The 1,153,433-nt window shown below is 44.0% G+C and overlaps 1 pseudogene; it reads right to left on the reverse strand.

Annotated features, from left to right (window-relative positions):
• Positions 1-982,994: 982,994 nt before the first annotated feature.
• On the reverse strand, positions 982,995-984,614 carry LOC147702347 (18S ribosomal RNA; annotated as a pseudogene).
• Between the last annotated feature and the right edge of the window lie 168,819 nt (positions 984,615-1,153,433).

Raw genomic sequence — 1,153,433 nt, forward strand, 5'->3', positions numbered from 1 at the left:
ACTCTTTCTCATGATTTTTGCAAGTGATTATATTAAATGGGGCTTGTGGTACCTGTTTGTTTCAAGTACGCGATGTCGTCATTATCATTCGGATTTCCTGACCTTGACTCTGTATCAAGAGAAAGGAGACCATAAGTTGTCGCTTTGTCTCACTCTCTTTTGACTACATGGGCATGACCGAGTATTTAAAGTAACTTCACTTACTTAATCTGAAGGTGTGTGGGCGTCAGTCACGCTGGCTTCTTAGAGCGGGTACTGGCAGGGAAGTTTCCGCGTTAGGCGCGTATCCCTTGCTGGGATTGTTTCTTTGTTTCAATCGCTTGTGGCTACAAAGTTAACAAAACGCTCAGATTAGTTCGGCGTTTTACTTCAGAAATGAAAGCTATGAGCGCGAGATTGCGAGCGCGAGGCTGTGGGAGCTCACCTTTTTGGATTCAATCTCGGTGTTCGTTCTACCACACTGACTCTGCCGGACTTCACCCGGAAGTGACACAGGTTAATCACCTGACATGACCCGCTGGTGGAGTTATGGGAGTTGAAGTGCGCTTTTTATAGGAGTTGGAAAGAGCTAATTCATTCATTTTCATTGAAGGCAGGATGGGTACTCCAGAAGGGGCGGTGGCATTGCACGAGGGCTCAATGAATGTTTCTTTGTAATTCAGATAGTTCATTCATCCCCTCAATTACACAGTTGAACTTGAGAATTAAGTATGCTTCTCGTTGTAGCAACAATGTTTCTACGTCTCCTCCTCTTGGTGGAATTTTTATTCCTGACAGGACTGTCCATTTGAAATCTTTTTCTGTGTGTCCACTTTGAGTGAAGTGTTGTACCATTGGGGCTGTTAATACTTTTTGTTTGATGCGGGACCGATGTTGGGCCATTCTCTGGTTTATTTGCTGACTAGTTTTCCCGATGTATAGTTTGGGACATGGGCAGATTACCGCATACACTAAGTTGCGGCTTTTACAGTTTGTAAATTCTTTATGGAACCATTTCGTGTTGTTGAATTCAAATTCAGTGCCTTCAATTGTGGTGGCACACAAGACACACGTTCCACATTTGTGATGTCCTTCGACTGGTTTCAGTCGCCATAATGTACGTAAGTCTGTTCTGACTTGGCTGACTCCTAGGTCTGCCCTCACAATCTGTTGTCCAATACTTTTGTCCTTTTTTAGGGCAAAAAGTGGTTTCTGCATTGGCATCCCTAGTCCAGATAGCAGGTGCCAATTTTTGAGGATTATAGATTTGAACTTGTTAGTGTGAGGCCCGTAGGTACTAACACAAACTAGTCTCTCTAACGGTTTTTTCTGCTTTTTGGACTGCAACTCTTCTCTTGGTGTACACCAAGCCCTTTTGATGGAGTGCTTTAACATTTTATCAGGGTAACCTCTATTTTTAAGTTGGTTACTGAGAATTTCTGAATGTGCTAGGAAGTCCTCTTTCCTAGAGCAGTTCCTCCTAATCCTTAGCATTTGTCCATAGGGGAGGTTAGCTTTCAAACTTTGTGGATGATAACTTCTGTAGTGGAGGATAGTGTTTTTGTCTGTAGATTTGTAGATAGTGGAGAAGTGTGGCTCAGGGGTTAGAGGCGGCAGACCCGGAAGCTGAGATCGGCCCTGGACCAGGGTTCAATTTCCCGCTTCGGCGGGTCTTGGGCTAAAAATTCCACGGTCTCGATAATTCTCGCTCCGGTGCCTTCTTGACTCACGGGTTCACGCTCTGCGACTCTGGGCAATAGCTTGCTTAATCTCCACAACGGCCCCTCGCGGCGGGATGCCTGGCTTTCACCTTGTGGATACCCTGCCGGGGCCTCTCACAGGGGAATACCAGGACGGGTTCCCTAGGCAAGCGCCAGGATGCCCTTTGTGGTGACAGGTCGCGCTATATAAGTATACCTACATTTACATTTGCGGTGTAACGTGGTAATGAGTTTTTGATCTTGTACACCAACCTCAACGTCGAGAAACGTCAGGTTGGTGGTACTGTGGGTTAGAGTTAATTTTATATCCGGATGTCTCATGTTCAACCATTCATGAAATTGGATCAAGGATTCAACTGAACCCTTCCATTGACACCAGATGTCGTCAATGTAACGATACCAATTTAAAATATGGTTCTGATAGGGGTTGTTGTGGTACACAAACCGTCCCTCGTACAAGGCCATGAAGAGGACCGCCATTTCCGGGGCGTAAGGACACCCCATGGCGGTCCCCTTCACCTGCACGTAGAACGTGTCCATGAACCGGAAATAGTTCCTCTTGAGTGCAATTCGAGCTAAATCGATTATGAACTCTGTGGGCACTCTGTGTGGTTTAGGGCGGGTTTCCAGAAAAAATTCAATCGCTTCTAAGCCTTCCTCTTGTGGAATTTGTGTATATAGGGAGACTATGTCAAAGGACACCATTAGGTGTTGGTTCGCATCAAATGGGACCCCTTCGACTTTGGTGATAAAGTCCATGGTATCTTTCAAGTACGATTTTACTTGACCCAAAAATGGCTTCAAAAACACATCAACATATTTTGCTAATGGCTCTAGCACAGAATCACACCTGGAGACTATAGGTCTCCCGGGCGGTTCTGTGAGATGTTTGTGTATTTTGGGTAAAAAATAGATTACCGGGGTGCGTGGATTCTTTTTGAGTAAGTAATTAAACTCTTTCGGACCTAAGATGCCTTTGTCAAACCCTTCTGTTAGTTTGGAGCTTATTTCATTTTGGATCTGCTCTGTGGGATCTTCATTCAATGCTCTATACCACTCAGAGTTATCAATTTGATGATGTGCTTCAGCGACATATTTATCTTTTGCCCACACCACTAGTGCTCCCCCTTATCTGCAGGTTTAACCACTATTGTGTCATCATTTCGTAAATCATGGATGGCTTTTTGTTGTTCTTTTGTCAAGTTCTTTTTCAAAAAGGTTTTTTGTTTGCTCAACTGTGCAATGGAGGAGAGAACAGCTTGTTCGAACGTGATTATTTCTTTCGGGACCAAGTGTGTGGGAGGAATGAATGTAGACCTATTGGCAAGGCCAGAGGGTTCAAGTATCCTTGTATTTTCCTTGTCAAAAAAGAAAGCCTGTAGTCGCAGTTTCCGACAGAATTCAAGTGTTTCAATTTTTAATTTTGTCAAATCCATATGTGTGGCTGGGACAAATTTGAGCCCTAACTCTAAAACTGTTTTCTCATGTGTAGTAAGTTGTTTTTCCGACAAGTTAACTATGGACGTTTCAGCTAGCTCTTGTAATAGTTGCGGCGTGTCCTCATTTCCCATGCTGTCGGTGGTTTGAATCTTACCCTGTTTCTGGCCTCTCCTTTCTCTAAAAAAGGGTTGTTGCGTTTGGAGGGGCCTTCTCTGGGGTCTGAATCGCGATTGCCATTGTTAGCACCCTCTGAAACTGAAACCTCGTCAGTGGGGTGGCGTCGATGTGTCTCAGCAGGCTTCCCCCCCATGTATCTGCCCTTCGCGCCAAATATTCCTCAACGCTCTTCACCGGGCACATGGGGGACCCTCGCATGCGCTGGACAATAACACTGTCTCCCATGGCACTTTGGTCGGTCTTGGACCTGGTTATTGTGACTACCATTGAATCACCCTTAATCAGAATGTGATCCCGACACAGACCTCCCTCCACATCTTTCTTATTTCTTGCAACCAGCTCGCTCACCCGCATAGCCCCATGGAACGCTAATGCAAAAGCGGCCCGGAACAGCACTGCCTCGAACTGGGAGGAACATGTCGTGGGGAGTGTCGCCATTAGCAGGGACAACCTTTCTAACGCAATCGGGCGCCTCTCGTCCACTCTACGACCCTCAAGGCGTTGCCAACCACGAAGGGCTCTCTTTACCAAAAAGGACGATGTTGGGTCCTTGATGCCATGCGCCTGCGCCATGAATGAAATGGCGGCCCGGTGCCTATTGGCCGTTGCCGCTGATCGGCCTTCACTGTGCAGTGCTACTAGAAACTTCAGGACATAATCCTCCTGACCCCAATTGTCCCCCCCTGCTGGACCCAAAAATGCACAATAGGAACGAAACGCTCCTTCGTATGCCTTCCTTGTCCTGGGGGCTAAGCTTGCTGCCACGAGGTCTTGTAATCCGGGGCACCGAGTAGCCAGAGTGCTTCAGGGAATGGTGCCGCCGCTAGGTCCGCGGAAGGTAGATAACCCCTGAAAGCCTGCATGTGTGAACGAGAGAGTGCATCAGCCGCCTGGTTCAGTACACCTGGCACATCCTTCGCCCTGAATTGTACGTTCAGTCTCATGCAAAGTAGTACAATTTCCTTCAGTAATCTCAATATCCACTTGCAGCGTGCTGCCTGATTATTTATACATTCGACTACAGTCATATTATCGGACCAAAACACCACAGAGCGATCTCTGAACTCATCCGGCCATGCCTTCAGAGCCACTAAAATGGGGAACAACTCGAGAAACCCAATGTTACCTGTGAGACCGCTGGTGTGCCACCACGTCGGCCATGTCTGCGCCGACCATCGATTACCAAAGATGGCGCCAAATCCCACGCTCCCCGCCGAGTCGGTCCACAAACCCAGCTCGTCCGAAGACGCTGGCGGCTTGTTCCATACCACTCGACCGTTGAAGTCCGCCAGGAACGCCAACCAGATGCGCATATCCTGGCGAACCTCTGCCGACAGTCTCGTGCGGTGGTGACCTTCCTTGAGACCAACCATGGCTTGTGCAATAGAGCGGGAAAAGGGGCGGGCCATTGGTATCACTCTTAGGGCAAAGTTAAGCTGGCCCACTGCTTGTTGTAACTGATGAAGAGTAACTTTCTCTTTGCTAATGCATAGTTCCAGGGAAGCCCTGAATTTCGCTACTTTCCCTACTGGCAAACGGAAACATCCCTCCACAGAATCGAGCTCAATTCCAAGAAACTCGAGTGAAGTAGACGGCCCAATCGTCTTACCTGGTGCCAATGGCACCCCGAACCTCTTCATGAGAGTGCAAAATTCATGTAAGGCCCGCGCACATTTTGTGTCGCTGGCTGCCCCCAAGAACAAAAAATCATCCAGGTAATGCATAACATGGCTATGGCCGGTGGCTTTGGTAAATGCCCATTCCAGAAAACAGCTGAATTTCTCAAAATAAGCACAAGAGATGGAGCAACCCATTGGCATACATCTATCCATGTAGTAATGGCCCTAGAACACAAAGCCTAACAGACGCTGATCCCGTGGGTGTACCGGGAGCAACCGGAACGCTGACTCGATATCTGACTTCGCCATCAGCGCTCCGGGCCCCAGGCGATTCAACATGGCGACGGCATCATCAAAGGATGCGTACCGCACCGAACAAACTCCTGGGTCAATTGCATCATTCACTGAACGACCCCTTGGAGCAGACAAGTTATGGATCAGCCTAAATTCCCCCGGGTCCTTCTTGGGGACTACTCCCAACGGGGAACAGATGAAATCGGTTACTGGCGGGTGCCTATATGGGCCAGCAACCCGGCCAAGGGCAACCTCCTTTGCTATCTTCCTCTCAACCACCGCTGGATTATGCTGAGCCGACAGTTGGTTCCTACGAAGTGGTTCCCCACGAAAATCCCCCGCCGGGATGTGGAAACCATATAAGAAGCCGTTCCTCAACACCCCAGCGGAGACATGATCAGGGTATTCGTTTAGCCAGGGGATCATTGCCATGATATCAACGGGGGTAGGTAGCGGTACACAATAGCCCCCCTCAGACCTGTTTGGCCCCTCCTCTACCCCCGGTATCACCATTCTTGGCTCTGCACGAACTCTCGGGGTGGGAAGAATTTCCGCAACCTGCACACACATGTCTGAACTTACATGTCCCTTGTGGCCTTGTGCAATTGCCCCTGTTAAAATTCCAACAGACCCCTTTCTTATCCCCATTCCCACCATTCCTTGGTTGGTGGTCGCCAGCGGGGCCCGCTCGAAAGGGCGCCGCAGGCTGATGGCGGGAAGGCCCTGACCCATTCCCGCCAAGCGAGGACGACTTCGTCGCGCCCGGCAGGACCTGCTTCTGCCAAGAGATCGAGTCGAGACAATCCCACGTCAGAGATGAATCGTACTCCTTGGCCTTACGAAACTTCATATCGTAACCCAACCACTCATTGCCCTCATACGTTTCATAAAAATCCATTATTCTTGCCTGATAGCAGGACAATTCGGACAAAACCTCGGGCTTACGTTCCCCAATAATTGCAGAAAACATCGCAAAGGCCTTGGCCCAATTTGAGATTGTCTCATCAACCCTGAATCCCGCCATTTTGGCTCGCCATACACTCGGGTGCCACAAATCCTTCTGTGTCTTAACATACTCCATCTCGCGATGGTCAGTCAGCAGAGAAAACATATTCACATACTTATCAGCCCATATCAATTCTTTCGTGGCCAACGGTATATGTTGGACCACCTTCTCTCGTCTTGAGGGCAAAGACCCTTCCCTTGCCATTGGCAATGCCTGCTTACCCGGCTCCGTTGCTGTTCCCGCTGTTTTTTTTCGACGCCAGCTGCCGGTCCTTCCGAGGTCACCTGTGGGGGGACAAGAGGGACAATCGCCTTCGCGGCATCTCGCGACTGCCGCAACTGCTGCATTAGTAACTTGGCCTCTTCGGCCGTATCTCCCGGTGCCCTAGCACCCCCCTTTTTGCCAAGCCATGCGGCCAACTGGGCGGCTAATTCCGGAGGCATGTCCTCCTCGCTGGCGGGCGTAACAACAACCGGAATCGGTTGACCCGCATCTGGGATCGGTACCGGGGCCTCGACTGGAATGACCGGGCTTGCCGGGGGTAACTCGGGAACCGGGACCTCCTCCCCTGCCGCCCTATTCCTGGCCCTTTTACCCCTCCCCGTGGGGACAACTCCCGGCAATTCCGGGCCTATAACCTTTTTTGGTTTACCCGTATTGTTCATCGCTGCCATCTGCTTTTTCATACTCGCCATATCCATTATCAGCATGCGAAGCATCTGATCAGTCCCGGACTTCTTTCCCGCCTTTTTGCCAGGCATTGTTAACGGATATGTGATCCTCATTGCTCAACACGATCCTGGACCCTTAGGCTCGAAATCGCTGAAAGAGAAACACACAAAATTACAAGTTCTCAAAATTGCTCCTTGTTCCGTCGAGGGCTGACGTGCAACGAGTGGGTGCAGCTTCCAAGCACAGGAACAAGAGGACGCTTCTTCGGATTCCTGCTCTCTTTATTCCTCTTCGGGAGGGCATGTACCCTCCTCCGGTACGCCTACTGGGCGTGGCCAACGGTGTAGGTGTCTAGGACAACCCCTCCTGGGCGGGAAAAGGCGCGCCCCGGCTACGCCACTTCGGGCATACCAGCCGTGACACGCCCCCCGCCCAAAATGGTTTCCCGGGGGGATCCGGGCCCCCTACCATACGTTCGGGGGGACCGAGTGGTCGCCCCTTTCCATATTTATAGTCCTTTTTATACCAATATAATGTCAGGCCCACAAGAAGCAGACTACGTAGAAAAAATGGGCTCGGTGAGCTACTCAAACATGGAACTGAGCAATGGAGTGTTCTTTAGTCTCCGGCTTTATTTTTGTTGTCCTAAAACTCTTACTGCATTTTTTGTATCATAGGTGTTATGTAATAGTGTAATTTTGCTGCTCACCATCTAGGTTTTCGCTTTCTCACACACTATGCAATTGGATTTCGACTAGTGTCCGTGCCCAGAAACAAATGTATGCACAACACAAGTATGGTCCAGTTCTGCTAAAGTAAGGTAATGGATTTATCAGGTATTTGAAGTAATAGAAAGCTAACTTCAAAGAGCACTGGAACACTTTATGAAGAACAGTTTGCTTGTAAACATTAGCATCTTCTTGGTGCGTATTGAATAGTATTGTGTGTGTGTGTTGTGGATCTGTAGACACCAATATAGAGAAAGTAGACTGTCAAAGTTGGACGACGGGGAGCAGGAATTGATAGACCTGGAACCTCGGCGGGGGTCTCCCTTCCAGTTTTTGCTGTTTTATTTTTTTGATGCTTTGGGTACTGTGCCACTGCTGTCCAGTGCCACAGTGCGAGTGCTCCCTACAGTAAATTGATGTGCGAATTAGTGACCCCATGATTGACTCGTTTGGTTTACTTGTCAGACCTTCGTATAGTGCACTGAGTGTGCCCGGGGCCTGTAAACCAACCGCTGCTGGTGGGCTTGCAGAACTGGTTGTGCCACCCTTGAAAGCAGACTGTAAAAGTGTGTCCCAGGTGTGCCATCGCAGAGCCTGTGTGCAGTCCGGTACTGCTGTGTCGATTGGGCCAGTGCACCCACTTGTTGAACACAAAGCACACAGGGGGTCTGAGAGCCAATTAATTTGGCCTGGCTGTCATTAACTCCAATAAGTCAGTGCGTTCCCAAGTCACCGTTGAACAGCCTCGAACAGGGAACACATAAGTGTATGGCAACCCGTGAACGCCAAATGAACAAACTCAAATACATCCAAAACTGGTCGACAAGATCCAGACCACCAAGTAGTGGATTGCCATCAAACAGAATTGGCAAGTCCCTTGATACACATTTGGACGCCAAGATGATATGACTGATCACCAAGTCTGTTTGATGGCAATCACTGCCACCCTCTGGTTCATCACTGTAGATTATGGGGGGGGGAAAGCAAGCACACATGCCCTGCTTCAACTGACATGATTTAATTTGGGGTTGATTAATGTGTCACTGAATTTAAACTTCCAGTCTGGCACCTGCTTCCTTATCTGTAATTTGCTTTCTGTTGCAGTGCAATTTTTTTTCACAGGACCTCTGTGGCCTACTTGTAGCTATTCTATGAGCCTGCTGTGAGGGTCAGAGCAGGGTCATAGAATAGTTGCAAGTAGGCAACTGAACTCTGGAGGGGCCCCTCAGGAAGCACTACAGGGAATGGTTACTAATGATGAGTTTGAACTTTTGCACCTGCTGAGTGCTTTCAGTTTTGCAAAACTCGTTTTTCTGCAATTTCGCGGGATTCGCGGGGCGCGAATTTGCGCGAGATCGAATTCGGAAGGCACGAATTCATGCGAATATGCGATTTGTTTTTTGCGGCGTGTTAGTTCGCAAGGATTTGTGCGTTTTAGCGAGCCGCTTGTAGCGCAACGGGGCGAAGTTACCCTCACGGTTGTTCACGGGCGTGGCCATCTTGTTTGCATGACGTATTTCCGTTTCCGGGCGCGATGTGTAATCTCGCAAAGTGTGCGGCTCGCTAGTACAAGTTCGCGTGTGATTGCGAGGGAAATCTCGCGCAAACTTACCCACGCGGTCGTGAACGGGCGCGGCCATCTTGTTTCTCATTCATTGCTATGGTTCTGGGCACGCTTTCTGTATCCTCTCTGAATCTCTGCCATCCTTTGCTTGTTTGAAGTTTTTTTTATCTATTTTACTTATTATCTATCCCTCTATTTTTCTAGCTCTATATTTTTGTGTTTTCTGCTACTTTTGGTTAATTTTAAAATACTTTTTTAAACTCTTTTCTATTTCTTCTTTATTATTTAGCTTCCTTTCTGCCCAGACCATGGTAAAGGGAGCCGGGAAGCATCCTGAGAAGGGGAAGGGTCCCGCACCCCGTGCCCGGCTCTCGTGTGGGCGTTTGAGGGGGGAAACAGTCACAGCCCGGGAGATCTTCAGCACGGAGGAGGTGGCCGCCCTAGTTTTTTATGTTCAGCGCCGCCTCCCCAGGACCATCATGTCAGGCGGCAAGATCGCTAGCGGGTACGGGATCCAGGAGCGCTGGAAGCGGTGGGAGAAGGTGTGCCGGGCCATGTACCAACACTCTCGGGTCCGGCGCACCTACAACCAGGCCACCCACCGTTGGACAGATCTCCTGGACCAGGAACGCGACTTGATCGACCTGCTCGGCCTTGAGATCCCCGGGCTGGTGAGTAGTAGTAGCTATTTCTTCACTACTCTGTTTTCTCCTGCTCTGTGTGTTATTATATTGCAAATTTTTGTTTTTTACCAAGAGCAATAATGCTGCTGATTACATTGTAGGTAAATTATATTTCAAAATCTTCTGTGCATTTCAGGTGCACTGCTCTCCTATGCTACTATGCTTATTTGTTTTCGATTTTGTGTTCATTTCATTGGCCTGAGAAATTATGTATGAGTGTAGTTTAAAGAACTGCGTAATGCTAGACACTAAGGGTCAGATTTCTAATTACTGGCGCATCCCTGCAAAGTAGCAGGGATGCGCCAGTAATTGTGCGCCACGCCACCACCACCCATGGTGCGCCGTATTTACAATGCGGCGCACCATGGGCCCAAAACATCACCGAAGCGTTACGCATCTGTGCCGTAAAGGCGGCGCATTGCTGGAGTTGCGTCGCAATGATGGCGCAGCCCCAGCAATGCTCTGGGGTGCCCTATCTCCCCAATGCTGCGTCAAGCCGTACGTCTGCTTCAAGTAGGCGCAGGGTTTGAGTCACGCTTCATTGTCCTAAAAGTGACTGACTGAAATCTTGTAGATTTACCTCAGCCACTTTTAGGATTCGTTCCTGCACAGGAATGCCCTCCCTTGCGCCGGAACGCCCCCTGATGGCGCAGGGCTTTACAACGTGATGCATCTCCCATATGCGTCGCGTTGTTAATATACGCCGCACCACTCTTTTGTTCTGCCGCTGCGTCACAAAAGTCACGCAACAATGGAGCAAAAGAGCCGCAAGGGGCTTCTAAATCTGCCCCTACAGATTCAAGTCCAGTCCTTTATTTGTACACCTGGCAATAAGAAGAAATAGTGGTGGTGGATTGATAGTTTGAGTATTTTAATGACTGGTTAATGTAGTAGGAAACTTTTTAGTGTTGTCGCTGATCTGCAATCACGATGGACTTTGTCTCTCACTTCACGTGCTGCGAACTGCCGCCTGCCAGTCCTAGGCGAACCTTTTTAGTAGTTTGTTTAGTGAGTTACATAACTTTCCAAGTCGACGGTCCGCAAATCAAGCAATAGTAATATCGTAGTAGACCACATGAGATAGGTCAATATATCCCGTGGAATAGTTGTCTATTTGCTATTTCGCCAAAATATTTTGTTATTGTTCTTTTGAAATGTTTGATTTGGTTGACAAATCATCCATGTTTTCTGGTCTTTCTTTCTTTCATGTTGTACATCAGCTCCCCCCAGGGGCAAGAGGGCATTGGAGGAGGCTGCTGCTGCTGCTGAACAAGGCCAGGATCGGTCAGGCGAGGGCTCCTTTGCTGGCCCCGGTAAGTTTTAATTTTAATATAGAGTACCTATTTTTTCCTAGCGTTCCTCATTCGATTTTTTCTAAATCGTCCTTGATCTTCTTGTAGACTGTATCTAAATTCTTATCCTTCCTCGACTATGACTATGACTCCCTGTGATTCTACAAGTCTTAGAATTTAAAGAAAATCCTGATCTAGACCGGATATTTCCCTGTGGAAAATCCTCTTTCCCCTTTTGCCATTAGGTGTACTCCAAGTTCATCCCCATCCTGGAAACAATCTAGTCCTGCCTCCAAACAGGAGTACATTTCCAACCGTTTCCAGGGTGTGAACCGGTAGCAAGGGAGCCTGAAAATATACCCAGCCAAGCATACCTGCACCTGGAGCGAGAGGAGAGAGGACCGAGGCACAAGAGTTTCGAGGCATAAGGAGCTCGGCAGCCTGAAGGTCCGCTGCAACACACCACACCACAGCAAACGCCGCCACCAGTCGCGCCGCCGCTCCGGGACTTCAGATCCCGGCAGCCTTCGCGGTGGCACGTTCCCTGATGCGCTATACGTGCCTGGAGGGGCTACAAAACAAGCGAGCCCTCGGTGGAGCGGGGGGACCAGCCAAGCATACCTGCACCTGGAGCGAGAGGAGAGAGGACCGAGGCACAAGAGTTTCGAGGCATAAGGAGCTCGGCAGCCTGAAGGTCCGCTGCAACACACCACACCACAGCAAACGCCGCCACCAGTCGCTCCGCCGCTCTGGGACTTCAGATCCCGGCAGCCTTCGCGGCGGCGCGTTCCCTGACGCGCTAGACGTGCCGGGAGGGGCTACAAAACAAGCGAGCCCTCGGTGGAGCGGGGGGACCAGCCAAGCATACCTGCACCTGGAGCTAGAGGAGAGAGGACCGAGGCACAAGAGTTTCGAGGCATAAGGATCTCGGCAGCCTGAAGGTCCGCTGCAACACACCACACCACAGCAAACGCCGCCACCAGTCGCGCCGCCGCTCCGGGACTTCAGATCCCGGCAGCCTTCGCGGCGGCGCGTTCCCTGATGCGCTAGACGCGCCGGGAGGGGCTACAAAACAAGCGAGCCCTCAGCGTCGCGAGACGCGAGCGGGACGCCCGGGGCGAAGCCTGGGCAAAGGGCGGGCCCTCTACGGCCCTCATCGGCCAGAAGAGGCTGGGCTGGGCCACCCCTCTAAAGTCACCCAAGGCATCGCGCTAACAAGGTACCCACCTGTGCTTTAAATCACTTGGCCAACTTAACCTTTTGACATTGCATCCCCTTCTGAAATATTATGAGAAAGCCAGTTAAAAAGCCAAAGATGCCCACACTAAGATCAAGCACAAAACCGAAAGCGGACCCTCCACAACCACTACCAACACTAACCGCCATTGATAAGATGCTGAAACAAACTATAGGGGCGGTATCTAATGCCATTGCAAACACGGAGAGAAGGATGTCCCTACCACCCGTGACTATTGTCCAAGACACACAGGAAGCACTTATCAATCTATCTGCAGTCACCCTAGACCCCGCAGATGACCCTGATACTAGTTTGGCTATTACCCCCTCCTCTTTTGTTGATCTCCCGTGCGCCCAGGCTCCCACCGAAATTAGGAGGGAGCGAACTGACTCACATAAAAAAAGAGGAAATTAAATACCACGGAAAACAATTGGCCCAGGGAAGGTTCGAAATGCGAAGGGAAAAAAGGCCAAATCAAAACCACAAATCATAACTTGGTGACACCTATAAATCCGCCCACACCAGGAATACCCTGCTGGATTACCAACATGGTGGCTGACCTCAAAACGGACCTAGAACACACCATCACAGCACTGATTAAACCCCTCATGGCCAAAATCGATAGGCTAACATCTTTGGTAAACAACAAGGGTGTTGGCCCTAAAAGCCAATCAGGACAAGATGGTGCCTCATTAACAACAAAACAGGATGGGGGCCTAACTAAAAAACCAACGAAAGACAAGGCTAACCCAACAACGGATTTGGCACCAAATAACCTCCCCAGAGCACCACAAATAAGCACAAAAGAGACACAAAAGGTCATTACATCACCGAATACGGGCAAGACCAACAAACAAACAATTTCCCAAACAAATAAACCATGTCAAGGCTCTGCTCAAACAACACTTGGAAATAATGACCAAACTTCTAATGTGAACCCTAAGACAAATCCGACCCCATCAGCAAATGCTAAAGAAAATAAAACAGCAACCCGTTTCAGGACAATTAATCTCCCTCCTGAAGCTTTGCCCTTTGTAGTCGTGCTGACGGGAGTCCCACCCCTAAGAGAGGGCAAAAGGGAAACACAGGTAGAGTTAAAAAACAAATGTGCACAGTGGCTACAAATACATAGACCACTACCCCCCAATATTCACAGAGAAATTCTCTCAGTAAGAAGGGGGGAGTGGATTGGTAAAGGTACAAAGACAATAGCAGGGGATATAATAACAGTGAATTTTAGAGACATTGCAGCAGTTAACTTTATTTGTAATGCTCCCCCCAGCAGTGCCCACTCACAAATCCACCCTGTACATTTATCTTACTTCTACCCCTATGCACCTCAAAGACCTGTGCAGAGAAATAGATTCCCGATGAATAGGATCCCCCAAATGAATCCCCAATATAGACCGACCCAGTGGCACATGCCATATTATGCGACCCCAAATTACGATCCCTTTCTAATGCAGCACGCACACTGGAACAGGTTTAGCGCACTTGAAGAGGTCGATTGACAGGCATGGGGAAAGTCAACTTCTAAACACATAAGGCTGAGGGAGGTAGGACTGTCGACAATAGGAATGGGAATGGGGGTTGTGAACAGGTCAGGACCCGCCTATAGCAAGGGAGGCGGTAATAAGTTTCCAAAATCTAGTAGGGGAAGATGCAACCTGACAGAAATTCCAGATCATAGGATAACTATTGAACAGATTAGATTAGCTACCAATAGCAGCCCACACCCCTGCACTGATACACCAACCACAGAAGAAGACCAGGCAGTGTACCCATCAAGAGGACTAGCAGAACAACCCAGGGTGGATACTCAAGAAAATCTACAAATTGTATCCTGGAATATAGCAGGATTAGTGGCCAAATTCGAATCCCAAGAATGGCTTAATTACATAAATAAATTTCAAATCATATGCCTGCAAGAAACATGGGTTGCTGAACCAAATGATTATAGTCTAGAGGGATACAAATGTTTTTCTGTCCCGGCCAAAAAGGTATCTTCAGGGAGAGCTAGTGGGGGACTAGTAATATATGTTAACCTACACATCCAGGGTACATGGTCAAATCTTAACTGGGTCTCACACAACTTACAAGTAGTAAGGTTTCGCTCCAAAAGACTAAACCTTTTTTTACTTAACTGGTACAACGCTGTTGGTACGATGGAAAAGGGAGCAGCTGTAAACGAACTGGACTCATGCTTAGAAAAACTGAATACCTTAAACAAGACACCAAACCCCCCAAGCTTAATACTTTTGGGGGATTTTAACTGTCACCTTTGCGACAAATTAAAACCTTTTAATAAAGACTGGTCAAGATGCACCATAGTGAAAGGGCCGCATTTTGCTCATGTAAAAGAGGGATGGGACCTTGAGAGACTAACGAAAAGGCACAATCTGGTCCAAACTTTAGACCTCACTGAGCTGGGCAAAAATGGAGACCTCAACCCAACATACAGAGGCAGAGGCTGCCAGTCTTATATTGACTACATCTTAGCCTCGCCCGCACTAAAAAGAAATATTAGTAAAATTACAATAGACGCAAGCATCTTTAGCGACCATAACCCGGTGATACTCACCACAAAAGGGTTTGATTTTAAAATAGGCCCTAAGAGAACTGATGTAATAGAAAAGGCAGTGGATCAAGGAAGGAGAATCAAATGGGCCAGGTTTGACGGGGACAGATTTTATAAAAAACTGATAACAGAGGGTCTAAAAGCAATAAATACATGCCTCGATCCCAGGGCGGAAGGAGCCCTAGTGGTCAGGGCATTTGAAGAAATTGCATCCCACGTAAATAATCTCCTGAAGACTCCCAAAACTAGCAAAGTGCCCTCTATCCCCCGCTGGCTTGATTCCCTTTGCACTAAGGCGCATAAAAAACTGAAACTTAGCCTCCATGCTAAACCAAGGGACAAGTCTACAATAGCACAGAATAGATCTGAATACAAAAAGGCTCTGAAAACTCGCAAAAAAAGTCTACAAATTCAAGCCTGGGAGGACTTAAGGGACGCTGCAGAAAGGAGAGACACTTCAAGCTTCTGGAAGGTTATCAATACCCCATGCTTCCAGGACCAAGGAGCACCAAAAATAATGAATATCATTTTACCAGAACAATGGCAGAATCACTTCCAGAGCCTCTATAACCACACAGGACATTCAACTCAGGGCGACGAACCAAGGATAACAGAGCCCGCAAAATTGGATTTTTCCCTGAAAGAAGTTGAAATGGGAATAGCAGGCCTTAGTAAAAATAAAGCACCCGTCCCGGATGGAATTCCACCTGATCTATTCCTAAGTAAACCCGATCTGCGGGCCCCGTTGCTAACTAGGGTTTTGAATGAGGCAGTGGTGGCAGGATTGCCTCGTTCTTGGTCAACAGCAACCATAGTTCCGATCTACAAAAAGGGGAACCGTGACGACCCTCAATGCTATCGCCCCATTTCTCTCATTGACGTGACTGCGAAAGTATTGGGGCGAGTCATCTTACACCGTCTGCAAGAATGGGCAGTGGAGCACCAGGTCTTTTCAGACATCCAATATGGCTTCAGGGAGGGCAGATCCACCACTGACCAATGTCTGAACTTATATCTTCTAACAGCAAAATATACCATCGCTGGCAAGGGGTCCATCTTTATGGGGTTTATGGACCTTTCCGCGGCTTTTTACCGCGTAAACAGAAGTAAGCTCTGGTCATTACTGATAGAACTAGGAGTGGATAAACCCCTTGTGGACACTCTGCAATCTCTGCACTGGAACACATCTGCAAGCGTGAGGTACAACCAAGAGGGAAATAAGACCGACCCCTTTGCTTGCACCAGTGGAGTGAGGCAGGGTTGTATCTTAGCGCCCTTCCTTTTCTCCATATATATTAACTCCCTGGAAAAAGATCTCCTCAAACTAAAGGTGGACTCACCCCAAATTGGTCATCGTGCAGTGCCGGTACTACTTTACGCCGATGATGCGGTACTGCTAGCCAGAACCCCCCTAGGATTACAAAAGCTGATCGACGGTTTTGTCGAGTTTATGGATAAACTGGATTTAGCGACAAACCTGGAAAAATCCTACATCATGTCAACAGGGTCAATGAAAAAGGGGAACTTCACCCACCATATTGGGTCACATAAAATTGACCAGGTCAAGACTTTTTCATACCTGGGGGTACTGTTCGATAACCATCTTAATTTCAAACCTTTGGTGGAGAAACACTCAATGAAACTGGCGGCGTCAGTAGGAGCCATCATGGGGTACGGCCAAAGACTGGGAAGGTGGTCCCCAGAGCAAATACTAAACCTGTACAGATCAATTTGCTGTGCGAAGGTAACCTATGGTGCGGAAGAATGGGGTTTCATAGACAACAAAGCACAGCAAATACAGGTAGAAGAAAATAAATTCCTGAGAAGAATCCTGAAAGTGCCCCAGAGTGTCCCGGCCTACATTATCCATGAGGAAGTTGGAGAGCCATTTATAGAAGACCGGATTAAAGTCAAACCTCTCCTGGCATTGGTTAAAATATGGACCAACCCTGAGGCGGCTTTAACAAGACAAATTATAATGGATTGCCTCAAACGTGATAAAGGACACAATATACCCTGGCTGAAGTACGTTAAGAACTCACTAGAAGAGATTGACTGTATAAACCTCTTCACATCCCCAGAATCTCTAACTGTTGAGAGCAAAACAATGGTAAAAAAACTCTTTCCTGAACGGTTACAGATAATTAGGGCAGAGAGTGAAAGTCACAAACCCACTGTTTTATCATATTGTAAACTTACAGCGAAGCAAGGAATGGAACCATATCTGAGGGTCATGTATAATGCTCAGGACCGCTATTATATGACTCGCTTCAGACTTAACATGCTCCACCATCTATTTGCGGTTCCGGCTGGGTTCACTCACACAGTGGAGGAGAAGGGTACCTGCGGCTGCGACAACAGGTCTCCGCAGGATACCCTTCACTTTGTTTTATTGTGTCCCTTTTATGCAGTCCCAAGACGCAAGTTCCTGGTGGGGATTCTGAAAGAATCAAAGTGCAGACAAGCAAAATTGGCCCTGAAGTTCCTACAGAAAGCTGAAGACGCTTACACTTTATTCTGCACTATAAACTTTATCCGGATAGCACTGCGGCTAAGGAACACCAGAGAAATAGGACTCTAACATTACCTGACCCCTTAAAAATGAACTCCTTTCCCCACTAGTCTAATGAATTACGGTTTTAGCTAAACTCATCTTTTATCCCTTTTTTTTTAACAGAAACTCATTTTTACAATATTTGTGTGTATATTGTAGATGTGCTTTTATGGTGTCTTTTTAAGTACCGAATAAAGATTATAAATTGAATTGAAATTGACTCCCTGTGGTATTACCTTATTATTTTTATTAGTCTGTCTGTGTAGCTAACTAAGATTGCACATTTGGCAAAAGGTGTCAAATGAAACTCCCATTCTAGTCAGCAATAGCTCTATGCACTTAGTGCAGTCCTCTGGGATTGTCCATAATGTCTTTTCAAGACTTCTAAATGTTTATGCTTTGACAATTACCCACAATAAAAAGGTGAATAACTACCAAGAAAGAATAGGATACTACTTTACTTTTGGTTTCAATAGGAGGACAATCCATACTACTACTGTTGCGGGGACAAATCTGCACAAACAGAACTATGGACACTAAATAGTGCATTGTTTATCAATTATAATAGGCAATGGTAGACTTTCCACATACCTCAGTGATATCAGACTATGAAGAACCCCCAATCTCCTTACTGACTAGATAGTGTGGCAGAGTCATTTAGCTCCCAAATTCATCGATGATTGATCCCCAATGATGATTATCCAACGCAGGACAAGAGTACGGAGTCAGAGTCCAGAAGTGTCAGAGGCACGGACTCATGCTTGCAAATTGCAAAACCTTTTGCTCATTCACTCATGACCAAAAACCACAGAGTCTATTTAAGTTTTAAAGCTTTATTAAAAGTAAAAATATTTATTAAAATCAAGCTTGTCATAAAACATAAACGGTTGAATAAAAAAGGAAAAGTGCTTATAGTGATATTTCACACATTTATTGTTGGCGAGCCGAGCCCTCACCTGGTTGAAACTTTAATTTTTCTTTTTGGTGCTGAATCGTTGTTCCCTCTGTCCTAGTGGTGATGATGATTTGTTCTTAGAAGTGAAACTTCTGTCTGTTATGAGAAAAATGGTGCGTGTTAAAAAGCAAGCATTCATCAGTTGTGCCAAAAAGTGCAGCAAGACAACACCCTTCCCTGGAAAAAGGGACATTTTTACTTTAGAGTAGACAGTCACAAATTATTAGATTGGTTTCTGTTTTCACATTTCTTTATTCCTAGACAAAATACTAGTGAGTGGTGTATGTCTATGACATCTAACATTCTTAAATGTACTTTGTAGGTGGAACATCTGGTGCTGGGCCCAGCGCGGAGGTGGAGGAGGAAAGCTCTGGGGAGGAGGCAGTGCAAGTGCCGGACCAAACTGGTGTGCGGGTAGCCACGGTAGTGGCGGGCAGTGGTAAGCTCTTATTTTCCTTACTTATTGAGATTGCAGACTGCATAGTGTGCTCCCCGTAAGAAAAAGTAAGGTTTGTCCAGATGAGAGACATGAAGAAGAATGATTGACATATAGTTTGAATCGATGGATGCCTGGATCATGGTACTATCTGACTCCTAGATAGCATATGTGTATCTAGAGAGAGTAGACGGTCACTGGATGAACTAAGTGTTACTTTGAAGAGCATGTAACACCGCACCCGCACGTCCGTCCCAGTGTAGGAAAGGCAAGGAAAAGAAGTTGTCATTTTGTCCGAATACTACCATGAATAGTAGCAGTAGTTTGTATTGCAAGCACAGCATATATTCGGCTATTACGATGGCCACTCACTACCTCTGTTAATAAGTTTAGTAGAACTCAGTCATTCATGAGTGGATGTATCACTGTTCACTCTATAAAAAGCAAAGCACCTAAAGTCATCCCATATGTAAGCAAATACATACTATGTGCAGTGATAGATAATCAGATTATTTATCTTCTTCATTTTCCTTTTCTAGTATTCATTGGCACTGTAGGGTGAAAGTTAAATTAATTAAGCAGTAGCCCTTGTAACAGAGTATTCTCAGTGCCACCCATAATAGAAAAGTAAGAGCATCACCACCTGCATCTACTGGACTGGTACAGTAACGCAAGTCTGTCTCACTCATCATGGCGGGCGTCTGTTTTTCTCGGGTGCAAGTTGACTGCGCTGGCATTATGCCGGCTTGCAGAAGTTAACGTACCAATTTTGCTAAACAAGAGAGAAGAAGAAGAATAAGACTGGTGTACTGTCATAGTCGACTCTAATGGAGTGAGTCCATAGTGCTCGTAGAATTGATTCCTTAAACTCCCACTAATGTTAGAGCAAGGATGAAGAAGTGGGAGGTTAGATAGATACTGGCCACAATAGTTATGTACTGCGCTTGCAAGTTGCTAGTTCTAATGTGACACAACTTTCTGCTGAATCATTTTGTGTTAATCTTAAAGAGCATTGGTTACAGACTATGTCTTTTTCTTTCTTCATATAGATGCTCCTTCCAAACCAAACACGGAAGGAGCTGGCTAGACCGGCCCGGCAACGGAGGCTGGAAGCCACTGTCGCCGAATATCGGCGGCTGGTGGCCCAGGAGGAGGAGGACACGCAGAGTACGTCTAGAACATCTACGGCGACACCTGCATCCTCCTCCGCGCTCCCTGGGTCAGCCAGTCAGCGCAGCAGGTCTCCAGCGGTACGGAGCCGGGGTACCGCAGCCACCCGCCACCGCCGAGCAGCAAAGAAATCAGCTGCCCCCCACAGTAGTTACAAAAAAAGGATGCACCGCCTTTCCCTGAGGGTCTCCTACCTCAAGCAGGAGCTCCTCAACACCAAAACCCTGCTCGAGACCCTCCGTAAGGAGCATGCCGACCTGGCCCGGAAAGTCAACAGCAGCAGCCAGCAGTAGGAGGAGACTGTCCCTTGCCCCTTTTTTAAAGACTTCTGGGTGGTGGGAATTGGGAGTTGTGTTTTTTGGACTTTTCACGGACATTCGTTGGGGTTAGGGAGTGGGGGTGGGTTGGGTCTTGCGGGAGATTATTTTTGTTAGGGATATAAATATACTTTAAACTTTATCTTAGCATACATGTTCTTTTACTGCTTTTGAGGCTGGTGGGTGGGGGTTTAACAGTAAGTTTGTTTTCCTGAAACTTAAGTGGCATCTTGATTCAAGTTGTGTAATTAATTGCCCAAATGTTTTCAAAACTAAGTGCCTCTAACAGAGTAAGTGAATTCAATAGTCCTAGGACTTTCCTAGTACTAGCGTCAGTCTCTCGTCTCTCCTAATACTCCATTATACTTCCTCCCCACAAACGCTTACCTTACCTGTAATTTGTGTTTGGAAATAGGGCTAGGCACAGGGCTGGTGCACGGCAAATGGCGATTAAGGTTGGCAATCCTGGGCAGATGAAATGTTATCATTGCAGTGGTACTAGTGGTGTTACACAGTGGCAGTTGCAGCATCTGAAAAAAAAGAAAATGAAACCTTGTTTGTCCTTACCGTAGCATTAGAACGGTACAATAGAGAATAGCAGGTGACAGTACACTAGAACAGTACCACAATGTAGCCTAACAAATGGTAAAGTATTGAAAGTATAACTAGTACTTGCGTTGAATTTCTTTGACATTGGCTACTACTACAAGAAATAGTACCGAAGGTGAAGGACACAGCAGCGTAATAATTTGCCACGTCTAGGAGGAGGATGTTCTTGATGACCAATCAAGTTGATGGCGCACATGAAAATCTGCTTTCATTTGCCAATAGTGACTGAGTGTCAAGCTGAGTAAGAATAGAATATATCCTCGGATTCCTTCACCAGCCTGTTGCTATGGCCTTATAATCCCCAGCAAGTGTGTGGAATTATTACTGTCATTTAGTCACACATCAATCAAAACCACACAGCCCGGGGGAAGAGGGTTAGGGTTTGGAAAATGGATGGGAATGGGGGATTTTGGGAAAGTTTTGTTGAGAGAAAAAAAAAAGCACAGCATGGACAAACAATAATTGAAGATAAAGAAATCTTTGGGTACAAAACTAACCATAAATCTTTTAAGTGACATAAAGGAAGTGCATGCACTACTGCATGCATTGTTACTGAAAAGTAAGTATTACTTTCGACATCTGTGAATGGAAGAATGAGACAGTACAGGGCTAGGGTACTAATTATGCGTTTCACTTGCCTATATCTGCACTCAGAGAAACACTTCTTACATTAAATTAGGTTTAAAAAATAGCACAGGTAAAACCTATAGAATGGCTGTAGGGATGAATTTAGAAGCAGAGATCAAAGAAATGCAGAGTCACACTCATAGAAGTTCACAGCAATAACAGTACTTAAAAGGTCATTAGAAAAGAACGGATACTGTATCTGTATCTTGTTGTAGTTGTACTGTTGAATTTGGTAAGTTGCATGCATCAAACCATTCCTCTTATTAGCGGGACTCCTCCATTCCAGCTGACACTCCGTCCATCAATGTTGGTGAACAGAAGACACCCTGTCCACTGCCTGCCTGGCGGATGCTGAATTGCGGCTCGCTAATGTGAAGCCTGACTTCATTTTTCCCATTGCACAGACTGAAACCCGGCCTATTGATGGAAAAACAGGAAGTGATATTAGAACACCACTGACAAATAAATATAAGGTATGTACGCTGTGTAGTGCAAAAAGTCACACTTTGAGTTTCCTAATAGACAGTACAATATTTTTGAAAGTGCGTACTCTGTCTGAGTCTCCTTTTGAAGGATAAATAAGTATGGGCGAATTAATTTAGCGGATCTTTCCCCTCAAGCTAGGTGTACTGTAAACTGTGTTTTAGAACAAAATTAGACCTTCCCAGCAGTACTCCCAGACCCTTACTAAACCCAGTCGCAAAAATGTAGAAGACCCCCAATCAGATCTCAAAAAACAAGGCCTAGTAGAAAAATGGTGACAAAACGTACTTTGAAAGTAAAGTAGGGCCAAATCCCCCCTTACCCACCGTGGATTGTATTCAAATCACTTGCAAGCAAGCAAAAGTATCCATACCCAGCATTGCTCCAAGACTCGCAAACCCCCCCACAAACAGCCCCCCGCCCAAACACATGCAATACAATACTGCTAACCCTAACAAGCCCTAAGTTAAGAATAGTGGCAAACGCTTTCTTTAACTAGGCCAAATCCCCCCTTTCCCACCATGGATTTTCTTCAAACCATTTGCAACCAAGATTACACATTCCCATGAGTGCTGTAAGACCCCAGAACCCAGTTGCAAAAATCTAGAACACCCCCAAACACATGGAATACTTCTGCTAGTGCTAACCCTAACGAACCCTAAGTTGCAAAAAATTCCAAAAGGCTTTTCAGCATGGATTTTGTCCAAACCACTTTTATCCGGTATTAGACATTCCCAGCAATGGCCCCAGAGCCGTCAACCCAGGCGAAAACAAGTAGAAGACCCCCAAACAGTCAAAAAGCAAAAGTACAAAAATGGGGACAGTCATTTTCAGGCCAATTTCCAAAATCACTCCGCGCGCGCTATTCAGCTAGGCCCTAACTCCCCTTTGCAACCATGGATTTTCTTCAAACCTCTTGCAATCAAAAGTATCCATGCCCAGCAGTGCTCCCAGACCCCAAAACCCACCCATAAACACCAGGAAGCCCCCCAAACAGGCCCCCGAAAACATGATAGTGAGCAAAAAGGCAAAAACGTTTTCAAGTCTGATTTTGTCCAAACCACTTTTATCCGGTATTAGACCTTCCCAGCAATGCCCCAAGACCCGCCAGCCCACCCGCAAAAAAGCACAACACCCCCAAACAGCCAAAAAGCAAAAATGGAAAACCTCATATTTACAATATTTTTCGGCCTTCTTTCAATTCTGTCCAAACGCGCTGTGCAGCTAGGCCATAACTCCTGTTTTCCACCATGGATTTCCTGAAAAACAAATGCAATCAAAATTAGACAGTGCCAGCAGTGCTCCCAGACCCCAAAACCCACCCACAAACACCCGGAACCCCCCCCATAGAGCACCTCAAAGACAAGCAAGTCAGCAAAAACGCAAAAAAAATTTGCCTCCGATTATGTCCAAACCACTTTTATCCGGTATTAGACCTTCCCAGCAATGGTCCCAGAGCCGTCAACCCAGGCGAAAACAAGTAGAAGACCCCCAAATAGCCAAAAAGCAAAAGTACAAAAATGGAAACTTAGTCATTTTCAGGCCAATTTCCAAAATCACTCCGCGCGCGCTCTGCAGCTAGGGCCTAACTCCCCTTTGCCACCATGAATTTTCTTCAAACCTCTTGCAATCAAAAGTATCCATACCCAGCAGTGCTCCCAGACCCCGAAACCCACCCACAAACACCAGGAAGCCCCCCAAACAGGCCCCCGAAAACATGATAGAAAGCAAAAAGGCAAAAACGTTTTCAAGTCTGATTTTGTCCAAACCACTTTTATCCGGTATTAGACCTTCCCAGCAATGCCCCAAGACCCGCCAGCCCACCCTCAAAAATGCACAACACCCCCAAACAGACAAAAAGCAAAAATGGAAAATCTCATACTTACAATATTTTTCGGCCTTCTTTCAATTCTGTCCAAACGCGCTGTGCAGCTAGGTTATAACTCCCGTTTTCCACCATGGATTTCCTGAAAAACAAATGCAATCAAAGTTAGACTGTGCCAGCAGTGCTCCCAGACCCCAAAACCCACCAACAAACACCCAGAACCCCCCAAAGAGCACCTCAAAGACAAGCAAGTGAGCAAAAACGCAAAAAAGAATTTCGCCTCCGATTTTGTCCAAACCACTTTTATCATGTATTAGACCTTCCCAGCAATGGCCCCAGAGCCGTCAACCCAGGCGAAAACAAGTAGAAGACTTCCAAACAGCCAAAAAGCAAAAGTACAAAAATGGGGACTTAGTCATTTTCAGGCCAATTTCCAAAATCACTCCGCGCGCGCTATGCAGCTAGGCCCTAACTCCCCTTTGCCACCATGGATTTTCTTCAAACCTCTTGCAATCAAAAGTATCCATACCCAGCAGTGCTCCCAGACCCCGAAACCCACCCATAAACACCAGGAAGCCCCCCAAACAGGCCCCGAAAACATGATAGTGAGCAAAAAGGCAAAAACATTTTCAAGTCTGATTTTGTCCAAACCACTTTTATCCAGTATTAGACCTTCCCAGCAATGCCCCAAGACCCGCCAGCCCACCCGCAAAAAAGCACAACACCCCCAAACAGCCAAAAAGCAAAAATGGAAAATCTCATACTTACAATATTTTTCGGCCTTCTTTCAATTCTGTCCAAACGCGCTGTGCAGCTAGGCCATAACTCCCGTTTTCCACCATGGACTTCCTGAAAAACAAATGCAATCAAAATTAGACTGTGCCAGCAGTGCTCCCAGACCCCAAAACCCACCCACAAACACCCGGAACCCCCCCAAAGAGCACCTCAAAGACAGGCAAGTGAGCAAAAATGCAAAAAATTCACCTCCGATTTTGTCCAAACCACTTTTATCCAGTATTAGACCTTCCCAGCAATGGTCCCAGAGCCGTCAACCCAGGCGAAAACAAGTAGAAGACCCCCAAATAGCCAAAAAGCAAAAGTACAAAAATGGGGACTTAGTCATTTTCAGGCCAATTTCCAAAATCACTCCGTGCGCGCTCTGCAGCTAGGGCCTAACTCCCCTTTGCCACCATGGATTTTCTTCAAACCTCTTGCAATCAAAAGTATCCATACCCAGCAGTGCTCCCAGACCCCGAAACCCACCCACAAACACCCGGAAGCCCCCCAAACAGGCCCCCAAAAACATGATAGAAAGCAAAAAGGCAAAAACGTTTTCAAGCCTGATATTGTCCAAACCACTTTTATCCGGTATTAGACCTTCCCAGCAATGCCCCAAGACCCGCCAGCCCACCCGCAAAAAAGCACAACACCCCCAAACAGCCAAAAAGCAAAAATTGAAAATCTCATACTTACAATATTTTTCGGCCTTCTTTCAATTCTGTCCAAATGCGCTGTGCAGCTAGGCCATAACTCCCGTTTTCCACCATGGATTTCCTGAAAAACAAATGCAATCAAAATTAGACTGTGCCAGCAGTGCTCCCAGACCCCAAAACCCACACACAAACAACCAGAACCCCCCCAAAGAGCACCTCAAAGACAAGCAAGTGAAAAAAGAATTTCGCCTCCGATTTTGTCCAATCCACTTTTATCCGGTATTAGACCTTCCCAGCAATGGCCCCAGAGCTGTCAACCCAGGCGAAAACAAGTAGAAGACCCCCAAACAGCCAAAAAGCAAAAGTACAAAAATGGAGACTTAGTCATTTTCAGGCCAATTTCCAAAATCACTCCACGCGCGCTCTGCAGCTAGGCCCTAACTCCCCTTTGCCACCATGGATTTTCTTCAAACCTCTTGCAATCAAAAGTATCCATACCCAGCAGTGCTCCCAGACCCCAAAACCCACCCATAAACACCAGGAAGCCCCCCAAACAGGCCCCCGAACACATGATAGTGATCAAAAAGGCAAAAACTTTTTCGAGTCTGATTTTGTCCAAACCACTGTTATCCGGTATTAGACCTTCCCAGCAATGCCCCAAGACCCGCCAACCCACCCGCAAAAAAGAACAACACCCCCAAACAGCGAAAAAGCAAAAAATGGAAAATCTCATGCTTACAATATTTTTCGGCCTTCTGTCCATACGCGCTGTGCAGCTAGGTCATGACTCCACTTTTCCACCATGGAAGTCCTAGAAAACAAATGCAATCAACATTAGACTGTGCCAGCAATGCTCCCAGACCCCGAAACCCACCCACAAACACCAGGAAGCCCCCCAAACAGGCCCCTGAAAACATGATAGTGAGCAAAAAGGCAAAAACTTTTTCAAGTCTGATTTTCGCCAAACCACTTTTCTCCGGTATTAGACCTTCCCAGCAATGGCCCCAGAGCCGTCAACTCACCCGCAAAGAAGTAGAACACCCCCACACGTGCAGAGTCTTTCTTCATTGGGAGTAATCCAGCCCTCTGCTTTGAGGGAAATAGGAGTCTGGAGGAGGAGGATAGAGGAGCATGTTCTTGTGAACTTGTGAACCTGAGGAATGCAGACTGCGGCACCTTCAAATCAATAAGCAAATAAGTGAAGACAGTTCTGCTGATGGGCTTGTTTTCTGATTAGGTGAATAAAGTTTTTATTTATATTGACTTTGCAAAACAAAGAAAGACATACACACAGGAATAAAAGTTAATAAGGAAGAAAAAGAAAGTTATTGATTCATTGGCTCATTTTCAGGGCTCGGTGTCAGGGAAGAAGAGTTCGTCCTCATATATTCAGCAGGGAGTAGGTCACCTAACAGAAGAAATTGCCTCATCTAAGTTGGTGTCCTCCTCGTCTTCTTCCGGCGTGTATTCTCGTACTTTGTAATCTGGTGGTATGAGGTTCTGATTCATCTTGATGATTGTTAACCTCTCCACATTTTTGGGCGAGAGGCGGGTCCTTTTGCAAGTTACAATGCCACCAGCAGCACTGAAAACACGTTCAGGAGACACGCTTGCGAGTGGGCAAGACATGTAGTTTATAGCCAGGTTGGAGATCTCTGGCCACAATTCTTTTTTCCCATGCCAATTTCCTGCCGTTCTCTTTCAAACCGAGTGGCTGACACAGCTAGCCAATGTTTGTACATTGTAACTTCTGTGTCATCAAAAGGAAAGAATACTCTGCCTGCCAGTGCCTTTTTGTACCGTGGATCCAGAATAGTAGCACAAATGTAATACTGTTCTAAGTGGATCATTTGAAGACGCTCATCACCAAGTAGGCGCTGTAATAATTTATCCGCCAAATGAAAAGCTTCTTGCTTTTCTTCATGTTTTTGAAACATAGAAGACACCGCCTTCAGTTGGTGCTCTAGCATGCGCAACAATGGGGTAGCTTTTCCCAAATTACAGTCCTCCCTGCTGACTTCACGCGTAAAGACCTCAAAAGGACGAAGCATGTCTGTCAGACTTTTAACTAGCTCCATTTGCTCCGCATCTAGCCTCAGGTCCTTCATAGCTGTACCCAGTGTTAAGAAATACTGATCGACTACCGTAAACTTCTCATACAGACGCTCAAGCATGTAGACGGTTGAGTTCCAACGTGTTGCCACCTCCTGGATGAGTGCTATCACTGGCAGTCGACGTTCATGTAGCAGGCCCCTCAGATGCTTCCAGGCCTTAAAAGAATGGCTGAAATGTGTGCACATTCTTCGGCAGGTGGTCAGTAACTCGCACACTGGACTTTCTTCACTCAAGAATTTTTTAACAACCAGGTTTATACAGTGCGCCAAACACGGCACTCTGAAATATTTACCCAGTTCCATGGCCTTAACTACATTGGCGCCATTATCCGTGGAAACATAGCAATCTTGCGTTTTTTTGGGGACAGCCATTGAAAGACCTTTGTGTTAAACTCCTTCAAAATGTTTTCTCCTGTATGACTTGTCTCCATTCCAAACATGGCTAGTGTTGCATGTTTCTGAGCAGCTTTAAAAACGTTGTCCGGGTCAACACCTGCCCTTAGCTTTGCTGTAACTCCTGAAAAAGAGACCCAGTGTGCAGTGATGCACATGTAATCAGTGCCTGCGCCACTGGTCCACATGTCTGTTGTCAGATGTATAATGTGAACAGCATTCTTCTGCAAAGCTGCCCCAATCACCTCGAGCACATCTGCATGTAGTGCTGGAACCGCAACTCTGGCAAAATAGAACCGGCTAGGTACCTTCCATTTAGGGCTGAGCGTTGCCACTAATTCAAGAAAACCAACCCCTTCCACAAAAGAAAAAGGGAGAAGGTCCAGAGCTAGCATTTTAGCCAGCTTAGTGTTATACAGACGCGTCAGTGGTTGGTTGGGTTCAAAAGGCGCTTCTGAAAACAACATCCTTCTAATGGTGGGCTGGACCATGATTTTACGGGATGATAATGATGACTTCTTCGACCCAGTTACGCTCTGTGATGATGAACTTTTTCGCATTGGTGTCTCACTCTCTCCCACACTCTTAGTGTGGCTCACAGGGGGTGTGCTGCTGACAGGGGTACTGGGTGTAAGTGAAGAAATGTTTGACGCTTCTTCCTCCTAGTCATCATCAGATGAAACATCAACGTATACAGTTTGTTGACTTCCAATTCGGGCTTCCTTGATCCCCTTTAGGTGCGCATGCCATTGGACAGTGTGCTGTCTCTCAAGATGACCTCTCTGGCCTCCGGTACCATAGTTGGTACCAAGCTTACCACGACTAACTGCAAGCTTACAAATGCTACAAATGGCTATGTTTTCCCTTGTTGTGCAAACACTAAAGAAGTCCCAAACTGCGGACTTAAAATGTCTGTGGGGGGCGGAGGAGGCGATACTGGTGGCCATGCTGCTAATGCCAGATGAAGTGGAGGATGTGTGTTGCCGAACTTTACTACGTTGTGCATTTGCACCACAACTAATTGAGGTCGAGGAGGATGGAGGTCCCTTCTGGTGAGACAAAAAATATGGAAGCGGTAGGTGGTGGTTTACTAGTTAACTCCAATGATGGTGTTCCCATTGCCTCCTCGTCGACAACATCACGCTCAGCAGCTTTTCGGGCTAGGGTCAAAATGTCTGTTTGCTGCATGCCCGCTGAGGCTGGAGTGCCGTGTATGATGACTGCGTCGTCGTCGTGAGAGTCTTCATCAGCAGGAGTAGTATACACCACTTCTTCTTCAGCACCACACTCCATAAGTACGAGAGTTTCAGGGACTTTCCTTTTACGCTTAGCTACCTTTGTCAGATCATGGTGTCCCTCACTCTCAGACGGCAGTGGTGGTTCCCAATTGTCATCCATATCATCAGAAGGAAGGGGGCTTGAAGAAGATGTAGACATCATCCTTGACCTTTTCCTTGCTAGGGATGTGGAAGACAATGAATGATCAAGAGGAGTGGCTTCCTCAAATGATAGCTCGGCTTGAATGTCGATTTCCTGATGTGCCCCTACTTCGGGAGGAACAACTATTGTGGGCACTTGTGCCCCTCCATGCACCTCTGCTTGCGCATCTCCTTGCGCTGCCTCTCCTTCCACATGTACTTGGGCTTGTACTTGCACATGTGGTTGTTGTTGCGGCTGTGGTTGTTGAACACTCGTCAGATGAGTTACAACAACCTGTGTTGATTAAGGGACATTGCTGCTACTTTCTTGCGATGAGCCAACATCACTGGTCGATGGCGATTGAACAACTGGACTAAGTGCCTCTGCAGCACTCAAGGGCTTGGGCGTAAGTTGGCGTGGTGGTGGTGGCACTGAGCCCAATGGAGCGGGGGTGCTGCTTCCAGCTTGGTCCCCAGCAGATCCAGCTGCTGCTGCAGGCGTACTTTTTTTTTATTCCCAAAAAATGTGGCGGGCGGCACACCAGTCTCCTTGGTAACTTGCTTCTTCTGCTCCTTACTGGCAACTTTCTTGCTAGAGGAGCTACGGGGAACTTTTTTTGGGGCCATCTTCTTCAGATGTCAGAACAGCAGGCCGCAGCTGCACGAGTTGCAGAGTTGTCTTGTCTGTGGCCAAACGTGACTTCGCGTGACATTATGCTGCACACACACCACTGCAGGACTTCTTCCTGGCACTGGTGGTTCTCTTGTGCATTTAAAAGCAATAGAAGACAGAGGAACATCAGTTATACACCCCAAAAAGTCGAAAAACACATAAAAATCAGCACAATCCCATGCCATCCATGCCCTCAATGATGTTTAAATTCAAGACACCCCACAGAAAGTCTAGGCCCATGTACCACTGAGTACCCCTGGGCATAATGGATGAAAGCTAGGCAAAATGTGTGCAGGCCTGAGAACACTGCCTGCCTTCAAAAGGGCCCCTTGCCCCCCAGCACATGGCCAGGGCCTGCCTTTACCACATATGCCATCGAACCATATCCCCCACGTTCCACGAGAAGTAATTCGAGCAACAAGGCATTGGTAATGGGAATCACAAATATGAGCAGAAACATTGACTCGTATAGAACGATTCCCAGAGATGAGTTACAAGCTTACGATAGATGGAATGTAACAGGATATAGAGTTACTCTGAGTGAGAACCAGCGAGCAAAGAGATCCTCCCCGATTTGGATTGTACCCCATCAGGGTCATCTATGTCTGCAAGGTAATGGCAAGAATCCCAGAGCTCAGTTAGGGAAAAGTATCTGCACTGAAACTTATGTTTTTGCGTCTCAGACTTCCCCTTCCCCTCAGACCCCCCGGCCCCCGCCGTACCCAGCCCACTAGATTCACATATGATGCCGCAACTCTCCACGCCCTCAACCCCGAACGCACACCACAATGCTGCGAAGCCACCCCAGGACATACCCACGGCCCATTCGCCTGTCACACCTGCAAGTTCACCTGCTTCAGGACCCTCACCAAAACCACTTCCTCCAAACATAGCTCCGACTCTAACCACCTGAAGTGCATCCTGCTGAACACCCGCTCGGTCCACAGACACGCAACTGAACTCTGGGACCTACTCGACACTGCGTCACCAGACATAGCCTTCCTTACTGAAACATGGATGAACACATCATCAGCACCCGACATCGCTATAGCCATACCGGACGCTTACAAAATCATCCGAAAAGACCGCACCAACCAAACAGGATGCGGCATTGCCATCATCCACAGGAACACCATCAAAATCACGACCAGCTTCGACAATAATCTTGCAACCGCCGAACATCTCCACTACCAGATCCACACCGACCCTAGGACCACACTTAGAGGCACCCTCATCTACAGGCCTCCAGGAACCCGCACTCAATTCAGCGATGACATCACTGACTTCGTCAGCCCACATGCCCTTGCCTCGGAGAACTACATTCTATTAGGAGACCTCAACTTCCACCTTGAAAACAATCACAACAGCAACACCAACTCCCTTCTGGACAACCTGGCCAATCTCGGACTCAAACAACTTGTGGACACCCCCACCCATGTAGCCGGGCACACGCTCGACCCTATCTTCACCTCCAGCAAGCACATTTCCTTCGACCGCACCACAGCTCTCCATTGGACAGACCACAGCTGTGTTCACTTCAGCTACAAAACCACCCTGACCCACAACCGCCCACAACCTATTCCTCGGAGAAACTGGAACAAAATCACCTCCGACCAACTCCTCACATCACTTAACCAAAACCCTCTCATTGGACCCAAACCAAGCGGCCACCAAACTCAAGCAATGGATCACCCACAGCGCTGACGATTTGGCACCCCTGAAAAAGCACCAGAACAGTTTAGGCAGCAAAAAGGCCCCCTGGTTCAATGATGACCTTAAAAAATCCAAGAAGCTATGCCGCACCCTAGAGAAAACATGGAGAAAAAACCCAACCACCGACAACATGGCCACCCTCAAGGCGGCCACCCGAAAACACCACCAACTGATTCGATCCACCAAGAAATCAGCTTTCAAGGATCGTCTCGACAACAACGCCCACAACAGCAAGGAACTTTTCAACATCGTTAAAGAATTCACCAACCCCGCCGCAGCATCTAACGACATCACTCCCTCCCAAGACCTCTGCGATGCATTATCCTCCTTCTTCTACAACAAAATTGCTGACATTCACAACAGCTTCGAGAACACTCCCGGCGAACAACCCTCCCCACCCCCCTCAGATCCTACACCGCCAACTAACAACCTCAGCACCTGGAACCCAATCACCACCGAAGACACCATCCGCTTAATGAACTCAATCCATTCTGGCTCGCCAACCGACCCCTGCCCCCACCACGTCTTCAGCAAAGCTGACTCCATCATCGCATCCCATCTCCGTGATGTCATCAACTGTTCGTTCAACTCTGCCACCTTCCCAGAAAGCTGGAAACACGCCGAACTCAGCGCCCTCTTGAAGAAACCCACAGCAGACCCCTCTGAACCTAAAAACTACTGACCCACATCCCTCCTCCCCTTCCCCGCCAAAGTCATTGAGAAAGCCGTCAACAGCCAGCTCGCCGCCTTCCTTGAATCCAACAACTCCCTCGATCCCTCTCAGTCCGGATTTCGAGCCAAACACAGCACCGAAACCGCCCTCATTGCAGCAACAGACGACATCCGAACACTACTGGATAACGGAGAAACAGCGGCCCTCATACTACTTGACCTCTCAGCCGCTTTCGACACAGTCTGCCACAGCACCCTTATTCAACGCCTCAGCAACATCGGCATACAAGGAAAAGCCTTGGACTGGATCATCTCATTCCTCGCCGGGAGAACTCAAAGAGTCCGACTTCCCCCATTCATCTCAGAGGCCACTGAAGTCATCTGTGGAGTACCACAAGGATCATAACTCAGTCCCACCCTCTTCAACGTTTACATGAGTCCACTCGCTTCCATCGAGCGACAACACAACCTTAACATCATCTCCTACGCTGACGACACCCCGCTGATCCTTTCCCTCACCAAAGACCCCAACACCGCCAAAACCAACCTTCACGAAGGCATGAAAGAAGTAGCCGAATGGATGAAACATAGCCGCCTAAAACTCAACTCAGACAAGACGGAGGTGCTCATCCTAGGATCATCCCCCTCTGCCTGGGACGACTCTTGGTGGCCTTCCGCTCTGGGCACAGCACCCACACCCACAGACCACGCGCGCAACCTGGGCTTCATCATAGACTCCTCTCTCTAGATGTCCAGACAAGTCAACGCAGTCTCATCCTCCTGCTTCAACGTACTTCGTATTCTCAAAAAGATCTTCCGCTGGATCCCCCTCGAAACAAGAAAGACTGTCACCCACTCACTGGTCACGAGTCGACTGGATTACGGCAACACACTACACGCCGGAATCACAGCAAAATTACAGAAAAAACTCCAACGCATCCAAAACGCATCAGCGAGACTCATATTGGACATCCCTCGCCAAGATCACATCACCGGACACCTAAAAGACCTCCACTGGCTTCCCATCAACAAGAGAGTTACATTCCGTCTTCTCACCCACAACACTCGACTGTCCTTCTAAACACCAACCGCCAACTTAGATCGTCCAATCAAGCCCTCGCCGCAGTCTCACGCATCCGAAAATCCACCATGGGTGGCAGATCCTTCTCCTTCCTGGCGTCCAAGACCTGGAACTCACTCCCCACTCACCTCGCCTTACTCATAACCACATCTCCTTCAGAAAAGAACTTAAAACCAGGTTATTCGACAAAAATTGAACCCCCCTTCCCCAAGCGCCTTGAGACCCTCTGGGTGAGTAGTGCGCTATGCAAATTCCTGAACTTGAACTTGAACTTGAACTATACATGGTTGCCCCCTGACTTCTCGGGCACATGTTTTGTTTCATTCCTGTTGCCTCCCACCTACACGGCCACGGCAGATTACCATAAGACAAGGATAGTTAGAGGTGTCATCAGCCAAGAAGACACTGCAGGACAAGAATTTGGAGATTTCGTAAAGGGTTTTCTGCCGTATTGGGGACCTATGGTTAACAGCAGGAACATAAGGCAATTGACAAGGGTGGTTGAATCCACTGTAGTTGAAACTGCCGGTGCCCTTAGTAATTTGACGGCTGAGCTTCAGTCGGATCGCCTTATGACTCTTCAGAACAGGGTCGCGTTAGATGTCATACTTGCAGACCGAGGTGGGGTATGTAAAGTGATCCAATCAAGTTGCTGTGTTTTCATCCCAGATAACGCTCCAACAGTCTACCAGGCCATCTCCAAACTGCATAAGATCTCTGAATCTATTCACGTAGATAAAGGAGAATGGTCATTGCTGGGGTTGTTCTGGGAACTGATATCCGTCTGGGGATGGAAGATTCTGATAGTCATTGGGATAATCTTAGCCATTCTCTTCCTGTTATGTCTGTGTATACAGTGTGCTCCTGCAATATGTGGCCTCTGTGCTACATTGTGTGTAAGGAAACCTGTATTAAGAAACAAGCTAAGTAATAGGATGATGCTACAGCAACATCTCAATGACTTTATGAATATAGACTTAGACTCAGATTAGCGTGAGTATAAGTTATTGCCTATGTAAGGGCAAAAGGAGGGTCTGTGGTACTGAAAATTCTGGACTCGTGTTATAAACATCGTCGAATCATGACGATTTTGGTATCAGAAGACCGCGAATGGTTAGGATACTATGTACGAGTATTTCCGTCATATTCGGGTGACGAAATCACCCTGAAATCAGAGTTTCCGTCCTGAACCCTCGGCTTCCATTTTGTGAACAGCAGCCATTTTGTGATTGACCTCACATAGGCCCAATAACTAAGGCCAAAAACGAGCTTGAAGAACACGTACACCTTTACTGACTCCTCTGTGACCTGGGCAAGCTGACTCCACTGCCTGAAGCCAAACCTGTTCGGCCAGTTCCTCTCCCAGTGGCCGAATGAGATTAGTATCAAGGTACAACATATCGTAAACCTTTCATCGCACACAAACTATGCCTAATCTTACACACACCTGTCCCTGTTTCTTTCTTTATGACTTGCTTTACGAGGAGGAGTTGCCCATTTTTATTGGGGGTCCGGCGATATCTGATGGAAATACATAGCCTTGCCGGGTAATTGATTGTGGGCTGGACAAACTGAAATATGGGCTTATCATCATGACTCTGCTTTTTCTTTGTAGTGGAAATATGTGAATGGTCAACTGTAAAATAAGGAATGTTTGCCTAAAGCATAATATTTTGTATAAAAAGAGAAGGCCGGCTTTGTAAGATTGAGCAGTCTCCTGAGAACATACACCGTGTTGTACTTCTAGGATACCTGTTACTGGCTGCAGCCAATAAATACGATCTTTGACTTCACCAAGAAGACTCTGTGTTTCTGTAGTCTGAAACAGGAAGAACTCAAAGTCTTCGGGTGTGTTCCCTGGCACCGCTGGGTTCTGAAAAACCCAGGACTTCATTAAGGCTTTGTAAGATTGAGCAGTTTCCTGAGAACATACACCGTGTTGTACTTCTAGGATACCTGTTACTGGCTGCAGCCAATAAATACGATCTTTGACTTCACCAAGAAGACTCTGTGTTTCTGTAGTCTGAAACAGGAAGAACTCGAAGTCTTCGGTGTGACCCTGGCGCCGCTGGGTTCTGAAAAACCCAGTATTTCACCACCCACATGGCCAGTCCCCATCAACACCCCAAAAAATTAAAAACCACACAAAAATAACCACAATCCAATGCCATCCATGCCCTCCATGATGTTTACATTAAAGAGACCCCACAGAAAGACTCAGTCCATGCACCACTCACTAGCCCTGGGCAAAAGGCCCCAACAGCAGCCAAAAAAATCGAAAAACACACAAAAACCAGCACAATCCCATGCCATTATGCACTCAATGATGTTTAAATTCAAGACACCCCACAGAAAGACTAGGCCCATGCACCACTCACTACCCCTGGGCAAAAGGCCCCAACAGCAGCCAAAAAAATCGAAAAAAACACAGAAAAATCAGCACAATCCCATGCCATCCATGCCCTCAATGATGTTTAAATTCAAGACACCCCACAGAAAGACTAGGCCCATGCACCACTCACTACCCCTGGGCATAATGGATGAAAGCTAGGCAAAATGGGTGCAGGCCTGAGAACACTGCCTGCATTCAAAATGACCCCTTGCCCCCCAGCACATGGCCAGGGCCTGCCTGTACCAGCACTCAAAATGGCCCCCACCCACATGGTCAGTCCCCATCAACACCCCAAAAAATCAAAAAACACACAAAAATCACCACAATCCAATGCCATCCATGCCCTCCATGATGTTTACATTAAAGACACCCCACAGAAAGACTCAGTCCATGCACCACTCACTAGCCCTGGGCAAAAGGCCCTAACAGCAGCCAAAAAAATAAAAAAACACAGAAAAATCAGCACAATCCCATGCCATCCATGCCCGCCATGATGTTTACATTAAAGAAACCCCACAGAACGACTCAGTCCATGCACCACTCACTACCCCTGGGCAAAAGGCCCCAACAACAGCCCAAAAATCGAAAATTCCAAAATTGTAGTTGCAGCAACTCTAATGCCCCAAACAAACTTACTTGTGAAATTTCTAATCCAAAAGTGATCCAAAGAAAGTCAAAAACGCCTCAAATCCAAATATCCAGCAGCATCCACAAAAAGTAATCCTCCCAGGTCAAGATCCGAATGAAAGTGACCAGCACATGAAGAAAGCACTGGGAGGAGCCTGATGGACAGGAACAGGAAGTTGGAGACTGTGGGGCACTTCCTTCCTCCCACTCCCCACCCCCCACCCCCCCCAAAATGGACTCCTTGCAAAAAAAGTGCAGGCAAATGTCAACCTGAGGAGTTATTCTGATAAAAATAATCATTTTCAGAAGGTTTATGCTGCTTGCTGGTGGATTTCCTGTGCAGAATTGCAAATTTTGCAATTCGCGAGTGCGAGATTGTTGCTGCCCTCCGCATCTACGTGTTCGCAATGCGTACTCCCGCGATACGTGATCACGGCGTACTCGAGTTGACAAACTCTCGCTGTGCAAGGTGGCAAGCCGCGATGACGTAAGCACGGTCGCCAAACTCCCGCAGCAAGATCCAAAATGGCGCAGCACACGCAAAATATCGAGAAAAACAACTCGGCAAACGCTGAATGACGGTAAGTGAACGCCGCGCGCCGCAATATTGTATCACCAAGCAAAAAAATCCACTGCATGCGAATTTACAGATTTTCGGCAAATTCGCAAGAGTTCGCGGATTGCAAATTTACCGAAAATCCGCAAAATCCGCGAGCAGAATGGATTTTCCGCCCATGCTTAGTCAATTCTGAGGAAGGAGTACTGCTGAAATAAGTTTGTTTGTGCATAAATTCCGAAGGAGGATGATACACCCCTGTGAGTGCTGGTGACTTATTTTGGAAAGCAGGTGTTCACCGCAAGTCTGCCCTTGTTGCAGGGATTCTGCTCAGCCACAGAACTGTGCACAGAGACTCACAACCTCAGTGAATTAGGGTGTTCCAACACTCACCTTAGCCCCCAACATCCCCTACCAGACTAACATCAGTGTTACATTAGCTCTTCGTCCTATAGCAAAGTCACCAATGATTAGACAACCTAGAAAATGCGACTTAGGATACCTCAGGTAAGGTGGGAAACATGATCACTCTTTCGTTATACTGTCATACCAGCCCAGAGCAGGGAGTAAAGGGAGACACAAGGAAGTTTGAAATGTTTATTTCAACGCCGTGATCTCTGGTGGAGCACTTTAGCTAATACAAGCAGACATATGATAAGAAATAAGTTTGTCAGCATAGTTACTATTCCATTAAATACAAAGGGAGAAAGCATGTTATAATGCTAAATGGAAACAGGTTAAATATGTACCTATATTTTACCCTCCCTTTCTAGTAGGTTATTTTATAACTAAAGAAGGTCTCTAAGCCTTGCATAGGCGACCCCATACCTCAGGGTTTATCAGGAGTGAATCACATCGAGTTCAGCACAAGCTCTCAGCATACGAATGTTCTCCAAGAGTGTTCAAAATGCAACACAACAGTTGATGGACAGAATGCAGAACATTGTCATACATTCACCCCAGTACAGAGATCTGGGCCTAAATCCATCATTGTTTTTGCACTCCACACCACCCCAGTTCAGACATGGCCATATGCAAATCAGCCTTGACCTGTGCCTCATGGGAACAGTCCAGCCCAAACTGCCAAGCCATGTCTTTCCTGGACCGGAATCAAGCATCCTAGGACTGGTTTCTGGCTATCAGCCATCTTCAGCCAGGATAGCTTGACTCCAGTGGTGTGGAGAGCAGGGGACTCACATCTGAGCACACCCATCCCTCTCGGGGTGACAAAATGCAAAACAACAGTTGATGGACAGAATGCAGAACAATGTCATACATTCACCCCGGTACAGAGATCTGAGCCTAAATCCATCATTTTTTTGCACTCCACACCACCCCAGTTCAGACATGGCCATATGCAAATCGGCCTTGACCCTGTTCCTCATGGGAACATTCCAGCCCGAACTGCCAAGCCATGTCTGTCCTGGACCAGAATCAAGCATCCTAGGACCGGTTTCTGGCTATCAGCCGTCTTCAGCCAGGATAGCTTGACTCAAGTGGTGTGGAGAGCATGGGACTCACGTCTGAGCATACCCATCCCACTCGGGGTGACAACATGCAAAACAACAGTTGATGGACAGAATGCAGAACAATGTCATAAATTCACCCCAGTACAGAGATCTGGGCCTAAATCCATCATTTATTTGCACTCCACACCACCCCAGTTCAGACATGGCCTTATGCAAATCAGCCTTGACCCTTTGCCTCATGGGAACAGTCCAGCCCGAACTGCCAAGCCATGTCTTTCCTGGACCGGAATCAAGCATCCTAGGACCGGTTTCTGGCTGTCAGCCGTCTTCAGCCAGGATAGCTTGACTCCAGTGGTGTGGAGAGCATGGGACATTGAGAGCGTTCAATCATGCCTACACAGTGTATTATTAAAGGCGCCAGTATCTGAGCAGTTCACAGCTGCATATATATTATGTCTAGAACATGCACTGATCAGTTCGAACAAAAGCAAAAGTGTTGATAACCTTGAAGGCCTCTGCACTCACTGTTCAGACTATGCTTACGAAGCAAGTCTAGCAATGTGGAAAAACAAATTATTCTCATGTGAAGCAAACACTCAGCCTAAAGTGAAACAATAACTAACGTGTGTGCTGTGTGCAAAAGAAAGCAAAAAGGTAAAATGGTGTTTAAACTTCAAATAAGCTCATGCTAACTTATCACTGTATGTATGCAAGGCTCAGCCCCACTACACCCTCCCTTGATCGGAGCACGGATAAGAAATACGGGCAAAGCAGGAATGCAGAGTTCAAGTTCGAGAGATAGAATGAAGTTCAAATTTGCCATAATGTAAAAAACGAGAGCAAATCTCCGAATTTAAAAACATTTCAAATTAGTAATCACTTGTGGGTACTATAAAGTTAAAAGGCCAAACAAAAAAATAGTAAAAGTAATCTGAAGTCCAACATGTGACGTCCGTCTTGAATAACAGAGAGTAGGAAATGCACCTCACTCCAATAGTGTATATGCAAAGAACTTTGCAACAGCCTCCAACAGGAAGTCATTATTCTCATCTGCAAACATTTCAGCCATCCAATTTAGTAACGGAGCCTCTAGTGCCATCAGAGGACAACTCGGGTTAACTTCAATATCCAAGAAATCATGCGCCACTGCAAAGATATTCCAACGTCCCAGGACTCCATGCATCGCTGCAAAGCCATAATCACGCCACCAGACCAAAGCAATTCATGAGCAACTAAGGGGCTCATCAGTTGATCATAATCTGCGTTGGGAGACACCGTACTGCAGAGACACAAATCCAGCCCATTCAAAATTGCAGCTCGAGCAATGAAAGACAGGCTGGACGCATGTGAGAAAGGAAAATCGAAATGATAATCCATAAACTGCACTCAATGTAGCAAGAGGCAGCGCTCCATAGAAATTAAGCATTCGGTTGCGGAGCAGCAACAGCCGGGGCAAAACGTCTTGTGGCACAGGATGTGCATCCATTCTGAAATAAACAAAGTAGTAGAAGCACTCAGCCAACCAGGAAATCCACCAAAGAGGCTGGAGAAAATCGAATGAAAAAATGCTGGGGACACACCGAATATAGCTTGGAAAGAAGTCACAAGGCCACAACTAACAACTTTAAAAAAGTGAGCCAGCCCTGTTGTCGAGGAGGCATTAAAGCTAGTGTGAATTAACTCCCCGAGATGCAGGGGCAGATCGGTATTTATTAAGGCATGCACTTCTGGGCAGGTGTTTGCCACGTGAAGGACAAATGTTCCACGGGCAGAAGTAAGGTTGGCTTCTTTCTGGGACAAAAGAACTCTTATTCGCCTCATCTTGTTGAACTCTGCCTTCAAGGTCGGAATCGACGGCCAGATGGAAATATCCAGATTCCCATGTGGAGGAGGAAACATTACGTTTTTACAACAAACTACACGTTGGGAGACCGTAACGATGTAAGGAATTCCTGCCAGTATCCCACAACAATCTTCATTATTTAAAAGTAAATAACTAATGTTTGCTAGTAATGTGAATGTGGGTGTGATAGCAGTTGTCGGTGTACCTTTCACGGCACACGCCAAATTAGGCGCATTCTGATTGCACAAGCCATGTAATTGGATATTCCTACACACGAACAAGTGATCAGGTGTTGTTGTGCAATCTTCACCATTCAAATAAACTTCTTTTCCCTCCCTTAGGCACCTATAGGTAAATGGTAGTGACCAACCTTCATGGAGATAAGCGGTACCCAGAGGTTCATACCTGCCAATAGCATAGTACTTCATGCAAGCTTCGAACTTGAACAGAGAGAAAGGTAATGTTATTAGCCCATGCATTAACCACACAGCAGAATTTGTCTCGGTCACAGAAAACGGCAAAGGTTCTAACTTTTCAATATTTAACATAGAAAAAGTAGCATCCTTCATAGACATGAATTGCTGTTTGCCAGTCAAATTAAAAAAGGGCAAATAATGAGGACGTGTTCATGTAATCCCAAGGCACTTTCTCAGCCTTTAACGTTTGCAAAGTCCATGCGAATTGTATAATGGAACGCAATTGATTTTGGCCATGGTACAAAACAGAGACATCTTCTTGCACAATATCAACAACAGATGAAACAATATTATCTAATGTGCAAATGTGGGAAGAGAGCGTGTTAAGGATGTTATCTACAACTGCTAGCACTTTTTCTAAATTATCTTGATCTATAGCTCTTAAGCGGGAAGCAGCCTCAATTTGGGATAGTTTCCAAACTTCGTTGTAAATAGCATACATCCACCTTTTGGATCTCCCAGGAGCAGGGCCCTTAACAAAGTCATTCAGATCAACATCGTCAGTTGATTCGATTAGATTCAATAAGGTTTATTCGGTTCAGATAAAACAACCATAAAAGCACAGTTAAAACAATTATTGAAAACCAATATAGTTCATGGAATTAATGGAATACAATCATAGTTATTAATACAGCTTAAAACAACGTACTTTCCTTGCATGAATTGATCTCAGAATGAATGTCGCAGTAAAAAAACAAATATCAGGCTCCCGCATTGTAAACAACAAACTCATAGTAGCTTCCGTAGTTAAATTGCAATATTTTTTAAACAAGGATTTAAAAAAAGTAATACGGAGGTTCAGATACAGATCACATATAAGGAGAAAGTGCAAAGTGCTTTGTTTGGTACGTCCATCAAATGGGTAGGGGAAACAGGATACTTTTTTATGCAAGGAAATGCTACCAAGTGATGAACAAGACCTAATCTCAGCCTTGTAAGGACAAATCGGTGCGACGATCTAGTTACCTGGCTCAAATAAGTTTGGAATCCCTCAGTTTCTAGGTATGAGTAATAGAACTGGCAAGTTGTTAACTGGCCTATGCTTCTCTGGCGTACACACTTTATCTCCCACAGAAACGTATTTTTCACTTTTACTTTGGGCAGTTCTATCACTCCATTGGGGTTATCCAGGATGCTTATTTTAAACAAATCTTTAAAAGTGTGTGCTTATAATTGAGCCAGGGGATCTTTAAACAATTATCTAGTCGGAGACAATCTTTGATAATCATCCTATTGAATAAGGTCTCTTCCTTCAGCCATATAAGTCCGTCAGAAAATGAATCCCCACTTCACTGTGAATTAATTCAGTGGACGCCGAAGTGGGTAAACAGAGCAGCTTTTTAAGAAACATATTTTCCTCTGTTTGCAATTCACCATAATGGTGATGACCCCATACTCCGGCACCATAAAGTGCAATTGAGGTACATCTCGATTGGTAAATATGCATCATATCTTTAATTCGATGGTCCCCTAATTTTGCGGCAAACCTAAAAACCCCATGTACACTTTTTGCCATTTTAGCCCAGACGTTCATCATCTCTTGGGACCATTACCATCACCAGAGAAAGTTATCCCTAGGCAACAGAACTTGTCCACAGTTTGTATTTTGTGCCCTTCTATAAAAAAGGATTTGGTTCTCCCTTCCCTCTGACCACAGACCATTGTATAAGTTTTAGTCTTATTGATCTGCAACTTCCTACCCTTGATAAAATAAGCAAACTTATCTATTAAACTCTGTAGGCCTATAGGTGTTCTTGATAAAAGTACCGCATCATCTGTGTAAAGCAGAACTGGCACATCCTGGCCCTCCACCTGAGGTGGATACGACTTTACAAGTTTAAGTGCTGCGTCGACTTCATTTATAAAAAGTGTAAAAAGCAAAGGAGCAAGGACGCAGCCTTGTCGGATGCCACATTTAACCTTAAATTTAGGGGTACACTCGCCCCTTTGGCCATACCGCACTGATGTTAATAATTTTTCATAAAGCCTTGTCAAAAAGAAAATAATAGACTCTGGGGCTCCAAGACCTAGTAAAATTGGCCAAAGTATGACGTGATCCACTAAATCAAATGCACTGCTGAGGTCAGAGAAACAGGAAAAGGGACCCTTGCTTAGCAGGTGTATATTTTCCGATTAATAATTCCAGATTAATGCACTGTTCAAGGGTTCCCCGCCCTTTCCTAAAAACATCTGTGTTAAAATCCCGTTGTCCTCAGCTCACTCCTCTAACCTGACAAGAAGGACCCTGCTCATAATTTTAATAGACAAATCTAAAAGGGAAATTGTCCAATAGTTTTTGGCTTCGGATTTATCCCCCTTCTTAAAAATGGGAATAATAATTGATTTGCCCCATGTATAGGGAGGCCCTTCCGTTACAGGGGCATTAAAAACTCTATTTAATATGGGAGCCCAGAGGGCAGGTATGGCTTTATAGACATCTATTGGAACACCGTCCGGACCGGGGGTTTTCCCTCCCTTACTGCTGTTAATTCCTTGTTCTACCTCCGCTAGTGTGATATTTAGAGGTATAATGGGCCAGATACTCGGATCCCTGGAATCATTTGTAGTTATATTTCCTGGATTAATAATGCTAGAAAAATCTCCAACCTATGCCTCACTACTAACGTAGGATGTCAATTCAGCGACTTCCTCGTTTTTTAAGAATGGAGAATTGACTGTTTCCCAGAACAACTGGCTGTTAGATGTGTCTGCAGTCAAAGTTAATTTGTCCCAGGCCTCCTGTTGGAGCTCTCTCTTTCTCTGTTTTAATTGTAATTTATAGGCCAATCTTAGATTCTTTACAAGCACCATATCCCTGCTCCTACTAGACAGTGCTTGTTTTAACTGGTTCAGTGAGAGGGTGCAAGCATGGTTAAACCATCCTCTATTCTGAGTGAGTTTTTTATTTGATGTCGTAGTCAAAATAGTATTAATAGTTCCATTAATTTTACAAAAGTTCGTTAAAATCTGGGCTGGTTCGACATTAACCCCTTGCGCGCTGCGGGTTTTCCCGCTGTGCGCTGACTTTTTAAAAAAGTTGCGTTACATGACGAGCTCAGCTCGTCATGAGCGTACGAAGGCGTAACTCATGACGAGCTGAGCTCGTCATGAGCGTGGAAGGGGTTAACATCCAAATTCTCAGAGATCTCAGTATAACAGTCAGTGACAATATTTTTTAACACTTTATCTGGGTTGACCCCTTTCCATTTTATCCTGGTGCCATTTGGTCTACACGGGGCAATATTGCCCACTGTGGTTGGTATTACTGAGGATCTATTGCCCCATACAGCTAATGGCATAATAATGCAGTTATGATCACTAAGTAATAATTCTTTGATCCATGGGGTAGTGCAAAGAGGGACAATATTTGCAGAAACCAATACATGATCAATAGTAGTATTTGCATGTTTACCTCTAAAAGTTGGGATCAATTTCCCAAGACCATCTCTTGCACACTGAATTATAACCAGGTCAAATTTAGCCAGAAAGGTGTTTAATATATCTCCGTAGGGATTATGTGGAAAGTGCACACAATCATCTCCTGTATCATTCCTAAACTCACAGACCTTGGTCGAGGACAAAGGACATATTGACGTATTAAAGTCTCCCACCCATATTATATCAAAATTGACATTCTCTTCATTACCCAATTTATCAATTACATTCTCCAGTTCTGTAACTACTTTATAACGTGTACAGTCAAACAAAATATTATAAAAATTAATTAACAAAATATCCCGCCATTTTTTTGGTGTAGCCAGAGTACCTGTCAATGACAACCACATTTGTAAACATTTTAACTTCTAAAAGCAGATTGTTTGACATAAGTACTATCAGCCCACCCTTTGCTCTACCAGCTATAGAGCGCAGTGCAGGTAAGTCATAGGACACTAACCCCTCAAAATTAACATGGTCTATGCACCAAGTTTCCTGAAGACATATAATGTCGTGTTTATTGAGAAAATCCGTCCATCCTAACATATCTCTTTTTTTTGTCAATCTGGCTATATTCCATGAAGCTATAGTGAACCCACTAGCTATGGGTCTCTCTGTGTTTTTGACTAACTGAGTCGTTAGAGGCTGACCATACCCGGTCACATCAGTTAAAGAAAACACAACCTGGGGAGAAAGATCTTCTTTTGATGGTTGACCTCTATTGCCATCAGAGGTCACTCCTTGCTCTATGCTTAAGTCCCTTTCTTCCAAAATAATTATGACCCCTGTGGACTTGACGCCTGTCCTGATAACATCTGTCCTGCTGGCCTCACAACCCCTTGTTAGCCATTACTGCTAGGGCCCGCCATTCCTTTAATATGGTGGGCAGGACTTTGTCAATCATTCTCCTCAAGGGTACTGAGTGGTTGCAATCTGGTATATGTGGGAAGGGCAAAATGTGGCAATGGTGGCATTGACCAATTAGCTCTACAGTATTCCTGATCTACTCCTGTAGATATCTCTTGTTTTAAATGGCTATAAAAGAAACCAAGTGGAAGGAGTAGAATACTAAAATCATTATCTGACAGAGCAGCAGCTCCTTCCAGAGTAATCCTAGCATAATGTGGGTTCTTACAATTAATAATAACACAGTCACCCTTCATTGATTTCCTTAAAGGGCCAATCCAATTTACTCTTCTAGTCGTAAGGATCTGGTTTGAATGATTAACAGGGTAGCCACAATTTCGATTTAGCCAATACACCACTTTATTTTTGAGGGATGCATGTGTTTCCATTAGACACGGACTGAGAGGGGGGACATTCACCAAAACTGCCACAAACGGACAGCAATCCGGGGGTAAATTATTAGATCTAATCATTTTTCCTTCCTCTGGTTCTTTCTCTGTCCGATTTATAGGCACCTGTATAGTCTCCATATTCCTAGGTTCTTTATTTCTTGCATCACAGGGATAGCTATTCCTCAACGATTGCTTTCTTTGGCCTAAAGGGGCTACATTGACTACTGTGTCAGGTACACTAAGATTGGAGCTTGCCACTTCTCCAGTCTTCCTAATCCTGGAAATATCAGATACAACACCTAGGACCAATGTTTTTCCTATATTTTTACCGCCATGTGATCCTTCCTGCTGCCTAATTGTATTTTCTTTAGGTAGCTCATTAGGGTGGTTAAATGCCCCTCTAAGTCTAGCAACTTCACCATTTAACTTATCTATTTTATCATGAAGTGGTTTGAGATATGTGTCTAATTTAAGGATTAGGGCAACAATGATCTGATTAACCTGCACATCACACATAATCCCCATGATAGGTGGGTGGTCCACTGTAAGGTTAGGAGATGGACATTTTGTGCCTGTACTGGCTGTCCCTTGTTTATGCTGGATTTTCCTACAGCACCTTTTCCTTTTTGGAGTAGGTGACCCGTTTGAAGCCGGTAAACAGGAAACTTCTCTAAGTTCAGGGGAATCTGAAGCCGGATCTGGACATAAGGAATTCATGGAGGGGGGGCAATATTTTGGTCTCTACTTGTATTGGACTCTACATTAGACTCTACTTGTAAATCAGTCGCATTTACAGGACCGGACATGCTACCTAATCCTAATGAGAGGTGGCGTTCTGCCCTGTCTATTTCAATGCTAATGCCGCTAACCGCCTTCACGAGATAACAATCAATGGTGGAACCTGGGGGCTCAACTACATTATTAATTCCTTTTTGTGATTTACGTTTCGACATGTTAAAAATGTCGTTTGTATTATGAAAAATGTTACAAGAGCCAAAGAGCCCCCAGTTGCCAAATGCTAGCCTAATAATATGCTTGGTGATATTTAGAAAAAGACTACACAAGTACCCCTATACACAAAATCATGTGAGTATTACAATAGCCAGGGCCATCGCTAGTGTAAAACCACACACCTAAAAATCGTACTTTGAGTCCGATTAATATTGTATGAATAATACAATGGTAAAATATAATATCAAATATATCTATCCTAGCCACTTAATCAACCTTAGTGAATCTTAAAATAATTAAAGCTTGTCGATCACCTAAATTTCTAAAATAACATTAATTAGTGTCAATGCCGCAAGAACTCTAGGGTAGCATGTGCGGAGAACCGTGTTTGCATAAACATTGCACTTCGAGGCATAGCCGGCTACTCACAAGTTCTTTGTTAATCCTTGAGTATAAAACCAAGGGGGTTTGGCCCAGCCCAGTCTTGCATAGTCTCGGACTGGCTCAGAAGGGCCCGCCCTTGGCCCGGGCTTCGCCCGGCGCGCGTCTGCGCGTGTTCCGTGAAGCGGGTAGCTTGATGATTATATTACAGCTGGTGGTGGGAGAGACGAAGGCAGGACAGCTGGCTTTGGCCCCGTGCGCTCCTGAGACCTGGAGTCTTATGCTGCTCCAATATGCCCCCACACAAAAGTCAGCAGCTGCAAAGCGTCACCCGCGGAGCGGGTGGCGCGAGAGGTTTAAATGCGGCTGGTGGAAAGGCAGGACAGCTGGCATTGGCCTCGGGCGCTTTTGGGACCTGGAGTCTTATGCTGGTCCAATATGCCCCCACACAAAAATCAGTAGCTGCAAAACGTCACCCGCGGAGCGGGTAGCATGAGAGGTTTAAATGCGGCTGTGGTGGGAGGGGCGAAGGCAGGACCGCTGGTGCTGGCCCCGTGCGCCCCTGGGACCTGGAGTCTTATGCTGGTCTGATATGCCCCCACAAAAAAGTCAGCAGCTGCGAAGCGTCAGTCAATTTGGACAATATTGGCAAGAATCTGCACTTCTGTGCCACAACAGCCTACCCTTAGGATCCAAACTGGATATATTAAAAGTAGAATTCAGCAACAGGGTCTGTAATTCTCTGATAGAAATACTGGTATTATTATCCCAACTGAGGTACTCTTCCAATTCTGGAAAAGAAGGAGCATTTAATTTTTTAGTAATAGCCAATCCAAAGCAGGTGGTTTGTGAAATAGTCAAATTCAAAAACAACATGTGGTTTGGGATGAAACATGCATGATGCAAAGCCTCTGTGCCTTGCACTTGCCAACTTTTAGAACCCCAAACAGATTTAAGATCAATTGTGTCTTTCCACAGTTCATAACCCCCAATAGTCAATTGGTCAAGAAACGACTTGGAATATAATAATTTTGTGTGGGTCAATCTAACTTTGGAAGAGGACTTCTCGGTCATCTTAAAATAAAATGCATTAGGGTTTGACTGATTGAAATCAGTAAAATAAATGAATCTCTTTTGAAGAGAATTTCAGCTGCCTTCCACAGGAGCAGGGAAATGTTCTCATTGCGTATAATTAACCATATTCCTCCTTGTGTTTGCTTTATGCAGGTAGTGATTGCCATAGTGTTGATAACAGAACAGATCACCATAATTAGCCGAATCTAAGTATAAATCCTCAGCATCAAAAGCAGCATAATATTTCAAATCTGAAAACAAATCCTCTACGGTTTGAACATTCCAATCATCAGAGCATATATTTTGTTTAACCACATCCCCCATAGAAACTCTTAGTACATTTGGGACATGTATAACCTCTGTGGGACCATGTATTTTAAATTTAAGAGCATCCCATATAATCCCATCTAAGACGGGCCAAGTAGTTACGTTTACAAAACTCAGTCCCTCTTCAATCTGTGTGATGAGGGAATGGGGGGCCAATGTTACACTTAATATGTCAAATAGCAGTCCTCTCCTCAACGTTGTGTCCATTCACAAGACGGAAAAAAATACACCACAAATCCAATTGACAGAAACAAAAAAACTGAAAAAAGTATCAACCAAATGTAAGTCCATGGAGGAATCAAAAAATGTTTTTTAAACCATGTTGCAAAAACAGAAAGTTTTGAAGGGGACTTTGATTTGGTAGAGTTAGTGTCAAAGGAAAATCTGGACTCAGTGGCCAAACTGGTTTGTATATCGGGCATCGATAAGTCTGTGGGGTAAGTATACTCAGTCTCATCAAGTTGAGCATCATGTGGGGTGGTCAATCTAGGACTAGAAACTGCAGGCATCTCAAAGGCAACGTCAGGCCTGTTGTTAGGAGCCGGAGCCAAAACGGAATTTCTCAGTATAGAAGGGCAGGAGACTGCAGGTGTCATACTAAGAAGAATCGGCCACTCTGAGTAATTTGACAATGTCAATGGAGATGTACCTTTTTTCCTTTCGACCTGGAAGTGGTGGTAAAATGACTGTTCGTGTGCCCTGCACGCCAAGTACAGGAACTGGAGCTCGATATGAGGGACCAAATTCTTTCTTGTTCTCGATCTTCTCTCAGACCAGTTCTCCAACTCGGGGTAGCCAGCCAACTACCGGAATCTGCAACGCAGCATCAGATGTGGAAGGCAAGTGTTCCTTTGCAAGACTGTTTCTAATCTCTTGTAGATTCAGTAAAACATTACAATGTTCATCTACGTCAAAGGGGGCAGCAGCCGCCGCCTGGTCTAGACCTTCAAGGTCCGGTACAAACATTTTGATACCAAAGAGCATCTCGTATGGGGTCTGCCCACCCAGATACGTTCTAGGAAGATTATTAAGTGCACGCTCTACGCTATTGAGATGGGCCAGCCAGTTCCTGCCAGTATCTATAACCCTTGCCGCAAATGATTACTTTAAATCACGGTTCATCCACTCCACTACACTATTACCCTCAGGACTGTATGGAGACGAAAATTTGACTAGGACCCCCCAATGAACTCATGGCATCCATGTACGCCTTAGAGGCCAACGCTGAACCCTGGTCTTATTGGAAGGTGCCAGACGCAAAAATTCCCACAAAGACACGCAAATCTCTTATGACAGTTCGTGAAACACCACTTCGGTGGGGCCACACCCATACAAAGCGCGTGCAAGAATAAACTCCAACTAAGATGTACTTATACGCAGTATCTGAAGAAAAAGGACCGCAGTGGTCCAAATAAACACAACCAAGTGGTTTATTGGAAATGTACAACTGTGTTTGGGGCAGACACGCAGCAGATGAAGGCTTGATCTGCTGACAAATGTCACATTGAAGGACATAATCAGGCGTCTGTTTGTACAGTCCCCACCACCAAAAGTGAAGTTGTAGCTGAGATACAGTGGCTGAAACGCCCGCATGGTCGGATGCAACACCCTCATGGGCAGCTGTAATCAGCGCTGACCTGGGGTCCACGTTGGGAATCAATCTGTCACCAACGTCTGGTATTTTCACATAAGGAACTTTATCAGGACTCAAATGATAAGAATACTTTGAAGGAAATCCAGTAGAATAAATAATTCCCTTCCCAGTAGCGGCAATTGCTGCATAACTATAACTCGCTCGCCCGCAATGCACTGCTGGTGACGTCACATATTACATCACTCATGACATGGTCAGTGACATCACTCATGACATCACTGATGACAACTCAAATGACATCACTGATGACATCATCCTTGTGATAGAGTGGCAGACCTCTTTTCACCCTAATATAACCTTTGATACCCAAACTCAAAAATACAAACAAACAATGGACATACCAATATCAGTTACAACATACCCATTCAGTAATTCCAAGATGTACGCACGCATCCACTCATTCACCAACAATCCTATACAGTCACTCATACATGTACTCACTCTTCATATTTACTCATACACCTATACATACTGTTACACACCGCCAGTCATCCATAGAGTTACTCACACACATAGTCACACATGCAAACAAAGTATCAAACATCCATTTACTTGCACATACAGTTATATACACACCACCACACTTACTTCTACGGAAACATACACATTCTTACTCTCTTAAACAATCACTTATAGAAACACATACTTATTTATACAGGAACTCTTCCAATCTCTCACTCTCACATATACTCACTTATATACACCAATACTCACATATATGAGTTTAAATCATATGTAGTTACTCATAAAGACACTATTGAGACAGTCATTCACTCACTAACAAACCAACACACTCATCCACCCATACAGTCCTGCACACATGCTGTCTTCAACACATACAAACAGTGAGTCACTGATTCATGCATCTATGCACTAAGTAATATCCCCCATTGAACCATACAGACACTCATACTGATACTCAAAAAAACAACTAATAACACGTATAGACATTCGTGTAGCCACTTATACACAAAGTGAGAGACTGGTGCAGATATTTACATATTTGAACATTACTCACTAACCATGTGTTCACTAAGATACACTTTAACAGTCAGTTTTACAATCAATTTTACAAAAGAAATTCATCCATTTAGACACTTATATGCCCATTTATTCTTTGCTCGACCTTGAGATCTACATATATAAAACATATTTAATTTTCACAAAAGCACACATTCACTGGATGATGTCATCAGTGATGTCATAAGTGATGTCATTTGAGATGTCATCAGTGATGTCATGAGTGATGTCACTGACTATGTCATGAGTGATGTAATATGTGACGTCATCAGCAGTGCATTGCGGGAGCGCAAGTTATAGTTAGCTGAACTAACTATAACGGGAGCATTTCACTGAATTAATGAAAAAAATTAAAAAGAAGACTTCATAAGCTGGGATTCGATTTGATAACATCAATAATAATTCTATTGGGTCCTGCCGCCTTTGATGAACATTCATTTTTCATGAATGAAATTATCTCACATTTTTTTTGTGCCAAAAAATGAACATATTATGGAGATCAAAGTTGCAACATTTGTTTCACATAAATTAAATTCATATAGGTATCTCAGGTTTCGTATTCTACGAAATGGTCAGTCACATTTCTATAGGAGTAGGGGCCATATCCAATTAGTACCCATATTTGTGTTGTATCACTTTCCTTATTTGTATGTAATTGTAGCCAGGCTGTTTCACGTACGTTCCTTCATAATTCTTTTTATTTCCATTTCCTTTTTCATCAGAAGATCCCGACATTTGGATATAGGATTTTTAAAGAGCTCCTAATTGCTCTTGATTTTTCAATTTTGCTAGACCAAACAAACAATACTGATAGATAAAATTGAAAGGATCCCCATTGATATTATTTTTGGTTGAAAGGAAGTTGGAAATTGACCCTAACATTTGTTCCATCTAACAGAAACTAGTAGTGAAGTGATGATTGTAAGGGTTTTAACTTTTATATCGTGAAATGAAATCTTGATTTCCTAGCCGTACTTTGTTTAACTGGCAATTTCAGAGAAGTAGTAGTTATGGTTTAGATGTAAAGGTATTGTTGAGTGTCCTGATCACTCTCTTTTCAAGGATAGTTTTACATTTTTTGCATAAAGTAAAACAGTGTAGTGCAACAAAGTGTAGTAAATTATGCTTTTTGTTATGCTACGTTATGTAATGCAGGTTTGTAGAGTGCACTATCACCAGGGAGGGTACCCTTGTGCTGAGCAGGTGAGTCTCTCGTCAAACATAGGGCCTTGTGGCACTATTTGAAAAGACAGGTCGTCATCTTTTTCAGATATCAAGTTGTGAGTAGGAGGCTCTTATGTGTAGTGGCAGGTAATTTCATGCTTTTGAAGCGATGTAGGTAAAGGCTCAACCATCGGATCTAGTTTTCGTTATGCGTGGGATGTGTGCAAGTATGAGTCCGGAGGGCAGGTGTCTGGAATGTTTGTGAAATCAGTGCGAGTGTTTAGGTATGCTGGGCCAGCCTTTTGTAGTGCCTTGAAAGTGTGGGTAAGAAGTGTGAATTGTACTTGCTTGTGTATGGGGAGCTAGTGGAGCTCTTACAGATGTTGTGTGATGTGAATGCAGTGAGGGATGTTGAGAGTGATTCTAGCTGCTGAGCTTTGAATTATCTGCAGCCTTCTGGGGAGTTTTTTGTTGTGTGGCGATTTTCCAGGTGCTGATTGGGAGCCACTTGAAACCCTTTCTCAGCGCCCTCAAAGTATGGAAGCATGAGGCAGTGATGGTGTTAAATTAAACAAATAATTAATTGCCACAAGGGGCCCTTGTGGCAGTTAATTATTTGTTTAATACTGCCTTATTGCACTGTTCTTGATTTTAATTTGGGGAAGAGGCATATTCCAAATTAAAATTCTTCTTTTTGTCTCTTCACTGCACTGCACTGTTTCCCATACGTTTGTATCTTTCTCATGGTCATCACAGTGATTGTGGGCTTGACCCATTGAACATGTACCGATGGGGAGTGTAAATGGTCTCAATGATCAAGAGATGGACCACCCCCTGATTCTGGATGACCAGATGAGATTATTGATCATCACATGACATTTGATGGGAATCCATTCATTACGTACACCTTGTTTTTGAGTCTCACCAACAATCACTTTTAGTATGGTTTGCAGTTCACTGTTAGGTCTTGTATAGGCTTCTTAGGAATTTTGTATCCTTGACTGATTTGGTAAACAGTCGTGCCTTTTTTATAGCGAATTCACTTTGCTTCATTATAGACCCCTGGTTTCTTGTAGGTATTGTTATATGCAGTTTGGGGATATAAACCTGGGCAGGTCTTAAAACATCCCTTGGACACTTTTGTTCTCTGTGGTGTTAATTATTATTATGAATCGAAGACTTAGCATATCATTTACATTTATATAAAATAGTTCCTCAAACTGATGTTAAAGTTTTAGGATGTTTTATTTGTTTGGTATGTCATGCTGTCCCTCAAAAGAATCATTTGGGAGAAAATCAAGGCTAACATGGTCTTTCTTAAAAATTTTTTTTTTTTTTTAGGTTGTGTTCTTCTGTGAACAATGAGGGCCTTGAGGTATTACTTGAACAATCAGACAATGGTTTTAGATTACTAAAAACGTGTTTAGTGGTTGTAGTAGCATAATTGCCACTCTTTTTTTTAGTTAAATTTAATGAAAATACATGTTAAGAGAATACGAAAACATAATTAACCACATGGCTGATACAGGAATTTTCCTGCTGTGCTGCTTTTTTATGAACAGGGTGTGGTCGTGACGGAACCATTCCGTCATCAGCACAGCTCAACCGTGACTGATGACGGAATGGTTCCGTCACCAGCATCGAAGGGGTTAAGATAAAAAATAGTTAGAATTCCAAACTAAGCAGGAGGGAAAGTGTTAAACATTGGTGTTTTCAGATTTACATTCACACAGCAGTATGAGCAACATTAAGGACTGTATTGGACTTTGAAGGGGTCACATTTACTATACTATTCCCATTCCAAACAGAACAACAGTAATGAAAGAGTAGGGTTATATTATTATTATTATGTTTCTTATATAGCGCCTGAATCGACCCCCGAAGGGGTATCTCCGCGCTTGCCTTGGGAACCCGTCCTGGCTTTTTCCCTGTGAGATAGCCCCTACAGGGCATACCCAAGGTGAAAGCCAGGCATCCCGCCGCAGGGGGGCCGTTGTGGAGATTAAGCAAGCTTAATGCCCAGAGTTGCAGAGTGTGAACCCATGATTAGGTCAGGCACCGAAGCGAGAATTATCGAGTCCATGGACATTTGAGCTCAAGACCCTGCCGCGTCGGGAATTGAACCCTGGTCCTGGGTCTGACCTCTGCTTCAGGGTCTGCCTGCTCTAACCAGTGAGCCACACTTCTCCACCTAACCAGTGAGCCACACTTCTCCAACAGTGAGAAAAAGGTATGGTCTTTGGAGAGGTTAAATGTATTATTCCCACACCAACCTCAGCAACACTTCTCAAACTGCTGCACTAAAAACCCAACACCCTTATAAGCAAATAAAATATTTCTAGAAACAAATGAATAGTGCACAATAATTAAAAAAGGCTACATTACAATGAAATATTATATAAAAATGCTCAAACTTAATAAATGGATATATCTATTGTTTAACACGAATAGAAATGATATTCCTACTACAATATCTTGTCCCTGAAAACTCTTCACACTATGATATTTTTGACACAATATTTGTATCCAATGATATTTTGTGCAAGAATATTAAGATTTTGTCCTGCAGTATCAACACTTCAAAGTGTGAGAATACTGATCGATTCATAACTCATAATAGGACTGTTAATGAAGTTTGCGAAGCTTGTCAACTTCACAAAACTCAACCTGAGGGTGAAAATGTCAACCCCCAAAAATGTTACAAGCAAATATTTCCACATATAAACATGCAAAACATTTCTCAAACTAAAAGTGAGGTGTGCAGTTAGAAATGGGGGTCCTTAGTTGTCAGAGGTGAGTACCTTTGTCCAAATAGGGACCCTTTCTTATAGTCAGGGTAAGGGGAATGCATTTAAAAAATAACCCCTGCTCACCCCCTTGGTAGCTTGGCATGAGCATAAGGATTTATCTCATAGGCATTGTGTAAAGCATTTGTGCAAGCATACTGTAACACAGTGAAAACACCACACCTGTTTAGAAAAATAGGCATACTTTATCTAAACCAAGACCAAAAACAACCTAAATCCAACATACACTTAAAAATAGTTACTGTGCAAAATAACCTTTAAATTGCATGAAAAACTTGAACATACAGTTCCTCAGACTCAGTAGCTCCACCCAGGGCTACCGCGCTACTGAATACAAAAGAGTCTATCAAATCCAACCAACCGCATCAATGTGGGTTAGCAAAAGAGTCAACAGACTCGGAGACAGTACCTTTTGTTGTTGCGGCCGACACAATGGTACAACCGGTCCGGGGCAACCGTCATGGTTTCGATGTGAGATGTAAGCGTTGCAGCGTGTGGTGTCCTCACAGCTTGGTGTAGGCAGCGGCTCATTGATGGGGTTGGTGAGACGAAGGCTTGCATTGCAGGGTGAGGCAGTGCTCCATGCAGTGCTGGCAGGTCAAGATGCGGCAACGGAGCCGGTTGATGGTCGAGTAGGTCAGCGACAGAGTCGATGATGTTGGTGCAGCGTGTAACAAAGTGGTGCGGACTGCGGTGCCAACATGATGCTGTGCAAGCAGGGGCTCATTGACGGAGTCGGTGAGACAAGGGTTGCATTGCAAAATGAGGCGGTGCGCTCTAAGGTACCTTCAGGGCACGGAATCCTGCAACAGACTCAGTGACAGAGTCAGTTACCCTTTTCTTCTCCAGGCAACTGAACCAGCGGTTCCAGAGATGGTGCCTAGAAGCTTGGTGAGGTCTTTGATGTCGCAGAAACCTTGTGAACAGGGGGCAAGCAACACTTCAAGCCCTTGGAGACCTTCCTCAAGCAGGGAACACAGCACACAGCAAAGTCCTTTTCTCCTTTCCTTGGCAGCAAGTAGCCACTGCAGGCCAACCCCAGACAGCAAAACAGCACAAGGGCAGTATTCCTCCTCAGCTTCTCTGGCTCTTCTACTTGGCAAAGGTTCTTCTTGATTCTCAGAAGTGATCTAAAGTTCTGGGCTCCAACATTTATACTACAAAATCCTTTGTTCTCTGGTGGCAGAGAAGACCTGTGCTTGGTCAAAACCGGTTCTGTCCCCTCTGGTGCAGCTTCCTGGCAGGAGGTGGAGACAGCATTGTCCCTGGCAGACCAGGCCTATACAGGTGAAAGGAAATATCTTCTCCCTACTCTAAATGCAGCCCAGGTCTAGTCAACCCAGCCCTGAATCACCAGGCACTCTGGAGCCATTCTCCTCCCCAGCCCCAGTCATCCAAAAGCTGGACATACAATACACAAACCTAGTAGAGGCACACTGGATGGCTAAGCAAGAAAATACATACTTTCTAAAAGTGGTATTATCAAACACAGAATGTAAAAAGCACCCTCACTAAAAGATGCATTTTAACATTCTGAGCTTAGGCATATCAAACTTTATTTTCCTACCTTATTGGCAGGGGTAGTTATGATTATAAGATGTTATAAACAAATTCCCCATTCTATCCCATGGGAACAGGTTGCCTTGCAATACTGAAAACGAAATTGGCAGTAATTCACTATCAGGACATGTCACACACACCAGGGCATATCCTTCCTTTCACATACACTGCACCCTGCCCACACGGTACCTAGGGCCTACCTTAGGGGTGACTAACATGTAAGAAAATTGAAGGTTATGACCTGGCAAGTGAGTACACTTGCCTAGTCGACATGGCATTACTAGACTGCACACAGGCTCAACAATGGCAGTTACATTTATATGTTGCTTATGATGGTGGCACAATCGGTGCTGCAGCCCACTAGCAGCATTTGATTTACAGGCCCTGGGCACACACAGTGCACTGGACTAGGGGCTAACTAGTAAATCAAATCAGACAATCATCCAAACACCAATCCATAGCAGCAATTTACAAAGGGAGCACTTGCACTTTGGCACTGAACAGCAGTGGCAAAGTGCCCAAAGCATCTAGACTAGCTACATGGAGTCCAACACACAGCAAAAACACAGGAGGCAAAGGCAAAAACAATCTAGGACTAACACTGAATTTACTCCACAAAGCATATTTCATCAGAAGTTTTCAACTAGTTTTTTATGAAGCTAGCAAAGCTCTCAAAAAATGTAACTAAGTTTGCACTTAGATATTTACCCACAATAAACTTGCGTTGCAGCACCCAAAATTACATTTTTTTATTGATTTTTTTCTTTACCTAACTCAGATCGGAGCATATGCTGGAGTTTACTATACCCGACCCTGTCCCTCCACTGTCCCGCCCAACCTCCCTGCAGCACTCCCTCCAGGAGCCGCTACTGTCAAAAGTGCTCATTGCCGCCCTCAACATGGGAGGGAACTCTCATTGTTAGAGGGCATTGTTTTTTTTATTTAAAAAATAAATCCTGCTTTGAATATAAGAATACTTGGTAAAGTTGCCATATGGCTCCATCATGTTGATGGAGCTGTATAGGAAAATTTCAATGCAATGATAGGAACGGGCATGACAGTGATTCTTGTCAATGTTAGAAATGTCCCCTGGGACAGAGGAAGTTTCTAATTCTGGTGGATGGTTTCTCTGTCAGGACAATAGTGTAATTTACTTCATTGCCCTCGAGGAGAAAGGGCCGCCCGCCAAAAAACAAATCAGCCCTTAGTGGTTCATTTATATTAAGCCTTGCATTTTCTACTTTTCTGCAATGATAAAAGGTTGTTGGACATTTTACTTTTTTGATCACAAAGTAAAGACATGCATGCACAAAGGTTTTCTCAAAGATGCAATGAAAATGCTAGTCCTTTGTAAAAAATATCTACTAAAGAATACATTTCTGAGTATATCTTTTAACTTCGCCACTTACAATGAAAACATCTCCATTTTGCTGCTTTTCATAACTCTGGGACATATTAGCAAGGGCAATATTGCCACTTTAGCTGGATCTTTTCCCGTTAAAGCAGTGATAATTCTATCGCCCTATCAGCAAGTTAGCAACAGCTTTCTGACGAAAGCGACCGGTTTGGGTGCCGCTTTGCATGTCAGCGACACTTATCACTGATAACCTGCAAAGTAGGCGTTCCCGACCAACAGACCTGGAAAACAGACGCTAACAGGCCTATCGCCTATTAGCAAGGAGGCACTGGCCCCGGTTAGCGACGTAAAAAGTCACGCTAACCGGGGTCATTGCTGTTTTTTTTAACACCTGCTATTTTCCTAACTTAATCATACCTAACATGGGGGGTGGATTATGCTGATACGACCACAGGGTCGTATCAGCAAGGTTTTCCCCCTTCCTCATGCAACATCGCTGTTTTTGTCGCGATGTTGACCCTTCCCTCACGCTATCGCTGGAATATATATCGCATTAGCGCTAATTGTTGCTAATACAGCTTTGGCGTGGCGATATGTTCTTGCGAAAGCTGGCGATAAAAAAATTCGCGCTAAGCGCGCTCTGCGATGTTTATCCCAGTCTGTTGCTAATATGGCCCTCTCTTCTTTGAGATTTCAGTGTAAATCTGCTAATGCAGCCTAAGCGCAGCCTTCGACACAGTCAACCACCGTGTCCTTCTGCATAGACTGGCGGATGCAGGACTTACCGGGACAGCAATCAACTGGATTGAATCCTTCCTTACAGGGCGCACTTTCCAAGTGTGGGACGACAATCATCACTCATTCACTCTCCCACTCACAAGCGGTGTCCCTCAGGGCTCCTCCCTGAGTCCGACGCTTTTTAATGTCTACATGGCCCCTCTTGAGGACGTGGTAACACCATTTAACATAAAAATGGTAAGCTATGCTGACGATACTCAGTTGGTCGTCTCCCTGTCCCAGTTGATCGACCATCCAGAAAACCTGACCAACTGCCTTACAGGAATTCACAACTGGATGAATAACTCATCATTAAAACTAAATGGGACAAAGACGGAGGTGATGCTCCTAGGAAAACAATGGACGACCATCCCTCCAGCACTCTGGCCCGATGTGTTCGGGGAAATCCCCCCCCCCGAAACGTGAAATTAAGACACTCGGTGTGTGGCTCGAACCAGAGCTTACTATGAAAACACAAGCAACCAAAACCTCGGGCACCTGCTTCGGGCTCATGCGCACGACCCGCAAGATCCTGCCCTTACTGCCACCTACTTCTAGGAAACTACTCATTCAGGGACTAGTACTGTCCCGCCTGGACTACAGCAATCTGGTTTATCTGGGAGCCCATGAGGCCACCCTAACGAAACTCCAGCGGACACAAAATGCGGCGGCACGCCTGCTCACTAACATCCCCTCCAGAATGTCCGCCAAGCCGGCCCTCAAAGCTCTGCACTGGCTCCCTGTGCGCCAAGGGGTGCAATTCAAAGCGATGTGTACGACACATAAGCTGATCAACGGATCTGGCCCGGCGATCCTCAGCAAAATGATCACCCCCTACACAGCAACCAGATCCCTACGATCCCAGAATGAGAACCTAGCTAGCATTCCTAGATTCGAAAGAACCCGCACAGGAGGACGACAATTCTCCGTTCAAGCAGCTACGGGATGGAACGCTCTTCCCCGCTCCCTCAGACTTGAACCTAACTACCTAGCATTCCGCAAGAAATTAAAGACTCATCTGTTTCCTAAATAAAGTCCCCTTGACTGTCTCCCCTCCCTCTCCTCCCCCTCAACAGGATCACAAATCTTATAGCGCGGGGATGCCCTTGGGTCACCAGGCGCTTTAGAAATCGTTATTAAATTAAATTAAATTAAATGCAATCTGTTCCACAAAGGGGCTATAACATCAGCTTCCATATTGTTGCAGCCAAATAAGTTACTACTTTATGGGCACTCTTTCTAGTACATCTGGGAAGCAACACATTCTCAACATTGGCCAACTATTACTAAATATTTTCCAAACAATTCTCCTAACATCAAGTGGGAAATGTTTGCTTGGCTAGTGCTTGTTCTAACTATGCAGTACTACAGCTACACTGAGTCCTGGTTTTCAATCCATGCCTTTTTGCATTTGTTGTACTGTATTTTCCATTTTAAAATTACATGGGTTCAAAAATCACAAACGCAAACACTGAAAGTCAAAAAGTGAGAAATGGATGAAAACGCCAAACATAACATGAGGCCTCTTGACAGATGGGAACTTGTCTCTCTTGATGCACTTCTATGCTAATTTTTCATACATTTATTTTGGTAAACATTTTGGGCAGGCCACTATGATGCAGCCTGAGCACCATCCATCTGAAAGCGACATATACAAAATGTTTGCCAAAGCTCACAAGTTTTTTCATCTCAGCTGTGAGTGGCTGATCCAGTCTTGGTTTTATACTTCTCATTCAGATTTTTGTATCTTTTCTTTTGTCATTACAAATTCATGACAGCAATCTTCAGAATGCAGAGAAAAATATAGGATTACATGAGCCAAGTATAGCACAACTAGATGTCACTGCGTAAAAACCAAAATCCCACATACACATTTCTTTGTCTTCTCTAAAGAATAAAGCATTATCACAAAATCTTTTGTATGCATTATATACAAAAAGGAACATGCTTTGATAGTACCTCTAGCAGGGAACATGCTTGCTTCTACTAAGTGATTAAGGGCCAGATGTAGGTCGCAATTACGGGTCGGTAACGGCCGAATTTGGCCGTTAGCGTCCGGTAATTGGTGATTAAGATGTAGGGGCCATTATTTTACAGAATCGGTAAATATACCAAATCGGTAAATTTGCAGATTCTGTAAAATACCGAATCGGTAATTTTACCGAATTCGGTAAATCAAGATGTAGGTGGCACTCCACAGAGTGCCACAGGCCCTTAAGAGTCGGTATTTTACCACCCAATCCTATTGGGTGGTAAAATACTGTATTCAGGTGTGCATGCACATCTATGCATGCACACCTGTGCCATGTGACACACAGACATGCCCTTAGGGCATGTATGTGTGCCACATGGCACACAAGCCTGCACTTGGAGTGCTAGAGGGTGTCAAAGTGACACCTCCTGCACCCTTGCTGGATTCGGTATTTACCGATTCGGTAAATACCAAATCGGTATTTCCCATTAATTCCTATGGGCTCCAAATCCCATAGGAATCAATGGGGAATACCCATTCGGTATTTACCGACTCGGTAAATACCAAATCTTACAGATTCGGTAATTCAAAATAAAAAATTACCTACATCTCCCTTCTTCTAATTTAACGATTCATAAATACCGATTTGGTATGATTCGGTATTTATGAGTCGGTAAATTAGATTTACCTACATCTGGCCCTAAGTGTCATTTGTGACACCTGCAGTAATTCTGAATTTTTACTCTAAACCAGCTGCATTTTGGAACTTATATTGTTGCTTTTCAAATTATATATCTGGCCTGCAGGCAATTTTATATGAAGTGCTGTTGGCTTAAAATGATTGGTGGTCTGTAGCCAGGACTGGCTTTCAATAGGAAATATATTTTTTGGTTTGCTAATAACTTTGGTCCTGTTTGATGAAGTTTTGAGGTGGTCGATCCAAAGGTATGCATATATAGTAACATGGTACCACAGTGGAACTATCAATCAATCAATCAATCAAGTCGTACTTGTATAGCACAGCTTATCACTCAAGAGGGTATCTGGTGCGGTGCTGCAGGCATTAGTCGAAGAGTCAGGTCTTGTGTCCCTTCCTGAAGTCGGACAGCAAAGGTGAGGTGTGGAGGTGTAGTATGTTCCAGGATTTGGTGTGGAGGTGGGAGAAGAAGTGTCCTCTGTAGCAGACACAGCAGATGAGTGGTATCTGAGTGAGGGCGAGTGTGAGGTGTTCACAAGCAGAGGTTCCCGGAAGGTCGGTGGAAATGCAAGCGGTGGTTCATGTAGGGGTGTCCTTGTTAGTGTGGCCTTGCTAGTGTGTCCTTGCTAGTGATGGGCTTTGCAGGCGTGGGTCAGAAGCTTGAAATGGCATTTCTTCTGGACAGGAGGCCAGTGGATGTCATTCAGGTGTTGGCTTATATGGGTCCTCTTGGATGGTTTAGGAATCAATCTGGAAGCTGCGTTCTGAATTGTCTGGAGTCTTTACATAAGTTCCGTGGTGATGCCTGCATAAAGTGTGTTGCTGTTGGCCCGGCGGCGGGTGATGAGGGCTTGTTTACTGGTGCTAATAGGGAGCAACTTGAAGACTTTTGCAGAGCATGAGGAGTGTGTGGAAGCAGGCTGAGGATACAGCATTGACATAAAGTTTCTTGGAGAGTTCGCTGCCCAGGATAATGCAAAGTTGTGGGCATGGTCTTTTGAAGTGAGGGTGGGTCCAAGTTCCCGTGGCCACCAGTAGTCATTCCAGAATGCGGAGTGTATGCTGAAGATCAGAATTTCAGTTTTGTTCCTATTGAGCTTCAGGAAGTTGTTCTTCATCCAGGCTGAGACACACTTCATATAATTGTGCAAGCTAGTCTACATTAAGATGGAGTCCCCTGAGCAAGAGGATAGATTGGGTATCATCAGTGTAAGAGATTATGTTGATGTCATGCAATCTGACAATGTCTATGAGTGGTATCATGTAGATGTTGAAAGGGGTTGGACTGAGGGATGAGCCCTGGTGGATGCGGCAGATGGTGTGCTTGGCAAGTGAGTTGAAGGAATGGAGCCAGACTTTCTGGATGCGCCTCGTGAGAAAGGATGCCATCCATCTGAGCATTATCTGTGCTTTCAATCTGACATAGTCTATTGATGAGTGTGTGGTGGGAGATGGTATTGAAGGCTGCAGAGAGGTTGAGCAGGATCAAGATGACTGATTCTCCTCTGTCGGGTAGGTGGTGGTGTCTTTTGATGCAGTGATCACGACTGCCTCAGTGATGTGTTTATCTCTGAAACCTGTCCAGGAATAGTCCAGCAGTTTGGTTCTCTCCAGGTGTTTGGTGAGTTGGCCATTGATGGCCTTCTCCAGGACTTTGGGGGCAATGGGAGCAATGAGATGACGTGGTAGTTCTGGACCTCGCTGGGTTCTTCAGAGTGTTTCTTGAAGAGGGGGGTCTCACTTCTATGTGTTTCCAGCAGTCTGGAAAGGTGCCTGTGGTTATGGAGGCATTGAGGATGGTGGTGATCTGGTGGCTGATTTTGTCTCTTCTGAGGTTGAAAAGACTGTTGGGGCATGGGTCGGTGGATGCTCCCAAGAGCATGGAGTACATTAGAGTGGTGTGTTCGGTGCCCTGAGTTGGTCCCAATTGGTGAGCAGGTGGTCAGCAATTGTGGTCGTTGGGATGCTGAGGAGGCTGGTGGGTTGGGGATTGAAGTTTCTGTAGATGGTTGCTATCTTGTTGTTGAAGTGGTATGCAAGGGCATTGCAGAGTACCTGTGAGGAGGGGATTGAAAGGCAGGTGAACTCTCTGATGATGGTGAAGAGCTCTATGGTTTGCTTGGTGCAGGTCTTGATCTGGTGATTCAAGGCCTCCTGTTGTGCAGTGGTAGTCATTGAGGGCTGACTTCAAGGTGGCTCAGTCGGTGTGGTTCCTGCTGGTGCACCATCTTCTTTTCAGTTGTTTACACCTGTGCTTCAACGTGCTGAGGCCTGAGGTGTACTAGCTGGCTCATTTGGAAGGTCAGTGCATTTTGGCTGGTTTGGTGGAAGCGACTCGGTCAGCTGCGCAGGTGATCCAGGATTTAAAATTCTCTACTGCCTGATCCAAGTTGGGGGTGATGTTGGGCTGCGTCATGGTGAGGGCATCAGTCCATTGGTGCTATGTAATCATAGTCCAGCTGCAGAAGGGGTTTGTGGCAGTTGGGGGGGGAGCGGAGTCATCCAGCGAGGGTGACGTGTAAGACGGAGTAGTCTGGCCATGTGAGTTCCGAGATATGGCTGTATATGATTCTGTTGCTGGGCATGAAGATGAAGTCCTGCATATCTCCTGCTTTGTGCGTGGGGTCTGTAACCAGTTGCTTGAGGGCGATGTTGTCCAATCTTTCTAGGAGTTCTGTGGAATTGGTGTCAGTGGGGTCATTCAGGTGGAAGTTGAGGAAGACGTAGTGTTTGGATTCAATCGCAAGCGTGGTAATGAATTCAGCGATGGGATTGCTGAGGCCAGTTTGTGGTCCTGGCGCTCTGTATGCAAGGGTGCATTCAAAAGTGGTTTTGTCATCTGTGCGGAGCTGGAAGTTCATGTGTTCCAAGACTGTGTTGTTTCATCATTAGTGGTGGTGCAGATGATCATTCTTTGTGTATGATGGCAATGCTGCCTCCATGTCTGTTGGCATGTTTACTATGTTTCATCTTGTAGCCGATGGTTGTTGCTGTTTCGATGTTCTGGGCGGATTTGGTGGTGAGCTAGTTCCCTTTAATGAAGGTCATGGTGGGGGGAAGGGTGGAGATGGTGGCGTATTTACAGAGTGATCTGGCATTGATCAGAAGGCAGCTGAAATGTTCCAGGGAGATCTTAGTTAATGGGTTATGGTGTGGCGCTGGTTGCTGTGCTGGTGGTCAGTCCTAGGGTGGAGGTGAACTGTCAGCAGGTTCAGGTAAAAGGTCCCAATGTGGAGTAATGTGATGTGAGGCAGCAGCTGTTGTTGTGTCTGGGGTCTAGGGCTTTGGGGTCTGTGCTAGAGTCTCAGTGAGAGTGCAGAGACCCAGGGTTCCTCGTGCTAGGCATGGTCCAGGTGTGGTCCAGGCAATGGGGGGGGCACAAACAAGGTGCCCTTGGCTCGCCTTCGGCGCTCCAGTGGTGAGGCCACACACTGGCCATCATAAGTAATCATGGGAGTGGCTGGAGCGGGAGCTGGAAAACAGCAGGAGGAGGGGGCTGTACCAATGATACAGAGAGGGTGAAATGACACAAGAAAACAGGAAATGTTAAAAATAAAATAGAAAGCAAATACAACACAAAAAAACAACAGGAAGCCAAAGAGAAACTGGGCTAAGGGTTTACCACTGGTAAGCCGGACTTGACTTGGGCAGCAGCAGGGGAAGGGGCACACAAGACCAGAGGGTCACGGGCCACTATTACTAACTACTGCAAAGTTCTGTGTTACAGCAAGCTCAAAACACGCTATCTGATTGCTGGTCACAACATGAAGAGAACATTGTGGCCGCCAATTTATGACTCAGTGATTCAGTCTTGGTGTCATAGAAAGGAAATAAAAAATAGGAAATAGGAAATAAGGGGGCAGAGTAGAGGTACCCTGACCCTTGTGGGTGGCATCCCAGAGGCTCAGCTCCTGGGGGTAAATAATATAGTTTTTGTGGCACCATGGAAATGCAATACACTCATGGGGCTTAGTACAGCGTCCATGTAATATTGCTGCAGTACTGCAGTACCGCACCAACTCAAAAAGATGTGGGGCCTTGGGGCTCTGCAAGACCACGGATGTTGACCAGCAACGAGGTCTTGAATATCTGTTAGGGGGATAGGACAGGGCCTGGCTGCAGACTTGGCTCTGCATGGTTATAATATCTTTCTTTACATAGAGCAATTCAGTTAAAAAAACATGTGTTAAGGTACTGGTGAAAATGCCAGTTAAAATATAACATTTTAAACTAAAGAAAAACCACTGAAATTTCCAAGTTATACTAACTATGGATCACTGAAAGAATATCGACGGACAGAATGTCGACCTACAGAAATATCGACGCTGGAATATCGAAGGCAAGTGTATCAAAACCCTATCTACAACATTGAAAGTACAAAAATATCGGAAAAAAATATCGATGTTAAAAATATCGTAATTAAAAATATCGGGGTTTTTTCTGTAAAAAAAAAGTAAAATAAAGTAAATAATACTTGTAAATAAAATAAACATATTGAAACATATTTAATAATGTTTAAAATGAATAAATATGACATATTTAATAATAAAACTTTAATTAAAAATATACTTACAATATATGATATATACTTACTTAATAATAATGTTTAATAATTATTGTAATTACTTATAAATTATTAAAAAATACTATAAATTGCAAATACATCTACACATATAAAATAAAACATAAATAAAAATAAATATTTATATTTAATAAATTAAAAAAAATTAAATATACTTTCAATATTTTTAAAGTTAATTAAATACAACATTATCTAAAAAAATAAAAAAATATTAAATACATAAATAAATAAAACTACTATTTAAAGTCCAAAAAAAACTACAGTAGTGAAAACATTGGAGAGCGTAGAACATAAAATTACTGTTCCCACTCCAGAAAATTCAACAGTAGGGAAAGCGTTAAATAGCGTAGGGGTAAAAATTACTATTCCCACTCCAGAGAGTGCAACAGTAGGAAAAACGTTGGATAGCGTAGAGGTAAAAATTACTATTCCCACTCCAGTGAGTGCAACAGTAGGGAAAGTGTTAGATAGCGTCGGGACAAAAATTACTATTCCCACTCCAGAAAATGCAACAGTAGGGAAAGCGTTGGATAGCATAGGAGTAAAAATTACTATTCCTACTCCAGAGAGTGCAACAGTAGGGAAAGCGTTGGATAGCGTAGGAGTAAAAGTTACTATTCCCACTCCACAGAGTGCGACAGTAGGGAAAGCGTTGCATAGCGTAGGGGTAAACATTACTATTCCCACTCCAGAGAGTGTAACAGTAGGGAAAGCGATGGATAGCGTATGGGTAAAAATTACTATTCCCACTCCAGTGAGTGCAACAGTAGGGAAAGCGTTGGATAGCGCAGGGGCAACATTTACTATTCCCACTCCAGTGAGTGTAACAGTAGGGAAAGCGTTGGATAGCGTAGGAGTAAACATTACTATTCCCTCTCCAGAGAGTGCAACAGTAGGGAAAGCATTGGATAGCGTAGGGGTAAAAATTACTATTACCACTCCATAGAGTGCAACAGTAGGGAAAGCATTGATAGTGTAGGAGCAAAAATTACTATTCCCACTCCAGTGAGTGCAACAGTAGGGAAAGTGTTGGATAGCGTAGGGGCAAAAATTACTATTCCCACTCCAGAGAATGCAAAAGTAGGGAAAGCGTTGGATAGCATAGGAGTAAAAATTACTATTCCTACTCCAGAGAGTGCAACAGTAGGGAAAGCGTTGGATAGCGTAGGAGTAAAAATTACTATTCCGACTCCACAGAGTGCGACAGTAGGGAAAGTGGTGGATAGCGTAGGGGTAAACATTACTATTCCCACTCCAGAGAGTGCAACAGTAGGGAAGTAAATACTTCATATATTAATAAAAAAAAATATTAATACCAATTACAAATTAATTAAAAGTAATTATCAATTTAATATAATATAATAATTAATCAATTAAAATAAAAATAATTAATAATTAATTCAAAATAAATACCAATAAATAAATTTAAAAATTTAAAAATGTAATTAATTACAAATAAATTACTTCCCACCCTATCCCCTAATAAAGCCACAACCCGCTACAGAAAATAAATTAATAAAATTAACATGTTATCAATTAATAACACTAAAAAAAAATTAACAATTAATTCAAGATAAATACCAATAAATAAATTAAAACATTCAATTAATTATTATTAAATTACTTCCCACCCTATTCCCCTGTAAACCCACAAACCACTACAGAAAATAAATTAATAAAATTAACATAATTATCAATTAATCAATAAATAAAAATGCATTTCCAATTATAATTAAATTAATTACCAATTAAAAATTAATTAACAATTAATTCAAGATAAGTACCAATACTGCTTTTGAGATATTTTTATGTATCGAAATAAAGCATATCAACCAACCAACCAATAAATAAAATAAAACATGTAAATAATTATAATTAAATTACTTCACACCCTATTGCCCTATAAACCCACAACTTGCTACAGAAAATAAATTAATAAAATCAACATAATTATCTATTACTCAATTAATAAAAATTAATTACCAATTATATTTTAATTATTTACCAATTAAAAATTAATTACCAATTAATTCAAAATAAATACCAATAAATACATTAAAATATTTAATTAAGTATAATTAAATTACTTCCCACACTATTTCCCTATAAACCCACAATCTGCTGCTACAGAATTATATTACGCAAAAATTAAATATGATAAAATTAATTACTTAAAATAAATTATAAAATATATATACACTTTTCACACATATACTAACATAAAAAACACTATAAAAATTCGATATTATTAAAAAATCGATATATTTAACACCTATATTATATACTTTGATATTTTTACTTTCTATATTTATGTAAATTGATATTAACTTACTTACCTCAAATTTGATATTTTTGTTGACTATATTCTGTCCATTCGATATTTTGTCCATTCTATATTTTGAATTTGATATTACTGCAATTCAATTCGATATTTTTGTTGACTATATTCTGTCCATTCTATATTTTTAATTCGATATTACTACAATTCTATATTTTTGACTCTGTATTTTCACTGTATACCACTAACTATACCTCATGCCTTTCCCATGCACTGCTTATTTCATCACATATTAAATTACTTGTGACATTCTATGACATCTTCAAAAGCATGATTGTGATATCTGTAATTACATCACTGATGAAAACACTGTGCATGGCAGGAGCACGAGTTATAGGTATTTTAGTTAACTGTAAATGGTAAATTTCAATTTATTTTTTAGGTCAAAATGTAACGTTATAGCTGACATTTTCACCTAGCTCCAACTTTTGTTTTTTTCTGTGAATATGAGAGTGTGTGTGTGTTATGTGTGTGTGTGTGTGCGTGTGTGCGTGTGCGTGTGTGTGTGTGTGTGTTTGTGTGTGTGAGATGTAAGAGACTCTCTACTCAAACCATGGTGGCTAGTGCATGCTAGGTTCCAGCAGTGCCAGCCTTTCTGAAGAGAATGTAATAGGAGGAAGGGGTCCCAGTAATCAAAGAACAGTTTACAAAGCAAAATAAAAATAAATCAATCAAGAAACAAATCTGTCCACATTGTTTTAATCACAATGTGAATGTATATACCAAATATATAATTCATCTCAAAACGTAAACATAGTTTTCGTAGTGCCCCAAGTATACTGGAGAGACAAGGAAGGGGGGAGTGATCCTGTGAGGAAGAGGTGGAGGGAAGGAGGAAAATATTCTTGAGTGACAATTAAATCAGTAAATATACATCATTTGTCCATACTACACAGTGTGTGTAGAGATGGGGACCACAAGGTTCAAATTATTATTTCCAAACAACAGCATACTCCACAAAGTTCAAATAATGAAAGTGTTAGGGCGTGGAGTTGGTAATACGAATAGTTGTCGATGTTTCGACCCTCTAGTATGCAGGTAGAGTTGCTATCCTTGCTGTGGGGTCTTCATCAGGACAGGGGTGGGGACACACCTATTTAATATAAATATATAAATTAATATTGGGAAATGAATCCCTATATTATTCCAAAGGAAAAGCACATCAGTACTGGCATGAAGTGGTAGGGGACAGAGTCATTACTGTGCCACATAATTAGAGCGAGTGTATTAATACGCCACACACTTAGTATGCGTATGTTTGATCGACTCAAATGATCATAAGCGCATCTTGGATGAAGGACAAATAAAATAGCGCTAAGTGAGCAGATTAAATCAAGTGATTTTTAGAAAGAGTTGGAGTGCAGCCAGTCCGGGGTGGACGGCAGCAAACGGACATCTCAGTACCCACTGGTTGTGGGATAGGGTTGGCTCAAAGTATTGGCAAGACCGAGCGCTTGCTCGGTATCAGCAAATAAAAGTAAACTTACCACAAAGTGGTATACAAAGGGCCGTGGTACAGTCTAACGGCGTAGTCCAAATGAATCGTCAACGCTGGCAAAGCTGTTAATATGCAATAAGGGCGGACAATTAGACAAGGTTGAGTATACACTAATTATTGGAAAGATCAAAAATAAGAAAGGGGAACTTACCACAAAGTGGTATCGGGACGACCCCAATTCAATTTAGTAACATGGTCCGAGGTACCATAAATTCTCGTGGAACTGGGGAGTGTAATTACAGAGGATCAGAGTTTAGCACAGGAGAAGCTAGCTAAATCACACCAGTCAAAGTTAGTTAGGGGTTGCACTCACCAAAGAGACGCGATCAAAATACAATCATGTGGGGGTCTGGTCAAGTCAGACGGGTGCTCCGTAGTTATTCTAATGGTAAAAGCGGGAGAAACTGTTGAGGAACGCCCATCGAGGGGTAATCATTACAGCAGGCATCAACACGCTAGGAAAGGCGCTTACCGATCTAGGAATGAATCACGGCCCGCAACGAGCAGAATTCGCAATGGCGATGCTCAGTTCCGGGTTTGGAGATATCTCCATGGCAATGAGATCACGTGGTGCGGAGCACCCGTGTAAGCATAGAAGAAAGACTACCGTTAAGGCCAAAGTTCGGTAACGTTTTAAGCGAAAAATACATATCAGTCAATCCGTTAATAAAAGGTCTGATGCTGAAACAGGATATTAATGAAATACGTCCAAAATAACCATGATGGATTGGCATTTGGACACTTGATTTTACAGAGTCAAGGAAAACGCAGCGTGGATGATAATACTTAAGTGTATATATTATCTATCGCTATCCGCCAGTACAGGGACTCACTAAACTCTTATTATTTGAGCAGGAGTGGTGTGCCTATAGCGCACTAGAATCGCATAACAATCTGATCATTCAAGAAAATACATTTACAGAAAAACATCATATAACACTATTAAATAGATGGTACGACAGTGGATGTAGTTAGGTTAGAGAGTAACAGCGTCACACCAAGGAGTAGCGTACCTCTCACATGAGGGTAAAGGCCACAGATCATTTGGATCCTTGAGAAGTTATATCAGACATATATAATAGTGCCCATACTACAGGTAGATTAAGTGGTAGGTTGCATGGCGTACCTCTCACATGAGGGTAAAGGCCATCCAGAATCTCACTCCGAGTTGATAGTCACACACACACAGAGTAGTGGCGTACTTCTGAACACAGGATCAGGACCACATATGATTTATATATATCTTACAAAACTGCATACCTTTAGATTCAGGTAGACGATAAGGTTGCCAATTGGGAGAAAGAGCTATCTTGCTCATTAAGCCCATTCTCAATGGAATCAAACCTTAACATCCATTTCAGCTCTCGAGTGTTCAAAATACTCGCGATATTACCACCCCGGGGTCCTAAGGTAGCTTTTTCAAGGATTACCCATTTCAAACTGTCCGGTGGGTGACCGGCTGTGGAGAAATGTTCAACCAAAGGTGCACCTGGTGCTAGGCACCTGATCCTACTCATGTGCTGAAGGATCCTGGCCTTTGCTTTCTGCTGTGTCTGACCAACATATATCATTGAACATGGGCATAGGATGGCGTATATAATGTTTGATGAATTGCAGTTGGTGTGTGTTCTCAGCGGGATTTTATGATCACAATAGATGAATTCCTTGGTTTGAATCACACTGTCACATGCCTTGCACTGACCGCATCTGAAATGGCCCACGATAGCAGGCAGGTTCCAAAGGGTTGCGACCGTGGGGTCATCTCTAGTCTTCAAAAAGGAGCGAACTACATGATCTTTTACACTACGTGCTTTTTTGAATGCATGTAGAGGCGGGTTAGATTGCTTGATGTCATCTGATATCAATTCCCAGTGGCGGTTGATAATGCGTTTAATTTTGTTACTCTGGGTGTTAAAGGTGGTAACGCATACAATCCTGTCTTGCTGATCATCCTTATCAGTTTTAGGGGTGAGCAACTCCTCACGGGGATAGAACCAAGCTCTTTTCCTCGCTCGCTTGAGTAATTGTTTGGGATATCCCCTACTCAGAAGTCGTTGTTTGAGTTCTTCTGATTCGGTGAAATAATGATCCTTGTTGGAACAATTCCTGCGAATTCGCAAGAATTGCCCAAATGGTAAATTGTCTCGCAAAGCTCTGGGGTGCTGACTATTATAGTGTAGTAATGAGTTCCTTTCGGTGGGTTTACGATAGAGTGTTGTTAGTAAGTGACCCGAACATTCGTAGATGGTAAGATCCAGGAAATTGATTCTGTGGTTATCTGATTCAATGGTAAATTTGAGGTGTCCCGATTGATTATTTAGCCAACCAAAGAACAACATCAATCCTTCCAAGTCTCCGTTCCAGATTAGCAAGATGTCATCTATATACCGCATCCAGAGACCAAGCTGGTCTCTGAATGGGTTGACTGGATTGAGGATAGTATCCTGTTCAAAAGCTGCCATATACAAAATGGCTACATCGGGAGCAAAGGGCGCCCCCATTGCAACTCCGGAAGTTTGAATGTAGAATTTGTCTTTGAATATGAAAAAATTCTTTGTCATGGCTATGCGTAATAGGGCAACAATGAACTCAGTTGGTACTTGAACTGGTGCCGGGCGTTGGTTCAGGCAGCGTGTGATGACCATTAGCGCCTCATGTTGGGGGATCGATGTATAGAGAGACACAACATCATAGGTGGCAAGTCGTTGCTTTAAGGGATCAAATGCAGAGTTTTCAATAATGTTAATGGTGTGCATAGTATCCCGTAGGTATGCAGGAGTGTCTTCCGCCAGTGGTTTCAAGAAGAAATCGATGTATTTGCCAAGAGGCTCAAGCATGGAGCCACACCCCGAAACAATTGGACGACCAGGGGGGGCTACCATGGACTTGTGAATCTTTGGTAAGGTATAGATGGTTGCAAGGCGTGGATACTTTTTGTTCAGGAAATTGAACTCTAGTTCTGATAGGAAACCCTGTTCGAGACCCGCTTGGGTTAGCTCCAAGATCTCATTCGCAATAGTCTTTGAGGGATCTGATCTCAGTTGCTGATAACTGGTTCCATCATTCAATTGTCTGAGAATTTCGGACTCATAGGCGGTGACGTCCTGCACCACGATTGCTCCGCCTTTGTCGGCAGGTTTGTTAATAAGTTGTTCATTGTTGGCAAGCGATTGCAAGGCCATTTTCTCATTCTTACTGGTATTGGATTTGATGAATGATTTAGTTCCCAACAGTTGTAACACATCTCTGATGACAATTGATTCATAGGCGAGGATCTTGTGCGACATTGTGCTATTAAATGGAACAAATGTGGAGGGAGGTCTGAGCCCCATAATCGATGATTGTGTGGAAGGTTCAGAGTTGCGGAAGAAGTATTTTAACCTGATCTTCCGAAAAAATTGAAAAAGTTCAATGCGGATGAAGAATGCATCAGGGTTATTGGTCGGAACATAGGATAGTCCTTTACCTAGTACCTTGATCTCATCATCGTTCAGAGTCTGATTCGATATGTTGACCACCGGGCAGTCCGCCACCGGTGGCGCTCCTCCGAGAAGTCTAAGTTTAGGGTAGATCTCACTACTTTTTACCATCTGTAGGTTTTGTTGCGGGTCACTCGTTCTCCGTGCTGAGGTTCTGTCTGGAATTGCACCTGTTTTTGCGGTTGGCCACGACCTCCATTCCAGGTGTTGGTGCCCTGCTGTGATCCACGTTGTTGGCCGCACTGCCAGTTGTTGCTTCTGCCACGTGGTGGTCGCCATGACCATTGGCGTTGCCCTAAAAAAGGGTTGTATTGATGCTGTTGGTATTGGGCGTAGTCAGGGTAATATTGCTGGAAACTTGGGCCAGGTTGTTCCTGTTCACCCTCAGAGCTAAAAGAGGAGTCTGAAAATGTTTGATAGTTTCTTCTACCTCTGTAACCACCTCTTCCCCGATTTGTGAATCTGCCTTGTTGGTCTTGGCGAAAATAATCTTCCTGTAGATAAGGATAAGTTTTTTTCTTATCGTACAGTCTGATATCTCTTGCCAATTTTTCAAGTTTCCGATTCTGCGTCGTTAAATCAAAATCCTTAAGAGTGGCTTCAAGATTGGTCAGGGTTTCTTTAGCACTGGCGAAATTGGCATCCGCCGTTATTTCCGCTTTTAGAGTCTTTATTTCAGCCGTAATCACTTGGATCTGGTCCGCAGCAGTTTCCACGCCAAGGACCATCCAGTGACGGGAGCAGTTATTTGCCACGTGGCTGAACCCTTCTCTGAATTTAGGTACCTCGACAAAGATTGCCGGTTCGATCTTAATTTGCAGCCCAACGGGGATTATGTTTTCTTTTAGATATTTGGTTAAGAGATGTCCATGCCACCTAGTCCGGACCAGCTTTTTCTCCAGTCTTTCCAGACGAGTGATTTTATCCTTTAGTGTGAAGTCAATGGTGGGGATATCAGATGAAATGAATATATTATTTGGATCCTCAAGGAGTTTATCTATATAGTCTTCAGAGAAAGATAGAAGTTCCCTTTCTACCATGATGTGCAAAGGTCAAGATTAATTGAACATGAACTGTAACCTCGCAGACCAGCGTCTGCACGAAGTGGGGTATAGATAAGGGGTTCTACCCAGCTAGCGTCACTGGGACCTGGGTTATCAATGTAATAGGAGGAAGGGGTCCCAGTAATCAAAGAAAAGTTTACAAAGCAAAATAAAAATAAATCAATCAAGAAACAAATCTGTCCACATTGTTTTAATCACAATGTGAATGTATATACCAAATATATAATTCATCTCAAAACGTAAACATAGTTTTCGTAGTGCCCCAAGTATAGTGGAGAGACAAGGAAGGGGGGAGTGATCCTGTGAGGAAGAGGTGGAGGGAAGGAGGAAAATATTCTTGAGTGACAATTAAATCAGTAAATATACATCATTTGTCCATACTACACAGTGTGTGTAGAGATGGGGACCACAAGGTTCAAATTATTATTTCCAAACAACAGCATACTCCACAAACTTCAAATAATGAAAGTGTTAGGGCGTGGAGTTGGTAATACGAATAGTTGTCGACGTTTCGACCCTCTAGTATGCAGGTAGAGTTGCTATCCTTGCTGTGGGGTCTTCATCAGGACAGGGGTGGGGACACACCTATTTAATATAAATATATAAATTAATATTGGGAAATGAATCCCTATATTATTCCAAAGGAAAAGCACATCAGTACTGGCATGAAGTGGTAGGGGACAGAGTCATTACTGTGCCACATAATTAGAGCGAGTGTATTAATACGCCACACACCTAGTATGCGTATGTTTGATCGACTCAAATGATCATAAGCGCATCTTGGATGAAGGACAAATAAAATAGCGCTAAGTGAGCAGATTAAATCAAGTGATTTTTAAGAAAGAGTTGGAGTGCAGCCAGTCCGGGGTGGACGGCAGCAAACGGACATCTCAGTACCCACTGGTTGTGGGATAGGGTTGGCTCAAAGTATTGGCAAGACCGAGCGCTTGCTCGGTATCAGCAAATAAAAGTAAACTTACCACGAAGTGGTATACAAAGGGCCGTGGTACAGTCTAACGGCGTAGTCCAAATGAATCGTCAACGCTGGCAAAGCTGTTAATATGCAATAAGGGCGGACAATTAGACAAGGTTGAGTATACACTAATTAGTGGAAAGATCAAAAATAAGAAAGGGGAACTTACCACAAAGTGGTATCGGGACGACCCCAATTCAATTTAGTAACATGGTCCGAGGTACCATCAATTCTCGCGGAACTGGGGAGTGTAATTACAGAGGACCAGAGTTTAGCACAGGAGAGGCTAGCTAAATCACACCAGTCAAAGTTAGTTAGGGGTTGCACTCACCAAAGAGACGCGATCAAAATACAATCATGTGGGGGTCTGGTCAAGTCAGACGGGTGCTCTGTAGTTATTCTAAGGGTAAAAGCGGGAGAAACTGTTGAGGAACGCCCATCGAGGGGTAATCATTACAGCAGGCATCAACACGCTAGGAAAGGCGCTTACCGATCTAGGAATGAATCACGGCCCGCAACGAGCAGAATTCGCAATGGCTATGCTCAGTTCCGGGTTTGGAGATATCTCCATGGCAATGAGATCACGTGGTGCGGAGCACCCGTGTAAGCATAGAAGAAAGACTACCGTTAAGGCCAAAGTTCGGTAACGTTTTAAGCGAAAAATACATATCAGTCAATCCGTTAATAAAAGGTCTGATGCTGAAACAGGATATTAATGAAATACGTCCAAAATAACCACGATGGATTGGCATTTGGACACTTGATTTTACAGAGTCAATGAAAACGCAGCGTGGATGATAATACTTAAGTGTATATATTATCTATCGCTATCCGCCAGTACAGGGACTCACTAAACTCTTATTATTTGAGCAGGAGTGGTGTGCCTATAGCGCACTAGAATCGCATAACAATCTGATCATTCAAGAAAATACATTTACAGAAAAACATCATATAACACTATTAAATAGATGGTACGACAGTGGATGTAGTTAGGTTAGAGAGTAACAGCGTCACACCAAGGAGTAGCGTACCTCTCACATGAGGGTAAAGGCCACAGATCATTTGGATCCTTGAGAAGTTATATCAGACATATATAATAGTGCCCACACTACAGGTAGATTAAGTGGTAGGTTGCATGGCGTACCTCTCACATGAGGGTAAAGGTCATCTAGAATCTCACTCCGAGTTGATAGTCACACACACACAGAGTAGTGGCGTACTTCTGAACACAGGATCAGGACCACATATGATTTATATATATCTTACAAAACTGCATACCATTAGATTCAGGTAGACGATAAGGTTGCCAATTGGGAGAAAGAGCTATCTTGCTCATTAAGCCCATTCTCAATGGAATCAAACCTTAACATTAATTTCAGCTCTCGAGTGTTCAAAATACTCGCGATATTACCACCCCGGGGTCCTAAGGTAGCTTTTTCAAGGATTACCCATTTCAAACTGTCCGGTGGGTGACCGGCTGTGGAGAAATGTTCAACCAAAGGTGCACCTGGTGCTAGGCACCTGATCCTACTCATGTGCTGAAGGATCCTGGCCTTTGCTTTCTGCTGTGTCTGACCAACATATATCATTGAACATGGGCATAGGATGGCGTATATAATGTTTGATGAATTGCAGTTGGTGTGTGTTCTCAGCGGGATTTTATGATCACGATAGATGAATTCCTTGGTTTGAATCACACTGTCACATGCCTTGCACTGACCGCATCTGAAATGGCCCACGATAGCAGGCAGGTTCCAAAGGGTTGCGACCGTGGGGTCATCTCTAGTCTTCAAAAAGGAGCGAACTACATGATCTTTTACACTACGTGCTTTTTTGAATGCATGTAGAGGCGGGTTAGATTGCTTGATGTCATCTGATATCAATTCCCAGTGGCGGTTGATAATGCGTTTAATTTTGTTACTCTGGGTGTTAAAGGTGGTAACGCATACAATCCTGTCTTGCTGATCATCCTTATCAGTTTTAGGGGTGAGCAACTCCTCACGGGGATAGAACCAAGCTCTTTTCCTCGCTCGCTTGAGTAATTGTTTGGGATATCCCCTACTCAGAAGTCGTTGTTTGAGTTCTTCTGATTCGGTGAAATAATGATCCTTGTTGGAACAATTCCTGCGAATTCGCAAGAATTGCCCAAATGGTAAATTGTCTCGCAAAGCTCTGGGGTGCTGACTATTATAGTGTAGTAATGAGTTCCTTTCGGTGGGTTTACGATAGAGTGTTGTTAGTAAGTGACCCGAACATTCATAGATGGTAAGATCCAGGAAATTGATTCTGTGGTTATCTGATTCAATGGTAAATTTGAGGTGTCCCGATTGATTATTTAGCCACCCAAAGAACAACATCAATCCTTCCAAGTCTCCGTTCCAGATTAGCAAGATGTCATCTATATACCGCATGCAGAGACCAAGCTGTTCTCTGAATGGGTTGACTGGATTGAGGATAGTATCCTGTTCAAAAGCTGCCATATACAAAATGGCTACATCGGGAGCAAAGGGCACCCCCATTGCAACTCCGGAAGTTTGAATGTAGAATTTGTCTTTGAATATGAAAAAATTCTTTGTCATGGCTATGCGTAATAGGGCAACAATGAACTCGGTTGGTACTTGAACTGGTGCTGGGCGTTGGTTCAGGCAGCGTGTGATGACCATTAGCGCCTCATGTTGGGGGATCGATGTATAGAGAGACACAACATCACAGGTGGCAAGTCGTTGCTTTAAGGGATCAAATACAGAGTTTTCAATAATGTTAATGGTGTGCATAGTATCCCGTAGGTATGCAGGAGTGTCTTCCGCCAGTGGTTTCAAGAAGAAATCGATGTATTTGCCAAGAGGCTCAAGCATGGAGCCACACCCCGAAACAATTGGACGACCAGGGGGGTTACCATGGACTTGTGAATCTTTGGTAAGGTATAGATGGTTGCAAGGCGTGGATACTTTTTGTTCAGGAAATGGAACTCTAGTTCTGATAGGAAACCCTGTTCGAGACCCGCTTGGGTTAGCTCCAAGATCTCATTCGCAATAGTCTTTGAGGGATCTGATCTCAGTTGCTGATAACTGGTTCCATCATTCAATTGTCTGAGAATTTCGGACTCATAGGCGGTGACGTCCTGCACCACGATTGCTCCGCCTTTGTCGACAGGTTTGATAATAAGTTGTTCATTGTTGGCAAGCGATTGCAAGGCCATTTTCTCATTCTTACTGGTATTGTATTTGATGAATGATTTAGTTCCCAACAGTTGTAACACATCTCTGATGACAATTGATTCATAGGCGAGGATCTTGTGCGACATTGTGCTATTAAATGGAACAAATGTGGAGGGAAGTCTGAGCCCCGTAATCGATGATTGTGTGGAAGGTTCAGAGTTGCGGAAGAAGTATTTTAACCTGATCTTCCGAAAAAATTGAAAAAGTTCAGTGCGGATGATGAATGCATCAGGGTTATTGGTCGGAACATAGGATAGTCCTTTACCTAGTACCTTGATCTCATCATCGTTCAGAGTCTGATTCGATATGTTGACAACCGGGCTGTCCGCCACCGGTGGCGCTCCTCCGAGAAGTCTAAATTTAGGGTAGATCTCACTACTTTTTACCATCTGTAGGTTTTGTTGCGGGTCACTCGTTCTCCGTGCTGAGGTTCTGTCTGGAATTGCACCTGTTTTTGCGGTTGGCCACGACCTCCATTCCAGGTGTTGGTGCCCTGCTGTGATCCACGTTGTTGGCCGCGCTGCCAGTTGTTGCTTCTGCCACGTGGTGGTCGCCATGACCATTGGCGTTGCCCTAAAAAAGGGTTGTATTGATGCTGTTGGTATTGGGCGTAGTCAGGGTAATATTGCTGGAAACTTGGGCCAGGTTGTTCCTGTTCACCCTCAGAGCTAAAAGAGGAGTCTGAAAATGTTTGATAGTTTCTTCTACCTCTGTAACCACCTCTTCCCCGATTTGTGAATCTGCCTTGTTGGTCTTGGCGAAAATAATCTTCCTGTAGATAAGGATACGTTTTTTTCATATCGTACAGTCTGATATCTCTTGCCAATTTTTCAAGTTTCCGATTCTGCGTCGTTAAATCAAAATCCTTAAGGGTGGCTTCAAGATTGGTCAGGGTTTCTTTAGCACTGGCGAAATTGGCATCCGCCGTTATTTCCGCTTTTAGAGTCTTTATTTCAGCCGTAATCACTTGGATCTGGTCCGCAGCAGTTTCCACACCAAGGACCATCCAGTGACGGGAGCAGTTATTTGCCACGTGGCTGAACCCCTCTCTGAATTTAGGTACCTCGACAAAGATTGCCGGTTCGATCTTAATTTGCAGCCCAACGGGGATTATGTTTTCTTTTAGATATTTGGTTAAGAGATGTCCATGCCACCTAGTCCGGACCAGCTTTTTCTCCAGTCTTTCCAGACGAGTGATTTTATCCTTTTGTGTGAAGTCAATGGTGGGGATATCAGATGAAATGAATATATTATTTGGATCCTCAAGGAGTTTATCTATATAGTCTTCGGAGAAAGATAGAAGTTCCCTTTCTACCATGATGTGCAAAGGTCAAGATTAATTGAACATGAACTGTAACCTCGCAGACCAGCGTCTGCACGAAGTGGGGTATAGATAAGGGGTTCTACCCAGCTAGCGTCACTGGGACCTGGGTTATCAGTGTAATAGGAGGAAGGGGTCCCAGTAATCAAAGAACAGTTTACAAAGCAAAATAAAAATAAATCAATCAAGAAACAAATCTGTCCACATTGTTTTAATCACAATGTAAATGTATATACCAAATATATAATTCATCTCAAAACGTAAACATAGTTTTCGTAGTGCCCCAAGTATAGTGGAGAGACAAGGAAGGGGGAGTGATCCTGTGAGGAAGAGGTGGAGGGAAGGAGGAAAATATTCTTGAGTGACAATTAAATCAGTAAATATACATCATTTGTCCATACTACACAGTGTGTGTAGAGATGGGGAACACAAGGTTCAAATTATTATTTCCAAACAACAGCATACTCCACAAAGTTCAAATAATGAAAGTGTTAGGGCGTGGAGTTGGTAATACGAATAGTTGTCGACGTTTCGACCCTCTAGTATGCAGGTAGAGTTGCTATCCTTGCTGTGGGGTCTTCATCAGGACAGGGGTGGGGACACACCTATTTAATATAAATATATAAATTAATATTGGGAAATGAATCCCTATATTATTCCAAAGGAAAAGCACATCAGTACTGGCATGAAGTGGTAGGGGACAGAGTCATTACTGTGCCACATAATTAGAGCGAGTGTATTAATACGCCACACACTTAGTATGCGTATGTTTGATCGACTCAAATGATCATAAGCGCATCTTGGATGAAGGACAAATAAAATAGAGCTAAGTGAGCAGATTAAATCAAGTGATTTTTAAGAAAGAGTTGGAGTGCAGCCAGTCCGGGGTGGACGGCAGCAAACGGACATCTCAGTACCCACTGGTTGTGGGATAGGGTTGGCTCAAAGTATTGGCAAGACCAAGCGCTTGCTCGGTATCAGCAAATAAAAGTAAACTTACCATGAAGTGGTATACAAAGGGCCGTGGTACAGTCTAACGGCGTAGTCCAAATGAATCGTCAACGCTGGCAAAGCTGTTAATATGCAATAAGGGCGGACAATTAGACAAGGTTGAGTATACACTAATTAGTGGAAAGATCAAAAATAGGAAAGGGGAACTTACCACAAAGTGGTATTGGGACGACCCCAATTCAATTTAGTAACATGGTCCGAGGTACCATCAATTCTCGCGGAACTGGGGAGTGTAATTACAGAGGACCAGAGTTTAGCACAGGAGAGGCTAGCTAAATCACACCAGTCAAAGTTAGTTAGGGGTTGCACTCACCAAAGAGACGCGATCAAAATACAATCATGTGGGGGTCTGGTCAAGTCAGACGGGTGCTCCGTAGTTATTCTAAGGGTAAAAGCGGGAGAAACTGTTGAGGAACGCCCATCGAGGGTAATCATTACAGCAGGCATCAACATGCTAGGAAAGGCGCTTACCGATCTAGGAATGAATCACGGCCCGCAACGAGCAGAATTCGCAATGGCGATGCTCAGTTCCGGGTTTGGAGATATCTCCATGGCAATGAGATCACGTGGTGCGGAGCACCCGTGTAAGCATAGAAGAAAGACTACCGTTAAGGTCAAAGTTCGGTAACGTTTTAAGCGAAAAATACATATCAGTCAATCCGTTAATAAAAGGTCTGATGCTGAAACAGGATATTAATGAAATACGTCCAAAATAACCATGATGGATTGGCATTTGGACACTTGATTTTACAGAGTCAAGGAAAACGCAGCGTGGATGATAATACTTAAGTGTATATATTATCTATCGCTATCCGCCAGTACAGGGACTCACTAAACTCTTATTATTTTAGCAGCAGAACTTCTATCTTTCTCTGAAGACTATATAGATAAACTCCTTGAGGATCCAAATAATATATTCATTTCATCTGATATCCCCACCATTGACTTCACACTAAAGGATAAAATCACTCGTCTGGAAAGACTGGAGAAAAAGCTGGTCCGGACTAGGTGGCATGGACATCTCTTAACCAAATATTTAAAAGAAAACATAATCCCCGTTGGGCTGCAAATTAAGATCGAACCGGCAATCTTTGTCGAGGTACCTAAATTCAGAGAGGGGTTCAGCCACGTGGCAAATAACTGCTCCCGTCACTGGAGGGTCCTTGGCGTGGAAACTGCTGCGGACCTGATCCGAATGATTACGGCTGAAATAAAGACTCTAAAAGCGGAAATAACGGCGGATGCCAACTTCGCCAGTGCTAAAGAAACCCTGACCAATCTTGAAGCCACCCTTAAGGATTTTGATTTAACGACGCAGAATCGGAAACTTGAAAAATTGGCAAGAGATATCAGACTGTACGATAAGAAAAAAACTTATCCTTATCTACAGGAAGATTATTTTCCCCAAGACCAACAAGGCAGATTCACAAATCGGGGAAGAGGTGGTTACAGAGGTAGAAGAAACTATCAAACATTTTCAGACTCCTCTTTTAGCTCTGAGGGTGAACAGGAACAACCTGGCCCAAGTTTCCAGCAATATTACCCTGACTACGCCCAATACCAACAGCATCAATACAACCCTTTTTTAGGGCAACGCCAATGGTCATGGCGACCACCACGTGGCAGAAGCAACAACTGGCAGCGCGGCCAACAACGTGGATCACAGCAGGGCACCAACACCAGGAATGGAGGTCGTGGCCAACCGCAAAAACAGGTGCAATTCCAGACAGAACCTCAGCACGGAGAACGAGTGACCCGCAACAAAACCTACAGATGGTAAAAAGTAGTGAGACCTACCCTAAACTTAGACTTCTCGGAGGAGCGCCACCGGTGGCGGACAGCCCGGTGGTCAACATATCGAATCAGACTCTGAACGATGATGAGATCAAGGTACTAGGTAAAGGACTATCCTATGTTCCGACCAATAACCCTGATGCATTCATCATCCGCACTGAACTTTTTCAATTTTTTCGGAAGATCAGGTTAAAATACTTCTTCCGCAACTCTGAACCTTCCACACAATCATCGATTACGGGGCTCAGACCTCCCTCCACATTTGTTCCATTTAATAGCACAATGTCGCACAAGATCCTCGCCTATGAATCAATTGTCATCAGAGATGTGTTACAACTGTTGGGAACTAAATCATTCATCAAATACAATACCAGTAAGAATGAGAAAATGGCCTTGCAATCGCTTGCCAACAATGAACAACTTATTATCAAACCTGCCGACAAAGGCGGAGCAATCTTGGTGCAGGACGTCACCACCTATGAGTCCGAAATTCTCAGACAATTGAATGATGGAACCAGTTATCAGCAACTGAGATCAGATCCCTCAAAGACTATTGCGAATGAGATCTTGGAGCTAACCCAAGCGGGTCTCGAACAGGGTTTCCTATCAGAACTAGAGTTCAATTTCCTGAACAAAAAGTATCCACGCCTTGCAACCATCTATACCTTACCAAAGATTCACAAGTCCATGGTAGCCCCCCTGGTCGTCCAATTGTTTCGGGGTGTGGCTCCATGCTTGAGCCTCTTGGCAAATACATCGATTTCTTCTTGAAACCACTGGCGGAAGACACTCCTGCATACCTACGGGATACTATGCACACCATTAACATTATTGAAAACTCTGCATTTGATCCCTTAAAGCAACGACTTGCCACCTGTGATGTTGTGTCTCTCTATACATCGATCCCCCAACATGAGGCGCTAATGGTCATCACACGCTGCCTGAACCAACGCCCGGCACCAGTTCAAGTACCAACCGAGTTCATTGTTGCCCTATTACGCATAGCCATGACAAAGAATTTTTTCATATTCAAAGACAAATTCTACATTCAAACTTCCGGAGTTGCAATGGGGGCACCCTTTGCTCCCGATGTAGCCATTTTGTATATGGCAGCTTTTGAACAGGATACTATCCTCAATCCAGTCAACCCATTCAGAGACCAGCTTGGTCTCTGGATGCGGTATATAGATGACATCTTGCTAATCTGGAACGGAGACTTGGAAGGATTGATGTTGTTCTTTGGTTGGCTAAATAATCAATCGGGACACCTCAAATTTACCATTGAATCAGATAACCACAGAATCAATTTCCTGGATCTTACCATCTACAAATGTTCGGGTCACTTACTAACAACACTCTATCGTAAACCCACCGAAAGGAACTCATTACTACACTATAATAGTCACCACCCCAGAGCTTTGCGAGACAATTTACCATTTGGGCAATTCTTGCGAATTCGCAGGAATTGTTCCAACAAGGATCATTATTTCACCGAATCAGAAGAACTCAAACAACGACTTCTGAGTAGGGGATATCCCAAACAATTACTCAAGCGAGCGAGGAAAAGAGCTTGGTTCTATCCCCGTGAGGAGTTGCTCACCCCTAAAACTGATAAGGATGATCAGCAAGACAGGATTGTATGCGTTACCACCTTTAACACCCAGAGTAACAAAATTAAACGCATTATCAACCGCCACTGGGAATTGATATCAGATGACATCAAGCAATCTAACCCGCCTCTACATGCATTCGAAAAAGCACGTAGTGTAAAAGATCATGTAGTTCGCTCCTTTTTGAAGACTAGAGATGACCCCACGGTCGCAACCCTTTGGAACCTGCCTGCTATCGTGGGCCATTTCAGATGCGGTCAGTGCAAGGCATGTGACAGTGTGATTCAAACCAAGGAATTCATCTATCGTGATCATAAAATCCCGCTGAGAACACACACCAACTGCAATTCATCAAACATTATATACGCCATCCTATGCCCATGTTCAATGATATATGTTGGTCAGACACAGCAGAAAGCAAAGGCAGGATCCTTCAGCACATGAGTAGGATCAGGTGCCTAGCACCAGGTGCACCTTTGGTTGAACATTTCTCCACAGCCGGTCACCCACCGGACAGTTTGAAATGGGTAATCCTTGAAAAAGCTACCTTAGGACCCCGGGGTGGTAATATCGCGAGTATTTTGAACACTCGAGAGCTGAAATGGATGTTAAGGTTTGATTCCATTGAGAATGGGCTTAATGAGCAAGATAGCTCTTTCTCCCAATTGGCAACCTTATCGTCTACCTGAATCTAATGGTATGCAGTTTTGTAAGATATATATAAATCATATGTGGTCCTGATCCTGTGTTCAGAAGTACGCCACTACTCTGTGTGTGTGTGACTATCAACTCGGAGTGAGATTCTGGATGGCCTTTACCCTCATGTGAGAGGTACGCCATGCAACCTACCACTTAATCTACCTGTAGTGTGGGCACTATTATATATGTCTGATATAACTTCTCAAGGATCCAAATGATCTGTGGCCTTTACCCTCATGTGAGAGGTACGCTACTCCTTGGTGTGACGCTGTTACTCTCTAACCTAACTACATCCACTGTCGTACCATCTATTTAATAGTGTTATATGATGTTTTTCTGTAAATGTATTTTCTTGAATGATCAGATTGTTATGCGATTCTAGTGCGCTATAGGCACACCACTCCTGCTCAAATAATAAGAGTTTAGTGAGTCCCTGTACTGGCGGATAGCGATAGATAATATATACACTTAAGTATTATCATCCACGCTGCGTTTTCCTTGACTCTGTAAAATCAAGTGTCCAAATGCCAATCCATCGTGGTTATTTTGGACGTATTTCATTAATATCCTGTTTCAGCATCAGACCTTTTATTAACGGATTGACTGATATGTATTTTTCGCTTAAAACGTTACCGAACTTTGGCCTTAACGGTAGTCTTTCTTCCATGCTTACACGGGTGCTCCGCACCACGTGATCTCATTGCCATGGAGATATCTCCAAACCCGGAACTGAGCATCGCCATTGCGAATTCTGCTCGTTGCGGGCCGTGATTCATTCCTAGATCGGTAAGCGCCTTTCCTAGCATGTTGATGCCTGCTGTAATGATTACCCCTCGATGGGCGTTCCTCAACAGTTTCTCCCGCTTTTACCCTTAGAATAACTACGGAGCACCCGTCTGACTTGACCAGACCCCCACATGATTGTATTTTGATCGCGTCTCTTTGGTGAGTGCAACCCCTAACTAACTTTGACTGGTGTGATTTAGCTAGCCTCTCCTGTGCTAAACTCTGGTCCTCTGTAATTACACTCCCCAGTTCCGCGAGAATTGATGGTACCTCGGACCATGTTACTAAATTGAATTGGGGTCGTCCCGATACCACTTTGTGGTAAGTTACCCTTTCTTATTTTTGATCTTTCCACTAATTAGTGTATACTCAACCTTGTCTAATTGTCCGCCCTTATTGCATATTAACAGCTTTGCCAGCGTTGACGATTCATTTGGACTACGCCGTTAGACTGTACCACGGCCCTTTGTATACCACTTCGTGGTAAGTTTACTTTTATTTGCTGATACCGAGCAAGCGCTCGGTCTTGCCAATACTTTGAGCCACCCCTATCCCACAACCAGTGGGTACTGAGATGTCCGTTTGCTGCCGTCCACCCCGGACTGGCTGCACTCCAACTCTTTCTTAAAAATCACTTGATTTAATCTGCTCACTTAGCGCTATTTTATTTGTCCTTCATCCAAGATGCGCTTATGATCATTTGAGTCGATCAAACATACGCATACTAAGTGTGTGGCGTATTAATACACTCGCTCTAATTATGTGGCACAGTAATGACTCTGTCCCCTACCACTTCATGCCAGTACTGATGTGCTTTTCCTTTGGAATAATATAGGGATTCATTTCCCAATATTAATTTATATATTTATATTAAATAGGTGTGTCCCCACCCCTGTCCTGATGAAGACCCCACAGCAAGGATAGCAACTCTACCTGCATACTAGAGGGTCGAAACGTCAACAACTATTCGTATTACCAACTCCACGCCCTAACACTTTCATTATTTGAACTTTGTGGAGTATGCTGTTGTTTGGAAATAATAATTTGAACCTTGTGGTCCCCATCTCTACACACACTGTGTAGTATGGACAAATGATGTATATTTACTGATTTAATTGTCACTCAAGAATATTTTCCTCCTTCCCTCCACCTCTTCCTCACAGGATCACTCCCCCCTTCCTTGTCTCCCCACTATACTTCGGGCACTACGAAAACTATGTTTACGTTTTGAGATGAATTATATATTTGGTATATACATTCACATTGTGATTAAAACAATGTGGACAGATTTGTTTCTTGATTGATTTATTTTTATTTTGCTTTGTAAACTGTTCTTTGATTACTGGGACCCCTTCCTCCTATTGCATTGATAACCCAGGTGCCAGTGACGCTAGCTGGGTAGAACCCCTTATCTATACCCCTTTCTGAAGAGAATGACACAATGCAATCAAATTCCTAACCAATTGAGAAAAAGAGAAATGACTTTAATTAATAATAAGACAATGATAACTCATTATAGGATAAGGAGAACTAGAGATATATTTTTTTAAGGTTTTAAGACAACATTTGGCTAGTAAATGTAAAGCATCACTGAAAATACCAGTTCACAGCCACCCAGGCCCTAGGCCTGATTTCCGTCTGACTGCAAAGGATAGAAGGTTAGAAGCTCAAAGCGAGTCATCTTCATCAACGTTTTTACCTTTCCACTTAGTTTCTGAAATGACAGTCAAAATCTTCCAGCAGCGCAAGATCCAAGGCTGTGGCAGGGATGATTCCTTCAAACTTGGAAAAATATTTTTTTTGTTCCAAATTGGCACCATTTGCTGAGTGGGACAAACTTAGATTTAATGGACACGAAGGTGCTTCACCTCTCTGAAATATTTTCCACCTTGCCCTTGTACAAAGTTTACCTTCAGATTCAGGAGCCTTTTTAAAAGTCAAAATCCTCCACTGGGGCAAGGCCGCAAACTTTAGATGGGAAAGTCTCCACAGGGCTGGATACATTTACCTGTGCTGCTGCGGAACCTGATTTCAGAGCAGCAAAAAGATCTGAGAGGGAACCTGCTGTTCTTGCTTGCCATGTGTGGGGCATTCCTGGGCATATGGTGGCAACTTGTCACAATCCTATGGAGGTCAGAAAATTCCCACTTTTCTCTAACTAACAGTAGCATTTCCTCCAGTAAGTCCTCTAATCCCTAGCTCCTCAGCATAAGCTTATAGGCACTATGGCCCCCATTAGGATAGCGGGCGGAAAATCAACCCGACCGCCATGGAGGCGGAAAACAACCGCCCGCCAGGACCGCGGATAAACCAACGGCCAAATTAGGATCAACCGCCACAAAAGACCGACCGCGGCGGTAGCGGGCCTACCTAAACTGCCCACGCGGGCGGTGACGGCAAAAATCCCGACCGCGGCGGTCGGAAAAGCAGCGGAAAAGCAGCGGAAAAGCTACAACCCGCCGCAAGGAAAGCGGAGACACCGCACGGGAAATTAGGATATCCCCGAGGGTCCTGCGGTCGGAACCGCTGGTTCCGACCGCCGCGGTCGCACACAGGAGTGAATGGGAGAGATAGCGGAAGAGCGGCAGCATAGCCTCCACAGCGGACTGAACATGAAAAACATGGCGGATTCGAAAACACTGCAGTGATGCCACACATTGCACAAATCAAAGTAGCCATGCCCCTCAAAAAATTTAAACACATACAAAAAAAAAAAAATAATGCAAATAAAAATATAAAAGCACAGGACTACTCCCGCAACACAGCCAAATTCCACTTGGACACACCCACACAGCTGAGTATAAAACCACCACCTTCACTGACCACAATCCTTTGCAACACTCCAAAAGAGAAGGCCATACACCACATCTGACAGGGGAGGCAAAGGAGCACAGCACACACGCACAGCCACCACCACCATCACTACCACAATCACACCAGCACCAACAATCCCCCACCACACAACACACCTCACACACCAACACCACAACCGCCACCCACACACCTGCTCCCACAGACACTTCAACCTCCACACACCATGACAGTCAGTGGCCCTCCCATCCCACCGAAAACATTCACACCATGGGAGGAGAAGGTGCTTGCCATACTGCATCCTGAGAGTCTCACAGGAGTAGCCGGGGGAACAGAGGCTGGTAAGTACAAACAAATGGCAACCAACACACTGAGAAGTACTTCCTTGCACAACCCAAACCCCATTACACTGTCCACCCTCACCCAACAGGTAGCTAGCCATTTTGCTTAGGAGGCCTGTATGGGGGAGGGAGGTCTGTACAACAACTCACACCATACCCCCTCTACCACAGCCTACCAAGATGTATCCCCCAACACCACCCAGAAGCATGTGTCAGCCACTGCACTGTTGACCCTCGCCTAACAGATAGATAGCTATCTTGCTTGTGATGTCTGTCTGTTGGAGGGAGGCCTGCACTATCACTCCCAGCATGCCCCCTGTCCCACACTTCATCAGCATGGAGGCCTCCCCCACCCAGGAGCATGTGTTAGCCATTGCACTGTTCAACAAACAGACTTACAGGTAGGTAACCATCTTAACTCTTTCTGATGTGTGTGTGTGAGACCTGCATCCCTACACACAGCAACATTTTCATGCAATGCATTGACATGTATGAGTAAATGATGTTCCTCTGCACTATGAAATTACACAGTGTTGCCATCAATATTACTAGTGGAGACTTCATAATTGTGTAGTGTACAGACAGTCAATGAAACGCAGATGATACAATACTTGCACAGTGCACAACACTGACCATTCCCCATCTAATCCATAGGTGATAAAGAACTCACTGCTGAGGACCACGGCAACGTACAGCAGAGCCAGTCTCCACCCCCGGTACATGGACTCTCAGATGTTGACTCCCAGGACAGTTTGGACGATGAGCTCCAGGCCGGCCCATCTAGTGTGCCACAGACCCAGAGGTCCCAAGACCCCATCCTCCCCACCACCATGTCTGCTGCAACAACAACAGCACAGCAGACCCCTGCAGTAACGGCCTGTGCCTCCACCATCACCACCACTACCACCACCACCAGTACCACATGCAGCACCCTCCCTGTCCCAGGGGATGACCAGGCCACACCAGCAACTGTGGAGGGCAGGGAGAGTGTTCGTGGACCCACAGTGGCCAGACAACAGGTCTGTGGCACCAAGGCAGGTGGAAGGGCCAGGGTCACCACCAGACCTCGGGAGGAGTGGACACCATCCCTGGATTACTTCACCAGAGTTGTGGAGTCATACCAAGAGGTCCAGGGACAAAGTGGCCGGTATGATGAACTATTAAGGGAGCTCATCCTGCTGATGAGGTCCATCGACAACCGCCTTGGACAGATGGCGGACCTCATGGGCCAGCAAGTGGCGTTGCATAGGGACATGCCTGTGTCCCAAACAACACCTCCGCCCCCTCCTGTTGTGCAGCAGGATGACAGTGCACCATCCTCCCCTGCGCCAACAGAGAGGGACGAGTCCCCTGACACCGCTGGCCAGTCAGCAGACCCCCCACCGCCCAAAAGATCAAGGGGGTGTCCAGAGAAGAGCCTGGGAGTCTCCGGAGGCAAAGCACCTGCCACAGCCCAGTCAGAGAGCCAGCCCTGATGGCAACCCTCTTCCCCACTGCATTGACTGTTTGGACTGTCTTCCCCCACATTTCCTTGGCAATGGCATTTGTTTGTTGGACTGGGTCACCACATCCATGTGGTATCTACTCTTGCATCTCATCGACCATGACTGTCAACTGAATGCTCATTCCCCACCTTCATGTAAAAATTCACGCACAAATTACATGTCCACCTTACTAATAAAATACCTGACGCACCGGATTCTGTACAGTATCTTTTTTAGTACAACATTTACAGTGCTGACAATGTCCATGATGTGTCCAAATGACGTACTGTATGTAGGACAGGATTATTCTGAAGCACCTAGGGAGACACACCAGAACCACAGTCACTGGTGTCATTGTGGCATCACAGACAGAACACTACACAAAACATACACAAGACACTACTGGCATACAAGACACTGGGCTGCAGGTGTGAACAAATAGAGGCCAGCATACGTCTCCATATGGAACGTCAATGTCACATTAACCACACACAGGTGACTGCACGTGTGCCTGTCTGTTACATCTGCGCATAGCCATTCACAACAACAGCAACCACACCAGACAATGTACACGTCGTATGTCGTCACCCACCTTCAAGTGAAGTAGCGGTCGATGAGATGTTGGCGCAGGTCAGCTCCTTTCTCCTCTCCACTGTCCTCATCACTGGACTCAGGTCCTTGAGCAGGTGGTGGCCTTAGTTCCTCACCATCATCCAGGAGCAGGGGGATCCCCTTGTGGATGGCCAGGTTGAGCAGCATACAGCATGCCTCAATGATCTTGCATACCTTCCCAGGTGAGTATGCCAGTGCACCTCCTGTCCTGTCAAGGCAGCGGAATCTTGACTTTAGCACGCCAAAAGTCCGCTCGATTACAAGTCAGGGCCTGCCATGGGCCTCATTGTACCGGATATCATCCGGGGTCCTGGGATTCCTCAGCGGGCTCAACAGCCATGGCCTACTGGGATATGCAGAGTCACCTGTGAATGACAAACAGCCATTGCAATGTTGCACAGCAGGAGTGCAGCAGGTAACACACAGCATGCAATATCAGTAGGCATACTCACAAACAATCCAAGTCCGCTCAGGAAGCAGATTTTCCATCATCCATGGCACCATGCTGTTCCTCATGATGTACGAGTCATGTACAGAGCCAGGAAATCTCGCACACACATGGGAAATGGTCATGTCTGCAAGGCACACCACCTGCACATTGATAGAATGATAATGTTTATGGTTTCTATAAATGTGCTCTGTTGCCTGTGGTGGCACCAAACCTACATGGGTGCAATCGACGGCACCAACAACATGTGGTGTGCACCCGAGGGGATAGAAGTCACCCTTCACACCGGCCAATTTTGCCCCCCTAGGGAAATGAATGTAGCGATTCCTATAGAGCATCATGGCTGCAAGAACATCCCTCAGCACCTGGCTGAACATGGGCTGCAACATCCCTCCGGCGCTAGCCAAGTCTCCTGGAAGGAACCAGTTGCAAAAAAGTGGAGGGCTGCCATCACCTTGTATGTGGGTGTGAATGTAGTTGGATAGTGACGGCAAGGCTGCAGGTGGGGCTCCAAAAGATCACACAGGATCTTCAGTGTTGGTCTGTCCAGATGGTATTTCCGAATTATTGCAACATTCTCCATGTCCTCCAGCACTGTCAGGTGACGTAGGAGATTTGGTCTCCTCCTAGTTGAGATGTAAATTTGAAAATGTCAGTGACAACCATCATGAGATGGCCACAGCACATACCATCAACGATGTCATGGAAAAACAAAGACTGGCTGAGAGATGCATGGCACACCAGGTTACATGGGTGGCCTTTTGATACACACAGAGGGCACACCTCTCCTCTAACAATACACAAGTGCCACAAACACATTGGTGAATGTGAATGCATACATACTGAACCACAGTGCACGCCAGGTGCTGTAACATCCGCAAATGTGTCTGAAACTACCATGACTGTATCATACCCATCTGCTGTACCTGTCACACCTCAATGTATCATGTAAAGTCTGCACACATCCATCCACACATTCATCACAGTAGCAGGAAAAGTTTCAGTTGTGTGCATGAGCTGATGTGAAAGCATCAGTCTGGTACGATACCATACAGTGACACAAGCCTTGTCAAGGTCAGCACTGACCCACAACACATTGATTTCTTCAGCATCATTGACACCAGCTCAAGAGTGTCAAGCATGATCAGCCATCAAATGCATAACTAACATGGCAGGGACCACAGACCAAAGTGTGTCACACAGAACGTGCGTCCAACTGTGGATGACATAGAAGAATGGCATTGTGTGTACAAGGATGTGCCCTTCATCATGTTGCTGCTGGGTACTGATACAGTGTTCACGATGGACATAGCAATTTAATGTTATGAAAATGGCGGTACCTACTGCCTGGCCCGGCCGGTGTGACACCAGCACCACCCCCTTCACAAGGGCGGTACCTATTGGTAGATGGCGCTGGACATGCTCCGCCGCATGAATCGTGGTACCTACCGCCTGGCCCCGGCGGTGTGACACCAGCATCACCCCCTTCACAAGTGCGGTACCCATTGGCATCTGGACATGTGTAGATGGTGGTGGACATGCTCCACCGCATGAACCGCGGTACCTACCGCCTGGCCCGGCGGTGTGACACCAGCACCACCCCCTTCACAAGTGCGGTACCCATTGGCATATGGACATGTGTAGATGGCGGTGGGCATGCTCTGCCACCGCGGAGGTGGTCATTGGATATTTTTGAATGATGCACCATTGCGGTAGCGCACCCCGGGCACCCCCGGTGCATCACCGCCATGAACCATTGTCTACAGCCAATGGGAGCGATGAAAGCAGTGGCATGATGTGATGCAGATTTGAAAATTGCGGAAGGTGTGCTCTGCCACTGCGGGTGCGGTCATTGGATACTTTTGAAAGAGGCAGACCTGGACAACCAATTGTTGCTGCTTTGCAGCTTCCAAATGACCCCAGGGGGCTGTAAATCTGTGGGAGTGAGCCTCACATTTCCACTGCTCACAGAGCCTGCTGCCTGGGACCCTCTCCTGCTGCTGCCTGAAGAGCCTGGGACACTCTCCTGCTGCTGCCTGAAGAGCCTGCTGCCTGGGACCCTCTCCTGCTGCTGCCTGAAGAGCCTGCCGCCTGGGAACCTCTCCTGCTGCTGCCTGGGAACCTTTCCTGCTTCTGCCTGAAGAGCCTGCTGCCTGGGACCCTCTCCTGCTGCTGCCTGGGAACCCCTCACCACTCACTTCTACCACACGTGTTCCATGTCCACAGGGATGGCAAGGACAGAGAAGATCTGTGCCAGTCCATTCACAAGTGAGGAGCTGGGGGTCCTTGTGGACGAGGTGCTGGCACAGTACCCAAGACTGTTTGGTGGTCCCAATGTAGTGGTAAGTCTCCATGAAGGTAGCTGTAGGGCAGGGGGGTGTTTGAAGTGTAGTTGTGCAGCTGCAGTATTTGCTGTCTCCAGGGCGAGGGAGTGTGTGTGTCCCAATGGCACTCTATTCTATGCCTGTACTTGTAGGTGGGAGTGGGGTGTGTTACACTGTCAGCCATACAGAGTCAATGGATGTTAGCCATGTAGGTGCCAGGACAGTAATTGCTTGTGTGAATATTTCAGTGTGCCCCTGTAGTCTGAGTCAGTGTGACCCACAGAGTAGGTTCAGTGCGTTCCCACCCAAACGATAAAACATCCCCAGACTTACATGCTCCTGTTCCTTCACACTGAATAGTAGATATGCCCCATTTGTGCCCTGTATAATTTCAGACTTACACACTTCTGTCGAAGCATATTGTGTTAAGGCATCCTGCATTTGTGAGATTGTCATGGAGCCTATAAGCTCCAATGTGTGCATGCAATCAAAAATGTTTGGGCCATGCAGAGGCCCTTGTGAGGGGTTCCCCGGTTTTGGAGGGAGGGATGGAAGTTACAATGAGTCCTGAGTCTGTGTCTTGCTACTGTACTGATAGATGTTATTATCTGACATTGTGTAACTGTTCATTTACCCTTCTTTTCTCTCATACCTGCAGCTCAAGGTACACCAGCGTAAGGCCCTGTGGAGGGCCATTGCAGAAAAGGTGCGAGCCCTGGGGGTTTCCAACAGACGACGCACCCACTGTCACAAGAGGTGGGACGACATCAGCCGTCTGGCAAAGCAAGTGGCAGAGATGACCTTTGGGATGCTACCACGCACAGGGCGTTTGGCACAGCACAGCATTACTCCACTGATGGGCCGCATATTGGCAGTGACTCATTCAGACCTGGATGCACGTCTGAAGGAGCATCGGCAGCAAGGCAGGGGTGGTAAGTATCTGGGGAGGGTGACTTTAGCTGGGAGTGGATGCATCTGTACAGGGCCTGTGGCAGCGGTGACCCATGTGATGTGCGTGTGTTGCCATGCAGTGCTGTGTGATGTGAGTGGCTGCTGAGATGTGTGCTTGTATGAGGCATTGGGTAACCCTGGCCTTACTAAGCTGATCCTCCCTGCTGTACATTCGCATTGCCAGATTTGTTAGGCTCCACATGGTAATTCATCATTGGGATAGTGCGGGGAATCTATATTGTGGTGAATTGCAGTGTCAACTATCTGAGTGTGACTTCATGTATACCTACTTTGCATGCACCATGATGTTTGAGGCCCACACATCTGACAACAATGTGACCCAGATTACCACATGGTGCTTGCTATGGCCTACTTGGCATTGTGGCATGTAATGTCATAATAGGTGTGTGTGTTGTCCCCTCCTGTTCCCTGAAGGTCTGTCAGTGGTAATAAGTGTTGTACCTACATCATGTCCCTAGGGCAGGTCAAGTTGGGGGGGGGGGGGCACTCCATCTACGGGCAGGGTGTAGTGCTGTGTGGCATCAACATGCCTCATTCCTGGCAGTTATTCTGCGTTACAAGCACTGTTGTAGTCTATGTAGTGTGTTGCTGCACAGTGATTGCAGGGTGTGGAGGTTGCCATGTTGGTTTGGGGCTCTCCTGTACTGCATTGATCTGAAATCGTGTGACCAGATGATGACACTTACACAACCCTGTATCTCTCTCTAATGCAGACTCGCAAGAGACCACGGAGGGACATAAGCCAGAAACCAGTGGTGGCTAGAGTAGCACTACAGCTGCATCGGAGGCAAGTGACACAGAGCCCACCAGCGCATCTGAGGGGGACAGAAGTATGCAGGAGGAATCTGTGGCTGAGACACAGAGTACCATATCATCTGATGCCAGAGGGGATGCATCCATGTTGGCAGGCACAGGGGATGGGGAGTCTGCATCATCATCTACCACCCAGTGGCCAGTGCCCAGCCTCCCATCCACTTCCTCTGGGGCTGCCCGTATCCGTGTCACTAAGAGGGGACAAGTCACATTCACACCTGGCACCGCTGCCCCTGCACCTGTCCCCCCCTGCTGCCCTCAGTTCAGAGTGTGTAGAGCTCCTGCGCCAGCTTTGTGTGGGTCAGACTGCCCTGCTCAATGCCTTCAGTGACCATGACAAGAAATTAGGCCAGGTGATTGCATACATGGAGGGCATACACTCTGACGTGGGTGGGCTACACCGTACAGTCCAGGCATTGTCATCCACAGTGACGTCTGCCCTTCAACAGGCACATGCTCCCATTCCAGCTCAGGTGCCTTTGTCCACCCCCAGTCAGTGGCCTGATTAGATGACAGTGACCTTGGTTCGCCTGCGTCAACGAAAAGGTACAGCACAAGGAGCACACAACAGACACAAGCCAAACACTCCCGTCCACAGACACCATCCCCATGAAGAGCATGTCCACCCCAGAATGCACAGACAAGAGCCAGTCAGGGAAGAGCAAGGCCAGAAGAGCAATCAGGCAGACATCAGGCTCACATGCCGCAGAGGCATCACCAGCAATAGACTCTCCTGTCACTAAAACATCACACAAACCTACCCATGCAGTGTCTCTGCCCACTGAGGAGGTGTTGCATATCAGGTGTACACCTAGGAAGAGCACAGGGACACATCCACCCACCACATCTACACCAATTCCACGACCATTGCTACAGGTGGAGGAGGGCACTGTAGAGACCACCCCTGGCAAGAAATCAAAGGAGGGCACTGTAGGGGGTACATCTGGCAAGAAGGCAAAGGAGGGAACTGTAGGGGGGTACACCTGGCAAGAAGGCAAAGGAGGGCACTGTAGGGGATACACCTAGCAAGAAGGTAAAGGAGGGCACTGTAGTGACTAGCCCTGGCAAGAAGGCAAAGAAGGGCACAGTAGTGACCAGCCCTGGCAAGAAGTCGAAGGAGGGCACTGTAGGAGGTACACCTGGCAAAGAGGTAAAGGCGGTCCAGAGACGTAGCCAGACCAAGCGTTCCGCGGGATCCAGCACATCTCCAGATGTGGTGCCAGTAGCTGCACCTGATGTGGGACAGTTGGGGTCTGGGACAGTTGTGTCATCACCACTTCCCATCAACCCCAAGACGGTGAAGCCATTTCATATTCCCAAAAAGTGGAAGGGCACCCCTCCAACCTCTCCCACCCACACTGTGTCAGAGGCCTGCATGACTCCACCTCCACGTGCCACTATGCGACCTGGTCCACACAGCCCTCCAGCTTGCCAAGACACTGTTAGCACCACATCACATGGGGCTCGGTCAACACAGTCAGGTGGGCCTGCTGTCCCCAACATACAGCCAGGTACAAGTCCGCATGACAGCCAGGAGTGAGTTGACATCCCCCTCATACGCCTGTGCCTCATACAGGTGTGCTAGTCCTGAACATTGTTTAGAATATAGGTGTGTTGCTGGCCCTGTTGCTGTGCTGTCCTGTACTCTCCCCTGTGCAGCCTCTCATGTACTTGCTGGCTCACCTGCCATGGACACTGGCCATGTTGCTCTGCTGTGTTGGCCTCTCACCTGCCATGGACACTGGCCCTGTTGCTCTGCTGTGCTGTACTCTCACCTGCCATGGACACTGGCCCTGTTGCTCTGCTGTGCTGTACTCTCCCCTGTGCAGCCTCTCATGTACTTGCTGGCTCACCTGCCATGGACACTGGCCCTGTTGCTCTGCTATGTTGGCCTCTCACCTGCCATGGACACTGGCACTGTTGCTCTGCTGTGTTGGCCTCTCACCTGCCATGGACACTGGCCCTGTTGCTCTGCTGTGATGTACTCTCACATGCCATGGACACTGGCCCTGGTGCTCTGCTGTGCTGTACTCTCCCCTGTGCAGCCTCTCATGTACTTGCTGGCTCACCTGCCATGGACACTGGCCCTGTTGCTCTGCTGTGTTGGGCTCTTCCCTGTGCTATGGACACTGGCCTTCCTGTTTGTGTTTCACCTGTGCATAGTATCTTGCAGTTGTACATCATTTTGTGCCTTGCTGTTGTCTACTATTGTTCTACTGCTACATCTGTGCAATATTTGAATAAATACAGTTACTTCTGTTGTGTGTTTTTTTCAGTGTCCTTGCTGATTTAAGTTATTTTTCTGTTTGCATTTGATTGGCTGTGCCCCATGCTCTATGTATCACTTCAACATTGCAATGCTCTTTGCAGGCATCAGATTTTTAGACAGTGATGACAGGGTCTTCAGTCCATCTGACCCTGATAATAGTGTAATCTGTGATTGCTATTTTACCTGCCATGCAGTTATCTTCTTATTGATTTGCGATTGTTGGATACACTGTTCACATGTCAGGTTGTGGGACACTGCCAGCACAGGGTGTGATGAGGGGCAAATGTTTTGAAGCAGGCTGGGATATGTCATGATGTATGTGTGTGTGGATTCCTTTATGTGTGCCCAGCCATGTATGTGTATGGTCATCTTGTGTTGGCTCTTAGGTCCTGGTACCATGGCCTACATGAGATGCGTGGTCTTGGGTGTAGCAGAGGTGTGCAGTGTGAAGGGTATAAGTTTGTAGTGGATGTATGTGTGCCCCTGTATTGGGAGAGACACACGTGTCACACAGGAATTGTATGCCTGTTTGTTTTGTCTTGCCCTTTGTAGAAGATTGTATGCACTTGTGTGAGCTGTTTGTAGTGCACTGTGCTGTGTGTTGGTGTGTCCATGCGGTTGCGTGTGACTCCTCCTTGTTGTTTTTGAAAGTTTGAAGTGTACAAAGTGTGTGAGTTGCACATCAGTGTTGTGTCTGATTGATCCTCAATGTGTCTTGGGTGTGTTTGTGTAGACTGTGTGGCCCTGCTGCTCCACACTGGCATTGTGTTTGTGTTTGTCATGCATTACAGGCACATGGTGGTTTTTCTCCTCCTGTATGGCATGGTGTGTGTGGTGTTACGCCTTCCTCTATGTGTGCCACTGTGCATTGCCATTGTGGGTCTCCCTCCCTCTATTTGTGTGTGGTACACCCATTACATGTCTGCTACTGACATACAGGGTATTTCACTTTGATGTCAGCTGTCCCCTTGGTTTCCATGTATGTGTGCCTCCCCATCACTTCATTTGTGAGCTTGTGCTTTGAGGTGCAGTTCTTGGGCCATAAGTGTTGTTCCACTCTGGACATTGCCACAATGGTTTATGTGTGCTGTCCTTGTGCTATTAGTCATTCTGTAGTGGTCATGTGCGCTTCAGCTGTGTGTGCTGCCTAGTGCTCTGGTGGAGATGGCTTGGCTCTTGTGTCCCAGAGTGGTGCATGTGTAGTTGTTGGGTTGGATGTGTTGGTGTTGGCTGTGGTATTGCTTCAGTTCCTGGGTGTGCTGTTGTATTTGTACAATGCTGATTTGTGGTGTGTGTGATGTGGTTGTGTTAATCATGTGTGTGTGTGGCTGCTGTGCTTGTTATGCACACACTGCTTGTTGAGCATGCAGTGCTGTGTGTATGTGGCCATGGCATTGCCTGAAGTGCATCCACTGATGCCTTGTGGTGTTTATTGATTTGTGTTTGATGCGCATTTGTGGTCGGATTGATGTGGCAGTGTGCTTTGTGCAGATGCACTTCTAGTGTGATTTGTGTTATAGTGTGTGTGTTTTGTTCCTGAGTGATGATGTTGTGTCTGTGCTCCCATTGCTTTTCCCCAGTTGGGAGTACAGGGTATGTCTGTTTCAGTATGTGTTCCTGTAGTGTTTGTGTGTTGTTCTTGTGCAGGCATTTGTTGAGGCATCCCTGTGTGTGTGTTGTGTTTGTGGCTACACCCAGGGTGTGTGTTTGTTTGTGTGTGTATGTTTTGGCAGGAATTGTGAGCCTTCAGTGTGTGTGGTACTGGTTTTGTGTGTTCCTTGTCAGGCACTCCTGCAGTGGCTGTCTCCCTGGTTGTGTGTTGTGTGGTGCAGGGTGTGTATTGTGCTTGCTTGCTGCAGTGCTTGTTGGTGTACATGGGGGTGCACAGGATGGGCACCTGGCCTGTGACTTGATGGGGTGTGTTGATGTGTGGTTGGCGTGGTGTGTCCCTGTGGTCTCTGTGCCCAGCCCATGCCTTGGAGTGGCCCTGCCTTCTGCATAGTGCGCATGTGTTGACCGCGGTGGTGACGTGACCGGGACCGGGATGTTGCTGCTGGTTGGCGGACGATGTGTGTCCAGGATGCTGAGGGGTGCCATGTTGTCAGGTGGGTGATGTGTGGGTGCCCTTGTGGATGTGTTGTGACCCCCAGCAGGGTGTCCGTGTGGTGATTGGACCCTGTGTCGGCCTGTGTGTTGTGTATTGCATTTGTGTAGTTGCGTACCTGTGGCGGCGTCCGCGGTGGCCCATCTGACGATAGTGTTGTAGGAGGAACATCACCGGATGCATATGGAGGGCTGGGTTCATGGCGTTCAGGACCGGGTCTTGGCTATCTTGCTCCGCTGTCGAGTTTCCGCCAGCTCCGACTGGGCGGTGTCTCCGCTGTGGTACGTCGACTTGTTTGGGCCATCCTAATTTGTTGAGCGGGCGGACGTCATTCCGCATGGCAGAGAGTCTCGAATGGCTCCCACCGCGGGCGCACTTTGATGGCGGTGCGCGGCGGTCCGCGGCGGACGGGAATCACCTATGTTTTGCTATCCTAATGTGGCGGACGTAAGTTCCGCTGCTCGTGGGCAGAAAAAGCTGTAGCTGTTTTTCTGACGCGCCACCACCACGGTGGTGCCACCGCCCGACATCCTAATGGGCCCCTATGTGTCTCTCTGGCAAGGTCTGCTGATAAATTCTACCTTCAATGGTAAGCTCTGCATTCTTGGAGTCAGAAATCATTCTACTTTTATGTCCTTGATTCAGGCAAGTAGGAGCCACAGTCTTGAAATTTTGAGCACAGCTCTTGTCCATGGGTGCTATCAGTAGTCAGGAGCCCTTGAGTCCCTTAGTGAGCTTTCGTCTTCCAGCAGGAGTCAGAAGTCTTCTTTCTTTCTGCACTGCCCTTTTTTCAGGTGGATATTTTCCAGGTTCAGGAATGTTCTGATGGCGTGGTGGTTGTGGTGCCAGATTAATCATGCACTTTTCCAGTGTTCATATAAATTGTGTCACCTAATCCTAAATATTTTTTTGCTGCCCCCAACTCCTGATTTGTAAAATGATCAAGGATCCCCCATTTTATTATGCAAACCCTTCTGCCACAAGGCAGACCTGTCTTCAGTTTCTTGGCCACTCTCCCACTTAGATGAGATTTCCTCAAACCTGATGGGGTCTAACCAGGTTCTTCCCCTATTAGACCTGGCATCTTTGGCGTGGTTTCCCCTGTCTTTTTGCCTCTACCTCCTGTATTTTTTACGCTGTACTGGATTTTGTTTTTGCTGGTTTAGATGCTTTGGGCACTTTGCCACTGCTGATCAGTGTCAAAGTGCAAGTGCTCCCTGTGTAAATTGTTATTGTAATTGGTTATCCATGATTGGCATATTTGTATCCCCAAGAAGTCCCTAGTAAAGTGCACTGAGTGTGCCGGGGCTGGTGATACAAATGCTAGTGGGCCTGCAGCACTGATTGTGCCACCCACACGATTAGCACTAAAATGGTGTCTCAGGCCTGCCACCGCAGTGCCTGTGTGCAGTCTGTGAACTGCCATGTCAACCTGGTCAGTGTCCCCACTGACCAGGCCTAACCCTTTCCTTTCTATACACATTGGTCACCCCTATGGAAGGCCCTTGGGCAGGGTGCAATGTATGTAGGGGTAGAGCATGTACTAGTGAATGTAACTTGCTCTAGTAGTGAATTACAGACATTTTTGTTTTTTCACTATTGTAAGGCTATCTTGCCCATAGGCTATCATGGGGAATGCTGGCTACAGTGGTTACCTGCATATCTTCCCATAGGAGCAAGATAGGACTTAAAGGTCTGGTATCCCTGAACTCAGAATTTAATAACACATCTTTTAGGAAAGGTGTTTTTTAAATCCTGTGTTTGAGAACAGCACTTTTAGAAAGTGGCTGTTCTCTTGTCTGACCTCTCTGTGTGCCTTGGCCTGTTTGTGAATTGACTGTCTGGTTTGTGAGTCACAGGGGCTGGGCGGCTCCCAGAGGTTGAGTGGGCCATCCCTTGGCTGAATAGTTCCATCTTCATCTAGAGTGGTGGGAGGGGGTAGCAACTGGGCCTGAATAGGGCTGTGCCTGCCTTCCACAATGCTGGCTCTACCCCCTGCTGGGTGGCTGATGACCCTCCCACCCTCCCTTAAAGGAAAGGAGAGACCAGGAAAACAAAGTGCTCAAGGAACACCCAGAACTGGTTCAGACCGGACTCAGAGCCCTCCTGCACAAAGGGAACCAAGACTTTTAGGGATATAAGTAAAGGACCCCAGACTACAGAATAATATATCATCCTGGAATCAAGAAGTAACCTCTGCCAAGTAGAAAGCTGGAAGACTGTGCCGGGGCTGGTGATACAAATGCTAGTGGGCCTGCAGCACTGATTGTGCCACCCACACGATTAGCACTAAAATGGTGTCTCAGGCCTGCCACCGATGTGCCTGTGTGCAGTCTGTGAACTGCCATGTCAACCTGGTCAGTGTCCCCACTGACCAGGCCTAACCCTTTCCTTTCTATACACATTGGTCACCCCTATGGAAGGCCCTTGGGCAGGGTGCAATGTATGTAGGGGTAGAGCATGTACTAGTGAATGTAACTTGCTCTAGTAGTGAATTACAGACATTTTTGTTTTTTCACTATTGTAAGGCTATCTTGCCCATAGGCTATCATGGGGAATGCTGGCTACAGTGGTTACCTGCATATCTTCCCATAGGAGCAAGATAGGACTTAAAAGTCTGGTATCCCTGAACTCAGAATTTAATAACACATCTTTTAGGAAAGGTGTTTTTTAAATCCTGTGTTTGAGAACAGCACTTTTAGAAAGTGGCTGTTCTCTTGTCTGACCTCTCTGTGTGCCTTGGCCTGTTTGTGAATTGACTGTCTGGTTTGTGAGTCACAGGGGCTGGGCGGCTCCCAGAGGTTGAGTGGGCCATCCCTTGGCTGAATAGTTCCATCTTCATCTAGAGTGGTGGGAGGGGGTAGCAACTGGGCCTGAATAGGGCTGTGCCTGCCTTCCACAATGCTGGCTCCAACTCCTGCTGGGTGGCTGATGACCCTCCCCCCCTCCCTTAAAGGAAAGGAGAGACCAGGAAAACAAAGTGCTCAAGGAACACCCAGAACTGGTTCAGACCGGACTCAGAGCCCTCCTGCACAAAGGGAACCAAGACTTTTAGGGATATAAGTAAAGGACCCCAGACTACAGAATATTATATCATCCTGGAATCAAGAAGTAACCTCTGCCAAGTAGAAAGCTGGAAGACTGAAAGAGGAAGACTGTCTTGCTGTGTGCTTGTGGACTGACCTGTAGTTGCTTTACTGCCAAGGAGAGGGGAAGGACTTTGCTTGTGCTGTGTCCCCTTGCTTGAAGGAATCTCCAAGGGCCTGAGAAGAGCTGGCTCCCTGTTAAGAAGTCCCAGGAACAAAAGGACTTCAACCCTAGCTTCCCTGAACTCTACTGAGAGAGTTCTGTCCTTCCCATAGTGCCTGGGACAGTTATGGTGCCTCTGGAAGTTGTTCCTGTGCTTGGGAAGCTGGAAATCAAGATACTAACGACTGTCTGCAAAGTTTCACGCATCACTCGCTTGAGGAGCGCATCCTCGTCCGTGTGAGGAAATTCCTGCCGCTGCGAAGATCGCGTTTGTCGCAGCGCCTGTTGGCGCTGCAAGAACCGACGCATCCTTCGCTTGCAATTGCAATTGATCTTAATTGCAACAGCTTATATATATATACATCTATTCTCTTTCCCCATAGGGTCATCGATAAAGGTTTGGTTGCCCGTTGTTTTATAGTCCTGATGAAGACTCGCATGGCCCGGTCATAATTCACTGTGAGGCCCTAAGTCGAGTCGAAACCTCGACGCCCTTGATATTGAACCTGGACCCATATGTTTCCGCTTTATATTCATGTGCAACTCATCTATGACACACATGTATGCTTCTATTGAAAAACTATGAACATTATGGAATAATTTGTATTTATGGCCAGGTCGAACAGGACGGATAATTGCGGATCCGTACTGTCTGGTATAAAGTGTTTATGAATATCTTTATGTCACTAATCCTTGAAATTTCTTTTCTTCTTTTGATCACCCAACACCATTCAGTTCACCCTTCTCTATTTGCACGCTCCTCTTGAGGGCAACCACTATGACTCTTATTTATTGTCAGTCAATTACATTTTTACTCAGAGACAATGAATGAATAAATTGCCCTTGATTTATATGTGTGCTGTTGCTTTTTCTGTATTGGTGCATTCATTGACTTGGAGCAGATTTACATTCTCAAGAAATGTTTAATTGGTAACTAAGTACTGACTAATTGTTGTATTGATAATAAATAGTCCATGGACCCTTGTTTATTAATACTCCACCGAAACCTGTGCACCGGAATCCACGCAAGGTATCTCATCCCTCCCCATACAGACCGGAGTCATCGCAACACGCCCGCTGCATCCAGCGGGGTTGTCCCATTGCCTCCCCAGGGTCTCAGGAGTGACGCATTGCTTGCTTTTCAATGCTACAGCTTTCACATGGAACTTTTGTTGCATCTAAAGGTGCTGTTGGCTAAAACGTGACGCAACTGTGGATTATTTTAACGCAACCTTAAGAACTCTTTTGAAACCATATTCTTGAACTGTGTATGTTGGATTTGTGTTGTTTTGGTCTTGTGTAGTTTAGATTAAATAACTTTATTTTTCTAAACTGTTGTGGAGTCAGTTTGTCGTGTTTTCACTTTGTTTTTGTGAGTGTTGGTACAAATACTTTACACATTGCCTTTGATAAGCCTGACTGCTCGTGTCAAGCTACCAAGGGGGTGAGCAGGGGTTATCTAAAGAGTGTATCCTTCTTACCCTGACTAGAAGCAGGGGGCCCTATTTGGACAGTGTTACCTACCTCTGCCAATTAGAGTCATCCAGTTCTAACATCCCCCATTTTTGGCTTGGGCCTGGCTGTACAGAAAAGTCCTAGGAATGAATGGGTGAAGCTCACTCTGGCATCTGCAAGTCAACCCTGTAGAGGTAGGTCTGCCAGATATTCCAGTACCTACCAGATAATTAATCCCTGGTAAGTGGTGAACAATTAACACCACCCTGTTCTTCCTCTGCTCAGAACAAGGAAATTGTCGTTTAATCCATGGCTGTTATCTCTACTGGCCAAAAATTTGTGTTCTGGCACTGGATGTGGCTCAATCAAATCAGTTAAATCAAAACCACATGCAAGAAAATACAGAGGTAAAACACAGAATTATCTGAGATGCTCCTTTCTGATAACTCAAGAAAGAGTGTATGTACTTCTGTGTGACAGAATATAGTTTTCATGCAGAATAATTAGGGTGTCTCAATGTGTCTGTCTCTTGGTCACCAATGTCGCAGGTTTGGAACTACGTTGCAATAAATGATTGTACTTTCAGAGTTTTCTTGGATTGGTTCATTAGACCAAATGGATTAATGTATCCGATAACAATGAATTGCAGAAGTAAATACCAGACATGGAAAGTAGTTTCCAAGTGAAATGGAGCAATCTAGTCCCCCTTTTGGTTACAAGGATGCCACCTTTTTTAGAAAAATGATACTGGCCATTTGTTTAGGTGTTGCTATTCTGGAATAGCCAAGAGCTGGTATGTGAAAAAGAAATGTAAACTTGCCAAGATTCATTTGTAACATAGCGATTTTCTCTCTCTTTTTCTGAAATGATTTAGTCTGCTCTCAGATACTTTATTTTCTCAAATTGTTCTATTAACATTTTATGTGACATGCAGATACGTAAACTGCATCTTACATGTTATTAGAGAACAGAAAGTCAGCAGCTAGCCAGGATTATAGCTCATGTAAGAACCTTATACACAAGTACCTAACATAAGAGAATTTTGTTCATGAGGGCCCACAATTCACCAGCCTCGAACACCACTGCAGCGGCCTCTGGCATTTATAGGTGTTCATATTTGTGATATCCCTCGAAATTGGAATAATTTCCCCCATATTTTCCTATGTATCTGAAGATAGCTTCTGGCTTCATATATAGGTCTATTGATACCGGGTGGAGGTATAGCCATTGTTTTTGAAGATCATCTAATAGTAAACTGGCTATCCACAACCTGCAATGAAGGTGTGGAATTGGGTGTTTTTAAGGCTACTCTGTCAGCATCAGGCTGCTGGTACGGAGCACGTGTATACCAACCCCAGGTTCTAAATTGAACTTTATTGATCAATTGGTCAAACAAATTGCTTTACACGCCCTAGCAACCAGGAGATTTCTCCTGCTTGGAGATTTTAATTTTCATGGAGAATTTACCTCTAATCCAGAGGTTAGTGAACTCTTTGCTGCCTTGAAAACTTTAGGACTTACTCAAAAAGTGGAGGGCCCGACCCATCAAGCCGGGCTCCTGCTAGACTTAGGGCTCCATTACGATGTCAGGCGGATCGCCACTGCCATGGTGGCGGTGGTGGTCCGCCCGACAGAAATGCCCGCCCGCCACCCTTTTCCCCCCCGCCACATTACAATGGCGGGGGGGACCACAACGGAGAGAAACACTGCCCGCCACTTTTCCGCCCTGGTCGCCTCGCGGCCGGGGCGGAAAAGGAATAATATGGTGGCGGTGTCTAATAGACACCGCCAGACATATTAGGATGAGTGGTGTGCAGTGCCTTTCCGCGGCGGCGATGCCGCCACAGAAAGGCATGCGGTCTTCCCTCTGGGGACCCCCTGCGGGCCCCCAGAGTGAAGTACAGGGGGGGTGCACGTGGGGGGTACCTGTGGTACCCCCTTCATTGTCATTTGCAAAGCGGCAGGCACCGCGCGGTGCCTGCCGCTTTGCATATGGCAATGTTAAAGTGCATTTTCAGCATTGTGGCAGGCGGTGCAGAGAGCACCGCCCGCCACAATGCTGAAAATACAGGATGTGCCCGCCACTGTGGCGGGCACATCCTAATGGCACCCCCGGGACCTCCGCCCTTATGGCGGGCGGTCCCGATTTATGATGGGATGACGGGCGGGCAAAGTCCGCCCGTCATCCTAATGGAGCCCTTAGTGTTCACAAACGTTGATAATATTAGATGCAGCCCTCTTATCCCTCTCACCTGGACAGATCACTCGCTGATCACCTTTTCCATACATCGAACCTCTGTAAAAAAAATAGAGAAAGTTGTTACAAATAATTCAATCCAACGCAGGCCATGGCAGAACCTCACTTCAGAAACATTTGATGAGTGCTTCTTCAGTGATTCAGTGAACATCCAGTCTGAAGCTTCTATGAAACTGGAGACTTTCACTGCAGCACTAGAATCCGCCTTTGATGAGACTGTACCCAAGAAATTTGGACCTGTTCATAGGCGCCCGCAAAATCCATGGTACACAGACGATTTAAAAGCGGACAAACTAAAATGCCGACAACTAGATAGATCTTGGTGCCTCTGTAAAGACCCCCAAAATAAATCGCTATACAGACAAGCATTGACTAGCTATCATCTGATCCTAAAGGCAGCGAAACGCAGCTTTATTCTTAAGCAAATCGAACAGTCGAACAATTCCTTGAAGACTCTGTACAGCATTGTTAAACACTTTACGTCTCCCAAAGCCTGCAGCCATGTTCCAAATGAATCTCAGGATTTATGCGATTATTTAGCCACTTTCTTTCAGGACAGGATATCTTCCAATTATGATAATTTCCCCCAGATAGCTCCCTCAGTTTCCGATACGCTGAAGGAACTAGAAGAAAAACGGAGGAGACCAAACTGTTCCCTGGAAATTTTTAGGTTAGTTACAATCGAGGAAGTCCAAAAAGACTTAGCTTTGGGAAAATCAGGATCTCTCAATGACCCCTATCCGCCTAGAATCATGGCCCTCTTAGCTAAGAGTTGTGCACCAGCAATCTGTGATATTGTAACTGCTCCATCTCCACGGGTATTATTCCATCTCCCTGGAAAGAAGCAGTGGTCCACCCCATTCTTTAAAAACCTACATCGGACCCCACAACTCTAAGTAATTACCGCCCCATCTCTCACTTACCACTTCTGGGGAAAGTGTTGGAGAACATCATAAATAAACAACTGAGCCTCGACCTGGAACAGAATGAAATCCTGGACCCCTCACAGTCAGGCTTTCGCCCGGGTTTCAGTACTGAAACCGCGCTCCTAGCAGTCACCGACTCCCTAAGAAAGACCATTGATTCAGGCGGTTCCGCAATACTGATCCTCTTAGATCTCTCCACAGCTTTTGATACCATCTCTCATTCCAAGCTAGCGGAGAGACTATCGGGATGCGGTATCAAAGGAACAGCCTTAAAATGGTTACAACATTTTCTGTCGGAGAGAACACAAAAGGTCACCCTAGGCCCCTTCTACTCGGCCAAATTGCCTTTAGACAAAGGGGTGCCACAGGGCTCCTGTTTAAGACCCACCCTTTTTAATATATACATGGCCCTGTTAGCTCAGATAGTGGAACAGACGGGCTGTGAAATCATCTCCTATACAGATGACACGCAGCTTATGTTCACTATCGGGAAATGCCCAGAACTAGAAAAAACGTGCTTTGCTAATGGCATGAAGCTGATCTCTGACTGGATGACGATGAACTATCTCCAGCTAAATCCAGGTAAGACCGAGATCATGCTTACGGGAAAAGCACCAGCTATCTGGTCAAAAGACTGGTGGCCTGAACAACTAGGTGCCACCCCTATTCCCAAATTATCTGTGAAGAACTTGGCAATAAAAATTGACTGCTCCTTGTCTGTGAAAGATCACATCACCACAACTACTGGCACTTGCTTTTACAGCCTTCGGCTTCTTCAGAAAATATTCCCTTTTGTTCCCACCGCTTACCGCAGAACCTTGGTTCATGCGATGGTGACAAGCCGTCTAGATTATGGTAACACCTTACTGGCAGAGATGGGATCAACTCTTTTGTCTAAATTACAAATTGTCCAGAATACGGCCGCGCGAATGATTCTGAATCGTCCGCCCGGTTCTCCTTCTGCTCCACTGCTCAGAGAACTGCACTGGCTGACTGTAAAAAAGAGATCTTTCTTTAAAATCTGTTGTCTCACTTACAACGCCTTTAGTAAAAAAGGCCCTCGTTACCTACAAAATAAAGTAATTAAATACTGCTCCACTAGGAGGCTGAGATCCACACTCACAGATTATTATGAGTCCCTAGAATCCGTCTGACTCGGACGGGTTGCCGAGCTTTCTTTTATTTAGCTCTCAGGTACTGGAAACCAACTTCCACAGGCCTTACGAGCTATTTCAAATGATGGTACTTTCAGGAAACAGCTAAAAGCCTTTCTCTTTAAGGACTAGATCTGTGCAATTCCCGCCACCTGAAGATAAATTTGCTAGGCAGCGCCGAGATGCCTCAGAGTGATTTGAGCACCTAATAAATCCTAACCTAACCTAACCTACTGCATCTATCCATATCATTTCTAAGTGGCGGCTCCACCGGTAAAGAGGAGGAGTGTTGCCCCACTGCTCAAAAGGAAAAATAAAATAATAAAACCTTATCGCTCTTATCATTTTATTTTCCCTATTACAGTTAGTGTTGGGCATGGCAGGGCTGGCCAGATCAGGGGAGGAGTGGTGTGCACTCCCTAAGTGGGCATGAAAGGTTTGGTTCGCCCTCCTGGGCCTGCCAAACATTTCATGCGCACTTTGCATGTTCCTACCATTGCATTACACAGCTTGGTCAGGAATATGCACAGGCTCCCTGTTCGAGTGCCGATCCACGGTGCTCAGACAGATCACAGCGCTGCATTGCAGGGCAGAGTTGCTAAGCGAATGAATAGCAGGAAAGCCACTAGAGCGCCAAAGGCCCAGTCCCCTAAACGTTTAAATAGGACATAGGAACATGGGAAAACATGCTCACCAACTTCACCCCTGAAATGCTTGGAGACATTGTCAGTAGATACAAAAGTTTTGAGGCATGGATACTGAATACCCTAAATAATCTGGCACCTCTAAGACATTAGAATGTCCAAACCCCCGGAGGTAGGGCACCATGATTCTAACAGGAACTCTTAGAACTGAAAAAAGATTCTACAAAACTGGAAAGGGCATGGAGAAAAAGCTGCAATGTAGCTGGCAAAGATAACTGTAAGAAGGCAGTAACAAAAATACCATTACACCATTAGAGAGGCTGGAGTCAGCGAATTTGCCTCTAAGGCTGATAATGTAGCATACTCCTCCAAAGCACTGTTCAGCCTGGTGAGTAGCCTGATGAAACCAGCAAAAAGCAATTCTTCTCCCCCACCTACAGCAGATTTGCGGTGTAATATTCTTGCTAATTTTCTTTCTGGAGAAGGTTTATTTACATACCCCTCACACTTGGAGTTACTGCGGCACAAAACATTTAGCATGTGTGCAGAAATGACGTGGGTAGATACACAGGAGATTCCTAAATCTTTAAAATCATGCTCTCCGCAGGACCCTCCCCCCGGACATTATGCTCAAAGGTTGGAAAGTAGGGACAACCATGCTGTAAGGCATGTTTAACTTTTCACTAAAGTTTGGCACGGTCCCATCCACATGGAAACACGCCTTTGTTGAGCCGCTACTAAAAGAGACATTGGCTGACACCCTAAAATGTGAAAACTACCATCCAATTTCCCTCCTTCCAGGACCCAGTAAAATTCTAGAAAAGTTTATCAATAAAAATCTTTCTCTATATCTGGAGGCAAATGACATATTAGATCTTTCTCAGAAGGTATTCAGTCAAAACATTGAGTTGGAAATGTCGACTTACACTAATATTGAGTTTTAAATATTGTGACACAAAAATATCAACAGCAAGAAAATTGTGGTCAAGAATATTGACTTTAATGTAAGAAATATCGATTGTAAAAATATTGAAGTCATCAATATCGTTTGCAAAAATACAGTGGTTTAAAATATAAATTTTTGAATTAGTGTTATGTATTTTAGTATATGTTTTAAATGTATGTGATATTTTTTGTATAAGTATTGTTTATTTTTTTAATATACGTGTTACATTTTTAGTAGTTAATAATATTATTTTAACTATTTTTTTTTTTGTTTGTTCCGTAGTGGTTTGTGGTTTTATAGGGAACTGGGTAGAATGTAATTTAATTATATACATGAAAATATATTTTTTATTGATTAATATCTATTTAATTGAGGTTTCATATTGTTAATTGTGTTTTTAATATTTATGGGTAAATCTTAGGTGTGGGTTGTGGGCTACATAGGGGTAAAGGATGGGAAGTAATATATTTGTAATTAATTAATAATTAGGTGTTAATTAATAGTAATTAATTGATTGACCACTAAATATGGAAATTGTGTAATTCATTTTAGTTGTGGGTTGTGGGGTTTAGGGGTACATGGTGGGAAGTAATTTATTTTTTATAAATAATAATTAGTTGGTAATTGATATTAATTAATTGATAATTAATTCGAGTAATTGTTTAATTATTTTTTGTGTTTGCGTTTTGGATTTATAGGGGTGAAGGGTGAGGAGTAAATTAATTTTACTTACTTTATAATTAGTTGTTAACTGCAATTGGTTATTTGATTGAAATGTCTTTTTAATTGTGTAATTAATTTTTTTACACTTTAATTTTAGGTGTGGGTTGTGGGGATTATAGGTGAAAAAAGCGGAAGTTAATTACATTTTATGTGTTTTAATTTGTTTTTTAAATAATAATATTTGTTTAATTGATAATTAATTATGTTAATTGTGCAAATATTTTTTTTCCAATGGGGTTGTTAGTTGTGTGGTGTTATAGGCTGGACTACATTTATGCAATAATTCATGTTGTTGTTGATAAATCATTTCTAAGTAGAAATATTTATTTAGTTCAAAATTATGTTTTTCTTTTTTTATTTGTGATATGTATTTAACATTATGGGGTCGATTTCGATTTGGTAAAATCCCCTACGAATAGCCGTATGGAGTATTTTTCCTGTACGAATCGTACACCTTCAACGTCCCCGTACGTACGACGAAGTACGATCCGAACCCAATGCAGATCTCCGTACGAATCGGACGAAAGACCATACAACTCAAAAATCCATACGAATCGCATTCGGAACACGCAGTACGCAACATCCGTATGGATCGAGGCAGCTTTTTCCGACCCACCACGATGGAATGAAAAGAAGGGTGTGCTGTGCACACCTGTTGGGAAACCTGACAAGAATGGCTTGGAGTAACAGTGGCGATGCAGATGGCCTCAACGAGAGAGATGGAAGACAGTGGTTAATACCCGTAACATTAGACAATACTTGTAAACTCCCTTTGTTGTTGCTGTATCATAATGCTTTGTCTGCTGATGGTTGCTGTCATTGCTGTAATATGCTTTTTCATTGCAATAAAAGGAGTTGTAAAAAAAACCAATACTGTTGAAGTCAGCACCAATCACCGTGAGGCATGGCAGAGATTTGAATATATTTTGCATATATGATCTAAAAAATAAGGAGTAAATCGAAATTAGAGTAATTGGCGAGCAAGACAGCGATCCTGCCACCACTATATATCAGCTATATCTATCAGTTTTGGTATGCTCTGTGTGGAGCGGGTGGCAATTATGGCTATGGATGGGTACGCTTCCCAACACCCATTGGAATACTACATGAAACTTTTAAAAAGCTATATCTTCTAAGGCATCGTCATTTGTTGCCCATTAAATGCGTTTCCAGCAACATCAATATGTCATCCATTCAATGTCTCATCTGTGCACTTCTACCCATTGCGTACCCCACCCGCACCCTCCATGTTGCTTTCCCCAACCCATACGTTGCTTTCACTCCAACCTTCCATCCTGTGTTTTTTGCATCCCCTGCAGTCCTTCCCCTATTTGTTTGGTGTAGGTTCGGCATTCCCCTCCCACTATCCCTGGTGCTGGCTAGCTGGTTGCGCTAGCATCCCCAGTGTTGCTTCTGCTCCTCCCACCATGTTTTGCGCCTTTTCTTTTTTAGTTACCAATCCAAATCGGATCGTTAACTAAAGGAAAAGAAAATCATCTGAGCTATTTTCAGGTATGTGCCTGCAAAATAAAGTGAGTGACCGCATCAGAGACTTTATTTTTTTTATTTCTAACTCTTGCAACACCGCACACCATAACAGATGCTCTGCAGTTTAGCTATAATCCATGGGCAAAGCCAATAGGTCACAAATGCAATACTTATCGGCTGTGCTAAAACAAGTGTTTTGTATATTTTATGAAAAGAGCATGCATAGCATTAAGCATGGGCGAATTTTGCGAATCTCGCGTTCGCGAATTTTGCGGATTTGCGAATTTGCAATCCGCAAAATCCGCGAATTCTCGCGAATTTGCGGATTTTTTTTTTTTTGTGTTCGCAAGTGTTTCTGCCAGTTCGCGAGGATTTGGTACTAGTTCGCAATTGCGAACTTACTTGTCGGCTCGCAACGGTCGCGACTATGTTGTTTCTACGTCTGGTTCATCATCACAGCCTCCCAGCACCCTCTGTTTCACCACTGGCACCCTCTCTTTGACCCATGCCACCCTCTGTTACATCAATGCCACCCTCTGGTTCATCATCACTGTAGAAGATGGGGGGGAAAAGCAAGCCCACCTGCCCTGCTTGAACTGACATGAATTAATTTGGGATTAGTTTATTAACAACACCTGCCCTGCCCCAACTGACAATAATGAATTAGGGGCTAATTAATGTGTCACTGAAAGAATTTGAAGTTCCAGCCTGGCACCTGCTTGTCTGCTCCTTTAGCTGTAAATCAGGACCTTTGTGGCATACAGTTAAGGTCAGAGCAGGGTCACACAATAGTTGCAAGCAGGCAACCGAATTCTGGAGGGCCCCCTCAGGAAGCACTACAGGGAATCGTTACAAATCATGAGGTTGACCTTTTGCACCTGCTCATTGCTTTTGCTTTTGCTAAAATCGTTTTTTGGTTTTTTCGCGCTATTCGCGGGGCGCGGCGTCGTGCGAAACCGACCGCGGAAGCCGCCAATTTGTGCGAATGAGCTTTTTATTTTTTTGCGGCTTGTTGTTTCGCGAGTTTTTTTGCAATATTCGCGAGCCGCTTGCAGCGCAACACGCGAATTTACCCCAAGGTCGAGTACGGGCGCGGCCATTTTGTTTGCGTGACGTATTTCCGTTTCCGCCCGCTATGTATAATCTCGCGCAGTAAGCGCATTGCGAGTAGAGGTTCGCACGAGATCGCGCGGGAAATCTAGAGGTTCGCACAAGATCGCGAGGGAAATCTCGTGCGAACTTACTTTCGCGCTCGTGAACGGGCGCCGGCCATCTTGTTTTTCATTAATTTCCTGTGTCTGGGCATGGTGTTTAATCCTCTTGGTATCTTTGCCATCCTTTGCTTGTTTTCAGTTTTTTTTTTACGATTTTGCTTCTTATCTATCCCTCTCTTTTCCTAGCTGTATATGTTTGTCTTTTCTGCTATTTTTCTTTACTTTTAAACTACTTTTTTAAACTGTTTTCTTTTCTTCTTCCCTATCCTATTCTTTCTTAATTTTCTACTTCTTCCTACCTTACCTGCCCAGACCATGGTCAAGCCAGGCGCCGTGAAGCTGCCCAGGCACTTGAGGGCCGCAGCGGCGGCGGGGAGTAGTGCTGGACCCAGTGCCAGGACAGCATGCGGGAGATTGAGGGGGGAGCAGGTGACGCGACAGGAGATATTCAGCCCGGAGGAAGTGGGCGTGCTGGTCTACTTCGTCCAGCGCCGCCTGCCCTGGACCATCGCGGAGGCGGCAGGATCGCGGCCGGCGGCTACAACATGCGGGAGCGCCGGAAGCGGTGGGAGAAGGTGCGCTGGGCCATATCCCACCTCTACGGGGTCCAGCGCACCTACAGCCAGGTCACCCATCGCTGGACGGACCTCCTGGACCGCGAGCGCGACCTGCTGGACCAGCTCGGCTTGGAGATCCCCGGGCTTGGTGAGTAGTAGTAGCCATTTAATCACTCACTACTATGATGTTTTCTCCTGCTCTGTGTTGTTGTATTGCAAATATTTGTTTTTTACAAGGAGCAAGCCAATAATGCCGCTGATGACGATTACATTGTAGTTAAATTATATTTCAAAATCTTCTGTGCATTTCAGGTGCACTGCTCTCCTTCTCAGTGGCGTTGCTACTATGCTTATTTGTTTTCTATTTCGTGGTCTCATTGGCCTGAGTAACTATTATGTATGAGTGTACTTTACAGAACTGCGTAATGCTAGACACTAGGGGGCAGATTACATTTACAAGCCCCTTGCGCCACGTTTACGTTGCCTTGCGTGACGCAACAGCGGCGTAAACGTGACGCATCCCTGCGAGTCATTTACAGCATGACGCATCTAGGGAGATGCGTCACGTTATAAATCCATGGGCCTGCACCACAATGGGTGCGTTCCTAGTACGCAGGGTGGGCGGTCCGGCGGCTGTGCGCCTCGCAAAATTGCCTGCGTGAAATCTACAAGATTTAACGCAGGCACTTCTGCGACGCTGCTACGTCAATTCAATTCCTTATGTCTGCTTGAAGCAGGCGAAAGGACTGACACAGCATGTTAAGTATTGGGTGGCCCTGAGCATTACTGGAGTTGCATTGCGTTGGCAACGTGACTCCAGCGATGTGCCGCTCTTACGTGACGAGATGCGTCACGCAAGTGCCTACCCTTGCGCCAGGGCGCGCCACATTGTAAATGAGGCGCATCTGCCGTGTCGCAAGGGTAGTTTTGCGTGACGCATTTGATCTGGCGCATCTCTGGAGATGCGCCAGAACGCGTAAGTAAGTATGCCCCTAAGGGGCAGAATTGCAATTACCGTCGCATCCCTGCAAAGTAAGCATGGGCGAATTTTGCGAATCTCGCGTTCGCGAATTTTGCGGATTTGCGAACTCGCAATCCGCAAAATCCGCGAATTCTCGCGAATTTGCGGATTTTTTTTTTGTGTTTGCGCGGGTTTCTGCCAGTTCGCGAGGGTTTTGTACAATTTCGCAAATTGCGAACTTACCTGTCGGGTCGCAAGTTTCGCAAACTTGTTGTTTCTACGTGTCCAGCCTGTTTGGGACACTCTTCTTCATCACTGCCACTCTCTGTCACCACTGCCACTCTCTGACTACTCATGCCACCCTCTGGCCCACCCATGCCACCCTCTGTTTCATAACAGCACCCTCTGGTTGTCCAGTCAGTGTACATTATTGTGGCAACGCAAGCACACCTTCCCTGCCTCAAGTGACCTGAATTAATTTGGGGCTGATTAATGTGTCACAGAATATTTTTTTAGCTGGCACCTGCTTCCTTAGTCCTTCCTGATTAGTGATCTTTTGCACTTGCTAAGTGCTTTCATTGTTGCAAAATTAGTTACAACACCTGCCCTGCCCCAACTGACAATAATGAATTAGGGGCTGATTAATGGATTTGAACTTCCAGCCTGGCTCCTGCTTGTCTCCCTTAGCTGTAATTCAGGACCTTTAAGGCATATGTGTAACTATTCTGAGGTTCAGAGCAGGGTCACATAATAGTTGCAACTGGCAACTGAACTCTGGAGGGGCCCCTCAGGAAGCACTACAGGAAATGGCTACTACTGATGAGCCTGAACTTTTGAACCTGGTAAGTAGTTTCAGTTTTGCTAAGATCGTATTTCTGCAATTTTGCACTTATTCGCGGGGTGCGAAGTTGTACTGGGAAGCCGTGAACTCACGCGAACAGTGCGAGCAATGCGAGCAAAATCCGCTGCTCGCGGATTTGCGGATTTTGCGGGAGATTCGCGAATCTCGCGGATTGCGAATTTACCGAAAATCCGCAAAATCCGCGAGCGAAACGGATTTTCCGCCCATGCTTACTGCAAAGTAGCAGGGATGCGCCATTAATTGTGCGGCCCGCTACCACCACCAAACATGGTGCGCCGTATTTGCAATGCGGCGCACCATGGGCCCAAAACGTCACCGAAGCTTTATTGCTGGAGTTGCGTCGCAACGATGGCGCAGCTCCAGCAATGCTCTGGGGTACCCTATCTCCCCAATGCTGGGTCAAGCCGTACGTCTGCTTCAAGCAGGTGCAGGGTTTGTGTGACGCATCATTGTCCTAAAGGTGACTGATTGAAATTTTGTAGATTTCCCTCAGCCACTTTTAGGATGTGTTCCAGCGCAGGAATGCCCTCCCTTGCGCCGGAACGCCCCCTGATGGCGCAGGGCTTTATAACGCTATGCATCTCCCAAATGCGTCACGTTGTTATAATATTATACGCCGCACCATGGCGCCCTTTTTTGTTTAGCTGCTGCGTCACAAAAGTCACGCAAGAACGGCGCAAAAGAGCCGCAAGGGGCTTAAATCTGCCCCTTCCTTTGTACCCCTGACAATAAGAAAAATAGTGGCGGTGGATTGATAGTTTGACTATTTAAATGACTGGTAATGTAGCAGGCAACTGTTAGTGTTGTCACTGATCTGACTGAAATCACAATGGAGTTTGTCTGTCACTTTGCGTCTTGCCTGCGGACTGCTGCCTGTCAGTCCTAGGTGAACCTTTCAGTACTTTGTTTAGTGAGTTACGTGACTTTCGAAGTCACAGGTCCGCAAATAAATGAAAACTAACCCTAATCAATATAATTTCGCGGAAATATTTTGTTATTGTTCTTTTGAAATGTTTGATTTGGTTGACATTGACAAGCAACAATCATCCATGTTTTCTGTTCTTTCTTTCATGTTGTACGTCAGCTCCCCCCAGGGGCGAGAGGAGGACACAGGAGCAGCAGGCGGCGGATGCTGTTCAACAGGGCCAGGATCGGGCAGGCGAGGGCTCCTTTGCTGGCCCCAGTAAGTTTTCATTTTAGACTAGTACCTATTTTTCCTAGCGTTCCTCATTTGACTTTTTTCAAAATTGTCTTTGATCTTCTTGTAGACTGTATCTAAATTCTTATCCTGCCTCTACTATGACTCCCTGTGGTATTACTAGATTATTCTTATTAGTCTGTCTGTGTAGCTAACTAAGATTGCACGGTTGGCGAAACTCCCATGATTCTAGTCAGCAATAGCTCTATCAACTTAGTGCATTCCTCTGGGATTGTCCATAATGTCTTTTGAAGTGTTCTATCTGGACTCATGCTTGCAAAAATTGCAAAACCTTTCGCTCAGTCACTCTAGTCTGGACCAAAAAACACAGATTGTATTTAAGTTTAAAAGCTTTATTAAAAGTAAACACATTTATTAAAATGAAGTCATAATAAAACTAAACGTTTAACTGATAATGGAAAAGTGGTTAGTGCTGACGATTAATTGAAGACATTTCTTGTGGTCGAGCCGAGCTCTCACCTGGTTTCAAATTGATCTTGTTGTTAGAAGTCCATCTTCTGTCTGTGTGGAGAAAAATGGTGCGTGTTAAAAAAACACCCTTCATCAGTTGTGCCAAAAAGTGCAGCAAGACAACCTTCCCTGGAAAAAGGGACATTTTTTTAACTTTAAAGTAGACAGTCACAAATTACATTGTTTTCACATGTCTTCATTCCTAGACCAAAGACTAGTGAGTGCTTTATTCTAACATTCTGAAATGTACTTTGTAGGTGGAACATCCGGTGGCGGGGCCAGCGTGGAGGTGGTGGTGCTCGACACGGAGGCGGAGGGCGATTCTTCAGGGGAGGAGGCGGCGGCTGTGAGAGTTGAGACGGTGGTGGTGGTGGCCAGAGGTAAGCTCTTATATATTCCTTACTTATTGAGATTGAAGACTAGCTGGGAAGGCAAAAATATGAGATGCATGGCTGGGTGAATGATGAAGCAATGATGGGTGGAAGGACAACAGCCTGGGTGGGTGACACAGAAACTGTATGTGTCCATATACCTGGATCATGCTACTATCTGACTCTTAGATAGCATATGTGTATCTAGAGCAGGGGTACTCATAGTACGGCCCGCGGGCCGGTGGTGGCCCGGCAAGCCTTCCTTGGCGGTGCGCAGACCTTGCAGACAATCACTGCTCCCCCGGCCCCCACAGAGCAGAGGCTTTTTTGTATTTCACCTGTTAGCGCCCCTGCATCTCCACTCTGACAATCACTGCTCCCCCGGCCCCCACAGAGCAGAGTGGAGATGCAAGGCCACAAAGAGGTGAAATAGAACAAAGCCTCTGCTCTGTGGGGCCGGGCAAGCAGTGATTGTCAGGGTGGAGATGCAGGGGCGCTACAACAAACAAAGCCTCAATAATATGTTAATGGTCTTTTAAAGACCTGTTAAGTACTTTGGTGTTGTTTTCTGTGTGTGCGCGTTGAGGAAGCGGTCTCAACCCGGGCTGAAGGCTGACACAGATACACACACACACAGTGAGATGACAGAGGGGGAGGGAGAGGGAGGGCAGGAGGGAGAGAGAGATGGAGAGGGAGGGCAGGAGGGAGAGCAGGAGGGAGAGAGATGTATGTAAATGTTGGGTCTGGTGGCTCAGTGGATGAGGGCATCTGCTGCAGGGACCTGTGTGCAACCTCATGGTCACAAGTTTTCGTTTTGCTTTAGCCCCGCCCCCTCTGACTCCGCCCCCACCAGTGCGGCCCTCGGCCACAAACTACACTGTAAATTTAGCCCCTGAGAGAAAGTTTGTGAGTACCCATGATCTAGAGAGAGTAGACAGTCAGTGAATGAACTAAGTGTAACTTTGAAGAGCATGTAACACTGCACCCGCACGTCCGTTCCAGTGTAGGAAAGGCAAGGAAAAGAAGTTTTAATTTTGTCCAAATACTACCATCAATAGTAGCAGTAGTTTGTATTGCAAGCACAGCATAGATCCGGTTATTACGGTGGCCACTCCCTACCTCTCTTAATAAGTTTAGTAGTACTCAGTCATTCATGTGTGGATGTATCACTGGTCACTCAATAAAAAGCAAAGCACCTGAAGTCATCCCATATATAAGCAAAAACATCCCATGTGAAGTGATAGATAATCAGATTATTTATCTTCTTCAATTTTCCATTTCTAGTACTCATTTCCACTGTAGGGTGAAAGTTAAATTAATTAAGCAGTAGCCCTTGAGTTGTAACAGAGTATTCTCAGTGCCACCCGTAATAGAAAAGTAAGAGCTTCACCACCTGCATGTACTGGACGGGTACAGTAACGCAACGCAAGTCTAGGTCACTCCTCATGGCGTGCGTCTCTTTTTCTCGGGTGCAAGTTTACTGCGCTGGCATTATGCTGGCTTGCAGAAGATAACGTACCAATTTTCCTAAACAAGAGACAAGAAGAAGAATAAGACTGGTGTACTTTCATAGTCGACTCCAATGGAAGTCCATAGTGCTCGTAGAATTTGTTCCTTAAACTCCCACTAATGTTAGAGCAAGGATGAAGAAGTGTGAGGTTAGATAGATACTGGCCTCAATAGTTATGTAATGCGCTTGCAAGTTGCTAGTTGTAGTGCAACACACATTTCTGCTGAATGATTGAGTTAATCTTAAAGAGCATTGGTTACAGACTATGTCTTTCTTTCTTCATATAGGTTCTCCTTCCAAACGAACAAGGAGGAAGGAGCTGGCTAGAGCGGCCCGGCAACGGAGGATCGATGCCACTGTGGCCGAATATCGGCGGCTGGTGGCCCTGGAGGACGAAGAAAGTGTGCAGTCGACCACAACAACTACGTCGTCTGCATCGGCCTCCGTGCCCCCACGGGCTGCCAGTGCCACCCAGCACAGTGGTCCACCCAGACTAAGCTGGGCTGCCAAAGCCAAACGCCACCGCCGAGTAGCAAGGACAACAGCTTCCTCTCACAGCCGTTGCACCTGCAAGGCATTGAAGGCACGCCTGCGCCGCAGTACCCTGATGGTGTCCCGCCTCCAGCAGGAGCTCCACCACTTTTCAAAGGAGTTGGAGGGGCTCCGAGTAGAGCACGCCTTGCTCCGCCAGGAGCATGATGCCCTGGCCCAAAAAGTTGACAGCATCCACCCATAGTGTCCCTTGCCCCTTTTTTAGAGACTTTTAGGGGGTGGGAATTGGGAGTTGGGTTTTTGGGGACTTTTGAAGGTCAATCGTTGGGGTTAGGGAGGGTCTTGCGGGAGATTATTTTGTTAGGGATATAAATATACTTTTTCAAACTTTATCTGAGCATACCCGTTTCTTACTGCTTGCCTGGTGGGTGGGGGTTTAACAGTGACTTTGTTTTCCTGAAAGTTTAGTTCCATTTTCTTCCTTTAAGTGTAAATGCCCAAATGTTTTCAACACTAAGTGCCTCTCACAGAGTAAGTGAAGTGAATCCAGGAGTCCTAGGACTTTAGTAGTACTACCTTCAGTCTCTCGTCTCTCCTACTAATACTCCATTATACCCCCAAACCACCAAACGCTTATCTTACCTGTAATTTGTGTTTGAAAGTAGGGCTAGACCCAGGGCTGGCTCCACGGGAAACAGCGAATAAGGTTGGCAATCTTGGTCGGATAACATTTCCTCATAGCGGTGGTACTAGTGGTGTGACACAGTGGCAGTTGCATGCCTATGAAAAAAAAGAAAATGAAATCTGGTTTGTCCTCCTGAGCAATTCAACGGTACAACTGAGAATATAGCAGGTGACAGAAGTACACTAGAACAGTGCCACATTGTAGCCTAACAAATGGTAAAGTATAACTACTAATTCAGTTGAAGTTCTTTGACATTAGCCATGGTTCTTTGTCAAGCAGAGTAAGAATATATCCTCGGATTTCTTCACCAGCCTGTTGCTATCACCTTATCCTCCCCAGCAAGTGTGTGGATTTATTGCTGTAATTTAGTCACACATCAATCAAAACCACACAGCCCGGGGGAAGAGGGTTAGGGTTTGAAAAATGGATGGGTACGGGGGTTTTTGGGAAAGGTTTTGGGAGACAAGAAAAAATAGCACAGCATAGACAAACAATTGTGAACATAAACAAATCTTTGGGTACAAACCTATCCATCAATCTTTGAAAGTGCATGCACTACTGCATGCATGTCAGTGAAAAGTAAGTAGTACTTTCGACAACTGTGGAAGAAAGAATGCGACAGTACAGGGCCTGTGTGGAATTATTGATAACGATATTCAACATAAGGTCTCTGTAGCCAGATACCCGAGAGCCTTGCTGGTCACTATAAATCCATTCACAACAACACTCAGTGGGGTTGGTATGGAAGGTATAGTAGATAGAAAAGGAGAAATTGCTTTTTTTCTAGGTGTCCCCTCACTCACCAGGGTTGCCCCTTGGTGACATGCTTCATCATTGGGGCCATCCCAGTCCTCTACGGCCTGGGGCGTGCTGCGACTTGCGAATTACGTAGGAGCACTTACAAATGACTATGTGTGGTGCAGATGTGATAGTGGAGTGGACTAAGTGATGTGTTAAGGGATCAATTTAGAAGCAGAGAGAGATCCAAGAAATGCAGTCACAGTCAGAGAAAAAGGCAAGGGATACTGTATCTATGTGGTTGTAGTGGTCCTGTTGGAAGTGGTAAGTAAGTTGCCTGCAGAAAAAAAATCCTCTTATTAGCGGCACTCCTCCATTGCAGCCGACGCTTCGTCCACCGATGTTGGTGACCAGAAGACAACCTGTAAAAAAAGCACAGCATAGACAAACAATTGAACATAAACAATTCTTTGGGTACAAACCTATCCATCAATCTTTGAAAGTGCATGCACTACTGCATGAATGTCAGTGAAAAGTAAGTAGTACTTTCGACAACTGTGGAAGAAAGAATGCGACAGTACAGGGCCTGTGTGGAATTATTGATAACGATATTCAACATAAGGTCTCTGTAGCCAGATACCCGAGAGCCTTGCTGGTCACTATAAATCCATTCACAACAACACTCAGTGGGGTTGGTCTGGAAGGTATAGTAGATAGAAAAGGAGAAATTGCTTTTTTTCTAGGTGTCCCCTCACTCACCAGGGTTGCCCCTTGGTGACATGCTTCATCATTGGGGCCATCCCAGTCCTCTACGGCCTGGGGCGTGCTGCGACTTGCGAATTACGTAGGAGCACTTACAAATGACTATGTGTGGTGCAGATGTGATAGTGGAGTGGACTAAGTGATGTGTTAAGGGATCAATTTAGAAGCAGAGAGAGATCCAAGAAATGTAGTCACAGTCAGAGAAAAAGGCAAGGGATACTGTATCTATGTGGTTGTAGTGGTCCTGTTGGAAGTGGTAAGTAAGTTGCCTGCAGAAAAAAAATCCTCTTATTAGCGGCACTCCTCCATTGCAGCCGACGCTTCGTCCATCGATGTTGGTCACCAGAAGACACCCTGTCCACTGCCTGCCTGATGCTGAATTGTGGCTCGCTACTGTGAAGCCTGACTCCATCCTTTTTTCCCCATTGCAGAGACTGAAACCCGGCCTGTAATTATTCAACGAAAAACAGGAAGTGATATAATATTACAACACCACTGATAAATAAATATAAGGTATGTAGGCTGTGGAGTGCAAAAAGTCACAATTTGATTTTCCTAGTAGACAGTACAATATTTTTGAAAGTGCGTACTCTGAGTCACCTTTTGAAGGATAAATAAGTATGGGCAAATCAATGTAGCGGATCTTTCCCCTCAAGCTAGGTGTACTGTAAACTGTGTTTTAGAACAAAATTAGATCTTCCTAGCAGTGCTCCCACCCAGACCCTTACTAAAGCCAGTCGCAAAAATGTAGAAGACCCCCAATCAAATCTCAAAAAACGAGGCCTAGCAGAAAACTGGTGACAAAACTTACTTTGAAAGTAAAAGTAGGCCGAAGTACCCCCTTCCTAATTACCCCTTACCCACCGTGGATTGCATTCAAACCACTTGCAAGCAACCAAGCAAAAGTAGCCATAGCCAGCATCGCTCCAAGACTCGAAATCCCCCCCACTCAAACACATGCAATAGAAATACTGCTAACCCTAACGAACCCTAAGTTAAGAATAGTGGCAAAGGCTTTCTTTAACTATGCCAAATCCCCCCTTTCCCACCATGGATTTTCTTCAAATGACTTGCAACCAAAATTACACATTCTCACGAGTGCTCTAAGACCCCAGAACTCAGTTGCAAAAATCTAGAACACCCCGAAACACATGCAATCCTGCTGCTAGGGCTAACCCTAACGAACCCTAAGTTACAAAAAGTGCCAAAAGGCTTTTCCGCGAGGATTTTGTCCCAACCACTTCTACCCGGTATTAGACCTTCCCAGGAATGCCCCAAGACCCGCCAACCCACCCGCCAAGAAGCATAACAGGCCAAAAGCAAAATCTCATACTTGCAATATTTCTCGGCCTTCGGTCCAAACGCGCTGCGTAGCTAGGCCATAAGTCGGGGTTGCCACGACGGATTTCCTGAAAAGCAAATGCAATCAAGATTAGAGTGTCCCAGCAGTGCTCCCAGACCACGAAACTCACCCACAAACACCAGGAAGCCCCCCTAAGAGCACCTCAAAGGCAAGCAAGTCATCAAAAACACAAAAAATGTTCCGCCTGGGATTTGGTCCAAAACACTTTTATCCGGTATTAGAGCTTCCCAGCAATGGCCCCAGAGCCGTCAACCCAGGAGAAAACGAGTAGAAGACCCCCAAACAGCCAAAGAGCAAAAGTACAAAAACGGGGACTTAGTCAATTTTTCAGAAATTTCCCAAATCACTCCGCGCGCGCTCTGCAGCTAGGCCCTAACTCCCCTCTGCCACCATGGATTTGCTTCAAACCTCTTGCAAAGTAAAGTATATATAGCCAGCAGTGCGCCCAGACCCCGAAACCCACCCACAAACACCAGGAAGCCCCCCAAACAGGCCCCCGAAAACGCTACATTGAGCAAAATGTCAGAAATAGCCAAAAAGAAATCGCCCTGGATTTTGTCCCAACCACTTCTACCCGGTATTAGACCTTACCAGGAATGCCCCAAGACCCGCCAACCCACCCGCCAAGAAGCATAACACCCCCAAACAGGCCAAAAGCAAAATCTCATACTTGCAATATTTCTCGGCCTTCGGTCCAAACGCGCTGCGTAGCTAGGCCATAAGTCGGGGTTGCCACAACGGATTTCCTGAAAAGCAAATGCAATCAAGATTAGAGTGTCCCAGCAGTGCTCCCAGACCACGAAACTCACCCACAAACACCAGGAAGCCCCCCAAACAGGCCCCCGAAAACGCTACATTGAGCAAAATGTCAGAAATAGCCAAAAAAAAAATCGGCCTGGATTTTGTCCCAACCACTTCTACCCGGTATTAGACCTTCCCAGGAATGCCCCAAGACCCGCCAACCCACCCGCCAAGAAGCATAACACCCCTAAACAGGCCAAAAGCAAAATCTCATACTTGCAATATTTCTCGGCCTTCGGTCCAAACGCGCTGCGTAGCTAGGCCATAAGTCGGGGTTGCCACGACGGATTTCCTGAAAAGCAAATGCAATCAAGATTAGAGTGTCCCAGCAATGCTCCCAGACCACGAAACTCACCCACAAACAGACGGAACCTTCCCTAAGAGCACCTAAAAGGCAAGCAAGTCATCAAAAACACAAAAAAAATTCTTCCTGGGATTTGGTCCAAACCACTTTTATCCGGTATTAGAGCTTCCCAACAATGGTCCCAGAGCCGTCAACTCACCTGCAAAGAGGTACAACAACACCCCCACAAGTGCTGAGTCTTTCTTCATTGGGCGTAAACCAGCCCTCTGGTTTGATGGAAATAGGAGTCTGGAGGAGGAGGATAGAGGAGCATGTTCTTCTGAACTTGTGAACCTGAGGAATGCAGACTGCGGCAACTTCAAATCAATTAGCAAACCAGTGAAGACAGTTCTGCTGATGGGCTTGATTTTGTGATTATCTGATTAAAGTTTGAAATATATTAACTGTGCACAACAAAGAAAGACAGACAGACAGGAATAAAAGTGAATAGGGACGAAAAAGAAAGTTATTGATTCGTTGTCTCATTTTCAGGGCTCGGTATCACGGTCCAGGAATAAGAATAAGGCTTCGTCATCATACTCTGCGAATTCAGGCAGGGTGAGCTCAGTGTCACCTGACAGAGTAGAAATTCCCTCATCTATGTTGCTGGCCACCTCCTCTTCATCCGGCACGCTTTCTCGTACTCTGAAATCTGGTGGTATGAGGTGCTGATTCATCTTGATCATTGTTAACTTCTCCACATTTTTGGGCGAGAGGCGGCTCCGTTTGGGAGTTACAATGCCACCAGCAGCACTGAAAACCCGTTCAGAAGACACGCTTGCGAGTGGGCAAGACAAGTAGTTTAAAGCCAGGTTGGTGAGCTGTGGCCACAATTCTTTTTTCCCATGCCAATACGCCAATGGGTCAGAATTAACATAGACCTCTGTTGAGTCATTCAGATAGTCCTTCACCATCAACTCAAGGTCCTCTTCCAAGGTTCCTCCACTTTGCTTAGCTCTTGCTGTGCCTCTGACCTTTTGAGAACCAAACCCACGCAGAGCTAGCCAATCCTCTTCAGCCTCCAATGTTTCTGTTGTGTCTCGTGCAGATGATCCGGTTGCCGGTGTCTTTAACGGCTGAGAGGTCACTTGTGCCACAGCCACAGGTGCAGAAGTGGATTGTTTTGACTGGGGATGGCCTGCTGATGTACTGCCATTTCCTTCAATTTCCAGCCGTTCTCTTTCAAACCTCTTGGCTGACAAGGCTAGCCAACGTTTGTACTTTGGAACATGTTGATCATCAAAAGGAAAGAATGCTTGGCCTGCCAGCGCCTTTTTGTAGCGTGGATCCAGAATAGTAGCACAAATGTAATGCTCTTCTGAGTGGATCTTTTTAAGACGTTCATCACCTTGTAGGAGCTCTAATAATTGCTCAGCCAGAAGCAAAGAGTCTTGGTTTTTGTCATCTTTTTCAAACACAGAACACACCTCCTTCAGTTGGTCCTCCAGCATGTACAACAATGGGATAGCTTTTCCCAAATTAGAGTCCTCCTTGCTGACTGCACGCGTGAAGAACTCAAAAGGACGAAGCATGCATGTCAGGCTTTGAACTATGTTCCATTGCGGCCCACCCATCCTCAGCTCCTCTGTACCCTCTGTAAGGAAATATTGATCGAGTTCCGTATACTGCTCATACAGACGCTCAAGCATGTAGAAGGTTGAGTTCCAACGTGTTACCACCTCCTGGATGAGTGCTTTCACTGGCATTTTACGTTGATATAGCAGGCTCCTCAGCTGCTTCCGGGCCTTAAAAGAATGGCTGAAATGCTTGCACATTTTTCGGCAGGTGTCCAATACACTGTACGCTGCACTGGCTTTATTAGCCAAGAATTTTTGGACAACCAGGTTTATACAGTGCGCCAAACACGGCACTCTGAAATAGTAACCGTCCCTCATGGCCTTAACTATATTGGCGCCATTGTCCGTGGATACATAACCAACCCAGCGTTTTAGTGGGGACAGCCAGTTAAGGACCTTTGTGTTAAAGACATCCAAAATGTTTTCTGCTGTGTGACGTTTCTCCAAACCAAACATGGCTAGTGTTGCATGTTTCCGAGCAGCTTTAAAAACAATGTCCGTGTCAACACCTGCGTTTAGCTTTGCTTTAGCCCCTGAAAAAGAGACCAAGTGTGCAGTGATGCACATGTAATCAGCGCCTGCGCCACTGGTCCACATGTCTGTTGTCAGATGTATAGTGTGAACAGCACTCTTCTGCAAAGCTGCCCCAATCACCTTCAGAACATCTTCATGTAGTGCTGGAACCGCAACTCGGGCAAAATAGAACCGGCTAGGAACCTTCCATTTAGGGCAGAGCGCTGCCACTAATTCTAGAAAACCAACCCCTTCTACAAAAGAAAAAGGGAGAAGGTCCAGAGCTAGCATTTTAGCCAGCTTAGTGTTATACAGACGCGTCATTGGGTGGTTGCGTTCATATTGCGCTTCTGTAAACAACATCTTTTTAATGTTGCCCTGGACCAAGGATTTACGGGATGATGATGATATCTTCGACCCAGTTACGCTCGCTGATGAACTTTTCCGCATTGATGTCTCACTCTCTCCCACACTCTTAGTGTGGCTCACATGGGGTGTGCTGCTGACAGGGGTACTGGGTGTAAGTGAAGTGTTTGAATCGTCTTCTTCCTCCTCGTCATCATCAGATGAAAAATCAACGTTTTCATTACGTGCAATTCTGGCTTGCATAAATGCCTCTAGGTGCGGAAACCATTGGACAGGGTGCGCTCTCTTAAGATGACCTCTCTGGCCTCCGGTACCATAGTTAGAACCAAGCTTACCACGACCAACTCGAACCTTACAAAGGCTACAAATGGCTACGTTTTCCATTTTTGGGCAAACACTAAAGAAGTCCCAAACTGGAGACTTGAAATGTCTTTGGGGGCCGGAGGAGGCGGCGATACTGGTGGTGGTGGTCCTGCTGCTAATGCCAGATGAAGTGGAGGATGTGGATTGCCGAACTTCAGTACGTTTTGCACTTTCACCACCACGAATTGAGGTCGAGGTGGGTACCTTCTTGCGAGGAAGAAATATGGAAGCGGTAGGTTTTGGTGTACTACTTAACTCCAAATCTAATGATTCCATTTCCATTGCCTCCTCGTCGACATCATCATCACGCTCAGCAGCTTCTCGGGATAGGGTCAAAATGTCTCTTTGCTGCATGCCCGGTGGGGCTGCAGTGACCTTTGTGATGACTGGCTCGTCGTCATCGTGAGAGGCTTCATCACCAGCAGTATCTGTCACTTCTTGTTGAGCCTCATCACACTCCATAGCTATGAGTTTTTCGACGACCTTCCTTTTACGCTTAGGTACCTTTGTCAGATCATGGTGTGCCTCACTCTCAGGCTGCCGTGGTGGTACCCATTCGTCATCCAGATCATCAGTAGGAGGTGGGCTTGAAGAAGATGTAGACACCCCCCTTGATCTTTTCCTTGCTGGGGATATGGAAGACAGTGAATGATCATCAGGAGGAGTGGCTTCCAATGATACCTCGGCTTCATTGTCGATTTCCTGATGTGCCCCTACTTCGGGAGGAACAACTATTGTGGGCACTTGTGAACCTCCATGCACCTTTGCTTGCGCATCTCCTTTTGCTGCCTCTCCTTCCACATGTACTTGGGCGTGTACTTGCTCATGGTGTTGTTGTTGCAGCTGTGGTTGTTCAACACTTGTCAGATGAGTTACAACAACCTGTGTTGATTCAGGGACATTGCTGCTACTTTCTTGCGATGAGCCAACATCACTGGTCGATGGTGATTGGAGAAGTACACTGACTGCCTCTGAAGCACTCAAGGGCTTTGACTTAAGTTGGCGTGGTGGTGGAGGCACTGAACCCAATGGAGCAGGGGTGCTGCTCCCAGCTTGGTCCCCAGCAGATCCTGCTGCTGCAGGCGTACTTTTTTTTTTGCTCCCAAAAAAAGTGGCGGGTGGCACACCAGCCTCCTTGGTAACTTTCTTCTTCTGCTCCTTACTAGCAACTCTCTTGCTAGAGGAGCTACGGAGACCTTTTTTTGGGGCCATCTTCTTCAGAGCAGGTCAGACAGCAGGCCGCAGTTGCACGAATTGTAGAGATGTCTGAGGCCAGACGTGACGTCGCGTGACGTTATGCTGCACACACACACCGCTGCAGGACTTCTTCCTGGCACTGGTGGTTCTCTTGAGTCTTGTGCACCTAAAAACAATGGAAGACAGAGGAACATCAGTTCAGTTATACAGCACAAACAAAATCGAAAAACACTGCAAAATCAGCACAATCCCATTCCATCCATGCCCTCTATGATGTTTAAGTTCAAGACAGCCCACAGAAAGACTAGGCCCATGCTAGGTTCAAATACCCCTGGTGAAAAGGCCACAAGTACAGCCCCAAAAAACGAAAATCACTGAAAAATCAGCACAATCCCAATCCATCCATGCCCTCCATGATGTTTAAATTCAAGACAACCTACAGAAAGACTAGGCCCATGCTAGACTCAAATACCCCTGGTGAAAAGGCCACAAGTACAGCCCCAAAAAACGAAAATCACTGAAAAATCAGCACAATCCCAATCCATCCATGCCCTCCATGATGTTTAAATTCAAGACAACCTACAGAAAGACTAGGCCCATGCTAGACTCAAATACCCCTGGTGAAAAGGCCACAAGTACAGGCCCAAAAAACGAAAATCACTGAAAAATCAGCATAATCCCATTCCATCCATGGCCTCCATGATGTTTAAATTCAAGACAACCCACAGAAAGACTAGGCCCATGCAAGACTCACTACCCCTGGGCATAAATAAAGGTTGAAAAGTAGGCAAAATGGTTGGAGGCCTAACAACAAAGCCTGCATTCAAAATGGCCACTTGCCTGCCAGCACATGGCCAGTGCCTGTAGCTGCACTCAAAATGGCCACCAGCCACATGGCCTGTCCCTCCCCATGAACACCCCCAAAAATCGAAAAACACTGCAAAATCAGCACAATCCCATTCCATCCATGCCCTCCATGATGTTTAAGTTCAAGACAGCCCACAGAAAGACTAGGCCCATGCTAGACTCAAATACCCCTGGTGAAAAGGCCACAAGTACAGCCCCAAAAAACGAAAATCACTGAAAAATCAGCACAATCCCAATCCATCCATGCCCTCCATGATGTTTAAATTCAAGACAACCTACAGAAAGACTAGGCCCATGCTAGACTCAAATACCCCTGGTGAAAAGGCGACAAGTACAGGCCCAAAAAACGAAAATCACTGAAAAATCAGCACAATCCCAATCCATCCATGCCCTCCATGATGTTTAAATTCAAGACAACCCACAGAAAGACTAGGCCCATGCAAGACTCACTACCCCTGGGCATAAATAAAGGTTGAAAAGTAGGCAAAATGGTTGCAGGCCTAACAACAAAGCCTGCATTCAAAATGGCCACTTGCCTGCCAGCACATGGCCAGTGCCTGTAGCTGCACTCAAAATGGCCACCAGCCACATGGCCTGTCCCTCCCCATGAACAGCCCCAAAAATCGAAAAACACTGCAAAATCAGCACAATCCCAATCCATCCATGCCCTCCATGATGTTTAAATTCAAGACAACCTACAGAAAGACTAGGCCCATGCTAGACTCAAATACCCCTGGTGAAAAGGCCACAAGTACAGGCCCAAAAAACGAAAATCACTGAAAAATCAGCACAATCCCAATCCATCCATGCCCTCCATGATGTTTAAATTCAAGACAACCCACATAAAGACTAGGCCCATGCTAGACTCAAATACCCCTGGTGAAAAGGCCACAAGTACAGCCCCAAAAAACGAAAATCACTGAAAAATAAGCACAATCCCAATCCATCCATGCCCTCCATGATGTTTAAATTCAAGACAACCTACAGAAAGACTAGGCCCATGCTAGACTCAAATACCCCTGGTGAAAAGGCCACAAGTACAGCCCCAAAAAACAAAAATCACTGAAAAATCAGCACAATCCCAATCCATCCATGCCCTCCATGATGTTTAAATTCAAGACAACCTACAGAAAGACTAGGCCCATGCTAGACTCAAATACCCCTGGTGAAAAGGCGACAAGTACAGGCCCAAAAAACGAAAATCACTGAAAAATCAGCACAATCCCAATCCATCCATGCCCTCCATGATGTTTAAATTCAAGACAACCCACAGAAAGACTAGGCCCATGCAAGACTCACTACCCCTGGGCATAAATAAAGGTTGAAAAGTAGGCAAAATGGTTGCAGGCCTAACAACAAAGCCTGCATTCAAAATGGCCACTTGCCTGCCAGCACATGGCCAGTGCCTGTAGCTGCACTCAAAATGGCCACCAGCCACATGGCCTGTCCCTCCCCATGAACACCCCCAAAAATCGAAAAACACTGCAAAATCAGCACAATCCCATTCCATCCATGCCCTCCATGATGTTTAAGTTCAAGACAGCCCACAGAAAGACTAGGCCCATGCAAGACTCACTACCCCTGGGCATAAATAAAGGTTGACTCACTACCCCTGGGCATAAATAAAGGTTGAAAAGTAGGCAAAATGGTTGCAGGCCTAACAACAAAGCCTGCATTCAAAATGGCCACTTGCCTGCCAGCACATGGCCAGTGCCTGTAGCTGCACTCAAAATGGCCACCAGCCACATGGCCTGTCCCTCCCCATGAACAGCCCCAAAAATCGAAAAACACTGCAAAATCAGCACAATCCCAATCCATCCATGCCCTCCATGATGTTTAAGTTCAAGACAGCCCACAGAAAGACTAGGCCCATGCAAGACTCACTACCCCTGGGCATAAATAAAGGTTGAAAAGTAGGCAAAATGGTTGCAGGCCTAACAACAAAGCCTGCATTCAAAATGGCCACTTGCCTGCCAGCACATGGCCAGTGCCTGTAGCTGCACTCAAAATGGCCACCAGCCACATGGCCTGTCCCTCCCCATGAACACCCCCAAAAATCGAAAAACACTGCAAAATGATGTTTAAATTCAAGACAACCTACAGAAAGACTAGGCCCATGCTAGACTCAAATACCCCTGGTGAAAAGGCCACAAGTACAGGCCCAAAAAACGAAAATCACTGAAAAATCAGCACAATCCCAATCCATCCATGCCCTCCATGATGTTTAAATTCAAGACAACCCACAGAAAGACTAGGCCCATGCAAGACTCACTACCCCTGGGCATAAATAAAGGTTGAAAAGTAGGCAAAATGGTTGCAGGCCTAACAACAAAGCCTGCATTCAAAATGGCCACTTGCCTGCCAGCACATGGCCAGTGCCTGTAGCTGCACTAAAAATGGCCACCAGCCACATGGCCTGTCGCTCCCCATGAACACCCCCAAAAATCGAAAAACACTGCAAAATCAGCACAATCCCATTCCATCCATGCCCTCCATGATGTTTAAGTTCAAGACAGCCCACAGAAAGACTAGGCCCATGCTAGACTCAAATACCCCTGGTGAAAAAGGCCACAAGTACAGCCCCAAAAAACGAAAATCACTGAAAAATCAGCACAATCCCAATCCATCCATGCCCTCCATGATGTTTAAGTTCAAGACAGCCCACAGAAAGACTAGGCCCATGCTAGACTCAAATACCCCTGGTGAAAAGGCCACAAGTACAGGCCCAAAAAACGAAAATCACTGAAAAATAAGCACAATCCCAATCCATCCATGCGCTCCATGATGTTTAAGTTCAAGACAACCCACAGAAAGACTCAGTCCACCCACCACGGAGTGCCCCTGGGTAAAAGGCCCCAAAACAGCCCAAAAATCGAAAATTCCAAAATTTTAGTTGCAGCAACTGTAATGCCCCAAACAAACTTACTTGTAAAATTTCTAATCCAACAATGATCCAAAGAAAGTCAAAAAGGCCTCAAATCCAAATATCCAGCAGCATCCACAAAAAGTAATCCTTCCAGCTCCAGATCCAAATGAAAAGTGACCAGGAGATGGACAAAGCACTGGGAGGAGCCTGCTGGACAGGAACAGGAAGTTGAAGACTGTGGGGCACTTCCTTCCTCCCACCCCCCCCCCCTCCCCAAAATGGACTCCTCGCTAAAAAAGTGCAGGCAAATGTCAACCTAAGGAGTTATTCAGATAAAAATCATCATTTCAAGAAGGTTTATGCTGCTTGCTGGTGGATTTCTTGTGCAGAATTGCAAATTTTATATTTTCGTTTGTGCGAATTTCTTGCTGCTCGCCGCATCTCAAATCTCGCAATTGCGAAGTACCGCGAGACGTGATCTCGCCGTACTCGCGATGACAAACTCTCGCTCGCAAGCCGCGATGACGTAATCGCGCTCGCCAATTCCCGCGGGATCACACAGCAAGATCCAAAATGGCGCAGCACTCGCAAACTATCAAGAAAAACAACCCAGCAAACGATGATAAACGCCGCGCGCCGCAAAAATTGTATCACCAACGCCGCGCGCCGCAAAAAAAATCCGCTGCGTGCGAATTTGCGGATTTTGCGAGAAATTCGCAAATCTCGCGGATTGCGAATTTCCCGAAAATCCGCAAAATCCGCTAGCGTAACGGATTTTCCGCCCATGCTTACATAGCATGCATACCATGTATGAAACAAACTCCCAAGAGGCCATTAGCATTTACTTCAATCCCCATATTCAAATGTGAATGGGTAAAGCCTGGAATGCAGGACTGACTGAAGGCCATTCTAGAATCTAGTTAAAGGGACAGTAAGATAATGCCAGTTGTGTAAGGCAGCTAGTTCAGCAGACCCATTGGCACCCATTATTACAGAACCCATTCCCTCTTTTCTGTGGCTTTGGGTCAGTGCTGATTTTGGAAGTTTATCAGATGTATGGCAGGAACATGCTAGTCATCATTGATGATTTCACAAAGCATCCGGAAGTTGAGATCGTTAAGTCAACAACAGCCAGCCAGACTATACAGTGATTTCAAAAGGTCATTGCCACTCATGGTTTGTTGAGGGAACTCCAAACTGACAATGGCCCTCCATTTGATTTCAGTGCAAGCAGTAACTGATGATAACCTGCCTGGAGCTCCATATTAAAAAAGCACCTTGAGCCAACAACCTCAGCCACAATGTTATCAACTGTGGGTGTCACGTGTCATTCACATTAGATGGCCAGATTGGGTAGGTGCATGTCAACACATATTCTGACCTCTCCTGGCCTCTTGAGTTTTCGCATGACCACGACTTTGGATACCCAGGGGATAGGGCCATCGACTTCCTCAATAATGTCTGCCTGTTCTAACATCTGTAAATCTTCCTCCACTTTGGGGCACAGATGGAACGCCACTCACCAATGTTTCAACGTAACAGGCTGGATGGGGCCATCAATGTGCAGGTGTATGAGATGGTTTTTGAGGCATCCCATACCATCAAATAGTGTTGAAACTCATTCACCAGTTTGTCACCACTTCACAGGTGGATACTGAAGGCAATAGCAACAAGTTGAAGTAGTTCCGCTGTTCGGCATCTCAATAGTAATCCTGAACCACCTTTAGTCACTGCACTTTGGCACAAGTGGAGTGAGACTTGAGCTTGATCTCCGTTGCGAACACTTGACGAGCCACATGCAAAAACTTGTGTGGACATGGAGTGTGAGATCAGTTTTATGGGGAGAGTCTTCAGAACATCCTGCGCCAGAATGTTAATTGAAGCCTTTGTGCTGGTTAACGCTGGCATATGATGGCCTGCCAGAAGGATGTTCCATATAGGAATGCCTTTCCATGGATATTCACCGGGCTGCAGAGCATGGATGACTTGAATCTCTCCTTCAACATCATCATTGTCCATGTCTGCCTCATCCTCTGGCATTTCGGAGCATGCATGGTGTCTACTTCTTTGGTCTTCTGCCCTCTTATGAATGTGGAAGCTCGGCCAACTTTAGCTAAATGGTTTGGTTTGCTGCACACCAAACTCTCTTTCTCATGAGTGGGATAGGACCCTTGATGCGGCTGGGACCCACCACATCCATGGAATGTCTTGAGCATTGAGCTGGCCTGTGGGATTTTTTGTTGTTGTCAGTGTTCACTGCAGCCAGTGCGTTGACAGGCTCAGTCTCTACCTGTCATTGTAGAGCCACATCCATGTGCACTGCTCGCACTTTAGAGCATTCGGTGGACTGGCCCATTATCAGCCTATCAGTCAGGGGTGTGGCTGGTAAAAAGAATGTTTTCCTTGAGCTTGACTGAGAAGCAGCCTTGAATAAACTGAGCCTGATTTTATCATCAGCATCTGGCAAGGTGCAGGTAGTAGCTAGGTCTTTGAGTTGATTGTAGAAAGTGTCCACCAACTCCTCAGTTAGCTGAAGAGCCTGGCACAGCTAGAATCTCTCATAATCAGGATTTGGTAAGGTGTCAAAGTTGGCAGTCAAAACCTTTTTCCATGGCGCATACGTCAAAGGTGCACCTTCTTCATTGACAGGATTCCCCTACTTATGGATAGACGCGCCTCCCAAGTGTTGAAGCATGGGACGTCGCCTACAATTATCCAGTGCTACGGCTGCAAAATAGGTCTCCAGAGAACCAACCCAATCTTTCCATATCACATTTAGGGCAGGTGGAGGGCCATCTATCACAAATGGTTCCAGCACAGTAATTGAGGCCATGTTGGAGCAGACCAAGGATCATCAACACCAACACAGAGGTCTGATCACTGACCTCGGGCAAAGTCACTCAAGTACCAGCCCCAAATGGTGCAGCAGAAGGATGGAAAGGTGCAGGATGATACCATGGGGTAGTTTTATGACCTGCAATGAAATTCACATGGTCCAGGTAGGCTGTGTTTTATGCTGTCCTCAGTCTATACACAGGGGTGGGCTTGGTGACCTTTGTGCAGTTTATGCCATTGGTGTGACCTGCATAGCTAGTAGGCATGCACATGGTGAGGACACAGGAAAAACACTCCAACACAGGAAAAATCCTGCCTGGCTGGATACCCTGCAGAACACATCTGGTGGCCACTGGGTAGGCTGGGGAATGGAGTAGGAAGCACTTCACCCCTCGAGCCATCCCAGATGAAGGGAGTATGGGTCCACAGCAGTAGACAGGTGCCATGAGGCCACAGCAGCATTAGAGGCTCCACACTGGGCATCACACAGCACACCCATAAATTAGCTGCCTGTGGGGTATGACATGCCCCACTGGCAGCAGGCGGGCAGCGTGACCTGGCAGAAGTAGCCAAATGATGCAGCCAATACCCACAGTCACCACAGCATGCCGGAAAGGAGGGCACCGCCTGCATGGCTGCAAGATGGGCGTGTGCACCGCCGTGCACTGGGCCCAAGAAATTGGAAAGGCTTGTGTAAGTACAGGCCACTGTGGTACAGTGGGGTCACTGCGAGCTGCTGAGGCAGCACGTGTACAGGTGAGTGAGAGCCCATCTGTCGCCAGTTGTTGGGGTGGTGGCCACATGTTAGCGCTAGGCCCCACCTCTGGAGTGTAATAATCACACCTACACAGGTAACAACTATGGCAGACTGGAGCGGTAGGCTGGCTATTGGCACGCTCTCACGCTGAATACATTCATTTTTTAAAATTGCACAACCCAGCTGATTGATAGCTGTGTTGCGCACTCTGGGTCTTTTAAAACCGTTCTATGCTGATTAAAAGCATCGCGCTCTTTGTGTCTTTTAAAACTGCTTTGTCCTGACTAATGGCATCGCGCATTTTGTGTGTTCTTAAAATTGTTGTTTGCTGACTAAAAGCATCGCGCCTGCACATTGATTTGGAAGATTGGTAACTGATTCCAACTTACCTTTATTTTCTTCGCTCCCGACCCCGGTCCGCCCCGGCTGTGTGCCGTTTGAGCGGAGGGTCAGCCCATGAGCGACACTTCCTGTCTGGTCCTGCACCACTTCCGCCCTGCCTCTCCACCGTGCAGGTCAGCGGTCTAGTGGTTCACAGCAACTAGACATAAATGGGGACCTGGAGCAAGCGCAGCGGATGAGCGCAGCGGGAGCGCCGACTTCGCGCCGAAGTCGCGCACAAGTCAAGCCCGTCTGCGCCCGTCCGCGGCCGGCCGGGGCTATGGGCACGTCACTCTGCCCAATGTACCATCTATTCCCCGGCAGAACTTCTCAGCCTCCAGGGCCCTTGGCCTCTAGCTGCCACCACCTGTTCCCGTATCTCCTCCCTCGGTTTGTCTCCTGCTCTCGCCATTTCTCCCCCTCATTACATTCCCCCTAACTCTTCTGGGGGTGCTGCCAATCCTGGACCCACTAAAACCCTTTCGGCCTACTATCTGAATACCCGGTCCGCCGTAGCCCACTCGCACGAACTATCGGTGCTGCTGGACCTCCATGCAACAGATATTCTGTTCCTTACAGAAACCTGGTTTTGCGACGACTCCCTCCCTGCCCTATTGGCCACTTTACCAGCCCCATACTATGCCTTACGTTCAGATCGCCCTAATGGCAGGGCCGGGGGAGGCGCAGCGGTCATCGCCCAAGCCGACTTCCCTTTTCAAATCCTCTCTCTGCCAGAGATTGCCACCACGGAGTACCTGGCTATCCGCACTACCTCCATTACCCCTCCTCTCACCTGTGTACTTATCTACCGCCCCCCTCAATCGCCCTTATTGTTTCTCCCTAGCTTTCTGGAAGTATTAGCTACGATCACGATCAACAACTCCTCCATTCTGCTTCTGGGCGACTTCAACTTCTGGCCCTCTGACCCCGCAGAATGCCCTTCCTCAAAGGAATTTTCAGAAACCCTCCAATCTCTTAATTTCACATCCCATATCCACTCCCCTACCCATGTTAAAGGACATGTCCTAGACCAGATCTGGTCCTTGAATTGCCCTGTAAAATCTCTCTCCATCTCACCTTGCACCTGGTCGGACCATCACCTGATCTCATTTGCCCTCCCTACCCACCCCCCGGTCAAGCCCCCACTTCCCAAAAATGTCTGGGTCCGGGCCTGGGGGCCAGTAGACCCCGACAACTTATCTGCCCTACTCACCGCCTCTTACCCCTCCCTACAAGGTCTATCCACTCTCTCCCAGGTCACGTCCATTGACCAGTGGCTCACCTCAGGTTGCGATCCCATCGCTCCTCTGAAGCGGGTCACTTCAAAGCGGGAGAAGGATGCAAACCTGTGGTTCAACGAGGACCTTAAGGCCATCAAATTAGCGGTACGCAGAGCGGAGCGTGCCTGGAGGAGAAACTACTGCCCCTTACTCCGATTGGAGTTTACTAACATCTTGACCCAATATAAACAGGCCATCTTGGCGGCGAAAACAGCCTATTTTTCCTCCAAAGTCCTCGCTGCGGAGAACCAATCGAAGGAAATTTTCTCGATTGTGCACAATCTGGCATTCTCCGACAGAACCACTCTGAAGCCCACCCCCTCTCCTGAACTCTGTCACACCCTTAATAACTTCTTTATCCAGAAAATTGCCACTATCAAAGCCAACATTCCTCCCTCTTCCCCTACCTTTGTGGACCCTCAGTGTCCCCCCCCAGGGGACACCTCGGTGCCCTTCCCCTTTTGACCAAGGAATCCCTGACTTCAATAATCCCTTTAGTTAAATCTGGTTCCTCCCTAGACCCCTGCCCTTCCCACATTCTCCGTCACATTTTTTCCTCTTGTCCTGACCCCCCCTTCATCTCCTTAACAGCTCTCTCTCTCAGGGCGTTGTACCCATCCCATTGAAAACAGCAGTCATCGTCCCTATCCTAAAGAAACCGGGCGCGGATCCCTTGGTCCCGGCCAACTATTGCCCAATCTCCCTCTTGCCATTCTTGGCAAAAGTGCTCGAGCGCCACGTCACCTGCACTTTGAGCTCTTTTGTGGAGACACATGGGGCTCTAGCCCCCCGCCAGGCCGGTTTCCGCCCCGCACACTCTACGGAGTCCGTAGTACTTTGGGTCCTTGACAACCTCAGGGAGGGAATGGACACCAACCAGACCCAGGCCCTGGTCCTCCTCGATCTCTCAGCCGCCTTTGACACGGTTGATCACACCATCTTACTTTCCCGTGTCAAGGCGGCGGGGATCGGGGGTACCGCCCTGGTATGGTTATCCTCCTTCCTGAGGGACTGCACCCAGGCGGTTCGCCTGGGTGATTTTTCTGCGGACTTCCGGAAAGTTCAGTGCGGGGTCCCCCAAGGTTCTTCCCTTTCACCCCTTCTGTTCAACCTTTACATCTCCCCTCTTATTTTCTCACTGCAACAGATGGAGGTCTCCGTATATAATTATACAGATGACCTCCAACTTGTCTTTAATCTATCTTCTTCCCCTTCTTCTGTCTCTAATTTTCAATCCACTATGATCTACATCCGAGACTGGATGAAACACAACCATCTGAAACTCAACCCAGACAAGACTGAGCTGGTGTTGACGGGTGGCTCATCCAGTCCCCGGTCTTCTCTGTTTTGGCCCCGTTCCCTAGGCTCTCCACCTGTCCCCTCTACCTCAGTAAAAACATTAGGCATTAAACTCAATTCCCAGCTCACCCTTCACTCCCAGGTTAGTTCTGTGGTGTCCTCTTCCTTTCTTTCACTGCGCACTATACGCAAGGTGTCCCGTTTCTTTTCTTTTGACGCTCTGAAATTGATTACCCTGGCAATGGTCATCTCCCGCCTGGATTACGGCAATGCCCTATATGCTAGTATACCTGCATATAGTCTAAGGCGGTTGCAGCAGATTCAGAATCAGGCGGCGCGCCTGGTGTTTAAATTGCCAAAATTCCACCATGTCACCCCCCTCCTCAAATCTCTGCATTGGCTCCCAGTCCGTGAACGTGTCCAGTTCAAGCTCGCTTCCATCACCTTCCAAGCTCGACTGGGCACGGCTCCGGCTTTTATCTCATCTGAGATGTGAAGTAGTGTGGCTCACTGGTTAGAGGCGGCAGACCCGAGAGCAGAGGACGGCCCGGGACCAGGGTTCGATTCCGGGCGCGACAGGTTTCTGGACCAGGGTCAGCGGACTCGATAATTCTCTCGCCTTGGTGCCCACTCTGATCAGCGATCACACTCGGCAACTCTGGGCATTAGCTTGCCTCATCTTCACTAACGGCCCCACCAGACCGCCGGGGATGCCTGGTCTCACCCTGGAGATACCCATTAAGGGACCATCTCTCAGGGAAGCCAGGAAGGGTTTCGCAGCGGTCGAAGCGCCTTGGGACCCTACGGGTAAGTAGTGCGCTATATAAATGCCAATACATTTACATTTACAGATCATCCCCTATGTTCCTACCAGGGAATTACGTTCTTCCACCAAATCCCTTCTCACAGTCCCGCGGTTCCGGAGGAAGAAATGGGGAGGATCGAAATTTGCGACCCTTGCTCCACTCTTTTGGAACTCCCTGCCTCCAGAGCTCAGAGCCTCGACTCTCTACCCGCAATTCAGGAAACAGGTTAAAGCTCATCTGTTCACCAAAGCTTTCAATTAGTCCTCCTACACTTCGAATTCCCTTAGCTTAGTTTTGCCTTCCCTGCCCTGCCATCTGCAAGTTGCAGCGCCATGAAACCGCTGGTGAACGTGCGCTAAATAAATAATTTAAAATTCAAAATTCAAAACATGGTACTGCTAACTTATAACGAGGCAGACTCCCCAGGGTCTTTTCATTAACTCTGCAGTGACGTCACTGCAACAACCATTATTGTCAATTGTGACGGGGTCCATTATTCAAATCACCCTCAGGAAATATATGTTGTGGGATGACTCATCCCAACATAACAACTATGAATTCAGTATATCAGCTAGCATTCTTTATACTACATTTGCTATCGGCATTTGTTAGGTAACTTTGAAGACAAGTTGGTTTTCTAAGTTTGCAACTTCATTATTGGCCTAACACTCATTGTTTCTAGATACTGATAATTTTATTTTATAAACTCTTGAAACTTGAGAGATCCATCATATTTTCTTGAGTGGCCAGGACACAATAATTCACCAATTTTTTAAATAACTTTATTTACGGACCATGGGTTTTATTGTGTGTCCTGGCTTTTTATTCTGATCTTGGTAGCTTACAGCCTATAGCACATTTTAATATGCCCACCGTTAGACCTGGTACCATTGGCACGACCCTCCATTCCATTTTTTTCTACTGTTATCTCCTCTGTTTTTGATATGTTTTTGTTTGTTAGAAGTTTTGGGCTCTGGAAAATAATTACCAGACAAGTGCTCCCATGCAAACAAATCAGAGCTCATCAAAAGTACTCACTTTGCTACCCTTCACCCAACCATCCAGAGCTCTGCAAAAGAAAGACACATATTCTACCCAAGTGGTTGCCTCCAGCTTTTTACAATTCACGTGCACTGTGCCACTGCTATTCAATTATTTAATGGATTAGTGACTCCATGATTGGCTTATTTGATTTACTTGTCAGACCCTAGTGCGGTGCACCATGTGTGCCCAGGTCCTGTAGATAAAATGTTGCTATTGGGCTTGCAGCACTGATTATGCCACCCACAGAAGCAGCTTCTAAAGTGTGTCTTTTAGTGAAGTTGAGTTTAACATTTCGTGTTTGAAAATACAACTTTTAGAAAGTAGGTATTTTCTTGCCTAAACCATTCAGCCGGCTTCTGATAGGTTGTGTATTGCTTGGTCTGGTTTGTGAGTGACAGGGGCTGAAGGGGCTTCAGGAGGCAGGGTGATTCAACACTAGGACGAATAGACCTATCTGCATTGGGAGTGGTAGGAGGAATAGTATCTGGGCCTGAAAAGGGCTGTGCCAGCCACCCACAATGCTGGCTCCACCTCTAGTAGTGCGTCTGATAACCCTGGCCCACACTGGCAAAGGAAGAAGTTGTGCACTGGCAGAACGCACCCAGAACTGGTTTGTACTAGGTACAGACACTCTCTGCCTTCAGAGACAAAGGATTTTTGTGTATAAAAAAGGGGACCCAGACTACAGTACTTTAGATCACTTCTGGACATCAAGACGGACCTTTTGCCAAGGAGAAGAACCAGAGAATCTGCAGGAGTGTTTGACTTCCCCTGTGGTAGTGTGGTGCTTTCTTGGGTTGGCCTGCAGTGGGTTTTTTTATTGGAAAGGAGAAAGACTTTTATTTGCAACTTTCATCATCTTGAATAAGAATCTCCAAGGGCTTGAACTGTGCTTGCCTCCTGCTGAAGTCTCAGGAATACAAGACTTCACCACCAGCTCTAAGCATGGGCGAATTTTGCAAATCTGGCGTTCGCAAATTTGCGTATTTGCGAACTCGCAATCCGCAAAATCCGCGAATTCTCGCAATTTTGCGGATTTTTTTTGTGTTTGCAAGGGTTTCTGCCAGTTCGCGAGGGTTTTGTACCAGTTCGCAATTGCGAACTTACTTGTCGGCTCGCAACAGTCGTGACTTTGTTGTTTCTACGTCTGGTTAATCATCACAGGTTCACAGCACCCTCTGTTTCACCACTGCCACCCTCTGATTCACCCATGCCACCCTCTGGTACATCACTGCCACCCTCTGATTCATCACTGTAGATTATGGGGGGGGGGAAGCAAGCACACCTACCCTGCTTCAACTGACATGAATTAATGTGGGGTTGATTAATGTGTCACTGAATTTAAACTTCCTGTCTGGCACCTGCTTCCTTATCTGTAATTTGCTTTCTGTTGCAGTGCAATTTTTTTTCCCAGGACCTTTGTGGCCTACTTGTAGCTATTCTATGAGCCTGCTGTGAGGGTCAGAGCAGGGTCATAGAATAGTTGCAAGTAGGCAACTGAACTCTGGAGGGGCCCCTCAGGAAGCACTACAGGGAATGGTTACTAATGATGACTTTGAACTTTTGCACCTGCTGAGTGCTTTCAGTTTTGCAAAACTCGTTTTTCTGCAGAACAGCAACTGTAATGCCCCAAACAAACGTAGGCAACTGAACTCTGGAGGGGCCCCTCAGGAAGCACTACAGGGAATGGTTACTAATGATGAGTGAACTTTTGCACCTGCTGAGTGCTTTCAGTTTTGCAAAACTTGTTTTTCTGCAGAACAGCAACTTTAATGCCCCAAACAAACTTACTTGTGAAAGTTGATTTCTAATCCAAAAGTGATCCAAAGAAAGTCAAAAAGGCCTCAAATCCAAAAAAGTGCAGGCAAATGTCAACCTGAGGAGTTATTCTGATAAAAATCATCATTTTCCGAAGGTTTATGCTGCTTGCTGGTGGATTTCTTGTGCAGAATTGCAAAGTTTGTAATTTCGCGAGTGCGAGATTGTTGCTGCCCGCCGCATCTACATGTTCGCAATTGCGAACTCTCGCGATGCGTCGCCAAACTCCCGCGGGATCCCGCAGCAAGATCCAAAATGGCGCAGCACTCGCAAAATATCTAGAAAAACAACTCGGCAAACGCTCAATGACGGTAAGTGAACGCCGCGAGCCGCAATATTGTATCACCAAGCAAAAAAATCCACTGCGTGCGAATTTGCGGATTTTCGGTAAATTTGCGAGAGTTCGCGGATTGCGAATTTACCGAAAATCCGCAAAATCCGCGAGCGGAACGGATTTTCCGCCCATGCTTAACCAGCTCCCCCCTCTGACTGCAGAAGCTTGCGTGTTGTTGGGAGCTGGAAGCGCGACTCAACAAGAAGAAGTGTGTTGTTTCTGCAGTTGTCGCCGTCGCATCATCAGAGAATCGTGTTGTCACTGCAAGGGTCGCCATCGCATCACCGGAAAAGCATGTCTCTGTCGCAGCTGTGTGTCGTTGCATCACTGGAGAAGTGTGTCGCAACCACAAAGGTTGCTGTCGCATCAGCGGAGAAGCGTGTCGCAGGGCCTGTCGTAGCTCCAAAGTTATAGGCCGCATGGCGTTGCATCACATCAAGGGCGCTATCTTCTCGCATTGCACCGGATCGTCGCATCGCATCAAGGTGTCATTTTGTTGCATCGCAACCGGGACACACCATGATATCGTCGCATCACCTACTCTCCGGTAAGGAACAGATGCATTGCCTACTTTACGCAAGCACTGAGGAACAGACGCATCGCCTCCCCCGAAGCAAGGAACTAACACACCGTTCTCCCTGCAAACCTTTTGTTTATCTTGCGTGACGCATTCAAAGGTACTTTGTGAGAAACACGTCACATTTACCATCATCTTTGAACTAAGTTATTTCTACCATCTTAAATTCATTTTCTTAATACTCCATTGTGGATTTTTGTCGTTTGGGTCTTGTGTTAAGTCTATATAAAGAATACTTATTTTTATAAAACCTGTGTTGTGTCCATCTGTAGTGTTTTCACTGTATTCCTTTATGTGTTCACAAATGCTTTACACACTGCCTCTGAAATAAGCCTTCCTACTAATGCCAATCTACCACAGGGTTGAGCAGGGGCCATTTAGGAGTGTAGCCCCCCCATACTCTGACTAGAAGCAAGGCTCCCTATTTGGACAAAGATGCAAGCCATTGCCAAGTAGAGACCCCCAGTTCTAACACCCACCATTGGTAAATATGCGGGCTTCATAACTCCAATGGCAAGTCTGCTTTTCATTTTTATGACTTTATCATTCAAAGCACATTGGAAATGAGGACTTTATGTCGGCATCTTTGAAACTTCTGCCTAGCCCGAACATGGAACCTGACTTTATAGGTAAATTCCTAAATCTATACTTGTCATCGTTTCCACATTTCTACGTCTTTTATGAATACTATGAGGACATATGCCCTGGTCATTTTTGACATGTCTTTCCTGTTTTTGCACTTGCATACTTAGCTTGCTACTTTCTGTGGCCTTTAGGTCCTCCGTGTGCGAGGCTAATCCAGTGACACTGCAGATGCCCAGGTTTTCTCCCTCCTTCCCCATGAAGAAACATTATCACTGAGATCTACACTTTCGACCCCAGAAGCCGCAACAAACACTGCCACTGTGCTGAGCCACGGTCCAAGGTAGAGCCTTTCACCTGCACTCACTGCCACTTTCACCTCTCACTGCACACACACAAGCCCACAGACCAGCCCCACCCGGAACACACCACAGACACCACCTGAACAACAACAAACTCAAATGTGCCCTTCTCAACACACATTTATTATGTAATCATTCCAGAGAATTATGGGGCCTCATCGGCACCCTGGCACCAGAAATCATCTTCCTCACTGAGACCTGGCTCAAACCCACATCCACCCCAGACATTGCCACAGCGATCCCTGATGGATATAAAATCAATCACCAGGACCACACCAACAAACCAGGAGGAGGAACAGCCATCATCCACAAAAAGACCATACAGTGTACCACCTGCACTCACTGCCACTTCACCTCTCACTGCACACACACAAGCCCACAGACCAGCCCCACCCGGAACACACCACAGACACCACCTGAACAGCAACAAACTCAAATGTGCCCTTCTCAACACACATTTATTATGTAATCATTCCACAGAATGATGGGGCCTCATCGGCACCCTGGCACCAGAAATCATCTTCCTCACTGAGCCCTGGCTCAAACCCACATCCACCCCAGGCATTGCCACAGCGATCCCTGATGGATATAAAATCACTCACCAGGACCACACCAACAAACCAGGAGGAGGAACAGCCATCATCCACAAAAAGACCATACAGTGTACCACCACCACAGACAATGCCACCACGCCCATGGAACATCTCAACTTTAAGCTCCAAACAGATGGCAAGACAACAATCAAAGACACATTCACATTCTGACCCCCACGCTCCAGCTACTACAACAACATTGCAGACTTTGTTGCACCCCTAGCGTTAGACTCCAAGGACTTCATCTTCCTTGGTGACCTAAATTTCTATATCCACGACCCAAAAAACAATGCATACCTCCTCAACAGTATGACCATCCTCAGATTGACCTAGATTGTTCACGACCCTACACACCGCAGGACACACATTGTACCCAATTTTCAACTCCAGCAACCTCGTCAAGTACAGCCATGTCACAGGACTCACATGGACAATGCCCCTACCAGAGGTGGAACAAAATCCTTGAGACAAACTTGGTGAACGCTCGCAACACCTTCATTCCTGCTACCACCACCAACCTTGGAAAGGGAGTGAAAAACATTAAGGCCTGGATCACCAATTGTGTAGGCACCATTGTCCCCACAAAAATCAATATCCAGAGAAAATCCTCCAAAAAGGCCGGCTGGTAGACTCAAGAAGTCAGCACAGCAAAATGAGAAAGCAAACAGTTGAAGAGGAGAGGGTGCACCACCACAGGCCTCCCTCAACCTCTACCACTGCATTCTTAGGGCAACAAAGAAGACCGCCCTTGCTGTATGCATCAAAACCAGCTCCAACAACACCAATGAACTTTCCAACATTGTAAAGGAATTCTCCAACCCGGCAGCCAGCAAAAACAACATAACACTCTCACAGGAGTTTTGCAACAGCCTTGCCCACTTCTTCCATGACAAGATCACAACCATATACCAAAACTTTGAACCGCAACCCACACCTACAGGCTTCCTCAACAACACAAACCAAACGCTGATCACTTGAAACATTCTCTCCATCCAGGAACACCTCAACCATGAAATCCATTCACTCAAGAGTTACCACAGACTCATGCTCACACCACATCTTGAACCTCGAAAATCAAAGGCCCGGCCAGGAACTCATCACCCTACTCAACACTTCTATAACCACCACAACATTTCCAGATGCCTGGAAACAAGCCAAAGTTAGACTACTACGCAAAAAACCCTCTGCCGACCCAAGCAAATTTAAAAACTACCAGCCAATCTCCCTGTTCCTATTCCCAGCGAAGGAACTGGAAAAGGTCATCAACAATCAACTCATGACACACCTGGAGCAGAGCCAGCTACTTGTCACCTCCCAATCTACTTTCTGCACCAATCATAGCACAAAAACCACCCTGATCAGAGCCACCAATGACAACTGAACCCTCCTCGACCGAAGAGAAATAGCAGATTTTGTCCTCCTTTACCTCTCGGCAGCCTTCAACATCAAATCCCACAATACACTGATAAAAAGTCTCCACCACATCGACATCCAAAGAGATGCGCTGAGATGGATCACCTCCTTCCTCACCGGAAGAACACAGAGGACTCAAATCTTTCTCCTCTGAACACAAGGAGATCACCTGCAGTGTCCCCCAGGGCGCATCCCTCAGCCCCATGCTCCTCAACGCATATATGACCCAGTTGCTGTACATCATCAGCTCCCATGGTGCCGCAAAGGCCTGGAACGACATACCTCTCTATCTCAGACACACAACGGAGCTCCTTCCCTTTAGGAAGGGGCTGAAAACCTGGCTTCTTCCCTGATCAGTCAACTAATTCCAGCAACCAATCAGGCAGTGCTCAGCGTCAGGACACCTTAGTGTAACAGTGCGCTTTAAAGGCATCATTAACAAAACATAACATAACATGGTTCCTACAAAATTTCCTATGCACTGGACACTCAACTAATCCTCTCACTCATTGACAACCACACCACCACCAGAACCAACTTCAACAGATGCACACCAAACATCGCCAACTGGATGAAGAACAACTGCTGGCAGCTGAACACATACAAGACAGAAGTACTGAACTTTGGCAACAGCAGCAGGACATGGAATAACTCCTCATGGCCATCATAACCTAGGACCCGCACCCACTCACTCCAACCACACCAGAAATCTTGGAATCATCATTGACAAATAGCTCACCATGAAATCACATATAAACTCCATCTCCTCCTCCTGCTTCCTCACTCTGCGTATGCTACATAAGATCTTCAAGTGGCTACCCCTACACATGAGACACACCATGACACAGGCCCTCATCAACAGCCGATTGGACTACGGCAATGTCCTCTACATAGGAATTGAAACACACCTTCTACAGAACCTTCAGACCATAAGGAATGCCGCCGCCAGGCTCATTCCCAATGAACCCACATCACACTCCACCTCTGGAAACTCCACTGGCTCCCCGTACAGAGGAGATGACAATTCAAGCTTCTGACCCACACACAGAAGGCTCTACACAACCAGCCTACAGTAACCACTGCCTGAACTTCCACCAACCCTCAAGAAGACTATGTTCTGCCTCCCTTTCACTTGCCCATATTCCCCACATCTTCTAAAGCAGAAGTGGAGGACGCTCTTTCTCCCACATCACAGCATAGACCTGGAACAGCTTCCCCATGCACCTCCGGACCAACCTCACTTCTGGGATTTCGAATGGCCCTCAAGTCCTGCCTATTTGAATAAGTACCTGTGGCCTGCAAGAGCCTAGATACCCTATCAAGTGACTAGCCACGCTTTATAAATCCTGATTGATTGATTGATTTTGTCTGCTTTTTAACTGCTTGTGTGGTTTTTAATACAAATTTGCCTTAATTGCGTGTAACTAATGCAATAGCTATAATGGTGGAATTAATTTCTGTTCTTTAGAATATTAACTGATACAAAAACATGGTCATACACCTCTAATCGTGCCTTTGGCAATATTTTTTTGTTCTTTCCATTTTGTTTATTCATAAGTGTTTTGAGTGGCATTAGTAAACGCTATGACTATACAGCTAGTTATTATTCATGTTTCTTAGAATTCAATATTCATTGCCATCAAAACATGGGCTAATACATTCAATCACTCAACAGTATATTAGGGGCTGTTAGAGTGGTGGGTTCTGCCTGGCCTAGGTGTACACCCTAGCCAACCAGAAACCCCATTTCTAACATAGGCAATGTGTAAAGTATTTGTACTCAAAACTCACTGCCTTTGGGATAAGCCTGTCTGCTTGTGCCAAGCTACCAAGGGGGTGAGCACAGTTTATGTAAAGTGTGTAGCCCCTTAACCTGACTAGAAGCAAGAGTCCCTACTTGAACAAAGGTACCTACCTCTGCCAATTAGAGACCCCAATTTCTAAAAGTAGCATTGATTTTATGTCACCTGTACTTATCGGTAATACACATCAAACATGTTCCAAGTAAATTCACAGGGTGCTTGTTTTGTTCATGGCACGAAACTTACATTGAATTTGAAAAGAGCTATTTACATCACGGCAACCATAGGCTGCTAGGTACGCCCATGTGATGTAGTTGACAGCACCCCATTGGGGGGGTTGGATTCCATGCAATCCATAGGATCTTTAGTCCAACATCCAGATTTGAATTGTGACTTCTGTCTATTACCAACAGTATGTTTTACATGCCTCAATTGCAACATTAAATTTAAATCCTTCATTCTAATTCTTTTTCAACCCCTACATGTCTGTCTAACCCACTGACATCCCCTTGTTCTATGGAGGTCATTGGTACGCCACTCGCTGACAGGCTGCATCATACAGATACTTAGTAAGGGAGTTTGGCCCTTTAGGATGTTGGCCCTCTAGAATGTTTAGTACTCTGGCACCCAAATACACATTAAATTTTTTGATTGAAAACTAGTTTGCAACTTTGCTGAAAGACTTATTTCAATTATACTATTTTTGGGATTAGTTTCAACCACTTTGATGTTTGTTTTATTCAGAGGCTTAACTCCTTATCAAGGGAGTGAAGAGGGTGCATCTATTGTTAACAGATTGCTTTGTACATATTGATGGCTACAGAATTTTGATCAATTCCACATTTCTTGACTGTGAAGTGGCAGAGACTTACCTATTTTCACTCAGTAAGACTTCACAATTGTCTTGTCTATCCACGGAGTTTTTACTACATTTCTGAATGCGGCCATTTGGAAATAAACCTAATTCTTTTCTGGTCTCCAAGAAGGATACTTCAGATCTGCACCCTTTTTTGGATCTGAAAAGGGTCAATTGCTTCATCCCCCATCGTACGTTCAAGATGGTGACTTTGTTGTCCATCCTGAATCTGGTGCTTCCTGGGAGCTTCCTGCCATTCCTGGAGATGATGAATGCTTATCTGCACGTCCCGATCCATCCTGCAGATCAGAAGTTTCTCTGGTTTGCTGTGGGTACCCAGCACTTCCAATTCCATTTGCTTCCATTCTTTCATAGGCGCAAGAAGTTTTCACAAAGCTCTTGGCCCCCCTGGTGGGTATTCTCCATTGCAGAGGTCTGCAGCTTTTTCCCTGTCTCGATGATTGGTTGATTGTTTCTCCTTCTTTTTCTCAGGCTCACCCAGGCCCTCGTCACCAGCCGACTGGACTATTGCAACTCCCTCTACGCCGGAACCACTGCCAGACTCCAGAAGAGACTCCAGCGAATCCAGAACGCCTCAGCAAGACTCATCCTGGACATCCCCCGACACAGCCACATCTCCGGACACCTGAGAGACCTGCACTGGCTCTCGGTCAACAAGAGAATCACGTTCCCACTCCTCACCCACGCACACAAAGCCCTACACAACCAAGGCCCAAGATACCTCAACAACCGCCTCAACTTCTACACTCCCACACGCCAGCTTCGATCAACCAACCACGCCCTTGCCGCCGTCCCCCGCATCCGAAGAGCCACCACAGGAGGAACTCCCTCCCGACCCACCTCCGCCTGACCCAAGACCACCTCACCTTCAGGAAGCAGCTCAAGACCTGGCTGTTCGAGCAGTAGCGGACCCCCCCTCCCCAAGCGCCTTGAGACCCTCCGGGTGAGTAGCGCGCTATATAAATGCTGTGATTGATTGTGATTGATTGAGGCTCTGTCAGATGTCGACCAGGTGTGTCATCTGCTGGGGTCCTATGGGTTCCTCATCAATTACGTCCTCCCTGATGCCCTCCCAGACCCTGAAGTTCCTGGGGGCTCTCTACCGCATGGATCTTAGGATGGTGTTCCTCTCCCAGGAGCGCCAGTTGACTTTGTTTCATCACCTTTCTTGAGTTCTGTCCCAGTCCCAGGTGTCCGCCTGTCTCTGGTTGAGGAGTCAGAGGGAGATGGCGTCCACTTTGCATCTCCTCCCTTGGGCACGGTTGCATTTGTATCCCCTCTTGCATCATGTCCTGTCACACTGGGATCCTGCCTCCCTGGACTATGAGGTCCTGATTCCCATCTCTCCTGGGATTCGGGTGGATCTCCAGTGGTGGTTGTCCCCTCAGTCTCTTTCCCAGGGGCTCGATCTTCTTCCTCCTCAGAATGTGGTTGTGTTATCCACGGATGACAGTGCCGTGGGTTGGGATGCTGTGATGGGTGCCTCCAAGGGTCAGTGGTCCCGTTTCGAGTCTCTCCAGTCCTTGAACTGGAAGGAGTTGAAGGCAGTTTGGTTAGCTCTTCGGTGGTTTGTTTCTCTCCTTCTGGGCCGTGCTGTCTCGGTTCAGACTGAAAACCAGGTTGTTCGGGCTTACGTCAATCGTCAAGGGGGCATGTGCCAGTCTCTGTTTCTCCTTTCCAGGGTGATCGGGCTTTGGGCCGAGCGGAATCTCTTGTCTCTGACGGCGGTCTATCTTCCAGGAATGGAGAATGGGCCTGCGGAATCTTTGAGCAGAGTGTTCCCTTCCTCAGTGACTATGTGTCTGTCCCCGGCTCTGTTCAATCTGATTGTCCTCTGGCTCCGCCTTCCGTGGCTCGATCTTTTTCCCTCGGAGTATTCTGCCCTTCTTCCTCGGTTTTGCAGCCTTGTTCCCTCCCGGTTGGCGTGGGCGATTGACGCTTTCTCCGTTCCGTGGTTGCTGGGGCTCCTGTTTGCCTTCCCTCCGCTTGCTTTGGTTCTGCGGGTCCTCTAGAAGATTCGGTTAGCCGGGCGGAAGTTCTTCTGGCTGTTCCGGAGTGGTCTCATCAGTCTTGGTTTCCCCTGCTTCTGACCTTGTCTGTGTGTCCCCATCGGAAGTTTCCCCTGTATCCCTCCCCTCTGCGGGCTCCTCTTCTCCCTGCTCCGACTCCGGCTGTGGTTTTGGCACTTGAGAGGTTCCGTTTATTGGGTCAGGGTTACTTGGTTAAGTTGCCCAGTGCATCCAGTTGTCTCGGCACCCTTCCACCTTGAAGTCCTATGACCGTCATTGGAAGAACTTCTCCTCCTGGTGTCTTGGGAAGGGTCTCTCTTCTTCCTCCTGTGAGGCTGTGAGGGTGTTGGACTTCTTGTGGGATGGGTTCATCTTGGGGCTTGCTGCCTCTTCCCTCTGTGCACAGTGGGCTGCCTTTCTTGCTTTTCAGGGTTTCTCTGTGTCCTCTTTCTCGCCGTTGGTGGGTCGCCTTTAGCAGAGTTTTTTGATTCAGCGACCTGTTTTTCACTCTTCTGTGCCGGCCTGGGATCTTCCCCTGGTTCTCCAGGCCTTGACCTGTCCCCTATCGAGCCTTTGGTCTTGTGGACCTTAAGTTCCTTTCTGCTAAGGTTCTTTTCCTGGTGGCCATTACTTCTAGACAGAGGGTTGGTGAGATTGGTGCTTTGATGGTGTTGCCCCCTTTTTTGCACTTTTGCGCTGACAAGGTCATTCTCTGTCCCAGTCAGTTTTTTCTGCCCAAGGTGTTAACCTCTTTCCACTGTCAGGAGGATAGTGTTCTCCCTGTTTTTTTCCCAGATCCAGCCTTACCGGAGGAGTTGGTCCTCCATTCTTTGAATGTGCTGAGGGCTCTCCGCATCTATTTTGATCGGACCTCTGGTTTCCGGAAGATTGATTCCTTATTTGTCAACTACGACCTCTACAGGCAGGGTCTACGTCCTTCCTTGTCCACCTTGACTCGTTGAGTCAAGGGGGTCAGTGGTTTCGGACTACGATTCTGCCCACTGTCCTCTACTCTCTTCGGATGTGAGGACGACACCGGCCGAGGAGGTAATGCCGGGTTACTCACCGGTAATATTCATTTCTCCGAGTCCTGATCTTCCCGTCCCATTCCTGAGCCCTTCCTTCCCTCCCTGGTTTTGGGTTTTGGGTGATTGTTTTCATTTCTGGGCTTTCTTTGGTATTCTCAGGATGTTCAATGACGCACTTCCCCCTTTATTGGGGCCATGTTGGGCGAAGTGAGAAAAGCTTGGCTATGTAGTAGGTTTCCGTGGAGCAGACTAGCTGCACACTGTTAATGAATGAGACGGGAAGACCAGGACTCGGAGTAATGAATATTACCGGTGAGTAACCAGGCATTTTTTTAAGTTTTCATTTTTGCATCCCTGTGGTGACACTAAATGTGGATATTACATTTCCCTCTTTCTAGGGTGGCCTACCTGCTCTTTTCCCTTTTTCCTAGGGATTATGCTTTTTTACTCACATTATACATCCTTATGATCACTGATATTCAACCTTCACTCAATCTTCACTCTTATGGTTATTTCCAAAACACTGATTGATTATTTCTTTGTTCACTCTGTTTCAATTTGGTGGTTCAGTCTCTTGAGCACATGATTGGGTGTGATTTGGTGCACAATACGTTTGAATATCTTTCATGTTTTATAAAATTGCATAGGAAAGAAAAAAATGTCAATGTTCATAACTGATTTATTATTCATTTCTGAATATTTTTGTACGATTTCTATACCTTTTACAATTGCCCTGAGGAAGTTGTACTCAAGATGAAACATGTGTTTGTTGTATTGGACATACCTGGACAATTATTTTTGTGATTACATGTTGATATTACAACCCTGTATAAGGGATAGACCAATTTTAATATCTACTGGATCATTATACGCATACTATCCATTCACTTACCTTATTAATTCCTGTGTAATACATAATCACCAGAAAAAACTAATTTTGTATGCTTTATATCCATGAGAATGTTGTCAATAAATGAGTTTTTCTTTACATCAAATTAGGTTTTGATTTGTTTTAATGAAATTTGGTTTAAGCTCCAGACACTTATCGAAAATATGAAAATGGCTTGTTCTACAATTCACTGATCACTAATAGTGACCAATAGATAAGCCCAACTGTCCCTTGGGCTTATAGTTTCTAGAGTTAATTCAATCAGGACACCTGACATTAAACAAGTTTTACTCTGTTCCCTATCATTAACTCTCAGGCCTGCACTATTTGGACCTAAAACATAGTAGATTGTAAGTTACTAAACTCAGCTGTAGCACATTTGATAAAGTAGAAGTTAAGACTGATTAACTACCACTCCACCATTATTTATTAATGGAGGCATGGTCTTCAGTTGTCACAGTAGGAAGACTCAAGCACATAGATGACAAAATACACAGGAATTAATATAAGATCTATTTATCAGATCCTTCCAGTTTTTCCTTTCAAACTGCTATCAATCCTGGAGCCACTTCCTTAACAAAATAATGTACATGACACAAAACACTCACACCAGCCAGAGGGTAGTCACATATTCACAGACCAGTGTATCACAGATCTTCTCCACCAAGAAGAAAGAAGGAGCATAACAACACATTAACATAAAAAGACATACATAAATGCAACACATGGTCACTAAAAGAAACGGGAACCACATGTCAACTTGTTTGCACCGAGTGTAATGTGGTGAAACTAGTGTCTTAGTGGGACTCATAATCCACAGGAACTTCAGGTTCTGTTAATTTTCTGTATGAACTCCAACACTTGATGAACCTGGCGACACACTTACATGAATCATCTCATTACTATAAACTTCCATGACTTTAATTCTATTGACACTTAAAATGTCCTCTCAATATTTCATCTGCTACCTCCCAACATTCATGCAAATGTTCCCTTGACCTAAAGAACTTCTGTAGCTGGAGAAAGCTGAGGCAACAAGGCCACAGCATTCTTGTTTTCATGACTGCACATATTCACAAATTCTACATTCATGCAATGAAGGATCTTAAGAGTTGGTGTTGTTTTTTTTCGCTGCCAGCACAGGCAAACAGGCAGGCTTTTTTACAGTGAACAAATATTCTGAAATTCCAACCGGTGTAATCTTGCTTTGTTCCTGTAAAACTATTTTCATATGTTATATAGTGTAACTTGGACTGGTGTAGTACTCAGTCTGCCATACATATGGCTATGTAGCTCTGTTGGTTGCCAATACAGAGCAGAGTCTGAGAGATCTAGTGGCGATTGTGATGTTGGATAAGACTCTCTGGTGGAATAGTCTTGGTGCTGGCTTAACTCACACAAGCTTAGATGCTTTGCCCCATATAATGGACAGTAATCTAAAGAAAGAGTAGGATTATAATGTCTGCACCATTTCAAGTGATATTTTTTTCATCTGGTTGAACTTTTCTTGATTCCATCACTTAATAAACTGATTGGCTGAAGTAGGCCAATGTTTCTCCAGCTCTGCACAGACACTTTTAGGCGGCATCAAGTGCCTGGGTGGGATAATGAAATCCAATACGACCTCATGGGATTTACGACAGTGAGATTGTTAGAGAGCAGGCCGGTGTCTACTTGGTGTGAGAAGGGCTAACTCCTCGGCCAGTTTTTTTGTGAATTATCACCCACAGGCCTATCTACATGTGAGGTCATCATCAAATTTGGGGCCATATTATCAAGAAAGGGTGATACATTATCGCCGCATTTATCGGCAGGAAACTGCCGCTAAAGCGGCAATAATGGGTTTGATAATATGCCCTCATGAATTGCCATAGATGCCCAGGTTAACACCAGAACCTTGACTTCTATGGGAATTCACAAGGGCATATTATCAAGCCGATTATCAACGTTTTAGCGGCAGTTTCCTGCCGATTAAATCGGCGATAATGTATCGCCCTTTCTTGATAATATGACCCTGAGTTCCCAGATAGATTTTGCTCCCGCCGATGGTCAAAAGAGGTACCTTCTCCAATGAGCACAGCCCCAAACTGCTAGTGGGCAGATGCAATGGTTGCCTTTTAAGGATCAGAAACACAGTGTGTGCGGGGTAAATGAAGATCTTTTATCGTGACTGTCTTTGAATGCTTGTGCACCTTTGCGTTTCTCACCTTTTTGTGGGAATCGTAGCTCTTCTCACACCTTGGCAGGCAATTGTTTTTAGCAATGCATTTATCCCTGCTTTTCTTGCTTCATTGGCCATATATTCAGGTGATTTGCAGAAAGAGGTAATAAGTGTCATTGAAAGCCATAAAAATGAAGGCCCATCTTTATGTAGAAGTGGCACAATGCAGCAAGACAGCTTGCTGTGCTGTGCTGCAGACAGGGAAAGGGCAGAACTGTGCTGTATGTAACAAGACAGAGCATTTCTGTCTTTTCACAGTGCCTGCGCACAAAGTGCTGTCTAGGTCCAACACAGGCACTCTTGTACCATAGTGCAAGAGTACCTGTGATGTAAGCAGGATTATTCATGCACGACAGGACACCTTTCTCCACAAAAACAATCCTGAGAGCCATTTTCTCTTTCTATGTGTGCTGCATTTCGTAACACACACAGAAAGAGGAAAAACAAGGAGAAAGAAAGATATTTCTGCTTATTATGCCTCTCGTGTGAAGGTGTAGCATTTTGGTGCATTCCCATGTCTCCCAGTCATGGTAAGTATGGGAATGCATCAACATTCAACATCCATGGGTGTTGTCTGGGAACACCCAGAGTATTGAAATGCAGTGATTTGTGCTACGTTACTCTGGATTTATCAAGCCATGCAGGGCCACGCAAGGGGCCTTGCTTGGCTTGATAAATTGCATGTTAGGTGTTGCGTTGCTTTTGCACCATGTTGAGTAGCAAAAAAGTGATCCAATCCCTTGATAAATATGACCCTGAGTCCAAATAACGACAAACCTGAGTTAAGCGTAACTTAGCGCACAAATAAAATAGATTGTTAATTATGGCAAGTAATCCCTCCATCTGAACTGTGAACAGGTATTGATTTCTTAATGGTACACATCTCTAATTCCAACCGATCCCCCAGATATTCTGGTGTACATTGTCCTCTCCTGTCTCAAACTGTGGGCATATTACCAAGGGCCTTATTGCCGCTTTAGCTGCACTTTTTGCCGCTAAAGCGGCGATATTTTTATCGCCCTATCAGCAAGCTGTCGCTAACAGCAGTTAGCGACAGCTTTCTGACGAAAGCGACCAGTTTAGGTGCTGCTTTGCATGTCAGCGATATTTATTGCTAATGACATGCAAAGTAGGCATTCCCGACCAACAGACCTGAAAAACAGCTGCTAACAGGCCTATCGCCTATTAGCAAGGAGGCCCTGTCCCCAGTTAGCGACGTAAAAAGTCACACTAACGGGGTCATCGCTGTTTTTTTAACACCTGCTAATATCAGGAGTTAGCAATACCTAACATGGGGGGGTGGATTATACTGATACGACCACAGGGTCATATCAGCAAGGTTTTTCACCTTCCCCATGGAACATCGCTGGTGTTCTCGCGATGTTGGCACTTCCGTCTCGCTGGAATATATATCATCATGGCGTTAATTGTTGCTAATACAGCGTTAGCTTGGTGATATATTCCAGCGATAGCTGGCGATGGAAATATTTGTGCTACGTGCGCTCTGCGATATTTTTTGCAGCGTCTTGATAATATGCCCCTGTCTTCTTTAAGAAGAGTAAAGCCACACCATTTAGTCCCAGAGCAGGCGTGTGACAAAACGCATTTACCGCCCTTGGCACTTACAAAGGTAACTGAAGACTGCGACAAAGGTAGGTCTGCATACGACGGAGTAGAGGGATCAGAGGCCAAATGCCGCAAGAGACCACACACCGACAGCTATACACGTCTCAAGCAACACACAGAGCAGCAGCGCTTACTTAACCAGACAGGAAGAACGAGCCAGTGAGAATTCTAGATGTGACGCGTTGCTTGTCTATTTTCATCTAGTTTCCATACACTATTCCAAAAAGCCTTCAAAACAAGCGTTCTACTACCAGATTCAACCGGTCGCAATGGTGCAACGGGCAAGCCCCAAGCAAAACCTTTAAGAGAACATTCCAATGACAAAGAGGCGTTTCTTGGAATGTGGTTCGACACCTGACAAGCATCAGGTTTTTCAACATCTAATACAGCTCGGCAGTTGTCGCCATCATCGAGGTTGACTAGGGTTTACAGCATGAATAATATAGCTCAGCCAAATATAAAGACGTTTCCATTGTCACTGCATGCTGCTATGTATTCAAAATGCAGTGTCATGAAATTAAAGGAGAAAAACGAATTCACAATTAGTTAAGTGCCAATTAATAAGTACATCCTTTGAACAGGTCTGCTAATCTTTCCTACAAATGATATGTACATGACAGTGGCTTCGTGTTAGAAGTATATAAAGTACAGAACAAAGGGACTTTCCGTTGTCTAAAAAAAGAAAATGATTGAAGCCCTATGCGAAAAGACCTGAGCTATGAGACATCTTTAACAACATCCAAGGCCCTTAACCTCTGAACTCAAAGTTCCCCTCCTGTATTCCCACCTCGCCTTACGTATATACGTAGGGACTGGGTTATAAATGTTACTTTAAATAGCATGATTGTTAATATTATATTGTGTTACTCTCATTCATCTGTGCCCCATCTCATAAGCAGTGGGCACTACCTCACGCACCATTTCCATTGTGATAGTTGAGTAATATTAATTATTATTATTTGTGTTCATTTGCACCTTTTTGGTTCCTGCGTGTACCCGTGGGAAGCACATTGAGAAACAGATACTGCTAAGGTTTTGTTTACTGGCTACACTGTCAGAAAATGCTCACCTCATTGGAGAAAGGATATGGTGTAAAGACCAGAGATGCCAACGTTGGAACTGGGGAACCAGGGGCCTTATTTATGAAGGTCTTGCGCCGCCGGTGCGTCACTTTTAAAATGGGAAAAAGTGACGTACCAGTGGCGCAAGGCCTTCATAAATGAGTCCCCAGGTTTGCATCCATCCTTTCACGTCGATTTCAAGCTATTATAAAACTGCAAAAAAAATTGCACAGGATGAGATCGGTCAAATTCTATTATTTTGTATTTGTCAGCGCAAACCTATTCCTTCGAGGACATACAATTAACTGTTTTATATGAGAAAATAGATTAATTCGGGTGGATGGTGGTTCCCCACAACTAATAATGTAATTTTTCTTGTTACAGCTTGTTACGTTTTCAGCAATTTCAACCTGAACTCAATCCCTGGTGGCTATGCCACAGAGCAGACAGGTTTAACTTAACAAAATGTGCAACACATTTAGCAATAGCAAAGCAGAAAAAAAGTCAAAAACACAACACAGTAAAAATCTCACTCTAATAAAAAAATTGAGAATAATTTAATTAACAAAATGACACCACAATCGCAATAATTCAATAAGGGGAACTGGATATATGATGTTTTAAGTTTTAAATAAAAATAGAGCCAAAAGATTTAAGGGCTAACCACAGTTATCTGATTGAGCTTGGCCAGGTCCTAGGTGTGATTTAAATCCAACTGCAAAGGAGCGCAATGGGATACAGTAACCAGGTTTGTCACCATCAGATGTTTTACCCGGCATTGGGGACCAAAATAGGCGAAGTGGGGACTGATGTGTGAGATAGGGATACTATCCTCAGGGTAAACAACCATTACAACGAAACTTTTACAACGCACTACCATTACGACGCAACTTTTACAACGCAAACCATTGCAACGCATTGCGCTGGGGGGTGCTCTAGGATAGGGAATAGGTTTAATGTATTATTCAACACCTTCCCTACTATCCACGGGGACTCGAGTTGGAATAGTAAATTAAACTATTCACTATCCAGCGCCCCAAAGCACTATGCGTTGTAAAGGAATGCGTTGTAAAAACCGCGTTGTAAAGGCATGCATGGTTGAAGCATGCGTTGTAACGTCATACATCCATCCTCAGGACAGCCTGAGATTGTGCTGATGTGCGTTTCCAATCCTCCAATATGTTAATAATCTCAGATTACACCCTCCGAGTCCAGCAGCAATGTAAAACATTTGATCCCTGAAGCTTAAGTAACTGCTTCTATTCCGGGCCAGGCTCAGGATTATTTACGATGCCTAATTGTATATCTTTGAGACTCTTGAAATGGCATGGAAGTGGGCCATGGAACAACAGCAGCTGTAGTTCAACTCACCGTCTGCCAGAGAGAGGTTACTGCCATAACCAGGGAAAGACAAATGGGATCCGCCCACACGACCGCACAAGAGCGCGAAACAACCACAGGAAGAGTGACCACCTACGGCTCTCAGGCTCATCATGTGTGGAAGCAGGACAAGACATGGATGTGACATTAATGACATTAATGACAATAATGGGAAGGCGGGTATTGACTAGATGAGGGGCACTGCTGAATTCGAAACGCAGTTGCTCGAGACACTCAATACTGAAATGGGGAATGTCAGAGAATAATGGAATTATCTTGGCAGCAACTCCAGATCCTACCATGATGATGATCGAGCGGAGAAGTCACTGGACACTTGGAATCCCCTGTTGTAACACTCATATAAGGGATGTTTTTGTTTTGGGCAACAGGTGCTTCTGGGGTGGTTGAAGTATGGGATGGAAGGGCTTGAGGGAAATTTGAGAGAGTGGTTTTGGCCCTCCTAACAATAGCTTGCGCAGGTCCAACAGTAAAGATTACAAACACCCCAGCAGTAATCCTGGAAGGGGATAACTCACAGTCAAGGAGAATTCATAAAAAACTAGCCAAATGTAGGGATCGAAGGTAATGACATTGAATGTTAACAGAATGCTACATAGGGTCAAGCAGGGAGCAGTTCTCCGATTTGTCTACAGACAGGGGCCATGCGTACTTATGCTGTAAGAGATCAACCTCGTGGGCACTAACAGTCTTCTCCTGACCAGGTATGCTTCGACAGGGTGTTTCATGTGGAGTATGTACGGGCACCCATGGAGTGGCTATCCTTCTGCATAAATGGGTACTGCAGTTAGTATCCCAAACTGAACCAGACCCAGCGGCAGGTATGTAATAGTAGAAAGGATGATTGATGAAAGAGCCTATATTCTGCTGAGTATATATGTCCTACTGACATTAATGGGGGGACAATAGATGCGCCTAAGACCCTTCTGATAGGACTCCCGCATGGACATACAATTATAGAGGGAGATTTCAATATGGTCATGATCCTTGGGGTGGGTGGAACTTGCAGCATTTGACTGTGCGAAATTCCACAGAATTACATAAAAAGTATCCAAAATTCTTTGTAGTTCCACCAAGGAAAGGAAATAAGCATGTCGGGCTGCTCGTGCTGTGATTTAACACCAATAGCGCATTCCACTCTGAAAAATCAGCACACACAGCACCACGTTGAGTGCCAGAGTGTTCAGCTACTCAAGATGATTTACTGCCTTCTGAGTAGATTTTCTACTCAAAAGGCACAAATGATTGCAACTGCCTGCGTTAGAAAAATGTCTTGGATCTCCTCCTTGCAACTGGAAATTGCGCCAGGGGATGCCAGACATCACCTATGCTCGGCAATTTACTGTTCTAGAGCCGTTCTGAGAAAACATTCCACTCGCAGCAATTGGCGGATTTGTCCAGAACTCCGCATTGCAAGAGTAATGCATAGTCGACAAAATTCCACCAATTCCGCGGGTGGAACAGATATTCTGTCCATCTCTACATGGCCCCACATGTGGATTGCCCCAAGGCACTGCAATCCATCTTGGGAAATTCTCTCAGGTTCTGGAGTTTCGAGTCTGGGGTTCTGTGATGCTTGGTGCATTTGACATCTGTGGAGAGAGTATTCGCACATACCTCAGTATCCCATTTTACGTGAGCTGCAGCCATAACTCACACAACAGGAGCCTTATTGCTACCTCAAGAGATTTCAGATCATTCGCCCATGGTGACTGGGAGTATGGCACCTAACAAACAAGGAAGTGGTACACTACCTGTTGCAGCAGCTGCATAGCTTTACAGAATTGAACAAAGGACCTTAGAGTACACTGTCTGTGAGGCAGCTAAGGCTTACAGGTGAAAGGTGGTGAAGTTCCCATTTTTGGCCGTTAGATCGCCAGTTAATGCAACAGGTGGTAAAGCTAGAAACACACATAGGGCACTTGGAATAGAAGGAAAATAGAGAAAAAAACAGGAGAGTTTCAATTTATGATTGAGAAGGCTTGTTTGCAGCAGCTCTGCCTCAGGGAAGTGCGACAATGTTGGATTGCAAGCAAAGTAGGGTATATGAGTTAGGTTATGTTATGCAATTTGTAAAGGGCGTGGCTGCCTCAGCAATGGGGTGTCCCAGGTCTAGTTTCGTCTGAAGAGCCCAAAACTGTGAAGAGAGGCCAGGGGAAAAGAGAAAAGGCCCAACAGGATACTTAGATGGAAAACAACCAGGTCTTTGGAGATTTCCTAAAGGGCAAGTGGATCTGAGTGCACCTCAAAGTAAGACGAATGGCGTTCCAGAGGGCATCGGCTTTAGAGCAGAAAGACCTGCCATCCATCCTCACTCTTCTAACAATTGGCACACAGGCCAGATTATGATCAGCAGATGCCAAGGACCATAAGGGGTGGTACGGCATCAGCAAATTAGATAAAATGGGACCCCCCCTGAGAAAAGAAGATCTTATGAACCATGCACATTGACTTAAACTGAATACGCTCCTCCATCTGGAGCCAGTGTAATTTGTGAATAGCATTCGCAGTGGAGCAGTACTTAGTAAGGTAAAACAGCAACCTTGCCACTGCATTTGGAGCCATCTTTAGCCTTCTCATCACAGGCTTGTTTACTCCCACATAAAGGATGTTACAATAGTCCAGCCAGGAGAGGATAACAGCCTAAATGATGCATTGACGAATGTCTAGATAAAAAAAAAAAACAGAATGTGTTTGAGCCCATGTAGCAGCCCAAAACAGGTGCCTGTTCCCACTGTAGGCTGTGTTTGACAGAAAGGGCACAATCAACCCAGATAAACAGAGATTCTTAACCACTGAATTAGGACAGAAGGGAGTCCCAAGGGAAGCGGACCACCAGAAGTTGCCCCAGAGGGGGACATCCCTGCCAACAAGCAGGATTTCTGACTTGCTCATATTCAGCTGCAAACAATTATCCACCCTTCATTCTGCAACAGCCATCATACCTTTTTGGAAAATTCGCTAAATCCTATAAAGCGGTGCCGGAAAAAGGAAACACAAACTGGGTGTCATCAGTGTAGGACACCAACGTGAACCCCAGAGCTTTCACAACCTGAGCCAATGGCTGGATGTAAATGATAAATACTCTGGGGCTTAGGGAGGAGGCCTGGGGGACACAATGGTGTAGAGTGTGCCAGTTGGAGCTAAAAGGCAGGGACACCGCCTGAAAGGAGCGGTCAGCAGGGCATGAGGTGAACCAAGTGGTGAGATAAGTCCAGTAAACTACTAAACTGGTTGGCTACACATGGGAGAGTGTAGAGAGTGATCCATAGGTGGCCCACCCAATCGGGGGATTGGAGATAGATGCATGGGACATAGCCATTGCATTTGACAGCTACTATAAAATCTGTATGGAAGAAGACAGCAGCCAAGTAGGGAGTCCCTAAGTCCCCTTATTGCAGGCCTTCCACTGAGGTACCTGTTGGCTTCTGACAAAAGGGACATGAACAACCCTTCACAGCAGTGGAAGAGGACATGTCACTATCAGACAGCAGGCTGGTGAAATGTTGGAACATGACAGTTTCCCGATTGAGTATTATCTAACCCCAGGTGGTGAACTCCCCTCCGCCAGTGGAGTTTGCAGAGTTTTGCCAATTCCGCGCTCCATTGGGAATGTGGAGTCCAGGCAAAAACTCTGACTCTGCGGTGTAGCGGAGTTAGCCCCTGGCCCATGTTCAAAGTCAGACAGGAAATAATTACAGTCCGCGCAGGACGTACAACGTAGGGATTTGTGACCAGCAAGGACGCTATGAAGGTGAGGAGGAGGGTAGCCTGGACATGCCAGAGCAGGCAAGTGATTTATTATTTCTCATTGTTTTTTTTTTTATTATGGTGGATTGGAGTGGGGCAGAGTTCCACTGAGTATTTTTTTCAACTCCGTGGAACTCGGCGTAGTGGCACTCCGCCAACTCAGACCACCCTTACTATTTTCTAACATATAGTACAGCTCTCATGCTGCTCTTATTGAATATATACAATAAATTCATTGCCAAGGGCCAAATGCCCAAAGGACTAGACCTGGCCTCTATAGTGGTACTCCATAAAGAGGGGACGATTCCAGATTACTTAATGCCCAATATCACTTATAAACGGCAAACTCAAAATCTATGCAAAAGTGTTGGACAACCACTTACTTTGGATGATCCCTTACCTGGTGCATGTGGATCAATGTGGTTTTATGCCACAGTGCAGCACCAGACACTCTATCCGTAAGAGTCTAAACAGCGGTAGCATATAGGGAAAACTTATGAGGGACAATGTGATCCTCCTATTTGATTTTGCTAAACGGTTTTATACTTTAAATTGGAAATTTCTGTGGTATGTACTGTTTCATATGGGCTTCGGGCCTTAATTTATCTTATATGTTACGTCATTTACATGAACCCTAGAAACCAAGCAAGGGCAAACAATGCTTTGTCGTATACGTTCAACCTAGAGAGAGATGTACTAGGCATCTCTGGTACCCCCTGTCTATTATTTGATCTGCATATGGAGCCTCTAGCAACTTGGTTAGTTGTGATGCACAAATTGAGGGATTTTGGTGGAAGGAAGGAATAGAGGACCGCATTGCCCGAATTTTTGTGGGCTGGGTGGTGGTGTTTAAGATGAAGACATTGCTTCGATTCTTATATGTACTAAAAAATTATTCATATGTGATTCCTCGAAAATGGTTTAAAAAGACCCAAGCCAAAATAAGGTTGTTCCTATATACTAACCAAGTCCCACCCATTTCATTTGGAAAATGCACCCAATCCACATTTGACAGGCCATGGCAGCAGCTGATGTATGGCTCTACTACAGGGCCTGAATGATTGGATATTTAAAAGGATGGAAGACCCAGCCTTCAAGACAGTAATGGCACTCATGAGAACCAACAATGTCATGAATTGGGTCTATAAAGCTCCTCTCCCGGTCTCGCTTCCAGAGCTATGGAGAGTGATAGTCCAAACATGGAGGACGGTGCTGCATTGAACAGGGTCAATAGAAAGATCTCACTAATGACCCCTTTATGGAAAGGTAGGTGGTTGGGCCAAGCTGCACAGCAAGAAGTTTTCACTAAATGGAACCTGATCGTCAATTACCAACTAAGTGACGTATTGCAGGCCTCCCATATGAAAACATTCCAAGACCTTTACATTATTTTGCTGCAGGTACTCCATCAGAAAGCCCTTGTGATTTAGTCCGATTATGGCCTCAAGAGAACTAACTCTTTCCTCTAGGCTTTGTCTGATCTAGCTGAATTATTTCCATATCACTAACTTCAGCACAATTACGTTATGGGAGGCACGAAAGCAGCTGACAGCAGCTTGTGTGTGATGCTGGAAGGGGGACGCCAACTTCTTTCACAGGGTATGGGCCTGCCAGGTTATTGTAAGGTATTGGGAATCCTTCTTTGGAGATATAATGCAGATGCTGGAACACCGAATTGAGGTTTCAGTGAGAGTGGCTCTCCTGGGATTACTGGAGGAACTTAGGGGAAACAGGGGAGATGGGGTATTGGTGTGGTTAAGTATTCTATTAGCAAAGAAAGAAATTGTGCAAACCTGGCACTTTTTTTTACTCCTCTGAAGATTGAGGTCTGGTGTAGGGCAATGAAAGAATCTGGAGAAAATGATGGGAGTTCTGTGGGTTTGTTTAAATTATGAACTGTGGCTGTGTTTGCAACTCCTTAAAGATCAGTACTTAACTATGTACACTGTACTTACTGTTGTCAGTGTTCTGGAAATAGAACAATAAAAAGTCTTGTTTATTAAAAAAAATCACATTGAGAATAACAAATTTGAAAAATTAAAATTACCAAATACATATTTACAATACCATATATCACAATTAAAACAAATGAACCTTCAAAAATTAAATACAAATAAAAAACATTTTGTAATAAAATGTAATATAAACATGAGAGGAACGTACAATTTTAAAAGAAAAAATATATAAACTACACTAACAAATGGAGACAGAAAAATTAACCAATCTAACTCCAATTCAAGCAAAAATCGAAAATAAACTTGAGCTATTGATGTGTTAGGTTCAATATTCCTACTTCAATGTAAGCAAAAGCAGAAAAATCGTTGGACTTTGGAGGGATTTCATTTTCTACTGCCACTCCAACTTAACCAAATGCAGGGAACGTGTTGGACTGAAAGGGTTAGAATTACTATTCTGGCTTGTTGGACTTGGCCCTGTTTGCAGGGACATCACAGAACTTCTTGCCTTCCTTCTGTATTTTTTTCTGACCTGTTGTTGGCGGTTTTATGACTCAGGGCACTTCATCACTGCTGATCAGTGCTAAAGTGCATTTGTTCTCTATGGTAAACTTGTTAAGATTGGTCTACACGTGTTTAGCATATTTAATTTACCAATCAGTCCCTTGTGTAGCGTTTTCCCATATACCCAGGGCCATTAAATTAAATGATACTGGTGAGCTTGCAGTGCTGCTCGCGCCACCCAACAAAGTAGCCTTTCAAAACCTGTCTCAGGCCAATGCCACTGCAGGGCCTGCACACACAGTTTACTGCTGCTGTGACGTGGCCCATAAAGTGGTAGCCACATCTCCGACTTACCTTTTACTACATGTCAGTCACCCCTAAGGTATGCCCTAGCTAGCCCTATGGGCAGGGTGCATTGTAGGTAAGAGGTAGGACATGTACCTTAATTGTGTGCAATGTCCTGGAAGTGACAAACAGCCTACTTGGTTTCTCACTGCTGTGAGGCTGCCCTCTCATACGATGCATTGGAATTCCCTGATATGTGTTTCAGTGGTAATTCCTGACATTAGAAGGGTAGCATGATCAAGTTTGGAAGATTACAAACTATACTTTAAAAAAATGTAAAACAATTACATTAATATTATTAACACCTAAAATTATTAGAATAACCACTATATAAAATTAATTTTAAAACAATGTTTAATACAAATATAGTAAAGTAAAGAATATTATATAAAATATATTTTTGAAAATGATATAACACTAGCAGAAAATCAATAGTTTTATCTTTTGAATTCTGTTCCTAAAAATGTTTGTAGTATCTATATTTTTGAAACGATACCTCTGCAAAAATGTTTGTCGAGCTAATTATGTGAAGGAGAACAAATTTGTAAAGTTTTTCACCTTTACAAAAAGTTACTGGAGGGATTGTACATTCACAGAATTCTAAATTAGATCTTGATTTCAATTTGGATGAGATCTGCCGATTTACATTATCTATGCTTTCCTAACCCCGATATGAAAGCACTCACTTGGGGCCCGATGTAGGTAAAATAATTTTACCGGTTTGTAAATACCGAATGATACGGAATCGGTATTTATGAACCGGAAAACCTAATGTAGGTAAATATTTGGTAAAAAATACCGAATCGGTACCATTCGGTATCCACACTCGGTATATACCGAATCGGTAGTCACCGATTCGGTAATCTCCGAATCGGTAACACCCATTCACCCCTATGGGCCTCCAGTCCCATAGGAATGAATGGGAGACTCCGAATCGGACATTACCGAATCGGACATTACCGAATCCGTAATTACCGATTCGGTATTTACCGATTCGGTAAAATCCGATCTCGAAGATTCAAAAACATGACATGTGAGCCAGTGAACCAATAAGGGAGACCCACCACACCTCACAACAAAGCCTCAGAGAATCCAACCAATCAGAAGCAAGTACCACACCCCAGTACCTGGAGGTGGCCACACCCATGCAGGTGCAGAGCAACAGAACTGTAGAGAGAGTTGGAGGTGAGACAGAGGAGCAGGCTGCACTGAGCCCAGCATAGCTAACCCATGGAGTCCCAGGAGGCACAAATGGATGGAGGTGACAGAAAGAGGAAGGTGAAATTTAGCCCAACAGAGCTCCAGGTGCTGGTGGAGGAGGTCGTGCAGCACTACAGTCAGCTGTTTGAGGGACAGTCTCTGCAAGTTGCAGAGTCTGTAAAGAGGAACACCTGGCTGGCAATAGAGAGGAAAGTCAATGCCCTGGGATTGACTCATCGCGAAATCGATGACATGAAGAAAAGGTGGTATGATCTGAGGATCACCACCAAAAAGAAGCTTGCCAACCGGAGGAAGGAATCAGCAGCCACAGGTGGGGGAAAGAACCGTGCACCAAGCCTCACAGCCCCTGCATATCTCATTAACCGGCTGCAACTTGTGCACAATTCAGTGGCCCGGCTGATCTGCAACATCCCTTATCGCCACTCGATCTCACCCCACCTGGCCAAACTCCATTGGCTACCTGTGAGATATCGCATCCAGTTCAAGGCCTTGGTCCTTGCCTTCAGAGCTCTCAATGGTCGTGGCCCGTGGCCCGGCATTCTTAAGGCTCAGAATCAAGCGATCTCTTGCCACAAGGGATCTTAAATCCAACCATCTTGGACTTATGTTCTGCCCACGTTTTCGTCTGTCTCGCACAGGCGGTAGAGCATTTGTCATAGCCACTTCCAGATTGTGGATTCCCCTTCCAGTAGAACTCAGATTTCTTTCATCCGAGGTTGCTTTTCGCAGGAAACTCAAAACCTGGTTTTTCTCCCAGATCTAGCCTGTTGGAACTCTCTGTTGGACCCTCTAGGACCACACACGTTGTCAGCGCCGGGACACCCCCGTTGGGGGTAGCTGTTCGCGCTCTACAAGTGACTAAATAAATAAATAAATAAATAAACTGGAGCAGCTTGTGGAATCCACCATGGAGCCAGAGAGCATACACAGGATTGGGGATGCTGACAGCTCAGACAGAGCTGCAAGGAAGAAAGGTAAGATGCATGTACATGTACCCCACCAATTCCCTGGCCCCTTCCCCAATGTGGGTGACTCACTCACCATCCAGCACACATGAGATTAGTCACCAGCAATGCATCATGGTAGTTGTAGTCATAGATACATACATCAAAGCTGCCAACACTGAACACAGCATGGCATGCCACACACCCCTTTCTCAACCCATTGAGGCATAAGAAGGTGTGTAGTAGGAATATGTGTAATGAGAACACACATCTGATCATTGTCCATGTCTCTCCACAGGAGAGTGATCGCGCAGAGCAGCGCAGGGAGGAGAGTCAAGTGCATCAACAACGGCACAGAGGGAAAGACCAACTGACATAGCAGGACCTAGCACTGTCCCAGAGGACACGACCACTACGCACGCACCCACACCAACGGAGCAAGACACCACTGCCCAGCCACTGTCGCCCCTGCTGTTCGAGACACAGACTCCGGCACCACCTGCAGGTGCCACAACACCGAGCTCGGGGTCCCCTGTGCATGTGAGGCCAAGGAGGCAGGACGTACTTCCATTACGTATAATGGAAAGCTCTGATGAGGAAGTGCTGGAGGCACCCAGACCTAGCACACCACCACTGGCTAGCAACGGTGCACAGACAAAATATCGACTCCAAAATATCGAATGGACAAAATATCGAGTCAAAAATATCGACAATAATAAAATATCGAGTACAAAAATATCGTTGATCAAAATATCGAATAAAATAATGTTAAAAAAATATCGAGTACAAAAATATCGACTTAAAAAAATTGACAAGACAAAATATCCATAAATAGTCAAAGTAAAAAATATCGATAATATGTAGAAAAAAGGTTAAAAATGTTTTAATTTGTATTAATAGTAATATAAATTGTAGTTAATGTTTAGGAGCGGGATGTTGGGTTGTTAGGGGATAAGGGTGGGGAGTAATTTAATAATAATTAATTAATTAATATATGTTTGTAAATATTTTTAAATAATAATTCATTGGTTATTAATTAATATTAATTAGTTAATTAATTAATATAATTTTGTACATATTTTTAATTAGTAATTAATTGGTAATTAAATAATATTAATTCGTTAATTACATTAATTAGAGTAATTTATGTATATATTTAATTTTTAGTTATTGTTAATTAAATAATTGGGAAAAATAATATTAATTATTAAATTACATTAATTACAGCTAATGTGCTAATATATTTACTTTATTGTTATTGTTAATTAATAATTAATTGGTAATTAAATAATATTAATTAATTTTGGGTAATGGAGTATTTTTAGGGTTCAGGGTCAGTTTTCAGTTTTTGTTTAAAGGGGTATTTTTAGGGTTCAGGGTCAGTTTTCAGTTTTTGGGTAAAGGGGTATTTTTAGGGTTCAGGGTCAGTTTTCAGTTTTTGTGTAAAGGGGTATTTTTAGGGTTCAGGGTCAGTTTTCAGTTTTTGGGTAAAGGGGTATTTTTAGGGTTCAGGGTCAGTTTTCAGTTTTTGGGTAAAGGGGTATTTTTAGGGTTCAGGGTCAGTTTTCAGTTTTTGGGTAAAGGGGTATTTTTAGGGTTCAGGGTCAGTTTTCAGTTCTTGGGTAAAGGGGTATTTTTTGGGTTCAGGGTCAGTTTTCAGTTTTGGGGTAAAGGGGTATTTTTACGGTTCAGGGTCAGTTTTGGGTTTTTGGGTAAAGGGGTATTTTTAGGGTTCAGGGTCAGTTTTCCCTACTGTTGCACCCACTGGAGTGGGAATAGTAATTTTAACCCCTACGCTATCCTACGTTTTCCCTACTGTTGAACCCACTGGAGTTGGAATAGTAATTTTAACCCCTACGCTATCCAATGCTTTCCCTACGCTTGCACTCTTTGGAGTGGGAATAGTATTTTTTACACTTCTGGTATCGTACGGTAATATAATAGTATCTTATTTAATTATAGTATGTTACTATATATATATATATGTTTTAACAAATAAGTTTGTAAAAAATTATTTTTATTATTTTCATTTATTATTTAATTATTATAAGTTAATTTAAGTATTTTTAAGTATATTTTAGTAATTAAATTTGAATATTAATTTAATTTAACACTGTTTTTAATAAAGTCGATATTTTTTACAACTATATTATTGTAAACGATATTTTGTACTCAATATTTTTGTACTTACCTGTTTGTAGATACAAACTCGATATTTTGACTGTCGATATTTTGTCCACGATATTTTTGCAAGTCGATATTTTGTCCCTCGATATTATTTCAGTGATCCGCTAGCAACGCAGGCCAACAGGGGTCAATGGGAACTGGCCGTGCAAGAGACCGTGGCCGTAGGGTACGTGAGCAGGATGAGGGGCTGAATGAGCAGGGTGTATTCGCTGGGCTGGAAGCCACAATGGTGAGGGTGCAGCGCATGCAGGCCAAGGGGATCCTGGCAGTGCACCGACAGGTGCGCATCCTGAACAGCAGGATGTCAGACATCGATCGGGGATAGGTGCCATGGCGAAGGGAATGGAGGCGATGGGCAAAGGAATGGAGGCAATGGGCAAAGGAATGGAGTCCATGGCAGACGGGGTGAGGGACATGGGTGTGCGCATGGGCACCCTCTGTGACAAGCTGGAGAGTGACCACAAAGAAAAGCGCAGGTACAGGCGCGAGGTACAGCAGCTGAACTAGTCTATTAACCGTCTGGCAACTTCCATCACACTGCTATGCCGCCGGTCTGTGACCATGCAGACTAAAATTGTTCACTGCTGCAGTGACTTGTCCTGGGGGATGGGGAGGGTGACCTCTGCCATGGAGGTGTTGCTGACACAGCAGACAGCCACTGCTGGTGAAACATGTGTAGTGGACACAGAGGAATCCACAAGCAGGAGTGGAGCCAGCACGCCTGTTCCGGACATTCGTCGGAGCAGCAGACTCCTTGCAGATGACACCGCTCCCACTGCGCAGGTTGACCCCAAGCCCCGTGGCTCACTCAACATCACGCGCAAGCTCAAGCATTAAGGGAACATTATGGACACAGGACATGTCATAGTGAATTTAACTTTGGCAACCCAGTGTGCATGGAGAATTTATTTTGATTTTGGTGTTCTGTAATAGTGCAGTTGTGCATATTAAAGTGAGTGTTACAAGACATGAACATGCCTGTGTATCATCACTATATTAAAAGTATCTGTTGGTGATTTCTGCGCGTCGCAGTCTACATCTGTTGCAGGTGCTGATCCTGCTGCAGTGTGATCGGCTTGTACAGTCCCATCATCTATGTCCTCATGATATGTTAGTTCAATCTCTGTGCCGTCCTTGGTAGCAAGATTGTGCAGCATGGCGCAGGTAGCTATTATCTTGCAATAGATTACTGGTGTGTATTGCCGTGCACCTCCACTCTTATGGAGGCACCGGAATCTACTTTTCAGCAGTCCAAATGTGCGTTCCACCACGCAACGTGTTGTCCTGTGTGCCATGTTAGAACGCCTTTCGCTCATGGTGGATGGGTTCAGGTAGGGGGTGAGAACAAATGACCGCAGGGCATATGCCCTGTCACCTGGGTGGAAAATGAAATTTTGATTAGTCACATACTCTCAATGTTTCCTTCATGGACTATCAGGGTGTCTTGCACATACTTACCCAGCAGGTATCCATCACCAAAATCACCAGCCACAAGGCGTCTGTATATCCCAATGTTGGTAAATATGTAGGAGTCGTGGGTGCTTCCTGGATATTTGGCAACAATGTCCGTTATTATGTTGCCAGCGTTGCAGATCACCTGCACATTGATAGAATGAGTGGACTTCCGGTTTCTGTATATGTGTTCAGTAGCTGCAGGTGGGCATAGTGGGATGTGCGTCCCATCGATACAGCCTATGATGTGCGGAAACTGGGCGAGTTGATAGAAATCGTTTTTTGTCCTAGCAAGTTCTGCAGGTGTATCTGGGAACTCAATGTAGCGTTCCATCCTCTGCATCATGGCGTGTAGGAATTTCCTGAAAAACCGTGACAGGCAACTCTGAGACACCCCACCTACTGCGGCTATCACGTGCTGGTAGCTGCCAGAGGCAAGGAGGTGTAGGCAGCACAGCACCTGCACATGGGGGGGGGGGGTGGCTGTGCTCTTATGGTTGGGTGTTCCAGATATGGGTGGAGGTCCCCAATCAAGTCCAGGATGGTTCTGGGGTGGAGTCTGTACCTTTGCAGGATCTCTGCTTCTGTCAGTTGGAAGAGGGTGATCCTCTGCCTATACACCTGCTCCTCCCTTTGCCAGACCCTCTCTCCTGCTGCCTGTATCCGTTGCCGCCTTGCAATGACGTAAAATGCTGCCATTGTGGTTGCGCTGTTGCATTTTGGGGCCTTCTTATATATCCTGTTCCTGGTTTCCACCTGCTCCCAATCCATGGTAAATACTGATTCTTAAATACCGATTTTCGTGAAATTCTGTATTTTTAGTATTTGCTACATCTCAACAGGCCTTTTTTACCACTTCTTATTTACCGAGTCGGTAAATATGAATTCGGTATTTTCCGATTCGGATATTTACCGATTCTTATTTTCCGATTCGGTAAACATGAATTCGGTAAAATCCGATTAGTTTAATACCGATTCGGTGTTTTACCGAATGGTGTTTTCCGAATCGGTACGTTTTTCGTCACTTACATCTCGATTCTCATTTACCGGTCGGTAATGGCGGGAATTAGCGAATTCCGGCCGTTACGGACCGGTAAATGCCTCCCTACAACGGGTAGTTGGTGTGCTAAGTATTGTTTTATCTGGATTACAAAGTTGCTAGAAAAGTTCGCGATTCAACCTCACTATCATCACTTAAGGGTAAAAAAGTCACACTGTTGTAAAATCTTAAAGTAAAAAGTTTAAAAAAGGGAGCAAGAAAATATCAGAAAAATAGGTTGTGCGCACAACAGCCGAAAATACATTCGATAGATCATTTGCAAACCTGTATGCCAGGAAAATAAGTGAAACAGCCGTACATGTTTTCACATTTATAGGACATCCAATTGGAATGTTGAGGGTACTGAAGGTCTAATTCGCAAAAAAATCATAACCGTGGAACTCTGTGACGTGGAAACATTATGATATTCCCTCAAATGTTGTTCATTGTTAAAACGTGATCTCACAAGTTTTTGGGCTCTCTTTCGGAGAGCGCTTGTAACTTTAGGACTATGTCTAGCAAGAAGTGTCTATCTAATCCAACAGCGCTGCAAGATGAATCATTCCGATTGCACTTCAAAAAAACTTCTTAACCCCTGTCCATTGTGAGCTTGGGCATCCTGTATTCATATATCTTTGATTGAGGACCCTTTTCCACCATCTTCAGAAACACCTTCCTCCTGCTCCTGTCTGTCATTGACCTCTCACCTCACTCTTCAAGGACGGCTGGATGTTACGCATATGTGTGCATTAATAAATCATAGGGTATTGAATTTCCAGGCCTTGAAACCTATCATTCATGCTCTCGCCTGCGTCCCAGGAGTAAGAATAAAGGTGCACCGACTCCCGTTCCGCCCACCGAGGACGCGCGTTCTATGGCTTTTGGGGTCAGAGCTCGTTGACGTAAAAGAGTTCGTGCGCACGAGTCTCGGCCTTTTCCTGGAGTCAGCTCAGGTCAAAGCTCCGGGATGTCCACAGCAGCGGCCTCGGGCTAGAAATGTTTAATTATGATGATGCAGCCGGAGAGGCTGCATTCTTCACATGCACTAGAACTGAGCTCGAGCTACTAACGGAGAACGGGCTGACAGGATTTTCTACAATATGTATCGCTATTGATGTTTCGTGGCAGTGTGCAATTATTATCCCTGACAGCCGCAGGCAAATGCGAAATCAGCTGCAGTTCCCAGGCCGAATACCTTGTTTTAGACATACCTTAGCAGCACACGTAGCGCTGTGCACTGTTCTGCTATCTAATCCATCCTGCGTACGTTCGGAAATGTATTCTGTAGATACCTCAAAGCGCTTCATTTTATAACAAGCCGCTCCACTCCTCTGACGAAATACAAAGAGCAGCGTCGAATCCCGATGTGACAAGATGCTCATTAGCGAGGCAGAATAGCGTTGTTTGTGAAGAGGGATTCACACCTTCACCAGTCAACGACCACCGGCAGTTTAGTGCACCGAAGAGGCAGGAAGGCTTCTTGGATAAGAACACACATTCAGGGGCAAGTTTTTTTTGTTTTCTTGAATGCGTAATCGCTTAGTGGAAGGAATGACAGGAAAAAAAGGGAAAGGGAGTCTCCACTTTTGAAACTGTGTTATCATTGGGGAAATTGAGAACACACAGTGCCTTTTCTAGCTCTGACTTCTGCTCTTTCTGAATGTTGATCAATTAGGTCAAGAAATGTGACCTAAACATTTCACAGTGCACTAGCTACTGCAATAGTTTCCGCAATGTAACATCATGTAGTTTCTACTAATCCATAGCATGTGCACGTTTATTGGTCAACATATACTAGGGAGTTGGTGCCTAGACTGATTCCGGGTACCCCCACAGGATATGTTGGCCTAGAGACAAGCTAGCTCACATTGCCACCATAAACCCCCCTAGCCTTACTAGGGATCAAATGGTTTCTGGCAACCATTGAACATGAAAGCCCTGACCTCTCAGGGATCCTGGAAATAGATCAGAAACTTTCGCTCATTCACTCATGCTTATTTGTGCTCAAAGAAATTTACAGAATACACAGTTGGATTTTTTCAATATATTTATTAAACTAATGTTATTTTTATATAGAATACATGTGCTGCAATGATTAATAGACAGAAGCAGATACAAAAAGATTACAAGCACCAAAAGCTTAAATAGCAGATATAATTCTACCATGGTGCCAAAACGGTGTATATATGCAGGCACATAAAATAAGGCAGTATTCAAACGCGCACCTGCTATGCGAACCCTACTCTGAGTACACCTAAAGTGTGTGTAGGTATAGAGCCAAGAATTGATCAAGGGACGATCTATCCCCAATACCTGTTGAGAGAAAATGTAAGAGCCCATCTTGGTGACGAACTGGACACCCCTCACGAGATGTCAGAGCACTGCATGGTGAAGTATCAGCAAGGAGGAACCATTAGTGTCAGGTGAAGTCCCTCCTCTCCTAATCTATCAGGATGATCATCTTTTTACAATAGAAAGCAGCCTTGTGATGTGCATATAGATTAGTGATGTTATGGATGTGAAGATAACCCTGACGCTCCGCGGATGAAGATAGAGACGACATTTGTGCATAGTGCAAAAAAGAGACCAGGTATATGATGTTCAGGGCATTATGATAATATAGTGCGAATCTAGATGTGTAAACAAGTTTAGTTTCAGAGAAACTAATCAAACATTGGTGCGCACTCAATATGTGCAAAAGGTTACTGATGAAATGCAAGTGTGGAAAATAGGACAATGTAAGAAGTTAGCTGCTTCACTACATGGGTCTAACCAGGGAACATAACAGTAACAACCACATAAAAAATGCTATGTAGAGAGCTAATGGAGGATATTTACCTATATATTCCATGGTGAACCAAATATTAATGTAAACACTTTCGAGTCAGGTTAAAACACTGCAGTATGCTCAACAGGAATCTGGGGAGTTACATATGTAAACACATTTTAACTCGGGTTAAAACAGAGCAGTAAATGACTCTGGGCTCAGTGGAGTTTTGAGAAGGACCATGATTATTCAGATGTTTATGCAATACCTGGTGCTAACTGTTGCCAGAGGGACAGCTGTATTAAAAAACAATAATTGGAAGCAATGTTTTGAGTTTGGGTAAATGAATGAGTGCTGGGATGCGAGATGATGCAAAGAAGATGATAGAAAGTGGGGGAAACATCAAGTGACATCTGAACACAGCTGGATGATGTAATGTGCTTTACAAATATTCAGACATACCATTTGTGACTGGTTTTGTATTATGCACATTTGTTTCCACTGCAGATGCTGGTACCGCTATGTTAGGTTGTGGATACATGCATCTCTCTTTGATGGATAAAACCAAATTGTTCCAATGATGAATGTGCTGGGAAAATTATCTGTGCTACTGTACTATGACGTGAAATTTAGTGACAAAATATCAATTTTTGTGGTCATTATATAAGGCAAAAAAGTACCCCCTACTGTACAATATAAGGATATGGCACGTCACCAAGGAGTTCCATGACCATATTGAGGAGCGAGGCAGAAGGCTAAGTTCCTTTATAAGGTTATGGAATTCTGAGGTGACTTGCAATATCCTTAATATTTATGGCAGAGGGTACTTCATTCCTTATAATATATGGTCAAACCATAAACTTACCCACAAACCTCTTAAATCCGTGATCTGTAGCTCTTTCATATGAAAGAGAGAGCATGTTTACAAACATACAGAATACAAATTGACTCTATAGTGTAAAATTAAACACATAAACAAACAAACAAAGAAGTTGCAAAAAAGTATTAGAAGCAGTTTAATACGTCATGTGGAAAAAAGGTGCAGTAAAAACATGCAGAAAAATAAACATCTTGCCATAAATATCTACTTTCTGTTTTGCAGCGTGCAGATAGAAAAACAGAGCAGAAGAAGGAAAAGCAATCTTTCGTTTTCATTCTTTGAACAGCTCCTTTATCGATGCTCCATGACATGGCCTGCCTTTTCCCTCAGCTGAGTCAGAACAAAACTGTAATACATTATTACAGTTTAGTTCTGATGTAATTTCTTTATAAACGGTGATTGTGTGCATCACGTTGCCTATTATAAGTTATTGTACGCATAACAGCAGTTTACTAGCAGAATGCTGATGTCCACTTTAAGGGTCTTCTTTATTTTCTCCATGGCACTAGTGCGATTTGTGGTGAATGGCTCCTATTGCTCATTTGGATATATCACAATCTTTTCTTTCTCCATGAGGAGAAGGGAATAGTGATGGGAGACTGACACTTCCAAGATTCTATCTATAGTCTTTCTTTTTATAGTACACTGTGTCTTGTTTCCTAGCAACTAATGTTTTATCACTTGGTACTGCAATTCATTTTGTTCCATAATTTAGATGTTGTCTGTCCGAAAAGCTATGTAAGAGAGAAAATCAAACATGATATTATTGAAGACTAGTAGTGTGGCCACGCCTCAGAGCTAGTGACATCACATATTCACATTCTTTTTTATCTAGTCACTGCCATCAAAAGCACCTCTCATTGTCCTTTGTCCTCATAGTTTGTAGGACACGATACACAATATCACAAATATTGTTCGATGGAACCTGAGAGGGAACGCTTCATCCAGAAATATAATACTTTTTTTGTATTTCACAGTAGGATAGGGAGCAATAAATGTGGTTCGAAATATAGGAATGGTGTGATCTATAATACTGAATCTATTTCGTAAAGGCTAACATTGAAAACTACATTGCCTAACTGATCTAGACTCAATTTCCCTGTTCTGATGTTCTGATGTTCTGATACTTGCCTCATCCTACTGCACTTCTGGTTTAAAGCCTTCACACTTTGAGTAGTATGTTCCAGAATTGTTTCCAATCTGTATCTTTCCTACTGGAGATAGGAACTCTAGAACTGTACACAAAGTTGCTAATGAGTTCAAAACAGTCCAATGTACAGCTGTAACACAATCTCTCTCTCCAAGCATCTTTTTGGTGGTCTTTAGTGGCATAGCAAGGGTGCCATACGCCATCATAGAAACAAGGAAAATGGGTCCCATGTTCTACAGAGCAAATATATCCCATGTGGGATCCAGGGGGCCCTAACACCTCTGGTGCCACAGCAACTGCTGCACTATTGCAAGGTACCACCCGAGTGGCCTTTAGGATTTCAGTATAAATGGTATATTTAGCTGCATACCTTTTGACTCCTAAGGAACTACTTGGTTCGTGCCTGCATTGAATGTTGGGGACTGATGATTTTAACTTATGAGGAAGTCCTTTATCAATATTCCCACCCACAAAAGTACTAATTCAGCCAGAATCAGTGTTTTCTACTTCCAAGTTGAGTATAAGGGAGCATGTGTGTTAGCACCTAAGAAATGAGGTTTGACCCTGGAAATCGTGCAGTGCCTTGATTCCCACACGGTTGGAAAACACTACTGAATATCGAGACTAAGAATATTGCAGTACAAGAATATCGACGATAAATTGAAGACTAAAATATCAGAAGGTAAGTACAGATAGAAGGAGTGTTGATGTACTATTCCTAACTTAACATCTATGCACCTTGAAGATAGATAGGTCAAGGTACTTATAGGTGGAGTTTGGTCCTGAAATCTATACTTACTTTTCGATATTTTTGACAAGACGTTTTGTTCTCGATGTTTGTATACCTTGATATTCTAGTTTCTATATTTAGGGGGTGGGTATATTACAGAATTGTCTGTTTTTCCAGTCCATTTCCCACATGCATAATGTGTGTGATGAATCCCTTCGAGAGGGTGGTGTTTTCCCTACACTCAAAATCCTTGTTTGGCCGGTGACCACTGCTAATAGGTGAATAGATCTTTCCTTGTGGCTTGTACCTGAGTCCTTACTAGCAGCACTCTCCACCGATCCAATTGTTCCCCATTAAATAATGGTACACTTACTTCTTGGATATTAACCCCACAAAAGGTTTCCGTGTCAACTCTATGTAGGCACAAATTACCTATGAACTCCTTCCCATTGGTATTTCATAATACACTGAATAGCTTTCTGGTATCAGATGTGCGACTTTTTCTTCCACAAAACGTGCTTCAGAATTTGCCATTGTGGCTACCTAATGTGCACTCACTTCCTAACCCCATTTAGCGCACTAGCTGACACCCAGAGGCTGTTCCCTGTGCCTGTGTGTCTTTGTGGAGCCTTATGTCCATGATTAAACGGATAACATCCATCTTTCTTTCTCTATCAATTTCCTTAGCCTCCTGGTTAAACAATGCAATTCCATTTGCCTGCTATGACCTAGCATTTTGCCACATATCTGTGGATTTTGTAACCTAACATTTCCAGGCAATTAACGATGTTGATTTACCAGAATGTCTCGGAAGTGACATCACACATGCTGTGACTAACTCCCTTGCTGCCACGATGGCATGACACTTTATTCGATTTACCGATTAGAGGCTAGAGAAATTCAGAGTAGTACTGGCTCTAGCTTGTGCTGGCTTCATGACTGCCATTGTTGTAGTACTGAGACCAGAGGTAACAATGGCAGTGGTGTGGATACCAAAAGTGAAGCCAGAGATAGCTGCTGCTGCTTCTGAGTGTTATTCTTTCACTTGGATCACATTTATGTAATATCTCTAAAAAACACTAATTACAGTACATCGTTTTTTTTATCACTCCTCTGGAACCTTTCCACTTTACAGTGACTAAGCACGGTTTTAATTCTGTTTCAGTTACTGCTGCTTGTTCTATCATAAAACGCAAGCCATCTGGCCAGACCATCATGTACATGCATGTTCAGCATTACAAGTGCAAGTGGAAATATTTTCTTATTATATGTCTGGCATCTGCTCCCTCCATCTAATTATATGGCAACTGCAATATACCTTATCTGTAGAGAAATTGAGTTTTCCCGTGTCATTTTTATATTGGAAATATGTATCGAAAAGCATTGGCTCAACCCTCGGCCTGTATCTTTCGCCCCACTGAATCAGGACTCTCTTTTGAGAGGCCTTGTTGCTGATTGGATGTCAGAAAGTTAGGTAACTTAGTTAGGTACTCTGGACCAGTATTGTGCACGGATCCATGAGCTATAACGAGTACGTTAAAGCGACCAGCTTCTTAACCGGAGCCAGTGAAGCTCCCCGCAGTGTGTGAAATTTAAATTGGAGCATTCTCCTAAGCAGACGGGCAGCTGCATTCTGTAATATTTGAAGTTTGTTTATGGAGCTTTGAAGAATGCCTAAAGGGTATTGGAGTACTCTAACCTGGAAAGAACCAGTACAGTAGTCACTGGTTTCTGAAGGTCAAAAGAGATAAAGGGGAGGATATTTCTCAGGGGTTTAAAAGGAGGAAACAAGAGGAGGTGAGCTTCTTATCTGATTTACAAAAGCTTTGTGTCAAAGTTCACTCCTAGATTCCTAACCTTTGGTATGTGGGAGGGAAGGGGGGCTTAGATATTTTGCCCAGAATGATTCTAAAGGTGATACATCCAAAAATTAATATATATCAACATTGTCCCAACTCATTTAGAAAAACATAATTCTTATTTATTTTTTATCAGTTTTAACAAAGGCAATATTCATGATGATATTCACAAAAGGTCACAGATAAATATATACAGCAAAGCCCCCAATCATCCTAAGGTCACCATACATGCTCATACTCAACACAACAGTCATACACAATACAGAAAATGCGCAGAAATAATTAACAATAAAAAACAAAAAAGAACAACAATACAGTGAAAGTCAATAATTAAAGACAGCCAAACAGAAAAGGGCTGACGTGCGTTTCGGAAAGGACAATGATCCACAGTTCCTTCGTCAGGGCGCAAATATACTTTGTGTACGATTTCTTCTGGAGAGTGGAAAACTTATTGTTTTATTTTCCTTTGATAAACACAGAAATATGACCACAAGAATGCAAAGTGATGTGAACTGAAAACCAACTGAGTAAAGATGTGCCAAGGGAGTGTCCTGTGTCAGGCGCACTAGCCCACCAATTCCCTTTTTCTTTACATACTGGTACTTGCAGATTTGCTTTTCTCACTATGAACACACGATCACTGGTAGGAGAGAAGAAAGAGGCACAAACTCTATGAGTACCACTCGCTAAATATTCGACAAGGCAAAAATATAGACATCCTATTCAAGCCAGCATCCCAGCTTAGCCAGCAGCCACTCATCTGACCCCATGAATGCAGCGTTTTGGGCCATCTCTCACCTGGAGCGATGAGTTTCTTCTCATAGTTGCAGAAATTCTCCACTCGCACCCAAGGTACACAGAGTATTTTCACTCAATTTTAGTAGAGGTCCTCTCGTTCTGCCATTACCCCTGTCATCCTGGGACCCCCATCTGTTGTATTCTGCTAAAATGCAGACTTATAGACTGAAGCACCAGATGCAGTCCAACTCAGACATGAGTTGGGCTAATGTCTATCCTTCCAGAAATATAATGTGAGTGGAATAAAAAAAAATGCGGGTGGAGGAATTTCTCAGATGCAAATACAATCAGAGGAATTACTTAGCATGACATTGTGGTGGAAGAATTTTTTCAAGAAACATGACAATAGGTCTTTGTTTACCCTCATGGTGGCCTGGACCAGTTGTTTTGATTGCCTGGAGTCATTTCGGAGAAAACATTCAATGTTTGATATTACAGGTCTTTTCCATTAAGGTCATCCCTGCGAAGAGAAATCAGTTATCAAGCCGAATTACAAATAGCAAGACGGTTCATCCCCTAATTGGACATGTGAAACAACTTGCCAATTTGCACGTGAATCCCAGGGGTGGGGAACCTAGTTTATTAACTCACCCTCACTTCAGCATAGTGAACTGGCTCACTGACTGCTTCTTAAAATGTAATCCGGATAACTCATTTTATCACTGATATGCCCACAGCTACTTAACCAATTTCCAGCTTTTGGCCACAGAAACTTGGCACATCACTAGTTCTGGAACAGTTAGTAACCTAGGTATTTTTCTGCGTGGTAAAATCACTCTCACTAGTCATGTGAACTATCTTTCTGCCTCTTCCTCTTCTTTTGTAAGACGTTGGCTGTTTTACCAGTATATATATGTCCTTTATTAGTCCAAGCCTCTATTTAATGTAGACTTGTGAGGATAATTTGATCTTCTCATCGAGTGGCACTACTTGAAGATCATCTGTGTGCCTGCTTCCACGGCAAGCATTAGTTTGGAACCTGTGCTGCACTTTAGTGTTCATTCAAACACTTTCCAAATCCTCCTAGAAATCAAATCTGCTCCATATTCCATTTCAGGGTTTACATATCACCCACTAATGCATTATGGTACTAGTATGCCTTAACTGAGCATTACAGCAGTAGGGGAGACTGTGGGTGAATCTTATCATACTTGAAACTTTGTCTTACCACTTACAGCATGCCCATGTGATTTCTTGCATGAATCCCTGTATTATTAGGAAACAAGTTCCGATCCATTTCCCGCTCTAGATTTACATTCTGCCCACCCGTTGCTTCCTGGAATTTGGGTACACTCCTTCAGGCAGAGAGCTGCAGGAGAGAGTTTAACTGCCATCAACTGCTCAGCGCTGGAGCTAGGGCCCACCTTTTCTAAGTGACAATAACAGTGTGTAGCTATGAGCTGAGAGGAGGGATTTAAGACTGGCTTCTGAATTCAGAATTGTTTTTTCAACGGCCATTACCGGGTGCTCCTGCTTTCCTATCCAGTTGCCTTCACTGCTGAACCTTTGAAACCCTGAGAGAAGTTCTGTTTCCTACTACTGCTTTGTGCAGTGTCCTGATTTACTGTGGCTACCCCGTGCAACATTGTGGTTTATCTGTTTTTCCTTGCTTCAGTCTCTCCTTATTACTGCTTTCCTCTTCTACCCTGAAATCATGGTTTTCTGTGTTTCTCATTTGGGCTTCTGACCACGTATTTACTGAGTTGTCAGCAGTTCCATTTGTTTGCTTGTACCTAATTTACTGTTTTGACTTTGTTCAGAATTCCTGTGTTTATTCATTCTACCAGCAGGGCAGTATGTGTTCCAGTGCTTGTTGGGGACATTTTTGAATTCTTTGTTCTGAATCCTATTTCCTGTGTCCATGTACCAACAGGGCATTATGTATTCCAGTGCCTGTTGGGTAAATCCTTGAGTTCCTTATTCTGAGTCCCAGTTCCAGTTATCTTGTACTAATTACTTGTCCCAGGCTGGTTCTGTATGGCCTTCCCTTTATCCCTAGATTCCTGTTCCCTATTTCTGAAGCCCTGTTCATAACTCCTTAACTCTGTTTCTCCCTGTCTCCTTGTAGTTAGTCTTTCCTGTATTCTGGTTATTTTTTCCCAGTCTGTTTTGTTTGTTCCATTCCAGATTCGGCCCACTGCCTGTTGCAGTCCATATCAATTCACAGTTGACCTCTGTTTTGATCTTTCTATGATCAGGTAAGGGAAATACTTCTGTTATGCCCAGGTCCGTTGGAGTTTTAGCTGTCTTAGTGTTGTTGTGAGTCTCAGTCCACCTTGCACTGAGTACAACAGTCTCTATAACAGCAGACACAACTATGACCTCACTGTAGGACTGTCGTTAAGAGGAATCTACTGGTTCCAATACAAATGGTGTTTCCTAGGTTACTAAGATACCTATTGCCATATATCAGTACATTCCTTACTTTGGTCAAACCTTGTTCATGTCTCACTCCCGTTCTTTGTAGTTCTGTGACCACCGTAATACTTTACATTATCTGTCACCTTGCTAAGTGTTACCTCTGGAATCACCCATCCCCATTTCCTCTCCCTGACAAGACAGGACAATTGTAACTTGCTATTTCTGGGCTTGCCTATCTTGGTATTCCCCAGATTACAAATATTTCAGAATATGGAAGCCAAATTGCCTCTCCAACTCCCTCAGGAGGTGTCAAGTTCTGCAGCACTGAGGAAATTGCATTTGAGTTCCATGACACCCAATATCAGTACTGTGCCTGTTTTTTTCACAGCTTAGGCCCACAAAATTTGCATGCTAAATTTCAAGATTGTAGTCCTACCTGTCAATTGAGATTTGCTGAAGCTTTGTTAGTAAAGATCCTTATAGTTAACAAAGCCAGACTAGGAAGCCAAGGGTATTTTTTTAGTAGTGGTGAGGGCCTGGAATCATTGCCCCTTCTGCTATGGACCGCTCTCTAGTTTCTTTCAAGAACGGCTCTCCATGGACGTCAACAAACTGCAACCCAGGACTCCCATACTCTTGTGTTAAGAAAGTGAACTTAGGTGCACAATACATATCCTTTTGAGCTCTGCCCATCTCTGACAATGCCGGGCACTGTACACATGTGTTCCTCTGTTTGTCTATAGGTTAACATTGACTGTTTCCATTCTCTGAATGGTTCATATTCTAGGGATCATAATCCCCATCCTTCGTGAACATTGGTCTCATTCAATTTACTAGACAGACAGTTTCTTTCATCCACTCAACACTTTTTGTTTATTTTTAATATTAAGCCTCCAAAGCAGGAGTTGATTGTTGAAAAACAAAATGACCGTACAACACAGAAAGATGTATCCCTGCACCTGTGGGCCATTGACTGATTTCTATTTCCAGGTTCATCATTTCTTGCATGGTGGATCCAGGCAATGCAATGGTTTACAGTCACTCCACTGTGACTTTATGGCCATTTGTTGAATGGGCAGTCAGGTGAAGGGTTTATGCTGGTGGATCCAATTGTGGCTCCTCCATCAGGAACTCTGTGGTTCGCCCACCTCTAAATGGGGCATTGGAGTCACACATTTGTTGGGTGAGGGAATCAGATATTTTATTGTGTGTGCCCCACTTTATTAAATTTGAAATGACCCCTTCCATATTTGTTTTTAAAGCTATACATCAAGCCAAACATTGATTTTTTTAAATTTGATAATTCTGTGATATATATTTGGAGTATGGCTGGAGCTCTCAAAATGATGAACATGGCTTCCTGAGGTCCAGACTGGCAGCCCAAAAATACAGAAAAATCCTTAATCGGGACTCGAAATCCAAGCTGATTTTCCTCCAACAATTGACCTGAGCAGCACTTAAGCTAACCACAGAATAATTGGCACAATGGATCCACATGGATGCCTGGATTACGGGACTAATTTAGAGTGACGGCCATATGGACAGAATATCATTATTTGCAGATGATATGCATATATTCAGAAAATAGATACCTTACTGCTGAGGTTAACAGAGAACCTTGATCTTTATTCAGGACTATGGGTAAACTGGGCAAAATCAGTATATATTTCTGTTCAGTTCCCTGTCCCCTGAGGGGACAGGGAACTGTATTTCAAATGATAACTCTCCTCTGCTTTCTAAATACTCTTCAAAATTATCCATATATAATTTCCCCATTTTTTTTTTCCACAGACGTACAATCCATGATCGCTGGGTTTTTATGGGTGGGGGCAATCCCGTGGGTATCATTTGTGAAATGTCCTCGGTCTCAGTTTGAAGTCAGCATTGGCTGGGCAGATATATAACTCTAATACTGGGCCGCACAGATGCTTTTAATTAATGATTGCCGACACAGAGACAGAACTGACCCTTTACAAAAATGGAAACTCTCACTGTGGAATTAACATTCAATCCACTACTCTTGAGATACCCCTTCACTGCTTGACCACAGCAACCATGTGCGTCCTCTTTAGAGAATAATCACAGTCACCTTAAAGAGTACGGATCACAATTGCCATGAAAATCTGAGAAAAATGCAGACACAAGTCAGTCAACAAAAACGTTCTCTAAATCTTTTTTGTTGCATTTTGAGAACACACAACATAATTGTGTCAGAACCACTTTTCTTGAAATATGTTTGCCTATTTACAATTAGTGTTTTGATCGCCACATCTTTATTAGCTTGAGTTCCATCTTCTCTAGTGAAACTTCCTAAAAGTTTATTGATTAACATTCTAGGTGATTGGTCAAAGATATGCAGTTTTCTCTAATTAATTTTACTGTTTCCCCTTGCCTCAGAATCATCCGTTAGTTTGTTGATTGGAGTGAGCTAGTACCAATTAGTGCTCAGAAAACCCTGTTGGGCTTCTGTGATTTGTTGTTACTTACCGTCAGATTCATCATTCTCCCGTTTTGCGAGGCCCTAATAGCGATTCATAGCGAATCGCTATTAAGGACTCGCAAAACGGGATTCATGTAGGAATCGCAATATTTTTTGCGATTCCTACACATTCTTTATTTGCGATTAGCAAATTGCTAATCGCAAATAAGGAAAAACTCCCCATGCATTCCTATGGGCCAAAAGGCCCATAGGAATGAATGGTGAGTATTCCTTATTTGCGATTAGCAATTTGCTAATCGCAAATAAGATAGCGATTTGAAGGGTGCCAGGGGTGTCCAAAGGACACCCTGTAGCACCCCTCAAATGATCTGTGACACAGGTGTTGCACACACACATGTCCAAAGGACATGTGTGTGTGTAACATGCAACTCAGAAAAATGCATTTAAATGCATTTTTCTGAGTTTTCGCAATTTACAGCGAGGTCTGACCTCGCGGTAAATTGCGCCTAGAAATTGCGAATTCGCAAATTTAAATAGGATGTTGAATTGCATTTAAGGAATCTCAAATAGAGATTCCGTAAATGTCATTCCTCGCAAAATTGCGAGATCGCAATTAGCGATTTTAACATTTGGGATGCTGAATCCCAAATGCAAAAATCGCTCTCGCAAAGGGCCGGATTCTCAGAATCTGGCCCTTTGCGAGCGCAAAAAAGCTTGATGAATCAGGCTGTTAGTCTGCTCTTTCACCTGTCTCCTTTCCATACCCCCCATGTCAATTTGCTGACCCTGTCTGGTGTAATCTGCCTCTTTAGGGCCCCTTTTTGTTCATCGGGTACGTTTTGTCCTGTTTGGCAGGCTTTTTTGCCTTCTTCCTTGTGCCCATTACCCTCCCTCTCACGGACTGCTGACTCTCGAGTGCCCCTGGTACATACCTTAATTGCGCACTGAGCTTCCCTCTGCCATGGCTGTAAGCACGCTCACACTGCCGCCCACAGCTACTCCGCTTGCAGCTTGTCACACTGGGCACCCCACCACCCACACACCACACATAGTGTGAGCAGATCCATGCAACCTGCCCCCGCTATCTTCTTGCACTATCTTGTATATTAGAGACTTCATCTCAGTGCAAAGAACGATGTAACCGCAGTCGATTTGGTGACCTGCGTTGTAATGCCCCAAAGCAGCAGAGACACTACAATCGCGTGGCAACAGAATGCGCATTTAAATGCTTGCGATGTAATGCCTTTGACGATTTAAAAACAGCGTGGTAATTGCATGCGTTGTTACGGTTGGTGATGTATCACCATACATTCAGCTTGACCATTATCAATAGCCACAAAGCACATCTCGTCATAGCTTACAAGTGCTCAGGTCAGCCACGTGTTATTCCTGGTCCTGGGGAATGAATGAGGGAGTAGGCAGTCTGACTCCACAAGATATATCAGTCATCCAAGTACCAGGTAGCCAAAAGCTCTTCGACTTCAAGCAGTCTTGATGTAAAAAATTAGCAATGATGATATCCATAGTTAGCAAATTAAACATAAAAATCCCTAAGTTAACTTTTTAAGTACCACAGCCAAGGCAGAAGATCATAATCTAACCCCAAACAGTAGTGGACGAGATCTGAGTCTGTTTGCCTGTTCAAACTTTAAATAGGGCTAAGGGCCAGATGTACAACCTTTTTTTGCAGTCGCAAACTGGAAATCGGCCCGTTTGCAACCGCAAAATCGATCTGTCCTATGTGCAAACCCTATTTTGCAAGTCGGTAACCTATTACCGACTCACAAAATAGGGTTTGTGACTCGCTTTTAGGAAGTCGCACAAATAACTCAGTACTATAAGTTACAAGGGATGTACATGGAGGTTCCCATGCTACCAGCCAAGGGTTTTAGGTTAACATTTGCAGACAGGACATTGTGCCAGAAAAAAAACTTTTCCCTTGAGGCAGGCATAAAGTATTAGAACGTTTCTTTTCTCCAAACTGTTCAAACTTTCATGTGTTCTGCACTGTACAAAACACATTCAAAGTGAGGAAAATGTAAATGTTAGTCTAAGCTAAGCATGAGCGGATTTTGCGGATTGGCAATCCGCGAATTTTGCGGATTTGCGGATTCGCAATCCGCAAAATCCGCGAATTCCCGCGAATTTGCGGATTTTTTTTTTTTTTGTGTTCGCCCGTGTTTCTGCCAGTTCGCGAGGGTTTTTACAATTTCGCAATTTGCGAACTTACCTGTCGGGTCGCAAGTTTTGCGAACTTGTTGTTTCTACGTGTCCAGCCTGTTTGGGACACTCTTCTTCATCACTGCCACTCTCTGTCACCACTGCCACTCTCTGACTACTCATGCCACCCTCTGGCCCACCCATGCCACCCTCTGTTTCATCACTACACCCTCTGGTTGTCCAGTGTACATTATTTTCGGCAAAGCAAAGCACACCTTCCCTGCCTCAAGTGACCTGAATTAATTTGGGGCTGATTAATGTGTCACAGAATATTTTTTTAGCTGGCACCTGCTTCCTTAGTGCGCCCTGATTAGTGATCTTTTGCACTTGCTAAGTGCTTTCATTGTTGCAAAATTAGTTACAACACCTGCCCTGCCCCAACTGACAATAATGAATTAGGGGCTGATTAATGGATTTTAACTTCCAGCCTGGCTCCTGCTTGTCTCCCTTAGCTGTAATTCAGGACCTTTGTGGCATATGTGTAACTATTCTGAGGTTCAGAGCAGGGTCACATAATAGTTTCAACTGGCAACTGAACTCTGGAGGGGCCCCTCAGGAAGCCCTACAGGAAATGGCTACTAATGATGTGCCTGAACTTTTGAACCTGGTAAGTAGTTACTTTCAGTTTTGCCAAGATCGTATTTCTGCAATTTCGCACTTATTCGCGGGGCGCGAACTCACGCTAACAGTGCGAGCAGCGCGAGCAAAATCCGCTGCTCGCGGATTTGCGGATTTTGCGGGAAATTCGCAAATCTCGCGGATTGCGGATTTCCCGAAAATCCGCAAAATCCGCGAGCGGAACGGATTTTCCGCCCACACCTAGTCTAAGCATAGCATTTTATACTCGGAAGTTTCCCTTCCAGTACAAAACCTATGCTAAGTATCACACACGCATGTACCAGTGGAAAGAGAGCAGCAGTGAAATGTCCTAATACATATCCATTGTCCTGCTCTATCCTTGTCACACAATGCAATGCAGCCGCTTTAGTTGCTGTGGTGCGTTGCAGGAAATATTAATAAATCTGACCTGTGGTTTTCAGCACAAACTTAGATAAAGTACTGTTAAAGCAATATAAAACCAGTATAAACAATAAAAGGAACATAAGTTAAAATATTTGAAGCAAAAGAATAAGTGAGAGAAGAATATGAAGAATATTGTGATCAGAATATGAATTTAGTTAAAAGATGTAAATCATAACAATGACTAACTACTCTGAGACACATCTGCACATTAAAATTAGTGGAAGTGGAAGGTAATGAATAAGACATGTTCTCAACCTACTGCGCTGCACCCACATCACCCCACATCTCAAGGAACTTCACTGGCTCTCCATACACAAATGCACTCAGGTCAAATTTACTAACACACATATACAAATAAACCACACAATGCAGGCCCCACCTACCTCAACAGCTACATACACTTCCAACAACCTCTGAGGCACCTCCGCTCAGCCAGACTCTCACTAGCAAACAAGGTACCCTGCATTCACAAAAACAGAGCAGGAAGTGGCACTTTTACTTATATCGCCCCATAGCATGGAACAACATTGACATCACTTCGAAGCTTCTCCATTGCTTCTTGAGTTCTGCAAGAAACTGAAGGCCTGACTCTTCAAATAAACTCATCTGGGAGACAGCCACTTACCCACCTGCAAAACATCTGGATGCCAGAGTGATGATTGTGAAAAGCTAGTAAAAATGCTATAAAAAAAAGCAGAATGCTGGCAAGAAGTGTTGACTGCAAGAGCAACCATTTTTCTCTGGAGCCAGTCAATAGAAGTAGCTGGTAACTCTGACATTTCTCAAGAATGCCTGTGTCTAATTACATTGGAGAAATTGGAGAAGCTCTGGGGTTAATTGGGAATGGGTGAAGCTCAATAAATATGAAGGAAAGGCTCTGTCTCCTTACTGGACTGGCTTTACTGCTTAGAAAGTCAGGTAGCTTTCCTGTGTTTGGGTTGCCAGAACATGGAGACCTAGTGCTCTGCCTCGGTTTTCCAGTCCACAGTAGTGTAGAAAGGATACCATGGACCCTAATGACAACAAAGGAAATTTCCACACTGTTTCAGTAGGAAGCATGAATATGGATTCAACAGGGTTCTATGACACAATTTTGTGGTAAAATATTGGTAACAAAAATATTGTGTCAGAAATATGGTTTACCACAATAGTGTGTTCCTATACTTATAATGGAAATGATAAACATTTTGGAAGGAATGTCGAGGACTGTAACAGTCGAAAAACAGACAAAAATATAGTTTTTCTAATATATAAACCATATACTGTTTAAAGTTGTAAAGGTTAAATATTATAATGTACTAGCAGCCCGTCCCAACGTTGTCTGGGTATGAAATAGAATGTGTGGAATGTGTGTAATAGGCAAGGGAAATTTCTTTTAAAATCTCGTGGTAGACAACATTTTTATGCATGAAGTGTCACAATAGTTAGGCATGTGCGTGCAGATACTGTGTGTACCTCGGAGTAGGAAGTATTAGCAGATGTCTCTAGTGTATATGTACTCCACTTCCATAGGTAAGCGTGTGTGAAAGTGCATTCAGTTGTAAATTTAGTGTCCCCGCGGGCACAGTGAATCGCGTCATCCCCCGCTTGAGGCCCGGCTCCAGTTTTGTTTGATGTTGTGCTTGTGGTGTAAAGTCAGTGATGCAGAGAGTTGAGTGGGTGACAGCATGCGCTGGAGACGCTGCGTGTGTTAGAAAGTGCAGTCAGTTCAAAGGTTAGTGTCCCAGGAGGCGCGCTTAGTTGCGTCATCCGGCGCCTGAGCCCAGCTCTAGCCCTGGTTGATGTTGTGCGCCTGGTGTCAATTCGTTTATGCAGAAAGTTGAGTGTGTGACAGTGCGCAGGAGACGCTGCAGTTAGTGTTCCCGCAGGCATGGTCCTTTATGCAGAGAGTTGACTGGCTGACAGCGCGCAGGATACTGTGCAGTTATTGTCCCCGCTTTACAAAAGGGGGTGGTGATGAACAGAGTGTCTGAATTGAGCAGACCACTCTTACCCAGTCCAAAGATCAGGGCTTGATCCATCACCGTTATTTATCTCACTGCCCCATCCCAGCTCAGAATCTGGCTATATGCAAATCAGTCTGTCCCTGGCCCAGTGCATCATGGGAACAGGGCAGACTAAACTACCAAGCCAATTCTTTACCAGAAAGGAGACAAGCTACCGGGGACCGGTTTCTGGCATTTCAGCCTCTTCGGCCCGGCTTGCTTGAATCCTGATGGAGCAGTGAGAAAGGGACTCATGTCTGAGCATACCCTGCCACACCTATAGTGGCCAAAATCGATTTACAAAAGGGGGTGGTGATGAACAGAGTGTCTGAATTGAGCAGACCACTCTTACCCAGTCCAAAGATCAGGGCTTGATCCATCACCGTTATTTATCTCACTGCCCCATCCCAGCTCAGAATCTGGCTATATGCAAATCAGTCTGTCCCTGGCCCAGTGCATCATGGGAACAGGGCAGACTAAACTACCAAGCCAATTCTTTACCAGAAAGGAGACAAGCTACCGGGGACCGGTTTCTGGCATTTCAGCCTCTTCGGCCCGGCTTGCTTGAATCCTGATGGAGCAGTGAGAAAGGGACTCATGTCTGAGCATACCCTGCCACACCTATAGTGGCCAAAATCGATTTACAAAAGGGGGTGGTGATGAACAGAGTGTCTGAATTGAGCAGACCACTCTTACCCAGTCCAAAGATCAGGGCTTGATCCATCACCGTTATTTATCTCACTGCCCCATCCCAGCTCAGAATCTGGCTATATGCAAATCAGTCTGTCCCTGGCCCAGTGTTTCCTTCCCAGTGTAAGAATTGGCTTTTGTAGTTTGGTTTGCCCTGTTCCCATCATGCACTGGGACAGGAACAGACTAATTTGCATACAGCCGGGTTCTGAAACTGGGATGGTGCAGTGAGCTAAAAAACGGTGTTGGATCTAGCCCTGATCTCTTGACTGGGTGAGAGCTTTCTGCTTAATTCAGAGACTCTGTCCCTCACCACCCCTTGTTGTAAATATTTTTGTCCACCCTAAGCGTGGAAGGGTATTCTCAGATGTGAGACCCTTGCTCATTGCACCATCAGGATTCAAGCAAACCGGGCCGAAGACGGCTGTAATGCCAGAAACCGGTCCCCGGGAGCTTGTTTCCTTCCCAGTGTAAGAATTGGCTTTTGTAGTTTGGTTTGCCCTGTTCCCATCATGCACTGGGACAGGAACAGACTAATTTGCATACAGCCGGGTTCTGAAACTGGGATGGTGCAGTGAGCTAAAAAACGGTGTTGGATCTAGCCCTGATCTCTTGACTGGGTGAGAGCTTTCTGCTTAATTCAGAGACTCTGTCCCTCACCACCCCTTGTTGTAAATATGTTATTGTCCCCGCAGGCACGATCAGTTGCGTCTGCCCCCGCCTAAGCACCGGCAATTGCCGCGCCCATTGGCCACGCCCCTTGCTCCTGTGCAATTGCTGCACCCATTGGCCTTGGCCACGCCCCCGGCCCAAAGCACATGTTTGTTTTCCACACGCCCTCAAGGCACGTTTTTTTTGGGGGGATGTGCAGCGCCCATTGGCCACACCCCTTGCTGCCGCACAATTGCAATTGCCGCGCCCATTGGTATTGTTCACGCCCCAGCACACGCCCCAGCACAATGCACACATTTAAGGAAAGCTTTTTTTTTGTCGTCATGCCGCTCCCCGCCCACGCCCACGCCTACGTCCACAAGGGACTACTTTGATGGTAAAGTTCTTTTACCTTTCAAATGTATATGGTGGGCATCTGTATAGCATATGTCCTTCTGCTGCAACTGCCCTTTCCAATGTTGTATTGGGTGTTGTGATTGGTGCTGTGGTTACTGAGATTACCTGCCTCAAAGGTTTGGGCTCTCTCTTTATAATATTGGTATGGATAACTGTTAGGCCTGGCTTCCTTGGTGTGGTTTCCCCTGACATATTGCCATCTGACCTCCTGTTTTACTGACTTCATTTTTACTGACTTTAGGATTCTGGGCACTTTGCTGACCAGTGCTAAGGTGCACGTGTTCTTTCCCTAAAAGATAGTAGCATTTGGCTTATCCACTATTGGCATATTTAATTTACTTATAAGACCCTAGTAAAGTGCACTACATGTGCCCAGGGCCTGTAAGTTAAGTGCTACTGGTGGGCTTGAAGCACTGATTGGGCCACACACTTTAGTAGCCTTTAAAACATGTTTCAGGACTACCAGTGGAGAGCCTGTGTGTGTAGACTTAAACTGCCATGTCGACTTAGCAAGTTAACCCTCTTGCCAGACCAAATTTACATTTTTAATATAATAAATTCACCCCTGATGTAGGCCCTAAACAGTCCTAAGGGCAGGGTGCAGTGTATTTAAAAAGTACAATGTACTTTTAAGTTTTATGCGTCCTGGCAATGAAAAACAAATACATGTGTTTTTTACCACTGCAGGGCCTATCTCTCCCACAAGTTAGCATGGGGATAACCTTATTACATTTTATAAGTGTAATTCCGATTGGGAAAAGATAGATATTTTGAGTTTGGTGTCTCTGAACTCAAAATTTTAAAATACAACTTATGGTAACGTTGGATTTTAAGTTGTAAGTCTGAAAAAGCCACTTCTAGAAAGTTAAAACAAAAGGAGGCAATGAAAAACCACAGCCTACGTGGAGCACAGCCAAGGACAAAAATGTCTTTGATAAATTTCACAAAGAATTTTATATACAAATATGCTATATTCAATAAACTTAATCAGTGCATGTATCAGCAGAAAATTTGACTGGAAATGTGGTTAATTTCATCACAGACAAAATGTTATAATATGAAAAGTATAAAGATTCACATCATAATAACAGAAACAAATTAATTTGACTTCATGTGTATACAATCCATGACATATCACAATCCCTGTCTACAGCAGAGGCAGTCCCAATGCATTTCGGGTTGATAACCCTTCTTCAGGGGATACATTACATCACAAAAAAGAGGAGTATAGGGTCTGGTATGTTCTCCTTGGGAATCTACAACTCAACAAATAAAAGCTAATCAAGCATTATATATTAGCCATTTCAGATGTAGATGAGACTAATAAATTAAAGGATTTGCACTCAAAAAATGAGAGAGGGAAAGGAGTGAATTAATGGTTAGCATGCTATCCTGTGAATAGCAGAAATCCACATACTCTGAAATTCAATAACCATAACCAAACAGTGCAGCCATTGCCAAACACTATCATGCAGTGCAGAACCTAAGTGTAAGTCCTAAGAGAACCATGTGGCTACTCAAAATACTTAAAAGTGAGAACAGTATGAGAAGAAGCTTAGTATGCCACTAAAAAATATAATGAATGCCGTTATATAATCATAATAAACTGCAGAAGAAATATCATCTATGCGATGATTTGCCGAGGGAATACCGTCCAAATTAGCTCTTTACCAACACTATAAGCAGCGTGGTAGAGAACAAACGCTCAAGTTGCAGGTCCGTAAAAGCAAATGATCTGCGTGTCACTGAAAAGGCATGACAAGATTTAATTACCTTCAGAAATAACCCATGGTTGCATGTAGCAACCGAAAAACAGTGGTCAAAATGTCTTACCTGACTACACAATCAACAGTTCGTGCCTCAGAGGTTATTACCAAAAAGGTGCTGTTTAATAAAAACGGGACGAGATTAGGTCGTTGCGAGAAAGTTAAAAAGCTGAAAGGAGAGCACGCTGAACCCCAGTGCCCACATTGATGGTAAATGTCAGAGCCAAAGCCTTTTTACTCTTTGTCCAAAACAAACGGCAGTTGCCGTGGTACGTAACAGTACCCAGCATGCGGAGCGTATTTAAAGAGACAACGCGATCACCATGCTGAACATATTTAAAGTGACATCCTGACTCGGGCACATGTGAATTTAAAAAAAACTTGTTGTAGTTTCTCCTTTAATAATGTACATTCCTTGCCAAGAATGTACCTATGTCATTACTGTGGAATGTGATGTGGGGAGTTGGGACCAGTTATTACTTGGTCTCTGTTTGAACAACTTGCCTCCCTGTTGGGTGTCAATAAACCTCTTATCACACTACTTTGTGTGTATTCATCTTTACATTACTGGCGACAATGGACCCAACAGGTGTTGAAGAACCCTGCGTGACTTTTTATTAAGGAATTTCTGAAACGGCGAATTTTTTTTTAAAACGAGAGAAAACTTAATCTTAAGTGGATTTAGCGACTGAAGCAAGTGCAACGAGAGGAAGGGGAGCAGCGACTAAGCAGTGAAACTACTCTTTGGCAAGTACTTTGTACAGAGTTATAATTTACTTCGAGAGTGCCTACCATCTCCGCTGCATTTTTTAAATACCCTGCGAGCTGTATGAACTGTACCTCAAGTGCCTTTGTCTGTGTGACGCCTTGGGAAGCAGGCGCATTTCCGCGAGCTGTACGAACTGTGCCTTTGTTTATGTGTCGCGCTGAGAAGTGGGCGCGCACGCAGCTTGTCACACGACGTCTCCTGATTTCACGCGCATACTCAATCTTTGTCTGTGTGACGCGCTGAAAGTAGGCGCGCACGCAGCTTGTTACACGACGTTCCTGTCTTCACGCGCATGCTCAATAGTGACGCGCATGCTGTTTTACACGCATCTAACGGGGATATTCTAATTTTCTCTCGCATTTCCTGTCTGAGGCAAGTTTTTGGATGTTTCAAAGCGCATTTTGACTGTTTCTGCGCGAATCCGACCAAGAAAACGGAAAGGGGTGGTAAAGATTAACTGGTCAAAGGTATGCAGAGCATAAAAAACGAAAAAAAATACAGATTATCTTTTTATTTGTAGAATATTGAAGGAATCAGTACTGTGTGCCAGGAAAAAGGAGTACAGTGGATTCTGTGACAATTTATTTAAAAAAATTTATAAAAGCAGATTTCATTTCCTTATTTTCAATAATTTTTTTTTCCTTCATTATTTTAATCTGTTGTGTTAGCTTGTTTAGTTAACTTTTCCTTTTCAGGATGTCTTCTTCTGCAAGTGGGATGAACCAACCACCTCAGTTTTTGAGTGAACAGGGTGAACCAATTTTGCCATGGAAAAAATGGAAGCCAATTTTTTACTCTTATCTACTGGCTATTGGTGGTGAAAAGTTTTCTGCAGTCAGTAAACAAGCTGTTTTGTTGAACAATTTAGGTATTGAAGGAAGAAACATCTATGATAGTTTGGATCCCATACCTATTGGTAGAGGTGCTGGTGAACCTTCTGATGTATATGAAATGAGTGTACTACTCTTGAAAAACCATTTTGGTGCACGAATTAATGTTGTCATGGAGAGACACAAGTTTTTTATGCGTACACAAGGAAAAATTGAAAGGGTTGGAAACTACATTGCAGCTCTTAAATCTCTTGCGCAAACTTGTGAATTTGAACTGCTAACTGATTCTCTCATTCGCGACCAACTGGTTCGTTGCACTAATGATCTGAAGATTCAAGAAAAACTTTTGTCTAAAAATCCAAATTTGAAGGAGGCCATACTTATCGTTGAAAGTGTTGAGCATACTTCTACTTGGGTCAAAGAGATTAGGAAGGGTCCTACTTAGTCTGATCCTGTTTCTAATATTAACAGTGACAATCGACAAATTTTTCAACCTGAAATGAGTGTAGCTGCTGTAAGTAAAATTCCTTCAAAGCTAGAGAAACCATCTTTAAAGACTGAGAAACCCAGACAAAATTTCAATTTTAACAGGGAAAATAAATTTAGATGTCCCAGATGTGGAAGTGAAAAACATGGACCAAATTACCCAAACTGTTTTGCTAAAAGTACTGTTTGTAGGAACTGTGGTAAGAAAGGTCATTATGCTAGGATGTGTAAAAACATTTACAACAAGGGGTGGTGAGGGACAGAGTCTCTGAATTAAGCAGAAAGCTCTCACCCAGTCAAGAGATCAGGGCTAGATCCAACACCGTTTTTTAGCTCACTGCACCATCCCAGTTTCAGAACCTGGCTGTATGCAAATTAGTCTGTTCCTGTCCCAGTGCATGATGGGAACAGGGCAAACCAAACTACAAAAGCCAATTCTTACACTGGGGAGGAAACAAGCTCCCGGGGACCGGTTTCTGGCATTACAGCCATCTTCGGCCCGGTTTGCTTGAATCCTGATGGTGCAATGAGCAAGGGTCTCACATCTGAGAATACCCTTCCACGCTTAGGGTGGACAAAAATATTTACAACAAGGGGTGGTGAGGGACAGAGTCTCTGAATTAAGCAGAAAGCTCTCACCCAGTCAAGAGATCAGGGCTAGATCCAACACCGTTTTTTAGCTCACTGCACCATCCCAGTTTCAGAACCTGGCTGTATGCAAATTAGTCTGTTCCTGTCCCAGTGCATGATGGGAACAGGGCAAACCAAACTACAAAAGCCAATTCTTACACTGGGAAGGAAACAAGCTCCCGGGGACCGGTTTCTGGCATTACAGCCGTCTTCGGCCCGGTTTGCTTGAATCCTGATGGTGCAATGAGCAAGGGTCTCACATCTGAGAATACCCTTCCACGCTTAGGGTGGACAAAAATATTTACAACAAGGGGTGGTGAGGGACAGAGTCTCTGAATTAAGCAGAAAGCTCTCACCCAGTCAAGAGATCAGGGCTAGATCCAACACCGTTTTTTAGCTCACTGCACCATCCCAGTTTCAGAACCTGGCTGTATGCAAATTAGTCTGTTCCTGTCCCAGTGCATGATGGGAACAGGGCAAACCAAACTACAAAAGCCAATTCTTACACTGGGAAGGAAACAAGCTCCCGGGGACCGGTTTCTGGCATTACAGCCGTCTTCGGCCCGGTTTGCTTGAATCCTGATGGTGCAATGAGCAAGGGTCTCACATCTGAGAATACCCTTCCACGCTTAGGGTGGACAAAAATATTTACAACAAGGGGTGGTGAGGGACAGAGTCTCTGAATTAAGCAGAAAGCTCTCACCCAGTCAAGAGATCAGGGCTAGATCCAACATAGTTTTTTAGCTCACTGCACCATCCCAGTTTCAGAAGTGGTCTGCTTAATTCAGACACTCCGTTCATCACCACCCCCTTTTCTGAATCGTTTTTGGCCACTATAGGTGTGGCAGGGTATACTCAGACATGAGTCCCTTTCTCACTGCTCCATCAGGATTCAAGCAAGCCGGGCCGAAGACGGCTGAAATGCCAGAAACCGGTCCCCGGTAGCTTGTCTCCTTTCTGGTGAAGAATTGGCTTGGTAGTTTAGTCTGCCCTGTTCCCATGATGCACTGGGCCAGGGACAGACTGATTTGCATATAGCCAGGTTCTGAGCTGGGATGGGGCAGTGAGATAAATAACGGTGATGGATCAAGCCCTGATCTTTGGACTGGGTAAGAGTGGTCTGCTTAATTCAGACACTCCGTTCATCACCACCCCCTTTTCTGAATCGTTTTTGGCCACTATAGGTGTGGCAGGGTATACTCAGACATGAGTCCCTTTCTCACTGCTCCATCAGGATTCAAGCAAGCCGGGCCGAAGACGGCTGAAATGCCAGAAACCGGTCCCCGGTAGCTTGTCTCCTTTCTGGTGAAGAATTGGCTTGGTAGTTTAGTCTGCCCTGTTCCCATGATGCACTGGGCCAGGGACAGACTGATTTGCATATAGCCAGGTTCTGAGCTGGGATGGGGCAGTGAGATAAATAACGGTGATGGATCAAGCCCTGATCTTTGGACTGGGTAAGAGTGGTCTGCTTAATTCAGACACTCCGTTCATCACCACCCCCTTTTCTGAATCGTTTTTGGCCACTATAGGTGTGGCAGGGTATACTCAGACATGAGTCCCTTTCTCACTGCTCCATCAGGATTCAAGCAAGCCGGGCCGAAGACGGCTGAAATGCCAGAAACCGGTCCCCGGTAGCTTGTCTCCTTTCTGGTGAAGAATTGGCTTGGTAGTTTAGTCTGCCCTGTTCCCATGATGCACTGGGCCAGGGACAGACTGATTTGCATATAGCCAGGTTCTGAGCTGGGATGGGGCAGTGAGATAAATAACGGTGATGGATCAAGCCCTGATCTTTGGACTGGGTAAGAGTGGTCTGCTTAATTCAGACACTCCGTTCATCACCACCCCCTTTTCTGAATCGTTTTTGGCCACTATAGGTGTGGCAGGGTATACTCAGACATGAGTCCCTTTCTCACTGCTCCATCAGGATTCAAGCAAGCCGGGCCGAAGACGGCTGAAATGCCAGAAACCGGTCCCCGGTAGCTTGTCTCCTTTCTGGTGAAGAATTGGCTTGGTAGTTTAGTCTGCCCTGTTCCCATGATGCACTGGGCCAGGGACAGACTGATTTGCATATAGCCAGGTTCTGAGCTGGGATGGGGCAGTGAGATAAATAACGGTGATGGATCAAGCCCTGATCTTTGGACTGGGTAAGAGTGGTCTGCTTAATTCAGACACTCCGTTCATCACCACCCCCTTTTCTGAATCGTTTTTGGCCACTATAGGTGTGGCAGGGTATACTCAGACATGAGTCCCTTTCTCACTGCTCCATCAGGATTCAAGCAAGCCGGGCCGAAGACGGCTGAAATGCCAGAAACCGGTCCCCGGTAGCTTGTCTCCTTTCTGGTGAAGAATTGGCTTGGTAGTTTAGTCTGCCCTGTTCCCATGATGCACTGGGCCAGGGACAGACTGATTTGCATATAGCCAGGTTCTGAGCTGGGATGGGGCAGTGAGATAAATAACGGTGATGGATCAAGCCCTGATCTTTGGACTGGGTAAGAGTGGTCTGCTTAATTCAGACACTCCGTTCATCACCACCCCCTTTTCTGAATCGTTTTTGGCCACTATAGGTGTGGCAGGGTATACTCAGACATGAGTCCCTTTCTCACTGCTCCATCAGGATTCAAGCAAGCCGGGCCGAAGACGGCTGAAATGCCAGAAACCGGTCCCCGGTAGCTTGTCTCCTTTCTGGTGAAGAATTGGCTTGGTAGTTTAGTCTGCCCTGTTCCCATGATGCACTGGGCCAGGGACAGACTGATTTGCATATAGCCAGGTTCTGAGCTGGGATGGGGCAGTGAGATAAATAACGGTGATGGATCAAGCCCTGATCTTTGGACTGGGTTAGAGTGGTCTGCTTAATTCAGACACTCCGTTCATCACCACCCCCTTTTCTGAATCGTTTTTGGCCACTATAGGTGTGGCAGGGTATACTCAGACATGAGTCCCTTTCTCACTGCTCCATCAGGATTCAAGCAAGCCGGGCCGAAGACGGCTGAAATGCCAGAAACCGGTCCCCGGTAGCTTGTCTCCTTTCTGGTGAAGAATTGGCTTGGTAGTTTAGTCTGCCCTGTTCCCATGATGCACTGGGCCAGGGACAGACTGATTTGCATATAGCCAGGTTCTGAGCTGGGATGGGGCAGTGAGATAAATAACGGTGATGGATCAAGCCCTGATCTTTGGACTGGGTAAGAGTGGTCTGCTTAATTCAGACACTCCGTTCATCACCACCCCCTTTTCTGAATAGGATGTGTAAAAACAGCAAAGTTAATTTTGTAGATGATGAAGAAGAGTACTCTCAGGATTCTATTCACTGCATTACTGATTCGCAGGATGATGTTGTTAACGGAGTGAATCAAGTTGATGATGATATTGTGGTCATGCCCTCTTGTGACATTCACATTGCCAACAAGGTTGTTCCTGTGCTTGCTGATTCTGGTTCATTGTACATCCTTATTAGCGATAAATTCTGGTTCTCAAATTTTGAAGGGGACAAGATCAAGCTTTTGACCCCTGACATTAATCCTGTTGGGTATGCTAAACAAAAGATTGATTTGATTGGTTACTCCATCCAGACCATTACTTTTAAGGGTAGAGAAACTGTTGGTAAAGTGTATGTTGCGAAAAGGGGGGATAATCTTTTGGGCTGGCGTCATCAAAGGAACCTGGGTATTACCTTAAATCCCAATGCTCCTGAACAGGTTATGTTGGTCTCTCACCTTGGTGATTTTTCTGACATTTTTGAAACATTTCCTGAGGTGTTTAGTGATGATTTGGGTCTTTTGAAAGGATTCAAGCATAAAATTATTTTGAAAGGGAATGCAAAACCTGTCGTGCACAAAGTTCGGAAGGTGCCAAATCTTATGATAAAACCTCTCCAAGATGAAATTCATAGGTTGTTGAAGTTGGGTGTGGTGGAGGAAATTGAATGCTCAGAATGGCTTGCACCAATTGTTTTGGCACCTAAGGACAAGGGTACCAAGATTAGGATGTGTGTGGACCTCAGGAGTCTAAATGGTTCAATTTGGGTGGACAGGCAGCCTTTGCCCAATATTAATGGGATTTTGACTAGGTTGGGTGCTGCTACTATGTTTAGTTTCATGGACTTGTCTGCGGCGTATCACCAAGTCTTGTTGGATGAGGAATCAAGGCATCTAACGTCGTTTGTGACTCCTTTTGGTGCTTACAGATTTATCAGGATGCCTTTTGGGCTGGCTAGTGCTGCTGCATGTTTTCAGAGGATCATGAAGAATGTTTTATCTTGAATTGATTCTGTCTTATTCTTTCAGGACGACATTCTTGTGTACGGAAGTGATATTGGCAGGCATGATGATGTTCTTTTTAGTGTTTTAGCAAGGCTAAAGAAATCTGGTCTGACTTTGAAACGTGAGAAATGCAAGTTCAGAGTCAAATCGGTATCTTATTTGGGGCACAATATATCTGGGGAAGGTATCAGTCCCAAAATTGATCTGGCGGAGGCCATTCTTAAAGCGCAACCCCCTTCTAACAAAGATCAAGTGAAATCTTTTAATGATTTGTCTGAATATTACTCTAAATTTATCCCTAACTTTGCTAGTGTTATGCAGCCTATTAGACTGCTTTTAAAGAAGGGCGTGGTTTTCAATTGGGACAAAGAATGCTCATTAGCTTTTGAAGCTGTTAAGTCTCAGATTGCAAAGATGCCAACTTTGGGGCATTTTGATGTACACAGGAAAACAATTCTGTCCACTGACGTGAGTTTAAGTGGTTTGGGGGCTGTTCTTTCTCAGTTGGTGGATGGTTCGGAGAAGGTCATTGGTTTTGCCTCACGTTCTCTGAAGGGTGCAGAGGAGCGATATTCAGTTATAGAACGTGAAGCCCTTGCTTGTTTTTGGGCTATCAGGCATTTCAGGTTCTAGTTATGGGGTTTACCTTTTGTTGTCAGGTGTGACCACAAACCTCTTGTGCAGTTATTTTCCTGTAGGAATGTAGAGTGTACCACTCTGAGGATCAGGAGATGGGTTGAAGGACTCATGGAATACAATTTTTGTGTAGAGTATTTACCTGGACTCAAAAACATTCCTGCTGATTTCCTCTCTAGATCACCCCTTGATAGGTTGGTCTTGTGTGATCCTGAGCCACCTGTTGTTTTGTGGGTGAGGGAATCTGCGCTAAACGAAGCGGAATGGAAGGATATTTTTTCAAGTGACCTGGCCAGAAATTTTGTAATGGAATCCACGGTCAATGGTTGGCCTATTTTGAAGGAAGTTCCTGACACTGCCAAGGGGTACTGGAATGTGAGGGATGAATTAAACATTGTCCATGGTGAATTGTTCAGGGGTGACAGGTTGGTTCCTCCGTTTGGGATGAGGGAGATGATTATAAATTTGGCACATGAAGGGCATCTTGGTCGTAGTCTCACCAAGGCTAGAGTCAGGGAAACCTATTGGTGGCCTGAGTTAGACCGAGAGGTAGAAACTGTTGTGAAGGACTGCAGTATTTGTGCTGGTAATGATAAGTCAAGGAAAGTGAGCGCTGCCCCTCTTTTCCCTGTTGCTATACCTGAGCGTCCTTGGTCCAGAGTGGCTGTGGACATCATTGGACCTTTTGAGAATTTGGCTCCTTCGGAAAGGTTTGTGGTTGTCCTGGTTGACTACACTTCGAAATGGTTATCTGCTTCGTGCATGAGTTCTGTTTAGAGTAGGAATGTTATCACATTTTTAAAAGATGCTTTTACTTGTGAAGGTGTCCCAGACATCTTGGTTTTGGATAACGGTGTTCAGTTCACCTCCCAGGAAATGTCTGACTTTTTAGGAGATTTGTCTATCACTCATCATAAGACTGCTCTTTATTCTCCGCAGGCAAATGGCCTAGTAGAGAGCATGAATAGGTTAATTAGAGCATGTGCTCAGACTGCTTTGGAGAGAAGGCTCCCGCTGAAACCTATTCTCAGGGAAAAACTGTGGGCGCACAGAAACACTCCTAATAGCGTGACTGGTGTATCACCTTTCAAGAAACTGAAAGGTAGAATTGCTGGTTCTAAGCTTAATCCTTTGTGGCTTTCGGTTAAGGACAGAGGTTGTGTGCTCAAAGATGAAAGGCTGGAGAACTACCAGGAGAAGTACAAACAAAGATTTGATTCTTTAAAAGGTGCAAAGAGTGTTTCTTGGAAGGTGGGTGATTTTGTTTACATTAAAAAAGCGGTTTGGTCACCCAAGGGTGAGTCAAAGTATTTTGGGCCTAGACGCATTGTTAAGGTCATGAAAAATGTTGTTATGCTTGCTGGTGGAGATGTTTGGAGTATGTCTCGCTTATCAAGGTGTGCGGAGGGGGATGGTATTGTGAAATCTGGCTCTGACGGATTTGTGGTGAAAAGTTCCAAAAGTTCCAATCACTTACCTCAGAATGTTTCTCTTCGCAGCACAATCACTAGAGTTAGAAGATCTCCTTTGTATCTTCAGGATTACTGTTCTAAGTGAATTGTTCTTTTGTACTATTTTTCTTGCTTAGTACTTTTGTTTTTCTTTGTTTTCATTTCTTTTGTTTTTGTTATTATAATAAGGGAGATGTGTTGTAGTTTCTCCTTTAATAATGTACATTCCTTGCCAAGAATGTACCTATGTCATTGCTGTGGAATGTGATGTGGGGAGTTGGGATCAGTTATTACTTGGTCTCTGTTTGAACAACTTGCCTCCCTCTTGGGTGTCAATAAACCTCTTATCACACGACTTTGTGTGTATTCATCTTTACATTAAAACTTTAATGTACCCCTTGACTAAACACATAAAAAGAAAGGTGACGTACCACTTTAGTTCACACTGTTATTAAGCAGACTTTTGCCGTCTGCGCTCACGGAAAGTGTAATGCTCAAATTAATAAAAAGGTGTTCAACGAGCTTGAAAATGCCAGTTTAAAGAGTACAAGTCAAAGAAGCGGACAGATGCTGATGTTACTGCTTGCAAGCTAATTTCAAGATGCAAACCAATTAACAAAAAAGCAATGAAAGGGATGCAAACCCAATGTGAAAAATACAGTGCATAAACATATATGTGCTAGTACTCAGTGGTGTAGAAAATTAAACCAAAAAGACTTAAAATAGAAATAGGTACTAAAAAATCCTCCTAAAGAATACTCGAGAAATGGGATCTCATAATGATTCAGAAAGGCGTTAGCGATTCAGTGGGTGGACAAGGGGGAAGAGTGCAAGGGGAAAGAGTGCAAATCCTTTACAGAAGTCTACAGTTAAAGATGAAGCTAATAAAAATTTTCAAAAAAGCATAATAGCTCATAGTGATCATAGAGTCCCCCCAGGAATCACTGTGCCAAGTATTTTTATCCAGTGTGTCTCCCTGCGCGCCAGTGCAGTATTAACATCTACCTACTTATGACTAGCTGTTCTAAAATGGTGAACCTCAACTGTGAGATGGTATGTGAGGCCTGCAACCAATAATCAACCAGTGAAGAACTTGTGTTTTTGTTCCGAATCCTACTCTTGTGCTCCACCATGCGTGTTTTAACTTTGCGGCTTGTTCTACCAACATAAACTAAGCAGCAAGGGCACTTGATAGCATATATTACCCTCAATGTGTTACAGTCTAAAGAGTGGTGCAATTTCATCTTTTTACCTGTATGTGGATGCGTAAATACATCTCCTACAATTACGTTTCCACATTGTCCACAGTTGTGGCTTTTCCTCATTCCCTTATTAGCTTGTTTTAAAAAAAACTAACAGGGGGTTTGAGCAATTCACGCAGATTTTTAGGTCTGTTGTGAGCAAATATCGGAGGACCTCGGAAAAGGTTAGAGAAGTCTGGTTCTTGATCTATAATTTCCCAATGTTTTCTGATAACTGTTAAATGAAGAAACTCCAAGTAGAAGAAGGTAGAATTGGAGTTGACTCTCTTCTTTATTCTTAGATAACAGGTTTCTTAACGGTTTTAATCTGGGATGCTTGTGTGGAATACTTTAAAACAAAGACTTCACGGGATTTAGGTTGTTTCACAGCTGGCTTTAATATATCTTCTCTAGTTTTTAAAGCTACCTTCTGTGTTGCCTTTGTCAGAGTCTGGTTCGGATAGCCTCTGGTCTTTTTTCGCATGAATTGGTCATGCATCAAGTCAGAACAATCTTGCGCATCTGACGTTATCCTCTTGATTCTGGTCAGTTGAGAAACTGGTAGATGTTGCTTCAGGGAGTATGGGTGAGTGCTTAAAAAGTGAAGCGCATTATTCACATCTGTGGGTTCCCTGTACACTGATGTTATCAATCCTGAATCAGTTTTTCAGATCTCTATATCCAAAAAATGGATTCTTTCATTTTGAATGTCATATGTAAATTGAATTCTGGGATTGACACCATTTAATTCAGCAATATGTTCTTCCTTTAGTGCCTTTGATCCTTTCCAGATGACAAGGATGTCATCTATGTATCGCAGAAGTACTGCTGCATTGTTGGTCCATCTCGAGTTTGTCAGAATGTGATTATATTCAAAGTAAGCTATAAACGTGTTGGCATATGATGGGGCCCCGGGAAAGCCCATGGATGTACCCGTCTTTTGTAAATAAAATTTATTTTGCCAACTGAAATAGCTGTGATAGAGTGCAAAATGCAACAGTTCAAGTAAAAAGATGCTCTTATCAGATGTTAATGTAGAGGCCAGCAACCTCCATTCAACGGCCTCTAAGCCCTCATTATGGGCTATCGGCGTATAAAGGTCAACAACAACAATTGTACATAAGATCACGTCCTCATCAACCATATGAAAAACTTTTTCCAATTTCAATAAGCAATCTGTGGTGTCCTTAATATATAGTCTCCCAAGACGGTACCATTGGCTGTAAGTGATGGTCCAAGTAATAGCCCAGTGATCCGAGTATCGAATTGCAACCTGCATCAATTGGTCGGAACTGTGGCTTCAGTCTGTTCTTGTGCATTTTAGGGAGCATATAGATATGCGGAACCTTGGGTGTAAGATTCACAAGCAATTTGCCAGTATTTTCATCAATAGTTCCTCTGTTCACAGCTATTGTCACAATGTCAGTTAGTAAAGCTAACATCTCCTGCGTTGGATCCTTTTCCAATGGGATATATGTTTCCATATCATGCAAATCAACCTGGGAATTGTAATAATCCGTATTTAAAACCACCAGGGCTCCGCCCTTATCGGATGGTCGAAAAATAATGGATGTGTCTTGTCGTAATGCATTAAGAATACGGAGTTCTTTTTTTTAATAGATTTGAACGAAAAAGGTTTGTTGTATGCAATTTCCTTCAGATGTTTTTTGACCAACAATTGAAAGGTGTCGAGGGATTTATGCTTGATTGGTGACATAAATGTACTCTTTGATCGGAAGAGTTTAGTTTCTAAAGTTTTTTCTTCAGACAATGGCAATGTAGAAAAGAACCATCTAAGACGCAATTTCCACATAAATTTGAATAAAGATACTTCAGTCTCCAATTCATTAGAAGTGTATGTCGGCACAAAACAGATGCCTTTATTAAGGATTCTAAGTTCATTGTTGCTCAGAGTTCTACTGGAGATATTCATTACAAGTGATTCTACTTCTTGAGATTCCTATGGGGTCTGCCTGTTTCTGGTGCTTTTTTGGCTTTTTCCCCTGCAGGTGCGGGTTCTGCGGGTATTTGAGTTTTGTCCGGCGGTGATTTGGAGGTAAGGCCCTCCGCTAAAAAAGGCTGCTGTGTACCTGATGATGTTGGTTTTTCATGTGATTGAGGAATACTCTGTTGTAACACTACTGTGGCTTTGGGACGTTGAACTGACAAATCCTGGTCTGGCACTATACTTTCTTCAGGGGAAGTTGCTCCTGGTTTTTAAAAAAACCTTTTCTGTGCATATGCCTCAGCCCAGGTGTATACCTCATCTGATTTATAATCAATGGTATCCCTTCGAAATGTTCGGATCTTACGTTTGTGAACTTCCTTAGCATGTATGTCAAGGTTCCTGTTAATTATCTTCCAATACTTTATTCCAATCTTCACTGACCATTTTATGGGAGATTTCATCCTTCAGTTTGTTGATATCAAGTGACAGATCTAGCAAAATGGATGATATTTCCTCAATAATTAAAAGGATCAAGTCCAAGGAACATTTGTTTAATATCGCGTACCAACGTGACATAAAAGCTTTAAACAGCATTGGTCTTAAAGCTATACGCATTCCTCTTGGGATCCTCTTATTGTGGTACTCTATCAAGGTCGTTGCATGGAGTCACTGGTTAACCTCCTTCTTAAGTAAATATTCAAGCTGTCTTAGCTGTTGTGTTGTGTTACCTGTTGAGGAACTGAAGTCTCGAACCTCTCTAACTAGAGCATAAATAGATTCTGCTTCATCAGTTGTGTACGCTTTAGTTTCGGCCTGATTAGTGGTTAAGTCAGCTATGTCCTTCCAAGACATGATTAACTACGGGTGCTGGTTCGCTGATGGGCCTATATGTGAACTAACAATACCGGGAGTGGGCCAGCACACCAATTTCTAAAGATTAGGTCAAGCAGTATACTTGTCCTAGGACACATTTACTAAAATTTTACGAGCATCCGCGTTAATGGAGGGTATAGAAAGTTGACATTTCTTACTATAACCATTTTGTGCCTCTCCGTGCCTCTGAATACACGCCTGTTTTAGCTGACACCTGGACTTTGTGCATTCCCTCTAGAAAGTCACTGACAAAAGGAGTTTATGTATACCTGATGGGTTACTCACATCCTGATGGGCCATCTTGGGCAGGATGAGAGGGAGGAGCTGACACTTGAATGGGCTGTGCCTGTACCCACACAAGGAGCGGCATACACTCCTATAGTGAGTCTGGAGCTAGGCCAGGAAGAGTAGGGGCCTTATGCACTTCACAGGCCTCTATTTGAAGTATCCCCTACTTCAAAGGAACAGTTGAGTATAAATACTGGAACCCTGACACCACCAACTCAGTACACTTCTAGGCTTGAGGACGATATGCCAGGAAGAAGGACTGCTGAGGTGCTAAAAGAACTTTCATTCTGCTAGACTCTACTGGACTTGTGCTCTGCTGTGCCTGCCCTGACACCTGCTGCCCTTCTTGTCTGGGAGCAAGAAGGACTGGACCAGCATCTTTACATCCCAAGAACTTGTCACTTCAAGAGCTTGCAAACTTGCCTCCTGTTTTGAAGTCTCAGGTATATCAATGACTTCCCTCAACCCTCCTGTATCTTTTGGGTTCTGCTAACTGTGAGCTTACCATGTCAATTGGTGCCAACCCAGTCCTGGGCCTTTGGAAATGGGTTTTCTGAAGTTTGGCAGCAAAATCTACTCATTGCCGTTGTGGCGCCCGTTGGAACAAGCACATCGCCTCCAGCTCTGCTGCATCGCCAGCCAAATACATCACATCACTGGTTGCATGGTTGGAGACAATGCATTGCCTACTCTGCATTGATGCCACTTGTTACACATCTGGATTGCATGGCTCAGATCTGATGCATCACCTACATCCAGCCAGATAGACAACACATCAACTCGCTTGATCCACACATCGGAACCTCAACGTTGACGCATCCTCCTCGCAAAGTACAGTTTGCAGTAGACAAGGCTAGTCCCAATATCTGACACGCACTCCATCTCTGTATGCCTGAACTTTTAGATTCACCCTGGTCAAGCACGGCCGGATTTCCCCAGTTGGCACTTTCAGCCTGATTCATCATTCTCCCGTTTTGCGAGGCCCTAATAGCGATTCATAGCAAATCGCTATTAAGGACTCGCAAAACGGGATTCATGTAGAAATTACATGAAGATATGCGATTCCTACATATTCCTTATTTGCGATTAGCAAATTGCTAATCGCAAATAAGGAATAACTCGCCATTCATTCCTATGGGCCAAAAGGCCCATAGGAATGAATGGGGAGTATTCCTTATTTGCGATTAGCAATTTGCTAATCGCAAATAAGATAGCAATTTGAAGGGTGCCAGGGGTGTCCAAAGGACACCCTGTAGCACCCCTCAAATGAAATTTTACACAGGTGTTGCACACACACATGTCCAAAGGACATGTGTGTGTGTAACATGCAACTCAGAAAAATGTATTTAAATGCATTTTTCTGAGTTTTCGCAATTTACCACGAGGTCTGACCTCGCGGTAAATTGCGGCTAGAAATTGTGAATTCGCAAAATTTAATTGTATGATGAATTGCATTTAAGGAATCTCAAATAGAGATTTCTTAAATGTAATTCCTCGCAAAATTGCGAGATCGCAATTAGCGATTTTTACATTTGGGATGCTGAATCCCAAATGCAAAAATCGCTCTCGCAAAGGGCCAGATTCTCAGAATCTGGCCCTTTGCGAGCGCTATTTTCTTTGATGAATCGGGCGGTATATGCTTTTAAACACTAAGTGCCATATTACCAAGGTGAAGTATCGCTGCTTTTTCGGCGAATTGTGCCGAGTAAACGGCGATACTTCTAGCGCCCTATTAACAAGGGCATGCTAACGCCTGCCTCAAACCCACTTTGCATGTCAGCGAGAAACATCGCTAATGATATGCAAAGTGGGCGTTCCCACGTCCAACCACATGTAAAATGTGGTTGGAGGTGGTAACACCCTATTAACAAGGCAGGCGTTGGGAGAAGGAGACCTTAGATAAACTTGTTTATCGCAGGTCTCCCAACGCCTGCTCTGATCAGGTATTAGGCATTGATAACATGGGGGTGTGGATCATAAAGCTGGATCCACCCCCCAATATTATCAAGGCACACATTAGCGCGTGACAACAACGCTTGTTTTCACGTGCTAATGTTCCCTATCGCCGGCTATCGCCGGATTAATATCGCCTACGTGTTGCGCGTTGATAATGATGCGCTAACACGGCTATAAAATCCGGCGATAGCCGGCAATAGGGAAATGTGCGATGTGCGTTTTTTAACGCACATCTTGGTAATATGGCCCTAAATGTCAAGATAGTCTTTAAAAATTCATAAGTCCGGCTCCACTTATTGGAGTTTTGTCATTTTGGTCTTGCTTTGTTTATTAAATTAAGCTCCTTTCCTTCTAATCCTGTGTGGAGTATTTTTCCATTGGTGTTTTCGCTGTTTTACTGTTTTAAGAGTTGCACAAATACTTACACATTGCCTCCTAAGTTAAGCCTGCCTGATCTGTGCCAAGGTGCCACAGTAAGTAAACATTTTCTAGAGCGGGTAAATACCGAAGTGTCTTGGTGCTAGTGGAACCACAAAAGAACTTAAAGTGAAACACAGCTTATTTAGAAGAGGAAACAAAGAGCCATCTCTTTAACAGCTTCCTATCGAGGGTAAGACTAGGATGAGATTTTGAGGATAGAGGCAGAGAATTCCAAAGTTTACTGTCTAATAATAAGAAACATCTGCCATCCCATCTGGCCTTCTTTATTTTTGAGATGACCACAAATTTAGAAACAGAAGATCTTAATTCTCACTAAGGGGTCTACAACTTGAAAATTGTTTGTAGGTAGAGGGGACCATTGCCCGTGCAAGGCTTTATACAACATACAGAGTGCCTTAAATTTGACCCTCTCAGCTACCAGCAGTCTATGCAATTCCTGGATATTCTTTGTGATAAAGCAGAACTTGAGGACCTTCAAGAGAAGCAGTGAAGCCACGTTTTGCAATTATTGGAGCTTAGACTAAAGTCCTTTGTGTATCCTTAAAAGTAGGGCATTACAATAAACTATGTTAGAAAGGTTAAATGCTATTAGAACCATTTTTGCAGCTCAAGAGGAATAACATGAAAACCCTATTAATAGCTTGATTAAATACAAACAAGAGGATGTTATGTGATTGATCTGTTCTGTAATTTGTAAGTGGTCATGAAATAAGATCCCCAGATTTTTTTACCTTCTGTACTGGAGAGGATACTAGGCTGAGATTACCAGGCCACCACAAGTTGTTCCAGAATGATGTGTTCCTTCCAAACAAAATAACTTCAGTTTTTTGTGTGTTTAATTGTAAACACTTTTACTGCATCCAGACTGGGATCTGAGCCAAACAGTTTTTGACATTTTTAGCAGCAATGCCTTCCTCGGCATGACGGCATATTTGCATTTCATCGTCATAGGCTATGGCAAATAAACAAATGATTGAATAAGTTTCACCAGGGGAGTTATATACATAGATATTAAAGAGTGTGAGGGATTAGGGAGTCCCCTGAGGTACCCCACAGGAGAGAAAGAAAAGAGTTAGCTTAGAAACTGTCCATTTCCACAGTTTGTTCCCTCTTAGGTAGGAAGTAACTTAGTAGAGCCAGGACAGTGCACCCAATACCAACCCTCCCAAGCTAGTTGATAAGTAAAGAATGGTTCACCATATCAAACATGGCTGAGAGGTCTAAAAGAATCAGTGCTGCCTTTCCTCACGTCTCAGTAGTAACCACAAGAGCTGATTCAGTGCAGTGTTTTGGACTGAAAACGTGTTGGGAAGTATTCCAAATGTTATTAGAATCCAAATAGGCTGTGAGATCCTCATTTAAGGCTTTTTCTACTATTTTGGCAGGGAATGACAGACAAGAGATGGGACTGTAGTTCATATTCACCGTCAGGTCCAACAAAGTTTTTTTTTCTATTAGGAAGGACAAGGCCTTTTTCCAAGTCATCAGATATTGAACCTACACCATTATAATATTCAAACTGCAATCAGACCTGGGATCAAATGCAAGACAAAAGGCAGGCAAGGGTCCTTAGGAGACCCAGATTTGGTAGTTTCAATCAGTTTTACTACTTTATCCTCCGTTAAAGGAAAAAGGTTACTCATACCATTTGGAAAAAACACTGCTGCCCGTAATTTCAAGAGGTTCAACAAATAGATGGTGAGCACAGGTTGATTTTTGGTGTGTACCTGACTTTCCCTGACTTAGATTGTGGACCCTACTTGAACAGGGTGCATACATCTGCTAACTAGAGACCCAACAACTTATTTACAGTATTTTGCCATAGGGCAGCCCGCGAGCCTTCCTGCTGTGCTGCTCTATGGCAAAAGAAAAGGGCAGGAATGTGCCATATCAATGAGATACACCACTGGATACGAGCTGGCCTGGCTGATGAAGGGTGATGCCCTGAAACCAGTCCCAGGATGCTTGTTTCCGGTCCAGGGAGGACCGGGCTTGGCAGTTCGGGCTGGACTATTGCCACAAGGATCAGGATCAAGACTGATTTGCTTATGGCTGGGTCCAATCTGGGGTGGTGTGGTGAGCAAAAGAATGATGGATTAAACACAGATCCTTGTGACTGGGGGTGAATGTTTGCATTGTCCGGCATTCAGTCCATCAATGGTTTCTTTTGCATATATCGCCCTAAGTGGGAAGGGAATGCCCAGAAGTGGGTTCCATGCTCACTACACCACTGGATTCAAGCTAGCCTGTCTGATGAAGGGTAATGACATGAAACTGCCCCAGGATGCTTCTTTCCGGTCCAGGGAGGACCTGGCTTGGCAGTTCGGGCTGGACTGTTCCCTCAAGGAACAGGGTCAAGACTGATTTGCATATGGCTGGGTCCAATCTGAGGTGATATAGTGAGCAAAAGAATGGTGGATTAAACCCAGATCCTTGTGCCTGGGGGTGAATGTCTGCATTGTCCAGCATTCCATCCATCAATTGTTTCTTTTTACATATATAGCGCTAAGTGGGAAGGTAATGCTCAGACGTGGGTCCCGTGCTCACTACACCACTGGATTCAAGCTAGCATGGCTGATGAAGGGTGATGCCCTGAAACCAGTCCCAGGATGCTTGTTTCCGGTCCAGGGAGGACCTGGCTTGGCAGTTCGGGCTGGACTGTTGCCACTAGGAACAGGGTCAAGACTGATTTGCTTATGGCTGGGTCCAATCTGGGGTGGTGTGGTGAGGAAAAGAATGATGGATTAAACCCAGATCCTTGTGACTGGGGGTGAATGTTTGCATTGTCCAGCATTCAATCCATCAATTGTTTCTTTTGAATATATCGCCCTAAGTGGGCAGGGCATGCCCAGACGTGGGTCCCGTGCTCACTACACCACTGGATTCAAGCTAGCCTGGCTGATGAAGGGTGATGCCCTGAAACTGGTCCCAGGATGCTTGTTTCCGTTCCAGGTGGGACCTGGTTTTGCAGTTTGGGCTGGACCGTTCCCACAAGGAACAGGGTCAAGACTGATTTGCATATGGCTCGGTCCAATCTGGGGTGGTGTGCTGAGCAAAAGAATGATGGATTAAATCCAGATCCTTGTGACTGGGTGAATGTCTGCATTGTCCAGCATTCCGTCCATCAATTGTTTCCTTTACATCTACCTCCCTAAGTGGGAAGGGCATGCCCAGACGTGAGTCCCGTGCTCACTACACCACTGGATTCAAGCTAGCATGGCTGATGAAGGGTGATGCCCTGAAACCAGTTCCTGGATGCTTGTTTCCGGTCCAGGGAGGACCTGGCTTGGCAGTTTGGGCTGGACTGTTGCCACAAGGAACAGGGTCAAGACTGATTTGCATATGTCTGGGTCCAATCTGGGGTGGTGTGGTGAGCAAAAGAATGATGGATTAAACCCAGAATCTTATGACTGGTGGTGAGTGTCTGCATTGTACAGCATTCCATCTATCAAATGTTTCTTTTGCATGTATCAATGAGATATGACACATCCTTGTCCTCTTTTCCTGTGCTAACACTCAATTGACTGTAATACGCCAATGCAGGCACCCCTGCACCATGGAGCAAGGGTGTCTGTGTTGTGGGAATGATTGTTTTGGTACAGTAAGTGATTTCCTCCTTCTATATGTGCTGCTGAGATCAGCACACATCAAAGAGTTAAAAACAAGGAGAAATAAAGCTATTCGGCTTGTTGCAACTCTCCTACACCTCCCCTGGGGAGACCAAGGGTTTTGACGCATTCCCAGGTTCATAGAACATTGTAAATCTGGGAACGTGTCCAATGCCATGGGTGTTAGTGCCTCCCCATCGAGGTGTGAGACAATGCAGTTACCTGTGCTGCGTTGCTTCAAACCCTATTTACAAGGCCATGAAACACCATGCAGGGTGCCTTTACGTGGCTCAGTAGATATGGCGCTACAATGTGTGCCACCGGATTGTCATTAAAAGTGATGTTCCAACGGCACAGGGGACTTGTAAATGACGCCCCCAATTTCTAACATTGGTGATCAGTGGTAAGAACTTGTGTTTGTGCAGTGCCTTACAGTGATTTGATCTACACTACCATCCATACCTACGACCATTCTGAATCAATTCTTCCTGAGTGGCATTTTATTTTTGCCACCGTTCCCGATTGAAGAATTACCTGCCCTTCTCTCTTCTTCCCTTTGCAGCCAAAGTCACTGATAGATTCATCAACGCCCAGCTGACCACCTTTATCGAAGAGAACACCATCCTCGACTCCTCTCAGTCTGGATTTTGTGGCAACCACAGCACTGAGACCGCCCTCCTCACCGCCACCAATGACATCCACATGGTACTCGACCGAGGCCACACTGCTGCCCTCATCCTACTAGACCTCTCCGCAGCCTTCGACACATCTCACACCACACTCTCGGAGCCAGACTCCACGTCGCCTGTATACGAGGGACCGCCCTTGACTGGATCCGCTCCTTTCTCTCTGGTAGAACTCAAAGGATCAGACTCTCCCCTTCCTCTCCAAACCTACTGAGATCAACCCATGCTCTTCAACATCTACTTGGACCCCGTGCGGCCATCGTCAGACAGCATGGACTCAGCATAGTATCTTACGCCGACGACACCCAGCTCATCCTCTCGCTCACAAAGAACCCAGAAAACACCAGACTCAGCTTTCAAGAAGGAATGAAAGATGTTGCAACCTGGATATGTGACAGCAGCCTAAAACTGAACTCGGAGAAGACAGAGGTCGTCCTCCTTGGACCCTCCCCCACTGCGTCGGAGAGCTCCTGGTGGCCCCCTACCCTCGGAAACCCACCCAACCCGATGGACCACACCCGGAACCTCTGCATCATTCTAGACTCCTCCCTCACCAAGACACACCAGACCAATGGCATCACCTCCACCTGCTTCAACTTTCTCCGCATCCTCCGCAAAACCTTCAAGTGGATCCCCCCCGAATGCAGAAAGACTGTCACCCACGCACTCATAACCAGCAGACTGGACTATGGTAATGCCCTCTACGCCGGAATCAAAAAAAACCTGCTACACAAGCTACAAGCCATTCAGAACACCGCAGCCAGACTCATCCTCAAAACCCCATGACACGAGCACATGACCCAGCAATTCTGAGACCTCTACTGGCGCCCCATTGAGAAGAGGGTAACATTCAAGCTTCTCTCCCAGGCCTACAAATCCCCCCACAACATTGGACCCAAATACCTAAACAAAAGAGTCTCCTGCCATGTACCCGAAAGGAACATCTGCTCCATCGACCTCGCCGGTAGAGACCCCACGTATCCGCTGAACCAAAGCAGACAGAAGTGCTTTCTCCTACGTTGCAGCAAAGACCTGGAATAAGCTCCTAGTCAACATCAGACACTCCCCCACTCTTCACAACTTCAAGGAGAGCCTCAAGACCTGGCTCTTCAACTGACCCAGAGCTGCACCCCCCACCCCAGCGCCTGTAGACCCTCACAGGTGTGTAGGGCGCTTTATAACCCCCTGATTGATTGATTTATTTATTGATTGATTTGTATTTTTTATTGTTCTATTCTCCCTGATTGGCAGTTTTGCTTTTTCCTAAAACCATGTCTCTGACTAGAGGTTCTACATCTGTACTAGCACCTGAAAGAATGGATTTTGAGCTGGCCAAACTTGGGAGTTACACTATGGTCCAGCTCAAGGATTTCTGCAAGAGGTTTTAGCTTCCTACTAAAGTCTTCACCTGGAAGATGGAGCTGCAAAAGGCGCAGAGCTCCCGGATAGAACCTCGTGATGCAGCAGCTGTAACTCCAGAGGAGGAGGACGAGATACTGGATGAGGATCAGAAGCTGGGCCTGGATTCACTGGAGAATCTGGGACTGCCTGTGGGAGAGGCAGCCAATGTCCTGCCCGGAGCAGTGGTTTTCCTCCCAGAGCATGTCATCAAGAGGCTTGTCCCTGGAGGAGCTGGAGGGCAGGAGGGAGGAGATACATCTAAAATTAGAGCTTGCCAACTCAAATTAGAGAAAAAGAAAGCCTTAGTGGAGAAAATGCTGGCCATGGAGAAGAGAAAACTCATGTTGGCTCATGAACTGAACTTGAAGGTGCTGGACATTAAGGCGAGGCTGAGTCCAGCAGTGATGGTGACATTGTTTTCTCACTGCCCTTTGATGGGGAGTCCACATACAAAAGGGTATAGTGTCTAACGTTGTGGTCAGAGCCAACATAGATAGATGGTTTGGGGCTTATGAAATTGCCCTACAGATGCACAGGGATCCTGTGGAACATTGGGAGTCTAGTCTGTGCATACATACCCCTATTGAGGCGAGGGAACTCTACTGGTCCAAGAGGGGGGTGACAGGATGAATTATCCCCTAATTAAGGAATCCCTAAGCAGGAAATGTAGTCCAGAGAAGAACAGAAAGCAGCTCAGGGACAGTCAGAAGCTTCCTCAACGGGACCAGTGTGAATTGTTTCGACTCCTTTTGCAAGACACTGGATGGCTGGGTGAAGAGCAGTGAGGTAAAGGATTAACATGGGCTGTATAATTTGCTTGCAAATGAACAAATGTTCAGTCTTTGTAATCCATTTCTGCGTCAACCCCTTGCTGACAGTAGGCTCCTTGGCTCCAAGAAAGGGAGCTTTTCAGAGTGGTAGACTGCTGGGTCAGCACCAGCATCCATAAGAAAGTATCTGAGGGAGGATCACCACAAGGGTGGACAGAGTCCTCATCAGGAGAAGGAGGGGGACAAAAGCACAGAGTTCTCTAAAGGCTCCGCAGTAGTTCTTCAGGTTAGGATTCCAAACCCCCTACTGAGTAGAAGAAAAAAGTGTCCCCTAACAGTAAGTCTGCAGAAAAGCCTCTCCTGAAATGCTTTGATTGTCAGCAGGAAGGGCACTTCAAAGGAGATGCAAATGACCTGGAGTATACCACCTGGAAAGAGGTGGCGGTAAGATCTAAATCGTGCCTGAGTCGGTGTGTCTGACCACACGGTCCATGGCAGCCATAGGTGGTAGTCAAGAAGACCTGGAGCCTGGAAGAATGGCCCAGATGCCTGCCAAAAAGAAAAAGGGCAATGGATGTGGGAAATCAACTTCTGAAACTCCCCAGTCCAGGAAGAGACTGAAACTGAGGGGGCGGCCCAATACCTACAGGGGAGGATGTGGCTGAAATGGGGAACCTCTCTGAGCTGGCTAACTGGCAACATGAAAGGGATCCCACCAGGGAGGAGTTCTGCATGATTCCTCAGATGCTTAATATAGGTCCTATCCTACCTGCCAGGTGAGTGGCAAGACAGGGGCAAATTACAAATCCAACCTGCAACCTTTTTCTGTCATTAGCACCCTCTTTGAGAGGGTGGGCATTGACACCATTGGGCCTCTGGACCCCAAGACACGAATGCCATGTGGAAGGAGTATGGGGTAACCTACAAATCTTCCAATACGTACCTCCCAAATCAATGGGGGGTGGTAGGTATCCTGAAAAGCAAGATTATGGGTCTAACCAAACCGAAGAGGCATAAATGGGACATCCTCTTGCCATGTCTTTTGTTTACTTACAGTGTGGTACGGCAGAAGGGGGTTGGCTTCAGCCCATTTGAACTTTTGTATGGGCACTCTGTGGGAGGGACTCTCAGTTTGGTGAAGGAGAGATGGGAGCCTGCTCCCAGCAAAGTCCCCAGGATGTGGTCAGCTACATACTGGCCCTTTGCAACCACGCAGCCCACTTTCCACAACTCACCCAGGAGATTATGGATACCAGCCAGGAGGATATGAAACACTTCTTTGACCAGAATGACACTCTGGTTGAGTTTCAGCCTGGCTAGCCTAGACATGTCAGATCTTGAGAGTCCGACATGTCAACTGCGTCAAGTCCTATTTTGAGAACGCTGAACTTACTGTGCTCTTGGTCACTGATGATGGGGTGGAAGTGGTGAGTAAACTTCTCACTGACTTAAAACCTTCCAAGGAGCAGGATGGGTCAGTGAAGGGTGGTGAGGTCCAGTCCCCTGTCATTCTGGATCACGCTGAGTATCCAAGTGACAAGGAGGATGAGTACTAAACTGTAGGCACAGGTTGTATCGTTCCTACGCTTATTATTTTCTTTCTCTTCACTGATTAGTTTTGTGTAATATGCACTTGATATACACATTTATTTCTCACAGATTTGTTACAGTAGCAACACTGAAGAGCAGCGGCCCTGATGAAAGCCAATGGACGTTTTGCCCGTTAGGCAGAAACATGTTGGCCCTTATGCAACAGTCATTTTGTCCATACTGTCGATTGCACTGTTCCTGTTCTTTTAATTAGGGGATGTGCCTTGTTTTCATTAAAGAGTTGTTTAGACATATCACCCTATTTTAGATTCACCACTTTTTGTTATGTTGCACTGTGTTTTCACCACTTCTAACCATCATTAACTGGCCAGCAACTGGTGGTTCATAGCGTACAGTGAACCTGATCCAGTATCACTGTAAGGCATTGGGTCTTGATGATCTAAGGACCGGCCTGGTCACAGTATGGACGGCCAGATGATATAACAGATCACTTGGTTTGTTTGATGGTCATCCATAATAATCTGTTCTGGATCTTGCTGACCAGTTTTTGATTAAATTATAGATTTTTGAATGTGCATTCCTTACACATGTGACTCATGCTCTCTTCTTTCTGGTTAGAAATTCTCCTTAAGGTGACTGCAGCACCTACTGACATAGTGTACCACATGCCAGTTGGGCCAATATATTTGGCTGATAGACCGCACAAGTTCTTGTGTGTTTTTCAAGTTTGTAGTAAAACAACACTGGGTCTGATGTATTGAACCCTAAACAGTATGAACATTTCTGTGTGAATGTGGCAGAACTACCCTTTGGTGGTGTTGGGCAATGTTACCATGGATGGTACATATTAGCAGCGCGCAGTACACTTGCTCTATGCAAAAATTGATTACCATAATGTTGGTAATAAAACATGGTATCATAATTGGTTGTATCCTCATACAATTCTCTGTAAGAAAATGCAGCAGACTGTTCTAAATCTGAAAGCATAGTATTTACAGTTTCAATGTCCCAATCATCAGAGAGTGTACTGGGGTAATGAAATCATTTAAAAAAAATTTAAACAAATGTGGAATTTTCAAGTGTTCAGTAGGACCAAATACATCAAATGAAACTTTATCCCAAACTACACCATCAGGTATTGGAATTGCTGTAATGTTCACCAGGAACAAGCCTCTTTGTTCACGGTGTGATGACGTTTGTGGTTTTAGGACCTAGTTCATGGATTGTACTGCAGACCGTTCTGGAAGATAGTATCCATTCAGAAGCAGAAATAAGTAAGTCACTTTGCCAATCCACATTAACAGGTATTCTCTCCCTGTTGTGAACTAAATGTGCAACCATGGTGGCACTAAGTAAGTCTTTTTAAGCAAAAAATAGAATTGTAGAAGTCTCTCTTTCTTTGAAACAGGTGGCATTTGATCCGGTTTACTTGGATCTGAAGAGAAATCATCTGAGTTGATGAAGAACCCAGACGCAGATCTATCTATCTTTGGTAGCTCTGCAGGTTTTGTAGAACTGGCAGATGTGTTGTTTGAAGGTACATTAATGTAGACATCATTGTTGGGCCAAAATGCAACTTGCATTGTTGTTTCTTCTTGATGTTTTTCAATTTCAGCTGGAATGATTTGTTCTCCATTATTCGTTACTCCTTCACTCTGTGTGGCGGAGTCTTGAAAGGTTATCATTCTTTCTAGCTGAACTTCCTGTATAGTAGCAAGAGGAGATCTGTGGCTACTCAGGACCCAGCGCGACCTACTGTTGAGAAATGGCCACATGATGTGGTTTGATCAGATCAATGAAGACAAATCTTTTCTTTTTTTTGCCGCCAAGAGGTGGAAGAAGGCCTGTTCTTGTTCCCACAACCACCAGGACAGGTACAGCTGTTCTGTAAGTTGGCCCAAACGCTCTTCTGTCCACAATATTTTACCTGACCATGTCCCCAATCTCCGAGACCCAGGCCGGTTTTGTCGGAACTGGTTTCACTTCCCCAGTTTCAGTGCGTTTGACTTGCACGTTGCTCTGTAACACTTGAAATTCATTGAGTTTCGGTAAAACAGCCTTCAGTTCAAATGGTTTTGCATCCGCCACTGTGCTGGCACAATCAAGATCAGGTACCCACGTTCTTGTCCCAAACAGGATTTAATAAGGGGTACGGCCTCCCAAGGATTTTCTTGGCATATTACTGAGGGCCCTCTGGAATCCATATAGGTGATTGACCCAACTACCACCCACGCCTAATACCCTTGCTGTTAAGGATTGCTTTAAGTCCCAGTTTTTCCTCTTCACCACCCAATTTCCCACTGGATGATAGTGGGAGGAGTACTGCAATGCCACACCCATAATTTCCATGGCTTCCTTGTAAGCCCTAGAGCTAAACGCAGGGCAATGGTTGGAATGTAACGTGCCATTTGCGTATAACCCAATGAAGACTCGCAAATCCTTTATAACAGTTGGAGTGTCAGCCAAATGCTGGGGCCAAATCCATAGGTATCTAGAGCATGAGCCCACTTCCACTAAGATGTACTTGTAAGCCCCGTCTGAATTTAAGGGGCCGCAGTGGTCCAAATATGCACATGCAACAGGTCTGTCTGACATCAGTCGTGGTGTTTGTGGTGGGCTGTGAATGGTGGCACCCTTCGTCTACTGGCAAATTTCCCACTTCAGGACTAGGGGCCAGATGTAGGTAAATCTTATTTACCGACTCTAAAATACCGAATTTTACCGATTCAGTATTTTAGATTTGGTAAATAAGATGTAGGTAATTATTCGGTAGTTTTTACCAAATCAGAATGATTCGGTAAATACCGAATCGGTATTTACCGATTCTGTAATTGCCATTGATTCCTATGGGCCTTGAGGCCCATAGGAATTGATGCCAATTACCAAATCGGTAAATACCAATTTGGTAAAATTACCGAACTGTCAAGGGGGACAGGGTGTCACTTTGACACCCTGATGCACCCCTGATTCTGGCTTGTGTGCATTGTGACACACATACATGCCCTTAGGGCATGTATATGTGCCACAGGTGTACATGCACAGATGTGCATGTAAACAGGAATTCGTTATTTACCACCAAATAGTATTTGGTGATAAATAACAAATTCTTAAGGGCCTGTGGCACTGTTTTAAGTGCCACCTACATCTTGATTTACAGAATCAGTAAATTTACCGATTCTGTATTTTAACGATTCGGTAAATTTACAGAATCAGTAAATTTACTGATTCTGTCAAATTTAGGCCCCTTACATGTCAAACACCAAATACCGGTCGGTAACGGCCGAAATCGTCCGTTACCGACCGTATTTGGTGTCCTACATCTGGCCCTAGGTCCTTTGTTTTGTCAGCCCCAACCACCCGTAATGCTGCTTCAATTATGAAATTGTTGCAGTAACTCCTGCGTGTGCAGATCCCAGACCCCTGTGTGCAGCGAGAATTAAACCTAATATGCAATCTTTGTTTAATATTACCCTATCCCCCACTCCTGGAATTTTAGACTATAGTGTGTTATGCTCATCTCACTTGTAGGAGTACTTGAGTGGAAAGCCAATTTGGCAGGACGGCAGAGCCGTTCTTTGTGACATTGATAGCTACTAGTATATCTCAGTCTATTCTTGTGTGTGATCGAGTGATTGCAGCAATGGCAGCATTTCATACTGTGGCCTTGGCAGCTTCAACAGCCAGTGAAATCCCTTTAATGTGTATGCCATCATGCTGATGACAGTGTGAATAAATTGAGCCTGTGGCAGACATGCTTTCAGCTTTGCCACTTGTTCCCATAACAATTTATGTTTTATTGTGCCACCCTTGGCCCCAAAAGTGAAGATATTCATTGTAAAATTGCACACAGTAAAGTTAATCGCACACAATTGGTGTGGGGAATTCCCGATCCATATACTGTAGTGCTAGTATCAGGACTTTCAGTTCTGCCAGCTGCGCTGTACAATCTCCTAGAGATTTTGTAGTCGTATTGCTGGGATGGAAATTGCCATCCTGTATACAACCTTTCACTATAGCACATGCAGTGCTATATTGTTATTTACTTCCAATAGCCGGTTTTATGCAGAACCATCAGTGCAAATGATGTATTCATACTGATCTAGAGGCAAGATTGCATTCGGGAGGGGGGTATTCTTGTTCGCACTGCAGAAATGCTTGAGTTCTCATAGTAGGATCATATTGAGCGCAAATGTCCACGGACTCGATAATTCTCGCTTCGGTGCCTGACCTAATCATGGGTTCACACTCTGCAACTCTGGGCATTAAGCTTGCTTAATCTCCACAACGGCCCCCCGCGGCGGGATGCCTGGCTTTCACCTTGGGGGAGCCCGTTAGGGGCTATCTCACAGGGAAAAGCCAGGACGGGTTCCCAAGGCAAGCGCCGAGATGCCTCCGGGTAGTCGAGCGCTATATAAGAACATACAAAAAATAAATAAATAAATAAAATAAAATATCTGTATTCTACACCTGTTGCAGTGAGAGAATTAGCCCATTGTATCCAACATGGATGCAGTGCCTTTGCATTTGGAATGCTGGCTTTGGTTACCACTTCTAAAGTTGGTATCAGTGTTACAATGATGATGCGTTTCCCCTGTACTAGTGCTCTTTCTCTCCCTACAGCAGTCTGTACTGCTGTCAATATTTCTTCTGTTGCTGCACATTCATTTTCAGCATTCATATACAAATGAGATTTGTATGGGATTGGAACTGTCTCACCTTCATTGAACGTGATGTAGGTATACCCTGATAACCCAGGGAAAACCCGTATTACCAGGTTGCGGACATTTACTCGTGTCATCAAGTGTTTTGAAGCTATCATGTCAGCTTGAACTAAACATAGAGTGTCTGTATGTATTTGAGTTCACTTGTTTGCTGTGAAATCTGGTCTGATTAGGTCATGGAAAGGTTTGACTCATTTTGCGTAGTCTTGAATGTATGTTCTGCTGAAGTTTAGAAATCCTAAAATGGATTGTAAACCCTTCAGAGTCTTTGGAGGCTGGATTAGCGCACATTTTATTAGAAAATTTTCAGCCAGGCTTTTGCCTTCACTTGACAGCTCACATCCCAAAAATAGGACGCTGAGATGGGCAATTTTTGATTTTTTAAAGTTACATTTGTAGCCCAAATTGGCAAAATCAATAATTATGTTGTTCACCCTGCAGCAAGTGTTCAAGTGCTTCATCGTCCGTCAGATAAATATCATCTACGTAGGACACTGCCTCCTCATTGAAGGTTTTTAATAGCTCTAACACTCTTGCCGAGAATAACCTGGGGCTGTTTTTATAGCCTTAGGGTAGATGGCAAAATTGACACTGGGTGCCTAGGGCAGAAATTCCTGTCAAATATCTGCTTTCAGGAGCTATATCTTGGCAGAAAAATCCATTTGAGATATCTAGTCTTGTTTTGTATTTCTTACGCACAGTGTTATTTATTAATGTTTTCACTATGTGCGTTCTGAACTGCACATGTTTTTGTGCATGTGTTCAAATGACTGCAATCTAAAACCAAACAATATGTTTTGTCAGGTTTCATTACAGGAAACAAAGGAATGTTCATTGGTGAGATGCAAGCTTCAATAACACCTTGATATTCTAGTTGGTCAAAGATTTCTTTAACCTGTTTCTTCGCTTCCTTTTAATAGGGTACTGTCTCTATGGAGTTGGAGTCATTTTTAATGGGATCTTGTGGTGTTTGGACTCCATGTCCCACCCTGCATGGTTGTGGTATAATGCCGGTGCTAGCGCTTGCACCCATTCCTGCGCGTTTAAGGAAACAGGAACGAGGTCGGAAAAAGCAGACATAATGATGCTTTCACCTTTTGGGTAATCCATTATAATTTCAGGCGGCCAATCTTTTTCTGCTAACAGAATGTCATATCCAAATGTAAAATGTTCCCAAAAGAGACCTTGAATTCTTCTTGAGATGTCCCCCTCTATCTAGAGTTTAATTTTGTGTAGATGGTGTGGGACACTCACTCTTGTAAATCACAAACGATCTCTGAGAAGCAGAGATCAAGAGCTTAGCTTCTGACTATAGCCCTATTCGCAACACCCACTGGAGTTGGAATAGTGTGTATAGTGATAGAAAAAAGAGTGTTGCTCTTTTTCTTGTTGTCCCCTCACTCACCAGGGTTGCCCCACGGTGACATGCTTCATCATAGGGGCCATCCCAGTCCGCTGCGTACTGGGGCGTGCTGCGACTTGCGAATTACGCAGGAGCACTTATAATTTTTGACTATGTGTGGTGCGAGTGTTGTGATGTGATGGAGAGGGGTGTGTGTAAATAGTTAAAATTACCTGCCTAGTAAGCTTTAAATTGTTTATTCTTGCTTCCAGGTGGTAGAGTTAAAACCGGGGTAGAAGAATTAGGATACCCAAATGACAATGTGTTTAGGTGTACCTATCAACTTCTGTATGTCAACATGTTTTGTGCATCCCCCAAGCACTTCCTCAGGACTACACAGGGACCAGCCCTGTGTTTGCCACTCCTAAAAGATGCCACCATAAGCTAATAGTGAAAAAATGCGCAAACAAATATTAATGCATGCATCCAGTACCTACGTAACCAAATGAATCATGTGGTTCCTGTAAGACAAAATAACATAACATAATAGTCAAGGGGTAATCATGACCCCCAATACATGCACACAAGTTCACACCCATAAGACGAACCATGATGAACAGTGATTATATTCCATGCGGTCCGACCAAGTGTCTATTAAAAAACGTTTGCCTGCACAGAATAAACGTGGTTAACACCTCGTGGTAAGAAAAACTGCACACATACTGCTTGCACACTCATATACTTCGTTTTACATACATGTGGTAGGGCCTAGTTGCGCCCCATGGACTCGTAGGGGTTCAGTATCCCAGCAATCTAAAGTACCGGGAGGAAGCAAAATATTTACATTAACCAGGTTCCCTTATTGTTAAGAAACATTAGAGGCCATGGTAATCGGGCTTCGTGATCGAAAAACAAACAGAGTTACAAGGATACTCTGTCAGCTCCTCATGGACACGTTGACTGCAAGATCAGCACTTACTTGCTAACAGGATACCTCCCTCTTGTACACCTATGCATGCGTCTCCGGTCCAAATGTTGTAGGACCGGGGGCGCCGAGCTGCTTATAGCGTCTTCGCTTCCTTGCACATCCGCGTTGTCCAGGTAGATGACTAGGACGCGCTGAGGAGTGCGCAACAGATTTCCCACCCTACATGGTTGTGGTATAATGCCGGTGCTAGCGCTTGCACCCATTCCTGCGCATTTAAGGAAACAGGAACCAGGTCGGAAAAAGCAGACATAATGATGCTTTCACCTTTTGGGTAATCCATCATAATTTCAGGCGGCCAATCTTTTTCTGCTAACAGAATGTCATATCCAAATGTAAAATTTTCCCAAAAGAGACCTTGAATTCTTCTTGAGATGTCCCCCTCTATCTAGAGTTTAATTTTGTGTAGATGGTGTGGGACACTCACTCTTGTATCAGGGGTTTCCACTGTGATGCACTCATTCAATACTGCTCTTCCTTCAGGTTCTGGCAAACTATTGTTACCTCTTCCATGCTGTCTAGCATCATCAGAGCCCATTCCCCATTCAGAAGTTGAGTCCTCAGTAATCTGGGTATTTCTAATTTTTAACCCAGCTACTTTCTCCTTTGTGAATTGAGGTTTTGCTTTATGTTGCTCTTCCTGTTTACCCTTTGGTCAATCTTCAGGTTTTTGTTCTGACCATCCTTGCCTCTCCAAGCTTTTTTATGAATCCTGAAAGGAACTAAAGGAGCGCGGATCAGTATTCTGATACCTGTCAGGTTTCCTAATATTATCACAATTCCTAAGGTTGTACCTCTATTCAGAGGACTCCTGTTGGGGAGACCCACCCCTTGATAGTGAAATGTTTCCTTGATTAATATTATTATTTTTGGATTGATTATTATCATTCCATTTCTTCTTACAAGAAGTGGGTGCTTGCTTTGACTTGTTCTTGTCAGAAGTACTCACCACTTGTGGTTTCCCTGGTTTGGCTCCAAAACTATCTCTACCTCGTGAAGAATAGGTTTCTTCTATAATTTTTGGTAATGCACGCTTCTGATTTGTAGGAGCTGTTTCCCTTAAGCGTTGGCGTATAGCCACAGCTGCTGCTTACCCCTTAATGCTGCTCAGCATAATTGCCAAGACTTGGTCAAAGTTACCCATCAGTTTTATACCCAAGTCCAGGGCAGGTCCTGCCCCGTACTCATTCTGTATCTGTTTCAATACTTCAGGAATAAATTATATTGTCGATGTACTATGTATTCTAATGTATAATGAAGCAAAGATTGTTCCTCATGTGGTACATTCCTCAAGTGAGTGAAGCATTCCCATTGACAACTAAATTGTTAACATTCTGTGTTTTTCCTGCAGACCCGTGCGGCGAAATATTGCTTCCAACTGTGCTATTTTTTCAGCAATTCGGAATGGTACTTGATCCCTTTTTGATTGAAACACAGCCATTATTGCTTTTTTTTTTCTAAACATATTTTATTGAGTTTTTATGGTACCCCTTGGGCTGTTGCCAGACGTAAACCAATTTAAGGCAGGATGATCACAAATTACCAAGCTTGGAAACATCGTTGACTACAGTTTGCATATATAACAACAACAAAAACAAAAAACTTTGCGCCGACATTTCCACACCACCCACATTTAAGAACATGTTTAAGTATCTGTGTACGCCACAATGAAGAATACAACCTGCAGTGTGTTATGGCCCAACACGGGTAGTCTGATGATGACTGCTCATCAAGGGGTTTGAGAGGGAAGGGGGGGAAGGACTATACCCCGGTATGTAGCCCATCCAGACCACATTTGCCTATGCTTCTGAGGAAACCCCGCACCTTTGTCTAATTCATTTCACCAGTTCCCAAGTGTCGGGGGGGAGTCCCCTTCCATAGCTGAGCAATATCATGCTTGGCGATAGTAAGGGCAAGGAAGAGCAGGTGTTGTTTGTATCGATTTCCCCCTATGTCATCAGTGCTATGAAGTAGGAACAGTCTAGGGTCGTGTGGGAGATCCCAGGACAGTACCTCTTATAGACAAGTCGAGACTTTACGCCAGAAGGGCTGTATTGCGATGCAGCTCCATACTGTGTGGAAAAACATCCACTTCTCCTTTTCGCAACATAAGCACTGGGGGATGCAATAACCCCCATCTTCCAAAGACGGAGGCATGTGTAATAAATGCAATGGACATATTTAAATTGAATGAGACAGTATCTAGAGGAAACAGCAGCACCCGGGGACTAGCTATAGCCTCAGCCCAGTCATCGTCGGTCAGGTCTGGGAAATCGTCTTGCCATGCCTTTCTGGTCTTGTGCAGGGTCATATTGAAATGTGTTGTCAGTGTTTGGTACATCTGTCAAATTTTGTGGGCACCCAAATTTCCCATGAGGGAAACCCTCTAGAAGGTGAAACTCTGGAGGGTTGTCGAAGGTAAGAAGCATGGGGGTGAGAGCATTACCCAATTGGAGGTATTTGTAGAACTGGGTTTAACAGAGTTGGAAATCCTCCTGCAACTGTTGTAAGCAATTTAGGGTCGTGCCCCGCATAACTTCCCCCAGTGTGGATATGCCGACCAGGTGCAACTGGCGCAACCCCTTTAATTTTGCCACCTAACATAAGGATGTACCATGCCACAGGGCTATTGCCTGAGTCAGACGCCAATGCCGCCCCATCCGTCGAATGGTATGCAGCCAGAGCCAAATTGTTGTTCTGCTAGCATGGGGTAGAAAATCGAGGCTCTGTGCTGCATTTTCAAGTGCAAACGCCGGGTCTGTAGGTTTATTGTACCACCATTTGTTAATGACCAATAGGTGAGAAGCCGCATAGTATGAATACACGTCTGCCGCAGCAATACCACTGCAGTAGATAGATTGCGCACAGGTCTGCAGTGACACTCTAACAGCCCCCCACCCCATAGGAATTTATTATGTATTGCATTTATTTGTGCAAACCATGAGCGCGGTATATGATAGGGGACATTTTGTAGCTGGTAAAGCACTCTGGGGAGAGAGACCATTTTAAAAATCGCTGATCGTCCATACAGCGAAAGCGGTAGGGTTGACCATATTATTGTCTTGTCCAGAGGCCGTCAAGAAGTGGATTAATGTTGCACGCCCATGTGATCTTTGGACAAGGAGACATAAAAATACCCCGGTAATGGGGTCCCTCTGGTGCGTGTGTTAACTGAGCTGCCCATGTACTTCTACCCTGATGACCACATACTGGAAACAGCCCAGACTTGGGAGGGTTGGTATGGAGCGCGGTGGTCTTGCCAAAGACTTAGAGGATCTGTAGGATAAGTGGTCCCGAAATCCATGGATTAGTCATAAACAATAGGACGTCGACCGCATCTAGCGCAAGGCAGTCGGGTAATGAACTCGGCCATTCAAAGCCTCGAAGCACTGGTTCCCGGCGAACCAATACCCCCAGGGGCTCATCCGCCAGGGAAAATAAGAGTGAAGACAGGGGACAACCCTGCTGTGTGCCGTGACTGATGGGAAAAGAGGGGAGCGATGACCAGCAATACGCATTGAGGCCATTGGTCAAGTATAGAGTAGGCGAATGTAAGCCAGGAAGCGTGGGCCCAAATTACCCACTTCCAAAAGCTGGAGAAGATACTCCCAACTAAGAGATTCGAACGCCTTATCGATATCGGTGAGGAGTATGGCCACTGAGCGGCCCAGCTCTTGGGCCAATGCAATGGCATTATGGACCCAGCGAATATTATGGCGAGTGGCTCAGTGTGGCATAAAGCCAGATTGGTCCAGATGAATCAGATCCTGGATACTGGTCTGCAGGTGTTCAGCTAGTACTTTTTCTAATAGTTTGGATTAAAAAATAATTAGGAAAATAGGACTGTATGAGGATGGGTCCTACGGTGGTCGGACAGGCTTTAAGAAGACATATATGGTCAGAGAAACTCTATGGTAAACCATTGGGGCCGGGGGCCAACCCCGGACGCATCGCGGGTTATGCCACGGTTAAATCATCAACTGTAATGGGTACGTAAGACACCATCCATACAATGAATGATTGGGACAGTCGCTGGGACCGCTCTGTTTGGCATAGTCTATGCAACATTCTGCTTGATTTGTCCCCCCACTGGTATATTCAGTGTTGTGACGCTATCCAGATTTCCTTCGCCTCATCAATAATATGCTGTTGAAGCTGTTGCTGTGTGTGGGACAGATTTAGCTGAAGGGTGGGGCTGGGATTGAGCATATATGGTGTCTCTAAAGATGTATTTTGGGCCGCCATGTTGTCATGCTGGGCAGAGTGCTTCCGTTTTTCATTTGCCCGGTAACTAATGTACGCCCCCCAGATTGTGGGTTTTAAGGCATCCCAAAGGGTTCCTTTAGACGAGAGCGAACCGACATTTATGTCTAGATACTCATGGATTGCTGTGTTCAGACACTCTTGGTAATCGGGGTCTCGAAGTTGCCATATAGACATTTGCCACCTAAAGGGAGGCTTTTGAAATTGTAGGAGAAGTTTCACCGTGACCGGGGAATGATCAGTTAACCCTCTGGGGAGATGGGAGACCTGGGAAAACCTGTGGATGTGGCTTTGTGGTGTAAACATACATCCAGTCGGGGCATGAATCCTTGAACTGTGGGCATGTATGTGTAGCCTATCTCGGCGGGGTGATGTTTGTGCCATATGTCAGACCACCCCAGTGTGCCAGCAAGTAGGGATAATTTAGATGCAGTGGTGGGAGGGCCCACACCGGATCCACGCCTACTATAAAGCGGTGGCATGATATTGTTCCAGTCCCCTTCCAGGAGAGCTAGGCCATCTGGAAGTTCACTCCACAAACAGGTGATATTGTCTACAAGAGTGGTCCCATAGGGCGGGGTGCATAAATGCTACCAAGGTTAATTTGTTCACCGTAGAGTGTACCTGGAAAGAGACCATACCTACCCCGAGAATCTACCCAATGTTTCGTATGGATGAAGGGAACGCGTTGGTGGATGAAGATAGCTGTCCCTCGGGAACCCGTTGTGAAAATATCATGGTATACTAGCTGATACCCAAACCTGGCTAAGCAGGGATATTTATTGCCGAATTGAAGAGTCGCCTGTAGGAGAAGAATGTCTGCTCCGTATTGCTTAGCCTGTCAGAGGATATCACCTTGTTTGATTTTATTGAGCAGCCCATGGACATTCCAATCTACCACTGTCAGGTCGCCCAATGGGGAGACAGTCGCCTGAGTAGCCATGTGTCATTTGTAAGTATATAATTGGTGACAGGCCTAGTGAAATAGGAGTTGTGTATCTGAGCCTGTAGAAAAACTAATCTCAGCCTAACTCTTAACCCCAAAAACAATACTGCCTAAACTAGGAGTATCTGTTGCGGTGAAAGGTGCCCTAGTACCCCAACCTGGGAGCCCAGGGTCCCCCCTCCAATGGATCTCAACATTCCCATTGAACATTAACATTGGGGTACACGTGTCTGGGTCTGATCAGCCACATTGGGCATTGTCCACGCCTACTTGGTGCAGAATAAGTGGAGCAGTTCCAAATGATGGACAGTTTGTAGGGACCAAATTGCCACAGATTAGACCTCGGAATGTTCAGGATGCCCGCTCAGGGCTGGAGAAACGATGGTCATATCCAGAGCGATGTCTCCACTGCGATTTTGTCGTGCGTGGTCTCTTTTGTTGCAAGCCTCTGGAGGAGTCGGATTCTAGTGGTGGCTGAGAGTGAGGCTTCAGGTGAGCCCTCTTGTCAGTCCAGGCGAAAACAGCTTCAGGCATGTTGAAAAAATAAGTCTTAGAGTTATATACAGCATGTAACCTGGTGGGATAGAGCAGCATGTATGAAATACTGAGATCTCACAGTCTCTGTGTTGCTGGTGTAAAGGACTGTCTTTGCTGTTGCACCAGACAGGTGTAGTCTGGCAAGATCATTATCAGCCTGGAGTCGAAGAAGAGTTTGTCCTTATGTGATCTTCCAAACTGTAACACCGCATCTCTATCTGCATAGTTAAGTAACTTAGTAATGACCGGCAGCGGGTTTTCCCTTGGAGGTGGCTTTCACTTCAATGCCCGATGGGACCGCTCAACCACGAAGCATGTGGATATCATATCAACCGGTATGAGATCTTTGAGCCACTGGGCGAGGAAGCGGGTCATGGAACTATCTTCGCAGCCCTCTGGAAAGCCCAAGAAATGCAGGTTGTTACGCCTGGCATGGCCTTCAGCATCTTATACCCAGGATGCCAGCTCCTGCGAGATAACGGTTAGCTTATTGACATGCTGCTGTAGGTTTGTTACATTATCCTCCAGAAAGGACACCTGTGTCTTTGCTAAGGTGATGCGGTCCACGGCTTTTAGTCCTGATGCAGGAATGAGACTTCCGAATCCACTGCATCAATGTTAGTGTGCAGCATATCCCTAGCCTCCATAATGGCCGCCAAGAGGGCCGAATTGTCTAGTAAAGGACCAGGCGTGGAGCCTCCTCCAGTCACTGTAGTATATTGGTCCAAGGTGCCTTGTTTTGTGCCCGTAGCACCAGGCTAGGTACAAGGGGCCAGCGTAGCCCCCGTCCAGTACACCGGACCCCCAAGGGGGGAAAGGGAAAGCCACCACCAGTGTCCTAGCACCGAGACCAGCAGTTAAAACGGTGTCACAGGGTATGCCTACCATGATCAGGCAAGGAATCTCAGATAGTGCCCGGCGCCCAGGGCATATGTGACACAGAGCCACCGCAGGCGGAGACAGCTGCACTGCTGCACCCACCGGCCAGGCATGCCTCATCCGCAGGGGCGCCCTGTCGCGGAAGAACAAAGAGGAGGCCCCGCGGAAACAATGTGCAGCACCCCTCGCCCCAGTCCCCGGAGGCCCGTCGTGACCACCCTCCAGCAGCCAATGCCCAGACCCAGGCAGGCCTCACAAACCCAGCAGGAAGACCGAGTTGGAGGTGAAGGACCCCCGCGACTAGGGCCGCAGCCAAAGGGCGAGATAATCACCCCAGAGTGAGCCCATGTGGAGACTCAGGGAGCGAGAACAACCAGCCATCCATGCACTGGCCCCCGCACTATCCGCACTCCTTACCTCAGGGCACCAATCTGGCCCCAACACAGATCTCGGCAGTGCCCCGCCAGGGACTTGGCGGCAGACCGGCAGCATCGGGCCTAGCCTGCGCTAGATCACAGGGATCCCTGGTAACAAAGCACGGCCCACAGTCAGCAATCCCTCCTCCGCTACACACAAGGCACCATGGGCTGGCTAGTGGTCCCTCCGGTGTACGATGAGCTGCACTGAGGTAGATTAGAGCAGGATTACGAAGGATTATTACTGTGAACGGGCAGAGCTTATTTAAGCCACGTCTGCACTGTTGGCCGACCAAACAACACCCGCCATTATTGCTTTTAGTGCCTGTGGACTAATTATTGGTGTGTGTTCAGTCTGAACTGTACCATGTGGAGCAGCTCTCACAGGTTGTACTGTGAGTGTTTTCATGACAAACTGGACAATATGTCTGTATAGCCTTACTATTTCTTAGTAAAGTGTACACACTTCCCCTATTTGGAGTGTGTCTATCTCCGGATGTGGAGTGCAAGTCGTTAAGACCGACCATGTCATTCCTCCTATGCTGAGCAAACCGAGTCTTATGACTAAAGTTGTTTGTTTGAGGGCACCTTTAAGTGAGTTTTTATGTTGCTGGTAAGGAACTTCAATGTCCTCGTATTGGATGTATTCTTCCGGTGGATGCACTTCAATGTATTCATGAAATAAATGTGCCTGAGGATCTGCAGGTGGGAATGTCATCCAGGAACAGAATACCTCTGGTTCGAACACCTTGTGTGCCTCAATCACGAAAGTAACATGGCCACATGTTACAGATACGCCATGTTCTATCAATCACAAAGTTACTGCCTGTCTGTAGTTCTCTGTGATATTCAGAGCATTAGAAAATTTGTCTCCTTCCGCCCTTCCACTGCTACTCGCAGGTTCAGTCATTTTGAAAGGAGAAGAAAGTAAAGGTTTAGGAAGTAGGGTTTAGCATAATATGGGAACATTTAATCCTTACAACTTGTCTAAATCTTCAGCCAATACACAGGGTGTACCTGATCAGCTGAGGCGGATAAACCTTCCCACTTCAGATGCCTCTGAAGAAATGTGATTAGGGCTTGTCTGAGAGAGCTCAACTGAACTACTTAGATTTTACTGTTAATATAAGAACCAAACCAAAGTTGGTGGCGCCATGTCGTGTAGTTCCTTGGAACCCCCAGGACCTGTGCATTTTCGAAGACCTTAATTGAGGGCTTGGTGTGCAGACAGACTTTAGACACCTCCAGAGACTCAGCCGTTAGACCAGCTAGCTCTGCAGTGCCCTACCCCCACTGTTTTTACAGTGGTGTGTGTAGTTTCTGGCAACCACTGGACATGAAAACCCTGATTACTCAGGTATTATGGAAACAATACAGTATCTTTTGCTCAGTCACTCATGCTTACTTTTCTCAGACTACACATAGAATGACATTTGGAACAGTTTCAATATTTATTTATTGGTCAATTGTCAGTCTAGTATGAAACATATTCGCTGCGACAATCAAAAGATAGGAGCAGACAAATGTGATCACTAGCACCAATATCGTAATAGTAAATATATTTCTACAATAGTGCTAGTAAGATGAATATAAACAAATTATATAAAACAATAACATTGGCGTACTCCTCCATTGCATAGCCTACCAAAATGTTCCTAGCCTAGATATGTAGGGGAAGCATGTGTATGTAAATGACCGGATAGATCCTAATGGAGCCAAGAATCCCCCGGGGAAGTACTAACCCCTCACCTGATGATTCTGAATTAAGGACTGTGTCTCTGCTTTGAGGATGGCATCCCGCATCAGGTCTCTGACTGTCGAAGCATCAGCCTGCAGAGTCTCGGTCCAGCCTGGAAGGAATTCTCCTCTCTCTCTCTGTAAGGGGATGTGAGGGTCTTTTATACTAAAGTGGTCACTCCAGGGTTTCTTCTAGAATCGATATGTTTTGAAAACATTCACTAATTCTCTGCTAATCCTTTTCTAAACAAACATGATCATGCACAGCTGGCTGTTGGCCATAGATGAAAAAAAGTGGTATAAATGGAATAAATCTACTGTTTCTGTGGACATGTTTATGTACGTCAGGTGCAGGGATTAAGATAAGGTACCAAGAGCCTAATGTCGGAGAGACAGAAGTAACCTACTAGGTAAAAGGTCACCTGTGTTAGGACTGTTATGTCATGTGGATGGGACAAAATGTATGTACATGGTATGTACATGATGGGACTATCCTAAAGGAGATGACAGAGCACCCACCGACCATTGCCCCCACTGCCTCTTCAACCCCAGAAGCAATGAGATCAGCCACCAATTTACCACCATCCTCAACACATTCATTATCACAGCCACTTATCTGTTTCCTGGAAAACGCTAAGGTTAGGCCATTCTTCAAGAAACCGTACGCTGACCCCACCGACTTCCAGAACTGCCACCCTATCTCGTTGCCCCCGTTTCCCACTAAATACCCGGAGAAGGCCATCAACCTTCAGATTACTGAATACCTTGAGAGACACAACCTGCTATGCTCCTCCCAATCGGGTTTCAGAGCCAACTAGAGCACCAAGAGCACCATAATCGCTGCCCCAGATGACATCCACACCCTACTTGACAGAGGACACTTGGCCTCTCTGCTCTTTCTTGACATCTCCACAGCGTTCAGCAGTGTCTCCCACCATACAATCATCAAAAGACTGGACCCCATAGGAATCAAAGAAGAAGCACTCGAATAAATGGCATCATTCTTCATCGGTCGCACCCAGAGAATCTTTTGGACTTGGCCCTTTTGGCAGGTTCACCCCAAAACATTTTGCATTTGCCTAGCCTGTTTCTGTAACCTGGTGTTGGTGATTTTAGGCCTCTGCGCACTTTTTCACTGTGGTCCAGTGTAAAGTGCGTGCGCTCTCTGTGTATGTGTGATTACTATCTGATGTGTTTTAAGAATACAAAAGTTATTTTTACATAACCTTGTGTGTAGTTCCTTTTGTAGTGTGCCTGGGATGTTGTTGCTGTGTGCGTGCGCAAATGCTTTACACATTGCTCCGGGATAAGCCTGTCTGTTCGTGCCAAGCTATCATGGGGCTGAGCAGGGGTTGTCTTTGGCGTGTAACTCCCTTGCGCTGACTAGAGTGGTGGTTTCTGCCTGGCTTTGGCGTACGCCTTAGCCAACGAGAAATCCCAGTTCTTACAGAATCCTACTCACCCCATTCACCTCACAACCAAAGACCACCATCTGCAGCATCCCTTAAGGCCCCCAGAACTCGGAGCAAACCCCACACCTAAAGACCATGCCCTGAACCTCAGCATCATCTTGGACACCAAACTCTCCATGAAACAACAGATCAACATAGTCTCTTCAGTCTACTTATACACTGCATGCTCTGAAGACTCTTCAAATGACTACCCATGAGCACCAAGAGCACCAAGAAAACAGACATGCAAGCCCTAATCTCTAGCCGTCTGGACTACTGCAATGCACTGTACACAGGTACCACCAGCGAACTCATGAGAAAGCTCAGGACAATACAGAACTCAGAGGCCTGACTGATACTCAACCTACACAAATGGGCCCAAATCACCCAGCAGCTGAGAGTTCTCTACTGACTCCCTATCCAGAAAAGATGTCAATTCAAACTACTTACACATGCCTACAAAGCACTCCACAACCAAAGATCAGCATACATGAGCCACTGCCTGAACTTCCACCAACCATCCAGAAACCTGCACTCCACCTCACTTGCCCTGTTTAGGGAAACATGGTTCTGATGTGGCCTAAAGGTCCATTCAGGAGTGACCCTCTGGGGGGCATTAGCAATTGAGAGTAGGAAATTAATTCATGAAAATGGAGCGATAAGTAGTATACAAAAGGGATCGTAGGGTCAAGTATATACAGGTAATTATTCAAAAACAATAGTAACTCCCCTGATCTTCATTTACCTAAAAAGCTCCCAACACTGTGGTCGAGCCCACCCGACTTTTAGGAGTCGGGGTGACCCGATGATGAAGCATGACACCACTAGGGTGTGTGAGGGTAATTAAAACAAAAAGTGTTTCTCCCCCACATTCATGGTTGAGTTAGGTACAACCTTTCACTAGAGAGGCCCCCATTCCTGTCCCTTTTTTCACACCCCTCTTCTTCGTTTTTTTATTGCTTCTCACATAGAGTTAGCTATGTTACACCACTGACCACAAGTTGGTCGATTGGGGTACTTTTTGTGATAGTTATACTACCCAGGGAGAAACCTCTCAAACCCTACACATTTCTTACCTACCAAAGCAAATTTTCAACGTAAGAAACTCTGCACACAATGGAAATCATGGCTGACGTATTGGGCTCATAAACTCTGCTTATACATTTGCACTCAAGAGGTATAGCTGCATTGTGATGTTGAACAGCTGACACCTTTGGAGGGGAAGGACTTTTGAACGGGATAGTGACCATTATAGATCAAGGTGACCTGAGTTCTAGCCTGAAATTTCATCACGCTTTGAACTCTTGGGGTTTTGTTGGGTTAATTTAAAAGGAGGTGGAACCTCATATATATCATATAAATTGAGTAGGCAATATCGCACATTTGGAGTTTGTGGACGCACACCGTCACTACGTGAGCCCCTACACACATTTTTTGCCAGAATGCTTCAAACTAATTTTTCATAAGAAGAAGAGGCCAATTTTACCTCTAGTTCTCCCAAAGTACATAAGAGGACTATGACACGAAAAAGGTAATTTAGAATGATGCGCAGTTGCTACAAATATGTAATAACCTAGGGCCATGTACAAAGCATTGTTGGGGTTGCAAAAGTACCTATTTACAGAATCACAAAAATGCTTTTTTATATACAAACACAAAATTGTTATTCTACAGAATTTAATTTTGGCCTTGTGAGTCACTATTTGGAAGGGCATGTTTAGGTCATCTCTTCTAAATACCGAATCACACAGGTGTCTATTAATGGTTTTCAACTGAATCGCCTTCCCTTTGAGAGTGTTAAAAAATATATTTTTAAGAGCAGGTAGTGTTCTCACAGATCAGTGCCTACTCTTAAAAAATGAAAGTTAAATGTTTACATTTTTTAATAAATGCGTCCCATTTTCCTTTAAGGAAAACAGGCAGCATTAAAAAAATTGCTTTATTTAAAAGCAATCACAGGCATGTTTGTCTTCTGACCTCAGGTGGGTCCCTCCCTGTGATGGCTGTCATTCTAAATGGGTGGTTAACTGCGACCTACCTCATTAATATTCACAAAATAAGGATTGAGAATTAAAAACTGAAACTTTCATACATTAGGAATAGTGATTAACAAATTGTGATTCAGAGAATATCGTAATTTGCTAATTGATATTCCCAATCCTAGTACATCTGGCCCCTAGTTACCACAACTAAATTCACATTTATGAACGTTTTCAGTGTTTCAGGTAATGTGCTATGTATGATGTAGAATTACAACACTACAGACACCGTGAATTACCATCATAGCAAAGTAATTTTGTTCTCAGATATCATGACACTAAGGTGGGTGGTAACGCCATAAAATAGAAGCATTTGCACCGCTAATTACTCTGGCTTAAAAATAAAAGTGCCTCTTCAGGTTCAGCACTCTAGTCATCAACCATGCACTTTGTCTCTCGTTCTTGTCTCAGGCATTCATTCATCCACTGCTTACTCTTTCTTGCATTCACCCAATTACATAGCCACAATACAACACACACACAAACTCAATAACACATGCAAGATGTACAAAAAAGAAACATACTACCTCCTAAACTCGGTGTGCATTTTGCCTGAATAACATTTCTGTACATGAGGCGCTATAGAGAGATAGGTTGCAACAATATGTACGGTGCAGGAGCTTTTCTACAAGTTTCTGTTCATGTAAAGTGATTGTTCCTCTTGACTGCATTTAGAATAATGTCCAGGAGAAATAAGATTCTTTGCAAATTTCTGAGATTCAATCTTGGGGAATGTTGCTTGGTTTCAGCTACATTTTCTGATCGTCATACAAACAGTTTAGTTTTGCATCACTGGCAGCACATCTCTCTTCGAGAGACCGCGTCAGGGGAACAGCTCCCAAAGGTTAGACGGATTAGGAACATGAACGAGCCAGGAACGCGGGAACCTAGAGTGCAGCTAAAGAGCAGCACACATTCCAATGAGGAGATTAGAGTCAAGCAGCCAGACCCGACGTGTGAGGAGTGAAATATGAAAACTATTACGCAACAACCTCTAGGCAGATTAGTCAGCTTGGTCGAAGCCCTAAAGTATCCCTAAATGGCTTTTCGAATCACGTTATCACTTGAATGAAATGAGGAGAAAACAAAATGATGCAAAAGATTCTTAATCAACCCAGCCGTTTTCATTGGGGCGGCTACTCCGTTATGGGGGTGGAGCGTCACCCCTCTGCTGGAACCAGTAGATCAAAACATGTCAAATAAAATGATAGTTAAGCAATTAATAAGATTGCTTTATTGTCATTTTATTTTACTTGTAGGAGCCGCAGTCGAGTCTTGAGGATTGGGTCATTATCAGCAGGAGGACTGTTGTGCGCAGGGAACTGTAAGTGTGCGTGTTGGTCTGGTAGGCCATTTTAGGACGGCCAAACAGACATGCGCACGTGGGTATCTCCTGGCTGTTTCTTGGAGATATCAGTAGGGCTCAGGAGCACAGACTTCTAGTCCCTGCTGGAGCGTGACTACCATGTAATACTAGCATGAGAGCAGTGTATGGATTGGCGCAGGGGACTCTGCGAGTTTGTGTGCATCGGGGTTCAGGAACTAAAGAGGAACTAAAGAGCCTGGCAAAGCAGCAGGGGGAAGCTGTATAGACCACCCCCGCACTGCCCCACCACTTTTCCCTGCTAGCGACAGTCACTGCATTTCCATGATATGGCAGTGAATGAGTTGATCAAACGGGAATGTCCCTAGCTGGTAAATATCCTTAACAACTAATCCTTCACACCAAATACTTTCACCCCGCATACCACCACTCCGCATGATGCACCTACCCCGCATATCATCACTCAGCATGTCATTACATCGTATGCGCTTTTACAATGCATGCGATGTAATGACGATTCACCTCATTGTGAGGAAACTGAGGCTCTTCCGTTTCCTCACAACGACGTGCACCGTGCACCGCGCCTCAGATGAAGCAGGAACAAGCACAGATGAACCACGAGGAGAGAGAGGTAAGGGGGATTGGACTTGGGGATTACTTTTTTAGGGTTTATGGGGGGACGTGCAGGGTAGTGTGTCAGTGTAGGGAGCAGAGTGGGGGTCGGGGGAAGATCGTGCTGGAGGTAGTGTTTAGGGTTTAGGGTAGTCTTGTGGTGTTGGTGTAGTGTAGGGTGGTGTTTTAGGTTTTACGGTTGTGTTGGGGAGTCATGCAGGGTAGTGTTTCAGTGTAGGGAGCAGAATAAAGGTCGGGGGAGGGTCGTGCTGGGTGTAGCATTTAGGGTTTAGGGTAGTGATTTGGTGTGGGTGTAGTGTAGGGTAGTGTTTTAGGGTTAGGGTAGTGTTGGGAGTCGTGCAGGGTAATGTTTCAGTGTAGGGGGGTAGGGGCAGGGGTAGTGTATTAGGATTTAGGGTAGTGTTGTGGTGTTTGTGTATTGTGTAGTGTTGTAGAGTTTAGGGTAGAGTTGGGGGGTCTTGCAGGGTAGTGTTTCTGTGTAGGGACAATACTGGGCTTAGAGGCAGGGTCGTGCTGGGGTAGTGTTTAGGGTTTAGGGTAGTGTTGTGGTGTTAGAGTAGTGTTTAAGGGTATAGGGTAGTGTCGGGGTCGTGCAGGGTAATGTTTCAGTGTAGGGACGGAACTGAGAGTTGGGGCAGGGTCGTGCAGAGGGTAGTGTATAAGGGTTTAGGGTAGTGTTGTGATCTTTGTGTAGTGTAGGCTACTGTTTTAAGGTTTAGGGTAGTGTTGGGGGTCGTGCAGGGTAGTGCTTCAGTGTAGGGATGGAACTAGGGATAGGGGCAGGGTCGTGCAGGGGTAGTGCATGAGGATTTAGGGTAGTGTTGTGGTGTTTGTGTATTGTGTAGTGTTTTAGAGTTTAGGGTAGTGTTGGAGGGTCATGCAGGGTAGTGTTTCTGTGTAGGGACAGTCCTGGGCATAGGGGCAGGGTCGTGCTGGGGTAGTGTTCAGAGTTTAGGGTAGTGTTGTGGTGCTTGTGTAGTGTAGGTTATTGTTTAAGGGTAAAGGGTAGTGTCGGGGTCGTGCAGGGTAATGTTTCAGTGTAGGGACGAAACTGGGAGTTGGGGCAGGGTCGTGCAGAGGGTAGTGTATAAGGGTTTAGCGTAGTTTTGTGATCTTTGTGTAGTGTTGGGTTCTGTTTTAGGGTTTCGGGTAGTGTCGGGTCATGCAGGGTAGTGTTTTAGTGTGGGTACGGGAATGATGGTAGGGGCAGGGTGGTGCAGGGGTGGTGCATTAGGGTTTAGGGTAGTGTTGTGGTGTTTGTGTAGTATAGGGTAGTGCTTTAGGGTAGTGTATTAAGACATGTACAGTTTTAAATTGATACTCGAGAATTAGTTAAAACTACATTATTTTTAAATTACTTTCCCACCCAAAACTCCTGTTTTTGTACTATCCCATCCCAGTGTATAAGTAACAATAAAAAAAAGAGATGTACACTTTTAAATTAATACTCGAGTATTAATTAAAAAAAATTCATTTAAATACAGTTATTTTTAAACTACTTACTCACCCAAAACCCCTGTTTCACTGGCTTTCCGTGCCAGTAGGTAAGAGACTAATTTGTAAAATTAAACATATTGACACATTTTTTTTCGTTGTACTGCCATGCTTTGTTTCAAAATGTGCTGTAAATGTACTTTTATTAGTTTTAATATAAAATTCGTTGTATTTGCTTAATTATGAAAACATGCGGGGTCTTTGCATTGCGAAAAATGCGTGGTAATGGTATGCGGGGTGTTTGTATGCGGAGATCCGTCACATATTCTCCCCTGCTTGGTACACACGTGTACACGCCTTTGATGGAGCAAGTATTTGCCCGTAATGCGACTTGCTTGTAGTCAGTCCTCTCTACATAACGTTAATGTACTAATCAACATGTTTGTCCTATTAATATTGCCTTAAATGACATCTAAGTGAAGCTTGCATATGTGCTTTTACTAACGATAATCCGCTTGCATTAATATGGCCGCTGCTACGCGGGATTTCTTACTGCGCTTGCATCTGTCAAACTCATGTGACATGACGTACTCTCTATTTTTGGAGGAAATCTTTTGCTTCTGCGCACTAGAACTAAAATGGCTGCTTCATGTCCTCACATGCAAGAAGCCTGCACTGCTGCTTTTGCCAAGCTGTTCGTTCTGCTTAATTCTAACGCAATAGTTAAATATAAAGTAATGGGAATAGAGTAGACATAAGTGGTATACAGGACATTCATTTATTCTGTGTTCTAAAACTGTTTCTTTTCTACTTTTCATGTATCGTAATCTTTGGGCCTGGGAGGTGCTATTACTCCATCTTGAAAACCCACACCGCGCATGTGAAACTCCAGAAGGAGATTAAGTCATTCGTCATTGAACCACAGCCAAGTTTAGAGTACTCTAGAAGATGTGCCTGGGAGCCTGAACTTTCAATCTCAGGAGAGGAAGCTGGACTGTACAATACTGAATGCTACTGTTACTGATTGATCCATTCATTGCCGGGTGGAATAAAAGTGGGAAAATAAAGATATGGGCAGGAACATTAATTTTAATATCATCAAGAAAAATTACATTTTGGTATGGTGTGATGACCTCTCCTCTTTTCTTGTCCAATCAAAATTAGGGATCCTTACACTTGCAACATTGGGGGGTGGTACACTGACTTGGAAAATAGTATAACTAGGGTAGGCTTAGTTAGTTAATTTGTCCGACTTGTCCGGATAGCTGACCTGTCACTGACCCAACGCACTCAATAGGTGATCAGGAGCAGAGGTGCTGGCGGAGCCCTCTGTCAGAAGGTTCGAAACCCAGATCTGGGCTTGAGAGCTGAAGTGCTGGTGAAGCACTTTGTCGGAGAAATCGACAACTCATACCGGGTTCTGGCTGTTAGCTGCAGAGAGGGAGTAACGCAGGCGTTGCAACTTTAACTGCGGGTGCTGGTCTTAGCCCTTGGTGGTCCTGTCCTGATCCCATTTGGCTTTACCTGTCCTGATTCTGATCTGCACCTGCTTGCCTTTATGGTGTCTGCACTTTCGGGTTCCGTCCTTCAAACTGACCCTTGGCCAGGGTTAGTTCTTCACATCATTCTAGGTAAATATTCAATGTGGGTATGCCATTGTACTGTTTCTCTCTTCCCACCCTCTTGTCAAATGCGTAAAGACTGCTTTATAAAAACTCTGCATATTTTCATTCCAATCGTTATTTTCCTAAATGAGAATTTTCTATTGTTCAATGCTTGGATTATGACATTTAAAGATTTTAGTAAAGAGTTTAAACATTTCCCGAGTTGTGGTTATTTTATGAGTGCAAATGTTCTTATTATACCTATTATGCTAACACCTTTGATCCTTTAGGACTATAGGTACCGATGACGAAGATTGGTAAGACAGTGGTATAAGTCCTAAAGGAAATTTATAAATCACTGATTAGAGTAAGTGCACAGGTTACCTGATTAAATCTCATCATATGTTGTTTATAGGCCCAGGTGAGTTTGGTAATCTGAGTTGGGTGACCTGCACGCGCTATCAGTAGTTCTTTTGGTAGCAGTAGGATGGTTAGGGTTTAGTTAAGATAGGTAGTTAGTTGTAGTTAGTTGGTTAATAAAAAATATTTTTGCATATTTGAAATCATATTATTGATTGTATTGATATATGTATTAACCAAAAATTGTTCGTACCTGTTATATGTTTTGTCTGGAATCCCGGGGGCAGAATAGTGGGTGGTAAATAGAAGCCACACTGCAGTGAGGTCACTTACCTGTAGGAAAAAAGTGCATGGTTAGGTAACACCAGAAGCACTATTTAGGGTTTTTCTGAATGAATGTGTGAATAAAAAATAGCAAAGTGTTCGCTCGCAAATTTTTTTGTGTGATATCACCTAGAAAGTGTCACATGGAAGGAGTAGCAGGTTCGTCTGAGCCTGATTGATAGCAAAAGGGGTTCGCTGGTGAAACTTTGGCCTTAGTATATCCCAAAGGGGATAAGTCTGAAGAAGTAACAGGTTCTCTAATGCTTGCATGAAGGGTAGACGGTAAAGATCTACTTGTAGTATATGAAGAGTAAGCGGAAGGGATTTACTTGTAGTGAGTGAAATTCATCTTTCCTTTAATTTAGTCACTCAGGTACAGTGGCAAATGTTTTTACGTTGTTGAATAATAAAATCTGTATTAAAAAGTGAAAGAAATTAAGTTTTCGTTTTGCCGTGCAAGGAGGGAGTCAGTCGCGGAGCAGCGCTGACCTCACTCAGAGCCGCGCTGGTATTGGTTGAGACAGCGGGTGTGTAGTTGAGGTAATAATTATAAAGGAGCAGTGAGTACAGGAGCGTGAGAACTAGTCTCATGAGAAAAGCCGCGCAACTATTGGTTGGATTTATTTAAATTCTAAATCTAGATTGGTCACTGAAAAATAAAAGACGCGCTGGTATTGGAAGTAATTTTGTAAACAAAATTGAGAGTTACCCTAAAGATTGCGTTTAAAAATATGTGGCACATAGGTCCGCTTGTAGGAGGTAGACCCAATAGGAAATATCTAGGGTTTGCGCAAGAATAGTTTATAAGAGGAAGACCTTATATCATGTACGGAGAGAAAAGAAAAATGTCATTCTTTAAAAGAATTCAGAATTATTTCAAGAAAGTTAAAGTAATTAAAACAAGAGAAGGGATTATTATTCCACCAGCAAATACGCCAGCGTCATACATGATGGTAGAAAGGGGCTATCACACTTTTGTGTGGTTAGAAAATTGGATGGAGTACACAAAAGATGATGGTGTTTTAGCATTTCCAGAAAATGGTACGTTTAATTGCAGACTTTTGTACAGTTTGAGAACTCGCATGAATGAATTAGATCCCAGACCTAGATTAACACAGATTGAGGCATTGGAAAATTGGGAAACTTAGGCTTTTGAGCGAGATAGACCTAGAAGTAACAGGAATTGGAGTACGTTTTATCCTAGATTTCCAAAAGAGACAAGAGACCAACAAATGAAACAATGGAGACAGTCCATGTTAGTGGAAGGACTATGGGCCAGATGTAAGTAAAATAGATTTACCGATTCTTAATTACCGAAAATTACCGAATTTTACCGATTCGGTAATTGAGAATCGGTAAATCTGAGGGGTGGATATGTAGGTATTCCAGATGTGCTGGAATAACGATTCGGAAAAATTCGGTATTTACCGATTCGGTAAATACCGAATCGGTAATGCCCATTCATTCCTATGGGCTTTGAACCTGAACTGGATGCCTGGATGAAATATGAAGAGAAACCCATTTTATGGAGAGGTCTTAAGCTAAGCTCCAGGTCTCCTGAAAAATGCAGATCTCACATTTATTTACAAAGTCATTCCATTCCGGAAGCAGGAGCTTCTTCTCCAGACCTGCCACATTCCAGGAGAGGAGATTGATAACTTTTGGGCTTGACCTTGCCCCCCCCCTAGTAGAGTGTTCCCAGTACTCATTAGATTTTCTATTGGTCTGGGGCTAGTCAATCCACGTTATAGAGACCATATCCTCCCTCTTCTCTTCCCGCTATCACTTGGGTATCCACCTCTACCGGGGCCCATATGGGGAAGCGCCTTATCTGGATGGAAGAATGCCTCGGGCGGTTGTACGGAATTCAAGGGCTAGTAGGTTCTCAGCAAGGACACTGTCCGTTAATCGTAGCTCTATGCAATCTAATTTCGAGCTAGGTAAAACTACCCTTCTTGCCCTTAGAATGTCCTCGCGGATTAGAGATCTACAACCCCTCACATGTCGCAACCAGTGTATAGCCTTGTTGCGAAGAGAATCACTACTTTCTTGTTCTTGATTTAGTGACAGTTTGGGTACTTTGGTCATAAAGACTGTAGCCTGGGCAGATGTGATCAGCTTCATTTCTCCAAACCATGGGGGTCCTTAACCCTAGAGGGAGTGCTATGGGCCTGGGATATTTTTGTTGATTTAGCATAGGTTTTACTGCACTCAGTGGTTAGGGTTGGGGCCACCAATATAGGAGAAGCTCTCTGGCACCAAATACAGGCTTGATTTGAGCATAGCTCCGCTGGGGAGGGAATCGCTGAGTGATCGGGTCAAAAGGAGGATCGGGGATAGTGACCTTAGAGTGGAGGACATTAATAGCTTTCCGTAAGGACACTACTTCACTCTGCAAAAGCTCAACTTTCTCCAGCAGACCTTCCAGCATTTTAAAACAAGGGCATTTAACCATGTTGCCTATAGTATCTAATGAACATCATGGTCTGTTCTCCATTACTGGTGAGGACCCATCTTTCAAATGCTCCAGCGCCGATTGGTGAACTGTGTATAGTGGGATTAGTACGTAGTGATGTTTTTTTTCAAAAACATTAAAGGTATTGATCTGTTTAAATCACTGCTTGGGGCCTTCTGCCGACAGCCCGGGTTGATTCCAGGCACAGGGGTATTGCATACCAAGAGTGCTTCGCATTCATTCACTATGGTTTCAATTCTCTCCATGACGCAATTACTTGCGGCATGGGTTACCCTTTTTACCTTTTTGCCCTTCTTGGTAGCATTCCCGCCCCCGCCCTCTGTTGCCTTCCTTTTACCCATTTACAGCAAGTTTTAAAAAAAATGAAAGGGGAATGTTTATGTTAAATTCAGAGTACTAATGCTGTTCCAAAGGAGAGATAATACTGTGTCCGAATCACTTAACCCCAGTCCTTGGATTTAATGAAAAAGGGAGCTCGAAATGTCCGATAGTGCCAGACCCCAGGCACGTAACAAAGCCAGAGTTGGGGCTGCAGAGGGGGAAAAGTGTCACAGAACAGTACCTTGGTTTGCCGGGTCCAAGGATGAAAATGGGATGGCCCTGCCCTGCCTCTTCCTGTCGCCGACAGGCGCGGGACGGGCCTGCCCTTGGCCCGGGCTTCACCTGGGCGCGCCCGCGTCCCGCGCCGCGGGAGGCAGCTCGGTCTTTTGAGCACCTCCAGGCGCTTAGGAGTGACGGCTGTTATGTGCCTGGTGTGCTCGCCCACAAGCACGCCGGGAGTTGTAGTCCTCCTGGTCGGTGCGGTAGGGCTGGCGAGTCGGTGGTGTCCTCATGGGGCTTTGGCTGCCCCCAACATAGTACCCCCCACAGCGAGGTAAGCAAAAGCAAGGTGATGGAGGGTCCAGCGCAGCGGGAGGAGCCTCGGTCTTTTGAGTGCCTCCGGGCGCTTAGGAGTTACGGCTGGTATGCGCCTGGTGTGCTCGCCCACAAGCACGCCTGGAGTTGTAGTCCTCCGGGTCAGTGCAGTAGGGCTGGCGAGTGGGCGGTGTCCTCACGGGGCTTTGGCTGCCCCCAACGTAGTACACCCCACATCGAGGTAAGCGACAGCAAGGTGATGGAGGGTCCCACGCCGCGGAAGGGGCCTTGGTCTTTTGAGCGCCTCCAGGCGCTTAGGAGTGACGGCTGGTATGCGCCTGGTGTGCTCGCCCACAAGCACGCCGGGAGTTGTAGTCCTCCGGGTCGGTGCGGTAGGGCTGGCAAGTCGGCGGTGCCCTCACGGGGCTTTGGCTGCCCCCAACGTAGTACCCCCCACAGCGAGGTAAGCGACAGCAAGGTGATGGAGATGAATTGTTGTTCATATGCAAAAGTATCACTAGAAATACAAGAGTGTTTCATGAAAAGTTAATGGATATGGCAGCTAACATGGGAATTGACATTGGAAAATCTAAAGTGTTACAGAAACCATATCGAGCTGAATTTTTCTGACAAAGATTTGGAAAATATGAATGTGTCAGGTAGAAAGGTACAGATCAGGGGGCTTATGACATTATTGCAGAAATGGGTGACATAGAAAAATTTGAAAACTAGGTGGGCAAAGAAAAAAGAAGAGGCCCGATCAAAACAAACTGCATTTGAATATGTGTTAAAAGAAGCAGATAAGGTGGAAAGGTTATGTCCCATGAGAAAGGTACCAGGTGGAGTTAAGGGCATGTCCCATGGTCCTGACAGGATATTTTGTCATTTACAAATGACTTCCCCAAACTTCGCGAGAAACCTGTAGAGTGGTACAGACAAGTTGGAGATTTGTGAAGGTTTCGAAAAGTCTTTTGACAGATTTAGATGGATTATTTGACATTGTTGTTCCTGTAGATTTGTGGACAGATTGTAAAATTGCTATTGATTGGCCTAGTGAGGAGTATCCTAGAGATCCGAAGAATGGGGCACCTTCTGATGAGGTTATGAAAAAATACAACCAGGTAATACTCTACCTCAAAGGGAAGGTGCCTGCAAAAGAGACAGATTGGACTAGGATAGATAGAACCACTCAGAATGAAGATGAATCTGTGCATGCATATTATGAACATCTGTTACAAGTATTCAAACAGTATAGCAGTTTAGATAATATTGATATGAAAGACATGACTTATTTCATCTATCGGTTTTTGTCAGGATTAAGGCCAGAAATTTCGCAGTGGATTAAAGATCATAAAATTTGCTGGCAGGCCAAGCCGATTGATGAAATCCTTAAATATGCAAAATATTGTAAAGATGAACTCGACAATAAATGAAAAGAATTAAAGGAAAAAGTAATGTGGGCACAAGTGAAATTAGAAGAGCAACAGGAGCTTCAATTGAGCCAAATAAACAATAACCAGACTCAGGTTGATGGTAATGGGGGTAAGCCAAGGCGAAAACTCAATAGAGAAGAAGCCAAAAAGAAGTTTCCCTGTCACAGGTGTGGCAAGTTGGGGCACTGGAAGAACGAGTGTAAGGCTGTGCACAACGGTAACATGCAAACTAATGATTTGAATCCACAGACGCAGAATGAGGTGCCACGGAAACAACAGCAGCAGGTAATACAAAACCAGTTACTACTTGTACCTATGCCAAATTTTAGGAGCAAAGGACACCAGAGTGTGGATACCACAAATTGGGAGGGAAGTGAGAGGAGAGACACAGCAACATCACAATTTCTTTTGAATGATACGTTTTTCAGTGAGGACACATACTGACAGTGCCTATGAGGGGAGGACTAGGAGTGCGTACTTGGCGCCTCCTTGCCGGTAGATCAGTCAGGTCCATACATTGAAGGAAAGGTTGAAGGAAATTATGTCACCTTTCTATTGGACACTGGTGCTACCCGTTCTACTGTGAGAACAGCAGACGATCCAAACCTACCCCTCTCAGGAGAAGCGATCCAAGTAGTGGGAGTTTCTAATAAACAAATTAGTACCCCAGTCACAGAACCAATGGAAGTTAGAATAGGCAATTTTAAAGAAATGCATAGATTTGTTGTGTGTGATTTAAGTCCAGTGAACCTGTTAGGTAGAGACTTGTTGTGCAAAATTAATTGCACCATCTTTTGCACTCCAAGTGGTGTTGAAATTCAAACCCCAGACGAAGACGGAGTTTATAAACTAATGTTAGCAAAACAAGAAACAGAGAATAAAAAGTTAACTATAGAAGACCTACCAGAAGAATTATAACAGACTGTAAATCCTAATGTATGGGATTTTACAGGAAAAGATGTCGGATTAATGGCAAATGTTGATCCAATAAAAGTAACAGTAAAAGATGGTGCAGTTTACCCAAAAACTCGACAGTACAAAATGAGCCCAGAATTAAAAGCAGGAGTTGCAGCAGAAATAAAGCGTCTGGTTGAAACAGGTATTTTACAAGAAATAATGAGTAGTCCATGTAATTCGCCCATAATTGGCATAAAGAAACCGAGTGGCAAGTATAGGGTCATACAAGACCTCTGTAAAATTAATACGATTGTTGTCCCATGCTGTCCAGTTGTGCCAAATCCTGCATTGATTATGTATCAGATACTGTGGGAAGCTGGATGGTTCACCGTAATTGATTTGTGTCACGCATTTTTCTCGATTCCATTGCATCCAGATAGCAAATGTATTTTTGTTTTTGAATTCGACAGTCATGTGTACGTCTGGAACTGCGTTCCTCAGGGGTATACAGAGAGTCCATCGATTTTTAATCAGATTTTGAAAAAGTGCCTTGAGTGTTTGGTGCAGCCTGGAGAGTCAGTCCTGGTCCAGTATATAGACGACCTATTGGTGGCGTCTAAAACTCGAAATGACTGTGTTGTTCATACCATTGCTTTACTGAATTATTAAGGTGAAAGAGGACATAAAGTGTCACCTGAAAAGTTGCAATATTGCACCACGTCAGTGAAATATCTAGGGCACCAGATAGAAAGAGGGTCACCTCAGAAAGGATCAGAATAATCATAAACATGAATCTACCTCAGACTCAAAAAGAAATCAGAATGTTTCTTGGAGTTGTAGGTTACTGCAGGCAGTGGATTGCGGGATTTGCAGTCCTAGCAAACCCATTGATAGAAATGACAAAGAAAAGCAAAAGACCCAGTAGAATGGGATGATTAAAGCATGACTGCTTTCATGAAATTACGAGAATGTCTGTGTACAGCTCCAGCATTAGGGATGCCTGACTATTCAAAAGATTTTGCACTATTCTTTGATACACAAGATAATTGTGCACTTTCAGTTTTGACCCAAACTCACTGTCTGATGAGATGTCATTTGGCATATTTTTCTTCCACACTAGACCCAGTGGCATCTGCATTGCAATGATGCCTGAAAGCAGAAGCTGCAACGTGCATGAGCCTTGAGCAAAGTGAGTCCATAATTATGGGACATTCAGTGACAGTGTATGTTCCACATGCAGTTGTGATTTTGTTAATAAGAACCAAGACCCAGTATCTAACTCCTAGTCGACTGACTAAGTATGAGCAAATTATTGTAGGTGCAGGAAACATCACCATTGCCAGGTGCAATATTCTGAATCCAGCAACACTGCTACCTAATTCTCACTTTGCTCTAGTGAAGGGAGAAGCCGAACATGATTGTATCGACTTGACTGAATACAGTACAAAACCACGTCCAGACATAAGAGAAGAGCCAATAATTGATTCTGAATATGAACTATTTGTAGATGGCTCATGTATGAGACATGAGGAAGGAGCTTTGAGTGCTGCCTATGCAGTATGGACTTTGGGGGGTCCAGTTGAAGCATCCTATTTACCTGGAGTCAAGTCTGCACAAGTAGCCAAATTGGTTGCATTAACAAAAGCCTGCAAATTTGGGAAAATTGAAAAGTAACCATATACACTGATAGCCAATATGGTTACGGGATTGTGCACAATTTTGTCCAGCTCTGGATACAAAGGGAGTTTCTGACTTCTTCAGGTACTCCTATTAAAAATGGTCATTATGTAAAAGATGTGCTTGAAGCAATCCAATTGTCAAAAGAAGTGGCTGTGGTCAAGTGTGCTGCTCACCAATCTTGAAATGAAAAAGTGACAGCTGGTCACCGATATGCTGACCAGTTAGCTCAACATTGCGCAAAATTTAAAACGGCTATACACAAGAAAATTAAAGTGGGTGGAAACAGCTGCAAACTTATGTTGCTTGAAGGTGTGAGAAAGTGGGAAGAGGTGAGAGACTTGCAAAATGAAGCAGAACCAAAAGAAAAGGAAGAGTGGAGAAAGATAGGTTGTCAGAGAAGGGTTGAAGATGGTTTCATTATTTACCTTGATGGTAGGCCTGTGTTACCAGACTGTGTGCTTGCTCCTATGGCTAGGATGTTCCACAGAGATTCCCATTTGGGGAGACATGCCATGATACATCTGTTCAGACAGTCATGGTTCAATGTGAAATTCAGTAACATAGCAGAAGCACTTTGCCATAGTTGTTTAATTTGTCAACAAATGAATCCTGGAAAGAAAACGGTAGTGTTACCAGGAAAGATTGGGAAGGCAGAGGGTCCCTTCATATGATTACAGATTGATTTCATTCAATTACCCCCTTGTCGAGGACTAAAATACATTCTTGTCATTGTCTGCCTATTTTCAAAATGAGTGGAAGCTTACCCCACACGTAAGAATGATAGCATCACTGTAGCCAAACTCCTACTCAGAGAACTCATACCTAGATTCGGTTTTCAAGTAACAATTGTATCAGACTGAGGTTGCCATTTTAATAATGAAATATTTGGCCTAATCTGTGAAGCATTCAACGTTAAGCAAAAGCTGCACTGTGCATACCACCTAGAGGCTTCTGGAGTGGTTGAACAACTAAATGGCACAATCAAGTCGAGATTGGAAAAGATGTATGAATCTACCCGATTAGAGTGGCCAGATGCTTTACCTCTTGTTCTGATGGGACTTAGAAGTATTCTAGACCGGAACACAGGCTTGAGTCCTCATGAAATACTAATGGGAAGAGCAATGAGGCAAGCATGGGTGCCAGGACGCAAGCTGATAACTATATCTGATGATTTAGTACTGGAGTACTGCAAAGAACTGGCTGACCAAGTGCGTTCTATCTCTCACCAGGTTGGGGAAGACGCTGTTGTCAGACAAGCCACTCCAGCACATGACCTGAACCCAGGTGACTGGGTAGTGCTAAACAAACATACTTGAACATCTTGCGTTGCACCGAGGTGCGGAAAACCACGACAATTAATTTTGGTTACCACCACAGCTGTAAAGTGCGAAGGAGTTCCACACTGGATCCATGCAAGTCACACAAAAAGAGTGACCGAACCTGATGAAACTGAAGCTGAAGGTTGTGCAGCTGAGGGGTCTCAAGATATCGATCCTGAAGTGGCTGAAGAGGAACAACCAAGCACCAGTCAAGATGATTCGATTTCAGTAGTTGACATACCTGCAGAATCCGTGAGAACCAGAAGTCAAACTTATCTAGACAGGCATAATGATAGTGAGGATGAGATAGGTCTAGAAGAACGTACTCAGATTACAGAAATCCAAGCCAGTAGTAATTCTGAGGAGGAACAGATAAGGAAAGATCAGAATACTCGGACAAATGACACTCCACCAAGAACTTTTGAGTCTGAGGAGAGACAGAAAGGTAATAGGGCGAGAGCTCAGGCAGAAGAAAATCAAGGGTTCGAAGAGCTTGAGCAGGGCAGGATAGGAGTAGAGAAATGTGTTCAGGAAGAAGAAGGTGAATCAAATCAAAGTCAAATTCAGCAGATACCTGAACAAGGCCAGATTAGTAACCAGGCAGAAGAAACAGAAATAAGACCTGGACCTAGTCAGATAGAGAGGGATACAGAAGACAGCATTGAAATAGATGTGCCACAACGGAATGAATATAAGAGAGCACTGGAAGAAGGCCAGAGCACAGTGCCAGCTAAATGACTCAGAAAAGAAGACAAGTGGCCTAGGTTTGTCAAAAGATTGAGATTTTGTCTAAAGACAATAAATAAAGAACCAGAACAAGTAAATGAAATAACAAGTCAAACTGAACAATCTACAGTACAACCAAGAAGGAGAAGTCCACAACTGAAAAGACTGAATAACAAATTCAGAGGTCCTGAATGGACTTACATTGTCCTTGAAGATTTCGAAAACTTAGAAATAAGTGATGAAAGTGATGACAAATTGATTGCTGATCAGACTGACGGAGAAGTGAGACCCACTTGAAAAATTTCACAGGTTTAAAGACTGTGTAAAAGCTACAAAGAGGGGTTAAATCTCCGTGGTCAGAAAATGGCTGATCATACTGTTAATGGAAGACCGAAAAGAAACTGTTTGAAAACATGTTGTAGAATAGGCACATGTAGTATAGTGATAGTACTTGTAGTATGGTTAGGACTGACAATAGCCATTCCTTACATAATGAGTAGAGACATGAATAATAATAACAATGAGTTGCAAACGATAGATACACCCAGAAAAATAGATACACAAGAGAAATTACTTCGCATTAAACAACAGAAGGTAGACTTAGAAGCATCAGATGAGGAATTAAAAACAGAACTCAATTAAATGTAGTTGCAAACTTATTAGTACACCATGTGGAAGCAATGGAAATAGAAGATTGCTATGTTTGTATGAAGTTACCTACTTCGGTAGCCGAAGGTGTGACTTACCACCATTTACCGATAACATATGGACTTTCATGTAGTATTTTAGCTAGTTTATTCAATAACAAAAGACCTTTGCAGTATTACTACTCTAATTCAGATGTGATCATCTAAACTGAACTTCCTATACATAGTAACCTGAATCCTGTATATACTAAGAGTGATGTAACAGGTTATATGGGTGAATACTTTCTAACTATAGGTACAATAGATATAGCTAAAGCACACAAGAATAATTTAACATGCTTATTACAAGAAAAAGAGAAAATATTTTTGAACATGGTTGAGAAAAGGAGAATTTCCAAAGAAAGGCGAATGATAAGAATCATAAAATTCCTAAATGCGCTGAAAATATAGGGATCACTTCAAATGGCAAGACTCATGCTGCTATGTTCCTGGATTTTGAAAAGAAAGGGAAACTCTGTCTCCATAGAGAAAGAACAAGTTATTATAACAATATATTAATTGGTTCCCGTGAGTGTGAACACAATTATAGGGTAATTAGGGTTTGGGTTTCAATGATGGAACTGAAATTGTGTTTCCTGGAATTTATTTTATATCTGGAAACAAGGCTTATTACAAACTTCCAGATCATTGGTATGGGAGCTGTTATTTTGGAATAGTATTCCCAAAGATATATCATGTAAACAAAATCCCTGGAAACAATGAAGAAACTAATGGAATAATACGTAGCAAAAGAGCTAGTTTTGGAGAAATAGTAGGTGATATATTTATGGCATTGATACCTACAGTGGGAGTGGCTCTGAATACGCAAATATTTTGCAAATTGTCAACAGTAGGTTATCGACTGATACTGCTGGAGGGTTCTTAATGGTCAATACCAAATTGATTGCCATCAGATCAATGGTTTTACAAAATCGTCTTGCTCTTGATACATTATTAGCAAAAGAGGGCGGAGTCTGTGGAATGTTGAAAGCACAACATTATTGCACTTACATACCTGACAAAAGTGTTGAAATTAAAAGGTATGTAAGAAATATTACTAATTTGGAATAAGAGCTCAAACCACTGGAGGTTGATAGTGCATGGAAGAGACTTATTGATGGTCTCTCCTCTATAGGTAGTTGGCTTTCTAATGTAGGAAAAAGTTTTGTAGGTAGAATACTGATGCAAATGGTGGGTATAGGCCTACTGATTTTAGGGATAATAATGTGTTGCAAATGTCGGAAGAACAACAAGATATATACAGTAAATAAGAGAGGGAAAATAAATATTGATGAGCTTGAACTAGAAGAGTTGAATGGAAATATATACAAGAAAGTGAAAAACTTTCATACAAACAATGACAAGAAACAAAATATAAAGTTTGAAGAAATTGAGCTGGGTGAAATATGAAAAGTTGGCATCTGTTTAATGAATTAGAGATGAAATAAAATATCATCAAAGAGTGGATTGATGGAGCAAGTATTTGCCCATAATGCGACTTGCTTGTAGTCAATCCTCTTGACATAACGTTAATGTACTAATCAACATGTTTGTCCTATTAATATTGCATTACATGACTTCTAAGTGAAGCTTGCATATGTGCTTTTACTAACGATAATCTGCTTGCATTAATATGGCCGCTGTTACGCGAGATTTCTTACTGCTCATGCATCTGTCACACTCATGTGACATGACGTACTCTCTGCTTTTGGAGGGAATCTTTTGTTTCTGCGCACTACAACTAAAATGGCTGCTCCATGTCCTCATATGCAAGAAGCTTGCACTGCTGCTTTTGCCAAGCTGTTCGTTCTGATTAACTCTAACGCAATAGTTAAATATAAAGTAATGGGAATAGAGTAGAGATAAGTGGTATACAGTGCATTTATTTATCCTGTGTTCTAAAACTGTTTCTTTTCTACTTTTCATGTATTGTAATCTTTGGGCCTGGGAGGTGCTATTACTCCATCTTGAAAACCCACACCGCGCATGTCAAACTCCAGAAGTAGATTAAGTCATTTGTCATTGAACAACAGCCAAGCTTACAGTACACTAGAAGATGTGCCTAGAAGCATGAACTTTCAACCTCAGAAGAAGAAGCTGGCCTGTACAATACTGAATGCTATTGTTACTGATTGATACATACATTGCTGGGTGAAATAAAAGTGCATGGGAAAATAAAGTTATGGGCGGGAACGCTAATTTTAATATCATCAAGAAAAGTACATTTTGGTATGGTGTGATGACCTCTCCTCTCTTCTTGCCCAATCAAAATTGGGGATCCTTACACTTGCAACATTGGGGGGTGGTACACTGACCTGGAAAATAGTATAACTAGGGTAGGCTTAGTTAGCTAATTTTTCCGCCTTGTCTGAATAGCTGACCTGTCACTGACCCAACGCAATCAATAGGTGATCAGGAGCAGAGGTGCTGTCGGAGCCCTCTGTCAGAAGGTTCGAGTCCCAGATGTTGAAACTTTAACTGCGGGTGCTAGTCTTAGCCCTTGGTGGTCCTGTCCTGATCCAATTTGGCTTTACCTGTCCTCATTCTGATCTGCACCTGCTTGCCTTTATGGTGCCTGCACTTTCGGGTTCTGTCCTTTAAACTGACCCGTGGCCAGGGTTAGTTCTGCACACCATTCTAGGTAAATATTTAATGTGGGTATGTCATTTTACGGTTTTCTTATCTCTTCCCACCCTCTTGTCAAATGAGTAAAGACAGTTTTATAAAAACTCAGCATATTTTCATTCTAATCATTATTTTCCTAAGTGAGAATTATCTATTGTTCAATGCTTGGATCATGACATTTAAAGATTTTAGATAAAGAGTTTAGACCTTTCCCGAGTTGTGGTTATTTTATGAGTGCAAATGTTCTTATTATACCTATTATGCTAACACCTTTGATCCCTTAGGACTCTAGGTACCGATGACGAAGATTGGTAAGACAATGGTATATGTCCTAAATGAAATGTATAAATCACTAATTAGAGTAAGTGCACAGGTTACCTGATTAAATCTCATCATATGTTGTTTATGGGCCCAGGTGAGTATGGTAATCTGAGTCGGGTGACCTGCACGCTCTATCGCCTTCCCTGAATGCCCAACTGAATGTGAAACTCATCTCCTGACTTTCATTTTGGCCTTGGTATCATGTTAATCTAATGTGCGGAGAGTCCTAGGCCTGTCCCTGACAATGTGAGGTCTTAGCCCTGTCTTGTGACTGCGAGGTGTGCACCAAGTCCGCCCTCATAGTGAACTGTAGATTACAGTCCAGTTTCAGGGTTCATCATAATAAAGCAGGTCTGCTGTTATCTGAGACCGAGCACCTGGTGCTGACAAACTGTGAGCATATATTGTGCATGTGTGGTAAACCTGTGATACATGTATGGTAGTAGGACTCTGCATGGGTCTGAGTCTGAATACCGAAGCCGGTGAGATCCATTTTGGATCTGCTGAATTAGCATGGGACTAAATGAAGAGTAAGGATAGGTTCCCCAGACTGTGGAAATGTGTTGACTGCAGTAATGTGGCTTGAATAAGGAAACCAAGACACTGAAGTGAGGAGGATGGAGACAGGTCTACATTTAGAAATTACTTAAATAAATAATTGAATTTGTACAGCATGGCTAATCAAACCTTAGGGTATCCAGGCAATGTCCATAGGCAAAGGGAGATTAAGGAATTTGCCTGTTAGGGCATCCAGACCTGCCCTTGAGAATGCTCTGGGTCGTTTCTTCCAAGTTACTCTGGGCAATAGACCCTGATTTTAGCCTGACAGAAAAAGATGTTAGCAACAAATGTAGATTTTGAGGTACAGTGTGACAATTAGGACCACACAATAAAAGTCTGAGTTAATATCTTGATGTCAAATGGTCTATTACAAACCAATATTAATCAATCTCAAGAGCATTCTGTAAAAGTATAGGATTATCAAAGGAAGACCAAAGCGACGTACAATATTGGTCCACAACAGTAAGGAGCATATAAGAGTTTATGTGGCAGCAATGAAAAAAATAAGGAAAGGGATCTGATGACTAAGCAAATGGTTTCATACTTGGGAAAGATTCGTAAAATCTACCAAATCCTGCACTGAACTAAAAACCCTATTGTATCAAGGAAGCACGAAAGTTGTCAGTATCAGAACCTCTGTGGAGGTTCTATATGTGAGAAGCCATGTATAGCATAAAGTCCCACAATCTGAGAAGACGCTCAAAGTTTAAAAGGAATCTAGCTAAACCCAAGATGGTTTCACTAATTAAAATGCACAAGGAACATTCATGAAATATGACCTCATACACATCATAGTACTTTTCCCAGTACCCAAGAAGGAACTTGGTGCCTTGAATACTGCTCCCATCTTCCAGTCTCCGCTTTCAATGTGTCCTTGGATATCCCTTTGTCTGATAGTACCCACTGGTAACACTCCCTTTGTTCTTCATTAAATTTAGTTGATCTTTACAGTTCTTCCTCACCTCACTATCTCTGAAATGCAATGTGCTTTCTATTAGCTGATGAAAGCCTTTGGTCTGCAACTGCAGAAGAGAAAAACATACAGAAAAATACTTTCATGTTTGTATTAATTGTCTTGAATGTAAGCTTAAGGCCAACAATCAGGCTAACTTAAGAGTTTTCTTGAAATGCACATTTATTATACATCCTACGTATAATCCAATAAATTATACATGTATTATTAACCAGAAACAACAACTGATCACAATTTATAAAGAACACATTGAACACATAAATGTTTCATTGTCACGGATCCCTGGAAAATGCACTGAATTAAATGCATTTTAGTTACCACCTCACAATCTATACCAATAGTAGATTAATATCAGCAATCCAGATGTGTCTGAAAAGGCCAAAACATTAATATGCACAAACATATATGTCAGAAACACACAAAAATGCTATACCTTAAGTCCATGATTTCTCATCAGTATTATGTTATGTTATGTTATTTGGTTCTTACATAGCGCAGGTTCACCATCAGGTCTCTTCGCGCTTCTAGAGAAGAAAATTACAACAGACAATGTGAGCGTGTGGTCAATGCGTCCAAAAACAAGATGGTCTTAAGTTTTTTCCCGAACAAAAGAAGGGCAGGTTCTTTGCGCAGATTTGCGGGAAGATTATTCCAGAGCTGTGGAATCAAAGTGGAAAAAGCTATCCCACCTTTGCGGGCAAACTAAACCGGGGGACAACCAACTGGAAAGCTGCCGAGGAGCGAAGAGTCCGCGCAGGAGTATAGCTCATCAGGCGGTCCCTGATGTATGCTGGGGCCTGACCATAGATGGCCTTGTGGGCAATACAGAGGCCCTTGAAGAATGCTCGCTGCCTAATAGGCAGCCAGTGTAATTTGGATAGTGAGAAGAGGGACAAGTTTACGTAAGCACCTCAGTATCCCTGTACAGGTACCAACCACTGCCTACACTTGGTTACTCAAAGAAAGGTCAGGATTGATTTTGATGCCCAGACTTTTAACCACTGGGACAGGGGTAGGGATGACTCCTAATTCCCGCGGCCAAAACAGGTCACACCAGGGGCTGTTGATGTATGGAACAGCCAACATTTCCGTCTTGTCTGGATTTATTTTAAGTGAATTGCCAGTCATCCAGCTCGCTGTAAAATGCAGTACCTCTTGTACATGGTCCTGATTGGCTCTAGAGTTGTTAATCCGTACAAGTAGCTGGGTGTCATCTGCATAATTGAAGACCTGGCAGTCCAATTGAGCCAGACTCTCCACCAGCGGTTGAAGATATAAGTTAAAAAGCAGGGGCGACAACGCCGAACCCTGCGGGACACCGCATGTCAGGGAGCCGGTGATCGATACCTGATCCCCTAACTGTACCCTCTGCGTCCGGTTGGTCAGGAAGGATTTAAGCCATTGATAGGCAGGTCCCTCTACACCCACATTAGCCAGACGGGACAGGAGGATTTTATGGCTGACCGTATGGAATGCCATTGATAGATCTAATAAAATCAGGGCACTCAATACTTTTTTGTCAGCCATTACTCTCAGCTCATCCAAGACAGATATCATCACCAGTTCCGTACTGTGGTGAGCTCTAAAGCCAGCTTGTCTAGAGTGTAACAATCTATGTTCGCCAAGATAGATGGACAATATCTTGGGGACATGTTGTTCAAGTACTTTGGCTAGGTACGGGAGCTGGGAGATAGGCCTGTAGTTTTTAAGGATGGAAGTATCCGCGCCTGACTTTTTAAGTAATGGAGTAACTCTGGCCTCTTTCAGCGCAGGAGGGAGGGGATCTGTTTCCAAGGAGGTGTTCAATAATTTGAGAATGGAGCCTTCTAAACTCGGCAAGGCCAGTTGGAAAATTCTTGGTGGGCACTTGTCTGCTGGTGAGCCTGATTTCACCCGGTTTACAAGGGGGAATAGATATTGAGCATCCAAGAGGGGAATTTGGCAAAACAAATTTCAGGAGGAGAGGGGGCTATAAATTAAAGGGGGGAACCACAACTAAGTGGGGAATTTTCTATTTCTAAGAGGATATCATCAACTTTTTGAAGGAAGAAAGCCTGGAAAGCATCACAGTCAATAGGAGTAGCTGATGACTTTGCCTCCGTATTATGGCTGAGTTCTTTCAAGATTTTAAAAGTTTCTTTTTGCTTATTAGTAGCAAGCTGGATTCTGCCTTTGTATTATTCTGCCTTCCTTTCTGTAAATATTTACAACAAGGGGTGGTGAGGGACAGAGTCTCTGAATTAAGCAGAAAGCTCTCACCCTGTCAAGAGATCAGGGCTAGATCCAACACCGTTTTTTAGCTCACTGCACCATCCCAGTTTCAGAACCTGGCTGTATGCAAATTAGTCTGTTCCTGTCCCAGTGCATGATGGGAACAGGGCAAACCAAACTACAAAAGCCAATTCTTACACTGGGAAGGAAACAAGCTCACGGGGACCGGTTTCTGGCATTACAGCCGTCTTCGGCCCGGTTTGCTTGAATCCTGATGGTGCAATGAGCAAGGGTCTCACATCTGAGAATACCCTTCCACGCTTAGGGTGGACAAAAATATTTACAACAAGGGGTGGTGAGGGACAGAGTCTCTGAATTAAGCAGAAAGCTCTCACCCTGTCAAGAGATCAGGGCTAGATCCAACACCGTTTTTTAGCTCACTGCACCATCCCAGTTTCAGTAAAAGCATGTTTATAGAAGGAGAATATAGATTTACATGAGTTGAGGTCCTCTGACTTATAGTTTAGACACCACCTCCTCTCAGCTTGGCGCAGATTTTTTTTTAAAACCCTAAGATTATCATTGTACCAAGGGGTGCCATGCTCTTGATTTCGAATTTTTACCTTCCTCACTGGTACTGTTAGGTCAAGGGCAGAACAAACTGTAGCCGTAAGTTGGTAGTTCTCCTGTGCCAGGTTACATGGCTGAAGATGAGTACCAATAACTGTATCAAAGGCGGAAGCTAGATGACTGGCCTCAACCTTCTTCCAGTCCTGTATCAATCTCCAGACTAATGGTGGCCGTAGTATCTGGCAGTCACTGGGAACCCAGCAGCTCAATAAAAAGTGGTCGGACCAAACACAAGGATCAATTTTTAACTGTGTAAGCAAAGGCTGTGATGACCAAATAAGGTCCAGAATGTGGCCTTTAATGTGTGTAGGGCTATCAACTAACTGACAGAGATCAAGTGCTTTCATCGCAGAGTCAAGATAACGCACTGCCGAATCCTTTGAAGCGTTGTCCCAATGAAAGTTAAAATCGCCTACTATTAGAATTCTTTTATAACGGGTGCATAAGTCCGTAACAACTTCCATAAAGAGGTCTATAAAAGTAGGGGAGGACTGCGGGGGGCGATAGAATACCATAAATAGGAGGCAGGAGTTTTTAAACAAGATTTTCCCCCCTAATAGGTCTGACCCTTCTAGATGTTCAGCAAGGGCTTTAGTGACCATAAGATGTTTCTTGAAAATAATGCCCACACCCCCTCCTCTTTCATTTCAATGCCTATTGAGCCATAACGCTACATAACCATCTGGGAGGGCCGTGTAAAGTTTTGAAAAATCTGGGTTGAACTACATAGCCCGCAATGCCACTTAAGGGCAGACGTGGGTATACAAGAAAAAAATAAAAGAAGGACTCATTAACCGTGAGCAAAGCCTTGGTGGCTGAAACGCGTTGTTGGGGGGGAACTTATCAATAAAATAAGCCAAAACCTTTTGGTGTGCCGTATCCTTTGTTCGAATTAATTATTGGACCTGGACCCGGTCCCTATGCTGAGCACCGGCTGGTAAGCACCCTATGAGCAGTGGGTCACTTTGGAGAAACAATATATAGATATATATATATATATACATATATATATATATATATATATATATATATATATATATATATTACCTACTGGCGGCCGCCAGTAGGTAGTTATAGTTAGGATTATTTTCAATAGGAAAATCACAACATTCTATTGGGAATAACTTTGGTGCTGGTTGAGGAATCTGCCTGAAAATTTCCTCAAATTTGCCTAGCGGCGCTCCGGTCCTTCCCTGAAAGTTTAGGGGGGATTCGTCAAGCGGGGGCCGAGAAAAAAGGGGGGTCCCAAAACGTGTTTTCCCCATGTTAATTTCCATAGGGCGGTCGACCTCACTATTAGCCCGAACGGCTGAATGGATTTCCACCAAACTTGGCAAAATTGTAGGGACTGGTAGCCCGATGTGCCTTTGCTATGTCTCAAGATATGTGCTCCAGTGGATTTTGAGTAATGTAGGTTCAAAAAAATATATATATATCTGTAAGCGCACCCCGGTACGCGCACCGGGGCGTGAACCAGCGCGCTACGCGAGTTCGCGTGCGGAAAGCTGATTGGCTCTCGGGTGTCTGTAAACATTCTAAACAGTCCGGTGCGGCCGCCATCTTTTGTCTCGGTAGGATCGAGACACAAGAGGTGGCAAAAACAAAGAGGGGAAATGACCAAAAGGGGCAGGGTAGACCCCCCCTGACCCCCTAGGTTTGATGTGGGGGCCATAAAAGGGCCCTGTGGGGCAAAAAAATATATATTTTTTCGATTTGCGCAGGGGAGCGCCCGGTACGCGCACCGCGGAGCGTACCGGGGAGCGTACCGTAGAGAAAAAAGAATGACAGAGTTTTTTAAAAATGTAGGTTTTTTTTATAAATTGGAGGTAGTTCTAAAAAGAACTGTTTTTTTATTCTTTTTGTTGTTTTATATTTTTTTTGTTTTCTTTAACATTTTTTACTTTTTTTGGCTTTTCTGAACAGTTTTACATTTTTTTTGTATTTTTTATGGGGAAAAACAAAAAACAGGGAATTATAAACGGCTCAACTGGAGCAAAAAAAAACAGGAAAAAAATTAGGGTTGCTTCGGGCACTTGTGGTTATCACCAGCAATGTTGAGGAGGGTAATACTCTTCTCACCATAAGTAATGGTTTTGCCACAATATATGCATACGATTTTGAAACCACCAAACTTGGGGGCATATTATCAAGGGGGTTTATCTCCGCTTTTTTGGCTTTAAAAGCCAAGAAAGCAGAGATAAAATTATCTCCCTATTACCTAGCTGTCGCTAACACCAGTTAGCGACAGCTAGTAGGAGATAGCGACCATCTTGGGCCCCACTTTGCATGTCAGTGATATTTATCACTAATGACATGCAAAGTGGGCGTGCCAAGATGTTAGCGACTGAAAACAGTCGCTAACATCGCTATCTCCTATTACCAACTTTTGGAGATATTCGCGCTAAGCGCGAATATCTCCAAAAGCTAACACCTGCCCTGAGCAGTTCTTAGCCATGTTATCCAATGGGAGGTGGATAACATGGCTAAGAGCATTAGCTTGGTAATGCATGAATATCGCGGACTTTTCAGCGATATTCATGCATTGCGGCGATTTTTATTGCATTTGCGATAAATCTTGGTAAAACCAAGGTTTATTTGCGGTAAAAATCGCCGCAGCTCTGCGGTAAATTTTTGTCTCTAACCAAGCAATAGCGATAATTATCGCTATTGCTTGGTAATATGCCCCTAGGTTTGTATATTTGGAACCATCTGACTTGCTTCTGGACCCGATGGAGTGGGTTCTTTGGTTGTTGAGGTGCTGGCAGACGATTGTGGAAGGTTTCTGCACAGTTCTCTCACCTCTGCTGCAGAATAGTTATTGGGGTGCAATCGTTGCATGTGCCGAATCATTGTATGATTTCCAAATTAATATTTTTTTGCAGGGTTCCCCCTGGATAGTACAGCACCACAGATGAGACAAGTCACCTTTGCAGCGTTTACCTTCTTTACACCCCTTGGGATTTCAAAAAACTCCCATATAAAGTGCTCCTTAGGTTTATATGGGACTTTGTCTTCAGGCAGGAAATGCCTTGTCTGCCTTCTCTCCTCCTCCTCCTCCTCCTCCTCTTCTTCTTGACCACCAATGTGATGTTGTGGTGGTCCTTGTGGTGGTGGTGGTGGTGGAGGTGGTGGTGCAGATGCTCCAGCTGCTGCTGCTACTGTAGCCATTTATTTTAAAGTTCAAAATATTAGTCACAGATCTCCAAACAGGTCTTCCTCAGTCAAAGCACAAAGTCAGAATAAGGAAAAAAGGTGGGGGGTTTCATCATTTGGAAACCAAAAGTGTTCTAAACCAATGAAAAGTGTTATTTTCAGGTCACATGACCTGAGGCGCTTACGCTACGTGCCCTGGGGCGCGCCTGGGGTCGCGTAGCGTAAGCGCGTTAGGGCGCGCCCTGGGGCGCTTACGTAGCACAATCGTATGTGCTCCGGCGCTTCCGGGTGCGCTTATGCCGTGCGTCATAACACGCATCACGCGGCTACGCGATACGTCACGATGATGTTTTCGTTCGCGGCAATAGCGCTAACGGGGCGCTCACTGGTACGCGAAACAGGGCGCGGCAAAACTGCGCTTACCGGTAAGCGCATCGGTGCGCGCCCCAGGAGGACTCCGGGGCAAAAAAAAAAAAAAACGATAAAAAAACAGTATTATATAAATATACAAAATAGGATTCATTTTAAAAAATATTACATTTCATAGCTATAGAAATTTGCTAATAAAAAAACTTTGAAATTCACTGAAAAAAACATAGGTTTCACACCAGATATAGTTAGGAATTAGCATTTAAAAAACCTATTAAATTCACTGAAAAAAACATAGGTTTCACACCAGTTATAGTTAGCTGGAAATTTTACTGACATAAAACCATTGAAATTCCCACGTTATAGTTAGTTGGACTAACTATAACTTGCGCGCCTGCAATGCTCTGCTGATGACGTCACATATTACATCACTCATGACATGGTCAGTGACATCACTCATGACATCACTGATGACACCATCCTTGTGACAGACTGACAGACCTCCTTTCAGTGTAATGTAACCCTTGAAACACATATTCAAAAATAGAAACTAACATTTTCAAAAAAATGGAGATACCCATACCAGTTACAACAACCAATTCAGTAATTCCACCATCTACATACACATCCATTCATTCACCAACAGTTCTATATAGTCACTCATACATATACTCACTCATCATATGTAGTGATACACCTATACATCCTGTTACACACTGACAGTCATCCAAAAGTTACTCACACACATACTCACACATGAAAATAAACTATTGAACATCCATTTATTTGCATATACAACTATACACACACTACCACCTTACTTCTAAGGAAACTTACACATACTTACTCTCTTAAACAATCACTTATAGAAGCACATACTTATTTAAACAGGAACTCTTACAATCTCTCACTCTCACATATACTCATTTACATACATCAATACTCACATATACTAGATTAAAACATATGTCGTTACTGATAAAGACACTACTGAGACAGTCACTCACTCACTAACACACACATATACACACTCATCCACCCATACAGCCCTGCACATATGCTGTCTTCAAAACACATACAGTCTTCAAAGAAGAGAGTTTCCCAGAAAAACCAGAAAGGACTGGGTATCAAGATAATAACAAAAGCAAGATTCCTTTCTGTGTCGTATTGAGGCTTTGTGACCAACTAGTCTACTTATAATGTATTATGCAACTGGCTAGACAGACAAGTTATATAGGTACTAATTTTTACACCACACTAGAATAGTTGTCTTTCTCTCAGCATTTTATTTTCATTGGCATAGTCAGGCTTTCAAACAGTTGAGAAGTATCATCTGAGATTATTTCAATGGAGCAGGCAGTGGTAGACACTTCATCTTTCTGTGTCAAAGTTAAGGACATGCACTCAATTTACCTCTCAGTGCATTATGAGATAAGTCAGGGAGACTCAGTGACCTCATCCTTTATTTTAAAGGTGTGTGGTATGCATTCACCTTACCTCCAGAATGCCAGGATGTGGATTTACCTGATACCTCAGTGTAAAGTAAAAGTACAGCGCAAACAACCTTATTTATGAAGTAGTTGGAAAGAGACTTGTGGGCTTTGCGCTGGTGTAGCCAACTTAGCAATGTTAAAGCAAATAGGTGACCAGACTTAGTTTTAAATGTTAATTAAGTATCCCTACTGGAAACGTACAATGTCTCTTATTGCAAGCCATTAATGTTACCATGTTGTTCAGAGAATGAGCTCCAGAAAATGAACAGAATGTAATTGCCACTATGTTGTATCCAAGGAATGACAGGAGAAGGAGGTAAACTTAAGGATTAAGTTTAATTAAGAGTTTCAAGTACAGCATAAGATCCATCAGAGTGCACATCCAAGAAGCTCCAGTCTTCAACTGAAGATCAGGAGCAGAACATTCTACCATAACCTAGCAACCCAGGTGCTAGGATGCAAAAACATGAAACAGCATGAGCAATGAGGAAACATAGGATATAACACACTACAACAGTCAAATGTAAAGGGTATCAAGATTTCAAGATTTTTATTTTGGGTGATCGGTCTTTTTAAAAATAAAAACCATTACACCAAATAACAGTTTTTAAATAGTACTACTACATATAAACACATAAAATCGTTTGTAGAATATTACAAAATTAATTTATAAGATACTTTTATACATCAAATATTTAAAAGTTCATTTTTAAACAACGATTTAAAATATTTATGTCTTTCTAACATCATTATTATTAAAAACATCCTTTCACTCTTCTTAATTTTTCTGGTTGACCATTAGTTTTGCATAGAAATTATTTTTCGCTCTCTATAAAGTTTCAACTGATTTCCTTTAACCCCTTCGCTGCGGCGGCTATTCCGCTGCAGCTCTAAGGGGGTGGGGCGGCCGCGCGTCGGCTCCATACTAGTGACGGAACCGCTCCGTCACGGCTCGCGGGTGAGCTGTGCTTGTGACGGAACGGTTCCGTCACGAACCCGCCCGCCCATTAAAGCGTCAGTGCAGGCGCAAAATCAGCACCGCGCAGGCGCGGCGAGCGGGCCGTGACGGAAACGTTCCGTCACAAGCACAGCTCACCCGTGGCTTGTGACGGAGCGGTTCCATCACAAGCATGCAACGGGTTAAATACACATTTAAAAGTTTCAACCCTCTACATACTAATGGGATTGAGGTCCCGCCGAGCCAGGTGGTTACAGCTTCTCTGCATGAGCGTATATTTAAACTATTCAGTAGTGATTTTAATAGTGCCTTCCGTTCATTTAGTATCATAGGGCATACACAAAAAATCTGTTGAATAGATTCGTCTTTATATCCGCATAGTCTGCAGTCTCGATTTTCCCTTTTATCCTTCCATGCTGGGAGTAAGTCTTTTGTTTCCCACATGCCCAGACGCAACCTCATAAATTGATGTTTTATAGTAAGTGAGAAATAGGCCGATAAATATTCCAGAGGTTTCCTTTCCCCATATGAATTAATAACCATTGCAATAGAGTGTTCTCATCCATTGAGTCAGACAAACATTTTATAGTAATCTTGATTAGTTTGCTGAACGCCTTTTTTCCTATGCTAAGCTTCCAAATATCTAGGGCAGAGAGGACCTTTATCACCTGGTTTAAGTAACTACCCCAGGATGCTTGCATTTTCTTTTTTTTGTCTTTCTATTTCTATAGATCTATGGTTCCGATTGCCGAAGCACGGAACCTCCAGCACAGTTTTATGAATGCTCCTTTGCTGTGAAATTCCTCGTTTAATAAGCCAAACTCTAGCCGTACCTGAGCAGGCGATGCACTTTGCTGGATATGGAAGACTTTTTTATATACTTTTGTTTGTATTTTGTTCAAGCCCAGGATTTCACACCCTTTTATTATTTCGGGTCGATAGTTTACTTTTTGCATTAACTGTGCCTGCATAACTGTTAATAAATTGCCATATGATGGACAGCTTAATTTCTTTTTTAATACATTGAAGCCATATATCAGGTTTTGCGATTTTGACTTCATTGAAATGAGCTGTAATTTATGGGTTAATTTTTGGTTCTATCATAAATCCAAGATAGTTTTACGAAGTGTTTCGACTTTTTTCCCCTATATGCCATGTATATTTCTTGTTTTTGTTTTTGGCATCTACTAGCCATACAACCTTTGTTTTTGATAAATTCAATTCTAGCCCTTGTGCTGTCAAATATTTGGCTAAGGCACTCATTCCTCTTTGTAAGCCAATTTGCGTTTGACTTAGGAGTACTAAATCGTCGGCGTACTGGATATCATGTTAGTTAATAGTAGGTCAAAGAATTACAAAGCAAAAGAACATGTATACATGTCATATTTTACTTTTTCTGATACAGGTTCTTTCTTAAACATAGTTCATACTTAGTCTTGAAGAGTGACAGGGTTTGTTTTCACTCAAGCACTGGATTTTGGGCCTGATTTTGAGATTGCAGGAGGCAGGCGGGCCATCAAAAACAATCTGTTTACCACCCACCACTATGGCAGTCCAGTTGTCAAATTTAAAATATGGCGATTTGTCAGACGAAAAGTCTGTCAACCATCCACCGCCTCCACTGCCTTTTATTACTCTGCGGATGGCAGTATACCCTAAACAGAACAGAGGGAGTGTCGGACAGCCACTACTTCATCCACCATGTTTAGAGTATAATTCTGTTGACAGAAACATGATGGTTCATCTTCCACACTTGTGTATGAGGAAACATAACATAAATAGCCACACAATGCCCACAACACCTACTCTCTCATCTTTTCCTGCTATCCAACGCAATGCGCAACAAAATGCAAGGTACGTACAACTTTCTTAAATGCACTATAAACTACCAATTGAACTAAAAGTAACTTAATGTACAGCAAACCATATCTAAAACCAATAATCTAATAACAATTTACCCTGAATAACAATTCAGGGCCACATCTCACACTACATGCCACATCTCACACTACATATCCTGGAGGCATACATAATGTATGGCATAGACTATATGTGAATCCTAATATCTGAAGTGTTTTATACATTTAATCACCAAAATATCAAAGTTAAATGTAGCCACACATCTTCCCAATAAGAATGCCACACACTCTAAGCCTTCACAAAAATTCTTCCTTAAATACACTGTTAAAGGGAGTGACATACCTTTCCCACAATGCAACACATAGGAAATCGAAAGACCCGGAAATGGAAACGAATGGCTAACATAAGCAACATATTGGAATACCCAATCACAAATGGCAAACATTATAACATTTAACAAAACGAAACATATCTGAAAGTAAACAACAGACACAAGAGGTTGATTTATAATATATATAAAAATAAGCTTAAAATGGGCAACAAAAATTGTCTTCCTCTGGGGTGATGAAAGTCAGGTAAAAATAATAATTTGAATGAAAGTCTGGCATTGGGGAAGAAGTAAGAGTGTCCTTTCACAGTCTGAGTTTGGCCTTCATCTTGCCTTTACATCATAGCATTAGTGTCATCCTCATGGAACTCACCTTCCTTGTGGATTAGATGGACTTCTACTTTTTGAAATCGGGTTGGGTTTTCGGAATTTAAGGTGGGCCAGGCCCGGAGGTTCTGGAGGGCAACTATGATATGATTAGGAATGGTAAGGTTATAGGGTAAGGGAGTGTTTTCAGGTGTGGGTTGGTTTCGGAACAGGTGAAGTAGAGGAGGGAAGAGGGGGTTTGGGTCCTCAGAAGGAATTGGAGCAGGCTTTTTAATGGGTCAGGACTTTGAATGGGAGAAGGTGGTAGAATGTTGTCATGGACTGGATTGTAGGCAGGTTGTGGAATTGTGTCAGGGGTTGGAATAGGGACAAAATTGAGGCAAGGGTGCTGGAAGTACTGGTGTCAGTGGAAGTACTAGCAGAGACACACATCTCTGTAGGGCAGGCGGGGCAGAGTGCATACCATCCACAGTGTCAATAACCAGCATGCAACAATGCTGTTTACTCCACAGAGAGGTTCCTTAGAACTCCTAATACTGCCTCTGACACCAATACTCTCCAGCGCTGGCGTGATGAGGGCATGGTAGGGGTGCTTTGGGCAAATGTGCTAGCTTGGTACTTGGGGGTGCTGGAGTAAGGGTGGTGCTGGTGGCAATGGGGTTGGTGATCACAGGAACAGATGTTATGGTCTGTGTTTTTTCGGCCACCACCACCAGCCCAATCACTTTCATTGCAACTGGGTGTATAGGTGTTGGTAGATGCACTTTCTGACTTAGAGTGGCATTTGTGCTGGTTACTCAAAGTGTGGCCAGCGTTTCCCTCACTTGACATGTGCATACATCAGTTACATAACACTGAAGTCAATAAAAACAAGCATTTACAATGCAACGGTTTCGCCTTTGCCAAAGTTAGAGCTGTTGGCATTGTAAATGACAAATCCTCCCGTGCTCTGTGTGTACACCAGTAAGAGGAGCTGTGAGGGGACGGTCCGGGCAGCCCTGCGAGCTCACACAGCGGGAGCCCAGGAGAGCTGCCCTGGGCAGAGCAAGGAAGAAGCAGTGGGCGGGGGAGACGGAGGGGCCACCCAGACAAGGGACTGAAGGTCGCCCTCCTGCGGAGAAGACTGCGCGCGCTCTGCCACCTTGGACTGAGGGGCTGGACGCTCCCACATGACCGGACTAGGGGGCTGCAGACACCCCCTACAGAGCACTAGTGGTTGCTCACACCCACCCAGAAAAGGAGTGGGGGGTGGGCTGCTGACACGTGGGCCTCAGTGGTTTCGAACATCTCAGGGCAAAGCACTGACTATGCAGGCACAGGGGGCTGGGGCTGTTGACGCGGCAGAAGACTGAAAGGTGCTGCTACCTGGACCTGAGGCATCCCTTCGCCACCACGAAAGAGTTAACTGAGGGGCTGCTGGCTCCTGGGCACCTGGGGCTGAGAGCTCCTGTAGCCCAGGGAGCTCTGTCCTCGCCATACCCCGAGGAGCTGGCACAGGACTGCTGAGCTTAGAAGACACTGTATCAGCTGCCAGGTCGGAATTAGAGCCAGGGTTGGTTCTGCCTGCTCCCATGTCTTTATGGTTTGCTACACAATACATGGACAACACTGAAAGGCTAAGCCCCCTGTGTAGGCTTTCTGGAGTTATTAATGGTCTTTGAAAAAAATAATAGACGAAAACACAAGGGGAAGCTGAGAAAAGCATCACATTATTTGGCACATATGTGCTACTTACAAACAGTGACTTAAAGGATAGCACACTGTCTCATAGCTGTGTTTGTGTCTGCAAGGCAAGGCAGCTACCGCCAACCGGGACGTGCAGCAGAGATGCCTCCTCATTGGTGTTTAACTTACAAGTGAATGACGTCTTTAATGTCATTTTGACGGCCATACCAGGCACACGTGTGTGGAAAGTATCAAACTCACCCTACGTTTTAATGGACGGGTTGGTTAGTGTTGCTTGCAAAAACAGGCTCTGTGGACCACTGGAAGCTGTGAGCTAGTAAGGCCAAGAAAATACATCCAGCTCAACCAAGGGAACATCTTCATCTGCTGGCAATGTGAATAGGTGACCTTAAACACATGCTGAACGTTCAACTCATAGAGAAGTTACTACATTTAAATATCTTTTCATCACTACCTCACAGAACTTGAAATAAGATGCACTTGTCACTTCCAGTGTGTTGAGATCAGATTCTGCAGTGAAGACCTCTCGCTTACTATGTGAACACTATGTAAGGAGACCTTCAGAAGAGTAATGTCTGCGGTGATGCTGAAATCTAGGCCGATTGAGTGCAAAACAGAAGCTCGGCTTTAGATTGACTGCAAAACAGAAGCTCGGCATTAGCAGCTGCGTTTTTAGCAACATGCACGTGGACTTCTGACAGTGTTCACAGGGGCGTAGAAGTGACTGCCAATCAGCATCCTTGCAGGCTCGAAGAGAGTAAATAGCCTCTTAGAAACTCCACAGACATATTTTGCCTTGGTCCATGTTTAGGAGAGCCCCATGTTCTGTTTTATGCTACAAGAACTTACTAAAGAAATGTGAACCCTCATAATATTAATATTGCTTGCTAAGCCTCATTTTCATGGCACCGGTCCCGGATTCTTTCCTTGTATTCCTGGTGCTGCTTTGCCGTCCCTGTGAGTGACGGGCTCGCTTCCCAGTGGGGCGAATTCTGAATACACAAGCTCAAATGAAAGAACTTTTGCCATGAGGACGGGAGATGGCTGGGGGGGGCAGCGGACGAGCGATAATGCATCGGACTGGGAGGGGGGTGGAAGGGACGGGGAGAAAATGCCTCGGAGCATTTGAAGACGGGAGGGGGCTGGGGGGCAGCGGACGAGCGAGAAGGCATCGGACTGGGAGGGGGGGTGGAAGGGACGGGGAGAAAATGCCTCGGAGCATTTGAAGACGGGAGGGGGCTGGGGGGGCAGCGGACGAGCGAGAAGGCATCGGACTGGGAGGGGGGTGGAAGGGACGGGGAGAAAATGCCTCGGAGCATTTGAAGACGGGAGGGGGCTGGGGGGGCAGCGGACGAGCGAGAAGGCATCGGACTGGGAGGGGGGTGGAAGGGACGGGGAGAAAATGCCTCGGAGCATTTGAAGACGGGAGATGGCTGGGGGGGGCAGCGGACGAGCGAGAATGCATCGGACTGGGAGGGGGGTGGAAGGGACGGGGAGAAAATGCTTCGGAGCATTTGAAGACGGGAGGGGGCTGGGGGGGCAGCGGACGAGCGAGAAGGCATCGGACTGGGAGGGGGGTGGAAGGGACGGGGAGAAATTGCCTCGGAGCATTTGAAGACGGGAGGGGGCTGGGGGGGCAGCAGACGAACGAGAAGGCATCGGACTGGGAGGGGGGTGGAAGGGACGGGGAGAAATTGCCTCGGAGCATTTGAAGACGGGAGGGGGCTGGGGGGGGCAGCAGACGAACGAGAAGGCATCGGACTGGGAGGGGGTGGAAGGGACGGGGAGAAATTGCCTCAGAGGATTTGAAGACGGCAGGGGGCTGGGGGGGCAGCGGACGAGCGAGAAGGCATCTGACTGGGAGGGGGGTGGAATTGACGGGGAGAAACTGCCTCAGAGCATTTGAAGATGGCAGGGGGCTGGGGGGGGCAGCGGACGAGCGAGAAGGCACCCTCCCGCCCCAACTCCATGAAAAAAATGGCAGCGCAAACAAAGTGAAACAAGTCAGGTCCCGGGCCGGCCAGCCAATCACAGCGCGGCCCGGGGAATGACATCACGGGGGTGTGGGGGTGTCCCGGGCCGGCAGCCAATCACAGCGCGGACCGGGAATGACGTCACGGGGGTGTCCCGGGCCGGCAGCCAATCGCAGCACGGCCCGGGACAAAGGGGCGGGGCTTAAAAAAAGCACCAGAAACGCCCCCGAATCGCGTTTTCAAGAGAAAGCGTGATTGACAGCCTCTGTCTCCCAATGGCTAGCCTCCATTTATGGAGCTAGCCAATTGGAAACAGAGGCGGTCTGAACATCCCTACTGAAAACAAAAGTTTTCAAACTGGGAGGGGCTGTGCCCCTCGCCAGGTCGAAACCTAAAAAGGTACACGCATTAAAAGGAACTAAAATGTTATATTTTATCATTATAATCGCAGTAAAGCCCACAACAATGTAACATATTAAAGACCTGATTTCGATTTTGGCAGACCAGTTGCGGCATCTCAAATGTCATGGATATTCTGCCTGTCATATTACACTTATTGTATATTATATAGCACTGATAATAAGGTGGATAGGATTTCTGTCACTTTTGTGCCAGATTGCCAATCTGCAAATCCTTGATAGAGGGGACACTGTCAAAAAGGTGAAACAAATTTTGACCAAGATAGGCTTTAATGCTCTAGGTAATTATGAATGTGTGTTCTTCCATGTTTTGAGGGAGTAACCCATCATCCAAAATAAAAATCAGGTATATCTTGGTATCTTTATACTTTGACACATTGTTGAAAGCTATTTTCGGTCCATGGTCTATACTCATAGGCCATGCTCAGCCTTCACATTTGCACATATATGTTATCAGACTTGCACTGCACATCAATCAATCAATAAATCAGGGAATTGTAAGCATGCTACTCACCCATGAGGGCCTCAAGGTGCTGAGGGGAGGGTCTGCAGATCTGTTTAGCCGAAAAAAAAGCCAAGTCTTGAGGGTCTTCTTGAAGGTGTTTAGGGAGGGGGCGCATCTGATGTCTTCCCGTAGCTCGTTCCAGGTCTTGGCTAAAATGTGAGAGAGAGAATGATCTTCCCCCTGCTCTGGGTCTGGGGATGCGCAGGGTTTCGGCCAGTGTGAGGTTGGAAGATCGGAAGTTTCTTTTGGGTACGTGGAAGTTGATTCAGTCGTTGAGGTATTTGGGTCTGTTGTTGTGTAGCCATTTGTACGCGTGAGTTAGGATTTTGAAAGTGACTCTTTTCTCCACGGGGAGCCAGTGGAGACTTCGTAGGTGATGTGTTTGTGCCGGGGATGCCGTCGACGAGTCTGACTTGGTGTTCTGTGTTGTCTGGATATTTTGAAGTAGGGACTTGTTGAAGCTGGCACAGAGTGTGTTTCCATAGTCTAGTTGCTGATGATGAGTGCCTGGGTGGCTGTCTTGCTTGACTCAGGGGGATCCACTTGAAGGTCTTGCGGAGGATGCGGAGGGTGTTAAAGCAGCTGGAGATGACAGCGTTGACCTGTTGGTTCCTGGTGAGTGATGAGTCGAGTACGATGCTGAGGTTCTTGGTGTCATCTGAGGGGGTAGGTGAGCTTCTGAGGGTGATCCGCCACCAGGTGCTGTCCCATGCAGAAGGGGTGGTTCCGAGGACAAGAACTTGTGTCTTTTTGGCGTTGAGCTTCAGGCAGCTGTTGGACATCCAGACTGCAACATCTTGCATTCCTTTCTGGAAGTTGAGTTTTGCAAATGGTGGGGTCTTTGGTGAGGGAGAGGATGAGCTGGGTGTCGTCAGAATAGGATACGATGTTAAGGCGGTGGTGTCGGACGATAGTTGCGAGGGTGGCCATGTAGATGTTGAAGAGGGTGGGGCTCAGGGATGAACTCTGTGGGACCCCGCAGGCGATTTTCGTGGGGTTGGAGGGGAAGAGTGGGAATTGGATCCTTTGGCTTCTTCCGGTGAGAAATGATCGGATCCAGTCCAGGGCTGTTCCTTGTATGCCTGCGCCGTGTAGTTGGTGACTAGTGTGCGGTGGGGGACGGTGTCAAAGACCGCTGATAGGTCGAGTAGGATGAGGGCTGCAGAGTGGCCTTGGTCCGTCGATCACAAACTATAACAACCAATACAGGACGTTGGATGCCTGAAAACATAGGTAAAGACTACACATAGTAGACTGTTGTCCATGATGGATAAGTCAGTCATTCAAAATATTTGATCCTCCATCAGAAATCAAGACTGGTACTGATGGAAACATCCATCATCCGTGACGTTGCTTCCATCAATAACAACTATAACATACTTATTAAAAACAAGAGATAAACACCACTGTGTAATGTAAGTCAACCTTGAAAGATTTTCCAAAAATGATAAAAAAATTAACAAACACAAAAAAATGATGACCATCTATATATTATTTCTAACGTTTATAAAAAATGTGAAAGATAATTGCTTATTATGTAAATATGCTATTTTCCACTAACATAAAAGTTGTAATGTGCATTTTTCAATTTTGGGTGAGTTTTAAAAACTGTATTGTTACAAAACACTTATATTTTAATAAAAAAATAAAGTACGTCACCAGATTTATGAAAATTATTCCCATTATTGACATATTATATGTGTTTGTATTTATACATGTGCTCTATTGTAATGTTTTTCAAATATGTTTATATTGGCGTCGGGTAAGAACCCACCTCAAATAATAAACACAGTCCTTTTCACGGTTAACCACAAAAGTCACTAATTAAACCTGTGCTTAATCATATGGTAGCTTGGTAGAAACATAGACAATTTAATTTAAAGGCAATGAGTAAAGCATTTATGCAGTAGTCAAACAGTAATAAAGTGAAAAGACAAAAATATAGAAATCTAGAGTATGTTTTTAAAAATAAGATGGCACCAAAATGATCAAAATACAATAAATAGAACAGGAGTTATGAATTTGTAAAGTTAAAAAATTGAAAACAGCACCAAAAAGTGTTAAGCTCAGACTGTGGTTACCTTAGTCAAAGTAAAAAGCTAAGGCCAATGGTGATGGAGCGTGGGTTAAATACAGTTACCAGGTTTGCCCCGTTGAAATGTTTAACATTCTGATTCAGTCTCTGGGAGGAGAGTCAAAAATCCTCATCTAGGCAAGGTAGCAGGCTGTGGCCGAAGATGGTTCCATGTTACCGGATAGCCAATAGACAAGGTCTTAGGGAAGACGCTAACATTTGGTGGGATATTTCATGCCCAGAGAAGGGGCCTTATTTATGAAGGACTTGCGCCGCCGGTGCGTCACTTTTAACATGGGAAAAAGTGACGTACTGGTGGCGCAAGGCTTTCAGAAATTAGGCCCAAGGTTTCTTGCTGACAACATATTTTTGGTACAGAACACAGTGGTCCTAACAAAATATTTAAATCATATGCTTGGTACCCAACATTACAAAAAAAACCTCAATAAATTGGGTTGCAGAATTCTTTATAAAGAGTGTTAATTGATCACTAGAACATATATTCTTTCTTGTTATACAGTAGCTCCACACACAGTGGAAAAAAGTGTAAGTAGAAGTGCTCATGAGTATGTGAGAAGAAGTTTAAAAGTTACAAGTGAAGGATAATATACACAATATAAACAATAGTCACAAGGAGGTTTCAGATGTGACCTGGCTGGAGACACTTATTATCATTGGTTTGTCACAATTGAGTAGATGCACAATAGTTAATTTTTTGTGTTTTATAGAGTGCAAACTTGACACGTTAGGGTATCAAAGCGCTTTACAGGATTCCAGGTTGTATACAAAAGAACTTAGGAAGGGGTATGGAAACATTTGGGATAAAAACAAGTATATACATTTTACATGAGCGAGAGGTCCAAGAGCCTATGGGTGGGATGCCCGAAGGTGTTGGGTGGATAGCATCAAGTTAGTCCAAGAAGTGGCAGTAATAGGATATAAAACAAAGTTGCTGAGATGAATGCAATGCAAGAATTAGGAGAGGAATTTGCCCATTAGGAAGGTTTGGCCTCCTTTTTTAAAGCGTGCCAGAGGCGGAATTCTTCTAATGGCGGGCGGGAGTAGGTTCCATATTCTTGGTGCGGCCCCAGAGAAAGCCGAATGTACATTTTTTCCTTTCGCAAGTGCAGAGACTGGAGCAGGAGGTCTCTGGCGGACCAGGAGATTCTGGCTCCTCCAGATACCACACGTTTCTGGGCAAGAAATGCAGGGGATTTAGTGTGTAGAGCCTTGTGAGTGATACACGCCAGGTTATGTTCTGGCCTCAAGAGGAAGCCAGTTCACAGCTTTCAGGTGTTGTGAGATGTGGTTAAATTTCTTTGAACCTGTTAGGAGTCTGGCGGCAGCACTGAGGCAGGTTTTTAAGGGTGCCAGGGAGATCTTGTTTAGGACCAAGAGAGTAGAGCATCCATACACCAGTTTGGAGATGACTCGTGCCTGGACTGCCACTTTTAGTTCAGGAGTATTGAAGAAAGGTTTCAGTTTTCTTAGATAGCTCAGGTGAAACCTGGCAGTTTTGGCCATCGAGTTGATGTGGCCATGAATATACAAGCCGCAGTTTTGGGTTATAACAAGGGATTTGGCAGAGTCCACTATGGTCGGTGGGCAGTTTAAAGCTGTGATCGCCTTAGTCCATTCCTGAATGTCAGGGTTGGTTTTGGATGGGGAAATTAGAATAAATTCAGTTTTTTGTTTGTTAAGTTTAAGCTGGTTAGAGGTGTGCCATTGGACAGTCAACTTCAAGGCCTCATTCAGGGAAAAAAGCTCCTCAGGAGAAGAGATTTTGATCTAGATCTGGGTGTCATCAGCATACATGTGGTAGGATATATTGGTGGTGCGTAGTACTTCTGCTAGAAGTTCAAGGGTGCTACACGCACCCTTGAACTGCTAGCAGAAGTACTACGCACCGGGTTGACTCTTGGGGAATCCAACCGTGATCAGAGAGGGAGTGGAATAGTTACAGTTGATTAGGAATCTCTGACAGCTGTTATGGTGGAAGGACCTAAACCATTCAAGAACAGGGCCATCCAGTCCCATCCTAAGTTTGAGGCATTCAAGGAGTTTTCCGTGGTTGACCATATCGAAAGCTGAGGATAGGTCTAAGAGGATTAGGAGACAGGTTTTGTCTTGGTCAAGGGCTTGGAGGGCATCATCCACGATGTGGAGAATGGTGGTTTCCGTGCTGTGCCCAAGCCTGAACCTGGATTGGAATTTGTCTAGCAGGTGGAAGTTGGTGATGTGTTGGCTCAATTGCTGTTGCACACATTTCTCCAGAACATTAGCAAAGAGTGGGATATTGGATATAGGTCTAAAGTTGTCAGGGGAAGCAGGATTTAGCGTAGGTTTTTTTTAAATGGGAATGAATTGACTGGATTTTAGAGAGTCAGGTATTGAGCACTGAAGAAGAAGGGAGGCATTGATTATTGCAGTCCAACTAGGAATGATAGATTAAGAGGTGGCAGCTAAGCAGTTAGAGGGTGGTGTGGTGTGGCTCACTGGTTAGAGGCGGCAGACCCAAGATCAGAGGACAGCCCGGGACCAGGGTTCAATTCCTGACGCGGCAGGGTCGTGGACCAGGGTCAGCGGACTCGATAATTCTCATCTCGGTGCCTACTCTAACCAGGGATCACACTCGGCAACTCTGGGCATTAGCTTGCCTCATCTCCACAACGGCCCCCCACAGACGCCGGGGATGCCTGGTTTCACCTTGGAGATACCCAGTAAGGACCATCTCACAGGGAAAGGCAGGACGGGTTCCCCAGCGGTCTACTGCGCAGAGATACTCCTTCGGGAGTCGATTCTAGCGCATTGCAAACCCACAATTTATTAATTAATTAATTAATTAAAGTGGTTGTTTGGGTTTAAGGAGGATAGAATGTTCAAGACAGAATGGTCATCATAAACTTTGAAGCTGGACCTGTGAACTTGGTTTTTGATTGATGTCTGGGGAGGTAGTGCGGAGATATGAGGCAGTTCCAGAGGGGCTTGGGAGTAGGTCGCGGATCTAAGTTTGTTTCCTAGGGCAGTAATTTTATCAGAGAAGGAAGAAAATTACTTGCATGTTATTAGTGATTTAGGGGTTTTGGCCAGTTTATTAGATTGATGCTTGACCATTTCGAAGAGCTTGCGAGGTCTGTTCGTGGCGTTCCCCAGTTCTGATCTGAAGTATTCTTTTTTGAATTGAGGATGTTCCTATTATAGGCATTTCTGGTTCGGCGGAGAAGTTTTAAATGGGCAGCTGAAGGGTGCTGTGTCCAGATTCTTTCTGCCTGCTGGAGGGTTCTCCTTTCGTTGTTGAGGGATCCGTTGAACCAGGGGTTTCTGTCTTTGATTTGGGTTCAAGATCGTCCAGAATGTCAGATATACTCATGGTATAGTGTTTTCTTTGAGGTTATTGAACGTTGTGATATAAGGGGGTAGGGGATGTCAGTCTCCCAGCGTGCATGTCTAGGCAGGGAGATGAGGATTCATTGAGCCAAGATTCTGACAGGACTGCTAAGTCAAACTTTTGGCTCAGGATGAGATTGGCAACATCAGTGGCATGTTTTACTGCTGAGCGGCAGTTCATTAGGAGGCCGGACAGAGTGGGGTTGGTGTGTGTGTCGTGAGTTGGGGTGGAAATGGGTACTAGGGCTAGGTTGTTATTAATAACTCCTCCGTTGCGGAGGGTAGCTGATCTGTCAAGGTTGATTGCAACCGTATGGATAGCGTGGTCGTCACTTGAGTTCAGTGGACTTGGGGTTTCAGGGGTAGATTTGTAGGTAAGGAGGAAGGCTTGAATTTCCTCCTCCGAGAGGAGGCAGGGCTGCTTGTGAGGGCAAAGGTGTCTCAGGGATAGCGGTAACGGATGATGGAGATGCTTTGTGAGAGGGGGGCAGTAGATTTCTGCTGGAGCTTCAAGTTCGAGAAGGAGAGTTTGGTGAGGTGAAGGATGTTCTTTAGTTCCAGAATGGAGTTATGGATGCTCCGAGTTAGTTTGGCTGCTCTGTGTTGCAGAGTTTCAACATCACCATAAATGAGGGAGGAGCTTGCGGGCAGGAGGTTAATGGGTTGAGAACGGTTCTGTTGGCATGCACTGGTAGACTGGTAGTGAGGCTAGGCCGACCTCTGTTGTAAACCCTTAGAGGAGTGGTTTGTGAGTGGCTAGGCCCGCTTGTCGGATTGGTTGAGGGATCGTTGGGGCAGGTTTTTGCTACCCTGCAAGTGTCTGGCATATGAGTCACTATGTAGGTGCGGGGTGGAAGGAGAATCCCTAGTAGAAATATGAGAGACATTGACTAGAGAGCGTTTAGAGTGGGGAACGGCAAGAGTTGGGTTGGTCCAGAGTTGGGTTGGTCCAGTCTGCACCTTTGAAGGGGGGGTGAGGGGGAGTGGTTGGGTCTTTGATGGAACTAAGCGGGAGGCTTTTATCCTTACCCATTGGGCTGCGTTGAATCGGGAGGGGGTCGGTGGTGAAAGTTGGTGTAGGAGGAGCGTGGAAAGATGAGGGTCATGCACATGTTTTTTGAGGAAGGTGAAAAGGTCAGTGAATTTATTGAGGTCTTTGGTTGGAGCTTGGATCAGGACAATGCCATTTATGTATAAGGTGATGGTAAGGTCAGCTTTCAAGTTTGAGGAGGGCAGGATCCTGAGCTTAATGCCATACCGAATGTTCCTGGTTTTGTGTACGTTAAGGAGGTTTAAGATGGTTTCACACCAAAGGAATGTTTTTCTGGCGTAGAAGATGAGATCAATAATGATTGTGCCCTTGTCATCGCTATATCGTAGGTCAGAGATCAGTGTTTCCGGTTGTCTTTTCAGAATGGAGTGTTTTCTTAGCACCGGTTTTGGAGATATTAGGTGGATAAACAATGGTGTAGGAGTTGTCCCCTGTTCAGGTCAGGCACAGCCCTGCCATACTGGTGAGAGAGGGGAAACTTTAGTGCCAGGGGAGAGCTAAGGGAGGTTGCAGGTGTGGCTCCAGCAGTGAGGCTCCCTACTGCGGGGTTCAGAAAAGGAGGTCAGCAGTAATGCAGGGCTCTGGCAGTGAAGGGTACTGCTTCAGGGCATAGACAGGCAGTCCGCAGAGTAGCAGGGCATCAAGAATAAAGGGGAATCTCAATGGGTCACTGATCTGATACACAGGCAAGTCTCCACATCCAGGAAATTTGCCAAGTACAGGAATGACTCCATTTGGATCCCAAACGTGATTGCCACAAACAAGCAACGTCTGCCAAAGCACTGCAGATAAAGCAAAAGCCACACTCACAGTGGGCCGAGGTGGCAGTAAGGAGAGGCAGGACAAGGCCTACACAGGCTTACAAGGGCTGCGACCACCTCAGGGCGAGTCAATCCCGGTTGGGTGAGGAGCCTCAGAGGCGAGAGGCACGTAGCCGATGCCACTGGGCTCCGAGCTGCCCCCCCCCCCCGGCAGGATGGAAACCGCAGAGGCAGGAGGCCACAGGGGTGAGCTGCAGCGGGCTACGTTAGGTGGGCATCCATGGGGGCGAGGCTGCAGCAGAGGCAGGAGGCCACGGAGGCCTCTGAAGCAATAATTTTTCTATGTTATCTAGATGTGAAGGAAATTCCAGTCCAGGTAGATGGATAGTGAAATGTCGATTTCTGGACCCCTAGGATGTGGAAGGGTCACTTGCACCTTGCAGGGGGGTCTTCCAGGGGGGTCTTCTTCAGGACAGAATGGGAGCAATCTTATCGCCACTACTGAATATTGCATAGGGAGGTCTGAATACTTGTATATGGACTGATGGCTCCAATCAAAATAAAAAATTGGTTCTTCTCATGGTGCAAGGAGTCTGTGTGCAGATCTATTTAATTCAAGAATGGGCAGCACCACGTATGTCACATGTAAGGCTATCCTTGTCAAGTTAATTTGTATAGTGTCTTATTCAAAGGATTGGCAACCTGACAGGGAGCATATTTTTAGCACCTTCACCCAGTAGAGATTTCAACAGTCAGATTTAGTCACAGTTTTAGAGCTCTGATTTTCACAGTGCGGCAAGAATGCAGGATGTGGCTCCATGAGGCAGGATACTTTCGCCACAAAGTACCACTGGATTGATTTGCTGCTGTGGAGATGATCGTAGTGGGAGAAATCTGAATCTTTGGTCCAACTGTGATTCACCATCATTGGATCAGCTGGCAGTTTAGTCCTGTACTCTACAGGTTCTCAGAGCAAAAAAGAATACATTTTGGCAAGCAGTCAAGGGTCTGGGACATTGAGGACAGAACTTGGGGGTCAAGACTCACTCCAGCAGATGCTAGCAGCAGGGTATGGAGCAGGTCCAGTTGTAACTGGTCAGCTAGGCAGCTGCAGGAAAAGCCTCTCTAAGCTTGATGTGTCCCTGTAGCTCAAACAGGTGGTCTGGTAATTGCTCCTTGGAGTCACATCTAGAGTCCTGGGTTCAATGCAAGCAGGTCAGATATTCCCTCAGGTTCTTCAGGTAGCAAGGCAGTAATTTTTATGATTCTTCACAAATCCAGGAGTGTTTTGGGAGGGGTAATGAGGATGCTAATTTTATGCCCAGTGACTAGTGCTCTGTGGGTAGGGGAAACTCCTGGACCCTCCCTAACCAAGGCAATAAATGTTCTTAGTGTGACCCTACCCGCTTTTGAAGCAAATCCTGTAAGCAACCCCACAGAGACCCTCTCCACCTTAATCCACCATGGCAGAGCCCTTCTTCCCCCGGTCAGACTTCCTTGAGTCCTGATATGTGTGGCTATGTTACCACCAAACCTTCCTTTATGGTCACACCAAACAAGTTCTGGGGCAGCTCCCCCTTCCCACTAGGCTTGGAGCCCAGCTGACTAGGAAGATAAAGGTGAGGCACCTATAGGTGTGGTCTACATCAAACAGTGACAGGGTAGATGCACTCTGAAGCTCAGGAAGGGGCTGGGCACAACCCCTGGGCCACCCAGTTAAGGGAAGAAAAACATATCCCCACACTAGAGCCATTTGTCCACTGTGTGGGAGCAAGCCACATCTCACTACATTGGAGTCATTCACCAGGCAGGTGACACTGGATTCTGGGAAAAACACATTTGACTTTGACAGGAAAATTACAACTTCTTAAAAGTGTCATTTTCAAAATAGTAATATAAAATCCTACTTTACCATTACGTTGGATTCTAAATTACTATTAAAATAAGTCCTTTGATTATTTTTCTAGCTGTCCCCAATTCAAAAGTAAGCAATATAAGTTTGTTATAAAGTAATCCAGAAATTTACCATGGGAGATCCAAGCTTTCTACACTGAAAAGCAACATTTAAGGTTTTTCACTGACAGGACATGAAGAGCCTTAAATATACATGCCTTACTTTTTAAAACCTTCCTTATGGACATTTAGTGCCTACCTGAGAGATTACATAAAAGTATTAAAAAAGAAGGTTGAGGCCTACAAAAGGTTCAATTTGCCAGGTTGAATTGTCAATTTAAAACTGCCCAACCAGACTACAATGGTAGACCTGTAGCCATATTTGACAGTGCTACTTTAGTGCGTGGCACAACAAATGCTGCAGCCCACTTGTAATATTTCATCTGCAGGACTTAGGAACATGCTGTACCATATATCAGGAACTTACAAATACATTAAATGTGCCGCCACGTAGGTATATACCATTTTTACCTTTACCACTAGTTAGTAGAGTAAAGTTCGCAGAGTCCTATGGCCAACAAAAATGGGATCAGTAACAGAAACAAACATTTGGGAGAATATCACACAAAAACAGATAATTTCCAGCATTTCATCAAATATGCATGACCATATAACATTTAAACATTTTACTTTTATGTTGCAGATATATCCAGTGACCTCTCCAGGCAAGTTGAAGAAGGATACATCAATGTAATGTATTTGTGTAGAAACCATGCAGGAAAGACACATCATTAAGAAGTACAGGCTGAACCATAACAACATTGTGACTTTGCAAAACAATTTCAAACCAAACATTTGCCAAACATCAGAATTTAGACTGCCATCCCACCCACCTAATGTGAAGATTATAGCAGCTTCGTATATATGTGCTACTGTTTCCTTTTCAGCACACTGTAAGCCACTCCAGTGGGATGTTGCAGCCAACTTTTTTAGCTGGTCTTAACCAGCTACTGAATGACTGTAAGCAGTTCCCAATGGATAATGCTTATCGGAACAAGGTCGAATTCTGTGACTTGGGATGCATACCACATGTGGATGGTATCATATATGAAATCCACATTGAATTGATACCACCACATGGCTGGGAGGTAGTCTATCACAATATAAAGCATTTTTACTTCATCACTGTGCAAGTGGTTTGCATAGCAAATCTCTACATCACCAGTGTGTGTGCAAGATTTTCCAGGTTCCATCAATTAGTTGCTAGTGCTATGCACCAGCTGCATACCACAACAGATGGCAGATCTTGCACCAAAACAGGGCCTGGATTGTTGGTAAGTTTCAAATAATATGTTAATGTAAACTGGTGTTTCAAAGCTGGACCTTTCCAAGAATGATATTCCCTAGGTTTGATTTTTTGATTATATATGTTTCAGGGGACTCAGCTATCCAAGTCACATGTGCTTGTGAGAAATCCAACAATGTGAGGGGAAGTCTACTTCAATGTGGTCCATGTGTGAACAAGGGGTCTTAAGAAGTGGGCTCTTAGCTCGTAAATGCCCGGATCAGGTACATTGAAAGATCCAAGGAACCATTCTTGCCTGGGAGGAGCTGCATGATTTTTGAGGTATGTTGTATGCATCTCAAAATTTCCCTAAAGACACATTCCTTTTATCCCTATGATAATTACCAGCAGGAACCCTTGGATGATTTTAATGACATGCATCAGGAAGTTGATAGTAAAAATGGTGGAATCATCAAGCTCTCCAACACAACGACATTCAAACCCATTAAAACCCCGTTGGAGATTTATAAGACGCAGGTGAGGGCTGCAAGTCTGTATGGGGAAGAGTTGTGGTGGCATTCCTGTAGGCTTGAAATCGCCAAAAAGGAAAATATATTTATTAGACAGCTCTTGACACTCCCATAAAGCACCCCGCTTTTACCCTTAAGGTTGGACGTGGGGCTTAGACCTATTGAAGTCAAATTAGCACTTAAACCCCTTAGGTTCTGGCACAGGCTTTGGATAATGCCAGAGCTGCTGAATTATAGGCTAGAACTGAAGGAAATACTACATCATCATAGTGCAGCACAAATACCATGGCTTATATCTTTAAAGCAGCAATTTTTAAGATTGGGATTGCCTGCCTTATGGTATGATCCGGAAAGGACCTGCCATGAGATCTCACGCAAGTCGCTCACCAGGATTTTTGTCGATGAAAAACTCTCTGCTGCCCTGTCTATCCCCCAGGTCGGCACCCTGACTACTTTTTAAAAATCAAAAATGTTTACTCTGTTGAGGATTTTTCTGGATGTTATCTATCCTATTGCATCGAGGAAACTTTATTTACAATGGAGATATGGTACTTTACCCTTAAGAGCTTTTACGAGCAAATGGACAGCCTCTACTATTAAAACATGTCCAGGGTGTAGCTGTACTTCAGAAGAGGAACTACATGTACTCTTCTTTTGTCCAGCATACAGCAAACCCAGGAAGTACTGGCTAGTTCCTTTATGCAAAAACCTGGGCTTCGTACAGTGTACATATGCTTTTAGAATTTTAAAAACTGATACCTCTAGGCACATTGTATTTGCATTCTCTCGGTTTCTGCTGGCTATGTGGACTAAGCGCAGACTGTTTATGGGTGTTAATGCTCATTTGATATACTGTAATCATGTACAATTCTTCCATGAACGATTTTACAATACTGTGTCTATCTTAATGAATTGTGCGCTCCATTATGAATGATTTTATTAATATGGTGTTCATTCTAATATGACTGCCATACTGAAATCGCGCCACATCTCCACGAATGATTTTACCAATATTGTATTGTGTTTATTTTAATCAAAAAGTCAGACACACTTTCATCTTTCTTCTGCTTACATGCAGACAACTTGTCCCAATTAACACTCACGGCGGGCATTAAAGTCTTCATGTAATTAACAATCCTACCATGGAGTTCTGCAACTAAAGCCTCTGGTTTAGCACCACCAATTTGTCTAGCATCTGTAGCGCCAATGTTAGCCAATGTATCACCTAACTCTTGCGCATGATCCATATGACGAATCATTCCCCATATAGGCTGTGGGACAACATTCCCAAACAACATGTCTATCTCAGCCAGGTTCATAATACATGAATCTGCAGTCTGTGATAATTCCTTATAGTACCCTGCAGGATTTTTACGTGGATCAGGCAAAGACTGCTTAAGGGCCAAGACTTTAACTCGCTTCCATGGAACATGTACCCAAACACGCTGAAAACGAGCCGGTACAGCTGGAGGAACATTATTCACACCAGCAGGCACTGCATCTTTCCACACCAGAGGAACCTCTCTCATTGGATATTGTCGCGCCTTTCTCCTCACTGAAGAATCAGGCTCAAACAACGGCCTAGATTGAGACTCACTCATAAACGACAACAATGTCGCAACTGCTTTCTAAACATCAATACCTACTATAGTACCCTTCGCAAACTCAGACTGTATACGAAACAACTCAGGCGGAGACTGTCCCAATTCACCATCTTCAAATTCTTCATGAAGGAAAGTACAAATTGTCTCAAAAACATATCTCTGTGTCGGTGCTTCCCATTGACGGAAAACATCCATAACACACTCAAAATTATACTTCAAAGGATAAGTAACCCATTTACGCACTAAATGATCCAACACTGTCCGCTCATCAGGACCAGGCAATTGGCTACGCAATTGTGTACGCTCTGAAACAGGGGTCATACCCAATGACCCAAAGAGAGGAGAAAAGAGACCAGCAACAGTATCGTTCATTCTCTGTCGAACAGAAGGAGAAGTGGACGAAAGAACAGGAGGAAACAAAGGATGAGATAAAGTATGCATAGGAGCAGTAGCAGGAGTAGATAATACAGGCGTAGGAGTTGGAGACGAAGCAGGTAGCAAAGTCGGCGGCCTTGAGAAGGCTGCGCCAAAGGAATAGGAGCCAACTGAAGAGAAGCTGGCTGTTGTAGAACCACAGGTGGCAAAGCAACGGGAGGTTGCGCAACTAAAGGTTGCGGAGGTGCTGTAGCACTCTGCACATAAGGGGGTGGCGAACTCAACAAATGTGCCATCAAAGGATCTTTCTCAAGGTCTTTCTTTGCATCTTGCTGCTGACGTGGCAAAGCTGGTTTACAAAAAGGGGGTGGTGATGAACAGAGTGTCTGAGTTAAACAGACCACTCTTACACAGTCCAAAGATCAGGGCTTGATCCATCACCGTTATTTATCTCACTGCCCCATCCCAGCTCAGAACCTGGCTATATGCAAATCAGTCTGTCCCTGGCCCAGTGCATCATGGGAACAGGGCAGACTAAACTACCAAGCCAATTCTTCACCAGAAAGGAGACAAGCTACCGGGGACCGGTTTCTGGCATTTCAGCCTTCTTCGGCCCGGCTTGCTTGAATCCTGATGGAGCAGTGAGAAAGGGACTCATGTCTGAGTATACCCTGCCACACCTATAGTGGCCAAAAACGATTTACAAAAAGGGGGGTGGTGATGAACAGAGTGTCTGAGTTAAACAGACCACTCTTACCCAGTCCAAAGATCAGGGCTTGATCCATCACCGTTATTTATCTCACTGCCCCATCCCAGCTCAGAACCTGGCTATATGCAAATCAGTCTGTCCCTGGCCCAGTGCATCATGGGAACAGGGCAGACTAAACTACCAAGCCAATTCTTCACCAGAAAGGAGACAAGCTACCGGGGACCGGTTTCTGGCATTTCAGCCTTCTTCGGCCCGGCTTGCTTGAATCCTGATGGAGCAGTGAGAAAGGGACTCATGTCTGAGTATACCCTGCCACACCTATAGTGGCCAAAAACGATTTACAAAAAGGGGGTGGTGATGAACAGAGTGTCTGAGTTAAACAGACCTCTCTTACCCAGTCCAAAGATCAGGGCTTGATCCATCACCGTTATTTATCTCACTGCCCCATCCCAGCTCAGAACCTGGCTATATGCAAATCAGTCTGTCCCTGGCCCAGTGCATCATGGGAACAGGGCAGACTAAACTACCAAGCCAATTCTTCACCAGAAAGGAGACAAGCTACCGGGGACCGGTTTCTGGCATTTCAGCCTTCTTCGGCCCGGCTTGCTTGAATCCTGATGGAGCAGTGAGAAAGGGACTCATGTCTGAGTATACCCTGCCACACCTATAGTGGCCAAAAACGATTTACAAAAAGGGGGTGGTGATGAACAGAGTGTCTGAGTTAAACAGACCACTCTTACCCAGTCCAAAGATCAGGGCTTGATCCATCACCGTTATTTATCTCACTGCCCCATCCCAGCTCAGAACCTGGCTATATGCAAATCAGTCTGTCCCTGGCCCAGTGCATCATGGGAACAGGGCAGACTAAACTACCAAGCCAATTCTTCACCAGAAAGGAGACAAGCTACCGGGGACCGGTTTCTGGCATTTCAGCCTTCTTCGGCCCGGCTTGCTTGAATCCTGATGGAGCAGTGAGAAAGGGACTCATGTCTGAGTATACCCTGCCACACCTATAGTGGCCAAAAACGATTTACAAAAAGGGGGTGGTGATGAACAGAGTGTCTGAGTTAAACAGACCACTCTTACCCAGTCCAAAGATCAGGGCTTGATCCATCACCGTTATTTATCTCACTGCCCCATCCCAGCTCAGAACCTGGCTATATGCAAATCAGTCTGTCCCTGGCCCAGTGCATCATGGGAACAGGGCAGACTAAACTACCAAGCCAATTCTTCACCAGAAAGGAGACAAGCTACCGGGGACCGGTTTCTGGCATTTCAGCCTTCTTCGGCCCGGCTTGCTTGAATCCTGATGGAGCAGTGAGAAAGGGACTCATGTCTGAGTATACCCTGCCACACCTATAGTGGCCAAAAACGATTTACAAAAAGGGGGTGGTGATGAACAGAGTGTCTGAGTTAAACAGACCACTCTTACCCAGTCCAAAGATCAGGGCTTGATCCATCACCGTTATTTATCTCACTGCCCCATCCCAGCTCAGAACCTGGCTATATGCAAATCAGTCTGTCCCTGGCCCAGTGCATCATGGGAACAGGGCAGACTAAACTACCAAGCCAATTCTTCACCAGAAAGGAGACAAGCTACCGGGGACCGGTTTCTGGCATTTCAGCCTTCTTCGGCCCGGCTTGCTTGAATCCTGATGGAGCAGTGAGAAAGGGACTCATGTATGAGTATACCCTGCCACACCTATAGTGGCCAAAAACGATTTACAAAAAGGGGGTGGTGATGAACAGAGTGTCTGAGTTAAACAGACCACTCTTACCCAGTCCAAAGATCAGGGCTTGATCCATCACCGTTATTTATCTCACTGCCCCATCCCAGCTCAGAACCTGGCTATATGCAAATCAGTCTGTCCCTGGCCCAGTGCATCATGGGAACAGGGCAGACTAAACTACCAAGCCAATTCTTCACCAGAAAGGAGACAAGCTACCGGGGACCGGTTTACGGCATTTCAGCCTTCTTCGGCCCGGCTTGACTAATTTGCATACAGCCAGGTTCTGAAACTGGGATGGTGCAGTGAGCTAAAAAACGGTGTTGGATCTAGCCCTGATCTCTTGACTGGGTGAGAGCTTTCTGCTTAATTCAGAGACTCTGTCCCTCACCACCCCTTGTTGTAAATATTTTTGTCCACCCTAAGCGTGGAAGGGTATTCTCAGATGTGAGACCCTTGCTCATTGCACCATCAGGATTCAAGCAAACCGGGCCGAAGACGGCTGTAATGCCAGAAACCGGTCCCCGGGAGCTTGTTTCCTTCCCAGTGTAAGAATTGGCTTTTGTAGTTTGGTTTGCCCTGTTCCCATCATGCACTAGGACAGGAACAGACTAATTTGCATACAGCCAGGTTCTGAAACTGGGATGGTGCAGTGAGCTAAAAAACGGTGTTGGATCTAGCCCTGATCTCTTGACTGGGTGAGAGCTTTCTGCTTAATTCAGAGACTCTGTCCCTCACCACCCCTTGTTGTAAATATTTTTGTCCACCCTAAGCGTGGAAGGGTATTCTCAGATGTGAGACCCTTGCTCATTGCACCATCAGGATTCAAGCAAACCGGGCCGAAGACGGCTGTAATGCCAGAAACCGGTCCCCGGGAGCTTGTTTCCTTCCCAGTGTAAGAATTGGCTTTTGTAGTTTGGTTTGCCCTGTTCCCATCATGCACTGGGACAGGAACAGACTAATTTGCATACAGCCAGGTTCTGAAACTGGGATGGTGCAGTGAGCTAAAAAACGGTGTTGGATCTAGCCCTGATCTCTTGACTGGGTGAGAGCTTTCTGCTTAATTCAGAGACTCTGTCCCTCACCACCCCTTGTTGTAAATATTTTTGTCCACCCTAAGCGTGGAAGGGTATTCTCAGATGTGAGACCCTTGCTCATTGCACCATCAGGATTCAAGCAAACCGGGCCGAAGACGGCTGTAATGCCAGAAACCGGTCCCCGGGAGCTTGTTTCCTTCCCAGTGTAAGAATTGGCTTTTGTAGTTTGGTTTGCCCTGTTCCCATCATGCACTGGGACAGGAACAGACTAATTTGCATACAGCCAGGTTCTGAAACTGGGATGGTGCAGTGAGCTAAAAAACGGTGTTGGATCTAGCCCTGATCTCTTGACTGGGTGAGAGCTTTCTGCTTAATTCAGAGACTCTGTCCCTCACCACCCCTTGTTGTAAATATTTTTGTCCACCCTAAGCGTGGAAGGGTATTCTCAGATGTGAGACCCTTGCTCATTGCACCATCAGGATTCAAGCAAACCAGGCCGAAGACGGCTGTAATGCCAGAAACCGGTCCCCGGGAGCTTGTTTCCTTCCCAGTGTAAGAATTGGCTTTTGTAGTTTGGTTTGCCCTGTTCCCATCATGCACTGGGACAGGAACAGACTAATTTGCATACAGCCAGGTTCTGAAACTGGGATGGTGCAGTGAGCTAAAAAACGGTGTTGGATCTAGCCCTGATCTCTTGACTGGGTGAGAGCTTTCTGCTTAATTCAGAGACTCTGTCCCTCACCACCCCTTGTTGTAAATATTTTTGTCCACCCTAAGCGTGGAAGGGTATTCTCAGATGTGAGACCCTTGCTCATTGCACCATCAGGATTCAAGCAAACCGGGCCGAAGACGGCTGTAATGCCAGAAACCGGTCCCCGGGAGCTTGTTTCCTTCCCAGTGTAAGAATTGGCTTTTGTAGTTTGGTTTGCCCTGTTCCCATCATGCACTGGGACAGGAACAGACTAATTTGTATACAGCCAGGTTCTGAAACTGGGATGGTGCAGTGAGCTAAAAAACGGTGTTGGATCTAGCCCTGATCTCTTGACTGGGTGAGAGCTTTCTGCTTAATTCAGAGACTCTGTCCCTCACCACCCCTTGTTGTAAATATTTTTGTCCACCCTAAGCGTGGAAGGGTATTCTCAGATGTGAGACCCTTGCTCATTGCACCATCAGGATTCAAGCAAACCGGGCCGAAGACGGCTGTAATGCCAGAAACCGGTCCCCGGGAGCTTGTTTCCTTCCCAGTGTAAGAATTGGCTTTTGTAGTTTGGTTTGCCCTGTTCCCATCATGCACTGGGACAGGAACAGACTAATTTGCATACAGCCAGGTTCTGAAACTGGGATGGTGCAGTGAGCTAAAAAACGGTGTTGGATCTAGCCCTGATCTCTTGACTGGGTGAGAGCTTTCTGCTTAATTCAGAGACTCTGTCCCTCACCACCCCTTGTTGTAAATATTTTTGTCCACCCTAAGCGTGGAAGGGTATTCTCAGATGTGAGACCCTTGCTCATTGCACCATCAGGATTCAAGCAAACCGGGCCGAAGACGGCTGTAATGCCAGAAACCGGTCCCCGGGAGCTTGTTTCCTTCCCAGTGTAAGAATTGGCTTTTGTAGTTTGGTTTGCCCTGTTCCCATCATGCACTGGGACAGGAACAGACTAATTTGCATACAGCCAGGTTCTGAAACTGGGATGGTGCAGTGAGCTAAAAAACGGTGTTGGATCTAGTCCTGATCTCTTGACTGGGTGAGAGCTTTCTGCTTAATTCAGAGACTCTGTCCCTCACCACCCCTTGTTGTAAATATTTTTGTCCACCCTAAGCGTGGAAGGGTATTCTCAGATGTGAGACCCTTGCTCATTGCACCATCAGGATTCAAGCAAACCGGGCCGAAGACGGCTGTAATGACAGAAACCGGTCCCCGGGAGCTTGTTTCCTTCCCAGTGTAAGAATTGGTTTTTGTAGTTTGGTTTGCCCTGTTCCCATCATGCACTGGGACAGGAACAGACTAATTTGCATACAGCCAGGTTCTGAAACTGGGATGGTGCAGTGAGCTAAAAAACGGTGTTGGATCTAGCCCTGATCTCTTGACTGGGTGAGAGCTTTCTGCTTAATTCAGAGACTCTGTCCCTCACCACCCCTTGTTGTAAATATTTTTGTCCACCCTAAGCGTGGAAGGGTATTCTCAGATGTGAGACCCTTGCTCATTGCACCATCAGGATTCAAGCAAACCGGGCCGAAGACGGCTGTAATGCCAGAAACCGGTCCCCGGGAGCTTGTTTCCTTCCCAGTGTAAGAATTGGCTTTTGTAGTTTGGTTTGCCCTGTTTCCATCATGCACTGGGACAGGAACAGACTAATTTGCATACAGCCAGGTTCTGAAACTGGGATGGTGCAGTGAGCTAAAAAACGGTGTTGGATCTAGCCCTGATCTCTTGACTGGGTGAGAGCTTTCTGCTTAATTCAGAGACTCTGTCCCTCACCACCCCTTGTTGTAAATATTTTTGTCCACCCTAAGCGTGGAAGGGTATTCTCAGATGTGAGACCCTTGCTCATTGCACCATCAGGATTCAAGCAAACCGGGCCGAAGACGGCTGTAATGCCAGAAACCGGTCCCCGGGAGCTTGTTTCCTTCCCAGTGTAAGAATTGGCTTTTGTAGTTTGGTTTGCCCTGTTCCCATCATGCACTGGGACAGGAACAGACTAATTTGCATACAGCCAGGTTCTGAAACTGGGATGGTGCAGTGAGCTAAAAAACGGTGTTGGATCTAGCCCTGATCTCTTGACTGGGTGAGAGCTTTCTGCTTAATTCAGAGACTCTGTCCCTCACCACCCCTTGTTGTAAATATTTTTGTCCACCCTAAGCGTGGAAGGGTATTCTCAGATGTGAGACCCTTGCTCATTGCACCATCAGGATTCAAGCAAACCGGGCCGAAGACGGCTGTAATGCCAGAAACCGGTCCCCGGGAGCTTGTTTCCTTCCCAGTGTAAGAATTGGCTTTTGTAGTTTGGTTTGCCCTGTTCCCATCATGCACTGGGACAGGAACAGACTAATTTGCATACAGCCAGGTTCTGAAACTGGGATGGTGCAGTGAGCTAAAAAACGGTGTTGGATCTAGCCCTGATCTCTTGACTGGGTGAGAGCTTTCTGCTTAATTCAGAGACTCTGTCCCTCACCACCCCTTGTTGACGTGGCAAAGCTGGACAGCACTTATCTATCGCCATTTTATGTTGCCTAAGCAACTGCTCACTCTCTTGTTCTTCTTCGTTATCCCTAAACTGAATAGCAGCTTGCACCATCGAAATATCTCTTTCTCTTTTATTTCCCTTCGCTAACTTAATTTCTTTCTGTTTGGCTTCCTTTCGCCATAGGCGGAAAGAGTCAAACATCGCCGGCCGGGCTTTCTTCTTGAACAGTTTGACTTCTAAATTATCTGAAATCTCAGTTTCATAGCTACCATATTGGGGCTACTTTAGGACACCGTCCTTCCTAGTATATCTAATCCATACGTCATTATATGTGATAGGGCCCACACCATGTTTTAAACAGAGCTCATAGATCGGAGTTCCAATCGGAGGCACCGGACACGAGTCCTCCAATCGGGAATCCCTATTACGACCGCAACAAAATATCTTACCAAGTCTGCTAAGACCAGGCATCTTCGCTCACCAGTCTAGCTTCAAACTTCAAGGAAATATCGAAATATGATTGCCTCGCGAATACACGAGTCCCTCGGCTTTGGAGCTTGCAAGTCCCAAATCAAAGATCCCAAGGGAATACCCAAAACAAAACTAAGGACTGGGAGACGCTCCACTCATACTTAACTGAAATATCGATGACGTCGCCAGAAGATCCGTCTATCATCTCGCTCTACAAATCGTCTAATGGCTCCAAGACAGGCCGACAGTCAGGGCAGCAGTCCTTCGTAGCCGTCGGAAAGCGGGGAACCTCGCAGCAAAGACTTTCGGACCACGACGACATACAGGGGTCGATGAAGTGGCAGGCCTTCCTCCAGAATTTTCACACGAAGCTCCTCACGATATTCAGGCTTGGACCGGTACCGCTGAAGTCGCCCCACGTTAGGCGCCAACTGAAGAACCAGGGTTTTAGAACCCAGTGGCGCCAGGGAAAACGGCCGATGTCTTCGAGTTCTCCTGTCTTGGCAAACAGAGACACGGGACACTTCTAGGTGACGTCAAAGACCAAATTTATTGGCTGCAACCAGGAACAGAGTTCTACGAAGCCCAACACGGGTCGTTCACTAGAGACTGCACAATTTAGTATTGCAAGGCATCATCTTTTATGCTAAAAATCACATTCCTGACTAGCATCAATTACTTACAAACTGTCCAATCACACAGTGACATTTCAAAGGTATCGCATAACGACAAGCCCACTTTCCGTTGTCCAGCCCACCAGAAATGACAAGGCAAAATCCAACATTCCTGCTCGGACAGGCCGGACAAACCCATAATAAAAGGACCTCAACCCACACCATAAATAAGCCATAAAAAGGAAGGAACAGAAACAGATGAGAAGCAAGATAGAAGGGTATGTGCATGTACCATAAACTCAGCAATGTCCTGCTCTTTGATCTCTGTCTGACCAGCTGCCTAACAAGGAACTGGCTCAACAAGGTTAGCCTCGGGCAAGGGAGTCAGTTCGTCCAGGTCACACAAAAGTCAGCTAAAGGTGTACATGTCCCAAAGACTTGTTTGGCCGCAGTCATCAGCCTATGTGAGGGCAACCACAAAATGGCTGCTGTACACAAAATGGAACCCGTAGGTTCGAACGAAATCCCTGAATACGTAGTGTTTCCATAGATCGATTATGACGAAAACACTCGTACATACCGCACTCGTCATTTGCGGTCTGCTGATACCAAAATCGTCTAGATACGACGACCTTTATTGAACAGGTTCAGAATCACGGAACCTCAAGCCTAACAGCTGCATTTTGTACTACTTGAAGTTTGCCCAAGAGAAAGCCAGGAGAGCAAATGTAAAGGGCATTGGCGTAGTCCAGGCGCGAAAATATGAGTGCCCTGGCTACTGCCTCCTTGGCTGCTCGGGTAAGGAGGGAAAAGAACTTCCTTAGGGTTTTTAGAGTGTCGAAGCATGCTCCTGACAGTCTCGTGATCTGTTCGCGAAAGTACAGGTCAGCCCCGAACCAGATCCCTAAGTTCTTAGCTACCCCGCAATCGCCTTCAGGACATGGTGACCCTTTGGGCCATAGAGATTCTTTGAAGGCCACCGGGAATCGTCCGCATAAGAGAATTTCAGATTTGTCCTTGTTACATTTCAGGCTGGCCTGAGCCAGCCAGGCAAATACTGAGGACAAACATTGCTGGGCTTCATCAGCCGCAGATCATCACCTTTCCAGGTGAAGAGGAGTTGGGTGTCATCGGCGTAGGCCATCATTTTGGCACCCCCCCTTTCCGCCAGGTAGATGAGGGGGGTCAAATAAACATTAAAAATCAAGGGGCTCAACGTAGATCCCTGCGGGACCCCAGTTTCCACTTTGTTGTCAGATGAGTGGAAAGGGGGCATCCACACTTGTTGGAAGCGATCTTTGAGAAATTATTTGTCCCAGCCTAGGGCAGTGCCCGTAATGCCGATGTCCGACAAACTAGAGAGGAGCTGGAGATGGGGTACCATGTCAAACACGGCAGAGAGGTCCAATAGGATCAGTGCTGCCCTGCCGCCCCCATCTAGACACTCTCTGATGGCTTCGGTGACCTCAACAAGCGCCGTCTCGGTGCTGAATGATGTTCTGAAGCCAGATTGAGCGGGATGCAAGGCACAAATTTTTCAAGCTGTCTAAAGGCCAGCTTTTCACATACCTTGGCAAGGGCTGGGAGAAGGGAGATGGGACAGTAGTTAAATGGAAGCAGCGGGTCAGCCGTAGGCTTCTTGATCAGGGGAAGGAGTTTTGCGTGTTTCCATTGGGGGGCATCACACCTGACTGAAGAGATTCATTGACCAGGGTCCCTAGCATAGGAGCAATTATGTCCGCCACCCCGCTTAAGACCCTCGCAGGACAGGGGTCCGCTGGTGACCCTGACTTTAGTGATTTCAGGATGGCCGTCACGTCCTTCACCTCCACTCGTTCTAAGCATGTAAAGAGCTGGGCCAGCTCGTTACTGCCCTGAGACACCTGAGTGGGTGGAGGTTGAACCAGGGCAGGTAGCTTAAGGCTAGCCTGGATTTTTTAAATCTTATCAATGAAGAAGGAGGACAGCTTCTCACACCATCCAGAGGAAATGGGAGCGGCTGAGAGTTCCGCCACTGGTCATGTAAAACTACGAACAATAGCGAATATTTCTCTGCTGTTGTTTTTTGCTCTCGAAATTCTCTCAGGGAAAAGTCACCTTTAGCTGACTTAATAGCGGCATAGTAGTTTTGTGCCATGCGGAGTTCCGCATTGGCTTGGGGACAATACTCCCGGCGCCAGGTCCGATCCAGTTTTTTACATCCCAGCTTCAAAGTTTTTCAATGGTCAGTGTACCAGGGATATGATGGAGAGACTCGTGGACGGCTATTTCCTGAAGTATGAGGAAGTGCGTTGATGGTTGTGCTTATCCACGCTGAAAAATTCTCAACTGCACCCTCTAGATTACTGGCGTCAGAGGGGAGTGTCCGGGTCAGTGCGGTGGCCAGGGCTGGGATGTTGATTTTTTTCGGGGAGGGCCTGGGTTTACTTTACCCGGTATGCGGGGGCTGTCAATGCCCCATGAAAAGCTGACCAGGTAGTGGTCAGACCAAGTAACAGGGCGGGAAACCTCTAGTTCAAGATTAAAGTTGGAGCAAACTAGATCAATACGATGACCCCTTGAGTGGGTGGTATCGTGCACCTGCTGGGTAAGGAGAGTTAGATCACAGAGATCCAATAAATCTCTTACCCCAGGTGCTAAGGGGTTCTCCACATGTATGTTGAAGTCTCCTAGCAACAAACATTTTGAAAACCTCAGTGCTCTTTGAGTAATGACCTCCTCCAGTGATTTAATAAAGGTGCCTGGGGGGCCAGGGGGGCGGTAGAGCAGCATCGCTCCCAAGGTAAAGTGTGGGGAAAGGGCTATGGAGAACTCCATCGCTTCCCCTTCCAAAATATTCCCTGTACATTCCTTCACTTGTGTCCATCTATCTCTATAAACCACGGCAATGCATCCTCCTCCACGTAAGCTACGGTCAAGTCTGGCTATCTTGTACCCCCGTGGAGTAGCTAGCTCAATCACCGGAGCACAAAAATCATGTAGCAAGTCTCCGTAATTAACAAGAGATCGAGCGTCTTGTCCACAATCAGCTCGTGGACCTCCTCAGGATGTTTGATCAGCGAGCGGGCATTAATAAGCTCAGCACGAATGTTGGTGAAGTAGTCGACGCTAGTAAGAGAGGGTGAGGTAGATGTATAGGTTTGAAACTGAAAATGGCAGACGGGGCAGATTCGTGCCATAGGGTGTAGTACCTCCCAATGCTTGTTGGAGCTGCATGGATTAATATTAAGCATGAGCAGCGCCTCACGACTGTAACCTGTTACTTCACCCCCTGTCTCTACCTCAATAGAGCCAGCATTGCTGGCCCTGTGCGCAGCCGGTGCACGGACGGGCGCAGACGGGCCTACCTTAGGCGCACCTTCAGCGCGTCATCTTCGCACCCGCTGCACGCGTCCGCTGCGCGCCCAGGGACACATGTGTAATTTATGTCCTACCTCCCCAGAGAAGCTAGACCGCTAACTCCGGCCCAACCTAGCTCCGGGAAACACAGCCCAAGATGGCGCCTCGCCCTCCACACAATCCACACAATCAGCCGCGGTGGAACGGGGCGAGGGAGGCCACAGGGAGAACGAAAATGCTCAAGTTATTCAATGTAGTAAAAACAGTGCTCGAAAATGGTGAGTGACAATTTTTTTAAATAAATTCGGTGCCAGCATCTAAATCATGCTGGTGCTGTCAGCGTAGTCTGAACAAGTTCTTTAAAAAGATTTTGCGAGCCCCAAAGGTGTAGCTGCCCACGCTGTCACTGAATCCCCCAGCGTACCTCAGGAGCTGCCACCACCTGATAAGTCCACCCACCATTGAACCAATAGAATAGAAACTATTCAACATCTGCAAATAGATAAAAGCAGGGTGACATTGCCTCCGACCTCCCTGTTTAAGTAACGGCTTTAACCATCTTGACCTTTCAATAGAATACAACTTACAGAATAAGACCACGTGTATCGTGCTTTGTTGTGATACGCCGTCACAAGGACATTGGGGTAATGCTCTTGACCGTTTGTTAATGTTCGGGTACGAGGTTAAATGATGGAAAATCACAAATCTAAATCTGGTCAGGAGAAATCTATTGTATCTGTTCAGAACATAATGCAGGTAAGGTTGGATGTTACACGTAATTGTTATTATTTGGTAATGGATCGTCGTAGGTTTATTCATAACAAGTCCTAATCTGTTTTCTTCTAGGTGGTTCATAATAACTCCTTTAAACTCCTTACGTTTAATCGCACTCAGGCTGTCCGGGAAGTTAAAATAGTCTGGATGACCAATGTCCTGCATAAAATACTCCACATATTCCAGCCATTGGATTTTGCGGACATTATCTAGTTTCATGGCATCCCTGATTATGTCCCTATTAAGGGTAGCACTGTCTGTGGTCCAAATTCTGTGCCATAATAGAACTGGTTGGGCCCTGATCAAGTCTCAAATATGTACGAGGCCGTGCGTCACTTTTACGCCGCCGGTGCGTCACTTTTTGTGACACACCAGTGGCATAAAAAATGCGCCTTGTTGCGCAATATTTACAAAGTGACGCATCCAGGTAGATGCGTCACTTTGCAAACCCCTGCGCCACATTATACCTTCGCCAGGTATAATGTATGCAAGGGGGGCGTATTGACACAAGAAAGGGTCGTAGAAGTGACGCAGTGAAATCTATGAGATATCACTGCATCACTTCTAGGACACTGTTGCATCAAAATCTTGCGCCTGCCTCACAGCAGGCGTAAGACTGACGCAGGCCCTTTCACATGGTGCTTGCCCCATGTGAAAGGACGCATTGCTGGAGTTGCATCACTTTTGTGACACACTCCAGCAATGCGTCACTTTTGCGCTTACAGATAAGTCAGAAATACTGACGTATCTGTAACTCCTTGCGACATTAAATATGACGCATCAGGTATGTCGCAAGCAGTGCGCACTGAGAAGCGACGCATCGCTGCTTTCATGCAGCAATGCCTCATTTCTCCAGGAACCTGTCCTGTCAAAAAGCACACCCAAGTAGCTGAATGAGTCAGTGGTTAAAACATTTCTCCCCCCCGCCTGAAAGTGTCCTATCGTGTTTTTTGTTGACCCGCAGGACATCACAAAACTTTTTTTGGCATTCAATCTCAGACCAAGCCTATCCATAAAAATTGAGTAAAACGAAAGGACCCTCTGTAGACCAACTTGGGTGCGGCCATAAGAACAGCATCATCGGTGTAGAGATGTGATGCAATCAGGCAGGAGTTGACATGAGGCGGATCCCTGGTGTGTGTCACCAACTCCTGTTCCAAGGCATTTCTGTATGGAGAGAACAGTAGTGGTGCCAACACACAGCCCTGCCTTACGCCTTGTTCTATTTTAAAAGGGGCAGTGCATTCACCCTTTGCTCCATAACGGACCTTTGCGTTCGCCCCAGTATATAAGTATCCTAAAAATTGAATAAAAACGGGGTCAACGTTTAGTTCCTTCAGGACCCCCCATAGCTTTTCATGGACAACACAATCAAAGGCCTCGGAGAGGTCCACGATGGCCAAGTAAAACTGCCCAGATTTTGCCTTCGAATATATTCCAATTAAAATACTTAAATTTAAAATCTGCTCCTTTGTGCCTAAACCGGCCCTATAACCGTATTGAACGTCACTTAAAACCCCATTTTCTTTGGTCCATCTCTGCAGTCGATCCAGGACAATCCTGCCTGCCACCTTCATCAGAGAATCCAAAAAGGATATTGGGCGATAGCAGGCAGGATTATCCTGATTGCCCTTTAAAAAGATGGGGACAATGATAGATTCAGACAAAGTTTTAATGAATCCTGTCTCACAGCATCCCTGTAAAACCCTAGTTAAAATTGGACCTCACATCTCCAGGTTATACTTATATAAGTCTATTGGAATCCCATCAGGACCAGCCGCCTTTCCACACTTACTGGCAACGACTGCGGCATTAACATCCTTTAAAGAAATATCTAAGTTAATGGGAATAAAATGTTTTTCAGGATTCGAAAATTCTTGCCTCCCCGGGGTACCCTCATTGGACTGCTGTTTTGCATATACACTGGGAAAAAATGGATCCAGGTCTCTTCACATATTGCTGCCTCAATGGCTGGTACCTCGTTGTTATTTACAAGGAAAGGTGCATTTACTGCTGCCCAGAATTTCGAACCTTCGTTGGCTTCAGCAGATGCGCTAAGATCCTTCCAGGCCTTATCCTTTAGTTCAGAGATCCTATGTTTCCTTGCTTCGTTGTATGTTTTCCTATATGCCCTTATCATAGACACGTCTCTCACATCACACTGCAAGGCAGTTTTTAAGTTTGTGTAACTTTGTGTACATTTTTTATCAAACCAGCCTTTCTTAGCTTTAGGTGAGCCTTTAGATTCCTTACAAAGAACATTTCTCACAGTTTCCGCTATACTATTAAAAGCGGTTAGAACATCATTGTGCGAAGGGCTGTCACCTAGGCATATTAAAATAGGGTCCAATGCCTTTACGAAAATATCGGTGCTCATTTTCTTAGGGTCCCTGCTTCCCCAGCGAACAGCATAACCATTCTTCCTTCTTAAATCAATGTCCTAAAGCCTTGGTAATTTATTTCTATTTCTCTTCGACCTCCCGCCTGGGGCTATTAAATTCACACTGTGGGCACGTTGGAATGGATATCATAGACTTTCATGTAACTGGCAAAACGATTTGGGATGATGATAAAGTCGATAGTAGTGTTAGCACCTCTCCTTATAAACGTGTGACCAAAATCCACTGGGGGCGCGCACAAACATTTTGAAAATCCCAGGTCGTACTTAAACATGACTTCATTGAGCAACTCACCCTTGATAGTATGTTGGAAATGGGAGGATGGATCATCCCCATCCAAGGACAAACCACACTTCCCAATTCCTACTGCTGGTCACAAGTTTGTATTAATATCCCCACCCCAGATAGGTAGAATTTCCAGGTTTGACTTTGAATCTAAGTAGGCAAAATCTCCACTTAGTTTATCCAGTATAGTGCCCAGGTGCCCAATTTCAATGTTATTATAAAGATTAACAAGGAGCATTGCATGGTGACGATCCATCTGTATAAAAACATCTGGAAAAATGTTTCTGAGCTAACCAAACTGCTCTTGTGTATAGTCAATAGGTTAGAGATATACACACACAACCCTCCTTTAGGCCTACCACTGGAAGATTGAATAGCAGGGGTATGAAATGTCTTGAACCCATTTATGTGTGTACTCTCTATCGCCTTGGGGTAGCATTATTCTCCAACTTACTCCTGGCATTTAGTGCTATTTTGCGAGGGCAAAATGCATCCTCGCATTTAAAAAGGAAACATGGATGAATTTTTGCGCGAAGAAATAGCATTAAATGCAACATACCTGATTAGTAAGCACAAGAGGCTGCTCGTGCTCACTATATGAACACTTGCAGTAGGAATTTTCTCCCAAATTAGGCAAGCAGGAGTAATTGAGTAATCATCAGTAATTCCGTATCAAAGAGTAGTGTGAAATTACTGAAAATATTCCAATTACTCAAGCAGTAATTGAAATTCCACCCAGGCCCTGTTCTTTGGTGTTGTGCTCAACCAAGCAAGATGAATAGTCCCTGATAAGTGTCAACACGTGGGCAGGGGAGTACAGGTGGCTTCATATGCAACAGTGTCACTCTTTCTAAAGAGCTGCCAGTTGTAGATGGTTCTAGGACCAAGCTGGCAGCAGATGCTGCTTGACTACATAAAGTGTCAGCTGAATGAGACGCTACTTCAATGTTCTGAAGCCATCCTGGCAGAAGGTAAAGTGCGAACACTCATGTGATGCCCCAGGAGATCATTTTGGACCCTCTGGATTTACTTATGGTTCCTCAGGAGATCGTTTTAAACACTCAGTAGTTCAGTAATCTGTCCCAGCTGTCCTCCTGCTGCTTAGCAGTCCCATCAGATCACTACTCACGGTGTTGAAATTGGTGGCAGCAGTCCAGACCTATCCCTTTCCAAACCACCCAGTGACCTTTAGTGAGTGGCCACATTTATAGTGTTTCTTGGCTGTGCACCCGATGATATCACTATGGCTGTCACAGGAGCCAGGACAGTTGTGGACACATGTATGGGGGATGTGTGACCACAGAACATGTGGTGACAATAATGTCCATATCAGGGACAGGACTCTTCAGGTATCATTTATCTTGGTGCTATATACACAAGAGGGGGACAGGTTGCTAATAAAAGTCCAGTACCCAAGCTCCTAAAACATAATTAATAAATCCAGAAGCTACAGTTCCTACAGAGGAAGAAGGAGGAAAATTAGATTGGAAGTGATTAATCCAAGGGAATCCTTATGATTACTTTTTAGTGCCCTCAAACATCCAAATGGATGTCATGCTTCATCATAGGGCCTCCTCCTAGTTGGGCCGGTGCTGCAATACCATAAGGGCCTGACAAGAGGGCTCTTTGTTGGAGATATCTTTGGGTATTCCTCTGTAATGCTGAAATTGTGTGTGAGAATATGGAATGTGGAGGATGGAGCGAGTGCAAATGAAGTGCTAAATGAATTGAAACTGTCTAAGGGATACCTAATTAGATTAAGTATGGTGGTTCCCTTGGCAGAGATAAAAACAATAGAATAGGGCCTATCATGAGGGCTCAATGAACCAAGATAGCCTTCATGTACATGTGAGATTGGCATGTTTCGCTCTTTTTGGTCCAGCCAGTCTCTGACATTTCTTCCGGACCACAAAGATCCCTACCCTTCACCTAGAGAGGGATGTGTAGTGACAGATACTCTCCTAATAGGTAAATACTTCAATACAGGATTGTCCAACCTAAATAGAAAGAAAGAATAGAAGACAATATCAATACAGGTTCAAAACACATGTAGGTAAATGCTTCTTTAGTGCTTCAAACGGCTACTCAAGTGTCCTCATGGTAGACACAACATGCTTCAGAGGCACTAAAAAGTCAACATAGAGTGGTAAGTGCTCATATATATACAGGAGGCCAGGCAAGTGATCACATATGCAAACTCTTTAAAAACATAATGCAGGGACGTCTTGAAGGTGGCGTATGGCTGAGACATGTTTTTCGTCCTCTCGGTGCCGCGGCTACTTTAGCACCACTTTACAGCCTGCCAGCCCCACTTAGACAATCCCCTTGGGACCTCTTTACCACCGGACCGTGGAGAGCTTAAAGCCCACTGAGGCAATGGCTGATAGCCCTGGATCCCGACTCCGATGCCTGGAGAAGCGTAAGCCTGGTGCCGCCGGCCTGTGAGGCGGCCGGCCGTGAGGACATGGACAAAGGATTGGCCCAGCTGGGCTTGTGATGGCTCAAGAGGACAGAGTGGCAGGGAGCAGACGAAACTGTTGTTTTGCTTTTGTCACCCCGAGTGGGATGGGTATGCTCAGACATGAGTCCCATGCTCTCCAAACCACTGGAGTCAAGCTATCCTGGCTGAAGACGGCTGATAGCCAGAAACCGGTCCTCCTAGGATGCTTGATTCCGGTCCAGGAAAGACATGGCTTGGTAGTTCGGGCTGGACTGTTCCCATGAGGCACAGGGTCAAGGCTGATTTGCATATGGCCATGTCTGAACTGGGGTGGTGTGGAGTGCAAAACAACGATGGATTTAGGCCCAGATCTCTGTACTGGGGTGAATGTATGACATTGTTCTGCATTCTGTCCATCAACTGTTGTTTTGCATTTGTTTGTCAGCTCAGGCCAGTTTAATTAGCAGCATTCTAAGAGATTTGAAGAAGTGTGCCGGGAGAACCATAGGGATATTGAGAAACAGAAATAAAAACCAGAGTAGGACTGCCATTTTCATGAGTGATATTCTGCCTAATAGGGAGAGGGAAGACGGATCCACCTTGCAATATCTTCCTCAAGTTTAGTGATAGCGCGGCTGTAGTTTTCTCTGAACATTAGCTCAGGATCTGTGTGTATCTGAATTCCCAAATTGCGCACCTGGTCAGTACACCACTTTAGGGGAAAGTCCAAGTCCTCAGGGAGCCTCACCGGGGAGAAAGGGAATATAACCGATTTATCCCAGTTCATTTTCAATCCAGAAAATTGCCAAATCTCACTACTTCACGCAGGACAGGGGACACATTTTGGGCTGGATCACGGATATATAGAAGAGTATCTTCTGCGCACGACGAAATTATGAGGTTGTACACAGGGAACCGGATTCCCTTGTGGCTATGGTATTCCTGCAGCGCATAGGCTAACGGCTCCGCCACTAGAGTGTATAGGAGCGGGGAGAGGGGCCAACCCTGCCGAGTGCCTCTGGTTATCCTCAGGGGAGCAGTGATCATATCTCCCACCCGCACTCGGACTACAGGGTCCGTATATAAGGTGCTGATTAGACGTAACAACACACCTCCCAAATCCATTCGTTCCAGGGTCAATAACATAAAATTCCACTCCGTGGAGTCAAATGCTTTTTCAGCACCCATGAAAACTGCAGCGTTCCTAATGTCTGGTTTAGTATGTTGGATTGTTTCAAGGACTGTGCGTAGATTGTGCGTAAGTGTGCGTTCTGGTATGAAACAGGCCTCTTCAGTTCCCACAAGAGTTGGCATCAGGGGGGCAAGTCTATTCGCTAGTACTTTAGCAAAGATTTTCGTGTCCACGTTCGATAATAAAGTGGTCTATAAGAGGAGCAGTGTTGCAGGGGCTTTCTGGGTTTCAGGAGGACAACCAAGAGCGCCTCTCTCATCGAGGAGGCATAGAGCCTCCTTCAGCCATCTCCTCAAATAGTGTTAATAGATATGGGGTTAGGAGTTCATTGAATTCCTTGTAGAACCCCATCGTGAGCCCATCTTGTCTCGGTGCGCTGCCAGAGCGCATAGCAGACAGGGCAGCATGTATTTCCCATGCCTCGACGGGACGCATCAAGTATTCTAAGTGGGAATCTAACAACTAGGGCAGCTTAATGTACTCCAGATACTCCAGCATGTCCAAGGATGCAGTGTGAGACCTAGCTTTGTATAGGTCGGCATAGTATAGCTGGAAGTGCTCCGCAACACTGTCAGTATCCTCAGTTTTTTCGCCCTCAACAGTAGCCAACTCTATGGGATGGGAAGCTGCTTTGCGCCCTTTCATGAGGTTCGCCAGTGTCATGCCTAGTCGCTCCCCCTCTCCGTATACCCTTGCAACTGCGTATTTACCCATTAGCTTGACATCTCTATAACAGTGTGGTATTCCTCCAGTGTTTCCTTAAGGGTGGTCAGAATTAAGGGGTCATTAGTTTCTAGTGTGTCTCTTTCTAGTTTAGCCAGTTTTTGTTCTAAGAGGGCCAGCATTCCCATAATTGATTTCAGAACTCCTGCATGTTTAGAATGGCAATGCCCCGGACGTACACCTTGAAAGTCTCCCAGATTGTGGAAAAGTGTGGAACTGAACCCAGGTTGATAGTAAAAAGTATCCATTGCCTCCAACATTTTCGCCCTGAAGGCCTCATCTAATGATGCATGAGAGGGAAAGTGTGGTCTCTGACTAGTCTTATCCAGCATGCCACAGACATGTTTCTGACCACATAAAGTGAGAGCCTGTACTTTCAAAGGCCAGGAACAAAGCCTGCACTGGGGTGGAAGTGCTTCACTCCTTCCCCAGGCCAGGATGGCCTTCCAGGGCTGCAAGCTTTAAAGGCGACACAGCCTTTGAAATGTGACTCATGCAGCTCCAGGTAGTGCAGGATGTCAATGCCATTTTCCTACTCCACATTTGATGGGGGGAGAGGTGGGAAAATTAGTTAAATTATGGAGTGGGTCCCCATTCTTCCAGCACCACAACAAAGATGAAGTAGGTGAAATGGAGCCCACTTTTCATTTTTCTCGATCTTGGTTTGCCAGGGAAGTAGCCAATTAGGATCAGAGTAGTGCCCCATCTCACAGGAAGTGTGTCACTTAAAGTGTGTAGAACCCAAAAGGTAGGTAGCCCATTAGCTACTACCTGTCACCCCCTTTAATGCCCCTAAGTATTGTATTTAGATGGCATCCTTGGACCCTGAACTTTGATTCAATGGACACAGAGAAGAAAATGACAAAGAAGACTGAAGCGTTGCTGCAGAAAATTGCCACCAAACTCTGCCTACTACCTTAAAGACTCGTAATTTGTTGTCTAATGTCTCATACTGCTACTTTGAGGCCTCTAAGAAGCCCAGAGTACCTCCAGACGTCTACAAATTACTAAATAACTCCCTTGGAGTAGAGGTACTACTTCCCATTAGTCTGAAGGCACCAAATCCACAAATTCCAGTTTGACATCTTGCTGCTCTTAGGCGACTCCGATGAAACACCCAAACCAAAAGTGGTACATCGGTTTCAGAGGATCAGTTCTGCCTCCCCATCAATTTTGGAAACACCAGCATCTACCAGAGCCGAGCTGCTCCAATACCCATGATACCAGAAACCTTACAAGATGAAGAGTCCAATACAGACTCCATCTGCCCAGGAAGCAAGCACCCATCGACGGACGTTGAGTCTCCTGAGACTCACTTTGTGAGTGGCCCAGCTGTCTCAGAATTGCCTCTCCAAGCTGCCTGCCCCTGACCGCGATGATATCTTGACATGCTCCGCCCGGGTGACCTACCTGCTTTACATCAGACCAGACCAGCCTGGGTAACAATGATCCAGCTGTGCGCCCATGAAACTGAGTCTCTTGTGACCTGCTCCCTTGAATGGGACCCTTCGGATGCACCTTTAAGTTCCTTTGTGCTAAGTGTTTTCACGTGGCCCCCTTCTTCGTAGCTCACTTGCTACCAATGACCACAGCACTCTGTTCCGGGCCGAAAGTAAGATGTTGCAAGAATTCACTGGTACAACATTGGGCTTGGCCTTGCTGCCAACCTAAATCCCGAAGGTGATCCTTGAAATCCAACTGTATGAGTTTATATACATTTTTCTGTTTTCTCCCATTGACTTTCTTTTTTTTTTTTTCTTTTTTTTTTTTGTGTCCTCATATTCGCCCTTGGTAACCATATAATGACGAAGAAGAATAGGAGATGACTAAGGCACTGGCCCAGGTAAACTGGGGGGGATTTAAATGGTACCTGACAGCGTATCCCACAATGCCACACATCCCTACTTTGTCCTCATCTAATGGTACCGACAGGGTTGGTGCATTGCTATGTACAACCCATTTTATAGCCAGAGTCGCATATATAGGGTATGTAAAGCAAAAAGGGATCAAAATAACAAATGATCCATCCAAGTAGCACAATCATAGGACTTGGGAAAAAAAAAAACACAATGTTCTGGCCTATAGTTACCAGTTCAAAAGTAGCCAAAATCTCCTTTTATGTTGGTTGCCTACTCTAGCCAGATCTAGTTTGGACATCTGTAACATCGCTGCTCGCCAATCTGTATAAAGAGGAGGAGTCTTATCTTTCCAGCGTTTACAAATTTCTCTTCTAGCTAATAAACAACTATAAAAGACCAGTTTTTTACTTATACCTTCAATCTCGGGTATAATACCAAAGAAAACTAACGTGGGGCAGGGACTGACTTGTATATCAATTGCTAGTGAAAGCGAAGCACAGATTTCATTCCAAAAAGATGTTATATAGGGACACTCAAAGAACATGTGTATATCTGATGCTGCTACTAAACCACATCTAGGGCATGCAACCTGAGCATTATTTGTGAACTTTGATAAACGTAGTGGAGAATAATACGCTCTATGCAGTGTCAACAAGTGGTTCCGACGAAGCCAAGATGGTTTTACAGTCTCCCCTAGAATCTTAAATGATTTGGACCACAAGCCCTCTACATCAGTATTAGGTATATATGTTTCCCAAAGGGAGTGGGGTAGCAAAAATTCGCCATCAATCTCATCTAATATAAGGTTATACCAAAATGTTATCTCTTTCTTAAATGGAGGTTTGTCCATCAGATAGGATACTAGATTGTGATCAGCACCTAATTTATGCCTACCCCTTCCTAGGCTGTAAGCTTGGGACCAACTCTGGATTTGAAGATATTTAAAGCGTGAAAAGCGAGTTCCTAATATTGAGCTCAAGGTCTCCCATGGACGTAATACTCCATCAACAAACAAGTCCCCCCAAGCTGAGATCCCAGCCTCTCTAACTGGGAGGGCTAAACTGTCCAAAAGCCAAGATGGAGCACCTGGCGAGTCCCATAGCGGGGCCCGACTCTGATAATAATCCAAATTAAGTGTGCGTCTTAGATTTGTCCATGTTCTAGCTAAGTCCCTCAACACCTTTAACTTGACCTTCTTAAAGTATTTTGGGTCCCCGAATTTTAACAGAAAGTTTGTTGGCCCAATTGTTTCCCCTTTGAGAAGTGCTACGAATAATTTTCCGCTCCCTACGTTATTAGGGGTCTTTAAAAGCATCCTAATATGGGAAAGTTGGAAAGCCCAGCCGTATATCTGGAGGTCTGGTGCTGCGAGGCCTCCTTTTTCTCGAGGCCGTCTAATCTTCTTCCAGGATAACCTGGGCGTACGGCTATTCCAAATGAATCTATTTAATTCCGTTTGAAGTTTGGCAGTCATAGATGGATCAAGGAAAAGAGGAGTAGTGTTAAACAAAAACATAATCTTGGGTAAAATGGTCATTTTGACCCAATTATATCTACCTATCAGGGAAATAGGAAGAGCTGACCATGATCTCAGCAATCTTCGAGCTTCCTTAGCAACACGAGCAAAATTTAACGGGGCAATCTTATTAATATCCGTTTAGATATTTAACCCGATATACCTAAGGGTGACACTTGGCTGTACTCCTACCGGAGCAGGCTGATTCCAAACCATAATGTCGGTTTTGGATGCATTCACTTCATAACCGGATATTGCCCCAAACTCTTCTGCAATAGATATGACCGTAGGGAAGGCTGAACTTAACTCCGATGAAAAGATAAGGACATCGTCCGCTTATAGTGCAACTTTCAGCTCCCAACCTTCAAAAATAAAAGGTTTGACATTAATATTGTCCCGAATTAGTTGAGCAAAAGGCTCGATATATAAATCAAATAAGAGTGGTGAGAGGGGGCACCCTTGACGGGTTCCTCGTGTAATATCGAATGGCTGCGTAAGCTCCCCGTTAACCAGTCATGAAGCAGAGGGATTTTTATATAGTAGTTTTACTGCTCGTCTAAAATTGTCTCCCAGATTGAACTTTTTTAACACTTCTTCTAAATACACCCAGTTTACCCTGTCAAAGGCTTTGGTGGCATCAAGAGTGAAAACTGCTAAAGGAAGTGATGCTGAAGTGGCCATATCTATAGCACCAATGAGGTCATACGTCAGTTCATGCAGTTGCCTCTCTTTCACAAAACCTTTCTGATCTCTATGCAAGATGTTATTTGCTACACCACTCAATCTATTCGCAAGTACGGCTGCAAAGATTTTATAATCAGTACTAAGGATTGAAATTGGTCTATATGACCCGCAATTGGATGCGGGTTTGCCAGGCTTTAAAATCAGGGTTATGGAGGCCCAGGACGCAGGAGGTAGGGCACCTTCTAATAGGATGTTATTGAACAGATTTGTTAAGTAGGGAAGAATAGTTGGACATAATACTTTGTATATTTCCGAGGGTAACCCATCTGGTCCTGCTGCTTTGCCTTTTTTACTTTTCGAGATGGCAAAGCTAACTTCCTCCGATGTAATAGGGCCATCTAAAACTCCCATTTGTTCAAGGTCCAGAACCGGTAAAGCGATCCTGGATAACCAGTCCCTTGCTTGCGTGGGCTGTACATCAGTATCTTCTTGATAAATCTCGCTAAAGAAACTTCTAAAAGCGCCACTAATTCCCTCATCTGTAGAATGTAGTACACCATCTTTACTAATGGCACTAATGTTATTTCGGACCCTATCAGTCTTTGACTTCCAGGCAAGGAGCTTGCTGGCACCTTCCCCATATTCGAAGTGGGCCAGTCTACTAGCCTCCCATCTCTCCAAGACCCGAGCACTCAAGACTGAGGAAAGATCTCCCTTTAGGACTGTTAATTTCTCTTGCATCCCAACAGGTGAAGACACTATTGATGCTGAATTTGTGATAATCTCTTCTTGAAGTTTTGCTATCTCCAATTCAAGAGAGGCAACAGCTTCCCTATAGGTCTTATTTTTATGTGCTGATATATTAGTTAGATAGCCCCTTAGAGTTGCTTTAAATGCATCCCATGTTATTCCAGGTGGCGCAGACCCCTGGTTAAACTCCCAAAAGAATTTAATTTCCTGATTTAATGCTTCTGAGATGTCCGAAGTGAAAAGTATTGATCTGTCGAACTACCAGTATTTTAACGAGGGCCTGGATGGAACCTCGAGATCAAGCGAGATGGCAGTGTGGTCTGAGAGATGGAAAGGTAAATGAACAACTGATTTTACGTATTTAACTAAAGATTGATTGATCAGAATGAAGTCTATCCGAGACTGGTGATGAAATTTATAATGTTTAAAAGTGACCCCCTTTTGAGACCCATGTAGAGTCCTCCATATATCGATGTAGTTCAATGTTTTCATGTTATTTAATAAAAACGTTCTAGTCTTAGATAAAGTTATAGCCCTGTTAGTGGATGACTTATCTAATAATGGATTTAGAACTATATTAAAGTCGCCTGCTAGGATAACCGGCTCTGAAAATGCATATAGTTCTGCGAAGAGAGATACCAATATTGATGGATCGTCTTGGTTTGGACCATAGTAACCTACTATGGTATATGGTGAACCCGAAATAATAACAGAAGCTATTGCCCATCTTCCATACGGGTCTACCTGTTTAGCAACTAGCCTGGCCTTAATAGATTTTTTAAAAAGAATGGCCACCCCCCTAATGTGTGAAGTTTGAGATGTTATAACACCAAAATCTATCCATCTATTCTTACTCGAGAGATTTTACATTTCTGTTTCTGCAAGATGTGTCTCCTGGAGCACTAATACCTGTGCAGCCGAATCACGTAGATATTGCATAATATTATTTCTTCTCGGTGAAGTGCGAAGACCGTTAGTGTTCCAGGACAAAATACGTAGATTATGCATTAGAACAAGAGAGAAAATGTAAAGACCAATACTGCCAAACTCCAAAGAGAAAAGTATAAATTGATCGACTCCTTTTATTATTTTTTAGAGAGTACTGTAAAGGACGCTTAAGAGGACTTTTTTTGCTTTCCCCCCCCCCCTTACCCCCCCACCCACCCCATGCCCCCCACCCACGGGAAACCCCCACACAATCTATCTGGAATCCCAGAAAGATAGCACTCCGCTGTGGACCCCTGCGAATATCAACCATCTACAAATTATGGGAGGAAATAGACAAGAGGAAATGAAACAAGGGCAGGAAAGAAAAACGACCTAAGTGAGATTAAAAAGGAAGTATGATTACCTAAACTGAAGCCCACAAGTGAGTATATATCGCTTAGTATAACTGGATTAAACAGGAAGAATAAAGATATATTCTTTGTTATTTTATATGTGTAAACCTTTTTTTTACTTTTTTTTTTTTTTTTTTTTTTTATTTACTCCCTTTCCCCTTTTTCCTTTTAGTCCTTTATTATTATATATATATATTTTTTTTTCCTTTTCTTTTCCTTTTTTTCTCCTTTTTTTCTTCTCCCCTCCACCCCTTTTTTTTATATATATATATATTTTTTTCTCCTTCCTTCCTTCCTCTCCTTTTTGTTACTTATTTAAACACCTGCCCACCTCCTATTATTCACAACAAAAAAAAAAAAAAAAAAACATATTTCTTCTATATGTCTAGCTACAGAATATAAGCAATTCTAGCAAGTTTATAAAGAAAGAATCATTAGAGCTAGTTGTGAATTTGTAAATTTGTCAAGGAACTAGAATGCGGTGAGGCAACCTAGAGAGAAACCAGAAAGAGGGAAAGGGACAATATTAGAATGCAGTGAGGCAACCTAGAGAAAATCCAGAAAGAGGGAAAGGGACATACTACTTAGCTGACTCTGGCCCCCTGCCCATACTCAGCAGAAAATCATCTGCAGCCTGTACTGATCTTATGTTATGCATAGTGTTCTTATACATAACTCTTAATGCCGCAGGAAAGACTAACTGAGCGACGGCCCCTTGACTCCTAAAGGCTTCCAACCTTTTTCCAAGCTCCCATTGTCTATCAAGCGTAACTCTCGAAAGGTCAGATCTGATCTGAAAATTGAACCCCTTAGCGGTTACCACTTTCTGTTTCAATGCGATATTCAAAATAGTTTCTTTTAGGGAGTATGTGAGAAAGTTAACCAGGATTTTCCTAGGTTTTGTTCTCTGAGAGTTTCTCCGAAATGGCTCTCTATGAATGCGCTGAATGTCCGTAGCTATTTCTTGTTCTGACATATCAAGCCGTAGGGCCTCTTTCAAGAGAGAAACAATAAATTGCTTGATGTCAGAACCCTCTTTCTCCTCCGGTATATTCAAAACTCGAAGATTGTTCCTGCGGGCATGATTTTCCAACGTCTCCAGCCTTTCGGACAGACTCTGATTCTCCTGTCTAAGGTTCCTTAGTTCTGCTTTTGTGGCACTTAAGTTAATATTAACTTCTGTGACGGAATCTTCAAGAGTCTCTGTCCTAGTCATGAGAGCACCAAGTTTGCTGTCCAATGACTGACAATAGCATCGAATATCGGCTTGATTTGAAGCAGAAGTCTCGAACCCCTTTTTAATGTCTGTAGCCAGAGTCTCAAACATTGCCTGGAAAGAGGCCTGTAATGTGGAGACCAACTCTGAATTCAGGACCCGTGTAGTATCCTCTGGTAGACTGGGATCTCCCCTGCTATCCATAGAAGATATTGCGCCTGTTTCCTGGAAGACTGACTGTAGGCTAAGGCTGGATGCTACACTTGGTGGCGCTAGAGGGAATGGGGGTGCCAGCGGTGCGAACAGTACCAACGAGGACGCTGATTGCTCTAAATTAATAACCGTTTGGTGATCTGCAGGTTTCGATTGACCTGATCCACCTGACTTAGAGGAAAGTGATTGATCCAAATGGCCCTCCATATCTTTCTTGTGTATATCAATATTGCCATTGTTCACGATGGTACTATCATCTATGGGTTTGGTAGTGGTAGTGGTAGTGGTACTGGCAGATGTGCTAATTTCATTCAAGCCCACACCGGCTTTCAGAAAGGGATCTGGAGTAGGGATATTCGTTACTGCCATTTCCCTTATAGTGTGCTCCTCCACGTGTTTAGAGGCCATCTGTAGCTCCGGTGAAATATCCCCTACCTCCTGGCTCAAAGAAGGAGAACAAGAATTACTTGCCAAGAGCACCACTTGGGGAACTACTTTAAAGTAAGAGCGCAATGAGGGGGTTATTTTTTTTAAATTGGTAGCGGAATTCTTTGATTTATTTTTTGTGGACTTAGGAGTATAGGAACGTTTTGCCTTTACCTGACCAGTTAAATAAGTCGACACCTTTATTTTCCCCGTACCCTCAGCAATATCAGCAGCAGAGATATTAGTCTTAGAGGTGGAGTGGGTAACTGTGCCTTCTGTAATCAAGCCCTCTTTCCGAACACCAATAGAAGCTACTCCACTCAGAACGTTATGATTTATCGATGTATCCACAGCAGAAGAGGGAGACTTATTTGTATTTTTGCGTTCCGCTTTGTGGAAGAACGCCTTATTAGATTCTTTCTTGCTGTCAACTGTGCGTTTCCGTCTCACCCGCCCTCTCACTTTCCCTTTCCCACTGCCCTCCTGGAAAACCTCCTCCGTACACACTGATATACCCAGAGGATTCAAAGTGTCCAAGTCTTCCCCACTACCGCCTTCAGTACTGTCACTGCTGTTATCACCAACTTGCTTCTTGCTCTGATGTCTGCACTGACATCGCTGAACTAGGGGCCGTTTCTCCAAAAGCTCTCCCTCGTCGCGCAGCTCTAGCTGTGCTTTTATCTGTGCCTTTGAAGCTACCGACGCACCATTGACTTTCATGATGTATAATTGCGCACAAAAGTAATTCATTTTGCAAACTTTAATAATTGCTATCGTAAAAACACTTACTGTAGCATGAAGCTCTTGGTCAGAAGAATTCCATAAAAATGTATGTTATTTTTGTAAATTAGTCTCAGATTTATTCTTGCATGTATCTCTCATTTATTGCCTCTGTGAGTACAACATATCCTCTGATAAGCCTAACTGCTTACCCACACTACCACAAATAGAGCATAGTATTATCTACTTATATATCTGTATACCATCCTTGTTCTCACTGGACTCAGTACACAGTGTACTTTGCTTTAGTACACTTTTTAGAGATCGAGTGTCTTACGGGTTCCAATTACTTTCTTCACTTGATTGGTGCCATAAGAGCTTTCGTTCAAAGTGGGGGTTATTTTTATTTTCTATCTACACCCTTGATTTCAAAATTGAAGGTATAGTCTAATTAAAAACGTAGATTCACAAGGTTTTCTTTTGATTTTTATGCCAAATAACAGTAGTACATTGTCAGATGTCATAATTGAAAAAACTTCTATGCATTTCTGATAAGCAATACTTAGGTATTATTCAAAGTCTTCTTGGTTAGCAGAATCCTGGCAACTCCACCATTTCCTTTCGGAGAGTTGGGTATGAGTGGCTGAAGATACAGCACAACCTTATTTCTTTTATACTATGTATGATAACATGTTTGCTATAAATTGAAGCTCAATCTCTGGGCATCAGGTGGCAACGGTGCCCCATTCCACAGACAATCTGTTGCAAATTGACATATGTTGTGCCAAAGTTGTCACTAGACAGAGGTCTTTTTGCAGTGCCTTTGAGTGATGTGTATGTACATTACTGTATTTCAACTAGAATTTAGATGAGCCCAGTGATGTGTAGTCCTTGCACTTTTCAAGGGACATCACACTTAATTGTACATGTGATACTACTGTGCATCAAAGTAGAATATTGTTTAGTAGACAACATAGGTCATCTTTAAATGACTCCACTTTTCCATTCTTTAAATTTTAGGTATCATTTAAATCATGTGTGCCTAACAATCCAAAAAAAGAATATAAAAAACTCCAAGAATACAGTGAGATCTTAATTTAAAAACAAGAACTAGAACATTATTGACTTGGTGACATGGATTAATTTGTTATAACTTGTACTAGCAAGATGTACTATCTTATTTTGTATCAGATTAAACAAGATAGTGTGTGCTATTGAATATGATAAGAGTAACTTGATAGATGCTGATGATATCTGGGTGGGTTTTATTTGGTGTCCAACTGTAAGATCATACCTATCTGCCTTTTTTTCGTATATGGGTAGGCTTTCCTGTTTTCAGTTTCTATTTTTGGTAAATTCTGGTGGGGTTTTTTCAGTTTTTTCAATACCTCAAAAAACAGTGGTTATCAGTGGTTACATATTTTCGTGCTATTAAAAAAAACAGAAACAGTGTTTTTCCGGTGTTTATGGAATTTTAATTTAATTTGAATTATTATTTGCTTTCTGCTCTGATGAGATATATGAGATCCAAATAAATTTTTACTGGACCAGAATGAACTACAAAGTCAATAGCATTCTTCATTAACTCTGAAGATTGTAAAGATGCTTCCAGCATACCGTCTAGCAAGTGACAAGGATCTCTTACAGGGAAGCACTTCAGCTCAGGTATTGATTTAGACAGACCACCATACAGCTTTTTCACGTACGTAGCTGAATTACTGCAAATACAAACAATATCACTCCAATCTTTATTGAACTTGGTAGGAACTTTTTTCATCAGTATTCTAAGCGGCACTGCGTTCCATTTTTACCAAAAGTCTGGTGTCATGTTTTCCCCACTATCTCAACATTCTTTTCACATATACCTGTCACTACATCTTGCATTGAATGTTTAAAGCGTGGGATGTTTGGCATATCACTTGCAATCAACACTGACTCAATAGAAAAGGGGGCTGATGTATCAAAGGATTTCACCCGTTCTCTGTCTGTGGGTAAATGTGATGGTATATATTAGGAAAGATTCTTATGAAACCAGCCTTTTTACCTATCAGTGAAACCAAATGTAGCCAAAATATCAAATATGGTTACGATATTTCCAGATTCTCTGCACCACAAACCTGAAAATAGCAGAATGAAGAAGAGAAAATGTTTTAGTGACATCCCTAAACAAAAAACTCAAGCAGAATAATGTTAGCCCAGTCTTTCTTGATGCTACCTTGTATAAAAAAAGTTACATTGTATTGCCCCCTTCAGGAACACATAGAAATGATTCTTTCAATCATCTTTTCCTTTCTTTGACGGCACTTAGTTTGTGGTTGCAAAGGTGTTTTTACAGTGTTTATATGTTTACGCCGGTGATGGCTATTTTCCTTTCTGTGGGGTTTTATCAGTTATTATAGGTTTAAACCTAAAAACAGATAGCCTATATATGGGTTATGTTATGGAAAGTATTGTGCCATAGTGAGCAAATGGCAGATTATGAATATATAGAGAATGTAGTGAATTGTGAGAGATATTAGGTAGCATACTCATGTGACTAGGTTATCATTATTGTAGAGATTTGCATTAGGGATTACAGATGTGAGAGTGCAGACAGGATGAATTAATTAGTGTATGAGTACTTGCTAGTCTATATTGTGTCTACAATACCCACCATGCCTTCATTGTTGACAACGGACACCGCTTTGAGGCTGCAGAGCCTACAAAACCCACCACCAGTTGCCAGGGCCTCTTGGTGTGTCCCAGAAGTGAGGGAGTGGACTCTCCCCAGCAGGTCATTCCACCACTTGCAAATATCCTCCTATGAGCATCTGGCGTTGGAGATAGAATTCACCTTATCCATGATTCTTGCCCACATTTGCCTTCTCTAGATCACACTTGTTGTCTGGACCTGTACTGCAAAACCTAATTACCTCATTTACATCACAGTTACCTCATTTTCAAAGAATCTTGCCTGTCTTATTCCAGACATTTTAACAAATAATTCAATAGTAAATTATTAAAACATATATCGGCTGGTGATGGTTCATGTTGTGAGTGGTAATGGTTTGTGTGGTAAGAGGAGTGTTTTGTGTAGTAGGAGCTGGAGTTTTTGTTTAGTAGATTTTGATCAAGTGTGTGTTTATTAGTACATTGGCTATAAGAAACACTGTGTGCCATTGCTGTTGTTTGTTGTGAGAGTCCCTGTGTCCATTCTGACAGAGGTCAGTCGGTTGTGAACAAGGAAACCGATGACAGAGAAATGAAGGTAGCCAACAGTCCTTCCGCCATCATGACAGTTGGCTGTACATCAGTCTAAGCCATAAATATGGAGGATCAATAACCATCAGGTTGATCAATGTTTCAGATCCGCCATGATGAAGAATCAATGTTCCATCTGCTAATCTCTAGACCAAGCCATTAATTTTCAGGCCCTCCTTTGGGGAAATAATGGTATGGGGCTAAAATAGTGTTTGCAATCAATCAAAAATTCTTAGATGTGCAAAACGATCACACATCCGCATCTGAGTTTTCCACTTATGCATTGTTTGCCAGAAAAAACCTTGTGAAATGTGTATCCCAAAAACTACTAGGAAAGTGTCATACAGTTCATACTATTTCAGTAAGACTGTGCATTTGGACAACATAAACGTCAAACCTGTGCAAGACTGGGTCCACCCACACCATCAGGATATATTGGTTGTAGACCAGGCTAGCTCATAGTGCACCCACTGGCCCCCGAATCTTACAAAGTACCAGAAGGTAAGTGCAACCTCAAAACATGACAACACTAACTTCCCCAGGAAATCCTGGAAACAGATCTGAGCCTTGCATTAGTAACTCATGCATTCCCAGAGGGAAATACAAGAAATACTCAAATTGGCATTTCAAAACTTTACTGAGGCAATAGGATTCTTGTGTAAAATATGTGTGCTGCAATGATTAAAAGAAGGATACAAAACAGTAATCAGCATTGTGAGAATGTTAAAGACATTAAACAGTTCTACCATGTTGCTGCTACCTTGATTATATTCCTACATATAATTGAATATATACTCCTACCTAGTGCCTCCTTATCTAATAGGCTTAGGGTGTATGAATCTGCCAGAATACCTTAGGGCGATCTAACTTCCCATTTACCTGTGAGTATGGACTTCTGGGAGTCTTCCTTGGTGTAGAGCAGGCCACCATCTGTCTCAGGAAGGTAACAGGATTCACTGGGTTGGATTTCCGGCTGGAATTCCGGCATGGGCTGAACTTGACAGTGAAAGAGTAATGCTCCTCTGTCTAAACAAAAGATTGATGTAGCTTATATAATAAAACTTTACACATGTTACCATGATGGAGTTCTAGTCAAGCTGTCATTATTGATTTAACCCTTGCTGAGCTGTCCCCAAGCAGGCAACAACAAACATCAACATTAATTTCTATGTGTCTAAAACAAAATTACCTTGTGTAAAATAATCTGGGCCTCATACAATACTCTTTGGAGCCTTCAGGGCAAGTTTCACCATATAATATGAGAAAAAACAAATCAATGACGATCATTCTATGACATTTGAACAAAACACATTAGTATAATTTAGGGGTTACCCGTAATTGCAAATTTCATCCCAAAGTGCTTGATTTTATTGCAAGCATCCTGGAATGTATAGTCACACGCCCTGTTTTTTTTTATAGTACATTAGAGAGCAATGGAGTAGCCAGATAATTTAAATATTGCCACTTTGTACCAACATTTTTATGGCACTAAGCAAATGAAGCAAGTCATCATGGCCCACCTCAAAAGTGCTCTCTTGTCATTTAAATACAAACATCTCTCTATTCATCCTTTCATCCTTTCATCAACCTGCTGAAATACACAATTTCACCATTACATTTTGTCATCTATCTATTCTTTCATCTATTGTTCAGTCTTACACCATTCTGCCAATCCACCCATCTATATCTAAAACCTATTAATCTCTAAACCTATCCATTCATCTACTGATCCATTTATTAATCCATCCATCCACTTTTTCACTCATAAATCTCTCTATCCACCATTTTACTCATCCATCAATTCAGTCATTCATCAATTCATCCATCCTTTCATTCCATCCATCTATCCATCCACTCTTTTACTCCATTCATTCATTCACCTGTTCACTCATCTGTCTACTCTTCCACCTATCCACTCATCCATCCATCCTTTTACCCTCTCTCTCCTCCGTCCATCCCATGCTTTCACTCATCTATCCATCCGTTCTCCTTCCCTTTTACTCAAGCATTCATTATTTCATGCATCCATCCACCCACTCTTTCATCCATCCAACCTCCCTTTTACTCATCCATTCTTTCACTCATCCATCCATGCATCCACTCTTGTATCCATCTATCCATCCACCTTCCCTTTCATTCATCCATCCATCCTCATCACTCATCCATCCTTTTACTCATTGATCCATTCACTCTTTCACTCCATCCAGCTACCCTTGCACATAAACCGATCCATCTTCCCTTTCACTCATTCCTTCCATTCTCTCTTTTACTTAGTCATCCATTCTTTAACTCACTCACTCACTCATCCATCCATCCATCCTCTCATTTTCAATCCACCCTTTACATCCATCCATCCATCCATCCACTCCCTCCCTCCCTTCCCTTTCATTCATCCACCCATTCTTTCATCAATATTTCAATCCTTTCATCCATTCATCCATCATCCCTTTCACTCATCCATCCATTTTTTCACTCTTCCATTCTTAAATCCACCCTTTCACAAATTCAACTATCTACTCATCCATCCATTATTTCACTCATCCATCCATTTACCCTTTCACTTACACACCCATCCATTCATCCATCCATCCATACATCCATTTGTTTCACTCACTCATTCAATAAGAAGAACAATTTTCCCTCGATGGCCACAATATATTGAAACAGATGTCTTACTTTCTTGGAACTTTGTTTTACAATATGGGTGTCATGAAGTTGTGAGACACGTCGGGCCACAGTTATTTTAAAACTAGATTACCAAGCGGCAGAAAACATATAGACCCGAGCTCTATTGAAAAGATAAGAAAACATTGAGGAAAGGGAATATCGCAAATATTCTTTGCAACAATAATCTAGACAACAAGCATTTATGGAATCTATCATCCTGACCTGTGATAGTACCTATAGTGACCCCGCATAAATAAACGTGACAATAATTGGGGGAAACCAGAACTTCATTTTAAGAAATTGAATTGAGATACTACATCCAACAAGATTCAACTGCTTCACTTATTCTCCGTGGGCAGGATTAGCAATTCACTGTGTGCTCCTTTGTCCCCTGGGCATATGCGTTTGTCTATCTGGAAGAGATCCTGAGGAAGGTGGCCCTGTGCCGCCGAAACAGGCGTCGACCAAGTGCGAAATCTCACAATTTGTTTTTGAGACTTATCGATTGGTAGGATGTTCTGCTAATTGGGTCCAGTTCTCTTTTTTCAGATGGTGTTGGTATGAATGTGGTGAGGGTATGACTGTGTGAGGATGTTTATGATGAATTGTTGGCTACCAGGGGAATAATTATTTTGGTACATTGTGTCTTTTTGTACATAGACTTGTATTTTATATTAAGTATATAACGTTATGTTTTTCCTTCTCTTTTGTTCTTTTGTAAATGAAATACCAATGTATTTGAATTTGTGAGAACTATTTATCTATCATGAAAGTAGTCATAAATTAGAAAACCCAAAAAACCACCTTCAAAAAAATGAATTCCTTGCTGTCTTGAACTAATATGAAAAAGGATGTTTACTAAAAGAAATAATATGGTAATAATGAATAAAACTTTATACTTTTGTAAAAAAAAACAAATAAGACATTCAGGTATTTGTCACCCATATTGAGTTGACTGTAAAACAAAGTTTCAAGAAAGTAAGACATCTGTTTCAATATATTGTGGCCATCGATGGAAAATTGTTCTTTTTATTGTGTTTTTTGATTCCCCTCCCTTTCCCTGGCCTTATTTAACTTTTGAGGGGGTCCCATTAATTTTTCTACTGTCACGCAATCATTCACCTTTGTCTGCCAAGTAGCAGGCAGAAGAGGCCCATCAGGAAATCCACCCCGCTGTAGCTTCTAAAGTTGGGAGTTCACAGCCTCCACCTCTATCCTTTCACTCATCCATCAACCCTTTCACTCATCCATCCATTCTTTTACTCTCCATCCTCACATCCACCCGTTGACTCATTTGTCCATCCTTCCACCCTTTCACTCACCCAACCCTCATATCATTCTAGTACACTGGATTATTTGAGCTGCATCCAGATATGTGAACAACCCTCGGGCACAAGATGGCAGCACTCATAGGCATACGGGACAGCAATACTAACAGTGTCTTTTTTCTTGCCCAAAGATTTTGGAGGGATATTGACTTCTGCAGAAATTGCCAGGGGCATTCTGTTTTCGGCCCATACTTTACATTGTGTGTTATTTCTATAAGCACATTATTTATGTGATACTTTTTCATCTACTTGGGATTTATCAGCGAGAACAGGTTTTTAGTGTAGACGAAGGGAGGATATGTGACTGTAAGGCAAGAGCTGCCTACTCTGAATTTGGGGAATAAGGTTTAAGTCCCGGCACCAGCTCAACATCTTGTGATTTGGCGAATCACTAAAACTCCCTGTGCCTTAAAAAGAAATTAAACTGACCCTGCATACTGTAATCTGGTAATCGCGTATAGCACTTTAATGCTCTTGGGCTCAATGAGCAGAGCTATTTCTAAGGTGAAAGTCATTAATCTTCATTATGTCGGTTCTTCCTTCCTTGCCCAACACATATTAACATAACGTTTAGTTTGTGATTTTAGCCTTTTGACTTGGTAATAACAGAAAGTGCTTGCTGAGCCAGTCCCTTTTCAGGGACCACGTAATGTGCTTTAAGGGAGGGAGGGTAAACCCCCCCCTTATTAAGGGATTATGTTAAAAGAGAGCTTTTGTATGGGGTACCAGTCAAGGAAAAGAGACACGCCTCTCCACAGCAAGTAAGAACTGGGACGAGGAAGGAAGAATTGGAGTAATGAAGATTGCTGGCAAGTAATCTCCATATTACCTCCTCATCTCCTTCCTCATCCCATTCCTTACTTGATGGCGGTCTCCCCAAGCAGTATGCCTTTGTTGCAATCAACCCACCTGATCATACTACATATCAAAATCAATGCTGCGTCCCATTTTTACTACTGCATTAGACAATGAATGATGGTCCAGTGGTAACAAAACACCTTCGTAGAGTCACTTGTTACAAGCTACAAGGCTCATCAAAAACTAACTGGAAAATAAACATGAAGGCAGCAGCATTATTTGCATGATGTTGCTAATTTGGCTCTTAATTTAACAACCTGGAGGAGCCAATCTGACTAAAGAGGTCACTGTCACCCCTCCGTGACCTTGAATGTGAAAGAGCTCTGGGATCACTTCAAAATAACCATGATTTCAAAAATCAGTTAATTGTAAGTGATCTAAAAACCACAGTGGTCATATTGGGATGAACTGGAAACTGAACCCGGTTCCCAGATAGAAATTCTAAAGCCACCTACCAAAGGTGCAAAAAGAGGACACTGAAAAAAAAACAGAGACGCATGTCTTCTGTTCTCTTATCCTAACCACTGTTTTACTGAAGAATTACTACCACAGGACACTCCTTTTAAACAAATTAAGAACTAATTTTGACACCCAGAAGAAAGGCCACAAAGTGCCCAGGTTAACACCAGAACCTGGGCTTCTATGGGAATTCACATGGGCATATTATCAAGCCCATTATCGCCGCTTTAGCGGCAGCTTCCTGCCTATAAAAGCGGCGATAATGTATAACCCTTTCTTGATAATATGGCCCCTAGTTCTATTGTGTGGCACAAGCTTGCATTCCAACTCCTCAATCGATTTGAGATCGTCTACACTGGTAGTTGGATATCTCATCTGGGCTAGACTGCTCCTACAAGGCTGAAGACCTTGAAAACGAATGACAGCAATCTAGGATGAAGAGCAGTTTTGCAATCTCATTTACCATAAAGTCTGACTCTTCAGTCTCTTGAGAAGGTCTGTTGTAAGCCTTGGTAAAGAAAGCAAAGCAAACTACAGGTGAGAGAATATCATTCAACCACAAGACTCCCTCAAAGGATTCCTGGACAACTGGTGTTTTAAATCATTAAAATAATTCCAGAAATATTGCCAAGATCCAGGACAATAAAGATCCTCCAAAAGATTGAAAGAATCATCCTCATACCAGAATAGCCTGCATTTCATAATTCTTCATAAAGACAAGTACAAAAAGTAAAAACTCCATCAAGAGTGCAAGAAAACAATGATGAAGCAAGAAATCTCCCCCCAAAACTATTTGGGTTAGTTAAACTACAACCAACTAGCTAACCCAACCTCCAACAATAGAGTCTAGTCTGCTGCCAAACTATGAAGATGTTGTCTCCTTCTTCTTTGAAAAGACGAAGAAGATTGAAAGTGATTTACTCTCATCAATAAGCAATTTCCCAGTCATTTCACATATCAGACCCCCCCGCTCATGACTCTTCAGCCCCTCCAACCCCCTGGACACCTCCCCAAAAATCAAATCTTGCCTTCTAATCATCTTCAACCTCTTGTCAGCTTTTGATACTGTCAAACATGGCAGCCTCTTAGCACTTCTGGAATGCAGGTTGGGTCTATCTGTGTCTGTTATAAACTGATTCACATAGTTTCTCCACTATAGAATCTAAAGAATCAAGGTGAATCAGTGCCTGTTCTAGTCCACTTCGGTCACACTAGGGGTACCACCCTCACTCACTTTCCTCAACCTTTTCATAGAGCCTTTAACTGAAATCTTGAAATTATCTAACATCCACTATCACATGTATGCTGATGACACACTACTGTAACTGAAAATCTCTTCTCCTTGAGATATCAGGTCCCTCAACACAACTCTTCTCAAAACCCAAAACTGGCTGAATGACACCCACCTCAAACTAAACACTCAGTACAGACTTCCTCCTAATCGCCCCACTCAAGCAATCTCCCCTATTTGAAGACAATTTGAATCAACTAACTGCTTTTAACTGTGTGCCACACATCATAAATTCTGCAAGATCACTGGAAATAACACAAGATAAGAACATGAACATGCAGGAACACATCAGCACTGCCACCGGAATACCACATTTCCAAATGAGCATCTTAAGAAAAATCTAACCTTAGCTCCCCCGGATGATTTCAAGACTGCTGTTCAAGCCCTAGTAATCCTGAGGCTGGACAATGAAAGTGCAACCCTCTATTGTTTACGGAGATACAAGATTGCACTCCTAAGGGCCTCTCTTAACTATGCGGGAAGGCTCATCATAGAATCCAAAAGAAACAACCACATCTTACCATATTTTAAACCTCTAAACTGGCTCCCATATGAGACTAGGATTCAGTTAAAAATGACCTGCATAACCCACAAAGCCCTACCCCACTGTACCTTGCATAAAACCTGACATTATTTGGCAGATGCTGGTCCTCTAGAAGCACAATCACTTTATTATTGAAACCACAGAAATATCTTAATCACAAAGCCTTTAACTGCGCTTTCTCGGGCAGTGCTCAGAGAATTTGGAACTTCGAGCCCCTTGAAACAAGACTGAATCCCTCAACTGCGGCTTTAAAAGAAGTCAAAGCTTTAAACTAACTACAAAACACATTTACATGGATGTAATTATTATCCATTGACTCCACATATATGTAACCAGTGTAAACTAGCCTGTAGAGGCTTCTGAACACATCAGAAAATGCAGAAGTGTATTTTACCTCAGGAAAAACTGGTGGATGACTCTGTTCTTACATGGAGCTTTAGACTTTCCTTAGCAAACTGACATCCCTGTAGTTTTAATCCCAAAAGCAAATTTGGGTAAATGCTTAGGAGCAAACCAAAAAACAAATCTGGATGTAGGATGTAGAAGGCCTTCTAAAAACATTAAACAAATGCTCCATCCCTCATGATGAAACACTTTCTAGAGAGTGGAGACCAGCAACACCCCTGCTGTCAGCAGCTTACTTAACACCTCAATAGGAGGTATGAGAAGAAAACCGGTTGCATGAACTTCTAATGACTAAACTTGGAGAACCATCAGCCTTTAAAAAAGCGAGGTAGATTTTAACTAGCAAATGACTCATAAGGGTGGCTTACAACCTCTTTTCCCCACCCTGCAAATGACTAGAGTGTTGGTCTAATTTAAAAACATGATATCCCTACTTAAAAGGATACTATGTGGGATCCATCATACAGTTTTCTTGTTGAAGAGATAATCCATAACTTCTGAAAAGAGACACCATAACCAAGTCTGTATACCCAATAGCTCTACATTAATATTAAATTAAATGGGGAGCATACTACAGCTTATCAAAAATGATCAATATACCGAATTTCAGCATAAAGTCATTGATCAATTATTGAAAAATATTTAAATCTGGAGTGCTTCCCTGATGAGCTCTTACTAGAGCAGAACACGTTTCAGCAGTTGCTTGCATTCATTCCAGGTTGGTTTGGATGGTATTTTACCAATCCAAAGCTGTAACACTGTGTCTGGAGTAGTAAAAGGCTTTTGTCATCTTTCATCTTGACGTGGATGGCACTATTCTAATCCTATGCTTAAACACTTGTCTGTAAAAAATAACAGAAGGATTTTTCACTTTCTAGCTCAGTGTGTTGTAGGGTGATGCATATAAAGGAGCTGCTTTTCAGCTTGTTTTCTGTTTTGTATATATATATATATACTTCAGTCACCGCCGCCGCACCACTTGTCCCGGGTGCCGCCCATGCGGTGGTGAGCCGCAATAGATTCCTCCACCTTAGCAAGGTTTGAGCCAAAAACGGATGCCCTCTGGGGGGGGGTCCACACATTAAATAATTGCTTAAATATATCAGCCCAAGAGTGCGTCTGTTTTTGGCTCGAACCTTGCTAAAGTGGAGGAATATATATAAACATTTGTAATCCAAATGCCCTGAAGCAGCAGGAGGGCACACAACGGTACTCAGCTAACAGCTTTAAAAGATGCAGCCCGTCTTTCTCCTCCACCTTGCAAGTAATATGCCAACGCGTTTCAGGGACTCGCACTCCCTTCTTCTTGGACCAATAACCAACACCTGAAGCTCACATTCAATTTTTCACTTCCGTTTTTATTGATGGATATCACTGCCTCCAGTGGGCGTAGGCTTAGTGCTCAAACAGTTCAATGCATGATGGGACACAGAGTCTCAATGTGAGCATCAGTCATAATTTCAAGTAAGTTCAGATGTTGTCAATAATTTAAAAAATCATTATTTCCTATAGTAGGTAGTCGCGAACAAAAATGGGCCTCATTTGCATATAGAGTGTAATGCTGACAATGTATTCACAACAAGTTATTAATCAAGCTTCTGAGTCTCTCCACCCAAACTGTTGGAGGCAAGTATGTACACATGAAAGAGAAATTAAGGCTCTGACACTTAGGGCCTTATTACGGCTATGGCAGTCCTACAGTGGATGGTGCAAGGCACTGTCTGCTGTAGGACAGCCAAAGCAGTGGTGCTGCTGCCCGACAGATTAGGAGTTAAATCCTGGTCTACCGGGTGGTGCTGCGGTGGTCTGAGGTGGTGGTCTTTCAGGCTCATTGAAAAGTCTGACATGCAGTCCACTGCCTGGTCTGGCATGTGGTGCTGCGGCAGTCTAAGGTTGTGGTCTTTCAAGTTCATTGAAGAGTCTAACATGCAGTCCACAGCTCACAGAATGCTGATTGCTCATTCCTGCATGGTGTGGAATACATGCTACATGTACATAAACTGGGTGTGCAAAAATAGGAGGGCACTACTTGTGCCCCCCTCCATGCACCCACAGGCCAAGGAGTGGCAGGGGGCCTGTTAGTTCCTCTTTTGTTGCCTCTCTTCCACCCTTTTATGGCTGGCTCACCACCATTAAAAGGGTGGTGAACAGGCAACTCTTAATATGCTTGGTGGTGCTGCAGCGTTTCTGCCAGCATATTAGTGCTCCTGACTACTGCATGACTGCCGCAAGATCCTTGATCCCTGGCAATTGTAGTGGTCCTATGGAAGTCCAACCACCACAATCATAATCCTACAGGCGGGCCTGCAGTGTGGCTCTGGTTGGACCGCCAACACATGTTTGTCGGTGAACTTCTCATAAGCCCCTTCTTATAAGTGTGGACATCTCATTTGGAAATGGCCCAAATATTAGTCACTAGCTGATATGATTCCAAGTGAGCACCATCAGTGAGGAAGGGATTATGATTAAATCATCATTGTGGTAAACAAAATCATATACTGCCACTCACGTCATTATAGATACATTGTTAAAACAGTGACAAGATAACACATCCAGCTGCATAAAATACATGCACTGATTGGAGACAACATGAAACATAATGTGAATGTCTAATATTTTTAATGCAAAAATGTAGCGGCTGCCACACAAAAACAGTGATGGTAACTGTGAAACGATATGTGTGTATACGTATTGCCCAAATGGCTCAGTTTGCTTTCATGTAAATATTTTACTTTCTTTTAAACACATTTATGTACTACAACTCCCACAATACCGCATAATGGCTTAATTGGGCCTCTGTATTTAGGAGGAAATGGAAGAAGGACTCACTAACCGTGAGCAAGACTTTGGGCCCGATTACGGTGTCAGTTTGGAAAGCCTCAGCCCGACAGTCGGATTCTCCTAGACCGTGTCGGAATCCATCCTCCTGACTCGGTTCGGAAACATTTCCGACCAACCAATTATGATGCTCCTGGTCGGAAGGAGAACTGTTTGGTCACTCTGAATCGGTTCGGACTGGCATTTGAAGAATCCGAGTCGGTCGGAGCCGATTAGTACAGCTTATGATGTTGTTTCCAACAGCCTTTCCGACTAGTCTGTCCGACACAAAAAGGCTGTCGGAAACTGACTTTGGGGGCCCCTAGCAGACCACCCTTCATCCTGAGTCTTTCAGTTTGAGGTCTAGGGGGTTCTCATGGGACCCCCCCTATAAAACCATGCACAGTGCGGCAGGCACCATTGAGGGCCCGCAACAGGGTCCAAGGTTCCCCATAGGAGCCTGTGTTGTCAGTCGGAACACCGGCTCCCATTGAAGTTAATGGGAGTCCTTCTAAAGGGTGTTCAGAAGCATTGAACTCAGTCGGTCAGAACTGCCAACCGGGAGTCTCTCAGAAAAATGAGTCGGCAGTGTAGTTTCTGACTGTAATTGTAATCAGGCCTTTTGTGTCGAAACGGGTCAGTGTGTGACATGATGCAAATGTTGCTTTAAAAATCATTGTGAATGCAAGACCCCTAGAGTGCAGCGTTCTCTTTTTGAACATCAGTATTTCGGAGACAGGTTATTCTCTGATGCATACATGGGCCAAGATTGGTGCACTGTAATGGGTCACTCTGTTATTGAAATATATATATTTATTTGCATAAAATGTTGCAATAATGTCCCTTTTTAGAGAGATTATTATGGGTAGGTGAGTTTCCTAGGTTGGTCTTCAACCGGAATCCAGGGCGGCGGATTGTGGGCAGGGCTGGTGATGACTAATTTCAATAACCCATGTCTAGCTGGCTGTCTGTTATTTCAGCTGTCATCTAGACCATTGCCAACCACTGGCATTTAGTGTTTCCCCTTGACTCCATTTGCAGACCATCACTTATACATCCTACTGGGCCAAATATTCCTAGTGTATCACCTATCTAATTTCTAATTTCTGTCCCAGATCATTCACCTATGGTTATTACAGTCCCTTCCTTTAACTGATTTGCTCCTTCAAGTTCACTAGGAGACAATGATTGACTGTCAAATCCTATCAATGGTGTCTCATTGGCACAAGAGAATGTATACAAGGCCAGTTGGTCAGATTTTGATTCCATTTATTTCCTTAGCTAGAATGTTGCGGGTCTTGCTAACAAGAGGGATACTGTAATTTCTCATGATTTTGTTACCAACATTTTTGTTCTTTTTCTGCAAGAAACATGGGACATGGTTTCTGATTTTTTCTGAAATATTTTTCCTCTTACCCAATCCCAGCTTGGCCAATGGAGGTCTTTTAATTTGTGCAGAAACAGAATATTGAGTACAAATTATCGACTTGCAAAAATATTGTGGTAAAAGTATTGTGGATCAGGAATATCGACAAATTCTCGTGGTCAAGAATATGGATTTTAGGTAAGTAATATTGATGTGAAAAATATTGAAGTGTTTAATATCGTTTGAAAAAATATAGTTGTCAAAAATATCGATTTTTTGTTAATGTTATGTATTTAAGTATATATTTTATATATGTGTGATGTTTGTTTTTTGTATTAGAAATGTTTGTTTTTTTATTATAAGTGTAAAAATTGTAGTAGTTATTTTTATTTATTTGAATTTTGCATTTTTAGTTCCGTAGCAGGATGTGGGTTTATAGGGGAATAGGGTGGGACGTAATTTCATTATATAACATTTATTGAATAATGCTTATTTATTAATATGTGTTTAAGTGTCATATCATTGTGTTAAATGTGTACATTAATGTATTATTAATTATTTAATAATTAGTTGTTAATTATTTTATTTTAATTAATTTGTAATTAATGATGTCATTGTGTAATTAATTTCAGGTGTATTTTGTGGTGTTCATTGGTAGGTGTAAATGGTGGGAAGGGTGGGAAGTAATTAATTATTTTATTGATATATTATTAATTAGTTGTTATTTAATTGTAATTAATTAGTTAGTAATTAATTATGGTAATTGTGTAATTAATTTTAGATGCGTGGTGGGGTGTTATAGGTGTAAATAGTTGGAAGGGTGGCAAGTAATTTATTTTTTATTGATGAATTATTAATTAGTTGTCAATTAATTCAAATTTATTAATTAGTAATGAATTATGGTAATTGTGTAATTAATTTTATGTGGGTTGTGGTGTTTATAGGTGTAAATGGCGGGAAGGGTGGGAAGTAATTTATTTTTTATTGATGAATTATTAATGAGTTGTTAATTAATTTAAATTATTTAATAAGTAATTGTTGGACTTGGCCCTTTTTGGCCCTTTTTGGCGGCGTACTGTCATGACGTCGTGATAACTCCAGGTGGATTTATTTGTTGCTAGAGACTTAAATTTAGAGAATAACCTATTTTTGTGGATATTTTGATAACTGTATTGTGGATTTTTGTCGTTTGGATTTGTTTTGTTTTAGATAAAGATTACTTATTTTTCTAAACGGGTTTAGTGTCCAATTGTACTGTTTTCACTGTTTTACAGTATGGGTTAACAAATGCTTTACAAACTACCACTGAGATAAGCCTGTCTGCTCGTGCCAAGCTACCAAAGGGATGAGCAGGGGTTATTTTAGAAGTGTATCCCTTTACCCTGACTAGAAGCAAGGGCTTCTACTTGACAAAGGTACCTACCTCTGCCAACTAGAGACCCCCATTTCTAACAGTAATTAATTATGGTAATTGTGTAATTTTAGGTATGTGTTGTGAATATTATAGTGTTAAAGAATGTGTACTCAAGTAATGTTTATTATATTTTTACACCTTTGCTATCCAGCACTTTCCCTACTGTTTCACTCACTGGAGCTTGAATAGTAAATGTATTTCTCTGCTATCCAGCACTTTCCCTACTGTTGCAATCACTGGAGTGGGAATAGTAATTTGTACCCCTCCGCTGTCCAGAACTTTCCCTACTGTTGCATTCACTGGAGTGGAAATAGTAATTTTTACCCCTCCGCTACCCAATACTTTCCCTACTGTTGCTCTCACTGGAGTGTGAATAGTACATTTTACCCCTCCACTACCCAAAATGTTTCCTACTGTTGCACTCACTGTAGTGGGAATAGTAATTTTTACCCCTCTGCTATCCAGCACTTTCCCTACTGTTGCACTCCTTTGAGTGGGAATAGTAATTCTTACCCCTTTGCTATCCAACACTCAGAGGAGTGGGAATTTTATTGTTTACCCCGCGAGTATCTAACACTTTTCCTACTGTTGCACTCTTTGGAGTGGGAATAGTAGTTTTTGCCCCTCTGCTATCCAACACTTTCCCTATTGTTCCACTCACTGGAGTGGGAATAGTAATTTTTACCCTTCCGCTAACCAACATTTTCCCTACTGTTGCACTCACTGGAGTTGGAATAGTACATTTAATTCTTCTGCTATCCAACATTTACCCTACTGTTTCACTGACTGGAGTGGGGATAGTAATTTTTACCCCTCTGCTATCCAACATTATCCCTACTGTTGCAATTACTGGAGTTGGAATAGTAAATTTAATTTTTCCGCTATCCAACTTTTTTCCTACTGTTGTATTTATTGTATTGCTAAATGTATGTTTAAATTTTCTTTCAATAGTTTAATTTTTCAATTAAATATAGAATTTCTTTTTTATTTTAAATTACTTATGTATGTATATATTTAATTTGTATTTAATTTAAAAGTTTAAACATTAAATAAAGATAATGGTTAATAAATGATTTTAAAGTAAGTATATGTATTTGTATAAATTATTATGTTTGCATGTTTATATTTTTTAAATTACGTTAATTTTGTATATTTAGTTAAAATGTATATTATACTTAATTTATTTTGATAAAGATCACATTAATATTTTATATATGTACTATATAATATTTTATTTTATTCATATTTTTTAACGAATATTTTTTATCTATATTTTACCTGTTGAAGTATAGGGAGCCAATATTTTGGGTTTCTATATATTGTTTTCGATATTTTTTACATTGATATTTTTAGCATCTATATTCTATCAGTGACCCTTTTAATTTTAGTCTTAATAACGTTGTACTGCACTGTGTCCATGATTCATACTAGGTCTCCTAATTTGGGAGCTGCTATGTTAAAACTTCCCAATTCTCAAAGTTTACTAGTTGTAGACTTTTACAGTGCTCCTAGAACCTCTAGCCATGTAACATCTCTCAAAGGTTTCTTTGATTCTTTGCCTAAAAAGAGCACATATAATAAATTTGTTATTCTGGCTGGTGACTTACCCCCACTTTCCTGCCATAACAGGTGTTTTAAAATCGCTGGCCAGATGCACAGTGACTCCAGTCTCCCAGCACTTTGTGCACACCCTTGAAGGAGTTACAGAAGTTCTTTTTTTAAGTGAGTACAACTTGATTTCCGCATCTGCCTCTCATTTTGCTACTTTCTCTGAAGGGGCTAACCCACTTTTACTGGTCATGGCACCAACAAAGTCATTGATTCTTTTTTCATTACCCCTCCACTGTGTGAATTTATATCAAAGTCCCAGGTCACCTGGCTCATATTTAGTGATGATAATCTCTTATCACTTGTTATTAAATGGGACCCCAGTTGGAAGTGCTCAATATATTTGGCTGAGCTCAATAGGACTCTCTCTGCCCAAGGGTGCCTACTGAAATGGAAACGTGTGCTCCTTGTAAGCCTTTTTTAGTGATTTGCTTAGCAAATGTTCCACCGAGATTGTTTTTGTGTTTGATAAAATCAAGCTACTGCCATAATTAACATTCATTCTTTTAATGTGATTTACTGTACATTTGATATTAACTGGCAAGAGTAATAGCAACAGAAATTCTATTTCATTTAAATGGTTTGATTCAAATTGTACTAGAGCTCACCTTGTTTTATTCCAGGTTGTCAATGTAGTACCCAGAGATCACAAATTTCTGTCTGTTGCACCAGCTATAATCCTACTCTGGGAGATTAGAAGAAGTTAATGAGGGAAGAAACCTCAGAACAGTTGCTGGCTGCTAGTCAACTCAAGGACAGCTCAAAGTTTTGTTTAAGCCAGCCATAGTACCTGCTATGCAGTTTACTGTTCTCCCCGGGGTGATGGTCGAACACTTTGAATCTATATATGATTTACCTAGTTTACCTAAATCTATCTGTTCTGTCTGATGGTACATTACCTCCTGTTAACTTTTTACTGGTTGAGGTCCAAAATGCTATTCAGGTTCTCCCAGCTAATAAGACTCCTGGCCTGATGGGCCCGCTTTTGATTTATTCAAGTCTAACACTGACTTTGGGGGCCCTTTATAGACCCTATACTTAACAGCTGCAACAACAATCATTCCAGAAACATGGTCCTCCTCTAGAATTGTTCCTATATTCAAGAATCCATGATTAGCTCCACAGCTAAGATTGTGGGCTGAATCTTATTCAGATTAATAGACTGGGCCATAGAACAGAATGTTTTATTGGATAGACAATATGGATTCCATCAGGGCTTACGCACCATTGACCAGGACCTTAATCTGTATTTACCTATTGCCAAATAAACTATTGCCTAAAAAGAGGTTTTGCATATTACATTTATGGACCTAAGCACAGACTTTGACAGGGTCGATAGGAAGAAGCTATTGTCCATCATGCTGGAGTTGGGGACTGACCCTCAGATCATTTACTTCCTGTGCAATTTACATTGCAGCTTTTTAGCCTCAGTGAGATTCGAGGTTTGGAGAATGCACTGATCACTTTAATCTTAACTGGGGAGTTCGCCAAGGCTGCCTCGTGCCTCTTTTTTGTTCACTTTATATATCAATACCCTGAAAAATCACAGATTTAAGTGGGCAAAGACTTAACAAAAGCTGGGTCCGGTCAATTCTGTTACTGCAATATGGAGATTATGCTGTCCTAATTTCATGAACCGCCTTGGCTTTAAACGTTTCACTCAACCGTTTCATGAAATGTCTTCACTAAAGCACTGATTTCAATATGTTCCCTGTTTTGGTGGTAGGCTCCCGGAACACCAGGACCAGATCTTAATGTGTAAAAGGCAATCCCCTTACAAGAGTTGTCCGTATTCCCCCATTTGGGAGTTCTTTTTGAGTCCTCTCTATCCTGATTCCCATTGGTATCAGCTAGAGGATATATGTTCACCAGAAGCATTGCATCTGTCCCAGATTTTGCCTCTAGGCTGGGCCATAAGTCCATCAAGGCTATGATCTATATTTACAGAGCAAAACTCTGTTGCCATAGCCACATATGACAGCGATTTATGGAGGAACACTAATGTGTCTTCACTGAAAGGCCACGAAAATAAATTTTTAAGAAATCTACTTTCCTTCCCCAGAGAATGTCTTCTATTATTAACCATGAGGAATTAGAGATTGGGTACCTTGAGGAATACTGATGGCGTGACCCTTACTCCTCTGGATTTCTGTGTGAGTTTCCCCAGCTAAGCATTTCAACCGTTCCATCTTAAAAGAATGCCGGGCCCTTGACTGTGCTGCTAGTATCCCATTGATCGTCCACATTAAGGGACCCATTAGGATGACGGGCGGACTTTGTCTGCCCGTCATCCTGTCGTGTCTAGGGACCGCCCGCCATAAGGGCGGGGGTCCCATTGGGGGCATTAGGATGCGCCCGCCACAGTGGCGGGTGCATCTTGTATCTTCAGCATTGCGGTGGGCGGTGCTGAATGCACCTCTCGCCGCAATGCTGAAGATACACGCAATGCATTACAAAGCACAACGTGACAGGCACCGCGCGGTGCTTCCACGTTGTACTTTGTAATGCTGGGGGGGTACCATAGGTACTCCCCATGTGCATCCCCACCCCCCCGGAGTCCCTGGGGGCCCGCAACGGGCCCCTGCAGGGTGTCTCCGCATGCCTTCCGATGGCAGCATCACTGCCACGGAAAGGCCTCTAATTAAGCCCAGGCTAATATGGCTGGCTGTGTGTCATAGACACCGTCACCATATTAAACCTTTTCCGCCCTGGCCGCAAGGCGACCGTGGCAGAAAAGTGGCGGACGGTCTTTCCTTCCCTTCCCCCCCGCCATCCTAATATGGCGGGGGAATTTAGGTGCGGATGGCCGGCGGATTGCCCCCGCCAGGTTGGAATGTCTTCCTCCATCCTAATGTAACTGTCGCTGTTCGCCTTAACATTGACTCCTATGAGATAAATTTAATTCTGCATCCACAAAGACCCACTAAGTCCCACTCCTCCGTTTCGTTAGTCATCCATGCATAAAATTGCCTGCAGTAGTAGTCTTATATTTAAAAAAAAATTGTGTTTTGTGTCCTCACTCCATGCCGGGTGCGATAAATCCTACCGTGACGGAGGAAGACTGATTATGGATTTGTTGCGAAACAGAAGACGTTGAATGGGGAGGAGTTCTACAATTATATTATTAAGAAATCCGGAAAATAATTTATAATAAGTGGAAGCTATCCACACCAAAGATAAAGGAATAAGACGGTTAGCATTAAGATGAGGCATCCTTGACTTGCTGGATGAAAAGGAGATTAAGAAGGGATTATCAAGCTTTACATGGAATGTAAATAGAGCCCTGATGATGTCCCGGATGGGACGAAAAGGGTAGGCTGTGGAATAATTTTTTGCTGTGCAATAGATGCTTGTACAATAATTTGAACATTTGCATGGTGGATATTTTCATCAAAGAAGACTGTTCATTCTGAATGAAATACTACAATAAATGAACTGAATACCAATATGATGGAAGCTTGCTTGATTACTTTGAGTCTGGAATCTTCCACCAACTTATGTGTGTATCCTCTCGAGTGAAATTGTTTCACCACGTTTCCCTCCTCTCTAGTGTAAGACTGTGGTGTACTACAGTTTCTTTTGACCCTTAGGAGTTCACCATAGGGGATACTCCATTTCGTAGGGTGGTGACTACTGGCATGCAGGATGCTGTTTCCTTTGGTTGCCTTTCTGTGCAAGCTTGTCTGTATGGTTGTCATTCTGGACTTCCATCAAAAAATCCAAGAAGTCTATTTGGTTGGTACTAGTTTTACTCGTGAGCTTAAGGTTCAGATCAATAGCGGATATCTTGTTTACCAACTCATCTAAACTTCTGTGTGGGCTATCCCAAATAAGGAAGATATTGTCTATATATTAGGTCCATAAAATCAGGTGTTGGGTGTATTTGTCAAATCTTTTGGACCCGATGCAATCAGATTCCCACCAGCCCATGAACATGCAGGTATAACTGGGTGCAAAGCAGCCGCCCATGGCAGTCCCTGTGAGCTGCCTGTACCACTGGTTGCCAAACAAAAAATAGTTGTTCTCAAGATAAAACTGTAACATCTGTAGGAGAATCAAGGTGTGGTTATATGATGCTATCGGTCTATCCCTAAAATAATGCCTGCATACCGTCAAGCCCATATCGTGTTGGATGCATGTATACAGTGAGACTACATCCACTGTTGCCAAGATGTAGCTTGATTTCCAGGGGATGCCTGAAACATTGGAAATGAAATCCATGCTTTCGTGACAGTATGATGGGAGGCTGGAACACATATGGAAATAGGAAAAGGTCAAGATAGATAGAACCTAATGTAAGCATCACCATGGTAGCTGCTGGTAGGTACTCACCAGTTTGCTTACCTTGCTCACCATCGGTGACTTACTTACCCGAGAAAGAAAAGATCCAGTGTCTAATATAAAATGAAAATAGGTGAAGAAATGAAGAAAGAATACAAAGAAAGTTTTCATAGAAAACTGTTTGTAAAACTAGACCCAGTGGTATTGGAAAGCATATCCACACTTCTCCAAACTAAAAATAAGTTGTGACTCACATGCACATGACCCTACTTTATTCAATGCTATGAGCCCACTCAAGATTAAAAAACCAACTGCATGTTACAGACTACTTTAGGATAGGACAACATGTTTCATTGCCTTAATTCAGTTGCAGCAATTTGATCAAGGCTCGGGCCAAACTTCACCTCACTGGACTTTCAATTTAGGCCACCGGTGACAGGTGGTGGCCCTCAGAATTCATACTGGTTTCCCACCTTCTAGGGGGTATCCTTCAATTGTAAGTCCCCTGACGACACAAAACATTGCCGTCTGTATACTGCGTCTTCGGTTTTGCCTCTTCCCACCTGGTGGATTAGTGTTGTGTTTTTGGACTATTGGCAACATGTAGAAGCAGAGGGGTCACAGTTTTTTTTGACTGTTAAAAATAACAATTTATCCTGATTTAACAGTCCATTTCAATGCCAGATTGAGAGCATGTCATGGAAAACATCAATAGTTAAAAAATTGGCCAGCGTTAATTTTAGCATAGCTGCCCAAAAATCTAGTTATCTCTTGGCCTAAGCCATGTATTTTTGACATCCCACAGCACCACATTCCCCCCTTCATGAGATGGCTTGATAACAAAGGAGGGTCCTCTTTTCAAAGATTCCAATGCTGCTTGTTGGCCTTTAGTTAGATTTTCCTCAGCACGATTGATATTACTGGCTCCCAGTTCAGAAATATCATGTACAACTGCCTCATGGAAGGTGTCAATGTTATCATGAGGGGTAGTAGGCTTGAATCTGGAATCTTACTCCGAAACGCGTAGGATGTTGTGTCTGGAATAAACCTGCACTTTGATAGAGGCCACGGCTCCTGTGTGATTCCTTGTCGGAGATCTAAGGAAGGATTACGCTGGTTTTTGACGTGTTGGATTTACGGGGGTGGCTACCCCTGCCGTGAGCCCGCCGAAACTAGAGGCTCGGGAACAGCCACAAATTTTGTGTATATATATATTATATATATATATATATATATATATATATATATATATATATATATATATATATACACAAAATATGTATATATATATATATATATATATATATATATATATATATATAAATCAAATTGCGACATTCATTATTGTGAAGCAGACGTAGAGTAAGTCTGTCTTCTATTTTCGCAAAGCTATGATTGATGGTCACGTGGTATATGACAGAAAGTGCTCTGATTGGTGTTTCACAATTTAAATGTTATGCACTCACAAACGCTTGTATCTGGTGAGCAAGGCGACAGGATCGCCGAAACGCGTCAGATCGCTGCACCCTTGACACAATGAAAAGAAAATAAATAAAAAAACTCTGCTGCATCCATTACCGAATCCGGTGTCCGTTTTTCTCCTGGAGAGTGCTGGCTTGTGCGGTGTGCTGTGGGAGCGTCCGCGTATATATATATATATATATATGAAACAAGCAACTCCTCTCGAAGAAAGAAGCAGAAGCCTCAGCGGGGATTGAAAGACAGCACCGTTTATTTCATATGAATGGCGAATGCATTTCGGCCGGTTTGGCCTTCGTCAGCGCCTGCGGTGGATATGAAGCAAGTCCTGACGTTCTGCAGTTCAAATGCACCCAACCGCACTGTGATAGGTGCTAGTGTCGGCTCCGCCCCTCAGCAATAATTTTCTCAGGTGATAATTCAGCTGGTCCGAGAAGGTCTACGGACTCTATTTCCCAGGATGCACCAGTGGCTCCCAGGTGAGTGATGCTCAGGGACGTTCTTGGGGTAATCCAATAAAATAGCGCGGGGTTGGGTAGTCTGCACAGCGTTCTGGAACCCCGCAATAGGAAACTTGTTGTGCTGCCTCGTGTCCCCTAGACCTCATCGACCATAAGTCTGAGTTGAAAATTAACATGGGCAGGAGGACAGTGCATCCCGCCCTGGCTGAGGCTATATATATATATATAAATAATAATTGCCAAAGAAAATCACACCATGCATAAATGTTAATGCAAGCGCTAAAAAGAGCAAGAGATACACAAGTTAATCAATTGGCAATTCTATCTGAGTCACCCTATTATGGCCATGTGGGCCTAGACTCTGTGATATCAGTGACGATACAAATAATGATGTATTATTTACATGCAATGAGGCAAAATGTATTCCCTCCACTGTAACTGATTATGCCCAAGTGGGCAATTATATACAACATCCAGACCCTTGCAAAATACAATTTTTACAAGGCAGGCTTATACTCAATGTCCAGAATGTCACTTTATTAGGAGCAGACTAAAGTCATGACACAATTGTGAACATTGCTCAATTCCTGATGTTTATGAAGACTGAATACTCCCAGCTATTCTCTATATCAACAAGTACTTTTATCTATGTAAAAATAGAAAAATGTAAGGTTCAATAAAAACCGTTTTAAAATTACAGAAACTGAAAAATACAATTCATGACTGTACTCATCATATTCACCCAAATGGACAGCCAATTCCTCACTAGAATTCAAAGCCTGGGGGGGGGTCAGGATTTCAAAAGTCAATGATGTATCTAGACTGCAGCTTAAGCACTTTAAATTCACGATTGCCACCTCGTACATCAATCTCTACTACAGAACCATTCCTTGCTGTGCATTGGTGGAGGGTGGAAAGTTTTGTCGAGATTCCTCATAGGCTCCCAGACATGGGACCTGGGGGGCACCTGTTGCCGTACTCGGTGGACATGATGGCGGCGTTGGGTGAAATGAAGGCGGAATACTGAGCATGGTGAATACTGGCCAGTAGGAGAAGTATTGTGAATGACATAGGAGCTTTTAAGACAGACGCCGTCTGCACAGAAACCCTTTGTGGTCCGGAGTTATCACCACAGACTAAGAGATTTTACATGGAAGAATTAGCCTTGAGGAAGTCGTTAAACAACATCCCTTTGCGCGATGAAACACGTGTTGGCTGTTTGAAGCTGTTGTGAATGCCTACGTGAATAAATACCAAAGAAGAAAGAGAGGATCATATTTGTGTCTTAATTTGTTATATACTGTTAACTGGTTCTTTTAGCTAAACTGGGAAAACCTAAACTACAATAGACGTGTTGTAGATCAACCGCGATTAGGTTAAGCATTAGCAGAAGAAATGCTGTATTTGGCCATTGTCGTAGCAATTGAACCGACTCCATTTTGTATTTGTGGCGGCCATTTTGTATGCCATACATTGCCATGTGCTCGCCACGAGTTTTGTCCTACCTCCTTGTTAACTGCACTTGGAATCTGCCCAGCACAGGCTATAATTAGTATCCTTTGTGTGTTAGCGCATGCCCAGTAGAGTCCACATCTGTTAGTGATTAGTATCAGATAGGAATGTACTTTCGGGGGTCTCAAGAACCGTTAACTCCACTCATGTATTGATTGTGTTCTGAAATGCCCTTATATGGTCATAAATCATGCTCTATGTTTGTAATGCCTTCTTTTGAGCCCCCTCTTTGTGTATAAAAGGGGCCATGTGCTTTAGTTCTGTGTGCTACTCTATGCAATACTGAAGGGTGTTGTGTGGACTGTAGTAGCACCTTTAAAGGTTTAATAAACTATGCTTTTGTATTTTCCAGTTTCTGTGCCAAATTCTTCTTATGGTCCGAGGACTCTGTGCAGAGAAGGGCGAACCCCTTGCACTTGGAGGCCTTGCTGAGGCTTGCTTACTTCAATGTGCTGGGGAGTGAATTCTAGTTTGTATTAGCTTTTACTTTTTTCTGTGAAGGCTGGTGGTTCTCCACACCTTACAGCACCGTCATAGTAACTTGAGAGATTGAGACTTACTGTGCGATTCTTCCTAATGGCGCCTTATCAACTATATACAATACCAATTTTTCTGAGGTTTGAACTGGGGGGCACCTATGGTGCCCCCTAAATATTTCTGCACCATGTGACAGCCACATCATGGTTCCTGTCACGTGCTGCAGGGAAATTTAAATTGTCCCATTTTGCATTGTGGCGGGTGCTACAGTCTGCAGCACTCACCACAATGCAAAACATAGGCAATGAGACCGCCACGGTGGAAATCGCATCGTAATTCATACTGTGGGACTGCTACCTTGTAGGCGGGCGTTCCTAAATATGATACAATGGCGGACGGACTGAAGTCCGTCCGTCATCCTAATGACCCCTACAGTGCAAAAACAGTCAGTCAGATTTACTTTAAATTCAGCAGGACTGAAGATTATAGTATGCAGTTGATCCTTTTTGTGGTGGAATCAAAAAAGGGTAAGTATTTTTAGAGTTATTGGCATTTTAAACATAGTGATATCAGTTGTTACAGAAGTTTTGAAGTTTTGAAGTAGTACCACGGTACATAGTGATGACAAGTCAATATCTCATTGGATAATGATTGTCTTTACAAAAATTGCAGACTGCCATGTTTTTTTGAGGCCATTTTGCCCTGTTCTTGCTTCTGGCCCCACATATAGGTAAGTATTAGGCCACATAGTTTTCCCTAACTATTTCCACTTAATTTAAGTTGTAATCGGTAGGGAAACATAATTATAAGTTTACATAGATTTTATAAAAATATTACAGAGTTAAGAGGTACTACCCAGGTGCTAACTAGGTAGTACTGCTGTACCTTAAAATAATTTAACAAAAAATAAATAAAATTGAAAAAACTCTGTAATACACAATATTTCACACAATACTGTACTATTGTGTCTTTCCAATTTCTTACATGTCAACAAAAATCTAAGCAGTACTTTGGTAATACTTATAAATGACCACATTACTTACAACAAATTTAAATAAACATTGAAAATATTATTAAAACTACATTACATGCTAGGTAGTACTGCAGTCCTGCATAAGTGGCTAAAAAATATAGAAAATAAACATAAAAAATCCATACCTATTACCACTTTTAAAAAAATGTTAATATGTACAGATGGGAAAAAAATTAAAATTAACTACATTTAAGGTCATAAGACACACCACACCAAAACTGTGCAAACAAATCCTTCCTACCATTTAAATTTGTAAAGGCAGGCTTTAGCCATTTATGCTCTAGCTTGTCAATGGCAAGTATCATGCTGTACTGCTAACTTACAGGGGTATACTATGGCACAATAGATCAGTAGGGAAAAATGTGAGATACAATTGCATTACCCTTGCGTTACGCTTTCTATCGCAAGGCCAAAGCATTACTTACATAAAATTTAAGAAACAATGCAAAGCTACCATGCATTGCCCTGCTTTGCTTGGTGCATCAAGAGAAATACAATGCAGCGCAATTTGCTGCCTTACGTTAATCTCCACACCATAATGTGCAGTTCTCCAAACATTTTACTAACCCATACCCGGCTACACTGTATTGCACTACACTGTACACCACTCCTATCTACACCACTCCGCTGTATGCCACTCCACTATACAGCACTTCACTCTACGCTATTCCACTGTATGCCACTCCATTCTATGACACTTCAATGCACGCTATTCAACTTTATGGCACTGCACTGTAGAATGCTGCACTATGTGACTCTTCTATGCTCGCCTCCACTCTATAAAACTCCACTCTACAAAACACCTCTAGACTCTATGTCACTCTACTAGACTGTACTTCAAGTACCCTCTACTCTTTACATTTGTAGTCAAGTCTATGGCAATACACTCTATTGTCCAACACTCCACTCCTCTCTACAACACTTTTAAACAGTGTATGGCACAGCATTCCACTCTTCTGAATGAGACCCCATTCCAATTGAAACAGTTCACTTGAGTCTATGCTACTCTACTTCAATGTATACTGATCTAATTAGGCTATTCCTACATATCTTCCTTCATTTCTTGCCTCTTCACTCTACAAACTCCACTGTATGCTATTGCACCAAATTCCAATCCACTCTTGTACACTCCATTGCACACAATTACACAGTACGGTATTCCAATATACTCTATTTGTCTATATGCTACTCCACTGTACGGTATTCCACTGCATACCTTTACAGTGTATGCTAATGCACTGTACGCTGCTACACTATAAGCCACACTCTTCCACTCTCTATACCTCCACTCTATAACACTGTACTTCGCTTTATGGGACACTATGAGATGCTACTTCACTATATCTCTGTACACTCCACTGTCAAACTCTAGAGTCCAGTATATGCCTGTACCCTCCATTGTATAACACTCTATTCCACTATACAACACTTTTCAATACTCTACGACGCGGCACTTCACTAACTCTATGAGACCACACTCCAATGTATAAGAGTTTGCTCTTGTATGATATACATCTAAATTATATTAGAACATTAGAATGTTGGGAGCTCCATTGAAAACAATGGAGTGCTCCGGGCTTATAATGGCTGGTATAAGCCTGGAGCTCCAACGTTCCAATGTTTCTTTGTTCACAGCTCTGGCTGTGAACAAAGGGTTCAGGGAGCCTGAGGGGATTCCAATCCCCTCACGCTCCCAAAAGGCTTTGTTTTTTTTGTTAGAACATTCTGTCCTTTAGTGACAGAATGTTCTAATAGCCTTATAGCCCTTCGTAGATGGGCTATACCGCTATTAAAGTCCCTCTCCCTTGTTAAAGGCCCTCGCCTTCGGCTCGGGGCCTTTAACGCTGGAGAGGGCCTTTAATAGCCGGTATAGCCCTCTACGGCGGGCTATAAGGCTATAATCCTCTCCATGTCAGTCTATTCTCTGACTTGATAATACACTTTATTTTACATCACTCCACTGTATGTTACTTCACTCTACTCCACTATACTCCTCTGTACTCCACTGTACAAGACTTTGCCTCACTCTATGCTAGGGTCCACCTATCCACTCTACACAGCTCCAAAGTACAAGACAGTACTGTACTTTCCCAATTCACTCTACAACACTGCATCTCACTATACCCAACACCACATTAGTGCATTGCACTGTATTCCACTCCACTAGTCCAATGTTTACCACTGGACTCTCCTCAAGTTTACTGTAAGACACTACAATTAACAATACTTTAATAAATAACGCTTGACACTGATTTGAAGCACATTTTTTCAAAAAAATAACAAACCTTAAAATTCAATGAAAAAAACATAAGTTAGGGATAAGTTATAGTTAGGACACCTTTATTTATTCTTTCCATACAATCCCAACATAAACAACACACACATTACAAATTTGGAAGTTATAGTTATAACCTAAATGTATAGTTTAAGCAGAACATTCAAGGTACTATAAGTTACGCACCTCCATGCACAGTGTTACTCATACTTTCAAATTTTAAACTACGCACCTCCTTCAAATTAGTGTTGTGCAACTCTCTATACAGTGTTGTCTACACACTTGCCTCACTACATTAACTATAACTCGCAGTAGTTGCACCCTTGCACTTATTACATCTCAAATTAAATGATTTGTCAGAATACAGCTGAACACATGGCTAAACGGAATTACACCAACTTTGGCAGAAACAAAGATCTTGACCCAGAAAGTGTGCTTGTATGATTTGGTGGAATTTTGTTCAACAGTATTTAAGAACATAAGGTTTAAAAAACAGAGATAATTTGCGCAGCAGAGTATACAGATCTAGAGATAAGATCTGATTTCCTGCCATCACATCAACAGAAATGTGATGGCAGCAAATCTAGGACTCTGGGGCAGAGACCCCTATCCTAGAAAAAAGAGTCATGACCCAGGAGGGGAGGGTTTACAATGTATTTTATGAGGTAGGCGGTCAGAAACCCCCTCCTGAGCCTCCTTTAAGCCCCAGAGAGCCCATCTCCCAAGATCCATTTTAATAATTAGGGGAAGGAGGTTCGCAGCCCCCCTCCCCAGGCCATTTCAGGGGCTCAGAGTGCCCATCCTAGGGCTGATTCATTTAATTAAAGGTGGAGGGTGTGGACGCCCTTCCCTTAGACATTTCCAGGCCCCTGGGACCCCATTGCCTGGGTCCCAGATAATAATTATGGGGGGTGTGGCCCCTTCCCTAGCGTCCTTGAGGCCCCACATACCATATTCATCAGGGGATAAACTTAATACGGTTTGGAAAAGTGCCCCCCCTTGCTGAGCTTTACTGTAGCCCCGGGGGCTCGTGCCTCCAGGGCCGGATCCAAGACAGTGTCCTGAGGACCCCATCTCTGGTGAGCACCAGGACACCCATAAAATAAAAATAAGAGAGTAATAAATAAGTGACAGGTGCTGCTCATTTATTATGTATGTATGTATGTATGTATGTAAAAGTTATTCACTGCTCTGGCAGGCAGCTCCCCATAATGCCTGGGAGGGCTTGTTTAAAAAAAAAAAGAAATGTATATTCTGGCAGTGCACTTATGAGGGGCAGGTTCACTACCAAGCATTTTTTTATGGTGCTGAAGGGAATGCAGCAGCTCACCAGCAAAATAACAAAAAAACCTGTAAGTCTCCTGGGTCTTTAAATCCTTGACTATAGCATAACTTACCATTAGGCCTGGGCAGCAAATTTCGTTCCGCTCGTGAAATTTGCCGAAATTGGGTAATTTTGCGTTCCACGGAGAACTTAATGGGAGTGCAAAAGTTTCACAAAATTTCTCCCACCTTGAGTGAGCATAAACACAAGTTGCTACCAGCAGGTGGGAGCAAAGCCAGCCTGTGATACAACTTACGGGGAACTGGTACCACCTTGGAGGCCCTTGGGCTCTGCCTGCAGCCCCCAACAACAATTAAGCCTGTGGGTGTCCCGGGTGGGCACCAGGACACCCATAAAATAAAAATAAGAGAATAAAAAATAAGTGACTGGTGCTGCCCTGTGAGGGCTTATTTTTGAGAAAAAAAAGAAATTTCGATTCTGGCAGTGCCCTTACAGGGGGCAGGTTCACTACCAAGCATTTTTTAATGGTGTAAAGTGCTGAAGGGAGTGCAGCAGCTTACCAGCAAAATAAGAAAAAAACAGTAAGTCTCCTGGGTCTTTAAATCAATGACCCTAGCATAGCTTACCATTAGGCCTGGGAGGCAAATTCCGTTCCGCTTGTGTAATTTGTCGAATATGGGTAATTTTGCTTTCCACAGAGAACATGGAATTGTCAGAAATTCCGTGATTTCGTGGAATTTTTTGCTTGTTTGTGTTTTCAAAAGGCTTGTTCGTGAGATATTCCCCCCCAGAGCATGCAAACAGCATTCGCGAACTGGAAAAAAGCATTGCGAACGGGCGGAACAAGCAATTCCTCATGTTTGTGAAACTCTGCATGCTCGCAGAGATTTTTACCGTTTCGCAGAGCTTTGCATAGTGCGACTACGCAAATTCCACCCACCCCTACTTACCATATGAAGACACTTTAAGGGTTGTTTCTATGTCTGCGTTGTGTTACCTGAAAAATGTTTAAAGAAAATCTCAAAGATGTATCAATTATTTTTTAATAAAGTTTTATTTAACACATTTATTTATAATCACTTTTATTAAATATTGCATTGTGTGAATTTATAAACATACATTTGATTACAATTATGTATGGCTTTTTGGCAAAAATCAAAGGTCTTTGAATATGTTGATGCGCTGACCCCATGATAAAGCCAATGGGTCCACTTTTTGGTGCTCTGAACCTTGAAAAAGTCAGTAGGTCTGCCTTACAAAAAAATGACACTCTGTATCTTGTTATAGCACATCATTGCACTGTGCTGTGGGGGGTTAGAACCAGCAAAGGTTTGGGTGCTCTATGGCCAGACCCTGCGCCCAAACCCATTTGGCACTTTGCAATGAACATCCTAATTTACAGTTAAAAAATCGATATTCTGTGGGAAAACCAAAGGTTAAAGTGACATTATAGTTAGGATTTTACAATATATCTTACTTATTTTTTTTTTTAAACCTTAGAAATTCACAGAAAAAACAAAGGTTATAGTTAGGAGCAAATGTCAGTTAATACATACTATTTCTAATGAACAATTCCATTTACGAATTCAAACTTACCTTCACAATGTTTTGATAGTTCATATTTTTGTGGTACAACATTCTATGCTCAATATTCTGACTTTCAATAAATTATACTAAAGGGTTCAAATTTTGCCACATCAATGTCTTCTTCAAGATTCTTCTATTTACTGCTGAGGGAACAAGAAAAGAGCAAAGAATGAAAAATATGGGACATAGGCATGTCCATGTTTAGTTTCTATTCCTACCAGAGCTTTCCTGACCTTTCAGATGAAAGATAGTAAGAGCAGTGCATGGGTACCACGTAAACAAGCTACATTTCCAAGCATTATCTAAAGCAATGATTCTACAACTTGTGATGACCACAATGTGGTTCAGACATTTCACCAATATCAACCAATAGAAATGGGTGTGCTGATGCCTTTATACAAAAACAAAGGATGCAGGGAAGATTTTCGCCGCTAGCTGTGCTGCTTGAAGGATTGACAATTAGTTGGACCGTTGCCCTGCTGTGCATAACTGCTGCCTGCTGCCCTCTTGCCTGGGTGAGAAGGACTGGACCTACATCTCTTTAACCCAGAACCCAGGGGCCGATTCACAGAACTAACTGAAGACAAAATCCTAAACTTACTACTTTTGGTATTCAGAGAAGGCATTTAGTAGTAGTAAAGTTAGGATTTTGTCTTAAGTTTGACTTCAGTTTGACTTAAGTTTGACTTAAGGCAGATTTAACGCAGACTTCAGACAAACTTTAAAACAAAATCCTAACTTAAGTCTGTCTTAAGTTTGTCTTAAGACTGTCTTAAGTTTGTCTTAAGTCTGTCTTAAGGCTTCCAACAAGCTTGCACGATCACCTGGACTCTGTCATCTATAAATCTACCCTGCCAGGTGGAGCCACTCCAGTCATGGACCCTAGAAAGTGGGCCTAAGTTGCCCTGCCATCAACGTCAGCCTGAACTTGTGAATTTGTCCTGGTCCGACGCCACGACCAGATATCCACAGTTGGTGCTTTGTGCTTTTTGGCGCTATTTTTACTCACATCTTTTCTCCAGTTCTGCTGATTGGATTTTTGCTGATTTGGTCTTGTTTTATTTATTAAAGAAAGTTGTTTTCCCACTTTGTGTGGAATCCTTTTTGTGTGGTGTTTTCACTGTATTACTGTTTGAAGTGTTGTACACATACTTTACCTTTAAGTGAAGCCTGACTGCTCTGTGCCAAGCAACCTGAGGGTTGAGCACAGGGTAATTTAGGGTTAGCTTGTGTCTCACCCTGATAAGAATTGAGTTTGATGCTTGACTAGTGCTCACACCACAGTCAACCAACAACCCAATTTCTAACACTTAATCACAAAAGTCACTAAATTATCCTGTGCTTAACTCTATGGTAGCTTGGCAAAAAAGCAGTCAGACTTAACTTAAAGGCAAAGTGCAAAGTATGTATGCAGAATAGAAACTAATGAAGTGAAAACACAGCACAAGAAAAATCCCACACCAATAGAGAAAAAATAGAGTTAAATTTAAATACAATGATACAAAAACAGCAAAAATTGATTCAGTAGAACCGGATATATGATTCTTATTGAGTTTCAGTGGAAAATAGCATCAAAAAGCACAATGCGCCACTCATGGCTATCTGGTCGCACTGGACTGTGGAAAAGTTACAAGTTTAGGCTGACTGTGATGGAGCGCCTGACAAATACGGGGACCATGTTTGCCCTGCGGAAGAGTTACCTTCTCAAGTCTGCACAAGGAGTGCCATTTTCATTGACTGTGAGGAGGGGGCTGTCAGTGTAAGGACCAGATCGGGCATCACGGATGGTCACTGCTGTAACGCAAAGAGACAGTCGTTGTTGGGGATTCGCTTTGTGGGTCGACGCAGGCTGTTGTCAGATCCGGAAAACCTTCACCGGAGCAGAATGACAATAGTTCCCAATGCCCCTCTCAATCCGCTCCACCAATCAATAATGTGAGTTGGCAAGAGTGCACCAAGGGGGCAAATGGGATGGGGATAAGAAGAGACTGCCTGGTCCACCCTGATCTCCTTCTTTCTGGTTGTTGCTCCCACTATTCTGAGTGGCTATGCTGTCTGTATGCTCTATTTGGTTCTTGAGGTCAGTAGACTAAAAGGGAACATAACACATATATATGTTCAGCTTTTTCTTCTTGCTCTAAATAACTTAACTCTAGATTTAGCATATGTGTATGGTTACATACCCAGAGTGGATCAGGAAAGTGCCACTCTTCTGTGATAGTATATGTATTTCTTAGATCTGTGTGCACTTAGTAGATACATCTTCTTTTTCTCTTTAATTTCAGGAATTAAGGAAATACATAAAATCAAGGAGAGATTTCTATCTAATTCAAGGCAAGTAACTTCTTATTGCTATTTTGTTCTTTAAAATTATTCAAAGAGTTTGCACTGTATTTTTCTACTTAAAGTGCTGAAGATACACTTAGCTTGTAGTAAGAAGCTGTAGAAACGATGCAGCAGTAAGGAGTTCTGAAGACGACTGGAAACACAGCTATTTTTGTTTTCACTAAGAGCTCAGGATGCACTGGAACACCTACTTTCATTGACTGCTGTGAAGCAGAGAGACTAATCTCCGTTCAGGAATACCTGCTCTCTTATTTTTTTGACAGCTGTAAAGTGGAGACACGAATCTCCATTCAAGCTACTTCAAGAATTGATTAAACTAAACACTTCATTGAACTGGCAACTAAACCACTGTAAATATCATTTTAAACATAGGCATCAGCTTTTTATAAAAAGAAACTTAACTCAAGATTAACGACCAGCTTTATTTACTTTTAACTCAACATTTCTATGAGGAGGAAGAGCTATTAGAGTTTGGCAGCTGCTGAGTTGAGACACTAATCTCAACTCAGACACTGCCCAGTTACTTCAATGAACACTGCAGAGAATAAATGGGAAAGAAGGAACCGCCCACAACAAAGAAGCAGACTTCCTAAAAGCACACTAGTCTCCTGCAGCACAACATAAATAATCACAGGACACGAAGGAACCTAAAACGACACCCACAAACAACATTACTACCCTCACTAAATTAGCTAACATAACTAACATGACGGAGCTTAAAAGAATACTTCCTACCAGAAAAATTGCCTCAGTGAAGTGCACAGAGTGGAATTCTTGCATCACAAACATTCCACTCTGAGCTTCAAAGGGAAACTCTAGAAACACTAGACCAGGGTTCCTCAATGTGCATTTTGGCAGCCATGTTGGAGTTCCTCTAACTCTACTTTATTCTCCAGTTATTTGATTTATCCCCTTATGTAGAGTGAGGAGTTTTTTGAAAAAGGGTAGCATTAACTGTTTATCCCTAAGTCTAAGGGGCCCATTAGGATGGCGGGTGGATCGCCCCTGGCGGGCCAGCAGTAGTCGCCTCTAGCACAGTGGGGGCAATCTGCCCACCATCCACACCTCAAAGACCCCCCCCCATATTAGGACGGCTGGGGGATCCGCCGGTCAACTAGTCGACCGTGCGGAAAACATGGTTAATATGGTGGTGGTTTCTGCAAGACAATGCCATCCATATTATGGTTACGGCAGAGATCATCCTTTCCATAGCGGCGTTGCCTCCATGGAAAGTCATGCAGTCTTTGCTTTTGATGGCCCGTAGTGGGCCCCCAGGAGGTTGGCGGGGTGAGGGGTTGCACATACGGGGTGCCTATGGTACCCCCTGCATTGGCATTGACAAAGTGGCAGGCACCGCGCGGTGCCTGTCACAACGTGCATTCCCAGCATTGTGGAGGGTGGTGCTATGAGCTGCCACCACTGTGGCGGTTCTCAACAAAACAATTGCTAGTACTGCCAATTAATTTGACAACTTTTTAAATGCACAAAGATATTAAACATTTGTCGCATAACCACAACACAAATTGTGACTGACTTAATCATTTTATTTTTTGTTAGTTCATAAATATTTTCCATCACACTACATCTAAAAAAAAATTGATGATAATACAAAAGTGAGCGGAAGAGAAGAGAAATTTGTGTTAATACATACTTTGTAGAAAAAAGGAACGAACAAACGGGCTAAATTTGAAGGTGGGACCATGTACAACAACTGGTTCATTCACATATTCCCATATATACTGTGAAACTGTCATACATATTTCTCTGACATTCAAGGTAAGTTTAGATAAGGGATACCTACACACAACATAGAACATACAAATACACAGAATAAAGAAGGGTTTAGTGCAAAAGAAAAAGCGTGAAGTAGCCTCACCAAGGTTCAACAGAACCAAAACTTATAAGTGGTGGGGTACTATTTTAATTTTATCTCCTTCCTAAAGATGACAACACTGTCATCTAAAAAGCCATCTGAACCATTTTACAGTCTCATAATTTTTCACATCACAATATTATCTCAAGAATGGCCTTAAACAAAAAAAGGGTTGACGCGTTTCGAAGCCCCTTAATTCTGGGGGTTCTTCTCAGGACCTCGAGGGTTCAGTCCTGTAAAGGATAAAACAACACTTACTATCCTGTCTCTTGAAAACCTTCTACTCTAGAACGGACAAGCATGACCAGCGTTATTACCTTGTCTTCTTAATACTCCTGCTTAAGATGTCCAGCTCCAAATGTCACAAAATGTCATGGAGTAAGGAAACCATCATGTGCTGTTGAAAAGAATAGTGAGAGCCTGTAGTCTTAAATCAAACTAATTCGCATCTAGTCAGCCTAGAATTATTGAAACAACGCAGTTACCTTTTCATTTTTAGCTGATTCCCAGATAAGAGACACGCTGGGTCGCCGGTCTTCATTCAAACCAATTCCTGCATGCAAAGAGGGAAAGCGTATCACTAAATGTCCCCGGTTATAAAGGGAGCGCAGTCACATCACTATGACGCCTATATCAAAGTGTATCTCATCGCGGAACTGCTGTTGATCGCGTTTGTCAGGGGCTATTGTCACAATGCATGCCTTAGTTGTGGACTCGGTCTCCTCTTCCTTGCGCGGCGTCTCCTAGTCCACCGTCGCACTTCCATGTTCTCATTTGCCCACGCCTAAAAAGTATCGTCCTTGACCCTAGGTTGTCTGGGAGTTGTAGTCCGTATTTTGGCATTACGGGGCAAAGCAATGCAGCTGAAGAATGTCCATGGTTTTTTAATGAGGGGCTTAGGTCAATCATATGTTGGTGATGACTGATGCTTAAAACAAGGATTGAGTCGAACAGTTGGTGCAGGGTTGCTGAGTTCCATAGGATATATATAAAGTGGAACATCTTCACTTTTGCCCTAGGTACATACTTATGCAGTGGTTCAGGTCGTGTCGGGTTATTTGTGGGTGCTTGACTTGATCGTTGTTACAGACTAATACAGGTGAACAAAAGGGGGGGCTCTCTCGATTACAGATGGTATAATTCGGACATTTCATTCAATCCTGTCACTGCAGAATTGTATTTCAGAATCAGAGTGGCCTCTCGTAAAGATATTTTCTCCTCCAGGTCTCCTCCTCGAGGGTCGGGGTCAACCTTAGAGAGGACAGTCCATTGGAGGTCATTCTCTGTGTGCGAGTGATCAATCCAGTGTTGCACGAGTGGCGCAGTCAAAATATTTTTCTTTATCCGTGATTTATGTTGGTTCATTGGCTGTCTTACCTCTTGGCTGTTTTTTCCTACATAGAGCCTGTTACAGGGGCATATAAATCCATATATAATGACTCCCCCACGCTCCAGCTGTCCTGCACGCTGGTATCGTTGGTCTCCTGGTTTTCTGTTTCCTAGCGCTGCATTGATTCATTTGCTTATTCAACTGATAGCGCTGCAAGGACGCTTTAGAGCGCTGCATTGTCCCATTTGCTTATTTCACTGATAGCGCAGCAAGGTCGCTTCATAGCGCTGCATTGCCTCATCTGCTTATTTCACTGATAGCGCTGCAAGGTCGCTTTATAGCGCTGCACTGCCTCATTTGATTATTTCACTGATAGCGCTGCAAGGTCGCTTTATAGCGCTGCATTGTCGAATTTATTTTTACAATTGCGCTGCACTGTCGCTTTATTTATTAAAATAGCAGCGCAACGCCGCTGTGGCAGTAACTCTGATTTTGGCGACTTTTCACCTGGTTTGTGCGTGTAAGGCTCTCTCCCTACAACACGCTGTGCATTTGCTGCCCCTGGCTGTGCTTGCCTTTGACCCTCCATTTTGTGTTGTTGTTTTCCCCTGGTCCGCCCCTCCTCCCGCCACCGCCTCCCAGCTGCTGCCCCTCCCACCCACGATTAGTATCCTTCCTCGCTCCCGAGTTCTCTGTGACCGCCTGGACCCTCCTTCAGTCCGGTTGCTCCCCCACGCTCCAGCTGTCCTGCACGCTGGTATCGTTGGTCTCCTGGTTTTCTGTTTCCTAGCGCTGCATTGATTCATTTGCTTATTCAACTGATAGCGCTGCAAGGACGCTTTATAGCGCTGCATTGTCCCATTTGCTTATTTCACTGATAGCGCAGCAAGGTCGCTTCATAGCGCTGCATTGCCTCATCTGCTTATTTCACTGTTAGCGCTGCAAGGTCGCTTTATAGCGCTGCACTGCCTCATTTGATTATTTCACTGATAGCGCTGCAAGGTCGCTTTATAGCGCTGCATTGTCGAATTTATTTTTACAATTGCGCTGCACTGTCGCTTTATTTATTAAAATAGCAGCGCAACGCCGCTGTGGCAGTAACTCTGATTTTGACGACTTTTCACCTGGTTTGTGCGTGTAAGGCTCTCTCCCTACAACACGCTGTGCATTTGCTGCCCCTGGCTGTGCTTGCCTTTGACCCTCCATTTTGTGTTGTTGTTTTCCCCTGGTCCGCCCCTCCTCCCGCCACCGCCTCCCAGCTGCTGCCCCTCCCACGCTCCGCCCCCTCCACCATCCATTTATGACCAATGACCTAACGCGCAGCGTTCACGCGCAGCGATCGCGCCCAATCCGCGCCGAAGGTGCGCCAAAGGTAAGCCCGTCTACGCCCGTCCGCGCCTGGACCGCGCCCAGCGCCAGACCCCCTGGTCCTCGTTACGTCCACCCCCCCCAAATTACTTACAATGCCACCACCCTCCTAGCCCTTAACCCCGGCCGTCCCCCAAACTGCGCCCTAGCCACCCCTGGACTCACCCATGGACCCTTTTCCTGCAACTCCTGCAAGTTCGACGGCACCAAGCACAACTCCTCATCTACGAACACGCAACAGATATCCAACCCCAACCACCTACAATGCATCCTGCTCAACGCCCGCTCGGTCCACAGGCACGCTATTGACCTCTGGAATCTACTAGACACCATCTCCCCGGACGTCGCCTTCCTAACAGAAACATGGATGAACGCCTCTTCCACCCCAGACATCACCATCGCCATCCCGGAAGACTATAAGATCATCCGTAAGGACCGCACCGACCAAACAGGAGGAGGCATCGCTATTGTCCATAAGAATTCCATTCGCATCTCAACAAGCTCAGACGTCAATCTCGCCAACTCCGAACACCTGCACTTCCAGATCCACATCGACCCCAAGACCACACTCAGAGGCACCCTCCTTTACAGGCCACCAGGACCCCGCGCACAATTCAGTGAAGACATCTCGGACTTCATCACTCCACACGCGCTCCCCTCCGAGGATTACATCCTCCTGGGAGACCTCAACTTTCACCTTGAGAAGAACAATGACCGCAACACCACCACCCTTTTGGACAACCTCGCCAACCTCGGACTTAAACAACTTGTCACTACCCCCACCCACATCGCAGGTCACACACTCGACCCTATCTTCACCTCCAGCAAACATGTCTCCTACAGCCACACCACAGCTCTCCTTTGGACTGACCACAGCTGCGTTCACTTTACCTACGACAAGCCCACATCCAACAACCACCCCCAACCCACTCTGCAAAGAAACTGGAACAAAGTCACCATCGACCAGATCTCCTCATCGCTTCTCCAAAACCCCCCAGCCCACTCCTCAAACCCAGACCAAGCAGCCACCAACCTCACCCAATGGCTAACCAACAGCGCTGACATCCTAGCACCACTGAAAAACCGACAAATCAAACTAGGCAGCAAGAAGGCCTCCTGGTTCAACAATGATCTTAAGAAATCCAAGAAACTCTGTCGCTCCCTTGAGAAAGCCTGGAAAAAAGACCCAACCATCAGCACCAAGGACGCCTTCAAAAACGCCACCCGTATACACCACCAACTGATCCGGAATGCCAAGAAAGCCGCTTTCAAAGACCGACTAGATAACAACGCCCACAACAGCAAGGAACTATTCAACATCGTCAAGGAATTTACCAACCCCTCAGCCAACTCCAACGACATCACCCCCTCTCAAGCCCTCTGCGACTCCCTAGCCTCATTCTTCCACAACAAAATTGCAGACATCCACAACAGCTTCGACAACCGACCCAAAGACCAACCCACCCAACCCCCCGCAGGACCCCCTCCCCCCCTGAACATCCTCAATGACTGGAAGCCAATCTCCACCGAGGACACCATCCGTCTGATGAACTCCATCCACTCAGGATCCCCCACAGACCCATGCCCTCACCACATCTTTAACAAAGCAGACTCCATCATAGCACCGCACCTCCGAGACGTTATCAACCTCTCCCTCAACTCCGCAACCTTCCCAGAAAGCTGGAAACATGCCGAACTCAGCGCCCTCCTGAAAAAACCCACAGCTGACCCCACCGAACTCAAAAACTACCGCCCTATCTCACTCCTTCCTTTCCCGGCCAAAGTCATCGAGAAAGCGGTCAACAACCAGCTCGCCGCATTCCTCGAAACCAACAAATCCCTCGACTCCTCACAATCCGGCTTCCGAGCCAAGCACAGCACTGAAACCGCCCTCATCGCAGCAACAGACGACATTCGAACCCTAATGGACAATGGAGACACTGTCGCCCTCATCCTCCTCGACCTCTCCGCTGCCTTCGACACGGTCTGCCATAGCACTCTCTTACAACGCCTCAGAAACGTCGGAATCCAAGGAAAAGCACTGGAATGGATCACCTCGTTCCTCACCGGAAGAACCCAGAGAGTCCGCCTTCCACCATTCAAGTCAGAGGCCACTGAAGTCATCTGCGGCGTCCCACAAGGATCTTCACTCAGCCCCACCCTCTTCAACGTATACATGAGCCCCCTCGCGACCATCGCACGCCAACACAACCTCAACATCATCTCCTACGCCGACGACACTCAACTGATCCTATCACTCACCAGAGACCCTAACACTGCCAAAACCAACCTACATGAAGGAATGAAAGAAGTAGCAGAATGGATGAAGCACAGCCGTCTGAAACTGAACTCAGACAAAACAGAAGTCCTCATCCTAGGCACCTCCCCCTCCGCCTGGGATGACTCTTGGTGGCCAGAGGCCCTTGGAAAAGCACCCATCCCGACGGACCACGCACGGAACCTGGGCGTCATCCTGGATTCCTCACTCTCGATGAACAGACAAGTCAACGCCGTTTCGTCATCTTGCTTCCACATTCTTCGCATGCTCAAAAAAACATTTCGCTGGATCCCCACCGAAACCAGAAAAACAGTCACCCACGCTCTGGTCACGAGCCGACTGGACTACGGAAACACCCTCTACGCCGGTACCACCGCAAAACTCCAGAAAAAACTCCAACGCATCCAGTACGCCTCAGCCAGGCTCATATTAGACATCCCGCGCAAAGAACACATCTCTGGTCACCTGAAAAACCTCCACTGGCTCCCCGTAAATAAGAGGATTACTTTCCGGCTCCTTACCCACGCACACAAAGCACTCTACGAAACCGGACAAGAATGCCTCAACACACGACTGTCCTTCTACTCCCCCCCCCCGCCAGCTACGATCCTCCAACCAAGCCCTTGCCACTGTACCTCGCATCAACAAAACCACCATGGGAGGTAGATCCTTCTCCTTCCTGGCAGCTAAAACCTGGAACTCACTTCCCACTCACCTTCGCCTGACTCAGAACCACCTAGCATTCAGAAAGCAACTTAAAACGTGGTTATTTGACAAATAATTCCCCATCCTTCTTCTAGCGCCTTGAGACCCTCTGGGTATGTAGCGCGCTATATAAATTTCTGACTTGACTTGAGTTTATAAATTTTAGTTGTTTCCATGAGATGCCATTATGTTGGAATACATCTCCTTCCATGGTCAAGGGGCAGCACACGCATGTTCCACATTGATGGTGGCCAGTGATGGGTGGTAAATCCACATATTCTCTCAATGATGGAGACTTTTGCTTTGGCTTTGCTGCTCTGACAATATGGTTTGCCACATGTTTGTCTTTCCTGAATGCGAAAAGCGGCAACTCAATGAGTTGTCCGTCCAAATCCCTGACCAAGTGCCAATTTTTGCATAACTCTTTTTTCAACCAATTGGACGTAGGACAAAATGTTGATACACAGACTATCCTGTTTGTTAATTTTTGGATTTTTTAGTTAGGAGGGTGTCACAGGGTGTCCACCAGGCTCTTTTGAGCGCATGTTTTAGTAGTTTTGCTGGGTATCCTCGAAGTAATAGACTCTCTTTTAAGGAATTCGCATGGAACATATATTCGTCCTTGAAGGTACAATTCCTGCGGATTTCCCTGAAACTTCTTGGATGGTAACTTGTAAAGTGTAAGGCCTTATTGCGATCTGTATCTTTTTTGTATAAAGTGGTGACCAGAATTCCATCTGCGCAATATACTTCGACATCCAGAAATGGTAGTCTATACTTTGAGTGTTGGATGCTAAACTTTATATGTTCTGTTCGATTGTTGGAATGACATTAATTGCTCCTCAGTCAATGACCAGATGAAAAAAATATCATTGCTGTATCGGAGCCATCCTCCGATACATTCTGCATACAGGTTATTCTCATAGACGAATTTGTCCTCAAATTGGCTCATAAATAATATTGCCAGTTCCGGGGAAAATGGACACCCCATGGCCACGTCACGGATCTGAAAAAAGAAATCTTCCTTGAATTTGAAGAAATTTCTTTTGAGAGCTAGTTTTGCCACCTCTAAAAGGAATTCGGTGGGCACCTTTATTGGTTTTTCTCTTTTATCCAAAAACAGCTTAAGAATCTCCAATCCCTCTTCCTGCGGGATCTGTGTGTATAGTGATGTAATGTCCATACTTACAAGGTAGTCTTTGTTTTCTTCAAATTATAAATCCATTCGTTTATTGATGAAATCGGTGGTATCTTGTAAAAAAGATTTGACTTCCGTCATAAACGGTTTTAGAAAAAAATCAATAAACGTAGAAACTGGCTAAAAAAGGGAGTCACACCCCGAGATTATGGGTCTCCCGGGCGGATGTCTCTCATCTTTATGGATTTTAGGTAATGCGTAAAACAGGGGTGTACGCGGATGTCTATTTTGCAAGTATTCCAATTCTTTTTTACCAAGGAAGCCTTGTTCAAAACCTTGATTGATAATTCCGAATAGCTCACGCTGCAATTCCTGAGTAGGATCCTTCTCTAACTTCTTGTAGCAGCTATTGTCCGATAGTTGTTTGTTGATCTCAGCCGTATAGGCTTCGGCTCCCCAGATGACTATAGAACCGCCCTTATCGGCTTGTTTAATTAAAATATCTTTGTCATTGGCAAGATTTTTCAAAGCATCCTGTTGTGCTTTAGATAAGATCGGTTCGATGAAACCTGACTTTTTCTTCTCCTGTGCTGAAATGGCAGAAAGAATTGTTTTTTTGAACGTAAGAACTTCTTTCGGTACCTTACTTGCTGGGGGACAGAATTTAGATTTTTTCTTAAGGCCTGTAGTTTCAAGACTTTGCGGCTGTATTTGGTGAGCAAAGAAAGTTGTCAACCTTATTTTGCGGCAGAATTGAATAAATTCCCACTTTAATCTGATGAAGTCTGTGTTCCTAGTAGGCACAAAAGCTAGTCCTTTTTCCAACAGACTTGTCTCCATTTCTGTTAGGATTTAGTTTGACAAATTGAAAATTGGAGACTTTAGTTCTTGTAATTGCTGTAATTCTGCCTTCTCGTGGACATTTCCCATGGTTGGACAATTCTGGTTTTTGCGCACGGTTTCTATTGTCCGCGTCCTAAAAAAGGTTGCTGTTGTTGTTGTTGTCCTCCTTGCTGGTAGTTTTGTTGTTGAAAATTAGGTTGAAATGATCCTCTCCTTGCGGATCCAGGTCTATAATTTGTATTGTTCGCCTCACTACTGCCTGATGAAGATGTATCAGAGAACGTTATGAAGTTATTCCTAGATCTACCTTGTTTATCCGGGAGAAAACTTTGCGCCTCTGGTCTAGTGTAAAAATCTTGTTGTAAGTATGGATATGCTTTCTTCAATGAGAAATTCCTCTTGTCCCTTTCAAAATTACTTTCCTTTTGGCTGATTGCATAATCCTTAAATTCGATGATATCCTTATCAACTTTGTCCAGCAGAGCTTCAGAGTCTGGTATTAATTGATTGTTTTTGATTTCTGTTTCCAAGGCCTCTATTTCCTCCAACTGGGCTTTAGATAGGCGTTGTGCCGTTTCAACTGTTAGTACCATCAAATCTCTGCTACACTTTGTTTCTATCAGGCTGTATCCTTTTTTATAGATTGGATCCTCTGTGAATACTACTGGAATATTCCTAATGATCAGTCCACCAGGGATTGTCCCCGCTCTCAGGTGTTGAAGGAGAAAATGACCATGGAGGTCAGTGCAAATTTGTTTCTTTTTTAACCGAGTTAGTTTTTCTGATTCATTGATGACTTTAGCTGAATTGCTGAGTGACGCTGATCCGAATAGAGGAGGGTTACTCAAGAGTTTTTTAATATCTTCCTCAGAATAGGCGAAAGTATCGATTCCGTCATAGTATTTAGAAGAAAGTATTTAACAAGCGAGTTTCTGTCTATTACGTGTTGGAATGCTCTCCGCTTTGATGTTCTATTTATCGATGTTTAGCTCGGTGCATGCAAAAGTGAAAGGAAAAATGTGTGAAAGTGACTCAAAAACAAGGGAAAAATAAATATGCGTGTACTATGGCTAATTTCTCTAATCATCTACCTAAATGTGGACTTGATTCCGTGTCCTACAATAGACCTCGTGAGCCAGCGCCCGCTAACAGAGCAAGAAACAACTAAGGGTTTGGCTGAAGCGCAGTAAGGCTGCGCCAAACAAGATTCTCAACAAAACAATTGCCAGTACTGCCAATTAATTTGACAACTTTTTAAATGCACAAAGATATTAACCCCTTCCATGCTCATGACAAGCTCAGCTCGTCATGAGGCACAGTGGAGCTATGCTTATGACGAGCTGAGCTCGTCATGAACAATGGTATTCAAAGAATGTCAGCACAGGAGGGGAAAAGTCACAGCAGCCAAGGTGTTAAACATTTGTCGCATAACCACAACACAAATTGTGACTGACTTAATCTTTTTTTTTTTTTTAGTTCATAAATATTTTTCATCACACTATATCAAAAACATTTTTGATGATTATACAAAAGTGAGCGGAAGAGAAGAGAAATTTGGGTTAATACATACAGTGTAGAAAAAAGGAACACACAAACGGGCTAAACTGAAGGTGGGACCATGTACAACAACTGGTTCATTCACTCATTCCCATATATACTGTGAAACTGTCATACACATTTCTCTGACATTCAAGGTAAGTTTAGATAAGGGATACCTACACACAACATAGAACATACAAATACACAGAATAAAGAAGGGTTTAGTGCAAAAGAAAAAACGTGAAGGAGCCTCACCAAGGTTCAACAGAATCAAAACTTTTCAGTGGTGGGGTACTATTTTAATTTTATCTCCTTCATAAAGATGACAACACTGTCATAGATATAGTGTGATGAAAAATATTTAACTAACAAAAAAAAAAAAGATTAAGTCAGTCACAATTTGTGTTGTGGTTATGCAACAAATGTTTATTATCTTTGTGTATTTAAAAAGTTGTCAAATTAATTGGCAGTACTGGCAATTGTTTTGTTGAGAATCTTGTTCGGCGCAGCCTTACTGCGCTTCAGCCAAACCCTTCGTTGTTTCTTAGCACTGTGGTGGTGGCATCCTAATTGCAGGGTCAGGACCACCGTACCCCTTTTGGACGGTCCCGTATTCCGTTAAGCTGTATGTCAATGTGAAGAGCAGCTCTCACTGGAGCCTCCTGTTGGTGATCATTGTGGACAGTCACTGTCAGAATGAACAGCAGTTCCTGCTGGAGCTTTACGTCGGCATCTATCGTAGGAGGTCAATTTTCGGTGAGAAGAGGTCACTTTGCGTTTGCTTGGAGTTCAAACTTCTGTATTTTGACCTTTTCTTCAGAAGCAGTATACTCTGATATCAGCCAAGGTTCCAGGACCTGGGGGGACCTCTTGGGGATCAGAACTCACTCCAGCAGAGGCCAACAGCAGGGCTCCAGGAGGTCCAGGAAGTTCCAGTTTGTGCTAGTCAGTTGGGAAGTTGCAGGGTGGCCACTAAAAAGGTTTGTTGTGTCCATACAGCTCAAATAATGGGTCAGTCAACTGACCCTTGGAGTCACTTCTGTTGAACCTGGGTTCAAGGAAAGCAGGTCCAATCAATTTCTTCAAACAGGTTTGCAGTCATTTCTTAAACTAAAGCAGGTCAAGGAGTGTTCCCTTGAGAACTTCTTCAAGTCCCATTTTGAAACCTGATGGCAGACTTTGTGTGGGGAATTCCCTGGCTTACCTCCAAAACTGGTTAAAGTCAATTCTACCTTACCCTCGTTTTGGCTCCATACTGTCTAAGGAAGCAAAGGCAATGGCAGACCTGATTTCAGGTTACTTTGCTTTGTATGTGTGTGCTGCAAGCAAGGTGCTTAGAAGTGTAATCAGGGCAAGTGGCAACTGCTCCATAGATAAGCTGTCAGGAAGATCCTCTCCCTCCAACCCTGGGTCTCTTTTGTGTCAATGTCTGGAAGCAATACACTACCTGCAACAGGATAGCCAGTCACAGTCAAGCGGCCCTGGAAACAGGCAGAAAGGCACAGTTGGTTTAGGAAAAAAAATTCCAACTTTGTAAATGTTCGGCCTGGACTCTTCCCATGAGGCACAGGGTCAAGACTGATTTGCATATGGCTGGGCCCAAACTGGGGTGGCGTGGTGGGCAAAAGAACGATGGATTTAACCCAGATCTCTTGACCCGGGGAGAATGTTTGAATAATTCAGCATTCCGTCCATCATTTGTTGCAGGTACACTTTTCGCCCTAAGTGGGATGGGTATGCACAAACGTGAGTCCTTTGCTCACTGCGCCACTGGATTCAAGCTAGCCTGGCTCATGAAGGGTGACATACCCCGAAATCGGTCCTAGGATGCTTGTTTCTGGTCTAGGGAGGACCTGGCTTGGCAGTTCGGTCTGGACTGTTCCTATGAGGCACAGGGTCAAGACTGATTTGCATATGGCTGGGTCCAAATAGAGTGGCATAGTGGGCAAAAAAACAATGGATTTATATAAGCATAGATGTATACATGTATTGGGCTTCTAGTTGGGGCTATCAAGATACAACTAATATACAGAGAGAGGACAATCTATTTTGGAGGCATCTATTAGACCTACAGTAATCCAGTCCTTATTATTTTCCTCACGATGAATTAGGCTTAACATATGCAGAAGATCAAATCAAGCTTGTCCCATTGCTTCTCTGGTAATCATGTATCAGGAAAAAAAAACACTATCTTCAATTGTAAAATCATACCCAACTACTTATTTTATAATTGGGGCCATATGAAACCCTAGCTCAGATACAGTAAGTTCAGTAAAAGAAGAAAGTTGGGCCCCCACAACAAGGGTATTGCGCAACAGTAAACCAAATCTCCCCTTGGGAAATCACTGTGTATCATACATATATCAGTATACTCTACCAAAAACCTTTCAGACAAATGCCACTCCATAACTCTTATAGACAGAACCAGTACCGCAACTATATGAAGAAGTACAAAGCTTTAAATAACGTGTTCACAGACACCTTTTACAATTGCAGATTGTTACAATATATGTGTCAGCAATAATATGATGATCAAAACACTATCATGCAGATTGAAAACAATGTTGCATAATAAAAACCCCAAGTGTAAACCAGCTCTTTATTTCTTACGAATGTTGTCCAACCCAGTTGTTGCTGTACTGTGAAGCATTTTTTAAGGTTTGAAGCGCATCGCGTAATGTAATAATTTTTAACATTTTATATAATGTAATTGTGATTCATTCTTTTAGTAAGGTGTTTGTAATTATTTTAATTGTATTTTTTTGGTGTCTTGGTGTTTTTTGGTGTGCTATGGTGACTTTAACTCCTCCCTATTTACCCTCCCATGTGGTGTGCCACTGGGATCATTCTTGAGTCCGACCTCATTTAATATCTATGTGTAGGACTTGACTATGGTCATCAAAACCCACAGAATGGGTGTGACATCTTACGCAGATGACACAGAACTGGTGCTCCCAATCCATAACGACGAAGGAGCAATTGCAGCCAGCTTCCAAGACGGAATGTCGGCTATTAGTACTTGGATGGTTCACAACTGCCTAAAATTGAACTCCAATAAAACGGAGGTACTGATTTTTTGTAATCTTTCCCCTGCATGGTCCCCTACTTAGTGGCCAGCCCCCCGTCTCGAAAGTCAGAAATGTAGGTGTTTTATTCAACAGCAAACTATCCTTTTCATTCCATGCCAGTGCAGGTGTCTCCTGATCTTTCAATACCCTAAAGATGAATAAAAAACTCCTACCATTTGTTCCACCCAGTGCCTGAAAAACCCATATTAGCACCCTAGTAATGTCAAAAATAGACTATTGTAATGGCCTCCTCCAGGGCTTAATTTGAGCCAGTAGTTTCTGGTGCTTGGCACCAGCACTTAACTATCAGCACCAGTGCTTGTGACAGTCTGCCTTTGTTGCTCCGTCTGGCCAATTTAGAGATGACCACAACAACAGTTAAGTATTAATTCAATATACATAAAAAATGAGTATTACTTGCCGCCCAAGCCATTCTTACAGCATCGGGCCTGAAATAGTCTGAAATGTCACACGTCTAGGGGTGTTATGGTTAGTAGTTGTGTTGTCACTACCACTTGTAGTGCTAGCAGGGGTAATCTGTTGCGCAAGCTGCAGTCGTATTTTACAAACTAAGCACTGGCTCCTTAATGCCCAGAAGAAGGTCATAAATAGACTAAAGATGGTGCAGAATTCAGCTGCCGGAATGCTAACAAGCACACCTAAGAATAATCCAATTTCAAACGTCATCCAAAAACTCCACTGGCTAACGATAAGAAGCCAAATTAAATTTAAAGCACTTTGCATTGCATTCAAAGCCATCCATAACACTGGACCTTAGTTTCTTAATAGGGCTCTGTGTGTCTACAGGCCCAACAGACCCCTAAAATCATCAGTAGAAAACCTTCTGAATGTCCCTCGAACAAAAATATTTTCTGGGGTGAAAGAAGATTCACTGTGGCCGCAGCCAAGTTGTGGAACACACATCCCCATCCCATTAAATCCTGCCCCACCCTGCTTGCCTTCAGGAAACTAGTAAAGAGTTGGCTGTTTAATCAGTAACCTCCTGCTTTCGGCTTGGTCTTCCACAGAGTCGGCAGCGCCGAGACACCCAAGGGTATTTGTACGCTCTACAAATCGCTTGAATAAAATAAATAAATTATGATAATTTTTTATAGTAATCGAATACAGTTTATTAATTGATTGATTGAATACCAGTCCTCTGATACAGGCATGATTACAATTCTTGTCATCAGTGTGAAAGAGATTACACTTAGAGCAATGACTGGCAGACTGCAGCGACTTTGATAGATACAACATTGTTGCTACGATCATTCTTAAGGGAATATTCACAGTTTGGAAAGTTAGAGGAAGAGAAAGACAATCAAACAGTCACAGAAGGAGAAAGCAGGAATCTACAGGAGTGATTTAAAGGGGGAGGGAGTGCATGGTAATGATTTAAAGAGGTATGGGGCGGTTTTTAAACTTCTGGCCTTGGTATTCCAAGTGCTGGTGTTTATTTGCTCCAGTGCAGTATTCTGAGCAGAGTTTCAGGCCTGGCACTATTTCCTTCACAAATTAAGCACTGGCTAAGGCATAAAGATGCGGAATGCAGGTGGAATTTGGAGAGCTCCTGGACACCCACTAACCCCCGCCATAGGCTGGAAGTGATCTCAGAATGGGGTGATGTGGAAGGTTAAGGTGGCAATCCCCCAACTGTGTGCAAACTATTCACTTTGACTGTACTGCAGTGAGGATATCTCATATTACACTGAATGCAAGTGAGAAACTATGGTGAATACCCTGAGGGAAAACACCATGATGCATGATCATTACGCAGAACAAAACCAGAGAAACTTGCACATTCACCTCTGGCATGCAGCTTATATTCATCTTCAATGACACTATAAATGTACAACCAGGTGAGAGTGTACATGAAGGCTGCTCAAAGGACCCATGAACTGCATTAATACTTTGTTGTATAAAAATTTGAGTTTGCTTGTTTATTTATGTATTTATTGTTTTGGCTGCCAGCCTCACAAATTTTTTTTTTTTAAACTTGCAATCTAAAAACAATTCAATAAGAACATGAGCAAAGCAATCTATCAATAGATTTATTAGGAAAAATGTAAATACAAAGACAATAAAATGCTACAAAAGTGTATTTTCACGGAAGGCATACAACCTGAGAAGAAGAGCATGTTTGAATTCTTCAGATACAGTAAAGTGCAAGTGCAATGGGAAAAGTACATACTACAGTCAGAGGCTGCCTCCCGAACAAAAAACATGTGCATCACTATTAATTAAAAAACATTAAAACTGTTGGGAATTGTCCACTTTCCACTTGTAAACAGTTTGTCAACCAACCTAGGGAGTAAAAGTGAGGTACATAGAAGTAGTGCAAAATTGTTGAACATTTGCATAAAGTAACAGTGTGTTCCGTAATAGGTAGCAACTAGGTTCATGAAGCTTATCTACTTAAATATAATCCTAGAGTGGAGGGCAACTCTTTCAGGCAGGGCCATGTAACCCATAAATATGAAGCTACAGAGCTAATCAGATTCATATCATCTAAATTAATACACAGCGCCATTGCTAGTTTAACACATCTGAACCCATAGGGGCATATTATCAAGTGCTGGCAATATAATTATCGCTGCTTTAGCATTCATTTTCAGGCGAATAGCGGCTGTAATTATATCGCAATATCATCAAGGACACGCTAGCGTGTGTTTTCCTTACTTAGCGCCTGCTTCCAGCAAGCCTACCATCGTATCGCTAATGAAATGCAAAGTAGGCATGGCTGTCGAAACAACACAGGTAAATATCGCAAAGGCAGCTTCGTGATATTACCAACGACTTGCAGCGATAATTTTAATTGTGCTAACTCTGCCTGACCGCAGGCATTTAATGTCTGTTAAATACCTGACTAAGGCATATCTAACATGGGGGGTGGATTGTGCGGCTAAGGCCACAGTGCCTTATTAGCAAGTCTATCGCCGTTTTCCATGGAACATCACTGGAAAACCAACGATGTTCCATGGAAATCCCCGCTATTTCTGGATTTCTTATCACCTTTGAGATAATCGTTGATAATGCAACGCTATCTCGGTGATTAAATCCACCGATAGCCGGCAATAAGAATAACAGCGCTAAGCTTGCTCTCTGATATTTATCGCAACTCCTTGGTAATATGCCCCATAGTCTTTAGAAAGGGGTAAAGAGCCACCTCCATTAGGTGGATACATATTTGTTACAAAGCAGCATAACATGAGTTAGATTATCCAGCACACCAACACTACAATCACGGCAATCAGATCGGCAATAAAACATATGTATACGTATAAGGAAATCCCTGGTTGGGAGGATACCTAGCCAGAATCTTAAGTACAATGTTCACGTTAATTTAGAGTATAGCATGTACAGGTATTATTGACATGAAAGTTTATCTGCATATTTTCACGATACCATTCTTTAACCAGAGCTGTGATATCCTGACTAACACTTCCAGGAGCTTCCCACAAAATGATCAACTGTAATTCCTTTAACATTTTTTGTACATGTGAGGACCATGTATGGCCTCAACAGGAACAACTAGCTGTGACTTACTCAAGGGGTTTCTAAAAAAACTGTGGCTTTAGGATTTCTTACCAGTCTTACCCAATAAAGAATTGGCCTTGGGAGCAATAATTTCTGATATAGGAATAAAATGATGCTCTGTATACAGTGCCGCTAGAGGTGTACCTGGCTCGAGCACCAGCAAATTACAGAGGAAATTATTGTCAACTACTTGGCGTGGGCAGGCATTCCCAATCCCCCATAGATCCTCACCATACAGTGTGGCTGCCACTGCCCTTAGATTACATATTTGTGATATAATACTAATACTTCCGGAGCTGGCCTGATGTCTAAATTTTAAAATTTCTACAGCCAAATGTCTCAAAACTAGCTTGGCCTTCTGTATTTGGCTGTCCCATCGCAAATTCTCTTTAAATCAAGGTCATATACAACAGGAGAGCCTGATCAATGGTCCCAATGCAAGGCCTTAATCCAGCTTGCACTTCAGTCAAGATTTTGTGAGCATCGACCCACCCCTGAAGGAGGTTGAGCAGAACTTTCCTTAGAATTTTTCCTGCACCATCTAGAAGAGAGATCTGATGGTATTTTGATCGCCTGGATCAATTGCCTTTTTTATGGATCAACAGAATAATGGCTGAACATCAGGAAGGGGGTACAGCATTTCCAGCAAGTGCCGAATTAAACACTTTACTAAGGATGCTGCCCCACAAGTACGGCTCTTCAAAATATATATTGATAGGTAATATCAGAGCCTGGGGCTTTTTTGCTTCTTTGCATCAATCAGGGCTCTCTCCACCTCTGCTCCTAAAATATCAATAAAACAAGGCCCAGACCAGATGTTCTCACTGGCTGACAGAGGGATTATGGGGTTGACACTATATAAATGACTAAAGTGACCAGTCGAGACAGATGGCCCAATAGGAGTTTCTATAATGTGCACTGAGCCACTCTCAGCTTGTGATACCAATTCCCAGAAATGTTGGGAGTTGTTTTCCTGTGCAGCCTCCTTCAGTTCCTCCCAGAGAGTCAGTTGATGCAGCAATTTCTTATTTCTCAGAAGGCGTTTATCATCAGCCCTATACTCTCTGAATAGTAATTCACTATGTAGGCTATAGTGTTGTTGTACTAAGGCAGATGATACAACTCCCTTTACTCTATAGCATTTATCATCATACCAAGTAACCTGTATGCTTCTTTTCCCACCAACCATCAAGGAGTCTTCAGGCCTAATGGGCTTAGACCACAGGGCCTTTAGCTCCCCTATCATCTTTTTGTAGGCTGCTAGGGTTTCACCATTGTGGACAGTTAAGAATTATAGAACCATACTTAATCAATACACTCTCTAACAGTGGCAGTTTTGTAGTTATTTCTCCCTGCTCCATCGTATTCTCTTTCTACAGTTTGATACTGCCTCTATGTGACTATGCCTCCTTTCCACTGAGCTATTTTTGACAACTCCATCCCTCATGCATAATTATAGGCAAAGTACCATGGAATCATGATCACTCTCCACTGTCACGACAACTGTCATATCGTGCACACATTCCCAGCCCTCTATATTGATTAAGATATAGTCAATTATGGATGCACCTTATTAAAGGTTACCCTAGCAGCGCCATATGAGGGCGCGTGCACCCATTATTAAAGCACAGAAGTTCAGAGAATACACCTCCCTTATTGGTGGATTCAAAATTGCTCAGTCGAACTCAGCCCAACCCAACTACGATCCTCCAATATCGCCTCATTGCTAACAACATCCGATGTTGTGTGTTGAAATTTCCACAGATCAATAACACATGCTTCACCTCTTTACCCTCCCATGTGACTTCTGACTAGCCATGTCTTCCCTAATACTATCAATACAAGTTAGTAAATTTCTCCAGATCACCTGCACCTCTGGGGACAACCCCGGTGGAATATACACATTCACTTTATCAGTCACATCACCTTCTTGCCCCTTAAGCCAAATTCTCACATGTTGGACATTGGAGGACAGTTAAGCTGGCTCGAGTTGCTCTAGCCTAAATTCCTGCTTATCCGACACCCATATAGTGAACCTGACCAAAGACTTATCGCTTCTAGAGCGGGTGGTCTAATTGCTGCAATCTAAAAAATCATGAACGCTAACACACTTCAGGGCCCATGTTTCCAGGAAGCAGCAAATGTCTTATTGAGCAACAAACTTCAACCAATCCTCATCCTCTATTTTACTACCCAGGCCTGCTATATTCCAAGATAATACGTTCAAATTGCCTTTATTAAGCTTGTTCTTAATGATGGCCCTGGGTTGCCCAGTAGGATACACCATGGTAGGCTCAGGTGGCAAACTCTTCCATACTCAATCAGAGTACGATCTATGGTTACTTCCAGACTTAGTTGCCAGAGGAGGAGGCAACCTCTTGACTGTGCAAGCTTCATTTTTATGATGTTGGAGCGCTAACTCATTAAAAGCCTTATAAACCATTGTCACCAATTTTGCCATAAATTTCCACTGTCTCTTTGCAGACCCATTCAAGATGCATACCTACTGTAAAAAAACAAGGGCTCAGAATTATCATGGTATTGCGTTGCCCTTGCATGATGCAAGTTGATGCAGGGACAATGGAATTAAGTCAGATTTGGCCTTGTGCTGCCCTGCGTATCTTGGTAAATCCGGAGTAATGTAAGGCAATGCAAGTCACTGTCTTATGTTACACTGTGCTGGGAAGGCTTTCCATGGGGGGATTGTGGGTGTCCAAACACATCTGCCCGTGTATATTGGTGAATTTCCATATTTACCAAGACTGATAAACCTGGAAATGTGTCAAAATTGTACACTTTCCCAATAGCAGGGCAACGAGGATAAGTATCTTTATTTCCCCTTGCTGTTTCATCTTTCGAAGTGTGCTGCATTCAAGACATATAACACTTAAATCCACAGTTCTTAAATTTGTATACCATACACCCTGCTCTCCGAGCCTTTTGGTCCTACCTTCTAGGTGACCTATAAGTACTGCAAAGGAATGTTTAGGCCTGGTAAAAGATGCATTTCTTGTATGTTGGGGTCATATTTCATTATCAAAGCACATGGCCACCTTTACCTTCTAACAGATGTCTTCACTTCAGCCATTTTACTGAAGCTTTCTTCGATTTCGCAAGGAGTATCCAAAGTAAACCAATTACCCCCTTATTAGAAATATAGAAGCATAAATGTCTATCTGTATTAGGCTGCTAGTTGGATCTATCAAGAAACTACTAATTTATAGAAGGAGGACAATCGATTTTGTAGGTGTCTATTAGGCCTACAGCGCTCTAGTCTTTATTAGTTTCTTCATGAGGAATTAGGCTTAATATATGCAGAAGACCAAATCAAGCTTGTACCATTGCTTCTCTGGTAATCAGTATCAGGAAACAAACGCACTACCTTCAATCGTGAAATCATACCTGATTGCTTATCTTGTAATCGGGCCATATGACACCCTGGCTCAGATACAGGAAGTTCAGTAATATAAGAAAGATGGGCCTCCACAACAAGGGGATGGAGCACTGTATTAAACAGAAAAATCTCCCCTTGGGAAATCACCGTGTACCATAAATATATTTCTGTACACTCTTCCAAACACCCTTCAGGAAAATGTCACTTCAAAACTCTTTTAGACAGAACCAGAGCCACAACAATATGACGAAGCACAAAGCTTTAAATAACGTGTTCACAGACATCTTTTTAAATTGCAGATTGCGACAACATATGTGTCAACAATAATATAATGATCATATCACCATCATACAGACTAAAAACAATGATGCATAATTAAAAAAAACAAGTGAAATCTATCTCTTTATTTCTTACGAATGTCGTCCAACCCAGTTGTTTGCTATACTGTGGGCATTTTTAAGGTCTGCAATACGCCCACGTAATTTATTTAATGTATTAATTTTATATAATGTAATGGTGATTTCTTTTTGGAAGGCGTTTGTAATCTTTTCAATTTCATTTTTTTGTAATTGTGTCATTATGCTTTTGTGACTATTTTTATAATACTAGAATAAAGTTTATTAATTGAATGATTGCAAACCAGTCCTCCGGTTCAGGCATGATGACAAGTCTTGTCATCAGTGTGCTAGTGTTGACATTTAGAACCGGGACTTATTTTTGGGAATTGGCACTTAGTTTTCTACTTTATTTATTTATCAAGTGCAAGAAAGGGAATATTCACAAATTGAAAAGACAGAGGAAGAGAAAGACGGCAAAACACAAAGGGAGAAAAGCCGAAACCTGCAGGAATGTCATAAAGGAGAGGGAGTGCCTGGGGATGGGGTGGTTTTAAAACTACCAGTCTTGGTATTCCACCCACCGGCGTTTAATTGTTTTCAGTGCAGTCTTCTAGGCATAGTTTTAGGCTCCGGCACACTTTCTTTCACAAATTAAGCACTGGCTAAGGCTTGAGGATGCAGACAGCGGGTGGAGTTAGGAGAGCTTCTTGGCACCCATTGATGCCCGCCGTAGGCTGGAAGCGTTCTCAGAGAGGAGTGGTGTGGAAGGTTATCATGGCAGTGCCACACCCCTGCGCAAAACGCTTCACTTTGACTGCAATGCGGATATCTCATATTGCACTGAACGTAGGTGAGAAACTACGTGAATTCCCTGAGGGGAAACACCAGGATGAACTGTAATTACGCAGAACATAACCAGAGAAACTCGCACGTCCACCTCTGGCATGCAGCTCATCAACATCTTCCATGACACTAAAGATGTACAACCGGTCACCAGGTGAGAGTGTACAAGAAGGCATCTCAAAGGGCCCATGAAATGCAACTTCTTGTCTGCGCAAGCTTCATTTTCATGATGTTGGAGCGCTAACTCATTACAAGCCTTACAAACCAAAGTTTCCATATCTGCCATTAATTTCCACTGCCTCTTTATGGATCCCTCGCTCCACTTGCAATGCCTTCTCTGGCACCTGTCTCTCCGTCACCAAGGGTTTCGAAATGCATACCTACTTTAAAAAACAAGGGCCCAGAATTATCATTGCCCCTGCATGACACAGGTTGAGACCAGGGCCTTGCAATTAAGTCAGATTTACCCTTGAGTGGCCCTGTGTGGCTTGGAAAAACCTGAGCACCAAAAGGCAATGCAAGTCTCTGCCTTGTGCCCCTCTGTGCCAGAAGGCGTTCCATGGGTGGAGGGTGGGTGTCCCCTTGCGTCCACCCATGTATTTTGGTGAATTTCCATATTTACCAAGACTGATACACTTGGGAATGTATCAACATGGTATGCCTTCAGGCAGCGGTGCAACGAGGAGAAATATCTTCGTTTCTCCTGCTGTTTCCTCTTTCGAAGTGTGCTGCATATGTGCTGCTTGCTGCAGCACTCTTCGAAAAAGGAACACACCTCTTAGGATTGTATTTGTGCAGGAAGGTGTCCTTTCTTGCACAACAACAATCCTGCCTGCAGCACAGGCACCCTTGTACCATGTGACAAGTGTGCCTGCATTGGTACTAGGCTGCCCTGAGTGCACCAGGGCAGTAAGGCTGCAGGAATGCGCCATAGCTTGATAGTTATGGAGCAGTCTTACTCGTTCCATTTGACGCACTGCAACTCAACAAGTTGTCTGGCTGTGTTCTGCTGATGATAAATCTGCCCCCTGGTCTCCTCCCTGGTTGGTCATGCCTTCCAACTGAAGGCTATTTATATTGTAGTGGGCAGTATTAGTCTAAGTAGCCTCCAGGGGGCGCAATGGTCCTCAGCGTATATGAAAGGAAAGAAGGCAGAGGCGAAGCTTTCAGCTAAATCCTTCTCAGCTGGCACAATATGCAGGGAAGACCACTAATGCTACATAAACTGCAGCCTCATTGCAGTTCTTGTACATGGTTACTGTTTCAGCCAAATGTCTCGCCTCCAGTGGGGTAGCTTCCATTAGTGTAGCAGGTGCAGTGGGGCCGAGGCTCAGGGGTCCACTCAACCCGGATTATTGCTATATTGTGCGTTCCAAACAGTAGCTAGGTGTGGTTTTCCTCCCTTGCACGAGGGTCCAGACACGCTTCTGCGCCTCTGCTCGCCTCCCATGTGACGGACAATCTAAAGCCATAGGCGCGCTGCAAAGAAGGCCTGCTCACCACATAGCATTGACAAGGTGCCAGGCAGAGCTTAGGAAAAGCCTCTTCTTACTGGCCATTCTAACTCTACACAGCACATCTGCACGTTTCCTCCCGTTCGGAACCTGCTTGTTGCTAAGCACCACCAAATTACCGTAAATGAGAAGAGAACAAGGCGCCCATCTCTGCCATCTACGCAGTTTGCACACCGTTCTGGCTCTGCTTTTAAATTGATGCACATTATTTTATTCCTCGACAACGCAGGTCTTCAACCTGACATTAATTCCCCCATGCTCTCAGCTACCATCACAGCCTCTCAGCTATCAAGGACGTTTTTGTTATGCAGCTTTCGCTCTGTGTAGTTAGCGCACAGCGTCGCTATACAGCGGAGCGCGCCAAAATGTCTATGTAATAAATAAACCCATGGGGGCAGATATACAAGCCCCTTGCGCCACTTTTGTGTCAATTTTAACATGGGAACATTGACGTAAGGATGGCGCAAGGGGCTTGTAAATAAGCCCCATGGTCTTAAAACATTTCAATGCCGAATCTCAAGTGAGGAAATTATTGTGAGTCAAACATCATCCCCTCACGCAGCAGGCAATAGTGGGTTGGGTGGTAGCATGCCCACATTACCCAGAGGCTTCTTGGCCTTCACAGGGGTCTGACTGGGGCCGGCGGTATCCCCCTTAGTCACTGGCCACGCAGGCTGAAGGGTAGACAGCTTATACCGACATTGCCTGTCCTGGCGCTGCCAGGGGGCAAGCCCAGAACCCACTTGCACCTGGTCATGGAGACACCCTGATGCTCTCATCCTTAGTCATAAAGTGGGTATGGCACAGAGGACATGTCCTAAGGCACCGACAATCGGTCATGTCATCAGCTGACCACTGAGGTGGCTACTGGACCGTGAGCCTAAATATCACATGTCCTATGTCGTTTGGGTGGCTAGGAAACCATGGCTTGCCCACCTTCTCTGCTATTCCATGTAGGTGGGACTAGGGAGGAACCAGTGAGCATCTTGCCCTTCCCCTGAATATGTGAAAGGGTGATAGCGGAGTTGCTAACAGACACTCGTATCCATGTTTAATGGGAGAGTGAGACAGAGTACGAGGGTGTGAAGGTTTAGCGGATGGTCTAGCTAACAAAAACATTTACTGAACGCTGATGTCACGTACGCTGAATGGCCATTAAATACTAAAAGACACCGCAAAGAGATTAAGTGGCAGATTTACAAGACCCTTGCTGCTCCGGTGCATCACGTTGCGTGACGCACTGATGGCGCAGCCTGCTGAGTGATATTTACAAGCACAGGTAAAGTCACCCTGCGTGACTAAACCTGTGCTTGTAAATATCGCCCCTGACGCAACACTTTGCGTGTTAGGGGCGAGACATGGGTGTTGCTTTGGGTGTTTCCACGCAACACCCATGTCCACTGATGCATTTCCAGATTTACGAGAAATCGTAAATCTGGAAATGCAGCAGAATGCTACCCCACCCTAGGGGTGGCGTAGCGTGGTGCAACAAGGAGAAATGTTTTAATTTATCCTCGTTTTTTCCTCTTTCAATGCATGCTGCATTCTAAGACACGTATTGGAAGAGTAAATCACCTCAATCAAATGTTTTTGTGCAGGAAGGTGCCTCTTCCTGCACAAAGCAATCTCCCCACAAGGCAGGCATCCTTGCACCATGGTGCAAGGGTGCCTGCGCCGGCACATGGCAGCAGTTTCTGCACCAGCGCAGGGGGAAGCACAGACATGCAACATATTGTTGTAAATATGTTGCATCCCTGTGCTCCTAAACAAACGCAGCGTGGCGCAGCAGAATGATGTGCTGCACCACGCTGCATTAGTTTCTTGTAGATCTGCCCCTAAATCCATGAAGGGAGATAAAAGTTTAGGTTGGATAGGCGTGACCTGCTGGAGGCCTTCAGACCTGCAGTTTGTACTTGCCCTGAGGTGGCAGCTCGATCCTTCTGCTTGGTGGTCCCTGCTACATTATTTATTTGGAGAGACAGGGCAGGCAGCCGCGGCCCATGGAGGGAGTTCCGTGGGGCAGACAGGTGGGGCGAGGGAGGGGCAGGATGGGGGGTGGTAAACACTGGAATATGGATTTTTGCAGGTAAATAAACAAATAAAATAAATAAACAAATTTCGCTGCGCCCTCCACGGGCTGCGGCTGAGGGCGGGCACATGGGCCTGCAACTGGGGTGATTCCTGTCACCAAATTTATCGGCTGAGTTAGCAAGGAGTTGGGTACAGCTGCTTAGAACCTCCTCTGCTGTGAAATACCTTAGAAACTTTCCTGCCCTGAATATACCACCATTCCTCCACTGAGTCAGCATGCCTCACAATTTAAAAACCCACAGATTAAATGCCAAGTCCAAGGTCACTTGTAGTACTGAAAAATAGTTTTTGAGACTAAGTTCTGTTATATCTTTATGGAGTATACTTTAGATTTGCCAATTGTTGGAAATTACTGTCTTATGCATGGTATCCCCCACCCCCACCATATTTGCCTTCTGTTGCCAAACCCGTTGTTGTTGGCGATAGGACTCTGCATACCCTACCACTGCCAACCAGTGGTAAAGTACATTTTCCTAATATGTACATGCAATGCCCATTGTATATGGTACACCATGTACCCAGGGTCTGTAAATTAAAGGCTACTGTTGCCTGGAGCATTCATTGTGCCACCCACTAATGTAGCACTGTAAAACATGTCTTCTGGTCTGCCCGAAAAGCCTGGGTATGCAGTTTGAAACTGCAGTTTCAACCTGGAAAATTAGACTTTATTTCCTATCCAATCATATACTTTTATGACACCCTCTAAGGTGCCCCAAATGCTCACTGGGGAGGGTGCATGGTTTTCAGGTATTTTAAACGTTGTACATGTCCTTACTATGAAAAACCTAAAACGTTGTTTTCTACTGGAGCAAGTCTAGCTCTCCCTTAGGAAAACACTGGGTTAAACTGTAACACCTTTTAGTGCTTAATCTCAGTTTGGGAACTCCTAGAAAAATGAATCCAGGACTCATTTTAATAGTAATGTAAGGGCCAATTTAATGCTCAAGTCCGATTTTATATTACTATTATAGCAATAACACTTTAATAAAGTTATCATCCTCCTCTCCAAGCCAAATGGGCCTTTCTGCCATTGTCCAGTGTCACCTGATTGCTGATGGTTCCCCTGTGGTGAGATGTGGATTGCTTCCAGATGGTGGACATAGGTCTTAGGTGTGGGAAGGTGTTTTTTTTTGTCCTTGAGTAGGATGGCTTGCGGACTCTGTCCAGCTCCTTCCGAGCTTCAAAAGGTGCCTACCCTGTCACTGGCACACACAGTCTGCCCCCCCTTTTGTCTTGCTAGCCAGCTTTGCTCCAAGCCCAATGGGGGAGGAAGCTGCCCAGAACTGGTTTGGAGCCACCACAAAGACGAGTTTGCCCATTTGCATTGCTAGACCTCTAGGTGGGCGCAGGGAACTTTGACCAGAGGAAGAAGGACTCTGCCATGTTAGTTTTAGGGAAAAGGGGTACTATGGGATAGCAAAACACACAGGAAGTTGTAGTGTTCTCTTTGTCCGCGTGACTCGCGTTTTGTTTTACTCGCACACTGTACAACTGTTTTGTTAGTGTTTAAAATTAGTAACAATGTATTTAGACAGTTATCCTTGATTTGTAGGAGTGCTACATGCATGTGGTGATGTCAGGTTAAGACTTCAAATAAATATTTCATTTTAACTTATACGTTTTAAGTGTATTCACTACACTTACTTTATGGCGACGAGGATGGGATCTTTCACTATGTCTGCACTTGTTACGAATATTACGGTTAATCCTCCTAAAGAATTTTTATGTGTCTCAGGAGACCCTCCTGTTCCATGGATACAATGGAAAGAGGGGGGTCAATCTACAGCAGGCGCACTCACCGGACCACACGCCAGCACGCAGCTCCTGCCCCTGGGTTGGCAACGCTGTAGGTCTCGCCGCCATCGTCCATCCAGGAGCGGCTGGAGACTACAGCTCCCAGCGGGCTTTGCGTTGACTTCCTGTGCCCCGCTGTCTTCGCGCCCGGAGGCGCTACAAAGCACAGCCTTCCCCTCCGCGTCGTGGGACTCGCGCGGGTGACGCCGGGCGGAGCCCGGGCAGAGGGCGGGCCGTCTGAGGCCGTCAGAGGTCATCAGTGGTCGGGCGGGCCACCCCTCTAACATTTCCCCGCAAAGGTGAGCACTTTATTCGGATAACAAAATGGGCGACTGCAATGTTATCAGCAATAACACTGATGGATTAACTCAGGGTGTCGATACCTCCGTCTCCCTCATTACATCCTTTGAGACATTGATAGAAACTGCATTTAATGAAATTGTGGAGACTGAGAGGAGGTTTTCTATGGGTTCGCTCACCACCAACCAATCGAGTGTAACAAGCAGTACAAGTTGCATAACTGGAAACACACATATAACCCCTGAAGTTATTGTGCTTAAGCCATCACATCCTCCTGCTAATGTGCCCATTGTTTTGGATGACGAAAACACCGTCAATTATATAGCACCAGACCCTGCTTCCTCAATACCAACTACTGAAGTAATTATTGAGGTCACAGAGAATACAGGAGCTAAACAAAAAAGGGGCTCAGTAAAACTAACTTGCAACAAAAGGAGGCAGCCCCTTAGAAGTGCTAATCAACCAACACCACAAAGTATGTGGAGTAGGGGAAAGAAACAGAAACCATCCCAACAGACTGTATCCGCACAGGATCAATCCCATCCTGGTGATGCAGAAGTAATAATAAATAATGGTTCTTCAGTCTCAGTGTCTACTTCCACTCAGACTGAGCTGCATAACAACATAAACAGCAACTACTCCAAATCAGAGGGAAATCTCATCAAGACCATTACGGACACAATTTTTAAGCAACTTGAAGGTCAAATGATCAATCAATTTAATAACATTTTTAAAAGACTGGACAGACTGGAAAACTTAATTAAAAATGATGATGCCAAGAGAAAAGGTACAGCGTGTTTGGACAAATTAAGAGTTGAACGTCTATTAAAAGACTTGGAATCCACCACCCGCGTGCTTACCTGCAGTGACCAAACTACCAACAAAGCTAAGGAATCACAGGTTGTCACCAACACACCAACTAATATATCTATATCGACTAAAGGCGCAAGAGGAAGAATTTCGACAAACTCCCTGCCCAAATCATCCCCGCAGTCTAATGCAGTTATTAGTGCTCCTGATCCCCCGGCTAAATCCTCTTCCCCTCCCAATGCTGTTGTTACTAATGCACCAACGAAAAATCCTAAAAGTAATCCAGTAACAGGCACTACAACACAGAAGGCCTCTACGAATTCCATCCAGCGCCATAATAAGACTTCACATGAAGACACCAGGCCTATCAAACATCAAGGCCCTGCCTTACATCTTCCACCTGAGGCGTGTCCTTATGTCTTGGTTCTGGCTGGCATCCCACCTCCCAGGGAAGGGCAAGGAGAATCGTGGGTTCAATTGCACAACAAGTGTATCGACTGGCTGACGAAGCATAAGGGGGTGGGTTATGATATTTCCAAAGAGATCATATCCACAAGAGGAGTAACCTGGGTAGGTCCTCTTTTTAAAAACATCAATGGGGATTGCATTATAATCAACTTCTGGAATCCGGGGACTGCAAAATTTCTTTTGAACAAAAATTTCGTCCAACACGGTCCATCCACTGTGGTGACCCCTCTACCGTTAAACTATTTTTACTGGCCGCCACACAAAATGATGCAGCCCCCACCTGTATTCCCATTGCATAACAGGTTCTCAATATTCCAAGATTTGGGAACATTGGATTGACTGTTTCCCATCATCGAAGAACCTGTTTCTGCACACTCTGTCCCAGACCAGCCAGTGGAAACATCACCTAAGACTTCTGCACCAAAAATATCAAGTGAACAAGAGGGGCATACTACATTAACATCCTCGCCTGAATTTGACCTGGGCTCTTGTAAGAAGCCAGATAAGAATCTGTCAATCCTTAGTTGGAATATCGCTGGCCTGAAGGCCAAGCTGGAAATTAGCTCTTGGAAGGATTGGGTCAATTGCCATGATATACTAATGTTTCAAGAAACGTGGTGTGTTGATGATTTGCTGTTTGAGGGGTACAGTTGCTATAATAAGACTGTCTCTGCCCCCCCATTTGGTCGACCCAGTGGGGGATTATCTATCTGGGTCAAAATATCTGCTGATGTTAAAACTGATATACTCCAAACCGATTGCCCTAGCTTTATGGCACTGTCATACACCCAAAGGATAAGGCTATGCTTGATCAATTTCTATAACAATGATTTTTTGTCCCAACCAAACCGTAATTTTATTCTTTTATTTGATTTTATTGACGGGATCATGGATGGTCAGAAGTATGGGAAATTTGACGGTATCTGTTTAGGAGGGGACTTTAATGCCCATATATATCCAAGACACCCCCCTTGTAGAACTGTCAAATCTCCTTGCAACCAGAGACCTTGTAAACTGTATGGGATATGCTGGTATAGGATCTAGTGCCGCACCTCTACCAACCTTTATTGGCCATGGGAGCGGAACCACAATTGATTATGTCTTTGCTTCACCCCCTGTCGTAAACGCCTTAATAAAGGCAGAAGTTGTATGTAAAATTTACAGCGACCATTACCCGATTGTTATTCACCTACTGCTTCCGAGGGGTAAGCGCCCACGAAATGAAATAGGTGCAAGGAACCTTGAAGCTTCAACTGATAAACTGAGGGTAATGTGGCGGGGCGTAGATAATAGGGGAACACTAGCAAAAATTATCAAAAAACACCCCGTTCTCATTGAACATTGTCTTACCAGCACTGGTCAAGGGGTTAACATCATTACATCATTTACTGAACTCTGCTCTGCAATAAAAGGTGAAATTTCCAGACCTGCTTCGAGTAAAGCTGAGGAAACACCTAGATGGTTTGATGCCTCCTGTTCAAAGGCAAATAGGAAGTTGAGAGCTGCCCTAAAAGCCGAACCCAGGGACATCTCCCAAATAAGGCTACTAAGAGCAGAGTATAAATCTACCCTGCGAACCAGATCAAATGAATTGCTTAAAACACATTGGGGTTCTCTGGCACGCTCAGCCGAACTGAAAGATACTACTGGGTTTTGGAGGGAGGTAAAGAAGATAAGATCTATAGGTTCAAATTTAACGGCAATTAATTGTAACATCACTGGACCTATTTGGGTTGAACATTTTGCTAAAATTTATGCTACACCTGGCAACCCTGCGCCGATCCTCCCCCCTTTAAGCCTTCTTAATATTTCTGTGTCTGAGGTTGAGGATGCCATATCCGAAAGCGCTGGAAACAAGGCACCCGCCCCTGATGGGCTCTCAATTGACCAATTGAAGTGTGAGCCGGATTTTTGGGCACCATTACTATGTAATGTTTTTAACAACTTAACAAACGAACACATACCAGAAACATGGCCCTGCAGTACAATCGTCCCCATTTTCAAGAAGGGCGATAGGCTAGACCCAGGGTGCTATCGCCCCATTTCGTTAATCGATAACACCTTGAAAGTTTTGGGGCGGGTTATCTTCAAAAGAATTAGAACGTGGGCTGAAGAGAGCAAGATCCTACAGCCAAGTCAACTTGGTTTTCGTAGCAATGTTGGTACGGTGGAACAATGTCTGAACTTGAGTCTAATTATGGCAAAATATAATATCGCTAAGAAATCCCCTCTATATTTTGGTTTTATGGACTTAAGTTCTGCGTTTGATTTTGTTAACCGTTCCCGCCTATGGTTCACCCTTCTTGATTATGGTTTGGATGATCATCTGGTCCACTTTTTAGCTTTTTTACATAGCGACGAAAGAGCACATGTGCGTATAAACCAATCTGGCGAAGTTTCTGACGATATTAGAATAGGACGGGGGGTCAGACAGGGGTGTGTGCTGGCGCCCCTCCTTTTTATCTTATATATCAATAATCTGAGCAGCTCATTGAACACCATTACAAAAGATGTACCACACGTAAACGGAGTCCCCATACCTACCCCTCTTTATGCCGACGATGCGGTCCTAATGGGCCGCACCCCAAAGGCACTTCGCACTTTAATTTCAGGATTTGTTCTCTTTATGGCCGATTTAGGCCTGACCACTAATTTTCAAAAATCCTTAATTATGAGTTGTGGTCCTAAAAACTACAAAATTGCAGAGATCAAATCAGTGTCAAACGTTTTGAAAAGCACTTGCACCTTCCCCTATTTGGGGCTGCTTTTCTCGAATAGCGGCTCGTGGCACGCACATGTATCTTATGCCAGGAATAAGTTGGGTAAGGCAATAAATAGCGTTACTTCCCTGAAACAACCCAACCACGCCGATGTAATAACACCATTAGTTAAGATCTACCAAACCCAATGTATTCCAACTGGCACTTATGGTGCCAAGGTTTGGGGTTACACCAATTGCATCGGTCTTCAAACAGAAGAAAATAGGTTCTGTCGAAAGGTGTTGGGTGGGGTGATTTGTTCCCCGCACTATGTATGTCATAATGAACTTAATATTTCATATATAGAAGATTTTGTAAGATCAAGACCAGCACTCTTCTGGCTAAAGATATGGATAAACCCAGCTGCCACCCTGACCCGCGATATTATTTTAGATTGTTTAAAGTTCGATAGGGCACATCTTATACCGTGGTTAAAGGCGGTAAAAGATTGCCTCGATAGTGTAGGACATGGCTTATTGTTTACCTCACCTAGCCAAATAAATCGTTCTCATAAGACCACTATTCTCAGGGCATTATATTTTTTATATAGAGAAGAGCGAGAAATGAAGAATCTATCCAAATGCACTGTTAGACACTACATGGGCTACTCGGAACCTCATACTAAACATCCAGGCCCTCCATACAGGTATTTATGCTTGCATCTTGGCAGATGGAACAGGAGTTTACTGTTTCGTTTTCGTGATGGGAGTATAGTAAATTTACTAGACTTCCCCCTGGGCTACAACAGACACCTTGAAACTTTGAATTGTCCATGTAACCCTAACATGAAACAGAGCCTTATGCATTTTTTGTTCTTCTGTGGCTTCTACAAAAAACTTTCCGCTCATTACTTAATGCCCTATTGTAGAAAAGAGAAATTGACTAGCTTTAGAATAGCCTTGAGGTCTTTTTTGTTATTGAGAACAGATGAAGTAATATTCAGGGTGAGCTGTTTTCTCAAAGCTGCCGTTAGATCACGAGCCACTTTACATACTGATGTTTAAGATTTGCACATTTGGACTCTTTATGCACTTTTAGAAATTCGCTAATTTTGCACATCATTATTGTTGCTGTTTGCACATTATAGATACGGACCTATTGATAATGCTGTTCTATCCATTGATTTACTTTCTTTTTAACTATGTTTCATAATCTCTTTTAATTGTATATAATGTGTTTTTAAAAAGGGACAATCTGAATGCAAATGTGAAAATGGAATTGACATTGACTTATTAGTCTTAAAGAATTATTTGCTTCCAGTTGTCTTATTATTATTGTATTGCACTGTTATTGTCTGAAAATGTATTTTGTTTGTACTTTTATGGATGTTTTTAATTCCGAATAAAGATCTTTGACTTTGACTTGATTTGAAATGGAAAGAGTATTTCATAAACTATTTATCCACCACTGACCATGCAAACAAATTATCCGCTGATAGAAAAAAAGGTTTATTGATGTACAGTTTAGGCCCGGAAGGTTTAAGGGTCTATAATAAATTAAACACAGACACAGTTTCAGGGGATGACAATGTATTAAACCAAGCTATAAGACAACTTGATAATTATTTCTCTACAAAGGTTTGTATAGGAGTCACCCGTTACAATTATTTTTAAAGGAAACAACTTAAGAATGAGACATTTGACGACTTTGTGATTGCACTCCAAAAATAAGCTATAGATTGTAAATTTGGAGCTTTGGAAGAACAGTTGATTAGGGATCAGATTGTAATGCAAGCCTATGATTCTTCCATCCAAGATAGGTTGTGGATAAATAAGGACAATGCCTCAAACGACGTTTTGGCTGTGGCTAGAAAAACAGTACTTTCTGGTAGATGTGCAAAGGTCCTTAAAAAAGAAAATTCTGATGATACTCAACGAGACACTGTACCTAGGATTGTATCAAACTGTAATAAATAAAAATCCTCAAAGAATGTGGCTAAGAAAAAAGCTTCCTATAACGAAAAAACATTCAGATGTTTTTGTTGTGATGGTAAGAATCATTTAGCAAATGATAGAAGTTGTCCTGCTTTGAGACAAAGATGTTCCATTTGTAAAAAAGTAGGTCACTTCAGCAAAGTATGCAATGCTAGGAACTTTAATAAAGATAAAGTTAAATGCATGGAAGAAGGTTATGTTTCTTCTAATAATGAGGACAGTGATGATGAAACAACTGACTCATTGAATAAGGTTGTTCTCAACTTTTTACAAGATGTGTGATATTTCTCTAGGGGGTGTTAATGTTCATATTGCTTCGGATTATGGATCTCCTTTCACTATTGTAAATAAGTCAGTTTGGTTGGGAAAATATATTATGAAACTTGGTCAAGAGCTACTCCAACCTGACATTGCACCTTTGAGTTATAATGGGGAACCAATAGATCTTCTTGGGTACAGGAATCTGATCTTCAGATCTAAAAATCGAAGTGCTCACTATAAAGTCTATAGTTCAAAAAAAGGCCCATCAGTCTTAGGTTGGAAAGACCAAAGAAAACTCAATATCATTTTAGATCTTAACGGGGTTGAGCAAGTTCTAGTTTTAGATGAAGGATAACCTTTAAGCAAATTGTTAACAGATAAATGTCCTAATTTATTCTCTGGCAAGTTAGGTAAGATTGATTGTTTTGAACATCTTATTCGACTTAAACCAGATTCTTCACCAAAAATTCACAAGTTACGCAACACTCCTTTCTCTGTAAGAGATGAAGTTGAAAAATAATTGTTTAATCTTGTAGAAAAGGGTGTCATTGAGCCTGTAGAAGAGTCACAATGGATTTCTCCATTGGTCGCAGCCAGAAAAGCCAATGGTAAACTCAGGTTATTCATCGACTTAAGACATTTAAATGAGAATATATTAGTAGATCAATTTCCTTTCCACAAGATTAATGAGATGATTGCAAAAACTAAGGCAATGGAACTCTATTCTACAATTGATTTGTCCCAAGCATACCATCAAATTCCTTTAGTTGATTCGTGTAAAGAATTAACTACTTTTATTTCTCACGTAGGTTGTTTCCAATATACGAGGATGCCTTTTGGCCTTGCTTCCGTGGTCGCGGTATTCCAAAGATTAATGCATAACATGTTTGGGTGATTTAAAATATGTACTAATATTCCAGGATGACAACCTTGTAATGGGACAAAACAGTCAAGACCACAAAGAGAAATTGTTTCATGTTATATCCTTGTTGAGTAAATTCGGCTTAACTATTGAGCCTTCCGAGTGTGAGTTTGCTTCTGACAAAGTTATCTATTTAGGACTTGAGATTAGTGCGGTTGGAATTTGTCCCGAAAAAAAACTAGTGTCTGCCATGTCTGATGCTCCCAGCCCCAAGAACAAAGATGAGGTTAAATCTTTCTTAGGATTAGTGGAATTTTTCTCAAAGTTTGTGGAAAATTTCGCAAGTAGAACGTTCCACATAAGAGAATTACTGAAATCAAAAAGTTAATTCACATGCTCAAATACTTGCCAACAAGAATTTTCAGACAATAGGAATGCTATTGTTTCTCCACCAGCACTTCAAGGTTTTGATTCAAAAGGGAAACACATAATCACCACGGATGCAAGTGGCACTGGCATGGGTACTGTTTTGTCGCAGATTGATGGTAATGGTATTGAATCCATTGTTGCTTATGTCTCCAGAGCTCTAACCCCAGCTGAATCATGGTATGCGTTTATTGAACATGAAGCACTCACGTGTGCCTGGGCTTTGGAGCATTTCCGCACGTTTGTTTAGGGCACCGAGGTCATCATAAGGACTGATCATAAACCTCCTGTTAAGGTCCTGTTCAATGTTGGTATCATCAATGTCTCTGCTAGACTAGTACATATTTCCATGAGACTTCTTGATTTTTTGTATAAAATTGAATACTTACCGGGTAGAAAAAATGCAGTGGCTGATTTTCTTTCTAGGTTACCAGTCCAAATAATAGAAAATCAGGATGACTTAATGGACGATGTCCATGTAGCTTGGGTACGGGACTATGGAATTGAATCTTTTTAAAAAGAGGAATGGCAGGATGCTATGATTACTGATGTTTGCTTAAACAATGTTATTGAATTTGTTAGTAAGGGTTGGCCTCTGAAGCTTGATATGGGTGAAATGAAACCTTTTTGGGAGTCAGAAAATAACTATCTGTTGTAGATGGTAACCTCATGAGGGGTGAGAAGATTGTACCCCCTTCAGCTTTGAGGGAAAGAATACTTGCCCTATGTCATGAAGGACATTTAGGAATTTTAAAGACTAAGGGTATAGTTAAGAGGAGATGTTGATGGTCTGGCTTGGATATTTCAGTAGAGAGATTGGTTAGGGATTGTAGTTTATGTTCCTCAGCAGACAAAACTCTAAAAACTCTCAGGCCACCCATGGCTGATTTTTGTTGTCCTAACTCTCCTTGGGAGTGTGTTGCAGTGGATATTATGGGTCCAGTTGGTAGTTCGGAGAAATATGTCATATCTATGATGGATGATTTTTCAAAGTGGCCTGTACTTAAGATCATCGAACAATTGGATACTGACACTGTCATTGCTTTTTTTTTACAAAGTTTTCACATCAGAAGGTACACCTGCAACAATAATTAGTGATAATGATGTACAATTTACTTTAGAGACTTTGGTTCGCTATTTGTCAAAATGTGGTGTGATTCACAGAACAACTTCTTTGTATAACCCTAGTGGCAATGGTTTAATTGAGAGGTATAATAGAATTCTTAAAGGAGCAATCCAGTTGACTTGTAAAAACAATGTTTCTTGGGAAACTCAAATTGTGAAAACCTTGTGGGACTACAGGGTTGCCATAACTGATTCCACTAAGTTTTCTCTGTTTGAATTAATGAGAGGGAGGATACCCATATCGAAATGGTATCCTGGATGGCTTAAAGATCAGGTTGAAGTTTACTGGTCTTCTGCAGAGGTAAACATCAATTTATTCCTCAAGCATGACAAGTATAAAAAATTCTATGATGCTAAACATTCTACCTAGGATGTTAAAATAAATGTTGGACAATGGGTTAAAATCAAAAAATCTGGTTTTATTAAGAAAGGTATTAGTAAATTCAGTGATCCTCAACGCATTGCTGTTTTAAAGAAAAATGCTGTTATTTCAGAAGATGGTAAATGTTGTAACCTTAAAAAAGTGGCATTGTGCAATGCTCCCACTCCAAAAAATGCTATTATTAAACATGGTAAAGAGTTTATTTCTACCAAGAATGTTTCACAATCTAGTCCATTTACTCAGGATAAATTTGACATACAACAGGGTCCATCTTCACTTAAACATAATGTCATCTGTGGATAAAGAGCTACCAGACGTCCTGCAGCATTGAATGATTATGTATGTGAATAATTATAAATTGTTTGTGTTGCAAGGGAGGAGATGTGTAGTGTTCTGTTTGTCTGCGTGACTTGACCTGTCAAGGAGATCACGAGGACAAAGCAGAAACAATTCCTTGTGTCCTTTCAAAATGTATGCTCGCGCTTTGTTTTACTCGTGCACTGTTCAACTGTTTTGTTAGGGTTCAAAATTAGTAACGATGTATTAGACAGTTATCCTTGATTTGTAGGAGTGCCACATGCATGTGGTGATATCCGGTTAAGACTTCAATTAAATATTTCATTTTAACTTATAAGTTTTAAGTGTATTCACTACAGAAGTACTGCAAAAGTTGGTAAAGTCACCCCTGGCAAACTTTACCCCATTGTTTGGGGAGTGGCTGGGAGTTTCCCTCACTCACAGGCTGGACCTGTGGGAAATCAGTAGGACTGACCTGCTTTCTCATGACATTGAAAGAAGATTTGACCTACCTGATTTGAATGCAATACCACAAAAGTTAATCCAAAGGGTAATTGACTGATGTCTTGTTTGAGCTACAGGCACACAACAAGCTTCCTGAGGCCTCTCTCCCACCAACTGCTCAGCTGACCAGTTCCAACTGGACACACCCTAGACACTTCTGCAGGCCTCTGTTGGAGCGAGTCCTATTCCCTAAGTGGTGCCTTTCACATCCTGGACCCTTGGCTGGTGTTAGAGTGTACTTCTCCTGTTCAAAATGCGAGACCTCAGACTTGGAAACTTTTTGCCAACTTAAGAGAACTGGTGGGAGATTCGGGCCACCTTCAATCTGAAGCAATTGATGACAAATTGTTGGTCGGATTTAACTTGCTCATTTGCCTTGCTTAACACCTTGGGTGCTAAGCTGATCCCCCTCCTGTGCTGATATTTGCTGAATCCCCTTTTACATGACGAGCTCAGCTCGTCATGAGCACACAAGAGGTGTACCTCATGACGAGCTGAGCTCATCATGAGCATCGAAGGGGTTAAGGAGATCTGACTTCCAGACTTTTTTTAAAGTCCGAACATAAAAAGCTTAATTGGGACCGGCGCCAAGCAGCATCCCCTCGCCGGTGTGGCCTCCCCAGGTAAGATAGACTTTACCAGCACAGAGCTTTCTCCCATCATCGACGACCATACTAGGACGGGCACTTTCCAGCAATTCACAGTCATTGAGCCTTACATCAGATCGAGCTTGAAGCTTGAGTAGCTGGCGACTTGTCGACGCCACCATTTCCCCAGAAAGTTTTTTTAAGTCCGAAGATACATTTTCCACCAGAATGAATCTGGTCCCTGTAGCCGAATGGCAGTCCACTGCATTTGACCTTGAATTTGACACCGTCTAGCATGACAGGATAACCACAGTGGGCACTTTGTGCTTGTTGGCGCTATTTTTTATTCACAAGTTAAAAATTCATATCTCTGGATCTGCTTATTGGATTTTTGTCATTTTGGTGTCACTTTATTTCAATTTACTCTATTTTTGCAAATTCGTTTTGTAACTTTTCTTGTGCTGTGTTTTCATTTAATTACTGTCTGAGTACTTCATAAACACTTCACATATTGCCTCTAAGTTAAGCCTGACTGCTTAGTGCCAAGGTTTCAGAGGGTTAAGCTCAGATTTATTTAGTGTCTTTGATTTTTACTCTGTCAAGAACTGTGGTTATTACTTAAGGTGAGTACTCACTCCTCTCAAATATGTCTAATGGATTAGTGTCTGATGCTGGCATGTCTCGTTTTCCTGTGGTTTATCTTCATTAGGAGATATGCTGCTACAGTTTGCACCGCTCAAAGTCTTTCTATTTACCCAGCAATGAGATGCCAGCGATGAATATTGACATGAGCTAGACTCGCCAATACCTACCTACGTGTCTTGGCTACGTTGCAACCATGGCTCCTCAGTTAGGAAAGACAAGGATACAAGTAGGTCATGTAGACACGAACCAAAAGACATGTGGCCTCATTTATGAAAAGTGACGCATCGCTGCGTGAAAACAGCGATGCGTCACTATTCACTGCGCACTCCTTGCGACACCAATGATGCATCATATTTCATGTATGACGCATCATGTCGCAAGGACTCACAGATACGTCAGTATTTCTGACGTATCTGTTAGCGCAAAAGTGACGCATTGCTGGAGTGTGTCACAAAAGTGACGCAACTCCAGCAATGCGTCCTTTCACATGTGGAAAGCCCCATGTGAAAGGGCTTGCGTCAGACTTACGCCTGCTGTGAGGCAGGCGCAAGATTTTGACGCAACAGCATCCTAAAAGTGACGCAGTTAAATCTCATAGATTTCACTGCGTCACTATTACGAGGCTTTTTGCGGGGGAACGCCCCCTCTGCATACATTATACCTGACGTAGGTATAATGTGGCGCAGTGGTTTAAAAAGTCTACGCAGATGCGTCACTTTTTAAATATGGCGCAACAAGGCGCATATTTTACGCCGCTGGTGCGTCACAAAAAGTGACGCACCGGCGGCGCGAAACTGACGCAAGGCCTCATAAATAAGGACCATGGTGAGTTACGTTATTATCAAGTCAATGACATGGTGGTAATCGCTCACATCTCTCCTACTGAATATGTCAGAGCAAGCAAGCTGACTTTATTATATACATTTTAATGAAACCCATAAAGAGTACTTACTTAATTGGAAGCCAAGTTAATCCAAAAGAAAACCGAACTTTAAACTGTCACTTATAATCAAGAGCTTTGAAATCACATATAGGCAAAATAAACAGAAAACACTTTCTCGTTATGGAAATAGCAGTATGAAAACCAAGAACAATTGAAAATACTGACAGCAAAATATACCAACCCTTACTGATATAGGAAGTATAATCCGGCTGTATAATCCACTCTGCAAGTTGCCATTCGGAGTAAACTGACCATCAACCATAAAATCATTACAGCAAGCAACACCGAACTACTATACAAAAACTCCCGCAAAACTGATGGAATTCACGGGCCAAAAAAAGATCTGCTCTGAGAAGTGGAGAGCATGCTATCAAATCCATAGGACTTCCCTTTTCGGCGTGTTTATGGACTCCAGGGAAAGTAGCTCTAGGGAGTATCATGATGCACCAGGGTTTCTGGGCAATAGAGTCTGTATTGGGTGTAAATACCGCTAGCAAAAAGCTGGCAAGCCCTACTGCAACCCCACCACTATCTTACTATTTCCCTGTCAAGCCACGTAAAAATCCGACAGTGAATATTACCATCCAGTCTTTTACAGCAGGCAAAGAGCAACAGCAAAGGCGAGGATACCAACAACTAAACTGTGTTATCTTTGCATCCAACATAACCTTGTAATGAAAGTGAAAGCTGGTTGATTATACATTGGAAGAAGGAACCCTCTGCAGTCCTCCACTTGGTTTAAGTCGGAGTATTGGGGAGTCATTTGGAGAACTCCCACCTCACCACCCTTACATTTTCCCACCTCATTTAGAGGAGTCTCAGGTGGCTGTCATTAGAACTCTTTACCTGTTAATCTGTCTATCACAGGACCCCCAGGACATGCTAATATTATTCACACTATCCTATTTACAGCATGATGACCATCACTGGGTTACTCTGCCAGAATTCACACTGCCAGCCAGGGCAGACCCAGAAGGAGCAAACTAAGAATCCCGTGCCTGTTAGTCAATAGCTATTCCACTTTTCAGAAACAGCTGCTTTGCGTGTTTGTTGCTGGAAACCAAAATAAAAATCTTTATTATTATTTAATAAACTACCAACCCCTCAGCATTCAACTGTGAATACAGTTCATTGCGGGGAATGAGATTTTAATATCAATTTATAATCAATTTAATAACTTATCTCATTCGTCAATTTTGGATCGATTTTTCTCTGTCATTGAGTAAAAGACAAACCCCACATAGGTTAGATAAACCCCATGAACTGACGCAACTCTGAAAGACCACTGACAACTGATGAAGTTTTGAAAGTTTTATATAAAAGTCAAGATTTAAATGCGAATACAATCCTCTCAGGATAAATCTCAAAAGTATACAAAAGAATACAAAATCAATTCCAAATCTCCAGATTAAAGCATCAATACAATGTGATCTTGTTGCGTCATCTACAGAAAGAGAAAATTAATCAAGTTAAATCTGTCCCTACTCTATACTAAGTGACATCCCTACTTCGCAAGTTCCTAACCTAAAAAGGTGTCAGCAGTTTGACTCCCAAAGAAGTTCAAACTCTCTTAGCCTCTAAAGGTAACTTAAGTTTAAGAAGCAGTACCCTTGCTGCCTACCCATCCGCTCACTAAGGGTCCTCGGCCTACTGCTCTCTTGCGCTCTGATCTCTCTCAGCGCATCTGCTCAAGTCATCTACCCTTCACCCTTCTCTCTCTTCTCGCTCTGAGCAATTCGCTTTCGCTGTTCCCTTCGCTAATTGCTAACTTCTCCCCGGGGTGCTGTCCCTAAAATACACAATCACAGCATGGGTGGAACGCCCCTTCGACGCCCACCACGGACTTTCCCCGTGAGGTCATCTTCTAGCTTCTTCCTTGCTTCGTCTCTTTCGCCGTCCGTTAAGTTGACCTTTCTCCTTAGACGTCATCTTCGTCTTCTTGCTGGTGACTTCATCGACATTTCAATTGACACTTTCAGATCATAAGTCACTAACCTCAGCAGAACTTTAATCTTTATAGTTATGTATATAACCTTTCTTGGTCCTGTGAATGGACTTCTCAAAACAACTCTCAAATTCCAAGCGCTTCTTATCACGTTTAGGCCATAAACTTTGTCCAGCGTTGTCACCTTAAATCTAGCAAGCGCTAGACTTCTTGGCTCGCACGTTCACATCAAGGCTATTCACGACTCCTGTGAGCCCACTAAATTACATACAGCGGACTACACTCCTGTGAACCCTTGGTCAGTCAGGTTAAAATCACAGATGACCTAAACCCTCCTAACATTCTTACAAGAAGCCTTCTACACAGTATAACCTTTAACACACATTTATATACAATCGCATTTAGCAAATCCTTTACATATAAGTGAATACATTGTACATAAAATATGAACTACGTGGAATATAACTTTTATATTCTCATTTCTTATATCGCTGTGTATGCTCCCTGCACATTTCTCCATGTTACATTTCACGCCATTTCTTCATTTAAAGTTACACACGTACATGAATTCTACTTTGCACGTTCTACATTTCGTAAGCATTTCTACACCTTTCGACATTAGCCCACTACGTATACGGGCCTTCTAAATCTAATACATGTTCTAAAGTGAATACGGTTACATTTCCTATATTACTTTGATTATATCGGTTAGCTTTATGATATAAGTGTCAACTTCATGTTACAACTCCTACGTTTATGCGATATGCTTGTAAATATGGCTCATACATATGTTTTATTCAAATTGCGCTCTCTCAGTTCCCCCCTTTGATGACTTCTGAGAGTCATCACTAAATGCAATTTGAATAGCACCTTTACACAGAACTAGTTACAATATTCCCTCTTTTCATCGTTTCGAGAGCTCTTAAGCTTTTGTACTGTTGATCTTGTAAAGCAGCTAGTCTCCTTTCTTGCTCTCTCATGGATCTTTGTAACCGGTTCGACCTATACCATTTATACAGTTTCACTAATCCTAATAATGTTATTATACAAATTAATACTATTAATACAGGTTTTACTATATACCATACTATGCTTTTACCAAGGTTGGCAAACCAACTCCCAACCTTTCCTACTCCATGACCTACTTTTTCCCAAACATTTATTTTTGATAAATCTTCGATCTCTTGATGAATCTGTGTAATGTTGCTTATGACTTTCTCAAGTGGTTTTGAATTATCAGGAATATAAGTACAACATTCCTGAACCTTCAAAGCCTTACAAACTCCGCCCTCTTTTGCTAGCAGTACATCTAAAGCAAGTCGGTTCTGAAGAACCATTGCTCTAATCGACTGCATCTCGCCTTCTACTAGCATTAATGACCTTGCAGTACTTGCAGATAATCTATCTACGACTGTAGCTAGTCTCCTGATCTTAACATCGTTAAGTATCAAACCTAACATAGGAAACATCGCTCCAAATACATCTCCTACTACTTCTACATCTCCTACTTCCCTTTTCGCTCTCGTCGAAGCCTTTCCTTCTATAATCGCTAAATCCTTTGCATGATATATTTTGGGGAAGACAATTGCCAAGTAACACGAACCATACCAATTGTCCGGTAGTTTTACATAGGCATTTCTTCCACATACAAAATACACATTCGGAATAGCTTGCATCCCTTTCATGAAATCTTTCGTATAGTACTCTAATCTAAAAGCATGTTCGCAATTTACTTCACCTACAAATACACTCTCATAATACGTCTTGCTTCGAGTTAAACATAACTTCCCGTTCTGCGTTCTATCCAATGCTATTGGACCATTGCTACCTTTCTTTTTATGTGCCTTCTCTTCTTCGGTCCAATCTGTTTTCCATTGTCCTGACATTTTTAGAATCTTCTGCCTTCTGTATCTATCGTCTACTTGTCCTATGAACTTTTTCTCAACCTCTGACACTTTGCAAGTTAGATTGTTTCTACGTGCATATGATGTATCTAGTGTATCCCATGGAAGAAAGAATTTGGCTAATCTATCCTCCTTTTTGTAATAGTCCCACTTATTCATTTGCTTATAATTCGGAACTTCAGGCAGTACCGAATCATAATTTGAAAAGTAGTACTCGAATCCTTCCCTACCATAAAATATACTAAGCAGTAAACTACATGTTATCCCATAAGTCAATGGGAGATGATGGTATCTAATGCCTTCGTCTACAGAAGCCGGCAATTGCATACATACATAGCATTCTTTGGCCTCCATGGCATCGATATATTCGTACAATAGTTTAGCATATGCATTTGACCTAAAGTTTCCCTGTGACTCGTCTACATGTAATCTACGAGCTTCATTTGCCAGTAACGCCTTTTCACGTATTTCATTGCTCTCCTCTTTCTTCCCCACAAGAGCAGGTCTCAAAGTCGTTACAGGCTTTACATCTGCTGTTTCTTTATCGGTTTCATGTCCTATTATGTATGATATTGTCACTACTGTAATTATGAGAAAAATTACTACTGCTATTAGTGTACCTACTATGCATCTAGCTTTTCGGTTTGGGTTGCCGTTCTCCATGTTATCAAAACAGCGTAGCTCCTTCTTTTGCAAAAAGTTTTTCTTTTCCAGTCTTTGTTCGCTTTATTTGCTTTCTCAGTCTGTAAAGTGCTCTTTATCAACAAAGTCTCTTTTTCGCAACAATGTCTTTTCTCTTTTAGCAACAGACAACCCTAACCCTTCTCCGTCCTCTAAATGTAATCCCTAATTTTATTCTTCTTTCCACTCGGCGCTAAGTTATCTTCTTCTTTATAGCTTATATACAAAAGTCTTTATGCATCAACAATTATTCTCGCACCTGCAGCTTTCACAACTATTTCCAATAACTCAAAACGAATGACTTTTTCTTCTTCCTCTGGAATTTGATGACCAAAAGTTGGAAACTGTAATCTATTTAGCACTAGATCTTGAATTTGACTCAAATATGGGGGTATGGGAAGTGTGAAAGTCAGTAACCCCTCAGTCTCGAGTCCAGGCGTCAACATCCATATCTCCACTGCCACAAATGGATCGTGATCGATTACTTTCACTTTCTTCACTCTCCCAGATTTCTGTCCCCAAGACATCTGCTAGATAAGTCCACTCTGGGGTGGCGTACCTTCTGCAGGGCACACGTACCCTTCTCGATCTTCTTGGACTTTCAGTTCCTGAGTCTGTAGTTTCCTCTTCCTGATCCGATTCTTCAGCGATCGGGACAAGAGCTCTTTCTTGATCTGCTTTTAAGCTTGGCCTTCTCCTTCTCTCCGGCCAACTAGCTTCATCACTCCTTGTCCTCCCGCTCCTTGTTCTTGGACTTGTCTCTTGGTCACTTTCTGCTTGTTCAGTATCTGATTCGATCTCCCAATTACTCTCTTCTCCTGAGGCGACTTCGGTCCCACTGGTGTCTTGACCTTCGTCGACCTGTTCCGTCTCAGTCTCAGCCTCTTCGATCACCTCCACAGCTTGGCTTTCCCCCTCTGTGGCTTCTCCGCTTTCCGCTGGATTCTCATCCGAGAGAGGAGCTGTTTCTTCTAGAGGTGTTGGCACTCTTCGGGTGTGTGAGGCATGTATCCAGTTTGGCAAACCTCCACACTTTACTGCAGTATTCGTCACAAGTATGACTTGAAACGGTCCTCTCCAGCGCACGTCTAAGCAGTTCTTCCTGACGTGTTTTTTCACCAAAACCCAGTCCCCCGGACTCAGGTCATGGCACAAATCTTGTGCTGATGGAACCTCTGCAGCCTGGACCTGGAGGGACACAGAATTAACGGCATCAGATAGTCCCTTACAGTAGTCCAAGATCAAATCGTCTGTGATGTTCACTAGGGCTGCAGTCGGAACCGATGGCAATCTCATGGCTCTCCCCATTAGCACTTCATGAGGAGAGAGACCTGTTTTCCTATCTGGTGTGCTACGTATGCTCATAAGAACCACTGGAAGTGCGTCTGGCCAACTCAGGGAGGTTGATGAACAAACTTTGGCAAGTCTGGACTTGATTGTGCTGTTGATTTGCTCTACAATCCCTGAAGCTTCTGGTCGATAGCTGCAGTGTAACTTCTGATCGATACTCAAAGCTGAACATAGCATCTTCACTATTTCGCTGTTAAAATGAGTTCCTCTGTCCGATTCCAAAGAGGATGGCACCCCAAACCTCGGTATCAACTCTCTAAGTAACAGTTTTGCTACTGTAAGTGTATCGCACCTACGTGTAGGGTAAGCCTCAACCCATCTAGAAAATATACAAACAATCACTAAAACGTATCTGAGTCTATTGCATTTAGGCATTTCTATGAAGTCAAGCTGCATTCTATTGAAAGGCCCCCCAGACCTCCCAATGTGACTCAACGTGACTGGTGTTCTCTTTCCTACGTTTAGCTGCTGACAGATCGCACATCGCTGACACACTGCTTCTGCCGCTACTCTGAACTTCGGGTTGAACCACGTTTGTCTGAATACTCTCACCATAGCGTCTCTACCTATGTGTGCTGATCCATGCAATTTCCTTGCCATTGGACTAACAAGTTCATTTGGTAAAACTGCTCTCCCATCTGCAGATATCCAGAAGTTCATCTCACTTCTAGTACAACCCGCTGTTTCCCAACTCTTTTTCTCATCATCTGGTGCATTTTCCTGAACACTCCTTAGCTCATCCCATCCCACGTATCTACAGTGTCTAACAACATTGTCAATTCAGTTCTTTCTTGGATTCCCCCCACTTTTACATCAGTGTGAGAATATCCCTGTTCTGCGCAGTAACGCGCTACTTCATCCGCATAGCGTTTACCTTGTGACACAAAATCTACATTTTTCGTATGCGCAGCACATTTGACAACTGCAATGGCTGTCGGGCCTTGCAATGCCTCTAACAAGAGTCTCACGAATTCTCCATTCCTAATGGGAGAACCCGAGGAGGTCATGTAACCTCTTTGAGACCATAACTGCCCGTAATCATGAACTACCCCGAAACCATACTGGCTATCGGTGTATATGGTGACTCGCCTGCTAGGCAAGCACGCGTCAAAGCAACAATTTCAGCTACCTGAGCGGAGTGTACTCCTTCCAGGCAAGCGGCTTCTATTACTCTCGTAATTGTGCAAACTGCATAAGCTGCTCTCAGCTGACCGATATTGTCTCTTACACATGAACCATCAACAAAGAATATTTCATCGGGGTCAGTCAATGGCTCATCTACAATATCAGGTCTCGGTTTGGTGCATAGTTCAGTCACATCAAGGCAATCATGGTCTGTACAAATTTCATCATCTATCTCATTTGGAAGTGGCATCAAAGTTGCAGGATTCAAGACGGAGCATCTCTTTAGGGTCACATTCTCGGCAGCCAGTATGACTTGCTCGTAGCGTGTGAGCCTGCTATTTGTCAGATGCTGAGTCTTAGTCCTGGTCATTAACAATTCTACAGAATGCGGTACATACACCACTAACTGATGTCTCATTACCACGCTTTCAGAACGTTCAATGCTGACACCCGTTGCAGCTACGGATTTGAGACATCCGGGCAACGCTGCGGCTACTGGATCTAATGTAGCCGAAAAATACGCTACTGGCCTACGCGCATCTCCATGTATCTGGGCCAAAACTGCTAACGCGCATCCCTCTCTTTCGCAGCAGTAAAGCAAAAATGGTTTTGTGTAATCAGGCATTCCTAAAGCCGGGGCACGACATAAGTCCTCCCTCAGCTGCAAAAACGCCATCAAACAATCTTTGTCCCATGGTACCAGATCACTTACTCCTTTGTGCGTCAGTTGTAATAACGGTTTTGCCTTTAGTGAAAAGTTGGCTATCCACTGCCGACAATAACCGACCATACCTAGAAACATCCTGACTTCTCTTTGTGTTGTAGGCGCGTTCATTTTCATGATCGCCTCTATTCTGTCTGGAGACACCTTCCGTTTTCCCTTTTCAATCCTATGGCCCAAGTATTGCACCTCAGTCATACAATATTGCAATTTACTTGGAGACACCTTGTGTCCGTTCTCGGCCAAGTGATTTAGCAAAGTTATGGTGTCTACTCTGCAAGCTTCCTCAGTTTCTGACGCAACTAGGAGGTCGTCTATGTACTGGACTAGAACCGAGTTCTTAGGCAATACTAGACTTTCAAGATTTCTTTTTAATAGCTGGTTAAAGATCGATGGGCTTTCTGTATACCCCTGGGGGATACGACACCATGTTAAAACGCGATCTTCCAGCTTAAAAGCGAAAAGATACTGACTCTCTTCATCTAAAGGAATCGAAAAGAAAGCCTGGCACAAATCTATCACGGTAAACCATTCAGCTTGGAACGGTATCTGAAATAATATCACTGATGGATTCGGTACCACTGGACAACATGAGACAACAATATTATTAATCTTTCGAAGATCCTGCACTATTCTGTATTTCCCACTAGGCTTCTGCAAACCCATAATCGGGGAGTTACATGGACTTCCCACGATCTCCTTCAGTATTCCCTGTTTAATCATGGATTCGATCACAGGCTTTATTCCTGCAATCGTCTCTGGTGTCAACTTGTATTGCGGTGTTCTTGGATATTCAGCATTGGGTCTTACCAAGATCTTTACTGGTTCTACTCCTTTGATCAATCCTATTTCCTCTCCAGTAAAATCCCACACCTCAGCTGACACTTTCTCCCTCAAATTCTGTGGAAGCTCCTCCACTGTTAAGGTAGGATATAGTTCCACGCACTCCTGCGAGTTTACAACCTTAAAATCGGCATCCTCATCATTGGTCTGCACTTCTACTCCTTCAGGTGTGCAATGTATTGTGCAATTCAGTTTACACAACAGATCTCTTCCTAGCAAACACACAGGGCTAGAATCACAGATTACAAACTGATGTTCGTCACTTTAATTCCCTATCTTTACTGACACTGGTTCTGTCAAAGGATTCGTCATCCTCTTGTTTGCGACTCCTACCACCTGAATCGTCTCTCCCGATATTGGCAGACCTGGGACTACCGCTGATCTCAGCGTGGATCGAGTGGCCCCCGTATCCACCAAAAAGGTTGTAGGACATCCAGCTACTTCAGCCTCTACGTATGGTCCCCTCTGATCTACTTCCAGGGCTGCACCTAGAGTACAGTCTTCCTCCCTATTCACTCATTGCCCTGTAAGAGGATCAACATAGTAGCATTCTTCTCCTCCTACGAACAATGGCATTTGTCTATAGGTTTTCCCTCCGTTTGTAATGCGAGGTGGTTGAGGAAACGGGGCTCGCGGAGTCTGTGTCCCCCCTTTGATAAACTTTCCCTTCGGGACTGCGGCTCCCTTAACCACGTTATTCTGTACCTCTTCCTCCTCTTGTTCTAATTCCCCTGTCTCAACATTGTAAGGACACTCGCGTCGCCAATGTCCCACCTCATTACACTGATGGCACCTCGTTGTCTTTTTCAGTGTCGCAATATCCATTCTCGGCCGTGGTCTTTCCTCCTCATCTCTGCTCTGATTATTCTGTTTCTTTGCTTGCGTTCCTGTTCCCTGTTGCCGCTGTCCACCCTTTCCAGCTGCTTGCATTTGTACCAGCATTAGCTTTTCCTTGAGTTTCTTTGCCTTCGAATCTATTTCGTCGCTACAGTACCTTGCATATCTCAGAATCTCATCTAAAGGTTTGTTCTGCCAACAGATCAAATGCTGTTGTATCATCAGGCTTATGTCTGGTCTTAATCCTAGAACGAACTTCGACGCAAACTGTCCTATGTCCTTAGGATCCATTACGTCTAACCCACTGTATTGTTTAAATGCTTTCAGTAACCTCTCATAGAACTCGTGAACTGTCTCTTTAGGCTCCTGAGTTGTTCGATCTATCTTAACCCAGTCTATGTCCTGCACAGGCACTTTCTCTTTTAGCCATGTTATTACTCTTTCATATTTTTCCATGACTTTATCTGATGGACCATTCGTCTGGGTATCTCTCGGAGGCTCACAAGTGGGCCATTCAATACTAAGTTTGCATGCCGTCCACAAATCTCCGGGTACTACGATATCGAACAAGGTGTTCAAATCGATCCACAGCACCTTAGAGATCTTCACGAACCTCTCTACCTGCTTGTACCACTCTACGGGGTTTTCTCTTAGCTTCGGGAAAGAATTAGTAAATGCCGCTAAATCCCCCCTACTCCAAGGTACGTGAACGTAATTTCCGTTCGCGATTTCTCGCAAAGGGAAAGCTTCCATTCGCATTAAGTCTGTATCCTGGGACTTCACAATTGTACTTCTTCTGACAGATCCCCTCTTAGACCACTTTTCCTCCCATCTATCCAGATCTCTCCATATTCTAATACACATGATCAGTTCCCTTATGTGTACTCTTAGTCCAATGCTTCTACGTTCATCTAGATCTCGATCTGTGCAATTTAGCCTATGATTGGGCTGTAAAGCTTTAGTTCGTGACATGTCTATCATATACTTTTCCGCTAATTCAGATAGTTTTTCATGAGCTGCCCTTGCTTTCCGAGTAACATCCTTTGATAAAAACAGTATTTCATCTGGTGCGTACAGCTCTAACCTCTCTATTGCCACTGTGCCGTCTATTATTTCGTCCAAGTCTGATTTTAAGCTCATTACATCAATCCGTCTTGCTTTTATTTCAGCTCTCAGTATGTCAGTCCTAGGTGGTTCGCTCATACCCCTCTCACCTCCACTATGCGCCCTACGCCTAAACACAGGTGAGTTATGAGGAGTTTTCCTTCCATCTCTTTGTTCCCACCTCTCTAGATCCCAAGCCTTTCCATCTTCCCGTGGGGTGTGGTGGAACATTACTCCATCCCCCATCCCTACATTGCGTCTCTTCGGCTCGGTTTCTCCAGATACGAGATAGGATCCACCGTCTTGTTCAAAACCACTATAACTCGCTTGCTGTCTGGTGTCGCTCAATAAACGATAAGGTCCTTCATGACCCTCCATGCTCCCGCGATCTCGATCCTGATCACCAGAAGTATGGCGGGACGTTTCGCGACTCCCTATATTCTCGTGACTTCGCTCACGTTCACCGGATGCATGGCGAGACCCTTCACGACTCTCCATGTTCCCGTGATTCCAATGTTGCACTGTTTCACCCGGGGTATGGTGAGTGCATCTGAAAGTATTTCGGTACTCCTGCGTCCTTCGTTCCCCCTCACTAAAGGTGACGCGAGGCACTTCGCCACACCCTGCACTCCTGTCATCGCACATTTGCCTATTGCCGCTGATAGTAGGACAATTATTTCCTCTACTTTCCTGGCTCCCTCTCTCCCACTCCGGGCTGCTTTCGCCAGCTCCACAATGAGAGAGAATCCTGTTATCCTGGTCTCTCCACTCTGCTCCTGTTTCTAAACTTTTATTCCGAATCTCTTCAGCAGTATCCCATTCTTTCAGGTATTCCCTTAATTCCTTATGGGATTTCGGTTTTGGTCCTCTTAAGTCCATTGGCCCTCTTTGGCCCCCCTGTTCTATCCAGGGACCTGTTGCGGCATCTAATGGGGTACTTCGACTCATCGGTGCTAGTATCTGTCTCTGAGGATTCATCATGGTATTCCTATTCTCCATCTCTGCCCTTTCCCTGTCCCATCGTGCCTGTTCCTCCTGCTGGACCCCTTCTGGGTTGTAGATTGACACAATAGGGCCTATGGTAACAGGTACCTGTAAAGCGTCTGGCATTTGGTAGGACCTTGCATGTTGCGTTTCTGGCACCTTCTGGACCACTACTCTTCCCACTACTCTCTGTTCGGAACTAGATTGAGGTATTTCCACATCTTTCTTGGTATCCCACTCTGTTACTGGGATCGATTTATATTCCCCCCATCTAGCTCCGTCTTCCTGTTGTAATATGGGACTTGCGGCCCCTCCGCTGTACGGAGGTGGTCTATCTGTTAATAGCCTTTCTATTAGATCCTCTTCTGTCTCGCTTTCCTCATCTTCCTCTAGAGGTTTCTTTTCTCCCGTCACTTCTAGCATCGGGTACAGTTTGTCTGCTTCTATCTTTTGTACCCTCCACTTTTTGGCTTCCTCATCCCATTTAGCATCCTGCACTGCCTTTACTGATCGTCTCACTCTTTCTTGTCGCCTCTTTACGCTCTTTTCGTGTGCTGCTCTAAACCATGCACTAAGGGCTTCAAACTGTGTTGGCCTCGGTAGAGGTCTTGTTGCAAGCATTACCGCTTTCAGTTCGTTCAACACGTCTAGCTTAAACGTTCCGAATCTCGGAAACGTCAGTTCCTTATTCCCTTCAGTTAACCTATTCCACTCGGAAATCCATAGTATCGAGTGTAAGCCTACATTTACTGCCATATGATAAGCTGGTGTGCCTTCTGGTGGAGCTTCTTCTCCGGCATATAAGTTTCTTCTATTCCTCCTAAAGAGTGCTCTTAAACTCTTAAAACACTTCATTTTCGGTAATCTACAATTTTCCCTTTACTCTTCCTCGTTTACGTCCTGATGACAACCACCAACCAATCCCTACGCGGCTCTCGCTAATCAGCCTATCTCAGCGCGACTCTACGCTGACCGACCAATCTCAGCGCGGCTCTACGTTGACGTATGACAAACTAACCAATCTCAGCGCGGTTCTATGCTGACGTCACTCGTTCCCTCTGCAGCAGTTCTCCTTCTTTCTCAACTCGTCTCACGATCTCGCATGCGTTTTCATTCATACGCCGAAAAATGACTACTTCCGTCCAAGCGATCACTTTTCTCTGACTGTACGGCCACAGTCTAACTGTAATTGTCACCTCAACTGGCAAAAACGTCTTCCCTCTTACGGTCAGACAATCGCCTCAACTGATAGGTTACTTACACACAGTAACGTACGACCAGCGTCCGTTACTCATACACTCACTCTTACGCTCCCCCTATCATCGGTCTGTCGGGCGATCAATGGTACCTCATGACCCCCTTTCAATGGTAGACAAATTACTCTGGGTGTTCGATACACCCGAACCACTTAAGTCCTTCCCTGGAGCTTAAGATTTCATCCGGTTGCGCGCGCTCACAACCTTCCCTCAATCACACTACAGGCATTCAACTCCGCTTGACATTACAACACAGGAACAACATAAAACCGCAATCTTACAACGCATGACCCTTATACTCACTCTCGACCGACTCTGCTGCTTTTCTCTCGATACACCGTCAGCACCGTCTTCGGCAGGGATTCTTCTTCTGGTCGTCGATGACTAGGGACCTTGGGGTAATCTAGACCTGACCTAGGTTGTCTTCCTCAAGAAGAAAACCATCTTTCTCTGCTACCAACTGCGGGGAATGAGATTTTAATATCAATTTATAATCAATTTAATAACTTATCTCATTCGTCAATTTTGGGTCGATTTTTCTCTGTCATTGAGTAAAAGACAAACCCCACATAGGTTAGATAAACCCCATGAACTGACGCAACTCTGAAAGACCACTGACAACTGATGAAGTTTTGAAAGTTTTATATAAAAGTCAAGATTTAAATGCGAATACAATCCTCTTAGGATAAATCTCAAAAGTATACAAAAGAATACAAAATCAATTCCAAATCTCCAGATTAAAGCATCAATACAATGTGATCTTGTTGCGTCATCTACAGAAAGAGAAAATTAATCAAGTTAAATCTGTCCCTACTCTATACTAAGTGACATCCCTACTTCGCAAGTTCCTAACCTAAAAAGGTGTCAGCAGTTTGACTCCCAAAGAAGTTCAAACTCTCTTAGCCTCTAAAGGTAACTTAAGTTTAAGAAGCAGTACCCTTGCTGCCTACCCATCCACTCACTAAGGGTCCTTGGCCTACTGCTCTCTTGCGCTCTGATCTCTCTCAGCGCATCTGCTCAAGTCATCTACCCTTCACCCTTCTCTCTCTTCTCGCTCTGAGCAATTCGCTTTCGCTGTTCCCTTCGCTAATTGCTAACTTCTCCCCGGGGTGCTGTCCCTAAAATACACAATCACAGCATGGGTGGAACGCCCCTTCGACGCCCACCACGGACTTTCCCCGTGAGGTCATCTTCTAGCTTCTTCCTTGCTTCGTCTCTTTCGCCGTCCGTTAAGTTGACCTTTCTCCTTAGACGTCATCTTCGTCTTCTTGCTGGTGACTTCATCGACATTTCAATTGACACTTTCAGATCATAAGTCACTAACCTCAGCAGAACTTTAATCTTTATAGTTATGTATATAACCTTTCTTGGTCCTGTGAATGGACTTCTCAAAACAACTCTCAAATTCCAAGCGCTTCTTATCACGTTTAGGCCATAAACTTTGTCCAGCGTTGTCACCTTAAATCTAGCAAGCGCTAGACTTCTTGGCTCGCACGTTCACATCAAGGCTATTCACAACTCCTGTGAGCCCACTAAATTACATACAGCGGACTACACTCCTGTGAACCCTTGGTCAGTCAGGTTAAAATCACAAATGACCGAAACCCTCCTAACATTCTTACAAGAAGCCTTCTACACAGTATAACCTTTAACACACATTTATATACAATCGCATTTAGCAAATCCTTTACATATAAGTGAATACATTGTACATAAAATATGAACTACGTGGAATATAACTTTTATATTCTCATTTCTTATATCGCCGTGTATGCTCCCTGCACATTTCTCCATGTTACATTTCACGCCATTTCTTCATTTAAAGTTACACACGTACATGAATTCTACTTTGCACGTTCTACATTTCGTAAGCATTTCTACACCTTTCGACATTAGCCCACTACGTATACGGGCCTTCTAAATCTAATACATGTTCTAAAGTGAATACGGTTACATTTCCTATATTACTTTGATTATATCGGTTAGCTTTATGCTATAAGTGTCAACTTCATGTTACAACTCCTACGTTTATGCGATATGCTTGTAAATATGGCTCATACATATGTTTTATTCAAATTGCGCTCTCTCATCATCTACCACTTGTAGGTGCAGGCTCGCAGGGTCTTTAAATACGTTGGGGGTCCAATGCCAGGGCCTCTGTTGACACCGCAGTCTTTCAGGCTGCTTGCCAAATAATAAATGAACCAAAAAACGTCTCCTGCATTTGTTATTCACATTATATCCCAACCCTCAAATCCTAATATATATGTAGTATTTTAAGTACCGTTTATCTGATGCCGACTTCTTGTTGAGAGATATGCAGCCAGTGATGTGGAACTAAATTGTTTTTATGATGCAAAAAAAAGAACTGAAAGGGAGCAACCTTCCCCTTGAGTAAACCACTGAAATTCACACACCCTATTGCTTCACAGTACGCAATATTGCAGTCAAAAATCACACACCCTGTTGCTTTAAAGAAACATTGCACTGCAGTCAAACAGAAGAAGCATCATTTTACTTCATGAAAAATGTGCGTTCTTAGTGCCAGTATGAAACAAGAGGATGCAACATAAATGACAGTACAAAAGACAGCAAAGAACAGAACCAAGACAAATACTCCCTTTTTATTGTGTTGGAAATTGGTAAATACAACAGAATAATCCTTTATTTCAGCACTTTATCCAAACTTTACATACCCAAAAGGAGAAGAGAGGATAGAAGAGGAGTGGAGAAGAGAAGAGAAGAATAAAGTTAAAAATTATTTTCGATACGAACATTGGTGAACATCAGAGCACATTTTTTATATAAATAAATTCAAATTAATTTGGCGGTCAAAATCAATAGTATCAAATATAAGAACATGCATGAAATATATATATATATATTTATATATATACACACACACACACACACACACATATATATATATATATATATATATATATATATATATATATATATACATATACATATATATATATATATACACTCCAGCTTCCCTCCCAGTCACGGAAAGGATGGTTGCGCTTGCAGGGTAAAGTTTAAGTATTGATTGTCTAGAACACGTTTTGGCGTGAACGCCTTCCTCTCGCTGTAGATATATATATATATCTATATATATATATCTATATATATATATATATATATATATATATATATATATATATATATATATATATATATATATATATATATATATATATATATATATACAGCCGTCCTGTGATTTTGAAATAAAAAACTTTTAACTGCTCACACAACTCTGTGTGTTGATGGCTCGTTACTGAACGATATTATTTGGGGGAAGAGGTCTGCACCTGCTTGGTTCCGCTGCGAGATCAGCGGTCAGGATTTGTTTTTCGATATATATATATATATATTTGCACAGACTTGAGAGAAGTACAATCAAAGCTCTCACCCTGTCAACAAAGAGTTAGAAACTCAGGTACAAATGAAATTGAATTTGGGTTGATGTTATCAGAAAACATCAAGTAAGATTACAAGTATTCAGAAGCAAGTGAATAACAAGTTGAAAAAATAGAGAGGGGTAAAAAGATATGGAATAACTGAAAGAGGACAAAAACTTTGGCCTGAATACATTTTTTAGAGATCTTTTCAAATATATCCTGAAACAGTTATGCCCTGTATATATAAAGTGTCTAAGGGCCAAGTTTATATACTGGCGGAAGGTCAGTTTCTCCACCAGGGCAACAGAGTTATTAGTCTGTTGCCCTGACGAAGATGCCACCCGTCAGATGTGGAAATAACCGATAAGCTGGTGCCCCAAATGTTTTATTGCTTTTACGGATGTAACTATTACCGCTTCATGCAAAGCTAGATATTTTAAACAAATCTATTGAAGAGGTTAAGATGAGGCTGAGTAGAAGTGAACAAGCTCGAACTAATTGTGACAATGAGGAAATTAATGCTGGAGTGGCTACCTGTCCCTAAGTGTCTATGCAATCTCACCCACAATCTGACACTGTAACCCCAATTTCAAGTTTCTATAATAAGGGGGTGGAGATGGTAACGCTCATCCAAATTCACAAATTCATAGGGGGTGCAGAGTAACAAACGATAATCCTAGCAGGGAAGATCCCAATTTCATTTCCCCGACGGTCCAAGGAAATAAAATGAGCCAAATGAGGAAAGAAGCCCAAAATTAAAAAGAACGAGTAATTAGTCTACCTTCTGCATCATGTCCTTATGTGATTATTCCGGCAGGGGTACCAAGTCTAAGGAGGGGTCAAAAGGAATCCTATAAACAATTGTATAATAGAATAGTAAACTGGCTGAGTCATTACAGATGTTTTCCACTTAGGTTCGCTAGTAACTTTCTGATGGTGAGGCGGGTGGGCTGGATTGGTCAAGGGAGGCCTGATATTCATGGAGATTGAATTATTGTTAATGTTAGTACTCACAATCTGGCCAAAAGATTGCTTTGTGGAGGCCTGAGTTGTCAAATGGACATTTCTAACACTGTTTTATTGCCGTTGGGTTATTTCTACAGGTCAGGAGCTCAACTGAGACAGGAGACCTTTGGGGCCCCAAGTATGTTGAGAGAGAATACACAGTTAGAAGTTAGAGTGAAGGAAGGGGGCAAGGTGCACAAGATCAATTTCCCTGGTATAATAACACATAATAGTTTTGAAGTATTATAAGAGGTGGATTGACAGCCCAGTGAAGAGAATAATCCATCAGAATCAACAGAGGATAGGCCCTTCTGTGTTAAACACAAGACAAGAAGGGAAACAGGGTAGAGAATACCTAATAATAGGTAAAAAAATATCCTGTCATTATTAAGTTGGAACATTGCAGGGATAAGTACCTTACTTGCAGATAACCAAGGGAAGGACTATTGCAAAGGTTTTGGGAAAGTGTGTCTGCAAGAAACCTGGGATGCAGTTGGGAACCTATTTATGGATGGGTTTACAGCTTTTAAGGTGAAGGCAGAGCTGTCAGTATTTGGTAGAACTAATGAGGGTCTGGCAACGTTTATAAGCCTGAGAATAAAGAGCACTGCCGAATTGATAACATTTGAGTCTAATAATATTTTAGGAGTATTACTATTGTTCACCCATTATACTAAAATCCTGATAATCAATGTTTACAATTCAGAATCCTCTAAGGCGCCCCTGGTGACGGAGCTTGGGAGTTTTTATGAAAAGACCGTTCTAGAGTGGTCCTTCTCGCCAATGGTTCTGTTGGTGAGAGATTTCAATCTACATCCCTGTGACAAGTGTGATGAGGATAGAGACCTGGTCCTGTTAAAAGGATTAGATCAGATTCATTTCAAGCACACTAATCAAGATGACAATTTTAATCTTTTAATCTCAGAATTACACCTTTGTAATCTTTTATCTGGCCAAGAGTATTTTTCAGCTACGGCAGTCCCAACCTTTAGGGTAAGAATTAAAACATTAACTATTGATTATATTTTAGTTTCAGCTCATCTGCTTGTGTATTTAGAGGAATTCCGATATTTTGGAGTACTTTTAGTGATCATAACCCGATAACTGCAAAGTTTAGTTGGAATGATCTTCAGGCAAAGACGCAGAACAGATACAAAGATCCGCTAATTACTAAAACTCAAGGGAGGTGTATTAACTGGGGGACAGTACTCCCGGGGGTGTTTTTGAGGAATCTGGTCCAGATGTGCAGTTGCGAAATTGAGGACTGTCTCAATGTAGATGCGATGTTCTGGCCATTTTAGACTCCTTTTCCTTTATTTGTGAAGAGATTAAGCAAGCCCCTACCAGAGATAATGCTAAGGTTAGTAACTCAGGCTGAAAATGGTTTGATAAGAAATGCTCAAAGGCCCATAACGATTTGATGACAGTAATAAACTCTATACAGAGGCAGTCATGCACAGTTATATGGCCAGGCAGGCTTATGCATTAGCCCGTAAGGAGAGATTAGATGCCCTGAAGAGAGAAGCTTGGGATAAGCTTAAAGAGGCCAGAATCACAAGGAATAGTGCAGACTTCTGGAGGGTAGTTAATCAGCCGCTGTTTAATAAGGGCACAGTAGTGGATTTAAGTGTTATTATACCTGCTCAGAAATGGGAAGAGCATTTTGGTTGTATATACACAGGGGACTGTGAATATACAATAACTGACTGCCCAAGCACAGAAAAAATTGTCCACTTTGAATTGGAGGAAATGAGGGAAGGCCTGATGGAGTTATCAGCAGGGAAGGCTCCGGGCCCAGATGAGCGTCCTGGTGACCTTTTTAAATAATGCATAGATCTTTGGGCACCGTTGGTCATGCAACATTTGAAAGCAGCAGCTTGTGATCATATTCCAGTCTCACGGAAGCAATTGTTTATAATCCCTATCTTTAAAAAGGGGAACAGTGCTGACCTTGTATGCTATTGCCCGATCTCTTTGATAGATACTGAAGTAAAGGTGTTGGGTAGGGCTTTGTTGAAGCATTTATCAGATTGTGCCAATGACAATAATATTCTGTCAGATATACAGTATGGATTCAGGCTGGGACTTGGTGCGATCGAACAGAACCTGAATCTATATCTGATAGTCAATAAGTATACGGTCGCCAAAAAAGAAAGTATACACTAAGCCTTCATGGACCTCAGCACAGCACTTGACACAGTGGTAAGATCTAAGCTATGGGCTGTGCTGAGGGGCATGGGTATGGGTGAAGCTATAGTTGCACTTTTGTACAACTTACATATGGGGCTCGAGGATAGGGGAAGATTTGGCCCATTAGGAGAACGCGCTAAGCATTTTTAAACTGGGAAGGGGGGGTCCGATAAGGCTGTAATTTAGCTCCTTTTCTTTTTATTTCCTACATTAATCAATTAGATTGGTTTTTAAGGGGCAATTGTAAAGATGTCCCAAGGATAGTACGTAGAACGATACCTGCCCTAATCTACGTGGATGATAATGTCCTTATTTCCCGGACAACTAATGGCCTGCAAATTTTACTAAACCAATTTTATGAAGTCATGGAAAATTTAGGACTAAAAATTAATTTTACAAAATCTTACACTATTTATTTAGGACCTATAGGCACCAAGTCTAGAAAATATGTGATAAAGGAGAACACTATAGGCATGGTGGATAGGTTTAGTTACCTAGGTGTACTGTTGGATGATAGACTGACATGGGCTCCCTTACTGAAATCTCACACCCAATCCTTTAATAGGGTGGCTTATAGTATCAAATTATTTCTTGAGGCGTTAAGTCATAATCATATACAGCCCATATTAAGCCTTTATAATGCCAAGTGTGTCGCAGCTGTAACTTATGGGGCAGACATTTGGGGTTATAAATCTTCCACACTAAGACAAGTGGCAGAAAAAAAAATACCTAAGTAAACTGTTACTCATCCAACAGAATGTTCCATCAGAAATAATACATGAAGAGATAGGGGCACGGTATATAGCTGACTATACACGCTTACGCCTGCTATTACTATGGTGCTCTATATGGATGGAAAAATAATTGCATTTTAACAGTATAATATTAAGAGATGGATTTGAATTTTAGCATGAGTATACCTTAGTTGAGCTATATAAAAACTACCCTGTCTATGAAATGAAATAAAATACCAGCATTTGTACAGCTCACAGCTACCTCCGGAGAGGTGTCCTGGCACTGGGGGCCTTTGGGAAGACTAAACGAGCTATTGCCCAGACTCACATGGTGCTGGGCTAACCTGCCGCTGGCACTGTGGATCAAAAAATGAATCCCATGGTCCGGAGTCGGACAACTTGCCCGCTGCTCCACACCTCTAACCTAGGCTTATAGAATTTTCATAACTTCCCTGACAAAATAACTAAAACAGCGATTGCGGAAGTCAAGAAAGTGTTTTTGGAGTATGTTCAAGAACCCAGACTGCAAGACAAACAGATTAAACGCTCTTGTACACATCACACTATGGTAAAAAGCAGTATTAGAATGGAACTTTTCCTCACACTGGACATGCTAGTAAACCATAGAAGATTTCTGACATACTTCCTACTGAATATATTTCCGCAGCTAGTAGCAGGATGGCATAGCCTATAAGACCCTCCTGTATGTCCCTGTGATGAGACTTCTACACTAGACACTTTACATGTTGTATTAATTTTCCCCAAATGGGCTAATCTGCACCAAAAGTTTATACACCCTTTATTTGCACATTTGAATTTTAATCAAGCGAGACCTGCTCTTTTATATTTAATTTCTTTAGAAAATGTTACTGTTTGTTGGTATGTGGTAGCTGTATATTATGCTTATGCTTGAGTTTGAACGGTATAACATCTATTTAATGATATTACTTGTTACTCTTATCACTGTTGCATTTATGCTTTTATTGTACTTTCATGATTGCCAAAGACAATCGAATAAAGAAATTATTGATTGATTGATTGACTATGGAGCCTGGAGGAAAGGCACATTTGGCTCTGGCAGGAAAATGTCAGCAATGTATAAGTGACATCTTTAAAATAGGGATTTAAATTCTGACCATTAGTTTGGATTTTGAATTATTATTACAAGGAGTCCTTAAAAAAATTCTGTCTAGTCTCAAACCGAAGATATGCATTATACACTGTTATAATGTAACCACCATGCTTTTCTATGGGGGAGCCAGCCTCACCACAGTGAAAAATGACTTCGGAGATTTTAACTGCTAGAACTTGTAAACGTTTAAATATACTTGTCTTTCTTCTTAAATATCATTCACCATGCCTTTTGAGCATTTAGGAGCAGGTTTACAAGAAACTGAAGCATCTGTTCAGATGCATCAGTTTCCCTGCGCCTCCATACGAAACCCTTGCGCCACCATGGATACGCCGTATTTGCAATACGGCGCACCATGGCGCAAGGATTGACAGATGCGTTAGAAATTCTGACGCATCTGTTGACCCAGAAGTGAGCATTGCTGGAGTTGCTCATGAAAGTGACTCAACTCCAGCAATGCGCCACAACAAGTAGGTGAGGCCCATTTAAAAAGCCTTGCGCCATTCTTAATGCCTGGTATGAGCAGGTGTAGGGATTTTGATGAGGTGAAGGCATAGAGTGATGCAGTGAAATGTTGTAAATTTCACGGAGTCAGTTCTACATGACTGTTGGCGTGGGAACGCCCACCCTGCATGCATTAGACCTGATCAAGGTATAATGTGATGCAGGGCTTAACAACGTGACACATCTCCCTAGATGCGTCACGTTGTAAATGGGCCACATTGCAGCACATTGTTTACGCCACCATTGAGTCACAAAAAGTGATACAACGGCGCCACAAAAGTGTCACAAGAGGCTTTGTAAATCTGCCCCTTAGAACCTACCTAAGGGGGTGACTTATAAATATTAATAAGGAAAGTTTATGTTGCTATGTCGAGATGTCAGTATTAAACTGCAATACAGGCTGCAATTGGAAGGCCTCAGACATTTTTTTCAGTGCTACTTTAGATGGTAGCACAATGTGGGCTGCAGCCCAATTATAGTATTTCATTTATAGGCCCTGAATATATATAGGACCTTATACTAGGGAGACATACGCAAATGTGTCAATTAGGTATATGCCAACTTTATGATATTTAGAAGGGAGAGCATTAGCACTTTACCATTGATGTTTTAAAAAGAACGTTTTTATTAAGTGTTCGGATGAGTATAACATACCGCACTTGTAGCACAGTACAATAATTCAAGTAATCAATGCACAATGAACCAATAGGTCAGAGTATCACATACAATAATGTAAACATCAATAGGAGACATTGTTTCTTTCTTTAATGTATCTGCAACAAGTGATATAGATAGCAATTTGAACTAGCCAGACACCAACAGTTCTAAATCTCAAGCTCTAAGTCTCCTATATGGGGGGTATATGCATGGTACAGAGTGAATATCTAGTACAACAGCTCTAGAACTATACACAGGGGGTGTGCACACAGTATTCCAGCACCACTTCAGATCATTAACAGATGGGGAAATAAGTTAAAGGTGGGGCGGAGGTGCTCCAATCATGGCTTCTACAGTAGGAGGGGGCACAATCGCACTTAACTTCCATATCCCCTCCTCGGTCCCCTCCAGAGGGAGCCTATAACTCATACACAAGGGTATCCCACTCCTGTGCAACGGGAACTTTACATAGACCCCTGGCATCCTCCCTGCACAGTGCTGTGGACTTGGCTCTACTCCACACAGCATTGCTGAAAAAGTTATGACATTTTTGGGAGGCAGGCATTCTTCAATTTCATTGCAACTGCACACTTAGTTATAATTAGGGCTAAGTCTATGAAACAAGTTGGTGCACCTTTCCATTTCTTGCATTGGTATATTGCTTGAAATCCCACCTCAAAATTGCAGTGATCAACTCTGCAAATGACCTCCGCCAAGGTATCCAAGACCGCCCCTCATAATAACTGCACCTCTGGACTATTCCAGAATATGTGATCCATGTCTGTATTCCTTGTTGTAACTTTGCATTGCTGGAGAGTTTACGGGTTTACAGGGATAGATTTCAGCCCTGTTCCATTCTTTAGGAGTAAGCTCACGACCAAGGTCTTATTTCCAGTGCAGCCTCATGGGCGGCATCAAGTCCTGCAAGGTGGATGCTATTGCCCAAGTGAACTACATAATAAGGTGCCAGCCTAAACCCTTCACATGTATTGCATGCAACATCGAATGTGTCAAGGGATCTATGTCCATGATGTGTCAGAGCTGCTGTTATTCGGTTACCAGTGTGCTAGGAATTGGTGTCCGCTTAAGTGTTCAAAGGGTATGAGAGCACTGTCTTGAAACAAGGTGCCCAGTGTGTCCACCCCTCTTGTTCCACCCCCACTCACCCCAACAGGCTTCTGAAAGGTCATATAGGTCTTAACTGGATTTCTGGCATGTATGGCATCTGTGGTAGAGTCAAATAAAGGCTTCTGGTATAGCTAGAATATGCTATGGTCAATAGCCTATTGGACCGGGATGGGGAGTTTCCCAGCTGGTAGCAGCAGCTCATGCATCATTTGAGTGACTTGATCTAGCAAGGGTGAATCCAGTTCCGGCCAGGTTTCAGCCTGCCAGTAAATGTGATGGCCACTCCAACAGGTAATAGTGCTCTGAGTTGAGGGCCCCCATCCTCCCAGAGCAACAGGCAATTGAAGCCTCCTCTGTGCAACTCATCTACACCCCTTGCTCAAAATAAAGGATCACAACATTATGTGCAGGGTACGGTATGTGGAGTGTGGCATACTGACTGGCAGATTTCGAAAGTAGAATAAAAGATGAGGGGGCATCACCATCTTAGAGAGGGAAACTCGTCACCACTCCGTGATGGGTAGCATGCTCCAAAAGGACATCTGGAGCCCCAGGGAGGCAATTGCCCTTGTGAGGTTGCCGCCTATTAGATCATGTGTGCCATGGTTGATGGGAACACCAAGGTAATGAAACGTGGACGGTTCCTATCTCAACTGGTGGGGTCCCAACATGAGGAGTTGTGGTGGGCAGGTTGGGCTAACTGGGAAGAGGCAGGCCTTGTCCCAATTTACTCCTTAATCCGAGGCATTCCTAAATTGTAGATGCTGGGCGAAATGTTCCACTGCCAATGCAAATAAAAGGGGGGACAGTAGGCACCCCTTGCATGTGCATTGACTGATCTCAAAGGGGCTAAAATTAGTTTTAACCCTGGCAGTAGGGGCCATGTATAACAGGTGAATGGGGCGAAGAAGCCTCTTCGGAAGCACCAGTCACAAGAGTACCTCAAACATGCATTACCACTCTATTGTGCCAAATGAGCATTCTAGGTCTATCACTAGACATGCAGCAAAGTTACAGTGGGGTGGAGCCTGTTCCAGTACTCTGTTTATCCTGCATATGTTCAAAGTGGTTGAGCGACAAGGGATATAGCCATTCTGGTCCTCGTGCACCAGTGTTAGCATATACTTCATTAGGCGGCCAGCGATGACTGTTAAAAAAATATGCTTTAGCATTTTTTTACATCAGTTAGCATTCGCAGCACCCTTTAGTGTAAGGGCGCTATTACGTATCATGATCAACACTAATCCTTTGTCATTCCCGAGAAACGGCCTTCTCTAGGTTATGTTTCTTTGGAGCTGAGTTCTGTTACACTAATGAATGCACTGTTCTTATTAGAGCATACCTTGCCTTTACATGTAAGTCTTCTCCCACTTGTCTAGTGGTGGGCACAAGCAGAGTGATCTTGACTAGTAGATAAGATGTGCTTGGCCTCAGAAACAAAACTTACTCCTTTAGAATGTACTATCGAGCTGCATCTCCTTGGAAAATTCCATGATGGGCTTGTTTTCATTGGTTTCTAAGTGTACATAATGTATTGTTATGCTTGCTCGTGTCGGTCCCTATGCAGCACTTCTAGCGACTGGGCAGACAGGGCTCCGCTCTGAGTGTACTTTGAATAAACTGTTATTGTTTTGTATTCTCTACTGTCTGACCGACTCTTCATTTGTATGGAAAGCTGAAAGGTGGTTATGAGTGACCCAAGTGACCCTAATCGGTCCACTTCCTCCAGTTGGTGCCCAAACAGGTACTCCTTTGGTAGAGTGACCTATCCCCTTCCGCCGATGGGGGTGTTGAGGCCATTGTCAGGTCGGACAGACGGATCAGGGATCTCTGCATGAAGAGTTCCTGATACTCGCAGCTGCCCTTTCTGTCCTACTGGACGATGCCTCGCCCAGTGGTCACCCGACTGGAATCCTGAACAGTGAAACCCTTGGATGTGACCATTTGGTCTGAAGAGTCGGCAGTGGAGAATAAATTAGTTAGGTCTACATATATCAGGTGAGTTTGTTTTGGTTCTTTGTGGATATGGTATCATTTTGGTTTGTATTTGGTACGGTCTAAGGGCCACCTTTTGGATAAGAGTATTTGCAATTGTTTTGCTAGGCATAAATAGTGCATTTGTTTTCTTTTGATACATGCCTAGATTCATTAAGTTATTTTCCTTGTGCTTTCGTTGTTGTTTGGCTGATGCTTGATTGGAAGAAAGTCAGCCGGCACCTCCAGAAGTCACTCCAAATTTTGATATGTATGTGAAGCATGGTTTGGCCCTATTATGTTTAGTACATTATGGCACAAATATATAAGGGACAATGCTGAGTTGCAGTGGCCATTGACAGGCACCTACGATGATAAAAAGAGTGAGTATTTACAAGAACAGCTATTTAAGAGACGAAGTAGGCAGTCTATGTTTGATTCCCTCAGAACATGGCAGAAAGCAGCTAAACAGAAGCGGCTGAAAGCAGAAAAAGAGGCCCAGAAAGAGAGAATGCAGACATTCCCTCAGAAGGCTGTAGCATATGACATAGGAAAACAGGAAAAGGGTGTTGAATGTGAAGATAGTAGGTTTCGATTACAAATTGATGAATCATATGTGGTTCAGGAAGAAGATCATGTTTTTGTGCAGGAATTGTTGAATTCTCGACCCCTCCTCCATATGTCCCACAAAGAATATATCCCACTGTTCCGGTACCACCACAGCCACCCATTACAGTTGCTTCCACTGCCTCTGTCCCTGTGTCTACTGCTGTTATTTCGACGGCCGTGGCTTTGGCTCCTTATCCTCCTTCTCTCCCTTTTGCTTCTTTGGCGTCTGTGGCAACTGCAACTGCTAGAACCCCTGCCACACCTATTGTTTCAGTGTCCCTCTCGCCAGCTCTTTCTCCTGCGACACAACAATTAGCAACAATAGTGACTGTTACTTCTGTTGCTTCTCCCACTATAGTATGTCATCCTTCGGGACACTGATAAGTGGATTTGAGGATAGGGACTAGATGAAATTTAAAGATAGCATGGGGCCGTTAGTGTGATCTGATGTAGGAGATGATGAGAAACAGGTAATAGCAAATCAGGCTCCCCAGTGGGACTATAATCCTATTTATAGTGTAAAGTATGTCTGGGTGACTATGAGAGATTTTGAGCCCTACATTCAACAGCATGACCATAAATACATGTGCGCAACTTTAATGGGTCTTTGGCAGCCGTGTTTTGAAGTGGAAGCACCTCGAATTTTATATTATATTAGAGATCGGGTGTATATTAGTGAATTGGGGACAGGACAGGTTTTTTTCTAATGTTGTAACAATAATAGCTTATAGGGGAAGATTACATGAGAAAAGTCCCAGGTCACTGTCTCGGTTTCTGATCAGGAAGATTCATCTTATATATCATCCCGAAATACCGAAGTTAATGGATGGGTGTGGCAATCTTACTAGGGTGAGGGAGGCGACCCGTTTTCAGGAACAATGGGTTTATACTCTGTGGAAAAGAATCAACGTTTTGTCTCTTAAGGCTCATTTGCCTGACCCTAGGAAAAAATCCTACTGCATATTATAAAGAATTGACTGAAGTTGCCTCTTATACTGTTATGACTCATGCTGATATTGAAATGTTTCCTCGTCTGGTAGTTTCTGTTGATATTTGGAGCCAGGTGCACACTCAAGATCATGTTGCAGTGTTGGGAGATACATGTAATGTGATTAAAGGATGGGATCAGAAAAGGAATCCAGGTGATAAACCCCGAGCTGAGATACTTGTGCTGCCTGGTAGCATTATTACATATATGCATTCTCTTATTCCGCCAAGAAAAGTAGATTGGGACAAATTGTCGACTTGTCAGCAAAAGAAAGTTGAGAGTGTGTCTGATTTTTTCACTCGGTTTTAAGACACGTTCTTGGATTCCAGTGGGCAGGATTTGTCGATTGAGGGATGTGTTTGGTTGTCTGTTAATAGATTTGTTTCCAATTTGCTTCCTAAGATTGCGACTCAATTGCAGGCTTCCGAAAGCACTTGGTCCACCGCTTCCCCTTCTAAAATTTTGAACATGCTCCAGTATTATGAGCATAGAGAGGAAAAGGAGAGAACAGAGAAAAATCATAAGGATTTAAAGACAAAGGTGTTTATGTAGCAGGCTTTTAGAGGGCAAGGCAGAGGACGTGGTGGTCATACCGACAGCTTCCACGCACTAATAGACAGCTGAATACGAAGCCTTTGTGGCCGAGTCAGTGCTTGTACAGTAAGGAGGAGGGACATTGGCGTAGCGAGGGTCCTGTGCTTTTGGAGAAGGTAGCAGAACCTAGAGGTTGAGGTTCTCATGGACAAGGTCGTGGAGCTGGTGGGCCTTATGGAGCACAGAATGCTGCAGCTTCACAGGGTCGTTCTGATATTAATTACTTTGATGACCCCCGTGATGGGCAGTACTACCATGATGACTTTGATATGGATGAAGTGACAGGAATGTCTTATATCTAGGACAGCCAGGAATAGAGTTGGGGACCATATCTGATACCTGTAGACCAGTGTGGTCCTTATGTAACAGCGGAACAACAAGGTTCGGCTAAGGAATTTTTGTGTAAAATGGTGCGACAAAAAGTTTTGCTTCTCGAAACCTGGTCCCTGGTGCGGCTCTGTCTGGTCACAATAATGTTTCGGTAGGTTTTTTCTGGTATGCCAGTTGTAAGCCCCATTTCAAGACCCTTACTTTGACTATTGGTCCTTTCACTGTGGATTGACCATTTTTGCTGACTTGTAATTGTGGTGAAAATTTAATGGGTTTGGATTTGTTAAAAGAATTGAATGCTATGATTTATTGTTCTCCGGCAGGTGTTTATATGACAATGGGTCCAGATGAAGTACACACTAAACAGTGTTTGTCAAAATATGCTCCTGTTCCTGATGAATTTAAAGATGTGCCACCCACTCCGCGAGTGACAGGCAATACAGATGTGGGACTCCTGCAGATACCACCAGTTTCGATACACATCCTCAGTATAAAATACCACAGGCAGGAGACTGGGCCTTATTACAAATTATACAGGATTTGATTAAGAAAGGAGTGGTTGAGGAGACGACTGCTAATATTTGTAATAGCCCTATTCTTCCAATTCTTAAAAAGGATGCCCTCAGGTTCCCTTGATGAGCATGAAGATGTTTATCGTTTTGTGATTCATTTGCACAAAGTTTATAAAATAGTGGTTTCCCAGTTTCCAGTGGTTTCTGACATTACCACTCTTTTGACAATGATTCCTTCTTCTGCTAAATTATTTTCTGTCAATGATTTGAAAAACGTGTTCTTCAGTATTCCAATTCATCTGGGTAGCAGATATCTGTTTGGGTTCACCCTAGCTGACAGGAGCTTTAGGTTCTGTCGAGCTCCTCAGTGCTATACAGAAACTCTGAGTATTTATAGCCAGACATTGAAAGGTCATTTGGATTCCTTGTCACTTCCTGCAGGTGATGTATTTGTGCAGTATCTTGACGATCTCCTTATTGCTTCCGACACTGAAAAAGGTTGTAAAGATAATACAGTTAAGTTATTGCTTCATTTAGCTCAATATGGACATAAAGTTTCTCCCCTTCTAAATTTCAGTATTGTCTGCAGAAGGTCACCTACTTAGGTCTCCTACTGTCAAAGGAGGGTGGGAGATTGACCCCTGTGCGCATCAGTACCATTGTTAAAATGCTCATCCGACAGACTCAGAAAGTTGTGCACATTTTTATAGGTATCACTTCCTACTGTCTGCAGTGGATACCTAACTACTCCTTACTAATCAAACCCTTGTTTGCATTAACCACTAAAGACGTGCATGAGCCCCTGCCATGGATGCCTGAATGTCAGCAGTCTTGTGAGCAATTGAAAACTGCGCTTTGTTCGGCTCCGGTACTCAGCACTCCTGATTATAATAAACCGTTTGTGCTGTACATCCATGATAAGGCTGGTTGTCGCTTTCTGTTTAAACACAAAAGTTTGGAGATAAGTAACGGCCGTGAGGTTATTTCTCCGCTGTTCTTGACCCTGTCGCAAGAGCCCCCCGAGGTGTTTAAGAGCGGTTGCGGCTGTGGCCATCTTGGTGAGACAAAAGGCTGGACTCGTACTTGATACTGATACTGGTGCCTCATGCTGTGAATACAGTTTTGAACAAGACAAAGACACAGCACCTCACCAGTGCACGCCTGACTTGTTTGCCTAACATATCAAGATGAAAAGATGTACCACTCTGAATCCAGTCACGTTACTGCGCCTCCCCTCTGAAACTGATGAGATTGATAAACATGTTTGTATCATCCGGACAGAAGAAGAGAAGAAAGGACAAGTAGACTTGACTGATGTTCCCTTTTCCACAATCGGAACTATATGTCGAAGGCTCTTGTGTTAAATTACCAGATGGCACTACAACTGCTGCGTGTGCTATTACCACGCTGTGTACGATAGTTAAAATATCATGAGTTCCATATCAATCAGCTCAAGCTGCTGAGCTTGTTGCCTTAATGCGAGCTTGCGAATTGAGTGAGGGACTGGTTGTCAATATTTATACTGACAGCCAGTATGCCTTGGAGTAGCACATCATTTTTGGCTACTCTGGGCAGAGAGAGAGTTCCTTACTTCGCATGGCACAAAGATTCAGCATGGCCGCCTCATATTGAGGCTTTAGTCTGCTTTGACACTCCCTAAAAAATTGGCTTTAGTAAAGTGTAGCGCCCATCAGAAAGTTAATGACAACGTAGGTAAGGGAAATGCTTTTGCTGATTAGATAGCTAAGGAAACAGCTCGGACTAAAATGAAAAAAATGTCCGTAGCAGATCCCGCTTGGTGGGTGCCTGAAGTTACCATGTTTGAAGATACACTTGAAAATGTAAAAGAGATACAAAGTGAGGCCACAACAAAAGAATTAGCAATATGGCAAGAATGTACAGCACAATTGAACGATGAGGGGTGTTCGGTTGATAAGTCGGGGAAGCAGAGATGGATGTTGCCAGATGCATATGTTGTTCCTATTGCCATAATCAGTGCACAGGGTATTTTCAAGTTGTTAGGCCCTGTATGGCAGAATTATAACATCCTGAAAACAGCTGCCTATTTAGTGAAGTACTGCATTGTATGCATGATGCACAAGCCTGGAAAGGGTACCCATACACCACCTGGTAATTTTACACTACACACTTTCTCTTTTTGAGGTCTTCCAGATGGACTATATTGAATTAGATTGGTGCAATAATTTGAAGTTTGTTTTGGTAGATGTTTCTGCATTCAGTAAATGGGTCGGGGCTTATCCCACTAAGGACAATACAGCCATTACAACTACAAAGGTACTCCTGAAGGATTTCTTTCCTCACTTTGGCTTACACCGTTTGATCTGGAGTATTAATGGAAGACATCTTCAGGCCAAAGTAATTCAATTATTTTGTGATGGCTTGAGTATCAAGCAAACGTTTCATGCTGCAAATCATCCGCAGTCAGCAGGTTTGGTTGAGAAGTACAATGGTACTCTCAAACTGAAACTAGAAAATATTCAGGAAACCACAAGGTTACAGTGGCTTGTTGCTTTACCATTGGCTCTATTGTTAACAAGAACAACAGCACATTCTAGGACAGGATTTTCACCATATGAGTTCGTGTTTGGATGCCCTGCAAATGTCTGGGGTGTCCTGCACCCTTTGCAGTTTTTTTACATTGAGTATCCATTGTTGATAGATTATCTTTGCCAGTTAACTGAAAGTTTGTTTCATTTTTCCAACAGGTCCAGGAATCCCTGCCAGCTACACCAGAGGGGCCCGGACACAATATTCAGCCTTCGGATTTTGTCCTGGTGCGCAACTTCCAGCAGAACAAGAGTTTGGAGCCGCAGTCGAAGGGTCCAGAACAGGTCCTCCTATCAACATGCACGAAAGTCAAGATTGCCGGCCATAAGAACTGGATCCATGCGACTCAATGTCACAGGGTCCCTCTGCCTCTGCACTATGATCAGTGGATGAAAGATGGAGAAGGGGATTCCGAGTGTGAGACAGTGTCTCGATTTATCCCCTTCAGCGACGCAAGGCTGACCTGGACCAAAACGGATAGGAAAATGATGAAGTGCTGAATGCAGCAGTTCCTCTGGAAACAAGAGCATTACAGGAGCTCTTTTTGTGGATCCCTCTGTGCCTGGACTAGGTACAATCTGCAGCCTCAGCTGAGAAACAGAGCACCGAAGGAGAAGTCAGATTAGGTAGGGATGGACTGTGGAAGTTAGGATATACTCTGTTATAGTACCAACGGAGCTAGTTTAGAGTGATGTGAGACTTGTAAACTGTTTGAACATTGGACAGGATATGTTGAAAGTATTCCCTAGGGGTTACATTATCCTGGTCAACGTGGGAACCCAAGCTTAGGACAGAGCAAGCTCCATCACCGGTGTTCAAGAACGTCAATGTTTCCATGGACAATAGGAGCCTGACCAGTGAGGCTCTGATGGACACTGGGAACTTGTATATTCCTCTTGCTGGCATTTTCCCCTTTGCTTTATCATTTGCTATGCATCCCTTTGGCAGAATGGTTGCTGATAAAGAGCAGCCAGTGATTCCCCTTGTTCATACACATGTATTTTGGTCAACTAAAAAAAAGATACTATGTACTATTTTTTTTATGTTACTGGTAATAATTCACGGTGGGGTGTCTGGGTTTTTGAACATGATCAGAATGCACCATCGAGTGTTGAGAACAAGATTGTTTCCCAAACCCACACAAAAATGACAACTCAGAGTAATGTATTTCTAGACCCACAAAAGATGTTTTTCAGGCAGGTACCGCTTTTTATCCCACAAATCTGGTACAATGTTATGGACTGCTTATCCCTTGTCACTTGTCAATTACACGTATACTCGCCCAGCCTACTTCATAGAAGTAAGCGGTGAGTTTGGTATGGGGTATCCTGGCCCTTGTTTGTATTACAGAAAGCCATGAGGAAAGGGGTACACAGGTGTGATATAAAATACGTACTGTGATACCTTGTACATGAGAGAGCAGAACATCACCTTAGTGAGCTGGCATTACCCCACATGTTGCCCGATAATTAATAGTACTGATGTATTTCTGTATGTCAATTTTCCTGGAGTAATACCGTTCAATAATACAATGTCTCTAGTGAAAAAGAAGGATACGAATACCTTCGGAAGGAATACCAGATATGCTCCTGTAGATTATCAAGGACCACTTTATGCACACCCAGGATTTTATTTTTATCCAATGGTACTTACTCAAATGTTCAAAATGGTACAGATGATGTTGCTTTAGGAATGGTGCTCCCCCTAGGCGTACCCTGTAAGTATAGTAAGCCCAGTGTAAGATGGGTAAAAAGAACATTTAGTGCAGAGTTTTGTGACGGAGTGACGGATTTGGAAGTTAATATTTATAGTAATGATATCACCTATGGGTATATTCTTTCTTCCATTATTTCCTTTGGTGGTACTGCAATGTCTAGGGGTGAAAGAGCCAGGGAGTACTTTGGATGTAAGCAGCAGGTAATGTCTAACTCTACAGTAGCAACTTTACGTGACATCACCACCCAATTGGAAAGTATGCAGATATAGTCCGAGCAGACTAGATATGTTGTTGATTTCATTCTAGCTAGAGTGGTGGTGTGAGCGCTGCAGTAGGAGACCAGTGTGTAGTCTGCATCACTAATATGGAACAGCATATTGCCCAACACATTTTAGACATCCTAGAAAATGTTAAAGGAATGCAGAGTGGGAACTGGAGTTGATCACTTTTTGGTAGTTGGAGTTGGATCCTTGAGAAGGTGATTTACTTCATTGTGATTCTGATTTCTTGCTGTGTTCTGGTCCAGTGTCTCCCCTTATGTTGATCGTATTGCACACCCTTCTTGCTCCTAAGAGAATATCAATTCATGATACAAATGCAACAATTATAATTCAGAAAGAAGTAGAACATCTCCTGCAAATAGATAAGGGTCTTTCTAAAACGTATTCCCTCCCTACTGCTTCCCTTCCCGAAGTTGAAGATATGGAGTGCTCCTAAAACAGTTTATTCTGTTTGTTTTATACAAAATGTTTAGCTCATGCTAAAAGGTGGATCTGTTAGAATAGAAAAATATGCTTTAGCAATGTTTTACATAAGTTAGCATTCACTGCGCCATTTTGAGTAAGGGAGCCAATTTGTATCATGATTAAGGCTCCCGATTTTCCGTTTAAACGGATTTCTACATATAAATACAGACGGAAAACTTGTTTTCCTTTGTCTGTATTTATAAGTCGAAACGGAAAAATACTGTCAAAAGAAATGGCCAGATGAAATCTGATATCGCTGCCCTCACACTGCAGCTTTGGAGAGGGATGAACAAGTGCACCCTGGAGCGCTGTGTCTTTCAACCCCAAGCAGAAGGAAGCAGAGGAAAGTATTCCACCTGCAGACCGAGAGGATTATACAGGGCATTAGCTGCTCATTTCCCCCATGCACCGAAAGTCAGTACAAACCCGAGAAAGCAGAACGTGCTGAAATGGAGGACGCAGGGGAGAAAATGTACTCTGTGCCATCAACATTAATAACTCTTGAACTGGCCCACGACAGGTAGTCCGACCCTGACACATCGTTCTGTGACAGAGAAGCAGAGGTGCAACTAGAGTGACATTTCTGGGGGGAGGGGGACTAATTCTTCGAGTAATTGGCAGAGTGAAGCTGCAGGGGCTCAAAGAAGGGGCGACAGAGCGAAGCCTCGTTAACAACTAAATGGTCTTTTAAAGACCTGTGAAGTGCTCGGGTGCGGCTGTGTGTGTGCCCGGGAGGCTGTCTCCCGGGCACACACACAGCCTCGGGCTGACACACACGACTGGGAGGGGGGGGGGGGGGGGAAGTGGGAGGAGGACTGAAAACGTTTGAGAATTTGAGCCCATGGGCGTTGCGCGCCTGCAGAGAAGTGTAAGATAGAGTATGGCTTGCAGATACAGACAAAGTTCTGCAGCGATGCTGTATGAAAAGAGAAGGAAGAACCATTTTCGGACGTTTTTCTAGAGAGAGGGATTATGATAAAATGTGTACGTCATCAGTCAAATGCACCGGTGTCCCTGCTTGAGAGCACAGATCATCAGGCTTGCTGCCAAGCATGTTTGCAGTTGGAATGATGGTGCACTTGTGAATGTGATGTTGCTGAAAGTTGCTTTGTGCATGCATGGTTACTTCTGTTATTAGCATTCATTCATAAATAGCTCACTACTGAAAGCTACAATGGAAACAACCACTATCCAAAACGTGAAAACAGACTACGAGGCAGGTAACAATAACTAGAGAAATTCAGCCCACCCAGGCCTAGCTGCTTCGTACTGAGAGTTCTCCCTTAAGAGGCTCACACAAAACCCCCTCTACAGGCAGCAGCCCCCTTTCACAAGGACGAAAATAAAAAAAAGTGTAAAAACACCCCAGGACATCGGCTGCAGCCCCTGCAACCTTTGTTTTTTTTATTTTATGGGAGGGGAAAAGAGGACGAGGGGAGCGCAGGGGAGGGGTAAAGACGGCTGTAGCACCATCCTAGTAGCAGAGGGGTTGTAAACTTAAGTGTGGCAGAAGCAACCAAAAACAAGCATTGGCAACACCAATAGGACTGGCTTTGATGAGTAAATACAGGCACAAACATATACAAATGCCATTTAGTAGTAATGCACTTTTAAGATTCCTCATGCATTCCGATGGAAGCACTTTCTGGAAGGTACAATGAAGCACAAAATGACCAATGGCATGCGGTGAGAAAAAAAACACTCTTGTAGGTGGATACAAAGCTCGTTCTATGTATATTTTAAACAAGGGGTAAGAATAGAACTTTGAAGACAGCTACGCAAACAAGACCTAATCAATACCACTGATTCACTTTTCCAAGAGCACAGGGAAGACATTTTCTTCCAATATGTAAAAAGCACTTACCATAGGCTTCAATTTTAGAAACAACATTGGGGTGGCAATGCCAAACATGCTGAAACCATAAACATTCCAGTGAATGAAGTATCCAGAACAATGCCACCAACAACCCAAGTGGATGTGAACAAACATTGACTGCACTCATGCCTAGTCTGTATATGCATGATCCTGCAGGTGCGACTCTAAAATTACACAAGTGCCTTTTCTTTTTAAAATTACCAATCGTATTGTGTTTATTTAATTTGGCCTATATATAAATATATCTAAACTGGTAAAAATCGAGCACAAGTGTGCCTGGTCGATTTAAATAAATGTGGAAAAATACTAGCTGCAGCGTCTTATTTTGATTGCAACAAAAATACATGTGGATAAATACAGATAAAATGCCCCAAAAAGTAAATATGGATAAATATAGATGGAAATGTTAAAAAAATAAATACCATAAAACCAGGAGCCCTAATCATGATCTAAACGAAACCTTTGTCATTTCCGAGAAATGGCCTTCTCTAGGTTATGTTTCTTCCGAGCTGAGTACTTTTACACTAATGAATGCACTGTTCTTATTAGCGCATACCTTCCCTTTAGCTGTAAGCCTTCCCCCACTTGTCTATGGGAGGGCACAAGCGGGGTAACCTTAACTAGTGGTGTAGAGTCAAAATATCGAGTTTTTAATATCAACTAGACATAATATAGAGTAAAAAATATAGAATGGACATAATATCGACTAGACATAATCTAGAATACCAAAATATCGAATTTAAAATTTTAATATCGAATAGAATGGACATAATATTGAATCAAAAATATTGAATGGACATAATATCAACTATACATAATATAGACAATAAAAGTATCGAATTTAAGGTAAGTTAATATTAATTTTTTTTTGTGTAATATAATTCTGTAGCCGGTTGTGGGTTTATAGGGGAATAGGGTGGGAAGTAATTTAATTATAATTAATTAAATATGTTATTCTATTAATTGGCATTGATTTAGAATTAATTGTTAATTAATTAATAATTGGTAATTAATTAAAATATAACTGGTAATTCATTTTAATTGATTAATTGATAAATATGTTAATTTTAGTAATTTATTTTCTGTAGCGGGTTGTGGGTTTATAGGGGAATAGGGTGGGAAGTAATTTAATTATAATTATTGAAATATGTTATTTTATTTATTGTTATTTAATTAGAATTAATTGTTAATTAATTATTAATTCGTAATTAATGAAAGTATAATTGGTAAATAATTTTAATTGATTAATTGATAAATATGTTAATTTAAGTAATTTATTTTCTTTAGTGGGTTGTGGGTTTATAGGGTAATAGGGTGGGAAGTAATTTTATTATAATTAATTAAATATGTAATTTCAGTTTTTGGGTATTTAATTAGAATTAAGCGCTAATTAATTATTAATTGGCAATTAATTAAAATATAATTGGTAATTATTTTATTTGATTAATTGATAAATATGTTAATTTTAGTAATTTATTTTCTGTAGCAGGTTGTGGGTTTATAGGGGAATAGGGTGGGAAGTAATTTAATTATAATTTAATTACTGGTATTTATTTAGAACTAATCATAAATTAATTATTAATTTGTAATTAATTAATATATATTTTGAAATTTATTGTAATTGATTAATTGATAATTATGTTTCTTTTATTAAATTAATTTCTGTAGTGGGTTGTGTGTTTTTTAGGGGAATAGCTTGTGAATTACATGTTTTAATACCTAATTTATTGAGTTAATTGTTAAAAATACTTTCAAATTGTTTATTATTTTATTTTTAATAGGTAAATAATTATTATTAGTAGGTAATTTCTATTATTAAATAATTTTTATTTGTATTTTAAATTGATTATTTAATATATTTAACACAATTGTAAAATATTTGAATTAATTTGAAATTGGTGTTACTATTTATAATATTTATATTTAAATAATAAGTATTTACTTGCCCTACTTTTGCACTCACTGTAGTTGGAATATTAATTTTACCCCTACGCTATCCAAAGCTTTCCCTACTGTTGCACTCACTGGAGTTGGAATAGTAATTTTTACCCCTACGCTATCCAATGTTTTCCCTACTGTTGCACTCGATGGAGTGCGAATAGTAATTTTTACCCCTACGTTATCCAACGCTTTCCCTACTGTTGCACTCACTGGAGTGGGAATAGTAATTGTTACCCCTACGCTATCCACCGCTTTCCCTACTGTTGCACTCACTGGAGTTGGAATAGTAATTTTAACCCCTACGCTATCCAACGCTTTCCCTACTGTTGCACTCTCTGGAGTGGGAATAGTAATTTTTACACCTACGCTATCAAACACTTTACCTACTGTTGCACTCACTGGAGTCGTTGCAGTAAATGTAACCCTTTCACTATCCTACGGTAAAAATATTGTATATGTTTTCTAAATTACCTATTGGCGGTCGCCAGTAGGTATATATAGTTAGGATTTTTTTGAATAGGGATTTCTGAAAATTCTATGTTGAATAACTTTGCCATTGATGGACGGAATTGGCTGAAATTTCAGGGAAAATGGCACATTTTGTTTCTGAGCGTCCCCTGAAAGTTGGGGGGGGGGGTTTCGTCAAGCGGGGGCCGAGAAAAAAGGGGGGTCCCAAAACGTGTTTTTAACATTGCGTTTTCCATAGGGCAGTTGGACTCACTTTTAGCTCGAACGGCTGAATGGATTTCCACAAAACTTGGCAAAATTGTAGGGACTGGTAGCTCGATGTGCCTTTGCTATGTCTCAAGATATATGCTCCAGTGGTTTTTACGAAAATTAACTTTGAAATATATATATTGGGCTACATTGGGCTATATATATGTTAGAGCCCAAATGTAGCCCAATGTAGCCCAAAGATGGCCACCAGAGACAAAAAAAAACAAATGTAGCCCAAATATCAGCCAGATGTAGCCCAACTAGAGCCCAGTGACAGAATGTCCCAGAGTGTTCTAAAGAACAACTAGAACCCTAACAGTCTTACTTATGACAAAAGTATGGCACACCTGAAGTCATCTTGATTGGAATAAAGTGGTAACACTTAATACATTTAAATTGAAAAGGAACAAAATGAGGGGTTCCATTTTGCCATAGAAATGTTATATATATATATATATATATATATATATATATATATATATATATATATATATATATATATATATATATATATATATATTCACTGAAAAAACCATAGGTTATAGACCATATATAGTTAGGGATTAGCATTTACAAAACCTTAATTTACTCGCACAAAACCATTGAAATTCGCATATATAGTTAGTTGCAATAACTATATATCGCGCACCCGCAATCCACTGCTGATGATGTCACATATTACATCATTCATGACATGGTCAGTGACATCACTGATGACATCACTGATGACATCTCAAATGACATCACTGATGACATCTCAAATGACATCACTGATGACATCACTGATGACATCTCAAATGACATCACTGATGACATCACTGATGACATCATCCAGTGACTGTGTGTTTCTGTAAAGTTTAAATATGTTTTATATATTGAAGAATGAGTGGATGTATAAGTGTCTGGATGAAGGATTTAGTAGGTGCATGACTGACTGTATGAGAGAGTGATGAAATGTGTCTCACTGAGTGCATGGGTTAGTGACTAAACTGTCTTAATTTGTGCATCATTATGTGTGTTGTTCTTTAAACTGCTGCATGTGTTAATCAGTAGCTATATGAGTAACTATATGGGTTATTGATTGGTTGCCCAAGTATTTGTATGGGAGACTGAGTATGTGTGTGGGTGGCTGGGAGGTGTATGACTCTGTGCATAGATGTGTGAGCAGTTGATTCACTAGATGTATGGGTTCAAACAAACGTGCATGTGGAAACAGCTGTATGGGCAGTTGACTGTGTGCATGAGTGTATTGGTGAGTGAATGGATATCTCAGTGCTACATGTCAAAGTAAGTACATATGTAAAACACAGTACATGTGAGAGTTGACATATATAAATAACTGTGCATAAGAGCCAGTGAATGTGAGAGTGGCTGTATGAATCATTGTGAACTTGTATCAGGGATTGTATAAGAGAGTAAATATGTTAGAATATGTTTGAATTAGTAAGGTGTGTATAACTGTATAGTTGAGGACATGGAGGAGTGATTGATTCTTTTCATGACTGACTAGATGTATGAGTAACTCCATGGATGAGTGACAATCTGTGAGTGTCTGTTTACACTGATTGTATCTAAGGTTATATTAGAGTCTGAAGAGGTTCATCGTATTATCACATGAATGATATTATCAGTGATGTGATCAGTAATGTCAAATGCGATGTCATCAGTGATGTCATCAGTGATGTCATTTGAGATGTCATCAGTGATGTCATCAATGATGTCATTTGAGATGTCATCAGTGATGTCATTTGAGATGTCATCAGCGATGTCATCAGTGATGTCACTGACCATGTCATGAATGATGTAATATGTGACATCATCAGCAGTGGATTGCGGGTGCGCGATATATAGTTATTGCAACTAACTATATATGCAAATTTCAATGGTTTTGTGCGAGTAAATTAAGGTTTTGTAAATGCTAATCCCTAACTATATATGGTCTATAACCTATGGTTTTTTCAGTGAATTTTCAAGGTTTTGTAAATGCTAATTCCTAACTATATATGGTCTATAACCTATGGTTTTTTCAGTGAATTTCAATGGTTTTTTAATAGCAAATATCAAAAGCTGTAAAATGTCAAGTACGTGGTAGGTAAAAACATTTTCGTATTTATGCACGCTGATGTGCTTTGAACGCTGCCCCCCCCCCTTCCTCCCCCCTCCTCTTTTCTTTTAGGAGTATTCTCTCTTTGTGAAGGGTAGGTAACGTAAGCCTTTGCCCCCGTTGTAACCCGTCGTGCCTGCTTCCCTCTCCATTTGATTGATTGTTATCCAAGCATTTACTGTTTTAGAATTGGGTGCTCTCATGCTGACGCCAGCTTCAATCTGAAACATCCAGAAACACTGTAGACTACCAATTCGATCAGTTCCGGTGGAGCCCCAACGTGACCCGGTAGAGAAGAACTTGCACTCCCCTCTTTGACTGATTGTTCTTGTTGCCTGTCCCTTCTTTTGTCATTTAACAGAACTATTTGGACTGCTGAAAGGGGTTGTATTCCGACCGCTGGTTGGTGGAGACATTTTGACTATATTCTGGACCTGCGTTGTCGCTTAATGCGTCATATGACGCGCCGCGTTAGCGCACCCGGAAGTGCTCCGGTGCGCAAGGCGCAGCTTCCCGGAAACGATCCAGAGCGCGGTGCGCAGCGCGTAACGTAAGCATAACAGGTCATGTGACTTGTTAATAAAACTTTTCATTGGTTCATTTTACTTTTGTTATTCTAATGATGAAAGGCTTGGTCATATGACCTAAAAATAACGCTTTTCATTGCTTTCGAACATTTTTTTTTTCCCAAATGATGAAAGCCCCACCTTTTTTTTTCTCACTCTTGTAAAGCAAAGGACCCAGATGCATTTACAGTTTATCACTAACAATGTTCCAGGCTAATGTATTTTCCCGGGAAATTTACAACTGTCCTGCAAGTAAAATATTCCTTTTTCGAGAAAAAGGGCGCTTCTTTGTCCCATGAGGGAGCCGTTGAGCAAAAGAGGCTCGGCCTGCTGTCTTAGTGGCTGATAGGCATGAATATCAGATTCTTATCGATCACTTTATGTTGCAGGAGTAGAAAACACAACAGCCCTTGACCATTTATCTTTACTGCGTTCCTGCGTATTATACCTTTTAACAGTCATGTAATTGGACTGCTTTATTTCACTTGCCTTTTACTGATTCGAAAACAGTGGCTATTATTCAAAACTTTACCAATGTAGGTACTACTACCATGTTTTTTTAAAAAAACCTTTATTGTGAAAATGTCAGTATACAAATACGGGCCTATAACCACGTGGGCCGGCCACGGAGCAAACTGGAATCGTATATGATGAGGGCACATTTACACTGTAGAAGAACGTAACGGGCGGCCCATTAGATTGCAAGAACTAAGGTGTCTAACATTTGCGGAATCGGTGGATGTACATTTTATAATTAAAGTACGACAGGGCCAGTTACAATAAAATTATCTAGATATACATTTGCGGGCAAGTACCATGGGTGACGTTAATTCGAACTTTCAATAGTACAGTAATCAATAACACATCAGAACTTAATATCAATAGGGATGTCAAAATGTTCAATCAATTCTCGTCCCCGCCCGCCATGTGCTTCAAAACTGCATACGTATCTCGTGATATCAAGGTTGGGCAACCAGTACACAACAAGGAGTTACGAGTCCCATTTATACCGGCGCCATTTTGGGCGAGGCCGGGCAGGTCCAGGATATAGTCAAAATGTCTCCACCAACCAGCGGTCGGACCAGAACCATTTTCGGCAGTCCAAAAATGTTCCGTTAAATGACAACAGAAGAAATAGGCAACAAGAACAATCAGTCAAAAGAGGGGACGCTTTCGTGAATGGGGCCCATGCCCTAGCAGGCAAGCGTCCGAGTTCCAAGGTGTCCCAGAGCCATTTTAGTGGACCAGGCCCAAATCCAAAGAGCTGGCCGCCATTTTGAATGTCTTGTTGCAGCCGGCTATCGCTGCACCACAAGAATAGCCGCAATTCAGCTAGATGGCGGGTGAGTCACTGTACCGCAAAAGCGGGCGGAACTCAGCTGAAAGGCGAGTGAAACGCTAAGAGGCACCCCACTGCAGATGAGGTGCCTCCACCTGGGGAGAAGGGAGAGGCCTGTTTGCGCTGCCTCCCCCCCCCCCACCGGGCACCCCACGCCGTCTTTCGGCGCAGCATTGTAGGACAGCCACACCAGTGAAACTTGCTGGACACCACCTCGGTGCCAACCGGATCTCGGCGCGTTCGAGTCACTGTACCGCAAGAGTGGGAGAAACTCAGCTGGACACGCCGTCTTTCGTCGCAGCATTGTAGGATGGCCACACCAGTGCGGCAACTTGCTGGACACCACCTCGGTGCCATCCGGATCTCGGCGCGTTGTGCTGCCTTCGGCGTACTGTAGCAGCAAGAGTGACCGCAACTCAGCTGGACACGCCGTCTTTCGGCGCAGCATTGTAGGATGGCCACACCAGTGCGGCAACTTGCTGGACACCACCTCGGTGCCATCCGGATCTCGGCGCGTTCGAGTCACTGTACCGCAAGAGCGGGAGAAACTCAGCTGGACACGCCGTCTTTCGGCGCAGCATTGTAGGATGGCCACACCAGTGCGGCAACTTGCTGGACACCACCTCGGTGCCATCCGGATCTCGGCGCGTTGTGCTGCCTTCGGCGTACTGTAGCAGCAAGAGTGACCGCAACTCAGCTGGACGGCGAGTGAAACGCTAAGAGGCGCCCCACTGCAGATGAGGTGCCTCCTCCTGGGGAGGTGGGAGAGGCCAGTTCGCACCGCCTCCCCCCCCGGGCACCCCACGCCGTCTTTCGGCGCAGCCTTGTAGGATGGCCACACCAGTGCGGCAACTTGCTGGACACCACCTCGGTGCCATCCGGATCTCGGCGCGTTGTGCTGCCTTCGGCCTATTCGCACATCGGTCCGCTACTGACGCCGCCTCACAGGCCAACTGATTTTGTAGACTTTTTATAGCCCAAAGCCGCATAACAGGTCATGTGACTTGTTTATAAAACTTTTCATTGGTTCATTTTACTTTTGGTTTCCTAATGATGAAATGCTTGATCATATGACCTAAAAATAACACTTTTCATTGGATTAAAACATTTTTTTTTCCAAACGATGAAAGCCCCACCTTTTTTTTTCTCACTCGGCAATCCAAAAAGGTTCCGTTAGATGACAACAGAGGGGACAGGCAACAAGAACCATCACTCAAAAAAGGGGAGGGCAAGTTCTTCCCTACCGGGTCACGTTGGGGCTCCACCGGAACTCATCGAATTGATAGTCTACAGTGTTTCTGGATGTTTCAGACTGAAGCTGGCGTCAGCATGAGAGCACCACCATCTCGTAGCTCCGTCATGGCTATTCCGCAAGCAATCATGGCAGCCGCTCCCCACCGGAAGCCTGTGGGAGTCGGGCCCCCAAGACTTTTGTAGAATCTTCAAGGCTGAGGGGACGCTTTCGAGAATGGGGCCCAAGCCCTAGCAGACAAGCGTCCGAGTTCCAAGGTGTCCCAGGGCCATTTTAGTGGACCAGGCCCAAATCCGAAGAGCCGGCCTCCATTTTAAGAGTCCTGTGGCAGCCGCCTATCGCTGCACCGCAACAGTGGGCGCAACTCAACTACATGGTGAGCGAGACGCTGTAGCCGCAAGAGCGGGCGGTAAACAGCTGAATGGCGGATGACGCACAGTGTAGCAAAAGCAGGCGGAATGGCAACTGAAACGGTAAAGGGGCACCCCACTACAGCAGACGAGCCTCCACCTGGGGAGGCCCGTTCACGCCGCCTCCCCCCCCCCCCCCGGAGCAGCATTGTAGGATGCTAAAACCAGTGCGGCAACTTACTGGACATCACCTGGGTGCCGTCCAGATCTCAACGCGTTCTGCTGCCTTGGGACTATTCGCACAACAGACCGCTACTGACGAGGCACAGTGCAGCAAAAGCGGGCGGAAAACCGCTGAATGGCAAGTGAAACGCTAAAGGGGCGCCCCACTACAGCAGACCAGCCTCCACCGGTGGAGGCCCGTTCACGCCGCCTCCCCCTCCCCCCCGGGTAGCCCCACGCCGTTTTTCGGAGCAGCATTGTAGGATACCAAAACCAGTGCGCCACCCAGGTGACATCACCTGGGTGCCGTCCAGAACTCAGCACGTTGTGCTGCCTTCGGACTATTCGCACAACAGACCGCTACTGACCATTGTTGCTTCTGTTTAAAAACATTTTTTTAACGTGTTTACTGTTTTTGTTGCGTTGTATATATTTATAAGTTAATAAAGTGTTATAATCCTACTACTTTGTTGGAGTGCTATATATTTTTAATGTGACACATAATTGTGAAGACTTTGATGTACAAAAAGGCATCCCTGGAATCTTCCGCTTCAGGCTCGGTCCCACACACCCTCACAATACCCTCCCCAATCACAATACAGGATGGTTATCAGATAGTAGGAACGCGTGTGGTGTGACGGATCTCATCGGGTGGGGGCCTTGATCTACTGTAACTCCTTTGAAGAGGGGTGATTCTTTACAGTTGAGGCCATAAACTACATCCGCAGGGCTAGGTGATAGCCTGGGACCCGCTTGGACAATCAGACACAAAGGAAGAGGAATGTCAGAGGGTGCGGTACTGAATAGGGTGAAAGGGTGGTGTCGGGCGGGCACAGGGTGTGATTCTCAGGGAAGAGCAGCGCAGATGGGGGGAGGTTTATGGCCCATGCATAAGACAGAGAGCGGGGGTGACCAGTGCGTGGGGAGATGCTTGCGAGGGTGGGGAGCCATGCTGAGGATCGGCGGCGTGCAGAGATTGGGTCTGGTCAAGGCATCTAAAATGGCTGCCGTGCACGACAAAAGTGTGGCATTGGAAAAAAAGCAAGATGGTGCAGACAATGTTTATCAATACAAATTAATTTATAACAATTATTTTTAACAATATATTTACTCGCAGTGTCAAAATGGCGGTCAACACTTCCTGATTTCCTTCGAATCGAACGTTAACAGACGTCACGATCGGCGGCGTGCAGAGAGTGGGTCTGGTCAAGGCATCTAAAATGGCTGCCATGCACGACAAAAGTGTGCCATTGGAAAAAAAGCAAGATGGCGCAGACAATGTTTATCAATACAGATTAATTTATAACAATTATTTTTAACAATATATTTACTCGCAGTGTCAAAATGGCGGTCAACACCTCCTGATTTCCTTCGAATCGAACGTTAACAGACGTCACGCAGCAAAAAAAAAAAAAAAAACGCTCACGCGCAGCCGCTGAAAGACAAGTATCAACATATATGAGCATCCTCAGCCACCCTCAGAAAACATAGGGGGTCAGGATACATCTCCCGTACCCCCTTATACCCATTTCTCACATTGTTTTTCCTCCATTTTGTAATTTAATTAAATCGAAACACAAAATGGCGAATTCCCGTTTCGCGTCCCGGTTCACTACCCGGTTCGCGAACCGGAAAGCGCTTCTAGTGCAAAAAATCAATATTTTTTTATTTGCCCCACAGGACCCTTTAATAACCCCAACATCATTCCTAGGGGGTCAAGAAGGGTCTACCTTGCCCCCTTTCATTAAATTCCCCCTTCGTTTTTCTCCTCCTCTTGTCTCTCGATCCTACCGAGAGACAAGATGGCGGCCGCTCCGGACTGTTTAGAATGTTGACAGACACCGGAGAGCCAATCAGCTTCGCTAGGCAAAGTTCCGTTACGCGAAAAGTTCGCGAACCGGAGCGCTACCCGGGACGCCTTCACAGATATATCTGTTTTTTTAAACGTTAATTTCTCAAAATCCACTGGAGCACATATATTGAGACCCAGCAAAGGCACATCGGGCTAACAGTCCCTACAATTTTGCCAAGTTTCGTGCAAATCCATTCAGCCGTTCGAGCTAAAAGTGAGGCCAAACGCCCTATGGAAAACTCAATGTTAAAAACGCGTTTTGGGACCCCCCTTTTTTCTCGGCCCCACCTTGACGAAACCCCCCCCAAATTTTCAGGGGCTGCTCAGAAACAAAATGTGCCGTTGTTCTCCAAATTTCAGCCGATTCCGTCCACAAACGCCAAAGTTATTAGACATAGAATTTTCAAAAGTCCCATAGAGAAAAAATCCTAACTATATATACCTACTGGCGACCCCCAGTAGGTAATATATATATATATATTGGGGTCTCAACGCCGATGAGGAACTTTATGTACATTTATAATTTGTTTGCATGTATCATAAGCCTTTTTGACTAAACAAGTACTGTAGTCCATAATTCTCATGAGATAGAAGGCAAAGTAAGATTACAGTAAAAATAAGTTTCTGTGTTTATCAAGCCTAGCACTCGAAATTCAATGTTTGTGACAAGAAGTAAAAGATTTTGATTTTAATTATTCATGCATAGTGATCACTGTTGATCTACAGCATGTAGCGACTCATTGAATACTCACAAAGGCACTCAGCCAATATGGACAATCAGGACACTCAGTCCACTACTTAATTCTAAAATGCATATGGAATTGGCGCTTTTCAGATGTGAGCAAACATGCCACATCATAACAGTCCTAGGACCCCAAATTGCGTCATGGTAATGCATTATTCAAGCTAACCAAGTGAGCATGATTTGTGTCGTGAAAATGCTGGGATCCGGTTTTTACTTTGCATGATATGGAAGTAAATCAATCCATAAAAACTACTGTGCCCACAATGCACCTTAACTGCTTAGTGGTGACTCAGGTATAAAATGTGGAAAGCAATGATGGACTAATGTTTGTGCCGTGACCAGGGACAGATTGTTGTCCGAAACGCGTAGGTGGGGATCCTACAGAAAATAAACCAAAGAATCTAACCTATGGAGTAGTGTGCGGCGTGTTTCTTTCTATATTGAAACAATTTTGCTGAGAAATATATATATATATATATATATATATATATGTATATATATATGTATATATATATATATACATATATATATATATATATATATATATATATATATATATATATATATATATATATATATATATATATATATATATATATATATATATTACCTACTGGCGGTCGCCAGTAGGTATATATAGTTAGGATTTTTTTGAATAGGGATTTCTGAAAATTCTATGTTGAATAACTTTGGCGTTGATGGACGGAATTGGCTGAAATTTTCAGGAAAATGGCACATTTTGTTTCTGAGCGTCCCTATAAAGTTTGGGGGGGGTTCGTCAAGCGGGGGCTGAGAAAAAAGGGGGGTCCCAAAACGTGTTTTTAACATTGAGTTTTCCATAGGGCGGTTGGACTCACTTTTAGCTTGAACGGCTGAATGGATTTCTATGAAACTTGGCAAAATTGTAGAGACTGTTTGCCCAATGTGCCTTTGCTAGGTCTCAAGATATGTGCTCCAGTGGATTTTGAGAAATTAACGTTCAAAAAAATATATATATCTGTGACAGCGTCCCGGTTAGCGCCCCGGTTCGCGTACCAGACGCGTAACGGAACTTCGCGAGGAGAAGCGGATTGGCTCTCCGGTGACTCTCAACATTCTAAACAGTCCGGAGCAGCCGCCATCTTGTCTCTTGGTAGGATCGAGAGACAAGAGGTGGAAATAAACAAAGGGGGAAATGAATGAAAGGGGGCAAGGTAGACCCCTCCTGACCCCCTAGGATTGATGTGGGGGCTATTTAAGGGCCCCGCGGGGCAAAAAAATAGAATAATTTTTTTTTCGATTTTTCGCGGTGGAAGCACTACCCGGTACGCGAACCGGGTAGCTCACCGGTAGCGTAATGGGAGTCCGCCATCTTGTGTTTCGGACGAATTTAGTCACAAGATGGAGGATAAACATTGTTGGGAATGGGTATAAGGGGGCACGGGAGACATATCCTGACCCCCTAGTTTTTCTGAGGGTGGCTGATGAGGCCCATATATGTAAAAAAAAAAAAGCGTTCCGGAAAGCGTAACAAGGGGAAAACCAAGGGAAATAGTAAAATAATATTTTAGAGGGCTTTGAGGTAGGGTAGCTCTGAATAGAGCTGGTGTGTTGTGTGGGTGATGTAAGTACCAACATGTAGGTACCAATGAAGAGTCTAAAATTCAATGTACACCGTCTCCTCTGTAGATATTTTGTATGTTCTAATATGGGTTATTTAAATGTAAATGTGTGGAAAAGCACTTCATGCTTTAAAGCAATTGTATTTTTGAACTGATTGTTCTTTTCTCTTAGTCCTCCTCTTTGTGTTTTTTTCCCCACACTCTTCTTCAGCATGATAGTTGATAAATTCGTTCCCTCCAAAAATTTATATACATAAAAAAATTATATTAAATTCATATAAAATATATTTTTCCTTTAAAAGAAGAATACATTTTACAGCTTTTGATATTTGCTATTAAAAAAACATTGAACTTCACTGAAAAAACCATAGGTTATAGACCATATATAGTTAGGAATTAGCATTTACAAAAACTTATTTTACTCACACAAAACCATTGAAATTTGCATATAAATTTGCACTAACTATATATCGCGCACCCGCAATCCACTGCTGATCATGTCACATATTACATCATTCATGACATGGTCAGTGACATCACTGATGACAGCTCTGACCGACTCTTCATTTATATGGAAGGTTGAGAGGTGGTCGTGAGTGACCCTAGCGAACCTAATGGGGCCACTTCCTTAAATGACTTTTCTGATTACCTTATAGTCTGTGGTTAACATTGACAGAGGACAATATGACGTTACCTTGAGCAGGTCCTTGTCTGGTTCTTGTAGCGATATTATGAAGGACTCACAAAGTGATGGCGGCAAAAGCACCCCCTCTGAGGCTGCACGATAAATCTCCAATAATTTAGGGACCAATACACTCTCATAGGCCTTCTAAAATTCAGCCAGTACACCATCGAAGAAAAGAGTTTTGAAAGGTGACTAACCCCATATTGCTCCGCGTGGTTCTTGCTCTGTTATGGGCTGCTGCAACTCCTCCTGGGCCACACGATCAACAGTAGGCAACTCCAGGACCTCAAGGAATGCTTGTATGTACACTTCACAGATGACAGGGTGTGAGCCATATAAAGTTCTTTGGTATATTGTGAATGCGTTGTGTATGTCCATCTCGGTAGTGACCGTATATATTGGAGATAACAGTATTGCCGTTATCGGCACTGATGGATTTGCACTGTGCAGGACCTTGGCCAGGAGCCGGACAGCTTTTTCTCTCTCTGCATGCATCCTGACCTGGTAGGCCCCAAAGTCATGTTGTTGCAGCTGCGCCATCAATTTGGCATGTAAACCCCTGGAAGCTGTGAGGGCTTGATGTCCCATTGATGCCTCTGCAGTTGAAGTATCCCCTATTTGCCAATGAATATGCTACCTCCTCACAAGGAAGAAGGTGAGGTGGGTCAGAAAGGCCTGCTGCACTACGTTCAAGGCATAAACACGCCCCAGTAATATTAGATGGCTGTGCAGTTGTCCATCTACAAACACGTAGTGTCGCTCAGAGTCAATTTCCCCTGCCAGGGACCAAAAGGGGACGACTGGACTAACCATATTAAGTAAGGGCTGGGCGTAGTTCGTGAAGTTGCGCTACGCTTAGCTACGCTAAGTACACTTTGCACTACGCGAGCTACGCGTAGCACTACGCAAACTGAGTAGTAACCTGTTCGCACTGAGCAAGATGGCGTTTACAATGATTGCACAGTGTGGACAAGCATCCAGCACTGTGCAATCATTGAAAATGGCATCTTGCACAGTGTGAGCTGTCCTATTCTGCTGCTCGAGTAGATTTGTACTCGAGCGGCAGCTTTCTCAATGCAGATTGGTAGTTTCTCATCGCGAGTGGTCGCGACCATACGTGACCACTCGCAATGAGAAACCTGACCTCCCGGCGTTGAGAATCTCGGCGGGAGGTTTATTTTCCACGCTCGTGATCGGCAACTTGATGTTGCTTATTGCGAACGAGGAAAAAGTCTTGCTGGGATGTAATTGTACTTGCTCGCGGTCGCCATCTTGATGTTTAGGACCGCGAGCAAGCAAAAAATGACCACTGTACTATTTGACGCTACACTATGCGTGTTTGCCCTGTGCTACGTGCAGTTTGTGTAGTGCGAAGTAGCACACTCTTCGCAAACTACGCGAGTGCGTAGTGTTTTGCCCAGGGTTAATTAGCACCCCTATAGCAAATCCAGAATATGTTGTGCTATAGCATTGCCCTTGCCATATTGTTCATAAACAAACATCCTCCCCTCCCGCTATGGGTGTCTCCTGATTGAAGAAGTACGATGTGTGCAGGTATTGTTAAACTAGCTGCCGCTTATGTGCTGTCACCATTCCTCTTATGAGGTTCATCATAGGGTTCGGAAGAAGTAGGGCTGACGGATAGCCCTGTGCCTATGGATAGCCTGTCCTGTCCCCAGCATAACCATGGAATGCAAAATTTCCAACTCCCCACCCAGGGTAAGCACCAACAGGCAGTCACCCAAATATTGAACCAACAGACCCATTTTGTGAGTAGTCTCCTACTAGGGTCACATACAAGGTCCCTAGTACAGAGAAAGTGGATATGATCACCTAAAGGAGAGGGGAGGTGACCAGCGGTCGATGTACGCACTATAACTCCATCAACACAAGGAGAACAAGTACCTATGGAAGAGAAAGTATAGAGAGAAGTAATTCATCCTCGAGCCAACTACACTACCAGTAAAGTTCTTTCAAATATATTACCAACATTTTGCAATTTGTATAATACTTGCCAGCATTTATACAAGAAGGCAAGAATTTGCCAGTATGATTAAACTGCCACTGGTCTGGGGAGTGATACCTGCAGACGCTGCCTCCCCGGACCCTATGCACTTGCTCTGTCTGATACTGTGCAGAGAGAACCAACAGAGCCACCACCTAACCAATCCACTGCTCAAAAAAGGAAACTGGATCTGGGCCCTCTGCTCCCTCTGGAAATTCCATAACCTGGAGGTTGTTGCGGAGGAAGTGGCCTTTGGAATCCTGCGCCCTATCCTCCAGTTCCAGCACCCTAGTCATCAGTGTGCAAACTTGGCCTTCCAGATCTCTCCCGCTGGCGAAGTTCCCTGAAGATTGCCTCTGCTTATGTGACTCAACCAGTAAGCTTCTTCAGGTCATCGTGTAGTAGGTTCAAGTCAATTGACACTGCATCTGTGCAATTGTGCAGGTCCTGAAGCTTTTCTGCAACATAATACTGGAATATACTGCATATTAAAATTCACCATATTTCAAAAAAGTCAATAATTGAAAAACAAACAATATTCAAGACACTCAATACATGTACATAAAAAGTCGACGCGTTTCGGTGGATCTTTGCTGTGCGCACCACCTTCTTCAGGACAGTTAAAAACAGTCTTGTTGCATATATATGCGCTGCTCTCCTTATCACTATTCTGGGTAACAGCTTGGATTCCGAGCTCCGAACCCAATGCGGCGATTTATACAACACCGCAAGGTGACTGGTAGGAGGGAGATTTGAATAAACCCGAATCCGGTTAATTAGGAGCAACTAAAGGATAAAGAAAAAGATCCATAACGGTACAACTGAGAGGATAATTGAAGGGGCGAGGTACATAAAAAGGAGAAACTGAAAAATACTGGAAACCCCGTTTTTGAACAATGTGTGTATACTTAAAGTGAGAAACAGGAAAACGCACATTCCATTTGGAATAAACTCTTAACTAGGAATTACATGAAATAATCCAAGCTGTTACCCAGAATAGTGATAAGGAGAGCAGCGCATATATATGCAACAAGATTGTTTGTTTTTCAATTATTGACTTTTTTGAAATATGGTGAATTTTAATAAGCAGTATATTCCAGTATTATGTTGAGAGGGAGCATACTGTTTTTAAATATTTTTAAATAGTGTGGGAAATTTGTTGATATTATGGAATGTATTGATTTAAATTGAATTATATGCCGCCTAAAAACCTTTTTATGAAAATAAAGCTGGAGAGTTTATCCAATTCACATAAGGTTCCCCAGTAGTTTGTAAGTGCTTTTTGTGGTGCCACCTTTAAACATAACCCTCATAAATTGTGTTTGAGAGATCTGAACGGTTGAGAAAATCTTGTGTCTTGAGAGTTTTGAGTATAAGTAAAAGTTATAGTTGTCCACGACCAAGGAAACCCTTGTTCTTTAACTGCTAACTGACCCTGTTCCCTTATGGTCCAATAGGGGTGACTCTCTCTTTGGTTTGATTATTCACAATTGTAAACATTTAATTTCTATTGTTTTTCGTTTGGGTATTGAATTTGTTGAAATCCAAGATCTTGAGATACTGTTGTACTAGTTGTCTGCATTAGGTAGTTTGTTGTGCAGGGCACCACATATACACGGATAGGGATTCTGGAATCATGAGTCTTTCCTTACACGTTGTGTGCCTAATTTTGGGTCGGTGTACCCTGTTCCTTAGTGCTTGGGAGTGGGTGAACTTACCAGGGTAGACTGTGGCTGGACTGGAGCTTATCTAGTGTGAATTATGATTTTAATGATGATTCCCTCATTTTGTTTTTTTTAGTTTTGTTTTCTGATTGCTTAGTTTTTAGGGCTTACAATTGAATTGTTCTACTTGATTTAATGATTTTCTTTCCTATCTAGGCTAAGCAGAGAAGGGTTTATTTGGATTAAAGAGGTTTTGCCCATGGTCTTCCAATGTACTCTGATGTTATGCTGTGATTGGTTAGTCAACCAGGGAGCTACACTGGTATTGGTGAGACATCACCACAAAGCTGTGCTGTCATTGTTTGGGTGCTGACAAAGCTACGCGAATTTGCAGCGCGAGAAACGGAGAGAGCGTCAAACTTAATGGCGGAGGCGTCCGGTGATCACCGCTGTTGTATGCTGCAGCGGCCGCCGTTTCTTCTAGTCGGCGTTGCGGTCTTCCACTGATGAGCACAGCGCCAAGATGCTCCGTGGAGCGATAGCATGCGCTCTATAAAAACTATTTTACAATTACAATTACAATTACAGAGGGGAACAACGGGAGGAGTGAATAGGCGGCGAGGTGACTGCATGACTGCGGGCACCCGCCTGGTGCCTCGTGACTGTGGCCGTCTGGGGTCTTGATCTGCCAGCTTGAGGAGCCCCCAGCAGTGAGGAGGTCAGCCTTGAGGGCAGAGCATTCCTAGGTGAAATGTGGAGGCCTGGAGGGCTAAGATTTGTACCGAAGGAACCCGGGCAGGACTTGACCGACTTTAAAATGGCGCTCAGGCAGGACTTGCCTGACCTTAACTTGCCGCCCGCCACATAGGGAGGCAGCATGCAGGTTTGAGACTGACTTCCACTCTGGGAATCTTCATACAGGCCAGCTCTGAGTTGTTGACCAGCGGCAAGCAGGAGCTTTGAGATCTCCACCCCCATCTGTGGAAATGGGTGGCAGCTTTTAATTTTGCAGGCATTGGCACATGATTGTTTCTGCTAAAGAAGGAGGAACACCCCCCGGGAAGTGGTGGAGTGGCATCACTATGGAGGTGCCTGGGGACCCTCTACACTCTTTATTCTAAGCCGAAATATTACTTACAGAGCCCTCTCAGGACAGTGCCTGACCTCAAGATGGCATCTGGTTTTTGTTCGGAGTGCGGTATCTCATCTTTCCAACTTCCCTGCTTTATTATGACATTCTCTGATTGCACCCGATCATTATCCTAACAGCGGAGTCCGAGCACTATGTCCGATGCCCGGTGAAGCTGCTCGGTTCAGCTATAGAGAAGTCTGGCCCGGGCTCACCCCCTCGGCCGTCACCTACCCAGCCGGATATTGGGCACAGTTTCTCCCTGTCTCCCTGTTTTTCCCACATCCCTCCCCTGACGAATTTCTGTAACTTTGCTTTCTTTTTTCCTATGTTTATTTTGCTCTTGGAACAAATGTAACTTGTAACCTGTAACTCTGATCCTCATGAAAATACTGCCTGTACCTGCCTAAAATGACGGGCGCAACAAACCCTCCTGCGTATCTCCTGACCTTATATCCCTCCTCCCCCTACCCCCTACACCTCTCCACTCTACTCTTCTCCACGTGCCTGCTACTTACCTTTGCCCTCACCTGTCCTGGCCCTTAGTTGCCACCCTGTTTATCTGTGGATTTTTCCTCGTCAATTGAGATCTATCTATTTTGTCTGATACCCTATGGAGCTACCAGGTTTAGCTATGGGGGAGACAGGCCAGGGATTCTTTCCTTGGACATCACCTACCCATTCGGTCTTTAGACAGACTTCCTTTCGTCTCTCCTGTCGTCTCCTCTCGCATCCTCCCTCTATTTATGTCTTTCCTTCTCTCCTCTCTCAATGTATTGAGACTGAACTATTTTGTCTGATGCCGATGGAGCTACCTGGTTTAGCTATAGGGGAGATGGGCAGTGGATTCCCTCCTTGGTCGTCACCTACCCAGTCGGTCTTTAGACAGACTTCCTTTCGTCTCTCCTTGTTGTCTCTTCCCTTATCTTCCCTTTCTCACCTCCCCTGCCCCCTCCACTACTTTTCTCTCTCCTTTCTCTCCTATCCTAATTGTATTGCCTATTTTTGATGTATTGTGTAATTGTTGATCTTTTTCTGTTACATTGTTGATTCTCATGTAAAGCGCTCTGATACCTTTGGGTCTAGCCAGCGCTATATAAAACTTTTTAAATAAATGAATACGCTGTTACATGTTGACCTTTGACAGAGCCTTGTTGTGAGTGGTTGTTGTTTACTATTTTATTTGTTGTGATGTTGAGGAGATTTTGAGAATGTTTTAAAACAATTGGAAATATATTGGGAAAACCTATAGATTCTGTTGTACCTGCTATGGAGGGCCAGAGAATAGCTACATTGGGGATTCCTGCACACGAGGTGATGACAGACCATCAATTTAATACATGTACCTGGATTTCTGAATGTCATGATTATACTGCTTTTAATAAAGATCTATAATTTCCTTTAAAGGGTGCGCATGGGCATCCGCAGGGGAGGGCAAGAGGCGTGCTTGCCCCCCGGATCGCCAGTCCGTCCGGTGCGTTCTGAGCAGAGAAGCCATCAACATTCATTTTACGGACACGTTAGGTCCGTAATTTTCACAATTGTGCTGTTACCCTGCGAGAAGCCCCAGGAGTTTAAACGTTCTCTCACTTGGGGCCTCTTGCACTTCTCTTTGAACTCTAGAGGATGCAGCAGGCCCTTCCCGACCTCGAGCAGGCTGTGGACAGGTCCATTGTCATTGTCATTCTGTCTGCTGCTGATCATCACATAATGAATGACAAAGTGCCGTCTGCCTTTAACCTGCCTTGAAGGCAGTGACTTGCTTGGAGCCAGTAAATTATACCACTCATATCTGACCTAAAAAATCTACTATTACTATTATATCTGTTTGATTTTTTAGCTCTAACTGTTTAGCTCGTATTTATTTTTTATTTGTAAATATTAATCAGACTTCTGAACTGAGTTTCCCAGCCTCATGCTGTTTTGCACAACTAGACTACTGCAATGCAATATGTGAGAACATTTACAACATGTAGAAAAAGAGCAGCGTTGGGTATTCAGATTATGTACTAACACGATGGGTCCCAACGATAATATTCCCTGGAGTATATTTACCTAATCACAGGAATATTAGTCTAAGAAACTATGTTTTTCTAGTATTTGCCTAAATACTTTTTGACTTTGCCAACATGAGGATATTGAAGGAGATATGTACTTTGGAATGTATATACTTCTTCCGTTATGGAAAATACTAAAGCGTTGAATATTTGGATATTTAGCTCTGCCCTTTGATTTTACCTTCCCTCAATTTTTTACCTGTTATTTTCCTTCATTTAATATCCTGTTTCTCTCTCATAACCTCTTCATTGCCAATACGCCATATACATTTAGCTTTATGTTCCCCTTTTTAGGTCTCGCCTATGCAGCGCACATGCGCAGCTAGGCAAAAATACCTTTTGCTATCGCCATGGCTTTTCACCCAAGCATGTGCACGCGTTTCATTGCCTTCAATGGAACGCATGCACGTGATGCAATTATCGCGGCGCCAGTCGCTGGCTCCCGCAAGTCAATCATGCAGGCCCCTTCCTCGCCCCCCCATTACAACACCTTGAGCGCACTGAGTGCACCCTACAGTATCTGAACCCTATATCAGCACCTTTATCCTTTGGCAGTCGGTAGTGAGACAAGCATCAAGTGTCCCAGTATCTCCAGCCTCTCCACCCCTCCCTTTTCCCTGAGGGAGGAGCCACCTCCTTTGCCCATCTCCCTCCCTTTCAGGACCCCACGTTACTCCAGAGTGCCCTCCCTTCACATCGGGTGCATGTCATACCGACCCTCATTCCTGACATTCCGCTTTTCTCCAGCTCAAACTCCTGGGACGCAAGAATATACATGCACTTTTGTTTTCATCCCTGGGGTGCGGCTCCTCCTCCCAGGAACACTTCAAGCAGGTGAGTGAGTCCTTCTCTCCTTGGTGCTTTCTCCCTGTCTCTCCCCTGCCTTCCTCCTCCCCTAGCTGGACGCAGCCTCTTGGCGCTGCACTCTTCAGGTTCTGCACGTCTTCCCGTGCTCCCTACTTTCTGCTTCTGTGACAGGTCCGGGGAGGTGGGGGGAAGGCAGCACAAGTGGCAGTGACAGACCACGCACCACAGCTGCAAACTTCTCTCTTGAAGTTTGGCATGCATGCTAGTGATTCCTGATGCGTGCCCGCGCGCTGCCTCTCTGAGGGGAAACAGCCTACAGGAGGCCGGCAGTGGGTGGACACTGCCTGTGTCTCCCACAAGTCAATCATGCAGGCCCCCTCCTCTCTCCCCCCCTTGCTGTCGCTCGCGCGTGCATTTTTTTTATCTATTCGTGTGCTTGTTTTCTTAACAGGGTCCTGACCTCTATCTCCTGCTCCGCTCAGTCTTCTCTTTCTTACTATTTATTTGCTTATCGGGCCTCCACCAGTGTCTCTCTCTCTCAGGCTTCCCCCATCACTGCTTGGCTGCTGCCCTGCCCTCTGCTGATTTGGAGTGGTCACACACAGGTTTCTGGGCACTCCAGGCTAGATTTTCAGCACGCATGCAGGCTTCTAGGGGAACATACGGCACTCAGATGAGTGAAGGCTGAAGCAGCTGCTTTGTTGGGCTTCAGGGCAGTCCTTCTATCATCCAGGCATGGCAGACCAGGAAGATTGGGCCATCGGTGCCTGTAGTTTTGTTGCCGGCTGCAGTTCCACCTTCGTGTCGCCCAATGTTGCATCCTTACTAGCTGCAATCACGACTGGAGGCCAGTAAGTAGAGGTAGATAGCTTCCTTTATTTATTTGCCCGAACACAGCAAATGTTTCCACTTCATACCCCGTTCCCAGAAAGTATGCAGACATAGAGCATATTTGTATTCCGGTTGAATTTGTTTTTAATTTGATAAGCTGATAAACGAAAGATGGAACGAGAGGTGAAATTTTGTTTTTCTAGAAAGGAGTTCTCCATGCTTCTCTTGCAGCCATATAATCTATTAGCGGCAAACAGTACATTATGCTCGTAATTAATTTATAAAGTTATGTGGAGCACTTCAACTCCAAATATTTGTAACCATCTTAAGTTGTTGCGACCCGTTAGCGTAATATAAGTGAGAAGCAGCATTTACAGCTGGGCGGCAAGCGTGATTTAAAGTATTAAGAAACAGCAACAGATTAAACGGTACATTGAGCAGTGGTAGTTTAATTGTAGTGATTCACATGGATGGTACATAGACACAAATGGCAATTACGTGTTTAACTGCAAGCATTGTGTGCAGCTTTTTTATTTACTTGCAAAGTGAAACAAATCCTTGCTAGTTGAACCCGCTGGGAGTTCATTTATATAAGCTTAAAACTGATGTTGGCAAATTAATTTAGTAGATTATGTGAATCTGGAAGTCCTGGAATAGTTTGTGCTCAAAATTTAGCACACTAATTGCACCAATCCCATAACTCCATTATTTCAACTCTCATCTTGACTGAGGGCTATAAAGGAAACACAAATAAGTAAAAGCAGAGTTGTTTTTCTTATCTGCATGTTACCGTAAAGTAGTACAGCTTCCTATTGTATTGTTTTAGGTTTTTCAAGGGGGCACCTTTTAATCACTGGAAATGCAAACAGTGTAAAACTCTGCAGTGTCACTGTTCGGATAGTGATACCCAGACAGGTGCCACCGCGTCAGAATAGGAGCCCCGCCCCCAGAGCTCTGCACTATTCATATTTGGTGCAGAGGTCCCAAAATGGCCAATAGGTCTTACCATTTGGGACCTTATACATTTTTAGCCACGCAACAGTTGATGTTTTATGCACCAAGGATTATCGGCCACATGCATCAAAGTCCGGTTTTGCGATTCCTAATTTGCGATTTTTAGGGAATTGCAAAACGGGATGCATGACTGAAAGTGCATAATATCGCAAATATTATGCGAATTCCGATTTGCGATTTCGCAATTCCCATTGATTCCTATGGGCCCAAAGTCCCATAGGAATCAATGGGAATTGTGAATTCGCAAATTAGAATTCGCAAAATGTTGATGCATTCCATGGGTGCAGGGGGGTCCAAAGGACCCCCCCCTGCACCCCTGAAATGTATTTTGAAGTGCATGTTTCAAACACACATGTCCTAAGTACATGTGAGTCTGTAACATGACAGTGTTTTTAAATGCAAATTAGAGCATTTTAATACATTTTTGCAAATTACCACGACGTTCAACGAGTAATTTGCACCCCCTAATTGCGAATTCGCAATTTTAAAAGTAATCATGCATTGCTTTTAAGGAATCGCAAATTTGCGATTCCTTAAAAGCAATCGCATTTTTGGAATTCGCTAAAAATAGCGATTTTACCAAAAATGCTTCATGCATCCCAAAAACGTATTTAGGAATCGCAAACGGCCAAATTTTGCGATTCGCACCGTTTGCACATAGGTTGATGCATGTGGCCGATTGTGCTGCGTAACTAAATACTTATAAGGTTCCAATAGCAAGACCTATTCGTTATGCCAAAGCTTGTTAGTAATGGCGGCCATTTTTGAACGAAAAATTCAAGATCCATGCAAAAATGCAAGAATTTATCAGAAAATTAAAACTAAGGGTTTATTTCAAAGAGAAGGAGACAAGCGTCTCTGCCACGTTACATACAGGTCTAATACTCAAATCATCTTTCACTCCACCGGATGCAACACTACCAATCGAAATACTGACCTTCGAGAAGGCAATTATGGAAGACCTGGGATGAATCACCACAGGAAACGAGACCTTTTTTCTGAACACCACCAAATTGAAAAAAGAAGCAATACAGCAGCTTTCCAACAACAAAGAGATCACGATAAAACCAGCGGATAAGGGCGGCGCAATTGTAATCCAGACATCTGTGGCTTATGACAACGAATGCAGAAGACTCCTGGGAGACTACGCTATCACACGGGAAGACCCTACAGAACCATCGAGGATCAGGATCACCAGCATGGTGGAAGAGGCTTTAACACACAATTGGGTATCCAAAAAAGAGGCTGAATTTCTGGTACAAAAATCACCCAGAACCCCTTATTTTTACATTATCGCCAAGATACATAAAAACTTGGAGCATCCACCAGGTGTAGTGTCAGGGATAGGCTCCATTCTAGAGCCCCTGTCGAAATTTGCTGATGCATTCCTACGCCCTTTGGTTCAGAAAACTGACACATACAAAGATACATAAGCTGTACTGCAGCTATTACAAGAACTTAGCTTTGACCCTAGGAAAGAACTACTCCTAGGTCTTGATGTAGAGAGTTTATATACCAGCCTGCCCCATGATGAGGCACTAAATATTATAGTCTTATTTTCCAATCCATGGGAGTACCAGACACCAAGACACCTAGTTATGGAATGCATCTCTCTAGCCCTGACCACACACTTTTTCATGTATGAGAACACACTCTATATTCAAAAGCGTGGTATCAGCATGGGGAACACTTTTGATCCCAGTCTGGCAGGGCTATATGTGCATCACCTGGAGAGTACTATAATCCTCTACCCAGATAATCCTTTCAGGCATAACATCAAGACCTGGAAGCAGTACATTGATGACGTTCTGGTCATCTGGGAGGGGGACACTGCATCATCAGAGCAATTTCTGATATGGCTTAACCAACAGAACCCTTTCCTCAAATTCACCAGCACTGTATCATGTGACCAGTTAGTTTTTCTGGATCTGAATATTTATCCTGAAGATGGAGCATTGAAAACTACCACACACTTCAAACCTACGGCAAGGAACTGTTTGTTGCTATATGACAGCTTCCATCCGTGTCATCTATGCGACAATATCCCTTATGGACAGTTCCTTCGCCTTCGGGGTAACTGCACTAACCTTACTTATTACAAAAAACAAGCGTCTGATCTGAAGATCAAATTATCTCACAGGAACTATCCTACCCCCATCATAGACAAAGCCATGAAGAGGGCACGTAAAAACAATAGGGAAGCACTCCTGGAGAATAAGGTTCAAAAGGATTCAGACGCAAGACCCGTCTGCGCGACCACGTACAATACCCACTCTAATAGGATATCCAAGATGGTAAATAAGCATTGGAGAATCCTCAACTGTGGTGACCTCAAACTAGGGAAGCCTTTATTCACACACAAAAGGGGTAAAAACCTCAAAGACATGATTTTTCATACGCAGCCAAGAGCTGACACAGCCATGATCAAAAGAGCCCCCAGTCTACAACCCATCCAAAGCCACCACCCGTGTAGCAACTGCGGCACCTGCCACCTGATGGATCAAGTTCAGGAATGGCAGTAAGTTGGAGCAGAGCCAATACTATTTTTTTCACACAGAGTGCTTTATTAATCACAGGGCCCCTACGCTTTTCTCCCCGAATGCTCATGAGGCCTGAGACTACTGGATTGCAAGTATGACATCTGTTTCTTGGATATTTATGCCTCTTTCTCCCTTTATTTCTAAAGAAGACACTTTGCTGGACTATAGAGAGCCATGGATGTGTGCGTGGTATATGTCATTGGTTTTGTGCGTTAAGTCTACGTTTGTGCCTTTCTACAGGTACCTGCACTTACACAACTTTTAGTCCTCAATAGGTTGTATGAACACTGTATTTTTCACAATTGCAGGTCATGACCAATTTGTCTGGAATCAACCGATCACGCTAAATGTAACTCTTTTACCTTTTGTTTCAGGAGGAGATAAAGATATTACTTTGTCACCATACCATATTGAGCTGATTAGGCACAATACAAGTAATTCACCACATAGTATTACCTATGTTTTGACTGTATTTTACAGTCTGTTGTGAGCAGGGTAGGGATCTGTGTACCCGTCCTGAAGAAGAAGCATCTGACTTTAAAACATGTTGACACAGACACATAGGAGGCATTGTACATTAATACATTAAAAAGCTCCACCTCACGTTTTACAACAATACCAGCAGGGGTTTATTAAAATTCTTTCTAGTCTTACCTGCCAGGTATGTTTTAATATTCACTCACTAATCACTTCTGACCCTACCACTCACACCACCTCACACAATACACATAGTGGCTACATCACGTTCTCCTGCGTATTCACTGGTTACTTTTTAGTGTGAATATAATACCCAGGCAAATCTCTAATAACCACTAGCACATGAATAATGGCATTTGCCAAACAAAATAACAGTGATCAACAAACGTTTTTGCACATAGGATACATTTTAATTCCTTTTAGAAAACATGATTAAATGATAAAAATTGGTACATAATTATACATAAATGGTAAATATTTCAGCATTATAGCATATGCATAAATTCAGACATTCATCAATTACAATATAAATAAACTAAAAGATGGTTTCCTGTCTACGCGTTTCGACACAGGTGTGTCTTCCTCAGGACTGTACCATCGTATTTCTGTAAAACATATTTAAAAAGATATTTTTACAAGTTTATATTTATAGTGCAAAAAACAGTTTGTGGTTTAAATTATAATATTATATATACAAGGCTAGTGGTTTTCACATCTTGGATAATACAGCTAAATAATGATATGCAGATTTACCAAAAGGAAACATCATTTATACATATATACACATCTTCAATCAAGTCTATACATATCTATTTACATAATTACAACATATTTACGAACACCTAATGTGTTCAATATGAGCATTTTTTACTAATTCCCTCATGTTGAGAAGTTTATTATATTTGAGACAACCTTACGGTAGGGAAAAGAAAGAGATATAGGTGGGAGAGGAAGGAAGATAAAGAGAAATTTAGTACTTGATTGTGAGTACATTGGCAAGACATTTTAGTTATTTTCCATAAGTTGCCCATAATGATTTTTTATGGTATATATAATGTAACTCTTCAGTATTATTTTGTCACATTATATAATCCATTCAGATTGTTCAGTTACTCATGAATACATCTAGAGACAGTTACTACAAACTCAACGTTTCACTTCGATATATGCTTACCTAGGTAAACTAATTATAACGGCTAACATCGAATGCTGGCATGGAAAAAGATTATGCCGATATAAAGGTAGAGGCAGATGATTAAATTACCTGAAAGTGGATAACAATCATTAGAGTCTGCAAAAGGATCATTATTCATTGCAGTAATCCAAGTTCATTGATGGCGCTATCTTATTTATTCTATACTAAAGCATGCTTTCGTTTTGTGTTACTATACGTTTTCCAGATGTTTCTTACTTAATTTAAAAAAAGAGAAGACATATCTAGTGCGCCATAGTCAACCGATGTTATACTCTAATGATTTAGTTCATAACACATGCTATTACGCTTACCCTATTGATTTTTTCCTTTATTCCTCTACTGCTTTAATGTCATCTTCGAAGGACGCTATGTGATATTGATTCCAGTCTGAAAACAAATGGGAATACAACCCACATGTAGTCACCTAGTTTATATATAGCATTTTCCTTACAAACTAATATGCAGTAGCTTTCTTACCAAATTCAAAGGACTCTGTTCTCTGCAGTAATGGTTTCTTTGAGGCGCTAAATGGCACTGGTTAAAACGAACGTTCCTGGTTAGAAGTTTTTATCTAAATCATAAAGAACGTGTGACACGCATTAGATTTTATCGACTGAACAGAATAATTTGCCATCTATTATAAAAAAGGACGGCTAACATTTATAGTTATTAGGGTATTGTGCATCTTTTCTATTAATTTATCGAAGGATAATGGCCTTCTAACCAACTTTAAAATTCTCAAGCGGTATAGCTGCTGTGAGATGCCACGTGTCGGTAGTTTATATAAAAGTCCCCGATGCGATCGTCTTTACTGTAGATAACAAGAAAAACGCAATACGGATGCTATTATTCTATGTGAGTCATGTTAAAAAATCTCATAAATACAGTACGCCTGATACCGAGAATTCATATTGTTACCTGTATGGGTATCGGTTAAGACAAACCGGCTGCCAAAGTTTCCCGGCGTCTTTTTTCTAAAGAGAAAACAAAAGCGCGACTCGCGTCATACTACAGAAGATATTAGCTGGTTCCTAACGCGTATTCATGCAGTGTGAGGCTTACCGTGATTTATATCGAAAGAGCAGACCGGTAGCGTTGTGATCCCGGCGGTATCTAAATTTTCAGGCAAGAATCTAACAAGCAAGTTTGCATTGGTTTATATAACGCCTATGTCCATTGGTTTACTTGTTATCACGTGTGTCTTAAAGGGAAACACCTCACTATTTGTACTAACGGTGTACCCAGATATAGTATAGACCGTTCTAAGGGAATAGTTTTTATGGAAACTATGCTTAAATCCTGTGGAAAGCCCAAGTATATACTTATTCTACATATTATAGGTATTAAGAGTGACAAATTTATTCCATCTATTTGTTACAGTATCGCGTTTATCCATGGTAGGTCATTGTTTAAACCATGGGTGAATGTGTTTAAAGAAAAAATCCAATACACCTCTCGTTTTTTTCTTATTTTGTCTCCGCCATTACTATTGGGTGTATAGATCTTTTCTAGGATCCGCCATCAAATCTGTGATGGAGAGTGATGAAATTCAGAGAAATGCAGTGCCAAAGGAGCTGTCAATTTGCATGTTTTGATAGCAGACCTGTGTTCTGTAAGTCGGAGTTTCATTGTTCTTGAGGTTTCTCCGACATAACCTAAGTTGCAAGGACATAATGAAAGATAAACAATATTACTGGTATTACAGGTCCATAGTTCCTTGGCTTGTATTTTTACTTGATTGAATGTGAATGTTTCACCTGATATGATGCCATCACATGATTGACAGGTGCCACATCTCGAGGTTCCTTTAATCGCGTTACCACCATCAAATGATTTCTGTATGTCTGGGATTTTGTTGTTAGATCCCTCGAAACGTGATCTCACCACTAGATCTTTTAAATTTTTGTTGCGTCGATGCGCAAACATTGGCTTTGGTAATTTTGGTTGGGTAGGTTCTACATTCAACAGGTGCCAGTTTGAGTTGATGATTTGTTTAACTGTGGCATTTAAGGGAGAATGCTTGGTGATACATACTAGCTTTTGTTCTTTTTGATGTTTGTTGGAGTTGAGTAAAACGTCTCGATCAAAGTATCGAGCTCGTTTATATGCTTCACGTACTAGTCTGTGTGGGTAGCCACGTGCAATGAATTTTTGTTTCATTTGTTCAGACTGAACATCATAGTCTTTAATGTTGGTACAATTTCTATGCATCCTAAGAAACTGAGAGAATGGTATGCCATCCTTCTGGTTTCTTGGGTGGTAGCTGCTGAAATGGAGCAACGTGTTTCTTGCCGTTGGCTTAGTATGTAAGTCAACCTCCAGTTTGTTAGATACGTGTTTTATATATATATCAAGAAACTCAACCTTAACTGCATCTATGTGTGCAGTGAAGCGAAGATTGCTATCTGCCAGGTTTATCCATTCCAAGAATTCTTGTAGAGTCTGTTCCCCATTGGTCCAGATGAAAAAAATATCATCTATAAAACGGTACCAATGGGAAACAGACTCGTAGAATGGTGCCATCTCATTATGTATATTTAGAGATTCAAATTTTGCCATGTATATATTGGCTATTGATGGGGCCATTGCTGCCCCCATACTGACGCCTCTCGTCTGTTGGTACATATGTTCCCCAAATTGGAACACATTCTCCTTAAGTACTATTGACAAACATTGTAAAATAAATGGCTTATTGCATGGTATATGATGTAGATCAATAAACCAACTTGTGGCCTCTATAGCTTCTTTTTGAGGGATATTGCTAAAGAGGGATTCAACAGCCAAAGTCACTAAAAGGTCTTTCTTCTCGTTGAAAGGTAAATGTTCAACTTTAGCGATAATGGCCCCCGTATCTTTAATATATGAGGGAGTGAATTGGATGTATGGTCTTAAAATGTTGTCAAGGTATTTTGATAAGGCTTCAGTGGGAGTGCCAATGGTGGACACAATCGGTCGATAGGGAGGGTTTTGCTCATTTTTATGCATTTTAGGAGTACCGTAAATGCAAGCTATCTTTTTTTGGGATTTGTTTAGGTAATCATGTTCCTTTTTAGTAATTATATCATTGTTCAGAGCTTGAGTAGTTATTTTCTGAATTAGTTTAGTTACTCTTTCTGTTGGATTTTTTGTGACTTTTTTGTAGAATATAGGGTCATTTAGCATTGTAAGCATGTTTGTTTCATATGAAACTGAATCAATCAAAACAATGCCACCACCCTTGTCACTACTTTTTATTACCACTGATTTATTGTTCTTTAAGTTATATAGGGCAGTATGCTTCACTGGTTAGTAGCACGCCACGCTCCCTAGAGGGGTGCAAAGACACCTATGATGAAGGATGACACCAAGGGCCCTTTTGGTGTGTGAGGGGTATATAAAGAACACAATGTGCCACCAAAGTACGAACCACATCACTATTGAGATCGTCCATTGGTTTTTCACTTAAAGCCTTGTGGGTGGATTCCTTATGTTTATGAATTATGGTAAGGGGAGATTTGAGCCTTGAAAAGCCCTGTGGGCGAAACGCGCATCGGCTGCTGCTGTCTCTACATTTATGCCTTTGAAATAAAATACACAAGACCTGATTTGGAAATTTGACTGGAGTACTTTGTGAAGTTTGATTCTCAGGAGACTGGACCAAGGACTTTTTGGGAACTATTCTCTTTGCAATCCTCTAACATTTGTAATATGCTTTGATTGGGTCATAGAAATAATGATTGGGTGTGCTCGGGTGTAGTGTACATAATATTAGGTCTGGATCTTTTGGATCTACAGATTGATTGACACCCCAGTGGGTGGGTGTGAACGCACCATTTGTGAGCACCTCTTACCAAGTGGAATTTAGATAATTTTGCTATGGACTCGGAATGTCAGTAGATATGCGGATCAAATGAGCAAACCCATTTTTATTGTATGTATGTACATAAATAGATTGTGATCATATGAAATAGAGCAAAAAGACCTGCACAGTTACTCAAAGTTGCACGTATACCAAACAACTTGATTGTTTTAACCCAACAAACTTATTTTGACTTGTACTTACATTGGTTGTCTATTTATTTACATATATATATATACAGTTGCGCAAACTCCTCTGATGTGTCTGTAAAACGTACCGTTTGTATAAAATTTTTGTCCTGAATTTTGACCGTCTGTCTTGAATTTGTGTCCTGAATTTTGCGCCTTTGTCCTGATTTTCACACTCACTGTCCAGAATTTGCACCCATGCCTGTTGGTCACCCTACCTCCACCTGGGACTAACACCACTCAAGATCCATCACCCTCGTCTCCCAAGGGCCATTGTATCCTTTGAGTCAGCAGCTCTCCACTTCACTTTTAATTCAACTTTATTGTTATTTTAAATCAAAGACTTATCTTAGCCTAAATAAAAACACTACTAAACATACTGTTAGTGAAACATTTATAATACACACACATAAAACATACAACATACAGAGTACTTACTATCATCGTTGAAAGCTCTCGGCTGCTAGAATACCATTATGCATTTTAATTTATCCTTTAGCAGCATTGATCCATGTACATGCCACAACTTTATAGTAAGTAGGCCAGGCCGCCAGTTTCTCGGCTTTTCCCTGCTTAGATTTTTAGTTGCGAGTGCATACATGTGAAGGCAGGGAGTTAAAATGTTTCCACAGCGCCTGAAAAACACAGATCATGCTTACATGGTCCGAACATTGACACTTCCAGAATCAATTAGCACTGAGCTCTCACCAGGGCACAACTTTTCCAGTTTTGATTTGCCATACCAGTGCATTCTGGGAGCTGTAGTCTAGGTTAAATTTAGTACAACCAATAGGTTGAATTCACTAGCTAATAATGTAAAAGCAAAGCCTAGGTCTGGAAAAGTCATTCTCCACCTAACTTGCAGGTATCTTGTCACCTTACATATGAAGCACCAACGGGCAATGTCTCAGAAAGGAAGAACTCTTCCTTGGTGTATTTGAGAGATGCAGTTCTTTTGAAAAAGTGTCTGCAAAGCGCTATGCTACTGTTGAGATCTGTGTGAGGTGTCACTATTTCGAACAAAATGTAACCTGTAGCTCCATAGGGGCATTGTCGGTGTGAATTGCAGCTCTTTAAGCAGCACTGGGTGTGGAGACTATGTACGTGTGTGTATACACTGGTGTCAACATGGGGTGTGCATATTTGAAGCCACTTTTCTTGGGCTAGCACCTGGAGAAGTATCTATTTGGGATCAAACTAATTGGCTTGTCATTGAAGGACAAAAGGAGCAATGAAATCAGCACAGACAAACTTTCAAGATGAATAAAGTTTGTGTTATTATTGAGACAAGAAAAAACAAAAAATAATTCCTTACCCTTTTAGTTTTTAAATTAATGGAACAGTCAACGAAAAACTAATGCATCATACAATTACTATCTACTTTGCAATAACCTAGCCTGTATCTGACTCTCAGCTATCTCTCTCACCACACTACTTTACCTAGTTCTTTGGGTTCTAGACCCTGTTCACTTTGCATTGGCATATTGGTCTCCTCTTAGGCCTACCAGGCACCTTCTTCATTATTGATATGATTTATTGCTTCCGGCCCTGCCTCTTTAGCAGATTACTTTTCTCCTAAATGTATCTGTTAACCCAGGGCATCTGTGTCCTTGCTTTTTGACACCAGAAAGATCTGGGGCTACCTCATAACCCCCCTCCTCCCCTGCTCTATCGACAGTACTTTTTTACTCTCACCACATCATCTTTTTCTTAAGTGACCTCAAAACATGGTTTCTTCCCTCGAATGGGTAAGGCCCTTGAATAACGTAAAATATGGCATCAAGCTCGTCCTCTCTTTTTTTGTCCTCCTCTCCTAGCTGAATGTATCCCCCAAGTCTCTCAGAACTCCATCTCACCGAACCCATGAACTCCATTCTGTCCATACTGATTGTTTGCCTTTTGGTCTCTGCCTCTGTTAAAAAGAGGTGTGCATTGGAGGACATGTAGCCCTGCCACTTCCATGTTCAATGACTTACAGAGTACACTTAAAACCTACCTATTTATCAGTCCCCTGCTATCCTTGTTTCAGTTTTCCTGCACCTGGTCTTTACTTCTGCACTGAGATCTCCCTCTCTTGCTTTTTCACAGACTCTAAAGAGGAGGTAGGCATTCTTCTGTCCATGTTGAAACCTGGCTTTACCAGTGACTCGTGCTGTGTGAGAATATTACAAGGTACTTCTACTGCCTGTGTCAAGGAAATTGCCAATATTATCAATGCATTGTTCACAGCTGGACTTGTCCCCAAACTTTGGAAATCCAGTGTTAGCCCTCTGCCTTCAAAAGATGGTTTGGATGTTCCAAATGTTTATAACTGATCTCATGGTGCTGTTACCCAATGTGGAAAAAAAGACAAAGCAAATAAATTCTAAACAACTTACCGACCATCTTGAAAAATCAGATGCTCTGGACACTCCTCTGTGAGCTTCTGTCCAAGTAGATAGATGGAATCAGTCATGGCTTTGGTATCTAATGAGTTGCTTCATTAACGTTTGAGACGATGTGGCTTAGTGAGGCTGATCCTACTAGCTCTTGAATTTGACACAATCATCCACTTTATCATTATTGAAAGGTTTGATCATGTGAATCTCTCTAGAACCGCATCAACCTGATTTAGAATTGTTTTGTTTTTTTCTGGCCATTTTTAGTTTTTCTCTCTGTTTCATTGTAGTTGCCAGGTCGTCTGCTGTGGCGCCTCACAAGATTTTTCTCTTTCCCCTATGGGTTTCTTTGTTTATTTAAGCTCTTTGTCGTATTAGATGTATTTAATACTTGTGCTCATGTCGTAGGATGGTGATGAAGTTAACATTTTGCCCCCCCCCCCCCCCGGAAAACATTTCTGCAGACGTCCATGAGGGTTAGTTTGATACTTAAAAGTTAGATTTTCTTAAACAAACAATGTATGAAATGAATTCGATGCCCAGACCCACACCGTGTGAGACACTATTTAAATGCTACAGGAAAAGAAAGAAAGACACTGGATTTGGGAGCAAGTGGGATGTGCAAGACAAATGTTAAAGGGAGGATATGATGGTAGCTTTAAGAGCCTATCCTGTCATGGTTAAAGAATCAAATTATAAACACAAGACAAAAAGGTAGAGAAGCTGTATAAGAAAATCATTCTTTTTGCCCTGATCATCCCCATTTTTTGCCTGATACTGGTGGTAACTGGTTCTGATTGTGCCCGGGGCTCTATAAACCAGGCCCAGGGCCAGTGCCCTTGTAAAAGGTATACAGTAATTAGCTGTAATAACAATTGGTATGACAACCTACCTGGAATATGGTTGGGCATGTAGGTTTAGAAACCCAGTAGATTTAATGCACTTAAGTATGCACTGCAGTGTTTCCTGCTTTCATTGTAAAAAAACAGCCCTGCTTTGCAAGCTGCTTTTAAAATAGAACTATGTCCAAACTTGGCATTGGAATTAAAGGTACTTTCAAAGTTTTAAACTACCTAATATGTACACATAAGTTACCCTACGGTCTGCCCTGGGTACCCTCAAGGGTAGGGTGCAATGTTAAAATAAGCAGGGACATCATAAAAGATGTTTTAAATGCTATGGTGAGGGAAAAACTGCAAATTGTATTTTCCCTATTGTAGTACATTAGCTTCATAGGCTAACATGGGACTACTTTAATAAAGTATAATTATTAACAGGAGTGAGGTAATGAATATTTTAAAGTCTTAAACAAATAGTTATGATAAATCCAACAACTTGCCAAGGTTAGATTTATTATAAGTATTACGGAAAAGAAGTTGTAGAACTTGTTTTTCTGATGTGACAAAATCCAGACTTCTAGCAGCCTCTCTTGATTGACCAGCCTTTGACAGATGAAGTCAAACTGCTATGACTAGCTGTTAAGTGGCATACATAGATATAAAGGACATATGTAGCTCGCGGGCAAAATGGGTAATGGGAATATCCAAACTGGTCTTCAAGGAGGGAATGACAGCTACAACAGTATACAGGCTCATCCCTATTACCTGCACCCTCTGACTGCATTTACTTGTACTCTGCCATACTCATTCCTTCATTTTCTCCAACTACAGATTGATGACAATTAATGTGCTGCTCATTGCCAAGATAACTATTGTCCTTGTGTAGTGTTTGTCTTTTTCAAACCTCTCCTCAAATACCCTTTCTCATCCATTCATTAACCCCTAACCCTCTTCCCCTGGCGCTGTGATTTTGGAAAGGGGCGACCATTCGGTCCCCCCGAACGTATGGCGGAGTACCACGATCCCCCCGGGAAGCCATCTTGGGCGGGAGGCGAGTCTCGGCTGGTATGCCCGTAGCGGCGTAGCCGGGGCGCGCCTTTTTCCCGCCCTGGAGTGGGCTGGCCTAGACACTGACGCGGCCTTGGGGCAGGCAGGGGCGGGTTTACGCCCGCCCTGAAGACGGATAAAAGGAGCAACAAGCCAAGAAAGCATCCTCTTGTTCCTGTGCTCTGAAGCTGCACCTCCTCGCTGCACGTGAGCTCGAGACGGAACGAAGAGCCAATTTTGAGCGTGGTAATCTTTCTTTTTGTCTTACAGATACTCGGTCTGAGAATGCCCAAGAAAGTCGGGAAGCGAGTCAGTACCGATCAGATGCTCCGCATGCTCATGAAAGAAGTAACCGATCTGAAGAAGCAGATGGCAGCTAAGGACGGGGAAGGGGGATCGAAACGACCTTTGTCGGGAGCAGCCCCTGGAGGGAGAGGCAAGAGGTCCAGAAGGGGGGCATCTGGGGGGGAAACCCCGGTTCCCGATATCCCGCTTGAAGAGCCAACTCCAGTACCGAAGGAGGGGAATCCGATTCCCGTGGTGGTCACTCCCGTGTCCGGGGAGGATATGCCTCCCGAGTTAGCAGCACAATTGGCAGCGTGGTTGGGGAAAGATAGCGAGGGCGCCACGGCTGACGACGCCCGGGTGTTAATGAGACAACTGCGTGAAACTAGGGAGGCGGTGAAGGCACCATCGTCAGTTACCCCGCTGTCTCCGGCGGTAGAAAAAGCAACAGGCCCAGGTCCGGCGGCAGATGCAGCTTCTGGTTCAGGTAAGCGGCTATTGCCGATTGCGAGGGAGGGGTCTGCACCTTCACGAAGGGAGAAGGTGGCTCAGCATGTTCCTCTGGCAATTAAGGAAAAGATTTGGGCGGATGAGTATGTAAACATTTTTTCGTTGCTTACCGATCATTATGAGATGGAGCATGTTAAGAGCCAAAAGGAGCTCATGCATCCGAGTGTTTGGCGCGCAAAAATGGCCGCCTTTAAGGTCGACGAAAACATTGGCACTTGGGGCAGGGCATGGGGAATCTTTACCTCCATCATGGGCGAACGTAGGCCCGAGTTGTTGACCGAATTGCCTATTTATCAGTCACGGATCATGGAGTATTACGTATCATATGGGGGCAATCAGTGGTTCTGCTATGATAATATTTTTAGAAAAGCGAAAGAACACGACAAAAACTTGACTTGGGATTGTTACGACTCCGTTTCATGGTCAAAAATGGAGAGTACAGGAATGTTGAAAGTACCATTGGTAGGAAGTAGCGGGGGCGAGTCCTCCCGCCAATACGCTGGGACACCCTTTCGATCGGGTGCAGGTAACGACTACCACTCTAAGCCGAATGGCAACGCAGGTAAAAGGGGGATTTGTTGGAATTTTAACAGGGGTAAATGTACGAGGCCCCAGGGGTCGTGCAAGTTTAGACACGAATGTGGGGGGTGTGGGCAGCCATCCCATCCTGAGTCCATGTGCAGAGCCAAAACGGGTGATAACGGTGGTAGGGGAAGCGCCAAACAGGTCTGAAATAGTCCGAGGGGCGCCTTTACCTACTCCGATTGATACCATGGCGATGATTCCTTGGCTCAACGAATACCCGGATCATGCTTCCGCTGGGGTGTTGCGGAACGGGTTTTCATATGGTTTCCGCATCCCAGTGGGGGATTTTCAGGGTGTAGCAAAATGTAAGAACCAACTGTCGGTCTTGCAACATACGACCGTGGTACAGGAAAAAATTGGGAAGGAGGTTACTCGAGGTCGAGTCGCCGGTCCATTTGATGTGCCACCGATGGCTAACTTTGTTTGTTCCCCTTTAGGGGTGGTCCCCAAGAGGGACCCGGGTGAGTTTCGACTGATACATAATTTATCAGCCCCACGTGGTCTTTCCGTGAATGATGCGATAGACCCGGAAGTGTGTTCGGTGCGGTACGCATCTTTCGATGAGGCCGTTGCCATGTTGAATCGCCTAGGGCCCGGTGCGCTGATGGCAAAGTCAGATATTGAGTCAGCGTTCCGGTTGCTCCCGGTACACCCAGACGATCAGCGCCTCCTTGGTTTCATGTTTCAGGGTCACTATTACATGGATAGATGTATGCCAATGGGATGCTCTATATCTTGTGCCTATTTTGAAAAATTCAGTTGTTTTCGGCAATGGGTCTTCACAAAGAGGACGGGTTTTCAACATGTTATGCATTATCTCGATGACTTTTCGTTTCTGGGGGCAGCCGGGGATCCAGAATGTGGACAGGCTTTGAATGAATTTCGTGTCTTAATGAAGCATTTTGGTATGCCATTGGCACCAGGTAAGACTGTGGGTCCCTCGACTTGCCTCGAGTTTCTGGGGATCGAGCTCGACTCAGAGGAAGGTTGTTTTCGATTACCGAGAGAAAAAGTGTTAAGATTCAGGGCATCCCTGGAGACGTGTATTAATGAGTCTAAGGTCAAACTGCTTCAATTACAACAATTGGTGGGCCAGCTGAATTTTGCCCTGAGAGTAATGCCGATGGCCCGCCCCTTTTCCCGCTCGATCGCTCAAGCCATGGTCGGCCTGAAGGAGGGGCATCATCGCACGAGGCTGTCGGCAGAGGTTCGCCAGGACATGCGCATTTGGTTGGCATTTCTGGCAGATTTCAATGGTCGAATTGTCTGGAACAAACCGGCGGTGTCCTCCGAGGAGCTGGGGCTGTGGACAGATTCGGCAGGAAGCATTGGTTTTGGTGCCATATTCGGCGCTCGATGGTCGGCTCAAAAATGGCCGACATGGTGGCACGAGTGCGGGCTGACAAGTAACATTGCTTTTCTTGAACTTTTCCCTATTCTGGTGGCCCTGAAAACTTGGCCCGAGGGGTTCAGAGATCACTCTGTGGTGTTCTGGTCTGATAACATGACCGTGGTTGAGTGTATCAATAGTCAGGCAGCACGATGCAAATGGATTCTGAGACTGCTCAAAGAAATTGTGTTATTGTGTATGCAAGTGAATGTGCTATTTAAGGCAAGACATGTGCCGGGGGTAATGAACCAAGCGGCTGATGCGCTTTCTCGTTTCCGTATGCAGGCCTTCTGGGGTTTTCTGCCCACAGCGGACCCGGTGGCGGCACCCTTTCCCGAAGCACTACAAAACCTCGTGGGAGAGAGTTTAGCACCCAGGACGAGGAAGGCATACGAAGGGGCGTTCCGTTCCTATTGGGCCTTTTTGGGGACTGCTAGGGGGGAGCTTTGGGGCCGGGAAGAGTTTGTATTAAAATTTCTGCTGTCTTTACATCGGGCAGGCAAATCAGTAGCTACGGCCCAGAGGCATCGGGCCGCCATTTCCTTTATGGCAAGGGCTCACGGGATACAGGACCCGACAGCGTCTTTCGTTGTGCAAAAAGCGCTACGTGGGTGGCAACGCCTTGAGGGTCGCAGAGTAGATGAGAGGCACCCGATAGGTCTGGATAGGTTGGCCCTGTTATTATCCGTACTCCCTGCTACGTGTTCATCCCAGTATGAAACAGTGTTATTCCGAGCCGCTTTTGCGCTGGCATTCCATGGGGCTATGCGGGTAAGCGAACTAGTGGCGAAGAACAAGCAGGATACGATGGGGGGACTGTGCCGAGAGCACATTCAGGTCAAGGGGGAGACGATGACTGTCTCGTTTGTCAGGTCCAAAACCGATCAGGGTGCGATTGGGGACTGTATAATCATACAGAGGATTCCCGGGTCTTCCATGTGCCCTGTGGTTTGCGTAGAGGAATATTTAGCGCAAAGGGGGGCATCATGGGGGGGGGCCTTGTTGAGACACGCTGACGCCACCCCACTGACGAGGTTTCAGTTCCAGCGGGTGCTTGCGATGTCGATTTCGGCCGCGGGCTTGAACCCCGGCGAGTTTGGGACCCATTCCTTTCGGATAGGGGCTGCTACAGAGGCTACAGCCAGGGGTCTGAGTGTAGAAGAAGTTAAACGTGTGGGGCGTTGGTCCTCGAACTGTTATAAAAGGTATGTGCGGTTGCACATGTTGTGAAGCTGTAATGATGTACTCACGCTTCTTGTTTTTGTTTGGTTTTCAGTTGCGCAAGCCTACGAGGCGGGGCGGACTGTGCAGTCGACCCGACACCTGGGGACCAGCGGTCAGACATCACCGGCTGTGGAAAAGGAGGTGTGGGTCGTGGGCCACTCATACGTGAGGCGTGCCGCGGACGTATTCAAAGCAGGTGACATGATTCACGTGGCTGGGGAATACGGGTACAGGGTGTCCTTCTACGGAAAGGGCGGGCTCTGTATTGACCAATTTCAATCATTTTTTGAGGGTTTGTTAGGGCGGACAAGGTCACCGCCGTCTATAATCATAGTCCATCTTGGGGGCAACGATTTGGTGGCCACTGGTAGACGACTTCTTCTTGAGGCAATGCTTTCCACAGTAAGTTGGTTGGCAAGAAGAGTTCCAGGGTGCACAATTGCATGGTCCCATATGATCCCACGAAAAGTGTTGCGGGGGGCTATTTCGGTTTCTGCTCTGAATCATTCAGTAAGGAAAATTAATAACAAAGTGAGTAGATTGTTTCGTTCAAGTACACTGCATTCTGTTTCGCATGGTTGTATTAAAGGGGACAGTATGTATTTGGGGGATGGTGTTCATTTGTCCCGGGTGGGGAACGAGTTACTCAAAGGAGACCTCATAGCTTGGTTAAAGAGTTTATAACATGACCTTTAGGCAGGAGTGTTGTGGGGGGTCCGGATAGCCGGTCAACTATCCGGCCTGTGGCGGTAAGGTCATGATCGGTGAGCAGTAATTGGAAGATCCCTATGGGTGGGCGTCACCCATTACGGATGGGAGCGCTCGAGGGAGGTGGCCATTGGCCCCTCAACGGGGAGGCGGTCCCTTCTAAGGATGGGCCGCCGAAAGGAAAGGAAAGGCGGTCAAGGCCCCTTCCTGGGTAGGAGGGGCTACAGCCCCCTCCTGGGGAATTTCCCGGGGCCAGGACATCTGCGACGGCAGATGTGGTAAGTTGTGTGGGGTTTGGGAGGGGGTTTACGCTACCTTCTAGACACCTCACACGAGTCCTCGGACGACCTTTAAATGGCGTTGAGTTTATTGGGGCCCCCGTCAAGTCAAGGGAAATTGGTAGATGCACGTGAGGTACACCTCTGTGCGGTCGCCCCTCACAAGTGAGGGGGATATTTCTGGTTTAGGGATCTGACACCGGTTACGACCTTGCCGTTGGCCCTTAAACGTTAGGATGTACAATTTCAAGTTAAATGTTTTGTAGGATATTAGTTCGGCTAGGTGAACCTTTGTATTAGAGAATATGTTAAGGTTAGCCAAATATCGCAATGTGGAAATGAAATTGTACATAATATAAAACTGTTATTTTAATGTTTTAATTTTGTTTCATATTTTAATAAATACGGCCGGGAGGGTCACTCCCTCCCGTCTTCCAAAAGTTCAGAACCGTTTCCGGTTTCCCATTCCTTGGGGATTGTGTTGAGAGGGGGTGGCGGGTATCTCAGCCATATGGAAAGGGGCGACCATTCGGTCCCCCCGAACGTATGGCGGAGTACCACGATCCCCCCGGGAAGCCATCTTGGGCGGGAGGCGAGTCTCAGCTGCTATGCCCGTAGCGGCGTAGCCGGGGCGCGCCTTTTTCCCGCCCTGGAGTGGGCTGGCCTAGACACTGACGCGGCCGGCCACGCCCTTGGGGTAGGCAGGGGCGGGTTTACGCCCGCCCTGAAGACGGATAAAAGGAGCAACAAGCCAAGAAAGCATCCTCTTGTTCCTGTGCTCTGAAGCTGCACCTCCTCGCTGCACGTGAGCTCGAGACGGAACGAAGAGCCAATTTTGACCCACCCACCAGCCCCTGAGGACAGCAAGTGGTTTTGAATAAAGTTTGATGTGGTGACTCTATTTCTTGCAGGTTGTGATGATTATCGTGATAACTTTGAATATGCAATAAAGAATGGTCAATTTGTAGTATGTTTTGCAAATAAAGTAATTCTGCACCAGTGTTGATCAGTAATCATGCTTTTAATAAATTGTAAGTATTACTGTCATTTAGTAATTTAGTCATTTAGTAATTTAGTTAGAATTGTCGTATTTATTTTGGTCGGGCGGTAAGGTCATGATCGGTGAGCAGTAATTGGAAGATCCCTATGGGTGGGCGTCACCCATTACGGATGGGAGCGCTCGAGGGAGGTGGCCATTGGCCCCTCAACGGGGAGGCGGTCCCTTCTAAGGATGGGCCGCCGAAAGGAAAGGAAAGGCGGTCAAGGCCCCTTCCTGGGTAGGAGGGGCTACAGCCCCCTCCTGGGGAATTTCCCGGGGCCAGGACATCTGCGACGGCAGATGTGGTAAGTTGTGTGGGGTTTGGGAGGGGGTTTACGCTACCTTCTAGACACCTCACACGAGTCCTCGGACGACCTTTAAATGGCGTCGAGTTTATTGGGGCCCCCGTCAAGTCAAGGGAAATTGGTAGATGCACGTGAGGTACACCTCTGTGCGGTCGCCCCTCACAAGTGAGGGGGATATTTCTGGTTTAGGGATCTGACACCGGTTACGACCTTGCCGTTGGCCCTTAAACGTTAGGATGTACAATTTCAAGTTAAATGTTTTGTAGGATGTTAGTTCGGCTAGGTGAACCTTTGTATTAGAGAATATGTTAAGGTTAGCCAAATATCGCAATGTGGAAATGAAATTGTACATAATATGAAACTGTTATTTTAATGTTTTAATTTTGTTTCATATTTTAATAAATACGGCCGGGAGGGTCACTCCCTCCCGTCTTCCAAAAGTTCAGAACCGTTTCCGGTTTCCCATTCCTTGGGGATTGTGTTGAGAGGGGGTGGCGGGTATCTCAGCCATAATTGATGTGTGGCTTGATTTGCACCATCAATGGATTACACACTTAGCGGGGAAGATATGGTGAAAGCAACACCAACTTACAGCTGGATCTTCTAATCAATAGCCCACATTGGCCTTATTTACCCACACATGCAAAGTGATCCATATTTTAGATATAGAATGAAGAACATCAGTTGTCAGCATCATAATTCAGACCTTGTATTGCGTAACAATAAACATGTAATATAATCTTGTCCACTCCAGAGTTTAAGTCCAATTTTTATGACTCGAGGATTTTGTACTAATAAAAGCTCCCCATTAGCCAACATTATTACTATTGATATTTTGTTTTATTTTATCACTATTAGGAATTCTTTTTGATTCATCATGTAATACTATGTTGTCAAATTTTTTGTAAACTTTGATATAACCCACTAACTCAGTCTTTTTATTTCCATGTAATTGCCTATGATGGATAATCAGTCATTCAGATTAATCCAACATTTGGAGCTCACCTGGGAGGAACTGGAAGCAGGACCTTGCTTGTGAAGTTGTAATGCATTTCCTGTTATTGCTTTATCTATATTCAGGTAAGACAACTATGGAGTGAAGTGAACCAGCTAACTTAGTAAGTAGGTAACTAACTGCTACACTCATTTAACTAGGTCGTTGTGGACAATATAGTTCATGGCAATATACTCCCAATGGTCAAGATAGTTAAAGAGTTATAAATCTATAACTAAGCACTGCACTCTCTCTTACAAGCACATAAACAGGCTGCATTACAGTTGAAGGCAGCAGTGCAAAGTAAAAGTAAAGCAAAACACTTCAGGTGTAAATTCCATCAAATAAAATATTGTTTCCTTGATTTCTTTTACAAAGAAACCCACCCTCTCCACCAACATAAGATGCCCAGCCCTCTCCCCAAGCCAACTGACCCAAGCCCTAAAATTCTAAATATCCAAAGAAAATCAAACCTGGTTCCAACTCCCTTCCTACCTCTCCACCCAACAACAATAAACAAGTCCCTTCTGCCAAAATAAATAATTTTTTAAAAGGGCTAGAAGTGGGCATTGTGGATGTTGGTCCGTAGCTGGTCCAGGCTCTGCTCCAACGTGGTGAGCCTGCTCTCAATGGTGTTCAGCTGTTGCAGGATGCAGTGCAGCAATGGCCTGGTTTTGTCATTGTGGGAGGGGGTGGTAGCTGTTGATGTAAGCGGGCTGCAGTGCCGGCAATCGGATGGCTGGGAGGTTGGATGCCGAGGGGGAATGATTGCACTGGGGCCTGACTGAGAGGCATTTGTTTCTTCCTCTTCCTCTTCCAGGGCCACCAGCTGCCAGTATTCTGTCTGAATTCATTCTCTGCCACCTCAGACGGGCCACTATCACCTGCCTATTGGATGAGAAAAATAAAAAAAGTAAGACAAATTGTAAATAATGCTCTGTGCCAGCAGTTGTTTTAAATTACTGGGTGGCACAGTAGCAGTACATTGCTAGTCCCCAAGGGCCATTGGAATTTAATGTGAAGTGATGGAGAAGTGTGGCTCAGTGGTTAGAGGCGGCAGACCCGGAGGCTGAGAGCGTCCGTGGACCAGGGTTCGATTCCCGACGCGGCAGGGTCTCGGGCTCAAAATTCCACGGACTTGTTAATTCTCGCGCCGGTGCCTACTCAACTCACGGGGTCACACTCTGCAACTCTGGGCAATAGCTTGCTTAATCTCCACTACGGCCCCTCGCGGCGGGATGCCTGGCTTTCACCTTGTGGATACCCTGCCGGGGGTATCTCACAGGGGAATACCAGGACGGGTTCCCTAAGCAAGCGCCCTGAGACCTTCGGGTGATTTGTGCGCTATATAAGTCAAATTACATTACATTACATTACATTAGGAGAGTCACAAGGCCAATTTATGTTTTATCCACACATGACTTGCATAAAAAGCACTGACTGTGTGGCAGAAAAGTATTAAGGCAGAATACCTTGGATGTTTTTTTTTGTCTTCTAAATGCTTTTCAAGTAACTATAAATAGACACTTTGAGTGGAAAAACCATCCAGGGGAGAGGCTGCGGGGGGAGCAGCCGGGAAAAAACAGGCAGAGAGGGTGGGAAACAGAAATTAAGGCAAAATAAAATGCAAGAACAAGATAGAAATGATGGCAAAATAAAGTGCAAGAATGAAATACAATTAAGGCAAGATGAGATACTGGAACGACACAGGGGCACGAGGACAGCAGCCTCAAACCACTACCTGATGCAGAATTGGAAGGGGCAGCAGCGGTGGAGGCTCAGTCAATGCAGCTATATGGGCAGAGGGCTGGGTCCTCGACCAGGAGATTAGAGGTCATGCTAAGGCATCTGCGCAGTGGCCACCATTAAATAGGCGAAGAGGGGAGGGAAGTGCAGCTGGGAGGCAGGAGGAAAACTGGCCGGGGAGGGGCCGCGGGGCTGCAGCGGCAAAAAAACAGTCAGGGAGGGTGGGAAACAAAAATTAAGGCAAAATAAAATGCAAGAACGAGTTAGAAATTATGGCAAAATAAAGTGCAAAATCAAAATGGAATTAAGGCAAGATGAAATAAACGAAAGATGCAGGAACATGAGGACAGCAGCCTCTAACCACTTCCTGGGGAAGAGGTGGAAGGGGCAGCAGCAGTGGAGGCTCAGTCAGCGGAGCTGCACAGGCGGAGAGCTGGGTCCTTTACCAGGAGGTCAGACAATTATCTATTTTTAATTCCAATGGGCCTGCTGTTCTCCAGATGCATTTCTCTTTCAACCCTGATCCAGAGAGGCAGATTAATATTAAATAAGATACTACTTAACACATATCACACATGAAATGTGGATATTATCCCCTCTTCTGTAAGTATATTTGGGCAAAAATGATGGCCTGCACTACAGGGAAAGGAACAGGCTATTCAGATTGTATTTGGAAAGTTCATCACAGTGTATCCCATACGCCAAACTTGACATCAAATCATGCACTTATTCCCACTTTACTGACTGGCCTCACCCACAATCACATATTTCCAACAAATTCATTTGCTGGGTAGTAAGCACGGAAAGGAAACTTGACTCACTCTACTGCAGGGTAGAGTAGAGGGATTGGACGGGCAGGGTAGACCTTTTATGTAATAGAATAGAGGGGCCACTATACTGATCATTGGCTTATTCAGTCACTGTACCGGTTGACGAAAGGCAAAAGGGAAACATCTGAACAGGTGTAAAATAAATTTGTTATTGGAAACCATGAAATATATTCTACAATCTCTTCACTTCACATGGTTACAAAATCAAATGTGGCACTTGCCAAGAATAGATTTTTACAATATTTTGGTAGGCTGGGACAGAAGAATGTAAGAAATTAAAATAAAGAAGTGAAGTACTAAGAGGTGACTGAGTGGGCAAAGGGAAACAATGCTCCTTGTGTTTACGGTTTGCAATGCATTGAAAACATTGTAAATGCCACATTAGCTGAAGCAGATACACATTGCATAGCTATCAGTGCAGTCACTAATTTAATTTAACCATACTGAACTTCAGTCATAGGTGGCAAAATACCATGGGGGAAGGGATGTGACGAATGATGGGTGGGATACATCTGGCTCTCTTAACAAATACAGTGAGTTGAGAGAGTAGAAAAAAAATAAGAAAAACGCACCCCACTTTGAACCACAGCTTTGATAACCCTACATAAACAGAGTGAGTGAAATAATCGAGCAGCATACTCCTCATGAGAAGAGCTGCCTTGCTTATTCATCCAAATAATCCAAATATTCATTCATCCTTTCATTATAATTCATTCATAGCCACCATGTTTAAGCTTTACTTTCTCTCATCCAGTCTCTCACCAAAATTTCCAAGCCATTCAATATATACCCTTTCTTCCAACCACCCTTTATGCCCATCCATTCCAATACCCCAATATTCTACCCTAAGTCCACAAGAATCTTAAAACCAAACATTAGGTAAATGATATTAATAAATTATAACAAGGGTTACTAGGCTGAGCACAGCCTCAACAGTTGGTCTGGTGTTCGGTGCCTCCTGCTGACCAGCTTCTCCCAGACCCTCAACATCTGTCTTCTTGCCCTTGGATGCTGATGTAATAAATGAAGAAGATAAAAAAACAGAATAGTGATTCAGTTAATAATCTCCACAAAATTATAATGACAGGCAAATGTAGTCACATGATTGTACTTATCTAAAATAGGTCACCTATAGTACCAGTTTCAAGTCTATTGACTATCGTTGAGTTACCCATACTAATCCTAAAATCCCAATTCCAAGTTTCCTTGACTAAAACTACATTTGGAACTAATGCTAATTTCTCAACCCCTCTTGATGGACTAACTCAGTCTCCATTTTTTTGCATAGATAGATACTGCACATTGCTGAGAAATAGGTTGGAACTATGTGAACTGCATGAACAAAGTTACAGAGAGAACGGGCTACACACTCATATCACTGATTCACTATAGTGACAGGAGGAAAATGTGCAATAGCTTTTTAATAATAAGCCAAAGCAAGCATCAACGATGAGTAAGATTAGGTGAGCACCTGCTTAGCAGAAACTAGAAATTGGATCACACAATAATATTTCAACATAAACTATACCTGACTTATCTTTGAGTGTGAGCAGCATGATATTCGGAAAAGTAAATGTTATCATTGTAGAACATAAATACACCAAATAATTAATACTCATCGAACCCCCGAATCTTGACCCTTAGCAAATCGAAGAGGTCCTAGTCCAAGTCTAACATATTTGTCCAGTGGTGTGTCAGCTGCTGGATAGTGCGCCGAACCTGGATGGTGCCCCGCACACAATGGCTCACCTTCCCTCAGCACACCTGAAGCTCCTGCAGTGGGTATCTGATGCTAGGCTTGGTACAAGCATGGAGAGGAGGTGGCGCTACATGCAAAAAATGAGTGCCGCCACCTGCCTAAGGTCTCCGGGGGAGGCGCACCTGTGCAGTGGAGCTGCACACAAGGAAGCCATCCTTCTGCCATGGTGCTGCGTGGGGTAGAAAAGAATGAAATGTAAGGGAAAGGAAAGAAGATATAAGGAAGTCAGGGAAAATAAACTAAATTAAAAAGTCACCAAAAATCCCCAAAACTATTTAAAAAAATTTGAAATACAAAAACACAAATACAAAAACTAATATGAAAAATAAAAATAAGGGGTAAATAAGCAATAAATAGGGAGGATTAAAGAAATTCTGAAAAACGACCAGCCCAGCAGAGAGTAGAAAAACAAGATGAACGTTTCTATGCTTACAGCGTTGTGCTAATTGTGCATGATTTCCAATGCGAGGACACACATGAGAACCGCATAGTGCAGTTCATGCATGATTTGCAATGCGAGGATGCACTCTGTATTGCACTTGGCAATGTGAACGGGCACCCGGCAAACTCCGCCTGCATGCAGAACTCTGCGTAGCGCCACATAGTTTTTTTGCCACTTCGCAGAGCTCCGCGGAGCAGTATTCCACAAACCCTGTTTAGGCCTAGTTCATCCTATTTGGCGAATGCTCATCTGTCAACATTTGCACTAACATAACAATCCATCCATATCACTAACTCTCAGTGCCAGTTTGCACATTTCTAGTTCAAGACTTTTCCAGCAACAATAAAATAGCACAGGCAAATGATCAATGATTTATGCCATGAGCTGTAGACACATCTTCTGGCTCACATATGGAATCCCACATGAATTATACCAAGAGACAAAATCAGGGCAGCACTACATTTTGTAGACACAGGATCATTGAAAACCACTGTTACAGAATCTATTGGGATATCACAGCAAAGTTTCAGTGGCATGCTTAAAGACGTATTTCACACAATGATGTGACACATCACAATCAACATACACTTTCCACACAATGAGGATTTTACCAATGTGAAGGGAGAGTATCATGATTTGGCTCCACTACCATATATTTTTTGAGCAAACAATGGCACACATATTGCTTCAGTGCCAATACATGACAGAGAACAAGTCCAATGTGATCTTTAAATCTCCCATTCATTCACTGTGCAAATTGCCTTGGTAGTTTCAGGTGTCAATACTTTATTATTCAAGTTGTTGAAAACCATAACAATATTCCTGTAAAACCATTACAATTACATTTCACATATCACGGGAAGCCTTGGTATAAGATTTGTACATCCAAAGTCTGTTTCTGTCTTTCTCCGGACCAACCAAGTTTCCTTTAGTACTTGGAAACAGCACCATATACATACAAATGTCACAACTCTTTAATGTCAAAATGAAGATGGCATGGTGAAGGAACCTAAAACAGATGAGAGAAAACATTCCTAATCACACAGAACATAGCGGCATATTATCAAGAACTAGCGATATTTATCGCTAAATAGGCTTAGCGACATTTTATTTATCTCCGAGCAATGCCTGATTTTATCGCAGAGATAACATGCAATTAGCAACGTTTATCTCTGAAACGAAACGAAACGATAACATTTCCGGCGATAGCGGCGAAATGCGTGAATATCGCTGTAAATCCAGCGATAGTCATGCATTATCGCTAACAGGGACTTAGCCTGAATATCCACCTCCCATTGGATATACAGGCTAAGAACTGGTCAGAGCAGGCGTTAGGTTTTGGAGATAATCGTGCTTAGCGCAAATATTTCCATCGCTACGCCTGCGTTGATAATAGGGGATAGCGATGTTAGTGACTGCTTTCAGTCGCTAACAGGTTGGGTACGCCCACATTGCATATAATTATCACCGCTTAGTGTCCGAAAACGTCCGCTATAGCGGCGATAATCTCTTATCCCCCTCCTTGATAATATGCCCCATAATGACCACATTGCAAAGTCAACTTTTGTATGACACAGTTTATCAAAAGAATCAATAATAACCAATGTAACTGAACACACTAGTCAATGTGTCCACACTTTGATCTACAATGGCTATGACCTGATTTTCCCTGAACTTGCCCTTACCAACACAGTACCACTACATATTTCCCTCATCACCACATCAACAGTTGGTGTAATGGTGAAATACATGACATGTAAAGATTACCCTGAGCGGAGTTCGCGGAATTCGTGTAGTCGCGCTACGCAGAATTCCATGAAGCAGCAAAAAAACTCAGCGACTGACGCGGAGATCCGCAAGTGCGGATAGTTGCTTGTTCCGCCCATTTGCAATGCGTTTTTTTTGTTCGGGAACGTGTATTGCGTGTTCGCTGACACTTTTTGCGTGCTCGTGGGGAAATATAGCACAATCTTCACCACGCGGTCGCCAATGGGCGCCGCCATCTTTTTTTTTCCATGGTTCTGGGCCTGTTTTTCTATTCACCCTCTACTTTTTAAATCCTTTGTTTCTAGAAACTTTTTTGGGATCTTCTTTATTTATTATCTAACCCTCTCTATTCCTGATTGCATATATTGCTTTTTTTCTTTTTTGTGTGTTTTTTACTGCGTTTTTCACATTTTCTATTACGTGCTTTTTTTCTTTTCCACCCCGCCTACCCAGAACCATGCAAAGGGCCAGGGGAAGACTAAGAGGAGGGCTCGGAGTGAAAGCTGTGACCGGTGCCCACAAGGGGTTGAGGCATGGTGCTTATTCAGTGTGGCGGAGGCGACCGCACTGTTTTTTTATCCAGCGTCACTTCCCCTTAATCCTGGCAGCAGGCGGCTGGCCTGGGTCTAGTTACGGGCTCTGGGAGCATCACCAGCTGTGGGCAAGGGTGCGCTGGGCAGTGTTTTGCAGCTCTTGGGTCCGGCACACCCATAACCAATTGGCGTACCAGTGGTCCGATATCCTGCACCAGGAGCATGACCTGCTGGACCTGCTGTGTGTTGCGGTCCCAGGGCTTGGTGAGTAGCTAGTTATATTACCATTTTGTATTCTTCTGTTCTGTGTTATTGCGAAAATCATTTTTTTCGCAAATAGCTAACAATGCCCTGCTGCCACACGCAGGTAACCTATGTTTAAAATCTTATATTATTTGACTGTTACATCCAGACAGGTGCTTGGCGCTACTAACTAATAGTACTAATTTGCAACTTTACGCTCACTTGGGCTGGTTGTGTAAGAGAGGTTAAAGAATTTGGGTTAGGTAGGTAATCCAGATAGGAAAGACGCCAGTCCTTTCCTTTGTCCTGTCAGGCTGTCCTGTCTCCTGTCACTAAGGTAGTGGTAGCAGTTAGTTAGTTAGTATTATTTGGTAATTTAGCGGGCGTGACACTTCCTCTCACATGACTTGAGTCCTAATAGATCAATAGTAACAACAGAGGGTACCTGAAAAACTGATGAAGTGAGGGGGGGGCAGGGAAAAAATGAACAAGAGCAAAAACAACCCCCTCACTTAATAATATTTTCAACTAGGTGGTACATCCTAGATACATATATTAAGAAACATTGTCCCACAAGCAAAAGTTATTCAAAAAATATTGTCACTTTTTATTTACATATTTTTCTAATATTTTGAAACATAATAGCAGTATACATTCATATTCATGACCACAGTACACAACAAATTATCTATATATACATATTTATACTATATACACACAAATGAACCCCCATAGATCATGAACACAACCAGACATACTCAGTCAAAACCACTCAAACACTCCATCTGCACAAACAGTTACAACACAATCACAAACTCACTACACAAAATTCAAAAGGTATATTGTAAATAACAATCCATTTCAATCAATAATACAAAAATATAAAGAAGAGCAAAAAGGAAAGGTGCCGACGCGCGTTTCGGAAAAGGAACTTAATGGTCCTAAACTCCTTCGTCAGGGCACAAATAGATCATGGGTTCCATATAAGGGTTTCTTGTTCTGGATATTAGGATACCCGGTCCAAACTCCAAGTAATTGGTTATGCGGGGGTACACTCCTTGCATAGAAGAGTAACCTGAATTAAAATACAAATGAATGGGAGAAGGGCACAGGTCACGAACAACAGGTCTTGAACGTTCAAATGTTCGGTACAAAGAACAAATAAAGAGCTCCCAGATTTTGAGAGCGCACAGCCCAAACGAAAATTAGGCAGGGCAAGTGTAGATTTCACAATAGGTGGGCCCTCCGGGCCGGCTCTGGCGTCCCACCGAGGCAGCTAAAGAGTCGGACTCTTTGGCTGCCCCGGTGACGGATCGCCTATGCCGTATCCAGCATTGAAATTAACTGACTCGGTAGCGGACGGACACTTTATTGTCCTGACCCTGTGGAACTTACTTAAATAGGGCATGTGCATATGGCATCTAAAAAATCGATTTTTATTTTCCAAGCGTACTGACCACCAGTGCCGGGGCCAGCAGTGAGGGCCACCATGCCACTCCGGAGGGAGCGGATGCAGCAGCTGCAGGGGTGAGCCAGCAGTAGTGGCGGGCAGTGGTAAATCCTATTCCTTACTTATTGAGAATGATGAATACACTTGCTGTTAGAGTGTACACTCACTACAAGTACACTGTACTTCTGCTGAGGCTAAGTTGCTGTGAACACTGAACAGTTGAACAAGACACACTTTACTTAAACAGGGTGCATGGGTAGTTGAAGGATGGGTGAAAGGTGAAAGCAGAAAGGATGCCTGGCTGGGTGGGTGAAACTGTATGGGTGAAAGGAATCCTCTCAGTGGGTTTGAGGGGTCAAACTCTAAGCCAAGCAAGGACATATGGCATGGGTAGTGGTTGTGTATATCTATGACAAATGTATGTTGTCAATGAAAGCCGGTTTGTGAAAGCCATGTTTTGATGCATGGATGCCTGGATGGTATGATATAGTAGGTGAAAACAGAGTCAGACAGGATGAAGAAAATGTAAAAAAAAATTACACTGTGCTAGAGTACCAAAGCCAAGGGTGAAGAAGACTAAGAATATAATAATAATAATGCTAGAAGAGCAATGCACTGAATGTAAATGAAAATACAAGCCCTAGGAAGAACAAGGTCTGTTTTTAGGTCTCGCCTACGCAGCGCACATACGCTGATTAAGAAAAAGACCTTTAGCAACGGATTCTGTTTTTCAGTCAAAAACGTGCAGGCATTGCATTGTTTTGAATGCAACTCCTGCATGCTTGGCGATTCCCTTGCGAGAACGAGCTTTAACATAGGTTTCTCTTGCTCACTCCTGCAAGGGAAAAAGCCGCAGGCCCCCTCCTCTATCCCCTCCTCCTGCTGCCTCCTCCTCTCACATCTAGTTTTTTTTTTTAAGCTTTAAGCACGAGGCGCGCGCTAGTTCTTTCTTGGATCCATTTCACAGGGAAGCAACTAAATGAAAAAACATGTTGTGAACCGTTTCTTCAAGTCATGGTTTTCAGTAAGTGGGGAGCGAGGCACATGCTGGTTTTCCCTCTTAGTGTACAGTGCATAATCCTATGCTGCTGCGAGAATGTTGATAAAGCAGTTGGAATGTCTCGACCTAGCTTTCCCCTGATGTTCTCTTGCTGAGCAGGAACCCTGCGTACCCCTCTGAACCTGCTGGCAAACAGAGACGGTTTCAATGTAAGACATTCTTACATGCCAAAGCATCCGATATGGTGCAATTACCATGCGAGGCTTACAGCAAAATAGCGCTTCACTTTCAGTGCTTAAAATCCCAGCTCTTCCTTCCTGTCCAGAGTCGGATGTTTTACACAGTAGTGTATCCAGTGTTCATGGACCATAGCGCAAGGAAGGACATTGCACCCTGAAATACAGCAATAATCAGGGGTCAGTGGGCCCCTCAGGCCTCCGGCCCCCTAGGCCACAGAACCTGTGGAACCAATTGGAGCTATTCTTCTGGTTTTATTTTTATAGCCTGTCATGGTGAACTGGTGGGCATGGATGAGCTACATTAAACTTTGTGCTCCCTACTTCGCATTGGCCTACACTTGCTAATAGGCTCCAATATTCTGTGAACAAAGAGACCACAGGCTTGCTTTGTTTTGGTATGCATTCCTTTCTAAATGTCTATACTGATTTAACAGAATCACACGTTGTATGCCTTTTTGTAATGATAACATTGGAATTTCTCTGGAAAGAAAACAATGCGTTTGCCACTGTTTAGCTTAGTCTCAAGGGATATGTTGCATGTTGTAAACCCTCTAGAATGCGTCAAAAGCTACTCTGAGAGGAGTTTTTGGTTTGAAGAGTGTTGTGATCCTATGTGGAAAGTGTTTTGGTATTGTGTTGTATTTGTTGCGATCCTACGTGGTAAGTAACTCTATTCAGCATTTAGCGGGGTGTTGGAGGGGGAGGAAGTATGAGAGATGGACCACAAATTATGATTGTAGCTATCTGGCAGACATAATTACTCTGTAAGTTTCGTATTATTATGTTTATAGATTCTTTACATTTTTGAATCCCCTTTCGCTGCTGACGGTGGTAGTTAGATCCCCTGCTCTGCAAGTATTGAAAGGCTGGCTGAGGTGGAATGATGTTGGATTTACTAAGACTATAGCACAGAGGTTCTGCTCTGGTATGGACACTATATCAGCCCAGATGGGCTGTATACTGGTTATGTGGGCTGCACTGATTAAGGTCATCTGTGGTAACATTCAGAGGTTACGGGTCCTGAAGCAGGCCCACTAGAGTTTATCATTTTTATGCAACCAACACTTATGTGGTTGGCTGTGATAAAATCCATTAAAAAAAACAATATTCTTTATTTCAGATTTTGCATTGTAACACACATGCATGTACACCAAACAATAAAGCATCTACAACATTTCTTTTCAAACCACTTCAGCTTGCTTGCTTTATCTTGGTTAGTCTTCCCAGCACGTCCCTCCATTCCATCTAATCCCTGCCATTTCTCACCCCACCACATCATAATCATAGTTCAGTTCAAGTCGCATGCCCCTTAGTGGGAAGATCTACTATTTGTCCCCCCTTTCTCCCCTACAGCCCCTGCTTTCCAATTTGAGTCTACTCTAAGTCTTCAGGCACCTTCGTCATTTTTACGTGAGAGCCTAATATGGGTCTCCTCAGCCAACGCCCAGTCTGTGGTATACAATGCTGGCCCCTTAAACCCCGCCCTCCCAATTGCAATTTGTTGCATCACCAGAAGATGTGCTAACTGTGGGAACGTATACTGCATCATTCCTGCTTAGGGATGGGTCTAGCAGTAGTCCTGTCCAACACCTGCAAATACTCCAACATGAGAGCACACCGCTTTGCCATGTGTAGGAACGTGCTGCGGCAACAAATGATGGAGAATATCCTGAATTAATCAAAGATTCACCCCAGTCAAGAGACCTGGGTTAAATCCATTGTTTTTGTGCTCACTACCCCATCCCAGTGTGCGTGTGCGCCTGTGTGTCTGTGTCTGTACGTTCGCTTGTGTGTGCCTGTGTTTGGGAATGTGCTTGTATGTGTATCCATGTGTGTGCTTGTGTGTGTTCCAATGTCTGCTTGTGTGTGCTTGTGTGTGTGTCTGAGTTTGTGCTTGTTTGTGCACCTGTATGTGCTTGAGTGTGCTTGTGTGTGTGCCTGTGTGTGTCTGTTCCACGTCACTGACTCCATCCAAGAGTTCTATGTCATACCACTCTAAACAGCCAAGTGACAATGCACCAGGATATTGCTCAAATAAGGATAGATGAGGCAGTTGCCAATGCCATATGGAATCAGCAGTTGATGGTGCTCAATAGGAAGCAAGACCTGGAGAATAGTTTTGCCAGTGGATGCAAGACGCCAGTGTCCATGTGCTGTTGTGCCCACCCTTGCACCGTTCGTTGCACACAACTCTACGACCACTTATACTTCCAGCTTACATGTCAGCCCCCATTTCTGTAGCACAGTGGGCGTGCTGAGATCCCTAGAAATGCTTCCATACCCGCAAGACCGTAGACATTGTTTGGGATGACTTTGTGTGTTGAGTAAGCAATAAATGTTCCCTAAATAACTGAATAGACATGCAGGCATCCAGGTCTAGCCATCACACTGTGTTGTGTAGCATTTTAGAATCAAAGCCTAATTTACCGATTCTTGCCCTTATATAGCTATAACTCACATTGCCCTTATATAGGCATAGAAATCATACCCATATTTTGACATAACCCATCCAGTCCAAATACATGCATGGCTACTTCCACTAGTTTCAAAAAGCCACAGCAATTTCTTGGAAAACTCAGCTTCAGCAGTCAGGGACAACCCCTTGCTTGAATATTGATTTGTCCTAGAAATCATGGAGTTTTCAAACAACTACCATTCCCTTGGGGTTCTTTGATGTCAAACTGGGAACCTTCAAGGCATAAATATGCCTACACTTGCCCTAGCAAAGACACAGTGGTTCAGAGCAGCTCGACGATCTACTATTCTAACTGTACAAATTGTAGCAGTTCACTTTACTTGCTTGAGAAAGAAGCCTGTTCAATAAAACACTTGTATTGAAAATGCCCGTCTCTCTATTTCTCCGCACCTCTGATGAAACGAAGCATGCACGATTGACTGAGTAAAATATCTATCTATTGTTTCCACAACTCTAAAGATCAGTTTTATTCTTGGGGAAACAAAGTTGTCATGTTTATGTGGTTGTCAGAAACGAATCCCTTCTTGTTTATTCCAAGAAAGTTTCTAGTGACTAAGCATGGGCGAATTTTGCGAATCTGGCGTTCGCGAATTTGCGGATTTGCGAACTCGCAATCCGCAAAATCCGCAAATTCTCACGAATTTGCGGATTTTTTTTTGTGTTCGCAAGGATTTATGCCAGTTCGCGAGGGTTTTGTACCAGTTCGCAATTGCGAACTTACATGTCGGCTCGCAACGGTCGCGATTATGTTGTTTCTACGTCTGGTTCATCATCACAGGTTCCCAGCACCCTCTGTTTCACCACTGCCACCCTCTGTTTCACCGATGCCACCCTCTGGTACATCAATGCCACCCTCTGGTTCATCATCACTGTAGATTATGGAGGAAAAAAGCAAGCACACCTGCCCTGCTTCAACTGACATGAATTAATTTGGGGTTGATTTATTAATGTGTCACTGTTTTAAAATTCCAGTCTGCACCTGCTTCCTTATCTGTAATTTGCTTTCTGTTGCAGTGCAATTTTTTTTTCCAGGACCTTTGTGGCCTACTTGTAGCTATTCTATGATCCGGCTGTGAGGGTCAGAGCAGGGTCATACAATTGTTGCAACTAGCAACTGAACTCTGGAGGGGCCCCAGTCAGGAAGTACTACAGGGAATGGTTACTAATGATGAATTTGAACTTTTGCACCTGCTGCTGAGTGCTTTCAGTTTAGCAAAACTCGTTTTTCTGCAGAACAGCAAATGTAATGCCAACAAACTTACTTGTGAAAGTTTATTTCTAATCCAAAAGTGATCCAAAGAAAGTCAAAAGGCCGCAAATCCAAAAAAGGGCAGGCAAATGTCAACCTGAGGAGTTATTCTGATAAAAATCATCATTTTCAGAAGGTCTATGCTGCTTGCTAGTGGATTTCTTGTGCAGAATTGCAAATTTTGTAATTTCGCGAGTGCGAGATTGTTGCTGCCCGCCGCACCTACATGTTCGCAATTGCGAACTTACAATGCACGCCGCAAAATTGTATCACCAAGAAAAAAAATCCGCTGCGTGCGAATTTGCGGATTTTCGGTAAATTCGCGAGCGTTCGCGGATTGCGAATTTACCGAAAATCCGCAAAATCCGCGAGTTCAACGGATTTTCCGCCCATGCTTACTAGTGACCTGTGAGCCAGCTGGCGCTCGCAATTAAGTCTAATATATTCGATTATCGACCTAGTAGACATCAGTCCTACATCAAATCTATAGGATATGTTATTCCAATGCGCAGAGCCTATTGGGAATTGAGGAACTACACTACATGGCGCCCAACATTTGGTAAGGCACTAATTTATTGCTAGATACTAGAGTAACTCAGTCGTGCTTTTCACAGAGACCCCTTTTTCCCGTGAAATACTCCAATAGGCGTCTGGAGTGGGTAAAAGGATAAAATATTCGCCATTACTGAGTAGGACGAAAATCCAATTTATTAGTTTTTGGTTTGATTCAACATTGAAGGATACAGTGTTCTAAAATATTGTGCACCTTATCTTTGTTTCCTTGAAACTTGCTCTACAACCTTTCAGTCAACAAAATGAGTGATGAAGAGAATGGTGGAGATGCAAGAGCTGCAGCCCAACCGGGTTTAAACGTTACAGATTTCCAAGAAACTGACCCGGATTCTATAATCATCCAGGAAAACTTATGGAAACCATCGTTATAAAGCTTATAACGAATGGCCTATCACCTAGAGGTGGTAGGGTAATTTTTGTCATAGAGGCACACTAATATCGGCAGACAGAGGTATTCTATTCATGGATAATCTTCCCTGAAGCAAAAGCAGTATCCCATGTGTTTCACTTCTACAAACTAGAGGATAATCCAACAATACACTCCTTTCGAGGACATTGAAATTCCATTAACTTCCCAAGAGCATCAGCTCTGGTTTAAAGGCGCCTTACAATATCAAAATCACATTACCCGGCTTGGTCCACTAGGTAGACCAGGAGCAACATGGCTGGTACTAGCCAGCTATACACCATACCCTGACATTGAAGAAATGTCAGGTGCGGAACTATTAGTTCAACTAAAACAACTAATTAAAATACATACACAATTGGCTCAATATGTCATGTGGACTCTAACAATCCAACCTCCTATAAGGATTCCACAACAAACCCCTCACCAGGGGAACACAAATAAAATAACACCACAGACTATACAAACGGTCATCAGTAAATTGCCCGCAAAAAGGGAACAAATTCCATTCTGGATAGCTCAAAAAATGACTCAAATTGACGCAGTATTTCCTGACAGTACACCTCATGAGAAACACAGAATTTTAACCCCTAGAATGCTCATGACGAGCTGAGCTTGTCATGAGCCATGGCACTCCGGTGCTCCTGACGAGCTCAGCTCGTCATGAGCCGTGGAACGCTCGCATGCGGGTATAATTCCCCTGCTGTGCTGAGCGTTCCACAGGAACAGGTGTGGCCGTGACGAGCTGAGGTCGTCATGAGCACAGGAGCGCCGTGCCTCATGACCAGCTCAGCTCCTCCTGAGCATGTGAGCGCTGTGCGCGTCCCCCTCCCCCCAGCACAGCGGGGGAACATCCCCCGCAGCGAAGGGGTTAACAATCTGTTTTCCAATGGGAATCGCACCACATCTGGAGGACTGCGACACTTGGGGTACAGTCTTTGCTGCAATCCACACAAAAACACATGTTGTCCCGTCTATGGTTGTGATACCAGACGTCCTGAAACAGATTCAAAATGAATACGGGGCAGAGCCTGCTTTAAATCTGGGTATGAAATTACTTAAAGATTTCAAACAGGTCTCAGCTATAATATTAGCTAATATTAGAGGTGAGGCAGCATCTGTGGCGATCTGCGAAAAAATAAGGGAAATTGATATAACTGAGCAACCATATGAACTGGTCAGAATAATTAAAAAATCCTATGAAGAACTAGGAAGAGATAGTTTGGGTGGGAAACCAGGAAAGCCCAAACTAAAAGAAAGTCCTGAAAAGGTCTTTATTAAAGACACTCTCACTACTCCCAAAAAGAAGTGGGAAAATACTAAACAAACTTCTAATGAGAAGAGTTCTCAGTCCCGAGGTAGGTCACCAAAAAAAGAGCCCTCTGAAATGAGGTATAATGTCAGGAACAGGGATAATTTGAGAAAACCTGATAGATATCAAGATACTGATGCACGTTTCTCTCGTACTTTTCACACTTCCTCACGGAAATCGGAAAGAAGAGGACGGTCAGAACACAAGGAAGAACGCGTGAAGTCCAAAGACGATCAACACGTTCCAAAAAATAAGAAAAAACAATTCACCCAAAAAAAGGTAGCAGGTCTAAAAATCAGACATGCCGAGGATCTTGAGGACACAAATCAATAACACGGAGTGGGCCCAGACAATGCTGGACAGCGCAGCAGAAGTCATCATAGCTCGCAAGATCTTGAAGGATCATCTGGAGATAGTGGATTTGAATGAGTACATTCAGGTTGAAACTGCTGACACCAGGGTTAGTGTACCCCATAAGTTATATGAAGTAACGCTCCGGATGAAGGGGGACATAACTAGGAAAATTAGAGCACTATTTTAGGAAATGGTCTCTAAGGGTTATGACATTCTTCTAGCTGAAAAAGACTGGCCAAAAACATTTGTCAGGGAGTGCCCACACGGCGAAGGCATCATTATGCCAGCCTTCTCCAATCATATTCCAAATCACTTAAAATATACCTATGCCAGAAAATGGGCTGTAGCCCAGGCTCCAGCACTATATGAAAATCATGTGGGATGGGATGAGGATTCTCCTCACCACAAAACCCAGTTCAAATCATAACGAACTGCACAGAGGCAGTATCCAGTTAAGCAAGAAGCTAAAAAACAGGTCAAGGGGATCTTAGATCAACTTGAATACCAAGGGGTGATTGAAACATATTGAACAATCCTTTGTTTCCTGTCTCTAAACCAGACAATACATATCATCTAGTTTTGGACTACAGACATTTAAATTCTTGTTGCAAACCCTTTGCAGTATAAAATGCACACATTGCAGCACTAATGAATTACATTGTGCGTAAAAAGTATAAAACCACATTTAATATTTCTAATGGTTTCTTCTGTCAAAACATTGCACCTGAAAGCAGGAACTTGACCACTTTCTCAATTATGGGGACACATTGTCACTTCTGTTGTCTTCCCCAAGGATTCAAGAATAGTCCAGGGTTTTTTTCAGCCAGAGCAACAAAGTTACTCCAAACGTACGATGATGAGGCATTATCTTATGTCGATGACATCTATCTAACAGACAATGACTTGGACAGGCACTTGAACAGAGTGAATACAATTATACTTCGCCTCTGAAGGGTACAAATTCAACTTTAAAAAAAACAAAAAATGCCCACCTCAACGTGGACAAAAGCCTGGCAGTAAACTTTTTAGAAAAGGGTGCGCTGCTCCAACCTCCAAAAACTTACAGTCAATTCGAGGTTTCCTGAATTTCGGAAGAACATACATTCTAAACTACGCAGAGAGGGTTAAACCTGTCTATGAATTGATCAAACCTGAATTCAAGACTACTAATTCTGCTCAAAACCAGGGAGAAATTTTGCATTCAGTGCAAACAGACATGTTAGCAACATCACATTTAAAGAAACACGTAAACGTACGCAACCTTGTAATCAGAATAATCCCAGGAAGATGTACTTAACCGTACTTAACCTTTAATGAAGGTAAAAAAGTACCAATTGCTTACAAATCACACTTGTACACACAAGCTGAAATGAAATTCACTTCTACAGAAAAAAATCTGACAGCTGTTCAAACTGCAGTAGCAAAAGAGAGAGCTCTCGCACAGTGTAAACACATAATGGTCATTACTCCTGTACCTGCCTTAGAGGCAGTGACAAAAGCCAGCATTCCGAATGCTAAGGCTTTACATCCAAGATGGATACAATGGATTAACTCTCTTGCTGCAACAGAAGTTGAATACGTTTTTGACCCCTACTTGAAATCTCAAGAATTTCTACAATACGAATAAGAATGTCCTCTGCCCACTGAGATTCTGCCTCTAGAACAGTACGAATGTATAATTTATACAGATGGATCAGCACAGCCCGCAATTGGGGGTAAACAACTTTATAGTGCTGTGTGTGCAATTGTTAAAGGTCGCTTCCGCGATGGTTAATTCTGACCTATGGTCACAAAAACACAATCTCTCGGAGACTGTACAACTCAGCAAGCTGAACTGCAGGCTTCCAAGATGGCGCTTGCAAATACCGATCGCGAATTCCCCACACTCATAGTGTGCGATCCGTGATTCGTATTACTGCGTTCAGTCTTACAATGAATACATGCAGAACTGGGTTCAAACAGTTTTAAAGATGCAAAAGGTGGCACAATTAAGCATAAGTTGCTTTGGGAACAAGTAGTTCAATTACAGAAAGAACAACAAAAGACTCACGTGATCCATACACTGAGTCATCAGCGTGATGGCGTTCACGTTGAAGGGAATTCATTGGCTGATGAAGTCGCAAAGGCAGCTGTGCAAACGGCTCCCGTAGCTGCAATCACTCGTTCAAAAACAACAATAGACAGCAAAATAATGCAGGCTGTCACCGCTTCCAATAAAGATAGTGGTAAAACATTACCAAAAGGCTTTCCACTCAAGTACTCATATATAACTGACGTAAATAATGTTCCTTTTGCCTTTTGCTCAAATCCCTGGAGTGGGGGATAGAGTAATTCCAAACATGGAACATAGATTAGGACTAATGCTAGCTGCACATGAAAGGCTTGCCTCTGCACATGCAGGTGTTTCCACCACATTGTCATTGTTAAAACAAAGATACTGGTCGCCGCGCATGAGGAAACAGATCGGAAACTATGTTTTGGAATGTGAAATCTGCCAGAAAATGAAGGTTTCTACAGTGAAACGCACGACGCAGACACCCCTTTTAATTTCAGATAAACCATTTGCATGTGTTTACCTAAACGACTGTGGTCCCTTACAGAGGGATGGTAACTATAAATATATCAGGGTCGCAGTGGATTCATTCTCAAGATTGATTTGGATGTGGCTTCAGCGCTCGGCTGACGTCCGAACTATTATTAAAGATTTGCGAGTCTTTATCGGCACACACGCAATTGGCACGCTACATTCTGACCAGGGTCCTACGTTTTGCTCAAAAGCTTACAAGGAGGCCATGGCCCATCTGGGCGTTGCATTGCGGTATTTGAGTCCATTCCATCCTGATGGAAATTCTGTAGTGGAGAGTAAAAAACGGGACATAAAGCAATCTATAACAGCTAGGGTATTAGGATCGGGTGAAGGGTTGGTCAAACATCTAATAAGTGTCCAAAGTAGTTTAAATAATCTGCCAAGAAATTCTGTGGGTGATATCACTCCATATGAAATCCTTTATGGTACTAGAATGCTTGTCCAGGACCTCGATCGTCACACTTCGTGGTGGAACAAAAACCCTTTGATATCAAAGACCGTTTGGCTGTTTTGCAGGACTTAAACAAGAAAAGGAGAAGTGAAAGCAACATGATACAGAAGCCAATGACCACTGAAGGAGAACCACCTGTCCCAGGAAGGCCTATCTGGATTCCAAAGATTGGGGATCTAGTCAGAGAAAAGATCGCCGATAAGAAGGCATCTGGGCCTTCTTACAGAAAACCAGTACCTGTACTAGCAATGCACGAATCAAGAACAATGTTACTGCAGCCGCTAGCTGGAAGAAAAGAGAACAGGTTTATATCCATCGACCTGTTCAAACCACATCATGTGGCCGATAATAAGTAGTAGGCCCAGTGGACTAAAACGATGTAGCAGAAGACCAAATCTTGCTACTATCCAAGTGGTTCAGACTGAGAGACTAATAACATTCGAAGATTCTGCAGCACAAAACAAAGGACTGAGCAATAAATTAATGGAACTTGTGCCTCTTGAGACCCAAATAACAGTTTGTCAAGAAACACCTGTCTACAATGATGTAGCATCTGAATATACTAACATGACAAAGGATCCGGTAGCCCCATTGATTTAAACAAATCCTGATGCAATTCCTACAATTGACAGAACTGTCTCTGGCTATTTCATCAATTTATATTCAATTTCTGAGGATCCCAGTGAGCCTGAAACAACGCCAACAAATAAAACTTTTAAAGATCAAGTAACAGAACTTTTTCAGCAACTTGAAACAACTTATCTGGTTTCACCATGGGTTGAATTTTGAATTGTGCTAGTCGTACTTTTTCTCCTACCTTGGCTAATCATGGGATTGACTTTGGGAATGCTGATAAATGGAAGATATAGTAAAATGGACACAGCAAGATAGAACATCAACTTGCTCCTGAAGCCACACAAATCATCTCATCGTGAACAAAGAGACTTGACATCAGTGAACATCACAGCCGTTCCTATACCTGGTGGTATAGCATGGGATAAAACTGATTATGATATCTATGGTCCGGCAGAGCTGTTGAAGATTCTACATCAATTTAAGATTTCCTTGAGTGACTTTGTTTCACCCAGCACATTTTCTGATGATTGGGACTTTTAGACTGTTAATAATATGATGTCAGATTTAGAGGTGTCTGCAAAAAAACATCAATACTTAGAAGGTTCATCAGATTATGCACAAATGTATTGTTATAATCACTATGGTCATCATTACTTGCACAAATCTGCAAACCCTAGAAATATTTATACTTTCAATCAATAAGAACATTGTACAACGCCACCAATGGGTAGCTCAAAAACATTTTATGAAAAATGTCCTTACTTCTCAGGTTTAATACCACAAATCCGGAGACATTTTACTTTAGAAATGTTAATAAGACAGGAATGAAAAGTATGTTAACCAATACAAAACAAATTATTCAGCAGCCTTTTATGCCCAGCTGTCCTCATTAGGTTTAGACTTTTGGAGTGACAACATAGAAACGAAAACCGTCTGGATTCTCGAAAGACTAGCAGGTGCAGGGAATAGAAGCTTTATTTCAAGCCTTCATTATCCCTGAACAAATAATGTTTTTGAATGACACTGTTCAACAGACATCCTGCTTTGGCCTGGCCAAGAAAAAAGATTTAAACAAACCGTCCATACCCACACCTACACCTGATAGTCAAAACACTTCAGAAGGAGGGGTCAACGTAAAAACTATTTTATTTAAAAACAGGACTGATCCTGATTGGAAAAAATGGTTAATCTGGCCCACAGACACGAATAACTGTCAAGATAGATTCCTGAACAAGACACAAGGATTTACAGTAACTAGGCCAGGTCCAAGATATGTCCAGTGACAACATCCAGGGATAGTAACAACATATAGTGTAGGAAAACTATGCCTTGAGTGGCTACAAAAATCTACACTGACAGAGGTTAAACAACACTTAGCTTTACTTAAAGATGGCGTTGATATAAGGGACTTTTTACTCGGTCCTGCGAAACGACATCATAAACGTTTCATATACGCAGGTATATATGCCATTTGTAATGAAGCTTGGGAAGCAAAACAGGCAGAGACTGCAGAAAGAATACGAGAAATTGATCATATTAATGTAGAGAAAGCACTCTCTGTGGTTGACAATGGGTTAACGACCCTGTCATCCAGAATTTATTCTTTGGACAGCATAGTATCCTCTGCCATTGATATAATGGAACAGGACTTGCTCATGCTACAGCATGTACAGTCACAATTACGTTCTATAATGCTTTTAGGCCGGATGTTGCAAAATCTTCGTTCTGGATATGTGCCATGGCGTCTAATCAACATCATGTCATTGTTTTCTGTATTTATCCTTACAGATAAACAAATCACTCTGGCACAAAGAGGAGCAGAATATACGGTGCTGAGCATTGAAAAACTGGAAAGATTACATGAACTGTTTCAGAAAAACCTTTAACAGAATGGATAATACACGTGAAATACTGTTCGAAACATATGCCATGTATGAAAGGTTGGGTAAGGAATACATAAAAGTCAACCTGGGAATTAACATATACACACATATGTTGGAGTGGAGGAAAAGAAGTATTTACATGGAGCTTGTGAAGGTTCTTCGAACAACTTATCCTGCCACCTGCAAGGTTCTTCAGCAGCAGTGATAGATCCAATTTTTGGGCAGCTTTCTAACGGGAGCTATATAATGTTGAATGATCACAGCTGTTGTGGAATGATGCCAGGAATAGCCTATCTCGTAACTGTGTCAGCCAGGGTCACTTCTTGCATGCAAGTATTGTTTCCTAAAGCTAAGACAGACGGGGAGTCGCCGCTATGGCCTTCACTTAATATCTATTCTATTTGAATTGATACTTTAAGCAGAATGAAGGCCATTTTTTCTTTAATAAAAAACAGTGCCACCGACCTCATCCAAAGAGCCGTATGAAATACAAGTTGCAAGGTCCTCTGCAGAGATACATGCCCTTTTATCCACAAACTGCCCAATACATTTCATAGAAATGTTAGGTCATATCTTAAACATGTCTGATAAAAGTGGTATTGTACATGTATTTAAGACAGTTTTTTCGGGACTGTTAGCACCTTTTGAAGCAGTCCACCACATTTTTCCAAACTTCGTGCACTCTATGTTCAGCGGCCTGCCTCTCATTTTGGGACTCGTTGCAGGAATACTATTCTTGTTCCTTCTGCTCCTATATGGCAAGCCCGGTCAGCAACGACACCCAGATTACCATTGAGAACACTCTCCTGGCAATGAAGGGTCGTGAGTGTATGATACAGATTCTGGGCCTTGCTTGTCTAAGAGACCTGAATACCACGTGGTTCCTATCATTCCGACCAATCTGGCAGGATTGCATCTTACATGTTTTACGATGCCTGCTTTGTGGAGAAGAATGTGTGTTGGACGTCTGTCTAACACTTCCATCAGCACTGCCAACGGATGTTGATGTGCTGCTTGGTTCATTAACGGCCCTTGCACCGTGTTGTCCCCAGCAGCTACCAATCCTGATGACGGCATTCATTGAGATCTCACAGATGCAATCTGCTGACGGTGAGATAAGTGGATCGACAGGCACACAGGTACCATCTCCAACGAACATTGCTAATGCGGCTAACGCTGACTGGCGATGCTTCACATTTTTGTGCTATCGGTTTACTTAATGTAGTAGTCCAATTTTCACCTACTGTGGTAAACGATTTCTTTGCCAGCTTTGAAGATTTAATGTTTTCTCCCAACACTGAGAATGACTTTTGAAGTTAGCACACAGCGTTTTATGGGACTGCCAACTTTAGAACTCTATTTTTCTGCGATCTGACTTTTTCGAAAATTAAACTTTTTTTTGGCACAAAGTAATCTGCTTAAAGTAGAACTATTCTTAGAGAACAAGAATTCTTTGAAACACTTCCAAATGACAATATTTGACCTTGTCCACAACCTAAACAGTATATATATTCTGTCATGGAATGGTCTCAAACTTTTTTCTGTATTTAAGAGCCATTTCATAAATGTTATTTCATGACTCATTCTGATAAGCATTTTACAATGTCACACTACATGCTTTGAATAAAAATATTGCTTTTTTAAACGCATACAGCACAAATGCTCATCTTTCGTGTACAGCCATTTCAAATGCATTTTATGTATTTTGGAAGGGACTTTTACACATCATGCTTTAGATATGTTTAGTAATATCAACCATAATAAAGTGGAGTGGGTGTTGTGTAGCATTTTAGAATCCAAGCGTAATTTACAGATTCATGCCCTTATATAGCTATAAATCACATTGCCCTTATAAAGGCATAGAAATCATACCCATCCAGTCCAAATACAGGCATGGCTACTTCCACTAGTTTCAAAAAGCTACAACGATTTCTTGGAAAACTCCGCTTCAGCAGTCAGGGACCTTGCTTGAATATTGATTTGTCCAAGAAATCATGGAGTTTTCAGAGAACTACCATTCCCTTGGGGTTCTTTGATGACGTTATTATGTCCAACTTTATGTCAAACTAGGCACCTTCAAGGTATACATATGCCTACACTTGTCCTAGCAAAGACACGGTGGTTCGGAGCAGCTCGACTATCTACTTGCCCAACGCAGATCGCTACAGCAAGTGCAGAAGACGTACTGACAGAGAGGCTGCCTTTCTCTCTCTGAGAATCCAGGTCCAGTGTTTCCAAGCTCCCCTCGCTGGGTGTTGGGAAATCGAGTCCCGAGACAGAGATACCAGACCTCCTTCATTCTAATCTTGGTTAAATTCTTGGCAAAGACAAACTAAACCTATGAACACCTCACTTACTTCTTCCCTCGTACTAGATTTAGGTTAGGTACATTGGGGTAGGAGTATTTTAGAAGCACCAGTTGAGTACTCTTAGCCTTTGTTATTTATGTATGTATTTATCTATGGTGTAGAAACCATACAATGCTTTTACAGTATTATTTTATAATACTCTTCTTACTAAATGCATTATACATTGCAACCAATATTCTGAATGTGGCAGTTCACTTTACTTGCTTGAGAAAGAAGACTGTTCAATAAAACACTTGTTTTGAAAATGCCCGTCTCTCTATTTCTCTGCACCTCTGATGAAACGAAGCATGCACGATTGACTGAGTAAAATATCTATCTATTGTTTCCACGACTCTGAAGATCAGTTTTATTCTTGGGGAAACAAAGTTTTCATGTTTATGCGGTTGTCGGATACTAACCCCTTCTTATTTATTCGAGAATGTTTCTAGTGACCTCTGAGATAGCTGGCACTCACAATTAAGTCTAATATATCCGGTAGAGACCTATCAGACACAAGTCTTACTTCAAATCTATAGGATATGTTATTCCAATGCGCAGAGCCTATTGGGAATATAGAAACTACACTACAACTGCTCTCATCAGGCCTTTTCTGATAAGAATAATCCTTGCAGTGGAGGTGACCCTTTTCTCAATGCAACTTCTCCATATCTGTCACTGTATCTTTTCTTTTATCTCTGTCACTGCCTAGCCTTTCGTTTCTTTACTCTTGCTCCTTTCAATGTTATCGTCAAACTTTCTAGATGTCTTCTTGTCTCGCTGTCAACTCTCATGGGCCACTCCCTCAGCATTTGCCACACAGTAACGCCTTTCCCTTTTCCGGATTGATGAAGTTCCTCCCATTGACGTCAGTGCGCTCACTTGCCCACGAAATCGCCCTCACCTGCCAAAACAAACTATTAATTTGCTTATGTAGGCTCACCTCTTAAAACCACTAAATATCACGCCCTATACTAGAAAGTTTTAGACTTATTCCTTATAGCACACAGAAACAAATTCAAGCATAAAGGAATAACAAGCATTGGCAAAGCCAATAGATCTCGCTTTTGGGACTTTATAAGTATTTAGTTATGCAGCACAATATCCTTGGTCCAACAACATTACCCGTTGCATGGCTAAACACTTAAAAGATCACAAAGGCGGACCTATTGGCTATGCCAATGCTTGTTTTGTAAGGTTTTTGATTCAAAGGGTGAGGTTGTACTTGTATTTCAGAATGGAATATTCCCTTGTCTCACAGTAGTTTGCAAGCACAACATGTATATTGCGTGTGACTAATATTTACCCTACCCATAATGGCTTCCCTCCGACGCCCACTTCCGCTCCAGTCCCCTCCCTGTGTCAGCCATGGGTGGCCTATTGGCTGCATGGTAACTAGTACTTACAAATCACTAAGTATGTCATCATCATCATCATCTTCATCATCATCATCATATGATTGACATGATGTTGTGCCGCCATTTCTCATCATTCATAAGCATGTCCTCATTAACCATCATCATGCTCCTTATTGCAGAAGCGTAGTGAGGGTGAAAGGGAAATTGTATGAGCATTTGCCATTGATTTAAGAAAGTATGGCTGTAAAGGAAATATATATTAGGGTAATACATCTGCCCCACATGCAGACAGTATTCAATTCAATTCAAAGACTTTATTCGGTTTACAAAGTATAAAACCATAAAAGATTACAGATCTCCTACAAGAACAGGGCATATACATATCCTAAGCATATTACACAGCAATATTAAAAAAATATATAAACACCATATATAAACATTATTAAAAAAACACTATAATTACAAAGTGGGTGGGCCATCCAGTTGGAAATACCAATGTTACAATTAAGTAAATTAACCTGTTAAATAGGCCATATGCCCTCAACACTATATTACAGAAAAAAACGCCATTGGTTAAGAATTAATTTTCCATACATTTTTCTGTACTTCAGTGAACATTTCAAAAATCCAACAACACATGGGATACATTCTGGCTTAAACATTTGTAGAAAATAAAGGGCTGGGCGCACCTTAGAAAAATGTAGTGTTATAAAAAGTGATTTTAAAAAGAACCTCCGGGGAGCATCATAGAAACCTGTGGAGACACTCCGTCACAGCCACAAGGTGCTAGCACTTGTCCTCTGTGGTACCCCAGAGCAATAGCGAGTAAAAGATGGAAATAATTCAATCTAAACCTGGTCAATAAAAACCGCTCGTGGTTCGATAGAAGCCATAAAAGATAGGGCTCCGTATCTGGAGTAGTTTTGAGCATCACGAATTTCCGGACGCTAGTTTTTGATAGTTCTACCCCATCTCTGCTTAGTTTTTTGAGCAAAATAAAAGATTTCTTTACAAACACTACGTCTTCTGCAGTTATAAAATCAGGTCTTAAAAACAAGTCCAGGCTCCCCAAGTCTCCAAAACAACCCTTTACATATTTTAGCCATGAAATATCAAGCATGTAATCCAGACTCATTAATTCTTTCAATAGCTCTTGCTTGAGGCTTAGGTCTTTGTTTAGCCAACAATTGAGCCAGAAGAGCAGTGGACGTATAGCTAGTGTGTCACAGATAAATACGGTCCCTGTCTCTTCGTGTACTATTAGATTAGAAGTGCCTTCGGGTACCCCCAGCAGTTGTTTAAAAAAACGTATTCTCAGCCACCTGAATTCCCTCCAAAGCTACATATCCCCATAGTTCACTTCCGTAACTGGCAGCTGCTACGCTTTTTGCCTGATTCATTTTCAGCAATGCCGAAAACGGGCACTTTCGAATCTTTGTGGCAAAGTTGAGAATAGATGCATTTACTCTTATCACCTCCCCCTTCCTTCTCTTAATCAGGGCACTCCAATCCAGACGATCATCCATTAGGGTGCCCAAGTAAGAGAAGGTTGGGGTTACAGGCACCTTCTCTACATTCACCCTAAAGGGATACTGCTTCTTAGGACCTAACCCAACCTGCATTACAAATGATTTAGAGTTGTTTACAGAAAAATTGCGATCTGCCATGAAACTGCAAAAGGTGACTAGTAGGAGTTTGCAGGTCTCTTGGAGTTTTGGCTAGGAGAACCGCGTCGTCTGCATAAAGCAGAACTGTCAGACCCCTTCTCCCCACACATGGAAAATCAGCCCCTGTTTCTGTCAAGGTCTTATCTACGTCGTTAATATAAAGAATAAAAAGAAATGGGGCAAGGATGCACCCCTGCCTTACACCCCTTTCAATACTGAATTTCCTGGAGACCCTGATATCCTGGGCAAACCTAATATTTGCCCTAGTGTCACTGTGCAGGTCCCTCAGGAAGTTCACCAAGTTATCCTTCACCCCCATGGCCCTCATGGATTGCCACATTTTCTCCCGATTGACACAGTCAAAAGCGTAGGAAAGATACATGAATGCCATGTAGGTTGTTCCTTTGCGGGCCATCGTGTACTTCCCGAGGATCAGGTAAAGGTTGAGGTATTGGGCTATAGTAGATTGCCCTGGGCGGAACCCATATTGAATATCTGAGATAATCTTGTTATCTTCCGTCCAGGAAGCCAGTCTATTCAGTATAACCCCTCCCACAACCTTTACCACGGAATTAATAAGGGAAATCAGACTGTAGTTCAATATACTATTACGATCACCTTTTTTGAACACTGGTACAATAGAGGAGGTGCCCCAGGTCTTTGGACACCCGACCTTAGCCGCCACATTAAGCACACCCAGCAAGACCGGGGCCCAAAGTGAAGGATTTGATTTAATAGGTCCGGCGGAATACCATCCGGACCTGACGCCTTGTTACAAGACAAGCCAGCAATGCCTTTCTCCACTTCACTCTGCGAAAATACAGCCAAGGCATTATTTTGAACGCTAGCTTGCGGTTGGACTAGGGATATATCACTCTTACAAATACATCTAAAATGAGAGACCCATTCCTCTTCCATTATGTTAGTGTCAAGACCTTTATCCATAACCCTTTCAAAAAGAGGTCTATTGATAATGGCCCAAAATCTTGCGCTACTGCCTAGTGTGCTAGGGTCTACTAATTCCCGCCAAGTTGCTTCTTTCAGTTCCGCCTTGCGGCTTGCCAGTATCTTTTTATAGTTACGTCGAAATACACGAACCCGAGGAAGATCCCTCGGGTTAACTTTCAGAGCGTCCTTTTATTCTCTGGCTGCTTTAGAGCATGCGGAATTAAACCATTTAGGATCACTAGATGGTATTTTTTGTGCGGGGACAAAAAGTAAGGCCCGCACCTTTACAACAATCTCTGAAAAAGAGTTAAGGATGCCTGCTGCTGAGGTGTCAGGGGACACACAAGATGCAAGTTCTGCAACACAAGACTCATGGACCTTTTCATAGAAAAGATTTGGGGTTACCTGGGACCATTTAAGGCGACACCTACCGTCCTTCAGTTTAAGCACGCCCGGCACTGTCTCCCTGGCCCTCCTATTCAATATACCACCCTCCAAGTGCACACACACTGGATTGTGGTCACTAAATGAGCTCTCCATGATTTTAAAACCCTGAAGGATAGTCTGTAAGCTAACAGAAATCAGAATATGATCTATAAAGAACCCTCCACTGCCTCTATTAAAAGACGGCACTGGCCGTTTACTTGATGGTGCAGCGAAAGACATAGACAAAAACAGATCATATTCGTTAAGCAGATCATTAAGTACATTTCCCTGCACTGAGTGTTCAAAGTGGAATCCCCTTACCTTGGCACATCCCATATCACCCATCCTAGTTGATTCAGGATCACCACACGGATGGACATTAAAATCCCCCACTATCCTAAGGCTATGAGAAACATGAACACAGTGCTGCCTGACAAGACCATTCAGCAGTGTTATCTGACAAAACCCCTGTCTATTCAATGCATTATAGAAATTAATTAGACACAAACTAACATTTCCATTGTTTAATAGAATAGCTTGGGAGTCAAATGGAAGGACCTTAATCCTACACTTCAGAGCCAGAGATGTGAAAATAACTAAACCACCCCTAGCTCTTCTACTAGCTGAAGAGGCAGTGTTAGATCTGGGGGTCTCTAATTGGCAGAGGTAAGTACCTTAGACCAAGTAGGGACCCTTGCTTCTAGTCAGGGTGAAGGAATACACACAGTAGATAACCTCCGCTCTCCCTCTAGGTAGCTTGGCCCGAGCAGGCAGGCTTATCCCCAAGGCAATGTGTATAATAAATGCACTTAACACAACAGTAATCCCCAATCCACCACAAACTGGACCACACAGGTAAGTATATATAAAATATAACTTTATCTAGTTTCAGCAAGGTAAATCAAGCAGTTGCACGATAATCACTTCATTATAAAAATGTTGCACTTAATTCTTAATGGTTGCACTTATTAGGAAGTTCTTATTAAAAGAAAATGCTCTCTAGTCTCTTTAATCAGTAGCTAAAAATAATGCCACTGATTTATCTTCACTTGGCTCTAAAAACGAGCAAACCAAGCAATGCCAGCATGTAGTATAATTGTTACGATCAGCCACTCACTCTTTTTGGCTCACACTACGCGAGCGCGGCTCACCACAAGCTCTGGGTGCACCGTGCCGGTGAAATCCGTCGTGCTCCAAGCTCCAGGCGCTCTCAGCCCGCCCCACTGTGAATATGGCGCCTTCGCGCTAGCAATGGTAGGCTCCCCCTTGGTCCCGGCCGGTCCCGGAAGCCCTCCGCCCGCTCTCTGGTCTTCGGGGAGCGGCGGGGAGCTGACGCGGCGCTTCAGCGCTGGGACTCGGGCCAGGGACAGAGCGCGGCTCACCAGGAATCCCTCTGCGAGGTCAGGTCACTCTTCCCCGGTCTCGGCGGTGATTGCACGGCACTTCGGAGATTCCCTCGGTGAGGACGGGGTCGAACGGCTGACTCGGCTTACGGCTCCTCGCTGGGGTGGCTTCATGCAGAACTCCTTAGTGGCTTCATGGCTGCGGGCCAATCCGGTTGCGGTGTTTGGTCGAGCCTCCAGCAGCACCCGGGTGTCAGCCAATGGCAGTGCGGCTCCCGGGACAGGCCAGCAATGACGCTCCGCTCCTTCAGCCAATCACGGCACAGTAACACTGATGACACTGCGCCGCACGGGCCTATCCCGTCGCGGCGTTGGTGAGGAGGCTCAGCTCCTCCAACCAATGGGAGCGCGGTGGCTTCATTCTTCGGCCCCGCAGCTCCGATCAGGACGGCAATTTGGAAAGAGGTTTTTTGGCCCCGGGCAGAGGCGGTGATCAGGCGGCAGATGATTTTCGAGGGCGCGGGTCACGGAAAGACCGCCCTCTTGGCCTCACAACCGCTCTTGAGTAGATTCCACGAGGGGAGGCACCACAGACCTCCGACCCTCGCTGGGAATGTGCTGATGAGCACACCGATCCCTTCTTACACTCAGCAGTTGAGCACCACACGCTCCAGGTCCAGAACAGCACGATTTTGCAGCAATTATTGGCAAAGCTTTAGGAACCTTTAACCCTGGGTTCCCAACAGGAGGCCAGCTCTACTCAGGCCCTTGGAGATTCAGTGAAGACACAGCACACAGCAAAGTTTCTGTAGTTTCAAGCAGGCAGGGTCACAGCACACAGCAAAGTCCCTTTCTTCTCCTCTCCTTCAGTTGGATAGCAGGATAGGTCAGCCCTTAGAGCACACAGCAAGGCAATCTTCCATCAGTTCCTTCAGCAGTCCTTCTTCTGGCAGAGGTTCCTCTTGATAGTAGAATCTAAGAATCTGTTGTCAGGGGTCCTTCTCTTATACCCCAAAAAGTATTTGAAGTCCTTTGAAGTCCTTTGAAGTCTTTGTGCAAGTGGGCCCTGAGCCCGGTCCAAACCAGTTCTGGGTGTTGCTGGGGCTCTGGGGGTTTCCTGGCTTCCTTCTTCCTCTCAGTATCAGGGACAGAGGTGAAAGTCGCCCAGCAGGAGGTGGAGCCAGCATGGTGGTCAGGCAGGCACAGCCCTCCACTATCAGATGCTATCTCCTCCCACTTCCCTGGCAGCAGATGCAGCCTTTCATCCACGGGCTGGCTCAGATAACCCCCTGGGGGCTCTGCAGACCCTGTCATCCTCAACCCAGACAGTCAATCCACAAACAGTCCCAGGCACACAGAAAGGTTAAGCAAGAGAGCAGCCACTTTCTAAAAGTACTATTCTCAAACACAGAATTTAAAAACCACCTTTCCTAAAAGATGTGTTATTAAATTCTGAGTTCAGGGATATCACACACTTATGTCCCATCTTGTTCCTATGGGAAGATAGGCTGGTATCCATTGGGACCAGCCTCCCCCATGGTAATATATGGAGCAAGATAACCTTGCAGCAGTGAGCACACAAAATGGCTGCTGCTCACTACCAGAGCATGTTACCTGCACTAGTACATGCTCCACCTTACCCAAACACTGCACCCTGCCCAGGGGGGTACCTTGAGCCTTCCATAGGGGTGACTGATGTGCACAGACAGGGAAGGGTTAGGCCCAGCCAGTGGGGACACTGGCCAGGCGGACATGGCAGTCCACTGACTGCACACAGGCCCTGCGCTTGCAGGCCTGAGACACCATTTTAGGGCTACTTATGTGGGTGGCGTAATCTGCGCTGCAGGCCCACTAGTAGCATCTGTCATCACCAGCCCTGGCACACACAGTGCACTTTACTAGGGACTTCATGGTGATACAAATATGCCAATCAGGTGTACCCAATCAATATGACAATTTACAGAGGGAGCACCTACACTCTGGCACTGATCAGCAGTGGCAGAGTGTCCAAAGCATCTAAACCAGCAAAAACGAAATCCAGCACAGCATAAAAAATACAGGAGTCAGAGGCAAAAAGATGGGGGAAAAACCACGCCAAGGGTGTCAGGTCTAACAGGCGGCGGGGACATAAAAAGCTTTGCACCCCTCCAGATGTAGGTTGCAGTTCACCAGCCCAGTCTCCTGTAAACATATCAGGGAGAATTGCCTTATAAACTGCACCCACATCGGATCTGCGATCTTCTCTACCAACCCCGCAATGTTCCAGGACAGACCGTTATAGTCCACTGCCCTGGGAGAATCACTAGATGATACAATGGGCAAAACCTCCGGTAGCTTGGGAGTAGGGAGCTCAGACGATGACTGTACTAAAGACCCAGCACCTATAGGAAGTAAATGAGCTGGCTCTAAGGCCTGAATGATTGATGCTAGGGGCTTTAAACCACCAGACAGTCAATCACAGTCATCCAGCCTTGAAAGTGCTGCAAATCTGTTTGGACCCTGCGGAATGTAAGAAAAATGACAGCTCCCTGGCAATTTAAACCCATCACAGTCAAATCTATGACTAAGATTTCCAGGTAGAGATCGCTCTTCGCGGCTCAATCCTTGTTGACCAGGGTTTTCCCTAGTCGTTGTGGTAGTATAAAAGTAATTAAAATCAAAAGGTTGGATAGGAGATCTCACATTCTGATAAAGCCCACCGCAATTATGATGCACTGCCCTGCTGTCACTAAAATTAATAATTATACAGTTGCCCACTATATCCTTTGTTCTGCGTCCTATCTAGCTTATCCTGCGGACAAACATAATTTTACTGTGTGCATTCAAAAGGATGGGTCTATTACACGGTTTTGTTCTTTAACTCACTATAAGTCTCCACCCTACCCATAGCTAAATCTGATACTTCTGTCAACACAACAACATAGGGTATAGACTCCGGGGGTAAATCAATGTGTGGCAACAAGTTCTTTTGATGATCAATAGAGCGTTGAAGTCCCATCAGCCATCCCTGCTATTTATTGCTATTCCCCCTTCCTAATAGATGTTGATTAACACTCTTTCCTTGGGAACAGTCTTTATTTCCCTGGGTATTGTCTCCAGCCATAATGCCGGAGCCAGCTACAATGTTCCTGGCCGAGTTACCTGGTATTATGTCAGAAGCGAGGATATGAGATGAAGGGATAGAGCTCAAACTGTGCCCCAAACCATTCCTCTGAAGATCTTTGGCCTCTGGACACTTTGCTGAAATATTCTTAATAAGAGAGGAATTTGTTGTAGAAAGCTGTTCTAGTTTCATCAGTCTATTCTCAATTGTTAGCAGCTTATCATATACGGGTTTTATAGAGGCTGATATGAGCTCATCTAGTTACCTCCAAAAACCACCATCAATCGAAAGCAAAGGACCATCTTGTAAAATCAGAGGAAGGCTGTTTAGAGACGGATCATTCTCGCCCGTTTTCCCTGGGCTTGAGGGATCCAAATCCACATTTACCAAGTTAACCATATTGTTTGATTCCGGCTTCTAAGATTTTTTTCCCTTCTGTGCTTCCCCCCTTGCTTCTTCTTAGAGGCTACTCCCGAAGAGGTTTTTGCTGAAATAGGGAGGACTTTTGGGATTGCCCCTATGGAAGGACGAGTGGCTACCCTACAGTCCCCAGTATTCAAGTCAGATGCGAGAACCTGAGGGGACTGACACAAATTTCACCGGTTGCAGCGGAGTGGACAGCGCAGGGTTATGCGGCACCGGGCTACGAGCCAGCGCCAAGTCCCCCAGAGAAGAACGTTAGGCAAATATCAGGTCCTGAGAGAGTCGGCGCTCAGTAATTGCTATTTCCTTAGCCAGAACAGAGGTAGCCCTGGTAATAAACTGATCTAATGTCCCGGGTACATATCGACCCGTAGCTGCTTTCCTTGTCTTCCCTTCACGGCCGGCCATTTCTAACTATGGGCCGAAAATTCGTTCCGCTCACGGAATTTGTGGATTTTCCACAATTTCGCGATCTGCGAATATCGCGAAATATCAGAAAAAACTGCGAATCCGCATGCAGAACTAATTTTTTCCAGGAAGCACTTACAGGGTTACAGCAGGTGCCCAAGTTGAAGCTAATTTCTTTGTAACCATTTACAAAATGGTTACAAAGAAATTAACTTCAACTTGGGCACCTGCTGTAACGCTGTAAGTGCTTCCTGAGCGGCGCCTCGTTTCCTACATGCAACTATTCTCTGACCCTCTGAGGCTCCTGTCAAAAAAATTAAACTGCAGCAGGAAGCACTCACAGATAAATAAAGCAGGGGCCCGAGTTGAAGCTCAAATTCAGTAACGTTTAAATCAGCCCAAAACATTAGTGAGCACGGTCGAGGCTGGGCAAGTGTGCTTTAACCCCATCCCTGCCGTCAGAAATTAGCTGTAATACTCCAGGGAGGTCTTTGCATCCATGAGTTTCTCAAGCGCGATCCCCTTGTAGTTCCTGTGGCCAGGAGGCTGCTTTCTCCTCACCTGCTGCCCTGCTCGCTCTCTGACCCTTTACACAAGAGGCATGTGCACACACATAGAAGCCCCGCACCACACACTAGCAGTATCAAACGTTTTTCCCACCCTTTCCCAACTATTATGGAGAGCTCACTCAAGGGACCTCGCCGCCTTTTGGTGCGGTGGCAAACTTACAGACACACATGGTCACTGGGGACAAATCATCTGGCCCTTTACGCAGCTGCAGTGTAGGAAAAGCACTATACGTTTACCCAATGAGGTAGCACTTACTGATTAGACAGTAGAAAGTACTCCATTTAAGTATGGTGCAAATCGCAAACAAATCCAACATTTTGCGAAAAAATCTGCGAATTTGCAGAATTTTTTTGTGATTTCATGCGAATTCGCGGACCGCAGATCCGCAAAATTCCCCCATACTTAGCCATTTCAACCACAGATAGTTCTCAATGGTAACAGAAGGTTGGTATCAGAAGTTTACACTTGCGACCAGGTCATAAACTGGGAGAATTACCTTTGCAGGATAACGATGTTAGAGGGGGGGGCCTGGCCCGACCTCTTCCATCTTCTAACGGGCTCAAACGGGCCCGCCCTTGACCCAAGCTTTGCCCGGCGCGCGTGCCACACAGCGATGGTAATAGGTTGCTTTAATAGCCCACGGGTGACGCAGGGCAGGTGCGCATCTCCCAAGGCCCCCCGGGGACCTGGAGTTCGTTTAAAGTGCAGTCTCTGGTGGCAAACAAACAGCGCCATGGACAGTAGAAAAGTATGTGAATCTGCAACACAAGTATGTCTGTCTAGGGCACAAGCTGACTGAGCTGGCATGCCTACAAGATTAATTGTGCTAAACAAAAGAGAGAAAAAGAATACTTCTACTCTACTCCATAGTGCCTAAAAGAATAATCATCACATCTAAATCTTAGGGGCAGAGGAAGTGCCGTGAGGAAGAGAGGATACCACAGCTGCTAGTGCTACTTCTACTATTGTGCCACTATAATTTTATCTTTGTAATTTCATTTTGTGTTACTGTTTTGCTAAGACTAGTGGTTACAGTTCCTTTTTTTTCTTTTTTCTTTCTTGACTCCTTCCCAAACCAAAACCACTAGGCAGGATTTGGCAGACAGGGCCTGGCAAAGGAAGCTGTAGGCCATCCAGGATGAATATCGCTGGCTGTTTGTCCTGGCTGAGGAGGCGGGAGAGGTGGTTGCTGCAGCTACTTCCTGCAATGCCCTGGGGCCCACTCAGCCCCCCTTGCTTCTGGTGGTACGGCACCGTGTTCTGGCAGCCGGCCACCACCCATCATCAACATCTACTGCTGCCAACCCCTGTTGTTCAGCAGGAACTTTCGACACCGCATGATCCTCAGGGTGGCGCACCTGGAGCCCAATCTAGAGGAGGTCCTGGAGAGAACTAGCCAGCACACGTCATCATCATTACCGACCTCAGTCTCACTCTTACCCCTTTTTAAATCTTTATATTGGTGGGCGTGATGATAGAAATAGTTGCGGAACCTTGGGGTTTACTTTTTCTTGAACTTGGACATGGCCATTTATTTGATTTACTGGACATTGGTTGGGGTCAGGGAGAGGGGTGGGTCAGGAGTTGTGTGCTTTTCTTGTAGCTTATATTTGTTAGGGTAATAAATGTATAGTTTTCCAGTACATATGAAGCAAATATTTTTTGGGGTTACTCTTTTACATCACCTTGTTTGTTTTTGTTTCCTCCTTTTGATGCAGGGCCGCAGCCAGTTTTTGACATCTGCCTATAGTGTGCCACTCTGACAGATAGATGCAGTACACTCACTTGTCTCCCCTTCTAGTCTATGCATTCTGCAACTAAAACCCCTTTGTAGTATGTACTCGGAAGGATGTGGGTTTGTGAATTAATCAATTTCCATAGTATATACAATATTGACTCCCCCACACTTCTTCTTTTACCTGTGATTGATGTTTAGGCGAAGCAATGGCTACATCGTGATGGTTTGGTTTCCTAAGAGCCATGGTGGGTGGTGGTAGCAGTAGTAGACAGTTGCATTTGCAAAAAAAGAAAATGAGACAAGTCAGTCACCTGAGAAAGACTAGGGAACGAGAAGTAGAAGTACAGTAAGTACTAAGTACCCAAGAAGAAGACTGGCAAACAAGAAGAAAGTGAGGATGAATGATATTGATATTAATTAATGCTAAAGTAAAATAAAACATAATGGTGGCAGGGATAGCCTAGTACAAGTTACAACAAACTGAAGTAGTTGACTCGACATATGAAGTGGACAAGTGTACCCTTTAGAGCTAGAAGGATGATAAAACCATGATGGCAGTGAATAATTAATTATGGGCCAATATAATTATGTTCCTCTGCAGAAAACAGAGAATAGCGAATACTACTGAGCTTTGGTGGGCACTGAGCAATCCTATCTGTTGCTGAGAACAGAATATGAGAGGGGTCCAAGGGGAAATGATATTTATAGACCTACATGTATCTTGTCCCCCAACTAACCAATATAATAACACAACTGGCTTAAATAATTTCTAGCCAGCCGTCGACAAACGATCTGGGCGCCACCTCACTCCGCAGCTATGGCAACCCTGGAAGTGGGGGTCCCTCAGGGGTCTATTCTTATCCCCCTGCTTTTTAACATCTTTATGGCCCCCCTTGCAGAGGTTGTGGAGTCGTTCGGCGCTCAGATCGTGTCTTACGCTGACGACACCCAGCTCTTGTTTACTTATAACAAGAACGAGGTGTTCGATGGGATCCGTATCAGAGGCTGCTTAGAAGCAGTCTTTGATTGGTTCAAAAGACACGGCTTGAAATGCAACTCCGATAAATCGGAGCTGCTTTTTTTCGGCTGTGTCTCTGAACCAAATTGGAAGAGTTGGTGGCCACAAGACCTGTTTCCTCCAGCTAATGCAAGTACCAAGGCTAAAAACCTAGGTATCATTGTTGACAATGAGTTAACCTTTGGGCCTCAAATAGCCTGTCTTTCGGGGAAATGCATTGGAATCCTGCGGATGCTCAGGAAATTTCTCCCCATGATTTCTGTGAACCATCGAAGGGTCATTGTCCAAGCACTTATCGGGTCGCGTTTGGACTACGCAAATGCCCTCTATCTAGGACTCCCAAAATATCTTGTAAGGAGACTTCAGGTAGTCCAAAATTCAGCCGCCAGGGCTATTTACGGACTCCCTAGACGAGCTAGTGCTTCTAACTTGTTGAAGGAACTGCACTGGCTCCCTATAGCCAAGAGGGTTCTCTTCAAAAGCCTGACGCTAACCTACAAGGCCCTTCATGATTCAGGCCCTAGGTATATTAGAAAGCGCCTTGCTCTTTACAATCCGAGCACAACTCTGCGATCTGCCTCCTTGTCTAAAATGGTCGTTCCATCCATCAAGCGAACCAGACAAGGGGGGCGTTCTTTCCACTACCTGGCCCCGCGCGCTTGGAATGAACTTCCTATTGTTCTTAGACAGGCCCCCAGTCTGATGTCTTTTAGAAAGGCATTAAAAACTTGGCTTTTTACTAGTTAATTTTGCTGTTCCTTTTTTGCAGTTATGTTTCCTTTCCATTAAAGGACTTCTTCGCCAAAGCGCCGGGACACTCCGACTGGAGTAGCCGTTGCGCTATAGAAGAACCCAATTAACATAACATAACATAACAAGAAAGATACCAAGGGTCTTAAAAAGTCCTGTAGTTAGCACTGAATTATGGTGTCTAAAGGAAGAATACCGAAGGAGAGAACAAGAAAAAGAAAGAAAGTACCCATCAGCCCACCCATTGGCGGAACTTCGTCATCTGGGTTTTTATGAAATGGAGACTGGTATCCGTTAGGCACCTCATTAGAATGTTTCTTGAGAGGTGCTAGTATCGGATCCTCTAGTTAGATTGACAGCCAGTAGGTGGAGATAGTGAGCTGAGGGTACAGGTTGCAGTGTTTATAACGAGTGAAACAAAGGAAAAAGTAGTGATATTTTTAAAATTACCTGTTGTGATTTCTAAAGGTACTTTATTGGATGTGACCATCACAATGGCATGGTTAAAAACAGAGTGAAGATAGTATGAAAAAATTACTATCCAACATAGATATTAGTTGGTCGACATGTTTCAGCCCTTACAGGCTTTCATCAGGACCTTTGCTGTACACTACTGCAACAGTGAAGATAAATTGTGCCAGAAAAAATGATTATGTAGACCTACCAGTATATTTTAACTCTTAGGCAGTCCCATATCATATTGTCATGAACTCTCCTACGGAAAAGGAAACACACAAGAAAATATACAAACAACAAAGCAGATATCAATATTATAGAGCATCTGATGTGTTTTAATAAGTGTGCCCAAACAATTTTTTAGTGTATTAAACTCACCCATATATGAAGGGGAGAAGACCTCACCTAGCCTGGCGCTCGCTCAGGACATTGAGGCCACGCTCTAAGCCAGGATAAAAAACATGAAAAATTAACATGTATGCACTTTGCCAGTAAGTACAAAGTTATTTCTACAGTGACTACAAAGAATGGGTGGTGACCAATAGCAGAACTACAAAGCAAAAGAATGGATGATAGCAGAGCTCTTTGGTGTGATATGATTTCCAAGCGCTTATGTTTAATTAGAAACCTCTCACATGCCTTAAACTCTCCGACAATGTGTCAAAAGCGCATGAAAGACACCCATTGCTTTTTTATCAGGCAAGGAGTCTTTAAGAGGCATGTCCAACAAGGATGTACATATCGGACAAACAATAGACATAATCGGAAAGCGTTTATCAAATTGTAAACAAAGTTTCAAATAATAGCACAGTGTAACCAACAAAGATGTACAAGTTGGACACAAGTCTTCTCACAAATAGAGATAGAGCTTATCAGAGACAGACAGCATGTCTCATATTGCAAATTACATTTCCAATGAACAAAGATTTTTAAGTAGCACGATGCGACAGAGATCCCACTCACCTTTCCGTCGTTACCTCGTTCTTGTATCTGAGCCGAGGGGAAGGTGGTGAGAACTCACGTCACTCCGGGCTAAAACGGCCCAGTGCGGACCAGAGTGGAAACCCTGCATGTTTTACAAGTGTGTCCTGATTGGTTCATTCCACAAACCGGAAACCGGAAACAGGCAACACGTGTAACGTTGGAACAGACAACGCGCCTCTGTTATGTCTTCACACAAAATGCGGACCAGAATGGAAGCTCTAAATGTTTCAACAAGAGCATAATGATTGGTTCTTTTGACAGGCATGCAAACCGGAAATAGAACCGGAAATAAAACATTGACACCACTGTTCCGTCTTACGTCTGCAAGGGACGGGACGGAGGCGGAATTAATTGAAAGACCGTAAAGTTGCATCAGGTGTACTGTGGTTGGATACTCTTTGTTAGACCGGAAAACAGATGACATTCTGTAGGTCACTAGCACATGGAGACATCGTTAAACTGCAATGCACGTCTTGCAGACCTGGCCTGGCAATTCGAGCCCAGAGAGAGCCTCGTATGGCCATTAACCTGCTCAAAATGCACAATGGGAGACTCAGTGTGTTTTTGTAGAATGACAACCTTGATTGATTAACATCAGGAATTTGGCGCAGCCAAAACTCTTTTTATGCTGTTGGAGCACCCGGATGTAAAGGGATTTGTTAGTTTCTTGAAAGAAGAAAGCATTAATAAATAGGCGGACAGGGTATCTATCTGTGAGTACTAAACCAACTGCTTAGATGTATACACCCAGTTGTAGGTTGGAATCTTTTCGAGATATTGTTGCTCGTAGTGCGCTACATGCTTCTATAATGCAGATGTCAGCTGGAGGAAAGACGTCCTCACCAGTATGTACTCGGTTGTCACCTACAGCTGCCGCATTGTCTGATCTCCAGAGGGTGGGAGAGATTTCTTAAATAGTGATACCTTCTTTACATGATGTTTCTAAAGATGAATCCACGGTATGTCATCATTTAATCCCTTGGTATCGCATTTAAGTTTAAAAATCCATTTCTGTTCTTTTGTGGACAGGAATTGGGAAATGTCACTCACATGCGGAGGTATGAATGGCTGCTCTAGTACTAGCCATTCCAGATCCTCAGCAGAATGTTTCATTGTGATAAAATGATTGGTCATCGGGGTTGCTTGTTTATTGCGTCTGATGGTACATTTATGTTCCTGTATTCTTAACTTAACCTTCCTCCTCGTCATACCTATATAACGAAGGCCACAGGGGCAGGTGATTTGATATATGACCTTTTCACTATTGCAGTTTGTGTGTCGTTTCAACATCCAAGGGCGTGGTGTGCCAATATCCACTGATAATGTTTTCTTGGTCTGTGGGTACACAGAACAATTGCCACATGGATGATGTCCCTGCACAGGAGGAAGATTCCACAATGTGGTTGTGGTATCCTTGACGATGTCTCTTGGTCTTGTATGTACAAGTTCATCTCTTAAATTGGAGCTTCTTTTGAAAGAGAAAAGTGGCAATGGTATGTTGTCGCCTGCAGTATTTAAAATGCGCCAATTATGTCTGATGATCTTCTGGACCGCAGTTGAAGCAGTGCTAAAAGTGGTGACACAAGCCAGTCTATCAAGAGGAGGTTTATCCACAGGCGGTGTGAGTAATCTATTGCAATGATTATTGGAGGCCCTCTTGCAAGATTTTTTAATCAGATTGGTCGGATAGAGTCGTTGCTTGAGTTTGTTGGACAAATCACCGGCTTGTACTTGAAAATCAGATCTCTCTGAACAATTCCTTCGAAGCCTGAGAAATTGACCGAAAGGTAAATTCTCTCTGAGGGAACGAGGATGATGACTGTCGAATCTGAGTAGGGAATTACGAGCCATTGGTTTACGATACAGGCTGCTCGTAAGGTGTCCTCCTTCAGGAATAACCAGTAAATCCAAAAATGGAAGCTCTGTTTTACTGTATTCCACAGTGAATCTGAGGAACTGATTCCGGTTATTCAGCCAAGATTGAAAGGTGAGTATGGACTGACTGTCTCCCCGCCATACCACGAACACGCCATCTATGTACCTCTTCCACAACACCATTTGATGGTAATACGGATTGTTGTGGTTGAGGACATGATGGGTTTCGAACTGGTGGACATATAATTTTGCCAAGCTTGGCGCAAATTTACTGCCCATCGAAGTTCCTGATGTCTGCAAATACATAGAGTCTTTGAATTTGAAGAAATTCTCAGTCATAGCGATCCGCGCAAGTTCCATGATAAAATGGATAGGTGTTATACTCTCATGGAAAGTAGTTTCAAGGAGTTCTCGCACGGACTGTAGGGTTTCTGCTTGTGGTATGCATGTGTAAAGCGAATCAACATCGAAGCTGACAAGAAAGTCTGTCTCGTGTTGAATTCTACCTCGGGTAAGAGCCGGAGGACATCCTTGGTATCTTGGAGGTAAGTTGGCATAGTCTTCACAAGGGGTCTCAAAAAGACGTCTACAAAGGACGATAAGGGTTCAAGGAGCGATCCAATCCCTGAAATGATTGGTCGTCCTGGGGGTGGCCTGGCTGTTTTATGAATTTTAGGCAGCGCATAAAAGTACGGAGTGACTGGATTTGATGTGACCAAGAATGTCGCCTCTTGTGTTGTTATCCAGCCCTCTGCCCTGGCTTCTTCTACCAAGTTTTTAATTTCAGTGAGAAGCCGACTAGTGGGGTCCACAGATTGAAGTAGGTATGAGTTGGTATTTTCAAGCTGCCTTAAACACTCGGCTCGATAAGAGGTGGTGTCTTGGATGACTATTGCACCACCCTTATCGGCCGGTTTGATGGTGATGTTAGTATCATTTGACAGAGTTTCCAGTGCAAATCTCTCCTTTCTTGATAGATTTTGAAACTTGTCGGTTTTTGACAGATTAAGAGAGTTAATCTCATGTACCACGGCAGTTTCAAAAGTACCAACTTTTGATGGCACCTGTTGAAGAAGAGGAGTGAAAGTCGACTTCGTTTTGAGGCCTGTGTTGATGTCTGGACTGGAATGTATCTGGTCCTTTCTACTGTCTGCAAAGAATAAATGCAGTCGGACCATGCGAAAAAATCTCTCAATTTCACTCCGAAGTTGAAAAGCGTCTCCATTATTCGTAGGTACGAATCCAAGACCTTTGTTTAGTACTTGATGTTCTGTAGGAGACAGAGCACGCGAACTCAAATTCACTTCCAGGTCCTCATTGCTCCCAGGTGTGGTATTTACTGGCCTCGCTTGCTGCAGGTGATTGGTGGATCTTGTTTGTCTGCCCATTGTACTTGGTTCTGGCCTCTCCGTCTCCCTCTGTTCCAGCCACGGCCTTGCCCTAAAAATGCTTGGCTGTCATAAAATTGGGGCTGCATAGAATAATGAGACATGGGAGGTGGAAATTGTGGGTAGCCCCATGGGATTGGTTGCCACCAAGGTCCTTGTTGGTACATATTGCCTTGACCAGTACGTCTACGGTTTGGGCGATTAAATCGGCTTCTTCCTCTCCACTGTGATGTTCCACTGCTGTCAGAGTCGGAGGATTCTGGATCAGAAGAGGAGGTGGCATAATTGGACCCATAAGTTTTCCCTTGTTTGTGGGAGTCCGTTGGGATGTAATTTTCCCCAGTGTAGGGATATATTCTTTCATGAGAGAATTTCGCTAGATATTTTTTAAATTTTTCAATTTTTGCGAAAAATATTGGGTCCTTATATTCTTTGTTTGCCTTATTGGTTTCTTCTTGTTGTTTTTCGAAGTGTTTGGTCGTAAGTGTGGTTTTAATTTGGCCCTCTAAGACTTGTATTTCTACCAATATGGCATCCGCCACCCTCTTAGCAGTCGTGATAATCAGGATTAGCCCGTCACGGGTACATAGCCAAGCTGTTAATGACCAGTCTTTAACAAACGTTTTGTCCGTTAGGAACAGTCTGGGCGCGTTAGTGACAATCAGGCCTGTGGGAGCACATTTGCCATGTAGATACTCGGCCATGATTTGTTCGTGTATAATAGTTTGTGAATGACTTTTCTTTAAATTTAGTATGATATCCCAATCTCCGGGGGGAGTGGGTCCAATGGTTGGTATTGAGTCTAGCATGCTAGGATTTTCACTAAGAATAGATGATAGTGTCTCATCATCGAAACCAAGACCTGCAAAATCTGCTATATTGTCACCACACCAAATGTCACTGAAAAAAGGAAGGAAAAAGGCACTGCTAATTATGCTTGCCTATGCAGAAGAGGACCCGCAGCCGTAGCTGCACGAAAATTACTGAGAACAGAATATGAGAGGGGTCCAAGGGGAAATGATATTTATAGACCTACATGTATCTTGTCCCCCAACTAACCAATATAATAACACAAGAAAGTTACCAAGGGTCTTAAAAAGTCCTGTAGTTAGCATTCAATTATGGTGTCTAAAGGAAGAATACAGAAGGAGAGAACAAGAAAAAGAAAGAAAGTACCCATCAGCCCACCCATTGGCGGAACTTCGTCATCTGGGTTTTTATGAAATGGAGACTGGTATCCGCTAGGCACCTCATTAGACTGTTTCTTGAGAGGTGCTAGTATCGGATCCTCCAGTTAGATTGACAGCCAGTAGGTGGAGATTGTGAGCTGAGGGTACAGGTTGCAGTGTTTATAACGAGTGAAACAAAGGAAAAAGTAGTGATATTTTCAAAAATACATGTCGTGATGTCTAAATGTACTTTATTGGATGTGACCATCACAACGGCATGGTTAAAAACAGAGTGAAGATAGTATGAAAACATTACTATCCAACATAGATATCAGTTGGTCGACATGTTTCAGCCCTTACAGGCTTTCATCAGGACCTATGCTGTACACTACTGCAACAGTGAAGATAAATTGTGACAGAAAAAATGATTATGTAGACCTACCAGTATATTTTAACTCTTAGGCAGTCTCATATCATATTGTCATGAACTCTCCTACGGAAAAGGAAACACACAAGAAAATATACAAACAACAAAGCAGATATCAATATTATAGAGCATCTGATGTGTTTTATTATGTGTGCCCAAAACAATTTTTTGTGTATTACACTCACCCATATATGAAGGGGAGAAGACCTCACCTCGCCTGGCGCTCGCTCAGGACATTGAGGCCACGCTCTAAGCCAGGATAAAAAACATGAAAGATTAACATGTATGCACTTTGCCAGTAAGTACAAAGTTATTTCTACAGTGACTACAAAAAATGGGTGGTGACCAATAGCAGAACTACAAAGCAAAAGAATGGATGATAGCAGAGCTCTTTGGCGTGACATGATTTCCAAGCGCTTATGTTTAATTAGAAACGTCTCACATGCCTTAAACTCTCAGACAATGTGTCAAAAGCGCATGAAAGACACCCATTGTTTTTTTTTATCAGGCAAGGAGTCTTTAAGAGGCATGTCCAACAAGGATGTACATATCGGACAAACAATAGACATAATCAGAAAGCGTTTATCAAATTGTAAACGAAGTTTCAAATAATAGCACAGTGTACAACAAAGATGTACAAGTTGGACACAAGTCTTCTCACAAATAGAGATAGACCTTATCAGAGACAGACAGCATGTCTCATATTACAAATTACATTTCCAATGAACAAAGATTTTTAAGTAGCACGATGCGACAGAGATCCCACTCACCTTTCCGTCGTTACCTCGGTCTTGTATCTGAGCCGAGGGGAAGGTGGTGAGAACTCACGTCACTCCGGGCTAAAACGGCCCCGTGCGGACCAGAGTGGAAACCCTGCATGTTTTACAAGTGTGTCCTGATTGGTTCATTTCACAAACCGGAAACCGGAAACAGGCAACACGTGTAACGTTGGAACAGACAACGCGCCGCTGGTATGTCTTCACGCAAAAAGCGGACCAGAATGGAAGCTCTAAATGTTTCAACAAGAGCATAATGAGTGGTTCTTTTGACAGGCCTGCAAACCGGAAATAGAACCGGAAATAAAGCATTGACACCACTGTTCCGTCTTACGTCTGCAAGGGACGGGACGGAGGCGGAATTAATTGAAAGACCGTAAAGTTGCATCAGGTGTGCTGTGGTTGGATACTCTTTGTTAGACCCGAAAACAGATGACGTTCTGTAGGTCACTAGCACATGGAGACATCGTTAAACTGCGATGCACGTCTCGCAGACCTGGCCTGGCAAATCGAGCCCAGAGAGAGCCTCGTATGGCCATTAACCTGCTCAAAATGCACAATGGGAGACTCAGTGTGTTTTTGTAGAATGACAACCTTGATTGATTAACATCAGGAATTTGGCGCGGCCAAAACTCTTTTTATGCTGTTGGAGCACCTGGATGTTAAGAGATTTGATAGTTTCTTGAAAGAAGAAAGCATTAATAAATATGCGGACAGGGTATCTATCTGTGAGTACTAAACCAACTGCTTAGATGTATACACCCAGTTGTAGGTTGGAATCTTTTCGAGATATTGTTGCTCGTAGTGAGCTACATGCTTCTATAATGCAGATGTCAGCTGGAGGAAAGACGTCCTCACCAGTATGTACTCGGTCGTCACCTACAGCTGCCGCATTGTCTGATCTCCAGAGAGTGGGAGAGATTTCTTAAATAGTGATACCTTCTTTACATGATGTTTCTAAAGATGAATCCACGGTATGTCATCATTTAACCCCTCAGTATCGCATTTAAGTTTAAAAATCCATTTCTGTTCTTTTGTGAACAGGAATTGGGAAATGTCACTCACATGCAGAGGTATGAATGGCTGCTCTAGTACTAGCCATTCCAGATCCTCAGCAGAATGTTTCATTGTGATAAAATGATTGGTCATCCGGGTTGCTTGTTTATTGCGTCTGATGGTACTTTTATGTTCCTGTATTCTTAACTTAACCTTCCTCGTCGTCATACCTATATAACGAAGGGCACAGGGGCAGGTGATTTGATATATGACCTTCTCACTATTGCAGTTTGTGTGTCGTTTCAACATCCAAGGGCGTGGTGTGCCAATATCCACTGATAATGTTTTCTTGGTCTGTGGGCACACAGAACAATTGCCACATGGATGATGTCCCTGCACAGGAGGAAGGTTCCACAATGTGGTTGTGGTATCCTTGACGATGTGTCTTGGTCTTGTATGTACAAGTTCATCTCTTAAATTGGAGCTTCTTTTGAAAGAGAAAAGTGGCAATGGTATGTTGTCGCCTGCAGTATTTAAAATGCGCCAATTATGTCTGATGATCTTCTGGACCGCAGTTGAAGCAGTGCTAAAAGTGGTGACACAAGCCAGTCTATCAAGAGGAGGTTTATCCACAGGCGGAAGAGGTACATAGATGTGAGGAGACCACAGGAAGATTAGTTAATCTTCTCGTTTATTTGAATCCGGCATCTTGCAGGTAGAGTCATGTACAGGAAACCAAATCACAAGTAAAGCGCAGGCCGCGTTTCAGGTTAAAGAATCCCTTCTTCAGCGGCGTAATTCATGCTTGAAGCTCCACTGGGGAAGCACGGACTTGCACTACACATCCCAGAAGGCCACAGTGAGGGCCACGCCTACCAGGGAGGGATGAGGAAGGTATAAGTGCATTGCTTTGCGCTTTCATTCATGCCATGAATTACGCCGCTGAAGAAGGGATTCTTTAACCTGAAACGCGTCCGGCGCTTTACTTGTGATTTGGTTTCCTGTACATGACTCTGCCTGCAAGATGCCGGATTCAAATAAACGCAAAAAAACACAGTTCATGGACAGAATGCAGAACAATGTCTTAAATTCACCCCAGTACAAAGATCTGGGCCTAAATCCATCGTTTTGTTGCCCTCCACACCACCCTAGGTCAGACACTGGCTATATGCAAATCAGCCTTGACCCTGTGCCTCATGGGAACAGTCCAGCCCGAACTACCAAGCCATGTCTTTCCTAGACAAGAATCAAGCATCCAAGGACCGTTTTCTGGCTATCAGCCTTCTTCAGCCTGGATAGCTTGACTCCAGTGATGTGGAGAGCCTGGGACTCACGTCTGAGCATACCCAGCCCACTCGGGGTGAAAATTGCAAAAAACAGAGTTGATGGACAGAATGCAGAACAATGTCTTACATTCACCCCAGTACAAAGATCTGGGCCTAAATCCATTGTTTTTTTGCCCTCAACACCACCCGAGTTCAGACACTGGCTATATGCAAATCAGCCCTGACCCTGTGCCTCATGGGAACAGTCCAGCCCGATCTACCAAGCCATGTCTTTCCTAGACCGGAATCAAGCATCCAAGGACCAGTTTCTGGCGATCAGCCTTCTTCAGCCTGGATAGCTTGACTCCAGTGATGTGGAGAGCCTGGGACTCACGTCTGAGCATACCCAGCTCACTCGGGGTGAAAATTGCAAAAAACACAGTTGATGGACAGAATGCAGAACAATGTCTTACATTCACCCCAGTACAAAGATCTAGGCCTAAATCCATCGTTTTTTTGCCCTCCACACCACCCTAGGTCAGACACTGGCTATATGCAAATCAGCCTTGACCCTGTTCCTCATGGAAACAGTCCAGCCCGAACTACCAAGCCATGTCTTTCCTAGTCCGGAATCAAGCATTCAAGGACCGGTTTCTGGCTATCAGCCTTCTTCAGCCTGGATAGCTTGACTCCAGTGATGTGAAGAGCCTGGGACTCACTTCTGACCATACCCAGCCCACTCGGGGTGAAAATTGCAAAAAACACTGTTGATGGACAGATTGCAGAACAATGTCTTACATTCACCCCAGTACAAAGATCTGGGCCTAAATCCATCATTTTTATGCTCTTCACACCACCCTAGGTCAGACACTGGCTATATGCAAATCAGCCTTGACCCTGAGCCTCATGGGAACAGTCCAGCCCGAACTACCAAGCCATGTCTTTCCTAGACCAGAATCAAGCATCCAAGGACCGTTTTCTGGTTATCAGCCTTCTTCAGCCTGGATAGCTTGACTCCAGTGATGTGGAGAGCCTGGGACTCACGTCTGAGCATACCCAGCCCACTCGGGTGAAAATTGCAAACAACACAGTTGATGGACAGAATGCAGAACAATGTCTTACATTCACCCCAGTACAAAGATCTGGGCCTAAATCCATCGTTTTTTTGCCCTCCTCACAACCCTAGGTCAGACACTGGCTATATGCAAATCAGCCTTGACCCTGTGCCTCATGGGAACAGTCCAGCCCAAACTACCAAGCCATGTCTTTCCAAGACCAAAATCAAGCATCCAAGGACCGGTTTCTGGCTATCAGCCTTCTTCAGCCTGGATAGCTTGACTCCAGTGATGTGGAGAGCCTGGGGCTCACGTCTGAGCATACCGAGCCCACTCGGGGTGAAAATTGCAAAAAACATAGTTGATGGACAGAATGCAGAGCAATGTCTTATATTCACCCCAGTACAAAGATCTGGGCCTAAATCCATCGTTTTTTTGCCCTCCACACCACTCTAGGTCAGACACTGGCTATATGCAAATCAGCCTTGACCCTGTGCCTCATGGGAGCAGTTCAGCCCGAACTACCATGCCATGTCTTTCCTTGACCGGAATAAAGCAGCCAAGGACCGGTTTCTGGCTATCAGCCTTCCTCAGCCTGGATAGCTTGACTCCAGTGATGTGGAGAGCCTTGGACTCACGTCTGAGCATACCCAGCCCACTCGGGTGAAAATTTCAAAAAACACAGTTGATGGACAGAATGCAGAACAATGTCTTACATTCATCCCAGTACAAAGATCTGGGCCTAAATCCATCGCTGTTTGCCCTCCACACCACACTAGATCAGACACTGGCTATATGCAAATCAGCCTTGACCCTGTGCCTCATGGGAACAGTCCAGCCTGAACTACCAAGCCATGTCTTTTCTAGACCGGAATCAAGCATCCAAGGACCCGTTTCTGGCTATCAGCCTTAGTCAGCCTGGATAGCTTGACTCCAGTGATGTGGAGAGCCTGGGACTCACGTCTGAGCATACCCAGCCCACTCGGGGTGAAAATTGCAAAAAACACAGTTGATGGACAGAATGCAGAACAATGTCTTACATTCACCCCAGTACAAAGATCTGGGCCTAAATCCATCGTTTTTTTGCCCTCCACACCACCCTAGGTCAGACACTGGTTATATGCAAATCAGCCTTGACCCTGTGCCTCATGGGAACAGTCCAGCCCGAGCTACCAAGCCATGTCTTTTCTAGACCGGAATCAAGCATCCAAGGACCGGTTTTTGGCTATCAGCATTCTTCAGCCTGGATAGCTTGACTCCAGTGATGTGGAGAGCCTGGGACTCACGTCTGAGCATACCCAGCCCACTCGGGGTGAAAATTGCAAAAAACACAGTTGATGGACAGAATGCAGAACAATGTCTTACATTCACCCCAGTACAAAGATCTGGGCCTAAATCCATCGTTTTTTTTGCCCTCCACACCACCCTAGGTCAGACACTGGCTATATGCAAATCAGCCTTGACCCTGTGCCTCATGGGAACAGTCCAGCCCAAACTACCAAGCCATGTCTTTCCAAGACCAGAATCAAGCATCCAAGGACCGGTTTCTGGCTATCAGCCTTCATCAGCCTGGATAGCTTGACTCCAGTGATGTGGAGAGCCTGGGACTCACGTCTGAGCATACCCAGCCCACTCGGGGTGAAAATTGCAAAAAACACAGTTGATGGACAGAATGCAGAACAATGTCTTACATTCACCCCAGTACAAAGATCTGGGCCTAAATCCATCATTTTTTGCCCTCCACACCACACTATATCAGACACTGGCTATATGCAAAGCAGCCTTGACCCTGTGCCTCATGGGAACAGTCCAGCCTGAACTACCAAGCCATGTCTTTTCTAGACCGGAATCAAGCATCCAAGGACCGGTTTCTGGCTATCAGCATTCTTCAGCCTAGATAGCTTGACTCCAGTGATGTGGAGAGCCTGGGACTCACGTCTGAGCATACCCAGCCCACTCGGGGTGAAAATTGCAAAAAACACAGTTGATGGACAGAATGCAGAACAATGTCTTACATTCACCCCAGTACAAAGATCTGGGCCTAAATCCATTGTTTTTTTGCCCTCCACACCACCCTAGGTCAGACACTGGCTATATGCAAATCAGCCTTGACCCTGTGCCTCATGGGAACAGTCCAGCCCGAACTACCAAGCCATGTCTTTCCTAGACCGGAATCAAGCATCCAAAGACCGGTTTCTGGCTATCAGCCTGTATAGCTTGACTCCAGTGATGTGGAGAGCCTTGAAGGACTTGGTTTTCTTAAGACCCAGCGGTGCCAGGGATAACACCTGAAACCTTCGTGGGTAACCTGTTCCGGCGTACAAATGACAGAGACACGGGACACTTCGGCGTCAAAGTTTCGAGGTTTATTACTGCAGGGAACACAGAAGTCACAGGAAGTACAACATGTGTAGGTTCGAGGAGTCTGATTCGACTTGCCTCTGTGGATCGCTCCTTTTATACAGTTCTAACGCATTGAATATCATAGTACACAAAGGTTTACAACTCGGTTCCCATCGTAAAGACCATAAGGGGTTACTTTCATGTATTCAAGGCCCGGAACATAAGTACAGAAACGTTTGGTAGTTCCCAACTGTAAAAACCCATCTTCCCATCATTAGTACATTCCAATCGGCAGTAAACAAATCAAGGAAGGGACAGAAACAGGTGCAGAGGAAGACAGAAACAGTGGGGAGATCGGAAAGGGTGTAAATGGGGTGGTGTCGGAAAACACGAGCTGCAGGCATCAAAGGGGACGTGCTTAATGAATGCACAACTAAAACAATAGACCGGCACGGCAAGATGAGCCTCGAGCGGGGCCATCTGCCTTACAGTGCCGTCCCCCTCATCATAAAGACATTTTCAAAGGAAACATGTCTTCCGCAAGAGTTTGGGAATCCCAGGGTCGCGAAGCGGACAGCGTCCGTTCGCTGGCTATTTGAGGGCAAGAGACAAAATGGATGCTACATCTAAGATGGAACCCGTGGGCTCGGATGTAGAAACCCACGAAACAGACGAACGGTTTAGGCTAGCACAGCGAAAATGCGTACACCCACTAAACTCGTCATTTGCGGTTCATAGATACCAGACTCGACCATATTCGTGCGAGTCGAAAACACCACTTACGATCGTCACGGAACCTCAGACGCTCCTTTTGCCCTCATGCAGGCAAGCACTAGTCGGAATCATATTCGATATTCATCAGACCATCTAGATGTTGCTGTAACATAATTCTATCCATCAGAGTTCCCTTGGTAACAGGCGGCTGTCTTATACACGTTGTAGCGCAGAGGCCACATAAGGCAGGACCACACTGCACGCAAAGGCAACACGTGAACAGAAATGCTACAACAACCCCGATGATCATCAGAATTTTTCAACCCCAAGTCGACATCAGGCCCCAAAACCACCCAAGTAGCGTCCAATCCCCTACGTCCACGTGTATGGACTCAGAGATCTTATGCAACTTTGAGATGGCTTGATAGACAGTTGGAGCGTTATCTGGAATGAAAATACAGCAGCTCGAATGGATCACCTTACATATTCCACCTCGATCTGCTAAAACAACGTCTAAAACCATACGGTTTTGTAACGTCATAAGCCTATCCGCCTGAAGCTCTGCTGTAATATTACCAAGGGCACTGGCACTGATATTAGCTGTCGATTCCACCACTCGGGTCGGTTCCTACTATTAACCATAGGTCCCCAAAACGGAAAGAAACCTTTGAAAAAGTCTCCTGCCTCTTGACCGGCAGTATCCTCTTCGCTAATCATGCCCCTCACAATTCGAGTCTTGTGGTAATCGGAGGCGACTGTAAAAGTCGGTGGCAATAAGTTTGCGATATAACATGTGCCCGCAAAGTCGGAGGGCAACCACGTATACGCACGATCATGACAAACAAAGTACGTACCCTTGGCAGTCAGAAACACAGGGGAAGAGAGCATCGGTAAGACATACGTCTCGGAGCAAGCACTCTCTCCAAGATGAGCTCTCGGTCGTCGGCCATGACCTTTTAGACAGAAATTACCAAGGTGGGGTACGATCCATATTGGAGATGAGCTTTTAAGCTGTCTTTCACCCACGAGCGCACTATACTCAGCCTCACTCAGATCCCTATAGGCTCGCACCTCTTCCTCTGGGATGAGCGATGGCTCATAGATATCCCTATCTAAATCAGCGATCGCTATAGCCAAAGGCTTGTGGTACGGACCGGGACCAAAGTGCGGAGGACGTGGCTCTCGATTGGGGTAGGAATCTAGTGCACTTCGAAACATTGTTTGGAATGCTCGAGCTGAACCCTGGGAACTATAAGTAAGAACCAAGTACGGAATTCCCTTATCAGTGGTATGTGGTATCAACCCACACACCCAACAATTGGTAGTGTTAACCACCAACTGATGTTGATGAAGGAGCTGAATAAAGGAGTTATTCATAAATTCCGCACGTCTGACCTGCTCGTGTTGGGGTAAGATGTGGAAGGAATGGGGAGAGACAGTGGATGTAGTTTTAGGTTCAGGAGAAGGGGTAGGTGAGGCAGAAGGCAAGAACATCAATATCAGGTAATACACCCCACCCACCAATAGCGAAGAAACTGTTAAAAACAGAAGGAACACTTGAAACATGAAGCATTTGGTACGAGTAATTTGCTGCAACTTGAATCTTTGGGCCTGAGCTTTTTCCAAATCCACCAGCTTAGAGAACGGCATCCTCTAAAACCGTCCGCAACGTCTCTTGATGCACTTCGTTCTGTGTAGCAGTAGTCAATCCCCAGGAGTTCCCAGGAACCGACGGCCTTTGACCTAGTGTCAAGACCTACTAACCAGAAGGAAGTACACGCGCGGCCCTACGGTCCACTCGGATGTAAGGTATCTTTATTCACAAATATATACAAAATCTCATAGCTGTGGAAACAAAAACATATATCTGGAAACAAACTCACAATATTTACAAAAACCAAAATCATACGAGTGTGTTCAGACTGAATGATGTCAATGGGGTAACGTGGATGTCAAAGGAGAAAGCAAAAACTTTTTTATTAGTCCTTGGTATTGGATCGCAGAAAGTATCGACTTCTCCCAGGACGTGTCTGTTCATCAAACAACTGATCCGATGGTGGGACAGAGTTCTGTTGGTCAGTCAATTGTTCAGATCTTGAGTTTTTCGATGGCAAGTGTTCAACAATGTCGTTCTGCTGCACTGAGGACTCTCCAACAGGCTGAGCATCGCTAAAGGGGACAAAGGTCTGCGCAGTTTCCGTTTTAGACGAAGCAATGCCCTTCCTCACCCACGAGTCTGCTGGTAAAGGTATCGGTACCTTTTTAGTATGGGTGGCATGCACCCAATTCTTGCGACCTTACAAACAAACAGCATTCCTCGTGGCAAGAAGTACTTGGTAGGGTCCAGTAAAGCGTGGTTCAAGATTGCGTTTTCGTCCGAAGTTTCGCGTTACCACCCAGTCTCCAGTCTGGAGCTGGTGGCCCGGACCCTCCGTCTGCGTCGGCAGTGCTTCAAAGACCTGTTGGTGAATCAACCTCAGTTTAGTAGTCAGATCATGCAGATAATCGATCAACATTGGGTACTCAAGATCAGAGAACACACTCGGTCTAGGGACCCCCCAAACATTTGCAGGGCGGCCGAACACAATCTCGTAGGGGCTAAGCCCTACTCGGGAGTGTACAGTCGCCCTAGTGGACAGAAGGGCCAGAGGTAAGGCGTCAGGCCACAAGAGACCAGTCGTAGCCTGAATTTTCGCCAGCTTCAATTTAAGGGTGCCATTATACCCTTCAACCAAACCTGCTGACTGGGGATGATTGGCGCTATGGAATTTCTGAGTAATTCCAAGGCCCTTACACACACTCTTCATCACACTCCCCACAAACTCACTTCCGTTATCAGACCAAACAATCCGTGGCATTCCATACCGAGGAAAGTATTCCTTCAGTAGGATTTTCACAGTGGACAGAGCAGTGTTATCCTTGAGAGCGTAGGCTTCGATCCATCGGGAGAACGCACAAACCACAACTAAAACGTACTTCAGGTTATTGCATCGCTCCATATGGATGAAGTCTAGCTGAATCACTTCAAAAGGACATGAAGGGGGAGCAAAATGGCCAGGAGGTGTAGGGGTTCCCTTTCCAGGATTGTACATCATACATATCATACAATTCTTAACCAATCTCTCAGCACACTTCGTGATACCATCATTCTTCCATACAGGGGACAACAACCTTTCGCGCTAATATGTGCCAAACTGTGTGCCATTGTCACAACAGCTAGCACATATGCATCTGGCAACATCCACCTCTTATTTTCTGACAAATCAATCCAACAGCCATTCATGTCCAACTTTCCCATACTCTCCTTCCACTTCGTCCTTTCAGATTCAGTGGCCTCATTCTGAATTGCTTTCACACTCTCGATGGTGTCCTCACACATACCAGTCTCTGTAGGCCACCTAACCGAACTCATCACATACATTCTAGTACTGAGATTCCGAGCAGTCTCCTTGGCAATTTCATCAGCAAACGCATTGCCACGACCAACATCATCCGTCACCTTACGGTGTGCACTACATTTAATAATTGCCACCTGCTTGGGCAATGTAAGTGCATCCAAAAGATCATTCACGAGCTGTCCGTGTTGAATCTTCGTACCATGCGAAGTCATAAAACCTCCATCTCTCCACAAACGTCCAAAGCTATGTGCCACGCCAAATGCGTATTGGCTGTCGGTAAACACATTCACCCGTTTCCCTTTCGACAACACACACGCTCTAGTCAAAGCAATCAGCTCTGCCGCCTGAGCAGAATTCCGATTCAATCTCGCAGTCTCCACAACAGTATTCAATGTCACCACAGCATACGCAGTCGTTACATCGCCATTCGACAACTTAAAACATGAACCATCCACATACAGGGTCCCATCGGGATCTTCCAATGGAGTATTTTTCAGGTCTACACGACCTTTTGTTTCCTCTTCCGTTCGCAGGTAGCAATCATGGGGTGCTACTTCATCTGATTCCATACTAATTGGCAACAAAGTCGCCGGGTTCAGGACGTTGCAACGTTTTATTTGAATGTGACTTGCCAAAAGCGTCAACTCATAACCAGACAACCTTGCACTCGTCAGGTGTTGAGTTTTCGTACGATTCAAGAGAGTGTCAACTGCATGCGGAACCATCACCGTAAGCATATTATCCATGACCAATCCTGCAGATTGTCGGATGGACACCGCAGCCGCCGCTGTTGCTCTCAAACAACTCGGCAATGCTCTAGCTACCGGGTCCAAGGTCGAGGAAAAATATGCACATGGACGTTGCTTACCGCCGAATTGTTGCGTCAAAACACTCAACGCACAACCTTCTCTCTCGTGGACGTATAGTGTAAACGGTTTACTGTAGTCAGGAGTCCCTAACACAGGAGCCGAACACAATGCGTCACGCAGTTCAGAAAAACTTTTCTGACATTCATCCGTCCATGGTAAAGGAGTTGGAACATCCTTGCACGTAAGAGCCACCAATGGTTTCGCTAGCAATGAAAAATGTGGGATCCATTGCCTGCAGTACGACGTGATTCCTAAAAAGGCACGCACATCTCTCTGAGTTGTTGGCACAGTCATTCGAGCAATCGCCGCAATTCTCTCTGGGGTCAACCTTCTTCCCTCCTTTGACAATAAGTGACCTAGATAGGTTACTTCTTGACAACAATATTGTAGCTTGGAAGGTGACACCTTGTGATGTAAGTCACAGAGATGCTGCAACAACGACACCGTTGCAAGTTTGCAAATGTCCTGAGTATCTGCAGCCACCAATAAGTCATCGACATATTGGATCAAGGCCGCACCGGCCGGCAACACAAACGCATCAAGTTGGCCCTACAAGGCTTGACTGTATATCGATGGACTCTCCCAGTAGCCCTGAGGAGCACGTTTAAACCGGAAGCTGCGACCACCAAGAGAGAAACCGAAAAGGTCTCTACTTTCCTCAGCAATCGGAATGCTGAAGAAAGCATTCTTCAGATCGATCACTGAGAACCAAGATGCAGAGGCTGGAATCAGAGTTAGTAGAGCCGTAATGTCAGGCACCACAGGGAACTGAGGAATCGCAATTTTATTCACCTCCCGTAAATCGATAACAAAACGATAAACAGGGGGTTTTGATGGATCAGTGCGCTTCAAAATGGGCAGTACAGGGCTATTGCACACGTTTCCCCGAGTCTCCTCGATAACATCTTTCTCAATCAAATCGTAGATGATAGCCAACAACGCTCGTTCACCATCAAGGGAGATACGATACTGGGGAATACGTGGCAGTCGCACATTAGATTTCAAGTGAACAACATAGGGGGAGATGTCAAGCAGGCCCACGTCATTGGGACCTGTTGCCCACAAAGATGCAGGAAGCGAACTCAATTCCGGTGGAAGCTTATCGAGGGATAAGTACATAGGGGAGACAACTCTCTCACCTAACGTAAGCTTCACTCCCGCAGGAGAACAATACAAAGTCGCATACAGACGTTTTAGCAAATCCAGGCCCAAAAGATTTTCACCACAACCAGTGGTCAAAATCAGCGGAGCTTTCAGCTCACGAGGCCCAATTGTAAGAGGCAAAGGGCACGAAACCGGATTGCTAACGGGGGCGCCAGAGAATCCAACGGAAACATTTGTTAAGCCAGACAAAGGTGCCCCAGGGAGTTTCGAATGTATGATGGAACTTTTCGCTGCACCAGTGTCCAACAGAAAAGGCTCAACGACGCCCGAGGTGGCAACTGCGACGTAAGGCCCTCTCTGATCAACCGGAACTGATACTACTCCCTCTCCTTGTCTATGGCTGTCCTAGTAATTACCGTCGTCAGCATCCTGATCTATGTAATAATCATCCACATTGTACTGAGCAGATCGCCCTTGCGACGATCCGCGCTGATCGAAACAATTGTTAGAGTCAGAAGCATTATTGGAACGATCATTTTGAGCACCGCGACCTCTACCACGTGATGTCTGTTGAGGGCCGCTACGACCTCCTCTAGATGAATTACCACTATTGCGATCACGCAAAACTGGACAATCAAATTTCAAATGACCCTCACCCCTACAATAGGCACATTGATTGTACCCTAACGAAGATCTCTGCGAAGAGGAGTCATTTCGTGATTGCGACCTATTCGACTGAGATTATGATCGGTTCCGTTGTTGCGAATCATTCTGATTCGAGCATGGAGGATACGCCTGCTGCAACAACACTTTAGTTTTGAGCTCTTTCGTCTTCTTATCGGCACGATCATTCTCCTCTTTCTCCCTATTCTCATAATATTGGGCCGTGGCCAATATTTGAGCAGAAGTAGAAACAGCCCACGCACTTTCTGAATTACGCAATTTGTTGCTTAAGTCAGGCAGCAAATTTGAGACAAACTTATCCACAAACAATCGTTGACCTCCTTCAGTACCCATATCCTGACCACTATGATCAATGAAAGCCTCCTCAAATCTCGTAAAGAAATCGGAGACACTCTCATCCTTCTTTTGTTTGCAAGCGGACAGTTTGTCCCAATTTACCTTCATAGCTGGCATAAGCGTTTTCATCAGAGCGATAATTCTTTGGGGCAAAGCCGTAATTAATTGATCAGGCTTGGCCCCACCAACTTGCAAAGCGTCAGCAGCCCGCAACGCATTTCAATCACCGCCTAGTTCTCCCACATGATCTTCCTGACGAATCTTTGCCCATACCGGTTGAGGTACGACATTGCCAAACAACATATCGATATCGGCAAGATTCATTATCGTGGCATCCACAAGTTGTGATAATTCTTTATAATACCCTGCAGGATTTTTGCGAGGGTCAGGCAAAGATTGCTTTACCTGCAAAACTTTGGATCGTTTCCATGGAAGATGTATCCACACTCTTTGAAAGTGTGGCAAAATCGGTGGAATTTGAGCAGCATCACCTGGCATCCACACTGGGGGAACTTCGCGCATGGGATACTGACCAGGCGCTGCAAGCGGTCCCTCAATGTCTTCTAAAAACAATGCCCGAGGCATCGTAGAAGGACGAAAAGACAATAATTGCTCGACAGCACGTCGAACATTGGTGCCCACCAACATTCCGCTCGCAAACTGGAGCTGAAGATTAGTCAGAGCAGTCAATACATCGTCAGATGCATCAGCCGATATTAGGTCACGTAAAGCCTTGCACATTTCTTCAAACACAAACCTTTGTGTTGGTATGTTGAATTGGCAAAATGTGTCAAGCACCACACGAGGAGGATTTCTAAAGGGGTATTTCATCCAACCCATAGCCATATTATACAGCGAGTCACGCTCCCTACCACCAGGAAGCTGACTTCGTCTTTGAGGACCGTCCGAACCAGCGGACTCAAGAATAGGTCCAAGAGAATTAAAGAAGTTAGCAGCAACAGAGGGGGTACGACGTCAGACAGATGGAGAAGAAGAGTAACACAACGGGGTAACAGGAGAAGGGTCAGGAGCAGAAGAGACAGCAGGAGTAACCAAAACAGCAGGAGCAGCGGGAACAGGAGTATGAGGAAGTACAAATGGAGGGGCAGTAGGGACGGGAGCAGGTAGAGGAGTAGGAACGAGTTGGGGAACAGGGACAGGTTGTGGAACAGGAGCAGGAGGAACAGGGGCAGGAGGAACCACAGGAGTTACAGTACCCTGTGCGTATGGAGGTGGTGACTTCAAAAGATAGGACAATAAAGGGTCATCTGCAGATTCCTCCTTCTTATCCGTACCCGTCGGTAAAACGGGGTAACACTTATCTACAGACATACGCTGCAATCTATCGAAAACTTCCTTTTCCTTTTCCTCCTTATCTCGCTGAAACTGCTCTGCATTTCTTACCGTAGTGACAACTCCTTCTCTCTTGTTACGTTTAATCTGTTTGATTTCTCTCTGTTTGGCTTCTTTACGCCACAACCGAAAGGAATCAAACATGGCCGGCCTTGATTTTCTCTGAAACAATTTGGCTTCAAGATTGTCTAAAATCGGGGTCTCAAAACTACCATGAGGTGGCCAACTAAGGACACCATCCTTTTTAGTATAGCGAATCCAACACTCATTGAATGTAATTGGACCTAACCCGTGTTTGCTGTACAGCTCATAAGTTGGAGTTCCAACCGGAGGTATCGGACACGAGTCCTCCAGTCCAATCCTCCAGTCCAATCCGCACCACAAAGTCTAAAACAACTGAACAAAGTACTACGGCCAGGCATCTTGCACACTAACCGAGTTTCACAAACGTCAAGGGCTATAGGATTAACAATGTCCCTGCAAAGAGCAAAAACCCTCGGTTTTTGGCGACTGCAGACGTCAAATATCACAACAAAGAACCAAGTACTAAGAACCACAAATGCAATGGAACCATGCAACAACTAAGTACCCACAACTAAGGACTCTGGGAGCGACCCACAAATACTTAACTCAAAGATCGATGGCGTCACCAGGAAGGCCCGTCAATCGTCTCGCTGTACCAAGGTCTACGCCAGGCGCCAAAGCAGGTCTACAGTCAGGGCAGCAGTCCGTCGCAGCCGTCAGGAGGTGGGGATCTTCGCGGGAAAAGTCGTCGGGCCACTTGTTTCGACAACAGGATCGATGAAGCGGGGTGCAACTTCCCTCGGAGATTTCACACGAAGTTCCTCACGATCGTCGGGCTTGGACCGGTACCACTGATGCAGCCCCCACGTTGGGCGCCAACTGAAGGACTGGGTTTTCTTAAGACCCAGCGGGGCCAGGGATAACACCTGAAACCTTCGTGGGTAACCTGTTCCGGCGTACAAATGACAGAGACACGGGACACTTCCTTCGGCGTCAAAGATTCAAGGTTTATTACTGCAGGGAACACAGAAGTCACAGGAAGTACAACATGTGTAGGTTCGAGGAGTCTGATTCGACTTGCCTCTGTGGATCGCTCCTTTTATACAGTTCTAACGCATTGAATATCATAGTACACAAAGGTTTACAACTCGGTTCCCATCGTAAAGACCATAAGGGGTTACTTTCATGTATTCAAGGCCCGGAACATAAGTACAGAAACGTTTGGTGGTTCCCAACTGTAAAAACCCATCTTCCCATCATTAGTACATTCCAATCGGCAGTAAACAAATCGAGGAAGGGACAGAAACAGGTGCAGAGGAAGACAGAAACAGTGGGGAGATCGGAAAGGGTGTAAAAGGGGTGGTATCGGGAAACACGAGCTGCAGGCATCAAAGGGGACGTGCTTAATGAATGCACAACTAAAACAATAGACCGGCACGGCAAGATGAGCCTCGAGCGGGGCCATCTGCCTTACAGTGCCGTCCCCCTCATCATAAAGACATTTTCAAAGGAAACATGTCTTTCGCAAGAGTTTGGGAATCCCACGGTCGCGAAGCGGACAGCGTCCGTTCGCTGGCTACTTGAGGGCAAGAGACAAAATGGATGCTACATCTAGGATGGAACCTGTGGGCTCAGATGTAGAAACCCACGAAACAAACGAACGGTTTAGGCTAGCACAGCGAAAATGCGTACACCCACTAAACTCGTCATTTGCGGTTCATAGATACCAGGCTCGACCATATTCGTGCGAGTCGAAAACACCACTTACGATCGTCACGGAACCTCAGCCTGGGACTCACGTCTGAGCATACCCAGCCCACTCGGGGTGAAAATTGCAAAAAACACAGTTAATGGACAGAATGCAGAACAATGTCTTACATTCACCCCAGTACAAAGATCTGGGCCTAAATCCATCGTTTTTTTGCCCTCCACACACCCTAGGTCAGACACTGCTATATGCAAATCAGCCTTGACCCTGTGCCTCATGGGAACAGTCCAGCCCAAACTACCAAGCCATGTCTTTCCTAGACCGGAATCAAGCATCCAAGGACCGGTTTCTGGCTATCAGCCTTGTTCAGCCTGGATAGCTTGACTCCAGTGATGTGGAGAGCCTGGGACTCACGTCTGAGCATACCCAGCCCACTCGGGGTGAAAATCGCAAAAAACACAGTTGATGGACAGAATGCAGAGCAATGTCTTACATTCACCCCAGTACAAAGATCTGGGCCTAAATCCATCGTTGTTTTGCCCTCCACACCACCCTAGGTCAGACACTGGATATATGCAAATCAGCCTTGATCCTGTGCTTAATGGGGACAGTCCAGCCCGAACTACCAAGCCATGTCTTTCCTAGACCGGAATCAAGCATCCAAGGACCGGTTTCTGGCTATCAGCCTTCTTCAGCCTGGATAGCTGTTAGCGACAGCTAGTAGGAGATAGCGGGCATTTAGGTGCAAACTTTGTATGTCCGCGATAATTATCGCTAATGACATGCAAAGTGGCCGTGCCAAGATGTTAGCGACTGGAAACAGTCGCTAACATCTCTATCTCCTATTACCAACTTTTGGAAATAATCGCGCTAAGTGCGATTATCTCCAAAAGCTAACGCCTGCCCAGAGCTGTTCTTAGCCATGTTATCCAATGGTAGGTGGATAACATGGCTAAGAGCATTTGCTCGGTAATGCATGAATATCGCTGACTTTACAGCGATATTCATGCATTTCGGTTGATTTTTATTGCTTAGGAGATAAACCTTGATAATAGCAAGGCTCCTAAGCGATAAAAAACGGCGGAGCTCGGCGATATTAATATTGCCGCTAAACCAACATAGCAATAATCATCGCTAGTTGTTGGTAATATGCCCCCTAGTTCCCCTTACAAATTTACAATGCACCTTTTTGAAAGTAGAAGAGTAGGTACTGTGTTTTTGAAAGTCCACAAACTGTGCACCCAAAATTCCTCTCAAAAGTACTTCTGACAAGAGTATCACAACATGGCAGTGTTTTCCTCTCATTTAAGATATACACATAACCAATCATACTTCATCACATACAAATACAAAATGTAAGTTACATTTTGATTGGTTCTAATTTACAATAGTTTCAAATGTGTTTTCCCCATGCAGTTTTCCATAGGACTTTTATATACGGCTACAGCCTGAACGGTTGAAAGGAATTACACCAAAGTTGGCAAAATGATAGGCACTGGTAAGTAGTAGGGCCTTTGCCTCAGTTTTAAAAAAATTGCTCAAGTGGTTTTTATGAAAAGCAACTTCTAAAACATATATCTCTATGGGCGCGCTCTGAGCGCTCACCGGTACGCATAGCGGAGAGCGCACCCGGCGCGCTACGGGAGTGCACGAGCTGTAAGCTGTAGGCTGTCGTGTGTCTGTCAACATTCTTAACAGTTCAGAGAGTCCGCCATCTTGTGTCTCTGGAAAATCGAGACACCTGAGGTGATACAAAAAAGGGGGAAATGTGTAAAAGGGGGCAGGGTGCACACCCACGGACCCCCTAGTTTTTTTGTGGTTGGCCTACAAAGACCCTGAAGGGTAAAACATTTTTATTTTTTGCAATTTTCGCGGGGTAAGCGCTGGGTGCGTTCCCAGGTGTGGTCTCCGGTACACGCACCCTGAGCGCACCACGGGGAAAAACAGTGAAAAAAAATAGAGTAAAAAAATAATTTAGAGTGCTTACAGGTAAGTTAGCTCTGAAAAGAGCTGTTGTGTTATGTGGGTGTTTTAGGTACCTACAAGTAGGTACCAATGAAGAGTCTTATATTCAAGAGAAAAACTCTATTCCCCTCATCTGTAAAATGCACACCATCTCTCCTGTAGATGCCTTGCATGTTGTAACGCAAGTTGTTGTGGTAAATGGAACCCATACCATAGTCTCTGAGGAAAGCAGAAATAGATTTATTCACATGTTTCCTTGCTTTCTCAATTTGTGGACAAAATTGGTTGGACCAGTTCCATTTTTGCCTTTGGCATATATTAGAAAATACCAAGGCAGTTTTTGGAAAAAGTGACATCAATTGCCCAAAGATGTCCTTTAAAATCATTTCCAGACCTACCCCAGTCAAAGTGCCCAGGTCATTTCCACCACAGTGTACAATTATAAGGTCAGGGTGTGGTAAATGCGTAAAGGATTTTACCAATGGTATCAATTGATGACTTCTCAATCCTCTCTGTCCAATCCATACAATGTCCACATTTGGTAAATCAAGGTTGTAGATACCTCTGTTAGCTGTGTATTTCTGACTCCAGTGGACATAGCTATGTCCCACAAACCAGACTTTTTGCATTTTGAAGGTAGATGTGCTTCTAGTCAGATGAGTTGTGGAAATGAAATGGCAGTTTGATTATGAAAAAAAAGTGGTTGAGAATCAGTGCACTTGAAAAACCAGAAATGATTGGTGCTTTCTTAAAAATCTGCACTGAAAATTAGGATGCATGTTTTTTTTTTGTAAAAAGTCATTTCAATGGTTGAGGAAATGTCATTTAAACAAACATTGCATTTGATTAGCTAGTACATTGAGAGGTCAAACACCCTTGATGGATTCTTTTGCAACATAGTATGATGAACTTGTGAACTGTGTCCATGGTTACAGGGTGAATGAGCACTGGTGGGGATGGGTGAATGTTATGTGAGTTTTAAAGTCTTGAAATGTACAACCAATTAAAATGTGCAGTTTGGTTTTGAATTTGTGTGGGAACAATTTTAATTGGCTAGGTAAAAAGAATATGGGTCTGAAATGAGAAAGAATCTGTGCCATTATTCTGCGGCTCAAGTGAAAGAAGCATTATTCAGAGATTCTCGTTAAGAATTTCTGGTGAGTGTGACTGACACTGTTCTATATCTTCCAAAGTATTTTAAAGGTGAGTAATGATTCTTTTAGAGAGCTGTATTATTATTTAGTTTTCATACATATTTTCTTTTTTTACGAATGCAGATATGGCGCTCTTGCTGCGCTCTCTGGTGAGCTTACCGGTGCGCGCACCAGGAGCGATCCAAGGCAAAATAATACGGGTAAGCTCACCGGTGCGCGCACCCTGAGCACCCCAAGAAAAAATGATAAAAAGAAATATCAAAAATATTTTTAAACAATAAATTAATAATAATTAATAGTTATACAAAACAGCTAATAAAAAACACAAGAAATCGTAAGTTACAAACTCGATATACAAAGGAATTTGCTTTTAAAAACCTTTGAAATTCACTAAAAAAAAACATAGGTTTCACAATCGTTATAGTTAGGAATTAGCATTTAAAAAACCTTTGAAATTCACAGAAAAAACATAGGTTTCACACCAGTTATAGTTAGCTAAACATTTCACTCATACAAAACTGATATTGGTGTGTCAATGGTTTCAAGATTGGCAGTCTGTATTTAACACTGGGTGTATCAAAGGTTAGATTAGAGTGTGAGGAGGTGCATCGTATTTTCATTTGTGTTGTCATCAGTGATGTCATCAGTGATGTCACTGACCATGTCATGAATGATGTAATATGTGACATCAACAGCAGTGGATTGCGGGCGCACGAGTCATAGTTAGTCCAACTAACTATAACGTGGGAATTTCAATGGTTTTGTATGAGTGAAATGTTTAGCTAACTATAACTGGTGTGAAACCTATGGTTTTTCTTTGAATTTCAAAGGTTTTTTAAATGCTAATTCCTAACTATAACGATTGTGAAACCTATGTTTTTTTTTGTGAATTTCAAAGGTTTTTTAAATGCTAATTCCTAACTATAACGATTGTGAAACCTCTGGTTTTTCAGTGAATATATATATATATATATATATATATATATATATATATATATATATATATATATATATATATATATATATATATATATATATATATACATACACTTAGAGTCGAAAAAGATCCTCGCCCTGCCCTGAATTAGTGTTGCTTGCTTGCTTTTACTACATCACTACATCTGCCCCAGCAAGTGTGTGATCATTTATAGGTGTAAATTTATTTAGTTACACCTCAATAAATCACACAGTCTGAGGGAAGCGGGATAAAGGGTATTTAAGGGAAAAGTTTGACAAAGACAAACACTACACATGGACAACACACAATCTTGGCAGACGACCAATATATTCATAAATCTGTTAAGGGAGAAAAAGGAAATGCATGCATGATGATGATGACTTGATGGGTAATGATAAGTAGTACTAACTATACTAATTAGACTAGTAGACAATACAGGGCAGCAGTATATTATTAATTATTATTATTATGCAATTGCCACTAAACTAAGGCAGTACACAGAATTTTATTATAGACTTCTTATGCTGCACCCGTATTCCATCATGGCTTCAACCATCACTTTTTATTTATACCACATGTGTAGTTTTTATATTTGCTTAATTATTAGCACTTGCACTTTATGATGTCAGGATGACCTAAAGTAGCACTTTATTAGGCCAATAGCACTTTAACTAATCTGTGATATTTGCACAATTGGCTATATATTGGCACAATTTTCTTTTATGTCTGAAACAGTTGGATCTTCCTTGTTGATACAATGAGTGACAACTGTAAATCAGCGAGTAAGGGCATATTTTATTGGATTTATGAAGATATGACAACAATGTGATTTTTCTTGTGAATTGCACTTTCTATTTACTCACAAGGTTTATTGCAATTTTGCATACTGTCCGCTTATGAATTTATCATAAAGCTGATTGGTAGTCTCCATTTTGATACAAGTGACTTCAGTGCTGTACTATTTTAAAGGTGTTATATTTGTGCTATAATTTTAACAAATGTAATTCATGGTTAAACCTTTTATCAGGATATTTCATCAAAGGAGTCTTATGTTACCAATGAATTGTGTGCACATTTTGTATTGGTATTTTAGGCCTCTGATATTACATATTGCAATACACACAGCCCAGTTTTACTTTGCAATTGAATTTGTACTTTTAATAGAAATGAGACAGATGAACCATTGAATTATAACTAAAATAACAACTAGAAAGCAGACTTCACAGAGAATGCAGTTAAGTGCGAATAGTATTTTTTCATGTCTATACAATCACGTGGGTGTAAATCCAAGCATATTTAAAAAACATGGCGTACTGCATTTCCCTGTAAGTGATCAAGGATAAGTGGCGTCCCAAAAGCGAAATTTTGAGAAATAAATTCATTTTGCCATACCTTCCAGTGGTTCGAGTCAATCTTCTCATTGTCAGGAGGTTTTGAGAGTCGGTCAATCTTGGGTGCCACTGCCTGCCTGGCCGATGCGGATTAGTAAGGTAAGTGTGAGTTGTTTTTTCCAAGATAGCACAGGGTAAAGGCCGGCCAGTAATTGTGGATGGAAAAACAAAAGGGACATTGAAAAATCAAGGAGAAAAAAAAAGCATAAATAATGGAGGAGTGCAACAAGAACACTTTCAGAGGCGGCAAGGCTAAATTATGTCTACTCTGTTTCCAGCATTAATCTACAACAACAGGACAGAGCAGTCCCACGGCACCCACCCAACCTCTACTTAGCTTAGATTTTGACTGAGCCAGACAGAGCACACATATACAGCAACATCACATTTTTTTAAATTAAGTAACTAAATCATACCACTACACTCAACCCTACCACTACACAGACATGTAGGTCTGCTGTGGTTGTTGTTGACTTGATTACCTTTTATGACACTTCATGAAACGCCAGAGTTATTCCATCAATCATCTCCGATCTTACTGACTGACTGCGAAGAGTATAGTATGTGGTCATCATCATCATCATGGTGTCCAACTCAGTTTGTAGTGTACCGAGTGAGTCTAGATTCTATATTCAAAAATACAATCGATTGGCCTGCGGAAGAAGTATAATTTTGTTATTTAAAAAACAAGAAGGGAAACATTGACTAGAATCGCTTTAAGTGTGTAGATCAAATACTAGTTCACTTCATGCACAACAACAACAACACTAACACAAACACCAATCACTCAGAGTCAGCATCCAATGTATGCCGTCATTACCTGTTCTCATCTTGAGGGGGAGTCCCTCTCAGTTAGGAAAGGAGGATAGCTACAGTCATGTTCTTTTGGAGGGACTCAACGAGGCAGGCACACATTTCTTGTACTATTCTCCATCAAATCTCTGGCTTAACGGAAATGGATTTAGGGTGAGTCACGATGGAGCAGGACTTGGGGGAGTGTGTTTCTTTAATAAATGCATACAGTTGAAACTCCAATACAGCAATATAAAGACACTACAGTGGTGATGGATTTGTTGTGATTCGAACTAGAGAGACATACACAAATGATAAAAGTAAATAAGGAAGAAAGAAAGTAGCAAGTTGAAAGCCTAGTTGTCAAGGAAGTCAAGCTTGTCCTCAAACTCTGGTGGTTCACCCAGAAGTAGGCCATGTAATACATTACTTCCGTCACCTAAGTCGCTGTCCTCATCTTCCTGCTGTGCTTCAGGTATGGTGTAATCCGGTGGTATACAGTGCTGATTCATTTTGATCATGGTTAACCTCTCCACATTTTGGGGCGAGAGACTGGTACTTTTCACTGTTACAATGGCACCAGCAGCACTGAAAACATGCTCAGAAGAAACACTTGCTACAGGGCAAGCCAGATAGTTTATTGCCAGCCTGCTGATCACTGGCCAATTGCGACTTTTCCCATACCAAGTCAAGTCAAGTCAAGTCAAAATATGCTTTATTCGAGATTTCACTCATAAAAGAAAAAGCAATTTAAAAATACAATTAGTTTAACGATCAATTACAAAAAAGGGATAGAAAAAGCATATTATTTGCAATTCATGACTCAATTTACAATCCAAGTTTTAAAAACATCATATATCAATAATTGAACATTTAAAAGTTTTTTTTTTTTTTTTAAAAAGCCAATTCTGAATAGTTTCTAAAAAAATATCATGGATGGGTTAAACGGACCATTTACCTAGAATGACAATCGGGTTGTCCCGGGAGTGAACATCAAGTAAGGAACCCAAGGCCGCCAAAACCTCCGACCTCCCACCCCCAGAACTCCTCATATATACATTGTAGATGTCTATTGAACCCAACATATCAGAATTGATTGTGATTAGTTGAATGTCTCTGTGCCCAGTTTCTTTTACTTTAACATTTAGTTTTGATGACTGCCGAACCCAAATAGCTAGACCACCCTTTGGTCTTCCCCATGGGCCTTTTAGGGCTGGCACAAAGTAGTTCAAGTATCCTTGAGCAAAAAGTGGAACCCAGGCCTGCAATGTTCCATGACAAAAATTTCCCCACATTGTCCACAGTTTCATCCGGGTCTGTTGATAAAGAATTTGTTACACTTTGTTCTCCTTCGGAACCATCTACTCGCACAAAGGAGTTCTCAATATTTGTACCCGATTCAGAGGCAACAGCACACATATCAGACTCAGGATTTACAACAGAATTGGGAAGTAACTTGGAGGGTTCGATCTTTTTGCTACTAACCAAATAGTTTGTATCATTTGTTGGACTTCCTTGGAGGGTACAAGTAACTTTGGAAAAACCAAAGTCCTCAACAACAATAGGAGTGTAAATTGTATTTATCTCAGCTAAGACTTTAAGCATACCACTACCTGCCCTCTCAAGTCAATCACATTCATTTAGGTCTGACAATGCTGCAAATCGATTTTCAACGCTAATACCCCATTCACTTGATTGTGCAACCCTACCCCAGTTGTTTGTTACCAAGTTCCATTTTGTTTTTAAAATATTTGGATTCACTGTGTTATTTCTCCTATAGAAAAAATCCAAAGTTAACGGAACAATCTCGGCACTCCTACGTTGGTGGGGAAATATATATCTTAAAAGCTCAGGAAGTACTTCTGGGCTTAAAAAATGCAGAACTACACAATCTCCTTTTAGTTTTTTTTCGTTAGTCCCTATATAATCCACCCTTCTTGCCATGGTAATCTCACCAGCTAACTGTTGTTTTCCTCTTGGAGATATCATCATATTGTTACATAACCAGTGGTAAGCTTTACTAATCAACGAAGAAGTAGATTCCACTTGACCTGGTTTTAGTGAAGGCACGTTGGCCAAGACCAAAACAAGAGGAGAGGCCTCTACAATAAGTTGAACAGGGCCTTGGTCTACACCATTCCCTATAGGGTTTATTGGTATATCTTTGTTGGCTGTTACCCGGGTACCTTTATCTGCTACCTGCTGAGTAGGAGGCAGAATTGATCTCACATCATCACAATTACACCCCGTCCCTTCCCTAGGGGGGTTTGTCGATGGAACAACCCTGTTTGTAACTACAGATGATATTTTGCCCGCCTCCTCCACTGTCTTGTTTAACAGTCCCCCTCGTCTATTTACCTCAACTGTTAAGAAGTCAATTTTAGCTACCAAAGGTTTGATTATTGATTTGATCTTTGAGTCAATCATGCTCACTAGCTTATTAACCAAATCCTCACCCAATATCTCCTTCTCGCCTTGTCCTCCAATCACCACTGTTGTAGCAGTGCTTTTCAATGGAGATACAGTTCTTTTTCTACTGGAACGTAACCCGCCCGTTTACTCTTGCCCTTTCTACATGCTCTTATGGCTCTAGTCGCAGGCACAGGTACAGAGGGAGGTGAATCAACTTCTATCCTGTTTAACTGATCACCTGGGTCATCGACTAGATTAACAGCAGAGGATATATTCAAGTCAAGATTAAGATCAGCATTAGGACATAACTCAGTAAGTGAAGCATCACTACTATGTACTTGTACCGGAACTTTGAGAACAGTAGGATCTGGGAGGAAACTCTGCGTAGAGGTAACAGGTGGTGAGCTCAAACCCAAAGATATACGTCTTGTGCTATTAATTTTATTCACAACCCGGACTAGATAATTATCTATAGTATTAGGTACAGATGAAGACCTTTGTTTAGACATTTCAAAATGGGTTAAATAAGAAACTACTGCAAATGTCACCCCAATCCAAAAAAATGTTCTACAGCATTTACCAGAATATATTGGCAAAAATATGTCTTACTTAATGAGTAACACTAGTAGCCTCAGCAGTAACAGGCAGGGGTCCTGGCCCAGCCCAGTTACGGCCAGTCTCAGACTGTCACAGACTGTCCGCCCTTTGTCCGGGCTTCGTCCGGCGCGTCCCGCACGCGTCCTCGCGGGACGAGGGCCCTGACGCAGCTTTAAGCGCCTCCTGGCGTGCTGGGTGGTGGCGTCAGCGTTGTGTAGCCAAGAATCCTGGGGACTGTAGTTTTTAGTCCGACCGGCAGAGCCAAGCCCGGCCGGTCGTCCGTGAAGGTTGGGGGCGGAGCCAAGCCCAGCCGAGATACAGGAGACTGGTGCTGCAGTCGTGAGCCCCGGTGAAAGAACGGTGAACAAGCAACAGGGGACTCTGCCCCTGACGCAGCTTTAAGCGCCTCCTGGCGCGCTGGGTGGTGGCGTCAGCGTTGTGTAGCCAAGAATCCTGGGGACTGTAGTTTTTAGTCCGACCGGCGGAGCCATGCCCAGCCGGTCGTCCGTGAAAGTTGGGGGGGAGCCAAGCCCGGCCGAGAGACAGGAGACTGGTGCTGCAGTCGTGAGCCCCGGTGAAAGAACAGTGAACAAGCAACAGGGGACTCTGTCCCTGACGCAGCCTTAAGCGCCTCCTGGCACGCTGGGTGCTGGCGTCAGCGTTGTGTAGCCAAGAATCCTGGGGACTGTAGTTTTTAGTCCGACCGGCGGAGCCAAGCCCGGCCGGTCGTCCGTGAAGGTTGGGGGCGGAGCCAAGCCCGGCCGAGAGACAGGAGACTGGTGCTGCAGTCGTGAGCCCTGGTGAAAGAACGGTGAACAAGCAGCCATACCAATACAGCAATGGGTTTTGATCAATGTCGACCTCGGTTGGGCCATCCAGATAGGCCTGGACCATCTGCTCAATGCTCAGTGGTGCTCCGCTTTGCCTGGCCTCTTTTGCCTTTGTATGAGCACTGGGCCTAACAAGCCCTTGCTGTAGACACCATTCCTGTGCTGATTTTACTGGGGCTGATGATCCGGTTCTTGCTGTTGTTTATGTTGTTCTTGATGGTGTTGGTGGTTTTGACTGCTGTGAGCTAACCACCCCGCCGTCAGGCTCTGAAGTTTAATTTCCAGCCGGTCTTTTTCAAAGCAACTGCCTGCCGCAGCTATCCAAGTTTTGTACTTGGCAACATCCACTTGAGAAAAAGGAATTTATGTGTTAGTGTTCAGTACAACTTTGTACAGTTGATCCAGAATTGTGGCAGAAATGTAATGGTTGGATGACACAATCTCAGTTTGCACCCTTGTATTTTCACCTGAGCGAAGGGATAAGCTCTCCACTAACTCATATGCTTCTTTTTTTCCCTACAAATCTGAGTATATTGCAAACACCCCCTTCAGCTGTTTTTGTAGCAGGTGCAACAATGGGATAGCTTGGCCCATAGTACAGTCCTCCTTGGTGACTTCACGTGTGAAGGGCTAGAACGGAAGAAGCATCTCTGTCAGGAATTTAACTAGGCCCCATTGGTCCATCTCAATGGTCCTGCCTTTTACAATAGGATCCCCTAGTCTTCGAATGACATATTCATTGATTGGTCTGTACTGCTCAAACAGACGTTCAAGCATGTAATAATTTGAGTTTTAACGTGTTGGGACCTCCTGGATGAGTGCTTTAACTGGCACTCTATGCTCACATTCAAAGATCCTCTGCTGCTTCTGGGCTCTAAAAGAATGGCTGAATTGTGTGCATATTCTTCTGCAGGTGGTCAGTAAGTTGCTGACTGTATTAGATTTTCAGAAAGTCTTCAACAAGGATGTTGATGCAGTGCGCCAAACACAGGACCCCGAAATAGCCACCATGCCCATGGCCTTAACTACATTACTGCCATTGTCCGTGGCTATAAAACCAATGCTAAGCCCTCTTGGGTGCAGCCATTCAAAAGACCTTGCTGTTAAAATCTTCCAAAATGTTTGCAGCAGTATGAGATTTCTCCATGGCGAACATGGCTACAGCCTGTCATAAAAAATAGTCCCCTTTGGAACGGAATTCAACAATCAAGCACACTTACATGCAGCGCCTTACTAGTTAAAGCAATATTCTAAAAAGATGATGCAAAAATTAGTCAGAAATTATAAAAAGTACACAGTTTAATAATGTTTTTAAAAAAAAGTTTTTTCCATTAAAAAGGACAAACCATATATCCTACTACAATATATGCAGAAAATAATAACACAGTGGGAACAGAAAAACACAATGGTTAAAAGATGAAACAGGGATACAGTAATATATTCTTATGTAAATCATATTCCAATTTTGTAATTCATGTTTATCCAATTGGAAGCGTAGTGTAATCCAATGATTTGATGTATCCCAATCTACAAGAGCATCTAACATGGCTACAGCTACATGTTTCCGAGTGGCATTAAAAATCTCAGCAGTGTCAACATCTGCAGATATCTGTTCTCTTAGCTCCACAAAAGAGATCCAGTGTGCAGTGATGCACATGTAATCAGTGGCTTGGCAACTGGTACACATGTCTGTTGTCATGTGAATACTGTGAACAGCACTCTGCCGCAAAGCTTGCCCAAGCAATTCTAGCACTTTGTGATGTATTGCTGGAACAGCAACTCTTGCAAAATAGGACTGGCAGGGAACCTTGCATTTTGGGTAAATGGCTGTCACAAATTCAAGAAAACCCACCCCTTCCACAAAAGAAAAAGGGAGAAGGTCCAGCGCTAACATTTTAGCCAGCTTCACATTGTACAAACGTGCCATTGGGTGATTGCGTTCGTACTGCTCCTCCGACCTAAACATGCTGAAAATGGTAGGCTGAATGTTTTTCCTTTCTGGTACCACTGATGCAGGTGACTTCTTGACGCCAGACGTTGTTAGGCTCAATACCACACTTCTTTTCGGTGCGGTACTCTGTTGCCTTAGTTTCTCACTCTCAGTCTGACTCTTACTCTTGTGTCACTGAGCTGTTGCTGAGGCTGATGAGGATGTGGGCGCTACCACTGTACTGCTGAGGACAAGGCCACTTTGTGTTCCAGAGAAAATGTCTCCCTCTTATTCACCTTCCACCGCAAACTTATCTTCTACTTCTTCATCACCACCAGCAGCAATGGTTGCAGTTTTTTGGCCTTCAAGGTGTGCCTCCCATAGGATCAAGTGGTGTATTTTCAGATGGGTTGTTTGGCCTCTGGTACAATAGTTTGTACTAAGCTTACCCCGACTAAGACCTTGTGTACAAATGGGGCATATAGCAGCATTCTCCTCCTTACTGCTCACCGAAAAGAAGGCCCAAACTGAATAGGTGAACTTTCTTGTGCTGCTGGAGATGCCACTTGCAATGCCAGATGAACTGGAGGGTGGGCGTGGAATTTGACTCTGTGCACTACCACTACCTACTTCTACTGAGCTGGTTGTGCTGGATGTAGGTCGCTGCTGGGCCTTTGCAAATACACTTTATTATGTCAGGATGACGTAAAGTAGCACTTTCTTAGGCACATAGCACTTTAACTAATCTGTGATATTTGCACAATTAGCTATATATTGGCACAATTTTCTTTTATGTCTGAAACAGTTGGATCTTCCTTGTTGATACAATGAGTGACAACTGTAAATCAGCGAGTAAGGGCATATTTTATTGGATTTATGAAGATATAACAACAATGTGATTTTTCTTGTGAATTGCACTTTCTATTTATTCACAAGGTTTATTGCAATTGTGCACACTGTCCGCTTATTAATTTATCATAAAGCTGATGAGTAGTCTCCATTTTGATACAAGTGACTTCAGTGCTGTACTATTTTAAAGGTGTTATATTTGTGGTATAATTTTAACAAATGTAATTCATGGTTAAACCTTTTATCAGGAAATTTCATCAAAGGAGTCTTATGTTACCAATGAATTGTGTGCACATTTTGTATTGGTATTTTAGGCCTCTGATGTTAGATTTTGCAATACACACAGCCCAGTTTTACTTTGCAATTGAATTTGTACTTTTAATAGAAACGAGACAGATGAGCCATTGAATTATAACTAAAATAACAACTAGAAAGCATACTTCACAGAGAATGCAGTTAAGTGCGAATAGTATTTTTTTCATGTCTATACAATCAGGTGGGCGTAAATCCAAGCATATTTAAAAAACATGGCGAACTGCATTTCCCTGTAAGTGATCAAGGATAAGTGGCGTCCGAAAAGCGAAATTTTGAGAATTAAATTTGACTTCGGGAGGAACAACTACCATTGTGGGGGGGGGGGTTGCAGCTGTTGTTGCGGCTGTTGTTGTCCACTTATCTGAGTTTCCTGCGTTGATTGGGTACTACTTTGTGATAACGATACGTCAATTTCTATATAACTGCTTATTGGCTTTGTCACAATTAGACTGGCTGCCTCTGTGACAGTCATGGGCTTGGGCCTAGGTTGGTGGGGTGGGTCCACTGATCCGGGGGTGCTACTCCCAGCTTGCTCCCCGGACACCGCTGCTGTAGGCCTAACTTTTTGTTTCCTAAAGAACATCTTGGGCGGCACACCAATATTGGTAAGTTGCACTTCCTTCTTCTGTTCCTTCATCTCACTGACAACTTTCTTGGTACTGGCGGACCTGGTACCTTTCTTTGGGGCCAACTTCTTCAGATGTCAGCAGCGCTCAGGGGCACAATTGAAGAGATGTCTGTGGGTACACGTCACATGACGTTGTGCACAGCAGCACTTCTGTCTGGCAGTACAACAGGTGATGATGATGATACCTCCTCCTCAGTCTTTTGTGTACCTAAAAGCAAAGAAACCAGAAGAACATCAGTGAAACGTGGCATTTGTTGTTGTGGTTCAAAACTACTAGTACAAACAAACAAACACATATATTATATAACTTAGTGTATGGTCACACTTAGTGTTATTAGTATATTTAAGTTGTATTAACTCAGTTATTAAAAATCATAACAGTGTAGCCATTTGTGAGACTTTGAGTTTGACAACAAGGGCTTTCATGGTGTACTACTGTGTACACTCAGGAGGGATAGGAAAGAAGAACAAAAACAAAAATACAAATGTAATGGAACCTGTTTGGCATTGTGCATCACGTGGGATGGAGCATTCAGGGAGCTGCAGCTAGCAATGGGGACAGAAGCAGTAAGCCAAGAGGAACAAAGGAAAGACATTCAGGTCTATGGCAAACGCAGCACACTAAATACCACCACAAAATGGCCACCTGGTCACTCACTGTCACAACAAGCAGGAGGCCTGGAAAACAATGAACTCAAGCAGGCCTATATGGCCAGACAAAGGAGGCATGCTAAACGACACAACTTTAATGCAACAATGCAAAAACGAAAATCCACACGGCTCAAAAAGGTTTACAAGTAACACAACACCAACACAACCACACCACAAGCACACACATCTAACAAAGGCATTTATTTAACACACACCAAAAAAGTGAAATACCCCCAAAAGCAAATTTTTCAATTCTATCCATTGCCATCCATGCTCTAAATGCCATCCATGTTCTAAATGATGTTTAAAAAGTCAACATACACCACATAAACAGTTGTTTTATGCACCCATGAGTAGCTGTTTGCCTACTGGCTGAAAGGCCTGTTGGCAGAGTGGGCCACATAGCGAATCAATTCAAATCAAAAATATTTCAAATGTAGTAGAAAATGTAGTGAACAATGCTGCATTTTTGCTGGGTAAAAAGAATTTTTAAAAAACGCATGCAAAACAACATCAAGGGCAAGGCATGGCCACCACAAAGAAAGCTTGCAGGCCCATGGCAAAAACACACAGGCTGCCTGCACAAAATGGCCGCCAGCCACATGACAAGGCCACAACAACAAGAAGAAGTAATCCAAGAGGAACACAGGAAATACATGCAGGCCTATGATAAAAGCAGCACACTAAGTACCACCACAAAATGGCCACCAGCCACATTGAAGAAAATGGAAACCTTCTCAGGGGTCTCAATGATACACCTGGTCCTTTTAAACCAACAAAGAAGAGATTGCCACAGAAGCTGTAATATAAAGAAAACATATTTATTGATCTCAGATGAGGGAGACTACGTCACACAGTACCCTCATGAAACTCTAGGAGGCATTTTAGGGAATACAGAGAACAGGGACCGTATATATAAATAGGTTTACATAGTCCGCATAAAACCAAGGGGAGGTCCTGGCCTGTACCAACATGCAAAATGACTAATATAGGTATACAAAATTTGCTTGCTCAATAAAGTGGGAGAAGAGACCAAACTCAGCACATCTGTAAGAATAGCCTGACATTTATAACAGAAGGGCAGGTGAATTCTACTAAAAAAAAGGCTGCCATCTCTCCTCTGGCCCCTCTGAGCATGTGCAAGCCTCAGGAAGAGGGAGAAAGCACAACGCGAGCAAATGGTTAACTAAGATGGCTGCCAAGTACAAAATCGCTTTCAGCTCATGCTAACAGATCCCTGCAATCTTTAACAACATGGTCACTCACAACAAGCAGGAGGCCTGTAAAACAATCAACTCAAAAAGGCCCCATATGGCCAGACAAAGGAAGCATGCTAATCAACACAGCTTTAATACAGCAATGCGAAAACAAAACTCCACAGGGCCAACAAAGGTTTGCAAGTTACACCACAACCACATCACACACATCCAACAACGGCATTTATTGAACACACACGAAAAAAAAAAGTGAAATACCCCCAAAAAAACATTTAGCAATTCAATCTAATGCCATCCATCCCCTAAATGATGTTTAGATTCAACAGACACCACAGAAACAGTTGTTTCATGCACCCATGAGTAGCTCTGGGCCAACTGGCTGAAAGGCCTACAGTATTGGCAGACTACTGGGCTAGTGAATTAAATAAATATTGAAAACTAATTAATTTCAAAAGTTAGAGAAAATGCAGTGAATTGTGCAACATGTTTCCTTTATAAAAGATGAAAAATGACTTACAAAGAAACAACTAGGCTGCTACTGAAATACAGGCCACCCACCACAATAAATACATTTTAAAAAAAGTACAACAAAAAGTAGGTGCAATGTACCAATCAAGCAAACAACACCAATTTTCCAACTTACTTGTGAAATCTCAGATTCAAAAGTCCTCAAATCCAATGATATATGATGCTGCAGCCACAAAGAGTGATCCTTCCAGCTCCAAATCCAAATGAAAAGTGAACAGGAGATGGACAAATCATTGGGAGGAGCCAGCTGGACAGGAACAGGAAGTTAGAGACTCTGGAGCACTTCATTCCTCTTAAATAAAAAGTAGAAAATGACACCTTGCACAAAAAAGTACAGCCAAATTTAAATCTGAGAAGTTTTTTAAATCCAGATCACTATTTCGAGAAGGTTTTGATGCTGCTCGAGAGAGATTCTTCTCCAGATAACAAATTCTGCATGTTCAGGATCACAATCTTCTCAAAACACCGAAGGTCCAATGTTGCGCCCGAATGACGTGTTTGCGATCACACACCAATTCTTGTGGCGCACGCAAACAGATGGGAAATCTCGTCGGCGATCGCAGGCATCCTGGTAAGTCGCTCCCACGCTTGCAAAAAAACATTTTGAGATCACAAACACAAAAAAATCTCAGCTCCGCTGCGGAGAGCAGAATTTTCAGTAACTCGGGGTTCTAAGTGGAATGAGGAGTTACCAAAAATCCCCAAACTCTGCGAGCGAAGCAGATTTTATGCCCAGGGTTAGTAAAGATACACTCATGAGAAGAAGTTGTTAATGACATCTAGACTTGTCAACTTCTTGCTCTTCACCACTATCATCTTCATTTTGCATTTCAGGATCCTCACCCAGAGCCTCTTCATGGCCGCCATCATCTGCGATGTTGTAGATGTTCTGTCGAAGGGTGATGTTAGGGAGCATGTAGCTGGCCACAGTGATTTAGCACACCTTAGTGGGTGAGTAGAGGAGGGCTTCACTAGTTTTCTCCAGACAACAAACCTGGCCTTTAACGGCCTAAAATGCCCACTCCACTGGCCACTGTGTTCTCCCATGGGCCTCATTGAAGTAGACTTCTCCTAGCATTGTTGGATTCCTCAGCAATGCTAACAACCATGGTCAGTTGGAATAAACTGAGTCTTCTGGATGCAAGATAAACAAAAAATGGCCCAAAGATAACAAAGGCCCAATCTAATGACACACAACTAGTAATACCCCAAACAATATAATGAAAGATTGTAATGATCAATAACAATGGCTTCTCAGGTCCAAGTTGAGACATTTGTCGGAATACGGGGCTGTTCCATAGTACAAAGGAATCATGGGCAGAGTCAGGGTAATGGGCACAGATGCTTGTGATGTACAAACCCGATAAGCACACAACTTGCACTTTGAATGAATTGAAGGTCTTTTGATTGCATTAGACCTGTTCTCCGGTATGTGGTGGCAGTAAGGCAATATGTGTGCCATCAAATGCTCCAACCACTTGTGGTTGTTGATCCATACCATTGAAGTCACCCATCACATTGGCTAAATTATGCTGCCATGTAAACTGGAATAAGCTGTTGAAGTGTCTCATCATTGAAGAAAGAACTTCTTGTACCACACTACTAAAAGTTGTTTGTGATAAACCACCAGATACTGCCACAGAGTATTGGAAGGATTCTGTGGCTAAAAAATGAAGTAAAGGTATGATTTTTACAATTGGTTTAATAGATGTGGAGTTGTAGATCTGGCTCCAGTTGATGATTGCATAAGTATAGTTTGCCTATTCAACCTGAACTTCTTGATTAAATCCCTTCATTTTGTGGTGGCAAGATCTGGAAATGGATGGTACGACGGAGGCTGTCATATCTATACTCTCACAGGTTCATATGACTGCATTGGAGAAACATGAGAACATTTATTTACATTATCCACGGACAACATATTAGATGAGTAACACAAAAGTTGTGCATTTTGACAAAATGTATGTGGGTAAATACATATTTGAAGAAACATTTGCTTCTTGTCCTTTAACCATCACAAATGATATTTATGGCCTTGCATGAATCTAAAAAATAAATGTGTAAATAATTCATTTCAAATGCATTATTTACACATTTGTTTTGAATATGTAAATCTTTTCCTCCAAAAATACAGTGGAAGGAGCTGTACAAAACCCTGCACTAATATTGCATTTCAGCACAGTAACACACTACACCCAAACGCTTATTTAAAAAAAATAAGTGTCCGTCCAAGTGTGATTATATGAAGAAACTATCCCCTATTTGGAGTGGTGGTGACACATTTACCTGTCACTAACACAATCCTAAAATGGCAGGTGCCTGACCTCACTGATATTACAATTGGAAACAGACAGCGGTGGTTGAAGTCGACCGCACAGTGGACGTTAGCTCCATGACGGACACAGCCATAGGCTAACATTGGTGAACGTAATGACAGAAGGCAATGGCTGTGTCTGTCTCCACTGACTTTTGCATATGTTGCGCACATGTACGTGGTGGTTGGGTAAAAACCTCACTTGCCTCCTAACACTGCTGCTATCAAGACCTCCTCCACTTTTGCTGCTGTTTATCACTAGGAGCACTCATGACAGGTCCAAGAGCTGAGAGGGCCACTGCCTTCATGCCAGAGGAACAGGAGTTGCTGGCAAAAGAGGATGTTTCCCTGTATGGCCAGCTCTATGACTCAGCAGAGGAACATGTACATGTCTGGCATCCATATGTGAATCTGTCTAACTGACTGTTTTCCATTTACACAGACTACAATGTCCCTTTAAGTTCCAGCGTAAAGTGTAGTGATTGATGTTAAGTGTAACATAATGTGGTCCTTTCATAGGACAAAGATGATAGGGATTTGTATGCATTCTCCTATGTCAAATAGGCTCACCATCAACATGTGTTGTGTGTTTAAAGCCCTAGATTCAAATTGATGTGCATATAGACATCAATACATGTATATGTTTGATGTACTTGTGATAAATTGCACTGTAACATCATGGTAAATGCAGTGGTGGCTGCTGTCAATGAAAAGTGTTGGGCAGCACAAGCAACCTACCTACTGCCCGCCTCCTGCTGCCTCTGTGCTCTTCTGTTCCTCTGCTGCTGGTGCACAGACTCTCCTGCGACTGAGGGGGTCCATCCCTCTTTCAGGGCCTCTTAACCCTTGTGTGGCCCCAATCCTTCACGGGCACCATAAAGCCTAATACCAATGAATATTTGTGGGATATGGGAGATGCAAAGACCCTTTTTCATTTTGCTAGTCATGTCTCCATCATTTTGCGTTACCCAAGGCCCAAGTCCTAAAAAAAAGAATTGAGGGACTAATCAAGTTAGGCAGTACGTCAGTACATCATGGCGTGTGACTAAATAGTGATTGTTCCATAATAGACTGGGCAACACAGTGCATACAACACTGGTAACAAGAGAGACCCTATCTGGGGTGATCAGTCCTCCATACCTCCTCCTACGAAGTAAGTGCTGCCTGTGTGGTCAGTTGGTAGCAGGAGAGACTGCTTTTGTGACGTAGACCAAACTCAACATTTATAGCAATGGTATATCTCCCAGAAAGAAAATGCACGCCTTTTCGAGATGGCAGCCTTTTTTTTACTTTCTTCGGAATGTTGCTAAATGTATGGAAAATCATGTCCTGCTGACCAATGTGTGCATTCATTTGGACAAATGATCACAATGGATTTAAGAAGACAAGAGGCCCTGGTGTGAGGAGTAATGCAGAATGAATACTGGTTGAACATGAATAGTGTGCTCTTCTTCAAAGCCTTCCTTCCTCAGACTCACACTTTGTTTCAACCAAGCAAGTGTGACAAGACGGGAACTGGATTTTATTGAGGTTTCATAGTAGGACTTTACTGTGTAAATTCAGTTTGGGAATAGTGATGCATGAGGAGATAAAATGATTTGCCTAGGGCCACATGGTTTAATTAAGGTGAGAAGCTTGGATTGTAAACCAAGCTGCTTGGTCTACATGGTTGCTTTGTTACCAATTAAACACCAGAAATATTACTTCAGTAGGAAGCTGTATTTTTATATTGGGCAAAAGTTCTAAATTTGCAACCCTTTGAGTAACTCTTGGTGATCTGTAATTTGGCCCGATGAAGCATCATTAAAGTGAAATGCAGGGGGGCGTAGCCAATATGGTGGCCATAAAAGACGCTGGAGTGTGCCTCTACGGCTTAGCGGTCACAAAAGCTTTGTAAAGAGGCCCCTTCCTGGTCTCCTGGTATAGTGGAGGAGAACAGAGTTTTTTCAAAGAGCCGACGGAGCAGCGATCCATTCCGCTTTGGTGACTTGGCATCCTCGCGGACCCAAGTGTGAGAAGCGAGAAGTGGCCGGACCGGGCAAAAGACTAGAGGCAAGGCAGGTACAATCTGTCACCGGGATGGTGAAGGCACCTGGTCCTCAGTACTAGTGGGAAAAGCATGTCTACGGGTCCCGCATGTCCCGGTTAATCGCCACTGAGAACACTTTAGGAGGGCAGGGCGATTGTGTGGACCTCGTCAGCAGCAGTGGAACCACGCCTGCCATTTTGGACGGCGAGGAAATGGTGATGGCGCTCTGTGGAGCTTGAATAAGAGCCGCACAGAAGAGGTGTATGCGGATTCATTTGGGCATTGCTAAGAGGCCCGGGACCCTGATTGCCTCGCCAATCAGCTCTCCTACAGTTTCAGGTAGCCCTGACATTGAGGAGAGCAGTGCTGGGCCCGGTGTGAGCATCCATTTTTAGAACAGCCAGAGGAGGGTCCCGCCACTGGCTCTGCAAGACCGCCAGAGCCACGTGGAGGTGGGTGGGTGGTGAATACGGAGTGAAGCCCACAGCTTGGAACCAGTAGTGACTCGTACTAGGTGTGTGGGATCGGCGCTGGACACCTGCGGACCACCAGTGTCATTGAGGAGGGAGGGTGAGCTGCATCATTTGCTGGTTCCAGTCAGTAGGGCCGTCAGGTACGCCACTGGGAGCGTCAGCAACTAGCCGAGTGGCCCCCACTGGAGCACTTGGATGGGTGCACAAGGCTGTGGGGGGCCTGAAGAACTACGAGCATTGTGTGGGCTTTGCAGTACCTAAACGCCAGAGGGGACTGTGCACCTGTTGATAAGACATTACAATTTGGCCTCGCATACCCGAGCAGGTCTTCTGGCTCAGCACTTTCCAGGGGCTGACAACGAGGCGACAGAAGTGCTCCGGGTGGTTTAGCTGGCCCTGCGCAGAGCCCTTGCAGATCCATATGGTGTTTGCAGACTTGTAGGTGAGCCTACCGCGTGCCGGCCTCTCAACCAATGTTAGGTCATGGAGCCCCAGCCAGGGCAGCAGCACGCCTGAAAAAGGACAGGAATGTAAAGGAGATGCTCATGAGACAAACTGGAGCTGTGGGTATGGCAAACACCGTGCCTGCAGAAGATAGCCAGTAGGACGCAGGAGATGGTGGCGATGGCCCGGCCACTGAGGCCTTCATGTCTGAACTGTTCTGCTCCCTGAAAGAGGACATCCAGGAGCTGAAGGGCCAGTTAACTGCAGATCTGAAGGAGCTCTGGTACGATTTGGATGAGGAGGATGACCGTGTAGCCTCCCTGGAGGATCATGACACAAACAGAGACGAGGAGATCCACATGCCGCAGCAAGACCTTCTCTGACTGCAGGAACAACATCTTGACCTACAAGACATGCTGAAGACCCTGAGAACCGCTCTTCAAATAAAAATCCATGGAAGGCAGAGGAGGATGATCTTTTTGCCTACGTGCCCGCGTTCTTCCGCCAGGTCCTGGGAGAGGACGACACTAAAGAGATTCGAATGAACCGAGTGCATCGATTGGGCCTACCCAGAGGAAATAAGGCACCACCACCAGACATTCTCGTGTGTGTGCACGATTTCCAGTTGAAGGAGTTGATAATTTGTAGGGCCCGAGAGTACCAACTGATCCAGTTCAGAGGACACACTCCTGCTTTGTATCAAGACCTGGCAGCATCCGTCTTGTTCAAGAGGAGAGAATTTCGAGTGGTGACCTCCCACCTGCGAGAGAAAGAAATACCATATTTGCTGGGGCACCCATTCTGCATCATCTTTAAGCATCAAGGAAGGCTGCACCAGATTCGTTCCCTCAAGGAAGCACTGGAGGTATTGGAGCATTAGGTCCCCATGTCACACGGGCATGATCAAGGTTCTAGAGATGCCCCATCATGCTGGCCTCCACGCTAGCAACAGGTTGGCAGGTCTGCCACAGGACTGCGTCTGGACCCAATGACGATGGCCAAAGAGAGAGAGCCAGTGCTTTCTTTGTTGAGTCAGCCTATGGAGCATCCGATCTCCCCTTGACATGAATGTTAAGGCGTGCCCGGGATGGAGTCATTCATCGACGGCCAAGGAGGCGTACAGGAACAGTTCTTTGTCAGCGAGCCACGACCTCCATGGTCTTCCTTCCATAGATGAACTTTTGTCTAGCTCAAATTTCACTAGTTGGGGGAGGTGGGGGTTTATGTTGCTGAATGACAGGGTTGTTTTTCTTATTTGTGTTTGTGGTTATTTCCTTTTGATGGGTCCCCGTACCATGACATGTCCTTCTATTTCCCACTCACTGGTCCTTGCCCGCTCAGGCTTTTCTCCAGCGCTTCCCATGACCTGACGTGGTTGCTCATCAAATACCCACCCTCCCTTCTGAATGGTTATATAGACCTGAAGATCGTAAGTCTTAATGCCTGGGGCCTGAACCACCCTGTAAAGCACACGGCTATCCTTTCTTTACTAGAGCACTCCGAGGGGGATATCTGTCTGCTGCAGGAGACCCACTTGGTATCTAAGGACACAAACCGCGTGTGCACGTGGCGTTTCCCGCGTTACTACTGGTCCTCTAGCAACGTAAAAAAGAACAGAGTGGCCATTCTCCTGGGGCCAAAGTTTGAGGGTAAGGTCTCTCTACTTTTTATGAACCCAAAGACAGGGTCCTTACACTCCGGATACAATGGGGGTCCACGCCTCTTACTTTGATTAATATTTATGCCCTTAACACACACCAAGAGCCATTTTTACAAAAACATGTAGCTGAGGGCCTGACCTCCCCTGATTCTGCGGTAGTGGTGGGTGGAGACCTGAACCTTGTTATGAACAACAAACTTGATCGTCCGCCCAGCGATACACTCAGGTGGGTGCCCTCTCCTCAGAGGGCAAACAATGGCTGTCTGACAATGGGCTTCACGATTTGTGGCACCTTAAACATTCAACAGTTCGAGACTTCACCCATTACTCTGCAGCTCACAAATCCTATGCACATTTAGATCTGCCCAAACCAGGGAGAGGGGCTCTATTTGAACCAAAAGGGAATGGAGCGCCCAGTTACTATGAAGTAAAAAAAGGATTTTCCCTTTAAGTGATTTTTATAGCGTCAGAATCAGACACATTCCATCTATTCACTCATCTCAAACCATCACGTACATGTGAAACACATATAGGGAAGAATAACACATTAGTTATATCAAAACAGACTGTTTATTACAAAGTTAAAAAACATTCCTCTGAATGTACAATGTATATAAAAAAAATTAAGAGGTTCAAAACATAAGGTTCAATCATACAAATTCATACAGTTCCACAGGAGAAAGAATGAGACAATTAACTTTGTCTTATTGATGTTAATTTGGATTCACTTGGCACAACACGGGGTTGAATTTCGTTTCCCTATGACCCCACCACTGTTGACCACTGCAAATTTAACATACACAAAAGTGTTGACGCGTTTCGGTGGTCTTAAATTGTTCTAACCACCTTCTTCAGGACAGTTAATATATGCTTCTCCTTATAATTGATGTCACCTAATGCATAAATAAGACAAAACATTCTTTTATCATTCAATTATATAGGCCCTATTAAAATGTCAATCCTATCATGCCGAAATCAAAATTTCTATCCTCATTCAAGTTACTTGGCGCTCCATTCCCATTTAGGTCTGCTCCTTGTCTCCAATAAGCTTCTACTCAAGGTTAGAAAAGCGTCTATAGGCACACTCTCCCTTTCTGATCACGCTCCTATCTCCATTCACATCCAATCGGCCTATGCCAGGTGGCGGTTGAGGGTTGGACTCTTAGACTCGCCTAGCATTGTTGAGAGCGTATGCTCGAAGCTCACAGACTACCTCCACCACAATGACACTGGGGATACCTCATTAGCAACTGTCTGGGAAACTCTCAAAGTGGTGATAGGTGGGGGACTCATAGTGATCTCAGCTGACAACAAAAAGCATAAGGAAGCCCATCAGTCTAGAACTCGAATTAGCAGAGTTAGAGGCAATGCATAAATGCACAGGGCCCCCGAGGGTCTGTAGGACCTGGGAGAAAAAGCAAATGTTCCTCAAATGCATTGACTTTGATAGGGCGGAATATGTTCTGCTGCTCCTCTGCCACAAGTTCTATCTGAGTAGTGATGAGTTTGGGAGGATGCCCGCGCAGAGACTATGCGTGAAAGCCGTGGCTGTAACCATCTCCTCATTGAAGCGGTCCACAGACGAGGAGGTCCACTTGGATTCCCAAATCGTAGAGGAGTTTAGCCAATTCTACAAATCTCTCTATAGCGAGGACGTTGGTGGGTCCCATGATTCAGGCGATTACCTAGAGTCCAGTAAATTTACCAGCCTTCCTAAATCGCCGGTGGAGCTGCTCGAAGACCCCATTCGGTTAGAGGAGGTTATCTCAGCAATCTCGCGACTAAAGCTAAACAAATCACCGGGTCCCGACGGCTAACCAGCCCTATTCTATAAAACATTCTGTAAGGAGCTGGCACCTCTCTTGACCCAGCCTTTTAACTGTTTCCTAGACTGCGGACGGTCACGGATTCCACGTCGGAAGCCGCAATCTTTGTAATCCTGAAGCCTAACAAGGACTCTGGGCATTTGCAGCCCTTACTGACCGATCTCGCTGCTTATTATCGATGCGAAGCTCTTTGTGGCTGGACTGGCAGCTCGTCTGAACGCTCTCATGGAGGGCCTCATAGATCCGGAACAGGCGCGGTTCATCCCTACTCGCCAGGGTGGCAACAATACAAAACGCCTTCTACATCTCGTAGATAGCGTCCATCTCTCGAGTTGGAGCCGTGCACTTCTCCGTCCATGCAGAAAAAGAGTTCAACAGGGTGAACTGGAAATATTTATTTAATACTTTGCAGGGCTTTAGGTTTGGCCCAACGTCGTCCAATAGGTGCAAACATTTACCAAGCCCCTCAGGTGTTTGTCAGGGTGAATGGAATTGCGATTGCCAGGGGCATGAGGCAAGGGTCTCCACTCTCGCCCCTCCTACTTGCCCTGTACATGGAGCCCCTCTCTCAGAGATTCCGAGACCACCCGGGCATCCAGGGTCTTTGATTTGGGGGTGATACTCATAAAGTAAGCCTCTACGTGGACGATGTCATCCTCTCCCTGGCTGAGCCTCTCCAGTCCCTACCCTCGTTGACAAAGGAATTGGAGTCCTTCAGACAAATCTCCAGCTTTAAAGTTAATCTTAACAAATCTCAGGTGCTCAACATGTCATTGCACCAGGCACAGGTGGATGCCCTCCTACAGAGGCTTCCTCTACACTGGTCTTGTCACCCTCTGCCCTATTTTGGCATCTACCTAACCTCCTCTCTCCCATGCACTTTATAGGTCAACTATTCGACACTGGTGGAGCAGACCAAGAAGGTGCTAGATGGCTGGACCAAGCTTAATTTGTCCTGGTTTGGGCGCATTGCTGTGGTTAAGATGACTATCTTGCCAAAGATCTTGGATTTGTTCCAAACTCTGCCTCTGGTACCTCCTCCCAAGCTATCCGGGCTCTGCAGCTGGCCCTGAACAAATTCATCTGGGGCAACAAGAAAGCGCGCCTCTCCGTAGCACAACTGTTGCATCCTAAGAGTGAGGGCGGATGAATCTACCTTTGGTCCGTAGATATCTCCAGGCTGCCCACCTTCAATTTGTACTGGAATGAAATGGACCCCTCTCCGAGAAGCACTGGAGCTTCATTGACCAGGTGGTAGCTGGGGCGAATATCTGGCGGAAGATCTGGCTCCCACATCGATCGCGAGCGTCGGGTCTTTACTCCTCCCCAGTCACAGTAGCGACAATGAAGGTGTGGGACGTGGTGGAGCTCATGAGAGGCCTAACAACCTTTCCCTCCCCGACGGCACCGATAGATTATAACCCTGACTTCCCCCCAGGATGTAGGTTTGAGGTCGCTCAGCGTTGGCTCCGAAGCGGGCTGTAAGTGCTTGGGCCACCTTTTTGATCTTGACGGTATCATTCCCTTCGTTAGGGTGCATCAGGACCTCGGCCTTCCACGCATTTGTGAGTTTTACTACCTCCAACTAAAGCACTGGGCCTCCTCCGGGATATGCTTATCACATGTTTTTCACAAACTTACACCTTTTGAGAAATGAATAGCGAACAAGAAAGACAATAAGCACCTTATAGCAGAACTCTATGTTCTCCTTGCCCCTCTCCAGAAAAGAAATCGCTCGAGGGGCCAACTCCGCTGGAAGGCAGAACTGGGATGAGCTCTTACGGACAAAGAGTGGGACAATCTCCATTATAGAGCACATCATCCGGCATACAATACTGCTAGAGCCGAGTCTGCATATATAGAAGCATCTTATTGGCACCTCACGCCTCCTCGTACCATCAATGGGATAAGAACCATACAGAGGAATGCTGGTGTGGTTGCGGCCTGATGGGCTTCCTTGCACATCTTCTCTGGCACTGTCCAAATCTGGAGAGATTCTGGGAGCAGGTACTCAATGATATTGATGCAGCATTCGAGACCGATAATCCTTGCTTCCTGGCCTACACTCCACTAGGACTCTCAAACCCAAAAACCTTCCCGTTGCAGTCATTACGAGGTAGGCAGATGGCATTAGCGCTTCTCGCAGCATGTCAAGGGGAATGTCTGGCCTTTAACTTCAGTAATTACAAGTAAAGGTTAATATGGTGCCAGAATGCAATAGTGGAGGCAGCCTGAAAGTGCCATATCATAAATATGTTTTTCGGTTAATGAGGTGTGATATATCGCACCATCACTGTTGTTGCACCTTAGAAACCCTTCTGGGTGCTATGCACATAAACCCAGTGGTTAGGCGCTAGGGTAGATGGTTTGTATATTTGAAGAAAGTACTCATCTCTCTCTAGGGGACTCCAAGAGTTCAGCTAGACTGCTCCTTTGAGAAGAACTGGCCATTAATCAAGGTGTTCAGGTGACATCATAATCATCCGGCAGCAGATAGAAAGGCCTGTCATTGAGCAGTGCTCATTCAGAATCAAGGGCCAGGCTGGACCAGAGCACCAGGGTCATACAAGTAATGCACTAAGGTACAGCTGTCATTAACATTTATCCTTTGCCGGTCAAAATTTGAGTGGTGCTTAAAATATGCCCCTAAATGCTTTTAAATGGACAACAGTTGAAAGGTCGAGTTCACTAACTTATAGAGCTAACACTTCTTTTCAAATGACTCACATTTTAAAGAATGTTATGCCCAAACTGTATGCCCCTTATTCACAGCAACCACTATTCAATGTGCCGTAATCATTAATGTTTAGCCTTTAGTAGTTCACATTCTTTAGCACTGATAAGAAGTGTGTCACATTACAGATTAGGCAGGAGCCCCTGGGGTGGAAGATGTCACAGGGCTGGATTTGTATGTTTAGACCATGACATGGGATGAGCATGGGCAACATGTCACTACTGAAGTGTTTATGAGGATATTGGTATAGGTCAACAAGTGACAATACACATATTGTATAGTAACTTATGACCTATGCTACTGATAGCTGAAGGCCCTTTTTGGGACAGCAATACAGATATATAAAAATACATAATACCATTGTTTGTTCTTTCTTTTCATGTATCAATATTGGCTAACGCTCATCAGAAGCACCGCATATGGAAGGCCATCGCCAGGAAGGTACAGACTCTGGGTGTCTACACAGAGCACAGCACCCATAGTTGCAAGAGGTGGGAGGACCAAAGATGCTGGACCTTTAATATCACAGAAGTCCAGATTGGGAAGTCCTCCCAGCGTGTGAAGAGACCGCATTGCACCCTGACCCTCCAACGGTCTGCATTTCTGCAGTGGCCTACCCGGAGTTTGATGGACAGTTGAGAGCCCAACAGCAGCAACAAGGGGGTAAGTTCTTATCAGATTTACATGATATATGACCTATTTTTTGTTACAGCCAGGATGTTTGCCATCAACATTCAGGATGACCCTTGTCCAATGCTCAAGAAGAGTTTTTGAAAGTGTACATTTTGTACAAGGTGTATGATGATGTGCTTTGTCTATTGTTTTTGGATAATGATCCCACCAGATTCCTCTTCATAACCAATGGACTGCTTTGATCAGACACATGGATGCCTAAATTCCTCATATACATCATGTTGTTTGACATGTTAGACCTGGTATAATTGACATGAGTCTCCCTGCCAAGGAGAAGAACCAAGGAAGCTGCAGGAGTTTGGACTGCCCCTCCGCCAGTGTGCTTTTTGCTGGGTTGGCCTGCAGTGGTTTTTTTGTTGCCAAGGAAAGGAGAAGGAACTTTCAAAGGACTTTCATCATCTTGCAGAATATCTCTCCAAGGGCTTGAACTTGTGCTTGCCTTCAGCTGAAGTCTCAGGGACAAAAGACTTCACCACCAGCTCCCCTCTGAATTCCTTGCTAGGAAATCTATCTGCAGAAACTTGCGTGTCGCTGGGAGATGGAAGTGCGACGCAACGAGAAGAAGCAAGTCACCGCTGCAGCGGTTGTCGTCGCATCATCGGAGAAGCGTGCTGCCACAGTATCTCTCCAGAAGCGTTTCTTCGTCGCAGCTGCCTGCTGTTGCATCACCGGAGAAGCGTGACGCCATCGAGAGGGATGCTGTCACATCACCGGAGAAGCTGTTGCAGGGCCAGTTGTGGCTCCAAAGCATAGAGTCGTCACAAGGCTGTCAGGGCGTGCCCGCATCGTCTTCGCATTGTCGCATCAAGGGCACCATCTTACCGCATTGCACCAGGATTGTCGCATCGCATCGAGGCATCATCTTGGGCATCGCAACCCGGCCGCAGGTCGAGAATCTACGCATCACCTCCACTCCGGTAAAGATCACAACGCATCCCCTACTCTGCGCAAGCATTGAGGCACGACACATCATCTCCCCTGAAGCACGGAACCAACGCATCATCAACACTGCTAGCCTTTTAGGTTTATTTTGCATTACGGATTCAGGTACTTTTGTGAGAACTGTGTTGCATTTATTACCAACTTGAACTAAGCAACTTCTACCATCTTTAAGTCGATCTTAAGTACAGTATTGTGGATGTTTGTCGTTTCTGGTCATGTGTTAAGTCTTTATAAAGAATATTTCTTTTTATAAAAGTTGTGTGGTGCCATCTGTAGTGTTTTCACTGTATTACTATGTGTACTCACAAATGCTTAACACACTGCCTCTGGGATAAGCCTGTCTGCTTGTGCCAAGCTACCAAGGAGGTGAGAAGGGGTTATCTAGGAGTGTAATTTCCTTATCCTGACTTAGAAGCAAGGGTCCCTATTTGGACAAAGGTGTATACCATTGCCAACTAGAGACCCCCAGTTCTAACAGACACTATGAGGGTTAGATGAAACAAACATGCAACTGGTCTTTATTGTGTCAGGTTAGATGCTTTTCACTGATGTGGATAATTTCATGTTAGCCCTAATACAGGTGACATAGCACACTAGGCACTTATGATACAGTGGATGTACCAAAAGTCACATTATAAATTGGGAATCTACACAAACCAGATTGATCATGTGATCCAGCATGACTAATAACTGCAGAATTGATGGGTACATATGGTATCAAGATATATGAAAAATGTATTCAGCATCAGAGATACTGTTCCATACATGTTAACCAGTGACAGATTTGCATGTCTTACTGCTTCACAAATGTGTGTTTAAGACAATCTGCTTTTGGTAACATAATTGAGATAGGCATGCAATGTTTGATGAAACAAGGCAGGAATGTGTACACAATGGTGACAGAGTAACAAAGACCCCAAACCATACCTCAATGCCCTTTGTCATATCCAGATGAACAATCGATAACAGAGTCAAATGAGAAACTTGAAGGTATTTTTGAAGATAGAATATTCTATCAAGTTTATGTATAAGTATTCCATCAGGATACCATAGATTCAGGCCAATCTCATGACTCATTAGCCAAATGTTGAAATGCATAAAGGTGCTCTAAATTGCATATTGTGATTCACATCTCAATCTTTAAAATTAATATCATATATGAATCATTGTATTCAATGAATAGTGCAATGTCCTACAACCATTTGACTACAGTGATAGCCAGCATATTTAGTGAAACCATTTTGCAATGATACAACTCAATTCAAATAAGTGTAGATATTTATGAGTCAAGTGTGAAGATGATTTTGCTGTGTACAGAAGTGTATTAGAAATGTTTTAAGGGCTGTGCATTGTGACTGTGTACATTTTACTTTTAACACCACCACCCCCAAACCCGCCCCATGCCCGCCACAAAGGAACTGGAGCAAGATCACAGAGGAATACCTCAACACCACCCTCCACTATAACCCCCCTCCGCCACGACCAACGCCATCTTCGCAGCCAAAGAACTACATTGCTAGATCTCCAACTGCGCAGACATGCTCACACCCCTCAGCAACCCCGCGAAAGAACGACCACTGAAGGCCGCCTGGTTCACCACTGACCTCCAAGAAGCCAGGAACTCCTGCAGATGCCTTTTAAAACTCTGGTGAACAGGAAAACCACCAAAGACCAGGATGTCTACAAGAACGCCATGAAGGAATACCACCAATGCATAAGAGCCACCAAGCGGACCTTTATCCTCACCAACACAAGTAACGCAAAATAACTCTTCAATGCCATACAGTAATTCACCAAACCCCCTTGTAAAGCCACGGACGTCACACCTTCCCAGGATCTCTGCAACAAACTCAGCTCCAACTTCCACCGGAAAATCAAGGCCCTCTACGACAACTTCAGTGAACACACTCCAGACGCCACCCCCCTTCTCCTCCACTGACAACCAGCCAACCATCACCACCTGGAAACCTCCTACCACCGAAGACACCACCACAACCATGTAGGACACCCACTCAGGAGCTCCCATGGACATCTGCCTGCCGCACATCTACCACAGAGCCGCCGCCGCCGCCATTGCACCCAAAATAGGCTGGACTATTAACACCTCCCTCGAATCCAGCATCTTCCCAGATGACTGGAAGCAGGCAGAGGTCAAGCCCCTCCTCAAGAAACCCTCGGCTGACCTTGATGGACCTGAAAAACTACTGGCCCATCTCTCTCCTTCCCTTCGTAGCCAAAGTCACCAAGAGATTCATCAACACCCAGATGACCACCTTCATGGAAGACCCCTCCCAATCCGGATTGCGCAGCAACCACAGCACTGAGACCTCCCTCCTCGCTGCCACCAATAACACTGCATGCTACTCGACAAGGGCCACTCTGCGGCCCTCATCCTACTAGCCTCTCTGCAGCCTTCATCACCGTCTCACACCGCACTCTCGCAGCCAGACTCCACAAAGCCAATATATGAGGAACTGCCCTTGACTGGATCCGCTCCTGTCTCACTGACAGGACCCAAAGGATCAGACTCCCACCTTACCTCTCTGAAACCACAGAGATCAATTACAGTGTATCCCAAGGATCTTCGCTCAGTTCCACAATTTTCTACATCTACATGGCCCCACTCGCAGCCATCGTTAGAGAGCATCGACTCAGCATAGTATCTTACAGCCGACGACACTCAGCTCATCCTCTCTCTCACAAAAAATCTTGAAGACACCAGACTCTGCTTCCAGGAAGGAATGAAGAACGTTGCAGCCTGGATGAATGACAGCTGCCTGAAGCTCAACTCAGAGAAGACAGAGGTCCTCATCTTGGGACCCTCCTCCACCGCCTGGGACAACACCTGGTGGCCTTTGCCCTCAGAACCCCCCTACTCCGACAGACCATGCCCATACCCTTGGCATCATCCTAGACTCCTCTCTCTCTATGACCCGCCAGATCAACGCTGTCGCCTCCACCTGTTTCAACACCCTCTGCATCCTCCGTAAGACCTTCAAGTGGATCCCACCAAATGCAGAAAGACCTTTATCCAACTGCTCATAACCAGCAGACTAGAACACTGCAACACCCTCTACGAGGGGATCAACAGAACCCTGTTACACAAGCTCCAAAGCATCCAGAAGACTATAGCCAGACTCGTCCTCGGAACCCCACGACACAAGCACATGTCTCAGCACCTACGAGACCTCCACTTGCTCCCCTTTGGGAAGAGAATAACCGTTAAACTACTCACACCTTTAAATCACTCAACAACATCTGACCCAAAAACCTCAACAAGAGAGTATCCTTCCACATACCCAAAAGGAACCTCTGCTCTGCTGACCTTGCCATGGCAGAGACTAAGCATGGGCGTAAAATCCGTTATGTTAGCGGAATTTGCGGATTTTCTGCTATTTTGCGGTCCGCGAATCTCACGAAACTGCAGAAAAATCTGTGAAATCGCGTTCGGAATGGATTTTCAAAAACTGAAGTACATGAAGCACTTACAAGGTTACAGTAAGTGCCCAAGTTGAAGCTAATTTCTTTGTAACCATTTAGAAAATGGTTTCAAAGAAATTAACTTCAACTTGGGCACCTGCTGTAACCCTGTAAGTGCTTCCTGAGCGGTGCCTCCAGAGTTGTTGCCTACTTGCAACTATTATCTGACCCTCGAAGCAGGGTCAGAGAATAGTTACAAGTATGGCACAATGCTCCAGGCTGTCACAAAAATTAAACCACAACAGGAAGCACTTACAGATAAGGAAGCAGGTGCCGGACTTGAAGCTCAAATTCAGTAACACATTAACCAGCCTCTAGTTGAGGCTGGGCAGGTGTGCTTTCTCCCCATAATCTACAGTGGTGAACCATAGGGTGCTGTGATGAACCAGAAGGTGCAGTTGTGTACCAGAGGGTGCTGTGATGAACCAGAGGATGGCAGTGATGAACCAGAGGGTGGCAGTGGTGAACTAGAGGGTGGCAGTGGTGATCCAGAGGGTGGCAGTAATGAACCAGAGGGTGGCAGTGGTGAAGCAGAGGGTGTCAGTGGTGAACCAGATGGTGGCAGTTGTGAACCAGAGGGTGCTGTGATGAACCAGAGGGTGGCAGTGGTGAATCAGAGGGTGGCAGTTTTGAACCAGAGCGTGGCAGTAATGAACCAGATGGTGGCAGGGGTGAACCAGAGGGTGGCAGTGGTGAACCAGAGGGTGGCAGTGATGAACCAGAGGGTGGCAGTTATGCACCAGAGTGTGGCAGTGATGAACCAGAGGGTTGCAGGGGTGAACCAGAGGGTGGCAGTGGTGAACCAAAGGGTGGCAGTGATGGACCAGAGGGTGACAGTGGTGAACCAGAGGGTGACAGTTGTGAACCAGAGGGTTCTGTGATGAACCAGATGGTGGCAGGGGTGAACCAGAGGGTGTCAGTGGTGAACCAGAGGGTGGCAGTGGTGAACCAGAGGGTGCTGTGATGAACCAGAGGGTGGCAGTGGTGAACCAGAGGGTGGCAATGATGAACCAGAGGGTGGCAGTAATGAACCAGAGGGTGGCAGGGGTGAACCAGAGGGGGATGTGACAAACCAGAGGGTGGCAGTGATGAACCAGAGGGTGGCAGTGGTGAACCAGAGGGTGGCAGTAATGAGCCAGAGGGTGACAGTGATGATCCAGAGGGTGGCAGTGGTGAGCCAGAGGGTGTCAGTGATGAACAAGAGGGTGCTGTGATGAACCAGAGGGTGGCAGTGATGAACCAGAGGGTGGCAGTTGTGAACCAGAGGGAGCTGTGATGAACCAGAGGGTGGCGGTGATGAACCAGAGGGTGGCAGTGGTGAAGAAGAGGATGCTGTGATGAACCAGAGGATTGCAGTGATCAACCAGAGGGTGGCAGTCATGAACCAGAGGGTGGCAGTGATGAACCAGAGAGTGGCAGTTATGAACCAGAGGGTTATGTGATGAACCAGATGGTGGCAGGGGTGAACCAGAGGGTGTCAGCGGTGAACGAGAGGGTGGCAGTGGTGAACCAGAGGGTGCTGTGATGAACCAGAGGGTGGCAGTGGTGAACCAGAGGGTGGCAATGATGAACCAGAGGGTGGCAGTGATGAACCAGAGGGTGGCAGGGCTGAACCTGAGGGTGATGTAATGAACCAGAGGGTGGCAGTGATGAACCAGAGGATGCTGTGATGAACCAGAGGGTGGCAGTGATGAACCAGAGGGTTATGTGATGAACCAGATGGTGGCAGGGGTGAACCAGAGGGTGTCAGCGGTGAACGAGAGGGTGGCAGTGGTGAACCAGAGGGTGCTGTGATGAACCAGAGGGTGGCAGTGGTGAACCAGAGGGTGGCAATGATGAACCAGAGGGTGGCAGTGATGAACCAGAGGGTGGCAGGGCTGAACCTGAGGGTGATGTAACGAACCAGAGGGTGGCAGTGATGAACCAGAGGGTGGCAGTGGTGAACCAGAGGGTGGCAGTAATGAACCAGAGGTTGACAGTGATGATCCAGAGGGTGGCAGTGGTGAGCCAGAGGGTGTCAGTGATGAACTAGAGGGTGCTGTGATGAACCAGAGGGTGGCAGTGATGAACCAGAGGGTGGCAGTTGTGAACCAGAGGGAGCTGTGATGAACCAGAGGGTGGCGGTGATGAACCAGAGGGTGGCAGTGGTGAAGCAGAGGATGCTGTGATGAACCAGAGGATGGCAGTTGTGAACCAGAGGGAGCTGTGATGAACCAGAGAGTGGCAGTGATGAACCAGAGAGTGGCAGTTATGAACCAGAGGGTGGCACTGGTGAACCAGAGGGTGCTGTGATGAACCAGAGGGTGGCAGTGAGGAACCAGAGGGTGACAGTGATGATCCAGAGGGTGGCAGTGGCAAACCAGAGGGTGACAGTGATGAACCAGAGGGTGGCAGTGGTGAACCAGAGGGTGGCTGTAATGAACCAGAGGGTGGCAGCGATGAACCTATAGGGTGGCAGTGATGAACCAGAGGGTGGCAATGGTGAACCAGAGGGTGCTGTGGTGAACCAGAGGGTGGCAGTGATGAACCAGAAGGTGACAGTGATGAACCAGAGGGTGGCAGTGGTGAACCAGAGGGTGGCAGTGATGAAACAGAGGGTGACAGTGATGAACTATAGGGTGGCAATGGTGAGCCAGAGGTTGGCAGTGATGAACCAGAGGGTGGCAGTGATGAATCAGAGGGTGACAGTGATGAACCAGAGGGTGACAGTGGTGAGCCAGAGGGTGGCAGGTGTGAACCAGGGGTGGCAGTGACGAACCAGAGGGTAGCAGTCGTGAGCCAGAGGGTGGCAGTGATAAACCAGAGGGTGGCAGTGATGAACCAGAGGGTGGCGCTGCTAAGCTGCCCAGGAGCCCTGTGGGTGTGAGCCCCTGCGCTGCTGAGCTGCCCAGGGGTTGTGAGCCCACACGCTACTGAACTGGCCCGGGGCCCAGTGGGTGTGAGCCCCCGTGCTGCTGAACTGCCCCGGAGCCCTCTCAGTGTGAAAATCATTTGTGCTCAATTGCCTAGTAAGATGGGTAAATTTGCCTCCAAAGGAGTTTGTTTTAAAAAAAAATTGAATTAAGTTAGTTGTGTGAATAAATTAAATTCAGGTAACTTAATAGTCCTGAGTGAAATTAATTTCAATGAATCAAATAAACACACATATTTAAGACTGAATAAACATGACAATACTTAACATTGAAACAATAACCAATAGACATGTGTATAGGCAAAATAGTAGATTTTATCAAAATTGAATCATAAAGGGAAAAATACAATACAGAAAAATATATGTACAAAACAGGACAAGTATCTGAAGACAAATCAAAATCTCTGTAAAGCCTGTAACCCGCCTATCCAAAATACAGATGTGTAAATTCTCCTTTGGATAAAGCTTAAAGTCGACGTTTCAGTCTTTATTGCCTACCTTTTTGCTATTCTTAAGATTAACCTCTGTCCACCGCCCGAGTCCTTTTACAAATCACCTCTTTCATCATATCGATTGATGGTTATCGAATTAAGATCCGGTATGAAGTAATACTGCTGATGCCAACAGAGCTCAAGGCATACGATACCTCAGTGATCTTCTCTTTGGGGAGTTACAATATTAATTTTCTTCTGTCCTGATGATGGTCTTAAAGAGTTGCCCATAAAGACCGAAACGTCGACTTTCAGCTTTATCCAAAGGAGAATTTACACATCTGTATTTTGGATAGGCGGGTTACAGGCTTTACAGAGATTTTGATTTGTCTTCAGATACTTGTCCTGTATTCCTGTGTTGTACATATATTTTTCTGTATTGTATTTTTCCCTTTATGATTCAATTTTGATAAAATCTACTATTTTGCCTATACACATGTCTATTGGTTATTGTTTCAATGTTAAGTATTGTCATGTTTATTCAGTCTTAAATATATGTGTGTTTATTTGATTCATTGAAATTAATTTCACTCAGGACTATTAAGTTACCTGAATTTAATTTATTCACACAACTAACTTAATTCAATTTTTTTTAAAACAAACTCCTTTGGAGGCAAATTTACCCATCTTACTAGGCAATTGAGCACAAATGATTTTCACACTGAGAGGGCTCCGGGGCAGTTCAGCAGCACGGGGGCTCACACCCACTGGGCCCCGGGCCAGTTCAGTAGCGTGTGGGCTCACAACCCAAGCGTTTTACCCAAGCCCCCAAAGGTATATTGGGTCGCTCACTTTATTTACTATACAATTGCCTAGTAGCCCTCTGGGTGTGAGCACACATTGTGCTAAGTGTCCCCCTGCCCCCAGTACATATATACCCATACCACACAGCACAATTATGCTCTTGCACCATGAAGTCCGGTGCCTGGATGCTCCTGATCCGTCTAGGTGGTACCACTGTCTATTGTAGTCAAAATGTAAAGTCTTAACTTGCTACACAGCACCAAGAAACATGTGTCCCCCTTGGCACTGGTATGCGCATGTACCAGGCGTGGAGCACCTGCATGCCACTGCACCCTACTGCCCTGCGCCAGCATATGCCTGTTCGGGGCAGTTTATTATGAGATGGGACATTGTCCAGCAGCAGCAGCTGCATGCGCCTGAACCCACTGAGCAGGATCAGAATGGCTTTGTACCAACACACGCAGCAGAGCTATCTTGGACATCTGAAGGATTCTGGAGTCCTGTGCCAAACGTATGTTTGCATCCATGAGTTTCCCGAACGCCATCCCCGTGTAGCTCCTGCGACCAGGAGGCTGCTTTCTCCTCATCTGATGCTCTGCTTGGTCTCAGACCCTTTATAAACAAGATGCATGTGAACTCGCATAGAAGCCCCACCTGTTTGGCCCCATCCACCACACACTAGCGGTATGAAACGTCTTCCTGCCCGTCCCCACTATAATGGCCAGTTCACTCAAGGGACCTCGGCGCCTTTTGGCGCTCTGGCAAAGTTACAAGCACACGTGATCACATATTTGTGCAAATGGCACAAAAATCAGCGAGTCCGCTGGGAAATTCACGAACTCGTGGACTTTTTTTGCCCATACGTAGCAGAGACCCCAGGCATCCGCAGAACCAGACCAGGAAGTAGAGCCTTCTCCTATATCGCAGCAAAGGCTTGGAACGAGCTCCCAGACAACATCAGAGGCTCCTCTACTCTGCATACTTTCAGGAAGAGCCTCAAGACTTGAATCTATGACTGATCCAGAGCTGCTCACCCCCCAGCGCCTTGAGACCCTCTCGGCTGAGTAGCTTGCTCTATAAATCCCTGATTGATTGAGTGATTGTATTTCATTATGTTTAAGTAGTCTTTTGTCAATCTCCACAAATTTTTGTTTCAGACTGTCTTCAGCACACAGGTATGTAGATAGTATGCGATACATTGCTAAGCTACTTCAAAACAGAATTCATATATGAATTTTGACACTTGACATATATTTCACTGACTTGAAGTGAGTATTAACATTGTGAAATATCCAAACAAAGGTAACCTTTTTTCAGTTTATGCCAATACTGGTACAACATTGCAGTATATGCTGACAGACATTAAGTTATATTTTACTTATTGATAATATGTATGCAGATTTTAGGGCCTAGTGAACACACAGTGCAAAGGTATTGTTGTTGTATATTCTTTCTGGTGTCATCAGTTCATAAATCTGTAAACAAAGACCAACCACTCTGAGGTGTGAAATAGTTCATGAAGAGATATAATATTGGATAAGAGACAACATCATACATGATATAGGAGCTATCATGGGGAATGACATAACAGTGACCAAGTGCCTTCTGAAAATGTTGCCTCAATGCATGTGCTTATGCTAATGTAGATCCAAAGTTTGAGAGGCTTGAAGCAGATAAAATCTTACAACTTGGAAACTGTTTTGTGGTCAAAGTTCAGGATCTGTTCCATTAACACAGATACAATAACACTATTGCATATGTCATTTCACCATCATCTGGAGCAGGTGATGGAGAAGTTGCCAACGTAGGTGGGGAACTATCTGGCTACAGTGGTTTTGATACCGAGGGACACAGTGGCCCAGAGGGTAAGGGGAGTTCAACTAAGGCCACCAGTGACTCTACATCTTCTTCAAAGGCTTCCTCCAGCAAGCACTTCCTTGTGGTGATGGACCTTAGTGCCCCAGTTACACTATGCGTCCTTGTCTGCCACCCAGAGTAACATCTCCACTCTACCTCTTGCTTCCCCCCCAAGTTGGCCCACCCAGGTATGCTAAAATGTCTGGGATCTCCCCAGCTGCACTGAATTACTAGGCTATTGAACTCCTCCAGAGCATCTCTGTAGAACAGACTGCCCTGCTAGATTCTAGCTATGGGATTAGCTGCCATATGTAACAAATGGTACCTTACCTGGAATGCTTTCACAATAGTATGTCTGTCCTATAGTGGTCATTTCAAGCTCCGGCATCCTCATTTACTGCATCCTCCCAGCCATCCAAACCTTCTGCCCCACCTCCCACTCCTCCCACATTCCCATCCTAATTCCCTATTCCCAGGCCAATCCAAAGCACTCTCACACCTTTTTATACACCCACTCAAACAGATGCAAGCAGCACACACACAAACATCACAGAAAAATGCTCAAGCACTCACCCAAAAACACAGACAGCACACGGACCACCATACACACACACATGCACCACACTCACAGACAGCATACTGACAAACAGCACATCCGCCATACACACACATGCACCACACCTACCGCCAGCACAGACAGACAGCACACCCACCACACGCACATGCAAAACACCCACCACTAGCACACCAACAGACAGCACACCCACATGCACCACACCCACCAACATCGCACCAACAGACAGAAATTCCACCACCACACACACATTCACCACTACTCCACATGCACCATAATCACATGCATCACCTCCACAGCACATGCATACACAGAAACTAGTTTAGAATACACATCTAAAAATCACAGATGATCACAACCAAAAACATAACAGACACCTATAACTCAAGACACACCCAAAGATTCACAACATACAGCAGGCCCACAGGCACCGGCACCCTCAACACACACATGCACATCAGACCCTGCCACTCCCTCTACCTCCCAAACTCCACTCCCTCCCCAACAACCTACCAAGTTTTCTATTGAGGATGTCAGTTTTAGCTTTGCCATGACAACTTCCACAGCCCAACCCACCCCATCCATCCCCATCCTAGTTCACCCCTACCAAATGGAAAGCCACACCTTCAAAATCCCACCCCACCCTAAAAACTCAGGAGTACCACTCCCAAAACTACAGCCCTCCCTCCCAAACCCAAAGACACCCCTCCTAAACCCAAACCCCCATCTCCCATGAAAGATCTTTACAGTGCCTCCTCTGCCCACTAGATGCCCCTTCCATGGAAGGTCCCCTTTGGCAGTTATGCAGGAGGCAAGGTGAGTATCATGGCACAACGGTTCCCAAGACTTTTGGGGCAATAAACAGACTGCCATTTAGTATACTTTTACATTAGAGAGACTCTCATTGGTATAAATAAATACCTATTTTTCATTTCACCAAGTTTGTCCTGGCATTATTTTTCCTAGCAATTGTTTTATTCCTAGCAATGTTTCTGAGTAAAATCTGAAGCACTTATTTATCTTTCCCATGATGGCAGGGGATACAACTGATTTGTTTGATGTCTACTTTGTTAAGTGTATACATGCTTAACAATGTGTATGATGGTCTTTTGAATTTAGATGCTGGCATTCATCATATTAATGGCCTCTTGAACCAACTCTCTGATGTTAAACATTTTTTTAGGATGTGTAATTACAGGTGTGTTCGTTTTACCTAGATGACTGATCAGTATGAGCACATGTGCAATACACCTTAAAAATGTAATTGTTACTATTGATAATGGATACGCTTGACTGCAATAGACAAGGGGGAAATGTGATTGACATTCATTTTACTGTTACATTCTGAGGCAAAGGTGACACCTTTTCTAGAGCAATTTCGACATCTTGCTACATTGCACCTATCCCTATGACGTTGCTGTATATGTTTTTATATTAGAATGTTCAACATTCCTTTAGACATAGCTTTATGGTGAAATTTAGATTTTTATTTAGATATGCTATTTTTTGTGCAAATGGCAGCTTGCACCAAATTCATACATACAATGTGTTGATGTAGGTGTATTACAACATTATAGACTTAGGCATTGCACATTAGTGTGCTATTGCTTGTATGAGCAATTTCTAAATGGACTAGTCAGGTTCAAATGTTAACAAAAAAGTCAATGGGTAACAGGTAAGAGTGTAGCTTGCTGTCGATTGTCTCCATGACGGTGTTGGTTTTGTTTGTCATCAAACAGCAGCAGCCGCGGCACAACTTGGCATTACTGTTCCATGGAGAAACAGGAAGTGTGAAAATGAGAAAAGGTGAGTTCTGCCAACTCAGGTGTGGAGGTTTGACCGCCACAGTCACTTCAGTGGGGAAGCACATCGTGATTGGGCTGGCGGCGATAATGCTGGTCCACCCTCTGATAAACACTTTTGCCTAGCCCACCATCAACACGGTTGAGATTTCCTGGCAATGATGGTAGGGACCACATCGGTCTTTCGTCTGTGGACCGCTAACATCTAAATAGGACTGGCGGACCCAAGGCATTGGGTAGGGAGACCATCGAAAAAGCGACGGTGGGACTTATTCCTCCAGATCTAAATGAGTCCCCTAGTCTTTTGTGCACTTCTGTCACTTCTGTCTGGTCATGGATAAAAAAAATAACACCTCTTCCCAAAAACATTAAATCAAAACGCATCTTTATTTTACTTTTCCTCTGAGATTTTTCTATAGCTCCCTATAAAAGAAAAAACGCAGAATAGATGTCGATTATCCATAATTGAATCATCGTGGGATTTGTAGGAGGTTTTTTTGAGAAGGGGCAATCCGAGAGTGTCTGAACAAAACTGAAGCTGGGTGGTACTTGTGATGGGGTGAATGATTACGTTTTTAATAGGTGACTTTTTGTGGATAAAACTCTGGAGCGATTGCCTGAGTCAGTCGCTGCTGCTTGTACCAGCAGGGGAATCAAGATGGCAGAGTGAGGACAGAAAATTCCCAACAGCGCGCTGCAGATCATACATATTCATACAAGTTTGATGAGTCATGCTAAGTAAGTCAGTGCACTAGCGCGCCCCACGTCTTCAAAAGAGAATCAAGGACACACTGGTGAATTCCGAATTTGGTAAATATTAAGTTACTGCACTACACGCTCATTTGACCCTCTTTAACATGTCACTGCAACGCTTTAAACGTTGATGAACAAGCTTTATTTCAGAATCTCTAGAGCAGCCTAATAAGATTGGAACACAAAGGTATTACGCTCACATCTCTATTTAACGGGACTTTCCAATGGAGGCTCATGTGGGAGGTGCATATGTATCTCCCCTGCGAAAAACGCTGGCTGAGCACAAACTTCTGGTCAGCTTATATTCTTTAAAGAAGTGAAAGACAAATGCCTACTCGAAGACAGTTTATTTTGCTTCCTGGGGACTTGGAGATTTTATTGTTTTAAGGGGGTAGTTGATAAGAAAGTATAGGTCAAATTGGGATATATCCTTCCTTTAAAAAATTGGCAATTTTTTTGGAGTGCTGATGGGCTTTTTTGAGGCTATAACGTCGACGACTTAGTGAACCAGGGTGCAAGAAAGTACATAGAGGGACCAGAAGAGAGGTCACCTGAAGTGTCATAATTAGAAATTATGCATATGATGTCGAGACGATCTCATGGACTTATCATTCTCATGGGGATGTACCTATGTTCCAGGGAATGACAGCCTGATATTATATACGTTCTCCTTTAGAGCATGTATTTTGGCAGCTACTCAGTAAAATGTTGTTATATCTAGGGTCTATAATATGGGTCAGGTGTTATCATTTATTTGTGCAAACCTATCTACACAAAAATGTTAAACAATATGATTTTCTTAAAAAATAACACTTCAGAAATATTGTACAGTATTTGCATGCATTCCTTGATCATTGTATTATTGGGCTATATTTTTACATGCCAATTTACGTTTTGTAACCTTGCTGTGTGTGTTACTTTCCTATCCGCTGCAAGTCAATGTTGCTTTAACCCCTTCGCTGTAAGGCCCCACCCCCCACCCCTCCCTGTGCTAAGCCTTTTGTTGTGATAATGAATCCAATACACAAGTAAATCTTGAAGTAAGTTTATTCCTCAGAGAAAGATCCTAAACAGCTTCTTGCCAGACACAGCTGGACCAACTGATAACAGAGCCACAGCGGTGACATCATATTAGAATCTCTAGAGCATCATAAGGATGCAGCATTCCAAGCAATAACAAATGTGTAAAATGCAAGCCAGCATTATAGAAACATAACACATCTCCCCCCTTTATAGTAAGGCCAGAAAAAGAAAGAAAAACAAAAACAAATCAACAAAAATAAATAAATAAATAAATAAATAAATAAATAAATAAATAACTGAGGCTCATGAGTTGAATGAAGAAACATAATCACTCAGATACCCAGGTAACCTTCTTTCACCAGCAGCCCTCAAAACACGTGAACCATCCAACCCATCTCCCTCCCTTGCAGGCGTATCTTGTTCATCAGAAGTATTTGTAACTCCAGAGGAGGGAGTATCAACCCCTTGTACCTTTCCAAACTCTACATCCTTCATCAACATCCAAGGAGAACACCGCTCCTTATCATACGTACCTTCCAAATTTTCTACGTGTTTGGAGTCACCCCTTTGATATAAAGCAACCCGCCTGAGATTCCAAACTTGACCATTAGTTAATCTCACCCAATTGCTGCCCACAGTTTTCACCTTGAAAGGTCCTCTGAACCTGTTGACAAAATTATTACGCCCACCAGGCTTCACTTTCACTAGATCTCCCACATTAAAGTACCGTTTGCCATCCCCATTCAACCACCCTGATTGTGATTCTGCCCCTCTTGTTTTCTCCCTCATCCATGAAGGAAGTAACTTGGAGCCAGCCTCCCTTCCTCGCATCATTCCAAATGGGCTCTTACCTAAGACATCATTCACTGTTGTGCGATACGCCCACAGCATCTCACTCACTGACTCAAGTACAGGTAGACCAGAACCATGAGCCAATTGCATGGTACCCTTGACCATGCGGTTGATGCGCTCCACAAGTCCGTTTCCTTGTGGATTATATAGAGAACAACACACATGCTTTACACCAACAGAATCTAAGAAGCACTTCATTTCTGTAGAGGTCAATTGTGTTCCATTGTCAGTCAACAAAACTTCTGGAAATCCTTCCCTCTTAAAAATTTCTGACAAAACAGCAATGGTAGCTTTGGTCGTTATACTGCTCATAAACGCAACCTCCACCCATTTCGATTTTGCATCCACAAAAACAACCGCACACCTCTCATTCTCTTTTAAGAAAGAAAATGGCCCGACAAAGTCTAGACACACCTTTTCCCAAACCTTGTCAGCAACAGAAACATGCTGGGGCTCTTTGCTCAATCCAATGCCAACCCTTAACCTCTTCTCAGACTCCTTGCAAGCCACACACCTCTCTACCCACTCTCTCACCTGCTGATCCATAGCGGGCGACCAGTACAATTCTTTCAACCTCCTCATGGTCATTGTTTGACCCATATGGCCTTGATGTGCTAACCCAATCAATCTGCCCCGCAAACCCTGTGGCGGTATAAACTTATCCTGACGCATTAACACCCCATTATCTGTAACAGATAATTGATCTACAACTTTCAAATAAGGCCGAACACCAAGTGGAACAGAACTTTCCCTCCTGGTAACACCCTTCATCATCCTGCGGACACCAATCAAAGTTGCATCCTCTTCCATCTGCTCAATCAGGTCTTCTTCTGAATAGCCCTATCCATACCTTCTACTGCATCATCAATACTTGCTACCACTTCCTCCGTAGAAAGATCCACAACCACAGCTTTCTCATCCGGCAAGCTTGACAAACAGTCAGCGACTTTATTGCGCCAACCTGGTACATACTCCACTTTACAGTCAAAATCTTGCAGCTTTACTGCCAATCTTGCTAACCTACCAGAACAATTGCTTATCCCTCCTGGACCCAAAATTTTCAACAACGGTTTATGATCAGTGCGCAACCGAAAATGACTGCCCCACAAAAATACTCTAAAATGACTTGTAGCCAAATTTGTTGTGATAATGAATCCAATACACAAGTAAATCTTGAAGTAAGTTTATTCCTCAGAGAAAGATCCTAAACAGATTCCTGCCAGACACAGCTGGACCAACTGATAACAGAGCCACAGCGGTGACATCATATTAGAATCTCTAGAGCATCATAAGGATGCAGCATTCCAAGCAATAACAAATGTGTAAAATGCAAGCCAGCATTATAGAAACATAACACCTATTTTTGGCTATTTGGGGTAGTTCGCACTTAGGCCCCTGTTACATTTTGACCACATAAGGTATCCACACCAAATTTGCGTCCTTTTTTCCATCATCATGGGGTTTATAAAGGTACCCAGGGTTTGATGATTCCATTAGAGGGGACCCAGAAATTAGCCAAAATACAGCAACATTTTTTTTGGGGTGGGGGGAAATGGGAAAAAGGGCTCCAGATGAAAGCGTCTGTTTTTTCCCTGCAAATGGCATCAAAAAGGGGTTGTGGTGCTGAAATCACCATCTTCCCTACTTTTTGGGACAAGAAGACTTTCGACAGAAAACCAACATTTTTACAAAGTTTTGGCATTTTTCCTGGGAAATAGACTATTTTTGCTATTTTTTGTGCTTTCAACCTCCTTCCAGTTATTGGAGAAATAGTTATGAAAGCAATAATGGATCCTGGAAAGCAATACATTTGAGGAAAGTAGACACAATTCAGAATTCAACAAGGGGTCATTTGTGTAGATCCTTCAAGGTTTCTTCATAGAAACTAACGGTTAAATATAGGAAAAATTGAAAATTTGTTTAAAAAAAAAAACAGCCATTTGTGTCAACGTTTTCACCTGTAACTTCTTCTAATTATGACAGCTGTTTGAAAGCAATTTACCGTTACATTTTCTGGACCTTTCTGGTTGTGGGGATTTAAGGACTTGTAGGTTCACCAAGAACCCGACGAACGCAGAGCCAATAACTGAGCAGCATCTTGCAATGGTTTTTTATTATGTTCCGGGTATATAGCAATTTTAGGGGGAAAATGTATACATGGAAATATTGGTATGAAAGACACCTATATATTTCTGAAATGGGAACAAAATATAGAGTTTAGAAACAGACCTTTGCAGTTTTGACACATAATTTTTCTCAGAGTACTACTTTAACAAACCCCGCCGTATGTGCCACATATGGTTTAAAAAACGTGATACAGCAAACACAATTGGAATAAATAGCGTTTGCGAGGCAGTCTATATGCAGGGCAAAAAAACAGAGCATGAATTTCAGACTCTAGCTTGTAATTACAAGCAGGACAATCACCCGTATTCTCTTTGGCCCATTTGCTAGTGTGTGCAAATAATGGAAGGCTCCCTAGTCTAAACTGCACATACAGTTTCCTGGCCATTGGGGGATAGATCACATCCAGGAAGTGTTCCTTACTATATACATATTTTTCTTGTAGGAACTCTGCTGTCAGCCGACCGCCAAGGGGACTTTCCTGTATGGACAGTATGTTGGAATGAATATAAAGTTGCACTAGTTCCAGCCTAGATATCGTTGGGCATGATGTCTCAGGGGATTTCTAGAGGTCCAACCTGCCTAACCTTAAGGAGGGATCCCTTATGTGACAGAGCCACGGTATATTCTTGGTGGCAGAATTTGACAAAATCTCCTTGAGCTCTGCTTTATAGATAGCCAACACCGAGGTCACCCATACCCGGTGCAAGAATGTGATAGGTCTAAGGGCAATCTCTTCATCAATAGGCCTCATGCCAAAGTCCATGCGGAGGGGTACTAGAGGGGTGCTACGAGGAAGTCTTAATAACTGCCTCATGAAGTTATTCCCCACCTTCATAAGATTAGAGGTGGATCGATGCCCACACAGTTCCGCCCCATATAATGTGGCCCCCCTTACTTTGGCTTTATATAGTTCCACAACAGGGGCAGCTGGCTTGAATGACGAGGTTCTGTGCAGTTTCATAATCCCACCTACGGTCTGGGTTAACCTGAGTCTTGCTTTGGCCATCTGGGACACCCACTCAAAGTGCTCTGATAATGTAACACCCAGATAATCAAATATCTTCACCCTTTTCAAGAATGTACCATTTAGAGAGAGATTTGGGCGGGTCGTCCTGGGGGATTGATGATCATATATTTGGTCTTTGTTAAATTGATCTCCGAACCTGCATATTACAAAAGTTCCGCAAACCCATCAATGATGCGCCGAATACCTGTTGCTAATTTAGACAGTAAAAGGGTATCATCCACGAACATCAATGCAAGAACCTTCCCCGAGAATAACTAGGGGACATCATTATCCTAGAAGTTTTTAAGGTGGGCTATGAGCCCATTGATGTATAGACAAAATAAAGTGGGGCCTAGGACACATCCCTGGCGTAACCCCTTTTTAACTGAGAAACGTGAGGAAAGTTCCCCATGCTTTCCACATCTTACTTGTGCATCATTTTCTGAGTGGAGCCTCACTATCACATTCAGAAGATAGGGTGGAATCTCAAGATCACTTAGCACTTTCCAGAGTTTCTCCCTATGTACAAGGTCGAAGGCCGACTTCAGATCAACAAATATTAGATAGAGGCTGCCACCCTCTATAGTCACAGTTTTCCAGAAAAATAGCTGTAATCTGAATGTCTGGTCTATGGTTGACATCCCTGTTATGAAGCCGGCCTGGTAGGGACTTAGAATCTCCTCCTCCTCCATCCAACCCTGTAGACGGTCCAGTAGGACCCATCCCATCAGTTTTTGAGTGATGTCAAAAAGCTGATAGGTCTATAATTTGAGGGTAACGTAGAAGAAGGCAGCCTTTTTTTGAATGTGGGAACTATCTCTGCCCCACGCCAGGTACCGGGTGGATCCATGCCCTTCCGGATTGCATTAAATAGGGCACACAAATATGGTACTCATATTTTCGGTTCCTCCCAGAAGAGGTCCCCCTGAAATTTATCTAACCCTGGCACTTTATTGCAATGCAGATTGTTGATAGCATTTCCCACTTCAGTCATAGTAATCTCCCATCCCCCCTTCTGATGGAATTCCAGGGATAAACTGGGTAAGTCAGAGATATCAATGCCACCATCCGGAGTGTCGTACAGGGACCCAAAGTGTGTCTCCCAAGCATCAGGTGCTATGTTGGACTCTAGGGCCGAACTCCCTTCCCTTTCACCCGAGCTCACTATAGCCCAGACAGTTTTCAGATCTTTATCATTCAGGGCTGTCCTGGGGGCTTCCCACCTTTCACTATCAGGGTATCATGGTCACTGTCCTGCCTCTGCTGGACGTAGAAGTCAGAGACCTTTTCCGAGAGTCTAGTTTCCACCAGTATGTAATCAAGTAAGGAGGCCTGCCCTACTCTATTAAAAGTGAGCTGGCCCGGGTGGTCAGATTAAGTCCTCCCATTACAAGCCCCCAGGAAAAGAGCTAGAGTAAGTGAGTGGAGCTGCAATCCCAATGGTGACCATACTTTAATTGGATTAATTTGCTGGTCAGGTATCGATCTTCATCCGAGGATTTAGAATGATTTGGATTAGTGAGGGGTTCGAATTGGCAGTTGGAATCCCCCTCGAAGATCAGCCACATTGCTTGATCCAAAGTTGGTACAAAACACCCCAAGTGATCTATGAAAACTGAATCTTGTCTATTATTCACGGGTCTAGAGTACACATTAATTAGAGCAAATATTATCTTTGTGGGAAATGACAATAAAACTCATTGGATATCATTTATGGGTGACGTCAACTGCTCGGCTCTACAGCCAAGGTGTGTACCTACCAATATAGCTAGGCCACCGGAGAGTCTCCCCCTTCCCCCCATGGTGGCCAAAATGTTAAAAGATGCAAAACCAACCCGCTGAAAAACTTCCCTCGCCCAGGTCTCTTGGAATATAAAAACATCCTGTTTATCCACAAAATGCCCCCATTTTGGGCAGGGCAATTTGTTTTTAAGTCTTTAAAAATTCCAGGATAAGATCTGCAATCCACCACCCTGTACTCTTATCCCTCTCGGTGCCTCAGAAGCAGTGGCGTAGGGGGAAGGAAGATCACATGTTTGGGCCCCACAATGTCTGTCGGGTGCCCCACCAGGTTCACCTTCTCTGTTTGTGCCACTCAGTGGAATAGTGGGTGTGGCATCAGGGACCCTTCCCAGCTGTATCCTAGCACTTGGTGGGTCAGCGCACTGAGCAGTATCTAAACTTCCCCTGGTTGGTAGCCTCCCGCTACACCCTTCTTCACCCTTTTGGTCCTGCCACGACATTGCTGAGTTCTCTCCTTTAGACGAACCATCCCCCAGTCAATCTACCTCTTCCAAACTTTCATATCTATTGTTCACCGGGATGTTGAATTGGGGATGCCTATTGTGTGCACCCCAACTTCCCTCGCATAGGAGCCCAGGACCCATAATTGGGATTGGAGGTAAAGCACCACCTCTTATGGTCATTCGATTTTGAGGGTAGAAGAAGACCAAGGGACAAAGACTAATTCCTGTTGATGGATTATGGCACTTGGTGGTAGAATTCAGTAGATTTCTATCAGTGTTGAGATTTTTAAAATTGATAACTACACACTCCCCTGGTTCTGATTTCTGAAAGGACCATTATAATCTCCCCAGCTCTGGCATACTTAACGTATTTGTATCTTGCAAGCCAGAATAGGTATTTGTTTCTGAGTTCAAGTTGGGTTTCCTTTGCGTTGGGTGCAATCGGAGAGGTTCCTGTCAGTATAGCTACATAAGGGGCGCAAGCCGGGGGAAGGTTTATGTTGGGCAAGTGGGTATTTACACTCACATTCCTCTGTACAATATAAACCTACCCTACCCTTTTTGCTTATGACATCCGAAACATGAGGATTAGGTTTGTCACAACACCTGTCATAGGGAGATATGATTTCAGCACTAGGCCCAAGGCCAACACTCATATTTTTCAGCTCCTTGTTGGTGCTCGGTTCTCCTGTCTTGTAGCTAGTTGAGGGACCCTTGTGAGTGTGCACTCCCACTCCAAGTGGATGTGTTTTGCTTTGGATATCCACCTGACAGCCTTTATTAATCCCTCCTCTTGGCATACTGGTGGAGTGGTTTTGATGAACTAATGTCCCTACGTCCCCTGCTGCCAGTGCTTTCTCCAAATTATCTAGCCATCTAATTCGGTGGGCCAAATCTTCTTTAATAGTAGCTCTCAATTTATTGTGCTAAATCAATCCGTGATCAGGTTCAGTGCCCACGGAGGGTAGGTGGTGTCTGCACTATTAGTTTGGGGACTATCCTGGTTTTGTTCTTGCTCAACGCCTTCCCTTGATTGACTGTAGTGCCCTCACAGAATTTCTTTTTTTTGGGTCCGACCTCAGTTGTTAGTTTGCGCTTACCGTACTTGGGGATATTAGTGGTAGTTCTACCCTTGCGTGGTACTTTCTTTGTTGGGACATCCCAAGGGGGTGACATAATGGGATCACCTAGCTGGGATTGGGTTGTGTTTGTCAGCGTGGTCGGGTCCAACGGTGCAATGAATATATCAGGGGTGAGTGACAACCGCCTTTCCGTAAGCTCAACTTCAGTGTCTACCAACCCAATGGCCCTCAGTAACATTTTATCTATTGATATTGAAGGGAGAGAGGAAACAATTGTGATTTTATTCCTGTCTGGACATACCCTCCCTCCCATTTTTTTGCCTGTTAGCATTCTAGACCCCCTCCGGTCTACACACTGGCGCTCAGTGTCCCTTTCTGCACTAAACACATACATTTAACCTAAAATTGGGCAAAAATCACTAAACACCACCGTTAAGGCGAAAGTGAAGATGAAAGAAATCCCTTGCTCACTCCGGTTTTCGGCGTACGCAGCCCGTTCGTGGCCACACAGACTCCCGAGTTAAATTGGCTATATACACCATTGACCAGGACCGACTCTTGAGTAAGCTGAGTGCAGTCTTGGCGGATTGGGACAGGATTCCCTGGGTGCTGGGGGGGGGACTGGAATGTGATACTGGACACTGGGCTGGATAGGTCACACCCCCCTTTACACTGTACAGCTGCTGGCAAGCTGGTGGACCAATTCACCACATGGGCAAATGGGTGGACACTTTCTGATGCATGGCAATGCCTTTACTAACCCATAAGGAATATTCCTTCTACTCTCCAGTGCACAGCCTCCATACCAGAATTGACAGGTTCCTATGTTCAAACTCCATCATGACGAAGGTCTACAGCTCCATTTACCTGGCCAAGACCTTTTCCGACCATAACCCACAGGAGCTCACACTTCGTTGGGGCATGGTACCCTCTCCAGTGCCCACTTGGAAATTGCACCCACACCTGCTTGAAGACTCTTCCTTTCTCACGACCCTGTCCAACACAATTACCAATTACCTAGCTGAAAACTGGAACACAGCATCCACTAACTTGATTGAATGCGATGCTTTGAAGGTGGTGGTGAGGGAGGCGATGATCAGACATCTGGTAGGGGCCAGACAAGAGACACACCAACGATTACTGGACATTGAGTGCAGGCTACATGTACTGGAGAGGGAGGCAGTATCCGACTCAGACAAGCATAAGTTGTTACAATCCACCCACATAGATCATGCAGAGACATTGGAGACATTGCGAACAATAGACTACAGGACGTTTCTCCAACAAAAACACACCGAGGCAGATAGATATGGTTCACTGCTTGCCCGCATAGTCAGAGACAGACCTGACTCACCGATCATATCCAGCATCCGCACCCTGACAGGACAGGTAGTCCACACACGAGCCAAAATAAATTCTGACTTTCATAAACACCTAGAGATGATCTATGCGCCCCCGCCCCTGTAGAAAGCTCTTTGATTACCAAATTCTTCCAAGATCTTCCCTTCCCGTTATCACCGGATGAAGTACAGAAAGATATCGACAGCCATTTTACTCAACAAGAAATCTGTGCTGTGATTAAGGGTCTAAATCGTAATAAGATGCCTGGAATGGATGGGCTCCCCGTTGGATTTTATATTACATACTCGGAGTCCTTAGTACCTACACTGGAGGCTGTCTACAAGACAGCTTTTGAGACCGGCCGTCTGCCAGATTCCACCATGCAGGCACTGGTCATATCTATACCCAAACCAGGGCGGGACGGTCTGGAGATTGAGGTACTGGGTTTTTATGGACCCGGCGGTGCCAGGGAGAACACCCAAAGACCTCGAGTCCTTCCTGTTTCAGACTACAGAAACACAGAGTCTTCTAGGTGAAGTCAAAGATCGTATTTATTGGCTGCAAAGAGTAACAGGTATCCTAGAAGTACAACAGCATGTATGTTCTCAGGAGACTGCTCGAATTTACAAAGCCAGTCTTCTCTTTTTATACAGAATAATAAGCTTCAGGCAAACATTCCTGATTTTACAGTTGACCATACACATATTTTTACTACAAAGAAAAAGCAGAGTCATGATGACAAGTCCACATTTCAGTTTATCCAGTCCATGATAGATTACCCGGCAAGGCCCAGAACTTTCATCAGATATCGACGGACCCCTAATAAAAACGGGCACCTCCTCCTCGTAAAACAGGTCATAAAGAAGAAACAGGGACAGGTGTGTGTGAGATTAGGTATAGCTTGTGTGCGATGAACGGTTTATGACATGTTGTGCCTTGATACTAATCTCGTTCGGCCACTGGGAAAAAGAACTACCCGAACAGGTTTGGCTTGAGGCAGTGGAGTCAGCTCGCCCAGGTCACAGAGGAGTCAGCAAAGGTGTACGTGTCCTTCAGATCGAATTCGGCCTTAGTTATTTGACTATGTGAGGGCAATCACAAAATGGATGCCGCTCACAAAATGGAAGCCGAGGGTTCAAGACGAAAACTCAGTTTTCAGGGTGATTTTGTCACTCGACCGTGACGAAAATGCTTTGGTATAGTATTTAAGTCATTTCCCTTCTGCTAGTACCAAAATCGTCATGATACGATGGTATTTATGACACGAGTGTAGAGCTTCGGTACCACAGAATAGCAGAGTCCAGAATTTTCAGTACCACAGACCTCCTTTTGCCCTTACATAGGCAATAACCTATACTCATGCTAATCTGAGTCTAGGTCTGTAGTCATGAAGTCATTGAGATGTTGCTGTAACATCATCCTATCACTTAGTTTGTCTCTTGATACAGGTTTCCTTACACATGATGCAGCACAGAGGCCACATATTGCAGGAGCACACTGTACACACAGACAGAACAGGAAAAGGATGGCTAAGACCATCCCAATGACTATCAGAATCTTCCATCCCCAGGCAGAAATCAGTTTCCAGAACCACCCCATCAAAGACCAGTCTCCTTCATCCACATGAATGGACTCAGAGATCCTATGCAGTTTGGAGATGGCCTGGTATACTGTTGGAGAGCTATCGGGGATGAAAATACAGCAACTCTATTGGATCACTTTACATACCCCACCACGGTCTGCAAGTATGACATCTAATGCGACCCTGTTCTGAAGAGTCATAAGGCGATCCGACTGGAGCTCAGCAGTCAAATTACTAAGGGCACCGACAGTTTCAACTACAGTGGATTCAACCACCCTTGTCAATTGCTTTATGTTCCTGCTGTTCACCATAGGCCCCCAAAACGGCAGAAAACCCTTTGCAAAATCTCCGAATTCTTGTCCTGCAGTGCGTTCTTTACTGATGACACCTCTACTTATCCTTGCCTTATGGTAATCTGCCTCGGCCGTGTAGGTGGGAGGCAAAACATGTGCCCGAGAAGTCAGGGGGCAACCATGTATAGGCTCTATCATGGCAGGTGAAATAAGTACCCTTAGCTGCTAAGAACGAAGGGGAATTTCGAGATGCAAACACATATGTTTCCGTGCATACGCTCTTCCCCAACGGAGCTCTGGGATTTTTGCCATTGCCTTGCAGACATAGGTGACCCTGATGGGGTACAATCCAAATAGAGGAGGATCTCTTCGCTCGCTGGTTCTCACTCAAAGCAACTCCATATTTCGTCATATTCCATTTAACATAAGCTTGCAACTCATCTTTAGGAATCGTTCTGTACGAGTCAATTGTTCTGCTCATATTTGCAATTCCTACTACTAATGCTTTGTTGCTTGAGTTACTTTTCGTGGAATGTGGGGAATATGGTTCGATGGCGAATATGAACATTGTTTGGAACACCCATAATGAACCATTGTAGCTAAATGGTAAGACCAGGTATGGGATACCTTTGCCTGTCGTATGTGGCATAAGACCACACACCCAACAGTTAGTTGTGTTTACTACTAATTGGTGTTGGTGTAAGAGCTGAATGAAAGAGTTATTAATAAACTCTAATCTTCTTGAGGACTCATGTTCAGGCAGGGGGTGAAAAGAGTGCGAGGAAACAGTAGGAGGAGGTATGGGCTGAGTAGTGGGTGCAAATGAAACTTGAAAGGTGTATAAAACATATCCTATTAAAAATATCATGACACCAAGCAGCATAAAGATACAACATATTAACAATCTCTTCTTTGACATTAATATACACATTTTATCTTTAAAGTTCATTTGTTTGGCAGGTCTCTCCATCTCAGAAAACTCCATCCTCTCTAATTTGCTGCCCGCGGTGGTAGGGTGTTTCTGCTGAAGAGTGCTTCTGTTAGTCAGGGGCAACTCCCTTAGACCAACCAGAACTGTCAACCTAACCATCTCCAGCTGCACTCCAAAGTCTTTGGCAACCGCGACCCTAGCAGCAGAACCGGATGGCGGTTCGAAAAACAAAAATGAGCAAGTTTCTTGGATGAGAGAGCTGCACAATAAAAAAGAATATTTTTTTTATTTGTCCATAGTCATAGTTCTTGGCCTCAAATTGTAACGGTTCCTGCCAGGTGCTGTCTGGTCTTGGAATAAGAGTTCAGGCTCTGTAGTGTTCAACCGAATTGACGGAGGCACAGCTTCTTGTAAAATGTTGTCGCTCTCCTTTTCAGAAGTTGTTCCTTTTATCCGTGCATCGCTAAAAGGTAGGAAACGAGCCACGGTCTCAGCTTCAGAGTCAGCGATCCCCTCCTCGACCCACCGGTCATATGGAAGAGGCAGTGGGACCCTCTTACAATGATGGCCGTGTATCCAATGTTTCTTTCCTTCTACTCGAATGGCTGATCTTGTCGAGAGAAGAACTAGATGACGGCCGGTCCATCGGGGCTGGGCATTCTTTGTTCGCTGGAAATTCTTAACCAGTACGTAGGATCCAGGATCGATAGGATGCCCTGGAGCTTCAGAGGCATGAGGTAGAGTGTCGTGGACCTGTTGGTGTAAAACACGCAATTTAGCCGTCAATTCATACAGATAATCAAGCAGTACAGGGTGTTCTATTTCGCTAAACCTGGTGGGCCTTGGTACTCCCTATATGTTGGCCGGGCAGCCAAACACAATTTCATAGGGACTAAGTCCCATTCTAGAGTGAACAGTCATTCTCGTTGATAGGAGTGCCAAGGGCAGAGCGTCAGGCCATTTAAGGCCTGTGCTTGCTTGGATCTTGGCCAGTTTCAGTTTTAACGTGCCATTATAGCACTCTACTAGTCCAGCTGATTGAGGGTGATTTGCAGTGTGGAACTTTTGCTGAATGCCTAGCCCCTCACACACTTTCTTCATCATTCGGCAAACAAATTCACTCCCATTATCACTCCAAAACATTCGAGGCATTCCGAATCTGGGGAAAAATTCTTTGACAAGGGGTTTGGCTGTGGACAAAGCAGTATTGTCCTTCAGGGGGTATGCTTCGACCCATCTTGAAAAGGCACAAACAACAACGAGTACGTATTTCAAATTGTTGCACCTTTCCATGTGGATGAAATCTAGCTGCAAAACCTCAAACGGATACGTTGGAGGCGCAAAATCACCAGCTGGAGTTGGGGTTCCCCTACCAGGGTTATATTTCAGGCACACCATACAATTCTTGACCACGTTCTCTGCACACTTAGGGATTCCAGCATTTTGCCATACTGGGGCTAACAACTTACAAATCCCTTTCACGCTGATATGAGCCATTCCATGAGCCATTGTCACCACTGCAGGCACATACGCATCGGGCAACAACCATCGCTGATGCTCTGACAATTCGATCCAACAACCATTCGCATCCAATTTACCCTTACTTTCTCTCCATTCATTCAACTCTTTCTCTGTAGCTTCAGCTTGAATGGACTTCACACTCTCAATCGTATCTTCACACATACCAACATCACCAATCAATCTCGCAGGGCCTGCAACATACATTCGACTCATTACATTCCTAGCAGTTTCTTTCGCAACTTCATCCGCAAACGCATTTCCACAACCAACCTCATCCGTAACCTTTTTGTGCGCACTGCATTTCACAATTGCAACCTGTAACGGCAAAGTCAGTGACTCGAGAAGCTCATTCACCAACTGACCATGCTGGATCTTAGCACCATGTCAGGAACCCACGTTCTTTCCACAATCGTCCAAAACTGTGAGCCACACCAAATGCATACTGGCTGTCCGTGTACACGTTCACTCGTTTTCCTTTCGCCAACACACACGCTCTTGTAAGTGCAATCAACTCTGCTGCTTGCGCTGAATTGTGGGGGATACGTGCAGCTTCAACAATAGTATGCAAAGTCGTCACAGCATATGCAAAGTCGTATCACCATTCGGCAACTTGAAACACGAACCATCAACCCACAAGGTACCATCACATTCTGGAAGAGGAGTGTCTCTAAGATCTACTCTCCCTTTCGTCTCTTCTTCGGTTCTCAGAAAACAGTCATGCTGATCTTCACTATCATCATCTGTCTCAGCTAAAATCTGCAACAATGTGGCTGGGTTTAGTGTATTGCACCTCTTTATGTGCACATAACTTGCCAACAGTGTCAGCTCATACCCTGATAATCGAGCACTAGTTAAGTGCTGTCTCTTTGTCCTGTTTAACAGAATGTCCACTGCATGCGGGACCATTACAATTAACATGTTGTTCATTACTAACCCAGCAGACTGTCGAATAGAGACAGCTGCTGCCGCAGTGGCTCTCAAGCAACTTGGCAACGCCTTAGCTACCGGATCTAAAGTTGCTGAAAAATACGCGCATGGACGCTGTTTGTCCCCAAAAGACTGTGTCAGAACTGACAATGCGCAACCTTCTTTCTCATGGACATATAATGTAAAAGGCTTACTGTAGTCGGGGGTACCCAACACAGGAGCCGAACACAATGCATCACGCAATTCGGAAAAACTTTTCTGACACTCTTCAGACCACGGAATGGGACTCGGTGTATATTTACAAGTTAATGCCACCAAAGGTTTGGCCAGTAAGGAAAAATTCAGTATCCATTGTCTGCAATATGATGTAATGCCCAAGAAAGCACGCACTTCTCTCTGTGTCCTTGGGACACTCAATTTTGCAATTGCCTGAATTCTTTCTGGGGTTAGTTTCCTTCCCTCCTTCGATAAGAGGTGACCTAAATAGGTTACTTCTTGTCGACAATATTGCAATTTTGAAAGAGAGACTTTGTGGCACAGATCACATAAATGACGCAACAATGACAATGTGGCTTCTTTACAAATATCCTCAGTATCTGCAGCTATTAGCAAATCATCGACGTATTGAATAAGGGTAGCGCCGTCAAGTAAAACAATCGTGTCAAGCTGTGTTTTTAAAGCCTGACTGTATATTGATGGACTTTCACAGTAGCCCTGAGGAGCGCGTTTGAAGCGGAAGCTTCGGCCTCCTAAACTGAAGCCAAAAATATCCCTGCTTTCCTCGGCAATCGGGATGCTGAAGAATGCATTCTTCAAGTCAATTACTGAGAACCAAGTGGCTGAAGCTGGAATCATAGTCAATAGTGCAGTGATGTCAGGGGCAATGGGAAACTGTGGCACAACTATTTTATTGACCTCCCTAAGATCAATCACAAACCTGTAAACAAGTGGCTGGGAAGGATCAGTACGCTTCAAAACCGGCAGAACAGGACTATTACAAACGTTGCCTCTTGTCTCTTCAATTACATCTTTCTCAATCAAATCATAAATAATCGCTAACAATGCCTTTTCACCTTCACTAGAGATCTTGTATTGGGAAATGCGCGGCATTCTAACATTGGCTTTCAGTGTTACAACATATGGCGCTATTTTCAGGAGACCCACATCATTGGGTCCAGTAGCCCAAAGAATATCCGGAAGAGAAGACAATTCCGTCGGGAGTTTATCTTTTGACAAATACATTGGAGAAACAACTTTCTTACCCAGTGTAAGTTGTACTCCCGAAGGAGAACAGTACAAAGTCGCATATAGTCTTTTCAACAGATCTAATCCCAACAAGTTTTCACCACAACCTGTTGTAAGAATGAGGGGTGCTTCGAATTCACAAGGTCCAACAGAAAGAGACATAGGACTAGAAATCGGGTTCCTAACCAGGGCGCCAGAAAAACCTACTGAAACATTCATTTCACCAGACAAAGGTGCGCCAGGGAGTGTTGAGTGCATAATAGAACTCTTTGTAGCACCAGTATCCAACAGAAAAGGCTCTGACACACCTGATGTAATTACCTCAACATAAGGCCCACTCTGATCTACTGGAACTGAAACAACTCCCTCTCTTTGTTCATGGCTGTCCTAGCAATCATTACCTTCCATATTCTCATCTTCTGCATAGTAGTCATCAGCATAGTACCGAGCCGTCCTAGCAAACGCGTTATTCTGCTGGTCGAAACTATTCATAGAAGTCTGAGGCGGGAAGGAACAAGCGTTCTGGGGGAAGTTTCCCCGTCCCCTACCTATAGGACCTTGTTGAACACCTCGACCTCTTGCACCAGAAGTACCATTTGTACGCTGTAACAAAACCAGACAAGTACTCTTGAAATGACCCTCTTCTTTGCAATACGCACACTGATTGGGACCATACGGTAAACGTTGCTGAGAAGACTCATTTCTTTGCGAGTTCCTCGAATATTGCTGAGGTTGCTGATAGTCGCGCTGGCTATTATTACGAGGTGGATAAGCTTGCTGCAGGAGGACTTTAGTTTTCAATTCCTTAGTCTTTTTATCCGCTTTCTCTAACTCATATTTACGCTTATTCTCATAGTACTGGGCCGTGGCTAAAATCTGTGCTGACGTGGAAACAGCCCAAGCACTCTCAGAATCCTTCAACTTATTACATAATTCAGGAAGCAAATTATGTACAAATTTGTCAACAAACAATCTTTGGCCTCCCTCCGTAGACATATCCTGACCACTATGATCTACAAAAGTCTCCTCGAACCTCGTGAAGAAGTCAGACACAGCCTCATCTTTCTTCTGTTTGCATGCAGACAACTTGTCCCAATTAACACGCAATTCGGGCATTAAAGTCTTCATATACGTAATAATCCTACCAGGAAGTTCTGCTACTAAGGGCTCGGGTTTAGCACCTCCAACTTGTCTAGCATCAGCAGCGGCAATATTTACCCATGTGTCGCCTAACTCTTGATCATGATCCGCATGACGAATCTTTCCCCATAAAGGCTGTGGAACAACATTTCCAAACAACATGTCTATATCGTCCAAATTCATGATACAGGAGCCTGCAGTCTGTGATAATTCTTTGTAATATCCTGCAGGATTCTTACGGGGATCAGGCAATGTCTGCTTAAGAGCCAAAACATCAGCTCGCTTCCATGGGACATGTACCCACACATGCTGAAAATGTGGCAGAATGGCAGGAACAGCATTTGCGTCCCCTTCCCTCCAAACTGGGGGAACCTCTCTCATGGGATATTGTCTTGCCTTCTTCTTAACCTCAGAGTCGAACAACAACTGGGAAACACCCTCACTCCTAAACGACAACAATGTCACAACTGCTTTCTCAACATCGGAACCTACAATTGTGCCTTTTGCAAACTCAAACCGCACACGATACAACTCAGACATATTGTGTTCCGAATTTTCTTCCTCTAATTCCTCGCAAAGGAAAACACACATTTTCTCAAAAACGTATCTCTGCTTCGATGCTTCCCACTGATGGAAGACATCCATAATAGATTCTAAAACATATCGTATCGGGTCTGTAACCCATTTATGTGCCAAACGATCCAATATCTCTTTCTCTCTAGAGTCAGGCAACTGACTGTGTGACTGTCTACGCTCTGTAGCAGGGGACATACCCAATTGTCCCAACCAAGGAGAAAAGAAACCAGAAAAGGCAGCAGTCATTCGCTGTCTGGTAGAAGGAGAAGAAGAAAGAATAAGGGAAGAATCCAGAGTCGGAGCAGGAGGAGCATTAGGAACAGACGTAGAAGTAGCAGGCAAAGGCAAAGTTGGCGGCCCCTGAGGAGGCTGCGCCAAAGGAACGGCAACCAATGGAAGGGGAGCTGGTTGTGGAGGAATCACAGGAGGTATAACAATCGGAGGTTGTACAGCCACAACTGGTGGCGGTGGTGCCGTAGCATTCTGTGCATAAGGGGGTGGTGAACTCAGGAGATGTGACATTAAAGGATCTTTCTCAAGATTGTTCCTTGCTTCCTGTTCTTTAGTTGGCAAGGGTGGGTAGCATCTATCTACCGCTAACTTCTTTACTCGTTTCATCTGTTCACTTTCTTGTTCTTCTTCATTATCCCTAAATGCAACTGCAGCTTGTACCATTGACATACCTCGTTCTCATTTATTTTTCTTCGCTAATTTCATTTCTCTCTGTTTGGCTTCTTTGCGCCATAGGCGAAAAGAGTCAAACATCGCCGGCCGGGCTTTCTTCTTAAAAAGTTTAACCTCTAGATTATCCAAAATTTCTGTGTCAAAGCTACCATATTGTGGCCATTTTAAAACACCAACCTTTCTGGTGTATCGGATCCATACTTCGTTATATGTGATAGGGCCTACGCCATGCTTTACCTAGAGCTCATATGTTGGAGTTCCAATCGGAGAAACCGGACATGAGTCCTCCAACCGGGAATCCCTACTACAACCAAGACAAAACAAATTCCCAAGTCTGCTAAGACCAGGCATCTTCGCTCTCTACTCTAGCTTCCAACTTCAAAGGATTATGGTATACGATAGTCTCGTGAATACACGAGTCCCTCGGCTTTGGTACTTGCAAGTTTCAAATCAAAGCGATCCCAGAGGGATACCAAACTAAGAACCAAACTAAGGACTGGGAGACGCTCCACTTATACTTAACTGAGGTATTGATGATGTCACCAGAAGACTCGTCTATCGTTTGGCTCTACCAATCATCAAGGGTCCAAAACAGGGCGATAGTCAGGGCAGTAGTCCTTCGTAGCCTTCGGGACGCGGGGAACCTCGCAGCAAAGACCTTCGGACCACGTCGACATGCAGGGGTCGCTGAAGTGGTTGGCCGTCCTCTGGAATTTTCGCACGAAGCTCCTCACGAACCTCTGGCTTGGACCACATTGGGCGCCAACTGAGGTACCGGGTTTTTATGGAGCCGGCGGTGCCAGGGAGAACACCCAAAGACCTCGAGTCCTTCCTGTTTCAGACTACAGAAACACAGAGTCTTCTAGGTGAAGTCAAAGATCGTATTTATTGGCTGCAACCAGTAACAGGTATCCTAGAAGTACAACAGCATTTATGTTCTCAGGAGACTGCTCGAATTTACAAAGCCAGTCTTCTCTTTTTATAGAGAATAATAAGCTTCAGCCAAACATTCCTGATTTTACAGTTGACCATACACATATTTTTACTACAAAGAAAAAGCAGAGTCATGATGACAAGTCCACATTTCAGTTTGTCCAGTCCATGATAGATTACCCGGCAAGGCCCAGAACTTTCATCAGATATCGACGGACCCCTAATAAAAACGGGCACCTCCTCCTCGTAAAACAGGTCATAAAGAAGAAACAGGGACAGGTGTGTGTGAGATTAGGTATAGCTTGTGTGCGATGGACGGTTTATGACATGTTGTGCCTTGATACTAATCTCGTTCGGCCACTGGGAAAAAGAACTGCCCGAACAGGTTTGGCTTGAGGCAGTGGAGTCAGCTCGCCCAGGTCACTGAGGAGTCAGCAAAGGTGTACGTGTCCTTCAGATCGAATTCGGCCTTAGTTATTTGACTATGTGAGGGCAATCACAAAATGGCTGCCGCTCACAAAATGGAAGCCGAGGGTTCAAGACGAAAACTCAGTTTTCAGGGTGATTTCGTCACTCGACCGTGACGAAAATGCTTAGGTACTGTATTTAAGTCATTTCCGGTCTGCTAGTACCAAAATCGTCATGATACGATGGTATTTATGACACGAGTGTAGAGCTTTGGTACCACAGAATAGCAGAGTCCAGAATTTTCAGTACCACAAGATGTCCAATTACAGAACCCTCTCTATGCCCTTGCCAAACGCATACAACCGCACCTTAATGCTCTTATTCACAACGATCAGTGCAGCTTCCTCCCAAATCACAGTACCTCTCTAAACACCAGACGGGTGCATTCTGTATTGACAGCCACCGAGAGCTTACCACCATGCAGCATGCATTGCGCTTGACCTTGGACAGGCATTCGATTGCCTATCCTGGGACTTCATGTTCATGATGTTGCAACAATTTAGTTTTCCGGACACATACCTTAAATGGGTTCGCTTGTTATGCACGTCCCCTACAGCTAGGGCCCATACGGGCAACTATATCTATGACCAATATAATATCTACAAGGGCACAAGACAGGGGTATCCTCTTTCTCCATTTCTGTTTGTATTGGCGTTGGAACCCCTGGCCCTGGAGCTCCAAAGATCGGCAGACCAGCTTGGCATCCACGTTGACGGTGTACATCACCTAATATCTATCTATGCGGATGACATACTCCTGTTCCTCCGGGACCTGACTGCTGATAATGCTCCTCTCCCGGGTGTATTCACCATCTTTGAACACTCATCAGGACTGCCCAAAAACCCAGAGAAGTCGATCAGCTACTTCTTCCAAGAAACACCGCACGAAACTCACCTGCAATTCTGCGCTTACACCCTGCCAGTGGTCCCTACCACCTTTAAATACCTAGGCATCCACGTATATAGGTCACAGGAGGACCAAATAGAGGGCAATCTCCTGCGGGCAATAACGGGGCTTCGTGCTAGTGTGGGGTTCTGGTCTTCCCTACCCCTATCAGTAATGGGATGGATCGCCATCTCAAAAATGGTGATGCTGCCTCGCCTCTTACATTACTTTGTGAATCTGCCTGTAGTCCTCCCACAATCCATCTTTAATACACTGAACACCGTACTCTCATCTGGGGCATGGATCCGAGACGAATAAGTCTTCGTAAGCTCCAGCTGACGAGGCAGAGTGGCGGCCTAGGAGTCCCGGACTTCCAAGTTTAGTATTATGCTAGTCCGCTCCAGTGTCTCTCCTACTGGACTGCAGGGAGGAACTTACACAAAATTGGGTTTACACCGCAGAGGTTGGACCGAGGTGAGCTGCACTCTGTGCTGCTGCCGAGGTCTAAGATCCCCCAGATTGCCCCCCTCTTTTACGAACGGCCGTACTCTGTAGGAGGAAGGCCCTATCATACACGGCCACAGTGACACCCTACGCTCTGAATATCCCTATACTAGGCATCCCTACAGCACATGGGAGACTCACAAGGACCAGAATACAGGCCTGGATGGACAGCCGGGTGGAGGAGGTAGACACTCAAAGGTCCAAAAGGTGCGGCTAAAGTTTCTAGACCTAGCACTCATTTTGGCTATCAGGGTGCTCACGACGAGATGGAAGTCCCCCAGATGCCCAACAGTCACTGTCTGGCAGACCGACATGCTCCAATGGGGGAGGGCAGAGGGTGCGGCTCTCCGGAGGGAGGAAGAGAAAGGGCTGAGGAAACAACACATCTCGCTGGACTGGGAGGCCATGTTAATTGAATTGGAACCACTCGATTGGTCTCCTGCACAAGATACTGAGACTCAGCAACATACAAAGACGCATAGCAATTCCCCGACATTAGGCCCTGTAGACTGGGACATCGTGGCTCTTCCCGGTACATTGCTTCCTTCAGGAAGATGATTATATGCTGACTCCTTGTAACCATTGTGGCTGCTAAGGTACGACTGACCAGGAGAGGGTTAGGCGGAAGGTTTTTTTTAATAAGTTTTCACTAGTTAAAAACAGATAAGCACAACTTTGAGATGACGCTGAGGATACCGCATGTCCTTTGCTTGTTTGGTAGCATTTCCAGGACCGAAAATGATCACAGTTAGCCGGCTCTACCATACAGGATAATGAGAGACACTCTTTCTTTTGGGACATTTCATACCTGCTTGGTTGCTGGCGGTGGACGCTCTCCCCTGCTCTGTGAGTCCCCCCGCTGCCGCTCTTCCTACACCTGCGGCCGCCGAGTGGGGGACTCAATTACCCAGGATCCTTTGCGGCGCTGTTTGACACCGTCATACCTGTGCCCGGAGGCACTTAAAACTCCATGCAGCCCCGGTGGAGCGGGCGCTGCTCTTTCTTTTAGGACATTTCATACCTGGTTGGTTGCTGGCACTGGACGCTCTCCCCTGCTCTGTGAGTCCCCGCGCTGCCGCTCTTCCTACACCTGCGGCCGCCGAGTGGGGGACTCAATTACCCAGGATCCTTTGCTGCGCTGTTTGACACCGTCATACCTGTGCCCGAAGGCGCTTAAAACTCCGTGCAGCCCCGGTGGAGCGGGCCCTGCTCTTTCTTTTGGGACATTTCATACCTGGTTGGTTGCTGGCACTGGACGCTCTCCCCTGCTCTGTGAGTCCCCCCGCTGCCGCTCTTCCTACACCTGCGGCCGCCGAGTGGGGGACTCAATTACCCAGGATCCTTTGCGGCGCTGTTTGACGCCATCATACCTGCACCCGGAGGTGCTTAAAACTTCGTGCAGCCCCCGCATTGCGGGATCGCGCGCATGTCGCACCCGGCTAATCTTGGGCAAAGGGCGGGCCTTCTGTGGCCGTCCGGGGCTGAACAAGGCTGGGCTTGGCCACCCCTCTTACATTTTATTTGTTTAATGCTTGTTTATTGTCCTTTCTATTCACCCAGGTTTGGCCGTTATATTCAGTATTGTTGCTTTGTATTTGGTTACCCTTGATATCCGTGTTATTCTGTATTCTGTTTAGTGTACTAAGTGTCTAGGCTTTTTTTTTTTGGGTTGTGCCACCGCCCTGTACTACTCTTTACTTGGGTAGTCCTCGATACTATCTGCGCGGAGGTCTCACAATGCCATCTACTTCTGGGGAAGGTAGGGGAAAAATCAATTCTGCTAGCAATACGGGTGGGTCTATTTCCAGAACAATGGACCAGGTTATAACACGGGCAGCTGTCGTTTTGGAATGAGAGATAGCTCTTACAGAGAAGAGACTCTCTCTCAAACCTATTTTTAATAGGCGCTCCTCAATGGGTACCATAAGGGATGCTGTGACGCCGGACCTTTCTTCCTCACACTCTTCCAAGGAGGTAACTCTATTGAACATCAGCAGTGCTGTGGATGTATCCACTGTATCTACTGATTGTTCTATTTTAGCACCTATTATACTAAAGACCACACCAGAGATGGGTTCTGTAAGAACTACTGCTACACCGGCCAAACGCGGGAAAAGAAAGCGAGGGGAGGCGCACAGAGGGGTAGGTGTCCTAAAGTTTTTAAAACTATTATCCCGGGTAGTGCTTCTGCTATTACGCCTCTAGAGGGAGCTGCCATTACAACAAATTCTCCCCTAGCCTTAGATAATAGGATTCCCGACGACTTGTCAGTTCAGACTCCTGATAAACTACTGGGTCAAATAGAGCACCTCATGAAGTCTCTGATGCTCACCCTTTTCGAGAGGATTAAACGGATTCACGAAAACTTGGGGAACTTGGAAAAAATTGTTAATACCATAACTACGGCCCTTGAAATGTTTGTGAGTCGAGACAAGGTCTTCAAGTGTCCAGCTGTGGGTGATAAAGTCTTGGACTCAGGTAATGATACAGTAACTGGCTCCATAAATCTCCTTCCTACAGTGCCCACCAGTCAAAGCCAGTTTGACAGGAAGGGCAATTTAGGGGAAGATAACACTAGTACTTCTGTCAATAAGAGAGTTGAAGTGCTACGGTGTGTGGGTAGGCAGGAGCAAGAACCTCCCTTAGTGGCAGAAGTAGTTACTCTTAATGAGAAAACAACTGTCGATAATGCAGGTAGGAAGTCAAAAATGCCTACTATCGATCTTCCGCCAACTCAGCCCCATATACTGTAATCCTGTCATGAGTACCAGGGTTGTCACAGGGTAAAACTGGAAAGACATAGGGAGCTGAAGAATAAAGTTATCTTTAGGCCCCTCCCAGCCCATATCAATAGGGAGATTTTACTTGTAAGGAGGGTGAGCTGGCTGGGCAGTAGACGTAAGGACCGAGTAGGGGATTGCGTAATTGTAAATTTTAGAGATCCCAGAGCCGTAACGTATATTTGCGAAGGATGGGAGAGTGGTAGGGAGGGAGGGATTCAATCGCATAGCTTATGCCACTTCTATCCGAATTCAAATATAGGTGTACCTTTGCTCTTGATGAAGTGGTTTGACCCTCATCTTAGCACTTGGAACCCGGTAGCGTCACCGTCCCAGGCTTAACCAATTTAATACCCAGTTCAGTCACTCTATTACCACACATAATCGATTTGCCCCATTATCAACTCTTGAGAAAATTGACTGACTTGGGGAAGGGAAGGATTGGAATATGCCTTTAATAACTGGGTGTCTGCTCTTCGACTCTGGGGGTTCAGAATGTAATCTCGCAATGCAGATGCCGGACCCGGCCCTTCTCCACATCATCCCGTGTCTAAATTATATTCCCAATATAAACAGTTCCATTCCTGTTGATGTCGAGGGTTGCCGGGTGGAGGTTCTTAACCCGGCTATTCCTATGGCGGAGGCTTCGTCTTGGAATATAGCTGGCTTGGAATCCAAAATAATGTTACCTGACTGGGCCAGCTATATTGATAAATCAGACATTTGGTCTTTCCAGGAAACTTGGTCTTTAACCCCTGTTTATCGTTCAGGCTTTCTGAATTTCTCAAAACCAGCAGCGAAGGGTGCAAAGGGTAGACCGGTGGGAGGCTTGACTCTCTGGGTATGCCAACGTGAGGGAGTGACAGTGGTGGAGATCCCAATTGATAGTACTGACATCATGGCAATTCGGGTAAGCTCTACGAAGGGGCTTGATGCTATTTTTATTAATATTTACTTGAGGGGTCATCCAGGGGGGAACTGCTCCCTGGTCGCTCACCTACTGGAGAGTTTTTTAAGCTCTCTACCAAACACCGTAAATAGGGTGGTAATGGGGATTTTAACACTTGTTTCGAGCCCCTAGATATGGATGATGGGATGCTCTCAGAGGCTGAGGACACATTGTGGGGGATCCCTCCGCTGGAGCTATTACCCATCAAGAAATGGACACAAGTTGCTCTGTTCATGAAGGGGTTGTGCCTGGATAAGGGCATGCAGGCAGTTAATGGAAAATTCAAGTCAGATAAGTTAGGGGCAGTGACATACGATAATGGAAGATCTGGGTCCTGCATAGATTATATTATGGTAAACTTAGAGATGTGGTCTGGTTTGCTAGACATGGAGGTCATGTGTAGAGCTGAAAGCAACCACAAACCCCTAGTCCTTTCTATAAAAGATAAAAGCTTTTCTGAGCCTAATATGGTTGACACCCCTACAGTCAAGGCTGAAGTCATCATAGCCAATGATGAAAGAAGAGTAAGATGGCCGAAAATAGCCATTAATGCGGGTGCATTGTTTCGGATGAGGAGTTTTCTTACTACCACACTTGACAAACTCAATAGTTTCAGGTCGCAGGCTGAGCTTATTGACAACATTTCTAAAATACATAGTGACTTTTTCTCAAAGCTCAAAACAATATTTGTTAAGGGCCTTCCACCCAATTTCAGGAACAGGGAGCGGAGACCCTGCACATGGTTTAACAATGAATGTAGACAGGCTCAAAGAGCCTTACTTTCAGCTATAAAATCCAGAGCCCCGGATGCTATTCGTTGCTGCAGGGCGACATATAAGGCTGCCCAGAATTCAGCAAAAAGGAATTGGGATGAGGATCGCTGGAGGTGGCTGCTTCAGGTTTGTCAGGGGTGGAATATGACAAAATTCTGGCAAATACCTTAAATGGGGCAACCATCCTCAAGACTTGGTCCCTTCTAACTCTGTGGAGCCAGAGCAGTGGGTCTTGTATTTTGGCAATCAATTCAAAGTTAAGATTAACACTACTGCTTTTAATATGTCCATTAAGTGTGACGAACCCTTGGTATTTGTCCCTAGCGAAGTAAAGGCAGTCCTAAAGGCAATTCCTAGTGGTAAGGCACCGGGACCTGATTGTGTTCCTGCAGACATGTTCAAACATGATTACGATCTATGGGTCCCCTATCTGACTCTGTTAGCTAATGCCCTTGCGAAAGGAGCAGTGGTTCCCGATTCGTGGTTGGGGGCCGAAATTCTGCCAATTTATAAGAAAGGTGACCGTTCCGTACCGGCTAATTATCGCCCAATTAGTCTTATTGACGCGGTTCAAAAAAAAGTGTGGCCCGTCTGCTTTTGGGTCGTATACAGTGCTGGATGTCAAATTTTGATATCTTAACCACATCGATGCTAGGCATTTTCCCCTGCTGTGCTGGGGATGATCCAAAGTAATGGTTTCATGACGAGCTCAGCTCGTCATCAGTGTACCAGCAGTACACTGCATGACGAGCTGAGCTCGTCATGAGTGTCGAAGGTGTTAATGCCGCTACAGGCAGGCTTTCGTTCACATGTGGGTACCCTCAAACAGGTATTCAGGTTCATGCGCCTATATTGGAAAGTGGTACTCTTAGTGGGGGTTTGCTTTTTGCGGCCTTTGTTGATCTTAGGTCTGCTTTCGACCTAGTACCTAGGATAAGCTGTGGGAAGTCTTATTGGGGCTGGGCATGCCCAAAGAGCAGGTGGCTCTACTTATCAACTTGCATGAAAACACTTATGCCAAAGTCCGATGGGGCAAGCCGGGTGAGGTGACAGATAGGTTTGAGGTCTCTGAAGGGGTATGACAGGGGTGTGTGATAGCTCCTACCCTGTTCGCCCTATTTATCAATGGGGTGACAAACAATTTTTCTAACTTCTCGACCGATGCACCCTCCCTTGCTGGCAGGAAAGTCCCCCTGCTCATGTTTGCTGACGACACGCTGATAATTTAAAAAACGAGACAAGGTATACAACTTGCTTTGTCTCGCTTTGAGCTTTTCTGCAGTGAACATGAGCTGGAGGTGAACTTTGGAAAGACCAAATTCATGGTCCTTCGGGGCCCAAGAGCTGTTAAAGCTAGGGTGAAAATGAGTGGAGTCACCTTAGACCAAACAGAGGTCTTTACATACCTAAGTGTAACCTTGAGTGAAAACCTTAGTTGGAAACCCCAGATAGACCTCTTGACCCTTAAGCACGCCCAGCTTGGGGGTGCCCTACTGAAGGAACATTCTAACTCTCATACTAAGCCCTTGGCCCCTCTGGTTAAAAGCTATGGCTCCAAAATTTTACCCTCTATTATATATGGTGCGGAACTGTGGGGTTATAGCGATATTTCCCAATTGAAGGTGGCACAGAATAAGTTCCTTAGATCAGCAATAGGGTTACCCCAATCTACACCTCGTCTTCCCCTATTATTTGACCTAGGATGTAATCCTGTAGAGGACATGGTACGGTTTAGACCCCTGGTGTTTTGGTGGCGCCTGTGGACCACACCGGAACTGTCCATGTATGCTGAGGCCCTTCTGGAGATAAAAAGGATTACAGGGCACATCTAGAGTTCCCTGGTTATCCGCTCTTAAAGTGTCATTGTTGGATATGGGGATGGGGGCATTATGGGCTAATACTGCTACTGCTGTCTTTCCTTCGAAGAAGGCTTTTAAGGAAATGTATTGGAGTAGGATCAAGAAAAAGAGATTAACTACTGAGTGGGGTATGTGTATGACCTCGGCTTTTTTTGTTATTAAGAATGTTCCGAGTTATGAAGATTATTGGGATATTTTAACTAAGACACTAGATTGAAAATTGTATCACCAGCTTCGAGTGGGCTCACTCCCCCTACGAGAGTTAACGTGGTCCTGGAAGCCACAAAACAGTGATAAATGTCCTTTTTTGTGTAAAGGTGGAAGACACTATTGATCATTTTTCATTTTGTTGTCCTTTGTACTCTCTACCCAGACGCGTCTGGTTAAGACCTGTATGTTGTTCACTGGGAACTTGATCTGCAATGACCGCCAGTAGAATATTGAAAACGGACACTTCAAACTATATTGTTATTGGTGTGTCAAAGTTCGTTAGCTGGGCCTGGTCAATACGTTCACGGAATTTGAGTTTATATTTCACCTATACAACACCGTATGTGAGGCAGATGGTGGTTTTAAAATTTTGATGAGTATCCTCTTCTCTGAACCAGTCGTGTGTCTTTTGTTTCAAATATTTAATAATGTTTTAAAATTTTAGCTTTTAGTATGTACAGTATTTATGGTTTTTAATGAATATTATGAAATGTGCCTAAATGCATAATGTGTATTTGTCTTTTATGATGCAAATCGAAATAAAGACCTTTTTGACTGACTGAGAAACAACCTGTTATGCACTACATGTAATGAGATTGTTGTAATGGGGAAAAAGACTGTATCTGGAAGAGTATTTTTCTAATGTACGTGACATATTGCGGCCATCAATAAAGTGTGTTAAAAAAAATGGATTTATACACCAGTTCACATGCCAGCTGTGCAGTTGGTACATCAAGGTTGTGATTTGCTATCTCAGGCACATTGCATTTAGTCAGAATTGTTAGTATTGTCTCTGCCTCTCTGATGCAGGGTAACTGAAGGTAAAGTAAATATTAAAAATGTCACCCACTGGCTTTAGAACTGGATGGGTATCATTAAATGCTGCCAAGGGAGGTGGCCAGCACTGCCTGGGTGTCTAGTTTTGAAAAAGATATAGGATTGCTATGTTTCCCTAGGTGCCGGCTGCACTACGACATACAAAATGCACCGTTAGGGTCATTCTCATTCCTAGTGGGCTTTCTGCCGCCCTGGGGAGGGGGGAAATCAGGGGCTATTGCCCCGATGTACCCGAGAGGGGGGCAGAAAGACTGTGGCTATTCTTTTGGGGGGTTGGGGGCATCGGGATGCACATTCTGGTCATCCCCCACACCTGCCTATAAAAAAGCAAGCATATTCGCTGGCACATAGTGGGCTTTCTGCCCCCATCTGCCTCCTGGGATGGGCAGAAAGACTGTGGCATCTTTTCGGTGGGGGTGGGGGCATTGGCATGTCCATTCTTGGCAGCCCCCACCCTGAAATTCAGAGGAAAGAAAATACCTGGGAGGTGGTGGTCTTTTTGCCTCCCCTGGGGGTGCTGTTAAGGTGATATTGCCCCATCTGCCTCCTTTGGGGGTGCAGAAACACTGTAGCATTTTTTATTTGGGTGGCTCATTGACATGCCCATTCTGGTTGGCCTCCACCCCTACCTATATAAAAAAAAATGAATCCCTGGCGCTTATGGGGCTTTCTGTCCTCCCGGAAGGGCAGATTATGGGCTACTGCCCTCTTCTGCCTCCTGGGGGGGAGAAAGTATTTTGTTTTCTTTGTGGTGTAGTGTGGGAACCTCTGCATGCCCATTCTGGGCAGCCTCCACCCCGGGCCTATACAAACAAATAATCCGGGGTATCTAGGGTGCTCTCTGTCCCCCCAGGGAGGGGCAAAAGACTGGAATTTTGTGGGGGGAGAGGTGGGGACATTGCATACCAAATTTGGGCAACCCCCACCCCTAAATATATCGGGGGGGAAAGAAAACCTGGTGTCTAGTGGGCTTACTGACCCCCTGGGGGGGCAGATTGGGGCCTACTGTCCGGATCTGCAAAAAGACTGTACTTTTGTGGTGGGGGTTGGGGGCATTGGCATGCCCATATTGGGCAGCCCCCACCCCTAATATATATTTTTTTAATTCATGGAAACTAGTGGGCTTTCTGTCCCCCTGGGGGGCAGAAAGACTGTACCTTATCTGCGGGGAAGGGGGCATTGGTATGCCCATATTGGGCAGCCCCCACCCCTAATTATATATATTTTTTAAATTATTGGTATCTAGTGGGCTATCCTCCCCCCTAGGGGGGAAGATTGGGGGTTACTGCCCCCATCTGCCCCCCTGGGGCAGAAGGACTGTGATTTTGTGACCGGGGGTTTGGCATTGGTATGCCCATATTGGGCAGCCCCCACCCCTAATTAAAATATAAACAACAATCCCTGGCATCTAGTGGGCTTTCTGCCACCCGGGGACAGATTGGGGGCTACTGCTGAGATAGCCCCCTGAGCACGTAGAAAGTGAAACTGAAAGGAGCCTAAAGGCTCATTTCAGTTTTGGTTTCTGTGAAATGACCTTAGCGCGATGTGCGCGCTGATCGTCAGTTCACAGAAACAGCATGGCCTTTGGAGCTTCCCCAGCTCCAAAGCCTTTGGGGGAGAAAAAGAAATCCCTCTGGTGTCTGCAACAGAAGGATTTCGTGCCGCCGTCCTCATGACGGAATGGTTCCGCCATGAGCACAGGAGCACCGGTTTTCATTACGGAACCATTCCGTCACGAACATCGAAAGGGTTAAGACGTCCTCCATTTACCGTAGCTGCTTTGTGCTGCAGTTTCTTCAAACTGGAAGACTTATGTTGGTTTTATTGATTATACACTTTACTAATCATTCCTGTTTGCCTTGTAGAACATTTGCCTACTTGAGAACATCTCCTCTATTCCCTTTTTTGCTTTTTTCCTTCAGCATCCCAGCGTTCACTTTATAATCCCATGGCTAATCACCCATGAGGGTATCCAGGCACTGACTAGGGCAGGCCCAAGGGAGAAGAAGGAGATCATTTCTGTTTCCTATGGAACAGCCATGTCTTGAGGTTCCTTCAGAAGTTCCAGAGGAAGTTGGAGGTTCTGAGGTGTTTAGGGAGGATGCTAGCAAGAAAGAGTTATCCTGTATGCAAAATGCTTTAAACAACGGAGAAAGACTCATCTCTCTAGGGTGCTCTAATGAGTCACAGGCATGCATCTAGCAAGAGTTCCGCTCACAAAGGTAAAAGTTAATAAAAATAAAAAAAGTTAGGTCAGATGGTATACTTTAAATTAGATCCCAGGACATAAACAAAACCTGTGTTTCTTATTTTTATTCATATCAGAGCGATCAAACTAGCCATATTGAGATCAAATCATGATGAATAAATACCATACAGTAAATAAATTGCTAAAGACTACTGTTTCAGAACACCAAGAGAATCATCAAATCTGATGTATCAGGCGTACCTCATTCATACCTCAAGGGAGTAAGTTCCAAGTCTTGGCTGCAATGTTTCAGAAAAAACGTCCTCAACTTCTGGTCTTCTTGATACGAGGAAGGTGTTATCTTGCCTGGAATGCAGACTTCAGGTTTCTGTTAGGTTGGTGGAAGTGAAGGCGGTGGATGAGGTAAGCTGGATTGATGTTGTGGAGATCTTTGTAGATGTGGGTGAGTACCTTGAACTTTCATCTTACCTGGACAGTGGAGGCTGTTGAGGTGTAGAGAGATGTGGTCAAGATGAGTCTGGCAGTGGCAATTGGGTGGTTTGGAATCTGCATAGGACATGGGCTGGAATTCCGACATAGAGGGCATTTCCATAATCAAGTCTACTTGTGATAAGATCCTGGATGACCGTTCATTTATTGTTCGGTGAAATCAACTTGAAAAACTTGCGTAGAATTTGCAGGATGAGTAGATGAAATGATCTGTCTGCTCATGCAAAGGTTGGTTTCCAGGATGATCACAAGGTTCTTGGCATGGTCTGCCGGAGTTGGTGGGGGCCAGGTTTGGAGGGCCACCAACAGGCATCCCAGGGGAGTGTTTGTTGCTGAAGATTAGGACTTTGGTTCTGTCTGTATTAAGCTGGAGGCAGTTGTTTCTCATCAAAGCAGCAATGTTGCTCATTCAATTGGTGAAGTTTACTTTGGCAGTGCTGGTTGAGTCAGTAAGGGAGTGGATGAGCTATGTGTCATTGATGTGGGATACTGTTTTGTTGCTGTTGTCTCTGTTGATGTTGATTTAGATGTTGAAGAGAGTTTAACTGAGTGATGATCCTTGAGGGACTACGCAGATGAGTTTCTTAGATTCTGAGGTGTAGGAGGGATATCTAACTCATTGAACTCTGCTTGTGAGGAACCAGTATATCCATTTGAAGGCCGGTCTGCAAATACAAAAGTACTGAATTGTTCTGATGAGTGACTTGTGGGAGACCATATCTAAAGCTGTAAGGAGGTCAAGCATAATGAATGTGGCTGTTACTCCTCAGTGGAGGATTCTTGTTAAGTCATTGGTGGCCGAGAGGAGGGCTGTCTCTGTGCTTTGTTTGGTGTGAAATCCTAATTGCAAGCTGTCTATGAGTTAATAGAGTTCTAGGTGGTCTGCAAGTTGGGTATTGATAGCTTTCTCAATGACTTTAGCTCAAAAAGGCAGGAGCAAGATGGATTTGTAGCAGATCAGGGTGTTGGGGTCTGCTGTTTCTTTCTACAATATAGTGTTTGCATTATTCTAGCAAGACAGGAAGGAGGTGATGGTTATGGAGGTGTTGTTGATAGTGGTGAGTGCAGGGGAGATCATGGTTCTTCCGAGGATGTATATGAACAGGGTCAAGGGTCAGATTGGGCTTTACTGACTGTAAAGTAATAATCAGGGCAGCTCTTTCTTCATTTGAGAGGGGCTTCCAGATGCTTAGATGCTCTTTTGCGATAAAGGTAGTGTCTGGCTGGTTGGGGGAGTTAGTAGTGGTATGCTGTGGGTCAAAAGTATTGGAGATCTTGCAATCTTCTGTTCAAAAACATTTGAGAGGTAGTTGCAGAGTGCTTGAGATGGGATGCTGTTGACAGCTGCAGAATTGGAGATCTCATAGACAATAGTGAAGAGTTCTTAGTCATTGTTGGAACTGGTTTTGAGTCTGAGAGTTAGGGCCTTTTTCTTTGTGTCTCGTAATTGTTGGTGGTAAAGGGTGGCTCTGTATGTGGATATTGTGATGGTGTTATTGCAGAGTCCTAATCGTTCAGTTTGTAGTGATGCTTGGACTACCTGAGGTCTTTCATTGCACCAACAAGGTCATTAACTGTTATTGTAGGTCTTGTTTCTGGTGCGAGTGATACAACTGGCACATTGGTGAGCCATTTGTTGAAGCACCTGGTGTTGACGTTGAGATTCCTGGTGTGGTTGGGTGGGGGTTCCTGTAGGGTCTTGGTCCAGTTTTCTTCACATATTTTGCCACAGTACATAGATGGTGCTTTGGGTTTTCCTGGTGTGGTGGCTTGGTGGGCAGGTATCTTGAAATGTATTATGTAGTGGTTGAACCAAGAGAGCAGGGTCATGTGGGTGTTAATGATCCTGTTGTTGGAAGAGAAAATAGGATTGAGGGCATTGCCTGCTGTGTGGGCCGGTCCTTGGGTGAGCTGGGTGAGTCCAAGGTTGCTGAGGCTGTCAAGGAAGGCTTTGGAGTTAGGGTCCTATCTTGGAGCAAGAGATCCAACAGCTCAAATTCCATACTTAGGATCTTGAAAAAACGAAATAGATGTAATAACCTTAGGTTATATGGCCTACCAGAAAATGTGGACGGCCCAGACCTTCTTATCTGCTTGAAGAAGTTTCTGCCTGAGCTTTTGGACCTTCAACATGATCATCCATTGAACGTTCAACCTGCACATCATCTTGTCATCTCCAACTCCAGTCTACCAGACCCAGAGGAATTATAATGTTCTTTTTGGAATTTACAGATCTCACCCGTGTCCTGAAGCAAATAAAAGTGAAACGTCATCTTCTAAATGCTGGTAATGGCATTTAAATCTCTCAAGATTTCTCTAATACCACCAATCCCAGAAGGAAATAATTTCTTCCTCTTCACCATCTAATGAGACAATTGCATATCCGTTATGGTATTTTGTACCCTTTATTGTGTACAATTACTCATGAGGGCACTACAGGGTCCTTTGATGATCCTGTTAAATTAAATTCTTTTAGCCAAATATTTCACAACATATGTGGATACTTTTTCCCAGCGCTCCTAACTTATTCCAACGAATTCATGTTATTCTCACATTCTTCTAATAATTATTTCTACCTCGGGGGAACATGGCGGCCGGAAGCTAAACAGCTGCGGGCGAGATCCTCCAATGTCTATCACAGAATTTGTGCCAGACCTCTGCAATCGAATGCAGTAGGCTTTCTTTTTCTTCCTAAGGATCGGCTAGATGGTGATATTTTAGTTCTGATTTTCTGACCTTAGTACTCTAACACTTCTAATTTCGAAATTTCCCCTTTTTGTGCTGCCTCCACGCCTTTTACCACAAGCATCCCAGTGTAATCTGCGTACCCCTTCTCCCGCCTCTCACCTCCCGTTTTTTTCTTTCTCGGCCATTTTTTCTCCTGTGACTTACCTGGTGGAGCACCTCCAGGCCGGATGGTGTTTGGGGGTCATCTATCGGCACTCCCTGGAGTATCACCGCCGCGGGTCACAAGTGCAGCACAGGAGCTGAGGCGGCAGCGTGTCCTTCGGCTCTGGATCCGGTAGAGTCAGCACCTGTAATTCCGGCAAGGGGTTAGTCTGCCGAGATTAGAGCGGTGGTTCGACTGTGAAAAAGATGGGGAAAGTGCTGCTGGCGACTGTGTTACTTCGGGCCTGAGGTGGTGAGAGGCGGGGGTAAGTGGTTGTCATTTGATGAGCAGAGGGGACTGTTTGCTTTTCCTTGCCTGACCGGGGCTTGTTATTCTGCACCTGGGACGGAGCTCGAGGAAGGTGAGGTATTTGACATACAGCAGTGCCTGGATAAGGATCTCCGGCCTTTTAAGCAGGAGAGTTATTGGAGTTGTATGGAGAAAAGTGGGTGGAATATTCTGTACCGTGCTCATAATAGTGCTAAAAGCCAGCAAAGCTCAGGACCAACCGTGTGCCGCTATACCCTACGCAACAGAGCAGTGAAGATAGACACTGCTGTGAATTTGGGGGTCTTACCCTCGGTTACGGAGGTAAAATTCACAGCAAGGCGGTGCGAGAAAGACGACACCACGGAGAGCATCACATCGGGTGGAACAAGAGGGAAAGGCAGGGTCAAAAAAAACCTGTCTTCCAAAGTAAAAGTTACTCCCTCATTGAAGACCTTCTATAAGGTCTTAACTACTCCTTCAGATAAAAATAAAAAGGGGAGTAACATGTCAACTTCAACTTCAACTGCCCAGGTGGCGCTCCCGCAGGGTCTCCCTCTGCCAAAAGAAACTACCCTGTCATCAACCCTGCTTCCACCACCCTCTGGGGCAACAGATGGTCCGTGCACATCCGTTGAACCTGTTGGTGTCCATCCTTCTATTGACATCTCTAATAGGTATTCTGCCCTTGAGAATCAAGGAAATCAAGGTTTAGATCTCGACCCTTTACAACCAATAGAAAAGGATGATGTAGTGGAGGTTTTATCTCCCTCAATCTTGGTTAAAACCGGCCCTCTCAGAATACCAGACTTGCAAAAAAAGGATCCCTTAAATGCGGAGGGAGTTGGAGCTGGAATTGGATCCCTAGCAGACATCTTAATGGCATTAAAGGATGACATTGGAAGAAGATTTACCATCTCCGAATTCAAGCAAGCCGAGATTAAATCTTCATGTGAGGTGTTAAGTTAAAAAGTTGAAGAAATCTCACATAGAACTGATGCCTTAGAACTTGAAGTTCCCAATATAAAGGAATCACTACATAGTTCCTCCCTAAAAATAGACAAACTGGTTCTCCAAAATAGAGACCTGAGCGCCTCGAGAATCACGCCAGAAAGAACAATCCGAAGATATTAAAGGATCCCGAGGACTTGGAAGGGGGAGACATTAAAAACTTTGTGATTACTCTTCTTAAGGATACAATCCTGAAAGACTTCCCAGAAGTTAATTTAGCCATCGACATTCAGCGTGTCCACCGAGATCCATACAAGAGGAGTTCCACAAACCCCAAGCCGAGGAAAGTCCTCGTGAATTTTTTAACCTATTCACTAAAGGAGAAAATTGTATCCCTCGCACTGAAGGCAGGCACGGTCAAATGTACATCATAATGTACATCCTCTTCTAGCCAATTTTCCTTTTCCATTAGGTCAGACGGCTCACACATCACAGCGACAAGGCAGTGGGAGCTGGGCAAAAGGATGACAATCCTGAGCTCATTGGGGCCAAGGTACAATTAAGATTCCCCTCCTCGCTACGAATAATGTGGAACAACCACATGTATAATATGTGTCAAGTGGAAGAGGTAGATACCCTCATAGAAGAAATTAAAAATAAAAGTGAGGGGTAGTATGCGGAGGCGAACTTTAAAATCAGAGTTATCATTGAATCACCTAGCTTATATTCTGTGCAGGGGTCTAACAGTTTAGTTGTATAATGGTCTGATAGACATCTAGGGGGGTCTCACCCATAGGGCTTCTGCCTGGTATAATATGGGGGTCCCCCTGGGATGGGAAGAGGGATTACTGGGGATGGTATGGGTGGAGGGTAGGGGGGGAGCACGGGTGGGGTTGCAGCAGGAAAAAATTCAAAAAAATATCCTCAATCTCACTTTTACAGCTTCAAAGCCATCATTAGAATGTTTAACTTTTTTTCTGGTACCCTAGCGAAATAGGCTATCTGAATGAGTAGTTTAATCAAATGTATCTCCTGGAAAATCAATGGGCTTAGATGTCCACGTAGGGAATGGCTGGTTATGAAGTATTTGGAACAGTCTTCTGCTCAGGTGTGTATGCTTTAGGAGACACATCTAAGTTATTCGGAGTCTAGGTCGACTTTTGGTAAATATTGTTGGGTCGAGTCTTTTTGTACTTTTGAGCAGTCTATGCATAATAAGGGGGTGGCGATTTTGATTAGATCAGGGGTAAATGGTAGTATTAAATCTGTTACCTCGGACCAGTCAGGGAGGTGGATTATAGCGCTGGTCGACGTAGGGGGGACTGAGCTTACTGTTGTTTCTTTTTAAGGCCCAAATGTTGATGATCCAACACATCTCTGCAATATGCAAACCAATTTAATAGGAACCAACATTGCAATAGTAATCCGAGGTGACTTTAATGTTCTCTTTGATTTGGTACACAATAGGTATAACCATAGTCAACACATCCATGCCCCACGTGTTCGTAGAGCATTGGTTAATATGATCCATGACCTTGGGTTGGCAGATCTCTGGAGGGCCAAGATGGGTGATAGACCCGGTTTCACCTTTTTTAGTAAAAAATATGGTCAGTCCTCACAGATAGATTATATTTTAATAGACATACTGAGGCTAGAGAAAGTTGGTAACCTCTCTGTACATCCTTGTACTATCTCTGATCATGCCCCAATTTTCTTTTCATATTCGGGGGGCAGGCAAAGCCTTAGATCCAGATGGACCTTAAAAAGATCAATGCTCTCTAATGAGGATACTATTAGGGTTTAAAAAAATTCAACCACAGAGTATTTTTCTTTAAATAGTGGCTCAACAACCCCTGACTTCGTTTGGGATGCCTATAAAGCAAACCTACGTGGCCAGATTCATAGCTTGACTTGCGCAAAGAATAGGGAGGAGTTATTGGAATTTAAAAATTTAGAACAGGAGATAGGTAGGTTGGAAAACGAGAAGCTATGTAGTCCTCAGGTCTCTAGTGATAGATTAATCCAACTAAATGCAGACCTGGATCGTCTGCGTCAAGAATATAGGGGCAAATTGGAATCAAAAGTAAAAGCTCAGTGGCAATCAAATAATATGCAACATTTCGAATATGGTGAAAAGGCCGGGGCTCTTTTAGCTTGGAAGGCGCGGGTTGAGCGCTCTAACAATATAAGAATAACATAAGCCAGCTAATTATTGATGAGAATGGTGCAACATCTTATAAGCGGGCGGACATGCAAAGTTGCCTCCCAGTTATGTTTTCTAACCTCTATAGAGAAGAGAATACCTCTGAACCAGAGTCTATTCAAAATTGGCTGAAGTCTAAAAATCTTCCAGTTCTTGCAGAAGGAGCTCGTGCCTCCCTTGACACCTCCTTTACAGAAAGCATAGTAAATATCTACATCAATAAGGTCAAGAACAACAAGGCTGCAGGGACGGATGCCCTCCCAGGCGAGTTATGTAAATCACTCCAGGACGAAATAATTCCGAGGCTGTGTGATCTATTTAACTATGTCTATTGCCCCGATGGGAGAGTTCCAGATGGTGTTGTAAGTCTTTGAATTATATTTTTTTCAGAATCATTCTTCTATTTTACTGATTTCCTGCGGCGCACAGCCCTTCGTGTACAACCGAATCACGAGAGCCCACCGCATTCTGGATAAAGGTAACCAGTTCAGCACAGTCCAGCTAATTTAGGGGGTCCTTTATAAATAAGTCACAAACACTGAAACAAGCTTCGTTTTATTCTTTTGTTTAGATTGAAAACACTGAGAGAGCCCTGAGGAGAATCTGTAATCCTTGACAGATTCGAAACGCGTTGGCAAGGCAAACGACAGACAGACAGTTCAAAATATTTGCCCTTGACGGGTGCAGTCTTTATTGTTGGAATTAACTGTGAATTAATTTCTGATTTCTGTCGCATTATTTCTTTTCAACCTTTTGGGTCTAGTAGCGTTTTTTGATTACTTCACAAAGATTAACTATTTGTGAACATGGAATTGCTATATATTTCTCATACGAGAAGTTTGTTGATAACTGTTTGATTCATTGTTTATGTGTTATTTGTATAGTAGTTGTAAATATGTATAAATGTTTTGTATTTGTATATAGGTGTATATAAAGTGTTCTTCTTGCCTATGAAAAAGATAAATCTTACTAAAAATAATGAACAAAAGGGTTAAATAAAATTACCCATACAAACAAAGAGACGCTGATTTTTGTTTGTTGTCTCATAAACTTAAGGCGAGACTAAATAAGTAGGAGGGCTAGCATTTCTGTTCTGTTTACTGTAAATTGGGTCCAGCTGCCCCCTGTCCCAGGACCAAACTCCGTGGTTTTACTGTCACCCCCTCCCAACACAATCCCCAAGGATGGGAAGACGGACGCAGTTCTGAACTTTTGGAAGGCGGGAGGGAGTTACCCTCCCGGCCGTATTTATTAAAATATGAAACAAAATTAAAACATTAAAATAACAGTTTCATATCATGTACAATTTTCATTTATTACATTTCGATGAAGACATGTTCATTGGCTAACCTTAACAAATCTCTGATACAAAGGTTTTCCTAGCCGAGTCTAACATCCTGCAAATGCATACTTTTTAAATTAAAATTGTACATCCTAGCATTACGGGCCAACGGCAAGGTCGCAACCGGTGTCAGATCCCTACTACCAAAACTCTCGCCCTCACGGTGTGAGTGGCGGTCGCGCAGAGGACTGTACCCTCTGTGCCAACTCCAATTTCCCTTGTCTTGTGGGGGCCTCCCATTTTAACTCAACGCCATCCTAAAGGTCGTCCGAGGACCCGTGTGAGGTGTCTGTAAGAAGGCAGCGTGGACTCCCCCTCCCACCTCACACTGTCTATCACATCTGCCGTCGCGGATATCCGGGCCCCGGGAAATTCGTAGGAGGGGCATCTAGCCGCCTCCTCCCCTGGAAGGGGCCTATGGCCGTCTTCCCCTAGGCGACCCATACTTAGTGGGTGCCGCCTCCCCGTGGGAGGGGCCAATGACCGCCTCCCCCCGGGCGCTCCCATCCATAGTGGGTGGCGCCCCCCTCTAGGGACTTTGAAATTACTGCTCACCGATCATGACCTTACCGCCCGACCAAAAAATAAATACGACATTTGATTACCTACTAAGGGAGAAAATGATCCTGTTTATTTGCAATATTTGTTTATACTACCATAAAACAGTACCTTCAGACATTCATCATATCACTAAACTAGACCTTTATATACCGCTAAACAGAGGGAAGAAGATGTTATCAAAGAAAATTACTTTATTGCAGTACTAACATTGCCATAAGGGGCTGGTGGGTGGGTCAAAATTGCTCCTTGTTCCGTCGAGGGCTCACGTGCAACGAGTGGGTGCAGCTTCCAAGCACAGAAACAAGAGGATGCTTCTTCGGATTCTCGCTCTCTTTATTCCTCTTCGGGAGGGCGTGAACCCTCCGCTGGTATGCCTACTGGGCGTGGCCATCGGTGTAGGTGTCTAGGACAACCCCTCTTGGGCGGGAAAAAGGCGCGCCCCGGCTACGCCGCTTCGGGCATACCAGCCGTGACACGCCCCCCGCCCAAAATGGTTTACCGGGAGGATCCGGGCCCCGACCATACGTTCGGGGGGACCGAGTGGTCGCCCCTTTCCATATGGCCGGGATGCCTGTCACCCCCTCCCAACACAATCCCCAAGGATGGGAAGACGGACGCAGTTCTGAACTTTTGGAAGGCGGGAGGGAGTTACCCTCCCGGCCGTATTTATTAAAATATGAAACAAAATTAAAACATTAAAATAACAGTTTCATATCATGTACAATTTTCATTTATTACATTTCGATGAAGACATGTTCATTGGCTAACCTTAACAAATCTCTAGTACAAAGGTTTTCCTAGCCGAGTCTAACATCCTGCAAATGCATACTTTCTAAATTAAAATTGTACATCCTAGCATTACGGGCCAACGGCAAGGTCGCAACCGGTGTCAGATCCCTACTACCAAAACTCTCGCCCTCACGGTGTGAGTGGCGGCCGTGCAGAGGACTGTACCCTCTGTGCCAACTCCAATTTCCCTTGTCTTGTGGGGGCCCCCCATTTTAACTCGACGCCATCTTAAAGGTCGTCCGAGGACCCGTGTGAGGTGTCTGTAAGAAGGCAGCGTGGACTCCCCCTCCCACCCCACACTGTCTATCACATCCGCCGTCGTGGATATCCGGGCCCCGGGAAATTCGTAGGAGGGGCATCTAGCCGCCTCCTCCCCTGGAAGGGGCCTATGGCCGTCTTCCCCTAGGTGACCCATGCTTAGTGGGTGCTGCCTCCCCGTGGGAGGGGCCAATGGCCGCCTCCCCCCGGGTGCTCCCATCCATAGTGGGTGGCGCCCCCCTCTAGGGACCTTGAAATTACTGCTCTCCGATCATGACCTTACCGCCACAGGCCGGATAGTTGGCCGGCTATCCGGCCCCCCCACAAACTCCTCCTAAAGGTCATGCTTTCTCAAACCCCTTAGCCATGCTATGAAGTCTCCTATGAGTAAGACATTCCCCTCCCGGGACAAATGGACCCCATCATCGAGATACATGTGATCCCCCCGAATACAGCCATGCGGAATACTGTGCAACTGCGCCGAGCGAAACAACCTACCAAGTTTGTTGTTGACTTTTTTCACTGAATGGTTCAGTGCTGACACCGAGAGGCCCCCCCGCCACACCTTCCTGGGAATCATGTGGGACCATGCTATTGTGCACCCCGGGATCCTTCTCGCCAGCCAGCTAACAGTAGATAAAACTCGCTCGAGTAGTACTCGCCGACCGAGTGTCACCATGTCATTGCCCCCCAGGTGTACTATGATTACAGATGGCGGTGACCTCTGCCGCCCTAAGAGTTCCTCGACAAAAGATTCAAACTGGTCAATACAGAGCCCGCCCCTTCCGTGGAAGGTCACTCTGTACCCGTATTCCCCAGCTGCGTGAGTCACGTCACCTGCTTTGAATACGTCCCCGGCCCGCCTCACGTATGAGTGGCCCACGACCCACACCACTCTCTCCTCAGCCGGTGATCTCTGACCGCTGGTCCCCTGGTGCCGGGTCGACTGCAAATTCCGCCCCGCATAACATGCTCGCGAAACTGTAAATCAAACAGAAGACAAGAAGCGTGAGTGCATGTAACTTGACTTCACAACATGTGCAATCGCACATACCTTTTAAAACAATTCGAGGACCATCGTCCCAGTTGTTTCACCTCTTCAACACTCTGACCCCTGGCTGTAGCCTCAGTAGCAGCCCCTATCCTAAAGGAATGGGTCCCAAAATCGCACGGGTCCAAGCCCGCCGCTGCGATTGCCATTGTCAGCACCCTCTGAAACTGAAACCTCGTCAGTGGGGTAGCATCAATGTGTCTCAGCAGGCTTCCCCCCCCATGTATCCACCCTTTGCGCCAAATATTCCTCAACGCACTTTACCGGGCACATGGGGGACCCTCGCATGCGCTGGACAACAATACTGTCTCCCATAGCTCTCTGGTCAGTCTTGGACTTGGCTATTGTGACTACCATTGAATCACCCCTAATCAGGATGTGATCCCGACACAGACCTCCCTCCACATCTTTCTTATTCTTTGCGACCAGTTCGCTCACCCGCATAGCCCCATGGAACGCTAATTCGAAAGCGGCCCGGAACAGAACTGCTTCGAAATGGGAGGAACATGTCGTGGGAAGTATCAACATAAGCAGGGACAACCTTTCTAACCCAATCGGGCGCCTCTCGTCTACTGTACGACCTTCCAGGCGTTGCCAACCACGAAGGGCTTTCTTTACCAAAAAGGACGATGTCGGGTCCTTGATGCCATGCGCCTGCGCCATGAATGAAATGGCGGCCCGGTGCCTATTGGCCGTTGCTACTGATCGGCCTTCCCTGTGTAATGCTACCAGAAACTTTAGGAAGCAATCCTCCTGACCCCATTTGTCCTCCCCTGCCGGACCCAAAAATGCACAATAGGAACAAAACGCTCCTTCGTATGCCTTCCTTGTCCTGGGGGCTAAGCTTGCTGCCACGAGGTCTTGTAATCCGGGGCACCGAGTAGCCAGAGTGCTTCGGGAAATGGTGCCGCCGCTAGGTCCGCGGAAGGTAGATAACCCCTGAAAGCCTGCATGTGTGAACGAGAGAGTGCATCAGCAGCCTGATTCAGTACACCCGGCCCATGTTTCGCCCTGAATTGCACGTTTAATCTCATGCAAAGTAGTACAATTTCCTTCAGTAATCTCAATATCCACTTGCAGCGTGCTGCCTGATTATTTATACATTCAACAACAGTCATATTGTCGGACCAAAACACCACAGAGCGATCTCTGAACTCATCCGGCCATGCCATCAGAGCCACAAAAATGGGGAATAACTCGAGGAACCCAATGTTACCTGTGAGACCGCTGGTGTACCACCACGTCGGCCATGTTTGCGCCGACCATCGATTACCAAAGATTGCGCCAAATCCCACGCTCCCCGCCGAGTCGGTCCACAAACCTAGCTCGTCCGAAGACGCTGGCGGCTTGTTCCACACCACTCGACCGTTGAAATCCGCCAGGAATGCCAACCATATGCGCATGTCCTGGCGAACCTCTGCAGACAGTCTCGTGCGGTGGTGTCCTTCCTTGAGACCAACCATAGCTTGTGCAATAGAGCGGGAAAAGGGGCAGGCCATTGGTATCACTCTTAGGGCAAAGTTAAGCTGACATACTGCTTGTTGTAACTGATGGAGGGTAACTTTCTCCTTGCTAAGGCACAGTTCCAGGGAAGCCCTGAATTTCGCTACTTTCCCTACTGGCAAACGGAAACATCCCCCCACAGAATCGAGCTCAATTCCCAGAAACTCGAGTGAAGTAGATGGTCCAACCGTCTTACCTGGTGCCAATGGCACTCCGAATCCCTTCATGAGGGTGCAAAATTCCTGTAACGCCTGCGCACATTTTGTGTCGCCGGCTGCCCCAAGAACAAAAAATCATCCAAGTAATGCATAACATGGCTATGGCCAGTGGCTTTGGTGAATGCCCATTCCAAAAAACAGCTGAATTTCTCAAAATAAGCACAAGAGATGGAGCAACCCATTGGCATACATCTATCCATGTAGTAACGTCCCTGGAACACAAAGCCTAACAGACGCTGATCCCGTGGGTGTACCGGGAGCAACCGGAACGCCGACTCGATATCTGACTTCGCCATCAGCGCTCCGGGCCCCAGGCGATTCAACCTGGTGACGGCATCATCAAAGGATGCGTACCGCACCGAACAAACTCCCGGGTCAATCGCATCGTTCACCGAGAGACCCCTCGGAGCTGACAAGTTATGGATCAGCCTAAATTCCCCCGGGTCCTTCTTGGGAACCACTCCTAACGGGGAACAGATGAAATTAGTTACTGGCGGGTGCCTATATGGGCCAGCAACCCGGCCAAGGGCAAGCTCTTTTGCAATCTTCCTCTCCACCACCGCTGGATTATGCTGAGCCGACAGTTGGTTTCTACAAAGTGGTTCCCCACGAAAATCCCCCGCCGGGATGTGGAAACCATATAAGAAGCCATTCCTCAACACCCCAGCGGAGACATGATCAGGGTATTCGTTTAGCCAGGGGATCATTGCCATGATATCAACGGGGGTAGGTAGCGGTACACAATGGTCCCCCTCAGTCTTGCTTGGCCCCTCCTCTACCCCCCGTCCCACTATTCCTGGATCTGCACGAACTTTCGGGGTGCGAGGAATTCCCGCAACCTGCACACGCATGTCTGAACTTACACGTCCCTTGTGGCCTGGTGCAATTGCCCCTGTTAAAATTCCAACAGACCCCTCTCTTACCCCCATTCCCACCAGTCCTTGCTTGGTGGTCGCCACCGGGGCCCGCTCGAAAGGGCACCGCGGGCTGTTGGCGGGAAGGCCCCGACCCATTTCCGCCTAGCGAGGACGACTTCGTCGCGCCCGGCAGGAGCTGCTTCTGCCAAGAAATCGAGTCGAGATAATCCCACGTCAGAGATGAATCGTACTCCTTGGCCTTACGGAACTTCATATCGTAACCCATCCACTCATTGCCCTCATACGTTTCATAAAAATCCATTATTCGTGCCTGATAACAGGATAATTCGGGCAAAACCTCGGGCTTACGTTCCCCAATAATTGCAGTAAACATCGCAAAGGCCTTGGCCCAATTTGTGATTGTCTCATCAACCCTGAATCCCGCCATTTTTGCTCGCCATACACTCGGGTGCCACAAATCTTTCTGCGTCTTAGCATACTCCATCTCGCGATGGTCAGTCAGCAGAGAAAACATATTCACATACTTATCAGCCCATATCAATTCTTTCGTGGCCAACGGAATATGTTGGACCACCCTCTCCCTCCTTGAGGGCAAAGACCCCTCCCTCACCATTGGCAATGCCTGCTTACCCGGCTCCATTGTCGTTCCCGCTGTTTTTCCGACGCCAGCTGCCGGTCCTTCCAAGGTCACCTGTGGGGGGACAAGAGGGAGATTCGCCTTTGCGGCATCTCGCGACTGCCGCAACTGCTGCATTAGTAACTTGGCCTCTTCGGCCGTGTCTTCAGGTGCCGTAGCACCCCCTGTTTTCCTGCCGAGCCATGCGGCCAACTGGGCGGCCAATTCTGAAGGCATGTCCTCCTCGTTGGCGGGCGTAACAACAACCGGAATCGGTTGACCCGCGTCCGGGATTGGTACCGGGGCCTCGACTGGGATGGCCGGGCTTGCCGGGAGTACCTCGGGAACCGGGACCTCCTCCCCTGCCGCCCTATTCCTGACCCGTTTACCCCTACCCGCGGGGACAACTCCCGGCAATGCCGGGCCTATTACCTTCTTCGGTTTACCCGTATTGTTCATCGCAGCCATCTGCTTCTTCATGCTCGCCATATCTCTTATCAGAATGAGAAGCATCTGGTCAGTCCCGGACTTCTTTCCTCTCTTCTTGCCAGGCATTGTTATCGAATATTCGATCCAAGTTGATCAACACGGTCCTGGATCCTTAGCCTCGAAGTCGCTGAAAGAGAAACACAAGAATTACAAGTTCTCAAAATTGCTCCTTGTTCCGTCGAGGGCTCACGTGCAACGAGTGGGTGCAGCTTCCAAGCACAGAAACAAGAGGATGCTTCTTTGGATTCCCGCTCTCTTTATTCCTCTTCGGGAGGGCATGAACCCTCCGCTGGTACGCCTACTGGGCGTGGCCATCGGTGTAGGTGTCTAGGACAACCCCTCTTGGGCGGGAAAAAGGCGCGCCCCGGCTACGCCGCTTCGGGCATACCAGCCGTGACACGCCCCACGCCCAAAATGGTGTTCCGGGAGGATCCGGGCCCCCGACCATACGTTCGGGGGGACCGAGTGGTCGCCCCTTTCCAATATTATTGTTGCAGGGGATTTTAATAAGTGGTTGGATCCATTTACTGACAGACAATCTAAATGTAAATTTAATCCTGATAAATCTCACAAATCATTTCAATCTGCCATTAACAGCTGTCCACTATTTGATGTTTGGAAAACTAGTAATCCTGCTTCTTTTGGATTCACGTTTTTCTCCAATGTAAACCATACTCATTCCAGAATTGATTACAAATTGTTTAGTAAACCTCTTCTTCCCTCCATCCAGTCCTCAGAGATCAGCTCTTTTTTTTATTTCTGACCATGCTACTGTTTTTTCTTCATTTGACTTATCTTTGAGCCATTCTAAAACTGGTTGATGGAAATGAAATAATTCTCTCCTATCTGACAATAACTGTGTATCTGAAGCTACTACTTTTATTAACGACTATATTAAAATCAATCAGCCTTCGGAAACAACTGTTCCTAACACTTGGGATGCATTCACGGCCTCTTTTCGTGCCTTCACTATAGCATACGCAGCAAGGAAGAAAAAAAAACAACCATGCCAAATATACTACTTTATTACAACTCAAAACATAGCGCATATTTATTTTACCTCTAAATCCTCTTCTGTAACTCATGAGTTAATTAAAGTCAGGTCTGCTCTTAACAAACTTGCTAGTAATATTCTCCTTAAAATTAAATCTAAGTATCACAGAGGTAAAAACATGACGGGCAAGATATTGGTCAATTTTTTGTAATGAAATCTGAACGAAAAAATATTGGTCTCATTCTAAATGAATGTACCAACAAAATTGCATCTTCTGATGCAGATATTTCAATAATTTGTCAAGAATATTACCAGTCATTGAACTCTGATGACACTAACCCCTCAGAAAAAAATAATCACACTTTTTTTGTGGCCTACCTAATTCCCCTTCTTTACCTGACAAAATTGTTCTATTATAACTTGAAATATTTCTCCTGGAAATAACAGATGCCATCAGATCTTTATAATAAGCCAAGGCTCCTGGTCCTAAAGGTTTTTCTGTTGATTTTTTTTGCTACTTTCGCCTATTTTCAGAAGCCTTTATTGTCCTTATTCCCAAACCTGATACAGATCACTCACTTTGTAAAAAATTGTCCTATTTCATTAATCAATTATGATTGCAAAATATTTGCCTAAATCCTAACGTCTCACCTTGAGACTATTGTTCCGTTACTGGTCAACACTGATCAAACTGGTTTTGTTAAGGGCAGACTAGTGACTGATAACGCTAGAATGTTTTCAAATGTTATTAGTTTTGGTAAAAAACATCAATCTCTTTTTTTTTTTAATATTTTGTTTTGCAGAGCAGAGAACAAATATAGCAAATCATTGGTCATCAGGAGAAAAAGAAAAGAAAAACCAACAACCATCATCAATCCGACTTTGACGCAAATACACAATATATACATTTAACATGTGAAACCCTTCAAACAAAGATGGACACATCCTTAAGTAAAAAAAACAGAAAGTCCGGAATATCCAGTGTACATCAACATCAAAAGTGATTGCACCTTCCCCATCCTAAAATACCCTAGTGTCTTGTGCCACATTATCATCAAGATTACGGCAAAAGTCAATTGATTTATCTAAAATTGTTTTTTTCTTTGTTTTTCTTCATGTGCAAAATCTTGGCATTAATGCAGTACTTTTCCGTCTTCTCTTTCCCCTTTTTTTTATCCTCTAGTTGCATTGTCTCACAATGCGGAAAAGGCCTTGGATTGTATTAACTGGCAATTTATGTTCAATACTCTTTGATGGTATGGTTTCGGCCCTAATTTAATTTACATTTTTTAAATTATTATACTCTACCCCATGTGCTAGTTAACAAGGCGTTATTCTCTCACGATAGACTGCGATGTGGAAAGTGCGTTAAGGTAATTCTGTGTTGGTTATCACACGTTCTTGAAAATACCCCCCTCAGATTTGGTAAATCTGAGGGTTTTGTGTCCCTACAACACTTTTTTAAATGTATTAAACCTGTTTAGCAATTCAGAAAGAGTTTTCCAAATTGCTAAATGGGTTCAGGAAACATTAAGGAATTGCTAGTTGAAGGAGGCATTTTAAGGGGATTGCATCCAAATGAGGATTCCTTATGGTATGTAATAATGTTTTGGGGGACTGAAATCTTATTGTAAAAGGGTAATATTTTACCATCAACTTAAAAGAGGTGGTAACTCATTCGAAAACAGGAAGGAGTCCTGACTCCTACCCCTTTCTGAATTGTGAAAACACATTTAATGAGTCACGTTTGTTTAACCTTGTTAACAGTTTGAAAAGGTTTTTAGTTTATTTTTTTTAAATACATCCTGTATTCCTTTTAGGAAAACAGTGCTGCAATTAATAAAACAATGCTATCTTTTAAAGTAATCACAGATATAAGTGTCTTTTGACCTCAGCAGGTCACCACGTCTTTAATTGTCGGCAATGGCTGTGAGTCACAATTTGCCAGCTACCTCAATAATATTTATGTGGTAGGTCAAATTGTTATCCACACCAATTCTGTAATTTGTGAACCAAATAGGTCGGTTTGTAAAATCAGAATTCATTCCCTACTTTATTCATGAACAATAGATCTACTGGTCTATGCCTCTGTTGCAACCAATCGAGGGAAGTCTATTAGGCGCGGTACCAATCCAAGGAAACACAAAACTTAATGTTGCCATATTGTAAATAGAAACACCGTTCAAAATGTAATCCCTGGGCTGGGCGTATCTCTTCTCAATCAAAGGCCTCTTTACTTGAGGAAGTCATGCTAAACACTTGGGGCCTCATTTATGAGCCCTTGCGTCACTTTTACGCCGCCGGTGCGTCACTTTTTGTGACGCACCAGTGGCGTAAAAAATGCACCTTGTTGCGTCATATTTACAAAGTGACGCATCTAGGTAGATGCGTCACTTTGTAAACCCCTGCGCCACATTATACCTGCACCAGGTATAATGTATGCAAGGGGGCGTATTGACGCAAGGAAGGGTCGTAGAAGTGACGCAGTGAAATCCATGAGATTTCACTGCGTCACTTTTAGGACACCGTTGCGTCAAAATCCTGCGCCTGCCTCACAGCAGGCGTAAGACTGTCGCAGGCCCTTTTCACATGGGGCTTGCCCCATGTGAAAGGACGCATTGCTGGAGTTGCGTCACTTTTGTGACACACTCCAGCAATGCGTGACTTTTGCACTTACAGATACGTCAGAAATACTGACGTATCTGTAACTCCTTGCGACATGATGCGTCATACATTTAATATGACGCATCAGGAATGTCGCAAGGAGTGCGCACTGAGAAGTGACGCATCGCTGCTTTCACGCAGCGATGCGTCATTTCTCATAAATTAGGCCCCTGCCTTCTGTTCACTATTTTCCTACCGTGTACTCGTAATGGCATGATGGAGAACTTCAAAGCTTGCTCTAAATGCTGGAAGAGCTCTAAATCTTAGTGTGATGAGTATGGATAAACATGCTTTTCTTTCAGTGCAGACATTTGAAAGAGGCTATTGGCTCTGAACATGTAAAAGTGCTACAGTGAACTCGAGCACGTGGCAGAGTACTTATTCACCCAAGAGTGACTCACCCCACAGCCCTTTCAGAGTCAGAGGACTGCTGGGTAGTCTTGTTGGTCCAGATGTATTAATATTTGATGCAAGACAGTGCAGGAACCAAAGTTGCTGCGCTGCCTTGTGCCAAAGGCAGAGAGAAAAAATGTGCCAAATTTACTAAGAAATGGTGAATGTTTTATTTCCCCAGCCTGATGCACTTTTAGCTGCCACCCACCAACATAAACATCCTTGCACTTTCCAGTAAAACAAATATCAATTGAGACTTATCTCACATTATATGCAAGCCGTACAAGGCAGCAAACATACAAAGATGTAAAAATAGGGCGAAATGTAAAAAACAATTGTTGTTATTTCTAACTTGTAGAGCCCTAAAGGTTTGGTGACATTTTTATTTCCAACTGTTGGAAGTTAAGGAATAACATCAAAACCCACGGCTGGTTGCATGGGAACATGAATGAACCTTGACATAGGGGACTTTCTATTGTAAAGTAAATCCCACCCCAACGCGTTGCAACAGGTTAGTCTCACTTTTAAATCTGGCCTTTAAATTAGCAGAGGCTATTCAACCTGTGGGCTTTTCTTCTGGACACCACGCACTGCTACATGGTAAAAGCAACAAGGGAGCTGTGTAGTATGTTCTGATTTAAAATAGCACTCGTATAATGTTTTAATGGTCTGTTTTGTTTTAATAATACATTTGTAATGTACTTGTCTAAGCAGTGTGAAGTGAAGTAAGCATTTGGATCTGAAACTCGGATTTCCTCTTCAGGTGAATAACACAATAAACTCCCCCTGTGCTTTTTTCCTCTCCAGTAAGGCTACCAAATTCTATTTTTAGATGTCTGAATGTTAACAGAACGCGAATCACTCTTTAAATCCCAAATCCGGTATGGGGCGTTTCCACTAACGATAAATTACATCTAATGCCGAATTGATAGAGCCTGGTGCGAACAGGTACTGCTTTTTAGGTCTCGCTTGCAAACGCAGCGCATGTGCTGCATTGCCTTGCGAGCCTCTATTGTTGCCACTTTCAGTGCCGAAGGTAGACAGGAGGTGGCACTTGCGAACAGGAGATTTGCACATGTATGGACAGGAGATGTGCACTCGGCACGTGTGCACATCTCCTGTCCCCGGAGGCTGGCTTGCTTTTCTACTTATCATGAGCCCAGCAGCTCACAAGGTGATCCAGTGTATGCAAAGGCTATGATGCTGCCCACTGCAGTATCTTGTTTCTGCTACCTATTTCTGCCATACTGCGCTGCAGCAGGGGCAGTGCCTGACTTTCCTCGCCTGTCAGATTTTAAAAAAACAGCTCATAATTTGGTTTAGTTTTTTTGTTTTTTCACCCTGGAGGAAACCTTCGCTTTGGTAGCAGGGGACAGCTGGCTGCAAGGACATCTTTTGAGAGCAGTGTCTGGTAGCTGGATGACTAGGGCTGCTAAGTCTGGCTCCATAACCCCTGCTGTGTAGCAGCCTCGTTTCTCCTCATTCACCCTTCTAAAGTGGTATTTTATTTTATTTTAAAATAAAGAGTGTGTGTGTTTAAAATACATACCGTAACAAACATATGCATGTTTAAAACACATACCACTACCTAGCAGAGCAACAGTGTTTTTCTTCTAGTTGCTCTGCTTTGTTGCGGTATGCATTTTAAACGTGCACACACTTTTTATTTTATTGCATTGTTGACGTTTCTAACCAGTCTAAGATGGCTATATATGCATTTTACTTTTCATTTGCGCTAGTCCTATTTCTTTTGCCACAGGATTTCACTATTTAAAAACACATCATGGTGATCTTGCGGCGTAGGTGCTTCGGGTGTAGTTAGTGACCTCACGTGGCAGCTCTGTTTCTCCAGTACAGTGCAGCAGGTGCTACATGGGGCTGGCAATCAGCTTAGGGCTCTTGTTTGCTTTGGGTGGGAAGTGGGTGTTAGCCGCACACTGAGCAAACAAATCTGATTCATTGGTATACGTGTCGAACTATCTTTGTGCTGTTTGAGAGACATCTCACACTGGGTACAGTCAGCCAAGGGTTTCTGTTTGCAGGACACAAGTGGCCCATTCGCTGTGCAGAAGCCCCAATTCATTTGCATGAGAAGATCTGTGTGCAAAAGTCTTGAGCGTGTGTGCAGCAAAACAATGTCTCAGAATGAGTCTGTATGTAGCAGGATATCTAAGTTCAGCAGGTAGTTTGTGTGCAGTATGTCCCTGTCTCTAAGCTGCAGGCCTCTCCCAGGGTGTGTGCAGCCGGCTTCCTGCTGTTTGTGGCTCTTTACATTCAGTCTCATGGTTGTTCAGGTGTTCTATTTAGCACAAACATACTGAATTACTGCCATCTCAGGGTGTTCATGCACTACAAGCATATCAATATTCCGAAAAAAGCACTGTTCAGACAGTCACACTGGGCAGAGTGAACATCATTCATGAAGGCATGTAAACTGTGTCCTGAAAGCAGTGATGTGGTCCAAGTTGTTACAAATCTTTATTGATCAATACTATGCATAATAAAATCCATCAATTAGGTTCACAACTGACTTTACAGTCTGACACTATGTCATGCCTAAGTGACAGTTTTTTCAGTTCCCAATTTATTGTAAACAAAGTAAATCCAATTTCTTTTCAAGTTTCCCATAAAAGATCCAGTCAGTTGTGATTGTCATAATGTATTCACTTTTCCGGACCTTTAATGAGAAGTGACATGACATCAGAGATTAAGTTTACTTCATGATAAGGTTGAGTTCAACAAGATTAATGAAAGGAAACATGGCAAACCTTTACTGATTTTTAATGTATTGCATTTTATCTGCTTGAATTAAGATTATAATTAGTACATTTGGGCATTAAAACCACTAAGCCCGAAAATGTATCTTTCAACTGTTGGTTTTCAAAACACATAAATAAAAGGCATTATCATTTACAATGCCAATAGATTTTATTCTCGCAAATGCGAGACCTATTGCATTGCAAATGCTTGTTCCCTTTTCCACCCGCCCAAATTGCGGACCCAATATATAGCAAACTGGGATTTATGCACAGTCCTTGCCTTTATCATATTAGTGAAACAGCAGTTTAAAACTTTTAGTTTCAGTTAATAGGTCTAAGTAGGCCATCCTCAGTGAAAGTTTCAATGTGTTTGCAGGAGTGACACCTAAACGCACTGCCTTATCACACCAAAGGCTTACCTAAGTAAATAAGAGTTCGGCTTAAACATTTAGCCTAACATATTGTGATTTTTATAGCATACCACCAACCAGTATGTTAGCACATCTCTGTGAGCTTTCCTTTATTGCATCCAGATTATAACACAACAGCTGATACATACACATAAAACAATCCAAAAATGTTGATGTTGCCAATGCTTACTAGCTGTTTAAGATAAATTAGCAACAACAATGATTTTGTTGTGAATAATTTGAATTGATATGTTTACATTCTGGAGATTTTAGACTGTGAATCAAATAGTACTAAAGCCAGTGGAAGGGGTAGTGGTCTTCAGGTTATCTTCATAGTACTTAACTCTGTAGTCCATATAAGACACTTATCCCCTTTTCACCCCCTATATTTGTAAAATCATCCATTTGAATATATCACACATAATCTATTTCCTCTTCAATACACTCTTTTCACTCTCAGCAGCAATTACCTTCTTGCATCTCCTTCATTTCACAGCTCCCTCTGCACAAAATTCACCCATTCACCTGCAAGGACTGCATTTCTTTTGCTTTACCCTTGCCAATACTTCCTTCACACACATTTGCAAAAAATTACCAATGTAACAAGCACACATGACCATTGCTCTGTGTGTTCTGTAGAGATGTCAAGAATGGATGACTATGTATTCTGAGCACCTGTTTGATCCGCTGACAGGCATGGTAAGAAACACTCACTGCCTTGAGACTCAACTCCAGACATCTCATTTGTGGCCCATTATAAACACGTGAAGCCGACTTAGTTCAAACTATGCCTTATACTAGAATTGTACGCTGCACGAAAAAAACCTAGAGAAACATAACATCCTGGAAAAGTTATTGTGCTTAGATAATGCAATATTAAGTAAAATATGTGAAATACAAATAGGATCCACATCACTGACAGGGATAACCTTAATGTTTTTTCCAGTTATTGTTCAGAATTCGATTAGTGTTTTTTCCTGTAAAGATAATGTTGGATGTGGCCCTTTCTGCAGGGTCATTCCCAAACATTTTGCCTTCTCTCCATTTTTCCTGAATTTGCTTTTGTTGGCTTTAGGATTCTGGGCACTGTAAGACTGCTAACTAGTGCTAAAGTGCATGTGCTCTCTGCTTTCAACATGGTAATATTGGTTTATACACAATTGACATATTTAATTTGCTTGGAAGTCTCTAGTAAAATGTGCTACATGTGCTCAGTGTCTGTAAATGAAATAGTACTAGTGGACCTGCAGCATTGATTGTGCATCCACTTAAGTAGCCCTCAAAACATGTCTCAGGCCTGCCATTGCAGAACCTTGGTGAGCAGATTTAAACTACAGTTTGACTTGGCAAAATAAACTTTTTACGAACCAAGATGTTATAAACTTTTTGCAAGGCCCAAAACTTCCTTTTTAATACATATTAGTCATCTCTAAGGTAGGCCCCAGACAGCCCAAGAGCAGAGTGTGGTGTATTTAAAATGGTCGACATATGCCTTTGATTTGTACATGTAGTAGTGAAAACCTCCTAAATTTGTGTTTCACTACTGCAAGGCCTATCTCGCTCCCAGGATAACTTTGGGGTTGCCATATTACACTGCATAATTTCTGAATGGGAATAGATAACTGGTTCATATTTGGTGTCTCTGGAATTCTGATTTAAAATCCTAACTAATGATAGAGTCAGATTTTAAATGACCATTCTGAAAATGCCACTTTTACTTTTGGTAGCATTTTCTTGCCTTAGCTTTGGTGACTGCAGCCTGTCTCTGTTCACATGACTTGGTGCAGTTGGCAGCTGTGCTTTGCATATTCCTCATAGACAGCTAAACACAATGGGAGCTTAGGTGTGACTGATTGAACCATCACTGACAGGATGGGAGGTAGGAGCCTCATTTACAACTGAATAGGCTGTGTGCTGCCTCCACACAAAGGGCTGCATCCCCGTAGTTAGTCTGGGGCGATTGCAGGAAAGGCAGGACATCTGTGCACTTCAAACCTATGCCTCTGGAAGCTTCTCCCCACTTCAAAGGCACCACTGTGTATAAAAGAGGGACCTCAGACACCAACAATTCACTACACTTCTGGACCTGCAGAGACAATGCCAGGAAGATGGACTGTTATGCTGTTGAAAGAACTGTCACTATGCTGGACTCCTGCTTTGCTGTGCTGACCTGTGTGGGTAAGAAGGGCTAGGCCTGAATCTCTTGAACCCAGAGTGACTCCAAAGGCAGGTTGGCTGTCCTCCTGATCTGCAGCCTCGGGGACATAGCAGGCTTCCAACCACCCTTCACCTGCACCTGGACTCTGCCATCTGTGAGTCTAGCCTGCCAAGTGGTGACACCCCACTACTGGACCCTTGGAAGTGAGCCTAAGATGCTTACTAGTAGACCATATGCACCTTCTCTGCTGAGCGGTGCATCCCAGAGCAGAACTGATGCATCTCCTGGGCTGAGCGGCTCATCCTTGAGCAGAATTGATGCATCACTACTACTGCATGGATTATACCAGGCACAGAAGGCCTGCATCGCCCTTGCAGTCCTCTGAACCAATGTGTCACCGAAGGTGTGGTGCAGCTCCGGACCTTGCATCAGCAGCAGTCTCATCGACGACACTGGACTCTGCTTCACAGCCTCACACCTCTTTGGAACTGATGCATCGCCAGCTGCGTGCTGCACCCAGATGATCTGACTTTTCATCGCAAGCCCCATCGATGGAATCCTTGATAACAGTGCAACAGAACCTTGCACTGTAGCATCACCGCTTCTTGGAACCAAGACATTGCCTTGGTTGCCCGACACTTCTTCGACCCAAATCCACTCAATGCTCTGCAACCAGAATTTAAGGTACTTTGTTAGGAGAGACTAACTGAGTCCATGCAGCCAGCCAGTGCTCCATAGCCGTTGGCCTGTGACTTTGTGACTTTGTCCTGGTCTGACATGACCAGATATCTCTCGTTGGTGATTTATGCTTTTTGGTGCTATTTCAATGTAAAACTTTAAAAGTAAATATTTCCAGTTTTACTGATTGGATTTTTGTCAATTTGGTCTTGTTTTATTTATTAAACATCCTTCTACTTTTCAATACTTGGTGTAGGATCTTTTTGTGTGGTGTTTTCACTGAATTACTGTTGAAGTGCTACATAAATACTTTACACATTGCCTTCAAGTTGAGCCTGACTGCTCTGTGCCAAGCTACCAGAGGGTGAGCAAAGGTTAATTTGGGGTTTGTTTGTGCCTTACCCTGATAAGGATTGTGGTTGCTACTTGACCAGGGCTCACACCTCAGTCAACCAGTAGCCTAGTTTCTAACATTGGTGGCAGCGGTTGGATAGGATTTGAGTTTGTGCAGTATCATACAGTAATTAGTGTACACTACCATACCATATATAGCACCAATTTGAGTTTAAATTCTCCATGATTGGCCTTTTTAATGTTTCCAAATTTATTCTAACTATACCTGACTGTTTGTATCTGTGAACTTACTTGAAAAGAAGTAGTTTAGGCTTGTCAACCTGGAGAGCTATACAGTAGCTCGACTCAAAGAGATTTTCCAGAAGACAGGCTGCATGCAAAAAGGAGCCCCAAAAAGGCAGAGCTACAAAAAATCTTGAGGGCATCGGAAGTGGCCCACCAGTCATCCACGGATGAGGAGAAGGATGGTGCAGGATTAGAGCAGGATCCAGAGGATGGTTTTAGACTGCAACCTGTTGAGGGGGGGATAACCTACTCCCAGGATTGAAGGCCTCTTGTTGTGCAGGGAGCAGTGTGTCCTCCCACAACATGTCCTCAGAGGAGCTGGTGAGAGGGAGCACAGACTGTAAATGGCTAAACTCAAAATGGAGGAATGGATACCGGCCATGGAAAAGTGAATTACCTCAGAGCGTTTGGCTCCTGAGAGAAGCCTTAAGGAGCTGGACATCAAAGCTGCCACCCTCATTTGCAGCATTTCTTCAGTGCCCTCTGGAGACAAGAGGGTACATATTCTCAAAGGTCTGGGGCCTCACTTTGTTGAAGGGGATGACAGTGACAAGTGTTTTGTGGGTTATGAGATTGCCTTACAAATTCATAAAGATCCCTGAGGAGGAGTGATGGGCTAGTATGAGAAGGCATATCCCTATCTGTCATACGGTTCTGATTTTCTCAGTAAGACTGTGTCTTTTGGACAACATAAATGTTAAAACGGTGCGAGACCGAATCTAAGCACACCATCAGGATATGTTGCCTTGACAAAGAGTGGTGAGAACAAATATTGGAGTTGTATAGCGCACGGCTACCCAAAAGAGTATCCCAGCACTTGGCTATTGTTGGAGGGGCCCTATGCCACAAAGTAGCCGTCAGCCCAGGTGCAAAGTATAGAGATAGAGCTAAAAAAAACTGAGTAAAGCAAGGCCTGGAAAAAGAAGATAAGCCCCACCATGAAAACAACTTGGTCACTGATATGCCTACAGTGAGAAGATAAGTGGATACTCATACCAAAATAAATCAAAGAACAAGACAAAAAACAGAAAAAATTAAGGAGAGGAGCAACATCCACACCAGTTTGAAGGAGATTCCTTTTGAGAGAGCAAGACATGCTGACAAGACTGCTGAGGGGAGAAACCCAGCTTGAGTAGGAAAAGCGGCCCACAATACACTTGCCAATGTTACGAGACATAAAGCAGTGACACCTAAGTAGATTTTAAAGCATTAGCTATAGCCTACTACAAATAGAACCAGTGGTGATGTAATAGTGTACATGAAATAAAGGAAAAGTGATGCAGTAGAAAAGATGGGAGAAATACTTCTTTCAGGGGATTCTAAAAGAAATGATGGTCCTGAGAGAAGTGCATAGAAGATACAGATCTATCCTTAAAAGCGGATTAAAAAGCAGTCAAAGTTACCAGAACTGCCATGGAGCAAATGATATGGAAGAAATATACACTAATCTCCTAAGAAAAATGTTAAAGAAAGTCTCAGAAGCTGAACATATGTGGTGAAACACATCTCACACCTACTCTGTGAAGGAGTTAAAGGTGGACGTCAGTCATTTCAAGGTACACTGCATTCCATCTCGGAGGACGCAAGGGGTGTATGTGATGCAATAATATTTACCTTATGGGCATTCCTTAGAAGGCTAAAGCAACATTTTTGGAATGGTTTGCAGAGGCCCTAATTACAGACATCATTAAGTCGGAGAATGTTTACAGCTTCTTTGCAGTTGAAAGAGCTCACTGAGCCCCAAGCTCCTGCAAAGACCAGGTATGCAACTAATGCCCATAATTAGCCGCGTCCTCTTTTCTGTGTTGGGATACGGTCCTTAAGACAGCCATACACAATGGACCCATCCAATTTGAAAACACAAAAATTATGCTGTTCACAAATTATACTCAAACGGTGCAAGCTAAAAGGATATTATTTGGCAGGGTGGGAGCAGAACTAAATAAAAGAGAAATAACGTTCATGCTGCTATTTCCTACAAAACTATCTCTTATAGTAAAAGGGAAATCCTGGATCTTTGAGAACACAGGAGAAGACTGTAAATAGTTAAAGGCTGTCTGGAGAACAGTAGCTGGGTAGAAGCAGAGGTCATCTTTAAATTCAAGAAGACTCAAAGGTCAAATAAGAGAGAGAGGAACAAAAATGGAAGAACTCTGAAGAGGTCAAGGAAGAGAGGAGTGACTTACCAGATATACAATGAGATCATAAAAGACATAAAAGGCAATGCAATGGACTATAGAACCCTACCAGAGTCTGCACACTGATACAAACCTTTGCATACAGCAGATCAAGTATGAAGGATATTTCCATCAGAGGAACCCTTTGGACCTAGCTGCTCCATTTGGGAGCATCCACATAAAAAGACTATGAAGAAGAGAATTTCTGTCAGACCCCTAAGAGACACTTCTTCTCCCTCAGATGAGAGGGGGCAAGATACACCTGGGCATTGTAATGTTTGTAAGTTAATCAACGTTTTGTAGTTATCGTTGAGGCTAGGGGTGACAGGTGCCTCAAGTGTTGTCGCTCAGGTAGTTCTAAGCCCGCTGTGAGACGTAGTGGGGAATTGATGAGTAAACACATTTTCTGACAGATTCATGCTGGGCCAACAACCACTCAAAGCATAGGTACAGCACCAGAGAAAGCTAAACTTCAAAAGAGCTATAGGGTACTGATTTTAAATGTAAATAGCCTGGAGCATAGACTTAAGGGGAATCTGATAGCATGGTTGCTCAAGAGATACTATCCAGGGAAATAAGCAACCCCTCTTCTGTGGTCGCTCAAAACTGGTTCTGGGGGCACCTCCTCTCCAACTCCGAATGAAAGTTGAGGAGCAACTCAGACATTCCCTTGGCATTTCTCATCAACTAAGAAGAAGGCCATCTGCATTGGATGGTTAGTCCTAAGTCTGTGCTTCACTCTAAAGTCCATACCCAGTAAGGAGATTAAACCCCTCAGCAGTTTGAGTTTACCTATCACATCTGCATAAGCCATCTGAGAGTCCTGTCTGGTCAATTTGAACCTTGAAGTGAATTCCAAACAAGTAAGGTCTCAGTTTCTCTATTGACCAAACCACAGGAAAATATATTCCCTCTCTCTCTAGTCGCCTGCTGAAAATTGTTACTGATTCATTCTGACCATCATCATTTAGCTGTGAAAACACTGCTCTAATGCCTGGTTCTCAAGCATCATTTGGAGCAAAAATTCCTTGCTGAAATCAGGTGCAGTGTGTACAGATGATGTACACATTGCTTCCTTTTGTCAAAGGCTGTCCGACAATCCTCAGTCTACATGATGTTCTTAGGCTGCTTCTTTGAAGGCAGCTCTGTCACTGGGGGGCTACAATGGTTCCATACCCTTTGGCAAATCTCCTGTAATAGCCTGCCAGACATAGGAAAGCTCTGATCTGAGGTTTTATTTTGGGAAGTTCCCAACCCATGATAGCTTGACTCTCGGGTGAGAGAGGCAGCACAATCCCCACTCTAACTTTGTGCCCCAGGTACACTGCAGACGTTTACCATATATGGCCTTGCTAGTCAGATCGGCCTGTTTCAGGGCCTAAAGTAATTCTCTAAGATGGGTCACATGTTCCTTCCAGGTGGAGCTAAAGACAGCACAATCTTCAAGATGTCCTACACTAAAGGTATCCAGTCTAGATACCACCCTATTTACAACTCTCTGGAAAGTGACAGGGGCATTATTCATTCCAAAGAGAATTAATTTGAATTGGAAGGGGCCCTCGTGAGTTTATAATGCTTATCTCTCCTTTTCTTCAATACTTTCAGCAATCTGCTGGTATCCAGAAGTTAGACTAAACATAATGAGATATTTGGCAGCCCCTAACTGATAGATGAGCTCATTAGCTCAGGGAATGAGGTGTGCATCAGAATTTGTGACAGCATTAAATCCTCTGTAGTCCATGCAGAATCTGAGTTCTGAGGGCACCCCTTTTAAATTGACCTTGAACATCAGCACCACTAGGCTGACCCAGGAACTACTAGAATGTTCAATCATCCCCAGGAACAACATTTTGAGAATTTCTTCTTAGATTCTGGTCCTTACTTTGTCTGCCAACCTGTATATTTTACTATTGACTGAAAGCCATCATCAGTGTCAGTGTCATAAACACACCACTGGGTCAGTTCAGGTGTCAGTCAGGATGGCTCAGCACCCTTACCAAAACAATTGGTGACATTATTTGTGCTGCAGCTCTGTCAGTGTGGGTGAGAGCACATCTAGCTCCATTAAACCATCTGTGACACTGTGAGATAGGAGGCCTGGGAGAGGTTTACTCTCCTTTTTCTCTCTTCCATCAGTAACCATGAGCATGAACATGTCCGTCCTGTCAAACTGGGGCTTCATAGGATTAAAATGGATCATTCTGTAGGAGTGTTTGGGGTTACCATGGATCACCAGGTAGGTGACATCACACATCTTTTTTACTACAAGTAGGGACCAGTCAATTTTCCCTGGAGTAGCCTAGGAGCCACAGGCTCCACAATCCACACTTTTCGACATGGCTGGAATTCCACAGAGGTTGCTTTTTGGTCATACCAGAGCAAGTTGTTGTTACCCCTCTTCATATATCAAGCCATATGAGAACGGAGGCCCATCATATAGACAACAATGTCTGGTTTAGGTTCCTTGAAAGGGTTATCCCACCCTTCTGATGCAAGACTAAAAAAAATTATATGTTTAGTGATTTTACCAAATACAAAGACAATAATAAAGTTGAATATATTCACTCAACAAGCACATTTCTATATGCATACATAGGATAGTATATTGCAGTCTAACTGGAGAGCCTTTCGTCTGTGAAAACTGGGGGGAGCAGAGGGAAAGAGAGGGGAAGAGGAGGGAGGGGAGCCACTCAGCAAGACAATAGGGAGTATAAAAATGTAGAGGTGTTATGTGAATGTAGTTAGAGGAGGTCGTCCATGCAATCGCCTAACACCTCCATATGTACAGGAGTTAAGCAGGCCGAATCATCCAGTAGAGGGTCATCAGATGCAAAAGGTTGCTCATCGCTCTTCTCAGCCTGTGTTTTCAAATATGCTCATAAGGGGTACCAGTTGTCTTTGGGTTGGGTATGCGCCTGCATTGGGTCACAATAGGTTAACCGCTGTTCTTAGTAGTAAGCTGCATTGCATACCAACTTTTCCCTCCTAGGAATGGGTCGTCGGTCCCAATGTTTGCTTTGTTCCCCCTAAGTTGGCAGGGTATGCCCAGGCATGGGTCTCTTGCTTACTTTGCCATGGATTCAAGTTAGACTGGCTGATGAGGAGTGTAACCCCGAAACCAGTCCCAGTATGCTTGTTTCTGGTCCAGGGAAGAACTGGCTTGGCAGTTCGGGCTGGACTGTTCCCATAAGGCACAGGGTCAAGACTGATTTGCACATGGGCGGGTCTGAACTGGGGTGGCAAAGTGAGCTGAAGAACGATGATGGATTCAACTCAGATCTGTGACTGGGAGGTGATTGTCTGAAAAGCTTCAGTACTCCGTCCATCATCACTTTGTGTTTGCTATGTTTGCCCTAAGTTGGCAAGGTATGCCCAGATGTGGGTCCCTTCCTTATGTTGCCACTGGATTCAAGCTAACCTGGCTGATGAGGGGTGTTGCCCTGAAACTGGCCCAGGGTGCTTGTTTGAGGTCAAGGGAAGACCTGGCCTGGCAGTTCGGGTTGGAATGTTCCCATGAGGGACAGGGCCATGATGGATTTGCATATGGCTGGGCCTGAACTGGGGTGGCATAGTGAACTAAAGAACAATGATGGATTAAACCCAGATCTGTGGCGGGGGGTGAGTGTCTGAAAAGTTTCAGTACTCCGTCTATCATCTCCTTTTGTTTGCTTCTCAATGCATTGCATTCAGTTGCTTTGCTAATAGGAGCAGCATCGCTGGTCATCTGCGCTCCCCGGTTGGGATATCCTCGACATTACCCAATAGAGCAACATGCGGCGAGCACGCAATCATACATTCTCCAATTTCTTCAATAGTGTGGAAGATCACTGACCAGAAGTGTTGTATGTCAGGACAGCTAACGCTAGGTGGAGGAAGTCTGCTGTGGGCACTGAGCATTCCAGGCAGCACGGGTTGTCAAGGATACCCATTCTATGTAGTCACATCAAAGTGTGGTATATACAATGTATACATTTAGGTTGTATAAGACACAACCTATAATTTGGGGAAAGGGCTTTAGACTAAGTGCAGCAGTATCTCCACTGGTCACCAGTGAAAGCAGTATTAAGGTCTGTTTCCCATTCATGTCTAGTGCGGGGGATGCACACTAGCAAGATCGACTGCATTTCAGCTTAGAATCTAGTTACTAAAGGACACAAGTTGGAGGAGGTGTTGTAAGTGCAGTTTGTAATTGATAATATGTGAACGTGTCCAACAAAGTAGTATTAGGCCCCAGAAAGGCCTTTTGTGGGGTAATAAAAGTGCCCTCCAGATAAAGTATTCCCATAGTTGTTAGTTGTAGGTTTCTCAGCCTGGAACAGGGGCCTGAATGTTGCATGAGGGATAGTGCACGAGGCCCAGCGATGGGACTGATGAGGCAAATAGGACACTGCGGCAAGTTTGCCGCTGGCGATCATTCCATGCCCACACTGTGTAAGCAACTGTATTGATGTGTACAAGGAAGCTTAAGTTCTAGATAGAGCACTGTTGAGAGAGGGCTGGGAACAGCACGGTCTTGCCCTAGTACTGTGTCACCCATACATCTGATGGTGTATAGCTGGTGATGTGCAAACTGCGCCTGTGTACAATAGTAATATAGATCCATATCCGGCACCCCATCCACCCTGCTCAAAGGGAAGTGTCAGCACCTCCCAATCGATGCTGGGTTCTTTTCCCACCCATACAAGTTTTATGTGGTTTGAATGAAGTCTTCAATGTCAACAGGAGCAGCAAATTAATAAATATGTAGAGGAACTTGGGTAGTTCAATCATCTTAGTGATGGTGGCGAAGCTACCTGATAAAAGGATAGCGGCAGTCTGCACCAGTCCTCTATCCTCTCATCCAGCCATGTTATGAGATGACCATAGTTATCCCTCCAAAGATCATGTATGTTCCTACTGATGCATATTCCCAGATTTGGCTTACTCTCCAGCACATCAGTATGGGTAACCCGAGGTGAATTCCTCAGTTGCATCCTTTAGGAGGACTAGGTTGAACTTATTCTAATGTATATTGATGCTGAACTGTCTCCCAAATGTATTGAACTCTCATATTAGCGAATCTAAGTTTTCTCGTGGATATCTGACATAGAGCTTCACATCATTCACATACATGTATATAGTATTCCCTGCTGTGTGAATCCCAACCCTCGCTGCGAGTGGAGTTGTTGCAGTCTGACCACAAGCGACTCCATAGCAATAGAGAATAAAATTGGAAATAGCAGACCGCCTTGGCCGGTGCCCCTGGATACCAGGGCGGGAGGTGTGTCCAGCACAGTTGATGCTCAAACGAGCCGCAGGGTGTGTATATAAAAGACCTAATAAGCAGGTGAATTTAGAGCTGAGACCTAGCCGTGACAATAGCATTAAGAGATAGGGCCACTTCAGGGATTCAAATGCTTTTGTGTCATCCAGGAAGACCGCAGCAGTCCTAAGGTCAGGATTAATGGTGTGGACAAGCGTGAATGAGCTGCCGAATTCCCATGCATGAGTTTTGGGTGATCTGGTCTAACAATGAGTAGTAGAAGGGGTAGCAATCTGGAGGCGATTAGCTTAGCAAGGATCCTATTGTCTAGTTTGAACATTGACAAGGGTTTATTAGTAGACCTGGTTGGTAAATTCCGTACCGCTCGTGTAATTTGCAGAATTTGGGTAATTTTGCGTTCGGCTGAGAACGTGAAATTGCCCAAAATTCTACGTTCCGCGGCTTTGCAGATTTTTTTGCTTGTTCGCATTCTCAAAATGTGTATTCGCAAGATATTTTCCCCAAGCACGCAAACAGCGATCGTGAACAGGAAGAAAGCATTGCGAACAAGCAATTCCGCATGTTCGTGGAATTTCTGCGTGTTTGCGGATTTTTCTTACAGTTTCGCAGAATTTTGCATAGCCCACCTACGAATATTCCGCCCACCCCTAGTTATAAGACTCACATTTTCGAGGATCCTTTTTCAGCTTAAGTTTTGTGACAATCAAGGCTTCTTGCAGGGAGAGAGGCAGGATACCAACCTGGAGAGATTCTTCATACATTAGGAGGAGAATAGGAGCAACAATCTGGGCGTATACCTTATAGAAGGCCGAAGTTAGGCCATCCAAGGTCGGTGCCTTGTCACCTGGTGGACCTGTATGATCTTTTCCTTAGTGAATGGTTCCTCCAAATATTATCTATATGTCTATATCCATTCTCTAGCCAAAGGAGTTGTACTGAATCTAAGTAGTGTTTGATAGCCGGGTCTGGTGGGTCAGTGGATTAATCCATCCACTCCAGGAACCTGTGTTTGACCTCATGGTCACAGGTTCAAATCCAGGTGGGTCCGCTCATCCTTTCATCCTTTCTGAGGTCGATAAAATAAGTACCCTTGAGTTGGGTAAGAATAAACATCTGATATTTAGCTCCAAGATACCCCTTTGGAGATGAATGTGCGCTCTACAAATACACGTTATGTTTGAGGTCAGGGGAGGTCTCAGTTTGTGTGGTTGTACAGAAAAGAGAAGAAAGCAGTCATTTCATGTTATATTGTGATTCTATGATATAGACACTGGCTCATGGCTTGAGCAGTAAATCAGCTAGAGTCCTGCCCGCTCTATCACCCTCGCCATACATATGAGCATACAGGGATCCTCCCACTGTGCCACTTCCTTGAAGTCTGCAAAAAGAACAACTGCTGGACCGAATGCAGAATAATGTTATACATTAACCCCTGTACAGAGATCTGGGCCTACATCCATTGTTTTTATTGCTCCCCATGGCATTCCAGTTTGAACCAAGCCATATGCAAAACAGTCTGGTCCCTGAGCCCAATGGGAAAAGTCCAGCCCAAACTGCCAGGCCAGGTCCTCCCTGGATTGGATACAAGCATCCTAGGGCCGGTTTTGGGGTAGCCAGGATAGCTTGACTCCAGTGGCATGGAGAGCACGGATTTAACCCAGATCTCTTGACTGGGGGTGAATGTTTTGATTTGTTCTGCATTCCATCCATCTTTTGTGTGTCTTTCTCTTCCTTGTAGTCTGTCAGCTTGTCCCTGATATCTTCTAACATGGTGGGTAACCAGTTCTCGAGATATTGGATCTCAAATGTATGGATCTCTGCCTCAAGGCGGCTCAGCTCAGCATGCAGCACTTGCAGTATTCCTGCATGCTTACCAATGCAGAGCCCATGAAGCACCACTTTAAAAGCTTCCCAGAGTGTGGAGGGGTAAGACTCTGAGCGCTAATTAAACTCAAAATAGTCCACTATGGCACCTCTGACTTCCACCCTAAATACCTGTTCCAGTAAGGCTCCTGATGTACATGCCCAAATAAAGGCGAGCCCAGTGCAGTCCGGCAGGAACCAGCACATGGTCAGACAACATCCGAGCTAAATGTTCCAGCTTTGTTGTCCAAGCATCAATATCACACATCACCATCCAGTAACTGATATGCGACCAAGTGCTGTGTGTTGTCATGACTCATGTTCCCTCAATGTCTCCTGCGTGCTGAGCACACCAGAGGTCTGAAAGGTGAATGTCATCTATGAGACAATGCAACTGCGCCACTGCACCTGGGTGGGGAGCCAGGTATTGCTAGAGTGGTCAGCTCCAGGATCAAAGACTACATTAAAATCTCTGCCCCACAAAACTATGCCCGATCCTAGCGTGCCCGCCAGTCTCCAAACTTCAGGAAAAATCAGGGGTCATTAACATTGGGGCCATAGATTGATAGCGTTCTCAGTGTAGTGCCCTGCAGCGTGGCAGCCATCAGAATATAGTGACCCAAGAGGTCACAGAGGACCTAGCTAGTGCACCAGGGTAGTCCCTTTTGGAGCAATATCGCCATACCTCTCGTGGAGCAAGAGTAATAGGCTACATGTTGTTCACCCACCCATCCCTTTCACAAGCGTGCCAGAGGGTGTTCAGTAAGGTGCAGCTCCTTCCAAAAGCCCATGTCTATCTGATGAAGCTGCAGGTAGGCCAGCACATGTCACGCCTTGCGCCTGTTATTTTGGCCTCATACATTCCAGATTAAATACTTAAGTGAGTGCATATGGGAAAGGATTAGGAAACTTGAACACTTGTTGTAACTGATATGAGGTGTCAGTTTGAGATTTTGCCATATGGTGCTGAGTGGCAGGGGAAGGTGAAAGGAGGAAAAATTTACACAGCTGAGAAATTGTGAACAACAAGATTACCCCAAATGTCCACCCACCTCCTACTTAACCCCCCAAATAGGCCCAATCCCCCCATCTCTTCCATCCAGCATTTCCAAGTTAGGGAACAGAGAAACAAAAGAGTAACTCATTTGATGGGGCAAACTAGAGGTCCAACACACTCACAGCCACAAAGTAGCCATGTGGCCGGAGTAGATACCGGTGTATGGCGAGATTCGCCAGGGCAGACTGCCTCCCTAATCCATAACAAATGTTACCATTACAAAGTTCCAGGAGGAATGCAGTACCCTGCAGTGAGACCTGGAGAAGGGATGATGGTTGCATTGCAATTTTTGTTTTGACTTAGATGATCACTCTTGGAGTTCTCTGCAGACATGGGTGGCCATGGCATGGCCCGTGGGATGGTTTTAACAGGTTTTGCTGCTGCCTTCGGGTCGGTGAAGTAGTGAGTCTTGCCCAAAAGGAATATTTGAAGTTTGGTGGGGTATATGAGCGAATGCTTAACATCTGTCTGCATGAGGGAGCATTTGAACAGTACGACGTCTCTCCAAGCGGCCAGCACCAAAGCGGTGAAATCCAGAAAAATCAGGACCATGTTGCCCTTGTAATGTAAGGCTGTCACTTCCTGGCCAGACACAGGACCATGTTGTTCGCTTAGTAATTGAGAAGGTGAGCGATGATAGGTCTTGCAGGTGTGCCAGGGGGTAGCCTCTGTCCAAGTGATTGATGGGTGTGCTCTATTATGAGTGCATTGGAAAGAGCATCTCCGAACAGCTCAGTCAGCATGGATCAACATAGTTATCCATTCAGCCCATCACCATTGATTCTGGAATCCCTATGATTCACATATTTTTCCATCTGGACAGTGCCTCCAAATCTTCATGCTTATTGCAGATCACATTCAGGACTGTTTCTGTTTGCAACAATCTCTCGCCAGTTGTCTAGTGGGTATCTTTTACCTCTGAGGTGCGTCATTCTAGCTTGTCAACGCGTTCATCATATGTATCCACCTTCTCCTTCAGGCGGTCAAACCTGTCCGTTATTAAGACGATCTTGACATCAATAGTGGTTACATTGTGTTTCAGATCAATGAACATAGAGTGGATATCCGGGTCTTGTGTGAAGCTATCAGTTTGAAATTGCCCTTCCTGATCATCATCAGTGTCCAGGTACGCAGCGCCTGTCTAGTGGCACTGACTGAAAGAGTTTTTGGGTTGTTGTTTATCATCAGTTTTGCCCATCACAGCTTGGTACCCCTTCAGGCCAATCCAGGGTGGAGTCTTCACTCTTCAGCTGCTTTTTTTGTTGGTGGTCACTGCCAATCCTGAGGTCCCACCTAACCCCCAGAGTAAGGGGAGGCAGGCCTTTGCCAATAAGCAGTACAACACATCTGATAAGCCGACAAGTTTGAGGATCTCAATAGGGGAGGGGCCATTGAAAGACTATCTCCCTGCAAGGGAGATGGGTCTTCCTGAGTGGGCTCTATCAACCAGTGTTCCGGTTCCAGGGCTTCGTCTCACCCCAGTTGAGGGCGGGTAGTTGGAGGTAAGTGCAGCTTACACCCAGCGACAGCCAGTGAAGGGACTACCAAAAAATAAGATCCTGTGTCCAAGGGGGAGCAAAGCCAGCCCACAGCTCATCAAAAGATGTCACAAATTACTCTGGCAAGGGCCCTGCCACACCCCAGGAGTCCACCACGGGGGCATGAGCAAGCTGACAGGCACAGAGATAGCAGGTGCTGTAGCTGCACCACCATGAGGCACAAACGTCCCGCCAGTACCTCCCCATGATGTAGGCAACAGGAGTGGCAGTAGCAGCACGGTGTTGGGGGCTCTGACCAGGTGACTCTTTGCTTTTGTTTTGTTCATTTTATGAATTTTTCTTTAGGCCCCCGTCAGAGCCAGGTGATCGCAGCCGGGGATCATTTGTCTGACCTTCAGTCTGGGGCCGGAGTGGCAGGCAATGTGCAGTCCCCAGAGAACCCCGATGCCACAGTAAGAAGTGGTTTATTTCCAGATACACACTGCAGGCTGGCAGAGCCTAGCACAATGGCTGACATGTTGCCATCGGACTCTCTAGCGCCCCCTTCTCGGACAAAACTTAACGGATCTCTCTCCTGGTGCCCATAAGAAAGTTCATAGGAGCTGAAGCCCACTCCCTTATGTACAACCCCCCTTTAAGCAAATAAAAAGCATGGGAGTAGGACATCACACTTCCTACAGAGTTTCTAAGCCCAACCCCAAAATATTCATACATTGTGATCTTGTTCAATGTATCCACAAGCCCATTGTTTTGGAGAAGATAAGGGGTGGTGAATTCATAAGTCACCTCACACTCATTCCGCATAGACTACATGTTCACAGACATTTAGCTTCTGCCTCTGTTGCATATTACCTCTTTGGAGAGCACCACTCTGGTAACAATACCAAGTATAACCTTCGCTACCACCAGCACAGTTACCATCCTCCGAGGTATGGTCCACCACCAGCAATATGAATCTGTTTGCAGAGGGAGTTTTAGGGTCTAGGTGACCAACAATGTAAATCCCCACCCTCTCATAAAGCATTCCAACCACAAGCACTGGCATTAAGGGAGCCTTGGATTGCATTGGATTGCTCTCCTGCCTTGCCACTGGCTTCACAGGCAGTGCAAGAGCCATAGAGCTCCTTAACCTTTTCAAACATCTAGGGCTAGCAAAACTAGATGACTGACCTATCACAGGTTTTGGTCTGCACAAATGCCTAGTCAAGGGAATATCACGAGCTAGGTTTAAGAGGAAGGCTTTGTAATATTGGGTGACCACCAATCTTCTGGTTGCCCCAGGCTTTGGGTCCCTATCCTGACTGTAGAGAACACATTCTTCCCAGGAGATCCTGTGGATTGAGCAGTTATCCCCTTGCTCCTAGACTTTCGACTGACACAGAAGTCATTCAAGGGCTTTGCATGCTATCTGTGCTTGACAGAATTCATTCCTGGAGGGTCACACTGCCCCATGCAACACACATAATTCTAGCATGTCTCTTAGGCTAGGTTCTTACACTTCAGGTTCCAAATCCTCTCCTGGGGGTAAGATTACTTCTGGGCTGTGGACGCTTTGAGGCTGGTTTCCCACACCTCTCGCCTTGCCTCTTGGTTGTAGAAACCTGGGTTATTGTTTCAGAATCCAAGTTCCCTTGATTTCCTTGTCAGGCTACTACATCATTGGTGCCCACACAACCACTGAGGCAGACTGAATGGGTCTCCGATTCCACCACAGCCCAAGGATAGATTGTTAGGTAATTCTCCAACAGACACTCCACTGCATTTCCAGAGCACAGAGCCACTTTCTTTAGACGAGTAACCCCTCCACATTCAAAGGTGACCATTGCCATGGGGTGAATCTTCACCTCATTGACAGTGTTGACAACCCTATGGAGAGTATCAGGGATAATCTGCTCTGGGAAAACCAGCTGGTTCCACCACTGTGTTCACACTGGGCCCTCATATTTTCTACCTTTGTCCCATTGACGATTGGCCATTGCATGTACTTCATTATGCTATGAAGTAAGGCAGCCAAGGCTTCACCCATTCACCTCATCCTTGGGGATTCAGTCCAACCCCTGGTTTCCCCTGTGCAAAATTCAACCCCAATTCTTATACTTTAAGTCCCCTGGGACCATCTACTTTTTGGGAAATTCTTGGAATAGGCTGACACTCTCTTCCTTAGTCCTAGCTTGTGACAGTCCAGCACACCCAAGACGACATGGAGTCAAATAGTTTCTTTTCCTTGTACCCTTCCCACTTGAGTTTAAAAAAAGCATAGGACTCCCTCCCTTGAGCAATCTTTTGGGGCCATTGTGAGAGGTCCTTCTTACTATCCCTGTTGCTCTCCTTTTTTGTCTGAGTGGGTGTGAACCCCCTTTATTTGAATCATTTCATGAGACTTATAAGATACCCTAGTGTGCACCCACACGTTAGCTGCCTTACCAAACTGCCTGGGGTCAAACAGCATGGAATCTACTAGATAAAGGATACTTACTCAAGATATGCTCCTTTATGGTCAGATGATATGTCCCACCATAAGTAGGGAGCGTACTGCCTTTTCTTCTGCCCTCTAATGCTTTTAGAGAGACATCTACAAAGTCCTCCTAGGATTGTTGTGTTTCTTTGTGTGTTTCCTTGAGGTTTTTCCATTACTATTCAGGTGTGATACCAAACTGCTGTACAAAGACATCCTTCATGTTAGTGTAGGAGTTAGTAACCCCTTCTTCTAGAACCAGTAGTGTATCCCTCCCCAGTGTTGGTAATAACTGAAAGAGTAAGGCTTCCCTCTGCTGGTGACTCTCCCTGAGCATTATAAATTCTCATTCATAGGAGGCAAATCATTGGTGTTGCTGTCCCCACCATAAAGCTAGGCAAAATGCAATTGGTTATGAGAGGGGTGACTGGGCACCCTGAGATACACCATCATTGCAGCCACTATCTTTATTGGATGTCAAGCCCATCCTGGCCTTTTTGTTCCATAGACAATTCATTTTCTTCTCCTCTAGGGCTATGGATGACAATTTGGTCTGCATCAAAGAAAAACCAAAGGTGATGATGGACGGAGCGTTGACAATACAAACACTCACCCCCAGTCAACTGATCTGGGTTTAATCCATCACCGTTCTTTAGTTCACTTCGCCACCCCAGCTCAGACATTGCCAAATGCAAATCAGTCTGACCCTGTGCCTCATGGGAACAGTCCAGCCCGAACTGCCTAGCCATATCTTCCCTGGACCAGAATCAAGCTTCCCAGGACCGGTTTCTGGCATTACAGCCGTCTTCAGCCGGGCTTGCTTGACTCCAGTGGCAAAGTGAGCAAGGGACTCACGTCTGAGCATACCCTGCCCACTTAGGGCAAACAAAGAAAAAACAAAGGTGATGATGGACGGAGCGTTGACAATCCACACACTCACCCCCAGTCAACTGATCTGGGTTTAATCCATCACCGTTCTTTAGCTCACTCCGCCACCCCAGTTCAGACATGGCCATATGCAAATCAGTCTGACCCTGTGCCTCATGGGAACAGTCCAGCCGAACTGCCAAGCCATGTCTTCCCTGGACCGGAATCAAGCTTCCCAGGACCGGTTTCTGGCATTACAGCCGTCTTCAGCCAGGCTTGCTTGACTCCAGTGGCAAAGTGAGCAAGCTTGTTTCTGGTCCAGGGAAGGCATGGCTTGACAGTTCGGGCTGGACTGTTCCCATGAGGCACAGGGTCAGACTGATTTGCATATGGCCATGTCTGAACTTATAAAGTATAGAGAATATTTTAATGAACAAAATGACACCAAAACAACAAAACTCCAATACGTGGAACAGGAAATATATGTTTTTTAATTATAGTTGAAAATAGTGCCAACAATGCACTGACCGCTGACAACTGGCAGACAAGGGTAAGGTTTGAGGATGACCACAATGGAGCACAGTTCAGATAAGAGGACATGGTTGGCGCTTGTCACAGAGGAAGGTAGAGTCCTCAGTAGGGCAATGCTGCAGGCGGGCTCCGAAAAGAGGCGTCCCAAACAAGGTCAAATAAGAAAGTTAAAACAGATAGTGTTACAGGTTAATGATACTTTGAATCTTTAAGCCTATGAATTGTTGGGATCAGTACATATGAACATGGTTATTGGTAAAAAAAAATATTGGGGTAATATTCTAGCAAACATTTCTGGTAAGGATAGACAGGAAGTTTGGAGACTAGTGCAACTTGGTATTGGTATAATATAAGTACAGCAGTAGTGGTATATACAGTAATTTACAAAAGTGGCCGAGGCAGCAACACTAAGAACTTATCCCTAAAGTGGGAAAAGTATAAAAATGTTTCCTGAAGTGCACAAGTCAGAAAGACTATGGGTCACATGCATCAAAGTGAGCAATTGTGATTCCTAAACTGCGATATTTAAGAAATCGCAATTGCTTATGCATCTAGCAATCGCAAACAAAATTGTGATTCCTACACATTCCTTAATTGGGACTCGCTAATTGCGAATCGCAATTAAGGAATTGCTTCCCATTCATTCCTATGGGCCTAAAGGCCTAAAGGCCCATAGGAATGAATGGGATATGCATGCGCACATTTCGAGTACCAAATAGGTACTCACAAATTGCGCATTCAATTTAAAGGGTGCAAGAGTGCCAAAATGACACCCTGATGCACCCCTGATATTGTCATGTGATCACATGTTACGCAAACACATGCCCCAAGGGCATGTATGTGTGCAACATGGAACTTTGAAAAATGCACTTTTGTGCATTTTTTCAAAGTTGTAGCAAATTACCATCAACTTGGAATTGAAGGTAATTTTCAAATCTTATTTGCGAAATCACAAATTTTTAGGGGTAATGCATTTACATTTAGGGAATTGCAATTTGTGATTCCCTAAATGCAATGGGAATTTAAGTAAATGCAAAATTAGTGACTACATGAATTGAGATTTTTGCATTTGGGATGATGCATCCTTGCTGGTTGGTGAACTCCTGTGTGTAAATCAAAATATGAGCTTTGGGGTCCTGTTAATCCCAGGTATTGAACCAGTCCCACACATAATTGCAACAATTATTTCAATCTTCTATCCAATTCACCTTACATCAGGCAGGATTTTCCTGATCCTACAGGTTGAAAGATCATGATTCTTAGAAGAAGCTATCTATTGTGTACACAAATCAACCACACTTAAGTGGTCTAAATTCACCTACAATTATACACAATAAAATGAAAAATCACTCCCACATTTTAACACATATATCTCCGAACTATACTGGGAGGATCAGGAGAGACCAAGCAAGCTAATAGTAGCACATCACTCCTCTTGGGGGATCAAAACACCTAGCCCCCCCCATATGTAATTAAACCAGCACAGCGTCAAGACAAGTTTGTGGGCCTGGCTACAAGAACTTCTCAAATGGCTAATTTCTCATGAGGGCGTTTTATCACATTTCACCCTTGAGATGCACCTGATGCTTCCCACAATAAAAGTAGATGAACTACACATACAAAATATTACATGCTAAATACATTGCAAATATAAATCATAATTCTCCAAAATCAAATTTTCCAATCCATAAGTTCTACCAGGCCAAACATGTTTATTTAAGTGATTTAACCATATCATCATATGCACCTCTTGACAGCATCACCATACGGTAGAAAATATCCACCTCAAAGTCTGTGTAAATAGAGTGGATATCATGCACCACATCATCCCTCGACCATCCCAATCACTGTATTTCCTTCTAAGCACTTTATAGTGAGCATGGTTGCTCTCAACATCATCTCTTCAAACGATTTCAAATGGACGAAAAGAGCTGTGCTGGGAGCTCACGATTTAAATATTGCTCGTAATTGACAACACCTGATTGGTGAAGGGAATGCGCTAAGAGCATGCAAAACCGCAGTCGCAATCTTGAGATGTCCAGGTCCTATACAATATCCCTTAACTCTTTAGCAAACCAATCTTTATTGTCACATCCACACCAACTCACGCAAATCCAATCATTCAGAATCAAGTATATATTCTGGTGTGTATTCCATGTGCTATAAATAAGCACCCATTTTCACCTCCCATGTGTCAGTTGGAATGACCAGGCAACAAACATTATGCTCAATTACTGGAAAAACAGGTTAAACTAAAATTCCTTCAAGTTGCAACAAGCACACATATTTTGATTAAGCCAAACCCACCAAAACATATATTTCGAAAAAAGCATGAAAGAAAAAGTAACTATTCCAAAGCCGCCATCTTTGGCCCAAGGTCCATACAATCAAAACAATCTTAAATCTTTAAACTTATTGCCATATACAGGTGTAAAAATGTACTGCATGCCAACCATCTAGAGATACTATCATGATAGAGAGCAGTCACTCACCTTAGGAAATAATTTCTAGCACAACACTGACAGTCATGCCACGTGTATTTTATATTGTATCCCAAATGCATATGCTTTCAATGTGTTTCCTTAAATCAGGGTGAAGTGTACTCTTTGTCACAATAAAGATCATGACATAAACGCATGCCAACAATCTGCACATACTATCATGACTGAGAGCAAAGTGGCAACACATTCTAAAGGTACTTCAAGATGTTTGTTAGTGTTTTTGTATCCCTGAAGAAGTCCTTTTGGATGATACGTGTTGACTACGTCCAGACACAAGAGGATGATTTTGAAAGATTATCAATAAAGAAGTAATTTTCACTAATGAAGAAGGAGTCTGTGCATTATCTAATATACTAATAATGGCGCTTTGAATAGACTTACTAATTGTCATAAGTGTACATGAAATTGTGCTGAGCCAATAGTTTGTTTAAGTGGTATATAAAATACCTGAGATGGTTTGGCTAAACTACATAGAGGGAATGTATAGTAATGGTTATAGGGAAACCTTTCTTCAGTGATAAAAAAGAACGGTATTAGCTCCCTTAATTTGTCAAGAGCAGCTTACCTGAAATAATTATAAAAGCTAATATTGATTTGCGGGCAAAGATCTTTACAGTTACATTTCATTGTATATAATTAATCAGCCAAATCCCATTAAGCGGGAAAGGAGTGGTGATAAAACCAATCTATAAAAAAGATGATCAATCTTATCATTTTGCTCCAAAAAAGTATTGTTTAATAGGTTTGTTAGATGTGAGATTTTACCTGACATCCTTAGGGTGGTCTTCCCAAAATGTTTTGCCTGCTTGCCTCATTTTTCAGTGATTCTTTTTTGTTGGCCTTAGGACTCTGAGCACTTTCACACTGCTAGCCAGTGCTAAAGTGTATGTGCTCTCTCCTCTAAACATGGTTTGAATGACTTATCCACAACTGGTATATTTATTTTGCCTACATGTCCCTAGTCCACTGCACTACAGGGGCCCAGGGCCTGTAAATGCTACTAGTGGGCCTGCTGCACTGAATGTGCCACCTCCACAAGTAGCCCTTTAAACATGTCTCAGACATGCCACTGCAGAGTTTGTGTGTGTAGTTTACACTGCCATGTTTATTTGGCATTTAGCACCTCTAACCAAGCCTTACTCTCTTCTGTTCTTACATATAAGAAATTCCAAAGGTAAGCCCTAGGTAGCCCAAATGACAGGGAGGTGTGTAATTAAAATGCAGGACATGCACTTTTAAGTTTGACATGTCCTGGCAGTGTCAAAACTCCTATATTCGTTTCTCACTACTTTGAGGTATATCCCTCCCACAGCATACCATTGTGAATTCCTTATTATACTTGTAAGCAGTAATTACGGATTGAAAAGGAGTGGATCTGTCATGTTTTATATAATTGTAATGGTAATGATAAATCCTCTTTATTGGTAAAGTTGAATCTATCACTACCCTTTTAAAACAATCACTTTTGGAAAGATGGCATTTTTCTTCTCTCAGCCCTGTGTGCCTAGGGTCTGTCTCCAATACACGTCTGAGCTGGGTGACAGCTAAACTTTGTGTATTCTCTCTCGAAACCCACACAAAAAGGGAGCTTAGGTGTGACTGATGAGCCATCCATACCCTAATGGGTCATCCTGGGCAGGATGGGAGGAGCTGACACTTATCCCTGAATAGGCTGTGTCCTGTCCTCATTCAAAGAGCTGCATATCCTCCTGTAGTGAGAGTGGGGGTGTGAGCATATGTTCCTCCTTTCCAAAGGGTATATTCTGGTCAGTAGGGTAATTCCTTATGTAGATACAATACTGTGATCCAGGTTGCTTTGAGTGAAGATAGTTCTTTTTTATTTTCATTCACCACTTGGTTAAATCCATTTCACTAATTTTTAACTTTTCACAGAGTGAGTTATTAGAGAAAGAGAACAGCCGACACGAGTTTCGCCCTATGTGGCAAATTGAGCCAGGGCTTTCTCAAGGCTAGTCATTTTGTTCCAGGTCATAGTATCAGACGCATAATCTGTACATTTCCAATATTTTTTAAGATTACATATTAAATGCAAAATCAGCCAAATGCAAATCAGTCTTGACCCAGTGCCCCCTGGGAACAGTCCAGCCTTAACTGCCAGGCCAGGTCCTCCATGGACTGGATACAAGAATCCTAGTACCAGTTTTGGGCTTTCAGTCCTCATCAGCCAGGATAGCTTGACTCCAGTGGCATGGAGAGCACGGGACCCATGTCTGGGCATATCCGTCCCACTTAGGGTAACAATTGTAAAAAGAACAATTGATATACAGAATGCAGAACAATGTCATACATTTCTTTATTTATTTATTTGCTGGTTTTTATAGCGCTATGAATAGACTCCCAGAGGAGTATCTCCGGGCTTATGACAGCCGGCCTAAAAAGCTATAGAGGTAGCAGATATCTAAAAATATTTATTCAGGATACATCAGAAGAAAGGGAAATTCGCTAAAATGAGCTAAACAGAAACGTTTTCAGGTTCTTTCTGAAGCGAAGATGGTCAGAACATTGTCTTAATGACAATGGAAGCATATTCCAACAATTAGGGCCCACCACGGACAAGGCCCTGCCGCCTAGCCTGGTTTTACTGATTTTAGGTACATTTAATAGCAGCTGTTCACTGGACCTAAGGGTACGGGCAGGAACATATGGGACACATTTTTTTGTCAAATATTCAGGTCCTAATTCATGAAGACTTTTATGAATAGTACAGCAGGTCTTGAACTTTACTCGTAGACGTATGTGCAGCCAATGAAGTTTACGCAGTAAAGGTTTGGATGGAGATCTGGGGGGTGCATTAAGCACCAGCTTGGCTGCTGTGTTCTGTACTACCTGCAGATGATCTAAAACCTCTTCATTAGCTCCTGCTAGCAAACCATTGCAGTAATCTAGACGGCTGATCACCAAAGCCTGAACTAAAGTTCTTCTGTGTGAGTCAGGGAGAAAAGGGAATATCCTGCGGAGGAGACCTATCACGTCTTGAAGGAGCAGTTGATGGTTTTCCGGAGGTGGGGCGCGATGGTTGCGCTGCCCTTGTTGAAGATGTGGTGAGGGCAGGGGTCCAATGGGGAACCGGAGTGGATGGAGTTTATGGTTTTGATGGTGTCTTCGTTGCTTATGCTGGACCAGGTGGTCAGGCAGTTGGTGTGGGTGGTAATCGCACGGGCGGTGGACTCGGTGGTGGGTGCGGGGGAGTCGGAGTTGAAGCTTTCGTGGATGTCGGTGATCTTGCGGTGAAAGAAGGTGGCCATGGAGTTGCACAGGTCTTTTGATGGTGGGATGTCGTTGGTCTTGGAGCTGGGGTTGGAGAGTTATTTCACGATGCTGAAGAGCTCTTTGGTGTTGTGTGCGTTGTTGTCCAGTCGGTCCTTGAAGGCGGTCCTCTTGGCGGTACTGATGAGTTGGTGGTGTCTGCAAGTGGTGCTCTTGAGGGCTGTGTGGCGTTCAGTCGTGGAGCCATTTCTTCTCCAGCTTCCGGCAGGTGTGCTTGGAGGTCCAGAGGTCTTCGGTGAACCATGTGGCTTTCTTGTTGTTTGTGGAGGTCTTGAGAAGGGCGAGGGTGTTGGCACAGTAGTTGATCCACTGTGTGAGGTTGGTTGAGGTGGTGTCTGGGTCGGTGGGGTCAGTGGGTGGTCTCTGGGCAAGGGTGGTCATCAGTTGGTCCTCAGTGACCTTGCTCCAGCAGCGGCGCGGCAGCTGTTGGGTGCGGTGGAGTGTGGTGGGCTTTCTGAAGGTGAAGTGGACCCATCTGTGGTCGGTCCAGTGGGGTTCGGTGGTGCGGTTGAAGGAGATGTGGGGGCTTGCGGAGAAGATGGGGTCCAGTGTGTGTCCCGCGGCGTGGGTGGGAGTCGTCACAAGTTGTTTGAGTCTGAGGTTGACGAAGTTGTCGATCAGGGTGGTGGTTTTGGCGTCCTTGTTGTTCTCGAGGTGGAAGTTCAGGTCCCCAAGGAGAATGTAGTCTGTGGAGGCGAGGGCGTGGGTGCTGATGAGGTCGGTGATGGTGTCGCTGAACTGTGGTCGGGGTCCGGGAGGTCTGTAAATGAGTGTTCCTCTAAGGGTGGTGTTGGGGTCAGTGTGAATCTAGAAGTGCATGTGCTCAGCGGTGGCATAGGTGTCGTCGGTGTTGGTTGAGATTCTGATGGAGTCTTTGTGAACGATCGCGATTCCCCCTCCTACTCCGTTGTCCTGGTCTTTGCGGGAGATCTTGTAGCCCTGTGGGATGGCTATGGCGATGTCTGGTGCCGAGGTGGCGTTCAGCCAGGTCTCCGTCAGGAAGGCGACGTCGGGCGGTGGAGTCTAGGTGGTCCCAGAGTTCAATGGCGTGCTTTACGAGCGGAGCGGGTGTTGAGGAGAATGCAGCAGAGGTGGTTGAGTTCTTTGGCTGGTGTTTTGGTGGGCTGGATGCTGGTGTAGCTGCAGTTGCGGCAGGTGAAGGGACCTTGGGTGCGTTTCGGGGTGGCCCAGTAGCAGGGGTGGGCTCGTCCGGTGTTGAGTGCGTGGAGGGTGTTGGAATCCTAGTGTAGTCTGGCATAGTGGGGGCGCGGGGTCCAGGGGTTCTGGCGCTGGACGCGTTCCAGGCATGGACAGGCACAGACGGGCTTACCTTTGGCACGCCTTCGGCGCGCCACCGGCGCGCCCGCTGCACGCGTCCGCTGCGCTTCCGTGCGGCGACCTCCTTAAATGGCTAAGTGGGAGGGAGGAGCAGCTGGGAGGCGGGAGCGGGGTGGCCAATGGGCGGTGGAGGGAGGGGTACAGAAGAGAAAAAGCGGGCGGGCCGCAGGGGAGCAGCAGGGGGGGAAAGGCGACGGGAAACAGTCACAAGAAACACGGAATCTGCAAAATACGTGTAAATAAACAAAAGAACACAAAGATACTGGCAGAAATACTGGTCACTAGACAAAAATCACGCAGATACTGGCAGACAGGCACTCAGGTGGCAAGAGTGCGGGCGACACGAGCACTGGGGCGATCAGCGCCGCTCAGGAGCAAGGTAGCAGCTGAGGGCTCACGGCAGCAGCGGAGGGGGGCAGGAGTCCTAGGCACCCACGGGGGGAGCAGCGCGGTGTGTGGAGCGACCGTCCCTGCAAGCAGGGTCAAGGGTCACAGCTCACCAACGTGCGGCGGCCTCCATAAATGGCCAAATGGGAGGGAGGAGCAGCTGGGAGGCGGGAGCGGGGTGGACAATGGGCGGTGGAGGGAGAGGTACAGAAGAGAAAAAGGGGGCGAGGCTGCAGGGGAGCAGCGGCGGGGAGTGGGGGGAAAGGCGGCGGGAAACAGTCACAGGGAACACGGAATCGACAAAATACATGTAACTAAACTAAAGAACACAAATATAGTGGCAGAAATACTGGTCACTAGACAAACATCACACAGATACTGGCAGACAGGCACTCAGCTGACAAGAGTACAGGCGACACGAGCACTGTGGCGATCAGCACCGCTCAGGAGCGAGGCAGCAGCTGAGGGCTCATGGCAGCAGCGGAGGGGGCAAGAGTCCTGGGCATCCACGGGGGAGCCGCGCGGTGTGTTGAGCGACAGGCCCTGCAAGCAGGGTCAAGGGTCACAGCTCACCACCGTGCGGTGACCTCCATAAATGGCCAAGTGGGAGGGAGGAGCAGCTGGGAGGCGGGAGCGGGGTGGCAAATGTGCGGTGGAGGGAGGGGTACAGAAGAGAAAAAGGGGGCGGGCCAGAGGGGAGAAGCGGCGGGGAGCGGGGGGAAAGGCGACAGTAAACAGTCACGGAATCAGCAAAATACGTGTAACTAAACAAAAGAACACAAAGATACTGGCAGAAATACTGGTCACTAGACAAAAATCACACAGATACTGGCAGACAGGCACTCAGCTGACAAGAGTGCAGGAGAAACGAGCACTGGGGCGATTAGCGCCGCTCAGGAGCGAGGCAGCAGCTGAGGGATCACGGCAGCAGCAGGGGGCAGGAGTCCTGGGCACCCACGGGGGGAGCCGCGCGGTGTGTGGAGCGACCGGCCCTGCAAGCAGGGTCAAGAGTCACCCAAGAGTCGTAAGGAACAGACACTGCTCAACGCCGATGTAGCATCCCTGCCCGAAGCCATGTGACGTCTTAATTTTCATCATTTCCAAGGCCCTTTTTTGTGGGTCTGTTTGACTCCGTGCCCAATGCTGCGCACCTCGCGGGCGGCTCCCTACATTTGGGTTTCTTTCTTTCATGATGTCGTGATAACTCCAGGTGGAGGTATTTGTTGCTAGAATCTTAAATTAGGAGAATAAACTATTTTAGTTGATATTTTAATAACTGTTTGGTCTTGTTGTGGTTTAAATAAAGATGACTTATTTTTCTAAACTGGTGTGGTGTCCATTTGTAGTGTTTGCATTGTATTACTGTATGTGTTCAAAAAGGCTTTACTCACTGCCTCCCAGATAAGCTTGTCTGCTCATTCCAAGCTACCAAGGGGGTGAGCAGGGGTTATTTTAGAAGTGTATCCCCCTTACCCTGACTAGTAGCAAGGGTCCCTAATTGGACAAAGCTGCAAACCATTGGCAACTAGAGACCCCCATTTTAACACCATTCCTCACAGATGGCACTAGATCCCAGGTCTTATGAAACATGATTATATGTAGCTTATTGATGTAGTATCACCAGTCCTCATGGGCCAATTATCTCCTCAGACCGCTATGTTCCGTGTTATTATTGGTAGGTTATCAGACCCCTGAGGACTAGCAGCAGCCTGGTCAGTCCGGTCACTTTGTGGAAGTGTTGATATTGCTGGTGGGATAGCATGATATCCCACGAGAAGGGGCAGACATATGACTATTACCATCATCCACTACTATCCTTAAATCAGGGTTGTGGGAATTTGATGGGCAGGTGTTGGCTAAATCTCAACCGACCCTTGGTAACCACCCTTCATTGATCTTGGTTGGGAATTATGCAAGTCCTGCAGGGTAGTTGGCTCTGCGATGCCACTGCAGCCTATAGCTAGAAGTCAATCTACCTCAGCTAAAGAGGATAATGGTGCCATTGAAAGTTGCGAGCTCCAGTGGCGGACTTCGGTTTTGTCTAGGTAGCTCAGGTTTCGCCAGCAGGGTAACAGTGTTATAAAAGTAAGAGAGTGTCAAAAGTTGAATCGCTTTTGGCTGAAACTGGCCCCTGATGGCCTGGGATATCGACATCCATTTGCTCACGACACCGAAATTGGCCATCAATTTTTTTTATGTGGCCCCACACACCCAACCCTAAGGACCATCAAAATATCAGTAAGAGGACAAAGAGAGTTTGTTAGTATATTTAATTTAGTGCTCAATCAAAGAGAAACCTTATTACTTATTTTAGAAGTTTTTTTCTTCAGAACCAGAGGGAAGCGCTGGGAAGTTGTCAATTTATGTTTTTTAAATGTATTTTATGGCATTATTACCATTTGGTTCGCATATGTATCAAAGACCCCCTGAGAATTGATTCTAGTAATTCCTAGGTCAGGGACAAAAACAATGTTTGAAAATTTACAACCTAGGCAATTAGTTCTATCTTGTCATATATAATAATAAAGAGGAAAAAAACTAATTATAATTCGGATTCTACAGTTTATTAACACATTCTATTAAAAAAAAAAAATTATCTGTTGCATCAGTAATTTTTATTAATTATATTAAAAATTCGCAAGTTCAGTGTATCAAATCACATCTGTAACAATCAAAACAGATTTACAAAATAGCACATAAACAAATTGGTTTAAAAATTAAAAAGTGGCACAAATAATAATATCGACGTGCGTTTTGGCGACCAGCGCCTTCTTCAGGAGTAACCACGTAGTACCTAAAAAAAAGAATAATATATAATAGATACCATACAATAAATCCGACAGTGATAATACTACCTTCAAATCTATACTAACACATTGTTATTATAGCGTAAAAATTTCATAGAACTTATATTCTCAAACTAACCTCTCATTATATGACAAGCCTAAATAACTTCATAATGTACATTCATAATGACATATTTATTTCAATGCTCATATCAGTTATAGGTACACTGTGTTAATTAAAGGGCATTTTTCAAATGGTATATGATGTTAAGGTCATAATGATTGACACCTTCTCTATGGGAATTGTATCTAATGATACCTTTGCTATTTCAAGCAAATAAAACGTATATAGTTTATGGTCCTATTTCTGATGAAACCAAATATTATAGGTCCATACTTACTAAATCGCTGAGTTTTGACAGCTGTGAACGATAGGGAGCGGACAAGCTTAGAGAAGATTAACTATAAACGATAAAAAATAAATATACTAAGTATGGGTATCCTATATTACAGCATATCTCATCTAAATATAACGTATACCAACTGCATTAAGGTCAAAAACTTACAATGAGCAGTAACTTGATCTTTACTGTTTCTAATTGCATGATGAATCAGTTTCTATGATACTTCGTGTCGAACTTTGCTGCTGTTAGATGAGGATAACGATACTTTCAGCGAACAACCTTTGTGCTTAAAGAAGCATGGGGCATATTACCAAGCAATAGCGATAATTATCGCTATTGCTTGGTTAGATACAAAAATTTACCGCTAAGCTGCGGCGATTTTTATCGCAGATAAACCTTGGTATTACCAAGGTTTATCGCAAATGCGATAAAAATCGGCCGCAATGCATGAATATCGCTGAAAAGTCAGCGATATGTTATGTTATGTTATGCTGGTTTTTTTTATAGCGCTCAGCTACTCAAAAGAGTGTCCCGGCGCTTTGATTGCAGACCTGTCTCATAACACAACAAGAAAGAAAAAGGATATTCATGCATTACCGAGCTAATGCTCTTAGCTATGTTATCCACCTCCCATTGGATAACATGGCTGGGAACTGCTCAGGGCAGGTGTTAGCTTTTGGAGATATTCGCGCTTAGCGCGAATATCTCCAAAAGTTGGTAATAGGAGATAGCGATGTTAGCGACTATTTCCAGTCGCTAACATCTTAGCACGCCCACTTTGCATGTCATTAGTGATAAATATCACTGACATGCAAAGCGGGGCCCAAGATGGTCGCTATCTCCTACTAGCTGTCGCTAACTGGTGTTAGCGACAGCTAGGTAATAGGGAGATAATTTTATCTCCGCTTTCTTGGCTTTTAAAGCCAAAAAAGCGGAGATAAACCCCCTTGATAATATGCCCCCAGATTCGCAATAGCTAAATATAAAAAGAAGTCACAAAAGGGGAACTTCATGATTATCCAGGTTTAAAAATGATTTGAAAGTGTAAGCTCAACTACACGGATAGAGAAGTTACCTTAAATTGCAATTACTGGAGCATTGCCGAAGGCCAAGGCTGTCTTTCAATGCTTAACGTTTAAAATCTCTGACATATAAGGCTGCAACAAATAAGCATAAACTATTCAATCCTTATTCAATCCTCTTTAGAGATTGCAACAATAATGGTAAATTGCTGTAGACATATAACGATGTCTTTCCAGTTACCTAATCCTCCGTAGTGACTGATGTAGTTGCATAAGTAGGTATAGATAGAGTTAAAAAGCACGAATCTAAAAGGCAAGATCGAAAAAACCATTAGATGCTATACATCTTAATGTTCGGTCAAAAAATGTGCATACCGCACATAAAGATTACCTGATCTATATTGATAAATAGAATCGCCTCCTGGTAGATGACTGAGTAAAACGAGAGCTGAAAACACGAAAAATACAAAGATAAAAATATACTTAATATCGCTAGATAGTCTCATCGAGTACTAAAAAAGAGCGATAGTAATTTCCACATCAACCTACCTGCGCTATAATCAATAGGTGAAAAATCCTCCTGATATGACAAGCTAGAACTAATTGCCTAGGTTGTTAATTTTCAAATATTATTACAATTTGGACCAGTATCCATAACTTTCATCTTACACTATTGAAATGTTCAGTTGTGGCTCAATACATGCCCTGTTGCTCTCTATTGTGCTCTTGCTCTGTGAGTTTCTGGGAAGTTTGAATTGATGCTGCCTCTGCGGTACTTTCTCTGTGTGAAAAGGATGCAGTGATTATTCCACATGTGTACCTAGCAAGCATCTATCACACTAGCTCAGAAGTGTAAACCAACAGTCCACACCCCATGCCCATTGATACATAGGCCTCCTTGCTGAGTCTGCAAATTATTACAACTCTGCTGAGAAGTTCCTTCAAAATCAATGAAGCTCTGGAACTTTCAGTTTCAAAGTGGAACAATTATGCTCAGAAGTACATGTTTTGCCTTATTCAAGGCAAAGCAGCCTTTTTACGTCGAACCTGAGCCAGAGAGCAGGCGCTGCTCTGCAAGACTTATTGTAGACAATTAGCTCATAGAAGCCCCTCCCACTCTCCGCCCATGTTTGCCATTGGCTTATGTCATTGTCTATCCTAAATGCTGGTGTTTGATTCATCAATAGGCTTGTTTGTCCCTCCTTAGTACCGCCTCCTCTTCATTTGTCACCTCCCGTGTTGACTGAACTCTTTACTTCAAGTGTTACACCATACGTGTTATATACATTGTCAGCCCTATGTTCTTTAATGATGTTCTCTTACTGCCTCCTTTATTTTCCATCTCTCCCATTGTCCTTGCCTTCTCCCTCCCTCCCCCGTATGCACTCCAGTTGTCCATGCCTTCTTGCCCCCGCCCACCCGTTGTCCATGGCTTCTCCCTCTGACCTCCCTCCTGTTGTCTGTGATGACTACCATTTGCAATGCAATAGGTTTTGTGTAAATGCGAGACCTATTGCATTGCAAATGCTTGTGTTACAATATTGTGACATGATCCCAGCGGTCCATGCCTCATCGAGGTGCCGTGGGAAGAGAAGGTGCTGTGTACGCCTTCTTTCCTCCCCTCTAGAAGATGTATTAGGGTTCAAAAAGATGGTTACCGTGTCAGAGAGCAGACAGAAGGCAGAGTCCTTGGGTCACGGTCCCGCTGCATGGGTGCTCAAGGCGCGTCCGGAGATAGAGCGAGATTCTGCCCTGCCTAAGAGGATGGCGCCAGGTTCAAACAGAGTTAAAGATGTCTCTGAGGGATCGAGAGGGAAAGAACCAGCCCCCACAAGCATCATTGTAGGAATTTGCGATTCCTAAATTACGAAAATTAAGGAATCGTAATTTAGGAATCACAAATTCCTATGCATTAAAAATTCGCAAAAAATGTTGCGATTTCTTAATTTTACTTCTTTGCGATTCCTTAATTGCGAATCGCAAATAAGGAATCGCTTTACACTGATTCCTATGGGCCTAGCGGCCCATAGGAATCAATGGGAAGGCATTCTCATCTTGCGAATTCGCAATTAAGGAATCGCAAAATGAGAATGCAATTTCAAGGGTGAAGGGGGGTCCAAAGGACCCCCCCCTGCACCCCTGGAATGTCACGTAAGTACATTTTACTCACACACATGTCCCAAGGGCATGTGTGTGTGTAAAATGTAAGTTTCAAAAATGCATTTTTTTGCATTTTTGAAACTTTTCGCAAATTACCATGAAGGTTTACTTCATGGTAATTTTCCCCTTCCTAATTGCGAATTCGCAAATGAAATAAAATCATGCATAGCATTTAAGAAATCACAAAATTTGCGATTTCTTAAATTGCGAAAAATGAAAAAAAAATTATGCATCCCAAAAAAGGTTTTTGCATTCGCAAACGACCGATTTTTGCGATTCGGGCCGTTTGCGAATGCAAAAATGCTTGATGCATGTGGGCACAAGCCCCTTAAATGTAGCAGCAACCTCAAAGATGTAACGCTGCCCCCACCTCCTCTCCCTTGCAGTGACCATTCCAATGTCTTCTCAGTGTGGTACCTGACTCACAAACCGAGTCGGGTCCCTGAATACAGCAGCTCAAGCCCTCGCTTCCGGTGTGCCAACTTTCCAGTGTGGACGACTTCCTCTCCCCTCCCTGTGGACCCCGAACACACTTTGACTTCTTTGCAGAATCGTGCAAATGCTTGTTTTAGAACATTGAACTATTGTCCATTCAAATTATCCCATCCCTACTTACAGCATCATACCTGCTGAAAAGAGATGTGCATTTTTTAAGATCTAGCTGCCCTGGTATTTTACCCTCTAGAGCAGGTATAGTAATGCACTCTGCTTGAAAGTTCAAGAATCTATCTGCCCTGTTAAGAGATCTTCAATACCTTTGAGTGGACAATGACAACACGATGAGCAGGCAATCACAGTCTGAATTGAGTAGAAGCACTTATCCTCATGGCTTCTATTCTTTGAATCAGACAGTACAAACAGGTTGCAGCAGGATTGCTGAACTTGCAGTGCAACAAAGTGGACCGTTTGCAGCACATGTACCATGCGGGTAATAGGGTAGAACCTGCACTCTCCAGCAGTGATGAAGTAGGTTTTAAAGGGCATCACATGCACTGTAAAATATTTCCAGATGGTGTGGCTATGTGAGCACTTGATGTATATGATAAATTTATGTTTGGGCACCTAATATGTACTTACTAAAAATGAAAATGAGTTATTTGAAACTGATAGTGATAAGCTCTTGCTTGGGTGAGGGAAGTGACAAGCTGAGGTTTGAGTCCGAAATAGCTGCATTTCCAAATATATATTTGAAGAAGACACTTGATTGATAATCAGCACTCCTTTCTCAATCCCATATCTATAATAGATATCTCACCCATCTGCTGTTCAGACTTGTAACGTCTCCAAAGTCCTGCTTTTAGAGGCTATCATGTTTGTCCAGGTCAATATATACTGCCTGACATTGCGAGATTTATGGGGTTTTGTGATTTTTCTACTCTGCACTTTCAATAAGATCCTCAATTTTAAATGGTGGGGCATATTTATAAGTTGTGTGGCAAAGGACAGCACAGCAACTCACCTTACATGGCTGCCCTGCGTCACTGGAAAACGGCAGGAATGCACTATATTCAAAAAATGGCGCATTCCTGTCCTTTCCTCTTCGGCTGGTACCGTTTTGGCATCCTATCGACAAGGCAGGCACCCTTGCACCACAGTGCAAGGGTGCCTGCCTTGCATGCAGGATTGCTTTTGTGTAGGAAGGGCCACCTTCCTGCACAAAAGCAATCCTGCGAGGCTTTTCATCTTTCTATGTAGATTGAGGAAAAATAAGGACATTTCTCCTCATTACACCTCCCATGGGAAGGCATGTCTTTGCGGCAGGTTCCCAGGTTTGCCAGCTCTTGTTAATCTTGTTAATCTGGAAATGCATCAAAATCCATGGAAGTTGAGTGGGAACACCCATGGAAACAGCTGTTTGGCATAGAGCAATGCAACACAATGGATTGTGCTGAGTTACACTACTCGAGATTTAGGAAGCCACGAAGTTTCACACAGGATGGCCTTAAGTAGCTTCATAAATCTCATTTATAATATGAGGAAGAGCGATGCACAGGGGCTCATAAATATGCCCTTCAAAATTTACCTCGATGGGCAGGATAAAAAAGGAAAGGAAATGTGGTCTGGATTGATGCTATGGTATTTGGTAGGTTACATGCAATTGCATTTTTTGAATTGTCTGAAATGAATCCACTCATGGTTTGATAGACGAAACTTAAGGGATATTGCAATTATAAATGTACTTCTTTACTATCATGTTCTTTAAATTGTTTTAGGATTGTAACACCTATTACCCCGTAAACGTACTGGAACATTTCATGAGCCCTTCTGAGTTCCACGTTATTTTTCACCGAATTTATATGAAAATGTGCTGTACAATACACTTTTCAGCCTTTTTTGATGGCTCTGGGCCTCAAAACCTGGTCGTGCCCAATCACTTTGCATGCTCAGTCAAATCTGCGTGCCAATATTTTAAAGGTCATCAACAGCAGCAACTGGCCAACAGAGAAAATGTAAGTTCTCTTGACACTAAAGGTGGGGGTGGTGCTTTGGGCAAATGCGTAAAGGAGCTCCCCTGCTATTTCTGCAGGTTTGCCCACTGCAGGTATTTTTTCCTCCTGTCCACTTGATTGACTTATCAGTTATATCTGTGCTTGTTTTGCTGAAGAGTTGAAGTCACTGACACATTGATATATGAATGTTTTTGTGATTTCTTAATTAAATGAACAATGGAATGAAAATAAACATATTATGGGATGTCTAAAGCACTGCAGTGAAAAGATTCACACATTTAAAATGCCTCTGGAACGAAGCCAGGTAGGTTTCTAAAACAGAACAGGGAACGTTATAGTAAAACATTTAGAGAAAGCTTTGGGTATAGTAAGCAGTAACTTATTTCTTGTGATATAGGACTTAATATAATGTATTACTCCTACACCTCTCTTTAGTCTGCTTCTGCTCCCTCCATATACAATGCTTCCCATGAAAAATAGTCTTGCAGCCAGCACCTGTTTACAAAATGCCTCTGACAAAGGCCCTCCTCCCTGGGGAACTCTAAACACGGTTTTGCATTCACGTGATTGTGCAAAAGCCTCACTGTACTTGTTCGGCACGTCCCTTTGTTATCTAGAGCACAGCCGCAGACGATACTCCCGTCTACGTGATCAGCACCGGCCTGGAAAAAGCACGATCGTTTTCCAGACCTTTTTGTTAGCGTGTAACAAGAGCCAAGCGGAGCATTTGTCGCCCCGGACGAGTCTGGCGCGGAGATGCAGCTACTGGGAGTTCCTTTTCAGAGAGACGAGCTCTAGCACCTGCTGCTGCAAGTGTGTGTTCACAGCAGGCGGATTTTGACCACGGAAACGGCACAAGCTGAAATATTTAAATGGGCTTGTTTGGTATGATATGCATTGTTTTACAGCCAATACATGTTATTGTCCAAATTACTGTAATGAATGAATGTCTCATTTAAACAAACATGCCTATACTACACCTTGTGGCCCTACTGCGCAAAAGTGTACTGTCACGTGACAGATAGAAACTTGTAAGTGAGCAGCAGGTGCCAGCATACACTGCTGCTGCTATTCGCACACAGCTGTGCGACACGTGTTCCTTATGAGCAATGTAATTTTCCGCGCACCAGGCTTGGAGCACGCTCTTCTATCCACACTCATACACGGCCCACGGGTCTAGTCCCAATTAAAGTGCTATGTGGTCTTGTCAGTGGTTTGAAACGCTATATAAATGGAAGCATAAAATAAACATACATGATATGTTTGGCACAGATCGATATTGCAAAAGGACTACGTGTTCCGCCCACACCCAGGCTCTCAGTAGATCTCTTTTCTAGTAAGGTATCAAAGGTCTGACATCTCCACGTCTCCACCTCAAAAATGTCGAAGGTCCCTGTAGAAAAGAGAAACTGCTGCATCCACAGAGTAATTCAGAAAGTACCAGGGACATTTTTGAATTTCATGAAGGTATCACTTCTGGTAAAGAGTCACTGCACGAGGGGTCAGGACTGTAGAGTGGGCAATAGTCAGGGCACCAATTAACGTATGGGGGCCGCAGGATTGGGCGGACTATAAGGGCGACACACACACTTGGACTAGGTTACTGGGCCGAGACCCTGAGCGGTCCTGAGCCCTTTTATTTATACCCTTTTGGGTGAGTGTTCAGTATCTCTTGGCACACCAGGCAAAGTCTCACAGACTCTGGCTGGGGGTTGAGTTCGTCCGGAGTCCATACTTCTGGCTCCGGGAGTTCTCCTTTGCTGCCGACCCTTCCATGTCCTTCTCTTGCTCGGGGAACACGGCTCCATAGTTTTCCGATGATTTTACGTTCTTCACTTCTCTTCCAGCTTGATTTTATACAGGCTCGGGGCAGCCCTGAAAAGCATCCGCAGAGGCAGCCCCATGTCCGTCTTCCAAATCTAGCCGGGTCAGTAGGTGTCCTTCCCTCTGCAACTTTCTTGAACCAGGAGATATTTCTGGTAACCACACGGGTTCCCCGCATAGCCGATACCATGGTACAGTGTACATTGATGACCTCCGACACTTCGGACTCGTATGGGGGGCGATACTTCCAGCTAGAATAACAGTCCTACACCACAACTCTGTCTCCTACACGTATGCTTATGGACTGGGCTCTTCGAGCCTGGCTCACCTTGTCATTGGATGCTTTTCTTCTGGCTTGGGCCGCACCTTGTTCCAGTGCTGGGGGACTCCACAAAGAGTCTGCGGGAATGTTTCTAGCTGGCAAACACTGGATGGTGCAGTGAGGGGTTTGACAATAGGCACCAAGAAATTGTGAGAGGCACTGCTCGGCATCTTCTCCCTTCTCAACCCCAATCCTGAGGGCCTGGTTCATTGTACGCATGGACCGCTCCACCTCCCCATTCACTTGGGGCCACTGCGGCGTGATCTTACGGTGTCGGATGCCTCTGAAGGTTAGATATTCTTGGAATTCTCTACCTTGAAATGGTGGCCCATGGTCTGATTTGATTTTCTCAGGCTGTCCCATCATGTCGAAGGCGCGCTCCAAGGCTGTCTTGACGTGATGAAATGCCGTTGACGATACTACCTCCACCACCGGGAACTTCGAGTGGGAGTAGACAAGTACTAGCGTGTTTCGCCCATCCGGTAACGACCCGAAGTCGATGCTCACTTTGGACCATGGCTCTCGACATAGATCTTAAGTTATCACCGGGTGAGGTGCTGGGTCACCCCTTGATGTTGCAGGTGTGACATGCGCATTCAGCTTCCTCGACCATGGCGTCCATACCCGGGAACCAGACTTTGCTCCTGAGTCTGGCTTTGGTTTTTGAGATACCTTGATGGCCCTGGTGAGCTAAGAGGACCACCTCCTCCTGGCTGCTTCTCGGAATCATGAGGGTGTTCCCAAGCAGAATCACTCCATGAAGACCTTCACTGAGCTAGCTCTGTACTCCCCACACTTGCTGTGTTCATAGTTTTTTCTCTACGGTAAGGGCGCTGACACCATCTAGAAAGTGACGCCAATTCCGGTTTGATAATGTGGTCTTGACCTTGACAAGGCACTCAGCAGATTGGTTTGCTCTCCTGATCCCTTCTAGCGTGAGGGCGACGGGACATGCCTCAATAGAGATCATCCGGACAAACTCTTCGGTGTAGACTTCATCCGCGGGAGCACCGAGTGGTACGATCAGACCAGGGTGGCATGACAAAAATTCAGCAGAGTTGTTGGCCCCAGGCCTGAAAATCACCTCAAAATGGTATGCTTGTAGCTGCACCGCCCACCTCTCGATCCGTGGAGGTGCAAGTCGAGACGTACCGATGAAGAGGGGGACCAGAGGCTTGTGATCAGTGACCACTCAGAATTCATGCCCATACAGGTACAGATAGAAGTGCTGGCACACCCATCTAATAGCCATGGACTTGCGCTCTATCTGTGCGTAATGCATCTCTGTGGCCGTCAACGCTCTGCTAGCATACGCTGTTGGGACCCATTCCTTAGACTCGGTCTCCTGCATCAGGACGGCACCCAACGCTAATGCTGGCATCCACTACCACCTCTGTGTGCCAATGCGGGCGAAAGTATGCCATGACTCGGTCATCAATGAGGGCCTCTTTGACAGGATGGAAAGCCAGATCTTCTTTCGCAGACCAGACCCACGGCTGGCCGGACTTTGTGAGGGCACGGAGCAGCTCGGACAGGGACGCCAGGTTGGGAAGGAACCTGCCACAGTATGTGGCCATTCCCAGGAAGCTTCCGACTTTGGTGGCTGACGTGGGCCTTGGAGCAGATCATATGGCAGCCGCTTTCTTCTGGTCTACTCATACTCCTTCCCTGGAGAAGATGTACCCAAAGAAGTCCACCGACTCCTGATAGAACGAACACTTGTCTCTGTGCAGGGTGAGCCCGTTGTCCATGATCCGTTAATTACGCCTTGCAGCCCTGTCAGAGTCTCCCGTATTGCATTTTGGAACACCTCCATGGCTGACGAGATGCCAAAACTCAACCTCTTATAGCGACGTAATCCTATGTGGGTGGAGAACGTTGTGATGTTCCTACTGTCGGGGTGAAGTTCCAGCTGATGGTACCCCGCATTGAGGTTGAGTTTGTTAAACCATCTGGCGCTGTCCAGGCCACAATGTCGTCCATCGTAGGTGTGAGATGGTGCTCCCTATTCACGGCCCTGTTTGGTAGGCGCATGTCGACGCAGAGTCAAATGACTCCTGGTTGTTACGGTTTCAGGGCACGACATGAGGAGACACCCACGGAGTGGGGCCTGACACCTTCTCTATCTCCCCCATGTCTTCCTGCTTTTTCAGCTCCTCTTCTACTTGCAGCCACAAGTGAAACGGCACTCTCCGATGTCTAAGCAGCATGGACCGAACTGTCGGAACCACGTGTAGCTTGAAAGTTTTTCTCTTTAGGCACCCCAGGTCTTCAAGTAGCTTAGGAACGTCTCTGAGCATTTCCTGAGCATGGAGGTTGTGCACCTGGTTTGTGAAGAATACTAGCTAGAGGTCCTCTGCCGTGTGGCAACTGAGGAGCGTGCCCCATTTTCCCTCCGTGACATGGAACTTAGTGCTGATGACCTCGACCTCCATGACTCCGCGTAGAGGAAGCTCCTCATCCCTATCATACCTGCATATCCTTGCCTTGGTAGGCAGGAGCAGCGAGCGCGGGCACAGTTTTTCATATTGGTCACAGTCCATCACGTTGACTGATGCTCCAGTGTCTATGAGGGCACTTACGGGTGACCCTGCTATGGTGATGTGGCACATGGGCATTGGTGTGCGCCTCGTTTCTTCCCGGCCGACGCAAATAATATGTGGTCGTCTTCGGGTTCTAGACCGAACCTAGGTGGGGAGTTATCTACTTGAACAGAGGGGGAGTGCAAGGACCGTCTGCACTGTTTCCATAGGCACTCCGATGGGAGAATGAACTCCTGTATTATACTTTCATCACAAGGTATTAGAGGTATTAAACAAACGTAGTCTGTGGTAATCCTTTTTGGAAGTTCATTTAATCGATGAGTCACATATTACATCATAGTGACTTGTTTGCAAAGCAATATATTAATTTTACTTCTTAATGACATCCATTGATCAATACATCATCCCTATGCATTTCGGGCTGAGCCCTTCGTCAGGGGATAGCGAAAGATCTGAAATTAAACAAACCGGTATCAGGAAGGGGAGCTCGCAACCACGAGGTAAATAATACGGTCAGGAGAGTAAACAAAACATGCATATTCCGACACAGAGAGGAAATAATGGAATTACAAGGGTCTCTGGTTAGTCAAGTATGTGATGGGAAAAGAAGATGATCGGTAGCGTGAGGGTTATTAAAAACACCCGTTGAGTGCATAGTAAATTGTGTGAAGGTCAAAGCAAGCCGGCAAAACGGAACGATCACCCGTGAGTAGTATCCGACGATTACGTGCACTGGAAAAGAAACAAGTGTGCGCTTAGTGAGAAAGCATGAGTGTGACGGTCAAAGGGTAACAAGAGGCTTACCAGATATCAGAAGTAGCGGCGTGCGACATACGAGGCTGCCGAGGGTCAGTGTTCGGTTAGGTGAACACGGAAGTAAGTACGCGGTAATGGAAATGAAAAACGGACTACCGTGAGTATTAGTGACCATGGGGACGTGCTGGTGATAGAACAATCGTAAAATAAAAAATTGAAAACATGACAATGGCCGTGGCCTGATATTGTATTGAACGTGAAAAATGTGAATGTAATAATCAGACAGAGTGGAACCGTGAATATGTCTGTACATATGGACGCAAACAATATAAGCAGATAGCGGCGGCCATCTTGGAATGGTCGATCACAATATTGGATAAATGAAGGTACCATCACAAACATAAAAGCAAATCCGATGGTGTACATCATAATGATAAAAAAATATAAATCTAGAAAGAGCAGTGAAAGAAAACGTGAAAAGATGAGAACCAAAGGTGGGGGAAAAAAATAATAGAGGAAATGACAAGCAGAAACGAGATGTGAAGGCAAGATAGACATGTAAGAATGAATGAGATAATGGATATAAAACGAGAGGTGATGAGATAATGAATATAAAACAGGAATGTAGAACATTAACGTTGAGATAGGACATGTAAGTGTAAAAAGCAGGATTAGAACATATGTACATTGAGACAACAACTCATTATAGGAAACAACTGTATTCGAGTCTGTCATTGAGGCCCTTAGGCTGGCAAGCATCAAGTCTCTTGATCCAAACGGTTTCCCTCTGGAGTAGTATTTTTCTGTTGTCAACGCCTGGTCTCAGTGGGACAACCTCTAATACAAGGAACCTCAGTTGACTCACGTTATGATGGTTTGTAGTGAAGTGAGCCGCCAAAGGTGCTTTGGTGGATTTATTTCTGATTGTACTTTTGTGCTCGGTCAAGCGAACTTTAATTTTTCTTTCAGTTTTGCCTACATAAGGCAGTCCGCAGGGACACTTGAGTAAATATACTACATTCTTAGAGTCACAGGTAGTGTTAGTCCGTAGTTTAATGGCTTTCCCTGATGCTGGATGGTTCAAGGTATTCCCTGAGATGATGTTGTGGCAATGGCTGCAGTTGAGGCACGGTATGGTGCCTGAATAGTGTGCGGAAGGGTCAATGGGTTCAGTCTCAAGGATATTCTTAATGTTTTTAGCTCTCTGGTATGCAAAAAGTGGTCTGCAATTGAAGATGCCCTGAAAGTCTGGTTCAAAACGAATCATATCCCAGCTTTTTAGGATGATGTTCTTAATCACCTTACTTCTTGTGGAATATTTAGATACGAGGACTGGTCTCTGTTCACCGGTGGGTTTGATGTGTGAGGTTAGGAGGTGCAACCGGGTTTTAGTGGCTACACGATTTTTGGCTGCTTGCAATGTACCCTCAGGATATCTCCGGTCTCTGTATCTTTGAAGTATCTTTTCTTCCGATATTTCGTAAGCTTCTGATTCTGAACAAATCCTTTTGGCCCTTAATAGCTGAGAGTATGGCAGATGCGTTTTAAGGGGGGTAGGATGACAGCTGGTGAAAAGTAGGGCATTATTTCTATCCGTTGCTTTGACAAATAGATTAGTTGTGAGTTTGTTGTCAAGTAGTGTCACCTGTACATCCAGAAATGGTAAGCTATGGGGACTGATGGTGTGTGTGAACTTTATGTGATCATCCAGAACGTTTATGTATTTCAGAAATTCAGGAATTTCATCAGGTTGACCAATCCAAATAAGGAAAATGTCATCGATGTATCTCCATAGGGTCAAGATGTTGTTTGACCATTTGTTGTGGCTCAAAATGTGATCAAGTTCCATACGGTGCATGAACAGGTTCGCATAGCTGGGAGCTGCACAATTTCCCATTGACGTTCCAACGAGTTGAAGATAGTAGTCATTGTTGAAGGAAAAGTAACTGTGGTATAGGGTAAACTGTATGAGTTCGAGTATCAGAACTTTCAAATCGTCATCGATGGGATGGTTGAGTAAAAAAGACTCAATGGCTTCAATGCCCCTGTTATGTGGAATCGATGTGTATGAGCACATACGTCAATAGTTACCAGAGTGTGTAATTTGCCAGGCTCCAGTGTGACCTGTTGGAGACGGTTCAGGAAGTCAGTTGTGTCACGCAAGTAAGTTGACATGGATTTAACAATGTCTTGCAGGTATAGATCAATGAACTTTCCGGTGGGTTCATGAATGGAGTTTTTAGTTGAAACTATGGGACGAAACGGTGGATGGTTCAAGTTTTTATGAATTTTTGGAAGCATATGTATGCTTGGACATTTTGGATGTGGTTGTATGAGGTATTTGTGATCTTTGTCCGTAATCGTTCCCATTGACAATGCTTTATCAAGGATGACTTTGAGAGTATTGGAAAAGACTCCAGTGGGACCACTTGGTAGTTTCATGTACAAGTTCATGTCGCTGACGTGGTCACTTACGCTTTTGTTGTAAAAGTTGCTGTCCATGACTACAAGTGCACCCCCCTTATCAGCTTTGCTGCAAGTGATGTCGGGGTTGTTAACAATTTGGTTTAGTGCTCTGGATTCCCTGCGTTTGAAGTTGTTGTACTTGGGGTTGGGTTTTTTGAAGTTTTCTCTGATGGAGTTCAAGGTGATCGTTTCAAAAGAGTCTAGTATTTTGTGACTTACTGGAGCCACAAATGTGCTTTTGCTTCTTAGGTCTTTACATGCATGTTGTACGGGAATACTAGTGGGAGGACACACGTTGGTAAAGAAGTGTCGAAGTCTTAAGGTCCGCATAAACTTGTATAGGCTTATCTCGGTTTCCAATTCAGAGGTGTTATATGTTGGTACAAAAGTGGTTCCGCGTTCAAGGGTAGACAATTGTAGTTGAGATAAATTCATTTTAGATATGTTAATCACGAGGGTTTTTTGCTCCTGGTTGCCTGGGCGATCGGTGTTTTTTTTTCTTTGGCGACTTCTGCTCCGCCTGGTTCGACGTTGACAGTTTGGCCTATTTCTAAAAAAGGAACACCAGATGTTGAAGCCGCAGTTTGGGAAACATTATCAGATGGTTTGGGCGGTGCAGTACTCCTGAACGGTCTTCCGTTGTTAGTGTTACCTCTTTGTGAAGAGGAACCATCGGTGGAACTCCCTTCGTCTGAAGACGGGTTACTATAAGGTTTTTGTTGTCTGCGTTGGGCATAGACTTCTGCCCAACTATAAACCTCCCCCAGTTTATAGTCCATGGTATCACGTTTATATTTTCTGATTTTTCTGTCATTTATCTCTTTAGTATATTTGTCGAGTTGAATGTTAATGTCAGCAAGAGCTTTGTCGAGGTCTTCTTTGGACATGTTATTTTCAAGATTGCGTTGAATTTGTGTTATTTCTTTATCCAAATCGTCAATGACTTTCGAAAGTTCTTCAACTATGAGTAAAATTAAGTCCAGTGAGCATCGGTTAAGGATGGCGTACCATCGTTCCGTGAATTTCGGGTTGTTCCCACAGGGAGTTGGCTTCAAGGCGATGCGTAAACCTCTCGGAATACGTTGATCTTTGTGGTATCTGATTAGAGTTCCAGCGTGTAGGCTTTGGTTGATGATTCTCTTAGAGGTGTAAAGTAGTTGTCTCAACATACTTGGGTTGCAGAAGGTGCTCGTGGAAGAGGGATCTACTTCCTGAATCAGAGCATAAATGCGACTGGTTTCTTCTTGGGTAAAACCAAATGTATCAGCCCGATTGGCTGTGGTGCTGGCAATTTCTTCATAAGACATATTTAGGGTTGGGTGCCCGCCAAGATGGGCCAGAGGTACGTTGAAAATCAAAAGCTGTGGAGAGATGGCGGCACTCGTGGTAGAAAGTGTTCACAAATGTAAATAATGTGAGATGAGTTATACGTATTTTAGGGTGCCAGGAAATAGCCCCTTCCGGCCGGTGGGGACTGGTAATTGTGCTGAACAGAGGGGAAGTGCAAGGACCGTCTGCACTGTTTCCAAAGGCACTCCGATGGGAGAATGAACTCCTGTATTATTATACTTTCATCACAAGGTATTAGAGGTATTAAACAAACGTAGTCTGTGGTAATCCTTTTTGGAAGTTCATTTAATCGATGAGTCACATATTACATCATAGTGACTTGTTTGCAAAGCAATATATTAATTTTACTTCTTAATGACATCCATTGATCAATACATCATCCCTATGCATTTCGGGCTGAGCCCTTCGTCTGGGGATAGCGAAAGATCTGAAATTAAACAAACCGGTATCAGGAAGGGGAGCTCGCAACCACGAGGTAAATAATACGGTCAGGAGAGTAAACAAAACATGCATATTCCGACACGGAGAGGAAATAATGGAATTACAAGGGTCTCTGGTTAGTCAAGTATGTGATGGGAAAAGAAGATGATCGGTAGCGTGAGGGTTATTAAAAACACCAGTTGAGTGCATAGTAAATTGTGTGAAGGTCAAAGCAAGCCGGCAAAACGGAACGATCACCCGTGAGTAGTATCCGACGATTACGTGCACTGGAAAAGAAACAAGTGTGCGCTTAGTGAGAAAGCATGAGTGTGACGGTCAAAGGGTAACAAGAGGCTTACCAGATATCAGAAGTAGCGGCGTGCGACATACGAGGCTGCCGAGGGTCAGTGTTCGGTTAGGTGAACACGGAAGTAAGTACGCGGTAATGGAAATGAAAAACGGACTACCGTGAGTATTAGTGACCATGGGGACGTGCTGGTGATAGAACAATCGTAAAATAAAAAACTGAAAACATGACAATGGCCGTGACCTGATATTGTATTGAACGTGAAAAATGTGAATGTAATAATCAGACAGAGTGGAACCATGAATATGTCTGTACATATGGACGCAAACAATATAAGCAGATAGCGGCGGCCATCTTGGAATGGTCGATCACAATATTGGATAAATGAAGGTACCATCACAAACATAAAAGCAAATCCGATGGTGTAAATCAGAATGATAAAAAAATATAAATCTAGAAAGAGCAGTGAAAGAAAACGTGAAAAGATGAGAACCAAAGGTGGGGGAAAAAAATAATAGAGGAAATGACAAGCAGAAACGAGATGTGAAGGCAAGATAGACATGTAAGAATGAATGAGATAATGGATATAAAACGAGAGGTGATGAGATAATGAATATAAAACAGGAATGTAGAACATTAACGTTGAGATAGGACATGTAAGTGTAAAAAGCAGGATTAGAACATATGTACATTGAGACAACAACTCATTATAGGAAACAACTGTATTCGAGTCTGTCATTGAGGCCCTTAGGCTGGCAAGCATCAAGTCTCTTGATCCAAACGGTTTCCCTCTGGAGTAGTATTTTTCTGTTGTCAACGCCTGGTCTCAGTGGGACAACCTCTAATACAAGGAACCTCAGTTGACTCACGTTATGATGGTTTGTAGTGAAGTGAGCCGCCAAAGGTGCTTTGGTGGATTTATTTCTGATTGTACTTTTGTGCTCGGTCAAGCGAACTTTAATTTTTCTTTCAGTTTTGCCTACATAAGGCAGTCCGCAGGGACACTTGAGTAAATATACTACATTCTTAGAGTCACAGGTAGTGTTAGTCCGTAGTTTAATGGCTTTCCCTGATGCTGGATGGTTCAAGGTATTCCCTGAGATGATGTTTGTGGCAATGGCTGCAGTTGAGGCACGGTATGGTGCCTGAATAGTGTGCGGAAGGGTCAATGGGTTCAGTCTCAAGGATATTCTTAATGTTTTTAGCTCTCTGGTATGCAAAAAGTGGTCTGCAATTGAAGATGCCCTGAAAGTCTGGTTCAAAACGAATCATATCCCAGCTTTTTAGGATGATGTTCTTAATCACCTTACTTCTTGTGGAATATTTAGATACGAAGACTGGTCTCTGTTCACCGGTGGGTTTGATGTGTGAGGTTAGGAGGTCCAACCGGGTTTTAGTGGCTACACGATTTTTGGCTGCTTGCAATGTACCCTCAGGATATCTCCGGTCTCTGTATCTTTGAAGTATCTTTTCTTCCGATATTTCGTAAGCTTCTGATTCTGAACAAATCCTTTTGGCCCTTAATAGCTGAGAGTATGGCAGATGCGTTTTAAGGGGGGTAGGATGACAGCTGGTGAAAAGTAGGGCATTATTTCTATCCGTTGCTTTGACGAATAGATTAGTTGTGAGTTTGTTGTCAAGTAGTGTCACCTGTACATCCAGAAATGGTAAGCTATGGGGACTGATGGTGTGTGTGAACTTTATGTGATCATCCAGAACGTTTATGTATTTCAGAAATTCAGGAATTTCATCAGGTTGACCAATCCAAATAAGGAAAATGTCATTGATGTATCTCCATAGGGTCAAGATGTTGTTTGACCATTTGTTGTGGCTCAAAATGTGATCAAGTTCCATACGGTGCATGAACAGGTTCGCATAGCTCGGAGCTGCACAATTTCCCATTGACGTTCCAACGAGTTGAAGATAGTAGTCATTGTTGAAGGAAAAGTAACTGTGGTATAGGGTAAACTGTATGAGTTCGAGTATCAGAACTTTCAAATCGTCATCGATGGGATGGTTGAGTAAAAAAGACTCAATGGCTTCAATGCCCCTGTTATGTGGAATCGATGTGTATAGAGCACATACGTCAATAGTTACCAGAGTGTGTAATTTGCCAGGCTCCAGTGTGACCTGTTGGAGACGGTTCAGGAAGTCAGTTGTGTCACGCAAGTAAGTTGACATGGATTTAACAATGTCTTGCAGGTATAGATCAATGAACTTTCCGGTGGGTTCATGAATGGAGTTTTTAGTTGAAACTATGGGACGAAACGGTGGATGGTTCAAGTTTTTATGAATTTTTGGAAGCATATGTATGCTTGGACATTTTGGATGTGGTTGTATGAGGTATTTGTGATCTTTGTCCGTAATCGTTCCCATTGACAATGCTTTATCAAGGATGACTTTGAGAGTATTGGAAAAGACTCCAGTGGGACCACTTGGTAGTTTCATGTACAAGTTCATGTCGCTGACGTGGTCACTTACGCTTTTGTTGTAAAAGTTGCTGTCCATGACTACAAGTGCACCCCCCTTATCAGCTTTGCTGCAAGTGATGTCGGGGTTGTTAACAATTTGGTTTAGTGCTCTGGATTCCCTGCGTTTGAAGTTGTTGTACTTGGGGTTGGGTTTTTTGAAGTTTTCTCTGATGGAGTTCAAGGTGATCGTTTCAAAAGAGTCAAGTATTTTGTGACTTACTGGAGCCACAAATGTGCTTTTGCTTCTTAGGTCTTTACATGCATGTTGTACGGGAATACTAGTGGGAGGACACACGTTGGTAAAGAAGTGTCGAAGTCTTAAGGTCCGCATAAACTTGTATAGGCTTATCTCGGTTTCCAATTCAGAGGTGTTATATGTTGGAACAAAAGTGGTTCCGCGTTCAAGGGTAGACAATTGTAGTTGAGATAAATTCATTTTAGATATGTTAATCACGAGGGTTTTTTGCTCCTGGTTGCCTGGGCGATCGGTGTTGTTTTTTCTTTGGCGACTTCTGCTCCGCCTGGTTCGACGTTGACAGTTTGGCCTATTTCTAAAAAAGGAACACCAGATGTTGAAGCCGCAGTTTGGGAAACATTATCAGATGGTTTGGGCGGTGCAGTACTCCTGAACGGTCTTCCGTGGTTAGTGTTACCTCTTTGTGAAGAGGAACCATCGGTGGAACTCCCTTCGTCTGAAGACGGGTTACTATAAGGTTTTTGTTGTCTGCGTTGGGCATAGACTTCTGCCCAACTATAAACCTCCCCCAGTTTATAGTCCATGGTATCACGTTTATATTTTCTGATTTTTCTGTCATTTATCTCTTTAGTATATTTGTCGAGTTGAATGTTAATGTCAGCAAGAGCTTTGTCGAGGTCTTCTTTGGACATGTTATTTTCAAGATTGCGTTGAATTTGTGTTATTTCTTTATCCAAATCGTCGATGACTTTCGAAAGTTCTTCAACTATGAGTAAAATTAAGTCCAGTGAGCATCGGTTAAGGATGGCGTACCATCGTTCCGTGAATTTCGGGTTGTTCCCACAGGGAGTTGGCTTCAAGGCGATGCGTAAACCTCTCGGAATACGTTGATCTTTGTGGTATCTGATTAGAGTTCCAGCGTGTAGGCTTTGGTTGATGATTCTCTTAGAGGTGTAAAGTAGTTGTCTCAACATACTTGGGTTGCAGAAGGTGCTCGTGGAAGAGGGATCTACTTCCTGAATCAGAGCATAAATGCGACTGGTTTCTTCTTGGGTAAAACCAAATGTATCAGCCCGATTGGCTGTGGTGCTGGCAATTTCTTCATAAGACATATTTAGGGTTGGGTGCCCGCCAAGATGGGCCAGAGGTACGTTGAAAATCAAAAGCTGTGGAGAGATGGCGGCACTCGTGGTAGAAAGTGTTCACAAATGTAAATAATGTGAGATGAGTTATCCGTATTTTAGGGTGCCAGGAAATAGTCCCTTCCGGCCGGTGGGGACTGGTAATTGTGCTGAACAGAGGGGAAGTGCAAGGACCGTCTGCACTGTTTCCAAAGGCACTCCGATGGGAGAATGAACTCCTGTATTATTATACTTTCATCACAAGGTATTAGAGGTATTAAACAAACGTAGTCTGTGGTAATCCTTTTTGGAAGTTCATTTAATCGATGAGTCACATATTACATCATAGTGACTTGTTTGCAAAGCAATATATTAATTTTACTTCTTAATGACATCCATTGATCAATACATCATCCCTATGCATTTCGGGCTGAGCCCTTCGTCTGGGGATAGCGAAAGATCTGAAATTAAACAAACCGGTATCAGGAAGGGGAGCTCGCAACCACAAGGTAAATAATACGGTCAGGAGAGTAAACAAAACATGCATATTCCGACACGGAGAGGAAATAATGGAATTACAAGGGTCTCTGGTTAGTCAAGTATGTGATGGGAAAAGAAGATGATCGGTAGCGTGAGGGTTATTAAAAACACCAGTTGAGTGCATAGTAAATTGTGTGAAGGTCAAAGCAAGCCGGCAAAACGGAACGATCACCCGTGAGTAGTATCCGACGATTACGTGCACTGGAAAAGAAACAAGTGTGCGCTTAGTGAGAAAGCATGAGTGTGACGGTCAAAGGGTAACAAGAGGCTTACCAGATATCAGAAGTAGCGGCGTGCGACATACGAGGCTGCCGAGGGTCAGTGTTCGGTTAGGTGAACACAGAAGTAAGTACGCGGTAATGGAAATGAAAAACGGACTACCGTGAGTATTAGTGACCATGGGGACGTGCTGGTGATAGAACAATCGTAAAATAAAAAACTGAAAACATGACAATGGCCGTGGCCTGATATTGTATTGAACGTGAAAAATGTGAATGTAATAATCAGACAGAGTGGAACCGTGAATATGCCTGTACATATGGACGCAAACAATATAAGCAGATAGCGGCGGCCATCTTGGAATGGTCGATCACAATATTGGATAAATGAAGGTACCATCACAAACATAAAAGCAAATCCGATGGTGTAAATCATAATGATAAAAAAAATATAAATCTAGAAAGAGCAGTGAAAGAAAACGTGAAAAGATGAGAACCAAAGGTGGGGGAAAAAAATAATAGAGGAAATGACAAGCAGAAACGAGATGTGAAGGCAAGATAGACATGTAAGAATGAATAAGATAATGGATATAAAACGAGAGGTGATGAGATAATGAATATAAAACAGGAATGTAGAACATTAACGTTGAGATAGGACATGTACGTGTAAAAAGCAGGATTAGAACATATATACATTGAGACAACAACTCATTATAGGAAACAACTGTATTCGAGTCTGTCATTGAGGCCCTTAGGCTGGCAAGCATCAAGTCTCTTGATCCAAACGGTTTCCCTCTGGAGTAGTATTTTTCTGTTGTCAACGCCTGGTCTCAGTGGGACAACCTCTAATACAAGGAACCTCAGTTGACTCACGTTATGATGGTTTGTAGTGAAGTGAGCCGCCAAAGGTGCTTTGGTGGATTTATTTCTGATTGTACTTTTGTGCTCGGTCAAGCGAACTTTAATTTTTCTTTCAGTTTTGCCTACATAAGGCAGTCCGCAGGGACACTTGAGTAAATATACTACATTCTTAGAGTCACAGGTAGTGTTAGTCCGTAGTTTAATGGCTTTCCCTGATGCTGGATGGTTCAAGGTATTCCCTGAGATGATGTTTGTGGCAATGGCTGCAGTTGAGGCACGGTATGGTGCCTGAATAGTGTGCGGAAGGGTCAATGGGTTCAGTCTCAAGGATATTCTTAATGTTTTTAGCTCTCTGGTATGCAAAAAGTGGTCTGCAATTGAAGATGCCCTGAAAGTCTGGTTCAAAACGAATCATATCCCAGCTTTTTAGGATGATGTTCTTAATCACCTTACTTCTTGTGGAATATTTAGATACGAAGACTGGTCTCTGTTCACCGGTGGGTTTGATGTGTGAGGTTAGGAGGTCCAACCGGGTTTTAGTGGCTACACGATTTTTGGCTGCTTGCAATGTACCCTCAGGATATCTCCGGTCTCTGTATCTTTGAAGTATCTTTTCTTCCGATATTTCGTAAGCTTCTGATTCTGAACAAATCCTTTTGGCCCTTAATAGCTGAGAGTATGGCAGATGCGTTTTAAGGGGGGTAGGATGACAGCTGGTGAAAAGTAGGGCATTATTTCTATCCGTTGCTTTGACGAATAGATTAGTTGTGAGTTTGTTGTCAAGTAGTGTCACCTGTACATCCAGAAATGGTAAGCTATGGGGACTGATGGTGTGTGTGAACTTTATGTGATCATCCAGAACGTTTATGTATTTCAGAAATTCAGGAATTTCATCAGGTTGACCAATCCAAATAAGGAAAATGTCATTGATGTATCTCCATAGGGTCAAGATGTTGTTTGACCATTTGTTGTGGCTCAAAATGTGATCAAGTTCCATACGGTGCATGAACAGGTTCGCATAGCTCGGAGCTGCACAATTTCCCATTGACGTTCCAACGAGTTGAAGATAGTAGTCATTGTTGAAGGAAAAGTAACTGTGGTATAGGGTAAACTGTATGAGTTCGAGTATCAGAACTTTCAAATCGTCATCGATGGGATGGTTGAGTAAAAAAGACTCAATGGCTTCAATGCCCCTGTTATGTGGAATCGATGTGTATAGAGCACATACGTCAATAGTTACCAGAGTGTGTAATTTGCCAGGCTCCAGTGTGACCTGTTGGAGACGGTTCAGGAAGTCAGTTGTGTCACGCAAGTAAGTTGACATGGATTTAACAATGTCTTGCAGGTATAGATCAATGAACTTTCCGGTGGGTTCATGAATGGAGTTTTTAGTTGAAACTATGGGACGAAACGGTGGATGGTTCAAGTTTTTATGAATTTTTGGAAGCATATGTATGCTTGGACATTTTGGATGTGGTTGTATGAGGTATTTGTGATCTTTGTCCGTAATCGTTCCCATTGACAATGCTTTATCAAGGATGACTTTGAGAGTATTGGAAAAGACTCCAGTGGGACCACTTGGTAGTTTCATGTACAAGTTCATGTCGCTGACGTGGTCACTTACGCTTTTGTTGTAAAAGTTGCTGTCCATGACTACAAGTGCACCCCCCTTATCAGCTTTGCTGCAAGTGATGTCGGGGTTGTTAACAATTTGGTTTAGTGCTCTGGATTCCCTGCGTTTGAAGTTGTTGTACTTGGGGTTGGGTTTTTTGAAGTTTTCTCTGATGGAGTTCAAGGTGATCGTTTCAAAAGAGTCAAGTATTTTGTGACTTACTGGAGCCACAAATGTGCTTTTGCTTCTTAGGTCTTTACATGCATGTTGTACGGGAATACTAGTGGGAGGACACACGTTGGTAAAGAAGTGTCGAAGTCTTAAGGTCCGCATAAACTTGTATAGGCTTATCTCGGTTTCCAATTCAGAGGTGTTATATGTTGGAACAAAAGTGGTTCCGCGTTCAAGGGTAGACAATTGTAGTTGAGATAAATTCATTTTAGATATGTTAATCACGAGGGTTTTTTGCTCCTGGTTGCCTGGGCGATCGGTGTTGTTTTTTCTTTGGCGACTTCTGCTCCGCCTGGTTCGACGTTGACAGTTTGGCCTATTTCTAAAAAAGGAACACCAGATGTTGAAGCCGCAGTTTGGGAAACATTATCAGATGGTTTGGGCGGTGCAGTACTCCTGAACGGTCTTCCGTGGTTAGTGTTACCTCTTTGTGAAGAGGAACCATCGGTGGAACTCCCTTCGTCTGAAGACGGGTTACTATAAGGTTTTTGTTGTCTGCGTTGGGCATAGACTTCTGCCCAACTATAAACCTCCCCCAGTTTATAGTCCATGGTATCACGTTTATATTTTCTGATTTTTCTGTCATTTATCTCTTTAGTATATTTGTCGAGTTGAATGTTAATGTCAGCAAGAGCTTTGTCGAGGTCTTCTTTGGACATGTTATTTTCAAGATTGCGTTGAATTTGTGTTATTTCTTTATCCAAATCGTCGATGACTTTCGAAAGTTCTTCAACTATGAGTAAAATTAAGTCCAGTGAGCATCGGTTAAGGATGGCGTACCATCGTTCCGTGAATTTCGGGTTGTTCCCACAGGGAGTTGGCTTCAAGGCGATGCGTAAACCTCTCGGAATACGTTGATCTTTGTGGTATCTGATTAGAGTTCCAGCGTGTAGGCTTTGGTTGATGATTCTCTTAGAGGTGTAAAGTAGTTGTCTCAACATACTTGGGTTGCAGAAGGTGCTCGTGGAAGAGGGATCTACTTCCTGAATCAGAGCATAAATGCGACTGGTTTCTTCTTGGGTAAAACCAAATGTATCAGCCCGATTGGCTGTGGTGCTGGCAATTTCTTCATAAGACATATTTAGGGTTGGGTGCCCGCCAAGATGGGCTAGAGGTACGTTGAAAATCAAAAGCTGTGGAGAGATGGCGGCACTCGTGGTAGAAAGTGTTCACAAATGTAAATAATGTGAGATGAGTTATCCGTATTTTAGGGTGCCAGGAAATAGTCCCTTCCGGCCGGTGGGGACTGGTAATTGTGCTGAACAGAGGGGAAGTGCAAGGACCGTCTGCACTGTTTCCAAAGGCACTCCGATGGGAGAATGAACTCCTGTATTATTATACTTTCATCACAAGGTATTAGAGGTATTAAACAAACGTAGTCTGTGGTAATCCTTTTTGGAAGTTCATTTAATCGATGAGTCACATATTACATCATAGTGACTTGTTTGCAAAGCAATATATTAATTTTACTTCTTAATGACATCCATTGATCAATACATCATCCCTATGCATTTCGGGCTGAGCCCTTCGTCTGGGGATAGCGAAAGATCTGAAATTAAACAAACCGGTATCAGGAAGGGGAGCTCGCAACCACGAGGTAAATAATACGGTCAGGAGAGTAAACAAAACATGCATATTCCGACACGGAGAGGAAATAATGGAATTACAAGGGTCTCTGGTTAGTCAAGTATGTGATGGGAAAAGAAGATGATCGGTAGCGTGAGGGTTATTAAAAACACCAGTTGAGTGCATAGTAGATTGTGTGAAGGTCAAAGCAAGCCGGCAAAACGGAACGATCACCCGTGAGTAGTATCCGACGATTACGTGCACTGGAAAAGAAACAAGTGTGCGCTTAGTGAGAAAGCATGAGTGTGACGGTCAAAGGGTAACAAGAGGCTTACCAGATATCAGAAGTAGCGGCGTGCGACATACGAGGCTGCCGAGGGTCAGTGTTCGGTTAGGTGAACACAGAAGTAAGTACGCGGTAATGGAAATGAAAAACGGACTACCGTGAGTATTAGTGACCATGGGGACGTGCTGGTGATAGAACAATCGTAAAATAAAAAACTGAAAACATGACAATGGCCGTGGCCTGATATTGTATTGAACGTGAAAAATGTGAATGTAATAATCAGACAGAGTGGAACCGTGAATATGCCTGTACATAGGGACGCAAACAATATAAGCAGATAGCGGCGGCCATCTTGGAATGGTCGATCACAATATTGGATAAATGAAGGTACCATCACAAACATAAAAGCAAATCCGATGGTGTAAATCATAATGATAAAAAAAATATAAATCTAGAAAGAGCAGTGAAAGAAAACGTGAAAAGATGAGAACCAAAGGTGGGGGAAAAAAATAATAGAGGAAATGACAAGCAGAAACGAGATGTGAAGGCAAGATAGACATGTAAGAATGAATAAGATAATGGATATAAAACGAGAGGTGATGAGATAATGAATATAAAACAGGAATGTAGAACATTAACGTTGAGATAGGACATGTACGTGTAAAAAGCAGGATTAGAACATATATACATTGAGACAACAACTCATTATAGGAAACAACTGTATTCGAGTCTGTCATTGAGGCCCTTAGGCTGGCAAGCATCAAGTCTCTTGATCCAAACGGTTTCCCTCTGGAGTAGTATTTTTCTGTTGTCAACGCCTGGTCTCAGTGGGACAACCTCTAATACAAGGAACCTCAGTTGACTCACGTTATGATGGTTTGTAGTGAAGTGAGCCGCCAAAGGTGCTTTGGTGGATTTATTTCTGATTGTACTTTTGTGCTCGGTCAAGCGAACTTTAATTTTTCTTTCAGTTTTGCCTACATAGGGCAGTCCGCAGGAACACTTGAGTAAATATACTACATTCTTAGAGTCACAGGTAGCGTTAGTCCGTAGTTTAATGGCTTTCCCTGATGCTGGATGGTTCAAGGTATTCCCTGAGATGATGTTGTGGCAATGGCTGCAGTTGAGGCACGGTATGGTGCCTGAATAGTGTGCGGAAGGGTCAATGGGTTCAGTCTCAAGGATATTCTTAATGTTTTTAGCTCTCTGGTATGCAAAAAGTGGTCTGCAATTGAAGATGCCCTGAAAGCCTGGTTCAAAACGAATCATATCCCAGCTTTTTAGGATGATGTTCTTAATCACCTTACTTCTTGTGGAATATTTAGATACGAGGACTGGTCTCTGTTCACCGGTGGGTTTGATGTGTGAGGTTAGGAGGTCCAACCGGGTTTTAGTGGCTACACGATTTTTGGCTGCTTGCAATGTACCCTCAGGATATCTCCGGTCTCTGTATCTTTGAAGTATCTTTTCTTCCGATATTTCGTAAGCTTCTGATTCTGAACAAATCCTTTTGGCCCTTAATAACTGAGAGTATGGCAGATGCGTTTTAAGGGGGGTAGGATGACAGCTGGTGAAAAGTAGGGCATTATTTCTATCCGTTGCTTTGACGAATAGATTAGTTGTGAGTTTGTTGTCAAGTAGTGTCACCTGTACCTCCAGAAATGGTAAGCTACGGGGACTGATGGTGTGTCATTCTTACATGTCTATCTTGCCTTCACATCTCGTTTCTGCTTGTCATTTCCTCTATTATTTTTTTCCCCCACCTTTGGTTCTCATCTTTTCACGTTTTCTTTCACTGCTCTTTCTAGATTTATATTTTTTTATCATTATGATGTACACCATCGGATTTGCTTTTATGTTTGTGATGGTACCTTCATTTATCCAATATTGTGATCGACCATTCCAAGATGGCTGCCGCTATCTGCTTATATTGTTTGCGTCCATATGTACAGACATATTCACGGTTCCACTCTGTCTGATTATTACATTCACATTTTTCACGTTCAATACAATATCAGGCCACGGCCATTGTCATGTTTTCAGTTCTTTATTTTACGATTGTTCTATCACCAGCACGTCCCCATGGTCACTAATACTCACGGTAGTCCGTTTTTCATTTCCATTACCGCGTACTTACTTCCGTGTTCACCTAACCGAACACTGACCCTCGGCAGCCTCGTATGTCGCACGCCGCTACTTCTGATATCTGGTAAGCCTCTTGTTACCCTTTGACCGTCACACTCATGCTTTCTCACTAAGCGCACACTTGTTTCTTTTCCAGTGCACGTAATCGTCGGATACTACTCACGGGTGATCGTTCCGTTTTGCCGGCTTGCTTTGACCTTCACACAATTTACTATGCACTCAACGGGTGTTTTTAATAACCCTCACGCTACCGATCATCTTCTTTTCCCATCACATACTTGACTAACCAGAGACCCTTGAAATTCCATTATTTCCTCTCCGTGTCGGAATATGCATGTTTTGTTTACTCTCCTGACCGTATTATTTACCTTGTGGTTGCGAGCTCCCCTTCCTGATACCGGTTTATTTAATTTCAGATCTTTCGCTATCCCCTGACGAAGGGCTCAGCCCGAAATGCATAGGGATGATGTATTGATCAATGGATGTCATTAAGAAGTAAAATTAATATATTGCTTTGCAAACAAGTCACTATGATGTAATATGTGACTCATCGATTAAATGAACTTCCAAAAAGGATTACGACAGACTACGTTTGTTTAATACCTCTAATACCTTGTGATGAAAGTATAATACAGGAGTTCATTCTCCCATCGGAGTGCCTTTGGAAACAGTGCAGACGGTCCTTGCACTCCCCCTCTGTTCAGCACAATTACCAGTCCCCACCGGCCGGAAGGGACTATTTCCTGGCACCCTAAAATAGGTATAACTCATCTCACGTTATTTACATTTGTGAACACTTTCTACCACGAGTGCCGCCATCTCTCCACAGCTTTTGAGTTATCTACTTGAGCCATTGGGTCCTCCACCGTCAGCTGTCTCACCTTCATTGAGAGCCACTGTGTCCCTGGGGCGTTACTTTGTCCTCTCCCTCTCCTGCAGACTTTCGCAAAAAGAGTGAGTATTCCGCATTGTGAACATGTTTTCCTGCTTGCGAAACATCTTCCTGCTGGGGCATGATCTAAGCCGCAGTTCCCCTACATACTCCTTTGCGCAGGCTTTTGTTGGTCCTTTTCACTGAGTCTGACGTCTGTGGATCGCATCTACTCTTTCCTCTTTGATTGCGGGCGACCGTAGTGATGCATGTGGCACAGAAGGCCAGTTGAGGGCCGTGTCCATTTAATCGGCACGAGCATTGGACAGCTCTTGGGACCTGGTGAGCATGAGGATCACATCTAGACTGATGCCAGGCTGCCGCAGTATCAGGCGTCACAGCGTTACAGACCGACATCCTTGGATAATCTGTGCCCTGATCTCCTCCCTCTGGTCCAGCAGCGTGCAGGAACTTGCAAGTGTCCGTAGGTGAGCGTAGAAGATATTGATGGTCTCGGCCTCCCTCTGCCATGCCTGCCTTAGCTTGAAACATTTGAATCTGGATTCATCTGGGGATCAAAGTGTCAGTTCAGGGCCGCAACAGCTCAGTCGTAGTCATCATCTGCCCCTCGATCCGGTAGGGTCTCAAAAGGGTCATACAGCTCGCCACTCCCATCGCACATGAGGAGAGACCTCTTCACCTTGCCATCAGTTTCCCGCATGCCAATGAAATATTGGGCCAGAAGGCCAATCCAGGACTTCCAGTGTGCTGCCGTCGTGGAGGGGTCCGATAGTTCACTGAAGGGTGGTAGAGGGGCAGCTGTGGCCTGGCCATGCCGACCGTGGGCTGGTGGATTGACCTGCTTAGGGGGTGGTGTTGCCACCCCTGGGGAAGCACCGGCCCTAGCTGCACCCTGGACATTCATCCTTTTCTGTGGGTCCACTGAGTGGGAGGCTGAACGGTAACACGACTGGCGTGGGGAGCATGTAGGAGAGGAACTTTTGCCGATCTGTGGCCGTTAAGGCAAGCACACGCGGGTGTGGCTTTGGCGTACGTGCGTGAAGTCGCGCTCTAACTGCTGGTGCAAAACTGGGATGACCACTGATCGTTGTGGGCTGCGCAGGGTGGACTGTAGAGCTCAGGCGTGTGTGTTCACCCACACTGGGGTGGACCCCTTATGCTGAGGATCACGTTGTGGGATGGCGCATAGGCGACTCCCTCTGCACTCTCCTGTGGCAGATATATGAGTCCTTTTTATTGCCTGGAGTAGCAGGTACCTTCTTTTATTTCTATTTGTTGCTTGTTTTTTCTTTTGTTGACAGGTGGCACTGCAGGTTGGCCTTATCTCCCCCTGGTAGACGTGGAGCAGTGCATTCCCTGAGGGCAAATGCTTGCGAGGAGCTCATCTTTGCAGTGCAGGCGTGCAGGCCTTCTGATGAATGCATAGTGAGCAGTGCGTGCCTTGGACCCACCGGCTCGACCACGTGACAGTGGGAGAGCGGCCAAGCCTGAATTCAGTTGAGTGGAGGTGCGCTGGCACAGGTAAATGCTGCGGCAGGTCGGAGCAGCACACCTGCGCGCAGGCAGGGCAGGCCTCACCTTGTGGTGCTCGTCCGCACTGAAGAGAGCAGTGACCAACAATGAAAAGCCTGTCTGAAAATGACATTGTAATGCCAATGGCGGAAACGCCGTCCTGAAGGGATTACGCTGTGGTTCCAACTACCCAACGGGCTCCTTGAGCCCATCGGAATCCAGTCAGACCGACTGGCTGGCTTATGCTCCGAGTGACTAAAATGTAACTAGGCGATCAAACTGTAAATCTATGATGTTGGTTGGTGGGCCTCCGATGAGCAGTCGGAGGCTCACAGACCGACATCGCAATGAGGCCCTTTGTGTGGAGGATTCTGCTACTCGTTATGTGAGTAGACTTTGAGCAGTTCCTTTTTTCCTGCATAACTTCCACAAAGAATGACATCGAGCATCTTCATATTAACACACCAGGTGCATACATAGTCAGCAGGATATGGCACCTACAGTCTTAAGCACCACTGTTCGTGAAGGGGTACTTCACGTACTTATATTTAAGGAATTTTTATGCCCCTCACGCCATCTGCAAAACTCTTTCTGCTTCCAAATGACAGCATATAAATTCAATTTACAGGTGATGTTTATTAAGTAAAATATCTCAGAAAAGGACCCGATTGCAGCACAGAAATGACTGCCACAGAGCTTGAAAGAGCCCTGACGCATAACATTCTGGAAAGGGGCGACCATTCGGTCCCCCCGAACGTATGGCCGAGTACCACGATCCCCCCGGGAAGCCATCTTGGGCGGGAGGCGAGTCTCGGCTGGTATGCCCGAAGTGGCGTAGCCGGGGCGCGCCTTTTTTCCCGCCCTGGAGTGGGCTGGCCTAGACACTGACGCGGCCGGGCCACGCCCTCGGGGCAGGCCGGGGCGGGTTTACGCCCGCCCTGAAGACGGATAAAAGGAGCAACAAGCCAAGGAAGCATCCTCTTGTTCCTGTGCTCTGAAGCTGCACCACCTCGCTGCACGTGAGCTCGAGACGGAACGAAGAGCCAATTTTGACCCACCCACCAGCCCCTGAAGACAGCGAGTTGTTTTGAATAAAGTTTGATGTGGTAACTCTTTTATTTGCAGGTCGGATTATTATCGTGATAACCTTGAATATGCAATAAAGATATGGTCAATTTATGGTATGTTTTGCAAATAAAGTGATCTTGCTCTAGTGTTGATCAGTAGCATGTTTTAATAAATTGTTGCTTTTAACTGTCTTTTAAGTAATTTGGTCATTTAGTTTAGAATTCATTTAGCTTAGAACTGTCGTATTTATTTTGGTCGGGCGGTAAGGTCATGATCGGTGAGCACTAATTGGAAGATCCCTATGAGTGGGCGTCACCCATTACGGATGGGAGCGCTCGAAGGAGGTGGCCATTGGCCCCTCAACGGGGAAGGCGGTCCCTTCTAAGGATGGGACACCGAAAGGAAAGGAAAGGCGGTCAAGGCCCCTTCCTGGGTAGGGGGGGCTACAGCCCCCTCCCGGAGAATTTCCCGGGGCCAAGACATCTGCGACGGCAGATGTGGTAAGATGTGTGGGGTTTGGGGGGGGTCTACGCTACCTTCTAGATTCCTCACACGAGTCCTCGGACGACCTTTAAGTGGCGTCGAGTTTATTGGGGCCCCCGTCAAGTCAAGGGAAATTGGTAGTTGCACTCGAGGTACGCCTCTGTGCGGTCGCCCCTCACAAGTGAGGGGGATATTTCTGGTTAGGGATCTTGACACCGGTTATGACCTTGCCGTTGGCCCTTAAACGTTAGGATGTACAATTTCAAAATTTCAAGTTAAATGTTTTTGTAGGATGTTAGTTCGGCTAGGAGAACCTTTGTATTAGAGAATATGTTAACGTTAGCCAAACATCGCAATGTGGTAATGAAATTGTACATAATATGAAACTGTTATTTTAATGTTTTAATTTTGTTTCATATTTTAATAAATACGGCCGGGAGGGTCACTCCCTCCCGTCTTCCAAAAGTTCAGAACTGTTTCCGGTTTTCCATCCTTGGGGATTGTGTTGAGAGGGGGTGGCGGGTATCTCGGCCATATATAACCCGACACCGAATGATACATGAATGATGCTCATAAGAATATAACACATGCCACACAGTATGTTTGCAGACTTTGAGCAGCTTAGCCTTCCCTTTGCTACTTCCACACAGACTGTCCTAGAGCATCTGTGTATTAATGCAGCATCTGTATAAGTAATCAGCAGGGCGTGGCACATACATGCATTATTTCCAATGTTCGTGAAGGGGCACTGCACATCTTAATTTCAAATTATTTTTCGTCCCTCTCACTTCCCTTTTTTATGCAAATACAGACACACAAAATATAATTACCAAAAACACGAGCAAAATGTATATTACTTGTGTGACCCTTTACCCACACATGCGTATATGTTTAATTAGGTAAGGAGGAAGTTTGATGTAGTGATAGGAAGTCATGTTTCAGGTTTTGAACTTTGGCAAAGCCAGCGGCCGAACGTAAACAATGAACAGGGTGGGACTCAATGCCGTTCCCTTAGGAACACCGCAGGGTAGGGAAAGCGTGTGGGAGTGTAAAGGGAGGGCGGTGACTTGAAAGGACCTGTTTGTCAGAAACCATGTAAAACAGGAAAGGGCTTGATGTTTCTTCCATATGTTTTAGTTTAGCCTAGTCAAAAAATTGTAATTGAGGGTGTAGAAACACCTCTCAAAAGTTCTTCTCAGAAACAATGTTTTACACTTATAATGTGCACTTTAGTAAGAAAGATGGCACACATTATCATGAAAAAAATTCTGTCAAGTTGATTCATTTTTCACAAAAATACACATTTCAATTTAAAAAATTTGCAATTTTCTAGCAAGCATTTCGAACTGGAATATATATTTTAGTAATATATTGTATGGAGTGTTTATATTGCAATGATAGCAAATAATATGAGTTAATTGTAAATCTGATTTGAGACATTTAATAAGATACATTTTACAAAAATATGAATGCTAATTCAATACTAATGTAATACGGTTATCCATATTTGATCTGCGATTCCCTAAGAGTTAAGATAGGTTTGGAGAATCCTTTTAAATTCATGGTTAGAAGAATATCACATTTTTCGTGGGAAAGATAGTGAAAAGATTGAAATGATATGTATGTGATAAGTAGTCAGAATTTGGATGGACCTTTGATATTTTTTTGACTGCTAATCCCAGTTGATTACCCATTGCTCTAAAGTGACCTCAGATCTGGTGTGGTCGCGGTAAGAGTACGGTTGCTAATGCAGGAAGTGAGCATGAGACGATGTGAGCTTATTGAGCTACAAGTGCTTTTTAAAAAAAAACGAATGCGCTTCTGTGACAGTTACGCACTTAACGAATGTTAAAGAGATTTGATATTCGTGAATGTCGAATGTAGAGAAGTGGTGAGACCACCTCTGAGATAAGGGATGCGAGAGAAAATCTGAATGTGGGTTCCAATAATATTTGCCACGAACGGTTATTGGGTTGTTCTGCCTTTCAAAATAAATTTGATTATAGGTGATACAGACCAGTTGTTGGTCATCAGACCTGCCTTTCAAATTTGATTATAGGTGATACAGACCCGCTGTTGGCCATCAGATGGACGCGATCGTTTGACGCGTTTTTGCATCTTTGTGAGGTTGCCTGTATGCAGTAGTTACGCAACCATAAGGTACGATATTTTTATTAACCTCAGAAATACTGATGTGGAGCACTACGACATTTTGGGAATGCTATGAGAGAGATTGCAGTGTCAACCCGTTTTTATCCTTTCTATTTTACCACCACCACAGGTTTGAAGTAAACCCCACATGAAAACATTGATTTGGATCCCTAGCCCTGACGAATTTTTCCAAATAGCTAATTGCAACGAAACATGTTGGCTAGTTGTTATCAGTTTTGACTTGATAGGAGTCAGTTTTTAATGTGGAAAAGCTTGCTGCAAGGAATAAAGAGTATCGGTAGCAAGTAAGCTTTACCAATTTTTAATGTTGAGGACTACGTTTTTGTTCTCACAGGATCCTTGAACACTGGGTTTATTTTTATACACATAGGAAACACACTTACACTTAGGTTGTTCCTTTTCTTCTCTGTTTTTGTTTTCATCGGGTTAAGGTTTTGTCTAAATACACATGCACATTTCCTTATTGGAAAGAAGGTTACCAATGATGAGAAGTGGGTTACTGGCGAGTACCAGTCAGTTTTCCCTCTTGGTGTTGCTACCGTGAGGTGCCTTCTTTCCTTCTCTCAATTTTTTCTTGTGATGAAAGGGTTGAGGTTGGTGGTTTATTTTCCTTAATTTTAGAAATAGGATACACTGCAGCCTAATGACCAACTTATCAAATTGGTTCATGGAAAATTATGTCTTAAAAGTATTGTCCCTTTTGGGCTGTTATCTGCAAAGTATTCAAGGTGTATCAGTGTAGGGACAGCCGACTATTGACAATAAATCCTTTGAGTGGGGGGCTGGCTGTTCTGGTATTTCCCTTTAAACTTCCATTGTATTGATGCATCAACATTGCTACCTTCCAAAAACCAGCCTATCCATCACCATTACTAAGCAACGCAACCCCAGAACCAAAGACACGACAAGTACACCTAAACTGCGTATTTAGAGTAGCACAGGGAAGATCGCGTCAACAGAGTGCAAGCAGCACCTGGGACCGACAAGACAAGGTTCCATGGGTTGCTGCTAGAACAAGCCAAGACTGCAATAAGGAAGTAATATTGCGCACCATCATATTACACACAGTGGACCATTGACGCGACCGGTGTGACAGAAGCCACAGCAGAGCAAATGAGTCCTTTCTCAGATTATGCTCGTGGAATATAAATGGCCTAGCAACTAAATTCAAGGATCCAGAATTCCTGCAGTATGTAACAACTTTCAACATAATTTTCTACAGAAAACCGGCTCCTGAGCAAACTGAGGGCTATACCTACTTTGCTTCCCCAGCAACAAGGATGGGCAGATTTAGCCACAGCTCAGGTGGGCTGGCAACCTATGTCTCCACAACAAGTATATCCTCAACAACTCTCATGGACTCAATGAGAAATGCCACAATTGCAGTTATAATTTTAATCCCTCTCGAGGATGAAGTAAAGGAGGTGTGCCTGATTAACTCATATTAACACCCTAAACAGAAAGCGAAAGACTCAACAGCACTTGCAAACCAAGTTGCAAAGCATGCTACAGGGATGAAAAACCCGATCTTCATTTTGACAGGGGACCTAAACCAACATCTTATAGTGTGTAGTTGCATTTAAAGCTCCGAGTGAAATTTCCCAATTCATGCCCATATGTTTACAAATCACATTGCTCTTATATAGGCATAGAAATCAAGCCATTATTTAGGCATAGCCCATTCTACCCAAATACAGGCATGGCTACTTCCACTCGTACCAAACGTCACAACGACTTCTTGGAAAACTAGCTTAAGCAGTCAGGGACTTTCCCTTGCTTGAATATTGATTTGTCCAAGAACTCAGTTACTTTACAAAGAACAACTATTCCCTAGGGGATCTTTCCTGACGTTCATATGCCCGACTTTACGTCAAACTATGGCATTCCTAAACACCTTCAAGGTATAAATATACCTACACTTGCTCTATTAAGATACAGTGGTTACAGAGCAGTTCGAAGACCTACTTGCCCGACGCAGCTCGCTACAGCAAGTGCAGAAGAAAGCCGACTCTTCAGATGAAGCACTGATCAGGAAGCTGCCCTTCTCCTGCCGAGAATCCAGCTCCAGTGTTTCCGGCTTCCCTTGCGGGGTGTTGAGAAATCAAGTCCAGAGACAGAGATACCAGACCTCCTTCATTCTAACAAGGTATGGAGCTGATTAGAACCTATAGAAGCCGTTGGTAGATTCTTGGCAAAAACTAAACCTAAGCTACACAATACTTACTTCTTCCAGCGTACTAGACTTAGGTTAGGTACATTGGGGAAGGCTTATTTTAGACGCACCAGTTGAGTATTTTAGTCAATGTTATTTATGTATGTATTTTTATATGGCTTAGAAACCATACAATGCTCTTACAGTATTATTTCATATTACTGTTTACGCTGTACGCATTATACTTTGCAGTCTGCATAATGATTGTAGCAGTTTACCTCTCTTGCATGAGAAAAAAGACTGTTCATTAAACCCTTTTATTGAAAAACACCCATCTCACTATTTCTCTGCAACTCTGTAGAAACGAAGCATGCATGATTGACTGATCGAAATACTTATCTATTGTTTCCGCGACTCTGAGAGATATATTCTTATTCTTGGGAAACAAAGTTGAAATGTTTAAGGGGTTGTCAGAAACTAATCCCTTCTTGTATATTCGAGAAAGTTTCTAGTGACCTCTGAGTTATCTGGCACACACTCAATTAAGTTTAGTATATTCAATAGAGGCCTAGATGACCTCAGTCCTACGTCTAATCTATAGGATATAATATTCCAATGCGCAGAGCCTATTAGGAATATAGGAACTACACTACAATAGGTTCTTCACAAGGAGAGGAGGTAGCTATACAAAATGGAATTTACAACATTTCTACACAGTGTCATCCACCCTATAGAAAGAAGAAGCACTGCAACATTCGCTCACTTGCAGATCTATAATACCTAAATCTTCGAGCCTTAAATAGAAGATTTCCGGACGATACTCCACCAGTCGACGCTTTCTATTCCCCCACAACAATTTCCATATTGGACTACACCTTTGCAAGCCTTGCACTCTTTCTACATTTTTCTGGGTACAGAATGGGGTACAGAATGGGGGACAAGGGCGACAGCGACAACCTCCCCCAAGAATTCCAAATAACAGCGATGGGAGCAAGACCAATCAGCATGAAATGCAACATTGGGAAACACCTATACCTCCAACTTAAGAAGGATCAAATGTACAACAAACAATATAAACTCTAAGGCCGAAGCAACCATTCAACTCTTCGATTCATTATCATTCGGCCCAGAAGATAAAATAGATCACTGGGAAAAGTTCACTGCCAAGCTTTTAGATAGATATGCAGAAACCTTTGCCACAAAAAATTAAAGACTTCTGCTGAAGCATTTAAAAAAATCAATAAATGTAACTCTGCGCAGGCTGGGAGGGTTCCCAGAGAACATCTCTGCACAAGCTTCCTTAAAGGGCAAAACAAAAAACACTGAAATAGAAAATAAACAGTGAGAAGGCATTTTGGGCAAAACTTCTTTACGACTTAAACAGTAAAAACAGCGCCCGCTTCTGGAAGACTGTGAACAGCACTATCCACCTGCACCACAAGGGCATTGGATCATACATTTCAGAAGCAATCTGGGTAAAATTCCTCACTACCCATTTCAATAGCCAAATAGACAGTGCTGGATTCCAAACAGCTAATAGTTGGACATTTAAAGAACAAGAGGGAACTACCAACACTAAGATGAGGGAACCGGAGGAGCCACACAAGGAAAATGGATTATTAGGCACTGATAACCACTCTCCGCCTCTCTTAATCAAAAAGCAGATCACCAAAGGGAGGAAGGAAGGGGCTCCAGGACCGAATGGAATTCCTCCTGCCCTGTATAAAGCAAAGAGTGAAGACTGGGCTGATATCTTGCAACCTCTATTCCTGGAAGTCAGATGGCTAAATAGAATACCGGAATCATGGAAGGGCTCAACAATAGTGCCAATCCATAAAAAAGGTGACAAGGCTGAGCCCAATAACTAACGCCTTGTGACTCTAATAGACAATGAAGCAAAATTCTTTGCGGGGACCATACTAGAGGAGCTGACAAACTGGTTGGAGGCTAACTCAATAATACAGCTGAACCAGACAGGCTTTCGCAAAATGGCCAGGACATCCACAAACATCCTCACAATTTCTCTAATAATCGATGCATCCAAAGCCTCAAAACTACCTCTGTATTTATGCCTTATTGAATTCAGAGCTGCTTTCGATAATGTAGAAAGGAGCAGACTGTGGGGCAAATTTGCACAATGGGGCATACCACAGCCTTCTCTGAACATGCTGAAACTTCTACATACAGATACCTGGGTGAAGGTGAAGTTAGGCGGCGGCACCTACATTTCCACGAAAGTTCCCACAACAAACAGACTAAAACAGGGTTGTGTGCTTGCACCAACCCTGTTCAACCTTTGTATGACGGACCTTCCAAAGGCGCTTGACGCCTGCAACTCACACCCGCCGAGGATTGGAGGGAAATCATTGTCCAACCTCATGTATGCAGATGACTTAGTTCTGCTTAGCCACACTTACTTCAGTCTTCAGCATCTACTGATGGAAATGCAGAACTATGCCACAGAAAACAATTTAATAATAAACTTGAGCAATGCAAGGACAATGTCAATAAACAACAAAAAGAAGCCCCATAAAATTTGGCTCCTTGGAGGACAAAACTTGACCCGGTTCAGGAATACAAGTACCTTGGAGTTATATTCGACAAGGAAGGGTCTTTTTGGCGCCAGAAAGAGGAAGTTAAAAGGAAAGGCCTGCTGATCGCCTTAACGCTCAAAAATCTTGCAAATAAAACTGATGGGACCTGCCCTGACTCCGCTTCTGAAGGTAGCTCAGGCTGAACTACTTCCATCAATTGCTTATGGTAGCGAGGCTATGTGGGGAAGAGATTCAAGGGAGCTGGACAATACTCAGGTTAAGGCCTATAGAATTATGTTCAGCCTTCTGCCCTATACATCACCTGCTCAAATAAAGCTAGTGTTTGGACTCTAATGACAAGATCTAGCTAGGTAAGGCACTTATATCATCTGCTTGAACAGGATCAGAAGTGCCACCACAAACACGTTAAACCATCTGCTGTGGCAGGATATGCAGCATAGGGAGTGCTCCCAAGCCAGAAGCTACCTTCAGCTAGCCTTAGAATACACCAAACATACAGAACTCTGGGATGAACAAATTGTCTGCCCCAACTTCAAAAAACTGGTCTGAAAAATCTTAAAACAAATCTCTTCGGTGGAGGACAAAGTAAGCTTCGCAAACAGATCGCACACCTGGATGACCCTTAATTTTTGCAAATCACTGGCTCCACAACCATTTTTCAACCAGGGTTACTTGAAGTCCATAAAAATGAACTTTTTGAGACATAGGATGGGAATCTTTCTGTGCGCTCAACATCTTCCACCATGGCTAAGGTCACACGCACTAGAGCTGTGCAGGTTGTGCAATACCAAACAAAGCAATATAGTCCATCTAATCTGCTTATGCAAGGAAATGCAACAAGCACAGCAACAGTTCCTCAAAGATCCATTTAAACAGAAAGGCATCTACACCAGGAGGCAAGCAGTGTTAGCCTGCTTAAACCCAGAAAATATACAACTAAACTGTAGACTGGTAAAATTCCTTTTGCTGGCTGAACAGAAATATGCCCAAACCTACAAAAACTGAACCAGGCCTCGGCACTGCTGTACATCTTGATAGGAGCAAGCCCCAAATCATTCCACCAAAAGAAGACATCACCAGCAGCAAAGAGACAACCCTTGCTACAAGTGGAGAAATTCTGAGAAATACAAACAAAACGACCTGCAGAAAGAAGTTTATGGCTGGTCAAAAGGAAAATGGAACTGCAATATATAGCTTCTAGCTATACAAGGACATATACTATGACTAAAATACACGTTTGTTTATATTTGTAAAGAGTCACTCAACAATTGGTTTTATTCCGGTTTTATTCTGATTATTGCTATCATAATTTAAACATTTTTTTTAATAAGGCAGCAAAAATGGAGGCACTCGCTTATACCTTGTGGAAATTTTATATACACAAATGTTTTTATGCTCTAATTTTGTATTTTATGCACTGACATTGCAATGGTTTTAAGTAACTATGCAGGAAATAAAGAAACTTGAAACTTGAAACTCATATATTGATATAGATTATATGGATCATTTTCACTAGAAATAGTTGTTACATCTTACATAGAAAATGTATGTCATCAGTGAACATGAACACAATGTTATCATTCACATTCGTCGTCATAAACTTCTTCTTCTGAAAAGGTGTCACCATTATATGTGTCTGTTAGATTTTCCCAGGCAGTAAGTCTGTACGTGTCAGTGCCCTTTAGGTCATTTAGACAGCATACACATGTTGGCAGTTTGCAGTTCTTATGCAGTTGCAAGCTAGTAGATCTAACACAGCCTGGGGCTGCCCCTCCATCCAGTCCGCTACCAGTTTTTCTGCTCCATCATGTTTTTCCAACTTCCACCATCTCCCTATTGGACTAGGTGCCTGTGGATATTTCAGAAAACATCTCTTGCTTATAGCAGCTCGATAATTTGCATGTTCAGCATATTTCTTAAGACAGTCCCTGCAAGGTGGAAGTTGATAACCATCTATCTCACCCTTCTTTGAGCAGAATAGGTGATATCTCAAGTCATTCACGGGATGAACCGAAGATTTTGCTGCATACAGCAAACACACCAGGTGATGGACCGAATGTGGATGCTTGATTCCGTTCTGGGAAGGACATGGCTTTTGTAGTTCGGACTGGACTGTTCCCATGGGGCACAGGGTCAGAGCTGATTTGCATATCGCCATTGTCTAACCCAGGGTGGTGTGGAGTGCAAAATAACGATGGATTTGGGCCCAGATCTTTGGACTGGGTTGAGTGTGTGAGATTGATCCACATTCGGTCCATCACCTGTTGTGTTTGCATATTCCGCCCTAAGTGCGCTGGGGATGCCAAGACGTGGGTCCCAGGTACTCCACACCACTGGAGTCAAGCTAGCCGGGCTGATGAGAGGTGTTACCTCGAAACCGGTCCAGTCCTCGGATGCTTGATTCCGTTCTGGGAAGGACATGGCTTTTGTAGTTCGGACTGGACTGTTCCCATGGGGCACAGGGTCAGAGCTGATTTGCATATCGCCATTGTCTAACCCAGGGTGGTGTGGAGTGCAAAATAACGATGGATTTGGGCCCAGATCTTTGGACTGGGTTGAGTGTGTGACATTGATCCACATTCGGTCCATCACCTGTTGTGTTTGCATATTCCGCCCTAAGTGCGCTGGGGATGCCCAGACGTGGGTCCCAGGCACTCCACACCACTGGAGTCAAGCTAGCCGGGCTGATGAGAGGTGTTACCTCGATACCGGTCCGGTCCTCGGATGCTTGATTCCGTTCTAGGAAGGACATGGCTTTTGTAGTTCGGACTGGACTGTTCCCATGGAGCACAGGGTCAGAGCTGATTTGCATATCGCCATTGTCTAACCCAGGGTGGTGTGGAGTGCAAAATAACGATGGATTTGGGCCCAGATCTTTGGACTGGGTTGAGTGTGTGACATTGATCCACATTCGGTCCATCACCTGTTGTGTTTGCACATACAGCAAGCACGACATTTGCTCCAATTTGTTCATTAGTTCTTCAGAGAGCTCCCCATCAAAAAAGTTTCCTGTGTATGTCTGTTGGCAGATAGGATTTGATTCCTTCAAATTATCATATATGTAATGACAAATATGTATGTCTTGGCTGCTGTCTCTCTTGATCTAATGTTTTAGTAAAATTATGTGCGACATTTAATCAGAAACTTAGATTGTTAAACAGATGAATTTTATGTAATTGTCCAATTGTTTTTTATTGATTGTTTAATTAAATGTTTTTTATACTTGCCTTTTGGGTCCCCTTTTAGATTGATACTAAGGAGTGTGTGATTGTGAACAAAGTGGTGTGTGATATATCCGATTGTGTCAATTTCTCCAAGAGATCTTTTTAGTTGATACATTGACTATCAGGTTGGGCCAATAATTTTCCTTGGTTGCCCAAGAATATGTGCAGGCTTTCAATGAACTCGGAGTCTAATTTGCCTCTTATATGCTTCATGGTTGGAGCGTCCATTCTCTGTAATACTCTGCGTATTATGAGCGTTTCCAGCCTCACAGTGAGTTATCACACGCATTATCTCTTTGTTAGGAATATATTGAAATATATTATCATATGCTTCATTTCTCATCTTATTGTAGTTATCATCAGTTTTAATGCTAGATGCAAGATCTTCCTCCTTTGCTTTAACCCTTGATACATGATAATAGGCTTCTGAAGCCACCATGTCCCTACCACAACCTGCTAAGATCTTTGAATAACAATTAATGGTTGCACTCTCTTGAAGCCTTTTGTCAACTCTAAGCTCCATAGCCTTGATTAATATTTCACACATTGAGGTTCCCTTGTACGATTTTATCTTTCCACAAAATATGCAATCTTCAGCATTCACATTTGACTTTAATGATTTTCTTCTCTTTAATCATTTACTCATGCACTTCGTTCCCACATCATCACTGATGCTTGCTTCAGCTTTTCTTCATAGCAAACAGGCTCCTGCGCTTCCTCTTGTAAAATACTTGGGGAACCATGCTGCTTTTCATACTTCTTGCAATGTCTAACAGTGAAATGTGATTTCTTACTTGAGCTGCCTCTAACAAAGTTTTCCATGACGAGGAGTCCTGTGAGCTTGTCAGTGTATCTCCATGTTTGACATTTGACCATAAATGAATTATACACGGGGGATCAGTAGAACAGGATGTGCTTGTTTCAGTCTTCTTCATGATACTGCACAGTCATTCACCACCAGCTCTGGAATAAGAAGTTAATTAAAACATTTATAAAAGTTGCTTGGTGTACTTAATATAATAATAGTAACTTTTATATTTATTATAAATTAATATAATCACATTTATTCTAATTGCAATTTCTAATAATAAAATTCACAATCAGAAAAATTATGAATGCATTTCCATTTACATCAAGGAATATTGGGAGTGGAGGTGTAACACACAAGAGGCAAAGCGTTATGACTCTCTATCTTATATTTTCCATCTCTAGGCTTCCATTCTTTGCCAATAAATAATGATAGACCACATCCCGCCAAGTGGTACTGATAACATGGTTGACTCAAGGCCTAATATGGGTAAATGAAAAAGCTTGTCAATGGGTTTGTTGGGCTGATTCTCCTAAAGGAACATTGTCCTGCTACTCTGTGGATCTGACATTTTGCAGAGCAGCCTCGGTAGTGTAACTTAAGACCTTGGATAGACAGTGAAAAAACTCAGTGTATTTGATCGTGCCAGTGGCCCATACTCAGCCCACAAAGATCCACATTTTTTGTTGCTTAAAGCTCTGGCATTTTTAATTGAAGTTGGGCCTGAATTTGATCCTTCAGTTCTTTAGCAGAGTGGTGCGTGTCTGCAATTCAAAACCTGTGACCGGACGGAGTTTTACTTACTTCCCATTATGAACCAGGCAGAGTGGAAACACTGCTTAGTTTCATCCATCAATTCTTCAGAGTCAGAATAAAATTGTTCCAACATTTCATAGTAAGATCTGAATATTGAAATTCAATCTGCTACTGTGGATCTGGAGTAAACACCGATACATTACAAGTGTAGGCATCATCAGTGTACAAAGAGATTATGGCCAAAATATAAGGTAGATAATGTTGCACATGCAGTCCACACATCTGAAGCACTTCAGACCAACACTAATTTATCAAAGCACCCCAGACATTCAGTTATTAAACCACATGTCCTAACAGAAATCAGAGGATGTAAGAGGCTTGAACATAGGAGAATGGACGGATACATCATGATTTTTAAATATCCCTCAAATAGTTGTAGGCATGTGGGCATTAACCAGCACTTAACTGCATGCACCCCACAAAAATGACAATGTTGTAACAAGACATTGGCACACAGCCTAATATACCATACTCCTGGGATCCACAGCAGCATCCCTAATGATGGGTCAAGTTTGTCTGTTGGAGTGGCACTGAAGATTCTGACAAATATAACTGCTCGTAAGATTTATTTAGGTAAGCCGACTTACTCCTTCCCTGGTACTAAGATTATGAACATCTGCTTTAGCCTGTGAACCCCAGTGCAATCTCACTTAGTATAATGCTCTAACAGTTTTGAGCTGTAAGTACCATTGTCTGCTTTATAAAATAAAGTCAGTTTATATGCAGCTTGGGTAATGGGTACTAAGCAGTTTGATCATATGAACAAATGCAGGCTGAGCTAGAAAGACTGTTCTCTGACTTAGTCTGGTATCTATGGACAGGTTGTATTGTAAAAGAGAGGGCCCGATTTACATCAATATCTTTTAATTCAAAATGAAAATGGACCACACCTTCCAATATTTAGCATTGTGTCACATGTGCAATCTTTCCACTGTGAAATATGGACCCTCTCCACAGTAATTTTGGAGTATGTAAAGTAGTATTACTTTATGCACTACAGATTTAAATTCACAGACCTCCAACCAGATATCTCCATATCTCATATATTTTCTGTATGGAGATCTTTGATGTGCGTGCAGAGATCGCACCACACACAGGAATAGATTTTAGTGGTAAATCTAGGAAGGACAATGAATAGTAGTCGGGAATAATTACTAACAAATAGATGGAGTTTAAGGATATTAAAGGAGGGGTTTAGGGAGAGAAATGCAAATACACAAACATTGAAACAAATGAGCAAGGCAGCTTTCATTCACAAAATACAACCCACTTCTGCTGGCATTATCTACTACAGCCAAGCCCTGCAGTAAAAACACCACATATGGGCATACACTGGAACTGCAACACACTCCGATATAAATGAAAGGTAGCAGGGAGTAACACTAAAACTAACCACATATTTCAACAAATGTATAATAAGATAAAATAAATGACATTGTATATTAGATTAATTTTTAAATTAGCTATCCATTAGAATAATATTTAAAATAGTGTCCTAAAATTGAAAACATTATTTTTTAATCTTCAAATTAATTTATTTAATTTTATTTAAATGGTAACATAAATTATAATCAACTTAATAATAATAATGTGAAACATAACATGCGACCAAGCTTGTAATACATCTGGTACACTTGATAAAGTAGGGATAGATTTAACTTTTTAATATTATAATCTATGATCTTTTTTTTACATATAAAACATACTCTTAATTTTAGACCTGGTCCATTCTGCAAGGTCACATCCAAACATCTTGCATTCACCTCTCCTGTTTTCTGAACTGTTTTTTGTTGGCTTTTAAGACACTGTGCACTTTACCACTGCTAAACAGTGCTAAAGTCTTGTGTTCTCTCCTCTATGCATGGTAACATTGGCTAACACCCAACTGGCTTATTTAATTTACTTGTAAGTCCCTATTAAATTGGTACTACATGTACCCATAGCCTGTACATTAAATGCTATCATTAGGCCATCAGCAAATACTCTGCCACCCACTTGCATAGGCCTTTAAACATATCTCCACCTTTCCCTTGCAGCCTGTTTCAGTTTTAAATTGTCAATTCCCCAAAAACCCACAAAGCTCTTCTGAGGGAATATAGGGCTGAGGTTATAAGAGCTAAGCAGGAATATTTTTCAAATCTCACTACTACTCTTACTTCGCCAAAAGAGCTTTTTAACATCGTGGATACTTTGACCACCTTGAAGATCCCCGACCCTGTTATATGCACGTAACAGCTGTGTGGCAATATCGCCCAATACTTTCATGTTAAGATTGCCGATATTGTTTCGGCCCTTGATCTACAAAGGGCCTCATTATTTTGCTCTACCTCTCTGGTTCCTCCCCTCACAGGGTTTGTTAGACCTCCTAATTTGACTCCTCTGACAAGTTTTCCTCCTCCTTCTCTACAAGAACTGGATGGCCTCCTGGTTAAGACGAGGTCGGGGTCACCCCTTGACCCCTGCCCTCTCAGTCTCCTTAAGCAATGTAAGGATACTCTTTTGCCCCCTCTTCTCCAGATCATTAATAGGGCTATGAGGGATGGCATTTTCCCTTCCCAATGGAAGAAGGCAGGGGTGAAACCCCTTTTAAAAAAGTCCACCCTGGACCCGGAGGTGCTTAAAAACTTTTGCCCCATTTCGTTGCTCCCAGCCCGAGCAAAGATGCTGGAAGTCCATCTTAACCAGCATCTTTCATCCTTTCTGGAAACCTCTGGTCTTGTGGATCATTCGCAGCACGGATTTCGTAAGGGTCATAGCACGGAATCAGCCCTGACGGTGGTGCTTGATAACATCCGCACCACTGTCTATAAGGGTGTGAGTACCCTGCTGATCCTGCTAGATCTATCGGCTGCGTTTGATACCCTCTCTCCCTCCGTCTTAACATCTCGACTGAGGGAGACAGGGGTGGAGGGGCCTGCTTTAAGTTTGTTGGCCTCTTTCCTGGACCAGAGGGAACAGAGAGTGAAGCTGGATGTGTTTCTATCTCCATCCCTGCCGGTTAAGTGTGGGGGCCCACAGGGGTCGGCGTTAAGTCCGACCCTGTTTAACATTTATGTGACCCCCCCTCGCCAGGCTCATTAGATCTTTTGGGATGGAGGTAGTTCCCTACGCCGATGACACGCAGATCTTGCTGTCTCTCGTCGAATGTCTGACAAAATATCGATAACACAAATATCGATATACAAAAATATCGGAACAAAAATATCAAAGTAAAAAATATAGGAATCCTATCCCTAAAAGGTAGGTACAAATATATCGAAAATAAAATATAGAATGACAAAAATATCGTTTTTTGTAAAATATCGTTTTTTTTAATATAATAAAAATGTAATATTAACAAAATAATACTTATAAATGTAATAAACATATTTAAACATGTACAATAATATTTAAAATTAATACATAATGTAATACAAATTAATATCAATAAATATATAATACATAATATATTTTTCATTAATAATAACTCTAAATTAATTATTGTCATAACTTAAAAACAAATAAAAATGTAATAAATTACTAATACATTTATTTACATAAAATATTCACATAAATAACAATTAATAACAACATAATACTAATAAAAAAGCAAAATACATTTTAGATAGCGTATGAGTAAAAATTACAATTCCCACTCCAGAGAGTGCAACAGTAGGGAAAGTGTTGTATAGCGTAGGGTTAAAAATTACTATTCCAACTCCAGAGAGTGAAACAGTAGGGAAAGTGTTGGATAGCGTAGGGGTAACAATTACTATTCCAACTCCAGAGAGTGCAACAGTAGGGAAAGTGTTGGATAGCGTCGGATTAAAAATTGCTATTCCAACTCCAGAGAGTGCAACAGTAGGGAAAGTGTTGGATAGCATAGGGGTAACAATTACTATTCCAATTCCAGAGAGCGCAACAGTAGGGAAAGTGTTGGATAGCGTAGGGGTAACAAATACTGTTCCCACTCCAGAGAGTGCAACAGTAGGGAAAGTGTTGGATAGCGTAGGGGTAACAATTACTATTCCAACTCCAGAGAGTGCAACAGTAGGGAAAGTGTTGGATAGCGTAGGGGTAAAAATTACTATTCCCACTCCAAAGAGTGCAACAGTAGGGAAAGTGTTGGATAGCAAAGGGGTAACAATTACTATTCCAATTCCAGAGAGTGCAACAGTAGGGAAAGTGTTGGATAGCGTAGGGGTAACAAATACTGTTCCCACTCCAGAGAGTGCAACAGTAGGGAAAGTGTTGGATAGCGTAGGGGTAAAAATTACTATTCCCACTCCAGAGAGTACAACAGTAGGGAAAGTGTTGGATAGCGTAGGGGTAACAATTACTATTCCAATTCCAGAGAGTGCAACAGTAGGGAAAGTGTTGGATAGCGTAGGGGTAACAAATACTGTTCCCACTCCAGAGAGTGCAACAGTAGGGAAAGTGTTGGATAGCGTAGGGGTAAAAATTACTATTCCCACTCCAGAGAGTACAACAGTAGGGAAAGTGTTGGATAGCGTAGGGGTAACAATTACTATTCCAAATCCAGAGAGTGCAACAGTAGGGAAAGGTTTGGATAGCGTAGGGGTTTAAATTACATACTTATAAATTACATCTATCAATTAATGAATTATGTAAAATTAATTACCAATTATTTAAGTTTATTTACCAATTAATAAAAATAAATGTATGCTTCCAACTAATTAATAATTAATTCTACATAATGAAATTACTTCCCACCCTATTCCCCTATAAACCCATAACCCGCTACAGAACATATTTATCAATTAATTAAAAATAATTACCAAAATAATTAAATATAGTTACCAATTATTTTTAATTAATGTATGATTCCTACTAATTAATAATTATTTAAACATTATTACATTACTTCCCACCCTATTACCCTATAAACCTATAACCCGCTACAGAACATATTTATCAATTAATCAATTAATTAAAATTATTTACAAATAATTCTCAATTAATTAATTAATAATTCCTACTAATTAATAATTAATTTAACATAAGTAAATTACTTCCCACCCTATCCCCCCATAAACCCATAACCTGCTACAGAACATATTTATCAATTAATCAATTAATTAAAATTAATTAAAAACTCATTCTCATTTAATTAATTAATTAATAATTCCTACTAATAATAATTAATTTAACATAATTAAATTACTTCCCACCCTATTCCCCTATAAACCCACAACCCGCTACAGTACTAAAAGACAATATTTAATTAAATTACATTAAAAATAAATAATCAAACATAATAAATACAATATAATATACACATTTATTTAAAAATCGATATTAGTAACATCGAAATTATTTACTTCGATATTATTGACATCGATATTTAAAACTTCAATATTACTAATATCGATATTAAGACTGTCGATATTACTTACCTTCTATATTATGTCCCATCGATATTTAAACTTCGATATAATTTTATATCGAAATTTAAAACTCGATATTTTGTCTGCCTCCAAATTTAGACACTGTATGGAGGCAGTCGCACAATGGACGTTTGACAATTCATTGAGGCTAAACGGCGAGAAGACGGAGATCCTTGTGTTTGGCGAGAAGGAAGACATCTGGTCTCAGGAATGGTGGCCCGTATCTCTGGGTACCTGCCCGGTTCCAACCAGGATAGCACGAAATCTGGGGGTCATGATTGACCTGGCCCTTGACATGGAGCAGCAAGTAAATAGGACCATTTCCACCTGCTGGGGCATTCTTCGAATCTTGCGTAAATTCAAGCACTATCTGTGTGTTCAAGCCCGGAAACAGACTGTGGTAGCACTGATAGCCTCTCGGCTTGATTATTGCAATGCCCTTTACGCTGGAGTAAATAAGGGTTTGTTGCAAAGACTTCAAACTGTGCAAAATGCTGCGGCGAAGTTTGTACTTGACCTACCCAGGAGGTCATCTGCAACTCTTGCCAGGAAATCCTTGCACTGGCTTCCAATTGATGCCAGGATTTCCTTTAAAGTCCTTTGTCTGGTGTATGCAGCCTTAAATAGTAAAGAGACCGGAGGAGTAAAAGGTCTTTTGATTCCCTATGTTCCCTCTAGAAACCTCCGCTCCTCAAATAGTTTCTTCTATCAGTCCCCCGAGTTCGAAGAGCTAAGTGGGGGGGTAGAGCTTTTTCCAGTCTTGCTGCCAGATGGTGGAACAATGCTCCCCATGAAATTAGGACCTTGCCCTCAATGCTAACTTTCAGAAAGGCCCTGAAGACATGGCTTTTTATCAAAGCGTACCCCTAGTTCTTTGGTTTTGCCTTGTATTATTTTTGTATAGGCGCCTTGATGCCTTCGGGCAAAGTCTGAGCGTTATAAGTTTTATTTCATTTCATTTCATTTCATTTTCATTTCATTTCAATTCAACTTGGAAAAAGAAACCTTTTGCATGATGTGAACCTTTCTTTTTAATACATATAAACAGGGCCACTGGAATTCTGCAATTCTGCAGCCTCAGCTCTTGATGTATTATTATGGAGTTGCTGTATTTGCCACAAAAACCACAATCTGCTGCATCGTCGGAAGATGTTAACAAAACATATTGTTTCTACATCAAGCAGATCAAAAGTTACTAAAATATTGAAACATGTCATGTGCAGTGGAAGGTCCTCTGCAAAGGTTAACTGGTTATCTTTTGGTTGCTTATTTCTTTATTTGCTTGTTAAACTGGTGCTAATGAGCTGCAATATTTGCAAGACAGTATTACCATGTGCAAACATTTCACAATAATTTCATTTCACAATAATAAAGTCCTACAAGAAACAAATTTGCTGCATAATTTGCTTTTCTTGCCCCTTAGTTTTAGTCAACCCTGTGCATGATTTGATACTCCCATGTTGCATAATGCCAGTGAGCGTGAATATAAGTCACCCCTAGGGTTGACCCTAAATAGCCCATAGGGCAGGGTGAAGTTGAATGTGTGCTTTTAAGTTTTACATGTCCTGGTTATGTAAAATGCACACATTTGTTTTTCACTACTGAGAGGCCTACCTTTCCCATACGATAATATGGGGATACCTTGACACATTTCATACGTGAAACAGTTTTTTGGGAACAGGTATAATGTCATGTTTGGAGTCTAATAAGCTGTAATTTAAAAGCCTCTTTATTATTAAAATCGAATTGTAATTCATAATTCTGAAAATGGCACTTTTAGAAAGAACTGCTGCAGAAGAAGGACTGCCCTACTGCAAGAGGACTTCTCTGCTGCTTTAGGACTGACAGCTTTTGTGCCAAGCTACCAGAGAGTTACTCACAAGTTAATTTTGTAACTTTCCATGGTTCGCTCAGAGAAGGATTGTGGATGTTTCTCCAGTAGGGGTTAAACCCCCCTCAACCAACAATCTATTTTCTCACATTAAATATGTATTTATAGAAAATGTTAGGCTTTTGAGCTAGTCTGTTCTGTCTTGGTAATGGGAACAGGAGTTATGGAATACATATGAATGCATAGTTATGTAAGTATATTACCTACTGGCGGTCGCCAGTAGGTAGTTATAGTTAGGATTTTTTTCAATGCACAATCTCAAAATTCTATTTGGAATAACTTTGGCGTCGGTTGACGAATCTGCCTGAAAATGTCCTCAAATTTGCCTCTTTGAGCTCCGGTCCTTCCCTGAAAGTTTGGGGGGGATTCGTGAAGCTGGGGCTGAGATAAAAGGGGGCTCCCAAAACGTGTTTTCCCCATGTTAATTTCCATAGGGCGGTCAAACTCACTTTTAGCCCGAACGGCTGAATGGATTTCCACCAAACTTGGCAAAATTGTAGGGACTGGTAGCCCGATGTGCCTTTTCTATGTCTCAAGATATGTGCTCCAGTGGTTTTTGAATAATTTAGGTTCTAAAAAATATATATATCAATGGCAGCGCCCCGGTACGCGCTCCGGGGAGCGCACCGGGCGCGCCATGTGACTTGCGCACGGAAAGCTGATTGGCTCTCGGGTGTCTGTAAACATTCGAAACAGTCCGGAGCGGCCACCATCTTGTGTCTCGGTAAAATTGAGACACAAGAGGTGGCAAAAACAAAGGGGGAAATGACCAAAAGAGGGCAGAGTAGACCCCCTCTGACCCCCTAGTTTTGATGTGGGGGCCATAAAAGGGCCCCGCGGGGCAAAATTATTATTTTTTTTTCGATTTGCGCGGGGGAGCGCCCGGTACGCACACTGGCGAGCACACCGGGGAGCGTACCATGGGGAAAAAAGAATGACAGATTTTTAAAAAAAAATAGCATTTTTTTAGAAATTGGAGGTAGTTCTAAAAATAACTTTTTTTTAAATTCTTTTTGTTGTTTTATATTTTTTTATTGGTTTTTTAATTTTTTTTTCTTTTTTGGCTTTTCTGAACATTTTTTGTTTTTTTTGTATTTTTTAAGGGGAGAAACAAAAAACAGGGAATCCTAAAGGGCTCAACAGGAGCAAAAAAAAAAGCGGAATAAATTAATGTTTCCTTGGGCACTTGTGGTTATCCCAAGTACGATTAATAAGTGTGATGCATTGCTCTCCATAGCATATTGTTTGTCCACAAAAAATACAAACCATTTTAACCCCTTGCATGCTGATGACGAACCCCAGCCGTCATGCACTACGGTGCTCGTGTGCTGATGACGGCTGGGGTTCGTCATGGCCCGCCCCTGTTCATTTGTTTACCGCACAGCGGCGGAAACGGGCCAGCAGCGAAGGGGTTAAAATTGGAAAATTTGGTTTGTATGGTGGAGCATATCTCCCTAACTTCTGGTCCCAATGGGGTGGAAACATTAGTTTGGGAGGTGCTGGCAGAAGATTGGACAGGGTTTCTGGCCAGTTCCCTGACCTCTGCCCTAGCATAGGTATTTGGATGCTTTTGAAGAATATGTCTGATCATCTGTTCTTGATCTCCACCACTGTGAAGTTGTGGAGGTCCTTGTGGTGGTGGTGGTGGTCCAGAAGATCCAGCAGCTGCAGCTAATGTAGCCATTTTTGACTGATATAACTGCAGGTCTACCTCTCTCAAAGCACAAAGGTAGAATAAGGAAAAAAGGTGGGGGCTTTCATCATTTGGAAAAAAAAAACATCCTGAACCAATGAAAAGTGTTATTTTCAGGTCACATGACCAGGGGTTTCATCATTATGAAACCAAAACTGTTATGAGCCAATGAAAAGTGTTATTTTCAGGTCACATGACCCGACGCGCTTACGCTACGCGCCCCCTGCGATACGTCACAATCATGTTTTCGTTCGCGACATTGGCGCTAACGGGACGCTTCCCGGTTTGCGCACCGGGGCGCTTCAAAATACTACGCTTTCCGGGGTGCTCACCGGGGCGCGCACCGGGAGCCATCCAGGGCAAAAAAAAAAACAATATACAAAAAAAAATTGGGAAAAATTGTAGGGACTGGTAGCCCGATGTGCCTTTGCTATGTCTCAAGATATATGCTCCAGTGGTTTTTAAGAAAATTAACTTTGAAAAAATATATATTGGGCTACATTGGGCTATATATATGTTAGAGCCCAAATGTAGCCCAAATGAAGCCCAATGTAGCCCAATGTAGCCCAATGACAGAATGTACCAGCGTGTTCTAAAGAACAACTAGAGCGCTAACAGTCTTACTTATAAAGTGAGACTTATAGTTAGGAATTAGCATTAAAAAAACCTTTGAAATTCACTGAAATAACCATAGGTTGCACACTAGTTATAGTTAGGAATTAGCATTTAAAAAAACCTAATACATTCACTGAAAAAACCATAGGTTTCACACCAGTTATAGTCAGGAATTAGCATTTAAAAAACCTATTAAATTCACTGAAAAAAACCATAGGTTTCACACCAGTTATAGTTAACTGGACATTTTACTGTCATAAAACCATTGAAATTCCACGTTATAGTTAGTTGGACTCACTATAACTTGCGCGTGCAATGCACTGCTGATGATGTCACATATTACATCACTCATGACATGGTCAGTGACATCACTCATGACATCACTGATGACACCATCCTTGTGACAGAGTGACAGACCTCCTTTCAGTGTAATGTAATCCTTGAAACACATATTCAAAAATAGGAACTAACATTTTCAAAAAAATGGAGATACCCATACCAGTTACAACAACCAATTCAGAAATTACACCATCTATATACACATCCACTCATTCACCAACAGTTCTATATAGTCACTCATACATATACTCACTCATCATATGTAGTGATACCCCTATACATCCTGTTACACACCAACAGTCATCCAAAAGTTACTCACACATGCAAATAAACTATTGAACATCCATTTATTTGCATATACAACTATACACAAACTATCACCTTACTTCTAAGGAAACGTACACAAACTTACTCACTTAAACAATCACTCATAGAAACACATACTTATTTCAACAGGAACTCTTACAATCTCTCACTCTCTCATATACTCACTTATATACATCAATACTCACATATACTAGATTAAAAGATATCTTGTTACTGAGAAAGACACTAGTGAGACAGCCATTCACTCACTAACACACACATATAGACACTTATCCACCCATACAGTCCTGCACATATGCTGTCTTCAAAACACATACAAATAGTGAGTCAGTCATTGATGCATCTATGTGCTAAGTAATACCCCCACCAAACCATACAGACACTCATACTGATACTAAAAAAAATCTAATAACCCATATACACACACACATGTAGCTACTCACCAACCCATGCAGCCACTTATACACAAAGTGAAACACTGATACATATATTTAAATATTTAAACATTACTCGCTAATATATGTATTCACTAAGATACACTTAATAAGCCAGTTAACCAACCAATTTTTTTTTTTAAATATCTTTTTAGACACTTATTAAAACATTTATTCTTCCATCGACCTTTACATATACATATATAAAACACATTTATTTTTCAGAAAGACACACATTCACTGGATGGTGTCATCAGTGATGTCATGAGTGATGTCACTGACCATGTCATGAGTGATGTAATATGTGACGTCATCAGCAGTGCATTGCACGCGCAAGTTATAGTGAGTCCAACTAACTATAACGTGGAATTTCAATGGTTTTATGACAGTAAAATTTCCAGTTAACTATAACTGGTGTGAAACCAATGGTTTTTTCAGTGAATATATATATATATATATATATATATATATATATATATATATATATATATATATATATATATATATATATATATATATATATATATATATATATATGTTTTCATATATATATACACATATATCGAAATGTGTCATGTTGTAATATGGGAATATATATATATATATATATATATATATATATATATATATATATATATATATATATATATATATGTTTTCATATATATACACATATATCGAAATGTGTCATGTTGTAATATGGGAAAATAAAGCACTGAAGATAAAAACTTTCCTGCATGGTGGTGCGTTCCTGCTGGAATGCTGAGGAAATTGCATGCAGTCAGGTCCTTGTGTTTTCTCATCAATAGTTACACTGCAAATGTTGTAGTGATAATATCAATGATGTCATAGAAGATGTCATGAATGGGTGTGTAAGTGGTTGTATGAGTGTGTAAGTGGGTGTGTGAGTGGGTGTGTGAAAGCTGTGTGGGTCTGTGAATGGGTGTGTGAGTGGCTCTGAGGGTCTGTGAGTGGCTGAATGTGTGTGTGACTGGGTGTGAGTCATTGTTTGGGTGTGTACGTGGATTTGAAAGTGTGTGTGTGAGTGAGTGTGTGAGTAGGTGTGTGGATCTGTGGGTGTATTTTTCTTTTTAATTTCGGTTCTGGATCCACAAAGCCACCAATATCCTGGAGGATCTGGGAGGATTGGGGTAGGATCCAAAAAGAATCCGCTGATCCTAGGGTGATTACAAAAAGAAACGTTTTTGGGACAATTTCTTACCAATATGAGGCCGTCCGCAGACCCCTCTATTTGTCCCTTGGTGTCAGGCTACCTCTACTCTGACATCTTCTTTCACTTTTTACCTTTATTTTTCCCACTAAAAACCGAGACCTGATGGACAAAATGGTGGCCGCAACTTTCCTCTCAGGTTGCGCCCAACCAATCACAGCATTGGTGTTGTAGCATGGATTCGCGAATCCAAGGAGGTTCAGCATCCCTAGATAAACAAATGTTGATTTCAAATGATATCTCAAAAACTACTGAATGGATTTGCACCAATTAGGAAAAAGTATCTTTTCTTGACCAAGAGCTACCTTTCTGCCAAATTTGTAGACATGTCTAAAATCTCAATAGAAATGAACATCAGAAAAACACTTTTTAAACTACCCCTTTTCACACCCCCCCTCCTACTTGATGGCTCGCCCCCCAAAAATCCATGTACAACTAGAATTACGAGCACACATTTTTGGGAAACTTTTGTGAAGATTTGTCAAATGGCGCCAAAGATATGGACAAGTCCAAAAACAGAAACATGGACCTAACTATGACTACCTACTGGCGACTGACAGTGGGGAATATATATAATTACAAGTGTATAGTTTGTCACATATATATATATATATATTTATATATATATATATCAAACACACAAGAATACCCATTTGAAAATGCCCACACAGGAAGGTTAACTCCATCTTTATTCAGGAACTCTGGAAAGAGTGCGGAGCGCCTCAGTTTAACAAGCAGCCTGACGCGTTTCGAATGCAGTTCATTCTTGTTCACAGGCCATTAACTGACTGTACCCAGAAGCTGCGTTGCTCTTCACGCCTGCATTGGAGCTGAAAGTCCCGCCCATTGAGGCAGGCCCGGTCGCGAAGATGCCCCTCTGCTGTGGCGGATCAATGCTGTGCAACCAACCCAGGTTGCGCAAGATGAACAGGAAAGACCACGATTCAGGACTGTTAAAAATTGGGAGTTTACGTCTGCGCCCCTGTTTGCAAACCCACTGGGGTAATACTACTTACCTGCCTCACACCCACGGCGCTCACTTGAGATGGATCGTTGTCTTCAATAAACTGCAACTACCAGAAGCACTGGGCTGTTAACGCCCAATGGGCGGGACTTTCAGCTCCAATGCAGGCGTGAAGAGCAACGCAGCTGCTGGGTACAGTCAGTTAATGGCCTGTGAACAAGAATGAACTGCATTCGAAACGCGTCAGGCTGCTTGTTAAACTGAGGCGCGCCGCACTCTTTCCAGAGTTCCTGAATAAAGATGGAGTTAACCTTCCTGTGTGGGCATTTTCAAATGGGTATTCTTGTGTGTTTGATATATATATATATATATATATATATATATATATATATATATATATATATATATATATATATATATATATATATATATATATATATATATATATATATATATGTGTGTGTGTGTGTGTGTGTGTGTGTGCATGTATATATATTTATATACATATACTACTATATGTGTGTGTGTGCGTGTGTGTGTGTGCATGTATATATATCTATGAACATACACTGCTATATATATATCTAAATATATATATATATATATATATTCCGCTGAGTTACCCCTTTGTTGGTCGGCACACCCAAGACTACTCCATTTCACAAGGTAGGTATGCAGGCACTATTTCCCATTTCGCCGGTGCATTTCGGGCGGTAAACGCCCTTCATCATGGGCAGGGTGAGACAAATGACGGCAAAGAAGCACTGACCAGTATAATCCCTCTTTTTATTTCCATTATTGTACCTGTTGATTACACCCAAGGCATTCTGGGACTGGTAGTGCTCCAATCAAAATCCAAGTATGGGTGCCATCACAAAGTCACTCCCTCAAACAATCATAGGGAAAACCATGTCCTGCAACCCCCAGTGTCATTACCCGGCATCTCCTGTTCAAGACAGCCGGCGGACCCACGAAGCTGCGAAGGTGGAACTCCTCGTAGTTGACGATCCCATGGAATCCCTGCTCCGTGTGGCCAATTCATCAAGAGGCACACGGACCTCCGAGGCACAGGTGGTGGCGCCAAACCGTGACCAAGGGCTGGTCACTATTTTATTTTGCTGAGTTAACTCTTTGTTGGTCGGCACACCCATGACCACTCCATTTCAGAAGGTAGGTATGCAGGCACTATTTCCCATTTGGCCGATGCGTTTCGGGTGGTAAACGCCCTTCATCATGGGCAGGGTGAGACAAATGACGGCAAAGAAGCACTGACCAGTATGATCTCTCTTTTTATTTCCATTATTGTACCTGTTGATTACACCCAAGGCATGCTGGTACTGGTAGTGCTCCAATCAAAATCCAAGTATGGGCGCCATCACAAAGTCACTCCCTCAAACAATCATAGGGAAAACCATGTCCTGCAACCTCCCAGTGTCATTACCCGGCATCTCCTGTTCAACACCAGCTGCACGTTTAGACAGCCGGCGGACCCACGAGGCTGCGACGGTGGAACTCCTCGTAGCTGACGCTCTATGGAATCCCTGCTCTGTGTGGCCAATTCATCCAGAGGCACAACCATGACCATATATAAAAAGAATGAGAGAATAGGATTAGCAAAGTGCCATCCACGCCGAGATAGAAAAGGACAAAGTCTTTTGCCATTTCCACAGCAAAGTCTTTAAGCATAGGACTAGCACAGTGCTGTTCTTGCCGAGCTGTGAAATGACAAAAGCCATTTATCACTCCAGGCACAGTATTACAGCTTTGAATTGGTAAAATACCAACTCAAGCCAACCTGAAATCAGTAAAAGCAACCCCTGACACAGTGTTTCGCTCTAATTAGAGCTCTTCAGAGAGGTATAGCTTTGTCCAGACACAAGGGAGCACCCAGTATAAGTCAAAACAAAACCCTTTCAGTAATAGCGTGACACATAAATTATGCAAAAAGAATGAGAGAACTCTGGGTAGTTCTCAAGTTTAGGTGGAAATCTGCTCCTGTTAGAGCACTCTCAACACCAGCGACAATGTAGATCTGCTCACTTCAAATGTTTGTTTTTCTATCAAAGTCTTTAGCACTGTTTCAGGGGTTGCTTTTACTAATTTCAGGTTGGCTTGAATTGGTATTTTACCAATTCAAAGCTGTAATACTGTGTTTGGAGTGATAAATATCTGTTGTCATTTTACAGCGCAGCAAGGTCAGCACTGTGCTAGTCCTATGCTTAAAGACTTTGCAGTGGAAATGGCAAAAGACTTTGGGGAATATTATCAAGGATCAATGTTAAAATAATCTCTGTTTTATCGGCAGGAAGCTACCGATAAAACTGCAATAATGGGCTTGATAATACACCCTTGTTAATTCCCATAGAAGCCCATGTTCTGATGTTAACATGGGCTTCTATGGGAATTAACAAGGGCTTATTATCAAGCCCATTATCGCCGTTTTATCAGCAGTTTCCTGCCGATAAAACGGCTATAATTATAACACTGGTCCTTGATAATATGCCCCTTTGTCCTTTTCTTTCTCGGCGTGGATGGCACTTTGCTAATCCTATGCTTAAAGACTTTGATAGACAAGCATTTGCAATGCAATAGGGCTCGCAATAGTAAAGTTTGAGGGATTAGTATTGTAAATGACAAATTTATTATTTATCTTTTTGTTTTGAAATTTTGGAAATTAATAACTTTGTAATTTACAATGCTAATAGTGTTAACTTGTGGAAATGTGACACCTATAGCATTTGTAATCCGTTGCTTGTGCTACACAAGGGCCGATATAACAGCAAGTTTAAACATATGCAACAGAAGCAATTAGTGAGAGTTACCACGGACAGCAGGACGACGGCGGGGGTGAAAGGAACTACAGACAACAAGAGGAGGGCAGGACTGCGGCCGTGAATAAGTTACGGCGGGGGGCGGGGCAGCGAAGCCTTTGATGTGCCAAATGCTGCTGGGGAACCGAGTTGGAGCCTCGGCGTGGGCTCAGCATCCTGTGATTCTGATCAAATCACTTTATCTCCCTGCGCCTACCACACAATGAAAGTGTCCTTGTGTAACATAACTGGTGCTCAAATCATTCATCAGAGAGCATTACCATGTGTAAAATGACAAAATAATCAATTAAAAGTATTAAAAATGTTGCACATTGTACCACATAATTTGTCTTTTCTTGCCTCATAATTTAGACAACCTTGATGCATAATTTAGTGTCCCCCCCTGCCGAATAAGTCTAGTTGTAATGAGTATTAATGAAGGATCAACTGTCCACATTTCTCTACTCGAAAATGTGTGCCCCTGTGATAGCCCTTATGATGTGCCCCTACACTAGGATACATCTCTGCTCATAGACAAAAGCCCCTCGATTTGGAGATGGGAGGCCGGAGGCTAGAACAATGCTTTGGAAACAAGCATTGGCAAAGTGAGCAAGTCATGCGGGCGACTGCTTAAATATTACACATGGCACCTATGTTTATGATGCTGAAAGATTAGCGCATACCCGGGCGGGACGGAAATGAGGAGCAAGCTGTTGCAATGGCTAAACAATGGTGTGTTATTTGCATAGCGCTAAACACAGAGTGTTGCCTCTTTTAAGCGATAAAAAACATGCACTTGTTACTATTAGCTCCAATTTAAAGGTACTGGATGTAACAACCTCTTAAGGGTTGAGGGCTGAGCTTTCCATGGGGGAGGGGGGTGTCCAAACTCTTATAGCCGATGCCAGCGGCAAGGCTTGGCTCTAGTGATTAATTCTACACTCAGAAAAATATTTGTTTTTATGAGATTCTACGTCTTGCCACACAAAATCTTAACAGCAAAAAAAATACATATTTTAAGCAGTGTCATACCCCTTTATAATGCTGGGCAGTCCCGGTTGGTTTATTGAGACATTATCTCCATTTACACCAGCGTGCACTATTCTTCAAACAGCAATGTTCTAGAATGGATCGAGCACTCAGAAAGGCAAACTTGGGATTTTAATCGAAGACCACACAAACTGCCACTGAAAAGTAGCTGGTGCGGTTTCAAAGCTGTTGTGAAACCTGCACTGACGTCGCCACTCATGAACCACTGGAGGTTTTGTTTCAAGTCGGGTGGGGGAGCAGGGGAGCCAGCAAGTGGGAGGGAATAGCTCGAAGGCATAGCTCTTGGCACTGCTGGGTGGGCGGGGGAGCAGCAGCCTGAAGAGATGAAGGCTGGTGAGAGACAGATGGCCGTGAAGCAGGGTGTGGGGCAGGGAGAGAGGAACAGATGGGAAGGCCGTGCTGCTTACAGGGCCAGCAGCAATGATACTTACTCGATGTTTCACAGAATAAATAACAACTGTTGGTAAAACTAAAATACATTTCATTTTATGTCCGTTAAGGGAGGGGGGTGGGCTGCCTGCTGGGCTGCTGCTTGGAAAGCGATGGAAAACACTAAGCAGTAGATATTATTTTGTTTGAAACATGGTTTTGAAGCAAACCGGACACAAAAGCAGGGCAGAAATGTGCATGCCTGAAGAAATCGTCCCACGGCAATAGGGAAAACAAGCACGGGGGGAGCAGAGCCAGGGAAGAAGGGAGGTGCGGCCTGTGGCCGTGAATAAGTGATGGCAGGGGAGGGGCAGCGGAAGCCTTTAGCTGGGGAAGTAGAAGGGAGGCACAGCCTGCGGCCGTGAATAAGTGACGGAGGGGGGCGGGGCAGTGAAGCCTTTGATGTGCCAAATGCTGCTGGCAGGGGGAAGGATCAGGCAAGCTCGTCCACGAGCTCGTGAACTGTTGGTAATCCTCCTTGAAGAGAGCCAATCAGCTGCCTGAAGAGAGCCTTTGGGTAAAGAAGTGGATCAGCGACATAAGGACTTCCCCTGTTCTATTTCTGCGAAATAGAAAAGGGACGAGCCCTAAAAAACAGACATTTGAGGTGAGCAGATCTAGCGTGGCGTTGGTGTTGAGAGTGCTCTAACAGGAGCTGCTTTCCACCTAAACTTGAGAACTACCCAGAGTTCGCTCATTTTATATATATATATATATATATATATATATATATATATATATATATATATATATATATATATATATATATATTACCTACTGGCGGTCGCCAGTAGGTATATATAGTTAAGATTTTTTCTCAATGGGACTTTTGAAAATTCTATGTCTAATAACTTTGGCGTTTGTGCACGGAATCGGCTGAAATTTTCAGGAAAATGGCACATTTTGTTTCTGAGCAGCCCCTGTAAATTTGGGGGGGTTTCGTCAAGGGGGGGGGCGAGAAAAAAGGGGGGTCCCAAAACGCGTTTTTCCAATTCATTTTTCCATAGGGTGTTTGGCCTCACTTTTAGCTCGAACGGCTGAATGGATTTGCACGAAACTTGGCAAAATTGTAGGGACTGTTAGCCCGATGTGCCTTTGCTAGGTCTCAATATATGTGCTCCAGTGGATTTTGAGAAATTAACGTTTTAAAAAACAATTATATCTGTGACAGCGTCCCGGGTAGCGCTCCGGTTCGCGTACTTTTTGCGTAACGGAACTTTGCGAAGCGAAGCTGATTGGCTCTCCGGTGTCTGTCAACATTCTAAACAGTCCGGAGCGGCCGCCATCTTGTCTCTCGGTAGGATCGAGAGACAAGAGGAGGCCAAAATGAAGGGGGAAATGACCATGAGGGGGCATAGTAGATCCTCCCTGACCCCCTAGGTTTGATGTGAAGGCTTTAAAAGGGCCCCGCGGGGCAAAAAAAAAAATAGTTTTTTTTGCGTGGGGTGCGCCCGGTACGCGCACCGTAAAGCGGTCCGGGCAGCGTACTATAAGGAAAAAAAATGATAGACTTTTTAAATATTGTATGTTTATTGATTGTTCGTTTTGTTGTTTTTTTTTGTTTTTTTTTATTTACGTGCAACATGTAGGTACCAATGCAGAGTCTAAAAATAAATAAACGCCGTCTCCTTTGTAGATATCTTGCAAGTTGTTTCAGAAGTTATTGTGGTATATGGAATTCATACCATAGTCTGTCTGGAAAGCCGAAACAATATGGAGGCAGGAGATGATAAAGAGATGTTAAATACACATTGGAGATAATATAGTTGGAGAAAGGAAGTAACTATGAGCAAACTTACGATGTAACACAAAAAAGTTGTACAGTATATTTTAAGTCTCACTTTATATTATATCTATTTTGATACTATTTCATAATTTACATATAAAAAAGAATAATGTCTCAAACAATTTTTAATTTTAAAATTTTAAATTATTGTTCAGATTTTTCAAAATCTAAAAGAATTTGTAACATCAATTCATCAGGTATGTCCTCCTTTTCATTCCATGATTCATATTCTTCTACACATTCAATTAATTCTTCGTCAAATGTGTCATCCAAAAAGTCATTTTCATCCTTTTCTTCATTTGGATTGTTTTCAATATTTATTTGAAAGGAAATATTATTTTCTTTCTGTTGTGCTTCCATTTTCTTGCTGTAAATTGCATAAAAAATAAAAATATCAGTAGAGATAGGTTACTGTTGGGTTAAAGTTCAGGCAGGTACTTGTGAGTTTTTAACAGTGAAGTTATCTTTGGGCACTGTATGGATTCAGGCAGGAAGTAGAACTATTAAAAAGTGCCTGTGATGAAGACTGAGTAAATTCATAATTATACCATAGAAGCCTAACTCAATCCATAATTATAACAGAGAAGCCTATCTCAATCTCTAACTCTTGCAGCGGGACAGTATATAATTATCTGAAAACGTTTTCACAAATTATCATAACATAGTTCTCATTTCAAATTTTTAAAATAACTTCTTACCTTTCAAAAACAAGTTTAAGTTGTCAATGAAAATGTTCTTGCAATGTACTTCAGGAAGTAGTAGTCAAAATGGCTGTGTTTTTCTCTCTTTCTTTATATATATTCAGGTAATAATCAATCAAATGTTAGGTTAAAAAAGTAGAAAATGAAAGTAACATTTTAATTGGTTGTCAATTCCAACACTTCCGATGTGTTTTGTGAAGTAATTTACCTCAGGGAATTTAGAGAGGTCTACATGCTAAATGGCTAAATGGAATTCCAACCAAATTTGTGAAAATGGTAGGGATTGGTATGTAGTATGAGCTTATGTATATTTGGTGAAAGTGTCTCCAGTGGTTTTTCTGTAAATTACTTTCCCACCTTTTTTGAGCGAGTGCTTGTCAGTGCGTGTCCCGGTACGCGAACCTGCAGCGTTACGGGAGTCCTCCATTTTGTGTTTCGGTAGAATTGAGATACAAGATGGAGGGTAAATAATGTTCAGAATGGGTAGAAGGGGGCACGGTAGACATATCCTGACCCCCTAGGTTTTCTGAGGGTGGCTGAGGAGGCTCATATTTGTCCAAAAAAACAATTGAATTTTTTTCGCGCGGTTAGCTGCCGGTACGCGAACCGGGTAGCGAACCGGGAAGCGAACATAAGTGAAAATTAGTGAAAAAAGGTACATTCGAAATTTTAAAAGAGTAATTAAAGTTAAGGTAGCTCTGAAAAGAGCTTTTGGGTTCTGTGTAAGTTCTAGGTACTTATAAGTAGGTACCAATACACAGTCCTAAATTTTGTATGAAAACTCTGTTCCCCTCATCTGAGAAGTGCACGCCATCTCCTCTGTAGATTTCTTGCATGTAGTAACGCAAGTTATTGTTGTAGATGCAGCCCATTCCATGGTCTCTCATGTAAGCTGAAACAGACTTATTTACATGCTTCCTCGATTTCTCAATTTGTGGACAAAATTGATTGGACCACCTCCATTTTTGTCTTTGGCATATATTGGAATATACCAAGGCAGTTTGAGGAAAAAGTGCCATCAATTGCTCAAAGGTGTCCTTTAAGAGCATTTCCAGACCTACCCCAGTCAAAGTGCCCAAATCATTTCCTCCACAGTGCACTATTATGAGGTCAGGGTTTGGCAAATGTAAAAAGGTTTTCACCAATGGTATCAATTGGTGACATTTCAATCCTCTTTGGCCAATGCATTTGATTTCCACATTTTGTAAATTGAGGTTGTGTAAATTTCTGTTATCAGCATACCTGTGAGCCCAGTGTATGTAGCTATGTCCTAGAATCCAGACAGAAAACATGGCGAGAGGACGTTCTGCTGCAGTCAGATGAAGTGTGGGAATGAAATGGCAGTTGAAACAGTGGAGTTTGTAAAGAAAAAAAACTGTGGAGTTTGAGTGCTAATTATTCATTAGCAGTGATTGGTGGATTTCCATTGCTGAAAACAGAAAGTTAGGGTGCATGGATGTGTTCTTTGAAAGATGTAATTTGAATGGGTAATAAAAAATGATGTTATGAAAGATTGCAGTGGATTAGCAGGTGTACTGAGAGTTCAGAGTCCATTTGAAACATTGTTGTGTGAACTTGTAAACATGAGAGGTCTGGCAGGAGGTAGTTGCTATGGAAAAAGGGCAGAAAGGGCAGAGGGGGAAGGGTGTTGATTTGAAAAAAGTGAGGGAAGAGTTTTGATTGGCTGACATGAGAGATATGTGTGATGAATATCAGCATTTCAGTGCCTTTGTTGGTTCCAGCCTCTGCAGTGCATACCTTTTGTTCTGCTAAAGAAAAATTGGTGTGTTTCTGAGACTGTTTTGAAATTCAAAAAGCATTTGTTAAGGTGAGATATCGTTTCTTTTTTTTAGATAGAGACTACTATGCTTTTTTGAGAAAATAAGAAAGCCAGCTGTGCATTTAAAATGATGTTTTGAGTCAAGTGTTTGCATTATGTTTTCAAAGAAGATTTTGCATTCTTTTACCAATTGTAATTGCAGATAATGTAAAGTATTAGTACTGACAAGGTGTGGTTGTACATAGGAGCTGTGCTGTGTTTTCAAATTATGATCAGAAAATCGTTTTTAAGGAAAAGGAATGCTTTTAAAATTTATGAGAATGTATTTACTTGCGATGTGACTCCTGCAATGCTTTGCTTTTGCGGAACAGATGCATGATGCATCTGTGTTGTTTTTGCCCCATGGTGCTCCACAGTGTACATGTTAAAAGTGATGCATAAGTGGTGCAAGGGCCTTGTAAATACACCCCTATGTGTGCTTGGCCATTTCAAGTCACTTCCCCCTGGTTCAAGGGCCTTGTAAATACGTCCCCATGTGTGTTTGGTCGTTTGTAGTCACTTTCCCCGTGGTGCAAGGTCCTTGTAAATACGCCCCCATGTGTGCTTGGCAAATTTTGATTTTGATTGTTTGAGTCACATAGCCATGTTAAAAGTGATGGAAAAAAAGGTGCAAGGACCTTAAAAAAACGTTTTCATGTGTATTAGGGCATTTTAAGTCAGTTCCCCATGAATGTAGGTATATAATTTTTTTACATAAAAGGTTTAAAAACGTTTTTTGAAATCAATTAGGTTTCTCGATATGTACTGCTAGTGTTTCATAGGTTGTTTGGGGCATATTTACAAGGCCTTTGAGTCTCTTTGATGTAATTTTTCAAATTTTAATTTAAGACATTTCCCCTGGAGCAAGGTCCTTGTAAATACGCTCCCATGTGTGCTTGGGTAATTTAGGTATTGATAGGGTGTGCTTCTACATAGGACGTAGACTACATCTGCACAATGAGATAACTAAGCTGAAGAAATACAGGTGATGTGATTGTTAAATGTGCAAAAATATTTGCACGTTTTTCAATTATATCACTTGTGTTTCCTAACATTACGAATCACATTGTGCAGATGAGGTTTAGGGGTGTTCAGGGAGATAGAGGAGGTCTGGCCTTTGTTCAAGAGTGCAGTGGACATGATTCACTTCATTGGTAGGCCTGTACATGTATTATCACCTCTGTACTCTTCAACAAGCCTAAATTTCATCTGCAACCCTGAGTAGGCCTCACCTCAAACAAACTTCTAGATAGTCCACACCTTATCGTCATCCTGAATCAATCATTTAAAGTGTTAGGGGCAGATTTATGATGGCTGTGCGCCTATTTTGTGCTGCTGTTGCGTCACTTTTATAATGCAGCAGAGATTTACAAGATGCACCATGTTGCAAGATAGCAGCCGCGGGTCGTGGAGAAAGTTACGGTGGGGCAGGGAGGCGGGGAGGGGGAGGGGCAGGGTGGAGGGACCTAAACACTGGCATATGGATTATTGCAGGTAAGTACACAATTTAATGTGCGTCAAGTTTCATGTGGGCTTTTTGTTACAGGGTGGGCAGTCATTTGCATGAAAGCCCTGTAAAACTATCACATTAAAATTAAGAAGATTTCACTGAATCATCTTTATGGCATTGCTGAATCAAATCCTTACTGTTATTGATTTACTGTTTGGTAATAGTGGTTAATAAATTTTTTTATTATATTTTACCACAGATTCAACTGCAGATTATTTAGAAATTAGACAATGCCGTCTAAGGATAGAATCCGAAAGGCTACGAAACGTGAAAGACAGCAGATTACTAAATGCTTGCAGCAGTCCTCTACATTAAAATCTCGTCAACGCACGAAGAAAGCTCCGGGTAAGAGAACGAAAGCATTCCTTAGAAACATTTGTAGAAACAAAAGTATAACTATAGAACAAGTTTTAGTCCTGAAAAAGAGAGCCAATTTAAATGGAAAGGAAAGGCCCGTCAAAAAAGTTTCTGCTAGAGCAGGAGATAACTCTGTGCATGGCAGTAGAAGGGAAAATATATTCAGGGACATTCGTAGGCGAATGTTCCGCAACAGGGTAATTGTCAATTTGCTAAAATAATTTAAGAAAGGACAACAGAAAGTGGCATTTTATAAGAAAAAGAAAAATGTAGAGAAAATTATTGATCAGGCTTTCGAAATTAAGCGAAAGTTATTTATTTTGGTAATTAATAGAATTAGGAAACTAAACAAGGTAATTTATGTTTTCAAATCAAATAGTAGATGGAAGAGAGTAGTTAATCGAAGTAATTTTTGTGAAGTTTTCTCAGGAGAATGGATGCATAGTTCAAATAGTGAGGCAATTTTTAATGAGGAGAGTTATTTTCAGGACAATGATTTGGTGCATGCAGTTGACAGCAGTGGTCGAGCATATGAGGTAAAAGATGGTCGTCCGGTTGAAAAAGAAAAACTTGTGTCTGCCGATGCAGAAGAGGTGTTAAGTGATGAGGTTTTAGGGAGACGTCCTAAGGAACCAGTGTACACCTGGAAGTGTAGTTCTATTTGCAGTGTGCGACAGGATTCCATCAATTTGGTTTGTGATTTTGTACGGACATTTAATAAGAAAAGTTTAAAACAAAAGATAAAGTTGTTGCAAGAATTAGATCCTTGCAGAGTGAGACAAGTGACAGGTTTGCATGGTCATTCACTGGCTTGTCTTTCCAGGAGAGTATGCCAGAGTGTTTTTCATCATTTCAGGATGCTAGCAGTGCATCATAATAAAGTGAGGAAATTAGTTAGAATGTTGTATTATGCTAAGAGTCCAGCAGTTATGCTTAAACAATTAAGCAGTGCTCTTTTGCATGGTTCTGAAGTAGATGTGAAGAATATTTGTCAAGAAATTGAGTTCTGTTACTTTGCTGGTAAAGAGAACAATGTTGAAATTGACCCACTAGAAGAAGGTAATGTGGAAGAGAGTGTACAGATTTTCAGTACACATAAGTTTCACAAGGAAATTTCCACGTTTATGGTGAAATCAAGTGAGAGGCCTAATTTCACTTGTGTGTGTTGTCGACGGACTTATTATAAGAATCAGATTAAGTTAGTGGATTTATATGCAAAAAGTGATATGGAAAACAATAGTGAATGGAAGGATTTTGCCACATACTTGATGGTAGAAAATTGTTTTGATTTGGGAGCGGACCAACGTATGTGTACTTATTGTTTTAACAAATTAAACCAAAACCAGATGCCTGCTAGAGCAGGATATAATAATCTGGAATTTGTTGACATTCCTTTTGAATTGAAGGATTTAAATACTTATGAATCTATTTTGATTCAAAGTGTCCATCCCTTCCAGGCTATTGTACGAATGGAGCCAAAGACAGGGAAATTGCCTCCTTCAGATTTACAGAGAGGATTAAAGGGAAGAGTTGTTTATTTGCCTTTAGATTTGAAGAAAAACATTAATACAATTGGAGTAGAGAAAGTGGAAGAGGAACCTCTGGTTATCATAGTTAATGGGGTTCCGACAAAGAGTAAGAAAATCTGGCAAGATTTAGTGGATGTTAGGAAAGTCAAAAATGCAACATTGTATTTGATAAAAAACAATGAGTACTACAAGAATGTATGTGTTGCAGAAGAGGAAGTAAGTGAAGAAGAGGACAGTGATTTGTGTGCTGGACAAATTGAGAAAGTAGAAGCCTTTAAAAATGAAGAAATATATGAACATTATAGTGTTCATCCTTTGCATTCCAAGGAAGTCATGGGGAATGCTATTGAGTTGTTTCAAATGAAACAAGCCAAAGGGAGTCCCATTAGTGTTTGGGAGGAAAGTTTGGAAGCTTGATGTTTCCCACAGTTATTTCCCACAGGTCAAGGAGGAAGATATGATGAGCGACCTGTTCAAATTCCTGCTTCAGAATACCGGACTTTACGATTGTATGCAGAAGATCCTAGGTTTCGTCAATGCATTCCCTATTTGTTTCATCTACTGTTTGAAAGTGATCTCTCTGGATTGTCTTATGCAGTGAACCACATCTTGAAAAGTCGTGTACAACTGCGAAATATCTCGGCAAGGGACTTTATGGATAAAGTCAATGTGCAAGACAGTATTTTGAATTCTCACCTGGTTAATCTCATGGCTTGTCAGCGTGGTACTAATGAGTATTGGTACCGCCGTCATGGTGACTTAAAATGTATGCTGAGGAACTTAGGAACTCCCACATGGTTCCTCACTCTCAGCTGTGCTGAGTATGGCTGGGAAGACAAACTTGAATTTCTACGAGAGGCAAATGGAAACATTGAAAATATCGAATTCAAGACACCCGGAGAACTGTGCTCTTTGGATCCAGTGAATGTATGCAGATACTTCAATCATAGATTTGAAGCTATGATGTCTTTCATCACGAACAAGAAAAATCCACCTCTTGGAGAGGTGTTGGATTTCTTCTGGAGAAAGGAGTATCAAGCAAGAGGTGCTCCTCATATACATATGCTGCTATGGATCAAAGATGCACCCAAATTTGGAACAGATCCGGATGACTTAGTGATGAGTTTCATAGAACAGTATGCTACATGTGCTGTTCCAAAGACAAACAAAGATAAAAGTCTAAGAGAACAAGTTTTACGGTTTCAAAGCCATCGTTGTGGAAAGTACTGTCGTCGTAAATTCAGAAACAAGGACAAGTACTACACCAAATGTCGTTTTGCATTTCCACGGTCGGTGATATCTAAAGGAAGAGTGAACAATTTGATGTCTTCGCTGCGACATAATGTGACGAGGAAATCACCCAAAAACACATACAATTTGAAAAGAAACGAAGAGTCCCAGTACATTAACGACTACAACCCAGTGATTTTGTCCATGTGGAATGCTAACATGGATATACAGTTTGTGGCTGACAACTGTATGGCTGTGGCTCGGTATGTGATGTCTTACATCACCAAAAAAGAAAAGATCGAACTGAAGGATATGTGGGAGGATATTTCCCATGAAAAGAGCCTCAGTAAGAAGGTGTACAGTTTCAGTCTGAAGATGTCGCATCGAGAAATCGGAGCTTACGAATGTTCTGACCGGTTGTCTTCAGCAAGTCTCTATGCCAAATCTAGGAGTATCATTTGGGCGAGTCTTGGTGCAACGCTTAATCGAGTTCTGAAAACCTGTATGGGAAATTGAATATTTGGCGGAGAAGGAGCCAAGCAGTACAGATATTTTGAAGACCAACATGTTGGATACATATTATCCAAATAGAAGCAGTCACCTGGAGAATGTTTGTCTGTATGATGTTCTACAAAATTACATTTTCAAGAGGAACATCAAAGAAGATATTGATAAAGGAGTGTATGCTGTAATTGGAAGTGAGGGATGTCTAGTCAAGCAAAGAAAATGTCATTTGGTAAATCATCGAAAATTGAATTGCGAATCTCCAGTTCTCAACGTTGAGCAGAGGAAAATATATGACGAAGTTACCAACCAAATTGATCATGGATTAAGTCATGAGAAGAAAGAGTGCTCATGTACGTCGTTGAAGCTTGTCCGACTGTATGTGAGTGGAGAAGCAGGAACTGGAAAAAGTTTCCTCATTAAAGCAATTTCATGTTATCTGCAGAAAAGGACTGAGTCATCGCTGTCTTGTGTTGTCACCGCTCCAACTGGACTGGCAGCACATAACATTAAAGGGATTACTTTGCATCGGCTACTGATGATGCCAGTGGAGCATGATAACAAATTACAATACCACAAGTTATCTGGGGATGCTTGTTGTGAAGTATCTAGAGTCCTGAAGAAGATGAAACTTCTTATCATTGACGAAGTAAGCATAGTTTCCAATGTCATGCTTGCCTTTGTGCATTTGAGAATGCAGGAAGTTCTTAAAACAGAGTATGATGTGTTATTCGGTGGCAAACACATTGTTTTTGGTGATCTTCTGCAGCTGACACCAGTGAAAGGACAACCAGTGTTTAAACTGCTTACGCATGAAGATACCAGGAAGTGCCTAGGGAGCATTGGCAACGTTAACATATGGTTAAACTTCAATTATGCTGAGCTGCGTGAAAATATGCATCAGGCGAAGGATGAAGATTACAAGAATATTCTAGAAGATGCTAGAATCGGGAAAGTGACTGAGCGTGGGAAAGAAGCTTTACATGCACGATTACTGTCAAATTTGTATCCAGAAGAAGACGTTCTGCCAGAGGATATTTTTCAGAAAATTACTGAGAAGAAATCTGGAATATGTTTGATGCCAACTCTTGCAGAATGTTCCATCTTCAACAACAAAATGTTGAATTTAGAAAACCAAGAGATTGTGAAACTGGAAGCTATTGACAGAATAGAGCATTTGGGAGCAACAATTATTTTGTCTGAGAATTTGAAATCTAAATTGGATTAATTAGAGAAGACTATATCTAAAACTGAGGGTTTTGAAAAGACTCTGAATGTGTGCTTAAATTGCTGTATCATTTTGAGAAGGAATTTACATGTTGAAAGAGGTCTGGTAAATGGATCAATGGGTAATGTTGTTGATTTTGAGAAATACAGAAGTAGAGATGGAATTGAATTTTTAAAAATTAAATTTGATGGTATTGAGGAAGGACAGCTAATTGGTCGTTGCACAGCTAGGTTTTTTCTTGTAAAAGACTTATATGTTCGCCGTAAGCAGTTTCCTGTTTGCTTGGCATATGCGGTGACAATTCATAAATCGCAAGGTTTAAGTGTAGACACTGCTTTAGTGAATATTGGCAGTTCTGTGTTCAAAGAGGGTATGGCTTATGTAGCATTGTCACGAGTCAGAACTTTATCGGGATTGTACTTGATTGACTGTGATGTCACAAACATTTGTGCAGATCTAGATTGTGTTAAGGAATACAATAGGTTAAGAAGAGAGTATGCGCCACATTTGCCTCAATATCCTTTGTTTGAGAAACGTGTGGTAGGCCGGAAACAAAGAAATATCAGTAATAGTAGGGAGGTTGTAGCAAAAAGACCAAAAGTCGATGAACCGAAAATTGTAAGCAGAAATAAAATGAATTCTGTTGAAGATGGTGTTGGGTTTCAATTTGAAAATAGTTCTGGTGTCAACTGCTATGCTAATGTAGTGGTTAATGTTTTCTTTTCACTAGAGACTTTAAAAGAACAGATTGTGATCAATTCAGAACAAAGTTTATGCTGTTTGTTGAATTCTGTGTTAGAGAAATGTAGCGCTGATAGAACAAGAGTAGAAAGTGTGTCTGAAATTCGTTATCTGTTAGACAAATGTTCAGGTCAAACACAATTCTCTCAAAATATTCAGCAGGATTGTCAGGAGTTTTTAATGTATATGCTTGATGTATTGCAAGATGAAGGTGTAGATGTAGATTATCTGTTTGGCCTTTCTTATCAATGGCAGCATGATTGCGAGAACTGTAGGCTATCAAGTACTACTAGTGTAGACTCAGAAAGATTTATATATTTAACTTTCCCTGACAGTAAATCAGTATCCTTCAATAAGCTAGTAAAGGCAGCCGATCAAAACATGGAGTGTAGCCAATGTAAGTCTGCAATGCTGTCCACGTTAATTATACGAAGTTATGGCCAGTATGTCATTTTAATGTTCCAACGATGTAGGCCTGATGGAACTAAAAATTGACAACTTTAATTAGTAATTTGGTGGCTTCGCAGTTGTCAATATCAGGAAGGACTTTTGTAACTACAGCAATTATATATCATGACGGTCCTTCAACTACTTCAGGACATTACACAGCTTATTTAAAATCTGGAAACGGCTGATCATTCTGCAATGATTCTGTTTTAACTTTCAAAAAAAGATTGCCTTTCCACCTTCAAAATTCTTACCTGGTGTTCTTACAACCTAAATTTTAGGGAAGGAATCTCTGGATTTGTTCTGAGGAATTTCAAGAGGTTCTAATGGCTCCTACTCTATATGGCCTTGTGGATAAGTGTAGTACAGAGCGAAAACTGTTTGTGTTTATAAGCTAATTCAAGCAGCAGATCAAAACAAGGAGTAGAGGAAATGTCAGTCTGCAATGCTGTCCATATTATTTATGGAAACTTATGGGTGAAATGTAATTTTACAATTTCAACTACATAAACTGGATGAAAAAAAGTTGTTAAGTCTAATTAAAAATGTTTTGGCTACACAGTCATCGATTTCAGGAAGAACATTTGCAACTGCAGCTATTATATATTAAGATGGTCCTTTGACAACATCAGGATTTTACACAGTTTATTTGAAATATAAAAAAGGCTAGTCTTTCAGCAAACATTACCAATTGAGTATGAAGCAATGTTGCCTTTTGACTTGTTTTCTGAAGTGAGAATTTAGGGTAGGTAACTGGACTATAATGATTCTAGGTGATGCTGTAATTTAGTGTGCTCTTTTAAATTGCTTTGTATGTCTCATTTTTCTTAAAACGATGGAGTTTATCTTTCAGAAAGTGGCGGGCAGAAAATAGTAACAGCACAACAGAGTATAAGCTGTTCATAGGACATCCTTTGACGTCATAGAAAGTAAGTTATTTTTGAGGAGTTCTTATTTCTGATTGATTATATTTTAAGGGTTTTTTAAACACAATCATTTTGATTGTGTTTTTTTTATCCCCGCTGTTATATGATGAATACCTTCAACTCACTGTTTTCAGTGAAATTTGATATATTCTGAGAACAGCAAAAATAAACCATTAAATATGTATAATTAATTTTGTACTTTGAATTGTGATTTATAATATGTATTCATCTTGTCTCATGCTCACTCTTTTTTTGCTACCTTCTATTAATTTAAAATGTTTTGTTCTTTCTTACACAGATTAAAAGTATAAAAATTACAATTGACTAAATTAACGACAATTATAAGGTAAGTGTTTAGTACTCTTTACGTTACATCTCTATCAAATTTAACTTTTATTAGTTCCACTGCTTCATTTCTTTAACCTTCAGTTTCCTGCCTTTGCTACTTCCCTCATTTCTTTTTCTATTACTTACTTATACTACTCTTTCCACTCCTTTTCTCAGTCCCTCTTTCAACAGTAACTGTGTGTTACTCCCTCTATTTGTCTTTCTTTTAACATTACTCTCTGTTTACTTACTCTTCTTTTTTTTTTTTTTTTTTTTTTTAGTTCGCTTCCGTTTCGCGTACCGGCGCGCGAACCGGGAAGCAAATCAAAAGAAATAGAGGTTGCTAGAGTGCTAAACATTCTAGCAATTTTTCATAAAGGGAAGGTAGTTCTAAAAAGAACTTTTTTTATTATTTTTGTTGTTTTATATTTTTTGGTTTTTTTTTTGGGGGGGGAACAAAAATGATTCATTAGAAAGGGCTCAACAGGAGCAACAAAAAAAAAAGAAAATTTATTTTCTGGGACGTTTTGTACATTGATGATGTTCATAAGCTCTATTGATTAGAGTTACACTCCTCTCTCCACAGAAAATTAATTTGCCGCAAGTTAAACAGGTTAATTTCATTTGGCCAAAGTTCAACTGTAGATTTGGGACCGTCTCCCTTGCCTCTGATCCCGTCACTGCCTCTTCATTGGTGGATGTACTGGCAGGTCGGGGGTTATCCACCAGATCACGTATTTGGGCAGCACTGTAAATTATCGGGTGCCACCTCTCCATATGGTGATAATTGGTATAATTACCATAACTGTATTTTTTTTCGGTTCCTCGGGACAGTTCATTGTGGCAGATTACGCGACGCGTCACGATGTTGCTTTCTAACGCGGTACTTGCGCTAACGGAACGTTTACCGGTTGGCGGACCGGGTCTCTGAACAAATTGAAGCTAACGGGAAGCTGCCTGGTTCGCGGACCGGCAGCGAAACAAAAAAAAAATTAAATAAATATTTAAATTAAAAAAAATAATACAAAAATATAAAAAATATATTTTTGAATTAGAACAAGAATACATTTTACAGCTTTTGATATTTACTATTAAAAAACCATTGAAATTCACTGAAAAAACCATAGGTTATAGACCATATATAGTTAGGAATTAGCATTTACAAAACCTTGAAAATTCACTGAAAAAACCATAGGTTATAGACATCACTGATGACATCTCAAATGACATCACTGATGACACCTCAAATGACATCACTGATGACATCTCAAATGACATCACTGATGACATCACTAATAACATCTCATTTGACATTACTGATCTCATCACTGATGACATCTCAAATGACATCACTGATGACATCTCATTTGACATTACTCATCACATCACTGATGATATCATTCATGTGATAATACGATGAACCTCTTCAGATTCTAATATAAGCTTAGATACAATCAGTGTAAACAGACACTCACAGACTGTCACTCATCCATGGAGTTACTCACACACCTAGTCACTCATGCAGAAAATCAATCACACCTCCATTTCCTCAACTATACAGTTATACACACCTTACTTATTCAAACATATACTAACACATATTTACTCTCTTATACAATCCCTGATACAAGTTTACAATGATCCATACAGCCACTCACACATTCACTGGCTCATATGCACAGTAATTTATATATGACAACTCTCACATGTACTGTGTTTTACATATGTACTTACTTTGACATGTAGCACTGAGATATACATTCACTCACCAATACACCCATGCACACAGTCAACAACCCATACAGTTGTTTCCACATGCAGTTTTGAATCCGTACATCTAGTGAATCAACTGTTGACACATCTATGCACAAAGTCACACACCTCCCAGCCACCCCAACACACACACACTCTCCCATACAAATACTTGGGCAACCAATCAATAATCCATATAGTTACTCATATAGCTACTGATCAACACATGTAGCAGTTTACAGAACAACAGATATAATGATGCACAAATTAAGACAGTTTAGTCACTAACCCATGCACTCAGTGAGACTAATTTAATCACTCTCTCATACAGTCAGTCATGCACCTACTAAATCCTTCATCCAGACACTTATACATCCACTCATTCTTCAATATGTAAGACATATTTTAACTTAACAGAAACATACAGTCACTGGATGTTGTCATCAGTGATGTCATCAGTGATGTCATTTGAGATGTCATCAGTGATGTCATCAGTGATGTCACTGACCATGTCATGAATGATGTAATATGTGACATCATCAGCAGTGGATTGCGGGTGCGCGATATATAGTTAGCGCAACTAACTATATATGCACATTTCAATGGTTTTATGCGAGTAAAATAAGGTTTTGTAAATGCTAATCCCTAACTATATATGGTCTATAACGTATGGTTTTTTCAGTGAATTTGCAAGGTTTTGTAAATGCTAATTCCTAACTATATATGGTCTATAACCTATGGTTTCTTCAGTGAATATATATATATATATACATATATATATATATATATATATATATATATATATATATATATATATATATATATATATATATATATATATATATATATATATATATACATATATAATACAAATGTAAAGTTTGTAGTAGCAACTCAGTTGTCAATTTTTACTATCCATAAATTTGTGTTTACATAATAATCTTGTAATGATGAATATTGTTTTTTATGGTAATTTAATATTGGATATATGTTGGGTATAAAGTGCATTAGAAACATTTTCTTAATGCTTTCTTGTAATTGTTCAAAAAGCTTAAACAAATGAAAAGCATGAACTAAAAAAGTTCAGTAATTATAAAAAAAACGTGTATTTGACAGACAGCCAAATGTATGTAGTTGCAGAAACTATAAAACACTACAGGGATAATATTAGTGTATTTCCAAATGTATGTTCAGTGTTTTTATTTTAGTTATATTCCGAAATGAAATTTGGGACCTAGCCATTATGATCTGCCTTTGTGACACTGAGTAAGTCACCTTTACTCACAGAAATAAATCTCTGTGAATCGTGCTCTTTGTGGCATCGATTCAAATAGGTGAGGCACCCAGGGCAAATCACTTAAATCCAGAAACTAGGCACCCAAGGAGAATAATCTGGTCAGAAATATATACATGAGGATGTCACCTCTGTGCTTAATGCTGAGCCCTTTAGGAAGAGCAACTTAAATGAAAATTGGGCTTCAAAAACTGATTTGTAGGTTGCTGGTCTCTTTCTAGAGCAGCGGAATGGGCGAATAAAGATCGGCTGTAATTTGACGTGCAATATAATGTTGATGAGAATATATATTATTTCACCCATCACCCTTGTATCTTCATACGAAACCAAAAACCTAAATTCTCTGATCGGGTTTGTTTTTAAAAACAGAATATTTATTGTCCAGGAAACAGCATCAGAGTAACAATGGCATCAGTAGCAGCCGAGCACTGACATATTAATGAACATTATCATTGCAGGATGCTTTCTTTCCTTCGTTTTCCCATTCCCTTATTGGGTTTTGTAGGACAATCATTTGTGTGCGGAGACATGCCATGTTTGCTTGGCTGTATACATTTCCCTAAGGGAGTATTTGTAATTGCGACAAACAAAGTAGATTCCCAAGCACAGAGGACTGCTGGGAGAATGGAAAGGGGCGACCACTCGGTCCCCCCGAACGTGTGGTTGGGTGGCCCGATCCTCCCGGGAAACCATTTTGGGCGGGGGGCGTGTCTCGGCTGGTATGCCCGAAGCGGCGTAGCCGGGGCGCGCCTTTTCCCGCCCAAGAGGGGTTGTCCTAGACACCTACACCGATGGCCACGCCCAGTAGGCGTACCGGAGGAGGGTGCACGCCCTCCCGAAGAAGAATAAATAGAGTAGGAATCCGAAGAAGCGTCCTCTTGTTCCTGTGCTCTGAAGGCTGCACCCACTCGTTGCTCGTGAGCCCTCGACGGAACAAGGAGCAATTTTGAGAACTTGTAATTCTTGTGTTTCTCTTTCAGTGACTTTAAGGCGAAGAATCCAGGACCGTGTTGATCGACTCGGAGCAGATAATTGAAACCATGTCTGGGAAAAAGGCAGGAAAGGGTTCCGAGACAGATAAGGTGCTACGCATGTTGGTGAACCGAATAGCGGGCATGGAACAAAAAGTCGGACAAGTCCCAGCACTCGAGATTTGGCGGACGTCAAAAAGCAACTGGCTGCAATGAACAAACCTGGTAACCCGAAAAAGGTAATAGGCCCGGCCTTGCCGGGAATCGTCCCCGAGGGTAGAGGGAGACGGGTCAAGAGGAGGGCAGTTGCAGGGGAGGTTCCGGTTCCTGAGGTGCCCACGGTCACCCCTGTCACACCGGCTAATGACCCGGTACCAAGCCCAGACGCGGGTCAACCGATCCCGGTTGTGATTACGCCCGCTAACGATGAGGATATGCCTCCTGAATTGGCCACCCAGTTAGCCGCGTGGCTCAATAAAAAGGCAGGGGGTGCTACGGCGCCCGGAGACACGGCCGTAGAGGCCAAGTTACTAATCGAGCAGTTGCGGCAGTCGCAAGATGCCGCAAAGGCGAATCTTCCTCTTGTTTCCCCACAGGTGACACCGGAAGGACCGGCAGCTGGTCTCGAGAAAGCGGCGGGAACAACGACTGAACCGGGTAAGCTCGCTTTGCCAATGGCGGGGGAGGGCTCATTACCCTCAAGGCGGGAGAGAGTGGGACAACATATCCCTATTGCCAAGAAAGAATTGATATGGGCAGACAAGTATGTCAATATGTTTTCGTTATTAACTGACCATCGCGAGATGGAATATGCTAAAACACAGAAAGATTTGTGGCACCCGAGCGTCTGGCGCACCAAGATGGCGGAGTTCAGGGTGGAGGAGACGATAACGAATTGGGCGAGACCTTTGCAATATTTACTGCAGTTATGGGTGAACGTAACCCCGAGGTATTGACTGAACTGTCTTGTTATCAAACTCGTATAATGGATTTTTATGCAATGTATGAAGGGGAGGAATGGAAAGGTTATGACATGAAATTCCGTAAGGCAAAAGAGTATGATGCCTCTCTGACATGGGACTGCATCGACTCAGTTTCTTGGCATAAGCAGCTCCTGCCTGGGGCGGCAGGGACATCCTCGCCAGGCGGGAGTGGGTCGGGGGTTTCCCGCCAAAGGCCCACGGTGCCCTTTCGAGCAGGCGCCGGTGGCGATCACCAGCCGAAAAACGGCGGGAATGGTGGAAAGCGGGTGGTCTGTTGGGGCTTCAATCGAGGCAACTGTAACAGACCACAAGGGACATGTAGGTTCAAGCATGTGTGTACGGGCTGTGGGAATTCCTCACACCCGGAGAGTTCATGTAGATCGAAAAATAACGGGGCGGGAGGAAAGGGAGGGTCCAAGCAGGAGTGAGGCTGATTGTTGTGACCATTTGCCTACACCCGTTGATCTCATGGCTATGACTCCTTGGTTAAATAAATACCCTGATCATGTCTCCGCTGGGGTGTTGAGGAAGGGATTCCTATACGGCTTCCACATCCCGGCGGGGGATTTTTGAGGGGAACTCTTTTGTAAAAACCAGTTATCAACGCAACATAATCCAAGTGTGGTACAGAGAAAAATTGCAAAAGAAGTGAGTCTAGGGCGGGTGGCGGGGCCTTTTCAGCGCCCGCCAGTAGCGGATTTCATCTGTTCCCCATTAGGGGTGGTCCCGAAGAAGGACCCGGGGGAGTTTAGGCTGATCCATAACCTGTCTGCTCCAAGGGGTTTTTTCAGTAAACGATGCCATTGACCCAGAAGTTTGTTTGGTGCGGTACGCATCATTCGATGATGCCGTTGCCATGTTAAATCGCCTGGGCCCCGGTGCGCTGATGGCAAAATCAGATATCGAATCAGCGTTCCGGTTGCTCCCGGTACACCCACAGGATCAGCGTTTGCTAGGTTTTGCATTCCAAGGGAGTTATTACATGGATAAATGCATGCCGATGGGTTGCTCCATTTCTTGTGCTTATTTTGAAAAATTCAGCTGTTTTTTAGAGTGGGCATTCACCGAGGCCACAGGGCATAGGCATGGTATGCATTATCTAGATGACTTTCTGTTCTTGGGAGCAGCCGGCGACACGGAATGTGCGCAGGCGCTACAGGACTTTTGCATCCTCATGAGGGAGTTTGGAGTCCCATTGGCACCAGGTAAGACGGTTGGACCATCTACTTCACTGGAGTTTCTGGGAATTGAGCTCGATTCTGTGGAGGGATGTTTCCGTTTGCTGGTGGGAAAGGTAGCTAAATTTAGGGCTTCCCTGGAGCTTTGCCTTAGTAGGGGGAAAGTGACCCTGCACCAGTTACAGCAAACAGTGGGTCAGCTTAACTTTGCCTTGAGAGTTATACCAATGGCCCGCCCCTTTTCACGCTCCATTGCACAAGCTATGGTTGGTCTCAAAGAAGGACACCACCGCACGAGACTGTCTGCAGAGGTTTGCCAGGATATGCGCATTTGGTTGGCATTTCTGGCGGACTTCAACGGTCGAGTTGTGTGGAACAAGCCGCCAGCGTCTTCGGACGAGCTAGGTTTGTGGACTGACTCGGCGGGGAGCGTGGGATTTGGCGCCATCTTTGGTAATCGATGGTCGGCGCAAACATGGCCGGCGTGGTGGCACTCCAGCGGTCTCACAAGTAACATTGGGTTCCTGGAGCTATTCCCTATTTTGGTTGCACTGATGGCATAGCCAGACGATTTCAGAGACCGCTCTGTGGTATTTTGGTCTGATAATATGACTGTTGTCGAATGCATTACCAAACAGGCAGCACGCTGCAAATGGATCTTGAGATTGTTGAAAAAAGTTGTACTGCTTTGCATGAGGCTGAATGTACAGTTCAGGGCCAAACATGTGCCAGGCATACTGAATCATGCAGCTGATGCACTCTCTCGTTCACATATGCAGGCGTTCAGGGGTTATCTACCTACAGCGGACCTAGTGGCGGCACCATTCCCCGAAGCGCTTTGGCTAATCGGTGCCCCGGATTACAAGACCTCGTGGCAGCAAGCTTAGCCCCCAGGATGAGGAAAGCATACGAAGGAGCGTTTCGTTCCTATTGCACATTTTTGGGTCCGACAGGGAGTCAGAACTGGGGTCAGGAGGAGTCCTTCCTGGGGTTCTTGGTAGCTCTACACCGAGAAGGCCGATCAGCGGCAACGGCCAATAGGCACAGGGCGGCCATTTCATTTATGGCGCAGGTGCATGGCATAAAGGACCCAACAAGTTCCTTTTTGGTGAAAAAAGCCCTTCGCGGCTGGCAGCGCCTTGAGGGTCACAAGCAAGATGCGAGGCGCCCGATTGGATTGTAAAGGTTGTCCCTACTCATGGCGAAACTAGTCGAGACATGCTCCTCCCAATTCGAGGCGGTTTTGTTCCGGGCAGCTTTCGCATTAGCGTTCCATGGGGCGATGCGGGTGAGCGAACTGGTCGCTAGGAATAAAAAAGACGTTGAGGGAGGCCTGTGCAGGAATCACGTCCTAATTAGGGGTGATTCGATGGTAGTCTTTTGACTGGGATGAATGTGTGACATTGATCCACATTCGGTCCATCACCTGTTTTGTTTGCAATACCGCCATAAGTGCGCTGGGGATGCTCAGACGTGGGTCCCAGGCACTCCACACCACTGGAGTCAAGCTAGCCGGGCTGATGAGAGGTGTTACCTGGAAACCGGTCCGGTCCTCGGATGCTTGATTCCGTTCTGGGAAGGACATGGCTTTTGTAGTTCGGACTGGACTGTTCCCATGGGGCACAGGGTCAGAGCTGATTTGCATATCGCCATTGTCTAACCCAGGGTGGTGTGGAGTGCAAAAAACCAATGGATTTGGGCCCAGATCTTTTGACTGGGATGAATGTGTGACATTGATCCACATTCGGTCCATCACCTGTTTTGTTTGTAAGTCAATTGACATGCACTCACGCTTCTTGTCTTTTGTTTGAATTACAGTTTCGCGAGCATGTCATGCGGGGCGGAATTTGCAGTCGACCCAGTACCAGGAGACCAGCGGTCATGGATCACCGTCTGAGGAGAGAATGGTGTGGGTCGTGGGCCACTCATACGTGAGGCGCGCGGGGGACGTATTCAAAGCAGGTGACGCGACTCGCGCAACTGGGGAATACGGGTACAGAGTGGCCTTCCATGGGAAGGGCGGGCTCTGTATTGACCAATTCGAGTCTTTTGTTGAGGGTCTCTTAGGGCGGCAAAGGTCACCGCCATCTGTAGTCATAGTACGAGTATTGTTTGAGCAAGTTTTGTCTGCTGTTAGCTGGTTGGCAAAAAGAATCCCGGGGTGCACGATTGCCTGGTCCCACATGATTCCCAGAAAAGTATGGTGGGAGGGCCTTTCGGTGTCAGCACTGAACCATTCGGTGAAGAAGGTTAACAATAAAATTGGTAGATTGTTTCGCTCTGCGCAGTTGCATAGTATTCCTCATGGGTGTATTCGGGGTGATCACATGTATCTGAATGATGGGGTTCACCTGTCCCGGGAGGGGAATGTTTTACTCATAGGAGACTTCATAGCATGGCTAAGGGGTTTGAGGAAGCATGACCTTTAGGAGGAGTTTGGGGGGGCCGGATAGCCGGTCAACTATCCGGCCTGGGGCGGTAAGGTCATGATCGGTGAGCAGTAATTTCAAGGTCCCTAGAGGGGGGCGCCACCCACTATGGATGGGAGCGCCCGGGGGGAGGCGGCCATTGGCCCCTCCCACGGGGAGGCGGCACCCACTAAGGATGGGTCGCCTAAGGGGAGACGGCCATAGGCCCCTTCCAGGGGAGGAGGCGGCTATATGCCCGTCCTACTAATTTCCCGGGGGCCGGATATCCGCGACGGCGGATAGAGAGTGTGGGGATGGGGGGGAGTCCACGCTGTCCTTCCTACAGACACCTCACACGGGAGCTCGGACGACCTTTAAGATGGCGTCGAGCGGAAAGGGGGGCCCCCAACAAGACAAGGGAAATTACAGTTGGCAATGACGGTACAGTCCTCTGCGCATGCGCCACTCACACCGTGAGGGCAAGAGTTTTGGTAGTAGGGATCTGACACCGGTTAAGACCTTGCCGTTGGCCCTTAATGCTAGGATGTACAATTTTAATTTAAAATGTATGCATTTGCAGGATGTTAGACTCGGCTAGGAAACCTTTGTATTAGAGATTTGTTAAGGTTAGCCAAAGAACATGTCTTCATCGAAATGTAATAAATGTAAAATTGTACATGATTATGAAACTTTTATTTAATGTTTTAAATTTTGTTTCATATTTTAATAAATACGGCCGGGAGGGTGACTCCCTCCCGCCTTCCAAAAGTTCCGAACTGCGTCCGACTTCCCATCCTTGGGGATTGTGTTGGGAGGGGGTGACGGGCATCCCGGCCATACAAAATATTCGTCTAGGGATAACCTCTGCTGTTTAGCTGGCAATTAAAGCACTTTATGTGGTAGTCTTGATGCATGACTGCACACACAGGTTTCTGAAAGGGAACTAAAAGCGGGATGGCGCATACATTTTATGCTAGAAATTGCCGAAATGGAACGACCATAGCATTTCTCTCAGTGAGTGTTTTTTTTGTTTTTTTTCTAAACCACTTTTCATTTTGCCATTCCGTTTATCCTAATAGAGGAGATCATTTTCATTATTTCTAAGTACAGCTTTGTTAAACCTCTGTAAGAAACTTGGGGGCATATTACCAAGGCAGGCAAAATTAAATTATGACCGCTTTTGCAGCCGTTGTCGGCCGCAAAGTGGCGATAATTTCATCGCCTTATTAGCAAGCTGTCGCTAACATCAGTTAGTGACAGCTTTTAGGGGATAGCGAGCGGTTTGGGGCCCACATTGCATGTCAGTGAAATTTATCACTAATGACATGCAAAGTGGGCGTACCCAACCTGTTAGCATCTGAAAGCAGTCGCTAACATCGCTATCGCCTATTATCAACGCAGACGTAGCGATTAAAAACTTTGCGCTAAGCGTGAATATCGCTGAAAACTAACGCCTACTCAGACCACTTCTTAACCTGTATATCCAATGGGAGTTGGATATTCAGGTTAAGACCCTATTGGCGTTAATGCCTGAATATCGCTGGATTCCCATCGATATTCATGCATTTCGCCGCTATCGCCTGAAATGTGATCGCATTGGAGATAAACGTTGCTAATAGCACGTTATCTCTGCGATAAAATAGCAATGCGCGGCGATAAAAAAAAATTCGCTAAGCTTATTTAGCGGTAAATATCGCTAGTTGTTGATAATATGCCCCTGGGTTACTGACTGAGGAGCTTGAGTACATACTGAAGCTGCAACCAAAATTCTTGTAAGGGTAAAACACAAGCAAGCCCCAAATTGACCTGTTGAGCTCAACCCTCTGGTATCTTGGCACAAAAGCAGTAAGGCTTAACTTAGAGGCAGTGCGTAATGGAGATATGCAGCACACAAACAATAATAGAGACAAGACAAGAAAAAACTCACACCAATTTACAAAAATAGAGTAAAAGTAAATAAAATATTTGATACCAAAACAACAAAAGTGCACTTAGTAGAACTGGAGTTTTGAAGTTTTAAAGGTTTTGTTAAAATCAAGCACTAAGAACCAAAACTCAACTGTGGTTATTTGTTTGCAGTAAACCAGGTCCAAATCAAAAGTTCAGGAAACTACGATGGAGTGCAGTCATGATATAGAACTGAGTTCGGACCACTGAATAAGTACCCTGTGTTTCTGGGTGCCGAGATGCAAAGACCTTGTGTCGAGCTGCACAGGATGGCGTCCAGGAGTCATTGAAGAGAAGCTGCAATGCGAGGTTTGGCAATGAGATGAGATTTGACCATAGATGAAGAACTGCTATGCAAAGTTCTGCGTCGTCATCGAGGAAACTGGCGCAGCTTGTGGAGACTTGCACTGAGATGCGGTTGCCGGAGTCAGCGCCAGGCTGCGTTGCACTGTGTTGAGATGTGGGAAAAAGCGTCGAAATCAAAAACACCTGTTATGTCTTTGTGGCTACAACAGGGGACCAGACAACTAACCTTTTAGAATTCCTGGAGTTCTGGTTCCACACAGGCAGGCTGGAGTCAGCAGGGCAGCTCATAACAGCAGAAGAGTCCTGGTGCATCAACAGCAGGTCTTGGGAATTGAAGCAGTCATTGATCAGCAAGCAGGTTAGCTGGGCAGACATCCTTCGTGGCAGAGTCCACAGGTCCAGAAATGATCTAAAGAGTTGTGTCTTGGGGTGGATATTGATACCTGGGACACTTTGAAGTGGGAGAAGCTTCCAGATTCATTCCCTTACAGCAGTGTCTGTAATTTCCCTCCTCTCTTACCTGGATCCAGCTTGTCTGGGTCACAAAAGACTAGTATGAAACCCTTTGTGAGTGTTCTGGGGCAAAGCCTTTGTGATGTGCAAGTGTGGTAGGTGACAGCTACTCCACCTATCAAGTCAAAGATGGCCCATCATGCCCACACCTATTCCCCCTTTGTCTCACTGTCGGTGTGTCCATCTAGTCAATTGACCCGGGATGCAGGCTACAAGCACCAATGGGTTACGAAACGAAAATGTGTAGGTATCAACCCAGGCGGTAACAGATAAAACTTGCCCACATAATAGTGATAGGACGCAACAACCTACTTAAGTGAAAAAGGCAGTTTATTTTAATAAAACAGAATATATAAAAGACCACAAAAGCAATTGTCTTTAAATTTAAAATTATGAAAAGGATTACAATACACGTGAACAAATAGGGAGATACAATAAAAGCAAATAGGACAAAGTAATCACAATTTCATAAAAAACAAAGTATCAGTTCTTGAATTAATTAAAAAATATGTTGACAACAGACAAACAGCTGCCATGAGCCGGCACAGGCACCCTTGTACCATGGTGGAAGGATGCCTAAGTCAGGGGTAGATTGTTTATGTGCAGGAAGGGGCACTTTCCTGAATGAAAACAATCCCTACAGGCATTTTCCTCTTTCAATGCATGCTGTAGAATGCTATCAAAAAGGGGGTAGACCCAATTAAGTCACTGGGACCTGGGTAGTATCAGCACTAAGAGGAAAGGGGTCCCAGTTAAGGAGGAGTGTATAAAAATTACAAACAATTAAATCCAATGAACAAAAATGCGTCTATAATGTTTTATTCACATTATAGGATGAACCAACAATTATAGTTTCAAACATTGCGGTCGTATAAGTGCCCCTGGGGGTAAGGAGGATGTGAAATTGTGAGGGTAGTGCAGGTAGGGGATAGTGACAATAAAAACACGTATATATCAAACGTTTGCACAAGTTCAATAATAAATGTATAGCAAAACGGTCATAGTTCAAACCAATAATTCATAATACACATGCGCCATTATCCATAATATACAAGAGTAGTGGGTAAGGAGAGGCTGTGTCTTAAACCGGGGATTATGTCGACGTTTCGACCCCAAGTAAGGCAGGAATCAATGGAGTCCTTGCATGAGGGTCTTCATCAGGACGAAAGGGGGGGATGGGGCTAGCAACCTATTTAAATGAATAATTTGTACATATTATTATTGTGATCGTTAGAATTAGTCATAGTCACAAAATTGAGCGTAAAGGGGGTGGACACACCATATTTAAAAGCATACCTGAATTAATCAGTGCTTACTGGTCAATGGTCGGGATGGGTCCGCAGAGGAAGCGATAATTCCTATGGAAGATGCCAACAATGTGTAAAATCTATATTATAGAACTATTCCATAAGGGATATGTGAATAAATCAAACTTACTTATTAGATTAAATCTGGCGTCCCGATATGATAGGGAAGATAGATCCGGAGACATTGGGCACTGGGGACCACTCTACGTATCTACATAAAAGGGGGAACATATTCAGCCTTGGCCGTAGTGCAATCACTTGGGAAAAGGGTATAATCAGGCAGTGGGGCGGCTTACCGAATAGCGTAGAGAAATTCAGAGCGTCCCCGTTTCAGTTGATTACGTCCGCGTTAGTCAGGAATCGTAACCTGGGCGGATGACAGAGAATGGAATTAAGATTACTATGGTGATCTGAGTCTCCTATGTTGAATCCGGCGTGGAAAGCGGGGGATCGGTAAGCTTACCGATGTTTGATTAATCCAGCGTCTTTGCGGGAGCCTCGAGGTGAATGCCGAACTTCCTGAAATGCTCGTGGTCATGATAACACAGGTGTCACGTGACCAATGGAATTGGAAGAAAGACTGAGTAAGTCTCGTATTCCGGGAGTGTATTCCATGTGAGTTTCAAAACAGTACCTGAATTAAAATTAAAATTAAAATACATGAGAAAACAGATAAAGTAATTAGATGAAAAGGTCGATGATGTGACTGTCGGATTCCATCAAAGGGGATGAGACAGAGAAATTTAAAACCGAGTGCATCATGTGTGGTGGGGGGTTTGTTGAAACCCACAGTGCAACCAGGGTAGAGATCAGGCGAAATTATGATATTATGTATACTCTATCATGGTATAGAATATCCAAATAAATTTATAAATTTATAAAATACACATGGGAAATCAAGAACAGATTGGCACGGCGTACCTATCGCATGATGGTAAAAGCCATGCTGGTGGGTAAGAATTATTAAGACATTTAAAGGCACAGTAACAATCAGTGGCATATGAAGCGGTGGTATGGAGAGATGTTAACACCACATTACTTGAGAGAACCTACACCAAATACAATACCAGCAGAGTTGAAAAAGCCGCCCTTCAATCACTGGCCAAGAATACACGGGTTGTCATCAAACCTGCTGATAAGGGCGGAGCTATTGTCATTCAAGACGTCGAAAAATATGAATCTGAAATCCAACGCCAATTGATGGACGGGGTCAGCTACCATAAACAGAGATCTGATCCATCCCAGGCAATAGCATTGGAAATTCTAGAAATAACCCAACTTGGGCGTGACCAAGGTTTCCTATCTAAAAATGAATTTGAATACCTGAATCAACAACATCCTCGCTTGGCCACTATCTATACACTTCCCAAAATTCATAAAAATATGATTGACCCACCAGGATGCCCGATTGTGTCAGGGTGTGGATCTATACTGGAACCTCTAGGTAGATACATTGATTTCTTCTTAAAACCTCTAGCAGAGGCAACACAGACATATTTGAGAGACACCTCACAGACAATTAATCTGGTTGAAAATCTACCATTCAATCCCCTTACTCAGTTGCTTGCCACCTGTGATGTGGTATCTCTCTACACCTGCATCCCTCAAGAGGAAGCCTTAGCGGTCATCACCAGATATCTTCAACAAAGACCTGCACCTATGCAAGTACCCACCGAATTCATTACAGCTCTGCTACGGACAGCTATGACGAAAAATTTCTGTACATTCAAGAATGAATTTTTCCTACAGACCCAAGGAGTGGCGATGGGGGCTCCTTTTGCCCCAGATGTAGCCATTCTATACATGGCGGCTTTTGAAGATAGTACAGTACTTAACACCCAGAATCCCTTCAGAGACCATCTACACTTATGGGTTCGTTATATTGACGACATCCTGTTAATTTGGAATGGTGATTCAACGGCATTAACAAGGTTTCATACTTGGCTCAATCATCAACTACCTCACCTACAGTTTACTCTTAAATCGGACAATCAAACTATAGACTTCCTTGATATCACTATATACCACAATCAAGGTCATCTTCTAACAACACTCTATAGGAAATCTTCAGAAAGGAACTCCCTACTCCAATATAACAGTCATCATCCCCGGGCATTAAGGGACAATCTCCCTTTTGGCCAGTTCCTACGTATACGTAGGAACTGTTCCAATAAAGAACACTATCTACAACAATCGGAAGATCTATCTGATCGTTTAAAAACACGTGGATACCCCAGGAGACTGGTCACCAAAGCCCGAAAATGAGCCTGGTTCTACCCTCTGGATGAACTTCTCAAACAGAAAGAGTCCACCACCAATCAAACAGATGGCATTATCTGCGTTACAACATTCTCTACTAAGAGCAATCAAATCAAGAAAATCGTCAACCGCCATTGGCAACTCATCTCTGACGACATAAAACATCCAGGAAATCCGCTCCACGCCTTCAGGAAAGTGAAAAGCGTTAAGGACTATGTTGTACGCTCTCTTCTTCCCACTAAGGAGGAACCCAACATCAGATCACTTTGGAATCTCCAACCAGTCACAGGCCACTACAAATGCGGCCACTGTAAAGCCTGTGATACCACCATACAGACTAAAGAATTTCAGCACAACCAAACGAAAATACCATTGAAAACACTGACAAATTGCAATACCTCAGACGTGATCTATGCCATTGTCTGCCCATGCAATCTCATCTACATTGGCCAGACACAACAGAAGGTTAAGCAACGCATCCTGCAACACATGAGTAGAATTAGGTATGAGGTGGCAGGTGCACCCCTTGTGGAACACTTCAGATCAGCAACACACCCCCCTGAGAGTCTTAAATGGGTTATAATTGAGAAAGCCACTTTGGGACCCAGGGGTGGCAATATCACCACTATTCTAAATATCCGTGAACTGAAATGGATGTTTTTCTTTAATTCCATACAGTCAGGCCTTAATGAACATGACAGTTCCTTTTCTCAATTGACAGCTTTGCCCTAAGACTGTATAGTAACTTTGATTCACATTCTGATAACCAGCTACTTCAGGTCTTTACCGTCATGTGACAGGTACACCTGTGAATCTACCTTTAACTGGTACTGTATTGTGTCATGCAATAACACAAAGGAGCCCAGAGGGAACAGAAAGGTACAAAGGGGATCGCCCTCCACTCTAGTCAAACAATTCACAAAAAGATCCCTGTACCAAGGACAGATAGTATTGTCTATCTACTCAACATGAGTATACACTGTTCTGGAAATATTACTACAATTTGCCAGAAACAACCCCCTTTCTCTTCACAGTGAGGTGTGTTTTTTCTAATGTCTTGCTGTCCACAACAAACCAATGTTTGTATCTAAAAGACCTAAAAAAGTTTCAGGGTGGCAATCAACTCGACGTGCCCAATGATGTCTGCCCTCAATGAGACAGTACATCCACCCACAATCAAACAGATAAAGAAAATAAAAAAATGTGTGGTGGGAAGGAAGGCACCTCACGGGCGAACAACCCTCGGGGAACTTGGCAGATGTTACCAATTCTATGCCCCTTTCTCATCATCGGTTGCCATTCCAATCCCAAAAGAAATGAGTGTACAAAACATAGAAAAAGTACAACACAAAAGCACAGGATGCGTGCAAAGAGGTGCTAGACAGAAAGCTTACATCAATAGCTCACTGATGTGACCAACATAGAAGAGTGACATAAAATCATTAGACACACTCACTATATATCTTTATTCTTCGTATTAGTGTGTACTGGTGAATTAAAACGGCTGGTAGCCTAATAGTGCATACCACTACCTGATACCGACATGTTTCACTGCCCCAATGCTTTTGGCAGATTCATCAGGGTATTAACACTCGGTCACTGCACCAATTTTGGACACCTCTTTTTGGACACTGTTGAGTTGAAAAAAACACACCCATAAAAGACCATTAGGGACAGTACCCAGAGGGTGGAGCAGAAGAGAACTGGGAGGGAAGTGAGGAGGAGCATCTTAGAACAAATTCTGTAGCTTTGGCTACTTACCTTTGCAAAGTGAGTGTACTTCTGAGGAAGTCTTCACTGCTGACATCTTTTCCTCTTGCCTGGGAATGAGGCTAAGTAGGGATGCCACTCTAGTGTTGGTGTAGGGATATATTAATAACCTTCCTTTCTTTAGGTCAATGCAGTCATTTCTTCAAGTAGTGACTGTAACTGTTTGCCTCATACTTTTGGAGTTCACATTGATCATTATATTGAGTCGCCTGAGGCTCTTGCATAGGATTATGTTTGCATTAGTACCTGTTTATCTTCTTAACCTCTTGCTGATGTGCTTGTATATTCAATTGTTTTTGGCTTTGTAATAAACTTCAAAATCTTATTTGGTAGTCAGTAGTTCCTTTGACCCGGATAGATTTGGTTATTGATAAAATTGTTTCTACTCTTTACACTTCTTAGCAGACAAGAAAGATCTGAGTGAAGAGGATTCGAGAATTTGGTAAGATAAGGTTAAAAATTCAGGTAAGAATCCGGCTTCATCAAAAGTTTGACCATGCAGTCCAGGAACTTTGCAGGTCAGTAAAGTATAATTCAGGGAGGTGGGAGTAAAGAGGAGGTTGTGCATTGTGATTCACTCTGTTAACTTTCAAGTAGGAAAGGGACAGAGCAGTTTAATAACAGCTTGCAATTTGCATGAAAATCATCTCATCTGGTAGGAAGGATAAGCGAAGAAAGGCACATCTTTTAACGAGATTTTGGCATTATACTAGGAGATGACCCATTTTCCCTATTTTTGTGCTTTCAGACTCCTACCAGTTTGTGGTAAAAACGGGTACAAAATCCATGGTGCATCCTTGGGAGCTTTACATTTATGAAAACTAGGTACAATTTCGAATTCAGCATGGGACCATTTGTGTAGCTCCTTTGAGGTTTTCCCAAACTGTGTTGAAAAAAACATATATAAACAATTAATAGGATAAAATGGCCATTTGTGACAATGTTTTCATCTATACCTTCTTGTCAAGATGGCCATGAAGGGATAACTAACCAATTGCTGGCCAATGATCCTGGGGTAATGATAAGGACACTTTGACTAAGGGTGCATCTATTTTATGTGCAACTTTGAAGTTGATTGGAAAAGTACTATACACTTGATGTACAGGTGGAGCTTTTACAAATTCTTCTTTTAACTTTTTTATAGACAGCACATTAATTGAATTTTGCACCTTTGTGTGAGTAATCAAGTTTGGCCACCCCCACGTGTCTCTGGTTTCCTCTCATTGAATTTTAATGAAGTCAGTAAGTTTTAACTTAAACCAGAGGCTAAAAAGCAAGCAAACAAATATGAATTGCACTGAACCAATTTCAAATAATTGTTATGAAGGTTTTAGGTGATCAGTTTTTCTGGCAAAAATTCGCAAATAACAACAATAGAAGGGGGCTCCCCGTAGGGTTTCTAAGAGATATGAAGGCAGGCCAAGGGGGAGAAAACAACCGTATAAAGAAAAATAGAAGGTACCCTGCCAATTGTTTATAAAGGTCCCAGCTAGAGGATCCTACTATGATAAAGAAAGGGGGTGGTTAACTCAGGGGCTGAGGTTGCACAGGACAAAAACTAAGTCATTCCAAACAGATTCAACAACATGTTGTGAAAAAATACATATTTTTTTATTATTTTTCTCTTCTTAAATATATTCAAATAACATACATGTATAAATTTATATATTCACTGATATTTCACAAAACTCAGAGACAAAATTTCCTTTCATGATTAAGATCTGCCCACACTTCACACAAACTACCACACTCATTCACACCAGGATTTTTCTAACTACAGGGGAAGCATTCAACTCTCATTTGTCCATTTCTCTAGTCCTGGCGCAGACAACAGTAGGTCTTAATTTAGTTGTCTAAAGCGGGGAGTTCAACCAGGAAGATGGTATTGATACGGATCCTGGTGCACTTGGAGAGGATTGCCGTATTCCTGGGACAACGTGCCAACGCGCGTTTCGGTGAAAAGCCAATAAGGCCACACCTTCGTCAGGGCCAGGGTAGTATGTTGGGCAGAGATAAGGAATAAAAAATCTGTTTAGTTTATTGGGTACGCCTATAGAATAAGGGCCATCATCAACCTTTTCAGGAGCAAATCGCTGCCGTGTTATTACCCAAGGTTTTGAGGAATCCACTCGCGGTCCTTGCTATTGGATTAACAGAGTCCTATCACTCGATATCCACTCCTCGGTACTTTTATCAAACTATTCTTCCGTTTTGTTGTACTATTAGTTAGTTTGTCCCTTCTTTAGATCAGGTCGCCGGGCATCAGACGAGGCGTAGGTTAGTTGGTGACCCTCAAGGTTAAACAGAGCCGGATTCCTCGTTAGGGATTCTACCGACAATGTTCAGGGCCAAGGCGGGCTGCCGTTTCCGCAAGTCCCGTCGCAAGGTCGGGTGATGTCGTTCAAAGGGGTTCCGCCGGCTGCCTCGGCCCGGCGACCTGATCTAAAGAAGGGACAAACTAACTAATAGTACAACAAAACGGAAGAATAGTTTGATAAAAGTACCGAGGAGTGGATATCGAGTGATAGGACTCTGTTAATCCAATAGCAAGGACCGCGAGTGGATTCCTCAAAACCTTGGGTAATAACACGGCAGCGATTTGCTCCTGAAAAGGTTGATGATGGCCCTTATTCTATAGGCGTACCCAATAAACTAAACAGATTTTTTATTCCTTATCTCTGCCCAACATACTACCCTGGCCCTGACGAAGGTGTGGCCTTATTGGCTTTTCACCGAAACGCGCGTTGGCACGTTGTCCCAGGAATACGGCAATCCTCTCCAAGTGCACCAGGATCCGTATCAATACCATCTTCCTGGTTGAACTCCCCGCTTTAGACAACTAAATTAAGACCTACTGTTGTCTGCGCCAGGACTAGAGAAATGGACAAATGAGAGTTGAATGCTTCCCCTGTAGTTAGAAAAATCCCGGTGTGAATGAGTGTGGTAGTTTGTGTGAAGTGTGGGCAGATCTTAATCATGAAAGGAAATTTTGTCTCTGAGTTTTGTGAAATATCAGTGAATATATAAATTTATACATGTATGTTATTTGAATATATTTAAGAAGAGAAAAATAATAAAAAAATATGTATTTTTTCACAACATGTTGTTGAATCTGTTTGGAATGACTTAGTTTTTGTCCTGTGCAACCTCAGCCCCTGAGTTAACCACCCCCTTTCTTTATCATAGTAGGATCCTCTAGCTGGGACCTTTATAAACAATTGGCAGGGTACCTTCTATTTTTCTTTATACAAAAATTCGCAAATACTCTGTTTTGCTTCCTTAAAAATCAATACATTCTAGCTCCTTCCTTATGAGTGATTTTGGATGATGAATATTCAGAACTCATTATGGAGCACCATGTATCACAGACATTGAATGCAAAGGTGAAATAATTTCTCCTAACAGTTAAGTGAGTCTTTTTGCATCGCCTAATTTGTTAAAGAAAGAATGCTGGTGCCCAAAGCTCTGCAAAGAAGCCGGCGGTCAGTTAAATAAAATGTTGGCAACCCAAGTACCAAGGATGGTAGTCTTTAATCCACTACCAGACACTCCCTTCCCCTTTTTTTCACTATTCTAGGTTCCTGTTTTTTCCTTTTTTCACCATCTTACTCCGTCTTTTGGATCTGTATGTTTTTCTCTCTCTTGCACTTGGTAAGAATCTGACGTGGGAAATGAGTGTCAGTCCAAAATTAAGTGCCAGAGGCCGACACCCGCAACCACCGGTTCAAAAGAAGCACTGCCCTTTCAAAGTCCAGACAGCAGTGAAGTGCACGGTTAGCTCTCCCATCAGACAGACGTCCAGCTATATGAATCTGCGCTAAATTATACTTATCTTAACCCCAAATGTTTTAAGACCACAGGATATTTTCAATAGGGAGAATCTGCTTAAATTATTAGACTCTCACTCAATGCAATGGCATGGAATCTGTTGAATTTCTGAAACACCAAACAATTCTACTTGTGCGGCTACGAAAGTTAGGGGTATATGTACAAGAAAATGCCACTGCATTGTGCTACGGCAAATTTTGCAGAACCGCGCTGCGAAATCTCCAAAACACATTGATTAACCACATTTCAAAAATTTGGCACACCCCTGTGTTTTCCCTAGCGCTGATATTAGAAATAGCTGCCTAGCACCAACACAGCAACCCTTGTGCCATAGTGCAAGGGTGCCTACTGTGCAAGGATGATTGTTTATGTGCAGGAAGGAGTCCCTTCCTGCACATAAACAATCAATAATGGCAATTTGTTAAGTAGCAAATCACCATTATTTCAAGATTGTTTTAGTGCAGGAAGGGACACCTTCGTGCACACAAAAAATCATTAATATTTTTGGCTCTTTCCATGTGTGTTGCAGAATGCAGCATACATAGAAAAATCAACAATGAGGAGAAATAAAAGTATTTCTCCTCATTGCTCCAATGCCTGCTTTTGCTTGGCATTCGTTTTTGGCGCTGCCTCAGATGTAATGATCCTTGTAAATCTGAGGCAACCTCAAAAAGCAATGGATGTTGCAGTGCAATGGCCAGAGCAACACCCATGACACAGCCCTTTCATGAAGATACCTGCGTGAAAGGGTACCATAGTTACAAAGCAGCTTTAAGGCACAAAATGCCACTTTGTAAATATGAAGCTGGGAATTGCGACACCAGAACATTGGCAAAAGTGATGTTATGGTGGCTCAATCCCCTTGTACATGTGCTCTTTAGTTGGGAAACTAGGGCAGCTGCTGATTATGTGAGGATCACTAGAAATGCAATGCACTCTCAGGAATTTTTATGGAGAAAGTTCTACAGGCTCAGTTTATCACTATCTGCTGCAGGTAAGCGTGGTGGTGCGGTGGGGCAGGGCAGAGGGGGTGTCAACAGATGACGGAATAGGGAAAATTAATACCCTCAGGGCTGGCTCCTGCAATGTTCTGGGGTGCCCACCCCCGGGACATTGCTGTTTGCTATGGCAGGGCAGGAGCTACCATTGCACCCCCTAGCGTGTTTTATGTTGGGGAATTAAGTCCCCCTTGATTACTGAGGGTCCATGGGGGTGACCTAGCTCACCAGGTACCTCCAGTAAGTACCACACAACTGGATTGTAGAGAGGTGGTCCGAGGCCATGCCCCTTTTTGGTGGTGGGGTGATGAGGTCCACTTGTGTCCTGCAGACCACAGGACACAAGCGGACTTCCTCCCTTGAGCAGCAGTGCGCTGAGAGCCATATTTGCCGAGTGGTGTAAAAAGGGGGCGGGCCCTCGGACGACTCTGAGGGCTAAGAAGCCCTCCTGGTACCTCCTGTAAGCCCTACGCAGTGGAATTCCTGAGCACTGGTCGGAGGCCCAGCACCCTTTCTCCACCACTCTGCAAACATGACTACTGGTTAAAGAAGTGTTTACAATGTAATAGGTTTTGCATTTGCGAGAATTAGAGCTATTGGTGTTATAAATGCAAAGGTATTTTTACTAATGTTATTTGGAGTGGAGTGGTTGTGCGTTGTTTGTAGTGGAATTATGTGGCATGTTGTGCAGTGAAATTATGTGGATAGGAAGGAATTATGTAGAGTGGGATTATGTGTTATGGAGAGTAATTATGTGGTATGGTAGTGTGTGTTATATTGTAGCAACCTCAGGTTTAGCCTTCCTTGTTTCCATAGAAGCTCAACTATGAATCAGTGAGACAAAAAAAATGGAATCACTGAGGAGCACTTGCGGACCTAGTCAGAGGTATGAGCATGGCCACTGGAATTATGTGACTTTTTGGCTGCACCAACTTTTGCACAATTATACATTTTCTGCATTAGCTACATAATTCATCATCTGCACCCTAATCTGCAGATTTGAACAAATAAAGCCTTGATTCTAGCTCAAACGGCTCAAACCTTACCAAAAATGCAGCAACAAGTGTTACAGCGTGCTGGAAGGCACTTTGCAAACCTAGAATGGTCACCTGTTACATATTGCTAAATGTGGGTGTTAAATTGGTTCTAATGGTGTGCAAGCCACTCTTGCTTCCCTCTGCACCTCTCTAGCCTCTTTGTGCATTTCTGTTGCTTCTTTCTACACGTTTCTGTCTTTTTCTGCACCTTTCTTGTACTTTCTGCACCTCTCTTCCCTCTTTCTACAAGTCTGCTGCTTTTTTGTGCACCTCATTTGCTTCTTTCTATACCCCTCTTACGTATTTCTGCACCCTTTTTGCCGATATCTGCACCTCTATTCCTTCTTTCGGCACTTCTTTTGTTTCTTTCTGCACCTGTATTGCCTCTTTATGCACCCCTCTTGCCTGTCTCTCCATTCCTCTGCCCACTTTCTGCACTTCTGTTGCTTCTTTCTGAACTTATCTTGCTTCTTTCTGCACCCCTCTTCCCTCTTTCTGCACCTCTCTTGCCTCAGTCTGCCAACCTCTTCCCTCTATCTGTATCTCTTTTGCCTGTTTCTGCAACTCTCTTGCCTCTTTCTGCACCTCTGTTGGTTCCTTTTCACTAATTTTGTTCTTTCTGCATCTATCTTGCAAATTTCTGCACCCTTCTTGCCTCTTTCTGCATCCCTTTTACTTGTTTCATGCCTCTGTCTGTACATCTGTTCCCTCTTTCTGTACCTCTTTTACCTATTTCTGCAACTCTCTTGCCTCTTTCTGGAGTTCTCTTGCCTCCTTCTGCACCGCTGTTGCTTCTTTATGTACTTCTCTTTCCTATTTCTACACTCCTGTTGCTTCATTCTGCACTTTCCATGCTTCTGTCTGCACCTATCTTGCTTGTTTCTGCACCCCTGTTGTCTCTTTCTGTACTCGTCTTCCCTATTTCTGTACCTTTTTTGACTTTTTCTGCATCTCATTTGCCTCTTTCTGAACTTTTTCTTACTTATTTCTACACTTCTGTTGCTTCTTTCAGCAATTCTATTGCCTCTTTCTGAAGTCCTCTTAACTGTTTCTGTACCCTTCTTGCCTCTTTCTGTACCCATCTTCCCTCTTTGTACAACATTGCAACCTCTTTCTAGACCTCTCTTCTCTCTTTCTGCACCACTCTTGCCTCTCTCAGCACCTCTGTTGCTTCTTTCTGCACTTCTCTTTCTTCTTTCTGCAAACCTAGTGCCTCCTTTTGCACCTCTGTTGCTTCTTTCTGCACTTCTCTTGGTTCTTTGTGCAATGCTGTTGCCTCTTTCTGTATTCCTCTTGCTTCTTTGAGCACCACTTTTGCTTCTTTCTGCACTTCTCTCTCCTTTTTTTGCATGCCTCTTTATGTACCTCTGATGCTTCGCTCTACACTTTTACTGCCTCTTTCTGCACCTGCCTTGCTTCTTCCTGCAGCTGACTTGTCTCTTTTAGCACCTCTGTTGTTTTTTTCTGCAGCTCTCTTGCCTATTTCTGCACCCCTTTTTTCTTTCTTCATCTCTCTTTCCTCTTTCTGCACCCCGTTCCCTCTTTCTGCACTACTCATGACTCTTTCTGCACCTCTGTTGCCTTTTTCTACATTTCTCTTGCTCTTTCTGCACTCGTTGCACCTGCTTCAGCGCCACTGTTACTTCTTCCTGCATTTTCCTTCCTTCTTTCGACACCCGTTGTGCCTCTTTCAGCACCTTTGTTGCTTCTTTCTGTACTCCTCTTCCTTCTTTCCGCTCCCCTTGTGCCTCCTTCTGTAACTGTTGTCTATTTCAGCACCTCTGTTTGTTCTTTCTGCGCTGCCCTTGGTTTTTTCTGCATCTTACTTGCCTTTTGTCTGCACTTCTCTTGTTTCTTTCTAAACCTCTGTTGCTTCTTTCAGCAATTCTTTTACCTATTTCTGTACTTCTATTGCTTGTTTCTGCACCTCCTTTGTGTCTTTCTGCACCCTTCCTGCCTTTTGCTGCACCCCTGTTCCCTATTTGCGCAACTATCATGCCTCTTTCTCCAACTCTCTTCCCTGTTTTTGCACCACGCTTGCCTCTTTATGAACCTCTGTTGCTTCTTTCTGCACTTCTCTTGCCTTTTTCTGCACCCATCGTGCCTCTTTCAGCTCCCCTATTGCTTCTTTCTGCACTTCCATTGCTTCTTTCTGTACCCCCTCGTGCCTCTTTCAGCACCTCTATTGCCTCTTTCTGCACTCCTCGTGCCGCCTTCTGCACCTCTGTTAACTCTTTCAGCACCTCTGGTGGTTTTTTCTGTACTGCTCTTGCTTCATTCTGCACTTCACTTGCCTCTTTCTGCACTTCTCTTGCTTCTTTATAAACCTCTGTTGCTCCTTTCAGCAATTCTCTTGCCTCTTTCTGCACTTCTCTTGCTTGTTTCTGCACATCTGTTACTTCTTTCCACATCCCTTCTGTCTCTTTCTACACCCCTCCTCCCTACTTGTTCAACTCTCATGCCTCTTTCTAACCCTCTCTTCCCTCTTTCTGCACCACTCTTGCCTCTTTCTGTAGCTCTGTTGCTTCTTTCTGCACTTTTCTTCCTTCTTCCTGCACCTCTTGTGCCTCTTTCAGCACCTCTGCTGCTTTGTTCTGCATTCCCATTCCTTATTTCTGTATCCCTTTTGCCTCCTTCTGCACATCTGTTGCCTCTTTCAGCACCTCTGTCGGTTCTTTCTACACTGCTCTTGCTTCTTTCTGCACTTCACATGCCTCTTTCTGCACTTCTCTTGCTTCTTTCTAAATCTCTGCTGCTTCTTTCAGCAATTCTCTTGCCTCTTCCTGCACTTCTCTTGCTTGTTTGTGCATCTCTTTTGCATCTTTCTGCACCCCTCCTGCCTATTTCTGGACCCCTCTTCCCTATTTGTGCAACTCTCATGCCTTTTTATACACCCCCCTTCCCTCTTTCTACACCATGCTTGCCTCTTTCTGCACCTCTGTTGCTTCTTTTCCTACTTCTCTTGCCTTTCTCCACACCCTTGATGCCTCTTACAGAACCTCTGTTGCTTCTTTCCGCACTTTCCTTCCTTCTTTCCGCATCCCTCATTCCTCTTTCAGCACCTCTGTTGCTTCTTTCTACACTCCTCTTCCTTCTTTCTGCCTCCCTTGTGCCTCCTTCTGTAATTGTTGTCTATTTCAGCACCTCTGTTTTTTCTTTCTGCAATGCTCTGGCTTCTTTCTGCACCCCACTTGCCTCTTTCTGCACTTCTCTTGCTTCTTTCTAAACCTCTGTTGCTTCTTTCAGCAATTCTCTTGCCACTATTTGTATTCTCTTTCTTGTTTCTGCACCTCTGTTAATTCTTCCTGCACCCCTCCTGCCTCTTTCTGCATCCCTCGTCCCTATTTGTGCAACTCTCATGCCTCTTTCTACACCTCTCTTTCCCTTTTTGTACCACGCTTGCCTCTTTCTGTAGAGCTGTTACTTCTTTCTGTACTTCTCTTGCCTCTTTCTGCACCCTTCATGCTTCTTTCAGCACCTCATCTGCTTCATTCTGCTCTTTTCTTCCTTCTTTCTGCACCCCTAGTGCCTCATTCAATACCTCTGTTGCTTCTTTCTGCACTCCGCATCCTTCTTCTGCACCCCTCGAGCCTCCTTCTGCCTCTACGTTGCTTCTTTCAGTACCTCTAGTGGTTCTTTGTATACTGCTCTTGATTCTTTCCGCACATCACTTACCTCTTTCTGCACTTCACTTGCTTCCTTCTCATCCCCTGTTGCTTCTTTCAGCAATTCTCCTGCCTCTTTTTGGACCCCTCTTGCTTGTTTCTGCACGTCTGTTGCTTCTTTCTATACCATTACTGCCTCTTTCTGCACCCCTCTTCCCTATTTGTGCAAATCTCATGCCTCTTTCTACACCACTCTTCCCTCTTTCTGTACCACTCTTGCCTCTTTCTGTACCTCTCTTGCCTCTTCCACCACTTTCTTGACCCCTCTTGCCTCTTTTGCACCTATGGTGGATCTTTCTGCACTGCTCTTGCTTCTTTCTGCAGCCCTTGTGACTAATTCTGCACCTTAATTGTCTCTTTCAGCACCTCTGGTGGTTCTTTCTGCTCTGCTCTTGGTTTTTTCTGAACCTCACTTGCCTCTTTCTGTACTTCTCTTGCTTCTTTCTAAACCTCTGTTGCTTCTTTCAGCAATTCTCTTGCCTCTTCCTGCACTTCTCTTGCATGTTTCTTCATCTCTTTTGCATCTTCCTGCACCCCTCCTATCTCTTTCTGCACCCCTCTTTCCTATTTGTGCAACTCTCATGCCTCTTTCTACACCTCTCTTGCCTCTTTCTGCACTATTCTTGCATCTATCTGTACCTCTGTTACTTCTTTCTGAACGTCTCTTTACCTTATCTGCACCCTTCATGCCTCTTTCAGCGCCTTTGTTGCTTCTTTCTGCACTTCTCTTCTATCTTTCTGCACCCTTCAAGCCTCTTTCAGCACCTCTGTTGCTTCTTTCTACACTCCTCTTTCTTCTTTCTGCTTCCGTTGTGCATCCTTCTGAATCTCTGTTGTCTTTTTCAGCACCTCTGTTGGTTCTTTCTGCACTGCTCTTGCTACTTTCTGTACCCCCTTGCCTCTTTTTCACTTCTCTTGCTTCTATCTAAACATCTGTTGCTTTTTTCAGCAATTCTCTTGCCTCTTTCTGCACTTCTCTTTCTTGTTTCTATACCTCTGTTGATTCTTTCTGCACTCCTCCTGCCTCTTTCTGCACCCTCTTCCCTATTTGTGTAAATCTCATGCCTCTTACTACACCTCTCTTCCCTCTTTCTGTACCACTCTTGCCTCTTTCTGTACCTCTGTTGCTTCTGTCTGTACTTCTCTTGCCTCTTTCTGCTCCCTCTGTGCCTCTTTCAGCACCTCAGTTACTTCATTCTGCACTTCTCTTCCTTCTTTCTGCACCCCTCTTGCTTCTTTCTGCACTCCTCCTCCTTCTTCCTGCACGCCTTGAGCCTCCTTCTGCACCTCTGTTGCCTCTTTAAGCACCTCTGTTGTCCCTTTCTCCACTGCTCTTGTTTCTTTCTGCACATCACTTGCCTCTCTCTGCACTTCTGTTGCTTCTTTCAAAACCCCTGTTGTTTCTTTCAGCAATTCACTTGCCTCTTTCTGCACTTCTCTTGCTTGTTTCTGCACCTCTGTTGCTTCTTTCTGCATCCCTCCTGTCTCTTTCTGCACCCCTCCTTCCTATTTGTGCAACGCTCATGCCTTTCTACACATCTCTTCCCTCTTTCTGCACCACTCTTGCCTCTTTCTGTACGTCTGTTGCTTCTTTCTACACTTTTCTGCAACCTTTGTGCATCTTTCAGCACCTCTGTTATTTCTTTCTGCACTTTTCTTCCTTCTTTCTGCACCCCTTGTGCCTCTTTCAGCACCTCTGCTGTTTCGTTCTGCACTTCCATTCCTTCTTTCTGTACCCCTTTTGTCTCCTTCTGCACCTCTGTTGAATCTTTCAACACCTCTGTTGGTTGTTTCTGCACTGCTCTTGCTTCTTTCCGCACCTCACTTGCCTCTTTCTGCACTTTTCTTGCTTCTTTCTAAATCTCTGCTGCTTCTTTCAGCAATTCTCTTGCCTCTTTCTACACGTCTATTGCTTCTTTCTGCACTTCTCCTACCTCTTTCTGTGCCCCTCTTCCCTATTTATAAAACTAATACCTCTTTCTATACCTCTCTTCTCTTCCTTATTTGTGCACCACTGTTGCCTCTTTCTGTACCTCACTTGCCTATTTGTGCACCACTCCTAACTCTGTTGGTTCTTTCTGCATTTCTCTTGCTTATTTCTGCAGCCCTTGTGACTCCTTCTGCACCTTAGTTGCCTCTTTCAGCACCTCTGTTGGTTCTTTATGCACTTCTCTTGCTTATTTCTGTACCTCACTTGCCTCTTCTTGCACTTCTCTTGCTTCTTTCTAAACCTCTGTTGCTTCTTTCAGAAATACTCTAGCCACTTCCTGCACTTCTCTTGCTTGTTTGTGCATCTCTTTTGCCTCTTTCTGCACCCCTCCCAACCACAAGCTTCATTCTAATTGGCTGTCAACACTCCAAATCAGGAAGTGTTGGCAGCCATTTTGTGACTCGGTAGAAGCGAGCCACCAGAAAACAGAGAAACAAAGATATAAAACAAGAGAAGGGGGCAGGGTATATACACCCTGACCCGCTAGGCCTGCTTAGGGGGTCCCAGAAGGGCCAAAAAAGCATTTTTTAAAACAATTTGACGCAATTCGCCCGGGGGTAACAAATTCTGCCGATGAGGCCCCAGGGTGGGCTAGTATTTCTTTAAAAAAAATTGTGGGGCCCGCTGGGATTGGGGACCACCACCTCCCTGGGGCTTCACTCATGTTGGGAGGGGGGCACGGGCCCCCTCATGGAGCCTGTGATGGCCCTGGGGACCGCCACCCCCCATTGCCAGCTACTGCAGTGTCCTGGGCTGCCCAACCCGTGACACTGCTGTTTACTATGACAGGGCAGGAGCCGCAAGGCTCTCACCCTGTCATAGCAAACTTGCTTTGGATTTTGAAAGAAAATGCTGGGAAACCTGATCTTGCTTCCAAAATCCAAAGCTGTTTGCTTTTCTACACGGGGAGCAGGACGTGGGGAGCCATCAGAATGGTGGGGGCATTGGGGTTCCCCCATGGTTCCCAATGGTGAGGCCAGGCCCTGGGGGATGGGGTCCTCGGGCCGGTATTGGCCAAGGGAGGGAGGCGGACGAGGCCCTCTTCTCGTTTTTTTTTTTATTTAAATGAAGATGTCGGCATGCTTAGGGGTATAGGGTCACCGAGGCAAATGTAAATTAGTGAAAGTGGATGTTTAAAAAAAATAATAAATGGAGTCGCGACTCTAGCATATCTCTCAGCGTGGCACCCTGTACGAAAGCAATGGGTGCACGGCTCTCAGCGCAACACTCGAGTACTTTTTAAGTCTTCCAAACACCAAAGGGTATATTCTCAGGCACTTTATCGCAACCAAAATGGTGATATATTTAAAGCACCATTTACAAGCTGGAGCGAACAGCCCATATCACCAGTTTACCAGTGATAGCAGCCTCAAAGAGCATTGTCACGATGACCCCGGAAAATTTTGCTAATGAGATGTAGAGTAGCCATTCCTGTGCAAAACGGAGCGAGCACATCACTTTGCAAGTTTCTAAACCACCAGCGAGATCATCGAAGAGAGTTTAAAACAGGCGATAAGGTGCATTAGTATCAGGAAGTTTACACCTGTTCTGAGCTGGTGTAAAGTCAGACTACAACGTGCAACATGAAAGGAAGCCCGACCTAGAGCCACACCTGAATGACAACAGATTCAATGGAGGCAACGATCATGCAGCTCGGACACCCAACACTGCTCTGACACCCCCGGCATCAGCCCCTTGTCCGCCATCCCACAACCCCCAGCCCACAAACAAATGTGACAGCAACCTTAGGAAATCTGGAACTTAACAAATTGGCTGATGTCGCACAATTATAATAAAGAAGATGTATGTGAGGTTGGGCAAATAAGAATGTCCGTCATCTATGGATTTACATATAAAACATTTTAAATAAACAAAACAATAAAATAAAAGTAGGTGCAAGCATGGCGTGTCATTCCTCGACAATTTGTGAATCACAGCCTGCAAGACAAGAAGAAAGCTAAGATAGTGCGTCATGCGTCATGCGTCCATCAAATAGAGAGTAAGAGAGAAAGAGTGAGAGAGAAGAAGAGAGAGAGAAAGAAAGAAAGAGTGAGAGAGAGAGAGGAAGACAGAGAATGAGTGAGAGAAAGAGTGAGAGAAAGAAAGAGAGAAAGAGTGAGATACAAGGAAGTGAGAAAGAGAGAACAGTGTGAGAAAGAGGAAGAGAGACAGAGAAAGAGTGAATCAGAGAGGAAGAGAGAGAGAAAGAGAAAGAATGAGAGAGAGAGGAAGAGACAAAGAGAGCAAGTGTGTGAGAGAGAAAGGAAGAGATAGAGAGTGAGAGAGAGAGAAAGAGTGTGAGTGACAGAAAGGAAGAGATGGAGAGGGAGAGTGAGTGTTGACACGGTGGAGAAAATCGTCAAAGCTCACCTTTCTGGCACCGGTGTGTCTCCAACCACGTGTCGGAACATAGTGCCGTCCTCAAGTTTAGTCATCTGAAACATAGTATAGAATCAGTAATGGCAGAGTACATACAACTGCACATGCCTAATTCTCTGTTTCGCCCCTGCGCACCCAGGCTGCTGCACCCCACTCAGGCCACTGCACCCCACCGACTCCTGCCACCCAGAGGTGTCTGCCCAGCTCTGCACACCCAGGCTGCTTTACCCCATCCACTCCCACTGCCCAGAGGTGTGTGCCCGCTGCTTTGTACCCAGGCTGCTGCACCTCATCCACTCCCACTGCCCGTTCCTGTGCACCCAGACTGCTGCACCCCATCTACTCCCACTGCCTAAAGGTGTCTGCCCGTTTTCTGTGCACCCTGCCTGCTGTACCATATCCACTCCCACTGCTCGGAGGTGTCTGCCTGCTCTTGTGCACCCAGGCTGCTGCATGTTATCCACTCCCACTGCCCAGAGGTTATTGCCCACTGCTGCAGAAACAAGCCTCTCTGCTCACTTTTCTCCACCGGCGTGTGTCCAAGAGGGTCCACCACGTGCCGAAGCAACCTCCTGAGCCATTGCATACTCGCAGTCAAGCCAAGTTCACATTTCAGAGTGGGTGTTCATTGCCAGGATGGCCACGCATCATCGCAGGCTGCACGCGCACTCAGCTCTGGTGGCACTAACTTGGGGAACTGAAGTCATCCCCTCATGACAGGAGGTCCGTGTCTGGGGGGTCATCAATCTGTGAATCACAGCCTGGTAGACAAAGAGCAAGATAAGATAGTGCTTCATGCGTCCATCAAAGGAGAGAGATAGAGAGAAACAGTGAGAGAGAGGAAGAGAGAGAGAAAGAGAGAAACAGTTTGAGAAAGAGGAAGAGAGAAACAGAGGAAGGGTGAGAGAGAGGAAGAGATAGAGTGAGAGTGAGAGGAAGAGAGAGAGAAAGAGTGTGAGGGAGAGAAAGGAGGAGATGGAGAGGGACAGTGAGTGGCCACACTGTGGACAAAACCCTCACAACTCACCTTTCCGCCACTGGTGTGTCTCCAACCATATGCCGGGACATGGAGCCATCAAGCTTACTCATCTGAAACGTAATATGGAATCAGAAATGGCAGAGTACATATAACTGCGCACGCCTAAATCACTGTCCCACCTTTGTGCATCCAGGCTGCTGCACCCCATCCACTTCCACTGCCCCGAGGTGTCTGCCTATCGCTGCACACCCAGGCTGCTGCACCCCACCCACTACCACTGCCCAGAGGTGTCTGCCCGCTGCTGCGCACCCAGGCTGCTGCACCCTATCCACTCCCACTGCCCGTAGGTGACTGCCCACCGCTGCGCACCCAGGCTGCTGCACCCAGTCTGCTGCACCCCATCCACTCCCACTGCCTGGAGGTGACGGTCCACCGCTGCGCAAACAAGCCTCTCTACTCACCTTTCGCAAGCTGCATGTATAAAAGGTCCTACCACGTGCCACTGCAAACCCCAAGACCGGGCCCACGGACAGGGCACCCTGCATATCATGCAGCCCCGCTCGGCCGTCCACCAGGTCTCACATTTGGTGCTGGGTCTTGATGTTGCCATGGCAGAGAACATACCAGTGCACCTGGATTTTCATCGTAGGCTGCACATCCGCTCAGCCCTTGTGGTGCCACTAACTCTGTGACCAGCGAGACGACGCCACATGGTGGTAGGGCTGTGCTGTCTGAAGGCTCAGGCCTACACTGGGCACACAAAATCTGAGCTGTCCAGACCACCCGGATGGGCCATCACCGTAGGCTGCACACCCGTTCTGCAGTTATGGTACCCGTACCTCAGTGGACTGAAAGTCACTCCTCTGTGCTGACGTGCCTGTGCCGGCCGCAGTGCATCTGCTGCGAGCAACTCTGAAATGGTGTTGAGCACGTGCGCACAGTCTTTTTTATTGGCAGGGTCACGTGTCCTGTGACACCTGTGCTGTGGGTGTATACCAGCCGGGTGTGGTGTGGGTGTATACCAGCCGTGAAGGAGTGGCTGTGGCGTACTGACAACTAGGCTGTGACCAGAAGATTACTGCAATGAAAATCTGGGCCATGTTGCGTTGTTGTCCTTGACTGTAAGCGTAAGAGAAGTGGGATGGCCTGGCATATGCCAGTCCTGAGTGAGGCTGTGAAGAATGTATAGGCATTTATATAGCGCACTACTTACCCGTAGGGTCCCAAGGCGCTTCGACCGCTGCGAAACCCTTCCTGGCTTCCCTGAGAGATGGTCCCTTAATGGGTATCTCCAGGGTGAGACCAGGCATCCCCGGCGGTCTGGTGGGGCCGTTAGTGAAGATGAGGCAAGCTAATGCCCAGAGTTGCCGAGTGTGATCGCTGATCAGAGTGGGCACCGAGGCGAGAGAATTATCGAGTCCGCTGACCCTGGTCCAGAAACCTGCCGCGCCGGGAATTGAACCCTGGTCCCGGGCCGTCCTCTGCTCTCGGGTCTGCCGCCTCTAACCAGTGAGCCACACTACTTCTCCGGAGCTATGGGCGTGGCTTCATCCTGGACTGTATGAGGAATCAACTGATGCGGGTGTCCCTGTTATAGTGCTGCCGTCACCCGGGTTGCAAGTGCCAATGTGTCACTCTGTGAACCAAGTCCCACAACATGGCCAACATGGAAGGTACGGGGAATCACAGACCCTACATTCATCCATAGTTCCACACATGAAAGATGGTGGACATGACACATCTGTGTGGATATGAATGTTTATTGTACATTCAGTGGAGTGTAGCAGCTGTAGCAAGACAGGGCCATGCAAAGTTCAAGTTTTTGGCACATGGAGGGCAGCCAATTAGAGCCAAGCTCATGTTGGGGGTTAGGCTGCACCAACATATGTACTTGTACAATCACTAAGCACTTATAAATTCACTATACACTCTCCTTGCAGTACTCTAATGATCCAGTCTCTACGTACGTACTTGTACAATGACCGAGACAAAGTTACATAACCAAAGTTTTCCCCACTGCCAGAGGTAACATGGTTGCATACGCTGTCCACAGCACAATGTAATGTGGTAGGACCCAGGGGCAGCATCTTGCATAAATAATGAACACTGGACACAGACAGATAGTAGAACTGGGTACGGGCACGTGCACTCAACTCCTTTTTATTTTCAGGGTCACATGTCCTGTGACATCTGTGCTGGATGCGTGTGGGGTGAGTGTAAGCCAGCCCTCCGGGAATGGTTGGTGCTGGCAACAAGTACAACAGTAATCATTGGATCAGGCACAGAATTTCAATGATAAAGGGTCAATAATTTGTGCTGCACTAAGATTGGGGCAGCAGATTTCAAATAATACACAAAACATTGTATCATAAAGGGTCCATGAGTTGTGCTTGCCTTAGATAGCGGCATCAGAAGCATTCAGCATGTGCGCAGCCAGCGTTGATACGTGGTGCAGGCGATCTGCACTGGGAGCAAAGTCTGTTGCCTTCTGGACTGCGTCATCTGCAATTGCGACTCCATGGAAATTATGAACCCTGCTATCCGCATTTTAGATCGAAGGCAGTAGTCAGAACAGACATCAAAGAGTGCCTTTAGTCACTTCCTCTTGCCAAAATCTGAGGACATAGAGTACAATTCTCTCTGCAATAAATAAATTGTGAGCTCTGCTGACTGCAGTGTAGGTGTATGGAATATATGATGAAACTTTTATGGAATACACTGTTGAAATATGTAGGTTTCAGGGGGTGAACAACCGTTACAACGCAACTTTTACAACGCACTACCATTACAACGAAACTTTTACAACGCAAGTGTATTTACAACGCATATTCTTACAATGCATAGTTTTACAACGCAAGGACTTTTACATCGCAAGTACCTTTACATCGTAAGTATTATATTATTATATATATATTAATGACATTTTTTCTATAAATATTATTTTAGATTTTAAATGTTTTTAATTTATTGTTAAAAATTTAAACAAATATTTCTTTTATAGATATATTAATTTGAGTATTTAAAAATAGTTTTTAGATTTATTATTTTATAAACATAAATTTAAAAAAAATAAGTACATTTATAGTATTTAAATAATTAATTATTATTTGTAAACAATGTTATTTAATTTATTTTAATATATTATGAGTATTTTTTATAATAAAAAATATTAATTACATAAAAAATACTCTAGTATTTTTATTATTATTTTTTAAACAATATTTAAAAAAAATATTTAAATTTATAGTACTTAAATATTTATTTATAATTTTTAATAAATATTCTTTTTATTATTTAAATATAGTATGAGTATTTTTAATAAATATTAATTAAATAAAATAAATACTCTAGTATTTTTTTTATTTAATAATGATTTATTTAAAAAAAAATGTAACATTTTTATTTACTACTTTTATTTGATTAATTTGAAGAATAAATTATGTTTTTGAATTTTATTGTTAATTTTGGATAAATGTTTTTTTTTAAATAATAATTAAAAAAAATCGAAATAATTTTGTTTAATTATTTTTGGTGATATTACATTTTAGTATTATATTAAACATTTTTTAAAGGTGACATATAATTTAACATTTGTTTTTGAAAAAAAGTTCCCACGCTTTTGCATTGTTTCTAATGGAAGTAACTGTCCTTCATTTATTTCCAAAGTGGAAGCTGGTCATCCCGCGGAAAAGAAAAGGAAGGTGTGAAAGAAGAAGAAAGCGAAAGATTTGAAAGGAAAAGAAATAAGGATGAGGGTAAGGATAAATAATCATTAATTTACAAGTAAATAAATATTATAAAGATGACAATCTAAATTAAATACATTAATAAAACACATGTAACATAGCTGCTTTTTTGTTTTGTTTTTTATTCAAAATATATATAAAAATAGCAAAATGTTTATTACATTTTTTGAAATATTTGTCATTTTTATTACATATAATATATTATTTTATTACAATTAATACTTAAATCAATATTATTAAGTATTAAATAGTCCTTTTTCAATCCTTGCAGCTTTCGATGACGTATTCACGTAAACGTAAACGTAAGCGGCCATTTGGAAGAGCATCGATGCAGGAAGCAGCTGGAAGCTGATCTACGTCCAGGTAGGAAACATTTTTAACATTAAATAAACATGTTTTAAGTTAAAATGAATACATTTATTGTAAAGAAAGGGTAAGGAGAGGTTGCCGTTTTCGTATGTAATTTAAAACATGAAAAACAACATGTCGACTATCGTGTTACTAGTATATGCCTATGTCGGGTCGGAAAAAGAATACGAGGTAAAAAAATCATGTTTAGTTGTTTGAAAAATATGAAAGATTATGTTCTTAGATTGTTTTACAAAAATATTTGAAAAGTGAAAACATTAATGGAAAATGCATTTTGTTATATATGTAATCGATTTCCTTTCAACTAATAATGTGATAAATGTTGTTAGTATATTAAAGAAAAATGCTTCTTCATTTTATTACTGTAATTTTGGTTAGGAACACGATCAAGAAATAATTGAGAAAATATGAAATGTTTTTAAAATGTTTTAATTATGACATCGTTTCAATTTGGAAAAGGATGGAGAGAATCTTGGTTTAATTACACTTGGTTGTTTTGTTGGTTTTAAGAACAAATATTCTGCTTTAAAAAAATATATAGCAGATATTTTTGTATGTTGAATATCTTTGGTTTGGATGTTTTTTTAGGTAATGGCTTGTTATTTTTCCATCTCATTTTGGAAATAGCTAGGGTTGTATAGTGAGAAATTGTTCTGGTAGGAGATAGAAAAAGTATTTAGGATGTTAATATTGTACAGTTGTATTTAACAAGAAAAAAGTAGCATTAATTTATAATGCTATTTATTTGGATTAATTTGTTTCCAAGTTTTTAAATTGAATCTTTTAAGTTCAAAAAGGTTAAAATTTTTAATGCTGAATTTATAGGTAAATTCCTTCGAAATTTATGGAGAAATTATTACATTATTTTTCAGAATTATTTTGTATTTCTAACCAAAAAATGTTAGGTTTAATTTCATATATAAATAAGGAAGCATTTTAAAAATATTTGTTTAGTTGAAATGTTCGAAAAAAATTGTTTCATTTAAAAATGCATTTATTCAAAAAGAATATGTATAAAGATGTTCGGAACTTTGGAATGGATTTATTAAATTATAAAAAAAAAATATATATATATTTTTCTCATTTCCAATTTTGAATATTTGGGGGTAATAGAAGTAAAAAATGAATGGATTTCTTATGGCAGGAAATAATAGAAAAAAAAGGAAAAAATAAATAGGCTGACCCGACTAATCATTTTGGAAAATAATTTAGAAAAATATTAAAGCCAATTGTAATTAGGGTTTTTTTAAATTTAGGGCAAAACAGTAAAGTAAGGTCAAATATTTATTTTAGAAACTTAGAATGTTAGCCACATTTTCGAGGTAGTCTAGAGCCACACATAACGAAAACTGTTGTATTATACCCAATAGTCTTTCAGACATCTCTTTTGTTTTTTTGGTAACTCGTGGGTTTAGACTACCACTTAATGCTTGGGAAAGTCTAATTTCTTGGAAACTTTGCTCCTTCTTCAAAGTTCCCAAAAAAGAGTAGAAATTTGGGTGAGGTTTTCCAATTGTATGGTTGAAGGAGTTATGCCATCCCTCAATGGCATTATTTGTTTTAGCTTCTCCCTCGAAACAGCTCGTGTAACAGGTCCACCAGTCCACATGAAAATGTGGCTTCCTCCTGCAACCCGATCTGCTTAGGTACCCAATCCATGTGTCTTTGAAATAATTTAGGATGGATGCCAATTTGTCTTCATTTTGGTTGTAATATTCTGATTCAGTAATGGCAGTGTAGTACTCATCTACACTTTCGGGAGGAAGAAAACAAAGTGCTGTTAATTTTTTTAATTCAACTTGGAGTTTGCTGTCTGAGGAGTATTCTGTAACCAGGGATGTTTTCTGTAATTTACGCCAGAATGCCTGGGAAAAATGACAAAAACACCCCTGAATTTGGGTATCCGTGTACATTTTACTGATCACATTGATCATGGTCAATTCAAAATCAACTATAATTTTCCTAGGACTTTTTGTTGTTGTATTTTTAATAACTGATAAAAGTTCATTGTAGGTTGCAGAAGTCTTATCAGGCAGCAAACTATATACTAAGGAGATAACAATATGGTTAATTTTAGCGTATATAGTGTAAATTTGTAAGAATGGATGATGTGTACTTTTAAACGTCCCATCCATCATCCAAATTTCACTATTTTCTAACTTTACAAGGCTACGGGGAGTACTAAAAATGTGAATATGTTTTTGAGGGTTTTCGTTGTCATGGAGCAGGAAGGGTTCATTAGCAAAAGAATTAGTTAGTTCTGGTGGAATATTAATATCAGAAAAAGTATGAGGTGTGGTGGTTTGAGTGTTACTTGCCTGCTTTTGTCTTTGAATAATGCGTCTCAAATTAGGAATTATAGGCATATTACTAGCAACATGAGAGGAGACATGTTGTGCAACCTCTCTTAAAATGTTTCCAGTAGAATCATTGGAGGTGCTTGCAAGTTGTTTAATTTCATTGATGGTTTCCCTTACATCAATCTCCATTGCAGAGGCAGAGTGGGTAACCGCTCTGCCGCTGCAATGGGATGTGTAGTATTGCACACACCTCCAATGATTTCTAGGAAAACGTACCCTTTCTTTACAATTAATGTATCCTGCATGGTTTAGTAGGCTTTTTCCTTTCTTTGATTTGATGTAGGAAGCTCTTTCTTGTGTAGACATTTTCTGTTGGGAGACATTTATATTATTAAATATGTGTTTGTAAATACTAAGAAATATAATTATATCTAACAGTTTGTCTGCTTCAGAATACCCCTACACCATCCCGCACTTTCCCTACTGCAGCACCTATCTGGAGTTAGATTAGAAAATAACACCCTTTTACCATCCAACACTTACCCTCCTGCTGCATTAACCTGGAGTTTGAATATAAATTGATACCCCTACACCATCCCACACGTTCCCTACTGCAGCACCTACCTGCAGTTAGAATAGTAAATAATAACCTTTTTCCATCCAACATTTACCCTACTGCTACACCAACCTGGAGTTTGAATAGAAAGTGATACCCCTACACCATCCCACACTTTCCTTACTGCAGCACCTATCTAGAGTTAGAATAGAAAATAACACCCCTTTACCATCCAGCAGTTACCCTACTGCTGCACCAACCTTGAGTTTGAATAGAAAGTGATTCCCCTACACCATCCCACCATTTCTCTACTGCAGCACCTAACTGGAGTAAGAATATAAAATAATACCCTTTTATCATTCTACACAATTGCTCTACTGCTGTACGTATCTGGAGGTAGAAAAATCTTTAATTTTCATGCTTCATAAAACATTTTCTCTTGCAGTATGAAATTTATATACCTTTTTGTTTTTTTTTCTCTCTTTGTCTTCGGGTTTCTGCTTTGATGGTGTGTTGGTTGGTTGGTTTTTGGGTTGTTGCTCCCTTTCAAAAACAATACTTGTTTGATGATCTGGAGATGATTGTTATGTAAAAAAAAAAATGAAAAAGGAAAAGGTAATGTTATTTATATGTGAAATGTTTCTGATGTAGATAAACATATCAACAATTTTGTTTGTAATAGCCTTTTACCATCCTATAATTTCTATACTGCTGTATATACCTGGAGTTAGAATAGAAATTGGTACCCCTACACCATCCCACACTTTCTCTACTGCAGCACCTACCTTGAATAGAAAATAATACCCTTTTACCATCCAACACTTACCCTACTGCTGCACCAAGCTGGTGTTTGAATAGAAATTGGTACCCCTACACCATCCCACACTTTCCCTACTGCAGCACCTACCTGGAGTTAGAACAGAACATAATACCCTTTTACCATCCAACACTTACCCTACTGCTGCACCAACCTGGAGTTTGAATAGAAATTGATACCCCTACACCATCCCACACTTTCCCTACTGCAGCACCTACCTGGAGTTAGAATAGAAAATAATACCCTTTTACCATCCAACACTTACCCTACTGCTGCACCAACCTGGATTTTGATTAGAAAGTGATACCCCTACACCATCCAACACTTTCCCTACTGCAGCACCTACCTGGAGTTAGAATAGAAAATAACACCCTTTTACCATCCAACACTTACCCTACTGCTGCACCAACCTGGAGTTTGATTAGAAAGTGATTCCCCTACACCATCCCACCCTTTCCCTACTGCAGCACCTACCTGGAGTTAGAATAGAAAATAACACCCTTTTACCATCCAACACTTACCCTACTGCTGCACCAACCTGGAGTTTGATTAGAAAGTGATTCCCCTACACCATCCCACACTTTCCCTACTGCAGCACCTACCTGGAGTTAGAACAGAACATAATACCCTTTTACCATCCAACACTTACCCTACTGCTGCACCAACCTGGATTTTGATTAGAAAGTGATACCCCTACACCATCCAACACTTTCCCTACTGCAGCACCTACCTGGAGTTAGAATAGAAAATAACACCCTTTTACCATCCAACACTTACCCTACTGCTGCACCAACCTGGAGTTTGATTAGAAAGTGATTCCCCTACACCATCCCACCCTTTCCCTACTGCAGCACCTACCTGGAGTTAGAATAGAAAATAACACCCTTTTACCATCCAACACTTACCCTACTGCTGCACCAACCTGGAGTTTGATTAGAAAGTGATTCCCCTACACCATCCCACACTTTCCCTACTGCAGCACCTACCTGGAGTTAGAACAGAACATAATACCCTTTTACCATCCAACACTTACCCTACTGCTGCACCAACCTGGAGTTTGATTAGAAAGTGATTCCCCTACACCATCCCACCCTTTCCCTACTTCAGCATCTACCTGGACTTAGAATAGAAAATAACACCCTTTTACCATCAAGCACTTACCCTACTGCTGCACCTGGAGTAAGAATATAAAATAATACCCTTTTATCATTCTACAAACTTGCTCTACTGCTGTACGTATCTGGAGGTAGAAAAGTGTATAATTTTCATGCATCATAGAACATTTTCGCTTGCAGTATAAATTTTATATACCTTTTTGTTTTTTTTCTCTCTTTGGGGTCCATTAGGATGGCGGGCGGAAACAGTCCGCCCGCCACCCTAACGCAGATCGGGACCGCCCGCCTAAAGGGCGGGGGTCCCGACATTGGCATTAGGATGCGCCCGCCACTGTGGCGGGCGCATTCCTCAAAGTAACATTGTGGCGGGCGGTGCTCACTGCACCGCCCGCCACAATGTTAAAAACAAATGCACGCATTTGCATACTCGAAGCGGCAGGCACCGCGCGGTGCCTGCCGCTGCGAATATGCAAATGCAGGGGGGTACCACAGGTACCCCCCCGTGTGCCACCCCCCTTTGTCCGCCACTCTGGGGGCCCACAGGGGCCCCCCAGAGTGAACACCGCATGCCTTTCCGTGGCGGCATTGCCGCCATGGAAAGGCATTGAGAAATGCCTATTCTAATATGGCTGGCGGTGTCTGATAGACACCGCCACCATGTTATCCCTTTTCCGCCCCGGCCGCTATGCGACCGGGGCGGAAAACAGGTGGGCGGTCTTTCCGACCGCTGCGGTCCCCTCCGCCATCGTAATATGGCGGGGGGGAATGCAGGGAAGGATGGCGGGCGGATTGCCCCCGCCAGGGTGGCGGTGGCCACCGCTACCCTGGCGGAGGCAATCCGCCCGCCATCCTAATGGGCCCCTTGGTCTTCTGGTTTTTGCTTTGATGGTGTGTTGGTTGATTGGTTTTTGGGTTGTTGCACTTTTTGAAAAACAATACTTGTTTGATGATCTGGAGATTATTATTATTATTTTTTTTTTTTTTTGTGGAAAATTCTTTATTGTCGGAGTTCAAAAGAGTTATTCATACTTTCATTCGTTAGTTGCAAATACATATCATTAGCATGTGTCCTCAAGAGGAAAAGAACTTAACATATTTTGTGTCAGCAACTATCAGTGTCTGCCACGGCCATGTATCAAAACACTGAGTAGAAACAAGCATATGCATATCACGGCCCAATTTTGCTCCTTATCCATAAAGAATACCCCGATAATGCAATTCGGACACATTTGTCCGAGATCAACTATTTGAAGTTTTAGAAAAAACAAAAAACATTAAAACCCAACTAAGGTCATCAGTGTGCAATTGAGTGTGTTCATCCACATACAATTTTCTACAGGTTCAGTTATTTAGCATTTTGCCTACGGTAGCGGTGCGATCCCGCATCCTCCCGGCCCCCCCTTCATTGTGCTGGCATATCCTCTGCTACTAGTCCTCGTCATCCTCTGATTCCGAGTCCTCACCCTCCGGCAAGGTCTCGCACGGTTCTCCCCTATATTTGTTCCATGGCGTCCACACCTTATTCCACTTGCGGGGGCAAGCTCTTAACACATACACCGCTCTTTCCTTAACCATTAGGAGGTCCATGTTCCTTATCCACCCTGCCACCATCGGCAACTCCGGGGCACCCCACCTCTGTGCAATGTCTCGTTTGGCCACTGTCACCGCCAGTGTGACCCACAGTTGTCCATATCTGTTTAAGTCTGTAGGGTCCCAGATGTTCAGCAAGCACTTACGGGGTTCTGGCAGGACAGATACATTGACGGCCTGTGAGACTGTACGCATGATCTGCCTCCATAGTTCCCTGATTTGCGGACATTCCCATAACGTGTGGAGGAGAGTACCCTCCTCCCCGCATCCCCTGAGGCAGTATGGGTGTGGTGCCCTCTGTATTCTATGTAGTAGTGTGCAGGTGTAGTAGGTGCGATGTATGTAAAATCTTAAGCTGCACTAGGCGGAATCTAGCAAGTGCCTCGTTCCACTCCGTATCATCCATTTCACCCAGTTCTCCCACCCATTTTTCTTTAAGTCTCTGTGTGGTATCTGGCAGGTTATAAATCAGTTTTTTGTACGTGAGTGAGGTCGCTTTTTGCTCCATAAATTCGGTCAGTAGCCTGTCTTCCAGTGGTGATGATTCTGGGAGTGTGGTGTCTGGTGGGATTGCTTGCATTAAGGCATGCCGGATTTGCACATATCGATATGTTTCAGAGGGGCCCAGACCGTATAGTTGTTGGAGCTGTGGGAAAGGAACAACCGTGCCTTTGTCCCAGAGGTCCCCCACCAGCGAGATCCCTATGTCGTCCCATCGTGCGAACCCCTTACATGTCCGCAGGTTACCCAGTGTTTTAGTGTACCACAACGGAGTAAGCCTGGTGATTTTACCCTTCCACCCCAGGCGCGATTGTGCCGCATGCCAGAGCGTCGCCGTGTGAAGCGTTGGGCCAAGTAAGGCTTTCACTTGCGGGTAGTTGTACAGCACTGAAAGCATGCCCTCAGTCCCCAGTTGCGACCAATCCGCCTTATACGCGGGGTCCTCCCGTGAGACGTGGATCCAATGATTAACAACCTTAAGCTGTGATGCCCAGTAATACAGTTGGAGATTGGGCAGCGCAATCCCCCCCTCGTACCAGCTCTTCACCAATTTAGTCTGCGCTATCCGTGCTGGGCCATTACTCCATAGCAAACTGGAAACCAAAGCCGCTACCTGTCGGAAGTACCGTGGGCTAACCACATAGGGGGAGTTTTCGAGCACATAGAGAAACCTTGGGAGAGCCATCATTTTATAGAGCGCCGCTCGTCCCAGGAGGGTCAGTGGCAGTGCAGCCCAATACTTGACATCAGCACGCAAGCGTTGCAGAGGTGGCTGTAAGTTTTCGGTATAGAACTGTGTAGCATCGGTGGTCACAAAAATACCCAGGTACTTAAATGAGGAGGTGGTTATCTTGAGGGGACAGTCGGCTGGCAGCACCGGGCCCGGGCCCTTGAGTACATAGAGTATGGACTTGGATCAGTTCAAGGTATAGCCCGAAGCCTTGCCGTGTTCATCGCAGATAGCCAACAGGGCGGGGACCCCTTCATTCGGCCTGGTCATGTAGATCAGCATGTCGTCCGCATATAGGGAGACCTTGTCCTCCCATCCGTCTTCCCAAGTGATGCCCCGGAATAGCGGCGTCGCTCTAAGTAGGACTGCCAACGGTTCCAGCACTAACGCAAACAGAAGGGGCGATAGTGGGCACCCTTGTCTGGTTCCCCTCCCCAGTGGAAAGGTTGACGATATGTGACCATTTGCAACCACCTGCGCCACCGGCAAGGTGTAGAGTAATCTCACCCATGCAAGATACTGTGGGCCGAATCCCATACGGGTCAGGACAGCAAACAGGTACTCCCATTCCACCAAATCAAATGCCATTTTAGCGTCTAGTGAGAGTATCACAGCCTGTTCTGTAAGAAGATGCGCCCGCGCCAGTACCCCATGCACCCTCCGTAGGTTCAGCGCTGTGCTCCTGTGAGGCATGAAGCCCGATTGGTCAGGGTGTATTAGGGTACTCAGATGCTTGGTCAGACGACTGGCCAGGAGTTTCGCCAGGATCTTTGCTTCTGTGTTGAGCAAGGAAATGGGTCGGTACGAGGCGCAGTCTGTCGGTGGCTTGGCTGGTTTGGGGATGGCCACGATAGTGGCCGTGCGTTGGTCGAGCGGAAGCAGTGCCTTTTTCACGCTGTCTTTGTACATGTCTAAGAGAGGCTTGGCCAGCACCGAGTCCACCGCTTTATACCATTCCACAGGAATTCCGTTGGGGCCCAGAGCCTTACCGGACTGCAACGCTTGTATCGCTAACTGGATCTCTCCCTCTGTCAGGTCTGTATCAAGTTCCTGCCGTGCTTCAGGTGTGAGCACAGGGATAGAAATGTGGCTGAGTGACGCCAGGGCCTCCTGTTCTGTGACCGATCGTGTCGGTGTGTATATCCCCTGGAAGTGGTGAGCTAGTGTGTGTACTATCCGTTCCGGGTGAGTCTGCAGCTGGCCCCCTGCATCGTATAGTCGTTGTATCCCCCTGTTACTGCCGCCCCGCTTGTCCAGCCATGCCAGCATTTTCCCTGCCTTATCTCCCACATCATAGATGCGGTGTGCGGTGTTCGCAAGGTGCCCTTTAGTGATTGTAGTGAGGTGTGCCTGGTGCTGCTGCTGTCGGAGCTGTAGCTCATGTGCGGTGTTAGGGGTGGGGTCTGCCATGTGTGCATTGTTCGCCGTGTGTAATGCCAATTCTAAATTAGCCAGTTCAGCTCTGGATTCCCTTTTGTGCCCAGTAATGGCCGATATGGATGCCCCTCGCAGGACCGTTTTGTATGCCTCCCACAGTACCGAGGGCGAGGCGACCGATCCCGTGTTCTCATTGAAATAGTGTGTTGTAGTCAATTTAAGTTTCTTCCTGATACCGGGTATCTGCAGATAATTGGGATATATCGGGTACACTCTAGCACGCTTTTGTTCTTTGGTAGAGAGGTGAAGGGAGATCGGGGAGTGGTCAGAGATGCCTCTCGGCAGAATTTCCAGCCCGTCCACGGAGCCCAACCCTACCCCCAGAAAGAAGAAGTCAATACGTGAAAGGCTATCGTGGGGGGCTGAGTAGTGCGTGTAGTGCTTCGCCGTGGGGTTCAAGTGACGCCACACATCCGTGAGGCCCATGGCAGTCAGGAATCCAGGAAGCGTGGCAGCTCCTCTCTGGCGATCCCGTATGGGAAAGGTGTCTAGTAGGGGGTCTGTTATAGCATTGAAGTCTCCCCCAAGGATCACTTCACCTTCCGGGAGATCGATGAGAAACTGGCCAAGAGCTGGCAGTGCTGTAGAATGAAGCGCTGGGGGGATGTATACAGATACCACATTTAGGGCCCTCCCCTCCCATTGGCCAGAGAGTGCCGCAAACCGCCCCTGATCGTCTGTCTTGTGGCTAGTGACCAAAAAGGATGAATTGTTCTTGAGGAGTATCCCGGTGCCTCTGGAGCCTGAGGTGAATTCGGAGTGTACTGCCATGGTGTAGCCACGCCTGTTCAGTGCTTTGCAAGTGGTCCCCGCTAGATGTGTTTCCTGAAGCAGCACCAGTTCAGATTTATGGCGTTTAATGGTTTGCAGTACCAAACCACGCTTAATTTTGTCCCCCAATCCCCTGACGTTCCATGTAAGTAGCTTTAGCGGGGGCACCAGTGCCGTTACAGGGGTGCCCTCAGCGGGTGCTGCTTGTGCTCGTTGTGCCATTTGGGTTCATGACCCTTGATACCAATGGGCAGCAATGTGGTGAAGCCAGTGTGCGGAGCCGCGCACCGTGATACCTGGCGCCGGCGGCTAGTAGTGTAACTGTGCCTTGTACAATCGCAATGATGACCAGTAACCTTAACTTTAACTTTAACATCACAACTCTTATCCCCCCACCCCCTCCCTGCTCCCCTGCACCACGGACGAAATCCCGCCCGCATCCCCAACTTGGCAGAGTGCTTTTGTCCCCTCCCTATCTAGTCTTACTTGCTTGTGGGGTTGGTGAGTCCCCTACAGGCACCGGCCATAACCCGCCCTACTCAGTTCCATCGGCCCGAAGTCCCAAGGGCTGTGTCCAGATCATGTCGTATACCGCTCAGGTAGTCAACCCCTGCCAGGCTGACCGGAGTCAAACGGGTCCCTCTCAAGATCAGAGTCTAATCCCCCGGCTGCGCCCTGTTCAGTAGCCGGGCTGGCCGCCCGGTGGTCCGTCGTCCTCTCGCTGCGGCGGTCTTGGCGTTCCTTGTGCGGGCGCTGGGGTTTGCCCACCGGCCTCCAGTCATCCAGCCATTCTCGTGCCACCTCTGGGGTGTCGAAAAACCATGTCCTCCCCTCAGCCACAATCCGCAGTTTGGCGGGGAAGAGCATCGAATAGGGCAGGCCCCTGTCACGTAGCGTCTTTCTTACTTCAGTGAAGGATTTTCTACGTCTGGCCACCTCGGCCGTGTAGTCTGGGAAGAAGGCCAGAGTAGAGTTTTGAACTTTCACAGGCGGTGCCACCCTGGCTGCCTGCAGAATGGCGTCCCTGTCCCTAAAGTTGAAGAGTCTAGCCAACACCGGCCACGGTGAGGCTCCTGGTTTGGCCGCACCCCCAGGGACCCGGTGCGCTCTCTCGATGGAGAAGAAGGTGGACAGGCCTTTAGGCTGCAGTTTGGTCTTGATAAGGTCTTCGATGTATAGGTCCATGGCTCCCTTCCCCTCCGATTCCGGAAGGCCTAGGATGCGGACGTTATTTCTTTGTGAGCGCCCTTCCTGGTCATCCAGTTTTTCTTGTAGCTGCTTGGTGGTCTTTTCCAGTCGCTCCATCGCCACCTGTAGATCTGAGGTGTCTTCAATGAGTGACTTTGTGACTACCTCCACGTGAGATACCCTCTCCGACATCTTCTTAAAGTCTGCTCTCAGCAGGTTCACTTCAGTGGAAATGGTGCCCACTGTCGCCTGGACCTCAGTGAGGGTTTTCATGATGGCTTCCAGTGTAACTTTCCCAGCCCCATTTGCGTCTGTGGATGCACCGGTGGAATGACGCCCAGGCCCTTGCGAGTGGCCGCTCTGGGTATAGGCAAATTTATCAAGCTTCGCTTGCGTCGTTGTACTCCTCGTGTTTTTGCCTGCCATTACGCTGTGTTTGGCTCCGCACTGTCCGGTCCGTCCAGTGGTTCTTGGTCCAGCCTCCCACTGATTTCACCGTCCCCTGGCTGTGCGCCGTTGACGCAGATGGCAGGAGTTCGGATGGTGGCGCACCGCAGCCCCCGGATGCCAGGCCTGGGTCGCAATCCGCCTGGGATTCAGTCTTATTTTCCAGCCACGTGTGAGGCCCTCACCTCCGTGGTCACTGCCGTTTGATTCGATACGAGGCCGTGTTGCACCGCTGGCGGCGTCTGCGCTATGGGCACTTCGCAGGTTTCATTCAGTCAGGGTAGTTCCCCCTCCACGTGGGTCGCACCGCCGCTTCCAAAGCCTTTATGGGCGCTTTGGCCGCAGGCGCTGCCAAGCTGTGAGTGTCCCTCCTTCCCCACGCTGTCTCGGGCCAGAGTCCAGTTCACCGAGCTGCGGGGGGGCTGCGCTGACCTAGGCGCATTTCGCCCTACCTTGCCGTGCGCGTGAGGTGCCTGTCCGGCAGCGTAGTCTCAAGATGGCTCCTCCGCGGTGCAGGGACTCTTCCGCCCCCCAGGGCGCCTATTTCGCGTCCAGGCCCAGGTGCAGCAGTCGTGTTCGATTCCGCCGGCTGCCGCGCTGTTCAGGTGCCGTGCTGATACCTTCCGTCTGGCGGTGGGACGCGGGCGCCGGCTGGAGCCGACGTCCTCCAGCCGGGTAGGGTGGACTTCCGTTTGGGCACTTCTAGCACTTCAGGCCGGTGCTGCTGGGCAGTCGGAGGCCCCACCTCACCGTCGCCGAACGGAGCACTTCTCGGTGTCAGATTTGCACCGGGGGCGGCTCAATGTGCGCCGCTTGGTTCCTGGAGCCGATTTCACCCCTTCGGGCGGGTTAGTGTACGGATGGGTAGACGGATATTTGCGCGGGCCGGTCAGCCTTGTGGAGCTCCCGAGTTAAGCTGCCGCCATGTTCGGCAGTTGGCCACGCCCCCTGATCTGGAGATTATTGTGATTTTGTAAGAACATGAAAAAGGAAAAGGTAATGTAATTTAAATGTGAAATGTTTCTGATGTAGAATATAATGTCAACAATTCTGTTTATAATAGCCTTTTAATATGTTACAATTTCTATTCTGCTGTATATATCTTGAGTTTGAAAATAAATTGATTCCTCTACACTATCCCACACTTTGCCTACTGCAGCACCTACATGGAGTAAGAATAGAAAATAATACCCTTTTACCATCCTACACTTTGCCTCCTGCTGCACCTACCTGGAGCCTGAATAGAATTATTTATTTGTTACTCTACACTATTTCACTCTTTCGTTACTGCTGTACCTTTATTGACTACTATAAATAATGTTATCTCTACAGTTTTTATTTTTAATAAATCAATACAGTATTATTTATTATTTTAAACATACAGTTTTGTAAATAATAACATAATTACCTTTTTAATAAGTTGACGTTTCAATATTCAATTTGAATTGAAATTGATACTCCTACACTATCCTACATTTTCTCTACTGCAGCACCTACCTGGAGTAAGAATAGAAAATAATACCCTTTTACCATCCTACACTTTCTATACTGCTGCACCATTAGGAGTTTGAATAGAAATTGTGACCCCCTACACTACCCCGCACTTTCCTTACTGCAGCATCTACCTGGTGTATAAATAGAAAATAATACCCTTTTACCTTCCTACACTTTTTTTCATGCTGCACCTACCTGGAGCCTGAATAGAATTATTTATTTGTTACTCTACACTATTTCACTCTTTCGTTACTGCTGTACCTTTATTGACTACTATAAATTAATTTTATCTCTACAGTTTTTATTTTTAATAAATCAATACAGTATTATTTATTATTTTTAAACATACAGTTTTGTAAATAATAACATAATTACCTTTTTAATAAGTTGACGTTTCAATTTTCAAAGTAGAAATTATTTAATAATTTTCATGAAAATGAATTTCTCTGTAAAAATTTGATTAAATATATGTGTATTAATAAATGTATTTGCATTTCGTGTGTTTACAATTGTCGATTAAAATATCGAAAAGTACCTTCAAATTATTATTGAAAAGGAGTGTTGCCTCTGTAGCAAAATTCAATTTTTTCATACTGGTCTTTTTCGTTTTTTTTTTAGTAGTTCGACTAATAAAAAAGCGCAACATTTTGAGATGTTAGAAAAATATTTTATGTTTATTTATTTGATATCATTTTTAAATAATAAACAACATTCATTACATGTTTTTCTCAGCTTTTAAAATGTAGGGTTTTGTATAAATGGATATATGTATACATAATTATAGTAATATCTTGTGGTATAATATTTTCTTTAAATAGAAAACACAAACGTATTAGGTGCAGCGTTGTAATTGTTTCAGAATATTATTCTGAAAATAATTTAACTAACTCACTTGTATTCGAAAAATATTACTCCTGAGATCCGATCTGGTCTTAGTTTAGGTGAAGAGGTCAGAGGGTCAGCTTTTGGCATCTGGTCACTCTGGGAGTTGAGAATCAACTGTTTTAAAAATGGTGTCTGCCTCGTATTTATAAGTTTTGGTCAGTGTCACTGTTTTTTTTTTTAAAACAGCGTTGGTATGATTATTTTACATACGTTTTATTTCTGTGGAAAGTTATAATTTAAAAGTTTGTTAAAAGATATGTTATTTTCGTTTTCCGTACCGTTTTGGCATCCATTTTAAAAGTAGTGTTGTGGTATTATTTCATGGAAAGAGTTGTAGGACTAACGGTTGAACTACATATTTTAAAATGGCGACTATGTGTATGTATAATTTTGTTTGTTTCAAATAATTTTTTTTTTTCATCTATACTACTATTATAAAGAGAGAACTTGCACCTTTGAGCCAGGTAAACTCGAAAACTACACCACCAATCTGAACACCCAAGACATCTTAGAAAACCTCAGGGCGAGCAGAAGGACATAGGCTACATAAAAATAAAAAAAACGTTGTTTAAAATATTTAGAAATAAAAATAAAGTAGTCCCTTGCAAGTAGCGCCGGCCGGGACGTATGCGTGAGGGGAGTAGCGTCGTTCACGAGCAACAGGAAGAGTGAGGACATGAGCGCCGGGAGGAGCGTCTGCGTGAGGGGAGGAGCGGAGTTCACCAGCAACAGGAAGAGGGGAGAACATGAGGAAGTGGAGGAGCAGTGGCAGCTCGGGGAGGAGCAGCGGATGAGGTAGCTGACAAGCGGTCAAGCAGTGGAGAGGTAAACACTCCAGCGTAGGGAGGAGCGGCGGATGAGGTGAGTCGGAACCTGGGGGGGGTTACAAAGCTGGGGCGTGAGGCGGGCGGGAGGCTCAAGGCGCAAGGCGGGAGGCGGCAGGCACTATGCCCAATGTCGGGGCATGGGGTGGCGGGTGGGAGGCTCAAGGCACAAGGCTCAAGGCGGGAGGCGGTATGGCCAATGTCGGGGCGGGAGGTGGGAGGGATGTGGACGGGGCAATGTCGGGGGGGGGTGCACAGAGGCTTAAAATGCTGCCCCCAGCTCCCTTCTGCCCTGGGCAAAGCTGGGGCGGGCTGCTAGTTCTAATATATGTTTAGTATATTTTATTTTTTATTTTCGTTGCGTGTGTAAAATTTTCTACAGTTTAGATTACATGAGCATTCTTTTTTAATACTCGAGTATTAATTTTAATACTTGAGTATTAATGTAAAAAAATAGTAGCATTTATTTTCCTGTACGTTTAGTTTTTCTCATCATTTTAAACACTTTCCCACCCAAAACCCCTGCTTTCCCTGCATCCCGTTCCAGGTTTTATTTTACACAAAAAATATATAGATTATATTTGCATTGTAATGGTATGCGTTGTAAATGTTTTCGTTGTAATAGCACTTTACTATTATCAACACTATCTTGCGTTGTAATAGTATTCGTTGTAAAAGCATGCATTGTAAAAGTATTTGCGTTGTAAAAAATGCGTTGTAAAGTACTGCATTGTAATAGCATGCGTTGTAACGTCATACATCCGTTTCAGGGACGTTATAATTAGTTGCCTATTGGATTCTGAAATTAATAAATGAAGACTGAATTTGAATTGTGAGCCCAGCTGAGCACAGTGTAGGTTGGAGGCAGCGGTCAGGAAGGGACCACAGCCACGTGGCCTTGACTTGAGCTGCATAGAGTTAGTGGTAGGTGTGGTGCTCAGCGTGTGCACAGCCAGCGAGGATGCTTACCTACTGGACTGCGCCATCTGCAATCGCGACTTGATCTGAATTGTGAGCCCTGCTGTCCGCAGTACAGATCGAAGGCAGTAGTGTGTACAGACATAGGTTTGTGGTGCTGTGCTGCTGGGTTCGCATTTGAGATTGAGATTTGAGATGTCATCAGTGATGTCACTGACCATATCATGAATGATATAATAGGTGACGTCATCAGCAGTGCATTGCCGGGGTGTGAGTTATAGTCAGCTGAACTAGCTATAACGGCGGAATTTCTATGGTTTTGTACAAGTGAATGTCCAACTAACTATAATGTCCCTGAAACCTATGGTTTTTTTCAGTGAATTTGTATGTTTTATTAAATGCTAATTTCAAACTATAACGTGCCTGAAACCTATGTTTTTTTCAGTGAATTTTAATGTTTTTTTAAATGCTAATTTCTAACTATGACGTGCCTGAAACCTATGTTATTTTCAGTGAATTTCAATGTTTTTTTAAATGCTTATTTCTAACGGTACCATCCCTATTAAGTTGCCTTGAATCCTGAAGGTCCCTGGTGGCAAAGTAGCCCACCAGGTACCTCCAGGAAGCGCCACAGGGCTGCGTTGCAGAGAGTTGGTCCAAGGCCATTCCTCTTTTTACACATCTCTGCAACACAACTCTGTGGTGCTTACTGAAGGTACCTGGTTGGCTAGTTGGACCCAAGGGAACCTCAGGATTCAAGGGGACTTAATCCCCCAACTTACAATGCACCAGATGGCCCGTTTGCACAGTGGAGAAGGAAGTGATAAGTGTGCCAATGCGCCCCGTGGTGCATTTTAGGTTGGGGGATTAAGTCCCTTCGAATCCTGGGGGTCCCTGGAGGCTAACTAGCCCACCAGGTACCTCCAGTAAAAGCCACTGAGCTCTGTTACAGAGAGGTGGTCCGAGGCTATGCCCCTTTTTACACCTCTCTGACTTCAGAATTTAACCTCAAGTTCACATATTACATCAGTGATGAATGTGTCGTGTTTTTGGACACTGATATTTACATCTTGGATAATGAAGTGCAAACTATTCTGCACCGAAAAAACACAGCCACAAATGCGGTCTTGCATGCTCAAAGTTTTAATCAAACAAGTTTAATCAAAATTATTCCTTACGGGGAGTTTGTCAGAATTAAAAGGATATGCTCCAGAGAAGAAGAATGGGTAAAACATTGAAATCAAGCGACAGAAAGATAAAAAAAAAGAAACTACAACTCTAAAGCCATCCATGCCTCACTACAACAAACGTTGTCTGTAAATAGAACTGACCTGTTGAAAGAAAAACAAACCAAGGATCAAAATACGGCTTATAACAACATACTCCAAGGAGAATCAACAATTGATGAAAATAATGTGCAAGAACTGGCAAATATTACATGTGAATCCAACAACAGCCAAAATAGTGGGAGACCATACAAGCATTACCTATAGACGGACAAAGAATCTAAGGGACCAGTTGGTCCATAGCCACTTTCAAACCCAAAAGAAGCAAGAAACATGACTGAAACCGAAAGGCTTCTTTAAATGTACTGGTTGTAAGGTGTGTGCTATTGCCCAGAATACGAAGGAGGTGATGATGGCCAATAAACGCAGTTGGAAAATCCAACAGTTGATCAATTGTAAAAGTCAATTTGTCCTTTACATAATTGAATTCCACTGCTCGCTGAAATACGTGGAGAGTACAAAGTGTGAATAAAAAAAACGCATTTGGGAACATGTTTGTGCCACAATAAACACAGACAGGAGCAATGCAGTGGCAAAACACATGGAAAAGGAGCATCGTGGAAAATGGAAGGATTTGAAATTCTATGTCGTAGAAGCAGTAGGAAAGCATCCAAGAGGAGTAGGCCGGGAAAAAATTCTGAGACAAAAATAATCTCGACACATTCTTAACTTCCGGACTTTATCTCCGTATGGATTGAACCAAGATGAGGAGCTCCATTATCATTTGTGAACTGGTTGGGACAAGCCACAGTATGGAACATGTCGATGGGATTGCAATCACAATAGTGGCCTCCCTATCATTTTAAAACACACCACTTTTTATACACATTTCTGCACACTATTGTAGTCACATTCGTAGGAGCTTTTGGGGTTTGCATAGTTTATCAAAGTTTTTGCATTTGGATTTTTTCATTTTGGCGCAAATACATAGTAAGATTATGATACCTAACTATAATGGCTGAGGCTAGATCAAGGAATTCATGTGAATTGCAATTAGTAAAATATTGAGGCATTGTTTTGTAGTAAAGAAGAGATTGAGGAATTACAGTAGAGTTTGAAACAAAGGCCCCCTGGAGGGCAGGAGCTAAAGTTGTTTACGCTGTCAACACAGGAAATGTGCTGCTAAAGTGCAATCGCCCACTGGAGGGTGTGAGTATTGTCAAACAATGAGAAAGGGTATTCAAAATGAAAGGGCAGCAAAAATCACTATGATCAGGGCAGAATAATAATGATAAGTAAATTGTAAGATGCCTCATTAAAAAGCAGGATGTGTTCTGTAAATTTGCAAACCAAGAGGAAATGATAGAATTGTCAAGTGTAATTCAACATATACTTGAATTAGGCAAAAATTGCAAATTTTAAATGAATTCACAGTTTTTATACATATATACACTAAAACACAAAGGTTACAGGGATGCTATAGTTAGGGTCAGATTTCACTCTAACAAAACCAGAGAAATTCAGCAGTTATAGTTAGCTGAGCTAACTATTACTTACGCCCCCACAGTGCACTGTTTATTACCTTAAATATTACATCACTGTTGACATGGTCAGTGTCATCACTGATAACATCACTGATGCCATCTAAAATGACATCACTGATGACATCACTGATAACTTCATCCACAGAACCACACATACACACACTCACACCCCATACAACCTCTCATACTTCCACTCACACATCCACACAGCCATTCAATACCTGTTTACAAACCCATTGAAAAACTCACACACCCACTCTCTCAATCATACAACCCCCAACATATAGCAAAGTCACCCACCCATACAACCACTTACATACCCACTCACGCACCCATTCATCCACTCACACACCCACTCATCCATCCATACAGCCACTCACACTAGCAGTTATATAGCTGTTCACAGAGCTACTCACTCACTAATACAGCTACCCCCACATCCATTCATTTACACAGACAGCACCTCACACTGCATTCATTCACCTATACAGATACTCACAGAGCTATTCACTTACCCATACAGCTAAACAAACATCCAATCACTAATTCAGTTAACCACTTACATACCCGTTTACACATCTATATAAGCAGTCACACACCCAGTCACTCACCTATACAGCCGGTCACACAGACACTTACTGTGCAATATGGCTACTTACACACACTCACTCACCCATATATCAATTCAAACAGCCACTAACGTACAAATATAGCTGCTAAAACCCACTAACCCACCAATAGAGCCACTCACATTACTTACGCCCCCACAGTGCACTGTTTATTACCTTAAATATTACATCACTGTTGACATGGTCAGTGTCATCACTGATAACATCACTGATGCCATCTAAAATGACTTCACTGATGACATCACTGATAACTTCATCCACAGAACCACACATACACACACTCACACCCCATACAACCTCTCATACTTCCACTCACACATCCACACAGCCATTCAATACCTGTTTATAAACCCATTGAAAAACTCACACACCCACTCTCTCACTCATACAACCCCCAACATATAGCAAAGTCACCCACCCATACAACCACTTACATACCCACTCACGCACCCATTCATCCACTCACACACCCACTCATCCATCCATACAGCCACTCACACTAGCAGTTATATAGCTGTTCACAGAGCTACTCACTCACTAATACAGCTACCCCCACATCCATTCATTTACACAGACAGCACCTCACACTGCATTCATTCACCTATACAGATACTCACAGAGCTATTCACTTACCCATACAGCTAAACAAACATCCAATCACTAATTCAGTTAACCACTTACATACCCATTTACACATCTATATAAGCAGTCACACACCCTGTCACTCACCTATACAGCCGGTCACACAGACACTTACTGTGCAATATGGCTACTTACACACACTCACTCACCCATATATCAATTCAAACAGCCACTAACGTACAAATATAGCTGCTAAAACCCACTAACCCACCAATAGAGCCACTCCCACATCCACCTAGTCACAGAAATACACTTGTCACCCATATATCCACTGAGGCAGTCAGTAACTCACTCATACAGCCAATCACCTTCAATCACAAATACAGCCACTCACGCAGTCACTTGCATACCTATAGAGGTACTTACACACACCCTTATTCACCTATACATCTACCTATACATCCACTTACATGCCTACTCACACACATAAGGCACTCAGACACCCACTCCAACACTGATACAAATAGTCACACAGTCACTCAGATGAAAAATATTAGAAACAGTGTCATTTAGTAGTATGGAAATAACAGTAATTTAACTTATGCTCTAGATTAGTATATATCTCCAAGTCTCGGAAATATTTATGGAACACTTACACTCACTGGATTATATTTTCAGTGATGTCACTGACCACGTCATGAGGGATGTAATATGTGAGGTCATAAGAAGCGCATTGTGGGGGCGTAAGTTATAGTTAGCTCAGCTAACTATAACTGCTAAATTTCACTGGTTTTGTACGAGTCAAATACAAGCCTAACTATAACGACCCTGTAATTTTTGTTTTTTTCAGTGAATTTTGAAGGTTATATCATTTCTATTTCCTAACTGTACCATCCCTGCAAATGTTAGTTTTGTTAGTGAATTACTAAGGTTTTAAAAAATCTATTTCTAAACTATAACCTCTCTGTAATCTTAGTATTTTTAAGTGAATTTCAATGTTAAAAAAATAATCCTATCCTTAACCTGTTGAGATTTAATTCCTGTGAAATGAGCATCGTGTCAGAATGCATCCTGCCCTGCGTATTTATCCATGAAGAGGCCAAGGTTTTGTGCAACGCCTGTAACCCACTGGAGCACTTTCTACTGGCTAATTTGTAAGTATGACCCCATTGGGTGAATGTATAGTGCATCTCCTACACTACAGCTCTGTAAAGAATGCTGACAAATCTCTCCATTGATCTTGTGTGTCTGTAACATTGCCGTTGTGATTTCTGCTTGAGCGTCTTCAACAGATACCTTTACCAGGTGGAAATGCAGAGAAAACACACTTGTTTAGTGAGATGCTATTGTTTGGTGGAGATGCTATTGTATTCCTAGGCATCAAGATCCTTCTCCAAAATCAGCAGGGAACATGCTTGGGGGGCCTTTTAGCTGTCCATCATCCTGGGAAAAGGGTAGAAAGATGTTACGTACAGCCAATGTATATAGGGAGGGACTCTACCGGTGATACTTTTAGTCAAGTTAACATACTTCTAGTTTTTTAATGTTTGAAACACAATCTCTGGTCTCAGCAGCAGATAACAAGAAAGAACCCCCTCGTCATAGAGACTATGTGAGATATTGTGCTTGAGATTTTAGTAGAAATGCAGTGAAAACATACTTGCTTTGACTTGGCCATGCGTACAAAGTTAGGATGATTAATACTTTACAGAAGAGGAGCTTCAATGTGGGCACCTGCTTTGTTTTTATATGTAAGTGCTTCCATTAAAGTTTCATTTTTGTTAAATGAGCATTGTTCCAAAATGCCCTGTGTATTTATCCAAGAAGACGCCACCTTTTTGTGCAACACCTCTACCCGACTGGATGCAGTACTTTCTACTGGCTACTTAGTAGGAGCTACCTTGTTGAGTAAATGCATAGTAGCTCTCTTACACCACACCTGCATAAAGGATGCCGAAAAAATGTCTCAAGTGAACTTGTGTGTCAGTAACTTTGCCAATGTGAATATTCCACGAACATCTTCACCAAATACCTTTCCAAGGCAGATCTGCAGAGAAAACACACTTGAATGTTTTGTACTTTACAGAAGTAGGTGCTACCTTGTTTGGTACAGATGCGAGTGCATTCCCATGCATCAAGAACCAATCTCTATAATCGTTGGGAAATACACTCCAGCGAGCATTTTAGTAAGCTGTCCATCATCTTAGGAAAAAGGCATGAAGACATAGAATACCGCTAATGTATATGAGGCGGGGTCAAACAGGTGGGGTTTCTAGGCAAGTTTACTTCCACTTTTTAAATTCAGACCCCGATCTCTGGTTTCATCACAAGATTACAAGAAAGAACTCCCTTATGAGAGGGGGCAGACGTGCCCTGCATCCCCCCTCCCTGGGCCAATTTTGGCCCTGGGGACCCCATCACTGGGGCATGGCATCTTTATACCGAGTGCCCCCTGGGGAACACAGTGTCCTCTGTTGGGGACAGCAGAGGAAACCTCAAGGCCCTCATGGTCCCAGCCGGCACACCATCTCCAATGGGGGTTGGCATTGCTGTGAAAGACATGGGGCTGCTCCCTGTCAGTCGGAGCAAATAATGTAATCTGTTTCTCTGCACACATAGTTGCTAGGGGCTGTCCCTGGGCCTGATATGGGGCAGTGTGTACCCCCTCATTTATTTAAACATTTGCCTTAGGGAGGTTACAGTCCACGGGTCATGGAGAGTGCCACGCTGGCACCCCGCATCTTTATATTTACTGATTACCCTGGGACCTGGCCCACCCAGGGGCTAAAGATTACAGAAGGGCTCCTGCACAGTAGCCCACACTACTTTTGTGTTTATTTTTCTAAGAGAGCCTTAGTTCCAGCATGGCTCTTGCCATAAATATTTAGATTATTTTTTTTGCCTTGCTGTGTCCCTGCTGCACCCCCTCCCAAGAGGCCTAGGGTGTCAGGGTATTCCTACCATGCCCCCTTTTCTTTAAAAAAGGGGGTAGCTGAGTCACAAGATGGCTGCGATCACTTCCTTGTTTGAAGCATATGCAGCCAAACGGATTTGAGCACATTGACTGTAAGATCCTTAGAGGATCTTCATCACTATATATACAAATTTCGTCAATTTACAAAAAGGTCTTTTTATGGACCAACAGCTACCTTTCTGCTAAAGTTGGTTTAATTACATTCAGCAGTTTGGGATGTAGTCTTGTCTAAAGTAAATATGGGAATTAACATCGGAAATGCATGTTTTTACCCCCTTTTTGTCTGCTCCTGTTTGATGGATGAGCCTGAATCTTTCCATGCACAACAAGAGTCACCCAGGCAGTTTTGGGGCAACATTTCATGAAGATTCATTTACCGGCGTTAAAGATATAGGCAAGTCAAAACAATATTTTCCTATGGAAACATGGTCCTAACTATACCTACCTGTAGGCAAACAGCAGTAGGATATATATATATATATATATATATATATATATATATATATATATATATATATATATATATATATATATATATATCCTACTGCTGTTTGCCTACAGGTAGGTATAGTATATATATATATATATATATATATATATATATATATATATATTCTCGCAAAGCGGCTCACTTTCCCTCTGTTAGGCGCTGCAAGGTGTCTGGTCGCGTTACTCCCGCGGTCGAGCCAGACCGCTACAATTTCAACAGGTTTCCCCAGCAAGGGGCAGGTGGAGTCGCAGAAAGGAACAGGCTGCAGACGTTCTCAAGTGTTCGAATTAATTTAATGCATTAATCCTTTGGGGGTTGTAAAACAATATAGAAACCAACGCGTTTCGACAGCGTCCGCTGTCTTGCTCACGGTCAGTATACTGTGCATCGCTCAACAGTTTTAAGCAACCAACAAACAAACAACAAGATTGCCCCGCCTCCATGTGTCACATGTTCCCTGACACATATGTTTAGGGATTTAAACTACTGATTAATTAATTAATTAATTATAATGTTGAATCACTAATCCAACACACATGTGAAATGCCCACTGGAGGGCCATACCAGGGTTATTCAGTGATGTTTCAAAATGTCCAATGGCTAACTGTACCCACTGGAGGGCCACACTCCCCTAGTTTAAAACGGTTACAGTACCAACAATGGCTTTAGGAGGATTAGTAACATCTAATTCACCCTAACACATAGTTAGCCACTATGCCCCATTAATACACAATTAACCCCTCACATGTAATCACTAACATACACAGTAAATCATAACAAAGGGCTAGACTACAAGTCCCAGAATCCCTAAACATATGTGTCAGGGAACATGTGACACATGGAGGCGGGGCAATCTTGTTGTTTGTTTGTTGGTTGCTTAAAACTGTTGAGCGATGCACAGTATACTGACCGTGAGCAAGACAGCGGACGCTGTCGAAACGCGTTGGTTTCTATATTGTTTTACAACCCCCAAAGGATTAATGCATTAAATTAATTCGAACACTTGAGAACGTCTGCAGCCTGTTCCTTTCTGCGACTCCACCTGCCCCTTGCTGGGGAAACCTGTTGAGAATATATATATATATATATATATATATATATATATATATTCACTGAAAAAAACAAAGGTTTTCCACACGTTATAGTTAGGAAGTAGCATTTACAAAACCTATGAAATTCACTGAAAAAACCATAGGTTTGACACATGTTATAGTTAACTGGACATTTTACTCATATAAAACCAATGAAATTCCCCCGTTATAGTTACTTCACCTAACTATAACTTGCGCGCCCGCAATGCACTGCTGATGACGTCACATATTACATCACTCATGTTTTGAACATTTTAGTTTCTATTTTTAAATGTGTGTATCAAAGGTTATATTACACTGAGAGGAGGTCTACCACTCTTTTACAAGGATGATGTCATCAGTGATTTCATCAGTGATGTGATTTCAGATATCATCAGTGATGTCATGAGTGATGTCACTGACCATGTCATGAGTGATATAATATGTGACGTCATCAGCAGTGCATTGCGGGCGCGCGAGTTATGGTTATCTGAAGTAACTATAACGGGGGAATTTCATTGGTTTTATATGAGTAAAATGTCCAGTTAACTATAACATGTGTCAAACCTATGGTTTTTTTAGTGAATTTCATAGGTTTTGTAAATGCTACTTCCCAACTATAACGTGTGTAAAACCTTTGTTTTTTTCAGGGAATTTTATAGGTTTTTTGAATGCAACTTCCTAACTATAGCGGGTTTAAAACCTATGGTTTTTTCAGCGAATTTCATAGGTTTTTTAAATGCTACTTTCTAACTATAACGTGTTTAAAACCTATGGTTTTTTCAGTGAATATATATATATATATATATATATATATATATATATATATATATATATAAAATTTCTATGGCAAAATGAAACCCCTCATTTGGTTCCTTTTCAAATTAAATGTATTAAGTGTTACCACTTTATTCCAATCAAGATGTCTTCAGGTTTGCCATACTTTTGTCATAAGTAAGACTGTTAGCATTCTAGTTGTTCTTTAGAACACTCTGGGACATTCTGTCATTGGGCTATAGTTGGACTACATCTGGCTGATATTTGGGCTACATTTGGGCTCTTTTGCCTCTGGTGGCCATCTTGGGAGACTGCATATCAGAATTTTTTTAATGAAATATAAGAGGATTTGAGAAGTCACTCAAAATGTGCCCTAATTTTTCTTTCTGCAGCACTAATCAGAATTTCTATGGCAAAATGAACCCCCTCATTTTGTTCCTTTGCAAATTAAATGTTTTAAGTGTTAACACTTTATTCCAATCAAGATGACTTCATGTGTGCCATACTTTTGTCATAAGTGAGACTGTTAGCGCTCTAGTTGTTCTTTAGAACACTCTGGGACATTCTGTCATTGGGCTACATTGGGCTGCATTGGGCTACATTTGGGCTCTAACATATATATAGCCCAATGTAGCCCAATATAAATTTTTTCAAAGTTATTTTTCTCAGCAACTATTGAACAGATTTACACCATTCAAAGTAAAGCGTAATCTGCGAGCCGGACTCTACCGTTCCACCTAATTTCTTATAAATCCATTCAGCCGTTCGAGCTGTAGCCGTGTCTAAACGTCCTATGGAAAATAACATGGGGAAAACACGTTTTATGACCCCCCTTTTATCTCAGCCCCCACTTGACGAATCCCACCTAAACTTTCAGGGAAGGAGCGGAGCGGAGCAGGCCATCTTCTTTGAGAAATTCGCAAAGATTCGTCCACCGGCGCCAAAGTTATTCTCAATAGAATGTTGCGGATTTCTTATGGAAACTAGGTCCTAACTACTGTCATTGGGCTATAGTTGGGCTACATCTGGCTGATATTTGGGCTACATTTGGGCTCTTTTGTCTCTGGTGGCCATCTTGGGAGACTGCATATCAGAATTTTTTAATGAAATATAAGAGAATTTAAGAAATCACAAAAAAAAGGGCCCTAATTTTTCTTTCTTCAGCACTAATCATAATTTCTATGGCAAAATGAACCCCCTCATTTTGTTCTTTTGCAAATTAAATGTTTTAAGTGTTAACACTTTATTCCAATCAAGATGACTTCATGTGTGCCATACTTTTGTCATAAGTAAGACTGTTAGCGCTCCAGTTGTTCTTTAGAACACTCTGGGACATTCTGTCATTGGGCTATAGTTGGGCTACATCTGGCTGATATTTGGGCTACATTCGTTTTTTTTGTCTCTGGTGGCCATCTTTGGGCTACATTGGGCTAGATTGGGCTACATTGGGCTAGATTGGGCCACATTTGGGCTCTAACATATATATAGCCCAATGTAGCCCAATATATATTTTTTCAAAGTTAATTTTCTCAGCAACTACTGAACAGATTTACACCATTCAAAGGAAAGCGTAATCTGTGAGCCGGACTCTACCTTTCTACCAAATTTCTTATAAATCCATTCAGCCGTTCGAGCTGTAGCCGTGTCTAAACGTCCTATGGAAAATAAGATGGGGAAAACACGTTTTGGGACCCCCCTTTTATCTCAGCCCCCACTTGACGAATCCCCCCCAAACTTTCGGGGAAGCAGTGGAGCGGAGCAGGCCATCTTCTTTGAGAAATTCGCAAAGATTTGTCCACCGGCGCCAAAGTTATTCTCAATAGAATGTTGCGGATTTCCTATGGAAACTAGGTCCTAACTACTGCCATTGGGCTATAGTTGGGCAACATCTGGCTGATATTTGGGCTACATTTGGGCTCTTTTGTCTCTGGTGGCCATCTTGGGAGACTGCATATCAGAATTTTTTTAATGAAATATAAGAGGATTTGAGAAGTCACTCAAAATGTGCCCTAATTTTTCTTTCTTCAGCACTAATCATAATTTCTAAGGCAAAATGAACCCCCTCATTTTGTTCCTTTGCAAATTAAATGTTTTAAGTGTTAACAATTTATTCCAATCAAGATGACTTCGGGAGTGCCATACTTTTGCCATAAGTAAGACTGTTAGCGCTCTAGTTGTTCTTTAGAACACTCTGGGACATTCTGTCATTGGGCTATAGTTGGGCTACATCTGGCTGATATTTGGGCTACATTTGGTTTTTTTTGTCTCTGGTGGCCATCTTTGGGCTAAATTGGGCTACATTTGGGCTCTAGATATATATAGCCCAATGTAGCCCAATATATATTTTTTCAAAGTTAATTTTCTCAGCAACTACTGAACGGATTTACACCATTCAAAGAAAAGCGTAATCTGTGAGCCGGACTCTACCTTTCTACCAAATTTCTTATAAATCCATTCAGCCGTTCGAGCTGTAGCCGTGTCTAAACGTCCTATGGAAAATAACATGGGGAAAACACGTTTTGGGACCCCCCTTTTATCTCAGCCCCCACTTGACGAATCCCCCCCAAACTTTCGGGGAAGCAGTGGAGCGGAGCAGGCCATCTTCTTTAAAAAATTCGCAAAGATTTGTCCACCGGCGCCAAAGTTATTCTCAATAGAATGTTGCGGATTTCCTATGGAAACTAGGTCCTAACTACTGCCATTGGGCTATAGTTGGGCAACATCTGGCTGATATTTGGGCTACATTTGGGCTCTTTTGTCTCTGGTGGCCATCTTGGGAGACTGCATATCAGAATTTTTTTAATGAAATATAAGAGGATTTGAGAAGTCAGTCAAAATGTGCCCTAATTTTTCTTTCTTCAGCACTAATCATAATTTCTAAGGCAAAATGAACCCCCTCATTTTGTTCCTTTGCAAATTAAATGTTTTAAGTGTTAACAATTTATTCCAATCAAGATGACTTCGGGAGTGCCATACTTTTGCCATAAGTAAGACTGTTAGCGCTCTAGTTGTTCTTTAGAACACTCTGGGACATTCTGTCATTGGGCTATAGTTGGGCTACATCTGGCTGATATTTGGGCTACATTTGGTTTTTTTTGTCTCTGGTGGCCATCTTTGGGCTAAATTGGGCTACATTTGGGCTCTAGATATATATAGCCCAATGTAGCCCAATATATATTTTTTCAAAGTTAATTTTCTCAGCAACTACTGAACGGATTTACATCATTCAAAGAAAAGCGTAATCTGCGAGCCGGACTATACCCTTCTACCAAATTTCTTATAAATCCATTCAGCCGTTCGAGCTGTAGCCGTGTCTAAACGTCCTATGGAAAATAACATGGGGAAAAGACGTTTTGGGACCCCCCCTTTTATCTCAGCCCCACTTGACGAATCCCCCCCAAGCTTTCAGGGAAGGAGCGGAGCGGAGCAGGCCATCTTCTTTGAGAAATTCGCAAAGATTCGTGCAACGGCTCCAAAGTTATTCTCAATAAAATGTTGCGGATTTCCTATGGAAACTAGGTCCTAACTACTGTCATTGGACTATAGTTGGGCTACATCAGGCTGATATTTGGGCTACATTTGGGCTCTTTTGTCTCTGGTGGCCATCTTGGGAGACTGCATATCAGAATTTTTTTAATGAAATATAAGAGGATTTAAAAAGTCACCAAAAAAAGGGCCCTAATTTTTCTTCTTCAGCACTAATCATAATTTCTATGGCAAAATTAACCCCCTCATTTTGTTCCTTTGCAAATTAAATGTTTTACGTGTTAACACTATTCCAATCAAGATGACTTCATGTGTGCCATACCTTTGTCATAAGTAAGACTGTTAGCGCTCTAGTTGTTCTTTAGAACACTCTGGGACATTCTGTCATTGGGCTATAGTTGGGCTATAATTGGCTGATATTTGGCCTACATTTGTTTTTTTTGTCTCTGGTGGCCATCTTTGGGCTACATTTGGGCTCTAACATATATATAGCCCAATGTAGCCCAATATATATTTTTTCAAAGTTAATTTTCTCAGCAACTACTGAACATATTTTACACCATTCAAAGAAAAGCGTAATCTGCGAGCCGGACTCTACCTTTCTACCAAATTTCTTATAAATCCATTCAGCCGTTCGAGCTGTAGCCGTGTCTAAACGTCCTATGGAAAATAACATGGGGAAAACACGTTTTGGGACCCCCCTTTTATCTCAGCCCCTACTTGACGAATCCCCCCCAAACTTTCAGGGAAGGAACGGAGTGGAGCAGGCCATCTTCTTCGAGAAATTCGCAAAGATTCGTCCACCGGAGCCAAAGTTATCCTCAATAGAATGTTGCGGATTTCCTACGGAAACTAGGTCTGAACTACTGTCATTGGGCTATATTTGGGCTACATCTGGCTGATATTTGGGCTACATTTGGGCTCTTTTGTCTCTGGTGGCCATCGTGGGAGACTGCATATCAGAATGTTTTTAATGAAATATAAGAGGATTTGAGAAATCACTCAAAATGTGCCCTAATTTTTCTTTCTTCAGCACTAATCATAATTTCTAAGGCAAAATGAACCCCCTCATTTTGTTCCTTTGCAAATTAAATGTTTTAAGTGTTAACACTTTATTCCAATCAAGATGACTTCAGGTGTGCCATACTTTTGTCATAAGTAAGACTGTTAGCGCTCTAGTTGTTCTTTAGAACACTCTGGGACATTCTGTCATTGGGCTATAGTTGGGCTACATCTGGCTGATATTTGGGCTACATTTGTTTTTTTTTGTCTCTGGTGGCCATCTTTGGGCTACATTGGGCTAAATTGGGCTACATTTGGGCTCTAGATATATATAGGCCAAAGTACCCCAATATATATTTTTTCAAAGTTGATTTTTTCAGCAACTACTGAACGGATTTACACCATTCAAAGAAAAGCGTAATCTGCGAGCCGGACTCTACCCTTCCACCAAATTTCTTATAAATCCATTCAGCCGTTCGAGCTGTAGCCGTGTCTAAATGTCCTATGGAAAATAAAATAGGGAAAACACGTTTTGGGACCCCCCTTTTATCTCAGCCCCACTTGACGAATCCCCCTCAAACTTTTAGGGAAGGAGCGGAGCGGAGCAGGCCATCTTCTTTGAGAAATTCGCAAAGATTCGTCCACCGGCTCCAAAGTTATTCTCAATAGAATGTTGCGGATTTCCTATGGAAACTAGGTCCTAACTACTGTCATTGGGCTATAGTTGGGCTACATCTGGCTGATATTTGGGCTACATTTGGGCTCTTTTGTCTCTGGTGGCCATCTTGGGAGACTGCATATCAGAATTTTTTTAATGAAATATAAGAGGATTTAAAAAGTCACTAAAAAAAGGGCCCTAATTTTTCTTCTTCAGCACTAATCATAATTTCTATGGCAAAATGAACCCCCTCATTTTGTTCCTTTGCAAATTAAATGTTTTAAGTGTTAACACTTTATTCCAATCAAGATGACTTCATGTGTGCCATACCTTTGTCATAAGTAAGACTGTTAGCACTCTAGTTGTTCTTTAGAACACTTTGGGACATTCTGTCATTGGGCTATAGTTGGGCTACATCTGGCTGATATTTGGGCTACATTTGTTTTTTTCGTCTCTGGTGGCCATCTTTGGGCTACATTGGGCTACATTGGGCTATATTTGGGCTCTAACATATATATAGCCCAATGTAGCCCAATATATATTTTTTCAAAGTTAATTTTCTCAGCAACTACTGAACAGATTTACACCATTCAAAGTAAAGCATAATCTGCGAGCCGGACTCTACCTTTCTATCAAATTTCTTATAAATCCATTCAGCCGTTCGAGCTGTAGCCGTGTCTAAATGTCCTATGGAAAATAACATGGGGAAAACACTTTTTGGGACCCCCCTTTTATCTCAGCCCCCACTTGACGAATCCCCCCCAAACTTTCAGGGAAAGAGCGGAGCAGAGCAGGCCATCTTCTTCGAGAAATTCGAAAAGATTCGTCCACCGGCGCCAAAGTTATCCTCAATAGAATGTTGCGGATTTCCTACGGAAACTAGGTCCGAACTACTGTCATTGGGCTATATTTGGGCTACATATGGCTGATATTTGGGCTACATTTGGGCTCTTTTGTCTCTGGTGGCCATCGTGGGAGACTGCATATCAGAATGTTTTTAATGAAATATAAGAGGATTTGAGAAATCACTCAAAATGTGCCCTAATTTTTCTTTCTTCAGCACTAATCATAATTTCTATGGCAAAATGAACCCCCTCATTTTGTTCCTTTGCAAATTAAATGTTTTAAGTGTTAACACTTTATTCCAATCAAGATGACTTCAGGTGTGCCATACTTTTGTCATAAGTAAGACTGTAAGCGCTCTAGTTGTTCTTTAGAACACTCTGGGACATTCTGTCATTGGGCTATAGTTGGGCTACATCTGGCTGATATTTGGGCTACATTTGTTTTTTTTGTCTCTGGTGGCCATCTTTGGGCTACATTGGGCTACATTGGGCTATATTTGGGCTCTAACATATATATAGCCCAATGTAGCCCAATATATATTTTTTCAAAGTTAATTTTCTCAGCAACTACTGAACAGATTTACACCATTCAAAGAAAAGCATAATCTGCGAGCCGGACTCTACCTTTCTACCAAATTTCTTATAAATCCATTCAGCCGTTCGAGCTGTAGCCGTGTCTAAACGTCCTATGGAAAATAACATGGGGAAAACACGTTTTGGGACCCCCTTTTATCTCAGCCCCACTTGACGAATCCCCCTCAAACTTTCAGGGAAGGAGCGGAGCGGAGCAGGCCATCTTCTTTGAGAAATTCGCAAAGATTCTTCCACCGGCTCCAAAGTTATTCTCAATAGAATGTTGCGGATTTCCTATGGAAACTAGGTCCGAACTACTGTCATTGGGCTATAGTTGGGCTACATCTGGCTGATATTTGGGCTACATTTGGGCTCTTTTGTCTCTGGTGGCCATCTTGGGAGACTGCATATCAGAATTTTTTTAATGAAATATAAGAGGATTTAAAAAGTCACTAAAAAAGGGCCCTAATTTTTCTTCTTCAGCACTAATCATAATTTCTATGGCAAAATGAACCCCCTCATTTTGTTCCTTTGCAAATTAAATGTTTTAAGTGTTAACACTTTATTCCAATCAAGATGACTTCATGTGTGCCATACCTTTGTCATAAGTAAGACTGTTAGCGCTCTAGTTGTTCTTTAGAACACTTTGGGACATTCTGTCATTGGGCTATAGTTGGGCTACATCTGGCTGATATTTGGGCTACATTTGTTTTTTTTGTCTCTGGTGGCCATCTTTGGGCTACATTGGGCTACATTGGGCTATATTTGGGCTCTAACATATATATAGCCCAATGTAGCCCAATATATATTTTTTCAAAGTTAATTTTCTCAGCAACTACTGAACAGATTTACACCATTCAAAAAAAAGCGTAATCTGCGAGCCGGACTCTACATTTCTACCAAATTTCTTATAAATCCATTCAGCCGTTCGAGCTGTAGCCGTGTCTAAATGTCCTATGGAAAATAACATGGGGAAAACACGTTTTGGGACCCCCCTTTTATCTCAGCCCCCACTTGACGAATCCCCCCCAAACTTTCAGGGAAAGAGCGGAGCGGAGCAGGCCATCTTCTTCGAGAAAGTCGAAAAGATTCGTCCACCGGCGCCAAAGTTATCCTCAATAGAATGTTGCGGATTTCCTACGGAAACTAGGTCCGAACTACTGTCATTGGGCTATATTTGGGCTACATCTGGCTGATATTTGGGCTACATTTGGGCTCTTTTGTCTCTGGTGGCCATCGTGGGAGACTGCATATCAGAATGTTTTTAATGAAATATAAGAGGATTTGAGAAATCACTCAAAATGTGCCCTAATTTTTCTTTCTTCAGCACTAATCATAATTCCTATGGCAAAATGAACACCCTCATTTTGTTCCTTTGCAAATTAAATGTTTTAAGTTTTAACACGTCATTCCAATCAAGATGACTTCAGGTGTGCCATACTTTTGTCATAAGTAAGACTGTTAGCGATCTAGTTGTTCTTTAGAACACTCTGAGACATTCTGTCATTGGGATATAGTTGGGCTACATCTGGCTGATATTTGGGCTACATTTGTTTTTTGTCTCTGGTGGCCATCTTCGGGCTACATTGGGCTACATTGGGCTACATTGGGCTACATTTGGGCTCTAGCCGTGTCTAAACGTCCTATGGAAAATAACATGGGGAAAACATGTTTTTGGACCCCCCTTTTATCTCAGCCCCCACACGACGAATCCCCCCAAACTTTCAGGGAAGGAGCGGAGCGGAGCAGGCCATCTTCTTTGAGAAATTCGCAAAGATTCGTCCACCGGTGCCAAAGTTATTCTCAATAGAATGTTGCGGATTTCCTATGGAAACTAGGTCCTAACTATAACTACCTACTGGCGACCGCCAGTAGGTAATATATATATATATATATATATATATATATATATATATATATATATATATATATATATATATATATATATATATATATATATATATATATATATATATATATATATATATATATATATATATATACATATATATATATATATATATATACATATATATATATATATACATATATATATATATATATATATATATACATACATACATACATACATACATACATACATACATACATACATATATATATATATATATATATATATATATATATATATATATATATATATATATATATATATATATATATATATATATATATATATATATATATATATATATATATATATATATATATATATATATATGTGTGTGTGTGTGTGATCAAGGCCGGGGTAACCTGGTCGAAATGTGTCATGTTGATGGAAAATAAAACTGCACTTTAAAAGAAACTACCTTTTGTTGCCATCTGTTCCTGATTAGAAGCGCTGGGTGGAGACTTTGCCCTGGTATGCTGCTTCTCAAGGACTTGTTTGTTATATATATATATATAGACGATAGATAGTTAGGGATTAGCATTTACAAAACCTTATTTTACTTGCACAAAACCATTGAAATTCGCATATATAGTTAGTTCCACTAACTATATATCGCGCACCCGCAATCCACTGCTAATGATGTCACATATTACATCATTCATGACATGGTCAGTGACATCATTGATGACATCACTGATGACATCTCAAATGACATCACTGATGACATCACTGATGACATCTCATTTGACATTACTGATCACATCACTGATGATATCATTTATGTGATAATACGATGAACCTCTTCAGACTCTAATATAACCTTAGATACAATCAGTGTAAACAGACACTCACAGACTGTCACTCATCCATGGAGTTACTCACACACCTAGTCAGTCATGCAAAGAATCAATCACACCTCCATTTCCTCAACTATACAGTTATACACACCTTACTTATTCAAACATATACTAACACATATTTACTCTCTTATACAATCCCTGATACAAGTTCACAATGATCCATACAGCCACTCACACATTCACTGGCTCTTATGCACAGTTATTTATATACGTCAACTCTCACATGTACTGTGTTTTACATATGTACTTACTTTGACATGTAGCACTGAGATATCCATTCACTCACCAATACACTCATGCACACAGTCAACCGCCCATACAGCTGTTTCCACATGCACTTTATAACCCATACATCTAGTTAATCAACTGTTCACACATCTATGCACAGAGTCATACACCTCCCAGCCACCCACACGCACACTCAGTCTCCCATACAAATACTTGGGCAAGCAATCAATAACTCATATAGTTACTCATATAGCTACTGATCAACACATGCAGCAGTTTACAGAACAACAGACATAATGATGCACAAATTAAGACAGTTTAGTCACTAACCCATGCACTCAGTGAGACACATTTAATTACTCACTCATACAGTCAGTCATGCACCTATAAATCCTTCATCCAGACACTTATACATCCACTCATTCTTCAATATGTAAGACATATTTTAACTTTACAGAAACATACAGTCACTAGATGTTGTCATCAGTGATGTCATCAGTGATGTCATTTGAGATGTCATCAGTGATGTCATCAGTGATGTCACTGACCATGTCATGAATGATGTAATATGTGACATCATTAGCAGTGGATTGCGGGTGCGCGATATATAGTTAGTGGAACTAACTATATATGGGAATTTCAATGGTTTTGTGCGAGTAAAATAAGGTTTTGTAAATGCTAATGCCTAACTATATATGGTCTATAACCTATGTTTTTTTCAGTGAATTTTCAAGGTTTTGTAAATGCTAATTCCTAACTATATATGGTCTATAACCTACGGTTTTTTCAGTGAATTTCAATGGTTTTTTAATAGCAAATATCAAAAGCTATAAAATGTTTTCTTTTTTTTTTTTTCACCAAAGTACGCTCCCCGGTTCGCTTACTGGTGCGCGTACCGGGCGCTCCCCCTGCGAAGTTTGTAATTTTTAATTTTTTTTATTTTTGCATGTATCAGCATCCTAATCCCCCCTCCGAAAACCTAGAGGGTCACAAAGTGTCTACCGTGCCCCCTTCTACCCATTCCGAACATTGTTTGCCCTCCATTTTGTGTCTCAATTCTACCAATACTCAAAATGGAGGACTTTGAAGATGTGATGCTTGTATCTGGATGCAGTGCTTGCTGGCATGATGTCGACCTTTCAAAAATAAAACTTCAAGTATTTTCCTGTGGCCTCCCTCACTTGTGGTGCTACCTGAACTGTGTCTATATTTCACGGTGTGCACAGCCGTGGAGAGAGGCCAACTGTTAACACAGGCCTGTTCTGCCCTGGATGGAGCTGAATCTAACAGGAGGAATGAGTGCACGGCGACAGAATCAGGGCTGAAACCGGCACGAAGTTGGAGTGGACATCAAAAAAGCGGGGTAAGCGCAGCACCAGCGCAAAGCACCCACCCACTGGGGTAATACTGGTGATGAATTTGTTTTAAATTAGCGCACCCACTGGGGAAACACACTAAGGACTTCAACATCCATCAGGCTGTGCAACAGCCACGCCCTACAGGCGGGGTGATTGAAATTTATAATGCTCGGAAGAAGCGCGCTTTTCATAACCTACCTGACTGCCACTGAAGAAAGGAAATGAATTCCTGAAACGCGTCTGGCAACTTTGAAGATGTGATGCTTGTATCTGGATGCAGTGCTTGCTGGCATGATGTCGACCTTTCAAAAATAAAACTTCAAATATTTTCCTGTGGCCTCCCTCACTTGTGGTGCTACCTGAACTGTGTCTATATTTCACGGCGTGCACAGCCATGGAGAGAGGCCAACTGTTAACACAGGCCTGTTCTGCCCCGGATGGAGCTGAATCTAACAGGAGGAATGAGTGCACAGCGACAGAATCAGGGCTAAAACCGGCACGAAGTTGGAGTGGACATCAAAAAAGCGGGGTAAGCGCAGCACCAGCGCAAAGCACCCACCCACTGGGGTAATACTGGTGATGAACTTGTTTTAAATTAGCGCACCCACTGGGGAAACACACTAAGGACTTCAACATCCATCAGGCTGTGCAACAGCCACGCCCTACAGGCGGGGTGATTGAAATTTATAATGCTCGGAAGAAGCGCGCTTTTCATAACCTACCTGACTGCCACTGAAGAAAGGAAATGAATTCCTGAAACGCGTCTGGCAACTTTGAAGATGTGATGCTTGTATCTGGATGCAGTGCTTGCTGGCATGATGTCGACCTTTCAAAAATAAAACTTCAAGTATTTTCCTGTGGCCACCCTCACTTGTGGTGCTACCTGAACTGTGTCTATATTTCACGGCGTGCACAGCCGTGGAGAGAGGCCAACTGTTAACACAGGCCTGTTCTGCCCTGGATGGAGCTGAATCTAACAGGAGGAATGAGTGCACGGCGACAGAATCAGGGCTGAAACCGGCACGAAGTTGGAGTGGACCTCAAAAAAGCGGGGTAAGCGCAGCACCAGCGCAAAGCACCCACCCACTGGGGTAATACTGGTGATGAACTTGTTTTAAATTAGCGCACCCACTGGGGAAACACACTAAGGACTTCAACATTCATCAGGCTGTGCAACAGCCACGCCCTACAGGCGGGGTGATTGAAATTTATAATGCTCGGAAGAAGCGCGCTTTTCATAACCTACCTGACTGCCACTGAAGAAAGGAAATGAATTCCTGAAACGCGTCTGGCAACTTTGAAGATGTTATGCTTGTATCTGGATGTAGTGCTTGCTGGCATGATGTCGACCTTTCAAAAATAAAACTTCAAGTATTTTCCTGTGGCCTCCCTCACTTGTGGTGCTACCTGAACTGTGTCTATATTTCACGGTGTGCACAGCCGTGGAGAGAGGCCAACTGTTAACACAGGCCTGTTCTGCCCTGGATGGAGCTGAATCTAACAGGAGGAATGAGTGCACGGCGACAGAATCAGGGCTGAAACCGGCACCAAGTTGGAGTGGACATCAAAAAAGCGGGGTAAGCGCAGCACCAGCGCAAAGCACCCACCCACTGGGGTAATACTGGTGATGAACTTGTTTTAAATTAACGCACCCACTGGGGAAACACACTAAGGACTTCAACATCCATCAGGCTGTGCAACAGCCACGCCCTACAGGCGGGGTGATTGAAATTTATAATGCTCGGAAGAAGCGCGCTTTTCATAACCTACCTGACTGCCACTGAAGAAAGGAAATGAATTCCTGAAATGCGTCTGGCAACTTTGAAGATGTGATGCTTGTATCTGGATGCAGTGCTTGCTGGCATGATGTCGACCTTTCAAAAATAAAACTTCAAGTATTTTCCTGTGGCCTCCCTCACTTGTGGTGCTACCTGAACTGTGTATATATATATATATATATATATATATTCCTCCAATCCTGCTTCGTTCAAAGACAGGTCTGACACATGCTGGGGATGTCAAACACAGATTTATTGCCACCAAAATGCCCTTAACAAACTTTGCGATATTCACACTGTCTGCTCCTGGAGACGCGTTTCGGCGTGTGCCTTTATCAATGCCTGGTATCTGCTGTGTGTGCCAAGATGACATTTTTTTGCGGGGTTTAACTTAAAAGTCCTGCCGAGGGTTTTCATTGGCTGCCTGTTGTGATAGTAGAAAGCGGACAGAGAAAGTTCTTTCCGATGGTATCCGCCGCTTTCCTAACCAACAATCCTCGACTGCAGTGCACAGAGTCACGCAATTAGAAATAGGACAGTTCAATCCAGAACAAGGTACAGTGACCCGTCTTTGCACACGATAATGACTTTTGACTTGTCTGCTTCTTTTATTTTGCAGGAACTGCTTGGTGGGTTTTCCATCGCTGCCAGACATCCCCTTTAGCAGACAATCTGCTCCCTCTCCCCAATACCTTGACCAAAGTCCAGGTTGGGGGGGCGCCGCGTTCTGCCTAACAAGCACCACAATCCACAAATTTTGCCGGTAGACACGAAGCTCCTGACTGAGGGGTGTGCCAGGAAAGCGACGCCGCCTTCGCTTGCAAACATTCCTCCAATCCTGCTTCGTTCAAAGACAGGTCTGACACATGTTGGGGATGTCAAAAACAGATTTATTGCCACCAAAATGCACTTAGCAAACTTTGCGATATTCACACTGTCAGCTCCTGGAAGACGCGTTTCGGCGTGTGCCTTTATCAATGCCTGGTATCTACTGTGTGTGCCAAGATTAAATTTTTTCGTGGGGTTTAACTTAAAAGTCCTGCCGAGGGTTTTCATTGGCTGCATGTTGTGATAGTAGAAAGCGGACAGGGAAAGTACTTTCCGATGGTATTCGCCGCTTTCCTAACCAACGATCCTCGACTGCAGTGCACGGAGTCCCACAATTAGAAACAGGACAGTTCAATCCAAAACACGGTACAGTGACCCGTCTTTGCACATGATAATGGCTTTTGACTTGTCTGCTTCTTTTATTTTGCAGGAACTGCTTGATGGGTTTCCCATCGCTGCCGGACATCCCCTTTAGCAGACAATCTGCTCCCTCTCCCCAATACCTTCACCAAAGTCCAGGTTGGGGGGGTGCTGCGTTGTGACTTCCAAGCACCACAATCCACATATTTTGCCGGTAGACGCGGAGCTCCTGACCGAGGGGCGTGCCAGGAAAGCGGAGCCGGCCTCCGCTTGCAAAAATTCCTCCAATCCTGCTTCATTCAAAGACAGGTCTGACACATGCTGGGGATGTCAAACACAGATTTATTGCCACCAAAATGCACTTAGCAAACTTCGCGATATTCACACTGTCAGCTCCTTGCAGACGCGTTTCGGCGTGTGCCTTTATCATTGCCTGGTATCTGCTGTGTGTGCCAAGATTACATTTTTTCACGGGGTTTAACTTAAAAGTCCTGCCGAGGGTATTCATTGGCTGCATGTTGTGATAGTAGAAAGCGGACAGGGAAAGTTCTTTCCGATGATATCCGCCGCTTTCCTAGCAAGCAATCCTCGACTGCAGTACACAGAGTCCCGCAATTAGAAACAGGACAGTTCAATCCAGAACAAGGTACAGTGACCCGTCTTTGCACAGGATAATGCCTTTTGACTTGTCTGCTTCTTTTATTTTGCGGGAACTGCTTGGTGGGTTTTCCATTGCTTCCGGACATCCCCTTTAGCAGACAATCTGCTCCCTCTCCCCAATACCTATACCAAAGTCCAGTTTGGGGGGGCGCCGCGTTGTGACATCCCAGCACCACAATTCACAAATGTTGACAGTAGACGCAGAGCTCCTGACCGAGGGGCCTACCAGGAAAGCGGAGCCGGCCTCCACTTGCAAACATTCCTCCAATCCTGATTCGTTCAAAGACAGGTCTGACACATGCTGGGGATGTCAAACACAGATTTATTGCCACCAAAATGCACTGTCAGCTCCTGGCAGACGCGTTTCGGCGTCTGCCTTCATCAATGCCTGGTATCTGCTGTGTGTGCCATATATATATATATATATATATATATATATATATATATATATATATATATATATATATATATATATATATATATATATATATATATATATATATATATATATATATATATATATATATATATATATTCACTGAAAAAAACATAGGTTATAGACCATATATAGCTAGGGATTAGCATTTACAAAACCTTGAAAATTCACTGAAAAAACCATTGGTTGTAGACCATCTATAGTTAGGGGTTAGCATTTACAAAACCTTAATTTACTCGCACAAAACCATAAAAATTCGCATATATAGTTAGTTGCAATAACTATATATCGCGCACCCGCAATCCACTGCTGATGATGTCACATATTACATCATTCATGACATGGTCAGTGGCATCACTGATGACATCACTGATGACATCTCAAATGACATTACTGATGACATCTCAAATGACATCACTGATGACATCACTGATGACATCTCATTTGACATTACTGATCACATCACTGATAATATCATTCATGTGATAATACGATGAACCTCTTCAGACTCTAATATAACCTTAGATACAATCAGTGTAAACAGACACTCACAGACTGTCACTCATCCATGGAGTTACTCACACACCTAGTCAGTCATGCAAAGAATCAATCACACCTCCATTTCCTCAACTATACAGTTATACACACCTTACTTATTCAAACATATACTAACACATATTTACTCTTATACAATCCCTGATACAAGTTCACAATGATCCATACAGCCACTCATACATTCACTGGCTCTTATGCACAGTTATTTATATATGTCAACTCTCACATGGACTGTGTTTTACATATGTACTTACTTTGACATGTAGCACTGAGATATCCATCCACTCACCAATACACTCATGCACACAGTCAACTGTCCATACAGCTGTTTCCACATGCACTTTTGAACCCATACATCTAGTGAATCAACTGCTCACACATCTATGCACAGAGTCATACACCTCCCAGCCACCCACACACATACTCAGTCTCCCATACAAATACTTGGGCAACCATTCAATAACCCATATAGTTACTCATATAGCTACTGATTTAAACATGCAGCAGTTTACAGAACAACATATATAATGATGCACAAATTAAGACAGTTTAGTCACTAACCCATGCACTCAGTGAGACACATTTAATCATTCTCTCATACAGTCAGTCATGCACCTACTAAATCCTTCATCCAGACACTTATACATCCACTCATTCTTCAATATGTAAGACATATTTTAACTTTTCAGAAACATACAGTCACTGGGTGTTGTCATCAGTGATGTCATCAGTGATGTCATTTGAGATGTCATCTGTGATGTCATCAGTGATGTCACTGACCATGTCATGAATGATGTAATATGTGACATCATCAGCAGTGGATTGCGGGTGCGCGATATATAGTTATTGCAACTAACTATATATGCGAATTTCTATGGTTTTGTGCGAGTAAATTAAGGTTTTGTAAATGCTAATCCCTAACTATATATGGTCTATAACCAATGGTTTTTTCAGTGAATTTTCAAGGTTTTGTAAATGCTAATCCCTAACTATATATGGTCTATAACCTATGGTTTTTTCAGTGAATTTTATTGGTTTTTTAAAAGCTAATATCTATAGCTGTAAAATATATTCTTATTCTAATTCACAAATATATTTTATATATTTTTGTATTATTTTTTTGAATTCAATTTATATTATAGTTTAAATTATTTTTTCTTGTTTCGCTGCCGGTCCGCGAACCGGTAAACGTTCCGTTAGTGCAAGTACCGCGTTAGAAAGCCACATCGTGACGCGTCGCGTAATCGCAACGTATCGCGTTACTGCATAATGCGCCTTATGACGCGCCGCGTTAGCGCACCCAGAAGCGTTCTGGAACGCGAACCAAGGCGCGAAACGCAGAGCCCCGGAAACGATCCGAGGCGCGGCGCGGAGCGCGTAACGTAAGCATAACAGGTCATGTGACTAGTTAATAAAACTTTTCATTGGTTCATTTTACTTTTAGTTTCCTAATGATGGAACGCTTGATCATATGACGTAAAATAAACACTTTTCATTGGTTTAGAACATTTTTTTTTCCCAAATGATGAAAGTCTGACCTTTTTTCCTCACTCCGACTTTCATTTTTATGGGAGAAAGACATGTTTTTGCTTGCTTAGTCATGGCATTTGTAGTAGCTGCAGCTGGTGGATCCCGACCACCTCCACCACCACCAAAGAAGAGAGGACCAACTGGCCAGGTCATCTTCCAACAAGAGGAGGAAGAAGAGGAAGACGAGGAACAAGAGCAAGGGACAAGGGGGTTTTGGAAAGAAATGCCAAGGACGTCCCATGTTAAAGTCAATTTTATTTGGCAATTTTTTTCTTTTCCTCAACATGAAAAGAAAGTAAATGCCAGGTACGTTACCTGCCTCATCTGCCACGAAAAACTCTCCAGAGGGGCCGAAAAAAAATATAGTTATGGTAATCATGCCATGCATCGACACATGGAGAGGTGGCACCCTCTTAATTATAGTGCTGCACAAATGAGAGATTTGGTGGATAACCCCCGACCGGCCAATACATCCACCAATGAACTAGCAATAACTGAATCAGAGGCAAGGGAAACGGTACCAAATCTCCAAAATAACTTTGGGCAGATGAAATTGACATGTATACAATGTGGCAAATTAATTTCATGTGGAGAGAGGAGTATTACTCTAATAAAAAGAGCATATGAACATCATCAATGTCCAAAACGTCCAAGAAAGTAATTTTTTTTTTTTGTTGCTCCTGTTGAGCCCTTTGAAGTGAATCATTTTTGTTTCCCCTTCCTCCAAAAAAACACAAAAAAAATATAAAACAACAAAAACAATAAAAAAAAAGTTCTTTTCAGAACTACCTTCCCTTTTAAAAAAAATTGCTAGAATGTTTAGCACTCTAGCATCCTCTATTTCTTTTGGTTCGCTTTCCGGTTAGCGTTCCGGTACGCGAACCGGGAGCGAACTAAAATTTTTTTTTTTTTAAAAAGACGAGTAAATAAACAGAGAGTAATGTGAAAAGAAAGACAAATAGAGGGAGTAACACACAGTTACTGTTGAAAGAGGGACTGATAAAAGGAGTGAAAAGAGTAGTATAAATAAGTAATAGAAAAAGAAATGAAGGAAGTAGCAAAGGCAGGAAACTAAGGGTTAAAGAAATGAAGCAGTGGAACTAAAAAAAGTTAAATCTGATAGACATGTAACATAAAGAGTACTAAACACTTACCTTATAATTGTCATTAACGTAGTAAATTATCATTTTTATACTTTTAATCTGTGTAAGAACAAAAAAAATTAAATTAATACAAGGTAGTAAAAAAAGAGTGAGCATGAGACAAAATGAATACATATTATCAATCACAATTCAAAGTAGAAAATTAATTAAACATATTTAATGGTTTATTTTTGCTGTTATCAGAAAATATCAAATTTCACTGAAAACAGTGAGTTGAAGGTATTCATAATATAACAGCGGGGAAAAAAAACACAATCAAAATGATTGTGTTTAAAAAACCCAAATAATATAACTAAGCAGAAATAAGAACTCCTCCAAAGTAACTTACTTTCTATGACGTCAAAGGATGTCCTATGAACAGCTTATACTCTGTTGTGCTGTTACTATTTTCTGCCCGCCACTTTCTGAAAGATAAACTCCATTGTTTTAAGAAAACTGAGACATACAAAGCAATTTAAAACAGCACACTAAATTACAGCAATACCTAGAATCATTATAGTCCAATTACCTACCCTAAATTCTCACTTCAGTAATCAAGTCAAAAGGCAACATTGCTTCATACTCAATTAGTAATGTTTGCTGAAAGACTAGCCTTTTTTATATTCCAAATAAGCTGTGTAATATCCAGATGCTGTCAAACGACCATCATGTCATATAATAGCTGCAGTTGCAAATGTTCTTCCTGAAATCGATGACTGTGTACCCAAAAAATTTTAATTAGACCTAACAACTTTTTTTCATCCAGGTAATGTAGTTCAATTGTAAAATGACATTTCACACATAAGTTTCCATAAAAAATATGGACAACATTGCAGACTTACATTTCCTCTACTCCTTATTTTGATCTGCTGCTTGACTTAGCTTATAAAAACAAACAGTTTTGGCTCTGTACTACAATTATCCACAAGGCCATATAGAGTAGGAGCCATTAGAACCTCTGGAAATTCCTCTGAACAAATCCCAAGATTCCTTTCCTAAAATTTTGGTTGTAAGAACAGCAGGTAAGAATTTTTAAGGTGGAAGGGCAATCTTTTTTTGAAAGATAAAACAGAATCATTGCAGAATGACCAGCCATTTCCAGATTTTAAATAAGCTGTGTAATATCCTGAAGAAGTTGAAGGACCCTCATGATATATAATTGCTGTAGTTACAAAAGTCCTTCCTGATATTGACAACTGCGAAGCCACAAAATTATTAATTAAAGTTGTCAATTTAGTTCCATCAGGCCTACATCGTTGGAACATTAAAATGACATACTGGCCATAACTTCGTAAAATTAACGTGGACAGCATTGCAGACTTACATTAGCTACACTCCATGTTTAATCGGCTGCCTTTACTAGCTTATTGAAGGATACTGATTTACTGTCAGGCAAAGTTAAATATATAAATCTTTCTGAGTCTACACTAGTAGTACTTGATAGCCTACAGTTCTCGCAATCATGCTGCCATAGATAAGAAAGACCAAACAGATAATCTACATCTACACCTTCATCTTGCAATACATCAAGCATATACATTAAAAACTCCTGACAATCCTGCTGAATATTTTCAGAGAATTCTGTTTGACCTGAACATTCGTCTAACAGATAACGAATTTCAGACACACTTTCCACTTTTGTTCTATCAGTGCTACATTTCTCTAACACAGAATTCAACAAACAGCATAAACTTTGTTCTGAATTGATCACAATCTGTTCTTTTAAAGTCTCTAGTGAAAAGACAACATTAACAACTACATTAGCATAGCAGTTGACACCAGAACTATTTTCAAATTTAAAACCAACAACATTTTCAACAGAATTCATTTTATTCCTGCTTACAATTTTTGGTTCATCGACTTTTGGTCTTTTTGCTCCAACCTCCCTACTATTACTGATATTTCTTCGTTTCCGGCCTACCACACGTTTCTCAAACAAAGGATATTGAGGCAAATGTGGCGCATACTCTCTTCTTAACCTATTGTATTCCTTAACACAATCTACATCCGCACAAATGTTTGTGACATCACAGTCAATCAAGTACAAACCCGATAAAGTTCTGACTCGTGACAATGCTACATAAGCCATACCCTCTTTGAACACAGAACTGCCAATATTCACTAAAGCAGTGTCTACACTTAAACCTTGCGATTTATGAATTGTCACCGCATATGCCAAGCAAACAGGAAACTGCTTACGGCGAACATATAGGTCTTTTACAAGCAAAAACCTAGCTGTGCAATGACCAATTAGCTGTACTTCCTCAATGCCATCAAATTTAATTTTTAAAAATTCAATTCCATCTCTACTTCTGTATTTTTCAAAATCAACAACATTACCCATTGATCCATTTACCAGACCTCTTTCAACATGTAAATTCCTTCTCAAAATGATACGGCAATTTAAGCACACATTCAGAGTCTTTTCAAAACCCGCAGTTTTAGATATAGTCTTCTCTAATGAATCCAATTTAGATTTCAAATTCTCAGACAAAATAATTGTTGCTCCCATATGCTCTATTCTGTCAATAGCTTCCGGTTTCACAATCTCTTGTTTTTCTAAATTCAACATTTTGTTGTTGAAGATGGAACATTCTGCAAGAGTTGGCATTAAACATATTCCAGATTTTTTCTCAGTAATTTTCTGAAAAATATCCTCTGGCAGAACGTCTTCTTCTGGATACAAATTTGACAGTAATCGTGCATGTAAAGCTTCTTTCCCACGCTCAGTCACTTTCCCGATTCTAACATCTTGTAGAATATTCTTGTAATCTTCGTCCTTCGCCTGATGCATATTTTCACGCAGCTCAGCATAATTGAAGTTTAACCATATGTTAACGTTGCCAATGCTCCCTAGGCACTTCTTGGTATCTTCATGTGTAAGCAGTTTAAACACTGGTTGTCCTTTTACTGGTGTCAGCTGCAGAAGATCACTAAAAACAATGATGTGTTTGCCACCAAATAACACATCATACTCTGTTTTAAGAACTTCCTGCATTCTCAAATGCACAAAAGCAAGCATGACATTGGAAACCATGCTTACTTCGTCAATGATAAGAAGTTTTATCTTCTTCAGGACTCTAGATACTTCACAACAAGCATCCCCAGATAACTTGTGGTATTGTAATTTGTTATCATGCTCCACTGGCAGCATCAGTAGCCGATGCAAAGTAATACCTTTAATGTTATGAGCTGCCAGTCCAGTTGGAGCGGTCACAACACAAGACAGCGATGACTCAGTCCTTTTCTGCAGATAACATGAAATTGCTTTAATGAGGAAACTTTTTCCAGTTCCTGCTTCTCCACTCACGTATAGTCGGACAGGCTTCAACGACGTGCATGAGCACTTTTTCTTCTCATGACTTAATCCATGCTCAATTTGGTTGGTAACTTCGTCATATTTTTTCTTCTGCTCAGCGTTGAGTTGCCTTTCCAAATCTTCTAAGTTAACCACATCCTCCTGAGCATGTGCCATGGCCCTTTCCACTTCAATCATGGCAGTGGCAGCTTCATTTTCGATAACTGGTCCTCTTAGTGGATCCTGACTCAATGAAACAGAACTCTGACTGTCCTGAGAACTGTCTCTAGCAATCTCAGCTGCAATTGTTGCTTCCTGCTCGATTTCTGCATTCAACATTTCTAGATATTTTGGAAAAACAGGACATTCTATGGACTCCTTGGCCGCATTGAAAGAGTCTTCGTAACAGAGGAAATCCCCATGCAGTTCCTCTTCTGCACGCCAAGGCTTGAAAAGTTGCAAAAGAGCTAAATAGAAAAACTCTTTTCTTTCTGGAGATTCCCAATCCAATTTTCGATGATTAACCAATTGACATTTTCTTTGCTTGACCAGACATCCCTCACTTCCAATTACAGTATACACTCCTTTATCAATATCTTCTTTAATGTTCCTCTTGAAAACGTAATTTTGTAGAATCTCATACAGACAAACATTCTCCAGGTGACTGCTTCTATTTGGATAATATGTATCCAACATGTTGGTCTTCAAAATATCTGTACTGTTTGGCTCCCTCTCCGCCAAATACTCAATTTCCCGGACAGGTTTCAGAACTCGATTACGCGTTGCAGCAAGACCAAGACTCGCCCAAATGATACTCCTAGATTTGGCATAGAGACTTGCTGAAGATAACTGGTCAGAACATTCGTAAGCTCCGATTTCTCGATGCGACAACATCTTCAGACTGAAACTGTACAACTTCTTACTGAGACTCTTTTCATGGGAAATATCCTCCCACATATCCTTCAGTTCTGTCTTTTCTTTTTTGGTGATGTAAGACGTCACATAACGAGCCACAGCCATGCAGTTGTCAGCCACAAACTGTATATCCATATTAGCATTCCACATGGACAAAATCACTGGGTTGTAGTCGTTGACTTTTCAAATTGTATGTGTTTTTGGGTGATTTCCTCGTCACAATATGTTGCAGCGAAGACATCAAATTGTTCACTCTTCCTTTTGATATCACCGACCGTGGAAATGCGAAACGACATTTGGTGTAGTACTTGTCCTTATTTCTAAATTTACGACGACAGTACTTTCCACAACGATGGCTTTGAAACCGTAAAACTTGTTCTCTTAGACTTTTGTCTTCATTTGTCTTTGGAACAGCACATGTAGCATACTGTTCTATGAAACTCATCACTAAGTCATCCGGATCTGTTCCAAATTTGGGTGCATCTTTGATCCATAGCAGCATATGTATATGAGGAGCACCTCTTGCTTGATACTCCTTTCTCCAGAAGAAATCCAACACCTCTCCAAGAGGTGGATTTTTCTTGTTCGTGATGAAAGACATCATAGCTTCAAATCTATGATTGAAGTATCTGCATACATTCACAGGATCCAAAGAGCACAGTTCTCCGGGTGTCTTGAATTCAATATTGTCAATGTTTCCATTTACCTCTCGTAGAAATTCAAGTAAGTCTTCCCAGCCATACTCAGCACAGCTGAGAGTGAGGAACCATGTGGGAGTTCCTAAGTTCCTCAGCATACATTTTAAGTCACCATGACGACGGTACCAGTACTCATTAGTACCACGCTGACATGCCATCAGATTAATCAGGTGAGAATCCAAAATACTGTCTTGCACATTGACTTTATCCATAAAGTCCCTTGCCGAGATATTTCGCAGTTGTACACCACTTTTCAAGATGTGGTTCACTGCATAAGACAACCCAGAGAGATCACTTTCAAACAGTAGATGAAATAAATAGGGAATGCATTGATGAAACCTAGAATCTTCTGCATACAATCGTAAAGTCCGGTATTCTGAAGCAGGAATTTGAACAGGTCGCTCATCATATCGTCCTCCTCGACCTGTGGGAAATAACTGTGGGAAACATCGAGCTTCCAAACTTTCCTCCCAAACACTAATGGGACTCCCTTTGGCTTGTTTCATTTGAAACAACTCAATAGCATTCCCCATGAATTCTTTGGAATGCAAAGGATGAACACTATAATGTTCATATATTTCTTCCTTTTTAGAGGCTTCGACTTTCTCAATTTGTCCAGGACACAAATCGCTGTCCTCTTCTTCACTTACTTCCTCTTCTGCAACACATACATTCTTGTAGTACTCATTATTTTTTATCAAATACAATGTTGCCTTTTTAACTTTCCTAACATCCACTAAATCTTGCCAGATTTTCTTACTCTTTGTCGGAACACCATTAACTATGATAACTAGAGTTTCCTCTTCCACTGTCTCTACTCCAATTGTATTAATGTTTTTCTTCAAATCCAAAGGCAAATAAACAACCCTTCCCTTTAATCCTCTCTGTAAATCTGATGGAGGCAACTTCCCTGTCTTTGGCTCCATTCGTACAATAGCCTGAAAGGGATGGACACTTTGAATCAAAATAGATTCATAAGTATTTAAATCCTTCAATTCAGAAGGAATGTCAACTAATTCCAGATTATTATAAACCGCTCTAGCAGGCATCTGGTTTTGGTTTAAATTGTTATAGCACTAAGTACACATACGTTGGTCCGCTCCCAAATCAAAACAATTTTCTACCATCAAGTATGTGACAAAATCCTTCCATTCACTATTGTTTTCCATATCACTTTTTGCAAATAAATCCACTATCTTAGTCTGATTCTTATAATAAGTCCTTCGACAACACACACAAGTGAAATTAGGCCTCTCACATGTTTTCACCATAAACGTGGAAATTTCCTTGTGAAACGTATGTGTACTGAAAATCTGTACACTGTCTTCCACATTACCTTCTTCTAGTGGTTCAATATCAACATTGTTCTCTTTACCAGCAAAGTAACAGAACTCAATTTCTTGACAAATATTCTTCACATCTACTTCAGAACCATGCAAAAGAGCACTGCTTAATTGTTTAAGCATAATTGTTGGACTCTTAGTATAATACAACATTCTCACTAATTTCCTCACTTTATTATGATGCACTGCTAGCATCCTGAAATGATGAAAAACACTCTGGCATACTCTCCTGGAAAGACAAGCCAGTGAATGACCATGCAAACCTGTCACTTGTCTCACTCAGCAATGATCTAATTCTTGCAACAACTTAATTTTTTGTTTTAAACTTTTCTTATTAAACGTCCGTATAAAATCACAAAGCAAATTGATGCAATCCTGTCGCACACTGCAAATAGAACTACACTTCCAGGTGTACACTGGTCCCTTAGGACGTCTCCCTAAAACCTCATCACTTAACACCTCTTCTGCATCTGCAGACACAAGTATTTCTTTTTCAACCGGTTGACCATCTTTTACCTCATAAGCTCGACCACTGGTGTCAACTGCATGCACCAAATCATTGTCCTGAAAATAACTCTCCTCATTAAAAAATGCCCCACTATTTGAACTATGCATCCATTCTCCTGAGAAAACTTCACAAAAATTACTTTGATTAACTTCTCTCTTCCATCTACTATTTGTTTTGAAAACATAGATTACCTTGTTTAGTTTCCTTATTCTATTAATTACCAAAATAAATAACTTTCGCTTAATTTCGAAAGCCTGATCAATAATTTTCTCTACATTTTTCTTTTTCTTATAAAATGCCACTTTCTGTTGGCCTTTCTTAAATTGTTTTAGCAAATTGACAATTACCCTGTTGCGGAACATTCGCCTACGAATGTCCCTGAATGCATTTTCCCTTCTACTGCCATGCACAGAGTTATCTCCTGCTGTAGCAGAAGCTTTTTTGACGAGCCTTTCCTTTCCATTTAAATTGGCTCTCTTTTTCGGCACTAAAACTTGTTCTGTAGTTATACTTTTGTTTCTACAAATGTTTCTAAGAAATGATTTCGTTCTCTTACCCGGAGCTTTCTTCATGCGTTGAGGTGATTTTAATGTAGAGGACTGCTGCAAACATTTACTAATCTGCTGTCTTTGACGTTTCGTAGCCTTTCGGATTCTATCCTTAGACGGCATTGTCTAATTTCTAAATAATCTGCAGTTGAATCTGTGGTAAAATATAATAAAAAATGCTATTAACCACTATTACCAAACAGTAAATCAATAACAGTAAGAATTTGATTCAGCAATGCTATAAAGATGATTCAATAAAATATTTTTAATTTTACTGTGATAGTGATAGTATTACAGGGCTTTCATGCAAATGACTGCCCACCCTCCAACAAAAAGCCCACATGAAACTTTACGCACATTAAATTGTGTACTTACCTGCAATAATCCATATGCCAGTGTTTACGTCCCTCCACCCTGCCCCTCCCCCTCCCCGCCTGCCTGCCCCACCGTAACTCCCTCCACGACCCGCGGCTGCTGTTTTGCAACATGGTGCATCTTGTAAATCTCTCCTGCATTATAAAAGTGACATAACAGCAGCACAAAAGAGGCGCACAACCATCATAAATCTGTCCCTAAGACTTCAAGGGCCAGATGTAGGTCGGTCGATAACGTCCGAAAACGGTATTTTCGGCCGTTACCTACCAGTTTATAAAATTTGTCATGTAAGGGGCAATATATTACCGAATCGGTAAAATTACCGAATCGGTAATTTTACCGATTCGGTAAAATAAAACATCGGTAAATATACCGATTTTAAGCCACCCATATGTAGGTGGGACTCTTCAGAGTGCCAGGAGCCTTTACGAATCGGTATTTTACCATCAAAACCAATTTGATGGTAAAATACCGATTCTAGGGCCAGATGTAGGTAAAAAACATTTACCGATTTTAAAATACCGAATTGTACCGATTCGGTATTTCAAAATCGGTAAATGGTATGTAGGTCTCAACATCTAGATTCGTTACCGAATCCTTAACAATTCTTTAATTACCGATTCGGTAAATACCGATTTGGTAATGCCCATTCATTCCTATGGGCTTTGAAGCCCATAGGAATGATTAGGCATTACCGATTCGGTATTTACCGAATCGGTAATTAAAGAATTCACAAGGGTGCAGGGGGTGTCACTTTGACACCCTCTGGCACCCCCAAAACAGGCACAAGTGCCATGTGGCAGGCATACCTGCCTGTCACATGACATACGTGTGAATGCACACGTGTGCATGCACACCGGAATCGGTATTTTACTATGAAGTTGGATTTCATGGTAAAATACCGATTCGTTAAGGCCTTTGGGACTCAGAAGAGTCTCACCTACATATGGAATTTACAGAATTGGTAATATTACCGATTCGGTATTTTACCCAATCGGTAATTTTACCAATTCTGTAAATATAGATTTACCTACATGTGGCCTTGGATTTAGGCCCCTACATACCGATTAGCCATTTACCGGTCGGAAACAGCCGAAATCGGCCGTAACCGGTCGGTAAATGGCGTGAAACGGCCACCTACATCGGGCCTAAAGTGTGCATGCATTTAATTTCAAAAAAAGTTTTTAAACCTTTTATGTAAAACAATTATACACCTACATTCATGGGGAACTGACTTAAAATTCCCTAATACACATGAAAACGTTTTTTTAAGGTACTTGCACCTTTTTTTCAATAACTTTTACCTGGCTATGTAACTCAAACAATCAAAAACAAAATTTTTCAAGCACACATCGGGGCGTATTTACAAGGGCCTTGCACCACGGGGAAAGTGACTACAAATGACCAGACACACATGGGGACGTATTTACAAGGCCCTTAAACCAGGGGGAGTGACTTGAAATGGCTAAGGACACATAGGAGAGTATTTACAATGCCCGTGCAACACTTATGCATCATTTTTTACATATACACTGTAGAACAGCATGGGTCAATAACAACACAGATGCATCATGCATCTGTTCTGCAAAAGCGACGCATTGCAGGAATCACATCACAAGTAAATAAATTCTCATATTTTTTTAAAGCATGCCTTTTCCTTAAAAACTATTTTCTGATCATAATTTCAAAAAGCACAGCACAGCTCCTATGTACATACACACCTTATCAGTACTAATACTTTACATTAACTACAATTACAATTGGGAAAAGAATGCAAAATCGCCTTTGAAAGCATAATGCAAACACTTGATGCAAAACATCATTTTAAATACACAGCTGACTTTCTTATTTACTCAAAAAAGCATACTAGTCTTTATCTAAAATATAGAAACGATAACTCACCTTTACAAATTCTTTTTGAATTTCAAAACAGTCTCAGAAACACACCAATTATTCTTTAGCAGAATTAAAGGAATGCACTCCAGAGGCTGGAACCAACAAAGGCACTGAAACGCTGATATTCATCACATATATCTCTCATGTCAGCCAATCAACACTCTTCCCTCACTATTTTCAAATCAGCACCTTTCCCCCCTCTGCCCTTTCTGACCTTTTTCCATAGCAACTACCGCCTGCCAGACCTCCCATGTTTACAAGTTCACACAACAATGTTTCAAATGAACTCTGAACTCTCAGTACACCTGCTAATCCACTGCAATCTTTCATAACAACATTTTTTATTAACCATTCAAATTACATCTTTCAAAGAACACATCCATGCACCCTAACTTTCTGTTTTCAGCAATGGAAATACACCAATCACTGCTAATGAATCATTTGCACTTTAACTCCACAGTTTTTTTTCATTACAAACTTCACTATTTCAACTGCCATTTCATTCCCACACTTCATCTGACTGCAGCAAAAACTCCTCTAGCCATGTTTTCAGTCTGGATTCTTGGACATAGCTACATCCACTGGGCTCACAGGTATGCTGATAACAGAAATTTACACAACCTCAATTTACAAAATGGGGAAATCAAATGGATTTGCCGAAGAGGATTGAAATGTCACCAATTGATACCATTGGTGAAAACATTTTTACATTTGCCAAACCCTGACCTCATAATAGTGCACTGTGGAGGAAACGATTTGGGCACTTTGACTGGGGTAGGTCTGGAAATGCTCCTAAAAGACACCATTGAGCAATTGATGACACTTTTTCCTCAAACTGCCTTGGTATATTCCAATATATGCCAAAGACAAAAATGGAGGTGGTCCAATCAATTTTGTCCACAAATTGAGAAATCGAGGAAGCATGTAAATAAGTCTGTTTCAGCTTACATGAGAGACCATGGAATGGGCTGCATCTACAACAATAACTTGCGTTACTATATGCAAGATATCTACAGAGGAGATGGCGTGCATTTCTCAGATGAGGGGAACAGAGTTTTTATACTAAATTTAAGAATGTGTATTGGTTCCTACTTATAAGTATCTAGAACTTACACAGAACACAAAATCTCTTTTCAGAGCTACCTTAACTTTATTTACTCTCTTGAAATTTCGAATGTACCTTTTTTCACGAATTTTCACTTATGTTAGCTTTCCGGTTCGCTACCCAGTTCGCGTACCGGCAGCTAACCACGCAAAAAATTAAATGTATTTTCTCGACATATATGAGCCTCCTCAGCCACCCTCAGAAAACTTAGGGGTCAGGATACGTCTAAAGTACCCCCTTCTACCCATTCTGAACATTATTTACCCTCCATCTTGTATCTCAATTCTACCGAAACACAAAATGGAGGACTCCCGTAACGCTGCAGGTTCGCGTACCGGGACACGCACTGACAAGTACTCGCTCAAAAAAGGTGGGAAAGTAATTTACAGAAAGACCACTGGAGACACTTTCACCAATTAAACATTAGCCCATACTACATACCAATCCCTACCATTTTCACAAATTTCGTTGGAATACCATTTAGCCATTTAGCATGTAGACCTCTCTAAAATCCCTGAGGTAAATTACTTCGCAAAACATATCGGAAGTGTTGGAATTGACCACCAATTAAAATATTACTTTCAATTTCTACTATTATATCATGACATTTGATTGGTTATGTACCTGAATATATATAAAGAAAGAGAGAGAAACACAGACATTTTGACTACTACTTCTTGAAGTGCATATCCAATAAATTTCAACTGATAACTTCAATCTGTATTTAAAAGGTAACATATTATTTAAAAAACTGAAGTATGTTCTGTACTGTAAGCTAATTAGGAAAACATTTTCTGATAGTTATATTCTATCACTCTATAATACTTAGAGAATAAATTAGTCTTCTCTGTTTTAGTTATGGATGGAGTTAGACTCGTCTTGTATAATTCAGAATTGACTAAGAGTTTATTTGATAATTTTCTTCATATTTCTACTTCCAGTTTGATACCATACAGTGCCCAACGAAAAAATCACTGTTTAAATAAACAAAATGCCTGTCTGTACTGAAACCCAACAGTGCCCTATCTGTACTGATATATTTAAAAAAAAATCTTTTTTCAGCATACAAAATGGAAGGACAACAGGAAAATAACTTGGAAATTGAAGCAGGAACAAAAAACGAGTCGGAAATTGACCATCAATTCTATGACGATTCACTGAACAATGAACTTCTGCAATTTGTGGAAGCAGTGGATTTTCTACTGGAAAATGAAAAAAAAATGATACTGATTTTTTAGAATTTCTTTTAAATTTTGAGAAAGAATCAGAATAATAAATTTGTATTTCATAATTCAAAAATTGTTTGACACATTATTCATTTTTATATGTATATTGTAAACTAGTAGCAAATTGATTATAACGTGAAATCAGACTTTAAATATACTGTGCAACTTTTTTGTGTTACATACTAAGTTTGCTCATAGTTACTTCCTTTCTTCCACTATATTATCTCCAATGTGTATTTAACATCTCTTTATCATTTCCTGCCTCCATGTTGTTTCGGCTTTCCTGACAGACTATGGTATGAATTCCATATACCACAATAACTTCTGTAACAACATGCAAGATATCTACAAAGGAAACGGCGTTTATTGATTTTTAGACTCTGCATTGGTACATACATGTTGCTACGTAAATAAAAATAAACAAAAAAAACCATCAAAAGGAACAATCAATAAACATACAATAAGTTAAAAGTCAATCATTCTTGTTTCCTTATAGTACGCTCCCCAGACCGCTTTCCGGTACGCGTACCGGGCGCACCCCACGAAAAAAAAATGATTTTTTTTTTTGCCCCGCGGGGCCCTTTAAAAACCTCCACATCAAACCTAGGGGGTCAGGGAGGATCTACTAAGCCCCCTCATGGTCATTTGCCCCTTCGCTTTGGCCTCCTCTTGTCTCTCGATCCTACCAAGAGACAAGATGGCGGCCGCTACGGACTGTTTAGAATGTTGACAGACACCGGAGAGCCAATCAGATTCGCTTCGCAAAGCTCCGTTACGCGAAAAGTACACGAACTGGAGCGCTATCCGGGAAGCTGTCACAGATATATAATTTTTTTTAAACGTTAATTTCTCAAAATCCTCTGGAGCACATATATTGAGACCCAGCAAAGGCACATCGGGCTACCAGTCCCTACAATTTTGCCAAGTTTCGTGCAAATCCATTCAGCCGTTCGAGCTAAAAGTGAGGCCAAACGCCCTATGGAAAACTCAACATTAAAAATGTGTTTTGGGACCCCCCTTTTTTCTCGGCCCCCCCTTGACGAAACCCCTCAAATTTTCAGGGGCTACTCAGAAAAAAAATGTGCCATTTTCCTGAAAATTTCAGCCGATTCCGTCCACAAACGCCAAAGTTATTAGACATATATATATATATATTCACTGAAAAAACCATAGGTTATAGACCAAATATAGTTAGGAATTCGCATTTACAAAACCTTATTTTACTCACACAAAACCATTGAAATTCCATATATAGTTAGTTGCACTAACTATATATCGCGCACCCGCAATCCACTGCTGATGATGTCACATATTACATCATTCATGACATGGTCAGTGACATCACTGATGACATCACTGATGACATCTCAAATGACATCATTGATGACATCTCAAATGACATCACTGATGACATCACTAATGACATCTCATTTGACATTACTGATCACATCACTGATGATATCATTCATGTGATAATACGATGAACCTCTTCAGACTCTAATATAACCTTAGATACAATCAGTGTAAACAGACACTCACAGACTGTCACTCATCCATGGAGTTACTCACACACCTAGTCAGTCATGCAAAGAATCAATCACACCTCCATTTCCTCAACTATACAGTTATACAAACTTTACTTATTCAAACATATACTAACACATATTTACTCTCTTATACAATCCCTGATACAAGTTCACAATGATCCATACAGCCACTCACACATTCACTGGCTCTTATGCACACTTATTTATATATGTCAACTCTCACATGTACTGTGTTTTACATATGTACTTACTTTGACATGTAGCACTGAGATATCCATTCACTCACCAATACACTCATGCACACAGTCAACTGCCCATACAGCTGTTTCCACATGCACTTTTGAAACCATACATCTAGTGAATCAACTGCTCACACATCTATGCACAAAGTCATACACCTCCCAGCCACCCACACACACACTCAGTCTCCCATACAAATACTTGGGCAACCAATCAATAACCGATATAGTTACTCATATAGCTACTTATCAACACATGCAACAGTTTACAGAACACCAGACATAATGATGCACAAATTAAGACAGTTTAGTCACTAACCCATGCACTCAGTGAGACACATTTAATCACTCACTCATACAGTCAGTCATGCACCTACTAAATCCTTCATCCAGACACTTATACATCCACTCATTCTTCAATATGTAAGACATATTTTAACTTTACAGAAACATACAGTCACTGGATGTTGTCATCAGTGATGTCATCAGTGATGTCATTTGAGATGTCATCAGTGATGTCATCAGTGATGTCACTGACCATGTCATGAATGATGTCATATGTGACATCATCAGCAGTGGATTGCGGGTGCGCGATATATAGTTAGGGCAACTAACTATATATGGAATTTCAATGGTTTTGTGTGAGTAAAATAAGGTTTTGTAAATGCGAATTCCTAACTATATTTGGTCTATAACCTATGGTTTTTTCAGTGAATTTTCAAGGTTTTGTAAATGCTAATCCCTAACTATATATGGTCTATAACCTATGGTTTTTTCAGTGAATTTTCAAGGTTTTGTAAGTGCTAATTCCTAACTATATATGGTCTATAGCCTATGGTTTTTTCAGTGAATATATATATACATACATATATAAACATATATCATCTGTATATCTATATAAATACAAACATAAATGCATGCATACATATACTTATATGCATACAGATGCATGTTATTTACATGAAAGTTGAAAAACACTAATAAAAGCAAAGCTAAAAAGCCACCTCATTACAAACAGAATGGCTTTAACTTAAACGAGGGCGAGATCTATTGCATTTTCAATGCTTGTTTACTTTGGTTCCATCAAGAAGGCATTCAGATGTGTCACACATTTGCCATAAATTCTGAATGTTAGCACTCTAGTTGCACATTAGATCACTGTAGTAAAGCTACTGCTCACCAGGGACGTCTGCTGCTGGTATTCAAAGTGCATGTTTCAGTCTGCATGTCAGAATTTTTTTAATGAAATAGAAGAGGATTTGAGAAGTCACTCAAAATGATCCCTAATTTTTTTTCTGAAGCACTAATCATACTTTCTATGGCAAAATTAACCCCCTCATGTTGTTCCTTTTTAAATTGAGTGTTTTCAGACTTACCACTTCATTCCAATCAAGATGGCTTCTGGTGTGCCATACTTTTGTCATAAGTAAGACTGTTAGCGCTCTAGTTGTTCTTTAGAACACTCTGGGACATTCTGTCATTGGGCTATACTTGGGGTATATCTGGGTGATATTTGGGCTACATTTAGGCTCTTTTGTCTCTGGTGGCCATCTTGGGAGACTGTATGTCAGAATTTTTTAATGAAATTGAAGAGGGTTTGAGAAGTCACTCAAAATGTGCCCTAATTTTTCTTTCTGCAGCACTAATCATAATTCATATGGCAAAATATACCCCCTCATTTTGTTCCTTTTTAAATTAAATGTTTTAAGAGTTACCACTTTATTCCAATCAAGATGGCTTCAGGTGTGCCATACCTTTGTAATAAGTAGGACTGTTAGCGCTCTAGTTGTTCTTTAGAACACTCTGGGACATTCTGTCATTGGGCTATACTTGGGCTACATCTGGGTGATATTTGGGCTACATTTGGGCTCTTTTGTTTCTGGTGGCCATTTTGGGAGACTGCATGTCAGAATTTTTTAATGAAATAGAAGAGGATTTGAAAAGTCACTCAAAATGTGCCCTAATTTTTCTTTCTGCAGCACTAATAATACCTTCTATTGCATAATATACCCCCTCATTTTGTTCCTTTTTAAATTAAATGTTTTAAGAGTTACCACTTTATTCCCATCACGATGGCTCCAGGTGTGCTATACCTTTGTAATAAGTAGGACTGTTAGCGCTCTAGTTGTTCTTTAGAACACTCTGGGACATTCTGTCATTGGGCTATACTTGGGCTACATCTGGGTGATATTTGGGCTACATTTGGGCTCTTTTGTCTCTGGTGGCCATTTTGGGAGACTGCATGTCAGAATGTTTTAATGAAATAGAAAAGGATTTGAGAAGTCACTCAAAATGTGCCCTAATTTTTCATTCTGCAGCACTAATCATACTTCCTATGGCAAAATATACCCCCTCATGTTGTTTCTTTTTAAATTAAATGTTTTAAGAGTTACCACTTTATTCCAATCAAGATGGCTTCAGGTGTGCCATACCTTTGTAATAAGTAGGACTGTTAGCGCTCTAGTTGTTCTTTAGAACACTCTGGGACATTCTGTCATTGGGCTATACTTGGGCTACATCTGGGTGATATTTGGGTTACATTTGGGCTCTTTTGTCTCTGGTGGCCATTTTGGGAGACTGCATGTCAGAATTTTTTAATGAAATAGAAGAGGATTTGAAAAGTCACTCAAAATGTGCCCTAATTTTTCTTTCTGCAGCACTAATAATACCTTCTATTGCATAATATACCCCCTCATTTTGTTCCTTTTTAAATTAAATGTTTTAAGAGTTACCACTTTATTCCCATCACGATGGCTCCAGGTGTGCTATACCTTTGTAATAAGTAGGACTGTTAGCGCTCTAGTTGTTCTTTAGAACACTCTGGGACATTCTGTCATTTGGCTATACTTGGGCTACATCTGGGTGATATTTGGGCTACATTTGGGCTCTTTTGTCTCTGGTGGCCATTTTGGGAGACTGCATGTCAGAATGTTTTAATGAAATAGAAAAGGATTTGAGAAGTCACTCAAAATGTGCCCTAATTTTTCATTCTGCAGCACTAATCATACTTTCTATGGCAAAATATACCCCCTCATGTTGTTTCTTTTTAAATTAAATGTTTTAAGAGTTACCACTTTATTCCAATCAAGATGGCTTCAGGTGTGCCATACCTTTGTAATGAGTAGGACTGTTAGCGCTCTAGTTGTTCTTTAGAACACTCTAGGAGGCTGCAGTAGAACACAAAGGAATCAACTGACAGTCTCTGTCCTTGTTGGATGTACATGTTTTACTGAGAATGTCAGACTTCATTTTTACATGACTGAGAAAGATAATGTGAATTTACAGAAAATATGCTTTCAGTTTAGCTTATAGATCCCCTTCCAAACCACTGTGGGAAAATCATGAGATATTAGTTTTCTTTCAAACAATATTCATGATATCACAGCAGAAGGTTTTTTCACATGGTAAAATCACCTTAGAACCCACCACAATTCCTAAAACGAGTATGGTACCATCAACAAATGATTTATAATGTAACTAAAGTCCTAAATCCCTCTGTGGAGAAGTGTGGCTCAGGGGTTAGAGGCGGCAGACCCGGAAGCTGAGATCGGCCCTGGACCAGGGTTCAATTCCCCGCCTCGGCGGGTCTTGGGCTAAAAGTTCCACGGTCTCGATAATTCTCGCTCCGGTGCCTTCTCGACTCACAGGTTCACACTCTGCGACTCTGGGCAATAGCTTGCTTAATCTCCACAACGGCCCCTCGCGGCGGGATGCCTGGCTTTCACCTTGTGGATACCCTGCCGGGGCCTCTCACAGGGGAATACCAGGACGGGTTCCCTAGGCAAGCGCCAGGATGCCCTTTGTGGTGACAGGTCGCGCTATATAAGTATACCTACATTTACTTTTACACATTAACTACAATGCTTTTTAATGAGGTGCTATTATGTATATTGGTCCCAAGATGGCTGCCAACACTTCTTGGATCAAGTGCTGACAGCCAATCAGATCAGATGTGTGGTTAGGCTCCGCCCAGATATATATCTTTTTTTGAACCTAAATTACTCAAAATCCACTGGAGCACATATATTGAGACCTAGCAAAGGCACATCGGGCTAACAGTCCCTACAATTTTGCCAAGTTTCGTGCAAATCCATTCAGCCGTTCGAGCTAAAAGTGAGGCCAACCGCCCTATGGACATTAACATGGGAAAAACGCGTTTTGGGACCCCCCTTTTTTCTCGGCCCCCCCAAATTGTCAGGGGCTGCTCAGAAACAAAATGTTCCATTTTCCTGAAAATTTCAGCCAGTTCCGTCCACAAACGCCAAAGTTATTAGACATAGAATTTTCAAAAATCCCATAGAGAAAAAATCCTAACTATATATATATATATATATATATATATATATATATATATATATTTTTTTTTTTATCCAAAAGTCCTTACGCTCAGGCGGGCACACGACGTTGTCCATACACTTTACAGTGTTCTCCACCCCGTAGCAGCTCGCATTCTGTTCTCCTCGATGTTTTCTTATGCCCGACGCGTTTCGAGGCAATCGCGCCTCTTCCTCATGGGCTTGTGAGCTTAGCAAAAAGGCACAATATTTGCATCACCTGTTAATTTTACTTTATTTAAATGAGACAGCCTTTTGTGGGTGTGGCTTGCTTAGTCTGATGTTCCATTGCATGATGGATTTTGCAGTTCATTTAAGGTGAATTTATAGTGCTTTCCTTCAGTAGGTTTCGTGCCTTAATGACGATTTACAGCTTATATATATATATATATATATTTCTCTGTTATGTCTTTGAAAAAGAAATAGTTAAGTCAATTTTGTGTTATTAACCAGTCACATAATGCTTTGCTTATTAGGATTTTTGTATATCTTGTTTTCTATTCATTTTCATTACAATGTGACCAAAAAGATGTGTTTCAAATGCATTTCTAATACTTGGTAAATATCATTGCTGTAGACAAGTTTATTGTCATACCTTATTTGTTTTTATAGTATTGTGCTGCATTAGGAGCCCAAATATTATTCAAGCAAGTCATTGTCATTTGTCCTTTCAAAATTAAGTTGTTGGTAATATGCCATTTCATTATGACCAATATTCTAGCTCTGTATATATTTGTATGTCTACCTCCTTCTTCCGTATTCTTGTATGTCAGTTTTTTGCAAGATGGTTAGGTTTGGTTGGTTGAACACAGTTCATGTTATTTACCAGATACCAAGCCAATAATGTAGGTGTTGAAAATTACTTATGTTTGAAGGAATTGAACAAACATGGCTAGGTGAATGAAGTTGGAAATGGAATCAGTTGCTCCCTCTACTTTTCTCTGTTTCTCATAGTACTAACCCAAGTATATGGTTATCCACTTTGGTGGAACTGATATAGGACATTTAACTGACGTTGGATTAGAAATTAATTTCTATGTTTCCAAACGTTATACATGATATACAGTTTGTGGTCTCAAATATTTGTCGGACACAAAAGTGGAAGTAGTCTACCATAAATGTTGCTATGTTTGAAAAGACTTGAAGACATGTGAATAAGACAGTGTCAGAATTCCTATGTGATCATAAAATGACTTACATGTTTGATTTATTTATAAAATATGGCAATACAGGACTGTATCATCCTGATTTTGTACATTTTTTAACCTATGTAAATCATATTTTTTATTTCAAACCTAAACCTTGTCTTAACACACATATGGAAATATATTTTGTAAAAAAAACTCTTTAAAGAGTCAAAATATATTGTCTAATATTATTCTATCATGATTTGTTTTACATTTCAATAACTACCATAGATTAAAATAAATATTTATACATCAATGAAACTCTACAGACGTTGCTCAACTGTCTCATTTCTTACTATACCTTATATAAAGATTAATAAGGTATATTTGATGTTAAAGTACGAAACAAACACAAAGTGTGGTCTAAGAAATAGTTTTATTTTGCCAGAACTTTGATTAATCAATAGTACTGTGTTTTCATCTTCGCCATGTATCACAGTATGCCATAAAGGTACCAAAGTATACTGCACCCCAATATAGCATTTTGTTTGTCTATTATTACTTAAAAGCAACTGAACAAACTCAGATCAGAAAACAAAAGGGACACTTTCCACACCATAATCTATATTCCTGACAAATTTAATGTAAATTCGTTATGCCATTTTGTTACTATGTTTAAAAAGTCTATCAAAAATGCATTGGTGGAAATACATGTTTTGAGGATCCCCCTTTTTACTTTGTGCACTATAACTAGTCTCTAAGAAACTTTGGACCATTAGCCAATGTAGAAAACAAAATATGTCTGCAAAATGTATTGGAGATTCATCAAACGGTGATAGAGTTATTATCAAGAAAAAATCTGAGGAATTCCGCCTCTTGGAATCCTTGATATACCTACTGAATGACTACTGCCACTCGGTTAAATATATACATAGTTTTTGATTTGATAATATCTTTGGCTCTGTTTGACAAATCTGTATGAAACATTAAAAAAAAAGGTGCATCTACATAAACTCCTTTTTATTTCTTGTTTTAATCCTCATTCGCCACCAACCTCACTTCAGTTCACACTCAAGATGTCTATATCCACACTCAGCATTAAATCAAAATGTGGAGAAGTAAGAGTCAGTGATCCATTCAGTTTCCTTAATCTTAATATCAAAAAATCAATGGGGGAAGGAATCACTTGTCCTGAGTAACCAGGGGTTGTTTACTATTCGTTTTGGATACCGATAAAAAACCCTCTTTCAAGTACCAAGGCTCGAATGGCGGTGTATCTCGGTTCTCTGCCTCTTTTTAGCAACCTTGCAGCATCATCATCGGGTTTGATCGATCAAACCCGATGATGATGCTGCCACGTTGCTAAAAAGAGGCGGAGAACCAAGATACACCGCTATTCGAGCCTGGGTACATATACCCACACTCAGCAAGCTGAGAGGCATAGGCAATTGGAAGTGGGGACCCTGCCTACGGGTACCAGGACTTGCTTGGGTTCTAATGAAGAACCAGCTGAGATAACTCTTCCGCCAAGATCCATGAGCTAGATGACACTGTTCGTAATGCTATCAGTGAGAAACTGGGAGTAACTGACTTAGTCTGAAGATTGTAAAGGTAGCATAATCATAGGACTCAGAGAAAAAAATTAAAAAAACCTCAGTCAATCAACTCTGAGCCCCATCTGAGTTGCAGCAGGTTCCAAAATGCTTTTTTCTTCATACTGCCTCATCTCATAAGATCTAGCTGAGAGACCGAAGTCTCCAAATCTAGAAAGGAGGGGGGAGTGAATTCTGTCCATCTTTTACAAATTTGTCTCCTAGCTAGGAGGAAAGCATAGAAAAAGAGTGATCTGGCAGAGCCCATACCACTATCTGTCAAGCCAAATATGATCAAGTGTAAGTCGATGTTGATGCGACGCGTCAGGGCACTTGCCATAAAATTTCTGATGCTATACCAAAAGGAAGCAAGAGCGGGACACTCTTTGAACATGTGGATGTGAAGCCAGCACACATTTCTTACAGCAGACTGGCGGGCCTTTAGTGATTTTAGAAAGTTTTTGTGGGGAAAAATAGGCCCTATGGATGGTAAGCAGGTGGTTCCTTTTTAGCCATGCCGGTTTCACTACTTCATATAAGGTCTTTCATGAGTTCTGCCATAATATATTTCAGTCTTGTGCAGGTAAGGAGCCTCCCCACAATTCCTCAGTGAGTTCTAATACACCGTCCACCACTTCAGATATAGTTTGATACCAAAAAGAAACTTCCTTCCTCCCAGGGGACTTAGTCACAAGCTAATGTTCCAGGAAGTTGCTACATCCTATTAAACTCTTTTGATTTGTTTGTAGGTGTGAATGGGCACAGCTTTTGAGCCGAAGATATTTAAATCTGGAGAGGCCTGCTCCGACATTGTCTCTAAGTTGTTCCCATGAAACAAGGATACCATCTGGGATCACGTCCCCCTAGACCGCAAGTCCAGCTTCCCTAAAGGGTATTGCCAACCTATCCTTCAAACATTCTGGAGCACCGGGAGAGTCCCAGAGGGGAGCTAGGCTGGAGAAGTAACCAAGCACCGCCGAACCCCTCAGTTTTGCCCATGTTTTGGCCAAGCCCTGAAGAACCTCCAGCCTGATCTTTTTTGGAAACTTTTGATCACCAAATTTGAACAAGAATCCCTCATCCGGTAAATTAGCGCCTCTAAGCGTAGCTAGAAACATCCCCCGGCACCAGTATTGACAGGCATTTTCAGGAGCATATGCAAGTATGAAAGTTGGAAGGTCCAAGCATAAAGCTGGAGATCTGGTAAAGCAAGGCCTCCCTTCTCTCTCTACTTCACCTCAGTTTTTCCATGCCATTCTAGGTGATTTATATGCCCAGACAAATGAGTTGAAATCCCTCTGCAGCTTGTCGATGGTGGATTTTTCAAAGTGAAGCGGTATACAGTTGAAGAGGAAAGTAATTTTGACATTTTGACCAGATTAACGCTGCCTATAATAGATAAAGGGAGTAGGCCCCAAGATTTCATTGGCACTCCCTAGCCACCATAGCGAGGTTAGTCTCAGCGATCTTAGTTATATCTTGGAGGACAATAATCTCCAAGTATCTAATTTTGGAACTGGTCTGGTGCGGATGCTGGGTACCTCCTAGATTTCAAGCCATAATTTCTGTCTTCGAGGTGTTGATTTCATAGCCTGAAACCAGACCAAACTCCTGTGCCAGGCGATGACAGCAGGAAATGCGGTATGCAAATTAGTTGAAAGAACTAAAATATCGTCAGCATACAAGGCTACCTTCCTCTCCCACTCCCCGTGCTTAAAAGGCTGGATGTTAGGATCGTCCCTAAGCCATTGAGCGAATAGCTCAATGTATAGGTCAAAAAGGAAAGGGTAGAGTGGGCAGCCCTGTCTGATCCCCCTAGAAATCTTAAAGGGATCAGTAGTGGTAGCCCTACCGTCCAATTATGCCATCATTCGACAGGACCGACCTTCCGGTACCGGAGGGGGAATTGCAGTCATTTTTAGGAAAACGCTGCAATGCCTTTTGGAGCCTATTCATCTTCCTGCAAGTGAGGCAGCTCTTTTTAAGCTTCAACTTCTACCGACCTTCACCTTTACTGGCCTTCTGATTTACCGCCCATCTGGCCCCACTCTACCTTGGGCCACACAACTAGCGGACTGGATTGCATCGGTAAGGGTGAACTATAACCATCTATCCGTTATCGGTGATCTAAACATTCATTTTGATGATCCTGCCAACAAACCAGGCACAAACTTAATTCATGATCTCGCCGCCATGAATCTCACATTATGGAACTCTGGTCCTACTCACAATAAAGGACACCTTTTGGACCCCATTTTTTCCAGTCTCCCCCAGTTACAGTGCCAACAAGCTTTGCCCTTAGATTGGTCAGACCATTTCCTAATAGAATTTCATCTGGGTAACCACTTAGCCGTTAGCCCCACCAATGGGACCATTAAGTCCTTTAAAAGAAATTGGAAAAATCTGGACATTAAACACCTTATGTCCACTTTAAGCCTGACTACTCCAGAAGAAGCCTTAAACACCGGAGACATCGAATTGGCAGCCACCAACGTCAATAAATGGCTCATAGACGCTTTAGACACCTGCCTGCCCCTAGCCCACAAAAAAACACTTCCCACAAACCACCTGTCCCGTGGTACAATGAGCAGCTGAAAGCCTCTAAATCTAAATGCAAACGATTAGAACGCCTGTGGAGGAAGGACTGCTCCCTGGCTACCAATCTACTCTACAAAAGTGAGCTCAAGCTCTACCACAAAGCCTGCAAGAATGCAAGATCTACCTACATTACCAAATCCATAACTGAAGCTACTAACAAATCCAAAACCCTTTTCAATCTTGTAAAAGAGCTTGCAGGCGCAAATACTTCCTCCAAACCTCTTCCCCTTGACAGCTTGCAATGTGAGGAATTGGCTAAATATTTCACTTCCAAGATCAAGACCATTCATCAAGACATAACTATACAACAGCAAGCCCAGTCTACAAATACGCGAAACCCCACATCTTATACAGATGTCATCCCGACCCAACCCCATCTGTCTCACATGCCTTTCAATTCATGGCCTGAGATAAACGTCCAAGGGCTACCGGACATCCTAGGAAAGGTCAAATCCGGGTCGCCAGTCGACCCTCTTCCGATCCCCATTCTTAGACTACTGGACACTCCTCTCCTTGCCGTGCTAAGCCAAATTTTAAACCTATCCCTTACCACGGCCAAAGTCCCGTCATCTTGGAAACACGCCATGGTTTCCCCCCTTCTTAAGAAACCAGCGGCTGACCCCAAGATCTTGGCTAATTTTCGTCCAATCTCCCTCCTGCCTGCACTCTCCAAAATACTGGAAAAGCATGTCCATGAACATCTCTCCAAATTTACTGAGGCAAACAACACCTTGCACCCCTCCCAATCTGGTTTCCGTGCGGGATTCTCGACGGAAACCACTCTACTTGGAGTGGTGGAAAACCTTCGACATCTGGTCGACCCGGGTAACACGGGCGCGCTGATTCTTTTGGACCTCAGCGCGGCGTTTGACACCATTTCTCACCAAACATTGCTTGCATCTCTCTCCTAAATAGGCATAAGAGGTAAGGCATTAGAATGGATAGCATCTTTCCTGATGCTCAGGACATTCCAAATCTCGTCCAGCAATGCGACATCTAAGGTCCATTTTTCTCCGCACGGGGTCCCACAGGGATCAATACTAAGCCCCCTGCTTTTTAGCCTCTATGTAGCCCCGTTGGCCCAGATCGCTGAAGCCGCAGGTCTTATCATGTACACATATGCTGATGACTCCCAAATAGTTTTCTCTCTGTCTAATGACAACCTTGAAACTACTTCACGCCTTCAGGCAGGCCTTAGGGACATTTCATCGTGGATGAACAAAAACTTGCTCAAACTTAACGGCAGTAAAATCGAGGTTCTGATAGTAGGCCACGACCAGAACCTCTGGAATTCCAGACACTGGACATCTGAAATGGGCCCTCTGCCAATACCATCTCACCAGGTCCGCAATCCGGGCTTTATCATTGACAGAGAACTAACCATGGAGCCCCAGGTGAACGCCCTCTCAGCCATCTGTTTCACAATCTTAAGATGGCTCAGAAAGATCATATGGATACTCCCTGATGACACTCAAAAGACGGTGATAAATGCATTAATTACCTCCCGCTTGGACTACGGGAATGTCCTTTATTTAGGGGCATCTCAAGCATCTACAAAGCGCATCCAACTGGTACAGAATGCGGCAGACAGGCTGCTCTGCAAATGCAACAGGAGAGACCGTATGTCCAGCCACCTTAAGGCACTCCACTGGCTTAAAATCGAAAACAGGGTCGAATTTAAGACTCTTAGCCTTATGCACAGGATAAAGTGGGGCAAAGCACCCAAATATCTCCAGACCCTTGTGCACACCTATATGCCTGCCCGCTGCCTAAGATCTGCCACCCAAGGTCTCTTCTGCATCCCTAAGACACGTCGGGCAAGGATGGGAGGTAGATCTTTCTCCCTCCTTGGCCCAAAACTCTGGAATTCCCTTCCCCAACCACTCCGCCTTGAAAGCAGGTATGCGTACTTTCGTAAAGCCATTAAGACCTGGCTCTTTAACCAGTGACCTCCCTGTCCTCCCATTCACAATCCTTTCCTATTCCTCTAGTTCATTATTCTGCTTAGCGCCGGGAAACCCTTTTTTGGGCATCTGTCGCGCTCTATAAGCCAAATAAATAAAATAATAAATAAATAGTGTTTCCATTAATAAGAAGTCTGGTCGTTGGGTTCTGATAGATCAACTCAACTGTACGACAGAATTTTTCCCCCAGATTAAATTCCCTCAAGACCTTCGACAGGTAAATCCAATTTACCCTGACGAAGGGCTTGGTAGCATCTAGAATCATGGCTGCTAATGGGAGAGAATATGCAGAAGCCAAATTGATCGCACCGATTAAGTCATACATAAGGTCTGAAAGCTGTTGACCCCTGATGAAGCCCTGCAGATCCAGGTGAAGAATGTCCCCTGCCACAAGTCCCAATCTTGCTGCCAGTATTGAAGTAAAGATTTTATAATCGGCATGCAGGAGTGATATGGGCCGATATGACCCTCAACTTTCCCTAGTTTAAAGATCAGGACTACAGTGGCGTCATTCCATGAAGCAGGAAGCTTTATGCCCTCGAGTAATATCTGACTAAAAAGCAACATCATGTTAGGGACGATCTTATCACTCATTAAGATGTAGATCTCGGCTGGGAGCCCATCCAGGCCCACAGTCTTCCTCCAAAAATAAGGCACAGTCAAAATACCATGTCCTAGTGGGGCTAGGTGCTGGGCACTCCAAACCCAGAATAACCCCTGAATGGTCTGAAAGATGGGATGCAAAGTACGAGATTTTTTTTACTCTACCTCTTAATGAATAACTTATCAGCATGTAATCTATTCTAGACTTGTGCCGGTATCTATAGTTTCAATACAAGACACCTGGCTGCTGGCACGATCTTTCCCTTCAGATGTCCAAAAAGGCGAATTGCTTTATTGCTCCAAGAAAAAAAATCCAGAGATTTAGAAGGAACCAGAATTCTATTGTTTGGAGTCTTATCCAGTGAGGGGTTCAAAACGTTGTTAAAGTCCCCAGCCAGGACGTCTGGTTCCGTAAAGTCACACAAATGGGAGAAGATAGTCTCAAGACTGGAGGGATCATCTTGGTTGGGTCCGTAGTAGCCAACCAACGTAAACAAGGTCCCCATTATTGTAACTTTAATGATGACCCATCTGCCACCTGGGTCAACAAGCTGAAATAGAATCTGAGCCCTAGCTGATTTCTTGAATAGAATTAGGACCCCTCTAATGTTTGCTGACTGACTAGTACAAACATAAGAACAAATCCATCTTTTATTTTTAAGGAGAGAGGACGTCTCTTCTTCAAGTAGATGTGTTTCCTGAAGGACAATGACCTGCGCTGGGAAATCTCGGAGATATTGTACGATCTTATCTCTTCTCAGCCTAATGCGGAGGCCATTTATGTTCCAGGACAAAATCTGTATGGAACTCATGGTGGATCAAACCTACACCCTGTCATTAAAAACTGGAATTGGAGACACCAGCGCTGGCACACAGAACACAATTCAAAAACCCTAGCTCTTAAAGTTGAGATTGGTAAGATCAAAAAAGAGAGCATGAGGATTTTTTTAATTTTGTTAACCCCCTGTGCCCAACCCCAAACCCTGTGCCCCTCCCATCCCTCCCCCCACCCTTGGAGGACCATTACCCCAATTATCTGGAAAAATGGAGTCCAGAACGTTGCAACCCAAAGGTACCCGCCAACCGCCCCACCTCCCAAAGTGTGAGAAAAGTGCAAAACGAAAAAAGAAATACAGCAAAAGAAAAACCTATCCGACCCTACAAATAATCGCGGACCAATTAGAAACAGGAAGGAAGGAGACATACTATCCTACACTTATTTCTTCCCCCTTTTTTTAAATCTTTGTTAATTTAGTGACTTATTATTTATTTTTATTTTCTTATTTCCTTAAGATCTTCAATTTATGTTATTATACACTACATATTAGCCGCATCTGGCGTATAATCACCTATCATTCTAACTTTATCCACCCCTAAAGATGAGTATAGAGCCCCAACCCGTCCATAATCCAGACCTCAATCCAGGTCTTTAACACTCTCTTATGGAGCCCCTTTACTGATGCTACTAAGCAACTCATCCGTATCCTGAGCTAGTGATTAAATGAGCTACAAGGTGAAGCTACCTCATGCAAAAAAGGGATCCCTGTCTAGATCCCACCCTTCCCCATAATAGTAAGCAGCTCATCCGCCTCCTGTATCGACCTTGCATTGTGCATTTTATTTTTATACATAGCCTTGAGGGTAGCTCGAAATCTTAGTTGAGCAGCAGCTCTGAGTCTCTTAAAGTCTTCCAATTTCCTACACAACTCCCACTGTCTGTCGAGTGTTGCTCGGGTCAAGTCTGATCGAATTTGGAATGAAAAATCTTTGGCCTTCAATGCCTTATACTTGAGAGACAGATTAAGCATTTTCTCCTTCAGCGCGTAGGTATGAAAATTTACGAGAATCTTCCTTGGCTTTAATCTTTTCGGGTTCCGCCTTAAGGGCTCTATGAATTCTTTGAATGTCACTCCTCAAATCATCCTCAGATTGTTCCAGTTCAAGAGACTCATTTAAGAGTTCGATCACGTAAGACTTGAGGTTGTCCCCCTCACTCCCCTCAGGGCCTTTGTAGATACGCAGGTTACTACTTCACAAATTGTTTTCCTGTATTTCAAGCCTGTCCCTAAGGGCCACCTCCTCCATTTTAAGGGTGACTATGTCCACTTTCACTACTCCAAGATGGTCTGTTGGCTCTCCTACAGTACACTCTAAAGTCTTAGTTCTACCACATAAGAAATACACTTTCCTCTCCAAGGACTCACAGAAGCTCCTAATCTCTCCTTGATTGGCAGCCGGTACCTCAAACCCCCTTTTAATATCCACTGAGATTGAAGCTAAGAGGACCTCCTTTGAAGCCACCAAGGGTCCCACTACCGTGTGGGCCATCGCACCTACATCAGAAACGGCCCCAAAGCCTTGTACTGCCCCCTGGGATACTCTCTGGGATACGACTTGGAGCCCCTGCCCTTACACGCCCTGTCCTTTACCCATCTGCGTTATAGCAGGCTCTCAATATCTAAGGTTGGGGTATCTCCTGATGACGGAGGGCCACCCGATACTTCTATGTCTCCAGAATCCAATCTAGAGTCAATCGGTCCAACTGACCCTCTTGTAACAACCTCACCCCGATTCACAAGATTCAAAACTTCTGGTAGGACTTTAAAATAGGATCTAAATGAGGGCTTAATCCTTGAGCTTAATGTCTGAAGGGGGGCTTTTGGCCCTACCAGGTTTGCACTACTCCTCTTCACTTCATCACAAAGAAAGGTTAAACTGCTATTCCCTGGGGTAAAACTAGAGGTACTTGTAGCACTTGTAGCACTCCTAGTTCCCTGACTCTTCTCAGTGATTCCCTGACCTGATCCCAACTTGTCCTCTGAGAGTTGTTTAGGGCTTTTCCCAGCCAATTTCACTTTTGCTAGAGCCTGGGATCCCCCTCCAGGTTATTTTCCTTACCTAGGAGCCTTAGTAAAAGTTGGAGCAATGACTAAAGCAGCAGTGCTTCGTACCTGGGACTGGGAGTCAGCCCGGAACCCCTGGCCCCTTTGTACCTGCTCCTGCCAAACCAATGCCCCCGGGGACTGCGCATCGTCAAATGTTTCCTCCTCTTCGATCTCATGACCTCCAATGGCACCCTCAAAAATGGAGGTAACCCGACCAGTGCTGCCTCTACCGCGAGTTACCTGGAGGAGCCTGCAAGCCGCTGCTCTGCGGCCCCTTCAGAGCTCCAGTGCTGCTGCCTCTCACCATGACAGGCGGGGAGAAACTGGGGCCACCGCGACTCCAAAACACATCTGCGTCAGGAAGAAAGAAACTCCAGAAGAAGCGGAAAAAAGGACCCCGCTATGGGCAAATCACCAAACTAGAACTAGCAGGTGAGGAAAACTTTCTCAATGACAGCTGGAAGTAATAGGCGCGAGGGGGGTGTTCCAGGTGCAAGCAACAGCTCAGCTAGCTGCCATCATGTTCTCCCCCACATTAGCTCTTTGCTGGAAAGTTTTAGGATGATGATTCATTCAAGGACCAGGAAATAAGAAAGGGTCCCAAAATGGATTTTCTCTATGCAATTTTCCATAGTACATTTGCACAGCAGTACACCCAGAATGACTGAACGGATTTATAACAAGTCTCGCAAAAATCTATATCCTGATCCAGAAACAGTGCTTTTGTGATTTGGTGTGAATCAATTCAGTAATTGCTGGGAAATTAAGGTTCAAAATGTATGTTTACAAACACAGAACTGCAAGCTCAATACACTCAATGTGATTGGCTGGCAGCAGCCTGAAGAAAATGTTGCATGTTCATGTTATGACTGGGAACTCGGTCCCCATGTCAAAGGAATGGAAAAAGAACAAGGAAAAAGGGGCCACGTTAGAGGTACCCATATCACCCTAGGCCTTGAGGATGGAGTCCCAAGAGACACCCTGGAGTCAAATTAAAATTATATTTTTAGCGATACTGCAGTGTTGTGGTACACACAGTGGTACTGCTGCACTGCAAAAAACAAAAAGAAGAAATAGTGGTGGCCTTAGGGCATTGTATAACCATGTTGATTGACTAGCAACCAAGGATTTGAAGCCCAATGGGGGTTGGCTACCCTGGGGATTTTGATACAGAACCCGGCTGCAGGCCCAGTGCCTAACTTCATGCTGCTCATGGCTAAAGACCATGCATGGAAAAGGGTTGGCCATCCTCAAGGGGTTAGGTGCAGAGCCAGGCCTTAGGCCAGAACCAGTGCTCAGCCCCACACAGCACACATTCAAGGGTAATTGTTATGTTATGTTATGTTAATTTCGATTTATATAGCGCCAAATCACCGACAGGTCTCTAAGCGCTTGCTTTGGGAACCCGTCCTGGCTTTTCCTGCGAGATAACCCCTACTGGGCATCCCCAAGGTGAAGACCAGGCATCCCATCGCAGTAGAGCCGTAGTAATTGTGGGATTGTATAGTAATGTATGGTAATAAAATATTACTTAATGAGAAAAATGCTAGAAATTTACTGAAAATAACAAGAGCTAAAGTGACATTATTATTATGTATGGTAATAATACCTTACTTTTCCTTAAAAAATCTTAGAAATTCAATGAAAAATCAAATGTTAAAGTGACGATAAAGTTAAGTGAAAATGGCTGTTAAAATGAAACATTTTAAACTAAATCTCAACACTAGAATTTGGCAGCTATAGTTAGTTGAAGAAAATATAACTTGCACTCTCGCCAATCACTGCTTATGACCTCAAATATTTCAGCACTCATGACATGTTCTATCATCACTGATAATAACTGAAATTACATAATTGATGACAATACTGGGCATGGCCGGGTGCAAGTTATAGTTTTTTGATGTTGGACCTGAGATCCTTGGCATAGTTTTTCTACAAATTTTTGTCTTCCACTTTCCTGTTTTTCTGCCTTGTGCACTTTACCACTGCTGACCAATGCTAAAGTGCCTGTGCTCTCTCCTTTACACATGGTAACATTGGCTTCCACTCAATTGGCATATTTAATTTATTTTGAATTCCCTAGTAAAGTAGTACTACCTGTACCCACAACCTGAAAATTAAATGCTACTAGTGGGCCTGCAGCACTCATTGTGCCCCCTCCTAAGTAGCCTTTTGTGCTGGCCTGGTTTTTGGCTCTATTTCTGAGTGATGGTGACTTTAAGCTTGCTACCATCCTGGATCCCTATTCTTAGCTTGTTTTGGTCCTTTTAGGCCTCTTTTCAGACCTAGAAGCATAAACTAGAGGATAGCCGCTTTATATGATGATAGATCCCTTATTCCTGACTCTAATCCATCTATTGCCTATTGGCTTTGACATAATTATGTGTCCTTTCATCATTCTACCTATAGTAGAGGGTGGATCCTGTAGTTCCGACTTTATATTACATATTGGTATGATTTGTGTATGTACTCTGATAGAGTTAAGTCCTTTTCTGGCCTACAAGGCCCAGAACCAGAGAGACTCCATTTTGCTTTCTGTCTCTGCAGACTGAGATGCTTGCAGGGTAAAGGTGATGTTTTAGTTATGAGGTGTTGTTCGCTCTTTGCAAACTAGAGAGAACCGGCCAGAGCTGAATCTTATCAAGAAGTGTCCCTGGGCTCAAGTCTCTAGACGAAACAAGGCGCTGATCACTGTGAGAGCGTCTGGAGCAAGGAGCCTGGTACATGGATTTGGTGGGAGGAGGCTACTGGCTGGAACTTTCCACTAGAGGAGAGCATTCCATATTAGCGAAGTGCAGAAGAGGCGGAGTGGTCAGTTGGTCTTTGGAACAGTTCAGTTCAGTTGATTCTTGGTATGCTAGAGTTCAGATGGTTGCTGGAGCTGGAGAGAGCAGTCAGATGAATCTTGGAATGAAGTCAGAACTGTCAGCTGGAGCTGCCAGTTTATCAGAATGCATTAAAGCAGTTACCAGTCAGATGGAAGAGTTGGAGCTGCCAGCTGGAGCAGTTGAGCCAGTGGAGTGAAGCCGTGGTGACGGAGGGAGAGAGAAAGCCCTGATTCCACCAGAGAGAGAGAGAGAAACATTCCTTTCTTATAGGGTGAGGTATTCTAAACTAGATTGCTTTACACTTAAACATTAATCTTGTCTTTTATTTCCTAGGCTAGATTCCCTATTGTAGTTTTACACTGATTAACCCCTTCCATGCTGGTGACGAACCCCAGTCGTCACGCTCTGCGGCACTCGTGTGCTGATGACGGCTGGGGTTCGTCACGGCCCCGCCCTGTTCTTTTGTTTACCGCACAGCGGCGGAAACGGCCCAGCATGGAAGGGGTTAATCCTTTTACTTTCAGCGGTGTGCAGTCTGTTATAATCCAGTTCCCTTTTTAGCTATCTACAGTTATGTGTTAGTAATAAAGCTTTCCATTATAATAAAGAGACCCTGCAGATCTGTATATGTGTCTATTCCCCTTTCACTTTTCAGGCTATGTCTAGATTGCTAGTTATTGTGATGTTATAATAATAAAGGAACCCCAGTTCTTAGTGAACAACTGTGCAGGTGTTGTTATTCATAATAAAGTTAACCTTTCTTCTAGTCAGATGCTGTTATGTGAACGGATGCATCTCCGGTCCAGGTAAATGGTAACTGAGCAAGGGAGTAGAGGAGCACTTGTATTTGATAATAACCTTTGCATATTGTGATTTGGCCATTCTTGTGTACCACATAAAATATAACAATTGTATATGAGACATCCCCAGTAGATATTAGATATACATAGAGAAACTTCCCAACAGAGAGAGAGAGAGCTGAAGGTATTCATAGGAAAGTGATCGTCGTTGTGTAGCGGCGTTAATGAGAGCACTGATTGTGGTCAGTGTGTATACCCACAAGATTGTGGCTTGCGAGAGCACCGGGGGGATACGGTGTGTAATGAGATCGCCGCTAGGGAAAGTGGCGTTAATGAGAGCACTGATTGTGGTCAGTGTGTATACCCACAGGATTGTGGCTTGTGTATGTATGAAATAGTGAGAGCACTGATTGTGGTCAGTGTGTACACCCACAGGATTGTGGCTTGAGCGAGCACTGATTGTGGTCAGTGTGTAATGGTAAGTTATCGGAACTGCCCCCTTCACTATGAGTAGGAGGGTAGCATAGTCTTGGTCTGAGTTGCCGCGAGACTATAAGGTATGAGTGTGGTGTAGAGCATGGAAGTCCTTAGTAATCAGTGAGTATTTGTAGTAATTCCTATAGATTTAGTGGTGTTTTTGATGATACGAGCTTGTATATTGCTAATTCCCCATCCTCAGGTAGGTACCCAGGTGCCTGGATAAATAGGTCCTGAGGAGGGAGATGGTTACGTTTTGGCTGGATTGGTGGTGTTTTGTGCGCTGATTCTATCTGGTCCGAAAATCCGGTCGTTACATTTTTAAAACTATGTCTCAAGCTTACCATTGCAGCCTCAATGTGTTGTTTAATTCACCTTTTTGGCCTGGCAAAATAAAACTTTTGCCAGGTCTAATCCTTTCTTTGTAACAGGGGTGGCTCCTCCATTATGGCGGAGGAGCTTCGCCACTCTGCTTTGTTGCAGTGCGAGAAGCAAAAACATAAAATGGTAATAACTGTTTGTTATTACCACTTTATGGGCTTTTTTGCGGGTGTGCGAGTGGGCAGTGCTGCTTTGCTTATGGAGCAGGGCACAGGAATGGTTTGCCCACTCCTGGGAGTGCATTGACTGTTTGGTCGGGCGGCCCAAACCAGTCATGCACACTCCCCTGTTTTCCATGCAGGCTGCATTACAGCCTGCCCACCCCTCCAACCCCTGGCTGAGCACTGTGCCACGGCGCTCAGAGCAATCACAACGCTCCATTGGAGCATTGTGATTGGCTTAGGGGTGGGAGCCTGGCTGCCTGCTTCCTGTTCTGCCTTGAGTCGGACACAGGTGAGCAGGAAAGAAGACGTGGAACCCAGTGGCGTCAAAATACATTTTATTTCTTCTTATTTTTGGGTGGAGCCTGCAGCCACACTAAACCCCTGTGTGCCTGCCGCCCCCACCCATGAGCCCTGCTGGCTGCCCCTGCTTTTTTATACATATATGTCATCTCTATTGTACGCCTTAAACAGCCCATAGGGCAGGGTTCAGTGTATATAACACGTTGGGCATGCACTTTTTGCTTTTACCTGCCTGTTTGTGAAAAACTCCTACAATTGTTTTTCTTTACTTCAGGTCCTTCTTCTCCCATACGATAACATTGTGTTACCTTATTACATTGAATAAGTGATAGCTTTAATTTGGGAGTCGGAATGAATGTTGAGTTTAGTCTCTAAAGAATTGTAATTTAAAACCCTCTTTAGAGGCAAAGTTGGATTTTAAGTCACAATTCTGAAAATGCCACTTTTAGAAAATTGGCAATTTCTTTCCCAACCCTTTGGTACCTGCAGCCTATCTGCTTAGTCAAATAACTAGGTATAGCTGGAAGCTGGCCTTTGTGTATTGCTCCCAGACAGTGAACAAAAGGGAAAATAGGAGTTGGCAGGATGGGCCAACTCTGACTTAATAGAGAGCTGCACTGTCACCTCCCACACTTGCACATTACAGACTCTGCTACATCACTCTCACAAATGGTTACCCACTAGTGTTTTGTGCTCTTGGACAGGATAGAGACAGGGCAGGGAGGAAATGTCAAACACTTCTGGGAATGGAACCCTCTAGAAACTTCTCCTGCTTCAAATCTGGCACCAAAGATAAATAGTGCCCCCCTCAGACACAACTCTTCAGTATACCTTTAGACCTGTGCGAAATTTGGAAGGATTACTGTGCTGCTTTGCTTTAAGAGGGACTGCTACTCTGCTGCCCTACTACTCTGTTGCACTGCTACCTGAGTGAGAAGGACTGGACCTGCATCTTGAACCCAGGACCACCAAAGTGCCATTAGATACTAGTTGGCTGGCCTCCTGATTAGAGCCACCGTGACAGACACAGCTACAACCACCTTGAACCCTGCACCTAGAGTCCTACCCCCAAGTGGTGCCACCCCAGTACTGGACCACTGGAAGTGGGCCTGAATGTGATCTGTGCGACCAGCTGTGATCCTTTGCAAAGAATTATTGCAACACGATGCATCTCCTCTCAACTTCGCATTGAAACCACAGCTGTGTGATGCATCCCCAATACAGGACCCCGCAGTAGAATCCATGAACCTGCCACTCCTTGAAACCACTGCTGCTTAACACATCCATGCCACAGGACCGTGTATCGCATCCCTGCAGCGCCTCAGAATCACAGCACAACGGATCGTCAATGCCGGTCCGTACACCCCCAACCTGTCACTCAATGAAACCAGCCGTGAGCTACGCATCCTCAAAGAAGGATCTCGCAATGCTTCACAACCAGGATTTAACTACTTTGTTCAGACTGGCTTTCTTGTTCCCTATATGGCCCACGCTCAATTGTGGCCAGCCTGAACTTGCAACTTTGTTCTAGTTTGGCGTAAACAGATAACAACAGTTGGTGCTTTTTGCTTTTAACCACTATTTTTACCTAAAAAAAAAATTGCATATCTCTGGTTCTAGTAACTGGATTTTTGTAACCCTGGGCGTAGTAGGCGTAGTGGGGCTACGCAAAGCTATGTGAAGTGGGCGAGAAACTACGCCCACCTACGCGCTTCGCGTAGCCCCACTACGCGCCACCCGCCTCCCTCCCGCCCTCCCTAAATACTTAAATTACCTTTAAAAATGAATAAAAAACCACTTACCTTGTAAGCCGCTGCATCCCCCGGGGCTCCCTCTCGTAATCGCGCCGCCGTCTTGGATACTAATGCGCATGCACGGCCGCCCACGCTTGCGCATTTCTCGAGAGAGAGGGAGGCGGGTGGCGGGCAACTTTGCTACGCCCACAGAGTAGGTGTAGTGTTGCCTGCTACGCCTACTTCGCAAAGGGCGAAGTAGGCAACACTACGCCCACTCCGTGGGCATAGCGAAGTACTTAGCCCAGGGTTAGATTTTTGCCATTTTGGTGTCAACTATGTTATTACATTTTACTCTATTTTTCAAAACAAAATTGGGATTTTTGTTGTGTTTTCCCTATATTACTGTTTGTGTGCTGCATGAATGCTTTACACATTACTATTAAGTTAAACCTGACTTTTTTGTGTCAAGCTGCCAGAGGTTTGAGCACAGGTTAATTTGGGGCTTGTTTGTGTTTCACCCAGACAAGAATTGTGGTTGCTGCTTGAGTAAGGTTTCACACCCCTCAATAAGTAACACAGGGGCATATTACCAAGCAATAGCGATAATTATTGCTATTGCTTGGTTAGAGACAAAAATTTACCGCTGAGCTAATTCTCCTAGCCATGTTATCCACCTCCCATTGGATAACATGTCTAAGAACTGCTCAGGACATGTGTTAGCTTTTGGAGAAATTCGCGCTAAGCGCGAATATCTCCAAAAGTTGGTAATAGGAGACAGCGATGTTAGCGACTGTTTTCAGTCGCTAACATCTTGGCACGCCCACTTTGCATGTCATTAGTGATAAATATCACTGACATGCAAAGTGGGGCCCAAGATGGTCGCTATCTCCTACTAGCTGTCGCTAACTAGTGTTAGCGACAGCTAGGTAATAGGGAGATAATTTTATCTCCGCTTTCTTGACTTTTAAAGCCAAAAAAGCGGAGATAAACCCCCTTGATAAAATGCCCCACAATTTCCTACACTTGAGTTACTTGACTATTTTTTAATGTTACATTTTAACTGAAATTTTCACCTAACTATAACCTTTGTTTTTTTCAGTGAAACTAGATAGATAGATAGATAGATAGAAAGATAGATAGATAGATAGATAGATAGATAGATAGATAGATAGATAGATAGATAGATAGATAGATAGATAGATAGATAGATAGATAGATAGATAGATAGATAGATAGATTTATAAACCTTTATATTGCACTGACAGTCAGCATAATTTGGAGCTTTAGTAGCACAAAGTGAAACTACAACGTTATAACCAGTAGGAACTGTGAAGGGTAGTCACAACTTTCCGAACTCTGGAAGAGATGAGGAGGTCCGTAGATGAAAGGTCAGCTTGTTCATGCCTTCGAGGCTAGGTAGGAGAAGAAGTGACCTCTGCATCTGCTATGTCGATGCTGGGGATGAGGGTTTGGGAAAGGTATGTGTAGCAGATGTGTCTAATGGGCTGATGAAAGTTCAGGTGGTAGTTCAAGTAGGCAGGTCCGCAGTTTTGTAGGTCCTTGTATGCATGGGTCAGGAGATTAAACGTGCATCTTTTTGGTGCAGGGAACCACTTGAGTTCCCTGAGGTAAGGGGTGATGTGGGTTCATCTAGATAGATCCAGGATGAGTCTTGATGCAGCGTTCTGTATGGTCTGTAGTTCTCGGAGGAGGTGAACTGTGATCCCTGCTTACAGAGAATTATCGTAGTCCAGTCGGCTGGAGATAAGGGCCTGGGCGATGGTGCATCTTGAGCTTTGGGGAAGTCATTTGGATATCTTACCAAGCATGCAGATGACAAAGAAGCAGGAGAAGGAGACAGGGCTGGCCTGAGTCATCATGGTTAGATTGTTGTCAGAATGATTCCTAGGTTCCTAGCTTGGTCAGTGGGGGTAGGAGTAGGTCCAAGTTCTGAGAGCCACCAGGATGCATTCCATGTGGAGTTTTTATTCCAAAAATCAGTACCGCTGTCTCTCCCTTTTTGAGCTTGAGGCAGCTGTCCTTCATCCACTTGGCGACATCTGTCATATAGTCGTGGAAGTTGGTCTTGGTGTTGGTGGTGTCTTCAGAGAGAGAGAGACGATGGGTTGTGTGTCATCGACATGGGATATGATGTTGAGTTTGGGGGATTTATAGATGCTGTCCAGAGGTGTCATATAAGTGCTTAAGAAGGGTGGGGCTTAGCGAGGATCATTGGGGTACTCCACAGATGACTTCTCTGAGTTCAGAAGTAAAGGCAGACTTTTTGCATTCTTCCAGTGAGGTGATCTAACTGAGAGCCTATGTTGTGCAGCCTTGTGAAGAGGGTGTGGTGGGAAATTGTATCGAAGGCTGGTGGTGTTGGCAGCAACACTGATGGCTCTCTCAGAGCTGTGTTTGCTGTTGAATCTGGATTGGGAGGAGTTGAGTAGGAGATTATTTTTCAAATTTGAGGAGAGTTGTTGGTTGATGGCTTTTTCGAATACTTGGGCTGGGATAGGGAGCATATCGGACAGTATCTGATGAGTTTGCTGTGGTCTCTCGATGATTTCTTTAGTCTGCATTCACTTTTGCATTTTTCAAGTCATCTGGGGAGGTGGCAATAGCAATTGAGAGGTCGAACATGGTGGTGAGTACATGGCTGATTCTGGCTTCACCCAGGTTGAAGATGTGGTGAGGGCATGGGTCAGTTGTGGCCCCTGAGGTGACCAAGTTGATGATGGAGGTGGTGTCCTGTTGGGCACGCTGGCTCCATTCGGTAAGTCAGAAGTCTGTGGTGGTAGCAGGGTTGTTGTGTTGCTTGAAGTAGTCATGGCCTTGGGGTGGAACTTGAAATTTCTGCAGATATTGACGATCTTGTTGGGGGGAAAGTTTGCAAGGTTCTTGCAGAGTTCATGTGAGGGGTAATGTTGTTTGTTGCAGCTGAGGGTTGGAGAATTCTGTGACGATGTTGAATCATTCCTTGCTGTTATCAAAGCTTTATTCTAGGCAGGAGGCCAAGGCCTTTTTCTTCGATTCGCTCCAATGTCTGTGGTAAAGGTTGAGAGCTCTCTTGAAAGAGGTCTTGTTGGTTATGCCCTTGCTGATGCACCATCTCTTTTACAGTTGTTTACAGTATCGCTTAGCAGTTCTGAGGTTTTCAGTGTACCCAGTAGCCTGCTTGGGGGACCTTCTGTAAGTGTTGTTATCTATGGGAACGACTCTGTCGGCGTAGTTGCTTATCTAATTGTTGAAGTTTCTGACGATCTGCTTTAGGTTGTGGGGGAGATGGGTTGAGTCGAGTTGATGGCTTTGATCTAGGAGTCATTTGAGACTGTGCTCCAGCTGTGTTGGGAGGTGTTGGCCAGACTGGGGTGGAGATCCATGAGCTGGTGTTGTTTAAGTGGGAGATGGAGGGGTAGGTTCAAGTGAGTTCTGTGGTGAGACCGTACCTAGGTACTTCTGTTCATATTTTAGGTTGAAGTGTCTTTGTTGAATCGTTTTAGAATTAGCTGAGCAAATTTTTCTAGCTAGGAAGAAATTTTCCAGATAAATTGTTACGGATAATTATTGATTCTATGAGGAGGCAGTGGGGTGATTTCAATCTCAGTTTCATATGGTCTTGTTTCCTGGGGTTGGGAATTAGGGTAACACTGTGATTACCCTCTCTATGCAATCTGTCCATGAGCTTCTTTGGAAAGCCAGAGTTTATCATCTACGTAGCATGTGAAAATGGAACTAGTAGTTACCTATTTAAATAGGATCATGGGCAAGTAGAACAATTATCGTGATAAAAACAAACATTATTGTATGCTACTTTTCCTCTTACATGTGGATGAAGCCATAAATCCAGTTTGTATCAGTCGGCAGCGAACTGATAGGAAGGATTTATTCCTTTTCTAGGCAGTGTCTGTTACATCTGTCCTCTTTTAAATATGTTTTACTAGTGTGGGGTTGCCCATCATAGCATATGCTTTTTAGAGATCAAGGAGTATGAAAACACCTTTTTTCCCTTCATGCAGTTTGATGGATGTTACTTTTCATAGGTTTGCAAGAGATGTTCCTTTTCGTATTTTATAACTGAACCAGCCCTGCTGATCAGAATGGTTGATGTTTTTGGTCACTGCATTCCTGAAACTGTTTTGTGACAGCAGTCTTGAAAAGTTACAATTGGATTTGTAGAATAGAGTAGAAATGCACCCTATCTTCTAAAATGTAGTGCTCTTCTCTCCCTCCTAGTGCTGGTACACTGTGTGATTGCTGTTTACCACAAACACAGGCACTCTTGCACCATGCTGCAAGGGTTACAGCCAGGATTATTTTTTTTTATGCAGAAGGCATACTTTCCTGCACAAAACAATACTGAGGGCTCGATTACAATGCTGTTAGGAAGGACTACTGATGGCATTTACTCTGTCCGAATCGGATTGGGAACGTGTCTTTCCTACTGAATCGGAAAGGTTTCTGACCAACCAAGTACGATGCAAGTTAGGCATTAGAAAAATTCCTAATACGAATCCAACGGTACTTAGAATGATCGAGCCGTACTGAGCAGAATTGTACGTTTCTATGGGCAGCATTTCCGAACGACTGAGTACAATGCTGGATTTGGACAGCCATTCTGAATCGTGCCGCCTGACTCTAATGGGCAATCGGAATCAGACTTTGGAGACCTGTAGTGGGTCCCCCTGCACCCGGAGCCTTTCCAGTCAAGCCTGTGGGGGTACCTATGGGTCCCCCTTTTCCAGCCATACACAATGTGGCAGGCACCAGGGGGTGCCCGCCACAGGGTGCCCGATTTTTCCCAGCCACCCCTTTCTTCAAGGGGAGCCTATTCATTCGGTCGGAACATAGGCTCCCATTGGAGTCAATGGGAGTCCAACCAAATCGTATCTGGAAGCATCCGGATGCATCGTACTCAGTCGGTCGGACTCTCCCTATCCGAGTCAGTCAGAAACTATTCCCAAACCAATTTGGTGGGAATGATTTCCTAAATGCAACATAATCAGGCCTTAAGTGTCAATTCAATCTTTCCATGTGTGCTGCAGAACACAGCACACATGGAAAGAGGGAATACAGTGGAGAAACAAACATATTTCTCCATGTTACGCCATAGACGATGTGGTGTACCATTTTGACACAATCCCATGTTTATTAACTTCAGTAAATTTGGGATTGTGCCCAAGGATGGATGCATGGGAACGACCATGCTCCACTCATGGAATGTCTACAACTATGAAATGTGATGCAGCTCAAACTGCTGAGTTGTGCTACATTTCTTTAAAAAGTCATGCAAGGCGGTGCAAATTGCCCCTTCTGTTGATTTGGACATCTTACTGAAGCCTTTGTGTGGAAAAAACTAAGATTTAGTCATTCTTAGTCAAAATGTAGGTCTACCACTGGTTTCTTCAAAAGTACCAATGCACCAAAAGCACCAATGGAATCGTAACTGTTCAGTGCAATGAGTTAGTTGTGTTTTTGATATCAGAAGCCAGTTATGGAAGAAATATTTTTAAATAAGATGCAGATCATAATTTCACTAGCGGATTGCTAAAATTTTATTTTATTTTGTTTTTGAGATAAAGGGCATACCCCACATTAATGAGGATTTAGTGGTATTCGATTTTCTGTTGGTATGGAGTGATGGGGATATGACAAAATCTCTGTGTCTGCTTACTTTAGCAGCGAATACCGCAGTGTCAGTGCTTGGTATAAAAAAGACTGGGCGGAGCAGGGTCATTGGTCAGTTAGTACAAGATAACTAATCTGTTCTGAAGCATTCTCCAAGTGGATGTCGATAGAGAAGTGACAGGAGTTCAAATTGGTTTAGAGCATGGTATATTTTGAGAACCACAATTTACTTAAGGTAAACTATTTGCAGGTGACAGATCCATTGACCCTTCAGAGGAAGTGACCGCTCCCACTAGCCACCAGCTTTTAAAGTGCCCACTGTTGCAGAATCCATGCCCATACACTGTTCTTCTGTCCTCTGCGGCCCCCAGTGAGCAAGTGCTCCACAGACCAAAGCGATCTGTGAGGATCTGCTTGTCTGGCAGTCTGAGCCTATAATCCACTAAGTGTATAATTTTCAGTTGCGACCTTATAAATTAAACTGCAGTGGCTAGCAAATGCGAACTCGATCTGCTCACAGAGAAGCATCATTAGAAAAAATCAATTATGTTTTCCGTTCGCCCAACCAGTGCCGAGGTTGAATTGAAAGGAAAAAAAAGAGACCTCGGTGGCTCTATTGTACGGGGAAGATGAAACCGCCACTGCAGTATTGAGTAGCTCGCTTAATAGGGGTCTGTTACAGCAGGGAGAAAGGAGATACAAGTAGTTAGTGTTACATTTTGTAAATTAATAAATTGTTTATGAGTGACACCGGGGAACAAGCCAGCTGCATGTTTTCTTTGGAATTAACAGTCTACGAATGCATTATTTTTAAAGAAAATGAAATGTATTTTTTTGTTTAAGTTCTTTTTATGTGTTTTTTTTAAAGTGATTTTTTTTCATCAGAATGCAAACCTCAAAGTATTGTTGTGAGGGTGTGGCATATGTGCAAAACCAAGTAGCATTATTACATACATAGGCTTAGATTTGCTAAGTGTTGCATGGGTGTTCGAGTGTCAATTTCTAAATTCACATTTTTTATGTTGAAATTGTTTTTATTTCTTGCAACAAACTCTCGTAGAAATACAGAATAAAACTCAAAAATCTAATTTTTAGAATTTTTTCAATGCCAGATTCTAGTATCACAAACTTCAACTATCACAAAATTTGAATTTGTACACTTTGTAATTTATTAAAATCGACCTTTGCATATTAGTACCCTAAAAGACGCTTTCCACATTATGCAGCATAAAAATATTTATGCAAAGTTTCTACGCAAATCACACATTTATTATGAAAATCAGAATTATGATTGCACTACATTTTTCATAAAGAATCCCTGTTATATTTGTTTGCCTCTTGCATTTTTTTACAAACTTGGCACATTTTGTATAGCCAATGCAATGCAATTATGACGTTTATTGAATACCAATCGAAGAGTTCATAGTTCAAAAGGCTATTTTCGAATACTTATTTTATCTCAGGGTCTTAGCATGGGCATAGCATGAGTGAACGAGTGGGTGAAAACAATTATAGTAAAAGGAAGATCGGTTCCAGCAAATTAGAAAAGGAGTGAAGAAACACAAAGGCATGGCTAGAGAGAGAGTGCATAACAAGCCATGATAGTGAAAGCAGAAAACCTTGGCTGTGGTTTACCAAACCTTTCAAGCAACATAACGCAGCTAGACACCTTCCTGCACTGTGTGAAGGTTAAAGGGTAGAAATACATCATGGGGCAGATTTATGTTAACTGGCGCATCCCGAGGGATGCGCCAGTTAACATGCGCCACAGTGCGCCACAGCTACGCCACCCATGGTGCGCCGCATTTATGATGCGGCGCACCATGGGGCAAAAACGGCACAGATGCGTGACGCATCTGTGCCGGAAATGTGGCGCATTGCTAGAGTTGCGTCGCAAGGGCGACGCAGCTCCAGCAATGCTCTGGGGGGGCCTATTCTTTCAATGCTGCCTCAAGCCTTACGCCTGCTTCAAGCAGGCGCAGGGTTTCGACGCAGCATTGCCCTGAAAGTGACTGAGTGAAATCTCATAGATTTCACTCAGCCACTTTCAGGAGGCGTTCCTGCGCAGGAACGCCCCCCCCTGCGCAGGAACGCCTCCTCATGGCGCAGTGCTGTACAACGTGACGCATCTCCTAGATGCGTCACGTTGTAAATAGGGCGCAGGGATGCGCCACGTTTCCGTGCCGTTGCGTCACGCAACGGCGGCGTAAATGTGGCGCAAGCCCTTCATAAATCTGCCCCCATATGTAACATTATATGTCGCATTCCTGTGCTTTCCTTCCACTAAAGCACAAGGTGCTGCCTTGTGCCAATGCGAGTTGAATTTAGGATTGCTTTTCTGTAGGAAAGAGTACCTTTGTGCACAAAAACAGTCCCCTGAGTCATAATTCTCTGTCTACATATGCTGCAGAATACAGAACAAGTAGAAAGAGGAAAAAACAAGGAGAAATAAATATATTTCTCCTCATTACACCTCCCCTGAAAAGGCGCACCATTTTGCTACATTTTGCTGCATTCTCAGGTCTAACACTAATGGAAGATCTGGGAATGTGCCAAAATCCATGGGTGTCTGCCTGGGAACACCCACGGAACGCCTCTCTAGGGCAGAGTAACGCAAGGCAGCAACTTTACTCCAGATTTACCAAGCACTGCAAGACCCTGCAAGGCGGCCTTGCGTTGCTTGGTAAATCTGACTTCAGTGTTGTAATTCCCTGGCATTACCCTGCATGACACAAGGGCAATGCAACACGATGATAAATCTGGCCCTCGGTATGTACAGTTCCCGACCATGGTAAATACAGGGGCGACCTTAGGCATGTGCAAGCTGCGCACCTCCACAGGGCCACCAAACCCCAGGGGCCACCATGCCAATATATATCCTTAATATAATAATCCTCTGAGGATGGATACATATTTGCCTGGCTGCCCCTGGCAGGGACTCAGTGGCCTCCGGCTCTGTTCCACTTCCAAACACCCTGACCCCCCTCTTCACTGGCATCCGCGCTCCGCTCCGCCCGGACCCCCTCTTCCGGGCCCCCTACCTACGCTCCCTGCCCAGGGCCTCCATGAGCCTAGAGCCTCCCCTGGTAAATAGATCCTCATGCATAATGTTAGACAACACCGCCCTCATATTGAGTATGAATAAATCCCTTTCTAGTGCACGTTTGCGTTTTGTAAATTTCCAAAGAATAAATAACACTCAGACGTAAAGCCATGTGCGTGTGTAAATATAAATATAGAACAATGTGATCCTTGTAACAAGAACTAGGAGCTCAAGTTTTTTTCTCAAAATAAACTCATTGGGAGAAGCTTTTAATAACCGGCATCTTTTAATAACCGGCATCTCTAGAGGTTTCCAATTCCTGCTTTATGGTGCACAGTTCATCTTATTTCCTCCCGATCACTGGAGAATGGTTTACGTGCTACACCATAAGAAAACTATGTCAAATAGTTGGTTTTTGGCTCAATGAAAAAGAAAAACCACAACTGCAGGTATCGCACGTTATGGGCCCTAATCAGCAAAGTGAGGGATCCTAAACCATTGTCATGTACTCGACGTCTACTTCCTGTAACAGGTCTAGTTCTTGTGAGAGTGAGTGCATTCATTTGAATATCCACTTAAAATAAGTAATCTGACACCTGTGATGAAGTTGGAGTCTTAATACATGAATAATGTAGACAGTTTTGATGTGAAAAGATGTAACTTTTAAATGAAATACTCTTACAAGTGTAAAGAATTAAGAGATAAAAGCGCAGTGCATACCAAAAGGAAATGGTGTCGTCAAACACAACCTGAAAATTAATTATTTCACTAATGTATTGTAAGCAACCGACACCTTTGGAAACTACACATTCTACAAACATGTTCCGAGTTAAAAATTCTACAAACGATGTAGTACAAATGCATGGTTAAGAATTCTGAATAGTGATAACAGGCTCACCCTTCTAACAAGAATATTCAAACAGTGAATCAGATGCAAATAGGGACAATAATGTAACAAAATCAACCACGGTAACATTTTGAGAGGAAATTAGGTGAAAATCAAGAATAAGTCAGTCTCTGGAGAGAAAAAAATATTGCAATATAGAAGATAACTAAATGCAGTGTAAGAAGCACTTAAAAGCCAACCACTTGATAAGTTACGTGTAAAGTATCTCCACTTTCTTGGTTTCCTCACGGAGGCAAGAAGATGATCACATTCGACAGCTGCAATTTATTCTTTCCCAGATTATCCTGGCATCCTAAACGGCTTCAAATACCCTCATCCTCATTCAGGCATTCAACAGTGTTGCTGAGCTAAGCTGAAAACCACTCTATCCTTTGCCCTTTAACAAGGCGCTGTGCTTCTTCTCACAGAAACAACCTTCAATGGCTCAGAAAGAAAACAAGACTGTTGACGACTATTAGAGAATTCTCCCATATGATTATTTTTCATAACCCACTTTTTTTTATTGAATTTAAATAAGGCAGAACAGATCCATCTTTTCCAACCACCATCCACCTCTCTCCCCCTTCCTCACTGAGCAGTCCCTTACGGATCTTCTACTACATGCACAATAGAACAGGCATTGCTTGTCAGCCCATAGTATTCACACCACTTCCCCCACACATGGTTGTGTTTCCTAGGGCAACCTCTGGCCTTGTGAATCGATCATTCCTACTTCACGCACCAGTCCATTGCTAATCGGCATTCTGCAGTCGTGGGTGGTGTAATGTTGGGCCTCAGGCCCACATGGTGAGGAGTAAATGATGCAGACACTAGGCGTATGCTACAGAAACTGGCCACTTTTATTAGCGGGGTCACGTCACTGGTGACACCCGTGATGGATGGGTGTGGGGGTGTAGTGTGTTCAGCCCTCGAGGGAGTGGCTGGCATTACAACTTCCTGCGGGACATTAGAGCGTGACTCGCAGGACATTACATTCCTTCCCAACTTTATTGAGGAACAAACAAAGTGTTACTCCAACCTGAGGGGATAAAACAAACAGTTAACTAGTTACCACAGGGTCCATCAGTCTCTAGAGTCAGGTGGCAGGACGACAGCAGACCTGGGCTGGTGACATTGCTTGCAGCAGAACCTTCTTGGCGGGCACCCGTAGTTTAACCTGAGGGGCTCAGGACACGACCGCTGGCTTGGAGACATCCGCTGCATACTGTCAGTTCGCTGACGATGAACAAATGTGGGTTGTGTAGCGCACTCATCTGTGTTAGAAGATTTTACCGATAATCAGTATTTACTCAATGTTATTCTAGGCGTGCTGGAAGGGATGGAGGGAGCTACCCTCTAATTAGAACAATAAACCAATCTGGTGACCAAAATCACCAGACCCTTACCGCACAGCTAAATGGCAGAGTTCCTTCTGCCCATATTAAATCATCCACTACTTGTATTTTGCTGCTATCTTTTTTATTTTACATTCAATGTGATTATGCAGCTCTATTCATTCATTAGGTCATTTTTTGCACAAATTATAAATCAACTAGTGAATTCCATTTTACAATGCTCTAAGCTAAACACATTATTTTCCTCACTAACAATAAACAAAAGGAAAAAAGAAACAATGTCGTCCAATCCCAATGCATTTCGGGAATGATCCCTTCGTCAGGGGCACTGTAATGAAAAATAAAACATACAAGGACATATATAAGCCGACATCCAGCACATAATTTCAAACAAAACTGGAGTCAAGCTATCCAGGCTGAAGAAGGCTGATAGCCAGAAACCGGTCCTTGGATGCTTGATTCCCGGTCTAGGAAAGACATGGTTTGGTAGTTCGGGCTGGACTGTTCCCATGAGGCACAGGGTCAAGGCTGATTTGCGTATAGCCAGTGTCTCACCTAGGGTGGTGTGGAGTGCAAAAAAACGATGGATTTAGGCCCATATCTTTGTACTGGGGTGAATGTAAGACATTGTTCTGCATTCTGTCCATCAACTGTTTTTTTTGCAATAATAAACGAGTCATAATAAAAAGATTTGCATTCTGCTGACCGCGTCAAAAGCACAGCAGTGCAAGGAGCCAACCAGAGGGCCAGAAGCAGCACGGCGTGAGGTATGTTGCGCAAAGGTAATGCAGTTTGATGAGTCATATCCTAAAGGATATCACAATTTCCCAGGGGGCCATACATGCCTCCTCCAGTCCGAGTCGTTAAGGGTACCTACCCATTCTTCCCTTTTGTGCTTTAGTGACCCAAACTTATTCGGTGCATTGTTTATAAGAGAATAATATATCCTAGCAAGCCGCGGCTACTGCAGGTAAGAGCGGTGAGGCGGTGGGGACAGGTGAGGGGGGATTTCGAGAGACGACCACAAGGGGAAATTAAATAAATTATTAAATTTCCCTGATGGTCGTCTCTCGAAATCGCCCCTCACCTGGCCCCACCGCTCTTACCTGCTGCGGCCACGCCTGTCTTGGACACTTCGCCACAGCCATCAACAGCTGTGCCTACAGCGTACTGTCTTCTGGCTTATGAGAGAGTCCGGAGAAGTGTCTGGCCAGTGAATTTCTTATTTTCAGGTACTTGCGGAAATGGATGTGTCATAACTGAAAGTAAGTTTGTAGTTCAGTAAAAGGTTTTATGTGTGCTCTGCTCCACACATCCCCAAGGGTCATGATCTCGATTCTATTCCAGTGGCCGAATCTCTGTCACTGAGACGTATGACTCAACCAGTGGTCATTCCAAAGCAGTGTTTGCTGCGTCAACCTCTTGCCCCACCCTGCAAATCAAAGTGTGGAACTCAAACACAAGTATGCCACCTTTGTAATCTTCAGAGTGTGGGCAGGGATGGGACATTATCCATACCGGCTCTGTGCAATAGGCTGCTTCACTCCTGTCATCCAATCATTGGCGACCAGGAGCTGTAGGGCCCAGTAATATAACTGCACCTCCGCCAACCCTCCGTCATAAGTCAAATATTTGTGCATTCATCGCAAACCAATGCAAAGGGAATCAACAGCCTGATTCATGTACGGGCCGTTTTGCGTGTCCCTAATAGCGAATCATAGCGATTCGCTATTGAGGACACGCAAAACGGCATTCATGTAGGAATTGCTACTTAAATAGCGATTCCTACATGTTCTTTATTTGCGAGTAGCAATTTGCTACTCGCAAATACTCCCCATTCATTCCTATGGGCCAAGAGGCCCATTGGAATGAATGGGGATTTGCGAGTAGCAATTTGCTACTCGCAACTGAGATAGCGATTTTAAGGGTGACAGGGGTGTCCAAAGGACGCCCTGTAGCACCCCTAAAATGCACTTTTGGACAGGTGTTGCGCACACACATGTCCAAAGGACATGTGTGTGTGCTACATGCAACTTTGAAAAATGCTTTTAAAAGCATTTTTCTGAGTTTTTGCTATTTACCGACAGGTCTGACCTGTCGGTAAATAGCGGCCCCAAATGTCCAATATCGCTATTTTGTTGTGTGTCATGAATAGCATTTAAGGAATCTCTATTAGAGATTCCTTAAATGCCATTCCACGCAAATATGCGAATTCTTAAATAGCGATTTTTGCATTTGGTATCATGAATACCAAATGCAAAAATTGCGCTCGCAAAGGGCCAGATTCTGAGAATCTGGCCCTCTGCGAGTGCAATTTAGCTACATGAATCAGGCTGCAACCTCCCCAGATGAAAGCACAAAGTAGTGCGTTGATTTAGGTAAACTACACATTGTGGATAGGGAGCCAGACGTTTTGCAGTGTGTATAAGTATCTTGGGAGTACCATCATTTTAAATCCAGCTACCCTTTCCAATATGTTTAGCGGATGTTTGGCCCATTTCTGTAAATCCTTTTTTGCCTCTGTGAGGAGGGGAGTGAGGTTAAAGCTAAGAGTGAGTTCCGGCACTATGGATATAAGGAGGCCAAGGTATTTAAAGCTTAAATGCTAGGTCGGGGTAGTGTTCTGCCAATTTATTGCTTCCATGTCACCTTTCAGTGTAACAAAGAGAGAGCCACAATAATTTGCATAGAGGCCCGAGGTTTCCTCGAAGACCTGCAGAATATGCAATACTCGAAGACCCGAGGTTTGCAGGTGAGCAAAAAAAATGAGTGTCAACAGATTATAAGGCTATCCTGTCCTCATTTCCCTCCTGCCATTGGCAACCATGTACCTGAGCATTGCGGAAATTCAATCTGACCAGGGGCTTGATCACCAGCAAGCAGAGGAGGAGGTAGAGTGGGCAGCCCTGTTTTGCTTCCCTTTGGGCTAGAGTTGGGGCTAGAGAGTGCTCTTTTGACTAGGACTTGGGCAGAGTTATAGGTATAAGAGTTGAACATATCAGCGGTAGGTAGTGTGACATCCCATGCAATGAAGGGCCTGGTCTAGGTAAGATCAATCCACTGTGTCAAACATTTTCTCGAAGTCAACTAAGTGAAGCGCACAAGGATCAGTCATGTCCCAATGGCAAGGCAATGAAACATTAACACATTGGATACATGAGTATAACCAATGAGCATAAAGCCACATTCGTTGGTGTGAATACGAGCCTCTAGAACTCACAGAAACCTTTTTGGCAGGTATTGGGTAAACATCTTCAGCTTTGTGTTAATCATTGAAATGGACCTGTAGAAGGTGCTATTATTGCAACCTGACCCATTTTTTGAAGAACCACTATGATGACCACATCTAACTCTGTGGGGAAGAAGCCCATTTGTGCTGCTTCAAAGTAGAGGTTCAACAGCTGATATGTAAGCCTGCTTTGGCAGTTGCAGTATTGTTCTAGTTGAAACTCATCAGATCCTGGGGTCTCACATTCAGGTTGTATGGACTTCCTATTTCAAACACCATGATAAAATTTTCAAGGTCATCTCTTAGGAGGTCTGTCAGCTGGGGAAAAGGTATTTCCATGAGGAGTGGGCTGACTCGTTCTCTTTCTAACCGGGGGTGAGAATTGTATAGCTCCTGGTAATAAGTGGCAAATGATTCTGATATTTCCTCAGCAGTGGTGACATAGCACCCTGCCAGATTTGTGATGCCATGTATTATCTGGACCCCATGTTTCTGGTAGTTATCCAGTAGAGGAGCGTCCCATTTTTATACTCATACTCTTGTACACATTTTGTGGAAGCTCTCCAACACTGGTGGGCTTCATCTAGTACTAAGTGTTAAAGCAAGGCTTTATCTACCTCAAGTTGTCAAGGCAGGTGCTAAGGAGTCCCTTTAAGGCACTGATTAACTAGCCTTGGCATTTGAGTTTCCAGTTTAGTGATCTGATTATATTTGGTCTTCTCTGCCTGTTGAAGATATGACTTGGCAAATACCCTAATCTTGGCCTTGCTAGCTGCCCGAAGTAAGCCTTCCGAGGTGATTGAGCTGGAGTTCATCTCGAAGTGCAATTGGAGTTCTCTATGAATGTGTTCCATTAAATGTATGTCCTTGGTACACCATGCGTTAAGCTGTCATATCTCACACCTACATAGATTGACTGCCCAAAGATGGAGGACCACCAGGGAATGATCAGAAATACCTCTGGGGAATATGCTAGCCACTATCATATTGTGCATATTGTTAGCTGGTAGAATAGATCTATGCATGAGAGGGTCTCGGCTGATGCAGAAATGTGTGTGTATTCCATGCACTTCACATGCCAGATCCTCCATGATACAGCAAACAAATGATGGACAGAATGCTGACAATGCAAACATTCTCCCCAGTCAAAAGATCTGGGTTTAAATCCATCGTTCTTTTGCACACTAAGCAACCCCAGTTTGGACCCAGCCATACGCTAATCAGTCTTGACCCTGTCCCCCATGGGAGCAGTCCAGACCGAACTGCTGAATGTTTGCATTGTCAGAATTCCATGCATCATTTGTTTGCTGTAATACTTTTTGCCCTAAGTGGGATGGGTATGCCCATATGTGGGTTCCTTGCTCACTGTGCCACAGGATTCAAAGTAGCCTGGCTGAAGAAGGGTGACATACCATGAAACTGGTCCCAGAATGCTTGTTTCTGGTCCAGGGAGGACCTGGCCTGGCAGTTCGTCTGGACTGTTCCCATGGGGCACAGGGTCAAGACTGATTTGCATATGGCTGGGTCCAAACTGGGGTGGCATAGTGGGCAAAATAACCATGGATTTATCCCAGGTCTTTTGACTGGGGGAGAATGTTTGCATTGTCAGCATTCCGTCCATCATTTGTTTGCTGTAATAGATCCTCCGTGTATTGCACAGTCCAAGAGAGTCCATCAAGGACTCAAGATGCTGTGCACCCTGCAACCGGTGTCCTGTGGGGGGACTGAAAAGTCTACCTCAGGAGGAGGTGATGCATTAATGTTCCTTCCTATGGTTGTGGTCACATGAGGGAATCCCATAAGAATGCATGTGAGCACTCCAAGAATTTGTGTGAAATAGGTAAGGCAGTAAAGACTAGACACTCAAGAGATTGAGTTGTTTCACCTCTATCATGCCCTCAGTCACCACATAGCAGCCCTAGGGAACCAGGCACCTTTTTGTTACCACTAGGGGGAAATTTTTATGCAAGAGGATGGCTACCCATCTAGATCCTCTGGTGTATCCCATGTGGAAGGCTCAGTAATAGTCACATCTTCCCAGGAAAGAACATTGGGTCCCTATACATGTATCTCTTGCAGTAATAATACAACAGGCGGGTTTCTTTAGCATAGCGGAGAATTGCTAGTTCCTTGATCCAGTCCAGAAGGCTGTTGACATTCAATGTCATTGTCTAAAAGGTTGCCCTTAGGTTCTTGGTCGGGTGTGTGTCAGAAGCCTCGGTGGGGAGCAGTGAGGCCAACCGGTGTTGCAGACATGACTGCAGTGTGATTGTGGAATAGTGAACAGCCTAATGTGTATAGAGACGTGGACAAAACAAGAACAATAAACCATTTCATTTAGCTCAACCACTCCTTTCCTATACTTCCACACCAAAAGCATCTTTTGTGCCAAAATACCCCAGTGAACATAACTGACACTCTTGATCAGGCATTAGATGTGGACCTCAGCCTAGTTAGGTTCGTCTGGCAAGATCTCCAAGGGCACCCCCCTCAGAAATCCCCCTCAGAAACACCAGTGAGCATGGCCGTTTGCTGCCCACTTGATTCTTATCCCCACAGAAAGGTGTTTATGTGAACAGCCATGTCCAGTCACAGTGACACTTAACCGGGACAGCCCTATCTCTTTTTCTGTCCTGGGAGGCCACCTGGAAGTGCCCCTGATGTCACCACAACTCTGGGGAGCCCCACACTCCATTCCAGATGAGTCCGGAGATTGTCTGCATCTACCACTATGTCTATGGAATATCAGCATTTTCTTGGAAGTGGTCGATCAGATTTGCTTGGGCTCTGGGGTTTGCTGATCCTCTCACCTGAAGGTAGGGGGCTGTGACTTTGGAGGACCCTACTCTCAGATGCCCTCTCCCATGCTTTCCCATGGCTTCCAAAGAAGTGGGTCATGGAGTTGTAGGCCACTTTCAAGTTTCCCCAGATACAGCAGCATATATTGTAGGGACATTTCCTGCAGTTTCAGTTTGACTGTGTCAAAAGAATTCTTCTGTTTCTGAACCAGCTTGGTGTAGTCCAAGAATATTATGATAATAGGTAATTGAAAATGTAGACTTTCCTTTTTCACGTGCTTCTCTCAGGAAGGTGATCCAGTTCTGATGATTGACTATGGGAGCAATCATGGGTCTTGGAGGTGCCCCGATGGAGGCAGCTGGCCCAAGGCTTTTTGTACACATTCTTTGATGAACCATTGCAAGCTTGTGACATTCGGAATCCATGACATGAGCCACATGTCTAAGAACAGTTCTGTGGTAGCAGTTTCAGCCCCTCCTGGGAACCCTTCAAAATGTAAATTTTTCAGACAAGAACGGTTTCAATCATCTTCTGCTCTAGATTTCAGAATGTGGGTAGTTGCAATCAATTTGGCGACCATCTTTTTGAGGTCCGTTGGGAGATTCTACTTTCAGCCTCAGTCATCCTTCCCATGATGCTCCGCAGGTCTTGCCAAAGAAAGGCTACACCCTGTCCTACTTCCACTGTCTTCATTTCCACAACCTCCTTGAGGTCTGGATGGCCTTCAGGATAGTAACGAGGTCAGTGGCCTTCAGATGTTGTGACCCTGTGGCCTCACCAGGCAGACTACACTGTTCAAGAGTGGGAGTGGTTAGTTTGTCAATGCAGTGCTGTGCATGCCGCTGTGCCCCTTTGTCTTTCACCATCCTGTCCAAAGGTCCGGGGCCCTTGTGGCATGAGAAAGGTTGCTGAGCCATCAGGTGGGTCTATGGCCCTGCTCAGTAGCTGATGCCTCTCTATGATCAGTGACAGGTGATTTGTCTGGCATGCTCAAGATGAGCCTCTCCCTCAAGTGCTTTCACATTTGCCTTTCAGAGGGTCTCAGCTTTACCAGAGGGTCTCAGCTTTACCATGTCACCAGCCTGTGGAAATCCGCCTCCCAGCCCATTTGGAGAAGTGTGGCTCAATGGTTAGAGCAGCAGACCCTGATGAAGAGGCCTGGCCCGGGACCAGGGTTCAATTCCCGCCTCGGCGCCTCTTGTACTCAATCTCCCCGGACCTGATAATGCTCGCCTCGGTGCCTAGTCTAATCATGCGTCCCACTCTGTGACTCTGGGCAATAGCTTGCTTAATCTCCACAACGGCCCCAGCTGTGCTTGGATGCCTGGCTTCACCTTGGTGGTGCCCAGGAGTGGACATTTCACAGGGAAAAGCCAGGAAGGGTTCCACAGCGGTATCAGTGCAGCGCCGGGACGCCCCGTGCACTTTACAAGTACAACACATTTACATTTACATTTTTCCTCAGTGTCCAACCAGATTTCTTCTACTTCTGGGTCCATCAAGTGGCTGTCTTAACCAGTGTCTGTCCTGGAGTAGTTGGCATACCCACCCTCACACTACTGACAGAATCAGCCCTTTAATGGTTTTTGGAGTGGAGGGCCCCTCCCAAAACTCCATCTCCAGTAACATCCAGGCGAGCCGGAGATAGTCTTCAGGCTGAAGTACACCAAGCCTGCTTACCCTAATTACTTCCTTTGAGGCAGGATTGGCAGCGGGGCAGGACACCCAGCAATCGGCCTGGGCCATCCAAGCAGGCTGCTGCCATCTTGGGCGCTCACTGAGTCCAGGGACAGCCATCCTACGCCAGTACACTCTCAGGGCACTGTTCCACCCCCAGTTTTGTCCAGGGAGTCCAAGGGAATATCATAGCATACAGTGGACCCAATGGTGCTTTTGGGCCGCAGTATGAGTCTGGAAGTTGGAGGAGGTCTGGAATGCTTCTAAAATTCACCTGCCATGTTGGGCTGGCTGGGCACACCTCTGTGTGATCTTCTGATCAAATGTACGCGTGTGCTTCATCTGCTGATTCTGCAATCTAAAGGCAACCCTTTCACTTTTCTCTTCATCCATTTCTTGCAACCAATCAGGTGACAGTTCAGTGGATGCTGGCCTTCTTCTCAAACATTTAAATGGTGATCTGTCCAGACAGTGCCTATGAGCCCTGATCTAATCATTTACTACCTTACACACATTTTCCTTTCACTATTCGCCATTTGCACACCCACTTCCAACACCCTGTCCATTCTTTCTAACAACCTGTTTGCATGTGGTGATTAGAATGCAGTCATGTGATGTGTAATAGTCAAACTTCACTGCCAGCAATCAACATTTCTGCTACAATTTTACCCAAAAAGTCCTCTTTCAAAACTGTATGCTCACTACACTGGCAGCTACTCAAACCCCATTTCGATGTGTAGTTTATCTGATGCAAAATATACATTTCATTCACAAGAATATTTACAAAAGGTTCCTATATATCAAATCACAGTTTAGTCAAATGGATTTCTAGGATACTGATAGCTGATAATGCTGTTTTTGAACAATCTTTGATTTATCACTGGCGACACAAAGGATGCAACGACTCATTACTTTCTCCATCTAGTGATTGAGAGTGGGCCACCATTACATCTCCCTGATTCTTCCCTTAGTTATCCTCCCACCAAAATCAAACTTAAGTGGGCAATTTGTGCTGAAATCCTTTGACCTCTTCTTCACTACAGCTTCTGCCTGGCCACGATTTGAGTACATATCCATCAACTTTACTTGACACATTGTGAGTGCATTTAGCAAGATTCAGACCATTCTGGCTACTCGCCTCTTACAGAATCCACTTAACAATAGGTTCCAAAAACAGTTCCTTAAAGCAGAAAGACACAAGAGACAATCAGGTGCCTTTTTCCTCAGCTAAAGCAGTTTCTCAGTGACTAATATTAAATCACACATGGCCACTAACCAACTTGAGATATTAGGCAGCACTCTTTCAAAACCCCTGAAAGAAATAAAAGCTTATGATCTGTTCTGACATTTTTTAATTTAAAACCTTTATTTATAATTTTTTTCCAACAAAAAACAAACATTGATCCGTTCTGACCTTAAATTGTATGCTCATTAAAAATTGAAGTGCAGTGCATCATCAACGAATAGCAATATAGAAATTCTCTTTCAACCACTACATATTATGTTCCTCTTCTCTCAATGCCCTAGAAGTAAAGGCTAAAGACACTTATGTGTCATCAACAGTTTGAGACAACATTGCCCCAATCCTTTGAAACTTGTATCAGAGACCTGCGCTTTAACAGTTGTGTTTACCAAATCAATTTTTAGTTTGATTCTTTCTCCACAAACGTGGCTCAGATAATTCACATTCCCAACTCCGAACTAGCATGCCTCTTTCTTTAGTTTGAATTTTTTTTATTTTTAATAATTCTTTTTATTAAAGAAGCATCAGTAAAAATCACATTACAGAGGGTCTTTCATATCAGCCGAACATGCATCAGGGGTCACAGGATAAACAAAACTTACGATTGTAAAGGAACTTCACCGGGAGGGGTTATCATCAATGGCCACATTTAGGGGTGGTGTACAAATTTCCCCTCTGTAACTATTCCATGGCCCCCATACCAATGACCACTTGCGAGGGCGTCCCCTCGCGAAGTATGTAGTCTTTTCCCTAAACATACACCAATCTAAATTCTTTTCCCACACTTACAGAGTGGGAGACTGTGCTGCTCCCCACAATTGGGCTATATTTCGTTTGCCGATCATAAAGCCCAGGGTAGCCCATTGTGTCTGTGAGGTGTTTAGGTCAGTAGGTTCCCAGATGTTAAGCAAGCACCTCCTCGCCTTCGGTAGTAGGGAGATCCCCAGTACTCTATGCATAATGTCATCTATGTTGCGCCAATATGTGGCGATGTGCTCACACTCCCAGATAACATGGATAAAAGTACCAACGAGACCACACTATTGTTTGCATAATCCCATGTCCGAGAGCCCCATATGTACTAGTCGGGGTCCCGTGAGATAGATCCTGTGTAGAATTTTAAGTTGAACTAATCTCAGGCGAGCTGGAATTGCCACTTCTTTTGGGGAGGACCTTGCTATCTGCCAATCCTCCTCATCTAGCTCTATCCCATCCTCCATTCATTTGTCCCTTAACGCCTCAAGGGGTTCAGAGCTGTGGTTAATCAGTTTTTTATATATCAGGGAGATTGTTTTGTCAGGAATGTGTCCATCTAATATCCTATCTTCGAGCAGTGAGGCCTCTTGGGGTTCTGTCTCCTCGGGTAGTGCTGAGAGAAGGGAGTGACTAACCTGCCCATAACCAAAGTATTTGAAATTTGCTAGCTTATACTCCACTTGCATTTCCTCAAACAATTTAATTTTCCCCTTCCCCCAGATATCTTTAACCGTGAAAATTCCTATTAGGTCCCATTTATCGAAACCTTTTGTCTTCCAGAGCTTGCCAAGTTTTTCGGAGTCCCACAGTGGGGTGGCCATAGTCAGTTTGTTTTTCCTGCCCAATGAACCTGTGGCATCATGCCAAATCTGAACGGAATGTTTGGTTGACCCAGTTAATGCCAATCTATTCGGCTGAGAGTTCAAGGCTCTGCTATACCTACCTCCCGGAAAAAGCCATTTATACATAGCGTATCCATGGTCATCAACCCGGCCATTTGTGCCGTGGTAAATAGCCGCTAGTTGGGAGGCCCAATAGAATCTTTTGATATCTCAGAGAGCGATACCTCCGTCATACCAAGTAAACGTTAATTTGTGTAAAGCCATGCTGGGCCTGCCCTCCCACAATAGGCTCCGCTGCATGCTCTTGATCTCACGGAAGTATCCCGAAGGCACCACATGCAAGGTATTCTGCAGAGCGTAAAGAAACAGAGGAAGAACACTCATTTTAAAGAGGGCCGCTCTACCCAACAATGAAAGGGGAAGCTTCCTCCAGTTGGAAATATTACTCTTAAGCCTCTGTAAAGGGGGGAGAAGATTTCGGGAATACCTAACCGAGGGATCTAAAGAGATAAAGATTCCCAAGTATTTGAACCCTTCTGTGTTGAACTGTATAGGACAGTATCGCGGAGGGACTGGAGGGTCTCCCTTCAATACAAACAACAAGGATTTCTCTGTTGTAAATAGGAACCTGGAGCCTGGTATCATTTAGGTTGCTTTATTCATTAAAGTCAAGTCTTCAAGATGTTAATAATAAGTTACAGAGAAGACCCACCAGGAGTGACCAGCTTGCCACTCAGCCTGCCTGGTTCCAACTGCCAGTTGTCACCAGGCCAAGCCCCAAACACTCCATGATGTCACCCAAGGTTCTAGTGGTGACATATTGTGAATGAGTATGAAATCCTTGAGTGTACACATCCATATAAAAGTACACAGTACACACTAAAAGACAAAGTTACTAACACATCCCAAACAGTTGCGAACAAAAGCCAACCACAACTCGGCCCAAACACAACTAGTCCCAAGTCCCATCCCCTTTCCTTGGGAAACACAAACACAAACAGATTTTTGTGCCAAAAATTAATGGAGTCCACTTTGCTCCATAACGGGGTACAACCCTCCCCGTGAACTGCACCTTGGAGTAGCCATTGCTCCGTCCCCAATTTTCTAAGTGGGGCACTCAACGGGGTACAACTCTCCCCATGAACTGCACCTTGGAGTAACCATTGCTCCGCCCCCAAATTCCTAATAGGGTACTCACCACCCTAAAATTTTAAAAAACAGCCACTTTACCGTAAAGGGGTACAACTCTCCCCATGAACCATAACAGGGATACATTCGGAATCCCAAAACCATAGATGAGACAGGGTACACTTCTTTTAAATAGAAGTATAGAAGTTTATAACTTCCAACTCACAACCACACATGCAAACCGTGTATACAGATTTCAATAACAACTCCTCCTACAATAAACTGTACAGGGCCCTCCTGACCCCAAATACAACATGCTATAAATGCACACCACCCTGTAGGTGCAAAATAATATGGCACTTGCAACTCACACGCCACTCACAACACCTGGAAATACTCTGTGTGGCTCACAACAGTCCAAACACAACACACTATAGATGTACTCACTGTACTCGCCATTAATCTGCCACCAACCATACCTAAAACAAAACACTCTCTCCCTGAAACATACTGTACAAGGCACACTCCACGCCGAAATGAACAGTAATGAGACTAAAGAACCACTACACACTCACCAAACACCACTCCCTGAAAGCACGAGACAAACACTAAAAATGACCTGCAATAATAATGTTAAAGAAAGTCCCATGCTCCGGTGAGCGATCTCTCACCCGAGTTCTCCTCAGAAGTAGGAATCGCTGTTTATATGGCAAATTTTGCGAGGTCTCCCAGAAAAAGAAACAGCATTCTGACAATTCTCCCCTCATCATCAGCGCTTAATTCCCATGTAACGTCCAGAATGTTTGCCCCAGCCTTCAATGAAATCGACCTTCAAGAGTCCATTTAATTCCCCTGCGATGTAGTTGCAAACGAGTTACAGACTCTTCAAAAGTCACACTGCTTAAGCGCACAAACATAACTGTCCCACGATGTGACTCACATTGCCATGGTAACCTCAACGCAAAACGGCAATATACTCTCTACACCGACCTTAAAAACGTGTGGTAAAGAGTCTCGCAAGTCCCAAGAGTCGTTTCCATGGTGACGACACGAAGGCTCGGTGTCATGCTCCTAAACAAAGACAGCGCTAAAATGGAGGCACGTAAACTGCGTAGCTGGGTGGCTCTGGGCACGTCATTGCTTTAAACGTGCAAGTGCGGCATAAAATGAAAACTCCCTTACGTCACAAAGAGCTTCACCGCGAAGGTAAGCTTCACGCGTTTCTCTGATTTAAAAAGAACAACAACAGTTAAAATATCAATGGCGCATCTCGCATCGCGCAGCTCGAGCAATGTTGATGAAGAACATTTCCAAAGTACGTGCAGACAACTTCCGCATGACTCCGCTCAGTTCATAAACACTTGCGCTGTGTGTTCTTCACCCTGACAGCTCAAACAGCTTTGAAACATATGTGCAGCGTGTTCTTCACTCTGACAGCTCAAACTACTTTCAAACATATGCGCTGCCTGTTGTTCACTTTTAATTCAAGCGAGCTCACGAAGTGACAGGTGCTCCTCTTTCCTCATACCCCCACGGAGCTCTTCCTCTCAGCCGCTCGAAGACAGACAGTAATTACAGCGCTAAATACAGCAGTCCCAAACATCGCTCGATCTCAATGAGTGATTACAGCCCTGAACAGCACACTTGCTTAATTTCTGCCTTTTCACACACTTGCTGAATTTCTGCCTTTTCACACACTAGTGAAGTTGGCAAACTCTCCCACAATATCATGCAGAACTACACCCTGGGTTTGCAGGCCGTCCGTTAGCAAGGACACTGGTGGGACTTACCAGGGTGATTCCTTTCCTTATTTTTTCTGTTTCAGCAGTGAAAAAAAATAACATCTTTTCCTTTTCAATACCCAGGTTTTTCGCTTTCAGTTTCTTGCAGGCTTATTTCATTAGTTGCAGTTTCTTTACTTTGAAGGTTCTTCACTTCTTCCACGCTGTAGGTTCTTTTAAGCTTCTCCAAGCGTCGCCAAAAATGCGACGCTTGGAGAAGCTTAAAAGAACCTACAGCGTGGAAGAAGCGAGGGTTCGTATCTCATCCTCGTCGCCAAAAATGTTGTATATAGGAACCTGGAGCGTGGTATCATTTAGGTTGCCTCATTCATTAAAGTCAAGTCTTCAAGATGTTAATATTAAGTTACAGAGAAGACCCACCAGGAGTGACCAGCTTGCCACTCAGCCTGCCTGGTTCCAACTGCCAGTTGTCACCAGGCCAACCTCCAAACACTCCATGATGTCACCCAAGGTTCTAGTGGTGACATCATGTGAATGAGTATGAAATCCCAGAGGTAGAAAAGAGACAGGCTAAATACAACATTCTCCCAGTTAATTGAAAGTCCTGAATTTCTCCCGAAGGAGGTCAGGACATCGAAGATAACAATAAGGGATTTAAGGGGAGAGGTCGAATAGAGCAGTATGTCATCCGCATATAAGGATATTCGGTCCTCCCATTCAGGGGACCACTGTAAACCCTTAATCGAGGGTTCCCAGTGTATTCAAGCGGCAAGAGGCTCCAAAGCCAATGCAAAGAGAAGGGGGCCAGCGGGCAACCCTGACGGGAGCCCCACCCCTGCAAAAAGGGAGCCGAAGCCCTTTTGTTTACAACTACTTGAGCGAACGGTTCTGAGTACAGAAGACGTATCCATCTGATGTATTCCAAAGAAGATTGGATGAGGATTGTACCATAACTGGCCAGACTTTCGTGCCTTAATTATTTATGTCTGTAACCCAGTTAGAACATGGGAAAAGAGAATTTTTTGACTATTTCTCATCAAGATACAAGTGGGTGCTGGGACGAGATCCGGATATGAGTAAGCAGATCTATTCCCATCAGGTGTCATAAGCATGGATTTAGTACTGATATATTTATTCTGTATGACTCAAACATTTGGACAGAATTCAGTATTTACTTGGCAACCCCCTGAAAAAATATCCCAATTTCTTATTTGTTGAATATCCCTTTAACATCTGCTAATGGATGCGGTTTAGTTTTTAATCCCCCCAAAAAAGGTATAGGAAAATAATAGATACACGTGATCGGACGGGATTCCTTGACGTAGCAAGGACGCGTAATAAAATGGACACGCTGGGGCGGGCAAATGATTGATTGCTTGCACCACAACTGAGACAAAAGGAGGGGAAGCCGGTCGTTGGCATCAAATAGTGAGAGTTGAGACTCTGAGGTTGTAGTAAGCAAACCTCAGCTAGGCCTACTTAGTGCAAGGGTTCGCCCTTTTCTGCACAGAGTCCTCAGACCTTAGGAAGAAGTTGGCAATGAAACTGGAAAATACAAAAGCAAAGTTTATTAAACCTTTAAACGTGGTACTACAGTCCACACAATACCCTTCAGTATTGTATCGAGTAGCACACCGAACTAAAGCACATGGTCCTTTTTATACACAATGAGGGGGCTCAAGAGAAGGCTGTACAAAAGACAAGAGCAGATATATGACCATACAAGGACATTTTGGAAGGCACAATCGATGAGTGGGCGGAGTTAACAGTCTCCGATAACTGGTAAACACATTCCTATCTGGAACCAATTAATAACAGTCGTTGATCCTACTGCGCATGTCAGGACATGCTGAAAGCGGAGAATCCTAAAAATAGCCTGTTGTCGGGCAAACTTCAGGCGCGGTGAACAAGAAGGTAGGACCAAGCACATGACGAGCACATGGCAATGTATGGCATACAAAATGGCCGCTGCAAATACAAGATGGAGTCGGCACATTTGTTACGATAATGGTCAAAACGAAGCATGTCTTCTGCTAATGCTTAATCTAATCGCTGCTGATTTACAACAGACGACCCTTTCAGCATTAGCTGAAGCCATTCGACTTCCTAGGAAAAGCCGGATATTCAATGGCCATCATACTAGCTATCTCCTTTTTCAGATCATTCTGCATTTTGACTTCTGTAATATTACTTTTAGTTGGTATACAAGCATTGACACATATAGAACAAATCATCGGGCTGCATTGAATACAGACGCAACAGGTGAAAATTATTGCAATTATTATACATAGCCCTGAACCAGCACCCTCCCGCCAGCTCCGCGAACCCCAGTCAGGCCGCCGACAACCTCACGAAGTGGATCAGCAACTGCGTAGACGACCTCGCCCCACTGAGGACCCCGCCCAGCAGACCCGGCAGCAAGAAAGCATCCTGGTTCAGCGACGAACTCAAGAGCTCCAAGAAGAACTGCCGAGCTCTCGAGAAAGCATGGAGAAGAAACCCAACACCGGACAACATGACCACCCTCAAACTCGCCACTCGAAAACACCATCAACTGATTCGCGCCACCAAGAACACCGCATTCAAGGAAAGACTGGACAACAACGCACACAACAGCAAGGAACTCTTCAACATTGTGAAAGAGCTCTCCAACCCCAACGCCGGAATCAACGACATCACCCCATCACAAGACCTCTGCAACTCCCTCGCCTCCTACTTCCATAACAAGATTGCTGACATACACTACAGCTTCAGCACACAACCAACGCTCCCCACGACCGCACCAACGCCCCCCACCACCACCCTCAGCGCCTGGACCCCAATGAACACCGAAGACACCATCCGCACAATGAACTCCATCCACTCCGGATCTCCAACCGACCCCTGCCCTCACCACGTCTTCAACAAAGCCGATGCCGCCATCGCACCCCAGCTACGGGACATCATCAACGCCTCCTTCGACACCGCCACCTTCCCTGAGAGCTGGAAGCACGCCGAACTCAGCGCTTTACTAAAGAAACCAACAGCAGACCCCACCTAACTCAAGAACTACCGCCCCATCTCGCTCCTCCCGTTTCCAGCCAAAGTCATCGAGAAGACAATCAACAAGCAGCTGGCCGCCTTCCTCAAGACGAATGGATCCCTCGACCCCTCACAGTCGGGCTTCAGGGCCAACCACAGCACCAAGACCGCCCTCATTGCGGCCACTGATGACATCCGTGCCCTGCTTGACAACGGAGAAACAGCAGCCCTCATCCTCCTAGACCTCTACGCGGTATTCAACACTGTCTGCCACCGCACCCTAGTGCAACACCTCAGGAACGTCGGAATCCAGGAGAAGGCACTGGAATGGATCATCTCCTTCCTCGCTGGAAGAACACAGAGAGTCCGCCTACCCCCGTTCAGGTCAGAGGCCACCGAAGTCATCTGCGGCGTTCCTCAAGGCTCCTCGCTCAGCCCCACCCTCTTCAATGTCTACATGAGCCCCCTTGCGGCCATCGCACGCCAACACAACCTCAACATCATCTCCTATGCGGACGACACACAGCTGATCCTCTCCCTGACCAACGACCCCGCCACCGCCAGAGCCGACCTACATGAAGGGATGAAACACGTAGCCGAATGGATGATGACCAGCCGCCTGAAACTGAACTCAGACAAGACGGAAGTTCCCATTCTGGGCTCCTCGCCCTCCGCCTGGGACGACTCCTGGTGGTCACCCGCCCTGGGCTCCGCACCCAAACCAACAGACCACGCACGCAACCTGGGCTTCATCCTGGACTCCTCCCTCTCCATGACCAGACAAGTCAACGCCGTCTCCTCGTCTTGTTTCAACATCCTGCACATGCTACGTAAGATCTTCCGGTGGATCCCCACCGAGACCAGGAAGACGGTCACCCAGGCCCTCGTCACCAGCCGTCTGGACTACGGCAACGCACTCTACGCCGGAACTACCGCCAAGCTCCAGAAGAGACTCCAGCGAATCCAGAACGCCTCAGCAAGACTCATCCTCGACATCCCCAGACTAAGCCACATCTCCCGACACCTGAGAGACCTGCACTGGCTCACGGTCAACAAGAGAATCACCTTCCGCCTCCTCACCCTGCACACAAAGCCCTGCACACCCAAGGCCCGAGTTACCTCAACAGCCGCCTCAACTTCTACGCTCCCACACGCCACCTTCGATCGACCAGCCACGCCCTCGCCGCCGTCCCCCACATCTGAAGAGCCACAACAGGAGGAAGATCCTTCTCCCACCTGGCCGCCAAGACTTGGAACTCCCTCCCGACCCACCTCCGCCTGACCCAAGACCACCTCGCCTTCAGGAAGCAGCTCAAGACCTGGCTGTTCGAGCAGTAGCGGACCCCCCCTCCCCAAGCGCCTTGAGACCCTCCGGGTGAGTAGTGCGCTATATAAATGCTATGATTGATTGATTGATTATACATAGGACTTTTGATACTTTCCAGCCCCAAGCAGAAATCAGAGTCCAAAGCCACCCTGTAAAAAAGTCCATGTACCATTTTCTGTGTGAATGTCTGCAGCGATTTTATGAAGTTTATTAATCGCTCTATACACTGATAGGGTATGGTCAGGGATGAACATGCATCAGCTACTACCTATAACACGGTATGCACCACCTCTATCTGCTAGCATTACATCTAGCACCATCTGATTCTGCAAAGCTACAATTCTAGCAATCTGCAATTCTTCAGTAATATTTCCTAAAGCTTCAGCTGTTTGATCGGTAACAGCTTCTCCTACTCTAGTCAATCGTCAAACTTTCCTGCTATTTAATGCAGCACCTACAAAAAAGAACAATCCTAAATTAAAATCTATATATTGTTGTAGGCTAGTGTCAGTCTGATCAACATTATCAGTAGTCAACGTCCTCTTGTACCTATTTACAGTAACATTGTTGAACAATTTAAGATTTTGGTGATACGGTGGAGGGGCTAGGAAAACAGGGGCAACAAAAAAGACACTTATCAGATACCGGTCCATCTGGCTGCCAATCGATAATATCCACGATTTCCACACACAAAATAGGTGTTGTGTCAAGCCAAAAAGGTACTATTATTTAAACCATCTATATTCAATACAGTGATACAATCACTGACCCCCACAGGGATATGTCCAATGCTCTGTACACATAGTTCTGCTTGCGTTTCGGTAACAGAAATGACAAAATGGTCAGCATTAAATGAGTCTCTCGTGTTGGTGAAGATATATGGTGTTGAAATATTGTCCGGTAGGTATTCCTCCCAATCCCATTTAGTTCCATTCGCTTGGGGATACCCATCTTTGTTTTGATGGCACTCTTTATTTAACCAGAAAAGCAGTCTGCCCACTGTAGGCTTTCTAGTCGCAAAGAGCAAAGTATACCAGGCTGGACAAGAGCCATTATGCAAAAAAGGGAGAGGTATAAACGGTGTACCTCCTTTCTTTTGATGTGCAGGCATCATCCCACAAATCCAACAGTTTGTCGCATTAGTAGCGATGTGGGTGTGATGCAGCATTTGAATGAAGGTGTTATTAAGATAAGATTGTCGATGTTTCAATTCTTGATATGGGAGCGTAAAGAAATAATGCTCCTCTGGTGTAGGCATAGTAACAACAAACAACTCACGAGCAGGAGTTGTTTCCTCAACAGACCATGTTATTGTTGCCACAATCATCAAGGCAACAACGAACCCTATAACACAAAAAAATTCTTCTTCTTTTCCATTCTTTAGTCACAACACAGAACAAATCTTCCTGAAACTAAAGTAGTTGTCAGTGCTCTTACCCCTGGGTAGCCGTTGATTTCTTCACCACGGGCCAAGAAGGGTGTCACTACTCTAATGCAGGGCTGATTCCCACCCTTGCCACATCGGCTTTCTGTTTCACTGACCCAGGGAATGCTCTGACAACTTTCATAATGCTGCAGATTTCTCTCTCGGCCTCAAATTATATCTTGTTGCTCCAGGGACTGTTTGGTCCGGTAAGAACTCCTCAGATCCGTCAGGCGTCACAGCACGACCTCTCTCTGCAGTCAGAACCTCTCGGTGGTCGGTCAATACAGCAGGCACCACCAAAGTCGGGAGTACTCGGTGACAATGGGTACCGTGAACCCAATTCTTCCGATTCGTGACTCGAACTGCTGTTCTTGTAGCAAGTAGCACTTGCTCTGGCCCACGCCACCTTGGCTCCAAACTGCTCGACCTCTCGAAATATTTCAGAAGGACAAAGTTTCCAGGTCGGAGGTTATGGCCCTCTCCTGTGGATCTGTCAGGAGGTGCTTCTCGAACCTGTTGATGAATAGAAACCAAGTCATCAGTTAATTGTGCCAAATAGTCATTCATTAAGACACAAGGTACATCATACACAGAACTCGGTTTAGGAATTCCCCAGATATTCATAGGCCTGCCAAAAAGGATCTCATAAGGTGTGAGACCCGTTCGAGAATGAGGCACATATCTGATTGACAACAATGCCAATGGCAATGCATCTGACCAAGTCAGAGAAGTAGAAGCCTGTATTTTAGCTAATTTCAGTTTCAGAGTTGCATTGTATCTTTCCACCAAACCTGCTGATTGTGGGTGGAATACTGCATGAAACTTTTGTTTAATCCCTTATCCTTTCAGGACATACTTTATAACGTTCCCTACAAAATGAGGTCCGTTGTCGCACCACAAAAATCTGCAAACACCGTAGCGAGAAAAGAATTCCTTCAAAAGCACCTTAGCTGTAGTAATTGCAGTATTGTCCTTTGTGGGGTACGCCTCAATCCATTTACTGAAGGCACATACACCACCAAAACGTATTTCAAATTATTACAGCGTTCAAGCTGGATAGAATCCATCTGTAAAACCTCAAAAGGTGCAGTCGGTGTAGCAAATCCTCCTGCTGGAGTACGTGTCCCTTTTCCAGGATTACATTGTAAGCAAATCATACAGGACTGTAATACTCTCTTAGCTGTGCTAGCAATTTCTGGATGCTCCCAAACTTGTGTAAGCAATTTCACTATTGCTGAAGCTCCAACATGTGCTAGCCCATGTGCCATCTGAACCATAGGTTGTACAAAAGCTATAGGCAACTTCCATCTGTCCATCTGTTTGCTTTGCCAACAACCTTCATCATCCAACTCTCCATATATGGACCATTGCTCTATTCTTTGTCAGAAGTGGTCCTCTGTATCTCTAGCACTTCTTTCCTAGCATCGTGCCACCGCTCAGCTTGTGATTTCACTACATACATAGAAGTAGTATCAGGCAGCATCGCAGTCTCACGTGCCACTCGACACTCTGTTCATCACCACCCCCCTTTTTGTAAATCGTTTTTGGCCACTATAGGTGTGGCAGGGTATACTCAGACATGAGTCCCTTTCTCACTGCTCCATCAGGATTCAAGCAAGCCGGGCCGAAGAAGGCTGAAATGCCAGAAACCGGTCCCCGGTAGCTTGTCTCCTTTCTGGTGAAGAATTGGCTTGGTAGTTTAGTCTGCCCTGTTCCCATGATGCACTGGGCCAGGGACAGACTGATTTGCATATAGCCAGGTTCTGAGCTGGGATGGGGCAGTGAGATAAATAACGGTGATGGATCAAGCCCTGATCTTTGGACTGGGTAAGAGTGGTCTGTTTAACTCAGACACTCTGTTCATCACCACCCCCCTTTTTGTAAATCGTTTTTGGCCACTATAGGTGTGGCAGGGTATACTCAGACATGAGTCCCTTTCTCACTGCTCCATCAGGATTCAAGCAAGCCGGGCCGAAGAAGGCTGAAATGCCAGAAACCGGTCCCCGGTAGCTTGTCTCCTTTCTGGTGAAGAATTGGCTTGGTAGTTTAGTCTGCCCTGTTCCCATGATGCACTGGGCCAGGGACAGACTGATTTGCATATAGCCAGGTTCTGAGCTGGGATGGGGCAGTGAGATAAATAACGGTGATGGATCAAGCCCTGATCTTTGGACTGGGTAAGAGTGGTCTGTTTAACTCAGACACTCTGTTCATCACCACCCCCCTTTTTGTAAATCGTTTTTGGCCACTATAGGTGTGGCAGGGTATACTCAGACATGAGTCCCTTTCTCACTGCTCCATCAGGATTCAAGCAAGCCGGGCCGAAGAAGGCTGAAATGCCAGAAACCGGTCCCCGGTAGCTTGTCTCCTTTCTGGTGAAGAATTGGCTTGGTAGTTTAGTCTGCCCTGTTCCCATGATGCACTGGGCCAGGGACAGACTGATTTGCATATAGCCAGGTTCTGAGCTGGGATGGGGCAGTGAGATAAATAACGGTGATGGATCAAGCCCTGATCTTTGGACTGGGTAAGAGTGGTCTGTTTAACTCAGACACTCTGTTCATCACCACCCCCCTTTTTGTAAATCGTTTTTGGCCACTATAGGTGTGGCAGGGTATACTCAGACATGAGTCCCTTTCTCACTGCTCCATCAGGATTCAAGCAAGCCGGGCCGAAGAAGGCTGAAATGCCAGAAACCGGTCCCCGGTAGCTTGTCTCCTTTCTGGTGAAGAATTGGCTTGGTAGTTTAGTCTGCCCTGTTCCCATGATGCACTGGGCCAGGGACAGACTGATTTGCATATAGCCAGGTTCTGAGCTGGGATGGGGCAGTGAGATAAATAACGGTGATGGATCAAGCCCTGATCTTTGGACTGGGTAAGAGTGGTCTGTTTAACTCAGACACTCTGTTCATCACCACCCCCCTTTTTGTAAATCGTTTTTGGCCACTATAGGTGTGGCAGGGTATACTCAGACATGAGTCCCTTTCTCACTGCTCCATCAGGATTCAAGCAAGCCGGGCCGAAGAAGGCTGAAATGCCAGAAACCGGTCCCCGGTAGCTTGTCTCCTTTCTGGTGAAGAATTGGCTTGGTAGTTTAGTCTGCCCTGTTCCCATGATGCACTGGGCCAGGGACAGACTGATTTGCATATAGCCAGGTTCTGAGCTGGGATGGGGCAGTGAGATAAATAACGGTGATGGGTCAAGCCCTGATCTTTGGACTGGGTAAGAGTGGTCTGTTTAACTCAGACACTCTGTTCATCACCACCCCCCTTTTTGTAAATCGTTTTTGGCCACTATAGGTGTGGCAGGGTATACTCAGACATGAGTCCCTTTCTCACTGCTCCATCAGGATTCAAGCAAGCCGGGCCGAAGAAGGCTGAAATGCCAGAAACCGGTCCCCGGTAGCTTGTCTCCTTTCTGGTGAAGAATTGGCTTGGTAGTTTAGTCTGCCCTGTTCCCATGATGCACTGGGCCAGGGACAGACTGATTTGCATATAGCCAGGTTCTGAGCTGGGATGGGGCAGTGAGATAAATAACGGTGATGGATCAAGCCCTGATCTTTGGACTGGGTAAGAGTGGTCTGTTTAACTCAGACACTCTGTTCATCACCACCCCCCTTTTTGTAAATCGTTTTTGGCCACTATAGGTGTGGCAGGGTATACTCAGACATGAGTCCCTTTCTCACTGCTCCATCAGGATTCAAGCAAGCCGGGCCGAAGAAGGCTGAAATGCCAGAAACCGGTCCCCGGTAGCTTGTCTCCTTTCTGGTGAAGAATTGGCTTGGTAGTTTAGTCTGCCCTGTTCCCATGATGCACTGGGCCAGGGACAGACTGATTTGCATATAGCCAGGTTCTGAGCTGGGATGGGGCAGTGAGATAAATAACGGTGATGGATCAAGCCCTGATCTTTGGACTGGGTAAGAGTGGTCTGTTTAACTCAGACACTCTGTTCATCACCACCCCCCTTTTTGTAAATCGTTTTTGGCCACTATAGGTGTGGCAGGGTATACTCAGACATGAGTCCCTTTCTCACTGCTCCATCAGGATTCAAGCAAGCCGGGCCGAAGAAGGCTGAAATGCCAGAAACCGGTCCCCGGTAGCTTGTCTCCTTTCTGGTGAAGAATTGGCTTGGTAGTTTAGTCTGCCCTGTTCCCATGATGCACTGGGCCAGGGACAGACTGATTTGCATATAGCCAGGTTCTGAGCTGGGATGGGGCAGTGAGATAAATAACGGTGATGGATCAAGCCCTGATCTTTGGACTGGGTAAGAGTGGTCTGTTTAACTCAGACACTCTGTTCATCACCACCCCCCTTTTTGTAAATCGTTTTTGGCCACTATAGGTGTGGCAGGGTATACTCAGACATGAGTCCCTTTCTCACTGCTCCATCAGGATTCAAGCAAGCCGGGCCGAAGAAGGCTGAAATGCCAGAAACCGGTCCCCGGTAGCTTGTCTCCTTTCTGGTGAAGAATTGGCTTGGTAGTTTAGTCTGCCCTGTTCCCATGATGCACTGGGCCAGGGACAGACTGATTTGCATATAGCCAGGTTCTGAGCTGGGATGGGGCAGTGAGATAAATAACGGTGATGGATCAAGCCCTGATCTTTGGACTGGGTAAGAGTGGTCTGTTTAACTCAGACACTCTGTTCATCACCACCCCCCCTTTTTGTAAATCGTTTTTGGCCACTATAGGTGTGGCAGGGTATACTCAGACATGAGTCCCTTTCTCACTGCTCCATCAGGATTCAAGCAAGCCGGGCCGAAGAAGGCTGAAATGCCAGAAACCGGTCCCCGGTAGCTTGTCTCCTTTCTGGTGAAGAATTGGCTTGGTAGTTTAGTCTGCCCTGTTCCCATGATGCACTGGGCCAGGGACAGACTGATTTGCATATAGCCAGGTTCTGAGCTGGGATGGGGCAGTGAGATAAATAACGGTGATGGATCAAGCCCTGATCTTTGGACTGGGTAAGAGTGGTCTGTTTAACTCAGACACTCTGTTCATCACCACCCCCCCTTTTTGTAAATCGTTTTTGGCCACTATAGGTGTGGCAGGGTATACTCAGACATGAGTCCCTTTCTCACTGCTCCATCAGGATTCAAGCAAGCCGGGCCGAAGAAGGCTGAAATGCCAGAAACCGGTCCCCGGTAGCTTGTCTCCTTTCTGGTGAAGAATTGGCTTGGTAGTTTAGTCTGCCCTGTTCCCATGATGCACTGGGCCAGGGACAGACTGATTTGCATATAGCCAGGTTCTGAGCTGGGATGGGGCAGTGAGATAAATAACGGTGATGGATCAAGCCCTGATCTTTGGACTGGGTAAGAGTGGTCTGTTTAACTCAGACACTCTGTTCATCACCACCCCCCCCTTTTTGTAACTCGATCTACAAAGGCATTTCCTTGTCCCACCTTATCAGTCACTTTCTTGTGTGCACTATATTTTACTATAGCTATTTTCCTTGGATACGTTAATGCAGTCAACAGATTATGCACTATTTCTCAGTGCATTATCTGCATCCCATGTGATGTCAAAAAGCCTCTTTCCTTCCAGAGCAGGCCAAAATCATGAGCCACTCCAAAAGCATAGCGGCTATATGTATACATATTCACACACAATCCTGTACTAAGCTCACACGCTCGTGTCAAAGCTATCAGTTCTGCTGCTTGAGCTGACTTCTGTGGTATGCAAGCTGTCTCTACTATCGTGTGAAGCGTAGAATTGCATATGCGGCTGAAGTTGTACCATCCGGTAACTGCTGACAAGACCCATCAACCCACAGTTCTCCATCCAAATCTGAAAGGGGCGTATCTTGCAAATCAATACGACCCTTTGTCTGTTCCTCAGTCGAAAAATACAATCGCGTGTTTCCTGCGCCTCAGGCTGAGTCGCCGGAAATGGCAACAACGTGGCTGGGTTTAGCGTTGCACATCTTTTTAATGTAATATGAGGAGCCAACAGCATCAGCTCATATCCTGTCAGACGAGCACTAGTTAAATGCTGCGTCTTTGTTTGATTCAAAACAGCATCAACAGCATGAGGTACCAACACCAACAGTTTATGTGATAAGACTATCCCTTCACTCTGGCGTATTGACACAGCTGTTGCCGCAGCCGAGCGAAAACATCCAGGCAACGCTCGGGCAACAGGATCAAGTACTGCTGAAAAATATGCAAAAGGGCGTTGCTTATCGCCGGGTGTCTGTACTAAAACTGACAATGCACATCCATCCCTCTCTTGTACGTACAATGTAAAGGGCTTTGTGTAGTCTGGAGTACCTAACACTGGCGCTGAACAAAGGGCTTGTCGTAACTGTCGGAAAGAATTTTCACATTCGTCTGTCAAAGGGAGAGGTATTGGAGTATCTTTTGTCAACAGTGCTAATAAGGGTTTAGCGATATATGAAAATCCTAATGTCCTTTGCCTAGAAAAAGAAGTAAGACTTAAAAATGCTCGAACCTCTTTCTGTGTGGAAGGTACTGGTATATCTAGAATGGCTTGAATGCGATCTGATGTGAGTGCACGCCCCTCCTTAGACAAAAGGTGACCTAAGTAGGTTACCTTTGGTCTACAATACTGCAGTTTCTTTCTTGATACTTTATGGTGGTGTGAAGCAAGGAAATAAAGCAAAGACAGCATGCATTTCTCACATTGTTCGGGGGTATCAGCTGTTAACAAAATATCATGAACATACTGAATGAGCCCTCGGGTAGAACAAAGGAATCAAGCTGTCTTTTCAATGCTTGGCTGTAAATACTAGGACTCTCGGTATAGCCTTGAGGAACTCTGCAAAATCTATACGATCGATTATTCAAAGTGAAACCAAACAAATATCGGCTATCAGGATCAATATGGATCGAAAAGAAAGCGTTCTTCAAGTCTATATCAGGGAACGTAATTGCAGTAGGTTGAACTAGGGTAAGAAGTGTCGTGTTATCAGAAACCACTGGATATTGTGGCACCACTATCTTATTGAACTCCCGCAAATCAATGATAAATCTGTACATCCTAGTATCAGTGACTTTCTTCAACATTGGGAGGATCGGACTGTTACAATTGTTTAAGGGTGCTTCCTCAATAACTCCAACTTCAATAAGTACAATTTGTGTGAGTGCTTCCTCACCCTCCTGTGAAATTCGATATTGAGGCAGGTGCGGCAACACAGCTCCTTCCTTGACACTAATATGCACTGGTGGAATAACCATCTGACCCACATCGGTATCTGAAGTAGCCCACAGAGTGTTAGGTAGGGAAGCTAATGCAGTATCTTCTTGAACAATACAAACTCTGTCTGTTACTGGGTAATTGTCATTCAAAATCACATGCACTCCTTCAAGGGAACATTGTATTGTGGCTCTGAAATACTTGAGCATATCAAGACCCACAATATTATCTGGCGTGTTCGGGGAAAGCAAAAATGGGCATGGAGCAGCAAACTTATCAACATGAAATGCAAGTGGTTGTGACAATGGGCTAAGGAAAGTTGTTCCATCGAACCCTATCAATGTAATTGTTAAGCCAAACAGGGGAGCCCTCGGAACCAATTGTTTAGACAAAGCGCTACAAGTAGTTCCTGTATCAACCCATCCTACGCAATCCTATGCATAAGCAGAATCATGCGACTCAGGCTGCGCATAATCAGACATTTGGTATTGGTTGTGCCTATCAAAAGTATTGAACCCATTTTGTACCCACACATTAGAATCAAACCTAGCACCATCATTCATGGCACCTCTAGGTCCTGAGTTCCCCGAGCGGTTCCTCATGTATCCTCGGCCACGGACATAGCGCTGTGAGTGCAACAATGGACACTCATCTGCCCAATGACCACATTTCCTACAACACGCGCATTGATCAATAGCAAAAGAGAAACAAGTAGAGGAGAAATTAGAAAATCCTCGTCCGCCTCTATCGTTACCTCGAAGAGGTGCACCATAGACCTGAGATAACATAACTTTTGTTTTTAATTCTTTCGATTTTTTATCCTCATTGCCCTTCGCTTCAAGTTCCTGACGCTCGTAATATTGAGCCATCGTCAGGACGAATGCCGGGGAAGAGGTTGTCCAAGAGCTTTCGCTGGCTTTTAAGTGGCTAGCCACTCCTGGTAATTGATTCGTAACATACTTATCTACAAACAAGTGACGACCTGTATCGTCCGTTAGCGACTGGCCACTAAAATCATGAAAAGCTTCCTCAAAACGTGTGAAGAAATCTGAAACAGATTCATCTGTCTTTTGTTTACAAGATGCTAAAACAGTCCAATCAATCTTTTTAGGGGGGATAATCGTTTTTAGTTTAGCTAATATTGCACCGGGGAGATCTAAAATCAATTGACATGGCTTTTGCGCTGATTCCCTGTCCGTATCTTCCCTCTCTATCTCCTTCCACACTGTCCCGTACTCTGTGCTATCATCTATTTTACAGTTGTAGGCAGGGGAAACCCAATAAACCCTTGTAGGCTTGGGCAAAGTGCAATTCAAAACAAAAAGGTGCTACAAGGGATTTGTTTGTAAATTGTTTGGTCTAAGTTCTGAGTTGTACCATAGTATCACACTCAACAGTATCCAAAGGATAACAAAATTGCTTTGAAAGGATAAATAAATTAATGGAAGGTGAGGAGAAAAACAGAGCAGAGGAATGTTATTTTTCAAAAAAATCTTTACTCAAAACAAGTTGTGGGAGATAGATGTACAAATGGAAAGGGGCGACCACTCGGTCCCCCCGAACGTATGGCAGAGTGCCTCGATCCCCCCGGGAAGCCATTTTTGGGCGGGAGGCGCGTCTCGGCTGGTATGCCCGAAGCGGCGTAGCCGGGGCGCGCCTTTTCCCGCCCTAGAGTGGGCTGGCCTAGACACCGACGTAGCCAGCCCCGCCCTAGGGGCAGGCAGGGGCGGGTTCTCGCCCGCCCTGAAGACGGATAAAAAGAGACGCAAGACCAGAAGACGTCCTCTTGTTCTTGTGCTCCGAAGCTGCACCTCCTCGCTACCCGTGAGCTCGGGACAGAACGAAGAGCCAATTTTGAGCGTATTGATCTTTTTCTTTGTCTTCTAGATACTTCGTCGGAGAAATGCCAAAGAAAGTCGCAAAGAGAATGACGACCGACCAGATGGTGCGGGCCCTTTGCAAAGAGATGTCCGACATAAAGAAACGGTTGGCGAAACGGGACGGGGAGGAGGGTTCGGGCCCTGCGCCGGCTGGAGGGAGACCTAAGAGGCCGAGAAGGGTTCCAGCCGGTGGAGACGTCCCGGTCCCCTCTGTACCGCTCGAGGCGCCGACCCCAGTACCAATGGAGGGAAATCCAATCCCCGTTGTCGTCACCCCGACATCCAAAGAAGACATGCCCCCCGAGCTGGCAGCACAGCTAGCAGCTTGGTTGGGGGAGAGTAGTGATGGCGCCACGGCTGCCGAGGCACAGGCGCTGATAAAAGGGCTTCGTGAGAAGAGAGATGCAGCTAAAGTGACTGCGCCGTTGGCGGGAATAGACAAGCCGCAAGCGGCCGAAGCTGCGTCCGGTGCAGGTAAGCGGCCATTGCCGATCGCAAGGGACGAGTCAGCACCCTCTCGTAGAGAGAGATTGGGACAACATGTGCCTTTAGCTATAAAAGAAAAGATTTGGGCTGGGGAGTACGTGAATATTTTCTCCTTGCTTGTTGATCATTATGAGGTGGAGCATGTTAAAAGTCAGAAGGACCTAATGCATCCGAGTGTTTGGCGCGCAAAAATGGCCGCCTTTAAGGTAAATGAGAATATTGGCAACTGGGGCAATGCGTGGGGTATTTTTACATCGATTTTGGGGGAACGTAGGCCCGAGTTGCTTTCTGAATTTCCCATTTATCAATCACGAATTATGGGTTACTCGACAGCGTATCAAGGTAACCATTGGTTTTGTTATGACAATCTGTTCAGGAAAGAAAAGGAACATAACAAGGGTTTGACTTGGGATTGTTACGATTCTGTAACATGGGATAAAATGAAAGAATCAGGAATGTTAAAGATGCCATTGGTTGGGAGCAATGTTGTAGATTACTCCCGCCAAAATGTGGGGACGCCCTTTCGACCAAGTACGAGCACCGACGATCAGTCGAGGCCCGCAGGCAATACAGGGAGGAAGGGTTTCTGCTTTAATTTCAACAAAGGGAAATGTACCAGACCTCCGGGATCGTGTAAATTCAAACATGAGTGTAGTACGTGTGGGTCGTCCCATCCTGAGTCATCGTGCAGAGCCAGAACGGGTGAGAATGGGGTTAAGGGAGGCGCCAAACAGGTCTAATCTAGTCCGAGGGGCGCCTTTACCAACCCCGATTGATACCTTGGCAATGATTCCCTGGCTCAGTGAATACCCGGATCGTACTTCTGCTGGGGTGCTGCGGAACGGTTTTTCACATGGTTTCCGCATCCCGGTGGGGGACTTTCAGGGTGTAGGGATTTGCAAAAATCAACTTTCTGTTTTACAACATACATCTGTGGTGCAAGAAAAAATTCAGAAAGAGGTTAGCCGGGGACGGGTTGCTGGCCCGTTTAGTGTACTCCCGGTACCGGATTTTGTTTGTTCTCCGTTAGGGGTGGTCCCCAAGAAGGACCCAGGTGAGTTTCGTTTGATCCATAATTTGTCTGCTCCACACGGCCTTTCGGTGAACGACGCAATTGATCCAGAAGTTTGTTCGGTGCGATACGCATCGTTTGATGAGGCAGTAGCCATCTTGAATCGCCTGGGGCCCGGGACGTTGATGGCGAAATCAGATATCGAGTCAGCGTTCCGGTTGCTCCCGGTACACCCAGACGATCAGCGTCTTTTGGGATTCGGGTTCCAGGGGTCATTTTACATGGATAGGTGTATGCCAATGGGATGCTCTATATCATGTGCTTATTTTGAGCAATTCAGTACTTTCCTGCAATGGGTGTTCACTAAGAAAACGGGTTTCCGAAATGTAATGCACTACCTTGACGACTTTTTGTTCCTTGGTCCCGCCGGAAATCCCGAATGTGCTCAGGCCTTAGCTGAATTCTGTGTGTTGATGGGTCATTTTGGCGTGCCATTGGCACCGGGTAAAACTATGGGTCCCACGACTTGCCTCGAGTTTTTGGGGATCGAGTTGGACTCAAGGGAGGGGTGTTTCCGTTTACCAGCTAGCAAAGTGTTAAAATTCAGGGCAGCCCTCCAAGTATGTTTGAATGCATCTAAGGTTACACTGCATCAGTTGCAACAATTAGTGGGAAAGTTGAACTTTGCCTTGAGGGTGATCCCAATGGCTCGCCCTTTTTCCCGCTCAATTGCCCAAGCGATGGTTGGTCTAAAGGAGGGTCATCATCGCACGAGGTTATCGGCTGAGGTCCGCCAGGACATGCGGATTTGGTTAGCATTTTTGGCGGACTTCAATGGCCGAGTCGTCTGGAACAAGCCAGCCGTGTCCTCAGAAGAGCTTGGGCTATGGACAGATTCAGCAGGAAGCATAGGCTTTGGCGCCATCTTCGGCACAAAGTGGTCTGCTCAAAGGTGGCCCCTATGGTGGCACGAGAAGGGGTTAACGAGTAATATTGCTTTCCTTGAACTATTTCCCATTCTGGTGGCCCTGAGAACCTGGCCAGAAGGGTTCAGAGATCATTCTGTCGTGTTCTGGTCCGACAATATGACCGTGGTAGAATGCATCAATAGTCAGGCAGCCCATTGTAAATTGATTTTGAGGCTGCTCAAAGAAATTGTCCTACTGTGTATGCAACTGAACGTGGTATTCAGAGCAAAACATGTCCCAGGGGTGATGAATCAGGCTGCTGATGCACTGTCTCGTTTTCACATGCAGGCTTTCTCGGGTTTCCTTCCTTCAGCGGACCCGGAGCCGGCACCCTTCCCCGAAGCTCTCTGGTCTCTCGGTGCCCCGAACTTCGTCACCTCGTGGGAGAGAGTCTAGCACCCAGGACAAGGAAGGCATATGAAGGGGCGTTCCAGGCCTATTTAGCCTTTTTGGGGGCAGAGAGAGGGGGACTTTGGGGTCAGGAAGAGTGGGTAGTACTTTTTCTGATGTCCTTACGTGGAGCTGGGAAATCGGTGGCTACGGCCCAAAGGCATCGTGCCGCCATTTCTTTTGTTGCCAGGGCCCATGGCATCCTGGACCCAACAGCGTCTTTTACAGTACAAAGAGCGCTGCGTGGGTGGCAACGCCTAGAGGGTCGCAGAGTAGACGTAAGACGACCGATAGGTTTAGACAGGTTGTCCCAGTTACTGGCCACACTCCCTAACACATGCTCGTCCCCCTTCGAGACCTGTTTGTTCCGGGCTGCATTTACGCTGGCATTTCACGGGGCTATGAGAGTTAGTGAGCTAGTTGCAAGGAACAAACAGGATGTGACGGGGGGCTTGTGCAGGGAACATGTTCAGATCAGGGGTGATGCGATGATTGTCTCCTTTCTCAGGTCCAAGACTGACCAAGATGGGAGAGGGGACTGCACGATCATTCGCAGGGACCCCGAGTCATCCATGTGTCCGGTACAGTGCTTAGAAGATTACCTAGCACGAAGGGTGGCATCATGGGGGGGGACATTGTTGAGGCATGCAGACGCCACCCCGCTGACGAGGTTTCAGTTTCAGCGGGTGCTTGCAATTGCCATTGCCGCAGCGGGCTTGGACCCGGGCGAATTTGGGACCCATTCCTTTCGAATAGGGGCTGCCACTGAAGCTACAGCCAGGGGTCTTAATGTAGAACAAGTGAAACGTGTGGGGCGCTGGTCCTCCAATTGTTATAAGAGGTACGTGCGATTGCACATGTTGTGAAGCTGTAATCATGTACTCACGCCTCTTGTCTTTTGTTTGTTTTCAGTTGCGCAAGCCTACGCGGCAGGGCGGACTGTGCAGTCGACCCAACACCAGGCCAGCGGTCGCACGTCACCGGCTGTGAGGAAGGAGGTGTGGGTCGTGGGCCACTCATACGTGAGACGGGCCGCAGACGTATTCAAAGCAGGTGACATGATTCACGTACCTGGGGAATACGGGTACAGAGTGTCCTTCTACGGATGGGGCGGTCTCTGTATTGACCAGTTTCAGGAATTTTTTGAGGGTTTATTAGAGCGGATGAGGTCACCGCCGTCCATAGTCATAGTGCATTTGGGGGGCAATGATTTGGTCACCACCGGTAGACGACTTCTCCTGGAGGCTATGCTTTCCACGGTAAGTTGGTTAGCGAGGAGAGTTCCGGGGTGCATAATTGCGTGGTCTCATATGATCCCACGAAAAGTGTGGCGGGGGGCTATCTCGATCCCTGCTTTGAATCATTCTGTTAGAAAATTGAATAACAAAGTGAGTAGGTTGTTCCGTTCCAAGACATTGCATTCGATCTCGCATAGTTGTATTAATGATGACAGTATGTATCTGGGGGATGGTGTGCATTTGTCGAGGGTGGGGAATGAGTTACTCATAGGTGACTTCTTAGCTTGGTTAAAATCGTTAAAACATGACCTTTAGGTAGGAGTTTTGTGGGGGGTCCGGATAGCCGGTCAACTATCCGGACCTGTGGCGGTAAGGTCATGATCGGTGAGCACTAATTGGTAGATCCCTATGAGTGGGCGTCACCCAACACGGATGGGAGCGCTCGGGAGAGGTGGCCATTGGCCCCTCAATGGGGAGGCGGTCCCGTCTAAGGGCGGGTCGCCGGAAGTAAAGGAAAGGCGGTCAAGGCCCCTTCCTTTGTAGGAGGGGTTACAGCCCCCTCCTGGGGGAATTTCCCGGGGCCAGTGTCATCTGCGACGGCAGATGCGGTAAGTTGTGTGGGGTGGGGGGAGGTCCACGATACCTTCTAGATACCACACACAAGTCTTCGAACGACCTTTAAATGGCGTCGAGTCTTAAGTGCCCCCGTCAAGTCAAGGGAAATTGTTAGTAGTTGCACTTGAGGTAAGCCTCTGTGCTGTCGCCCCTCCCAAGTGGGAGGGGTAAGTCTGGTTAGGGATCTTGACACCGGTTATGACCTTGCCGTTGGCCCTTAAACGTTAGGATGTACAATTTCAGTGTTTCTAGAGAATGTTTTTGTAGGATGCTAGTTCGGCTAGGAGAACCTCTGTATTAGAGAATATGTTAAGGTTAGCCAAACATCGCAATGTGATAATGAAATTGTACATAACATGAAACGTTTAATGTTTTAATTTTTTTTGTTTTAATAAATACGGCCGGGAGGGTCACTCCCTCCCACATCCAAAAACTTTAAGAACTGTTTCCGGTTTCCCTCCTTTTGGGGATTGTGTTGAGAGGGGGTGGCGGGTATCTCAGCCATATGGAAAGGGGCGACCACTCGGTCCCCCCGAACGTATGGCAGAGTGCCTCGATCCCCCCGGGAAGCCATTTTTGGGCGGGAGGCGCGTCTCGGCTGGTATGCCCGAAGCGGCGTAGCCGGGGCGCGCCTTTTCCCGCCCTAGAGTGGGCTGGCCTAGACACCGACGTAGCCAGCCCCGCCCTAGGGGCAGGCAGGGGCGGGTTCTCGCCCGCCCTGAAGACGGATAAAAAGAGACGCAAGACCAGAAGACGTCCTCTTGTTCTTGTGCTCCGAAGCTGCACCTCCTCGCTACCCGTGAGCTCGGGACAGAACGAAAATGTTATTTTTCAAAAAAATCTTTACTCAAAACAAGTTGTGGGAGATAGATGTACAAATTAATTCTAGCAAAAAATCATGAACAAAGATTGACAACAATTTATCTTCAGTTCATGACTTAACACATCAGCTCCTAATTAATAAAGAAAAAACAACCCAAAATGATCAATTAAATGTGGTTGTGAATTCGTGTTTAAGAAACAACATTAGAGGAGTTGATGGAGTGTCGACGTTTCGGTCTCGGGTGCAGATGTCAAGAAGACCATCATCAGGACGATGACTATTTAATTGCTGAAGCAAAGACTCCCTTAAGGTATGAAGGATGGGTCTCCTTTAGTTGGCTGTCAAATTTAGATGTAGCTTCAATAAAATTCTTAAAAGAGATGCAAAACGCCTCAGTTGGTTGCGTTTAGGTGAATGAAAAACACCAGTAGTGCGGAACGCTGTTCTATTCTGTGCGTTCACTTAGTTTGTTGCTCAACACAGGTTAATATATAAGAGGTGTTGGACGTAGATCGAATCTGATGATTATTTTTGCTGCGGTCTGATGCTATTAATATCGCGACTCCTCGATCGGCAAAGCGGCGTGTCGTGGCTCAATGCACGGATCGCCACATATCGGGCGGCAATATGAGCCCGAAAAATAAATCGATATCAGCCAGCGTCATGGTACAAGAATTTAAGGCTCCCTCGACTTCCTCATAAAAGGCGGCAGGATTTTTACACGGATCAGGCAATGCAGCTTTAAGTGCCATAACATCTGCTCTATTCCAGGGAGTATACATCCAATTATAAATAAAATATCCTTTTGCATCTACAGAATATTTATCCTCACTAGAACCCGCTCCTTTAGGAGGAACATATAAAGGAGCGGCCTCTCGCATAGGCTTTGCATGCACTATCGCGGTCTTATCTGTTTCGAAAATAGATGATTGTTTCCCGTCGACCAATCCCTCTCGTTCCTCTGTCTTAGCTTTCCGTTTCTCCTCCCGTAGCCGAAGCGCAACATTTCGAAGTTTAACCAGCCGCCTGATCGTATCAGTCACCTGGGAAAGAGGAAAAGAACCTTTACGTAATTGCTTACAATCAATTGCCACATCATCAGGTTCGAGAACATCAGATACTTTTGGAAACATATCAACAACTTCTTCTGCAAAATGTTCAGTAAAATACATCTGCCGTCCCTTAAAAGTCTCTATAATATCCAAAACAGCAATAGTATCCTTAAGTGACTGGCGAGCCACTTTCCTAAGTTCAGCTGCACGGTCGACCGGAATCAAGGAGCGGGTATCTGGTTTCGTTCAATCTGTACCAGAATCCTCATCGTCGCCAGATGGAGCGGACGGAGGACGATCTAACAAAGAAAAATCATCTTGCGGTTTATTAAGGACAGGATAAAGAGGTTGTCGAACAGCATATTGGTCAGATATCTGTAATCTACGCTCCTTTTCCTGTCTCTCTTCCAACTCTTTCACCTCCTTTTTCCTCAATTCTTGCACTTTTTCATACACATTCTTCCGTTGCTCTTTCTCAATCAGCGCTTGCTCACGTTTCTCATGCTCACGTACTTCTTTCACCCACATTCGCACAATTTCAAACATATCTTGTCTAGATTTTCGCTTAAACATACACTGTTCCACATACTCAATTTTTCGCATATCAAATGACCCATACTTCGGCCAACATAACTCAGGATCCTTCACGTGTATTTCCTCCACAACGTGAAGTACATTATGGAAGAAAGACCACATTTCACATACATGTGTCACCCCGCCTTGTGAGTCCAAGTCTTATCCTCTGGAGCTGGGTGTGCCTCAAGGCTCATCGCTCAGTCCCACATTATTCAATCTTTATGCGAGACCACTGGCGGCTGTCGTCAAGCAGTGGGGCATGACTATGGTCTCCTATGCTGACGACACGCAGCTAGCGGTCGTTCTAAGTGGGAACTCCGACCTTGACACCCCCAGATTCCGGGATGGACTCCGGGCAGCAGCTAGCTGGATGAATGGCAACTGCCTCCAGCTTAATACCAAAAAAACTGAGGTCATGATCGTGGGCAAGAGGACTGATCTCTGGGGTGATACTTGGTGGCCCCCTGAGCTGGGCGCTACTCCTAACCCAGTCCCAGAGGTAAAAAACTTGGGGGTTTGGCTAGATCCTGCCCTCAGTTTTTGTGCCCATGCTAAAAAAGTGGCGGCCACCTGTTTTGGAATCCGACGAGGATTAAGGCCTATTTTGAGGTTCATTGATGCCGCCACCATGCAGCTGGTTATACAGGCATCCACATTATCTTGGCTCAATTACGCCAGTTCCCTCCTGTTGGGGGCCAACCAGGCTGAAATCGCCCGGATGCAACGTGTTCAGAACGCCGCAGCCAGAGCACTGGTGAGTCTACCGAGGTTCTGCTCTGCGGAAAGTACCATCCGTTCTTTACACTGGTTACCTATGGCACAAAGGATCCATTTTAAAACCTTGTGTCTAGCTTTTGAGATCATTAAGCTGGCCTCCCCTCAGATCCTCGATAACCTTCTGACGCCTTATGTGCCTTCCCGCTCTCTAAGATCCTCGGGACAAAACTTGGTCGTGGTCCCTCGGTTTAGGCTGTGTAGGGCGGGGGGTCGATCCTTCCGAGTTTTGGCTGCCAAATTGTCGAACTCTCTCCCGTCCCACATTCGAGAACTTGATGAGCTCCTGAAGTTTAGGAGGGCAAAAAAAACGCACTTGTTCCCTCATCCATCTTAGTTTTTGTTCCTGAGCGCGGCTGTCTCTTGCTCTGCTGTGTTGTGTTTGTGTACTCTGTCTGAAGCGCCGGAACGCCCCTTGGCTGGGGCAGCTGTGAGCTATAGAAGTGTTATTAACATAACATAACATCTCTCTATGAGGCGTCCCCTCTGGGGGAGCCGGCTGCGATTTCTCAAGTTTTAACCGGTTATTTCCACAAAAGCAGCACATCCTACGAAGTGCGCTAAAACAGGCATGCCAAAAATAGGGCAGAATATGCAGTATTATAATCAAAGTAGCACTTAAAGTATCTGTAATATGTTGTGCCGTTCGAATCAAAATCGCATTATGGAGAAAAGTCTCCTCATTACCTGCCTATATGTGTTGCAACACATATATTTCACATACACCTACACATACGCATACACATACACATCAGTGACTAGTCATTCCAAAATTGCCACAGCAAGTGTATCCTAAAACTGCCTTTCCACTCACAGGCTTCCAAAACCCACAGCAAGTACCGTACACCGGTTCTTACCACTCACAGGGTGTCCAGTCTCCAACTGCCAAGTTCTAAATTTGACCAAACGGCCACTGCACGGCAAGCCAACAGAAGAGATCTCAGTCGAGGACCGGCACCACCTGGATGGTCAGATCGGAAAGAAAGGAAAAAACGCCTTGGATGCCAAGACTCGGGTCTCCTTTGGCATGCGTACGCGTCCGCAGCGAGATTCCAATCCTATGGCACGACCGCTCCTTCGGGCATCCGAGTCGCCGATGAGCCCCACATGTCCTGCACCAATTTGTAGTAAGCAAACCTCAGCTATGCCTACTTAGTGCAAGGGTTCGCCCTTCTCTGCACAGAGTCCTCAGACCTTAGGAAGAAGTTGGCAATGAAACTGGAAAATACAAAAGCAAAGTTTATTAAACCTTTAAAGGTGGTACTACAGTCCACACAACACCCTTCGGTATTGTATTGAGTAGCACACCGAACTAAAGCACATGGCCCATTTTATACACAATGAGGGGGCTCAAGAGAAGGCGGTACAAAAGACAAGAGCAGATTAATGACCATACAAGGACATTTTGGAAGGCACAATGGATGAGTGGGTGGAGTTAACAGTCTCCCATAACTGGTAAGCACATTCCTATCTGGAACCAATTAATAACGGTCGCTGATCCTACTGCGCATGTCTGGACATGCTGAAAGTGGGGAATCCTAAAAATAGCCTGTTGCCGGGCAAACTTCAGGCGCGGTGAACAAGAAGGTAAGACTAAGCACATGACGAGCACATGGCAATGCATGGCATACAAAATGGCTGCTGCAAATACAAGATAGAGTCGGCACATTTGTTACGATAATGGTCAAAACGAAGCATGTCTTCTGCTAATGCTTAATCTAATAATCTAATCACTGCTGATTTACAACAAGGTAGCCTAGATTAGCCCATCTAGGGACGTTAAGTAGTTTTAGAATCGGTACAGGGAGATGATTGTGGCCATACCACATTGTACACGGGTTAATACGAATAAGTGAGCCTCGTATAACCCTTATTTCCATTTGATCCTGGTTGATGGAATACAGTCATTAGTTTCCCTATAAGGGAGTCAGAGGTTGAACGGTGTTTAATGCCTGCCTCGTATCCTTGACTTGAGGCATAACTTAAATGAGCTCTAAATGGGTAACTTATTCCGGGTGCCGCATATACACCGCACACCGTTTATTTTCAATAAACGAAAAATAACGGCCTGTTGCTTAGATTTAGCTAGACATTTTGAATAAGTTATTACCTCGTTTTAGATTTGAGACAAGACCTATACCGAATGGTGGTCTCAAGAGGTACTCACAGTATATGTAGTGGATGGGTGACAATTTAGACGGCATTAATACAACTGTATTGGATAGCCGTCTGGATTAATTATTCGTTTTTCTTTTCCCTCATAATTATGCCCCTATGGATGTAGCCACGACTAAACAATACCCCGTGGACCATAAGTAGATATATACAGGTACACGGTGAGAAAAAACACGGTGAGGAATCTCTAATTACTATTTAGTTTTGAGCAAACTAGATATCTTAATAGACCAGTGATGATAATATGGAACTAACATTAAACCAATAACCCTTTACCTATAGATTTTAATTAGAGGAAATACGCCAAGATGTTTTACTGCAGATAGATGGGGAATCCATGATTGCTGTAATGAACTCCAAGGTAATAGAAGGATATTCATACTAGAGTTATAATGATATAAATAACTGAAGTCTAGTCCATATCTTGGTAATGAATTATATATGTGTCTGTATTGAACCCACAGGGTAGATTTTAAATATCGCTTATTTTAGGCACCAAGCCGAGACCAGTGAAGGGCACCTAAAGATAGCCTCAGTAGGTTTCATCCTTTAAGAATAATCGAGTCAGGATGCACTATGTCAGAGATTCTGTAATATTGATTTACAGATCACTAAATATTTTACTTGCTAAATCAAACAGATTCCCAACATTTTTGGGACAACATACCCCTCAGTATATTGGGAGTATCCTCACAGATGTGAGGTTGCACGGGTGAGTTATTTGAATTATAATATATGAGTATATGTGAGAGTGGAATAGTGAAAGGGATGATCTTTTACTTGAGGTAGTGTATGATTGGAGCACTTACAAAGAATATGACTACTTGGTTATGTTAGATTGCTCAGGATCGGATAATAGTTTTTATGATTACCAAGTGGGGTTACGATTATTATTATGTTACATGGACTGTGAATTGATTATGTATTGATTATTATGTTTATTAATTATTTCGTTGTTTCTTGCTCAATGAATTCATACCTGTATTTAGTGCTGTTTCAAAACATACTTGTATTTAGTGCTGTTTAAATACATCTGTGAAAGTGATAGTGATAGTGATTAAATAGAATGCTTTGTCTTTATCTCATATTAGGTTAGACAAAAACCGATATAAGGGGAAATAAATTACCTCTGTCCAGGTGAAGGTGGTTTTATTGACAATATACCACTGAAACGCGTCAACACTTTATCTTTCTGTTATATTTGGAAGGTTCAGCAGGGTTTTGGTGACAGGGAACTAAGCCCCATGCCCTCTGTTGTCCAAATAGGATCCAAATACCATTCACAAGACAGGGGGCCCGATTCACAGAATGAAGTTAAGACTACATCTTAAATCTACTACCATTTGGTATTCACAGAATGCAGTTACTACTTCTGGTATTCACAGAATGAACTTACTACTTTCGGGGTTCACAGAATGAACTTACTACTTTCGGTATTCACAGAATAGACTTACGACTACTAACTTTACGTCCGCCGCCGAGCCATAATTTCCGCCGCCGGCCGGAATTTACGTCTTTCTGCCGAAAATTATGATTGAGGCCCGTAAGTTGCGACAAGGCACTGTAAATTCCGATTATGGCCCGTAATTTAGGATTACAGGCCAGAAGATACGATTTTTGGCAGTTGGTCATGTTAGCCAAGGGTAAACACCTGTCCAAGTGCATACCATCCCCCCATGGATCAGCTGACACACTGCAGCCAATCCCAGCCCTGCAGCATGTATGACTGCAGAGCAGACAAAAACAAACCCTTTCAGGATGTCACTGAATGTGTTTGTACCACTGCCCCTTGCATGCGACAAAACTACTTGAGGAGGAGGAGGAGAGCAGAGAGGATCTTCAGACAGAGGATCAACCTATTTGGAATGCTCAGCCAGGATGTAAGGCCCAGGTAACGTTTCCCTCCTGAAGTCATCTTGGATATGGTATGTGAGTGGGAGCAGGAACTTAACTCAGTGACCTGCTGCTCACATGCAATACCATCATATCTCAAGATCCTTTCAGCTCTCCACTTCTTTGCCACTGGGTCCTTCCAAATAGTCTCCAGTGACCATGTGGGCATTTCCCAGGTGAGCCAGTCACAGTGCCTGCATCAGGTACTGAGATGCATCACTGCTAGAGCCCCTAACTACATACAAATGCCATATACACTGGCCATGAGACAAACGGCAGCAAGAGATTTTTATCTCCTTGCACAATTCCCACGTGTGCTGGGCGCAATTGATTGCACCCATGTGGCCCTTCAGCCACCCCGCCACATTGCGCACATCTTCTGCAACAGACACAGATGGTATTCCATCAATGTGCAAGCAGTCTGTGATGCCAGTAGGAGGTTGGTTCATCAATGTGCATGCAGTGTTCCCAGGCAGTACACATGACAGTTTCATATTCCGCATGTCACCTCTTGCCCGGCGTATGACTGCTGGAGAATTTGGTAACATGTGGCTACTGGGTAAGTACCAAGCACTAAAAATTAGAGATATGTGTCATTGAAATGTCTGAATGCCCCCCAATAATAACCATTGTACAATAAGATTCATGGCCCAACAGACATTGCATGTACGAACGTATAGATCATGTTATGTCAAGTCAAAGAGTGAAATGTTAACAACTGCCCTTTCTTCCCTCCTCAGGTGATGCTGGGCATGCACTCTCCCCACATCTCCTCACCCCTTACAGGCGTGCAAACACTGTACCTCATCGTATGTACAATAGGGCACAAATACGTAATCGAGCCATCATAGAGCACACTTTTGGTCTGTTGAAGTCGTGATTCAGATGTGTCGACCGTACAGGGGGTGTGCTTCTGTATTCCCAAGACATCGTGTGCAAAATCATATTAGCCTGTTGTGTTCTGCACAACATTGCTTTAATGCATGGCTTACACATGCCTCTGGAACCTCGGCTAGCTCTAAATGTAACCGGCCATTGCACATGACCGACGTCAGGTTATGCAAGTCCGTGATCAGCTCTTTGCCACGTTTTTCACATGAGCAACCTGTAGTGTCACGGACAACATGTGGTTTGCTGTCTGTTGGCAATGATGAAACTTGGATAGACACGACAGTGTCAATAAATCCCACCCTGAGATGACTTTGCATGCCACACTATCTGCATGCAAATCACAGCCGCTGACAGTAGTCAAAAGGTGGAGTGTGCCTCAGGTAATGTGCCCATGTCAGTGATCAGTGTAGTGGTGCATCCCTGTGTATCAGCAGAGATGCCCCAGTTATTGTGCCTCACAGCAGACACCCCTAGCGCCATCATGGATAAGCCGCATTTATAATGCGGCGTGCCATGGGGCAAGTATAGACAGAAGCGTGAGGCATATGCTGCCATAAATGTGAAGCACTGCTGGAGTTGCGTTGCAAGCGCAACGCGGCTCCAGCAAGGCAAGCGGTGAACCTAAGCCTAACATGCTGCGTCAATCATTACGCCTCCTACAAGCAGGTGCAGGGTTCAGACGTAGCATGGCCATTAAAGTGACTGAATGAAATCTTGTAGATTTCACTCTGCCACTTTTAGGAGGCGTTCGTGTGCTGGAACGCCCCTCCCTGAGCAGGAACGCTCAACTGTGGTGCAGGGCCTTACAACATGACACATTCCCCAGATGCGTCATGTTGAAGATACCCCACAGCATGGCGTTGGCTTTGCTCTGCTGCTGTAACACATCACACAACTCTGATACTGAGCACCCAATATGGACTACATGTCCCATAATGCAAAGTGTGACAAAATGAAACTGGGGTCCGATGTTGTGTCAGCCCCCCTCCTGTCTGTGCAGAAATGTCATGAAATGATCTGTTCCCCCTTTTGATACATATTCATGATTCACACCTGCACTGTCATTTCACTTTTTCCTACAACAGAACAACAGGATGGCAGTGGATTTGATTACTGATTGTGGATGGACCAGGATGAATACAAAATGAGAGCAGCAGGATGCCTGAGGTTCTGATCAGTGATCGAGGGTGACTCATTATATCATACAGGAGATGTTATACAGGAAGTGGGAGATAGGAAATACATCACAGAAAGTAGTTGGCAGCAATTTTGTGTTCATTCTGAGTCACCCTCGATCACTGATCAGAACCTCAGGCATCCTGCTGCTCTCATCAAACCTATTTCCCCATAATGGCTCAGGAGTATGATGAGAGAGCACCCCCTCTCTCAGAAAGGGAATTGGACATCTTGGTGGTGGGGGTGCTGGAGAAATTTCCTCAGCTATATGGGAACCCTGAGCACCAGCTGAGCACTGCAGCCCGGGGCAGGCTATGGGCCAACATCGCCGAGCGCTGCAGTGCAGTGGGAGTGTCCACCAGTAGTGCTAGGGTGTGCCGCAAGTGCTGGGAGGACCTAAAGTGCTGGGCTGGGAGAAGATTTTTTAACAACATCCCCGAAGTAGCAAACACTCATAGGGAATGGCTACGGAGCTGGCTGGCCTGTCTTCCCAGCACAATGTGCATCGTCCTCGCCTCTCCCCACAGTACAGGAGGGTCCTGCGAGCAGCTTGGCCGACCCTCCATGCTTAGCTGGAGGAGCATGAGCAGCAGGGACCTAGTAAGTGCATCATATGCAATAAGTGTCCGGGAGTATGATGTGAGTGAAACAGTGCTGTACCATTGTGTGTCCCATGCCGCCATTCACTACATCCGTGTCCAAGCAGCAGTCACCAAGATTAAAGAAGCACACTGTGGCATATGGACTGTACAGGGCAGAGTGCATTATGGGAGTTGTAGTTTCTTCATGACAATTGGGTAAATGAGCCACACTCATGCATTCATATTGAATTCTGCTCTGCCAGCACAACTACCATTGAACCAAGTAAATCATAACTGATGTGTGCATTGAATGAGCTATGGTACAGAGACTGTCCAGTGTGCGCATGGCAGGCCATAGGGTATTGGATGTAGTGATTTGTTTTGCACCTGTAGAGTTGGGTTCCAATTGAGACAGATCATCATGTGCCATGGAGTCAAGACAGACTTTGAGATCCTTGCATCACTCTTAAGTGTTCCTAAATTTGCAAGGTGTGTCCACTGACAGACATCTCGCCCTCAGTGGCCTGTATGACATTTTACATGTACAGGTAGCTGTCACAACCACCCACCACTTTTCACTGGTGTACTGCACTACCTTTTGAATCAACAAAGCCAATATGTGGCATTGGAATATCCGATGATATGTGGGGACAGCAAAAGGCTAGACTCACAATAGAGCTAGAGGAGTAGTCCAGACCCTATGTGGATGTGCGACCCACATTCCGCTTGTCCCATACAATGCTACAAAGCAGATGACACTTGTCCAGACATTAAATAGCTGCAAATCCATACAAATGGCCAACATCTATTAAATCTGGACTCTTCATGTTCTCCTTTGGTAGACTGGTTTTTGAACTGGCACATGTATCAGTGACAGGACACGCAGATCACAAGAATGCCAAGGTTGAGGTTTGGCCAATACAGTTGCGTAAGCCACAATAATACACATGAGATGTCCATGTCAAACTCAATTCAGTATATGACAGTGAACATACATGTAATGTAAGTTCATAAACAGAATGGGGGTTGGGAGCACACTGCCTAACAGTCCCAGCACAGTTCACCCCTTTGCATCCTGGTAAATGCAGTACACAGTTCAAACTTACTTCAAAATTATCTGGAGTCATTCACCAAAGTTGGTGCAGACATTGCTGTATATCTCTAGAAACCTGTTTCTGAATTGAGCGCTTCATCAGTAGAGAGCAGCAGTTAGAGAGCAAAGAAAAATCATCTTGGTTTGCTGTGTGCCTGTGAGTGGTACTGTGACCTGAGAGGAACTTGGCAGCATTTCCAGCAACCCTCGATGATTTAGAAGTAAGTTTGAAATGTGTACTGCATTTACCAGGATGCAAAGGGGCGAACAGTGCTGGGACTGTGAGGCAGTGTGCTTCCAACCCCCATTAAGTCCATAAGGAATGAGGGGCAGATTTACAAGGCACTTACGCCTCTTTTATACCGCCATTGGGTCACTTTTGTGACGCAGCGGCGGAGCAAACAAAGTGCCATGCTGCTGGGCAATTACAACATGACGCATCCAATGCAGGAACGCCTCCTAAAAGTGGCTCACTTTTAGGGCCATGCTGCTTCAAAACTCTATGCCTGCTTGAAGCAGGTGTATGGATCGACGCAGCATGTTAGCGATCGTGCACCCCCGAGCCTTGCTGGAGTGGGGTCGCACTTGCCACGCCGCTCCAGCAAAGTGCCGCAATTCCACCGGGGATGCGTCACGCATTTGCCCACCCTAGCCCCATGGTTTGCCGCATTGTAAATGCCGTGCATCAAGGGTGACGCATGGGTGGGCAGATGCATCGCAACTCTTCTGGCACACCTCTGCAGAGGTGCGCCAGAAGCTGTAAACCGGCCCCTGGCAACTGTAGAGTTTGATCAGAGGATAACAAAATCTGACCTTGGCTCATCTATGTATGTGTATCGTCCTGCATGAAACAACAGCCACATCAGGATTTTGCTCACACTTCTGCAGGCACGGTTGGTGAGACAGAAGATATGCAGGAACAAGTCCGGAGCAGGAGGACATCAGTTTGCCAGCAGCTATACCCTCTTTGCACCAGCAAGGAAGAGGAGGAGGGGACCTCAACATCAGCAGGCCAGGAGGTTGCGCCCACCCGGGATGAAGAAGAACATGACTCTGGTATTATGTCCCGGGTGGAGGCTGTGGACATTGTAGGGGGGGAAGGACCGGACATCTCGGACCATGATGTGGTGGAGAGCCACTCACCCACACACTCATCACCAGTGGGTTACGAAGAGGTGTCCCCGGGGCAGGCCAACGTTCAACCTGGGCCTGCCATCTGCCCCTCCCTACCTCTAGAGTCCCCCATGCCATCGGGGGCACCAACTCAATACCCTGAAACCTGTCCCCCTCCTCGTAGCCACCTAGCCGAACACATCAGCTCCGGACCAGAGGCACCACATCCCTCTGTCCCCCCGACCACTTCCGGTGTTGTTCCTCCTGTGGCTGTGCCAGGGGACTTGAGTTGGATGGTCGAGGGTCAATCTGACATGTCCGCTTGCATCTTGCTACAAGTGTGTCTCGAGATAAGCACGATGCGAGCGGACCTTGTCCGATCTATGGACAACCTCAGCACCCACATCCGGTCCCTGAGCACAGCCATGTCGTCTTTTGTCTCCCTTCCCATACCACCATCAATGTGTCCCCCTGTCCGTTGCCCCACACTGTTTCCCCCATACTCCTCATGTGTCAAGTACCCGTGTGGTGCCTGTTCCTGCACCAGCCAGCCATGTGGATGCGTCAGACCCTGAGGATCTAGACATTGCTGTCCTGGAGGATGACCAGAAAGACACTTGACTTTTGGACTGAGACATTGTTCTGGACGAAGATTTCTTTTTCCCCTTATTAATAGACTAGTTTCCCTGAGGCTCCCTGACGTATTATATTTGTTTTGCCCCACCCCAATCCAAGTTCCCTTCTCCATCTGCATTAAGATCCTCATTTGTTTTCCTTTCTCCCTTCCAAACGAACGGTTAGTTTTTGTTCCTACATAAATATCTTTGAGGAATTCTACTTTGTTTAACTTGTTTAACTTCATTTTGAATGTCTGTTTCCGAATATGATTAAAAAAAAAGGGGGACACATATTTTGTGAGTCATATGCTATGCACATAATAACGTGTTGCTATGATGTGTTACACTTGTAACTGTCTCACACACACAAACACATGCCTACATCGTTAGACAGGACATGATACACAGCAGGATATTACTTTTGTAGATCTTTATTTTCACTATACACCTAAGGAGCCCAAGACAAATTGGCCATGTGAATGTCACTGGCGATCGTGTTTGCGTTTCCGCAATAGTGGGGGTGATGAACGCGGTGAGGGGTGAGCTTGAGCTTGTCGCCTTCGTGTATGTGGGTGTTGTACAGGGTGATCAAGAGGTGCAGATGCAGATGGTGTCTGCACATTTGGTGTCTGTGCCTGGACAAGGGCTGGTTGTGCAGGTGGTGGTGTCTGTGCACGTGATGGGGTTTGTGGGAGTGACTGTCCAGAGGTTGGTGGTGTTTGTGTAGGTGGTGGGGGAGGTGGGAGTGACTGTCCAGAGGTTAGTGGTGTTTGTGCAGGTGTTGGGGGTTGTGGGAATGACTGTCTAGTGGTTGAGGTGTTTGTGGAGGTGGTGGGGGTGATGGGAGTAACTGTCCAGAGGTTGGTGGTATTTGTGCAGGTGGTGGGGGTGGTGGGAGTGACTGTCCAGAGGTTGGTGGTGTTTGTGCTGGTGGTGGGGGAGGTGGGCGTGCCTGTTCAGGCTGCATAAGTGTTCGTGTACCTATGCTGTGGTGCTGTACAGTTGGTGTTACAGGTGTGTGGATGTGTTGTCCTGCAGGCCGATATGATTATTCCCCTCCCTATGTTGGCCGTGAAGGGAGACTTAAGATCACTCTCACCATGCCCTCCATCATCTTCATGGCCAAGGCATGGTGTCTTGCATTCTCTTCCCTTTGGATGGATATCAGGACTGTCATATTCCTAGACATTTCCTGCCAAGTGCTATCCATCCTATCCAAAGCTTGGCCCACCATGTCCACTACCTGAGGAAATTGGACCATGTCCTGCAAGGATGCAGACATGATATGGCACGAATGTCCTGACTCACATCTGCCTGCTGTTGGTAGAAGTCCTGTTACCACTGGCCACCATCGCCACGTGCAGGCCCCCTCTGCAGGTGTCTGCCAGGGATGAGATGAGCAGGTCCAAAAACAGGGGGGTGTCAGGTGGAAGTCTGTGGGCAGGAGAAGGGTGCCTAGGGGATACCTGCACCACAATGGGCCAGGTACTTCCCACAGATGGTGGAGAGGATAGCAGGGATACACTGTGTAGGGAAGAGCAGGTAGAGGAACCACCATGTCGGTCCCGGACGTGAGGGTTCTGAGGGAGTGATGTCTGGGATTGGATGTGTGGGAGCCGTGGCTGGTTTGATATATGCTGAGGACATGGTATTGTTTGTTTGAGAGGAGGCAGATGAGAGTTGCTTGGCAGAGGATGTGATGCCGTGACATTAGTATTGTCATCCACAGAGTCAATGGATATATGCTCATCATCCTCCTCAAAGTCAACGTCCTCATAATCTTGATCCTCCTCTTGGGCATGAGTTGCTGCCAACATTACTGCCTGGAGGATCAGGGGATTCTCCCTTCTGATTCCCCAGCGGCCAGCACAGGTTGTCGGTCTTCCATTCTCCCCCTCAGCATCATCTGAAACACAGAGTTTGCAACCGTATTAGTGATTGACCAGGTATTACATGTGCTGCAACACTAGGGTTGTATTAACTGTACTTTGCATCAGCAGATGAGGATCATGTGATCTGGTTAGGGTACCACCACAAATTACCACTCACACCAAAGTACTGAGGTGTTATACGGATATGTACATAATACTAGCAAACTCAACAGCTTCAGCCACAACTCTCTGTCCCATTGTGTTCCCCCCTGGTGTATCCTGCTGCACCTGTCTCCTCATAGTTGTTGTAGACATAGCTGTAGAGGGTATAAACAACATTCTCAATGATCTGCATCACCAATTGACAGACAGGCATATGTAGCACTCCTGGTTTGTATTTCACTTTGTAAACAACAACTGTTGATTCCATGCAGAAGGGGATCTCGATCTCTGACATGGCCTAGTAATCTAAGCTGGTGACACACCTCATGCCCGATTTACCTTAAGGACAGGTGCACAACAGTTTCACATCTGCAGCCAGGATATCATGCATCCCCCTGGATGGTGTCCGCTGCAGTGGTCTCATCCTGTAAGCACCTGTGATGAGAAATACATGTCCATATTTTATTACAACAGATTGTAGCTATGAGCCAACGTGTCATTCTCATCAACCATTTGCGGGTAATCAAGGAAGATGTGCAGCATGTTTAGCTCATTGACTTTACATGTGGGCACCTGCTCACAAGCAGCATTTGCCAGCTGTTACATCCATGCAGCACTTACATCAATAAGATGAAACATCAACTGACAAACTTGTATGAGAAGGTTACTGATATTTCAAGGAAGGGGATGAATGACCCAGACTCATCTGCATCACACTGATTTCACCTTTACCATTAAGACTAACTTTTTACATGGGTGTAATGTTGTCTGTTAACAAGTCAGAAAGGAGTTCATGTGTCAGATGTGCAGTTGTCAGGGAAATGATGCTGCCCATTTGTGCTTTACAACCCATTAGGTCACACAGTTCATTTTTGAATGAGAGAACACAGATTACTAATGTCCATCCTTTGAGTGTTCTCTGTTCCCATACTCCATTTCCAACATCATGGTACTACTTACATAACAACGGATGGTGTCTTGTGCAGCAGACATCCAAACCTCATATGCCAAACACTCACCTATACATGTGAATACGATAGAAGGGAGGCAAGCAGAAAACAACATTTGGTTATGGTCATACATAGCAGATGAGGTGAGAACCTTTGAGGCTTCCCGCCTGCACTGGATTATCGTGTTGCTCTTCAGCCAATTCAGTTTGCAGGTGTAACTGCATGAAGAGTCACCTTAGCAGCCCCTACACCCTTCTCAAAGGTACACTACTGGCACCAGTGTGTGCCTCAGCCATACCAATTTCATTTTGATTTGAACATGTACATTTCGCTAGGGATTTATCCTATCATTGAATTGCAAGCCTGTTGTGTTTTGGTCATTTCATATGACACATTGTTCTATTGTATGTCCATTCTGCACACACTTGGCATACATTTTGTGTCAGCCTCTCATTTGCCACCAGGGTCTGATCGGTCATGTGTTCAAATGCCCTATGTGAGCATATTGTGATGCAGGACAACAATGTTGTACAACACATACGGTGGAGGTGAAAGGCACAATTAATGAGCATTCAGCCAGGTCGACTTACCTTGGCCCAGCACCAGAACTGTGTGTGGTCCCTGGACAGATGTCAAGTCCAACCTAGTAGCAGAAGTCAGTGTGCATCTTTGATTCTGGGAGGACCGCATTGTACCTACAATGATAAGTGTGTTTTGCAACTTTACATTCCTGCTGCCACATGTGATGAATTCAATTTCTGGCACAGAGGACGGGCACAAGCAGTTGTGGGCACCACCGTTGCAGAAGTGTGTCATACATAATGTAATGAGTGATCCCATATATAACTTAGAATGGGCCCACTACCTTGATGCTACCTATATCACAATGACATGCCTACGAATCCAGAGGTAAGGTCCACTCTTGTGTTTTGTTGATGCACAGAAAAGTTTTCATCCAATGTACGCAGTACATGACCAGCTGTGTGGACTGTGCAGTTTTAATGTATGTTGGAAAGATTTGAAGTTAGACAGAGTATGCATTGTCAATACTACAGAGACTGGTATCTCACTGTTTGTTTTTCATTTCCATATGTGTGCAAATACAATGTCTTCATTAGGTCTACAGACACTATTACAATATAGTGGGTACACCCTTTTGACTAGTTGTGGCCCTTGATTACAGGATTGGTTTCCCTGGTCTGGGTCTGTTGGTGAAATGCATGTTGTGTACCACAATAACAAAGGTATGATGAGCCAAGAAATTTTTTATTTTGTCTTTCGCTGTTCACAAATGTCATATGGTAAAAGAATCGTAATTTCCACCGGAGAGCCATAAATTACGGCCCGGCAGCGGAATTTACGGCCCGGCGGCGGACGTAAAGTTCGTAGTCGTAAGTCTATTCTGTGAATACCGAAAGTAGTAAGTTCATTCTGTGAATCCCGAAAGTAGTAAGTTCATTCTGTGAATTGACTTTTGAGACACTAGTGGCCTCCATATAGACGTAGACCAAAGGAAAAACATTTTCTTTCACTCTAAATCTCCTAACTAACATGATTCCACTGTAATCCTGAACGTGACTTCATTCTAAATTTCTAACTTTCATCATGCTGTGGCAAAAAATGTGTGATGCCCTCAATGTACCCTTATTCTGGGTACAAAATCAGATCCTGGCATTTTCACACATGTTTTATAGACAGCTCTAGAATCAGCAAACCTGAAAAAATTATTCCTATTTTAACATTTTCTCCAGCTTTACGATAATTATAGATTGAGACAGATGCTTTAGGTCTATGAACTCACTGTAAAGAATTGCTTCTAAAAGTGACTTTTTCCCTAGTCTTTGGTAGAGCATTGAGTGTAGACAGATCTTCAAACTTAAATTCTCTGTTTCAAAGTCACCTTAATTTTAACAGGAGGTCACATATTTGAGGGTTGATCACAAGATTGTTCACAATATGTATCTGTTTTTTCTTGGTCTATTATTTCATACTGAACAGCTATGAAAAATCACGTTTCAAAATAAATTGTCATTAATTCTTCAAAAAATCAGGTACCTGCAAGAGCATGTGTTCTATCCAATTTAATAATGTATAGAGCCGGGCACAGCTTTTGCGAGAATCCAACCGGTTACCCTAGCCGTCTTCGGCGTCCGGAACGTTTTGAAGCCTCACAAATCATGCTCCCCGATGAAGGGCGGTGGCCCGAAATGCATTGGAGCGGACCATACATGTTGTATTTGTGAACTTTGAACATTTGTTTGGAAATTTCTCATCATATGGATATGAAATCAATATCAACGATGGAATATAAATAAAACAGACACATTGATAAACAGCAACAATTTTTTTGATGAAGTGTTTTGGACAATATACCACATTGAGTGACTTAGGGATGTTATCAATGATCCATTGGTTACACTCATTTTGATTGTTCTATCCAATTTACCCTGCTGCACTCTGTAATCAATGCATTACTGGTAAGCTGACAACAACATTCCAAGGAGAAAAAGGGGTTCAAAAGAAATAGTCAGGTTGTTGGGAGAAGATGGTAAAAGTGGGCAAAACAGGGCATAAATACAGAAAAAGAGAAGCTGTATGTTGGTTCAATCAATTCAGTGTACTTTAAATGCAGGTTGTAAGAAATTGGTTTGATTGCTGTGTGCGGTGTGAGCCCTGGTCAAACAGCAATCACAATCATAGTCTTGGTGAGGCACAAGACAACCCTAAAATTAACTTGTTGTCAACCCTGTGGTAACTTGACCTGGAGCACTAAGGCCAAACTTGGAGGTAATGTGTAAAGAATTTGTGCAACACTTGAAACAGTAATAAAGTATAAAATATCATACAAAAATAATCCCACACAAATTTAGGAAAATAGAGTTATTGTTAATAAATAAAACAAGACCAAAATAACAAAAACCCATCACTGGAACAGGATATATGCAATTTTGAAAGATTTCAGTGCAAAAAAGAGCCATAAAGCACAAAGTGCCAACTGTGGATATCTGGACACGTCAGACCTAGACAAAGTCACAAGTTCCAGCAGATCACAATGGTACATGCACGGGCTACAGGGACTCAATTAGATCTGCTTAAGAAAGTATCCTAAATCCTGCTTTGTGGAGTATTGTGAGGAAACATTTCAAGGAAGTGTTGTGCAACTGAAGCAATGCACCAGTTCTGAGGTGTGGCAAGGCTGCAGTGTGTGGTCCTGGGTCATCGCCAGATATCCCATAGATGGGGGCTTATGATGCAGAGTATGGCGATGAGGACGGGGTGTGCTGTTGGGGCGATGCATCAGTTCAGATGACCTGAGATGCTGTGATGCAGAATCAGGGGTCGTTATTGATGCTGCCTCTGAAGAGGGTTGTGAGGGCTTGCACTGAGGATGTGTCATTGAGGGGCAGTTCTGAACAGGATGCGGACTGCAGCCGCGATGCTGGTCTTTGGGGTGGGTCTAATCCATGCAGCAGTGGCAATGCATCACGGTTCTGCTCGGGGTTGCGCTGCAGAGGAGCTGTGTTGATTCTGCTGGATCCACAGCAGTAGGCAGAGCACCTTAAGCCCCCTTTCAAGGGTCCAGGACTTGGGTGGCAGAACTTGGCAGGATAGACTCGCAGATGGCAGAGTCCAGATGCAGGTGCAATGGTGTTAGATGACTGTTAAGTCCGTAAGGCTTCAAAATGGGTGGCCAACCAACTGGACTTGGGGTCACTGTGGGGGTTGTGATGTCAGAGATGTAGGTCCAGTCCTTCTCACCCAGGCAAGAGGACAGGAGTCCAGCAGTCCAGGAGTCCAGCAGAGTGGCTCTTATTTAAGCAGCACAGCAGTCCTTTTTCCTTTCAGAGTATCCACAGGTCTAGAAGTGTACAGAAGAGTTGGTGTCTGAGGTCCAATATTTACACTCAGTTGTGCCTTTGAAGTAGGGTGAAGCTTCTAGAGGATTCCACCCATGAGGTGTCAGGCATCCCTTTCCTCCCTGTCCGGGCCCTTTTCTGCAGTGCAATAGCCTAGTAACAAGCCCTTTGTGAGAGCACTGAGGTCTTTGTGATGTGCAAGTGTGGTAGGTGACAGCTCATCCCTCTTGTTAACTCAGAGTGACCGATCCTGCCAACACCTATCTTCTTTTTGTCTCACTGTCTCGGAGCAATACACAAATACCAACTGCCAGTTTTACTTAGTCATGTGACTCAGGATCAGGCTGCAGGCATCTAATGGTAAGGACAAGAAAATGGCAACTTTCGAAAATTGGCATTTTCAGAACTGTGATTAAACATCAGACTTTACCATTAAAAAGGGTTTTTAATTAAAATTCTTTAGATACCAAGCTCGACCTGGCTATCTGGTCCCAATTTGAAGTTACAGCTTCTTAAATGCAAAAAGTTGACTCCAATGTTATCCAACGGGAGAGGCAGGCCTTGCAATAGTGCAAAATAAATGTAAGAGTTATTCACTACCAGGACAATTAAACCTTTAAACCTTAAAAGTACATGTCCAACTTTAAATATGTAGATTCTTGCCCTGTAGGCTGTTTAGGGCATAACCCCAGGGTGACCTATATGTATAAAAAAATGTTTGGGCCTGGTAAAAAGGAATTTTTTGCCAAGTCAAACTGGCAGGTTAAATTGCACACACAGGCTGCAATGGTAGGCCCGAGGCATGTCTAAAAGTGCTACTTCAGTTGGTGGTTCAACTAGTGCTGCAGGCCCACTAACAGCATTTAATTTACAGACCAAAAGGAACAGTTTTTTTCATGCAACTCCTAATCCTGATTGGATCCGATATTCCAAACTACTATCTGATGTTGTAATGGGGGCTGTTATAGTTATTGAAGTGTGCTTACCAGTTTATTTGTAATACCTCATCTGTAGAATGTAGATCTTGGAACATGTTTGTAGACTATTTTTTAAGCCTACTCTAATCTCCTGGGGGCCACTTGCTCTCAGGTTGCCACTTTGACAGAGTAGTTTTTAAGGTGGTCATGCAAACTTAAATGAACTGAGTTCTTCCCAAAGTATCATAGAACTTGGCTTTGCATTACTACAATGATGACAAGTAGCCCGAACATCAACCTTGTATGCAGTGCAGATGACAGTAGTGCAGCATCAACCCATGTTTGAACATGGCCATATTACTAAAGGAAAAAGACATTTTAAAGGTACTGTGTTTATCTGAGTTATTTACATCCCCATGGATACTGGCTCAAGCACTGTCCATTATTAGATAGGAGCAGGTTTCTCATGTTGCTTATTAACAAGAGGTCTGTCTACATGTCTGTCTGTGTGTATAGTAAAGCCTTGCATGAGGTTATTTGCTTTCAATCTGCAGGATTTTCAATGTTCTTACAGTTATTGTCCTATGATTCGAGAGGCACAGTGTATCAGCAAGTTCACACACGGAGCCTGATTCACAAAGGTTCTCGCATTCGTGGCAAAGGCCCTCAGAGTCATACGGGAGCCTCGAGACTCGGGGTGGAAGCCCTGCAGTTGAGGGGGAGTCTCCGCACTCAGGGTAGAAAGAATCCGAACCAAGTATGGATACTCCCTCTCAGCTGCAGGGGAGGTTTGGAATGAGTTCACGGAGTTGCAATACACAGAATCCTGCGAAGTAACTTACAAAGTCTGTGGAATTCCGCAGAGTTCTGTTCCATCCTATTTTGTGATATGAAAGGGACGCATTGGCTGTAATTTCACATTTGAACTAATGAATCAGTGTATAATCCTGCCAAACGGTGGAGCCATCTATAAAGAATTTAGAACTTTGGAAGGGCTTCAATTTCAAGAGTACTGTGAGAAGTGGTTTACTGAGCCAAACGATGTGTGAAGTAAGTATTAGTGGCTATTACGCGTCTTGTGAAGGAGGCCGTTAAACCTACTCAGCAAGTCTGTGGCAAACCACTATGCACCCTGTTTATGCCACTCTGAATGGAGATCAGGTGAACTTTGTTGGGCCCATACCATAAACCCCCTTACAAACACTCATCCATGGTTTAGCCTAGCACCTACTTTTCCCACAGCATGCACAATCTGATGAAATGATATCCATTCACCTCACAACGCACCCAGCGCCACCCTGTCCCTCACAGTTACTGTACTGAACGTACCCTTGCACCGGTTGCTCGTTCCCCAGGCCTCTTCCCCATGCCATGAAGGTGAGGCTCTCAGGTCAGTGGTGTGCTCCTGAGGTTTGGGTATTGATTATCCCCCGTAAGGATGAGGAATGGCACCAGGCCTAGCACACTCTATTTGAGAGATGATAGCACTGCACCTGCACGGCTAAAGACCTTGCTTTAGGGATTTTTGTCCATACATCCATCACAATTTCATGATTTAAAGGGGAAAATATCAGTCACACCAACAAATTCTGTGTCTGCATCTTTTATGTACAAAGCATGGAACATCGGGAAGAGGGGAGTGATTAAGGGAGGGAAAAGAAAGAGAAAACAATAGGTGGAGATGGTATTAAAGATCGACTGTGGGAAGGCAAGGCATATGAAGGTAGAGAGGAAAGGCAAAGAACGAGCAAAGAAGGGAGAAAAAAAGGAGACACTCTAGGAAAAGCTAGTGAAAAATGGGAAGGATGGATTAAGTAGGATGGAATATTAAAAGGAAGAAGCGAAGAGGCATCAGGGCTAAGGGAGGTCAGATGATTAGGAAAGTATTGCAGGTAAAAGAAAAGAATGGAAAAAGGAATATCAGTAAGGGAGAAAGAAAGAATTTAAGGAAAGTTTTAAAAGTTAGCAAGCAGTCAGAATTGGTTGGTTTGCTTCACCTTGTGTAGTTGCAAGACTGCACGAATTGTCGGTCTAAAGCTGATGGGAACTTTTTTCAGAACACATTGCCCAGGTGACAGAGTCAGGGTAGTTCAAATCGTGAGTGAGAGATATATTCTGAAAAAAAAATTCCGTCAACTGTAGACCTACAATTTGACCTACAATTTGTGGGGTCTTGCAACTATACAAGTTGAATCTCAACCTTGTGCGACACAGCATGGCTGGAAACTTGATTAGTCTGCAAAATTGAATGCACCAGCCTTAGAGTAGTGTAAGACTATTATAAAATTATCCTTACTTGGTCCTGATGAATTGCCAATAGTCTGATGAGGCAAGAAACAGGTTGACCAAATCTAACAGCATGCATAATCTATAGGACCATTTGTTTTAATTCGAGCTACACTGTTTTTACATAGGTTAGCGAGACGCGGATGTATGACGTTACAACGCATACTTTTACCACGCATACCATTACAACGCGGTATTTACAACGAATACCGTTACAACGCATATCGCTTAGAGGTGCTGGATAGTGGTAAGTATAATTTTATATTCCAACTCCAGTCCCCGTGGACACTAGGGAAGGTGTTGGATATAAAATTATACTTATTCCCTATCCTAGAGCGCCCCCCAGCGCAATGCGTTGTAATGGTATGCGTGGTAATGCCTACGTTGTAATGGTAGTGCGTGGTAAAAACTTTGTTGTAACAGTTTTATACCGCGAAATGCATTATTAAAATTTACTTAATAAGAGTCTCCCTAAACCTATTTTAAAATCACATTCACTACACTACTCACTTTAGTCCATACACCCTCACTCACCAAAACGGCTTTGTCAAAGAGCACCTTCACGGGTGCCTGTTGGGCATTGCAGTGCCGGCCCGATGAGGAGCACGCCCAAATGATGAAGTATGACACCTCTCGGGGTGAGTGAGCTCACTTCCTCCATTTGGAGGTTATTCCAGAGACCTGTCTACCAATACTTTCCGTCAGAACTGCACACCCTTACATTTAAACTATTATTTTATGGAGTACGTGTGCTGGACCTGTCCAATAAACTCATGGTTCCTCTTGTTTCAAGCACTGATAAACTCTGCCTCGTGGCATAGTTTGAGTTTTGCCAAACTTTGTGCTCTACGCAGAGTGCCAAGTGGCATAAACTCTGTGACCTCTGTCCGCGGAACGGAGTTTGCCACCCAGAGCTACTGCAGGGCCTTTGCCACAAGTGCGAAGACCCTTTGTGAATCAGGCCCACAGTGTCAGTATATAGTAACTGCAATGTGAGACAACCTAGAACAGCAATTCAACTATAGAACTTCCTTCTTAATTGCCACCCATATCATTAATATCCTGCTAAGTCTAAATGGCACTGGACTTAGTGGCATAGACATTTGTGCAACAATGACAATATAAATTGCCATCCATCATTTTTGAAGGCGACATGCACATCAAAAAAGTCAACTCCCAGGAGAAAGGAATGGACATTCTTGACTGACAGAAACAGTGGTTTTCCACAATGGTATACAGTTATGTACTTTTGGCAGCAAATAATCTGCTAGCAGTGAAAAAAGGTTATTGTCAAATATTTTAAATTGATCTTTACATCACAAACTATGCTGAAAGACTCACATTGAATATATCCCTATACTATTTTGGTAAATAAAACAATAATGTCATTTTTTCGAGAATGGAAGATGTGGTTGTTTACCAGGTAATTCTGTTCCACTAAGAAAGAATTAAAAGAAAGAATAATGGCATAGAGCAACTTGTAAACTTCATCGTGGATTTCATTCTTTTCACAAATGCATATTTTCTGGGTACTAGTTAATTGCATCCATCCTTCATCCAGGTGGATGGGGAAAACAAGATTCCTTGCTGTGCAGAGTAGAGCACTGCGTTATTAAAATTCTCTGTATTCTCTTCCAGAGATTCTTCTTTTAACAAGAAAGTGCTGCAAAAGGGAAAACAATCATGTTCTCTCTTGGCACCAGTCAAGCAGAAGATTATTTTTATCATGGGATCCAGGTACAAAAAGCGTGGGCTTTACACCTCATAAGAGACTCACAACTATTTTAACAGGGGCAACGTCAACAATTGGATAGCCTAAGCCATGATGTACAGTGCACGCGTTCTCTAAACCTTTTAATAAGTTACATTTGTTTATGTGAGTGACAGAGTGAGAGAGTCTCAAAGTGCATGTGAAAGGAGGCAGAATGTGATAGAGAGAAGGCTAGGTACAAGAGCAAAGGGTTTGGGAGAAGAAGAACAAAAATTTTGTATAAGAAAAGGGCGAGTAAGCAGATAGTTGTGGGACGGAGTGAAAAAAGAATGAGTGCACATGTATAGTTTAACGGCCACCCACAAGCTCATTGAGGAGCACAATATATGTGACATCATCACCAGTAAGGGTGGACGTAGTTCGCGAAGTAGCGCTACGCGAAGCTACGCGAAGTGCACTTCGCATTACGTGAACTTCACGTAGCACTACGCGCGCTGCGTAGTAGCATGTTCGCACTGTGCACGATGTGTTTTCAATGATTGCACAGTGCAGACAAGCATCCGGCACTGTGCAATCATTGAAAACGGCATCTTGCACAGTGCGAGCTGTAGTTTTCTGCTGCTCGAGTAGATTATTCCTCGAGCTGCAGCTTTCTCAACGCGAACTGGTAGTTTCTCATTGAGAGCCGTCGCGAGCATGCGCAACCATTCACAATGAGAAACCTTACCTCCCCGCGTTGAGAATCTCGCCGGGATGTCATTTTGCTTGCTCGCGGTCACGAACATGACGTTCAGGACCGCAAACAAGCAAAAAATGAGCGCTGCACTACGCTACGCTGCACTACGCATGTTCGCACTGTGCTACGTACACCTTGCGTAGTGCGAAGTTGCGCAAACTTCGCAAACTCTGTGAGCGTAGAGTAGTGCTTCGCCCCAGGGTTAATCACAAGTGGATTGCGGGCGTGTGAGTTACTGTTAGTACAACTAACTATAACTGAGGAATTTCAATGGTTTTGTACGAGTGAAATGTCCAGCTAACTATAACACGCCTGAAACCTATGGTTTTTTCAATAAATTTCTAAGGTTTTTTAAATGATAATTCCTAACTAGAACCTGCCTGAAACCTATTGTTTTTTCAGTGAATTTCAAAGGTTTTTTTAAATGTTAATTCTTAATTATAATTTCATTAAGGATATCTGTTTTTTCTATTTTTTTATTTATCATCCCAATCTCAACCTAGTAAAAACTGTAAATATCACCACTCTTCAATTGAATCCTTTCGCCAACAAAATCGCACAAACCACTAAAAAAAAGCAATAGCTCCACTCACCAGTAACAAATTAACATCAACATTTAAATGGTGTAAGGAGGTCGACTATCTACTACGTGAATTACACCCAAGTCATACTCATATTTAAAGATGAATATGTGATAGAGGTACTAATCATGCACCTCCGACACCCAGCAAAATAACAACACCCAGCGCCACCACCACAACCACTCCCCGGACCCCTCCCCCCCCACTACCTCAGAGGCAGCAAAAAAACAGGACAAGGGACCTTCCCAAAATAATATATCCCCTCAACAGCACACTAGCTCACTGTTCAGAGATGTGGCAATCAACTATTTATAAGGAAAGGAACTCGCACATCAACAATAATGTACACACAGCTAATATTACTGGTGATATGCTATACACAACTCACTATACAAACTAAAAACTTTTCTGTGTGTAGATATACCATTGATACGTGTGTACTGCACAGTGGACGCAACCATATTATCTCATACTCTGGGAAATATCTCGGTCATGTAGCTGTGATGTCCCCGCCCCCGAAGCAGAAGCGGAGTGGGCTGGTCCAATGTACGCAACACCAGCATAACAGTATTAATAATTAGCCTACGCTATGGGTGTGGTTCACTTCTGCAAAGAGAAAAGCCTGGGCCACAGCGAAGGTCCTCACCCTGCCCCGTGGCTGCCACCATAACCACGTGCCTCCTCGATAAAGGCCCATTACGAACTCAGTGCCACAGCACCACAGACTTATGTCTGTATCGACTACTACCTTCGATGTACACTGCGGACAGCAGGGTTCACAACGAGAATTCAGCTTTGGATGGACACTACGCACAGCATTCAAGTTATCCTCGATTCATGTAAGGCAGAGACAATTCTTCTCTATCTCCTCAGACTTTGTTAAAATAAGTGATAGCAATTCTTTGTCGGTATCTGTCCTGACTACTGCCTTCGATCTACAGTGCGGTCAGTAGAGTTTACAACTTGATACCAGTGACACATCAGCATTACAGACATTGAATTCAGTCTCGATTTATTTAAGGCAGAGACATTTCTGCTATGTCCTCAGATTTTGTTAAAGTATGGACAGTAGGAAATTCAGCCTTGGTTAAATTAATGCACAGACAAGTGTACTATATGTCTTCAGATTTTGTTTAAATAAGTGACAAAAAGCATTCCTCGATGTCTGTGTCAACTACTGCCTTTGATCTACTCTGCGGACAGCAAGGTTCACAACTTCAATTCAGCTTTCCATCTATACTACGGACAACATTCAAGTTAGCCTTCATTTATGTTAGGCAGAGACAATTTTGTTAAATGATGTGACAAAAAACATTCCTCAATGTCTGTACTGAGTACTGCCTTCAAATGTACACTGCGATCCACAGAGTTCACCACTTGATACCAGTTCATCAGTCCCCTATGCAACAGTCAATGTATGGAGTACATTACTGAAAATGCAGTGCAGCCTAAGATCTACACTGCGAACAGCAGGGTTCACAACTTGAACTCAGCTTTCCATCTACACTACTGACAACATTCAAGTTATCCTTGATTTATGTAAGGCAGAGACAATTTTGTTATAGAATGCCACAAAAAACATTCCTCAAAAGCTATACTAACTACTGCCTTCAAATGTACACTGCGATCAACAGAGTTCACCACTTGATACCAGGAGCGCATCAGCACTACAGACAACATTGAATTCAGTCTTGATTTATTTAAGGCAGAGACAATTGTACTGTGTCCTCAGATTTTGTTAAAGTATGTGACAAAAAAAGCATTCCATGATGTCTGTGTCAACTGCTGCCTTCGATTTACACTGCGGACAGTAGGGTTCACAACTTGAAGTCAACTTTTTATGTACACTACGGACAGTACAGAATTCAACCTTGATTTATTTAATGCAGAGAACATATTACTGTATGTGTTCTAATTTTGTTAAAATAAGTGACAAAAATCATTCGTCAATATCTCTGCTGACTACTGCCTTCGATCTACAGTGCGGACAGCAGGCTTCACAATTTGAATTCAGCTTTGAATGTATACTACGAACAGCATGAAATTTAGCCCTAATTATTCTAAGGTACAGATAATTGTACTTTATGTCTGTGAGAAGTTGGCCTGGTATATAATGCTCACTAATTCTTAGTGATCACTTTGTACCATGCCAAGCAACCCTTATGATGATGGTTGTAATTCAACCTTGTAGACCAGTTATCCTAGTGGTAACGTGGCCAAAGCAGTCTTAGGCTAAACTCTGAAAGGCATGTGAAGCCAGCTGTATTACCATACACAACCCCCTTGAATACCAAATGAAAGGACACCACACAGATATATATTGAAAATATATATTGATTTATTAACTATAAAATCCCCTGGACTCTTTATGAGCACAGAAGCACAAGCGTTAAATCACAAGACAGTTTAAAATACACAAAAGTTGCACAATATGGATGAGCCCTAGGGGCCACCTAAACCATATACTAAGAAAGTGGTATACGAGATACCAATAGGAAAGGGAACAGGCCTAGGGCCTTGGGAATCGCTGGAGCTATTCGAGACTAGCAGTGACTAAGTCAGGAAAGGCCCGCGGGACTCGGGTGCAGTGTTCAAAGTGCACGCACTTTCCAATGCAAAGTCTATGGTGCGTAAAAAGTACAAAGTTAGAAAGTTAGGAACCTTCCGAGTGACCTATGGAGCTGAAACTTAAGACACAGGCCCTTGAGATGTGTACCAGTGCAGGAGCACTGGCGGAGCTGAGTTACCTCACCCACAGGAAGCGGGTGCACAGGGTCGAAGTAGTGTCGAGTTTCGTCACGCTGGTCGATGGTGCTTGGAGCTGAAGATGCTGCAGGCGGCACGATGTGAAGAGTTCCGGTGGATCCAAAGGTGGATCTGAAGTGGTGAAGACCTGAAAGCAGAGGGGACAATGTTCAAAGTCACTAGCCAGTGTTCAGTTCAGTTCAATTAGTCTTTATTTCGAATAAAAAAATTCATTAAAGACAGCAAAAATCTTTTTAAAAAAACATTTTCAGTATTACAGCATTGTACATTGGATCCCCTAATACATAAAAGATTGAGTACAGCAATATGTAAACATTAAAACTGATAAAAAAAAAGCGGTTTACAGTTTCTTTACACGAATAAGCCACAGCCAACCCAAAAATTTGGCAACACAAATCACTGATTTAGCAGTGCGTAAATCTCTCAATTTGAGCAGGGCTGCGTGGCTACCCCCACAGTTAAGTGTTTTACAGATTGGTTTCAACCATTTTAGTCTAGGCGATCGATAAGCAGGACATGCAAAGAATATGTGGCCTAGACTTTCTACCTGATCAGGACAAAAGGGGCATTTGTTGCTTGAGTTTATTGCCCACTTTGCAGTAAAAGACTTGATCGGCAAGGTTCCCACCCGAAACTGATGGTACAGCTTGCGATCGAGTGTTTTGCATATCAAGTCCCAATAAGGTTCAAGAAATGGGGTTATCTTGTGCGTTAGAAACTGTCCCGTTAGGTTATTACCAGAGGAGAGGGTGACCAGTGCAGATTTTTTAACAGCCCAGTAAAGCTCTTTGAAATCCACTTTCGATGGGAAGCTACAACATTCGGGATGTAACCATAGCTCTGGGAGGCCCATAGAATACAGTATTTGTTTAACCTCCCGTAGCCATGGGATTTTCTGGGCACCCCACAATGCTCTGACCTCACCTAATTCTTGGGCAAATAAGCTAAGTTCTTGGGTCGTCCAAAGGCGACGCCAAAGAGCTACAAGACGGTACTGTGCCATCTCGTCCAGCGGTCTACAGCCTAAATCTAAAAGCAGTGGTGTAATGGGGGAAGATTGGGGAAGTCCCACTAGGTTCCGAAGGAACCTATTCTGAGCACTAGTAAGAGCCGACAAACCTTTGTATCCCCAAATATCTGCACCATACAGGGTAGCCGCATTCACCTTGGCCTCGTATATTTTTAACGCAGGTGTGATGCGTTTTGTCAAGGTTTTTTTCTGTTCCTTTATCAGACATCCTGTAAGGCGAACAAATTTAAGGGTTAACACCTCCAGCTGGGGTTTCCATGTAAGTTGATGGTCCAAAGTCACGCCCAAGTATGACATGACTTTAACCTGTTCTATTGGAACACCCTCTAATGAAAATGAACTGGTGATAGGTTTGTTTTTATTAAAAATCATGAATTTGGTTTTGTCAGCGTTGATTTGGAGGTCATTTATTGAACAAAATTCAGCAAATCTATTTAAGGCAGCCTGTAGGCCGCTTCGAGTCCTTGAGAGGAGCAGCGTGTCATCGGCGAATATTAACATGGGATACTTTGAATCCCCCAGGGTAGGAGCATCAGTGAGAGTGTCGTTGAAAAATGCAACCACCCGGTTGATAAACAGGAGGAACAAGGTAGGGGCCAGCACACAGCCCTGCCGGACACCACGTTCGACAGGGAAGCTAGCGGTCACCTGACCCTGTTTACCCCATCTTACGCGTGCAAAATTATCCTCATGAAGGCGCCTAACCAGGTCTAATAGTTCTGGAGGAAATTCCATGATTCTCAGGGCATCCCAGAGTTTTGCCCTGGGAACCAGGTCAAATGCCGACCTGAGATCGACAAAAGCAGCGTAGATGACACCACCACCCAAAAGAACCACCGTTCAGTACATCATGGTAAGACGAAACACCTGGTCAAGGGTACTGGTGCCTGATCTGACCCTGCCTGCATGGGGGAGAGTATGTTGTTTTGCTCAATCCACCCCTGTATTCTAGCTAGGGCCATTCGTGACACCACTTTCTGAATGGTATCGATCAGGCTAATGGGGCGATAATTTTTTGGTAGAGATCGATCCCCTTTCTTAAAGACCGGGATTATCTCAGCCCCTTTCCAGGACTGCGGTATCCTTTCCCCGGCTGCGATGGAATTTGCTAAGATTGTTATATAAGGGACCCACAGACCTAGGTTCAATTTAAAAAGGTCAGCAGGTACTGCATCAATGCCTGGTGCTTTCCCAGACTGAATGGAACATAGTGCATGTTCAGTGTCTGAAATACTAAAAGTAAGTCTATCCCCATGCGAAGCTAATTTGGTCCCTGTTAGAGGCCCTTCAGCCGACTGGGGGACATTTTGATTAATAAATTGGGCAGAAAAGAATTTCACCCAATCTGCTGCAGAAACATGGTTTTCAGGGGATAATGAATTCGAACCCCTGCCCCGCCTGACTATCTCCCAAAACTTAGTTTGGTTGGAAGACTCACATGCTTGAAGAAGATAAAGCCAATAGGAGTCATCCCAATCCCTTTTAGCTTCCCAGATAGTGCGTTTATAAACCTGTCTCGCTCCCCTAATGTCCGGGGTATTTCTAGATTTGACCGCAGCAATAAGGATGCCATGGGCTTCTCTACAATTTTTGTTATACCAGCCTTTGGATTGCTTTGCCTTCTGTTTCCGGCATGGTCTGGTGAGAAGTTCCGTAATAGCCGCAAAACATGCCTCATGAAGGTCAACGTTAATAAACTTAGGCATGTCATTGGGGGATTGTGCCATCATCTTATCTTTGGTATGTAGGACCAATTCTTCTATCTGACTGACAAGCTCTGGGTCAGCTATCACTCTTGACCATTTGACCCGTCTTCTGTGGTCACACAAGACGAGGTCAGATGTGATACAGTCTGATTCCGCCTGGAGTGGCCCTAGCCCAGGAACCTTGAGTACAGAGAGGATTATGATCACTCTCTGGCCTGGTATCTATTGTCATGTCAGTTACAGAGGCCCAAGATTCGATATTGATTAGTATATAGTCAATGCGGCTTGCGCAGGACCCATTGTCAAAGGTTGGCTTCCCCTCCTTATCAGATAAACTACGGCCATTCACTGCTCGGAGCCCCCATTCCAGGCAGAGCCCAAGCCAATTGAAAGCAGCCTTGGTTCCCCTGACGCCCTTAGTAATTGATAGCGGGGGAATATTCCAAGCGGAATCTTCTTCTAAACCAACATCCTCAGCAAGGTTCAGGATAGGTTCAAATGAGCAGTTCAAGTCACCAGCCACTATAGTGAGCTGGTCGCTTTTGTGCTCATTTAGGAGGGCTTCCAGATCATTAAGGATCGGTTGTTTCTTACCACCCTGACATCCTCTAGCATAGATATTAATAAGGATTATATCTTTACAGTTCTCCTTACTTAAGGATATACAAAGAAGATCAGGATTCATCCCCAATATTTCTCTTACATTGAATCCCAAGCTATTTTTTATCCATATGGTGAGACCACCCGAAGCCCTGCCCTTCATGCCCTGTATTGCCGGTTTATAGAAGTTTAAATAGCCGAATCTAAACAATGGGGCAACTGACCAGGTTTCCTGGAAAAAGATGATGTCATGTGCAGAGATGTAATCTACCCAATCATCATTATCCAGGCGACCCCGTAAACCCGCTACATTCCAGGATGCTATTTTCATTAGCAGGGGTACTAAGGCAAGGAGTTGCAGACTGAGCTAAAATTTCTACCTCGGCCGGGAGGGGTTTATGAGCATTGGAAAGTGTTGTTTGTTGATCCAATGGTGACGTAGGACAAGCCATACTAGAACCTTTCGTGGTGTACGGGATAGGGTCAGCCAGGTTCCTTATTGTGTTCACCCCCCCGAGTCAGTCAACCTCCTCTAGGCAACCAAACATATTAGACGTAGGAACACCCTGCCACCAGGCACTCTGGCTTGTTCCCGCATTCCTAAAACCCCTATTCCTGGACTTTTGAGTTGTTGTCCAAGTCCCACCCGTCCTATGCTGATTTCTAGGAGGGTAGAAAAAAGTGAGGGGTCTAACAACAACTGTATGGTCATCTTCGCAAGGGGCCCATGAACAGAGGTGCTGTGCAGTGTGGGGGTCAGCGAAGGTCACCACTATGCAGTCGCCCATGATGGATTTGTAGCTCGGTCCGACCCATGGTACTCTTCGCACCATTAGTACCCGGCTTCTTTGGTGGCTTGGGAGCTGTCTGTTTGTATTGAGCCAGTGTATTACCTTGTTTTTAAGGGACCAATGGTCCTCTTTTACTTGTGGATCAAGAGTAGGTACACCAGCTAATACAATAACATATGAACTAGCATCCGGTGGTAGATCAATATAGCCACCACGGAAGCTGGGTCTGCTAGATTCAAGAGGTGGCTGGGTATTGAGGGATGACTGGTTGGGTTGCTATACAGCTAAAGGCACCGATTTTGGGCGTGCTCTATTCTGCTGGGAATGTGAGTCAGTCCCAGCACGAGAGGCAGTGTGCTTAGGTTTAGGTGGCGCTGGGGACTCTTTCGGAGGGCAAACGCTAAGATTTGGGATGGAAATGATGTTATTCCCTATTTTCGTGCGAGGTTTAGGTACAGGTTTGGGTCCCGGAGAAAGAGCAACGGGTGCATCTGCTTTTAAAGGTTGTGAAGGTAAAACCTCCCCCTGTGAAAATCTAGCTTCCATCTGCTTGAGACTAAGACTGGCCAATGTAACGATTGTCCTGTCCATTTCAAGCAGATGGTTTTCCATTCTGGAGAGTCTAAGTTCCAAGTCTAAGTTCCAAGGGGGTAAGTAGCTTCTTAAGTGTATCCCAAACAGTTTGTACAAATTCCTCATCGCCCCTCTTATCCCCCTCACTAGCCAGTGACTACCGTGGAACCAGATTGGAACCAGGCGATGTCGGGTGCAAACAGGCGTTGTCGGATAGCTTCTTTCTGCAGCCACGTGGATACCCGGGGTCGAGGACGTCCAGGAGTCGGTCACGAGCTGTCCCACGCAGGCTTCTCGCTGTTGGCGGTATCGGCAACCTGATCGGAGCAAACAGGCCTTGGCTAATGCAAGCCACGCAGGAATCAAAAGATGCTAAACACTCGGACCAGCAAGGTTAGAGCGAGTGCTCCTTTTCACAGGAGCTTGGGTAGGTCTGGAGCAACCAGACCTGCTGTGTAAATCGTCGGTTTCGTCGCCAAGATGGCCGCTGACCACGTGGCTAGTGGCCGGGATGGCGCGTCGAGTGGCACAATGCAAAAGGGCCCCACGCAGATCGTGGAGATGCTGGAGGGCTGATCTTCGGTGCAAAGGCTGCTCGATGGTGGGGGTTCTCAGTCCCCAAAGCACAACGTCGAGGATACCTCAGAAGCTGCGCAGTCAGCTTTTCGAGTGTCTTCCAAGAGGTCCGGTCCCACGTCACTCGGTGCCTCCACGGGTCCCTTCTTTGCAGGGACTGTGGATCGGGCTCTGAGAGGTCTGGGAGTCTGGTTCTGGCCTATGCACGGGGACACCTTGTGTGCCCCGGGCATGTCTGATTCTATTCAGCCCTGTCCTACCCAATACACAAAACCCTGTCTGGGGTGGTGCTCGCACCTGCCAAGGCAGGAAACCCTTTGTCCAGGCCACCATCTGCCGAGTTTCGGTCAGCAGCAGGAGGCAAGACTTGTGTCTGTGGTGGCAGCATCCATTTTGTGATGCTGAGGCTCTGTTTAACTTTAACCGGGGTTAAGGCTACACACATGTCGTGTCCCTCTAGAAGGGTGGAATGCTATCCCCGTCGACAGAACTGTCGAGGGGATAGTATTCCAATTCGTATGACACCTTACTCGACATGTTTTGATAAAGCCAAACCAAAGATAGCATTTAACCGCGAGGATTATAATGCACTTAAGAGTATATGGTATGGCAATATCCCGGAACAGCTTAGGGAGTGGTTCCCGACAGCTGCAGACAGGCTCAGCTCATGCTAGAGCACCATCTCACATATTTCCAAGCACTCTGCCTCCAGGATTGATGAGGCCTTCCATAGGAGTGGCTGATAGGAACATATGTGTCCAGTTTAGGGTTAGGCACAGACATACTGTACCTAAGTAAGAGGTGATTACACCAACTTACCCCAGCTGAGTGATCAGCCAGTTGTGCCAAATATGGAGGCCAGGCCAGGGGTGGCACAATACATGCTGCAGCCCCTGGTAGGCCTTGGATACACCTATGCCCTGGGTACCTATGGTACACTGTTACAGGGGCCTATAAGGTGAACCAGTTCCAATTCGTAATGCACCTAAAGTGCACTGGCAGTAATTTAGAGAGAGAACAGCAGGCTGTGGGTCTGATTAGCAGGCCCACAGCCACATTAAGTCATAAACCAGTGAAGCAAAAAGCAAAAATTTGGGGTGACCATAGGATAGCAGACCCTACTCTCCTACATAACCCCCCCCAAACGCAGGGACATTAGACTAACCTTGACCAGTTGTGTCTTCATGTTCTAAGTGGAAGTACCTGGAGAGACCATCTGCGTTGCCATGGTGAGTCCCTGGGCGGTGCTCCACTGTAAAGTCCATCCCCTGTAGGGAAATGGACCACCTGAGTAGTTTGGGGTTTTCACCCTTCATCTGATTAAGCCATAAGAGGGGCTTATGGTCGGTCTGAATCTTGAAGTGAGTGCCAAACAAGTATGGTCTCAACTTCTTCAGGGCCCACACCACAGCAAAGGCCTCCCTCTCTATAGCTGACCAACGTTTCTCTCTGGGGGTCAGCCTTCTGCTAATGAAAGCAATGGGCTGGTCCTGGCCATCTACATTAAGCTGTGAAAGCACTGCTCCCACTCCCAACTCAGAAGCATCTGTTTGGACAATGAACTCTCTTGAGTAGTCAGGACTCTTCAGGATAGGTGCAGAGCACATGGCCTTCTTCAGGTCATCAAATGCCTTTTGACAGATTTCTGTCCACTGAACCTTTTTGGGCATCTTCTTAGATGTCAGATCATTAAGAGGAGTCACAATGGACCCATAGTTCTTAACAAACTTCCTGTAGTACCCAGTCAGGCCCAAGAAAGCTCTGACCTGTGTCTGGGTAGTTGGAGGGGACCAGTCCTTTATGGTCTGGATCTTACTCTCCAGTGGTTGAACTTGGCCTCCACCTACCAGGTGGCCCAGGTACACAACCTTGCTCTGCCCTATCTGGCACTTTGTTGCCTTGATAGTGAGGCCTGCCTTTTGCAGAGCCTCAAGCACTTCCTTCAGGTGGACCAGGTGATCCTCCCAGGTGGAGCTAAAGAGAGCAATATCATCCAGATAAGCTGCGCAAAAGTCATCCAACCCAGTAAGGACTTGATTCACCAACCTTTGGAAGGTGGCAGGTGCATTTTTCAAACCAAAGGGCATCACCACAAATTGATAATGCCCACTAGGGGTAGAAAATGCTGTCTTGGCTTTAGACTCCTCAGCTAACCTGATTTGCCAGTAGCCAGCTGTCAAGTCAAATGTGCTCAAATATTTGGCAGAAGCCAACTTGTCAATGAGCTCATCTGCCCTTGGAATAGGGTGTGCATCTGTCCTGGTGACAGCATTGAGTCCTCTGTAATCCACACAGAACCTCATCTCTCTCTTGCCATCTTTGGTGTGAGGTTTGGGGACCAGAACCACTGGGCTAGCCCAGGGGCTCTCTGAAGGCTCAATAACACCTAATTCCAGCATCTTTTGCACCTCAGTCTTTATACAGTCCCTGACATGGTCAGGTTGCCTGTAAATCTTGCTCTTTACAGGAAGACTGTCACCAGTGTCCACCACATGTGTACACCAGTTAGTCTGACTGGGTGTCAATGAGAACATATGCCTGTATGCCTGTAGAACTTGTCTGCAGTCATGTTGCTGATGTTCAGTGAGGCTGCCACCTAAGGCCACACCATCAACTGAGCCATCCTCAGGGTTCTGAGTGAGCAGGTCTGGGAGAGGGTCACTCTCTTCCTCCTGTCCCTCATCTGTAGCCATGAGCAAGCCCATGTCTTCCCTGCTGACATATGCCTTCAATCTGTTAACATGGAGCACCCTGTGGGGGCTCCTGGGAGTTCCTAGGTCCACCAAGTAGGTAACCTCTCCCTTCTTCTCCAGAATTGTATGGGGTCCAGACCACTTGTCTTGGAGTGCTGCTGGGGCCACTGGCTCCAACACCCATACCTTCTGTCCAGGCTGAAACTCAACAAGGACAGCCTTTCTGTCATGCCAAGCTTTCTGTAATTCTTGGCTAGCCTCAAGGTTTTTGGATGCCTTTTCCATGTACTCTGCCATCCTGGAGCGGAGACCAAGTACATAGTCCACTATGTCTTGCTTAGGCTTTTTGAGAGGTAACTCCCATCCTTCCTTCACCAGACACAGGGGTCCTCTTACAGGGTGCCCAAACAACAATTCAAAGGGGCTGAAGCCAACCCCCTTTTGAGGGACCTCTCTGTAAGCAAACCAAAGGCAGGGCAGTAGGATGTCCCATCTTCGTCTGAGCTTTTCAGGTAATCCTTTAATCATGCCCTTTAGGGTCTTGTTAAATCTCTCAACAAGCCCATTGCATTGTGGGTGATAAGGAGTGGTGAATTTGTAGTTGACACCACATTCCTTCCACATAGCTGTCAAATATCCTGACATGAAGTTGGCACCTCTATCAGATATTACCTCCTTAGGAAACCCCACTCTGGAGAAAACTCCAAGTAAGGCCCTGGCCACAACAGGAGCTGTTGTGGTCCTAAGTGGAATTGCCTCTGGGTACCTGGTGGCATGATCCACTACCACCAGTATGAATCTGTGCCCAGATGCTGTAGGGGGATCCATTGGACCTACAATATCAATCCCCACTCTTTCAAAGGGAACCTCCACCACAGGTAGTGGTATTAGGGGGGCCTTTGTTGTTCCACCTGCTTTACCACTGGCTTGGCAGGTTTCACAGGAGCGACAAAACTCCTTGGTGTCTTCAGACATGTGAGGCCAGTGAAAGTGAGGGACAAGCCTGTCCCAGGTCTTATTCTGGCCTAAGTGTCCTGCTAGAGGAATATCATGGGCTAAGGTGAGAAGGAAACCCCTAAATTGCAGAGGTATAACCAACCTCCTGGTTGTACCAGGCTTGGGGTCTCTACCCTCTGTATAAAGGAGTCTTTCATTCCAATAAACTTTATGGGCACCTTGAGCATTCCCAGCAGCCTCAGCAGCAGCCTGCTGTCTGAGGGGTTCAAGAGAAGGACAGGTTAACTGAGCCTGCCCCAAGTCTGCCCTAGAAGGTCCCCCTGTCCCCAGAAACTCAACCTGGTCAGGTTCAAGTTCTTCAGAGACAGTTCCTTCAGGGGTCTCAAGATCAGTTTCCTGTGAAGCCTGATCCTCACTTGCAGGCAGTTGGGAAGGCACAGCCTTAACCCTCCTGTTCTTTCTCTTGGAAGGTGCTTGGTCCATTGTTCCAGGATCCAAGACCTGAGGTTCAGAGAGGCACTTTTTGGCCTGTGACCTGGTCACAGCAAGGACATGTGATGATATCCCTAACATCTCTGCATGAGTCCTGTACTCAACTTCTGACCATAGAGAGTTCTCCAGGTCATTGCCCAACAAACATTCTACTGGGAGATCAGCACTAACCACAACTCTTTTTAGGCCAGTTACCCCTCCCCAGGAAAAGTTAACAAGCGCCACACTATGTGTAGTAGTGACAATGCTGGCATTGGTCACCAGGTAATTATCACCTGGCATGTATTGTCCAGGGTCCACAAAGTTAGGTGTCACCATGGTGACACTGGCACATGTGTCCCTGTAAGCTTGAGCCACTTAGTTGTTAATCAAAGTCGTCTGTCTGTATTTGCCCAGGTTACTGGGGCTTATGTCAGGGGTCAAATCTATGTCCCCTTCACAAATCAGAACAGCCTGAGTAAGGGTTCTGACTAGGTCAGAATCTCCTTCAGTTCCCAAGGTGATACCCACTACCCCCTTGGTTTGAGGACCAGCACTGCTAGCTGTACTAGTGGGTGCAGTTGCCTTAGGGGCTGCAGTGCTGGGGGCTCCACCCTTTTTACACTCACTTGTCCAGTCAGAGGTGTTTTTACAAGTTTTACACCAGGGTTTCTTCTGACCTTCTCTCTTCTTCTTCTTGGAAGTTTGGGACCCACCCTCTGTATCAGTTTAGGGCCCTGTTGAAGACTTCTGGTCTTTAGCTTTCTGCTCCCCACCCTTCTGGTCTGTTTTCTTCTGGTCACCACCCTGGTTCTGGTTCTGGTTCTTTTGCTTAACTCTGGTTCTTACCCATTTATCTGCCCTCTTTCCCAATTCTTGGGGAGAGGTCAAATCTGAGTCAACCAAATGTTGATGCAACTGCTGGTTCTGACAATTATTTAAAATTTGTTCTCTCATCAGCAAATTATACAATCCTTCATAGTCTGTAACCTTGCTACCCAGCAACCATCCCTCCAGAGCCTTAGTGGCACACTCAACAAATTCAGACCAGTCCTGAGTCTGTGTCTTCTGGGTATCTCTGAACATTAACCTGTACTGTTCAGTGGTTAAGCCTAACCCATCAATCAGAGCACTCTTAAGGACCAGGTAGTTTCTAGAATCCCCATCACTAACTGTGAGAAGTCTGTCTTGGCCTTTACCTTCAAAGGAGAGCCACAAGAATGTTGCCCTCTGCTCTTGAGGGATCTGCTGTACTCTGCAGGCTCTCTCCATTGCAGTAATCCATTTATGGATGTCATCCCCAGCTTTGTAGGGGGGCACAATCTTACTCAGGTTTCGGTTATCAAAAGACCTGTCTTTATCCTTGTGGATATTGCTGCCACCAGTGGGTTCTATTACCCCACTCTCTCTAGGCTGTCTTGCTCTAGCAAGTTTCTCCTTGGCAAGGGCAACCTCTAACTCTTGCCTCTGGATCCTAAGCTCAGCCTCTCTCATCTTGGCCTCATGTTCCCTTCTCTGAGGGCTAGTCATCTCCTTTCCGGAGTGACCATGAGAGCCTCTAGAAGCATGGGAGTTGTCAGAGTCACCTGAGTGAGTCCTTCTCCTCCTAGGCTTCTGGTTAAGTCCACCTGGGGGTCTGAATGGGTTGTTACCAGATTCATTCCCAAGTTGGCTTAAGTTAGCCTGGTTCAGTCTACTGACCAGCACCTGACTATTTCTGTCATCATCTGACTCACTGCTTCCCTCCTCTTCCTCTTCTTCCTCTTCCTCTTCCTCCTCATCTACCTGAGGAGCTCCAGTGAACGGGGCTTCCTCTTCTACCAGGATGATAGGACCAGGGGTATCTACAGTGTCATCCTCTGAAGGATGGCCTCCTTTAGCATTCCCTGTGGGGTTTGCCTTAGAGGGCTTTAGAGTCTCAGACGGGTCTAAGAGCTCTCTTAGGTGGTCTGTAGTAGGGGAAGGCCCTGTCTTCAGACCCCTTAAGACACAAAGCTGTCTTAATTCCTTAAAGGAAAAAATAGCAAATTTGGATGGTGCCCTTAGAGGGTCACTCTCAACAGGGATGTTCCCAGTGGAACCCTCTGCTCCAGACATTGCTCTAGTGTTGGTGGATGTGTTGCAATCTCCCTACACTGGTGTTTACCTACTAAACCTATCTAGTAGTTGTAGCTAGGGTGTGCTACTCCCTTTACTCTACAACAACTAAGTTCAGTAGAACTTATGTATACTAGTCTTGTTTTATATGTACCTAGCAGGTACCTGTATGATCTTTCAAATGATAATCTCAAAGATTGTAATGGTAAAACAACAGCAAGCTCAGATCCCAATCCGCTGCTCACCAATGTGAGAAGTTGGCCTGGTATATAATGCTCACTAATTCTTAGTGATCACTTTGTACCATGCCAAGCAACCCTTATGATGATGGTTGTAATTCAACCTTGTAGACCAGTTATCCTAGTGGTAACGTGGACAAAGCAGTCTTAGGCTAAACTCTGAAAGGCATGTGAAGCCAGCTGTATTACCATACACAACCCCCTTGAATACCAAATGAAAGGACACCACACAGATATATATTGAAAATATATATTGATTTATTAACTATAAAATCCCCTGGACTCTTTATGAGCACAGAAGCACAAGCGTTAAATCACAAGACAGTTTAAAATACACAAAAGTTGCACAATATGGATGAGCTCTAGGGGCCACCTAAACCATATACTAAGAAAGTGGTATAAGAGATACCAATAGGAAAGGGAACAGGCCTAGGGCCTTGGGAATCGCTGGAGCTATTCGAGACTAGCAGTGACTAAGTCGGGAAAGGCCCGCGGGACTTGGGTGCAGTGTTCAAAGTGCACGCACTTTCCAATGCAAAGTCTATGGTGCGTAAAAAGTACAAAGTTAGAAAGTTTGGAACCTTCCGAGTGACCTATGGAGCTGAAACTTAAGACACAGGCCCTTGAGATGTGTACCAGTGCAGGAGCACTGGCGGAGCTGAGTTACCTCACCCACAGGAAGCGGGTGCACAGGGTCGAAGTAGTGTCGGGTTTCGTCACGCTGGTCGATGGTGCTTGGAGCTGAAGATGCTGCAGGCGGCTCGATGTGAAGAGTTCCGGTGGATCCAAAGGTGGATCTGAAGTGGTGAAGACCTGAAATCAGAGGGGACAATGTTCAAAGTCACTAGCCAGTGACTACCGTGGAACCAGATTGGAACCAGGCGATGTCGGGTGCAAACGGGCGTTGTCAGATAGCTTCTTTCTGCAGCCACATGGATACCCGGGGTTGAGGACGTCCAGGAGTTTGTCACGAGCTGTCCCACGCAGGCTTCTCGCTGTTGGCGGTGTCGGCGATCTGATCGGAGCAAACAGGCTTTGGCTAATGCAAGCCATGCAGGAATCGAAAGATGCTTAACACTCGGACCAGCAAGGTCAGAGCGAGTGCTCCTTTTCACAGGAGCTTGGGTAGGTCTTAAGCAACCAGACCTGCTGTGTAAATTGTCGGTTTCGTCGCCAAGATGGCCGCTGACCACGTGGCTAGTGGCCGGGATGGCGCGTCGAGTGGCACAATGCAAAAGGGCCCCACGCAGATCGTGGAGATGCTGGAGGGCTGATCTTCAGTGCAAAGGCTGCTCGATGGTGGGGGTTCTTAGTCCCCAAAGCACAACGTCGAGGATACCTCAGAAGCTGCGCAGTCAGCTTTTTGAGTGTCTTCCAAGAGGTCCGGTCCCACGTCACTCGGTGCCTCCACGGGTTCCTTCTTTGCAGGGACTGTGGATCGGGCTCTGAGAGGTCTGGGAGTCTGGTTCTTGTTGGGCTCTGGGCTCGGGCTCCGGCGGGAGGCGGCAAAGCAGACGTCGAGTTGCTGGTTGGTGCCTGTGTTCACAGGGTGGCCACTCCTAGGCCACAAGGGAGATTCTCTTCAGTCTTCTGAGCAGCAGAATGTTGAAGTCCAGTCTTCTTCTGTATTTCAAGTTGATTCAGGATGATCTGCTGTGCAATGGCACTGCTCCCACTCTTATTCCCAATCTGAGGGGTGGATCACCTACTAGGTCCCTCCTCTGGGAGGAACCAGGAAGGGGGGCAGTTACACCCCCTTTCCTTTGTCCAGTTCCGCGCCAAGCCTGGGTCTCGAAAGTCCCAGGACCGGTTTGGACTGGCCTATGCACGGGGACACCTTGTGTGCCCCGGGCATGTCTGATTCTATTCAGCCCTGTCCTACCCAATACACAAAACCCTGTCTGGGGTGGTGCTCGCACCTCCCAAGGCAGGAAACCCTTTGTCCAGGCCACCATCTGCCAAGTTTCGGTCAGCAGCAGGAGGCCAGACTCGTGTCTGTGGTGGCAGCATCCATTTTGTGATGCTGAGGCTCTGATTAACTTTAACCGGGGTTAAGGCTACACACATGTCGTGTCCCTCTAGAAGGGTGGAATGCTATCCCAGTCGACAGAACTGTCGAGGGGATAGTATTCCAATTCGTATGACACCTTACTCGACATGTTTTTATAAAGCCAAACCAAAGATAGCATTTAACCGCGAGGATTATAATGCACTTAAGAGTATATGGCATGGCAATATCCCAGAACAGCTTAGGGAGTGGTTCCCGACAGCTGCAGACAGGCTCAGCTCATGCTAGAGCACCATCTCACATATTTCCAAGCACTCTGCCTCCAGGATTGATGAGGCCTTCCATAGGAGTGGCTGATAGGAACATATGTGTCCAGTTTAGTGTTAGGCACAGACATACTGTACCTAAGTAAGAGGTGATTACACCAACTTACCCCAGCTGAGTGATCAGCTAGTTGAGTCAAATATGGAGGCCAGGCCAGGGGTGGCACAAAACATGCTGCAGCCCCTGGTAGGCCTTGGATACACCTATGCCCTGGGTACCTATGGTACACTGTTACAGGGGCCTATAAGGTGAACCAGTTCCAATTCGTAATGCACCTAAAGTGCACTGGCAGTAATTTAGAGAGAGAACAGCAGGCTGTGGGTCTGATTAGCAGGCCCACAGCCACATTAAGTCATAAACCAGTGAAGCAAAAAGCAAAAATTTGGGGTGACCATAGGATAGCAGACCCTACTCTCCTACAATGTCCTCAGATTTTGTTAAAAGATACGACAAAAAGAGTTTCTTTATGTCAGTGATGACTACTGCCTTCGATCTACATTGTGAGTGCTCACGAGTCAGGTAGAATGGCAATTGTACATGACGCATTCCAGTAGACAAGAGATATTATACCACTGCGACCCCCCCGAACCACAAATCATCGCAGGGCGCTGAGTTCTTTCGGTACCACTAACTCCCTGCACCACAAGTCATCTCCCCGTATCCTTATGAAGGCAAAATTCACTAGGCAAAAAACATTGCTCCCAGTGCAGCCTCCCTGCACTACGCATTATCGCAGGATACATACAAGCTCAGCACCAAAGCTAGTACTAAGTCAGTGTACCATAAATCAATCATCAAAAATTTGCACAAGGTTCCCCAGGGAGTGAGATCTATGCGAGAAAGAGTGGAAAGGTTCCCCTTCTCTGAAGGTGTGGTTGTATCTAATAGGCAGGGGCAATCGTCCCTTGTCGGAATTAGGGAAACCTCACACAACCGGCTGGTCCTGTGACTACTGTCGCGTTCCCAACTGGCCGCTTCGTATCATCATCGGCTTCCTGCTCCTGCGTCAAGCCGGCACTGCAATGCCTGACGGGCAGCACATGGTGCTGCACTTTAACGGAGATCTTTTATTCCAGAGCCGATGTTTGAGTGGGAGTGAGGGGCCCTAATTGTGAAGTTGTGAGCGTGTGCAAGTGGTGGTTTTAAAAAAAGTTAGTACAGTCTACTCTGGGTACTTTTATTCCTGTAGCTGCCTACTTTATTAAAATAAGAGGGGTATGGGATTTTCTACCAGTCGATGTGTGGGAAACCCGTTTCAACCCTCAATAAGTGCTCTGGTCGACATGTTTCGTGCCATCAAGGCAATTCTTCAGGACCAAGAAAAGTGCTCATAAACTCAAATCAGCGCCCATAATGGGCTGCGTAGTTAGATAGATACAACCTGGGGGGGTCAGGATCTGGAGCAGGAAGAGTTCCTGTGATAAACTCCGCCCTGCGAGGAAACGGGAAAAATCATTTAGGAAACAATGTTGACAGAACAATGCTGTCTATATTTCCACCAAATTAAGCACTCTCTCATTCGTAAAGTAGGAGTTTAATTATGCTAGAGAGGGCATGCCACATATCACCTATAACACAAGTGTTGTTTCTCATTCAATCTCCCAAGTGCAATGAAAGTATGTGCCACACAAGGGATCTAGAAAGGTAACGGTGCCGTGGGTGGTTAAAAAGGCCTTAGCAGATTATAAAAGGAACCATCAAAGGGGCTTGGGAAGGTTCTAGACTTACCCAAGGTCGTTGTAGAGGAGTCTCCCCGGGCTGCCTGGGTAGGACCTACGTGGTCAATAAGTCACCTGTAGGAGTATAGAATTAGACAGGTACAGGACTTAAGAGGATCTGTGGTAATAGTTCCAATACCCAAGGTTTGACCCCGATAAATATTAGTCCCTCCCACTCTTTGTCCCCCTTGTTGTTAACTTATTTGCGTGGGTTCTACCCACGGGACTTGCAAGGTTACCAACAGTGAAACTCCCTCACTGTATTGGCCCGACACACCAACGCAGACGAAAACTACCTGCGTGTTCCCTCCACCCTCCCATTCTTGATAACTCTCTCTAATCACCATGGAAGATGTGCCAGGCCTAAGCTTTGATGAGGGTGCCATCGCCGAAGCCCTAAGAACGGCTCCACCATTGCTGAACAACCCTAATACCTCCTCCTCAGGTACATCTAATGAAGACTGGACAACCCTGACAGAACTGAAAAAAGAACTCATAAGAATTACTATTCATGGCGTAATGATGACGGAATATTTAAGGAACAACATAGCCCCACATGGATTGATTGTTAACCTCATACCAAGACTCTTTCTGGAGGACAAGCAATTCAAAACGGATTGGTGCCAGGTATCCTGGAAGTGCACAAAAGATCTGCTATTCTTGATCAGCCAGACAGCGAAACGATTAGCGGATGCCTTGCTGGAAAAAATATCGAGCATAGAAGCCACTATGAAAGCTGCTGTTAATAAAAACAACAAGACTTCCTTCACCACGAAACTGGCTGAAATCAACCAGGAGATGGCTGACCATCATGACTACTTACTAAAACAAAAAACGGATAAACTACAGAAAGACATCAACAAATTCGACAAGGAGAAGGTATATCCTTATCTGAAAGATGATTTTAGGAATAAAAAGAACAATTATTCCTCCGACGATAGCTCAGATGATAACACCAGACGAGGCTCTACAAGCAGTGACTCAAGCGGGGGACAGGCCCCAAGGAACAACCGGATGCAACATCGTCCCCAATGGCAACAAGGCTACCACCAAGGTCCAATGTTTCAGGGACCCCCGCAAATGCCACCACCATGGCAATACCCTTTCTTCCCCCAGGGTCCACCCCAGTTCTACCCTCTCAATCCGCCACCTTTTCAAGGCAGAGGTTGGGGCAGAGGAAGAGGGCGAAAAAGAGGAGGACAGAAGAATGTACAATGGGCAGACCAACCGGCCCAACCAACGATGATGGAAACTCGGAGTGCCACCAACAGCAGGGGGAGAAGAGTTTGATTGTAAACCTTTCATCAAGGACCCTGACCCCGATTGAAACCACTGTTTTGGAGAAAGGACTTGGGTTTGTCCCTACACCGGTCCCGGATACCTTTGAGGAGATGATTGAGATGAAGAATCTCTTCAGGAAGATAAGGTTACGGGCCTTTTTCGATGGCAAACCCGAACTCACCCCCCAGGATACTGGCCTCAAAAAACCATCTACCTTCACCCCCACCGATGGCATGGTCCCCCCGGAGGTACTGACCTTTGAGCGAGCCGTCTTATCAAGCTTGAAAAAGAAACCACATATAAAACAATTTAACAACCTATCAACTGCTGAAAGACAAGCCGTGAACACACTGGGCAATGATGTGACAATAGTAATCAAGCAAGCAGATAAGGGTGGCGCCACAGTCATACAGGACCGTTGTGACTATGACCTGGAGTGTAGAAGACAACTCTCTAACACCGCACATTACCGGGCTCTACCTGGGGACCCTACAAAACGCCTGACAACCACTATCATGAGCCTAGTCATCGAGGCGGAAACCAACGAGTGGATCTCAAGAAAGGAGGCGGACTTTCTGATTACTCCAGAACCAGTCATACCATACTTATACACCCTACCAAAAATTCATAAAGGCACAACTCCTGTACCAGGCAGACCAATCGTCTCTGGCATCGGTTCACTCCTAGAGCCCTTGTCTCAGTTCTGCGATGTCTTCCTACAACCAGTAGTGAAAAAGATACCCTCCTACCTCCAAGACACCAGAGATGTCTTGCGACTAATTAATGATGTGGACGGAAGAACAGATGTGGATCTACTGCTGACGTTGGATGTGGAATCCCTCTACACGAATATCCCCCAACAGGCAACCTTGGAAGCAGTGGAGTCCACTCTGAGACTTGAGGAATGGACATCGCCTACTCCAATTTCTTTCATCATGGAGTTAGCCAAGATCGCCTTAACAGAGAACTTCTTCCAATATGAATCTGAACTGTTCCATCAAATCCGTGGGACCTCTATGGGTTCGACCTTCGCGCCCAGTGTAGCATGCATTTATATGGCTGCGTTCGAGACGAGCGTTATCTACCCTCCAGAAAAAAACCCATTCCGTGAAAACCTCACCCTTTGGCGTCGTTATATAGACGACATCTTGGTCTTTTGGAAAGGCAACCGGACCAGCTGTGAGGAGTTCTGCTCCTGGATCAACCTCCAGGATCCCTACCTGAAATTTACAGGAACCATTTCGGAAACTTCCATACCCTTTCTAGACCTGACAATAGTACTGGGCCCTTCGGAGATCTCTACCACTCTGTATAAAAAAGAAACTGACAGAAACAGCCTATTACTCTACGGCAGCCACCATACGAGAGCACTAAGGGATAATCTCCCCTTTGGTCAGTTCCTAAGAATCCGCAGGAACTGTACAACCACCAGTGATTATCAACGAGAAGCTGGCATCCTAAAAAACAAACTACAGGAGAGGGGCTACCCTAGCAAACTACTCCATCGCTCAGCAAAGAGAGCCCAGAATAACAACAGAGAATCCCTGCTGGAAACCCATATCAAAGAGAAGGAGGATATAATCACGTGCGTAACAACCTACACCAAGAACTCTTCCTTTATCAAAAAGACAGTAAATTCTCATTGGGGTATACTGAACTCTGTCAATCTAGACATTCCACGCCCTCGCTTTGCGTTTAAAAGAACGTGTAATCTGAAAGATCAACTGGTCCATACCCGTCCGAAAGACAAGAGCACAAGACCACAGAACACCCTGTGGGACTTGCCACCAGTAACAGGTCACTGCCGCTGTGGTAACTGTGTTGTCTGTCCACAAGCCATTCAATCCAAAACAATCCAACTTTCAAACGATTTCACGTGGCACTTGAATAGACACACTAACTGCAACAGCAGCAAATGTATATATATGTTGATGTGCCCCTGCGATCTGAAATATGTCGGCATGACTACACGCATAGTTAAAACACGCATCATGGAACACAACAGCAATGTTCGCTGCCACAAGACTCATACCCGCCTCTATGAACACTGTCACCTACAAAATCATGCAGCAGAAGACATGCGCTGGATAATTTTGGAATGGCATCCCTCATTAAACCAACAGGCACTGTTCAAAATAGAGCAGAGATGGGTCCACCGCCTGCATCTAGACACTGAAGGGCTCAACGACTCTGTCCCATGGAACACACTGATAAGATAACCAGCAACCAGACAAAATGTCTTCCCTCAGTCCAGTTTCTTACTAATGGGGTATGATACAAGAAATTTTTTTTAAAAAATGGGGTTATTGGCTTCACCGCATAGCCTATACTAGTGCAATTTGTGTCTAGCATTTCAGTCTTTCACAGCTAGAACCCACAAACTAATCAATAGTGGGATGGACACAATAGCACTAGCCCCGAGAGAATGCCTAACAAACTCATAATGAGAATCCACATAATACTAGAGCAAACAAACCGGAGACTGCTGTGACAAAACAGTATGCATAATTATTATATAGCGTCTCTTCGGTTTTTCAGTCTACTGCAAATCTGATAGTTTAGTCTTCACATGATTTACCCCTCCACTGGTGCCCAACCGTCCCTACCCTTGTCCAAGATGTCGCCTGCTTTGGGACACATGAAGGCTTACTCTGCCTTCCATGTACACTCTGTATGCGCATGTCTGTGAAGTAGGTAAACAACCAGAGTCCTACTTCACTTTCTACCCTTTTCAGGACAGACTTAAGGCTTCTTGTAGTACAACCAATCCACCGGCTGCCTGCTCGACTGAGACTGCCGGTCGGATGGACGTAGGTGTGACGGCTCCTTCAACCACTCTTGAGGGTAAGTGACTCCCAGAGCCTGCCGCCGGCCGGCTAGCACCGCAGGAGCGCTGTCAGTTTCCGACTCCGTCCCGTAGGCATACCGCCTCCGGGCAGGACCGCCCCCGGGCAGGAGCGCTGTCGGTTTCCAATTCTGTCCCGTAGGCGCACCGCCTACGGAGACGTCCGCATGCGCGGGTGGCCCTCCGTCTGTGTTGCGGCTGCGGAGGCGGGGGATCCCAAAACCTCTCCACTCGGAAGCCTCGCCCTCGCGCTGGCCGCCCCCCACCCCAGTACCGGACTGGCGGCCATTACCCACACTGACGAGGCTCGGTTTGCTGGGAGCAATACGTGTGGGAGGCTAGGCGAGCTTGGGCGTGCCCTACTCCTCCTTTTAGACACCACGGTATGCCTTCCAAAATACCCCAATTTCTGGGGGGGGCGGCGTGTTGGGCTGAGGCGGTCCGCAGTTGGGTTTTGCCGCCACCGCACCGCGGCGCATCTTGGGTGACACACGGGCGCGGTTCCACGGGACACAGAGCCTCTGTGCATGGTTTGACATTCCTGGTTATCAAACCTTGGGTATTGGAACTATTACCACAGATCCTCTTAAGTCCTGTACCTGTCTAATTCTATACTCCTACAGGTGACTTATTGACCACGTAGGTCCTACCCAGGCAGCCCGGGGAGACTCCTCTACAACGACCTTGGGTAAGTCTAGAACCTTCCCAAGCCCCTTTGATGGTTCCTTTTATAATCTGCTAAGGCCTTTTTAACCACCCACGGCACCGTTACCTTTCTAGATCCCTTGTGTGGCACATACTTTCATTGCACTTGGAAGATTGAATGAGAGACAACACTTGTGTTATAGGTGATATGTGGCATGCCCTCTCTAGCATAATTAAACTCCTACTTTACGAATGAGAGAGTGCTTAATTTGGTGGAAATATAGACAGCATTGTTCTGTCAACATTGTTTCCTAAATGATTTTTCCCGTTTCCTCGCAGGGCGGAGTTTATCACAGGAACTCTTCCTGCTCCAGATCCTGACCCCCCCAGGTTGTATCTATCTAACTACGCAGCCCATTATGGGCGCTGATTTGAGTTTATGAGCACTTTTCTTGGTCCTGAAGAATTGCCTTGATGGCACGAAACATGTCGACCAGAGCACTTATTGAGGGTTGAAACGGGTTTCCCACACATCGACTGGTAGAAAATCCCATACCCCTCTTATTTTAATAAAGTAGGCAGCTACAGGAATAAAAGTACCCAGAGTAGACTGTACTAACTTTTTTTAAAACCACCACTTGCACACGCTCACAACTTCACAATTAGGGCCCCTCACTCCCACTCAAACATCGGCTCTGGAATAAAAGATCTCCGTTAAAGTGCAGCACCATGTGCTGCCCGTCAGGCATTGCAGTGCCGGCTTGACGCAGGAGCAGGAAGCCGATGATGATACGAAGCGGCCGGTTGGGAACGCGACAGTAGTCACAGGACCAGCCGGTTGTGTGAGGTTTCCCTAATTCCGACAAGGGACGATTGCCCCTGCCTATTAGATACAACCACACCTTCAGAGAAGGGGAACCTTTCCACTCTTTCTCGCATAGATCTCACTCCCTGGGGAACCTTGTGCAAATTTTTGATGATCAGTTTATTGGGACATGCACACCGGACCCCGATAAATATTAGTCCCTCCCACTCTTTGTCCCCCTTGTTGTTAACATACCATAAATCAATGCAAAGAAGAGTGAACAGTTTTATGTCACAGTGAGACATACTGTCCCTTTTAAATGTCCCTGAAACTTACATATTTCAATAATGTATTCTATACATGTTCTATCTTTCATTTCAATCATGATTACAGATGATGCAATCCACCCTAAGATCTACACTGCGGACAGCAGGGTTTTCACTTGAATTCAGCTTTGCATCTACACCATTGACAGTAGGGAATTCAGCCTTGATTTACCTAATGCAGAGACAGTTATACTGTATGTATGCAGATTTTGTTAAAATAAGTGAAAAAAGCATTCTTCTATAACTGTGCTGACTAATGGCTTTGATGTACACTCCGGACAGTAGGATTCACAACTTGAATTCAGCTTTGTATTTACACTACAGACAGTATGGAATTTAGCCTTGTTTTATTTAAGGCACAGACAAAAAAATACTCCTGTGGCACTGCTAGTATGCACAAGCACCTTCAATCCCTGCATCCTGGAAACTATGTTCACAAAGAATGTAGAACACAGCACCAAAATGTACCTCCACCACCGGCAAAACCAAGTACCTCTGGGGCATCGCCTTCAACATCGCTACCAGACATACGTCCTCATTTTGAGAAACTTAGAATGCACTGAATGAAATGCAATTGTTTGATTTTGTAATCACCAGACCTAGTTTGCAGAGCAATTGATAACCATTGATGGTAGTTTTTTTTCACCTTCAAAGTTCATGCAGTCCAGTATGCAACAGTCAATGCTTTGAGTACAGATCGCTAGTACCACGCATCATTGCAGATTGAGCACACACTGAGTACCAGATGTACCACTAACTCAGTGCACCATAAATAATCGCCACGTTGCCTTATTAAGGCAAAATTCAGTTGCCATAAGACATTCTTACCAGTGTGTTCTGCCTGAACCACGCAGCATCGCAGGCTTTGAACAAACCACCCCTACCTCAGTGTACCACAACTCATGAACCCTTTACGAGAGAATCTTCTGTGTATAATTTCACATACAGTGCTCCTACCTTTGTACAGCAGTAGTTATAAACCATTTATGGTTGAATATCCATGTATGCGATGATGATTACTATTCTACTTTTTACCAACAGCAATAAAATAAAATGGAGTTGAGCACACGTGCCAGTACCCACTTCAACCATCTATCTGTGTCTGTGTAGGTATTATGTTTGTAAAATGCTACTCCTGCACCGTACCACAATATAGTGTAGTGTAAATAGCGTATGCAACCATCTTACCTCTGCCAATAACAAAAACTTTATTTATCATTCTCTCGCTCATTCTACAAATACGAACAAACAAAGTGGATCATTACAATACTGCAAAGAAACTATGTCAATTTATTAATGTGTACTATTTCTTTTTTTTGTATATTTATATACCGCAAAGTCAACCTAAAACTATATCAACAATTTACATGAACACTGTATTTACAGTACATTTTCATGCACGCGTAGATTGCATCATTACTCTACAATAACAAGATGTGGACGCGACTCCGAACCTCGAACAATGATTTCCAGCACCAAGTACCACAGTATACCTGAATGACCACATACGTGTATATTTTATCTGTCCCTTATGTGCTAAAAACTGCAACCTAAACTTCTCACAGCCCTGTATTACTACAGCTACAAGACTCCACTGAATGTACAACAAACATTCATATTCGCAGAAATGCGTCATGTCCACTATCTTTTATGTGTGCATCTGTGGATGAATATAGAGTCAGTGATACCCCGTACCTTCCATGTTAGCCATATTGTGGGACTTTACAGACATACAGGCACATGCATCAAGCGATTTAGAAGTCGCAAAAATTGGGAATCGCAAAAAAAGAGCAATTGCGATTGCAATTTACAGTGTTGCAATGCATCAACCTTATTTTTGCGAAAATGTGTAACTTTTTACAAAAATAAGGAATCGCTAAATTATTCTGCAAAAACCATTGCGATTTCTCATTTGCGATTCTCAAATAAAGAATCGCAATAGAAATGCATGAAAAATCACAAATTGCGATTTTCATAGAAATCGCAAAATTGCTATCGCAATTTAAGAAGGGACACAACCAGGTGGTATAAACAAGAGTGCAAAACAGAAACAGCTGAAGAGTAACAGAAACTGATTTAAACACACCCACAATGAGGTTCCAGAATCCAAAATGGCTGGGCTGTACCTGATGGTGAGGAGGATGAGGCTGCAAGCTGCACGACAGAGAGGGAGGCAAATCAATGAGTGCATCTTCAGAGTACGCATAACTTTGCTAGGACAGGAGGAGGACAAAATATATGATAAGTATAGGCTGAATGGCCAAATGATACATGATCTAATCAATGAATTGGACCCCATCCTGCAACGACAGACTCATAGGACCAACGCAATTCCTTTTTTTTTTATTCATCATCAGATAATACAGTTTTAAAAATTATTCCATTCCATAGAATTATAACATACAGCCAATGTTCCTCATAAACATTTACATTTCTCCATACGAGTAATACATTACAAAATATTAGCATAAAAAGATATATCAAACAAAAGAGGGGAGGGGTTAGAAAGAATAACAACACAAAAAAAGGGGGGAAACATTTTATGATATTGAAACAATGCACAGTTTAAGCAATAAACACTATTTTCCTATCTTTATGAAAGTATCTTTTTGTCCATTACCCTCTAATTTCGATTACCATTGCTCTACCGGTGCCCAAATCCGTTTACCAATCTGCTAAGCTTTATGCCCTTTTTTTTCATATAGAGCTTTCTGCAGAGTATACATAGCTAACATTCTTGAGAGCCATTGATGAAATGATGGAGGATTAGGATCCTTCCATAAAGTTATTATGCAAAGTCTAACTAAAGCCATTGCGACAAATATAAATTCTTGATGCGGTATATCCTGTCCATCATTTCCTACCCCCAGAATCATAACCACATTTGTTAGCCTAACAGAGATCCCCAATTCATCATAAAAAAATGTTTCAATCGCCTGTTTAAGAGGATCTAGATTTGGACATGACGCAAACATATGAATTGGTGACCTACTTGTAGGACACCCCCGCGGCGCACGGCCACCAGCTGCTGCGTGTGCCCCCGCCTGCCGATACTGCCTGCCTCGCAGAGCCTTCCCGCCCTCGGGTCCGCCCTCAGGCCACGCCCCCCGCCTGTTGTTTATTCCGTGTTGTGTGCCACTGTCTTCCTGTTCTGCTGTATTTTATTTTATTTTTACAGTCTGTTCCCTGACACTTTGTTTTCTGTCCCTGTGCTGCTCTCTGTACTTGGTTTCCCCCCCCTGCGCTGCTGACCCCTGCCCCCGCTCCCCGCTGCCGATTCCCGCCGCCGGGGAGTGTAGCCACGCCCCCTTCCTCCCCGCTCCTGCCTCCCAGCTGCCCCTCCCTCCCTGCACTTCGCCATAAATGGCGACCGTGCGCACGCGCAGCGGTGACGCGCAGCGGGCGCGCCGATTGTGCAGCGAAGGCGCGCCAAAGGTAAGCCCGTCTGCGCCCGTCCGCGACCGGACCGCGCCCAGCGCCAGGAACCCTGGTTCCCGCCAACACCAGCCCACCCGCCGGACCTACAACGCCACCGAACTCATCGCACTCAACGCCGGCAGACTCCCGGGTTGCTACCAAGCCACCCCGAGACGCACCCACGGACCCTTCTGCTGCCTCTCCTGCAAGCTCACCTGCAGCCGGACCCGCACCACTCCAGCAGTGCCCAAGACCCCGACGAGCAACAACAGCAGCCACCTGAAGGGCATCCTGCTCAACACCCGCTCCGTCCACAGACACGCCGTCGAGCTCTGGAACCTGATCGACACCACAGCCCCAGACGTCGCCTTCCTCACGGAAACCTGGATGAACGCCTCTTCAGCGCCCGACATCGCCATCGCCATCCCGGACGGCTTCAAGATCATCCGGAGGGACCGCGTCAACCAGACAGGAGGAGGCATCGCCATCATCCACAGGAACTCCATCCGCATCACGACCAACACCGACGACACCCTCGCTGTCGCTGAGCACCTGCACTTCCAGATCCACATCGACCCCAAGACCACCCTCAGAGGCACCCTCATCTACAGACCCCCGGGACCACGCACACAATTCAGCGAGGACATCGCCGGCTTCATCACCCCGCACGCCCTTCCCTCCGCTGACTACATCCTCCTCGGGGACCTCAACTTCCACCCGGAGAACAACAACGACCGCAACACCACCACCCTGCTGGACAACCTCACTAACCTCGGTCTCAAGCAACTGGTGACCAGCCCCACCCACTACGCCGGACACACACTCGACCCCGTCTTCTCATCCAGCAAGGACATCGCCTTCAGCCACGCCACCGGACTCCACTGGACGGACCACAGCTGCGTCCACTTCAGCTTCAGAAGGACCACGATCCACCACCACCAGCAACAGGTGGCCCGCAGAAGCTGGAACAAGATCAGAGCTGAACAGCTCGCAACTTCCCTGAACAAGAGCCCACCCACCAGCGCAACGAACCCCAGCCAAGCGGCCACCAACCTCACGAAGTGGATCAGCGACTGCGCAGACGACCTCACCCCTCTGAGGACCCCGCCTAGCAGACCCGGCAGCAAGAAAGCCCCTTGGTTCACCGACGAACTCAAGTGCTCCAAGAAGAACTGCAGAGCCCTTGAGAACGCCTGGCGCAGAGACCCCACCCCGGACAACATGAGTGCCCTCAAACTCGCCACACGAAAACACCACCAACTGATTTGCACCACCAAGAAGACGGCATTCAAGGAACGACTGGACAACAACGCACATAACAACAAGGAACTCTTCAACATCGTTAAGGAGCTCTCCAACCCCAACGCCGGAAACAACGACATCACCCCTTCGCAAGACCTCTGCAACTCCCTCGCCTCCTACTTCCACAACAAGATAGCGGACATACACAACAGCTTCAACACGCAACCGACGCACACCACAACCAAACTACCGCCCCCCACCACCACCCTCTGCGCCTGGACCACGATCAGCACCGAAGACACCATCCGCACGATGAACTCCATCCACTCCGGTTCTCTGACCGACCCCTGCCCCCACCACGTCTTCAACAAAGCTGACGTTATCATCGCTCCCCACCTACGGGACATCATCAACACCTCCTTCAACACCGCTACCTTCCCGGAGAGCTGGAAGCACGCAGAACTCAGCGCCCTATTGAAGAAGCCATCAGCCGACCCCACCGACCTCAAGAACTACCGACCCATCTCGCTGCTCCCGTTTCCCGCAAAAGTCATCGAGAAGACTGTCAACAAGCAGCTGGCCGCCTTCCTCGAGACGATCGGATCCCTCGACCTCTCGCAGTCTGGTTTCCGAGCCAACCACAGCACCGAGACCACCCTGATCGCAGCAACCGATGACATCCGAGCCCTGCTCGACAACGGAGAAACGGCGGCCCTCATCCTCCTAGACCTCTCAGCGGCCTTCGACACAGTCTGCCACCGCACCCTAATACAGCGCCTCAGCAACGTCGGAATCCAGGAGAAGGCACTGGAGTGGATCATCTCCTTCCTCGCCGGTAGGACACAGAGAGTCCGCCTCCCCCCGTTCAGATCAGAAGCCACCAAAGTCATCTGCGGCGTTCCTCGAGGCTCCTCGCTCAGCCCAACCCTCTTTAACGTCTACATGAGTCCCCTCGCAGCCATCGCACGCCAGCACAACCTCAACATCATCTCCTATGCCGACGACACCCAGATGATCCTCTCCCTCACCAACGACCCCGCCACCGCCAGAGCCAACCTACACGAAGGGATGAAAGAGGTAGCCGAATGGATGAAGAACAGCCGCCTAAAACTGAACTCTGATAAGACGGAAGTCCTCATCTTGCAATCCTCACCCTCCGCCTGGGACGACTCCTGGTGGCCCCCCGCCCTAGGCAGCGCACCCAAACCAACGGACCACGCACGCAACCTGGGCTTCATCCTGGACTCCTCCCTCTCCATGACCAGACAAATCAACGCCGTCTCCTCATCGTGCTTCAATACCCTACGCATGCTACGCAAGATCTTCCGGTGGATCCCCACCGAGACCAGGAAGACGGTCACCCACGCACTCGTCACCAGCCGACTGGACTACGGCAACTCCCTCTACGCCGGAACCACCGCCAAACTCCAGAAGAGACTCCAACGGATCCAGAACGCCTCAGCACGACTCATCCTGGACATCCCCCGCCGCAGCCACATCTCCGGACACCTGAGAGACCTGCACTGGCTCCCGGTCAACAAGCGAATCACCTTCCGTCTCCTCACCCACGCACACAAAGCCCTGCACAACCAAGGCCCAGGATACCTCAACAGCCGCCTCAACTTCTACGCTCCCAAACGCCAGCTTCGATCGACCAGCCACGCCCTCGCCGCCGTCCCACGCATCCGAAGAGCCACCACAGGGGGAAGGTCCTTCTCCTACCTCGCGGCCAAGACCTGGAACTCCCTCCCGACCCACATCCGCCTGACCCAGGACCACCTCGCCTTCAGGAAGCAGCTCAAGACCTGGCTATTTGAGCAGTAGCGGACCCCCCTCCCCTAGCGCCCTGAGACCCCCCGGGTGAGTAGTGCGCTATACAAATGCTATGATTGATTGATTGATTGATTGATTGAATTGTATCAGCCTGCAAACTTTGGCATCTCGGGCAGGATATCCCATTCGTTCCCCCCCAACGTGCTATTCTGTGAGGTGTGTAATACAATTCATAAAAAGTTTTATAACATTGTGCCTGTAAGTTTGCAACTTTAACAATAGAATTTGTAAATTTTAGTGATTTTTCCCCCTCATTTTCAACTAAATGTAATTTTGTTCTCCATTTATCAAAAGATTTTATCCTATCATCATCATTATATTGACACATTGCCCCATACAATTGTGAAATTGAGCATCCCTTTTCATTTTGAATATATTCCATCATATCGGTTCTTTTAAAATTACAGTTCCCTGCCAGTTTCCTTTGTATTACTGACCTTATCTGCAAATATTTTAAAAAATCTCTACGATCTAGCTTGTAAAATTGACACGCCCTTTCAAAAGAAATTAAACCTGTGTCATCCGTTATATCTCCTATTGTACCCACCCCAGATTTATCCCAACGCCTCATCACTTGATCATGGAACACCTCCGGGAAGAGTTCATTTTTAAATAAAGGGGTGTATAAATTCATTCGCTCTAGCTTAATTTTTTTCCGGACAGTAGTCCAAACTGATATGGCAGCGCAAAGGACCTTGCACTTTGTTCTCTTATAGTAGTTTAGCTCTTTAAAGGTGAGCAATCCCATATTAGATTCCCGAACCAATAGATCATATATGTCCGGGCTAGCATCCCCATCCCTCCAGATATCCTTCATACTTCTCCCCAAGAGTCCTCTGAGATAATGCAGGGCTGCTGCCAGGTAATAACTCTTAAAGTCTGGTACGGTCAGACCTCCCCCTTCCTTAGAGAGTGCCATCAGTTTTATAGCCCTCCGCGTTCTGCCCTTTGCCCATATAAATCGGTTGCAGATCCCGTCGATTTCCTTAAACCACTTGTTATTAAATATTAAGGGGATTCTCAAATCAAACCACGTAAATGAGTTAGTAACAACCTTAAATTAAAAAATCAAAAAATGGTTTGATGATTACTTAATAAATAAAGATGAGGCTGAATTCTCGACAAATGAAAACCCCATCATCCCAAACATGTATTTTCTCCCTAAAATTAACAAAACCATAATTAACCAACCTGGAAGTCCCATAATCTCAAGTTGTGGGTCATTATTTGAAAATGTCTCCTCATATGTGGACCATTTCATTGCCCTAATTGTGACAACCTTGAATTCCTACATAAAGGCTAAAGAAGACTTTTTGATCAAATTGGCGGACACTAAATGGCTAAAAGGTTTTCTACCTATCACCATCGATGTGGTTTCATTATTTGCTTGTATAAGTCATGAAGTGGGCCAGCAAAGCAACAAAGTATTTTTGGACCCAAATAAATATTCAATATCTAAAACACTCGGAAAAATTGCTTGAAATGATGAAACAATGTCTGAGAAACATCTTCATTTTTGACCGCCAATTCTATTCACAAACCTGTGGAACTGCAAAGGGAGTATCCTTCTCTCCAAGTTATGCGAATCTCACAGTGGGATGGTGAGTGCACACCCTGGCTTGGGGAAAAGGGAATGAAGAATAAATGGAGAAGATACATCTATGGCTTCGCTTCATAGATGATCTATTCATTATTTTAAATGGCAATGAGCAGGAATTCACGGAATATTTCACCAAAATTAACAACAACCATGTAGGACTATCATTCACTTGCAACACTAGTGTCTCTGAAGTACAGTTCCTGGATCTCAACTTATATGTCGAGGACAATATAATAAAAACCACAGTGGATAGGAAACCAACAGCCACAAACAGGTTGTTGTATGGAAATAGTTTTCATCCAAACCCCCTAATGAGGAATATTCCTTAGGGGGAATTCGTACGGATGCAAAGAAATTGTTCTGATGAAAATGAACTTGAATTAAAAGCCATGGAAACAGAAATTAAATGTATACAAAGAGGCTACAAAAAGTGTGACATCAAACAGGGGAAAACACCTGAAAAGAAAACCCCAGCCATGAAACGCTCAGGAAGAAAATTGTTAAACCAAATCTAGACACTGAAGATTAGATGAATCATGACCTACAGTAAAGAAAAAGACTCAATCATTCAGGTCATGAGCAAATACTGGCATGTCATCAAAAAAGATCCAGGTATTGGAGGAATTATAGGCGACAAAGTGAATGTTTCCTTTTGAAAAGCACCATCCCTGAAAGATAGACTGGTAAAAAGTTACTTTTCCAGATGAAAAAATTAATCTTGGCTATCCAATTTTTAGCAAGGCTTCACCAAATGTGATAAATGCAAGGCTTGTAAGATCGGAAAGAACATTAAACAGCAGGTGCATTTCTAAGGAAAATCCTTTAACATCAACCACAAAATCACATGCAAAACTAGATATGTTGTATACGTGATTGAATGTGACTGTGGTCTACGATACTTTTGAAGCACCATCTTTCCTTTGAAGAAAAGAATACTAGAGCATGGCAAAGCGGTACAAAATAAGGACACAAATCATGCCATGGTGAAACACCTAGCAATGCAACCAAGGATACAATTAGCAAAATGTTACATACTTTGGGTTAGCCCATATTCCCCCCCAAAAAAAGAGGTGGAGACAGGACACATAAATTAAGATGTCTTGAAAGGTCTTGAAAGATGTCTTAACAGCTCCACATGAAAATATGTTTCAGGACAAAGTATCTGCAACGCTTGAATGCCAATGAGGAGTTGTCTGTCCATCTTCAACTCTATATAAGATACTAAACATCAAAACTCTTCCATGGGTTTACAACCACAATAATACAAACAAGTCCATTCTAACTCTCCAATGTGATAGAAATAAATCGGTGGTGCCTTCTGTATTAGATAGCTAGGGCATTCAGAGATTATCAAGTCAATGTTTGAACTTTTATAGGAAAAAAACGGATCCCACAAACACGAGTTTAAAGATCCAGGGAACTCAGCCAGTACGAAAGAAACATAGATGGATGCCACAAGAGGGACACTCAGTTTATCAAATTAACCAATTAAATAGTAATTGTAACCGTGGGTACAGCACTACCATTTGGTATAGACTATGAACTATTGAGATCTGGCCCTGTCCTATAAATGCCTGGGCACTTAGCTAAAATGGGGTTGAAAGAAAGAGGCATCACATGTAATACATTAAACAAAATAAATGCTATACATATGTATGAATGGCCAAAAGTTGAAAAGTAAATGATGGTGCTTACCAATCATAAGTACCAACCATTGGTAGAACTATTAAATATATTGGCAAATATATTGAAACATACATACATTTACAGCTACTGTCGGAAGTAAGAAAATAATGAAAAAATAAAAAGTATGACCACTGTGATATCGATGACTCAAAATATCTCTTGATATCATGTTTGTGCACCGTTATATTTGAGTAAAAGTTTTTTTAAAGAATGTTGAGAAACTAAATTTCTCAGATTACCTCATAATGGGCAAAAGGGGTGGTGATATAAAAGTGCAATCAAATTAGGACTCACCCAACCATGACCAAGACTTTATAGCCGAAATGCGTTGGTGTTAATGGTGTAATAATATTCACTTGGTGAAAAGAACTCCTGGAGTGCGGCATATTTCTAATTGATGAAAAAAATGATAGCGGTGTGATTCCCCGGACATGCCATCACCAACTGCGAGCACTTTGTATCAAGGAATCTTGTTGGTGGATTATATATAAATATATATATATATATATATATATATATATATATATATATATATATAATTTGTTTTTCACTTATAAAACAAAGGTTACAGGGACGTTATAGTTACGAAATATAATTAAACAACCTTAGAAATTCACTAAAGAATGGGACGTTATACTTCAGCTCAGATTTCCCACGTAGAAAGCCATAGAAATTCAGCAAAAATAGGGAGTCATTATGATGGCGGACGGACCTGCGTCCGTCCGCCACCCCCGAGGTAGAGGGACCGTCTGCATGGGCAGCAGCTGTCCCTCCATGCAAGTTAGGATGTGACCGCCACCCTGGCGGTCACATCCTGTATCCTTAACATTGCGGCGGGGGCTGCTTCATGCGCGCGCGCGCCGCAATGTTAAAAATGCATGCATTGCATTTGCATACACAAAGCAGCAGGCACCGCGCGGTGCCTGCCGCTTTGTGCATGCAAATGCAGGGGGGTACCACAGGTACCCCTCATGTGCACCCTCACCCCCTTCACCCGCAAGGGCCCCCGAGAAGCAAAGGTCCACATGCTTTTCCACAGTGGAACAACCGCCATGGAAAAGCATGTCTACACATGCTTCCTAATTTGTCTGACAGTGTCTTGCAGACACCGCCACCAAATAGCCCTCCAAAACCCGCGGATCAGCAGCGGACGGACCTGCTGTCCGCCGCTGGTCCCACCGCAATCCCACCGCCATCCTAATCTAGCGGTGGGTGTTTTATGTGGCCGCGGCGGTGAAGGACTGGGTTATTTAAGACCCAGCGGTGCCAGGGGACAACACCTGAAACCTTCGTGGGTAACCTGTTCCGGCGTACAAATGACAGAGACACGGGACACTTCCTTCGGCGTCAAAGATTCGAGGTTTATTTACTGCAGGGAACACAGAAGTCACGAGAAGTACACAACAGGTATGTTCGCGGGATCTGCTTCAATTTGCTACTGTGGATCGCTCCTTTTTATACACATTTCTCTCATAGGTTAACATGGTACACAAAGGTTTACAACTTGGTTCCCATAATTATCCCCGAGAGGGGTCGCTTTGATGCATTCAAGGTCCGGAACATAAGTACAGAAACATTCGTGGTTCCCAACTGTAAAAACCCATCTTCCCACCATTAGTACATTCCAATCGGCAGTAAACAGATCGAAAAAGGAACAAGGACAGGTGCAGAGGAAGGCAGAAACAGTGGGGAGATCGGAAAGGGTGTAAAAGGGGTGGTATCGGGAAACACGAGCTACAGGCATCAAAGAGACGTGCCTAATGAGATGCACGGCTGAGACAATAAACCGGCACGGCAAGATGAGCCTCGAGCGAGGACATCTGCCTTACAGTATCATCCCCCTCATCATAAAGACACTTTCAAAGGAAACGTGTCTTCCGCAAGAGTCTTGGGAATCCCAGGGTCGCGAAGCGGACAGCGTCCGTTCGCTGGCTACTTGAGGGCAAGAGACAAAATGGATGCCATATCTAAGATGGAACCCGTGGGTACAGATGTATAAACCCACGAAACAGACGTAGGGTTTAGGTTAGCACAGCGAAACTGCGCATACCCACTAAACTCGTCATTTGCGGTTCGTAGATACCAGACTCGACCATATTCGTGCGAGTCGAAAACATCACTTACAATCGTCACGGAACCTCAGACGCTCCTTTTGCCCTCATGTAGGCAAGCACTAGTCAGAATCATATTCAATATTCATCAGACCATCTAGATGTTGCTGCAACATAGCTCTGTCCAACTGAGCTCCTTTGGTAACAGGCGGCTGTCTTATACATGTCGTAGCACAGAGGCCACATAAGGCAGGACCACACTGCACACAAAGGCAACACGTGAACAGGAACACTACAACAACTCCGATGATCATCAGAATCTTCCAACCCCAAGTCGACATCAGGCCCCAAAACCACCCAAGCAGCGTCCAATCCCCTACGTCCACGTGTATGGACTCAGAGATCTTATGCAACCTTGAGATGGCTTGATAGACAGTCGGAGCGTTATCTGGAATGAAAATGCAGCAGCTCGAATGGATCACCTTACATACCCCACCTCGATCTGCTAAAACCACGTCTAAAACCATACGGTTTTGTAACGTCATAAGCCTTTCCGCCTGAAGTTCTGTGGTGATATTACCAAGGGCACTGGCAGTGATATTAGCTGTCGATTCCACCACACGAGTCAATTGTCTCAGGTTCCTACTATTAACCATAGGTCCCCAAAACGGGAGGAAACCCTTGAAAAAGTCTCCTGCCTCTTGACCGGCGGTGTCCTCTTCGCTAATCACGCCTCTCACAACTCTAGTCTTGTGATAGTCTGCATCTACAGTGAACGTCGGAGGCAACAGATTTGCGATAAAACATGAGCCCACAAAGTCGGAGGGCAACCATGTATACTCACGATCATAGCAGACAAAATATGTACCCTTGGCAGCCAGAAACACAGGGGACGAGACCATCGGCAGGATATAAGTCTCGGAGCAAGCACTCTCTCCAAGACGAGCCTTCGATCTTCGACCACGACCCATTAGACAGAAATTACCAATGTGGGGTATGACCCATATCGGAGGCGAGCTTCTAAGCTGTTTTTCACTCGTGAGCGCACTATACTCGACCTTACTCAGGACCCTATAGGCTTGTACCTCTTCCTCTGGGATGAGCGACGGCTCATAGATATCTCTATCCAAATCTTCTATCGCTATAGACAAAGGCTTATGATACGAGCCAGGACCAGAGTAGGGAGAACGTGGCTCTCGACTGGGGTAAGAATCTAGTGCACTTCGAAACATTGTTTGGAATGCTCGAGCTGAACCCTGGGAACTATAAGGTAGGACCAGATATGGAATTCCCTTATCCGTGGTATGTGGCATTAACCCACACACCCAACAATTTGTGGTGTTAACCACTAACTGATGCTGATGAAGGAGCTGAATAAAGGAATTATTTCTGAACTCCACACGTCTAGCCTGCTCGTGTTCGGGTAAGATATGGAAAGAATGAGGGGATACAGTGGAGGTAGATTTAGGTTCAGAAGTAGGTGTAGGTATGGCAGAAGGTAAGAAGTACGACATCATGTAATACACCCCACCCGCCAATAGCAAAGAAACAGTCAGAAACAGTAAGAACACTTGAAACATAAAACATTTGGTACGAATAATTTGTTGCAGTTTGAATCTTTGCGCCTGAGCTTCTTCCAAGTCCATCAGCTTCGAAAACGCCATCCCCTACTACCGTCCGCAACGTTTCTTGACGCACTTCGTTCTGTGTAGCAGTAGTCAATCCCTAGGAGTTCCCAGGAACCGACGGTCTTTGGCCTAGCGCCAAGACCTACTAACCAGAAGGAAGTACACGCGCGGCCCTACGGTACACCTGGATGCAAGGTATCTTATTCACAATGTATGTGCAAAAAGTCTCTTAGCTGTGGAAGTAAAAGCACATAGATGGAACGAAACTCAATTTTTACAAAAATAATCACAATAATACGGGTGTTTTGAACTGATCGTGGCAAATGGGATAATGCTGTTGTCAAGGGACAGAACGGAAATTTTTATTTGTCTCTGGTGTTGGATCGCAAAAAGTATCGAGTTCTCCCAGGACGTGTCTGTTCGTCAAACAAAGAATCCGATGAGGGAACAGAGTTCTGCCGATCAGTTGATTGTTCTGATCTTGAGTCTTGTGATGGCAAATGTTCAACAATGTCTTTCTGCTGCACTGAGGATTCTCCGACAGGCTGTGCGTCGCTAAAGGGTACAAAAGTCTGTGGTCCTTCGGATTCAGATGAAGCAATGCCCTTCCTCACCCACGAGTCTGCCGGTAAAGGTATAGGAACCTTCTTGGTATGGGTGGCATGCACCCAATTTTTCCGCCCTTCCAAACGGACGGCAGTTCTCGTGGCAAGGAGGACCTGATAGGGTCCAGTGAAGCGGGGTTCCAAATTCTTTTTGCGGGTAAAGTTGCGGGTAACCACCCAGTCCCCGGGCTGGAGCTGGTGGCCTGGACCCTCTGTCTGCGTCGGCAGTGCTTCGTAAACCTGTTGGTGAATTAACCTCAGTTTAGCAGTCAGATCATGAAGATAATCAATCAACATTGGGTACTCAAGATTAGAAAATACACCCGGTCTAGGAACCCCCCAAACATTCGCAGGACGGCCGAACACTATTTCATAGGGACTGAGCCCTACTCGGGAGTGTACTGTAGCCTTGTTGACAACAAGGCAAGGGGCAAAGCGTCAGGCCACGAAAGACCAGTCGTAGCCTGAATCTTAGCCAGTTTGAGTTTAAGGGTGCCATTATACCCTTCAACCAAACCTGCTGACTGGGGATGATTGGCGCTATGGAATTTTTGATTAATTCCAAGGCCCTTACACACACTCTTCATCACACTCCCTACAAACTCACTTCCGTTATCAGACCATACAATTCGAGGCATTCCATACCGAGGAAAGTATTCCTTCAGCAGGATTTTCGCAGTAGACAGGACAGTATTGTCTTTAAGAGGGTAGGCTTCAATCCATCGGGAGAATGCGCAAACCACAACTAAAACGTATTTCAGATTATTGCATCTCTCCATATGGATGAAGTCTAGCTGGATTACTTCAAAGGGATATGAAGGAGGAGCAAAATGGCCAGGAGGTGTGGGGGTCCCCTTTCCAGGATTGTATAACATACATATCATGCAATTCTTCACCAATCTCTCAGCACACTTCGTAATACCATCATTCTTCCACACAGGAGACAACAACTTACAAATACCTTTCGCACTAATATGTGCTAACCCGTGTGCCTTTGTCACAACAGCCAGCACTTACGCATCTGGTAACATCCACCTCTTGTGCTCCGACAAATCGACCCAGCAACCATTCGCATCCAACTTTCCTGTACTCTCTTTCCATTTCGTCTTTTCAGTCTCAGTGGCCTCATTCTGAATTGCTTTCACACTCTCGATAGTGTCCTCACACATGCTAGTCTCTGTAGGCCACCTAACCGAACTCGTCACATACATTCTAGTGCTAAGGTTCCGGGCAGTCTCCTTAGCAATCTCATCCGCGAACGCATTACCACGACCAACATCATCCGTCACCTTACGGTGCGCACTACATTTAACAATCGCCACTTGCTTAGGTAACGTAAGTGCATCCAAAAGATCATTCACAAGCTGTCCATGCTGAATCTTTGTACCATGCGACGTCATAAAACCTCTCTCTCTCCACAATCGTCCAAAGCTATGAGCGACGCCAAAAGCATATTGGCTGTCGGTAAACACATTCACTCGTTTCCCTTTCGCCAACACACACGCTCTAGTTAGAGCAATCAGCTCTGCAGCCTGAGCAGAGTTCTGATTCAATCTTGCAGTTTCCACGACAGTATTCAAAGTTACAACAGCATACGCAGTCGTCACATCACCATTCGGCAATTTAAAACACGAACCATCCACATACAAAGTTCCATCGGGATCATCCAAAGGAGTGTTTTTAAGGTCCACTCGACCTTTTGTTTCCTCCTCAGTCCTTAAATAACAGTCATGGGCTGCTACTTCATCTGACTCTGCACTTATTGGCAATAAAGTCGCCGGGTTCAGGACATTACAACGTTTTATCTGAATATGGCTTGCCAACAACGTCAGCTCGTACCCTGACAACCTCGCCCTCGTCAAGTGCTGAGTTTTCGTACGATTCAAAAGAGTGTCAACTGCATGCGGAACCATCACCGTAAGCATATTATCCATGACCAATCCTGCTGATTGTCGGATGGAGACCGCGGCTGCCGCTGTTGCTCTCAAACAACTCGGCAATGCTCTAGCTACCGGGTCCAAGGTCGAGGAAAAATATGCACATGGACGTTGCTTATCACCGAAAGGTTGCGTTAAAACACTCAACGCACAACCTTCCCTCTCGTGAACGTATAGTGTAAACGGCTTGCTATAGTCAGGAGTACCTAACACAGGAGCCGAACACAATGCGTCACGCAGTTCAGAAAAACTTTTCTGACATTCTTCCGTCCATGGTAAAGGAGTTGAAACATCCTTGCACGTAAGAGCCACTAAAGGTTTCCCTAACAATGAAAAATTCGGAATCCACTGTCTGCAATATGACGTGATGCCTAGAAAGGCACGCACATCTCTTTGGGTTGTTGGCACAGATATGCGCGCAATGGCTGCAATTCTCTCTGGGGTCAACCTTCTTCCCTCCTTTGACAACAAGTGACCTAGATAGGTTACTTCTTGACAACAATATTGAAGTTTAGAAGGAGACACCTTGTGATGTAAGTCACAGAGATGCTGCAACAATGATATAGTGGCAATTTTGCAAATGTCCTGAGTATCTGCAGCCACCAACAAGTCGTCGACGTATTGGATCAAAGCCGCACCAGCCGGCAACACAAACGCATCTAGTTGTCCCTTCAAGGCTTGACTGTAAATCGATGGACTGTCACAGTAGCCCTGAGGAGCACATTTAAACCGGAAGCTACGGCCACCAAGAGAGAAACCGAAAAGGTCTCTGCTTTCTTCAGCAATCGGAATACTGAAGAACTCATTCTTCAGATCGATTACTGAAAACCAAGATGCAGAAGCTGGAATCAGAGTCAGTAGCGCAGTGATGTCAGGCACAACAGGGAACTGAGGAATCACAATTTTATTTACCTCCCGCAAATCGATAACAAAACGATAAACAGGTGGCTTAGAAGGATCGGTACGTTTCAGAATAGGCAGTACAGGGCTGTTGCACACGTTTCCCCGAGTCTCCTCAATGACATCTTTCTCGATCAAATCATAGATGATCGCCAACAATGCTCGTTCACCATCAAGGGAGATACGATACTGGGGAATACGTGGCAATCGCACATTAGATTTCACGTGAACAACATATGGGGAGATGTCAAGCAGGCCCACGTCATTGGGACCTGTTGCCCACAAAGATGCAGGAAGAGAACTCAATTCCGGTGGAAGCTTATCGAGAGACAAATACATTGGAGAGACAACTCTCTCACCCAAAGTAAGCTTCACTCCCACAGGAGAACAATACAAAGTCGCATACAGACGTTTTAGCAAATCCAGGCCCAAGAGATTTTCACCACAACCAGTGGTCAAAATCAACGGAGCTTCAAGCTCACGTGGCCCAATTGTGAGTGGCAATGGGCACGGAACCGGATTGCTAACAGGGGCGCCAGAAAATCCAACGGAAACATTTGTTAAGCCAGACAAAGGTGCGCCAGGGAGTTTCGAATGCATGATGGAACTTTTCGCTGCACCAGTGTCCAACAGAAAAGGCTCAACGACGCCCGAGGTGGCAACTGCGACGTAAGGCCCTCTCTGATCAACCGGAACTGATACCACTCCCTCTACTTGTCTACGGCTGTCCTAGTAGTTACCGTCGTCAGCATCCTGATCGACGTAATAATCATCTACGTTGTACTGCGCAGATCGTCCTTGCGATGATCCACGTTGATCAAAACAATTGTTAGAATTTGATGAATTGTCTGAACGATCGTTGGGAGCACCTCGACCCCTACCACGTGATGTCTGCTGAGCACCACCACGACCTCCTCTAGATGTGTTACCACTATTACGCTCATTTAGAACAGGACAATTGAATTTTAAGTGACCCTCCTGTCTACAATAGGCACACTGATTGCACCCTAATGAAGATCTTTGCGAAGAGGAGTCATTTCGCGATTGCGACCTATTAGATTGCGACTGCGATCGATTACGTTGTTGCGAATCATTCTGATTCGAGCGCGGAGGGTACGCTTGCTGCAACAACACCTTAGTTTTAAGTTCTTTCGTCTTTTTATCGGCACGATCATTCTCTTCTTTCTCCCTATTCTCATAATATTGTGCCGTAGCCAATATTTGAGCAGACGTAGAAACAGCCCACGCACTCTCAGAATTTTTTAATTTATTGCTCAAGTCGGGCAATAAATTTGAAACAAATTTATCCACAAACAACCGCTGACCACCCTCAGTACTCATATCCTGACCACTATGGTCAATGAATGCCTCCTCAAATCTCGTCAAGAAATCGGAGACACTCTCGTCTTTCTTCTGTCTGCAAGCTGACAACTTGTCCCAATTCACCCTCATAGCTGGCATAAGCATTTTCATTAAGGTAATAATTCTCTGAGGGAGAGCAGTAATGAGCTGTTAAGGCTTAGCCCCGCCAACTTGTCGTGTATCGGCCGCAGTAAGAGCAGCCCAATCGCCACCTAATTCGTTTGCATGATCTTCGTGCCGAATCTTAGCCCATACCGGTTGCGGTACAACATTGCCAAACAACATATCGATATCGGCAAGATTCATTATCGTCGCATCTACGAGCTGCGACAACTCCTTGTAATACCCTGCAGGATTTTTGCGAGGGTCAGGCAAAGATTGCTTCACCTGTAAAACTTCTGATCGTTTCCATGGGAGATGTATCCATACTCTCTGGAAATGTGGCAGGATCGGTGGAATTTGAGCAGCATCACCTGGCATCCACACTGGTGGAACTTCACGCATAGGAAACTGACCAGACGGATCTAGCTGTCTCTCAACATCCTCAACGAACAATGCTTGAGGTATCGGAGAGGGACGAAAAGCTAATAATTGCTCGATGGCACGTCGAACAATGGTACCCACCACCATTCCGCTCGAAAACTGAAGCTGTAAGTTAGTCAAAGCAGTTAGTACATCTTCCAATGCATCTGCCGATATTTGATTGCGCAAAACCTTGCACATTTCTTCAAAAACATACCTCTGTGTCGGTATATTGAATTGACTGAACGTATTCAACACCGAACGTGGAGGATTTCTATAGGGATGCAACATCCATGACATCGCCATATTGTACAACGCGGCACGTTCCCTATTACCAGGAAGCTGACTACGTCTTTGTGGACCGTCCGAATCAGCGGACTCAAGAATAGGTCCAAGAGAATTAGCAAAATTAGCAGCCATTGAAGGGGTACGACGTTGAGTAGTTGGAGAAGTATACGATAGAGTAGAAACGAGAGAAGGAGTAGGAACAGAAGAAGCAGTAGGAGTAAGTGGAACAGGAGCAGTAGCGGGAGCAGGAGTATGTGGATGTACAAGCGGAGGAGCAGTAGGAACAGCAATAGGCAAGGGAGCAGGAACAGTCGGAAGAACAGGTTGAGGAGCAGGTACAGGAGCAGGGGCAGGGGGAACCACAGGAGCTGCGGTACCCTGTGCGTACGGAGGTGGTGACTTCATAAGATAGGACATTAAAGGATTTCTCAACTAATTCCTCCTTCTTATCCGACTCCGTTGGCAGAGCGGGATAACATTTATCTATAGTCATATGCTGAAGCCTGTCAAAAACGTCCTTTTCCTTTTCCTCCTTATCACGCTGAAACTGCTCTGCCTTCTTTACAATAGTAGCAACACCATCTCTCTGATTACGTTTAGTCTGTCTGATCTCTTTCTGTCGGGCTTCTTTACGCCACAACCGAAAGGCATCAAACATGGCCGGCCTTCACTTTTTCTTAAACAATTTTGCCTCGAGGTTATCTAAAATCGGGGTCTCGAAACTACCATGAGGTGGCCAACTAAGGACACCATCCTTTTTGGTGTAACGAATCCAATATTCATTAAAGGTAATAGGACCTAGCCCATGCTTACTGTAGAGCTCATAAGTTGGAGTTCCAACCGGAGGTATCGGACACGAGTCCTCCAGTCGGGAATCCGTACCACAACGTCTGAAACAACTGAACAAAGTACTACGACCAGGCATCTTGCACACTAGCCGAGTTTCACAAACTTCAAAGGTTACGGGATTTACCAAGTCCCAGCAAAGAGCAAAAACCCTCGGTTTTTGGCGACTGCAGACGTCAAATAACACAACAAAGAACCAAGTACAAAGAACCACAAATGCAATGGAACCATGCAACAACTAAGCAACCAGAACCAAGGACTCTGGGAGCGACCCACAAATACTTAACTCAAAGATCAATGGCGTCACCAGGAAGGCCCGTCAATCGTCTCGCTGTACCAAGGTCTACGCCAGGCGCCAAAACAGGTCTACAGTCAGGGCAGCAGTCCGTCGCAGCCGTCAGGAGGCGGGAATCTTCGCGGGAAAAGTCGTCGGGCCACTTGTTTCGACAACAGGATCGATGAAGCGGGGTGCACCTTCCCTCGGAGATTTCACACGAAGTTCCTCACGATCGTCGGGCTTGGACCGGTACCACTGATGCAGCCCCACGTGGGGCGCCAACTGAAGGACTGGGTTATTTAAGACCCAGCGGTTCCAGAGGACAACACCTGAAACCTTCGTGGGTAACCTGTTCCGGCGTACAAATGACAGAGACACGGGACACTTCCTTCGGCGTCAAAGATTCGAGGTTTATTTACTGCAGGGAACACAGAAGTCACGAGAAGTACACAACAGGTATGTTCGCGGGATCTGCTTAAATTTGCTACTGTGGATCGCTCCTTTTTATACACATTTCTCTCATAGGTTAACATGGTACACAAGGGTTTACAACTTGTTTCCCATAATTATCCCCGAGAGGGGTCGCTTTGATGCATTCAAGGTCCGGAACATAAGTACAGAAACATTCGTGGTTCCCAACTGTAAAAACCCATCTTCCCACCATTAGTACATTCCAATCGGCAGTAAACAGATCGAAAAAGGAACAAGGACAGGTGCAGAGGAAGGCAGAAACAGTGGGGAGATCGGAAAGGGTGTAAAAGGGGTGGTATCGGGAAACACGAGCTACAGGCATCAAAGAGACGTGCCTAATGAGATGCACGGCTGAGACAATAAACCGGCACGGCAAGATAAGCCTCGAGCGAGGACATCTGCCTTACAGTATCATCCCCCTCATCATAAAGACACTTTCAAAGGAAACGTGTCTTCCGCAAGAGTCTTGGGAATCCCAGGGTCGCGAAGCGGACAGCGTCCGTTCGCTGGCTACTTGAGGGCAAGAGACAAAATGGATGCCATATCTAAGATGGAACCCGTGGGTACAGATGTATAAACCCACGAAACAGACGAACGGTTTAGGTTAGCACAGCGAAACTGCGCATACCCACTAAACTCGTCATTTGCGGTTCGTAGATACCAGACTCGACCATATTCGTGCGAGTCGAAAACATCACTTACAATCGTCACGGAACCTCAGCAGTGAATCTGCATCCTCTGGGCCGGCGGTGGCTTCTGCCAGCCCGGAGGATGCGGATTCACCGCAATCCTAATGAGGCCCATAGTTACTACACCCACTCACTCTCCAATACAGCCACTTACAGGGTCACTCACGCAACCATATAGCTACTGACATACCAACTAAAATATGAATACAACGACTCACACACCAAACAACCCGACCATACAACCACTCACACACACACTGATACCCAGTAACACATACACTGAGATCAAATATATTAGAAATAGTATGACTAATAACTACTACAAACACAATAGTATTTTAACATATGCAGTAGCTTAGCATATATCTTTAAGTCTTGAAGCAAGAATCTAACTAAAGTCGGCATGTATCACTCACAAAGCGATTCATTAGAAAACACTAACCCTGGGCGAAAGTTTATCAAGTATATTTGAATTGATCTTGAAGTTGCTCACAATCTTGAACAATGCTTCAGGAATAAAAAGAAGCACTACAGAAATGACAGATGAAGTTGTTGTTCTTTTTCGAGAAGAATTGAAAAACAATTTTTGCTTATGTTGATTGTACTGGATAATGTGTTCTTAAATTGTGAAAGAATAGATTAGAAACTTGATAACACACATTCTAACTGAGTGTACCTGGTAGTGAACAGTCTAGGACTGTTTGTCCTACAAGTTTTTTCTTTTAGAATCAGTGGTAGGGTGGAACCACCTCAAAGAGTGCACACCAAATTTGACTAAATTGGAGTTGGATGTTTATTAAGAAAAGAGTTCGAATTGGAGTGCATCACAGCTGTCTTTCTTTGTACTTTTAGAAAGCTGGCATTTCCTTAATTGAACCATTTTGTGTCTCTGCCTGTCTCTGAATACATGTCTGGTTTTGGTGACAACCTTGCTTTGTGCATTCCCTCTTTATAGTCACTCAAAGGGAGCTGGGGCTAGATATTTGCAACCTGATGGCCCATCAGCAGGTTAATGGGCCTTCCTGAAATAGATTAGGTGATGAGCTGGCACATGCACCTAAATAGGGCTGTGTCTGCCCCCACACAAAGAGATGCACACACCCCCTGTAGTGAATCTGGAGTTAGGGCAGGAAAAGTAGGGACATTGCTCTCCACAGGACTCCTTGAAGTCTCTTCCACATCAAAGGAGCATTTGGGTATATGTACCGGACCCCTGACACCTTAAATTAGACCTTTTCTAGAATTAAGGACATTCTTACTGGAAGATGAGCTTCTGTGCTGTAGGAGGACTGCCACTTATCTAATTGTATTGCTGTGTCGACCTTCTGCATGCTGATTGTTGGCTGTAGAAGGGACTGCCACTTTGCTACCTCCTTTGCTTTGTTGGCCTGTTGCCTGATGCTTCTTGTCTGGGAGTGAAAAAGGACTGGGGCTGTTTTCTACATCATTGAACCAAAGTTTCTCCAAGAGCTTGCTGGCTTGCATCCTTTTTTCTGAAGTCTCAAGGTCATAAAAGATTTCTTGCAATTTTGCTGGTGCTGCTGGATTCGGCCTCCAGTCTTCAGCCTCAGAAGTGGGTCCTGCAGCTGTTTTGCTCTAAAATTGATGCATCATCACCACTGCACCAATCAAAACTGATGCAGTGCCCTTTGATGTTGATGCAGTAATGATTTGAAGACATCCCTGCATGGCTCAACAATGATGCAGGACCCGATGCTGAGGTTCGGCGATGATAAAGCACTGATCCGTGATCTCTGCAACAAGGCTCGATGATGACACAGCACTAATCCCAAGATACCGCTATGAGGCTCAATTTTGACGCATCGACCTGACTGCTTGAATTGGAACCAGTACATTGAGTCTTCCACACTGACGCTTCCTCCATCCAAGGTACCTATTCAGCAGGCCCTGCATGGATCCTGCAGCTGGCCTGCCCACCATTGCTGTCAGCCTGGAACTATTGACTCTAAGCACTGTTTTAGGATTTAATCTTTAAAACTTCATAACAAGTTTTATTAATTGGATCGTCGTTGGTATGGACTTGATTTACTAAGATACAAATTCTCTAAAGCTCTAAACAGGCATGGAGACTTTTAGAGGTGTTTTCACTGTGTTACTCTAATTCAAGTGTTGCACAAATACTTTACACATTGTCTCTTTAATTTAGCCTGACTGCTCTCTGCTGAGCTACCAGAGGTTAAATTAGACTGTGTATCTGACTTACCCTGACTGAGAATGTGGTCTCTTTATAGACAGGGTGCAAACTTAGAGACCAAATTTCCAACACCAGAGTACAAATTAAAATACTGATACTGTTTCTCGGGAATGGGAGCAGCAAGAAAATAATTCAAACACCATTTACAATATCTTTATCGATGCCAACTCAATGGGGAAGCTGGATGTTTTATAAACTTTACTCTATTTTTCCAATTCAGTATGAGATTTTTATTGGTTTTTATTCATTATTATTGTGACTTTATTACTGTTTTGGTACTGCCTAAATACTTACACATTGCCCTAAGTTGCACCTGTTTGTTCTGTGCCATAGCTATGGGGGTGCGGGGGCGGGGTGTAATTTAGTGGCTTTGAGAGATCACCCTGACAAGGTTTGTGATTATTCCTTGAGGTGGGTAATTACCCTCCACAAATAATAATCCACTTTTTAGAGTAATTTTCTGTTTGAACAGTAAAAGGTCACCTCAGCTGACTTTGGAAACTCTGGCTGTACATTACATCTGTGTTTCTTACATTTCACTGAATTTCAGGAGAGCACAGGTCCTATTTCCCTGATCACACAGACTCTATTTGCAGACGAAGATGTGGTAATGTACATGCATCCTAGATGACTTTACAGAGCTTGTCTCCATATGAAGAACATTGATTGGAGCCCCACTTTGTTAGCTGTGCCACAACTCCCCATACTATGTGCGTAAAGATCTGTCAAGGCCTTGCCCTAATAATGTGGTGAATAAACCCATTAATGCTGCCCCAGGAAAAACCTTGCTCTGTGCCTTTTAAGTTTAGCTTCCCTCATAGGCTGTGTTGAGCATTCCTCTACCCACTTGCCCACTTCGTTCTTTTGTGGTTGCAGCAGTAGGAATGACTGGCCCAGAAGAGAATGACAGCGTTATGTGTGATGGCAAGACATCGCAGCCGGACTTTGTAAACAATAAGGAGAGAAAGGGTATTAGCCAGTGAAGGCAGGGTTGGGACTCCCAGTCCCCTGGATGTATAGCTAAACAACAATAAGGGAGTTGAACCTATGGGTATGTCCCAGCCTCAGTAGAGGGAGAGAAAACAAATGTGTTACACACAAACCAAAAAGAGGACGTCCTTTGTCCTTAAGAAGACCCCTCACTCACCAACTTAGTTGGTGACATGCTTCATCATCAGGGTCCCACCTGGATAGCCGAGTGCCATCCAGGTGTGCTGCGAGACCTGATTACAGTGGAGCTGGTTTTCTTTTTATATGTGAAAAGAAGATAATTGTGTGTTTAAAAAAGTATCCGATACTACCCACTCGAGGAGGTTATTCTGGAGTGTTTCGGGTACTAATAAAATGTGGGACACCTGTTGCCCTGTTAGGTGGGCTGTTGGTGTAAAAACTAGAGTAATGTAAAATTAAAAAGAGAATAAACTCCTCGAGTGGGTAGTATTGGATACTTTTTAAACACACGATTATCTTCTTTGCACATATAAAAAGAAAACCAGCTCCACTGTAATCAGGTGTCGCAGCACACCTGGATGGCACTCGGCTATCCAGGTGGGACACAGATGATGAAGAATGTCACCAACTAGGTTGGTGAGTGAGGGGTCTTCTCAAGGACAAAGGACGTCCTCCTTTTGGTTTGTGTGTAACACATTTGTTTTCCCTCCCTCTACTGAGGCTGAGACTTACCCATATAGCAGCCGGACTGCCATGGCAAATCATGAACATGAGTTACAACTCTGATAGGAGAGCTCACAATGACAGAGGGAAATGCATTATTGTTCTGCATTGGAAGCTTACACTGCTGTTGCTTGATATGTAACTGCTCTAAGAAGGAGGACATCTTCCACTATTAGTGGTCTACCAGTTATATGCCTATCACAGACTCTAAAGCTGTTGCTGCTGATCTTCTGTCACAATAGCATCTACTTCTGCCTTCGTGCTATAGTTATTTTGTTTAGTAACATATTTTCATTATTAAAAGTCAAAGCAAATGGTGTTGTCATTACTTATTTTCAGTCATAGTGTAAATGAAATAGTGTTCTTCCATATAATAGGTCGACTGTGTTCATATTTGATTTTACATGCAAAAGAAGTACTACAAGTGGACTGGAGTATTTTGTAGAGTTCAGAAACATTTGTGATTCTTTCAAACAGCCCTGTATTTTTAGACAGGAACACTTTGCAAGTTTGTAAGTTTTGATTTTCAGCCCTTTCTGATAATACCCTGCTGTCTGAAGAGCAACTGGACAAAATAACGTTTCAGCTTGTGATATTTTGCCGCTATTCTTGAAGGCAATCATTGGTCATTTAATGCGTGGTGACATTCATACTGAGCACAACAATGAGATCCCATTGGGGTTTTGGTCCTATCACATACACTACCTCTGCATCTACAATCACTTTTGCGGTCATGCTATCCAGCAGCAGCAGTTAAAGCAGTAGAAAGTGTCAGGAGGAGGGAAAAGAAAACCTCTGAGCTGCCCTATCTATTCCAAGCAGAGGCCTGTCTTTGTTGCACTTTCATGTACCACCAGTGTTACCTCTGCAAATGTAGAGCCTTTCATGGGAAATATTGTTGGAGCCCGAGTCTCATAGCGCCACAAAAGTTGACAACCATGCCTCTTGCAAGAAAGAAGAATCTCAGAGACCATTTGCACATGTGGCACTTAGAATCAGTGGGCCCAATTAAAAAAGAAAACGAGTATAAGTGCTTGTGGAGATTTACATCTCCGTTTGAACATGGTTTTTGATTTTTTGTAAATCAAAAACATTCACAGTAGCCCCCCTCTAAATCTGTGCCAAGGGCAGGTTTCGAGGAACTGTCCTAGGAATTTCATGTGACATATTCTTCGAGCTCCCACTTTCCCAAAGCATGATCATACATAGTGTACTGTTACACACTGGAATGCAGCCTTATTGTGTAAATGCACAATTTTCTTTCTTTCTTTCCTCTCCCGCTACACCCACTTGTAGTTTGGAGGGGATCCTTTCTAGTTCCCACCCTGGAAGGAAAAGTAATTCAGCCCTTGGTACACCTCCCATTTCCGATGTTAGAAAGGATTGAATCAGAGTTTGTTCACAGGCTACAAACTGAAATTGCTGACCATGCCTTTTTCTGCTCACTCCTAACCTCTTGCGTGGATTTACTGCTGTGTAATTTTATTCACATGTGGCAGAGAAAAACACTGTAGTAAAACCATTTAAGCCAGTCAGAAACACTTCTGTGAATACATGACAGGTGTAGCTGAAGACAGTTTAAGGCATAAACATAGGTCGATAGCCAAAACGCCTATGTAAAGCGGGTCCGGTGTACGTATCTTAAACGCTCAAGTGTAGATCGCTGTCCATAGTCCTGATTATGCTGTCTGATGGAACTTGGTTCTCCTACAAGGGCTGAGAATGGAGTTCAGCTAAACTACTGTACCCAGTCAATAGTTCTCATGGTTATCAACATCTGTACAGCTCACTGTCACAGCACCTACTTTATGTGCCAGTGTGGGCTATGCACAGCGACCCCCCTCGGCTATACTTTCACCTCTTCACCCACTCCTTCGCCCATTTCCATAAATTCGGATGACCCATTATGCATTAGAAAAATATAAGCATTCTGAAAATGTTGGCTCTAATGCTCTACCCAATTATGCATAAGTACAATCAGAGGCTCTTCTGGGACACAAAGTACATCCCTGTCACTCATAAATCCTACAGCAGTGAGTTGTTTTACACAGCATATCCATATACTAGCCCTATGGCACTACGGGGCATATTTACTGGTAAAGTGGTGAAGCGTGTAGTTGAGCCAAGAAAGCTAACAACATGCTCTGTCCCTTTAAAAACGCAGGGTTGCACCATATTTACAAGAATAGGCCTGCTTTCCCCCCTGCCCGGACTCTAAATTTAGCTATCTAGCGCCAACGAAGGCACACCTGCACCATAGTGCAAGGCTGTCTGTGTTGCAGGGGAAGATTGTTTATGTGCAGTAAGGTGTCCCCTCCTGTAAATAAACAATCCAGGCTCCACTTTAATTACTAAGCAGCGTTAAGCCACTTAACGGGGCCTAATGTTGCCTTGTAAACAAGGCCCCCTTTCACTCTATACTTAGCATGAAGGGGGAGGGCAATGGGTGTTGCTGTGGATGTTCCACCTCAACACCCATAGATTTTGATGCTGCCCCATATTTACAAGGGTGGCATAAATATGTGGCAGCACCAAAATTAAGGCCAGGGAAAACGTAGTCTTACCCTGGCGAAACAATAAGAAATGTTTAATTTCTCTTCATTGATTGCAGTTTCCATGTGTGCTGCGTTGTGGCATTCTGAGAATTATAGTAAAATGGGTGACCCAGAAATATGTCTTTTGGTAAAGCAGCTGCTGGAAGAAAATGAAAGCGCTGGGTAAACTGCAAGGAGAATGGGAAATATTATGCCGTTATCATTTGATCCGGGGTTGTGGTAGCATCTACACCAACACCAGGCCACTCTTAATGAGACCATTAGTGTGTTCATCTGTGATGTGGGTAAATAGAGGAATGTATCCAAACTATGCCTCATTATCATGAACAAACTCATATTCTGACTTCCTCTTTCGAAATAATTGGATTATTTTGATCCTTTTGGACACATCCTTGGATTCTTTTCTACATTGTAGAAAGTAGAGACGGTTTATTTAACAACATTGTTCCCATGCATATATACAGTTATTTTTATGAGAAATATGCGTTTTACATCTGTTATTGGTAAGACTGGCGTGAAAAAGTCATGCGAGAAGCTAGATCAATATATTGACCATTCGATTTGTAAAGGTACAAGATGATCGTGGTTGGCACAGGCCATACAACTGTGGCAAACATGCGCTTTAAAAGTTCCCACAAAAAGTTTTGTGATCAAAGCAAATCTCCCATGAGCATAAATGAAGTGAACAGCGTCAGCAAAAGAAAAAAAAATTACCCAAACTGTGGAGCCCTGTAATACATGTTCTCAAGATTACACTTGCCTAATGAACACAATTGCATAGGCTTATTAGTGGCATCGAGTACTCCAAAATAGGCCACTAGCAGTTATAGGAGATGTGAGATTGTGCCTTTGGTCCTGAAGTGCCTGGGTTCCGATCCTGACCTGAACATCCTGGGGCATATTACCAAGCAATAGCGATAATTATCGCTATTGCTTGGTTAGAGACAAGAATTTACAGCTGAGCTGCAGCGATTTTTATCGCAGATAAACCTTGGTATTGCCAAGGTTTATCGCAAATGCAATAAAAATCAGCGCAATGCATGAATATCGCTGAAAAGTCAGCGATATTCATGCATTACCAAGCTAATGCTCTTAGCCATGTTATCCACCTCCCATTGCATAACATGGCTAAGAACTGCTCAGGGCAGGTGTTAGCTTTTGGAGATATTCGCGCTTAGCGCGAATATCTCCAAAAGTTGGTAATAGGAGATAGCGATGTTAGCGACTGTTTCCAGTCGCTAACATCTTGGCACGCCCACTTTGCATGTCACTAGTGATAAATATCACTGACATGCAAAGTGGGGCCCCAGATGGTCGCTAACTCCTACTAGCTGTCGCTAACTGGTGTTAGCGACAGCTAGGTAATAGGGAGATAATTTTATCTCCGCTTTCTTGGCTTTTAAAGCCAAAAAAGCGGAGATAAACCCCCTTGATAATATGCCCCCCTGTGATATACTGTGGCCTCAAGATTGTCAGTGTGTGTAAGGCAATAATGTATACATGCTGTGCATAGTTCGGTCTAGTAATGTCAAATTACATTTTACAGCCTCTCCTCTCCATAATATTCTATTTTCTGTAATGCAGTCTCAAGGAATCCAACGGTGAGAGATGCCTGTGTACAGTATGCTTTTTTCAAAGTGCTACTGCTATTTTAAAATGTTTTCTGCGCAGCTGCTTACTGCTCTTCAGAGATATATAAGCTTGTGGTATTTCACACAAGAAACAGCAGGTTACTTGTATATGTAATTGGACTACAGGAAGTTAGGGAGGCACTGTGCTATTAAAATAATGGTTTGCATTACAGCAGTGAAATCGATAACATGTTTTTGGATGTAATCTGCAGCTTTCTGAACTCAAAACAGTTTTAACTGATGTTCTGAATTCCTAAATCCTCTCTTAACCTATCACTCATGACGTCTATATGTGTAAGTCTTTTTGCCTAAAAGCTTTCGTACAATTGTTTTGTTTGCTGTCTATCTTGTTAGACTTTGCATCACTCAAAAGATAATGTAGATTTTCTCTAAATGTAGCTTCCTTTAAGTCATTTGAAGTGATAAGTATGATCAGTAGACAAACGGCTTTATGGACCAAAATCCCTGCACATCCGGCAGCTCTGCTATGCAAGCCATGTTTACCCGTTTAGCAACAATGGGGCAAATTTACAACCCGCTTCGCCACCACAACGTCACTTCCAGAGACGGTGGGGCATATTACCAAGCAATAGCGATAATTATCGCTATTGCTTGGTTAGCGTGAAAATATTATCGCCGAGTTGCGGCGATTTTTATCGCAGATAAACCTTGGTATTACCAAGGTTTATCGCAAATGCGATAAAAATCGGCCGCAATGCATGAATATCGCTGAAAAGTCAGCGATATTCATGCATTAGCGAGCTAATGCTCTTAGCCATGTTATCCACCTCCCATTGGATAACATGGCTTAGCACTGCTCAGAGCAGGTGTTAGCTTTTGGAGATATTCGCGCTTAGCGCAAATATCTCCAAAAGTTGGTAATAGGAGATAGCGATGTTAGCGACTGTTTCCAGTCGCTAACATCTTGGCATGCCCACTTTGCATGTCATTAGTCATAAATATCACTGACATACAAAGTGAGGCCCAAGCTGGTCGCTATCTCCTACTAGCTGTCGCTAACTGGTGTTAGCGACAGCTAGGTAATAGGGAGATAATTTTATCTCCGCTTTCTTGGCTTTTAAAGCCAAAAAAGCGGAGATAAACCCCCTTGATGTTATGCCCCGTTATGTCGAAAGGGGCCTCGCCTTATTTACAAGGCATTGTTAAGCCACACTGCCCTGTAAATAAGGCACCCTTTCACGCTGTGTTTAGCGTGAAAGGGGATGGCAATGGGTGTTGCAGTGTGCATTCCACTGCAACACCCATTGATTTTGGCGTTGCCCCTATTTACAAGGGTGGTGTAACTAGGAGCCCGCGCCAAAATTAAAACCAAGGAAAACTTGGTCTTAACCAGGCAAAAGGAGGAAACATGCTTTATTTATCCTCGTTTTTGCTGTTTCCATGTGTGCTGCCTGCTGCAGCACACATAGAAAGAGCACATTGCCTATGATTGTTTATGTGCAGGAAGATCTGCCTTCCTGCACATAAACAATAATTTAAAAAATAAAACAGCGTTTTGCAACCTCCGTGTGTGCAGCAATAAGCAGTACACATCGAAGTTACAAAATGGCAAATAAAGATTGTTTATGTGCAGCAAGGGGGACCTTCCTACACATAAACGATCTTTCTCTCAACACAGGCACCCTTGTACTATGGTGCAAGGGTGCGTGTGTTGGCGCTGAGCAGCTTAATTTTGTGCCAGCACAGGGAAGAGGGCTGCACCATATTCTAGCAGCACTGCATTTCTAAAGTGAGGAAGAGTTGTTGTTAGTCTTCTTGACTTAACTAAACGCTCCATCACTTTATGATAAATATGCTCCAATGTGTGTCATTCCTGATTACGAAGATCAGCAAAACTGCAAAGTGGTGCTCCTGGGGTCAGGTGACATATGAGAGAGGAGACCCTCTCTACTTAATTTGTAGTGCTGGCTGAAGGTGGTGAATACAGCACTCCTTTTTGGTGCCCAGAACATATTGTTTTTCACCATACATTGACCCAGATTGACAGGAGAAAGGAAGAAAAAGGGGAAAGATAGGAAAAGTTGTAGAAAACAAAAATGTGGGGTTATAAAAGAACCTGCTATAGAAAGATAAAGACCCGGAATTTGGAATTGTTTGGTTAGTGCAAAAAAAAGGTAAGAGATTGAATTAAGACTTGCAAGCCTTCATGTTCTTCAACCCCAAATATTCAGGAGAAAAAGCAATGAGCCCCAAGTAAAACCTTGCACCTAGTTGTTTTTTTAAAACATTTAGTTTTTAGCTTATGTAACATTAGTAAACCTAAATTGGTCTCCCCTCTGTACAATATCGAGGGTGTTACCCTTGTTTCCTGGATTCCTTGTAGCAGATAGGGGAGTTGCCTACCATCCTCCCCATGTCATTTAAGATAAGAGGCTTGGGTCAAACAAAAAACCCTTTGTGTAAAATGGTTATGAGTCAATAAAAAAGCTTCTGAACATTAGAAGCAGGAATACTTCTGCAAACTTTGTGACCATAGGAGCACATACATATCGAAAATGCTTATCGAAGGTATTAGATCTGGCATCATTGGTGTGGGTCTCCCCTGCATTTTTTGCCTTGCCTCCTGTGTTTATGCAATATGTCAGACTCTGTTTTGCTGGTCTAGATGCTTTGGGCACTTTGCCACTGCTGCTCATTGCCAAAGTGCAAGTGCTCCCTTTGTAAATTACTGTTATGGATTGGTGTTTCCATGATTGGCTATTTGATTTACTAGTGAGTCCCTAGTACATTGCACCGTGTGTGCCCAGTGCCTATAAATCAAATGCTGCTGGTGGGCTTGCACACTGATTGTGCCACCCACAGAAGTAGCCTGTAAATGTAACTCCTGCCTGCCATTGTAGAGCCTGTGTGCAGTCTGGTACTGCTATGCTGACTTGGCAGGTGCACCCACTTGCCAGGCCCTACCCTGCCCTTTTCCTACATTTCAGACACCCCTAAGGTAGGCCCAAGGTACCCCTGTGGGCAAGGTGCAGTGTGTGTGAAAGATAGGACATGCCTGATGTGTGTGGCATGTTTGATAGTAAATTACTGCCAACTTCGTTTTTCAATATTGCAAGGCTACCTGTTACCAAAGGACAGAATTAGGATTATTTATAATATCTTATAAACATAACTGGCTGTGAGAACAAGGTAGGAAAATAAAAGTTTAGTATGCCTGAACTTTTAGATCACTTCTGGGAATCAAAAGGAACCTTTGCCAAGGAGAAGAGCCGGGGAAGCTGAGGAGGAATACTGCCCCTGTGTTGTATGTTGTCTGGGATTGGCCGGCAGTGGTTACTTGCTGCCAAGGAAAGCAGTAAAGGACTTTGCTGCTTGTTTTGTCACCTGCCTGAGGAAAGTATCTCCAAGGGCTTGAAAATGAGCGTGCCTCCTGTTCTGAAGTCTCAGGGACACAAAGACTTTACCACCAGCTCCCCTAAATCTCCCTGCTGGGAATTCTAATCTGCAAGGAGGGGCCTGCTGTTGTTCTGGACCTCTAGAGATTGTTTTTCACTGGGAGCTGGAAAATCATGCGCAACTTCAAAGAAGCGAGACGCATCCACATCTGTTTCCGATGCATCGCTGAAGAAACCATTGCAGCACCTGCCGCGGCTCGAGAAATCGCTGAATGCCACATCGAGTGCATCGATCACCGAGGTCCTAGATCATCACACCAATTCAATGCAAAGCCTGCTGTGTGGCTGCACGAGTTCACGCATCATCACTGGATCGTCGCATTGCATTGAGGCACCAAGTCTGTCACATCGTTGGGGGACGCAGTGAGAAACTGATGCATCACCTCCCTACGCAGTAAAAAACCGAAGCATCACTTCCTCTTCAGTAAGGAACCAACGCGTCACCTCCTCTGCACTGCAGTAAGGAACCAATGCATCACCTCCCACGAAGCAAGGGACTGACGCATCGCCTTCCTTGAGTGTAAGGAAACAATGCAGCACCATCCTTGCGGCCCGATTTGGTTTGTTTGTGTGGAGCATCCTAGGTACTTTGTGAGAAAAGTGTTGCATCTGCAATTTGCTTGAACTGAGCTATTTTTTAATATCCGAAAGTCATATTGTGAAGACTGTATTGTGGATTTCTATTGTTTGGTTTCGTTTTGGTTTAAATAAAGATTACTTATTTTTCTAAACTGGTGTGGTGTCCTTTTGTAGTGTTTTCACTGTATTACTGTATGTGTTCACAAATGCTTTACACACTGCCTCCGAGATAAGCCTGTCTGCACATGCCAAGCTACCAAGGGCGTGAGCAGGGGTTATTTTAGAAGTTTATCCCCCATACCCTGACTAGAAGTAAGTGTTCCTATTTGGACAAAGGTACCTACATCTACCAAATAGAGACCCTGTTTTCTAACATAAGGCAATAGGTTCACCTATCACCAATGTTAGAAATTATGAACATATATGTAAAGGTAAGAATGCCCTTTGCAAGAAAGAGAATGCGTGCGCCCCAGAAAGAGCAATCTATCCCACTTTTCTGGACCATATCTTTCTTTGTTTTAGGGTCTATTGTAGGGACTCAACGCACTCTCCTCCGACAATAACTGCATGGAAGGATTATCCAGATCTCATGAATTAGCACCTTTCTGGGCAGCCTGGGATCCAGTTTTAGAGAAACGTTTGCAATGTGGTGTGAGCTCTATGGGCATATTTTCCAGCCCCTATTGCCACAGGAGCGTAACCTTTTCAGACACTCCAGTGGCATAGCGGCATTTTCCATACTTACATGGTAGCGCTAAGCCACTTAATGTGGCTTAACAGCACCTTGTAAATATGCCACTTTTCCCCGCAGTGCTCTGCGTCAAATGGGCTTGCAATGGATGTTGCAGCGGACGTTCCACCACATCACCCATTGCTTTTTGATGCTGCCTTAAATTTACAAAGGCTGGGGCAGTGGCAAACCCTGAGGTCTGGGAATCCATGGTTTTCGAATGGCAATTCACCTAATTTTTTGCTTTTCTATCTGTGCTGCATTCTGCAGCACTCATAGAAGGAGAAAATCATGATTATTGATCATGTGAATGAAGGTTTCCCTTCCTGCACATAAACAATTACCCCTGAAGCGCAGGCACTCTTGCAACATGGCGGCAGGGTGCCTGTGCAGGTGCTAGCCAGCTTTTTTGCACTAGGAGAAACACAGGGGTGCACCCTATGTCTGATAATATGGAGCATCCCTGCATTTTAAAAATGTCAGAGCGTGGCATTGCCAAATTTAGCGCAGCACCGCGCTTTGGCATTTTTTTGTTTATATGCCCCTCTGTGTCTTTGAGTTTGCACACCCTTTGTCTACCTTAACTTTAAACTAGGCTGTTGGAGTGGCAAACTGTCTTCCAAACACACATACAAACCCCAAGAAATTGCTTCCTTCCTTTGTGGACACCAGGTACATTGTAAAATGGTTCAGTTGCTTGTATGTGTTCCTTTGTTGTTTAGAGGTTCACAGACCTTTTCGGACAGATTTACAAGAAACAGATGCATCTGTAGAGATGTGTCACTTTCCCTGTGCCAGCCTGCAATACCCTTGCGCCACCATGGATGCGCTGTGTTTACAATATGGCGCACCATAGAACAAAGATTGACAGATGCGCCAGAAATTCTGATGCATCTGTCGGCCCAAAAGTCACGCATTGCTGGAGTTGTGTCGCAAGCACGACGCAAATCCAGCAATGCATGTTGAGGCCTATACTTATTATACTGGTCACTCTTTACACCGGCTTCAAACAGGCATAAGGTTTTGATGCAGAAGCATCCTAGAAGTGGCGCAGTGAAATCTTGTAGATTTCACTGCGTCACTTTTACGAGGCTTTCCTGCATGGGACCGCCCACCCTGCATACATTATACCTGATGCAGGTATAATGTGACTCAGGGCTTTACAACGTGACACAGCTACCTAGATGCGTCATGTTGTAAATTCACTGAATTGTTAACGCCGCCGCTGTGTCAAAAAAGTGACACAACAGAGGTGCAAAATTGTCACAAACTGCTTGTAAAGCTGCACCTTAATTTTGAACCTAAGGATTAAAAACTTGTAACAAATTAAACATTTTGGTTAGAAGATTACATTGTTGTATGTGCTTCAGTCTTTGTTTAACAACATTAGTTGTTTCAAACATTGTGGGACAATATTGCAGTTTCTTTAGTGCAGTGCATTGGTTCTGTGTCACACTGTTCAAGGCGAGGGCTTTGCATCGGAATGATTGCCACTTCGTAAAACGTATGATGTTGAATAATGTAATGCAGATTTTATGGCCAGGGGCCATAGTTTTCATTGTTGTATTCACTTAGTATTATTTTGCATATTGTGTAATGTCTGCTTTGGTATCTACTATTTATTAACGCTAACATGTTATTAACGTATTGCGTTATTACACATATCTCCCCGGGATAATCAAATCCTTATTGCAAATGTGAACTGAGACTTGACTGTAAAAAGTACTTCCTTCAGGCATTAATGAAGCATGCAATCACAGTTTATTCATCTATTACCGATTCCCTGCTGCCACAAAAAAGGACTTCCTTCACGCAGTAATGAGGTATGAAATCACAGTTTACTAAACAAGTGATAGATACTACACCCGTAAAGGACCAGCCTGCAATCACCACTCACGCAACAAGTCTCTCTGACTTCATCCAAAACCCTCTTTCGGCATTCTAGATTCGGTGCCTTTACACAAGTACAAACCATTACACACTGCTTGGCCAAAGCTACCTGGAGAGTCAAGGATGCTAGGGTTGGCCAACAGCCGACTGCAGGTACAGTAATTGGAGCACTGGTTGCTAGGGCTAATCACCCTTTCCACGTTTGAAGGGCTTAGGAGGCCCTTCTTTTATGTATCCTGGAGAGTAATTTTGACAGCAAATAAATCTTGCTGAATACATAGAATCTGATAGTCATAGCCGATGGACTGTGAATTCAATGAAATAATAATCAAACATTTTAGCATTAAAATTAATTCATTTCGTTCTTAGAATTTGAACGTACACAAAGTATATTGCCAAATCTTTCTGGTCTCTCCTGATCCCAAGTTCTAATCAACAACCAGCTAGCACCAAAAAGGTCTGTGTGGCTATCAATAATTGGTTGATTTATATACATTAGTTACTTATAAAGCACTTTTAACCAATGCAAGATTACTGGAGCTGCAAGCGTCATCTGTTGAGTGATCACTATTTGAAAACTCTAGCCACTAAAGCCTCTGGTCCCCCCCGGATGGTTGGGGCTAGGGGGGTTCTAACGATATGCCTAGGACAGAAGTGACACAATACGTGAAGGTGGAGCAGGTTAACATAATTGTACATTTATATTAAAGCATGAGTAACTGAAAACGTGGAAGTAGTGGTCAATTAGGAGTGTGACTTAATCTGTGAGTGCTGAAACAGGGTCCGTGTACTGGTATCAATACAAAGGCGTGGTTGCCATGGAAACAGTGTAAAAGTTGTGGGGAAGATTTTTCTAATGTTTTATGTAAACACTAACCACTTTATTTAGATTTTTGTGTTCCAGTTTGACATGTATGACAATGATACACAATCTATGTTCCACAGGAACAACAGTGTGCGCATAATGGCAACCCAGCCAATGCTAATATTCTGGAATTTGGGAAAAGGATGGAGGCATTATGTTATGCCCAAGGTAAGGGTGTTCAACAAACTATAAGGAAATGAAACCTGACATTTCTACGGAATATGGGCATTGCCCCTTTGCACGGTATCAAGTTCAGAACCTCTGTAACCTTATCTATGCTTGCTTATCTAAATCACACTTTTTTTGACAAATGTTGGCCTAATCATGACCTAACTGGCATGGAGTGGCCACTGCTGGCAAAAATGATATTTATGCTTCAATTAATTGTTATATCTTCACAATTTCAACGCTATTATATAGAGCACATGATAAATATCTTTCTAACTACCAAACTACAATACAGAGTATATCCCTCCAGCTTACAGCAGAATGAAGGCCACTTACTTATGATAAGGAAACATAAAAAATGACTAGCCATTCACTCATTCCACACAAAAATGTATAGCTTGTCAGTCTTCGGAATAATATAGTACATAAAATAAGAATACAATTACTGTAATTGAAAAATCATTATAAAACAAAAAAAATCATAAATTACTAAATAAAGTAAAATTATATGTATAAACCATGACATGACATTTTATTATTTCAGACCTTAAGTACAACTGATTTACATGATTTTAGACCTGAAACGCCTGAGGTATAGTTTCCCTAAACTTCTTGCCTTTTTGCCCTGGGTTTTGATGATTCTGTTTTAGTGGCCTTAGGACTCCGGGCACTTTCCCACTGTAAATGCAGTGGAAAGTGCACGCACCCTCCATACATGACTTTTTTAAACGTGTCTCAAGCCTGCCATTGTAGGCCTGTGGGTGTGCACTGGCGCCTATGAGGTTTTTAAATATGTGTCAAGCCTGCCATCGCAGGTCTGTGTGCGAGCAATTGTACTTATACTCAGGTTGGTCTCTTTAAACCACTGGCCAAGCCTGAGGGAAGCTGGGTAAAACTAGAGTAAATCCTGGGGTAAATCTTAGGCAGTGAAGCGAGTGGTAGTTGAAAGGCAGGGCAGGTACACATGTGTATTCCCTGCCTAGGTAGTGAAGAATACCAATGTGTGTTTTCACTACCTAAGAGGTTTTCTCTTCCCACAAGTTAACATGGGGGACTGGTTGAAATTACTTCACGCTTCAATTGGTGCAGCCTCATAATGTTTCCTATCATTAGATTCACACTGACAAACCCTCTCCTATGGTAAAGAGATATTTGTCATTAATAAATTAGAAACACCACTTTCAAAAGGTTGGCTACTCTCTGTTCTAAAACACTTTGGAGCTGATTACGATGTCGGGCGGACACCGTCTTGTAAACAGGACCTACCGACCTCCGGTCAGTGGTCCCGACTGCCTGATTAGTATGTGACTGAACACTGTTAGGTCGCATTCCAACATTTCCCTATGAGAGCCTGTGTTACGCCCATAAACCAGCTGTAGTGCATGCGCCCATAGGGAAATGGAAGGTTGTGTTAATCCATGCACCTTGTGACAGGCACCTTGAGGTGCCTGTCACAGGGTGCATGGATTAATAGGGGGGCACCATAGGTGCCCCCTTGACCTTCAATCGAAGGCTACGCACACAAGGGGACTCTGCTAGGGGCCCACAAACACACTTTCTGACAGGGTTGCTATGTCAGAAAGGCCGGCATGGAAATCCTGCCAGAAACCATGCATCGTAATCCCAAAAATAGAAAGGTCGCCCTTTGGGATTACGGGCCGGTCTCCGACTGGCCGACCAGTCCGTTGAGTCCATCAGAAGCCAGCCAGAATGACCACCCAATTTCAATTCTGAACGGCTGATTCATAATCAGCTGGTCGGAATTGAAACCGACGATGGCGGTCATAAAGCCTTCGTCCGGAGGTCGGAGGCTTACTGACCGCCATTGAAATAAGCCCCATTTGTGTGCATTTTAGTTTGACTCCAGTCCACACTGGAGGCTGGGGGAGCACATCAGTGCTTTCCCCAGATACAGCTATAAACATTGGGAATGGAACCGGAACAACAGACCTCTGCAAATCGAGTGGCTCACTGGATAGATTGGAGGGAGAGGTTTTAAAACTTGGCCTCTGGAAAGACAGATCATGTCCCCACTAAAGATTAAGATCAGCATTGCGCAGTCCCATGGCAGACAAGACTGACATTTAGGGGAGATGTGTTGTGGTTAAAAGGAAAGCTCTCTGAACCACCCCTACTTCAAAGGCACACACAGTATAACTACTGGTGCCATTCTTCATAAAGGAGGGATACACTTGTGGGGTTGTGGGACCGGAGATCCTGAAACTGCATGGTGCACACTGCTGAGGAATCTGTTGTGCACAAGGATGATTGCTGCCTTTGGAAGGGACTGTGTATGCTTCCTGAATAGTGGCTGTTCTGGGCTGGCTAACAGCTGCTGTGTGGCAGTCTGAAGTCTACTCTCCAAGAGCTTGTTGGCTTGTCCCCTGTTCTCTTGTGGAGGCCTCAGGAACATCAAATACCTCCTACAAGGGGCCTACACCATCTACTAGTGACACCTGGAGAGAGGTGCTCTTTTAAGTGCCCACATTGTCTACCGGACCCTAACTGGTAGCACGGCATGAATGTGGAACTAAGTATTGTGCCTGGAGACCGGATCGCCTTATGTGGGTCCCCAAAAGTATTCAATTCAAATTAGGGAAACTGCTCCTGAAAGTAAGAGACAAGAGCGAAAGATCTAAGTTCTAGATAGGACACAGTCCTCAGGACTGTCTCTTGTTGCCCTCATGCACCTCTAGAGTTGTCATGCTTCATCATCGGGTCGGTGCCCCTCCTCGGGCTGGTGCTGATATGTCCCACAGTTCCCTTGAAGAGTCACTTTTTACCACTGTCTGATCAATGCAAGGGTGTCCGGGTGCGCTGGCTGTGGTATGTGAGATTAATTAAGTTAAAATTGGCTAGGGAATGTCAAATCAACCTTTAATATACAGACCCACCTGCTAGGTTAGGTTAATGCTACTTAAGGATTATATTGTAACCAAGTACCACATTCTGTGTAAGTGAAGTAAAAATTGGGTCAACATGTTTTGCACCTCTGTGGTCTCTGAATGATCCATGGCACTTCTTCAGGACCAGAAGGGTAATAGGCATTCCCCACACTTAAATCATTAAAAGGAGTCCCCCTCTAAATGGGAGGTACCTTCTTGTTCATAATTAAAATGATCGTCCAACCCAGTGAAAGGATCGGGTAATGGCTAAATGGTCAGTGAAGATGTGGAGCACAGCTGCAGGTTTTTAGGTGTGGGAACTGTACGACGGACCTATCCTCCTCCTCTGCTTGGCCGGGTATGCCACAAATGTACTGCCCACATCTTAAGTGTCTTGGTAGTGGTGAGTGGAGTCATTGGTTGTGGGACACCACATGGTCCGCTTTGGCGATCATGCTGCATCACTCACATCAGACACACCAACTGCATGTTCATTGCTTATTGGATTGCGACCCTCGGACATGGTGTTCAGTAGTAGTTCCTAATTCTACCTCATGCTGCGCTGCTGAACTTGCACCTATGTGTGTGACCGGAATTCTCTGGTACATCCCGTATCAATGCGCACCAGATTTTGTTGCTCATTTCTAGAGAGGCATGGAATTCGCAACTCTTCATTGTGTGTGCCCTCGATTTTCTGGTGTGTCTTAGATTAACCTGCACCAGATGCTGTGCCTCATTTCCAGGAAGGTACTTACTTTGCAACTCTTTATTGTGTGTGACTGGAACTTTCTGGTGTGAATCGTATCAACCTGCTCCAGACATTGTGCCTCATTTCCATGGAGGATCAGAGGAGTGTATTCATGTTCGGTTGTGCCCAATTGCCTGAGTGCTACTATGATCAATGTGTTTCTGACAGGGTGCATCCTTCTTCCGAGAGGCTTCCCTGCTTCATCCTCCCTTTCATCGATTGATGAGTTTGTACCGACAGTAAGGCAAACCAACTGCCCTCTCCTCTAACGGCCCTGATAAATTTGAATTGTCAGACCCCCATTTCTCAACTGCCACCTAATTTGCCCTGCTACCTACCCCCACCTTATTCCTTGGGACCCTGAGGTTTATTTCTCTTTATCGTCAGAGGGACGTTGTTCATAACATATGTGGGGTACTACTGGCCTAAGTATGGGGGTTGCTGGTTGTTGGTGCATTTGCTACAACAATCATCAGCTCTACTATGACTACATTACAGATATAGCGGTGGACTTGCCAGCTATTCCAGGATTATATGACTAGCAGTGTATACTTGGACACTACTAACAAGAAGGACCCATTGCGTCATGGAACCCTGGCTTACGTTCATCCATTCTGCCTTGAAAAAGTCTGAATACTGATGTGTACAGACATAACACGTGTTGGCTTCAATTACTGCTGGGAATTTGTCATACATGAATACATTAGTTTTTCCAATGGATAGGATTCATGGATGCTCCTTGAAAACCTACATATGATCTGAATAGGATATATTCACATGTGGACTTAAGAACTTTAATACATTTTGTCAGGACATATACACAATGGATAGATGCTTTTGTTGAATTCTATGTGACTACTAAGGGTGTGCTACAACTGTGTTTCTAGAGATGTTAATGTGCATGTTCCTGTAACTTGCCGATAGCACCATTTGATAGTAGGTGCTCCCAGTTATCTTAGCACCCTGATATTTTACAGTGTGGAATAATACTCACGCTTATATTAGTTAACAATTATACTGCTGTTTTTTCCTTGATGTGCGGTTTTTCCCTTTAGAGATTGCTACTTCCAATTGTCTATTTGTGAAACCATGGCATAGTATATCGCTGCTGAGTGAATGTGTGGAAGTGACTGCCTCTTATTAATTACACCGCACAGTGGAATTGATTTACATGTTGATTTCCTGCCAAAATAATACTACGTTTTACATTGGCTTTTACCAGTGTGGCCTTAGCTCATGGTGCTGTTTGGGGAGAAGTGTGACTCAATGATTAGAGTGTCAGACCCTGATGCAGAGGTCGAGCCCGGGACCAGGGTTCAACTCCCTGACTCTGCGGGTCTTGGGCTCAAAATTCCACGGACCTGATAACTGTCGCCTCGGTGCCTATTCCAATCATGGAGTCCCACTCTGCAACTCTGGGCAATAGCTTGCTTAATCTCCACAACGGCCCCCACAACGCTAAGGATGCCTGGCCTCCACCTTGGGGGTGCCCAGGAGTGGACGCCTCACAGGGAAAGCTAGGATGGGTTCCACAGCGGTATTCGTACAAGCGCCTTGAGACCCTTGCGGGTGAGTAGTGCGCTATACAAGTATCCATTTTTTTTGCTGTTTAAAAGTATTGTCATTATCTGTATGTACATATTTCTGATATCTATGTTGTAGGAGAGTAGGGTCTGCTATCCTATGGTCACCCCAAATTTTTTGCTTTTTGCTTCACTGGTTTATGACTTAATGTGGCTGTGGGCCTGCTAATCAGACCCACAGCCTGCTGTTCTCTCTCTAAATTACTGCCAATGCACTTTTTTGTGCATTACGAATTGGAACTGGTTCACCTTATTAGCCCCTGTAGTAGTGTACCCCAGGTACCCAGGGCATAGGTGTTTCCAAGGCCGACCAGGGGCTGCAGCATGTATTGTGCCACCTCCGGCCGGCCTCCATATTTGACACAACTGGCTGATCACTCAGCTGGGGTAAGTTGGTGTAACCACCTCTTGCTTAGGTACAGTATGCCTGTGCCTAACCCTAAACTGGACACATATGTTCCTATCAGCCACACTCCTATGGAAGGCCTCATCAATCCTGGAGGCAGAGTGCGTGGACATATGTGAGATGGGGCTCTAGCATGAGCTGAGCCTGTCTGCAGCTGTCGGGAACCACTCCCTAAGCTGTTCCGGGATATTGCCATACCATATACTCTTAAGTGCATTATAATCCTCGCGGTTAAATGCTATCTTTGGTTGGGCTTTATCAAAACATGTCGAGTAAGGTGTCATACGAATTAGAATACTATCCCCTCGACAGTTCTGTTGACGGGGATAGCATTCCACCCTTCTAGAGGGACACGACATGCGTGTAGCCTTAACCCCGGTTAAAGTTAACCAGAGCTCAGCATCACAAAATGGATGCTGCCACCACAGACACGAGTCTGGCCTCCTGCTGCTGACCGAAACTCGGCAGATGGTGGCCTGGACAAAGGGTTTCCTGCCTTGGGAGGTGCGAGCACCACCCCAGACAGGGTTTTGTGTATTGGGTAGGACAGGGCTGAATAGAATCAGACATGCCCGGGGCACACAAGGTGTCCCCGTGCATAGAGCAGTCCAAACCGGTCCTGGGACTTTCCAGACGCAGGGCTGGCGAGGAGCTGGACAAAGGAAAGGGGGTGTAACCGCCCCCCTTCCTGGTTCCTCCCAGAGGAGGGACCTAGTAGGTGATCCACCCCTCAGATTGGGAATAAGAGTGGGAGCAGTGCCATTGCACAGCAGATCATCCTGAATCAACTTTAAACAAAGAAGAAGACTGGACTTCGACATTCTGCTGCTCAGAAGACTGAAGAGAATCTCCCTCGTGGCCTAGGAGTGGCCACCCTGTGAACACAGGCACCAACCAGCAACTCGATGTCTGCTTTGCTGCCGCCTCCCGCCGAAGCCCGAGCCCAAAGCCCAACAAGACCCAGACTCCCAGACCTCTCAGAGCCCGATCCACAGTCCCTGCAAAGAAGGGACCCGTGGAGTCACCGAGTGACGTGGGACCGGACATCTTGGAAGACACTCGAAAAGCTGACTGCGCAGCTTCTGAGGCATCCTTGACCTTATGCTTTGGGGACTGAGAACCCCCACCATCGAGCAGCCCTTGCACCGAAGATCAGACCCCCAGCATCTCCACGATCTGTGTGGGGCCCTTTTGCATCGTGCCACTCGACGCGCCATCCCGGCCACTAGCCACGTGGTCAGCGGCCATCTTGGCGATGAAAACGATGAACTACACAGCGGGTCTGGTTGCTCCAGACTCACCCAAGCTCCTGTAAAAAGGAGCACTTTCTCTAACCTTGCTGGTCCGAGTGTTAAGCATCTTTTGATTCCTGCGTGGCTTGCATTAGCCAAGGCCTGTTTGCTCCGATCAGGTTGCCCACACTGCCAACACCAAGAAGCCTGCGTGGGACAGCTCGTGATCGACTCCTGGATATCCTCGACCCCCGGTGTCCACGTGGCTGCAGAGAGAAGCTATCCGACAACGCCTGTTTGCACCTGACATCGCCTGGTTCCAATCTGGTTCCACGGTAGTCACTGGCTAGTGACTTTGAACATTGTCCCCTCTGCTTTCAGGTCTTCACAACTTCAGACCCACCCTTGGATCCACCGGAACTCTTCACATCCTGCAGCATCTTCAGCTCCAAGCACCATCGACCAGCGTGACGAAACCCGACACTACTTCGACCCTGTGCACCCGCTTCCTGTGGGTGAGGTAACTCAGCTCCGCCGGGGTTCCTACGCTGGTACACATCTCAAGGGACTGTGTCTTAAGTTTAAGGGTTCTAGGTCACTCAGAAGGTTCCTAACTCTTTAACTTTGTACTTTTTACGCACCATAGACTTTACATTGGAAAGTGCGTGCACTTTGAACATTGCACCCGAGTCCCGCGGGCCTTTCCCGACTTAATCATTGATAGTCTCGAATAGCTCCAGTGATTCCCAAGGCCCTAGGCCTGTTCCCATTCCGATTGGTATCTCTTATACCACTTTCTTAGTATATGGTTTAGGTGGCCCCTAGGGTTCATCCATATTGTGCAACTTCTGTGTATTTTAAACTGTCTTGTGATTTAACGCTTGTGCTTCTGTGCTCATAAAGAGTCCAGGGGATTTTATAGTTAATAAATCAATATATATTTTCAATATATATCTGTGTGGTGTCCCTTTCATTTGGTATTCAAGGGGGTTGTGTATGGTAATACAGCTGGCTTCACATGCCTTTCAGAGTTTAGCCTAAGACTGCTTTGTCCACGTTACCACTAGGATAACTGGTCTACAAGGTTGAATTACAACCAATCATCATAAGGGTTGCTTGGCATGGTACAGAGTGATCACTAGAATTAGTGAGCATTATATACCAGGCCAACTTCTCACATATGTGATCTGGGGTACACCCTATAACACTGTGGTATTGAATTATAATATTTGCCATGATGGGCCTCATTTTGTCAAAGGTTTGCACTACATAAAGGTGCTGGGGGGTAAAGTAGAATCTTTCCCAAGTGTGCATATTACTGATGTCATGTTAACACTATTGGGCCTAGTACTGCTAGTGACATTTCCAAATGTGATTTATGCCCAGAAAAACGATGTTCATGTTGTGTTAATTAATATGGTTGTTGAATACAAACTTTATTTACTTACACCCTTGTGAAGTCTTTTTTGTGGCACTCAGTTTATTTATTGTGTGAGAATGCTGTGCAAATGCTTTACACATTGCCTCTGTGATAAGCCTGACAGCTTAGAGCCAAGCTACCCAAGGGTGAGTGCAGATTATACAGTGAGTGTAATCATCCACCTCTAACCAGAGTGATTGGTTCTGCCTGGCTTGGGCCTTGCCACAGCCAACCAGAATGTGCAAGTTTCAACACATTTCCTATAATAAACATATTCTTTTGATGTGTGACTTGAATGGTGGTCTAGAGTTAAGATTTCGTTAAATGAGTGTATTTTACCAGTCTCAGTGAATAATTATTTCTACTTAAAACCAAGCCAAATGTTCCTATTGATCTGTCTGACCTTCAACCTCCTAAAATCTGGTGTTCATGGTTTCCTGAATTAGTTCTGTAACGATGCATATCAGATGAGAGGTTGTTTCTTCACTCACCCCTCGGAGACATCAACATTGACAGTTTTGTAGAAAATCATGAATTCAGCCATCTCTGATGTCAGCTACGTACTGTAATAAAAACAGTCAGAATCTCAAAAACGTAGCTCTATTTTTTTGAGATTGAGGTTCTCAGAAATACACCTGTAGGACAAGTGATGTATATGTACTTATGTGACAAAAGGATATTCCAACCCCAGATAGTGGTAGAAGTGGGTGTGAAACACATGGCGGATCCAAGAAAGCTCTACCATTTCTGTAAAGTAGACACAATTGTAAATTCAGCAAAGGGTCATATGTGTAGATCTTTCAAGGTTTTCCTATAAAAGTACCAGTTTAAATAAACAAATATTGAAATTGAGTTGAAAAAAACAATCATTTGTGTCTCTGTTTTCATCTGTTACTTCTTCTAACTATGGCATATTTTCTAAAGCAATATAACGTTATGTCCTCTGGACCTTTCTGGTTGTGGGGATATAGTGCTTGTAGGTTCTCCAAGAAACAAAGGAACCCAGCGCCAATACCTTACCTGCATCTTGCAATGGATTTTCATTGTGTTCCAGGAATAAAGCATTAATTTGATAAAAATATAAAAAGTGAAAAATAGGCATCAAGGAAAACTATGTATTTCCGAAATGGGCACAAGAGATAGAGTTTATTCAAGTTACTTGACCTGCAGGACTAATAACATTTTTATTATTTTTCGAGGCGATTAGAGGACAGAGCCCAAGGCGGGAGCACCCGCCCAGAGCTTCTGAATTCGGCCATGCAAGGGAAGCCTCCCCGAGTCTGTGGGACCCAATACCCGATGCTTGGACACGTGGCAGGCTGCAGAATTGGGGCTCCCACACCATGGCCTGCCCAATCCCTGGCCCGGGGCCTGGTCTGTGGTTCTGAACCCAGTCAATCAGTGGAAACCTCCCTGGGCCTGCTGGTCCTGGGTCCCTTAAGACTTGGCAGGCTAAAGGATGGAGCCCTGGACCGGGTTACCCACCCCATTCCCCAGCTGGGAAACCGTTCATATCCTTTGAACTCAGCCACACAGGGGCAGCATCCCCTTTATGATACCATGAGCCAGGGAAGGGAGCCCAGTGCCTGGGTGGGCTTGCGGCACCAGGCTTGATGACTCCCCTTCCTATCCTCCCTGTAGCTCAAAAGCATTGAACAGGGCCGCAGTCAGGTGTTTCCTACCAAGAAGCCCACAATCACCAAGTCTACTTTGCCAGGTCTGTTGGATCTTTGCAGTAAGGTAAGCCATGTGCCGGGCCTGTTAACTGTACCTCCTGGATTGTGCCAGTCATCGACAGTCGCTGCCATTTGAGACCGGCCCCAGACATCTGCTGAGGGCTTCTCTGGGCTTTCATGGACTTGTGGCCCAGCTCGGCACCCTGGAGGGCTGGGCCTTCATGCAGGGCTGGTCTCTGCTCTTTAACCCAAACCCAGTGGGGGGGCAAGAGAGCCAACGTGCCCTAGGTACTGACTGTTACCACTACACCATGGGCTCAGGGTGCTGCCTTGTGTGTTCTTTCTTGGAGCCTGGGCCTGAGGAGCCAAGGAGGGATACGCCCTGCCCACCCCATGCTCTCTCCCCACAGGCCTGAACAGGAAGCCCATTTTCCACCCATGAAGAGAGGGGAGTATGGACATCTGGGGGAGACTAAAGTGAGAGTTAGCCCCACAGATAACCCACAGACCATCTGGTTTCTCAGCCTACCAGGCCTTCTAGTCACCAGCCCAGTAACCAGATGGCCCGGAATGACCCAGGAATCAAAATGGCCCCGGATGACCAGAAGCACCTGGGCCCCAAGCTCCGGAAACACAGCGGTCTGCAGAGGACAAGAGTGGCGGTGCACTCTGAGGCCAGCTCCAGCCATCTGGTTGCCCTGCTAACCGGCAAGAGATTGTACCCCTGACCCTGCACCCAGCAAGCAGGGTGGGAGAGACAGGCCGCTTGCCGGGTGGCACTTGGTTGAGGCAGCCTTCCTTGGGTCTGCAAACCCTCTATGTCCCTCCCGACAGCCTTTATAGCAGAGAGACTCCCTGGTGTGGTGGGGCGGCAGGCACCCACGGAAAGAGACAAAAGCTTTGCTCAGAGGATGATTTTCAATAGATTGCAGTAAGGTAGCTGCTTTGCTACTTAAGAAACCCTGACCCAGAATCAGATTGACTATAAATGATTTAGCACCAGGTGCCTCATGAGTTTGTGGTGCACTAAAGGTAATGAAGGGGGTCCCTTACATCTGCGCTCCTGTACCCAAGCTAGTTGCTTTACACACAGGCCCAAGCGGCTGGCTATCCAAAGCCAACCGAGGCTCCACAGCACTGTGGTATCGTTATAGTTTAGGGGGATTCTGACTTAAAGGCATCCAACAAATCTGCACTGTGCTCAACCCCTCCAGTGTAGGGAGCCTCTGGCTTGGGTGGGGACCCAAGCCTTGTCGTGAGCTGGGTGGTAGCCCACCCCTTGACGCGGTCAGAGGTGCCAGAAGGGAGGAGCTGAGTGGCTCCCCTTCCCACATGCCCCCGCTGAGAGTAGCCAATGGTCCCCTTGCGGCCCTTGTTCCTTCTCACCCATGATGCCCTGCTACATGAGAGGGGCTGAGATTGGGCACAAGAGAGCCTGGGGTGGCAGGTCCAATGTGGGTGGTTCCAGCCTAGGGACGCACTGCCATTTGGTTCACCCTGGGGGGGGTCATGCTGGGGGAGTATGAGTTCCATCTCGGGAGCGCATTCCATGATGTCATTCTCGGAGTAGCCAGGGCTGCCTCTGTTCACATGCATGAGTCGAGTCATGGCAGGTGGATGAGCCCGCCTTGCAACCGGTCCTTGCCTAAGTGCCCTGCATGCCGCAGACAATTGAGTGCAAGGAGAGCATTGGCCCTCTGCATACAGTGTGTTTTCCATCTGGGAGGTGGCTGAGGGTTTCGGGCTGGCACCGTCAATCACTTGGGCTGCTCTGCCGTTAATGATCCTTCTGCAGGTTCCCCTCCAGAAACCTACTCATACATGTGAAGTAGTTGCAGTCCCCAATCCCTATCATGAACGGGGTGCAGCCGGTTACCTGCACCTGTTAGCGAAGGGTAGCACGCATTCAGCACTGGGCACAAAAGGGCATCACAGACCTGGTATTGCTCAACCTCGTGTGACAGAACACCACATGTCCCTCTAAGAAGTTGGATGCCGACTGCTGGGAGTCGAGTAGCTAATTATCATGATCAAGTCTTGTTTGTTATTGAAATTAACCAGAAAAACTGCTCCACCATCTTAGTACGGCCATGCACCACCAGCCACAGAATCGAGAAAGAACTATCAATCTGTCAAGCATTTCTGTGTCCTGGCATTCCTGAGGCCTTATTTATGAAGGCCTTGCGCCACCGGTGCGTCACTTTTTCCCATGTTAAATGTGACGCACCGGCGGCGCAAGGCCTTCATAAATAAGGCCCCTGGTGTTCTACCATCGAATTCCTTTAAGTTTCATCTTAGCAACCATACTCCCCATAAACCCACAGACTTTGACGGAAGTTGCTCAGCAGATAATAGGAATAACACCACCAGATTGCTAGTCAGCATTGTTTATGGTCAAAATTATGATAGTATCTGATCATCTTCGAACCTCTGACTTTTGTTCGATGATAAATGAAAACATTCTTGGCAAATGCTTTTGGTTTAGTTTGTCTTACGATGGTCCAAGAATTTCTCCTCCAGTGGCTCAATACAATGCCTCTGGCCATCCCTCTTAATTATAAACCCAGTCCAAAAAGCCAACAAAATAGAACCGGAGTCCTATTCAATTATTCCTGGCTGAAGTATTCAGGCGATCGGCTTGCTTTGAACATTAAAATGTTTTCAAAGTAAATGCACAGTCAAAAGCATGAAGCGGGTGTCAAAGGGCTGGAGGTAGGACAGGTTGTAACTCCCCTCGCGGTGGACCGCTAGCTCGATCCCAAGATCCAACATTAAGCTTTTTAACCTCAGCCACTTTAATATACACTATTGGAATTGAAATTACACCAGCTGCTGGCACTAGATTTGTCCTTCATTGGATCCTTGTTAAAGTCTTTAAAGTGTACTCATTCCAATGACAGGGCCTCAAAAGAGTCCTGTATTGTTATTTTTTGTCACTCCCTCAATGAGTCAGAAGTGGGTAATTTGCGCGCCTGCTGCCTTCCTTGGACTTGGTAGCCATTTTTTAATCTCCCTCTCTGGAATCGAACCCATATTCCCTGTTACCCGTGGTCACCATGATAGGCACAGAAACTACCAATGAATGTTGTTAGGGCAGACATTTGAATGTGTCGTCACCGTCACTGAGACGTGCAATTGGCTCAACTTATCTCGAGTCACCAAAGCGGCTAGATGAGCCCAGATTGTTCTTGGTCTGATAAATGCATGCTTCCCAGGAGGTCAGGAATGTTTTTGCACAAGAATTGCATCAGTTATTCAAGTAATGGATGGAGTGATCAAAGGAAACATAACTGATTTAATGAGGCATTTGCAGTTTCCCTATACTGGCCGTGTGTACTAGCATGTGCATGGCTTAATCTTTGAGACAAGCATATACCACTGGCAGGATCAACCAGGTAGCTGCACCTCCTGGCTGGGTTGCTTGGAGCCGTGTGCCCAACCCGGACTGACCTTCACCCACCTCGGGAGCCTGCTGGGGAAGCCCGCCCATCTGGGAGGTGGGGGACTTGCAGGGGGGACAGGTGCAGTCGCACAGGCAGCGGCCGGCCACGTCTTCACAGAAGGGAGAGGCTGGCCTGAGCGAGATGCTTGTGTGCCTGCCTGGGCAGTGGAGATGCTCCATGGAACATTGTTCCATGCTGCTGCGGAAATGCAGTAGGCGGAGGAGGGCAACAGCATGGCACAAGGGGCCCAGACCACCAGAAAGCATTCGGTACCTGGTGCCACCCAACCTCTTCCATTCAGGTCAGAGCACTGGCCTTAACTCTGCAGGATATGTCGGATTGTCCCTGAAGGGGTGAAAGCTCTTTGCTTGAAACAGCAGCCAAGGCTGGCAGAGCAGTCCATTCTTAAATGGACCAACTGTGCCCAATCAATTCTGATATATCAGGTGTTCCGGACCCTCCCTATGCAAACCACTCCGTGTGGGGATGTCGCTTCCCTGCCAGCTCTTGGGAAAGGCGGGCATGAATGAAAGATCCATCAGGAAGGGCTGGGAGGCAGATGTGGACCCGGGCCCCAGGGGGCACCCTCGGGCCAACCCACACCATGGCAGCACCTGGCTGAGGACCGCTGGACCACAAGGGAGTCCAGAGTACTTTGTCTCTAATAATCCAGAGGAAGGCTATCCCCTTTTCTTGTAATCTGTGCACACCTTGTGACAGAGGGGACCACCAGTGCTAATGCACGCAACCTCCTGGATCCCTGTCTGGGTTCGAGGAAGCAAATGAGCCCTCATCTGGACTTCCAGGTCAACTCGGCCATCTGGACACTGCCTGGAAAGCATGGCATGTGACCAGATGGCTGGGCTCTGAGGATGACCATCTGGTCACGTTGTGCTTTAATGAAAGGGCTTCTGCTTGTCTTTGGACGTGACAGAGACCCTGCGGTCCTGGTGCACAGAGACCCAGCTGGGCCTCAGTCACTGGGCTGCAAGGGGGGCCCTGATGGAGCTCTGACCCTGGGCCTGCGGGCAATTGACCATGCAGATGAATCGGGGGAGGCCTCCTGGGGCCCGTTTCACGTCTGTCCCAGGCCCTTGGTGGTGCGGCAGGTGAGGCCCCGCACCTGATTGGAGCTCCTTTAACTGGCTGCGCAGGGGAGGCCTCCCCAGACCTGTGGGACCCCATCCAGAGTGCTTTGTTTGCCACATGGCAGGCCTGAGGATGGAGCCCAGGACGGGAGCACCCAGTCCAGGGCCTACCAGGACCCGATCAAACCTTCTGAACCCAGCCAAGCACGAGAAGCCTCCCCATACCTGATGGTCCCCGGTCCCTGGCCCTTGGCAATGCAGCAGACTGCCACTGCCCCGAGGTGCAGTGGGGCCTGGGGCCCATTCAGAGCTCCTAAACCTGGTCACCCAGGGGAGGCCTCCCTGTCGGAGCTTCTAAACCCGGTCATGCAGGGAAGGCTTTCCTGAGCCAGCTGGATCCTGTCCTGGGGGCTTGGCCATGCCGCGGACTGAAGGATGGAGCATAGGATGGGAGTTCCTGTAGTGTGGTAATGGACCACTCTCTGCGTGCATGTTAAGTTAGCACAACTTATTAGGAGTTTAAATGCCATTTTCCCTTTTTCTGCTTTTTGCACACAACACTGCGGAGCTGTTTTTGCAGAGTTAGCTTTCACAAAGGTCTACACATGGGAAAGGGTTTGTTTTTCGACATCTCTAGACATACATTGTGCCCCCACTCTGTACAGTGAGTACTGAGCCGCCAAGGTTATCATAACGTGCGAGCCTGTTTATCGGCGTGTCCGTGTAACACATTCTAGACAATTTGACAGCTGCAAGCCGAGTAGGATTCTGGCGCCTTTATCATAGCACACTTGCCAGAATTGAACACACTTGGAAGATTCCAGGCATGCAGAGAGACTAACCGATCCTGATGCAATTTACACTTACTGAGTGGACAGGTAAATGGGGTCCCACTAAGAAAACTCAAGAGACCTTCTATAGTTTTATAATACATAGTTCCTAGATAGGGAGGGTGCTTCAAATAGGCGCTTTCATCACCTGTTTGCACTATCATTGTAATATGATTCCTCCTTTTGTACTTTATTGAATTGTAACCATGCTCACCGTAATATTCTTGATCATATGTATGCTTATGTTGAATAAAATACTGCGCTTGAGATCACATTGTTAAAATAAACATTTTAACCTTACCATGCCTCTATTTTACTCCTGTTGTAGACTGGTATGAACGCATAACAAAAGAGTGTTCTCACTTCCCACCATTCCTGAGATGGTCCTAAGTCGCATGTTCTAGGTTGTCTAATCATTGGTTTCTTTGCTATAGGACAAAGAGCTAATGTGACACTGATTGCTAGTCTGGTTGTGGATTTTGGGTACTAAGGTGAGTTTTGGCACACCATAATTCACTGAGGTCCTAGGTCTCTATGCACAGTTCTGTGTCTGAGAAGAATCCCTGTAACATGGCGCCGCCAACGAGTGTGGTCTTATTGTGAGACACTTGAGTAGGGTTTATATCAGTCTACGACCCCCTCACTATCGTTTCCGGTTGACGGTAGTGACGGATAAAAACCTACCTATATTTTCATAGGTTATTTCAAGCTTGATACTTCTCAAAGGTTTCCTCTTTGAATTACTACCCAGTTGTGCGTTGTAGTATTGTGTTATATTTACTCTATTACTGTTTCGATATGGCTGTGGTTGATATCCCGGCACACAGTTGTGTAGCTGTGCATAATCATTTGCAGGAATACCTCATTTCTCTAGTGGGACAGGCGGTGGTTTTTGTGCTTTCTGCAAACATGGCATAAATTGATACTTGTATAGCGCACTACTCACCCGCAAGGGTCTCAAGGCGCTTGTACGAATACCGCTGTGGAACCCATCCTGGCTTTCTCTGTGAGATGTCCACTCCTGGGCACCCCCAAGGTGGAGGCCAGGCATCCTTAGCGTTGTGGGGGCCATTGTGGAGATTAAGCAAGCTATTGCCCAGAGTTGCAGAGTGGGACTCCATGATTGGAATAGGCACCGAGGCGAGAATTATCCGGCCCGTGGAATTTTGAGCCCAAGACCCGCCGAGGCGGGGAATTGAACCCTGGTCCCGGGCTAGACCTCTGCATCAAGGTCTGCGGCTCTAATCATTGAGCCACACTTCTCCCGCATACCCATTTGAGTTGCATTACTCATGGGTCACATTTCCGCGGTGGATGCTAATTCTGGTGTTTTTCACACTTACAACCCCGCTGATGCTCCTGCAGTGTACTCTCCATATCGGACAGTAGAAATTCTGATTTCTGTTTGGCTGCATGCCGTTTGGTTTAATGGCATCCTCCCATACGTTGTTACAGTGGTCAGACAAGGCCCGTTGTCCATTCAAGGCGCTACTTGGCCTGTGTTAGCTGCTTACACCTCGCATCCTCAGGCGGGTGCTTTGACAGCCCTACAATTGAGACCCTTATATGCCTCCTCGGTGGCAGTTATTAGGGGCCTGGTTCATTACATTACTCGCAACCTCCCGGGTTGGGTCCAGGGTGGTGCCGCGCATCGAGTTGGCGGTGGCGGACTCAAACTCAGTCCCATCATGGTTAATGCGGTCATGGGCAAGCGTCCCAGGATAAGGAAGAAATGCCTTTTGGGCTTGCCGAGAAATTTGACCAACTGGTAGATGTGTTCCCAAATACTAGTCCTGTTGAGAAACACAGGATTCTCACTGTGAGTTTGCAGAAAGACTTAGTGCCTGACGTAACTGAGTGTACAACTTGGGGGGTGATTTTTGCGGCAGTCTAAACTAGGTTCTTTGGCACCCCGTCAATGACTGTCTTGCTCACTGTGATCTAGCGTGTTTAGGATGAGCATGGACCAGAGGCGCCCGTGGAGTTGGGAATGTGACTCGTGGGAGCTTTTGATATGGTACGTGATCTCGTGGGAAACAACCTTTAAAACGCAACTTTTACAATGCACTACCATTACAACAAAACTTTTACAATGCAACATCCATTACAACGCATGCCATTACAACGCAACCGTTACAACGCATGACACTACAACGCATACCACTGCAACGCATGCCATTACAACTCAGTCATTACAACGCATACCATTATAACGCATAGCATAACAACACATAGTACCCTTACACTATCCAACACTTACCCTACTGTTGCACCCCCTGGAGTTAGAATAGTAACAAAAAACAGGGAAAGCAGCAGCAGCACAAACAGGGTTCTCGTCCCGCTTCACCTACACCTGCCCCTGTTGAGCGTAAATATGATTTGCTCAACCACAGTACTATTAAGTCACCTGATAGGTTTCAGGTTCCTGAAAAACGTTCTCCTCACTCTTTGCAGGAAACATCGGTAACAGCCAAAGGTGGAGGAGGTGGCGGAAAGAGGTCAAGGTGCCCAACAGAGCCAGGAGCAGCCTTGTAAGGCTGGCGGAAGAGGCAAGCAAAACGAGTCACTGCGACAAAGACCCCAGTTTCAAAAGAAGAAAGTTGCTGTTGTAACAGCGAAATATGCCACAGATAGTGAGAACGCTGCTTCGGAATCTGTCATGGGCTCTGACCCTGCTGTACAGCGCGGCGGAGATTACCATCGTTCGAGAAGCACTGCGTCCACTACTGAAGGGGACAGCGATTGACACGCACCTTCAGTGTAGTGGAAACAGCTGACACTAGAGTGGCTCCCCTGAAAGACTTTATGAAATTGTCCTTGTAATTGAAGGTGACATAGAACGTACCATTGAGAGGTTCTTTGGGGAAATTCTAACGACTACTTATGATATTTTGTTGGCGGAGGTCGACTGGCCCCCACCTTTTGTCTTGGCTGCTCCGCAAGGGGAGGAGGTGATCCTCCCCGCTTTTACGCACACTAAGCCGAAGGAGAAGGCACTGCAGTTTGCAGAATATTGGGCTAAGGCACTTGCGCCTGTGTTGTATGGTACTCACTGTGGATGGGACAAATTTTCCCCTTGACATGAGATCCTTTTGCGGTCAATGCCACAGCCACAACCCCAATACCCCATACCGCGTGAGACAAAAGCCCCTGTGGCCTAAATCCTTGTACAATTGGAATATCAAGGTGTAATTGAAACGTCTTTGCTCTGATGAGCAACCCACTTTTTACTGCAACCAAGCCAGATGGCTCTTACCGTTTAGTATTGGATTACCGCCACTTGAACTCACATTGTCATACGTGTGCGCTGCAGAACACTCACAGCTTTGTTCAAAACCATGCTTGACATTTCCAATGGCTTCTTTGCCCATAACTTGTCCCCCCTTAGTAGTCAGTGGACGAGTTTTACCTGTGGCAGCAAAGAACGCCAACTTCTTCGTTTGGCCATGGGCTACAAGAACAGTCCATGCGTTTATGCTGCCCGAATAGTCTCTCTGCTTGAGAGGCTTGAGGCAGATGCATGTTCGTATGTGGATGACATTTATCTCACAGACGACGAATTATGGCCGCATCTGTGCTGTGTTGACCGCATAATTTGCCATTTTGCTGACTTTGGTTATAAATTCAACTTTGCAAAATCACATATTGCAGAGTACACAGTGTTGTTCTTGCCCTATGAGCTCAACAAGGAAGGTAGAGGCTTGGTTCCTCACTGCACCCTTTTGCGTGCTCCCATAACCCTGAAGAAGTTACAATCCTTACTGGGCTTTTTGAATTACAGACGTACGTACATTCCGGATTATGCCCAGAGTATCAAGTCGCTCTATGCATTGATACAACCTACTTTTTCCAAATCGTGCTGGCTGCCTGAACATTCAGCCATCTTGCAATCTTTGCAGGCTGACCTACTTGTATCTAAATTCTTGCTCGACTCGTGACAACCACACCAACCTGGTAAAAGAATCGTACCAGGGGCGGTGGGTTTCACGTACCTCACTTTTAATGAGGGAGACACAGTCCCTATTGCTTACAAGTCACACCTGTACACCTTGGCCGAGTTGCGGTTTTCAATGTGGAAAAAGTTTTGACAGCAGTGCAAATGGCGATTCTTAAGGAACGTGCACTGTCGCAGGGAAAACGCATTGTGGTTGTTTCTCCGGATCTTGCCTTGGAGGCAGTGTACCAAATTTCAAGGCTCTGCACCCTCGGTGGATACAATGGGCTACATACTTGACATCCCCGGAATGTAACTTTCATTTTCGATTCCTCTTTGCAGACTTAGGAGATTGTGAAGTATGAGTTTGTTCATCCTGCTCCTCTGACTATACGCCCACTTGAGGATTTTCATTGTATCATTTACACTGATGGGAGTGCGCAAGCGACTATGGGTTCTAGGCACACGTATTCCATGGCCTGTGCAATTGTGGATGGTATATGGTGGATGGTGAATTCAAGTCCGATGTCGTGCATACACAGACATTAGGGGACTGTACCGCCCAATCGGCAGAACTACATGCTCTGATGTTTGCGTTGGAGTACGCGGACCCCAGTGTGACTACTCTTATTGTGAGTGATTCTTACTGCAGTGTACAGTCTTTCAATGACAATCTACCCTTTTGGACTCAAAATGATTATCCTGACTCCAAAGATCGCACAATAAAACATAAAATGCAAGGGGGAGCTTGCTGAGGCGATAGAAACGTACTTTGAGACAAATACAGGCTCCGTGGACAGCTTTCAAACAATATGGGAGGCGTTTAAGGTTTGTGTTTGAGGCATAGCAATGACTAAACACTCAGGGGTCCTTAAAGCTATAAGAAAAAGATTAGGTGACTTGGAAAAGAAACTGGGGCAACTGGACAAGCGCCAGGTGACGGCCAATAGTAGTGAACTGGAGGAAGAAATTAAGGTATTGCTGACAGAATACCATGAGAATGAGGACTGGGAAGTTAAACACATGGGGAAATACGAGTCGGCGCACATGTTTGGTGAGAGCGACAGACCAGAATTGGTACTTGCGAGGGTGCTAAGTGAGAAACGGAGGAGAACACAAATCATGGCGGTAAAGTCAGAGGAGGGAGAGACCTTAACGGAAGAAGCTGACATAGCGAACCGGTTCTGACATTATTATGCAGAATTGTACACCTCAAGAGCTAGGGACCTAGATGAGGAGATACTAGACTACTTAGAACACATCGACCTCCCGTCACTCACAAACACGCATTGGGAATTCCTAATGCTTCCCATAGAGAAGGACGAGATAGTGGAGGCCCTGGCAGGCATCAGATCTGGGAGGCCTCACGGTGGGCTACTACAAGACGTTTATAGATCTTCTGTTACCGCACCTGACAGCCCTCTTTGACGACCTGTGCACAACGGGCTGCATGCCACCGACGATGCGTGAGGCAATCTTGGTGGCTATCCCTAAGCAGGGCAAGCCTCCAGAGGAGTGTAGCTCCTGAACGTGGACACTAAGATCTATGCCAAAATATTGGCTAATCGACTAGCACTCCTGGCTCCACAGCTTGTGGCCCCCGAACAGGCGGGATTTATTCAGAGTAGAAACCTTACATATAACATCCGCACGGTTTCGGGACAATGCAGCATGTAAAGCAGGACACTAAGGCAATTGCGGTATTCTTAGACATGGAGAAGGCTTTTGACTCCGTGGAGTGGCATTCATGAGGCAGGTACTAACGGGAATGGGAATAGGGTCGGTATTCTTGCAAATGATTGGCACCTTGTACAACAACCTCAGAGAGAGGGTTAGAGTGGGAAATTTAGTTACGGAACCCTTTGCCATAACCAGAGGGAATAGACAGGGCTGCCCACTGTCGCCCTTGCTGTATGCCCTAGTGGCGAGCCACTAGCTTGTGCGCTCCGAGGATATCATGGGAACGAGGGCATTGGCGTCCCTTCATATAAAATTGCAGTGTCCACTTATGCAGATGATACGCTGCTATTTGTCACCGACCCAGAGAATAACTTGCCAGCGGTACTTAGAGAAGTAGTACACTTTTGAGCACTCTCAGGTCTGAGAGTGAACTGGGCAAAGTCCATTGCTTTCCCTCTCATGCCAGCCACAAAGGAATTTGAGATGGAGTTCCCCCTGCAGTGGTCTGTGAATTACGTTAGATATCTGGGAATCCAACTGCATACGGACTCGGAGATAGTGCTCCGTGAGAACTATGGTGTGGCCATTAGCAGATTAAAAGATGAGGTTGAGGTCTGGTGTCGACTCCCGCTATCATTGATGGGGTGTATCTCAATTATGAAAATGGTGGTGCTGCCTAGGCTGCTGTTCTTGTTCATAAATATCCCCATGGTGCTACTGCAAGTCTTTTTTCAGGGGCTGAAGCAATCCATTCTTAAGCTTGCACGGGTCAAATGGCAGGTCCTCACACTACCGTACAGTATGGGAGGCCTGGGCGCTCCAGACTTTGAGCTGTATTACAGAGTCGCACAAGGGGCACATATGCACACCTGGAATAATGGAGACTTGTATTTCCACATGTTACAATGGAAAGATTATTTGCAGACCCTCTCCCCTTGGCAGCGACGATATTCAAACCGGTTGACCGTAGAACTGGGATAATAGATTCCATAACTACCACTGATCATGCATGGCACTGCCTGTTGCAGCAGCAGGGCGGAGCATTTCTATATTCTTCATCCATGCCGGTAGAGTGGACCCTATGGTTGACCCCTTGCAGAAACAAGGGAGTGATAAAGGCACTTCACAAATTTAACATTAGGACGGCAGGGGACATGTTCCAAGACAGGACGGTAAAGACGTGGGAACAGGTGAAGGGGACAGCCGGAACGGGTACCACATTACAGCAATTCCAAATCTACAGAGTGCACAGGGCCCTGACTGAACAGTTAGGTGATGACCTAGATGAGCCACCGGAGGTGCCAGAACTCTCCTATGTGAGTAAGGCAGACTCGCCGCGTCAGATGGTAACCAATATTTACAAAATTGCAATGTCCCATAGGGAGAACCGATACATAGCAGCAAGGCTTGCATGGCAAAGAGATCTGCAAGTTCAGATAGATGATGACATGTGGCGGTACTGCTGCACGAACACTAGAAGAATTTCGCTTCATGGTAAGCACCGGCTCATACATTTGAAGTATATTAATAGGGTATACTACGACCCCGGAGCATCTATGAAAGTACGGGTTACGGGAGGAAGCAATATGCGAGAGATGCCGTGCTCCAAGAGCCGACTTCCTACACTTGGTGTGGCTATGCCCGGGAACACGGGTAAACTGGGTAGACATTTTCAGGGAACTGAGTAGAATAGTTGAAGTGACGCTGGACCCGGACCCCGCGGTGGCACTCTTGGGATACTCCAAGAAGCTGCCTAATGTGATGCGCAGACTGGTGGACATGGGCATGCTCATAGCGAAACAGGTGGTGGCGCAGTACTGGATGAGGGGACTGATGCCTAAAATTAAGCGTTGGTCGCATGATGTGCTGTACTGCTGTACGCAGTCGGAAATCTATAATAAACTACTGCCGCCGCGTAGCCGGACCAAAAATTTCTGGGGTCTATTTGTTGCACAGATACATAGAGGGGAGGAGGAGTCTGAGTCCGTGAGGGAAAATGGTCAAGGTGAGGCTGGAACGCATCGTAGTGGTACACCCTGAGACACAGAGGGATTTAGAATGCAACATGGGGACACAGTGTGACTTGGGAGATTCTGCCTACTGATAAGGGCTACTGCGTAAAGAGTGTGATACGCCACCTGCCCCCTGCTGGGTTGTTGGCACTAATGCTGTGTATTTTTATTGGGTATGAGGAGTTCGGTTTTCGGCCCCCCAGCCCTGTTGTTGTGTATGTATGTATGCTTTTTATGACTTTGTGTTATAAAACCTAATAAAACAAATTTAAATAAATAAAAATAAAACAAAATGAGTTCGAGTGGCAGAGCTAAAAGAACGTCTCCCACTCGTGTTTGTACATCATACTCTGGGTCATCAGCGCGTTGGATTTCACACTGTTGGCAACTGTCTCACGGACGAGGCTGCGAAGACAGCAGTAGCAACATTTGCAGTGGCAGCGGTTACACGTTCCAAAAGTAGGATTGATGATGACATCTTGGCAGATATTGCCGCAACTGAGAAGGGAGGTAATTATCCTAAGTGTTTCCCTTCGAAGTACTCTTATCACTTAAGTCCTGATAAAGTTCCTTATGTGAGAATTAACGACGTTGGTGACAGACTGATTCCCAATGTGGACCGCAGACAGGTTTTGATTACAGCCGCCCACGCCGGGATGGCGTGTCAGCTACTGTATCTCTCCTACAGCAACGATGTTGGTGGTGGGGTTTGTACAAACAGACACGTGATTTTGTCCTTCAATGTGGCATTTGTCAGCAAATTAAACCTTCTTCTGCTGCACACCCGCCCCAAACTCAGTTGTTCATATCTAAAATGCCACTTGCGTGTGTTTATTTGGATCACTGCGGTCCTTTCTCCTCTGATACTGCGTATAAGTATATCTTAGTTGCAGGTGACTCTTGCACGCGCTTTGTCTGGGTGTGGCCTCAAAGGAGCGCTGATGCTAGAACTGTCGTAAGGGATTTGAGTGTCTTTGTGGGAATTTTTGCGTGTGGCACCTTCCATTCGGACCAGGGTCCAGCATTCGCCTCTAAAGCATACAAGGAGGCCATGGCTTCATTGGGGGTCCAAGTCAAATTTTCATCTCCATATAGGCCTGAGGGCAATACTGTTGTGGAGCGAATGAACCGGGATTTAAAGCAATCCTTGACAGCAAAGGTTTTAGGTGTGGGCAGAGAATGGCTTACCCACCTGAATAGCGTACAACATGCACTTAATATTCTCCCTAGAAGGTCTCTGGGTGGGCGGACCTCATACAAAATACTCCTTGGCATCAAGATGTTTGTTCAGGGCCTTGACGGTCTAGACATGGAGGCCGGAGCAGCATCCTTTGACGTAGATGAACATTCTAATGTTTTACAGAACCTACAACACCTGAGACAGTCTTGCAAAGGAACACTTGCCCTCAACGTCTGAAGCAGTGTTGCAGATTCCAGTAGTCGGCTGGCTACCCCAGGTTGGAGAACTAGTCCGAGAGAAGATCGACAACAAGAAATAATCTGGTCCTTCCTATTGAGCTCCAGTTGCCGTGCTTGGTGTGCAGGGTACAAGAACAGTCATGTTACTGTCTCTTCCTGGGCGAAAGGGGAACAGGTAGTTTTCAATTGACCATGTCAAACCACACAGGGTGGCCAATACTCTATAGTATGACGCCTGCGGCTACGTGTCCAGCAATGATGCAACACTCTGTTTTTTGGCCCCGGATCCTGCAATCAGGCCTGATGTTGCCATTGAAATGAGTCCACTTACCAAACCTAAATTGAATCTACCTGCTGGTCATCCTCTTAATGACACTGAATATACTTACCCAATTTGACTTGTCTATGCCTGATTTGGAGACCCATGTGGATAATCAATCCCGTTTTTCATTTGACACTGGCTCATCCACATCAAAGACTCCTTCAAAAGTTTCGATTTTTGCTACCTGGTTTAAAAAACATTTTTGATCCTGCCTTGGATTTACTTTTGGCTGGTGCTGATTGCAATTTCTTTGTTCATGTCCATAGGATTTGTGGTATATTTTTTTTGTTTTATCAATGGACACTATGTTGAAGAAAGAACATCAATTTGAGTGATTGATCAAACTTTGGCTCCCCTCTCCTCCGCACATCATGAAGAGGGACCAAACTTTTCTTAATATAATTGCTTGGCCCGTTTTAGATGGAATTGTGTGGGATGCTGTAAAATTCCAGATTCATGGTCCCACAGAGGTTATTAATGTTCCTAATGTACTCCGTGTGTCTATGGGGGATGTGGTTAAACAAAATATTCGCTCTGATTATTGGGATGTTAAAGCTGTGGAAGCTTTATTTACTAATTTGAAATATTATGCTGCCTTCGATGCTGAAGATTTATATTTAAAGTCTGCGAATTATGGTGATTTGTACTGTTACCAACATTTTGGCAAACACTTTCTGCATAAGACTAGCTCATTTAGGAGTATGGTTAATTTCACACAGAGGGAACACTGTCCCATGCCAGTGGAAGGCAGCTCAAAAACATTTGTGAAAAGGTTTCCTATTTTACTGATTTTGATCAATCCAACCCTAATGCATTTTATTTTAGATTGACTGTAGAGTCATTTTCCAAGGTTAGACTGACCCACACCAAATTACTTTACTCAAAGTCCTTTATTGACCAGTTGGCTGTTGGGGGCTATGAACTGTGGAGAGATACTATTGATCTTAAATCTGTTTGGGGTTCTAAAAGTTAGCAAGTGCAAGGCACTGAGGCTTTGCATCGTGCATGTCTCATCCCAAACCACATGTTGTTTCTGAATTATACTATTTCACAAACCAAATGCTTTGGATTGGCTACTTCTAAAACATTAAATGCTCCTTCATTTCCTGATTTGGGTGAATTTCCCCAATGGAATCCTTATACCAGTACTTCCCTGAGTGAAATACAGGCACTGTTTAGCAATTCCTCTTTTAATGTTACCAGCATTAATCCTGAAGGCTGGTTGCTTTGGCAAAAATGTGCAGATTCCTGCCAGCAATGTATTCTGGATCTGACCCATGGCTATACAGAGGTTAGAGTTGATCCCCGTTTTCAAACTCACCACTCAGTCACCACCTATTCTGTAGGCAAATTGTGCCAGAGTTAGCTCAGAAATTCATCCTTAGCGTCTGTTAAGTCGCATTTGTCCAAAGTCACTGACACTGTCAATTTAAATGATTTTCTGAAAGGCCCTGCGGGTGGCAGATCGAAAAGATGGATACATTCTGCTTACAATGAGGTTTGGAAACTGTCTCAAATTGAAGCTGCTTCTAGGCTTAGAGCTATTGATCAGGCCAATTTAGAAAAAGTGCTTGCCGTAGCATAAACTCCCTTTCTTCCCGAATTTACACTCTAGACAATATTGTGTCATCTGTGGTTGGTATTGTACAAGAAGATGTTGCAGTATTGTATCATGGACAAAATCAATTGCGTTCTGATATGCAGTTAGTCTGGACTTTGCAAACGTTAAAGAATGGTCGCGTTCCATGGGATTACATGAACACAAGCTTGTTATTTCTGCCTTTTAATTTGACTATGAAACAGCAATTTATGTCACTGAAGGATGCCACGTTTTCCCTGTTGCATATTGAAAAGTTAGAACCTTTGCCTTTTTCTGTTGCAGAAGGCCATTCAGCAGCTTGGCTTATACACTGGTTAATAACCTTACCCTTCTCTCTTTTCAAATTCGAGGCTTGCAAGAAACACTATGCTATAGGCAGATTTCAGCCCCTGGGTGGAGCATATCTTCATGAAGTTTGGAATCTCCCATTCACATATAGATGTTTGAGGGATGGTAAAGAAGTTTTTTTGAATGGTGAAGACTGCATCACTACACCAGATCATTCATTAACATGCAGAAATCTTCAATTGCACGGCTCATGTAATGTGCTTGCACCAAATTTGGTGTGTGTTTTAAAAGGCACTCCAGTTCCCCGGCCATTACACCGACATTCACATTGCTTGCTATTTATTATTAAAAAATGAAGAGTGTTGTTGGATCGACACCGGTATTGTTTATATCGTTACCGTTTCCCAGCGTGTAACTTGCTGTGAATGTGTTGTTCTCTCCTCCGCATGGCACGCTTGATATTTCCATCAGGCCCTCGATTCCGACCTTGAAAGCAGAGTTCAACAAGATGAGCAGAATAAGGGCTCTTTTGTCCCAGAAGGAAGTTCCCCTTACATCTGCGCGTGAGACATTCGTCCTTCACGTTGCAAATACACGTACTGAGGTTAATGTCTTATTAAACACGGACTTGCCCCTGCACTTCGGTGCTTTGATCCACACAATCTTGAATGCCTTGTCAATTACTGGCCTGGCACATTTTTTTAAAGTAGAATGCTCTGGCCTTGTGACCTCATTTCAAACTATATTCGCTGTGATCCCTGCATTTTCTCATTCAATTTTTTCGAGTGTGTTTGGAGGTTTTCCCTTGCTGCTTGATTTGGGCGCTGGCATTCTGCTATTATTTTGTTTATTGCAAAATGGATGCACAGTTTGTTCTTCACGACATACAGTCCCGGCTGCTCCACCTGTGGCATACTTATTCCTGGCAATGATACACTTTGTTAGTGCCAGGCCTTCCTCACTACAGACACAGTAAAAAGGAAGACAAAATGGCCTCAGTCACGATACTTAAAGAACCGCTCATACTCCTTTCTCGCATAAATCTAAAACCATTCTGCTCTCACCTATACTCACTGCAGTCAATCAGAACGGTACCATTAACCTTCGGTCCATGCTTGAAACAAATCAGCTGGAAGTTCAATAGAAATTTTGGCACGTTTGAATTTCAAGGGAAGACCCAGCGACAAAGGACTATTTACTGAGTAACTGAGCCTACTGCACCAAAGTAAACAAAGGACTAAAATCAAAAACAACAGATCCACTCCCTGCGATCAGTTGGTTGGTCTAAAAAAAAACATTTATGTGCGAAATTCTATAAATTACAAACGGGGGACATCTCTCCAATTCATGTATCCAGCATAGCGAGCGTGAAAAAATTGACTCATAATCTGCTTTTTAATCCATCTTCATACAAACAAAAGTATGTTTATCAATAATACAAAGAATTATAATTGCGATGTGCATACAAAATGTCAATCAATAAATTCAAAATGTCAAATAATAAAATGAACAATCAATAAGTGTGTGTCATAAAGATTGCCCGGTTAAATACATATGTACATTGTATACACCTCAGACTCTCTCACAGGTACCCAGGTTAACTGTGGAATCGATTGTTATCAACAAAATCTGTTAGTACGGATGCCCATTACTTAAATCAATGCCCACATTTCATCACGTCATTTATTGTTGAGTGATATTTTTCAATCATGCGAGCCTTTTATTCTGTGCTTTCACCACCAACGAAACAGACCAACTAATTTTGTTCTCATTATGATTACATTCTGCAAAGTGTTCCACCAACAGCACCCCCTGTGTCCTACAGCGTATTCATGGTTTATGTTGTACAAACCTTGTTTTGACTGCTCATGTGGTCTGCCCTATATAAACCTTACCACATGGCCATGTCAAAGTATACACAACATTTTTTGTGTTGCAATTTGAAAACCTGTATTGGATATGTTTTTTTATTATTCAACATGACACATTTTGAGTCATTAGTATAAGGACAGGTAGCACAGTTATTGCACCTTAAATATCCCATGACAGGTGGGATACCCAACATGCTTCTCAAATCTTTCTTTGGTTGTTGTGTGCGTGAAGCCTTCACCAGATGTTGGCCTAGGTTATTTCCTTTTCAGAACAAAAGGGGCTTTGGGATTTTCAAATGTTTTACCAACCTCCAGTTCCGCAAAATAATTTGCTTCACTTTATTTGCCTTTGGGTTATATGTAAGAACACATGTCATTTAGTTAGATTCCTGTTTGTTCCTTGGAGTCAATATATTTTCTCGTGGGGTAATCCATGCTCATTTAAGTGATGCTCTATCCAGCTTCCTAGGGTAGCCTCTGTCACATGACTTTTGTTGTAAAATCTCTGCATTGTTGAAGTAATCAATTTTATTAGAACAATTTCGCTGAATTCTTAAAAACTGTTTGGCAAATTTTCCTTAAGGGGTCTAGGGTGTCCACTGGTAAATTTCCATAAAGTGTTGCGATCAATGGGCTTGGTGTACAGGCTAACCTGTAGGCTCCCGTTGTTGTTAATTATCCATACACTTAAAAAGTTTATTTTGATTTCACTCGAGGATTTGGAAAACTTTCTTGCGAACATGAGTTTAGCCAGATATGAAATTGCTCAAGGGATTCCTGATTCCCAGTCCATATCATAAAAATATTGTCGATAAATCGCGCCACCCTGTGATGTGTGATTTAAAGGGGGTGGCGTCATGAAAAATATGTTGCGTCTCAAAAGAATCCATCAATAAATTGGCAATTTCCAGGGCGAAGCATTACCCCATCCCCACACCTTTTACCTGTAAATACAAGTCTTCTTTAAAGGCGAAAAAGTTGTTTTTGAGGCATATTCTAGCTAAGGCTGCAATAAAGTCAATGGGCACTATATGCGGTATAGGTCATTTGTCTAAGATCATACGCAGGACAACAAGCTCCTCCTCTTGAGGAATGTTGGTGTATAAACTTTCAATATCGAAAGTGACCAACAACTGTTGATCACTATCAAACATTGAATTCTCGATTTTTGAGATCAAGTCAATGGTGTAACTAATATATGCCTTAGTGTGGGCTACAAAGGGCTCTAGGAAAAAATCAATGTATTTCACCAAAGGCTCCAACAATGACCCCCATGCCAAAATAATCGTCCGACCCGGAGGTTGATGTGCATTTTTATGTATTTTGAGCAGCACATAGATGTCAGGTATTTTCTGTGAAGTAGTACTAAAGATAATCATATTTTTTTTTTCAAATATATCCCTCATCTAAAGCCTGTGTTGTAAGTTGTAAAATTTGGGCTTAAAGACGTGAGATAGGATTATCAATGATGGGACGATACTGTTCTTGATTATTTAACTGATTCACTATCACTTTGTCGTAGTTGTCTCTCTCCCAAAGAACATTCCCCCCACCCTTATAAGCAGGTTTAATAACTGTAAGGGGGTTGTCAGCCAATTATTTTATGCAATTTGTTCTTCTTTGGAAAAGTTGGATTTAAAGAAGAATCTTTTTTCATTAAGATCATCAATATCCCTTAATATTTGATCTTCAAACAATAAGATGAGATTTTGCGTAGAAAACCATAAGACTCGCACATATTATTTTCTTGGGGTGTATTTATGTGATCTTATACGTATTTTCTACATGCCGTGGCAAGAGAAGGCGAGGACTCACAGGAGAGGATGTGGCCTTACAGCTAGAGCAGTCGACCTCGAAGCAGGGGAACCGGGTTCGAGTCTCGGCAATGACGCTCACATTTCTGGGCAAATCATGAAATCTCCTTGTGCCTAAAAAAAAGGAGTGTCCATCTGTAACTAAACTGGTGCCAATGTAAAGCACTCTGAGGCATATTATCAAGGACGGCATTAAAAATTATCACCCGTTTAGTGGCAGAAAACTGCAGCTAAAGCGGCAATAATGGGCTTGGTAATATGCCCTTGAGAATTCCAATAGGAGTCCATGTTCTTGTGTGAACAAGGGCTTCTGTTGGAATTCTCCAGGGCATATTATCAAGCCCATTATCGCTGCTTTAGCGGCCAATTTCTGCCACTAAACCAGTGATAATTTTAACTCCGTCCTTGAAAATATGCCCCTCTAATACTAGTGATATGTTCAGGTCGAGTTAGCGCTATATAACACTCAATTGTTCTGCAATTGTTCCTTTAAAGATAATATAACCAATGGGGACAACGGGGGCAAGAAAAACAGAGCAGCAGGAGTACATTCCATCCTTCGGAAGCAGAAAGCGCATTTGGGAGGACCTCAGGCTGAATCAGTGCTCTGCACCTTGGTTCAGCACACACCGCGAAGGTGGCTCGGTAATAAATGGCCGTGGGATTCTTTCCTGCTTTGGCCTGTTTTTATCTGCCACCTCTACTTCGTCAGCTTCATCATTCTGAGGTCTTCTGAATCCCCAAAACGGATGGGGCAGTTGTTTGTTTTCCACTAGATTACCACTCTGTCTATTGTTGTTGCACTAAAGGGTACACAATCAATTTAGTCTACTGACATAAAGGGACTGATACCGTACCTGTTCTTTGTCCAAGAGAAAACAAAACATCCAAAGTTGCTGAATACAGGCTTAATGCGCAGTCCTAGTGCGAACTAGGAGCAGAGACATTTAAAGCAGTTTGCTGTGGGCCAAACGTATTTTGGGGGGCCCTTTTCAGAACAGCTTTTAATTTAAGATCACATTTCAGCTCTTTCATGCTCTCTTTGGTCAGGTCACCATCTCTGCATAGGCACAATCCAAATTCTGAATGTGTTTACATCCAATATTCAGGGATAGTGAGGCATGTTTTCAATATTGTAACATGGCAGCAGCTCACTAATATCACTACAAATAATCTCTGTGACACCCTCCCATTTCTCCTATGTGGGGTCCTGTTTTGATCTAAAATAAAAACAAAATTGGCAGTTGCATGAAATATGAACACATTTTTCTGCAAATTGTAATACTCCACCCATCACCCACATTAAAATTGAATGAAAGGAAAATGGAATGTATCTTTATCATGGTATGTTCTTAAAGTTCTTCACATAAAAAATGTGATCAATTGGCTAGAAGAATGCATGCCAAAGAAATCAACTTGGCTAAAATTAAATTTGATGAAACTAAGATTGAGTCAGCAAGAAAAATCTACGAAAGAGATTTTCACTATTGTAAAACACATGACCCTTCCCACAGCAGCTAATCAGACCATCACCCATTCCAAAGTCTTGTGTGATTGCACTAGGGATGGCTAGCATAATTCCAATGATGACATGGCCACCAATGTGCTCGGCGTGCTACCATAATGCCAAGAGATGTATTTGTGGGCAGAATGTTTGATATACATAGGACCTTCACCCACCACCCTGTCAATGCTGTTTCCAAGCAGTCCGTCTCCACTCCTGTCCATCATTATTCTTCTAACTTCTGCTCTTCTGCTGATCTGCCCTCTGTCTTTCTTCTCTGTCTTTTTTTCCTTTTATCCTTCTCTGTGCCTTTTTTCAGTTTTTACCTGTTTTCCTGTTTATCTTTTTTCCTGTTTCCTTTTTCTGCGATCCCCTCTTCTTTCCCTGGGGCTCCTTTTGTCTATTCCTGCTGCCCCTGCGATGCGGCCCCACTCCATTGAGCTATTCCCGCTCCCTGCTTCCTGCCTCCCAGGTTGCCCGCCAGGAACCTACTTAATGGCAGCCTCTGTGTGGTGCTCCTAAGGAAAGCTGGTTTGTGCCCTTTCGCACCCCGACCGCGCCCAGCGTCAGGAACCCTGGCTGCCTGAAGCGCCTCAACTACAATTCCAGCAGCATCCACAATCTCAACCCCGGATGCAACAACAACTGCCAGCTCTCGATGCAGAGGAACATCAACAGCCCTCTCTCCTGCCTTCACTGCCACTGCATCTTTACCCATCTCCATACCCCAGCTCCAGCACCCAACCAACCGAGCCTTACCACAGCCAAACCACTCAACTGTATCCTCCTCAATATATGATCCCTCCACAAGCATGCGACAGAGATCTGAATCTTGCCGCTGCCTCACCTAATGTCACCTTCCTTACGGAACCCTGGATGAACACCAGCTCAGCACCAGACATCGCCATCCCCGATGGTTGCAAGATTAGTCAGAAGGACCATCCCAACTGCCTGGGAGCAGGCATTGCCATCATCCAAAAAAGCACCCTCTGCCTGACCAGTCACCCAGATGACTCCACAACCCACATGGAGCACCTGCACTTCCAGAACCAGACCAACCCAAAAATCACCCTCCGTGGCAGCCTCATCTACAGACCACCTGGCCTTGCGCTCCATTCACCATCATCAACCTCATCACACCCCAGGCCTGCACTGCATATTCCTCAGAGCCACCCCCACCATCACACCTGAGCTACATAGAACCATCACTTGCCCCCCGAGACCACCATCTTTCCTGATGACTGGAAACATGCCAAAATCAACACACTCCTGAAGAAACTCTCTGCTGACCCAACAGACCATAAGTACTCAGGCCCATCTCCCTCCTCCCCTTCCCAGCCAAAGTTATCGGAAAAGCCATCAACAACCAACTAGCTGACTTCATCAAAACAAACGACATCCTGGACATTTCCCAATCTGGTTTCCAAAGCAATCACAGCACTGAGACTACCCTCTTCACCACCACCGATGACATCAGCTCCCTCCTTGACCAGGGCGAAACCATGGCCCTCATTCTCCTGGACCTCTCAGCAGAATTCAACTCCGTCTCCCACTGCACCCTATCTGCTAGACTTCATGATGGTGGCATCCACGACAAGGCCCTCGACTGGATCTAATCATTCCTCACAGGCCGAACACAACAGGTCAGACTTCTGCTATACCTGGGTTCCTGTCTCAGCCCCACCCTCTTCAACATCTACATGACCCCCCTTGCAGCCATCATCAGGAACCACAGACTCAACATGGTCTCCTATGCCGACAACTCACAGCTGATCCTCTACCTGACCAACAAACTCAATGTCACCAGGCACAACTTCCAAGAATGGATAAAAGCTGTCACCACTTAGATGAAGAGCAGCTGCCTTAAGCTCAACTCGGACAAGACAGACATCCTCATCCTGGGAACCACCCCCTCCATAAGGAACAATATCTTTTTTAGGAACTCCCCCCACCCCAATGGACCGGGCATGAAACATCAGCATCATACTAGATGCATCGGTCATTACGGACTGCCAGATCAACTCAGTATCCTCGTCATGTTTCATTACCCTCTGCCTACTGCGAAAAAACCCTCAGATGGATCCCCACTGAATCCAGAAAGACTGTCACTCACTCAGTCATCAGCAGCAGACTTGACTTCAGCAACGCACTCTACACTGGCCTTACCCAGAAAAGCCTCTGTCCAGAATGCCTGGTCCTCGACCTCACCCAGCAAAGCCACTACACTCAACACCTCCACAAATGCAACTGGCTCCCAGCAGACAGAGGAAAAACCTTAAAACTCCTCACCCACACTTACAAGGCCCTCCACAACGCTGGACCAGCAAACCTCAACAGCTGCATTACTTTCCATACACCCAAAAGACACATCTGCTATGCCCAGCTCACCCTGGCCACTGTCCCACTGATCCACAAGACCAGAACTGGGGGAAAGTCCTTCTTCTTCCTCACTGCCAAGACCTAGAACACCTTACCCCTCCACCTCAGATTTTTGCCCAACCTACCCTAGTTCAGAAAGGACCTCAAGACCTGGCTCTTCAAATGACACCAGCACTTAGACGGATCTGCTCCCCACCTCCACCCAGCATCTCGAGCCCCTCACGGGTGAGTAGCTGTGCTTTACCAGACCTTGATTGATTGATTGATTGATTGATTGATTGACAGGTGCAACCTCATATCCATGCTGACCATGCAAGAATGTATTGTGAGTTGTTAATCCGGCTCCAAGCCACCTCGTCCATTTCTAAACTTGGAAAGACGTTGGAAGAAGCTGGCCTGGTGTATGATGTGAAATAATGTAAGTGAACACCTTGCACCAGTCCAGACAACCCTTATGGTGATTTAAAAGGTCTCAGACAACTTTAGGAAGCTATCCAAGTTGTAGCTGTGGAGAGCAGCCTTCAGGCTTGGTCTTGAAGAAGTATAAAGCTGCTGGTTTTACCAGAATGCAATCTTATACTATAGATTAAATGAAAAGGAACCACACAAAGTATTTATAAAAATCTGTATTTATTATATAACACTCTCTAGTACGTTACAGGATATCCTACACAGAGATAGACACAAAGCACACAATACTTTAGCAAGGAAATCACAGTAAATAGCACTAATACACAGTGGTCCCCAGGGGGGGTTCCAAACCATATACTAAGAAAGTGGTATAAGATCCATAACTCAAGTCAGGACAATGTCAAGAGGATGTAGAATTGCTGGGGACCCACAGAAACACCCAAGGTAGGTAGATAGGGACACCAAGGAGAGAGTGTGTATTGTGAGAACACCACCACATGCTCTGTACATGTCTAGGAGCAAGTCACGGTTGGATTTTTAAAGATTAGGGACCATTCCCAGTGGACTCTGAAGAAACCCTATGGAAGACAGATGGTTGGAGAGCCCCCCCATCCGTGGATACTGTGGTAACCAAGTTACCTATCCCATGAAAGCCAGGTACATAGGTGTGAAGTGGCATCGGAAACTGCAGTCAAACCCAATGGAGGACTTCAGGAAAGTGCTGCGGCTAGAAGATGAGAATGTAGAGGAATTCTAATGTGGATTCTTGAAGAGCAGTACCTGAAAGTGAAGGGGACAGAGTCTGGGTCACTCAGGAGTGACCAGGAGCTTCATAGATGAATGCACACCTATGTTGGGTGCTTCAGGAGAGATGTTGATTACCTTTACTCTGCAGCTATGGGGATCAGGCCATGCTGACGATGACCAGGAGCTGGATATGAGCCATCCCATGAAGGTTGTCGAGTGCTGAGGGGTCGGTGTCCGGCGGGAGCACCAACAAGCCTTGGCAAAGGCAATCCATGCAGGAAGTCAAGAATGGACACGGTGAGGACCAGCAAGGTCCAGGAGACTCACCACAAGCAGGGGAGTCGGAGCAGGCCCCAAGCAAGCAGGGGAGCCTGAAGAAAACAAAAATGACCCCCAAGTGGCTACATAAGCCGGAGGCGCTGGAGTCACATAACGACCTCAAGCAGCTCACCAAAAGATTCAGGCCATGATGCACATGATGCGGTGTGGCTGAAGATTTTGGTCACTGGAGGTGCTCCAGTTTTCAGCTACTTGGAGCCCAAGGGCTTCTTGTAAAGATGACAACAAACCTTTGCACATGCCTTGATGCTTCACAGGTCTTTGGAAGGTTCATGTATGATGCACAGGCACAGACAACGCAGCAGACTGGAAGGGGGATGAAGTCAGGACCAAAAGAAGTCCAGCGAAGTGCAGAGAGCCCAGACGGTAGAAGTGCAATGGTGTCTGATATGAATCTTATCCCAGGAGGAATCTATGAACTTACACTCAGGTAAGTCCTTAAGTACCCTAGGGAAAGGGTTGGAAAGATTCAGGGGAGGGTCTGGACTGGGGGGGGAGGTTACAACCATGTCCTTTGTCCAGTTTTGTGCCAGAACAGGAGCCAATTGCTGCAAGGGCTGGTTTGAACTGGACTATGCACATGGACACCAAATGTGCCCCTAATGCATTCTTTCAGGCGCTGGCAAGTGCACCCACCCAGCACTAATACACTAAATCCTGTCTGAGAGGTGGTCACACCACCTTTGAAAGGAGGCCTATTGTTCTGCCTTCCTCTGCTCGAGCTTGGTTCAGCAGCAGGCGGGCACAGATGTGTCTCTGGTCGGAAGCAACCATCTTGTGCTGTCTGGGACTAGAAGGCTGGTACCGGGAACACTGAGAGCATAACGGAGGGCTCTTCCAGTGCTTGGAATAATACCTCCCACACCATTTAAGGTGTGGGGGTGTGATTCAAACATGTTTGAAACCAAACATGATGGGATTCGTTGCAGCTGTTTTCGAGGTGGTCATTGTGCGATTACACTGTGCCCCTCTATATAGTAAATGGCTGCTTCACTAACAACCCGGGAGAATAGGCTCCGAAGGCTACAGGGGTGTCCTGCTAATGGAGGGGCACCCTCTCAGGTTTGCTATAGGGGTGACTTATAAGTTTTAAGTGCAGTGACCCTTAGATATATTAAACCTATATGTTTGGTAAGTGGTGCATGCACCAATATACATAGGCTGTAATGGCAGGCCTGTAGTTCCATTTTGAATGGCCTCTCATGGGGGCTATAATACATTCTGAAGCCCATGGGAGACCTCTGGGGTACCTATGCCCGAGGTACATCTGTATCATATACTAGGGACTGACAAGGGTACCCCAGTATACAATCTGGGATATACCTAATTACTGAACACAATAATTTAGGGCGAAAGCAGATAGATTGGGGTCCTGATTAGCAGGATCCCAGTCACAGTAGTAAAAAACAGCATCACCTCAAGCAAGAAGTGGGGTAACCATAAGAAGCAGATCCTACTTTGCTATGAGAGAGCCTTGAAAGCCCTCAGACTTGCCAGCAAGACCCCCTTTGCTTTGCTTCTGCAGGTGCCCCCTTGCCTTTGTAGCATGCCAGCTACAAAGTCCCTTTTTCCTTGCTCCCCGTGAAATCAGAGAAGTTCCCAAGAACTTGGCCTTGAACTTTGGACCTCAGCCCCAAAACTTCCGATTCTAAAAGGTGAACCACAACAGATAATGTATTTCCATTTACCTTTTTCCTTCTATGGGAACTGTATTGTGCCTAACTGTGCAAAAATGTGATCATTGTGATTTTCACGTAATTCACAAAGTATTTACTTTGTACCCAAAGTTCTTGGTCTAAATATTAATATAAAGAGAAGTACTATTTTTCTCATTTGTTCTCCACTTCATTCATTGAGTATGTGAATCATTTATTGCCTCTATGAGTACATAAAATGCTCAGCACTACACTCTGATAAACATTACTCCTCGCCCACACTACCACAAAATAGAGCTTTAGTATTATCTACTCGTGCCTCTGTAAACTAACGAGGGTCTCCTCGACCTCTCTGCACAGTGCACCCCATTGTGGCACACCATATTTATGAGGTGAGTTTCCTACAATGTGCTAGTTATATCTAGATTGGACTAGTCTATTCCTTCTACCTTGGTCTGCCTGTTTAACCTCCAGAAACTCTGTTCCATCTCTTCCACACTTAAAGACCTACATTGCCTAACTATCGACAAGAGGATTACATTAAAAACCGTGGGGCATATTATCAAGGGGGTTTGTCTCCGCTTTTTTGGCTTTAAAAGCCAAGAAAGCGGAGATAAAATTATCTCCCTATTACCTAGCTGTCGCTAACACCAGTTAGCGACAGCTAGTAGGAGATAGCGACCATCTTGGGCCCCACTTTGCATGTCAGTGATATTTATCACAAATGACATGCAAAGTGGGCGTGCCAAGATGTTAGCGACTGAAAACAGTCGCTAACATCGCTATCTCCTAATACCAACTTTTGGGTATATTCGCGCTAAGCGCAAATATCTCCAAAAGCTAACACCTGCCCTGAGCAGTTCTTAGCCATGTTATCCAATGGGGGATGGATAACATGGCTAAGAGCATTAGCTCGGTAATGCATGAATATCGCTGACTTTTCAGCGATATTCATGCATTGCGGCGGTTTTTATCGCATTTGCGATAAACCTTGGTAATACCAAGGTTTATTTGCGGTAAAAATCGCCACAGCTCTTGCTTGGTAATATGCCCCTTATCCTTTATGCACAGTGATTTCCATTGAGTTGGTCCTAGTAGCCTTCAGTTGCTCGTGGCTCCTTATCCAAATTTCCAGAATCTTGGCTCATCCATTATCCGTCGCCTGCTAACCCAAGGTATCAACTCACTATAGAGGAGGACGTTGTTTTGCAGTTCATAGACCTTAATTATGGAGCCAGCTTCCTCCAAAACTGTGTAATATCTCAAACCATAATTCCTTAAACAATTAAAAACTTGTGTCTGTTTGGCTTCTTTAATCCATTCTTGTCAGCTTCTGATACCGGCTGTATGTTTTGTAGTTCCTAAAAACCCAGTCATTTGGGGAAGAGTGTGCTCTATTGATGAATTTTTTATTCCAATAAACGTTCAAGGCAACTATGTCATCCACTGTCTCACACAACCTCCTCAAACTGGTTTGATAGCTGGATAATAATTTGGCTTTTTTTGCTCAAAAATCTTTTTCATCCAGCAAACATTTTACAAAAATTGAGCGTCAATATCTGTATTATTTTGTATTATTTTGATTTCATTTCTTTAAAAATGGGTGAAGGACAGACCCACCTTGATTCAGGTATATTATATAATTTGAGGTAAGAGGTAAAAAGAAATTGTGTGTTTTTTGGTGGCCAATTCTCTAGGGGCCAGATATACGACCCCTTTTTGCATGCGCAAACAGGTTTGTGACCCGTTTGCGTATGCAAAAACGAATAGGGCCATGTAAAACCCTATATAGCGAGTCACAATTTATGTGCAACTTGCTAAGTAGGATTTGCAACTCGTAATTAGGGAGAGGCGTTCCAAGGTCACCCCTTCCTAATGTTAGTCTGCATATCCCCAAGCTGTGTTATTCTTGCACTGTGCTATATTAGTTTAGAATTGTAAGGCTAAGTTAGTAGCCGCTGCCTCATTTGTAGGTAACCCACTGACCTGTCCTAATAGAATGCAGGCTTAAGTTAGTGCCTGTGGCTCCATTTTGTATTTCGCAATCCATATTAGACTGTGACTGAACTAAGTTTTATTATATGTACTGCTTGCTTCAGCAGAAAGCTGCTGGGGTGCATTTTCTCCTAAGGTTGGGCCTCGCTGTACTAATGGATATATTGTTTATACTTCTGCATTCCTTTCCCATGAGTCAGAGCCTGCTCCCACTGGCTCAGCTGCACCAGAATGACCTTGCCAGAGAGAGATAGTGTGTACCCGGCCTCAGACTCTTAGCTCATCGTTGTGTGCCTCTCTTTTTCTTTTGCTGTCTTCTGTGGAAAGTTACTGGGTAGGTGTGTCTTGTGCTCCTGCTGAAATTGTTACTTCTATGTCTGGGAAAACCTTTCCCTCAGTAAACATCTTAGGGTGCGGTCATAATGGACTCCTCTGCAGAGTATTGACAATAAAACTAACTGCTTGTATTCTAGACTGTCTGACCGACTTTTCATTCTTGGGAAGGCATAGCAGGTGGTTGTAAGTTATCTGCGTTGCCCCTAAGGGCAATGTCCTTCAATAATTGTGACTCGCTATCCTATGTAAGAATGTTCTGCAACCGTAATTGCGGTCGCAAAACCCTCGCAATTTACCACCCTCTGCAAGAGGGTAGTAATGCACTCGCAAATGGTAACGGTCCCCAGGGGACCCCTTATTCTTTGCAAATCCAGTGGAAAATATTTTTTAGGGCTAAGCAGTGGTCCCAGGGACCACTACCTGCCCTTAAAAAATGAAACGAAAATGTTTCATTTTTATTTTTTAAATGCATCCCATTTTCCTTTAAGGAAAACGGGCTGCATTTTAAATAAAAACTGCTTTATTGAAAAGCAGTTCCAGACATGGAGGCCTGCCCATCCCAGCAGGCCACTATACCTGGGAGGGTTAGCCATTCCTAATGGGGTCGCAAATTGCAAGTGCCTCATGAATATTGAAGAGGCATCCAATTTGCGACCCCATTGGGAATCACAAACAGTGTCTCTGACACTGTTGTACGTGGCATTTAGCAACTCACACACTGCGACTTGTACGAGTCGTTAAATGCCCCGGTCGTACATCTGGCCCAAGTCTTTTTTTTAGCAAATCCATTGATACACCATTAGGGCGTAGTACTAGAATTGTCCTGAGCAGATTTTTCATTTATGCAACACTAGTTCATTTGACAATATTAGGGAGAGTGATGAGGCGTTGATTAGAGAGCAGGCTTTAGCCTATTTCTGGTTATATAGTGACCAGACATGCTAAATCCAATCATCAGCCTGGATTGAATGTGTAGCCTAGATGTGCTAAGAAGACAACTGCATTTCTCAAAAGCCATTGTTCCACATTTTCTTACTAAATTACATTTTTAGAGTCGTTTTATCTGGCTCCTAGCTTCTAGTTTAAATTTTCAATTTTCGCTATTATAATTATCTTTCTCTAAACAGTGATTAGATTATTATCATGACCACCTTATTATATATGTTGCCTGTTTTCCCTAACTTTGTAAGTTTTCCAGAGAGGTGGCCCACATAATTTAAAATGGGTTCCTCCCAATGAAAGCCAATGATAAATATCCTCGCAATTCATCTCTGGTATTATGGAGACTAGCCTTGGCATAATTGGAATTATCATATCCCTTCCTAGTATAATGGCAGCCATCCTTGTAATATTTCGGACTTCTTTGACACTGTTGTGGCTTTGCCTGACATGTGATGGTAACGTGCCCATGTAAGACTGCCATGGATTTGAGAACTCCATGAAAATGGTAAGGTACCACATGATTAGTAATTAAAAAAGCTTGTTTAATAAAATACTAGCTTTTCTTTGGGGTATTTAAGTAAGTTTACAAGAAATGAAAAAAAGATAGGGCCCAAATGCATCAAGCTTAAAACCGCTCGCAAAGGGGCAGATTCTCAGAATCTGCCTCTTTGCAACCGGTATTTTTGCAATTGGGATGCATCATTCCAAATGCAAAAATCGCAATTTAAGAAATCCCAAAATTTCCGATTACTTAAATTGCTCTTGCATTCAAGGAATGTCAAATTGAGATTCCTCAATTGCAATGCATTAAAGTTAAAACATTTGCGATTTCGCTAATAAGGGGCGCAAATTACCATGAAGTTGAACTTTATGGTAATTTGCAAAAACTTTGAAAAATGCACAAAAGTGCATTTTTCAACTGGTCCATTTTACACACAAACATGCCCTTAGGGCATGTGTGTGTGCAAGATGTACCCATATGCAGATTTCAGGGGTGCAACAGGGTGTCCTTTTGAAACCCTGGCACCCTTAAAATTGCAATCTCAATTTGAGATTCTCTAACTGAGAATAGCAAATTGAGATTGTGTTCCCATTCATTCCTACGGCCTATAGGAATGAATGGAGAGGTATTCCTTAATTGCGACTCGAATTTGCGAGTCACAATTAAGGAATTTTAAGAAATCGCTATTTTTTAAGCGAGATCTTCATGCATAGCATTTTGCTATTCCTTATTAGCAAATCCTTATTTTTCGCTAATAAGGAATCGCAAAATGGGTGCTTGATGCATCTGGGGTAAATCTTTTAAACGGTAGCTAAGGTGCATACACCAATAAACTGATGTTTGTATGCAAGATGATCCATTTCCTAAATATATTTAAAGATGATACTTAGATGATAATTCATGTAGAGTCGGCTGCCATATTGCTAAGTTATTTTCGAGAAGCAGAGGGTCTTTCTTGCTATTGGTGGTGTTCTGTTACATTGAATTACATAGCATAGCTGCTGGAACCCTCCATGATGAATTGAGATGATCACTGCTGATGATCCTGCATTTGGTGGCAATTGGTGAAATCGTATCTGATGTGGCCACTATTGTGACACCAATAATGTTTGTTGGTAGTCGAGGATGATTTTCAATGATGAGGCGCTGATTTTGCTATAGACGACATACGGCAGGGAGCCAATATGACTACATTACAACAACTTTGCGCTAAATACACTGGCTGCCCATTGTGTTATGAATCCTTTTTAAGGGTATGTCTAGCTTACAGAGGTCATTAGTTTAAAAAAGACATTTCTCCAAGACTGATTCACTCAGAATTTCCATCTCAATAACTCACTGGCGTAACGACAATTGAGGGGGCCTCCCTGCAAGGTATGTAGAGGGGCCCCCTCCAGACTCAGTTAGGAGCTCTCTGGACAGAGTGCAGTACCGAGGGGGCCCCCTGGAGCTTCAGGCCCCCCCACACCGCATGGGCTGTGGGGGCCTGTGTTACGCCCCTGGAATAACTGACATCGTGCTGTGTGCTGTGTGCTTCGCTCTCCGAGCTAGCCGTTTTTCTCCCCGCTGTTTAGTTGCCGTTTCTGCCCCTCTACTCTGTCCCATTAGCTTCCCCTCGCTCCCCGTGCCCTCCGCTTCCATTTAGCTGTTTTGGTTCTGTCCCATTAGCTTCCCCTCGCTACCCTGCCCTCCGTTTCCATTAGCTACAATTGTTTTTTGTCTTTTTGCTTATCCCGTCCCTTCCCTTGCCCTCTGTGCCCTCCCGCCTCGCCCTCGTTTTCCTGCCGCTGCTCCCTGAGGCCCGCCCCCTGCCACTCCCATTCGACACCCCGCTCCTGCCTCCCAGCTGCTCCTCCATCCCTCAGCCCCTCATATGTAGGACGCACGGCGAACGCGCAGCGGACGCGTGCAGCAGGCGCCCCGATTGTGCGCCAAAGGCGCACCAAAGGCAAGCCCGTCTGCGCCCGTCCGTGCCTGGACTGCACCCAGCGCCAGGACCCCTGGTCCCCGCCGACGCCAGACCCCACAACAGACCTACGACGCTGCCTCCCTCCACGCACTCAACTCCGACCGGAACCCCGCCTGCTACAGAGCCACCACAAGACGGGACCTGAACTTCCACCTGGAGAACAACAAGGACCGCAACACCGCCGCCCTGTTAGACAACCTCGCCAACTTCGGACTCAAGCAACTGGTGAGCACCCCCACCCACCACGCCGGCCACACGCTTGACCCCGTCTTCTCCTCCAGCAATCACATCTCCTTCAGCCACTCCACCGGACTCCATTGGACTGATCACAGCTGCATCCACTTCAGCTTCAGAAAAACCACGACCCACCACCACCCGCTACAGGTTCGTCGCAGGAGCTGGACCAAGATCACCACCGAGCAGCTCACCACCTCCCTCTGCCAGAACCCTCCCGCCAGCACAACGGACCCCAACGAAGCAGCCAGCAACCTCACACAGTGGCTCACCAACTGCGCAGATGACCTCGCACCACTGAAGGACCCTCCCAGCAGACCCGGAAGCAAGAAAGCCCCCTGGTTCACCGACAAACTCAAGACCTCCAAGAAGAACTGCTGCACACTCGAGAAAATCTGGCACCACGACCAGACCACGGACAACATGACGGCCCTCAAGCACGCCACCCGCAAGCACCACCAGCTGATCTGCACCACCAAGAAGACAGCATTCAAAGAAGGACTGGACAACAACGCCCACAACAGCAAGGAACTCTTCGGCATCGTTAAAGAGTTCTCCAAACCCAGTGCCGGAAACAACAACATCACTCCCTCGCAAGACCTCTGCGACTCACTCGCCTCGTTCTTCCACCGCAAGATCGCCGATATACACAACAGCTTTGGCGCACAAACCACGCACCCAACCACCAAACCAACGCCCCCCACCACCGCCCTCTGCTTCTGGACCCCGATCAGCACGGAAGACACCACCCGCATGATGAACACCATCCACTCCGGATCACCAACCAACCCCTGCCCCCACCACATCTTCAACAAGGCCGACTCCATCATCGCACCCCATCTCCGGGACATCATCAACACCTCCTTCAACACCGCCACCTTCCCGGAGACCTGGAAGCACGCCGAGCTCAGCGCCCTCCTGAAGAAACCTACAGCGGACCCCACCGACCTCAAGAACTACTGCCCCATCTCGCTCCTCCCCTTTCCTGCCAAAGTCATCAAAAAGACCGTCAACAGACAGCTTGCTGCCTTCCTCGAGACAAATGGATCCCTCGACCCTTCGCAGTCTGGTTTCCGAGCCAACCACAGCACCGAGACCGCCCTCATCGCAGCCACTGACGACATCAGATACTTGCTCGACAACGGGGAAACAGCGGCCCTCATCCTCCTGGACCTCTCTGCGGCGTTCAACACTGTCTGCCACCGCACCCTAGTACAGCACCTCAGCAACATCGGAATCCGAGAGAAGGCACTGGATTGGATCATCTTGTTCCTCGCCGGAAGAACCCAGAGAGTCCGCCTCCTCCCATTCAGATCCGATGCCACCGAAGTCGTCTGCGGCGTACCATAAGGGTCATCACTCAGCCCTACCCTCTTCAACGTCTACATGAGCCCCCTCGCAGCCATCGCACGCAAACACAACCTCAACATCATCTCCTACGCCGACGACACCCAGTTAATCCTCTCCCTCACCAACGACCCCGCCACCGGTAGAACCAGCCTGCACGAAGGGATGAAAGACGTCACCGAATGGATGAAGAACAGTCGCCTGAAACTGCACTCAGACAAAACGGAAGTCCTCATCCTGGGATCATCGCCTTCTGCCTGGGACGACTCCTGGTGGCCCCCTGCCCTGGGCACCACCCCCAAGCCAACGGACCACGCACGCAACATGGGCTTCATCCTGGACTCCTCCCTCTCGATGACCAGACAAGTCAACGCTGTCTCATCATCGTGCTTCAACACCCTGCGCATGCTCCAAAAGATCTTTCAATGGATCCCCACCGAAACCAGGAAGACGGTCACCCAGGCACTCGTCACCAGCCGACTGGACTACGGCAACTCCCTCTACTCCGGAACCACACCCAAACTGCAGAAAAGACTCCAACGCATCCAGAACGCCTCCGCACGAGTCATCCTGGACGTCCCCCGACACAGCCACGTCTCTGGCCACCTGAGAGACCTGCACTGGCTCCCCGTCAGCAAGAGGATCACGTTCAGGCTCCTCACCCAAGCACACAAGGCCCTCTACGACCTGGGCCCCAAGTACCTCAACAACCGTCTGACCTTCTACACACCCACCCGCCAGCTATGATCAACCAGTGTCGCCCTCGCCGCCGTACCACGCATCCGCAAAGCCACCGCCGAGGGAAGATCATTCTCCTACCTGGCAGCCAAGACAAGGCATGGAACTCCCTCCCGATCCACCTCCGGCTGACCCAGGATCATCTCTCCTTCAGGAAGCTCCTCAAGACCTGGCTCTTCGAGCAGTAGCGGACCCCTCCCCCCCAGCGCCTTGAGACCCTTCCGGGTGAGTAGTGCGCTTTACAAATGCCCATGATTGATTGATTGATTGATTGACACATTTCTTGTTCCACAAAATGTTTACATTTCACAAGTGAGAGAATTCATTTTTTTTATTAGCTGCAAAACACTGGCTCTATCTTCCAGTGAGCGATTGAAGGTTATCTTTAGCTCAGGAATTTCCTTATCACATTGCTATTTCCTTCTTCAATAATTGTGATCTTCTGTACCCCTGTGTTAGCACAATAATGTCTCCACGTGACTGAAAGTTCTAATAATCGTATTAGTACAGAACAGCTCTAGAGGAGTCAGAGGTAACTGGGACCAAAGTGTGTAAAGATTCTTCTGTCAGCTCTGGTGTCTCTTGGCTTGCATCCCCCATACCTTCAAATTGGGGACCAAGTACCTCTTTCGGTGCTTGAATTTGAAGGTAGCAACTCAGAGCAGACTAAGGATATCTCAAGGAAACGCTGTGGGTTTGAAGGTAAGATCTCAGCAATTCAAACAATAACAATCAGTAAACCAATGTTCAGCCAGTGTTTTTATAAAAAATGTTTTTTGAAGTACACATACTTTAATGGACAAACAACTAAATACTATTCACAAATTACAAATCTATACATGATTTTAAGTGGAATTCCAGACTGGAACCCTCCAGATAAACCAAACAGATTATCCTGGATGCAAATCGCATACCTTCAATCGCTGGGTCAGGAAACCTTGGAAATCTAGTCTGTTTCCTTTATTTATGAGATGGTGTGCACCAGCAACCCCTCCATGTAAAACCAGCACTATCTCTTCAAATCTTACTGCAAGACATATGTAGTACTTCCTACAACTAAAATTTAAGCCGAATGGATTTGTAAGGTGACATCACAATATCACAATATAGGTCAAATTACCTCCAACAACACTTTTCACAAATGAAAATTCCAGCCAAATGGCTTTAGCATGAGAATAAGGTCACCACAGAATAAGCCCTAAAAACATTTGTGAAAACCTAAGATTAAGAATTCCAATTACGGGGGCGTGGCTTTGGAGCTATTGGAGATGGCCGCAACTCGTAGGAGCTCCGCCGAGACGTGAGGTGTCAGACCGGCTCCAGGAGGCCTTTCTGCATTGCGGTCTCCAATTTTCGGCATAACGGACGTCGGAGCTCTTGCTGCCTGTTATGCAGCGCTGGGGACCGCAAATGGTGAGACCGGTGCGGTTATATTAGTCATTTTTACTGCCACGTTGTAGTGCAGGCACAGCAGCCACCATTTTGTTTTGAGGAGGTTCCGTTTTTCCCCGTTTTTATTTAGTAAGATGTCCTTTCCTCTTTGGGTGCGCTTCTCTATGGCTGCTATACAGATTTTTTGGTAATGTTTGGACATGTGATGCTTCTGTTACTTTATCAACCTGCATACTCTATCAGTTTGCTGCCACTCCAGATTTTAATGTCTCGGCCACAATTTTGGTTTATGGAGGTTCCGTTTTTCTCCTCATGAGAGTAGTGAGATGGTTATTTCCTTACCGGAAGCGCTTCCTCTTTGCAGTATCATATGTTTTTTGGTACTTTTTGCACCCACAATTTCTCTATTAGTCTGCAAACTCGCATATTTTGACGGTTTGCTATCGCTTCAGATTATGGTATCTCAGCCACAATTTTGTTCATCGGCAGCTCCGGTTTTTCCTGCTTACAAGTTGTGAGACGCTATTTCCTCACATAATTCATCTATTTTCTGCTGTGGCTCTCATTTCTTCTATATCTCGCCAGGTGGTCCCGCTTCAATTGTCCCAGATAGCAACGTCGCGCAACAGTCGTAATGGGTCTGTTCAACCCAAGGAGGCTCATTTAGCGGACTTTAACCCTTTTAATGTCCTACAAGACCCAACGGAAGATCTTATTACTGACGCTGTGACTGGTCCTAAAGGGTCTGCTCCTGCTGTTTCTCGTGTTAGTACCAAACAGAAAAATAAAGCTTCTTCTGTTTCCACATCTACAACTGGTAAACGTGTGAAGGTAAATCCACCTTCTCCCACAAGTTCGCCATCCTTCATCTCTATGGAACTTATTCTTGAGGAAATCCGTGCTCTAAAACCTCATGTGGAAGAAACTAATGCCCGTCTGCAAACTTTGGAAACTAATTGGTCGCTTACAGAACAGAGAGTTGGAGAATTGGAAAGTCGTGTTGATCTTGTCCAAGGTCTTTCTAATCAAGTCCCATCAAGTCCCATATTGTCCAAGGCGATAAGCAGTTTATAGTTCTAGATGTCAGTTAATATAATTTCTTGGAATGTTAAAGGTTTGGCTTAGACAACGTGTTTTATCTCATTTAGCTCATTTAAAAGGAGGTATAGTGTTATTACAAGAAATTCATATCAAAGAATCTGAGATATCCAAGTTACGCCGAAATTGGGTTGGTCATGTTTTTGCTTCTCTGGGCTCGGGGAAATGTAATGGGGTTGCAATTGTTTGTCATAAGCGTTTAAATATACAGCTTATTAATCAAGAAAATGACTCTGAGGGCAGATGGGTTGTTGTTTCTTTGCTGGTTAACAAGATCCCCTTAACTATTTTCAATGTGTATGCTCCTACTGTTGATGATAAGATCTTTTGGCCGCATGCTCTTTCTTCTTCAATGCAATATAATGATGCTTATTTTATTTTAGGTGGGGATTGTAATATGATTTTCGACCCTTTTTTGGATAGGAAATCTAATGCCCGTTTTTCTTCCTCACCAGCTAACACTCAGTTTACTTCTACCATTGCTCAAAGGTCCCTTGTTCATGCTTGGAGACTTTGCCATCCTTTCTTACAAGAATACACTTACTTTACTCCTGTGCGCTCTTCCCAATCTCGGATAGATTATTTGTTTATTTCTAAAGCTTTGACACAACATATCCGTCATTCTGATATAGGCTCCATTTTAATCTCTGACCATGCCCCAGTTTCCTTGCTTCTTGATTTGCTCCCCCCACTAAAGGTTCTAGGAGATGGAGGTTTAACGACTCTCTTCTTTTAGACAAAAATTTTACACCAGCTTTCCTTGACTTTGCCAATCAGTTTTTCACAGATAATGAGTCCCCTCACACCTCTCCACAATTGGTATGGGATACTTTTAAAGCTGCTTCTAGGGATTTCATTATTGCCATTGTTGTCAAAAAAAGGTGCTTAGCTGCCCAATCTATTTTGAAACTTGCTGCGCAAATTAAACAATTAGAACTTTCTTATCACTCGTCAAAGAGTCAGTCTGATTTGAATGATCTCCTTAAAGCAAAAATTCATTTCAATAAACTCTCTACTGATTCTGCTAATTTATTTTTACTTAAATCTAGTGCCAAATTCTACTCTGCACAGAATAAAGCAGGTAATCTCCTTGGAAATTATCTTAAAGTTAAAAAAGAACGTACGAAAATTGATTCTATTATGACTTCTGCTAATACTATTACTCATAAGGATGACAACATTCTATCTGAATTTACTAATTTTTATCAACAACTATATACTCCGTAATCCTTCCCTCACCAGCTCACATTGAACATTATTTATCTTCCATTCCTTATTCCACTCCTTATTACCTGATGTGGACCTTTCCTCGTTAGAGAAGGACATTCTTCCTAAGGATATCTTAGATTCCATTTGTGTTCTTAAAAAGGGTAAAGCTCCTGGTCCGGATGGATTTACAATAGAATTTCATTCTCACTTCTCCAATTTTTTGGTTCCTAAACTTCATCAGTTATTTTAATTTTTTATAGCTTCGGGGAAATTGGAGGGATCCTTTCAAGAAACTTTGATTTGTCTGTTAACCAAAGAAAATAAAGATCATACCCTCTGCAAAATTTATAGACCTATGTCCTTGATTAGCTTAGATTATAAAATGTTTGCGAAAATTCTTGCTCTTCGTTTAAATAAAATTCAACCCCTATTAATTGGTAAAGAACAGTGTGGTTTTATCAAGGGTCATCACCTCTCAGATAATACACGTCTTTTCTTTAATATACTCAGCAAATCACAGACTTATAACCATTCATTGGCAGCCGTCGCATTGGATGCTGAAAAAGCTTTCGACAGAGTCAACTGGTAGTTAATTTTTCCACTCTTCGCAGGTTTGGTTTTTACCCAGTTTTTCATTCTTATATTTCGTTACTATATTCCTTTCCAAAGTCCTTTGTCTTCACCAATGACCTTGTCTCCTCTTCTTTCCCTCTTTTCTGAGGGGTATGCCAAGGATACCCTCTTTCTCCTCTTCTGTTTATTCTTGCCTTGGAACCATTTTTAACAAGAATTCGAATGAATGACAACATTTCTGGTTTCCCTTATGGTACTACTCAGCTAAAAATTTCTTCTGATGCAGATGACATTCTTTTATTTATCTCTAATCCTCAGTCATCCATTCCAGCCTTCTTATCTGAAGTCACTGACTTTGCTATAGTGTCAGGTTATAAACTTAATGTTGATAAGTGTGAAATTCTTCCTCTTAACAAGTATTGTTTCCGTGCGGACTTTGCGGTTTCCTCTTTTCATTGGAGTCCCACTAAAATGAAATATTTAGGCTTATGGTTTACCCCCTCGATTAAAGATACTGTGGCTCTTAATTTAAATAACTTACTTTCTGATATCAGGGATTCCACTGCTAGATGGAATCCTTTATTTTTGTCTTGGTGGGGTCGATTGGATTCCATTAAAATTATGTTGGTTCCAGTAATTTTATTTTATCTTTTCAACCTTCCTGTTAATATTCCGAATTCTTGTCTTTAAAGTATTTATTCTATTCTCTCTCGATTTCTATGGCAAAATAAGAGAGCCAGGATTTCTTTCACTAAACTCAAATGTCCTAAACCCCTGAGTGGCATCAACTTTCCAGATTTTCACTCATACCATGTTTCCTTTTTCCTGGCTCACTCTGCTTCTTTGTTAACTGATCGTTTATCTGACTCTTCGTCTGTCCCGTTGTGGGTGGAACTTGAGTCATCTTTTTTCCATCCTTTCTCTTTTGAAGAATTTATCTCTCTACCACATATTCCACAGAAAATGTCTCTCCCTGTTCCTAAAAATTCTAGGAAAACTTTTCTTCCCTTGTTTTTCGATGGTTTGGATGATTGTTCGCGCTTTTTACAATCTCCTATCTGGTATAACCCTCTTATTAAAGTTAAAAATAGAACTATTTTCTGGAAGGAGAGGAAAGACCTTGGTCTCACTTGCACTCATCAACTTTTTAAAGATGGTGTTTGTGTTCCTTTCGCCTCTCTCCAAGCTTCCTTCTCTAGCCCGTTATCCTTTTATCCCAAGTATAAATTACTTAGTGCAGCTACTCAAGATTCATATAATTCCTTTCCTTCTTTGTCCCCTTCTTCTTCTCAGTATACATCCTCGCTTCTCAATCTTTCTTTTCTAATATCCTCCTCCTCTGCTTCCCAAATCTATAAGAAAATGCCAGAAGTTTCTCCTACTAGGAATAAATCTAAAATAGAGCAGGACTGGGAGTTAGATCTACAAGATTCCTTCTCTACTTTGACTTGGCACAAGATTTGGTCCAAAATAAGGAAATCCTCTAGAGCAGCTAATACCACACAAACTTTATTTATTATTTATAACAGACTCTTGCTCACTCCTGCCAAATTACATACAATAGATCCCTCTATCCCTTCTACTTGCTGGTCTTGTTCCACTCCTATAGCAGACATTAAACATATGCTTTTTACCTGTCCATTGATTTACTCATTTTGGTCCAAGGTCTGACAACAGATTAACAACATTTTCCCAACTCAGTTCCCCTTCTCCCTTACTCACGTTTTTCTTGGTAGTCTTTCTGAAGTTTGGTCCTCCAGTATTGACTTACTTATTGCAGTGGCTTTTCAACAAATTACTAAATCTTGGAAAGACTCTTCCAATGTCTCCTTTCAGGCCTGGTGGTATGGCGTTTGCTATAATCACAGATTGGATAGAGTTTACGTGCATCCTATTACACTTGTCATCAAACGAGATTTGTTGTGGTTACCCATTACGAATTATTCAGATGCATCGGCTCAGTCCCATCCTTTACATAATCCACGTACACAAACCTCCTTGAGACCATTGTTAATTGTGTTATTCTCTTATAGTTTTTCTTCTAGTTTTCCTTATACGGTGCTACTGATCGTATTGATATGTTTCTTTTTGTTAAGATTTGAATGACAACATTTTAATATCTAACTATATTGCCCCTTTTTCCTTTCCCCCTCCTTCCCTTACTCTCTCATTTCCTTTTATTTATATGCATTGTTCTATTTATTCACGTTTGAATTTATTGTATATGTAATGCATTTGTGATTTCAATAAAATCCTCTTTAAACTAAAAAAAAAGAATTCCAATTACATCTCCCTCTGGAGACATGAATACTTGGTGTATTCAAAATCATACATCACATTCCAATAGGTCTCTCAGCCTCAGGTGACAGCGTAAATCTTGAGCATAGATCAGTTTTCAGAAGGATGATCTCCTGAGAACTGAGTGGAATCGTGGGGCCGAATACTGTCAGTGTGCCCCCAAATAGCAGCCCTCTGGAGGCGGGGAGGGGGTCCTGGGATCCCCCCAGACATCACCTTGCATTCCCTATTCCCTTCAAAGTGCAGGCGGGTTGCCACCTGCTCCTTGAAACAATGAGCGGCTGTTTCAAACCCACTCCGTATTTCACGTGAATGAGCTGCCCCAGGGCAGCACAAATTTGTGGCCACTCTGGGGGCAGCGCATTCAATATAATATGGTGCACTTTCCTTGTTTGCGCAGGGCACAACTTTTCAATGGTGCGAGCACACCGCAATGTGTAAATTGGGCTCTGGTTGCCTAGATATCGCCATTTGCGATGAGTTGCAAAAGGATGAATGTTTCATAATGCTCAATAAGCAGGATTTTTTTTAATTTCCCGTAAATTAACATTTGGTACTGAAAATGATTAGTGCACAAGAGGCAGAAATTCGATGGGGTCACACCAAAATGTGCAAATACATGAAAGACTTAATGACCTCACCTTAGTACAAAAAGATTAATACTTTTCCTTTTACTAATCCTGTCAATTTTTGTTCTTTCCCTTTTCTCTTGGGGAATTTGTAACCACCGAAATCCAGTCTTACACTTTAAGTTTTTTTTTCTTTAAATTTAAGTTCCAAATAGGATTTTCTACTCGGCATTCTCTTACCAACTTTTCACCTGCCTCACTTACACGTCACCTTGCATTTAATTTCTTGTTTTTCTGTTTACGATTTATTTAGTTGAGATTCATAACCCCATTAGACTGCTGTCCCTATGATTTTAGACATATAGATCAATTAACCAGGGTCTTTCTAAGACCACTTTTTTCATCCCTTTACCAAATTAGACCATTCAATTTCCCTATCTCTAAATGGTAAATAGACACATTGAAAAATTAAATTAGAAATATTTAATTGTACATCTCGTTCTCGCTGCTGTAGCGTCGCCATCTCCTCTATGATCTCCTATGATTTGTGTAGGAAAGACTGGAGGACTCGAGGAGTTGTCTGTAGAAGGAGTTTATTAGGAGAACGTCTTATCAAGTCAGTGCATCAGTTCATAATGCCCATAGTTCTAAACAACAGATCTCAGCAAGCACATTCAAAAGATGCAGAACAAGGCATGTGCACAACAGCCAGAGACAGCCACGAGATGTCACAGGCAAAGCCATGTGCCATCTCGTGGTCACAGATAATAACAGTATGGGCAGTATACAACACACCTCCCTTCCTGTAAATAAAAAAAAACAAAAAAAAAAAAAAAAAATCTATACAGTAGTAAAATCTTAATACATGACAAAATTCTTATGCTAAAATTTCAATTCATGACAAAATCCTTGTATCTCTCGGGGAGGCGGTGAGGCCTAGGACATTTTTCTGAGACCACAGTGGAAGGAAAGGTCCTTACAGCCTCAGGATTCCCATTCTCACTCAAAAGACATCCTGAAGAAGTTCCCACATTACCAGATTCAAAATCAAGAAAAACATTGCTGTCATCGCTTGACACAACAGCGCCACTCGGTATACCTTGACCTTTAAATACAGAAACTCTGTTCAAGTTCCAAACACTTCCATCCTCAATTCTGACAGCATGCTTGAAAACTTCAATAACTTCCATGGGACGGGACCAAATTTGACCCCCTTTCGGAACACCTTCCTTTCTTTTAATACGGACAAGATCTCCAACTGAGATGATATGTTTGCTAACAGATCCCTGGTTTGCTCCCATCCTTTCCTTCATCTTACCCTTATATGCGCTGACTCTATCTCGAACCAACTCATAATCTACTCTTGAAGAAACACCATTATCACCCAAATTTTTTTTTAACCACCATGGAGTTAAACGAGTACTGGGTTTCCGACCCCTTAAAAGTTCAAATGGACTAACCAAAGTGACAGAGTTAGGAGATGTCCTATAAGACAATAACATAGACTGAAGGGCATTACGCCAATTTAATTGACCTTTAACAGAAAGTTGGATCGCCTCCTTCACAACTCTGTTGAATCTTTCAACTTGGCCATTGGCTTCAGGATGGAACACAGCAATTCTATTGTGCAAAATCCCACATTTGGTGATAAAACCTTGAAAATCCTTACTAGTAAACTGTGGTCCATTGTCCGTTACTATTTCTTCTGGAATTCCTTCCCTGCAAAAAACATCATCCAAGAACTCTACTACGTTCCTAGTTGTTATCTCTTTAACCATCTTTACCTCTGGCCATTTTGAGAAGTAATCTATCAAGACCATCCCAAATCTCTCACGCTCAGGTAGGACAGAAAATGGACCAATGAAATCAAGACCTAATTTCTGCCAAGGACCAAGAGGACATTCCACAGGACAAGGTTCCGGACGTAAAGGAACAGCAGACTTATCACTGTTGGCACATTCTGGACATTTTTGGACATAGTGTTCAACACAACCATCCACTCCTGGCCACCAAAAAAAATCTTTTACGCGTCTCCTGGTAAAAGAAATTCCTAAATGCCCCTCATGGGCAATACTAATAATAGTATTTCTCAAAGCAAAAGGAGGAATGAATTTATCACCTCGCATCAGAACCCCATTTTCAACAGCTAACTCATCTTGAACTTTGGCATAACTCATCATATCACCTGAAAACTTCCTTAGTTCAGGCCATCCTTGTAGAATGTAATTCTTAACCTGAGTCAATTCAACACTCTTCTCCATTTCTCTTGCCCAGGACTCTTTACTTAAATCAAACTTCTCCCCAAACACTAGCATGATGTCTTGCGAAGTAAACGCAACTTCACATTCGTCATTGTCAGATGGAAGATCGCAAGGAGTGTGCAACCTAGACATACAATCAGCATGAATGTTAGTTTTCCCCTTTACATACACCATCTCAAAATGAAAAGACTGTAGCCTAGATGCCAACCTGGCTAAGCGAGCTGACAAAGTTCGACCTCCACCCGGTGCCATCATGTAAATAAGAGGCTTATGGTCCGTCTTGATAACGAATTTCGTTCCCCACAAAAATGTTTTAAAATGTTCGGCTGCCCAAACTGACGCCAATAACTCTCTTTCAATAACTGAATAGTGTTTTTCAGCGTCCCTCAAAGCCCTTGAAGCATAAGCAATTATCCATTCTTTTCCACAGTCATTCTGCATGAGCACGGCTCCCAACCCTGTGCTACTAGCATCTACCATGATGGTACATTTTTTCCCAATAACAAAAGGTCTTAAACAAGGTGCATTCACAACAAACGCTTTAAGATTCTGAAATGCCTCCGTCATAACATCAGACCATAAAAACCTTGCGTTCTTCTTTAGAAGTGGTCTAAAGGAATCAACTTTGGAAGAGAAATTTGGAATGAATTTGGCATAGAATTCTATTAATCCTAAAAAAGCTACCAATTGTTCTTTTGAAACAGGCACCGGAGCTTTAATGATGCTCTCTATGTGTTTTTGCTTAGGTCTGATCCCAGAACCACTTATGGAATGTCCTAGATATTCAACTTCTCTTTCTCTTATTTTACACTTATCAAGGCGAAGAGTAAGACCTTTAGAAGACAAGGCGGAAATGACATTCCTTAAATTAATATCATGCTCCTCTACATTTTTCCCAAATACAAGAATATCATCTTGAAAGGCGATTGCCCCTGTCAACCCTTCAAGTGTCTCTTTCATCAGTCTTTGGAAGACGGAAGCGGCACTAGCCAACCCAAAAGGCATGCGTTTGTATCTAAAAAGGCCTTCTGGCGTAATAAAAGCCGTCAAATTTTTGGAATCATCATCTAGAACGACTTGATGATAGGCGCTTGCCAAATCTATACACGAGAAAATCACAGCACCTCCCAATGTTGAAACCATCTCGTGCAAATTTGGCAAGGGATGAGCATCCACCCAAATAGAGTTATTTAAACTGCGAAGGTCAACACAGAGTCTCAGTTCGCCGTTGGATTTGACCGAAATAACGATCGGGGAAACCCACGGGGAGGACTCAATGGGCTCAATGATATCCTTGTCACACAAATCTTTGAGAAGAACCTTAAGTTTATCCCTGTAAGTCAGAGGGACGTTCCTGACTCTGTGCCGAACAGGAACAACACCATCGTTGAGTTTAATAGTGTGTTTAAAACCCAAAAATTGACCGAGTTTTCCACTGAACACATGAGGAAACTCAGACTTCAGATTATCAACCATGAGATTACGATCTGGATCATTGGTGTTAGTAACAGAGTAAACAGGAGGATTAGCTCTAGGGTCTATCTTAATGCCCAATTGATCTTGGTGTGGCCATCCTAACAGAGGCTGCCCAGACTTAGCGACATATATTTTACCATATGTGGATTCACCTGAAAAAGTGATTTTCCCCCAAAAATAACCAACCAATTCAATCCTGTGTCCGGTGTAACCCCCTGGAGAAATGTCGGACTCAAGTAAAATCTTGTTGGGCCAATTTTTTTTTACAACATCTAAACCCAATAATGTATACCATGCACAGGTGTCCACAAAAATGTTAATTGTCTTCCCCTCTATAATCACATCACAGGATGGAAATTTACTTACACCCTCACTACCACAAATATTAATGACAGTATTGATATCATTTTCATTAGAATCGTAGTCATCAAAATCTTGAACTATGTTAACTTTTTTTGTAGTAGATTTACAAAACTTTGTTAAATGCCCTTTCTTATTGCATTTCATACACATTTTATCAAGGGCAGGACAAACTTTAGAATTTGCTAAATGGTTTGAACTTCCACATCTGAAGCAAATCCACTGAGTGTTGCTCTTCTTATCACTTTTAGTGTACTTAAATTTTGAGTCACTCTTATTACTAGCAAAATCACTTCTAGAAGTAAATGGTTTCCTGAATTTCTATCCTTCTTTGGAAACGCTAAAGACATCTCCCTTTTCATTCCCTCTTATCTCCTTTACGAATTTCTTGGAATGTTCAATCGACCTAGCAATGTCAATGGCTGCATTTAGAGACATATCCGAGGTTGTCCAAAGTCTTTCCTGGACCTTTTTATTATTTGTTCTCATCAGAATTTGGTCTCTTAATACCTGTTCATAAGTTATATGTTCAAAATCACACGTTACGGCAAGAGACCTGAGAGACGATACAAAGTCATCAATCGGTTCATCTGCAGATTGTTTGCGAGAATAGAAAATAAATCTCTCCATAACAACGTTCTTTTTCTTTCCAAATCTGATTTTTAGTTGTTCTGCTGCACATTCATACACATTTTTTTCTCCAGGATTAGTTAAGGCTGGAAGAGTGACGAATTCTTTTAATCCAATTCCACCTAGGCAATGTTTTAAAAGAGATAATTTCCTCTCAGGTTCACATTCAGTGCCATCCATAACCTCAACATAGGCTAGAAAAACAGGCTCCCATATTTCCCACTCCATGGGGGGGTCACCTTTATTAGCCAAAAACGAAGGAGGAGGAACAATTCCACTCATGTCAGAATTGTTGATGTAAAACAATATTTTTGATGTGTAAAAAAAAAATGAAAGTCTAAACAATACCTTTGAAATTGAAACAATACCTTTATATGAGGTCGAGTTGATAGACTATCGTGTAGAATGAATTCCAGGAAGCAAAACAGCTTGAAAGTAAAAAAACGGTGAAGAAAGAAACAATCCGATGATAGTTACCAACTTAAAATGGCCGCCGTGGAAATTGCTTCCTCTTTAGAGGAGATTGCCCTTGTCTCGACAGCGTGTGACGTGAAGACGTCTTTCACGTAGTTCGCGCATGCGCGCGTGCAGTCAGAAGCTTGTAGGGCGCACAGAGACTCGCGCTGGGAACTCGCGCTTTGAAGAAGTTTTCAGAGCCTGAACAAACGATGAAAACGGGTTTAAATACCTCCGAAATCGTCGTCGGAGTAGCTGCGAGGATCCGCTTGCGTCGCTGTGAAAATCTCCTGATCAAGTAAGCCAAAGAAAAGTTTGCTGAAAATACTCTTCTTTTTTTTTTTAAATGTCGACGAAATCTTCAGTAAGATGATGAGAACGTCCTTTTACCCCCGTCGCCAGTGTAGGAAAGACTGGAGGACTCGAGGAGTTGTCTGTAGAAGGAGTTTATTAGGAGAACGTCTTATCAAGTCAGTGCATCAGTTCATAATGCCCATAGTTCTAAACAACAGATCTCAGCAAGCACATTCAAAAGATGCAGAACAAGGCATGTGCACAACAGCCAGAGACAGCCACGAGATGTCACAGGCAAAGCCATGTGCCATCTCGTGGTCACAGATAATAACAGTATGGGCAGTATACAACAATTTTAGCAAAGTCAATTTTAATGTCTGTTGAGTGTGCAAACTTCCTAGTTTCAAGATGTATCAAATTATATAGGTTTCACACTAGGTGGCCAAGGGGCATTCACATTTTACTGTGGGATAAAGAGCATAGACAGTTGGTTTGATATATTTTTCTCAAGCAAAGGTCACTTTTTTATGGAACACCCACTACTATATACAACAATGTCATCTTTATGCTGTTCCTGACAATGGTGAAGATATGGAAAAAAATCCTCCTGAAATTGGTGTAGGTGAAGAATGCCAACTTCACCCATCCTCACCTTTCACTTCCTGCAAAATTCATTAAGAAAGGCTGCCGTTTAACTCATTTTCACTTTAAAATAGCAGCTAAGGTGCTTATCTTTCAAATGAATTTACAATTTTAGGAAAAGTTGTAAATATTTATTTTTTGTTTCTTTCCTGCAGGGACTTCAGTTTGATCAGGCAGCCATTGTCCTGTCTTGGTGACATTCATTGGGATCATTGAGAGGATAGATAAGAGGGAATCAGGTTTGGCCCTATGCATGATCGAAATAGGTGGCCCCTTAGGAAGAGTGGACATAGACAGGTGTCCATATTTGCAAACGAGAAGTATCTTTATGGCACCAGCTGAGGATAAACAATCTTTCTCTTCTGTTTTCCCAGTAAGACATAACCTTCTATCCATCATACTCTGATGGTGTATCCCAGCAGAGACACGCAGGCTCATCCCGTATTTGTTATTCTATATTTGGTAGCTAATGTGTAAATAGAGTTTGAGAATGGAGTGCTTTATCATAGGTAGTTCATAGTCACTCTGGGTAATGTCTGAATAATGATACGAGCAATCTGCACATCAATCCTAAAGGTTTCACATCCCTCTGCTGGGTGGCCCTGTGACTCCTGCCCCCTAAGAGATTAGCACTAGACTAAAGCTCTGAATGATACTCTTGATTTTTCTGTTTAACCTTTGTGATGTTACCTACTCAAAGTAGACACGAATATTTCAACAGCCGTCTGTATCTAGTCCATCCTTGGCACTGTTCATTTCATTTAACTACTGAATATTGACACACAGAATATCGTCATCTAAGAATACCGAGGGTCAAAATATCGAAAGGGGAGTGCAAATAGGGAGGTATTGATTTACCATTCCTAATTCCACATCTACTTACCTTAAAGATGTTTGTATGGCGCAGGTACATTTATGTGGGGTTAGTTACAGAAATTTAGACTTACTCACGTGTCGATTTGTTTTATTTTTAATATTCTACCCTTGATATTCTTTGTTCTTGATTTTCAGGGGTCGATATTCAGGGTGCACACCTATTATTTTCTTAAGTCAAATCAAGAAAGATATCTTGAATTATATTTTTCCATTTTTAAACTTGCAGTAGTGAATGTGTAATGGTAAAATAAACTAAAATCACCAAAAAGCAAAGAAACATAAAACAGGATGGATTATTCACATCTGAAACAGAATTGTTCGTGGGGTAGATTGCATTGTGGCATTGTGTTTAACTGTTGTCTGCACTATGGATGGTGAAGACATGTAGATCTAAAGTCAGCACAGTTTAAGTATGGAGGCAAATCTATTTCTTGTACTGACAGTTCTTCTATTTAGAGAATTAGAAAGTGAAATACAAGGAAGAGTGCAGAAAAACGAAGAGGACAGGGTAGATGCATGTGACCTGCCACTCGGTGCACTGTACCTGCTATGTCTAAGTTAAGCATGGGCGGAAAATCCGTTCCGCTCGCGAATTTTGCGGATTTTCGGTAAATTCGCAATCCATGAACGCTCGCGAATTTACCGAAAATCCGCACGCAGCGGATTTTTTTTTCTTGGTGATACAATTTTGCGGCGTGCAGTGTAAGTTCGCAATTGCGAACATGTAGGTGCGGCGGGCAGCAACTATCTCGCACTCGCGAAATTACAAAAAATGCAATTCTGCACAAGAAATCTACGAGCAAGCAGCATAGACCTTCTGAAAATGATGATTTTTATGAGAATAACTCCTCAGGTTGACATTTGCCTGCACTTTTTTGGATTTGAGGCCTTTTGACTTTCTTTGGATCACTTTTGGATTAGAAATCAACTTTCACAAGTAAGCTTGTTTGGGACATTACAGTTGCTGTAATGCTGTTCTGCAGAAAAACGAGTTTTGCTAGACTGAAAGCACTCAGCAGCAGGTGCAAAAGTTCAAATTCATCATTAGTAACCATTCCCTGTAGTGCTTCCTGACTGGGGCCCCTCCAGAGTTCAGTTGCTAGTTGCAACAATTGTATGACCCTGCTCTGACCCTCACAGCCCGATCATAGAATCGCTACAAGTAGGCCACAAAGGTCCTGGAAAAAAAAATTGCACTGCAAAAGAAAGCAAATTACAGATAAGGAAGCAGGTGCCAGACTGGAATTTTAAAACAGTGACACATTAATAAATCAACTCCAAATTAATTCATGTCAGTTGAAGCAGGGCAGTTGTGCTTGCTTTTCCCCCCCATAATCTGCAGTGATGATGAACCAGAGGGTGGCATTGATGTACCGGAGGGTGGTATGGGTGAAACAGAGGGTGGCAGGGGTGAAACAGAGGGTGCTGGGATCCTGTGATGATGAACCAGACGTAGAAACAACATAATCGCGACCGTTGCGAGACGACATGTAAGTTCGCAATTGCGAACTGTTACAAAACCCTCGCGAACTGGCAGAAATCCTTGCGAACACAAAAAAAACGCAAATTCGTGAGAATTCGCGGATTTTGCAGATTGCGAGTTCGCAAATTCACAAAATTCGCGAACGCCAGATTCGCAAAATTCGCCCATGCTTAGTCTAAGTGAAGATTGATACCCAGTCTTGTGCTAGAGAAGCTTGCACTGCTTATATTATTTGTATCTGTACCTTGTATGAGAAAACCCCTGTGAATGGTCTGCGATTATCCTTTAAGAAAAGACTGAAGTCTTTGCTGAGATTTCAAATATCTTTTAAAGTGTATTATTAACATTATAACAATGATGCTCAGATTTCTTTTAATGTGGAAGCATAGGAATGACACTCATGTTAAACTACAAGCATATGATCTCTACTGAGAATTTTTGATAGGTCAGTTTATAAACATAGCAGCCATGACGAGAAGTCCTTATAATCTCTTCCCTTGGTTTGTAGCATTCCTGTTGAAAAACGGCAGTCCTATTCAAATTAGGTAGTTTGCCAGAAAATTCTCTACTGAAATATTTTCTGAACTAAATATTGCCCTAAATATTGTGTACATAAAGTATCATCCAATTGGATGCGGATTTTCTAGTATAGGAGCAACATTTTTGTAAATTATATTTATTACACAATATTTATGTCAGACCACATTCTGACTATGACATACCTTCAAACTAAATAAACTCTATTGTGTGGTGTTGGTAATGCCACCAGCATAATTATAGAAGGCTTCACTATATGGTCTGAAACTGCCCTATTTAACCAGGAGTTTCATGCTTGGAAGAGTTAGAACTGTCTGAGGGAAGGTATAACAGTGCTGCTGTGAAATCAGTTACTGCCACAATAAATGCATAGCAGCTCCACTGAGAAGTGCTGGGATTATCCCTCTTAGCCCAGCTAACAGCCATGCTCCCCATTAAACTTTAACAACTCTCCTGAGAAATGCTAGTTCAGTCTGATTCAGACAGATCATATAAATCTGCTCATAATAGCTTCTAAGTAGCATAGGGGCAGTGTCAGATATTCTGCTGAACAGTATGCTAAGATGGCATGGTTCCATCCAATTCCCAGCATGGAAGCCTTGCTGAGTGTGTGGTAACAGTCTTGATGAAAGCAGAGACATACTCCTAAGACAAGGAGGTAGCTTCTTTCACTTTGAATTAGTGTGAACTTTACCTGTATAGTCAGACAACCTGGGGTTGTATCATGGATATTGCCCCGGGGGTGCAACGAGCTTGTCCGCCCACTCTGTGCATCCCTGGAGCAATTTGATATGGCAGAAAGGGCCGCAGCTGCTTGTGCTGGCCTTTCTGTAGAACAGATATTGCTGGCGCACATATAGCACCAGCGTTGTTCCCTGATTTGCATGGGGTTCTGGACCTACACAAATGGGGGGACCGCTGTACCTCTACTACAGCGTCATAATATAGATGTCGGCACAGAGGCAAAGAAGCTGCCAGAAGGCGCACTTTCAGAGCCCCCTCTGTTGGCAGCCCTCTGAAGAGGGCTGTGATATAGAATGCAATGCATTTTCCTTTGTTAGCACCAGTCGCACTTTCCAAAAGATTTGCTTGGCCCTAACATGGAAGTGTGCCATGTTATATTGAATGCACTGCCCCCAAGGCAGCCGCAAAGGCGCTCTGTGCTTTGAAGATTCTTTGCTTTTACGCCTGCGTCTATGATATGGCGCGGGCTTAGAAGAAAAGGAATTGCCTCATTTGCATGGGGCCACACCCCCATGCAAATGAGCGAATATCCTCTGGTGATAGCCATGGGCTATAAGTGTGCAAGCACTATCTGTATTTCAGAAAGAGCCACACAAGCGTCTGCGTCCCTTTCTGTAATACCAAAGTGCCCCAGGGGCACGCAAAGCAGGCACAAATGCCCGTTTCCCCGCCCCTTCCCCCCTCTTTATATAATATAGCCCCTGGTGTTCACACACAGGAGGTCACTCCATTGACCACACTGTTAAGAATGCAAGTTTACAAAGCTGCTGCTGAAATGCAGGCTTACAAAGCTTGACTAGGAGCACCTCTTCATAATCATCCCATCAAAGCCTGTCATTGCAAGAACCCAACCAAATAGTTTCGTCGATGCAGGTTAATGAATGAGCCTGCACACCCAAAGCATTCAATCTATGTATTTTGTCCAATTCAAATATTGCATTACAAATTGCAAATAGTGCCTATTGAAAAAAGCTCGATAAGCAAATCAAAATATTATTTACGTTTTAGCCTTGTGAATCATTAGCTTTGAGTGATATAAAGAACTATTGGCTAAATGTAAGATGGGACTTGGGAGCAGTGACGTTTAGGAGGGGTGGAGCCTATGTTCATAGGTGGCGGTAATCTTTGTTCCACCATGGGCGCTGTTGAACCGCAGGCCAGTAGTAGTAGAGGCAGGTAAATGTGGTTGGGACGACATGATGACCTGAGCTAATTGTAATAATGACTAATAATGTTATGTGTTGGACGGAATGGAAATTTCAGGTGGGAGATAAGGAAACAAGTGAGAACGGCACTGCAGTTGCTAAGGCGAGACATAGTCTTTTCTCAGCCATCTGTCCATTTATGTAAATTTCATAAGTGGTGATGAAATGCAGTGACTCATTCTTACAAGTGAGCAAATTCATAAGCAAAAACACGAGGTGCAAATATACCCTGGAGAGGTTAAAAGGGTTATTAAATTAACATCTACCTCTGTCGTTTCAGCTAATGGCACTACATGTTCCAGCTTCCATCAGAAAGTACAATTAATGTTTGCTTCTCGTGCAATACCAGAGAGTTGTATTAACAGGCTTAATATCGTCTGACTCATGAGTAATAATGAAATTAAGGACCATTCGCTGAACCGATCGCAAACACACTATCACCAGATTTCCCATAAAAGAAAGCTATCATGCCTCCGCGCTCCGATTAGCCATTGCAAAATCATATTTATGTCTTGGAAATAGTAATAAAATCGTGGCACCGACGTCCACGAGGAAGCATGTGAATGAAGGGCTGGTGATAGCACCAGCCCTATCCTGACGATATTTGTTTTCCTGTAACATATTACAAATTCCAAATGCACACTCTGATGTAGGTAGTGGCGGTACATCATGTTCTGTTTTGGGAGAATATTTTTAGTACTTCTCTCAGGCGAGTGCTCATTCCTGCTGAAGATGTTAGCATAATTAAGATGAAGAAATGAATAATTCCCCGATTAGGCAACAGAGGAAGCAACAGATAAAGAGACATTGGGAGTTCTGAGGGACTGCCTGGGAAATCATGAAAGGGCAAATCTTTGTGATGATGTCAAAAACAATGAAATAATGTGAGAACAGGTTTCTACACGGACTGTCATTAAAGGTCCTCTAAGGAACATGATGCATGCGTGAATTCCTCGTAGGCTGAAATACTACCAAATGGTGCCAGTAATATTGAATCACAGTCGCTTCTTGATATTTTGCATGCAGACTTTCCACCAGGAAGTAGAAATTGCCTATATATTGTTATCTGGGCCAAGCGCCTATACATGATATATTAGTATGCTAATCTTGCTGGACCTGGCACCAGCTTTTGCCAGTTTCAAACAAGTACCTTTCTTGACGGCCTGGCAGAAGGTTTTTTTTTTTAGTCTACTACTAAGTGCATAGAGTCTCTCATCAAAGATTCTCTCAATCATTTTTGATCCCTTTTTCCAAAAGTATCCAATCTGCACTATATAATCAATGTATTTATTTACTTGGGTGATTGCTGATTTGTGAAGCCCCACAGATCGCCTTGGAGCTCCTTTACATATATGGATCTACAGAATACATTAACTCAATGCAGAGCAAGTGCAGTAGATTCCAATCACAGGAGAGAGGGCGTTTCCTCCTTGACACTCCCCAGTCATTGCAGGGGAGCAGAACCCTGCTTAGGAATGACATATGTTCCGAGAGAAAATGTGGCCCATTAACTAGAACTGCCAAATTTGGAACATAGGAAGGAAGCCAGATCTGAACCCTGACTTTGGCACAGCATCCTGTGATTCTGGGCAAATCACTTAATCTCCCTGCGTCTAAAGAAAGAAACATATGTAACAGTCTGGTTATCATGTAAAGTGCTCTAATGCCTTTAGGCCTGGTTTATGAAATGAAAAACTGCCAAAAATATCTCTTAAGTGCAGGTTGTTCAGTCCTACCTCCAGAGGCAAACTACAATCCAGCTTTCTCTGCACACCAGCCCAAACATACTAGCAGCATACCAGCACCCTGGCTCCCCTTAAATGCAACACAATGGCCAGAGCCCAACCACAGCCAGCTGGTACATATAGGATCACAGGATGATGAAATTAAACTTCAAGCAGCTGGATTGCGAATGGAGCCAAGACAAGCAGACAAAGGCATCCATAAATCCGCCCTAAGATGCTACTGCCAATAGATCAGGAACACGAAGCACACAGCCAATGCAGACCACATCGAAGGTTGCACTAAGAGCAGAAATGAAATATTCACCTTTGTCAAAGACTTCACCTCACCTGCAACAAACTCTCAGAAGTGTTCAGTGACAAGCTTACTTTCATATACTGCAACTTCAACACCTAAACAGACACCATCTACCTGGCACCTAAACTACCTACCACATCTGAAGAACGGGCCCTCAGGACTTGGCCGACAATCACTCTGAAAGACCTGCCTCTCAAGAGTCCATTTGGCTCCCTGGCTCCAGCACACCTTCTTCATGAAAATCCCATGTATCAACAAAGCTTTCACACCCATCCTCAATGCCTCCATTGACTCATCCACGTTCCTGGATGCCCCAAAACACGCCACGGTCACGCCACTGCTCATGAAACCCTCTGCAGACCCAGTCATGCTCGGCAACTACAGATCAATCTCCCTTCTACCTTACCTGGAGAAGGTCCTAGAGAAGATCATCCACTGATGACTGAATGGCTGCCTCATTAACCAATAGCTCCTTGATGCCACACAGTCTGGCTTCAGACTCAGTAACAGTAATGAAACAGCACTCATTGCTGCCTCAGACGACATTTGCCTGATCCTGGACAGAGGAGACTCAGCAGCCCTGTGAGTGGCTGCATGGGTGTGTGAATTGGTATGTGAGTGGATGTTTTGGTGTATGATTGAGTGTGTGGAAGTGTAAGTGGGTGTGTGAGAAGGTGTGTGGATATGTGAGTGAGTATATGTTATTTTTAAATTGTGGTCTGGATCCGCGTATCCACCCGTACCCAAGAGCATCCAAGGAGGATCCACGGATCCTCATGTGGGAAAAAAAATGTTTCTGGGAAAGTATCTTGCCCATGAGGGGTCCCTCACAGAACCTTCCATTAGTCCCATGGGGTCAGAGTACTCTGTCTTAACAATTTTTTGGCTAGAGAGGCGTTGTACGATTTAGCAAGACCAGATAGGAAAAGGGCAGGGAAAGGGTGTTACCTGACTACTGCCCGGTAACAGTTGAGAAAAGATGGCAGCTACGCCAATTAATCCCACAATTCCAGGAGAAAGAGGCTCAGGTGTTGCTTCTGAACCCCGCTAAGCTGAAAGTATTGGTTGAGGGGGAGGCAAAATTCTTCTTGTCCGAAGTTGTAGCAAAGGAATTTCTGCATACATTGTAAGACAAGGGATCACATTCTTTTCTTTTTTTTCTTTCTTCTGATCCAGTGAAAATTACACGCATTCCGATTTAGGTCCATAATGAATTAATGGAAGTATTTTTCCATATCTGATTTATTGTAACATAGGAGATTCTTTTCAACTTCTCTTTGCGGTAGGGGGGGCGAGAGTTCAGGAGAGAGGGGGGTAGAAGTCAGCTCTCCATCACAGAGGACTGAAGGTCCTTACGCCTCATGAGATAGGTGGAAGGGAGGGGTGCTGGTGGAGGGGGGAGGCAGGATTGGGGTTAAGGACATGGGGGAGGAAGGTCGAAGGGTGTGGGTGATTTTTCTTGTTTCTTTTCTTTTCTTAATCTGGTGCTATGTTGCTGCTATATGGAATTGTGAAGCATGTTCTATTACAGTGTTTATCAATGTCTATCATGGTGTAAAGGGGGACTTGGTTTCTATAAACTACAAGGATGATGGGTAATTTGCGGATCTGCTCTCTCAATGTATGTGGTCTCAATGATAGGAAAAAGTGGGGCATGGTAGCAAAACCGATTCGATACATGCAGATTGATTTGCTTTATATTCAAGAGACCCATATACCATGGGGTAAGCGGGCTTGGTTGAAGGATCTTGGATTGGAAGTGCTGGTGTGTACTCAGCAAGGGATTACAATCAGGGTTGGCTAATCTAGCTCGGCAAGGGGTGGGTCTATGCAAACGAGCCAAAGCAGATAATTTAGAGAGGTGGGCCATTGGTGAAATTATTATAGAAAAAATCTCTATGACACTTGGCTCAATTTATGGATCTAATTTAGATGACCCGGATACCTTAAACATTTTAAGTGTCCAACTCGCTTTATGGCCACACCCCTTGATATACCGCAGCGATTTTGATATTCATTTAGACAGCAAATTCAATATATGTGACACTCTTCCATACCAAGGCAGGAAAGTTAGAGTTTTTAAAGCACTTCAAGGAATGATTAAGGAGGATGGATTATTAGATTGCTGGAATAAACTTAGATCCTGGGTTCACATTCTATTCAGCTCTCACAATAAGCTAGTTCAGCTGGATTACTTCTTCTTGTTTTAACAACTGGCTAAGACAAGTCAGATTGAGGTTTTTCCAAGAAACATGTCAGATCACAATCGTTTAATGATTAAAATCCCCTTAAGCGGTATGCCAAGAGTTCAGCGACCTTGGATATTTGAAAGGAAACTTCTACTTAATGAAGCAAATTGTACCCATATGATTAAATGGATAGAAGTATTATTTTCTATTGGTCATAATACAGCTTCAGTTGGTACTTTGTGGGACGCTTTGAAAGCCGCTGTTCGTGGGGAAGCAATGAGATTTTCTAAAACCCAACCAAAAACTTTACAGAAGGAAATTAAGAACTTGGTAGAACAACTAAAGATAGCAGAATACAAATTCATGAGTAGAATTCAGAGGGGTACAAATACAGAGGAATGCCACCAGTATATTGCCATTATAAAATCTAAAATACATTGTCATTTTGGTACGGAGGTGGCAGCCAAACATAAACAGCAAAGGATTGAATCAAATAAACTGAGAGAAAATACTGGAAGGGTCTCAGCTAAACGACTACACCAACATGAGATAACCAACCGAATCTGTAAATTGAGCATCATACCGGGCAGGTTCAGCATTCTCCGGCAAGAATTCTCAATATTTTTTAGAAGTTCTATAGTCAACTATACACTGAAGGACTTGATGCGACAGAGACAGAACCACATGAATGCTTTTTTAATGGTATTGAAACATCAAAGGTCATGCAGGGGCAAAATGAGATACTTGACTCCCAATTCACTTGGGAAGAATTGGATAGAATCCTCCTGAGGCGGAAGCCAGGGGTCTAGCTGCTACAAAAATTACTTTTTTAAACAAAACATTTAACTGTGGAAACTTTTAAAATTGTTAATCTGTGTATTTGTTACGTGTATTGATGCTGTGATTTAATACTGCTCATTTGCACAATCCTTACCCCCTTGCCACACACTTCCCCCTCAGCCGATTAGGCGCTGGGACCGGGAAAAACGCCGCCACCATATTGGGGGTAGAGCTGGGTTGACGGTACAGCTGTTGGGACCTCCTGACGCTGACAAGACTAATAAAGCCTCGCACTCCCTGCGCGCACTGTTAGAATTGGATAGAATCCTCCTGAGGCAGAAGCCCGGTGTCTAGCTGCTACAAAAATTACTTTTCAAACAAAACTTTTAACTGTGGAAACTTTGAAAAATTTTATTCTGTGTATTTGTTACATGTATTGATGCTGTGATTTAATACTGCTCATTGCACTGCTCATTTGCACAATCCTTACCCCCTTGCCACACACTTCCCCCTCAGCCGAATATTTATTTATTTATGTGATTTGTTGAGCACAAACAATTGCCCAAGGGCGTCTCGGCGCTATGGATGAGGCAGAAAGTGCAAGGATCATCCGGTGAAGAGACAGGTGCATCCAGGATCATCCCGTGAAGGGAGTAGTGCATCCAGGATCATCCCCTGAAGGGAGTTGTGTATCCAGAATCATCCCATGAAGGGACAGGTGCATCCAGGATCATCCCATGAAGGGACAGGTGCATCCAGGATCATCCCATGAAGGGACCGGTGCATCCAGGAACATCTCATGAAGGGACCGATGCATCCAGGATCATCTCATGAAGGGACCGGTGCATCCAGGATCATCCCATGAAGGGAGTAGTGCATCCAGGATCATTCCCTGAAGGGAGTAGTGCATACAGGATCATCCCATGAAGGGACAGGTGCATCCAGGATCATCCCATGAAAGGAGAGGTGCATCCAGGATCATCCCATGAAGGAACAGGTGCATCCAGGATCATCCCATGAAGGGACAGGTGCATCCAGGATCATCCCACGAAGGGAAACGTGCATCCAGGATCATCCCATGAAGGGAGAAGTGCATCCAGGATCATCCCATGAAAGGAGTAGTGCATCCAGGATCATCCCATGAAGGAAGAAGTGCATCCAGGATCATCCCATGAAGGGACCGGAGCATCCAGGATCATCCCATGAAGGGGCCGGAGCATCCAGGATCATCCCCTGAAGGGAGTAGTGCATCCAGGATCATCCCATGAAGGGACAGGAGCATCCAGGATCTTCCCATGAAGGGAGTAGTGCATCCAGGATCATCCCATGAAGGGACAGGTGCATCTAGGATCATCCCATGAAGGGACCGGTGCATCCAGGATCATCTCATGAAGGGACCGGTGCATCCAGGATCATCCCATGAAGGGAGTAGTGCATCCAGGATCATCCCCTGAAGGGAGTAGTGTATCCAGGATCATCCCATGAAGGGACCGGAGCATCCAGGATCATACCCTGAAGGGAGTAGTGCATCCAAGATCATCCCATGAAGGGACAGGTGCATCTAGGATCATCCCATGAAGGGACCGGTGCATCCAAGATCATCTCATGAAGGGACCGGTGCATCCAGGATCATCCCATGAAGGGAGTAGTGCATCCAGGATCATCCCCTGAAGGGAGTAGTGTATCCAGGATCATCCCATGAAGGGACCGGAGCATCCAGGATCATCCCCTGAAGGGAGTAGTGCATCCAGGATCATCCCATGAAGGGACCGATGCATCCAGGATCATCCCATGAAGGGACCGATGCTTCCAGGATCATTCCATGAAGGGAGCCGATGCTTCCAGGATCATCCCATGAAGGGACCGATGCATCCAGGATTATCCCATGAAGGGACCGATGCATCCAGGATCATCCCATGAAGGGACCGATGCATCCAGGATCATCCCATGAAGGGACTGATGCATCCAGGATCATCCCATGAAGGGACCGATGCATCCAGGATCATCCCATGAAGGGACCGATGCATCCAGGATCACCCCATGAAGGGACCGATGCATCCAGGATCATCCAATGAAGGGACCGATGCATCCAGGATCATCCCATGAAGGGAGTAGTGCATCCAGGATCATCCCATGAAGGGATCAGTGCATACAGGATCATCCCCTGAAGGGAGTAGTGCATCCAGGATCATCCCATGAAGGGACAGGTGCATCTAGGATCATCCCATGAAGAAACAGGTACATCCAGTAACCTTCCCCTGAAGGGAGAAGTGCATCCAGGATCATCCCATGAAGGGACAGGTGCATACAGGATCATCCCCTGAAGGGAGTAGTGCATCCAGGATCATCCCATGTAGGGACTGGTGCATCCAAGATCATCCCCTGAAGGGATTAGTGCGTCCATGATCATCCAATAAAGGGACCGATGCATCCAGGATCATCCCCTGAAGGGATTAGTGCATCCAGGATCATCCCATGAAGGGACAGGTGCATCCAGGATCATCCCATGAAGGAACAGGTGCATCCAGGATCATCCCATGAAGGGACAGGTGCATCCAGGATCATCCCATGAAGGGACAGGTGCATCCAGGATCATTCCACGAAGGGAAAGGTGCATCCAGGATCATCCCCTGAAGGGAGTAGTGCATCCAGGATCATCCCCTGAAGGGAGTAGAGCATCCAGGATCATCCCCTGAAGGGACAGGACTATACTCCCCCTACAAAGACAGATTACAACTCTGACGCTTCTGGGGATTCTAACTCAAGTGGTTCAAGTACGGGAAGTGCTGGTAAAAAGTATAGAGGTCGGGGTAGAAGCAGGGGAGCTTATGGACATGGACAACAGGCTTATCAGCAACAAGGCAGAACTGGTTATCAGAACGCTTTTCACCCACCACTACCATTCCCACCAATGATGGGATGGAACCCTGCCTATGGTCCCCCACAACCACAGTTTTTCCAACCCCAAATGTTCCAACAGCCTTTTTTAGGGAGAGGCCAGGGGAGGAGAGGGAAATGGAAAGGGTCCAACCAAGTACAATGGGAAACAACCGAATCAGTAGGCGACAACACGAGAAGCAAAACCTCGGAGCAGAGAGCGGGACCGAGCAACCAAAAACCCTAATCTCCAATTTGTCCACAACGACTCTGACTGAATCAGAAATCAGAATTCTGGAAAAGGGGTTGGGGTTTGTCCCTACACCGGGATTTGACAAATTCAAATTAAGATGTGAACTCACCGAATTATTTCGCAAATTGTGATTGAGAAAGTTTTTTGAGAAACAGACAATGGAACCCACTCAGCTGCCACAAGGTGACACTGAATTTAGACCAAAATCTACCTTTACCCCCCCCACCGCACACCATCTCACCAGAGATATTGGCCTTTGAGCAGGCAGTTATTAATGACATTGAATCATTGGTGACACCAACACCATTTAAAAACCTAACTGCGGATGAATACCAGGCAATTCGCTCTTTACAAAACAACACCAGCATAGTGATTAAGAGTGCGGACAAAGGGGGTGGGATAGTCATACTTGACAAGAAAGACTATGATCAAGAGTGCCGCCGCTTGTTGGGTAACCAAACAAATTACATACCTCTGAGAGAGGATCCATCAAGCAGCCTAAGAACAGAGATAATTGAGTTGGTAATGGAGGCAGAAAGTGAAGGAAAAATAAGTAAGCATGAGGCCGATTTTTTGACACTGACGGAGGGTAAGATACCATACTTTGATACCCTTAGAAAAAGTCACAAAGACATCTATCCCCCTCCAGGGAGGCCCATTGTTTCGGGTTTGGGTTACTTATTGGAACCGTTATTAAAATATTGTGATTTGTTCTTACGGCCCATTGTTGAAAATACCAGCACATATATAAAAGATACCAAAAGCCTACTGGCTATGCTACAGACCATCACATTGCCAGAGGAATCCTGTTTTTTGGTTACATTAGACATAGTAAGTCTTTATACCTCTATACCCCAGGATGCGACAATTGAGGTGGTTACGGATATCCTAGAAGAAACTGATTTGCAATACCAAACATCCCGTTCCTTTGTAATAGAGTGCGCTACTTTGGCACTCAAGAGGAACTTTTTCCAATATGAAGAAGACCTTTTCCTACAAGCCACAGGTACATCAATGGGGAGCACCTTTGCCCCTAGTGTGGCGGGGCTGTATGTGTTCAATTTCGAACTCAAGAACATCCTACCATCAACGAACCCCCATTTTTCTAACATCATTTTATGGCAAAGATTTATAGATGATGTTTTGCTGATCTGGAAGGGTGATGAAGACTCACTGTGTTCCTTTTTTGTCTGGTTAAATCAACAAGACACACTTTTAAAGTTCACATATGAATTTGGCAGAACTAAGATTGAATTCTTAGATGTGACCATCACCAGAGTAGGTAGACGTTTGAAGACGAAGACCTTTTATAAACCCACGGCAAAGAACAACCTTTTGCACTATTCAAGCTTCCACCCACAACCTCTGAGAGAGAACCTTCCGTTTGGTCAATACCTCCGTATTAGGAGAAATTGTAGTGAGGTTTCTGATTACAAGGAACAGGCAAAGGACCTAACAAGAAAATAAGAGACGAGGGGATATCCAAATCATCTCTTAACTAAAAGCTACAAGAGGCCACTCAAACAGAACCGAGATGCCCTCCTGGAGGATCTCCCTAAGCAAAGTGAAACAGAGATACCCTTGACATGCGTCACGACTTTCAACACAGCATCCAACATGGTTAGTCGTAGTATTAAGAGACACTGGAATATCTTGACATCTAATAATTGCGCATGGGAAAAACCACTATTCTCTTATAAGAGAGCCAGGAGCCTGAAGGACTCCCTTGTTCACACACGCCCAAAGAAACAACAACACATAACAAGGAGTGTACTGGATGCCTGGGGGTTACCACCAGTGACCGGGCATTATCCCTGTGGGAGTTGTAGTGTATGTCCACTCACCTCGATGTCATAGACACTCAATTTGGAACCAGGGAAGACATGGCAACAAAGACAACACACGAATTGCAACACTTGCAATGTCGTGTATCTAATTACATGCCCCTGTGGTCTTAGGTACATCGGGATGATTAAAAGAATGATAAAAATCCGGATCTGTGAACACCGAAGTAGCATTAGGTGTGGGAAAAGCAACACCAAACTCACTACCCACTTTTTGGAACACAAACACTCTCCAACAGACATCCACTGGACGGTGATAGAACATTTGGAGCAGGGAACAGAAGTAACACTCTTCGAAAAAGAGCAGAGATGGGCTTATCGTCTCTCGAGTCATGTGACTGGCCTTAATGATGACATCCCTTGGGGGTCGGTCTTGAGACGTTAAAACTAAACTCATCATTCCCTGAAATATTCATGAATGTTCAGCACACAAAATTAATACCTGAATGAATTAGACATATACAGGGTGTGTATGTGAAAATTTACTGTGGTAGCAACATGATGCTGCAATGTAAGGACAACATACCAATATTTACGACTGACAGTTTAATTGTCAGATTGGACCAGTGGGTCTTTTAGGCTCAACAACCTTTATTCTGGTAAAACAATTTACCCCGTCTTTAGAAATTACTGTGGGGACAGCAGATAATCTGTTATTCATAGAAGACCGACCAGTGTTGGCGGCGGACAATCAAAATATCAGATTGCATCGGTGTGTTTATCGGTGTAAACACTTTAGAATAAATATAACACTCCTTCGAATAAATTAATTCCCCTTTTTTTAACTATAGGGAGTGTTGGTTATACGGATCTTCACAAATGAACGTTTCACCAACAATTGTTAAGTCTTATTGTTATCAATAAAGTTAGATTTGGCGTGCGGGTGAACACTCTAGTGTTCCATGTCTGACAAACGCTACGGAGGACGTCTCCTCTGTCAGCTGACCTGAACACGTCAGACGCACTACGTCATACGCATTACGTTACCGGCCAATGATAATGGCGGCTCGGCAATCCGTACACCACCTTCGGATAGCAGCAGTTCCCGAAGTAGGTGGATTGTGGCGAGTCGCGGCTTATCAAGTAAGTGATGCAAAAACAAAACGCTCTGGTTAACAACTGGATTGTTATTTGAGGGATTATTACTCATCTACTCCCTCGAAACTATTGTTGGCTTATTTCTTGCTATTACAGATCATACGCAGTGTGAAGAAGTATGCCTTGCTGCTAATCTATGGGGGAAAGCAAAGTCCCATTATTTTGTAAGTACTGGGTAACACAATTTTAATTTCTTGACATTAAAACAGATCCTTCCTACTGTCTGAAATTCCAATCTTGCCGTCCTGTTAAAGGACGCATTTATAAAACAGGTGTCGGACGCCACTCCACTATTCCTTTAAAAAGTATGATACAACGCCAGATGTAGAAATTACAATTTGGCGCGAAGCAGGACTAACAGATTAGTCTTCACAATTCGGCGCAAAGCTGGACTAACAGATTAGTCTTCAAAATATCGACCAACTTGTTAGTCAAAATTGGTAACTAAAAGTTCGCTTAAAACGTTGCGAGTGTCTTCTTAAAACATAAGAATAATATGGAGAGACAAAACGATAGAGCAACTCACTTCTGATGAACACTAAAGGCAGAGTGAATGAATGTAAAACATGAACATGATTGTTTGCACTGTTTGTATGTCATCTCTTTACAGAGTGGACTACGGGTGAATTTCTGGGAGCCTGAAGAAACGGTACAAAACCGTGAGTCTGTATGAGAAACCTCTGAATAAGTTTTTTCTTAAAACACAAAAAAAACTTTTTGTATATTTGTTTTTCACATATATATCCTCTGGGTTGGACGTGTCTTAGCGAGCACGGACCGCCCGTGGATTTCACTCTATGGTCCTGATGAAAGCTAAGCTGAATATGGCAACTAACAGCAGAAACATGTCAACCTTTTTTTAGGACACAGTGGTTTCTAAGAAAATCACTATATGGTCCTCACTTGTTTTTAATGTGACCAGCTAACCCATGAATAAAATCATTTAAGGGTACTGCTGGGATCTTTTAACATTAGCACGCACTTCACTGAACACACACTGACTGTTTCACAAAAAACCTGCTCCGCTGCAATTGCAGTCGTTGAAGCACACGGGGGGGACATTCGGTCTCCCTCGTGGGAACCCCATGATGAAGCATGTCACCACTAGGGTGAGTGAGGGTTCTTTTTACAAATAGAGTTATTTCTCTTTACCAATAGGTTTGTGTCTCTCTCTTTTTTCAGATTTTGTTCTGATTTTTTCACTAATCTTCACACTTACTTTAGAGTGTGTTTTGGTTTTTAAATACACAGTTAGTCACTCTTTAGTTGTTGTATGAATATTGATAGGGGTAGAAGAGTGACCTCTTAATTCCCTCACTCTCTTGTTGTTTAGATATATAGATGCATCTAGGATCATCCCATGAAGGCACAGGTGCATCCAGGATCATCCCATGAAGGGACCGGTGCATCCAGGATCATCCCCTGAAGGGAGTAGTGCATCCAGGATCATCCCATGAAGAGACCGGTGCACCAAGGATCATCCCATTAAGGGAGCAGTGCATCCAGGATCATCTCCTGAAGGGAGTAGTGCATCCAGGATCATCCCCTGAAGAGAGTAATGCATCCAAGATCATCCCATGAAGGGACCGGTGCATTCAGGATCATCCCCTGAAGGGAGTAGGCACTGGAACCGGGAAAAACGCTGCCACCATATTGGGGGTAGAGCTGGGTTGACGGTACAGCTTTTCGGCCACTGCCCCTCCTCGTATTACATAATGAACGCCCTATGCCGGCCGCGCAGCAAGGCGCGTGCAGTGGGCGCGCCGAGAGCCCGCCGAAGGTGCGCTCAAGGCAAGCCCGTCTGCGCCCGTCCGCGACTGAATGGGGCAAGGGGCCAAAACCCTTGGCCCCTCCAAGACAGCAAGGAAGGTATACAGCTTAGGCTCCCTTCACCATCTAAGACCCCCCTCAGAAAACAGATGCCGCCATCCATATCACCCCCTTGATCTACCTATCCTCTGCCCACATTGTAAGACGAGGCTTAACACTGCCCAGGAAAGAACTGACTTACAGGACTTTACAATGTTTCTTCTAAACTGCAGATCTCTGCCAAAGCATAGTATGGAAATTTCATTATTACTAGAGCAACTCGCGCCAGACGGAGTCTTTTTAACCGAAACCTGGTTAACCCCTGATTCCGACCCTGATCTGATACAAGCGCTCCCCCCTGGCTATCAGATTACACGTAGAGACCGGACACAGGGGAAGGGCGGGGGACTCGCAATTGTCTACAAAGATCTATACCAGTGCTATTGCATCCCGGATACTATCCTGGACTGCGAAAGCATGTCCTTTTCCCTCAAACTTACCCCTAATGAGAGCTTTACAGGATCCCTCATATACCGTGCCCCAGGTCCTCTGAACCAATTCCACACAACACTACTATCCCTAGCAGCAGAACTTGTTACCTCCCCCTCCAACTTTAGGCTGCTGGATGACTTTAACATCCATTTTGGTAACAGCTCAGATAGTGCAGCAAAAGAGCTAACCGCGATCTTGGCCGCAGTTCAACTAGAACAACTTGTCCAAACCTCCACGCACATTAAAGGGCATCTGCTGGACCCTGTGTTCAGCAACTGTGCTGAGCTCAAGGTAGGCCCCATTACTTATCTTCCGTGGACCGACCACTTTTTAATCCCCCTTACCTGGTCCACATACAAACCAGTTTTCCACATTCCATCTCCGTGAAAAATGAGAAATTGGTCCAGGCTTCCACTAGAACAATGGTCTAGCTCTTTGGCAGACTCAAGACCCTCATTTTCCCAGGACACCTCATCAGACAACAGTGATTTTGATAACTGGATTCTGAAGTCTCTTGACTCCATACTCCCCACTCGGGAAATCAGCTTAAAAAGGCCACGGGTTACAGCCCCATGGTATTCAGAGGAGCTCAGAACGAAAAAGCGACACTGTAAGAAGCTCGAGAGGAAGTGGCGCCTGGAATATGCCACCACAGACAAAGTCATCTATAAGGAAGCTATTAGAGCCTACAAACTTGAAATAAAAATGTCACAATCCACTTACTATAATGGACAAATAATGATGGCCAGATCAAAACTGAGAGAGATCTATCAAATAGTTAAGAGCCTCACTAAGCTCTCCCCACCCATAGCTCCAAAGGACAACTTTACCGTGCGCTGTAACGACCTAGCTGATTTTTTCTATCAGAAAATAAAGAAAATCTATGTCACATTCGCAAGTCCATCTCCGGTACTCCCCACTGATGTTCCCCGGCTCCTAATGGAAGCAGAGCTCTCTCCACGCATAACTCTGGATCACTTCGAACTGCTAGACCTAGAGTCTCTGGATCCTCATATGGATGGGCAATTGGTATTATTTGAAAAATTGCAGGAAAAATATGATCTTTTTAGGGGCGATTTTTCAAAATATTTACAGATAAGGAGTTTCCTGGGGGAAAGCAGGAATAGAATGGTATCAAGTTTTGGGAAAATATCCTTGGTGGAAGCTGTGCAACAGAAATCTAGGCTAGGAAAGATTTATCATATTCTGCTTGATTCCTTTCCCGACGATCTGGGTGTACACTCTTATAAATGGGCAAATAAGCTTGGGGAGGGAGTAGTAGACATGGAGGATTCCCTTATGTTAGCTAGCCAGATCCTAATCACTGGGAGCCTTAAGAGCCAACACTTTATGTCAGTCTTCAACCTGTATTATACCCCTGCGAAGATTGCCAAGTGGAAGGGATTGATAGGAGGGAAATGTAACAGATGTGATCTACTCTTGTCCACAATTAGCTACTTTTATACACGGCATAGAAACATTCTTAGTTACAATTTTGGGAATACAAGTCTCTGTTACACCGACTCTCTTAATCTTGGGAGTAAAGAACAATACTGAAGCAGATATTAGGGTAAAGGCAGAGACAGGCTTTGTTTTTATAGCTATGGCAATTGCCGGTCTGTGCATTACTTCCAAATGGATTAGTCCCGATCCTCCAAACTTTAATAATTGGCGTGCAAAACTACTTGCTATATACAATATTGAGTCATCATTATATGAATTGAGAGGATGAAGGAAGAAAGCGATGGGACAACAAATATAGGCCCCTATTGCTTACCTAGTGGGTTAAAGTGCCAAGAGCGTTATATGTATCCCTTTGCAGCCCTTATATTTCATTTTTGGCTACACTTATACTTTTTCATTTTTCTTAATGAAATGAATTGTTATAAGACAACACTGTATCAAATATACATCATGTATATAGAGAACCATTGATTGATGTATTATTTTAATGTATTGCTTTTTTTATCTTTTTTGTATCTTTGCAGGACTGTAAATATTTTAGGTTTTTTGGTGATTTAGCAGCAATATTGATGGATGTCCAAGTTGTATGTTAAGAAACAAAACAAAGATGAAATTAATTTAATTTTTTTTTAAAAAAAGGATCTGTTTTTTGATTTGCCAATATCTTTGGCTCAGTTTGATAAATATTTGCAATTTTTTTTAAACTAATGGCCTGCCCTGGTTAGCTCCTGTCTTGAAAGTTTCAGGGTAATTCATAAAGGGGGGCCAAGAAAAAAGGGGTCCCAAATCGCATTTTCTCCATGTTAATTTCCATAGGAACTTTTGTCGCTGCTACAGCCGGAACTGCTGAACCAAATTTGGATGAGAGGTACCTCTTGGTCCAGAGTGCACTCTTTGCTTTAAATGGTGTAAATCTGTTCAGTAGTTCCTGAGAAATTACAAAATGAAAAATGTAGATATTTGGTGACCGAGGGGGATTCGCGAACCCTCCTGATCACAAGCTTCATTCTTATTGGCTGCCAACACTCCAAACCAGGAAGTGTTGGAAGCTATCTTGTGAGTCAAAAGAAATAGGAAGAAAAGATTAAAAAAAGTAAAGGGGGCTGGGTAGAAACACCCTGACCCCCTAGGCCTGCTCAGGGGATCCCACAAGGTCCTCTAGTTCCCAAAAAAGCATTTAAAAAAAAGAAATTCAGCCAGAGTCACGCTGGGTGCGCAAATCCGGCAGGAAAAAAAAAACAAAGCATGGACTCCTGTGCTCCATTTCTCTCAAGCCCCTGGGTGGGCTAGGTCCCGAGGGCAATCCAAATTTATTTAGCGGGCCCCACGCTGCTCCAGGGACCCCCACCTCCCCAGGGCATTTCTTATTATGGGGTGGGGGCCTCGCTGGCCCCCAAGCCCCGGACTGCCAACTCCCCGGAGCTAATATAAATATTAAGTGTGGGGGCTTGAGCCTCACCACACTGCCCCAGGGACAACCACCTCCCCGGGGCTATTTTCACATTGGAAAGGGGGCCCACGCTCCTGGAGCTCTTCATTGCCCTGGAGACCACCATCCTCAGGGCCGGCTCCAGCAATGTCCCAGGGTGTCCACCCCCAGGACATTGCAGTTTAAAATGGCAGGGCGGGAAAATGGCTCCCACCCTGTCATTGCAAACTATGGTTCGCTTCATGGATGTGAGAGCAGGAATCCTGCTCTCACTTCTATGAAGCAATGCAGATTGCTTTTCGAAAAGGGGAGCTGCATGTCAGCAGCTCCCCTAGTCCAAAAGCAATGCCGGCTCCTGCAGGAGGCAGGGAGCCAACTGGGACCACAGGGGCATTGGGGCTGCCCCTGTGGTTCCCAAAGTAATGCCAGGCCATGGGGCTCATAAAGGGGTCACATGGCCCCCCTCCAAAATAAAAAAAACAATGCTGCCCAGGCCTCTGGGGATGGGTTCTCCAGGGGCCATAATTGGCCTCAGGCGTGGGGCCATACAGCCCCCTCCAAAATAATAAAAATATCAGGGCTGGCCAGGCCAGAGGCATGGGGGCCTTGTGCCAGAAGTTGCCCTGGAAAGGGGGGCCAAGTGCCCCCTTCTGTGAAAAAATACATACAATTGTTAAAAAATGAGGCAATGCCCTCGGGAATAGGGTCCCCGGGGCCAATCATGTCATCAGGAGGTGGGCCCGCACAGACCCCTCAGTAAAATAAGTTTAAACTCACCCATACCTTTGAGCTATTTCTTCTATTTTTATCTGGAATTCATGCAACACACTATGTGAGGAGCGTCTCACATCACATCAGAACGTTACAAACACGTAATACAAGAACCGCGAAAACCAGCAATGACCGGCCCCATATATATCGAGACTGAACGCCGCGTTCTTAATCTACCCTTGCCAATCGGTAGGCAGCACGCCGTTCTATAACAGAGGAGGGTGCTCTATAGCAAGGAAGATACATGTCCAGGTAAGCGTGAAAATTAGCATACTACCGGGCCTAGCGGTAAGCACAAAATATATCAACAAGTTTCTTTGTTAGCTCGTCTTTGTACGAGTAAGCACTTGGCCAGCAGTGTTAGGTGGGTTGTTGTCTCCTTAAAAAATAAACATTATGGTCAAGTGTATTATCTAACCATAGTCAAAATAGGCGTAGGTCCCGTTTATGACAAGACAATCTTGCAGTAATCGTCAACAGAGGCCTGTTTGAGCCCGTTGCTACAAGTTACATTTATGTTTTCTTTTGGCAAGAAAACGATGAACGCATTTATATATTTATAGCGCTCCCCCATGTTTCCATCGGTCTTTTATCGAAATAAATTTTGCTTGTATTTAATATAATCGCTTGCCGGTAAATACCAATAATACTATGTATTGCATTAGGATTCTTAATAAATACATCTCAATTCAGACTTTAGCGACATCAATTACCATAACAGTGTAGGTAATATGTACCATAATAAGTAGTCCTAATGTGCTTTGCCTTAAGAAGAGACCTAAATCGATAAAGATAACTTGCTTTGCACGTACTATACAATAAAAAAAAGAAGCCCATAAGCTTCACCTCTTGTTTTTGTTTACCAGGATACAGCATGTGGATCTTCCGTCCACCATCCATGCGAGACATTTTCACTACATCCCTGAATGTGCAACATAATTATAAAATGTAGGTAATATATAGCAACATAGACTGAATCAGATTATATATCTGTCTATAATAAGTAATAGATACAAAATATTATCCATTTATCTTTCATCAGTTCTTTTTATCTGTAACGGAAAGTCACGACCACCATCCAAGGAAACCTAACTTATTTTCAGAACTGGCTGATACTCCCACATCATGGGTGTACTATAAATATAGGAGACAAGGTATATACTTTATATCAAAAATGGAACTATTAAAGTAAACCTTTTTTTAATGATTTATAACACAGATATAATCTTCTTCATTTATCATCAGGTCTCGCCATCCTTGGACATTTTTAGATCAATCTTTGGCATTCATCAAAAGCCATAGTATATAAAGTAAGAGTTCCTCCCTTCTTTTGAGATCATCACCTTTCACATTGGGCGCTTTGGGCTGCTTGGCACTTGCTCTCTTATAATTCTTTCCACTATCCACACTGGGTAATTATACACTCTATAACTTTACTTTGTGTTCTATCTTCTTCCCTCTTTAATACATTTGAATTGTGTATTGTTAATATATGGTTTTACATATTTTTAACCAATATGAAACTATGAAGGCTCACCTATAATTGTTCCAAGACATAGTGTTGCATGTGTGTCATACCAATGTAACACACAATGACATTTAAATAAATAAGTTAAGCAATATAATTTGTTCACTCTGCCTTAGAATGTGTTTTATTGAGTTCCTGACGAAGGCGTACTTTACGCCAAAACACGCGTTGAAAAGTTAACAGTTTTGCCACAGAATTGTCTGCTTTTTTAATTGTTCCTTTTTTATTGAAAACATTTTTTGGTAAACTATAAAGATTTTATTGTATGTTAGCATGAAATAACATTGTTTTTATATTTTGTGGAATTCATGAATACAAATTAAATAAAAAGATCAATACCTCATGTACTGTAGAAATTAACAGTTGTGGTAGCTCATGGTTACATTGACTAGGCACTTAGTTCAACACATGTTTTCTATCTTAAGAATTGTCTAGGAAGTTACTGTTCACTGTGACAAGCACACACTCATCCATACATCCACTCTCACAATCACTCAATCTCACATACACATACATACGCATTTCAGCTCATCCGAACCATGCTAACGATACAAGATGTCATTGTACCTTCCTTGTTTAAATGTATAAATGCCTCCAGTTGCCAACATTAACAAAGGACTACATATTACATTAATCCAAAATGCTGGTGGCCATATTGGCCTGGTCAGGATGCGGTGTTGATATGCACACAATGTAATTTCAGCATATCTTGCCCTGTGACCGCCATACCTGTATGTTTTTCAACATGACTTGTTCATAATAAACATACTTACGATTGAAAACATCTACCTAATCAATGGATTACACATTACTTGAAAGTTAAAGGCTTTCGGCCATATGGATCTTTGCACTTTGCATATTATACTGGTTCTTACCTGAAAGGAAAGAAAAAAAAGGGGAGGTAACCTACATACACTATCCCTAAATAAAGTTCTAGCAATTATAGTTCCATTCCATTCACAGCTCATTTGAGATGTCATGAGGGATATCATGAGTGATATCACTGACATGCCATGAATGATGTAATATCTGAGGTCATAAGCACTTTATTGTGGGGGCGTAACTATAACTGCGACAACGGTCGGGTGATAGAAAGGGTGAGCGGACGATGGTGCTGGAAAATCCGAAAGGTATGGGTTACAATCTATGATGAAACAGGCAGATAGTTTACCATCACGTTAATTGGATGCAAAGTGGGGCAGTTTAAAGAGCCTAGAGGTTTCATTTGAAGTAAAATGTGCGATACATCATTGAGGGAGGGTGTAGGTTTTGAATATGGAGGTTGTACCACATGAGGAAAATGAGGACAGGTTGTTTTGGGTCGAGGACAGAAAGCGGAGGTATCCATTTAGAGGGGTAGCGTTCAGCTATGTCTTTTTAGCGGGAAAAATTTTGATTTTACAAAAACGTCATGAATATTATGCACACCAATGTTTGCATGGGACTGGGAAGGCATATTCTAACTGTTATGTTTTGCATTGATAGATAAACACAACCCCTGAAGAAGGGCCGGAAATTAGGGCCGAAATGCATTGGATAAAAGATTCGTGTTTGTGGATAAATCTTATGTACACTGTCACGATGAAGAATAAGGCTTGGATTAGCATTTTTGCATCTTTAAGACAAAAGTGAAGATATAAGCGCCTCTCTTGTGACTTGTGAAAAAATAGGATGAAATTATGAACTATTGGTATATGTTGAAAAATAAAAGGCTTCAGCAAAAAAAAAAAATTAAAGTCATTGGTATTATTGCGATGCAATGCAAACTAATGCTGTGCACGCGGCACGGGGCGAGATGTCGCCCCTTTCAAGTGGATGATTTAGATTCACGTAGTTGGGGCTGACTACGTTTCCCCGGTAGCACGCGAAAAATGCTAAAAATTAAGAACACCAAGGAACGAAGGAACACACCATTAAAAGAAAGGTGTGCACTCGGTAACTCTTTTAGTGAAATATATTATTATCATTATGTAAATCACACATCCCTCTTTCGCAGTGCATGATTGACCAGGTCTGACTGGCACGTTATTTTCTTTTTAATATGTTAGTTGCATAAAAATAAGTTCCTGCCACAACAGACCAGTGTGGAAATGTCAATAATAATATGTAGACAATGATAATTGTGATGTGTAATATCTGATATAGCAAAATCCCCCAAAAATATATGAGTAAGGATGTGTAGCCACCTCAAGACACAAGCTTGCAAGATGCACAAATCTGTGATTTGGAATGGCAAACTAATATCACTTTTATGTTGCTGCATTGGAACATGTTGTTTTATGTATGACTTTTATATTTTTGCTTCTCATATTTGAACATTCTGTATAAAGGCGTGATGATATTCATGTTAAAAACAAAAAATACCAATGAAGATATTTCCTTCTGCCCACAATGGTCTATTATATCACCACAGCCTCTCTTGCCTGTCCTGCATTGCTGGGTTGTTGCCCCTGCCCTCTTTTCACTGCCCTCCATAGTCTGTTGTGCTGCCACTGCCCTTCCTGCCTGCCCAGTGTGGTCACATTTTTGCCTCAGTACCATCCTACTTGCCTTCAATTTTCCAAGTCTGTGCACCTGACCTCTACCTCTCAACAGTATCCTAATCAACAACTAGATTGCTAACATTCTATATTTATTACAAAAGTATGGCACACCTGACGTTATCTTGATGGAATCAAAACTGTAACTACCAAAATGGCGCCCAACATCGATAGGGTAAAGGTTAAATATAAATTGGTTAATAGATGCCCATTTAACAATTAGTGAATAGGGATATCCCTATAAATAGCTTGAGGTTCCGTCCGTACTCATTCCACTGATGGGAGAGAGGACGTGTCGGACGCAATACAATACGAGCGAAAAGGTAAGGAGACCGGGATGGGACAGGGTATTCGGCTTGTAGGGGAAGTAAGGGGTAAGCATTATTACTGACAATGCGCCTTAATCCCTAATTAGAGTGCTTTGCCTTTCGAGTCCATGTGGGAATTCCTGTGAGACTATAAATCTAGCGCAACTTTTAGTTTAGCGCGCCCCTCACTGGAATAGGATGTTCTGCTCGCATTTCTGTTTTTTAGAACGTGGAGAAATGGTGCAGCAATTATAATCTTAGCAACCAGTATTTTACTTTTACTTTAACAAGGTGATTGACAAAGATGTGATCCCATATCAAGAGGTAGCTGCGCCCTATAAGTTCGAATAAGAATAAGTGTAAATAAATACGGCGTAAATATCACGCCGAATTCCATCAAGATGACGTAGGTAGGGCAGCGCGAAGGGGCATGAATTAGAGTTAAAAAGGCCTCTGATGGTTAATAGCGGAAGTTTCTCCTAGGGTGGGGTGAATGAACAACTCGCCTAACTTTTTAACTAAATTAATAAATAGTATGAGACGCTTAGTATGAATTGCATTATATTTCAGGTGATTACTAAATCATTTAGAGACAGAAATCGATCCAATAAAGGGAAATTAGGAAAAACCTATGGACGATACTGATATGTGAGGAACTCTAAGGAAAACGTGTTTCTTATTCGGAATCAAAAAACCTTAACGGTATGTATGTGATTGGAGTTGAGCTTACATGGAATAGGTGCACCATGAGATATAGATAAAAATAAATAACATGACCCCTTACATTTTACAGGCATTAATTGAGCCCGTATTGATACAAGACCCTGCGCAGATTGAAAGTCGCAGTAAAGAAATTAGACACAAAAAATATTAGTCTCCCCATTCAAGTAATTGTGATTAAATGGAATTATCACTTTCCTCTCTATAACTGACAAGATGGAGGCTTATTATTAAAAAATCTACCCTCATCATTATAGAAGCCGTGGTACATATAGATCAGCAGTGCCCACGAAGAGGACCACAAATATACAAATCTGAGAGGTCCAGAACCCCAAAGGAAAGATCTATGGCAAGATAACCTAAGTAAGAATGATGTTTACATAAACATAATTGAATAAACTTTTGACACGGTATAAAAATGTACATGACAAAGTTAGAATGACATTTTTCTCTCAATCAGATAAATATACTAATTGTATGTATTCGTTATTTTTGAATGAAGAAATATTGTTTTTAAAGCTTTGTCCTGAAGAAGGTGTTATAAGATTTAGAACAAAGCACCGAAACGCGTCGACAAAGGACTTTTTTTGATGGTTTTAATAATGTTTATTAGAATGTTATTTATAAAATCGTGGTTTATGTTTACAATGTATGAACTATCTACTCTGAGTTTGGAACTGTAAAAGGAATTGTCACAGTAAGTGTGAACTTGTTCCAGGGTATACAATTGTGAAAATGTTATATGTGGATTAAATAATGATTTTAACATAAAAAAAATGTTAATAATAAAAACTGAGCGATAAAGAAATTTCATGGTTGTGTAAAAATAATTATCCGTGCCACTATATAGCAAAAAAAGTTGAGAGTTGTGCGTAGGCCTATAGGCCACTCAAAAAGTCAATAACACAGAAAGGAAAATCTTTTTTTATATCAAAACTGTAATACCCAAAGCATTTCCTTTAGAAATTATGGAAATGAGAGGGCCTTATTTGCTTTGAATTTATGGTTAGTGCTCTAAAAAACTAAAGTGCAGTTCAGTAAAACTTTTTTCGGTCTATTACAACCATTAAAGTAACCAATTAATAAAACACATAATAAAATCCAGGCTATACAGCTTCTACACATCATCTAAAAACCATCCTCACATCCTCACAAAGAACAAAACATTAAAAACTAGCATTTTTTTAAACACAAAATTTCAATTTAAAATCCTGAAATATAAAATTTTTGTTACCACATAATTTTTAGTCTTATGTTTCCCTGTCGCCTAATACCCTTGGCCTAAACCTCTCGATAATCATTAAATTTTAGGAACTCCTTAGATTTTTTTTATATATTTACCCATGGCACAAGCTATATCCATATTGGCCATTTCCAGTAAAAGATTTACTGCTTGCCACCTATTTTTAATATCATACTTTTTAAAAATCGGGCATAAAAATTGTATTCGCAGTTCTAACAACTTTTGACAATCTAATAAAATATGTATGATATTACAAGTTGTTCCTAAAGTGCAAGTACATTTACCTTCATTATTTAGCATAAAGCTTTTTACCTCTTTACTCGCATAACATGGATTTACCCCAATTCTTAGTCTTAGCACTTCATGCCTTAACTGACAACTGGGTAGCCTGTCAATATAAAGAAAATGCTGATCTTTTTGCCACACTCTGACCATATGGAGAACTGAGTTTTTCCTAGAAAGATAGTCTTGATCCTGTGCTTGGGAGACTTCAGAACTCAGCATTTTAAGCTCTCTCTTATTGATCTCAGATTGAAGGGACTGGGGTCGCCGTTCAATCTTTAACTGACAGTAAGCTTTGGGAATTATAACTCTAGTTTATTTTGCCCAGGTTAAATCACTTTTTACAATTTCATTCTGGCACCATTGTGAGATTTTAAGATCTTGACCCAAGCTCACACGTTGCGAAAATCGTAGTAGGGCCATGCACATAATAGTACCCCATGAGGTGGTTCCCAGTTCAAGCCTCACTGCCTGTACCATAGAAGATTTGGGCAGAGAAAATAGATTTTTCAAACTATTTCCCTCCTTAACATCCCAGCTATTTTTGCCACTCAGATATAATATCTCTGCACCATACAAAAATTGGGGAGGCACCATGGCTGAATAAGCTTTTAGAACTGGTCTGTCCGACATTTCCCCATACACACCAATAAATCTTTTTAATCCCTTCAACGTGGCCGAAGTCCTCAGTTTTAGTGCCCTCAGGTGAGTGTGCCAATGCAAATTCCTTTGAAACCACATCCACAGGTATCTATATTAAGTTACTTTTTCCAATTTTTCATTGCCTAGATACCAGGAGAACCTAGTTTTCCTTCTACCGAAATATAAAATCTTAGTCTTCTCCATATTAACTACAAGTTTTTTGTCTTGGCAATATTCTGTAAACCTATGTAATTTTCGTTGTAGACCGATCTCAGTCTGGTCTATAATTACCAGGTCATCCGCATAGAGTAGACACGAGATACGTTTCCCATCTAGTTTCAGGCTTACCCTCCTTGCATTACATAGAATTTGTGTCAGATCTGCAATAAACAAGGAAAAGAGCAGAGGGGCCAGAACACACCCTTGTCTGAGCCCGTTGCCAATTTTCTGGGATAAACCTCCATATGCATCTAAGATTATCGGGCCCAGTTTTCTGAATGCAGGGCTCGAATAAGGCTAAGAATGTCATCAGGGATAATATATCCTATCAGGGTCGACCACAGCTGTCCCTGGTCCACCAGGTCAAATGCTGCGCAGAAGGCCACAAAGCAGCAAAAGAGGCTGCCTCTCTGCTCAATCGACTTCCGCGCTATTGACCATAGAGCAAAGCCGTGGTCCACCGTTGGACTAAATGAAGACATATTTTCTGAGTTCTCAAATAGTGACAAAACACTTTTTAATTATTTGTTATCTTTATGTTTTTTATCCAGTTGAGTACTTGATTTCATGTTGCACTTAGGGGAGAGGATGTGGTGTTACTTCCAGAGCTGCAGACTTTATAACTGGGGAACTAGGTTGGAGTTTCTGCTTCAGCTCGACATTCTGTGATTCTGGTCAAATCACTTAATCTCCCCATGCCTACAACCAAAATGAATTTGTCCTTGTGTGATGTAACCAATGTTCATATAAATCACTCCAATACCTGACCAGTCTGCACCATATAAAACAGCAAAAAAACAAAAAATACAAAGTGTTTTCCACACTTCTGTCATTGGGCTATATGTGTGCTACATCTTGGTGATATGTGTGCTACATTTGTGCTCCTTTTTCTCTGGTGGCCATTTTAGGAGACTTCAATTCAATTCAATAAACTTTATTCGATCTGATTTAGAAACATAGATCATAACAGTGTACATAAAAACAGTACATCCTCTTTCTTAATACAATACAATGATAATTAATTAAAACCAATAGGTAAAAATGGGTGTGATAAAGCTCAGAGCAACTTCAGTTTAACAGAATAGTAAAATTCAATGTTTCGCAAGATCAATCTCAAGTGCTTCGTGCAAAATACACAATAACGTTTTCAAGTAAGATGCAACGCTCCAATACCTGACCAGTCTGCACTATAAAAAACTGCAAAAAAATATAAAGTGTTTTGCACACTTCTGTCATTGAGCTACATCTGGGTGATATTTGTGCTACATTTGGACTCTTTTTTCTCCGGTGGCCATCTTCGGAGACTTATTTGTTATAAAGTTTCCTAATTTTCTCATTTACGGCAGTCTCCACAGTAGGAAATGCTTTCAGTTTTTTACTTTGATTCAATCAAGAAGGCATTCAGATGCGTCCCACATTTGCCATATATTCAGAATGTAAGCACTCTAGTTGCTCATTAGATCACTGTAGTAAAGCAACTGCTCACCAGGGAGTTAATTGGAAGACTGCTGCTGGTATTGAAAGTGCATGTTTCAGTCTGCATGTCAGACTTTTTTTTATGAAAAAGAGGAGGATTTGAGACGTCACTCAAAATGTGCCCTAATTTTTCTTTCTACATCACTAATCATAATATCTATGGCAAAATGTACCCCCTCATTTTGTTCCTTTTTAAATTAAATGTTTTAAGTTTTACCAGTTTATTCCAATCAAGATGTCTTCAGGTGTGCCATACATTTGTCATAAGTAAGGCTGTTAGTGCTCTAGTTGGTCTTTAGAACACTCTGGGAAGCTGTAGTAGAACACAAAGGAATCAACTGACAGTCTCTGTCCTTGTTTGACGTACATATTTTACTGAGAATGTCAGACTTCATTCTCAAATGACTGAGAAAGATAATGTGAATTTACAGAAAATATGCTTTCATTTTATGTTCTGGAGCACCTTCCAACCCTCTATGTGAAAAGCATGAGAAAATAGTTTTCTCTCAAACATGATTCATGATATCCCAGCAGAAGGCTTTTTCACAGGGTAAAATCACCTTAGAGCACACCACAATTCCTAAAATTAGTATGGTACCATCAACAAATGATTTATAATGTAACTAAAGTCTGTTATGACCCTTTATACATTCTCCTTTTGGTAAAACTCAAAACCTACCATTTACTACAATGCATTTTAATGGGGTGGTATCATGGAAAGGGGCGACCACTCGGTCCCCCCGAACGTATGGCAGAGTGCCTCGATCCCCCCGGGAAGCCATTTTTGGGCGGGAGGCGCGTCTCGGCTGGTATGCCCGAAGCGGCGTAGCCGGGGCACGCTTTTTCCCGCCCTTGAGTGGGCTGGCCTAGACACGGACGCCGCCGGCCACGCCCTGGGGGCAGGCAGGGGCGGGTTTACGCCCGCCCTGAAGATGGATAAAAAGAGACGCAAGACCAGAAGACATCCTCTTGTTCCTGTGCTCTGAAGCTGCACCTCCCCGCTGCACGTGAGCTCGAGACGGAACGAAGAGCCAATTTTGAGCGTTTTAATCGTTCTTGTTTGTTTTTCAGTTACTTTGTTGGAGAATGCCGAAGAAGGTTGAAAAGCGCATGAATACCGACCAGATGCTGCGTTTTATCATGAAAGAGATGTCCGAGCTAAAGAAGCGGGTGGACAAGAATGAGGAAAGGGGTCCAAAACGTCCTTTGGCGGGAGCAGCCCCGGGAGGGAAAAACAAGAGGCCCAGGAGGGGGGCAATGGGAGAGGAGATCCCCGGTCCCAGTGCTCCGCTCGAGGCTCCAACTCCCGTGCCAGAGGAGGGGAATCCGATCACCCCCGTGTCCGAGGATGATATGCCGCCCGAGTTGGCAGCACAATTGGCAGCGTGGTTGGGAAAAGGTAACGAGGGCGCCACGGCTGTCGAAGCGCAGGAGCTGATTAAGCAATTGCGTGAGAAACGGGAAGCAGCCAAGGTGCCCGTGCCGGCTGCAGTGGGGGACAAGACACCAGGGACGGTTGCGACCACAGAGGCAGCGTCAGGTGCAGGTAAGCGGCCATTGCCGATCGCGAGGGATGAGTCAACACCCTCTCGGAGAGAAAAGTTGGGGCAACATGTTCCTTTGGCAATTAAGGAGAAGATTTGGGCGGGGGAGTATGTGAACATTTTTTCGTTACTTGTTGATCATTATGAGGTGGAGCATGTAAAGAGTCAGAAGGACCTCATGCATCCGAGTGTTTGGCGCGCAAAGATGGCCGCCTTTAAAGTAAATGAGAATATCGCCAATTGGGGCAATGCCTGGGGAATCTTTACATCAATCCTGGGGGAACGTAGGCCTGAGTTGCTTTCCGAGTTCCCAATCTACCAATCACGAATCATGGGGTACTCGACATCGCACCAGGGTAATCATTGGTTTTGTTACGATAATATGTTCAGAAAGGAAAAGGAGCATAATAAAAGTTTAACCTGGGATTGTTATGATGCCTTGACCTGGGATAAAATGAAGGAGTCAGGGATGTTAAAAATGCCGTTGGTAGGAAGTAATGTGGGTGAATCCTCCCGACAATATGCGGGGACGCCCTTTCGATCAGGTTCGGGGGCCGATGATCACTCGAAACCTACCGGCAATCCCGGAAGGAAGGGTTTCTGTTTCAATTACAACAGAGGAAAATGTACGAGACCGCAGGGATCGTGTAAATTCAAACATGAATGTAGTAGTTGTGGGTCGTCCCATCCTGAGACCTCGTGCAGAGCCAGAACGGGTGATAACGGGGGGAGAGGAGGTGCCAAACAGGTCTAATATAGTCCGAGGGGCGCCTTTACCCACTCCCATTGATACCCTGGCAATGATCCCTTGGCTCAGTGATTACCCGGATCGTACTTCTGCTGGGGTGCTGCGAAACGGTTTTTCGTATGGTTTCCGCATCCCGGTAGGGGACTTTCAGGGTGTGGATAAGTGTAAAAACCAACTTTCCGTCTTGCAGCATACAACCGTAGTACGGGATAAGATCCGAAAAGAGGTGACTCGAGGTCGGGTCGCTGGCCCGTTTAGTCTACCCCCAGTCCAGAATTTTGTTTGCTCTCCCTTAGGGGTAGTCCCCAAGAAAGACCCTGGAGAGTTCCGACTAATTCATAATTTATCAGCCCCACGAGGTCTTTCCGTAAATGAGGCAATCGATCCAGAAGTGTGTTCGGTGCGGTACGCATCCTTCGATGAGGCCGTAGCCATTTTGAATCGCCTGGGGCCCGGGGCTCTGATGGCGAAATCAGATATCGAGTCAGCGTTCCGATTGCTCCCGGTACACCCAGACGACCAGCGTCTCCTAGGTTTCATGTTTCAGGGTTGTTATTACATGGATAGGTGTATGCCAATGGGGTGTTCTATATCCTGTGCTTATTTCGAGAAATTCAGTAGTTTTCTTCAATGGGTTTTCACAAAGAAAACGGGTTTCCAAGATGTAATGCACTACCTTGATGATTTCTTATTTCTTGGGGCAGCCGGGGGTCTTGAATGTGGCCGGGCCTTGGCCGAATTTTGTGTATTGATGAAACAGTTAGGTGTGCCATTGGCGCCGGGTAAAACAGTGGGTCCTACGACTTGCCTCGAGTTTCTGGGGATCGAGTTGGACTCCATTGAGGGGTGTTTCCGTTTGCCAGCCGAGAAAGTGTTGAAGTTCAGGGCTGCGCTGCAACTGTGTATAAATGCATCAAAAGTTACGCTGCAACAATTACAGCAAGTGGTGGGACAGTTGAATTTTGCCCTGAGGGTAATACCAATGGCCCGCCCCTTTTCCCGTTCAATTGCCCAAGCGATGGTCGGCCTTAAAGAAGGCCATCATCGCACGAGACTATCGGCCGAGATCCGCCAGGACATGCGTATTTGGTTAGCATTCCTGGCGGATTTCAATGGTAGAATCGTCTGGAATAAACCAGCTGTGTCTTCTGAGGAGCTGGGGCTATGGACAGATTCTGCGGGAAGCATAGGTTTTGGCGCCATTTTCGGCACGAAATGGTCGGCACAAAGATGGCCGACTTGGTGGCATGAGAGGGGTCTGACCAGTAATATTGCTTTCCTCGAACTGTTTCCCATCTTGGTGGCCTTGAGAACATGGCCCGATGGGTTCAAAAATCACTCGGTCATATTTTGGTCGGACAATATGACCGTGGTCGAGTGCATCAATAGTCAGGCAGCACGTTGTAAACTGATCTTAAGGCTGCTTAAAGAAATTGTGTTACTATGTATGCAATTGAACGTGCTATTCAGAGCAAAACATGTCCCAGGGGTGATGAATCAGGCAGCTGACGCACTGTCTCGTTTTCAAATGCAGGCCTTTGCGGGTTTCCTTCCCTCAGCGGACCCGGAGCCGGCACCCTTTACCGAAGCTCTCTGGTCTCTCGGTGCCCCGAACTTCGTCACCTCGTGGGAGAGAGTCTAGCACCAAGGACGAGGATGGCATATGAAGGGGCGTTTCGGGCCTATTTAGCCTTTTTGGGGAGTGATAGAGAGCAATTTTGGGGTCATGAGGAATGGGTGGTGAATTTCCTGATGTCCTTACGTAGGGCTGGGAAATCGGTGGCTACGGCCCAGAGGCATCGTGCTGCCATTTCCTTTATTGCCAGAGCACACGCTATCCAGGACCCAACAGCGTCTTTCGTTGTACAGAAAGCGCTGCGTGGGTGGCAACGCCTTGAGGGTCGCAGAGTAGATGTAAGGCGCCCGATAGGTTTGGATAGATTGTCCCAGTTGTTGGCTACACTTCCTGCCACATGTTCATCTCAGTTTGAGGCAGTGCTGTTCCGAGCCGCGTTTACGCTAGCATTTCACGGAGCAATGCGAGTAAGCGAACTAGTTGCAAGGAACAAACTGGATGTGGCGGGGGGTTTGTGCCGGGAACATGTTCAGATCAGGGGAGAAACGATGACTGTCTCCTTTGTAAGGTCTAAGACTGACCAAGATGGGATGGGTGACTGCGTCGTCGTACGCAGGATTCCTGGGTCCTCCATATGTCCGGTAAAGTGTTTAGAGGATTACCTAGCACGAAGGATGGCATCATGGGGGGGGACGTTGTTAAGACACGCGGACGCCACCCCACTGACGAAATTTCAGTTTCAGCGGGTGCTTGCGATGTCAGTTGCCGCTGCGGGCTTGAACCCGGGCGAATTTGGGACCCATTCCTTTCGGATAGGGGCTGCTACGGAAGCTACAGCAAGGGGTCTTGATGTTGAGCAAGTGAAACGAATGGGGCGTTGGTCCTCCAATTGTTATAAAAGATATGTGCGGTTGCACATGTTGTGAAGCTGTAATTATGTACTTTGTACTCACGCTTCTTGTTTTTTGTTTGGTTTCAGTTACCCAAGCCTACGAGGCGGGGCGGACTATGCAGTCGACCCTACACCGGGCCAGCGGTCAGACATCACCGGCTGTGAAAAAGGAGGTGTGGGTCGTGGGCCACTCATACGTGAGGCGTGCCGCGGACGTATTCAAAGCAGGTGACATGATTCACGTAGCTGGGGAATACGGGTACAGGATGTCCTTCTACGGAAGGGGCGGTCTCTGTATTGACCAGTTTCAAACATTCTTTGAGGGTTTGTTAGGGCGGACAAGGTCACCGCCGTCTATAGTAATAGTGCATGTTGGGGGCAATGATTTGGTCACCATCGGTAGACGACTACTCCTGGAGGCAATGCTTTCCACTGTAAGTTGGTTGGCGAGGAGAGTTCCGGGGTGCACAATTGCATGGTCCCATTTGATTACACGAAAGGTGTGGCGGGGGGCTATCTCTATACCCGCTTTGAATCACTCTGTTAAAAAACTTAACAATAAAGTGAGTAGGTTGTTCCGTTCCAGGACATTGCATTCTATTTCTCATAGCTGTATTAATGATGACAGGATGTATTCGGGGGATGGTGTGCATTTGTCTTGGGTGGGGAATGAGTTGTTCTTAGGGGACCTCTTAGCATGGTTGAAATCTTTGAAACATGACCTTTAGGTAGGAGTTTTTTGGGGGGTCCGGATAGCCGGTCAACTATCCGGCCTGTGGCGGTAAGGTCATGATCGGTGAGCACTAATTGGAAGATCCCTATGAGTGGGCGTCACCCAACACGGATGGGAGCGCTCGGGGGAGGTGGCCTTTGGCCCCTCAACGGGGAGGCGGTCCCTTCTAAGGATGGGTCGCCGGAAGAAGAGGAAAGGCGGTCAAGGCCCCTTCCTGTGTAGGAGGGGTTACAGCCCCCTCCTGGGGAATTTCCCGGGGCCAGTGACATCTGCGACGGCAGATGCGGTAAGTTGTGTGGGGTTGGGGGGAGGTCTACGATACCTTCTAGATACCTCACACGAGTTTTCGAACGACCTTTAACTGGCGTCGAGTTGATAAGTGCCCCCGTCAAGACAAGGGAAATTGTAGTAGTTGCACGTGAGTACGCCTCAGTGCTGTCGCCCCTCCCAAGTGGGCGGGGTATGTCTGGTTAGGGATCTTGACACCGGTTACGACCTTGCCGTTGGCCCTTAAACGTTAGGATGTACAATTTCAATATTTCAAGTAAATGTTTTGTAGGATGTTAGATCGGCTAGGAGAACCTCTGTATTAGAGAATCTGTTAAGGTTAGCCAAACATCGCAGTGTGGTATGAAATTGTACATTAATGTTTAAATGTTTTAATTTTTTGTTTTAATAAATACGGCCGGGAGGGTCACTCCCTCCCACTTCCAAAAACTTCAAGAACTGTTTCCGGTTTCCCTCATTTGGGGATTGTGTTGAGAGGGGGTGGCGGGTATCTCAGCCATATGGAAAGGGGCGACCACTCGGTCCCCCCGAACGTATGGCAGAGTGCCTCGATCCCCCCGGGAAGCCATTTTTGGGCGGGAGGCGCGTCTCGGCTGGTATGCCCGAAGCGGCGTAGCCGGGGCGCGCTTTTTCCCGCCCTTGAGTGGGCTGGCCTAGACACGGGCGCCGCCGGCCACGCCCTGGGGGCAGGCAGGGGCGGGTTTACGCCCGCCCTGAAGATGGATAAAAAGAGACGCAAGACCAGAAGACATCCTCTTGTTCCTGTGCTCTGAAGCTGCACCTCCCCGCTGCACGTGAGCTCGAGACGGAACGAAGAGCCAATTTTGACCCACCCACCAGCCCCTGAGGACAGCTAGTTGTTTTAATAAAGTTGATCAGTTAATCTATTTCGTTTTCAGGTTGTTTTGGTGTTATGTTGATATTTGATGTGTAATAAAGTTTGGTATAATGTTACAAGTTGATGATTAAAGAATGTCGGATTTAAGGTCCATTTAGACACAGGTTTTTCGGTCATAGTGGCCAAGGTAGTTTCGTTTAGTTAGCACTTGTCGTATTTATTTCAGTCGGTAGGCGGTAAGGTCATGATCGGTGAGCACTAATTGGAAGATCCCTATGAGTGGGCGTCACCCAACACGGATGGGAGCGCTCCGGGGAGGTGGCCTTTGGCCCCTCAACGGGGAGGCGGTCCCTTCTAAGGATGGGTCGCCGGAAGAAGAGGAAAGGCGGTCAAGGCCCCTTCCTGTGTAGGAGGGGTTACAGCCCCCTCCTGGGGAATTTCCCGGGGCCAGTGACATCTGCGACGGCAGATGCGGTAAGTTGTGTGGGGTTGGGGGGAGGTCTACGATACCTTCTAGATACCTCACACGAGTTTTCGAACGACCTTTAACTGGCGTCGAGTTGATAAGTGCCCCCGTCAAGACAAGGGAAATTGTAGTAGTTGCACGTGAGTACGCCTCAGTGCTGTCGCCCCTCCCAAGTGGGCGGGGTATGTCTGGTTAGGGATCTTGACACCGGTTACGACCTTGCCGTTGGCCCTTAAACGTTAGGATGTACAATTTCAATATTTCAAGTAAATGTTTTGTAGGATGTTAGATCGGCTAGGAGAACCTCTGTATTAGAGAATCTGTTAAGGTTAGCCAAACATCGCAGTGTGGTATGAAATTGTACATTAATGTTTAAATGTTTTAATTTTTTGTTTTAATAAATACGGCCGGGAGGGTCACTCCCTCCCACTTCCAAAAACTTCAAGAACTGTTTCCGGTTTCCCTCATTTGGGGATTGTGTTGAGAGGGGGTGGCGGGTATCTCAGCCATATGTATATTGGTCCCAGGATGGCTGTCAACACTTCTTGGATGAAGTGCTGACAGCCAATAAGATCTCACGATGATATGTGTGGTTAGGCTCCGCCCAGATATATAAATGCCTTTTTCCTTTAAATTTTTTTAATAAACTGAACTGATTTACACCATTTAGAGCAAAGAGTGCACTCTGGACAAAGAGCTACCATTCTGACAAATTTGGTGTAATTTTGTTGAGCAGTTTGGGCTGTAGCTGCGACAACGGTTTCCTATAGAAATTAACATTGAGAAAACATGTTTAGGGACCCCCTTTTTTCTCGGCCCCTGCTTTACAAATTACCCCGAAACTTTCAAGACAGGAGCTGACCAGAGCGCCCAATTAATTTTGAAATGTTCACGAAGATTTATCAAATGGCGCCAAAGATATTGTGAAAATAAAAACGCTTTTTGAATAGAAACAAGGTCCTAACAATACCTACCTACTGGTGGCTGCCAGTAGGTAATTTATATTATAGATATAGATTTCTATATATACCGTCACAAAATGCAGAAGCAATATACAATTGTATGTGACAACCTGGCAAAATGTAGACTACTTGCAATCAAAATGAGAAATGTTGATATTTATATTTTGCACAAAGTTGCGTCTTGAAAATGTACCATTGCTGAACACACAGCACCCAAGACCCAACAAGAGGCAGTGACATACTCGTCTTTCCTCCCTTACTCGACTTATGTGATGAAAAATACCAAGAAAATCCATTATGTCATACAAAGGCAAGCGGATCGTGGGCCCAAATTTTGTGCACTACCAGCAAACAAGTTATACTTTAAGGGGGCGCTGGACCCTACCGGGTGCCTCCAACTGACAGGAATGGAGCCCCAGTAAATCAATCCATACAAACAGAAGGTGTCAGAGCCATGTTGCAAGGTTCCACTGTGTCTTATTAAGCAAATCACAGTGGCCAAATGCATCTCCATTGAATTACTTTCCTGATGCTTTTCGACCCCATCCACGAGCCTTGTTCACAGGTGTAGCTGGTTACTAGAATAAATAACCACTCAATTTAAATGCGGTTTAGAATACGCCTCTTTGTAGTCCTTTTGAGAAATACAACTATCAACATGCACTTGTAGTCAAATACATATGTCTCCATGCATTTAGCCAGCCCACTTAATCCATTGTATGTTGTGCCATTTACATTTTTCTTCTGCTAAGTATAGCATATATCATGGGGCAGTGGGTTAAACTCATGCCAGTCCATGCTGGGCGTATTTATGTCAATCTGTGCTTTTTGAGACCCACATTTTTTGTTGCTGATTTTAGCAATTGTTTTTTTGTTGATAAGGGCCAGGCAAGTCCCTCAATAACATAGTTGCTTGCACAAAAACCATAACAAAAAACATACAATCAATTACAAAGCCCCAAAAAAATAACCAATATGAACCTTATTGACTTTTGCAATGCTTCTCAATTGTATCTGCCCTGTAAACTGATTACATCTTTTGCCTTTTTTCTTTATAGAATATAAGAGGGCCTTTTCTGGCTTACAGACAACTCAGCATAAACTACTAAACAACTCTGTTCATGCTTTACTGCTTTAGGTCGCTGGATGAAGAGAAATATTTCTAACTTTACAGAGACATAGCTGAAGTTTTATCTCTGCTGATAATACATTTGTCTAACTCTCCTAAGCAGTTGTTCAATTATAGCAACATTTATTATTTATTAGACTTCTTGACTGATACCAATTGGACCCTGATGGTAGGAAATTGGGTTATTGGTTGAGGGAGGTGGAATGCCCACTCAAGCAATAATCACAATCCTTGTCAAGGTGAATAAAAAAAAAGGCTACCAGATGGTTAAGCACAGGTTCATTTGATGACTTTTGTGGTTCACCCTGACAAGGATTGTGGTTGTCACCTGAGTGAGGGTTCCATCATCCTCAACCAATAAACCAATTTCTTATACTGGCGTTCAGCACTAGGATCAATTACTTGTGCTTGTGCAGTACTACTCAGTAATGTTGTGTAACAGTGAAGCTCTCCAGGTTGTTGAGCTCAAACCCCATGCTTACAGACAGAGATACAGTTGAACAAAGTTAGGTGGATTGAAAGTGAATTTAGAAAAAAACAAGAGGCCAATCAAAGAGAATTAAAAAGAAACTGAATCCAATATCAAATTATTTATATGGGATTATCCATATAAATAATTTGATTTTGGGCTCAGTTTTTTTTAATTCTCCTTGATTGGCCTCTTGTTTTTTTCCAAATTCACTTTCAATCCATCTAACTTTGTTCACCTGTATCTCTGTCTGTAAGGATGGGGTTTGAGCTTAACAACCCGGAGAGCTTCACTGAGTTGAGCTCAAGGGATTCAGCAGGGAGAGTGGCATTCCGGCATCCAAGACCTCTAAGAAGCAGATGCTCCAGAAGGTCCTCAGGGTCTAAATATACAGCACAGTAGTAAGCTGAGCATAGATGTAATTTAAGGGTCACTGGGGTCACAGTTGCTACCCTCTGGTTAGATCCTTGCTACTCCTAACACTTCCCTTGCAACCCCTGGCCTGAGGATTGAAAAAGCAGCACCACATGCAAAACTGATGTTTCTTTTAGTAAAACAGTAGCTACCCCAAGCTGCTTGGGACAAATACACAGTTGAAACATTACATTGTTTCAGTTTCTCCTGTCAAGTCAGGTGTTATGTGGCAAAATTCCCTTTATTGCCTCCGATGGTACAGGCTCTGTCAAGCACAGCTTTGCTTGTCTCACAGGCTGTGGGATCTGGTCTGTTTCAAAGGACTGGACTCTATCCAAAGTGGTGATGTTTCTCACAGAATAATACTGGATATTTGTTTATGTGTTTTTTATTATTTGAAGAAGCCAAGAGCTGGTACTTCAATAAGAAGATGTGTAACATTCTGAATATATTTTCTAACAGGGTAATTCTACTTCTGTCTGCTTTGACAACCAAATAGGGTTAATTTAGAGACAGTTAACATACTGTGCAGTGAATTCCTCCTATATTTGCTGTTTTAAGATTTCAAAGTGGAAAAAGGACCAGCTGAATTTTAAATTTTTTGACTTGGGGTAGGAAATAGAGGGGAAGGATGACAACTCCTTGACCATGTCCTCAAAAGAGAGGGGGCGCACAGGAGAGGGGCCCAAGCCAGGAAGCATTGTATCTTCCCACAATCTGGTCCCTGAGGAATATTCGAGGACAGAAGGACTGAAAGGGAGTTCAGGCTGCATCTGGACAAACTCAAAATAGAGGAGGCAGTCACAGAAATGCATGCTTCCAAGGAGGAAGCAGTAGCAAAAAGGAAGAAGACAGCTGCCCAGAGTGCCTGGGAGGAAAATAAACTCAAAATAGATCATGAAGCGAGTCTTAAAGACCTAGACATAAAAAATAACCAGCACCATCTTCTCTTGAATTGCGAATCCACACACAAAATGGTTTGACTTTTTTCCAGATTTCTAATATTTGAACAGTGTCCATCCAGACCTCATGTTAAAATACGAGTAATGCAGGGTTCATCACAAACAGTGCTTTATTTTTCAAAATTCTAATGCATTTCGGGCGTTAAAGCACCCTTTGTCAGTACAAACAATGATACAAACACAATTATTAATCACTGTTGTAAACAAGAATTCACATAATTTGCTTAATTAAATGGTATCAAATACAAGTTATTCTTCATTTATTTGCCCACCATGCGAAATGCCTTTAGCGAAATATCTATCTGGAACACGTCTCTCTCTGCGCCACTCTCTTTGCCCAAATGTGCTGATACCCTCCTTCCCTTTACCATTCCTTACTTACATTCCATTTTTACTCAAACACTCCCCTTTCTTCACCCGATATTAAAGCCCATTACAAAAACCAACATAGTTCTTCCCGTATCGGTCGTGAGAATTTAAAAACCTTCAATCTTCCTCCTTATTCTAACCAAACTCGTTCTCTCATTACCCCTCCCCCTTATCAACATTCTTTCCCTCCTAGCTCTCTCCCAATTGGCCTAGTACTCAAAATTTCCTGCCAATACATCTGCATGTTAATTCAGTGAACTCAATTTCCCATAATGTCATATACCGGTCTATCGGTAACATACGATCACATACGATCATGCTCCGGGTGCTTTAATGCAACTGTTAATAATAAACAGTTTAACCACGTGAGACGCTTAAAAAGTTCTTCAATCCAATGTTTATGCTGAACCACGATGTTTCACCAGTATTGTGGATTCATGTATATGCATCTATATTTTCATTTTGTTGCCTGTTTTAAACAGTGGGTGCATTCCCCTTATCAGGCACGTTATTCATCAACAATCATGGGGGTGGGGATGCACACCTTTTATATTCCAATTACTTTTAATGTAATCGAGGACTCCTTAATGCGTGCTGAGTGGTGTAGTGGCATGCCCAAATACCACTGAAGTGAACAGTAAACTACAAAGTTTACAATAGTGATGGATAATTGCGTTTTTATCATTGTTTGTAGTGACCCCTGACGAAGGGCACTAACGCCTGAAATTCATTGGGATTCTGAAAAATAAAGCCCTGTTTGTGATGAACCCTGCATTACTCGTATTTTAGCATGAGGTCCGGATGAACACTGTTCAAATATTAGAAATCTGGAAAAAAGGCAAACCATTCCGTGTGTGGATTCGGAATTCAAGAGAAGATGTAAATGAAGTTAAAAAAGGAAAATATGGTTTAAATGGATTACATGGATGATAATGAAAAATATAAATGATCACCTAAATGTTGGCATATTGTAGTGCATTTGGAGGGGGCAAGCTGTTGTCCCCAACTTTGTAGTTTGCTGTTCACTTCAGTGGTATTTGGGCATGCCACTACACCACTCAGCACGCATTAAGGAGTACTGGATTATATTAAAAGTAATTGGAATATAAAAGGTGTTCATCCCCATCCCCATGATTGTAGGTGTAATCTGGTGTCATCAGATCAATTAATCCAAAATATATTCGGGCAAGTTGTAGTAGAGGACAATAATGAGAGTCACTATCCCATGGCTCTGGTTCCCTTTGATGGTGGGGAGGATCTCAGGTTCCTTAAGGGTATCTGTGAGTTTTGCCATGCCTGTGCATTGTCTGCTTAGTAGCAATATGGCTCTCTGCGTAACCAATATGCCGGGGAGTAAAAGTTTTCTAAATTACAGCGCGCAGCAAAGTAAATATTGAAACACAACAGTTCAACAACAAATTCCAAATTGCTTGCAAAAAGTATTATTATTTGATATTTTGATTTTTTCACAACACATATTGAAAATAAAATTTTCAAGGGCTGTCAAGGTAAGGCACAATTGTAAAGTGACAAGTGTTGCAAAGTGACAATGGGTGCCCAGTGCTGGTAGTACAGTGCATATGTTCAAGAGTGAAGCTATATACAACTATATACGGGTTGAAGAATGGTCAGAAAAACAACAAAGCCAATATCTCTCATTGTGGCGGGCCGCTCATTAGTATACACTATAAGATTTGTAAAGACTGAGCCATGTATTATTGCCGAAATTTCAACCCTGATAATGCGTTAGAATGGTGTTATAGCTGGTCTTCCTCAGGACAAAGGACAGCCTGAAAGGGAGGAGAGAGTATCAAATTGTGTTCCAGGTCTAGGGGACATTACGGGGAAGGCGTAGTGATGCCCATTGCTCACCAAGCTAGTGGGAAAATCCCTAGACGCCCCTCGCTGAGTGGAGGCTGCCAAAAGGATTGAAAATGGCATCAGATTATTACAATAAGAAGGACATCTGGGTCAAGATAAGACCTTTGCAAGGCACGGCATGGCACTTTTACTTGCCTCAGATCAGAATGACCTCAGATGCATTCTGCAGGTCTGTCATACATGCTAGGCCTGTGGGAATTCAGGGTGAAAGCAGGGTGAAAGCAGAAGGCTCCTCAGGTTCCCCTTCCATTCATAAGCATCCCTTTAAGAGGGTGGACATCATGATTGTTGGGTCCCTGTACTGGTGAAGGCAACAAGTTCATCCCGGTCTTGGTGGACCATGCCACCTGGTATCCAGAGACTATACCACTTAGAACAGAGACTGCACCCACAGTCGCCAGGGCACTGATGGGGATATTTACCCAAGTGAGTTTCTCCAAAGAGGTAGTTTTTGATTGGGGTGCCAGCTTCATAGCAGCATTATAATCTCTATGTGGTACAAGTGTAGAATCAGTTTTCCACAGCCTAACATCCTCTGACCAATGGCTTGTTGGGAGATTCAACAAGACCTTTAAAGGCATGATTATGGGCTTATCAGAGCTCTTTAGGTGAAGGTGGCATGTCCTCTTACCATGCCTGTGATCACCTACAGGGAGGTGCCACAGAAAGGAGTTGGGTTCAGCCGCCTCAAACTTCTGTATGGTCACCTGTCAGAGAACTACTCAGCCTTTTGAAGGAGGGGTGGGTCCAAACTCCCCAAAAAGGTGCAGTGTTTTTGGAGAAAAAGCACTGAGAACTTGGGGACCTGCAGGAAGTTATAAAACGTTGGCATGACCGGAAGACCACTTTATTTTTTTCAGTTTGGTCAAACAGTGTAGGTGATGGAGCCAGTGGAACTCCAGGCATTGCAGGACCAGTGGTTCGGGCTCTCTGAGGCAAAGCAGTATAAGGCGGAGATCACCTACCTTTTAGATCTCAACACCCCAGCAACCTCTTGAGTGTCCTGCATCTGAATTTCCTCAAGCCCCTTTTCTGGAGATCTGAGGCAACCATTCTCCTGGTGACAGATGATGCAGTGGAGGTGGAGAGTGAACTTCTCCCCAACCTCATAGTTTCCAAGGAGCAAGATGGGTCAGTGGAAGGATTTATCCTCTCCCCAACCTGACTCCAAAGTAACAGCTGGGCTGTTAACACTTGCTGGGGCAGTTTGAATCTCTTTTCTCTCTATTACCAGGGCTCACCATTTGCTGTACCCATGATATTGACATTGTTGAGAGTATGCCTGTAAAGAATTTAGATCTACCCGCTTATGACAGGGTGAGGGCCAGCATCAAGGTTGAGGTATCATCTTTGATTCATACCAAGACCTGCATTGTTCATTAACAAGTTATGTGTTATTACACTCCAATTAAGTATGGGCAAATTTTGCGGATGTGCGTTCGGCAAATTCGCTCGAAATCGCAAAAAAATCTGCAAATTCATGGATTTTCCCGCAAAATCGTGGATTTTTTTGCGATTTGCACTGGAGTGTTTTCTACTGGCTAATCCAGTAAGTGCTACCTCGTTGGGTAAATGTATAGTGCTTTTCCTACACTGCAGCTGCGTAAAGGGCCAGATGATTTGTCTCCACTGACCATGTGTGCCTGTAACCTTGCCACCGCGCGAGCTGTCCATCATTGTTGGGAAAGGGCGGGAAGATGTTTGATACCGCTAGTGTGTGGTGCGGGGCTTCAATGCGTGCCAACATGCCTCTTGTGTATAAAGGGTCAGAGATCGAGCACTGCAGCAGGTGAGGAGAAAGCAGCCTCCTAGTCACAGGAAATACACAGGGATTGCGCTCGAGAAACTCATGGTTTCAAAGACCTCCCTCGAGTATTACAGCTAATTTTCGACTGCAGATATGGGCTTAAATCACACTTGCCCAGCCTCGACGTGCTCACTAATGTTTTGGGCTGATTAAAACGTTACTGAATTTGAGCTTCAACTCGGGCACCTGCTATATCTGTAAGTGCTTCCTGTTGAGGTTTAATTTTTGTGACATGAGCCTCGTACCAGAATGAATCCTGCCCTGCATAGTTATCCACGAAGATGCCACCATTTTGTGCAATACCTCTACTCAACTGGAGTACTTTCTACTGGCTAATCCGGTATGCGCTACCTCATTGGGTAAATGTAAAGTGCTTTTCCACTGCAGCTGCATAAAGGGCCAGAAGATTTGTCTCCACTGACCATTTGTGCCTGTAACTTTGCCACCGTGCCAAAAGGCACAGAGGTCCCTTGAGTGAGCTGTCCATCAAAGTTGGGAAAGGGCGGGAATACGTTTGATACCACTAGTGTGTGGTGCGGGGCAAAAAGAGCGGGGCTTCTATGCGTGTCAACATGCCTCTTGTGTATAAAGGGTCAGAGAGCTAGCAGGGCAGCAGGTGAGGAGAAAGCAGCCTCCTGGTCACAGGAACTACACGGGGGTTGCGCTCGAGAAACTCATGGATGCAAAGACCCGCGGCTTCTATGCGTGTTCACATGCCTCTTGTGTAAAGGGTCAGCGAGCAGGGCAGCAGGAGAGGAGAAAGCAGCCTCCTGGTCACAGGAACTACACGTTGGTTGCGCTTGAGAAACTCATGGATTCAAAGACCTCCCTCGAGTATTACAGCAAATTTCGATGGCAGATATGGGGTTACAGCACACTTGTCCAGCCTTGACTGTGCTCACTAATGTTTTGGGCTGAATAAAACGTTACTGAATTTGAGCTTCAACTTGGGCACCTGCTTTATTTATATCTGTAAGTGGTTCTTGTTGAGGTTTAAATTTTGGCCCAAAGGAAGCACTTACAGTGTTAGGGCAGGTGCCCGAGTTGAAGCTAACTTTGTAACCATTTTAGTATGGCACCGGCAAGCTGCCAGAGATGAAGTTGCAACTTGCAATTTGCAACTTCAACTCTGGCAGCTTGCCGGCACCATTCTAAAATGGTTACAAAGTTAGCTTCAACTTGAGCACCTGCCTTAACTGTAAGTGCTTCCTGTGGGCCCAAAAAAAAATCCACCCGCGAGCGAATTTGTCTGCAATTTCGCGAGATTCATGGTTCACAAAATTGCTGAAAATCCGAAAATTCCACGAGCTGAACGGATTTTTGGCCCACAGTTAACTTCAATGTACCCTCTGTCTATTTTTGGTTGCTGCTGCACCTTTTCACTGCTGAAGAACTGCCTGAACAAATGAAGTTCATTCAAAAACTGCCACAGAACTTGTACAGGGATCTCTACCATGTCACTAAGAATTATACCAAACCGAACACCAGCATCCTACATGTGCTACACAGAACCTTCTTGTACAACATTTGTTTTAAGCACATGACCACAGTGAGCTCCCAGACATCAGCCAGGTCATGTTCACTGATACCACATGCAGTAGAAGCAGACAGACTTTACATATCCCAAGAGCTAGCTCCTGAAAAAGCTAAATACCTTCTTCACTTATACCTGTGCAGCATTAGGGCCAAAATCCAACCCAACAAAGTAGAATCCAACAGGGTAGTGGTGAATCTGACCCAGAACAAAACCATCCCAACGGCTTTGTACCTTTTTACTGACCCTAGTGATATTCAAACTGAGATGGTCAGGATGCACAGAAAGGCCACAATAAGGGAGGACACCTCCTAGCGACTTCCCAGAGTAAAGATTCTTAAAGGTAGTGAAACCCCCAACTCAATGTACAAACAAACCCACTCCTACTTCCATTTCTGGTCCAAGGGTGGCCCTTAGCATCTCTATGGCAGTCTTCTTTAACAACAAGTGGACCCCCAACATGGAGTTTCTGTGTAGGGGCTTCCAGCTGGAGGGCAAATAGGGGAATGAGTCACATGGGGGTAGGGTTGAATGAGAACATGACCACCCCATGTCAGGAAATCTGGGTTACAGAGGTGAGTGGATGCATTTGAGAATGGTCAACCCCTAATTGTACGGAAACATACTCTGTATTCCTTGTATCTCAGAGGTAAAAGAATGCTTCCACTTGGCACGAAGGAGAACTGCTGCACAATGGTGCACATTTTAGATTTGCAATGGGCACCACCATGCTGATGGATTTTTACTGGCAGTGTAGGGAGCTCATCCCTGGATAGTGCAGACTGAGTTCCCTAGTCACCATAAACACCCCGACCATGGTCCTTTCTGGAGAAGAACTGGTAGATTTGTACCAGCACTCATTAAGGAAGAAGACCACCTTGCTACAACAGGCTTGTGAAAAAAGAACTGCAAATTATTTTGCCTGGGCGCAGTACAAGGACATTCAAGAGGAATTCAGACTGTTCACAAACACACAAGTCCCGGCAGTAGGGTCTAGACCCTTCTTTACCTTACAGACAAAAACAAACACCAGGTGGTTACAGATAACTAGGTGGTAGATGCTTTAAATGATGAACAGCACTGAGTTGGGCCTTAATTCAATCAAGGAAGAACTGAGATAAATCCGCCTCATGGTGATGCAGTATCGATATGTGTTAGATTTAATGGCTTCAATGGAGGGAGGTGTGCCAAAATCGGTGCATCCTTCTGCATGTTTATCCCAGGGAGCGACATGGGGAAGGGGACATTGACTCTTGCCACCCAAGCAGTGCACCAGTTACAAAGAAACATGTATGTGGAGGAGGTGCTCTTAAGCATGAGTGGTTCTCGAATCGGTTCTCTGACTCCCTCAGTGGATCTCTGAACTGTGCACATCATTGTTGTCGGTTTTCATTGTGTTCTTGTTTTGTGACGGTTTGTACGCTTGGAGATTTCCTGTAGTAAAAACTCAGTCCTCAAGCTAGGTAGGATGCAAATAACTCGGAAAGCAGTAATTGTCCAGCTTAAAGAACATCAGGTCCCCAATTAGGTAATTGTCACAAGGTAGGGGTTAGATAGCGTAGTCGAAAATGCAATTAGAGGGGGTAATGTTAATATTGAAACTGTCTATTTTAATATAAAGAATGATACATTCATGTATAACAACGAGATCACATCTTTATTAGCGAATTCGCACGTTGTGAGCTCCACGTCAACCCCGACTCAGAAATATGTACTTAGGCAGGCTCTGAAACCTTGGCCTCAGATCACTGGTTGACATTTCACAGGTGGAGCAACATGTAGCTGGCATGAAATCCTAGATCAATCCCAGATAGGCACAGCGACACACCAATGGTCCAGGGAGATTGGCCCCAATAAAGCACATATGGTCGGAGGGGTAAGTGTTCTCCCAAAAACACCGTAAAGTCAGATGCCACATAAGTTAGGAAAATATAGCCAATCAGGACACAGCAGCACACACAGTGAATGCAATTATCAGGCACTCCTTATCCATGACATCTGGACACGTGCACTAGCCTCTTTGTGTCCAAGCATGGTCGAGGCCCATCTGGATTTCCCATCGAATAAATAAATGTATGACTCCTAAGGCCGTGGTTTACATTCCTTACCATCCCCAGTGAGGCCTGTTCAACCTGCGCAGCCACACATGGCCACACCTGCAACTTGTCCAGTGCCTATTAATGCAATTTTGTGTAACGTTCCCAGACTAGAGGAAATTCCATTCTGGATTCAACAAAAAAGGGGTAGCTTGAAGTAATATTTCCCTATACAGGACCCCAGGATAAACATAGAATTCTCACAATGGTCCTAACACTAGGGATGGTTCCTCCGGTAGATGAATGTGCCACAAGAGGCACAGTTTTTGGAGACTCACCCCAGTCACAGATCTGGGTTTAATACATCATTGTTCTTTAGCTAACTTTGCCACCCCAGTTCAGACACAGCCATATGCAACTCTAGACCCTCTTCCTCATGAAAACAGTCCAGCCCAAAATATCAAACTAGATCTTCTCTGGACCAGAAAGAAGCTTCCTGGGACTGGTTTTCGGGTAACACCCCTGATCAGCCAGGCTAGCTTGAATCCAGTGGCAAAGGGAGCACAGTACCGACTTCAGGGTATATCCTGCCAACTTAGGGCAAGCAAAGCGAATGCAAGGAGATTATGGACCGAGTGCTAAATCTTTTCAGACGCTCAAACCCAGTCAGAGATCTGGGTTGAATCCATCATGGTTCTTTAGCTCACTTTCCACCCCAGTTCATAGTATAACACACGGTACACCATCAATAGCTGTTATGCCTGAGTGCTAATATAGATTCAAAATGAATATGGGGCTGCCCCTGCTCTGGATTTGGGGATGAAACTGATTGGCAACTATGCCACAGTTACCTCGATGATTTTGAATAACATCAAAAGGGAAGCAGCAGCATTGGCAGTACGCCAATGCCTCGCTCAGGTTCCTTATGTGCACCAGGAGCGCAAATTACCCAGAATTATTGCTGTAACCTATACATCTGTAGATCAAGATAATTTGATAGCCATACCAAATAAACCACAACTTTAGGGTAATTCTGAAATGAATACCTTAAAACAGGCACCAGAGTCTTCTAAAATGCACTGGGATAAACAAAAATGTAAATAAAAAAACAAAGCCAACAAGCCCTTGGAGTTCTTGGGTTTAGAGTTTGTAGAAGATAGTTTCAATCCGTCGTCACTGAAAGTAGCAGCAGGCCAACACAGCAGAGGAAGTTATAAATTGGCAGTCCCTCCTGGCAGCACAGCACTCAGCAAGCTGCAGGTCAACTAGTAAAGCAAGTAGCAAGGTGGCAGTTCCTCCTGATAGCACAGTTCCTTTTCACTGCAGAGCCTCCTCAGGATCCCAAAGTGAACTGCATTGGAGGTGTCAGGAATCTAGGACTTGTACCCACATGTGCGGGGAAGACATCAAAGAGGCCTTTGAACCTCACATTGTCCCTTTCCTTCTTCCCCTGGCTCCAGAAGCACTACAGGGGAGTATGTAGCTCTTTGTGTGGGGACACAGCCAGCCCTATTCAGGTACAGGTGTCAGCTCTACCTTACCAATCTACCTCAGGTAGGCCCATCGACCTGTGATGGGCCATCAGGATGCAAATGTCATACTCCAGCTCCCTTAGTATGACTGTCTAGAGGAAATGCACAAAGCCCAGCTGTCACCCTACCCCAGACGTGTAAACAGAGACAGGCAGGGAATAGTTAAAGTAAGAACATGACAACTTTCTAAATGTGGTATTATCAAACCTGCAACTTAAAAAACAAATTTACTATAAGATACTTTTAAATTGTTAGTCCAGAGACACCAAACTCCAATTTCCATCTGCTCCCAATGGGAAATTACACTTCAAACATGCTTTAACGCAATCCCTATGTTAACCTGTGGGAGAGATAGGCCTTGAAGTAATGGAAAATAAATTTGGACATTTTTCACTACAAGGACATGTATAACTCAAAAGTGTATGTCCACCATTTTAAATACACTGCACCTTGCCCCTGGGGCTACCTAAGGCCTACCTTAGGGGTGACGTGTATGGAATTAAAAAAAGGATTGGGCCTGGTAAGTAGGTTGGCTTGCCAGGTCAAAATGGCAGTGTAAAACTGCACACACAGGCTCTGCAAGGGCAGATCTGAGCCACGTGTAAAGCGCTACTGATTGTGGGCACATTTAGTGCACTTTACTAGGGATTTACAGGTACATTAAATATGTAAATTGCAGATAAGCCATTGTAACCATGTTTAGAGTACAGAGCATATGCACTTTGTAACTGGTTAGCGATGGTAAATTGCCCAGAGTGCTAGAGCTAACAAAATGGGGTCATAAAAAAGGGAGGAGGAAGGCAAAACGTTTGAGCATGGCCTTCCAGAATGGGCCAGGCCCAAAAGGAAACATCTGATTAGATCTCAGAGAGCACTGATCAGAAGAGTATGTGAAACCAAGAATCGACTTACATGCTTGTCTGAGAACATCGTAAAAAGGAAGTGAAACTTCAACAACAAAAGCCTCAATTGAAAAAGAATAAAGTGGCAGGTATTTCAGGTAAAAATGCTACACATATTAATTTTGCTGCTTTGCAACAAGGTGTGTGTGCTGATACTGCTAGACAGTGCGGCAGGGTGGGTGGTAAACTCCGCTCTACCGCCAAAGTTCGTTGAGTTGTGCCACTCCGCACTTCAATTGGAGTTCAGAGTTTACCGGCTCCAAGAGATCTTGGATCTGTAATATTATCTTTAAGACTCCCTTGAATAAACATATTAGATAAAAATTACTGTGTGAGTTCCAGATGCAGCCCAACTTGACTCAGGAGAACATTCAAAGAGCAAGCCATGATTGTAGACAACCTAACCAGTCAAAGACGTGCAAAAGACATGCTCACCCATTTGCCCGGTGCTACTCAAACATCATAGCCTCTGTATGACTTTACCCAAACTCTCTTAGTAACACAAAGTAGCCCAAGAGGACATGCGCGCAGGAAACTGTTTTGACAGATTCAGATCAAACCTGAGATTAACACCACAAAAAGACCTCAGTATACATGACTGCCTATGGAGCCCACACTGAAATAACACATTAGCAGATTCGGTCCGCCCAAAGGGATGCAATTACATAGAGAATGAAACACATAGGCAACGCAGGTCAGCAATTAAAGCATGCAAGTTTGTAAAGGCAACAGAGGCAACCAGACTAAGGACCACATGTAAAGCATAGTCTAATAGACAGTAACACTAGAACCAGAACTCCTGCAGTAGTTTGATGTACTTCAGAGAATCATGCTGCTGAGACACTGTGGAAAACGGTAGGCAGAGGGAGCATTTGCGATTACGGTGAAAGTAACTGAAATTGGATGCCTGTGCATTGATCACTAACTCACAGGAACTTTCTAAGATATTGAAACCATATTTCAGACTCGGACTGATCACCTGTGACACAGATGTCGATTTGGATCCCAGTCTCGTGGGGATTAAAATCCTGAAGATGGACCCTGACCATTAACTATAGTAGTTGCTCACTGATTGTGCCACTGTTAATAATTCCAAAACCAATTCCACAATATTTTTCATTTGGTGTTTCAACCAAATTCAAACTTTAGCCTATGCTACTCTTGAGACCTGTGGTGGATTTGAAGCCAAGCTGAGGCGTGATCAGCGCCTCATTCCTTTTGACAGTTTGAATAAACTGAGTTTACTTTAATTTTTTACAAACCTTTGTGCCATGCTGCATGGCTTCCTTTTCCTCCCCCTCCATGTAATATTCTTCAGAAATGCACAAGGTGTGTATTGAAAAACAACTCTCATGGAAGGGTGACTTTTTCCTGCACATGATTAAACACACAGTTCTATTTCATAAACATATGTTAAACACTAACAGCTGGAGAGTTCCAGGAGTTCTGTTTTACTTCAGACTATGCCACTAAGCTTGTATTTCGTGGGTGATCTGATGGAAGTTTTAACCCCTTCAAAGATGAAATGACGCTTCATATCGATTTATTGATAAGGCATAAGACTACACTACTTTCTGATGTCACAAAAATGACATTAATGACCCTAGAGACTAACCTTTAATTGAACCAAAATATTTATTCTCAGCCCCCTCGCTGGCCTTCTTGGCTGTCCCCATTGATACTGTGTTGCACATACACACTGCCCACTTAGTCTGCATGTGCTGGGTAGGCCTGGGTGGTGAACTCTGCTCCGTTCTCAGAATTTGCAGAGTTTTCTGCACTCCATGCTCTGCGGAATTCGCAGAGTGCAGAACACTAACAGCCTGATTCATGATCGGGCCGTTTTGCGAGGCTCAAATAGCGAATCATAAGGAATCGCTATTTGAGACTCGCAAAACGGTAATCACGTAGGAATCGCAATATTAATTGCGATTCCCACTGATTCCTTATTTGCGATTAGCTAATTGCTAATCGCAAATAAGGAATAACTCCCCATGCATTCCTATGGGCCAAAAGGCCCATAGGAATGCATGGGGAGTATTCCTTATTTGCGATTAGCAATTTGCTACTCGCAAATAAGATAGCGATTTAAAGGGTGCCAGGGGTGTCCAAAGGACACCCTGTAGCACCCCTTAAATGCAAATTGAAACAGGTGTTGCGCACACACATGTCCAAAGGACATGTGTGTGTGCAACATGCAACTTAGAAAAATGCTTTTAAAAGCATTTTTCTAAGTTCTTGCTATTTACCGAGAGGTCTGACCTCTCGGTAAATAGCGGCCCAAAAATGCATTTTCGCAATTTTCAAATGCTTCATGAATTGCATTTAAGGAATCTCAAATAGAGATTCCTTAAATGTAATTCCTCGCAATTTAGCGATTTAGCAATTACCGATTTTTGCATTTGGGATGCTGAATCCCAAATGCAAAAATCGCACTCGCAAAGGGCCGGATTCTCAGAATCCGGCCCTTTGCGAGCCGATTTAGCCTTCATGAATAAGGCTGTATGCTCCGCGTAGTGCAGCCGCGTTTTTTTTCCTGCTTGCACTCACGAACAGTAAGATCAAGAGCACGAGCTGCCGCTTGTGTAGATTTTCTACCCGAGCAGCAGGTAGAACAGCGAGAACGGCAGTTCGCACTACACCCTGCCACTTGCAGACCTCCACAGAGTTTTTTTTGTCACTTCGTAGAGTTATGCGTTGCAAAACTCTACAAACTACGCCCAGGCCTGGTGCTGGGATGGGTATGTTGTTTTTCTTTTCTTGTGGATTTTGTTAGTGTGGTTTTAAAAATGAAATTAACAAACTGAGAGTCATTTTCTAGTTCTATAATGTTTATACTGTGTTACTCTACTGGCTGCCTGATATTAGTTTGGGCACACACACTGGATGCCTGATTTAAGAAGGAGCTGGTGTTTGCACTATTGCCAATGAGACACCTCAATTGTCACTTGTTTTGCTCCTATTTTATTAATTTTACACAAAGTTGTATTTATCATTCATTATGAGTGTCTGTGCCTTGTCTTGTCACAGCCTAACTTCTGTATTCTCCTCGCACATCTCATCTTTATGAGCTCTCATAATAGTCCCCTACAGGTGTAATTACTACTGCTGGCATGGGCACAGCCGTTGGGACCGGAGTGCCTCAACCCCTCTCCTTCTTGGAAAATGTTGTGGGCAATGCTGCTCTAAGCCGAGCTGTGGCACGCTCAGCTCCTCACCCCTTTTGAAGTGGAAGTAGGCCAGTTTGAAGAATACACTAAGTTACATTTTCACAAGTCTCTGGTTGTACTGCACAGCTTCCTTTTTTACCCCCTCCAGGTTCTTCAGGTATGCATAAGGTGTTTATTGGAAAATGACAGTCGTGGAACAACAACATTTTTTCCTGCACAAGATGACTAAACACAGTTACAGTTCTGTTTCCTATACTCCGCCCGCTCACTGAAGTCAGCGGAATCTCTCAGAGTTTTTTGCCAATTTCACATAGCGATAGTTAGCCAGACTTTTAAAGAGTTTATGGTGGCGAGGGCAACTAATGATTTTATTCAAGTGGAAATACTCCAGACAGATCATTTGATTTGGGCATACAAGTTGAGGGCAATTTACCTTGTACCATTAAAGTAATTTATGGAGACAATGTAACACTTACCCATGACTTTCTCTTGGCTGAAAGGGACTGACCACCTGAGTTGAATGTCCCATAAGGGTACGATGTAATATACCATTGTTCTACTTTCTCGTTCCTGAAGCAGTTAAACAAGTATATGCCACGGAGTGGGCTCTTGCACAAGCCCAGGCATTAGACCACAACCCTGTAGGCTGGAAAAAAGACTTACCTTACCACATAATACCTATCAGGTTCAGCCCACAAGTGCAAACATAATACCCTATAAAGCATGAAGGTTAAAGCCCAATTAGAGAAATTCTGACACAGCTAGAATATCAAGGTACTATTGAGCCTTGTATCTCACCAATGAACAATCCTTTGTTTCCAGTAGTATAACCAGACCATTCTATGACCTAGTCATAGACTAAAGACATTTAAACAGCTACACACACACCTTTGAGGTAGAAAATGCACACAGTGCAGTTCTTATGAACATGTGCGCAAACAATATATAAAAAACAATGAACATTTCAAATGGTTTTTTCCTCCAAAATGTAGCACCTGAAAGTAGGGACTTAACTGCATTCAGATAAGAGTTTGCTGACTCCCCCAGGGGTATAACAACCGTCCTTGTTTCTTTACCCGAGTAAAATCGATTTTGCTTGAAATTGACTCAGAACCATTGTCCTATATCAATGACATATGTATTATGGATGATGACTAAAACACACATTTAGTCATGTGGATTGCATGGTTATGTGATTCGCTGAACAAAGCTTTGAATTCAACTTCCAAAAAACAAACATTCCCTGTTTCTGTGTCCTATTTTTAGGATATGAGTTCTAACATGAAGGTAAAAGCTTAGCACCACATTTCCTAGAGAAATATGCACTCTTACAACCATCAAATGCCAAAAAAATGTACAATCACATTTGGGCTTTCTCAAATTTGGAAGAACATAAAAACCAGATTATGCACAATGGGTGAACCAGTTTTATGATTTAAAAAGTCCAGACTTTTCAAGCACACATTGGACACCAGAACACACACAGGTTCTGGGAATACTGCAAACAAATATGTTTGCATGAAAATATTTCCACTGCGTGTCGACACCATAAAAGTGGTGGTCCACATTATTGCAGGGGCCACAGGCTACACTTATGTCACTTACATTGAAGGTGATACCGTACCATTTGCATATAAATTGCAATTATATCCAAATGCTGAAATGTGTTTTGCACCTACAGCAGTACAGACAGCTGTTATACCAAAAGATCTTTGGCTCAGGGTAAAGCATATGGGGTAACTTCTATCCTAGCCTTACACTCTGTCACAAAGGCTAGTGTTCCTTATGCAAAAGCCTCACATCCTAGATGGATACCTTGGGCCACCTCCTTAAGAGCTACTGATGTAGACTGAGTCTTTGAACCTACACTTTAAATACAAGAATTCCTCCAATATGAACAAGATTACCCTGTGCCCAATGACGTTTTGCCTCTTGACTAGTATGGCTTCATTATCTATAATGACGGGTCTGCAGAGCCCACTGTTGAAACTAAATAGCAGTACTCCACCCCTTGTGCAGTAGTGAGTACATTGATGACAAATTAAGAATTCCACTCTCAAAAAATCTTTACACAATCTAAGGGGGTTGTACTGCCCAGCTGGCTGAACTTAAAACTCTAATTCTGGCACGAGAGAATACTAATCCTGAATTCCCGAAACTCAAAGTGTATTATGCATATTATTTTGTGCAGATCTTTAAAGAGCATCTACATTTGTGGCTGTTGAATCGATTCAGAGACTCAAAAGGGAATGCTATCAAGCATAAATTGCTTTGGAGAAAGGTGGCACAGGATCATGTAAATCACACATTGAGTCACCAACATGTTGGATACCCATTGCTTGGAATTCGAAGGCTGATGAAGCCCCAAAGGCAGCAGTCCAGACATCATGGTATCTGTCAATGCTTAACACACCATTACCTAAAAACATCCAGCAAAGTATGCCTACCTAGTGAGTGCCCAAAACATACCTTTTGCTTGTATTCCCGGAGTGGGGGATTGAGTGATAACAAATGCAGACCACAGGCCAGAATTAATCATAGCTACTCATGAGGACTTAGCCTCTGCCCATGCAGGTGTGGCGGCTACAGTTTCACTACTACAGCAACACTATTAGTGACATGGTCTTTCCAAACAGACTAAGCAATATGCCCTTAGTTGTGATATTTGTCAAGAACTAAAAGCTTTCACCACAGGTCGCCCACCGCAGACATCTCTTCTAGTCTCCAACAAACCTTTGGCTTCTGTATACTTTGACCACTCCGAACCTCAAAACTCAGAGGGTTCCTTGAAATGTATTCTTTTGGCAGGGGATTACCAAAAGATCTTTGGCTCAGGGGAAAGGCATATGGGGTAACTCCTTTCCTAGCCTTACACTCTGTCACAAAGGCTAGTGTTCCTTATGCAAAAGCCTTACATCCTAGATGAATACCTTGGGCCACCTCCTTAAGAGCTACTGATATAGAATGAGTCTTTGACCCTACAATTCAAATACAAGAATTCCTCCAATATGAACAAGATTACCCTGTGCCCAATGACGTTTTGACTCTTGACTAGTATGGCTTCATTATCTATAATGATGGTTCTGCACAGCCCACTGTTGAAACTAAATAGCAATACTCCATCCCTTGTGCAGTAGGGAGTACAGTGATGACGAATTAAGTATGCCACTCTCAAAAAATCTTTACACAATCTAAGGGGGTTGTACTGCCCAGCTGGCTGAACTTAAAGCTCTAATTCTGGCACGAGAAAATACTGATCCTGAATTCCCTCCACTCAAAGTGTATTATGCATATTATTTGGTGCAAACCTTTAAAGAGCATCTACATTGTTGGCCGTTGAATGGATTCAGAGACTCAAAAGGGAATGCTATCAAGCATAAATTGCCTTGGAGAAAGGTGGCAAGACTAAAAGAATGTTTGACACAGGCTCATGTAAATCACACATTGAATCACCAATGTGTTAGATACCCATTGCTGGGGATTCACAAGCTGATGAAGCTGCAAAGGCAGCAGTCCAGACATCATGGTATCTGTCAATGCTTTACACACCATTACCTAAAAATATCCAGCAAAATACGCCTACCTAGTGATTGCCCAATACATACCTTTTGCTTGTATTCCCGGAGTGGGGGATTGAGTGATAACAAATGCAGACCGCAGGCCAGAATTAATCATAGCTACTCATGAGGACTTAGCCTCTGCCCATGCAGGTGTGGCGTCTACAGTTTCACAACAACAGCAACACTATTAGTGACTTGGTCTTTCCAAACAGGTCGCCCACCGCAGACATCTCTCCTAGTCTCAAACAAACCTTAGGCTTCTGTATACTTTGACCACTCCAAACCTCGAAACTCAAAGGGTTCCTAAAAATGTATTCTTTTGGCAGGGGATTCATGTTATAGATTCCTAAAGGTGTGGCAACAGTGATCAGCTGATGCTCAAACTGTTATGAAAAATCAGCAAATCTTCTTTGGGACAAATGTAGTAGCTGCATTTCTCTTGGACCAGGGACCAGCATTTGCCTCTAAGGATTACCTGGATACCATGGGCACCATGAGTGTGGCTCTGCATTATTTCTCACCCTATGGTCCTGAGGGAAATTCGATAGTGTAAAGGAAAAACTGTGACTAAAAGCAGTCTTTAATAGCTAGAGTATTAGGTTCTGATCGTAGTTGGATCCATTATCTTCATCGATTCCAGAGAGCTTTAAATAAGCTTTAAATAATCTGCCTAGATGATCTTTGGCATGTCATATTCCTTAAGAAGTCCAAATGTTCGTTTTAGACCTTGATAATCCAGGCACAGTGCAACAGATATTCCTTTTGACATCAATGAACATCTCAATGTCTTACAGGAACTACAAGAATTTCAAGATGAGTGCTCGAATGTTCTAACTAAATGTTCCGCTACTGAATATGTGACGTTGTAACCAGCGACTCCTGTCTGGATTCCAAAGATTTGCAATATAGTTCAGGAAAAGATTGCAGACAAAAAGGAGTTTGGTCCATCATACAGAGCACCTCTGCCTGTTGTGAAAATTCAAGGTACCAGAACAATACTTTTGCTCCCTCTTGCTGGTTGTAGAAATAAATGATTTGTCTCAATAGACTTCATCAAACTACATCATGTGGCCTGTCCTACACAGTAGGTCATAAGGGCTCCTGGGTAGTTATATGTCTGCTCTCACTACCATATCGGAAATCACACTATAAGCATTAAACAATACAGAAGTTGTTGCTTCCTGGCAGGGGACATTTGATACTGAGATTCTACTAGTTCCAGTTACAACTACAAACACTGCAAATGCACCATATGTGAATTCACAGTCTTCAACTACTACACCTAACAATTTAAATCTTTATTGTTAATTACCTTTGGAGATAGCAACAAGCTCCACTTAACCCCATGAGGTCCCTGTTTTTTGCACAGACTACCTCTGGCTATTTTGCTAACAATGATGACTTTTCTTACATGGAATTTGTGGATTTATTTTTTAGCAGAAACAAATTTACCTGATTACACCGTGGATATATATTTGGGTTATTTTTTCATTGCTCTTCTTCTTCATTTGTCATAGTTTTCTTCTTATTTCAAAATGGACATTATCTCCCAGAACGCTCGGCTGTTAAACTGGTAACTAAGGTTTGGAAGCCTCATTATTCTTCCCATGAAGCGCAAAGAGAGCTGTCCGTTGTGAACATTTCTGCATTTCCTGCCCTGAATGGAAAAGGTCCCTTTTTATATTTCTGGTCATACAGAAGATTACTGATCCCATACGTGTTTAAGATAATCATGGATGATGTTATTACTCCTGGAAGTGTGTCTGAAGAATGGGCTTTGACCACAGTGAAATCAATGGTTCAGAACTAGAGTTTTACCCAGTATTTGATGCTGATTATTTGTATCTGAATTCTTTTAATTATGCCAAAATGTTTTGTTATCATCATAATGCACACCATTATTAGCATGGAGCTAGTATGCCAAGTGCAGTTTTTAATGATACACAATAGGAACATTGCCCGACAATGGACAGTTCAAAAATATACCTGCAAAAGTGACAACAACCCCGTAGACCAAGTTTTTTTTTATTTTGAAACTTTACCCTTCCCCAGCAAAGAAAAATATGTTGTTTGAAACATAATTGGTCCTTTATTTCCCAACTGTCTGTACAAGGCTATGAATTTTGGAAAGACAACATTGATTTGAAAATCAATTTGGGGAACGAGAAATTTGGAAGTTCGGGGTAATGAAGCTTAGTTTAGAGCTTGTCTGATGCCAAGAAAAATCATTCCCTCCATTGAATGTTTTGACAATTGGCAACATTTTGTAAATTACGCAGAGGAACAGCTCAATTAAATGATACAGAATGGTACAAATATCTCTTCACTTTTGGGATCAGAAGAATGGTTGGTGTGGCCACTAGACACCAATGGTTGTCATGCAATTGTTTTATACACCACACAGAGTTTCAAGCAAGAAGACCAGACCCACATTGGGTGCAGACGCTACTACCTACAGTGTGGGGAAGTGATGCCAGCAGTAGTTACAACATTTGACCTCTGAATTTAAGGAACAAATGTCTCTCCTCTCTCATGACTAGGATTTACAGGATTCCCTTTTAGGTCTTGGATGACCACGAATTAAGTGCTTTCTATTCACCATATGTAACAAACTTTGGAAAGTTTTTCAGCAGCAAGCTGCTGAAAATATATGTGAAATTGACAGGGCTAATTTGGAAAAGGCTTTGGCTGTTGTAGACAACAGCATGGCAACAATGTCCACTCACATTTATTCTATAAATAATATTGTGTCATCTGCCTTCAATATGGTACAAAGTGACAAGTCTCTCTTACAACATGGATAAAGTCAGCATAGATGGATTATGCCTTTGAGTTGGACGTTACAAATCTTAAAATCAAACTGCGTGCCTTGGAAATGCCTGAACATGACTAATTTCTTTTTGCCTTATAATTCACATTGCCCGTATATAAACATAGAAATCATACCCATATTTAGACATAACCCATCCAGTCCAAATATAGGCATCACTACTTCCACTTGTTACAAAAAGCCACAACTATTTCTTGGAAAACTCAGCTTCAGCAGTCAAGGACATCCCCTTGCTTGAATATTGATTTGTCCTAGAAATCATGGAGTTTTCAAAGAACTACCATTCCCTTTGGGTTCTTTGATGACGTTAGGCACCTTCAAGGTATAAATATGTCTACACTTGCTGTACCAAACACTCGGTGGTTCGGAGCAGATCGACTATCTACTTGCCTGACGCAGCTCGCTACAGCAAGTGCCGAAGGAAGCCGACCCTCCAGCTGATGCACTGATTGAGAAGCTGTCCTTTCTCTCGCTAAGAATCCAGCTCCAGTGTTTCCAAGCTCCCCTCGCGGGGTGTTAGGAAATCGAGTCCGAGACAGAGATACCAGACTTCCTTCATTCTAAAACCAAGGTACAGAGCTGATTAGACCCTAAGATTCTAGATTCTTGGCAAAGAAAAACAAAACCTATGCTACACCTCACTTACTTCTTCCCGCGTACTAGACTTATGTTAAGTACATTGGGGTAGGTGTATTTTAGAAACCCCAGTTGATTACGTTTTAGCCTTTGTTATTTATGTATGTATTTATCTATGGTCTAGAAACCCTACAATGCTTTTACAGTATTATTTTAAAATATTCTTCTTACTGTACGCATTATACTTTTCAACCAGTATTACTATTGTAGCAGTTCACTTTACTTGCATGAGAAAGAAGACTGTTCAATAAAACCCTTTTTATTGAAAACACCTGTCTCTCTATTTCTCTGCACCTCTGATAAAACGAAGCATGCAAGATCGACTGAGTAAAATATCTATCTATTGTTTCCAAGACTCTGAAGATCAGTTTTATTCTTTGAAAACAAAGTTGTCATGTTTATGCGGTTGTCAGAAACGAATCCCTTCTTGTTTATTCGAGAACGTTTCTAGTGACCTCTGAGATAGTTGGCACTCACAATTAAGTTTAATATATTCAATAGAGACCTAGTAGACATACGTCCTACGTCAAATCTATAGGATATATTATTTCAATGCACAGAGCCTATTGGGAATATAGGAACTGCACTACATGGCACCCAACGTTTGGTAAGGCACTAATTTAAAGCTAGATACTAGAGTAACTCAGTCGTGCTTTTCACAGAGACCCCTTTTTCCCATAAAATACTCCAATAGATGTCTGGAGTGGGTAAAAGGATAAAATATCCGCCATTACTGAGTGGGAAGAAAATCTTATATATTAGTTTTTGGTTTTATTCAACGTTAAAGGATACAGTGTTCCAAAATATTGTGCACCTTATCTTTGTCTCCTTGAAACTTGCTCTGCAAAACTTTCAGTAAACAAAATGGCTGACGAGGATAATCCCCGGGCCAGTGGAACTGCGGCATATACAACCCGACCTGGTTTAGACGTTACAGGTGTCCAAGAAAACGACCCGGATGCGACAATCATCCCGGAAAACGTAAGGAAAGCCATCACTATAAAGCTTAAAACAAATGGCCTATCACCTAGAGGTGGTAGGGTCATTTTTGTCCTAGAGGCACACGAATATCGGTGGACATGGGTATTCTATTCATGGATAGTCTTCCCTGAAGCAAATGCAGTATCACATGTGTTTCACTTCTACAAAGTAGAGGATAATCCAACGGAATATGTTCCCTTCAAAGACATTGAAATTTCACTAACTTATTAAGAGCATCAGCTCTGGTTTAAAGGCGTCCTACAACATCAAAATCACATTATCAGGCTCGGTCCACTAGGTAAACCAAGAGCAACATTGAAGAAATGCCAAGTGAAGAAATATAAGGTCAACTAAAACAACGAATAAAAATACATAGACAATTGGTTCAATATTTCATGTGGACTCTAACAGTCCAAACTCCTATAAGGATTCCACAACAAACCCCTCACAAGGGGAACACAAATAAAATTACACCACAGACTATGCATTCAGTGATTGGTAAATTACTTGCAAAAAGGGAACAAATTCCATTCTGGATAGCTCAAAAAATTACTCAAATAGAGGCAATATTTCCTGACAGTACACCTCATGAGAAACACAGAATTTTAACAATCTGTTTACCAATAGGGATGGCACCACATCTGGAGGACTGCAACACTTGGGGTACAGTCTTTGCTGCAATCTACACAAAAACACATGGTGTTTCGTCTATGGCGGTGATACCAGACGTCATGAAACAGATTCAAAATGAATATGGGGCAGAGCCTACTTTAACCCGTTTACTGCAGCCCCGATTTTCCCGCAGTGCGGCACTTCCGCAAAACGGGCGGGGTCACGTCGGCCATTGGCCGACAGCAGCACTGGGGAGGTAGTGCTGCCGTCGGCCAATGGCGGACGGAAGCAAGAAAGGGGTTAAATCTAGGTATGAAATTACTGAAAGATTTCTAACAGGTCTAAGCTATAATATTATTAGCTAATATTAAAGGTGAAGCAGCATTCGTGACGATCCGCCCAAAAATAAGGGGAATCGACACAACTGAGCAACCAAATGAACTGGCCAGATTAATTGAAAAATCCTACGAAGAACTAGGAAGAGATAGTTTGGGTGGGAAACCAAACCAGTAAAACCCAACTACCAGAAAATGCTGAAAATGTTTTTATAAGAAACACTCTCACTACTCCTAAAAAGAAGTGGGAAAATACTAAACAAACTTCTAATGAGAAGTGTTCTCAGTCCCAAGGAAGGTCTCCTCAAAAGGAGCCCTCTGAAAAGAGGTATAACCTCAGGAATAGGGATAATTTGAGAAAACCTGATTAATATCAAGATACTGATACACGTTCCTCTCATACCTTTCAGACTTCCTCACAGAAATCGGAAAGAAGAGGACGGTCAGAACACAAGGATGAACGTGTGAAGTCCAAAGATGATCAACACGCTCTAAAAAATAAGAAAACCCAATTCACCAAAAAGAAGGTAGCAGGTCTAAAAATCAGACCTGCCGAGGATCTTGAGGACACAACTCAAGAATGGGGAGTCGGCCCAGACAATGCTGGACAGCTCAGCAGAAGTCACCATAGCTTCAAGATCTTGAAGGATCATCTGGAGACAGTGGACTTGAATGAGTACATTCAAGTTGAAACTGCCAATACCAGGGTTAGTGTACCCCAAAAGTTCTATGAAGTAATGTTCCGAATGGAGGGGGACATAACTAGGAAAATAAGAGTACGCTTTTGGGAAAAGCTCTCTAATGATTATGACATTCTTCTAGCTGAAAAATACTGGCCACCAAAATTTGTCAGGGAGTGCCCACACGGCGAAGACATCATTATGACAGCATTCTCCAATCACATTCCAATTCACTTAAAATACACCTATGGCAGAAAATAGGCTGTAGCCCAGGATCCAGCTTTATATAAACATCATGTGAGATGGGATGAGGATTCCCCTCACCATAAAATCCAGTTAAAAACTCAACCAACTGCACAGAGGCAGTATCCAGTTAACAAGAAACTAAAAAATAGGTCAAGGAAATCTTAGATCAACTTGAATACCAAGGGCTGATTGAAACATGCACCTCATCCACGAGCAATCCTTTGTTTCCTGTCTTCAAACCAGACAATACATATTGTCCGGTTTTGGACTACAGATATTTAAACTCCTGTTGCAAAACTTTTGCAGTACAAAATGCACACAGTGCAGCATTAATGAATAACATTGTGCGTAAAAAATATAAAACCATATTAGATCTTTCTAACGGTTTCTTCAGTTAATACATTGCACCTGAAAGCAGGAACTTGACCGTTTTCTAAATTTTGGGGACACAGCCTCACTTCTGTCATCTCCCCCAGGGATTCAAGAATAGTCCAGAGTTATTTTCAGCCAGAGTGACAGAGTTACTACAAATGTATGATGATAAGGCATTAAGCTATGTCGATGGCATCTATCTAACAGACGATGACTTGGACCGGCACTTGAACAGAGTGAATACCATTATACTTGGATTCGCCTCTAAAGGGTATAAATTCAACTTTAAGAAATCGAGAATTGCCCACCTCAACGTCCTTTTTCTGGGATACGAGTTATCAATTGAAGGCAAAAGCCTGGCAGACAACTTTTAGAAAAGTGTGCTCTGCTCCAACCTCCAAAAACGCTGAAAAACTTACAGTCAATTCTAGGTTTCCTGAATTTTGGAAGAACATACATTCTAAACTACGCAGTAAGGGTTAAATCAATCAAACCTGACTTCAAAACAACTAATTGGACTCAAAAACACACAGATATTTTGCGTTCAGTGCAAACAGATATTTTAGCAACATCACATTTACAGACATGTGTAAACGTACGCAACCTTGTAATCAGAATAATCCCAGAAAGATGCGGATTCACGTACTTAACCTTTAATGAAGGTGAAAAAGTACCAATTGCTTACAAATCACACTTGTACACAGAAGCTGAAGTTAAATTCACTAAAACAGAAAAAATTCTGACAGCGGTTCAAACTGCAGTAGCAAAAGAGAGAGCCCTCGCACAGGGTAAGCGCATAATGGTCGTTACTCCTGTACCCGCCTTAGAGGCAGTGACAAGAGCGAGCATTCCGAATGCAAAAGCTTTACATCTAAGATGGATATAATGGGTTAACTCTCTTGCTGCAACAGACGTTGAATACGTTTTTGACCCCTATTTGAATTTCTACAATACGAACAAGAATGTCCTCTGCCTACTGAGATTCTGCCTCTGGAACAGTACAAATGTAAAATTTATACAGACGGATCAGCACAACCCGCAATTGGGTGTAAACAAGCTTATAGTGCTGCGTGCGCGATTGTTAAAGGTCGGTGGTGTGATGATAAAATCCAACCTATGGCGAGAAAGAGACAATCTCTTGGGGACTGTACAGCTCAGCGAGCTGAACTACAGGCTTTCAAAATGGCGCTAGAAAATACTGATCGCGAGTTCCCCACACTCATTGTGTGCAATTCGTATTACTGCGCTCAGTCTTACAATGAATACTTGCAGAACTGGGTTCAAAACGGTTACAAAGATACAAAAGTTGGCACAATCAAGCATAAGTTGCTTTGGGAACAAGTAGTTCTATTACAGAAGCACTACAAAAGACTCACGTGATCCATACACTGAGTCATCAGCGTGATGGCGTTAACGTTGAAGGAACTTCATTGGCTGATGAGGCCGCAAAGGCAGCTGTGCAAACGGCTTCCATAGCTGCAATCACTCGTTCAAAAACAAAAATAGACAGTAAAATAATGCAGGCTGTCACCGCTTCCAATAAAGACAGCGGTAAAACGTTACCAAAGGGCTTTCCACTCAAGTAATCATATATAACTCAAATAATGTTCCTTTTGCTCAATTCCCTGGAGTGGGGGATAGAGTAATTCCAAACACGGAACATAGATTAGGACTAATTTTAGCAGCACATGAAGGGTTCGCCTCAGCACACGCAGGTGTTTCCGTCACAGTGTCATTATTAAAACAAAGATACTGGTGGCCTCGCATGAGGAAACAACCCAGAAACTATGTTTTGGAATGTGAAATCTGCCAAAAAATGAAGGTTTCAACAGTGAAACGCCCTGCGCAGACGCCCCTATTTATTTCAGATAAACCATTAGCATTTGTTTACCTATACCACTGTGGTCCCTTACAGAGGGATGGTAACTACAAATAGATCATGGTAGCAGTTGATTCATGCTCAAGATTCATTTGGATGTGGCCTCAGTGCTTGGCTGACGCCCAAACTTTTATAAAAGATTTGCGAGTCTTTATCGGTAGATACCCACTCGGCACGCTACATTCTGACCAGGGTCCTGCGTTTAGCTCCAAAGCTTACAAGGAGGCCATCGCCAATCTGGGAGTTGCATTGTGGTATTCGAGTGCACTCCATCCTGAGGGAAATTCTGTAGTGGAAAGAAAAAACAGGAACATAAAGCACTCTTTAACAGCTAGGGTATTAGGCTCGGGTGACGGGTGGGTCAAACATCTAATAAGTGTCCAACGTAGTTTAAATAATCTGCCAAGAAATTCTCTGGGTGGAATCACTCCATTTGAAATCCTTTTTGGTACTAGAATGCGGATCACTGACACAATATCAAAGCCAAAAATATCGATATACAAAAATATCGAGTTAAAAATATAGAATGCCAAAATATCGTCTTCATATCTCCAAACAGGTGAATACAAAAATATTGAATCAAAAATATTGATGTAAAAAATATAGATAATCAAAATATCGACTTTTTTAAATAGTTAAAAGTAATTTTAAAATAATACATATAACTAACTAAAAAATACTTAAATAACATTAAAACTAATAGATAATTAATATATTAAAAAAAGTATACATATATATATAAATATAAAATATATATATATATATATATGTATGTATATATATATATATATATATCCAGGAAAATACTCCATTCACAAGAACAGACGTATCCGACACACAAAGAGTTGCTGTGCGTAATTTTAATCAGCAGGAAACAACGCGTTTCGCCTTGCGGCTTGATCACGTTTGCCTGTGGAGACCAAACAATTGTCCTTTTACAGTTTCATTTGACATAGAAATTGGACAATCACCCATGTGAATAAGAATAGGTGCCAATATGGTGGACATGTTTTAAGGAGCATATAAACATATAGACAGTAAGCAAATATGCACAAAATACATTTCTCATTATTTTTTCAAATGTCCAGAATCTCACAGTGTTACAATTTATAATACAGTTTCAATTGACCGCAATTGTCGTACAAATTCCTCGCGACCACAACAAAATACATAAATGGTCCTCATTTTTGTGTAATAATTATTATATACATATACAGCCTTATAAATCCATAAATAATGCTGTAGAAGTTCTCAATTCTGATATGAAGTCATGAGCCAAACGGTGAAATAAGCATAGATGTACACGCGTCAGGTATAATAAAATTCGACTGTTTTCAAATGGACAACACACTTTAGAAGGACAACACGCTTTAAAATATTGGTCCAAGTTCCACTACAGTGGGCAAAGTCATTACTCAATTTCCACGCCCAAGTGGGCTACTACCAAACCAAAGAAGACTCAATTCAAGCACCCCTGTCCGCATGCAATACTACAATTGGTAATTGGAAGTAGTGCCTGTTTGTACACCTTTCCCGTTAATATTCAAAAAGTGAATGTTTAGTGAGTCCAAGCCCAAGTGGGCAAATTCACATGACATCATTGGTTGCCTCGGACTTGATTATCCCCAAAAAAGGCTCTCCAACATAAAACTTCTGGAAAAAAGTTGCCTAAGTGTTTAAGCAACCACTGGGTCTTCAACAATCAGATAAGTTAAGCTCCTTAGTCCTAATCACACCATTTCATCAAGGCACCTATAGGATAAAAACATACATAGAATGTTTTTTAAAAGAAAGACCATGGAGGTCTATCTGCAGACAAGAATCATAATGGCATTTCAATAGTACATACTACATTAAGCAAGGTGTACAGCTAATTCTTTGTTAATATTCAATCCATTTGGAGCCATATATTCGAAATCAATAATGTACCTTGACTCCAGTTTGCGAAGAGCTAATTTCCTATTACCTACTCGAACTCCAAGATCCACCTTATCTATGACCACCATTCTCAACAAGCTCTCATTTTGGAAGTGGTCATCAAAGAAATGGCGTGCCACAGGGTATTGTGGATTGTGATTTCTGATCACCCTTATGTGTTGTAAGACCCTTTCTTTGGCTTTAAGAGTTGTACTGTCCACATACCATCTGTCACATGGACAAAATATATATATATATATATATATATATATTCACTGAAAAAAACCATAGGTTATAGACCATATATAGTTAGGGATTAGCATTTACAAAACCTTATTTTACTCGCATAAAACCATTGAAATTCGCATATATAGTTAGTTGCGCTAACTATATATCGCGCACCCGCAATCCACTGCTGATGATGTCACATATTACATCATTCATGACATGGTCAGTGACATCACTGATGACATCACTGATGATATATATATATATATGATGATATTACCTACTGGCGGTCGCCAGTAGGTAGTTATAGTTAGGATTTTTTTCAATGTTAAATCTGAAAATTCTATTTGGAATAACTTTGGCGCCGGTTGACGAATCTGCCTGAAAATTTCCTCAAAATGGCCTCGCGGCGTTCCGGTCCTTCCCTGAAAGTTTGGGGGGGATTCGTCAAGCGGGGGCCGAGATAAAAGGGGGGTCCCAAAACGCGTTTTCCCCATGTTAATTTCCATAGGGCGGTCGATTTCACTTTTAGCCCGAACGGCTGAATGGATTTCCACCAAACTTGGCAAAATTGTAGGGACTGGTAGCCCGATGTGCCTTTGCTATGTCTCAAGATATGTGCTCCAGTGGATTTTGAGTAATTAAGGTTCAAAAAAATATATATATCTATAGCAGCGCTCCGGTAAGCGCACCGGTACGCGCACCGCGCGCGTCACGCGACTTGCGCGGAGAAAGCTGATTGGCTCTGGGGGGTCTGTAAACATTCTAAACAGTCCGGAGCGGCCGCCATCTTGTGTCTCGGTAGGATCGAGACACAAGAGGTGGCCAAAACAAAGGGGGAAATGACCATAAGGGGGCAGAGTAGACCCCCCTTGACCCCCTAGGTTTGATGTGGAGGCCATAAAAGGGCCCCACGGGGCAAAAAAAAAATAAAAAAATTTTTTGATTTTCGCGGGGTGAGCGCCCGGTACGCGCACCGGGCGCGTCACGCGACTTGCGCGGAGAAAGCTGATTGGCTCTGGGGGGTCTGTAAACATTCTAAACAGTCCGGAGCGGCCGCCATCTTGTGTCTCGGTAGGATCGAGACACAAGAGGTGGCCAAAACAAAGGGGGAAATGACCATAAGGGGGCAGAGTAGACCCCCCTTGACCCCCTAGGTTTGATGTGGGGGCCATAAAAGGGCCCCACGGGGCAAAAAAAAAATTAAAAAAATTTGGATTTTCGCGGGGTGAGCGCCCGGTACGCGCACCGGTAAGCGTACCGGGGAGTGTACCATGGGGAAAAAGAATGACAGTTTTAAAAGTAGCTGATTAGAAAAAAAAATGTTTAGTTGTTTTTTTTATATATACACATACATATATATAAATGCATATGCACATACATATATGCATATATGTCTATATGTGTGCGTGTAGAGAGAGGTAGAGAGGTAGAGGTGTAGAGGTAGAGAGGTAGAGAGGTAGAGAGTAGAGAGTGAGTAATAGAGAGTAGAGAGTGAGTAGTAGAGAGTAGTAGAGAGCAGTAGAGAGAGTAGCAGAGTGAGTAGTAGAGAGTAGTAGAGTGAATAGTAGAGTGAGTAGTAGAGAGTAGTAGAGAGTGAGTAGTAGAGACTGAGTAGTAGAGAGTAGTAGAGAGTAAGTAGTAGAGTGAGTAGTAGAGAGCAGTAGAGAGTGAGTAGTAGAGAGTGGGAGAGAGTAAGTAGTAGAGAGTAGTGGAGAATATTCCAAAGTTTGGCACAGCACCACTTTCACAATGAGTCCAATCAAATCATATCACTTAGAGTACTTATTGAAGCGCTGAATCTTGGTGTATATTCAAATGCTTTTATTTTCCTTAAGTTTATGTACCACAGCCAGCCGAAACGTTTCGTTCTGTACAACAGAACTTCTTCAGGGCGTTCTTATTTCCTTCAAGTTATGTCGGTATCCCGTTGTCATATAACTAGATATTTCTTCCAAATGTTAGACGAGACATAAGTATATTCTTATTAAAAGTGACTAGGTATCAATTTTACCCACACAATTCGGGCAGACTTGAGTAATTTATAGCATCCTCAAAGTCAGTCTTTCAAAAATTCCAAAGTATAGGACATGATAATCCAAATCCAAATGTTTCTCAAGAAAAGTCATTTACAATCGTTCGGAATATCGGTGTTTGGGCAGATATGATCCAGGGACCCCCAGTATGCAAGGGGAATTAGTCCCCCCTCTGCAAAGGCGCCAGTGGCCTGCATTGCAGAGAGGTGTAACAAGGGTGTGGCCTCATTACACTTCTCTGCAATGCAGCTCCGTCGCGCATACTGGAGGCTCCTGGTGGACTAGTTGACCCCAGGGACCCCCAGTATGCAAGGGGAATTAGTTCCCCCTCTGCAAACGCGGCAGTGGGCTGCGTTGCAGAGAGGTGTAACAAGGGGCATAGTCTCATTACACCTCTGCAATGCAGCCCCAGGCGCATACTGGAGGTTCCAGGTGGGCTAATTGGCCCCCAGGGGCCCCCAGTATGCAAGGGGAATTAGTTTCCCCTCTTCAAACATGCACGGGGGCTGCGTTGCAGAGAGGTGTAAAAAGGGTTGTGGCTTCATTACACCTCTCTGCAATGCAGTCCCCTGGCGCATACTGGAGATTCCTGGTGGGCTTTCAGGTCTTATATAGTTAGGAATTAGCATTAAAAAAACCTTTGAAATTCACCGAAAAAACCACAGGTTTCACACCAGTTATAGTTAGGAATTAGCATTTAAAAAACCTTTGAAATTCACTGAAAAAAACATAGGTTTCACACCAGTTATAGTTAGGAATTAGCATTTAAAAAACCTATTAAATTCACTGACAAAACCAGTTATAGTTAGCTGGAAATTTTACTGATATAAAACCAATGAAATTCCACGTTATAGTTAGTTGGACTCACTATAACTTGCGCGTGCAATGCACTGCTGATGACGTCACATATTACATCACTCATGACATGGTCAGTGACATCACTCATGACATCACTGATGACACCATCCTTGTGACATAGTGACAGACCTCCTTTCACTGTAATGTAACCCTTGAAACACATATTCAAAAATAGAAACTGAAATTTAAAAAAAAATGGAGATACCCATATCAGTTACAACAAGCAATTCAGTAATTCCACCATCTATATGCACATCCAGTCATTCACCAACAGTTCTATATAGTCACTCATACATATACTCACTCATCATATGAAGTGATACACCTATACATCCTGTTACACACCGACAGTCATCCAAAAGTTACTCACACACATACTCACACGTGCAAATAAACTATTGAACATCCATTTATTTGAATATAGAGTTATACACACACTTCCACCTTACTTGTATTGAAAATTACACATATTTATTCTCTTAAACAATCACTTATAGAAACACATACTTATTTAAACAGGAACTCTTACAATCTCTTACTCTCACATATACTCACTTATATACATCAATATTCACATATAGTAGATTAAAACATATGTAGTTACTGATAAAGACACTAGTGAGACAGTCATTCACTCACTAACAAACACATATACACACTCATCCATCCATACAGTCCTGCACATATGCTGTCTTCAAAACACATACAAACAGCGAGTCAGTCACTCATGCATCTATGTGCTAAGTAATACCCCCACCAAACCATATAGACACTCATACTGATACTAAGAGAAACATCTAATAACCCATATACATACGCATGTAGCTACTTACCAACACATGTAGCCACTTATACACAAAGTGAAACAATAATATATATATTTAAATATTTAAACATTACTCACTAATATTTATTTTTCAGAAAGACACATATTCACTGGATGGTGTCATCAGTGATGTCATGAGTGATGTCACTGACCATGTCATGAGTGATGTAATATGTGACGTCATCAGCAGTGCATTGCACGCGCAAGTTATAGTGAGTCCAACTAACTATAACGTGGAATTTCATTGGTTTTATATCAGTAAAATTTCCAGCTAACTATAACTGGTTTTGTCAGTGAATTTAATAGGTTTTTTAAATGCTAATTCCTAACTATAACTGGTGTGAAACCTATGGTTTTTTCAGTGAATATATATATATATATATATAAATATATATATATACATAGTATCAATAATAAAATATACAATATATTTACCATAGGATAGCGTGAGGGTTAAATTTACTATTACCACTCCAGTGAGTGCAACAGTAGAAAAAACATTGGATAGCGTAGCAGTAAACATTACTATTCCCACTCCAGTTAGTGCAACAATAAAATATACAATATATTTACCATAGGATAGCGTGAGGGTTAAATTTACTATTACCACTCCAGTGAGTGCAACAGTAGAAAAAACATTGGATAGCGTAGCAGTAAACATTACTATTCCCACTCCAGTTAGTGCAACAGTAGGGAAAGCGTTGGATAGCGGGAGGGTAAGAATTACTATTCCCACTCCAGAGTAGGGAGAGCATTGGATAGCGTAGGGGTAAAAATGACTATTCCCACTCCAGAGAGTGCAACAGTAGGGAACGAGTTGGATAGCGTAGGGATAACAATTACTATTCCCACTCCACAGAGTGCAACAGTAGGGAAAGTGTTGGACAGCATAGGCATACAAATTACTGTTCCCACTCCAGTGAGTGCAACAGTAGGGAAAGCGTTGGATAGCGGGAGGATAAAAATGACTATTCCCACTCCAGTGAGTGCAACAGTAGGGAAAGCGTTGGATAGCGTAGAGGTTAAAATTACTATTCCCACTCCAATGAGTGAAACAGTAGGGAAAGCATTGGATAGCGGGAGAGTAAAAATTACTATTCCCACTCCAATGAGTGCAACAGTAGGGAGAACGTTGATAGCGAAGTGGTAAAATTTACTATTCCCACTCCAGAGAGTGCAACAGTAGGGAACGTATATACTTCATATATGAATTAAAATTATTAAATATTAATACCAATTATTATTTTTTTTTAAATAGTTATTAGTTTTTTATGATAAATTAATTAATTTCAACAAAAATAGCCAATAAATAAATTACAAAATGTAATTTATTATAATTAAATTACTTCCCACCCTAATCCCCTATAAACCCTCAAGCCACTACTGAAAATAAATTAATACAATTAACATGATTAACATTTAATAAATTATTTAAAATTAATTACCAATTAATTTTAATTACTTGCCAATTATTAATTAATTAACAATTAATTACCAATTACATTTTAATTAATTACCAATTAATAATTAAGTACAAATTTATTCAAAATAAATACCAATAAACAAATTAACATATTTAATTAATTTTAATTGAATTATTTCCCACCCTATTCCCCTATAAACTCACAACCTGCGACAGAAAATAAACTAATATAATTAACATATTTATCAATTAACCAATTATTTAAAATTAATTACCAATGTATTTTTAATTATTTACCAATTAATAATTAATTAACAATTAATTAAAAATCAATACCATTAAATAAATAATATATTTAAATAATTATAATTAAATTACTTCCAACCCTATTCCCCTATAAACCCACAACATGCTACAGAAAATAAATTAATATAATTAAAATAATTATCAATTAATCAATTATTTAAAATTAATTACCAATTAATTATTAATGAATTACCAATTAATAATTAATTAACAATTAATTCAAAATAAATACCAATAAATAAATTAACATATTTAATTAATTATAATTACATTACTTCCCACCCGAGTTCCCTATAAACCCACAACCCGCTACTGATTAGATTAGATTAGCTTTATTCGATTTCAGTATAAAAAATCATAAAAGCAAGAACAGTACATAAATATACACCAATACATTTCATAAAAATAACATCTGGTAAAATAAAATAAAATTGATAAAATAAATCAGCTAATCATTGTAGACCCAGATAATAAGTCAAATTGATTAGATGTGGAGATGATGCGGCCACTCGATACAAGACCACTCCTGCCCATCAGGTGGTTGCTCTGTGCTTTTTTGACATTGCGACGGGACATATAATGATCTAGGGTAAAATTCACTTATGCTCCAGATAGATATAGGACCATCTCCTATTTGTGGCTGCCAAGATTGGAGAAATGGAACGACGTATTTAGTCCTGAATTTGACAAGTACCAAATCGCCACAATATCCTTAGGAAGAGGTCCTAGCCAACCCACCCTTCTAACACTTAGTATGGTGCCATCGATGTTGGGTGGTAGAGGACTATTTTTGGTTTGCCAGAACACAACCTTGTTTCTTAGGTCCTGATGACTTTCATGTTTCCCCTTTATAAGTTCTGGTACTCCAGAGAGGACGCACACAATAGGAGTGGCCTCTGGAGGCAAATGTAGATGGTTGGTTTTAAATAACATATTGTCGCGATTACCCGTTGTTTCCTTATGTAATGTCAATTCTTTGTTCGGCCTAGGGTAAGAACTCCGTACAGTTGTGGCAGGAGGATTAAACGTTTTCAAATGTGGGGTTACTAGTTGATTAAGGGTGGTCTTGCTTTGTGTGGAGGTTTCAGGCATTTTTATGGAGGCTGGGCGCTGTGATTGAGTGGGTACTGCCATAGTTTTTACAAGTAATGAGTTGGCCTTAATTGCTTCCTGGACCCCCGTGAGCCTATCCCCTAAACTAGCCATTTTATCAATCAGCGGGGATATTATAGTCTTTATCATATTTTCGATCGAGGCCATCAAAGAAGCGTGGATAGGTGCATTCGATATGGCAGTGCTGGGAGTGTTGGGCAGTAGGGGATTTGGGTTTAGTTTTTTATGCTTGGCCTGACTCCCCAATTGTTTGACCCCATCTCTCTTCCTTTTAGCAATAAAGGCCTGAGGGGACACTGCAGATTGCTATGAGTTAGTTGAAGTTGACTGCTGGACCGAGGACTAGTCGTTGCTATAGCGCAGATAGGAGGACTAATTTGCACATTGTCCGATTCCACAGGAGCGTACGTGGATTTACACATTTTGTTTAGTTCCTCTAGTAGTGATATATCTGGAGATACATCGGCAGTCTGTGAAGGAGAGCACATAGTGCGAGAACTATCCATGGCTGGGGATCGCTCTATTCTCTCTAGATATTTCTGGTATCCCCCCTTGCAGGTCATAGCATAATCAGCATCAACTACCAGAAAATAGTTCAACAGTTCCACAGTTTCACTATGATGACAATTGGGAAGGACCTATAAGAAAGCGGGGGATAGGCAAAGGGTAGCAGTACCTTTTATACTTTTTCTTCCTCTCTTAGTTAAGTACCAAGGGGAATACCCCCGTCCCGGCCTCCTCTGGCCTCTGATGGCTGCAGATGGCCCCGCCCTTGTCCTGGGCTTCTCCCGGCGCACCCCGCGCGCGATCCCGCGATGCGGTGTCTGAGCTCCAATTTCAAGCGTCTCCGGGCGCGGAAGTTACGTAGGCGGCATCCGCCGCAAACCAAGCTGGGGAATGTGGTCCCTGTGGCCACGCTGTGTCAGGCAGCAGCAGAGTTTCCCCAGGTAGTGTAACCAGAAATGCTGCGGCCAGAGAGCAGCCAGGAAGCAGCTCACTCGCCCTTAAGCCCCTCTGCAATCAAAAAACAAGCGTCCCCGCTCCACCGTATCTGGGCTCCAATTTCATGCGCATCCGGGCGCGGAAGTTACGTGGGCGGCATCCGCCGCAAAGCAAGCTGGGGAATGTGGTCCCTGTGGCCGCGCGGTGTCAGGCAGCAACAGAGTTTCCCCAGGTAGTGTAACCAGTAATGCTGCGGTCAGGGAGGAGCCAGGGAGCAGCTCACTCACCCCTAAGCCCCTCTGCAATCAAAAAACAAGCGCAAAAATAAAATACCATAACATTAATTATTTAAAATAAATCATAAATAAATGTACACTTTTCACACATATGGTAAAATATAAAACACTTTAAAAAATTGATATTAACTTACCACTAATTGGATATTTTTGTTGTCTATATTCTGTCCATTCGATATTTTGTCAATTCTATATTTTGGAATCGATATTAATGCTATTCTAGTCGATATTTTTGTAGTCTATATTCTGTCCAGTTGATATTGTGTCCATTCTATATTTTTGAATCAATATTAAAGTAATTCAAAATAAAAAACTCGATATTTTGACTGGATACCCTATAATGCTTGTCTAGGATCTTGATCGTCACACTTCAGGGGTGGAACAAAAACCCTTTTATATCAAAGACCGTCTGGCTGTTTTGCTTGACTTAAATGAGAAAAGGAGAAGTCAAAGCAACACAATACAGAAGCCAACGACCACTGAAGGAGAGCCACCCATCCCAGCAAGGCCTGTCTGGATTCCAAAGATTGGGGATCTAGTCAGAGAAAAGATCGCGGATAAGAAGGAATTTGGGCCTTTTTACAGTAAACCAGTACCTGTGATAGCAAACCACGGATCAAGAACAGTGTTACTGCCGCCCCTTGCTGGAAGAAAAGAGACCAGGTTTGTATCCATCGACCTGGTAAAACCACATCATGTGGCCGATAATAAGTAGTAGGCCCAGTGGTCTACAAAGATGTAGCAGAAGACCAAATCTTGCTACTATCCAAGAGGATCAGACTGAGAGACTGATAACATTTGAAGACTCTGCAGCACAAAACAAAGGACAAAGCAATAAATCTATGGAACTTGTGCCTCTTGAGCCCCAAATCACAGTTTGTCAAGACACTCCTTTCTACAATGATGTAGCATCTGACTATACTAAAATGACAAGGGATCCGGTGGCCCCAGTTATTTCAAACAATCCTGATGTAATTCTAACAATTGACAGAACTGCCTCTAGCTATTTCATCAACTTTGATAGGTTTTCTGAGGATCCCAGTGAGCCTGAAACGACGACAGCAAATAAAACATTTAAAGAACAAGTAGCAGAACTTTTTCAGCAACTTGAAAAGACTTATCTGATTTCACCATGGGTTGAATTTTGGATTGTGCTAGGGATACTTTTTCTCCTACTTTGGCTAATTCTTGTATTAAGTTTGGGAATGCTGATTAATGGAAAATATAGTAAAATGGACACACCAAGTAAGAACATCAACTTGCTCCTAAAGCCACACAAATAATTTCATTGTGAACAGAGAGACTTGACATCAGTGAACATCGCAGCCGTTCCTATACCTGGTGGTATAGCATGGGACAGTACTGATTAGGACATCTTTGGCCCTGAAGAGCTGTTGAAGATTCCACATCAGTTTTAGGTTTCCATGAGTGACTTTGTTTCACCCAGTACATTTTCTGATGATTGGGACTTTGAAACTGTTAATAATATGATGTCCGACTTAGAGATGTCTGCAAAATTTACAAAACATGAATATTTAGAAGGTTAATCAGATTATGCACAAATGTACTGTTGTAATCACCAAGGTCATCATTACTTGCACAAATCTGCAAACCCTAGGAATATTTATAATTTTAATCAATGGGAACATTGTCTAACGCCACCAAAAGGTAGCTAAAAACATTCTATGAAAAATGTCCATACTTCCCAGGTTTCAATACCACAAATCCGGAAACGTTTTACTTTAAAAATGTTAATAAGACAGGAATGAAAAGTATGTCAACTAATACAAAGCAAATTTATTCTGCAGCCTTTTATGCCCAGCTGACCTCATTAGGTTTCGACTTTTGGAGTGACAACATAGAAACAAAAACTGTCTGGGGCTCAAAAGACTCGCAAGTGCAGGGAATAGACGCTTTATTTCAAGCCTGCATTATCCCTGAACAAATAATGTTTTTGAACGACACTGTGCAACAGACATCCTACCTTGGCCTGGCCAAGATAAAAGATTTAAACAAACCATCCACGCCTACACCTACACCTGATAGTAAAAACACTTCAGAGGGAGGGCTCAATGTAAAAACGATTTTACTTAAAAACAGAACTGATCCTGATTGGGAAACCTGGCCCACAGGCATGAATAACTGTCAAGCTAGATTCCTGAACAAAACACAAGGGTTTACAGTAACTAGGCCAGATCCAAGATATGTCCAGAGACAACATCCAGGGATAGTAACAACATACAGTGTAGGAAAACTGGGCCTTGAGTGGCTACAAAAATCTACACTTAGAGAGGTTAAACAACACTTCTCTTTACTTAAAGATGGCGTGGATTTGAGGGACTTCTTACAAGGTCCTGCAAAGCGACATCATAAACGTTTCATATACGTAGGTAGATAAGCCATTTATAATGAAGCTTGGAAAGCGACACAGGCAGCGACTGCAGAAATAAATACGAGAAGATGATTCTATTAATTTAGAAAAAGCACTCTCTGTAATTGACAATGGCTTAACGACCCTGTCTTCCACAATTTATTCTTTGGACAGCGTAGTATCCTCTGCCATAGACATAATGGAACAGGACTTGCTCATGCTACAGCATGAACAGTCGCAATTACGTTCTATAATGCTTTTAGGCTGGACTTTGCAAAATCTTTGTTCTGGATATGTGTCATGGCGTCTAATCACCACCACATCATTGTTTTCTGTATTTAACCTTACAGATAAACAAATCACTCTGGCACAAAGAAGAGCAGACTATACGGTGCTGAGCATTGAAAAACTGGAAAGATTACCATTAACTACTTCAGAAGAACCTGCAACAGAATGGCTAATACACAGGATAATCACTCTGCCTGTCACAATCTTCAATTTTCTTTTTAGTTCAAATCATATTTTTATTGAAAAATAACATAAATGGTAGCAGAAGTGATAGCGGCAAGAAGGCATCTGAAGGGTTATTGTCATGTTACAAAGAGACCGCAATCAGACATGGATTATACATAAAACAATACGTGTACATAAACGAAAAAATAAAGTACCAACATTGCATACTCACATTTTTATACAGTTCCATAAAGCCCTCCATCTAAATCAAGTCATATAGTACATTTACACTTCATTGTTCCTGTTTTATGGTTATAGGATTGTCTGTGAGCACAAGATATAATCATTACAGTTCATGTAGCGTGCACCCTAAAGTTTACTGAGTAAAGACCTCATCATTTAGACCTTCATGGTGGGTCAAAGGTGATGGAGGCCTGGTCTAAAGAAGACCATAGTTTTTTGTTGGTGACCTGCCATGGTGATGAGTGTAAAGCGGGATTGTCAGTGCCCCTAATGCAGGACAGCCACTCCTTCCATGCATTGAAGGAGACCTCACCTGTTGATTTCCAATTGCATAGGATCACCTTACATGCTAATGTAAGTAGAAGGTCCAAGAGCTGGCGGTCATGGTCCCCCTTTAGTGATGGATCTAAGGCTCCTAGGAGAATATAGATGAATTCCCTTGTGGGATGTATATCAAACGTGTGTCCAATGTAGTCAAAGATTTTTGTCCAAAAGGTGTGAAGCATGGGGCAATCGAACAACATGTGTGAAAGGTCACCAATACCAGAGGAGCAGTTCCAGCACTTCGGTGTGTCCCGCAGGCCAACCTTAAATAGCCTCTGTGGGGTACAAAACGCCCTGTTAATAATCATATATTTGGTCTGTGATAGTATCGGTGACACCTTGTGTGTGAGTGCTGATGTATGTATCCTGACCCAGTCTATACTTATTCCAGTGTTGTTTGTTTCTGATTCCCATTTTACCTCATTTCGCCTCATAGACTTGTTGGCCGTTGGTGCGAGTAGTTTATATATTTTTTAGACAAAATGTCCAGAGGATTGAAAGTGTGGTAGTATAGCTTTTAGCCAAGGCGTCACTAGCTTGAATGCCCTAGTGGATAAGGCTGATTTTAGCTTTAGGAAGGCACAAAAGTCAATCGGTAGCAGGGAGTGTCTAGCCTGTAGAGTCGAGAATGGCAGCGGCATATTATTTTCGTATAGGTCAGAGACCACGTTAATACCTTTATCAGACCAATGGTCCCATATGATGGGTGATCCGCCAATTTTAATAGACGGGTTATGCCATAAAGACGCAGAGGAAGAGTAGTGGATTTGTTGACCAGAGGCATGAACGCGATCTATCCGCAGAAGTGCTCTCTTGGTATTGAGCATGATGTATTTAGAGTTCGTGAGGTGTGTGAGGTCCATTGTTAGGACAGCGTAGAGCGGGGCTTTGCCTATTAAGGATTTTTCAATATTGACCCATAATGGCGTGTAGACAGGGTCTTCGATAAATCAGGAGCCTCCCTGTTTGCAGAGAAAGGCGGACTGGTAGTTTCTGAAATTTGGTAATCCTAATCCCCCTTTAAGCTTTGGGAGTTGCAGTTTTTTCATGGCAATTCTCGGTTTCTTCCCTTTCCACAGGAAACCCGAGATCAATTTCTCAATTTTATGTAAAAAGTCTTCCGTGAAGGTCATGGGGAGCATACATGCCATGTAGTTAACCATAGGACTGATCATCATCTTTAGTGTTTCTGCCCTACCCCACCACGAAAGGAATTTAGGAGACCAGCCGTCTAATAGCTTTTGTATTTTTTTATAGAGCAGCTCTTCGTTAATCATTAAGGTGGATATCAAGTCCTTTTCAAATTCCAGTCCTAAATATTTAAGACTCTTCGACTGCCAGGTAAGCCCGGAGTCGCCCAGGATTGTTTTATCACATAGGTTATTCAAAGACTTCACCTCAGTTTTATCCTTGTTCAAGGAGTATCCAGAGACAACTGAGAATTCATCTATTGTGGACATTAGCGCTGGGATAGCTTTGTCAGCTTGTTCACTCATGACCAGCACGTCATCTGCATAAGCCGTGAGTTTGATGGTACAATCAGCGAACGGGATTCCAGCGATGTCAGAATTTTCCCTTATGTAGTATAGAAAAGGCTCAATAGCCAGGAGGAATAAGGACGGGGATAGCGGGCATCCCTGTCTAGTGCCCTGTTCTAGACCAAATGGGGAGGAAAAAGCGCCGCCAGCTCGTATTCTAGCAGAGGGGCAGGCATATAGGGACATGACTAATTTGGTAAATACGGGGCCCAGGTCAAATTTATGTAGTACAGCATTTAAGTAAGCCCAGTCTACTTTGTCAAACGCTTTTTCAGCGTCTAGCGTAATGGCGATGGTAGGTGTGGATAAGAGTTTCGCTTTTTCAATGACATGAGCCAGGATTCTCGTGTTATCGCTCGAGAGCCTGTTCTTCAGAAAACCCGCTTGCGAGGGATGTATTAGATACGGCAGGACTTTTTGAATGCGATTTGCTAAAATTTAAGCTAGGAGCTTGCAATCTAAATTTATCAATGAAATAGGCCTGTAGTTTTTGGGTAGTTTGTGGTCTTTACCTTCTTTGGGTATTACCGCAATTACAGCCTCTGCCATAGTCCCCGTAACTTTACCTGTATTGCTAATTTCGTGAAAGACCTCTAGGAGAGGGGTTGAAAGAATATGGGCAAAGGTTTTATAAAATTGGGCTGTATAACCGTCAGGTCCAGGGGCTTTTCCCTTTTTGAGGGATTTGATCGCGCTAATAACCTCCGACTCAGAGATCGGCTCATTCAAGGAGTCTCTTTCTGCGGCCGTAGGCGTTGGGAGTGTGCATTTGGAGAGGTATTTCTTCATTTTTTCATTGTCCACTTGCATGTTCTTAGCATAGAGTTTATCGTAAAAGTCCTTGAAGATATTCGCAATCTTAGTGGGATCAGAGTTAGGATTCCCCTTTTCATCGAGCAATGATGCTATGGTATTCTTTTGAATTTTAAATTTAAGATAAGCCGCTAGTCCTTTCCCCGCTTTGTTCGAGTCACAAATTTTGAAACGCTTCCTCCTGTCTAGCCAAACTCCCGCCTTTTCGCTAATAAGTTTATTATAGGTGTATTTCTGATTGGACAGTTCAGTTAGGACTTCAGGGTTTCTACTCCTCAAGTATGTGTACAATCTTCAATTTTCAATACTGTTTGAAACATATACCAGTTGCCGTGTATGAAAGGTTGGGTAAGGAATACACAAAGTCAACCTGGGAATTACCATACACACACAGATGTTGGAGTGGGGGGAAATAAGTATTTCTTAGTGTACACAATGTAAAAGCACACTAAGCAGTACACTTTTATGTCAGGGTATTAATTTACATGGAGCCTATGATGGTTCTTCGACCAATTTATCCTGCCACCTGCAAGGTTCTCCAGCAGCAGTGATAGAGCCAATTTTTAGGCCATGTTTCTAACGGGAGCTATATAATGTTGAATGATCACAGCTGTTGTGGCATGTTGCCAGGAATTGCCTATCTCGTAACTGTGTCAGCCAGGGTCACTTGTTGTATGCAAGTATTGTTTCCTAAATCTAAGACATATGGGGAGTTGCTGTTATGGCCTTCACTGAACATCTCTTCTATTCAAATTGATACTTTAAACAGAATGAAAGCCATTCTTTTACAAACAACTGTGCCACTGACCTCGTCCAAAGAGACGTATGAACTATAAGTTGCATGGTCCTCGGCAGAGATACATGCCCTTTTATCCACAAACTGCCCCGTACATTTCATAGAAATGTTAGGTCGTATCTTAAACATGTCTGATACCAATGGTATTGTACATGTATTTAATACAGATTTTTGGGACTGTTAGCACCTTTTGAAGCGGCCCTCAGCATTTTTCCAAACTTCGTGCACTCTGTGTTCGGCACCCTGCCTCTTATTTTGGTACTCGTAGCAGGAATACTATTCTTGTTCCTTCTGCTCCAATATGGCAAGTCCGGTCAGCAGAGACACCCCGATTACCATAGAGAACACTCTCCTGGCAATGAAGTGTCGTGAGCGCATGATATAGATTCTGGGCCTGGCTCGTCTAAGAGACCTGAATACCACGTGGTTCCTATCATTCAGACCAATCTGGCAAGATTGCATCTTACATGTTCTACGATGCCTGCTATGTGGAGAAGAATGCGTGTTGAACATCTGTCTAACACTTCACTCAGCACTGCCAACGGATGTTGATACCTTGCTTGGTTCAGTAACGGCCCATTCATTGTGTTGCCCCCAGTGGCTACCAATCCTGATGACTGCATTCATTGAGATCTCACAGACGCAATCTGCTGACAGTGAGATGTGTGGATCGACAGACACACAGGTACCATCTCCATCTCCTTTGAACGTTGCTAATGCGGCTAATGCTGACAGCGATGCTTCACATTTTTGTGCTATCGGTTTACTTAATGAAGTGGTCCAACTTTCACCTACTGTGGTAGACAATTTTTTTGCCAGTTTAGAAGATCTACGGCCACATGCATCAACCTATTTAGGAAGTACAAATGGTGCGAATCGGTAAATTTGGCCGTTTGCGATTCCTAAATAGATTTTTGGGATACATCAAACATTTTTGGCAAAAAGGCAATTTTTTGCGAATTCCAAAAATGCGATTGCTTTTAAGGAATCGCAAATTTGCGATTCCTTAAAAGCAATGCATGATTACTTTTAAAATTGCGAATTCGCATTTAGGGGGTGCAAATTACCACGAGGGTGAACCTCGTGGTAATTTGCGAAAATGTATTAAAATGCTCAAAATTGCATTTTAAAACACTGTCATATTACAGACACACATGTCCTTAGGACATGTGTGTGTGAAACATGCACTTCAAAATACATTGCAGGGGTGCAGGGGGGTCCTTTGGACCCCCCCCTGCACCCATGGAATGCATTAACATTTTGCGAATCGCTAATTGAAACTCGCAAAATGTCAATGCCTTCCCATTGATTCCTATGGGACTTTTGGCCCATAGGAATCAATGGGAATTGCGAAATCGCAAATTAGAATTCGCATAATATTTGCGATTTTTACCGAATCGCAAATATTATGCGATTTAAATCATGCATCCCATTTTGCGATTCCTTATTTGGGATTCCCTAAAAATCTCAAATAAGGAATCGCAAAACCGGACTTTGATGCATGTGGTCATTAATGTTTTCTCCAAACAACGAGAATGAGTTTTGAAGTTAGCACACAGCATTCTATGGGAGTCTGTATTCAACCATCACTTTTCAAAACAAAACTTCCAACTTTAAAACTCTACTTTTCTGCGATTTGACTTTTTCCAAAATTGATTTTTATTTATTTTTTGGCACAAAGTAGAACTATTCTTAGAGGACAATAATTCTTTGAAACACTTCCAAGAGACAGTATTTGACCTTGTCCACAACATAAACAGTTTATATATTCTATCATGGAATGGTCTCGACATTTCTTCTGTATTTAGGAGCCATTTAATAAATCTTATTTCATGACTCATTCTGATAAGCATTTTAGAAATGGCCCAGGGTGCCGGAACTGGACACAACTAATCCCCCAGAAACTATTATGGGAAAAAGCATTATCAGCTCAACAACTGTGACTGTGTTACCCTCCGTATTGGGGGTTGAGGTTCAAGGTGGTGAGGTTGAAGGCGAGGGTGAAGGAGGCTGTTCTTCTGAGGACTCTGAGTATGAAGAGGGAGAAGAGCAAGAGACAGGGGCTAGAACTGCCATAGAAACAGCCAAATTTATGGCGGATCGAAGGGGCAAAGCTAAACAAAAAAAAAGTCCAAGAATAACAACAAGAAAGTGAAAAGAACACCAGCAGAAGGTTTATCCTTAATCAATATTGCTCCAACTATGAAAAAAAATCTCAATTTGGACAAGTGTCCTCTTAGGAAGTGGATACAGGCTAAGGGACTAGTGAAGAACATGACCATTCGACTGTCAGGCTCTGCCCTATCTGCTGATGAATCTCAGGAAAAATGGGTGGGCAATCACCCGTCGCCCCCAGCTCCCCCAGCGCCAGTGCCAGTATCAGCTCTAGATGCAGATTCTGTCCAGCTTCCCAGTCCTATTTGTTTGACATCTAGCTCTATACTGGAAACCTCCCCTGAAAACCTCGAACCATCCTGCCATGGCTCTGGCATAGCAACATGTATGCTTTCTGATAACCCGGGTTCTCCTTGCAATATCTTGCCAGATGGTTTTGAGAAACGGGGCCCTGAACTGTCCCCTTTCGAGGTTATCCTACACACTTTATATAGCCATCGTGCTGAGGCGCAAGAACATTTTCTGCAATTACGGGGGGACAACACCCAACACCCAACTTCAGAACTCACTGACTGAAATGACCTCCAAGTTAGGCAGGATGTTGCAGGAAATTGAGGACCTTCAGCAGAGAGTTGTTGGTATTGAAGAGAGCTCAGATCACACCGAGACTTCTCTGAAGGATCAGGAGAGCCAGATTCTTGCACTACAGCTGAAGGTTGAGGACTTTGTGAACCGCCAACGTCGATCAAATTTGAGACTCTTTGGTGTTCCGGAAGGTGTTGAGGGGTCAAATTCAAGGGCATATGTGGTGAAACTATTAAACAAAGCTCTACCTGATTTAGCTGACTGGGATTGGGACTCTCAGGTTCAGAGAGCCCATCGTCTCCCCCCATTTCAGATGAAGAGGGATAGCAAATACCCAATGCCCTTTAATATTTATTTTGGGAACTTTCTCTTGAGGGAGGCAGTCGATTTTAAAGCACGCCCCAACTCTCCTATCAAATGTGAGAATATGTCTTTATTTGTTTGCTCAGATCTGAGTAAACCTACGATGGATAGGAGGTGGAGATTACATTTTTTATAGATCCCTTCAAAGCTATTGGGGGACAAGCGTTTTTGAAGGAGCCTGCCCGCCTCAAAGTCATTAAAGGCACTCACACTTATTATTTCTCGGATGAGAAGGAGGCGGAGAGCATGCTATCTAATTTGAGCTAAATTGTGGGCTAAAGCTGAGTGAATATTATCTATATATTTTTTTTAGCTTTCTTAGGTCTCGGGGGATAGCAATTAAAACGCTTTTCTTTCCTCTCTTCTTTTTGTTCACCGGCACTTAAAAAAGACAAAAAAAATATGGGTGGTTAAGTAGCCCCGGTGCTGCTTTGCTCTTTGCTGCCCTTCTAACGGCAGCAGAAACGGAGGGGGCTCCCTCTTGTTCTGGGTTGAGGGAGAGGGGGGTGAGGAGCGGGCCCAGGTACTCCGAGGGGTAGTTGTTATGGGGGGGTTAAAAAGTATAAAAAGCCAGCACATTCTGATAAAAGCTTAACCCGTTCGGCGCTTATGACCAAACCGTTCTGTCGCGCACCTCAGGTGAGCTGTGCTAGTGACGGAACGGTTCCGTCATGGCCCGCTTGATGCGCCTGCGTGGGGCTGATTTTGCGCCTGCGCGGCGCGCTCTATTGAGAGGGCGCGTTCGTGACGGAACCGTTCCGTCACTAGCACAGCTCACCCGAGGCACGTGACGGAGCGGTTCCGTCACAAGCGCAGGTGAGCCGTGCGCCCCCCCCCGACCCCCTAGCACTGCGGCGGATTTGCCACCGCAGTGAAGGGGCTATATCTGAAAGGAAGGTATTGTTGTTTTTTTGTTTATTTTTATCGCTTAATAATATACAGTATGACGATGTTAGCTTAAATCATCGATTAAAATGCATACACTAAAATGCCTAGCGTGGAACGTAGCCGGCCTAAATAGTAAGAACAAAAGAAGACTTATATCTGAAGAATTAAGGCTTTATAACCCTCAGTTAATTTTCCTATCTGAGACACATATTTTGTATAAAGACAGAAAGCTACTTAACTAGTTGGGTTATGAGGTTATAGTCTGCTCTTCTTAACAGGTTTCTCTTAGGGGAGTTGCCATATTAAAGGATAAAAGATCTAGAATTGAAACGACCAGATCTGGCACTGATAAATTGGGTCGGTGGGTGATTGCGCAAGTTTGTATCGGTAACTGTAAATATGTACTATGCAGAGTCTATGGCTCCAACACGGATGAAGCTTTTGTTTTTGATTAACTGAATTTGGAACTATTGGGTTGGGAGGGGAAACTAATTATGATGGGGGATTTTAATTGCATCATTGATTACAAACATGACACAACTAGACCGGGGACTTTTCAACGTATGCGCAAAGTCAGGGCCGCTATTTTAGATATAAGTCGGGTACACAATGTTGAGGATGTATGGCGCTCTCTCTGTCCTGATGTACCTGGCTATACATTCTACTCAGCCCCTCACAAACTTTGCATGCGGATTGATATGGCTTGGGCAACGGATCAAATAATTCAGAATAGCTTCATGGAAATCTGCCCCTGGGTATCCTCGGATCATAACCCCAGTCTATTAACATATTGCTATGATGAGGGTCAAAATAACACAAGATTGTTTTCCTTCCCCCGTTATCTATTGACCGATACAGTTTATATTTCTCAACTTAAGCTGCATCTGTGTGAAGTCATTAAAATAAATCTTCATACGGCCTCCCATATCTGTGTTTGGGACACATGTAAGGCCAGCATTAGCGGCCATGCGCAACAATATATTTTTAAACAGAATTCTGAACATCGGAAGGCTAATAACAAATTAACAGCAGATGTTATGGAATATGAAACTTTATTGGTTGAGGCGCTTCATTTACAATCCATCAACATCCTAGAAACAGAGCTAAAATTTGGATCATTAAAATCTAATCTTAAAACAACCTTTATTGAAAAAAGCTGCGCCAAAATGCTCAAGACCAAAATCCTGTGTTATGAAGGAGGGGACAAAATCGGTAAGTTATTGGCTTACAAAGTGGCGGATGATAGAGCCCAGACTCGGATTAAATGTATAAAAGGTGCAAATCAAATTATGTATAACCAACCCGTGCAGATTTTGACTCAATTCAGAGAGTAATATAGTACCCTTTATACCCCGGAGAACCAACCCCCTACATCTGATATATTAGAATACGTAGAAAGTAATATCAAGGGAAAATTTAATTTAGCAGGCTTAGAAGATCCCTCGGATTATATTACCGAGCTGGAACTAAGGCAGGCTATTATATCTCTGCCTATGGGGAAAGCCTCAGGGGAGGACTCAATCCCGGTGGAAGTATATAAAACCTGCATTGAGGAAATAATTTCTCTTTTTCTTCTTGTAACACAGTACATTGGGGTAACAGGGATGGCCTCGAACTCTTGGAATACAACGAAAATAATTTTCTTTTTAAAAAAAGGATAAACCAGCGGAGGAATGTGGGTTGTACAGGCCAATTTCTTTGATTAACTCTGATGCGAAGGTTTTTCCCAAAGTTCTAGCAAACAGGATGGCCCTGATTATCCCTGAGATTGTTAGTGAACAACAGCACGGATTTGTCTTGGGCAGAGACACAACAATCCACATTAACACAGCTATCACAGCCTTACGACATTGCAGAGACCGAAGCCTCCCCGCTCGGCATGATTTTATTAGATGTCGAAAAGGCTTTTGACCGAGTGAGGTGGGATTATCTTTGGTCTGTGTTGACTTTCATCGGTTTCAGGGTTAAGCTGGATTCGGGCTCTATAGGACCAGCCCACGGCTAAAATTAGCTATTCAGGTCTGCTATCCTCTGCTTTTTCCATTTGCACGGGGCACTCGCCAGGGATGCCCGTTGTCACCTCTGCTCTTTTCAATATCTTTGGAGCCATTTCTTTCTGCGCTCCTGGCCCAGCCTAGGATAATCCCATTTTGCTCTGAATCCCACTGTTTGAAAATTACTGCATATGCGGATGACATTGCAATATATTCATCAAATGTCACAACAGCACTAGAGGGCATCATGGTTGAAGCGGAAAAATTTGGCAATGTCTCTGGCTACAAATTAACACCAAGAAGACCAAATGCATTTTAGATGATGTCCACTTGCAGCACAATTACTGAAATGCGGCCTGTATTACCATCCTAAAATATCTGTGCCACCCGATCTATCTCTCTTACCTCAATGTAGATGCATGACTCCAGAAATGTTTCTGGCAATCTGCTTGGGCTTTGAGGTGCTGGTATGCCTGTTCGCTGCCTAAAGCAGTGGTATTTTATCTAACCCTGGGCGAAGTCCTACACTATGCTTGCGTAGTTTGCGAAGTTTGAGCTACTTCGCACTATGCTAATTGTACGTAGCACAGTGCCAACACGCGTAGCTGTAATTTTTTGCTTGGTCACGGTCCTCAACGTCAAGTTGGCGACCGTGAGCGAGCAAAATGACATCCCGGCGACACTTTTTCCTCATTCGCGATTAGCAACATCAAGTTGCCTATCGCGAGCGGGGAAAATAAACCTCCCGGCGAGATTCTCAACGCTGCTAGGGCAGGTTTTTAATTCCAAGTGGTCGCATATGCTTGTGACTGCTCGCAATGAGAAACTACCAGTCCGCTTTGAGAAAGCTGCCGCGAGTAGAAATCTACTCGAGCGGTTAAAACGACCGCTTGCACTGTGCAAGATGCGGTTTGCACTGATTTCACATTGCGGGCAAGCATCCGGCACTGTGCGATCAGTGTGAACAGCATTTTGCAGAGTGCACTACGCAGTTCGCGTAGCTTCACGTAGCTTGCATAGTGCGAAGTGCACTTCGCATAGCTACGCATAGAGCTACTACGCAAACCTCACCCAGGGTTAATTTTTTCATTCTGCCTTTGCTGATATACCTCCCCTATTCACTTGAATTTCCAGACAACTATTGAGGGCTCACATGGATCAGTTGAAGATTATAGTAATCAACCCATTCTGAGTGCACATTTTGTTGTGTCCTTTGTTTTTCTAACTTGCATTTTCAACAAGATAAGTTTATCTATGTCCCTGAGTCCCCTAAAGTGTCCAATTAGGCTGCTCTTTTCACTCAAACAATTAAAGCTGTTAGTGGGGAGGTTTAGCGACCTGTAATACACAAGATATATCAGTCCACAGATGTAGCTCTTTTTTCAGGTTTCCAATTATATTTTTACTAGGTGCATGTGTCACCAGGGTTGTCAGAAATTTGAATTAGCTTAGTGGGCTGTCAAAAAAGGTATATTTTAGTTTCAGTAATACAGCTTTGACCTAGCCACTCCATATTCTATATGCAGGGTCAATTGCCAAAGGTTTGACCCTTCATTTAATGGGCAGGGTTAATTTCTTCCAGGACCTATGGTGTACTGCCTTGGTATAGGCAATTGTCTACTTGGTGGGATGGTGGAAAGGGGGGGGTCTGTTTTAAAGCTGGTTACAAGACTTGCACTTATAATAATTCAGCTGTTAGATCCTTGGTAGGAGATTTTGTTAAATGTTTTGAATTTTTTTTCCTTGAGGGCCTCAAATAGGCTACGTAGCGCAAAATGTATTAACTTCACATAGAAAGCTTCCTGATTTCAGTTTTAGCACGCATGTTGTTGCATGTGCTGTGAGAGAAAATCCTCCCCAAGGTGCCATCAGTTGAGCATTGAAGAGTATAATTCCTTGTTCTTATTTAAACATGAAAATCTAAAATCTAGATGTTAAATGGGTAGTCGGGATTCAGATGTGGACAGCTTGACATCTGTGCAACGGTTTATTTGAGAATTTTGGCATTGCATGTATGGGAAAAGAAGTCTTGGCTTGTAAGTAGTTACAGATGATTTTTCCCTTGCCTATGAGGAAGTTGGTTGTTAGACCGTGTTCCAGTAATCAAATAATTGTCTATAAATCGCTCTGCGAGGTCCACCAAGTATGTCACCAGACAGTCCCAAGCTTTCAATCTATCTATGTGGCTCTGTGTTCTTGAAAGTCCATTAATGTCCAGTACTTTGCACCTCCTGAAAATGTCTTGCTTTAGATGCACCTGTTGTGTTGGCAAAAAATGTTTGTGTTCTTGGCCCGAAACATTGGAATGCCCTGCCTTTTTGTCTCTGTTGTGTCTCTATAATGCGTATGTTCCTACTCTTCATTTATATTAATTGTTTGACCAATTCTTTCCACCTTATCCTGCAAGACAGGACTATTTAAACGTTCACCCAAAAAAGAATTCGGAATGATAATAGGAAGAAACCTCAGGGTATTCAAAGGTAGCAACAAGAATCATTTTGTTTCTATTTTAAATCATTTGATGCATAGTTGTTGAGCCATCCATTTGCATGTTAATGATGAAGCGAGTTTGTGGCTGTTAGCCTTCATGGTTTGAGAGATGCATGTCTCATAATTTGGGCTTGATTACCATGTCGGGTGGAAAACCTCTGAGCAGAGGTTGGAGCTTACAGCCTGACATGGTAGGTTTATAGTCTGATCTCCATATTAGAATGACAGCTGTCTGAGTTTAAACCTGCGGGGGGAGTCTGACGTGGTTCTGACAGGCTCAGAGAGGCTTTCGATCCATTGGAAAATCTGTAAACTCTAAGCATGGGCGGAGCAGGAGTATGTGGCGGTCCACGGAGTTGGGGGACAACTCAGTTGAAACAGAAGTTCCCCGCCCGCCTCCACCCCCCAGGAATAATTACATTAAATATACTTTAAAGGTTAAAATAGCAACACTTACCTTAACTGTGCCGTCCTCCTCTTCCTCAGTTTCACGATGATCTGCACATGTACGCATGCATACGCATTTCTTGAAAGGAATACGCATGCGCGAACGTGCGAGCATGCCCAGATCATCGTGAAACCAAGGAAGAGGAGGACGGCAGCCCAGGGACCCTGCAGTTAAGGTACGTGTTACTTATTTATCTGTTAAAGTATATTCAATGTAATTCTCCTAAGGGGGGTGGAAGTGGGGGCTGGGCAAATCTGCTCTGCCGCAGAGTGTGCCGAGTTGTGCCTACTCAGCGTTCTCCACGGAACGCAGAGTAGGCACAACTATGCACACTCCGCGGTTAGCATAGTCCCTTAATGATGGCGGCACCACAATTGGGATTATGATGTTGGTTCCAACAGCCATTCCATGTCGGCCTTTCTAACATGTAAAGGCAGTCAAAAGTGACATTGGGGGCCCCTAGCAGGGCCCATTCCCACCCTGGTCCTCTGCATTTGGGCATGGGGTGCCCTATGGTGCCCCCTAAACATCCCTGCACAGTGTGGCAGACACATGGTGCAGGGATGTTTCAAAACATCCCTTTTACAATGGGAGCTTTTACAGCAGGCCTTTTCCACCCACTGTACAAGCTTCCATTGTGAAATGGATGTTTGCAACTGCCCCATAGACGGTTGCTTCATAATAGTGTGGTCGAAACTGCTGACCTAAGGTCGGGCGGTTCATTTCCTCAGCAGTGACGGGCGGACGAAAGTCCACCGACATTGTAATAAGGCCCTAAGTGTCTAAACATGCAATACATTATGCTGCTATTAAATCCCCCAAATAATATATATATATATATATATATATATATATATATATATATATATATATATATATATATATATATATATATATTCACTGAAAAAAACCATAGGTTTTAGGCCTTATATAGTTAGGAATTAACATTTAAAAAACCACTGAAATTGCTCCTATATAGTTAGTTGAACTAACTATATATGGCGTACCCGCAATCCACTGCTGATGATGTCACATATTACATCATTCATGACATGGTCAGTGACATCACTGATGACATCACTGATGACATCTCAAATGACATCACTGATGACATCACTGATGACATCATCCAGTGACTGTTTTTCTGGAAAGTTTAAATATGTTTTACATATTGAAGAATGAGTGCATGTATAAGTGTCTGGATGAAGGATTTAGTAGGTGCATGACTGACTGTATGAGTGACTGATTAAATGTGTCTTACTGAATGCATAGGTTAGTGACTAAACTGTGTGAATGTGTGCATCAGTATGTTTGTTGTTGTGTAAGCTGCTGCATGTGTTGATCAGTAGCTATATGAGTGGCTATATGGGTTATTGATTGGTTGCCCAAGTATTTGTATGGGAGACTGAGTGTGTGTGTGGCTGGCTGGGAGGTGTGTGACTCTGTGCAGATCAATGTGTACTTGTATCAGTGATTCTATAAGAGAGTAAGTATGTGTTAGTATATGTTTGAATAAGTAAGGTGTTGTGTGTATAACTATATAGATGAGGAAATAGAAGTGTGATTGATTCTTTACATGACTGACTAGGTGTGTGAGTAACTCCATGGATGAGTGGCAGTGTGTGAGTGTCTGCATAGGTGTATGAGTGCATATGATAGTGTTGCATTGATGAGTGACTGTATGTATGAGTGATTGTATGGGTGAATGAGTGGATGTGTGTGTAGACCTAGGAATCAGTGAGTGCCTATGTAGTAACTGGTATTGGTGTGTCAATGGTTTCAAGAATGGTAGTCTGTATTTAAAACTGGGTGTATTAAAAGGTTATATTAGAGTGTGAGGAGGTGCATCGTATTATCCATTGAATGATGTAATCAGTGATGTCATCAGTGATGTCACTGACCATGTCATGAATGATGTAATATGTGACATCATCAGCAGTGGATTGCGGGTGCGCCATATATAGTTAGTTCAACTAACTATATAGGAGCAATTTCAGTGGTTTTTTAAATGTTAATTCCTAACTATATAAGGCCTAAAACCTATGGTTTTTTCAGTGAATTTCAAAGGTTTTTCAAATTTCTAATTTCTAACTATATAAGGCCTAAAACCTATGGTTTTTTCAGTGAATTTCAAAGGTTCTTTAAATGCTAATTCCTAACTATATAAGGCCTAAAACCTATGGTTTTTTCAGTGAATATATATATATATATATATAAATAGGTCCTAACTATAACTACCTACTGGCAACCACCAGTAGGTAATATATATATATGTGCCCAAGACCACGGACGTGGTCGAACCATCTTTTCTGCCAGGAATAAACTTCACCTGCTGCATGGGCTCACTTGATTTCCCTTTTTGCTGGATTTCTGCTATTGCTATATATATATATATTGCTGCTACCTCTGCCTCATTAAAAATTTGATGATGCATTACAACTTGTGCCACATTTGACCACAGAGGGTCCAGGAGAGCATAGTGGCACTGCCTTCCTCTACCATAGCTGGGAATAGATATAACTAAATTAAAAGAGAAGCGAATGCAAAATAGCAAATAGGAGACCAAAACCCGAAAATAAAAGCACTGGGGCAGTAAAAAAGTAACAAAATATGAAAATAAAGTTGAAAAAGGGGAGCAGTGTTCAAGAATTTGAGTGGATAGAGGTGAATAGGCTTAGGAAATAAGGAGTTAACAAAAAGTCTGTGTGCTTGCTCAATGCTGCATCACGTATCACAATATTTGTTTTAATAACAAATGTGCCTCCAGTGTAATTTTGAATGCAAGTTGTCACAAATCCATTTTGCATAATTATGCATATCATGTATTTTTTTTAACATTTTGTGTAATTACGTAAACGTAAATTCAGCTAATTTCGCACATCTGTATGAAGTTCATCTCAGGGTGTTGTTGACTCCACTTGAAATAATTGGGACATCAGTCACTGAATCTAAGGTGACTATTCTCCCAACATTTGCGGTGACATCAGCATCATGAAAGACCCCCACGCTTTATGACACTCTTTATGACAATGGGAATTCAAGTGTCCCTGGTATTCTGGGAAAAATCCTGCAAGCTTGACTCGGACACTTAATTATACCCATCAATTTGTAGGCACCTTCGTAATGTCCATATGTAGCTGTGGGAATTACTCCATTCGTTCTGAAAAATGAACTGCATGCACCAAGGTGTTACTGGAGGGATTTACACTATTTAACCAAAAGCGTGATCTGCGTACCAGACGCTACCATTTTGACAAGTTTGGTGTAATTCCCTTCAGTGGTTCAAGCTGTAGCCGTGTCTAAAGGTCCTATGGAAATTAACATGGGGAAAACACGTTTTGGGACCCCCCTTTTTTCTCAGCCCCCACTTGACTAATCCCCCCCAAACTTTCAGGGATGGAGAGGAGCGGAGCGAGCCATCTTCTTTGAGAAATTTGTGAAGATTCATCAACCAGCGCCAAAGTTATTCCCAATAGAATGTTGGGAATTTCCTATGGAAACTAGGTCCTAACTATATATACCTACTGGCTACCGCCAGTAGGTTATATATATATATATATATATATATATATATATATATATATATATATATGTATATATATATATATATATATATATATATATATATATATATATATATATATATATATATATATATATATATATATATATATATATATATATATATATATATTCAATGAAAAAACCATAGGTTATAGGCCATATATAGTTAGGAATTAGCATTTACAAAACCTTATTTTACTCGCATAAAACCATTGAAATTCCATATATAGTTAGCTAACTATAAGCGCTAACTATATATCGCGCACCCGCAATCCACTGCTGATGATGTCACATATTACATCATTCATGACATGGTCAGTGACATCACTGATGACATCACTGATCACAACATCCAGTGATTGTATGTGTCTGTAAAGTTTAAATATGTTTCACATATTGAAGAATGAGTGGATGTATAAGTGTCTGGATGAAGAATTTAGTAGGTGCATGACTGACTGTATGAGTGAGTGATTAAATGTGTCTCACTGAGTACATGGGTTAGTGACTAAACTGTCTTAATTCGTGCATCAGTATGTTTGATGTTGTGTAAGCTGCTGCATGTGTTGATCAGTAGCTATAAGAGTGGCCATATGGGTTATTGATTGGTTGCCCAAATATTTGAATGGGAGGCTGAGTGTGTGTGTGGGTGGCTGGGAGGTGCGTGACTCTGTGCATAGATGTGTAAGCAGTTGATTCACTAGGAGTATGAGTTCAAGAGTGCATGTGGAAACAGCTATATGGGCGGTTGACTGTGCATGGGTGTGTTGGTGAGTGAATGGATTTCTCATTGCTACATGTGCAAGTAAGTACGTATGTAAAACACAATACATGTGAGAGTTGAGATATATAAATAACTGAACATAAGAGCCAGTGAATGTGTGAGTGGCTGTATCGATCACTGTGAGCTTGTATCAGGGATTATATAAGAGAGTAAATATGTGTTATTATATGTTTGAATAAGTAAGATGTGTATAACTGTATAGTTGAGGAAATGGAGGTGTGATTGATTCTTTGCATGACTGACTAGGTGTGTGAGTAACTCCATGGATGAGTGACAGTCTGTGAGTGTCTGTTTATACTGAGTGTATGTAAGGTTATATTAGAGTCTGAAGAGGTTCATTGTATTATCACATGAGTGATGTGATCAGTGATGACAAATGAGATGTCATCAGTGATGTCATTTGAGTTGTCATCAGTGATGTCATTTGAGATGTCATCATTGATATCATTTGAGTTGTCATCAGTGATGTCATTTGAGATGTCATCAGTGATGTCATCAGTGATGTCACTGACCATGTCATGAATGATGTAATATGTGACATCATCAGCAGTGGATTGCGGGTGCGCGATATATAGTTAGCGCTTATAGTTAGCTAACTATATATGGAATTTCAATGGTTTTATGCGAGTAAAATAAGGTTTTGTAAATGCTAATTCCTAACTATATATGGCCTATAACCTATGGTTTTTTCATTGAATTTTCAAGGTTTTGTAAATGCAAATTCCTAACTATATATCCACTATAACCTATGGTTTTTTCTGTGAATTTCATTGGTTTTTTAATAGCAAATATGAAAAGCTTTAAAATGTCAAGTACGTGATAGATAAAAACATTTTCGTATTTATGCACGCTGATGTGCTTTGAACGCTGCCCCCCCCCCTCCCCTCTTTTGCCTTAGTAGTACTCTCTCTTTGCAGATACTGAAGGGTAGTTAACGCAGGCCTTTACCCCCGTTGTAATCCGTCGTGCCTCCTTGTCTCTCCATTTGATTGATTGTTGTCCAAGCATTTACTGTTTTAGAATTGGTTCTCTTTGGATCATTCTCTATTTACAAACAAGCACAAAGTCGCAATACTCTGTTTAGTCTTTGCAGATAGTGAAAAATCGTGTAAAAAAATAAAAGTAATCGAGCAAAATCAGTAGGCCACTAATTGGATCTCTTTTTGACCTCGCTAAAATAGAAATATTAGGAACAACCCTTCTTGAGAAATACGAAAATAGTGAGATGAACTGAGCTCCACACCATGAGGGCTGCAAGACAGCTCGGCTCCATCACCCATCCCGCACAAAATAACGACAAACCCTATGCAAATATTAAAAATATAGACAACACACCAGCAAAGAAACAGGGTAAAACATTTTATTAAAAAACTATTTACATAACGTTGGTTTATAAGATGATGTCAGTAGTGGACCGATGTGTGAATAGATCGAAAACAGCACAAGGCTCCAAGATCCGGATAGCAAGCTCCTGGATGTTGGGTGCCATAGTTTAGAGTTCTGAATTTCAGCCTTTTTCAATGCCTGTGCTTTGTTGAATCAAAATGGCGGCTTGACACAAAGCTGACTCAAGCGTTGTTACTGATGCTATGCAGACCAAAACTGGTTTTCAGTTTGTACATTTTTCTAGATTTTTCAATCCAAGTTTGGTTGACTTTGTAGAACGATGGCTTCAGATTTTCAACATACGGTGTGGTGGCGCTGACTGGGAGGGGGCGCTTCGCTCCTGCCCCCTCCCCAAGTAAGATTTTCATACGTGAAAGTACGTTAATGGTTTTGGTCCCTGAGATGCTTCGATGTCACTACCATTCTCAAATAGCATAAGTTCTGGATGTTGGGTGCCATAGTTAAGAGTTCTGAGCAGCGCTTGTAACACTGTCTGAAGCTTATTTCCACCTACTGCAGCTTCACTATTCTCAAAGTAAGTGAGTGTCGTTTGTGGACCTGACTGCATTAGAAAACAATGTGATATGTTACCTTCCTAAACAGCTTGACGGAGGCCCCTGAGGGGCGGTGTGATGGCCATGGACTCGGAGAAGACGCTTGGCTCCGACACCCTCCCCAAGTATTATAGCACTGGTGTAGCCTGAGATCGCCCCCGACATAGGCGGCCGGCTCCCGGGGTCCGGCGGAACTTTTTGCCTTTTGATGACTCTTCAATTCTGGACCTTGTCCCACAATCCGTTTGACCTGAAGACAAGCTGTAGTGGGGCGCCCCTTTATCGTTTTAGTTGCCATTCCGCCCGCTTTTGCTACACTGTGCCTCTTCCGCCATTCAGCTGTTTTCCGCCCGCTCTTGCGACTACAGCGTCTCGCTCACCATGTAGTTGAGATGCGCCCGCTCTTGCGGTGCAGCGATAGGCGGCTGCCACAGGACTCTCAAAATGGCGGCCGGCTCTTCGGTTTTGGGCCTGGTCCACTAAAATGGCCCTGGGACACCTTGGAACTCGGACGCTTCCCTGATAGGGCTTGGGTCCCATTCTCGAAAAGCGTCCCCTCAGCCGTGAAGATTCTACAAAAGTCTTGGGGGCCTCCGACTCCCGCAGGCTTCTGGTGGGGAGCGGCTGCCATGATTGCTCGTGGAATGGCCACGACGGAGCTACGAGATGGTAGTGGTCTCATGCTGACGCCAGCTTTAGTCTGAAACATCCAGAAACACTGTAGACTACCAATTCGATCAGTTCCGGTAGCGCCCCAACATGACCCGGAAGAGAAGAACTTGCCCTCCCCTCTTTGACTGATGGTTCTTGTTGCCTGTCCCCTCTGTTGTCATTTAACAGAACTTTTTGGACTGCTGAAAGGGGTTGTGTTCTGAACGCTGGTTGGTGGAGACATTTAGACTATATTCTTGACCTACGTTGTCGCGTAATGCGTTTTATGACACGCCGCGTTAGCGCACCCGGAAGTGATCCGAGGCGCGGCGCGCAGCGCGTAACGTAAGCATAACAGGTCATGTGACTTGTTAATAAAACTTTTCATTGGTTCATTTTACTTTTGTTAATTTAATGATGAAAAGCTTGGTCATATGACCTAAAAATTACGCTTTTTATTATTTTCGAACAATATTTTTTTTTCAAACATATGTTATAATATTCCAGGCTAATGTACTTTCCCGGAAAATTTACAACTGTCTTGCAAGTAAAATATATTCCTTTTTCGAGAAAAAGGGCGTTTCTTCCTTCCATGACGGAGCCGTTGAGTAAAAGAGATTCGGCCTGCTGTCTTAGTCGCCGATACGCCTGATTATCAGATTCTTATCGATCACTTTATGTTGCAGACATGAAAAACACAACTGCCCTTGACCATTTATCTTTACTGCGTTCCTACATATTATACCTTTTATCCGTCATGTAATTGGACTGCTTTATTTCACTTGCCTTTTACTGATTCGAAAACAGTCACTAAAAGTAAAAACTTTACAAATGAAAATACTACTACCGTGTTTTGTTTTAAAAACCTTTTATGTGAAAATGTCAGTATACAAATACGGGCCTATAACCACGTGGGCCGGCCACGGAGCAAACTGAAATCGTATATGATGAGGAGACATTTACACTGTAGAAGAACGTAACGAGCGGGCCATTGGGTGACAAGAACAAAGGTGTCTAACAGTTGCGGAATCGGTGGACGTACATTTTGTAATTAAAATACGACAGGGCCACTTACAATAACATTTTCTAGATATACATTTGCGGGCAAAGAGTTACGAGTCCCATTTATACCGGCGCCATTTTGGCCGAGGCCGGGCAGGTCCAAGATATAGTCAAAATGTCTCCACCAACCATCGGCCAGACCAGAACCCCTTTCGGCCCTTTATGCTACAAGATGGTGTCTTCCATTCAGAAAATATTGGTGGCAGCATTTTGAAAGGAAACAGAAACAGCCGTTCTCCTAGTGAGTTTCACATTGTTACATTTAGGAAGAATGTTGAAGAGTAGTATGTGGAAAATCTGAAGCCATTTTTCTACAAACTCTCAATCAGACTTGGATGGAAAAAAAAAACCTGAAGAATGTACAAACTGAAAACCAATTTTTGTCTGTATAGCACCAACAGTAACGCTTGAGTCAGCTTTGTGTCAAGCCGCCATTTTCATTCAATCAATAGCGTCCCCCTGCACACATTCAGGGACCTGGTCGTGTCTTCAGATGAAACGCATTGTAGGAAAAGAAGCAGAAAGGAAAAGGAAAAAAGTTCCGCCGGACCTAGTGAAGCTGCAGCAGGTGCAAATAAGCTTCAGACAGTCTTACAAGCACTGCTCAGAACTCTCAACTGAGGCACTCAACATCCAGGACTTGCCATTCGGATCTTGGCGCCTTGTATTTTTGTTTTGTTTTTGATGGAGGGGAAACAACAAAAAACAGACATTGAAAAAGGCTCAACAGTGCAGGGCGCCTTGTGCTGGTTCCGACCTATTCACACATCGGTCCACTACTGACATCACCTCATAAACCAACGGGGCACCCCACGCCGACTTTCGGCGCAGCATTGTAGGATGGCCACACCAGTGCGGCAATTTGCTGGACACCACCTCGGTGCCATCCAGATCTCGGCGCGTTCATTCAATCAATAGCGTCCCCCTGCACACATTCAGGGACCTGGTCGTGTCTTCAGATGAAACGCATTGTAGGAAAAGAAGCAGAAAGGCAAAGGCAAAAAGTTCCGCCGGACCTAGTGAAGCTGCAGCAGGTGCAAATAAGCTTCAGACAGTCCTACAAGCACTGCTCAGAAATCTCAACTGAGGCACTCAACATCCAGGACTTGCCATTCGGATCTTGGCGCCTTGTGCTGGTTCCGACCTATTCACACATCAGTCCACTACTGACATCACCTCATAAGCCAACGGGGCACCCCACGCCGACTTCCGGCGCAGCATTGTAGGATGGCCACACCAGTGCAGCCACTTGCTGGACACCACCTCGGTGCCATCCGGATCTCAGCGCGTTCGAGTCACTGTGCCGGAAGAGTGACCGGAACTCAGCTGAACACGCCGTCTTTCGGCGCAGCATTGTAGGATGGCCACACCAGTACGGCAATTTGCTGGACACCACCTCGGCGCCATCCGGATCTCGGCGCGTTCGAGTCACTGTACCGCAACAGTGACCGCAACTCAGCTGGACACGCCGTCTTTCGGCGCAGCATTGTAGGATGGCCACACCAGTGCAGCAATTTGCTGGACACCACCTCGGTGCCATCCGGATCTCGGCGCGTTGTGCTGCCTTCGGCCTATTCGCACATCGGTCCGCTACTGACGCCGCCTCACGTGCCAACGGATTTTCTACGCTTTTTGTAGCCCTATGTCGCATAACAGGTCATGTGACTTGTTTATAAAACTTTTCATTGGTTCATTTTACTTTTGGTTTCCTAAAGATGGAAGGCTTGGTCATATGACCTAAAAATAACACTTTTCATTGGTTTAGAACATTTTTTTTTCCCAAACGATGAAAGCCCCACCTTGTTTCTGGATCATTCAGACTGAAGCTGGCGTCAGCATGAGAGCACCACCATCTCGTGGCTCCGTCGTGGTCATTCCGCGAGCAATCATGGCAGCCGCTCCCCACCGGAAGCCTGCGGGAGTCGGGGGCCCCCAAGACTTTTATACAATCTTCACGGCTGAGGGGACGCTTTTCGAGAATGGAGCCCAAGCCCTAGCAGGCAAGCGTCCGAGTTCCAAAGTGTCCCAGGGCCATTTCAGTGGACCAGGCCCAAAACCGAGGAGCCGTCCGCCATTTTAAGAGCCATGTGGCAGCCGCCTATCGCTGCACTGCAAGAGTGGGAGCAACTCAACAACATGGTGAGCGAGACGCTGTGGCCGCAAGAGCGAGCGCAACTCAGCTAGATGGCCGCCACCTGGGGAGGCCCGTTCACGCCGGCTCCCCCACGCCCCCCCCCCCGGGCCGCCGCACGCCAATTTTCGGAGCAGCATTGTAGGATACCAAAACCAGTGCGGCAGTTTACTGGACATCACCTGGGTGCCTGTCGTACATGTTGTGTCAGCCATGTGACACTGGACACAGACCGCTACTGACGAGGCCTCCCCCCGCACCACCCGGGACGCCCCACGCTGTTTTTCTGTGCTGCATTGTAGGATCCCTAAACCAGTGCGGCACCCAGGCGACATCACCTGGGTGCCGTCCAGAACTCTGCACGTTGTGCTGCCTTGGGACTATTCGCACAACAGACCGCTACTGACGAGGCCTCCCCCCGCCCCACCCGGGACGCCCCACGCCAATTTTCGGAGCAGCATTGTAGGATCCCTAAACCAGTGCGGCACCCAGGCGACATCACCTGGGTGCCGTCCAGAACTCTGCACGTTGTGCTGCCTTGGGACTATTCGCACAAAAGACAGCTTCTAACCATTGTTGCTTTTTGTGTTGAGAAATGTTTAAATGTTTTTAGTTTTTGTTCCGTTTGTTAAAGTTAGTAGTTAATAAAGTTTTATAACCTTACTTTGTTGGAGTGTTATCTATTTTTTTAAAAACGGGTGAATGGGGCCTTGATTCGGGTTATTGTCATGTGTGGGCTTTGGAAGTGTGCTGCTGCAGGATCGGACATTTCAAACTCAAATGCACGTTCTTTTTCTTACCTTTCCGAAGCATGGAGCGCAATAGCAGGCAGAGAAAGGGTGATGCACGTGTTGAACACTACCTGACCTGGCAAGTTGCTGGCAGTGCCCCCCCGCCCGCTCCTGAAAGAGGGCACACACACACCGCCGCCCCGAGTACTTCACAAATCTTTAAAAGACCATGCGCTTGTTCATGAGGCTTAAATGGTTTATCACCTCTTCTAGAACCCCTACATCGACCCTCTGACGTTTCATGGAAAAATTACCATGTAACACAATACCAAGCCCTGTCAGCTGAAACCCCCAAGGAATCGTGGGGCATATTATCAAGGGGGTTTATCTCCGCTTTTTTGGCTTTAAAAACCATGAAAGCGGAGATAAAATTATTTCCCTATTATCAAGCTGTCGCTAACACCAGTTAGTGACAGCTAAAAGGAGATAGCGACCATCTTGGGCCCCGCTTTGCATGTCAGTGATACTTATCACTAATGACATGCAAAGTGGCGTGCCAAGATGTTAGCGACTGGAAACAGTCCCTAACATCGCTACCTTCTATTACCAACTTTTGGAGATATTCGCGCTAAGCGCGAATATCTCCAAAATCTAACACCTGCCCTGAGCAGTTCTTAGCCATGTTATCCAATGGGAGGTGGATAACATGGCTAAGAGCATTAGGTCGATAATACATGAATATCGCTGACTTTTCTGCGATAATAGCAAGGTTTATCTGCGATAAAAATCGCCGATGTGCGGCGATAATTTTTGTCTCTAAACAAGTTAGAGACAAAAATTATCGCTAGTTGTTCGTAATATGCCCCCGGGTTTTTGCTTGCAGAAATCGGGAGGCGGGAGACTAGCACTGAAATCAGTACTCACACGCCTGAATCAGGAGGATTGGCATATCTGAATTCTCTACAGCTGGGGCCATAAACTACATCCGCAGGGTTAGATGATAGCCTGGAACCAGCCTGGAATCTAAAATGGCTGCCGTGCACGACAAAATTGTGGCATTCGAAAAAAGGCAAGATGGCGCAGCCGCTGGAAGAGATATATCAACATATATCAGCCTCCTCAGCCACCCTCAGGAAACATAAGGGATTAGGATATGTCTCCCGCACCCCCTTATACCTAGTACTTTAATTAACGAAGCACAAAATGGCGAATTCCCGTTTCGCTACCAGTTTGCGGCCCAGTTCGCGGCCCGTGAAGCGCTTCTACCGTGAAAAATCATTTTTTTTTTATTTTCCCCACGGGACCCTTTAATAACCCCAACAACATTCCTAGGGGGTCAAGAGGGGGATACCTTGCCCCCTTTCATTAAATTCCCCCTTAGTTTTTCACCTTTTCTTCTCTCTCGATCCTACCGAGAGACAAGATGGCGGCCGCTCCGGACTGTCACGCAGCAAAAAAAAAAAAAAAGCTCACGCACAGCCGCTGGAAGAGATGTATCAACATATATCAGCCTCCTCACCCACCCTCAGGAAACATAGGGGATTAGGATACGTCTCCCGCACCCACTTATAACTAGTAATTTAATTTACGAAGCACAAAATGGCAAATTCCCGTTTCGCTACCAGTTCGCGGCCGCGCTTCTACCGTGAAAAATCATTTTTTTTTTATTTTCCCCACGGGACCCTTTAATAACCCCAACAACATTCCTAGGGGGTCAAGAGGGGGATACCTTGCCCCCTTTCATTAAATTCCCCCTTCGTTTTCCACCTCTTCTTCTCTCTCGATCCTACCGAGAGACAAGATGGCGTCCGCTCCGGACTGTTTAGAATGTTGACAGACACCGGAGAGCCAATCAGCTTTCTGCGCGCAAAGTTCCGATAAGCGAAAAGTAAGCGGACCGGATCGCTGCCCAGAGCGCTGTTACAGATATATATCTTGGTTTGAACGTTAATTTCTCAAAAACTACTGGAGCACATATATTGAGACCTAGCAAAGGCACATCGGGCTAACAGTCCCTACAATGTTGCCAAGTTTCGTGCAAATCCATTCAGCCGTTCGAGCTAAAAGTGAGTCCAACCGCCCTATGGAAAACTCAATGCAAAAAACGCGTTTTGGGACCCCCCTTTTTTCTCAGCCCCCCCTTGACGAAACCCCACCAAATTTTCAGGGGCTGCTCAGAAACAAAATGTGCCATTTTCCTGAAAATTTCAGCCGATTCCGTCCACAAACGCCAAAGTTATTAGACATAGAATTTTCAAAAGTCCCATAGGGAAAAAATTCTAACTATATATACCTACTGGCGATAGCCAGTAGGTAATATATATATATATATATATATATATATATATATATATATATATTATATATAAAGAGAGAGAGAGAGACCCAGTACAGCTGTGACTCACTGCTGCCAGTGGAGTGCACCACCATATGACCTTTAAGTATATGTACCACACTATTTGCCTATGGGACTTGGTTATGACTCTATACTGAAAGTAGAAGCAGGATTGATACCAAGTGGCAGGCTACGCCCCATCGTGGGGTTTTCCAACACCGTGGATACTGTGAGGGCTTGAGACCGACCATAATGGTTGTTTATTGTACTTCTATGCTGTATAACTTCAATAAAGAGATTTCAAGCAAAAAATAAATAAAGTCTAAGCTTGTGTTCCAGTATTAGGTTTCTTGCATTTTAAAAAAGTCCAGGTTGAACTAGGTATGCTAGGAATCTTCTGCAGTTGTTAGTGTTTCTTTCAGAATATAGGAAAGGACCAAGTAGATGGGTTTTTACTTTAAGCAGAAGATCTTAAATGTTAAAGGTGTCTTTTGCCTCGGCATGCTGTGCGGATCACTCAGAAAGTGGGTACCACAATGGGTTTTCTGAAACCAAGAGAGCAGGTGAATGATTTCATTATTTCTGAATGCACTTTTTTCTTAATCCCAAAATCATTCTTCCACAAAAACAAGCCTGGCCCTTTTATGTTGCAGTCTCGGTATACTTTGGAGTATTGGAAACATACTGCAGAACTTTTGGAGATATACTGGGGGAGATGCACAAAGAACTTATTCCCAAAACAAACACACAAATCCGTCCCTCTACAAAATGAGGGGTGTATCTGCAGAATAGGTTACCAGTGCTGCTGGTGCACAATACGTGTTTGGGGGCGTGGCAGGATGAGGAACGTGCAAATCTTATTTGTTCGTGATTCTTAAAGGAATGCAGCTAGATATGCGCCCTTTGCACATCACAAGCACCTATGCTAGTCCTCCTCGTTGGAGTGCTGATGCAGGACATTGCACCGTTCTCACAGAGCACCAAATACCCTCGCCTGCATTCAAAACCCGATGTATTCGAATGGATCGTGTGAGCAGTGGAGTGTATGATATTATTTCTACCTCTAATTTAAGGATAGAAATGTAATTCAGTGCGTTGTCACATAGAAATCCATCAAGTTAATGACCCGTCACTTCCACTGTGGTGAAAGGATGAGGACTTGCTGACCTCAGCAGGCCTCCTACAGATCTCGAGGCATTTATTGGAAACAATGCGTCAGAATTTAGGGTGGTTTCTCTTGTTTGCCGAGTAGGTATTTCAGCTCTTCTTTAGCATTCCTAGTTTCCAAGCAGAGTGCCCTGAATCTATAAGCTCAGCATCAGACCTCAAGCTGGCCCTCCCATGCACGTACATACAGATTGTGAAGTGGGACTTTCAGAATGGGGCAGTGCGCCTGCACGTGTCAAAGGGCGTCTTGCAAATGTGCATCCATATTTTCATAAATCTGGCTTCTTTTTTTGAGAGATTATAAACACGCTGGAGTATGGTCTTTCCCAGTGATTGCACAAGTACATGCCGCAGTTGGTTGTGCGCTTCGCAACACAATATAATAAAAAACCTATGTACATTCCACAGTATTGTATATTGTCTATGAGCGAACGTTCAAAAGAAGGCCTCTTACCCTGCTGTGTTGCATTCTCTGAAACTGGCGAAAGAAGAAGACAACGGCATCTGATGTGTAAATCAAGTCAACGTTTGACATGGCCATTTCATGCTTATTGTCCGTAAGTTGATGTGACACAAAACATGCCGAGTAGGTATTTCTGCACTTCTGTAGCATTCCTAGGCACAGGAGACCGGGCGGGCACATTCAAGGCTTCCCCCAGGCAGGGGGAAGCGGAAACCACGTCCTCCCGGCCCCGCCCACAACCAGGCGGCGGCCATCTTGAGGCGGTTCGGGCCGCGGCGGTGATCTCGGGGGGCAAAACGAGGGGTGGGCACCCTCGAAATTAAATTAAATACATTAAAATAAAAGAGAGAAGCGCCCCAAGCCCCCCCCCAAAAAAAACGCGGGGTGCGCGCACTGTGCGCGCTTATAGATATATAATTGATTTCTCTTCTAATTTTCTCAGGAACTACTGGAGGGATATACACTATTTAACAAAAAGCGTGATCTGCGTACCAGACACTACCATTTTGACAAGTTTGGTGTAATTCCCTTCAGTGGTTCAAGCTGTAGCCGTGTCTAAAGGTCCTATGGAAATTAACATGGGGAAAACACATTTTGGGACCCCCCTTTTTTCTCAGCCCCCACTTGACTAATCCCCCCCAAAGTTTCAGGGAAGGAGAGGAGCGGAGCGAGCCATCTTCTTTGAGAAATTTGCGAAGATTCATTAACCAGCGCCAAAGTTATTCCCAATAGAATGTTGGGGATTTCCTATGGAAACTAGGTCCTAACTATATATACCTACTGACGACCGTCAGTAGGTAATATATATATATATATATATATATATATATATATATATTTAATGAAAAAACCATTGGTTATAGAACATATATAGTTAGGAATTTGCATTTACAAAACCTTATTTTACTCGCATAAAACCATTGAAATTCCATATATAGTTAGATGCGCTAACTATATATCGCGCACCCGCAATCCACTGCTGATGATGTCACATATTACATCATTCATGACATGGTTAGTGACATCACTGATGACATCACTGATGACATCTCAAATGACATCACTGATGACAACATCCAGTGACTGTATGTTTCTGTAAAGTTAAAATATGTCTTACATATTGAAGAATGAGTGGATGTATAAGTGTCTGGATGAAGGATTTGGTAGGTGCATGACTGACTGTATGAGTGAGTGATTAAATGTGTCTCACTGAGTGCATGGGTTAGTGACTAAACTGTTTTAATTTGTGCATCATTATATCTGTTGTTCTACAAACTGCTGCATATGTTGATCAGTAGCTATATGAGTAACTGTATGGGTTACTCATTGGTTGTCCAAGTATTTGTATGGGAAACTGAGTGTGTGTGTATGGGTGGCTGGGAGGTGTGTGACTCTGTACATAGATGTGTGAGTAGTTGATTCACTATATGTATGGGTTCAAAAGTGCATGTGGAAACAGCTGTATGGGCGGTTGACTGTGCATGAGTGTATTAGTGAGTGAATGGATATCTCAGTGCTACATGTCAAAGTAAGTACATATGTAAAACACAGTACATGTGAGAGTTGACATCTATAAATAACTGTGCATAAGAGCCAGTGAATGTGTGAGTGGCTGTATGGATCATTGTGAACATGTATCAGGGATTGTATAAGAGAGTAAAGTAAATATGTGTTAGTATATGTTTGAATAAGTAAGGTGTGTATAACTGTATAGTTGAGAAAATGGAGGTGTGATTGATTTTTTGCATAACTGACTAGGTGTGTGAGTAACTCCATGGATGAGTGACAGTCTGTGACTGTCTGTTTACACTGATTGTATCTAAGGTTATATTAGAGTCTGAAGAGGTTCATGGTATTATCACATGAATGATATCATCAGTGATGTGATCAGTCATGTCAAATGAGATGTTATCAGTGATTTTATCAGTGATGTCATTTGAGATGTCATCAGTGATGTCATCAGTGATGTCACTAACCATGTCATGAATGATGTAATATGTGACATCATCAGCAGTGGATTGTGGGTGCGCGATATATAGTTAGCGCATCTAACTATATATGGAATTTCAATGGTTTTATGCGAGTAAAATAAGGTTTTGTAAATGCAAATTCCTAACTATATATGTTCTATAACCAATGGTTTTTTCATTGAATTTTCAAGGTTTTGTAAATGCAAATTCCTAACTATATATGGACTATAACCTATGGTTTTTTCTGTGAATTTCAATGGTTTTTTAATAGCAAATATCAAAAGCTGTCAAATGTCAAGTACGTGATAGGTAAAAACGTTTTCGTGTTTATGCACGCTGATGTGCTTTGAACGCTGCCCCCCCCACCCCTCTTTTCTCTTAGTAGTACTCTCTCTTTGCAGATAGTGAACGGTAGTTAACGCAGACCTTTACCCCCGTTGTAATCCGTCGTACCTGCTTGTCTCTCCATTTGATTGATTGTTATCCAAGCATTTACTGTTTTCGAATTGGTTCTCTTTGGATCATTCTCTATTTACAAACAAGCACAAAGTCGCAATACTCTGTTTAGTCTTTGCAGATAGTGAAAAATCGTGTAAAAAAATAAAAGTAATCGAGCAAAATCAGTAGACCACTAATTCGATCTCTTTTTGACCTCGGTAAAATACAAACATTAGGAACAACCCTTCATGAGAAATACGAAAATAGTGAAATGAACTGAGCTCCACGCCATGAGGGCTGCAAGACAGCTCGACTCCGCCACCCACCCCGCCCAAAATAACGACAAACCCTATGCAAATATTATAAATATAGACAACACACCAGCAAAGAAACAGGGTAAAACATTTTATTAAATAACTATTTACATAACTATTTTATACTTTTTATTGCCCGATCCGGCTAGCTCAATCGATCGAGCATGAAACTCATGCACTGATAGCAAGCGTTGAGAGTTTGTAGAACGATGGCTTCAGATTTTCCACATACGGTGTAGTGGCGCGAACTGGGAGGGGGCGTTTGGATCCTGCCCCTTCCCCAAATAAGATTTTCATACGTGAATGTTCGTTCATGCTTTTTGTCCCTGAGTTGCTTCGATGTCACTGCCTTACACAAATGGCATAAGTCCTGGATGTTGAGTGCCATACTTCAGAGTTCTAAGCAGCGCTTGTAACACTGTTTAAACCTTATTTGCACCTGCTGCAGCTTCACTATTCAAAGTAAGTAGGGTCCGTTTGTGGACCTGACTGCATTGGAAAACAATGTGATAGGGTGCCTCCCTAAACCGCTTGACGGAGGCCCCCGAGGGGCGGTGAGATGGCGCGGACTGAGAGGGGGCGCTTGGCTCCTGCCCCCTCCCCAAGTCGTGTTGCCCTGATGTGGCCTGAGATCGCCCCCGACATAGGCGGCCGGCTCCCGGGGTCCGGCGGAATTTTTTCCCTTTTGATGACTCTTCCATTCTGGACCTTGTCCCACAATCCGTTTGACCTGAAGACACGCTGTAGTGGGGCGCCCCTTTACCGTTTTAGTTGCCATTCCGCCCGCTTTTGGTACTCTGTGCCTCTTCCGCCATTCAGCTGTTTACCGCCCGCTCTTGCGACTACAGCGTCTCGCTCACCATGTAGTTGAGTTGCTCCCGCTCTTAAGATTTAACCGAACTTTTTGGACTGCTGAAAGCGGTTGTATTCCGACCGCTGGTTGGTGGAGACATTTTGACTATATTCTGGACCTGCGTTGTCGCGTAATGCGTCATATGACGCGCCGCGTTAGCGCACCCGGAAGTGCTCCGGTGCGCAAGGCGCAGCTTCCCGGAAACGATCCAGAGCGCGCCGCGCAGTGCGTAACGTAAGCATAACAGGTCATGTGACTTGTTAATAAAACTTTTCATTGGTTCATTTTACTTTTGTTTTCCTAATGATGTAAGACTAGGTCATGTGACCTAAAAATAACACTTTTCATTGGATTAAAACATTTTTTTCCCAAACGATGAAAGCCCCACCTTGTTTCTGGATGTTTCAGACTGAAGCTAGCGTCACCATGAGAGCACCACCATCTCGTAGCTCCGTCGTGGCCATTCCGCAAGCAATCATGGCAGCCGCTCCCCACCGGAAGCCTGCGGGAGTCGAGGGCCCCCAAGACTTTTGTACAATCTTCAAGGCTGAGGGGACGCTTTCGAGAATGGAACCCAAGCCCTGGCAGACAAGCGTCCAAGTTCCAAGGTGTCCCAGGGCCATTTTACGGACCAGGCCCAAATCCGAAGAGCCGGCCGCCATTTTAAGAGTCCTGTGGCAGCCGCCTATCGCTGCACCGCAAGAGTGGGAGCAACTCAACTACATGGTGAGCGAGACGCTGTAACTGTAAGAGCGGGCGGTAAACAGCTGAATGGCGGAAAAGGCACAGTGTAGCAAAAGCGGGCGGAATGGCGACTGAAACGATAAGGGGCGCCCCACTACAGCAGACGAGCCTCCGCCATGTGCTTCAAAACTGCATACGTATCTCGTGATATCAAGGTTGGGCAACCAGTACACAACAAGCAGTTACGAGTCTCATTTACACCGGCGCCATTTTGGGCACGGCCGGGCAGGTCCAGGATCTAGTCAAACATAACAAATGAGGCTGACGTCTCTGAAGCAGTTGACGAACAGCAGGACATAGCAAATAAACATGAAGTCTCTAAAGCTGTTAACTCACTGCAAGACAAAACAAGTGAACCTGAAACCTCTGGAATAATTGTCGCTCAAAAGAACAACACACAAAACTCTGTAGAGCCTGAAGAAAGAAAAACAGAAGGGCACTGTAGTTTCAGACACACTTAACACTAATGACTTAACAAAGATATCGTCTGTCTATGAAGCAGTTATCATGTTCACAGAATTGACAAAGAAGTGCGCAGACACCAATGCTAATAAGAAACACAAGGAAATCCCTAACGCATCAGCATTCTCGGAAGAGGTTGACACAGATAACATCTTAAGGAACAAAGAAAGACAAAATAAGGATGAGGAAGTTATCACTTTAGTTTTTTCATCAGCTAGCGACAGCAAGAAACATATTGTAATGGAGATTAGAGAGGCTACGGATGGATAAATAAATATAGTGCTGCATCGGGAATACGGACAACCCTATTGATGTTGATTTTTCATTATTGATTATTGTAAAGAAATGGCGACTCCCCCCTTTAGCAGATTAGCTAAATGTTTGCGTAATTTAGGCATAAAAGTTATATTATTATTGTTGTTGTTGTTATCATTATAGTTCTGGTTAATTTCAAAAAATGTTTAAATATATTTACAGATTTTGTTGCGTTTGTTATATTTAAAAGTTAATAAAGTTTTATAATCCAATTTTCTTGGACTACTATATTTTTTTTAAAAATCGGGTGAATGGGGCCTTGAATCGGGTTATTGTCATGTGTGGGCTTTGCAAGTGTACTGCTACAGGATCGGACATTTCAAACTCAAATGCACATTCTTTTTCTTACCTTTCCGAAGCATGGAGCGCAATAGCAGGCAGAGAAAGGGTGATGCACGTATTGAACACTACCTGGCCTGGCAAGTTGCTGGCAGTGCCCCCCCGCCCGCTCCTGAAAGAGGGCACACACACACCGCCGCCCGAGTACTTCACAAATCTTTAAAAGACCATGCGCTTGTTCATGAGGCTTAAATGGTTTATCACCCCTTCTAGAACCCCTGCATCGACCCTCTGACGTTTCCTGGAAGAATTAGCACGTAACACAATACCAAGCCCTGTCAGCTGAAACCCCCGAGGAATCGTGGGGCATATTATCAAGGGGGTTTATTTCCGCTTTTTTGGCTTTAAAAGCCAAAAAAAAGGAGATAAAATTATCTCCCTATTACCAAGCTGTCGCTAACACCAGTTAGTGACAGCTAAAAGGAGATAGCGACCATCTTGGGCCCCGCTTTGCATGTCAGTGATATTTATCACTAATGACATGCAAAGTGGGCGTGCCAAGATGTTAGCGACTGGAAACAGTCCCTAACCATCGCTATCTCCTATTACCAACTTTTGGAGATATCCGCGCTAAGCGCGAATATCTCCAAAAGCTAACACCTGCCCTGAGCAGTTTTTAGCCATGTTATCCAATGGAAGGTGGATAACATGGCTAAGAGCATTTGCTGGATAATGCATGAATATCGCTGACTTTTCAGCGATATTCATGCATTGCGGCCGTTTTTTATCGCATTTGCGATAAACCTTGCTAATAGCAAGGTTTATCTGCGATAAAATTCGCCGATGTGCGGCGATAATTTTTGTCTCTAAACAAGTTAGAGACAAAAAATATCGCTAGTTGTTGGTAATATGCCCCCGGATTTTTCCTTGCAGGAATCGGGAGGCGGAAGACTAGCACTGAAATCAGTAGTCTCACGCCTCAATCGGGAGGGTTGGCATGTCTGGATTCTCTACAGCTGGGGCCATAAACTACATCCGCAGGGCTAGGTGATAGCCTGGGTCCGGCCTGGACAATCGGACACAGAGGAAGAGGAGTGTCAGAGGGTGCGGTAGTGAATAGGGTGAAAGGGAGGTGTCGGGCGGGCACAGAGTGTGATTCTCAGGGAAGAGCAGCGCAGATGGGGGAAGTATATGGCCAATGCATGAGAGAGAGAGCGGGGGTGACCAGTGCGTGGGGGAGATGCTTGCGAGGGTGGGGAGCCGTGCTGAGAATCGACGGCGTGCAGAGAGTGGGTCTGGTCAAGGCATCTAAAATGGCTGCCGTGCACGAGAAAATTGTGGCATTGGACAAAAAGGCAAGATGGCGCAGACAATGTTTATCAATAAGGATTCATTTATAACAAAATATTTACTCGCAGTGACAAAATGGTGGTCAACACTTCCTGATTTCCATCGAATCGAACGTTAACAGACGTCACGCAGCAAAAAAAAAAAAAAAGCTCACGCACAGCCGCTCGAAGACATGTATCAACATATATGAGCCTCCTCAGCCACCCTCAGAAAACATAAGGGGTCAGGATACGTCTCCCGCACCCCCTTATACCTAGTAATTTAATTAAAACGAAACACAAAATGGCGAATTCCCGTTTCGCTACCAGTTTGCGGCCCAGTTCGCGGCCCGGGAAACGCTTCTACCGTGAAAAATATATATTTTTTTTATTTTCCCCACGAGACCCTTTAATAACCCCAACATCATTCCTAGGGGGTCAAGAGAGGTATACCTTGCCCCCTTTCATTAAATTCCCCCTTCGTTTTTCACCTCTTCTTCTCTCTCGATCCTACCGAGAGATAAGATGGCGGCCGCTCCGGACTGTTTAGAATGTTGACAGACACCGGAGAGCCAATCAGCTTTCTGCGCGCAAAGTTCCGTTTCGCGAAAAGTAAGCGGACCGGAGCGCAGCCCGGACCGCTGTTACAGATATATATCTTGTTTTAAACGTTAATTTCTCAAAATCCACTGGAGCACATATATTGAGACCTAGCAAAGGCACATCGGGCTAACAGTCCCTACAATTTTGCCAAGTTTCGTGCAAATCCATTCAGCCGTTCGAGCTAAAAGTGAGGCCAAAGGCCCTATGGAAATTAACATGGGAAAAACGCGTTTTGGGACCCCCCTTTTTTTTCGGCCCCCCCTTGACGAAACACCCCCAAATTTTCGGGGGCTGCTCAGAAACAAAATGTGCCATTTTCCTGAAAATTTCAGCCGATTCCGTCCACAAACGCCAAAGTTATTAGACATAGAATTTTCAAAAGTTCCATAGACAAATAATCCTAACTATATATACCTACTGGCGAGACGCCAGTAGGTAATATATATATATATATATATATATATATATATATATATATATCAAGTCAAGTCATTATACTTTTATTCGACACATGTATCATAAAAAGTACAAACATGAAATACATACATAATTATAAAAACAGTTCATTACATACATAATTACAAAACAGTTCATTATTTTATAAAAGACATCTAAGAGTTATGTGGAAAAATTGACTTGATGAGCATTTTTTAAAATCTTAGTCCTAATGATCCAGGCACATGATAAGAACTTTGCAACCCCACAAATTGTAACCATAGAAGAGGTGTCGGAGATAAGAATACGCAAAGCTGATTTGTAATCTCTAACCCCAAGAATCTTTAGTACTGGTTTTAACCATTTCTTCCTAGGTAAGATATATGCCTTACAGGCAAAGAAAAAGTGGCCCAATGATTCCTCGGGGTTTGTACACCCTGGACACATTGTATCCTCTCCCTCCTATTGTTCCATCTAGATGTAAAAGTTTTGAGGGGCAGTGTTCCATGTCTAAGTTTAAGGTATAAAGTCCTTTCCCGAGGAACCTGAATGAAGTCCAAAAACAATTCCAGTTTTAGGGTGCATTTATGGGTCAAAAAGGTCTCAGTCAGATGACCCCAGTTTGGGTTCTGTAGCGCCTTGGTCTCTATCCAATCCCAATATAATTTTTTCACCACTTGTTTTGGTGGAGGTGATTGGGATACCCAAGCGTCGCTTAAACCCACACTTGCTACAAGCTTTTTTAATGCATTTAGCCATCTGATTTTGCCTGAGGTGTTTAATTTTAGTATTTCATCTAGCACAAGGGCATAATTAGCTAATTCGGGGGTCCTCCTCAAACGAACCCAATATAAGAGGGGACGGAGTTGGAGGATATCCCGAATAGACTTTCTTCCCAGGTCTAAGAATAAAGGTTTAAGTGGGGTAGAGGATGGAAGCGACACCAAGTCCCTCATAAACTTGTTCTCTGATCGGACAAGGTCGTTGGTATTCTCATTGCCCCACAGTTCCGAGCCATAAACAGCTGAGGCAATTGCTTTCCCCTCGTAAACTGATAAGGCAGGGGCAACTGGCCTACTTATAGAGAGGCGTTGGTTTTTTAAAATAGTGCCGGAAACCCTTTTAAGATTTAAAATCATTTTACATATATGGGGTTCCCATTTCAAGTGGTTATTAATCCTAACACCAAGATAGTCAAACTCATTGACCACCTCTAAAGGAGATCCATTCAGGGTAACGTGGATATTCCTATATTTCCTCTTAGCGGTCATGACCATTAGTTTAGTTTTGGTCGTGTTTATTGTGAGTCCCCGTTCCTGACAAAAAACACTAAACTGATCAAGAAGAGTTTGGAGACCTGTGGGGGTTTTTGATAAGAGGAGGGTGTCGTCGGCGAAGAGGAGGGATGGTATTTTCTCCCCCGCCATAATGGGGGCATCGGCCGGTGTATCTTGCAGATGCTTCACAACCCCATTTATAAAGAGGGAAAATAAAGTAGGGGCCATCACACACCCCTGCCGCACCCCTCTGTTGACAGGTATACTCTTAGTGAGTTGCCCCTGCACCCCCCAGCGTATCTTTGCATATGTACCCTCATGGAGTTTGATGATAAGATTTAGCAGGTAAGATGGGAAACCCATATCCAATAGGACATTCCAAAGTTTAACACGGGGTATTACATCAAAAGCCGTTTTAAGGTCAATAAAAGCCAGGTAGAGGCTCCCTCTGGCTATTGACACTGTTTTCCAGAAAACTGCACAGAATCTGAAGACTTGGTCAATGGCCCCAACATTGTTTCTGAATCCGGCCTGAAAGTGGGACAGAATGTTTCCTTCCATAAGCCAACCCTCAATCCTATTTACAATTACCCTGCCAACTACTTTTTGAATAACGTCAATTAGACTAATTGGTCTGTAGTTGGCAGGGTCCTCTCTCTCACCCTTTTTAAAAACGGTAACAACTTCAGCACCCTTCCATGAGTCCGGTACCTGATGGCCTAAATGAATAAGGTTCAAAACATTTACAATAAAATCAGCCCAAACCAGTGGGTTAGACATCAATAAATCACCCGGTATTCCATCCGGGCCAGGTGCCTTACCCGGTTTTATTTTAAGGATTGCCTCTTGTACCTCACGGGGCGAAAACAGTACATCGGTAGAGCCATCGTTCCCATGGACCATACAATCAGTACCTAGTGTAGGGGATACTGGGGCAGCTTCTAAGGAGCTCACGCCATATAAATTTGAGAAGTGGGAATACCATTGGGACTCAGTAATATGGTTTGGTATGGGCTCAGCGCCTCGTCTATCCATAACGTTGATCAGTTTCCAAAATGCAGTGGCATTTTTCCCATGAGCCGCTTCCTTTAGAGCCTGCCAATGTTCCTCTTCCCAATCTTTTTTGGCTTTCATAATACTAATGCGGTACTCATTTCTAGCTAATATAGCAGCTGGGGCATCCTTATTTTTAATAGCTAGTGAAATTGCTTTCCTTTTCTCTCTACAGGAGGCAGTGTACCAAGGGTTCCCCTTTTTTTGCGTGCATTTAGACAAATGACAACCCTTTGTTTTTTTTTAGAAGAACATGCTGATCTCCCCTATTAAGTCTTTGTACTTAGTTGCCAGCACCGACCCCTGAAGCTGAAGTGCAATTTGGTTCACTGGGGCCAAGGCAGATGAGGCAGCCAAAACTAGGACCCTAATATTCTCAAGTGTCCCCTCATTGCACCTAACCACATTCCATTTAATCCTGCGATTACAGTTAGAGGGGACGAGTTCTTTGGTAATCAGCTCATTGTGAACCTCCTCACCACTGTTGTCTCCCCAGAACATACCCATGCAAAGGGGATTATGGTCGCTATCAATCCTCTGGCTGACCTCCATATCAACCAGGTTAACCCATGACCCTACATCCAAAAGGATGTAGTCAATCCGTGACGGGGAACCTAATCGATTGAAGGTCATAGCGCCCATACGATCGGATGTGGTGCGGCCATTTAAGGCACATAGATCATGTGCAGACACCAGAGCATTCAACTGTATGGATCGAGCCGACCATTTCTGAATTGGGTCCAGAGATAAGGATGGGATTAACTGGTTTCCTGGCTTATTATAGCAGCCCAAAAATTCATCCTCATCAAGAGGCTCGAATGTACAATTAAAATCGCCTCCCACTAGTACTGAAGATTTAGAAGAGAGGGCAGAAAGCGTGTTGTCTAGCAACTCCAGTGTTGGAGACAATTGGCCCCCTGGGAGCCCCCTGGCATAAATACAAAAAAGTTCAAAAGCCTTCCTGGCAGACTGCCTTTTAACAGTTGTATGTAGAATATCATTACAGGGGACATAATTCACAGTGATTTTACAATTCAAATCTATCCTGATCCAAATAAGTAATCCTCCCGATGGGCGCCCCCTCCCAAGCTGTGTTGCAGGGACAAAAAACGTAGAATAGCCCTGTTTGTGTTGTGGCTCTACACACCAGGTTTCTTGGAACATGCAAATATGGAAATCATCTACAAAATTGTTCCATTCCGGGTCAGGCAGGTTTTTCTTTAGGCCGGCTATGTTCCAGGACAAGATTTTAACAAGGGAAGGGGACAGCATAGGTGTATCCATGGCGGCCTGAGTGTCAACATCCCCTAACAAGGGCTCTGGAATAGTGCTACACTGCTCCGGTACTTCTTCCATAATAGGAACGATAGAACCACTATCTACAGTGGAAAGAACCCCACCACCCCCGCCATCTTCAATGCACTGGGGTGATGGTCAGTCCACTTCTTCCAACCCACCAAATCGGTTATAACAGGGAAATAAAGGGTAATTGAGCTGTGGGCCCCACCCTTCTCCATTGAAATGTGAATCCCCCTTCCACTGGTGCCCCCTCCTCCTATGGACTAAGTTCCATCCTTCCTCTGCAGGCATTCCCCATTGTTGTGGATTCTGGTATGTACCACCTCTACCCAAGCCTTTCCTAGTTGGCCTCATCCAACTCCATCTAACATCCTCATGGCCCTCCTGCATATAAAAAAAAGACAGGGGTTTGGCTGCTACCACTGACTTACTATCACAGGGAGGAGTTGAGCATATAAATTCTACAAGTCGTGGGTCCTCAAACGTGATAACGACACAATCGCCCTTTATACTTTTCTTCTTCCCACCTACCCAAGGAGCCCGTTCAACCATAAGTATGTTCTTATTTAGGCCGGGTGGTGGAGGGTAATTTTTGTCAAGCCAGTGGCATATTTTATTTTTAATCGCCCAAAAGGGCTCAGAAGTGGATATTGGCAGCTCAGGAATCCCTGTCAGAACAACCACATACGGACAAGCATCTGGCGGTAAATTGATGTTGCGCCGCGATGTGGTTTTTCTAGACTGGGACTGTGGAATAATAGGGGCTGGGTTGTCAGGGGTCTTTTTGGTAGCTGCCTTTCTATTTACTGCACTTGGACCTGTAGAAGTGGAGGGTTTGGTTTTATTCACTGTTTTGGTTGCTGTCAGGGAAGGAGCTGGGAGGGTAATTGCGGGTGCTGGAGCACTCCCCGTAGGTGGATTTGTGACATCAATCCCAGTGTTAATAACAGGCGGTGAAACCACCGGAATAGAGGGGCCAGGGGTAGTCAGCCTAGGGTCTTGTAGCGCAAGAATAGTAGCCAATTGATGTTCTATGTTGGAAAGCCTATTCTCCAGGGGTGAAAGCAGAGATTTTAACAAACTAGACATAGATTCCATTAAGGAGTCAAGCCCGTCTCCTGAATTAGTTAGTGAGTCATCGCTTCCGCTCTCATCCAGAAGACTGGCCAGACTGCTATCAGGAATTGTATCGTCCGGAACCCCTAAAGATAGCAAATGGGGGGTAGAATCTAAGGGGTCAGACTCAGTTTGAACAGTGAGTACCTGGAGAGTCACATCATTTGCTGTCGCCACACCTATATTGTCCCCCCCGGAGTTGGAACCCATAGACCCTTGCGAGGTAATGGCGGGATTGTCCATGGGAGGATTTGTTGGAATCACATCAGTTGAAGTTAACGTAATGATATCTGACCCAGCCGTAATGGAGGAGTCAGTAACATCATGATTAACTATCACGGGAACATGGGGGATATTAGAGGGTAGTATGCTCGTAACAGGGGCATTAGTAGAAATTAGTGGTTGGCTGGTGGCGGGAGTAGAATCATTAATGGAATTCCCAGCTGAAGTAACAACAGGGTTTATCAAACTTGGCGGCGGGGAATGCACCATTGCAATGTTGCCCAATGAAGATCTTTTTGCGTGGGCAAGATCCAATGATACTCTCCTTTCCATGATAGAAATGCCCTCATCTATCAAAGAGTGTGTTCGAGAAATAAAATTATCTAGGGTGCCAATTACTTTTTTAGTTTTATCGTTTCCAGCTCTCTGGCTCCTAGTTTTACGAGTAGACATCTCTGGAGGGTTAAAAAAGGAAACAAACTATAATAAAATATCACAACAAATGATCCAAAGATAACTATAAGCACAAGGAGAGCAAATAGACTACTCAAAGGAAAAGTGACCCCAATAGTTTCAATCAGGAAGGCAACTGTAGCAATCAATACGAACCAATGGTACAAGGGACTAATGAAGGTGCGTCCAGGCCAGGCACTGCAGGCCACGGAGGGCCACAGAGGGCCCGCCCTTTGCCCGGGCTTAGCCCCGGGCGCTCCCGCGCGCTCCCGCGCAGCGAGTAGCTTCCAAGTTTATAGTCCGAAACCTATAGGGCGGGGTTGGGGCGGGGCGGTCAGGGAGAGCGGGGCCAGGTGACACGGCCAGAGACACCGGGACTCCTGGGAAAGCGAGTCCCGGGTCGCGCTCGCAGCCCTGCCGCCTCACCGTCTCACAGAGCCCCACAGGAGCAGCTGGGCGTAAGATCCACCGACGAGTCAGGCAGGTGAGCAGCGAAGCGGGACCCGCGCAGCGGGTACCGCGAGTTGTGGGTGGTGGGTCCTGAAGAAAACAGAAACGCCGTCTTCCGAGTCCGTTTACAGTAAAGGAGTGTCCCACTGGCAAGAGATCCTTCCCTCCTTTTCACCTGGGGCTGCTGGGGGCGGGGCGGTCAGGGAGAGCGGGGCCAGGTGACACGGCCAGAGACACCGGGACTCCTGGGAAAGCGAGTCCCGGGTCGCGCTCGCAGCCCTGCCGCCTCACCGTCTCACAGAGCCCCACAGGAGCAGCTGGGCGTAAGATCCACCGACGAGTCAGGCAGGTGAGCAGCGAAGCGGGACCCGCGCAGCGGGTACCGCGAGTTGTGGGTGGTGGGTCCTGAAGAAAACAGAAACGCCGTCTTCCGAGTCCGTTTACAGCAAAGGAGTGTCCCACTGGCAAGAGATCCTTCCCTCCTTTTCACCTGGGGCTGCTGGGGGCGGGGCGGTCAGGTAGAGCGGGGCCAGGTGACACGGCCAGAGACACCGGGACTCCTGGGAAAGCGAGTCCCGGGTCGCGCTCGCAGCCCTGCCGCCTCACCGTCTCACAGAGCCCCACAGGAGCAGCTGGGCGTAAGATCCACCGACGAGTCAGGCAGGTGAGCAGCGAAGCGGGACCCGCGCAGCGGGTACCGCGAGTTGTGGGTGGTGGGTCCTGAAGAAAACAGAAACGCCGTCTTCCGAGTCCGTTTACAGCAAAGGAGTGTCCCACTGGCAAGAGATCCTTCCCTCCTTTTCACCTGGGGCTGCTGGGGGCGGGGCGGTCAGGGAGAGCGGGGCCAGGTGACACGGCCAGAGACACCGGGACTCCTGGGAAAGCGAGTCCCGGGTCGCGCTCGCAGCCCTGCCGCCTCACCGTCTCACAGAGCCCCACAGGAGCAGCTGGGCGTAAGATCCACCGACGAGTGAGGCAGGTGAGCAGCGAAGCGGGACCCGCGCAGCGGGTACCGCGAGTTGTGGGTGGTGGGTCAGGAAGAAAACAGAAACGACGTCTTCCGAGTCCGTTTACAGCAAAGGAGTGTCCCACTGGCAAGAGATCCTTCCCTCCTTTTCACCTGGGGCTGCTGGGGGCGGGGCGGTCAGGGAGAGCGGGGCCAGGTGACACGGCCAGAGACACCGGGACTCCTGGGAAAGCGAGTCCCGGGTCGCGCTCGCAGCCCTGCCGCCTCACCGTCTCACAGAGCCCCACAGGAGCAGCTGGGCGTAAGATCCACCGACGAGTCAGGCAGGTGAGCAGCGAAGCGGGACCCGCGCAGCGGGTACCGCGAGTTGTGGGTGGTGGGTCCTGAAGAAAACAGAAACGCCGTCTTCCGAGTCCGTTTACAGCAAAGGAGTGTCCCACTGGCAAGAGATCCTTCCCTCCTTTTCACCTGGGGCTGCTGGGGGCGGGGCGGTCAGGGAGAGCGGGGCCAGGTGACACGGCCAGAGACACCGGGACTCCTGGGAAAGCGAGTCCCGGGTCGCGCTCGCAGCCCTGCCGCCTCACCGTCTCACAGAGCCCCACAGGAGCAGCTGGGCGTAAGATCCACCGACGAGTCAGGCAGGTGAGCAGCGAAGCGGGACCCGCGCAGCGGGTACCGCGAGTTGTGGGTGGTGGGTCCTGAAGAAAACAGAAACGCCGTCTTCCGAGTCCGTTTACAGCAAAGGAGTGTCAGTCTTTGCTATCTCTGGCCCGGAGCCCAGTTCGGATACCTTCAGCGCAGATGAAGAGAGGCGACCCAGAGTGCAGGTGAGCAGTGTTTTTATTCAAAAGCGGCACACCTCAGCATAACGTTTCGGCCTTCACAGATATATTTATATATTTTGTAGACAAAATGTATTGATATTGTAATATATAAAAACAACCTGACACAACAGGACAGTATTGAAAAGTATGTATATTCCATGAGTATGCAAATCTGACATTGAGGATGAAACCATTAAACACACTGAACCACAATGCCAGTCCCATCCCCAGGCAGTTAGAATGTTATGAATACCTTCCTGTAACCACACATGAAACCCAACATCCTGCCACTCCCATCCCCAAAAAACCAAAGTCCATTGGTTGCCTAAAAGTTACAGTGCAATCAAACCAAATGGTCCTGCTGCGGGTCGCAGGCGAGCCTAACACGAAACACAGATAGCAGAGTGCCAGGACAGGTAAGTGAAAGCCACCTGTTAGTTTCTACTGCTGTAATCCATAAACCCGGAGCAAGGAGCCAGACCAGGAAAGGACCAGTCTGCCAACCCGACAGACAGAACAGCGCAACCCTCAAGGGCCTGAGCCAGCCCATACTCCAAGTCCCCTCCATGAACCTCATTCAATAACCCCTCTCAAGCTCTTGCTACCCCTATGGAAACCCTACCTCTCTTGGCCTTGCTAAAGAGGGTGCTGCTTTCTTAACCAGCCTTCTTAAGGAGATCACGCTTCCATTGGTAAATCCACATTCCCACAGATGCTTTCTACCTAAGAGTAATA

The sequence above is a fragment of the Lissotriton vulgaris genome, chromosome 7 (genome assembly GCF_964263255.1).
Source record: "Lissotriton vulgaris chromosome 7, aLisVul1.2, whole genome shotgun sequence".
In the NCBI taxonomy this organism is placed as follows: Eukaryota; Metazoa; Chordata; class Amphibia; order Caudata; family Salamandridae; genus Lissotriton; species Lissotriton vulgaris.